The sequence below is a fragment of the Scyliorhinus torazame genome, chromosome 2 (genome assembly GCF_047496885.1).
Source record: "Scyliorhinus torazame isolate Kashiwa2021f chromosome 2, sScyTor2.1, whole genome shotgun sequence".
Taxonomy (NCBI): Eukaryota; Metazoa; Chordata; class Chondrichthyes; order Carcharhiniformes; family Scyliorhinidae; genus Scyliorhinus; species Scyliorhinus torazame.
Genome location: NC_092708.1, coordinates 234,215,251 through 235,269,344, shown reverse-complemented (window position 1 = coordinate 235,269,344; position 1,054,094 = coordinate 234,215,251). Strand labels below are relative to the sequence as shown.

Below are 1,054,094 nucleotides of genomic sequence, written 5' to 3'. Positions count from 1 at the left end.
CTCGGCGCCGTGAAGCAGCAGTGCTACCCACTCTGTTGTGGTGTTGGGTGTTCTGACACACAGATGAGCCAACACAGTTGCATATGGTACAACGCTTCTTTATTTAAACTCACTATTTACAACTTGGTCTTTGCACTCTGCACGTGGGGGGCTCCCTGCTTGTGGTGTTTCAACAGCTCTTTCTTGTTCCCTTCTCCCCAGACCTACTGACCTCCAGGTGTCGTGCTCGTGCTTTTTATGTGGTTGGTGTTCTTGTCTGTGATTGGTTGTGGTGTTGTGTACTCTGATTTGCCTGTTAGTGTGTCCATCATGATGTGTGTGTTTGAATATCATGACATCCCCCCTTCTTACAAAGATATGTGCCTACGTGGTAATAAATATGATCGTGACGTGAGTGCATCTAAGAGTGTGTGTGTGTCGTGTGCAGCATGTGTCTATGACGGAACTATGTACATGGGGCGATGTCGAGTGCGTCACATGAATCCAGTTGTACCATAACATAACAGAAATGCGAACGAGAGAAGAAGAAAAAAAATTTGAACAGTTGTCCAGTCAGACGACATCTGGAACGATAAACAACAACAGGTTATCATGTAAAATTGTCCAACTTATTAAACATATGAACTGTATTATAAGTCCATTCTAATGGGTTTGCGACGAATTCGGGTTGACCGTCAGGGTGGCACACCACTCATCGGCTGGATTGATGGCATTGACCTTGTTGACATCAATGACGGCAACTCGGAAGGCATCCTGGTCATCTGCATCACTTAACTGGAAGTCTTGATGCGTGGGCTGGACGGTCCTGACTCGTGCGCGAGGTTGTCGAGGATGCGCCGGATCTATGGGTTGAGCCGCACGACAGCGGGCTGCGTAGTGGCCCATCATGGCACATCTGTTGCACTGTCGGTTTTTTGCAGGACATTGCCCTTTTAAGTGTAGACCTCCACAATTGCTGCACGTCATGACGTCACGGCGTTCGTTGCGCCACTGCGCATGCGCAGTGCGATCTTGCGGTGGACGCGCCTGCGCAGTGCGTCCCTCGTTGTGGCTGTTATTTTTGGCGCGCACCTGCGCGGGAGACCGCGAAAAGCGCGGGAAGCGGCCGCTGTCGGCCGGGCCGTGGGGCGGGAAGAAATCGACGGCCTGGATGCGTTCGACGTCGTGGGCGGCCTGGCTTGCCGATTCGACGGCTGGGGACCCCCTCCGTGCCAACTCGGACGCCTGAAATCGGGCAAAACGGCAGGTAGCATTTTCATGGAGGACACAGGCTTCCACAGCAGACACTAAGGTGAGGCTCTTTATTTTAAGAAGCTGCTGGCGTAGGCCACTAGAGGCAACGCCAAAAACAATCTGGTCCCTGATCATGGACTCTGTAGTGGTGCCGTAACCGCAGGACTGCGCTAGAATCCGGAGGTGCGTCAAAAAGGGTTGAAAAAGCTCCTCCTTACCTTGCAGGCGTTGCTGAAAGATGTATCTTTCAAAACTTTCGTTTACTTCAACTTGAAAGTGCTGGTCCAGTTTGAGGATGACCGTGTCATATTTGGCCTGGTTTTCGCCTTCTTCGAACACCAGTGAATTAAAGACATCGTTTGGGTGGGGGCCTGCGTAGAAGAGGAGCATTGCAATCTTCGAATCATCCGAGGCATTCTGTTTTTCGGTGGCACGGATGTACAGGTCAAATCGCTGCCTGTAGAGCTTCCAGTTGGTGCCTAGGTTCCCCGTGACTTGCATCGGCTGCGGTTTGCCGGTGTGGTCCATGTCCAGAATGGCAGGTTAGTAGGCAGGTATCGATCCACTCCTGTACCATGTGGTGTTGGGTGTTCTGACACACAGATGAGCCAACACAGTTGCATATGGTACAACGCTTCTTTATTTAAACTCACTATTTACAACTTGGTCTTTGCACTCTGCACGTGGGGGGCTCCCTGCTTGTGGTGTTTCAACAGCTCTTTCTTGTTCCCTTCTCCCCAGACCTACTGACCTCCAGGTGTCGTGCTCGTGCTTTTTATGTGGTTGGTGTTCTTGTCTGTGATTGGTTGTGGTGTTGTGTACTCTGATTTGCCTGTTAGTGTGTCCATCATGATGTGTGTGTTTGAATATCATGACATCCCCCCTTCTTACAAAGATATGTGCCTACGTGGTAATAAATATGATCGTGACGTGAGTGCATCTAAGAGTGTGTGTGTGTCGTGTGCAGCATGTGTCTATGACGGAACTATGTACATGGGGCGATGTCGAGTGCGTCACATGAATCCAGTTGTACCATAACATAACAGAAATGCGAACGAGAGAAGAAGAAAAAAAATTTGAACAGTTGTCCAGTCAGACGACATCTGGAACGATAAACAACAACAGGTTATCATGTAAAATTGTCCAACTTATTAAACATATGAACTGTATTATAAGTCCATTCTAATGGGTTTGCGACGAATTCGGGTTGACCGTCAGGGTGGCACACCACTCATCGGCTGGATTGATGGCATTGACCTTGTTGACATCAATGACGGCAACTCGGAAGGCATCCTGGTCATCTGCATCACTTAACTGGAAGTCTTGATGCGTGGGCTGGACGGTCCTGACTCGTGCGCGAGGTTGTCGAGGATGCGCCGGATCTATGGGTTGAGCCGCACGACAGCGGGCTGCGTAGTGGCCCATCATGGCACATCTGTTGCACTGTCGGTTTTTTGCAGGACATTGCCCTTTTAAGTGTAGACCTCCACAATTGCTGCACGTCATGACGTCACGGCTGCCCTTTGATTTTAAATCTTTTACTTACCTCTCCACCTTTTGGTGCCCTCTTGATACTCAACCTGCCTCAGCAGTGTCACCTGTCCAGTTTGATCAGCCAAGGCTTCAGAGCTGCCCTGCCTCTGGGCTAGCAGCATCTACATCCCTCCACACTCTCCATCCTGAATTGGATGCCAAGACCAGAGGGCAACCAACTAGGTCATCATTTGTTAAAATTGCTAAGAGGGTCAAGCTGCCAGCAGGTATACACATGGGACCACCATTTAGTCCCAGCTTCGAGGTATCACAGCCTCTGGGCTTGCTGCCCAATTCTCCAGCTTATAGAGTGAAAAAGCAAGGACGTTATGCTACACCCTGATAAAACTCTGATTAAGTCTCAGCTGGAGTATTGTGTTCAAATCCAGGCGTTCAACTTTAGGTAGTGTGAAAAGGCCTTGGAGAGGGTGACGAGGAGATTTCTCAGAATGGCACCAGCAATGAGGGAGTTCAGCCATGTGGAGAGACTAGAGAAGCTGGAAAGCTAAAGGGAACTCTGAAGTGCTTCGAAAGCATAATTAGGGAGAAACTGTTTCTACAATCAGGATCGTTAGAAACCGGGGCAGCACGGTGGGGGTGGGGGGGGGGGCAGCATGGTGGTGCAGTGGTTAGCACTGCTGTCTCACAGCACCGAGGGCCCGGGTGCGATCTCGACTCTGGATCACTGTCCGTGTGGAGTTTACACGTTCTCCTCTCCCCGTGTCTGCGTGAGTCTCACCCCCACAACCCAAAAATTTGTGCAGGGTAGTTGAATTGGCCGCGCAAAATTGTTCCTTGATTGGGAAAAAAAAGAATTGGGTACCCTAAATTTTTTTTTTTGAATGAATTGCTCCGGGACCGCTGCCAATTTAATTGTCGTAGAAGTCCACTGATTCAGTCACAGCGTCAACACTTAGTTTCTGAAATGGAGAATCCCGGCCCAGATAATTAACCATAAAATCCAACCACGGAGATTTCTTTCATGGACCGAGTTGTTGTGACCTGGAATGCACAACCTGTAAGGGAAGTGTAGCGCACAAAGACTCACGAGAGGCGAATAGAGATGAAGTCGATGAGGCTTTATTAAGCGTGACTTGTTCCCCGCAGTTCAGTAGCTGACTGGCCTGCGGGGGAGAACTCCAGGTTCTTATACTCCGCCTTCAGGGCGGAGCTAGAGGTCAACAGCCAACCAGGACCCGGGATCTGTCAGCCAATGACATCACGGCTTCACAGTCCCACATGACCCCTAATGCATACTACCACATTCACCCCTTGTTAAAAATGAACCCGGCGGGGTGGTGCTTCGTATGGTGGTAAGGGTTTACAAGGCTGGTCCTGGGAGGAAAACTTTTGCACGTACAGAGGTTTTTTTTTTGTTTTGAACTATTTACATTAAAAGGGGGAAAAGGAAAACGTTCTCGTTACAGTCCACGATATAATAGTGTAACATTGATGCCACAAGTCGGTCGGGCGGTCTGGTCGTCCTCGTCGATCGCCTCGGCCCCGGTGGTGGTGCTTGTTCCCGCGTTGTCGTCTCCGGGAGCCTTACGGTTTCTGCTTCCGCTTCACTTCTGGTCGGACCTGGGAGGAGGACCGATCCCCCCGGGAAGGGGGCGCTCGCGGGGTGCGCCGGTGGCAGGGAGGGGGTGATTGGTGTCGGGGGGGGGTGTGTGTTGCCGGCGGGCGCCAGATCTCGCAGGGAGACCGTGTCCAGTCGGCTGTCGGGGTACTCCACGTAAGCGTACTGCGGGTTCGCGTGGAGGAGGCGAAACCTCTCGACCAACGGGTCCGACTTGTGCGCCCGCACATGTTTTCGGAGAAGGATGGGTCCTGGGACCGCCAGCCAGGTCGGCAGCGATGTTCCAGAGGAGGACTTCCTGGGGAAGACAAGGAGGCGCTCATGAGGCGTTTGGTTAGTGCTAGTACACAGTAGCGACCGGATGGAGTGGAGAGCGTCCGGGAGGACATCCTGCCACCGTGAAACTGGGAGGTCCCTGGACCGTAGGGCCAGTAGGACGGTCTTCCAGACCGTGCCGTTCTCCCTCTCTACCTGCCCGTTCCCCCGGGGGTTGTAGCTGGTCGTCCTGCTCGAGGCTATACCGTTGCTGAGCAGGAACTGGCGCAGCTCGTCACTCATAAAGGAGGACCCCCTGTCGCTGTGGACGTATGCGGGGCAACCGAACAGTGTGAATATGGTGTTAAGGGCTTTAATGACTGTGGCCGCTGTCATGTCAGGGCAGGGGATGGCGAAGGGGAAACGGGAGTACTCATCCACCACGTTCAGGAAGTATATGTTGCGGTCGGTGGAGGGGAGGGGCCCTTTGAAATCCAGACCAAGGCATTCAAAGGGACGGGAAGCCTTGATCAGGTGCGCACCATCCGGCCTGAAAAAGTGCGGTTTGCACTCTGCGCAGATGTGGCAGTTCCTTGTGACTGTACGGACCTCCTCCACAGAGTAGGGGAGGTTGCGGGACTTTATAAAGTGGTAGAACCGAGTGACCCCCGGGTGGCAGAGGTCCTCGTGGAGGGTTTGGAGACGGTCTATTTGTGCGTTGGCACATGTGCCGCGGGATAGGGCGTCGGACGGCTCGTTCAGCTTTCCGGGACGATACATGATCTCATAGTTGAAGGTGGAGAGCTCGATCCTCCACCTTAAGATCTTGTCGTTCTTAATTTTGCCCCGCTGTGCATTATCGAACAAGAAGGCTACCGACCGTTGGTCCGTGAGGAGAGTGAATCTCCTGCCGGCCAGGTAATGCCTCCAATGTCGCACAGCTTCCACTATGGCTTGGGCTTCCTTTTCCACTGAGGAGTGGCGGATTTCTGAAGCGTGGAGGGTTCGGGAGAAAAAGGCCACGGGCCTGCCCGCTTGGTTAAGGGTGGCCGCTAGAGCTACATCGGAGGCGTCGCTCTCGACCTGGAAGGGGAGGGACTCGTCGATGGCGCGCATCGTGGCCTTTGCGATATCCGCTTTGATGCGGCTGAAGGCCTGGCACGCCTCTGTCGACAGGGGGAAGGTCGTGGTCTGTATTAGGGGGCGGGCCTTGTCTGCGTACTGGGGGACCCACTGGGCGCAATATGAAAAAAAACCCCGGCAGCGTTTTAGGGCTTTTGAGCAGTGCGGGAGGGGAAATTCCATGAGTCCGGGGCCTATTATCCCATTGCGCACTACATATCCCAAGATGGCTAGCCGGTTTGTGCTAAACACGCACTTGTCCTCGTAGTGAGGTTCAAGGCTTTAGCGGTCTGGAGGAATTTTTGGAGGTTGGCGTCGTGGTCCTGCTGATCGTGGCCGCAGATGGTCACGTTGTCGAGGTACGGGAATGTGGCCTGCAACCCGTGTTGATCAACCATTCGGTCCATCTCTCGTTGGAAGACCGAGACCCCGTTTGTGACGCCAAATGGGACCCTTAGGAAGTGGTATAATCGCCCGTCTGCCTCGAAGGCTGTGTACTTGCGGTCACTTGGGCGGATGGGGAGCTGATGGTAGGCGGACTTGAGGTCCACGGTGGAGAAGACCTTATATTGGGCAATCCGATTGACCATGTCGGATATGCGGGGGAGAGGGTACGCATCTAGTTGTGTGTACCTGTTGATGGTCTGGCTATAGTCTATGACCATCCTTTGCTTCTCCCCTGTCTTTACTACTACCACCTGTGCTCTCCAGGGACTGTTGCTGGCCTGGATTATGCCCTCCTTCAGTAGCCGCTGGACTTCGGACCGAATGAATGTCCGGTCCTGGGCGCTGTACCGTCTGCTCCTAGTGGCGACGGGTTTGCAATCCGGGGTGAGGTTTGCAAACAAGGATGGGGGCTCAACCTTGAGGGTTGCGAGGCCGCAGATAGTGAGTGTGGGTATTGGGCCGCCGAATTGAAACGTTAGGCTCTGCAGGTTGCACTGGAAATCTAATCCCAGTAATGTGTGCGCGCAGAGTTGGGGAAGGACGTAGAGCCTGTAGTTTTTAAACTCCCTCCCTTGCACCGTTAGGGTCACTATGCAGAAGCCTTTAATCTGTACGGAGTGGGATCCTGCAGCTAGGGAAATCTTTTGCGCACTGGGAAGGATGGTCAAAAAACAGCGTCTTACCGTGTCGGGGTGGATGAAGCTTTCCGTGCTCCCGGAGTCGACCAGGCATGGTGTTTCATGCCCGTTTATCAGCACCGTTGTTGTCGTCGTCTGGAGCGTCCGGGGCCGTGCTTGGTCCAGCGTCATTGAGGCCAGACGTGATTGTAGTGTTTGAGCTTCTTCCTCGAACCCCGTGGAGCCGTCGACACTGGGGTCCGTTGTTGCCGTCCAAGATGGCGGCGGGGGTGAACAAAATGGCCGCCCCATGCATCGCACATGGCTGGGGGGTCACAAGATGGCGGCGGGGGTGGACAAAATGGCTGTCCCCATGCTTCGCACAGGTGTGGGGGATCCCAAGATGGCGGCGCCCCTCCTCCCCTCGTGGTGGCCGAGACCCAAAATGGCGGCGCCTGGGGGTCGCACATGGGGCGCTGGGGGTTTGGGGAGCGTCAGAAACGCGCAGATCGCCTTGTTCTCCGGGGACAGCGGTAGTCGGGACCCAAACTGGTTGCGCCTGCGGGTCGGACATGGGGCGCTGGACAGCGGTGGCCGGGACCCAAACTGGTTGCGCCTGCGGGTCGTACATGGGGCGCTGGGGGGGTTGGGGAGCGTTAGAAGCGCGCAGGAATCCTTGTTCGCCGGGGACCGCGGCGACCTCCCGGGACCGGCACACAGCCGCGAAATGGCCCTTTTTCCCGCAGCTCTTACAAGTCGCTGCGCGGGCCGGGCAACGCTGCCGGGGGTGTTTCGCCTGGCCGCAGAAATAGCAGCGGGCTCCCCCGGGACGACTTGGCGTCTGAACCGTGCAAGCCTGTGGGGTGGGGGGGAGGGGGGGGTTTGTCGCGACGGGGGTCCACAGAGCCCAAGGGGCTGCCGCGCGGTCGGGGCCGTAGGCGCGGGCGTTTCGCGCGGCCACACCTAGTGAGGCTGCAAGGGCCCGTGCCTCTGAGAGTCCTAGCGACTCTTTTACTAAAAGTCTTTGGCAGATTTGGGAAGAGTTCGTACCAGCCACAAAAGCATCACGCATCAACATGCCCGTGTGTTCCATCGCGTTTACCGGCGGGCAGCCGCAGGCCCGTCCCAAAATTAGTAGCGCGGCGTAGAAATCATCTATCGATTCTCCGGGACTTTGCCGTCTCGTTGCGAGTTGGTAGCGTGCATAGATCTGGTTCACTGGGCGAACATAGATGCTTTTTAGTGCTGCGAACGCCGTCTGGTAATCCTCTGCGTCTTCGATGAGAGGGAAAATTTCCGGGCTTACCCTCGAGTGCAGGACCTGTAGTTTCTGGTCTTCTGTGACCCGGCCGGGGGCCGTTCTGAGGAAGGCCTCGAAACAAGTCTGCCAGTGTTTGAAAACTGCTGCTGAGTTCACTGCGTTGGGGCTGATCCTCAGGCATTCCGGGATGATCCTGAGCTCCATAGTTCTTTTAAGCACGCTTAATAAATTGTAGCGCACAAAGACTCACGAGAGACGAATAGAGATGAAGTCGATGAGGCTTTATTAAGCGTGACTTGTTCCCCGCAGTTCAGTAGCTGACTGGCCTGCGGGGGAGAACTCCAGGTTCTTATACTCCGCCTTCAGGGCGGAGCTAGAGGTCAACAGCCAACCAGGACCCTGGATCTGTCAGCCAATGACATCACGGCTTCACAGTCCCACATGACCCCTAATGCGTACTACCACAGGAAGCAGATCCAAAAGTAACCTTCAAATGGGAACTGGATAACTACCTGAAAATTATAATTTTACAGGGCTACAGGAAAAGAGCCACTGCGGGGAGGGGGGGCTAATTGTCACAAGCACGAATGACTGCATAGCCATGTATGATTCTATTAGCAACACAAAACCAAGAGAAGTAGAAATGAGACTGTCTGTGTGGAGTCTGCATGTTCTCCCCGTGTCTGCGTGGGCTTTCTCCGGGTGCTCCGGTTTCCCCCCACAGTCCAAAGATGTGCAGATTAGGCGGATTGATCATGATGAATTGCCCCTTAGTGTCCAAGGATGTGCAGGTTAGGTGGGGTTATGACGTTACGGGGATAGGGCCGGGGAGTGGGCCTAGGTGGGGTGCTCTTTCGGAGGGTTGGCGCAGACTCAATGGGCCAAACGGCCTCCTTCTGCGCTGTAGGGATTCTATGATTCATTTGAGTCAGAAATGCCATTTAAATCCTGAGTGGAGTGCAACAGAATAAAACTGAAAGCCCAAAAATTAAAAAATTCTTTTGACAGGATTGTTTAACGGGGCTAAAAACATACCACAAAAAAAATGGAAAAAGAAGACAAAAAAAAGCCTCAGACGCATTTTCTTGTCAATCACTTAGGCCCCGAGTGATCACGAAGCAAAATCTCAAGCTGAGGAGATGCATAATTGGCTTTATTTCAACGAATATTCAAATTTAAAACAAGCTGAACGTCATGTTTAATGGGGAAGTGGTGCAGATGCAAATTTTTGAGAATCCTCAGCTTATTTTGTTTCTGTGCCCCTGGTCTTAACATCAGAGATTCTAACCTAAGGAGTCCATTCGAATAAGTATCACAACTGATTTTTTACAAAGCAACCTGTGAGGGTATCCCAACTTGGAACTAGTTCATGGGGAAATAAGTATTGTTTTGTTTATTCGCGGGAGGTTCGTGGAGTTTGAGGAATTGGAGGTGAGGTACCAATTACCAAAGCGGAATGGGTTCCGGTGCCTGGAAGTTAGGCGCTTCATGAGAAAGGAACTGGCCTCGTTCCCGAAGTTGCCACCCCCAGCGCTCTTCTCTCCGAGGAGGAAATAAAGGAGGGCAGGTGTCGGACATATATGGGAAGTTAGTGGAGAGAGAGAGCTTCGGAGGAGGAAGTAAGACGCAGCTGGAGGAGGAGCTAGAGGGGAGTTTTGAGGCCAGGGTATGGAGTGAGGCATTGCGGAGGGTGAATTCACCCTCATTGTATGCGAGACTGAGTCTCTATGCTCAAGGTGGTGTATAGGGCTGAGACATCTGCCCTGCCTGCAACTCGGGCCGATCCAACACCCCGAATATGGCGTCCAGGGGACCGGGCTCCACACCCGCATGCAAAACCCCCAAAATGGTGCTGAAAATCTCCCACCAAAACCTTTCCAGCTTCGGGCAGGGCCCATCCCACATCGCTCACAGATGTCCTTGACCCCGTCAAACAGCTGGCTCATCCTTTACTTCGTCTGGTGCGCCCTGTACACCACCTTCAGCTGTATCAGCCCCAGCCTCACAGAAGAAGTCGAGGCATTCGCCCTCCGCAGCACCTCACACTTCAATCCCTCCTCCACGCCGCCCCCAACTCCTCTTCCCACTTAGCCTTAACCCCCTCCATGGACTCATTGTCCTCCTCCAAAATCCTCCCCGAAATCACCGACCCGACCCCCCTCTCCAACCCCCCCGCTGACAGCACCACCTCCAACAATGAGGAGGCAGGGGCTGTCGGGAAGGTCAGGAAAACCTTCCTCACAAAGTTCTGCCCCTGAATATACCGGAGCCTATCCCCGCGCCAACCCAAACATCTCATTCAGCTCCTCCAAGCTCGCAAACCGCCCTCCCAGAAACAAATCCTTCATCTCCCTGATCCCCGTCGCCTCCCATCCCCGGAATCTCGCATCCATCCTCCCCGGCTCAAATCCTTTATTTCCCCTGATTGGTATCTACCCCCGACCTCGCTCCCAAATTGCTGCCGTGACTGCCTCCAAATCTTCAATGTGGCCACCACCACTGGACTCACCAAATACTTCCCTGGAGAGGCGCCGTTGCCAGCGCCCGCAACCCTGACTCTCTACATGAACCCGCCTCCATCCTTACCCACAAAGGCCCCACATCCTAATTGCATCCCTGTACCTTCCCGGCATTTGCCATCCAATAATATTACATCACATTCGTGAGGTCTAACTCCCCCCTGACTGCCATCCCCTTTGCAGCACCACCTCCCTTATCATCACCACCTTCCCCACCCAGGCAAACAAAGAGATCAGCCTGCCCATCTCCGGCAGGCACTGAAACAAAAGCAAAAACCGCGATAGAATGTTTATTTCAGCGCATGTACCCGGCCCGCCAACGACAGAGGAAGATTATCCCACCTCAACAAACCAGCCTTCACCCTTCCCATCAAGTTAGTGAAATTGACCATCCGAATTAACATCCCTGATGTTAGCTCTCCCTTAAATACTGCCTTCTGCGTCACCCAAAGCATTGCTGCCGAAACCTCCCCCGTGTCATTTATCTCCAAATAATTCTTGATGGCCTTCCTCACACGCCCGCACAGCCCCTTATCCGCTAGCAGTCCTACATCCAGGGAGGGATTCTCCGACCCCGCAGGGGGTCGGAGAATCGCCGGGGGCTGGCGTGAATCCCGCCCCCGCCGGTTGCCGAATTCTCCGGCACCGGATATTCGGCGGGAGCAGGAATGGGCCGAAGTCCCGCTGCTGGAATGCCTGTCCCGCCGGCGTGGATTAAACCACCTCAGTTACCGGCAGGACAAGGTGACGCGGGCGGGCTCCGGGGTCCTGGGGGGGGGCGGGGCTATCTGGCCCGGTGGGGTGCCCCCACGGTGGCCTGGCCCGCGATCGGGGCCCACCGATCCGCGGCAGGGCCTGTGCCGTGGGGGCACACTTTTCCTTCCGCCTTCACCACGGTCTCCACCATGGCGGAGGTGGAAGACACCCCCTCCACTGCGCATGCGCGGGGATGCTGTGAGCGGACACTGACGCTCCCGCGCATTCGCCGCCCGGCAAAGTCAGTTTTGCGCCAGCTGGCGGGGCACCAAAGGCATTTCCCGCCAGCTGGCGGGGCGGAAATCAGTCCGGCGTGGGCCTAGCCCCTCAAGGTTAGGGCTCAGCCGCTCAAGATGCGGAGGATTCCGCACCTTTGGGGCGGCACGATGCCGGACTGATTTGCGCCGTTTTTGGCGGCGGTCGGTGGACATCGCGCCGATTGCAGAGAATTCCGCCCCCAATCTCCATTGCGGGCGCTGACCCCCCTCCTTGCTCACCCGTAAATCCACCCAGTGTGGGACATAGTTTGACACAACAATCGCCGAGTAACTCAGCCCATTATGTCTAATCATGACACTGTGGATTCGGATTTTGTGAGGCTCTGACTGAAACCCAGCGTGGAACCCTCCAACTGCGCAGCCGGGTTTTTGGACCAGATTTCAAGCTTCTCTGAAAAAATTCAGTGGGCATGGTTTATGCCGTCAGTGTGGCAGGGAGGGGCCTGATAGAGCGGTCAAGGCCAGCTCCTCAGAGATCGAGGTGCCCTTTATAAACGCACCCTGATTTTGCTCGGAGGATTTTTCCGACCTTCCCAGTGTTGCTGCCATCATTGTTGGTGGCAGGGACGGAAGAGGGGAGCTCTTCTGGAATTTATGGGAGGATTCTGGCGGAGGGCACAGCGACGCTGGAGAGGATTAAGGCCAAGTGGGAGGAAGAAAGAAGTGGAGGAGGGGGTGTGGTGTGAAGCCTTGCTGAGGGTGAATGCCACTTCGTCATGTGCAAGGCTCAGGCTCAAACAATTCAAGTTGATACATTGGGCACATTTAACAGGGCTAGGATGAGTCGGGAGCTTGAGGGTGTAGAGGAGAGGTGTGAGTGGTGTGGGAAGTGCCCAGCTAATCATGTACATATGTTCTGCGGTGTCTGAAGCTAGCAAACTTTTGGGGTTCCTTCTTTAGCGCCATGTCGGCGATCTTACAAAGGGATTTGAAGCCTGGTCCCCTGGAAGCCATTTTCGGAGTGTTGGACCTGTTGGAGCTGCAGATGGGAGCGCAGGCAGATGTCTTAGCCTTCGCCTCGCTGCTTGTTCTGTTGGAGTGGAGGTTAACTTCTCCACCCAGTTCTCTGGCATGGCTGGAGGATCTCATGGTGGTTTTGTACCTTGGCCAAATTAAATGCAAGTTTTGTGCAAGATGGCAGCCAATTGTCATGTATTTCAAGGAACTGGTCACCATCAAGGGATTGCGGGGGATGGGGGTTGGGGTTGTTTATCTGCTTTGTATTTTTGTATTTATACATTCAAAAAATGTTCAATAAAAAATATAATTTTTGAAAAGTACCCTGATCAGCACTGAAAATAAACCCCCACTAGTTCCCCCAGAGTGGACATGGGTGACACCCTCATCAGCATCATGGGCTCCAACCCGCTTGATTCTGCATTATACGTTCCAGTTGCTATTTTAAAGAATCTGGGTCTGTACCACAAACTGCACAGAAAATCAATTCAGCAACATGAATTATGGTATAAATACTCCTAAGGAATCTCAAGTTACGCCCCTGGATGCCAAGGGAGTACGTCAACACATTCCTGATTTTAGCTTTATAGGTGGGATGAAGGTGCCGCTCTGCGATGAGAGGCGAAGTGGAATGGTATCATATTGTCTGGAGTTTAGAAGAAAGAGAAGCGATCTCACTGACATGTACAGCATTCTGACGGGGCTTGATAGGGTGGACGCTGAGAGATTGTTTCCACTGGCCGGGGAATCTGAAACACAGGGCACAGTCTCAGGATAAGGAGCTGGTCATTTAGGACTGTAACGAAGAGAAATTACTTCTGTTACATTATGTGGGTTTTAAGAACTGAGTCACGTGACATGTGAGACATCATCGGCTGCTTCGAGGCCTTTTGCCCTAAGCCGAGTCCCAGCCTTTGTACAGTGAAGACCTATTTAATAAACCTATGTTAACATTGCATCAAACCCTGGTGCATCTGCAATCCATTTCTTTTGTACTGCTAGTCCAAAGATACAGCAACTTCACTCAAATCGTTGTGCATCTTTGGAATTCTCTACCCCAGAAGGTTGTGGATGCCCCATTGTTGAATACATTAAAGGCTGGGATGGACAGATTTGAGGTCTCTCAGTGAATTAAGGGATATGGGAGTGAGTGGGAAAGTCGAGTTAAAGCTCTAGATCAGCCACGATCATATTGAATGGTGGGGTAGGCTCGATGGGCCGAATGGCCTCCACATTTCTTGTGTTCTTATAGTCACTTTTAACAAAGGCCTTGTTCTTTGTGCTGCTGCTTAATAACCTGATTGAAGAAGGAGATGGTAGAATATACAAAAAATTTCAATGAGTTCTGCCCCAACCCCCTCTTCTAACCTTTGGCATTGCTGGAAGTGGTTTTGTTTTGTCTATTTCAGCAGTCTGCCCAGAAATCCTCTTACTTTATCCCCCTGATTATGGGGCTTTTTGACTGGTACGTGCCAGATCAGCCTTTCCATCATACGTATAATGTATGAAAATAGATTTAAAATGTTCATTAGCATTTGCTGTCCCTTTTGACTTGCCCATCATTTTCAAACCTTTCTTGAAATCCTGGGGATTTTCATTTAATTTAATGGGCGTCTCTCGGGCGATGGAAATTCTTGGACCATTTTATTAATCAGATATTCTCAGTCCAGGAACCATTTGTCCTCTAATAGAGCTCGAAGCAATTTCAGCAGAACTTAAAATGGAATATCTAGGGGCTAATTAAAATTGTACATTAACTGAATGGAACTTCAGCTGAATAAAAATACTAAATTTCTCTTCCATTAAGAATGAAAAGAGGAAATCATATTCATTGGAACCAAAAACTATTTGTCATGTCATTTTTAAAAACTAATTTACAGGATGTGGACATTGCTGGCTATGCCAACATTTGTATTGGCCATTCTTATTGTCTTTGAAAAAGTGGTAGTGAGCTGCCTTCTTGAACCGCTGTAGTCCATGTGGTGTAGGTACACCCACAGTGCTGTTAGGGAGGGAGTCCCAGTGCGGGAATGGTGATATAGTTCCAAGTCAGGATGGTGAGTGGCTTGGAGGGGAATTTCCAGGTGGTGATGTTGCCGTGTATTTACTGCCCTCGTCATTCTCGATGGTAAAAGTCGTGGGTTTGGAAGGTGCTGCCCAAGATGCTTTGGTCAGTTCCTGCAGTGCATCTTGTAGGTGGTACACACTCCTGTTACTGTATGTTGGTGGTGAAGGGGGTGAAGGTTTGTGGTTAGGGTGCCAATCAAGAGGGCTGATTTATCCTGGATGGTGCTGAGTTTCCTAAGTGTTGTTCATCCAGGAATGGGGAAAATATTCCATCACACTGCTGACTTGTGCCTTGTAGATGGTGGACAGGCTTTGGGGAGTCAGGAGGTGAGTTATTCGATGAAGGATTCTGAGCCTCTGACCTGCTCTGGTAGCCACAGTGTATGTATGGCTAGTCCAGTTCCGTTTCTGGTCAATGGTAATCCCCAGGATGAAGGCAGTGTGGGATTCAGTGATTGGGATTCAGTGATGGTGATCCATTGAATGTCGATCATCCCTTGTTGGAGATGGTCATTGTCTGGCTCTTGTATGGCACAAATGTTACTTGCCACTTGTCAGCCCAAGCCTGGATATTGTCCAGGTCTTGATACATATGGACATGGACTACTTCAGTATCTGAGGAGTCAAGGATGGTGCTGAACATTGTGCAGTCATCAGCGAACATCCCCACTTCTGACCTTAAACTGGAAGGAAAGTTATTGATGAAGCCGCCGAAGATGGCTGAGCCTAGGACACTACCCTGAGGAACTCCTGCAGTGATGTCCTGGAGCTGAGATGAATGACCTCTGGCAACAACAACCATCTTCCTTTGTGCCAGGTATGACTCCAACCAGCGGAGAATATCTCCCTGCTTCCCATTGACCCCAGTTTAGCTAGGGCTCCTTGGTGCCACAACTCGGTGAAATGTGGCCTTTATGTCGAGGGCAGTCACTCTCACTTCACCTCTGGATTTCAGCTCTTTATCCATGTTTGAAACAAGGCCGTAAAGGCGTCAGGAGCTGTGTGACCCTGTCATATTTCATAAAATTCCCCATGTTGTGCTTCTAAACAATTGATTAATAGCCTGCTTGTGTATTTTAATTTCCTAAAGCAATATTGAAGTGAATCAGGATTAATTTAATCTAGAAACAATTAATATAACTAATTCTTTTTTTATTTATGTTTATTTTTTGTTTAAGTTTTTTTCTAATTAAGGAGCAATTTAGCGTGGCCAATCCACCTAGCCTGCACAACTTTGGGTTGTGGGCACTTCCGGTGATGGTGATGTGCTGTGTGGACTCACATCAGGTGGCTCTTCTTCAGACCATAAATAAATAGGCACTTTTAGGTGAATTCTGCCTGAAGATTCGAAAGCAACTCAACCTCAACCGGAGAAGAAAGGAATAGAACCAGAATTCCAGCAATCGGGAGCTTGAGGGGTCGAAGGGATGGCAGAAACGGTGGAATAGGCCACGAGCAGCAGGCGGACGAACTGGCGAACCCACGAGGCGAGGGGGCTCCACCCACCCAAGAGAGCGCGAGGCCGATAACCCAATCATCAGCATCACCTGGAGACGGATGGAAAGCATTCCTTATGAAGGAACTGACTGCGATGAAAGAGGCGATAAAGGTCGAAATCCAGGTGGTGGTCCAGGTGGCGGTGACAGAGAGTATGGCCACCATACAAAAAACGTCAATGGATTGGGGAAGAAGGTGGAAGTGCAAGAAAAAACGATCCACGAATTGGAGAAAGGCTCAATGGACCAGAGCTACAGGATCGTCGCCCTGGAGGCAGAAGTTAAAAGATTGGTGGCGGCTCAAGTGAGCTTAAAAGGGCAAGTCGAGGACCAAGAGAACAGGTGTCGACGGCAGAACATTTGGATTGTGGGCCTGCCAGAGGGTATTGAGGGCAGGGACCCGACAGGCTATGCCGCCCAAATACTGGGCAATCTATTCGGGAAAGACAGCTTCCCCAAGCCCCGAAGGTCGGCAAAACGCACAGGTCGCTTAGATCGAAACCCAAGGCGAGGGAACAACCAACAGCAGTCATCGCGAAGCTACACCGATACCAGGATCATGAGAGGATCCAGAGATGGGCGAGACGGACCAAGGCGAGCACCTGGGAAGGACACAAACTCCGGGTTAATCAGGACATTGGGTCGGACTTGGCAAAACACAGGGCCGAATTTAATCAGGCACAATCGGCCCAGTACAAGAACAGGGTAAGATTCGGAATGCTGTTCCCAGCCAGGCTCTGGGTCACGTTCCAGAACTGGAAGCATTACTTTAGCACCCCGGCTGAGGCAAATGTATTTGTGCGGTCAAACGGCCTGGACTAGGGGCAGCGCCGAAGGCGGAACAGAAGCAGAAAGAGAAAGAGCAAGACTTCTTGGACACACAATATGTTTGTGTGGGATTGTGCTGCCTGGCTCTGATCAGAAAGACCGGGTCACAGGGGAGGGAGACGTAAGCGGCACACATGTGAGGGTGAGGCATAGGCAGAGGAAACGGGCAGACAGCAGACATAAGACAGGTAAGATCAGCCCCGGCAGGGGGTCACCACACTAGCAGGGTAAGCTAGCACAGGAAGAAAGACAGTGAGGGGGGCTGTGGTGCACCCCCTGGCAGAAAGGGAGCGCGTGGTTGGTGGGGGAAGGAGGACATGCAGGGATGGGAAGGGGAGAGGGAGGAGGGACGGTATGGGGGCCAGGGAGGGGAAGGAACACAAAGGGAACACAAAGGGAAGAAAGGGATGGTGTGTAGATTGGCTTCGGCAGGTTGTATTATTCCTTGTGTCTGAATAAAACTCGAGTCTTACAGTTGAAGTAGATGCTTTATTTTGTATGAGTTTGTTCTCTCTCCAGCACTTATACTATGTTACATCTGAGCTGCCTATCTGTTCCTGCTCACCAGCTGCCGTTCCTGTGAAGAGTCTCTGACTTCCTGTCTGTCTGTATTTATATATCTCCCGTGCTCCCTCTAGTGCTTGCTTAGTTGTATTGCATTTACATTGACCCCTTGTGTATATACACAGATGTGCAGATCACTACAGGAGGGACGGTAGGGGGGCCAGGGAGGGGAAGGAACACAAAGAGAACACAAAGGGAAAAAAGGGATGGTGTGTAGATTGGCTTCGGCAGGTAAGGCGCAGATTGAGCAAGCACCCACTTTTTTTTAGTAATCTTTATTCTCACAAGTAGGCTTACATTAACACTGCAATGAAGGTACTGTGAAAATCCCCTAGTCGCCACATTCCGGCGCCTGTTCAGGTACATGGAGGGAGAATTCAGAATATTCAATTCACTTAACAAGCATGCCTTTCAGGACTTGTGGGAGGAAACCGGAGCACCCAGAGGAAACCCACGCCGACACTGGGAGGACGTGCAGAACGTGCAAGCCGGAAATCGAACCTGGCACCCTGGCACTGTGAAGCAACAGTGCTAACCGCTGTGCTACATTGCTGCCCTTTGGAGGGTCCCTAATCAAAGGGCGTGCAGGGAAGCACCCATGTTACGTGCACACAGTTGGGGGCATGTTGGGTGCCCCCTGGACAAAGGGAAACCCCGGAGTGCAGGGGCACATCCACAAGGTAAGTATGGCTGTACCCTGTAGGATGTGGAAGACAGAAACCTCCCACCAGGATTATCCTGGAATGTCAGGGGACTTAACGGCCCAGTGAAAAGATCCAGAGTCTTCGCTCGCTTGAGAAGTTTGAAAGCCGACATAGTCTTTGTGCAAGAGACTCACCTGAGGGAGAAGGACCGGCTGGGTGGGACAGACGTAACATTCATGTTATCATAGAATTTACAGTTCAGAAGGAGGCCATTCGGCCCATCGAGTCTGCACCGGCTCTTGGAAAGAGCACCCTACCCAAGGTCAACACCGCCACCCTATCCCCATAACCCAGTAACCCCACCCAACACTACGGGCAATGTTGGACACTAAGGGCACTTTAGCATGGCCAATCCACCTAACCTGCACATCTTTGGACTGTGGGAGGAAACCGGAGCACCCGGAGGAAACCCACGCACACACGGGGAGGATGTGCAGACTCCGCACAGACAGTGACCCAAGCCAGAATCGAACCTGGGACCCTGGAGCTGTGAAGCGATTGTGCTATCCACAAGGCTACCGTGCTGCCCCGTTATGGGACGAGGGCTAGGGGGTAACAATACTGATTAGCAAGTGGGCAGTGGTTACACCGACAAGAACGGTTACGGACCCAGGGGGAAGGTATGACATGGTCAGTGGGGCAACGGTAGTTCTGGTAAACATGTACGCGCCCAACTGGGACGATTTCGTAAAAAAGACCATGGCGGAAATCCTCAACATCAACACACACTGACTGATCATGGGGGTTGCTCGGGGAGGCGGGGGGGGGGCGTGCCCAATGCCCCACATGGAGGTTAGACATGGACCTTTTGGATGACAAGATCTTCTGCCAGAAACCATCACAGGCCATAGGTGAGTACATCACTAACAACAGGACGGAGAATTCTCACCTTCCATGTTCTGTGAGGCACTGAAGGCAGTGGTTAGGGGAGAGATTATAGCCTACAAGGCACGTAGGGACAGGGGAGAGAGGGAGGCCAGGCAACAACTAATCGACTCCATCCTGAAGGTAGGCAGAAAGTATTCTGAGGCCCGAGCATGGAGCTGCTGCCAGAGAGGAAAATGCGACAAATGGACTTTAACCTGCTATCCATCAGGAAGGCGCTGCACCAACTCCGCCAGACACAGGAGACCTTCTATGAACATGGGGAAAAGGCTAGCCACCTACTGGCTCAAGAGGGAGATGGCACAGGTTAAGGACGGCAGAGGCGGACTGGTAGCCGAACCAAAAAAGGTCATCCAAGCATTTAAGGCCTTCTACCGAGGAGTGTACACCCACGAGCCCCCGATGGGGGCACTTGGGATGAAACGGTTCCTCGATGGACTGGACATGCCAGTCATGGGGGACGATAGATGGGGGGAGCTGGAAGCACCAATACGACTGGGAGAGTCCATGGAGAGTATCAGCTCCATGCAGGGGGGCAAGGCACGGGGACCCAATGGGTCCCGGCGGACTTCTATAAAACATTCTCACAAGCCCTGGCCCGACACCTACGGGAAATGTTTGCAGACTCTTTAACGAGGGGCACCCTGCCTCCTATGCTCACACAGACCACGATATTGCTGATACCTAAAAAAGACAAAGACCCGACGGAATAGGATCATTTTGAGCTATTTCATAGACATGAAGATACTTGCAAAAGTCATTCTATAAGACTGGAAAACTGCGTTCCAGAGGTGGTCGCAGAGGATCAGATGGTCTTTGTAAATGGTAGGCAAACATCAGGTGGCTGCTGAATGTAATAATGACCCCTTCCGGGAAGAGAACACCAGAGGTGATCGTCTCCCTGGATGCAGTAAAGGCCTTCAACAGAATTAAATGGAAGTACCTCATTGAGGTACTGGAGCAGTTTGGGCGAGGGACAGGGTTCGCCTCATGGGTGAAACTCCTGTACAACGCCCCCAAGCATTCAGACCAACACCACCAGCTCTGAATACTTCCAGCTGCACAGAGGCTCAAGGCATGGATGCCCACTGTCCCCGCTCCTGTTGGCCCTGGCAGTTAAACCTCTGGCGATCGCTCTGCAAGACGCAAAAAGCTGGAAAGGCATTCAAAGAGGAGGCAGAGAGCACAGAGTCTCACTCTATGCGGATAACCTGCTCCTCTACATTTTTGACCCACAGAACGGCCTGAAAGTAATCATGAAGCTCCGGGAAGAGGTAGGGGCCTTCTGGGGCTACAAACTCAACCAGGGCAAGAACAAGGATTTCCCAGTGAACCCAAGCGGGGGAGGGACAGAGCTGGAGGGACTGATATGTTGGGTGTTCTGGATCACAAACAGGTCACCAACACTGGAAGTGGTGCAACTCTATTTTATTATAAGGTTAACTATATTAACATACTTGAACCGTGGGTAAATGCAATACCAGCTTTAACTGTTGACTCTTGCCTAGTCCTAACCAGGTGATGCACTCAGCACATGGTGAATGTCTGTGTTGCAGGCTGTGAGCTCTGTGCTCCGATCTGGCTGCTACTAGAATGAGCGGGAACTCTCCTGCCCCCTGTCTTTATAGTGCGTGTGCTCTCACTGGTGATTGGCTGCGGTGTTGTGTATGCTGATTGATCCCACTGCATGTCCATCAGTGTGTGTGTGTGTGTGTCTGCACCATAATATACTGGTGTATATTATGACATCCCCCCCTTTTATATAAAGAACATGTGCCTGCGTGACAATAAATATTGTGTAGTGAATGTACCTGACTATGTGTGTGCGTGTTATTTACATGACTATGTACATGAGGCTAATTTATTTACACGGGAAGGTGCCTGGTGCAGAGAAATAGGGTGTCACACCAACAACGAAATGAACATTATATACAAACTACTGGAACGATGAAACAGGATAACAGGACAGATCAAAGAGTCCAACATTGTAAAACTCATAAGTCAAGTTTCTGACGTGGGCGACGAATTCTGGTTGACCGTCAGGGTGGCACACCACTCGTCGTCTGGATCAATGCTGTGCACCGACAGCGGTTGGTGGTTTTGATTCGTGGACAACCTGTTCTTTGTTATAACAGCGACTCGAAAAGGCTCCCTCGGGTCCTCAATGTCACTGATCTGCGGGAAGTCGGAATCGGACTCGGTGAACGTGGGTTGAATTGCCCGAACGTTCCTGCGAGGCTGGCTGAAGCGATGCGAATTGGCAGGCTGAGCTGCTCGACAGCAGGCAGCATAGTGGCCAAGTCTGCCACATCGTAGGCTTTGTCGCGATTTTGCAGGACAATGCTGCTTTAAATGGGTGGAGCCACAGTTCGCCACTGTGCATGCGCAGTGCGCGCCTGAGCATCACGTTCCTCCACGTCACCGTCCCCTCGTTTGGCGCGTACAAGCGCGGGAGGCTGCGAAAAGCGCGCGAAATGGCCGCCCTCATCCAGGCTGCAGCCTTGGAGGTGTTTAATTGCTTGGACCCATTCCGCCTCGTGGGGACCTTGCCGTGCCGTTTCAGCCGCCTGTATGTGGGAGTACCGGCTGGTGGCATTTTCATGCAGGACACAGGTCTCGATGGCAGTCGCTAGGGTGAGTTGCTTAATTATGAGGAGCTGCTGACGCAGGGGGTCCGACAGAACACCAAATTAGATCTGGTCGCGTATCATGGAGTCGGAGGTGGGCCCGTAACGGCAGGACTGCGTAAGGTTGCGGAGGTGTGTTAAAAAGGATTCAAAAGGCTCGTCCTTACCCTGCAAGCGCTGCTGGAACAGGTATCTTTCGAAGCTTTCATTGACCTCTATGCTGAAGTGGGTATCGAATTTGAGGAGAACCGTCTTGTACTTTGTCTTGTTCTCGTCGTCTGCGAATGTGAGGGAGTTGAAGATGTGGATGGCGTGTTGCCCGGCCGTGGAGAGGAGCAGAGCAATCTTCCTGGTGTCCGAGGCGTTCTCCCAGTCCGTGGCTTCGAGGAAGAGCTGGAAGCGCTGTTTAAAAATTTTCCAATTGACCCCGAGATTGCCGGCGATGCGGAGCGGCGGCGGCGGGTTGATGTTCTCCATACTTCAGGATGCCGGAATGCTGATTAGTTGCAGGTGGGTCTCAGAAGTGCTAGTATGCAACCACTCCTTGTACCATGATGTGTTGGGTGTTCTGGATCACAAACAGGTCACCAACACTGGAAGTGGTGCAACTCTATTTTATTGTAAGGTTAACTATATTAACATACTTGAACTGTGGGTAAATGCAATACCAGCTTTAACTGTTGACCCTTGCCTAGTCCTAACCAGGTGATCCACTCAGCACATGGTGAATGTCTGTGTTGCAGGCTGTGAGCTTTGTGCTCCGAGCTGGCTGCTACTAGAATGAGCGGGAACTCTCCTGTCCCCTGTCTTTATAGTGTGTGTGCTCTCACTGGTGATTGGCTGCGGTGTTGTGTATGCTGATTGGTCCCACTGCATGTCCATCAGTGTGTGTGTGTGTGTGTGTGTGTCTGCACCATAATATACTGATGTATATTATGACAGGGACCACCATTCAAACTAGCCCAAAGCAAATTCTGTGACCTGGGATCCAGATAGCACACGACTGGACACAGATCCACTAGTGGAACCTGACCAATCTGGAGGAGGAAGTAAAAAAGGGCCTACAGAGATGGGATACACTCGCGCTTTCCCTGGCAGGGAGGGTGCAGACGATCAAGATGAACATACTGCTGAGGTTCCTCTTCCTGTTTAGATCCATATCGATCTTCATCCCCAGGCCCTTTTTCCAAGGAATAGACAAAATTATCACGGTGCTTGTGTGTATGTGTGTGGTGTCTGTGTGATGGAGGATGGAGTTTTAAATCAAACACTTTCTCCGCAAGGAGATGATAAGGTACCCTTGGGCCTGAGAGGCACTCTACTGGGGGAGCTAATGAACATAGACAGTAAGGAAAGGGGGAACTGTGGGGACATCTACGGTCGACTTCTGGAAAGGGCAATGACACCACTGGACGGAGCTGGGCAAAAATGGGCGAACGAACTGGGGACGGAAGTGGGTTGGGGACTCTGGAGCGAAGCACTGAGCAGGGCCAACTCCACCTCCTCCTGCGCAAGGCTAAGCCACGTGCAGTTTAAAGTGGTGCACAGAGCACACGTAACCAAAACCCGAATGAACATGTTCTTCCCGGAGGTGGAGGATAGATGTGAATGGTGCCAAGGAGGCCCGGCCAACCACGCCCACATGTTCTGGGCCTGCCCCAGACTTGTCGGGTTCTGGACAGCCATATTTGAGGCGATGCCCAAGGTTGTGGGGTGAGGTTGGAGCCGTGCCCGAGAGTGGCAGCCTTCGGGGTATCGGACCAGTTGGATCTTCATATGGGGAAGAAGGCCATGGCTTTTTCTTCCTTAATCGTCCGCTGGGGCATCCTGCTTGGCTGGTGATCATCAGCACCACCCACAGCTGCAGACTGGCTGGCAGACCTATCGGAATTTCTCCACCTGGAGAAGATCAAGTACACCATCCGAGGGTCGGACAATGGCTTCCACAAAGCGTGGGGGCCATACACCTGCCTGTCCCAAGACCTGTTCGAGGCCAATACTGACTAGGAAGAGAGGAGGAATGGGAACTGGGGAGAGCAGACAAGAGCACAAATAATGAAAAGGCGCAGAGGGGGGAGGGGAGGGGAGGCAAGGAGGGAACCCAGGGGAGTCAGCGAGAGGGACGTGGGGAAAAAAGGGAGGAGGGGAGTGGGCAGGAAGCCTCCCCCTCCCACCAAATCCACAAAGACAACAACCGGCAAGGGCTAATTAGGGAAAGTCAGCATGGCTTTGTAAGTGGAAAGTCATGTCTCACGAATTTGATTAAAGTTTTTGAAGGGGTAACCAAGAAGATAGATGGCGGCAGTGCAGTCAATGTTGTCTACATGGACTTTAGCAAGGCCTTTGACAAGGTACTGTGGCGCAGTACGGAGTGGGATCCCGCAGCTAGGCAAATCTTTTGTGCGCTGGGGAAGGTAGTTAAGGAACAGCGTCTTACCGTGTCTGGATGTATAAAACTTTCCGTGCTCCCGGAGTCGACTAGGCATGGCGTCTCGTGGCCGTTAATTAGGACCGTTGTCGTCGTCGTCTGGAGAGTCCGGGGCCGAGCCTGATCGAGTGTAACCGAAGCGAGCCGCGGTTGTAGTAGTGGGGTGGGGTCCGTTGTTGCCGTCCAAGATGGCGTCGGGGATGGACAAAATGGCCACCCCCATACATCGCCCGTGGCTGAGGGGTCACAAGATGGCGTCGGGGGTGGACAAAATGGCCGCCCCCATGCGTCGTACAGGTCGGGGGCGGTCCAAGATGGCGGGGCCCCTCCTCCCCTCGTGGTGGTCGGGACCCAAAATGGCGGCGTCTGCGGGTCGCACATGGTATGCTGGGGGGTCTGGGGGGGGCGCTAGGACCGCGCGGAGTTCCTGCATTGCGAGCGCCCGGGCCGCGGGCGCTAGTACCGTGCGGAGTTCCTTGACTGCGAGCGCCAGAGCCGCGGGCGCTAGGACCGCGCGGAGCTCCCTCGCCGGGGACAGCGGTGGTCGGGGCCCAGGCCGGCGGGTCAGTACTGCGAGCGCTGGGACCGTGAGGAGCTCCCTCGCCGGGGACGGCGGTGATCGGGGTCCAGGTAAGTTGCGCCGGCGGGTCAGGCGTGGGGCGCGGGACGGGGGTGAGGGCCCAGGTCGGCGGCGCCGGCGGGTCAGGTGTGGGGCGCGGGACGGGGGTGAGGGCCCAGGTCGGCGGCGCCGGCGGGTCAGGCGTGGGGCGCGGGACGGGGGTGAGGGCCCAGGTCGGCGGCGCCGGCGGGTCAGTCGTGCGGCCGCGAGCGCTGGCACCGCGCGGAGCTCCCTCGCCGGGGACAGCGGTGGTCGGGGTCCAGGTAGGTGGCGCCGGCGGGTCAGGCGTGGGGCGCGGGACGGGGGTGAGGGTGGCGTTCGGGATGCAAAAAACCCCCTCCTCTCCGTGGAGAGTGTTGGCTGGCACCCAAATCGGGAGCGCCGGCGGCGGGTCGTACATGGGCTGCGGGGAGGGGGGTTGGGGAGCGTAGGCGGCGTGCAGGTCTCCCAGTTCTCCCGGGACCGCGGTGGTCGGGACCCAAAATGGCGGCGCCTGCGGGTCGCACATGGCGTGCTGGGGGGGTTGGGACGCATAGGCTGCCTGTAGGGCTCCCTGTTCTCCCGGGACGGCAGCGACCACGCGGGATCGGCACACCACCGCATAATGGCCCTTTTTCCCGCAGCTTTTGCAGATGGCTGCGCGGGCCGGACAGCGTTGTCGGGGGTGCTTCGCCTGGCCGCAGAAATAACAGCGGGCGCCCCCGGTGCGACTCGGCGTTTGGACTGCGCAAGCCTGTGGGGTGTCCGGGGGGGGGGGGTAGGGGGTTTGCCGCGACGGGTACGTACAGGGCCCAATGGCCTGCCGCGCGGTCGGGGCCGTAGGCGCGGGTATTACGCGCGGCTACGTCCAGCGAGGCTGCCAGGGCCCGTGCCTCAGAGAGTCCTAGCGACTCTTTTTCTAGAAGTCTTTGGCGGATTTGGGAGGATTGCATACCTGCAACAAAAGCATCGCGCATTAACATGTCCGTATGTTCGTTTGCATTCACCGACGGGCAGCTGCAGGCTCTTCCCAAAATCAGCGCGGTCCACTCGTCCATCGATTCTCCGGGAGCTTGCCGTCTTGTCGCGAGCTGGTAGCGAGCGTAGATTTGGTTAACTGGGCGAACGTAGAGACTTCTCAGTGCTGTGAACGCCGTCTGGAAATCGCGGGTGTCTTCAATGAGGGTGAAAATCTCCGTGCTCACCCTCGAGTGCAGGACCTGCAGTTTTTGTTCGTCTGAGACTCGGCCTGTTGTCGATGTGATGTAGGCCTCAAAGCAAGTCTGCCAGTGTTTGAAGGCTGCTGCCGCATTCACTGCGTGGGGGCTGATCCTCAGGCATTCTGGAATGATCCTGAGCTCCATAGTCCTTTTTAGGCACGCTTAATAAATTGTGGCGCACAAAGACTCCGTGAGACGAATAGAGTGAAGTCGATGAGGCTTTATTAAGCGTGTCTGTTCCCCAGCAGCCCGATAGTAAACTGGCCTGCGGGGGAAGGCACCGGCTTCTTATACTTCGCCTTCAGGGCGGAGTATGAGGTCAACGGCCAACCAGGACACGGGATCTGTCAGCCAATGACATTAGGGCTTCCAGTCCCACATGACCCCCAATACATACTACCACAGGTACCACATGATAGGTTGCTGCAAAAGGTTAAATCTCATGGAATCCCGGTTGAGGTAGCCAATTGGAAACAAATTGGCTTGGCGACCAAAGCCAAAGGGTGGTTGTGGAGGTGGGTACAATTTTCTTTCTTCAAAAAGCAGTTAGACAGTTACATGGCAGGGTGGGTATAGAAGGATACGGGCCAAATGCGGGCAAGTGGGACTAGCTTAGTGATAGAAACTGGGCAGCATGGACAAGCTGGGCCGAAGCGTCTGTTTCCATGCTGTAAACATCCATGACTCTATGACTATAACCGCAGAAGAGAGGAGCGGAGCAGTGACCCGGGGCTGGGATCAAACCCAGGTCCTCGGTGCCGTGAGGCAACGGTGCTAATTACTGCCCCACCATTCCCCCAGTTATTCATTAAAAGACAATGACCACCACATTGTTTATCAGGTGTGTCATGATATGCATATTAACATATCATGGTGCAATCACACACACACACACACTGATGGACAGGTCGACGGACCAATCAACACACACACAGCATCGCAGCCAATCACCAGTGAGAGCACACGCACTATAAAACAGGGAACACCCCAGTTCCCGCTCATTCCACCAGGAGATAGCTCAGAACACAGAGCTCACAGCGTGCCACTCAGACATACACCATGTGCTGAATGCCTCTCTAAGATAGTGCTAGGGCTGGGTCCACAGGTTAACTGATGAAGTACGAACCACGTCAGAAGTTAACAGTTGTTATTATACAGAATAATAAAACAGAGTTGTACCATCTACAACCATGTTGGTTTGTTTGTATATCAGAACACCCAACACGACATGATACCAGGCTTGGAAACTCGCCAGCAACTGTGAGACCTACCTGCACATCTTCAGAGATCGACCATCCTGCGCCACGCACACCATCAGCCCGCCGCAGCCGCTCCAAATCGCTGGAAATCTCGGCGTCAACTGGAAGCTGTTTAAACAGCGCTTCCAGCTTTTCCTAGAAGCCACAGACAGGGAGAATGCATCGGACACCAGGAAGATCGCCCTCCTCCTCTCCACGGCGGGGCAACATGCCATCCAAATCTACAACTCCCTGGCATTCGCGGAAGGCGAGGACAAGACGAAGGACAAGACGGTCCTTCTACAACTTGAGCAACACTTCAGCGTCGAGGTGAATGAGAGCTTCGAGAGGTACCTCTTCCTGCAGCGCCTGCAGGGTAAGGATGAGCCCTTTCAATCCTTTTTGACACACCTCCATATCCTCGCGCAGTCCTGCGGCTATGAGGCCACCTCCGATTCCATGATTTGGGACCAGATAGTTTTTGGGGTCACCTCGGACACCCTACGCCAGCAGCTCCTCAAAATAAAGCGCCTCACCCTAGCCAGCGCCATCGAAACCTGCGTCCTCCACGAAAACACAACCAGTCGGTACTCCCAATTCCAGGCGGCCGAATCGGCACGGCAGGGGTCCTACGAGAGCGAGCGGGTCCAGTCGATCGAGTTCCTCCCGGCCCGGACTAGGGCGGCCATTTTGCGCGCTTTCTGAGGCCTCCCGTGCTTGTACGGGCCAAAAGAGGGGACGTCGGCGCAGAGGGACGTGATGCGCAGGCGCGCTCTATGCGGGACCGAACTGTGCATGCGCGGTGGCGCAACGAAGGCCATGACGTCACGACGTGTGGCAACTGTGGATCCGCACACTTAAAGCGGGAATGTCCAGCCAAAACTCAACAATGCCTCCGCTGTGGCAAGATGGGCCACGACGCTGCCTGCTGTCGAGCAGCTCAACCTGCCAACGCTCCCCAATTCCACCAGCCTCGCAGGGACGTGCGGGCCATTCAGCCCCCATACACCGAATCATACCCTGACGACGTACAGACCGGTGATACCGACGACCGGGAAGCCTTCCGCGTTGCGGTAATAGGCAGAAATCGGATGTCCCCAAGTAGGACCCACCAGCCGATTCCAGTGTACAGCGTTAATCCGGGCGATGAATGGTGTGCCACCCTAACGGTCAACCGATCACCAATCACATTCCGTTTAGACACTGGTGCCTCCACCAATCTCATTGCAAGGTCAGCCTTCTACACCTTGAAGGTCAAACCACCGATTCGGCCATCCCGCTGTCAGTTGGTTGATTACAACGGTAATGCCCTCCCGGCCATGGGGTCTTGCCAGCTCGAGGTTGCACACAATTCATACACAGCCACAGTGTCTTTTGAGATTGTTGGATCCTCGAAGGACTCTCTGCTAGGCGCACAGGCGTGCAAGATCCTCCACCTCGTTCAGCGGGTACACACTCTGTCTCCAGAAGGCACGTCCGATTTCCCGGATACAGACTTTAGGGCACAGCTCCACTCGCTCCTCGCCCACAACCAGCATGTTTTCGAGGGCATGGTAACACTGCCCTATACTTACAGAATACGGTTCAAACTGGACGCTACCCCGGTCATTCACGCACCTCGTAGAGTCCCAGCACCACTCAAGGACCGCCTCAAGCAGCAGCTGCAGGATCTGCAGGACCAAGGAGTGCTTTCCCGGGTCACGGAGCCTACGTCATGGGTCAGCTCCATGGTGTGCGTAAAAAAGCCCTCTGGTGAACTCCGGATCTGCATCGACCCGAAAGACCTGAACAATAACATCATGAGGGAACACTACCCCATACCCAAACGGGAAGAAATCACGAGCGAAATGGCCCGGGCTAAAATCTTTACCAAGCTTGATGCCTCAAAGGGCTTTTGGCAGATTCAGCCGTGCACCTTCAACACTCCCTTTGGCAGATACTGCTACAAGAGACAAAGTGACAGCTATTGCAGCCATGCCGCAGCCGGCAGACAAGGAGGCAGTGCTACGCATTCTCTGGATGGTCAACTTCCCGGGGAAGTTTATTCCCAACCTTGCCTCCCACACAACGGCTCTTCCCCACCTGGTGAAGAAGACTACGGAGTTCCAGTGGTTTCCCGCACACCAGAAGGAATGGGAGGAGCTCAAGATCAAGCTCACCACAGCCCCGGTATTGGCGTTCTTCGACTCTACTCGAGATACAAAGATCTCGACTGATGCCAGCCAGTCCGGCATTGGGGCGGTACTCCTGCAACGGGACGACACTGCATCATGGGCCCCGGTCGCCTATGCCTCGTGGGCCATGATCCCCACAGAACAGCGCTATGCGCAGATTGAGAAGGAGTGCCTGGGTTTGTTAACCGGCATAGATAAATTCCACGACTATGTGTATGGTCTTCCGCAGTTCACCGTGGAGACCGACCATCGCCCCCTGGTCGGCATCATACAATGCGATGACCCCTAGCCTCCAGCATATTCTGCTCAAGCTCCGGAGGTACGACTTCCAACTTGTCTACACCCCGGGAAAGGACCTCATCATCGCGGATGCCCTGTCCAGAGCAGTGAGCACACCCCCCGAATCGGGGGGGCGGGGGGGGGGGGGGGGGGTTTCGTCTGTCAGGTCAACGCACATGTAGCCTTCACATCGGCCAATCTGCCAGCTACTGATGCAAGCCTGGCCCACATTAGCCCGGAGACTGCGGCTGACCCCCTTCTACAACGTGTGATGCGCCACATGACGGAAGGGTGGCTCAAGGGGCAGTGCCCACAATTCTACAATATCCGGGATGACTTGGCCGTCATTGATGGTGTCCTCCTAAAGTTGGACCGGATTGTGATCCCACACAGCATGCACAGCCTTGTCCTCGAACAATTGCACGAAGGCCATCTCGGGGTTGAAAAGTGCTGGCGGAGGGCCCGAGAAGCTGTGTACTGGCCGGGCATCAGCGACGACATTGCCAACATGGTGCTCAACTGCCCCACCTGCCAAAGGTTTCAGCCGGCGCAACCCCCTGAGACGCTTCAGCCCCATGAGTTGGTAACATCCCCCTGGGCGAAGGTGGGTGTGGACCTTTTTCATGTGCTCGGCAGGGACTATGTCATCATAATTGACTATTTTTCCAATTATCAGGAGGTCATATGCCTGCACGACTTGACATCATCCGCTGTAATCAGAGCATGTAAGGAAACCTTCGCTCGCCATGGCATTCCGCTTACCGTCATGTCGGACAATGGGCCCTGTTTTGCGAGCCAAGAATGGTCTTCTTTTGCCGCTTCATATGGCTTCACACACGTGACATCAAGCCCACTACATCCCCAGTCGAATGGCAAGGCGGAAAAGGGCGTCCATATCGTGAAGCGGCTCCTCTGCAAGGCTGCTGATGCCGGATCTGACTTCTGTTTAGCCCTGCTGGCCTATCGCTCGGCCCCACTGTCCACTGGCCTCTCGCCAGCCCAGCTGTTTTTTAAAAAATATATATTTATTCAAATTTTTCAACAGATTTTCAACAAACCCCCCTCCCCCCAACAAAAAGAAAGAAACAAGAACACAACAATCAAAACTTTTACAAAAATTATACATTGGATTTCCCCCATATACAATAACCCCCCATATGACATTTAAAAGCACCAATAGGGAAGCCCCCCCACCCACCCACCCAAACGCCTCCCAAAAGAACCCCCCCCCCCTCCCCCCCCCCCGGCCCCTGGGCTGCTGCTGCTGCTGATCTCCTCCTAACGCTCCGCGAGATAGTCTAGGAACGGTTGCCACCGCCTGAGGAACCCCTGCACAGACCCTCGCAAGGCAAACTTTATCCTCTCCAGCTTGATGAACCCCACCATGTCATTGATCCAAGCTTCCATACTAAGGGGCTTTGCATCTTTCCATAATAGCAAAATCCTCCAGCGGCTCAACTGCCAGTGCAAACTACAAGGAGGATAAGGGGTACCCCTGCCTCGTCCCCCGGTACAGCCGAAAGTACTCCGACCTCCGCCGATTCGTAGCCACACACGCCACCGGGGCTCTATATAGCAGCCTGACCCAGCTGATGAATCCCTCCCCGAACCCAAACCTCCGCAACACTTCCCAAAGATACTCCCACTCCACCCGGTCAAAGGCCTTCTCCGCGTCCATAGCTGCCAATACCTCCGTTTCCCCCTCCACCGGGGGCATCATAATTACATTGAGGAGCCTCCGCACATTAGTGTTTAGCTGCCTACCCTTCACAAATCCCGTCTGGTCCTCATGGATCACCCCTGGGAAACAGTCCTCAATTCTCGTAGCCAGCACCTTCGCCAGCAACTTAACGTAAACATTGAGGAGCGAGATCGGTCTATACGACCCACATTGCAGTGGATCCTTGTCCCGCTTCAGGATCAAAGAAATCAGCGCCCTAGACATTGTCGGGGGCAAGGTCCTCCCCCCCTGCCCCCCCCACATCCATGGGTCCACTCCTCCCATCTGGTCCATAAACCCCCTGAGCACCTTGGCCGCAGCCGGCCTCTTACCCGTCCTGGACCTAGAACGGTCCAGTGCTGGGTCCAGCACCGTGTTGAAGTCCCCCCCCATTATCAAGCTTCCTACCTCCAGATCCGGAATCCGACCCAGCATGCGTTTCATAAATCCGGCATCATCCCAATTCGGGGCATATACGTTCACCAGTACCACCCGCACCCCCTGCAACCTTCCGCTCACCATCACATATCGACCTCCATTATCCACTACAATATTCAGTGCCTCGAACGACACCCACTTCCCCACCAGTATTGCAACCCCTCTGTTCTTCGCATCCAGCCCTGAATGGAAGACCTGCCCTACCCATCCCTTTCTCAGCCTAACCTGATCTGTCACCTTCAAATGTGTCTCCTGGAGCATAACCACGTCTGCCTTCAGTCCCTTTAATGTGTGCGAACACCCGGTCCCTCTTGACCGGCCCGTTCAGGCCCCTCACATTCCAAGTTATCAGCCAGATTTGGGGGCTACTCGCTCCCCCCCCCCCCCCCCCCAACCCCCTGCCGACTAGCCATCTCCTTTTCTAGGCCAGCCACGTGCCCGCGCCTCCCGCACCCTCCAGTCCCCCAGGCGGCGGACCCCCGCCCCGACCACCTCTCCTATTTCCAGCTCCCCTTTGGCCAATGCAGCAGCAACCCTGTTCCCCCTTCCCCCCTCCCCCGCTAGATCCACATCTGGCCATTTTGCTCCCCCCATAACACTCCTGTAAGTCAGCTGACTCCTGCTGACCCCGGCCTCTCCTGCCATTCCATCGACCTCCCAGTGTGAGAATCCCCCCTCCCCTTGGCAGTCAGTGTGCGCTCCTCTCCAGCACCCCCACCCCCCCCCCCCCCCCCCGGCCTCCACCCCCGTCCTTCCCTAATGTGGGAAAAAGCCCGCGCTTTCCTGAGCCGGCCCCGCCCCCTCTGGCGCAGCTCCTTTTTGTGGCCTTACCCCAACTCCCCATCCCCGGGCCTCCGCTCCCCCTCTTCCTCCGTGGGGGCCTGCCCCTCCAACACCGACGCCCACACTCTCCCACACTTCCCACATCAAATCCATTCACCCATCCCCACCCAACACTCAAACCAAAAGAACATTCCCCAAATGTAATAAACACAGTGAACACAGTAAACATCCCCCGATGACAAACCCTCAATTTGAGTCCAACTTTTCAGTCTGTATAAAGCTCCATGCCTCATCAGGCGTTTCGAAATAGTGGTGCCGATTCTGGAACGTGACCCACAATCGCGCTGGCTGCAGCATCCCGAACTTCACCCCCTTCCGATGGAGCACCGCCTTAGCCCGATTGAAACCAGCTCTCCTCTTAGCCACCTCTGCACTCCAGTCTTGATAAATTCGGATCTCCGTGTTCTCCCACCTGCTGCTCCGCTCTTTTTTGGCCCATCTCAGGATACACTCTCTGTCCATAAAGCGGTGGAACCTCACCACTACAGCCCTTGGCGGCTCGTTGGCTTTGGGTCTCCTTGCCAGGACCCGATGAGCCCCATCCAGCCCCAGGGGCCTCGGGAAAGCTCCCGCGCCCATCAGCGAATTGAGCATCGTGCTCATATATGCCCCAGCATCGGGCCCCTCCACTCCTGCAGGGAGACCCAGAATCCGAAGATTCTTCCTCCTTGACCTACCAGCCGAGCTGTTGATGGATCGCGCCCTCAGGACCACTGTGCCATCCATTCATGTTCCTAAACCCGACCATGCTCCAGTACTGCAAAGGATGCAACAGCAGTGTGCTCAGCAGAAGGTGGCACATGACACTCGGGCAACTGATCTTCCTGCCCTGGGGCCTGGAGACAACGTCCGCATACACCTACCAGAGGGTGGCTGGTCGGCAACTGCCGAGGTTCTCCGCCGCGTGGCTCCCCGCTCGTTCCTGGTTCGCATGCCTTATGGCTCCATTCGCTGGCGTAATCGGCGGGCCCTTTGGCTGCTTCCGTGCTCGCTACGTGATCATACACCGGTGCCACGCCCTCCTGTTGTCCCTGATGTCGACTTTGTGGAGCTTCCTGCCACTCTGCCTATTCCTCTATCGCCCGTGGCCAGGCCCATTCCTCAGCCAGTGGATCCTGACCCACCCTTGAGGCGGTCAACCCGAATTCGGCGCCCACCTACTAGGCTGGACTTCTGAGCCTGTTTGCACATTGGACTCACTGAATTGTTGTGCAACAATGTTAACGTGTTTCTCTTTTTGCCGTTCCAGGAGTTCTCTTTCGATATTTGATGATTGCACTTGTTTTGTTTGTGGTACAACCTCGTTGCTCTGTTGCACCTGACACCTTCCTATGTATATAGTTTAGCCTCATGTACATGTTGTAGATATTGCGCACACACATTTAGCTGCACTCAGTACACACCAATATTTATTACCATATAGGCACATATTCTTGTGAAAAGGGGGGATGTCATGATATCGATATTAACATATCATGGTGCAATCACACACACACACTGATGGACAGGTCGACGGACCAATCAACACACACGCAACATCACAGCCAAACACCAGTGAGAGCACATGCACTATAAAACAAGGAACACCACAGTTCCCGCTCATTCCAGCAGGAGATAGCTCAGAGCACAGAGCTCACAGCGTGCCACTCAGACATACACCATGTGCTGAGTGCCTCACTAAGATAGTGCTAGGGCTGGGTCCACAGGTTAACTGATGAAGTACGATTCACAGCCAGAAGTTATCAGTTGTTATTATACAGAATAATAAAACAGAGTTGTACCATCTACAACCTTGTTGGTTTGTTTGTATATCGGAACACCCAACACGACAAGGTGCAAAATGCCCAAGTGTCTAATATGAAGGGAAGTGAATTTAGGTATCTACCAGTGAGGGACTTACACAGAATGTGTGGAAAGTGTTTCCCAGGTTGCCGAAACATGCGCTATTGGAACCGGTGCTGCTTCCGGATGTGGAAGAGGAGGGTAGGATTGGGAACATCTACAGGTGGCTGGGGAGCAGGGGGGAGCACAAGTGGTGAGGATCAAGGAGAAATGTGAGGAGGAGTTAGGGGGGAATATAGGTTGGGGAGTGTGGAGCGAGATTCTGCGGAGGGTGCATTCGATCTCCTCGTGTGCGAGGATGAGTTTGATACAGTTTAAGGCGGTACACAGGGTGCACATGACTCGGGTGAGGATGAGTGGGTTCTTCCAGGAGGTGGCAGACCTGCGCAAGAAGTGTCGGCGAGGACCAACAAATTACACACATATGTTTTGGGGGATGAGAAGTTAGAGAGATACTGGGCGGGAGTGTTAAGGACGCTAAGAAAGATTGTGGGTGTAGAGGTCGGGCCGGACTCTATCTTGCCGATTTTTGGGGTATCAGAAATGCCGGAGGTGAAGAAGGACGATGTGGTGGCCTTCTCTTCTCTGGTTGCCTGGCGAAGGAATTTTGCTGTAATGGTGGCTGACAACGCCACCAGGGGTGGCAGCCTTGCTAGAGTATCTATATGACTTCCTCTGGTTGGAGGAGGGTTCAGCACAGGATTTTGAGGCATGGTGAGGATTGTTCGTGATCTTGTTTGAGGGATTGTTCGTCAATGGGGGGGGGGGGGAGGGGAGGGGGGAATGGAAAAAGGGGCAAACTTGTACAGACTGTAAAATTGTGAGTTGGAGAGAATGTTCCCCAGATCATTTATGTTTTTGTATTTTTCAATATGTTTGGAATAAAATACATTAAAAAAAAAGAATCCTTGCTTTCACGATTTGTATCTTGCCTAATTCGTCTTGGAAAACCCCCGATACTTTTTTAAGATATCACAAAAGTCACCTTCACTAATTTTGAAGATTTCTAGCAAATTTAATCTAATTTGGTTAAGTCAATCCTGGCCCATCAGACATGGCCTGTGCGCCCCCCCACTAGGATTTTTCTATTGTTGTCTCCAACCAGAAATGCTTCGGGATTGAACCCCATCACAAAGGTGTTGACTTCACAGAGTCTGGAAACCTCATGAACTAATATTCATTTGTTTGGTTCTTGTACTGTTACTATCCATAGCTGTAAAACTCTTTTTTTCTAACTGTCCCTTACTGTGTGTGTTTGTGTTCGTGTGTGTGTGTGTGTGTGTGTGTGTGTGTAGTGGAGTGCAAAGTTGCGAATACTCCTCACCTGGGTTTTGAATGTGAAATGAACTAACCTTCTGTTATGGGAGTTTGTTATGGAGTGTGGCCACCTAAAATGGTCACCAGCAGGGATCAATGGGAAATTTGGCCAAAATCAGAGCACAGGCAAGCTGCAGCCTGCAAATATAGACTGCAGCTCAGACTTTTGCCGAAACTGACGCAGGAAAAAGGCCGTTAAAAAGCCATCCCGGGACAATGGGCTCCTGGTAGAAACTAACAACAAGTGGCAGACTTGGTGGTGTCAGTTTTCCTTATTTGGGAAGGCCTACGTGCCTCGGAAACTAATGGTCATGGCTGACCGGGACCCATCCATCCATGAAGGTGGCAACCATTAATTGATTTGTGGTAAACCACTGTTGTACCTCTATTAGAGGATGTATGGTAGGACCTGTACTACAGGTACGTTGGTAGTTCCTGCCTGCTGGCTCCGTCCAGTAGGCGGAGTATAAATATGTGTGTCCTCCATGCAGCAGCCATTTCGCCAGCTGCTGTGGGAGGCCACACATCTTAGAGCAATAAAGCCTCAGTTGTACTCAACTCAAGCCTTTGTGCAATTGATCGTGCATCAATTTATTGCTCTAAGATTTTCTAAAGATGGACCTCCGTATCAAACCGGATCGCCTGCCGCTGGGTCCGCATTCAAGCGACGCCAGAAAGGACTTTCAACACTGGCTAGCTTGTTTCGAGGCGTACATCAACTCGGTGCCCAGCCCTGTCTCGGAGGCTCAGAAGATACAGATCCTGTACTCAAGGTTGAGCTCCAGCGTCTTTCCGCTAATCCAGGACACGGCGAACTACGCCAAAGCCAGGACGCTCCTCAAAGAGAATTACGCTCAGAAGATGAACAAGCTCTTCGGCAGGCACGTACTCGCCACTCGCTCTCAACTCCCTGGTGAGTCCATAGAAGACATCTGGCGGGCCCTAATCGCACTCACCCAGGACTGTGACTGTCAGGCCGTTACGGCCACTGAACATTCAAACCTCCTTATGCGGGATGCGTTTGTTACAGGGATTGGGTTGGGCCTCATACGCCAGCGACTGTTAGAAGGGGCCCGCTCGACCTAGCAGAGATAAAGAAACTAGCGCTCTCTATGATGGTCACCTCGCGCAAGGTTCAGGCCTACATCCCCAGCCGCGCGGCCCACCCCTCCTATGCATTGTGGACCCCACAGACGGCCACCCCAGCGGGGGCCTTACCAAGCCAATACGCTTGCGCCACGCGCCAGCCAGCGAACCCCGGCGGTCCCCGATGTTACATTTGCGGCCAGCAGAAACACCCCCGCCAACGCTGCCAGGCCCGTGCTGCCCTTTGTAAAGCTTGCGGCCACAGTGTGCTAGGCCCATGCAGTCACTGCTATCGCCCCCACTTCCCTCGTTTATGGACAATGGGCGCCACCATCTTCACGTCCCCGGACCACGCGCAGCCAGTGGGCGCCGCCACCTTCTCCCCCTCAGACCTCGCACGGCCAGTGGACGCTGCCATCTTCCCCTCCGAGCAACACGTGCGGCCCATGGGCGCCGCCACCTTGTTCAACCCCTGACTCGTGCGGCCCATGGGCGCCGCCATTTTGTCCTCCTCAAGATCTTCAGGCGCCGCCATCTTGTCTCCCCCACGGCACATGGGCACCGCCAGCATTCCAGGACCGGTGCCCCCCCGGGCTCCCCATCATCCGACGCCAGCGACGACTGACCACAACTCGCCTCAGTGACCATCGACCAGTCTCGTCCGCACAGCCTGGCCACCGCATCGACCAGTGTTAAAATCAATGGACACGTGACCTCTTGCCTGCTGGACTCCAAGAGCACTGAAAGCTTCATCCACCCGGATACGGTAAGGCGCTGCTCCCTCGCGGTACACCCCGCCAACCAAAGAATCTCCCTGGCCTCTGGATCCCATTCCGTGGTGATCCGGGGGCACTGTACGGTCACACTCACGGTCCAGGGCGTAGAATTCAGCGGCTTCCGCGTCTACATCCTCCCTAACCTCTGCGCTGCCCTGCTACTCAGCCTGGACTTCCAATGCAACCTCCAGAGCCTAACCCTGAAATTTGGTGGGCCCATACCAACCCTCACTGTGTGCGACCCCGCGACCCTAATGGTCGATCCGCCTTCCCTCTTCGCTAATCTAACCTCGGATTTCAAACCCGTCGCCACCAGGAGCAGACGGTACAGTACCCAGGGTAGGACCTTCAACAGGTCCGAGGTCCAGCGGCTGCTTCGGGAAGGCATCATCGAGGCCAGCAACAGCCCCTGGAGAGCCCAAGACGTAGTAGTTAAAACTGGGGAGAAACATAGAATGGTCGTGGACTACAGCCAGACCATCAATCGGTATACGCAGCTCGATGCATACTCCAGTCCCACGCATATCTGATATGGTCAATCAGATTGCACAGTACCGGGTCTTCTCAACGATAGACCTCAAATCCGCCTACCATCAGCTCCCCATTCATAAATCGGACCGTCCATATGAGGAATTGAACAAACGAATGTGATATAAAATAGTTAGTTCAAATATTAGTTACAATAATGTAGATGTGAGCAAGTCTGAAAGTAGTGAGTTCACAAACAAAGGACAAAGGGATTCAGAAAGCATGGCAAGGAGGGGGAAAAGGATGCTATGTAACAAGAGGTCCAGGGTTAAGGAATGCGAAGTGAGCCAATCAGGATATATGGCCAGGTCAGGAGGTGTATAGGATGACCTATGGGAATCCTGTATGTGAAACTTGATGCCATTTGAATGAGATTTGTAAGGATTTCTTTGTCTCTGATAGCACTCGGTTCTGGAGCTCCAGGAGATCGCTTGTGTGTTCTGAATCTCTGTGGAGCGAGTCAGTCTTGCAAGTTGGTTAAAAATAAATAATGCTATACCTACAGATCCATCTTGAGTTTGATTGAGGCCAGACTGACGGGTGAAGAATTCAATATTGTCATTTGGTGCCAAAACCCGGGATTTCTCCAGACGGTCACCGGCCAGATGCAAAATCAGAGATAGACTGATGTTGGACAAGGAAAGTGGAAATGGGCCCACAATGTGTGTAGCTGGAAAATGACCAAATTGATTTTCCCCTCTTCTCATGGTCTGATTGGTCTGGTCACTTGCGATTGGTACGGAAAGATCGTCTCGACGAAATCAAAGGTCAGTCTGGAGATTAGAAAATTAAAAATTCAGTCGATGTAGGTGCGACTGAGGGTTAAAAAAAAACTGATGGGATATCATAAGATTGATAGTTCAGTTTTGAATTGATTGTGGAATTGATGGGACGTCGGAAAGATTGTTCAGTACCATGTATGTTTTGGAATTGATGGGACGTTGGAAAGACGGTTCAGTTCCATGTGTGTTTTGGAATTGATGGGACGTCGGAAAGACGGTTCAGTTCCATGAGTGTTTTTAAACTGTAGTTGATTAAGCTAAAATTGTATCCTTGGACTGTAGTGGCGAACAACGCAGTCTTGAGGACTAGTTCAAGTTTATGGGGAATTGCTTGGATAACACGAGTGATCCAGGCAGTTCATTGCAAATATTATGTGATATTTATCCAGATAAAGCGAGGGATTTTAGGAAAATGTGAGCAACTTTAAGGAAGAAATTGGGTGATGAATGGCCACTAGGGGTCACTAAAGATCTGGACATCATTAAGAAAATTCAGGGTGAAATCTGGAAAAAGAGCCAAAGTATGAAAGCCAAAGAGTTAATTGGATTATAGAGACAATATTGTCAAGAGGAGAGGGATAAGATCATGTTATCAAGTTAGCAAGAAAATGCCCTTAAAATGGGGATTCCAATTAGTGAAGGGGGGAACCAGAAAACTCTGGAGATCTTGAAAAAAGAGTGTGCATTCAAAAACCGTGCAAGAGAGGGAAGCACCTAGCGGGGCAGACTCGAGTAAAAAAAATGGGCTACGGAGTTCAATGGCTGGCCTTGCATTGACAGAGGCAGATGATTACCTAGAGAATTGGACCATGTCGGGTAGAGTCCCGAGTAACATTGTCTGCACTAATTCCAGAACCACCAGGTATCATAATTTATATCCAGTCACTGCATGCCAGCCTCTCCAGTCCCTTCGGTTGATAGTTTGAGTCCTATTTCTGCACCTTCACCGTCTGTTAGAGAAGGGGAGCTCTGTTCCACAAGCCCAGTTAGCTCTAGGACCCGATCTCAGACAATGAGAGAGGGGCCTGATCCTATCCAGAAACAATTACACATACCACCTAGATCCCTTAAGACCGATATGGTAGGACAGAAAAGTATGCGAACAAAGAAAGAGGACGGGAATAGTTCTGAGGAGCCGGAGCTTCCCCTATTGGAAGGAAAGGACGTTGAAGTCTTTGAAGAGCCAGAGGAATCCACTAAAGTGCCTCCTAGTGAGACTCTGAGATAGTTGCCGATTAGGAAAATACCTAACCCTGATGCTGCAACAGCAGCAGCCCAGCCCACGATAGACGTTTATCTCCCATGGAGACCCAGTGAGATGATGGCTATTCTGGCTGCAGTCCCAAACAGAGGGAAGTCTCCTGCTGCTTTCGTGGACTATCTGAGAACTACCATCTCAGTTTATCAAGCTAATTCTAGGGACTTTTGGGCCCTAGTCCAGCAGGTTTTAACCCCAGCAGAGTACCGCAGTCACCTCAACCACTTGAATTATGCTAGCCACGCCGCACTTCAGCAAGCCCATGCCTTGGACGATGATAGACGTGCACATATCCTGAATTTGTTGAATGCCACATTTCAAAAGCCCATAAACATCTCTGCTATCTTAGACCTCAAACCTGAAAAGACTGAGGAGCCAGAGGAATTTCTGGAACGTTTTAATGAAATCTACCGTAGGCAGTCAGGCGACTTGCCGTACCAAAATGGTCAGAATTCCCCTCAATATTGTGCTATGTTAATGCATTGCCTACCACCTTCCGTGGTTACTGCCGTGAAATGTAATAACATGAATTGGACAGAGAACGACCCTTCCCAGATGGCCCGGGCAGTCAGTATTTATTGGAAGGAGGGTGTAGGCCAGGAAGGAGGCTCAGTTACAAAGATTAAGACTGAGTATGTAATGAAAAAGGATGATCTGAGACCCCAACCAGCGGCAGATACAGTGACGTACCAGCTGGAACCCCAATATTGTGACCTTGGGTGGGTCGATCAACAAGGGGGAGGATATTGAACCCACCCAAATGGACCCTCAGCCCCTCTTTATGGCCCACCATATGCACCAACAGCTTTACAACTGCCGCCCCCTCTGAGCGGCCATTGGTCTACTGGGAAAAGAGGACAGGGCAGATATAGAGGGAACAATACGTGTTTTAATTGTGGCCGTACAGATCACTGGCATCAGGAATGCCCCTTTAAAAGACGGGCGGCAGAAGGAGAGTACACGACTTCTCCCAGGCAAATCCTTTCCCAACACAAGATTGACTAGCAAATTTCGTCATAAGGACTCTCCAATCGGACAGGGAACCTATTATCTCTGCAGATAGGAGATCAACATTACCCATTTGTAATCGACACTGGAGCAGCCATGTCTTCGGTGCAATCAGAACTTCGACTACCACTATCCGACCACACCCAGCATTTGTCGGGGTTCCAAGGACAGGTGTGTGAGTATCCTATTTCTGAACCTGTGACAGTCACTTATGAGAATAAGTCTAAAGATCATCAGTTTGTGGTGACTACTGGATTGGACTGTAACTTGTTGGCCTGAGATTTACTGTGTATCTTCTAGCTACAGCTAGAGTGCGGAGACAAAGGGGTAACGGTTCAATCATGGAGGATGAGACAACAGTGCTATATTTCTATCACACCCCAGTGGTGGACGTTAGACATTGAACATTCACTGCACCACGTTACCCTGGCCTATGACTGAACCGGACAGAACAGTGAGTTGGAGGACAAATACCGGCCGTTAATTGGGACCGAATGGCCAGTCAAGATTACAGCCACAGTTACGGGAAAAGAAGGTACAGCCGATTTTGTAACAATACCACCACATTTATGGCCACAGTCAGCTTCTGTAGGCCCTCAAATTACACGTCAGGTCCAAGACCAGTACCATGCCAAGGATCTGGGGCCTATGGTAAGGAGGGCAGTGGATCATTCAGATCCAACAGAGTACGCACTTCAAGTCATGCCAGACGGCACTTGCATAAAATATTTTGAGGCCCCTGAAACGATTAACACTTGACTTCAGCATCACCTGGGACGTGACGTTTTGGAATATGTCAACCCACAGGTCTGGGCAGAACACCCATCACAAGTGGGACAGGCAAATGTTACACCCATTAAGGTAACGATTAAGGACCATGTAACGCTGCCTTCCATTCGGCAATACCCCCTGAAACACCAAGCTGCCCCGTCTGTAGACAAATTAATCCGAGAGCTGTTGCAACAGAGTATTCTGGTCCCTTGCCAATCAGAATGTAACACCCCCATACTTGCCATGCCTAAACCAGCCAAACCAGACCAGTACCGATTAGTACAGGATTTACGTTCAATCAATGCCATCGCACAGCCGTTACATGCTCTCGTCCCTAATCCTGCCCACATACTGGCTCAAATTCCAGCTCGAACCCGGGTCATCGCCATAGTTGACCTCCAGCACGCTTTCTTTGCCCTTCCACTCGCATCTGAGGCCAATATTTGTTTGCCTTCACTTACAATGGACAGCAGTATACCTGAACCCGACTGCCTCAGGGGTTCGTCAACTCACCTACGCTCTTCTCCAGATGTCTGCAGACCCAACTCCAGGCCTTGACATTGGAACAGGGTTCCACTCTAGTGCAGTATGTAGATGACCTATTGGTAGCGAGTCCCGACGAGCCCAGTAACAGGGATGATGTGATCCAATTATTAAACCACCTATCCTCGTTGGGTTACATTGTTTCACAATCAAAGGTCCTGGTGGCTCAGACAAAGGTCAGGTTCTTAGGAGTTTTACTTACAGCCACAGAAAGAAGTCTCGAACCCAGTAGGATTGAACCCGTATGCCAATTCCCCGCCCCTACCACAGCCAAGGAGGCCGTCATAGGCTGGGTATGGTGAATTATTGTAGGCAGCGGATACCAAACATCGCTGCCTGTACAAAGCTGCTGACGCCTTACACTAGCGAAGGGGGGAATTTTACTCTCACCACCGAGGCACTCGAAGCCTTCCGTTGCCTGAAGCAGGCCTTGTTACAAGCACCGGCCCTCGGTAGGCCCCTGTACGACCGACCGTTCCAGATATACTGTACTGTTCTGGAAGGGTGTTCAACAGCGGTACTCACCCAGCAACATGGGGATAAGCATCGAACTGTGGCATATTACTCTTCCAAACTTGATCCAGTGGCGTTGGGCCACCCTGTTTGCACCCAGATCCTGGCAGCGAGATACAATAGTTTGCAGGCTGCTGCCAATATATCTCTCCAACAGGATATTACGGTGTATAGCTCCCACTCGGTCATCGCACTACTGGGGCAACTGCAGACTCAGCATCTTACCGCAGCTCGTCAGAATAGGTATGAAATATACCTTTTAAACAATCCACGTCTGACATTTAAATATTGTACCACTATCAATCCAGCCTGTTTTCTTAGTGGTCCCCCTGTCCATGAAGAGGCACCTGGCCACGACTGTCTAGCCATGATTCAGGAAACTACCACAATATGGGAAGATCTGAGCGATATTCCGTTAGAACAACCTGACATGATTATGTATGTTGATGGCAGTGCATTAGTAAGCCCCACTGGCCGGAGACTGTCCGGTTACGCAATCGTAGATCAGGATGGCCTGACCCTAGAAGCGGCCGCTTTTCAGACCCCTTATTCAGCCCAACAAGCCAATCTTTTTGCCCTTACCCGTGCATGTATACTTGGGGCAGATCGCCGGGTAAATATTTATACTGACTCACGATACGCCTTCAGGGTAGTTCATGACTTCGGACAGCTCTGGAAGAATAGGGGATTCCTTACCTCGGCCGGCACAGAAATATCCCACCGGGGTTTAGTTAATGACCTACTGCAGGCCCTCCTTATGCCCGCGCAGATTTCCGTCATTAAATGCGCTGCCCATACAAACGGTAAGACCCCAGTTGATGTTGGTAATGAACGAGCAGATTGTGCAGCGCGGACAGCCGCGCAAATTCAGCAAGTGATGGTGCCTAAAATGTTAAGTCAGACTAAACATTCTGCAATAAATAGGTCTGCCTCTGACAAGCCAATGCCAACCATCCAAGATGTCATAAGGTTACAGGAGGACGCTCCTGAGAGTGATAAACAAATGTGGAAATGGTTAGGTTGTACATATGATTCTGTTTCCTCTTTATGGACCACACCAGCACACTTGTATGTCTGATGTACTGGCTTTATGGGTCATCGAATGTGTACACTTTGCAACTCATTGTGGGGCTCGAGGGACTAGTGATTTGTTGCTGGGCACTTGGTGGCACCCTAAAATGCAGGGGTTGGCCCAAAGTATCAGTAATCGGTGTTTGATTTGTCAGCAATATAACACCGGCAAAGGTATCACTTGTGGTATGGGGCAAATCCCGTTGCCCAATGGTCCCTTTGAGACGCTCCAAATGGATTACATTGAGTTAGAAAGGTGTCAATGTTATAAATATGTTTTGGTCATTGTGGATGTGTTCAGCAGATGGGTCGAGGCGTATCCGACTACCGATAATAAAGCTGCTACTGTGGTTAAAGTTCTGATGCGGGAAATCATTCCCCGGTACGGTATACCAGCTCAGTTAAGTTCTGATAATGGGCCTCATTTATTGGACAGATTAACAAGGGGTTCTGCTCCCAGTTGGGCATACGCCAGCAGTTACACTGTGCGTACAGACCGCAGGCGGCCGGGTTGGTTGAGAGACACAATCAGACCCTCAAAACTAAATTGGCTAAATTAAGAGCAGACACGGGACTGACAAGACTTAAGTTGTTCCCCGTTGCCCTCTTCCAGCTGCGGGTTACACCTGCGGGACCGGCCCGGCTCTCTCCTGCCGAGATCCTTCATGGCACGCCTCTTAGAACTCCCTGGAACCTGCATGTTCCCAGACTGGTTCAGTTTCACCATATGACTGAAGAAATTACTCCCTATGTTCTAGCCCTCACTAAGGTCCTCAAGGGGCTCCATGGCCAGGTCCGCGCGGCTCACCCGCCACCACCCCCATTACCTAGCTCACTTTCAGTGCAGCCCGGTAGTTATGTCATGGCCAAAAATTGGACTTGGAAAGGGTCAGAGCCACGATGGGAGGGGCCCTTCCAAGTTCTCCTTACCACCCCCACTGCAGTTAAAGTGGAGGGGCGGAGTGCTTGGGTCCACCTCCACCACTGTAAAAATGTCGGTCACTAACCTGCCTCCCTTCCCCAGTGCTGTTTTACAGGTGTGGAGCATGATGGGGTGGCTACGCACCGCCTGTGTAATCTTCGGCCTCGCCTCGCTTGGAGTGACATCGGCGACGGAAATGGAAAAGGGAAATATCACCTACATCTGTAACCCTAACCAAACTACAAGGACATTTCACTTATGCAGAGGTGACGTTCTTCGCTGCCCCCATATACGAGGACATGGTATCGACTCATGGAAGGTCATCAGGTTAACGGACAATGCGGGACTCATGAAGCAATTGCACCGGTCCCGGCGATGGGAAGGGAACATTACATGGACATTGCCTTGTTTTTGGAGTGCATGTAAATTTGATTTTGGATGTGTTAAGATTGGTGCCATAAAGGTAAAGTCAGACCGTCAGGAGAGGGTAGGAAGAGGTTGTGAGAGAGAGAGGGGGACTAGAGTGAGAAGGGGAGTACAACTAGAACGTAGGTTATCAGGAGATATACTTAATTCTTTTAGGACCCAGAATGAGGGAAACTGGGCAGTATGAATCTCTTCTACCAGATCTACCACCGCTTGTATGGCCAGGGACGGGTTGTCTGCTACCCGAAACCCGCATCGGTGTCTAGGTTATTTTCTGTTTCACCGCTTTGGGGCACTCCCCAAACGGTGGTTCATTGTCAGCGTTCCGAGCCACCGGCCGAGCAAGTCACTCTTCCTTATGATCCGGGTTCAGCACCACCGGCTATTTGCCTTCCCCTTCCTCGGGATAATTCCCACTCACAGTATGATAGGCTGCAACGGTGGAGGGTGTACATACCTAGCCACTTCACTCCCAATAGGGACTCCCGTGGCACAATTGTGGCACAGCGACCAATGTTTTGTCACCCCCATTTCCCCATCAAATTGCTATCGGGACTCTAGTCCCTACCACAGTCCCCTGCCCCTCGGCGTGGATGCTGCACAATCAGTTGGCACGCCGGGCAGTCTCAGCCGAATTCTGCGAGAACTGGAAAAATCCTCAGGTTCTAGCACCCAACTCAGCCGGATGGGGAATTCTGAGCGTCTTGACACTGGGAGGTGTGGGGGGTTCCTTGGCGGTCAGCGATAGGAATTATTTTGTTTGTGGCCTTACCATCCTGGGAAACGAAACCTTCAGAGCCCTCGGGGCAATAACCAAGGAATTGTCTCAGCTGCGGTTGTTTGCCATGCAGAACCGGTATGCTCTTGACTATCTTCTGGCCTGTGAGGGTGGGGTATGCACCATAGCGCAGGGCAAGTGTATCATGGGAGTTCAAGACCTAACTGCTAACATCACTAAATTTATGGATTGCATACGGGATCAACTGGACGGTATGCAGGGCCCTGGCTCTTGGGGTAACTGGGGATTCGGAGGTTGGAAGGACTGGTTGATAAATATGGCCATGTATTTAGCAGTGGCACTCGGCTGCATCTTTGTGGGCCTGGCCATCCTTAAATGCGCGATGGGTAGAATACAGGGTGCACTGGAACAGATAGACGCCCCTAGAATCTTGGCTGTTAGGATTCACGAGGGTGCAGCGGATGACGGGGTGCTGCAACAGGAATTGGAAATGTAGCGACAGATCTTCTTAGATGAGGGGCAGTAGCTATTGATTGGACTGAGCGGTTATCATGAAATGATAAAAGAAGGGAATGAGGAATTTAACAAACGAATGTGATATAAAATAGTTAGTTCAAATATTAGTTACAATAATAATCTTGTCAAAGATTGTAAATGGAGATGTAAATGTAAAAAAAAAAACATTTGTTGTATATAGTTCTCCACCCCCCCCCCCGTCGGACTCAATTTTAACAGGGGGTGAATGTGGTAAACCACTGTTGCACCTCTCTTAGAGGATGTATGGTAGGACCTGTACTACAGGTACATTGGTAGTCCCTGCCTGCTGGCTCCGTCCAGTAGGCAGAGTATAAATATGTGTGTCTTCCATGCGGCAGCCATTTTGACAGCTGCTGTGGGAGGCCACACATCTTAGAGCAATAAAGCCTCAGTTGTACCCAACTCAAGTCTTTGTGCAATTGATCGTGCATCATGGTTGAGATCGATTAGGGTGATCGAGCCCTGATTGATCTATTGGACATTAACCTGGGACCGCCCAAAAGCACGCAAAATTCCCAAAGGATAAAAGGTGTTGCGCAGCCCACCACTCGCTCTCTCGACTGCAGCTTTCGACAGCCAACAACAACGGTGAACCCTTCATCAGCCAAGAGTAAGACCATCCACGCCATCCACAGAGGGACCAGAGCTGAGGACATAGATGACCAGCAATAGGCATCCAGCACTGCCGGACTACAGGATTCCAGATAAGGACATATCTGCTCTGTACTTGCCAGTCACCTGGAAGTTAAGTTAAGGTCTTTCTAGTGTATTAGTTTAGAGTTCAACTTGTATGTGTGCGTGATTGACGAATATTAACTTGTGCGTGTGTAATAAACAACTTGTATTCAGCAATTTGTGGTCATTTGTCCATCGTATATGGGTTAAATACGCACTGTGGTTTAGAAGGTACACCAGGATTATTAGAAAATTGGATCACACAAACTTCAATGTTTGGGGAAAACGTGCCATTCCGAGCAAACGTTAAAAATAATTTAAAACACCTTCTGTTTATGGACAGTTAGTGAGGGGAAATAAGTACAGTTTGCTTGTCTCTCTCCCATCTGTAACAACACTCAAACTGTTTTTCTTAACTATTCCTCTTACTTCAAGCTGTGGGACACTATAGCCAGTTGTTTTCCAGCACCGAATAAGATTAATTCCCTCAAATTCAATCATTCATGTGAGAGTACCTTTAAGAAATGGGTGTTTATCAGTGATGTCAGAGTGTGGGTGGAGCTGGGTTGTCTGTCAGCTTTTTACTTTCGTTTTAGGCTGTTTGCTGCAGGGTGTGTTTTAGTTTCTTTTTCAGAGCTGGATAGCTGCAGTCACAGCCAGAAGGGGTATTAGTCTCTCTCTCTGTAATCTAAAGAATGTAAATTGATCCTTTGGTGATTTAAAACTAATAACTGCTCTCAGTAGTGACTTTAACCTGATATGCTTCTGTTTAAAGGTTTTGTTTAAAGTCTTATGGATGTTAAAAGGACAGCTTAAGGATTACTTAGTGTTGTATTCTTTGGGGGTTGTATTTGAATTAATGGTTGCTAAATTGTTCACTGTATGTTTTAAAAAAGGTTAACTTGAGTTCATAGAATAAACATTGTTTTGCTTTAAAAAATACTTTTCTATTTCTGCTGTACCAAATCTGTAGAGTGGGCCGTGTGCTCCCCATACCACAATCTATTCAAAGTTGTGGGTCAGGTAAACTCCATGATACACTTTGGGGTTCTCTAAACCCTGGCCCATAACAAATCCTACCCTGTTTATATGACTCAGTTACTGATTGGATCATCTGGCTGGGCCGCTACGTGAGTTTATATTCTGTACCTTAAACAGATCTGGCACTTTGCCAGTATTCCCTATCAAATTGGACTTTGTGACTTTTATGGCACTCATTGGCACAGATGAATGGGAGTTGCTAACACATTTTTTGTGGCAATTTGAAAAAGCAACCAAGAGGAATGAATCACAGGTGAATTGTTGTGTGCGACTCCACCGACCTGCTCCATTTGGGATAGCATTCTATTTTGTTGATACTGCTGTCGCTTCTATTCATGATTATTCAAAGAGAGACAACATTAAATGTAGAAGGACACATGCCGATTTTCTTCAGACTCGGAGTGAATTGAGTGCACAGCTAGAAACCATGGAACAGTTCATGACAATTGTTTTTGTTTAATCAGCTCAGAGCCGGCATATATTTTCACCTTTCTGTTGAACAAAAAAGCTAAAAATTCATTTCAATGCCAATCTACTCTGTTTACTTAAAAGGTATTCACAGTTTGTTAGAAGGCAAGCATTTTATAATTAACATAATCTGCATGCATCATTTGTGCTTTCTCAGTTTAATTCATCCACATTATGTTTTGCAACCAGAACAAATTAATCTTAACTTTTATTTCAACTGAATTACTGTAATTGAGTGATGGGGAGGCTGGTGGGTAGCATTACTATAATGAGCAGATTAATGCATGCAATGCATAGAAGATAGGAATACTGAGTAATATTTCAATCCTATCTGTATAATGAATATTCAGTCCAAGTGTGGGGGATAATTCTGAGTCATCGACAGAACTATTCTGGGAAGGCTCACAAAAAATCTAATTGTCAGCCTGATCCTAAATGAAGCCACGATGATTTCCTGTATATAAATGAAAATTTGCAGGTATCCACCTCTGAAACTAGAATTTGTTTTTCTCCCGGCAGCTTAGTAGCTCATTCTATTCCTGGCTCTCATGAGGTGCATCATTATAGTTGCACTGTTGGCTAGGGCCATGATGAAATATGTATACAGTCAATCCCCACAGTGAAAGGCCAGGTTGTGGTTTTGGGTGTTCTGATGTACAGATTAGCCAACACGGTTGTATTTGGTACAACGCTGTTTTATTCTAACATGCTATTTACAGTTCTGTCTTGATACTCTGCACGTGGTGACTCCCTGAGTGTGTTGTTAATCAGGTCCTGTCCTTGTCCTGGTCTCTAGATGGACTGGCCACCAGGTGTTGTGTTTCTTCTCTTATACTGTCTCTGTCCTTGTCTGTGATTGGCTGTCGTGTTGTGTGTGCTGATTTGTCTGTTGGTCTGTCTATCATGATGTGTGTGTTTGAATATCATGACATCCCCCTTTTTTACAAGATTATGTGCCCACGTGGTTATAAATATGAATGTGTCCTGAGTGCAGCTAAAAGTGTGTGTGCGTGATATTTACAGCAGGTGCATGTGGTGTAACTATATACATGGGGCGATGTCGGGTGTGTCATGCTAACGAGGTTGTACCATAACAAAAGAAGAAAAACTTTGAAGTGTGGTCCGGTCAAACGAGATCTGGAACGATAAAACAGTGACATGTTACAACACAATAGTTTCTAAACTTTAACGTGTGAACAGTCTCATAAGTCCAGTCTAGCAGGTGGGCGACGAATTCGGGTTGACCGCCTCAAGGGTGGGTCGAGAACCACCGGCTGAGGTGCGAGCCTGGCCACGGGTGGCGATGGAAGGGGCATGGTCTGTGGCAGCTCCACGAAGTCACTCTCAGGAACCAGTGGAGGACCCAGCGTGTGTGTACGGTTCCTTTGCGAGTGTGGAAGGCGGTGAAGGGCTCGCCGATTGCGGCGACGCACGGATCCATCCGGCATGCGTACTAGGAACGAGCGGGGAGCTACGCGTCGGAGAACTTCGGCACGGCTGACCAGCCACCATTTGGTAGATGAATGCGGACTTTCCAGAGGCCAGGGGGGGAAGATCAGTTGCCCTTGTATCGTACAGACTCTTCTGGCGATCACGCTGCAGCTGCATCTTGTGCAGTACCGTAGCATGGTCCGTTGTTGGTGCCAGGATGAAAGGCACAGTTGTTCTGAGGGTGCGACCCATCAGCAGCTGTGCTGGCGAGAGACCCGTGGCTAGCGGGTCCGATCGATAGGCCAGCAGGGCGAGGTGAAAGTCCGATCCGGCAGCAGCAGCCTTGCAGAGGAGCCGCTTGGCAATGTGACGCCCTTCTCCGCCTTTCCATTGGACTGGGGATGCAGAGGGCTGGACGTCACGTGTGTGAAGCCATATGAGGCGGCAAAGGACGACCATTCATGGCTGGCAAAACAGGGCCCATCGTCCGACATGACAGTCATCGGAATGACGTGGCGAGCAAAGGTGGCCTTGCAGGCTCTGATGACCGCAGACGACGTCAGATCGTGTAGGCGTATGATTTCTGGGTAATTGGTGAAGTAGTCTATGATGATAACATAGTCCATGCCAAGCGCGTGAAATAGGTCGACACCCACCTTCGCCCAGGGGGACGTCACCAGCTCATGGGGCAGAAGCGTCTCAGGAGGTTGCGCCGGCTGAAACCTCTGGCAGGTTGTGCAGTTGAGCACCATGTTGGCAATATCGTCATTAATGCCCGGCCAATATACCGCCTCTCGGGCCCTCCGTCTGCACTTCTCGACCCCCAAGTGGCCTTTGTGTATTTGATTGAGAACCACCTGGCGCATACTGTGCGGAATCACGATCCTGTCTAGCTTCAGAAGGATCCCATCAATGGTGGTTAGGTCGTCCCGTACATTATAGAACTGCGGGCACTGCCCTTTGAACCAACCTTCCGTCATGTGGCGCATCACTTGCTGTAGAAGGGGGTCGGCCGCTGTCTCTGTGCGTATGCGGGCCAGACTAGAGTCGTTAGCCGGTAGATTTGCCGCTGTCAAGGCCACTTGTGCCTCAACTTGACATACGAACCCCTCCGCATCTGGTGGTGTACTCACTGCTCGGGATAGGGTATCCGCCACGATGAGGTCCTTCCCTGGAGTGTAGACCAGTTGGAAGTCATATCTCCTGAGTTTAAGTAGGATGCGCTGGAGGCGAGGGGTCATGTCGTTCAGGTCCTTGTTTATTATGTTGACCAGGGGGCGGTGGTCAGTTTCGACCGTGAATCGTGGAAGACCATATACATAATCGTGGAACTTGTCCAAACCAGTTAGCAAGCCCAGGCATTCTTTTTCAATTTGCGCGTAGCGCTGTTCTGTGGGGGTCATGGCCCGTGATGCATAGGCAACCGGGGCCCATGATGCCGTGTCATCCCTCTGCAGGAGCGCTGCTCCAATACCGGATTGGCTGGCATCAGTTGAGATTTTGGTGGGACGAGACGTGTCGAAGAACGCCAACACTGGTGCCGTGGCAAGTTTGTGTTTGAGCTTCTCCCATTCCAGCTGTGTGTATGTTGCCACTGGAACTCTGTAGATTTTTTTACGAGATGGCGCAGAGCCGTTGTGTGGGAAGCAAGGTTGGGAATGAATTTCCCGAGGAAGTTGACCATGCCCAGGGATCGTAGTACAGCTTTCTTGTCGGCCGGCCGCGGCATGGCTGTGATGGCGCTTACCTTGTCTGCATCGGGACGGACCCCTGATCGGGAGATGTGGTCCCCCAGGAACTTCAATTCGGTCTGGCCAAAGGCACACTTGGCTCGGTTGAGGCGCAGGCCATTTTCCCGTATGCGGGCAAAAACGCGTTGGAGACGATGTATGTGCTCCTGCGGTGTGGTGGACCAGATGATGACATCGTCCACATATACGCGCACCCCTTCGATGCCTTCCATCATCTGCTCCATGATTCTGTGGAAGACCTCGGATGCCGAGATAATGCCAAATGGCATCAGGTTGTAGCAGAATCTGCCGAAAGGGGTGTTGAAGGTACATAGCTTTCGGCTGGACGGGTCCAGTTGGATCTGCCAAAATCCTTTAGAAGCATCCAGTTTGGTGAATATTTTGGCTTGGGCCATCTCACTGGTGATCTCCTCCCGTTTAGGTATGGGATAATGTTCCCGCATAATGTTATTATTTAGGTCTTTAGGGTCTATACAGATGCGGAGCTCGCCAGAGGGCTTCTTGACACACACCATGGAGCTGACCCATGGCGTGGGCTCCGTGACCCTGGATAGGACCCCTTGGTCCTGGAGATCCTGCAGCTGCAACTTGAGGCGGTCTTTAAGTGGCGCAGGAACCCTGCGAGGTGCGTGAACGACCGGGATGGCGTCCGGTTTGAGGCGAATTTTGTATGTGTATGGCAGTGTTCCCATGCCTTCAAATGCCTCCTGGTTGTGAGCGAGGAGCGATTGGAGATTTGCGTTGAACTCAGCATCCAGGAAGTCAGATGTGTCGTCTGGAGAGAGAGACAGAATTCGCTGTACAAGGTGGAGAGCCTTACATGCCTGTGCGCCCAGCAAGGAGTCCTTCGATGAGCCAACTATTTCGAACGAGAGTGTGGCCGTGTGCGTTTTGTGTGTCACCTGGAGCTGGCAAGATCCCATGGCCGGATAACGTTCCCGTTGTAGTCGACCATCTTGCACCGGGATGGCTGGATAAGTGGTTTGACCTTCATGGCATGGAATGCTGAATATGCTATGAGGTTGGCGGATGCGCCAGTGTCCAGGCGGAAAGTGATCTGCGATCGGTTGACCGTCAGGGTGGCACTCCATTCATCGGCCGGATTGATGGTGTTGACCCGGTTCACGTCAATGACCGCAACCCGGAAGGCAGCTTGGTCATCTATGTCATTGGGCTGGATGTCCTGATGTGCGGGCTGGACGGTCCTTACGTGTCTGCGAGGTTGTCGAAGATGTGTAGGATCCATCGGTTGAACCGCTCGACAGGAGGCAGCGTAGTGGCCCATCTTGCTACAGCGTAGGCATTGTCGGTTTTTTGCAGGACATTGCCCTTTTAAATGTGCAGCTCCACAGTTGCCGCACGTCATGACGTCACGGCGTTCGTTACGCCACTGCGCATGCGCAGTTCGGTCTTGCATCGGACGCACCTGCGCAGTGCGTCCCTCAATGTTGCCGTTGGTTTTGGTGCGCACAAGCGCGAGAGACCTCGAAAAGCGCGCGAAACGGCTGCCCTCGTCCGGGCCGCGGGCCAGGAGATACTCGATTGCCTGGATGCGTTCGGCCTCGTGGGCGGCCTGGCTTGCCGATTCGATTGCTAGGGACCCCCTCCGTGCCGATTCGGTTGCCTGAAATTGGGCAAAGCGGCTGGTCGCATTTTCATGGAGGACACAGGCTTCCACTGCAGATGCTATGGTCAGGCCTTTAATTTTAAGAAGCTGCTGGCGTAGGCCACTGGAGACAACGCCAAAAACGATCTGGTCCCGGATCATGGACTCTGAGGTGGTGCCGTAACCGCAGGACTGCGCGAGTATGCGGAGGTGCGTCAGAAAGGGTTGAAAGAGCTCATCCTTACCTTGCAGGCGTTGCTGAAAGATATACCTTTCAAAGCTTTCATTTACCTCAACATTGAAGTGCTGGTCGAGCTTGAGGAGGACCGTGTCATACTTGGATTGGTTCTCGCCTTCCGCGAACACCAAGGAGTTGTGTACATCGATGGCGTGCTGACCTGCGGTAGTGAGGAGCATCACAATCTTTGTTTCGTCCGAGGCACTCTGTTTTTCGTTGGCTCGCATGTACAGTTCAAATCGCTGCTTGAAGAGCTTCCAATTGGTGCCCAGGTTCCCAGCGACTTGCAACGGCTGTGGTTTGTTGGTGATGTCCATGGCTCAGGATGGCAGCTTTGCAGGCAGGTATCGATCCACTCACTAGGTACCATGTGGTGTTGGGTGTTTTGATGTACAGATGAGCCAACACGGTTGTATTTGGTACAACGCTGTTTTATTCTAACATGCTATTTACAGTTCTGTCTTGATACTCTGCATGTGGTGACGCCCTGTGTGTGATGTTAATCAGGTCCTGTCCTTGTCCTGGTCTCTAGATGGACTGGCCACCAGGTGTTGTGTTTCTTCTCTTATACTGTCTCTGTCCTTGTCTGTGATTGGCTGTCGTGTTGTGTGTGCTGATTTGTCTGTTGGTCTGTCTATCATGATGTGTGTGTTTGAATATCATGACACAGGTCATCTGTTTTGAGGGTTTTAGATGAGGGGTAAATTCGGGTCCAGGGTTTTCAGGGCACTACTGTGTGCAACCCTGGAGAAAAATCATTAGAATATTAAAAATGTTTTTGTTTAATAATTTTCTTTGAACATTTCTCTCCGTCAGGTCGAAAAATATTGAAAATGGGTGGAAAATAAAGGCTGTTTTGCTATCAGTCAAGCGTCATCCAATTGGCTGCTGAGTCCTTTTGCTTTCCAATTGCTGTTGGAAGGCAGGGCATCAGAAGAATGGATGTGTTGGCCGATCAATGGCTGAGGCGTGGGGAAAGTCATGTGATGAAGCCTCCAGGAATACATTTAATCACAGTTGGCACACCTAATTTTGAAAGTAGGTCAAATGGCCAGTCTGAGGTTGAGAGGAATGAGAGGCGCGATTCAGCAGACAAAAGTTATCGTTTGTTTTCGGGTGTGTTTGGCAGCTGCAGCACCGACAATAACCCTGATATTCAACAGCACTTGGCCATTTTTTGGCCTCGGGGAGTTTCTCCCCGTCGAGGCTACACTTAGGTTGCCATCCTGAGGGCAGCACGGTGGCACAGTGGTTAGCATTGTTGCCTACGGTGCTGAGGACCCGGGTTCGAAACCCGGCCCTAGGTCACTGTCTGTGTGGAGTTTGCACATTCCCCCCCCCCCGTGTCTGCGTGGGTTTCGCCCCCACAATCCAAAAGATGTGCAGGATAGGTGGATTGGCCACGCTAAATTGCCCCTTCATTGGAAAAAATAATTGGGTACTCTAAATTTAAAAAAAAATGTTGCCATCCTGCAATCGCGAGCTGAGCTCGCCAGCAGGAACAGCTCCTCGCAGATTGGGGCGCCATTTTGGAAAGCTGTCCTGATCTCTAGACCCCCTCCTTTTGGCACCCCCCACTTTCAGAACCCTGCCCTTCACCCTCCAACCTTCTCAAGGGCCCTGGAACCCCCTTCACCTCCCACCTAATTGGCAAGACCCCTCCCCAGGGCCTGACCCCTGGCATGCCAAGCTTGCACCCAGACATCTTGGCACTGCCAGAGTGGCACCCTGGCAGTGCCCCTATCACCCTGGCAGTGCCACTTGCGCACATGTACCAGGCTGGCTCTGTCAAGGTGCCCTGGTGCCAGAGGAGCACCAGGGTGCTACCCTGCCCTGCCCCCGAACACCTGCGGGTCTCTAATGGCCTGCGAGACCCCTCAAGGTGCCGTCAGGCCTGGCCCATGTTTGTGGAAATCAGTGCTGAATGGCGCCCTGTCGAGTTCTTGCAGCCATGGTAGTTGACCCCAGGTGAAAATGGCATCCAGGGAGGTCATGCCTCACTAACTTGATCAAGTTTTTTGAGGAGGTGACAAAGATGATTGATGAGGGGAGGGCGGTGGATGTTGTTTACATGGTGCCTCATGGCAGACTGGTACAAAAGGTGAAGTCATACGGGATCAGAGGTGAGGTGGTAAGATGGATACAGAACTGGCTCGGTCACAGAAGGCAAAGGGGAGCAGTAGAAGGGTGTTATACTGAATGGAAAGTTGTGACTAGTGGTATTCCACAGGGATCTGTGGTGGGGACACTGTTGTTTGTAGTATACATAAACAATTTGGAGGAAAGTGTGGCTGGTCTGATTAGTAAGTTAGCGTTCAGGATTGTCAGAGGATACAACAGGACATAGATAGGTTGGAGACTTGGTAAATGGAGTTTAATCCAGACAAATGTGAAATAATGCATTTTGGTAGGTCTAACATAGAGTAGAAATATACTGTAAATGGCAAAATTCTCAGGAATATAGCAGTCAGAGAGATCTGGGTGTGCAGGTCCACAGATCTTTGAAAGTGGCAACACAAGTGGACAAGGTAGTCAAGAAAGCGTATGGAATGCTTGCCTTCATTGGACGGGGCATTGTGTATAAAAACTGGCAAGTCATGCTACAGTTGTATAGAATGTTGGTACGGCCGCACTTGGAACATTGCGCATAATTCTGGTTGCCACACGACCAGAAGGATGTGGAGGCTTTGGAGAGGGTGCAGAGGAGGTTTACCAGGATGCTGCCTGGTCTGGAGGGTGTTAGCTATGTGGAGAGGCTGAATAGACTCGTACTGTTTTCATTAGAACGGCGGAGGTTGAGGGGTGACCTGATAGAGGCCTACAAGATTATGAGGCGCGTGGATAGAGTGGATGGGCAGGCACTCGTTCCCAGGGTGGAGGGCTTAGTCACCAGGGGGCATTGATTTAAGGTCCATGGGGCAAAGTTTAGAGGAGAAGTGAGAGGCAGGTTTTTCAAACAGAGGGTGGTGAGTGCCTGGAACGTGTTGCCAGGGGAGGTTGTGGAAGCAGATACATTAACGACATTCAAAAGACATCTTGACAAATACATGGATAGGATGGGTACAGAGGGTGATGCGCAATCAATTACTCTCATAACTAATAGGCTTTAATCTGCCAGAACTATTTCCCAGCAGCTTTGATACAGAAAGTGAAGGCTGCTGGGACGGAATTGGTTCTTATACTCCGCCTCTCAGGGCGGAGCCATGTACATCAGCCAATGGTAGACTCCTGGGTCTAGCCAATGGTCATCCACCTCTCAGGTACCCCAATACCTGGTATCACCACATTCACCCCCTGTTAAGAAAGAGCCCGGCGGGGTGATGGCCAGTGTTAATGTCGCCTTTCGCATGGTAGGACCAGGTATTGAGGTGCCGTGATGTCGAGGGTAATAGCAAAGTGTTCATGGTGCAGCAATCAGTTGATCAGGTGGCCTGGTCGTCCTTCTGGAGCGTCTGGGCTTCGGTGGTGATCCTGATGGGGGTCCCGGCGGTTGCAATTCCGGGAACGTGGTGTCGTCCTCCCAGGCAGCTTTGTCACCCCTAGGCGGCGCTGTTGGGGCGAAAAGCGGGCAGGACGGGGGGGCGCCTGTAGGGGGCGTCGACGCTTGTTCGGGCCGAGGCAGGGGAGGCGGGAGTACTGACCCTCCGGTCAGGTGTTGCGGGGAGGGTGGGGGTGGGGACACTGGTGCGGGGGCGCGTGGGGCTCCTGCGGGCGCCAGGTCCCGAAGGGAGACCGTGTCTTGGCGGCCGTCCGGGAATGCTACATAGGCATACTAGGGGTTGGCGTGCAGCAGGTGGACCCTCTCGACCAACGGGTCCGACTTGTGCGCCCTCACATGTCTCTGAAGCAGGATGAGTCTGGGTGTCGCTAGCCAGGTTGGCAGCGAGGTCCCGGAGGAGGACTTCCTGTGGAAAACAAGGAGATGTTCATGAGGTGTCTGATTTGTGGTAGTACAGAGCAGCGACCGGATGGAATGGAGGGCGACCGGGAGGACTTCCTGCCAGCGGGAGACGGGGAGAGTCCTGGACTGCAGGGCCAGCAGGACGGTCTTCCAGATCGTTCCGTTCTCCCTCTCTACCTGCCCGTTTCCCTGGGGGTTGTAACTGGTCATCCTGCTCGAGGCGATGCCTTTGCTGAGCAGGAATTGACGCAGTTCGTCACTCATAAAGGAGGACCCCCTATCACTGTGAATGTACGTGGGGAAACCGAACAGTGTAAAGATACCCTGCAGGGCCTTGATGACGGTGGTTGCGGTCATGTTGGGGCAGGGGATGGCGAATGGGAACCTGGAGTACTCATCAATCACGTTCAGGAAGTACGTGTTGCGGTCGGTGGAGGGGAGGGGGCCTTTGAAGTCCATGCTGAAGCGTTCAAAGGGACGGGAAGCCTTTATCAGAAGCGCTTTCTCTGGTCGGTAGAAGTGCGGTTTGCACTCCGCGCAGATTTGGCAGTCCCTGGTGACGGACCTGACCTCCTCGATGGAGTAGGGCAGGTTGCGGGTCTTGATAAAATGACAGAGACGAGTGACCCCCGGGTGGCAGAGGTCCTCGTGGAGGAATCGGAGGCAGTCCACTTGTGCGGTGGCACAAGTGTTACGGGACAGGGCATCAGGAGGCTTGTTCAGCTTCCCAGGACAGTACAAGCTCTCGTAATTGTAGGTGGATGTTCGATCCTCCCCCGCAATATCTTGTCGTTCTTAATCTTGCCCCGCTGTGCATTATCGAACATGAAGGCCACCGACCGTTGGTCCATGAGGAGAGTGAACCTCCTGCCGGCCAGGTAATGCCTCCAGTGTCGCACAGCTTCTACTATGGCCTGGGCCTCCTTTTTGATCGAGGAATGGCGAATTTCGGAAGCATGGAGGGTGCGGGAGAGGAAAGCCACGGGCCTGCCTGCCTGGTTGAGGGTGGCCGCCAGAGCTACGTCGGACGCATCACTCTCGACCTGGAAGGGGAGAGACTCGTCGATGGCGCGCATCGTGGCTTTAGCAATGTCTGCCTTGATGCAGCAGAAGACCTGGCGGGCCTCCGTCGACAGGGGGAAGGTTGTGGACTGGATCAGGGGTCGAGCCTTGTTGGCGTAATTGGGGACCCACTGTGCATAATAGCTGAAGAAGCCGAGGCAGCGCTTTAGGGCCTTGGGGCAGTGAGGGAGGGGGAACTCCATGAGGGGGCGCATGCGCTCAGGGTCGGGGCCTATGACTCCACTTCGCACAACGTAGCCCAGAATGGCTGGACGGTCGGTGCTGAACACGCATTTATCCTTATTGTAAGTGAGATTAAGGATATTCGCAGTCTGGAGAAATTTGCGGAGATTGGTGTTGTGATCCTGCTGGTCATGGCCGCAGATGGTGACATTATCAAGATACGGGAACGTTGCGCGTAAGCCGTACCGGCCAACCATTCGGTCCATCTCTTGTTGGAAGACCGAGACCCCGTTCGTGACACCGAAGGTAACCGTTAAAAAGTGATAGAGCCGCCCATCTGCTTCGAAGGCAGTGTATTTGCGGTCACCATGACGGAGGGGTAGCTGGTGGTAGGCAGACTTGAGATCCACCGTGGAGAAAACCTTGTATTGCGCAATCCTCTTCACCAGGTCGGCTATACGGGGGAGAGGGTACGCATCCAGCTGCGTAAACCTGTTGATGGTCTGACGGTAGTCAATGACCATCCTATGTTTCTCCCCGGTCTTTACCACCACTACTTGAGCCCTCCAGGGGCTGATGCTCGCTTCAATGACCCCTTCCCTCAGCAGCCTTTGGACCTCTGACCTGATGAAGGTCCAGTCCTGGGCACTGTACTGTCTGCTCCTGGTGGCGACGGGTTTGTGATCCGGGGTGAGGTTCGCAAACAGGGAAGGTGGGTCGACCTTAAGGTCGCGAGTCCGCAGACAGTAAAGGGGGGTATAGGGCCGCCAAATTTAAAGGTCAGGCTTTGCAGCTGGCACTGGAAATCCAGCCCAAGGCGGGTGGCTGCACAGAGGTGCGGCAGGACGTACAGGCGGAAATTGCGGAATTCCTGGCCTTGGACAGTGAGGTTCGCTAGGCAGAACCCCTTTATCTCCACCGCGTGTGACCCGGAGGCCAGGGAGATCCTCTGGTTTACGGGATGGGTGACAAGAGAACAGCGCCTTACCGTGTCGGGGTGAACAAAGCGCTCCGTGCTCCCGGAGTCGATCAAGCGCGACGTCACGTGGCCGTTGATGGAGATCGTCGTTGTAGCTTTCGCAAGCGTCCGGGGCCGACTCTGGTCCAGAGTCACCGAGGCCAGCTGCTGTAATGGAGAGTTCGTGTTCTGGTCGGGCAGTGTGTAGTCAGCTGTGCTCGGTGCCTGAGGCCCCATCCAAGATGGCGTCAGCCATGGGTCGCACATGGAGTCCGGGGACAAAGAAGATGGCGGCGGCGAGGGACAAAATGGCGGCGCCCACCAGTCCAGCGTGGTGGCCGGGGGCAAAATGGCCACGGCCGCAGATCGCACGCAGCCTGAGGATAGGGGAGTGGCGGTGGGCTTTGGAGGGCCGGGGCCTGAAAGGGGGGCTGCCGATAGTCGCTGGAGACCGCGGCCACGGCGCGGGCCTGGCAGACCCCGACATAGTGGCCCCTCTTGCTGCACCCTTTGCAGGTGGCGGTGTGGGCCGGGCAGCGTGGGCGGGGATGATTCGCCTGCCCGCAGAAGAAACAGCGTTGTCCGGCGGCGGTAGCGGGCCGTCTCGCCGCGCAGGCTTACGGGGTCAGGGGGAAGGTCTGAGGGGCTGCCGCAATGGGGTGCCACGCAGCCCAGGGGGCCGCCGCGCGTCCGGGAGCAAAAGCCAGCGCGTTTTTATACGCAACGTCCATGGACTCTGCCAGGTCCCGTGCCTCAGTCAATCCAAGAGTGTCCATTTCTAGGAGCCTGCAGCGGATGTCGGGGGAAGTCATACCTGCCACGAAAGCATCCCTGATCAAAAGTTCCGTGTGCTCGTTCCCCGAAACTGGCAGGCAGCCACTGTTCCGGCCCAGCACCAGCAGCGCCCGGTAGAAGTCTTCCAACTTTCTTCGGGGCTTTGCCTCCTAGTCGCCAGCTGGTGACGAGCGTAGACCTACTTCACAGGGCGGATATAATGTCCTTCTAGCAGCTCGATCGCTGCAGCATAATTCTCCGCCTCCTCAATCAGAGGGTAGATCCCAGGGCTGACCCGCGAGCGTAGAAGGTGCATTTTTTGTCTTTCTGTGGTGGTGTCGGCGGCCGTGTCGAGGTAGCCCTTAAAGCACGCCAGCCAATGTTTGAAGATAGCAGCAGAGTTGTCCGCGTGGGGGCTGAGCTGAAGGCACTCCAGTTTGATACGGAGATCCATCCCTTCACTGAAGTTGTAGCAGATTAAATTGATGCGCAATCAATTACTCTCAAGACAAGGTGAGTCATAACTGATAGGCTTTAATCTGCTAGAACTATTCACCAGCAGCTTCGATCCAGAAAGTGAAGGCTGCTGGGACGGCATCGGTTCTTATACTCTGCCTCTCAGGGCGGAGCTATGTACATCAGCCAATGGTAGACTCCTGGGTCTAGCCAATGGTCATCCACCTTTCAGGTACTGCAATACCTGATATCGCTACATTGGGATATGGCATAAGTAGGTGCTGATGATTTTGGCCAAGATTAGTATCATGACTGGTACAGGCTCGGAAGGGCCGAAGGGCCTGTTCCTGTGCTGTATCGTTCTTTGTTTTAATTGAGCCTAAATTACCAAGAGTGATTCTGGAGGCCATTTTATAAATGAGGTTGCTATAATCAGCATTGGGTAGGAGAGACATCCGAACTATGGTATATGTGGGAGCGTGAGTAAAGAAGGACTTAATGCGATACAGATAACCAAGTCTAGACTTAACCTTCGCCTGTAAAATATCAAGGTGGAAATTAATGCTAGATTTGTAAGTGGAAATTTGCTCAAGTTCAGAGTTATCAAGTGTTTAAATTTTGTGGGACTTCCGGTAACGGTGATGTGCTCAGCAGACGCACATCAAGTGGTTCTCCTCCCAACTCGAACCAAAAGAGTTAATTTTTGGAGATTTTGGCTCAAAAAGCCATCCAAAACTTTCCCAAGACAAAGACAGTGGTGAAGAGGATGCCGGCGAACGGTAACTCGAAGGTCCGACAAGAAGGCAGGAGTGGCGGAAAAGGACACGAACAACGTGCGGATGGACTGGCGGGCCCACGAGGCGAGGTGGAAGACCCGGCTGCCCAAGAGCGGGGAAGACTGGCGACCCGAGTGGCAGAATCGACGCAAGCGGCGCCCTCTCCCTCCCCACCAGGGGACGGATGGAAAAGCTTTTTAAAAAAGGAACTGGCCGCCATGACGAGGAGATTAAAACGGAATTCCAAGTGGTGGTAAAGGAGGTGGTGATGCAGGCGATGGCCTCCCTCCAGTGCGCGATAGACGGCCTGGGGAAGAAGGTGGAGGCACAGGAGAGAACAATCCTGGACCTTGAAAACGCCTCGTCAGACCAGAGTATCAGGATCGTGGCTCTGGAGGCAGAGGTGAAAAGGTTGGTGGAGGCTAAGGGGAACTTGAAGTGGAAGGTCGAGGACTAAGAGAACAGGGGCGCGATTCTCTGCTCCGACGGCAGAGTGTTGGTGCCGGCGTCAAAACGGGAGTGTTTCACTCCGCGGTCGGCGCCCGTTCCGGGACCCTATTCTGTGCCGTACAAGGGGGCTAGCAGGGGCGTGGCGCCACGCAATCGACACGGCGCCATGTCGCACATAAGGAGCCACGAGTGCACAGGTCGCCGATGGAGCAACATGGCGCCACGCTGAGCAGCGCCGCGGTTCACCGGCCACGGCCTGGAAACGCTCCTGGACGCCCTCGAGGAGAGGAGGGGGCGTCTGTACCCTGGACCCGGCCAGAGGGTCCCACCCAACGTGGTTCGGCGTTTGTGGAGGGAGGTGGGCGCGGCCGTCAGTGCCACCGCGTTGACACCCAGGACTGGCGAGCAGTGCCGCAAAAAGCTCAACGATCTACTGAGGGCAGCCAGGGTGAATACCCAGCAATGTGCCCATGGCACCAAACCCCCTACCCCCACATGTGTGACACCCACCAACTCCGCAGGGGGACGGTAGAACCACAGCCGTGACCCGCATGACTGCAGCCACCCATGCAAGCCACGTTGGCCGTGTGCCCTGTGCACCCATGCCAACATAGATCCAACTGCATGCATCGGACCGCCGAACAATGCTGTCATTCCCCCCCCGCCAGGAGAAGAGCGCCCATAACCAACGAGAGCATGACCGAACCGGAGGGGGTGAGCCTGACTTGCGGCCCCTCACCGTGCACGAGCAGAAGGGACTGGACATAGCTGGTGCCCCCGAGGACCGGGAGATTGCCCATGCCGAGATCAGGGGCGCGCCACCAAGTGAGATCTCCCCTGTGCATGGCCCCTTCCCCCTCAGCCCTCTCCCCTCAGCACTCTCCCCTCAGCCCTTTCCCCTCAGCCCTTTCCCCTCAGGTCGCTCCCCTCAGCACTCTCCCCTCAGAATTCTCCCCTCAGAACACTCCCCTCAGCCCTTTCCCCTCAGCACTCTCCCCTCAGCCCTTTCCCCTCAGGTCTCTCCCCTCAGGTCTCTCCCCTCAGCACTCTCCCCTCAGCCGTTTCCCCTCAGCCCTCTCCCCTCAGCACTTTCCTCTCAGGTCTCTACCCTCAGCACTCTCCCCTCAGCCCTTTCCCCCTCAAACCTCTCCCCTCAGCTCTTCCCCCTCAGCCCTCTCCCCTCAGGTCTCTCCCCTCAGCCCTTTCCCCTCAGGTCTCTCCCCTCAGCCCTCTCCCCTCAGCACCCTCCCCTCAGCCCTTTCCCCTCAGGACTCTCCCCTCAGCCCTCTCCCCTCAGGTCTCTCCCCTCAGCCCTTTCCCCTCAGGTCTCTCCCCTCAGCCCTCTCCCCTCAGCACTCTCCCCTCAGCCCTTTCCCCTCAGCCCTCTCCCCTCAGCCCTCTCCCCTCAGCCCTTTCCCCTCAGCCCTCTCCCCTCAGCACTCTCCCCTCAGCCCTTTCCCCTCAGCCCTCTCCCCTCAGCACTCTCCCCTCAGCCCTCTCCCCTCAGCCCTTTCCCCTCAGCACTCTCCCCTCAGCCCTCTCCCCTCAGCCCTCTCCCCTCAGCCCTTTCCCCTCAGCCCTCTCCCCTCAGCCCTCTCCCCTCAGCCCTTTCCCCTCAGCCCTCTCCCCTCAGCCCTCTCCCCTCAGCCCTTTCCCCTCAGCCCTCTCCCCTCAGCCCTTTCCCCTCAGCCCTCTCCCCTCAGCCCTTTCCCCTCAGCACTCTCCCCTCAGCACTCTCCCCTCAGCACTCTCCCCTCAGCCCTTTCCCCTCAGCACTCTCCCCTCAGCCCTTTCCCCTCAGCCCTCTCCCCTCAGCACCCTCCCCTCAGCCCTCTCCCCTCAGCCCTTTCCCCTCAGCCCTCTCCCCTCAGCACTCTCCCCTCAGCCCTCTCCCCTCAGCACTCTCCCCTCAGCCCTCTCCCCTCAGCACTCTCCCCTCAGCCCTTTCCCCTCAGCCCTCTCCCCTCAGCACTCTCCCCTCAGCCCTCTCCCCTCAGCCCTCTCCCCTCAGCCCTTTCCCCTCAGCCCTCTCCCCTCAGCACTCTCCCCTCAGCCCTCTCCCCTCAGCACTCTCCCCTCAGCCCTTTCCCCTCAGCACTCTCCCCTCAGCCCTCTCCCCTCAGCCCTCTCCCCTCAGCCCTCTCCCCTCAGCCCTTTCCCCTCAGCCCTCTCCCCTCAGCACTCTCCCCTCAGCCCTTTCCCCTCAGCCCTCTCCCCTCAGCCCTCTCCCCTCAGCCCTTTCCCCTCAGCCCTCTCCCCTCAGCCCTCTCCCCTCAGCCCTTTCCCCTCAGCCCTCTCCCCTCAGCACTCTCCCCTCAGCACTTTCCCCTCAGCCCTTTCCCCTCAGCACTCTCCCCTCAGCCCTTTCCCCTCAGCCCTTTCCCCTCAGCCCTCTCCCCTCAGCACTCTCCCCTCAGCCCTTTCCCCTCAGCTCTTCTCCCCTCAGCCCTTTCCCCTCAGCTCTTCTCCCCTCAGCCCTTTCCCCTCAGCCCTCTCCCCTCAGCACTCTCCCCTCAACCCTCTCCCCTCAGCCCTCTCCCCTCAGCCCTTTCCCCTCAGCTCTTCTCCCCTCAGCCCTTTCCCATCAGCCCTCTCCCCTCAGCCCTTTCCCCTCAGCCCTCTCCCCTCAGCACTCTCCCCTCAGCACTTTCCCCTCAGCCCTTTCCCCTCAGCACTCTCCCCTCAGCCCTCTCCCCTCAGCCCTCTCCCCTCAGCCCTTTCCCCTCAGCACTCTCCCCTCAGCACTCTCCCCTCAGCACTCTCCCCTCAGCCCTTTCCCCTCAGCCCTCTCCCCTCAGCACTCTCCCCTCAGCACTTTCCCCTCAGCCCTTTCCCCTCAGCCCTTTCCCCTCAGCACTCTCCCCTCAGCCCTCCCCCCTCAGCACTCTCCCCTCAGCCCTCTCCCCTCAGCCCTCTCCCCTCAGCACTTTCCCCTCAGCCCTTTCCCCTCAGCCCTTTCCCCTCAGCACTCTCCCCTCAGCCCTCTCCCCTCAGCCCTCTCCCCTCAGCACTCTCCCCTTAACCCTCTCCCCTCAGCACTCTCCCCTCAGCACTCTCCCCTCAGCCCTCTCCCCTCAGCACTCTCCCCTCAGCACTCTCCCCTCAGCCCTTTTCCCTCAGCACTCTCCCCTCAGCACTCTCCCCTCAGCACTCTCCCCTTAACCCTCTCCCCTCAGCACTCTCCCCTCAGCACTCTCCCCTCAGCCCTCTCCCCTCAGCCCTCTCCCCTCAGGTCTCTCCCCTCAGCCCTCTCCCCTCAGCACTCTCCCCTCAGCACTCTCCCCTCAGCCCTTTTCCCTCAGCACTCTCCCCTCAGCACTCTCCCCTCAGCACTCTCCCCTTAACCCTCTCCCCTCAGCCCTCTCCCCTCAGCACTCTCCCCTCAGCCCTTTCCCCTCAGCACTCTCCCCTCAGCACTCTCCCCTCAGCACTCTCCCCTCAGCCCTTTCCCCTCAGCACTCTCCCCTCAGCCCTTTCCCCTCAGCCCTCTCCCCTCAGCACCCTCCCCTCAGCCCTCTCCCCTCAGCCCTTTCCCCTCAGCCCTCTCCCCTCAGCACTCTCCCCTCAGCCCTCTCCCCTCAGCACTCTCCCCTCAGCCCTCTCCCCTCAGCACTCTCCCCTCAGCCCTTTCCCCTCAGCCCTCTCCCCTCAGCACTCTCCCCTCAGCCCTCTCCCCTCAGCCCTCTCCCCTCAGCCCTTTCCCCTCAGCCCTCTCCCCTCAGCACTCTCCCCTCAGCCCTCTCCCCTCAGCACTCTCCCCTCAGCCCTTTCCCCTCAGCACTCTCCCCTCAGCCCTCTCCCCTCAGCCCTCTCCCCTCAGCCCTCTCCCCTCAGCCCTTTCCCCTCAGCCCTCTCCCCTCAGCACTCTCCCCTCAGCCCTTTCCCCTCAGCCCTCTCCCCTCAGCCCTCTCCCCTCAGCCCTTTCCCCTCAGCCCTCTCCCCTCAGCCCTCTCCCCTCAGCCCTTTCCCCTCAGCCCTCTCCCCTCAGCACTCTCCCCTCAGCACTTTCCCCTCAGCCCTTTCCCCTCAGCACTCTCCCCTCAGCCCTTTCCCCTCAGCCCTTTCCCCTCAGCCCTCTCCCCTCAGCACTCTCCCCTCAGCCCTTTCCCCTCAGCTCTTCTCCCCTCAGCCCTTTCCCCTCAGCTCTTCTCCCCTCAGCCCTTTCCCCTCAGCCCTCTCCCCTCAGCACTCTCCCCTCAACCCTCTCCCCTCAGCCCTCTCCCCTCAGCCCTTTCCCCTCAGCTCTTCTCCCCTCAGCCCTTTCCCATCAGCCCTCTCCCCTCAGCCCTTTCCCCTCAGCCCTCTCCCCTCAGCACTCTCCCCTCAGCACTTTCCCCTCAGCCCTTTCCCCTCAGCACTCTCCCCTCAGCCCTCTCCCCTCAGCCCTCTCCCCTCAGCCCTTTCCCCTCAGCACTCTCCCCTCAGCACTCTCCCCTCAGCACTCTCCCCTCAGCCCTTTCCCCTCAGCCCTCTCCCCTCAGCACTCTCCCCTCAGCACTTTCCCCTCAGCCCTTTCCCCTCAGCCCTTTCCCCTCAGCACTCTCCCCTCAGCCCTCCCCCCTCAGCACTCTCCCCTCAGCCCTCTCCCCTCAGCCCTCTCCCCTCAGCACTTTCCCCTCAGCCCTTTCCCCTCAGCCCTTTCCCCTCAGCACTCTCCCCTCAGCCCTCTCCCCTCAGCCCTCTCCCCTCAGCACTCTCCCCTTAACCCTCTCCCCTCAGCACTCTCCCCTCAGCACTCTCCCCTCAGCCCTCTCCCCTCAGCACTCTCCCCTCAGCACTCTCCCCTCAGCCCTTTTCCCTCAGCACTCTCCCCTCAGCACTCTCCCCTCAGCACTCTCCCCTTAACCCTCTCCCCTCAGCACTCTCCCCTCAGCACTCTCCCCTCAGCCCTCTCCCCTCAGGTCTCTCCCCTCAGCCCTCTCCCCTCAGCACTCTCCCCTCAGCACTCTCCCCTCAGCCCTTTTCCCTCAGCACTCTCCCCTCAGCACTCTCCCCTCAGCACTCTCCCCTTAACCCTCTCCCCTCAGCCCTCTCCCCTCAGCACTCTCCCCTCAGCACTCTCCCCTCAGCCCTCTCCCCTCAGCATTCTCCCCTCAGCACTCTCCCCTCAGCACTCTCCCCTCAGCCCTTTTCCCTCAGCCCTCTCCCCTCAGCCCTCTCCCCTCAGCATTCTCCCCTCAGCACTCTCCCCTCAGCACTCTCCCCTCAGCCCTCTCCCCTCAGCACTCTCCCCTCAGCACTCTCCCCTCAGCCCTCTCCCCTCAGCCCTCTCCCCTCAGCACTCTCCCCTCAGCACTCTCCCCTTAACCCTCTCCCCTCAGCACTCTCCCCTCAGCACTCTCCCCTCAGCCCTCTCCCCTCAGCACTCACCCCTCAGCACTCTCCCCTCAGCACTCTCCCCTCAGCCCTTTTCCCTCAGCACTCTCCCCTCAGCACTCTCCCCTCAGCCCTTTCCCCTCACCACTCTCCCCTTAACCCTCTCCCCTCAGCACTCTCCCCTCAGCCCTCTCCCCTCAGCACTCTCCCCTCAGGTCTCTCCCCTCAGCCCTCTCCCCTCAGCTCTTCTCCCCTCAGCCCTTTCCCCTCAGCCCTTTCCCCTCAGCCCTTTCCCCTCAGCCCTCTCCCCTCAGCCCTCTCCCCTCAGCACTCTCCCCTCAGCCCTCTCCCCTCAGCACTCTCCCCTCAGCCCTCTCCCCTCAGCACTCTCCCCTCAGCCCTCTCCCCTCAGCACTCTCCCCTCAGCCCTTTCCCCTCAGCACTCTCCCCTCAGCACTCTCCCCTCAACCCTCAGCACTCTCACCTCAGCCCTCTCCCCTCAGCCCTCTCCCCTCAGCCCTTTCCCCTCAGCACTCTCCCCTCAGCCCTTTCCCCTCAGCTCTTCTCCCCTCAGCACTCTCCCCTCAACCCTCAGCACTCTCACCTCAGCCCTCTCCCCTCAACCCTCTCCCCTCAGCCCTTTCCCCTCAGCCCTTTCCCCTCAGCACTTTCCCCTCAGCACTCTCCCCTCAGCACTCTCCCCTCAGCACTCTCCCCTCAGGTCTCTCCCCTCAGCCCTTTCCCCTCAGCCGTTTCCCCTCAGCTCTTCTCCCCTCAGCACTCGCCCCTCAACCCTCACCACTCTCCCCTCAGCCCTCTCCCCTCAGCCCTTTCCCCTCAGCCCTTTCCCCTCAGCCCTCTCCCCTCAGCCCTTTCCCCTCAGCCCTTTCCCCTCAGCCCTCTCCCCTCAGCACTCTCCCCTCAGCACTCTCCCCTCAGCCCTCTCCCCTCAGCTCTTCTCCCCTCAGCCCTTTCCCCTCAGCACTCTCCCCTCAGCACTCTCCCCTCAGGTCTCTCCCCTCAGCCCTTTCCCCTCAGCCCTCTCCCCTCAGCCCTTTCCCCTCAGCACTCTCCCCTCAGCCCTTTCCCCTCAGCCCTTTCCCCTCAGCACTCTCCCCTCAGCCCTTTCCCCTCAGCACTCTCCCCTCAGCACTCTCCCCTCAGCCCTCTCCCCTCAGCCCTCTCCCCTCAGCACTCTCCCCTCAGCACTCTCCCCTCAGCCCTCTCCCCTCAGCATTCTCCCCTCAGCCCTTTCCCCTCAGCCCTCTCCCCTCAGCTCTTCTCCCCTCAGCCCTCTCCCCTCAGCCCTCTCCCCTCAGCACTCTCCCCTTAACCCTCTCCCCTCAGCACTCTCCCCTCAGCCCTCTCCCCTCAGCTCTTCTCCCCTCAGCCCTCTCCCCTCAGCACTCTCCCCTCAGCACTCTCCCCTCAGCCCTTTTCCCTCAGCACTCTCCCCTCAGCACTCTCCCCTCAGCACTCTCCCCTCAGCCCTCTCCCCTCAGCACTCTCCCCTCAGCACTCTCCCCTCAGCCCTCTCCCCTCAGCACTCTCCCCTCAGCACTCTCCCCTCAGCCCTTTTCCCTCAGCACTCTCCCCTCAGCACTCTCCCCTCAGCACTCTCCCCTTAACCCTCTCCCCTCAGCCCTCTCCCCTCAGCCCTCTCCCCTCAGCACTCTCCCCTCAGCCCTTTTCCCTCAGCACTCTCCCCTCAGCACTCTCCCCTTAACCCTCTCCCCTCAGCACTCTCCCCTCAGCACTCTCCCCTCAGCCCTCTCCCCTCAGCACTCTCCCCTCAGCACTCTCCCCTCAGCACTCTCCCCTCAGCCCTTTTCCCTCAGCACTCTCCCCTCAGCACTCTCCCCTCAGCCCTTTCCCCTCACCACTCTCCCCTTAACCCTCTCCCCTCAGCACTCTCCCCTCAGCCCTCTCCCCTCAGCTCTTCTCCCCTCAGCCCTTTCCCCTCAGCCCTTTCCCCTCAGCCCTCTCCCCTCAGGTCTCTCCCCTCAGCCCTCTCCCCTCAGCTCTTCTCCCCTCAGCCCTTTCCCCTCAGCCCTTTCCCCTCAGCCCTTTCCCCTCAGCCCTCTCCCCTCAGCACTCTCCCCTCAGCACTCTCCCCTCAGCCCTCTCCCCTCAGCACTCTCCCCTCAGCCCTCTCCCCTCAGCACTCTCCCCTCAGCCCTCTCCCCTCAGCACTCTCCCATCAGCCCTTTCCCCTCAGCTCTTCTCCCCTCAGCCCTCTCCCTTCAGCACTCTCCCCTCAACCCTCAGCACTCTCACCTCAGCCCTCTCCCCTCAACCCTCTCCCCTCAGCCCTCTCCCCTCAGCCCTTTCCCCTCAGCCCTCTCCCCTCAGCCCTCTCCCCTCAGCCCTTTCCCCTCAGCCCTCTCCCCTCAGCACTCTCCCCTCAGCACTTTCCCCTCAGCCCTTTCCCCTCAGCACTCTCCCCTCAGCCCTTTCCCCTCAGCCCTTTCCCCTCAGCCCTCTCCCCTCAGCACTCTCCCCTCAGCCCTTTCCCCTCAGCTCTTCTCCCCTCAGCCCTTTCCCCTCAGCTCTTCTCCCCTCAGCCCTTTCCCCTCAGCCCTCTCCCCTCAGCACTCTCCCCTCTCCCCTCAGCCCTCTCCCCTCAGCCCTTTCCCCTCAGCTCTTCTCCCCTCAGCCCTTTCCCATCAGCCCTCTCCCCTCAGCCCTTTCCCCTCAGCCCTCTCCCCTCAGCACTCTCCCCTCAGCACTTTCCCCTCAGCCCTTTCCCCTCAGCACTCTCCCCTCAGCCCTCTCCCCTCAGCCCTCTCCCCTCAGCCCTTTCCCCTCAGCACTCTCCCCTCAGCACTCTCCCCTCAGCACTCTCCCCTCAGCCCTTTCCCCTCAGCCCTCTCCCCTCAGCACTCTCCCCTCAGCACTTTCCCCTCAGCCCTTTCCCCTCAGCCCTTTCCCCTCAGCACTCTCCCCTCAGCCCTCCCCCCTCAGCACTCTCCCCTCAGCCCTCTCCCCTCAGCCCTCTCCCCTCAGCACTTTCCCCTCAGCCCTTTCCCCTCAGCCCTTTCCCCTCAGCACTCTCCCCTCAGCCCTCTCCCCTCAGCCCTCTCCCCTCAGCACTCTCCCCTTAACCCTCTCCCCTCAGCACTCTCCCCTCAGCACTCTCCCCTCAGCCCTCTCCCCTCAGCACTCTCCCCTCAGCACTCTCCCCTCAGCCCTTTTCCTTCAGCACTCTCCCCTCAGCACTCTCCCCTCAGCACTCTCCCCTTAACCCTCTCCCCTCAGCACTCTCCCCTCAGCACTCTCCCCTCAGCCCTCTCCCCTCAGCCCTCTCCCCTCAGGTCTCTCCCCTCAGCCCTCTCCCCTCAGCACTCTCCCCTCAGCACTCTCCCCTCAGCCCTTTTCCCTCAGCACTCTCCCCTCAGCACTCTCCCCTCAGCACTCTCCCCTTAACCCTCTCCCCTCAGCCCTCTCCCCTCAGCACTCTCCCCTCAGCACTCTCCCCTCAGCCCTCTCCCCTCAGCATTCTCCCCTCAGCACTCTCCCCTCAGCACTCTCCCCTCAGCCCTTTTCCCTCAGCACTCTCCCCTCAGCACTCTCCCCTCAGCACTCTCCCCTCAGCCCTCTCCCCTCAGCCCTCTCCCCTCAGCACTCTCCCCTCAGCACTCTCCCCTCAGCACTCTCCCCGAAACCCTCTCCCCTCAGCACTCTCCCCTCAGCACTCTCCCCTCAGCCCTCTCCCCTCAGCACTCACCCCTCAGCACTCTCCCCTCAGCACTCTCCCCTCAGCCCTTTTCCCTCAGCACTCTCCCCTCAGCACTCTCCCCTCAGCCCTTTCCCCTCACCACTCTCCCCTTAACCCTCTCCCCTCAGCACTCTCCCCTCAGCCCTCTCCCCTCAGCACTCTCCCCTCAGGTCTCTCCCCTCAGCCCTCTCCCCTCAGCTCTTCTCCCCTCAGCCCTTTCCCCTCAGCCCTTTCCCCTCAGCCCTTTCCCCTCAGCCCTCTCCCCTCAGCCCTCTCCCCTCAGCACTCTCCCCTCAGCCCTCTCCCCTCAGCACTCTCCCCTCAGCCCTCTCCCCTCAGCACTCTCCCCTCAGCCCTCTCCCCTCAGCACTCTCCCCTCAGCCCTTTCCCCTCAGCACTCTCCCCTCAGCACTCTCCCCTCAACCCTCAGCACTCTCACCTCAGCCCTCTCCCCTCAGCCCTCTCCCCTCAGCCCTTTCCCCTCAGCACTCTCCCCTCAGCCCTTTCCCCTCAGCTCTTCTCCCCTCAGCACTCTCCCCTCAACCCTCAGCACTCTCACCTCAGCCCTCTCCCCTCAACCCTCTCCCCTCAGCCCTTTCCCCTCAGCCCTTTCCCCTCAGCACTTTCCCCTCAGCACTCTCCCCTCAGCACTCTCCCCTCAGCACTCTCCCCTCAGGTCTCTCCCCTCAGCCCTTTCCCCTCAGCCGTTTCCCCTCAGCTCTTCTCCCCTCAGCACTCTCCCCTCAACCCTCACCACTCTCCCCTCAGCCCTCTCCCCTCAGCCCTTTCCCCTCAGCCCTTTCCCCTCAGCCCTCTCCCCTCAGCCCTTTCCCCTCAGCCCTCTCCCCTCAGCCCTCTCCCCTCAGCCCTTTCCCCTCAGCCCTTTCCCCTCAGCCCTCTCCCCTCAGCACTCTCCCCTCAGCACTCTCCCCTCAGCCCTCTCCCCTCAGCTCTTCTCCCCTCAGCCCTTTCCCCTCAGCACTCTCCCCTCAGCACTCTCCCCTCAGGTCTCTCCCCTCAGCCCTTTCCCCTCAGCCCTCTCCCCTCAGCCCTTTCCCCTCAGCACTCTCCCCTCAGCCCTTTCCCCTCAGCCCTTTCCCCTCAGCCCTTTCCCCTCAGCACTCTCCCCTCAGCACTCTCCCCTCAGCCCTTTCTCCTCAGCACTCTCCCCTCAGCACTCTCCCCTCAGGTCTCTCCCCTCAGCCCTTTCCCCTCAGCCCTCTCCCCTCAGCCCTTTCCCCTCAGCACTCTCCCCTCAGCACTCTCCCCTCAGCCCTCTCCCCTCAGCCCTCTCCCCTCAGCACTCTCCCCTCAGCACTCTCCCCTCAGCCCTCTCCCCTCAGCATTCTCCCCTCAGCCCTTTCCCCTCAGCCCTCTCCCCTCAGCTCTTCTCCCCTCAGCCCTCTCCCCTCAGCCCTCTCCCCTCAGCACTCTCCCCTTAACCCTCTCCCCTCAGCACTCTCCCCTCAGCCCTCTCCCCTCAGCTCTTCTCCCCTCAGCCCTCTCCCCTCAGCACTCTCCCCTCAGCACTCTCCCCTCAGCCCTTTTCCCTCAGCACTCTCCCCTCAGCACTCTCCCCTCAGCACTCTCCCCTCAGCCCTCTCCCCTCAGCACACTCCCCTCAGCACTCTCCCCTCAGCCCTCTCCCCTCAGCACTCTCCCCTCAGCACTCTCCCCTCAGCCCTTTTCCCTCAGCACTCTCCCCTCAGCACTCTCCCCTCAGCACTCTCCCCTTAACCCTCTCCCCTCAGCCCTCTCCCCTCAGCCCTCTCCCCTCAGCACTCTCCCCTCAGCCCTTTTCCCTCAGCACTCTCCCCTCAGCACTCTCCCCTTAACCCTCTCCCCTCAGCACTCTCCCCTCAGCACTCTCCCCTCAGCCCTCTCCCCTCAGCACTCTCCCCTCAGCACTCTCCCCTCAGCACTCTCCCCTCAGCCCTTTTCCCTCAGCACTCTCCCCTCAGCACTCTCCCCTCAGCCCTTTCCCCTCACCACTCTCCCCTTAACCCTCTCCCCTCAGCACTCTCCCCTCAGCCCTTTCCCCTCACCACTCTCCCCTTAACCCTCTCCCCTCAGCCCTCTCCCCTCAGCTCTTCTCCCCTCAGCCCTTTCCCCTCAGCCCTTTCCCCTCAGCCCTCTCCCCTCAGGTCTCTCCCCTCAGCCCTCTCCCCTCAGCTCTTCTCCCCTCAGCCCTTTCCCCTCAGCCCTTTCCCCTCAGCCCTTTCCCCTCAGCCCTCTCCCCTCAGCACTCTCCCCTCAGCACTCTCCCCTCAGCCCTCTCCCCTCAGCACTCTCCCCTCAGCCCTCTCCCCTCAGCACTCTCCCCTCAGCCCTCTCCCCTCAGCACTCTCCCATCAGCCCTTTCCCCTCAGCTCTTCTCCCCTCAGCCCTCTCCCTTCAGCACTCTCCCCTCAACCCTCAGCACTCTCACCTCAGCCCTCTCCCCTCAACCCTCTCCCCTCAGCCCTCTCCCCTCAGCCCTTTCCCCTCAGCACTTTCCCCTCAGCACTCTCCCCTCAGCACTCTCCCCTCAGCACTCTCCCCTCAGGTCTCTCCCCTCAGCCCTCTCCCCTCAGCCCTTTCCCCTCAGCTCTTCTCCCCTCAGCCCTCTCCCCTCAGCCCTCTCCCCTCAGCCCTCTCCCCTCAGACCTTTCCCCTCAGCACTCTCCCCTCAGCACTCTCCCCTCAGCCCTCTCCCCTCAGCTCTTCTCCCCTCAGCCCTCTCCCCTCAGCCCTCTCCCCTCAGCCCTCTCCCCTCAGCCCTTTCCCCTCAGCACTCTCCCCTCAGCCCTCTCCCCTCAGCTCTTCTCCCCTCAGCCCTTTCCCCTCAGCCCTCTCCCCTCAGCCCTTTCCCCTCAGCCCTTTCCCCTCAGCCCTTTCCCCTCAGCCCTCTCCCCTCAGCTCTTCTCCCCTCAGCCCTCTCCCCTCAGCCCTCTCCCCTCAGCACTCTCCCCTTAACCCCCTCCCCTCAGCACTCTCCCCTCAGCACTCTCCCCTCAGCCCTCTCCCCTCAGCACTCTCCCCTTAACCCTCTCCCCTCAGCACTCTCTCCTCAGCCCTTTCCCCTCAGCACTCTCCCCTCAGCACTCTCCCCTCAGCACTCTCCCCTTAACCCTCTCCCCTCAGCACTCTCCCCTCAGCACTCTCCCCTCAGCCCTCTCCCCTCAGCCCTCTCCCCTCAGGTCTCTCCCCTCAGCCCTCTCCCCTCAGCACTCTCCCCTCAGCACTCTCCCCTCAGCACTCTCCCCTTAACCCTCTCCCCTCAGCACTCTCCCCTCAGCACTCTCCCATCAGCCCTTTCCCCTCAGCACTCTCCCCTCAGCCCTCTCCCCTCAGAACTCTCCCCTCAGCACTCTCCCCTCAGCACTCTCCCCTCAGCACTCTCCCCTCAGCCCTTTTCCCTCAGCACTCTCCCCTCAGCACTCTCCCCTCAGCACTCTCCCCTTAACCCTCTCCCCTCAGCCCTCTCCCCTCAGCACTCTCCCCTCAGCACTCTCACCTCAGCCCTCTCCCCTCAGCACTCTCCCCTTAACCCTCTCCCCTCAGCCCTCTCCCCTCAGCCCTCTCCCCTCAGCACTCTCCCCTCAGCCCTTTTCCCTCAGCACTCTCCCCTCAGCACTCTCCCCTTAACCCTCTCCCCTCAGCACTCTCCCCTCAGCCCTCTCCCCTCAGCCCTCTCCCCTCAGCACTCTCCCCTCAGCACTCTCCCCTCAGCACTCTCCCCTCAGCCCTTTTCCCTCAGCACTCTCCCCTCAGCACTCTCCCCTCAGCACTCTCCCCTTTACCCTCTCCCCTCAGCCCTCTCCCCTCAGCCCTCTCCCCTCAGCACTCTCCCCTCAGCCCTTTTCCCTCAGCACTCTCCCCTCAGCACTCTCCCCTTAACCCTCTCCCCTCAGCACTCTCCCCTCAGCACTCTCCCCTCAGCCCTCTCCCCTCAGCACTCTCCCCTCAGCACTCTCCCCTCAGCACTCTCCCCTCAGCCCTTTTCCCTCAGCACTCTCCCCTCAGCACTCTCCCCTCAGCCCTTTCCCCTCACCACTCTCCCCTTAACCCTCTCCCCTCAGCACTCTCCCCTCAGCCCTCTCCCCTCAGCTCTTCTCCCCTCAGCCCTTTCCCCTCAGCCCTTTCCCCTCAGCCCTCTCCCCTCAGGTCTCTCCCCTCAGCCCTCTCCCCTCAGCTCTTCTCCCCTCAGCCCTTTCCCCTCAGCCCTTTCCCCTCAGCCCTTTCCCCTCAGCCCTCTCCCCTCAGCACTCTCCCCTCAGCACTCTCCCCTCAGCCCTCTCCCCTCAGCACTCTCCCCTCAGCCCTCTCCCCTCAGCACTCTCCCCTCAGCCCTCTCCCCTCAGCACTCTCCCATCAGCCCTTTCCCCTCAGCTCTTCTCCCCTCAGCCCTCTCCCTTCAGCACTCTCCCCTCAACCCTCAGCACTCTCACCTCAGCCCTCTCCCCTCAACCCTCTCCCCTCAGCCCTCTCCCCTCAGCCCTTTCCCCTCAGCACTCTCCCCTCAGCACTCTCCCCTCAGCACTCTCCCCTCAGGTCTCTCCCCTCAGCCCTCTCCCCTCAGCCCTTTCCCCTCAGCTCTTCTCCCCTCAGCCCTCTCCCCTCAGCCCTTTCCCCTCAGCACTTTCCCCTCAGCACTCTCCCCTCAGCACTCTCCCCTCAGCACTCTCCCCTCAGGTCTCTCCCCTCAGCCCTCTCCCCTCAGCCCTTTCCCCTCAGCTCTTCTCCCCTCAGCACTCTCCCCTCAGCACTCTCCCCTCAGCCCTCTCCCCTCAGCTCTTCTCCCCTCAGCCCTCTCCCCTCAGCCCTCTCCCCTCAGCCCTCTCCCCTCAGCCCTTTCCCCTCAGCACTCTCCCCTCAGCCCTCTCCCCTCAGCTCTTCTCCCCTCAGCCCTTTCCCCTCAGCCCTCTCCCCTCAGCCCTTTCCCCTCAGCCCTTTCCCCTCAGCCCTTTCCCCTCAGCCCTCTCCCCTCAGCTCTTCTCCCCTCAGCCCTCTCCCCTCAGCCCTCTCCCCTCAGCACTCTCCCCTTAACCCCCTCCCCTCAGCACTCTCTCCTCAGCCCTTTCCCCTCAGCACTCTCCCCTCAGCACTCTCCCCTCAGCACTCTCCCCTCAGCACTCTCCCCTTAACCCTCTCCCCTCAGCACTCTCCCCTCAGCACTCTCCCCTCAGCCCTCTCCCCTCAGCCCTCTCCCCTCAGGTCTCTCCCCTCAGCCCTCTCCCCTCAGCACTCTCCCCTCAGCACTCTCCCCTCAGCACTCTCCCCTTAACCCTCTCCCCTCAGCACTCTCCCCTCAGCACTCTCCCCTCAGCCCTTTCCCCTCAGCACTCTCCCCTCAGCCCTCTCCCCTCAGCACTCTCCCCTCAGCACTCTACCCTCAGCACTCTCCCCTCAGCACTCTCCCCTCAGCCCTTTTCCCTCAGCACTCTCCCCTCAGCACTCTCCCCTCAGCACTCTCCCCTTAACCCTCTCCCCTCAGCCCTCTCCCCTCAGCACTCTCCCCTCAGCACTCTCACCTCAGCCCTCTCCCCTCAGCACTCTCCCCTTAAACCTCTCCCCTCAGCCCTCTCCCCTCAGCCCTCTCCCCTCAGCACTCTCCCCTCAGCCCTTTTCCCTCAGCACTCTCCCCTCAGCACTCTCCCCTTAACCCTCTCCCCTCAGCACTCTCCCCTCAGCACTCTCCCCTCAGCCCTCTCCCCTCAGCACTCTCCCCTCAGCACTCTCCCCTCAGCACTCTCCCCTCAGCCCTTTTCCCTCAGCACTCTCCCCTCAGCACTCTCCCCTCAGCCCTTTCCCCTCACCACTCTCCCCTTAACCCTCTCCCCTCAGCACTCTCCCCTCAGCCCTCTCCCCTCAGCCCTCTCCCCTCAGGTCTCTCCCCTCAGCCCTCTCCCCTCAGCTCTTCTCCCCTCAGCCCTTTCCCCTCAGCCCTTTCCCCTCAGCCCTCTCCCCTCAGCCCTCTCCCCTCAGCACTCTCCCCTCAGCCCTCTCCCCTCAGCACTCTCCCCTCAGCCCTCTCCCCTCAGCATTCTCCCCTCAGCCCTTTCCCCTCAGCCCTCTCCCCTCAGCCCTCTCCCCTCAGCACTCTCCCCTCAGCCCTCTCCCCTCAGCATTCTCCCCTCAGCCCTTTCCCCTCAGCCCTTTCCCCTCAGCCCTCTCCCCTCAGCACCCTCCCCTCAGCCCTCTCCCCTCAGCCCTTTCCCCTCAGCCCTTTCCCCTCAGCCCTCTCCCCTCAGCACTCTCCCCTCAGCACTCTCCGCTCAGCACTCTCCCCTCAGCCCTCTCCCCTCAGCCCTTTCCCCTCAGCCCTTTCCCCTCAGCCCTCTCCCCTCAGCCCTTTCCCCTCAGCCCTCTCCCCTCAGCACTCTCCCCTCAGCCCTCTCCCCTCAGCACTCTCCCCTCAGCACTCTCCCCTCAGCCGTTTCCCCTCAGCCCTTTCCCCTCAGCCCTTTCCCCTCAGCCCTCTCCCCTCAGCCCTTTCCCCTCAGCACTCTCCCCTCAGCACTCTCCCCTCAGCCCTTTCCCCTCAGCCCTTTCCCCTCAGCACTCTCCCCTCAGCACTCTCCCCTCAGCCCTCTCCCCTCAGCCCTCTCCCCTCAACCCTCTCCCCTCAGCACTCTCCCCTCAGCCCTTTCCCCTCAGCACTCTCCCCTCAGCCTTTTCCCCTCAGCTCTTCTCCCCTCAGCCCTCTCCCCTCAGCCCTCTCCCCTCAGCACTCTCCCCTTAACCCTCTCCCCTCAGCACTCTCCCCTCAGCACTCTCCCCTCAGCCCTCTCCCCTCAGCACTCTGCCCTCAGCACTCTCCCCTCAGCCCTTTTCCCTCAGCACTCTCCCCTCAGCACTCTCCCCTCAGCACTCTCCCCTTAACCCTCTCCCCTCAGCACTCTCCCCTCAGCACTCTCCCCTCAGCCCTCTCCCCTCAGCCCTCTCCCCTCAGGTCTCTCCCCTCAGCCCTCTCCCCTCAGCACTCTCCCCTCAGCACTCTCCCCTCAGCACTCTCCCCTTAACCCTCTCCCCTCAGCACTCTCCCCTCAGCACTCTCCCCTCAGCCCTTTCCCCTCAGCACTCTCCCCTCAGCCCTCTCCCCTCAGCACTCTCCCCTCAGCACTCTCCCCTCAGCCCTTTTCCCTCAGCACTCTCCCCTCAGCACTCTCCCCTCAGCACTCTCCCCTTAACCCTCTCCCCTCAGCCCTCTCCCCTCAGCACTCTCCCCTCAGCACTCTCCCCTCAGCCCTCTCCCCTCAGCACTCTCCCCTCAGCACTCTCCCCTCAGCACTCTCCCCTCAGCCCTTTTCCCTCAGCACTCTCCCCTCAGCACTCTCCCCTCAGCACTCTCCCCTTAACCCTCTCCCCTCAGCCCTCTCCCCTCAGCCCTCTCCCCTCAGCACTCTCCCCTCAGCCCTTTTCCCTGAGCACTCTCCCCTCAGCACTCTCCCCTTAACCCTCTCCCCTCAGCACTCTCCCCTCAGCACTCTCCCCTCAGCCCTCTCCCCTCAGCACTCTCCCCTCAGCCCTCTCCCCTCAGCTCTTCTCCCCTCAGCCCTTTCCCCTCTGCCCTTTCCCCTCAGCCCTCTCCCCTCAGCCCTCTCCCCTCAGCACTCTCCCCTCAGCCCTCAGCACTCTCACCTCAGCCCTCTCCCCTCAGCCCTCTCCCCTCAGCCCTTTCCCCTCAGCACTCTCCCCTCAGCCCTCTCCCCTCAGCCCTCTCCCCTCAGCTCTTCTCCCCTCAGCACTCTCTCCTCAACCCTCAGCACTCTCACCTCAGCCCTCTCCCCTCAACCCTCTCCCCTCAGCCCTTTCCCCTCAGCCCTTTCCCCTCAGCACTTTCCCCTCAGCACTCTCCCCTCAGCACTCTCCCCTCAGCACTCTCCCCTCAGGTCTCTCCCCTCAGCCCTCTCCCCTCAGCCCTTTCCCCTCAGCCGTTTCCCCTCAGCTCTTCTCCCCTCAGCACTCTCCCCTCAACCCTCAGCACTCTCCCCTCAGCCCTTTCCCCTCAGCACTCTCCCCTCAGCACTCTCCCCTCAGCCCTTTCCCCTCAGCCCTCTCCCCTCAGCCCTCTCCCCTCAGCCCTTTCCCCTCAGCCCTCTCCCCTCAGCACTCTCCCCTCAGCACTCTCCCCTCAGCACTCTCCCCTCACCCCTCTCCCCTCAGCTCTTCTCCCCTCAGCCCTCTCCCCTCAGCCCTCTCCCCTCAGCACTCTCCCCTCAGCACTCTCCCCTCAGCACTCTCCCCTCAGCCCTCTCCCCTCAGCTCTTCTCCCCTCAGCCCTCTCCCCTCAGCACTCTCCCCTCAGCACTCTCCCCTCAGCACTCTCCCCTCAGCACTCTCCCCTCAGCCCTCTCCCCTCAGCTCTTCTCCCCTCAGCCCTTTCCCCTCAGCACTCTCCCCTCAGCCCTCTCCCCTCAGCCCTCTCCCCTCAGCCCTTTCCCCTCAGCCCTTTCCCCTCAGCACTCTCCCCTCAGCACTCTCCCCTCAGCCCTTTCCCCTCAGCCCTTTCCCCTCATCACTCTCCCCTCAGCCCTCTCCCCTCAGCACTCTCCCCTCAGCTCTTCTCCCCTCAGCCCTCTCCCCTCAGCCCTCTCCCCTCAGCACTCTCCCCTTAACCCTCTCCCCTCAGCACTCTCCCCTCAGCACTCTCCCCTCAGCCCTCTCCCCTCAGCACTCTCCCCTCAGCCCTTTTCCCTCAGCACTCTCCCCTCAGCACTCTCCCCTCAGCACTCTCCCCTCAGCACTCTCCCCTTAACCCTCTCCCCTCAGCACTCTCCCCTCAGCACTCTCCCCTCAGCCCTCTCCCCTCAGCCCTCTCCCCTCAGGTCTCTCCCCTCAGCCCTCTCCCCTCAGCACTCTCCCCTCAGCAGTCTCCCCTCAGCACTCTCCCCTTAACCCTCTCCCCTCAGCACTCTCCCCTCAGCACTCTCCCCTCAGCCCTTTCCCCTCAGCACTCTCCCCTCAGCCCTCTCCCCTCAGCACTCTCCCCTTAACCCTCTCCCCTCAGCACTCTCCCCTCAGCACTCTCCCCTCAGCCCTTTCCCCTCAGCACTCTCCCCTCAGCCCTCTCCCCTCAGCACTCTCCCCTCAGCACTCTCCCCTCAGCACTCTCCCCTCAGCCCTCTCCCCTCAGCACTCTCCCCTCAGCACTCTCCCCTCAGCACTCTCCCCTCAGCCCTTTTCCCTCAGCACTCTCCCCTCAGCCCTCTCCCCTCAGCCCTCTCCCCTCAGCCCTTTCCCCTCAGCCCTTTCCCCTCAGCACTCTCCCCTCAGCACTCTCCCCTCAGCCCTTTCCCCTCAGCCCTTTCCCCTCATCACTCTCCCCTCAGCCCTCTCCCCTCAGCACTCTCCCCTCAGCTCTTCTCCCCTCAGCCCTCTCCCCTCAGCCCTCTCCCCTCAGCACTCTCCCCTTAACCCTCTCCCCTCAGCACTCTCCCCTCAGCACTCTCCCCTCAGCCCTCTCCCCTCAGCACTCTCCCCTCAGCCCTTTTCCCTCAGCACTCTCCCCTCAGCACTCTCCCCTCAGCACTCTCCCCTCAGCACTCTCCCCTTAACCCTCTCCCCTCAGCACTCTCCCCTCAGCACTCTCCCCTCAGCCCTCTCCCCTCAGGTCTCTCCCCTCAGCCCTCTCCCCTCAGCACTCTCCCCTCAGCAGTCTCCCCTCAGCACTCTCCCCTTAACCCTCTCCCCTCAGCACTCTCCCCTCAGCACTCTCCCCTCAGCCCTTTCCCCTCTGCACTCTCCCCTCAGCCCTCTCCCCTCAGCACTCTCCCCTTAACCCTCTCCCCTCAGCACTCTCCCCTCAGCACTCTCCCCTCAGCCCTTTCCCCTCAGCACTCTCCCCTCAGCCCTCTCCCCTCAGCACTCTCCCCTCAGCACTCTCCCCTCAGCACTCTCCCCTCAGCCCTCTCCCCTCAGCACTCTCCCCTCAGCACTCTCCCCTCAGCCCTTTTCCCTCAGCACTCTCCCCTCAGCACTCTCCCCTCAGCACTCTCCCCTTAACCCTCTCCCCTCAGCCCTCTCCCCTCACCCCTCTCCCCTCAGCACTCTCCCCTCAGCCCTTTTCCCTCAGCACTCTCCCCTCAGCACTCTCCCCTTAACCCTCTCCCCTCAGCACTCTCCCCTCAGCACTCTCCCCTCAGCCCTCTCCCCTCAGCACTCTCCCCTCAGCACTCTCCCCTCAGCACTCTCCCCTCAGCCCTTTTCCCTCAGCACTCTCCCCTCAGCACTCTCCCCTCAGCCCTTTCCCCTCACCACTCTCCCCTTAACCCTCTCCCCTCAGCACTCTCCCCTCAGCCCTCTCCCCTCAGCCCTCTCCCCTCAGGTCTCTCCCCTCAGCCCTCTCCCCTCAGCTCTTCTCCCCTCAGCCCTTTCCCCTCAGCCCTCTCCCCTCAGCCCTCTCCCCTCAGCACTCTCCCCTCAGCCCTCTCCCCTCAGCACTCTCCCCTCAGCCCTCTCCCCTCAGCACTCTCCCCTCAGCTCTCTCCCCTCAGCACTCTCCCCTCAGCCCTTTCCCCTCAGCTCTTCTCCCCTCAGCACTCTCCCCTCAACCCTCAGCACTCTCACCTCAGCCCTCTCCCCTCAGCCCTCTCCCCTCAGCCCTCTCCCCTCAGCACTCTCCCCTCAGCACTCTCCCCTCAGCACTCTCCCCTCAGCCCTTTCCCTCAGCACTCTCCCCTCAGCACTCTCCCCTCAGCACTCTCCCCTTAACCCTCTCCCCTCAGCCCTCTCCCCTCAGCACTCTCCCCTCAGCACTCTCACCTCAGCCCTCTCCCCTCAGCACTCTCCCCTTAACCCTCTCCCCTCAGCCCTCTCCCCTCAGCCCTCTCCCCTCAGCACTCTCCCCTCAGCCCTTTTCCCTCAGCACTCTCCCCTCAGCACTCTCCCCTTAACCCTCTCCCCTCAGCACTCTCCCCTCAGCACTCTCCCCTCAGCCCTCTCCCCTCAGCACTCTCCCCTCAGCACTCTCCCCTCAGCACTCTCCCCTCAGCCCTTTTCCCTCAGCACTCTCCCCTCAGCACTCTCCCCTCAGCACTCTCCCCTTAACCCTCTCCCCTCAGCCCTCTCCCCTCAGCCCTCTCCCCTCAGCACTCTCCCCTCAGCCCTTTTCCCTCAGCACTCTCCCCTCAGCACTCTCCCCTTAACCCTCTCCCCTCAGCACTCTCCCCTCAGCACTCTCCCCTCAGCCCTCTCCCCTCAGCACTCTCCCCTCAGCACTCTCCCCTCAGCACTCTCCCCTCAGCCCTTTTCCCTCAGCACTCTCCCCTCAGCACTCTCCCCTCAGCCCTTTCCCCTCACCACTCTCCCCTTAACCCTCTCCCCTCAGCACTCTCCCCTCAGCCCTCTCCCCTCAGCTCTTCTCCCCTCAGCCCTTTCCCCTCAGCCCTTTCCCCTCAGCCCTCTCCCCTCAGGTCTCTCCCCTCAGCCCTCTCCCCTCAGCTCTTCTCCCCTCAGCCCTTTCCCCTCAGCCCTTTCCCCTCAGCCCTTTCCCCTCAGCCCTCTCCCCTCAGCACTCTCCCCTCAGCACTCTCCCCTCAGCCCTCTCCCCTCAGCACTCTCCCCTCAGCCCTCTCCCCTCAGCACTCTCCCCTCAGCCCTCTCCCCTCAGCACTCTCCCATCAGCCCTTTCCCCTCAGCTCTTCTCCCCTCAGCCCTCTCCCTTCAGCACTCTCCCCTCAACCCTCAGCACTCTCACCTCAGCCCTCTCCCCTCAACCCTCTCCCCTCAGCCCTCTCCCCTCAGCCCTTTCCCCTCAGCACTCTCCCCTCAGCACTCTCCCCTCAGGTCTCTCCCCTCAGCCCCCTCCCCTCAGCACTCTCCCCTCAGCTCTTCTCCCCTCAGCCCTCTCCCCTCAGCCCTCTCCCCTCAGCACTCTCCCCTTAACCCTCTCCCCTCAGCACTCTCCCCTCAGCACTCTCCCCTCAGCACTCTCCCCTCAGCCCTTTTCCCTCAGCACTCTCCCCTCAGCACTCTCCCCTCAGCCCTTTCCCCTCACCACTCTCCCCTTAACCCTCTCCCCTCAGCACTCTCCCCTCAGCCCTCTCCCCTCAGCTCTTCTCCCCTCAGCCCTTTCCCCTCAGCCCTTTCCCCTCAGCCCTCTCCCCTCAGGTCTCTCCCCTCAGCCCTCTCCCCTCAGCTCTTCTCCCCTCAGCCCTTTCCCCTCAGCCCTTTCCCCTCAGCACTCTCCCCTCAGCACTCTCCCCTCAGGTCTCTCCCCTCAGCCCTCTCCCCTCAGCACTCTCCCCTCAGCTCTTCTCCCCTCAGCCCTCTCCCCTCAGCCCTCTCCCCTCAGCACTCTCCCCTTAACCCTCTCCCCTCAGCACTCTCCCCTCAGCACTCTCCCCTCAGCCCTCTCCCCTCAGCCCTCTCCCCTCAACCCTCTCCCCTCAGCACTCTCCCCTTAACCCTCTCCCCTCAGCACTCTCCCCTCAGCACTCTCCCCTCAGCAGTCTCCCCTCAGCACTCTCCCCTTAACCCTCTCCCCTCAGCACTCTCCCCTCAGCACTCTCCCCTCAGCCCTTTCCCCTCAGCACTCTCCCCTCAGCCCTCTCCCCTCAGCACTCTCCCCTTAACCCTCTCCCCTCAGCACTCTCCCCTCAGCTCTCTCCCCTCAGCCCTTTCCCCTCAGCACTCTCCCCTCAGCCCTCTCCCCTCAGCACTCTCCCCTCAGCACTCTCCCCTCAGCACTCTCCCCTCAGCCCTCTCCCCTCAGCACTCTCCCCTCAGCACTCTCCCCTCAGCACTCTCCCCTCAGCCCTTTTCCCTCAGCACTCTCCCCTCAGCACTCTCCCCTCAGCACTCTCCCCTTAACCCTCTCCCCTCAGCCCTCTCCCCTAACCCCTCTCCCCTCAGCACTCTCCCCTCAGCCCTTTTCCCTCAGCACTCTCCCCTCAGCACTCTCCCCTTAACCCTCTCCCCTCAGCACTCTCCCCTCAGCACTCTCCCCTCAGCCCTCTCCCCTCAGCACTCTCCCCTCAGCACTCTCCCCTCAGCCCTTTTCCCTCAGCACTCTCCCCTCAGCACTCTCCCCTCAGCCCTTTCCCCTCACCACTCTCCCCTTAACCCTCTCCCCTCAGCACTCTCCCCTCAGCCCTCTCCCCTCAGCCCTCTCCCCTCAGGTCTCACCCCTCAGCCCTCTCCCCTCAGCTCTTCTCCCCTCAGCCCTTTCCCCTCAGCCCTCTCCCCTCAGCCCTCTCCCCTCAGCACTCTCCCCTCAGCCCTCTCCCCTCAGCACTCTCCCCTCAGCCCTCTCCCCTCAGCACTCTCCCCTCAGCCCTCTCCCCTCAGCACTCTCCCCTCAGCCCTTTCCCCTCAGCTCTTCTCCCCTCAGCACTCTCCCCTCAACCCTCAGCACTCTCACCTCAGCCCTCTCCCCTCAGCCCTCTCCCCTCAGCCCTCTCCCCTCAGCACTCTCCCCTCAGCACTCTCCCCTCAGCACTCTCCCCTCAGCCCTTTTCCCTCAGCACTCTCCCCTCAGCACTCTCCCCTCAGCACTCTCCCCTTAACCCTCTCCCCTCAGCCCTCTCCCCTCAGCACTCTCCCCTCAGCACTCTCACCTCAGCCCTCTCCCCTCAGCACTCTCCCCTTAACCCTCTCCCCTCAGCCCTCTCCCCTCAGCCCTCTCCCCTCAGCACTCTCCCCTCAGCCCTTTTCCCTCAGCACTCTCCCCTCAGCACTCTCCCCTTAACCCTCTCCCCTCAGCACTCTCCCCTCAGCACTCTCCCCTCAGCCCTCTCCCCTCAGCACTCTCCCCTCAGCACTCTCCCCTCAGCCCTTTTCCCTCAGCACTCTCCCCTCAGCACTCTCCCCTCAGCACTCTCCCCTTAACCCTCTCCCCTCAGCCCTCTCCCCTCAGCCCTCTCCCCTCAGCACTCTCCCCTCAGCCCTTTTCCCTCAGCACTCTCCCCTCAGCACTCTCCCCTTAACCCTCTCCCCTCAGCACTCTCCCCTCAGCACTCTCCCCTCAGCCCTCTCCCCTCAGCACTCTCCCCTCAGCACTCTCCCCTCAGCACTCTCCCCTCAGCCCTTTTCCCTCAGCACTCTCCCCTCAGCACTCTCCCCTCAGCCCTTTCCCCTCACCACTCTCCCCTTAACCCTCTCCCCTCAGCACTCTCCCCTCAGCCCTCTCCCCTCAGCTCTTCTCCCCTCAGCCCTTTCCCCTCAGCCCTTTCCCCTCAGCCCTCTCCCCTCAGGTCTCTCCCCTCAGCCCTCTCCCCTCAGCTCTTCTCCCCTCAGCCCTTTCCCCTCAGCCCTTTCCCCTCAGCCCTTTCCCCTCAGCCCTCTCCCCTCAGCACTCTCCCCTCAGCACTCTCCCCTCAGCCCTCTCCCCTCAGCACTCTCCCCTCAGCCCTCTCCCCTCAGCACTCTCCCCTCAGCCCTCTCCCCTCAGCACTCTCCCATCAGCCCTTTCCCCTCAGCTCTTCTCCCCTCAGCCCTCTCCCTTCAGCACTCTCCCCTCAACCCTCAGCACTCTCACCTCAGCCCTCTCCCCTCAACCCTCTCCCCTCAGCCCTCTCCCCTCAGCCCTTTCCCCTCAGCACTCTCCCCTCAGCACTCTCCCCTCAGCACTCTCCCCTCAGGTCTCTCCCCTCAGCCCTCTCCCCTCAGCCCTTTCCCCTCAGCTCTTCTCCCCTCAGCCCTCTCCCCTCAGCCCTTTCCCCTCAGCACTTTCCCCTCAGCACTCTCCCCTCAGCACTCTCCCCTCAGCACTCTCCCCTCAGGTCTCTCCCCTCAGCCCTCTCCCCTCAGCCCTTTCCCCTCAGCTCTTCTCCCCTCAGCACTCTCCCCTCAGCACTCTCCCCTCAGCCCTCTCCCCTCAGCTCTTCTCCCCTCAGCCCTCTCCCCTCAGCCCTCTCCCCTCAGCCCTCTCCCCTCAGCCCTTTCCCCTCAGCACTCTCCCCTCAGCCCTCTCCCCTCAGCTCTTCTCCCCTCAGCCCTTTCCCCTCAGCCCTCTCCCCTCAGCCCTTTCCCCTCAGCCCTTTCCCCTCAGCCCTTTCCCCTCAGCCCTCTCCCCTCAGCTCTTCTCCCCTCAGCCCTCTCCCCTCAGCCCTCTCCCCTCAGCACTCTCCCCTTAACCCCCTCCCCTCAGCACTCTCTCCTCAGCCCTTTCCCCTCAGCACTCTCCCCTCAGCACTCTCCCCTCAGCACTCTCCCCTTAACCCTCTCCCCTCAGCACTCTCCCCTCAGCACTCTCCCCTCAGCCCTCTCCCCTCAGCCCTCTCCCCTCAGGTCTCTCCCCTCAGCCCTCTCCCCTCAGCACTCTCCCCTCAGCACTCTCCCCTCAGCACTCTCCCCTTAACCCTCTCCCCTCAGCACTCTCCCCTCAGCACTCTCCCCTCAGCCCTTTCCCCTCAGCACTCTCCCCTCAGCCCTCTCCCCTCAGCACTCTCCCCTCAGCACTCTACCCTCAGCACTCTCCCCTCAGCACTCTCCCCTCAGCCCTTTCCCCTCAGCACTCTCCCCTTAACCCTCTCCCCTCAGCCCTCTCCCCTCAGCACTCTCACCTCAGCCCTCTCCCCTCAGCACTCTCCCCTTAACCCTCTCCCCTCAGCCCTCTCCCCTCAGCCCTCTCCCCTCAGCACTCTCCCCTCAGCCCTTTTCCCTCAGCACTCTCCCCTCAGCACTCTCCCCTTAACCCTCTCCCCTCAGCACTCTCCCCTCAGCACTCTCCCCTCAGCCCTCTCCCCTCAGCACTCTCCCCTCAGCACTCTCCCCTCAGCACTCTCCCCTCAGCCCTTTTCCCTCAGCACTCTCCCCTCAGCACTCTCCCCTCAGCCCTTTCCCCTCACCACTCTCCCCTTAACCCTCTCCCCTCAGCACTCTCCCCTCAGCCCTCTCCCCTCAGCCCTCTCCCCTCAGGTCTCTCCCCTCAGCCCTCTCCCCTCAGCTCTTCTCCCCTCAGCCCTTTCCCCTCAGCCCTTTCCCCTCAGCCCTTTCCCCTCAGCCCTCTCCCCTCAGCCCTCTCCCCTCAGCACTCTCCCCTCAGCCCTCTCCCCTCAGCACTCTCCCCTCAGCCCTCTCCCCTCAGCATTCTCCCCTCAGCCCTTTCCCCTCAGCCCTCTCCCCTCAGCCCTCTCCCCTCAGCACTCTCCCCTCAGCCCTCTCCCCTCAGCATTCTCCCCTCAGCCCTTTCCCCTCAGCCCTTTCCCCTCAGCCCTCTCCCCTCAGCACCCTCCCCTCAGCCCTCTCCCCTCAGCCCTTTCCCCTCAGCCCTTTCCCCTCAGCCCTCTCCCCTCAGCACTCTCCCCTCAGCACTCTCCGCTCAGCACTCTCCCCTCAGCCCTCTCCCCTCAGCCCTTTCCCCTCAGCCCTTTCCCCTCAGCCCTCTCCCCTCAGCCCTTTCCCCTCAGCCCTCTCCCCTCAGCACTCTCCCCTCAGCCCTCTCCCCTCAGCACTCTCCCCTCAGCACTCTCCCCTCAGCCCTCTCCGCTCAGCACTTTCCCCTCAGCACTCTCCCCTCAGCCCTTTCCCCTCAGCCCTTTCCCCTCAGCCCTTTCCCCTCAGCCCTCTCCCATCAGCCCTTTCCCCTCAGCACTCTCCCCTCAGCACTCTCCCCTCAGCACTCTCCCCTCAGCCCTTTCCCCTCAGCCCTTTCCCCTCAGCCCTTTCCCCTCAGCCCTCTCCCCTCAGCCCTTTCCCCTCAGCACTCTCCCCTCAGCACTCTCCCCTCAGCCCTTTCCCCTCAGCCCTTTCCCCTCAGCACTCTCCCCTCAGCACTCTCCCCTCAGCACTCTCCCCTCAGCCCTCTCCCCTCAACCCTCTCCCCTCAGCACTCTCCCCTCAGCCCTTTCCCCTCAGCACTCTCCCCTCAGCCTTTTCCCCTCAGCTCTTCTCCCCTCAGCCCTCTCCCCTCAGCCCTCTCCCCTCAGCACTCTCCCCTTAACCCTCTCCCCTCAGCACTCTCTCCTCAGCACTCTCCCCTCAGCCCTCTCCCCTCAGCACTCTGCCCTCAGCACTCTCCCCTCAGCCCTTTTCCCTCAGCACTCTCCCCTCAGCACTCTCCCCTCAGCACTCTCCCCTTAACCCTCTCCCCTCAGCACTCTCCCCTCAGCACTCTCCCCTCAGCCCTCTCCCCTCAGCCCTCTCCCCTCAGGTCTCTCCCCTCAGCCCTCTCCCCTCAGCACTCTCCCCTCAGCACTCTCCCCTCAGCACTCTCCCCTTAACCCTCTCCCCTCAGCACTCTCCCCTCAGCACTCTCCCCTCAGCCCTTTCCCCTCAGCACTCTCCCCTCAGCCCTCTCCCCTCAGCACTCTCCCCTCAGCACTCTCCCCTCAGCCCTTTTCCCTCAGCACTCTCCCCTCAGCACTCTCCCCTCAGCACTCTCCCCTTAACCCTCTCCCCTCAGCCCTCTCCCCTCAGCACTCTCCCCTCAGCACTCTCCCCTCAGCCCTCTCCCCTCAGCACTCACCCCTCAGCACTCTCCCCTCAGCACTCTCCCCTCAGCCCTTTTCCCTCAGCACTCTCCCCTCAGCACTCTCCCCTCAGCACTCTCCCCTTAACCCTCTCCCCTCAGCCCTCTCCCCTCAGCCCTCTCCCCTCAGCACTCTCCCCTCAGCCCTTTTCCCTCAGCACTCTCCCCTCAGCACTCTCCCCTTAACCCTCTCCCCTCAGCACTCTCCCCTCAGCACTCTCCCCTCAGCCCTCTCCCCTCAGCACTCTCCCCTCAGCCCTCTCCCCTCAGCTCTTCTCCCCTCAGCCCTTTCCCCTCTGCCCTTTCCCCTCAGCCCTCTCCCCTCAGCCCTCTCCCCTCAGCACTCTCCCCTCAGCCCTCAGCACTCTCACCTCAGCCCTCTCCCCTCAGCCCTCTCCCCTCAGCCCTTTCCCCTCAGCACTCTCCCCTCAGCCCTCTCCCCTCAGCCCTCTCCCCTCAGCTCTTCTCCCCTCAGCACTCTCTCCTCAACCCTCAGCACTCTCACCTCAGCCCTCTCCCCTCAACCCTCTCCCCTCAGCCCTTTCCCCTCAGCCCTTTCCCCTCAGCACTTTCCCCTCAGCACTCTCCCCTCAGCACTCTCCCCTCAGCACTCTCCCCTCAGGTCTCTCCCCTCAGCCCTCTCCCCTCAGCCCTTTCCCCTCAGCCGTTTCCCCTCAGCTCTTCTCCCCTCAGCACTCTCCCCTCAACCCTCAGCACTCTCCCCTCAGCCCTTTCCCCTCAGCACTCTCCCCTCAGCACTCTCCCCTCAGCCCTTTCCCCTCAGCCCTCTCCCCTCAGCCCTCTCCCCTCAGCCCTTTCCCCTCAGCCCTCTCCCCTCAGCACTCTCCCCTCAGCACTCTCCCCTCAGCACTCTCCCCTCACCCCTCTCCCCTCAGCTCTTCTCCCCTCAGCCCTCTCCCCTCAGCCCTCTCCCCTCAGCACTCTCCCCTCAGCACTCTCCCCTCAGCACTCTCCCCTCAGCCCTCTCCCCTCAGCTCTTCTCCCCTCAGCCCTCTCCCCTCAGCACTCTCCCCTCAGCACTCTCCCCTCAGCACTCTCCCCTCAGCCCTCTCCCCTCAGCACTCTCCCCTCAGCCCTTTTCCCTCAGCACTCTCCCCTCAGCACTCTCCCCTTAACCCTCTCCCCTCAGCACTCTCCCCTCAGCACTCTCCCCTCAGCCCTCTCCCCTCAGCACTCTCCCCTCAGCCCTCTCCCCTCAGCTCTTCTCCCCTCAGCCCTTTCCCCTCTGCCCTTTCCCCTCAGCCCTCTCCCCTCAGCCCTCTCCCCTCAGCACTCTCCCCTCAGCCCTCAGCACTCTCACCTCAGCCCTCTCCCCTCAGCCCTCTCCCCTCAGCCCTTTCCCCTCAGCACTCTCCCCTCAGCCCTCTCCCCTCAGCCCTCTCCCCTCAGCTCTTCTCCCCTCAGCACTCTCTCCTCAACCCTCAGCACTCTCACCTCAGCCCTCTCCCCTCAACCCTCTCCCCTCAGCCCTTTCCCCTCAGCCCTTTCCCCTCAGCACTTTCCCCTCAGCACTCTCCCCTCAGCACTCTCCCCTCAGCACTCTCCCCTCAGGTCTCTCCCCTCAGCCCTCTCCCCTCAGCCCTTTCCCCTCAGCCGTTTCCCCTCAGCTCTTCTCCCCTCAGCACTCTCCCCTCAACCCTCAGCACTCTCCCCTCAGCCCTTTCCCCTCAGCACTCTCCCCTCAGCACTCTCCCCTCAGCCCTTTCCCCTCAGCCCTCTCCCCTCAGCCCTCTCCCCTCAGCCCTTTCCCCTCAGCCCTCTCCCCTCAGCACTCTCCCCTCAGCACTCTCCCCTCAGCACTCTCCCCTCACCCCTCTCCCCTCAGCTCTTCTCCCCTCAGCCCTCTCCCCTCAGCCCTCTCCCCTCAGCACTCTCCCCTCAGCACTCTCCCCTCAGCACTCTCCCCTCAGCCCTCTCCCCTCAGCACTCTCCCCTCAGCCCTCTCCCCTCAGCTCTTCTCCCCTCAGCCCTTTCCCCTCAGCACTCTCCCCTCAGCCCTCTCCCCTCAGCCCTCTCCCCTCAGCCCTTTCCCCTCAGCCCTTTCCCCTCAGCACTCTCCCCTCAGCACTCTCCCCTCAGCCCTTTCCCCTCAGCCCTTTCCCCTCATCACTCTCCCCTCAGCCCTCTCCCCTCAGCACTCTCCCCTCAGCTCTTCTCCCCTCAGCCCTCTCCCCTCAGCCCTCTCCCCTCAGCACTCTCCCCTTAACCCTCTCCCCTCAGCACTCTCCCCTCAGCACTCTCCCCTCAGCCCTCTCCCCTCAGCACTCTCCCCTCAGCCCTTTTCCCTCAGCACTCTCCCCTCAGCACTCTCCCCTCAGCACTCTCCCCTCAGCACTCTCCCCTTAACCCTCTCCCCTCAGCACTCTCCCCTCAGCACTCTCCCCTCAGCCCTCTCCCCTCAGCCCTCTCCCCTCAGGTCTCTCCCCTCAGCCCTCTCCCCTCAGCACTCTCCCCTCAGCAGTCTCCCCTCAGCACTCTCCCCTTAACCCTCTCCCCTCAGCACTCTCCCCTCAGCACTCTCCCCTCAGCCCTTTCCCCTCAGCACTCTCCCCTCAGCCCTCTCCCCTCAGCACTCTCCCCTTAACCCTCTCCCCTCAGCACTCTCCCCTCAGCACTCTCCCCTCACCCCTCTCCCCTCAGCTCTTCTCCCCTCAGCCCTCTCCCCTCAGCCCTCTCCCCTCAGCACTCTCCCCTCAGCACTCTCCCCTCAGCACTCTCCCCTCAGCCCTCTCCCCTCAGCTCTTCTCCCCTCAGCCCTCTCCCCTCAGCACTCTCCCCTCAGCACTCTCCCCTCAGCACTCTCCCCTCAGCACTCTCCCCTCAGCCCTCTCCCCTCAGCACTCTCCCCTCAGCCCTTTTCCCTCAGCACTCTCCCCTCAGCACTCTCCCCTTAACCCTCTCCCCTCAGCACTCTCCCCTCAGCACTCTCCCCTCAGCCCTCTCCCCTCAGCACTCTCCCCTCAGCCCTCTCCCCTCAGCTCTTCTCCCCTCAGCCCTTTCCCCTCTGCCCTTTCCCCTCAGCCCTCTCCCCTCAGCCCTCTCCCCTCAGCACTCTCCCCTCAGCCCTCAGCACTCTCACCTCAGCCCTCTCCCCTCAGCCCTCTCCCCTCAGCCCTTTCCCCTCAGCACTCTCCCCTCAGCCCTCTCCCCTCAGCCCTCTCCCCTCAGCTCTTCTCCCCTCAGCACTCTCTCCTCAACCCTCAGCACTCTCACCTCAGCCCTCTCCCCTCAACCCTCTCCCCTCAGCCCTTTCCCCTCAGCCCTTTCCCCTCAGCACTTTCCCCTCAGCACTCTCCCCTCAGCACTCTCCCCTCAGCACTCTCCCCTCAGGTCTCTCCCCTCAGCCCTCTCCCCTCAGCCCTTTCCCCTCAGCCGTTTCCCCTCAGCTCTTCTCCCCTCAGCACTCTCCCCTCAACCCTCAGCACTCTCCCCTCAGCCCTTTCCCCTCAGCACTCTCCCCTCAGCACTCTCCCCTCAGCCCTTCCCCTCAGCCCTCTCCCCTCAGCCCTCTCCCCTCAGCCCTTTCCCCTCAGCCCTCTCCCCTCAGCACTCTCCCCTCAGCACTCTCCCCTCAGCACTCTCCCCTCACCCCTCTCCCCTCAGCTCTTCTCCCCTCAGCCCTCTCCCCTCAGCCCTCTCCCCTCAGCACTCTCCCCTCAGCACTCTCCCCTCAGCACTCTCCCCTCAGCCCTCTCCCCTCAGCTCTTCTCCCCTCAGCCCTCTCCCCTCAGCACTCTCCCCTCAGCACTCTCCCCTCAGCACTCTCCCCTCAGCACTCTCCCCTCAGCCCTCTCCCCTCAGCACTCTCCCCTCAGCACTCTCCCCTCAGCCCTTTCCCCTCAGCACTCTCCCCTCAGCCCTCTCCCCTCAGCCCTCTCCCCTCAGCCCTTTCCCCTCAGCCCTTTCCCCTCAGCACTCTCCCCTCAGCACTCTCCCCTCAGCCCTTTCCCCTCAGCCCTTTCCCCTCATCACTCTCCCCTCAGCCCTCTCCCCTCAGCACTCTCCCCTCAGCTCTTCTCCCCTCAGCCCTCTCCCCTCAGTCCTCTCCCCTCAGCACTCTCCCCTTAACCCTCTCCCCTCAGCACTCTCCCCTCAGCACTCTCCCCTCAGCCCTCTCCCCTCAGCACTCTCCCCTCAGCCCTTTTCCCTCAGCACTCTCCCCTCAGCACTCTCCCCTCAGCACTCTCCCCTCAGCACTCTCCCCTTAACCCTCTCCCCTCAGCACTCTCCCCTCAGCACTCTCCCCTCAGCCCTCTCCCCTCAGCCCTCTCCCCTCAGGTCTCTCCCCTCAGCCCTCTCCCCTCAGCACTCTCCCCTCAGCAGTCTCCCCTCAGCACTCTCCCCTTAACCCTCTCCCCTCAGCACTCTCCCCTCAGCACTCTCCCCTCAGCCCTTTCCCCTCAGCACTCTCCCCTCAGCCCTCTCCCCTCAGCACTCTCCCCTTAACCCTCTCCCCTCAGCACTCTCCCCTCAGCACTCTCCCCTCAGCCCTTTCCCCTCAGCACTCTCCCCTCAGCCCTCTCCCCTCAGCACTCTCCCCTCAGCACTCTCCCCTCAGCACTCTCCCCTCAGCCCTCTCCCCTCAGCACTCTCCCCTCAGCACTCTCCCCTCAGCACTCTCCCCTCAGCCCTTTTCCCTCAGCACTCTCCCCTCAGCCCTCTCCCCTCAGCCCTCTCCCCTCAGCCCTTTCCCCTCAGCCCTTTCCCCTCAGCACTCTCCCCTCAGCACTCTCCCCTCAGCCCTTTCCCCTCAGCCCTTTCCCCTCATCACTCTCCCCTCAGCCCTCTCCCCTCAGCACTCTCCCCTCAGCTCTTCTCCCCTCAGCCCTCTCCCCTCAGCCCTCTCCCCTCAGCACTCTCCCCTTAACCCTCTCCCCTCAGCACTCTCCCCTCAGCACTCTCCCCTCAGCCCTCTCCCCTCAGCACTCTCCCCTCAGCCCTTTTCCCTCAGCACTCTCCCCTCAGCACTCTCCCCTCAGCACTCTCCCCTCAGCACTCTCCCCTTAACCCTCTCCCCTCAGCACTCTCCCCTCAGCACTCTCCCCTCAGCCCTCTCCCCTCAGCCCTCTCCCCTCAGGTCTCTCCCCTCAGCCCTCTCCCCTCAGCACTCTCCCCTCAGCAGTCTCCCCTCAGCACTCTCCCCTTAACCCTCTCCCCTCAGCACTCTCCCCTCAGCACTCTCCCCTCAGCCCTTTCCCCTCAGCACTCTCCCCTCAGCCCTCTCCCCTCAGCACTCTCCCCTTAACCCTCTCCCCTCAGCACTCTCCCCTCAGCACTCTCCCCTCAGCCCTTTCCCCTCAGCACTCTCCCCTCAGCCCTCTCCCCTCAGCACTCTCCCCTCAGCACTCTCCCCTCAGCCCTCTCCCCTCAGCCCTCTCCCCTCAGCACTCTCCCCTCAGCACTCTCCCCTCAGCCCTTTTCCCTCAGCACTCTCCCCTCAGCACTCTCCCCTCAGCACTCTCCCCTTAACCCTCTCCCCTCAGCCCTCTCCCCTCACCCCTCTCCCCTCAGCACTCTCACCTCAGCACTCTCCCCTCAGCCCTTTCCCCTCAGCACTCTCCCCTCAGCCCTCTCCCCTCAGCACTCTCCCCTCAGCACTCTCCCCTCAGCCCTCTCCCCTCAGCCCTCTCCCCTCAGCACTCTCCCCTCACCCCTCTCCCCTCAGCCCTTTTCCCTCAGCACTCTCCCCTCAGCACTCTCCCCTTAACCCTCTCCCCTCAGCACTCTCCCCTCAGCACTCTCCCCTCAGCCCTCTCCCCTCAGCACTCTCCCCTCAGCACTCTCCCCTCAGCACTCTCCCCTCAGCCCTTTTCCCTCAGCACTCTCCCCTCAGCACTCTCCCCTCAGCCCTTTCCCCTCACCACTCTCCCCTTAACCCTCTCCCCTCAGCACTCTCCCCTCAGCCCTCTCCCCTCAGCCCTCTCCCCTCAGGTCTCTCCCCTCAGCCCTCTCCCCTCAGCTCTTCTCCCCTCAGCCCTTTCCCCTCAGCCCTCTCCCCTCAGCCCTCTCCCCTCAGCACTCTCCCCTCAGCCCTCTCCCCTCAGCACTCTCCCCTCAGCGCTCTCCCCTCAGCACTCTCCCCTCAGCCCTCTCCCCTCAGCACTCTCCCCTCAGCCCTTTCCCCTCAGCTCTTCTCCCCTCAGCACTCTCCCCTCAACCCTCAGCACTCTCACCTCAGCCCTCTCCCCTCAGCCCTCTCCCCTCAGCCCTCTCCCCTCAGCACTCTCCCCTCAGCACTCTCCCCTCAGGTCTCTCCCCTCAGCCCTCTCCCCTCAGCCCTTTCCCCTCAGCCCTTTCCCCTCAGCACTCTCCCCTCAGCACTCTCACCTCAGCCCTCTCCCCTCAGCCCTCTCCCCTCAGCCCTTTCCCCTCAGCACTCTCCCCTCAGCCCTTTTCCCTCAGCACTCTCCCCTCAACCCTCTCCCCTCAGCCCTCTCCCCTCAGCCCTTTCCCCTCAGCACTTTCCCCTCAACCCTCTCCCCTCAGCCCTTTCCCCTCAGCACTCTCCCCTCAACCCTCTCCCCTCAGCCCTCTCCCCTCAGCCCTTTCCCCTCAGCACTCTCCCCTCAGCACTCTCCCCTCAGCCCTTTCCCCTCAGCCCTCTCCCCTCAGCACTCTCCCCTCAACCCTCTCCCCTCAGCACTCTCCCCTCAGCCCTTTCCCCTCAGCACTCTCCCCTCAGCCCTTTCCCCTCAGCCCTCTCCCCTCAGCCCTCTCCCCTCAGCCCTCTCCCCTCAGCCCTTTCCCATCAGCACTCTCCCCTCAGCCCTCTCCCCTCAGCCCTCTCACCTCAGCCCTCTCCCCTCAGCCCTTTCCCCTCAGCCCTTTCCCCTCAGCCCTTTCCCATCAGCACTCTCCCCTCAGCCCTCTCCCCTCAGCCCTCTCACCTCAGCCCTCTCCCCTCAGCCCTCTCCCCTCAGCCCTCTCCCCTCAGCCCTTTCCCCTCAGCCCTCTCCCCTCAGCCCTCTCCCCTCAGCCCTCTCCCCTCAGCACTCTCCCCTCAGCCCTTTCCCCTCAGCCCTTTCCCCTCAGCACTCTCCCCTCAGCCCTTTTCCCTCAGCCCTCTCCCCTCAGCCCTTTCCCCTCAGCCCTTTCCCCTCAGCCCTTTCCCCTCAGCACTCTCCCCTCAGCCCTTTTCCCTCAGCACTCTCCCCTCAGCCCTTTTCCCTCAGCCCTTTCCCCTCAGCACTCTCCCCTCAGCCCTTTTCCCTCAGCCCTCTCCCCTCAACCCTCTCCCCTCAGCACTCTCCCCTCAGCCCTTTCCCATCAGCACTCTCCCCTCAGCACTCTCCCCTCAGCACTCTCCCCTCAGCCCTTTCCCCTCAGCACTCTCCCCTCAGCCCTTTTCCCTCAGCACTCTCCCCTCAACCCTCTCCCCTCAGCACTCTCCCCTCAGCCCTTTCCCATCAGCACTCTCCCCTCAGCCCTTTCCCCTCAGCACTCTCCCCTCAACCCTCTCCCCTCAGCCCTTTCCCCTCAGCCCTTTCCCATCAGCACTCTCCCCTCAGCACTCTCCCCTCAGCACTCTCCCCTCAGCCCTTTCCCCTCAGCACTCTCCCCTCAACCCTCTCCCCTCAGCCCTTTCCCCTCACTACTCTCCCCTCAGCCCTCCCCTCTCACCCCGTATCGAGACCCACACCCCCTACACCTGCTTAACCATGATGGTGTTGCAGGGCCACGCGGTGACCGACCCGGAGCACCTGGCAGACACCGCCCGCATCCAGCGCCTGGGCGTCCAGCCCACAGGGACTCTAGCAGCGATGGGGATGGCAGCTCAAACAACAGCCCTCTGGCCCAATCCAGTGACGACATGACGACCCAGAACACCTGCACACAGGGGACAGACAGACAGACACGACGACACAGGACACCAGTGTGGTATTATCAGGGATTGCGGTACCTAAGAGGCTGATGACCGTTGGTTAAACCTAGGAGTTTACCATTGGCTGTTGATACGTAGCTCCGCCCTGACAGGCGGAGTATAAGAACCGGTGCCATCCCAGCAGCCTTCACTTTCTGTACCGAAGCTGCTGGGGAACAAGTTCGAGTCGATTAAAGCCTTCAGTTATGAAATCACTTCGTCTTGAGTGTAATTGATCGTGCATCAATTTAATCGACTAGACTTAAGCTGGAAGGATGGATCTCCGAACCAAACCGGAGTGCCTACAACTCAGGCCCCACGCGGAGAACTCGGCTGCAATATTTAAACACTGGCTGGCGTGCTTTAAAGGCTACCTCGAGACGGCCGGAGGCACCCCCTCAGAAGGACAGAAAATGCATCTCCTGCGCTCAAGGGTCAGCCCTGGGATCTACACCCTTATCAAGGAGGCGGAGGACTACGATGCCACGATCAAACTGTTAAAAGGACTTTATATCCGCCCTGTAAATCAGGTCTACGCACGTCACCTGCTTGCAACTAGACGGCAAAGCCCCGGGAATCGTTGGAGGATTTCTATCGGGCGCTACTGGTGCTGGGCCGAAACTGTGGCTGCCCGCAGGTTTCGGGGAGCGAGCACACGGAATTTTTAATCAGGGTTGCCTTCGTAGCAGTTATGAGCTCCTCAGAGATCCGCCGAAGACTCCTAGAAAAGGACACCCTGGGACTTAGAGAGGCACGTGCCCTGGCAGGGTCCATGGATGTAGCCTCCCAAAACGCGCAGTCCTATGCGCCCGGCCACGCGGCGGCCCCCTGGGCTGCGTGGCATCCCGCAGCGGCAGCCCCACAGACCTTCCCCCTGACCCCGCAGGCCTGCGTGCGAGTCGGCACGCTAACGCCGCCGGGCCCCGCTGTTTCTTCTGCGGGCAGGTGAATCATCCCCGCCCGCGCTGCCCGGCCTGCACCGCCACCTGCAAAGGGTGCGGCAAGAAGGGCCACTTTGTGGGGGTCTGCCAGGCCCGCGCCGTGGCCGCGGTCTCCAGCGACTCAGGACCACCGCGGAACCCCCCCCTTCAGGCCCCGACCGGCCAGCGCTCACCACCACCCCCCTATCCCAGGGCCACGTGCGACCCATGGGCGGGGCCATCTTGCCCCCCGGACACCACGCTGGACGGGTGGGCGCCGCCATTTTGTCCATCCCCGCGCCATCTTGTCCATCCCCGGCCACCATGTGCGACCCATGGGAGATGCCATCTTGGATGGGGCCCCAGGCCCCCAGCACAGCCGACTACACGCTGCCCAATCAGAACTCGCATCTGCTTCATCTGGCCTCGGTGACACTGGACCAAAGTAGACCTCGGACACTCGCAACAGCAATAACAACGGTCTTCATCAACGGCCACGAGACGTCGTGCCTGATTGACTCTGGGAGCACGGAAAGCTTTGTTCACCCCGACACGGTAAGGCATTGTTCACTTGTTACCCACCCTGTAAACCAAAGGATCTCCCTGGCCTCCGGGTCACACTCGGTGGAGATAAAGGGGTTCTGCCTAGCGAACCTCACTGTCCAAGGCAGGAGATTCAACAATTTCCGCCTTTAAGACCTGCCGCACCTCTGCGCGGCTACACGCCTGGGGTTGGACTTCCAATGTAACTTGCAAAGCCTGACCTTTAAATTCATCGGCCTCATACCCCCCCTTACGGTCTGCGGCTCCGCGACCCTTAAGGTCGACCCACCTTCCCTGTTTGCGAACCTCACCCCGGATTGCAAACCCATCGCCACCAGGAGCAGACGGTACAGTGCCCAGGACTGGACCTTCATCAGGTCAGTGGTCCAAAGGCTGCTGAGGAAAGGGGTCATCGAAGCGAGCAACAGTCCTGGGAGGGCTCAAGTAGTGGTGGTAAAGACCGGGGAGAAACATAGGATGGTCATTGACTACAGTCAGACCATCAACAGGTTTACGCAGCTGGACGCGTACCCTCTCCCCCGTATAGCCGACCTGATAAACAGAATCGCGCAATACAAGGTCTTCTCCATGGTGGATCTCAAGTCCGCCTACCACCAGCTACCCCTCCGTAATAGTGACCGCAAGTACACTGCCTTCGAAGCAGATGGGCGGCTCTATCAATTTTTAAGAGTTCCCTTTGGTGTCACTAATGGGGTCTCGGTCTTCCAGCGAGAGATGGACCGAATGGTTGACCGGTACGGCTTACGCGCAACGTTCCCGTATCTGGATAACGTCACCATCTGCGGCCATGACCAGCAGGACCACGACACCAACCTTCGCCGCAAATTTCTCCAGACCGCGAAAATCCTTAACTTAACGTACAATATGGATAAATGCGTATTCAGCACCGACCGTCTAGCCATTCTAGGCTACGCAGTGCGAAATGGAGATATAGGGCCCGACCCTGAGCGCATGCGCCCCCTTATTGAGTTCCCCCTCCCTCACTGCCCCAAGGCCCTGAAGCGCTGCCTCGAGTTTTTCAGTTACTATGCCCAGTGGGTCCGTAACGGCGCAGACAAAGCCCCTAATCCAGTACACAACCTTCCCCCTGTCGACGAGGCCCGCCAGGCCTTCAGCCGCCTCAAAGCTGACATTGCAAAGGCCACGATGTGCGCCATCGACGAGTGCCTCCCCTTCCAGGTCGAGAGCGATGCGTCCGACGTAGCTCTGGCGGCCACCCTCAACCAAACGGGCAGGCCCGTGGCCTTTTTCTCCCATACCCGCCATGCTTCCGAAATTCGCCATTCCTCGGTTGAAGCTGTGAGACATTGGAGGCATTACCTGGCCGGCAGGAGATTCACTCTCCTCACGGACCAACGGTCGGTTGCTTTCATGTTCGATAATGCACAGCGGGGCAAGATTAAAACCGACAAGATCTTGCGGTGGAGGATAGAACTCTCCACCTTCAACTACGAGATCTTGTACCGTCCGGGGAAGCTAAACGAGCCTCCTGATGCCCTGTCCCGCGGCACTTGTGCCACTGCACAAGTGGACCGCCTCCGAGCCCTCCATGAGGACCTCTGCCACCCGGGGGTAACTCATTTCTTCCACTTCATCAAGACCCGCAACCTGCCCTACTCCATCGAGGAGGTCAGGACAGCAACCAAGGACTGCCAAATCTGCGCGGAGTGCAAACCGCACTTCTACCGGCCAGAGAGGACGCACCTGATAAAGGCTTCCCGTCCCTTTGAACGCCTCAGCATGGATTTCAAAGGCCCCCGCCCCTCCACCGACCGTAACACGTATTTCCTGAACGTGATTGATGAGTAATCCCGGTTCCCATTCGCCATCCCCTGCCCAGACATGACCGCAACCACCGTCATCAAGGCCCTCCAGGGTATCTTTACACTGTTCGGTTTCCCCGCTTACATACACAGTGATAGGGGGTCCTCCTTTATGAGCGACGCACTGTGTCAATTCCTGCTCAGCAGTGGCATTGCCTCAAGCAGGACGACCAGTTACAACCCCCGGGGAAACGGACAGGTGGAGGGGGAGAACGGAATGGTCTGGAAGACTGTTCTACTGGCCCTACGGTCCAAGAATCTCCCAGTCTCCCGCTGGCAAGAAGTCCTCCAGGTGGCCCTCCACGCCATCCGGTCGCTGCTCTGTACAACTACCAATCAGACACCTCATGAACGTCTCCTTGTTTTCCCCAGGAATTCCTCCTCCGGGTCCTCGCTCCCAACCTGGCTAGCGACACCTGGACCCATCCTGCTTCGGAAGCACGTGCGGGCGCACAAGTCGGACCCGTTGGTCGAGAGGGTCCACCTGCTGCACGCTAACCCCCAGTACGCCTACGTGGCGTTCCCTGACGGCCGGCAAGATACAGTCTCCCTGCGGGACCTGGCGCCCTCCGGAACGCCGCGCGCACCCGAACCATTACCCCCCCCCCCCCACCCCCACAGCACCTCACAGGAGGGTCAGTACTCCCGTGCTCCTGCCTAGGCCCGCGACACCCCCTATAGGCGCCCTCCCCCGTGTCAACCGTTTGCCCCAACAGCGCCGCCTAGGTGTGACAAAGCTGCCAGGGAGGCCGAAACCACGCTCCCGGAGTCGCAACCACCTGGACCCCCACCAGAATCACCACCGAAGCCCAGACGATCCAGAAGGACGACCAGGCCACCCGATCGACTGATTGCTTCGCTGTGACTTTAACCGTGAACGAACACTTTGTAAATATTCTCGACAGCCCTGTAAGGAGGTATCACAGTACCTCCATATCTGATCATACCATGTTAAAGGCGACTTTTACCACTGGCCACCACCCCCGCCGGACTCTTTTTTAACAGGGGGTGAATGTGGTATTATCAGGTATTGCTGTACCTAAGAGGCTGATGACCATTGGTTAAACCTAGGAGTTTACCATTGGTTGTTGGTACGTAGCTCCGCCTGACCGGTGCCGTCCCAGCAGCCTTCACTTTCTGTACCGAAGCTGCTTGGGAACAAGTTCTCGTCGATTAAAGCCTTCAGTTATGAAATCACTTCGTCTTGAGTGTAATTGATCGTGCATCAACCAGCTCACAGGGGACAGACAGACACGACACGACAACACAGGACACCAGCACACAGGGGACAGACAGACACGACACGACGACACAGGACACCAGCACACAGGGGACAGACAGACACGACACGACGACACAGGACACCAGCACACAGGGGACAGACAGACATGAAAGAACACAACACGACACCACCACGGAGGGGATAGACATACAGGACATGGCACCCCAGGGGACCTCCGACTGAAGGTCCGATGAAGACACTGAAGTTGCGTCACAGCTGTCCCCTGAAACCTCCACCACCGCAGAGACTCTCACCTCGGTTGGCCAATTTAGTGATGAGGCTTCTGGGACACTAACTGGTGCGCACTACACAGCTGATCCGGTACAGCAGGTGGAGGTAGGAGCAGCCGCGGGGCCGGACGGTGGGAGAGCAGCCCAGCCCCGGCAAACACCTGCCGCCCAGACGGGTCCCGGGTTCCTGGAGTTGCCCCACCCACCATAGACCCGATGCAGTCAGGGACCCAGGGGCGTGAGAATGTGACTGCCGGTTTCCAGCACCTGCAGACGCAAGTGCGGGAGTGCATCCGCGTCCAGGAGCAGGAAATGGTGCTGGTCATGAGTGTCACACAGCCAACACCGCACGGGTGGCGTCCACGGTGGAGACGATGGTGGCGACAGTGTCGGGCATGGGACTGAGTTTGTGTAGTAAACCACGGGCAGCACGGTAGCATAGTGGTTAGCACAATTGCTTCACAGAGTCAGGGTCCCAGGTTTGATTCCCTGCTGGGTCACTGTCTGTGCGGAGTCTGCACGTTCTCCCCGTGTGTGCGTGGGTTTCCTCTGGGTGCTCCGGTTTCCTCCCACAGTCCAAAGATGTGCAGGTTAGGTGGATTGGCCATGCTAAACTGCCCTTAGTGTCCAAAATTGCCCTTAGTGTTGGATGGGGTTACTGGGTTATGGGGATGGGGTGGGGATGTGGGCTTGGGTAGGGTGCTCTTTCCAAGAGCCGATGCAGACTCGATGGGCCGAATGGCTTCTTAAAACACTGTAAATTCTATGATTCTATGATTGCATTGTATTGCATTGTGTTGTGTTGTACATGCCTGGGCATGTCCAGCACGCGGAGCTGATCAGGGCGCTTATGTCGCAGGCATGAAATTAAACTATATCCACCAGCGATTACTAGAAGGGGGTACACTCGGCCTCCCAGTGACACTGCAACTCTCCAACCCGTTAGAGGTGGCCTCCCAGGACATGGAGGCCTACACCTCCTACCGCGCGGCACCCTCGTGGGCCTCGTGGGCGCAGCCATCAACCGACCCAGGTGCGACGCAAGCCTGTGCCGTGCAGCGGCCCACCAATGCCGGAGGCCTGAGGTGCTACGTTTGCGGCCAGAGTAATCACCCCAGACAACGCTGCCCGGCACGGAACGCAACTTGCAACAGCTGTGGGTGGAAGGGCCACTTTGCAAAAGCCTGACAGGCCCGATCTCCCCCTAAAACTTCTAGGCCCAGCAGCACTGCCTGCTGCCTGTCGGGGCTGCCCCCAGCTGCCGCGCCACCCGCCATGTGCGACCCGTGGGCGTCACCATCTTCGCCGCCATCTTCAATTTCGGCCGTCACGTGCGACCCATGGGGGCCGCCATCTTTAGCGCATCCTCCAACCACCACGCATCTTGGATGCCATCGCCCCTACCAACTGTCACGTGTGACCCATGGGGGCCGCCATCTTGGACGCCATTGCCGCTGCCAGCCGCCACGTGCGACTCGTGGGGGCCGCCACCTTGGGACCACCCTGCAGCCTCCCGGGAGCCCAGCTCACCCGACCGTATGCTGGTCGCCGCTACCTCCGACCGGCCTACCAACTGCCTTCCAAAGCTCGCCTCCATCATGCTCGATCAGTCCCGGCCGCACCGCTTCATGAAGGCTACGATGACCATGCGGATCAACGGGCACGAGACGGCCTGCCTTTTCGACTTCGGGAGGACAGACAGCTTCATACACCCAGATACAGTAAGGCGCTGCTCCCTCCCAATCCTACTCACGACCCAGAAAATCTCCCTGGCTTCCGGATCCCACGCAGTAGAAATCCGGGGGTACTGTGTCACCACCCTTACGGTACAAGGCGGAGAGTACGCTAACTTCAAACTCCACGTCCATCCCCATCTCTGCGCTGTCCTATTACTGGGGCTCGACTTCCAGTACCACCTCTAGAGCCTTACTTTAAAGTTCGGGGGACCCCTGCCCACCCTCACCGTCTGTAGCCTCGCGACCCTTAAGGTCGCCCCACCCTCGCTCTTCGCAAATCTCACCCCGGACTGTAAGCCCGTCGCTACCAGGAGCAGATGATACAGTGCCCGGGACAGGGCCTTCATCAGGTCGGAGGTCTAGCGACTCCTGCGAGAGGGGATCATTGAGGCTAGTAACAGCCCCTGGAGAGCTCAAGTGCAGGTCGTCAAGACTGGGGAGAAGCACCGGATGGTCATCGATTACAGCCAGACCATCAACCGGTACACGCAGCTCGACTGCTAACCACCTCCCCCGCATATCTGACATGGTCAATCAGATTGCGCAGTATCAGGTCTTCTCCACGGTTGACTTGAAGTCCGCGTACCACCAGCTCCCTATCCGCCCGGAGGACCGCCGATACACTACCTTCGAGGCAGATGGCTGCCTCTACCACCTCCTCAGGGTCACCTTTGGCGTCACCAATGGGGTCAAGATCTTCCAAAGAGAAATGGACCGAATGGTTGATCAGTACGGGCTGTGGGCCACGTTCCCGTACCTAGATAATGTCACCATCTGCGGCCATGACCAGCAGTACCATGACAAGAACCTCCGGCACTTCCTCCACACCACTAAACTCCTGAACCTCACCTGTAATAGAGAAAAATGCGTCTTCCGCACAACCCGCCTAGCCATCCCCGGCTACGTCGTGGAACACGGAGTCCTAGGGCCCGACCCCGACCGCATGCGCCCCCTCCTGGAACTCCCCCTTCCCCACTGCCCCAAAGCCCTGAAGAGATGCCTGGGGTCCTTCTAGTACTATGCCCAGTGGGTCCCCAATTATGCGGACAAGGCCCGTCCACTGATCAAATCCACCGTTTTTCCCCTGACGGCTGAGGCCCGACTGGCCTTCAACCGCATCAAGGCAGATATTGCCAAAGCCGCGATGCACGCTGTGGACGAGTCCATTCCGTTCCAGGTGGAGAGCGATGCGTCGGAATTTGTGCTGGCTGCTACGCTCAACCAGGCGGGCAGACCCGTGGCTTTCCTATCCCGTACCCTCCATGCATCTGAAATTCGACACTCCTCTGTCGAAAAGGAAGCCCAAGCCATCGTAGAAGCTGTGCGGCATTGGAGGCATTACCTGGCCGGCAGGCGATTCACTCTCCTCACTGACCAACGGTCGGTTGCCTTCATGTTCAATAATACACAGCGGGGCAAGATCAAGAACAACAAGATTCTGAGGTGGAGGATCGAGCTCTCCACCTACAATTACGATATCTTGTATCGACCTGGGAAGCTCAATGAGCCCCCAGATGTCCTATCCCGCGGTACATGTGCCAGCGCACAAGTAGACCAATTCCGGGCCCTCCACAATGACCTCTGTCACCCGGGGGTCACCCGTTTCTTTCACTTCCTCAAGGCTTGCAACCTGCCTTACTCCATCGAGGAGGTCAGGACCGTGACCAGGGACTGCCAGGTCTGCGCGGAGTGCAAACCGCACTTCTATCGGCCAGTCAGAGCACACCTGGTAAAGGCCCTTCCCCTCCACTGACCGTAACGCGTACTTCCTCAACGTTGTTGATGAGTACTCAAGATTCCCTTTTGCCATCCTGTGCCCTGACATGACCTCTGCCTCCGTTATCAAGGCCCTGCACAGTCTTTTCACCCTGTTCGGGTTCCCTGCCTACATCCATAGTGATCGGGGATCCTCCTTCATGAGCGACGAGTTGCGTCAGTTCCTGCTCAGCAAGGGCATCGCCTCCAGCAGGATGACCAGCTATAACCCCCGGGGAAACGGACAGGTAGAGAGGGAGAATGCGACGGTCTGGAATGCCGTCCTCCTCGCCCTATGGTTTAGAAGACTCCCAGTCTCCCGCTGGCAGGAGGTCCTCTCCGATGCGCTCCACTCTATCCGGTCGCTCCTGTGTACAGCCACCAACGGGACTCCTCACGAGCGTATGTTTGCTTTCTTCAGGAAATCCACCTCCGGGGTCTCGCTCCCATCCTGGCTGGCAGTCCCAGGGCACGTCCTTCTCCAGGAGCATGCAAGGAGCCATAAATCAGATTCCCTCGTCGAGAAGGTCCTGCTCCTCCATGCAAATCCACAATATGCCGATGTGGCACATCAGGATGGGCGACAGGACACAGTCTCCCTTCGGGGTTTGGCACCTGCAGGTTCCCCAGCGACCACCACCACCACACCCAACCCCACACTGTCTTTCCCCACACCTGCCCACCTACCTCACAAACCCGCAGGCCCACAGGCGACAAGTAACACCATCTCCGCCCATACACCGCCCCCCTTCACTGACTCAACATCTGGGTGAAAAAGAAGACAACACGCTCCCGGACCCGCAGGTCTCGACACCGGTGCCCACACCACAGTCGGGACTGAGGCGATCATGGCGGAAGGTCAAGCCCCCCAACAGACTTGACCTTTAAGACCACTTCACCCCCGTCGGACTCTTTTTTGAACAAGGGGTGAATGTGGTAAACCACGGTATTGCATTGTATTGTGTTGTGTTGTGTTGTACATGCCTGGGCATGTCCAGGCTGGCTCCGCCTGCGGCTCCTCCCCTCGGGCTCATGTATAAAGATGGCAAGTCTCCGCCTCCGCCCCAGTTCGGGACCAGAGGCCAGGAAGCTAGCTGTTTAGTGTAATAAAGCTTCAGTTACATTCATCACTCGTCGTGTGCTTATTGAAGGTATATCATTTTGCAAGGCCTGGGGCTATCTGTGCACGAGGCCTCCGCGGCCCTGGACGGGACTGCCCTCTCATAGGCAGCCATGAGCCAGAGCCAGCTGAACATCGCAGAGGTGCCAAATAACCTGGCGCGGTCTCAGACGGCCATCGCTGACAGCATCAGCGTCAATGCCTGGGTGATGGACACCATTGTACAGAGTCAGACAGGGATGGTGAACTCCCTGAGCTCCATGGCTGCGAACGTCCAGACCCTGGTCAATACCAGCGCGGGCCTCCAGGACTGTCAGCGCCAGGTGATGCCGGTGCCCCAGGTGCTGGGTCCGCCCGCACCCCCATCCCATGGATAACCCCCGGGGCCACCGGGCACCCCGAGGGAGGAGGAGGTTCTGTGGCCCGTTCCGGCTCCCCCTGCAGGGGAAGTCCCGGAACCCTGCGCCACCTCGGACTCCCCCCCTGGTACATCTGGTCGGCAGCGGGCAGAACAGGGTGGCACCACGCCATCCCAAGTGCCCGAGGTGCAGCCTGGCCCATCCAGGCCGGGCCGCCCCAGGAAATGGCCGCCAAAGGGGACCCTAGTCACAGGGCAGGAATCACAGGAGTCCACCTCCAGTTCTGCTGCACCGTCTGGGGGAACACCGAGACGTAGTCATCGGGCCTGTAAGGCCAGAAAGGTAGACATTGATGAGTAAGTTGGCACGGGTGCAGGGCACAGAATAGTTAAATGGGCTCAGGCACATGTACAGGACGTCTGTTATTAAACACATTACACACCTCTGTGAGCTGCCTCTGTACTCTGTCCGAAGTGTGCGGTGGTGGGGCGGGGACTGTGTTCCAGTGTGTGTGAGGGGCGCTGCGATAGAAGTTGAGCTCCGGTGCATGTGACGGCGCCCCCCCCCAGCCAGACGACAGGGCCATGGGATGCAGTGTCTGGGCCGCGTGCAGGGTCCACCCAGGTGGAGGGTCTTGATGTGGCCATGAGTCAGACATTGTCGAACGATGTATGGCTCGGAGCCCGTCGCAGGGCGGGCTGTCATCATTCTCCATGACTTGTACCAGACCCGCTTACACCATCAACCGTGTGCCCCCATCCCGTTGTGCCACAGGTGAATGTGTCATGGAGGGATGGTATGCATGCGGATGATGTGGTGGTGTGGGAGGTGAGGGTGATGTGGTGGTGGGGGAGGTGAGGGTGGTCGGTGATGGGGGAGGTGAGGGTGGTCGGTGGTGGGGGAGGTGAGGGTGGTCGGTGGTGGGGGAGGTGAGGGTGATGTGGTGGTGGGGGAGGTGAGAGTGGTCGGTGGTGGGGGAGGTGAGGGTGGTCGGTGGTGGGGGAGGTGAGTGAGGTCGGTGGTGGGGGAGGGGAGTGTGGTCGCTGGTGGGGGAGGTGAGGGTGGTCGGTGGTGGGGGAGGTGAGTGAGGTCGGTGGTGGGGGAGGTGAGTGAGGTCGGTGGTGGGGGAGGTGAGGGTGGTCGGTGGTGGGGGAGGTGAGGGTGGTCGGTGGTGGGGGAGGTGAGGGTGGTCGGTGGTGGGGGAGGTGAGGGTGGTCGGTGGTGGGGGAGGTGAGGGTGGTCGGTGGTGGGGGAGGTGAGGGTGGTCGGTGGTGGGGGAGGTGAGGGTGGTCGGTGGTGGGGGAGGTGAGGGTGGTCGGTGGTGGGGGAGGTGAGTGTGGTCGGTGGTGGGAGGTGAGGGTGGTCGGTGGTGGGGGAGGTGAGGGTGTTCGGTGGTGGGGGAGGTGCCGAACTCTGCTGTCTGTGCCCATGCCCATCACTACTGACTCCCACCGTGGTCGCTGAAACGTGCAGCTACCAGCGACACCCATGCCTGCTGGTCCAGCCGGCGGCGCTGGGCAGCCTCCTGTTGCCGTCCATTCCTCATGTCCCGTGCATCTGCTTCCCCCTCGCCATCCCCCTCATCTGGAGAAGTGTTCCCCTCATCCTGACTCCTCCTCCTCCAGCACATCGCCCCTCTGCTGGGCTATGTTGTGCAGGACGCAACAGACCACGACGATGCGGCCGACCCTCTCCGACGGGTACTGGAGGGCCCCTCCAGAGTGGTCCAGGCACCTGAAGCGCATCTTCAGCAGCCCAAAGCACCCCTCGACCACACTCTTTGTCACTGCATGGGCATCGTTGTAGCGGCGCTCCGTGTCAGTCTGTGACATCAGCCACGACCGCAGCAGATAACCCCTGTAGCCAGCAACCAGCCCCGCAAAGGGGTGGGGGGGAGAGGGTCCCTCGAACATGGCGGGGATGAACGATTGGGACAGTATAAAGGAGTCATGCACACTGCAGGGTACCTGGCGCAGACATGCAGGATCGTCATCCTGTGGTCACAGACCACCTGCACGTTCATTGAATATGTACCCTTCCTGTTCAGGCACATGGTCCTTTCCTCCGTGGTGGGCCGCATGGCGATGTGCACTCAATCGATCGCCCCATAACCATGGGCATCTGGGCAACAGAGTCAAACCCCGCTGCGCGGGCATCCTGGTGGGCGCAGTCCACAGGAAACTATGTACCGGCCCGCAATATCATACAGGGCGTCGGTGACGGCCCGGATGCACCTGTGCACCGATGGCTGGGAGATGCCGTACAGGTCCCCATTCAGTGACTGGAACCACCCCGTCGCGAAGATGTTGAGGGCGACCGTCACATTAACGGCCACTGGGAGGGCATATCCACCCCCGGTCCCACGTGGTGCCAGGTGTGCCATCAGGTGGCAGATGTGGGCAACGTTTTCCCAGCTCATCCGGAGTCTCCTCCTGCACGCCCTGTCACGAGATCCTCAAAGGACATACGGGCATCGGACGCCTCCGTGGCCATGGCACACCCTCCTCCTCCTCCTCCTCGTCATCCTTCTGCTGTGGCTCCCGCAGGCGTGGTGCTCCTCCTGTGCCTCTCGGGTGTGTGGCCCTGCGGCCTGGGCGGCTTGCACGTGCCCCACTGCAGCCAGCTGCTCTACAGCAGGCTCTGCCACTTCCCTGTCACGCCCGTGCTCCAGCTCCCACTGGGCCTCATGCAGGGCAGCAGCCCCTGCCACGGCGGCCAACAACGCTGGAAGGTGGTTCTCCATCTGGAAGGGGATGGACTCGTCCATCGCGTGCATCGCGGCCTTGGTAATGTCTGCCTTGATGCGGCTGAAGGCCAGGCGGGCCTCAGTTGTCAGGGGAAAGATGGTGGCTTTGATAAGTGGGCGTGCTTTGTCCGCATAGTTGGGGACCCACTGGGCATAATATGAGAAGTACCCCAGGCAGCTCTTCAGAGCCTTGGGGCAGTGGGGAAGGGGAAGTCGCAGGTGGGGGCACATGCGGTTGGGGTCGGGCCCTAGGACTCCATTTTCCACAACATAGCCGAGGATGGCTAGTCGGGTTGTGCGGAAAACGCATTTCTCCTTGTTGTAGGTGAGATTAAGGGATTGGGCGGTTTGGAGGAACTTCTGAAGGTTAGAGTCATGGTCCTGCTGATCATGGCCGCAGATGGTGACATTATCCAAGTACGGGAACGGGGCCCGCAGCCCGTGCTGGTCAACCATTTGGTCCATCGATCTTTGGAATACCGAGACCCCATTGGTGACGCCGAGGAAGTGGAAGAGGCGGCCGTCTACCTCAAAGGCCATGTAGTGACGGTCTTCCGGGCGGATCGGAAGCTGGTGGTATGCGGACTTCCGATCTACCGTGGAGAAAACCCGGTAGTGTGCAATCTGATTCATCATGTCCGTTATCCTGGGAAGGGGATACGCATCGAGTTGCGTGTACCGGTTTATGGTTTGGCTGTAGTCTACAACCATCCGGTTCTTTCCCCCGGTCCTGACGACCACCACTTGGGCTTTCCAGGGGCTATTACTGGCCTCGATGATCCCCTCCCTCAAGAGCCTTCTGAGGTTGCGCTGGAAATCCAGTCCTAACAAGAGAGGAGCGCAGAGATGGGGGAGGACATAGAGTTTAAAATTGGCGTACTCGGCACCCTGTATCGCGAGGTTCAAAACAGTACCCCCGGATCTGCACTGCATGTGATCTGGAAGCAAGGGAGATTGTTTGAAACGCGGGGGATATCTGGAGGGAGCAGCGTCTTACCGTATCCGGATGGATGAAGCTCTCCATGCTCTCAGAATCGAACAGACAGGACGTTTCGTGCCCATCGACCCGGATGTGGTAATCACCACTGTTGAACATATTAGAAGATGTGTGGTAAGGCCCTGTACTACAGGTATGGTGGTAGTCCCTGCCTGCTGGCTCCGCCCAGTAGGCAGAGTATAAATATGTGTGCTCCCTATACAGCAGCCATTTCGCCAGCTGCTGGAGGAGGCCACACATCTTAGAGTAACGAAGCCTCAGTTGTATTCAACTCTCGTCTCTGTGCAATTGATCGTGCATCAATTTATTACTCTAAGATTTTCAGAGGATGGACCTCCGCATCAAGCTGGATTGCCTGCAGCTGGATCCACAATCAAGCGACGCCAAAAAGGACTTTCAACACTGGCTAGCTTGTTTCAAAGCTTACATCAGGTCTGCACCAGACCCAATCCCGTAAGCTCAGAAGATCCAGATACTCTACTCGCGGCTGAGCTCCAACGTCTTTCCTCTCATCCAGGACACGCCGAACTACAACGAAGCCATGACGCTACTGAAAGAGAATTACGCCCAGCAGACGTACACGCTCTTCGCCAGACACGTACTCTCTACTCGCAGTCAACTCCCTGGTGAGTCCATAGAAGATTTCTGGCGTGCTTTAATTTCCCTGGTCAGAGATTGTGACTGTCAGGCCGTCACGGCCACGGAACATTCAAACCTCCTCATGCCTTCGTTACGGGGATAGGGTCAGACCTCATACGCCAGCGACTTTTAGAGGGGGCCACGCTCGACCTCGCAGCAACAAAAAAACTGGCGCTATCGATGACGGTCGCTTCGCGCAATATTCAGGCCTACACCCCCAGCCGCGCAGCCCACCCCTCCTATACATCATGGACTCCGCAGACGGCCGCCCCACCGGGGGCCTCACCCAGCCAATACGTCTGTGCCACGCGCCAGCCAGCCAACTCGGGGGCGCCGAAGTTACTTCTGCGGGCAACAGTACCACCCCGCCAACGATGCCTGGCCCGCACCGCCCTTTGCAAGGCCTGCGGCAAGAAGGGGCACTTCGCTGCGGTGTGCCAGGCCCGCTCAGTCGCGGCTATTGCCCTGACCCCCCTCGCGTACGGACAATGGGCGCCGCCATCTTCACCTCCCCGGACCATGTCGCGGCCAGTGGGCGCCACCATCTTCTCCACCTCAGACCACGCGCGGCCAGTGGGCGCCGCCATCTTCTCCCCATCAGACCATGCGCGACCAGTTGGCGCCGCCATCTTCCCCTTCTCGGACCACGTCTGACCCATGGGTGCCGCCATCTTTTTCAACCCCCGCCACGTGCGGCCCATGGGCGCCGCCAATTTGTCCACCCCAAGATCATCAAGCGCCGCCATCTTGTCTTCCCCCCGGCACATGGGCACCACCATTGTTCCAGGACCCGTGCCCCCCGGGCACCCCATTGTTCGACACCAGCGATGACCAGCCACGACTCGCCTCGGTCACGATCGACCAGTCTCGCCCGCACAATCTAGCCACCGCCTCGACAAACGTGAAGATCGATGGGCACGAGATCTCTTGCCTGCTGGACTCCGGGAGCACCGAATGCTTTATCCATCCACATACGGTAAGGCGCTGCTCCCTTGCGGTACACCCTGCCAATCAAAGAATCTCCCTGGCCTCCGGATCCCACTCCGTGGTGATCCGGGAGTACTGTATTGTCACACTCACGGTCCAGGGCATAGAATTCAGCGGCTTCCGCCTCTACATCCTCCCCAGCCTCTGCGCTGCCCTACTACTCGGCCTGGACTTCCAGTGCAACCTCCAGAGCCTAATTTCATAGAATTTACAGTGCAGAAGGAGGCCATTCGGCCCATCGAGTCTGCACCAGCTCTTGGAAAGAGCACCTTACCCAGGGTCAACATCTCCACCCCATCCCCATAACCCAGTAACCCCACCCAACACTAAGGGCAATTTTGGACACTAAGGGCAATTTAGCATGGCCAATCCACCTAACCTGCACATCTTTGGACTGTGGGAGGAAACCGGAGCACCCGGAGGAAACCCACGCACACACGGGGAGGATGTGCAGACTCCGCACAGACAGTGACCCAAGCCGGAAGCGAACCTGGGAACCTGGAGCTGTGAAGCAATTGTGCTATCCACAATGCTACCGAATCTTGAAATTCGGCGGGCCCTTACCACCCCTTACTGTGTGCGGCCTTGCGACCCTAAAGGTCGACCCACCTTCCCGATTCGCAAACCTAACCCCGGATTGCAAACCCGTTGCTACCAGGAGCAGACGGTACAGCACCCAGGACAAGACCTTCATCAGGTCCGAAGTCCAGCGGCTGCTTCGGGAAGGCACCATCGAGGCCAGAAACAGCCCCTGGAGAGCCCAAATGGTAGTGGTGAAAACTGAGGAGAAAGACAGAATGGTCGTGGACTACAGCCAGACCATCAATAGGTACACGCAGCTTGATGCGTACCCCCTCCCACGCATATCTGATATGGTCAATCAGATTGCACAGTACAGGGTCTTCTCAACTGTAGATCTCAAACCGCCTACCACCAGCTCCCCATCCGTAAGGCGGACGGCTCATATGGGGGCTCATTGAGCTTCCCTGGGCGATACAAGATTTCATAGTTATAGGTGGAGAGCTCGATCCTCCACCTCAAGATCTTGTCATTTTTTACCTTTCCCCGCTGCGTATGAAATGAAAATGAAAATCGTTTATTGTCACAAGTAGGCTTCAATGAAGTTACTGTGAGAAGCCCCTAGTCGCCACATTCCGGCGCCTGTTCGGGGAGGCTGGTACAGGAATTGAACCGTGCTGCTGGCCTGCCTTGGTCTGCTTTCAAAGCCAGTGATTTAGCCCAGTGAGCTAAACCATATTGTTAAACATGAAGGCAACTGACCGTTTATCAGTGAGGGGAGCGAATCTCCTGCCGGCCAGGTAATGCCTCCAATGTCGCACAGCTTCCACAATGGCTTGGGCCTCCTTTTTGACAGAGGAGTGCCGAATTTCAGAGGCATGGAGGGTGCGGGAAAAGAAAGCCACGGGTCTGCCTGCCTGGTTGAGGGTGGAGGCCAGAGCTACGTCTGATGCATCGCTCTCCACCTGAAAGGGGAGGGTCTCGTCGACCGCGTGCATCGTGGCCTTGGCGATGTCCGCCTTGATGTGGTTGAAGGCCTGGCGGGCCTCCGCCGTCAGGTGGAAAACTGTGGACTTGATGAGTGGGCGGGCCTTGTCCGCATAATTTGGGGCCCACTGGGCGTAATACGAGAAAAACCCCAGGCATCGTTTCAGGGCCTTGGGGCAGTGGGGGAGTGGGAGTTCCAGGGCGCATGCGGTCGGGGTCGGGCTAGGACTCCTTTTTCCACTACGTAGACATGGATGGCGAAGCGATTGGTGCGGAACACGCATTTCTCCTTATTGTAGGTGAGGTTAAGGTGTTTGGCGGTCTGGAGGAATTTTTTGAGGTTTGCGTCGTGGTCCTGCTGATTGTGGCCGCAGATGGTGATGTTATCTAGGTACGGGAAGGTGGCCCGTAGTCCGTACTGGTCAACCATTTGGTGCATCTCTAGCTGGAAGACCGAGACCCCATTGGTGACGCCGAAGGGAACTCTAAGGAAGTGATAGAGGCGGCCATCTGCATTCGAACGCAGTGTATTGGCGGTCCTCCGGGCGGATGGGGAGCTTGTGGTAGGCGGACCTCAAGTCAACTGTGGAGAAGAGTCGCTACTGCTCAATCTGATTGACCATGTCAGATATGCGTGGGAGGGGGTACGCATCACACTGTGTGTACCGGTTGATGGTCTGACTGTAGTCAATGACCATCCTGTGCTTCTCCCCAGTCTTCACTACCACCACTTGAGCTCTCCAGGGGCTGTTGTTGGCCTCAAGATCACCTCCCGCAGAAGCCATTGGACCTCCGACCTGATGAAGGTCCTGTCCTGGGCACTGTACCGTCTGCTCCTAGTGGCGATGGGCTTGAAGTCCGGGGTGAGGTTCGCAAACAATGAAGGTGGCTCGACCTTAAGGGTCGTGAGGCCGCAGACGGTGAGGGGGGCATTGGTACGCCGAATTTCAAAGTAATGTTTTGGAGGTGGCATTGAAAATCAAGACCTAGTAACAGGGCCGCGCAGAGGTGGGGGAGGACATAGAGCCTGAAGTTGCTGATCTCTATGCCCTGTACGGAGAGGGTCGCGACACAGTACCCCCGGATTTGCACAGAATGGGATCCGGAGGCCAGGAAGATTTTCTGGGTGACGGGGAGTACCGGGAAGGAGCAGCGCCTTACCGTAGCAGGGTGGATGAAACTCTCTGTGCTCCTGGAGTCAAAGAGGCAGGTCGTCTCGTGCCCGTTGATCTTCACCGTCGTCATAGCGGTCGCGAGGTTGCGGGGCCGAGACTGATCCAGGGTGATGGAGGCGAGCTGCGGAAGATGTTGTGAGGTCCCGGGCTGATCAGCGGTGGTGGAGGTATCAGCAGGCAGCGAACGGCCAGACGAGCAGGGGTCCTGAGGCGCGGTCCAAAATGGTGCCGAAGATGGTGGCGCCCACGGGGCGCACAGAGCGTGCAGCATCAAAGGTGGCGGCGCCCACGGGCCGCACATGGCTTGTAGTGGAGAAGATGGCGGCGCCCCTGGATCACACGTGGGTGGTGTGGTAATGCCGGGCCTGGAAACAGCGGCGACCGACCGGGCCTGGCAAATGGAAACAATGTGGCCCTTCTTCCCACACCCGTTGCAGGTCGCGCTCCACGCCGGGCAGCGCCGCCTGGGATGTTTGCTCTGGCCAAATAACACTTTGGCCCCCCGGAGTTGGCTGGCTGCCGCGCGGCGCAGGCTTGCGGTGAGCTCGAGTCGGCAGCAGATGGATCCCACGATGCCCACGAGGGTGCCGCCTGGTCGGGGGTGTAGGCCTCCAGATTACAGGAGGCCACTTCTAGTGAGTTAGTGAGCTGCCTAGTCTCTGAAAGATCGAGGGTACCCCCTTCCAATAGTCGCTGGTGAACGTACGTAGACTTCATGCCCGTGACATAAGCGTCTCTGATTAATAGTTCGGTGTGTTGGACTGCCGAAACTGCCTGGCAGTCACAGTTCCTACTGAGGATCTGTAGGGCCCGCTAGAAATCGTCCAGAGTCTCCACGGGGAGTTGCCGTCTCGTGGCCAGGAAGTGCCTGGCGTACACTTGATTCACCAACTTAACGTAATGTCCCTTTAGTAGCGTCATCACTTCTGTGTAGGTGGGCGCATCCCGGATGAGGGGAAAAATTTCAGGGCTCACCCGTGAGTAGAGGACTTGGAGCTTCTGTGGGTCCGAGAGTTCTTCAGTGGCTGCTCTGAGGTAGCCTTCGAAGCAGGCTAGCCAGTGGTCGAAGGTGGACATGGCGTTGGCTGCGTGTGGGCTCCGCTCCAAGCAACCAGGCTTGATTAAGATGTTCATCTTTTAAAACCTTGTGCAATAAATTGATGTACCGTCAATTACCACGAGACGAGAATGGTGAAACAATCGAGGCTGTATTGCACAAGATATTGTGCCTCCTGCAGCTGGAACCAGAATGGGAGCAGCGCAGGAGAGCAGATACTTTTATACGCCGCCTGTTGGGAGGAGCCAGCAGGCGGGGATTTACTGTTGTACCTGTAATACAGGGGTAGTATCGTAATACATACAATGTTACTAGTGGTGTTTACCACAGCACACTAATCAGCAAGAGGACGAGATTTACAGCGATCAGGACCTTTGCGGACCCAGGGGGGGTGGTACGTCATGGTCAGCGGTGTACTAGACGGGGCACCGGTAGTTCTGGTAAATGTGTACACTCCCAATTGGGACGACACAGACTTTATAAAAAAGACCATGGCGGAAATCCCCGACATTGACACACACCGACTGATAATGGGGGGTGACTTTAACTGCGTACAGGACCCGTTGACTGACTGATCGAACCCCAGAACGGAGAAAATAGCAGGCATGGCTAAGGAACTGGGAACATTTATGGAACAGATGATGGCAGTGGACCTATGGAGATTCCTGCACCCCGGAAAGAGAGAATTCTCACCGGTCCACAAGATATACACCAGGATCGACTTCTTTGCAGTGGGGAAATCGGAGCTTCCAGGAATAGTAGGAGCAAAATACTCCATGATCATCATCTCCGACCACGCTCCGTGCTACATGGACGTGAGGTTGGAGACAGGCCGGCCCAACGCCCCACGTGGAGGCTTGACACGGACCTCCTGGCCGACAAGGCCTTCTGCCAGAAAACATCGCAGGCCATAGGCGACTACATGAATAATAACCAGATCGGGGAAGACTCACCTTCCACATTCTGGGAGGCACTAAAGGCTGTGATCAGAGGGGAAATTATAGCCTACAAGGCGCACAGAGACAGGGAACAGCTGATCAACTCCACCCTGGAGGTCGACAGAAAGTACTCGGAGGCCCTAACCATAGAGCTGCTGGTGTAGAGGTAAAAGATGGACTTAGCCTGCTACCCACTAGGAAAGCAGTGCACCAACTCTGCCGGACACGGAGGACCTTTTACGAACACGGGGAAAAGGCTGGCTGCCTACTGACTCACCAGCTGAGAAAGCAGGAAGCCACGAGGGAGATAGTGCAGGTAAAGGATATCAGAGGCAGACTGGTGGTGGAACCGAAAGAGGTCAATCGAGTATTTGAAATCTTCTACTGTACACTGTACACCGCCAAGCCCCCCGATGGGGATGCGGGGACGAAACAGTTCCTCGACGGTCTGGATATGCCAGTTGTGGGGGGAGGACAGGCAGGGGAAGCTGGGGCACTCATAGATCTGGGAGAAATCATGGAGAGCATCAGATCCATGCAGGCAGAGAAGGCGCCGGGACCCAACGGGTTCCCAGCAGACTTCCATAAAAAATTTGCGCCGACCGTGGCCCCACATCTAAGGGACATGTTCATAGACTCGCTAGCAAGGGGCACCCTGCCTCCCACGCTAGCACAGGCCACGATCTCATTTATCCCAAGAAAGACAAGGACCCCAACGGAATGTGGCTCGTATGGACCCATTTTGCTACTAAATGTAGATGTAAAAATATTCGCAAAGGTCCTGGCCAATAGGCTGGAGAGCTACGTACCAGAGGTGGTCGCAGAAGAGCAGACAGGCTTTGTCAAGGATACGCAACTCACTGCGAACATCAGGTGGCTGATGAATGTAATAATGACCCCCCCCCCCCCCGGGGAGAGAACACCAGAGGTGATCTTCTCCCTGGACGCAGAAAAAGCCTTCGACAGAGTCGAGTGGAAATACCTCTTAGAGGTACTGGAACGGTTTGGGCTAGAGGCAGGATTCACCACCAGGATGAAACTCCTATACAACGCCCCCAAGGCGAACGTTCGAACCAATACCACCAGCTCTGAATACTTTCAGCTGCACAGAGGCACAAGGCAGGGATGCCCACTGTCCCCACTACTGTTCGCCCTAGCAATCAATTGAACCCCTGGTGATAGATCTGCGGGACGCGAAAAGCTGGATGGGCATCCAAAGAGGAGACAGAGAGCACAGTTTCGCTTTCTGCAGATGACCTGCTCCTCTACGTCTCGAAACTACAGGAAGGACTGAAAGCAATTATGCAGATCCTGAAAGAGTTTGGAACCTTCTTGGTTTACAAGCTCAACCTGGGCAAGAGTGAGGCATTCCCGGTGAACCCAAACGTGGGAGAGGCAGAGCTGGATGGGCTCCCTTTTAAACTAGTCCAAATAGATTCCGATACCTGCGGATCCAGATAACCAGAGACTGGTCACAGATCCACAAGTGGAATCGGATAAGCCTGGTGGAGGAAGTCAAAAAGGTCCTGCAAAGGTGGGACGCACTCCCACTCTCCCTGGTGGGGAGAGTGCAGATGATCAAAATAAATATGCTGCTGAGGTTCCTCTTCCTGTTTAGATCCATACCGATCTTCATCCCCAAGGCCTTCTTCGAAAACATAGACCCCCGGTGTCATGGCGTTTGTGTGGGGGGATAAGAATCCGAGAGTCACCAAACGGACACTGCAAAGGAGGAAAATGAAGGGTGGTCTGGCATTACCAAACCTGCAGTACTACCACTGGGCAGCAGCGGCGGAGAGAGTGAGGGGATAGTACAAACCCAATTTGGAGTGGGTGCGGGTGGAGCAGGCCTTCGGCAGGGGAACGACCCTCCGAGTCCTAGCCACGTCAGCCCTCCCATCTCCCCTGACAAAATATACATCCAGCCCAGTGGTAATTGCCACACTGAAAACGTGGAACCAAATGAGGTAACATTTCGGACTGACTGATATGTACGCCATGGCCCCCACCTGCGGAAACAACAGGTTCCCACCAGCTATGCTAGACACCACCTTTAAGAAATGGAGACAGGACAGGGGAACACTGACAATCATGGACTTCTACATTGGAAACGGACTAGAGACACTGAACGCACTCACAGAGGAATGGGAACTACCGACATGACAAGAAATGAGGCACTTACAAATATAACACTTCTCCGCAAAGAGACAGTAGGTTACCCCAGTGCCCTGGAGACCACACTACGAGAGGACCTGATGAATACGGATGATAAAGAAGGGGGGAACTGTGGGAAAATATATGGGCAACTACTGGACAGGGTCCGACCGCCATTAGGCGAGACCAGACGGAAATGGGGGATGAACTGGGGACAAAAGTGGGTTGGGGACTCTAGAATGAAGCACTCAAGAGGGCCAACTCCATCTCCTCCTGCGCAAGGCTCAGCCTAATGCAGCTCAAAGTGGTGCACAGAGCGCACCTGACCAGAACCCGAATGAGCAGGTTCTTGCCGGAGGTGGAGGACGAATGTGAGCGGTGCCAGAGGGGCCCGGCCAACCACACCCACATGTTTTGGGCTTGCGCCAAGCTTGTTGGGCTCTGGGCAGCTTTTTCAGAGGCAATGTCCAAGGTTGTGGGGATGAGAGTGGAGCTGTGCCCAAATATGGCAATCTTCTGGGTATCAGACCAGCCGGAGCTACACATGGGGAAAAGGGCCGACGCCCTAGCTTTCACTTCCCTAATTGCACGCTGGAGAATCCTGCTCGATTGGCGATCAGCAGCACCACTCACAGCTGCAGACTGGCTGGCAGACCTGTCGGAATGGCTCCATCTGGAGAAGATCAAGTACACCATCCGAGAGTAGGAGGAAGGTATCCATAAAGCTTGGGGGGCAATTTGTCGGCCTGTTCGAGGCCAGCAACAACTAGAAAGGAAGAAGATAAAAAGATTAGAAGAGGACTGACAGGCATACCTAACCCATGAGGAGGAGGGGGTAGGAAAAGAGGAGGGAACTGGAGGGGAACAAAGGGAACGAGGGAGGGAAGGGGGGAAGTGGAAGTAATGGGGGGCATCCTCCCTGAACGAACAGGGAGGATACCAAGGGGCATGAGAGAGATGGTGATAAAATGTAAATAGGTACAAAGAATCTGATGTACTGTACAATAACACACACAAAATGCGACTGTATATAAAATCAGAAATGCCCATAAAAATATCTTTTTTTTAAAAGTGTTTAAATTTTGTGAACACAGGTAGAGTAAGATTTTTTTCTGAGCCATTTCTCGAATATGTTTAAATATAAGCACAACTAGATTGCATTTCTTGATTGTGTGCTGCAACAGCAGATTATTTGCTGGAAAGAATGCTCTCCTATGCCTTTGTCTTATTTTCAAAGTTCTGCAATGTTCAGCACCACAGCTCTAAAGAGATTATTTATGAATATGCAAAAGTAGATAAATCATTTCTCACACCAAAACTGACTCTCCAATCTTCAGGACAAAATGATTAATTGAAAGCTTTTTCATTTCTCCACACACAATCAAAATTAATACACAGTAATCTAAAATACAATTTCACGTGAATACCCAGGTGGAGGGTGATGAGAACTAATCAGAAACATATTCCGGTTTACCCGTTAGAGGTTTGAGGTTATGTTGGAACAAGCAGATCCCTTGATGGTTTCTGAAGATATGTTGCCATGGTAACAATTCTCTATTATTATTCACTTAATTTAATCTGCTTCAATTATTTTCTTCTGCCATTTATCCTTCTGCATCAGAATGTCTGAACTGGCTTCAGGAGATGACATTTTAAAAATAAGGAGAATTTCCTTTGCTCACCCTGCCAAAGGCACCAATCTTTTCTTGCACTTTCCCCTATCAAGACAGCCTCCTGGCGCTACATGGTCAGGCACTAGCTGTTAGCATTAAAAGCTCCTTCATCTCACTCGCCCTATTCTCCCAGGGCAATGTGAGCTATGTGTGAAAAAAACAGAAAATTATTTAAATGAATCTGAATTTGTGTCAGTCCTGCTTGTGCAGACACACTAAACAGCTAATGGAGAGTCCTGCAAAGTGACTCTGTGGAAGGGTCGTATGGATCCAAAACGCTAATTCTGTTTCTTTCTCCACTCTGTAATGATAGGTAGACTATCATCTGAATATAAATGAGTAGCTCATCATCACTGCAACGGCAACACGGTAGCATTGTGGATAGCACAATTGCTTCACAGCTCCAGGGTCCCAGGTTCGATTCCGGCTTGGGTCACTGTCTGCGTGGAGTCTGCACATCCTCCCCGTGTGAGCGTGGGTTTCCTCCGGGTGCTCCGGTTTCCTCCCACAATCCAAAGATGTGTGGGTTAGGTGGATTGGCCAAGCAAAATTGCCCATAGTGTCCAAAATTGCCCTTAGTGTTGGGTGTAGTTACTGGGTTAGGATGGAGGTGTGGACCTTGGGTGGGGTGCTCTTTCTAAGAGCCGGTGCAGACTCGATGGGCCAAATGACCTCCTTCTGCACTGTAAATTCTATGAATAACTGTAAATTCTAGGATCTATGATCTGCATGTGTATTATAAGTGAAATGTTTTATTGTTGTAGTTCTACCATCCGACCAGCAGGTGGGGCGAGTACAGAGTCCCAGGACCCGGTTGCACCATGTTTTCCTTCAGAAGGTGTTTGTAAGCAGTTCATAGCAGTCGCAGATTAGAGAAGCTCTGTTGTATCTTAGTGTAAGTTAGTGATAGACATTTATTTCCAACCGTATTCATCTTAGACATTTTAGTTATTCGTTAATGTAGTGTTTGCAATAAATAGCTTTGTTTATAAAACAAAGTCTAATGTTCTTTGTTCACATCAGCCCAATCAAAGAATATTACATGGTATCTTTGGAGTGGATGTTGAAAGAGAACAGTCGGGGAAAGTTAGATAAGTCGAGAAGACAGAAGAGAACAAACGGAGACTCAAAAGAAACAGTGGCTGTTAAACAAAATACTACCAGGATCCTCGGAGCGAGATGGAAGCGTTTGTGAGGGCCACGAAGAATCCAGCATGAGTTTTAAGGATACAAAGTAATAACATTTATTTACAATAACATATATATATATATAATAGCAGCAGCAACTTCCCTTGCTGCACACTCCTTCATGCTGGTTCCAAACTGGCCAGCTTTATTTATACATGGAGTTTACTAATGGTTTCTCCGCCCCCCTCATTGGGGGAGCTCATACTCCCACAGGATTGTGGGATTGTCATTAGTCACCAGCCAATGGTAAGCAGGCAGGTTATAACATCCATCCCCCCCCAATGTCCAAGGAATCCACCGAAGACCCTGGCGAAGGAGGGCGTCGGACTCGTTTTGCCGCAGGCCGGACACTATTTGCACGCGGCGCTGGATCAGGCGGCGTGTAACGAGACGGAGACCGGCGCTTTCGTGATGAACGGCGTAATGGTTGTACATCCACGGCTCGTGGACCCGAGGATTCCCCCTCTGATGCGTCCTGTGTCTCCATCTCGGAGTCAGAGTCTGCTGCCTCTGTCATGTCAGCATCTCTATCTCCATTCGGTTCTGTAACGACCCGCGCAGGCTTTGAGTGAGACACCAGTGGAAGATTGTGAGGACTACCTTCCCTTGTCTCTGGTCTCTGCAGCTGTAGAAATGAGCACCGGGGGCGGGGAATCTTTGGAGGGGATAGTCTTCTGGACCGAACGTGGTCTACATGTTTGCACTGGAGACGACCCTGGGCTTGCACCTGGTAAGATATAGGGCCCGTTTGGCGAAAGATTACGCCAGGAACCCACTGGGCACCACCAGCAAAATTCCGAACGAACACTGGGTCACCGGGCGCAAACTGCCGAATCAGCTGATGCCGAGAAAATCCCTGTCTCTGCCGTTCTTGTGTGCGTTGTACTTTTGCGCCAATGTCCGGGAAAACCATACTAAGGCGGGTGCGAAGTCTCCGGCCCATTAGGAGTTCTGCGGGAGCTACCCCAGTCACCGCATGGGGGGGTGGTCCTATACGTAAACAAAAAGCGAGCCAGTCTCGTGTCCATTGATCCGGAAGACTGCTTCTTTAGTCCTCTTTTGAATGTCTGCACTGCGCGCTCTGCCAACCCATTTGAAGCCGGGTGGTAAGGGGCAGTGCGGATATGGCATATGCCGTTCATCTTCATGAACCTCGCAAACTCCTCACTCGTGAATGGAGTGCCGTTATCCGTGACCAGCACCTCGGGGAGGCCATGCGTGCTAAAGGACAAACGCATCTTTTCAATTGTTGCGCAGGACGTTGTCCCCTGCATCTTATGCACCTCTAGCCATTTAGACTGGGCGTCGATTAATAGAAGGAACATGGATCCTTGAAAAGGGCCTGTGAAATCTGCATGCAAGCATGCCCAAGGCCGCCCTGGCCATTCCCAGTGATGTAGGGGAGCGGCCGGCAGAAGCTTCTGATGCTCCTGGCAAATGGAGCCGTTTTGGGCCACCTTCTCAATGTCGGTGTCGAGGCCTGGCCACCAGACATAACTCCGGGACAACATTTTCATTTTGGTCACACCTGGATGCCCATTGTGCAAGTCTCTGAGTATCAGCTCCTGGCCTTTTTCCGGGACAATCACACGCGTCCCCCACAAGAGGATGCCGTCTTCCACGCTGAATTCTGACAGCTTGGAGGAAAATGCCCGCAACTCGCCTGGGAGCTGTCTATGCTGCCCACCATACAGGACTATGTGCCGAACCTTTGACAGGACTGGCTCCGTCTGGGTCCACTCACGGATCTGTGATGCCGTGACAGGCAAGGTGTCCATAAAATTTAAGGTTGCAACCACCTCACCGGTCGTGGGGGTCGACATGGGGCCGGTCGATAAAGGCAATCGGCTCAGTGCATCGGCATTCGCTATCTGCGTTCCTAGTTTGTGCTCCAGAGAATACTCGTATGCAGCGAGCAACAAAGCCCAGCGCTGGATCCGTGCAGAAGCAATGGGCGGTATTGGCTTATCCTCTCTGAAAAGTCCAAGCAGAGGCTTATGATCAGTCACGATAGTGAAATGGCGGCCATACAAGTACTGGTGGAAGCATTTCACCGCAAAAAACACTACCAGGCCCTCCTTCTCGATCTGCGCGTACTTTTTCTCCACTGCAGTCAATGTGCGGGAGGCGAAAGCTATCGGTCGCTCGGCCCCGTTCTCCACCTTGTGGGACAGGACGGCCCCAATACCATACGGGGATGCATCACATGTGACGAGCAAAGGCTTTCCAGGATCATAGTGGGTTAGTAACCCAGACGACGACAATTGTTGCTTTACCAGCCGGAAAGCGGTTTCTTGCGGCTGACCCCAAACCCAGGTGTGATTTTTCTTTAGCAGAAGCTGCAAAGGGGCCAGCGTAGTTGCCAGATTGGGGAGGAACTTCCCGTAATAGTTTACGAGATCGAGAAAAGAACGATGATGCGAAGTGTCGGTCGGTGCGGGGGCCTGTTGAATTGCACGCACCTTCTCTGCGATGGGGTGCAGACCTTCGCGGTCCACCCGATAACCTTGGGAGACTACTTCCTTTGCCTGAAAGACACACATTGTGTGACATAAATGGACTCCAGCCTCCAAAAAGCGTCTAAGGACAGCCTCCAGATTTTCCAAATGTTCCTGCTCCGACATCACTGTAATCAAAACGTCATCTAAGTAGACAGCGACACGCGGTAAACCTCTCAAAATGCCCTCCATAACACGTTGAAAAATAGCGCAGGCAGAGGATACTCCAAAGGGCAACCGTGTATATTCATACAGTACATTCATTAATCGTTACATATGGTTGGGAGGCAGGGTCCAGCTCCAACTGTAGGTAGGCGTGACTCATATCTAATTTTGTGAACGAGAGTCGGCCTGCAAGCTTCGCGTAGAGATCCTCTATGCGAGGCATTGGATATCGGTCGAGTCGGGAAGCCGTATTCACTGTAAGTTTATAGTCGCCACACAAGCGAACTGTGGCATCTGGCTTCATTACAGGTACAATTAGTGCTGCCCAGTCAGCGAAACAGACGGGCCTAATAATACCCAAACTCTCCAAACGAGTGAGCACCCCTTCTACCTTCTCGAGCAAGGCGTAAGGCACCGGGCGCGCCCGGAAATAGCGCGGCGTGGCTCCTGGTTCGACTTGGATACGGGCTACGGCCCCTTTTATTTTCCCCAAACCGGGCTGGAATACATCTGGGTATCGTCCTAGCACCTCAGTCAACCCTCCAGAAACTGTTTGGAGGATGTGCTGCCATTGCAACTGCAAATGGCGCAACCAGTCCCGACCCAACAGGCTGGGCCCATGGCCGCGCACGACGATAAGTGGGAAACGCCCCTCCTGGCGTCCATAAACAACAGGGGTCATTGTAGTTCCTGCAATGTCCAGTGGTTTCCCCGTGTAGGTGGCCAACCTGGCCTGTGAGTCGGTTAATGTAAGTGTCTGTATACCCTGCTTGATGCGGTCGAATGTCCTCTGGGCGACCACGGAGACCTCTGCGCCAGTGTCCAACTCCATCTCAAGCGGGTGACCACTGACCCGTACTGTCACCTTAATGGGGGCCACACGGGGAGCTGCCACACAATGCAGCTGCAGGCAGTCGTCCTCCGTCTCCACGTCCTCAGGAGTAGTTGCCGCAGGTTCATCCACATGGAAGGTACGGCCCCTGGGCTGGTCCCAGTTTCGGTCAGAACGATGGCGCCTCTGGCGCCCCCCAGGAACGGCGTCCGCGATGGGGTCGGCGCTTACAAGTCTGACACGGACATGGCTCCTCATCCATTGGTGCTGGAGAAGGCTCCCTTTGGGGAGGAATGTCTGACGGCCACTGGCGTCGATCCAGATGTCGTCTCGCCCAAGGTACCGCAGGAGTGCGGGGGACGTTTTCGGACGGAAGGGGTTGCCCCCCAAGGCATGCACCTCCATTCCCTGAAGCTCCTGCACTCCTTGTTCTGCGCTCTCTCAGGACAATACTATTTGAATGGCCTGTTGAAAAGTCAATGTTGGCTCAGCTAACAACTTTCTCTGGGTGGCTGCATTGTTAATACCACAAACCAAACGGTCGCGTAACATTTCTGACAAGGTCTCACCATAGTCACAGTACTCCGCAATCCTGCATAGCCTGGATAGAAAGTCGGCAAGGGATTCTCCTGGGGTCCTCTCAGCAGTATTAAACTGGTAACGCTGGACTATCGTGGACGGGGTTGGGTTAAAATGTTGCCCCACTAAATTCACAAGTTCATCAAACGTTTTGGTGTCCGGCGCAGCTGGGTACGTAAGGTTCCTAATCACCCCAAATGTATGCGGGCCGCAGGCGGTGAGCAATATGACCACCTGGCGCTCGTTTTCGGTGATATTGTTTGCCCGGAAATAGTATCTCATCCGTTGTGCGTACTGGTTCCAGCTTTTCAGCGCAGCATCAAAAACATCCAAACGTCCGTACAGAGGCATGGTATAATAGAAAACAACTTCCAACCTGTCCCCCAAAAATCCAGGGAGGTGGCTTCAGCAGTGTAGACAGCTATTCACTTTAACCCTCGTCGCCAGTTTTGTGAGGGCCACGAAGAATCCAGCACGAGTTTTAAGGATACAAAGTAATAACATTTATTTACAATAACATATATATATATATAATAGCAGCAGCAACTTCCCTTGCTGCACACTCCTTCATGCTGGTTCCAAACTGGCCAGCTTTATTTATACATGGAGTTTACTAATGGTTTCTCCGCCCCCCTCATTGGGGAAGCTCATACTCCTACAGGATTGTGGGATTGTCATTAGTCTCCAGCCAATGGTAAGCAGGCAGGTTATAACAGAAGCATTGAAGACTCCCAGCCCAACTGCTCACGACTGGTAATGTAGATGCAAACTGGCGTGCTTTCAAGCAACAGGTCGTGCAAGGTCTTGGTCTCCAAGAAGCTTTGACAAGAGTAAAACAGTACTCTTAATGAGAGTAGCCGGCCCCAAGCAATTGACCTGTATAATAATTTTCAGTTCACTTCGGAGGGAGACTCATTGGTAAAAGACCAAATTGTATACGGTTTACAATGTGATAAATTATGCGAGTGATTGCTGAGGGAAAGTGATTTAAAACTAGCAGATGCCATCAAAATTTGCAACGCCAGTGAGATAGCACAAAAGTAGATCACTGAGACCAGACCCGAGAAAGTGGCGGGAAAAAGGAGGGCACGACTGACGCCATCTTTGCTGTGTCGCAGCAAAATCAGAAATGTGGTCTGGGTGGCGACCATTTTAAAAACATTTCGGAGCACGCCATTTTGTACCGGAAGGGGGGGGGGGGGGGCAAAACACACAGTATCTAAGAAAATGCCCTGCATTCAGCAAGCCTTGTGCCCGATGTGCAAGAAAAAATCATTTTGTGCAGCAATGCATGTTCAATGAACGAAGACAGCAACCAAAGAGTGTGAATGTAATAGCCAAGGCTACAAAAACTAGTGATTCATCAATTATACAAAGTGCAGCCATGAACATGCAACATGAAATACATGATGAAACAATTTGCTCTGAAAATTCTGTCTTTGTGAACATAATTAATGAAAATGCTGGACGACAAAAAGCACTAAAAATTCAGATGGTGAAAAAAGCTGATGAATGGACCACACCGCTCAAAATAAACGAGACCATTGTAAAAGTTTGGATTTTTCAGTCCCTCTGCGTAATGGTGGGCGAGTTTGGAAAATGTGGAGGAAGGCAAAAAGTCTGTTTTCCGCTGACACAATTGTCAGGTCCTGCCATTAATGGCGACTCAGGTCATAGAGTCATGAAGGTCTGCGCAGAATAGGCCCCTTGGCCCATTGCATCTACGACGGTCAAAAGCAACTACCTAACTATTCTAGTCCCATTTTCCAGCACTTGGCCCATAGCCTTGTATGCCTTGGCATTTCAAGTGTACATCAAAATACTTCTTAAATATTATGAGGGTCTCTGCCTCCACCACCCTTTCAGGCAGTGAGTTCCAGATTCCCACCACCCTCAAATCCTCTCTATACCATGCCAACCTGGCTGTGCCAACCTATGGCAGGGGGCTGTGCCAGAACAGGCCCTAACGGGAGCCCCATGGGAGAGGGGTGCATTTATGTATGGTAGGGGGTGAGCGCGAACACTGAGGGGGGGGGGGGGGGGGAGAAATAGATTCCCGGCGATGTCTTTGCAGTGTTTGTGGGCGTGCACTGCCAATGGTGAATGTCACGGGGGGTGGGTGGGTTGGATTGCTGACGATGAATGTCTGGGGGGGAGGGGGGGATGGAATGGTGGCTAGGATTGTCGGGAGTTGAGGGAGAGCCCCCAATAGCTCCATGATGGGGGCTGAGGGCCGTTAAGCTGCAGCATTGATCAGGGCGCCTTGGTTCGATTCCCGGCTTGGGTCACTGTCTGTGTGGAGTCCGCACGTTCTCCCCGTGCCTGCGTGGGTTTCCTCTGGGCGCTCTGATTTCCTCCCACAAATCCCGAAAGACGTGCTTGTTAGGTAATTTGGACATTCTGAAACGTCTCTCCGTGTACCTGAACAGACTCTGGAATGTGGCGACTAGGGGATTTTCACAGCAACTTCAGTGCACTGTTAATGTAAGCCTACTTGTGACAATAAAGATTATTATTATCTCTGTGGAGCGGCTCTATTAGGCTCTGCCCACCAGAGTGATGGCATAAACCGCACCCTGTTTTTTTTTTCTCTTAGAATTGGAGAGAAAATTGGTCTGTGCCAGTGGGGAGTTACAGAGCGGCTTTCAATCTGAGCCTGACACTTTACCAAATTCTGGTACGGTTCATCCCATTGTGTCATGTGATTCTTAATTCCTGCTGTAGACGGTGCCTTAGCATTGCTTGTCCTTTGAAAGGCGGCATTTCTGACAATGCAGCAATCTCTCAGTACCATACTGGAAATACAGACTCAGTCCCAATTTAATAGTTTACACCAAAAGCAACTCTGAAATTACCACTGTATTTAAACTTCATGATGCTCTGCTATTTTACAAATGTTTATAATAATAGAAATGCCCATGATATTACCCACCATCAGTTGATGTATGTGAATTTTTAAATGTAGTGTCAAGCATTACCGAGGAACATGCACCTCAAAATGTCAACCAACTTTGATCTTTCTTAGGCTTACAAAATTACAACAGAAGGTTTGTCCCTAATCTGGTGACTGTTCTAAACCCTTGCACAATCTACTGTGTCAAAATAAAAAGTGAAAATGAGGGATCAATGTGAGAGAGCATTCATGCTTACCAAAGAGGCGCTACTCAAGCCATAAGTCCTGATAGGTTTTAATCCAAATTTACCCCTGCAACTGGCATGTGATGCATCACCAATGGGGTGGAGATGGTGGTTTCCCAGATAATGTCCACAAATGAAGAGAAGCCTTCTCATCCAGGACTTTGAATAAAGCCAAAAGCAATTTTGCACAAATAGAGAAAGAAGCCCTAGGAATCATTTTTGAAATATAACGGTTCTACCAATTCCTGTATGGGAAGAACTTCACTTTATTAACCCATTATCGTCCATTAGCAACAGTTTTTGAATCTCATACTGGAATTCCATCACTAGTAGCGAGCAGAATGCAGAGGTAGGCATTACACTTATCAGCACACGCATACACGAGCAATCATCAGTCAAACTTTCATGGGGTTGCACACCGGCAGGAAATTGTGGTCCCATGCCATCGCCCGCATTTCCCGGCAATGAGGGGTGCTATCAATGGGAAATCCCGTTGACAATGACGGGACCAGTAGATCCCACTGATGGGCCGCTTCCACTGCCGAAAAACCCGTGACTCCCTTAAATGTCAGTCATAAAGCTGTCTAACTCAGCCTTGAATATCCTGAATCCTCTACATGTAATGAGTGCAGATTCACGGCAACTGTTCAATATGTCATGATATCCACATTAACATATCATGGTGCAATCACACACACACACTGATGGACAGGTAATTGGACCAACCAACACACACACAGCATCGCAGCCAATCACCAGTGAGAGCACACGCACTATAAAACAGGGAACACCACAGTTCCCGCTCATTCTACCAGGAGACAGCTCAGAGCACAGAGCTCACAGCGTGCCACTCAGACATACACCATGTGCTGTGTGCCTCACTAAGATAGTGCTAGGGCTGGGTCCACAGGTTAGCTGGTGAAGTACGAACCACAGCCAGACGTTAATAGTTATTATTGTACAGAATAATAAAACAAAGTTGTACCGTCTACAACCGTGTTGGTTCGTTTGTGTATCGGAACACCCAACACGACACAATAGAAGCTGGATGAGTTATTTGCTTTAAAAACACTTACCTTGCAGGAGCAGCCCTTAGAATTTCGGTGGGAGTGGCGTGCAGGGGCCTGTCGGGAGGTGAGTATTTGCTTTAAAAACACTTACTTTGCAGGAGCAGCCCTTAGAATTTCGGCGGGAGCGGCGTGCAGGGGCCTGTCGGGAGGTGAGTATCTGCTTTAAAAACACTTACCTGGTCTCGTTTCTGTTCTTCTTTTCTGTGTTATTTTTTATTTTTATTTTTTTATATAAGGCGGGAACCGGAAGTTCGACCCGGAACCGGAAGTTCGCCCCGCGGACTTCTGGGAAGGTTCTCCCCCCCCCCACACCAATAGATTCTGGTGGAGAGGAAACCCGAGACACTACACGTGTAGTGTCTCTCACCCGCCCTCCTCCTCTAACCTAATAATAAGACCCATTGGTGTGAGGTAAGTGCCATATTTACATTATTGTTTTAAATTTTTTAAATTTATTAATCAGATCTTGGTTGGAAGTTAGAGGGATGGCAGGGAAGGGAGTGCAATGTTCCTCCTGCAGGATGTTTGAGGTGAGGGATGCCGTTAGTGTCCCTGCTTATTTTACCTGCAGGAAGTGCAGCCATCTCCAGCTCCTCCAAGACCGAGTTAGGGAACTGGAGCTGGAGTTGGATGAACTTCGGATCATTCGGGAGGCAGAGGGGATCATAGATAGCAGCTTCAGGGAATTAGTTACACCAAAGATTGGAGATAGATGGGTAACTGTAAGAGGGACTGGGAAGAAGCAGTCAGTGCAGGGACCCCCTGCGGTCGTTCCCCTGAGTAACAAGTATACCGCTTTGGATACTTGTGGGGGGGGGGACTTACCAGGGGTAAGCCATGGGGTACGGGCCTCTGGCACGGAGGCTGTCCCTGTTGCTCAGAAGGGAAGGGGGGAGAGGAGCAGAGCATTAGTAATTGGGGACTCGATAGTCAGGAGCACAGATAGGAGATTTTGTGGGAGCGAGAGAGACGCACGTTTGGTATGTTGCCTCCCAGGTGCAAGGTTACGTGATGTCTCGGATCGTGTTTTCCGGGTCCTTAAGGGGGAGGGGGAGCAGCCCCAAGTCGTGGCCCACATTGGCACTAGCGACATAGGTAGGAAAGGGGACAGGGATGTCAGGCAGGTTTTCAGGGAGCTAGGATGGAAGCTCAGAACGAGAACAAACAGAGTTGTTATCTCTGGGTTGTTGCCCGTGCCACGTGATAATGAGATGAGGAATAGGGAGAGAGAGCAATTAAACACGTGGCTACAGGGATGGTGCAGGCGGGAGGGATTCAGATCTCTGGATAACTAGGGCTCTTTCTGGGGAAGGTGGGACCTCTACAGACAGGATGGTTTACATCTGAACCTGAGGGGCACAAATAACCTGGGGGGGAGATTTGTTAGTGCTCTTTGGGGCGGGGGGTTTAAACTAATGCAGCAGGGGCATGGGAACATGGATTGTAGTTTTAGGGTACGGAGATTGAGAGTATAAAGATCAGGAGCACAGATTTGACTTCGCAGGAGGGGGCCAGTGTTCAGGTAGGTGGTTTGAAGTGTGTCTACTTCAATGCCAGGAGTATACGAAATAAGGCAGGGGAACTGGCAGCATGGGTTGGTACCTGGGACTTCGATGTTGTGGCCATTTCGGAGACATGGATAGAGCAGGGACAGGAATGGTTGTTGCAGGTTCCGGGGTTTAGGTGTTTTAGTAAGCTCAGAGAAGGAGGCAAAAAAGGGGAGGTGTGACGCTGCTAGTCAAGAACAGTATTACGGTGGCGGAGAGGATGCTAGATGGGGACTCTTCTTCCGAGGTAGTATGGGCTGAGGTTAGAAACAGGAAAGGAGAGGTCACCCTGTTGGGAGTTTTCTATAGGCCTCCAAATAGTTCTAGGGATGTAGAGGAAAGGATGGCGAAGATGATTCTGGATAAGAGCGAAAGTAACAGGGTAGTTATTATGGGAGACTTTAACTTTCCAAATATTGACTGGAAAAGATATAGTTCGAGTACATTAGATGGGTCGTTTTTTGTACAATGTGTGCAGGAGGGTTTCCTGACACAATATGTTGACAGGCCAACAAGAGGCGAGGCCACATTGGATTTGGTTTTGGGTAATGAACCAGGCCAGGTGTTAGATTTGGAGGTAGGTGAGCACTTTGGGGACAGTGACCACAATTCGGTGACGTTTACGTTAGTGATGGAAAGGGATAAGTATACCCCGCAGGGCAAGAGTTATAGCTGGGGGAAGGGCAATTATGATGCCATTAGACATGACTTGGGAGGGGTAGGTTGGAGAAGTAGGCTGCAAGTGTTGGGCACACTGGATATGTGGAGCTTGTTCAAGGAGCAGCTACTGCGTGTTCTTGATAAGTACGTACCGGTCAGGCAGGGAGGAAGGCGTCGAGTGAGGGAACCGTGGTTCACCAAAGAAGTGGAATCTCTTGTTAAGAGGAAGAAGGAGGCCTATGTGAAGATGAGGTGTGAAGTTTCAGTTGGGGCGCTTGATAGTTACAAGGTAGCGAGGAAGGATCTAAAGAGAGAGCTAAGACGAGCAAGGAGGGGACATGAGAAGTATTTGGCAGGTAGGATCAAGGAAAACCCAGAAGCTTTCTATAGGTATGTCAGGAATAAAAGAATGACTAGGGTAAGTGTAGGGCCAGTCAAGGATTGGGATGGGAAGTTGTGTGTGGAATCTGAAGAGATAGGCGAGATACTAAATGAATATTTTTCGTCAGTATTCACTCAGGAAAAAGATAATGTTGTGGAGGAGAATGCTGAGACCCAGGCTATTAGAATAGATGGCATTGAGGTACGTAGGGAAGAGGTGTTGGCAATTCTGGACAGGCTGAAAATAGATAAGTCCCCGAGGCCCGATGGGATTTATCCTACGATTCTCTGGGAAGCCAGGGAAGAGATTGCTGAGCCTTTGGCTTTGATTTTTATGTCATCATTAGCTACAGGAATAGTGCCAGAGGACTGGAGGATAGCAAATGTGGTTCTTTTGTTCAAGAAGGGGAGTAGAGACAACCCCGGCAACTATAGACCGGTGAGCCTCACGTCTGTTGTGGGTAAAGTCTTGGAGGGGATTATAAGAGACAAGATTTATAATGGTGATGTGGTGTATATGGATTTCAGTAAAGCGTTTGATAAGGTTCCCCACGGTATGCTATTGCAGAAAATACGGAGGCTGGGGATTGAGGGTGATTTAGAGATGTGGATCAGAAATTGGCTCACTGAATTGGTGGTGGTTGATGGAAAATGTTCAGAATGGAGTTCAGTTACAAGTGGCGTACCACAAGGATCTGTTCTGGGACCGTTGCTGTTTGTCATTTTTATCAATGACCTAGAGGAGGGCGCAGAAGGGTGGGTGAGTAAATTTGCAGACGACACTAAAGTCGGTGGTGTTGTCGACAGTGCGGAAGGATGTTGCAGGTTACAGAGGGACATAGATAAGCTGCAGAGCTGGGCTGAGAGGTGGCAAATGGAGTTTAATGTGGAGAAGTGTGAGGTGATTCACTTTGGAAGGAATAACAGGAATGCGGAATATTTGGCTAATGGTAAAATTCTTGGAAGTGTGGATGAGCAGAGGGATCTCGGTGTCCATGTACATAGATCCCTGAAAGTTGCCACCCAGGTTGATAGGGTTGTGAAGAAGGCCTATGGAGTATTGGCCTTTATTGGTAGAGGGATTGAGTTCCGGAGTCATGAGGTCATGTTGCAGCTGTACAAAACTCTGGTACGGCCGCATTTGGAGTATTGCGTACAGTTCTGGTCACCTCATTATAGGAAGGACGTGGAAGCTTTGGAACCGGTGCAGATGGGATTTACCAGGATGTTGCCTGGTATGGAGGGAAAATCTTATGAGGAAAGGCTGATGGACTTGAGGTTGTTTTCGTTAGAGAGAAGAAGGTTAAGAGGAGACTTAATAGAGGCATACAAAATGATCAGGGGGTTAGATAGGGTGGACAGTGAGAGCCTTCTCCCGCGGATGGAAATGGCTAGCACGAGGGGACATAGCCTTAAACTGAGGGGTAATAGATATAGGACAGAGGTCAGAGGTAGGTTCTTTACACAAAGAGTGGTGAGGCCGCGGAATGTCCTACCTGCAACAGTAGTGAACTCGCCAACATTGAGGGCATTTGAAAGTTTATTGGATAAGCATATGGATGATAATGGCATAGTGTAGGTTAGATGGCTTTTGTTTTTTGACTTCCCATGTCGGTGCAACATCGTGGGCCGAAGGGCCTGTGCTGCGCTGTATCGTTCTATGTTCTGTGTTCTAATTCCTTTGCACTATCATTCTGAATAAAATGTAGGTGGGATGTTGGGTCTAATCAGAGTGTTGTCATCTGCCGATTAAATTAAATATTAAAAGCTGTGAAGGGCATTTTGTTCATCAGCAGTGAGCTCTTCAATTGGCAGGGAGATTTAAAGCAGAGAGTAAGACCATAAGTAGGAGCAGAAGTGGGCCATTCGGCCCATTGAGTCTGCTCCGCCAGTCAATGAAATCCTGACTGATCTGGTATAATCCTTAGCTCCAGTCTCCCGCCTTATCCCTTAATTCCCTTACTGATTAAATACCTGTCTATCCCAACCTTGAACACATTGAAGCCGCTACAGCTTAGAGACATACAGTTAGAGAAATATGCAGAAACAAAGTCCACATGAAACCCGACATTTCATGGAGCGTGGAAGAGAGAGGAAATGGACTCTTGGGGACAGAGTAAGTAATGCCAGTCAGTGAAAGACGGACAGGAAGAACAGAATACAAAGAGATGCAGTCACTGAAAGTTATGTTATCATCATTTACATAAGAACATAAGAAGTAGGAGTAAGAGTAGGTTATTCAGTCCCTCAAGTCTACTCCACCGTTCTTTGGGAATATGGTTGATCTGATTGTGGTCTCAATTCCACTTTTCTGCCTGTCCGTCCCCCGTTTCCCCCCCCCCCCCCCCCCCGCCCCCACTCCCCCCCTCCATAAACCCATGACTCCCTTAAATGTCAGTCATAAAGCTGTCTAACGCAGCCTTGAATATATTCACTGACTCAGCCGCCATTTCTCTTTGCGGTAAAGAATTGAACAGACTAACGAACCTCTGAGAGAGGAAATTCCTCCTTATCTCTATCATAAATGGGAGATCCTCTATTTTGCAGCCTTTGCCCTCTGGTTCTCGATTCCCCCACTGGAAGAAACATCCCTTTACCATCTACCCGTCAAATGCCCCCCCTTTGGTCTCAATACCTCTCGTTCTTCAACACTCCAACAAGTGTAGGCCTAATCTGCTCAACTTTTCCTCATGAGACAACCCTTTTGTCTCAGGAATCAGCTGAGTGAACCCTCTGAGAACTGTTCCAATGCAAATATATCAACCCTTAAACAAAGAGACCACAAAACTGTCCACAGTGGGTTGGATTTTCGTCCCTCTCAGCGGTGTGTTCTGCAGTGTCGGAGGGTGGCTCGCCAGTGGCTGCTGGCGTGATCTCCGCGCCAATGTCTGCACCCTTCACCGCCGGGAAATCCGTCGCGGGACCGTAAGATCCTGCCAGAGTGAACGGTCAGAAAATCTCACCCACCAAATGGTCTTAATAATACTCTGTTTTGTTTCTGTCACTGTGTATATTCCTGACCGTTCTAAGCCTAAAAATGTGTTGCACGCATCTCTCTCTGTATCTCTCTGTTGCTCTGAAGCTCAACTGACCTCTTTTTCCTGTCTGATCCTGAGTAAACAAATTCCTTCATGTTGTTTATAACATTGAGATTCTCAAACCTCATAGCGGGATATTTGATCGCCCTCTATTGGAGGATACTGATTTTGAATAATTTTTGGAGAGCCCAGGAGCAGTGGCAGGGGGAATTGGCCAAGGTTCAGATCAGGTGACTATGTTGGTGGGAGAATGTAAAAGAACAACAAATTGCATTTACATAGCTTCTTTAATGGAATACAATGTCACATGCAAATCACCGCATAGGCTTAAACTAAGCTGAACTACTTCAACAGCCATAAAAATGCAAAATGTTTTTCATTTAAAAAATGATATAAATGGACATAAAATTATATAAAAGGGCAACACGGTGACACAGTGGTTGGCACTGTTGCCTCACAGCGCCAGGGTCCCAGGGTTGGTTCTAGCCTTGGGTGACTGTGTGGAACTTGTGTGTTTTCCTCCAGGTGCTCCGGGAGCTTCCTCCCACAATCCAAAGTTGTACAGGGTTGCGGGCGAGTGGGCCTCGGTAGAGTGCTCTTTAGGAGGGTCGGTGCAGACCTGAAGGGCTGAATGGTCTTCTGCACTGTAGGGATTCCATGGACAACTCGATGGGTAATCGTAGCAGAAATGCAACAAGATCTGGAAGACATCCAGGCTTTCGTTGCTGTGGTAAGTAACATTCATACTATACATGTGCCTGATGATGACCCTCTCTGATAAGAAGAAGCCTAATCACCTCCCCTTGACATTGACACGAACACAAGAAAATAAATTGGAGCAGAAGTACGATCCTGCACTGCCCAACTACAATCATGACTGATCCTGGCTTCAACTTTATTTTCCCACTTCCGTTGATTCCTGGGACACCAAAACTCAGTCTATCCCAGCCTTAAATATATTCAACAATGGAGCAATGGAGCAACAATCCAACAATTCACAATCCTTCGAGTGAAATAATTTAGGAATCTCAGTCCTAAATGATCGGCCCCTTATCCTGTGACTCTGTCCACCGTGCTTAACATTCCCCGACCAGTGGGAACAATCTCTCAGCGTCCACCATATAAAACCTCTTAGAATTTTGTAGGTTTCATTCTTCTGAACATCAGAGAATATAAAGCCAATTTACTCAGCCTCTCATCACTGGATTCACTTGTCCCAGGACCAATCTAGTGACTCTTTGCTGTACTGCCTCCAATGAAAGTGTATCCTTCCTGAAATGTGGAGACCAAAACTGCCCACAGTATTCCAGATGTAGTCCCACCAAAACCCTGTACAATTGTAGCAAGACTTATTTATCATTGTACTCTAATCCCCTTGCAATTAAGACCAACATGCCACCTGATGTCCTAATTACCTGCTCCACCTGTATGCTAACTTTCTATGTACCTTGTATAAGCACAATCCTCTTTCTTCGAACGTCAACACTTAGACGTTTCTCATCCTATTGTTATGGGCGAGGTGTTTTCAGAACCCAAAAATGTATCATGGAGTTCAACCAACCTCCCCCTTTAATGTATTTGTTGCTTTTCCTAGCACACGGCTTGTTCCCTAGGTGTGGGATTACAATTATGGACACGTGGGCTTTGAACCACAAAACACTGTTTATTCCATGAACTCAACTTAACATCTTAAATAAACATTGGATCTCTTAACACCCCTTACTTCAAAGATAACTCAGAAAATATTGCAACAGTAAATAATTCCTCAAAATGTTCCTTCAAACTTCCAAGAGACTTAACACCTTTAAACAGAATCACATCAGGTTAAAGGCTTTACTATTATGAGTTTAAATCACCCAAATGATCCAGAGATAGTCTTTCATGGCAGAGATCCAGCTCACTGCAAACACAGACACTCCCAAGCTATTTTCCTCCAAACTGCAGCTCTCTGGAAACACACAGACACACAGAAGCTGCTTTTTAAAACTGCAGCTCTTTGGAAACACCCAGACACACACAAGCTCTTTTTCAAACTGAAACTTCAAAATGGCTGATCTAAAGCCCAGCTCCACCCACCCTCTGACATCACTGTTTTCTTAAAGGTACATTGCTTAAACATCCATGTCTTAAAGTTTCTCTCACATGACACTTTAAAAATTCTATTGCATTACGAGCAGCAAAAGTCCTCCCATATCTAGATCTTGAGAGTGACCAGTGAACAGAAATCCAACTGGAACAGCCAAATAATACTTTTGCTACTAGGGTAGATCAGGGACTGGGTATTCTGAGGTGAATTGCTGAATTCCTGATTACTTGAACTTTCTCCACTGGCAGCTTGCATTTATATAGCAATGTCAACAGAACAAAATGTCCCAAATTTCTTCATTATGACACTGAGCCATACAAAAACGGGCAGGTGATCAAACATGTGGTCAAAGAGGTGGGAGGTATAAGAAGCATCTTAAAGTGGAGAAAGAAGTGGCAAAGTGGCAAAGTGGAGTGGCTCAGGGAGGTAACTCCAGACCTTTAGAACAAGGCAAGGTCACCAAGGGTGTCGTGATTAAAATCGGGAATGTGAAGGATGCCAGGAGTGGAGGAGCACAGAAATCTCAAAGGCTTGTAGGGCCGGAGGAGGATACAGAGATGGTGAAGGGGCAATGACATGCAGTGAGTTGAAAACAAGAACGAGTTTGAAAATGAAAAGGAGTTTGAAATACTCCTACTCCTGTGGGACGAAATTGGAGCACCCGGAGGAAACCCACACAGACATGGGGAGAATGTGCAAACTTCAGACAGTGACCCAAGGTGGGAATTGAACCTGGGTCCTTGCCACAGTGAGGCAGCAGGGTTAACCACTGTGCCACCATGCCACCCCAACATCTGAAGCATATGGAATGGAACACCATAATATCCAAGTTCACTTCCAGTCACACACCACCCTGACTGTGACTCATCCTGACTTTAACGGTAGAGACAGCTTGTGGCCTTTCATTTCACTGAGCTTCAAAAATGTATGTAGCTGCTTTAAGGAATTTTGCAGTGAGCTTGAGAAGGCAAACTAAGCCATTGAGGGAAACATTAGAAAGGTGCACAAAAATCTGGTTGAAAAGATGGATTTTGAGAAGTTTTAAAATAGTGGATGAATACATGGAGAGCAGAGAAATTGGGTAAGGAGTTCCCAAGAGGAAGGGCATGATGGTTCTGCATTAAGGTTCTGCGATTAATGATAGAGCAATGGAAAACTCATTGGAAGCAGAGACCGGAAGGCTGCAGGAGCTGATATAACGTTGGTGTTAATTGTAGTGACCACTGGGGTGAGGCAAGTGCATGGATGTATTTGAAAACATGCTTTACAAGAAAAAATAGGTTACCGAGAACAGGAAATGTATTGAGTAAAAAGTATGGATTAGAATTTCAGCAAATGTTATCGTCAGTCAGTGATCAATTTTGGGAACAGTTCAGAGCAACACTGATCAAAAGAGTTTTATAGTCACAAACCAACTGAATTGTGTACAGCCTTGGTTTTCCTTTTAAAATTAATATATCAATAAATGGGAATTTTAAAACAGAAAGAGAGATGTGATGGATTTGTTTGAAGCAGAGCTGGTTAGGAGGATTAAAGCAGACAGTTCTGGGGATGAACAAGCAGCCAGTAGGGATGTGAATCTGCCAATGCTGAGGATGTGAATCAGCCAGTGTTTAGCGTGGTTGAATCCGCCAGTGGAAGGGTGTGAATCAGCCAGTGTTTAGCGTGATTGAATCCACCAGTGGAAGGGTGTGAATCAGCCAGCATTTAGGGTGATTGGATCCGCCAGCGGGAGGGTGTGAATCAACCAGTGCTGAGGGTGATTGAATCCGCCAGTGGGAGGGTGTGAATCCGCCAGTGGGAGGGTGTGAATCAGCCAGTGGGAGGGTGTGAATCCGCCAGTGGGAGGGTGTGAATCAGCCAGTGGGAGGGTGTGAATCAGCCAGTGGGAGGGTGTGTATCAGCCAGTGGGAGGGTGTGAAGCAGCCAGTGTTTAGAGTGTGTATCAGCCAGTGCTGAGTGTGATTGAATCCACCAGTGTTTAGGGTGTGAATCAGCCAGCGGGAGGATCAGCACTGGCTGATACACACTCTAAACACTGGCTGCTTCACACCCTCCCACTGGCTGCTTCACACCCTCCCACTGGCTGATGCACACCCTCCCACTGGCTGATTCACACCCTCCCGCTGTGATTGAATGCACCAGTGGGAGGGTGTGAATCAGCCAGCGGGAGGGTGTGAAGCAGCCAGTGTTTAGGGTGTGAAGCAGCCAGTGTTTAGGGTGTGAATCAGCCAGTGCTGAGTGTAATTGAATCCACCAGTGGGAGGGTGTGAATCAGCCAGTGGGAGGGTGTGAATCCACCAGTGGGGGGATGTGAATCAGCCAGTGTTTAGGGTGTGAATCAGCCAGTGCTGAGTGTGATTGAATCCACCAGTGGGAGGGTGTGAATCAGCCAGTGTTTTGGGTGTGAAGCAGCCAGCAGAGGGTGTGAATCAGCCAGTGTTTAGGGTGTGAATCAGCCAGTGCTGAGTGTGATTGCATCCACCAGTGGGAGGGTGTGAATCAGCCAGTGTTTAGGGTGTGAATCCGCCAGTGTTTAGGGTGATTGATAAAGTTGGGTTTGTTTGAATAGCAACACATCCGGGGTCTCAGCGTCCCTGGCAGCGGCTACGCCAGCGGGCTGAGCAGCTGCGGCTTCTCCCTGGTTCCCGGGATTCACACCCGGAGCTGCCGGTGAGGAAGTGACCGTCATTGGATCAGCGGCTCCGGGAGCGGTGGGAGTTCCGGAGCCCAGAAACTGCTGCAGTTAGGGGAACGCTCACACTGGGTTAATTGTGCTCACACTGGCTGTGTGTGTATATTTGCTGTGGGCGGCATCTACAACATAGCTTATTTTGGTGCTCATTAATCTTGAGTGAACTTGTATTTTTAATTTACTACACCTGATTCTGACAAACATCAAGCTTTAGGAAGTAATCAATGAGTTGAATCAAGGTTGAACACAATAACCAATATCAGTTAAAAAAAAAAGTAAGTGAGCACTGCACATAGTTAATTCTATATATGGTTTTTGTTTCTTAGTTCATAAAATTATTTCATTGGATGTGGGTGTCGTTGGCTAGGCCAACATATACTGCCCATCCTTAATTTTCCTTAAGGTGGTGAGCTGCAATCTGGAACCACTGTAGACCATGTGGAGTAGGTACACTCAGTATCAGGGAGGGAGTTTCTGGATTTTGACCCAGTGACAGTGAAGGAATGGCGATATTTCCCAGTCAAGGAAGTTGTGTGACTTATAGGGGAACTTCCAGAAGGTGGTGTTCCATCTTGTAAAGCATGTTTTCATGTGTCTGCTGCCCTTGTACTTCTAGGTAGTAGACGTTGCAGGTTTGGAAGGTGCTGTCGGGGGGAGCCTTGGTTTGTTGATGTGGTGCATCTTCTAGCATAGCTGCCAATCTGTGTTGGTGGTGCAGGGAGTGGGTGTTGAAGTGGGTTGTTTAGGTGTCTTGCAGGGCTGCTTTGTCCTGGTTGGTGTCGAGCTTCTTGAGTGTTGTTAGAGCTGCACTAATCTAGGTAATGGAGAGCATCACACTCCTGATTCCGCCTTGTAGATGGTGGACGGGCTTCTCCTGCAAGATGGAAGGCAGATGACTGTGTTTCACTGTGCTTTGGTGATGCGCCAGTGCAGTACTGAGGGAGTGCTGCAATGTTGGAGGTGCTGCCCTTAGAATTAAACATTGAATTGAGGGGTCCTCTCATACATGAGACGTGACACTATTTTAGTGCTCAACATACAGGTCATTATCGCTGTGTGCATATAACGGCAGCAATGTTTCTTACATTACAACAGTGACTATACTATATGAAAATTAACATAATCAAAATGTTGCATTATTTTAGATGATAATGGACATTGTGAGAGGCCAGCTTGATGAGATTTCACGGCCAGCATCTGGTTCCCGAACCCGCCCTGGGAGCCGGGTGGCAAGTGGTCCATCACCGGAAAGGCGACGATTGAGTGCGCATTCCTCGGGAACTATGGTGATTTTAACTCCTGAACCAATTTTACTCCAGGTATAATCTATTATAATCTGTACTCCAGGTATAATCCCTGTCTGTATGGAGTTTGAACGTTCTCCCTGTGTCTATGTGAGTTTTCTCCGGGTGCTTTGATTTCCTCCCACTGTCGAAAGATGTGTAGGCTTGGTGGATAGGTTAGTTGGGGATATGGGCGAGGGAGGGGCTGTTTGCCGTGGTGGGGTGCTCTTTCAAAAGGTTGGTGTAGACTCGATGGGCCGAATGGCCTCCATCTACACTAGGGATTCTATAATGCACACTGTTTGAAAACCAACTTCATTTTCCCTTTCCGAATTGTTTTTTTGGGCAATCTCACAATCCGATTTTGTAAACATTCAGTTATTAATTTGACTGTTGCGCTTACTATTGTTTTCAAAAAGTGGAATAGAAAGAGAATGTGGTGGCAATGGTGTGGGACAATTAGGTAATGGAGGAGAGAGCTTTCATTCCAAGTTGGAAGGTCCTCTAGAGTTGCAAGCCACCATCTTTAACTGAATTGTTAGTGTTTATCAAGTCTCCTGCTAGTTTTCAAATATTGGGTGGATTTGTTCCTTTCTAAGAATTTATATGGTCTAAATTACTTTGAAGTGTTTGGTGAAATTGTCAGTGTACGCTCGGAAAGTTCACCGGCCCAAATCTCCCAGTCCCTGGGTGGCATTGGGGGTGCCAGTGTACCACACTGTACAGAACCCAGGGGCCCCAATCACCTAGTAGACACCCCAAGTGCCAGTACACCTGGTCCCCATTTGTGGAGATCAGCGCTCACACAGGGTCACCAAGGTGCTGAGGTTAGATCCTGCGCCTTGGGTAACTCAGGTGAGTGCATATTAAAGTGATGCTTATTGCAACCCATTAATATGTAAATTCACAGAGCTGGACGTGGCGTGCTGTTGGATCGCCCCCAATGCATTGCATTCAATGTGGCAGATTAGAAACAATTCAATTTGGGTAAATCAAAGCTACTCACTTTGAGAACCTCTGAGTGCATATTTTTTTCTGATTGCAGGAAAGGTCTGCTCCTTTGGACAACCATAGTAACTCCCTGGATTTCACGACCAATTCTTGCTTTGAGAATTTTGTCAGTGAACATGAAATCTTTAGTGAACAAGATGGAGTGAACAGCTTGGCTACTGACAGTGTGGATACTGGAGGATATGGTGAATCTCAAATATCACCACAGGAACATATGGATCCCATGACACAGGAACTGCAGATTTCAGGCAAATCAGGTACCATAACTGTATACAATGATATTTTAGAATTTTATCACAATTTTTGCTCAGATACTGCATTCTATTTTGCATCATTAATTTTAACGCAGGTAAGGTTTAGGAAGAAATCTCAGAATTATATTGAACTGTGCATTTGGCTTCCATGTGAAGTGGTTATGGAGATTCCATAATTGTGAGCATTGATGCAGATTGATGGAAAAAGCAATATTTTCTCATTTCATACTTTTGTATTCTGTATAATTCTACAAGCTCATTGAATCGGAGCATGGGGTACTTTACAAGTACAGTAGCACACAGAAGGTACTAGGTTTCTATAGAAAAAAACTTAGAAGTAAGTATTTTATAAATTAATGTCTGACGCTGTTGATGATGGATAAAACATCTCTTCTGCCTTAACCCTCATTCCTTATTAACTGCCGAATACGTTTCTGTTCCTTTTCTTTCTGTTATTATAACCCACACGGAGGTCACAGGTTATTAGGTTCCCCGTGACCTCAGCAGAACATAATTTTAATTTTTATTGTTACAAGTAGGCTTACATTAACACTGCAATGAAGTTACTGTGAAAATTCCCTGGTTGTCACATTCCGGTGCCTGTTCAGTTACACTGAGGGGAAATTGAAAATGTCCAATTCACCTAACAAGCACATCTTTCGGGACTTGTGGGAAGAAACCAAAGCACCCGGAGGAAATCCATGCAGACGCGGGGAGAACGTGCAGACTCCACAGGCAGTGACCCAAGCGGGAATCGAACCTGGGACCCTGGTGCTGTGAAGCAACAGTGCTAGCCACTGAGCTACCATGAACTTCCCCAATAAAGGAGCGGGCTTCCTGGTATAAAAACCCTGGTCTGGATGTGGGCCGAGGTGGATGGACCCTTCGGGAGGTGGAGTGTGTATTTGTTTAATTGATTAAACCTTTTGTTTTGTCTCCAAACATTTGTTCTTTGTGGTCACTCTGCTCTGATCAACACTTTCAATTCCTTTTTGTTTGTCTCTTTTTTTGTTCTATTTGCATTCCATTGTTTTACACACTGTGGGTAGCTCTTTCTAATTGTGGTGCCTGTGTTGTCTTTGAACTGCAGTGCCCCTCTCTTTTCTGCTTATTTTCTCTTCCATTTATCACCCACTAACTTTGTATGGTTTATTTACACTTATTTACTGAGGAAATGGATTTCTTTTTATTTTGTTTTATTTGTCGTTGAACTGAGGGCTTGACTTCCGCATCCTCTCCATCGTCAGGGTGACATATTTCCATCTCTGAAATGTAGATTGTTGCCACATTTTGCTGTTCACATTCTTGTTTGTGCTTCATCATCTTTACGATTGGCTTTCGATGCTGCAGTGGCCAGCCTTGATGTCCTCCCAGGGTCTGAAGCTTCAGGCCCTGAAGCTTCAGGCCATCTAAAACTCTGCTGTGCATGTTCCATCCTACAAGGAGCTTGCTCACTCATTAATCCTGTACTCTTCAATATATATCTGGCCTTGGTCTGTCAATGCCACAGGTTTAATATGCTAATATCAAATGGTAGTACATGATGGAAGAGTAATACACCAGCATGTCTTTTTCCTTCAGCAAGAGTTTATCCTGCATCCAGCTCGGCAGAGATGCAACATTTTTGATTAAACCAAATAAACTAAATTAAATAAACTGAAGGACAAATGAAAAGGGGCAGCCCCTTAAAGGGATACTTCCTTAAACAAACACAAATCACAAATTACACTTAAAACATCAAATAAAATGTAATTAGAAGGGTCAATAAAGCATCTCAGGCCCCGTGGTATCCAGCGGGCAAGTGAAGCCTCAATGCTGCTCTGGGGGATGTCCTGTGGCTGTACTAGTTGGAGCTGCTCAAGGAGGAGGAAGCTGCAGCAGTGGAGCATGGCCCAGAGGAATGGGAGGCAGCTGTCCAGGATGGTGAGCCAGCCGGCCGCGCAACAGGCCCAAGAAGAGGAGGTGCAAAGGAGGGGCTGCATGAGGCCTTGTGTGTACCGGCAGCGCCTGTCATTTGAGGACCTGTCGGACCGGGCAAGACTCTGGTTGAGCAGGGAGACAGTGCAACATATCTGCCAGATCATGGCACACCTGGCACCGTGGGAGTATGGGGAGGACACCAGCTCCCGGTGGCCATCAAGGTGATGGTCGCCCTGACCCTTTATGCCACGGGGTCCTTCCGGGTGCTGAGTGGGGACCTGCCAGGGATCTCACACAGCTCGGTGTATCCGCGCCATCATGGAAGCCCTGTATGCCCGGTCGGCCCAATACAACCATTTCAATGTGAACTTAGCACACCAGGATGCCCGGGCAGTGGGGTTTGCTGCCATCGCCGACATGCCCCGGGTCTAGGGGGTGATTGACGGGAAGCATGTCCCCCTGTGAGCACCTACAGATGACAGACCCGCTCTACACCAATTGAAAGGGGTTCCACTTGATGAACGTGCAGCTAATATGTGACCATCAGATGCACATCATGCATGTCTGCGCCTGATACCCGGGCAGTGTGCACGATACCTTCTTCCTGGCTCACTCGACGATTCCTGACATGTTCAAGACCCCCCCCCCGCATCCCTGGGATTGGCTCATAGGTGACAGGAGTTATCCACTGTGGTCGTGGTTGATAATCTTTATTGTCACAAGTAGGCTTACATTAACACTGCAATGAAGTTACTGTGAAAAGCCCCTAGTCGCCACACTCAGGCGCCTGTTTGGGTGCACAGAGGAAGAATTAAGAATGTTCAATTCACCTAACAGCATGTCTTTCGGGACTTGTGGGAGGAGCACCTGGAGAAAACCCACGCTGACACGGATTCGAACCTGGAACCCTGGAGCTGTGAAACAACAATGCTACACACTGCTACCATGCTGCCCTGGATGCAGTCCCTGGCTCTGCGATTGCATCTCCGCTACAGATGGGACTCTCCCTTCCAGAAGCCCGAAACCCATTTGGCCGACAGCTAGTCCCTGAGGTTGTCCTGCCCTCTGACCCATCCGCCCCCTCGGTTGTTGCTACCTCCATCTAATATAGGGTGTCCCAGGAGTCTCTGCACTAAAGTGCCCAACCCAGATGAGCGTCTCTGGGATGTTGGAGGGTGTGTCATCGGAATAGATGACACATTTGTACACCTTAGTCTTCTCTGCTCTAAGGAAAACAATCTCTGCCTAACGAGCCTCTCTTTACAGTAGAAATGCTTCATCCCAGGCAACATCCTGGTGAATCTCCCTGCACCCTGCCTCATGTAATCACATCCTTTCTATAGTGTGGCGACCAGAACTACACACACAACTCTAGCTGTGGCCTAATGAGCGTTTTATACAGCTCCATCATAACTTCCCTGTTTTATATTCTGTGCCTCGGCTAATATAGGCAAGTCTCCCATATGCCTTCTTAACCACCTTATCTACTGATGTGTTGGGTGTTCTGGATCACATACAGGTCACCAACACTTGAAGTAGTGCAACACTATTCTACTAAAATGTTAACTATTTAAACATACTTGAACTGTGGGTAAATACGATACTAGCTTTAACTAAAGACCTTTGCCTTGTCCTAACCAGTTGATGCACTCAGCACATGGTGAATGTCTGTGTTGCAGGCTGTGAGCTCTGTGCTTCTAGCTAGCTGCTACTCGAATGAGCGGGAACTCTGATGCCCCCTGTCTTTATAGTGCGTGTGCTCTCACTGGTGATTGGCTGCGGTGTTGTGTATGTTGATTGGTCCCACTGTGTGTCCATCAGTGTGTGTCTGCATCATGATATACTGGTGTATATTATGACATCTACCTGTCCTGCTTGTCTTCAGGGACCTTTGTACATGTGCCCCATATCCCTCTGCTCCTCTGTACTTTCTAGCGTCCTGCTGTTCATTGTGTATTCACTTGTCTGAAAAAAATTGCTTTTTAAATGGAAGATCAGGGAACGCACTTGTAGTTATATTGTGCATTACCATCTCCTCAACAAGTCCTAAAACAGGGCAGCACGGTAGCATTGTGGATAGCACAATTGCTTCACAGTTCCGGGGTCCCAGGTTCGATTCCCAGCTTGGGTCACTGTCTGTGCGGAGTCTGCATGTTCTCCCCGTGTGTGCGTGGGTTTCCTCCGGGTGCTCCGGTTTCCTCCCACAGTCCAAAGATGTGTAGGTCAGGTGGATTGGCCATGATAAATTGCCCTTAGTGTCCAAAATTGCCCTTAGTGTTGGGTGGGGTTACTGGGTTATGGGGATAGGGTGGAATGTGTTGACCTTGGGTAGGGTGCTCTTTCCAAGAGCCGGTGCAGACTCGATGGGCCGAATGGCCTCCTTCTGCACTGTAAATTCTATGAAAACACTTCATGTCCAATGACTTTATTTGAAGTGCAGTTGATGCAGTGTTAATAGCCAATTTGCACACAGGAAGGACCTACAAACAGCAAGTCAGGTTAACAACCAATTAAATGGCTCTCAGCATGTTGGTTGAGACATTCAATGTTGATCAGGACACTAGATGACTTCCTGGTTTTCCTTTTGAATAGTGCATGGGAAGCTTTTACATCCAACCGTACAGGCCATCACAGCCTTTTTGGGATACTTCTTGCGAAAGACTGCATTTCTGAAACTAGCTGGACTAAAGTATCAGCCGAGATGATATATTCAAGCCTTGGAGGGCAATGTATCATTCAACTCCAGAAAATAGGCATTATTTTTAATGTACATGATGCTGGTTTTGCAAACCTTCTGATCAAAGTAAAATATGCATTTTTTTCACTTGCATATAATAATAATCGCTTATTGTCACAAGTAGGCTTCAATGAAGTTACTGTGAAAAGCCCCTAGTCGCCACATTCCGGCGCCTGTTCGGGGAGGCTGGTATGGGAATTGAACCTGCGCTGCTAGCATTATTCTGCATTACAGACCAGCTGTTTAGCCCACTGTGCTAAACCATGGGTATGGGTGAGCAGTGGATCACCTGAGGAGAATGGGAGGGTTTCTGGTTGTCTGAGAAATGTTGTTGTAACACAGGCAAAGCCTTTTCATGCAGTTCAGTTCAACATTTGGAACCTTTTTGTTCATCTGCTGCGTATCCTCGACAACTATTGTGAATTTAGGGGTGTTACAGATGGCAACTAAAAAAAAATTCTAAAGCCATAATGTTGTGGCAGTAATGAATCGGAAGTTTCACATTTTAATGCTCTTTAAATTAATTAATTATAAATATGAATCTGTTTTCTCCTCCATTATCTTTCCACATACCCTTGCTTATCTTTGGAATACAGGCAATTTTTATCTACTTTGACTCTGCCCCAAGGTTGGTAACAGGTTGTCAATGAGAGATTAGCTATTTTATAAAACACACATTGATACTAGACAGCTTTCTTAATTGTCTGTCTGAAGAGAAACTAATATGTTACATTCTATGTGCTATCATGGAATCACTTTTCTTAAAGTGATTGGAGATTGCCACAAGGAAGCCAGAGATGGCTGAAGAATTGCCATCCTACTTTCCCCTCCGTTAGTTCTTGTAGTTGTTTGCTAATTTCCATGCTTATTTGCATATCTTCCTATGCACGGGCTTACTGGGTTTAATTTTATTGGTCTCATGGTGGTGGACTTGGAGGGAGGTTAGGGATGGCTCCCTGACACATTTCCGTAGCGAGGGAAGTTTCTCCTAGGCAGGCAGCCAATTAATTGGAGTAGGGATCCGATTAAGGTCTAATTCTACCAGAAGGTTGCTGCTGGCAGAGTGACCCTCTTCCCTCACCTTGTGCAGAGGCCACTAACTGAAAGGAGGTGGACTCTTTGCAGCAACCCAGAAGCCCATCGGAAGCAAAGGCTCCATCTTCCAGTGCGGGTGCTGTTGGCAGGAATGACCGTATCCACGGCCCAAACAATGTACTTGGAGGGCCTTTGTATCTGCTATGAGGGGCCTAACACCTTTATCCCCAATAATTTTAATTTTCAATGCAGGCCTCTGAGAGTGCCTCCATGTTGACTTATCTCAGCAGCCCACTCTTATCCCGGTGAGACTGTCAAGTCTTCAGAGCTTCTGGCCCTCGAATGGGATAGTATCAAGAGCCCTGCCCTTGTCCTGAACAGGATGGCAAGGTCAGAGGTGGCCAATTAGGAGGCTCCCTCCAGGAACTTTATACCGTCCGGTGCACTACAGGATCATTTGGTACTGGCGTCCGTGCTCTGAAGTCCGGTCCACTATCTCAGCTGTGACATTTCATGATCTCAGTGCTACTTCCATTACTTTTTAACAAATATACATGGGTTTACAAAAGTCTAATGCCCACTGTTAAGGTAATCTACACCTTCTAAAGAGGAGAATGATCAAATGATGAAAGCAGGGTCTGAAATAAACTAAATACATTTCCCTGTTTATTCCTGGTCTATGAATTTAATGCCCTTTCCTTGGGATCTAGGGATCCAGCAGTCAATAGCAATAGTACTTTGAAATATGGAACACAAAAATATTTCTGTATAATTATGAGAACTTGTATGGTACAGTGATAGAAGAAAAAACAATTAAGATAATTCACATTGTCTTTCATTTCTTTCTGGAATTCTTTCTACTGCATTAGATTGTGAAGGAGACTCAGTGAATTGCTTTACTCCAGATCAAACCAGACCTTTCATGACAGAATCTGGTATGAATTGTTTTCTCAATGTTGGAAATGAAATGCAATTTAATCCATTTACTGGTGCTTGATTCGTTTCATCTATGTTGTAAAGAAACTTAATCTAGGTTGATATTTATCCATGGCTGCAAAAAACGTCCTGCATGATTTACTTCAGACAATCTAAACTCTATTTGTGGTATATTCACAAAATTGTCATTAAATTAACAGTTGATGTGGGTTTTTATGGTTGACTGGTAAAGGAAAGAGAGAAATTCACATTAGTGCATGCCTGAGTCCAGTAAAGTTACCAGTTACTTGGACAACGTACCACTTCAGAAAAATTGACATTCCCACCAGATCCTGTTAATATAGCAATAATATGTAGCTATTTGCTTGACAATTGCAATATGAAACTGTTTGTATCAGAATCCACATGAATAAGAACCTTTGTGGATGCTTTTACATCATGAACGGTCACACTAGAATAGAATAGAATCACTACAATGCAGAAGGTAGTCATTCAGCCCATCGGGTCTGCATCGACTCTCTCAAAGAGCACCCTACTTAGGCCCACAACCCACCCTATCCCCATAACCCAAAACCCCGCCTAATGTTTTGAACAATAAGGGACAATTTTTTTATGATGCCCAAATCACCTAACCAGCACATCTTTGGACTGTGGGAGGAAATCAGAGCACCCAGAGAAAACCCACGCAGAAAGGGAGAAAGTGCCAACTCCACACAGACAGTGACCCAAAGCAGGAATTGAACCCGGGTCTCTGGCGCTGTGAGGCAGCAGTGCTAACCACTGTGCCACCGTGCCGCCACTACCTCAAAGGAAAATGAGGAAGAAATTGCCCAAACATCTGCTTAACCTCTCATTTGAAGCCTTCGGGCTTTTTAGATCCCTAGAATTTGTGGGCTGGATTCTCTGTTTGGGAGACTATGGGCCAGATTCTCCATTTCTGAGGCTAGGTGCAGAGGATCTGTGGCGTTTTACATGGAAAAATTCAGCAGTGTCCCCTCACCGATCCTGCGACCAGTGAGGGGCTAACAGCTGCGCCGCCTAAAACCCCCGCTTCCACAAAATAAATGGCTGGAGAATGGCCGGGTCCGTGGCCGCATATATGCATGGTGACGACCTGCAGCGGTCGCGCCGTTAAACATGGCGGCGGCCGTGCACGGACCCGACCTGCCAGATAGTGCCCCCCTGGCCACCCGCTCGCCACCCCGTTTCCCCAGCCCTCGTGAAAGCCCTCCAGCTAGCAGCATGGCTCCTGCCTGACTGGACACAGTCCGCAGCCGCCATGCTGGGATCCTGCACGGTTGAGACCACGAGTCGGAAACCCGGGCCATCGGGGGCAGAGCATCGGGCGAGAGCCTTCAGGTGACACGCTGAGGCCGTCTCAATGGCATGCGGCGCGGGCCGCGATGATGCCGTTTCGGAGGGGGAGAGCACATAAAACCTGCACCAAAAAGGCGGCGCCACTGATTTCGACGTCAAAAGGGATTCTCCACCCGATCGCTGAGTACGAAATCGCCAGCGGGGAACAGAGAATCCCGCCCCACGTTCTTCCGCCAGAGCTGAATTGCACCAGTTTTACGATCCATTTGTGGGCGTAAAGCGCGATGCAATTCAGTAATTCACGCCATGCAAATCTACAGGGAATATGAGGGATTCCCGGAGAATCCCGCTATCGGTGTGCCATCTTGAGTTGCCACCAATAGGGAGGTCCCGCAGCTGGCACCGCCCCCCCCCCACCGCAAATCGACCCTAGCCGTCCACTTCCGGATTGCCTGGGTGTCCTACACCCCTGAGTGCGGGGTGACCCGCCCCGCCCCACCCAGAGACTCCTAAAACAGGTACCCCGTCTCAGGGACCCCTATAAAAGGAGGACCCCCTCCCAAGGATCCCTGTAGTAGGGGGACCCCTTCCACACACACACCCTATCCCCAGAATAGGGACCTCTGTTTGGAAGCTAGTTGCAGTCCAGATATGGGCAGTGGGAAGCTTAAATATGTGCCCTGCAGCTCCATGTGTCCATTCCTCGAAGGAGAGCAGCTGTGCCTGCATCTGGTTCCCACAGATCTACTATCTACAAGCCCATCGTAGCTTTCGAGTATCTAGTGGTCAGTGATTGACTCTTGGACAAACCATTTGCAGTTTTGGTCCATTCTTATCTTTTCACGCTTATTGGCCCAGTGATGAAACCCCAATGCTTGTAAACATTGACATCGGAGAGAGCTAAGTGCAATTAAATCGCACGCTTGAGTGATTGGAATGCACTTGTGCACTTACATTTCTAAAATGTTGTGCATGCGCTTTACCTTTTACTTTAACTGATAGGTATTGTTAAAATGAATAGATGTTGCACAGATATCAAATACGGTTATATTAATTTTGAATCCTAAGAAATAAAGATTATCCTTTTAATGAAAACTAGACAGTCCTGAGCAAGAAGATTCGGATCAGAAAGCTGAAGACCCCCAACTGGAAGAGGCGATCATGAAAATGAAAAAACTGGATAAGATTTTGGTGATGAAGCAAGAAAAAGAAAGGCAAGTGAAGAAACAAGGAGAAGAGCTAAGGAAAAAGCTTTGGGAGGAACTTGAGGTAAAATAGCATCAAGAAGTGTTTGTAATATTTCTGATCCCTTTTCTACCTGTTCATTGAATGGCATGTATCAAACAATGGGTGCAATCTGCTAATACAATTTAAGTTTTGAATTGAATCATTAAAAAAATTATGTTGATTTCTTTGGTTGAGCTGATTCCATCAAAACGTTCCTGTGACAAATGAAAAGCAATTATGCTCTTCTGTGTTGGTAATTCTTCTATATTTATTGCAAAAACTCACTTTGTCCACTTTTAGTTGCTTACTAACAGGCAAAAACTGCACTTAAGATGCCACCTTCATTGCTTTCTACAGTGATCCTTGTATGTAATCATTGCTGAATTCAAAAGAAAAATGTTAATTGAAATTAAAATTCATGAATGTTCCAAACTGAAATTTCATGTTTAACAAGGAGGTGAATGGTTATCGGGGAAAGGCTTGAGATTATAATCAAATCAGGGTTGAGGTTATAATCAAATGTGGGGTTGAGGTTATAATCCAATCAGCCATGATCTTATTGAATGACCGAGGGATCGAGTGGTCTACACCTGCTCCTAATTTGTATGTTTGCATGAATGACTGAATTCTCTGGAGGTTTTAATAATTTTTCATGTGGAGTTTGTGGTATTTTCATACATGAAGGTAATGTAAGGGTTAGTGAAATGGATGCAGACAGCCACTCGCGGTAGCTAATCATAGAATTATATAAGGGACGACGCTGAGCCTTGTGGGACAGAAGGTTGGAGTAGGTGGTAGGAGTAGAAGCAGGTTAGAATGACTGAAGATAGTGAGAGAGCTAGAGAGAAGTTTATTAAGTTAGAGAGTTAGATGTTAGATGAATATAGTGAGTGTAGTTTATGAGTGATTAATCAACTGTTTAGTTTATTAGGGATAAGTGTCAAATGTGTTAAATAAAATAGCTTTGTTGGTTTACAAGACTCGTTCTCTGATCAACATAACACATCAAAGCCACCTGGATAGAGAAAGGCAGAGAACAATACATGGTACCAGAAGTTTGCCTCTAGAAAACTAGAATAGGTACATGAGAGAGGACACCATAAATGGAAAAAAATACATGACAATTGAACGAAGTTGCTGTACTTGCACAGGACATTTTAACAGAATCTTCCAGCATTCCGCCTTTTCACTTTTGCGAAGCAGTAAGCCTCTACCTCTAAAAGAACATCCGTTAAGCAAGATGGAGCACCTCACAACAGATGGTAAACTATGTCTCAACTGGGCTCTCTTTAAAACTCAATTCCATATAGTCCTGAAAGAATTTGGCGGCTTCCAACAAAAGAAAAGCCTTGTGAATGATTGCAAAAGCGAATAAATGTAATGTCCTGTCCGTTTACAGCAACTAAAAATAGATGCACAAAAATGCTGAATCAGGAAAGTGGCGCGAAAAGTCTATGTCCGTTGAAGCTGTGGCGGAGCTAAAAGTTGGCGCGCTGGACGTGAAGCCAGTTTGCGAAAATGCACCTGAAGAAATCGCACGATTCGGACTTTGAACATTCTGCACATGTACGGGACCAGATCGCGCATGCGCATATTGAAAAAAGACTTGATTCGGGAGATGACCGTTCTGCGGTTGCGCACGCACACTTGAAAAAAAAATGCACGCCGGCCGAGGATCGTTTTGCGCATGCGCACTGGAAGTGCACGCATGACGTCACTGATGATGTCAGGATGTTGGAGCTCTGCCTCCTTAAAGGAACAGTGCCCAACAATTGGAAAAATGAGTATAAAGGGCAAGAAAATGCTTAAATTGCAGCAGCAGCAGTGACATGACAGACTACAGAATGGAACAAACCGTTTCGCCAGGCTCCAAATTTAGTAAGTCTTACACTCACTTCAGGAAGATAGAAGTGTCCCAAGGAGAAGATAAAGAGTTTGAAAACTCAACTAAAGACATCAAACACGAGCAGTTCGGAGAAGCGGACAGCTTCCTGATAGCATGCTTATGGCTGGGAGAGTGAAGCAGCAGTGGAGAAATCAAGAAAGCAAACAGCAGACCTGATAGGTGCAGATAGGTGTCCTGATAGTGACAGTCACTGAGGTTGCTCCCAAGGGATTCGTGTGAGGAATCCACTACGCCTCTCCAACAAAAGACAAGTAGTAAATGGACTGTTGATCTCGTTCTGAATGGTATAGCAACACCATTTAGGATAGATACAGGTGCCTACACGAATTTGATATTGTGGAAGACTTTGTTGCAAGCTGATAAAATGCTACCCATAGTGAAGCCTAGGTGTCGACTGCTGGACACCTGGGAACAGGGTCGTCATGGAAGGTACATGTCGTCTGTTCGTGAGACATGTAGAAATTGAAATGCCTCTAGATTTTGAGGTGGTTAACGATGGGCAGATATTGGTAGTAGGTGTGCAAGCTAGTGCAGCATTGGATCTCATCCGGAGGGTATATGCAACAGATATGTCAACAGATCGAGAAGAAGAAGACTAGGAAAGTCTAGCATGTTTGTTTGATGAGCCAGCAGAAGACTGTGAAGGTCTAACCGCTGTAGGTTACAGCAGAAAGATTGGATGATGAGCAACATGAAGAAGACCAGGAAGGTCCAGACACGTTGTGTGCGACTGGTGAAGTAGCGACCACTAGTGGCATTCAAGTTGTACAGATCAAAGTGAGACTGACAGATCTCAGCTGGATTGTACAAAAGCTGAAAATAGTCGTGCTACAGTGAACAGGTCCCTAGAGAGCACAGCAATGAAGAACAGCCAACAAGGAGATGAAGACTTCTTGGACAGGTTGGTTCCAGACGTGGAACACCAACAGTTCGAGTCTGCATCAAGGAACTGAGCCTGAGTGCACCAAGAATAGTTTGGGTACCACAGAATTTACTCAAGAGGTACATCTGTGATACCAATAGACAATTCGATGACACATGGCACTTGCATGGTAGGAAAGTGTTGGAACTTGCAGTTATGCTTGACGACCAGACAAGGGACTGCAGCACAGTAAGTAGACCAGACACTTGCGTGTGTTGACAAGGTAAAGTTCACGAATAATGGCACCAATGTCAGGAAGAACAGGACATTGTGTGTGAAACCAGACCAAACTGGTTTTGAAGGCACAGAAAACACAAAAGCAACATCACCAGCACTGAAAGAGACAAAATCAGACTACAACCATGATTCAACCATTCGAACATTTGACTGATTGGACTGATGATTTGTTGGTGATGTGACCATGACCGCAGTGACGTTTGGGTGCTTACTCAAGTTATGGACTGTAAAAAGTTTCAACCGTTTTAAAAAAAGACTGTTAACTACTACTCAAACACTTGTAATGACAGGGCTATGATTTTGCTGTATTTGATATTAATGATCTATTTGTCTGCAAGACAAAAATTAGAAAGATGGGGGGTTAGTAGGTTATGTAGTCATTGACACTGCATGTCTGATTAATACTGCATGCTACAAGGATGTAGTTTATAAGTAATTAATCAAATATATAGTTTATTAGGGATGAGTGTCGAATCCAGTTAGTTGTGTTAAATGAAATAGTTTTTTTGGTTTACAAGACTTGTTCTCTGATCAACACAGCACATCAAAGCCACCTGGATAGGGACTTCCGGTGGAGGCTATGAAGGAGTAAGTCGCACATTTGGTGGATCCCGCTCTGGTCGGACTTTTGGACCTTTTCCCCTGACTTTTTTCCGGTTTTAAATGATAAATTTGAAGGCTGAGGCAATTGGGCACCGTTTCCACATATCGATGTATAGAGAAAAGAACCAAGAGTGCACAAAAAGGCAGAAATAGGAAGATGGGCAAGGGCTGTGCTGAAGCTGCAGCAGGAGACAGCATGGCCGAGGACTGGACCCCTGGGGTGTCGGCGCAGCGATAAATGGAGCAGTTGATGCAGGTCATCCAGGACGGCTTTGCCAAGCAGAAACGGGACTGTCTGGACCCGAGTCGATTGATCGGCTGGAGCACAGACTGGACGCTCAGGATCGGGCGATCCAGAAGGTTGAGAAGGCGCTGGCTGAGCAGGAGGAGCATCAAACTGCGGTGGAGCTGGAGGTGGGGATGCTGCGGAACCAGCAGAAAAGGCTTCTGGAGAAGGTGGAGGACCTAGAGAATAGGTCCCGCCGGCAGAACTTAAGAATTGTCGGGCTCCCGGAGAGGGCAGCGGGAGCGGATGCTGGGGCATACGTCGCGGGTATGTTCGAAAAGCTGCTGGGGGAGGGGACATTCTCCCAACCCTTGGAGGTGGAGGACGTATAGAGCGCTTGCGAGGAAGTAACGAGTGGGGGAACCCTCCGAGGGCAATGGTGGTGTGATTCCACAGGTTTCTGGACAAGGAATGTATTCTTCAGTGGGCCAAGCGAATGCGGAGCTGTAAATGGGACAACAGTATCCTGCGGGTGTACCAGGACCTGTGTGGAGGTGGCTAGGAAAAGGGCAGGCTTCAACCAAGTTAAGTCAATCTTCTTCAAGAAACAGGTGAAATTTGGATTGCTGTATCCGGCTCGTCTCTGGGTCACATATGAGGACCAGCATCATTATTTTGAGTCGCTGGACTTTGCGAAAAGAAAAGGACTGGTGGGGGGCTGAGAACTCTTGAACTTTGAGGCAACTTGTTGGCTTATATTGGGCCTTGTTTTTATTTTTAAAATTTTTGTCTCCTCTTACTTTTTTCTCTTCTGTTTTTTTTTTAGTTCTTTTTTCGAAGGGGGGAGGGGGGAAATGTTCTGTCGTTTTTGGGTTTTCTTTTTGGTGGATGTTGGCAATGTCTTTTTCATTGATGTGCACTTTTGTGGGATGGAGACGTGCTTGTTTAGGTTTCGGTGGGTGGTGTTTTTTTTCAGCTGGGTGATTGCATGGGGATTGTTAGATGAGGGGATTTGTTTGTATGAGCGGGGAGGAGGGGAGTGAGGGAACAATAGGTGGGAGACTTTTTGGCGCAGGGGCGGGGGCCACCAAGCTAGCTGGGTGAGCTAGCTCATGGAAGCGCAGTGGGGGGTGTGCATATGTTTTTTTTTTAATAAATATTTTATTGAGAATTTTTGGTCAACCAACACAGTACATTGTGCATCCTTTACACAACATTATAACAATACAGATAATAATGACCTTTTTTATATAAACAAAAAACAACAAATAAATAAATATTAAATAACAAAAATGAAAACTAGCCCTAATTGGCAACTGCCTTGTCACAGGCTATACCCCCCCCCCCCCCATCCCTCCCCCCCCCCCCCCCCCAAGTCCTGGGCTGCTGCTGCTGCCTTCTTTTTTCCCCCATCTATCTTTCCGCAAGATATTAGACGAACGGTTGCCACCGCCTGGTGAACCCTTGAGCCGACCCCCTCAGGACGAACTTAATCCGCTCTAGCTTTATGAACCCCGCCATATCATTTATCCAGGTCTCCACCCCCGGGGGCTTGGCTTCTTTCCACATTAGCAATATCCTGCGCCGGGCTACTAGGGACGCAAAGGCCAAAACATCGGCCTCTCTCGCCTCCTGCACTCCCGGCTCTTGTGCAACCCCAAATATAGCCAACCCCCAGCTTGGTTCGACCCGGACTCCTACTACTTTTCAAAGCGCCTTTGTCACCCCCACCCAAAACCCCTGTAGTGCCGGGCATGACCAAAACATATGGGTATGATTCGCTGGGCTTCTCGAGCACCTCGCACACCTATCCTCCACCCCAAAAAATTTACTGAGCCGTGTTCCAGTCATATGTGCCCTGTGTAATACCTTAAACTGAATCAGGCTTAGCCTGGCGCACGAGGACGACGAGTTTACCCTGTTTAGGGCATCTGCCCACAGCCCCTCCTCGATCTCCTCCCCTAGCTCTTCTTCCCATTTCCCTTTTAGTTCGTCCACCATAGTCTCCCCTTCGTCCCTCATTTCCCTATATATATCCGACACCTTACCATCCCCCACCCATTTCTTTGAGATGACTCTGTCCTGCACCTCTTGTGTCGGGAGCTGCGGGAATTCCCTCACCTGTTGCCTCGCAAAAGCCCTCAATTGCATGTACCTGAATGCATTCCCTTGGGGCAACCCATATTTCTCGGTCAGCGCTCCCAGACTTGCGAACTTCCCGTCCACAAATAGATCTTTCAGTTGCGTTATTCCTGCTCTTTGCCACATTCCATATCCCCATCCATTCCCCCCGGGGCAAACCTATGGTTGTTTCTTATCGGGGACCCCCCCAATGCTCCGGTCTTTCCCTATGTCGTCTCCACTGTCCCCAAATCTTCAGTGTAGCTACCACCACCGGGCTCGTGGTGTAGTTCCTCGGTGAGAACGGCAATGGGGCTGTCACCATAGCCTGCAGGCTGGTCCCCCTACAGGACGCCCTCTCTAATCTCTTCCACGCCGCTCCCTCCTCCTCTCCCATCCACTTACTCACCATTGAAATATTAGCGGCCCAATAATACTCACTTAGGCTCGGTAATGCCAGCCCCCCCCTATCCCTACTACGCTGTAAGAATCCCTTCCTCACTCTCGGAGTCTTCCCGGCCCAAACAAAACCCATGATGCTCTTTTCTATCCTTTTAAAAAAAGCCTTCGTGATCACCACCGGGAGGCACTGAAACACAAAGAGGAATCTCGGGAGGACCACCATCTTAACCGCCTGCACCCTCCCTGCCATTGACAGTGCTACCATATCCCATCTCTTGAAATCTTCCTCCATCTGTTCCACCAACCGCGTTAAATTTAGCCTGTGCAATGTGCCCCAATTCTTAGCTATCTGGATCCCCAGGTAACGAAAGTCTCTTGTTACCTTCCTCAACGGTAGGTCTTCTATTTCTCTACTCTGCTCCCCTGGATGCACCACAAACAGCTCACTCTTCCCCATGTTCAATTTATACCCTGAAAAATCCCCAAACTCCCCAAGTATCCGCATTATTTCTGGCATCCCCTCCGCCGGATCCGCCACATATAGTAGCAGATCATCCGCATATAAAGATACCCGGTGTTCTTCTCCTCCCCTAAGTATTCCCCTCCATCTCTTGGAACCTCTCAGCGCTATCGCCAGGGGCTCAATCGCCAGTGCAAACAGTAATGGGGACAGAGGACATCCCTGCCTTGTCCCTCTATGGAGCCGAAAATATGCCGATCCCCGTCCATTCGTGACCACACTCGCCACTGGGGCCCTATACAACAGCTGCACCCATCTAACATACCCCTCTCCAAAACCAAATCCCCTCAACACCTCCCACAGATAATCCCATTCCACTCTATCAAATGCTTTCTCGGCATCCATCGCCACTACTATCTCCGTTTCACCCTCTGGTGGGGCCATCATCATTACCCCTAACAGCCTCCGTATATTCGTGTTCAGCTGTCTCCCCTTCAAAAACCCAGTTTGGTCCTCGTGAACCACCCCCGGGACACATTCCTCTATTCTCATTGCCATTACCTTGGCCAGGACCTTGGCATCCACATTTAGGAGGGAAATTGGTCTGTAGGACCCGCATTGTAGCGGATCCTTTTCCTTCTTTAAGAGAAGCGATATCGTTGCTTCAGACATAGTCGGGGGCAGTTGTCCCCTTTCCTTTGCCTCGTTAAAGGTCCTCGTCAGTACTGGGGCGAGCAAGTCCAAATACTTTCTGTAAAATTCAACTGGGAATCCGTCCGGTCCCGGGGCCTTTCCCGTCTGCATGTTCCTAATTCCTTTCACCACTTCTTCTACCGTAATCTGTGCTCCCAGTCCCACCCTTTCCTGCTCTTCCACCGTGGGAATTTCCAGCCGGTCCAAAAAATCCATCATTCTCTCCCTCCCATCCGGGGGTTGAGCTTCATACAATTTTTTATAAAATGTCTTGAACACTTCATTCACTCTCTCCGCCCCCCGCTCCATCTCTCCTTCCTCATCCCTCACTCCCCCTATTTCCCTCGCTGCTCCCCTTTTCCTCAATTGGTGTGCCAGCAATCTGCTCGCCTTCTCCCCATATTCATACTGTACACCCTGCGCCTTCCTCCATTGTGCCTCTGCAGTGCCTGTAGTCAGCAAGTCAAATTCCACATGCAGCCTTTGCCTTTCCCTGTACAGTTCCTCCTCCGGTGCTTCCGCATATTGTCTGTCCACCCTCAAAAGTTCTTGCAGCAACCGCTCCCGTTCCTTACTCTCCTGCTTCCCTTTATGTGCCCTTATTGATATCAGCTCCCCCCTAACCACCGCCTTCAACGCCTCCCAGACCACTCCCACCTGAACCTCCCCATTGTCATTGAGTTCCAAGTACTTTTCAATACATCTCCTCACCCTTAGGCACACCCCCTCATCCGCCATTAGTCCCATGTCCATTCTCCAGGGTGGGCGCCCTCCTGTTTCCTCCCCTATCTCCAAGTCTACCCAGTGTGGGGCATGATCCAAAATGGCTATAGCCGTATATTCCGTTCCCCTCACCTTCGGGATCAATGCCCTACCCAACACAAAAAAGTCTATGCGCGAATAGACTTTATGGACATAGGAGAAAAACGAGAACTCCTTACTCCTAGGTCTACTGAATCTCCACGGGTCCACACCTCCCATCTGCTCCATAAAATCCTTAAGCACCTTGGCTGCTGCCGGCCTCCTACCAGTCCTGGACTTCGACCTATCCAGCCTTGGTTCCAATACCGTGTTAAAGTCTCCCCCCATTATCAGCTTTCCCGTCTCTAGGTCCAGGATGCGTCCGGGTGTGCATATGTTTAGTTTATTATATGGGTTAGGTTTCAGAGTAGTGTTGCTGGGGGGGGGGGGGGGGGGGGTGTAATGGTTCTGCTGACGAGGGAGGGACCTCGGTGGAGGGACAGTGAGGAGGGGGCCGCAGGGGGGCGGGCCAGAGGAGGCGCGGCGCATGGGCTGGAGGCAGGCCCAAGAAAGGGGATGGCTGAGCGGCGGAGGGAGGGGGCTCTTTGCCCCCCAACTAGGCTGATCACCTGGAATGTTCGAGGGTTAAATGGGCCGGTTAAGAGGGCACATGTGTTTGCGTGCCTGCGCGGACTGAGGGTGGTTGTAGTAATGCTGCAGGAGACTCACCTTGGAGTAGTGGACCAGGTTAGATTGAGGAAAGGCTGGGTCAGTCAGGTCTTCCACTTGGGGCTGGACACAAAGATTAGATGGGTTGCGATCTTGATTAATAAGTGGGTGATATTTGAGGTGGGTAGAATAGTTTTGGATGTGGGGGGTTGATATATTATGGTTAGTGGTAAGCTGGAGGGGATGAAGGTAGTGCTGGTTAATGTATATGCGCCAAATTGGGATGATGTGGAATTTATAAAGAGGATGTTGGGGAAGATACTGGACCTGGACTCGCACAAGCTGCTCATGGGAGGGGACTTTAATACAGTTATTGATCCTGGCCTGGATCGGTCATGCTCGAAAACGGGCAGGGTGCCAGCAATGGCAAAGGAACTGAAAGGGTTCATGGAGCAGATGGAGGGGGGGGGGACACACCGGGTACTCGGTGATTACGATCTCGGACCATGCTCCACATTGGGTTGACCTGCAGGTTAGTACAGATAGCAGTCAGCGACCGCAATGGAGGTTAGATGTAGGGCTATTGGCAGACGAAGCGGTGTGTGAGAGCTGAGGAAATGCATACAAAATTACCTGCAGATAAATGATATGGGGGAGGTCTCAGCAGTGGTGGTCTGGGAAGCGCTGAAGGCAGTGGTCAGAGGAGAGCTGATCTCGATCCGGGCTCACAGGGACAGGACGGATAGGACAGAGACGGACCGACTGGTGAAAGAAATTCTGCAAGTCGACAGGAGGTATGCGGAGAATCCAGAGATAGGGCTTTTAAGGGAATGGCGGAGGCTACAGGCAGAGTTTGGCTTGTTAACCACAGGGAGGCAGTGGAACAGCTCAGAAAGGCGAGGAGCGTGGTATATGAGCATGGTGAGAAGGCCAGCAGGATGCTTGCACAGCAGCTCAGAAAGAGGGAGGCAGCTAGAGAGATAGGGAAAGTTATTGACGGGGATAGGAACTTGGTTGGGGACTCGGCGGGGGTGAGTAAGGCGTTTCGGGATTTCTACAGCAGGTTGTACAGGTTGGAACCTCCTGCGGGGCTGGAGGGGATGAGGCACTTCCTGGAGGGGCTGACTTTCCCGAAGGTGGACGGGGAGATGGTAGAAAGGCTGGTGGCCCCGATCGGGTTGGAAGAGATAGTGGAGGGCTTGAAGGCCATGCAGTCGGGTAAGGCCCCGGGACCGGATGGGTACCCAGTGGAGTTCTATAAAATGTTTTCTGGGATATTGAGGCCGGTGCTGATGATGGTGTTTAATGAGGCAAGGGAAAGAGGGGTTCTGCCCCCAACGATGTCACAGGCCACGATTTCACTTATCCTGAAACGGGACAAGAACCCGGAGCTAAGTCTTCTAGGTCGATTTCCCTGTTGAACGTAGACGCTAAACTGCTGGCCATGATTTTGTCCTCCAGGATTGAGGATTGTGTACTGAACGTCATTGGGGAGGAGCAGATGGGGTTCGTTAAGGGCAGGCAGCTGGTGGCCAATGTAAGAAGGATGTTAAACATGATCATGATGCCCCTGGAAAGTAGGGAGGTAGAGGTAGTGGTCGCGATGGATGCGGAGAAAGCTTTTGACTGGGTTGAGTGGGATTATTTATGGGAGGTTCTGGGGCGGTTCGGATTTGGGAGGGGCTTTATTGATTGGGTCAGATTGCTGTACCAGGCTCCTGTGGCAAGTGTACAGACGAACAGGACTGCTTCGGACTATTTTAGACTGCACCAGGGGATGAGACAGGGATGTCCCCTCTCCCTACTGCTGTTTGCGCTGGCTATGGAGCCGCTGGCAATTGCTCTGAGGGCCTTAAGGGGCTGGTCTGGAGTGGGGAGGGGGGGGGGGGGGTGGGGGGTGGGGGTGGGGGGGTGGGGGGGTGGAGCACAGAGTCTCGCTGTATGCGGACGACCTGCTTCTGTATGTTTCGGGTCCAATTGAGGGGATGGAAGAAATCATGGGAATTTTAGGGGAATTCGGCCGGTTTTCGGGGTATAAGCTTAATATGGGGAAGAGCGAGATGTTTGTGGTCCAGGCGAGGGGTCTGGAGAGGTGACTGGGGGAACTGCCGTTTAGATTGGTAGGGGACAGTTTCAGGTGTTGCTAACTCGCTGTTGTCTCTTAATTTGGCTCTGTTTAATTACGTTTGCTCAAGAGTCGCCAGGTATCTTTCGATACCGCCACAAGGTTCAAACCCGAATACTGGTCAAAGACTCGATACACCAGTTAGTAAGTTCTAAAGCAATGCTCATTTATTTACACACAGTCAAATAGTAGTGGACTCGCCAACACTAAGGGCATTCAGATGGTCTTTGGATAGACATATGGACGATCAGGGAATAGTGTAGATGGGCTTTAGAGTGGTTTCACAGGTCGGCACAACATCGAGGGCCGAAGGGCCTATACTGCGCTGTAATGTTCTATGTTCTATATACTTAGCTTCGGGTGCCCATTCAGTCAGAGGAACAATGGCCGTTGCTCGGTTCTGAGGCTGCTGGGTTGAGCTGTTTACAGGTTTGCAACTAGGAGTGTCTATCTCGTAGCGTGCGTTGACTTGGAACTTACTTGGTCTGGAGCAGCTTGGGCAGGTCTCTCCTCACTGAGAGCCAAGGCCAAGAGAGAGATTCTCTCTTGGGGAATCCTTTTTATACCCAAAAGAGCTCTGCGCGCTTTTGGGCATGACTTGAACTTGGCCGCAATTAATTGGGCCGTTTCCCAATCGGCCTTATCGATTTTCCTCCAATAGAGGGGTGGGTTCCCTGGTTGCTGGGCATGTCCTAGGTGGCCGTTGGTTTGCTTTGTTTTAGTCTCCTCTGGCGCTGGGGTGCCTGTCTTAGCATTGTTTACCTAAATGTTGCCTTTTGTTCCCGGGGATGGCTCATTAGTATGTAGATGGTTCTGCAGTACCGGTCTTGTCTGAGAGCTACAGCTCTAATCAACAGACAGACCTTGCACCTGCTTGCTTTTTCGGTATTGTCCAATTTTCCCTGCATTCTTTGCAAGGTGTCCATTTTGCAATCGGGACGTGGCCATCCCAAATGGCTACACCTTCCTGCATCATCCTTTGAGTCTCCATCAGGTCCCCTGGCCTGCCCTTCAAGACCTTTGAATATCCCTGCATCGGACTGCCTTGAGCAGAGTGCACCTCCCCTTCCAAATTTAATTCCCCAGCTTGACTGAATATTTCCGCTGTCAGCCAGCACTCTGAATTTGACCCATAGAACCCAACTTTGGACAGCACTGACCCCGCCCTTTAGCACCCTCATTTGGTTTATCTTCATTGACGGCCCTCATACTCCCATCCAAATCCAAGAGGCCGGGCACTTTCCACTGCGCATTTCCATGCCCGACATCATCTAATGTCCTCCTTAAAGCCCTGTTCCAGTCCTCCATGCCCATGTCCAAATCCCCCAGCCACCCCACTTCACCCTTGTCAGTCCTGATCCTCCATCCAAGATGCCATCCACTTGCTCCCCTCCTTTGTGCTGCGACGATCAACAAAAACAACTGCTTAACTCAAATACAACTACACATAGCACACCAACTTTAAATGAGGTTCCCGTTGGCCACTGACTTAATCATGAAGTTAGAACTTAAATTTTGAGAAGGTTTAAGATATGAGTATTCATGATGTGCAAATACATTACAAGTAAGATGGCGTGAGGCCGAAACATCCGCCGTCATAACTGTGACATTCCGGCTTCCATGTAATTGCCTGCCACATTGAGACATTCCGGCTTCCGTGTAATTGCCTGCTACATTTCCTGCCCCCATGTCACTGAGTATCTCTTTATACATGCTAAAATAATTGCCCAATGAATGACCGCCACCTGTATGCACCTAACATTTATTTATATACAATTAACACTGATGGTATCTGTGATGATGTGGAGATGCCGGCGTTGGACTGGGGTGAGCACAGTACGAAGTCTTACAACACCAGGTTAAAGTCCAACAGGTTTGTTTCGATGTCACTAGCTTTCGGAGCGCTGCTCCTTCCTCAGGTGAATGAAGAGGTCTGATCCAGAAACACATATATAGACAAATTCAAAGATGCCAAACAATGCTAGGAATGCGAGCATTAGCAGGTTTAAAAGATTTAATCACCTGCTAATGCTCGCATATTATTATTATTGCTCTTGCATTTGGTGTCAGATAGCTTTTTAAACGATTGCAGATCATCATCATAGAATCATGAAATTTACAGTGCAGAAGGAGGTCATTCGGCCCACCGGCCCTTGGAAAGAGCACCCAAGCCTCCACCCTATCCCAGTAACCCCACCTACCCTTTCTGGACACTTAAGGGCAATTTAGCATGGCCAATCTACCTAAACTTTGGACTGTGGGAGGAAACCGGAACGCCCGGAGGAAACCCAAACCGACATGGGGAGAAAGTGCAAACTCCACACTGACAGTCACCCGAGGCCGGAATTGAACCCAGGACCCTGGAGCTGTGAGGCAGCAGTGCTAATCACTGTAAAACCGTGCCACTCTTCAGCAGAAGTCACAAAACCCAGGCCTCATTGTTTTAAAATAATAACTGGGACAGTAATATTATAGCTGCATCTTTTTATTCTGAGCTGCTTTTGAGTGCGGTTTCTCCATTGGGACCTGTGATTGTGCAATTAAACCTTAGATTTTACTACCGGATGGTAATACCTTTTCTTTATTTTGAGAGATTGTAGACTGAATTATTTTCTCTCAGTTTTATCCTGAACCAATCTATACTCCTTTTTAATCTCTATTTCCTCTGTTGAAATTTGACCTCTCAGTTGTATTGTGTGTCTTTTCTTTCTCTTGTGTTTTTACACCTGGGTTATAACAATTGGATTTTGCAACGGATGTTTAAACAAAATTAGAGTGATTTCCCGCAATACGAGAGATTGTTTGGTTGAGAAGTTTGAGACAGTTGATTTGATGTGATAATGAGGACGGGCAAGTATCAGATAAATAAAATAAAAGACTGTTTCGACATAGGTCAGTTTAAACCTGGGCACTAGCTTTCATTCCTATTTCCTCCTTGTATACTTAAAGCAGAGACAAAATGTATTAAACAGGAAAATTATGAGATAAGTGAAAAGAATTGGGGTGAAACTCAAGTAAATGGGGGAAAAACAAGTTGAACTGAAAGAAATGAAAAGTAGAAAGGAATTAACAACCTTGAAATCGAAGAAAGGGAAAAATGAATTGGGATACGGAAGCGAAATAAAAGCTTAGAAATTAAGCAAAAAATGTATCAAAGTTTCAGATAGTAATGAGGAGTGACACACTGTATGAAATAAATACAATTCAAAAAATATCTCTGGATAAATTGTCACTTTCACTATCTAGCCAGTGGTTTGGCATGTTGGATCCTCCATCTGTTGTCCTATGTCATTTTTGTTTCATTACGGAGTGAAAATCCTGTAGGTTCCTGCCATGGATGAGCGATTTACTCCCAACTGCTTTCTTGTCGAGAGGTGGTGATGAAAATTTAGACTATGATGTGGAATTAAGGAGACCACTGATGATAAAACAAGTGAAGAAAAACAAGAAAGCAGGACTATGTGAGGAACTGAAAAAAGTCAAAGACCATGGAAGACTTTAGGGATACGTTGCACTGTTATCTGGCTTGAGTTTGTATTGTTATTTTAAGCAGCAGATTACACATGGATATGAATTCTAACAAGGCAGGACCAGGTCTTTATTGAGTGTTTGAGTGTCACTGTACAGTTATTCGCTCATACTTTTTTAAAAACCATTTTTATTTTCCTCTTTTTTCACATTTTCTTCCAAATCTGTACCCACCAACCAACAAACAATAATGAATACATTGTCAATCCCCTTAACAACAACAATCCCATCCTTCCATCAGAAATTTGGGGGGATGGAAAGGGATAGTGCGGGGGGTGGGGTTAGAGCATGAGGTGTCCTTGTATACCGATGACTTGTTATACATGTCGGAACCGAGTGTGTCAATATTGTAGCTGCTTCAGGTGTTTGGGTCCTTCTCGGGATGCAGGTTAAATCCAGACAAGCGTGAGTATTTTGTGTGGTCTCGGCAGGGGGTGGGGGGGACTACCATTCTGTAGGAAAGGGACTCCCTTTAGATACCTGGGGGTGCAGGTTGCTCGGGATTGGGGGTGGTGGGGGGAGTTTAGTGGGGAGGGTGAAAGCTGACCTGGCAAGGTGGTATGGTCTCCATCTGTCACTGGCGGGTCGGGTACAGGTGGTTAAAATGAACGTGTTGCCGCGATATTTGTTTTTCTTTCAGTGCTTGCTGATTTTCCTGCCAAAGGCATTTTTTAGAGAGGTTGAAGGAATGATTACCTCATTCATATGGGGAGGGAAGGTGGCCAGAATTAGAAAGGTGCTGCTACAGAGGGGAAGGCAGGCAGGGGGTTTGGGGCTTCCGAATCAGATGTATTATTATTGGGCAGCTAATGTAGAGAAGGTGTGCAGCTGAGTCAGAGGGGTTGATTCCCAGTGGGTAAGAATGGAGGAGAGTTTGTGTAGGGGGTTGGGATTGAAAGTGCTTGCAACAGTGCCGCTCCCAATGACCCCGGGGAAATATTAGCTCATACTTGCTTACAATCTGTACCTTTGATTACTCAATTCTATGCTTTTCATCAATCAATCATAGTGAACCAAAGGTGCAAGCATGTGATATCATAATAACAAACATTGACCCAGCAACATGATTTAGCCCTTCTTAATCTCTTCCAATCCTCTTGTTGTCCATTCAATCCCATTCCACATAAACACAAGTGGCCAGGCTGACATCTTCCCGACCATCACAGATATGGGTGAGTGACTTTTACACATTTTATCCCCTCTATCTCTGGAGACACATTTGCCTTAATTTTTCTTACATAATAATTTACAACCATGCTCAGCAGAAAGTTGTTTTAACTCCTCCCATGCTAACCCCGCAGAGTGCCAAAGACATTAAGGTACTCTGGTAGTGTGGGTCCTCATTCCCACATGATAGATATATTAAAGTGTAGTGTAATGCCAGGCTTGTTCATTCAGTGCAGATTATGAAGATGTATAGTGGTATTTTACTAAGCAATAAGTCCTGATCATTTGGTAGGAAAAGAGTGAGAAAGAGACTCAGAAGAAAGCCAGCAGCAGGAATATGAACACGGGAATCTCTGTTGCAGAAAAAGTAAGTTTTGGGAAAACAATTTCTTGTAACGTTTTTATTACTGTTTCTAAGTACAGATAATACACAATTAAAAGATAAAATATACAGCATTAATTTTTTTAAAATATAAATGTTTTTTATTCGGTTTTTGAACAAAGTATATTTACCGTTATGTACACAGTAAGATAATATATATATATATATATATATATAGAAGAGAAGGACACACACAAGCATACCAAAAAAAAAGTAATAATAAAAAATAAAATAAAGTAACTGGTAAGGTATCATGCACCAGCTCAACAGCAGCAACTCTGTACAATTGGCAATATTATTTACAGCACACAAGTAGGCATCTGTTTGTTTGGGGGGAGGGAGGGCGGGGGGGGAGGAGACTGGGGAGTTGGAGACTGGGGAGGTAAATATACATTTGGGTGCCGGAGAAATAATTACAAAGAGCAATACTCTAATGGGTCTGGTGTTGGTGTTGTCGCTTGCTTCTCCCGGATGGGTTTCGCTGCCGTTGTCGTCTCGCGCTCACCTCCGCTTCAGCCGTTCGTCCCGTCTTTCGCCTGGATTCTCCTTGCTCTCTGTTCCTGTAGATGCCAAGTTTGTTATCGTTTCCCATGCCCTCCTTCCGACTATCATTTCCCTGCCTCTCCCCCACCTCCCTGCTTCTCTCCTATTACAGTAGAACATAGAACATACAGTGCAGAAGGAGGCCTTTCGGCCCATTGAGTCTGCACCGACCCACTTAAGCCCTCACTTCCGCCCTATCCCCATAACCCAAAAACCCCTCCTAACCCCTTTTGGTCACCATGGGCAATTTATGATGGCCAATCCACCTAACCTACACGTCTTTCTCTCCCTCTCATGCCTTGGCTACTTTCCCCTGATTCTCGGCTACCTGCCTATTCTTCTTGTTCGTTGGTCACAAACAGGTCCCGGAACAATTGGGTGAATGGCTCCCACGTTCTGTGGAAGCTGTCGTCTGACCCTCGGATGGCGAATTTGATTTTCTCCATTTGGAGATATTCTGAGAGGTCGGACAGCCAGTCTGCAGCTTTGGGTGGTGCTGCTGACCACCAGCCGAACAGGATTCTACGGCGGGAGATCAGGGAGGCAAGGGTGTCCGCCCTCCTCCCGAGGAATAGATCTGGCTGGTCTGATACCCCGAAGACCGCTACTTTCGGGCATGGCTCCACCCTCATCCCCACCACTTTGGACGCTGCTCGAACAAGGCTGTCCAGTACCCCGCAAGTCTGGGGCAAGACCAGAACATGTGGGTGTAGTTGGCCGAGCCTCCTTGGCACCGTTCACATCTATCCTCCACCTCCGGGAAGAACCTACTCATATGGGTTCTTGTTAAGTGGGCTCTATGTACCACTTTTAGTTGCGTCAGCCTGAGCCTTGTGCACGTGGAGGTGGAGTTGACCCAATGCAGTTGACTCAATCCAGAGTCCCCACCCTATTTCAATCCCCAGGTCCTCCTCCCATTTCTTTCTTGTTGCGTCCAGTACGGTGTCGGCCCTCTCTACCAGTCGGTCATACATGTTGCTACAGTTTCCTTTATTTAGTATGCTTGCGTCCAGTAACTCTTCCAGTAATGTCTGTCGTGGCGGTTGTGGGTATGTCCTTGTCTCCTATCGTAGGAAGTTTTCGAGTTGCAGGTACCTTAGCTCGTTCCCCCTGGCTAGCTCGAATTTCTCCATCAGTTCATCCAGTGTTGCGATCCTGCCGTCCGTATATAGGTCCCTAACTGTCAGTGTCCCTCTGTCTTGTCCCCACTTTTTGAAGGTGGCGTCAGTCAGTGCTGGTGTGAACCTATGATTGTTCCAGATGGGGGCTTTGTTGGACATTTTGGTCAGGCCAAATTGCTGCCGTAGTTGGTTCTAGGACTGGAGGGTGGCTATCTCAACCGGGCTGCTGGAGTGTTTTTTGGGTGGGGATGGGAGTGCCGCCATGGCGAGGGCCCGGAGGGAGGTCCCCATGCAGGAAACCTCTTCCGCGTGCACCCACTTGGCTTCTGGCTCCTTGATCCATCCCCTTATTCGCTCGGCCGTCGCTGCCCAGTGGTAGAATTGTAGGTTTGGGAGGGCTAGCCCCCCCCTGGATTTTGTTTTTTGTAGGACCTTCTTTGGGATCCTAGTATTTCCCTTCTCTCCCCCCCCCCCCCCCCCCATACGAACACCATGATTAGTTTGTCTAGTGCTTTGAAACAGGCCTTAGGGATGTAGATCGGAATGGATCTAAGTAGCAAGAGATACCTGGGCAGTACATTCATTTTGATCGTCTGGACTCTCCCCGTGAGGGAGAGTGGGAGTGTGTTCCATCTTTGCAGGTCCTTTTTAACTTCCTCTGTCAGACTGGTGAGGTTCCATTTGTGGATCCCTTTCCAGTCATGGGCTTTTAGATCCCCAGGTAGTGGAATTTGTGTCAGGCTTGTTTAAACGGCAGTCCCGTTAGTGCTGCTCCCCCTACTTGTGGGTGTACCGGGAAGATCTCGCTTTTGCTCATGTTGAGTTTGTAGCCCGAGAAGGCGCCCAACTCTTTCAGGAGCGTGATGATTCAGTCCATGCTGCTTTGTGGGTCCGAAATGTAGAGGAGCAGGTCATCTGCATAAAGTGAGACTTTGTGCTCTCTGCCGCCCCTTTGGATCCCCCTCCAGCTTTTTGCTGCTCTGAGCGCAATTGCTAGTGGCTCAATCGCTAGAGCGAAGAGCAGCGGGGACATTGGGCATCCTTGTCTGGTGCCCCTGTGCAGCTGGAAGTATCGGGAGTTGGTGCTCAGGATTAATTATTTAATCTTTCATTCCTCTTCACTTGTTGAACCTTGAGACACAATTAAGATATCACCATTTTGTGTTGAGGGTGGTAAGGTATGGACATTGGCTTTTTAAGAAATTTGTACTATTGTATGCCAATCATGATGCCAGTTAATGTTTAACTCTAATTTAATGACAGTGGTATAATTCTGGAGATCAATACAGAAGCTGACACCCTCTTTTGACTTCCTACATCTGATCATGTGTTCAGCAGCAGGAAGGACTTCTACCAGCATTGGTTAACGGGATGATCAACCACATTCCAGTTAGTCACTGATATCTACTGGCTGTTACTGTAATTGTCGAAGATGGTTTCCAGAGCTATGTTATGTTGACAGGGAGTGGTCAAAGCTGAAGAGCTTTGTTCTGATTTCAAGGATTCTGCACAAACCACTTGGACTACAGCATGACCGGGCGAATGAACAGGACAGGCTGCAATAAGAGGGAGGAATGGGGGTGGAGGAGGGTGGGTGTTGTGCCAGGGGTAGTGGAAGAGCTCTCATCAAGAGGCCTTGTTTTTCCAGAGTGTTCAGGGAGCAATTCTCTCTGAATCCCAGCTAGGAACAGCGGACTGGGTTTTGAGGAGCCCGTCGGAGCAGGAAATAAGATGGTGTGCGGGTTCAGAGAACTGTGTAGGCTGCCTTGTGCCAGAACCCCAGCAGCAGGAAAATAGCTTCTGATTATGTCAACGGCAAGAACTTGGATATTCTGGTCCCGCCACCGATTTCCCAGCAGTGGAGGGTGCGAAAAATGGGAAACCCTGTTGCCAGTGGCGGGACCCCTGCCGACGTAAAACATGCTGGTGGGAGGAGGGTGGAGAGGATAAGGGAAGTCCGCTTGTTAGCTCAGTCTTTCTCCTCACATTGGCTGCCAGGCATGCTGAGTATTTCCAGTGTTTACTCTTTCTACTCTTTTATACCCCACCTTTTGACCAAGCTTTGGTCACCCTTCCAAATATCTCCTTTTGCTTCCTGTTCATTTTGTATGACAACATCTGTGAAATGGCTTGGGATATTTTTCCCCCATTGCATGCCCAATATGGATGCAATTTGTCGTTGTCAAGCTTCGTGATTCAATGCAATATTGCCAATGATGTCTGTACTGAAGAGGTAATATTATCTTTAAATTATGAAAGACGTTTGCTGGTGAAATATTCTTTGAGAACCTGTGATCTTCGAAGAACAGTAGAAATGTTTTGAAGGAAACTCAAGCTACTATTGCTAAAGCTGATAAATGAGAACACTTAATTTACATTTAAAATCACATTGATATTTGACAAGTTAAATTGAATTCTAAAAATCAGAAAACTGCAGCTGTGTGATGAAAAACGAAGCAATGATTTCTTTTGTTTCAGAGTGAGGAATTGGTGGAGTGCCCTGAAGTGGCAGAAAATACTAAGAGATTTCTAGCTTTGACGCCAACTGGAAATGGTGAGTGAGAGGAAAACCTGATGCAAGTTAATTGTACAAAATATAATGAAGAAAGTAAAAGTATTATCTTATGACCATACTGCTTCCTACCTCTCAGTATTCTTTGACATGAATGCGCAGGTTAGCAGGAATCCCATACATTGGCAACTCTTTAATATTTCCTCTTGCATCTAAAATTTAAACTTAAAAACTTCTCTGCCTTTCAAGGCCCCAGTTACTAAGCAACACCCACATGCCTTTTATTTATTCTTTAGCCCTCTCTAAGCACAATGGAAACACAGTTGGAACTTAGCCAACCTCCACACATATAAACACCTTTGTCCGTAGGGTGGTGTGATGGCACCGTGGTTAGCACTGCTACCTCACAGCACCAGGGACCCGGGTTCAATTCCAGCCTTGGGCGACTATGTGGAGTTTGCACTTTTTCCCCGTGCCTGCATGGATTTCCTCCGGGTGTTCCGGTTTCTTCCCACAGATGTGCAGGTTAGGTGGATTGGCCATGCTAAAATTGTCCCTTTAGGTCCAAAAGATGTGCGGGTTGGGTGGGTGGGGGTATGGGGTTGGGTTGGGCCTAGGTGGGGTTTCCTTTCAGAGGGTCAGTGCAGACTCGAAGGGCAGAATGGCCTCCTGCATTGTTGGGGTGATATGATTACGAAAAGCTCAGGAGACCCGAGAAGGTAAGTTAAACAGTATTTAATAAACCAGCACAAAGTAAACTCCAAAGGTCCCAACCGGGACTACCAATCACATGGGTCTCAGACCGGGCCAGCTTTCTTTATAAGGCGGATTTATGAGCCCCAGCTGGATGGAGCTGCCCACTATCAGGGAGATTATATTTCACGTGTCCCATGGGGAGCTCAATTTGGGTGGCCCTGTGGATCTCATGATGGTTATTACATCCAACATGAATCTAACTATAGGTTTTACCCTTCCAGGTACAGAAACATTAAATTAAACACACTGAAAACTATACCTTGGGTGGGATTCTCCGTCCCGGAATGCGTTCCCCAATGGGATGGAGAATCAGGCATCAGGGGAAAATCGGAATCGGAGACCGAGGTCCACGTTGCTCCGGCCGTGCATAATACAAATGGGTTTGAATGATCCATTTACATCTATTTGATGGGCCGGGCGCCCAATGCCTGGCCTTCCATGATTCTCCAGTCCCCGCGGCCAGGAATTACGTGGGCGCGGAGCACTTGTGGATTTTACCAGCGTGGCCCCGACGAAGGAGCCCTTGGCCCATTGCGAGATCCACCATGCCAGGGCCATTGCGAATAGATACCATCCAAGAGCCACCCTCCCCAACAATGCACTGCCTGCCCACACCTCCTGTGCCAGACCTCCCCCCTCACGCACCCTCCCGCCCCCCACTGGAACCCCATGTAATAGGGAGCACCCCACAGGAATCCCACGGGCGTGGGTGTGCTACCAGCAGAACGAAGAATCCCGCCGGCAGAGAATTCATCCCATAGTCATTCATTCAGATGCAAATTAGATACATTTCTTCCAGAAAATATCGTTTTGAGATGTATTATGGGAGTCATTTGAAATTAGACAAAGTTTAAATGCTGGGGCGGAACAGGTAACTTTTGGACTTGTGGTTCCCAAAACTCTCCAATATTGGGGTCTTCCTCATATCCTAGTCTTTTGCAGACTAATTGATTGCAATGATTAATCAACAGATCCATGATCATTGTATTGGGGGTTGGTTAGCTCAGTTGGCTGGACGGCTGGTTCATGATGCGGAATGATGCCAACAGTGTTGGTTCAATTTGTGTACCAGTTGAGGTTATTCATGAAGACCCAGCCTCCTCAACCTTGCCCCTCGTCTGAGGTGTGGTGACCCTCAGGTTAAATCACCACCAGTCAGTCTCAAAGGGGAGAGCAGCTTCTGGGACTGTGATGACATTTACATTCATCATTGTATCATGTGAGTATCACAAAGGGAAGAGTTGAAAGGGATGAGTTTTAATCATTTTTCATCTAGGGGTTCCTACATATGTGTACAGCCAACAAAGGTTGCTGGATGATAATCGTATATCAGAACCCCTTCTGCCTTCCTCTCCATCCTTCTACTTTCAATCAGAGATGATGGAGACAACACTGAAGCATTCCAATCACTAAGTGCATTCCAATCTCTCAAACGTGTGATTGTAATGCACTATTTGTGAACATGGGGGTTTCACACTTAGAGTCACTCATCCATGAAGGGAGATGAATGACTCAAAGCTGCAGCTGGTTTGTGGAAGCTGCCAATCACAGCCCACTACTAGAAAGGAATGAAGGACTTCCAGCTAATGGATCTGAGGTGGCAGCTGCTCTCCTTCGAGAATGGATACTTGTGGCCTCCAGGTAAGTGTTACAACTGTAATTTTGTTTCACTGCTCTGCCTGGCTTCCAGATACGGGTCTCTTTTCTGTGGGGGGTGGAGGGGGGGGGGGGGTCGGGTCCCTGTATTCAGAGGGTCCCTGTGGTGGGGGTACCCCTATTCAGTGGGTACCTGTGGGGGGGTCCCTTTAGTCAAAGGGTCCCTGTGTGGGGTCTCTATAGTCAGGGGGTCTTTGTGGAGGTTCCTTCAGTTAGGGGGTCCCAGGGGGGTCTCCCTATTATGGAGTTTTTTGTGGGGGTCCCCCTAGTTAGGGAGTCTCAGGGGTGGGGGGAGGACAGGTAGGTCACCCCCATACTTGGTAAGGGGGGAGGCACCCAGGCAATCCGGGGGTGGGGAGCTGCCTTGCGGTGCGAGCCAGAGGGGTTCCTTTGCGGTGTGAGCGGGACGGGTGGCTGGCCTTCACTATCAGGCCACCCACCTGAAATGGCGGTGCAATGGCGGGATTCCCTTGGGAATCCCTCGTATTCTTCGCCATGCATAAGTTTGCATGGCAAGGGATACGGAATTGCTTCCCGATTTGCGCTCCCAGGGGAATGTACATCTGTTGCGATTCTTCTCCGGTGGGAGAACAATAGCCTCCCAAATGGAGAATCTCACCTTTGAAGTGATATTTTTTTATTTCTACAACTTTTGATTTTGTTTCCAATTTTTTCTCTTCTTTCAGTTTATACTGATCTCGAAGCTATTTCCTCTTATTTTGTAATTTAGATTTTTACTTGATTTTAATATCCAGGAGAAGACGACCATCTCCATAAATATTAACAGTACTTTTCTGACCAGAACTGTGAAGGACAAAGATGTGTGCTGCTTTGAGTGGGCTTGCTCAATCTGAAGTCTCAGATTTCAGGGGAGCAGGGCTGGCATCAGAACCAGAACTCTGAGAACTGTTAAAGAGCAGGAATAGTCCAAGCTGGCACTGGGGAGAGCCAAGGGAGAGAGTGAATTGGAGATCCAGAATAATCCGATTCTAAAAACAGGATGGGAAGGAATGGAGACATCAACGTGCAAATGTTTGATCTGCTGTCCATAAATTCTGTCTTGTGACACTGACCCAGAGATGTCCAGGGCCATGAATGGGTGTAGTTTGTTTCTACGAGCAGGAATGGGAGTGCTTGAAACAAGGTAATTGGCTTTGCATTAGTGGTGATTAGCAGAGCAGTTGCGAGGTGGAGTTATTGGGTGCGATCTAACCGAATTGCAACAGGGACCGGAGTCGAGCGCGTTACCCGGCGCTCGCAGCACTGAGAAAGAGAAGGGAACCCTGTTGCAATTTGGGGCCTCCGCATGGAATGCCCCGCTGAGGCCACACTTAGTTCCATTTCCTGCACTGAGGATCTCCGTTCGCCAGAACTTCTGAGTGCAGGATGGCATCCCGATCTTTTGATCCCCCTCTGCGACCACTGGACACCCCCTTCCTCCCCATGCCCCAAACTCCTCTATAAGGGGTTCCTCGTCCCCCCGCATCCCACCTCACATGGGCAAGGCACCCCCTGGCCCTATCCCCAGCATAGGAAATGTGGCAGCCTTGCTCAACAAGTGCCCCTGGCATGCCATGTGAGCAATGCCAGGGTGGCACCCAGTGGCACTGCCATGGTGACAGGCTGGCAGTGCTAAGGTGCCCAGAAGGCACCAGCAGTGCCCAAGTGCCATCTGCCCAGAGGCCAACCATCTCGGGGCCTCCGATCCCCAGGAGACCAACTCAAGTGTCGTCCTGCCTGGCCTCCGTTCGGGTGGGCTGCAGCTGCTAGATCACACCCTATGGATCAGTTTAATTTATTTCCTCCAATTGCAAAAAATATTGTGCGTTGGTTAAGTGATAGTTTTTTAAATAAATTTCGAGTACGCAATTAGTTTTTTCCAATTAAGGGGCAATTTAGCGTGGCCAATCCATCTAACCTGCACATATTTGGGTTGTGGGGGTGAAACCCACGCAGAAATGGGGAGAATGTGCAAACTCCACATGGACAGTGACCCAGGGCCGGTATTCGAACCCGGGTCCTCAGTGCCGCAGTCTCAGTGCTAACCACTGTGTCGCATGCCGCCCCAAATGATAGTTTGTATTCGAGTGTAAAGTGGAATAGGTGTGAGAATGTCTAAGGGTGGCTATAAGCTTAATTAGAAGTGATACCACAATGCTTGTTTAAATACAGACACATATTGCCAAGCATTTTACATGGAATTACATAGGATTTTACGTCACAGAAATGCTCTTTGGTTCAGCGGATCTGTGCCAGTGTTTATGCTCCTTGATTAGTTATTAGGATTCTCTGTTCCCGCCAACAGCGCAACCCCATCCATGGGTTTCCTGGCAGCACGGGGTGGCTTCAATGGGAAATCCCATTGACAAGTGACGGGAAGAATGAATCTTGCAGCCAGTGAACGCCGTGCTGCCGAGAAACATGCGGCTCGGGGACCGGAAAATCCAGCCTCTTGTGTTACATTTTTGGTGCAATTTGTGATTAATATTTATTTTTCTTCAAAATCATTGAGAATTCTTTGTGGTGGTTCAAACATGGTTGAAGCAGATTCCATTAAATCTCTATCTTCCTGGAATGGATCAGTAGTTGGGAAGGTTATGAAGACTAATCTCTTGGCTCATGATTGTTTTGTAGTAAAAATGCACAAGAAAAACAACCATGGCAAAGTGAAATCATACTGCTAATTGCTATATAATTTCAATTTTTTTCTCTTCATATTCAATTCTGACCAATATGACCTTTCCTTTTGTTTTGCCTTCATCAGGAGACGATCCGTTGGTCACACCTATATTCCACACTCAACTCCCCATTGAGGAATATGAAAGGGATAATAGTGAAAGTGAGCAAGGTAAGAATTTGGCAGAATCCCCTTATAATATTAACTCTGCTTTTCCAGAGATAATGTGAATATAACCAAAAACTGTCTCGCTGAGCGAGTAATTTTAATAAAGGAACAAAAGCAGCAATCTCAAGTTACCCAGAAATGCATACACCCCCCCCCCCCTCCCCACCAACAGCGTGTTTCTCGGTGGCGGGAGGCTGCTTGCAGTTGGCTGGCAATGGGAACTTCTGGTCCCACTGCTGGCAATGGAACTTCCCATCGAATCCACTCCTTGCCTCCGGGAATCCGGCAGTGGGGGTTTGCCGTTGGCAGGACTGGAAGATATCGCTAGCGAGAACAGCCGGAAAATCCCCCCCCCAATATCTCTCCAGTGATGGAGCATAGTGTTCAGGGGTCAAGTCCCCTCTAGAACATCAGCAGAAAAACAAAGGCTAACAGTGCAGTGCAGTGGAGTGCTACACTGTTGCATGGAAGGGAGTCAAATTTTTTTTTAGACAATGCTGTCTTTGTCTGTTCAATACTCCTTCAGATAACAAATCACTGGCTGATCATTTGGGTATTCAGCAATGGATAACCTTTGTCTTCTTCAGTGGGATCTTAATACAAATCCTCCAAACACATCATGCTTCCCCAAACCATAAAGGTCAAATCTAGTAGCACATTGTAATATCCTAACAGATGGCGACCACCAAGTTGATTAACGAGTAACGGTTTATTAAAGTAATAACCATATACAGAGAGTGGGATAAAAGCTACTATGTTCCAAAACTCCAAACCCCTAACTGGGTGGAAAACCACGCTCCATCCCCAGGGTTCACGCACTCTGGCCCCATTGGCTAATCGGCTCACATGACACTCCAAATACTCACCCTCTTAAAGGGGCACACTACCACATCCCTTTAAATTCCTGATTACATTTTTCAATTAACAAAGGAACTATTTACAGAAATACCTAAGAGTCTCTCAAAACAGTCTCTTACAAGGTCAGTCAGTCTTGATCCTTTGAGAGCGACGCAATTCATTAACGGCTGCTTCAGCAGGAGAGGTAACTTCGGTTCGGACCTCAATGCGTTGACTCTGGATTAGCGAAGGTGCATCTGTGCAGGTAGTTTCCTCAGTTCCCCCTGAAACATTCCTGGGTTCATCCTCCGGGCAGCTTGCTGTGGCATCACTTTTATTTAAACTTGTTTCACTGACATGCCTACTCGGGCCAGGTTTTCCCATTGATTTTGTGCGCAGTTCTCTCCCCCTCAGATGGTCCAGGTATTTTTTTAACTTTCTCCATTGAACATCTACCTCTCACAATACTGGACCTGTGTTTGCAACAACTATTCCCAGGATCCAATTTGGCCCAGCACCAAAATCTCTCACATTTACCAAATCATCCAACTCAAACATTCTTTCAGCTTTCTTTGTGTTGTGATGTTTCTTCTCTTCAATCTATTTAGCCTCAACCTTCCCCGCCAATTCGGAAATGTAAGATCCAATCGCGTTCTAATGCTTCTACCCATTAGTAACTCGGCGGATGTAACACCTGTGCTGCCATGAGGCTTGACCGGCCAGTCTGATTTGCAGAGAGGCCGATGACTGACTGTTTCATCATGGCGGCTTTGAATGTTTGAACGGTGCACTTAGCCGCCAGTCAATTTGAAGCCTCCTGGCCTGCGTCGCCCACTGCAAAATCTTCTCCTTGTCCATGAAATGGTGCAGCCACACCACCATTGCCCTCGGTGGCTCCCCCACCTGTGGCCTCCTCGGGGAATGAGCTTCGGGTCTATCAGGACCTGGGTGTGGAGCTGGTGAAGAGGAGAGCCGGGTTCAACTGGGTAAAGACTGCCCTCTTCAAGGAGAGAGTGAAGTTTGGGGTTTTGTACCCTGCCCGTTTGTTGGTGACGAATCAGAGGCAAGTGTTTTATTTTGACTCGCTGGAAGAGGCGATGGATTTTTAAAAATATTTGAGTGCCCAGTTCTTTTTTCTTTCCAATTAAGGGGAAATTTAGCATTGCCAATCCACCTATGTGCACATCTTGGGTTGTGGGGTTGAATCCCACGCAGGCACTAAGAGAATGTGCAAACTCACATGGACAGTGACCCAGGGCTGGGATCGAGCCCCGGACCTTGGCGTCGGGGGGCAGCAGTGCTAACTACTGCGCCACCCAAGAGGCGATGGACTTAATGAGACTGGGAGGTGTGTGAGGACACTGAACTTTGGAGAGGAGCTTTGTGTTTATGGTGAAATGTCTGGGGTGGTATTTTGGGGTGGGTTTTGACGGGGGAGCGGCGGTGAATGTATTTTTTGTTTGGTGGTTTGGGGGAGCAGGTGGATTGAGGATGATGGGGAGGTTACAGGCCTTGGGCGGGGGCCACCATGCTAGCTGGGCGGGCTAGTTAACGGAAGTGAAGTGGGGGGTTGCCAGGAGGAAGATGGGGGGGGGGGGGGTTGGCGGGAATGGGGTTAGTTCTTAGATTGGGGTGGGGGGGAAGGGATGCTTTCAAGTGTGTGGCTGGTGTGGCCAGCTGGGAATACAGAGATGGCGGTGGACATCCGAGGGTGGGCCTGGGGGGATGCGTGATGTGGGCCAGGGGCTGGCTCAGGAAGGGGTACAGCTGATTGACAGAAGAGGGAGGTGGGTAGCCCCCGACCAGACTGCTCAAGTTGAATGGGGCAGTTAAACAGCCCCTTGTGTTCATGCACCTGAGGGGTCTGAAGGGGGACATGGTGTTTTTACAGGAGACACATCTGAAGTTGGGAGATCAGACAAAGCTGAGGATGGGATGGGTGGGACAGGTGTTACACTCTGGGCTGGATATGAAGACGAGGGGCGTGGCGGTGTTGGTCAATAAGAGGATGGCGTTTGAGGAGCATTGTGTCAATCCGATGGGTAGGTATGTGGTGGTTAGTGGGAGCTAGAGGAGTGCTGGAGTCCTGGTTCATGCTTATGCCCCAAATTGTGATGATGTGGTTTTCATGAGGCGGGTGTTGGGGAGGATTCCGGATTTCGATATGCATCGGATGATTATGGGGAGGGGGATTTTAACACAGTCCTGGATCGGTCGAGCCCGAGGTCATTGATGAGACCGATTGCGGCAGGGAGCTGAGGGAATTCATGGAGCGCATCAGGGGGGTGGCTCGTGGAGATTTGGGAGGCCGAGGGCGAAGGAGTTTTCATACTTCTCCCATGCGCACCGGGTGTGTTCCCGGATCGATTTTTTTCATAATGGACTGGGTGCTGCTGACGGGGGGCCGACTCGGGGTCTTCAGTGATCGTGGTCTTTGACCACACGCCGCACTGGGTGGATTTGCGGGTGGTTCAGGGTAGGACCAAGCGGCTGCAGTGGAGGTTAGATATGGGAGAGGACTGCCAGTCGGCGTTATGTTGAGGTGAATGATACGGGGTAGGTCACAGCTGCCATGTTGTGGGAGGCACTCGAGGCTGTAGTTAGTAGGGAGTTTATTTCGATTTGGGCGTACAGGGAGTGGGTGGAATGGGAGGAGAGGGCAAACCTGGTCAATGAGATCTTGAGGGCAGATAAGAGGTTCTTCGTGGCGCTGGAGGAGGGGTTGTTGAAGGAGCGACAGAGCCTCTACATGGAGGTTGGGTTGGTGTCGACGGGGAAGCCGATAGGGCAGTTGTGGAGGGCCAGAGGGATAGTGTATAAATACGAGGCGAAGGCAAGTAGGATGCTGGCCCATCATTTGAGGGAGATTGGTAGAGGGAGGGCCAAGGGAGGTAAGGTGGTTATGGATCCGGAGGGGTGAATGGGCATTTGAGGTCTTCTATAGGAGGCTTTATGATTTGGAGCCCCTGAGGGGGGTAAAGCAGAGATGAGGTGGTTCCTGTAAGAGTTAGAGTTCCCCAAGGTGGAGAGGTGGGGGAGCGGCGGGTGCAGGGCCTGGAAGCCCCGATTGGGCTGCAGGTGATGGATGGCATGGGGGCGATGCAGGCAGGGAAGGCGCAGGATCCGGATGAGTTCCCAGTGGAGTTTTAGAAGAAGTTTGGGGTGGAGCTAGGTCACTGCTGGTGAGGGTGTATAATAAGGTGAGGGAGAGGGGGGGTCTCCCCCTACTTTGTCGCAGGCTTCTATCTTCTGATTCTTAAAACGGATAAGGGTCCGGAGCAGTATGGGTCATACCGCCCGATATTATTGTTAAATGTCGATGCCAAGTTATTAGTGAAGTTGCTTGCATCGCGGATTGAGGACTGTGTACCGGTGTTGATTGGAGAGGATCAGACGGGTTTTCTATAAGGAAGGCAGTTGTCGGCAAATGTCCGGAGGTTACTGAACGTGACTATGAATCCCTCGGCGGGGCAGGAGGTTTAGGTAGTGGTGGCAACTGACGCGGAGAAGACTCTTGATCGGATGGAGTGGGCATCTTTGTTCGAGGTGTTGGGGAGGTTCGGGTTCGGACAGGAGTTTGTGGATTGAGTCTGGTTGCCGAATAAGGTGCCAGTGGGGAGTGTGCGGATGAACCGAGTGAGTTTGGGTACTTTGGGTTACAGCGGGGGACGAGATAGGGGTGTTGGCTCTCCCTGTTGCTTTTCGTCTTGGTGATAGAGCCAGTGGCAATGGCGCTCAGGGCAGTGAGGAAGGAATTGGAGGGGATTAAATGGCGGCGGGGGGGGATATTGAATATAGTGTTTCATTGTACGCAAATGATCTGTTATTATATATTTCGGACCTGTTGGGCTGCATTGGGGGGGATCATGGGGATTCTCCAGGAATTTGGCCAGTTTTTGGGGTATGAATTAAATGTAAGAAATAGTGAGGTGTTCCCGATCAATGCTTAGTGGGCAGGAAAGGAGGTTAGGGGAGCTACTGTTTAGGGTGGTGGGGATGGGCTTTAGATACCTTGGTATCCAGGTGGTGTGGAGCTGGGCCCAGCTGCACAGGTTGATCATGGCGATTGATGGAGGGGATGAAGGCGGATTTTAGGAGGTGGGATGTTTTGCCATTGTTATTGGTAGGGCAGGTACAGACAATTAAAATGACGGTGCTGACTAGGTTTCTGTTCATGTTTTAGAACCTCACTGTCTTTGTCACTTTGAGAACAACATCACCCTGTCTGCTCAAACATAGTGGTTTGAAGTGTATTTGTTTCAATGCCAGAAGTATAGCGGGTAAGGCAGATGAACTTAGAGCACTTATTAGTACTTGGAATTACGATGTTGTGACTATCGTGGTTAAAGAAAGGGCAGAATTGGCAGCTGAACGTTGGAGGATATAGATGCTTCAGGAGAGATAGAGGTGGATGTTAAAGGGGTGGGGGAGTAGCATTACTGGTTAAGGAGAATATTATAGCCGTACTGGGTGGGACATCTTGGAGGGCTCATAAAATGAGGCAATCTGGGTAGAGCTTAGGAACAGGAAGGGGACAATCACAATGTTGGGCATTAATTACAGGCCTCCCAACTGCCAGTGAGAGATAGAGGAGCAGATAGGTAGATAGATTTTGGATAGGTGCAAAGGTAACCGAGTCGTTGTGGTAGGGGATTTTAATTCCCCCGATATTGACTGGGACTCACTTAGTGCTAGGGGTTTGGATGGGGCAGCGTTTCTAAGGTGTATCCAGGAAGCCTTCTTGATGCAATATATCGCTAGTCCAACTGGGGAAAGGGCAGTACTGGATCTCGTATTGAGAATGAACCTGTACAGGTGGTTGAGGTTTCAGTAGGGGAACATTTTCGGAGTAGTGACCACAATTTCGTAAATTTTAGGGTGTGCTTTTGGACAGGGATGAGGATAACCCTCTCGTTAAGATGCCAAACTCGGGAAAGGCAAATTACGATAACATTAGACAGGAATTGAAGAATTTGGATTGGGTGCGGCTATTGGATAAGAAATCAACATTGGACAGGGCAGCACGGTAGCATTGTGGATAGCACAATTGCTTCACAGCTCTAGGGTCCCAGGTTTGATTCCAGCTTGGGTCACTGTCTGTGCGGAGTCTGCACATCCACCCCGTGTATGAGTGGGTTTCCTTCGGGTGCTCCCGTTTCCTCCCACAGTCCAAAGATATGCAGGTTAGGTGGATTGGCCATGATAAATTGCCCTTAGTGTCCAAAATTGTCCTTCGTATTGGGTGGGGTTACTGGGTTATGGGGATAGGGTGGCGGTGTTGACCTTGGGTAGGGTGCTCTTTCCAAGAGCCGGTGCAGACTCGATGGGCCGAATGGCCTCCTTCTGCACTGTAAATTCTATGATATAATCTATGATACATGTGAGAATTTTTCAAGTGACAGTTGATTAGAATTCAGAAAAGTCACGTTCCTGAGAGAATGAAGGATAAGTATGGGAAGTTTAGGGAGCCTTGGATAACGAGGGATATTGTGAACCTCGTCAAAAAGAAAAAGGAATCTTTTGTACGGTCTAGAAGGGTTTGAACAGTCAAAACCCTGGAGGAGTATAAAGAAAGTAGGAAGGTACTGAAATTAGGAGGGGTCATGAAAAGTCCTTGGCAAGTACGATTAAGGTGAATACCAAAGCTTTTTATTCATATGTAAAAAGCAAGGGGGTGGCCAGGGAAAGTATTGGACCACTTAAGGATAGTGGGGGAATCTATATGTTGAGCCAGAGGAAATGGGCGAGGTACTTCATGAATACTTTGCATCAGTGTTCACTAAAGTAAGGGACTTTGTGGAAGTTGATTCTTGGGTAGGGTGTGTGGACAGTCTGAATCATGTTAACATCGAAAAGGAAGAGGTATTGGGTCTTTTAAAAGATATTAAGGTAGATACATCTCCTGGGCCAGATGGGATTTATCCCAGAATACTGAGGGAAGCAAGGGAGGAAATTGCTGGGGCCTTGACTGCAATCTTTGTATCCTCATTGGCTACAGGTTAGAGCCCAGAGGACTGGAGAGTAGCTAATGTTGTACCGCTGTTTAAGAAAGGTAGCAGGGATAATCCTGGAAATTATAGGCCGGTGAGCCTCACGTCGGCAGTAGGTAAATTATTGGAGAGAATTCTCAGGGACCGGATTTATACCCATTTGGAAACAAATGGACTCATAAGCGATAGACAGCATGGCTTTGTGAAGGGGAGGCCGTGCCTCACTAACTTGATCGAGTTTTTTGAGGAGGTGACAAAGATGATTGATGAGGGGAGGGCGGTGGATGTTGTTTACTTCAGTAAAGCCTTTGACAAGGTGCCTCATGGCAGACTGGTACAAAAGGTGAAGTCACATGGGATCAGAGGTGAGGTGGTAAGATGAATACAGAACTGGCTCGGTCACAGAAGCAGTAGAAGGGTGTCTTTCTGAATGGATGATTGTGACGAGTGGTGTTCCACAGGGATCGGTGCTTGGGCCTCTGTTGTTTGTGGTGTACAGAAACAATTTGGAGTAAAATGTAGCCTGTCTGATTAGTAAGTTCGCGGATGACACCAAGGTTGGTGGAGTGGCATAGTGTTGAGGATCGTCAGACGATACAGCAGGACATAGATAGGTTGGAGACTTGGGCAGAGAAATGGCAAATGGAATTTAATCTGGACAACAAATGTGAGGTGATGCATTTTGGTAGGTCTAACATAGAGGGGGAAATATACCGTAAATAATATAATATAATCACTTATTGTCACAAGTAGGCTTCAGTGAAGTTACTGTGAAAAGCCCCTACTAGTTAAATTCTGGCGCCCTTCGGGGAGGTCAGTACGGGAATTGAACTCGCGCTGCTGGCCTTGTTCTGCATTACAAGCCAGCTGTAGAGCCCACTCTACTAAACCAGCCCCTAAATGGCAAATCTCTAAGGAATATAGAAAGTCAGAGAGATCTGGATGTGGAGATCCACAGATCTTTGAAGGTGGCAACACAAGTGGACAAGGTAGTCAAGAAAGCATCTGAATGCTTGCCATCATTGGACGGGGCATTGAGTATAAAAACTGGCAAGTCATGCTACAGTAATATAGAACCTTGGTAAGGCCGCACTTGGAATATTGCGCACAATTCTGGTCGCCACACTACCAGAAGGATGTGGAGGCTTTGGAGGGTGTGCAGAGGAGGTTTACCAGGATGGTGCCTGGTCTGGAGGGTGTTGGCTATGTGGAAAGACTGAATAGACTTGGACTGTTTTCATTAGAAATACAGAGGTTGAGGGGTGACCTGGTAGAGGTCTACAAGATTATGACGGGCATGGATAGAGTGGATGGGCAGACACTCTTTCCAAGGGTGGAGTGGTCAGTCACCAGGGGGCATAGGTTTAAAGTCCGTGGGGCAAAGGTTAGAGATGTGTGAGGCAGGTTTTTTACACTGAGGGTGGTGAGTGCCTGGAACGTGTTGCCAGGGGAGGTTGTGGAAGCAGCTACATTAACGGCGTTCAAAAGGCATCTTGACAAACAGATGGATAAGATGGGATGGGTATAGAGGTATACGGCACAAGGAAGTGCTGAGGATTTTGGCAAAGGAGGGCCGAAGGGCCTGTTCCTGTGCTGTATTGGTCTTGTTCCAAGAACAAAGTTGTTTTTTTAGAAAATTGATTTGGTTGATCTCGGGGTTTGTGTGGGTGGGGAAGCAGAGGCGAGGGTGGATGGGGTGGGGTGGCAGAGGTTGGGGGCTGGTGTTGCTGAATTTGATAAATTATTATTGGACTGCAGACATTACGAAGGTGAGGAAATGGCCCGTGGAGGCGAGGCAGGTTTGGGGGCTGATGGAGGCAGCATCGTGTAGGGGGATGTACTTGAGGACTTTTGTTGTTGGTGTATCTGCCGTTCTCGCCGGACAGTGGTGGTGTCGGCTCTGAGGGTGTGAGGGGCAGTGTAGGCAGCACTTGGGGTTGGAGGGTATGTCATTGTGGGCGCCATAGGTTTGTGTCGTTGAGACTGGATATGAGGTTCCGGGGGTGGCGCATGCGGGGATTGATTACTTCAGGGACTTGTTTATCGGGGGCAAATTTGAGTTTCCGAAGGGGAATGGGTTTTGGTACCTGCAGGTTCGGGATTTTGTGAAGAGAGAGGTGCTGTCTTTCCCGGGGTTGCCGCCTCCGGTGCTGCAAGATAAGCTTCTGTCCCAGGACGAAATAGGGGAAGGGAAGGTGTTGCATATTTACTTTTAAAATAAATTTAGAGTACCCAATTATTTTTTTCCAATTAAGGGGCAATTTAGTGTGGCTATTGCCATTGGGTAGGCCGCGTGCTGGCCTGCCGGCAGGTGGCGGCCGATTGAGAGAGGGGGGAGAAGGATTATTGGTGGGGTGGAGGGTGTTGGATGGGGTGGTGGGGGCTGAGATGCGTGGTGGTTCGATGGGGGCAGTCATATGGTCAGTGTCACTCTGTGCAACCACGGCCACAGTGGGGTGCGCAGCAAGATGGCTGTCTTGTAGGCCTTTGCAATGGCGGTCCGTGGCTAAACAGCCCAGTCCCGTGGAGGGGGGTTTCAACCTCAACCCCACGACCCATTAACTGATCACCCCCATCCCACCCCCCACCCCCCCCCCCCCCCCCCCACCCGCGCCCCCTGCCGCCCACCCGGCCTTGGCAGATGTCCCCCAGGGCCAGCAGCCCACTGTCATGCCTTTGCATGTCCTCCCTCCTCTTTCTCCCTTATCAGCTATGGCACCTGTTTTCCGATTTTTAACCACAAGTGAAACTCGCTGTCAGTCATTCCTCCCAGGTCGCGACCGATTCTCTGCCCAATTGCACCTTGCTGACAGAGAATCCTGCCAATGAACTCTCTAAATTATAATTTCTGGTTTGATTTTGCTTTAACATGAGGAAAAAAAATCTATAATTGTGGAATTTTCCCAGAAAATAGCAAAGTGTCAAGTCCAGATGGAAAACCGGCGTGGAAACGGGCAGGTTTACCACCAAGATGTTTCCACACTTTGCCATTTTTTGGAAGATACTGTGCAATGTTATTGTAAGGGGCAGGGCTTAAAGACGCTGGTAAGCCTGGCTTCACCTTTTTTAATGGGCGCCCGATCATCTGAAAAATTCCCTTATTATTATTACCATTCGTCTGTAAGTATGCAACATGCATGTCTAGAGATTGACTCTTCATGCTGTACGATCTGGCTAACTCTGCCTTTTACCCCCAAAACTGTCAGAAACTGAATGCAGGAGGTCTCAGCGTTTTACTCCATCTCATGCATAAAATATTAAAACTACACACTCCTATAGCATGTATCCTGACCAGCCATCAATATCCTGGAGGTTACCCTTGACTGAAACCTTAACTGACCAGCCAAATAAATGACGCGGGTACAAGAGCAGGTCAGAGGCTGCAAAGTTTATAGTGAGAAGCTCCTGACTCCCCAAGTGCTGTCAACCATCTAAGAGGCACCGGTCAGGAGTGTGATGGAATACTCTTCACTTGCCTGGAGAAGTGCAGCACCAACAACACTCGAGAAACTCAACACCATCCAGGACAAAGCAGCCGCCTTGATCAGCACCCTCTCCACCACCTGAAATGTTCACTCCTGCCACCACCACTCAATGGCAGAGGTGTGTAGCAAGATGCACTGCAGCGACTCACCAAGCTCATTCAACAGCACTTTACACAACCTCTAACACCTAGCAGGACAAGGGCAGCAGATGCATGGGAACACTGCAAGTTCCCCTCCGAGTCTCACGCCATCTGACTTGAACTATATTGTTCTTCCTTCACTGTCTCTGGGTCAAAATCCTGGGACTTTTGCCTGTTGGCTACAATGCATTTTGGAACATGAATTTGGAAGATACTGGGCTGGATTCTCTGATTCTCTTTTGCCGGGAGCTAGCAGGGAGGCTGTGTAGAGCACCCGGCTCTAGCTACCGATACGGCCTGGAGAATTGCCAGGTCCGTGACCGCGCATGCGCATGGCGGCGGCCTACAGTGGCCATGCGGTGCTTCATGGCGGATGTTGCTCGTGGACCCGGCTTGCGAAATAGTCCTCTTCTTCGACCAGCTCGCGTGCTCCGGACCGCCCCACCACAGTGCCCCCAGCCCCGAATATGTCCACCCCTGCCCGCGGATCGGCCCTCCCCCAACTGTGGCAGCGCTGGACTGAGTCTGCAGCCGCCACACTGAGTTCCCGACGGGTGAGACCATGAAAGATTCACGCCATCGGGAACTCAGCCAGTTGGGGACGGAGCATCGCGGGGCGGGCTTCAGCCAACGTACAGAGGCCGTGGATACGGCGTGCTATGATGCTTTTCAGGGGGTGGTGCATCATGAAAGTGGCAGCGCCCCCGATTTCGGTGTCATTGGGGATTCTCCACCTCGTCGCCGAACGCGATTTCGGCGCGGGGATTGGAGAATCCAGCCCACTATATAAATGCAAATCCTTTCTTTTTTTTTTACACTATTCTAACTTGAACATAACTTCACAGCGCCAGAGACCTGGGTTTGATTCCCGGATTCGGTCACTGTCTGTGCGGACTCTGCACGTTCTCCCCGTTTCTGCGTGGGTTTCCTCCGGGTGCTCCGTTTCCTCCCACAAAGGTCCTGAAAGATGTATTGGGTGAATTGGACATTCTGAATTCTCCCTCGGTGTATCCAAACAGGCGCTGGAGTGTGGCGACTAGGGGATTTTCACAGTACTTCATAGCAGTGTTAATGTAAGCCTACTTGTGACACTAATAAAGATTATTATTACTATTCATTATTATTGGTTCAAAAGCCTGGAATTCCCCACTGAAAATCATTATAGAAATGCCATCATTCATATTGCAGCACTTCAAGAAGTCAGCTCAATGACAGCGCCACAAGGCAATAAAGTGTAATTAAAATGACCTTGCCAGCAATGCCAACATTGTGCAATCAAATATAAGTAAAATTTGTCAGCTGCATTTGTTCTCGAGTAAGTTTACCTTGTAATTTATCTCCACATAGTGTAATCTATTTCTTCATTGCCTTATGATATCTATGGTTGTCTCAAAGACATGTTGTACCTTTGATCTTCAACAACAGATGGCAGTAGAACACTGACTAAACTCTTGTTTTTTTTCCTCTCCCTTGTTTACTGAAATAATCAGTAACTTTCAAAAGTTTTTTTAGAAAGATCTTGTCATAAAGTTGTAAATTTACAAAACGATTGTTTCCTGGAATTGATTACAGGGGCCATATCTAACCATGTGATGTTTTAAAAAGAGTTACTTTTCACTTCAGGTTTATCATCTGTTAGTGTGCAGAATTAGAAATTATTTATTTCAATAGTAAAAGTAAAGTAAAATTGCCATAGCCCCAGATGACCATAGGCTGCTTTCCCCTTTTTGAGGGGAGAGCTGACTGGTGGTGATTTAATCTGAGGATCATCACACCTCAGACGAGGTGCAAGGTTGAGAAGACGGAGCCTTCATGAATAACCTCAGTCAGTACAGGAATTGAACCCATGCTGTTGGCCTCACTCTGCATCACAAACAAGTTGTCCAGCCAACTGAGCTAAACTGGCCCCAGTTTTTGATCGTAGTGGAAAAATAAATTGCAGAACCATTGAGTGCTGTTTTTGTTTCCCTTCGCTATATCTTATTTTTCTTCAGATGAACCTAACTAGTATAGTAATTATTGGACCAGGAAGTTGTGCTTTTCCAAAATTCAAATTATGAGTTAATTTAGTAGATAATGCTGTACTCCCTACCAGTTGGGCATGGCTTTATGTTCTTGGTTTGCTTATTACCCAGATTTGTCTGTCCTTGGTGGTAAATATTATTAAGTTATTCAATGTGAAGAAAAGAGGGAATTGGGAAGATATGCAGGATTGGGCAAGTAGAAGTTAAATGTTTAAAATTTTAAAGTTTTAAGGGGTTGAGATTAAAGTGGAAGTTCTTAACAGTCTTGGTCAAGAGGAGTTGTTAATTGTGTGTTTGCTGACCTACATTGGCTCCCAGTCAAGCAACATCTAATTGTAATGTTCTTGTCGAATGGCCTGATTTATAATACAAGAACACTTGTAGCTAAAGTTATAAATGATTTACTAACATTAACTGAGGGTCAAATATTTACAAAACAACAGATAAATAACAGTATGAACGTGCACAAGCCACTATCTCTCTCCCAGCTCTAGTCAGTCTGTGGTTACCTGACTCCACCAATCACTTGTATACTAATGAGATTCGTGGAGGTCAGTCGGTGAAATTACAACACAACCATGGTATCACTACACTTATTTTAAAATTCTTATCCTTGTGTTCAAATTTCTCCATGGCTTCGCCTCCCCACTATCTCTGTAACCTCTTCCAGCCCTACAGCCCTTTGCAATTTATGTGCTGCTCTAATTTATTTTAGAGGTTGAAAAAACTTGGTTTGTTCTCACTGGAACGAAGGAGGTTGAGGGACGACCTGATAGAGGTCTACAAAATTATGAGGGGCATAGGCAGAGTGGATAGTCAGAGACTTTTTCCCAGGGTAAAGGGGTCAATTACTAGGAGGCATAGGTTTAAGGTGAGAGGGGCAAGGTTTCGAGGCAATTTTTTTACACAGAGGGTAGTGGGTGCCTGGAACTCGCTGCCGGAGGAGGTGGTGGAAGTAGGGATGATAGTGACGTTTAAGGTGCGTCTTAACAAATACATGAATAGGATGGGAATAGAGGGATATGGACCCCGGAAGTGTAGAAGATTTTAGTTTAGATGGGCAGCATGGTCGGCGCAGGGTTGGAGGGCCGAAGGGTCTGATACTGTGCTGTACTTTTCTTTGTTCTTTGTTCTTTGTAATTCTGGCCTCTTGTGCATCCCCAATTTTTAATTGTCCCATTGTTGGTGGCTGTTCCTTCAGTTGCCAAGGAAACTATGGAATCCCCTCCCTACAACACTCACCTCTCCATTTCACTTTCCTCCTTTAAGACACTCCTTAAAATCTACCTCTGTCCAGACTTTTGGTCATCTGACCTAATATCCCCTTATGTGGCTCGCTGACATACTTTGTTTTTTAATGCTCCTGTGAGGCACCTTGGAATGTTTCATTATGTTAACAGCACTATATACATGCAGGTTGTTACCGTTGAGGGAGTTTTGATGGTATCAAGCCAACCTTTTTGTCTACTGTAAATGCTGATGCAAATTCATTATTCAGTATTTCCACATTTACTTATTTATCAGTTTTTAAGGGGCTCACATAACTCTTGAGCCCCCTTTCTTTCCTAATTAATTGTAAAGGTTTTGTGTTGATTTTTATATCCCTGACAAGTTTCTTTTCATACTCCTTTTTACCAGCTCTTACTATCTGTTTTGTTATCTTTGCTGTTCTCTGAGTCTCTCCCATTCTCCAGGACCTGTGCTAGTGTTTGCACTTTTGTATCCTTTTTTAGTGTTTGCACTTGCACTTTTGTATGCTTTTTCTTTTAAGTTTATGTTGCTTCTTATCTCTTTAGTTATCATGGCTGTTTTTTTTGGCAAGTAAATTCCTTTGCCCTTTGGGAGTACAAACAGGTTCTGCATTACTTAAAATTTTATTTTGAACACCCAATGATCTGACATTTTACTCGTGAACAGATCTGTGGATGGTCTCTGTCTCATCCCAGTGACGTTAGACTTCCCAAAATCTTCACAGTTGTTTAGTGTTCTCTTTTTACCATTGCATTGAACTTGAATATATTATGGTTTTATTAGATAAATTAAAAAAAAAAAAAATTAGAGTACCCAATTCATTTTTCCAATTAAGGGGAAATTTAGCATGGCCAATCCACATCCTTGGGTTGTAGGGGCGAAACCCACGCAAACATGGGGAGAATGTGCAAACTCTACACGGACAGTGACCCAGAGCCGGGATCGAACCTGGGATCTTGGTGCCGTGAGGCACCAATGCTAACCACTGTGCCAGTGTGCTGCCCCTTTTTATTAAATAAATATTCATATATTATTAAACTAAATTAGGCTTATTATTCATTACTGAGTCTCTGCTCACGCATTACACTTATCTTCAGCTTCTTCTCTCCCGGTTAGGTTCAAATCCCTTCATGGCCTTAACACTCCTACTTGTCACTTTGATCGGAATTCTCCGGTCGTTGTGATTCATCTTTCCTGCTGGCAGCGCACCCCCGCCTGCGGGTTTCCTGACGCTGCTGGTTGGGGGTCCAGAGAATCCAGCCCTTTATAGCCAAATCTAGTTCCCCACTTCTCCCCGCCTGTGAACTCTCCAATTCTGGCCTCCTCTACAATCCTTCTCCCTTCATTCTTTTGTTGGCAGTGTGCCTTCAACTGTCTAGACCCACAATCTGAAATTCCCTACCTAAATCCTGACAACTCTACCTTCTTAGTAGTCACCTCTTTTTTTTTTTGATAAATATTTTAATTCTCCATTTTCACATTTTCTTCAGAATTTACCCCCCACCAACAAACTGTAAACAGTAACGAATACAATGTCAATCCCCCTACCAACAACAACGATCCCATCCTCCCACCACCCCCCAAATAACGGCCCACCTGACAATATAAGCATCAAATAAAACTGAACCTCGCAAGGAGGAAAAAAGAAAAAGGATTCAGGAATCGCCCCTGGTCACCGTTGACACATATAGTCCACCCCCCCATCCCCCTAATATTCAATGCCATCCAATCCTCGAAAGAGTATGTGAATGGCACCCATGAATTGTAGACACCCCCCCCAACCCCCCTCCCAGACTCCTCCCCTCCACTTTCTTTTGTAAACTCCTCCCCCCAACCTTGGTTCCTTCCCCCAACTTTTTACCCCGGCTAGACTCGCCAAACCCTGTTCTACCAGGCTCCGATGGCCGCAGCCCCTCCCCCCACCTCACTCCCGTTCACTGGCCGGCTGAAAACGGTCAGCGTGGAGGCCCCCGCCCGGGTCTCCTTCCCCCTTGCCCGGTCCCAGGAAAACCAAGAAATCCCCTTTAGCACACAACCCCCCCATACACACCCAAGCCCCAAAGAACCGTCATTGCAAATGAAAGTCCCATCTCTTCCCTTGTCCAAATATACAGAGTTGACTCTTTTAGTACATACACCAACACGCAGTGAAAAAATAAAGTTACATGAGGATACATCAGTACACGACCCACTCTCAGTCCCATTTCTCAATTCTGCCACAGTCCTTCTGCCTTTACAAACTCTTCCGCCGTCCCAAAATAAAAGTCCTTGGATTTGTGGGTCACCCTCAACTTAGCTGGATATACTATGTCGCACTGCACCTTGCTGATGTACAGTTCCTTCTTCACCTGGCTGAAGGCAGCCCACCTCCTCGCCAGCTCCACTGTAAAGTCCTGGTATATGTGTATACCAGCTCTAGCCCGCTGCACCACCCGCTTCTGCTTTGCCCAGCACAGGACCTTCTCCTTCACGCTGTACCTACGGAAACACACAGTTACTACTCTTGGCGGCTCACTCGCCTTTGGTATAGGCCTCCATGACTGATGAGCCCAATCCAGTTCGTATCGAGAGGGATCGTCCCCCTCCCCCAATAGCTCCGCCAACATCGTGGCAAAATACTCCATCGGCCTCTGGCCTTCCACCCCTTCGGGCAGACCCACGATCCTCAGATTCTGCCGCCTGGATCTGTTTTCCAGGTCTTCCATTTTGGCTCGCAGACCCTTGTTGGTCTCTGTCACCTTTCGCAACTCCTTCCCCCATCAAGGTGAGTTGATCACTGTGCTGCGATAGTAGGCACCTCTTTGATCAGATTTTTGACCTATTTTGCCTGAGCCCTTTTGAAAACCTATCTCTGCCAAACGCCTTGAGACATTTTGCTACATAAAAGGCACTATGTAAAGTTGTTACTGTGCTTGATGCAAGTAAGGAATTCTATTTACTAATGTGCCTCTCCATTTTATGTGGAGTTTCTAACCCAAATATAAAAATCGATCAAGTTATTTTCACAATCTATGCACTAAAGTTATGTGTTTCAATTCCGAAATTTCAGAGCTCAATTTGCATCTATTGAAGCAAAATTTATTTTGTAGAATTGTTTCAAGTGACTCATTTTTCTTTTTTAAGTACTTTGTTTTCTTGCTGTATCCAGCATCTGGTTCAAAATCGGAAATTCATTGGCAAACTGGTTACACATCTATCAGCCAACATTGGAAAAGGATGTGGTATATTATTTTGTTCATTAAATTGAAGCAGCTCAGTAGGTGGCGGGAATCTATTCAATAAATTCTAACAACCGTTTGTTTTCTTGTCAGACTACCAAAACAATGATGAAGGAGTTAAATTGACATCAGAAGCCAAATTGCCTTCAGAAGCCAACACTAAAAATTTCCAAAGCAAAGAGGCAAGGAACCAAATGTTCCCCCAAAATAGGATCAAAGTTAAAGATTTTGTTAAGAAGAACATTGAGGTATGTGGAATTATTTTGATCTCACCAGAATCTGTTGACTGCAACAGTACCTCATTGTCTTGACGTGTATAAGTGTTGGATCCATTGTTGGCTCATTGCATTAGTCCAATTTCACTTTTATCACCTATTTGTCTTTGAATTACCTATGTATTTTTAAAAAAGAGGTTTGGTTGATAATGGATTTTTCGTGTTGATAATGGATTTTTCTGTTATGAGTTGTTAATAACTAATTGCAAATGTTTGCAGTTGGCAAAAGAAGCAAAGAATCCAGTGCTGCTGACTGATGATGAGAAAAAAAGACTAGCAGAACTATTGATGAATGTTGATGCTGAGACGTCAAACAATGAAGTAAGGCCAGTTTTCAGCACATTAAAACTTTGCATTCCTCTACAGCAAAGCTCATCTTGATTGCTTTTTGTGAGATGGTTCAATGTTGTCTTCAGATACCGAAATTAAATAACCATTCTTTTATGTGTGAGCATCGAGGCGATTTTTAGGTGGATTCATAACCATTGGAGGGCGGCATAACCAAGCGCAATGCTGTCTTCACTGAACACTTCCTACAGTACCAGTCTTTTTGATCGCAACCAGGAGTGGAGACATGCCAGTTTTCACCTCTTCAATTCATGGATGCTTAGGTTTATTGTAGTTCACTTATTGTTGCTGAGATCAACTGAATACAGATTGATTCATGATCCTGGTCTCGAGGATAATAATTACTGGGCCAGAATTGGCATGGTCGTGGCATCACCCTCTTTTGGTGGGCTGCCATCACTAGCCCCACTGTTGCCTAATCGGGTACACTGGGCCTCCTTGATGATATTTAAAAAGCAGTCTGCACCTCTTAAAGGGGAGTTGCACTTTATCTGCAGGCAACGAGAAGGCATTCAGGATCTTGCATGCAAAGGAGGGGCTTTGAGGGACCTATCCTGGTCGACAAGATCAGCTGGAGTAAAATGTTCTAATATCACCCAGTGACAAGAAGGCATCCCACTGAATTGCTCCACTGCATTGTGTACAGTAGAGTCTATCCAGAACAGGAGGAGCGCCCTTCGACGTGACTGCAATGGTCAATGACCTGACCAAGATTTCTCAGGTATGGTTCTTAGCTGTTATTTTACACCACTCTCTGCATATTCTGGCATGACTTGAAGTCCCAGAGTTCTCAACTCTTTTCTTTGATTATCTTTTTAACAAAAATGTATTTTATTACAAACATGTATCAAAATGGTTACAGCAAATAAACACCCCGGGAAACATACTTACCAACAATCAACTATACAATTTGTACAACTTTTTCCCCTTTTTCACCCCCCCCCCCATGACGAACCCTTCATCCAAATAAAGATCCCTCACCTTGACCACTTAGCTCATACTTTATCTTCTCCAACCTCAGGAAGTCATACAGTTCCTCCATCCAGGCCGCCACTTCAGTAAAATTCTCCGCTGTGTAATCAGAGAGGCAAAGGCCATGATATCGGCGTTCCTTCTCCCATGAGCACCGGCTTCTCTGAAACCCCAAATATCGCCATCAAAGGGTCCGGATCCACCTCTTTCCCCCACTATCCTCGCTAGGACCGTAAACACACCTGCCCAGAATCTCTCCAATTTTGCACAACCCCAGAACATGTGCATGTGATTTGTTGGACCCCGCCCACCTCTCCTACTCATCTGCCACCCCCTGGAAGAACCCACTCATTCTTGCCCGAGTCATATGTACCGGCGTACCACTTTAAACTGTTTCAGGTTGATCCTTGCCCAAGAGGAGGTCCCGTTTACCCTACGCAGCGCTTCACTCCATACTCCCCAATTGATCTCCCCTCCCAACTCTGCTTCCTATTTCTCCTTGATCTTCGCTACCCACTTGCCCCCCTGCTCCCCCAGCCACTTGTATATATCCCCAATTCTTCCCTCCCCTTCCACATTCGGAAGCAGCAGTCGTTCCAGCTGAGTGTATCCCAGCAACCTCGGGAACCCCCTCCAGACCTTTCGCACAAGTCCCTAACCTGCAGATACCTGAACTCACTCTCGGGAGCTCCACCCTCTCCCTACTCGGTGCCAATGGCAACACTGCCGTCATCATAGCCCTTAAACTGGATCCCTGGCAAAATTCCTCCTCCATCCTAACCCACTCTACCCCTTCTCCTTCCCAGCATCGCCGCACCTTTTCCACATTCGTAATAATGAAGCAAGTTCAGCTGCCTCTGCCTCTGTAGCAGGGTCCTCCCGACCCTTGGCACCTTCCCCACCCATACAAAGTCCGAAATAATTGTGTCCAATTTCCAAAAAAAGGCCTTTGGTATAAAGATCGGGGGTGCCTGAAGAATAAACAGGAACCTCGGCAGCATACTCATTTTTACCACCTTTTCTTTGATTATCAGCACTCGTTTCTTCTAGTATCAATCACCCCATCTCATTCTGGTCCCAATGCGATACTCTGCAATTCCACGCTTCTCATTACTGCTGCCTTCAACTCCTCACACCTCTTGTCACCAACACATTTGTCGGCACCACTATTTGACCTTGGCACGCACGTTCTCAAAGCATCTCATTCAGCCACCGTCAAACACTATTTCACGTAAAACTGGCGAACAATAAGAGGAGAGGAAGAGGGAGAACATTCAATCTGTCAATAGAAAAATGTAGATCTTGAGAATGGGTCATGACAAAAGTATGGTGAGGCTGGAGGATCCATTCCGCAACATTTCTTTGCTGTTTTGCATTGAAATCTCCACCCATGCACTTTGCACACCGAGGTACAGATACCTTCAGCAAACACTCATCTCCCTGCTTATTCTTCAGACTAAATGCTAATTCTTGTCTCCCTTGTCACCTTTAGGTTAAGAACATGGAAAGCATTCACATGTTTAGGAGCTGGCAAAAGGCATTACCCAAAATGACACAGTAGTACTCTAGCTCACTTCAGCAAACAGCTGCTCGGAGCCTCTCACGATGTATATTGTGGAGGCTAGGCCAGAATGGTTTGCCTGGGGAACTGCCGAGCACTAATGTGATGGTGAATGATGGGGGAGGGGGGGCGGGTAAAGACTTCTCAAGCAGCTTCCTTGAAGAAGAACTTCCTTAAGGAAGAGCTTGCATCTTATTCTTGGTACAATCGACATAAAAAAGGATCTTAAGGACACAAGTGAAGACTTCGAGGGAGCATTCAACATTCCCTACACACCATAATTGTTTAAGTGCACGGGGCAGTCTGTCACTGAGTTTCTGCACACTGGCAGCATGGACAGTTCCACCTTTACCCAATGTGGGACTGCTGTTGTGCACAGCATTGAAATTGCACAGTCAACCATGGAGTGAATTATCTGTGACTATTACAGTCGGCCCCTCAATGTTGTCATCGCTGGGAACCAGACAGCTACCATCATGGCTTTGGTGACTTACATCTCCTTAGCCTTGGATTGAAGCATGAAGAGCATGAACAGGAGTGTTCAGGGGATTGCTGTACTCCTCCGATCAGTTCAGAATGAGGGAACCGGGAGTCTGGAGGTACAGACTCACGATCCAATGGTGGAGGCTAAAAGTATACAATTTGTATTGAATTTACTATCTTATTATTCTGAAATGTGAAATTATTAAACTCTTTAGTTCAGCAAGCAAATTATTGAACTTGGGTAAAAGTTAATCCTACATTTGTGCTACTATAGAAGCACGATTATTGAAAATTTACAGCTCCTGGATCATAGAAAGTTGAGGCTTGTTAATGGGGATGACAGGTTTGAAATTTGAAACATATCCATTACTGGAACACAATGCGGAGATTTCTGAGTTACAACAGATCAAAACATTTGTGTGACAGATAAGGTTCTTGTTGTTTGAAAACGACAGAGAAATATGGATGAAAACTTACTTTATAGTGGGATCTGTTGGGAGATCTTGATTACCTCCGCCATTGAAGGTGGGCGGAGCTCATGTTTTGGCCTCTGTTTGTTTTATCTGAAACAATATAGTTCAAAAACAAATGGGCAAATTTCAGCAAAACTTGGTGTAGGGATAGGGTGTGGTCAAAGGAAGAACTAATTATTTAGAGCGCTATTTGTGGAGCAATTCAGGACATGCTAATAGGCCAGCACTCTGCTGGCGCAAATTCCGAGCAATTCCTGGCCTAGCGGGCGTTGTAACCACTGGGGGCAGAGTTAGTGCCAAAGAGCCTGGCAGCTGGAGCTGATTTTAAGCACTCTACTTACCCCACACAGTCACTGCAGCCACCAAGATGGCTCAGAGCAGACCTGCCCCCTGAGGCTGCGGTACAGGTGTCCTCTGGTTAGGGTGAGCTCTGCTGATCCCCGCTTCCTCTGCAATGGGGCAGTGCTTTTTTTTTTAATAAACAATTTTATTGAGGTATTTTTGGCATATAAAACAGCAACATTATACCGTAGTGTACAAAAAGCAAATAAGACATAATGCAAGCATCGGCTCCCCTCTCGCAAGAACCTGGCTAAGCAACCCCCAACTACCCCCTCCCCAACTGATGATTAATTCTCCGCGAAGAAGTCAACGAATGGCTGCCACCTCCGGCCGAACCCTGACAGCAATCCTCTCAAGGCGAACTTAATTTTCTCCAGCCCGAGAAAGCTCGCCATGTCCGAAAGCCATACTTCAGACTTCGGGGGCTTTGAATCCCTCCATGCCAACAGTATTCGCCGCCGGGCTACCAGGGAAGCAAAGGCCAAGACGTTGGCCTCTTTCTCCTCCTGGACTCCCGGGACCTCTGAAACCCCAAAAATTGCCACCTCAGGACTCATTGCAATCCTAGTTTTCAGTACCCGAGACATGACGTTCACGAATCCCTGCCAGTACCCCCTTAGTTTAGGACACGCCCAGAACATGTGTACATGGTTTGCTGGTCCTCCGGCACATCAAGCACATTTGTCCTCCAGCCCAAAGAATTTGCTCAAACGGGCCACCGTCATGTGACCCAATGTACGATCTTGAACTGGATCAGACTGAGCCTGGCGCATGTTGCGGTCCTGTTTACTCTACTCAAAGCGTCTGCCCATATGCCGTCCTCTATCTCCTCCCCGAGCTTCTCCTCCCACGAAAGCTTCAGTTCTTCGGTCTGTGCCTCCTCTACTCTCATTAGTTCTTCATAAATGCCGGCGACTTTCCCCTCTCCCACCTCTCCTCTGGAAACTACCCTGTCCTGGATCCCCCTTGATGGGAGGCGTGGGAAGGATGGTACCAATCTGCATAGGAAATCCCGCACCTGCAAGTACCTGAAATCATTCCCTCTCGCCAGCCCGAGCTTCTCCTCCAACACCCTCATGCTCGGGGAGCTCCCTTCCAGGAACAGATCGCCCATCCTCGCAATCCTCGCCCTCCGCCATAATTGGAACCCACCGTCCATATTCCCCGGGGAAAATCGGTGGTTACCGCAGATTGGGGACCAAACCAATGTTCTCACTTCCCCTATATGCCTCCTCCACTGGCCCCAGATCCGTAGAGCTGCCACCACTATAGGGCTGGTGGAGTATCGTGCCGGCGGGAGCGGCAGCTGCGCCGTAACCAAGGCTGCCAAACTGGTGCCCCTGCACGAAGCAGCCTCCATCCACTCCCAAACGGACCCCGTACCCGCCATCCATTTCCTTACCATGGCTTTGTTAGCTGCCCAGTAGTAGTTGCTCAAGTTCGACAAAGCCCGCCCCCCAAGCCCTCGATTCCTCTCGAGCATCGCCTTCCTCACCCGTGGGGACTTTCCCGCACAAACAAATCCCAGGATAATTTTATCGAGCCTCTTAAAGAAGGACCACAGAATGAAAATGGGGAGACACTGAAATATGAACAAGAATCTCGGGAGAATCGACATCTTCACCGTCTGCACTCTCCCCACCAATGACAGCGGGAGCGCATCCCATCTCCGGAACTCGCCCCTCACTTGCTCCACCAACCGAGACAAGTTTAGCTTATGCAACTTACCGCAGTCTCGCGCTACTTGTATCCCTAAATATCTGAAGCTTTCTCCTACCAGCCTGAACGGCAGCCCCCTCCGCCTACTCTCCTGACCTCTCGCCTGCACTACCCACATCTCGCTCTTTGCCATGTTCAATTTATATCCTGAGAACCGACCAAATTCCCTCAGGATTTCCATGATCCCGTCCATCCCCGCCATTGGGTCTGACACGTATAACAGCAGGTCATCCGCGTATAACAAGACTACATGTTCCACTCACCCCCGGACCAGCCCTTTCCAGTCCCTTGAAGCTCACAGAGCAATTCCCGCGGCTCTATAGCCAGCGCAAACAGCAGTGGGGAGAGGCGGCATCCCTGTCTAGTCCAGCGGTGCAGTCTGAAGTGGTCAGGTGTCATCCTGTTTGTCCTCACACTAGCCTCTGGGGCCTGATATAGCAGCCAAACCCAGTCAATGAATCCCACCCTGAACCCAAAACGTCCCAGCACCTCCCGTAAATAGTCCCACTCAACCCAGTCAAAAGCCTTTTCGGCAGCCATTGCTACCACTACCTCTGCCTCCCCGCTCTCCAGGCGCATCATAATCACTTTGAGCAGCCTCCTTAGATTGGCTACCAGTTGCCTGCCCTTTTATGAACCCGGTTTGGTCCTCTGCAATCACGTCCGGTACACAGTCCTCAATTCTAGACGCCAAGATCTTGGCCAGTAACTTAGCGTCTGCTTTAATCAAAGAGATCGGCCTATAGGACCCGCATGCCTATGTGTCTTTATCCCATTTCAGTATAAGTGAGATAGTGGCCTGCGACATCGTTGGGTAAGACCCCTCTGTCTCTTGCCTCGTTGAACACCCTGACCAGCACCGGCCCCACTATCTCGGAGAACTTTTTATAAAACTCCACCGGGTATCCGTCCGGCCCCGGGATTTTACCCGACTGCATGACCTTCAGGCCCCCCAGTACTACTTCAATCCTGATCGGGGCCCCCAGTCCGTCTACCAACCCCCTACCTACTCTTGGGAAGGTCAGTCCGTCCAAAAAGCGCCTCATCCTCATTCCCCCCCCCCTCCCCCCGGTCCTGTGGGGGGTTCCGAGGTGTACAGCTTGCTATAGAAGTCCCTAAACACCTTGTTCAGTCCTACTGCGTCCCCCACCAGGTTTCCCTCCCCGCCGACTACCTTTTCTATTTCCCTAGCTGTGTCTCTTTCTTAGTTGTTGTGCTAGCATTCTGCTGGCCTTTTCCCCTTGCTCGTATATTGCGCCCTTTGCCCTTCCAAGCTGCTCTACGGCCTTCCCTGTAGACAACACCCCAAACTCGGTCTGCAGCCTCTGTCGTTTCCTAAGTAACTCTGGCCTCGGCGACTTCGCATAGCTCCTGTCCGTCCGTAAAATTTCCTTAACCAGTCAGTCCGTTTCTGCCCTGTCTGTCCTGTCCCTATGGGCTCGGATTGAAATCAGCTCCCCTCTCACCACTGCCTTCAGCGCCTCCCAGAGCACCGCTGCTGAGACTTCTCCAGTATCATTTACCTGCAGGTAATTATGCATGCATTCCCTCAGCCTCTCACACACCGCCTCGTCTGCCAGCAGCCCAACTTCCAGCCTCCATTGTGGGCGCTGAAAGCTATCTTTACAAATCTGCAGATCAACCCAGTGCGGAGCATGGTCCGAGATGGTAATTGACGAATATTCTGCACCCGTCATCCCTGTCAGCAAGTCCCTGCTCATGATAAAGAAATCGATTTGGGAATACACCTTGTGGACGTGAGAATAGAATGAAAACTCCTTCACCGACGGCCAACTAAATCTCCATGGGTCAGCTCCTCCCATTTGCTTCCTGAACCCTCTCGGTTCCTTTGCCATCGCTGGCACCCTAACCGTTTTTGAACATGACCGGTCCAGGCCAGGATTAAGAACTGTGTTAAAGTCCCTACCCATGATCAGTTTGCGTGAGTCCAAGTCAGGGATCTCCCCCAGCAACCTCTTAACAAAATTTCGTCATCCCAATTAGGGGCATATACGTTGACCAGGACTACTCTCAGCCCCTCGAGCTTACCCCTAACCATAACAAATCTGCCACCCCTATCCACAACTGTGCCCTCCACCTCAAATTGGACCCGCTTGTTGATCAAGATCGCAACCCCCCTGGTCTTAGTGTCGAGCCCCGAATGGCAGACCTGACTAATCCAGCCCTTCCTTAACCTGACCTGGTCAGCCACTTTCAGATGAGTCTCCTGTAACATGACTACGTCCGCCTTCAAAACCCGTAAATGCGCGAACACGCGCGCCGTCTTGACTGGCCCGTTTAGCCCTCTAACATTCCAGATGATCAGCCTGGTCGGGGGGCACCTTGCCCCCTGCTTTGCCGATCAGCCTTCTCCTTTCTTTGGCCAGCCCCCAAGCCATGTGTCGTGCTTCCTCTGGCCCGCCTCCTGGCGGCCTCCACCCCTGACCTCCTCACTGTTACCATGCACAATTTCCAACATCGTCAGCAGACCTTCCCACCCCCCCAGCAACACCACCCTATAACCTAACCTCTGACATAAACCAGCTAAATGAACACCCCCCATCTGGCTTCCGTAGACCAGCCCACCCAGCTAGCCTGGTGGCTCCCAACTCCGATGCCAGCGGGTCTCTCACCTATTGTTCCCTGGCTCCCCTCACCCCGGCCCATCCACACCACTTCCCCAAATCAGCCACGCTTGAACAAATACTCTAAACCGGACAGAGACAGCCCCAACAATAGTGCAATTTAACTCATACAAAACGAAATAGCAGGCACAGCCAACCATTCCTATCTGAACGCAGAAAGAGATCGCAAAAATTCCCCGAAAAACACCCCCCATATCTGAACCTTTCTAACTATTCTCTTTTTCTAACCAAACTCAAACACACAAGCGAAAAAGAGACATGAAGAGAAAAAAGACAAAAAACACATAAAAACCAAGATACAAAAGCATGAAAAAACATGCAGGCATCTTTCAGAAACAAGAGAGAAAGAATTCAAAGTTCCAACACGAGTCCAAGAGTCCACAGCTCGGGACCAGCCCTCGGCTCTTTGCAAAGTCCATCGACTCCTCGGGTTCCTAGAAATAATGGTGTGGGCCCTCGCGCCGGATACAGCAGCCCAAGTTTCACCTGCTTCTATAAAATCTCTTTAATTTGCCTGTAACCTGCCCTCCTTCTGGCCACCTCTGCGCTCAGGTCTTGGTAAACGCGCAGGGTGCTATTGTCCCAGTTGCAGCTCCGCGTGCTTTTGGCCCATTGAAGAACCCGCTCCTTATCCAGGAACCTGTGGAACCGGACCACCATCATTCGTGAGGGACACCCTCGCCACGGCTGCCTCACCTGCGCTCTATGTGCCCTGTCCACTTCCGGCGGGTGAGGGAACACCTCGTTCCCCAGCAGCTTCTGGAACATATCTGCCACATACGCGGCAGCATCCAGCCCCTCGGCCCCCTCCGGGAGGCCAACGATTCTTAAATTCTGCTGGCGAGACCTGTTCTCCAGGTCCTCCAGTTTTTCGAGGAGCATTTTTTGTTGGTCTCTCAACCTTCGAATCTCCATGTCTGCCACCGTTTGAAAGTCTGCCTGCTCCTCCACCGTCTTCTCCAGCTCCTGGATCTTCTCAGCCTTTTCTCCATTCGGTCAAACGATTTCTGGAGCGGTTCCAAATTATTACTTTTCAGTGCTAGGAAGTTCTCCTGCATAACCTGCAACAGGGGCTCCATTGTCGGCTGAGCTGGCGGTGCCCGGGTCTGGACATCGGCCATATTGGTTTCCCTCACAGCCTCCTCTTTGCCCTTGCTTGTCCACTTCTTCAGCTGTTTGTGATCCTTCCTACTTCTTAGTTCCATACACCTCTGTATGGATTCAGTGCCTGAGTGCTATTACATTCCAATCCAGCATTTAAAAGCGCAAAAATGGGGGGAAAGGTCCAAAAGTCCGACCGGAGCGGGAGCCACCAAGTGTGCGACTTACTCCCTTATAACCACCAACGGACGGCCCATGGGGCAGCGCTTCTGAGGAGTGCAAACACCTGGTGGGCCCCTGATTGAGCTTGGCCCTTGATGATACAGCTGAGGAATGAGAGTTTCCAGAGGAGCGACCTGCGTGGCCTCTCAGATGACCAGAGAGGGGAACACCCCAAGTCCACGCACTTGGCATCAAGTCACTACCCGCTACTACCCCTGGTAGCAAACCCCCAGCAAGCCCGATAGTTTTCAATGTTATCAGTTCTTCTTAGCCTCCCGCTCCCCTCCGCAGCCATGGTGTCCAGTCCACGCTTGTAAACACTTGTAGTAATTTACAGCATCCGGATGCCCGCCTGGGAGGAGCAGAGCATCGTGGAAGGGTGGAGCATACTGTGTCCAATTTGATAATCACATTTAAATGCATACAAATGCGGTTCTGCATGCCGCCACCGGTGCATGGCACAAACTTCATTATCATCATCATCGATGGACCGGAGTATGGCGCCCGAATCGGCGTTGGGTGTGATCACCTGATTCTCCGCCTGATCACGGTTCACGTTTGTGGTGTCGCAAGGCAGAGAATTTTGCCCAGTGTGAATTGGCTTTTTTTTTTTGGAATGTTATGGGCTGTTTGATTTAGAATTTTGTTTATTGTTTTAGAATGTTGTGCATTGTCTCGGCGCTGCTGTGGTGAAATTTCTCACGGGTGTTAAAATGTGAGCAGGGTTTTTAGAGCAGCTTGTTGGATATAGATTGCCCTGCCACTTCCTGCGTGAGATGGGAGCTCTTAACAAAAAATATAAGTTTTCCAGCTTTGTAGTTACAGAGCATTGACCAGGCAGGGAAAAGTCTGACAGCTAAGTTACGCAATTGTAATAATATTGAGTTATCACAGCATGTCAGAGATCGCATTCGGCGCGGGGGCGGAGAATGGCAGTTTACGAGGAAATCGGGACCGGCACCGCTGAAGCGATTCTCCGGTCCCCGGCAATTCTCCGCGCAAAACTGGCCGGGTTCCCGATGGCATGGTTCCAACTACATTCGGCCATCAGGAACCTCGGTTGGCAGCTACGGACTCAGTCCGCGGTCGCTCTGGTGGGGGCGCGGGGGTAGATCACCGGGGGGGGGAGGGTGTTTCATGGAAGGCCTGGGGCAGCACGGATCTGCGGGTGTGCGCGATCTTGGGCGGGGGGAGGGGGGTCTACTTTTTGGATGATAGTCCACGGTCCGCTGCAGGCTGCCATCGTGCGCATGCGTGGACTCCCGACTGGAAGCGTGGGGCCCATATCCGCAGCCAGAGCTGCGAGATGCACTCCGGCGCCCTGCCAGCTCCCTGTAGGTAGGAGAATCACTCTGGACTTTCTTAAGGAAAATCAAGAGTGAAACGCCAGCGTTTTTACGCTGGCGTGGGGACATAGCCCCATTTTTGGAGAATCCAGCCCCAGGGCTCTATATGGAGTGCTCTCTTCACTGTTGCAGTTGTTCTTGCCCGCATGCCTTCCCAGACCTTTTTTTAAAAGCTTCTTCAACTTGTGTCCTGTATAGGAGCTGATACTATACCGATAAAGTAGTAGCTTTTGAAATGTCTTTTTTTTTTAAAGTAATTTATTCCAAACTTATACAAAAGGTTACAAAACATAAACAATTAGGGGAACAAAGTCCCCAACACACATCTGTACAGTTTGTACAAATGTTTCCCTTTTTCACCCCCCTCCAACCCCCCCCCCCCACCAACTCCGTGCCGAATAGTTCCTCAAACATGGTCACGAACATCCCCCACCTTGCCCTGAAGCCCTCCGCTGAACCCCTTAATTTGTACTTGATCTTTTCCAGCCAAAGAAATTCATATAAAGTCCCCTGGCTAAGCTGACATCCCCAGTGGCATTGCTGATCGCCACTCCAGCAGAATTCTTAGCCATGCAATCAGAAAGGCTAAGGCCACCACATCGGTCCTCCTCCCCTCCATCAGCTCCGGTTTCTCCTATATCCCAAATATCGCTCAACCTCCTCCCCCATTATCCTTGTTAGTGCCATGAGCACTCCCGCCCAAATTCTTTCCAACTTTTCACAGCCCCAAAACATGTGAGCATGATTCGCTGGTCCCTGCCCACACTTCTCTTTAAACGTCATGACCTGCTCACCTCCCTGCTTTCCCAACGACCTGTATATGTCTCTGATCCTGCCCTCCCTTTCCACATCCGGGAGCAGCAGTCGCTCCAATAGGTTGTACCTCGGCAAACCTTCCTAACCCTGCGTGCGAAGTCCCTTATCTGCAGGTACCTAAACTCACTTCCTCTAGGGAGCTCTCCCCTCTCCTTTAGTTCCTCTATACTGGCAGACCCTTCGTCCAGGTACAAATCCCTCACCTTAACCAGCCCCATTTTCCTCCACTTCCTATACACAATCCATCCCCTTCTGGCTCAAAACCGTGGTTTTCGCACATCGGCATTAACACCGACATCCCCTCTATCCTAAAGTGCTTCCTCAGCTGGTTTCAGACATTCATCGTGGACTGCAACACAGGGTTCTCGGAGTGTTTCGTTGGCACCATTGGCAATGCTGCCGTCAACTTAGTCCTCAAATTGGATCACCTGCAGGATTCTTCGTCCATCCTAAACCATGTACCATCTCTCCTTCCCACCACGGCCTCACCTTCTTCACATTCGCTGCCCAATAATAATGTAGCAGGTTCGGCAATGCCAGCCCTCCCTTCTGATTCTGTCCCTGTAACACGATCCTCATAACCCTTGGCACCTTCCCTGCCCATACAAAGTCTGAGATAATCATATTCAGTTTACGAAAGAAGGCCTTCATTACAAAGATCGGGAGTGCCTGGAATATGAACAGGAACCTCGGCAGAATGTTCATCTTCACCACTCACCTTCACCACTTGGATCCTCCCTGCCAAAGTCAAGTGCAGCGTGTCCCACCTCTTCAGATCCTCCCTAGCCTCCTCCACTCGTTTTGTAAAATTCCATTTGTGGAGCATTGTCCATTCCCTCGCCACCTGAATCCCCAAGTATCTAAATCTGTCTCTGGTCACCTTAAATGGCATCCCCCTAGATTGGCTCGCTGACCCAACTCATTCACAGGGAACACTTCGCTTTTCCCTACATTTAACTTCTATCCCGAGAACGCACCAAATAGGCCCAAATTCCTCTCCATGCTCTCCAGCGGGTCTGAAACATACAATAGTAGATCATCCGCATATAGTGACACCCGATGCTCCCTTCGTCACCTCATAACCCCTTGCCACTCTGCCGACCCCCTAAGAGCCATTGCCAGAGGTTCTATAGCCAGCGCAAACAACAGCGGCGACAGCGGAAACCCCTGCCTTGTCCCCCTGTGTAGTTCAAAGTTCCGTGAGCCCATGTTGTTGGTCCGCATATTGCCTTCGGTGCCACATATAACAGGCGCACCAATGTCACAAACTTTAGCCCAAACCCAAACCTTCCCAGGATCTCAAACAGGTACCGCCACTCCACCCGGTCAAATGCCTTCTTTGTGTCCATGGACAACACTACCTCCGGTACCTTGGCTCTTGATGGGGTCATGATTACGTTTAATAGCCTCCTTATCTTACTAGAAAGCTGCCTTCCCTTTGCAAAGGCTGTTTGGTCCTCCGCAACACCCCCGGGACACAACCTTTCATCCTTCCCGCCACCAACTTAGCCAGCACTTTCACATCCGTATTTAACAGCGATATGGGCCGATACGACCCACATTCCAATGGGTCCTTCCCTTTTTTGGTATTAATGTGATAGTTGCCTAAGTCATTGCCTCCGCCAGCTCCCCCTTCTTCAATACCTCATTAAACACCCCCAGGAGATGCGGTGCCAGGCCCGTCGCACACTCCTCATAGAATTGCGCCAGGTAACCATTGGGCCCCGGGGCTTTTCCCAACTTAATACCCCTTATACTGTCCAAAACCTCCCTCCCTGGGGCTCCCCTGGCGCCTGCTTCATCTCTTCCTCCAACTGTGGAAACTCCAGTTTATCTAAGAACCGTCCTATGACCCCTCTTCAGTGCCCCACCCCCACCAGGACCGCCCGGTACAGCTCCCTCTAATACTCCCTAAACACCTTGTTTACCTTCCCCAGCTCCGGAACCACCGTCCCTTCAATATTTTCCAGGACGCGGTCTGCCTCCATAGCTGATGCGCGAACATTCGACTTGCCTTTTCCCGAATTTGTACTGCACCCCTCTTGCCCTACGCAGCTGTCCTACTGCCCTCCGCATTATCAACCATCAAATTAGGTTAGGTGGATTGGCCATGATAAATTGCCCTTAGTGTCCAAAATTGCCCTTAGTGTTGGGTGGGGTTACTGGCTTATGGGGATCGGGTGGTGGTGTTCACCTTGGGCAGGGTGCTCTTTCCAAGAGCCGGTGCAGACTCGATGGGCCGAATGGCCTCCTTCTGCACTGTAAATTCTATGATAATCTATGAAATTGCCCCTGTAATATTTTCCTCCTCGCCAATCCCTCCATGGTGGACGCACTCGAGTACTCCCTATCTACCTCCACTATCTCGTTCATTAGCCGTTCATATTCTTTCCTCCTTTCCCTATCAGCATAAACCTTGAATGAGATAATCTCCCCTAGGCTACCGCTTTTAGTGCTTCCCAAAATGTGGCCGCTGACACCTCTCCGTTTTGGTTCAATTCTACATAATCTATAATCTCAGCCCGCACTTTACCACAAAATCCTCTGTCTGCCAACAACCCCGAATCGAGACTCCACCCTAGCCTCTGCTTCTGTCCCGATCGAAGCCGAATCTCCAGCCAATGGAGTGCATGGTCCAAGATAACGATCCCCACATATTCTATCCTCTCCACCCCAACCAAAACCTCCCGGTTCTTGAGTACACCCTGTACATGTGTGCGAAAAAGCAACACCACCTTCCCCCTGGGTTCTTGAAGCACCACGGGTCCACCATACCCATCTTTTCCATAAGTCCACGCAGCTCCTTTGCCATTCGTATCCTACCAATTGACCTGGGGCTCGACCTATCCAACCTCGGCTCTAGGACACAATTAAAATCTCCTCCCATAATGAACTGGTGCGTGGCCAAGTCCAGGATCGCTGCCAACAACCCCCTCATAAAACCTACATCGTCTCAATTCGGTGCATACACATTCACTAGTACCACCGGCATTCCCTCTGATACCCCACTCACCATCACACATCTCCCACCCGGGCCCCTCACTTCCTTCACGCTCACAAACCCCGTTTTCTTACTCATCAGAATTGCCACCCCGCGACTTTGAATCAAACCCCGAGTGGAAAACCTGACCCACCTATCGCTTCCTTAGCCTTACCTGGTCCTCCTACAGAAAGACCACCTCTGCTTTTAAACTCCTCAGGTACGCAGAGCCTGAGATATCTTCACCGGTCCATTGAACCCTTGGACGTTCCATGTTATCAGCCTTTCCGGGGGCTTATGCCTCCATTCTCCTCTACCATCCACCATCATCACCTTTCAGTTCTACATCTGTTAATTTCATCCTGTACCTGGCCCTTCCAAGATGGACCCGTTCTCCGTCCCTGACTATGTTTCTTCTCCAATCTCACTCCATTGCATCTCACACCTGCTCCCTACAGCCACACTCTTGGCCTTCTCCCCCACATCACTTCTGTTCACCAGCATTACCTGGCAGCGTGGCAGCTCCTGCCCAAAGGCTCCTCTTACTGACCCCCCCACCCCTTCCCCATCCTCACATCTATGTTCTGTGAAAAAGGCTCCCCGGTGATCTCCCCCTCCCAAACAAAGACTCCTCTCGAACCACAGACCACCTCCCCCAAAGATAAACAAAAAGATAAAACACAACCCAGGTAGCAGGAAGGGGATGGGGACAGCTGACCCCTTACAAACGTTTCACCACTGCTAACCTTTGTCGACCCGACAGTTTAAAAAAAAAAGAATTAAAAAACGGAAAATAACTTCTTCCTTCAACCCCCACTCTACCCCTATTCTCAATTACTTCAAAGTGCCACAACTCCGACTCCCAAAATTGTTCTGTTCTCCCTAGTTTATGCCTCTTGATAAAATCATTGGCCACTTCTAAGGTCTCAGAATAGTATTCCCGGCATTCATAAGTCAACCATAGTTTCACCGGGTAGAGCACCCTGATATGCCATCAATCAACACACGACGAGTGGTGAACGTAACAGAGGCTTTAATACATTAAACAGAAAGCCTTCTGGCCTCTGATCCCGAACTGGATCAGAGGCGGAGACCAGCCACCTTTATACATGAGCCCGAGGGAAGGAGCCACAGGCGGAGCCAGCAGGGACAAGCCCAGGCATGTACAACACAATACCATACAATACGGTGGTTTACCACATTCACCCCCTGTTTAAAAACAAAAAGTCCAGCGAAGGTGAAGTGGGCTTAAAGATCAAGTCTGTCGGGGGCCTTGACCTTCCGCCGTGATCGCCTCAGTCCCGGCTGTGGTGTGGGCACCGGTGTCGAGTCCTGCGCGTCCGGGAGCGTGTTGTCCTCTTCTTCACCCAGTTGTTGAGTCGGTGGAGGGGGGGCGGGGATGGTGGTGATGGTCGCCGGTGGGCCTGCGGTTCCAGTTCTTGAGGTAGGTGGGTAGAGGTGGGGGAAGAAGGTGTAGGATCGGGGGGGGTTGATGGTGCTGGGGAACCTGCAGGTGCCAAATCACGAAGGGAGACTGGTGTCCTGGCGCCTGTCCTGATGTTCCAACAAGGCATATTGCGGATTGGCATGGAGGAGCAGGACCTTCTCGACGAGGGAATCTGATTTATGGCTCCTCGCATGCTTCCGGAGGAGGACGGGCCCTGGGACTGTCGGCCAGGACGGGAGCGAGACCCCGGAGGTGGACTTCCTGGGGAAGGCAAACATACGCTCGTGAGGAGTCTCGTTGGTGGCTGTACACAGGAGCGACTGGATGGAGTGGAGTGCATCGGAGAGGACCTCCTGCCAGCGGGAGACTGGGAGACTTCGACCGTAGGGCCAGGAGGACGGCCTTCCAGACTGTCGCGTTCTCCCTCTCCACCTGTCCGTTGCCCCAGGGGGTGTAGCTGGTCGTCCTGCTGGAGGCGATGCCCTTGCTGAGCAGGAACTGACACAACTCGTCGCTCATGAAGGAGGAACCTCGATTGCTATGGATGTAAGTGGGGAACCCGAACAAGGTGAAGAGACTGTGCAGGGCCTTGATGACGGTGGCTGAGGTCATGTCAGAGCAGGGGATGGCAAAGGGGAATCTTGAGTACTTGTCAACAATATTGAGGAAGTACACGTTACAGTCAGTGGAGGGGAGGGGCCCTTTGAAATCGACGCTGAGGCGCTCAAAGAGGCGAGAGGCCTTTACCAGGTGCGCTCTGTCCGGCCAATAGAAGTGCGATTTGCACTCAGCGCAGACCTGGCAGTCCCTGGTCACGGTCCTGACCTTCCCGATGGAGTAAGGCAGGTTGCGAGCCTTGATAAAGTGAAATAAACGGGTGACCCCCGGGTGACAGAGGTCATTGTGGAGGGCCTGGAGTCGGTCAACTTGTGCGCTGGCACATGTACCGCGGGATAGGACATCTGGGGGCTCATTGAGCTTCCCAGGTCGATACAAGATATCGTAGTTGTAGGTGGAGAGCTCGATCCTCCACCTCAGAATCTTGTCTTTTTTGATCTTGCCCTGCTGTGTATTATTGAACATGAAGGCAACCGAGCGTTGGTCAGTGAGGAGAGTGAATCACCTGCTGCCCAGGTAATGCCTCCAATGTCGCACAGCTTCTGCAATGGCTTGAGCTTCCTTTTCGACAGAGGAGTGTCGAATTTCGGAGGCATGGAGGGCACCGGAGAAGAAAGCCACGGGCCTGCCCGCCTGGTTGAGGGTAGCAGCCAGCACAAATTCCGACGCATCGCTCTCCACCTGGAACGGAATGGACCCGTCCACAGTGTGCATCGCGGCTTTGGCAATATGCCTTGATGCGGTTGAAGGCCAGTCGGGCCTCAGCCGTCAGGGGAAAAACGGTGGATTTAATAAGCGGATGGGCCTTGTCCGCATAATTGGGGACCCACTGGGCATAGTAGAAGAACCCCAGGCATCTCTTCAGGGCCTTGGGGCAGTTGGAGAGGGGGAGTTCCAGGAGGGGGCGCATGCGGTCGGGGTCGGGCCCTAGGACTCCGTTTTCCACAACGTAGCCGAGGATGACTAGGCGGGTTGTGCGGAAAACGCATTTTTCCTTATTGTAAGTGAGGTTCAGGAGTTTGGCGGTGTGGAGGAAGTGCCGGAGGTTTTCGTCATGGTCCTGCTGGTCATGGCCGCAGATGGTGACATAATCCAGATACGGGAACGTGGCGCACAGCCCGTACTGGTCAACCATTCGGTCCATTTCCCGTTGGAAGACCGAGACCCTATTGGTGACGCCGAAGGGAACCCTGAGGAAGTGGTTGAAGCGGCCATCTGCCTCGAAGGCAGTGTATTGGCGGTCCTCCGGCAGATAGGGAGCTGGTGGTACGTGGACTTTAAGTCAACTGTGGAGAAGACTCGATACTGCGCAATCTGATTGACCATGTCAGATATGCGGGGGAGGGGGTACGCATCGAGCTGCGTGTACCGGTTGATGGGCTGACTGTATTCGATAACCATCCGGTGCTTCTCCCCAGTCTTGACGACCACCACTTGGGCTCTCCAGGGGCTGTTACTTGCCTCAATGATCCCCTCTCGTAGGAGTCGCTGGACCTCCGACCTGATAAAGGTCCTCTCCCGGGCACTGTATCGCCTGCTCCTAGTAGCAATGGGCTTACAGTCCGGGGTGAGGTTAGTGAAGAGCAAGGGTGGGGCGACCTTAAGGGTCACGAGGCTACAGACGGTGAGGGGGGGGCAGGGGACCGTCGAACTTTAAAGTAAGGCTTTGGAGGTAGCACTGGAAGTCGAGCCCCAGTAATAGGGTAGCGCAGAGATGGGGAAGGACGTAGAGTTTGAAGTTAGTGTACTCTACGCCTTGTCCTGTAAGGGTCGCGACACAGTACCCCCGGATTTCTACTGCATGTGATCCGGAAGCCAGGGAAATTTTCTGGGTCGCGGGTAAGATTGGGAGGGAGCAGCGCCTTACCGTATCTGGGTGTATGAAGCTGTCTGTGCTCCCAGAGTCGAAAAGGCAGGCCGTCTCATGCCTGTTGATCCGGACGGTCATTGTTGATTTTGTGAGGTGATGAGGCCAGGACTGGGCGAGCGTGATGGAGGCGAGCTTCGGAAAGTGATGGGTAGGCCGGTCGGAGGTAGTGGCGGCCAGCCTACGATCGGGTGTGCAGGGCTCCCGGGAGGCTGCGGAGTGGTCCCAAGATGGTGGCCCCCGTGGGTCACGCGTGGCAGGTGGCATCGGAGATGGCGCCAAAGATGGCGGCCCATGTGGGTCACGCGTTGCGGGTGAAGTACAAAATGGCGTTGAAGATGGCGGCCCCCATGGGTCACATGTGGCGGCCGAAATCGAAGATGGCGGCGTCCACGGGTCGCACATGGCGGGTGATGCGGCGGGGGGGGCGGCTCCGACAGACAGCAGGCAGCGCTGTTGGGCCTGGAAGCTTTAGGGAGGGATCGGGCCTGGCAGGCTTTCGCAAAGTGGCCCTTCCTCCCACACCCGTTGCAAGTCGCGTTCCGTGCAGGGCAGCGTTGTCGGGGATGATTACCCTGGCCGCAAAAGTAGCACTTGGGGTTCTGGCGTTGGCGGGCTGCTGTGCGACACAGGCTTGCGCCGCACCCGGGTCGGATGATGGCGGTGCCCACGAGGTTCACGAAGGTGCCGCGTGGTCGGGGGTGTAGGCCTCCATGTTCTGGTAGGCCACCTCCAGCAAGTTTGAGAGCTGCACTGTCTCTGGGAGGCTGAGTGTACCCCCTTCTAGCAATCGCTGGCGGATGTAGCTCGATTTCATGCCCGCGACATAAGCGTCCCTGATCAACAGCTCTGCGTGTTGGGTAGCCGATACCGCCTGGCAGTCACCGCTCCGGCTGAGTACCCGCAAGGCACGCAGGGATTCTGCTAGTGACTCCCCAGGATGTTGTTGTGTCATGGCAAGAAGGTGCCTAGCGTACACCTCATTCACAAACTTAACATAGCGTCCTTTCAGCAGCATTATTGCCTCCATATACGAGGGGGCGATGAGAAGAAAGACTTGCGGGCTCACCTGTGCATTGAGGATCTGCTTCTTTTGGAGGTCAGTGAAGTCTTCAGTGAAAGATCCAAGTACACTTCGAAGCAACTTAGCCAGTGCTCGAACGTTGCAGTGGTGTCGGCTGCCTGTGGGTCCAGCTCCAGGCGATCAGGCTTGAGTGATGAATTCATAGATATGCCATCAATGAACACATGACGAGTGGTGAACGTAACAGAGGCTTTAATACACTAAACAGAAAGCCTCCTGGCCTCTGATTCCGAACTGGATCAGAGGCGGAGACCAGCCACCTTTATACATGAGCCTGAGGGGAGGAGCCACAGGCGGACCCAGCAGGGACAAGCCCAGGCATGTAACAATACAATACAGTGGTTTACCACACACCCCAAACCTGATCTGCCGTCGATGCAGCACCGCCTTGGGTCTGTTCAACCCTGCACGCCGTTTTGCCAGCTCCGCTCCAATGTCCTGGTATACTCGGAACTCGTTCCCCTCCCGTTTGCAGTTGTGCTTCTCCCTAGCCCACTGCAAGATCTTCTGTTTCTCCATAAACTTGCAGAGTCTCACGATCATTGCCCGCAGCGGCTCCCCTGCTCTAGGCTTCTGCCTCAGACACCTGTGCGCTCTGTCCACCTTGGGCCTTGTCCAGCACCCCCTCTGCCACCAGCCCCGCCAGCATTCTGGAAGTGTCCCTCGTGGCACTCGTACCTTCCACTCCTTCAGGCACGCCAACTATCCGCAGATTCTGCTTTCTCAATCTATTTTCCTGCTCCTCCACCTTTGCCCTCATGTCTTGCAAAGGACTCCTAAGAGCCCCACCTCCGCCTCCAATGCCACCACCCGATCGATGTGGTTCGACATCACCCTCCCGATCTCGCGGATCTGCGACCCCTGCGCCTCCTCACCACCCCCTCCATCGAGCCCCTCAGGGGTGCCACAGTCCCTTCGATGGTCTTCGATCGATCCTCCTGCATCTCCTTCCTCTGCTGGTGGAACTGTTCCTTGATGAAGGCTATCAACTGTTCCATCTGGGAATTTGCTACTTGCACTGGTCCTTCCCCCTCTGCCATTTTTCCACTGGCTGCTGTGCCACAGGTCCCTTCCAACTCCCTTTTCACTTTCTGCCGGGTTTGGTAACCAGCAGACATACCACTCCCAGGGGGAACTTCTCCTCCAACCTTCAGTAACCCCACCTAATCCTTTTTGGACACTTATGGGGCAATTTAGCACATCTTTGGCCTGAGGGAGGAAACTAGAGCACCCGGAGGAAACCCATGCAAACACGGGGAGAATGTGCAAACTCCGCACAGTCACCCAAAGCCGGAATTGAACCAGGGACTGTGAGGCAGCAGGTCTAACCGCTGCACCACCGAGCTGCCCACAATGTAGAGGGACAACTGAGAAGGGGTTTGAGAAACCATAAGAGTATGTAAATAGATTAGCCAGTAACATAATAGGGAATCTAAAAGGCTTTTTGGGGCCCCGACGGAGTCCCTGGGCGAGCACTCAGAGCCTGCGCAGACCAGGTGTCGAGTGTATTCGCAGATATTCTGGAAGGCAGCTCCTCCGCTCTGAGGTCCCCGCCTCCTTTCAAGAAGACCACCATAATACCAGTACCAAAGAAGAACAAGGTAGCGTGCCTCAACGACTACCGACCGGTGGCCCAGACGTCTGTTATCATGAAATTCTTCGAGCGGCTAGTCAAGAGACGGATCACTGCCAGCCTCCCAGGCGGTCTCGATCCATTGCAGTTTGTCTATCCCCGCAACTGGTCCACAGCAGATGCTATCTCCCCGGCTCTACAATCAACACTCGGACACCTATGTAAGACTGCTGTTCATCGATTACAGCTCCGCCTTCAACACCATTATCTCGACAAGACTAATAACCAAACTCCGCAATCTTAGACGTGACCCCTCCCTATGCAGCTGGATCCTTGACTTCCTCACCAACAGACCGCAATCTGTCAGGATAGGCAACAGCACCTTTCCCGCATTAGTCCTTAACACCGGGGCCCCGCAAGGATGTGTGCTCAGTCCTCCACTGTACTCCCTATATACACATGACTGTGGCAAGATTTAACACCAACTCAATCTATAAGTTTGCGGATGATACGACTGTGGTGGGCTGTATCTCAAACAACGACGAATCAGACTGCAGGAGGGAGATAAAGCCCAACAACGTCTCTACTTCCTTCGGAAGCTAAAGAAATTTGGCATGTCTGCATCACCTCTCGCAAACGTCTACAGATATGCGATGGGGAGCATCTTATCCGGCTGCATCACATCCTGGGACGGCAACTGCTCGGTCCAAGATTGCAAGAAACTGGAGAGTGTGGTGAACTCAGCCCAGAGCATCACACAAGCTTGCCACCTCCACATTGATTCTGTATACATCTGCTGCCCCAGGAAGGCAGACAGCATTATCAGAGACCCCTCTAATCCAGGCATTTCCTTCTTCCAGACCCTTCCATCAGGGAGAAGGTACAGATGTCTGAAGACCCGCACATCCAGACATAGGAACAGCTTCTTCCCCACAGCTACAAGACTCCTCAACGACTCCCTCTCGGACTGATCTGTTCCCTGTAAGAACATATTCACGACGTCCTATGCTGCTCTTGCTCATGTATTTGCTTTGTTTGGCCCCTTGTTCCACATTGTAACCAATCACTGTTTGTCGATATACCATTTGTCACTGTTCTCTGTTGATTGTTCTTTTTGTCTACTGTGGTAGTATGTATTAGGGGTCATGTGGGACTGGAAGCCCTAATGTCATTGGCTGACAGATCCCGGGTCCTGGTTGGCCGTTGACCTCTAGCTCCGCCCTGAAGGCGGAGTATAAGAAGCTGGAGTCCTCCCCCGCAGGCCATTCTACTATCGAGCTGCGGGGGAACAGACACGCTTAATAAAGCCTCATCGACTTCACTCTATTCGTCTCACGGAGTCTTTGTGCGCTACAATTTATTAAGCGTGCCTAAAAAGGACTATGGAGCTCAGGATCATTCCGGAATGCCTGAGGATCAGCCCCCACGCAGTGAACGCGGCAGCAGCCTTCGAGCACTGGCAGACTTGTTTCGAGGCCTACCTCAGAACGGCCACCGGCCGGGTCACAGAAGACCAAAAACTACAGGTCCTGCACTCGAGGGTAAGCACGGAGATCTTCTCCCTCATCGAAGACTCGGAGGATTTCCAGACGGCGTTCGCAGCACTGAAAAGTCTCTATGTCCGCCCAGTTAACCAAATCTACGCTCGCTACCAGCTCGCGACGAGACGGCAAGGTCCCGGACAATCGATGGACGAATTCTACGCCGCGCTGCTGATTTTGGGACGAGCCTGCAGCTGCCCTTCGGTGAACGCAAATGAACACACGGACATGTTAATGCGCGATGCTTTTGTGGCAGGTATGAATTCCTCCCAAATCCGCCAAAGACTTCTAGAAAGAGAGTCGCTAAGACTCTCAGAGGCCCGGGCCCTAGCAGCCTCCCTAGACGTGGCCGCGCGTAATACCCGCGCCTACGGCCCCGACCGCGCGGCAGCCCATTGGGCTCCGTACGTACCCGTCGCGACAAACCCACCCCCCCCCCCGGACACCCCACAGGCTTGCGCGGTCCAAACGCCAAGTCGCACCGGGGGCGCCCGCTGCTATTTCTGCGGCCAGGCGAAACACCCCCGACAGCGCTGCCTGGCCCGCGCAGCGATCTGCAAGAGCTGCGGGAAAAAGGGCCATTTCGCGGTTGTGTGCCGGTCTCGCGAGGTCGCCGCTGTCCCGGGAGAACAGGGAGCCCTGCAAGCCGTTTACGCACCCCAACCCCCCCAGCGCCCATGTACGACCCGCAGGCGCAACCGCTCTGGGTCCCGACCACCGCGGTCCCGGGAGAACAGGGAGCCCTGCACGCCGCTTACGCTCCCCAACCCCCCCCCCCCCCCCCCCGCACCCCATGTATGACCCGCCGGCGCTACCACTTTGGGTCCCGATCACCACTCCCCACGGAGAAGAAGGAGTTCTGGGCATCTCTAACGCCCCCCTAACCCCCCCCCCCCCCCGCGCCCCACGTCTGACCTGCCGGCGCTACCAACTTGGGTCCCGACCACCGCTGTCCCCGGAGATGAGGGAGCCCCGCGCGGTCCTAACGCTCCCCAACCCCCCCAGCGCCCCATGTGCGACCTGCAGACGCCGCCATTTTGGGTCCCGGCCACCATGAGGGGAGGAAGGGCGCCGCCATCTTGGACCACCCCAAACCTCTACGACGCGTGGGGGCAGCCATTTTGTCCACCCCCGCCGCCATCTTGTGACCCCCCCAGCCATGTGCGATGTATGGGGGCGGCCATTTTGTTCATCCCCGACGCCATCTTGGACGGCAACAACGGACCCCACTCCACTACTACAACCATGTCTCGCTTCAATTACGCTCGATCAAGCTCGGCCCCGGACACTCCAGACGACGACGACAACGGTGCTAATAAACGGCCACGAGACACCATGCCTAGCCGACTCCGGGAGCATGGAGAGCTTTATCCACCCCGACACGGTAAGACGCTGTTCCTTGACCACCTATCCCAGCGCACAAAAGATTTCCCTAGCTGCAGGATCCCACTCCGTACAGATCCAAGGATTCTGCATAGTTACCCTAACGGTGCAGGGGAGGGAATTCAAAAACTACAAACTAAACGTCCTTCCCCAACTCTGCGCCCCCACCTTACTGGTATTAGATTTCCAATGTAATCTACAGAGCCTTACGTTCAAATTCGGCGGCCCAATACCCCCACTCACTATCTGCGGCCTCGCAACCCTCGAGGTGCAACCCCCGTCCTTGTTTGCGAACCTCACCCCGGATTGCAAACCCGTCGCCACTAGGAGCAGACGGTACAGCGCCCAGGACCGGACCTTCATTCGGTCCGAAGTCCAGCGGCTACTAAAGGAAGGCATAATCCAGGCCAGCAATAGTCCCTGGAGAGCGCAGGTGGTAGTAGTGAAGACAGGGGAGAAACAAAGGATGGTCATAGACTATAGCCAGACCATCAACAGGTACACACAACTAGACGCGTACCCTCTCCCCCGCATATCCGACATGGTCAATCGGATTGCCCAATATAAAGTCTTCTCCACCGTGGACCTCAAGTCCGCCTACCATCAGCTCCCCAACCGCCCAAGTGACCGCAAGTACACAGCCTTCGAGGCAGACGGGCGATTATACCATTTCCTAAGGGTCCCATTTGGCGTCACAAACGGGGTCTCGGTCTTCCAACGGGAGATGGACCGAATGGTTGATCAACATGGGTTGCGGGCCACGTTCCCGTATCTCGACAATGTAACCACCTGCGGCCACGACCAGCAGGACCACGACGCCAACCTCAAAAAATTCCTCCAGACCGCCAAAGCCTTGAACCTCATGTACAACGAGGACAAGTGCGTTTTTAGCACCAATCGGCTAGCCATTCTGGGCTATGTAGTGCGCAATGGGATAATAGGCCCCGACCCCGAACGTATGCGCGCCCTCATGGAATTTCCCCTCCCGCACTGCTCCAAAGCCCTGAAACGCTGCCTGGGGTTCTTTTCATACTACGCCCAGTGGGTCCCCCAGTACGCAGACAAGACCCGCCCCCTAATACAGACCACTACCTTCCCTCTGTCGACAGAGGCTTGCCAGGCCTTCAGCCGCATCAAAGCGGATATCGCAAAGGCCACGATGCGCGCCATCGACGAGTCCCTCCCCTTCCAGGTCGAGAGCGACGCCTCAGACGTAGCTCTAGCGGCCACCCTTAACCAAGCGGGCAGACCCGTGGCCTTTTTCTCCCGGACCTCCACGCCTCAGAAATCCGCCACTCCTCAGTGGAAAAGGAAGCCCAAGCCATAGTGGAAGCTGTGCGACATTGGAGGCATTACCTGGCAGGCAGGAGATTCACTCTCCTCACTGACCAACGGTCGGTAGCCTTCATGTTCGATAATGCACTGCGGGGCAAAATCAAAAACGACAAGATCTTAAGGTGGAGGATCGAGCTCTCCACCTTCAACTACGAGATTTTGTATCGTCCCGGAAAGCTGAACGAGCCGTCCGATGTCCTATCCCGCGGCACATGTGCCAACGCACAAATTAACCGCCTCCAAACCCTCCACGAGGACCTCTGCCACTCGGGGGTCACTCGGTTTTTCCACTTTATCAAGTCCCGCAACCTCCCATACTCTTTAGAGGAGGTCCGTACAGTCACAAGGGACTGCCACATCTGCGCGGAATGCAAACCGCATTTTTTCAGGCCGGATGGTGCGTACCTGATTAAGGCTTCCCGCCCCTTTGAACGCCTTAGTCTCGATTTCAAAGGGCCCCTCCCCTCCACCGACCGCAACATATACTTTCTTAATGTGGTGGACGAATACTCCCGCTTCCCATTCGCCATTCCCTGCTCTGACATGACCGCGGCCACAGTTATTAAAGCCCTGAACACCATCTTCACACTGTTCGGTTGCCCCGCATACGTCCACAGCGACAGGGGGTCCTCTTTCATGAGTGACGAGCTGCGCCAGTTCCTGCTCAGCAAGGGCATAGCCTCGAGCAGGACGACCAGCTACAACCCCCAGGGGAACGGGCAAGTAGAGAGGGAGAACGGCACGGTCTGGATGACCGTCCTACTGGCCCTACGGTCCAGGGACCTCCCAGTTTCACGGTGGCAGGAGGTCCTCCCGGACGCTCTCCACTCCATCCGGTCGCTATTATGTACGAGCACTAATCAAACGCCTCATGAGCGTCTCCTTGTCTTCCCTAGGAGGTCCTCCTCTGGAACGTCGCTGCCGACCTGGCTGGCGGCCCCAGGACCCATCTTGCTCCGAAAGCATGTGCGGGCACATAAGGCGGACCCGTTGGTCGAAAGGGTTCACCTCCTCCACGCGAACCCGCAGTACGCTTACGTGGAGTACCCCGACGGCCGACAGGACACGGTCTCCCTGCGGGATCTGGCGCCCGCCGGCAACACACACACCCCCCCGACACCATTCACCCAACCCCCCCCCCTTCCTGCCACCGCCGCACCCCGCGACCGCCCCCTTCCCAGGAGGATCGGTTCCCCTCCCCTCAGGCCCGACCAAGAATAAAGCCCAAGCGGAAACCGTAAGGCTCCCGGAGACGACAACACCGGTACAAGCACCACCACCACCACCACCGGGGCCGAGGCGATCGACACGGACGACCAGACCGCCCGACCGACTCGTGGCGTCAATCTAAACCAATATATGGACTTTTCACAAGAACATTTTGCTTTTCTCCCGATACCTTCTGTAAATAGTTGAAACAGGACAAAATTGTACAATACTGTATTGCCATGTGAATGTTTTTTCCTCCCAGGACCAGCCCTGTAAACCCTTACCACCATACGAAGCATCACCCCGCCGGGTTCATTTTTGACAAGGGGTGAATGTGGTAGTATGTATTAGGGGTCATGTGGGACTGGAAGCCCTAATGTCATTGGCTGACAGATCCCGGGTCCTGGTTGGCCGTTGACCTCTAGCTCCGCCCTGAAGGCGGAGTATAAGAAGCCGGAGTCCTCCCCCGCAGGCCATTCTACTATCGAGCTGCGGGGGAACAGACACGCTTAATAAAGCCTCATCGAGTTCACTCTATTCGTCTCACGGAGTCTTTGTGCGCTACATCTACTATGTACGTACTGTGTACTTTCCCTCGGCCGCAGAAAAATACTTTTCACTGTACTTCGGTACATGTGACAATAAATCAAAATCAAATTTGGGCAGCACGGTAGCACAAGTGGCTAGCACTGTGGCTTCACAGCGCCAGGGTCCCAGGTTCAATTCCCCGCTGGGTCACTGTCTGTGTGGAGTCTGCACGTTCTCCCAGTGTCTGCGTGGGTTTCCACCGGGTGCTCCGGTTTCCTCCCACAGTTCAAAGACGTGCAGGTTAGGTGGATTGGCCATTCTAAATTGCCGTTAGTGTCGAAAAAGGTTAGGAGGTGTTATTGGATTATGGGGACAGGGTGGAAGTGAGGTCTTAAGTGGGTTGGTGCAGAGCCGACGGGCCGAATGGCCTCCTTCTGCACTGTATGTTCTATTAAATCAAACATGTAAATATTAAAAGGGTTGCCAAAGGAAAGATCTGGACAATTAGGGACCAAAAAGATCAGCTTGTGGAGCTACAGGAATGGTTGAGATACAAAATTAGTACTTTACATTTTTCTTCACTAAAGGAGTGGATTCTATAAATGTCACAGTAAAGGACTATTGTCAGTAAAAATTTGACAATAGAAGCAGGAGGACGTCATTCAGTCCTTCGAGCTTCCGCCGCCATTCATTAGGGTCATCAAGTTCAATACCCTGATCCTGTCACCCCCCTCCCCCCTCTATTTCCCTTTATCCCTTTAGCCCCAAGAGCTGTATCGAATTCCTTCTTGAAATTACACAACATTTTCGCCTCAACTACTTTGCGTGGTAGCGAATTCCACAGATGCACCACTCTCTTGGTGAAGAAATTTCTCCTCCCCTCAGTCCTAAAAGGTTTACCCCTTATCCTCAAACTATGACCCTAGTTCTGGACTCTCCCACCATTGGGAACATTCTTTCTGAATCTACCATGTCTAAGCCTGTTAGAATTTTGCAAGTTTCTTTGAGATCCTCTCTCACTCTTCTAAATGCTAATGAATGTAATCCTCACCGATTTAGTCTCCCCTCATCTGACAGTCCCACCATTCCAGGAATCCGCCTGGTAAACCTTTGCTGCACTCCCTTCTTAGCAAGAATATCCTTCCTCAGATAAGGACACCAAAACTGCACACAATACTCCAGGTGTGGCCTCACCACTGCCCTAAACAATTGCAGTAAAATATCTCTATTCCTATACTCCAATCCTCTCGCTAGGGCAACATACCATTTGTCGTCTTTACTGCCTTTTGTACCTGTGCGCTTACTTTTAGCGACTGATGCACAAGGACACCAAGGTCTCACTAAGTATCCACCTCTCTCAATTTACACCCAATCAAATAATAATCTGCCTTCCTATTTTTGCTATCGAGCGGATAACTTCACATTTATCCACATTATACTGCATCGGCCATGCATGTGCCCACTTACTCAGTCTGTCCAAATCCTGCTGAAGAATCACTGCATCCTCCTTACAACTCACCCTCCCACCCAACTCTGAATCATCTGCAAATTTAGAGATAATACATTTAGTTCCCTCGTCCAAATCATTAATATATAATGTGAACAGTTGGGGTCCTAGCACAGATCCCTGCGGTAGCACACTAGCCACTGCCTGCCAATCAGAAAAAGACCCATTTATTCCAACGTTTTGCTTCCTGTCTGCTAACCCAGTGTTCTTCAAACTTTTTTTCCGGGGACCCATTTTTACCAACCGGCCAACCTTCGGGACCCAACGCGGCCAACCTTCGCGACCCATGCCGGCCGACCTTCGCGACCCACGCCGGCCAATCCTGCACAACCCACCATTTTCTCTTACCTTGTTTGTTGCTGACAAAAATGGAGGAAATCGGTGCACATGCGCATAGTTTTGCGCATGCGCGCCGATGACCTGGCACGCATGCGCAGCTGTTGCGTGCAGATTTGCGCGACCGGGAGTGCCGTGATGGACGGCTCCGTGACCCTCCCGACACCCGCCCCGCGCCCCCGAGTTTGACAATGCCTGTGCTAACCAGCTTTCTATCCATCTCAAGATATTATCCGTAATCCCATGCGCTTTAACTTTACATATTAATCTGCTATGTGAGACCTTGTGGAAAGATAGTAGATGGAATAAAAAATGTATAGAGGAGGTACGATCAAGTTTGGCAGCGATTGAAGTAGAAAAGCGACCTGATCTAGAGGAGGCGCATCCTAGATTGTGAAGGGAAGTGAGGATAAAAATCGAAGAGGGTTTCCAATTTTCCAATCATCCATGATATGGGGTTGTGACGGAAGACTTTACACCCTTTTTCAAAAAGGGAGAGGAATAAACCCAGCAGCAACACCCTTGTCAGTAAAATGCACACCTGTATAACCAAGCAAAGGTTAAACAGGTTGGGACTCTAATTGGAATTTAGAAGAATGAGAGGTGATCTCATTGCAACAGATAGGATTATTAAGGGGCTTGACAGGGTAAATGCTGAGAGGATGTTTCTCTTCATGGGAGAGTCTAGGACCAGAGGGCATAGTCTCAGAATAAAAAGGTGCCCGTTCAAGACTTGAGATGAGGACTTCCGGTGATGGCGGGCGGGAGGCGGCCGCACAATGGAGGGCTCCCGTTCGGGAACGGCATTTTCGGGGCTTTAAGCCCGGTCCCAGGGTCCACGGAGGCGGCAAAAGTAGGAAGAAACAGTGAAGAAAAATGTCGAGGGTAAGCAAAAAATCGTCCGTAAAGAAAACAGCTGAAGGACTGTCGGGGAGTGGAAAGGTCACCGCAGGGTCACCAAGGAAAATGGAGGCTGGAGCACCAGGGGAGGCCGCATTGCTTACGGCTGAAGAAATAATTAAGGTGATGGCTGCGGAATTCGAAAGGCAGTTTTCAAGATACATGGAGACAATGAGGAAGGAGATGAGAGAGGTTTTGAGTGCGCTAGTGAAGGAGGCGATTTCCCTGGTGATGACGGCGGTGGCGAACGCAGTGGCGGAGGTGCGAGAGCAAGGGGAGGCGCTGAAGGAAGTGGAGGAGACGTTATTGCTGCACGGTGATCAACTTGCCTCAATGGGGAAGGAGATGCGGAAGGTGATGGACATTAACAAGGATCTGCGAAGAAAAATGGAAGACCTGGAAAACCGATCCAGGCGACCGAATTTGAGGATTGTGGGGCTGCCCGAAGGAGTTGAACGACCGAGGCCAATTGAGTATTTTGCCGTGATGCTGGCGAAACTATTAGGGGAGGGGGAGGATCCCTCCCGATATTAACTGGATCGGGCTCATCGGCCGTGGAGGCCTGTACCATTGGCGAGTGAGCCGCCAATGGTAGTGACTCTGTGCTTCCGTAGGTACAGTGTGAAGGAGAAGGTCCTGAGCTGGGCCAAGCAGAAGCAGGTGGTGCAATGGTCTGGAGCTGGTATACGTGTATACTAGGACTTTACGGTGGAGCTGGCAAGGAGGCGGGCTGCCTTCAACTGGGTGAAGGGGGCACTGTACATTAGCAAGGTGCAGTGCGGCATTATATATCCAGCAAAGCTGAGGGTGACTTACAAGCTCAGGGACTTTTATTTTAGAACGGCGGAAGCAGCGGAGGAGTTTGCGAAAGCAGAAGGACTGTGGCAGAACTGACAAATTGAGAAATGGCCCTGGGCCGATATGACCTCATGACTGACTGTATTTTCTTTTTTTTGTTTCACTGTGTGCGGGTGTATGGGCTAAAGGAGCCAACGTTGTATATATTTGGACAAGGGAAGTGATGGGACTTTCACTCATAACGCTCTTTGGGGTGTAGGTGGATATGCGGGTTTTGTGTGCTAAAAGGGGATTTCTGGGCTTTCCTAGGGCCGGGCAAGGGGGAAAGGGACCTGGGCGGGGGCGTCCTAAACCGTCCAGCGAACGGGAGTGAGGTGGGGGGAGGGGCTGCGGCCATCGGAGCCTGGCAGAACAGGGTCCGAGTGGTCAAGCCGGGGTGGAAAGTTGGGGGGAAGGAACTGAGTTTGGGGGGACGAGTTTTACAAGAGGCAGTGGACGGGAGGAGTTGGAGACGGGGGGGGGGGCGGGGGGGGGCGGTGGCGGTGTACAACTCTTGGGTATCATGTACGGTACTCTTTCAGAGGTTGGATGGCGTTGAGTGTAGGGGGGGGGGCGGTGGACTCTATAGGTCAATGGTGACCATGGGCGGTCCCGGACTTCTTTTTCTTTTTCTCTTTCGTTTTTTGTTTCCACCGTGGGAGGGTTTGTTTTCTTGGATGCATATATTGACAGGTGGGCCGTTGTTTGGGGTGGTGGGAGGATGGGATCGTTGGTATTGTTAAGGGGATTGATTTTGTATTTGTTACCGTTTACTGTTTGTGGGTGGGGTGTAAATTTTGAAGGAAAATATGAAATTGGAGAATAAAAACATTTTTTAAAAAGGCTGAGATGAGGAGGAATTTCTTCTGTCAGAGGTGTTGTGAGTCTGGAATTCCTTGCCACGGAGAGCTGTGGGGGGCAGGGTTACCTTGTGAAGGCGGAGATAGATTCTTGATCAGTAAGGGAATCGGGGGTTACGGGGAAAGGGCAGAAAAGGGGACATGAGGAATGTCAGATCAGCCATGATCCTATTGAATGGCAAAACAGGCTCGAGGGGCCAAACAGCCTACACCTGTCCCTATTTCTTATGGTCTTGTGGATGAACACTGATAAAGGAATATCTCTTGTGTTTATAAAAACTCCGGTTTTATAAATGTGCTGACATTCAGATTGCCACTTGTGTGCACCTCTGTGCAAATCAAAGCCAGAGAAGCAAATCAGAATGCCTGCGTGTTCTTTCTAGTGTCGTCGCAGGGGAAGTTTACAACTATCAGCCCTGCCAAACAGTCTGCTCGTTACGTACCTTATGCATTTATATACAGCAAGCTGTGTGATATTTGAGATGTCTCTGGTAGTACCCCGAAAGGAACAGAAGCAAACCATTGAGGGCCATTGTGACTTTTGTAGCCATTGGTAATGCCTGACTGCTGGGTAGCGGGTCTTCTTCTCAGAGGCTGCAGTCGTCCTTCAGCATTCAAATTGACAACCTCAACCTGTTGAGGCGCCGGTCTTCTGCGAGACCAGGGAAGCTGAACCTCTGTAAACCTTGTAATGCGGGTGGTGCCTCCTACGTTCTGGGCCTCCTTCCTATGCACCTTCCTTAAACCACAGGCCTATGTTGCTGTCATGGATGGTGATAGTTTTCCTTGATAAGTGTACCATTAAACACGTTCAATGGATAAATATTTGAAATGGAAATGCTGGGGAAAGGTGGACTAATTCAAAATCTCTTTCAGAAGTGTTGACACGGGCAGAATGGCTGAACAGTGTCTTTCTGCATGGTATCATTCTTTAATTTTATGGGAATGTAAAATTGAAAAGAAATTGGATTATAAAAATAGGAGGTCATGGTATCAGACTGATGAAGATGCATGACAGTATACATCATGGATCATGCTTGGGCTGTACTTCCTGTGTATTATAAGTGACCAGGATCCAGAAACCCATTTTACGCTTGTTAAATTTGCTGATAACTGCAAGATAGGAAGCTGCAGTCATAATGTTTTTTTAACAAGCATTTAGCTTTGTTGTTGAACTTAGTAGATGAATTGCAAATGGTACATAATGGCAACAAAGATAAAGTATTGCATATTGAAAACATGATCAAAGTAGTTAGCCGATGTAGGAATAGAATCAGATCTGGGAAACCTTTTGAAGAGGCATACTTTGGATGTGATCTAACATTGTTGAACCGTTTCTTCCTGACATTGCTTTTCTCTCATTTGCTTAATCTAGAGCAGGTGGATAAGGAAGGATCATATCTCACCAGATGTGCTTTTACTCCAGCTGCTTCTAAATTTATTTTTGTTGGTGCATTTCACTAAAGATTTCTTCATTAGCAAATACGCCTTTTGCTACTTATTTTCCTTTTTATGCATTGCAGCTAAATTCTTAGCTTAATGTCTTCTACAATCTGACATGATCTGAACAGATAATTGCAAAGTGCTGTTACCCTTTGCACCAAAAAGCCTTGACATTACATTTCGTCAAGTGGTTTCACCATTATCAATGCTGACAAAATCTTTGCTCATGTTGGGGAATGGAGGATTGCACACACCACTACTTCCATCATGGGGTCAGAAATGTACATATACAATGCATTTTATAGCAGATGATTTTTACAGCAGCTTCTGTAAGTGGAAGAACATAGGATCATTTTTCTGCGTTTCATTTTAAACATTATGTCCTTAAGTCATGTTAGTCTGCTCAACAGGCCGCTGTGATGCGTCTAGTGCTGGGTGAAGAGAGTTAAACATGATTTCTGCTTTTGTGTGGGAGTTTGCTTCTCACTTTCAGCCTCTATCACTGGCTAGCAGCAGTGCAAAAAAGGGAGCCATATGTGTAAGTCCCTGTCAGTGCGCAGTCTCTCCACCGGCAAGCTTTCAGCCATGGCTCCTTGTGATGACACACGAAAACTGGAACACCTCTAAATGTGGAGCCTAAAGGCAGACTGATGTCCAATTATCTTTCTGGAAACCAAGCTGGTGCCAAACGTAATGCTTTGCATTCTGTTAGATTTAACCTCGGTGGCCGTGAGGCAGACCCTGACATCTGGGCAGCCTAGGGTCTCCTGGCTTGTACCCTGGAGAAAATACTCCAGTTTCAGTGCAAAGCGTTGACACAACACGGAAGACAAGACAGCAATTATGAGTGATAAGCCCAGCTCGATTGGTGTAGGGAATGGTTGCTATGGACTGTCTGCATTGTAGGAGGGACTATTGTGTCCAATTGGTCAACCACTGCCCACCTCAAATCAGGTAGCCAAGCTGAGTAAGAGTGTGTGGAACAACAGCAACCTGACTTGAGAACACCAAACTATGAATCAACCAAGCCTGTGTCCACAGCATATCTCCACAATGGAGCTACCTGGACAATGTATGTTAGGTATGAACAGTTTCCACCTTCACTATCTCAGATGTATCATTGGCATCTCTTGGCAGGACAAGACCACCAACAGCCCTGGAGCATGCTAATTCCCTCAGTCTGCACTCATTGCTAAGCTAATGACATCTGGTATAACTTGGTTACATTCATTGGATGAGTGATGATCGTGTACCCAAAGACGTTCCACATGGTGAACTGGGCACTATCTCCTCAACGTCCATACCGTCGCCTCCTGGAGAGTTGAAAGTGGGATGAAGATGCAGACATTTAACTGTTTAGTTGTCAACAAATGTAGAATCAAAGATAAGGAAAAGCTCAAAAATGAAGCTTGTAAAATAACTTTCAATGTCACTGTAACATAACCATCAACTTTGGCTAGTAAAAACATTAAGGCTAGTAAAAACCTTATTTCAAGTGAGTCATTCAGTTATTCTTATAAACTCCCACTATTGCAACAGGGAAATTATCCTTCTACTGCTGAATTCATGCCACAGAATTGTCGGCATTTATTGTGCTTTAAACATATGCAATGACAAAGATGTATGTTAACATACCTATTTCTTTTTCCAGGTTTTGAGGTTGTTCTTGATCCTTTTAATATTGTAATTCCCTTTGTAGTTTTCACAGAATCCCTACAGTGCAGAAGGAGGCCATTCGGCCCATTGAGCCTGCACCGACCCTTTGAATGAGCACTTAACCCATGCCCACTTTCCCACCCCACCCCCCCTATAACCTAACCTGCACCTCACTGGATACTAAGGGGCAATTTAGCATGGTCAATCATCTAACTTGCATATCTTTGGACTGTGGGAGAAAACTGGAGCACCCGGAGGAAATGCACGCAGACATGGGGAGAACGTACAAACTCCACACAGATAGTGACCCAAGGCAGAATTGAACCCGGGTCCCTGGTGCTAACCACTGTGCCACCATGCCACACAAGAAGGTTGTCTGTTTAGTTAAGAAATTTGACACTTGTTCAATATGTTGCAGTCAGGGCAGAAATACCTTACTAGCAATCTAAGAAGTTAAAATAGAGTGCCAATGCTATCTTTTCTCCCACCCAAGAAACCAACTGTGTTACATTGTAATTTAAGCTCCCAAAATACTCTGGCATTATTAATCTGTTGATCCTCCTCATGATTAACTACCATCTTATATGTTTTCCTCTTTTTTACATTAAATTTTCTTTTTTTAATTTTTCCAATTAAGAGGCAATTTAGCGTGGCCAATGCACCTACCTTGCATATCTTTGGGTTGTGGGGGTGAGGTCCAAACAGACACTGGAGAATGTGCAAACTCCACATAGACAATGATCGGGACCAGGATTGAACCTGGGTCCTCAGCACCGTGAGACAGCGGTGTTAACCACTGCGCCACCGTGCCACCCTCACATTAAATTTTCTTAAATGAATGCTGCATAGACTGGATTTTATTGCCATCTGGTTACTGCTTGTCCTCTGGTTTTTAGTTGTAGAAATGGGTTTTCATCCCCGTTCACAAGTTTACAATGATTGTTATTTTATTTGTCTATAGGATACTTCTGTTCCCTGGGCATTATCTGTCGCGGAAAGAGAGGGATATACGCCAGAACCCATGAATCAGCAACAGCTGGCAGAGATAGATGCCAAACTGCAGGTTTTCATTTTGGATGGGGATTTCCCTATGATTACTAGCTCGTTGTCCAGTGTACAAACCCAGCATTATCAGGTATATGGGACCAAGCTTATATAAAAAATTAGATGCTTGGTACTTATTTTCGAAGTACATCATTCACTGATCTGGTAAAGAATATAAAAAAGGCACAATTTAATGAATGTTAGCAATTAAGTAGCCAAGAATTTAGTTGCCAAAATATCTTTATTACGATGGATAAGGATGGTAAAATGTAAATTGCAGACTCCAGTTGTGTGGAAGAATAAACATCATTCATGCTACTGGTTGGGAATGATTTCCTACAGTGTATTGGTAAACTAAAAAATAATTGTTCGCTTTTACCAATAAATGGGTACAATATTTTGTCAATTACGTTTTTTAAGCAGATTTCACCTCTTCTTTAATGTGACCTTTCCAGTGAACCTTTTTTAAGATGGTTGTCTTGCTTTAAGCTAGTCTGGTGGCTCCTTGTAGTGTGAAGTGCTGATGTGATGCTCTTTAAACATGAGTGTCATGAGTTGTAACGTTGCGACGAGCACTGACACTTAATAATTACTAGCTCAAGTTCAATTGCTTGGATTAGGAGATAAAAGAAAATGTAACTTGTGATAATCAAGTTATGCAAAAAGCTCCAGCTTTTTGTTTGGAAATTTAAGAATACAATTGTGCATGTGCAGTATGTTGCATAGGAAGAGGAATTAGTCTACCATTAACACTTTAGGATGCTACCATTGAAATCTGCAGTCTGTATATTGAAATGTTATTCTGTTTCTTAGTTCTGGCGGCGTTCTACTTGAGAGTCAATTTATTGTATTACCCATATATGTTAATCTCATATTCACTCATTTTGCTTTGGGAGTTTCCACTATGCTATTGTTAAAATCTTCACAAATCACTGTAGGGATTCTATGAAATATGAATAATTCAAAAACTACATCTACAATTCAATGAAAATGCTACCTTCCAGAACATGTGTATTTACTGTTTTACAATACATTTACACTACAAATGTGCAAAGAGTCGAGAGTTCCATTCTGCTTTGATCTTGAGTTGAGCCAGGCCTTAAACCTGAATTTACACTACATGAGTTCAGCACACTACTTTGCACTGACAGGGAATGAAAATGCAACTTTCATTCTGGGCTGAAACATATGTTTCATATAATCAATGCCGTTCCACATTGTTAGCTTATCTATCCATGTTATGGAGAAGCTTTTTATATATAAGATATCACCTCCCCGTGTGTGCGTGGGTTTCCTCTGGGTGCTCCGGTTTCCTCCCACAGTCCAAAGATGTGCAGGTTAGGTGGATTGGCCATGATAAATTGCCCTTAGTGTCCAAAATTGCCCTTAGTGTTGGGTGGGGTTACTGGGATATGGGGATAGGGTGGAGGTGTTGACCTTGGGTAGGGTGCTCTTTCCAAGACCGGTGCAGACTCGATGGGCCGAATGGCCTCCTGCACTGTAAATTCTATGATAATCTATGATAATCCTAAAATGGCATGTTTTCATCTCAAAAATAGTGATGTGAATTCTCTGCCTCCCCAGCTGTGTATCATTGGCGATGAATCGGCACCGGCAGCGGGATTCTACATTCCCGCTGCTGGCCAATGGGATTTCCCATTGTGGCCACCCCACACAGCTGGGAAACCTGTGGGTGGGGAGGGGGTGCGGGGGGCGCTGTTGGAGGAACGGAGAATCCCGGTGGCGGAGGATTCACCCGAGTGTGTGTGCGTGTATATACACACCACACATATTTATTCATCATTCTAACAGCTGAAATTCATCTTGGTGTTACATAGTTTTTTTATTTTTTCATGGGACATGAGCACCACTGGATAGACCAGCCTTCTTGAACCGCTGCAGTCCATGTGGTATAGGTACACCCAAGGTGCTTTTAGGGATGGAGTAACTAATTTTGGCCCAATGACAATGAGGGAATAGCGATATCCGGTGAGATATTCCAGCTGTTTACACTGGCGGGATTTTCCAGTCCTGCCAATGGCACACCCCCGCCACAGGTTTCCTAGCGGTGTGGAGTGCATTCAGTAGGAAATCCCATTGACAGCAGTGGGACCAGAAGATTCCGCCGCTGACCAACTGCAGACCATCTCCCGCTGCCAAGAAACACGCCATGGGGAGGCCAGAGAATCTCAACCATAGTTCCAAATCAGGAAGGTATAGTAATAATCTTTATTAGTGTCACAAGTAGGCTTACAATAACACTACAATGAAGTCACTGAAAATCCCCTAGTCGCCACATTCCGGCACCTGTTTGGGTACACCGAGGGAGAATTCAGAATATCCAATTCACCTAACAGCACGTCTTTCAGGTTTGTCACTTGGAGGGGTCCTTGCACGTGTCGGTGTTCCCCTATGTCTGCTGCCCTTGTCTTTCTTGTTGGTAGAGGTTGCGTATTTGAAATGTGCTGTCGAAAGGGCTTTGATGAGTTCCTGCAGTGCATCTTGTACATGGTACACAGTGCTGTTATTGTGCATTGGTGGTGGAGGGAGTGAATGTTTAAGGCAGTGGATAGGGATGCTTTGTCCTGGATAATGTTGTGTTGTTGAAACTGCAGGCATCCAGGCAAGTGGCGAGTATCCAATCACACTCCTGACCTATGCCTTGTAGATGGTAGACAGGCTTTGGGGAGTAGGGAGGTGAGTTGTTCGATGCATATTCCCAGCGTCTGACCTACTCTTGTAACCGCAGTATTTGTGTGGTCTGGCCCAGTTAAGTTTCTGGCCAATGATAACCCCCAGATGTTGATTGTGTGGGATTCAGCAATGGTAATGCCATTGACGTTGCAGATGCCTATTGCTTGGCACTTAGGTGAATGTTAGTCGCCACTTATCAGTCTAAGTTTGATTGTTGTCTTGCTGAATATGGATATGGACTCCTTCAGTATGTGAAGAGTTATGAATTGTACTGAACCCTTTGCAATCGTCAGTGAACATCTCCACCACTGACCTTATGTTTGAGGGAAGGTCGTTGATGAAACAGCTGAAAATAGTTAGGTCCAACATACTACCCACATGGACTGCAGCGGTTCAAGAAGGCTGGTCTATCCAGTGGTGCTCATGTCCCATGAAAAAATAAAAAAACTATGTAACACCAAGATGAATTTCAGCTGTTAGAATGCTGAATAAATATGTGTGGTGTGTATATATACACGCACACACTCGGGTGAATCCTCCGCCGCCGGGATTCTCCGTTCCTCCAACAGCGCCCCCCGCATCTACAGCTGTCCTGGGACTGAGATTATTGATGAGAACACCAAAAACAACCTCATTTGGAACTGGAAAAATTCTTAAATTTTCCACCATTCCCTCGTCTTTACATGGTTCATCTCCAATACTTCCCTTTCCTTTGACTTATCTGTATCCACTTTTGGCATAGAGTGCATATTAATATTTATGCGAAGCCCACCAACTCCCACACCTACTGCAACTATACCTCCTTACACCCTGCATCCTGTAAAGACTCCCTTCCCTTCTCTCAGTTTCTCTGCCTCTGTCACGTCTGTTTGATGATGCTGCCTTCCACAACAGCGCTTCCGACATGTCTTACCTTTTTCCTCAGTGGAGGATCACTCCCCCAGAATGGGTGACTGGGTTGTTAACCATTTACAGCACTTCTGCCCTCATCCCTTCTCCTTCTCCTCTCTCCCAGAGCCAGAGTTCCCCTTTGTCCCCACTTTATACCTGATCAACCTCCAAAGTATTATCTTCTGCAATTTCTGACAGCTCCAGCATGATGCCACCACAAAACACATCTTCCCCTTCCCTGTTAGCATTTGGAAGGAATCTTTCCCTTTGTGACACCCTGGTCCACTCTCTATCACCCTCAACCCCTCATCCCCTTCCCATGGCATCTTCCTATGCAATTGTGGGCGGTGTAACACCTGTGCCTTTATTTCCTCCCTACTCACTGTCCAAGGTCCAAGACACTCCTTCCAGGTGAAGCAATGATTAATTTAATCTACTATATTTTGGTAGGTCTAACATAGAGGGGAAATATGCTGTAAATACAAAACTCTTAGGAATATAGAAAGTCAGAGAGATCTGGACGTGCAGATCCACAGATCTTTGAAAGTGGCAACACAAGTGGGCAAGGTAGTCAAGAAAGCATGTGGAATGCTTGCCTTCATTGGATGGGGCATCAAGTATAAAAACTGGCAAGTCATGCTACAGTTAAAAAGACTCTTGGTAAGGCCACACTTGGAATATTGCGCACAGTTCTGGTCGCCACACTACCAGAAGGATGTGGAGGCTTTGGGGAGGGTGCAGAGGAGGTTTACCAGGATGGTATCAGCTATGTGGAGAGGCTGAATAGACTTGGACTGTTTTCATTAGAACAACGGAGCTTGAGGGGGTGACCTGATCGAGGTCTAAAAGATTATGAGGGGCATGGATAGAGTGGATGGGCAGTGTTATTGGCCAGGGTTGAGAGTACCCCAAAGTGTATCATGGAGTTCACCTGACCCACGACTTTTACTAGATTGTGGTATGGGGCCCACACGGCCCACTCTACAGGTGTGGTACAGCAGAGATCGAAAAGTAATTTTTAAAGCAAAACAATGTTTATTCTATGAACTCAAGTTAACCTTTTTAAAACATACAGTGAACATCTTAGCAACCATCAATTCAAATACAACCCCCAAAGAATACAACACTAAGTAACTTTTTAACATCAATTAAGACATTAAAAAAAACTTTTAACGAAAGCACATCAGGTTTAAATTCACTACTGAGAACAGTTATCACTCTGAATTCACCAAATGATCAAGAGATAGTCTTTACATGGCAGAGAGAACAACATTACACATTCTTTGGTTGGCTGCAGCTCCAACGCTAAAACGAAAACCAAAAAAACACAGACACACCCAAGCTTTTCTCAAAGTGAAACTAAAAAGCAGAGCCAGAGCTCAGCTCCACCCACACTCTGACATCACTGCAGTAACTTGAGCATACAAACATTTCTTAAAGTGACATTCTCATGACAGCAGGCACTCTTTCCCAGGGTGGAGGGGTCAGTCACCAGGGGGCACAGGTTTAAGGTCCGTGGGGCAAAGTTTAGAGGAGATGTGCAAGACAGGTTTTTTACACTGAGGTTGGTGAGTGCCTGGAACGTGTTGCCAGAGAAGGTTGTGAAAGCAGATACATTAACGGCGTTCAAAAGGCATCTTGACAAACACATGGATAGGATTGGTATAGAGGGATACGGTACAAGGAAGTGCTGAGGGTTTTGGCCAAGGTTCGTATCATGATCGGTACAGGCCCAGAGGGCCGAAGGGCCTATTCCTTGCTGTATTGTTCTTTGTTCTTATTTGCTGCTCACAATGCAGTCCCCTCCACACTGGGGAGAGCATGCGCAGACTGGGTGACCAACCTTCTGGTTGCTTGTCATTTCAATTCACTACCTGTTTTCATGCATACATTTCTGTCCTCTGCCTGTTCCAAATTTCCAATGAAGCCCAACACAAGCTGGGGGAACAGAACCTCGGGTGACATTCTCCGACCGCCCGCCGGGTCGGAGAATCGCCGGGGGCTGGCGTGAATCTCGCCCCCGCCGGTTGCCGAAGTCTCCGGCACCAGAGATTAGGCAGGGGCGGGAATCGCGCCGCGCCGGTTGGCGGGTCCCCCCGCTCGATTCTCCGGCCCAGATGGGCCGAAGTCCCCGCCGATAAATTGCCTGTCCCGCCAGCGTAAATTAAATCACCAACCTTACTGGCGGGACAAGGCGGCGCGGGCGGGCTCCGGGGTCCTGGGGGGGGAGCGGGGCGATCTGGCCCCGGGGGGTGCCCCACGGTGGCCTGGCCTGCGATCGGGACCCACCGATCCGCGGGCTGGCCTGTGCCGTGGGGGCACTCTTTCCCTTCCGCCTCCGCCACGGTCTCCACCATGGCGGAGGCGGAAGAGACTCCCTCCACTGCGCATGCGTGGGAAACTGTCAGCGGCCGCTGACGCTCCCGCGCATGCGCCGCCCCGAGATGTCATTTTCGCGCCAGCTGGCGGGGCAACAAAGGCCGTTTCCGCCAGCTGGCGGGGCGGAAATTCCTCCGGCGTCGGCCTAGCCCCTCAATGTTGGGGCTCGGCCCCCAAAGATGCGGAGCATTCCGCACCTTTGGGGCGGCGCGATGCCCATCTGATTGGCGCCGTTTTGGGCGCCAGTCGGTGGACATCGCGCCGTTTCCGGAGAACTTCGCCCCTCACCTTTCACTTTGGCACTTTTCAATCTTCTGGACTCAACATCATTTCAGACTATGAACTCTTCTCCATTTTGCTTTGTTTGCCCCCAAGTGCCAGTTTATATCTTGTTCTCATGTTTTTGCCCTCAGACAGTGCTGATCTGTATTCTACTGTTAACACCTACGCTGGTCGAATGCTTTGTGTCTTCAAATTTTTTTAAAGTATTTTTATTCAAATTTTTAGCATTTTAACATTTTCAAAAATAAAACAAAACCATTACCCCAACTCCCAAATACAATAATCCTTGGACCAAAGTACTACCCCCCCCCCCCCCAACAGTTAACGGTAACTAGCTCTCTGAAATACAAAATAAACAAAACCCATCCCTTATGTACCCCTCATTTGCCCCCCTTAGGGAATATTTCACCGTCTCAAATGTAGGAACTTCCATTAGATCTCCTGCCAAGCAGAGGCACAGGGTGGAGAAGCTGACCTCCACCCCAATAGAACCCGCCTGCGAGTGATTAACGAGATAAAGTCTAAAACATCCTCCCCCACCGCGTCTGCACCTCCGGCAGGTCCAATACCTCTAATATGGCCCCCAGGGAACCCGGCTCCAAATCCACATGCAGGATCGTCGACCTGGTGTTGAAAAATGACCCCCAAAATTTCTCCACCTTCGGGCAGGAACAGAACATATGCGCATGATTAGCCAGTCTTCTCCCACACCATTCGCAAGTATCCTCCACCCTCTCAACCAGCTGACTCATCCTTGACTTTGTCAATTTCACCCTGTACACCACCTTCGACTGTATCAACCCCAGCCTCGGGCACGAGGTTGTGACATTCACCCTGCGCGGCACCTCGCAACACAGTCCTCCTCCAGCGCCATCCCCAACTCCTCCTCCCACTTGGCCTTAACCCCCTTCATAGACACCTTATCCTCCTCCTCTCAAATCCTCCCATAAATTTCCAAGACGTCCCCATCCTCCAACTGCATCCCTGACAACACCTGCTCCAACAATGAGGAGGCAGGCGCTACTGGAAAGGTCGGAAAATCCTTATTTGCACATACTGAAAACCCTTCTCATGCGGAAACCCAAAATTCCCCCTCAACACCTCCACGCTTGTGACCCGGCCCTGCAAAAACAAATCCTTCATCTCCTTCACCACTCTCTCTTCCCATCCTTTGAAATCTCGCATCCATGCTCCCCGGCTCGAATCCATGATTTCTCCGGATTGGCATCAGCTTCGACCCCTCTCCCAACCTAAAATGCTGCCGAAATTGCCTCCAAATCTTCAACTTAGCAACCACCGCAGGACCTCTCAAATAATGCCCTGGGGCAAACTGAAGCGGTGCCATCGGCAGTGCCTGTAACCCCGACCCCCTACAAGAACCCGCCTCCATCCTCACCCATAAAGCCTCCACCTCCACACTCCAGCCCTGCACCTTCTCCCCGTTCGCCCCCCAGTAATAATACTAAAAGTTCGGAATCCCCGCAACAGCCGGCCCCTCTGAAGAGCCGCCTTCCTTATCCTGCCCACCTTCCCTGCCCAAACAAACAACAAAACCAACCTGTCCACCCCTTTAAAAAACAACTTGGGCAAAAAGACCGACAGGCACTGAAATAAAAATAGAAACAGCAGCAAAATGTTCACCTTAACGGCCTGCACCTCACTTGCCAGGCGAAGACTAGCCCACCTCAATAAATCCGTTTTCGCCCTCCCAACCAGACTCGTAAAGTTCAGCTTATGAAGCCACGCCCAACCCTGGGCCATCTGCACCCCCAAATACCTGAAATGCGTTGTTGCCACCCGAAACAGCAACCCTCCCATTTCAACCTCCATCCCGCGGAAGACACCACAAAATACTTGCTTTTCCCCAAATTCAACTTATAGCCCAAAAACACCCCAAATCCCTTAAGCAGACCCATTATGTGCCCCACCGAAGAGCTCAGGTGCGAAATATATAACATCAGATCATCCGTATGCAGAGACATCCTGTGCACTCCTCCAACCTCAACAACAGCACCTTCACCAGTACCTTGGCATCCTCATTCAACAGAGATATGGGCCTGCATGACCCACACTCCAGCGGATCTTTATCCTTTTTAAGCAACACCAAAATGAATGCCTGACCTATCGTTTCTGGCATGGTCCCCCCCCCCCCCCCCATACCATCGCGTCCTCTAACATTTCTACCAACAGTGGTGCCAACTTATCCTTAAACAATTCCACGGGAAAACCATCTGGCCCTGGTGCCTTACTCATCTGCATTTTTCATTTTGCTACCTGCACTTCTTCTACCCCCACTAGTTCCTCCAATTCCGCCCTCTCCTCCTCCTCCCACTTCCAGTTACTCCAACAGCCCCAAAAGTTCCCTCCTAACCGACACATCTTCCGGTTGCTTTGACCTATACAGGTCCCTATAAAACTCTTCAAAAACCTTGTTCACCTGCTCCGGCGCCACCATCAGCTCACCCATCCCATCTCTGACCCAAACTTTATCCCTCGCCGCTGCTTGCCTGCGGAGCTGGCCTGCCAACATGCGGCTGGCCTTCTCCCCCATGCTGATAAATGACCACGCAGCCCTTCTCAGCTACCGGACCGCCTTCCCCATAGACAGAAGATCAAACATAGCCTGTAACTCCTTTCTCCTCACCGGAAGACCGGGATCTGGGTCCTATGCATACATCCCATCTACTTCCAAAATCTCCTCTATTAATCGTCGCTGTTCCTCCCTCGCCTCCTTAACCACCTGTGCCTTATACAAAATAACATCACCCCTCACTACCGCCTTCAACACTTTCCCATACCACTGACAGTGAAACCTCCCATTACGATTGAACCCCACATAATCTCCGAACACTTTCCCCATTTTAGTACAAAACGCTGGTCCACCAACAGGAGCACACCAACCTGTACACCGGCCTCTGAACTGACTCCCTTCTCCAAATCCACATTCGCCCAATGTGGAGCATGGTCCGAGATCACAATCGCCAAATATTATGCCTTCCTCACCCTGGCTAACAGCCCCTTTCCCATTACAAAAAGGTCGATCTTCGAGAACACCTTGTGCACAGGCGCGGAAAACGAGTATTCCCTGTCCCGTGGATGCAAGGACGGGTTTCCCTCCTATCTCCCTCATAAGCCCAGCCAATGTTTTGGCACATACTCTAACCAGCACCACCAACCACCCCTCCAATGCTCCGGTTACTAGCCCACGATCCACCAGCACCTTCTCCATCTGTAACCTCGCCTCTTGCCCACCAGAATCGCCAACTCCTGGACCCTGCTGACAAAGCCTGAGGGGAATACCTGGCTCAGCCAACCCTTCCTCAGCCTCTTCTGGTCCTTCACCCTCGGATGGGTCTCCTACAACAGCATCACAGTGGCTTTCAAACTCTTCAAGTGCGAGAAAACGCTTGCTTTTTTCACCTGTCCTCCCTGCCCTCGCACATTCCACATCACCACCCTGACCATGGGTCTCTCACCCCTCCCCGCACCACCTATCCGCCATACTCACTACTCCAGGCCCCGCCCATCAGGTGGAACCCAGCCCTAACCCTAGTCACCGTTGTATTATTCCTTGTGTCTGAATAAAGCTCGTAGTCTTACAGTTGAAGTAGATGCTTTATTTCTCTGAGTTTGTTCTCTCTCCAGCGCTTATACTATGTTACATCTGTGCTGCCTGTCTGTGTCCTGCTCACCAGCTGCCGTTCCTGTGAAGAGAGAGTACTTCCTGTTTGTCTATGTATATATACATCTCTGGTGCTCCCTCTAGTGGTTACTTAGTTGTAGTGTATTTACCTTAACCCCTTGTGTATATACAGGGATGCATATCACTACAACCGTCAGCCCCCTTCCCAGAATCCCCCCAACCACTTCCTTCAAAAACACCTCACCCAGTATCATTCCCATCCCCCCATCATTCACATCTCCCAGGCCAATCAAAACCTGTCCATACAAGATCCAATGACCGTGGCCCCTCCCCCCCCCCCCCCCCCCCCACCTCACTCCCATTCACCAGCCAACCTGTATGTGCTAGCGAGTTGGTTCCTGCTTAGCCCCATCCCTAAACAGAAACAAAACCAATCCCCATACGCCCAAACCTTTTGAACTCCCTACCCCATAATCCCACAAACCCAACGCGAAAAAAGGCACAAAATCCCTCCCAAATCCTCCCTTTCCCACCAGCACACCAAAAATAAACAACAACCCCTAAATAACAAGAAAAACGAGAGGGTAGATACATCAAAAAAAAAAGAAAAGAAAAAGATCATGGTCACCATCATCAAAGTCCAAACTTATCACTGTCTTGAATCCTTCAGCCTTCACGAACTCCTACGCCTCCTTCGCTGTCTCAAAATAAAAGACCTTTGAGTTGTGAGCCGCCCTCCGCTTCGCCGGGTAGACCATTCCAAACCTCACGTTGCTACTATACAACGCCACCTTCACCGGACCAAAGGCCACCTGCCTTCTTGCCAGCTCCACCATAAGATCTTGGTATACCAATGCCATAACACTTCACCTTTCAATTCTGCTTCACTCATCTCAAGACCTTCTCCTTAACCTGTAGCTGTGGAAGATGACTATCACAGCCCTCAGTGGTTCATTCGTCTTTGGCTTTGGCCGGAGCGACTCTTGGGACCTGTCCAACTTGTAAAGGGGGGGGGGGTCCTCCTCCTCTCCCATCAACTTAGCGAACATCTCCACAACGTACTCTGTCGGCCTCAGGCCCTTCACCCCTTCAGGCAATCCAGCGATCCTCAAATTCTGCCTTTGTGACCTGTTCTCCAGGTCCTCCACTTTGGCTCTAGGCCCTTTATTGTTCTCCACCACTCTCCACAGCTCCTCACCCATCAAGGTGAATTGGCCGCTACGCTGTGACAATGCCTCCTACACCCCCTCCAACACCTCTCCTTGTTCCTGCACCTCCGTCGATGCCTTAGTTAAAGCCGCTTTTATTGAGGCAAGAGTCTCATCTACCCATTCCTTGAACGAGGTCAGCATCTCTTTCCAATACATGTTGAAGTGGTTGGAGAACAGCCACTTAAACTCCCCCAACACCACTTCAGTCAGCTTTTTCACAATAATTGGAGAGACCCCTCCCGATGAACTAGCACCTGCCATCTTTCCTCCTGTTGGACTCACAGCCACACTCACTAACAAACTTTCACTCACCCCCTTCCTCCCCGAGTCCTCTTCTAGAACTTTGACATTCCACAGCCTCCTCAGACCTTCCAACATCTCATCACTCAAAAGAATCCCCCCAAACCTGGGCTTAAATGGTCAAAAAACAGAAGCTCTAGCAGGAGCCACCCAACATGCGACCTCCACCTACATGTCGCCACCTGCTTGTGTTTTTAATATTACTGTTACCGCTCCCTTTGCCTTGTGTTCTATGAGATCTTTGTTATTTCATCTCTCCATCCTCTGACATTACCCTGACCTTCTCGTTTGCTCCACCTGCCACTCTCCCTTTTTCTCCCCTTCATCATCTTCATCACATCCCTACTTCTCTTCGGTTCTGAAGTTGAGTTATATGAATATATGAATTGGGAGCAGTAGAGGCCAATCAGCTCCTCGAGTCTATTCCATCATGCAGTAAGATCATGGTTGATCTGATTGCAGCCTCAACTCCACATTTGCGCCCAACTCCAATAACCATTCGCCCCCCCCCTTGTTTATCAAGAATCAATCTAGCTCTGCCTTAAAAAATATTCAATGACTCTGCTTCCATTGCCTTTTGAGAAAGTAGAATTCCAAAGACTCAAGACCCTTTTGAGAGAAAACATTTTTCCTCATCTCTGTTTTAAATGGACGACCTGTTATTTTTAAACAGCGATCCCTAATTCTAGATTCTCCCTCAAGAGAAAATATCCTCTCCACATCAACCCTGTCAATACTCCTCAGGAATTTAAAAGTTTTGATAAGTTGTCTCTTACTCTTCTAAACTCCAGCGGATATAAGCCTAGTCTGTCTAATCTTTCCTCCTAAGACATTCCTGGTATTAGTCTGGTAAACATTCTCTGAACTGCTTCCAAAGCATGTAGATCCTTCTTTAAATAAGGAGATCCAATACTGTACACAGTACTCCAGATGTGGTCTCACCAATGCCCTCTGTAACTGAAGAAAACCTCCCTCTTTTTATATTCCTCTTCCAACAAATGATAAAACTCTATTAGCTTTCCTACTAATGTACTAAATATTAGGACACCTTGATCCCTCACCGTTTCAATAACATGCTTCATTTTTATTCGTTCTGCTAAACTGAACGATTTCCCATATTATACTACATTTGCCAGATCTTTTCCCACTCACGTAACCTATCCATACCTCTCTGTAGCCCCCTATGTCCTCTTCAGAACTTTCTTTCCTACCTATCTTTGTGTCATCAGCAATTTAGCAACTATGTCTTGGGTTCCTTTCATCCAATGTGATATTGGACTTAAAACGTTAACATTTTCTCTCTCCACCGATGCTGCCAGATCATAGAATTATAGAATCCCTACAGTGCAGAAGAAGGCCAACCGGCCCATCGAGTCTGCACCGACTCTGATCGGCTGAGTTTTTTTCAACATTTTCTGTTTTTATTTCAGATCTCCAGCATTCACAGTATTTTTCTTTTATTACCAAAACCATCTTCCTTTATGCTAGGTATGGATCCAACCAGTGCAGAGTCTTCCCCCTGATTCCCATTGACTTCAATTTTGCTTGGGCTTCTTGATGCCGTACTTGGTCAAATGCTTCCTTTTTTAAAAAAAATATTTTATTGAAAATTTTTGGTCAACCATCACAGTACATTGTGTATCATTTACACAATAATATAACAGTATAAGTAACAACGACCTGTTTTATAAACAAAGAATAAATAATATATAACAAAAACGAAAACTAAAACTAAATGGCAATTGCCTTGCCTCAGATAAACACTCTCCAAAAATATGATTTAACAGTCCAATATACAATTATTTATAGCAACGACCTATACATATTATACATATATATAAACAACCCTGAAAGTCCTTCTGGTTTCCCCCCCTCCCCCTGGGCTGCTGCTGCTGCCTTCTTCTTTTCCATTCCCTCTATCTTTCTGTGAGGTATTCGACGAACGGTTGCCACCGCCTGGTGAACCCTTGAGCCGATCCCCTTAGGACGAACTTAATCCGTTCCAGCTTTATAAACCCTACCATGTCATTTATCCAGGTCTCCACCCCCGGGGGCTTGGCTTCCTTCCACATCAACAGTATCCTGCGCCGGGCTACTAGGGATGCAAAGGCCAAAACATCGGCCTCTCTCGCCTCCTGCACTCCCGGCTCTTGTGCAACCCCAAATATAGCCAACCCCCAGCTTGGTTCGACCTGGACCCCCACTACTTTCGAAAGCACCTTTGTCACCCCCACCCAGAACCCCTGTAGTGCCGGACATGACCAGAACATGTGGGTGTGATTCGCTGGGCTTCTCGAGCATCTCGCACACCTATCCTCTACCCCAAAAAATTTACTGAGCCGTGCTCCAGTCATATGCGCCCTGTGTAACACCTTAAATTGAATCAGGCTTAGCCTGGCACACGAGGACGATGAGTTTACCCTACTTAGGGCATCCGCCCACAGCCCCTCTTCAATCTCCTCCCCCAGCTCTTCTTCCCATTTCCCTTTCAGCTCATCTACCATAATCTCCCCCTCGTCCCTCATTTCCCTATATATATCTGACACCTTACCGTCCCCCACCCATGTCTTTGAGATCACTCTGTCCTGCATCTCATGCGTCGGGAGCTGCGGGAATTCCCTCACCTGTTGCCTCGCAAAAGCCCTCAGTTGCATATACCGGAATGCATTCCCTTGGGGCAACCCATATTTCTCGGTCAGCGCTCCCAGACTTGCGAACTTCCCATCCACAAACAGATCTTTCAGTTGCGTTACTCCTGCTCTTTGCCATATTCCAAATCCCCCATCCATTCTCCCCGGGGCAAACCTATGGTTATTTCTTATCGGGGACCCCACCGAGGCTCCCGTCTTTCCCCTATGCCGTCTCCACTGTCCCCAAATTTTCAAAGTCGCCACCACCACCGGGCTTGTGGTGTATTTCTTCGGTGAGAACGGCAATGGGGCCGTCACCATAGCTTGTAGGCTAGTCCCCCTACAGGACGCCCTCTCCAATCTCTTCCACGCCGCTCCCTCCTCTTCTCCCATCCACTTACTCACCATTGAGATATTGGCGGCCCAGTAGTACTCACTTAGGCTCGGTAGTGCCAGCCCCCCCCATCCCTACTACGCTGTAAGAATCCCTTCCTCACTCGCGGGGTCTTCCCGGCCCACACAAAACTCATGATACTCTTTTCGATCCTTTTGAAAAAAGCCTTTGTGATCACCACCGGGAGGCACTGACACACAAAGAGGAATCTTGGGAGGACTACCATTTTAACCGCCTGCACCCTCCCTGCCAGTGACAGGGATACCATGTCCCATCTCTTGAAGTCCTCCTCCATTTGTTCCACCAATCGCGTTAAATTTAACCTATGCAATGTACCCCAATTCTTGGCTATCTGGATCCCCAAGTAACGAAAGGCCCTCGTTACCTTCCTCAGCGGAAAGTCCTCTATTTCTCTGCTCTGCTCCCCTGGATGCACCACAAACAACTCACTTTTCCCCATGTTCAGTTTATATCCTGAGAATTCTCCAAACTCCCGAAGTGTCCGCATTATCTCTGGCATCCCCTCTGCCGGGTCCACTACATATAACAACAAGTCATCCGCATACAGAGATACCCGGTGTTCTTCTCCTCCTCTAAGTACTCCCCTCCACTTCTTGGAACCCCTCAGTGCTATTGCCAGGGGCTCAATCGCCAGTGCAAACAATAATGGGGACAGAGGGCATCCCTGCCTTGTCCCTCTATGGAGCCGAAAGTATGCAGATCCCCGTCCATTCGTGACCACACTCGCCACTGGGGCCCTATACAACAGCTGCACCCATCCAACATACTCATCTCCAAAACCAAATCTCCTCAGCACCTCCCACAAATAATCCCACTCCACTCTATCAAATGCTTCTCGGCATCCATCGCCACCACTATCTCCGCTTCCCCCTCTGGTGGGGGCATCATCATTACCCCTAGCAGCCTCCGTATATTCGTATTCAGCTGTCTCCCCTTCACAAACCCAGTTTGGTCCTCATGGACCACCCTCGGGACACAATCCTCTATCCTCATTGCCATTACCTTGGCCAGAATCTTAGCGTCTACATTTAGGAGGGAAATAGGTCTATAGGACCCGCATTGCAGCGGGTCCTTTTCCTTCTTTAGGAGAAGCGATATCGTTGCCTCAGACATAGTCGGGGGCAGCTGTCCCCTTTCCTTTGCCTCATTAAAGGTCCTCATCAGTAGCGGGGCGAGCAAGTCCACATATTTTCTGTAAAATTCAACTGGGAATCCATCTGGTCCCGGAGCCTTCCCCGCCTGCATGCTCCTAATTCCTTTCACTACTTCCTCTATTTCAATCTGTGCTCCCAGTCCCACCCTTTCCTGCTCCTCCACCTTGGGAAATTCCAGCCGGTCCAGAAAGCCCATCATTCTCTCCCTCCCATCCGGGGGTTGAGCTTCGTATAATTTTTTATAAAATGCCTTGATCACTCCATTCACTCTCTCCGCTCCCCGCTCCATCTCTCCTTCCTCATCCCTCACTCCCCCTATTTCCCTCGCTGCTCCCCTTTTCCTCAATTGGTGGGCCAGCAACCTGCTCGCCTTCTCCCCATATTCGTACTGTACACCCTGTGCCTTCCTCCACTGTGCCTCTGCAGTACCCGTTGTCAGCAAGTCAAATTCTACGTGTAGCCTTTGCCTTTCCCTGTACAGTCCCTCCTCCGGTGCCTCCGCATATTGCCTGTCCACCCTCAGAAGTTCTTGCAGCAACCGCTCCCGTTCCCTACTCTCCTGCTTTCCTTTATGTGCCCTTATTGATATCAGCTCCCCTCTAACCACTGCCTTCAGCGCCTCCCAGACCACTCCCACCTGGACCTCCCCAGTATCATTGAGTTCCAAGTACTTTTCAATGCACCCCCTCACCCTTAGACACACCCCCTCATCTGCCATTAGTCCCATGTCCATTCTCCAGGGTGGGCGCCCTTCTGTTTCCTCCCCTATCTCCAAGTCCACCCAATGTGGAGCGTGATCCGAAATGGCTATAGCCGTATACTCGGTTCCCCTCACCTTCGGGATCAACGCCCTTCCCAAAACAAAAAAGTCTATTCGCGAATAGACTTTGTGGACATAGGAGAAAAACGAAAACTCCTTACTCCTAGGTCTGCTAAATCTCCACGGGTCTACTCCTCCCATCTGCTCCATAAAATCTTTAAGCACCTTGGCTGCTGCCGGCCTCCTTCCAGTCCTGGACCTCGACCTGTCCAGCCCTGGTTCCAACACCATATTGAAATCTCCCCCCATTACCAACTTTCCCACCTCGAGGTCCGGGATGCGTCCTAGCATCCGCCTCATAAAATTGGCATCATCCCAGTTCGGGGCATATACGTTTACCAAAACCACCGTCTCCCCCTGTAGTTTGCCACTCACCATCACGTATCTGCCCCCGCTATCTGCCACTATTGTCTTTGCCTCAAACATTACCCGCTTCCCCACTAATATAGCCACCCCCCTGTTTTTCGCATCTAGCCCCGAATGGAACACCTGCCCCACCCAACCTTTGCGTAGTCTCACCTGGTCTATCAGTTTCAAGTGCGTTTCCTGTAACATAACCACGTCTGCCTTAAGTTTCTTAAGGTGTGCGAGTACCCGTGCCCTCTTTATCAGCCCGTTCAGCCCTCTCACGTTCCACGTGATCAGCCGGGTTGGGGGGCTTTTTACCCCCCCCCCTTGTCGATTAGCCATCCCCTTTTTCCAGCTCCTCACCCGGTTCCCACGCAGCTGTGTCTCCCCGCCCATCCCACCCCATACCAGCTCCCCCCTCTCCCCAACAGCAGCAGCCCAATAATTCCCCCCTCCCCCCACCGCTAGATCCCCCACTAGCGTAGTTACACCCCCCATGTTGCTCCCAGAAGTCAGCAAACTCTGGCCGACCTCGGCTTCCCCCCGTGACCTCGTCTCGCACCGTGCGACGCCCCCTCCTTCCTGCTTCCCTATTCCCGCCATGATTATCATAGCGCGGGAACCGAGCCCGCGCTTCCCCCTTGGCCCCGCCCCCAATGGCCAACGCCCCATCTCCTCCACCTCCTTTCCTCCCCCCACCACCACCTGTGGAAGAGAGAAAAGTTACCACATCGCAGGATTAATAACATAAAACTCCTCTTTCCCCCCTTTTTACCCCCCTCTTCACCCCACCACTTTGTTTCAAACGTTCTTTTTTTAAATTATTATTAAATAACCCGCTCATTCCAATTTTTCTTCCACGATAAAAGTCCATGCCTCATCCGCCGTCTCAAAGTAGTGGTGCCTCCCTTGATATGTGACCCACAGTCTTGCCGGTTGCAGCATTCCGAATTTTATCTTTTTGTGAAGCACCGCCTTGGCCCGATTAAAGCTCACCCTCCTTCTCGCCACCTCCGCACTCCAGTCTTGATATACGCGGATCACCACGTTCTCCCACTTACTGCTCCGAGTTTTCTTTGCCCATCTAAGGACCATCTCTCTATCCTTAAAACGGAGGAATCTCACCACTATGGCTCTAGGAATTTCTCCTGCTCTCTGTCCTCGCGCCATCACTCGGTATGCTCCCTCCACCCCCTGCGGACCCGCCGGGGCCTCCGCTCCCATTAACGAGTGCAGCATCGTGCTTACATATGCCCCGACGTCCGCTCCCTCCGCACCTTCAGGAAGACCAAGAATCCTTAGGTTGTTCCTCCTCGCGTTGTTCTCCAGCGCCTCCAGCCTTTCCACACATCATTTGTGGTGTGCCTCGTGCATCTCCGTCTTCACCACCAGGCCCTGTATGTCGTCCTCATTCTCGGCAGCCTTTGCCTTCACGACCCGAAGCTCCCGCTCCTGGGTCTTTTGCTCCTCCTTTAGCCCTTCGATCGCCTGTAATATCGGGGCCAACAGCTCCTTCTTCATTTCCTTTTTGAGTTCTTCCACGCAGCGTTTCAAGAACTCGTGTTGTTCAGGGCCCCATATTAAACTGCCACCTTCCGACGCCATCTTGGTTTTTGCTTGCCTTCCTTGCCGCTGCTCTAAAGGATCCACCGCAATCCGGCCACCTTCCTCCCCTTTTTTCATCCGTATCCAGGGGGCATTCCCTTCTGGTTCGCCGCACAGTACTTTTAGCCGTTAAAATTGCCGTTGGGGCTCTTATTAAGAGCCCAAAAGTCCGTTCCACTGGGAGCTGCCGAAACGTGCGACTCAGCTGGTCATCGCCGCACCCGGAAGTCGGTCAAATGCTTTCTTGATGTCAAGGGCAGTCACACTCACCTCATCACACCTCACGTCATGGGGCCCAGAGTCATTGTTGAGAATATCCTCCCGACTGTATACCTGTATGCTGCCACCTCTGGTGGGAATGGTAATAGAGGTGTCTGGGACATTGGTTGTAAGGTATGATTCGGGGAGGCATGTCCACATTAGGCTGTTGCTTGACTCGTCTGTGAGACAGTTCTCCCTTTTTTGGCTCAGTGCCTAGATGTTAGTAAGGGGTAGCTTTCAGAGTTGTTTGGACATGGATGTGTTGTTGTTTAGCCTGGTCTGAGGTCTATGTTAGGTGTAGCATCCGATTTTATTCTTTTTTAACTTTTCTATACCGGATGGATACAACTGAGTGACTTGTTTGGGAATTACACAATGAGGTTAAGTGTCAACCACATTGTGTGGGTCTGAACAACAAACTTCCATCCCTAAAGAACATTAGTAAACATGTGTCCATGGAGTATTCGCCTGGGCCCTTGATTACTAGTCCAGTAACATTACCACCATGCCACCGTCCCATACACATGTTTCATGCTGCAAACATGTTTCATTCTAATATGGTTTTTATTAAAGTCATTAAATGAATTTGCCTGTTGAGCTTTGAGTGTTGCTTGATCAGAGACCTAAAGTTAGCAATAAAATTAACTGCACAAACACAATCTTTTCAAAGGGACACGAACAGTATTTTTACAGCTAAATGGCTCTGTTCTTCTAGATCCCTTTAACATTCAGAACATTTTTGCAAACAGGAGATGGGACTAATTAACCCTCTGAATTAATAATTTCTGCTGTGCAACTTTGAAACTCAGTGCTAGTCGAAGGTTAGCAGAAAGAAAATCCCTGAAAGGCATTGCTGGAGGATAACAGAATTTAAGAAATTAACAGAATTAAGAAATTTGTATTAATTATGAGATTAAAAACTTCAACAGTGATTTTTGTGTAGAAGCTCCATGACAGTCTTCAAATAATTTATTACGGAGTGAACTAAGTAAACTTCAGCTTCACAATCATTCAAATTTATTTAGCTAAATTAACATATGACTATTTCACAGATTTATTTCACTTCTCCAATGTGCTGCCCCAGCCAAAAGAACCTTGGAGTGAACCTTGTGATTTCCAGTATCTAGTAGTAATCAATCCGTTGCATACTTCTCTGCCTTAATCTGCAGGTTTTGCTGAGGTTATAGTATGAAGTGGTAGGAATGATCACATTAATGTTTATGGATTCTTCCTGCAGCTGTTAGTGATAAACAATCTCAGCTATCCTCTCATAAAATCATGATGTTATCAATCATCTTTGTGTACGGTTTTAAGGAAGAAATGTTTCCACAAAAATCACATGATAATCCACCACTGCAATTTTAAATCTTAGTTGCGATGTAACTTCATTTTGATGATTCGCAGCTGCATAACTAGTTGGTGGCCTGAATTAACTCAAAGGAACACTGTGATAGAATCTTGGGACAAAGGGCAGCACGGTGGCACAGTGGTTAGCACTGCTGCCTCACGGTGCCGAGGTCCCAGGTTCGATCCCGGCTCTGGGACACTGTCCGTGTGGAGTTTGCACATTCTCCCCATGTTTGCGTGGGTTTCGCCCCCACAGCCCAAAGGTGTGCAGAGTAGGTGGATTGGTCAAGCTAAATTGCCCCTTAATTGGAAAAAATATATTGGGTACTCTAAATTTATATTTAAAAAAAAAAATCTGGGGACAATATAAATTTAAACTAAATGGTCGAGGGATTAGAATAAATTTCTCAGGCTATTTAAATTCTGCTTTTGTTAGCTATCCAGTTACATTTATGTGAGTTCTATCAATAAGACAGTGCACTCATCTGCGCACTGTTACTTATTCAAACTCTAATCCTCGAAACGTGGCAAAGCACATCCAAATCAAGTGAACTTGATTCCAGAAAGCAAGATCTATTGGGTATACTGTCTCTGAGCTTAATTTTCCTGGATTGAATCTAAATACCTATTACAAATCATTGTTTTATACCTTTCTTGACTACAGATAACTAATCATGGTAGCACAGTGGTTAGCACTGTTGCTTCGCAGTGCCAGAGTCCCAGGTTCGATTCTCGGCTTGGGTCACTGTCTGTGCGGAGTCTGCACATTCTCCCTGTGTCTGCGTGGGTTTCTTCCGGGTGCTCTGGTTTCCTCCAAGTCCTGAAAGACGCGGTGTTAGGTTATGTAATTCTGAATTATCCCTCCGTGTACCCAAACAGGCCCCGGAATGTGGCAACTAGGGGCTTTTCGCAGTAACTTCATTGTACTGTAAGCCTACTTGAGACAAAGATTATTAAAAATTAATCTAAATGCTCTTATGAGTCGTTCAGTTACCTCTCTAAAGTACTTGTGTACATTGATCTTCCAATTATCTTTGTTTTCAATTTTCTCAGCTCCTTTGATTCATTCCTGTGATATTTTAATTAGGTTTCAATGGGTTAGCAACTTGTAGTATTTTCTCATGGTTCATATCAGGACAAAGGTGCAAGAATTTATCTCAAATGCTTTAGTATAGAGAGTGAACCGTTCTACCTGAGATAAACTGTGGGCTGGATTTTCCCAACCCTCAGAAGACATGCAGGGAGGCGGCTGGTCAAACTAAACTCTTTACAGGCATGAGAAAGTCTGTCCATTTGCTGCTGAAGGTGCACCTTGGTGGAAAGCTTTGCGACATCATTGGTGTAGAGCAACTCTCTGATGGGAACTTGGTGCACCTTTGTCTTGGATCTAAGGCGAACAAGGATGAACAGCTTCTGTTAGTTCCGTTATGCAAGTATCACCTTCTTTAGAAGATCCAAAGCCACAAGACAGCAGCAAAGGAAAGAATATGCTAAAGAGTGTCCGCCCCAGAACACAACCCTGTTTGACCCCATTATGGATCTCAAAGGGTTCCGATGTTGCCTCTTTATAGCTGTCCTTATCCATCATGGTATCATGGAAAGGGGAGATCACACTGCGCAGCTTCGGCAGGAAACCTATTTTCCTCTGCAGCTTTAATAAACTGCCTCTGCTCACTTGGTCAAATGCCTTGCTGAGATCGATGAAGGCGATATACAATGGCCTCATATATTCACGACATTTCTCTTGCAGCTGATGGACTGAGATCATGTCACTTGTTTCAGTTTGGAAACCACATCTGCATTTGTGATAGATGCACTCAGCCAGAATATGGGGTGGGATTCTCCTCTACCTGGCGGGGCGGGGGGTCCCGGCGCCGAGGAGTGGCGTGAACCACTCCGGCGTCGGGCTGCCCCAAAGGTGCGGAATCCTCCGCACTTTCAGGGGCTAGGCCCGCCCCGCAGTGGTTTGCGCCCCGCCAGCCGGCGGGGAAGGGGCTTGGCGCCACGCCAACCGGTGGCGAAGGGCCTCTGCCAGCCGGCGCATGTTGGCGCATGCGCGGGAGTGCCAGCGTGTGCTGGCGTCATCCCCCCCGCATGCGCAAAGGGCAAAAGACAGGCGGCTACTCGGTCCATCGTGGGCCGGAGAATCGCCGGGGGGGCCGCTGCCAGCGGCCGCCGACTGACGCGGCACAATTCCCGCCCCCACCAAATTCCTGGCGTCAGAGAATTCGGCAGCCAGCGGGGGCGGGATTCACGCCGCCCCCCAGCGATTCTTCGACCCCTGAAGTCTGACAAGGGTAACATGGGCAAATATTTTTTCCATGATGCGCAACGGGGAGATTGTTGTTACAATTGCTGTGGTTCGTGAACAAGGCCACACTCTTTGCATTGTGTGTATCCTGGGGCATTGCCATCTCCGTCCAGTAGAGACAGAAGGTTTGGGCAGATGCTGCAGGAGTGCTGGTTTCCTGTGCATGATTAGTTATGACAGTGTAGCATGACAAGAGCTTTGCTAAGCTTCAACAATAAGGAGTGATATCCAGCTTGGACATTACAGGCAGGCTTTCTATAGTGACCAGAACCTCCTTGGGTGACTGTGTTCTCCCTAATGTAGAACTCAAGATTCTGTTGCATCCAGCTCCCCAAATGTTTATTGCATTTTGCAGTCGCTTACACTGACACCTTATCCAATTGCAACAACATACCTCAAAAATCAAGTTGCATCATTAGCAGGTTATATATTGTGAAATGTTAACTCAGTAAATATAATGCAACAAGAATAAGCGAGTAAATAGAATTTAAATGCCCGGAATCATGTATCGCCATAAATATTTCAGTGGGAAGAAGGGGGTGTTTTCTTTGTTTGTTAATGGGGGTGCTGTGAGCAGCTGCCTCTGTATTACATATATTCTTGTGTGCGGTGGTTCCAAAAAGATAGCAATGCCTCCTAATATCTTAATTGAAAAGTTAAGAAATATTCAATTTACATGTAAAAACAGTGAAGATAATGGGTTGAATTTTAATTCAGCTCAAGAGGCAGGACTGGAGGAGGGCAGGCTGGCAATTTTCTGTTACTGGCCAATGCGTCACTTTGCTGGCATGTTCCCTCCTCCGGGCTATTTCCCCAAAGTGTGCTTCAGATGGGAAATGGCAGTATAATTAAAACACTTATTAAGGCCACTCTCCTGAGACCAACTGGAATTTTCCTACCTATTGGCCCTTCATGATTTATTTTGAGGCCACTCCCTGTCCTTAATTAAATGTTGAACATGTCAAGTTTTCAATCATTGGCCAGCTTCTTGAAAATTATCTTGGGTGTCAGTCACCAACATGGTGTGGAATCGGGACTCTGAAATCCTCTTGGTCAAAGTGCTCGGGGTCGTGAACCAATATCGATAATTCAGCCCAATATGTGTCAAACAGCCTGAGGCTTTAGGCTGTTTAATTTCATAGTGGTGTTTTTCCGGCAAAATAAATAATCATAAGCAGTATTAAAAACAAATCCTGTTATTTTTTGTAAATAATTCCAAATGTTGAGTTTTTCTTATGGGATCTCCGACATTCAAATTCTTTTTATCTTGTGAATTTTGTATTTTAATAGTAGTAGGGAATATTGGAGCAAATTGGTTGCTGTATACAGATTTATGCAGCTCTCGGAATAGAACTCTTGCATAACAGATGTGACAGAGGCTGGTATTGGGAGAGGAATTGTTACTTTATCCTGACCATGGGCCTATTGTATTTCCATTTACTTGGCAATGGAAAGTAATTTGCAACTATTTCTGGATTCCAACAGTTAAATTCCACTAACCCGAGACAGCAGTAGAGTTCAGTTAAACACGACTATAATTAAATTCATCTGTCTTTGACATTATCTGTGTGGATCAGTAAAAGAAAACATTTCACAACCAGTTGAGCCAATAAGGTCATCGGGGTGTTGGATTCAATATCTCCTGTCGAGTGGGTTAGACCGTAGCAATGGCTGAATTGTTTCAACTTTACATTCCTATGATTGTGTCCAAATGTGGCTCTGCCGTGAGGCAAGGGCACTGTCTCCTGTTATATCACTCAACTTGTGATTGCCAAGTGCTTACAAATCTAAACGTTATGTGTAATGCCTTGTTGAACTGCAGGTCCATTACCGTGTATTCTATACAAACGCTGATTGTTTATTATGGTATTTTGCGCTGCATTAAAATTTAATTCATCTTCGTTTTAGCACTTTTGGAAATTTAAGGCATTGGTAGAAAACCATATTAAATTAAGTTATACATGGCCGATGCAAATCATATCAGGCAGTGTCATGATTGCCGCTTTTATTAATCTGCCAATCCCTCATCAACATTCATCTGTTGGTCTGAAGTTGGAGACATTTTGCACATTATGTTTATAACTGCACAAGTATAATAAAAAGTATTTGAAACCTTAGTGATTTACTTAAATGTCTCTCTTTGGTATGTAAGCTTATCATCAAAGAAATTGAAACCTTTTGTCAAGAATTTTCTTGAACTCTGCATGTTTTGTGTACTCCAGTACAAAGGTTACATCTTAACATTAAAGCGAGATCATGGGCGAGATTCTCTGAGCCAGTGCCGGGTCGGAGAATCGGCGGGGGCGCGCGAATCACGGCCCGCCGCTACGACGCCGGGCCGCCAATTTTCTGGCGACCGGAGAATCGACGGCAATCGCGCCGGCGCGGTCGCCGCGACACCGGTCGGGGGCCGTTGAAAGCGGCCCCCACGGCGATTCTCCGCGCTCGTGGGACCGGGTGCCCGCCGAGTTTTGCCGAGTCCCACCGGGCTTGTTCGCGTATGGTCCTACCTGGCGGGACCTCAGCGTTCTGGCTGCAGGGGCCGTCCTGCTGGGGAGGCGGGGGGAGCCGACTCCGGGGGGGCCTCCACGGTGGCTAGGCCCGCGAACAGGGGCAACTGATCGGTGGCGCGCTCATTCGGGGGGGGGGAGCTGGCTATGTTCCACCGTGCCGGGCTCCTGTAGGGCTCCGCCTGTTGCCCGAAAGCCGGCGTGGAGACGGCTGTGGCGTGCATGCGTGGACCCACGCCGGCCGTGGCGCGCATGCACGAACCTGCGCTGGCCGTTTAGGGCCGGCATTCGGCACCGGAGCAGCGCACAGCACTCTGGTGCCGGAGCAGCACACAGCACTCCGGTGCTGTGCTAGCCCCCGAGGAAGGAGAGAATGACTGGGCCCGGAGGCCCGTTGACGCCGGTGTCGCTCGTGCCGGTTTTGACGCCGGTGGCAATGCTTGACCGGGATTTTGGAGAATCCCGGCCCATAACTCTAGTCTTGTGGTAAAGCAATAGTGATTACTGACGCTGATCTCTGGTTACAGGCCTCCTTGTAATTTAACAACATCTTAATTGGAATTTCATACCAGAGTCACCAGCATTTGGGCAATTTCAAAAATTTAGTGAAGAGTCACTGTATGTGGTCATCGTTAAATCATTAGTCATAATGTGTGTTCTGAAGTTTCTCGCCTTAACTGCATTCCTAATCTTTGCCTTGTTCTGTTTTTATTGCGTTTCTTGCTTCTCCTGAAAACATTAACTCTTGCTGGGCTATATTTCCACTGGAAGCAGTGGTACTGTAGTACCTCACTGAAGTGACCGGTTGGGGGCTGGTTTAGCTCAGTTGGCTGGACAGTTGGTTTACGATGCAGAGCGAGGTCAACAACACGGGTTAATTCCTGTCCCGGCTGAGGTTATTCATGAAGACCCACCTTTTCAACCTTGCCCCTCGCCTGAGGTGTGGGGATCCTCAGGTTAAATCACCACTGTGGTAGTCACCACTGATGTATATATTGTTTATATAGGAAGTTGATATAGGTGCTTTACGGTAAGGCACCTGTACTACAGGTACGGGGGTAGATCCCTGCCTGCTGGCTCTGCCCAGTAGGCGGAGTATAAATAAGTGTGCTCCCAGTACAGCAGCCATTTCGTCAGCTGCTGTAGGAGGCCTCACACCTCAGTGTAATAAAGCCTCGATTACATCCTACTCTTGTCTTTGTGTAATTGATCGTGCATCAATTTATTACACTGAGTTTTTCAGAAGATGGACCTCCGCATCAAGCCGGATCGCCTGCAGCTGCATCCGCAAGCAGACAACGCCAAAAAGGACTTTGAACATTGGCTAGCCTGGTTTGAAGAATACATCGGGTCTGCGCCAGACGAAATTCCAGAAGCACAGAAGCTCCAGATCCTTTACACGCGGCTGAGCTCCAACGTCTTTCTACTTGTCCAGGACGCGCCGACCTACGCAGAGGCCATGGCGCTACTGAAGGAAAACTACGATCAGTGGACTAACACACTCTACGCCAGGCACCTCCTCTTCACGCGGCATCAACTTCCCGGTGAGTCGGTGGAAGATTTCTGGCGCGCCCTGCTCCCCCTAGTTAGAGACTGTGACTGTCAGACTGTTTTGGCCACGGAACACTTGAATTTGCTGATGAGAGACGCATTTGTTACGGGCATAGGGTCTGACTACATCCGCCAGCGCCTCTTAGAGGGGGCCACGCTCGACCTCGGGGCGACCAAAAAACTAGTACTTTCACTTACGGTCGCATCATGCAACATTCAGGCCTATGCCCCCGACCGCGTGGCCCACCTCCCTGTGCATCGTGGACTCCGCAGACGGCCGCCCCATCGTGGACCCCATCAGCGACCGCCCTCAGACAATCACACGCCTGTGCCGCGCGGCAGCCAACCAACCCCGGGTGGCCCAAATGCTACTTCTGTGGGCAGTCAAAACACCCCCGACAGCACTGCCCGGCATGGAGCGCCCTCTGCAGGCCTGTGGCAAGAAGGGACATTTCGCTGCCGTGTGCCAGGCCCGCTCAATCGCCGCTATGGTCCCGGCACCCCTCACGTACAGCCAGTGGGCGCCGCCATCTTCCCCTCCTAGGACCACGTGCGGCCCGTGGGTGCCGCCATCTTGTTCCTCCCAGGACCAACAGGTGCCGCCATCGTGCTTTCCCGACGACACGTGCATCCCGTGGGCGCCGCCATTTTACCTGACTTGGGACCCATGCCCGTCGGGCACCCCATCCGGCCCCTCATTGCCTGTAACCGCCAACAACCAGCCGCGTCTCGCCTCGGTCACGATTGACCAGTCTCGACCACACAACCTCGCGACTGCTTCAACTAAAGTGAAGGTCAACGGACACGAGATCTCCTGCCTGCTGGACTCCAGGAGCACTGAGAACTTCATTCACCCCGATACGGTAAGGCGCTGCTCCCTTGCGGTACACTCCGCTAACCAGAGAATCTCCCTGGCCTCCGGGTCCCACTCCGTGGTGATCCGGGGGGGTACTGCATCGCCACTCTCACTGTCCAGGGCGTGGAGTTCAGCGGCTTCCGCCTCTACGTCCTCCCCAACCGTTGCGCTGCCTTGCTACTCAGCCTGGACTTCCAGTGCAACCTCCAGAGCCTAACCCTGAAATTCGGTGGGCCCCTACCACCCCTTACTGTGTGCGGCCTCGTGACCCTTAAGATTGACCCACCTTCCCTTTTTGCAAACCTAACCCCGGATTGCAAACCCGTCGCCACCAGGAGCACACAGTACTGCGCCCAGAACAGGACCTTCATCAGGTCTGAAATCCAGCGGCTGCTTCGGGAAGGCATCATCAATGCCAGCAACAGCCCCTGGAGAGCCCAAGTGGTAAAAACTGGGGAGAAAAACAGGATGGACGTTGACTACAGTCAGACCATCAATCGGTACACGCAACTCGACGCATACCCCCTCCCATGCATACCTGATATGGTCAATCAGATTGCACAGTACCGGGTCTTCTCGACAGTAGACCTGATATCTGCCTACCACCAGCTCCACATACGTAAGGCGGACCGCCCGTACACTGCGTTCGAGGCAGACGGCCGCCTTTACCACTTTCTTAGGGTTACCTTCGGTGTCACTAACGGGGTCTCGGTCTTCCAATGGGTGATGGACCGAATGGTTGACCGGTACGGGCTGTGGGCCACTTTCCCGTACCTGGACAATGTCACCATCTACGGCCACGATCAGCAGGACCATGACGCCAACCGTGCCAAATTTCTCCACACCGCCACTCTCCTCAACCTCACCTATAACAAGGAGAAGTGCGTGTTCAGCACGAACCGCTTAGCCACCCTCGGCTATGTGGTCCAGAACGGAGTTCTGGGGCCCGACTCCGACCGCATGCGCCCCCTCATGGAACTCCCCCTCCCCCACTGCCCCAAGGGCCTCAAACGTTGCGTGGAGTTCTTTTCGTATTACGCCCAGTGGGTCCAAAACTATGCGGACAAGGCCCACCCACTCATTCAATCGACTGTTTTTCCTCTGACGGCCGAGGCTCACCAGGCCTTTAACCGTATCAAGGCCAACATCGCAAAGGCCGCGATGCACGCAGTCGACGAGACGCTCCCCTTCCAAGTCGAGAGCGATGCATCAGACATCGATCTGGCCACCACCCTCAACCAGGCAGGCAGGCCTGTGGCATTCTTTTCCCGCACCCTCCATGCCTCTGAAATTTGGCACTCCTCCGTTGAAAAAGAGGCCCAAGTCATCGTTGAAGCTGTGCAGCATTGGAGGCATTACCTGGCCGGCAGGAGATTCACTCTCCTCACTGACCAACGGTCGGTTGCCTTCATGTTTGGTAACACTCAGCGGGGCAAGATCAAAAACGATAAAATCTTGAGGTGGAGGATCGAGGTAATCCAAATGTGAGGTAATGTGTAATGCATTTTGGAAGGTCTAATGCAGGTAGGGAATATACAGTGAATGGTAGAACCCTCAAGAATATTGAAAGTCAGAAATCTAGGTGTACAGGTCCACAGGTCACTGAAAGGGGCAACACAGGTGGAGAAGGTAGTCAAGAAGGCATACGGCACGCTTGCCTTCATTGGCCGGGGCATTGAGTATAAGAATTGGCAAGTCATGTTGCAGCTGTATAGAACCTTAGTTAGGCCACACTTGGAGTATAGTGTTCAATTCTGGTCGCCACACTACCAGAAGGATGTGGAGGTTTTAGAGAGGGTGCAGAAGAGATTTACCAGGATGTTGCCTGGTATGGAGGGCATTAGCTATGAGGAGCGGTTGAATTAACTCGGTTTGTTCTCACTGGAACGACGGAGGTTGAGGGGCGACCTGATAGAGGTCTACAAAATTATGAGGGGCATAGACAGAGTGGATAGTCAGATGCTTTTCCCCAGGGTAGAGGGGGTCAATTACTAGGTGGTATAGGTTTAAGGTGCGAGGGGCAAGGTTTAGAGGAGATGAACGAGGCAAGTTTTTTTACACGGAGGGTAGTGGGTGCCTGGAACTCGCTGCCGCAGGAGGTGGTGAAAGCAGGGACGATAGTGTCGTTTAAGGGGCATCTTGACAAATACATGAATCGAGGGATACGGACCCAGGAAGTGTAGAAGATTGTAGTTTAGTCGGGCAGCAAGGTCGGCATTGGCTTGGAGGGCCGAAGGGCCTGTTCCTGTGCTGCACTTTTCTTTGTTCTTTGTTCTCTCCACCTACAATTGCGAGATTTTGTATCGCCCCGGTAAGCTCAACGAGCCCCCAGACCCCCTATCCCAAGGTAGTGGACCAACTCCGGACCCTGCACGACAACCTCTGTCACCCAGGGGTCACACGTTTTTACCAAGGCCCGCAACCTGCCCTACTCCATCGAGGAAGTCAGGGCGATCACCAGAGACTGCCAGGTCTGCGCGGAGTGTAAACCACACTTCTACCGTCCAGACCGTGCACACAGACCAGGCAACAGTGCTAGCCGCTGTTCCAACGTGCCGGTGTGAATGGCTGGATCATGAATAATTGCCACTTGAAAGCAAAGTAAAAGATAAACGAGAGAAACAAGAGAGGAAAAATTAAACAAGCCAGCAAAGAAAAAGGAAACAAAATGGAGCAGAGGATACGATCAAAAATTAATGGACTTGATTTCAAGTCCAGGCGCTGTAAGATGACAGATAAGGTGCTGTTCCTTGAACTTGCATTGCGCTTCATGAGAACACTCTAGGAGCCTGAGGACAGAAAGGTTAAAGTGGGAGCAGCGTGGAGCACTAAAATGGACAGGTGATTGGAAGCTCAGGGTCATGCATGTGCTCTGAATCTTTGCCTTCTGTACTGTAACAGTTTCAGATTCAATACCTCTGGAGTAAATTTTACAGCTGACAGTTTGAATTCAGTGTGACTTGACGTTGAATTGTTAGCAGTGCAATTACTGGGAATTATCTATTTAGTTGAGGAAGCAATTTTCTCTTAATGATGTTTTCTCCCCATATCCATTCTTGGATCTACCTATATTTTGTACCACATAGCTTGGAAGGAGAGCCTCTCCGTCATGGAAAAAATGGTGGAAGAGGCCCAAAACCGGTAGTCCCTCCCTGAACACAGCACCTGCCATTTTTGCGGGCAGAATGGGCTCTGGTAGGGATTTATGCATTCGCGTTTCATGGAGGCAGCTGCCCATAGAGATCAACAGCTGTCTCCACTCATGTGATTTTGGTGTGAGAGGTCTGAAACCGGACGTGCGCAAGTTAGTTCATACATGCTCTTACCAGGTCAATGTGGTTTTGTTCAGATAGCCAGGGTACCTTTTCAGAGAGATTGAGCTCACCTTTGTGGGAGGTCAGGTACCAGTTTGGGAGAAGTAAATGGCTTTTGGTTTTTTAAATAATAAATATTAAAAGTAATCATGAATGTTGAGTAAAAAGTACATAAACTAGAACTGTGATACTCACTGGAACTGTGAAAAACAATTGCCAAAAGTGCCAAGATTAACTGTTAAAGGGAGTAGTCAAGCTGTCAAAGAATTTAGAACTCCCACCCTTTAACTCTTTGGAAAAAATGATTGCTTGCGGATAGGGGAAATGCCCTGGCTCTACGCTACTGATCCAGGAGCAGAAATCTATCATTAGTTACAGCATGAAGTAGAAGGTGGGACAGCGAGTCGGTTTGTTGTTGAATCATACTTCCCTTTCTTTTCTGTGATGATACACCTGGGTTCTGCTTGTCACATCTCCACACTGACGAGGGGCAGAAATCAGAAATCTAAAAGTATGAACACATTTCCTTACACTAAATTACAGTGTGCTGGCATCCTCAGCATATTATACCACTGTTCCATTGTAACTTGAGCAATTGTATTTGTGTTGCAGGTGGTTTTATTCTGGGTCAGTTCATTTTTCACGGTGCAGGGACTAGACAGTTTAGGAATTCCTTTGAGTTTACATTTTTCAGAATTCAGAGAAATGTATTGGCTCAGATTTGCTGAAAAATAATGTGATGCAAAATGACATGCAGTGTTATTAATGAATACATCAGCCAGCAATTTGTGGCAAAGAAGAGGTGCACCATAATTTGTGAATTGTCATAAATTGCGAGCAAATTTAGCTTTGTGATTGGGACTTGCAGATTAATTGCCCAGTAAACTCACTACAAAATTCATGTTTAGTAACTAACAGTATATGCCCCTCTTTAATGACATGAAATATGACTGCTAATCCAACACTTTTGCCTAAAAAAACAGATCAATTAAGCGTCATAACTTATAAGTGCGCAGATAATTTTAAGTAGTGGGCTATGCTCCAGTGCTACGTGCCAAAATACAACTTTTGTTTATTAGAGATTACCAGAATTAGTTTATAGTGCATCCAAGGGAACTGTTAAGATTTAAAAAAAATGCTTTTCACCCATGCTGTCTTTACTGGAGTTCAGAAATGACCTACTTTGAGATGTTGTGTTTGGTTAGCTTGCCAGGAAATACGTTTGAGTGGTCTGCAAGGTGACTCCGGCACTGAGTGGTTCCCTGATCAAAAATACCAATCTTATATTCAAGGGAAATAAGGGATAGCTAAGTCTTGATGAGATTTGATGTTGAGTTCCCAGGTTGGGTAAGCAATGTAGTTACCAATCAACAATGATTTACAAGATGGCTTTATCTAATGTCTGTCCTTTAAGAGGTGGAATTATTTAGTACATCTTATTTATAAATTTTAGTTCAGAATCGCTCTAGATTTGGCTAGCTAATGTATTGCTAGTTACCATGCAATGTAAACTTTGCATCGAGTGTATGCAAACACTCTGCCAAAGGGTGTGCTGTCTGATACTTTGATGAAACGATAATGATTTTTTAGAACCATAGAACCATTTTCTACAGTGCAGAAGCAGGCCATTCATCCCATTGAATCTGCACCGACTCTCTGAAAGAGCACCCTACCTAGATCCACTACCCCGCCCTAAGTCCATTACACCACCGAACCTGCGCATGTTTTGACACTAAGGTGAACTTTAGCATGGCCAATCTACCTAACCTGCACATTGTGCATTTATCGTATGTTCTATGTTTTTCATATATGGAACGATCTGCCTGGCCTGTATGCAGAATAATACTTTTCACAGGGCAGCACAATGGCACAGTCGTTAGCACTGCTGCCTCACGGTGCCGAGGTCCCAGGTTCGATCCCGGTTTGGGTCACTGTCCGTGTGGAGTTTGCACATTCTTCCTGTGTTTGCGAGGGTTTTGCCCCCACGACCCAAAGATATGCAGAGTAGGTGAATTGGCCACGCTAAATTGCCCTTTAATTGGAACAAATGAATTTATACAATACTTTTTCACTGTACTTCGGTACACATGACAATAAATCTAAATCAAATATTTGCACTGTGGGAGGATCAGGAGCACCCGGAGGAAACCCACGCAGACACTGAGAGAAAGTGCAAACTCCACACAGTTGTCCAAGGCCACCATGCCGTAACTTCCATATTTGTAACTTCCTCAAAATAGCAATTTGCCAAAATCTCGGAAAGCTATGCTCAAATGGGATAATGAAGTGAAGCTGCTGCCGTTGGACTGGGGTGAGCACAGTAAGAAGTCTTACAATAACAGGTTAAAGTCCAACAGGTTTGTTTTGAATCTCAGAGGAAGAAGCTGCGCTCCGAAAGCTAGTGATTCGAAACAAACCTGTTAGACTTTAACCTGGTGTTGTAAGACTTCTTGCAAATGGGATAAGTTAGTCTTAATTTAGGGAGAAGAGCAACAATAAATGTGTCTATATGTTTGATTGATAAACTTTTGAATGTATACTCTTGCTATTTCTGCCGTTTGAATCATCTCTTGCAAATATTTTGTGGCATACAGCTTGTAAAAAGTCCAGATCGAACTAATGGGCAGCATGGTAGCACAAGTGGCTAGCACTGTGGCTTCACAGCGTCAGGGTCCCATGTTCGATTCCACGCTGGGTCACTGTCTGTGCGGAGTCTGCATGTTCTCCCCGTGTCTACGTGGGTTTCCTCCGGGTGCTCCAGTTTCCTCCCACAGTCCAAAGACATGCAGGTTAGGTGGATTGGCCATGTTAAATTGCCCTTAGTGACCAAAAAGGTTAGGAGGGGTTATTGGGTTACGGGGATAGGGTGGAAGTGAGGGCTTAAGTGAATCGGTGAAGACTCGGTGGGCCGAATGGCCTCCTTCTGCACTGTTTGTTCTATGTTCGAATGGTTTCTGTAGTTTCTAATGTCAAATCTACTAAAAAGTAAAAAAATGTGGATAGTTCATGGCCGGGATTCTCCGAAATCCTGGCCAAGTGTTGACGCTGGGGTAAACACCGGAGTGGTGCACGCCGGTGTCAACGGGCCTCCTGGCCCAGCGATTCAGCGGCCCTCAGGGGGCCAGCACGGTGCCGGAGTGCTGCGCGCTGCTCCAGCGGCAAAATGCGGCCCTGCACTGCCGGCGCGGGTCTGCGCATGCACATGACTACCGTCTCCGCGCCGGTGAATGTACATGGTAGCTATTTCTGCGCCGGTGCTGCACAACATGGTGAAGCCCTACAGCGGGCCTGCGCGGAAGGACGTAGCCCCATCCAGATCGCGGGCGCCCGCCGATCTGTATCCCCCGATTGCAGGCCAGGACGCCGTGGAGGTCCCCCCCGGAGTCTGATCACCCCGTTCCCCTCCCCACCACCAGGACTGCCACCGCGGCCGCGGGTCCGAGCTCCCGCCGGGTGGTACCAGGTTGGAACCACGCCCGCGGAACTCGGTGGGAATTCAGCTAGTCGACCGCGGAGAATCGCCGCGGGGGCCGTTTTCAGTGGCCCCCGACCACCGCCGCGTCGACCGTGCGGGCGTGATTGGCGCCGATTCTCCGGTCACCGGCGATTCTCCGACCCAGCCGCGGGCTTGGAGAATTCTGGCCCACATCTATATAATGATTACATTTTCCTCTTTTAAAATAAATTTAGAGTACCTAATTATTTTTTTTCCAATTAAGAGGCAATTCTGCATGGCCAGTCCAACTACCCCACACATCTTTGGGTTAGTGGGGGTGAGACCCACATAGAAATGGGGAGAATGTCTGTGTGGATTTGCACAATGACCCAGGGCCGGGAATGAATCCGGATCCTCAGTGTCGTAAGTCGCAATGCTAACCACTGCACCACCCTGCCACCTATGATTACATTTGCCTAACAATTATAATGTATGTGCAGGTAATTGGCACATTGCCTAGTTTTGTCTATACATGATTCTGTATGGGGCATAGGTTTTTTTGGGGTGTCAGCTTTAAGTTGCAGAACTCTCTTTCATTCCTCCGCACCACATATTTATGCAGCAGCAAGGGGAAATGCCAGTCTTCTAGGCATGAACAGTAAAAGCTGTGAACCAAAATATATTAGCCAACATAAACATTTGAATCAAAGCTAGCTAGATTCCTCTTTTGAGTCATTGGCCGGTAATGTGGTTGTGAACTTGGAGTAAATGATGTCCATTGGCAGAATTACGCATAAAATGAATAAAGTATAGAAAAGCAAAATACCTATAACTCTGCCGCTGTTAAACTATATCCAGACATTCACACCTATAATGTAAAATGGTTCTGTCTTTTTATCTTTTGCAGTGCCCATTTCTGCTCAATATTTTGAGAGATTTTTTTTAAATGTAAAGTATGGTTGGTTGTTTACATTAGTGAGATTTTCATTAATTGTGGAAAAAGGTCTATAGGTGCCTACATCAGGAACATGATATGTGCCTACATGCCTCCAATAGGTCATACAATATTATTACATTTTTACTTTGAAAGAAAGGAGGTATTATGGCACAGTCGGTAGTGTCCCTGCCTCTGAGCCAGTGTTCAAGTACCAATCCAGGACTAATGGCCAAGGAAACTACATTCATAATGCAGCCAAGCAGGTTGAGTATCAGCTTGTAAGTCCTTCCAACAGATGTCAATAGCAGGCAGTAAGAGTGGGGGAGATTCGAGGTCAGCCATATCATGGAAAGGAATTGGAGCCTCGACCTTCGCTTCCATAGCTCCAGACTGCAATATGCATGCAAACGTGTATGTTACCACAGCAACTCTAACTCCTTGAAGGACCTGTTTGTTTAGTTGGCTGGATGCCAGGTGCGCATCAGATTGATGCAAGCAGCATGGGGTCCAATCCCTGTTCCAGCTGGGGTGGATTGGGGAACTGTCTCCTTGTCCTATTTGTGGTGAATGTTGTGGCGCTGTGGGTCAGACATGCCTTTGGGCAGAGAACTGAAGTGGAAGAAAACATTGTACATTTGATTTAGTGTGGTAACATGCCCCTATCTATTCAAAATGAATGCTGATCTGCTCGCACTACTGATGTTGTCTGTCGATAAAGTCAGCAAATGCTGGAAATATTCAGCAGGTCGGGCAGCATTTGTGGAGACAGAAAGAAAAGTTAGAGTTTCAGGTTGATGACCTTTTATTAGAATTGGAAATTAACTGTTTGAGATGTAACAATGTTTAAGCAAGTATAGAAGCAGGGAAAGGATGGAGGAGGAAATAACTAAAGGGAAGCTCCATGATAGCGTGCAAGGCAGGAACGAGTAAATAACAGAAATTATTATGGTCACTTTTATCAATTAATCTCTTACTGCCTTAATCCTACACAAACGTTTTATTTTTGCCCCCGACTCTCTCTCCTTTTCCTGGCATATTTTCCTGCAGGTATCACAGCTGAGACTCCTCCTGTCCTTTGCTATTGCCCGCACATGCTCACACTCTAGCAAGAGTTTCTGGTTAGTCATCAAGAATCTGTATCTTTGCTGATTTCCACCACCATCCCCCAGTCCAGGAGCACTGAATTAGTGCCATGTTGAACAGTAGGCCCAATTTTGAGATTTTTAATGTCCACTTGAACTACAGCGATAAGTAGATGGAGCTTTGGCCCCCGACTCTCTCTCCTTTTCCTGGCATATTTTCCTGCAGGTATCACAGCTGAGACTCCTCCTGTCCTTTGCTATTGCCCGCACATGCTCACACTCTAGCAAGAGTTTCTGGTTAGTCATCAAGAATCTGTATCTTTGCTGATTTCCACCACCATCCCCCAGTCCAGGAGCACTGAATTAGTGCCATGTTGAACAGTAGGCCCAATTTTGAGATTTTTAATGTCCACTTGAACTACAGCGATAAGTAGATGGAGCTTTGGTTTAATGGCTCATCTAAAGGACGAGTCTCTAATAATGCCACACTGCCTCATCACTGCGCTAGAGTGTTGGTGTGGATCACACGCTCCCGGAATGGAGTTTCAGTAACCAGTTGCAAGTTATTTTTTAAATTTACAAAATCTTAAGTCTTAAGTACTTTAATTACTGACTTGCACAATAGGCTATTGCTTCAAGTTGTCTTTTTGTTGCTCCAGTTCCTGATCAATGAATGAAAACAGAAAGTGCTGGAAGAATTCTGTCGTGTTGGGTGTTCCGATGCACAAATGATCCAACACGGCTGTAGATGGACAACTCTGTTTTATTGTCTTAAACAATAACAACTAACCACTGCTGGCTGAGGTACGTGCTTCACCAGCTAACCTGTGGACCCAGCCCTATCACTATCTTGGTGAGGTACTCAGCACATGGTCTATGTCTGAGTGGCACGCTGTGAGCTCTGTGCTCTGAGCTATCTCCTGGTAGAATGAGCGGGAACTGTGGTGTTCCCTGTTTTATAGTGCGTGTGCTCTCACTGGTGATTGGCTGTGATGTTGTGTGTGTGTTGGTTGGTCCAACTACCTGTCCATCAGTGTGTGTGTGATTGCACCATGATATGCTGATGTGGATGTCATGACATCCTCCCCTTTTCACAAGGATATGTGCCTAAATGCTAAAAAATAGAAGTGTGTACTGAGTGCATCTGAGTATGTGTGTGCAATATTTACAACATGTACATGGGGCTAAATTATACACAGAGGAAGGTGTCAGGTGCAACAGAGCAATGAGGTTGTACCAATGACAAAACAAGTGCAATCAGCTAACGACGAGAGAGAACTTCTGGAACGACAAGAAACACGTTAACAGTACTGTAAAACAATTCAGTGAGTCCAATGTGCTAACAGGCTCATAAGTCTATCAGGCGGGCAACGAATTTGGGTTGAACGCCTCAAGGGTGGGTCAGGATCCACTGGCTGAGGAATAGGCCTGGCCACGGGCGAGAGAGGAATAGGCAGAGTGGCAGGAAGCTCAACGAAGTCGACATCAGGGACAACAGGAGGACGTGGCACTGGTGCATGAGCTCGTAGCGAGCGCGGAACCAGACTAAGGGCCCGCTGATTACGTTGGCGAATGGAGCCATCAGGCATGCGAACCAGGAATGAGCGGGGAGCCACGCGGCGGAGACCCTCGGCGGTTGCTGACCAGCCATCCTCCGGTATGCGGACGTTGTCTCCAGGCGTCAGGGCAGGAAGATCAGTTGCCTGAGAGTCATGTGTCACCTTCTGCTGAGCACGCTGTTGTTGCATCCTTCGCAGTACTGGAGCATGGTCGGGTTCAGGAACATGAATGGACGGCACAGTGGTCCTGAGGGTGCGACCCATCAACAGCCAGGCTGGCGAGAGGCCCGTGGACAGTGGGGCCGAGGGATAGGCCAGCAGGGCTAAACAGAAGTCTGATCCGGCATCAGCAGCCTTGCAGAGGAGCCGCTTCACAATGTGGACGCCCTTTTCCGCCTTGCCATTCGACTGGGGATGCAAGGGACTGGACGTCACGTGCGTGAAGTTGTATGAAGTGGCAAAGGAAGACCATTCTTGGCTCGCAAAGCAAGGCCCGTTGTCAGACATGACAGTGAGCGGAATTCCATGGTGAGCAAAGGTTTCTTTGCATGCCCGGATGACAGCTGATGATGTCATGTCGTGTAGGCGTATGACCTCCGGATAATTTGAGAAATAGTCAATCAGAATGACGTAGTCCCTGTCGAGCGCATGAAAGAGGTCCACACCCACCTTCGCCCAGGGGGACCTGACCAACTCATGGGGCTGAAGTGCCTCAGGGGGTTGCGCCGGCTGAAGCCTTTGGCAGGTGGGGCAGTTGAGCACCACGTTGGCGATGTCGTCGCTGATGCCCGGCCAGTACACCGCCTCTCGGGCCCTCCGCCTGCACTTTTCAACCCCGAGATGGCCTTTGTACAGTTGTTCGAGGACAAGCCGGTGCATGCTGTGCCCTCCAACATCTGTTCCATGATGCGATGGAACACCTCTGAGGCCGAGATGATGCCGAACGGCATCCGATTGTAGCAGTATCTGCCAAATGGAGTGTTGAAAGTGCACAGCTTCCTGCTAGACTGATCCAGTTGAATCTGCCAAAAACCCTTTGAGGCATCAAACTTGGTGAATATTTTTGCCTGAGCCATTTCGCTCGTGATTTCTTCTCGTTTGGGTATGGGGTAGTGTTCCCTCATAATGTTATTATTCAAATCTTTTGGGTCGATACAGATCTGGAGCTCGCCGGAGGGCCTCTTGACGCACACCATGGAGCTGACCCATGGCTTTGGCTCCGTGACCCGGGAAAGCACTCCTTGGTCCTGCAGGTCCTGCAGCTGCTGCTTGAGGAGGTCCTTGAGTGGTGCTGGGACTCTACGAGGTGCGTGAATGACTGGGGTGGCGTCCGGTTTGAGCCGTATTCTGTACGTGTGGGGCCGTGTGCACATGCCATCGAAAACCTCCTGGTTGTGCGCGAGGAGTGAGTGCGGCGCCCTAAAGTCTGCATCCGGGAAATCGGACGTGCCTTCTGGAGACAGAGTGTGTACCCGCTGAACGAGGTGGGGGATCTTGCACGCCTGTGCGCCTAACGGAGAGTCCTTCGAGGATCCAACTATTTCAAAAGACAATGTGGCTTTATGTGAGTTGTGTGTAACCTCGAGCTGGCAGGACCTTGTGGCCGGGATGACGTTTCCATTATAGTCAACCAGCTGACAGTGGGATGGCAGAATCGGTGGTTTAACCTTCAAGGTGTGGAAGGCTGACCATGCAAGTAGATAGGCGGAGGCACCAGTATCCAATCGAAATGTGATCTGTGATCGGTTGACCGTTAGGGTGGCACACCACTCATCGCCCGGATCAATGCTGTGCACTGGCAGCGGCTGGTGGTTCCGACTTGGGGACATCCGGTTCTTGTGGATTACCGCAACGCGGAAGGGTTCCCTGTCTTCGGTATCACTGGTCTGCATGTTGTCAGGATATGACTCAGTGTATGGGGGCTGAATAGCCCGCACGTCCCTGCGAGGCTGGCGGAATTGTTGAGAGTTGGCAGGTTGAGCTGCTCGACAGCAGGCAGCGTAGTGGCCCATCCTGCCACAGTGGAGGCATTGTCGCGCTTTGGCCGGACATTGCCGCTTTAAGTGGGCGGAGCCACAGTTGCCGCACGTCGTGATGTCATGGCGTTCGTTGCGCCACCTTGCATGTGAGGTGCGGTCTTGCGTAGAGCGCGCCTGCGCATCACGTCCCTCTGTGTCAACGTCCCCTCTTTTGGCGCATACAAGCGCGGGAGGCCTCGGAAAGCACGCAAAATTGCTGCCCTCGTTCGGGCCGGGAAGAACCCGATCGACTGGACCCGCTCCGTCTTGTAGGATCCCTGCTGTGCCGTTTCGGCCGCCTGGTTTTGGGAGTACCGGCTGGTCGCGTTCTCGTGGAGGACGCAGGTCTCGATGGCAGTCGCTAGAGTGGGGCGCTTAATTTTGAGGAGCTGCTGGCCCAGGGTGTCCGAGATAACCCCAAAAACTATCTGAACCCTTATCATGGAGTCGGAGGTGGCCTCATAGACGCAGGACTGCGTGAGGATACGGAGGTGTGTCAAGTAGGATTGAAAAGGCTCATCCTTACCCTGCAGGCGCTGCTGGAGTCAAAATCTTCACGATTTCATTTTGTTGTGGGTCGTGGTGCTCCTTTTCTGGAGTCAAAATCTTCAGGATTTCAATTGACCTGGTCTCTCTGGAGTCTTTGTGCTCCTCTTCTGGAGTCAAAATCTTCACTATTTCATTTGATGTGGTCTCTCTGGACTCATGAGTAGCCGTCCTCTGATTATTGAGTGCTTCTGTACAGACGAGCTGAGATATGTCAGTCTCGCTGTGATCCTGCACACCCTGTATGGGAATTGTGATTTCTTTGTCACTTGTCTCACATACAGTGGGTAGACATTCAGTGTCTTCTTGTTGGTTAAATGAGCTGGGTAGACTTTCATAGTCTTCTTCTGTTGGCTCAAATAAGCTTGGTAGATCTTCTTGGTCTTGTTCATGCATGGCGTTCGCTATGGAGCGTTTGCTTGCTTCCATTTTTGAGTCTGTCACCAAGCTGTCTGTGGAGGCTTGCGTCACTCCCTTTGTGGAGGCTTGCATCGCTCTCTTTGTGGAGTCCTTCATCGCTCTCTCTGTGGAGTCCTTCATCGCTCTCTCTGTGGAGACTGTCATCGCTCTCTTTGTGGAGTCGTGCAGTGTTCTCGCTGTAGGGTCGATCTGTGCTCTCTCAACGGAGTTGTTCTGTGCCCTCTGTGTGGCGTCGTCTTCGTCTTGGGTATTGCTGTCATCCAATGTATCGGCGATCTGCCATGACACCCTGGTATTGAATTCATCTACCATGAGAAGAGTCGTGTTGAGCTTTTCAACCGTGTTGCTGATGCTGTGATCAGGATCTCCGAATAACTCAGCCATGTCTGAGTAGTATTGTGTGTATTGTTCGATAGACAAATCAGCGCTTTTCGTTTTGGAGTTGTGATCGTTCTCTTCATGTTCAATAAACAAATCATCTTCTTGTGTGGAGGCTGGGACCCTTCGTGGTGTGTGGACCACTCTCTGTTTCTTGGTGTCAGGCCACTGCATAATCCTGCACTCACGAGTTGGGATGTCATATATGTTGGGCTGAAGATTCCACAATCCGAAGAACTCATCATCAGGGTCTTCACGGTACAACACCTCTAGTTGCGGTTCGGATTTGGTACTGGGACAGCCATCTCCCAAGATGAAATCTTCGTCTGAGTCGTAGTCTACAAGGACCATATCATCTTCTAGGGTGGTGCTAATTGCTTGTTCCAGGGTGTTGTGAAAGTTATTTTCAACTGCTGGTGTAAATCCGGGCATTGTTCTGTCTTTTGAGGCAAGAAAATTGGGTTTTGCAGCTTTAAATTTCTTTTTGTTCATTTTCATGCATTTCCCTTGTAAGTGGGTGCGGTCCTGGTCCTCTGACGTCATGATGCTCGTGACTTCATACGTAGGACTCGATTGCCCATGCGCACTGAGTTTCCTGTACTGCGCGCTCTTTTCGCAACTGCGCATGTGCGGCTCCTTTCTCAAGATGGCTGCCGCTCAGAACCTCCGTCTTCCTCCGATTCAACCCTGCCTCGTGGTAAGTTATCGTGCCATTTTTATCGATTTCGTTTTCTAAAAGATGATTCTGTGTTTGTAGTGACTCAAAGTATTGATTTTGTTTTTGTTCATAAGCAAGGCATTTTTGTATAGCGATTTCTAGAGTTAGATACTTATTTTTTTGTGAAAATTCTTCCCTCAAAATTTTTATCAGACAGTCCAGAAATTAATTGATCCTTTAACATAGTGTCTCTGAAATCAGCATAATCACAGCCATGTGGTATTAACTTGAGATTTGTATTAAATCAGAGATGGGCCCTCCGTTTCTCTGACAAGAGTTAAATCTTTCCAGCATCGCACCAGCCTGACTGTTGCAGCGTTTAGCAAATTGTTTGAGTATTACTTCTAGTTTGGTGTTGTCCTCACCTTCTCAGTAATTAAAGCAATTAAAGATTTTTCTAGCTTCATGCCCTTCTGTTGAGAGTAGTAGGGCTATTTTTGTTGCGTCAGAGGCAGTGCTTAAATCGTTAGCTGTGATAAATATTTGGAACAGCTGTTCAACATTTCCCGTTATAACTTAAATTACCGGTTGTTTCCAGCTGCCATGGAGTTCCAACAAGTTCCATCGAATCAGTTAGTCGTCGAGGATCCATTTGCTGTGAAGTCTTCCACAGTTGAATATCCGGTTTAAGTTTTTCTTCTCTTGCTGGTGTCTAGCTAGCTTTCTGAAATAACTTCTGGTACCATATGTTATTCTCGAAGTCTGAAGAAAGATTATAGACTTCCAGTTAACACAAATACTTTATTCAGTGGGTTCATTCTGTTTCCAGAGCTTAACTAGATATAATACAGTCAAGAGGTATGACCAGTGAAGCTGCCTATGCTGAGCTGTCTCTGTCTGCTGCTGCTCACTAGCCTTGTGCTTCTGAAAGAGGCGGATCCTCCCTTGGGCTGGACCCTTTATACCCGTCTCTGATGCTGCCCTCTAGTGATGCTGTGGCTGTTACATCTGTGCTGTAGTGCCTGGTGTATGTGCAGATGTATGTACAGATGTACAGATCACTACAATCCTTAAATTCCTATTCAGTTAGAATTTACAAATCCAGTTACAAGTTTGACCTCCATTTGCACTAACTTGGTACTAAAATCTTTTCTACTGCTATTAAATTGTTAGACTCGTATACAAGGTTTAGGTTGAGCTGTGTTCCACAGCTGCAGTGAATTTTTTCCCTCTGGAACATTTCCATAATCATAAGGCATCCTATGTAGTCCTGGGTTTTTGCCCCTGGAATACTTTTAGACGACAAAGTGGCAGCTTCTAAAATTTTTGCAAAGCATGATAATTATAGGAAACATGTTTTTCTAACTTTTTTTAGCTTTTTAAAAAACATTTCCATGTTTTCTCTTGTGTACCGTTTAATGCTGAATCCTAGTGTCCCGAGGACAGCTACTCATAAGAACATTACGAATAGAATCAGGAGTAGGCCATAGTCTCTGATTCAGAAATGTTGATGGCAAAACTGCTGGAAAGTGGCGCCACTGCGGAATGTTGGCTCTTTTGCCTTCCTGAAAAGTATGTTTCGAAGCACAGCCCACTGGTGGGAGCAGTATGTTAATAGCATCTCCCTCCTGGTCTAATCAGCCTCATAACATATGGCTAACTTGAACCAGTGTGGTCAATATAATTGACGCCAATGTCAATAAAATTCAGACCTTGTGTCACAGTATATTAACTGTTTATTGAAGATCACATCCTGTTTATTGCAGTATTTGACCTGCATGCAGCGAACGATTAACTTACCTTTTCTCAGAAATGTTGCTGACAAAGTGTTCTCTGTCTTGTTAAAAAGCCAACGTTTGCTGAATGATGTTGAATCTTTCATTCACATAGAATTTAACCAGGTAGTGGGATTAATGCCACTGAATCTGGAGCAGCATCTACCTGAGAAAGTGCGGACTGTAGTTGGAATTATGCCATGTTTTTGTCTTGGTTATGATGTGATTGTTCCATTTACTTCATTGACAGCAACAGCAGATATTTAGAACAACCCATATCCTGGAGATTTTGGTATTGCTCACTCTGCTTTTATCTGGTAATCTTACTGCAGTTTGTAATTGTGCTACATACTAATCCAATCTCGGCCGTATTCCTATTCTGCATCCTTCAGGCAGACTTAACCAGGCAGACTTAACCCATCATTACAAGTGCCTCAATTGCTCAACCCTTCAAAAAGGGATTTGGAGGAAGATCATTCATTTTCTAGTATACATATGACAGTAATTTGTAATAAGACAACAGGATCAAGACAATCGTTTGAGTAAGTTTTTCAGGGGTGGAACAGCTTTAGCATTAGCTCTTGTGTTGGCCTGAAGTCACAGTCACCATTATGTTCAATGGAATTAGCTCATCACAACATTGACAGGGGTGAGAATACCTAACATGCTGGGTATTGCAAAGATAAATATTTGACTTTAAAAAAACATCCATACCTATAATGAAATTATGGAATATTTCAAATACATGTATACCCAAACCTTCCTGCCGTTATAAAAATAATATGATAATTCTAAATTGTGAAATTGTAAACATCTGGCAAAGAACCTGAGAATTTGTGGTTTGTGGTTGAAGATATTTCAGAATGCCATCGATTTGAAGTGATGGTAGGCCGCAGCGTTTGAAAATAGACAAATTTCATCAAGTGAAAAAAAGATTTTGGCAGGTACTTCTTGCTTCAGCAGAAGATGAATGTTTTGTGGCTTAAGTTATATATTGGCCTTGGAAGGCATGGAAAGCAGAATCAACAGAATGCTCCCAAGGCTTCAAGAGTTAGATACATAAACTGGGCATGCATTCTCTGAAATATGAAATATTATGGGATGATTTGGTTGAGGTTTTTAGGATTCTCAAATGAAATTGATAGGGTAGAGGTTTTTTCTGCTGGTGGGGGAAACCTACGACAATGGGACATAACCGTAAGCAAGAAGGACATAACCTTCGGAGCAAGAGTATTTATGAGCGGTAAGGGAAAACTTCTTTTCTCAAAGGATGATAGAAATGTGGAACTCTCTTTTGCAAAAAGCAGCAGGCGCTTTCTTAATTATTTTAAATCGAGTTTGACAGATTATTGCTAGCCAAAGGTAACCAAGGAATGTCAAGCCAAGGGGAGTGGCTGGAGTTAGGAAACAGAACAGCCATGAGTAGAACAGTCTCTGGAGTTTGAATGGCTGACTGTTAGCAGTCTTTATAGCCCCAGTGGCCAATGATTCCCTTTTAATGATTGTCATTGCATTAGAAATCTCTGCCTTCAGCACCACAGAATCCCTACAGTACAGAAGGAGACCATTCAGCCCATCCAGTCTGCATCGACCCTTCGAAAGGCCACCCTACATAGGCCCAGTCCCCAACCTATTCTTTGAACCACACCCTAAGGGCCAAATTAGCATGACCAAACCATCTAACCTGCTGTGGGAGGAAAACGGAGCATCATGGGATACCTACCATCCATCCCTGGATGTTAATTTGCTTGAGGTCTAATTAGCCTGTTGAGTATTTCGTCTTGCTTGCTACAAAGTCATTGATGTTATTGACAGCTTTATTAGGAGAGTGCATGCTTCCTTGCTGTCTGTTAAACTCTGCCATCAGTATTGAATATCACTGGGACATGCCACTTCAATAAATTTAACAATGAAGCTAATTTTGGGAGTTAGGGCCTCATAAATTTAACAACAAGGTTTTAAATAAGGTAAGGTCTTTATTCAGAAATTTGATATTTACTAATGGTTTTAAAAAATTATGTATAGTTTTAGCAATTTTCCTATGTAATGGATTACTCGATAAAATTATTTTGTTGCGCTTAAGTTTTTCTTAGATGACATTTAGAATTTGAAACTTGCACTCCGGCTTTTCTGAGATCTTTGCCATTATTTCATGGAAGCATCTGTAAAAACATGGGGCGGGATTCTCCGAGCCTCAGTGCTGAAACTGCGATTGGCGCGGGATCGGAGATGAGGCGTTGACCCCGAAATCCAGTGCGACGCCGCTCCCTCAATTCTCCGGTCCCCGGAGAATCGCCGCAAATTGCGCGTGCGCGGTCTACACGGTGCGGATAGGGGGCCACTGACAGAGGTCCCCGCAACGATTCCCTGGGGACAACTGGCCGAGTTCCCGACGCCGTGGTTCTAACCACGTTTTGCCTGTTGGGGACGGCCGGTGGCGGCTTCGGGCTCAGTCCGTGGCTGCCCTGGTGGGGGATCCTCCACCGGGAGGGGAGGGGGGGCACCTCACAGACGACGGGGGGGGGGGGGGCCTCACGGACGACAGGGGGGGCAATCAGGCAGCAGAGCTGCGAGAAGCATTCCAGGGCCCTGCTAGCTCCCTGCAGGTTGGAGAATCACTCTGGGCTTTCTTAAGGAAAGTCCCGAGTGAAACGTCTGGGTTTTGACGCTGGCATGGGGACGTAGCCCCATTATTGGAGAATCCCCCCCGGCTTGTACTTGCACAAAAATATATTCTCGACACATTGAGGCGGATTTGCAACTTGACATAAAACTGGTGTTGTTGAAACGAGACAGTTCCTGGGTGAGAATTCAGCTGATAAATAATAGTTAACAATCATGGGTATAAATTTAATCACAAGGTGCAATTTACATTGTTGAATATATTTAATTAAGTCTTTGCTAATTTGCTTAACCCGTCACTCAATAAACTAGTCTATTATGCTGCCTTGGTAGCCACTCTAATGAAGAAAATTACCAGCTGCACACTTATTATTAATTAAAAGCATATCTCTAATTTTCAGCCAACCTTACCTATGATTAAACTTTCCTTGTTTTTGTTTTTTGAATAGACTTGGAGATGATCCATTAACCCAGGTTTGAAGTGAAGGCAGCATGCAGGCTTGGTGCTGTCTACTTAACAGAATGATGTCTGCTTGCCCTCAGAATGGGATGTGTTTTTAGATGCAGTTATGAGCAGGGGATCTAAAATTGTAACCAGCTCGCAATGTACAACCTAAAGCTAGGTTGCACCTCTTAAAGAAAGGGGCATTGTGGCTGGGCTGGGTGGGAGTTGTGCAGGTAAAAAATGAGGAATGACACAACATGGGAGAGAGCAGACTTCAGACACTGGAGGTCTTGTTGGAGGAGCTGTTGATTAGGAAAGATTTACTGTACCCACAGGGACCTTGAGGTGCTCTAGAGACACAGTTAAAAAGCTGTAGGAGCAGTTAACAATGATGATCTCTGCCAGGCAGCCTCTCTGCCAGGTGGCCAAGTCCTGAGAGTCTGGTTGCAATGCCAGAAGCATTTAAGTGACCTCACACAAGTGTTCAATGTCAATGAATACATCTTCAAAAGTCATATTCTCGTGCACCATTAGCCTCAGATCCATATCTCACACCTTGCCCATACTTCCCCCACCTGTTCAAGTATGACAGCCACATCACTTAAACATATTGCACAATACTCATTGACACTGGGCACATGTAGTCTGCAGCCATGGCAGGGGACAAGAATAATGCCAGTGCTAGCTCGCTGGAGAGTGAGTTGGTACATAGGACCCACTGCAGAGAATTTGGATGAGAACTTTGATTTTTGAAAAAATGTATTTTATTACAAACTTGTATCAAAAAGTTACAACACATAAACAAATTGGGAAACAGGCTTCCCAACATACAACTATACAGTTTGTACAAATTTTCCCCCTTTTTCACCCCCCCCCCGCAATGAACAACTCTTCAAACACGGTCACGAACATCCTCCATCTGCCTCAAAGCCCTCTACTGAACCCCCTAGCTCATAGTTTATCTTTTCGAGCTGCAGGAAATTACAGGTCACCCAACCAGGCCGCTACACCCTGTGGCGCTGCTGACAGCCAGTCGTCGCTAGGCAATCAGAGAGGCGAAGGCCACAACATCGGCCTTACCCCCTCCATGAGCTCCCGCTTCTCCGAGACCCCAAATATCGCCACCAAAGGTTCTGGATCCACCTCCTCCCCACTATCCCTGCTAGGGCCCTCACTATCTTTGCTAGAACCGCAAACACTCACACCCAGAATCTCTCCAACTTTTCGCAGCCCCAGAACATATGCGCGTGATTCGCTGGTCCCCGCTCACACTTCTCACTCATCTGTCCTGGAAGAGGGACTTCCGGTTACGGCTATGCCTAGGTAGGTCGCACGTTTGGCAGCTCCCGCCGGGAACGGACTTTTGGGCTCTTCAGAGGGGCCCCACACCAATTGTTCGACGGCTTCCAGTGTGGGAAGGTGGCAGCAAGGTCCCCCCGACATTATATGGATTGGACCAGGAGTGGAGCGGTGAAAAAGGTGATCCTGGTGCAGCGGAAAGTGTGACGGAGGAAAAGCAAGATGGCGGCGGGTGGAGACCAAGCAGCGTGGGTGTAGTGGTCGCAGGAGCAGCAGGAGTTTCTTAAACGCTGCTTTGAGGAGCTGAGGACGGAAATGCTGGTGCCAATGAAGGCGGCAATTGAGAAGCTTGTGGAGACCCAGAAGGCCCAAGGGGCGGTGATCCGGGAGGTGCGGCAAAAAGCCTCGGAGAACGAGGATGAGATCTTGGGCCTGGCGGTGAAGGTGGAGGCGCACGAGGCGCTGCACAAGAGGTGGCAGGAAAAATTTGAGGACCTGGAGAATAGGTCGAGGAGGAAGAATCTTCGGATTCTGGGTCTCCCTGAAGAAGTGGAGGGGCCCGATGCCGGGGCATACATGAGCACGATGCTCAATTCGCTGATGGTCGCGGGAGCTTTCCCGAGGCCCCTGGAGCTGGATGGGGCTCATCGGGTCCTGGCAAGGAGACCCAAAGCCAACGAGCCGCCAAGGGCTGTAGTGGTGAGGTTCCACCGCTTTATGGACAGAGAGTGTGTCCTGAGATGGGCCAAAAAAGAGCGGAGCAGCAGGTGGGTGAATACGGAGATCCAAATTTACCAGGACTGTTGTGCGGGGGTGGCTAAGAAGAGGGCTGGTTTCAACCGGGCTAAGGCGGTGCTCCATCGGAAGGGGGTGAAGTTCGGGATGCTGCAGCCAGCGCGATTGTGGGTCACGTTCCAAGATCGGCACCACTATTTTGAAATGCCTGATGAGACATGGAACTTTATCCAGACTGAAATGTTGGACTCAAACTGAGGGTTTGTTGTGGGGGGATGTTTACTGTGTTTACTGCGTTTGGGGAATGTTCTTTTTGTTTTGGTGCTGGGTGGGGATGGGTGAATGGATTTGATGTGGGGGCTGTGGGAGAGTGTGGGCGTCGGTGTTGGAAGGGTAGCGCCGCGGAGGAAGAGGGGGGTGCAAGCCCGGGGATGGGGAGTTGGGGTAAGGCTGCAAAAAGGAGCTGTGCCAGAGGGGGGGGGGGGGGGCTGCCGGCTCAGGAAAGCGCAGCTTTTTTCCCGCGTTAGGGAAGGATGGGGTGGGGCCGGGGGGAAAGGGCGGTGCTGGAGAGGAGCGCATACTGACTGCCAAGGGGTGGGGGGATTCTCACACTGGAGGGTCGATGGAATGGTGGGAGAGGCCGGTGTCAGCAGGAGTCAGCTGACCTACGGGAGCAAAATGGGGGGAGCAAAATGGCTAGATGAGGATCTAGCAGGGGGGGGGGGGGAACTAGGTTGCTGCTGCATTGGCCAAAGAGGAGCTGGAAGTAGGAGAGGTAGTCGGGGCGGGAGTCCGCCGCCTGGTGGTCTGGAGGGTGTGGGAGGCGCGGGCACGTGGCTGGCCTAGAAAAGGAGATGGCTAGTCGGCAGTGGGGGAGGGCGAGTAGCCCCCCGATCCGGCTGATAACTTGGAATGTGAGGGGTCTGAACGGGCGGTCAAGAGGGCCCGGGTGTTCGCGCACTTAAAGGGACTGAAGGCAGACGTGGTTATGCTCCAGGAGACACATCTGAAGGGTGCAGATCAGGTTAGGCTGAGAAAGGGATGGGTAGGGCAGGTCTTTCATTCAGGGCTGGATGCGAAGAACAGAGGGGTTGCAATACTGGTGGGGAAGTGGGTGTCGTTCGAGGCACTGAATATTGTAGTGGATAATGGAGGTCGATATGTGATGGTGAGTGGTAGGTTGCAGGGGGTGCGGGTGGTACTGGTGAACATATATGCCCCGAATTGGGATGATGCCGGATTTATGAAACGCATGCTCGGTCGGATTCCGGATCTGGAGGTAGGAAGCTTAATAATGGGGGGGGGATCTCGGACCACGCCCCGCATTGGGTGGAGCTGGAGTTGGGGGAGGAGAGGGACCAGCGCTCGCTGTGGCGCCTCGATGTGGGACTGTTGGCGGATGAGGGGGTTTGCGGGCGGGTGCGGGGGTGTATTGAAAGATACTTGGAGGCCAACGACAACTGGGAGGTGCAGGTGGGGGTAGTCTGGGAGGCGTTGAAGGCGGTGGTCAGGGGAGAGCTAATCTCCATTAGGGTCCACAAGGAGAAGAGAGAGGGGAGGGAGAGGTTGGTGGGGGAGATTTTAAGGGTGGACAGGAGGTATGCAGAGGCCCCCGAGGAGGGGCTACTTAGGGAGCGACGGAACCTCCAGACGGAATTCGACCTGTTGACCACGGGGAAAGCAGAGGCACAGTGGAGGAAAGCGCAGGGGGCGGCGGATGAGTATGGGGAGAAGGCGAGTCGGATGCTGGCACATCAGCTTCGTAAGAGGCAGGCAGCGAGGGAGATTGGTGGAGACAAGGATAGAGGGGGGAATACGGTGCGGAGTGCGGTGAGAATAAACAAGGTATTTAGGGACTTCTATGGGGATGTGTACAGGTCTGAGCCCCTAGCGGGGGAGGATGGGATGCGACGATTCCTAGATCAGCTGAGGTTCCCGAGGGGGAGGAGGAGGAGGAGGTGGCTGGTTTGGGGGCACCAATTGGGCTGGAGGAGCTGGTGAAAGGATTGGGGAGCCTGCAGGCGGGGAATGCCCCGGGGCCGGATGGGTTCCCGGTTGAATTTTACTTGAAATACGTGGACCTGCTGGGCCCGTTGCTAGTGAGGACTTTTAATAAGGCGAGGGAGGGGGGACCTTGCCCCCGACAATGTCCAGGGCGCTGATCTCTTTGATCTTGAAGCGGGACAAGGATCCATTGCAATGTGGGTCGTATAGACCGATCGCACTCGTCAATGTTGACGCTAAGTTGCTGGCGAAGGTGCTGGCTACGAGAATTGAGGACTGTGTCTCGGGGGTGATTCATGAGGACCAGACGGTATTTGTGAAGGGTAGGCAGCTAAATACAAATGTGCGGAGGCTCCTCAATGTGATTATGATGCCCTCGGTGGAAGGGGAAACGGAGGTAGTGGCAGCTATGGACGCGGAGAAGGCCTTTGATTGGGTGGAGTGGGAGTATCTTTGGGAAGTGTTGCGGAGTTTTGGGTTCGGGGAGGGGTTCATCAGTTGGGTCAGGCTGCTATATAGAGCCCCGGTGGCGATTGTGGCCACGAACCGGCGGAGGTTGGAGTACTTTCGGCTGTACCGGGGGACGAGGCAGGGGTACCCCTTATCCTCCTTGTTGTTTGCACTGGCAGTTGAGCCGCTGGCCATAGCACTAAGGGAGTCCAGGAAATGGAGGGGATTGGTCCGGGGGGGAAAGGAACACCGGGTGTCGTTGTACGTTGATGACCTGTTGTTGTATGTTGTGGATCCAGTGGAGGGGATGCGGATCCTTAGGGAGTTTGGGGACTTTTCGGGGTATAAACTCAACGTAGGGAAGAGTGAGCTCTTTGTGGTGCATTCAGGGGACCAGGGAAGGGGGATAAATGAGCTACCGCTGAAGATGGCGGAAAGGAGCTTTCGGTACCTAGGGATCCAAGTAGCTAGGAGTTGGGGGGCCCTGCACAAGCTCAATTTGACGCGGTTGGTGGAGCAGATGGAGGAGGATTTTAAAAGATGGGATATGCTGCCACTCTCACTAGCGGGTAGGGTGCAGTCGGTCAAAATGACGGTCCTCCCGAGGTTTCTCTTTGTGTTCCAGTGCCTTCCCATTCTGATCCCCAAGGCCTTTTTCAAACGGGTAAGCAGGAGCATCATGGGATTTGTGTGGGTGAATATGACCCCGAGGGTGAAGAGAGTGTTTCTGGAGCGTAGCAGTGACAGGGGGGGGGGGGGGGGTGGCGCTGCCGAATTTGTGCGGCTGTTATTGGGCTGTTATTGGGCTGCCAATGTGGCGATGATCCGTAAGTGGGTAATGGAGGGAGAGGGGGCGGCGTGGAAGAGGCTAGAGATGGCGTCCTGTGTGGGCACGAACCTGAGGGCGCTGGTGACGGCACCGTTACCGCTCTCACCGACAAGGTACAACACGAGTCCGGTGGCGGCGGCGACGCTGAAGATCTGGGGGCAGTGGAGGCGACACAGGGGCGAGGTGGGAGCCTTGGTTTGGTCACCGATTCGGGAGAATCATCCGTTCGTCCCGGGAAGGGTGGATGGGGGGTTTCGGAGCTGGCATCGGGCAGGGATTAGAAGAATGGGGAACCGGTTCATCGATGGGACGTTTGCGAGCCTCGGGGCGCTGGAGGAGAAGTTTGGGTTACCCCCGGGAAACGCTTTCAGGTACATGCAAGCGAGGGCATTTCTGAGGCAACAGGTGAGGGAATTCCCGCTGCTTCCGGCACGTGGGATTCAGGACAGGGTGATTTCGGGTGTATGGGTTGGAGGAGGCAAGGTTTCGGCGATTTACCAGGAGCTGAAGGAAGAGGAGGAGTCCTAGGTGGAGGAGTTAAAGGGCAAGTGGGAGGAGGAGCTTGGGGAGGAGATAGATGAGGGTCTGTGGGCTGATGCCCTGAGTAGGGTTAATTCTTCAAAGTTCAAAGTTACTCACAGAGCGCATATGACAGGGGCGAGGTTGAGTAGGTTCTTTGGGGTGGGGGACAGATGTGGGAGGTGCTCGGGGAGCCCAGCAAATCACGTCCATATTTTCTGGTCATGCCCGGTGCTGGATGGGTTTTGGAGGACTTTTACGAGGACTATGTCCAAGGTGGTGAACGCCCGGGTCAAGCCGAGCTGGGGATTGGCATTATGTGAGGTATCGGACGAGCCGGGAGTGCAGGAGGCGAAAGAGGCCGGTATTCTGGCCTTTGCGTCCCTGGTAGCCCGGCGGAGGCGGAGGATTTTGCCATTATGGAAAGATGCGAAGCCCCCTAGTGTGGAAGCTTGGATCAATGACCTGGCAGGGTTCATTAAACTGGAGAGGATAAAGTATGCCTTGCGAGGGTCTGTGCAACGGTTCTCCAGGCGGTGGCAACCGTTCCTAGACTATCTCGCGGAGCGTTAGGAGGAGGTCAGCAGCAGCAGCAGCCCAGGGGGCCGTTTGGGTGAAGGTGGTTTTATTTCCCTATTTGTGCTTTTAAATGTTATATGGGGGGTTATTGTATATGGGGGAAATCCAATGTATAATTTCTGATTGTTGTGTTTTTGTGTTTTTGTTTCTCTTTTCTTGTTGCGGGGAGGGGAGGGGGGGGTTTGTTGAAAATTTGTTGAAAAATTTGAATAAATATATTTTGTTTATAAAAAAATAAAAAAATAAAAAAAAATCTGTCCTGGAAGAACCCACTCATTCTTGCCCAAGTTATATGTACCCTGTGTACAACCTTAAACTGTATCAGGCTCATCCTTGAGCATGAGGAGGTCACGTTTACCCTTTGCAGTGCCTCGCTCCTTAAACTTCAACACCTGCTCACCTCCCTGCTCTCCCAGCCACCTATATATACCTCTAATTCCACCCTCCCCTTCCACATCCGGAAGCAGCAGTCGCTCCAGCAGGATGTACTTCGGCAACGTAGGAAACTCCTTCTAAAACGTCCACACAAAGTTCCTTACCTGCAGGTACCTAAACTCACTCCCTCTCGGGAGCTCTACCCTCTCCCTCAAATCCTCCAGACTAGCAAACCCTTCCTCCAGATATAAATCGCTCACCTTAACCAGCTCCACTTCTCTCCACCTAGTATACATGCCATCCAACCCCCCCTTTACTTAGACCCATGATTCTCACACAATGGCGTTCACACCAACATCCCTTCCATCCTAAAATGCCTCCTCAACTGGTTCCAGATTTTCACCGTGGCCTACAACATTGGGCTCCCTGAGTACCTGCTTGGTTCCATTGGCAACATTGCTATCACCATAGCCCTTAAGCTGGACCCCTTACAAGATTCCTCCTCCATCCAAATCCATTCTACCCCCTCTTCTTCCCACATCGCATTCCCACTTCTCCGCATTCGCTGACCAATAATAATGAAGCAGATTCAGCAACGCCAACCCTCTGCCTCTGTAGCAGGGTCCTCTTAACCTTTGGTACCTTCCCCGCCCATACAAAGTACGAAATAATTCTGTCCAGTTTCCGAAAGAAGGCCTTCGGTATAAAGATCGAGAGTGTCTGGAAAATGCAGAGGAGCCTTGGCAGAATGTTCATCTTTACCACTTGGACACTCCCCGCCAAAGTTAATTGCAGCGAATCCCACCTCTTGAGATCCTCCCTGGCCTCCTCCACCAGCTTTGTTAAGTTCCACGTGCGAAGCATCGCCATTCCTTCGCTACTTGAATACCCAGGTATCTGAACCTGTTTCTAGCCACCTTAAATGGCATCCCCTTAAATTGGCATCGCCGGCGCAACTCATTCACTGGGAACACTTCGCTTTTCCCTACATTCAACTTATACCCCGATAACGCCCCCAACTTCCCCAACAAGCCCATGATCCTCTCCATGCTCTCTAGCAGGTCCGAAATATACCACAGTAGGTCATCAACATAGAACGACACCCGATTCTACCTCCGTCCCCACATAATCTCCTGCCACTCTGCCGACCCCCTAAGAGCCATTGCCAGAGGCTCTATATCCAGTGTAAACAACAGCGGCGACAGCGGGCACCACTGCCTTGGTCCCCTGTGCAATTCGAAATTCCGTGATTTGTCATTTGTCCGCACACTTGCCCTCGTGTCACAAACCTCGGCCCAAATCCAAACCTTCCCAGGACCTCAAACAGGTACCCCAATTCACCCAGTCGAAAGCCTACTCCACATCCATGGACACCACTACCTCCAGTTCCTGGGCTCCCGATGGGGTCATAATTACATTTAACAGCTGTCTTATATTGTTAGAGAGTTGCCTGACTTTTACGTAGCCTGCGTGGTCCGCCGCAACCACTCCAGGGACACAACCTTCCATCTTTCCTGCCAATAGCTTAGCCAGCACTTTCACGCCAGTATTTAACAGCGATATGGGCCTATACAACTGGCATTCCACTGGGTTCTTCCCCTTTTTCGGGATTAACGTGATCGTTGCCTCCGCCATCGTCTCCAACAGCTCCCCTTTCCCAATGCCTCATTAAACGTCCCCAAGAGATATGGTGCCAGGTCCGTCGCAAACTCCTTATAGAATTCCGGCGGATATCCATCAGGCCCTGTAGCCATCCCCGACTTCGTACCCCTTATACTGTTCAGTATCTCCTTCAGCCCCAGGGGCTCCTCTAACGCCTACCTCTTCTCTTCCTCCAGCTGAGGAAATTCCAGTTCATCTCGAAACCGTCCCACATCCCCCTCTTCTCCCCCTGGATCCGCCTTGTGCAACTCCTTATAATACTCCCGAAACACCTCATTTATCTTCCCTGGCTCCGACATCACATCCCCAGCCCCAGTCCGTAGCTTCAATATTTCCCTGAACGCAACTATCCTCTGCAGCTAGTGTACTAGCATTTGACTCGTCTTCTCCCCGTATTCGTTACGCAGCTGCCCTACCGCCCTCCCCGTTGTCAGCCTATTATTGCCCCTGTAACATTTTCCTCCTCGCCAATCTCTCCGTGGTGGGCACCCTTGAGTACTCCCTATCTACCTCTAGTATTTCATTCATTATTAGCCGTTCATATTCCTCCCTCCTTTTCCTATCCTCATGAGCCTTGAACGAGATAATCTGCCCTCAGACCACCGCTTTTAGCGCTTCCCAAAAGGTGGCCACTGCCACCTCCCCGTTCTGGTTCAATTCTACATAATCTTTAATCACAGCCCGCACTTTATCCGCCTGCAATCCCAAATTAGGCCTCCACCCTGGCCTCTGCTCCTGTCCCGATCTCTGAATCTCCAGCCAGTGGGGTGCATGGTCCGAAATTACTATCCCCGTATACTGTGTCCCCTCCACCCGGACCAAAACCCCCCAGCTCACCACAAAATAACCAATTCTGGAATGCACCTTATATACATGTGGAAAAAATGGAATGCCCCGTTTCTGTTTGGTTCTTGACGCACCACGGATCCATCATACCCATCTCTTCTATAAACCCACTCTGTATCCTACCCATCAACCTGGAGCTTGACCTATCCACCATCGGCTCGAGGACACAATTAAAATCTCCTCCCATAATAAACTGGTGAGTGTCTAAGTATGGGATCGCTGCCAGCAACCCCCTCATAAAACCTACATCATCCTAATTTGGTGCATACACATTCACCAACACCATCGGCATCCCTTCTTTTAAAAAAAAAAATTTTTATTAGGGTATTTGCAAGATTTTATAATAATAACAATAACAATGACATAAACATGGTACAATAAACATTTCCACCCCATCCCAATCTTCACACACCCCAACCATAAAACAACAATCCAGCCCTCTCTCCCCCCGCCCCGCCCTTTGGAATTCTGCATCTGCTGACATTTTAATTTTCCCCGAGAAAGTCGACGAACGGCTGCCACCTCCGGGAGAAACCTAACATTGACCCTCTTGAGGCAAACTTAATTTTCTCAAGACTGAGAAACCCAGCCATGTCACTAACCCAGGTCTCTACACTCGGGGGTATCGAGTCCCTCCACATTAATAAGATCCATCTCCGGGCAACCAGGGAGGCCAAGGCCAAGACGTCGGCCTCTCGCCCCCTGAACTCCCAGCTCTTCTGACACTCCAAAGATCGCCACCTCTGGACTCGGCACCACCCGTGTTTTTAGTACCATAGACATTGCCTTAGCAAAACCCTGCCAAAATCCTCTAAGCTTCGGGCATGCCCAAAACATGTGGACATGATTTGCTGGACCTCCCGCGCACCTCGCACACCTGTCCTCTACCCAAAAAAACTTGCTCATCCGGGCCACCGTCATGTGTGCCCGGTGGACTACCTTGAATTGTGACACATGATGAGACACATGATCCCAGCCTGAAACATGATGAGGATGTATTAAACCTGATTAGGGTATTCGCCCACAGACCCGCCTCTATGTCTCCTCCTAGTTTGTTCTCCCACTTGCCCTGAAGCTCCTCCACCGGAGTTTCCTCCGCATCCAAAAGTTCCTGGTAAATATCTGATACCTTCCCCTCTCCCACCCAGGTGCTGGAGACTACTCTGTCCTGCATCCCCCGTGGTGGCAGCAGCGGGAAGGTCAGAACCTGCTTTCTCAAGAAGTCTCGCACCTGCAAATACCTAAACCCATTCCCTGCTGGCATTTCAAATTTATCCTCCAAGGCTTTCAAGCTGGGGAAGCTCCCGTCTATAAATAAATCCCCCATCCTCCTAATTCCTGCCCTTTGCCATTTCTGGAACCCACCATCCAGCCTGCCCGGTACAAACCGATGATTATTATAAATCGGGGTCCAAACCGATGCTCCCTCCAATCTCATATCTCCTCCACTGCCCCCAGATTCTCAGGGCCACCACCACCACCGGACTTGTGGAGTATCGGGCCGGCGAGAACGGAAGAACGTTATCAGTGCTCCCAAACTTGTGTCTTTACATGATGCCACCTCCATCCGCTCCCACACCGACCCCTCCCCCACTACCCACTTCCTAATCATGGCTATGTTAGCCGCCCAGCAGTAATTGCAAAAGTTCGGCAGTGCCAACCCACTCTTCCCCCGACTGCGCTCCAGCAACACTTTCTTCACTCGCGGGGTTTTACCCGCCCACACAAAGCCCGCAATAACCTAATTTACCCGCTTGAAAAAGGCCCTTGGGATGAAGATGGGGAGGCACTGAAAGACAAACAGAAATCTGGGGAGGACCGTCATTTTCACGGTCGGTACCCTCCCCGCCAGTGATAGCGGGAGCATGTCCCATCTCTTAAAGTCCCCTTTCATTTGTTCTATAAGCCGGGATAGGTTTAACTTGTGCAGTGCCTCCCATTCTCGGGCCATCTGGATTCCCAGATGCCGATAGCTAATTTCTACCATTCTAAGCGGCAGCTCTCCCAGTCCCTTCTCCTGTCCTCTTGCCTGGATCGCAAACATCTCACTTTTCTCCATGTTCAATTTATACCGTGAAAAATTTCCAAATTCCCCCAGGATCCGCATTACTTCCCCCATCCCCTCCAATGGGTCTGAAATGTACAAGAGTTAGGTCATCTGCGTAAAGCGAGACTCTGTCTCTCCCCCCCCCCGCCCCCCCCCCCCCCCCCCGAACCAGCCCTTTCCAGTTCCGATAGGCTCTTAACGCCATGGCCAATGGCTCTATGGCCAGTGCAAACAGTAGCGGAGAGAGGGGGTACCCTTGCCTCGGCCCTCGGTGTAGTTTAAAATACCCCGACCTCAGCCGGTTCGTACGCATACTTGCTACTGGTGCCTGATAGAGCAACTGCACCCAGTCAATGATGCCCTCACAAAACCCAAACCTTCCCAGCGCCTCCCACAGATAATCCCACTCCACTTGATCAAAAGCCTTCTCCGCATCCATCGCTACCACCACCTCCACCTCCCCTCCTTCTGAGGGCATCATAATAACATTTAAAAGCCTTCGAACATTGACCTTGAGTTGCCTGTCCTTTACAAATCCTGTCTGGTCTTCCCCTATTACGACCGGGATCCAATCCTCTATCCTTGTGGCCAGTATATTAGCCAGCAGTGTGGCGTCCACATTCAGTCGAAAAATTGGCCTGTATGACCCGCATTTCTCCAGATTCTTCTCCCGTTTCAGGATCAATGAAATCGAGGCCTGCGACATTGTTGGGGGGAGGACTCCCTTCCCTCTTGCTTCATTCAATGTTCTCACCAGCAGTGGGCTCAATATCGCCGAAAACGTCTTAAAGAATTCCATCGGGTAGCCATCCGGCACCGGGGCCTTGCCCTCCAGCCCCTCAATTATTTCCTCAATTTCAATTGGGGCTCCCAGCCCTTCCACCAGATCCTCATTCACCCTCAGGAACCTCAAATGATCCAAAAACTGCCTCAATTCCACCACTGCCTCATCTCATCTCCATGGGCCCGTATTGTGATTAATTCCCCTCTGACTACTGCCTTCAAAGCTTCCCAAACCATCGCTGCAGAGACCTCCCCCGTATCATTTGTTTCCAGGTAGTTCTGGATGGAATTGTTCACCGCCCACAGATCGTTTCGTCCGCTAACAACCCCACATCCAGCCTCCACAGCGGGTGTTGTCCTCTCTTCAAACTAGCCCATAGATCCACCCAATGTGGGGCATGATCCGACACTGCGATTGCCTAGTACTCCGTATCCACCACCCCCGGTGGTAGGGCCCTGCTCAGACAAAAAAGTCAATGCGAGAGTATATCTTCTGGACATGGGAGAAAAAAGAAAACCCCTTGGCCATGCAAACCTCCATGGGTCTACTCCCCCCATCTGTTCCATAAACCCTTTCAATTCCTTTGCCGTGGCTGGCATCCCCCCTGTCTTGGATTTTGACCGGTCCAATTCCGGATCAATGACTGTATTAAAATCTCCTCCCATAATCAAGTTATGTGACTCTATGTCTGGGATCTTACCTAACACCCGCCTCATAAATACCACATCGTCCCAATTCGGAGCATATACGTTCATGAGTACCACCCGCACCCCCTCCAGCTTCCCACTCACCATTATGTACCTAACCCCCATTACTGACACGATTTTCCCTGCCTCGAATGCCACTCGGTTATTGATCAAGATCGCTTCCCCTGCTGGTCTTTGAGTCCAGCCCTGAGTGAAATACTTGGCCAACTCACCCCTTTCTCAATCTAGTCTGGTCTATAACCTTTAGGTGTGTCTCTTGTAACATTGCCACGTCCGCCTTCAGCCCCCTCAAATGCGCAAACATGCGAGCCCTCTTGACCGGCCCATTCAACCCTCTAACGTTCCATGTAATCAGCCTGGTCAGGGGGCTTCCCGCCGATTTGCCATCATCTTTTTAGGCCAGCCTCCAGCTCACGCCCTGGCATCCTCGAGCCCAGCCCTCAGGCATTCACCATCCCCGGCCTCCCATTTGTCCCCTAGTAACAGTTCCTCCCCTGTCAGCAAAGCAGCTCCACCCCTTCTCCCTCTTCCCCCCCCCCCCCAATAACAGCACTAGAAACCCAACCCCCCATATCAAGCTCCAGCTTAACACCTGCTCACCCCCCACTGTGCTTCCATGAGCCAGCTGACTATGCTGACTTGATAGCACCCGCCCATGGCACCAAGCAGTCTGTCTCCCCATTATTCTCTTCCCCCCACTTGGACAAACATATTCAAAGCATCACATTCCCCAGTAAACAAAATTAGAAAAAACAGTGAAAAAACAGCCACAGAAAAAAAAACCCAACCCCAGAAACCATCCCCCCTCCAACCAGCTTCCAGTAAGACAAAGTTAACTTTAGCCATCTAAACAACCCCTTATTACACATAACACTGCTTATTCAACCCAGCACAAAAGTGATTTACAACAAATCGTGACCATAGTACTCTCCAAGGCTTCAATGTCTTTGAGTTCACCTTCAGTCTTTTTTCCTTGCTGAAAGTCTGGTGTTTCGAAGTAAAAGTCCCGTTCCTCATGTGTGAGCCACAGACAGGCTGGGTACAACACCCCGAACTTCACCCCCTTCTTAAAGAGGGCCGCTTTTGCCCAATTAAATCCAGCTCGCCTCTTGGCCAAATCCGCGCCCAGGTCTTGATAAATGTGCAGCTCACAATTCTCCCACTTGCTGCTCCATTCTGTCTTGGCCCACCGCAGAACTTGTTCCTTGTCCAGGAATCCGTGAAAGCGCACCACCATCGGCCTCGGCGGCTCGTTTGCCCGGGGCTTCTTCACGAGTGCTCTGTGCGCTCTATCCACTTCCAGGGGCCGAGGGAACGCCTCAGCCCCCATCAACTTCTCCAGCATGTTCGTCACATAGGTCCTCTCATCCGATCCCTCACTGCCTTCAGGGAGGCCAACGATTCTCAGATTTTCCTAGACCAGTTCTCCAGGTCCTCCAGCTTCTCCTGCATTCTTTACTGGCGGTCGTTCATCATCTCCACCTTGGTCTCCAGCACGGTTATGTATTCCTCGTGCTCGGGCACCTTTTTCTCCACCTCCTGGATCGCTCGTCCGTGGGTTTCTTGATTCTGCACCACCTGATCAATTGAAGCCTTGATCGGTCCAGCATCTCCTTCTTAAGCTTGGTGAAGCAATCTTCAAAAAACCTCACCAGCTGCTCCGTCGACCACTGTGCCGTCTCCCCGCGGCCCTGCTTCTCCGCCATGCTTTCCCATGTTACCGGCTCTGCTCGCGTCTTCCTTCTAGGACTTTGTATTCTCACACGTCCACTTCTGGTCCAATTCTCCATTCACTGGAGGGGATTTCTCCTCACTGTCTCACTCTTCACCGATTTATCCAATAAAATCTGGTAAAAACCGGGGGAAAAAGGTCTAAAGATCCGTCACAGGCGGGAGCTATCAAATGTGCGACCTAATCCTCCATGGCCGCCACCGGAAGTCATCACCGGCGTCTCTTCTAATAGCCCACTCACCATCATATATCTCCCACCCGGGTCCCTCACTTCCTTTGCGATCACAAACCCCGTTTCTTACTCATTAAAATTGCCACTGCCCGCGACTTTGAATGAAACCCCGAGTGGAAAACCTGCCTAACCCACCCCTTCCTTAGTTTAACCTTGTCCTTCACGCAGAGGTGCGTCTCCTGCAGAAAGATCACCTCCGCTTTCAAACTTCTGAGGTGCAGAAAAATCCAAGATCTTTTAATCCATTGAGCCCATATTATCAGCCTTAGCAGGGGCTTACGCCTCCATTCCTCTCAACGTCCATTGCCATCCTCGTTTAGTTCTAGCCCTGTTAATTCCACCCTGTACCTGACCCATCCAAGATGGCCCCCTTCTATGCACCTGACCATGTCTCTATGTCCCCCCTCCCCACCCCCTCCCACGGCCACCTCTCTCGTCCTCCCCACCTCACTTCAGTTCACCAGCATTACTTTTGCTAGTGTGGCAGCCGTTGCCCAAATGCTCCCCCCCCACTCCTCTGCTCAAGGAAGAAGGCTCCCTTACCCTCTCCCATCCAAACAAAGACTCATCCTAAACTCCAGATCACCTCCCCCGAGAGCAAACAAAGAAGAGATAAAACACAAACAGCCCCATGAAACAGGAGCGGGGGGGGGGGAGATGGGGACAGCCATCCCCGTAAAAACTTTTCACCCCTGCTACCCTTTATCAATCGAACAGTAAATAACAAACTGAAAAAGAAACCCCTCCAGATCGGAGGAATAGAAAAGCCCCCCATTCCCTACTCCCACTCCGCCAGCCCAATCATTACAAAGTGCCAGGATATCAGTTCCCCAGAATTGTTCAGTTCAGTTCTCCCCTTGTTTATGCTTCTTGATGAATGATGTGTTGGGTGCGCTGTTACACAGACGAGCCAACACGATTGCGAATGGTACAACTCAGTTTTATTACTAACATTTATTTACAATGGTAAACTGGTTACTGAGGTTCGATCATAACCCCTTGAATCTGTGGACCTATTCCTAATACTATCTTGGAGCGGCACTCAGCACTTGGTGGATGTCTGAGTGGCTTGCTGTGAGCTCTGTGCCCTGAGCTGTCTCCTGCTGGAATGCCCGGGAAGTGTCGTGTTCCCTGTTTTGCAGTGTGTATGCTCTTGCTTGTGATTGGCTGTGGTGTTGTGTGTGTGTTGATTGGTCCGTTGATCTGTCCATCAGTATGTATGTATGTTTGTACCATGATGTTTACCTGAACATCATGACATCCCCCCCCTTTTTTGCAAGAACATATGCCTATGTGGTTATAAATAGAGATGTGTACTGAGTGCAGCTGGATGTGTGTGTGTGCAATATCTACAGCATGTACATGGGGCTAAACTATATACAAGGGGCGATGTCAGGTGCGACATAGCAACGAGGTTGTACCATAAACAAAGAACGGGGAAATGTTGAACGACAAAACAAACTCCTGTAACGACAAGGAAGAACAGAAACATATTAACAGTGGTATTATGAGTTCAATGTACAAACAGGCTCATAAGTCCAGTCTAGTAGGTGGGCGACGAATTCGGGTTGACCGCCTCAAGGGTGGGTCTGGATCCACCGGCTGAGGAATGGGCCTGGCCATGGGTGACGACGGAAGGGGCATGGTGGCAGGAAGCTCCACAAAGTCGATATCAGGAACAGCAGGAGGGCGTGGGGCTGGTGTAAGTTCCCGTAGCGAGCGTGGAAGTAGGCGAAGAGCCCGGCGATTGCACCTACAAATGGATCCATCAGGCATGCGAACCAGGAACGAGCGGGGAGCCACTCGTCGGAGAACTTCGGCAGGTGCTGACCAGCCACCTTCTGGTAGGTGGATGCAGACGCCGTCTCCAGGCGTCAGGGCGGGAAGATCAGTTGCCCATGTGTCATATGCCATCTTCTGGCGAACGCGCTGCTGTTGCATTCTGTGTAGAAACGGAGCATGGTTGGTTGTGGGTACCAGAATGGATGGCACAGTGGTCCTGAGGGCGCGACCCATCAACAGCTGGGCTGGTGAGAGGCCAGTGTCTAGTGGGGCCGAGCGATAGGCCAGCAGGGCTAGGCAGAAATCCGATCCGGCAGCAGCAGCCTTGCAGAGGAGGCACTTGACGATATGAACGCCCTTCGCCGCCTTTCCATTTGACTGGGGATGCAGAGGGCTGGACGTCACGTGTGTGAAGCCATACGAAGCAGCAAAGGACGACCATTCCTGGCTGGCAAAACAGGGCCCATTGTCCGACATGACAGTAATTGGAATGCCGTGGCGAGCGAAGGTGTCTTTGCAGGCCCTTATGACAGCGGACGATGTCAAATCATGCAGGCGTGTGACCTCTGGATAGTTTGAAAAGTAATCTATGACGATTACATAGTCCCTGACGAGCGCGTGAAAAAGGTCCACACCCACCTTCGCCCAGGGGGACGACACCAGCTCATGGGGCTGAAGCGTCGCAGGAGGTTGTGCCGGTTGAAACCTTTGGCAGGTGGGGCAGTTGAGCACCATATTGGCAATGTCATCACTGATGCCCGGCCAGTATACCGCCTCTCGGGCCCTCCGTCTGCACTTCTCGACCCCCAGATGGCCTTTGTGTAGTTGGTCGAGGACCAGCTTGTGCATGCTGTGCGGAATCACAATCCGGTCCAGCTTTAGGAGGACACCATCAATGACGGCCAAGTCGTCTCGGACATTGTAGAACTGCGGTCACTGTCCTTTGAGCCACCCTGCCGTCATGTGGCGCATCACCCGTTGTAGAAGGGGGTCAGCCGCAGTCTTCCGGCGAATACGGGCCAGACTGGAGTCGTCAGCTGGCAGATTTGCCGATGTGAAGACCACCTGTGCTTAGACCTGACAGACGAACCCCTCGAATCGGGCGGTGTGCTCACTGCTCGAGATAGGGCATCCGCAATGGTAAGGTCCTTTCCCGGGGTGTAGACCAGTTGGAAGTCATACCTCCTGAGTTTAAGTAGGATGCGTTGGAGGCGAGGGGTCATCTCGTTCAGGTCCTTATGTATGATGCTGACCAGGGGGCGATGGTCAGTCTCAACGGTAAACTGGGGGAGACCATACACGTAGTCATGGAACTTGTCTATTCCGGTCAGCAAACCCAGGCACTCCTTTTTGATCGGCGCGTAGCGCTGTTCTGTGGTGGTCATGGCCCGCGAGGCATAGGCGACCGGGGCCCATGACGCAGTGTCATCCCGCTGTAGGAGTACCGCCCCAATGCCGGACTGGCTGGCTTCAGTCAAAATTTTAGTGTCACGAGATGTGTCGAAAAACGCCAATACCGGGGCTGTGGTGAGCTTAATTTTGAGTTCCTCCCATTCCTTCTGGTGTGCGGGCAGCCACTGGAACTCCGTGGACTTCTTGACTAGGTGGCGCAGAGCCGTCGTGTGGGAAGCAAGGTTGGGAATGAACTTCCCCAGGAAGTTGACCATGCCTAGGAAGCGTAGCACTGCTTTCTTGTCTGCCGGCTATGGCATGGCTGTAATGGCGCTCACCTTGTCTGCATCCGGACGGACCCCTGACCGGGATATGTGGCCCCCCACAAACTTCAGCTCGGTTTGGCCGAAAGAACACTTGGCTCGGTTGAGGCGCAGGCCGTTTTCCCGTATGCGCGCAAAGACACGCTGGAGACGATTGATGTGCTCCTGTGGTGTGGTGGACCAGATGATGACGTCTTCCACGTAGACGCGCACCCCTTTCGATGCCGTCCATCATCTGCTTCATGATCCTGTGAAAGACCTCAGATGCCGAGATGATGCCAAATGGCATTCGGTTGTAGCAGAACCTGCCGAAAGGGGTGTTGAAGGTGCACAGTTTTCGGCTGGACTGATCCAGTTGGATCTGCCAAAAACCCTTCGAGGCATCCAGTTTTGTGAAGATTTTAGCCCGGGCCATCTCGCTCGTGATCTCTTCCCGTTTGGGTATGGGGTAGTGTTCCCTCATTATGTTGTTGTTGAGGTCTTTTGGATCAATGCAGATCCGGAGCTCGCCGGAGGGCTTCTTAACACACACCATGGAGCTGACCCATGGCGTGGGCTCCGTGACCCGGGACAGCACCCCTTGGTCCTGGAGATCCTGCAGCTGCTGCTTGAGGCGGTCTTTGAGTGGCGCTGGGACCCTGTGAGGTGCGTGAATGACTGGGGTGGCGTCCGGTTTGAGCCGTATTCTGTAGGTGTAGGGCAGTGTTCCCATGCCCTCGAATGCCTCCTGGTTGTGGGCGAAGAGCGATTGGAGCTGTGCCCTGAATTCTGCATCCGGGAAGTCAGATGTGCCTTCTGGAGACAGACCGTGGGCCCGCTGCACGAGGTGGAGAGCCTTGCATGCCTGTGCGCCTAGCAGGGTGTCCTTTGATGATCCAACTATTTCGAAGGACAGTGTGGCCGTGTATGTGTTGTGTGTCACCTGGAGCTGGCAGGATCCCATAGCCGGGATAACGTTCCCATTGTAGTCGACCATCTTGCAAAGGGATGGCCGAATTGGTGGTCTGACCTTCATGGCGTAGAAGGCTGACCATGCTATGAGGTTGGCGGAGGTGCCAGTGTCCAGACGGAATGTTATCGGTGATCGGTTGACCGTTGGGGTGGCACACCATTCATCACCCGGATTGACAGTGTTCACTTGCAACAGCTGGTGGGTCCTGGCTTGAGACACCCGGTTCCCATCAATGACCGCAACATGGACGGCGTCTCGGTCGGCTGTGTCACTGGTCTGGATATCGTCTTGGCACGACTCGTAGTAAGCAGGCTGAATTGTCCGCACGTCCCTGCGAGGTTGTCGGAATTGGGAACATTGGCAGGTTGAGCTGCTCGACAGCAGGCAGCGTAGTGGCCCATCTTGCCAAAGCGGAGGCATTGTCGGTTTCTTGCTGGACATTGCCGCTTTAAATGTGTGGCTCCGCAGTTGCCGCACGTCGTGACGTCATGGCGTTCGTTGCACCACCGCGCATGCGCAGTTCGGTCTTGCGTCGAGCGCACCTGCGCATCACGTCCCACTGTGTCGACGTCTTTTTTTGGCACGCACAAACGCGGGAGGCCCCGGAAAGCGCGCAAAATGGCCGCCCTCGTCCGGGCCACGGGCCGGGAGGAACTCGATCGCCTTGACCTGTTCGGCCTCATAGGACGCCTGCCTCGCCGATCCAGCCGTGTAGGACCCCTGCCGCGCCGATTCGGCTGCCTGAAATTGGGAGTAGCGGCTTGTCGCGTTTTCATGCAGGACACAGGCTTCGATTGCGGAGGCTAGGGTGAAGCCTTTAATTTTTAAGAGCTGCTGGCGTAGGGTGCCCGAGGTGACCCCAAAAACAATCTGGTCCCGAATCATTGAATCGGAGGTGGTGTCGTAACCGCAGGACTGCGCGAGGATACGGAGGTGCGTAAGGAAGGATTGAAAGGGCTCATCCTTATCCTGCAGGCGCTGCTGGAAGAGATACCTCTCGAAACTCTCGTTGACCTCGACGTTTAGGTGTTGGTCGAGTTTGAGAAGGACCGTCTTGTACTTGGTCTTATCCTCACCTTCCGCGAACACCAGGGAGTTGTAGACATAGATGGCGTGTTGACCTGCCGTGGAGAGGAGGATGGCGATCTTTCTGGTGTCCGAAGCGCTCTCCCTTTCGGTGGCTTCCAGGAAGAGCTGGAAGCGCTGTTTGAACAGCTTCCGATTGACGCCGAGGTTTCCAGCGACTTGTAGCAGCTGCGGCGTGCTGACGGTGTCAATGGCGCAGGATGGCAGATTCCGGAGGATTCGTAGGTAGGTCCCACAGTCACTCCTGGTACTATGATGTGTTGGGTACTCTGCTACACAGACGAACCAACTCGCTTGCGAATGGTACAACTCAGTTTTATTACTAACATTTAGTTACATTGGTAAACTGGTTACTGAGGTTCGATCATAACCCTTGAATCTGTGGACCTATTCCTAATACTATCTTGGATTGGCACTCAGCACATGGTGCATGTCTGAGTGGCTTGCTGTGAGCTCTGTGCCCTGAGCTGTCTCCTGCTGGAATGCCCTGGAAGTGTCGTGTTCCCTGTTTTGTAGTGTGTATGCTCTTGCCTGTGATTGGCTGTGGTGTTGTGTGTGTGTTGATTGGTCCGTTGATCTGTCCATCAGTATGTATGTATGTTTGTACCATGATGTTTACCTGAATATCATGACAATGAAGTTGTCTTGTTGGAAAAGGGGAGTCTTTGAGTTGATCTATTTACAGTTTTGTTTTTAAGATTACAAAGTGCCTGATAAAGCTGATCCTTATTTAAGCAGTTCAAATCCCACCCAGCAACAGAAAGTTAGATGTAACTTATTTTTACACAAGGTTAATAGATTGTGTGGTCAGTATATAGGATTGCAATTGAATTAAACGGTTAAGTGGTTCAGGCAGGAACTGCATTTGTTTCCGGTGGGAGGAGGAATTCAAGTCCACTTTGAAAAAGTCAAGTTGGTCCATAAGACATAGGAGCAGAATTAGGCCATTCGGCCCATCGAGTCTGCTCCATCATTCAATCATGCTCATGTGTTTCTCATCCCCATTCTTTTGCCTTCTGCCCATAACCCCTGATCCCCATTTTAATCAAGAACCTATCTATCTCTGACTTAAAAACACTCCGTGATTTGCTTTCCACGCCTTCTGCGGCAAAGAGTTCCACAGATTCACCACCTCTGGCTGAAGAAATCCCTCCTCATTGTTTTAAAGGATCATCCCTTCAGCCTGAGGCTAAGGTTGCCCCGGAACGGAAACACTAGGTCCAGGAGTTGGCATGGCGGACCCGCGAATGTCCGACCCCCGCCCCACCCAAAACCCATGACAGCCCACCCCCATGACAGCCCACCCCCAACCAGGGCTGCACCCCCATTTACCCTTTCTCTCCCCCCCCCCCCCCCCCCCCCCCCCCAGTGCCCTGGGCTCATTGCCAGTGAGCGAAGATGGCTGCTCTCCTTGGCTCCCCACAGCAGCTAAAGGAGTACTAATCAGCACCAGCATGACCACTTGCTGGGGAGACCGCTGAATCATGGGAGGCCATGGGAATGTGGGTTGGCCTCCGTTAATTGTGTGGAGCGAGAGCGCAACGAGGCCGGAGAATTGCGTCCTGAATGTACCAAGTCTGGAGGCATAAACATTTAATATGACCTCAACTTTTATTCATACTGAAGTCTCCCCTAAAGCTCACTGGCAGTTAATGAATATACACACAGCCATGAAAGCGTTCTTTATAAGACTATGAAGCCCAATTGTGACCACAAATTCACTGTTGGTCTTGCCAGGATGTATCAATAGAAACTGGACAGCAATGAATAGACAGCCGACTTAAAAGACAGCAAGGAAGAATGGAGAGTTTTCAAAGTTTTTTCTTGTTTCACCATTTGACACTAACTTTTTCTCCAATTGCCAGATACATTTAATAGTGACGGAAAATATTAGTCATTTGTAACATGCACTCCCTTTTCCTCTGCACCCAACGTTCTCCTCATGAACCCGTGTCATCCCATTTCACACCTCCCCGGTCCATCAAAACCTGTTCGACCAGGCTCCAACGACCACAGCCCCTCCCCCCAGCACACTCACGTTTACTAGCCAACGTACGTTAGCTAGCGCGGTGACCCCTTCTAGAGCCTCTCTCCTCAGTAATCCGGCCCCTCATGTCCAAAACCCCACCTCCCCCAAATTAAGAAACAAAGAACCACACCCATAAGAAAAAACAAAACCACATGTAAATATCACCTCCCCGCCCCACCCCCCCCCATATTTAAGAGACAGAAACAAAACCTCGATGCAAGGAATAAAACTGAATACGAAAAACATTCCCCATCCACACCAAAAAAGTCCAAATCCCAACTCTCACCTCAGTCATTGTCCTTCAGTCTCAACAAACACATGGGCGGGATTCTCCAATAATGGGGGCTATGTCCCCATGCCGGCGCAAAGACCCACGCCAACCACTCCGGCGTCAACGAAAGTGAGGAATTCTCCCCTTCCAAGGGGGCAAGGATGCCGCCGAAGTGGCCCCTGCAGCACCAGCTGGCGCGGAACGACTGGCATATTTCCGCGCATGCATGGAACGGCTCGCGCGAGTTCGCGCATGCGTGGAACGGCTGGCATATTCCGCGCATGCATGGAACGGCTCGCGCGAGTTCGCGCATGCGTGGAACGGCTGGCATATTTCCGCACATGCATGGAACGACCCGCGCATGCGCGGGGTTCCCTTCTCCGCGACGGCCTCTGGGAAATATGGCAGAGCCCTACAGGGGCCGGCGCGGAGTAAAGTAGGCCCCCACGGAACCAGCCCGCCCACTGATCGGTAGGCCCCGATGTGGGCCAGGCCACTGTGCCCCCCCTGGGATTGGATTCCCCCCCGCCCCCCCCCCTCCAGGACGGCCCCCGCACACTCACCTTCCAGGTCCCGGCGTGTGGGACCTGAGTAACCCACGCCGGCGGGACTCAGCCAAACCCGTCGGCCACTTGGCCCATCGGGACCCGGAGAGGCGCTGGGGGGCGGGGGGGAGGGCAGCTGTCAACAGCCCCCGACCGGCGTGGCGCCGATCCGTGGCCGCCTGAAAATCGGCGCCGGAGAATGGGGAAGCCGACGGCCCCCCAGGGATTCTCCGACCCGGTGCCGGATCGGAGAATCCCGGCCATGATAACTATAGCCTCCCTTGGTGGGTCATTCGCTTTAGCCTTTGGCCTGAGCGACCGATGCACCCTGTCCAACTCATAGAGGGAGGGCTCTTCCCCCTCCTCATCAACTCGACAAACATCTTTGCAAAGTACTCGGTTCACCTCGGGCCCTCCACCCCTTCTGGCAGACTCATGATCCTCAAATTTCTCCTCCTTGACCTGTTCCCCAGGTCCTCCACCTTGGCTCTGAGCCCTTTGTTGACATCTGCCAGCCTTCTCACCCATCAAGGTAAGCTGGTCGCTGTGTTGCGACAGAGCCTCCTCCCCTTCAACTTCTCTCCTTGGTCCTGCACCTCGTCCAACGCCTTCATCACTGCCGCCTTCACCGGGGCAATCGCCTCCTCCACCCACTCTTTAAGCGAAGCCGTCAGCTCCTTCTGAAGCAGCTCCAAATGTTTGGCAAATAGCTTTCCAAACACCATCGACACCATCTCAGTCAGAGTTTCATCCGTGAAGGGAGCGGCCCAACCCAAAGACCCAAGCCCCACCATCTTTCTTCCTGCTGGACTCACAGCAACACTCACCGGCAGACTTTCGCTCGCCCCCTTCTTTCCAAGATCTTTCTTCATGGACTTTGACATTCCCTCAACTTTTTCTGACTTCGCACACCAGCTCATCCAGAAACTACCCCTGAGACCGGGCATACAAGTCCAAAAATCAAAGACTCGAGCAGAAGTCACAATGTGCGACCTCCACCTACATGTTGCCACCGACAGTCCCAGAACCGACCAGGTTGAGGTTGCAGTGAGAATTGAGGGTGCTGCCCCCAAGTTTGGAGCCTGTGGAGTCTCTCTTACTCCACAGAAAACTGGCCTTAAAAGGCTACTCAACACCTACACATCTGCTCTGATCATTGTTAACAGATGTAAATATCTCACATCTTCTTCCCAGTAAGAAGCCTGGATCCTGTCTTTAATAATGTGGAGATGCCGGCGTTGGACTGGGGTGAGCACAGTAAGAGTTCTTACAACACCAGGTTAAAGTCCAACAGGTTTGTTTCAAATCACTAGCTTTCCGAGCACTGCTCCTTCCTCAGGCGAATGAAGAGGTAGATTCCAGAAACATTTATATTGACAAAGTCAAAGATGCAAGATACTTTGATAGCAAGCATTTGCAGGTAATTAAGCCTATACAGAACCAGAGAGAGGGTTAACCCCAGGTTAAAGAGGTGTGAATTGTCTCAAGCCAGGACAGTTGGTAGGATTTCGCAAGCCCAGGCCAGATGGTGGGGGTGAATGTAATGCGACATGAATCCAAGGTCCCGGTTGAGGCCGTACTCATGTGTGCAGAACTTGGCTATCAGTTTCTGCTCGGCGATTCTGCGTTGTCGCGCATCCTTGAAGGCCGCCTTGGAGAATGCTTACACGAAGATCAGAGGCTGAATGCCCTCGACTGCTGAAGTGTTCCCCGACTGGATCCAGAACCGGTTGCATTCTTGGACACATTCATCTCCACCAAGGACGGTCACCTCAGCACTTCGCTTTACTGCAAGCCTCGTGATAACCTCACGTTGCTCCACTTCTCCAGCTTCCACCCTAAACACATTAAAGAAGCCATCCCCTATGGACAAGCCCTCCGTATACACAGGATCTGCTCAGGCAAGGAGGAGCGTACCAGACATCGACAGACGCTGAAAGATGCCCTCGTACGAACGGGATATGGCGCTCGACTCATCGATCAACAGTTCCAACGTGCCACAGCAAAAAACCGCACCGGCCTCCTCAGAAGACAAACATGGGACACAACCAACAGAGTACCCTTCTTCGCCAGTACTTCCCCGGAGCGGAGAAACTACGGCATCTTCTTCACAGCCTTCAACACGTCATCAATGAAGACGAACATCTTGCCAAGGTCATCCCCACCCCCCCACTACCTGCCTTCAAACAACCGCGCAACCTCAAATAAACCATTGTTTGCAGCAAACTACCCAGCCTTCAGAACAGCGAGCACGGCACCACACAACACTGCCATGGCAATCTCGGAAAGACGTGCCAGATCATCAACATGGTACCACCATTCCACGTGAGAACACCACCCACCAGGTACGCGGTACATACTCTTGCGACTCGGCCAACGTTGTCTACCTCATACGCTGCGGGAAAGGATGTCCCGAAGCGTGGTACATTTGCGAGACCATGCAGACGCTGTGACAACGGATGAACAGACATCGCGCGACAATCGCCAGGCAGGAATATTCCCCTCCCAGTCGGGGAACACTTCAGCAGTCGAGGGCATTCAGCCTCTGATCTCCGGGTAAGCGTTCTCCAAGGCGGCCTTCAGGACGCACAACAACGCAGAATCGCCGAGCAGAAACTGATAGCCAAGTTCCACACACATGAGTACGGATTCAACCGGGACCTTGGATTCATGTCACATTACATTCAACCCCCACCATCTGGCCTGGGCTTGCGAAATCCTACGAGCTGTCCTGGGTTGAGACAATTCACACCTCTTTAACCTGGGGTTACCCCTCTCTCTGACTCTGTAAAGACTTAATTACTTGCACATGCTCGCATTCAAAGTATCGTCTTGCATCTTTGACTTTGTCTATATAAATGTTTCTGGAACCTACCTCTTCATTCACCTGAGGAAGGAGCAGTGCTCCGAAAGCTAGTGATTTGAAACAAACCTGTTGGACTTTAACCTGGTGTTGTAAGACTTCTCTCTTTAATAGTCAAGCTTTCCAAAATTACTTTTGGGGAGTATTCAGAACAGGTCACATGACTGTTCCAAAACATCACCATGTTGCAAACCTCATATTTGTAACAACTCACATTTCAGATGAATTGTTTTTGCATGATGAAATAAAACATAAAGTGAATAAAGCGTTAATATACAGTATTCTGGGTCCTCGTAATAAAGCATACTGTGTCCTGATTTTATAAATAGGGGCATAGAGTACAAGAGCAAGGAGGTTATGTTGAAACGGTCTATGTCTAAGTCACTAGCTTGACGTCAGCTGGAGTATTGTGTCCAGTTATAGGCATTGCACATTCGGAAGAGGGTGCAGAAAAGATAACATAGAACATACAGTGCAAAAGGAGGCTATTCGGCCCATCGAGTCTGCACCGACCCACATTAAGCTCTCACTTCCACCCTATCCCCGTAACCCAATAAACCCTCCTAACCTGTTTGGACACTAAGGGCAATTTAGCATGGCCAATCCACCTAACCTGCACGTCTTTGGACTGTGGGAGGAAACCGGAGCACCCGGAGGAAACCCACGCAGGCACGGGGAGAACGTGCAGACTCCGCACAGACAGTGACCCAGTGAGGAATCGAACCTGGGACCCTGGTGCTGTGAAGCCACAGTGCTATCCACTTGCGCTACCATGCTGCCCAATTCATGAGATAGGAAACTTACGTTATGAAGGTAGATTGGAGAAGTTAGGACCGTTTTCCTAAGGGAAGCAAAATCTGAGATGAGAATTGATAAGGAGTATTCAAAACCATCAAATGAAAATGAAATGAAAATCGCTTATTGTCATAAGTAGGCTTCAAATGAAGTTACTGTGAAAATCCCCTAGTCGCCACATTCCGGCGCCTGTTCGGGGAGGCTGGTACAGGAATTGAACCGTGCTGCTGGCCTGCCTTGGTCTGCTTTAAAAGCCAGCGATTTAGCCCTGTGCTCACCATTAGGGATCTGGACAGAGATTGCGAGGAACTGTTTGCACTCCTGAAGGGACCGAGAATGAGAGGGCACGGGTTCAAAGTAATTAGTAAAAGAAGCAATAGTGATATGAGGAAAAGCGTTTTTATGCAGCGAGTGGTTAGGTTCTGGAATACTCTGCCTGAGCATGTGGTGGGAGCAGTTTCAAATGAAGCATTCAAAAGAGAACTAGGTTGTTATATGAAAAGGAAGAATGTGCAGGTTTATGGGGAGAAGGTGGGGGAATGGCACCAGATAAGTTGCTGATTCGGAGAGCCAGCCCAGGCACGATGGGCCAAATGGCCTCCGTCTATACCATATAAATTCTGTCATTCTGTGAAATATCCTGATTGACCTCAAATTGTATTTTAGATCATAGCTGCTGGCAGTGAATGCAGTATGAATAATAAATAGGTGGAAACCAATTATTTTATTTTAATTGTCTTCCTGATGAGCTATAATCTGAATTGTGTTTGCACAAATGGAAATCAAATGTATAAATTTAAGGAGGATTAAAATAACAACCAAATCAGCATCATTGACAAATTTATTGTGCTTTTGCGAATGCCACAGAGATTATTATCCTTAACACACACACACACTGATGATGCAGATATTTCTTTACCACGGTGTTTGAATTAGTGTTTTTTTTGTAATTATGTGCTCTTGGGAAGTCGCTCAGTGTCGAGGATGACTTGCTTACACTCCGGGGACGTGTGTTCTGCAGTGGCTGAAAAGCCCGATCCTGGATCCGCAGTCTCTGCCACAGGTTTGGCAGGTGGTGCTTGATGAGTTAGGTGGGTGGGACGCTCTGGATTCCTCAGTCTCATTCCGCTGTTTGTGCTTGATCTCTGCGTACCCTGCGGTAAACACTGATTCCCAACAAGATATTCAGTTTCCTCCCCTTTCAGTTAACTACAGGTCTTGTTTATGTTCTCATTTTGAAAGGAAATTTTAATATTTTGGCCTCTTTCACGGGCAAAGTTTTCAAATTTTTAAGTTAACTTTATTTTTGACGCCTGCAAAATGTGGATTCTTCAAAGACAAGGGGCGGGATTCTCCACTCCCGCGCCGAAGTGGCCGCGCCGTCGTGAACGCCGTTGATGTTCACGACGGCACGATACGGCCCCGATCCCGACCGATTCAGGCCCTGACAATGGGCCAGGATCGGGGCCGCGTCATCTACATGCGCCAGGCCTTGTCGCCCACGTAAAGGCGGCGCCGCATAGACGCCGGCGCCGCATAACGGGCGTCATCCGCGCATGCGTGGTTGCCGTCCTCTCTAAGTCCGCCCCGCAAGAAGATGGCGGACGGATCTTGCGGGGCCGCGGAAGGAAGGAGGTCCTCCTTCAGAGAGGACGGCCCGATGATCGGTGGGCACCGATCGCGGGCCGCCACACATTTGAGGTACCCCCCGGTGCAGGATCCCCCCCCGCAGGCCGCCCCCCCAGCGTTCACGCACCGTTCACGACGGCAGCAACCAGGTGTGGACGGCGCCGGGGGGAACCCACCGTTTTGGCCTGGCCGCTCGGCCCATCCGGGCTTGAGAATAGCGGGGGTGCCGGAGAATCGCCATTTTGTGTGTCTCCGGCGATTCTCCGGCCTGTGGCCCGCGGAACTTGACCGGGCCGTTCCCGCCACTTGGGAGAATCGCGGGAGGGCGTCGGACCGGCATCCCGGGGAAATTTTGGCGGCCCAGGCGATTCTCCCAACCGGCGCGGGAGTGGAGAATCTCGCCCAAGATGCAGCATCCTCCTGTTTGTCAAGATCAAAATTGCAATACTGTACTTTTTCCAAATCTGGGGCGAAATTCTCCTACCCGCCCCGCCACATTTCTGCGCCGACCGGCCGGCGGGAGTCTCCGTAACGCCGGCCGGTCAATGGGGTTTCCCATTGTGGGGCAGCCCCACGCCGTCGGGAAACCCCCGGGCGCCGGCAGAACGGAGACTTCCGCCGGCGGAGAATGACGCCCCAGATCTCAAGGGAGCCAGACAGAACAAACCCATTCGACCAATTTCTAAATCACCCCAATAGAACCCAGTTGTTGGCTTCCCTCACAAGTGTATGACTGTCTTCATTGTGTGACCTTGTTTGCAAATCAGTTTCTCTTCGTCTAAAGTACTTAGAATATTGTTTTTTTATGGGGGAGAAGATTTTCTAATCTAGGTTTTAATAATTTTTTAATTGCAAAGACAGAGGAGCAAAAACAAAACAATGAATCATGAAAAATATACCAGCAATTATCCTGTCTGCAACTGAAACAGTAAAAACGAGTGCTGGCTTCCTTAAGCTCATGATTAGGCTTGCCTATGTGGTTAAGACATGAACATTCCATGATATTATCTCACACAGAAACAGTCTTTATGGCCAAAGTACGTAATAATGGGTGTGAATGTAGCTAGTGTCAACAAACTGTGTGCATTAATATTTGGGTCAAATGAAATCTGATAATTTGACTCCATAAGATCATAAGAGTTAGGAGCAGAATTAGGCCATTTGGCCCATCGAGTCTGCTCCACCATTCAGTCATAGCTGATACGTTTCTCACCCCCATTCTCCTGCCTTCTCCCCATAATCCCTGATCCCTCTATTAATCAAAAACCTATCTATCTCTGTTTTAAAGGCACTCAGTGATTTGGCCTCCACAACCTTCTGTAGCAAAAAGTTCCACAGATTCACCATCCTCTGGCTGAATAAATTCCTCCCCATGTCTGTTTTAAAGTATCATTCCTTCAGTCTGAGGTGGTGCCCTCTGGTTCTTGTTTTTCCTAATAGTGGAAACATCCTCTCCAGGTCCACTCCATTTCATAGAATCATAGAATTTACAGTGCACAGGGAGGCCATTCGGCCCATCAAGTCTGCACCGGCCCTTGGAAAGAACACCCTACCTAAGCCCACACCCCCATCCTATCCCTGTAACCCAGTAACCCCACCCAACCCACCTCTCTGTTTCCCATTTCCACTTTGGCCCAGGGAAGACTAACTCCCTGAAAGGGTGTGTTTTTTGGGGGGATTCTCATGTAAAAAGGGGGTCAATAAGAATGCAGTCCTATGGAACCATATAAGGGACTCTTAAGAAATCTCCGGTTTTCTCATATGACCACACCGTCCTATCCTTTGCTCCCACTTCATCCAATTTGGATTCAGCCAACAATCTTTGATATAATTTATCTGATATTTTACATGTGCTTGGCCACATTTGTTCGATATAGTTCAAGAGCATTGCACTAATTTTTCATAAAATATAACAATGTGTGTAGGTGTTTCAATATGCAGCTGTCTGCAGTCCTTTGCAGGCCAAGCTTCTCTACTTTCCTGTCTACCTTCCACTCCTTTCCTACCTGCCTCAGATCCTCCCTCCATAACGTATCCGTGTCATGTTTTGCCTCCCTTGCTTCTGCAGGCTGCTGCTTTTGACATTCTCCACCTGACTGCACATGGCTGTGGCATCTCGCCACTCTTCTCCCGTTGTTGATCATAGCTGCTCATTCCCAGTCCTTGACCGGGATTCTCTAATCCCGCAGCCAAGTTCTGAATCCGGCGTGAAAAGCGTTGTGAACCACTCCGGTGTCAACAGTCCTCAATTGTCTAGTATGTGCCCCTTCCTAGGGGGCTAGGTCGGTGCCGGAGTGGTCCCCGCGGCACCAGCCGGTGGGCTGCTGCTGGCGTGAGTTCGCACATGCGCACCATGGCCAGCGTGATTCTGCGCATGCGCATGGGTCCCCGTCTCCGCGCCGGCTCCCAGGCAATATGGTGGAGCCCTACAGGGGCCTGGCAAGGAGGAACATAGGTCCCCACGGAACCAGTCCGCTGGCCGATTGGTAGGCCCCGATCGCGGGCCAGGCCACCGTGGAGGCCCCCCTGGGGTCGGATCCCCCTCGCCGCCCCCCCCCCCCTCCAGGACGGGCCCCGCAGACACACCTTCCAGGTCCCGCCGCGTGGGACCTGAGTAACCCACGCCGGCGGAACTTGGCCGTACTCGGCGGGAACTCGTCCCTTCAAGGCTCGGAGAATCGCCAGGGGGGTCGTTTGCAACGGCTCCCGACCAGCGTGGCAGCAATCCTGCGGGCACCCGAACATCATTGCCGGAGAATTGGTAAGCCGGCGCCGGGCGGCGTGGCGCGATTCTCGTGCCCCCCCCCCCCCCCCCCCCCCCGGGATTCTCCGACCCCCCCCCCCCCCGGGGATTCTCCGACCCCGTGCCGGGTCAAGCAATCCCGGCTCTTATCTCTCTTGACACTTCAGTGTCCTTTCAAATATTATTTGCATATTGCTGGGCACGCCAGAATCCTTGAGCACAGAAGGCAAATAACAAAATTCCCGAAAAATATAAATGTTCCATCTATTACTCAATAAAGAAAATTTTGAAAATCAGCCTTTTGGTAAATTCCAAGTTTCTAATTAGTTTCAATCTCCATGTAGTTTACTTTATTTTACATAAGTAACCTTTACTTAAGTTCAAGCAGCAAAAAATCTTGCAGCACAATACATTTCACATAACATAATATAATATTCATGTTTGTTTTTGTAATTCATTCATGGAATATGGCTAGGCTAGGATTTATTGCATAAATGCATTTGGGAAGGTGGTAGTGAGCTGCCTTCTTGAACCACTGCATTTCATGTGGTGTAGGTGTTCCTACAGGCAGGGAGTTTCCAGGATTTTGACCGAGCGACAGTGAAAGAATCGCAACATATCTCAAAGTCAGGACGCTGTGTGACATAGTCCGGCACTTGCAGAAGGTGATGTTTTTGTAAAACAGCATATCCCATAACTAACCATAAGCCACATTGTGTAATCCACCTGTTTACACAACTTTCTTCATGAAATGCTTGTAAGCGATTGCAGCCAATTAATATTTTCTTTCAATTGACAATTAAAGTCGTTGTTGATATTTAACACATGATTTGATGGCAGCTCAATGGGGAGAGCAAACCACCATAGCAGAATGGCCATGGGATACAGAGACACCAACAAGAATAGCATCAAGGCCAATGTCAAAAAATGCGTTGGCCACATAATTATCTCTCCTTTGGCCCAGTGAATTACTCCAGTCCGAAGCTTTCTACTGAACTTTTCCCCAAATTAAACAGTTGCCTTGAATAAAATAGCAGCTCTATGAAATAATCACTGGGCTAAATCGCTGGCTTTTAAAGCAGACCAAGGCAGGCCAGCAGCACGGTTCAATTCCCGTACCAGCCTCCCCGAACAGGCGCTGGAATGTGGCGACTAGGGGCTTTTCACAGTAACTTCATTGAAGCCTACTCGTGACAATAAGCGATTTTCATTTCAAATGCATCTTAACTGCACACCAGGTCCAATTCTTCTCCTAGAGATGAAGCCTAACCTAGTCCCCAATTCTCAACTCAAATATGACAATAGCTAGCCCATCAATAATGAAAGTAGCTACATATTTAATTGTGATTAGATACCCCATGAACCAGACAAATACAATGGGTTGGGTTCTTCGTTCGGGCAAATAAATTTTTCCACCAGAGTAGAATTGCTCCTGGCCTGCGCTAGCCATTCCCTCTCCCTTGTGGGGAACCCGCAGGATTCCCTCAGAATCCCGGTAATGGGCCACCATTTTGAGCGGTAGCCCGATATCGAGGTCTGGGGGCTGGCCCCCAGTGTGATGACGTAGAGAAGTGTGAAGTGATAAATTTGGTAGGAAAATAGAGGAGAGGCATTATAAACTGAAGGGTAAAATTCTAAAATGGGGGTGCAGTAACTGAGAGGCCTGGATATATTTGTGCTCAAATCATTGAAGGTGGCAGATAAGGTTGAGAAAGCGGTTAAGATGGGCTTCATAAAAAGAGACATAGATACAAAAGTAAGTAAGTTACGATGAACCTTGATGAAACACTGATTTGGTGCATTGTATTCAATTCTGGGCACTCCAGTTTCAGTAGGATGGGAAGGCAATGGAGCAAGTGCAGAAAAGATTTGCTAGAATGATTCCAATTCTGCAGATAGATTGGGAAAGCTGGGTTTGTGGTTGTTCTCCATAGATTGGAGGTTGAAAGGAGATTTGATAGGGTTTTCAATGTTTTGACAGGTGTAGGCAGAGTGGATAGAGAGAAACTTTCCCCACTGGTGAACGGGTCAAGAATCAGAGGACACGGACTTCAGGTGATTTGCAAAAGAACTAGGCGACCAGAAGAAAGTATTTTTATGCAGTGAGCAGTTATGATCGGGAATGCACTGCTTGATAAGATGGTGGAGGAAGATTCAATCTTCAAAGGGAATTAGATACATACTTGAAGGAGAAAGAATTGCAGAGGTACGGGGAAAGAGCAGGTGAGTGTGACCTGCTGGATTGCTCCTCCAGAGGACTGGCGGGATCTCCAAATGGTCACCAAATGTTGGCATTAAACCGGTTTGACTGCGTTATGAACACATTTCCTTGGCCATCAAGTCCTGGGGTGGTACTCTAATCCAGAGCTTCTGTCTTAGAGGCGGGGACACTGCACCTGAAGACCTCCTCCTGCATACCATTACCCAAAGGCTTTCTCTCTAAATTTTCTTTCTGCATAGAAACTCTGAACAGAATTGACTGTAGGCACTGAATCTGAAAGTGACAATGGGATGAATTCACCAATCTAGTGGGCTATCAGACTTGAATGAATTCTGCAATCCATTTAGAATGGTTCCCTGCTGTAAACACAAGAATGGTTAATTTAAGAGCGTTATCTACCAGCCACGTCCTACCTGAACCCAGGACGCGACGGGATTTACTCGGGTTGCGAAGACTCACGGGTTCAGTATTTGGCAAATCTGCATATTAGATTGAACAGCTAGTCTCACTCTAATATGCGCTCATCTGATGTACCCGAGGTTTTGTGATCTTACCTCGGAGACCTTAGTTGAGTGCTGTTCAGTACTGGCCCCCTGAAATGGGGACCAGGCATGATGGCACTTTGAGGGGTCTTCTAGCAGATCTCAGGCCCCCGAGTGGTTGGGCTTTGGGCAGGGTGGCACCCTGACATTGCCAGCCTGGCACTCTGGCATTGCCACCTGGTTGCCAGCCTGGCACTCCAAGGGTGCCCAGGTGGCACAACAATACTGACAGGGGCGCTACCAAGGTGACAGGCTGGCAGTTCCAATGTGCCAGGCTGGCATTTTGCCCATACCAGGCTTTGGGCCTGGAGGTGCCCTGCCCATGTGAGATGGGATGTGGGGGTGCCCGAAGACCCCTTAATACGTGGGTTAGAGCATTAGGGGGGTGTCCGGTGTTGTGTTTGGTCCCTTGTACTGGCATGATATCCACATTAACATTTCATGGTGCAATCACACACACACTGATGGACAGGTAGTTTGACCAACCAACACACACACATCGCAGCCAATCACCAGTGAGAGCACACGCACTATAAAACAGGGAACACCACAGTTCCCGCTCACTCTACCAGGAGATAGCTCAGAGCACAGAGCTCACAGCGTGCCACTCAGACATACACCATGTGCTGAGTGCCTCACTAAGATAGTGCTAGGGCTGGGTCCACAGGTTAGCTGGTGAAGTACGAACCACAGCCAGAAGTTAATAGTTATTATTGTACAGAATAATAAAACAGAGTTGTATCATCTACAACCGTGTTGGTTCGTTTGTGTATCGGAACACCCAACACGACATGTAATTTATGAAGTAACTCACCAAACACTTTGATCTGTCCAAACCAGGATCCTTTTATTGTGTCTCGTGTGGTTAGGTGGCAATCTGATACAGAGCACGTTATCATGGAGTCTTGCTACTCCTCTGGGATTTACACCTAGCACTGACCAATTACATGTACGTTTTATTACCCTCTCAATCTTCTTCTGAAGATGGCCGGATGTGTTCCTCTTTATAATCCCGGTCCCAGGTCACATGACCTCGGTCTGGAGACCGCATGGTGTGTCTGTACCGCCACCTGCTGGTTGGAGGTTGCACACCATCCGACTATGATATAACCCATAGGCATATCACCACATCCGGGGGTTGCATCAGGCGGTAAAACTGGTGTCCCGATCTCCTCCTGCACTGAGGAGTTCCGGCGAGCGGAGCTCCTCAGTGCAGGAAATGCGACTGAGTTCAGCCTCGGTGGGGGGAGAAGCGTGTTCCTCGCTGGGCTACCAAAAAAGAAACAGAGTGCCGTTCGATAGCGGGGTCGTTCCTGTGGCTTGTAGCATATTTGCACTGCTCACTGCTCATAGGTTCTTGGCTACTGTTAATTCTTGCTAAATTTCATAGTACCTTTGTGTTGCAGTCAGGTCTTAAGAGAACACCAATATTCGATCTGTGTAAATTTGTTTCACTGAGATCGCTTAATTTGAAACTAGGTTCCAGAGATGAAACACAAGTCTTTGTGGAATAGCAATAGACAGGGAATCAGAGATGCATGTAATAAAGGAACATTGTGATTATGGGTGAATTTAATCTGCATACAGATTGGGTGATGTTGATAAACCAACAAGGGAACAGGCCATCTTGGACCCTGTGTTGTGCAATGAGAAAGGATTAGTTGGCAATCTAGTTATGAGAGAACCCTTGGGGCTGAGTGACTTTAATATGGTAGAATTCTTTATCAAGGTGAATAATGAGGTAGTTGATTCTGAGACCAAGGTCCTGGACCTCAATAAAGGTAACTATGATGGTGTGAGGCATGAGCTGGCTATGACATGACTGGGAAACATTACTGAAAGGAAGGACAGCGGACAGACAATGGCAGGTATTCAAGGAACGAATAGGTGAACTCCTAAAATTGCTTGTTCCTATTTGACGCAAGAGCAGAAAGAGAACTGTGGTCAAACCATGGCTTACAAGGGAAATTAGAGATAGTATTAGATTCAAAGAAGAGGCATACAAATTACCCCCCAAAAAGCAAGAGACCTGAGGGTTGGGAACATGTTTAAAATTCAGCAAAGGCAGACCAAGGGATTGGTTAAGAAGGGGAAAATACAATTTGCAAGTAAGCTAGCTGGTAACATAAAAACTGACTAAAGGTTTCTATAGGTATATAAAGAGAAAAAGATGAATAAATACTAATGTAGGCCCCTTTCAGTCAGAAATGGAGGAATTCATAGCAGGGAACAAAAAAATGGGCGAGGAACTAAATTCGTGCTTTGCTTCTGTCTTCACAAAGGAAGACACAAATAATGTACCGGAAGTTCTGAGAAGCACAAGTTTTAGTGAGGAGCTAAAGGAAATTAGTATTAGTAAAGAAATGGTTTGGGGGAAATTAATGGGATTGAAGGCGGACAAATCTCCTGCGCCTGATAATCTGTATCCCAGAGTACTTAAGGAAGTGGCCCTAGAAATAGTAGTTCCATTGGTATTGGAATACCCTAGAAATAGTAGTTCCATTAAACTAGTATGGCAGGGGGGTGGGCACGGGAGCAATAGGTCAGAAGGTGAGAGCATTGAGGGAGAACTAGGGAATAGGGACAGTGTGGCTCTGAGGCAGAGCAGACAGGGAGAAGTTGCTGAACACAGCGGGTCTGGTGGCCTGAAGTGCATATGTTTTAATGCAAGGAGTATTACGGGTAAGGCAGATGAACCTAGAGCTTGGATTAGTACTTGGAACTATGATGTTGTTGCCATTACATAGACCTGGTTGAGGGAAGGGCAGGATTGGCAGCTAAATGTTCCAGGATTTAGATGTTTCAGGCAGGATAGAGGGGGATGTAAAAGGGGAGGCGGAGTTGCGCTACTTGTTCGGGAGAATATCACAGCTGTACTGCGAAAGGACACCTCAGAGGGCAGTGAGGCTATATGGGTAGAGATCAGGAATAAGAAGGGTGCAGTCACAATGTTGGGGGTATACTACAGGCCTCCCAACAGCCAGCAGGAGATAGAGGAGGAGATAGGTAGACAGATTTTGGAAAAGAGTAAAAACAACAGGGTTGTGGTGATGGGAGACTTCAACTTCCCCAATATTGACTGGGACTCACTTAGTGCCAGGGGCTTAGACGGGGCGGAGTTTGTAAGGACATCCAGGAGGGCTTCTTAAAACAATATGTCGACAGTCCAACTAGGGAAGGGGCGGTACTGGACCTGGTATTGGGGAATGAGCCCGGCCAGGTGGTAGATGTTTTAGTAGGGGAGCATTTCGGTAACAGTGACCACAATTCAGTAAGTTTTAAAGTACTGGTGGACAAGGATAAGAGTGGTCCGAGGATGAATGTGCTAAATTGGGGGAAGGCTAATTATAACAATATTAGGCGGGAACTGAAGAACATAGATTGGGGGCGGATGTTTGAGGGCAAATCAACATCTGACATGTGGGAGGCTTTCAAGTGGCAGTTGAAAGGAATACAGGACCGACATATTCCTGTGAGGAAGAAGGATAAATACGGCAATTTTCGGGAACCTTGGATGACGAGTGATATTGTAGGCCTTGTCAAAAAGATAAAGGAGGCATTTGTCAGGGCTAAAAGGCTGGGAACAGACGAAGCCTGCGTGGAATATAAGGAAAGTAGGAAGGAACTTAAGCAAGGAGTCAGGAGGGCTAGAAGGGGTCACGAAAAGTCATTGGCAAATAGGGTTAAGGAAAATCCCAAGGCTTTTTACACGTACATAAAAAGCAAGAGGGTAGCCAGGGAAAGGGTTGGCCCACTGAAGGATAGGCAAGGGAACCTATGTGTGGAGCCAGAGGAAATGGGTGAGGTACTAAATGAATACTTTGCATCAGTATTCACCAAAGAGAAGGAATTGGTAGATGTTGAGTCTGGAGAAGGGGGTGTAGATAGCCTGGGTCACATTGTGATCCAAAAAGACGAGGTGTTGGGTGTCTTAAAAAATATTTAGGTAGATAAGTCCCCAGGGCCTGATGGGATCTACCCCAGAATACTGAAGGAGGCAGGAGAGGAAATTGCTGAGGCCTTGACAGAAATCTTTGGATCCTCGCTGTCTTCAGGGGATGTCCCGGAGGACTGGAGAATAGCCAATGTTGTTCATCTGTTTAAGAAGGGTAGCAAGGATAATCCTGGGAACTACAGGCTGGTGAGCCTTACTTCAGTGGTAGGGAAATTACTGGAGAGAATTCTTCGAGACAGGATCTACTCCCATTTGGAAGCAAATGGACGTATTAGTGAGAGGCAGCACGGTTTTGTGAAGGGGAGGTTGTGTCTCACTAACTTGATAGAGTTTTTCGAGGAGGTCACTAAGATGATTGATGCAGGTAGGGCAGTGGATGTTGTCTATATGGACTTCAGTAAGGCCTTTGACAAGGTCCCTCATGGTAGACTAGTACAAAAGGTGAAGTCACACGGGATCGGGGTGAGCTGGCAAGGTGGATACAGAACTGGCTAGGCCATAGAAGGCAGAGAGTAGCAATGGAGGGATGCTTTTCTAATTGGAGGGCTGTGACCAGTGATGTTCCACAGGGATCAGTGCTGGGACCTTTGCTCTTTGTAGTATATATAAATGATTTGGAGGAAAATGTAACTGGTCTGATTAGTAAGTTTGCAGGCGACACAAAGGTTGGTGGAATTGTGGATAGCGATGAGGACTGTCGGAGGATACAGCAGGATTTAGATTGTCTGGAGACTTGGGCGGAGAGATGGCAGATGGAGTTTAATCCGGACAAATGTGAGGTAATGCATTTTGGAAGGTCTAATGCAGGTAGGGAATATACAGTGAATGGTAGAACCCTCAAGAGTATTGAAAGTCAAAGAGATCTAGGAGTACAGGTCCACAGGTCATTGAAAGGGGCAACACAGGTGGAGAAGGTAGTCAAGAAGGCATACGGCATGCTTGCCTTCATTGGCCGGGGCATTGAGTATAAGAATTGGCAAGTCATGTTGCAGCTGTATAGAACCTTAGTTAGGCCACACTTGGAGTATAGTGTTCAATTCTGGTCGCCACACTACCAGAAGGATGTGGAGGCTTTAGAGAGGGTGCAGAAGAGATTTACCAGAATGTTGCCTGGTATGGAGGGCATTAGCTATGAGGAGCGGTTGAATAAACTCGGTTTGTTCTCACTGGAATGAAGGAGGTTGAGGGGAGACCTGATAGAGGTCTACAAAATTATGAGGGGCATAGACAGAGTGGATAGTCAGAGGCTTTTCCCCAGGGTAGAGGGGTCAATTACTAGGGGGCATAGGTTTAAGGTGAGAAGGGCAAGGTTTAGAGTAGATGTACGAGGCAAGTTTTTTACGCAGAGGGTAGTGGGTGCCTGGAACTCGCTACCGGAGGAGGTGGTGGAAGCAGGGACGATAGGGACATTTAAGGGGCATCTTGACAAATACATGACTAGGATGGGAATAGAAGGATACGGACCCAGGAAGTGTAGAAGATTGTAGTTTAGTCGGGCAGCATGGTCGGCACGGGCTTGGAGGGCCAAAGGGCCTGTTCCTGTGCTGTACATTTCTTTGTTCTTTGTTCTTTGGTGGTAATGTTCCAAAATTCTTTGGACTCTGGAATGGTTCCTCCAGATTTGAGGGTAGTGAATGTAACCCTGCTAGTTAAAAAGGGAGATAGAGCGAAAACAGGGAACTATAGACCACGTCGGCAGTCGGGAAATTGCTGGAGTCCATTATCAAGGATGTCATAGCACTGCATTTGGAAAGCAGTGGTGTAATCAGACAAAGACGGCAGGGATTTACAAAAGGAAAATCATGCTTGACAAATCTACTCAAATTCTTTGAAGATGTGACTAGTAGAGTTGACCAAGAAGAACAGGTGGATGTGATTTCTTTAGACTTTCAGAAGGCATTCGACAAGGCCTCACATAGCAGATTAAAATGTAAAGTTAAAGCGCATGGGATACAGGTAGCATCCTGAGATGGATGAAAAGCTGGTTAGCAGACAGGAAGCAAAAAAGTTGGAATAAATGGATATTTTTCTGACAGGCAGGCAGTGACTGGTAGTGTACCGCAGAGATCTGTGCTAGGACCCCAACTGTTCACATTATATATTAATTATTTGGACGTTGCAACTAAATGGATTATCTCCAAATTTGCAAATGTACAAAGTTGTGTGGGAGGGTGAGCTGTGAGGAGGATGCAGAGATGCTTCAGTGGGATTTGAGTGGGCACATGCATGGCAGATGCAGGATAATGTGAATAAATGTGAGGTTATCCGCCTCAGTAGAAAAAATAGGAAGGCAGATTATTATTTGAATGGGTGTAAATCGAGCGAGGTGGATACTCAGCGAGATCTTAGTGTCCTTGTGCATCAGTCACTGAAAGTAAGCGTGCAGTTACAGCAGGCGGTAACGAAGGCAAATCGTATGTTGGCATTCATAGCGAGAGGATTTGAGTATAGGAATAGAGATGTTTTACTGCAATTGTATAGGTCATTGGTGAGGCTACACCTGGAGAATTTTTTTACAGTTTTGGTGCCATTATCTGAGGATAGATGTTCTTGCTATGGATCGGTGCGTGTGTGGGGGGTGAACATAGAACATTACAGCGCAGTACAGGCCCTTCGGCCCTCAATGTTGCGCCGACCTGTGAAAACACTTTAAAGCCCATCTACACTATTACCTTATTGTCCATATGTCTATCCAATGACCATTTGAATGTCCTTAGTGTTGGCGAGTCCACTACTGTTGCAGGCAGGGAATTCCACGCCCTTACTACTCTCTGAGTAAAGAACCTACCTCTGACATCTGTCCTATATTATCTCCCCTCAATTTAAAGTTATGTCCCCTAGTGCTAGACATCACCATAGGTGTTCGCACGGCTGCAGTTTGTCTGCCCTGTGCATGTGCAGCACAGACCCTGCGATTCTCCACCCGTTTTCCACGCATTCCGCGGGTGATCCATGCAGCACAGGTGCTAGCCCCTCACCGGTAGCAGAATTTTCCATCGTGAAACACCAGGGTTGGTGTTGGCACTTAGCCTCCGGAACGGAGAATCCAGTCCAATGTTTCCGATGGTGGGGGAGTCCAGAAAAAATAATATTAATCTATATTATTGTCACAAGTAAGCTTACATTAACACTGCAATGAAGTTACTGTGAAATTCCCCTAGTCGTCACAATCCAGCGCCTGTTCGGGTACACAGAGGGAGAATTCAGAATATCCAATTCACCCTACAAGCACGCCTTTCGGGAATCTGTGGAATTCGCTACCACAGAAAGTAGTTGAGGTCAAAACATTGTGTAATTTCAAGAAGGAATTAGAACTAACTCATGGGGCTAAAGGGATCAAGGAATATGGGGGATGGTGGGATCAGGGTGTTGAACTTGATGACTAGCCATGATCATAATGAATGGCAGAGTATGCTCAAAGGGCCAAATAGCCTCCTGTTGCTTCAATTTTCTGTTTCTATGTCTTTATGGATTAGAGCTACAAATGCTGCTACCTAAAAACCCCTCTGCTTCACCACCTCCCTTTTCGGCATCCCATAAAACACATGTTCTTAATCAGGATTTGCTCATCCTGCCTTATATCTTCTTATAGATTCATAGACTTTTGCAGCACAGAAGTTGGCCATTTGGCCCATCGTGTCTCTGCCGATCAACAAAGATCTGACCGCACTAATCCTATTTCCTAGTGTTTGGCTCATAGCCTTGGTGTTTAGGGCAATGCAAGTGAAACTCTAAATACTTCTTAAATGTTAAGAGTTTCTGACTCAAACACCCTTTCAGGCAGTGAGTTTGATTCCCATCCCCTTCTGGGTGAAAAAGTCCTCCTCAACTCCCATCTTAACCTTCTACCTCTTACCTTAAATATGTGCCCTCTGGTTATTGACCCCTCTACTAAGTGAAAAAGGCCCCCTCTCGATCTTTCCTGCTCCAATCTTTCCTCAGACCTTCCAGCCCCCAAGCAGCATCCTGGTAAATCTCCTCTGCACCCTCTCCAGTGCAATCACATCCTTCCCATAATGTGAAATGAAATGAAAATCGCTTATTGTCACAAGTAGGCTTCAAATGAAGTTATTGTGAAAAGCCCCTAGTCGCCACATTCCGGCGCCTGTTCGGGGAGGCTGTTATGGGAATCGAACCGTGCTGCTGGCCTGCCTTGGTCTGCTTTAAAAGCCAGCAATTTAGCACTGTGCTGAACAGCCCCTGTGGTGACCGTTACTCCAGTTGTGGCCTAATTAGCATTTTATACAGTTCCAGCATGATCTCCCTGCTCTTGTATTCTACGCCAAGGCAAATAGAGGCAAATATCCCAGAGTCCTTCACAACTACCTTATCTATCTGCACTGTCACATTCTGAAATCTGTTGATATGCACTCTTAAGATCCCTCTGATCTTCAGTACTTTCCAGGGACCTAACATTTATAGTGTAATTGCCTTGTTAGCACTCCCAAGTGCATTACCTCATGCTTTTCCGGGTTGAATTCCATTTGCCACTGCTCTGCCCACCTGACCAGCTCATTGATATCCTCCTGCAGCCTACAGCATGATATTATTGTTGTTGCTCTCCTGTTGCATTACACTTGCAAGGAAGAGGAGACTTTCATCCATCGCTTTAGCCTAGATTCACATCGAGTTCCCAGAGATTAAAAAGACATACCGTAATCGCACGATACCACATAGTCTGCTTATAGGTGCGGTTCTCCGGCCTCGTTGCGCTCTCGCTTGAGCGAAACAAAGCCGGTGAATAGTGGGAGAGACCAAAAATGAGAACTGTGCCAGGTGGCAAACAGTTTATGATGCAGCCGGCCCACTTCCGTAGGCGAAATGGGGATCCCTCTGGAGCGTGACGAGAAACCAATTATCATCACTTAAGCCCTATTTCCATACAATTACAGGAACCACTCCATGTCCAACGGCCTCTCGTGATTCATCAGCCTCCCCAGCAAGTGGTCACGCTGGCGCCAATTAGTACTCCTTTTAAAAGCGTGAACCTGGCGGAAGGGCTTCTGCGGAGAGCCCAGGAGGTGATTGGCCATCTTTGCTCACAGGCAAAGGTCCTGGGGGCACTGGGCTTGCCACCCCAGTGCTCGGCGAAGGGTGGGGGTGGGCTACCATGGGAAGGTGCTGGGGGGCAACCACGCATGGCTCCACCATGCCAACCCCTGGATCATGTGTGCCCGTTTCAGGGGCAACCCTTGTCCCTGCCCATCTCCTTCAAAGATCACCAATAACCCCTGTCAACTGCTGAGGCCTCTGGCCATGTTGCCGAAGGCTATTGATAATAGGGATTTGGCAATTGTGATTAAGTGAGCACTTCACACAACCCAAGTGGATTACCATGGGTGGGCGGGCCATGTCGCCTGTGGGAGTCATTGCCAAGCATCCCAATCAGACTGTGATGCCTGGACACTGTGCCTGATCACTGCGACAGGCAAAACCTCACACACAGCAGCAAACATCTGAACACCAGGGGATGGGACACAGCTGCGGGGACATGTCCACAGTTTGTGGGAGGTGAACATTACGGGGAGGGGACCTGCACCCGATCCAGGTGAAGTTATGTGAGGCTGTCTGGGGTGCAGGGCCTGGGGTATGGTGAAGGAGGGCCCACAGCGGCCAGGAGTGTGTGGGCAGGACGTGTCGGGCATGGGGGAGGGGAGGAGGGCAATGGGGACAGAGCCAGCGCAGTTTGTCAGTCTTAACACCCTCTCCTAATTCCTTACAGATATTAAATGGTATGGATGTTATTTTGGATCCTGCATAACAGGCCGTAGTGGCGCTGCTGGTAGGCTGGATGGCCAGGCGCCGGAGACGGCGGCAGCAGCAGGGTTTGCAGATGCTCGAGGCAGCGGCCCACATGCCGGACCCTGCCCCACAGCCTGAGGACCTGGCTGCCCATCAGGCCAGGGAGGTCTCAGAAGGGGAGGCCCGTGATGGCCCAGGGTGTACAGGCGTGCTGATCGTTTGAACAAATGACAGACAGCATGTGCCACAGGAGGCTCCGCCTCATCAATGAGACGGTGCGTCACCTGTGTTATGTCCTCGCGGATTTGGCACCATGTGGAGGAGGAGGACACTCTTATCCGGTGGCCGTCAAAGTCACTGCAGCTCTGAACTTTAACGCCTCGGGATCCTTCCAGGGTTCGAGTGGGGACCTGTGTGACATCTCACAGGTAACTGCCCACAGTTGCATCCAACAGGTCATGGATGCCTTGTTTGCCCGGGCAGAAAACTATACCAATTTTGGCATGGACCAAGTCTTATAGGATGCCTGGGCAGCAGGATTCTCCACCATCGTCGGGATGCCCAGATCCAGTGGCTGATAGACTGCATGCTGCCTTGCACTCACCGGGCCAACTGGGGGTGCCCTACGTTAACAGGCAGGGGTTCCACTCCCTGACCACCACATGAAGATCATGCATGTGTGTGCACGCTTCCCCGGGGAGTGCCCACGACAGCTACATCCTGGGGCAGTCAGACATCCCCGGCCTCTTTGAGGACCATCCCAGGATGGGCGGCTGGCTCCTGGGAGATAAGGGGTACCCGCTGAGGACCTGGCTAATGACACCAGTATGGAGGCCGGAGACCAAAGAGGAGACGCGATACAAAGAGGCCCATGTGGCCATCTGGGCTGTCATTGAGCCATGCATCAGACTGCTCAAAATGTGGTTCTGATGCCTCGACTGCTCTGGTGGTGCCCTGCAGTACACTGCCCGGAGGGTCACCCGCTTCGTAGTGGCACAACAGCAGGGCAATGTGCAGGAGGTTGGGGATGAGGAACATGTGCCCATCTCCGAGGAGGAGAACGAGGAGGATGAGGAGCTTCCGGACCAGCAGGGGCTGGACGACCAGCCAGAGGCTGCAGGACAGGTGGCAGCAGTGAGGGTCTGGCAAGCCTCGGAGGGCCAGGGAGGAAATCGTACTCGTCCTCTTCACATAGGGCGTGGCCTGGTCCATCATTGCTACCTTACCAATCCCCCACTCCCATTTCCCACCCTCCAGAGTCTGTGTCACATCACTCCAGGGTGCAGAGACTGTGTCGGCACCGTCAGCATGTCACTGTCGTGGGAAAGGGGCTGATAATAACCCGAGCTGAGCGCCAGTGCCAGTCTGACCCTGCCTGTCTGCTGAGCGCTCGCTCACACCCATCACCTGCATGTTTTGTGCCCGGAGATGGGGAAATGCCTGGAGAGATGGGCCAAGTATTCGGAGGTCGGGCCGTATTGCGGAAGAAAGTGATAGAGGCATCATACTGCTTGTGGTCAAGAGTTTTAATATGTCACAGGTGTCCAACAATTCCCCATTATCAATGGTGCTGCCCCACTCTCCTCACCTCCCCCCCCCTCTCCCCTGGTTCCCTCAGTGATCCTCAACGTGCTTAACCTTCCTTGCTCTACCGCTATGTCTAGGTGTATCCCCAGGATGCACATCTGAGGTGGAGTCAGCCAGTTGCTTACCATTTGCAGTGGCCTTTGAGGCCCCTAGCGGGCGTCCCCTGGGGCAGGAGGGCCCCAGCGCACTTGTCAATGGCACATGTACAGCTGTGCGGCCCTGTCATGTGCTGACTTCGAGACACAGCCTCATTGGAGGGGTGGAACTCGGGGCGGGGCGGGGGGGTGTGTGGTCGGCTGGTGGCCACCATCCCCACTCCATGGGACAGCCCCGGGTTGACACCCGGCACCCTCTCCAACTGCTCGGTGTAGGGCCCAGGGGTTCACCTCGGGATGGAGGGCAGCTGGTTTGAGCCCCTATATCATCTGGCTCGGCCTGCCCTGGCATCTCCACGATGTCTGCACCATGGTGTTGATACTCTCGGCAATGCTGCTTAGTGATTGGGCCATGTTCTGCAGTACCTCGGTTGCTCACCTACAGTAAGTCCAAGTTCTGCAGCGCCTGAGCCATTCCCATCTGAGAGCGGGACATGTCCCGCAGAACCTCATAAAGGTCAGCCTGGTACTGGGTCACATCCTCCAGCGGGTCGGAAATTCTGTCGAGGCCCTCTGAAATCGCCGTCACCGCCTGCACCACACCTTGGCCCCTCCACTAATGGTGCTGATGCAATGCGCAGGCTCTCCACTGTGGTTGCCACCTTAGCAGTGTTGGCCTAGATGCCACGCATTGCCGGCCACATCTCTTGCGCCGGTAGCCTCTGGGACTCCTCCAATCAGCTATGGACCTGCTGGATTGCCACTGACATCTCCCTCTGAATGTCCAGGCTGCTCCCCAACTTCTCCATCAGCTCCGGGTATGCCTGTTCCACAGGCTCAGTACCTGGTTGGGACCCAGCTGGGATTCAGCAGACCTCTTGAATGCTGTCTCGTCTGGGTGTTCCTGGCTCCACCTGATGTGCATCCGCAGCTGTGTGGTGCTCACCAGATTGTGCCCCAGAAGCCTGATCACTGATGTTTCCCACCGAGATGTGTGTATCTGCGTTGGTGGAGGGTGACAGCTCCGATATGTGTCGATCGTGGCATCCTCGGAGCTCTCCTCTGAGGTGGTCCCGTGGGAGGCAGGGGAGGGAAGGGGGGGGGGGGCACCCCGGATGGGCCATCGCCGTCGGCTGACGGCCCCGTAGGAGAATGCATATATGGGCAGTGGGAAGGATGGGTCAGTCAGAATGGCAACAACAACTCACGTGTGACAGGCCCCCCGAGTGGGGCCTGGTGGATCCTCACCTCTGCGGCGTGCGCCAACCTCCACATTGTTGACCGCTCTGTCCTCGGACACCCCAGTCACCTCCAGGACCTGTTCCTCGAAGGTGTTGAGGATTCTTATATCCGGCACACCTCTGTCAGTCTGGGCCCTCTCCTGGCGATTGTGGGAGAACTTTTCCTGCGGAGACACAGAGAGGGCATAATTAGCCGCATGCGTGGTTCACAGTGGTGGGGGGGCGGGCTTGTGAAGGGAAGGTTGGAGGCAGCATGGAGGGTTGGGGTGGTGGATGCTCGCGTGGCGTTGGAAAGGAGGGGGAGGGGAGGGGGGGGTGGTTGTGGAGGTCTCTGATGTCAACTCACCTGTGCTGCCTGGTGTAGGTCGTTGACCTTCTTGCGAAACTGGAGGCCAGCCCTCCAGGTCACACTCCCGAGTTCACAGCGGCGCTACTTCGTACCAGGCGACACTGGTTGCCCTGTGGCTCACCCTCGGGGGAACAGGACACCCATCCTGGCCTCCACCGCATCGAGGAGCCTCCTCAGATCTGCATCCCCAAATTGTGATGCCGGTCGTCTTGGCACCATGGCTGCACGCTGAGTGGGGTTTGGCTGTGCAAGTGCTGTTTAGATGCTGCTTGACCTTGTTAGCTGGGCCTGGTGAGCGAGGTCCTGCCGAATTGGCTAGAAAGCCTTCATTTGCAGCGAGAAACCCATGGGTCCTCATTGAGTGGACCGATTAACTTTGAACCGTGTTCCCGGCCTTGCCGGGCCGAGCGCCAGGAAGCTTGTGGCAGTTCCCTGAAAAAAGTATCACATGTGATTGGATTGGATTTGTTTGTTGTCACGTGTACCGAGGTACAGTGAAAAGTATTTCTCTGCGAGCTGCTCAACAGATCATTCAGTACATGGGAAGAAAAGGGAATAAAAGAAATACATAATAGGGCAACACAAGATATACAGTGTAACTACATAAGCACTGGCACAGGATGAAGCATACAGGGTGCAGTGTTAATGAGGTCAGTCCATAAGAGGGTCATTTAGGAGTCTGGTGACTGGGGAAGAAGCTGTTTTTGAACCTGTTCGTGCGTGTTCTCAGACTTCTGTATCTCCTGCCCGATTGAAGAAGTTGGAAGAGTGAGTAAGCCGGGTGGGAGGGATCTTTGATTATGCTGCCCGCTTTCCCCAGGCAGCGGGAGGTGTAGATGGAGTCAATGGATGGGAGGCAGGTTCGTGTGATGGACTGGGCTGTGTTCACAACTCTCTGAAGTTTCTTGCGGTCCTGGACCGAGCAGTTGCCATACCAGGCTGTGATGCAGCCCGATAGGATGCTTTCTATGGTTCGTCTGTAAAAGTTGGTAAGGGTTAATGTGGACATGCCGAATTTCCTTAGTTTCCTGAGGAAGTATAGGCGCTGTTGTGCTTTCTTGGTGATAGCGTCGACGTGGGTGGACCAGGACAGATTTTTGGAGATGTGCACCCCTAGGAATTTGAAACTGCTAACCATCTCCACCTTGGCCCCATTGATGCTGACGGGTGTGTACAGCACTTTGCTTCCTGAAGTCAATGACCAGCTCTTTAGTTTTGCTGGCATTGAGGGAGAGATTGTAGTTGCTGCACCACTCCACTAGGTTCTCTATCTCCCTCCTGTATTCTGACTCGTCGTTATTCGCAGCAATTTTTAAATTCTTACTTTGTTTCTGCGGGCTTGAGATTGATTTCCTTGATTTTTGTTTCAGATCAACATTTCTTTTCAATGAATCTTGTGTTATGAATTATTTATGACTTTTCTCTTCAATATGTTAAAACAGACTTTTTGTTTGGTATCATCTGCAAATTGACTAATCATTTCAAATTTGGTCTGTGTAGAAAACCCAATTATATCCTTATGTTTTGAACAAAACGTTCTCTTGGTGAACTGTCTTGGAAGGAGTAGGTTGTATAGTGTTGGGCCAAGGTTCCATCTCATCGCTGCTTGTTCTTCACAGAACATTTGTGTACTGCCATTTATCAAGCATATTAAATGTCATGAGCAAAATTGCCACTCAAAGCTTGTTACAGATCTGTCTTAATCATTTAGATGGTTCTCAGTTGGTGAAGGTTTGTGCAGGCACCCTCTTGGGTTAGTACAGTGTCTAAATGTTACAGTTGAACTGAGTACCAGTAACAAAATACTTAGCTTGACTTACCTACAGTTGCTATCATTCAGAACACCATCATAATTAATTATTGGGTCTTCATGTACACTTTGTTGGCTCAGAAAATCTGAATTTTTTTGTGTTTGCAAGAAACTTGGTGAGAAAACCAAACACATATTGATGGAGACAAATACCGCTGGCTCTCTCTCAGGTAACAGCAATGAAGAATCATTTTGTTAAATGGAAAAGTCTGAGGATTAATTTTGATACTGGTAAGTGTGGGGCTGGATTCTCTGGTCGCCAACGCCGAAATAGCGTTCGGCGAACGGCCGGAGAATCCGGGTTCCCGACCAAATCGGGGGCGGCGCCGCTTTCGTGATGCTCCGCCCTCTCCAAAGCGGCGTATTCTAGGAGTACGCCGCGCCACATATCGATGGCCTCAGAACATTGCCTGAGGCCCGCCCCCCGATGCTCCGCCCCCGACCAGCCGAGTTCCCGACGGAGTGGGACACGTGTGGTCTCACCCGTCGGGAACTCGGGGTGGTGGCTCCGGACTCAGTCCAGTGCCACCACAGTCAGGGGAGGGCCGATCCGCGGGCAGTGGGGGGACATTATTCGGGGCTGAGGGGAGGATAGTCTGGGGCGCACGAGCTGGACGAATGGGGGGGACTATTTCGCGGGCTGGATCCGCAAGCGGCCACTGCAGGCCGCCGCTATGTGCATGAGCGGCCACGGACCCTGCAATTCTCTGGGGCGTATTGGCATCGAGAACCAGGTGCTCTATGCTACCGTCCTGCTAGCCCCCTGCAAAACGGGGAATTGGTGGCCGTTTTGCGCCAGTCTTTCTGCATAAAACGCCACCTTTCCTACGCCGGCGAGGGACATAGCCCAGAATCGGAGAATCCAGCCCATGATGTAAATTATTACTGTTCATGCTGGAGCCCAAAGCCTGCTAAGCAGGGTTTCTCGATCTTTTCCAAGGAACACTTCTTGGGATTTGCACCAATGACAGCTTTATGGCTTGCGATGGTTTTGTTTTTCGGATCCAACAATTGATCTTGGAATGTAAAAATTATTTTGGAACTTGAAGAGATGAAAACATCAGCCAAACTTTGGCACAGCTCCGAAAATGATCTGACATACACTTGCCATCCTAACCCTTTCCTCTTCTTATTCCTCAGGTTCAGCAAATGACTTTAGTCTGATAGATTTTTCGGACCTGGAGACTAAGGATAGAAATGTTGAAACTTTCCACAAAATGCACCGGCACTCAGTCTTACACTGCCAAGCACCTGCTCAGAACTATTTCCCATATTGGACCAAGTGACTTGGCGTGAAGAACAGACTACAGCATGAACCACGAAGTGCATGAGCAGGAGCAGGTCACAGTGGCAAAGACTGAAAGTAAATCAAGTATCCCAAGGGTGACTTCCGGTGACGGCGGACGGGAGGCAGCCGCGCGTTGGAGGGCTCCCGTTCGGGAATGGCATTGACTGGGAGTAACGCCCGGTCCTAGGGCCAGCGACGGCAGTAAAAGTCGGGAGACAACGCACAAAGAAGAAGGATGTCAAAAAACACCACATAAACGGCCGGGAAAAAAGCGGCTGAAAGTCCATTGGGGAGTGGAAAGGTCACCGCGGGGTCAACAAAGAAAATGGAGGCTGGAGCACCAGGGGAGGTCGCCGTGCTTACGGCTGAAGAAAGAACTAAGGCGATGGCTGCGGAATTCCAAAAGCAGTTGGCGCAGATTGCGAAATGCATGGAGACGGTGAGGAAGGAGATGAGGGAGGTTTTGAGTGCGCTGGTGGAGGAGGCGGTTTCCCCGGTGATGACGGCGGTGGCGAGCGCAGTGGAGGAGGTGCGAGAGCAAAGGGAGGCGCTGAAGAAAGTGGAGGAGACGTTATTGCAGCACGGTGATCAACTTGCCTCGATGGGGACGGAGATGCGGAAGGTGATGGACACTAACAAGGATCTGCGAGGAAAAATGGAAGATCTGGAAAACAGATCCAGGCGACAGAATTTGAGGATCGTGGGGCTGCCCGAAGGAGTTGAAGGACCGAAGCCGACTGAGTATTTTGCCGTGATGCTGGCAAAACTATTGGGGGAGGGGGAGGACCCCTCCCGATATGAACTGGATCGGGCTCATCGGTCGTGGAGGCCTGTACCAAAGGTGAGTGAGCCGCCAAGGGCAGTGACTCTGTGCTTCCGTAGGTACAGTGTGAAGGAGAAGGTCCTGAGCTGGGCCAAGCAGAAGCGGGTGGTGCAGTGGGCTGGAGCTGGTATACGTGTATACCAGGACTTTACGGTGGAGCTGGCGAGGAGGCGGGCTGCCTTCAACCGGGTGAAGAGGGCACTGTACATTAGCAAGGTGCAGTGCGGCATTGTATATCCAGCGAAGCTGAGGGTGACTTATAAGCTCAGGGACTTTTATTTTGGAACGGCGGAAGCAGCGGAGGAGTTTGCGAAGGCAGAAGGTCTGTGGCAGAACTGACAAATTGAGGAATGGTCATGTGCCGATGTAACCTCATGACTGTATTTTCTTCTTTTTTGTATCACTGCGCGCGGATGTAGAGACTAAAGGAGCCAATGTGGTATATATTTGGACAAGGGAAGGGACGGGACTTTTACTTGAAATTAGGGCTCTTTGGGGTGTAGGTGGATATGCGTGGTTTGTGTGCTAAAAGGGGATCTTTGGGCTTCCCTAGGGGGAAAGGGACCCGGGCGGGGGCCTCCACGGGAGTGGGGGGAGGGGCTGCGGCCATTGGAGCCTGGCCGAACAGGGTCCGAGTGGTCTAGCCGGGGTGGAAAGTTGGGGGGAGGGAACCGAGGTTGGGAGGAGGAGTTTTACAAGAGGCAGTGGACGGGAGGAGCTGGAGACTTGGGGGGGGGGGGGGGGTACAACTCTGGGGTATCATGTACGGTACTCTCTCAGAGGCTGGATGGCGTTGGTTGGGGGGGGTGGGGGGTTAGGGAGCTGTGTAGATTAAAGGTGACTACGGGTAATCCCTGATTCCTTTTTGTCATTTGTTTATGTAAACATGTGGGTTGAGGTTTGGGGGTTGGTGGGCGAATGGGATCGTTGTTATTCTGGGGACTGACATATCTTGCTGATTATTGTTTATTGTTGATGGGTGTAAATGTGGGAGAAAATGTGAAAAAGGAGGAGAATAAAAAAATTAAAATAAAATAAAAAAATATCCCAAGGGCCAGCTTATGTCCTGCGTCTACTGAACAGTATGGGATGCTAACCTCAGTTGTCAATATTTGACGAGAAGGATTTTTCTGAGCTTGGCAGATTATAAAGGTATTGGACTGTCTGCTGAAGCGTTTCATGCAATCTGCAGCCTGCATGTGTGGAATTCTGATGCACAGTAATTTTGCAAATGATTAGCAGATCATACAGGTACAGGCTCTGTGAGTTCAGTGTTCTTCTTGTTTTCAATCTGGCAAATCAATGGATAAGTTGAGGTGGAGCCCAATACTGTAGAAGGTAGGTGTGCACTGAGCATGCGTGGTGTTGCTCTCTCTAGCTGGCAGCACATGCCCAAAGGACTCTTGAATTGGTACTTGCACAGGTGACAGAAAGCATGCTAAGCGCGACTGTCATGGAAACAGCCGTCAGCTGGCTCTCTCAGGTCTACATTCATGGAGGTTGTTCTGCTGGGAAGGCACAAAGAAAAAAAATCTAAAAGAAATGTGTTTAGTTTCAATATTCTCTTGTTCAAATTACTTTTTTGTTTACAAAAGGACAAATGACTGGTCTGAGAAAGGCCACGGCTGACCCCATGGTAGTAGTTCTGGAAGTTTGTGAGCGGTTTAAAAATGGTCAAAGGCTAATCCTCAAACTCATGGTATGTAACACTCCTTGCATTTTATAACCATTCCAGCCAGCCAATACAAAGGATTAGTGGACTGCACCAGCCAGCCCTAGACAAATGTGAGCTTTTGGGACTCCTTGGGCGGGATTCTCTGAAAATGGGGCTATGTCCCCACGCCGGCGGGAAAACCGGCGTCAACGACTCTGGCAACAACGGCCTCCCAAGGTGAGGGATTCTCACCTTTCTAGGGGGCTAGGTGGACACCGGTGGGGTTGGTGCTGTTCCAGCCGGCAGCGAAGGGACGGCGCGAGTTCGCACATGCGCGGAACGGCCGTCGTGATCTCACGCATGCGTGGACCACACGGCGTATTTCCTTTTTAAAAAAAATATATAATTTTTATTGAGGTTTTCATAAAATATCAATAACAAAATGAAAAAGGAACCCAACAGGGTTAAGTATAAAACACAGTCTAGAAAAGCAAACCCCCATACCCCCCTCCCCCCGTACATAAATAATAATTTAACATTAACACCCCGACTGAACACAACAGGTGTATGCACCCCCTCAGACCCTCCAGTGTAAATAACAAAAACGAAAATAAAGTAAACCCCCCCCCCCGAGTTGCTGCTGCCATTGACCAATGTCGACTGTTCTGCCAGGAAGTCTAAGAACGGTTGCCACCGCCTAAAAAGCCCTTGTACCGACCCTCTCAAGGCGAATTTCACCCTCTCCAACTTAATAAACCCCGCCATATCGTTGATCCAGGATTCCACGCTTTGGGGCCTCGCATCCTTCCACTGAAGACGAATCCTTTGCCGGGCTACCAGGGACGCAAAGGCCAGAATACCGGCCTCTTTCGCCTCCTGCACTCTCGGCTCCTCTGCGACCCCAAATATTGCGAGCCCCCAGCCCGGTTTGACCCTGGATCCTACCACCCTCGACACCATCCTCGCTACACCCTTCCAAAATTCCTCCAGCGCTGGGCACGCCCAGAACATATGGGTGTGATTTGCTGGGCTCCCTGAGCACCTAACACACCTGTCCTCACCCCAAAAAAACCGGCTCATCCTTGTCCCGGTCATGTGTGCCCTGTGCAGCACCTTAAACTGTATGAGGCTGAGCCTCGTGCACGATGAGGAAGAGTTCACCCTCCCTCGGGCATCTGCCCACGTCCCTTCCTCAATCTCCTCTCCCAACTCCTCCTCCCACTTACCTTTCACCTCCACCACCGAGGCCTCCTCCTCCTCCTGCATCACCTGGTAGTTTCCGAGATCTTCACTACTCCCGCCCACCCCCCCGAGAGCACCCTGTCCTGTACTGTGTGTGGCAGCAGCCGCGGGATTTCCACCACCTGCCACCTGACAAACGCCCTTACCTGTAAGTACCTGAAGGTGTTCCCCAGGGGGGAGCCCGTACTTCTCCTCCAGCTCACCCAGGCTCGCGAACTTCCCGTCCACAAACAGGTCCCCCAACCTTCATATCCCTGGACTTCCGGTTGCGGCGATGCACTGCCAAGCCGCACGTTTCGGCAGCTCCCGTTCTAACGAACTTTTGGGCTCTTTTTGGAAGCCCCAACGGAAATTTTTTCAGACCAAACCCAGTGTGGGGTGACGAAGTAAGGAGTCTCCCCTAGAGTGTATGGAAAAGATCGGTGGTAGTGGCCAGATTACGAAGGATCCTTTGGAGCAGCGGCAGAGAAGAGAAGGAAGAAGCAAGATGGCGACGGATGGAGCCCAGACGACATGGGGCCTGGATCAGCAGGAATTCCTTCGATGGTGTGTGGAGGAATTAAAGAAGGAGGTGCTGGCGCCGATGTTGTTGGCAATCGAAGGGCTAAAAGAAACGCAAAAGGCCCAGGCGATAGAGCTCCGTGGAGTGAAGGAGAAGGCAGCTGAGAACGAGGACGAGATTCTGGGCCTAGCGGTAAAAATGGAGACGCACGAGGCGCTACACAAGAGGTGTATCGAAAGACTCGAAGTCCTGGAGAACAGCTCGAGGAGAAAGAACCTCCGGATTCTGGGTCTCCCCGAGGGAGTGGAGGGAGCTGACGTTGGGGCTTATGTGAGCACGATGTTCCATTCGCTAATGGGAGCTGAGGCCCCCTCGGGCCCCCTGGAGGTGGAAGGGGCTCACCGGGTCCTTGTGAGGAGACCAAAGGCTGGAGAACCACCAAGGGCGATAGTGGTGAGATTTCACCGCTTCACCGACAGAGAGGCTGTTTTGAGCTGAGCCAAGAAGGTACGGAGTAGCAGGTGGGAGAATGCGGTGATACGAGTGTATCAGGACTGGAGCGCGGAGGTGGCGAGAAGGAGAGCGAGTTTTAATCGGGCCAAGGCGGCACTGCACAAGAAGAAAGTAAAACTTGGGATGCTGCAGCCGGCGCGATTGTGGGTCACGTACCAAGATAGACACTACTACTTTGAGCACTACTACTCAGGGCAAGCACTGCTACTTCAAAACGTCGGAAGAGGCATGGACCTTCATGCAAAAAGAGAAATTGGACCAGAACTGAGGAACTGATGCTGTGGGGGAGATGACGATGTTGATGTACAGAAATGTAATTTTTTCTTGACGGCGGGGGGGGGGGGGGGGGAGCACCCCAATCCGGCTGATCACGTGGAATGTGAGAGGCCTAAATGGGCCGATTAAGAGGGCCCGAGTGTTCGCGCACTTAAAAGGACTGAAGACAGACGTGGTCATGCTTCAGGAGACGCATCTGAAGGTGGCGGATCAGGTTAGGTTGAGGAAAGGATGGGTGGGACAGGTGTTCCACTCAGGGTTGGACGCGAAAAATAGAGGGGTGGGGAAACGGGTGTCGTTCGAGGCTAGGAATATAGTAGTGGACAACGGTGGTAGATATGTGAAGGTGAGTGGCAGACTGCAGGGAATGGAGGTCGTGCTGGTAAATGTATATGCCCCGAACTGGGATGATGCGGGATTTATGAAGCGGATGCTGGGACGTATCCCGGACCTGGAGGTAGGAAGCCTGGTAATGGGGGGGGGATTTCAATACTGTGCTGGATCCAGGGTTAGATCGATCTAGATCCAGGACCGGAAGAAGGCCGGCAGCGGCCAAGGTGCTCAGGGCGTTTATGGAGCAAATGGGGGGAGTAGATCCGTGGAGATTTGCCAGGCCGTTGGCCAAAGAGTTTTCCTTTTTCTCCCATGTTCATGAGGTATACTCCTGGATAGATTTCTTTGTTTTGAGTAGGGCACTGATTTTGAGGGTAGAAGGAACGGAGTACTCGGCCATAGCCGTTTCAGACCATGCCCCGCACTGGGTGGATCCGGAACTAGGAGAGGAGAGGGAACAGCGCCCACTCTGGCGACTGGATGTGGGACTATTGGCGGATGAGGGAGTCTGTGGAAGGGTGCGGGGATGTATTGAAAGGTACCTGGAGGCCAATGACGATGGTGAGGTTCAGGTGGGGGTAGTATGGGAAGCGCTGAAGGCGGTGGTTAGGGGAGAGTTGATCTCCATTAGGGCTTACAAGGAGAAAAAAGAGGGCAAAGAAAGGGAGAGATTAGTGGGGGAGATTTTCAGTGTGGATAAAAGATATGCGGAGGCCCCGGACGAAGGACTATATAGGGAGAGGCGAAGACTTCAGACGGAGTTTGACCTGCTGACCACAGGGAAGGCAGAGGCACAGTGGAGGAAGGCACAGGGGATGAGATACGAATATGGGGAAAAGGCGAGCCGGCTGCTGGCCCACCAGCTTCGTAAGAGGATAGCGGCGAGCCAAATAGGGGGAGTTAGGGATGAAACGGGAACTACGGTGTGGAGTGCAGGGAAGGTAAACGAGGTGTTTAAGACCTTCTATGAGAGGCTATATAGGTCCCAACCCCCGGAGGGAAAAGAGGGGATGCAACAGTTTTTGGACCAACTAAGGTTCCCGAGGGTGGAGGAGCAGGAGGTGGCAGGTCTGGGGGCGCCAATCTGGGTGGACGAGGTGACTATAGGGCTGGGGAACATGCAGGCAGGGAAGCCCCGGGACCAGACGGGTTCCCGGTGGAATTTTATAGGAAGTATGTGGACTTGTTGGCCCCGCTGTTGGCAAGAACCTTTAACGAGGCCAGAGAAGGGGGGACTCTACCCCCGACAATGTCGGAGGCGACGATATCATTAATCCTGAAGCGAGATAAAGATCCGCTGCAATGCAGGTCATATAGGCCTATCTCGCTCCTGAATGTAGACGCAAGTTGCTGGCAAAAGTGCTGGCGATGAGGATCAAGGATTGTGTCCCGGGGGTGGTGCATGAAGACCAGACAGGGTTTGTAAAGGGGAGACAATTGAATATTAACGTGCGACGGCTGTTGGGGGTGATAATGATGCCCCCAGCGGAGGGGGAGGCAGAGATAGTGGCAGCGATGGATACAGAGAAGGCATTTGACAGGGTAGAGTGGGAGTATCTATGGGAGGTGCTGAGGAGGTTTGGGTTCGGGGAGGGGTTTGTCAGTTGGGTTAAACTCCTCTATGGGGCCCCAGTGGCAAGTGTAGTCACAAATCGGCAGAGATCGGAGTATTTTCGGCTACATAGAGGAACAAGGCAGGGGTGCCCTCTGTCCCCATTACTGTTCGCGCTGGCAATTGAACCAATGGCCATAGCGTTGAGAGACTCTAGGAAATGGAGGGGGGTGGTTAGAGGGGGAGAGGAACACCGAGTGTCACTCTACGCAGATGACCTACTGCTGTATGTGGCGGATCCTGTGGAGGGGATGACAGAGGTTTTGCAGATATTGAGGGAGTTTGGAGATTTTTCGGGATATAGGCTTAATATGGGGAAGAGTGAGCTTTTCGTAGTACACCCCGGGGATCAGGGAAGTGGGATAGACGGCCTGCCGTTAAGGAGAGCGGAAAGGAGTTTCCGATATTTGGGGATTCAGGTAGCCAGGAGCTGGGGAACTTTACACAAACTCAATCTGACGCGGCTGGTGGAGCAGATGGAGGAGGATTTCAAGAGGTGGGATATGCTGCCGCTCTCATTGGCGGGCTGAGTGCAGGCGGTAAAGATGATGGTGCTCCCAAGGTTTCTTCTTGTGTTTCAATGTCTCCCCATTTTGATCACTAAGGCCTTTTTTAAGAAAATAGATAGGAGTGTTATGAGCTTTGTGTGGGCAGGGAAGACCCCGAGGGTAAGGAGGGGTTCCTGCAGCGCAGCAGGGACAGAGGGGGACTGGCGTTGCCGAATCTGGACGATTATTACTGGGCCGCCAATGTGGCGATGGTTTGCAAGTGGATGAGGGAGGGAGAGGGGGTGGCGTGGAAGAGGCTGGAGATGGCGTCCTGTAAAGGAACGAGCCTAAAGGCACTGGTGACGGCGCCGCTACCGCTCTCCCCGAAAAGGTACACCACAAACCCAGTGGTGGCGGCAACCTTAAGGATCTGGAGGCAATGGAGGCGACATTGGGGTGTGACGGGTGCCTCGGTGTGGTCCCCGATCAGGAACAACCATAGGTTTGTCCCAGGAAGGATGGACGGAGGGTTCCAGAGTTGGCATCGGGCATGGAATTAGGAGATTGAGAGACTTGTTTATTGACGGGACGTTTGCGAGCCTGGGAGCGCTAGAGGAAAAGTATGAGTTGCCCCCGGGGAATATCTTTAGATACATGCAAGTGAGGGCGTTTACAAGGCAACAGGTGAGGGAATTTCCGCTGCTCCCGACACAGGGGATCCAGGATAGAGTGATTTCGGGGGTATGGGTCGGGGAAGGCAAAGTGTCCGAAATATATCAGGAGATGAGAGACGAGGGGGAGGCGCTGGTAGAGGAGCTGAAAGGAAAATGGGAAGAAGAGCTGTGGGAGGAGATTGAGGAGGGTCTGTGGGCTGATGCCCTAAGTAGGGTAAATTCCTCTTCCTCGTGTGCCAGGCTTAGCCTGATACAATTCAAGGTTCTACACAGAGCACACATGACGGGAACGAGGCTGAGCAGGTTCTTCGGGGTGGAGGACAGGTGCGGGAGGTGTTTGGGAAGCCCGGCGAACCACACACATATGTTTTGGTCGTGTCCGGCACTGGATGAGTACTGGAGGGGAGTGGCAAGAGTGATTTCAAAGATGGTGAAGGTCCGGGTCAAGCCAGGTTGGGGGTTAGCTATATTTGGGGTAGTGGAGGAGCCGGGAGTGCAGGAGGCGAAAGAGGCCGATATTCTGGCCTTTGCGTCCTGGTAGCCCGGCGAAGGATCTTACTCGTGTGGAAGGAAGCGAAACCCCCCGGCGTGGAGGCCTGGATAAACGATATGGCAAGGTTCATAAAACTGGAACGGATGAAGTTTGTGTTGAGAGGATCGGTTCAGGGGTTCTCCAGGCGGTGGCAACCGTTCCTTGACTATCTCGTGGAACGTTAAGGGAAAATAGATCGTCAGCAGCAGCCCAGAGGGGGGGGGGGCACAATTTTTTGTACTTTGCTAGCTCACTATTTTATTTAAATAATGTTACCTATTAGTTATTGTGTTATCTTTCATGTTGATTTGTAAGGTGGAAAAATTGTGTTTGAAAAATTGAATAAAATATATTTTAAAAAACAAAACCTTCGTATCCCTGCCCTGTGCCACCCCGAAAACCCGCCATCTGTTCTCCCTGGGACGAACCGATGGTTCCCCCGTATTGGGGTCCACACCGAGGCCCCAACTTCCCCCCGTGCCGCCTCCACTGTCCCCAGATTTTGAGGGCAGCCGCCACCACCGGGCTCGAGGTATACCTCCTTGGAGGGAACGGTAGCGGCGCCGTTGCCAGCGCCCCCAGACTTGTGCCCACACAAGACGCCGTCTCCAGCCTCTTCCATGCAGCCCCCTCCCCCTCCATCACCCACTTGCGCACCATCGTCGCATTGGCGGCCCAGTAGTACCCACAGAGGTTGGGCAGCGCCAGCCCCCCCCCCCTTTCTCTACTCCTCTCCAGGAACACCCTTCGCACCCTCGGAGTCCCTCGCGCCCACACAAACCCCATTATACTCCTGTTGACCCGCCTAAAGAAGGCCTTCGGGATAAACACAGGGAGGCACTGGAACAGGAACAAAAATCTTGGGAGCACCGTCATTTTGACTGACTGCACCCTACCCGCCAAGGACAGCGGCAACGCGTCCCACCTCTTGAACTCCTCCAGCCTTGTGAAATTAAGCCTATGCAGGGCCCCCAGCTCCTGGCCACCTGGACCCCCAAATACCTGATCTGCGACACACAATCCTCAATTCTTGTGGCTAAGACCTTCGCCAGCACCTTGGCATCTACATTTAGCGACGAAATTGGTCTCTACGACCCACACTGCAGGGGATCCTTGTCCCGCTTCAGGATCAAGGAGATCAGTGCCCGGGACATCATCGGGGGCAAACCCCGCCCCCCCCTCCCTTGCCTCATTGAAGGTCCTAACTAACAAGGGGCCCAACAGGTCCATATATTTTTCATAGAATTCGACCGGGAAACCTGGTGCCTTCCCCGCCTGCATGCTTCTTATCCCTTTGGTCAGCTCCTCCAGACCAATTGGGGCCCCCAATCCCGCCACCAGTCCCTCCTCCACCTTCGGAAACCTTAATTGGTCCAGGAAGCGGCCCATCCCTCCCTCCTCCCGTGGGGGCTCGGACCGGTACAATTCCTCATAAAAGTCCCTGAAGACCCCATTGATGCGAACCCCTCTCCGCACCACACTCCCTCCCCTGTCACACAGCGTATTTCCACGCATGCGTGGGGGTTCCCTTCTCCATGCCGGCCCCTGGGCAATATGGCGGAGCCCTAAAGAGGCCCGGCATGGAGGAAAGAAGTCTCCCCCCCCCCCCCACGGAACAAGCCCGCCCGCATATTGGTAGGCCCCGATCGTGGGCCAGGCTCCCGTGGGGGGCCCCCTGAATTCCCCCGCGCTCCCCCGAGGACCGCTCCCGCACACTCACCAGCCAGGTCCCACCGTGCGTGAGGTGAGTAATTCATACCGGCGGGAGTGGGCAAAACTGGACGGCCGCTCGGCCCATCGGGGGCCGGAGAATCGCCGTTGGGGGGGCGCTGTCAATGGCCCCCGATCGGCGTGGCGGGAATCCCGCCAACAACCTGAAAAACGACGCCGGAGAATAGGGCAGTCGGTGTCTGGGCGGGGGGGGCGGGATTCGCGCCATCCCCCGGGGATTCTCCAACCCAGATGAGGGTCGGCGAATCCCGGCCCTCATCTCGAACGTTGTTCCTTTCTAAAAACACAATGGGCAGGATTCTCTATTGGCTGACGCCAAAATCGGGAAACGCGATTGGGCGGAAAATCGGTTTTGACGCCGGAATGTGGCAGGAGCCGGTTTCATACCAAATTGCAATTCTCTGGTGCCTCGAAAGCGGCGTAAATGCATTCCTCTCCGCATGTAGAGTAAACCCCTTTGACACATCATTAACGGGCCTGACCCGGTATTCTCCAGGGCCTCCGCAGGGGAGAATTCCCGACGGCGAGGTTCACTTGCGCTTTTAAAAATCGAGAAACAGGTGCTGTGGCTAATGAGGGAGTGAGTGGAGGTAGGACAGGGAGTGGCACGACCTTCAGGATGCTGGGCTGGCTGGGGTGGGGGCCAGCCAGGGCCTGGGGCGGGGGGAGCCCCATGGGACTGAGGAGGTGTCCAGGCATGGACCGCCATTGAAGCGTCATGCAAGGCAGCCACCTTGCTGCGCACCCCACTGACCACCCACCTTGGACCCTGATTCTGCACAGTGACACTGGCAGTATGGGTTCCCCCACCCCACCACCCCCGCACCCCATCACCCGCACTCCACCTCATCACCCCTGCATCCCACCATCCGCCATACCACCCCACTCCCCTCCCCCACCAACCAGCCAGCCATCACGCCTGTGGGGCTCCAGACAGGGGCCATGAAGTGTACTGCTGGCGTGGGCAGTGCCAGTCGATAGTACCCCTGGCAGGAGTAGAGGGGCGACGTGCTAGAGGAGAGGGATGAACACCAGTCCTCGTCCAAGGAGGAGGAGGATGCGGGGACCGGCAATGATGAGCAGGACTTGGGGCCTAAACATGCATGGGAGTCTGCACGACATGTGCGCCAGGACTAATGCAGACAGAACGCTCTGATTGCCTCCAGGTTTACTGACTAGGTTGGGGGACTGGCTATGGGCACGGGCACATCATCCCACCTAAACTCCCCCCCCCCCCCCCCACGCCTGCCTGTGACCTCCTCCGTGATATATACCTGCTGCAGTATGGGATTGCAGGTCCTAGGTTGGCAGTAGCATCTAGTCTGGTCCATGGGATGGAGGATGATCACTACCCGCTCTGCAATGATCTCTGGTGCTCCGCATCGTTTGAGAACATCTGACTCCTGCCCAAGTTAGCACTTACCACGATACACCTGGGTGATCCCTGTGCATGCGAGCTGGACATTCCATCACATGGTCCCATCGAATCCCTGGAGTGGTGGTGGTGGGGACGGTGGGGGGTGGGGGGGGGGGGGAGTGGTGGGACACGGGAGTGGTGAATGCTGGCTGAACTGCATCCCTGAGCCAAACCCATCCCCAATGCCAATTCCCCCCGCCAAAACCAGCCTGCCCGTCACACCCATCTCACAGAGCTACGGGGCACATTGTAACAGTGTGAACTGCTGTTTAATGTGACAACATATATACAGATATGTGCCCTAGCCCCATCACTAAACTGTGCCCTGCACCCGTGCCAACTTAACTGGTGTCTAATTTTCTGCTCTTACGGGCCCTGATACTATATCTAGGTGGATCCCTGGATGGTACACCAGGAGTGGAGATGGCCTACTGTGATTCCGGCCCTGTGACCCGGGTCCCTGTTGGCGGGTGTCTTTTGCGGCGACCGGGCCTGGATGGGCACGGCTGCGGCTCAGGTGTCCCAGGTGGTGTGGTGCCACCATGTTCTGCCCACTGCCCACCAGATTTGCCAGGGACAGAAGGGGGCGGGTGGAGTCTGAGGTGCGGCAGAGTCCTTGCATCGCCCCTCTGGGAGTCACCGGCATGGGCCCCATCACCAACTCCTCCCTCGGGTAGCTTGGTGGCCCCCATGCTAATCCATGGGATGGGAGTATGAGCGGAGCTATCCCCTGAGGCTCCTCTGCCACCTGGCACCGCCAATCCTAGAGGCCCACTCTCATCTCAGTCAGGGTCTGCATATGGCCATGGAGCACAGGGAGTGGACCACCTCCGTCTGGGACTGGGTCACATTATGCTGCAACTGTGCCAACATCTTCTGGGTCTATGCCACATCAGCCAGTGACTGCACCATCTCCCTCTGGGACTGGGCCTCTCCCTCTGCGTCTGTCCCATGTTGGCCAGCGCCTGGGCAATGCCGTTGACGCTCTCAGCCATGGCCCGCTGTGACTGGGCCACGCTCAGTGGCCGCTGCAATGTCCAGGTGGCTCTGGCACATGGCTACCTGTGAGAGGGCAGCCCTGCCCTGGGCCTCGGCCGGCGCCTGCACAGATTGCCCCAGGGGTTGGACATGCTGATCCATAGCTGCAATCTCGCCCCCAAGGCATCCACTGCAGACGCCACCGGTGCAATGTTGGTCTGGGTGGCATGCAAGGCCGGCACCACCTCCTGCTCCTACACTGGCTGGACTCCTCCACCTGCACCTGCAGGTGCTGGATGCCCGCCGACAACCCCTCATGTAGTCCTTGGTTCATTGACTGCATTTCCAGAATTGATGAGACTGTCCGTTCCTGAAGCGCAAAACCTATCTGGACGCCAGTAAGTCCCTGGGGTCGGCTCGCCATCCGATGGTCTGACCCCTCGGGTGTTCCAACATCCACCTGATGTACCGGAGCATCTGTGCGGTGAGTGTCCCAGGAGCCTTTTCACTAAAATGTCCAACCGATGAGTATCTCTGGGATGGTGGAGGGTGTTGGAGACAGCCATGATGGGAAATCGGTGTCGACATTGGACTCGAACTCCGGGGTTCGGGTATATGAGTGCCCTACGTGTCGGTGATGTCGCCGCTGCTCAATGTACGGGGTTCAGGCTGTGGCTGAGGCTTGGTGGGGGACACCAGAAGGACCCGCCCCATCACCAGCTGATTCTGCAAGACACAAAACAAGATGCATGATTAGACCGCGGGCCGGAAGTAGTGGTGGGGTGTGGGGGTGAGAGTGATATTGGGGGAGTTGACACACGTGGCACAGGAAACGCAGGTCTCACTTCCTCACCCCAGGCCGATCTCCACCCCGGCAACTGCCCTTTCCTCAGACCTGCTGACCACATCCAGGGCCCCCTGCCGTGATGAGGGGCTGCAGGTCCGGCAGTCCCCTCCAGCTTTCTCCTACTCCCGGCGGTTATGATCGGCCTTCTCCTGGGGGGGGGGTTTGGAAACAGAAAATGCACAGTTAGACAGTCCAACGCATGGGGGTGGGTAGCTGGTGGCCGGTATGTGTGCTGGCATGTGGTGCAGGATGGCGGTTCTACCACCTTCCTGGTTAGGGGTATTACGGATAAGGGTTGGTGCCAGGGGCACAATGCTGCCTACTCGTCAGGCCGGTTCGGATGGTGTTATTGGTGGCATTGACTGCCTTTGCCACCTGTGGCAGTGGCCGGCAGCCTCCTCCCTGGGACACGGTGCAGGGTGGTCGCCGCTGTTCCACGGTGACCAGGAGTGTCTCAGGTTCGCTGTCAGTGAATCGTGGGGTCACACATCTTGGTGCCACCTTGTTGGCTGGGATGGTGTGTGTGGGGAGTGAAGTGTGTATATGAAACTGCAGCTTGCCAGTCTCCTGGGTGTCAATCTTGAATCCTGCACCACTTCTCATCGGAATCGATTCTGTTCCATGTGGCGCCGGTGCTAGCCCCTTTAACAGTCGCTGAATTGGTCCAGGTGCAGCGCCGGTTTTGCTGTCGTGGAAATCCACGAGTCCTACCCTGGCATCAACACTTAATCTTAGGAGCGGACAATCCTGCCCAATGGGTTTTAACAAGGAGCCTGGTTAGCTAGAGTGGCTCAATCCGAAACCTGTCACATGACCAAGACTTGAGCTGTTAGAATTCAAGTTGTATAATTAAAGTAATTCAATCTTCAGTCAGTGTTTACCTCAGAAGAGAAGCAGCACTCCAGTCTAGCAGTCAACACGACAGCAGAAGAATACGAGCTTCAATTTAAACAAGACGTTTAAATTGCCTGGCCCTCATTTACCCTGTATCTTCTGGAACGCCTGAACTCCTGTAACAGTGCTATTACAAGATTAATTTATATCTATGCGCTTCACCCATTGTGTAGGTCAATGCTACTTGAAAAGTGAATTACTCAGCATTAACTTCCTGTTAAGCCCTCTGAAAGAATACACCATTGGACTTTTGATTTTGGATTGTGGACTCGTGTGAAATAATAATTCTGTTTTGTTTGTGGCTTTTACCCTGTAACGGTTTCTGTCCCTAATCGCTCTTTTTATGTTGTGTGAATGCAAAAAAGGGGAATATGTTGCAAACGTTTTGAGTGTGTGAAAGTAAACTAATCCTCTGATTTTACACTCTGTCGAGTTTGCTGTGGCTTATTAATAGAATAGTGGGTCACTCCAAAACTGAAGGTTGGGAAAAATAACCCACCACTTATAAAGGGGAAATCAAAAAAATCAAAAACGCTTTTCTATTTATGGATGGGGGAGGAGAAATCAGGAGTGGGATTCTCCGATTTGCCAACTGCGTTTTCCGGCACGGCACGTCCCTGTCGGCAGTGGGATTCTCCGTTCCCGCAGCCGGCTAATATGGTTTGCCATTGTGGCTCCTCATGCCGTTGGGAAACCTGCGGACCTGGGTGCGCTGTCGGCATCCGGAGGATCCCGCCAACAGAGAATTCCACTGCAGGGCTTTTTAAATTAAACCCCCCTCCTTTTTGTAATAAGGTTTTCGACTAAACACCTTCTCAGGGCTTTTGACTGAGACATAGTTGGCACTGTCTCATGTTTTGGAAATACCAGAACAGGCAACTGAAAAATTGAAGCCAGGCACCAAGGTTAAACGCTGAGGAAGGAAAATAGCTGGGGATCTCTTCAGGGTAACAAATTAAATTGCCACTTAGCAATGCATTGGCCTAGAAAGTCTTCCTACAGAAGCTCTGTCGATTGCAACCTTAAGTGAGGCAAGTGCCAGGCAATGAGCATCCCCAACAAGAATCTAACCATCACATCTTGACATTCAATGGCATTATCATCACTGAATTCCCCCACTATCAACTTCCTGGAGGTTACCATTGACCAGAAATTGAACTGGACTAGCTATATAAATACTGTGGCTACAAGAGCTAGGAATCCTGTGGCGAATAACTCATTTCCTGACTCCCCAAAGCCTGTCCACGATCTGTAAGGCACAAATCAGGAGTGTGATATAATACCATCTGTTTGCCTGGATGAGTGCAGCTCCAACAATACCTAACAGGCTCGACACCGTCCACCAAAGCAGCCCACTTGATTGGCACCCCTTTCACAAACATTCAATCCCGCCACCACCGATGAACAGTAGCAGCGTGTGTACCATCTACATGATGCACTGCAGGAACTCATCAGGGCTCCTTGGGCAGCACCTTTCAAACCTACCACTACTCCATGTAGAAGCACAAAGACAGCAGACACATGGGGACACCATTATCTGGAGGTTTCCCTCCAAGCCACTCACCATCCTGACTTGGAAATACATTTCTGCTCGGAAATACATCGCTGGGTCAAAAATCTGGAATCTCTCCCTAACAGCACTGGGGGTGTATCTATTCTGGGGGTGCCTCAGATACTACAGCAGTTCAAGAAGGCATCTCACCATCACTTTCTCAAAGGAAATTAGGGATCGACAATAAATGCTGGTCTAGCCATTGATGCCCATATCCTGTAAATTAATTTTTAAAAATGGGCTAGTTGTGCTGTACAATAGGTGTGAATGTACATGGGAGTTACCCTGCTCATCCACCATAACTTTGGAGGAGGATTCATTGGAAGTTTGGTAAAACAGTCGATGAATGGGAGAACCCTCATGGAAATTCATCTTCTAGATGTTGCTTGTGTTGTGCACATTTCCGAGACCAAGGGGGTAGGATTGTTAATGCAGGAATGCTCATTAAATCAGATCTTGTTGTCTAATAACTGCTGCAACTCAACCACACTCTCAACATCTACCACATTTTGAGTGTTCTTCACATAGTCATGTGCACTCCTCCCTGGGCAACTCCAAGGGTCCTCCTTAAAGCACAGCACAATTTTGCAAGCAGTAAACCACGAGAATTTGTGACACACCAGCTGGGTAGGGTTGCCCACTTTGATTGGACATATCTCAGGAGGATTACACACCATGCCAAGGAATAACAGCAGAGACTTTGCGGCAGCAGGAATGGAATATGCCACCATTAAAAACCACTTCCTCATCAGAGACTCCACAGCCTGCCCACCCAGCTTCTACCTGCCACACAAACATTGAGCACGCCTCAACTTTTTTCACACTGGCCAAGGCTTTTGCGTAGCAATTGGTGCAGGTGGAGTCTTGCAGAGAAACCAGACTGCAACTGTAGTGTGCCCCAATCAATTACTCACATCATTGGAGACTTCTCTGACAAAATACAACAGAGGGCTGTATTTAGCCACTGCAAAAGCTATTGCCTGGCTTGGCGATTACTGCACATGCTAAAAATAAATTCACCAGACCTTCTATCTCCAAATTCCTCACCCCTACATTCTCCACATTGGCTGCCCGGTATGTGGACTGCCTTCCCATCCTAAATGGAAAGTGAAGAAAGTCTTTGGTACCTGATTGGATGATTTTTGTTTGTTTGTCAATAGCTCTCTTTTTCCCCACCTCCAATATGTTTACAGCTCTAAATGAAAGTCTTCTAAGATGAACACTTCTTTACCGTCCTTATGATTTTTCTCCTCGGTTGCCTGCAGTAGAACCCTGAAGATTAGGGCGGCACGGTGGCACAGTGGTTAGCACTGCTGTCTCACAGCTCCAGGGTCCCGGGTTCAATTTCAGCCTTGGGTGACTGTCTGTGTGGAGTTTGCACTTTCTCCCATGTCTGCATTGGGTTTCCTCCGGGTGCACCGGTTTCCTCCCACAGTCCAAAGATATGCAGGTTAGGTGGATTGGCCATGTTTAATTGCCCCTTAGTGCCAAAAGGGTTGGGTGGGGTTACCTAGTTATGGGGTTAGGATGGAGGTGTGGCCTTAAGTAGGGTCGATGCAGTCTCGATGGGCTGAATGGCCTGTACTGTAAATTCTATGATTGTATGATTTCCAAGATATTGCAAGACAAACCTCTGCAGGGTTAGCAACCAAAGAGCTAGACTGTGATGGAGAAAATGCCCCAGACCTGTCAAGGCATTGGAACTACGGTTTCAAGGTTTCTGTGGTATGCATGATAATGACATTCATAGAAGAATCGCTATGGTAGGTAGGTGAAAGAATGTGGCCATAGCATAGATGTCTGAAACCAAGCTGACCTGGCAGATCTGATCTCCAGGGATCAAATCCCGTTATGCATGGTTAAACGATGGGGGAGTGGGTGACTGGCACAAGTTAAAGATATTTGCAAGGCAGTGTGGAAAGAGTAAGGAAATGGAATTAGTTAAATAGAGCTGAGCCAGGCACAATGGGCTGAATGGACTTTTGTGTACCCTTCGGTGATTCTATAATCAATCTTGTTATTCAAGTTTGTATATTGACTGCATTAAAATATTTTTAAAGAATTAAAACTAGAACTTTAATTAATACATCCTTTACCTGAGAGTTAAAAGTCATGGGCAGGAGTTTCCCAGGTGTTCACGCCGGTGGGATTCTCTGATCTGCCGGCAGTGCACCCCCTCCCACAGGTTTCCCATTGACAGTGGGGGGAACAGAGAATCCTGCCACCAGCGAACGATGCGCCGTGTCTCGCCGCCCTGATTTGTGCCTTGCAGATCGTGGACAGGGGGCTGGGATGCCAGAGAATCCTGCCCATGGAAGTGTGATTTGCTAAAGTCTCTGTGATGAAGATAAACCTTAAAACTGTTGTTCAAAGCCACATGGTTTGAAAACGAGCTCCGAGCCAGAACAATATATGTATGCACTGATTTTGTTGGTGACAGCATTCTTTCTACATGCAAATGAGTGACATATTTGCTTGAATATTTCTCTGAACTACTGTTTTGGGCAGATTTGGAGCATTGAGTGGAGTTAAGCAGTGCTACCTAAAATCAGCCTACCTAAATTCTGCCACTCAAAAACAGTGCCTGAGTTATCCTTCCAAAAAGATGTCCCACTGTTTGAAGGCCTGCGGGAAGCTCCAACCGCCTTGTGTACATGTGTTCACAGACGCAAGGCTTAGCAATCAAACTTATTACCCCGTACATAAATAACAACAACTGCAGGAAGGTATTCATGAGGAGATCAGTTTGTGTGCCATTTTGCCTTCATGTCAATTTGTTTAGTACTAAGAGATTCGATCAGAATTCTTGCTCCGAGCCTTGCCTCGCTCTGCTCAAAGTACTGATTTATATTGGACACTTGGATTTTACAAAACTGAATAGCCCTGTACTTGTGCTATATTGAAAACAAGGGTGTGGAAAAGTATAGATTTGAGGATTTTAGAGTCAATCTTTATTGAAAGTGGCTCCTTCCAATGAATTCAAATCCACTCACCAGGGTCTACAGGACAAGAAGATCTTTCTTAAACTTCTCGCACTGGCAGTACAACAGAAGACTATGCTACCTTGCTACAGTTCAATGGGGAAATATTTAACATGCTGGCGGAAGGCCAATAACCTATTTCAAGCAGAGATACACCATTGTCCATCCCAATCATGGTTACAAATCCCTTGAATTTCTTTTGGATCTGGATCCTTCCTGGTATTAACAGGTGACATTTGCTATATTAGTCAGGTTGCCCTTCACTATTACATCAAGGTGCTCACTATTATGATCCTAGACCAGACCCCAACAGTGGCTAGAATTCTGGATCAAAACCCCAATATTTTATTTTAATTTTGTAAGTCTGTGAGGAAAGGATACCTCGCTCCAGGAGTAATTTCACAAAGAAATAGGTATTTAATATTATAAAACAAAACTTTATCACCCACACAGCATTAAAATCTTTAACATCACACCCGAAAATAGCTTCCAATTACCCCATAACAATACTATTCAACAAATTGAATACAATACCCTTACTTGCTATTTTTGTTCCCAATTAAAAAACAAGAAAATAGATAATCTCAGCTCTCAATACACCCTACATACTAATGACACAGAGTAATACTTGCTTTACAGAGTTATTCTTTGAGAAAGAGATCTCTTGACACTGCTTTTCAGAATAGACCTGACTCCATTCTGAACCCCTGCAGAAACCCTGGCTGGATATCTTTAAACACAACTTTCAACTGGCGTGTTTCAGCTCCCCATTGTTCTCAGACAAGTCTGCACTACTTTAAATACAGTTGATCTCTTTTAACTAACCTACAGTGAGAACAAACTTCCTTACATGGTCTCTGCTTCAGCCAGAATCAGAACTCAATTGAAAAATGCTTTCTCAAAAAAACCTGGGAAGGAATTCTCTGATAATGGGGCTATGTCTCCACGCCCGCGAGAAAACGGGGACGAATCACTCTGGACTTTCCTGGAGAAAGTCCAGAGTGATTCTCCGTTTTGCAGGGGGCTAGCAGGGGCCCAGAGTGCTCCTCGCAGCTCCGGCTGTCGATATGGGGCCCTGCACTTCTGGCCGGGGGTCCGCGCATGTGCACGGCGGCGGCCCCGCGTGACATGGCCTACCCACACCGTGGACTGGCACCGACAATATAGGCCCCCAGAGATCACGCGCGCCCATCGCTCTGTAGCCCCTGATCGCGAGCCTGGCCATCCTGGAAGCACCCCACCCCATTGACAGATCTCCCAGCCGCCACCCCAAGCTCCCGCCGGGTGGAACCATGAATGAACCACGCTGGCGGGAACTCGGCCAGTTGCCGGCGGAGAATCGCCATGGGGGCCTCTTGCAATGGCCCCCGACCGGTGCCGCGTCAACCACATGTGATTGGCGGCGATTCTCCGGGGAGCGGCCTCGGACCTGATCGCGAGTCTGATGCCCATTCTCCACCCCCGTGCCGTGCGCGATTGCGGCACGGAGGCTCGGAGAATCTCGGCCCTGATGCCTTTGCTCTTCCCAGCAATGATATAGTCTCACCAAGCTTAATATAATTAACTCCCCAGTGAATCCACTTAATCAAAACAAAATTGCATTAGTCCAAGCTTTTTATGATGGTTAATTGCACCCTTGGCTCCTACAAGCTTTGTTGTCTTTCAAACCAAGATTCTTTAAAAAACATTACTGCAGCAATCGATCACACTCTAACTCAGGCTTTAACCCTACTTCATCAAATACTAATACTACAGTATATCTAAAATCCTACATTCATCACACCCCCCTCTCCCCCCCCCCCCCCCCCCTTAATAAAGATGAACCAGCAATAGAAAAAGATTACTTAATTTGATGTGCCGGTAAGGTGGATTGGCTATGCTAAAAATTGCCCCTTATTGTCCAAGGGTTAGGTGGGGGTACAGGGATAGGACAGGAGAGTGGTCCTGCATGGGGTGCTCTTTCGGACGGTCGGTGTAGACTCAATGGGATCAATGGCCTCCTTCTGCACTGTAAGGAATCTATGATTTTTCCAAAGCCTTTTAACTCTGAACATTTTTCATTATTAAACGCAACTTTTTTCTATAATATGCATACAATATTATGTTTTAAACATACAAACGTAAACATGAGTATAGTTAATTTCATTCTTTCTTTTCCACCTTCGAACGTTTCAGTCTTCTCACACTTTAAAGTCGTGATAAAGCATCGGCAATCATATTTTCTCTTCCTGCCTCATGTATAATTTTTAAGTTAAATAGTTGTAACAATAAACTCCATCTGAACAGTTTGCATTTCGATCTTTAAACTTTTCCAAAATCTTTAATGCATTATGATCTGTACATATAATTATCACCGATTGCCACAATGTTGAAACACCAAAACCAAACTCAATGTCTCCTTCTCTGGTCGAATATTTCTTCTGATGAATATTTAGTTTCTGTGAAATAACCATCGGGCCTTTCAATACTTTCGCCACCTTCCTGCAACAGTACAGCACCAACACCCACATCACTTGCATCAATTATCACCTTAAATAGCTTGGCATAATTAGGTGTCATCAACATTGGTGTGATGGATAACACAGCTTTCAGATTATCGAATGCCGCCTGACATTCCGATGTCCACTGAAAATTCCTGTGCTTTTTCAGAAGTTCAGTCAGTGGAGCAGCCGCGCTGCCGAAATTTGGCACGAACTTCCGACAGAAACCAATCATTCCCAGACATCTCAGAACTTCTCTCCTTGTTATAATAATAATAATCTTTATTGTCACAAGTAGGCTTACATTAATACTGCAATGAAGATACTGTGAAAAGCCCCTAGTTGCCACATTCTGGCGCTTGTTCGGGTACACAGAGGGAGAATTCAGAATGTCCGATTCACCTAACAGCACGTCTTGCGGGATTTGTGGGAGGAAACCAAAGCACCCGGAGGAAACCCACGCAGACACGGAGAGAATGTACAGACTCCGCACAGACAGTGACCCAAACCGGGAATCGAACCTGGGACCCTGGTGCTGTGAAGCACAGTGCTACCCACTATGCTACCGTGCCGCCCTGTTGATGGTATTGTAACTCCCCAATAGCTTTTGTTTTCACATTCCATGGGGTCATCTGACCATGTCCAATTGTATGGCCTAAGAATGTGACATGAGCTTTTGCAAATTCACTTTTAGCCAAATTTACCACCAATCCAGCCTTCTGTAGTCGATCAAATAATTCCCTTAAATGTTCCAAATGCTCCTTCCACGTTTGACTGAACACCACCAAATCGTCAATGTACACTGCACAATTGTTTAGTCCAGAAATTGCCAGGTTGGTTAATCTTTGGAATGTTGCTGGTGCATTCTTCATTCCAAATTGCATGACTTCAAAGTGATACAGACCATTTGGCATCACAAAAGCCAAAACCTACTTCGCCCTGTCTGATAAAAGTATTTGCCAATATCCTTTAAGTAAGTCAAGCTTGGTAATAAAATGTGCTTGTCTCCCCCCGCCCTGAAGTCTGGTCCTAATGCGGTGGGCCCTGAGGTGGGTTAAGGGGGTCAGTACATAACTGAGGTGGCCCCAAAAGTGCATAAGAAGGCCCCTCCCATCCATACATCACAGAGGAACAACACTTTCTCTCTTCTTCACTGCTAGGTCTTCATTCACTGCCTCGGCCAGGGATTAGCTTTCTGACTTGTTTGCTGCGGATTCCTGACTGGGTGTTTCTGTGCTGGTGCCTGCACAAGTAAAATGCCATATAGACACCTCTGCTGATTAGTGATAGTAGTTGAAAGTTTGTAACTGCAAGCTAATTGCCCAGTGGGAGTGGCAGGGTGGTCATTGCCTTGCCCTGCTACCCTTTAACGTGAAACATGCTAGAGTTACAAATTAAGTGATATCTCTCCATGAAGAAATGGTTGTAGAGTGCAAGGACATTGTAATACTTTAATGATGTGCAACAGGTTGCAACTTCCTTCTCAGTTTATGTTGCCACCTTCCCTACAACCTCTCTCACACTGGTTTTCTTGTCTGCCTGGTGACGGTTGCAGTATCTCTCTTCATCGTATGGACTTTCAGCATTGCTGCTTTCTCCCCAGTTGTACTTCTGTGAGGCTGGTTGTAAGCTACTTTATCTTGGGTACAGGACATTCTGGTGGGGGACGGTGAACAGCCAGTGGTCGTGATACACAGCGGTACAAACGACATAGGTTAAAAAAAAGGGATGATGTCCGAAAAGCAGAATACGAGGAGCTAGGAAGGAAGTTAAGAAACACCACTATTTCGAAACGGCAGACTAAGCGTGGACATTTATTGTCGAGGAGAAGCTGGAGTGAGCGGGCCAGAAGGAAAAGGACGTTTGGGACAAAAGGGGGGGGGGTGAATTTGTGGGATGAAGGGGGGAAAAGGGGGAAGAGACGACTTCCCAGATTGTTAAACCTGCGACCCTGTAACTTCTCTCTCTTCCCCATGTCGTGGGGGAGGGGGTGAGGGAGGATGAGGAGCTGTGGGCGCTGGCCATTGGGGGCGGGGCCAAAAGGGGAAGCGCGGGCTTTGTTCCCGCGCTATGGTAATCATGGCGGGAACAGGGAAGCAGGAAGGAGGGGGCCTCGCACAGTGTGAGCCGAGGTCACGGGGGGAAGCCGAGGTCGGCCAGAGTTTGCTGACTTCTGGGAGCAACATAGGGGGTGCAATTACGCTAGCTTGGGATCTAGCGGGGGGGGGGGGGGTTAACTGGGTTGCTGCTGCTGGGGAGAAGGGGGAGCTGGTATGGGAGGGGGGGTCGGGGCGGGGGGGCGACGCCTGGGGGGGATACAGCTACGTGGGAACCGGGTGAGGAACTGGGTTGAAAAAGGAAATGGCTAGTCGTCAAGAGGGGGGAGGGGTAAAGAGCCCCCCAACCCGGTTGATCACGTGGAATGTGAGAGGGCTGAACGGGCCGATTAAGAGGGCACGGGTACTCGCACACCTAAAGAAACTTAAGGCAGATGTGGTTCTGCTTCAGGAGACGCATCTGAAGCTGACAGACCAGGTTAGACTTCGCAAAGGATGGGTGGGGCAGGTGTTTCATTCGGGGCTGGATGCAAAAAACAAGGGGGTGGCCATACTAGTGGGGAAGCGGGTAATGTTTGAGGCAAAGACTATAGTGGCGGATAGTGGGGGCAGATACGTGATGGTGAGTGGCAAACTGCAAGGGGAGGCGGTGGTATTGGTGAACGTGTATGCCCCGAACTGGGATGATGCCAATTTTATGAGGCGTATGTTAGGACGCATCCCGGACCTAGAGGCGGGAGGGTGGAGACTTTAATACGGTGCTGGACCCAGGGCTGGACAGATCGAGGTCCAGGACCGGAAGGAGGCCGGCTGCAGCTAGGGTGCTTAAGGATTTTATGGTACAAATGGGAGGAGTAGATCCCTGGAGATTTAGTAGACCTAGGAGTAAGGAGTTTTCGTTTTTCTCCTATGTACATAAAGTATTTTCACGAATAGATTTTTTTGTTTTGGGAAGGGCACTGATCCCAAAGGTGACGGGGACGGAGTACACGGCTATAGCCATCTCGGATCATGCTCCACACTGGGTGGACCTGGAGATAGGGGAAGAAAAACAACAGCTTCCACCCTGGAGAATGGACATGGGATTATTGGCAGATGAGGGGGTGTGTTTAAGGGTGAGGGGGTGTATTGAAAGGTACTTGGAAATTAATGATAATGGGGAGGTACAGGTGGGAGTGGTCTGGGAGGCACTGAAGGCAGTGGTTAGAGGGGAGCTGATATCTATTAGGGCACAGAAAGGAAAGCAGGAGGGTAGGGAAAGGGAGCGGTTGTTGGAAGAACTGCTGAGGGTGGACAGACAATACGCGGAGGCACCGGAGGAGGGACTATACAGGGAAAGGCAAAGGCTACATATAGAGTTTGACTTGTTGACTATGGGTAAGGCAGAGGCACAATGGAGGAAGGCACAGGGTGTACAGTACGAATATGGGGAGAAGACGAGTAGGTTGTTGGCCCACCAACTGAGGAAAAGGGGAGCAGTGAGGGAGATAGGGGGGGTGAGAGATGAGGAGGGGGAGATGGAGCGGGGAGCGGAGAGAGTGAATGGAGTGTTCAAGGCATTTTATGAAAGATTATATGAAGCGCAGCCCCCGGACGGGAAGGAGAGAATGATGTGCTTTCTGGATCAGCTGGAATTTCCTAAGGTGGAGGAACAGGAGAGAGTGGGGCTGGGAGCACAGATTGAGACGGAGGAAGCAGTGAAAGGGATTGGAAGCATGCAGGCGGGGAAGGCCCCGGGACCAGACGGATTCCCAGTTGAATTCTATAAGAAATATTTGGACTTGCTGGCCCCGCTACTGATGAGAACCTTTAATGAGGCGAGGGAAAGGGGGCAGCTTCCCCCGACTATGTCAGAGGCAACGATATCGCTCCTCCTAAAGAAGGAAAAAGACCCGCTGCAATGCGGGTCGTACAGGCCCATTTCCCTCCTGAATGTGGATGCTAAGATCCTGGCCAAGGTAATGGCAATGAGGATAGAGGATTGTGTCCCGGGGGTGGTCCATGAGGACCAAACTGGGTTTGTGAAGGGGAGACAGCTAAATACAAATATACGGAGGCTGCTAGGGGTAATGATGATGCCCCCACCAGAGGGGGAAGCGGAGATAGTGGTGGCGATGGATGCCGAGAAAGCATTTGATAGAGTGGAGTGGGATTATTTGTGGGAGGTGTTGAGGAGATTTGGCTTTGGGGATGGGTATATCAGGTGGGTACAGTTGCTGTATAGGGCCCCGATGGCGAGCGTGGTCACGAATGGACGGGGGTCTGACTATTTTCGGCTCCATAGAGGGACGAGGCAGGGATGTCCTCTGTCCCCATTATTGTTTGCACTGGCGATTGAACCTCTGGTCATGGCACTGAGGGGTTCCAGGAAGTGGAGGGGAGTACTTAGGGGGGGAGAAGAACACCGGGTATCTCTATATGCGGACGATTTGTTACTATATGTGGCGGACCCGGCGGAGGGGATGCCAGAGATAATGCGGATACTTGGGGAGTTTGGGGATTTTTCAGGGTATAAACTGAACATGGGGAAAAGTGAGTTCTTTGTGGTGCACCCGGGGGAGCAGAGCAGAGAGATAGAGGATTTACCGTTGAGGAAGGTAACAAGGGACTTCCGGTACCTGGGGATCCAGATAGCCAAGAATTGGGGTACATTACATAGGCTTAATTTAACACGGTTGGTGGAACAGATGGAGGAGGATTTCAAGAGATGGGACATGGTGTCCTTGTCATTGGCAGGTAGGGTGCAGGCGGTTAAAATGGTGGTCCTCCCGAGATTCCTTTTTGTGTTCCAGTGCCTCCCGGTGGTGATCACGAAGGCTTTTTTCAAAAGAATTGAGAAGAGCATTATGAGTTTTGTGTGGGCTGGGAAGACCCCGAGAGTGAGGCGGGGATTCTTGCAGCGTAGTAGGGACAGGGGGGAGCTGGCACTACCGAGCCTAAGTGAGTACTACTGGGCCGCCAATGTTTCAATGGTGTGTAAGTGGATGGGAGAAGGGGAGGGAGCGGCGTGGAAGAGAATGGAGAGGGCGTCCTGCAAGGGGACTAGCCTGCAAGCAATGGTGACGGCGTCGTTGCCGTTCTCACCAAAGAAATACACCACAAGCCCGGTGGTGGTGGCTACATTGAGAATTTGGGGGCAGTGGAGACGGCATAGGGGAGGGACGGGGGCTTCGGTGCGGTCCCCGATAAGAAACAATCATAGGTTCGTTCCGGGGAGAATGGATGGGGGATTTGGAGCATGGCAAAGAGCTGGGGTAGTACAATTAAGAGATCTATTTGTAGATGGGACGTTTGCGAGTTTGGGAGCGCTGACGGAGAAATATGGGTTGCCCCAAGGGAATGCATTTCGGTATATGCAATTGAGGGCTTTTGTGAGGCAACAGGTGAGGGAATTCCCGCAGCTCCCGACGCAGGAAGTGCAGGATAGAGTGATCTCAGAGACATGGGTGGGGGACGGTAAGGTAGCGGACATATACAGGGAGATGAGGGACGAGGGGGAGATCATGGTAGATGAGCTGAAAGGGAAATGGGAAGAAGAACTGGGGGAGGAGATTGAGGAGGGGCTGTGGGCGGATGCCCTACGTAGGGTAAACTCATCGTCCTCGTGTGCCAGGCTAAGCCTGATACAATTTAAGGTGCTACACAGGGCGCATATGACTGGAGCACGGCTTAGTAAATTTTTGGGGGTAGAGGATAGGTGTGCGAGATGCTCGAGAGGCCTAGCGAATCACACCCACATGTTCTGGTCATGCCCGGTACTACAGGGGTTCTGGGTGGGGGTGGCAAAGGTGCTTTCGAAGGTGGTGGGGGTCCGGGTCGAACCAAGCTGGGGGTTGGCTATATTTGGGGTTGCAGAAGAGCCGGGAGTGCAGGAGGCGAGAGAGGCTGACGTGTTGGCCTTTGCGTCCCTTGTAGCCCGGCGCAGGATATTGTTAATGTGGAAGGAAGCTAAGCCCCCGGGGGTGGAGACCTGGATAAACGATATGGCAGGGTTCATAAAGTTAGAACGGATTAAGTTCGTGTTAAGGGGTTCGGCTCAGGGGTTCACCAGGCGGTGGCAACCGTTCGTCGACTACCTCACAGGAAGATAGAGGGAATGGAAAATAAGTAGATAACAGCAGCAACCCAGGGGGGAGGGGGGGGGGGGGAGGAATCGGACGGACTCTCAGGGATGTTATTGTACATGTATAGGTATTTGGTATATGTAATTGTATATTGGACTGTTGGATTGTAATTTTGGAGAGTATTTATTTTGGACAAGGCAGTTGCCATTTAGTTTTGTTTTTCTTTTGTTTTTGTTTATATATATTATTTATTTATTTCTTTAAAACTGGCCACGGCTATTTATATTGCTTTATTGTTGTGTAAAAGAAACACTACGTATTGTTATGTTTGGCCAAAAAACTTGAATAAAATATATTTTTAAAAAATAAAATAAATGGGTGTGTATATAAATACCTGCAATGAGAGTACCTTTAAGAAATGGGTGTTTACTACTGCATTGATGTCAGAGAGTGGGTGGAACTGGGCTGTCTGTCAGCTTTTTACTTTTGTTTTAGGCTGTTTGCTGCAGGGTGTGTTTTAGTTTCGTTTTCAGTGTGGGAGCTGAAGCCAGACAGAGTATCTGTACTGTTGATCTCTCTGCCATGAAAAGACTATCTCTTGATCATTTGGTGAATTCAGAATGATAAATATTTTCAGTAGTGACTTTAACCTGATGTGCTTCTGTTAAAAGGTGTTTCTTCTGTAAGTCTTCTGGATGTTAAAAGGACAGCATAAGCATTACTTAGTGTTGTATTCTTTGGGAGTTGTATGTGAATTAATGGCTGCTAAGATGTTCACTATGTTTTAAAAAGGTTAACTTGAGTTCATAGAATAAACATTGTTTAGCTTTAAAAAATACTTTTCCATTTCTGCTCTACCACACCTGTAGAGTGGGCCGTGTGCTCCCCATACCACAATCTATTAAAAGTTGTGGGTCAGGTGAACTCCATGATACACTTTGGGGTTCTCTAAACCCTGGCCCATAACAGTCGTGAGTTGCCCTTGATAGATTGGGGAGAGTTACTTAAAGGGATGAAAGTGGATGGGCAATGGCAAACATCAAGGAACGCACGGGGGAACTGCAGCAACTGTTAATTCCTGTCTGGCACTAAAGCAAAATGGGTAAGAGGGCCAATCCATGGCTTACAAAGTAAATTAGAAATAGTATCCGATCCATGGCAGAAGCATACAGATTGGCCAAGAAAAATAATAGGTCTGAGGATTGGGAGCAGTTTAGAATTCAGCAAAGGGATTGATTAAGAAGGGGAAAGTACAGTACGAAAGTAAGCTTGTAGGGAACATAAAGACTGACACTAAGAGTTTCTGTAGATATGTGAAGAGTAAGAGATTGGTAAAGAGAAATGTAGGTCCCCTACAGTCAGAAACAGGGAATGCATAATAAGGGACAAAGAAATGGCTGAGCAATTGGATACATACTTTGGTTCTGTCTTCACAAAAGAGGACACAAATCAGATACCAGAAATGTTGGAGAATGAAAGGTTTAGTGTGAGGGACGAACTGACGGAGATCAACATTAGTAAAGAAATGGTGCTGGGAAAATTGATGGGATTGAAGGCGGATAAATCCCCAGGGCCTGAGAATCTGCATCCCAGAGTGCTTAAGGAGGTGACTCTGGAGATAGTGGATGCATTGGCAGTCATCTTCTGGGATTCTATAGACTCTGGAACAGTCCCTGCAGATTGGAGGGTAACTCATGTCACTCCAATATTCAAAAAGGGAGGTAGAGAGAAAGCAGGGAATTATAGACCAGTCTGCCTAACATTGGTAGTCGGAAAAATTCTTGAATCCATTATCAAGGACTTTATAGCGGAACATTTAGAAAGCAGTGGCAGGATCAGTCAGAGTCAGCATGGATTTATGAAGGGGAAATAATGCTTGACAAATTTATTGGAATTCTTTGAAGGTGTTGCCAGTACAGTTGACAAGGGGGAGCCAGTCGATGTGGTATATTTGAATTTTCAGAAGGTGTTTGACAAAGTCCCGCATAAGAGATTATTGTGCAAAATTAAAGCGCATGGGATTGGGGAAAGTGTATTGAGGTGGATAGAAAACTGGTTGGCGAGAGGAAACAAAGAGTAGGAATTAATGGATCTTTTTCAAATTGGCAGGCAGTAACTAGTGGGGTGGCACAGGGATTGGTGCTGAGACCCCAGCTATTCACAATATATATTAATGATTTGGATGAGGGAACAAAAGGTAACATCTCAAAGTTTGCAGATGATAGCAAGTTGGGTGGGAGGATGAATTGTAACGAGGATACAGGGATCCTGCAGCATTGGGCGATTGGGCGAGTAGGCAACTCAATGGCAGATGCAGTGTAATTTGGATAAGTGTGATGGTATTCGCTTTGGAAGCAAAAACAGGAAGGCAGATTACTACCTGAATGGTTGAATGGGAGAGGGGAGTGTGCAGCGGGACCTGGGCGTCCTTGTGCTGAAGGTAAGCATGCAGGTGCCGCAGGCGGTAAAGAAGGCTAATGGTATGTTGGCCTTCATTGCGAGAGGGTTCGAGTACAGAAGCAGGGATGTGTTGCTGCAATTATACAGGACATTGGTGAGGCCACACCCAGAATATTGTGTGCAGGTTTGGTCTTTTCTGAGGAAGGATGTTTTGCTCTCGAGGGATTGCAGCGAAGGTTTACCAGACTGATTCCAGGGATGGCAGGACTGTCATATGAGGAGAGATTGATTGGGTTAGGATTGTTCTCGCTGGAGTTCAGAATAATATGGGGGGATCTCATAAAGACTTACATAATTCCAACAGGACTAGACAGGGTAGATGCAGGGAAGATGTTCCCAATTATGGGTGTATCCAGAACCAGGGATCACAGTCTGAGGATTCAGGGTAAATCATTTCGGACAGAGATGAGGAGACATTTCTTCACCCAAAGAGTGGTGAACCTGTGGAATTCATTACCAGAGGAAGTAGTTGATGCTAAAACGTTGAATATATTTAAGAGGCGTCTAGATATATCACTTGGGGAGAATGGGATCAAAGAAAGCAGGATTAGGCTATTGACTTGGATGATCAGCCATGATCGTGATAAATGGCGGAGCAGGCTCGAAGGGCCAAAAGGCCTCCTCCAGCTCCTGTCTTCTATGTATCTATGATTCAAGTCACACCCAGACATGATGCAATGAAACAGAAGTTGGCTGAAATGACATGGGCCCAAGGTTACAACCAAGGGCAAGACCAGTTAGAATTGTCCCTTACAGTTTAGCCAAATGGTTCACCTTCACTACCCAACAATTTGTAGGCTGTTCACCAGAAGTCCTGACACTTTGTTCATAGCTAACATTAGTGCTGCTCTGTCCTGTCAAGGACTCGGCAGATACAGATGTGAGATCCTGGCCAGTAGGTTTATCAGTTGTTGTTGGCTGTAGCCCTCTCTTTTGGATGACTGAATGATCCATGGGTTACATGCAGCTTGCCATCACATGTGTAATATAGAAAGTGTGTGAATCAACTTACTGGAAAGGGAAAGAAAATGGGCAACAATTGCATATAGAGGGCATGCTGTTCCGTTTATTGCCGTATGTCGTCATACTATGTATTGCAGAAGGAATATATTTCATTTACCCAGAGAAAAAAGATCAGGATATCTTTGCAAAGTCAAATTTGGTGACCCATTTTTTAACATCCCGTAACCCACCCGACGGTCGTGACCCCTCCTTTGAAAACAGCCGCCTTACACTGTGGTGTTACAGGCATTTGTAAATGAATGCGGAAGAAACCTTTTTTTAAGGCTTTTTGAGGACCACTTGTTTTTTTCTGAGAATGTATTCTTTACTTTTGTTGTAATTACCTGATTACCCTTTCACATGTCAGATAGTCATGGGAATGAATTATCTGGTGGATTGTGTTTTGTATTCAACTTAATGAAGCAGGAAAGTACACCGTGGTAGTTGGCAATTAGGATTTTCCAGCATTGACTGAGTAGTACCATTGTTTTTGTAAAACACCATAAAAATTGAGCTAAGCTGAACCGTATTGTTTTGTAATAGTGAAATGGAGGTGGAAAAATCGAACCTCGGGCGTCATTCTCCGACCCCCCGCCGGGTCGGAGAATGGCCGTTGGCCGCCGTGAATCCCGCCCCCGCTCCCGCTGAAGTCTCTGGTACCGGAGATTGGGCGGGAATCGGGCCGCGCCGGTTGGCGGGACCCCCAGCTCAATTCTCCGGCCCGGATGGGCCGAAGCCCCGCCCAGAAATTGCCTGTCCCGCCGGCGTAAATCCATGCTGGTATTTACCGGCGGGACCAGGCAGCGTGGGCGGGCTCCGGGGTCCTGGGGGGGGGCGCGGGGCGATCTGACCCCGGGGGTGCCCCCACGGTGGCCTGGCCCGCGATCGGGGCCCACCGATCCGCGGGCGGGCCTGTGCCGTCGGGGCACTCTTTCCCTTCCGCCTCCGCCATGGCCTCCACCATGGCGGAGGCGGAAGTGACTCTCCCCACTGAGCATGCACGGGAAACTGTTGGCGGCCGCTGACGCTCCCGCGCATGCGCCGCATTTCCGCGCCAGGTGGCGGGGCACCAAACGCCATTTCCACCAGCTGGCGGGGCAACAAACGCCATTTCCGCCAGCTGGCGGGGCTGAAATCCCTCCGGCGCCGGCCTAGCCCCTCAATGTTGGGGCTCGGCCCCCAAAGATGCGGAACATTCCGCACCTTTGGGCCGGCGCGATGCCCGTCTGATTGGCGCCGTTTTTGGCGCCAGTCAGAGGACATCGCGCCGTTGGGGGAGAATTTCGCCCAAGATAAGGAAGCACTTAAAGGAAACATTTTGCTTTATAGAGGTGAAAAAGGTGTTTAAAATCATCTTGAAAATCAGTATAGTGGTCACGATTAATGAATTTTAGCAATGCAGAGTAGATGAAAGAACAGCTGGCCTCCTCCATTTTGAGGAAGTCAACACCGTGATGATCGGCAGGAAATGATTGGTTGCAGTTTTGCTGCTCGATATGACATCTTGAAGGAGTTCAGGTTCATATTTTTTAAGTCCTTGGCATCAGATGGTGATGGGGGTCAAGGAAGAAAATGTTGGCTCCTTTCAATTTATTTATTTTATTTATAAAAGGCATGCTAAACACATTTCACAAAAGCAAAATGCTGTGAACACTGGACATCTGGACTAATAACAGAAAATATTGGGTGGGATTTTCCTGTCCCTCCCATTAGCCGGATCTCCCCATGGAGCTGAAGTTGACCCCTTGCGGCGGGTTTCCAGGAGGTGGGGCAGACGAGACGGGCAAAAGCCCATAAACCTTGGTGGACAATGGCTCGTCGCATCTGCCATGGAAAAAGCGTGCTGGGAGTGGGGGGGAAGGGGGTGGTAGGGAGGGGGTGGTAGGTGGTGGGGGGGCTGAAATTCTCAGTCATTGTAAATATTCAACAGGTCTGGCAGCATTTGTGGAGAGGTTAATTAGTTTTCCAGCATTTTATATTTTTATTCATGTTCATTCTTTGTCTGTTTATTAAAAGGTTTTGCAGTATCTTCATTTCTCCCAATAATAAAGACTTGAACTTCTTTCAATCCTTAATCAAAAAATGTTTTACCCCTACCTTATGCATTAGACTCTTAATTATCAGCAAGTCGAGTTGAACTGAATGATCTCTTTCTCGACAGTATATTCTATGAAATTCTGTACATGGTACTACATGATTATGCAAACTGCCAAGCATCAGTTCCCATGGTCCTTGTAAAAAAATGAAGAAAGCTGTACAATGTGACATTTGCCAACCCACCTCCCTCCAGCTATCCATAATTAGCCATAATCCGCAAGGGACACAGGCATCTCTCTCTGTTAGAGAGACACTTGAGGGGCACCACTATGGCTGGCCAGAAATCTCTTCCACTCACACTTCTGTCGTGGGCATGTTGGAAGGACAAGCAGGTTGACCTGCTTGGCCATGTCATGAACACTTCTTCCATGGCCAACAAATGCTGGAGTAGGACCTGAAATGGCTCAGAGTCAGAAGAAATCTAAAAAAAAACCACAGACCTCTGCCCTACCTGCCTCATCAGAAGAAAATCCAACCTTCAAATTTTCCAGGACCAGCCCAGGTGAAAATCCCTTCCATCTGCTAAATGTAAAGGTCCTTTGTGAAATTTGTTTTTGGCATTCTTAACCCAGGCACATTTACATTTTCTATCAAAGAGGCTTTGCAAAGAAGTAAGTATGAGAAATGACGCAACCACACGTTGCGACAGTTGCCGGTTACGTTCTTTGGTTGGGGTTTAGGTTTATTGCTGCAAAGCAGTTTCGTGCTATACCTGACACAAAGGGGTCTTTCACATTTTGACTGGGTGACCGAAGCAGAAATTTGTTTTATTCACAAGCTGTTGGATAACATCACTCAGTTTCACCACAAGTATTTTTTTCCCCATCCAGGGAATGTACTTATGAACAAATTATATTCTTGAGGTTGCTGGTCCTATTCAAAACAGGAACCTAGAATCCCAGCAGCAATAATATGCTTGGAGTTTTTGGTGCCATCTTCAAATATTTTAAGGTCATCTACAGGTGATGCACAATTACCTCCATAATGCCATGGTTGAGTTGGCTTTATTAAATTAATATCGTTTTTATGTCAACTCTGTAAATATCATGGATGTTGCTCGGTAGAGTTTCAAAAGGAAAAACAAGGTTAGGCAAACAGGAACATATGGAAATAGCGGTCACATCAGACATTAATTGTTTTAAACAACTTGTGCATGGAAGGAATACGACCTGGCAATGTGTGGTTTGAGAGTGAAAGAAGTACATTGTTGAAATTTGTCCTGTGTTTAATCCTGTGACAGCTAAAACTGTGAGGATGATGGTTTTAACATGCAGTATTGGTTTGGGATGCTAGTCAGAAAGCAAAAAAAATTGCTTTAAAAAAATCTTGATTTTCAGACAATTATTAGCCAAATAGGCATTTGAGATACTGCCATAATTTGAATTTCTGTTTTTGTAACCTTTTGGTTTCCCCCTTTACTTTCATTGCATTAAAGTTGTAATACATTTTCCTTCTTAAATATTTACCTTTTGTTGCTGCCAGTTGACTTAGATGTCTAGAGCATTTGTAACACATTATTATGAGGAGTACTTTGTGAAAAAAAGCCTAGGCCGAACTCAAAGATTTGTTAAGTATGCTGGTATGCAGTGTACAAATTTTAGAAAGATGGTCTTGCATGCAGGGGTAGTCCCCGACCCTGTTGTCTCCATCAGATGGGGCAGTATCTTTTTGGACAATGACCTTTCCACAATGAAGTTGTTGTTATTCCATGAGCTGCCAACAGGTGGAGCAAGATGTCCAGAGTGTGTTGGCAAGCCTATAATAGCTGATTGGATTGGATTGGATTTGTTTATTGTCACGTGTACCGAGGTACAGTGAAAAGTATTTTTCTGCGAGCAGCTCAACAGATCATTAAGTACATGGGAAGAAAAGGGAATAAAAGAAAATACATAATAGGGCAACACAAGATATACAATTTAACTACATAAGCACCGGCATCGGATGAAGCATACAGGGTGTAGTGTTAATGAGGTCAGTCCATAAGAGGGCCATTTAGGAGTCTGGTGACAGTGGGGAAGAAGCTGTTTTTGAGTCTGTGCATGTTCTCAGACTTCTGTATCTCTTGCCGGATGGAAGAAGTTGGAAGCATGAGTAAGACGGCTGGGAGGGGTCTTTGATTATACTGCCCGCTTTCCCCAGGCAGCGGGAGGTGTAGATGGAGTCAATGGATGGGAGGCAGGTTTGTGTGATGGACTGGGCGGGGTTCACGACTCTCTGAAGTTTCTTGCGGTCCTGGGCCGAGCAGTTGCCATACCAGGCTGTGATGCAGCCCGATAGGATGCTTTCTATGGTGCATCTGTAAAAGTTGGTAAGAGTCAATGTGGACATGCCGAATTTCCTTAGTTTCCTGAGGAAGTATAGGCACTGTTGTGCTTTCTTGGTGGTAGGGTCGATGTGGGTGGACCAGGACAGATTTTTGAAGATGTGCACCCCTAGGAATTTGAAACTGCTAACCATCTCCACCTCGGCCCCGTTGATGCTGACAGGGGTGTGTACAGTACTTTGCTTCCTGAAGTCAATGACCAGCTCTTTAGTTTTGCTGGCATTGAGGGGGAGATTTCTGTCGCTGCACCACTCCACTAGGTTCTCTATCTCCCTCCTGTATTCTGACTCGTCGTTATTCGAGATCCGGCCCACTTTGGTCGTATAGTCAGCAAACTTGTAGATGGATTTGGAACCAAATTTTGCCGCGCAGTCGTGTGTGTACAGGGTGTAGAGTAAGGGGCTAAGTATGCAGCCTTGCGGGGTCCAGGTATTGAGGACTATTGTGGAGGAGCTGTTGTTGTTCATTCTTACGGATTGTGGTCTGTTGGTCAGAACATCGAGGATCCAGTTGCAGAGTGGGCAGCCAAGTCCTAGGTTTTGGAGCTTTGATATGAACTTGGCTGGGGTTATGGTGTTGAAAGCGGAGCTGTAGTCAATCAATAGGAATCTGATGTAGGAGTCCTTGTTGTCGAGATGCTCTAGGGATGAGTGTAGGGTCAGGGAAATGGCGTCTGCTGTAGACTGGTTGCGGCGGTATGCGAATTGCAGTGGATCAAGGTGTTCTGGGAGTATGGAGAGAGAAATGTATTTAAATTAAAATGCCAAGGGAGAAGCTTATCATAGGAATAGCTTTCATCTTTGTAAGATATGAGTGATTATTTTTGTACAAACAAATCGCTGAAGTAATGAACCACATTTAACGGCAACAATTTTTTTTTTAAATCGGGGCTCCTTAAAATTTTAATATTTCAAATTATTGTTTCAAAATAAGTTAAAAATGAGCACTTAATTACAATACCGAAAACAAATAGAACATAGAACATTACAGCGCAATACAGGCCCTTCGGCCCTCGATGTTGCGCCGACCTGTGAAACCACTCTAAAGCCCATCTACACTATTCCCTTATTGTCCTTATGTCTATCCAATGACCATTTGAATGTCCTTAGTGTTGGCGAGTCCACTACTGTTGCAGGCAGGGCATTCCACGCCCTTACTACTCTCTGAGTAAAGAACCTACCTCTGACATCTGTCTTACATCTATCTCCCCTCAATTTAAAGGTATGTCCCCTCGTGCTAGACATCACCATCCGAGGAAAAAGGCTCTCACTGTCCACCCTATCCAATCCTCTGATCTTCTTGTATGCCGCAATTAAGTCACCTCTTCACCTTCTTCTCTCTAACGAAAACAGCCTCAAGTCCCTCAGCCTTTCCTCATAAGATCTCCCTCCATACCAGGCAACATTCTGGTAAATCTCCTCTGCACCCTTTCCAATGCTTCCACATCCTTCCTATAATGCGGCGACCAGAATTGCACGCAATACTCCAAATGCGGTCGCACCAGAGTTTTGTACAGCTGCAACATGACATCATGGCTCCGAAACTCAATCCCTCTACCAATAAAAGCTAACACACCGTACGCCTTCTTAACAACCCTCTCAACCTGGGTGGCAACTTTCAGGGATCTATGTACATGGACACCGAGATCTCTCTGCTCATCCACACTGCCAAGAATCTTACCATTAGCCCAGTACTCAGTCTTCCTGTTATTCCTTCCAAAATGAATCACCTCACACTTTTCTGCATTAAACTTAATTTGCTTAATAAACCTCTCAGCCTTGCGCTGCAGCTTATCTATGTCCCTCTGTAACTTGTAACATCCTTCCGCACTGTCCACAACTCCACCGACTTTAGTGTCATCTGCAAATTTACTCACCCATCCTTCTACGCCCTCCTCCAGGTCATTTATAAAAATGACAAACAACAGTGGCCCCAAAACAGATCCTTGTGGTACACCACTAGTAACTGGACTCCAGTCTGAACATTTCCCATCAACCACCACCCTTTGTCTTCTTCCAGCTAGTCAATTTCTGATCCAAACTGCTAAATCACCCTGAATCCCATGCCTCCGTATTTTCTGCAGTAGCCTACCAAGGGGAACCTTATCAAATGCTTTACTGAAATCCATATACACCACATCAACTGCTTTACCCTCATCCACCTGTTTGGTCACCTTCTCAAAGAACTCTATAAGGTTTGTGAGGCACGACCTATCCTCCACAAAACCGTGTTGACTATCTCTAATCAAATTATTCCTTTCCAGATGATTATACATCCTATCTCTTATAAACCTTTCCAAGATTTTTCCCACAACAGAAGTAAGGCTCACTGGCCTATAGTTACCGGGGTTATCTCTACTCCCCTTCTTGAACAAGGGGACAACATTTGCTATCCTCCAGTCTTCTGGCACTATTCCTGTAGACAAAGATGACTTAAAGAGCAAGGCCAAAGGCTCAGCAATCTCCTCCCTAGCTTCCCAAAGAATCCTAGGATAAATCCCATCCGGCCCAGGTGACTTATCTATTTTCACACTTTCCAGAATTGCTAACACCTCCTCCTTATGAACCTCAAGCCCTTGATGGAAGTTACATAACAATGATGAACATCAAATAATGGCTGAATCTGCAATTAGGTTCACGATTTACTCCACATTGTGACAATTGTATCTCAAATGCAAAAGCTTCCTCATTTATTCATAGAAATACATTGAAGCCATAAGATAGAAAAAATACCACGCATGGACACTTTGATTTATTAAGACATTAAATGGACCAAACGAGTTACCAATGAAAGTACATTTTTGTTTCAGAGTTTACCTGAGGTTGAATGTAAATAAAGTTCACTTAATACACATATTTGTCAGGCCACTGAATTTATTGACACAACTGTTTTGGAGGGTATCAGTGCAACTGGTTTTGATTTCTGTAATTAATTTCATGTTATCAAGTATTGTTATTTGCTGGTCCATGTCTTGTATTGCACGTGTTGTGATTATCATAGAATTTACAGTGCAGAAGGAGGCCATTCGGCCCATCGAGTCTGCACCGGCTCTTGGAAAGAGCACCCTAACCAAGGTCCACACCTCCACCCTATCCCCATAACCCAGTAACCCCACCCTACACTAAGGGCAATTTTGGACACTATGGACAATTTAGCATGGCCAATCCACCTAACACGCACATCTTTGGACTGTGGGAGGAAACCGGAGCACCCGGAGGAAACCCACGCACACACGGGGAGCATGTGCAGACTCCGCACAGACAGTGACCCAAGCCGGAATCGAACCTGGGACCCTGGAGCTGTGAAGCATTTGTGCTATCCACAATGCTACCGTGATGAATATAAGAAATCGGTACATATATTGTATTATATGCATCTGGTGAAGTAATCTTTTTAAACGTGTCCAAAGGTTCGCAGCGAAATCGTGGAATGCGATCGGCCGGAGAATCGGCTCCGACGCCGAAATTGGCATAGCCGCCGATTCCCAATTCTGTGACACCCCCAACACGACGGAATCGCGGCGCCCGCCGCGTGGCCCGGTGAATCGCAAAAGGTGCCCCAGCGACCGATTATTTGGGGCCGTAGCGATTCGGATCCCCAGATGGGCCGAAGTCCCGACGGCGTGGTTCTAATCATGTATACAAATTTGTGGAAGTCGCGTGCTGGCTGCTGCGGTGGCAGGAGGAGGTTGGGGTTGGCGTGGGGGGACCGCGGGCTCCAGAAAAGGACAAGGCCGTTGGTGGTCCGGTGTGGGGGGGGGGGGGGGGTGCTGCTGCCAGGGTCCGGGGGGGTGGGGGAGACAGGCTGAGCGGCAGAGGACACCCCGCCATGACAGGGTGCTGCCCACGCACCGGACGCTATTACGGTGGCCACGTTGATGGGCAGCCATCCAGGGTGCTGGGTCAGCACAGGCTTCACAGCCGTATGGGTGGCTGTCGGCCCCCTCCCGGCCACCCTACCCAACCATAACATAGAAAAAAATACCTTATGCATGGACACTTTGATTTATTAAGACATAAAATGGACCAAGCGAGTTATCAATGAAAGTACATTTTTGTTTCAGAGTTTACCTGGGGTTGAATTAACTAAAGTTCACTTAATACACATATTTGTCAGGCCACTGAATTTATTGATACAGCTGTTTTGGAGGGAACCCACCGGGGGGGACGGGGACGGGGACGGGGACAGGGACGGTGGGGGGGGGGGACCCAGGGCCACACCCACGGCAGCTCCCAGTGAGTGCAGTGCCATCAAACGGTGGCCCTGGCATCAGGGACGGGCGGTAGGAGTGGGAGCACCGACGGGGCGGGTGGAGGGCATGCGTGGCTGGGGCGCGTGCTGCCAACCGCGGCGACCAAGTTGCCCAAGGCACCTGGTTGGGCGCGAGTGTATGCGCCATGTTAACATGCCCCCACTCACCCCCTGTAGATCATAATGTTTGAGCACCACCCAACGATGTTGGCTGCCGTGGCAGGGGCCGCTGCCCTGTATGCAGCCCTGTGACAGTGTGAGCTCATGCGGCTCAGAGAGGAGGCGGAGGCCGCAGCAGAGGAGCGGGCCGTAGAGTGGTAGGGGCCAACCTCTCTGGCTGGAGGGCCGCCTGCCCGACAAGCGGAGGAGGAACAAGGTGAGGAGGAGCAACAGGACGAGGATGAGGATGCGGAGGAGGAGGGGGAGGGGGAAGTGGTGCCAAGGAGGTGCCTTAAGAGGCCCCGTGTGTACCAGTGCCGCATGTCCTTTCAGGAACTCCCGGACCGGACATGCAGGAGGAGACTGCGGATGAGCCGGGAAACCGTCGCTCACATCTGCCACATGATGGCACACATGGCACCGCGTGGGACTGGGAGGGGACACCTGCTACTGGTGGCCGTCAAGGTCACGGTCGCCCTCAACATCTACGCCACGGGGTCGTTCCAGTCGCCGAGTGGGGATCTGTCCGGCATCTCGCAGGCATCAGTCCACAGGTGCATCCGTGCTGTCACCGATGCCCTGTATGCCCTGGCAGACCGGTACATACGGTTCCTTGTGGACCGTGCCCACCAGGATGCCCAGGCAGTGGGGCTTGCTGCCATCACCTTAATGCCCATGGTCCAGGAGGTCATCAATGGGATGCACGTCGCCCTGCGGCTGCCAGCGGATAACAGACTGATGTTCACGAACAGGAAGGGGTACCACTCCATGAATGTTCAGGTGGTCTGTGACCACCAGATGAAGATCTTGCACGTCTGCGCATGGTATCCGGGCAGTGTGCATGACTCGTTTATCCTGGCGCAACCATTCATACCCGGCATGTTCGAGGGAACCCCCCCCCTGGCTGTGGGAGTGGTTGTTGGGTGACAGGGGTTACCCGTTGCGGTGGTGACTGATGATGCCTTAACGGAGGCCACAGAGCGACGTGGAGAACCACTACAATGATGCGCATTGTGTGACTAGGGGTGTGGTGGAGAGGTGCTTTGGAGTCCTGTAGATGTGCTTCAGGTGCGTAGACCATTCTGGAGGGGCACCCCAGTACTGAGTCAAGGGGGGTTGGCCGCATCGTTGTGGTCTGCCGTGTCCTCCACAATATAGCCCAGCAGAGGAGCGATGTGCTGGAGGAGGATGAGGAGCAAGGGCAGGGCTCTCCAGACGAGGAGGAGGAGGGGGAGAGGGACAATGCATGGGACAAGGGGGCTGGACATGGACAGGAGGCTGTACTACGCCATCGGCAGGGGCAGCGAGCACGAGACGCCACCCCCATTATATATATCTGCGGCACAACGACCTGGGGGTGCAGGGTTGTCAGTGACAGTGGGTCTGGTCCATGGGATGGAGGATGATGACAGCCCGCTCTGCGATGAGCTTTGAGCTCCACATCGTTAGATAAGGTCTGACTCATGCCCACAGTAGCACACTCCACCTGGGTGGTGCCTGCATGCAAGCTGGACACTCCATCGCATGGCCATGCCGTTTCACTGGGGACGGGGTGATGGGGACGACCGGGGAGGGGGGGGGTTGCGGTTGGGGACTGCAGGGAGCACCCACTGGGGCTCGGTCTTCCATCACCTGCCATCCACAGTGGCCCTCACTTCCCTCCCACTCCCGCACACATCAGACCGAGCACAGAGGCGTCTTTCATCGGTGATATCATATGTGTTTAATGTGAACAGTTATATACATGTGCCCTAGCCCATATAGCTGAACTGTGCCCTGCACCCATGCCAACTTACTTAAGTGTCTATCTTTCTGGCCTTAAACGCCCTATCACTACTTCTAGGTGGATCCCCAGACGGTACAGCAGGAGTGGAGGTGGACTGATGTGAGCCCTGCCCTGCGACGAGGGTCCCTGTTGGCGCACGTTTCCTGGGGCGGCCCAGCCAGGGTGAGTCGGGCTGCTCCTTGGCATCCCGGCTGGCGTGGTGCTGCCCTGCTCTGCCCACCAGATGCACCAGGGACAGGGAGGGGGATGGGGGAAGGAGTCTGAGGTGCTGCGCTGTTCCGGCACCTCCCCTGCAGGAGTCACTGGCATGGGCCCCAGCACCTCCTCCTCCCTCGGGGTGTCCAATGGCCCCCGGGCTTCTCCATGGGATGGGGATGCGAGCGGAAACATCCCCCGAGGCCCTCATGACACCTGGCGCTGCCAGTCCTGGAGGCCCGCTCTGATATCGACCAGAGTCTGTATGTTAGCGGCCATGGAGCACAGAGAGTGGGCCATTCCTGACTGGGATTGTGACACCTCCCCCTGGGACTCTGCCACTTCCCTCTGGAACTGCGCCACTTCCCTCTGGGACTGTGCGATGCTGGCCAGCACCTGGGCAATGGCGCGGATGCTCTCAGCCATGACCTGCTGAGACTGGGCCACACTGAGGAGTGCTGCTGTAATCTGCAGCTGGCTCTGGCACATGGTTGCCTGTGAGTGGGCAGCCATGTCCTGGGCATGGCCGCCACCTGCACTGATAGCCCCAGGCCTTGCATAACCGGACCCATGTCTGACACTGTCGGCCCCATAGCCTCAACCGCGGATGCCATTTGTGCGGTTTCGGCCTGGATGGCACGCATGACAGGTACCACTCCCTGCTCCTGCACGCGGTTGGACTCCTCCACCTGCGTCTGCGGGTGCTGGAAGCCGGCCGTCATCCCCTTGTCTGGTCCCAGGGTCTCTGACTGCATCTGATCTACGGGTGGGACTGGATATTCCAGGAACTCAGGACCCATCTGGATGGCAGCTGATTGCTGTGGCCAGGCTGCCCTCCGACCGCCCGGCCCCTCGGCTGCTCGTACCTCCATCTGCTGTACCGGAGCGACTATGTGGTGCTCAACAGTAAGTGTCCCAGGTGCCTCCTCACTAAAGATCCCAACCGAGGTGATAGTCTCTGCGATGGTGGAGGGTGTAGGAGATAGCAGTGGCAAGAAGTCTGTGTCCTTATCAGACCCGAGGTCCGGGGTCTCCTGTGTCGTGTTGTGCTATGTGTTGGTTTCCTCTGTTGTTGTGTGCTCTGTGTCCGTCCCCTGTGTGGAAGTGAGGGGATGGGGTGAGGTCTAATCACATCTAAACCCCATATTTGGGTAACTGGTCAGTTGGTGAGAGAGGATCATGTGAAGAAACAACTAATCCTCTTTTGTGGTTTTAAGAAGCTGCTTTTCTCCAGGTCAGAGAGCAGAAGAAACAGAGAAAGCAAGAAGCAGGAACTTGAGTGGGTATGATCTCTCTATCTATCTCTATCTCTCTATACTCTCTTTATCTCTATCTCTATCTCTACAATCCATCAGTCTTCCAGATCCGTTAACTCCTGACTGTTATTGGACTTTAAAGAAACTGCTTCAGCTATCCTCCCAATTTGTAACTTATTTGTGTGTTTGTGTGAATCCTTGACTGTGTTTGTGTGTGTGTTTCTTGTGAGCATTGCTGGCAAGGCTAGCACTTATTGCCCACCCTAGATGCTATTCAAAAGGTGGTGGTGAGCTGTCTTCTTGAATGCTGCAGTCCCTGAGATGTAGGTACACCTACATTGTTATTGGGGAAGGAATTCCAGAAATTTGACCCAGTGACAGTGAAGGAACAGCGATATATTTCCAAGACACGATGGTGAGTGATTTGGAGGAGATTCTCCCAAATATCTGTCCTTCTAGGTGGCTGTAGTCTTGGGTTTGGAAGGTGCTGCCGAAGGAACCTTTGAGTTACTGCAGTGCATTTTATAGATGGTACACACAGCTGCTACTGTTCGTCGGTGGTGTAGTGATTGAATGATCGTGGAAGGGTAGCAATCAAACAGGCAGTTTTGTGCTGGATGGTAATAATAATCTCTATAGTATCACAGGTAGGCTTACATTAATGCTGCAATGAAGTTACTGTGAAAATGAAGTTACTGTGAAAATCCTCTCGTCGGCCCACTCAGGTGCCTGTTCAGTTACACTGAGGGAGAATTCAGAATGTCCAATTCACCTAACAAGCATGTCTTTCAGGACTTGTGGGAGGAAACCGGAGCACCCGGAGGAAACCCACGCAGACACTGGGAGAATATGCAGACTCCACAGAGACAGTAACCTAAGCCGGGAATTGAACCTGGGTCCCTGGCGCTGTGAAGCAACAGTGTTAACAGTCGAGCTTCATGAGTGTTGTTGGAGCTGCACTCATCGAGGCAATTGGAGAGTATTCCATCACACTCCTGACTTCTGCCTTGTAGATGATGGACAGGCTTTGGGGAGTCAGGAGGTGCTTTACTCACCGCAGGATTTATTTAGATGGGGTGTGAAGTACAAAAAATACTATTCACTTTTCTTTTACAAAGCTTGTAAATAAACCGGTCTGTGTGACTTTTACAGTTACAGGGCGGGAACCGTTCACCCCTCACTGAATTGATAAATGTTTTTTTTAAACTGTTAAATGAAGAATAAGAAAATAGGGTAGCCGTGCTACCCCTCCTCGCCTGACTGTAACAATGTGCAACCCATCTGGTCTCACATAGCCTTTCAAAATGTTTTCTTCAGGTAATTATCCAGTTGCTTTAGAAACCCACAATTGAATCTGCTTCCACCATACCCTTAGGCAGTGCATTTCAGATTATAACCAATCACTGCATAAAAACTATTTTCTTCATTATTAAAGAAGTCTTAACAATGCACTAGAAAATCATAGCACAAGATAAAGTCAGCATGATCTTATGAAAGGGTAATGGTGTTTGGCAAGTTACTTAAATATTTTTGAGGATGTAACTAGTGTGGTTAAGATGAACTTTCAAAAGGCATACAATAAGGTGGGTGGCACAGTGGTTACCACTATTGCCTCACAGCACCAGGAACCCGGGTTTAATTCTGGCCTTAGGTGACTGCCTCTGTGGAGTTTGCACGTTCTCCCCATGTCTGCGTGGGTTTCCTCTGGGTGCTACAGATTCCTCCCACAGTCCAAAGATGTGCGGGTTAGGTGGATTGGCCATGCTAAATTGCCACTTAATGTCCAAAGATGTTCAGGTTATGTGGGTTGACCATGATCAATGCGTAGTTTTATGGGGATAGAGTGGGAGAGTGGGCCTAGGCAGAGTGGTCTTTCGGAGGGTCGGTGCAGATGTCACACAAAAGGTTGATCCCAAGATACAGGCTTGTGGAATTGTGTGGATTCAGGATTGGTTAACAGACAGGAAATAAATAGTAGACATTATTGGATCATTTTCAAGTGACAGGCTGTGACTGGTTCTGCAAAGATTGTGCTGGGACCTTAGCTGTTTGCAAGGTACATTAATCACTTAGATGAAGGGACAGAGAGTAATGTATCTATGTTTTTTGACATTATAAAGCTAGGTGGAAATGTAAACTCTGAGGAGGACAGGCAGGTTAAGTGAGTGGGCAACAAGATCACAGATGGGGACTAATGGGGGAGGTGTGAGATTGTTCACCTTGTGTTTTAAGAATAGAAAAGCAGAATTTTAAAAAATGGCATGGAACTTGTAAATATTGATGTTCAGTGAAACATCAATCAGCATGCTCGTACAAGGGACATCAGACAGATGTGATCGAGATTGAGAAAATCGGAAGATGTTATAGCCTCCCTGCAGGTACAGCAAGCAACTGACATGTTGGCCTTTATTACAAGGGGATTGGAGTAGAGGAATGAAAATTTCTTGCTACAGTTGGAACAGGATTTTAGTGAAACCACACCTGGAGTACGGTGTGTAGTTTTGCTCTCCCATTTTCTGGAAGGATATAGTTGCACTGGAAGCAGTCGAACAAAGGTTCACTAAGTTGGTCCCTAAGATGAGAGGGTTATCTAAGAAGAGAGAGTGAGCACATTGTGCATGTATTCTCTGGAGTTTAGAAGAATGAGAGATAATCTAAAAACATTCAAGATTATGAAGATGTTTGACAGGGTAAACACTGAGAGGATGCCCCCCCCCCCCCTCCCCGGGCTGGGGAATCTATAACATGGGGTGGGGGGCACAATCCCAGGGTAAGGCCACAATTATTTCAGACTGAAAGAAGGAGAATTTCTTTTCACTCAAACAGATGTGAATCTTTGGAATTCTCTATCCCAGAGAGTTTTGGTGCTCCATCATTGAATATATTGGAAAAGTACCATTGGAAGAGGATTGGGTGTCGGAGCTTGTTTGAAGAATGGCCTACGGTGTCACAGAGCGAACGGTCTCTTCTGAACACTGAAATGTGAGGTGAGAGAATGTGAAAATGGTGCAGGTTGATGGGGTGGTGGATGAGGACAAGGGGGATTCAATTGTGCTTCTGGAAGGATGAGGAAGATGTGGGACAGATGTGGTTGAAGGGCCTGTACGCCACAGTGGGCATAAATCCTCAGTTGTGGAAAAGGACGACCTACCAGAAACATTGGTGTTGAAGCTTGCATCATCAGAACAGATGTGATCGAGATTGAGAAAATTGGAGGATGTAATAGCCTCCCTGCAAGAACAGGGGTGGAAGGAACGTAGCTGAGTAAGTTGTTGGACAAATAATATACATTGCTTACCAATCTATCCTCAGAAATGGAGATAGTGGAGGGAAGAGTCAGAGGTTAGCCAACTGAAGGCAGAGGAAGGTGAAAATTGGAAGGAAAGTTGATGACATTTTCAAGATTATGCAAAAAATGTTTGTAAAATTATTGTGGCTAAGACCTGCATAAATGTTGGAGTCTACATCAGAATCATATGGTGTAGGCAGTCTGGTGCTAATTTGATGCATTGACATCTACAATCATAAATGGGAAAGGATTTTCATTATTATTTCATTCTGCTTTGCAACTTACATTTTGTTTCCAATGCAAACTTGACCTTAAGAGTTTTTAATATTTAAAACAAACTCTGGATAAGTGGAAGTTAGGAAATACATTTTTCCTTTATATTACAAATGTACTGTTTTTTATTGTTGCTCCAGCTATGCAGTTAAAGTCAATGTGATGTGGAAATACCTCAGGGATGTGTTGGAACACAGTAACAGAGCAATCCTTTGACATAAGTGAATGAGAATGAAGAACTGCCACACAAAACCGATGTTGCCCTGAAAGCATAAAACTCAAGAATTGTGAAACAATGGGTGTAAGATAAAAGGAAACCAATAGTCAGAGATTCATTTCCTTATATTAAAAAATTGCCATGGTGTTCAGATTTTCTTCATGAAAAAATTCAAATCACATGTGACATTCTTGTAAAACTTCCAGAGCGGTAACCTTTCCTTATTTGTTAGATATAAACAGTCAAGAAGATTAAATGTACCCTATAGATGAATTCACGATTTGTTCCAGCGAAAATTAAAATTGCAGAAAACAAACTCCACCCAAACACTGAATTATTGTCTTATACAGTCTCTTTCACTACTATTTTCCAAGAATGGAATAATTGACTGCTGTGAATCATTTGTGTGGAACAATCTTTTAGATTACACCACTGTAAATGCCTCTGGGGCATTTATTTACATCAATATCACCATATAATTGCAAGTTACTGTTGTAAATGTAAACATATTCCAAAGAACAGCATAGTGTTTAGCACGACTGCTGCCATATGAACCAATGCCTTCAAAACAAATAATATATTTTACTGTGCATTTAGAGTGAATATCTGTTTCTTGATAGTGCCTTGCTTTTGAAGTTTTACGTTTTTGGAAGACCGAACATGTGGTGTTGAGAGTTCTTGTCTAGATGCATTGAAGTTTCTTCTGGAATGTAGTGTACAGCTGGAATCACTTTGGCAACATAGTTTAGGCATATGTTTAATACAAGAAACTTGTGAGTAAACTATTCTTATTTGAAAGGCAAAGTTGAATGCAGATAATTCATTGTCGAAACATACCCTAAAGTGAGTACGGGACAGATTAATTTAACTTTACTTTCTCAAGAGCATTGTGATTGTGGAAGAAGTTTTGGGTGCAATTATGACCTATTGTATAATTTTCCATCTCTTGCATCACAATGATATGACAGTTTTAAAATTCGCAAAAAAACAAATTATAGACCATCTGTTGTAAAACCTCATCATACTGAAATAATTCAGAATGGCACCCATTTGTCAGGGTGGAAATGTGTATTTTTTTCAGAATTACAAGCAAGTACTTCACTGTACTGAACTTGGGCCTACTGAAATCCTGGATTTACCAAAGCATACAACCTCTAAAAACAAAGAACTAGCAAGAAACAGCTATTTACAATAGAGATGCAATAAAACATTACTGTGCATCATGAGTTAAAATGGCTGGTCATTGCCAAGTATCCTAGGTTTAAATAAGATTGTAATGTTTGGTAGCAAACTATTTTGGCTTGACTAAACAGTGGGAAATACTTTGTTTCCTCAGGGCTCTAAGTATAGTTCCAACTTGGAAACCTCAGGGACTGGCAGTGTAGTGAGCTAAATCCACAACCACACAGTTTTAAAGGGAATGGCTCTTTTCCTCACTCGCTATCACTAAAGGTGAATGGGTGATTGAACCTTAACAATTGTGGCAGAATATTATGGCAAATTATTCTAGGTGCTTGAAAACGTAATTGCACCTAATGTTCCCATTAGGTTGCACTTACTAAGCTTTTCTAATCGAGGAACATACATTAGGTTGGGCCTCCCTCTGAAAACTGTATTCTGTTCATTACTGTATTTCATATAAACTAAGCTTGTTGTTTTTTGTTTGCAGTCATAGAACATAGAGTGCAAAGGAGGCCATTCGGCCCATCGAGTCTGCACCAACCCACTTAAGCCCTCACCTGCACCCTATCCCCGTAACCCAATAACCCCTCCTAACCTTTTAGTCACTAAGGGCAATTTATCATGGCCAATCCACCTAACCTGCACGTCTTTGGACTGTGGGAGGAAACTGGAGTACACGGAAGAAACCCACACAGACACTGGGAGAACGTGCAGACTCCGCACAGATAGTGACCCAGCGGAGAATCGAACCTGGGACCCTGGTGCTGTGAAGCCACAGTGCTATCCACTTGTGCTACCATGCTGCCCATGTGCTACCATGCTGCAGTCATGCCTTAACTTGATAATGCTTTTTATTCACTTTTTGCAAAAAAGATTCACCAACACAACATATGTGGTATACACAAGAATAGTTTTATCTTACAATCTTCCAGTCATGTTATTGTATACCTGGATATTTGGCACTCACAGATGCACTCTTGATTGTAGGGGCTGAGATCATTTATGTGAGTGACTGGTAACAATGATCCTAAAAGTATATGTGGTAAAAAACTGAATGTTCTGTCAGAGGCTCTTCATAAATAATAATGTTATAATTTGAAAAAAAATAATCTTGATATATTGTAATGCATTAATGGATATTCCAGTATTATTCAGTGATACTCTGCAATAGATTTCATTGCTTAAATAGAAAATACTGCACTTGTAATAATGTTTTGCACTTGGATGCGGTATTTTGTTGTGGTAATGATGATACTGGCTCAAATATTTCAATATAAGGCTGCTTTTGCCTGCTAATCTTGCCTGCTATAGTGTTAGCACTTTCCATACCTTGGCAGCCACCTCTCTCAAAAGACCACCATTGACAAAGAGATCCAATACTGGATCAGCTGTGTCAGCTCAGCTGTCTACAAACTACAGCAGCGACAGTTTGACAACAAAGACCTCTGCAAGTAAATTAAAATCCTAGTGAACAGAGAGGTTGTCACCACACTCCTGAACTGCAATGTGACCCAGACTGTGTTAAAGTGACATGTAAGAGCAGGAGAGAAATTCCAACAGAAATGCCTTTGGATCCTCTGGATTCAATGGGAGGACCGCCAAACAAACGCAAGTGACCTTTTGAAACCAGAGCTACAAGCATTCCAACAAAACTCCTATGAAATTAACTTTGATGGACCTGACACTGTGTTCAGATGGTGGAAAGTGTTGCTCTTTTTAGCCTTAGTTTATTAGCTCTGATTATGTCACCTTTGCTCACGAGTCGCCAGGTATCTTTCTGATACCGCCACGTGGTTCAAGCTCAAGTTATGATTAATAAGTCAGCACACCGCTTAGTAAGATTGAAATCAACGGTCAGTTATTATATACAACAAGTAATGTTTACACAATAATCCTACTATCTATATAGAAACCTATCACTACTGGCCAATACTTAACTTTAGGAAGAGCCCACCAGGTCAGGGAAACAAATGGCTTATCGAATTGGATCTGGCCCGCGGGATTCAAAAGGCTGCTACAGGTCGATGGCTAGGAGTCTTTATCGGATAGCGATCGTTGGATTCAAACTTACAGTTGCTGGTTGATGGTCTTGCGAAGGTCTCGAGCAGGCGAAGAAGGGAGAGAGAGAGAGATCTGAACTTGGCCCCTCACTTTATAGGGCCCAGGGGCTTCACGCCTCCCGGAGCGGCCCTTGACCCTGAGTCCCAAGTGATTGGACTTGTTCCCAATCACTGGGTTCGATACGTCCAATTACGAGGCGATTCCCCGATCGGGGGGTGGTCGTTCACCTGCCTTTGTTTCGGCCACTGCAGGCGCCGACAGGTCTGGCCCGGTATTCAATTGCTAATATGTTGCAATTGTTCCCGGGGATAGCCGATTAAACTGCAGATGTCTGGGTTGATGGGCTGTTAATAGTCCTGAGTATCGATCTGGGCCGACTTCCCCAGAGCTGAATATGATATTCTGCCTGCTGCTGTCCGTTTGTGTCCTGTTGCCTGCTTTTCCCATCAGCCTTTTCGGTTAGTCATTTTAAATCGGGTTTTGGCCAAATTAATAGGGAATCAGCCATTTTAGGTGGCTACAGACCTGCCTTGTGATCCTAACGCGAAGCGTGAAGGATCACATAAATTTGTTTCTTCCATTCCCTGACCGGGGGGGGGGGGGGGGGGGGGGGGCACCTCCTACATGGCCACTACTCTGACCCTAGCTATGCACAAAAATTTACCTAAACAATTCTTGAGGGCGCTATGTCAGGCAGGGGCATGTATCTAAAAAAAAATAAACTGGGAACCTCTACCTTTACCTCAACAACTCATCAAGCATTGCATAATCCTATCTCTCTAAACATACAACAACAGTCATAATATTCCATATATTCTTTCCTGGCTTGGCAGTCAAGCGCAGGATCATACATTTCCATACATTTCTTTTTATTTACAGGAAAACGCAAGTGCATGTTTCATTATTCATAGGTCGCGGGGGTCTGTGGTCTGGTCATAGCCAAATATTGGGGATCGGATCCGATATACCGGGGTTCGAGCACGGTACGCTCTCCTTTTCCACTTGCGGAGGCGCACGGTCTGTACTGCACAGCAGAGTATGGCCAATGCTAATTGCCTCAATGACGTACGATAGGGAGTACCAAGTTATGAACTTGGCACACCAGGATAATGCAGCGTGGCTGGTGACTGGGCCCTCGGTACTGCGGGGCAGTGAAACATTAACGGCAGGGGGGTTTGGAGTAATGGGGTCCGCGTTCCCGCGCAACCAAATGTTCAGAAAAAGAGTGTTGAGCATGATGAAAGGAGTCCTCATGGCTGTCCTCTTTCTTTTCTTTCTCTGTGTTCTCTGTTTTTCTCCGGTCCTGGAGCTTCTGAAGTTCTGTAAAACAAGCATAGTATCTGTAACTACCTTGGTTTAATATCTGGTGTGTTAGTGTGTTTGTCCTTCTTGGGGCCAATTAAACCCTTATAATTGGTCACAGTATGTGACTTCTCCCCCATTTTTTTTTTCAAAACAAATGTTAGGACACGGCACACTTCCCAATGGTGGACCAGTGCTAAGTTTATCATCCAAATGTTCTAGGATATAAATAGCATTTGGCAGCAACCCAAAGGTTGCCTAAATAAATAAAACTGTTTTGGAAAGGAAAAGGTCGAATGAGGTGCGTATGGGCCGCGACGGGTAAGATTTGGATGGAGTCCCCGGGTAGGACGGCTACCAATACCGTATGTCCCCTACCCGAGCGTTTTTGACCAACGGGGGGGGGTCCCCAGGCAGGGCGGGTCTCACGCCGTTTCTCCACTGCCTGAGCAACCGACAAGAACGGACAAAAATGCAGTCATCATGGTGGGGTTGCTGTTCTGAATCTCCCGTCAAATCAGAAGAGCAGTTACGATCGGGCGTCTGATACCCGAACAAGTATCAGCTGAAAAGCTAGTTCCTCTGAACAAGCGTCTGGTGTCGGTGGGTGTCTGAGGCAAGTCCTCAGAGGTTTCAGCAGAATGGGCGTGTGGCTGCGGTGGGTGTCAGTGGGAAAAAGTTAAAAAGTTCAGGTGAATGGGTGTGTGGCGGTGAGAACATTCTCCTGTTGGACGAACAACATTAAACAAACATACAAACATGCTGTGGCTGTCGTCAGAGTCACAGTCGCTGTCTGTGCTGCTGCAGTCTGTGGGTGTTCCGGGGCGGAGCGTAAAGTTTGTAGGTGGAGTCGGGGGCGAGTCCGTGTCTGGGCTGGACGTGGAAGGGGTTGGTGTGGTTACGTTGGCTGTGGGCGGGGTTTGGTCTGCTGCGTCAAGCATGACGTGGTGGGCGTGGTTTGACTGTGCTCCATAAACCTTTAGCTGGTTTATGTGAAACCATGCAGTCTTACCATTTTGGTATTTGATTTTATATACCGATGGGCTTACTTTATCCGTAATGGAGTACGGACCCGAGTATTTCGGAGACAGAAATGTGCTGGGGTTATACACAGACAACATCACTTGTTGTCCTATATTATACTCCGTCGCATGCACTGCCTTATCAACACAGGCTTTGCTCTGTTTTCTTTTAGTGCCCAGTTTAACAGCGGCTGCTAACTGAGCCGTTTTTACATTTGGGAGTAATTGTTCAACGGCTTTCTCATGGGTGAGGGCCGTAACTTCAGGGCTGGTCAGGTCTAAACCCAACAAGTACTCTGTCCCTTTCATGGGGCGTCCGGTCATGAGGGTGTGTGGGGTAAAGCCTGTGGAGGTGGAAACAGTGTTACGCAAAAACATCAGCGCAAAGGGGAGGACCGAATCCCAAGTGGTGTTGTTCTGCTGCACCATTTTTCTAAGGGTGGTTTTTAGGGTCCGATTCATGCGCTCCACTATACCACTCGACTGAGGGTGGTACGCAATGTGAAATTTTTGGGTTATGCCAAATATCGTGAGGACGTTCTGCGTGACCGTAAAGTGAGAACCTTGGTCCGACTCAATACTGCGGGGGAGTCCCCATCTTGTAAAAATGTGGTGGGTTAGGATTTTGGCTGTGGTTTTCACGGAGTTGGTGCGGGCTGGAAATGCTTCCACCCACTTTGTAAAAGTGTCTATGACCACCAGAACATATTTATAGCCATTCCTGTAAGTGGGCAATGGACCTATAAAATCGATCTGGAGGTTAGTCCAGGGGCTGTTAACGGGTCGGGTGTGGCTAAGATGTGCCTTTTTGGCATATCTATCTGGGTTGTTCTGAGCGCAGATGAGGCAATTCTCAATGAAATGGGATACATCCTCTTTGAGATTAGGCCACCAACAAAGCTGTTTGAGGTGGGCTGCGGTGGGTTCGATTCCCTGGTGTCCATGACCATCATGGAATAAACAGATCATTTGATTCCTATCCTGCTCAGGAACTACGTAAAGGGTGTCCTTTAGCACCACACCGTCATGTGTGGTTATTGTATTTCTGTACCTCTCGTATGAGGCTGGAAACGTCCCTTTCACGATTTCAGTGAGAGCGCTGTCCTGCTTCTTGGCCTCTACTAGATCTTCGATCCTAGTCTGCGCGACCTGAACTGCACTCACTGGCGCACTCACTGGGGCGCTCTCGGGGGGCTTCCAAAAATACCCATGCCTGGATCCTGCCTTAGCCAGTGCGTCGGCTTTTACATTTCCGGGGGGAGGAACGATGGTGGCTGCGGACTTTTATAATGCCAAAAGTCCTGTTCTGGGCTTTTTCCAGAATATGGCGGAGTAATGGGGCTGAGGGGAGGGGTTTCTCATCCGCGGAAATAAATCCTCTTGTTTCCCAGAGGGGCAGAAATTCAGTGAGGCTGTTGCATACGTATAGACTGTCTGAATATATGTCTGCTGGGCTGGGGAAGGAATCTGGGTGCTCTACAATGTAAGCGATGGCCGCAAGCTCTGCTGCCTGCGCGCCTAAGTGTCCGGGTAATTTTAATGCGATTTCCTCGATTTCCTCCATATAAATCCCACAACCTGTTATGCGTTGCCCATCCAGGATCGTGGAAGATCCATCCACATAAATCCTAATGGGGTCACACGTGTCCGGGTGAGGGGGGTTCTGAGATGGAGTGGCTAGTTTTCTGGGGGGGTGTTTTAGCTATAAAGGGGCCTGTATTATGGTGGGGCGAGATGATTTCACACTCATGGGGGGTTCCGGGGTACTGTAGATTGTCCGCTAAGTATGTGTGAGTCTTTGTCCATTTGACTGTGATGTCCCGCCCTTGTCAGAGAAGGGTCCACCTAGCAGTGCGGATTTGGCTGACGGTACCGTCTTTAAGTTGTCCGTCTAGTAAAAGTTTGGTGGGGGTGTGCTTGGTCAAAATGGTGATGGGGTTCAGACCGGTAATGTATGAGAAGTACTGGACTGCCCAGAAAACTGCGAGCAGGTGCCTCGAACAGGCTGAGAATTCCTGCTCCACAGCATCTAAAATTCGGGAAGCATAAGTTACGGGTCTTAGCTGGTCGTGCCGTTCCTGCAGGAGCACGGCTGAAAGGGTGCGGTCTGTGGTCGCTACCTCTATGGCGTAAGGGAAAAGCGGGTCGGGAGCTTGTAGTGCGGGGGCGGCTATGAGCGCCTGTTTTAATGATTCCACAGCATCCGTATGCTGCGGAAGCCATTCCCAGGGGGTTCCTTTCTTTAGGAGGTCTGAGAGGGGCGCTGCCTTGCTGGCGAAACCGTCAATGTGGTTTAGGCAGTAGCCAACCAGTCCTAAAAACGACTGGAGGGCTGAAATGTGTTGGGGAAGGGGCAATTTAGCGATCGAGTCAATTCTTTTGTGCTCGATCTCGCGTTTGCCGTGTGTGATGATAGTACCCAAATATATTACCTTTTCTTCCAATATCTGGGCCTTTTTGGGGTTGACTTTACAGCCAATGGAGTGTAGTAATTCCAGGAGTTCGGACAGAAGCTCAATGTGCTCTTCCTTTGTGTCTGTCTGCAGTAGTAGATCGTCTGCGTACTGTACCAGGCATTCGGGGCGAGAAAATTTTGCTGGTCCATTTGCCAGCTGTCGGTGGAAAATGGAGGGGGAGTTGTGGAAACCTTGTGGCAGGCATGTCCACATGTACTGCTGTGCTTTGAAAGTGAAGGCAAATTTATACTGGCATGCCTTTGCCAATGGAATGGACCAGAACCCATTACTGACGTCCAAAACCGTGAAATATCGGGCATGGAGTCCCTGCTTGAGCATGGTCTCGGGACTTGTTGCTACGGTGGGGGCTGCTGCGGGGGTGACTTTATTGAGTTCCCGATAATCAATGGTCAAGCGCCCTGATCCGTCGGGTTTCCTTACTGGCCAAATCGGGGCATTATTAGTTGAGGCTACTGATCTTAGTACGCCCTGCTCTAATAAGCTTTCTGTAACTTTTAGGATTTCTCCCTCTGCTTCTAGGGGAAATCCGTATTGTTTTTGGGGTCTAGGGTCCGGTCCTGTTATTTGTACGGAACCGGTCATCCGTCCACAGTCGTGTTTGTGGGTTGCGAATGCTGCCCTGTTCTTTTGCAGGACTGCCCTAACCTGGCGGTCCATGCTGAGTGTGGTGGGGTTGAACCAAAACTCGCCTACTGCGCTAATTTTGTTCATACAATCCCCTATATTGAGCGTAGCGGGGGCTCTAGCGGATTTCGCCATCTTCCAGACACACTGGTTGACTGGATCGAAAGAGAGGTGATGAGAATTCATGAAGTCGATCCCTAAAATGTGCTCTGCTGTTGGGGGCAGGTCGACTAACACTACGGGGTGTTTTGTATTAATGGTTCCGATCTGGATGGGTACAGGGGTTGTGATATGTCCCTGCTGTGAGTGGCCTGTGAAGCCGCTGAGGGTGATAGTGGCTGTGGTGGGCCACGTGTCCTTACCAAGGGTGGAGGAATTTAAGGTTGTGCGGGACCCTCCTGTGTCCCAGAGAAGCTCGATCGGCTGTCCCCTAACCTTTGCTGCGACTACGGGTTGTCCTGACCTATCCCAAAGGTTATCGCAGACCCAGCTGGGGGGGGCCTGTACACCGTCAGTCCGTTCCGGTCAAGTCTATCTGATCGGACTGGGCGCTAACGCTATGTATGGGCTCTGCCTTTTTCTTATTGAGAGTGCCTGTCTGTTGGGCTCTCTGTGGTTTTTTAGGGGCCTTGCATTCTTTGGCAAAATGTCCCAACTGTCCGCAATCGTAGCATTCTTGCGGTTTTGCTGGGGGGCTGCTCTTTCCCTCATTTACCCAGGCGGGGTTGTGAAGAGTGGTTCTTACTGCCTGCACGTCTGCGGCGGCTTGGTTTTCCTCAGGGGTTCTAGCTGCGGATTTACCGTGAGCCGCTTGTTCCCAAACGCGGGACAATCTTTTGACCACCCACTTCTCATTATGAGCCTCCTCCGAGGGGTCATAATTACTACAGGCATTCTGTCCTGCTTCCGTGGCATGGGAGATAAGGGCGCGGGTCCATTTGGCCATATTGTCTGCGGACAAATGGGCACGGTCTACGTTGCCGAAAACGGCTTCAAAGTGAATCCACAAGCGTCCTGCGAACGCTGTGGGGTGTTCAGACTTTGTCTGTCTGCATTTATTTAGACCGTCTACGGGGTCGCCCCGGTTGTACCCGATCGCATCCAGGATCGCGGTATGCATTTCTGCAAGGGTGCCTCCTCCTGCATTCTGTGGGTCGGGAAGGGCTGCTGCGACTGATGGGTCTAAGCTGAGGACCGTGAGCTTTACCTGCTCTTTTTCATCCAGGCCGTACATGGTCGCCTGGTGTTTGATGGTGGCAAAGAAATGGTGTGGGTCTGAAGCGGGGAGGAACGGTGCGATTTTAGCACACGCGTCCCGTAATTGGGTCACTGTGAGGGGGGTGGAATATAAGACTTCCGCCACGTTTGCTGTGGCGGTGCGGTGGGTTGTTACAGGGTTCATGGGAGCCTGTATTACCTGCTGTGTGGGGGGTGGGGGTGCTCTCCTCCTTTGGGGTTTTCCCTGCGCACATGCTCCCTGAACATATCTCTGCGCTGTCTCTTGCAGTTCTTCCCAATCAGGGCCGTCTTCCTGGTCTTGACGAATGTGATATAAAATAGTTACTTTAGAGATACTAGTTAATGTAATGTAGAAATAAGCCACTTTGATTCTGGCAGTTAGGGACAAAGGGGTTTGAGACCGCATGGAAAAAGCAGGAAGAGGTGTGTCTATGAGAGTGATGCTGCATTGATAGGGGCCAGAGAAAGGGATTGGAAGTGAGTCAATCAGAATAGATCGAACAGGTCAGGAGGGACATAGGCTGACCTATGTCCGTCGAGCATGTGAAACTTGATACCATTTGAATTGATTTGCAGAGATCCCTTTGTTTCTTTGTTCATTCGCTTTCTGGGATATAGGAAACTGGATGTCTCTTATATTTCTATGAAATGAATCAAGCTTGCAAGCTAAATAAATAACTTCTTTTTACGTGCGAATCCATCTCAACTTTTATTGAGGCCAGACTGACAGAGAAAGAAATTTGGGGATCTACAGTCTAAACTTTCCCCAAAGGTGTCTTGGAATCCCTTTTGGACAGAAAGCATTGCTTGCAGGTCTGCAATTTGCTTTCGGCACTTTGCATGGTCTAAGGTACTCTGCCTTTGTTCTGTGGTTGCAGCATGGAGCACTCTCAAGGCTGCCTTGAGATCACTACATTGCTTCTGTAGTGTCTCCACCTGCTTCTCCGTCTCTTTCTTAACCAGGATGGCACGCTGCGTGTCCTGATAAGCCTTCTCATACTGGGATTGAAAACTGCTTAAATGCGCCAGACAAGACTGGTGACCCCGTTTGGCGTCAGCCACCTCTTCGTCCTTGGCTTCTAACTGCCTTTTCAATTACAGGTTTTCCTTTTCCATCTCGCATACATCGGTTTTACTCATACGATGTATGCCTTCTATTTCTTTTCGGAGCGTCGTGCCGACCTCCTCTGTGCCTCGCAATTGTGCCATGCAGGACACGATTGCCATCGGCTTGCATGCTTTTGCTAAGCTCTTTTTATGGATCTCACTCAGGTTCTCCCACCAAGTATGCCCTATACTTCCAGGACCTGAGTCATCATTATTACAGAAACCGCTCCACACGGGCCATCCTTTGCCCTGCAGAAATTTGCGAATTTCCACTTCCCAAATGGGACACTGTCCCACTCTAACGCTGCTGATCGGTGCGACCGCAAATTCTTCGGGGTTCATGAGGCGCTGCATTGCCTGCATGGCTATCTCTCTGATCTGCTCGTTACATTCAAATTTGGAACAGGGGGCTAAGGTGGTGTCGTAGATGCGGGTACGGCTTGCGCTAATTTCCGAAAATACAGACTTCCGACAGTTTTGACGCAACAAAATCTATCAGTTTTACCTTATAACCCTGTTAGTTACGCATGCATACACACACTTCCGAATTGTGAATTATTAATCAGAACTGCATGAACACTTGTGGTTTTTTTGTTTTTGTTTTCCGATTGGACTCTATTCATATTGTTGGGGTTCTCCCGGAGTGGTTTTCCACTTCTATGTCGGGTCCCGGCGGAGTCGCCAATTATGTTGCTCTTTTTAGCCTTAGTTTATTAGCTCTGATTATGTCACCTTTGCTCACGAGTCGCCAGGTATCTTTCTGATACCGCCACGTGGTTCAAGCTCAAGTTATGATTAATAAGTCAGCACACCGCTTAGTAAGATTGAAATCAACGGTCAGTTATTATATACAACAAGTGATGTTTACACAATAATCCTACTATCTATATAGAAACCTATCACTACTGGCCAATACTTAACTTTAGGAAGAGCCCACCAGCTCAGGGAAACGAATGGCTTATCGAATTGGATCTGGCCCGCGGGATTCAAAAGGCTGATACAGGTCGATGGCTAGGAGTCTTTATCGGATAGCGATCGCTGGATTCAAACTTACAGTTGCTGGTTGATGTTCTTGCAAAGGTCTCGAGCGGGCGAAGAAGGGAGAGAGAGAGAGAGATCTGAACTTGGACCCTCACTTTATAGGGCCCAGGGGCTTCCCGCCTCTTGGGGCGGCCCTTGACCCTGAGTCCCAAGTGATTGGACTTTTTCCCAATCACTGGGTTCGATACGTCCAATTGCGAGGCGATTCCCCGATTGGGGGGTGGTCGTTCACCTGCCTTTGTTTCGGCCACTGCAGGCGCCGACAGGTCTGGCCTGGTATTCAATTGCTAATATGTTGCAATTGTTCCCGGGGATAGCCGATTAAACTGCAGATGTCTGGGTTGATGGGCTGCTAATAGTCCGGAGTATAACTGCAGATGTCTGGGTTGATGGGCTGTTAATAGTCCTGAGTATCGATCTGGGCCGACTTCCCCAGAGCCGAATATGATATTCTGCCTGCAGCTGTCCGTTTGTGTCCTGTTGCCTGCTTTTCCCATCAGCCTTTTCGGTTACCCATTTTAAATCGGGTTTTGGCCAAATTAATAGGGAAGCAGCCATTTTACGTGGCTACAAAAGCCTTCTCACCCACCAGGTCCTCCTCGCTCAACTTTTAAAAGACGAATGTTTCGAGGACATTGAAGACATTTTGAAGTTCTCCTTGAAGCACAGTGTTATCGACATTAGTGACTGGGAGGAGCTTACTATCAATCATTCAGAAAGATGACAACTTACCCATCAAGCTTTGAGTCACAACATCTTAATGATGAGGAAAGTGGTGGCAGAGAAGGAAAGAAAAGGAGAATACCTTCCCTCCGGATCCTCCTACCTCATGGGACAGCAGGTTCCATATGCCCAATGATCTGCGGCTTTCTGGACTGTTCAGTAACATGAAAACACATGGCAGAAACCCGTGAATAGATGTCACCCTCCGATCAAGGGACAGCAAATTTTAGCAAATGCAACTGCAAGATTTGGTCCAGTTTTCCTTTGTGGTAACTTAAATATACTCACATCTGGCATTGTACCCAAGTAATTATATATGTCCTTGAAAATCTTATGCTGCGTCAATTGCGGCCATTCAATATTCCTCTGATTCAATGTTACATTCTCAGATCAAAATGAGATGACAGGATAGATAAGTATCATTGAATACGGGATAAATTGGAGTCTGGCCAATCATGTGTACGCATGTGAGTATGTGCATGCGTGCGGATGTGTCTGTGGGAGAGTATGGCAGGGGGAATGGAAACCAGAACGTTAGCTTAGAAGGTGTCATAATTGAAGGGGAAATAGAAAACAACATCACCCTGTCTGCTTAAAACGCAATGGTTTGAAGTGTATTTGTTTCAATGCAGAATTATAACAGGTAAGGCAGATGAACTTAGAGCACTTAAAGTACTTGGAACTATGATGCTGTGGCTTTCACAGAAACATGGTTAAAGGAAGGGCAGGATTGGCAGCTGAACGTTGGAGCAGATAGATGCTTCAGGAGAGATAGAGGGAGATGTAAAAAAGGATGGGGCAGTACTATTACTGGTTAAGGAGAATATTATAGCTGTACTGTGGGTGGATAGCTCGGAGGGCTCATACAATGAGGCAATCTGGGTAGAGCTCAGGAACAGAAAGGGATCTAGAAAGGGAAGACCGTATCATTGTTAAACACGGATGTGAAAGTGTTGGCTAAGTGAGTGGTGGGAATGATGGAAGGATGTGTTCTGGTTTCGTAAAGGGCAGGCAGCTTTCCAGTAACATTAGCCGGTTAGTAAATGTGCTCATGACCCCGTTGAAGGGACAGCTACTTGAGGTAGTGGTTTCTATGGACACAGAGAAGGCTTTCGACTGGATGAAGTGGCAGTTTCTGTTTGAGGTTTAGGGAAGGTTTGGGTTTGGGCCGAGGTTTGTGGCATGGGTGCGCCTGTTGTACATGGCTTCGCTGACGAGTGTACGGACAAATGAGATGAGTGGTGGGAAGGAGAAAGTGGGTTAGGATGGAGGGGAAATCCTGTAGGGGGTTCATCCTGAGGGCCATGGTGACAGTCATGCTTCCGCTGACACCGAGGAGGTATACAGAGAGCCGGAGTGGGTTAGGGTGTAGAACCAGTTGAGGAGACACTTTAGGAGGTCCGTGCTGACAAAGTTGTGTGGAAAACATGGGTTTAAGCCAGGGAGATGGATGGTATGTATAGGAGGTGGAGAGAGAGGTGGGGCTGGTGAGGGCACGGGATTTATATCTGGAGGAGAGGTTTGCAAGTCTGGAAGAGCTGTTGGAGAGGGTGGAGTTTCCGAAGGGAAGTGGGTTCAAGTAAATGCAAGTGAGGGAGGGGAGAAAGGCCGACATTGTGGCTTTTGCCTCTCTTGATGCGAAAGATTCTGTTGGAATGGTGGTCGACAAAGCTACCGGGGTTGGCGGTCTGGCTGGGGGACCTGGATAACTTTCTCCGGCTGAAAAAAAAAATCAAGTTTGAATTGAGGGGATCAGCGGAGGGCTTTGAGACACGGTAGGGACTGTTCATGACCATGTTTGAGGAATTGTTCGTTGTGGGGTGAGGAGGGGAAGGGTGAGAAGGGGGAAAAACTTTCACAAACTATGAACTATGAGGTGTGGAGAATTTTCTTTGATTTATTTATGTTTTTGTACCTTTGAATATGTTTGGAATAAAATACATTTTTAAAAACAAGGAAATCCCATTGGCAAGCGGCAGGACGATAGAATCCCACCGCCAGCGAACGGTGCGCCGCTCTTAAACAAGCGAGTGGGGAATCAGAGAATCCAGCCATGTGTGTGATAGCGTGATAAAGGGTTTGAGAGAAAAAGTATGAGAGATAGAGGGTGGGATTCGCCGTCCCGCCAGCCCGTTTCCGGGCAAGGCGAGCCCCCGCTGGCAGCAGGATTCTCCATTACCGCAACTGGCCAATGGGGTTTCCCATTGTGGCTACTCCATGCCGTCGGGAAACCCATGGGAATTAGTGCGCTGACAGCGAAGCGGAGGATCCCACTGATGGAGAACCCTGCAGAGAGTGTGAAAGCGAGCATGAGAAAGAGTGCATGTGTGAAAGAGTGCGTGTGTGAGAGAGAGTGCGTGTGTGATTGTTTGAATATAGACACGAAAAGCACCTGTCTCTTCCATCAACAGTATGAAGTTAGTATAATTCTGGAATTACTTTCATTGTTACAATAAAGGAGCTGGCACTGCACTGACAGGGTTGGCAATAATGATCCCCATTCAGTTGGACTGTTGTGACCAGATATATATCATGATGAGAATTTCTCAAATATTATGTGTTATATTACGGTACAAAGAAGTTAAAATTGTCACCACTGATGTAAAGTAAACCAATCATTGTTATTTCCAAAATACTAGATCAAGTTCTTTGATTAAAGCTGAACAAGTTACATTATGAGTGTACACCTGACATTGGAAATTACCATCTATTTGAGTGCAGTGTAGATGAATAGGAAAAAATCATTGGTTTATTGGGACACCTTTGTCAAGCTTTATTGAGTCAAGATCTGGGGGGCATTTTTCCTGCCGAATTGTACCCGGTGCAAATCCCGCTATTTTGGGGAAAATTACAGGAGAGGCCTGCTACAAAATTTGTGTTGGGTGCCAAACAGTTTGCGGTGTTCCTGGGCCCTACCAGTGAGAGTGTGCACCTGATTACCATTAATTTAAATGGATTTAAATATTCAAAATAGGCCTACCGCTGAATCTTCTCGGGTCTGTGCAATGTTCCCACCCGCAGGAGTGACATGTTGTCAGCAGGAATCACTATTGGTCTCCACAAACGGAGACCAGGTGTGATGACCATGCTGGAGTGCTCAGAGGCCATTGTAGCCCCTTAGTGGTGGGGGACCTGGCACCCATGAATGGGGCTTGAAGAGTGCAGGACCTATAGGAAGACCCACGGGGAAGGCCCCGATTCTTGGGGGGGGGGGCAGCATGTCCCTATGTCCATGATGATGGGTAGGGTTCTTTAACTTAATTTTGAGATCGGGGTGCCATATAAAAAGGGTGCCCGATCTCTGTGAAGTCAGTATTTCTTGTGTGATTAGGCCTCGCCCCTCACAATGATGGCATAAAACATAGCCCTCTTAAAAACAAAAATGCAAAGTTTCCTTCCATCCCGAAAGGAAACCTGCCTGTTTCTCTGGGGAGAAATATGCGTTTTTTTGACTGAACCCGACAAGTTGTCGTTTTGTTGGAGAGTTCAGTCCAACATTTCTGTTTGCTTCTTCAGTGCCATATTGCTTAAACATACAAAATAGAGTATGGCAAAAAGGAGTCTTACCTGAACTGGAGTCAGTGGGAATCAGGGGGAAAACTCTCTGCAGGTTGGAATCATACCTGGCACAGAGGAAGATGGTTGTGGTGGTTGGAGGTCAATCATCTCAGCTCCAGGGAATCACTGCAGGAGTTCCTCAGGGTAGTGTCCTAGGCTCAACCATATTCAGCTGCTTCATCAATGATCTCCCTTCCATCATAAGATTAGAAGTGGGGATGTTTGTAGATTACTGTACAATGTTCAACGCCATTCGCTGTTAGCTTCCAGCTACTGTTGAGTAAAGATTCAAGAATCCTGCTCCTTTTCACAAACACCTTTATTCTCCTTGAACATAGCCCTGCACAAAACTCAATCACCATATCACATGCCCACAAAGACCACCTGCAGTCTCTTTACACATCAGTGTCAATTATTGGATACTTAACATCAATGAGACATCTAATTGGAATGACTCTTAACTCATTCCTTAACAGTCTCCCCTTCCTTGGAGGAAAAAAATAATTTGGTGAAAACAAAATTACAAGAAACTCAAAAACACATGCAATTCGCCCCCTCTTTTTTTTCATTTTTGGAATGAAAAAACCCCAAAACAGTCACAGAAACAGGCGCCCTTCATTAACAATATCCAAAAGTTTCTATGAACTAGCCCCTCTTTTCGTAAAACAATCGGACAATTGATAGCTACTGTCGACCCATTTAATTTTTGCTATCTCCCAACATATGCTTCAAACTTGCAATGTCTATCCTTAACTTTTTCTCATTCACACTTTTTGAAAAGTGCACATTTTCCAACAGGGATTTATTGCCAATGTGATACTCAATGGGTATGTTACCCAAATCCCCTAATCCCAAAATGTCTGTCAATATCTGATATATATAAGAGGCCATATCCACCGTCTCTACAAGACTTAACGCCTCAGCGGCCAAAGTGCTTTTGACCACTCTCCTTATTTTCTTTGTTTCCCACACAAGAAGCAACATTTACCATTGTTCCTCAAAAGGAAAATTATAAAACCTCCTGTGCTTGAAACGCCATCACATAAATTTGCATAGGACGCATCACTATAAACTATGAGTTTCATTTGCCCAAGGTCACCTAAAACCGGGAACCTCAAAACACACTCCTGCATTTTTAGTTTGACCAACGCTTTATTTGCTCTTATTATGTCTCCCACTTTTGGATCATTCATTTTTGTACTCAACTCTAAGACATCAAAACGAACGTCCGGCTAGTCTGTCTGCCTAACCAATTCAGTTGTCCAATTAAACTATACAGTTGCTCTTTTTCTGTCTTTGAAAACACTGCGCCTTTTTGTGAAACCCGACCACGACTAATAGCTATTGGGCTGATGCTCTCCAAATAAGATTGCTGACGTAAAGTTGCACCTAACTTAGTCTGTCCGATTTCTAGTCCAATATATTTAAATGCACCGGAAGCCTAATTTCCAACTCCGAATTCTTTCCTCAACCCAGAGATTACAATAGCTTCGAAATCACTAGTCCCACCCCACAAAAAATCATCGACATGCATCATAAAGATGCATCCTTTAATAAATTTTTCAGCCCCCGAGGAGACAGGTGCGCAAATTGCCTATGCAGTTTTAATACAATAATCTTTTTATCAGCTAAAGTCCCATTTCCAGCTGCCAATAACACATGCTTAACAATTGCAGCTGAAATATTATTTGCCAGTAATGTCCCGATTAGTGCCAATAGTGTCCCGATTGTGTAAATTGCAAGTTCATCATCTTTCCAAAAACTATTGCCTTGTCCTGTTCCATATCCAGTTTCATGTATGCTTTCTTCAAGGACGGTCTGCTCAGAAGCAAAGGTATCTTACTTGATACATCTGTGCTAATTAAATGATTCACTCCGGCAATATTGCAAGGGATCACCACTCTTTTCAGCGACTTCAGAGTATTATCATCCCCAAACCTGAAAATTGTGGAAATTTCAAATTCCTTAATCTTGTTACGATTTTCAGCATTCAAAGAGTCCAGGCAACATTTTAACCAGTCAATTCCACACACAGTAGATGTGAAACCACTGTCCAATACAGCACAATTGAAGGATTCTGCAACCAACACTCTATTATAACGTGTTGGACAGTTGAAAGCATAATGGTATTGAGAGTCACACCGAAAACATCGATTTATCATACCCCGGGCATTTCTGGAGTTCATTTTCCTATTGCCATTCTCCATGTCCCTCGTCCTGTTATAGGTTTTAAATGGGTTTCTGTCCTCATAATTTCCAGGTCCCAATCTCCTTCCAACCTCTCATAACCTGTTTGTAGCCGTCCGATCTCGCCATCCTGTCAGTAGTGTATCTTCCATAGTTTGCTTTTTTGTTGACGGACCCATTTTTTGTCATAAGAGCCATAGGAATTGAATGTTTCCCCAGAAACTTCTTTAAGGCTTCTATCATTATCTGCAAACTTAACTCCCGTCAAAACTAGGAGCCTATCCATATTGGTCACCCTAGCACAGCCCAGTAACTTAAATGTCAACAGGGACTGTGGAAATTCCAGGCGATGTTTGTGCAGCCTTTAGTGTAGTCTGCTAAATTCCATTATATAGTCCTCAATAGAGATATCCTCTGTTTTACGGAATCTAACAAATTTTGACCAGGCTTCATACGCACTTAACAAGTCATCTTTTTGATAAATCGTATCCATAAAACGCAATAGAATCTCCAGACTTTCTTCTGAGTCTAACTCTTCCAATTCCAGCTCAGAAAACATTTTGCTTTGGATTTTACTTTCATAAGGTAGAGAAAGAAACAATGCCATACTTGGTCACCTTAGTCCACATAACAACTTCACTTCTCCATTGGTCGTACAATCCCCTTTCAGAAAACAATGGCGGATATTCATATCCGGGCATCTTTATTCTAGGTTCAGCCACATATATATATTTTTTTCCTTCACACTCACTCCTTGATTTTTTTTTTTCTTCTGGAAAAATTGTATCTTTCAACCCTTTACATTTGTAGAGCAACCATCCTCTACTACCACTGTTAGCTTCCAGCTACTGTTTAGTAAAGACTCAAGAATCCTGCTCCTTTTTGCAAACACCTTTATTCTCCTTGAACACAGCTCTGTACAAAACTCAATCACCACATCACATGCCCACAAAGACCACCTGCAGCCTCTTTACATATCAGTGTCAATTATTGGATATTTAACATCAAGGAGACATCTAATTGGAATGACTTAACATTTGTGACTCCTCAGATAATGAAGCAGTCCATGTCCAAATGCAGCAAGACCTGGAAAATATCCAGGCTTGGGCTGACAAGTGGCAAGTTAAATCTGCGCCACACAAGTGCCAGGCAATGTCCATCTCCTACAAGAGAGGATCTAACCATGGCCCCTTGACATTCAATGGCATTACCATTGCAGAATCCCCCACAATCAACATCCTGGGGGATACAGTTGATCAGAAGCTGAACTGGACTTGCCATATTAATACTGTAGCTACCAGGGCATGTCAAAGGCTAGGAATCTATGGCAGGTAACTCACCTCCTGACCCCGAAAGCCTGACAACCATCTACAAGGCACAAGTCAGGAGTATGATGGAATACTCTCCACTTGCCTGGATGAGTGCAGCTCCAACAACACTCAAGAAGTTTGACAGGACACAGCAGCCCATTTGAATGCTCCCCCTTCCACAAACATTCAAAGCCTCCACCACTGACGAACAATGACAGCTATATGTACCATCTACAATATGCACTGCAGTAACTCACCAAGGTTCCTCAGTCAGCACCTTCCAAACCCACGACTGCCACCATCTGGAAGGACAAGAGCAACAGATACATGGGAACCCCACCACCTGGAGATTCCCCACCAAGTCAGTTGCCACCCTGACTTGGAAATATATCGCCGTTCCTTCACTGTCGCTGGAGCAACATCCTGGCACTCCCTCCCTAACAGCACAGTGGGAGTATCTACACCTTAAGGACTGCAGCGGTTCGAGAAGGCCACCACCACGTTCTGAAGGGCAACAAGGGATGGGCAATAAATGCTGACCTAACCGGCAAAGCCCACATCCTGTAAATGAATAAAAAGAAGTAGGCCACTCGACGTCTTGAGCCTGCTCCACCATTCAATAAGTTAATGTCTGACCTGATCGTAATCTCAACTCCATACTCCCACCCACCCGATAGCCTTTGACCCCTTGCTATCCCTGTAAGCCAACCTAACCTTTTGAACACTAAGGCGTAATTTAACATGGCCAATCCACCTAACCTGCACATCCTCGGACTGTGGTAAGAAACTGGAGCACCCGGAGGAAACCCACGCAGGCACAAGGAGAACGTTCAAATTCCACACAGTCACCCAAGGAATTGAACCCGAGTCCCTGGTGCTGTGAGGCAGTAGTGCTAACTCCTGTGCCATCATGCTGTCCCTAGAGTTCCAAAGACTCTCGATCCTCTGAGAGAAAAGATTCCTCCTCGTCTCTGTCTTAAATAGGCGACCCCTTATTTTTAAACAGTGACTCCTTAGTTTGATTCAAAGATGCAGGTTACTTAAAATTGCAGTTTCATTTTCATCTACTATGGTTCTCCAAAGTTTACAATCCTTTATGAAGAGTTCTGATTACTGTTTTGCGAACTGATAGCTGTCATGATAATTTGATGAGCCACTATATGCAACTTTAGATTTGGATTTATTATCACGTGTACCGAGGTACTGTGAATTGATGTTCTGCGTAAGTCCAGGTAGATCGTTCCATAGTTGAAAAATATAGAACAAACGATAAATCCACACTGTAAATACATAGACGTAGACATCGGGTGAAGCATAAATGGAGTGTAATGTTACAGCTTGTTGTGCTACTAACATAAAATCTGGAACAAAAGTGCTGAATGGCCTGTTTCACATCTCCCTTCCCATAATGAAAATATGCTGCACAAAGTAGACCAATGACTTTATTGTTTGGGCATTCACTACAAAATTACATCATTGCCTACAATGTAATGTAACCAAATATTAATGTTACCTATATACTTGATTGGGATGATTTGGTACGGGAACATTTTCTGGCGACAGTTGTACTATTATTCAGATTTTGGAATATTTTACTTCAAATCAGTTGGAGTGAAATAGTACTATTAACTGATTTTACAACAATAATTAGGTAAAAATCTGGAGTGCAAATGCAGTTACCATTAGTTCTATTTGCCTACTTTAATTGTTTCATTTTTTACTCCAGTGTTATGCACTTTCTTTACTTTCTGCTCTGCTGCTCTTTTTATAGAAGCAAGGTGGGAATGATACAAATCCAGTCGGGTTCTTTATGTTTGTTCTTCTTATTTTCACTTTTACCTGTTTTTCTTAACTTGCTTTATTTTCTTCCCAATTTTTTTCAGTCTTCTTTGTTTGCCTGTATGTCCTGTTCCTGCCTTTTTCTTTTTCACTTGTCTCCTAACTTTGTCTTCTTTTTCTTTTTTTTTCCCAAGGTATTTGTCTCACTCCATTTCTATTGCACTTCTATGTCTTTGGCGCGATGTCACAGAAAAATTTCTAAGTGTGGTAACAAGCGGAAATCGCCGGGTACTTGGATACCACAGTGCAAACCCAAGACAGCATGCAGCCATGCCAGTGCGCAGACCAGCTCCAGGTGTTTGATTGTTGGCTGCTGCCTCTGGGATGCTGATGCCCCCAGTGTTAAAGCAAAGTGTCCAGGCCTCACAGTCTAATTGGGATGCCAGGCAGTAACATCAACTGAGACATGGCAAGTCTACCCACAGGAATCTATTTGGGAGCTGTGAAGTGTTCACATTACTAACGTTGCCAATTCCCTATTAATGATAGTCTTCAGCTGTGTGGTCTGAGGCCGCCGTGGTCAGTGGGAGTTAAAGTGACTTGCACCATATTACCACGGATGCAACTTTGTCCTGGGCATGTTCGGTGGGATCTGTTATGAGTATGCACGATCTGGGGGGTGGAAAGTCAGACCTGCAGGCACTGAGCTCCAAGCCCAGGGGTGACCCTCCACCGATGGTGCCCCCCCCCTCCCCCGGGGCACCCCCAACCATCCCAAGCACTGGGGCAGCAGCCCCAGAACCCCTGGGCTGATTGACCGATTTTGAAGATGGCTACTCATCTCCTTCGATCCCCACAGCAGCTATTGCGCTAGCTTCACTTTTTAATTAGGTGTGTTAAAGGGCACCCGTGTGACTGCTCGCTGGGAGCTGGTTAGATCACGGAATGCCGTTCGATAGGGGTCCTGCCCGTTATATTGGTTTCTCGCCACATCTTGGCAGGATTCAGATCTCGCCAATGGGAGCGTGCTAGTTAGATCAGAAACCTCGATCAGCGACTGCCGTGGTTCCCGAATTCAGCCTCTCCTACGATCTAACCGGCTCACTCGGATTTGCGCCCAGCGCGGTGCGGTCAATATATTGCATCCCTTGTCTCTGTTTGATCCTTGGTATTAATTAAAGATTTTCTTTAGTAGTCTCTCAGTTTCCTTTGCAGTGCTCCTAATATTGTTTGCACCAGTAAAAACTCCAATCTTTATTGAGCCTTCAGGCATAAATAAATTCCAAAAATGGAAAAGCCGTATAGAAACACAGCTCCTTCAATGGCATAGGGCAATTTTGCTTATCTCAATTCTTCAAACTTCTCTCATGACTTTCTGGCCATTCATGACTATTACTGCAAAATGTAAATAATTCCTCATCTCATTTGCGGCCATTTTCTGGAGGATTATGGCCTATAGTTTTATTAGCAATGTTAACCTCATTGGTTCCCCACATAACTTTTAATGTTTCTGAGATGCAGTAGACTGGCCAATCCATGTTGTCCGCATGGGCATGTTATGAGCCAGAGTTTATTACGGAGTTCACCTGACCTATAAATTTTTATGTTGAATTTGGCTAGGTTGAGCACGAGACCTACCCTTCAGGTGTTATTCAACAGTCTGCCTAGACACTTTAATAAAAAAACAAGCTTTATTCTAAGAAATTAGTTAACGTTTGTGTAAACATACACAGCAAAAATGTTTTATCAATTGCAAACATAAAGACCCCACACAGCTACAGTAATCTATGTATAACCCTTAATGAATTCCCCCTTAACTGTTGCAATTCAAAAACAAAATCCCATAAACCAAAATCCCCCTTTTAAGGGTGTGGCCCAGCACTCTGCATTCTCACTTGAATAAGACTGACTTTTCCTGAGATTCTCACCCCTTCTCATCAGCAGGTTTAACCCTTCCAGATAGCAAACTATATCTTTTAAGTTACCAAAACAGCAGGTAACTATAATCAATGTTTTCTTTCTTGAAACAACTCTTTAAAATGAAAACAGAGAGACAGGCCAAAACACTTCTGTTCTCTGTCTGAGTCCACAGCAGCCGAAAGTGAAAGCGAAACCAAAAACAGCTCACAGCGCCACAGCCCAGCTCCACCCACACAATGACATCACTGAAGCATATAATGATCAATAGGAGGAATCCTTTATTTTTCTTTAAAACCTGCAGGCTAGGGATGTTGATACCAATTATACCATCCCTCCAGTGCCTGGGAGTGATTATTCGAACAGTGGGATCTAAATTGTCCCTCATGGACTATGGTCAATTACTTAATTCCCTACATTTTTATAGAGCCTCTGAAGAAGGCAACTAGAACTTTCTCCGATATTGTTCCTTGAGTTTGATGATGATGATAAGTTTACTAAAGTGGTGCTCTAATTTTCAGGTAGAAGATAAACGTTCCCAATTTTGAAAGCAGAATACTATAGATGCTGGAAATTTGAACTAAGAATAGAAAATGCAGGTCTGGCAGCATCTGTGGGGAGAGAACCAAAGATAACGGGCAGGATTTTCCTGTGGACGTTGGGAGCAAATGGTGATCCTGAGCCTGGACCTTCTGGGAGCCAGACCCGAAGAGTTATTTTACTGGAAGCAGTTTCCTGACTGACAATTAAGGACAGCAGGCGGCTTCCCGATACTGATCCGTCAGAGTGCTTTCCAAGGTTCAAATCTGACTGGTCTGGTTTGTTCAAGTTTCATCCGAATGAAAAAAGAGAGTTAATGTTATTGTCTTTACTGTTCTGGTATAAGTATGTCTGCTTGCTTTATAAAGAAACTGCACTGGGATTACTTGGCCTTTTTAACATGATTCACAGTGTGCATGTCATCTGTTCAACAGTCTCTCAGACAAGTAAAATTGCAAACAGATGCAAGTGTTAGAATTTAGGACAGAAGAGTTAGACCGTCTTAATTGTTTATCTGAGCCAGATTTGTGGTTTTTATTTGTGTAATTTATGAGCCTTTTGCCATCTGTTTGCAAACACACGTCAGACTAGTTGAGCAAAATCCCTTCAGGATAATAAGCAACAACCTCAAAATAATAGTGATGTGTCTGTGAGCTTATGATAAGAACTGAAAACTGTTCATTAGGCAGGGTAGGGTTATGGGGAAAGAGCAGGGGAGTGAGGTCTAATTGGTTAACTCTTCCAGTAAGCTGGCACAGATACAATGGGCATGATTGAATGACCACGCTGTGCCCAAAAAGCGGCGCAATGTGGTCAATAGAAGCCGAGAGAACCCGCTCCTAGAATCTACTCGGCTCGCAACGCCTTGTGAGATCTAACTCAAATCTGCTTATTAGAGCGAGACAGTTAGCCTCACTGTAACCTGCAGTTTCCCGTGGCACCCGAGGCGTTGAGATCTATCCCATTCACCTCAGGCGAGCGCTGTTCAGTACTGGTCTCCACAAAACAGGGACCAGATGGAATGGCATTAGTGGGGGTCTCCCAGGGGTGGGGCCCCCAGGTGGTTTCCCTCTGGGCAGGGTGGCACCCTGGCATTGCCAGCCTGGCACCCTGGCAGTGCCACCTGGGAGCTAGCATGGCACTGCCAAGATGCCCAGGTGGCACTGCCAACTGTCGGATACTACCAGGGTACCAGGTTAGCACTGTCATGGTGCCAATCTGGCATTTTTCATGTGGTAGTGATTGGGCCAAGGTACCTGGTGTTGGGGGTGGAGGCGGGGGCGGGGCAGTGCCCCTCATAGTGAGCTGGGGCTTGGAGGGGCCGAGGGTTGCGTCGGGGGCTCCAGAAACCGAGACACATTTAAAAATGGCGTCCCAATCTCTTGCTACATTGTGGAGATCCGGTGAGTGGAGTTCCTCAATGCAGAAAAGAGCGGCTATGTGTGGCTCAACCGTGCATTTCCCGCGTTTTAATAGCATTGTGTTTCTCAGCATTGCATGCGACGGGAAACACGCAGCTAAACGCGCTCACTATTGGACTTTGTTCCCATTTAGTTAGATTACGTGCAATTAATCAAATGGCCTCCTTCTATGTATTTCATATCAATAGATTTAGCATAGTTGTCAATATACCGCAGGAAAGATAATCAGCTCAGCTGAAAATATTGTTGGAAACAAAGCCTTTTTTGCGAACTTTCAGACAGTCTTCGATCACCTGTCGTGGGAAAAGCCTTTACAGGCAGAGTTTGAGCTATAACTCAAATTTATTCTTTTCCCTAACTTAAACTGGGTCAGTTTTGCACAGTATAAAATATTTTATATTAATTTCAAACTTTGCTTTCAGTGAATGTCTCCTATTTCTGGGATCATAGCTTATGTTTAAACAGTTTCTCTGGTGCCTTTATTGTGACCCATGACTTCATTTTATATGAATTTTATAAACTATTTCCAAGTAAGACTAAAATGAAAAGGCTGTTGAAGTTATCGCCCTTCATTCAATTGGAACTGACACATGCTTGAACAGAAAACCACTGTTGTCAAATCAATGTGAAAAATTAAGAATTAGTCAAATGACAAGCCATTTTCCCAGAGTTTCAGCTGCTGAAAGTTAGAAAAAGATCTACTTTCAGTTTTATGCCTTCCTTCTCTAAATAAATGACACTAAATTGTCCAAAGGTCAGATACCAAGAATTGATCCCTAGGATCAAATGTCGCAACAGCGTAAAATCCTTCCCTACTACTACTGGAGTCAACATTGCAATTTTCTTAATGACAGAGAAAGCTTGGATTTTCTTGAGGATATCTTCTTGAAAAACTCAGTTCTCAAATACACAAGTCAGCTCTTCTGACATATAGGAGAACTTGAAGTCATTCAAACTCTTGTTGATCAAATTTCAAAGCTCTTGCTGATTTAATACTACCAATGGTGGTGAATTCCCATCAATATTAACAGGGATCATACTTTCCATCTGTGCTATGCTATAATGTGTAATAGCTTTGCCAGCATCATAATTTAACTAGCGGATGAGTAAAAGGAGATGCTGGTAACAACTGGTGGCAAGAAGGGATGCCTCAGCATTGCTATTGGAGACATTTGTCAAAGTAGAGCCTCATGAAGTATTTTCAAGTATATACTCAATGAACCCGGGTCCCTGGCGCTGTGAGGCAGAAATGCTAAATGTTATAACCTGCCTACTTACGATTGGCTGGGGACTAATGACTATCCCACAATCCTGTGGGAGTATGAACTTCCCATATGAGGGGGGCGGAGAAACTCCTAGTATAAATAATCTGGCCAGTTCAGGAACCAGCAGGAAGGAGAAGGTAGCAAGGGAAGTTACTGCTACTGTTATGTATATATTGTTATAGTAAATAAATGTTATTATTTTGTATCCTTAAAACTCGTGCTGGATTCTTCGTGGCCCTTACAAAACTGGCGACGAAGGTAAAAGTGAATAGCTGTCTACACTGCTGAAGCCACCTCCCCGGGATTTTTGTTGGAATAAGGTTGGAAGTTGTTTTCCATTATACCATGCCTCTGTACGGACGTTTGGATGTTTTTGATGCTGCGCTGGAAAGCTGGAACCAGTACACACAACGGATGCGTTACTATTTCCGGGCAAACAATATCACTGAAAACGAGCGCCAGGTGGTCATATTGTTCACCGCCTGCGGCCCGCATACGTTTGGGGTGATTAGGAGCCTTACGTACCCAGCTGCGCCGGACACCAAAACGTTTGACGAACTTGTGAATATAGTGGGGCAACCCAACCCTGTCCACGATAGTCCAGCGTTACCGGTTTAATACCGCTGAGAGGACCCCTGGAGAATCCCTTGCCGATTTTTTATCCAGGCTACGCGGGATTGCGGAATACTGTGACTATGGTGAGACCTTGTCAGAAATGTTACGCGACCGTTTGGTTTGCGGTATTAACAATGCAGCAACCCAGAGAAAGTTGTTAGCGGAGCCAACATTGACTTTTCAACAGGCAATACAAATAGTCTTGTCCCGAGAGAGCGCAGAGCGAGGAGTACAGGAGCTACAGGGAATGGAAGTGCATGCCTTGGGGCGCAACCCTTTCCGCCCAAAAACGTCCCCCCGCACTCCTGCGGTACCTTGGGCGAGGCAACGTCCGGATCGGCGCCAGTGACCATCGGACATTCCTCCCCGAAGGGAGCCTTCTCCAGAGCCAATGGATGAGGAGCCATGTCCGTGTCAGACTTGTAGGCGCCGACCCCGTCGCAGACGGCGGTCCTGGGGATGCCAGAGGCGCCGTCGTTCCGACCGAAACTGGGACCAGCCCAGGGGCCGTAACTGGGACCAGCCCAGAGGCCGTACCTTCCTTGTGGATGAACCTGCGGCGACCACTCCTGAGGACGTGGAGACGGAGGACGACTGCCTGCAGCTGCATTGTGTGGCAGCTTCCCGTGTGGCCCCCATTAAGGTGACAGTACGGGTCAATGGCCACCCGCTGGAGATGGAGTTGGATACTGGCGCAGCGGTCTCCGTGATCGCCCAGAGGACATTCGACTGCATCAAGCAGGGTATACAGACCCTTACATTAACTGATTCACAGGCCAGGTTGGCCACCTACACGGGGGAACCACTGGACATTGCAGGAACTACAATGACCTCTGTTGTCTATGGACGTCAGGAGGGGCGTTCCCCACTTATCGTAGTGTGTGGCCATGGGCCCAGCCTGTTGGGTCGGGACTGGTTGCGCCATTTGCGGTTGCAATGGCAGCACATCCTCCAAACAGTTTCTGGAGGGTTGACTGAGCTGCAAGGACGATACCCAGAGGTATTCCAGCCCGGTTTGGGGAAAATAAAAGGGGCCGTAGCCCGTATCCAAGTTGAACCAGGAGCCACGCCGCGCTATTTCCGGGCGCGCCCAGTGCCTTACGCCTTGCTCGAGAAGGTAGAAGGGGAGCTCACTCGTTTGGAGAGTTTGGGTATTATCAGGCCCGTCCGTTTTGCTGACTGGGCAGCACCAATTGTACCAGTAATGAAGCCAGATGCCACAGTTCGCTTGTGTGGCGACTATAAAGGGGGGTTCCCAGGCAGGGCGGGTCCCAATGCCGTTTCTCCACTGCCTGAGCAACCGACAAGAACGGGCAAGAAATGTAGTCATCGTGGGAGGCTGCCGTAGTGGTTCTTCCCTCGAACCAGAAGGGCTGTTATGAATGGGGGTCTGTGTTTCCGTCGACAGACGAGTTCCTCTGAACTGGCGTCTGGGACCTTAACAAGTCTTTGTGGGGGGGTGGGTGGAGGGGGGGGGGGGGGGGCAATTCCAGGCAGGGGGAGGAGGGATTGGATTTGGAAGGAGGTATTGCGTAGGATTAATGCTTCTTCGTCATGCACAAGACTAATCTAATCCAACGCAAAGTGGTGCATAGAACACATAAGATGACGGCCAGGTGGAGCCGATTCGTCTCTGGGGTAGATGACCAATGTGTGGTGTGCTGGGTCCCTCGCGAACCATACCCACATGTTCTGGATGTGTCTTAAGTTGGTGGGGTTCTGGAGAGAGGTTACCGATTTACTGTTAAAGGCTTTGGGATTGGAGGTAACACCATCCCTATGGGTAGCAATTTTCTGAGTGTCTGATGATCTGGGTGCTCTGGTGGGGAAAGAAGCTGGCATGGTGGCATTTGCCTCCCTGCTAGCCCAAAGGAGGATCTTGCTGAGGTAGCGGGACATGGGTGAAGGACCAAACAGAATTCCTCCACTTGGAAAAGATTAAGTTCGCCTTAGAGGGATGGACGAGGTGGAAGCTGTTCATCGACTTCTTCAAGATGTACTAAAACATCAGTGGGGTGGGGGGGGGGGTTGTGTCCTTTTCTTTGGGGGAAAGGGAGGGTTATATTGAATAACAAACTTTATGGGGTGCGGTAGGCGGGATTGTATATACGTAGGGTTTGCAGCATTACTTTATTATATTGTTATATGATATGTTGTACATCACGGTTCATTTGTTATGGCTTTTTGAGTGTTGATATATTTGTGTTCTGTATGTATTTGGAAATACCACCAATAAACTACCTTAAAAGAAAAAAAAAGAAAAAAACAAAACAAAAAACAAGTCTTTGTGGACAAATTCTCAGAGGTTTCGGCCGAAAAGGCGTGGGGCCGTGGGAAAAAAAATTCCGGTCTAACATACAACATTTAACAATACAAGTACAGACAACATCAAACATGCTTTTGTTTGCACTGAGTGCTGAATTTGGTGCTTTTTGAGTGCTATAGTAAGAGTTTGGTGACCGAGGGAGTATAAGGTTTATTTTTATGTAAAGTTTAGTCTTTCTTTTATTTAGTTAATTAACTTAAAAGTTGCTGTTTGGTTTAGAAGAAGGTGAATTTTCAATCAGCTTTAAACAGGCTTCTACTTGTAGGCACTTGCAGCTGGTGCTTGTTAATTGGTTAATTGGATTAGGCCAGTTTTCAGAGGTTAGATTCACAGTATAAAAGTGATCCCCTACAGTGCAGACTTTGTTTGCACTGAGTGCTGAATTTGGTGCTTTTTGAGTGCTATAGTAAGAGTTTGGTGACCGAGGGAGTATAAGGCTTCATTTTTATCTAAAGTTTAGTCTTTCTTTTATTTAGTTAATTAACTTAAAAGTTGCTGTTTGGTTTAGAAGAAGGTGAATTTTCAATAAGCTTGAAACAGGCTTCTACTTGTAGGCACTTGCAGCTGGAGGCTTGTTAATTAGTTAATTGGATTAGGCCACTTTTCAGAGGCTAGATTCACAGTTTAAAAGTGATCCCCTACAGTGCAGTGAGTACTGAATTTGGTGCTTTTTGAGTGCTATAGTAAGAGTTTGGTGACCGAGGGAGTTAGGTGAGGAGGGAGTAAGGTGCTCCTTTCATTTTGTTTCCGACATTTCCGCAAAGAGTGCGAAGAGAGCCAGGAGTTTACAGAAAGTGTAGCTGACTGGGAGCAGAGTCGGAGGGCAGAGATCTAGTTAGTCCACATGGCAGCTATATTCTGTAAGGTAAGAGGGGATGGAGGCTAGGCCAGTTGCATGCTCCTCCTGTAGGATGTGGGTGGTGAGGGATACCACTGGTGTCCCCGCTGACTATACCTGCGGGAAGTGCACCGAACTTCAGCTCCTCAAAGACCGTGTTAGGGAACTGGAGTTGAAGCTGGATGAACTTCGGATCATCCGGGAGGCAGGGGGGTGATTGAGAAGAGTTACAGGGAGGTAACCACACCCAAGGTACAGGACACGAATAGTTGGGTTACAGTCAGGGGGAAAAAAACAAACAGGCAGACAGTGCAGGGATCCCTCGTGGCTGTTCCCCTTCAAAACAAGTATACCGTTTTGGATGCTGTTGGGGGGGATGACCTACCGGGAAGGCCCTAGCGGCCAGGTCTCTGGCACTGAGTCTGGCTCTGGGGCTCAGAAGGGAAGTGGGGAGAATAGAAAAGCAATAGTTGTAGGAGATTCAATGGTTAGGGGAATAGATAGGAGATTCTGTGGTCGCGAGCGAGACTCCCGGAAGGTATGTTGCATCCCGGGTGCCAGGGCCAGGGCCAGGGATGTCTCGGATCGTGTCTTCAGGATCCTTAAGGGGGAGGGGGAGCAGCCAGAAGTCGTGGTGCACATTGGTACCAATGACATAGGTAGGAAAAGGGGTGTGGAGGTAATAAACAAGTTTAGGGAGTTAGGCTGGAAGTTAAAAGCCAGGACAGACAGAGTTGTCATCTCTGGTTTGTTGCTGGTGCCACTTGATAGCGAGGCTAGGAATAGGGAGAGAGTGCAGTTGAACACGTGGCTGCAGGAATGGTGTAGGAGGGAGAGCTTCAGGTATTTGGATAATTGGAGCGCATTCTGGGGAAGGTGGGACCTGTACAAGCAGAACGGGTTGCATCTGAACCAGAGGGGCACCAATATCCTGGGAGGGAGGTTTTCTAGTACTCTTCGGGAGGGTTTAAACTAATTTGGCAGGGGAATGGGAACCGGATTTGTAGTCCAGCAACTAAGGTAGCCGATATTCAGGACGCCAAAGCGTGTAATGAGGCAGTGGGGAAGGGAACACTGACAAAGGAGAGTGCTTGCAGGCACGGAGATCGGTTGAAGTGTGTATACTTCAACGCAAGAAGCATCAGGAATAAGGTGGGTGAACTTAAGGCATGGATCGGTACTTGGGACTACGATGTGGTGGCCATCACGGAAACTTGGATAGAAGAGGGGCAGAAATGGTTGTTGGAGGTCCCTGGTTATAGATGTTTCAATAAGATTAGGGAGGGTGGTAAAAGAGGTGGGGGGGTGGCATTATTAATTAGAGATAGTATAACAGCTGCAGAAAGGCAGTTCGAGGAGTATCACCCTATTGAGGTAGTATGGGTTGAAGTCAGAAATAGGAAAGGAGCAGTCACCTTGTTAGGAGTTTTCTATAGGCCCCCCAATAGTAGCAGAGATGTGGAGGAACAGATTGGGAAACAGATTTTGGAAAGGTGCAGAAGTCATAGGGTAGTAGTCATGGGCGACTTTAACTTCCCAAATATTGAGTGGAAACTCTTTAGATCAAATAGTTTGGATGGGTTGTGTTTGTGCAGTGTGTCCAGGAAGCTTTTCTAACACAGTATGTAGATTGTCCGACCAGAGGAGGGGCAATATTGGATTTAGTACTTGGTAATGAACCAGGGCAAGTGATAGATTTGTTAGTGGGGGAGCATTTTGGAGATAGTGACCACAATTCTGTGACTTTCACTTTAGTAATGGAGAGGGATAGGTACGTTCAACAGGGCAAGGTTTACAATTGGGGGAAGGGTAAATACGATGTTGTCAGACAAGAATTGAAGTGCATAAGTTGGGAACATAGGCTGTCAGGGAAGGACACAAGTGAAATGTGGAACTTGTTCAAGGAACAGTTACTACGTGTCCTTGATATGTATGTCCCTGTCAGGCAGGGAAGAGATGGTCGAGTGAGGGAACCATGGTTGACAAGAGAGGTTGAATGTCTTGTTAAGAGGAAAAAGGAGACTTATGTAAGGCTGAGGAAACAAGGTTCAGACAGGGCATTGGAGGGATACAAGATAGCCAGGAGGGAACTGAAGAAAGGGATTAGGAGAGCTAAAAGAGGGCATGAACAATCTTTGCCGGGTAGGATCAAGAAAATCCCCAAGGCCTTTTACACATATGTGAGCAATATGAGAATGACTAGAGCGAGGGTAGGTCCGATCAAAGACAGTAGCGGGAGGTTGTGTATTGAGTCTGAAGAGATAGGAGAGGTCTTGAACGAGTACTTTTCTTCTGTATTTACAAATGAGAGGGGCGATATTGTTGGAGAGGACAGTGTGAAACAGATTGGTAAGCTCGAGGAAATACTTGTTAGGAAGGAAGATGTGTTGGGCATTTTGAAAAACTTGAGGATAGACAAGTCCCCCGGGCCTGACGGGATATATCCAAGGATTCTATGGGAAGCAAGAGATGAAATTGCAGAGCCGTTGGCAATGATCTTTTCGTCCTCACTGTCAACAGGGGTGGTACCAGGGGATTGGAGAGTGGCGAATGTCGTGCCCCTGTTCAAAAAAGGGACTAGGGATAACCCGGCCAATTAGTCTTACTTCGGTGGTAGGCAAAGTCATGGAAAGGGTACTGAAGGATAGGATTTCTGAGCATCTGGAAAGACACTGCTTGATTAGGGATAGTCAGCACGGATTTGTGAGGGGTAGGTCTTGCCTTACAAGTCTTATTGAATTCTTTGAGGAGGTGACCAAGCATGTGGATGAAGGTAAAGCAGTGGATGTAGTGTACATGGATTTTAGTAAGGCACTTGATAAAGATCCCCATGGTAGGCTTATGCAGAAAGTAAGGAGGCATGGGATAGTGGGAAATTTGGCCAGTTGGATAAAGAACTGGCTAACCGATAGAAGTCAGAGAGTGGTGGTGGATGGCAAATATTCAGCCTGGATCCCAGTTACCAGTGGCGTACCGCAGGGATCAGTTCTGGGTCCTTTGCTGTTTGTGATTTTCATTAATGACTTGGATGAGGGAGTTGAAGGGTGGGTCAGTAAATTTGCAGACGATACGAAGATTGGTGGAGTTGTGGATAGTCAGGAGGGCTGTTGTCGGCTGCAAAGAGACATAGATAGGATGCAGAGCTGGGCTGAGAAGTGGCAGATGGAGTTTAACCCTGAAAAGTGTGAGGTTGTCCATTTTGGAAGGACAAATATGAATGCGGAATACAGGGTTAACGGTAGAGTTCTTGGCAATGTGGAGGAGCAGAGAGATCTTGGGGTCTATGTTCATACATCTTTAAAAGTTGCCACTCAAGTGGATAGAGCTGTGAAGAAGGCCTATGGTGTGCTCGCGTTCATTAACAGAGGGATTGAATTTAAGAGCCGTGAGGTGATGATGCAGCTGTACAAAACTTTGGTAAGGCCACATTTGGAGTACTGTGTACAGTTCTGGTCGCCTCATTTTAGGAAGGATGTGGAAGCTTTGGAAAAGGTGCAAAGAAGATTTACCAGGATGTTGCCTGGAATGGAGAGTAGGTCTTACGAGGAAAGGTTGAGTGTGCTAGGCCTTTTCTCATTAGAACGGAGAAGGATGAGGGGCGACTTGATAGAGGTTTATAAGATGATCAGGGGAATAGATAGAGTAGACAGTCAGAGACTTTTTCCCCGGGTGGAACAAACCATTACAAGGGGACATGAATTTAAGGTGAAAGGTGGAAGATATAGGAGGGATATCAGAGGTAGGTTCTTTACCCAGAGAGTAGTGGGGGCATGGAATGCACTGCCTGTGGAAGTAGTTGAGTCGGAAACATTAGGGATCTTCAAGCAGCTATTGGATAGGTACATGGATTACGGTAAAATGATATAGTGTAGATTTATTTGTTCTTAAGGGCAGCACGGTAGCATTGTGGATAGCACAATTGCTTCACAGCTCCAGGGTCCCAGGTTCGATTCCGGCTTGGGTCACTGTCTGTGCGGAGTCTGCACGTCCTCCCCGTGTCTGCGTGGGTTTCCTCCGGGTGCTCCGGTTTCCTCCCACAGTCCAAAGATGTGCAGGTTAGGTGAATTGGCCAATGATAAATTGCCCTTAATGTCCAAAATTGCCCTTGGTGTTGGGTGGAGGTGTTGGGTTTGGGTAGGGTGCTCTTTCCAAGAGACGGTGCAGACTCAAAGGGCCGAATGGCCTCCTTCTGCACTGTAAATTCAATGATAATCTATGATTAATCTAGGACAAAGGTTCGGCACAACATCGTGGGCCGAAGGGCCTGTTCTGTGCTGTATTTTCTATGTTCTATGCTATAAACTTACAGTGAATACAGTTTCCTGACTTGACCGAAATCCAATGCCTCGCATAGAGGATCTCTACGCGAAACTTGCAGGTGGACTCTCATTCACAAAATTAGATATGAGTCACGCCTACCTGCAGTTGGAGCTGGACCCTGCCTCCCGACCATATGTAACAATTAATACACACCGGGGCCTGTATGAATATACATGGTTGCCCTTTGGAGTATCCTCTGCCTGCGCAATTTTTCAACGTGTTATGGAGGGCATTTTGAGAGGTTTACCACGTGTGGCTGTCTACCTAGATGACGTGTTGATTACAGGGACGTCAGAGCAAGAGCATTTGGAAAATCTGGAGGCTGTCCTTAGACGCCTTTCGGAGGCTGGAGTCCGTTTACGTCGCACAAAGTGCGTATTTCAGGCAAAAGAAGTAGTCTACCTAGGTTATCGGGTGGACCGCGAGGGTCTGCACCCCGTCGCAGAGAAGGTGCGTGCAATTCAACATGCCCCCACCCCGACTGACACTTCGCATCTTCGTTCTTTTCTCGGTCTCGTAAACTATTACGGAAAGTTCCTCCCCAATCTGGCAACTACGCTGGCCCCTTTGCACCTGCTGCTAAAGAAAAATCACACCTGGGTTTGGGGTCAGCCGCAAGAAACCGCTTTCTGGCGGGTAAAGCAACAATTGTCGTCGTCTGGGTTACTAACCCACTATGATCCGGGAAAGCCTTTGCTCGTCACATGTGATGCATCCCCGTATGGTATTGGGGCCGTCCTGTCCCACAAGATGGAGAACGGGGCCGAGCGACCGATAGCTTTTGCCTCCCGCACATTGACTGCAGCGGAGAAAAAGTACGCGCAGATCGAGAAGGAGGGCCTGGCAGTAGTTTTCGCGGTGAAACGCTTCCACCAGTATGTGACTGATCATAAGCCCCTGCTGGGACTCTTCAGAGAGGATAAGCCAATACCGCCCATTGCTTCTGCACGGATCCAGCGCTGGGCTTTGTTGCTTGCTGCATATGAGTATTCTCTGGAGCACAAACCAGGTACGCAGATAGCAAATGCCGACGCACTGAGCCGATTGCCTTTATCGACCGGCCCCATGTCGACCCCCACGACCGGTGAGGTGGTTGCAACCCTAAATTTTATGGACACCTTGCCTGTCACGGCATCACAGATCCGTGGGTGGACCCAGACGGAGCCAGTCCTGTCAAAGGTTCGGCACATAGTCCTGTATGGTGGGCAGCATAGACAGCTCCCAGGCGAGTTGCGGGCATTTTCCTCCAAGCTGTCAGAGTTCAGCGTGGAAGACGGCATCCTCTTGTGGGGGACGCGTGTGATTGTCCCGGAAAAATACCAGGAGCTGATATTATCAGACTTGCACAATGGGCATCCGGGCGTGACCAAGATGAAAATGTTGGCCCGGAGTTATGACTGGTGGCCAGGCCTCGACACCGACATTGAGAAGGTGGCCCAAAACTGCTCCATTTGCCAGGAGCATCAGAAGCTTCCGCCGGCCGCGCCCCTACATCACTGGGAATGGCCAGGGCGGCCTTGGGCACGCTTGCATGCCGATTTCGCAGGCCCTTTTCAGGGATCCATGTTCCTTCTACTAATTGACACCCAGTCCAAATGGCTGGAGGTGCATAAGATGCAGGGGACAACGTCCTGCGCAACAATTGAAAAGATACGTTTATCGTTTAGTACGCATGGCCTCCCCGAGGTGCTGGTCACGGATAATGGCACTCCATTCACGAGTGAGGAGTTTGCTAGGTTTACAAAGATGAACGGCATCCGCCATATCCGCACTGCCCCTTACCACCCGGCTTCAAATGGGTTGGCAGAGCGTGCAGTGCAGACATCCAAAAGAGGCCTAAAGAAGCAGTCTTCCGGATCAATGGACACGAGACTGGCTCGCTTTTTGTTTACGTACAGGACCACCCCCCATGCAGTGACTGGGGTAGCTCCCGCAGAACTCCTAATGGGCCGGAGACTCCGCACCCGCCTTAGTATGGTTTTCCCGGACATTGGCGCAAAAGTACGCCGCACACAAGAACGGCAGGGACAGGGATTGTCTCGGCATCGTCCGATTCGGCAGTTTGCGCCCGGTGACCCAGTATTCGTGCGGAATTTTGCTGGTGGTGCCCAATGGGTTCCTGGTGTAATCTTTCACCAGACGGGCCCTATATCTTACCAAGTGCAAGCCCAGGGTGTCCTCCAGCGAAAACATGTAGACCACGTCAGGTCCAGAAGATCATCCCCTCAAAAGATTCCCCGCCCCCGGAACTCATTTCAACAGCCGCAAAGACCAGAGACAAGGGAAGGTAGTCCTCGAAATCTTCCACTGGTGCCTCACTCGAAGCCTGCGCAGGTCGTTACGGGACCAAATGGAGATAGAGACGCTGACATGACGGAGGCAGCAGACTCTGACTCCGAGATGGAGACACAGGATGCATCAGAGGGGGAATCCTCGGGTCCACGGGCCGTGGATGCACAACCGCGCTGTTCATCACGGAAGCGCCGGTCTCCGTCTCGTTACACGCCGCCTGATCCAGCGACGCGTGCAAATGGCGTCCGGCCTGCGGCCAAACGAGTCCGACGCCTTCCTTCGCCAGGGTCTTCGGTGGATTCCTTGGACTTTGGGGGGGAGGGATGTTATAACCTGCCTACTTACGATTGGCTGGGGACTAATGACTATCCCACAATCCTGTGGGAGTATGAACTTCCCCAATGAGGGGGGGCGGAGAAACTCCTAGTATAAATAAGCTGGCCAGTTCAGGAACCAGCAGGAAGGAGAAGGTAGCAAGGGAAGTTACTGCTACTGTTATGTATATATTGTTATAGTAAATAAATGTTATTATTTTGTATCCTTAAAACTCCTGCTGGATTCTTCGTGGCCCTTACAAAACTAAATAAGACCAGAAGGACACAAGACATAGGAGCAGAATTAGGCCATTCGGCCCATCGAGTCTGCTCCGCCATTCAATCATGGCTGATATTTTTCTCATCCTCATTATCCTACCTTCTGCCCATAACCCCTGATCCCCTCATTAATCAAGAACGTATCTATCTCTGTCTTAAAGACACTCAGTGATTTGGCCTCCACAACCTTCTGCAGCAAAAAGTTCCACACATTCACCGCCCTCTGCCTGAATAAATTCCTCCTCATCTCTGTTTTAAAGGAGCGTACCTTTAATCTGAGATTATGCCCTCTGGTTCTAGTTTTCCCTACAAGTGAAAACATCCTCTCCACGCCCATCTTTCCAGGCCTCGCAGTATCCTGTAAGATCCCCCTCATCCTTTTAACTTCCAACGAGTACAGACCCAGAGTCCTCAACCGCTCCTCGTATGACAAGCTCTTAATTCCAGGGATCATTCTTGTGAACCTCCTTTGGACCCTTTCCAAGGCCAGCACATTCTTTCTTAGATACGGGGCCCAAAACTGCTCACAATACTCCAAATGGGATCTGACCAAAGCCTCAGAAGTACATCCCTGCACTTGTATTCTAGCCCTCTCGACATGAATGCAAACATTGCATTTGCCTTCCTAACTGCCGACTGAACCTGCACGTTAACCTTAAGAGAATCTTGAACAAGGACTCCTAAGTCCCTTTGTGCTTCTGATTTCCTAAGCATTTCCCCATTTAGAAAACAGTCTATACCTCCATTCCTCCTTCCAAAGTGCATAACCTCACACTTTTCCACATTGTATTCCATCTGCCACTTCTTTGCCCACTCTCCTAGCCTGTCCAAGTCCTTCTGCACCCCCTCTGCATCCACAATACTACCACTCCACAGCACCAGGGACCCAGGTTCAATTCTGGCCTTGGCTGACTATCTGTGTGGAGTTTGCACTTTCTCCCCGTGTCTGCGTGGATTTTCTCCGGTGCTCCGGTTTCCTCCCACAGTCCAAAGGTGTGCAGATTAAGTGCATTGGCCAAGCTAAATTCCTTCTTAATGTCCAAAAATGTGCAGGTTCGGTGGGGTTATGGGGATAGGGTGAAGCAGTGGGTCTAGGTAGGGTGCTCTTTCAGAGGGTCGGTGCCAACTGGTCGCCGCCTTCACTGTAGGGATTCTATATTCTATGAATGTTATTTATTGGTACAGGAGATATGAGCTGTTATCAGTATTTCACAATGGAGTCAGATACCTTACCAAGAAAACAAGGGCAACAAATGCACATAAAATGCAGTAGGAGAGTGAATATCCACAAGGGAAAAAGGCAGGTTAATGTCTCGGGTAATTCTCTGTTAGCAGTGATAGAATATAGAACAGTACAGCACAGTACATGCTCTTTGGCCCACGGTGTTGTATCGTCCATATATCCTAATCTAAGATCAACCTAACCTCCACCCCCTTCAATTTACTGCTGTCCATGTGCCTGTCCAAGAGTCGCTTAAATGTTCCTAATAACTCTGACTCCACCACTTCTGCTGGCAGTGCATTCCACGCACCCGCCACTCTCTGTGTAAAAAACCTACCCTTGACATCTCCCCTATATCTTCCTCCAATCACCTTAAAATTATTTCCCCTCGTGACAGCCATTTCTGCCCTGGGGAAAAGACTCTGGCTATCCACTCTATCCATGCCTCTCATCGCCTTGTACACCTCTCTTCCTTGTTGGCTCCAGTGAGAAAAGGCCTAGCTCCCTCAACCTTTCTTCATAAGACATGCCCTCCATTCCAGGCAGCATCCTGGTAAATCTCCTCTATACCCTCTCCAAAGCATCCATATCCTTCCTATGATCAGGGAATTAGTTACACCAAAGATTGGAGATAGATGGGTAACTGTAAGAGGGACGGGGTAAAAACAGTCAGTGCAGGGATCCCCTGCGGTCGTTCCCCTGAGAAACAAGTATACCGCTTTGGATACTTGTGGGGGGGGGGACTTACCAGGGGTAAGCCATGGGGTACGGGCCTCTGGCACAGAGTCTGTCCCTGTTGCTCAGAAGGGAAGGGGGGAGAGGAGCAGAGCATTAGTAATTGGGGACTCTATAGTCAGGGGCACAGATAGGAGATTTTGTGGGAGCGTGAGAGACTCACGTTTGGTATGTTGCCTCCCAGGTGCAAGGGTACGTGATGTCTCGGATCGTGTTTTCCGAGTCCTTAAGGGGGAGGGGGAGCAGCCCCAAGTCGTGGTCCACATTGGCACTAACGACATAGGTAGGAAAGGGGATAAGGATGTCAGGCAGGCTTTCAGGGAGCTAGGATGGAAGCTCAGAACTAGAACAAACAGAGTTGTTATCTCTGGGTTGTTGCCCGTGCCACGTGATGGTGAGATGAGGAATAGGGAGAGAGAGCAATTAAACACGTGGCTACAGGGATGGTGCAGGCGGGAGGGATTCAGATTTCTGGATAACTGGGGCTCTTTCTGGGGAAGGTGGGACCTTGACAGACAGGATGGTCTACATCTGAACCTGCGGGGCACAAATATCCTGGGGGGGAGATTTGTTAGTGCTCTTTGGGGGGGTTTAAACTAATGCAGCAGGGGCATGGGAACCTGGATTGTAGTTTTAGGGTAAGGGAGAATGAGAGTATAGAGGTCAGGAGCTCAGATTTGACGTCGCAGGAGGGGGCCAGTGTTCAGGTAGGTGGTTTGAAGTGTGTCTACTTCAATGCCAGGAGTATACGAAATAAGGTAGGGGAACTGGCAGCATGGGTTGGTACCTGGGACTTCGATGTTGTGGCCATTTCGGAGACATGGATAGAGCAGGGACAGGAATGGATGTTGCAGGTTCCGGGGTTTAGGTGTTTTAGTAAGCTCAGAGAAGGAGGCAAAAGAGGGGGAGGTGTGGCGCTGCTAGTCAAGAGCAGTATTACGGTGGCGGAGAGGATGCTAGATGGGGACTCTTCTTCCGAGGTAGTATGGGCTGAGGTTAGAAACAGGAAAGGAGAGGTCACCCTGTTGGGAGTTTTCTATAGGCCTCCAAATAGTTCTAGGGATGTAGAGGAAAGGATGGCGAGGATGATCCTGGATAAGAGCGAAAGTAATAGGGTAGTTATTATGGGATACTTTAACTTTCCAAATATTGACTGGAAAAGATATAGTTCGAGTACATTAGATGGGTCGTTTTTTGTACAGTGTGTGCAGGAGGGTTTCCTGACACAGTTTGTTGACAGGCCAACAAGAGGCGAGGCCACATTGGATTTGGTTTTGGGTAATGAACCAGGCCAGGTGTTGGATTTGGAGGTAGGTGAGCACTTTGGGGACAGTGACCACAATTCGGTGACGTTTACGTTAAGGATGGAAAGGGATAAGTATACACCGCAGGGCAAGAGTTATAGCTGGGGGAAGGGAAATTATGATGCCATTAGACGTGACTTAGGGGGGATAAGGTGGAGAAGTAGGCTGCAAGTGTTGGACACACTGGATAAGTGGAGCTTGTTCAAGGATCAGCTACTGCGTGTTCTTGATAAGTATGTACCGGTCAGGCGGGGAGGAAGGTGCCGAGCGAGGGAACCGTGGTTTACTAAAGAAGTGGAATCTCTTGTTAAGAGGAAGAAGGAGGCCTATGTGAAGATGAGGTGTGAAGTTTCAGTTGGGGCGATGGATAGTTACAAGGTAGCGAGGAAGGATCTAAAGAGAGAGCTAAGACAAGCAAGGAGGGGACATGAGAAGTATTTGGCAGGAAGGATCAAGGAAAACCCAAAAGCTTTCTATAGGTATGTCAGGAATAAGCGAATGACTAGGGACAGAGTAGGACCAGTCAAGGACAGGGATGGGAAGTTGTGTGTAGAGTCTGAAGAGATAGGCGAGATACTAAATGAATATTTTTCGTCAGTATTCACTCAGGAAAAAGATAATGTTGTGGAGGAGAATGCTGAGCTCCACGTAAATAGATTAGATGGCATTGAGGTACGTAGGGAAGAGGTGTTGGCAATTCTGGACAGGCTGAAAATAGATAAGTCCCCGGGACCTGATGGGATTTATCCTAGGATTCTCTGGGAGGCCAGGGAAGAGATTGCTGGACCATTGGCTTTGATTTTTATGGCATCATTGGATACAGGAATAGTGCCAGAGGACTGGAGGATAGCAAATGTGGTCCCTTTGTTCAAAAAGGGGAGCAGAGACAACCCCGGCAACTATAGACCGGTGAGCCTCACATCTGTAGTGGGTAAAGTCTTGGAGGGGATTATAAGAGACAAGATTTATAATCATCTAGATAGGAATAATATGATCAGGGATAGTCAGCATGGCTTTGTGAAGGGTAGGTCATGCCTCACAAACCTTATCGAGTTCTTTGAGAAGGTGACTGAACAGGTAGACGAGGGTAGAGCAGTTGATGTGGTGTATATGGATTTCAGCAAAGCGTTTGATAAGGTGCCCCACGGTAGGCTATTGCAGAAAATACGGAGGCTGGGGATTGCGGGTGATTTAGAGATGTGGATCAGAAATTGGCTAGCTGAAAGAAGACAGAGGGTGGTGGTTGATGGGAAATGTTCAGAATGGAGTTCTGTCACAAGTGGAGTACCACAAGGATCTGTTCTGGGTCCGTTGCTGTTTGTCATTTTTATCAATGACCTAGAGGAAGGCGCAGAATGGTGGGTGAGTAAATTTGCAGACGATACTAAAGTCGGTGGTGTTGTCGATAGTGTGGAAGGAAGTAGCAGGTTACAGAGGTATATAGATAAGCTGCAGTGCTGGGCTGAGAGGTGGCAAATGGAGTTTAATGTAGAGAAGTGTGAGGTGATTCACTTTGGAAGGAAAAACAGGAATGTGGAATATTTGGCTAATGGAAAAGTTCTTGAAAGTGTGGATGAGCAGAGGGATCTAGGTGTCCATGTACATAGATCCCTGAAAGTTGCCACCCAGGTTGATAGGGTGGTGAAGAAGGCCTATGGAGTGTTGGCCTTTATTGGTAGAGGGATTGAGTTCCGGAGTCAGGAGGTCATGTTGCAGCTGTACAGAACTCTGGTACGGCCGCATTTGGAGTATTGCGTACAGTTCTGGTCACCGCATTATAGGAAGGACGTGGAGGCTTTGGAACGGGTGCAGAGGAGATTTACCAGGATGTTGCCTGGTATGGAGGGAAAATCTTATGAGGAAAGGCTGATGGACTTGAGGTTGTTTTCGTTAGAGAGAAGAAGGTTAAGAGGAGACTTAATAGAGGCATACAAAATGATCAGAGGGTTAGATAGGGTGGACAGTGAGAGCCTTCTCCCGCGGATGGAAATGGCTAGCACGAGGGGACATAGCCTTAAACTGAGGGGTGATAGATATAGGACAGAGGTCAGGGGTAGGTTCTTTACGCAAAGAGTAGTGAGGCCGTGGAATGCCCTACCTGCTACAGTAGTGAACTCGCCAACATTGAGGGCATTTAAAAGTTTATTGGATACACATATGGATGATAATGGTATAGTGTAGGTTAGATGGCTTTTGTTTCGGTGCAACTTCGTGGGCCGAAGGGCCTGTACTGCGCTGTATTGTTCTATGTTCTATGTTCTATGTTCTATGATGAGGCGACCAGAACTGGACACAATATTCCAAGTGTTGTCTAACCAGGATTTTATAAAGCTGCAGCAAAACCTCGCGGCTCTTAAACTCAATCCCCCTGTTAATGAAAGCCAACACACAATATGCCTTCTTAACAACCCTATCACCCTGGGTGGCAACTTTGAGGGATCTATGTACATGGACCCCAAGATCCCTCTGTTCCTCCACACTTCCAAGAATCCTGCCTTTAACCCTGTATTCAGCTTTCAAATTCGACCTTTCAAAATAAATCACTTCACATTTATCTAGGTTGAACTCCATCTGCCACTTCTCAGCCCAGCGCTGCATCCTGTCAATGTCCTGTTGTAACCTGCACCAGCCCTCAACACTATCTACAACTCCACCAACCCTCGTGTCATCGGCAAACTTACTAACCCACCCTTCCACTTCCTCATCCAAGTCATTTATAAAAACCACAAAGAGCAGAGATCCCAGAACAGATCCCTGCGGGACATCACTGGTCACCGACCTCCAGGCGGAATACTTTCTATCCACTACCACTCGCTGTTTTCTTTCGGCCAGCCAATTCTGTATCCAGACAGCCAAATTTCCCTGTATCCCATGCCCCCTAACTTTCTGAATGAGCATACCATGGGGAATGTATCAAATGCCTTACTGAAATCCATATACACCACATGCACTGCCAGACCTTCATCAACGTGTCTCGTCACATCCTCAAAGAATTCAATGAGGCTTGTGAGGCATGACCTGCCCCTCACAAAGCCATGCTGACTATCTTTAATCAAACTATGTTTTTCTAAATAATCATAAATCCTATCTCTCAGAATCCTTTCCAATATTTTGCTCACCACAGACGTAAGACTGACTGGTCTGTAATTCCCAGGGATTTCCTTATTCCATTTCTTGAACAGGGGAACAACATTCGCCTCCCTCCAATCATTCAGTACTACTCCAGTGGTGAGTGAGGACACAAAGATCATCGGCAACAGCGCAGCAATCTCCTCCCTCACTTCCCATAGTAACCTTGGGTCTATACCGTCAGGCCCAGGAGACTTATCTATCCTGATGCTTTTCAAAATTTCCAGCACATCCTCCTTCTTAATATCAACCTGCTTAAGTCTATTAATCTGGTTCATGCTGTTCTCCTGAGCAACAAGGTCCCTCTCTCTAATGAATACTGAAGCAAAATATTCATTTAGGGCCTCCCCTATCTCCTCAGACTCTAGGCACAAGGACCCTGATCGGCCCTACTCTCACTCTGATCATCCTCTTATTTCTCACATAAGTGTAGAACGCCTTGGGGTTTTCCCTAATCCTTCCCGCCAGGGCATTTTCATGCTCCCTTCTAATACTCCTAAGACCATTTTTGAGTTCCTTCCTGGCTACCTTGTAACCCTCTTCAGCCATAATTGAATGGTGGAGCAGACTCAATGGGTCAGGTGGCCTAATTCTGCTCTTATGTCTTATGGTTTTAAAGGTGAGAAATCCTGAAGAGTACCTCTGTGTATAAGCACATAAAGCATTGAAGGTGGCAGGGAATGTTGAGAGAGCAGTTAATAAAGCATATGGTATCCTTTGTTTTATTAATAGGAGCATTGAGTATAAGAGTAAGGAGGTCATGCTGAACTTGTATAAAACACTAATTAGGCCTCATCTGGAGTACTGCGTCCAGTTCTGGGCGCCATACTTGAGGAAGGATGTGAAGACAATGGCAAGAGTTCAGAGAAGATTCACAAGAATGATGTTAAGTTAAGTTTTATGAGATGAAGTAAGAAATTTATTGAGCTCAGTCACTTTACACGTGGAGTTGCCAAAAAAATTATTTCCATTTCTTCATCGTGGCTTGAGAAAATAATTGATTTTGATCTTGGGGTCTTGAGGTAGGTTCAGAAAAACGCCCCTTGGTAATTAAGGATAGATGGAATTTCCGATCAATTTAAGCAAGATCCACACTATTCTGACGCCAGGTTGGCTGTCATTTATTAGGCTATTAGTAAGTTGATATGTTTCCATTTTGCTTTTGATTTGATTGCATTAGTGTTCCAAACACTTGTGGATAAGCTAATGGGCCTGTTTGTTGCCAGGTATGAGATTGCTGTCTTGCTCAAGCGGAGGAACTACATTTGCTTGAATAAGTTTAAGATGAGGTAATTTCATTCATCTGTCTCAACATAGGTTTCACTCAAATATTATAAATTAATTGTTGCAATCACTTTCTGAATTCTTTTCACAAACAGTCATGGTACGATCAACATCAAAAAACTAAAATATTTTAAAGTTTTTTTTGTATAATAAATAAGACTCTTTTCATTTACCAGAACCGCAGTGAAATGCCTATTTAACACCCATTTTATCCTTTAAACTGCACCAAAATAGTTATTTCATTGGACTTCCATCTTAAGGGTGATCTGTTCTGTTAAGAGTTTATGAAATACTGTAATAGAGGGCGAAATTCTCCGGTATCGGCGCGATGTCCGCCGGCTGGCGCCCAAAACGGTGCAAATCAGTCGGGCATCGCGCCGCCCCAAAGGTGTGGAATCCTCCGCATCTTGGGGGGCTGAGCCCCAACCTTAAGGGGCTAGGCCCGCGCCGGACTAATTTCCGCCCCGCCAGCTGGTGGAAAAGGCCTTTGGTGCCCCGCCAGCTGGCGCGGAAATGACATCTCAGGGCGGCACGGGAGCGTTAGCGGCCGCTCACGGCATCCCCACGCATGCGCTGTGGAGGGAGTCTCTTCCGCCTCCGCCATGGTGGAGACCGTGGCAAAGGCGGAAGGAAAGGTGTGCCCCCACGGCACAGGCCAGCCCGCAGATCGGTGGGCCCCGATCGCGGGCCAGGCCACCGTGGGGGCACCCCCTGGGGCCAGATCGCCCCGCGCCCCCCCCAGGACCCCGGAGCCCGCCCGCGCCGCCTTGTCCCGCCGGTAAGGTAGGTGGTTTAATCTACGCCGGGGGGACAGGCATTCTAGCAGCGGGACTTTGGCCCATCTGGGCCGGAGAATCGTGGGGGGGGGGGGGCCCGCCAACCGGCGAGGCGCAATTCCCGCCCCCGCCGAATATCCGGTGCCGGAGAATTCAGCAACGGGCGGGGGCGGGATTCACGCCAGCCCCCGGCGATTCTCCGACCCGGCGGGGAGTCGGAGAATCTCGCCCAGAGTCATAGAGTCGTAGAATCATACAGCACAGAAAAGGCCCTTTGGCCCATTGCGTCTGCACCGGCCAAAGAGAACCACCTAACCATTATAATCCCATTTCCCAGCACTTGGTCCATAGCCGTGTATGCCCTGGGATCGCAAGTGCACATCTAAATACTTCTTAAATGTTATGAGGATCTCTGCCTCCATCACCCAGGCAGCGAATTCCAAACTCCCACCACCCTCTCTGGGTAAAAAGGTTTTCCTTCACATCCCCTCTAAACCTCCTGCCCCTTCCCTTAAATCTACCTTAAAAGGAACCTGCCTCCCACCCATTGACTCTGTCTACACCTTCAGCTGTCTTGAGAAAGTGGGCAGAATAATTAAAGCCCCTCACACCCGGGTTATTTACTCTTCCAACTTCTTCCATCGGACAATAGGATGAGAACACGCACTAACAGGTTTAAAAACAGCTTCCTCCCCACTGTTACCAAACTCCTGAATGACTCTCTTTTGGACTGATCTGATCTCTTCACACATTTTCTCTATTGAGTAGTACTGCAATATGCTCATCCATTGCTTGTGCCAATGTAGTTACATTGTGTATTTATATATGTCCTATGTTTTTTCTCATGTATGGAATGATCTGTCTGGATGTATGTAGAACAATACTTTTCATTGTACCTCGGTACACGTGACAATAAAAAACAAATCCAAATCTATTCCCCCTGGCCATTGACACCTTCACCAAGGGGAAAGTTTGTTCCTGTCTATTTTATCCATGCCCCTCATAATTTTGTACATCTCAACCATTTCTCCCTTCAGTCTCCTTTGCTCCAAGGAAAACAATCCAAGTCTATCCAATCTCTCTTCATTACTAACACTCTCCAGTCCAGGCAACATCCTGGCAAATCTCCTCTGTACCCTTTCCAGTGCTATCACATCCCTCCTGTAATGTGGATTCCAGAACTGCACACAATACTCTAGCTGTGGCCTAACCAAAGTTTTATACAGTTTCAGCATTACCTCCCTGTGCTTAAACTCTATGCCTCGGCTAATAAAGGCAAGTATACCACATGCCTTTTTTAAAAAACGCATTTTATTCACACTTGTATTAAAGTAGGTTACAGCAAATAAACACCCCGGGAAACATTCTTCCCAACAATCAACTATACAGTTTGTACAGATTTTTCTCCTTTTTCACCCCCCCCCCCCCCCATCACCCCCCCACCCCCCTGCGATGAACAGCTCCTCAAACATGTTCACAAACATCCCCCACCTTTTCTCAAACTCCCCTGCTGAACCCCTTAACTCATACTTTATCTCCTCTAACCGCAGGAAGTTGTACAGGTCACCCAACCATGCTGCTACCCCCAGTGGCGATGCCGACCGCCACTCCAGCAAAATTTGTCGCCGTGCAATCAGAGAGGCGAAGGCTATGACATCGCCCTTCCTCCTCTCCATGAGCTCCGGCTTCTCTGAAACCCTAAATATCGCCACCAAAGGGTCCGGCCCACACCTCTCACACTCATCTGCTAGCCCCTGAAAGAACCCACTCATTCTCGCCCGAGTCATATGCACCACCTTAAACTGTATGAGGCTCATCCTTGCACAAGAGGAGGTCCCGTTTACCCGTCACAGTGCCTCACTCCATATTCCCCAATTGATCTCCATTCCCAACTCCGCTTCCCATTTCTCCTTGATCTTCACCATCCGCTCGCCTCCCTGCTCCCCCAGCCACTACAATAATCCCCAATTTTCCCTCCCCTTCCACATCCGGAAGCAGCAGTTGCTCCAGCAGGGTGTATCCCGGCAATCTAGGGAACCCCTTCCTGATCTTTCATGCAAAGTCCCTAACCTGTAGATACCTGAACTCACTACCCCTTGGCAGCTCTACCTTTTCCCTTAGCTCCTCCAGGCTGGCGAACCCTTCCTCCAAATACAAATCCCTCACCTTGACCAGCCCCACTTCCCTCCACCTCCTGTATACACTATCCATCCCCCTCGGCTCAAACCCATGATTCTCGCACAGCGGCGTTAGCACCGACATCCCTTCCACCCTAAAATGCCTCCTCAGCTGATTCCATATCTTCACCGTGGACTGCACCACTGGACTCCCTGAATACCTACTCGGAGCCATTCCTCCATCCTAACCCACTCTACCCCTTCTCCTTCCCACCTCCGCCACACCTCGTCCACATTCGCCGCCCAATAATAATGAAGCAAGTTTGACAACGACAACCCCACCCTGCTGCCACTGTAGCAGGGTCCTCCCCACCCTCGGCACCTTCCCCGCGCATACAAAGTCAGAGATGATTGTGTCCACTTTCCGAAAAAAGGCCTTTGCGATAAAGATTGGGAGAGCCTGGATGGTAAACAAGAACCTCGGCAGAATATTCATTATTACCACTTGGACCCTCCCCGCCAACGTTAAGTCCAGTGTATCCCACCTCTTAAGATCCTCCCTGACCTCCTCCACCAGCTTCGTTAAGTTCCACTTATGGAGCCCCGTCCATTCCCTTGCTCTGAATCCCCAAGTGCCTAAACCTATCCCTCGCTACCGTAAATGGCATCCCCCCTAAATTAGCCCGCTGTGCCAGCTCATTACCATATGCCTTCTTAACCACTGTATCCACCTACTTTGCGACGTTACAGGATCAGTGTACATGCAGCCCAAGACCCCTCTGACCCTCGGTGCTTCCCAGGGTCCTGCCATTTATCATGTATTCCCTTACCTTGTTTGTCCTGTCCAAGTGCATCACCTCACACTTATCTGGATTGAATTCCATTTGCCACTGATCAGCCCATCTGACCAGCCTGTCTCTCACCTCCTGTAATCAAAGGCTATCCTTCTCACTATTTACCACCCCACCAATTTGCGTATCGTTCGCAAACTTACTGATCAACCCGCCTACATTATATCTAAATCATTTATATAAACCACAAACAACAAGGCCCCCAACACCAATCCCTGTGGGATTCCACTGGTCACAGGCTTCCAGTCAGAAAAACACTCCTCAACGATCACCCTTTGCTTCCTGCCACTCAGCCAATTTGGGATCCAATTTACCAAATGTCCTTGGATCCCATGGATCTTACCTTCACTATCAGTCTCCCATGTGGGATCTTATCAAAAGTCTCGCTGAAGTCCTAGACTACAATAAATGCATTTCCCTCATCTACACAACTGGTCACCTCTTTGAAAAGCTCAATCAAGTTGGTCAGACATGACCTCCCGTTAACTAAACCATGCTGACTGTTCTTGATTAATCCCTGCCGATTGATCCTGATTCTCAGAATTGCTTCCAATAGTTTCTCCCCAACTGAGATTAGACTGACTGGCCTGTAGTTTTCTGGTTTATCCCTTCCTCCCTTCTTTAATAATGCTACCACATTGGCTCCAGTCCTCTGGCACCTCTCTTGTGGGCAGAGAGGAATTGAACATTATTGCCAGCACTGCTGCTATTTCCTCCCTTGCCTCACTCAGCAGCCTGGGATATATTTCATTTGGCCCTGGAGATTTATCTACTTTTAAGCTTGCTATACCATTCGGAACCTCCTTTCTGTCTATGTTAATATCTTTATTTTTAATACAGTCCTTCTCCCTGATTTCTATACCCTCACTGTCCCTCTCACGAGAGAACACTGACACAAAGCATTCATTTTGAGCCCTACCTACATCCTCCGGCACCACACACAAATTACCACTGAAGTCCTTAATGGGCCCTACTATTTCCCTTGTTATCCTTTTACCCTTAATATACTTGTAAAACTTAGGATTTTCCTTTACTTTACCTGCCAGTATCCTTTCATGTCCCTTTTTTTGCTTTCATAATTTTCTTTTTAGGTGACCTCTTGCACATTCTATATGCCTCCAGCTCTTCTGCTGTTTTGAGCCCTCGATATCTGCTGTAAACCTCCCTTTTCCTTTTTATCCAATGCTGTATATCCCTAAATATCCAGGGTTCACTGGATTAGTTGTTCTCACTTTTTTTCTTAATTGGAACATGTTGGCCCTGCGCTCTCCCTATTTCCTTCTTGAATGCACCTCACTGTTCTGACACAGATTTATCTAAAAGTGTCCACTCCCAGTCCATTCTGGCCAAATCATTACTGATCTTATTAAAATCGATCTTCCCCCAGTTTAGAACTGGCCCATCAGTTTATTTGCTGTACTTTAATACAAGTGTGAATAAATCTCAGGCCCATCGTTTTCCTTTTCCATAACGTGGCGATGCCGGCGTTGGACTGGGGTGAGCACAGTAAGAAGTCTTACAACACCAGGTTGTTGCTAACTTTTGGTTGGCTCTTAATTCGTAATTTGCTCTGTTTGTTTGACCTTTGCTCTAGAGTCGCCAGGTATCTTTATGATACCGCCACGAGGTTCAAGTTCAAGTAATGATGAATAACTCAACACCAATTAGTAAGATTCAAATCAAAACACATTTATTATACACAGTAAATCACTATTCATGCATAAACTCTACTTTCTAGACTATTCCTATCACTAACAGGCCTATACTTAGCTTTGGAATTGGCCCACCAGGTCAGGGGAACAAATGGCCTTTCGTTCAGGTCCTGAGTCTGCAGGATTCAAAAGCTCGTATGGACTGGTAGCTAGGAGCGCCTATCTCGTAGCGAGCGTTGACTTGAGACTTACTTGTTTTGCGGCTGCTGGACAGTTCACTCTCAGGGGTTGCTTCGCTTTGCTGAGTGACCCTGTCAAGAAGGACAATTTGAACTTGGGAGCTTTACTTTATAGTCCCCAGGGGCTTCCCGCCCTTCGGGGCGGACCCCGTACCTGGTTCCAAGTGATTGGACTGCGTTCCGATCACTTGGATCGATTTCTCCAATACTGGAGTTGTTCCCTGATCGCTGGGCGGTCCCTAAATGTCCGTTGGCCTTCCTTTGTCTTGGCTCCTGCTGGCGCCGAGGAGTCTGGCTTGGCTTTATTCACCTACGTAGATTCGACTACGTAGAAAAGGGAGTACCATGTTATGAGCTTATCACACCATGCTGGTGTGGTGTTGCCTGTTACTGGACTCTGGGTGCTATGGGGAAGTGAATCATTAACGGCCGGGGGGTTGGGGTCAGGGGGTTCGCGTTTGTGCACAACCGGGTACAAATTGCAATAACGACGAAATACACGTATGACGTCTTCATTGTTGTCTTCTTTCCTTTTTGTCTCTTCCTTTTCGTTTCGTCTCTTTTCCTGGAGCTTCTGGGGTTCTGTGGGATTAAGCATAGTGTCTGTTACTATCTTGGTTAGTATCTCGTGCGTTAGTATGTCTGTCCTTTTGTGCCAATTCTCCCTTTATAATTTGTCACCATGTGTGACTCCCTCATTTTTTTTTAAAAACCGAATATTCAGGACAAGACACACTTAAAAATACTGAAACAGTGCGAGCCGTCACGCAGGCTGTGCGATTTACCATCCAAATGTTTGAGGATGTAAATACCATAGGGATGGCAACCTAAGGGTTGCCAGAAAACAAAACAAAACTTTTTGAACCAAAAGTGCCGAAATGAGGTGCGTATGGGCCGTGACGGGTAAGAATTGGATGGAATCCCCGGGTAGGATGGCGACCAATGCCGTGTGTGCTCTACCCGAGCGTAGCTGACCAGAGGGGGGGGGGGTCCTCAGGCAGGGCGGAGACCAATGCCGTTTTTCCACTGCCTGAGCAACCGACAAGAATGGGCAAAAATGTAGTCATCATGGGGGAGTTGCCGTATTGGTTCTACCTTCGAACCAGAAGGGCAGTTATGAACGGGGATCAGGCAAGCTCTCAGCGGTTTCTGCCGATAAGCGTGCTGGCAAGTTCTCATAGGTTTCGGCCGAAAAATATGGCGTGGGGCCGTGGAAAAAAAATTCCGATCTTACGTACAATACATAACAATAACAAACAACATTAAACAACATGCTGCAGGTTCCATCAGAAAGGACACCGTTTTCTCCCAAGCGGTTCCTTTTTAAAACATCATCTGGACACCTCAGTTAACAGCTGCGAACAGGGTCGCAAAGGGGTTCTCGCTTTGGGAGTCAGACTCAAAGTCGTCATCTTCTCCTGGGTGCCATACTCTCGAATGTATAAGGGCTGATAGGGCTGCATGGTGCGATTTGGGGTCCATCTCGTTGTTCCGGACGAGCCTGAATGAATTATCGCGGTGCCAAAAGGTGGTGACTAGTTCTGTGGGGACGGGATCGTCATCGTAGGGCGGTGGTGTTTGGTGGGGTTTGTTGAGGAATGTGATGAGGAAGGGATCACTCGAATCATGGTCAGATTCGCTGGGTGTGGGTCCTGTTGCCTGGGGATAGTAGGGAGGCATGCTGTGGCTATTGTCTGAGTCACAGTCGCTGTCGCTGCTGCTGTTGTCTGTGGGCGTACCGGGGCGGAGTCTAGAGGTCGGGGGTGGAGTCGAGGGCGAGTCCGTGGATGTGGTGGGCGTGTTGGGGGAGGGTAGGGATACGTTGGCTGTGGGCAGGGTGTGGTCTGCTGCGCCGAGCATGACATGATGTGCGTGGTTGGACTGTGGGCCAGATGCCTTAAGCTGGTTAATATGGAACCACGCAGTCTTTCCGTTGGGGAACTTTATTTTATACACGGAGGGGCTTACTTTGTCTGCAATGGAGTACGGACCCGAATACTTTGGTGACAGGAATGTGCTGGGGTTGTAAATTGAGAGCATGACCTGCTGTCATACCTCAAACTGAGTCGCATGCACTGTCTTGTCGAAACAGGCCTTGCTCTGTTTCTTCCTTGTGCCTAATCTTACTGCGGCTGCTAGCTGAGCCGTTTTCACATTCTCCACTAACTGTTTGACTGCGTTCTCGTGTGTGAGGGCCGTCACTTCGGGGCTGGTCAAGTCCAATCCTAATAAAAATTCTGTGCCTTTCATGGGGCGTCCGGTCATGAGAGTGTGTGGGGTGTATCCTGTGGATGTTGAGACAGCATTTCTCAAAAACATCAGCGCAAAAGGGAGGACTGAATCCCAAATGGTGTTGTTTTGTTGGACCATTTTTCTGAGGGTTGAGGCGCTCCACGATACCACTTGACTGGGGGCGGTATGTGATGTGGAATTTTTGGGTAATGCCAAATATCGTGAGGACGTTCTTCAAGACATGTCCTGTAAAATGGGAACCTTGGTCGGATTCAATGCTGCTGGGGAGTCCCCATCTTGTAAAGATGTGGTGGGTTAAAATCTTGGCTGTGGTCTGTGCCGTGTTAGTTCTGGATGGGAATGCCTCTACCCATTTCGTAAAAGTGTCTATGACGACTAATACGTATTTGTAACTATCCCTGCAAGGGGGCAATGGTCCGATAAAATCGATCTGGAGGTTAGTCCAGGGGCCGTTAACAGGGCGGGTGTGACTAAGTTGAGCTTTCTTTGCGTATCTGTCTGGATTGTTCTGGGCACAGATAAGGCAATTCTCAACGTAGTGCGTTACGTCTTCTTTTAACCTTGGCCACCAACAGAGCTGCCTGAGGTGGGCTGTAGTGGGATCAATTCCCTGAAGTCCATGACTGTCATGGAATAAACAAATAAGTTGATTCCTGTCCTGTTCAGGAACCACATAAAGGGTGTCTTTTAACACCACCCCGTCATGTGTGGTCAGTGCATTTTTAAATCTATCATAGGGTGCTGGAAATTGTCCTTTCAAAATCTCCCTGAGATTGCTATCCTGCTTCTGGGCCTGCACTAAATCCTCGATATTAGTCTGCGAGACCTGAACTGCATTCACTGGTGCGCTTTCGGGGGGTGTCCAAAAACATCCATGCCTGGAACCTGCTTTGGCCAGTGCGTCGGCTTTTACATTTTCGGGGGGGAGGAACGGTGGTGACTGCGAACTTTAACGATTCCGAATGTCCTGTTCTGTGCTTTTCCTAAAATGTGGTGGAGCAATGGGGCTGAAGGGAGGGGTTTTCTGTCTGCGGAAACAAATCCTCTTGCTTTCCACAGGGGTAGGAATTCTCTAAGGCTGTTGCAGACATAGAGGCTGTCCGAGTATATGTCTGCTGGGTTGGGGAAGGAATCTGGGTGATCCACAATGTACGCCACGGCTGCTAGTTCTGCCGCCTGCGCGCCTAAGTGGCCTGGTAGTTTTAGTGAGATTTCTTCTAGGGCGCGTCCCTGAGCGTCCTCAACATATATGCCGCATCCTGTAATGCGCTTCCCTTCTAATACTGTGGAAGAACCATCCACATAAATCCTTAAAGGATCGCACGTGTCTGTGTGCTGGTGGCTCTGGGGTGAACTACCTATCTTTCTGGGGGGTGTTTTTGCAATAAAGGGGCCTGTGTTGTGGTGTGGTGAGATGATTTCACATTCATGGGGTACTGAAGGTTATCGGCTAAGAAAGTGTGGGTCTTGGTCCTTTTAACAGTGATGTCCTGTCCCTGCAAAAGAAGGGTCCATCTAGCTGCTCTAATTTGGCTAACTGTACCGTCCTTAAGTCGTTCGTCAAGTAAAAGTTGGGTGGGGATGTTTCCGTGAGGATTGTGATGGGTTTAGTCCTGTTATGTAGGAAAAATACTGACCTGCCCAGAAAACTGCGAGCAGGTGCCTTTCACAGGCCGAAAATCCCTGCTCCACAGGATCTAAAAGTCTGGATGCGTAAGCCACAGGTCTTAATTGTTCGTGCCGTTCCTGGAGGAGCACGGCCGGAAGGGTGCGGTCGGTGCTAGCTATCTCCACAGCGTAGGGGGAAATCGGGTCTGGAACTTGTAGTGCGGGGGCTGCAATGAGGGCTCTTTTCAAAGCATCCACAGCATCCGTATGCTGCGGAAGCCATTCCCAAGGGGCTCCTTTCTTTAGGAGTTCCGAGAGGGGCGCTGCCTTGCTGGCGAAACCATCAATGTAGTTTTGGCAGTAGCCAACCAGTCCTAAAAACGACCGGAGGGCTGAAACATTCTGGGGAAGGGGCAATTTGGCAATCGAGTCAATTCTTTTGTGCTCGATCTCGCCTTTACCGTGCGTGATAATTGCACCCAAATATATCACTTTGTTTTCCAAAATCTGGGCCTTTTTGGGGTTTACTTTGCAACCAATTTTTTGTAGGAGTTCGGCCAGAAGCTCGATGTGCTCTGCCTTGGTGTCTCTGCAGTAATAGGTCGTCCACATACTGGACCAGACATTCGGGGCGAGAAAATTTTGACAAACCATTTGCCAGCTGTCGGTGGAAAATGGAGGGAGAGTTGTGGAATCCTTGTGGAAGGCATGTCCACGTGTACTGCTGATTTTTAAAAGTGAAGGCAAATTTGTATTGGCACGCTTTTGCCAATGGAATGGACCAGAATCCATTACTGATGTCCAAAACCGCAAAGTATTGTGAGTTGAGTCCCTGTTTGAGCTTGGTTCGGGACTTGTGGCTACTGTGGGGGCTGATGCGGGGGTGACTTTGTTGAGTTCCTGGTAAACGATGGTCATTCGCCATGATCCATCGGGCTTTCTCACTGGCCAAATCGGGGCATTATTAGTGGAGGCTACTGATCTGAGTACGCCCTGCTCTAATAAGCTGTCGATAACTTTTGTGATTTCTCCCTCTGCCTCTTGGGAAAATCTGTATTGCTTTTGGGGTCTAGGGTCAGGTCCTGTGATTTGAACGGAACCAGTCATCCGGCCACAGTTGTGTTTGTGGGTCGCGAATGCTGTCCTGTGCTTCTGCAGAACTGCCCTAATCTGCTTGTCTGTGCTAATCGTGGTCGGGTCAAACCAAAATTTGCCGACTGCGCTTATCTTGTTCGCGTATTCACCTATTGTGAGCGTTGCGGGGGCTCTTGCAGATTTTGCCATTCTCCAGACACACTGGTTTACCAGGATCAAATGAAAGGTGGTGGGAGTTCATAAAGTCAATTCCCCAAATGTGTTCTGCTGTGTGGGGTAGATCGACTAAAACTATGGGGTGCTTTGTCGTTATATTGCCAATCTGAATGGGTACAGGGGCTGTGATGTGTCCCTGCTGTGAGTGGCCTGTGATGCCGCTGAGGGTGATGGTGGCTGTAGTGGGCCACGTGTCTTTCTGGAATATGGTGGAGGAATTGATTGTGGTCCGGGACCCTCCCGTGTCCCAGAGAAATTTGATGGGCTGTCCCCGTATCTTTGCTGCAACTACTGGTCGGCCGGACCTATCCCAAAGGGTGTCGCAGACTCAACTGGGGGAGCCCGAACACTGTCAGTCCGTTCCGTTCAGGTCCGTCTGGTCTGAACGGGTGCTCACACTATATATGGGCTCTGTCCTATTCTTATTCAGAGTGCCTGCCTGCTGGGCTCTCTGTGGCTTTCGTGGGGCATTGCGTTCTCGTGCAAAGTGTCCTAACTGTCCACAGTTGTAACACTCCTGTGGCTTTTGTGGGGGGGCTGTTCCTGCCTTCGTTCACCCATACGGGGTTCTGGTGCGTTTTCACCGCTTGGATGTCTGCTTCTGCCTGCTGTTCCTCGGGTTTCCTAACTGCGGGTTTGTTTTATACAGACTGCTCCCAGGAGCGGGACAATCTTTTTAAAACCCATTTCTCATTGTGGGCTTCCTCTGAGGGGTCATAATTCGTACAGGCTTTTGTCCTGCCTCTGTGGCATGGGAGATAAGGGTGCGGGTCCATTTGGCCACACCGTCTTGGAACAAGTGGGCACGGTCTAAGTTACCAAAAACTGCTGTGAAATGAATCCACAGGCATGCAGCAAACGCTGTAGGGTGTTCTGTCTTTTTCTGCCTGCTCGTATTCAGGCCTTCTACGGGGTCACCTCTGTTGTAGCCGATCGCGTCTAGGATCGCTGCGTGCATTTCTGCAAGGGTGCCTCCTCCTACATTCTGTGGGTCGGGAAGGGCTGCTACGACTGAAGGGTCTAAACTCAAATCTGTGAGCTTCATGTGCTCACGCTCGTCCAGGCCTTACATGGTCGCCTGCTGCTTTACTCTAACAAAGAAGTGGTGGGGGTTTCTCACGCGTCCCGTAATTGGGTCATGGTTAAGCGAGTGGTATAAAGAAATTCTGTATCTCTGTCCGATGTGACTGTGCGATGGGTGGTTACTGGATTCATTGGTGCCTGAACTATCTGCTCTGTGGGGGGCTGGGGCGCTTTTCTCTTCTGGGGCTTTCCTTGCGCAAGTGTTCCCTGAACATATCTATGTGCGGTCTCATTTAATTCTTCCCAATCCGGGCCGTCTTCTGTATCTAACTGGGATCCAAAGGTGCTCTGGAATCCATTCTGAACTGAATGCAAAGACTGCAGTTCTGCAATCTGCTTCCGGCACTTTGCATGATCTAGTGAGCTTTGTCTGTGCTCCGTGGTGGTAGCATGGAGTGCTCGTAATGCTGCTATCAGGTCGCTACACTGCCTTTGCAATACCTCTACCTGTTCCTCTGTTTCCTCTCTTACCAGGACTGCACGTTGCCTGTCCTGATAGGCATTTTCGTACTGTGTCTGGAAGCTGCTTAGGTGCGCCAGACAAGACTGGTGTGCCCACTTGGCATCATCCACCTCTCCGTCCTTTGCTGCTAACTCCCTTCTTAATTCTAGATCCTCTCTCTCAACCTCACTTACATTGACCTTGCTCATTCGATGTACTCCTTCTATCTCTTTTCGGAGCGTCCGAACGACCTCCTCTGTGCCTCGCAATTGTGCCAAACAGGACACGATTGCCATCGGCTTGCGAGCTTTTCCCAAGCTTTTCTTATGAATCTCTGACAGGTTCTCCCACCAAGTATGTCCTATACTCCCGGGTCCTGTTTCTTCATTGTCACAAAATTCGCTCCAAAGGGGCCATCCTTTCCCTTTGAGGTACCTTCTGATTTCCTCTTCCCAAACGGACACTGTCCTACTCTACTGCTGGTCGCTGCGACCACAAATTCTTCAGGGTTCATGAGGCATTGCATTACCTGCATTGCCATTTTTCCTCTCTAAATACTCTCCTAAAATTTGGAACGAGGGGTACTAAGGCGGTGCTGTAATTACGGGTACAGCTTTTGCTATTTCCTGGAATACAAACTCCCGACAATTTTTCGCAACAAAAATCTATCAGTATTAGCCCTGTTAGATCTCCGGGCTACGCATGCATTAACACACTTCCGAATTACGAGGATTGATCAGAAATGCTTGAACACTTGTGTTTTTTCTGTTCCCAATTGGATTCTAATTCAAATTTTTGGGTTCTCCCAGAGTGGTTAAGCCACTTCTAAGTCGGGTCCCGTCAGGATGTCGCCAGTAATATTTTGCTAACTTTTGGTTGGCTCTTAATTTGTAATTGGCTCTGTTTGTTTAACCTTTGCCCTAGAGTCGCCAGTTATCTTTATGATACCGCCACGAGGTTCAAGTTCAAGTAATGATCAATAACTCAACACACCAATTAGTAAGATTCAAATCAAAACACATTTATTGTACACAGTAAATCACTACTCATACATAAACTCTATTTTCTAGACTATTCCTATCACTAAAAGGCCTATACTTAGCTTCGGACTGGCCCACCAGGTCAGGGGAACAAATGGCCTTTCGTTCAGGTCCTGAGTCTGCAGGATTCAAAAGCTGGTATGGACTGGTAGCTAGGAGCGCCTATCTCGTAGCGAGCGTTGACTTGAGACTTACTTGGTTGGCGGCCGCTGGACAGTTCACTCTCAGGGGTTGCTTCACGTTGCTGAGTGACCCTGTCAAGAAGGACGATTTGAACTTGGGGGCTTTACTTTATAGTCCCCAGGGGCTTCCCGCACTTCGAGGCGGACCCCGTACCTGGTTCCAAGTGATTGGACTGCGTTCCGATCACTTGGATCGATTTCTCCAATACTGGAGCTGTTCCCTGATCGCTGGGCGGTCCCTAAGTGTCCGTTGGCGTTCCTTTGTCTTGGCTCCTGCTGGCGCTGAGGAGTCTGGCTTGGCTTTATTCACCTTAACTGTTGCAATTGCACCTTGGAATTGTTCATTACTATGCAGATGGCTGCTGGTTTCAGTGCTGTCTGGTTTCTTACAGGTTTCAATACACATGATTTCTGTATTTGCTAGTCTTTGCCTGTGTTGGCTGAATTTCCCTTCAACCTTTGCGGTTCTCCATTTTAAGTCGGGAAGTGGCCAACCCAGGTGGCTACAAGGTTAAAGTCCAACAGGTTTGTTTCAAATCACTAGCTTTCGGAGCACTGCTCCTTCCTCAGGTGAATGGAGAGGTAGGTTCCAGAAACATATGTATAGACAATGCAAGATAATGCTTTGAATGTGAGCATTTGCAGGTAATTAAGTCCTTACAGATCCAGAGAGAGGGATTTTTTTTACATAGAATTTACAGTGCAGAAGGAGGCCATTCGGCCCATCGAGTCTGCACAGGCTCTTGGAAAGAGCATCCTACCCAAGGTCCACACCTCCACCCTATCCCCATAACCCAACCTAATCCCCATAACCCAGTAACCCCACCCAGTAGACAATAATTTTGTCTACTACCCTATTACTACATTTCTCTTAAATTTGCCTACCTATCTGCTTTTCTATTTCTCTTGGACTGTTTGGGGGTCTTTAGAACACTCCTAGCAATGTAATTGCACCTTTTTGGTTTTTAAATTCTACCCATATGGCCTCAGTTGAAGATGACATCCCTCCTTACTGCTGTAATTGATTCCATGATCAAATTTACAACACCCCTTTCTCTTTTACCTCCTTTCCTATCTCGCCTAAAGATTCTGTATCCTGGAATATTGAGCAGGCAATCCTTCCCCTCTCTCAACTATGTCTCAGTGACAGCAATAACATCATGTCCCCATGTTTTAATTTGTGCCCTCAACTCATCTGCCTTGTTTGTCAGTCTCCTCGCAATAAAATAAATAACATCCAATCTTGCCAAACTCCCTGGTGACTTAACTTGTCTAGATATTCCTGGCTCACTTGCTGCGTCCTCTAACTTTGGCTGTGCATTAATACTTGCTGAACTTTCTCTCAGGATTCCAGACCCCTGCCAAGCTAGTTTAAACCCTCCCCAAAAGCACGAGCAAACCTCCATGCAAGTAGACTGGTCCCATTTCAGTTTAGGTGCAAACCGCTTGCCTTGTACAGGTCCCACCGTACCCAAGAATGGTCCCAATGTCCCAGAAATCTAAAACCCTCCCTCCTGCACATCTCTCCAGCTACGCATTCATCTGGACTAACCCCTTATTTCAATACTCACTCGCACACGGCACCGGACGTAATCCCCTGATTACTACCTTCTGGGTCCTATTTTTTAATCTACTTCCTAGCTCCCTAAATTCTGCTTTCAGGACCTCATCCCTTTTTCTGCCTATATCATTGGTACCAATATGTATTGCGATATCTGTCTGTTTGCACACCCCCCAACTTCAGTTTGCCTTGCAGCTGTTCAATGACATCCCTGACCCTTGCACCAGGGAGGCAACATACCATCTTTTGCGGCCACAGAAACGCCTCTCTGCTCCCCATACAATTGAATCCTCTCCCACTATAGACCTGCCATTCTTCCTCCTCCCCTCTTGTGCAGCAGACCCACCCATGGTGCCATGTAGTTGGCTGCCACTGCTTTCCCCTGCACAGTCATCTCCCCGAACAGAACCCAAAATGGTATTTTTTAGGGGGCTGGCCACAGAGGACTCCTGCACTACCTGCCTTCCTCTCTCTGCCTGGTAGTCACCATGCCCTTTCTGCCTGTTCAATCCTCACCTGCTGTGTGACCACCTCACTGAATGTATTATCCATGACCTGCTGAGCATCACAGATGCTCCACAGCGAATCCACCCTCAGCTCCAGCCCCAGTAATTGCGGTTGGCCACACTTCCTGCACACGTGGTCACCAGAAACAACTAAAGCTTCCATGATTTGCCACATAGTACAGGAGGAGAATATCACAGGTGTAAGCTCTCCTGCCATGACTACCCTTGAGCCCCTTATTTACTCCCTTTTAACAAAACTTAAGATATATAAGAATACTATTTACTTACCTCCCTTACGTTAACTTTATTTCCCTTATCCTACTTTGTTCACTTATATTACTTTGTTATAATGACCCCTGGCTTATATTTACTTGTGCTGTTTCTCAGTTATTCCCCTCGTCCAAACAAAAAAAAATCAAAGAAAACATTTTTTATACTCATGACGGTTTCACTGTGACACTGACGGTGAAGTCAATGAGGATAAGAAATCCGACCTTGGTGTTTATGAAACTCGGCTGTGCTCCACTCCTAAGTGGTTCACACTCAGTCTTTTCAGTTTCACCTTCTCCTAGTTTCACCAAACTCCCTGGGCGGGTTTCTCCGTTCCGTCCCAACCGTTTTCTGGTGTGCATGTACCCCTGCCGGCAGCGAGACTCTCCGTCCCGGCAGCCGGCCAATGGGGTTTCCCATTGTGGGTGCCCCCACGCCACCGGGAAATCCAGGAGCGTGAGCGCACTGCTGGCGAAACGGAGGATCACGCCGAAGGAGAATCCAGCTGCCTATGTCCACCCAACTCCAAAATACTCTGCGAATGACTCATTTTGTAATCACAAACATAATAATTTAGGTTATTTTATCGTGTATCGAATATGTGCTTGCTACAGAAGTATCTAGCTACTATAATTGACCAGAAACCATTTCCATAAGGAGATTTTCCTCATCTGTTTTTTGTTATGGTAAAACTCTAGAATGAACTCTAGAAAAACTTAACAGACATGAAACTCTGACAGATAGCATCCATACTTTAAGCACTATCACTGTTATGGGGGCCGTTTTAGCTCAGTTGGCAGGACAGCTGGTTTGTGAAGCAGAGATGTGGTGACCCTATGATTAAATCACTAGTCAGGGGAAAGTAGCCTGTCGTCATCTGAGAATATGGCGACTTTACTTACTTACTTACCATAGTTCTGAATGTTTATTTGTGGGCCTCCTTCCAAGGCTGATTCTGGAGATTCCTGTAATGTCTCAGATTGCCATGCACTGTTCCATTTTTCAGGGGAATTAACTAGGTTTCATTCTCTCTTGCCAGAGAGCAGCGGGCAGAGTGAATGTGCACTTTGCTATGATCGTAGGCTTCCCTTTGATGCAGGATGCCATTGACTGTATGGGCACTTTCTGTGGGTGCCTCCTTTCAACTTAAAAATATACTGCAATTGAAACAAATTCCTCTATTTCCTGCGTGAGCATCAACATTTTCTCATCCACTAGTTAATTTATGGTTTATTTGGTCTATGCCCATCAGCAGTGAATTATGCAGATCAATGTCTGATATGTAAAAGTCTTGGTATTTTCATTCTGCTCTACTCTACTGTGCCAGCTGGATTTGAGCTGCAAGGGCAAATTAAAGAATAGTGACTGGGTGACGAGGGCTATCTGCTGACCACAGGCTGATGCGTGGTATCAACTTACGCGCACACAGGCAGCATGCATACAGTGAAAACAATGCTGCTGCATGAAATATGATAGAGCAGACCATTGGAATACTGGGCGGGATCCTCTGGTTGCCGACGGCAAAATCACATTCGGCGATCGGCCGGAGAATACCCGTTTCCCGCTCCCTCCAAAACGGCATACTCACAGAGTACGTTGCACGCTGTATCGATGGCCCAGGGCGTAGTCTGAGGCCCACCCCCCCGATGCTCCACCCCCGATCGGCCGAGTTCCTGATGGTCACGGTGTGCTATCAGCTGTTGGGAACTCGGCGTGGGGGCTGCGGACTCAGTCCAGCGCTGCCACTGTCGGGGGAGTGACGATCCACAGGCATGGGGGACTTTGTCAGGGGCTGGGGGCACTGTTGGAGGGTGGTCTAGGGCTCGTGAGCTGGCCAAAGGGGGGGCACTATTTTGCAGGCTGCGTCCGCGTGCGGCCGACGCCATGTTGCACCGCCGTGTGCATGCGTGGCCACAGACCCATCAATTCTCCGGGCTGTATCGACAGCTAGAGTCGGGTGCTCTACACTGCTTGGCTGCTAACCCCCAGCAAAACAGAGAATCGGTGGCCATTTTTGCCAAATTTTCGGTCGTCAATCCCCACCGTTCCCACACCGGCTTCAGGCCATTGCCTCAGAATCAGAGAATCCAGCCCACTGAATCAAAACTTGCACTGTTTGGACTGTTCTGGTGGAGCACTGCAGTATGCAGCCGGGTGGGTATCAAGACCTGTGGTGGTCTCCTGCATATTACATAACCTCGCTATAATGGAGGGACAACTATTGTCATCAGTGTCATGATATCCACATCAGCATATCATGGTGCAATCACACACACACTGATTGACAAGCAGTTCGACCAACCAGCACACACATAACATCGCAGCCAATCACCAGTGAGAGCACACGCACTATAAAACAGGGAACACCACAGTTCCCGCTCATTCTACCAGGAGATAGCTCAGAGCACAGAGCTCACAGCGTGCCACTCAGACATAGACCATGTGCTGATTGCCTCACTAAGATAGTGATAGGGCTGGGTCCACAGGTTAGCTGGTGAAGCATGTACCCAAGCCAGCAGTTAGTTGTAACCGTTGTTAAGACAATAAAACAGAGTTGTACCATCTACAGCTGTGTTGGATCATTTGTGCAGCAGAACACCCAACACGACATGATACCAGTAGTGGAAGCTAACCAGCGACTATAAGACCTACCTGCACCCTTTCAGAAATCCACCATCCTGTTCCATGGAAAACATCAGCCCGCCGCAGCCGCTCCGAACGCTGGAAATCTTGGCGTAAACTGGAAACTGTTTAAACAGCGCTTCCAGCTCTTCCGAGAAGGCACAGACAGGGAGAATGCATCGGACACCAGGAAAATCGCCCTCCTCCTCTCCACGGCGGGGCAACACGCCATCCAAATCTATAACTCCCTGGCATTCGCGGAAGGCGAGGACAAAACAAAATATAAGACGGTGCTTCTCAAGTTCGAGGAACACTTCAGCGTGGAAGTCAATGAGAGCTTCGAGAGGTACCTCTTCCAGCAGCGCCTGCAGGGTAAGGATGAGCCTTTCCAATCTTACTTGACACACCTCCGTATCCTCGCACAGTCCTGCGGCTATGAGGCCACCCCCGACTCCATGATACGGGATCAGATAGTTTTTGGGGTCATCTCGGACACCCTAAGCCAGCAGCTCCTTAAAATAAAGCGCCTCACCCTAGCGACTGCCATTGAAACCTGTGTCCTCCATGAGAACGCGACCAGCCGGTACTCCCAAATCCAGGTGGCCGAAACGGCACGGCAAGGGTCCTACAAGGCTGAGCGGGTCCTGTCGATCAAGTTTCTCCCGGCCCGCGGCCCGGACAAGGACGGCCATTTTGCGTGCTTTCCGAGGCCTCCTGCGCTTGTACGCACCAAAAGAGGGGACGTTGACGCAGAGGGATGTGATGCGCAGGCGCCCTCTACGCAGGACCGCACCGTGCATGCGCGGTGGCGCAATGAACGCCATGACGTCACGACGTGTGGCAACTGTGGTTCCGCCCACTTAAAGCAGCAATGTCCGGCCAAAGCGCGACAATGCCTCCGCTGTGGCAGGATGGGCCACTATGCTGCTTGCTGTCGAGCAGCTCAACCTGCCAACTCCCAACAAGTCCGCCAGCCTCGCAGGGACGTGTGGGCGATTCAGCCCCCCTACACTGATTCACATCCAGACAGTATGCAGACCAACGATACCGAAGACAGGGAGCCCTTCCGCGTTGCGGTAATCCACAAGAACCGGATGTCCCCAAGTCGGAACCACCAGCCGCTGCCAGTGCTTAGCATTGATCCGGGCGATGAGTGGTGTGCCACGCTAACGGTCAACCGATCACAGATCACATTTCGCCTGGACACTGGTGCCTCCGCCAATCTCCTCGCATGGTCAGCCTTCCACACCTTGAAGGTTAAACCACCGATTCTGACATCCCACTGTCAGCTGGTTGACTACAATGGAAACGTCACCCCGGCTCGGGGTCCTGCCAGCTCAATGTTACACACAACTCACACAAAGCCACATTATCATTTGAAATCGTAGGATCCTCGAAGGACTCTCTGTTAGGCGCACAGGCATGCAAGATCCTCCACCTCGTTCAGCGGGTACACACTCTGTCTCCAGAAGGCACGTCCGATTTGCCGGATGCAGACTTTAGGGTGCATCTCCACTCACTCCTCACACTTTTGAGGCTTTTGAGGGCATGGGCACACTGCCCCACACGTACAAAATACGGCTCAAACCGGACGCCACCTTGGTCATTCACGCACCTTGTAGGGTCCCAGCACCACTCAAAGACCGCCTCAAGCAGCAGCTGCAGGACCAAGGAGTGCTTTCCCGGGTCACGGAGCCAACGCCATGGGTCAGCTCCATGGTGTGCGTCAAGAAGCCCTCCAGCGAGCTCCGGATCTGTATTGACCCAAAAGAATTGAATCACAACATTATGAGGGAACACTACCCCATACCCAAACGAAAAGAAATCACGAGCGAAATGGCTCGGGCAAAAATATTCACCAAGCTTGATGTCTCAAAGGGTTTTTGGCAGATTCAATTGGATCAGTCCAGCAGGATGCTGTGCACTTTCAACACTCCATTTGGCAGATACTACTACAATAGGATGCCATTCGGCATCATCTCGGCCTCCGAGGTGTTCCATCGCATCATGGAACAGATGATGAAGGGCATCGAAGGAGTACGCGTCTACGTAGACGACGTTATCATCTGGTCCACCACACCACAGGAACACATCAGTCGTCTCCAACGAGTCTTTGCACGGATACGGGATCAGGGCCTGCGCCTCAACCGAGCCAAGTGCTCTTTTGGCCAGACTGAGCTAAAGTTTTTAGGGGATCACATCTCCCGGTCGGGTGTGCGGCCGGATGCCGACAAAGTGGCAGCCATCACAGCCATGCAGCAGCCGTCAGACAAGAAGGCAGTGCTGCGCTTTCTCGGGATGGTCAACTTCCTGGGGGAGTTCATTCCTAACCTTGCTTTGCACACGACTGCCCTTCGCCACCTGGTCAAAAAGACAACGGAATTCCAGTGGCTGCCCGCACACCAGAGTGAATGGGAGGAGCTCAAGGTCAACCTCACCACTGCCCCGGTACTGCCATTTTTCGATACCACACGGGAAACAAAGATCTCAACTGATGCCAGCCCGTCCGGCATTGGGGCGGTACTCCTGCAACGGGACGACACCGCATCATGGGCCCCGGTCGCCTATGCGTCGCGGGCCATGACCCCCACAGAACAGCGCTATGCGCAGATTGAGAAGGAGTGCCTAGGCCTGTTGACTGGCATCGACAAGTTTCACGACTACATATATGGTCTTCTGTAATTCACCGTGGAGACCGGCCATCGCCCCCTGGTCGGCATCATTCAGAAGGACCTCAACAAAATGACCCCTCGCCTCCAGCGCATTCTGCTCAAGTTCCGGAGGTACGACTTCCAACTTGTCTGCACCCCGGGGAAGGACCTCATCATCGCAGATGCTCTGTCCAGGGCGGTCAACACGCCGCCCGACTCGGAGGGGTTCGTTTGTCAGGTCGACGCACAAGTAGCCTTCACATCGGCCAATCTGCCGGCCACTAATGCACGTCTGGCCCACATTCGCAGTGAGACTGCGGCTGACCCCCTTCTACAGCGTGTGATGCGCCACATGACGGAAGGGTGGCTCAAGGGGCAGTGCCCACAATTTTACAACGTCCGGGACGACTTGGCCATCATTGATGGTGTCCTCTTGAAGTTGGACCGGATCGTGATCCCACACAGCATGCATCGGCTTGTCCTCGAACAACTGCACGAAGGCCATCTCGGAGTTGAAAAGTGCAGGCGGAGGGCCCGAGAGGCTGTGTACTGGCCGGGCATCAACGATGAGATCGGCAACATGGTGCTCAACTGCCCCACCTGCCAAAGGTTTCAGCCGGCGCAACCCCCTGAGACCCTTCAGCCCCATGAGTTGGTCACGTCCCCCTGGGCGAAGGTGGGCGTGGACCTCTTTCATGTGCTCGGCAGGGACTACATTATTCTGATTGACTACTTCTCAAGTTATCCGGAGGTCATACGCCTGCACGACACAACGTCATCAGCTGTCATCCGGGCATGCAAAGAAACCTTTGCTCGCCATGGAATTCCGCTCACCGTCATGTCTGACAACAGCTTGGTTTGCGAACCAAGAATGGTCTTCTTTTGCCACTTCATACAACTTCACACACGTGACGTCCAGTCCCTTGCATCCTCAGTCGAATGGCAAGGCGGAAAAGGGCGTCCACATTGTGAAGCGGCTCCTCTGCAAGGCTGCTGATGCCGGGTCTGACTTCTGCTTAGCCCTGCTGGCCTATCGCTCGGCCCCACTGTTCACGGGCCTCTCGCCAGCCCAGCTGTTGATGGGTCGCACCCTCAGGACCACTGTGCCGTCCATTCATGTTCCTGACCTCGACCATGCTCCAATATTGTGAAGGATGCAACAACAGCGTGCTCAGCAGAAGGTGGCACATGACGCTCGGGCGACTGATCTTCCTGCCCTGACGCCTGGACACAACATCCGCATACACCTACCGGAGGGTGGCTGGTCGGCAACCGCCGAGGTTCTCCGCCACGTGCTCCCCCCTCATTCCAGGTTCGAATGCCTGATGGCTCCATTCGCCGCCGTAATCGGCGGGCCCTTCGTCTGGTTCCACGCTCGCTACGAGATCATGCACCGATGCCACGCCCTCCTGTTGTCCCTGATGTCGACTTTGTTGAGCTTCCTGCCACTCTGCCTCTTCCTCTCTCACCCGTGGCCAGGCCCATTCCTCAGCCGGTGGATCCTGACCCACCCTTGAGGCGGTCAACCCGAATTTGTCGCCCACCTGAGGGACTTGACTTAAGAGCCTGTTAGCACATTGGACTCACTGAATTGTTTTACAGTACTGTTAACGAGCTTCTTTTCTTGTCGTTCATTGTTCCAGAAGTTTTCTCTCGTTGTTTGTTGATTGCATTTGTTCTGTTATTGGTACAACCTCGTTGTTCTGTTGCACCTGACACCTTCCTCTGTAATTAGTTTAGCCTCATGTACATGTTGTAAATATTGCACACACATACTCAGATGCACTCAGTACACATTTCTATTTATAAGCATGTAGGCACATATCCTTTGTGAAAGGGGGGGATGTCATGATATCCACATCAGCATATCATGGTGCAATCACACACACACTGATGGACAGGCAGTTGGACCAACCAACACACACACAACATCGCAGCCAATCACCAGTGAGAGCACACGCACTATAAAACAAGGAACACCACAGTTCCCGCTCATTCTACCAGGAGATAGCTCAGAGCACAGAGCTCACAGCGTGCCACTCAGACATAGACCATGTGCTGAGTGCCTCACTAAGATAGTGATAGGGCTGGGTCCACAGGTTAGCTGGTGAAGCACGTATCCAAGCCAGCAGTTAGATGTTACCGTAGTTAAGACAATAAAACAGAGTTGTACCATCTACAGCTGTGTTGGATCATTTGTACATCAGAACACCCAACACGACAATCAGCAATATGGCAAGCAGTAGGAGGAGGAGAAGCAGCAAGGCGAGGAAGGGTGCAGGCAACTTGGACTGTCCGTGAGTAACTCATTTTCCTGCCATACCAGTAAACGGGTACCCCTTACCCACAGTCCCGAATTTTACCTTTCCTCTGCCACTGACCATCACATTCTCCACTTGGTCACTGTGCAAAAATAAAAGCTATCACAAAATAGGCAACGCAAACCAAATTTATAAATCCAATCATACTAATGTTGCATATAAACATAAACTAATCACCCTTGTGCATTTTCTAATTGCTTGTTTTTCATGTGCCTTTTCCTGTCCTAATGCTCCTGTGCAGTGCTACCTCAGTAGCTGCAGCATGGCTAGTGGAAAGCCACTGACTTTTAACGGGGGAGACTGCTGATGGCCCAAGAGGATAACTTTGTGCAGGTTTGGGCCTAGAAGGCCGAGCTTCAGACTGCACCATCTCGGCTGACAGGCAATAACAAGGGCAGAGTGGAAGTGGTGAAAGGACACGTGCTGTCATCCTGTGAGAGAAGGGCTGGTTACGTGGAACCACTGCAACTCACTTTGGGCAGTGCCTCCACAGCCCAAGAATTTGTTGGGAGTGCAGATTGCTGGACTAATTTGGCATCCTTTAAGCCACTTTGCCGCCTGGTATGTGCAGCCACTGAGGTAACATGCTGAGATTGCATGGCAGAAGCCTGAGCTTCCATTACAGCATCCAGATATTAGGTGGCTTCTGCTTGTGGTGCAATGAAACCTTAGACACTGGCCATCAGTTATTGAGTCAGGATGCATCCACAAGTGCGCAAAAAGAGTTGGCCACTACTTCCATGCTGGAAAGCCATGATGTGGAGATGCCGGCGTTGGACTGGGGTGAGCACAGTAAGAAGTCTTACAACACCAGGTTAAAGTCCAACAGGTTTGTTTCAAATCACTAGCTTTTGGAGCACTGCTCCTTCCTCAGGTGAATGGAGAGGTAGGTTCCAGAAACATTTATATAGCCAAAGTCAAAGATGCAAAGGACATGATGCAAAGATGCAAACATGCTGGAAAGGATGCGTTGCATGCTCAGCTAAAAGTGTCCAGGTGGTATCTTGCCCATGCTGGGGTTGGGGCCCATGGGTGCCCTGCACTTATGAAATGGGTGTGATGACACCCTAATTAGTGAGTTGGGGTGTAGGGGAGGGCCCGGAGGCCAGGGTGGGGGCAATCTCTTCTTGCACTGGTGAGCAGAGCTCATAAGTGCAGGAAATGGGACTAAATGCGGCCTCGGTGGGGTGTTCCTCGCCAAAGCCCAGAATTGAAACTGAGCCCCATTTAATAGTGGGGTAGATCTTGGCACTGCAAGAGCCGGGAAACACCTGGCTAAACATGCCCGACATGGGACTCTGTTTCATTTCCGTTAAATTGCACCCTTTATTTCTGTGGTGTATCGAAAGGAATAAATATTGGCCAGGACACCGGGGATAGATTCTCTACTCTTCTTTGAAATAGTACCATGGGATCTTTTACATTTTCCTGAATAAGCAGAAAGGGCTTTGGTTTAACATGCCTCCGACAGAGTAGCGCTCCCTAAGTACTGCATTTAGAATGCCAGCCTTGATTTTTGTGCTCAAGTTCTGGAATGGGGCATAAGCACACCAGCCTATGACTCAGGGTGAAAGTGCTACCAACTGAACCATTGCTGCAATTGAACATACCTGAGAACATCTTCCCTCACTATCTCTGCTACATAGGCTTGCCACAGAGTTATGCTAGCTGTTGTACATTGACTTGGAAGTAACGCTTCTATAAAATATTTCTTTTCCTGTTGATGTGAAGGTTACCACAGCAGGAGGTTTTCATGCTGTCAGATCCTTTCACATCACCACAGGGAGAGCTGTTACACCACATGGAGTGTACATGTGTCAGGAAATGTCAACTGTTATGTTTATAAGGAGCATACCTTTCTTACTATTCCTGTGGAACAGAAGCACGTCTTGACCGGATGAACACCTTGCACAATCTGTGTTGAGTACAATTAGTTCTCTGTGAGGGTATCAGAGATCTTCATATCAACTTTGATTGACTTCTTGGAGTGGGGGCACGAAAGGTTTGCATTTTAAGTAAAGTTCATGTGATACTTGACCACAGAAATGCCATTTTTTAAAATTTGAATTTTTCCAATTAAGGGGCAATTTACTGTGGCCAATCCACCTACCCTGGGCAGCACGGTGGCGCAATGGTTAGCACTGCTGCCTCACTGTATCAAGGTCCCAGGTTCGATCCCGGCTCTGGGTCACTGTCCGTGTGAGGTTTTGCACATTCTCCCTGTGTTTGTGTGGGTTTCGCCCCCACAACCCAAAGATGTGCAGGGTAGGTGGATTGGCCACGATAAATTGCCCTTTAAATGGAAAAAATTAACTGGATACTCTTAACTTAAATTTAAAAAATTTTTTTAAATCCATCTACCCTGCCCATCTTTGGGTTGTGGGCCTGCAGACACGGGAGAATATGCAAACACCAAACCGTCAGTGACCCAGGACCGGGATTGAACCCAAGTCCTCAGTGATATGAGGCAGCAGTGCTAACCACTGTGCTGCTGTGCTGCCTTGAGACGGAAATTTCATGATGCATAGAATTTCATAGAATCATGATGCATGTCAGTGACTGTTGTTCAGAGGCAACTATGACTCCTTAACTGTGAAACATTTGATATTGCCCACATGATTTGAAGGATACAAACTGGATAGCTGTTAGAAAGACAGAAGTCCGGTCTGCATCCATGGCTACAAATCCCATTAATCCCATTGAGAACCCTCCTAAAAGCTGAGGAGTCCCTTTGCATGGAAATTGAACTATCTTTGTTCAGTTCTTGGTTCTTCATTGCCTGAGGTAAGTATACCACAGCTGAGTGACATTGAAAATGAATGCAGAATGGAAATGCTTGTGCAAATTAAAAGCATGAGATGTGGCACATGTTGAGGCCTGCGCTGCGTGATTAATTGTGTTGGCATCCAAAGACCTAAAAACAGCTCTCGTAAAGCTGGGGAAGTGGTCTCTTGCCGATTATTTGTGACAAGATGGCAGTTTCTTGGTACTTCAAGGTATAGCATTATGACATGCAGTTGTCCACATAAACCATATGTCAGCAGTATGTGAAAATGGCATGTAGTTTAATCTTGTGGTGAAGATTTCAATTACCCTGTGTATTTCTCAGCTGTACTCATTTTTAGGTTTATTTCCATCATTCAATATAGAAATTATTGCAGAGCAATCAGTTGCTTGGCTGTATAGCAAAAAGCATTTGATAAACCACAGTGAAATCTGGGCGTTTTCGAACAGTCCTCTCTTGTGATGTGCACTTGATGAGTTAAGATGGTGGTTGAAAAAAATCTAAAGGGATAACAGTGATCTCTAATTCATTCAGTTTCCAGTTAGAATGACCAACTCATGAATATTAATACTCTAGTTGCTTTCCACATTGTGTTCCAACTGCTTAGTTTATACAGACACAAAAAAATCTCTGACCTCTGGAGGCAAACACACCCATGAATAAGAATCGCTCACTCGAAACAGAATTACATCAATTAAACTGGAGAGTTAAAAAATAGTAAACCAAAATTATAGATTTGGATCTTAGCTAAGGTAGACTGGGAGCAAAGACTTTTTGGTGAAACAGTTGAGGAACAGTGGAGAACCTTCCAAGTGATTTTTCACAGTGCTCAGCTAAGGTTTATACCAACAAAAAGGAAGGACGGTAAAAAGAGGGAAAATCGACCGTGGATATCTAAGGAAATAAGGGAGAGTATCAAATTGAAGGAAAAAACATACAAAGTAGCAAAGATCAGTGGGAGACGAGAGGACTGGGAAATCTTTAGGGGGCAACAGAAAGCTACTAAAAAAGCTATAAAGAAGAGTAAGAGAGATTCTGAGAGTAAACTTGCTCAGAATATAAAAACAGATAGTAAAAGTTTCTACAAATACATAAAACAAAAAAGAGTGGCTAAGGTAAATATTGGTCCTTTAGAGGATGAGAAGGGAGATTTAATAATGGGAGATGAGGAAATGGCTGAGGAACTGAACAGGTTTTTTGGGTCGGTCTTCACAGTGGAAGACACAAATAACATGCCAGTGACTGATGGAAATGAGGCTATGACAGGTGAGGACCTTGAGAGGATTGTTATCACCAAGGAGGTAGTGATGGGCAAGCTAATGCGGCTAAAGGTAGACAAGTCTCCTGGACCTGATGGAATGCATCCCAGAGTGCTAAAAGAGATGGCTAGGGAAATTACAAATGCACTTGTGATAATTTACCAAAATTCACTAGACTCTGGGGTGGTCCCGGCGGATTGGAAATTAGCAAACGTGACACCACTGTTTAAAAAAGGAGGTAGGCAGAAAGCAGGTAATTATAGGCCAGTGAGCTTAACTTCGGTAGTAGGGAAGATGCTGGAATCTATCATCAAGGAAGAAATAGCGAGGCACCTGGATGGAAATTGTCCCATTGGGCAGACGCAGCATGGGTTCATAAAGGGCGGGTCGTGCCTAACTAATTTAGTGGAATTTTTTGAGGACATTAACAGTGCGGTAGATAATGGGGAGCCAATGGATGTGGTATATCTGGATTTCCAGAAAGCCTTTGACAAGGTGCCACACAAAAGGTTGTTGCATAAGATAAAGGTGCATGGCATTAAGGGGAAAGTAGTAGCATGGATAGAGGATTGGTTAATTAATAGAAAGCAAAGAGTGGGGATTAATGGGTGTTTCTCTGGTTGGCAATCAGTAGCTAGTGGTGTCCCCCAGGGATCAGTGTTGGGCACACAACTGTTCACAATTTACATAGATGATTTGGAGTTGGGGACCAAGGGCAATGTGTCCAAGTTTGCAGACGACACTAAGATAAGTGGTAAAGCAAAAAGTGCAGAGGATACTGGAAGTCTGCAGAGGGATTTGGATAGGCTAAGTGAATGGGCTAGGGTCTGGCAGATGGAATACAAAGTTGACAAATGTGAGGTTATCCATTTTGGTAGGAATAACAGCAAAAGGGATTATTATTTAAATGATAAAATATTAAAACATGCTGCTGTGCAGAGAGACCTGGGTGTGCTAGTGCATGAGTCGCAAAAAGTTGGTTTACAGGTGCAACAGGTGATTAAGAAGGCAAGTGGAATTTTGTCCTTCATTGCTAGAAGGATGGAGTTTAAGACTAGGGAGGTTATGCTGCAATTGTATAAGGTGTTAGTGAGGCCACACCTGGAGTATTGTGTTCAGTTTTGGTCTCCTTACTTGAGAAAGGATGTACTGGTGCTGGAGGGTGTGCAGAGGAGATTCACTAGGTTAATCCCAGAGCTGAAGGGGTTGGATTACGAGGAGAGGTTGAGTAGACTGGGACTGTACTCGTTGGAATTTAGAAGGATGAGGGGGGATCTTATAGAAACATATAAGATTATGAAGGGAATAGATAGGATAGATGCGGGCAGGTTGTTTTCACTGGCGGGTGAAAGCAGAACTAGGGGGCATAGCCTCAAAATAAGGGGAAGTAGATTTAGGACTGAGTTTAGGAGGAACTTCTTCACCCAAAGGGTTGTGAATCTATGGAATTCCTTGCCCAGTGAAGCAGTAGAGGCTCCTTCATTAAATGTTTTAAAGATAAAGATAGATAGTGTTTTGAAGAATAAAGGGATTAAGTGTTCTGGTGTTCGGGCCGGAAAGTGGAGCTGAGTCCACAAAAGATCAGCCATGATCTCATTGAATGGTGGAGCAGGCTCGAGGGGTCAGATGGCCTACTCCTGCTCCTAGTTCTTATGTTCTTATGTTTAGCTACTGGATGGTCCCCATTATGTTTGGTCAATATTTCCATAATATATCTTAGTTCCAGGGTGCCCTTTTTCTAAACTTAAATTATTTTATTTTGTGACAAGTTATTATTTGAATTTATGACACAGGGCGTCACAGTGGTGCTGTGGACCCGGGTTCGATCCCGACCCCGGGTCACTGTCCATGTGGAGGTTGCACATTCTCCCCATGTTTGTGTGGGTCTCACCCCCACAATCCAAAAATGTGCAGGTTAAGTAGATTGGCCACGCTAAATTGCCCCTTAATTGGAAAAAAATAATTGGGTTCTCTAAATTTAAAAAAAAATCTAATTTATGAAGAGTTAATCTTACGATTGATTTGAGCTGTTAATTGCTGGGAAGGCAATACTGGAATTTTTGAGGTAAAATGTAAAACGTTTTGACAGATGCACCATAGAAAACATCCCATCTGGCTGCACCACAGTCTGGTATGGCAGCTGCTCAGCCCAAGACTGTAAGAAACTACAGAGAATCGTTAACACACCCAGTCCATTATGCGAAACTGCCTCCCATCCATTGACTCTGTCTACACCTCCCGCTGCCTGGGGATAGCGGCAGCATTACCAAAGACCCCTCCCACCCAGGTTATTCTCTCTTCCAACCTCTTCCATCGGGCAGGAGATACAAAAGTCTGAGAACACGCACTAATAGGTCCAAAAACAGCTTCTTCTTCACTCTTACCAGACTCCTGAATGACCCTCATTGATTGAACTGATCTCTTCACACATCTTCTCTACTGAGTCGTACTACACTCCGTATGCCTCACCCGATGTCTGTGTCTATGTATTTACATTGTTTATTTATCGTATGTCCCATGTTTTTTCATGTATGGAATGATCTATCTGGACTGTACGCAGAACAATACTTTTCACTATAACTCGGTTCACGTGAGAACAAATCAAATCCAAATCCAAAAGGTCTGAATGTTTTATTTATTTTCGTGATTTTAAAGAATGAAAATGCACTACATATTAACCAAGAAAGATGTTCTGTAAACATAAACATAACATAATGAACATAACCTTTATTGTCACAAGTAAGCATGAAGAGACATGAGAGGTTTAGACTATTGTTTTTTCACTTAACCTGGGAGGCGAGCCCTGAGGGGCTCTCGCTTCTGGTCGGAAGCGCCCGGGCGGGTGGAGCTTGTTCAAGGAGCAAATACTGCGTGTCCTTGATATGTATGTCCCTGTCAGGCAGGGAGGAAATGGTCGAGTGAGGGAACCATGGTTTACAAAAGAGGTTGAATGTCTTGTCAAGAGGAAGAAGGGGGCGTATGTAAGGATGAGAAAACAAGGTTCAGCTAGGGCACTTGAAGGATACAAGATAGCTAGGAAGGAGCTCAAGAAAGGGTTTAGGAGAGCTAGGAGGGGGCATGAGAAGTCCTTGGAGGGTAGGATCAAGGAAAATCCCAAGGCATTTTACACTTATGTAAGGAATAAAAGAATGATCAAGGTGAAGTTAGAGCCGGTCAAGGATAGTAGTGGGAATGTGTGCATGGAGTCTGAAGGTATAGGCGAGGCCCTAAATGAATACTTTTCTTCAGTGTTCACAAAGGAGAGGGCCATGTTGTTGAGGAGGATAGTGCAATACAGGCTGGTAGGCTGGAGGAGGTAGATATTCGGAAGGAAGATGTGTTAGAAATTTTGGGAAGCCTGAGGATAGATAGGTCCCCTGGGCCTGATGGGATATATCCTAGGATTCTTTGAGAGGCGAGACTTTGGCTTTGATCTTTATGTCCTCACTGTCTACAGGAATAGTGCCAGAAGACTGGAGAGAGGTGAATGTTGTCCCCTTGTTCAAGAAAGGGAATAGGTATAACCCTGGGAATTATAGGCCAGTTAGTCTCACTTCAGTCATCGGTAAATTATTGGAAAGGGTCCTGAGGGATAGGATTTATGATCATTTGAAAAAATACAGCTTAATCCAGGATAGTCAGCACGGATTTGTGTGGGGTAAGTCTTGCCTCACAAGTTTGATTGTATTCTTTGAGGAGGTAACTAAGTACATCGATGAAGGTAGAGCAGTTGATGTCGTATACATGGATTTTAGTAAGGCATTTGATAAGGTGCCCCATGGTCGGCTCATGCAGAAAGTAAGGAGGCATGGCATAGAGGGAAATTTGGCCGATTGGATCAGTAACTGGCTATCACATAGAAGACAGAGGGTGGTGGTTGATGGTAAATTTTCATCCTGTAGCCCAGTCACCAGCGGTGTACCACAGGGATCAGTGCTGGGTCCTCTGCTATTTGTGATTTTTATCAATGACTTGGATGCTCGAGTTGAAGGTTTGGTTAGTAAATTTGCTGATGACACCAAGATTGGTGGAGTAGTGGATATTGTGGAGGGCTGTTGTAGGCTGCAAAGAAACATTGATAGGATGCAGAGCTGGGCTGAAAAGTGGCAGATGGAGTTTAACACTGATAAGTGTGAGGTGATTCACTTTGGTAGGACAAATTTGAATGTGGATTACATGGTTAACGGCAGGGTTCTGAGGAATGTGGAGGAGAAGAGAGATCTCGGAGTTCATGTCCATAGATCTCTGAAAGTTGCCACACAAGTGGATAGAGCCGTGAAGAAAGCCTATAGTGTGTTAGCATTTATTAACAGGGGGATTGAGTTTAAGAGCCGTGAGGTCATGCTGCAACTGTACAAGACCTTGGTTAGACCACATTTGGAGTATTGTGTGCAGTTCTGGTCACCTCATTATAGGAAGGATGTGCAAGCATTGGAAAGGGTGCAAAGGAGATTTACCAGGATGCTGCCTGGATTGGTGGGTGGGTCTTATGAGGAAAGGTTAAGGGAGCTAGGGCTTTTCTCTTTGGAGCGAAGGAGGATGAGAGGTGACTTAATTGAGGTGTATAAGATGATGAGAGGGATAGATAGAGTGGACGTTCAGCGACTTTTTCCTCGGGAGGATGTAGCTGTTACAAGGGGGCATAACTATAAGGTTCATGGTGCAACATATAGGAGGGATGTCAGAGGTAGGTTCTTTACTCAGAAAGTAGTTGGGGTGTGGAACGCATTGCCAGCTATGGTAGTGGAGTCAGACACTTAAGGAACTTTCAAGCAGTTATTGGAGGGCAGCAAGGTAGCATTATGGCTAGCACATTTGCTTTACAGTTCCAGGGTCCCAGGTTCGATTCCGGCTTGGGTCACTGTCTGTGCGGAGTCTGCACATCCTCCCCGTGTGTGCGTGTGTTTCCTCCGGGTGCTCCGGTTTCCTCCCACAGTCCAAAGATGTGCAGGTTAGGTGGATTGGCCATGATAAATTGCCCTTAGTGTCCAAAATTGCCCTTATTGTTGGGTGGGGTTACTGGGTTATGGGGATAGGGTGGAGGTGTTGACCTTGGGTAGGGTGCTCTTTCCAAGAGCCGGTGCTGACTCGATGGGCCGAATGGCCTCCTTCTGCACTGTAAATTCTATGATATGGAGTGCACTAGAATGATTGGGAGTAGGTTGATTTGATCTTAGTTTCAGACTAGTTTGGCACAACATCGTGGGCCGAAGGCCCTGTACTGGGCTGTAGAGTTCTATGTTCTATATTTTAGGCTTACGTTAACACTGTGAAAAGCCCCTAGTCGCCAAATTCCGGCACCTGTTTGGGTACAAGGAGGGAGAATTCAGAATGTCCAAATTACTTAACAGCACGTCCTTTGGGACTTGTGGGAGGAAACCGGAGCACCCGGAGGAAACTCACACAGACACAGGGTGAACATGCAGACTCCGCATACACAGTGACCCAAGCCGGGAATTGAACCTGGGACCCTGGCGCTGCAAAGCAACAGTGCTAACCACTGTGCTGCCGGAATATCAAAGTCATAAAAGCCACTCATTTCTTAATGTTCAACAGAGAAAACCCAAACTGTCATAGCTGCTTTACTGGACCTAGTATAGGAAGAAGAGAAATTGTAATAACATTTTCCTCAGCTACTTTGTTTTTGGATCTCAGTACTGTTTTAAAAGCACAATATTTCCATAATTGAGAACACTTCTAAAAATCTTGTCGGTTTGTTATTCAGATCTTCACTTTTTTGATCCTTTCATTCTTCTTGTCTTAAGTGTTTGATTTCAGAGGGAAGGCAAAAGGACTAATGAATCTAGGGCTCAATTCTGCCTTTGTCAGAGTCCTAATGCAATGGATGAGGTGAAGGAGAGAGAGGCGGCCCAGACCGCAGCTCCAGCAGGAGGCCCCACCTAAGGGATATGGTTAAGGGGAGACGGAGCATGAGCAGGACTGTCAGGACGAGAGAACCAGACAATTGAGGTGACTCACCAAACCTAGTTTATCGGAGAAGAGTCTTCTATTTACAAATGAGTGCGAGGCTGTGCTGGGCATGTCTGCCCTTGCCCCGAGATCTACTAAAGCACATATGTAACATTCTTCATGAAGACCCGATGCCCCATGGAATTGAAGGCTTTCCCCTGCCAGTGGCCTTGAAGGAGACGGCAGTGCTCACTTTCCTTGTCTCTGGGTCTTTCCAGAGATCGACAGGGGACCTGTGTGGCATCGCTCAGTCCACAACACATCATTGCATAAAGGAGGTCACGGATGCCATTTACAGGAAGACCTATTGAGATACCATCAATTACAACTCGAGAAAGATGATTGCTAATACAAAGGCTTTAATTAGCAGAGAACCAGACAATAGAACATGACAGCGCAGTACAGGCCCTTCGGCCCTCAATGTTGCGCCAACCTGTGAAACCAATCTAAAGCCCATCTACACGATTCCATTATCATCCATATGTTTATCCAATGACCATTTGAATGCCCTTAATGTTGGCGAGTCCACTACTGTTGCAGGCAGGGCATTCCACGCCCTTACTACTCTCTGAGTAAAGAACCTACCTCTTACATCTGTCCTATATCTATCTCCCCTCAATTTAAAGCTATGTCCCCTCGTGCTAGCCATCACCATCCGAGGAAAAAGGCTCTCACTGTCCACCCTATCTAATCCTCTGATCATCTTGTATGCCTCTATTAACAGCTACCGAGAAGTGTGCTCACTGCACACTACCCACTGAACATTACCTTATATATGGCTCCCTGGGGGGGTGGAGCCAGAGGCGGAGTCCCCCAGGGTTCCAAACCCAGTCTTAAAGGGACCATTACATTAAAGGTACAGAAATCAATCATCACACCTATCATTATGTCTGGTTTGCTCTGGATAAAGAAAGCCAGGCTGTGAGATTCATTAGCATTGCCAACATCTCAGGCTTCCCAATAGTGCAGGATAGACTCCGCTCATGTAGCTATGCGGGCTCCATGGCAGCAGCCCTAATGTTCATAAACCGCAAGATCTACCATAATTGCTGTGTGATCATTGGAAGTATCCACAGTACCCTGGGAGTTGCCACGACTCCTACATCCTGAGCCACTCTCAGGTGCCTGAGACTTTTGAGGGGCCAGTATGTCTACAAGGGTGGCTACTTGGGGATAAGGGGTACCCACTAAAATGCTGGCTGATGAATCCATGTGTTGCCTTCAGAGTCATTCTGAAGAGAGAGATGTGGGCGGCATGGTAGCACGGTTGTTAGCACTGTTGCTTCACAGCGGCAGGAACCTGGGTTCGATTCCCGGCTTGGATCATTGTCTGTGCGGAGTCTGCACGTTCTCCCCATGTCTGCGTGGGTTTCCTCCGGGCGTTCCGGTTTCCTTCCACAAGTTCTGAAAGATTTTTCAGGTAAATTAGACATTTTGCATTCTCCCTCTGTGTTCCCGAACAGGTGGCGGAGTGTGTCGACTAGGAGATTTTCACAGTAACTTCATTGCAGTGTTAATGTAGGCCTCCTTGTGACACTAATAAAGATTATTATTATTATAATGCTGCTCACAGCTCCACACATTCCCTTATAGAGCAGACCATAAGATGCGTTTCTGATGCTTGGGCTGCTCAGGTGGCTCACAGCAATACACTCTCAATAGGGTTTCACACATCATTGCAGTGAATGCACCCTTCACAATCTAGCATTGCAAATAGGCGATCTCTTGCCAGAGGGTGGACTGTGGAAGGGAGATCACTGATTGCCATGGTTGTGCATCCTCTGAAGGAGGAACAACCCTCCCCACTTTTACTAACAATTGGCCGTCAGATTTAAACATGCCGGGCTCCACGTTGGGTTCGGCCTCTCCCATTACCCATTATATCGGAACTGTGATGGGGTTGGGTCTTTAAGTAGGTATTAATTGCCCACTTAGGAGCCTCAATTAGGCCACATCCGGGCAACCCATCCTGATCTTAAAGAGCCAGACTCAATCAATCAACAAATTTACAGTGCTGAAGGAGGCCATTCGGCCCATCGAGCCTGCACCGGCCCTTGGAAAGAGCACCCTACCCAAGCCCGTACCTCCACCCTATCCTGGCAACCCAGTAACCTCACCTAACCTTTTTTGGACATAAGGGCAATTTAGCATGGCCAATCCACCTAACCTGCACGTCTTTGGACTGCGGGAGGAAACCGGAGCACCCAGCGGAGACCCACGCAGACACGGGGAGAATGTGCAGACTCGGCACAGACAGTGACCCAAGCGGGAATCGTTTCTGGGACCCTGGAGCTGCCTAGCAACAATGCTAACCATTGCTACCGTGCCGCCCACAGTGCTGGATGGTCTCCTCCTGTGACTTTGCTACTACCTCTTGAATTTAGGCACTCAGTTTCTGGTCGAATTTCTCTTGTTTTCCAAATTATAAGTCAGTTCCCAGCAGTAAGCCATGTAGCTATTCAAGGTCAGATTGGAATGAAAAATTATTTCGCACTCCAGGTCCACAGTTTTTTATTTTGTGGAAGCCAGCCATAAATACCAGAACATAAAAGATACATCTTGTTTTGTTTTGTAAGCTGAAAAATAATTATTTTGTGGAACTACATTTTCAAGCATTAACCTTCCAAATTTGTTACCAAGATCATTGGCTGGATTAAAAATGTTTATGCAAATTATAGTAAAATCGTTTTTATTGGCTTGAAACTATTGGATAAAAGTATATCGCAATATTCCATTAATTATCTGTACACCAAGGACTAGCAAATGTGTACATCAAAAAGAATAGAAACTATTTGGTGAATTATAGAAAAATAATTCTGTCATGGGGCTGGATTTTCCAGTCCCTTGTTCGCTGGCGGTGGAATTCTCTACTCTCAGCACTTGTCAATGGGATTTCCCATTGAAATCACCCATGCCATCGGAATGCTGTGGGCGGGGATGCACTGCCAGCGGGAACAGATAATCTCAACAGTCGGAGAATTGCGATCCAGGGGCGGGATTCTCTGACCCCCCCCGCCGGGTCAGAGAATCGCTGGGGGCTGGCATGAATCCTTCCCCCGCCGGTTGCCGAATTCTCTGGCACCAGATATTCGGTGGGGGCGGGAATTGCGCCGCGCTGGTCGGCGGGCCCCCCCCCCCCCCGGCGATTCTCCGGCCCGCGATGGGCCGAAGTCCCGCTTCTGGAATGCCTGCCCCGCCGGCGAGAATCAAACCACCTCTCTTACCGGCGGGACTAGGCGGCGCGGGCGGGCTCCGAGGTCCTTGGGGGGGCGTGGGGCGATCTGGCCCCAGGGGGTGCCTTCACGGTGGCCTGGCCCGCGATCGGGGCCCACGATCCACGGGCGGGCCTGTGCCGTGGGGGCACTCTTTTCCCTCCGCCTCGGCCACAGCCTTCACCATGGCCGCGCGTAAGAGAAACCCCCCCTGCGCATGCGCGGGGATAATGTCGGCAGCCGCTGACGCTCCCGCGCATGCGCGGACTTCCGCCGCCCGGCGAAGTCCTTTCGGTCCCGATGGCGTGGCGCCAAAGGCCTTCCATGCCGGCCGGTGGAGCGGAAACCACTCCGGCGCGTGCCTAGCCCCTCAACGGTGAGGGCTTGGCCCCAAAAGGTGCGGATTTCCGCACCTTTGGGGCGGCCCGCGCCGGAGTGGTTCCCGCCACTCCATCCCGCCGGGACCCCCCGCCCTGCCGGGTAGGGCCAAGGTGTTTAGTTCATGAAGGTGATCGTTGACGTCTTTATTCCTGGTCATTATAACCAGAAATTAAGTTGAATAAAACAAGGGCCGTTTGCTGTTGGATCAGTGATGAGGTGTTGGCTCCTTACGTTGCATTTATTGCATGTTTGTGGTGAATTATAGGGAACAATTTCTGGCTAGCATATTTTGTATTCACAGGAGTATTATATGTGCAATGTGGAGCGTACAGTTTCTTACAGTTTCAGATCACATTGTGCTTAATGGATTAGCAGACCATGCTTTCCTCATTGACAGTTTGGAGTTTCATATGTGAAATGCTTTTAGGCAGTTTCCTCTTCAACGGATCTGTCTGTAGTCTTCGCAGGGGTCACATGCCTGGTGCTTCTAGGACTAGAAAGCTGCTGGTAGTCAGATCAGCTGGCAGCTCTCTAAGGCACGACGTCCTCTTGAGGTAGGGGGCAGATGGATTGCCTTAAAGCAATTAACGCTACTGTCAGGTCTGGGAAGGTGGGCAGGCCTGCTGCCAACCTTTTAACTAGTGGGGGAACCACTCTGCCTGTAAAATCTAGCCCATATTTATAAATGGGGGGTTAGCCCTCTGAGATTAGGACAACACTCTGCTTTGAACAACACAAAGCAATCTTTGTATTGTGGGAGCACCTTTGTCGATAATGACAGTACAAAAGGAACCATAATAAATTATTGGTTTAACCAAGGAATTACATAATTTGAAGCTGTCCTGAGGTCCTGTTGAATGCTGTAGCGCATTTATTGATTGGGTGACAACATGACTAACTTTGCTTTCTAAGATTACAATAACCCCTGTGGTAGTATGTATTGGGGGTCATGTGGGACTGGAAGCCCTAATGTCATTGGCTGACAGATCCCGGGTCCTGGTTGGCCGTTGACCTCAAGCTCCGCCCTGAAGGCGGAGTATAAGAAGCCGGAGTCTTCCCCCGCAGGCCAGTTTACTATCGAGCTGCGGGGGAACAGACACGCTTAATAAAGCCTCATCGACTTCACTCTATTCGTCTCACGGAGTCTTTGTGCACTACAACCCCTTAAGAGAAAAATGGGACTGTGACTTCGTAATAAAAGGGAGGTGATATAAGCAACAAAATTAAATCAGATTGGTAATGTCAATGTAATCAAAACAAAAGCTTGTTCAAGGATTATCTGCAAACAAATCATAGCTCAGAACATGGGCCAGAGTTTGGGGAAATCCTCCTGGAAGGTTTAAGCATCCTCCAGCTGGATGCTTGGCGTTGTCCTTGTCCTGGTTCAGAAATACACCAGACTCTGTAGTCTATTCGTTTGGTGGCAGAAATTAATAGTCAGGACAAATGTAATCTAAAATTTAATGTTACCATCTCAAGTAATGGTAGGGAGAACTGCTGCATCTGGGATTGTAGGCAAGAGCAGCGGCTCTATCTGCTTTTTTCAGACAAGGCCCGGCCCAACCAATCAAACCGATTCATAAACAATTTGTTCCAATTAGATAGGCTGGGAGGAGATTTCCCAAATTTATGTCCTCCCAAATTGCCCTGGGCTTTTACCTGTTCGTTTGCCTTTCCGAGGCAATTGCATGTTTTTTGTGTGGGGTGGAAAGAAAATGGTTATGTCTAAAGTATCACAATTGTGTGGGATGGGTCCGATGGACCAGAGAGTCTTTACTGTTCATTATTGCTCGTATATTTGTATTTTTCCTGGACTTGAAACTTGAGTTTTCCACCAGGGGGGCACAGAAATATTGGTCTTAAGTTCATTTAATTTTTCTTTATCTTGCTGATAGTCATATGATGCAACAAAAATGGAGTTGCCTAATCAAGATCAACAATCTCTATCAGTTAGTCCACCATACAGCTTTTTGATTTGATTTGATTTATTGTCACATGTACCGAAGTAGAGTGAAAAGTATTTTTCTGCGGCCGAGGGAACGTACAGAGTCCGTACATAGTAAACAAAGCAAATAATCAACAGAGAACATTGACAAATGGTACATCGACAAACAGTGATTGGTTAGTGTGGAACAAGGGGCCAAACAAAGCAAATACATGAGCAAGAGCAGCATTGGGCATCGTGAATAGTGTTCTTACAGGGAACAGTTCAGTCCGAGGAGGAGTTGTTGAGGAGTCTTGTAGCTGTGGGGAAGAAGCTGTTCCTATGTCTGGATGTGCAGGTCTTCAGACTTCTGTACCTTCTGCCTGATGGGAGGGTCTGGAAGAAGGCAATGCCTGGGTGGGAGGGGTCTCTGATAATGCTGTCTGCGTTCCTGAGGCAGTGGGAGGTATACACAGAATCAATGGGAGGATGGCAAGCTAGTGTGATGCGTTGGGCTGAGTTCACCACACTCTGCAGTTTCTTGCGATCTTGAACCGAGCATTTGCCATACCAAGCTGTGATACAGCCAGATAGGATGCTCTCTATTGCACATCTGTAGAAGTTTGTGAGAGTCGATGCAGACATGCCGAATTTCTTTAGCTTCCGGAGGAAGTAGAGACGTTGTTGGGCTTTCTTGACTGTTGCATCAACGTGAGTGGACCAGGACAGACTGTTGGTGATGGTGACCCCCAGGAACATAAAGTTTTAAAAAAATAAATTTAGAGTACCCAATTAATTTTTTCCAATTAAGGGGCAATTTAGCGTGGCCAATCCACCTAACCTGCATATCTTTTGGGTTGTGGGGGCGAAACCCACGCAAACGCGGGGAGAATGTGCAAACTCCACACAGACAGTGACCCAGAGCCGGGATCGAACCTGGGACCTCGGTGCTGTGAGGCAGCAGTGCTAACCACTGCGCCACCGTGCTGCCCTCACCAGGAAATTAAAGTTATTGACCATCCACTTTGAAGCCATTGATGCAGACGGAAGTATGTGTCGTGCTACGCTTCCTGAAGTCGATAATCAGTTTCTTGGGGCGAAATTCTCCCCAAATGGCGCGATGTCCGCCGACTGGCGCCCAAAGCGGCGCCAATCAGACGCGCATCACGCCGCCCCAAAGGTGCGGAATGCTCCGCACCTTTGGGGGCCGAGCCCCAACATTGAGGGGCTAGGCCGGCGCCAGAGGGATTTCCGCCCCCGCCAGCTGGCGTAAACGGCGTTTATTGCCCCGCCAGCTGGCGCGGAAATGACATGTCGGGGCGGCGCATGCGCGGGAGCGTCAGCGGCCGCTGACAGTTCCCCGCGCATGCGCAGTGGGGAGAGTCTCTTCCGCCTCCGCCATGGTGGAGACCGTTGCGGAGATGGAAGGGAAAGAGTGCCCCCACGGCACAGGCCCGCCCGCGGATCGGTGGGCCCCGATCGCGGGCCAGGCCACCGTGGGGGCACCCCCCGGGGTCAGATCGCCCCGCGACCCCCCCAGGATCCCGGAGCCCGCCCGCGCCGCCTTGTCCCGCCGGTAAATAGGTACTCTAATTTACGCCGGCAGGACAGGCAATTTCTCGGTGGGACTTCGGCCCATCCGGGCTGGAGAATCGAGCGGGGGGGGCCCGCCAACCGGCGCAGCCCGATTCCCGCCCCCGCCAAATATCTGGTACCGGAGACTTCGGCAACCGGTGGGGGCGGGATTCACGGCGGCTAACGGCCATTCTCCGACCTGCTGGGGGGTCGGAGAATGATGCCACTGGTCTTTCCGACATTCTGGCTAGATATGAAATGGGAAAATGCCCAATGGTGGAGAGTTTTGGGAACCATAGGTCCAACCTCGTTTGTTGCACCCTATAATCTGTTCGAATTTCAAAATCTCAAGTGTCAAATAACTCAGTCTCTGTATCCCTACTTCTCACTTACTGGAAGAAATCTACTTAATTCTCCTGGTCCTCTTATTTCCTTTGTTCACTGGGTGACAGGAAATCAAGAGGATTGGGAGAAATGTAATATAAGAATACAGAAACAAAGGTTTGATGAGGCAGTCGGGTCTGGCAAAAGCTGGGTGGGTGAGGATAAACGGACTCGCCTGCACTTTCTAGGTTTATCCCTACACCCTTTTTTGAACAAGTTTTCAGCATTTGCAATTCTCCAGTCCTCTGACATTAGGGTGGATTCTCTGCCTGATTTCCTGACCCGGCAGAGAATCGAGTGTTGGACAGAAAATGGGATCAGTGCCTTGGATTCAAATCTGGGGCCATAGCCATTGAGGGGGAGCAAGCAGGTAAGTGAACGTTGTAAACTTGTCGGGCTTACTGGGGGGATGTATGCTTTTTTAAAATTAGTTCATGGGACGTGGCATTGTTGGCTGTGCCAGCATCTATTGCCCATCCCTAATTGCCCTTGAGGGGTCAGGTAAGAGTCAACCACATTGCTGTGGGTCTGGAGTCACATGTAGGCCACACCAGGTAAGGATGGCAGATTTCCTTCCCTAAAGGACATTAGTAAACCAGATGGGTTTTTACGACAATTGACAATGGTTTCATGGTCATCATTAGACTTTTAATTCCAGATTTTTGTTGAATGCAAATTTCACCATCTGCCGTGGTGGGATTTGAACCTGGGTCCCCAGAGCATTTCTCTGGGTCTCTCATTAAGTAGTCCAGTGACAATACCAGTGACAGTCACCGCCTCCCCTTGGACCCCTGGGAGTAACAGAAAATGGCTGTGTGGCGAGTGTGCACTCAGGGTGTCCCCTGCGGGACTGGGGTGCCCTGGCTGAGACCCCCATTGTTGCCATACATTCATTTAAACCCAACCCCATAGTTGCAACGTACAGGCTCCTGGCTGCCCACACTGCTGACTGCTCACAGAATCCTGGAAATGCTCTGAGGGCCATTGGTCGTTTGGCAACCCATCCAGCCTTCCCATCTGGACATCTCAGCAATATAATCAAGGGGATGGGCATGGTCATGCTCAGTCGCCGGCCTACGAGATGTCGGCACTCTTCACTGCACCCCTTAGAAGTGCTGCTCCACACCAGAGGTAGCAAGGGATCAGCAGAGTTCACCCCAACCAATGGATACATGCACCAATGCTGCTGGAACCCTCCTCGTCAAACAGCCCCTCTCAGAGCAACTGCCTCACCAGTGACATGATCAGCTAGCCCATCCCTGAGGATCACCAGATGTCTCCAAGCACTGCCTGTCCACCACACCCCAAATCTAATCCATCCCGCCCCCAGCCAAGAATCCTGATCAGCTCCCTTTCACAAGCTGTATGTCAAACCCAGGCTGCACAAAACACTGCAGCGAAGCTATCAGCAAACTTACACATCCCTCGCTCACCTGTAGGATCTACCTGGACACCAGCCTCTTAGCATGGAGAGGATTGGCTGCACAGTTTGAACGTCTCCACCACACAACCAGATGCCATCCTTCTGGTGGGAGAGCACAAGGCTCACCCAGTGAGGAGATCCACTAGGAGACACAGGACACGGGCTACAGAGCCTCTCCCTAAAACCGTTTGCGGCAGCCACTGTTACCACAGTTGGCAAGGGCTGGTGGTGAAGATAGAGGACCCCACATCACAGGCTGGGTGCCGATCACCGATGGGGACAGGAAAGCAATGCGGACTACCTCATCTTGATGGGCAGGGGGACACACATGGTGAGGGTAGCGCAGCAGGACAACTCAGGATAACCTGATGGCATTAGATGGTCAAGGGAATCCTCATCCTGCTCACATTCTGTCCCCCCACCCCCTTTCCCACCTCCCAGCAGAGTCATGGGGTTGGATTCTCCGTTTGCCAACAAGAAAATCGTGAAACGTGATTGGGCGGAGAATAGTTCTGTCGCCAAAATCATGGTAGATGCCGGTTTGACCCCAAATTGGGATGCTCCGGCACCCCCAAAATGGCGTAAATACGATGCTCGCCGCACGGGCTGAAAGTACAGTAGGCATATCATTAGCGGGCCTGACGCCCGATACTCCGGGGCCTCCGTGATTCACCGCCTCCGATGGGCCGAGTTCCCGACGGCGTGGTTCACTTGTGGTTATAAAAATCGGGAACCTGGGGTGGGATTCTCCGCAATCGGCGCGATGTCCGCCGACCAACGCCAAAAACGGTGCGAATCAGTCCGGCATCGTGCCGTCCCAAAGGTGCAGAATCCTCCGCATCTTGAGGGGCCGAGCCCTTACCTTGAGGGGCTAGGCCCGCGCCGGACTGATTTCCGCCCCGCCAGCTGGTGGGAAAGGCCTTTGATGTCCCGCCAGCTGGCGCAGAAATGACTTTGCCGTGCAGCGCATGCGCGGGAGCGTCAGCAGCCGCTGACGGCATCCCCGCGAATGCGTAGTGGAGGGGGTTTCTTCCGCCTCCGCCATAGTGGAGACCATGGCGAAGGCGGAAGGAAAAGAGTGTCCCACGGCACAGGCCTGCCCGCGGATCGGTGGGCCTGGGTTCAGGTGCCTGGACCGCTCTGGAGGGGCCCCCCGAATACGAAGCTAGGAGGGTTGCCCGCATCGTGGTGGCCTGCTGCGTCCTCCACAACGTCGTGCTGCAGAGGGGCGATGTGCTTGAGGAAGATGAGGAACAACAGCAGGCCTCATCAGACGAGGAGGATGAGGGGGAGGGGGACAATGAGTGGGACATGGGGCCTGGGCAGGCATGGGAAGCCGCACATAGCCATCGCAGGGCCTCCGCGCATGGGACGCCCTTGTCGCCTCACTTTTCACCAACTAGGGGGAGTTGCTGGCCAGGGGCACAGACACCACCTTCCCAGACCCACAACCCCTCTTCTCCACACCACCAAGCCCCCTCACCTTCCACACCACCAAGCCACCAGCATGCACACCCCCTCCACAACACATACCTGCGGCGCTACGAGTATTTGGCAGTGACAGTGGGTCTGGTCCTTGGGATGGAGGATGATGACAACCTGCTCTGCAATGAGCATCGTGCTCCACATCGTATGACAATGTCTGACTCATGTCCACAGTAGCACCTTCCACCTGGGTGATCCCTGCGTGCGAGCTGGCCATTCCACCACACGGCCCCGTCGAATCCCTCGGGTGGGGGTGCTGGGGACGGTTGGGAGGGGGGAAGGAGGTGGGGCTGGGGAAGGGAGCCACAGTCCACCCACAGGGCCTTCACCTGTCTCCCACCCCCCACTGGCCAGCATTGACCGCCCCACCCCCACACCCACCAGACAGAGCACCGAGGCAGGTTTGAACAGTGTTAACAGGTGTTCATTGTGAACAAATATATACAGTCTGTGCCATAGCCCCTATAACTCAACTGTACCCTGCACCCGTGCCAACCGAGGTGTTTGGGGGGGGGGGGGGGGGGGGGATGTGGAGACCAGGGTCTCGTTGTATGTGGATGACCTACTCCTCTATATTTCTGACCCGCTAGGGAGGATGGGAGAGGTTATGCAGATCTTAGGGGAATTTGGCCGGTTTTCGGGGTATAAATTGAACATGGGTAAGAGTGAGTTTTTTGTGATTCAGGCGAGGGGGCAGGAGAGGAGACTGGGGGAGTTGCCGTTTAAAGTGACGGGAGAGAATTTCCGATACTTGGGAATCCAGGTAGCACGGGGATGGGAGCAGATGCATCAATTAAATCTGGCCCGGTTAGTTGAGCAAATGAGGGAGGATTTTCGGAGGTGGGACATGCTCCCGCTGTCACTGGAGGGGAGTGTACAGACCGTAAAAATGACAGTTCTCCCAAGATTTTTGTTTGTTTTCCAGTGTCTCCCTATTTTTATACCAAAGGCCTTTTTTAAGCGGGTGAATAGGATGATCTCTGGGTTTATGTGGACGGATAAAACTCCGCGAGTAAGGAAGGAGTCGAGGGGGGCAGGGGGGGGGTTGGCCCTGCCGAACTTTAGGAACTATTAATGGGCAGAAAAAATAGCCGTGATTAGGAAGTGGGTGGTGGGGGAGGGGTTGGTGGGGGAGCAGGTAGAGGCGGCATTATGTAGGGGCACAAGTTCAGGAGCACCTCTGCCATTCTCGCCGGTGGTCGTGGCGGCTCTGAGTGTTTGGGGGCAGTGGCGGAAACATATGGGAGTGGAGGGAGCTTCAGTTTGGGCTCCAATTTGTGTCAATCACTGGTTTGTACCGGGGAGGTTAAGTGGGGGGTTTCGGGGGTGGTAGAGAGCAGGGATTGAGAGGCTGGGAGATCTGTTTATTGATGGGAGCTTTTCCTGTTTGGAGGATTTGGAGGAGGAGTTTAATTGCCCGGAGGGAATGGGTTTCGATATCTACAGATAAAGGATTTTGTGCGAAGGCAGGTTTCGACCATTCTGCTTCTACTGCCACAGCGGATACAGGCCAATGTAGTCTCTAGAATGGGGGTGGGGAAGGTTTGGGAAATCTATAAAAAACTTATGGAGTGGGAGGGAACCCAGATAGGTGTGTTAAAGTGTAAATGGGAGGATGAGTTGGGAAAGGAGTTAGAGGCGGGTCTGTGGGAGGATGCCCTGAGCAGTGTCAACGCGACCTCATCATGTGCCAGGCTCAGCCTGATACAATTCAAGGTGGTTCACTGGGCACACATGATGGTGGCCCGAATGAGCAGGTTTTTTGGGGTAGAGGACAGGTGTGTGAGACGTGTAGGAGGGCCCGCAAACCATGTCCACATCTTTTGGGCATGTCCGAAGCTGAGGGGATTTTGGCAGTGATTTGCCGATGTCGTGTCCACAGTACTAAAAGCGAGGGTGGCCCCAAGTCCGGAGGTGGTGATTTTTGGAGTATCGGAAGACCCGGGAGTCCAGGGTGTGAGAGAGGCTGATGGTTTGGCCTTTGCGTGGAGGGACTCAGAGCTCCCGAAATCGGGGGTATGGGTTAGCAACATGGCTGGGTTTCTCAGACTTGAGAAAATAAAATTTTCCACCTCGTTCGGAGGTGGCAGCCATTTAGCGACTTCTTTGGGGTAAACTAAACTATTAGCAGATACAATAAGGGGGGGTTAGGGAATAAGGGGGGTAAGGGGATTTAGTTTAGTTTAGTTTAGGCGGGAACAGCGAGAAGAGATGGAGGGACTTGGGGAGTGTATGTATAGGTCAAGTTGGCTGGGTATGGTTATTGGTTGGGGGGAGTATTACGCACTGAATTATGTTTACATTTGTATTTGTATCTTTTCTTGTTATAAAACCATAACTGCCTTAATAAAATGTTTGTTAAAAAAAGCTATTGAAACAGTGACCATTGTCATTCATGACTACGTTTGGTATCCTATGCATGTAAAAATCTCTTTAACACGCTTTATTACACATCTAGCAGTGGAGTTCGCTAGCTGTGCTATTTCTGGATAATTGGAAAAGTAGTCAGTGACTAAAATGTATTCCTTTCCATTCAGGCAGTAGAGATCCATGCCAACCTTCTGCCACGGAGTTGTGATGATCTCATCCCATCTGCATCGGCTCTTTGCGTTGAAACTTTTGACAGGTTTCGTAGTTATCAACCATTACTTCAATATCGTGATTTATACCTGGTCAATAAACTGTATCCCTGGCCCTACGCTTGCATTTTTCTATTACCAAGTGCCCTTCATGGAGTTTTTTTAGAATCATCGACCTTAATGATTGTAGAATTACAATCCTTTGTCGTCGAAGCAAAAATCCGTTTGCATCATTTAACTCAGCTCTTACATTATAATAACTGGAGCAAGAACCTTTAGGCCATCCCTTGTGGAGATAGGTTTTCACCATTTGTGAGACTGTGTCTTTGGACGTTTCTTCCTTTTGTCATGTGAGTGTCTCTTTAAGAAAAATTTTTGTCTTATCACATGGTTTCAGTGATGTCATTTTGTGGGTGGAGCTAAGCTGTGGTTGTGAGGTTTGTTTTACTTTCGCTTTCAGTTTTGAATGCTGTGAACTACAGACAAGGAGAAAGAAATATTTTGGCCTGTCTCTCTAATTTCATTTTAAATATCTGTTCCAGAAGTAAACAGGTTGTGACTACCTGCTTTGGCAACTTAAAAGATATATTCAGGGAAAGACAGTCTCATTCAAGTGAAAGTGCAGAGTGCTGGGGTTTTTAGTTTATGGGATCTTGTTTTTGAATTCAGGGGGAATTCATTAAGTGTTATACATAGATTACTGTAGCTGGGTGGTACGCTACTGGAAGCCAGTTTTCTTCCACATCTTGTTGTAATAAGATCGTTCCCAAACCATCCTTAGACACGTCTGTCAAAATCCGTGTCTTTTTCGCTGGGTAGAAAAATGTCAGGACTGGCGCTGTTGTCAATGATACTTGTTATACTTGCTATACCTGTTCATGTCCAGTAGAGCATTAGAATATTGTGCCTTTCTTGATTGTTTCTCTGAGGTGTGACGTTTTAGCTGCGAGATTGGGAATAGAATTTCAAACAAAATTTATCTTCCTAACATTCGTAGTATACCTTTTTAATCATTGGGACATGGTATCATCAGGATTTCCTTTATTTTATTTTGATCAGGCTGAATGCCATTTGCAGAGGGCAGCACGGTAGCATTGTGGATAGCACAATTGCTTTCCAGCTCCAGGGACCCAGGTTCGATTCCGGCTTGGGTCACTGTCTGTGCGGAGTCTGAACATCCTCCCCGTGTGTGCGTGGGTTTCCTCCGGGTGCTCCAGTTTCCTCCCACAGTCCAGAGATGTGCAGGTTAGGTGGATTGGCCATGATAAATTGCCCTTAGTGTCCAAAATTGCCGTTTGTGTTGGGTGGGGTTACTGGGTTATGGGGATGGGGTGGAGGTGTTGACCTTGGGTAGGGTGCTCTTTCCAAGAGCCGGTGCAGACTCGATGGGCTGAATGGCCTCCTTCTGAACTGTAAATTCTATGATAATCTATTATCTCCCAATAAAGTTATTCTGTCAACACCAATTTGACATTTGGTTTTGTTCAACTTTAAGCCATTCTTTTTAATGCTCTTCAGAACCCTGAGAAGCCTTTTGTCATATTTTTCTCATGTAGATCCCCAGATGATTATGTAATTAACGTAAACTCTGACTCCTGGAATCCCTTCAACTATGTGCTCCATGGCACAATGGAACATTTCTGATGCAGAAATGATGCCAAATCGCATCCTTAAGAAACTGGATTCTCTGTTTTTGGGACTAATTCCCCACGCAGTCGTGAAAACTGTGGTCTTTTACACCAGGAAACATTCCCTGTTCTGCTGGGGGCTAGCAGGGAGCCGTCGTAGAGCTCGCAGCTCTAGCTGCCGTTACGGCCCCCTGCACCTCCGGGTCAGAGGCCACGCATGCGCACGGCGGTGGCCTGCAGCTGCCGCGCCGTTCTCCATGGCGGACACAGCCCGTGGACCTGGACCGGAAAGGTAGTGCCCCGCATCAGCCACTCGCGCACCCTGGACCGCCCGCCCACATTGGCCCCAGCCCCGAATGAAGTCCCCCCTGCCCACCGATCGGCCTCCCCCGACTGTGGCGAACTGTACTGAGTCCGCAGCTGCCACACGAGGATCCCGGACGGTGTGAGCACACGTAAGCCACGCTGCCGGGAATTCGGCTGGTCGGCAGCGGAGCATCGTGGGGTGGGCCTCAAGCAATGGCCTGAGGTGGTGGATACGCGGCACGGTGTACTCCACGAGTACACCGATTTTCAGGGGGGCGGAGAATTTAAAAACCGCCATCGTCCCGATGTTGGCGCCAAAACGGATTCTCGGCCCCCTCGCCGAACAAGATTTTGCCATCGGGGAGCGGAGAATCTAGCCCAATATCTTCTGAAAGGTGTGTTGAAAGTACAGAGCTTTGTGCTTTCTTTGTCTAATTTGAGCTGCCAGACGTCATGTGAAGCGTCTAATTTACTGAAACATGTTGCTTCTGCCATCTCGCATGTTATTTCTTCCCTCTTCGGTATGGGATAATGTTGAGGTTCAGATCTTTGGGGTCCATACAGATTCATAGGTTGTTATTTCTCTTCTTGACACAAACCATAGGGTTTACAAAGTCTGTAGGTTCTTCTATGCTTTTAATTCCGCCTAAAGCTGTGATCCTTTCTAGCTCAACCTACAATTTGTCTTTCAATAGACAGCATGGTGGTGCAGTGGTTAGCACTGCTGCCTACGGCACCGAGGACCCGGGTTTGATCCCAGACCCAGGTCACTGTCTGTGTGGAATTTGTTCATTCTCCCCGTGTCTGCGTGGGTTTAACCCCCGTAACCCAAAGATGTGCAGGTTAGGTGGATTGGCCACGCTAAATTGCCCCTGAATTGGAAAAAAATAATTGGGTACTCTAATTTTTTTTAAACATCAATTAAAAAACTGTCTTTCAATGGGGCTGGTACACTTTTCGGTGTATTACTGGTTTCATATTCTCCTTTAAATGAATTTGATACGTGAAAGGTAAAGTGCTAAAGCCTTGAATATCTCAGGAAATTCCTTCAGTATGGAATCTACTGATTCCTGTTGTCTGGTTGCAGTGCTGTCTGCACGTAAACCCTTAACTAGCTCAAGTGCCTCACACGCTTCCACTGCTAGGAAAGATTCGAGTTCCGTCTCTACAATGAAAAATTTTACTGTCTGAACTCTGTTGTTCACATTAACATCGAGCTGGCATGATCCTAGCGTTGTCATTTCATTTCCGTTGCAGTCTTTCAGTAGTCCTGCTTTATTTAACACTTGTGGTTTAATTCTCAGCTCTTTTAAATCTGACGTGTCGGGTTTGATGTTAATTAATGTGGCATTAATCATTAATCATTAATCTATTTGTCTTTTGGAGTATTTGCATTTACTTCATTATTGCTCCAAATTGTCATTTGGCATATCTTAACTATCCTTGTCCTCATTAGGAATCATGTCGATGAAGAAGGTGTCTTCAAGGCATACTTCATCAACCATGTTGATTGATTTTCCTTCTTCCGCTTTTTTACTGGAAAAGCATTGCTTAGCAAAATTATTTTTGCCTTTGCATTTGGAGCCTATCTTTCCAAACGCTGGGCATTGTCGTGGCAAAAGTCGCTTCCTGCATTGCAGGCATGAAATGGAGGATCCGGTCAGCCGCTTAAAATGCCCTACTTGCACTAGGACCACGTTTTTTATTTGAGTGCGTCACTACACTAATGGCGTCGGCTACCTCTTCTATCTTTGCACCAAGATGTTTGAGATTCAGTGTGCTAATCTGCTGTGCAGCTAGCTCGCTGGAATGACACATTTTGATAGCATCATCAAGCTGAAGCTCATTTTCTCTTAACAGCATCTCGTGTACTTTGTCGTAGAAATCCCGAGCATGATCTGATCGTGGATGATCAACGACTGTAGGGTAGCAAAATTACACAACTGTGCCTTCAATCGCAAATCGGTCAGAAAACTACCAAACGATTTGCCTGCTTTCTGGGTGCGCGTGCAAAATATGTAGCGTTCGAACATCTCTTTTTTGGGGGGAGAGCAATGCCAATCAAATTGCTTTAAAACTTCCTCAAAATTCTTCCTATCCGCCTTGCTATCAAAAACAAATGTGTTAAACATTTCTATTGCTTGGGGACCTGCTATAGTGAGCAGCAACACGATACGCCTCTCGTCAGGCTGTGCCTGCAGACCGAGGGCTGCAACATAGAGTTTGAAATGCTGTTTGAACACATGCCAATTCTCATCTACATTACCGGTGACTCAAAGCTGGTAAGGGGCCTTCAGACCTTCCATCCTGAGCCTCAAAGTCATTCAGTGCATTGAGTACTAGTTGCCAGTAGCACGAGGTTAGGACAAAATGTCATTCTTTTTGTGCCTTCTTCGGAGTTATCTTGAATTGTTCAGATCTTCTAAGAATGTTTTCTTAGTCGATCTAAAATCCTGGTACCATGTCATGTTCTTGTGCAATGGCCGGTAAGAATGATGCACAATAGAACATCTAGCTCTTGACTAGTTAAAGTAATTTATTATAAAACAAATGTGTGGTAAAGATAACTAGAAGAAATATATTACAAACTACTAATACTAACAAATTATCCTAGAGCTACTGCAAGTATGACTGTCCATTAACACGACTGACTCCCAACTCCTCGAGGGACAGAGTTACATGGTAGATTTACACTGCTTTCTGCTGGCCAGAGGTCATGTACATCATAACATACGTGCTTGCTTTCCATCTCAGCACAGACACCTGCTCCCGGTAGCCGTCAAGGTGACGTTGTACTGAACCTTTATGCCACATGCTCCTTCCAGGCGCGGAGTGGGGACCTGCCCAGGATCTTACAGAGCTTGGTGCATAGGTGCATCTGCGTCATCACGGAGGCCCTATATGCCTAGTCGGAACAATACCGCCATTTCAATGTGGACCGAGCCCACCAGGATGCGTAGCGCAGCGGGTTTACCGCCATCACCAACATGCCCCGGGTCCAGGGGTGATCGATGGGATGAATGTCGCCCTACGAGCACCTGCAGATGACAGGCTGCTCTACACAAATAAGAAAGTTTTAAAAATAAAGTCATGGCTGGACGTTTACAGCCCTGTCACAGTGGGGGTGGGGCCAAAACATGCGGTGAGCCATTCAAAGCTCCATTGGCTTCAGCGGGATCAGATGATCCCACTGGCAAAAGGGCTTTAACATTCTGCCCCATATGTTAAATGGCCACTTTAAAAATCTCCAATAATAATTCATACATGACGGACTGAGACTCCAAACTTGTGGCAGATAATTTCCATAGGTTGAGCGGTTGATGGGAAGTATTTAATAATGATCATGTTCTTTAAAAAAAATAAAAATTTAGAGTACCCAATTGATTTTTTCCAATTAAGGGGCAATTTAGCGTGGCCAATCCACCTACCCTGCACACCTAGGGGTTGTGGGGGCGAAACCCAAGCAAACACGGGGAGAATGTGCAAACTCCACACGGTCAGTGACCCAGAGCCGTGATCAAACCTGGGACCTCGGCGTCGTGAGACAGCAGTGCTAACCAATGTGCCACTGTGCTGCCTTAATAATGCTTAAAAGGGTTCTACACATAACTTGTGGTGGGAAATTTACTTTTATAAACCATGCAAACACAGCAACTTCCTGCCAGTCAATACGTGTTAACCATGAGTCAAACAGCGAGTTAACCGTGAGTCAAACAGCGAGTTGCCATTTGCACGAAGCCCATTGCCAAGTGACACAGCTGGAACAGCAGCTGCTGGCATTGAACTATGTATCTGACTCTCACCTGAAGTTGCTGTACATCATAAATAATGGCGAGTGCTGTTTGTCTCTCTATTACTTCACAGTAAAATCTGGTCCATGATGTGTCTTGCTATGCAGGGCTAAAAGCTAAGAAAATACACAACAGAGGGTTAACTTATTTGTTAAATGTAAAACAGAGCAACCAGGAAAACAATTCTGTTATAACTCTATTTTGTCATGATATTCAAACACACACATCATGATGGACACACCAACAGGCAAATCAGAGCACACAACACCACAACCAATCACAGACAAGAACACCAACCACATAAAAAGCACGAGCACGACACCTGGTGGTTGGTAGGTCTGGGGACAAAGAAACAGAGAAGAGCTGTTACAACATCACAAGCAGGGAACCCCCACGTGCAGAGTGCAAAGACAAAACTGTACATAGTAAGTTTGAATAAAATAGCGTTGTACCATATACAACCGTGTTGGCTCATCTGTGTGTCAGAACACCCAACACCACATGGTACAGGAGTGGATCGATACCTGCCTACTAACCTGCCATTCTGGACATGGACCGCACCGACAAACCGCAGCCGTTGCAAGTCGCGGGGAACCTAGGTACCAATTGGAAGCTCTTCAGGCAGCGATTTGACCTGTACATCCGTGCCACCGAAAAACAGAGTGCCTCGGATGAAACGAAGATTGCAATGCTCCTCTTCTACGCAGGTCGGCACGCCACCGACGTCTTCAACTCACTGGTGTTCGAAGAAGGCGAAAACCAATCCAAATATGACACGGTCATCCTCAAACTGGACCAGCACTTTCAAGTTGAAGTAAATGAAAGTTTTGATAGATACCTCTTTCAGCAACGCCTGCAAGGTAAGGAGGAGCTTTTTCAACCCTTCTTGACGCACCTCCGGATTCTAGCGCAGTCCTGCGGTTACGGCACCACCACAGAGTCCATGATCAGGGACCAGATTGTTTTTGGCGTTGCCTCTAGTGGCCTACGCCAGCAGCTTCTTAAAATAAAAAGCCTCACCTTAGCGTCTGCTGTGGAAGCCTGTGTCCTCCACGAAAATGCTACCTGCCGTTTTGCCCGATTTCAGGCGTCCGAGTTGGCACGGAGGGGGTCCCCAGCCGTCGAATCGGCAAGCCAGGCCGCCCACGACGTCGAACGCATCCAGGCCGTCGATTACTTCCCGACCCACGGCCCGGACGACAGCGGCCGCTTCCCGCGCTTTTCGCGGTCTCCCGCGCAGGTGCGCGCCAAAAATAACGGCCACAACGAGGGACGCACTGCGCAGGCGCGCCCACCGCAAGATCGCACTGCGCATGCGCAGTGGCGCAACGAACGCCGTGACGTCATGACGTGCGGCAATTGTGGAGCTCTACATTTAAAAGGGCAATGTCCTGCAAAAAACCGACAGTGCCTCAGATGTGGCAAGATGGGCCACTACGCAGCCCACTGTCGTTCGGCTCAACCCATGGATCCGGCGCATCCTCGACAATCTCGCAGACAAGTCAGGACCGTCCAGCCCACGCATCAAGACTTCCAGTTAAGTGATGCAGATGACCAGGATGCCTTCCGCGTTTCCGTCATCGATGTCAACAAGGTCAATGCCATCAATCCAGCCGATGAGTGGTGTGCCACCCTGACGGTCAACCGATCGCGCGTCGCCTTCCGTCTGGACACCGGCGCATCCGCCAACCTGATTGCATATTCTGCAGTCCAGGCCATGAAGGTCAAACCACCCATCACGCCATCCCGGCTCAAGATGGTTGACTATAACGGGAACGTCATCCCGTCCATAGGATCTTGCCAGCTACAGGTAACTCACAAGATGCACACGGCCACACTCCCCTTCGAAGTTGTCGGCTCATCAAAGGACTCGTTACTGGGCGCACAGGCGTGTAAGGTCCTTCACCTGGTACAGCGCATTATGTCTCTCTCTCCAGATGAGATATCCGACTTCCCGGATGCTGAGTTCCACGCAAATCTCCATTCCCTCCTTGCTCACAACCAGGAGGTTTTTGAAGGCATGGGGACATTGCCATACACGTACAAGATTCGACTCAGACCGGACGCCATCCCTGTCGTTCACGCACCTCGCAGGGTTCCTGCGCCACTCAAAGACCGCCTCAAGGTACAACTGCAGGTTCTTCAGGACCAAGGGGTCCTATCCAGGGTCACGGAGCCCACGCCATGGGTCAGCTCCATGGTCTGTGTAAAGAAGCCCTCTGGCGAGCTCCGTATATGTATAGATCCTAAAGATCTGAATAACAACATCATGCGGGAACACTATCCCATCCCGAAACGAGAGGACCTCACCAGCGAGATGGCGCGAGCCAAAATATTCACCAAATTGGATGCGTCCAAAGGATTTTGGCAGATCCAACTGGACCCGGCCAGCCGAAGACTATGCACATTCAACACCCCTTTTGGCAGATTCTGCTACAACCGGATGCCATTCGGCATCATTTCAGCATCTGAAGTTTTCCACCGCATTATGGAGCAGATGATGGAAGGCATCGAAGGGGTACGTGTATATGTGGACGATATCATCATTTGGTCCACCACTCCGCAGGAACACATGCATCGTCTACGACGTGTCTTCACCCGCATACGACAAAATGGCCTGCGTCTCAACCGTGCGAAGTGTGCCTTCGGCCAGACGGAGCTGAAATTCCTCGGGGACCACATCTCAAGGTCAGGGGTCCGTCCCGATGCAGACAAGGTTAGCGCCATCACAGCCATGCCACGACCGGCTGACAAGAAGGCTGTCCTAAGATTCCTGGGCATGGTCAACTTCCTTGGGAAGTTCATTCCCAACCTGGCTTCTCATACAACAAATATGCGCCATCTCGTAAAAAAATCGACAGAATTCAACTGGCACCAATCGCATCAGCGGGAATGGGAGGAGCTCAAGCACAAACTGGTCACGGCACCAGTGCTGGCCTTCTTTGACACGACTCGCCCTACGAAGATCTCAACAGACGCCAGCCAATCTGGTATTGGAGCGGTACTCCTGCAAAAAGACAGCACGTCGTCATGGGCCCCGGTTGCATATGCCTCACGAGCCATGACCCCTACCGAACAGCGCTACGCGCAAATCGAAAAAGAATGCCTGGGCTTGTTAACTGGACTGGACAAGTTCCACGACTATGTGTATGGCCTGCCACGATTTACGGTCGAAACTGACCACCGCCCCCTGGTCAACATCATTAACAAAGACCTGAACGACATGACTCCTCGCCTCCAGCGCATCTTACTTAAACTCAGGAGGTACGATTTCGAACTGATCTACACTCCGGGGAAGGATCTCATCGTGGCGGACACTCTTTCCCGAGCAGTGAGCACACCACCAGATGCGGAGGGGTTCGTGCGTCAAATTGAGGCACACGTAACTCTGACAGCAGCAAATCTGCCAGCTGATGATCCTAGTCTGGCCCACATACGCGCAGAGACGGCGACTGACCCCCTTCTGCAGCGAGTGATGCGCCACATGACGGAAGGGTGGCTCAAAGGGCAGTGCCCCCAGTTTTATAATGTGCGAGATGATCTTACCAACATAGACGGGGTCCTTATGAAATCAGACAGGATCGTTATTCCGCACAGCGTGCGCCAGATGATTCTTCATCAACTACACGAAGGCCACTTGGGCGTCGAAAAATGCAGACGAAGGGCCCGGGAGGCGGTATATTGGCCGGGTATTAATGAAGACATAGCCAACATGGTGCTCAACTGCACAACCTGTCAGAGGTTTCAGCCGGCGCAACCTCCGGAAACACTTCTACCACACGAGATGGTGACGTCCCCCTGGGCGAAGGTGGGTGTTGACCTATTTCACGCGCTCGGCAGAGATTACATCGTTATTATAGACTACTTCTCAAACTACCCGGAAGTCATGCCTCTCCATGATCTGACGTCGTCCGCAGTCATTGGGGCCTGCAAGGAAACATTTGCTCGCTATGGCATTCCAAGGACTGTCATGTCAGACAATGGACCCTGCTTCGCCAGCCGTGAATGGTCGTCCTTTGCCGCAGCATATGGTTTCACTCATGTGACATCCAGCCCTCTACATCCACAATCGAACGGGAAGGCTGAAAAGGGTGTCCACATCGCCAAGCGGCTCCTGTGCAAGGCGGCTGCTGCCGGATCGGACTTCAACCTTGCCTTGCTGGCCTATCGATCGGCCCCGCTATCCACGGGTCTCTCGCCAGCGCAGCTACTAATGGGTCGCTCCCTCAGGACGACGGTACCTTCCATCCTGGCACCAACAACAGACCATGAGACGGTTCTTCGGAACATGCAAATGCAGCGTGATCGCCAGAAAAGTCGGTACGACACACGAGCGACGGACCTGCCCCCCCTGTCCTCCGGAGACAAAGTACGCGTCCATCAACCGTATGGTGGCTGGTCAGCACCGGCCGAAGTCCTCCGACAAGTGGCTCCCCGCTCGTTCCTGGTTCGCATGCCGGATGGTTCAGTGCGTCGCCGCAATCGGCGCGCCCTTCGCCGACTTCCACGCTCACAGCCACACAGTACGCACACGCCAGATCCTCAACAGGCTTCCGAGGATGACTTTGTGGAGCTGCCGCACATCACGCCCTTTCCATCGCCACCCATGGCCATGCCTGCACAGCAGCCGGTGGTTCTTGATCCACCCTTGAGGCGGTCAACCCGAACTCGTCGCAAGCCCATTAGACTGGACTTATAATACCGTTCATATGTTTAACAAGTTGCACAATTTTACATGATAACCTGTTGTTTATCGTTCCAGATGTCGTCTGACTGGACAACTGTTCAAGTTTTTTTTTTCTTCTTCTCTCGTTCGCATTTATGTTATGTTATGGTACAACTTGGTTCATGTGACGCACCCGACATCGCCCCATGTACATAGTTCCGTCATATGCACATGCTGCACACGACACACACACACTCTTAAATGCACTCACGACACGATCATATTTATTACCACGTAGGCACATATCTTTGTAAAAAGGGGGGATGTCATGATATTCAAACACACACATCATGATGGACACACCAACAGGCAAATCAGAGCACACAACACCACAACCAATCACAGACAAGAACACCAACCACATAAAAAGCACGAGCACGACACCTGGTGGTCGGTAGGTCTGGGGACAAAGAAACAGAGAAGAGCTGTTACAACATCACAAGCAGGGAACCCCCACGTGCAGAGTGCAAAGACAAAACTGTACATAGTAAGTTTGAATAAAATAGCGTTGTACCATATACAACCGTGTTGGCTCATCTGTGTGTCAGAACACCCAACACCACATATTTAACCAGTGTTAAGTCTGTTCTATGTCACATCTGTTTCATGTTCTCCGTCTGCAGGACCCAACCAGACTGCTTTCAGTTTTATTTCAAAAGTATGCCCTGCTCTATATTTGACTTTTATAGGTTGTGGACCAAGGGAGAAATGATAAATGGGAATATTGTATGTGCCAATTGTATGGAAGTTAGAGGAATATGTAAAGAACTACAGTTATTTCTAAAGTGCAGGTCATAAAATCACAGTACAGCATGGTAAAACTAGTCTGTTGCAAAAACCTACTGTAAATATCTAGTTCTGCGATATATGGTAAAGTTGTATCCTAGTACTATTCAGAAATATTTGATTTTGATACTATTTGATGGAAGAAATATTCTAATTCATTTAAACATGATGTGGTTGTATTCTTAGGCACTATTTTCATTCTGTTTCGATGTGGACAGGGAAGCCATGAGGCTGTTCGCATGTTTTGAACATCAATATAATTACTTGGAAAATTACTTTAATCAGGAATATCAATGAAACTGTACCTTGCAATAGCATGTGATATGGGCTGGCACTTTGTTTAATCTGCTAGTGACTGTTTTGTGTCTTGAATTTGTCTTTGTTCCATTTTTCAAATAGCAAAATGAATGTACTCATCAAATTGGATTGCGGGTTTACATTATTATGGCTGCTTCAAATGAACAGTAGAGATTTCCTGTAAGCTGGAATTGTGTGTCCATTTTGAAAGTTCCAGCTTACAGGAAATCTCTGGTTACACCAATTCGCTTTCAGACCTTTGTATCTGGAAACATGTGAATGATATGCAATACAATCACAAGTAAAGTTTGAGGACTCAAATGTATTTTTCTTACTGGGTCACATTCAACCTGGCCTTTTCTGTGGCAGGAGGAGGTTTCTACCTGTCATTGCTGGGAGGGCTATTTCTCTCCGGCTCCAGACTGCCCCACTAGCACATGACAGGAGGTGCATTAGGTGCAGCAGAGTCTCTATCCTGAGTCCATAGTCTGAAATTGCTGCCCCTGTGTCAAATCTTCCAACTCTTCCATATTCCTTCCTTGGATTGGCTTTTTAAATACTGGAATTGAGATTGTGTCATGCAGGTTGGCATCACATCTGCGGTTGCCCAGTCAACATCAAACCTGGATGTAAAATGATGCACATTGCATTAAAATGTTACAAACAAATGTGATAAAATTACTTTTGGGTTTCCTGACATGATATCGGACCTTCCCACTCCCAATATGTAGCATGCGTATCTTGAAAAGACGGTGACAGCAGATTCGGTAATAACTATCATGAGAGAGACGTGCATGTAAGGGAATCAAAAGTTATGGCGGGAAAGTGGAGATTATATCAGATCAGTCATGATCTCATTGAATGGCGGAGCAAACGCGATGGCTCTGCTCCTACATCTTATGGTTTTATGTATTTGGAAGGGGATAATTTTCAGAGCTATGGGGAAATAACAGGAGAATCCTGAATCCGTGTGGAAGGGGGCTATTTGGCCCACCGAGTCTGCACTGATGTTCCGGAAGAGCACACTACCTCAGCACATCCCCCCACCTTATCCCCGTAACCCCACCTAACCTTTGGACAATAAGGGGCAATTTAGCATAGCCAATCCACCTAACCTGCACATCTTTGGACTGTGGGAGGAAACCAGTACACCCGGAGGAAACCCACGCAGACACAGGGGGAGCATGCAAACTTTTTAGTCACCCGAGTCCTTATCGCTGTGATGCAGCAGTGCTAACTACTGTGCCATCAATGCTGTATCATTCTGTGGTTTGAAGAGGGTTCACCACAGTTTCTGGAGTGATATGGTCTATTATGTTCAGAGGAATATTCAGTTCACCAAATACTCGCTTTTATTTTCACAATACTTCATAAGATCAGTTCCATCATCCAGAAAAACCTTCAAAGGATTGATATTTAAAAAATAATTATTCAGTGTTTGAACCATGCTATAAACATCATGCTTGGAGGATACATTGGAATAAACAGAATTTGACTCTGGCTGGCCAACAAGCTTGTGACCTCATCACTTGCTTGTCAAATCCAGTTGTGGGATAATAATTATACAGCACTGTAGCCTTTTACAGATCTGCTACTTAGAAGGCTTGTAATAGAACATGGCAAAATTGGTGTAATAAAATAACAGTTGCAGAAAGCCTGAAATGGTAACCAGCTGGGGCCGAACTTCCATCTGGGTGCGGAGGTGTGTTTTAGTGTGTGACTGGCCATGTTTAGTATTTTGATTGGAAGAAATCCAATTTTCATCCATCATTTCTGATTCGGCAGAATTTTTCTCTGACCTTCCTGTGGGTCAGGATTGCTTAATGTGCAAATGCACATCTGTGCCCCCCACTTACCCCATTAAAAGGAGGGTGGCGGAAATCAAGGGCGGGATTCTCCGTTGCCTGCGCTGATATTGTAATCGGCTGAAATCTATGTGAACTACATCAACTGCATTATCCTCATCTACACACCTGGTCACATGCTCAAAAAATTCAATCAAAATTGTTAGGCATGACCTCCATCTGACAAAGCCATGCTGACTATTCCTGATCAAACCATTCCTCGCCAAGTGGAGATGGATTCTCTCCTTCAGAATTTTCTCCAATAGTTATTCCAGCACTGACATGAAACTCACTGGTCTGTAGTTCCCTGGCTTATCACTACAACCTTTTTAAAATAGTGGGACCACATTAGCTGTTCTCCAGTCCTCTGGCACCTCCCACAAAACCATGGAGGAATTAAAAATTTGGGTCAGGCCCCTGTAATCACCTCCCTCGCTTCCTACAGCATCCGTGGACACAATTCATCTGCACCTGGAGATTTATCCACTTTTAAGCCTGCCAGGAACTCCAATACCTTGTCATCCCTATGACAATTTGCTCAAGAACCTCACAGTTTCTCTTCCTGAGTTCTATTTCTATCTCTTCGTTCTCTTGGGTGAGGTCAGATATGAAGTATTCGTTCAACACCCTACCAATGTCCTTTGGCTCCACCCAAATATTTCCCTGTTGTTTTCTAATGGGCCCTACTCTTTCCCTGGTTATCCTCTTCCCATTCATATATTTATAGAATATCTTGGGACCAGCCAGAGATTTCTCATATCCTCTCTTTGCTCTCCTAATTGTTTTCTTAAATTCAGGATAGTAGTCGTGGGGATCGGCATAGGGGGGATCCAGCGGCGGTGGGGAGTTATCTGTAGCAGAGTTACCCAGGCCTTAGAAGTAGTTCAAAACCTAATGTTTCCTGGGTAAGTATTCTGCTAAGAAAATCAGAATCATCCAAAGTCTCTGATTTATATCAGAGTTTTGAAGGGCTCCCGATGCAGAGTAATTGCCTATTGGAAGATTAAACTTCCAGGGCAATTCCCGTGCAGTCCTTGCCTGAAGACGTTGGGGGGAGGGGTTCCCCAATGCATCTTCTGGGCTACCCAGAGTCTCCTTTCCATTTTCACCTAGATATATCTGTAATCAGGGAGCATACAAATTACATGGCTTACCAGTTCACAGGGTTTTAGCCGTAAGTGATTTAGCACAACTACAATAATCCTCCACCTCCTCCATCTTTTACCTCCGTCCATCAAACCTATCATCTGAATAAATCTGCACTCAGTAAATTGGACATGTTCCCAAAATGTGAGTGTACTCTAATTGTACTTGTCCGGGGTTTTTTCAAAGTTGCTACCAGATTTTCGGGCACAGTAAGAAACAAGTCTCATCTTTCTCCTCTTTAAATTGAAACTTTACATGAGCATTTAAAAACAAAATCCTCACTGAAATTGGCGCTGTAATTTCTCTTTTTTTTTAATGCATTTTATGGCACAGTATAAATTATATTAAAATCTTAAAAGCTTCTCCAATTGCAGCTACCTAAACATGCTGTGTCAAATATGCGCATGAATGATGGTGAAATTAGTCAAAACTTAAATTTTAAGACTCAAAGAGGAGATTTGTTGGGCTGGATTCTCCATTTCTGAGACTAAGGATGGAATTCTCCATTTGCCGACGCCAAAATCGCGAAACGTGATTGGGCGGAAAATAGCTTCCAATGCCAAAATCATGGTAGGCGCCGTAAATGTGTCGATCGTCGCGTGTGGTGAAAGTACAATAGGCATAACATTCACGGGCCTGACACTCTGGGCTGGATTCTCTGGTCACTGAAATCGCGTCCAGTGACGGGCCGGATAATCCAAATTCCTGATAGAATTGGGGGCGGCGCTGCTTTTGCGATGCTCCGCCACCTCCAAAGCGGCGATGCGCCACGTATCCATGGCCTCAGGCCTGAGGCCCCCCCCCCCCCCGATGATCCGCACACGACCGGCCGAGTTCCCAACGGCGTGGGTCTCTCATAGTCTCACCCGTCGGGAACTCGGTGTGGAAGCTGCAGACTCAGTCACAGTCGGGGGAGGGCCGATCCGTGGGCAGGGGGAGACTTTATTAGGGGCTGGGGCACTGTGGTGGGGTGGTCCGGGGCACGCGAGCCGGACGAAGGGGGACACTATTTTGCAGGCCGCTGCCGTGCGCATGCGCTGCCACGGACCGAGCAATTCTCCAGGTCATATCAGCAGCTAGAGCCGGGTGCTCTCCGCTGCTCGACTGCTAGCCCCCAGCTAAATGGGGTATTGGTGGCCATTTTGCACCACACCGGTCCCCCGGCATGGGACATAGTCTCCAAATTGGAGAATCCAGCCTCCTATTCTCCTGGGCCTCCGAGTTTCACCATCTCAGATGGGCCGATTTCCTGACGACTTGGTTCACTTGTGCTCTCAAAAATCGTGAACCTGACGTCGTGGCTGCTGAGCAAGAGAGAGGAGGTAGGAAATCGCGTGGAGTGACTGCGGGCTGCCGGCCCGGATGCTGGCCGTGCTGGCTGTGGCGGGGGCCCCCTGCCATGGCCGGGGGAGGGGAATTGGGGGAACAGCCTCCCCCATAGAACTGGGGCAACGTCCCTTATTTAGCTACGTGTATTCTGGCGCTCGCAGTGCCGAGAAAGATATGGCTATTCAACGTGACTCGCACCCCCCCTCCCCTGCACCCGCCCCGCACCCTCCCAACATCTACATTGGGCAACCCCGGCCCGATTGCGCACACAAAAAAAGTGCCAGCTTGGAAGCGCCAACCTGGCATTGCCAGGATACCAGCCTGGCACTGCCAGGATGGGACTGCAAGGGCACCACCCTGCCATAGGGCATGCAGCTGGGGGCCTCCGATCCCCTGGGAGAGCCCCATGATGCCCCTTGCCGTTCCGTCTGGGGACCAGTGCTGACCGGCACTCAGCAGAGATCTCGAAGGTGAAGAGGTTGAATCCCAAAGTTTCAGGTACCTTGCAAATCTGCACATTAGAGTGAGACTTACTGCATTGCCCTATTATGCAGATTTGCCAAAACGTGATCCCGCCTATTGTGGATCTCGGGAGGTGTGGCGAGCTAGGTAGATCCCGGGAACAGGGTCTCCCGACTTTCAATGGCCACGCTGCACCGCAGCAAACTGTCTTTCCAGCACAGCGCGGCCGTTGGTTCGTGCCCATAGAATCGTCGAATTCCCACAGTGCAGAAGGAGGCCATTTGGGCCATCGAGTCCGCAATGGCCCTCTGAAAGAACATTCCACTCAGGCCCCACTCCCCTGCCCTATCCCAGTAACTCCACCCGATCTACACATCTTTGGACCCTAAGGGGCAATTGGATCATGGTCAATCCACCTATTCTGCAAATCTTTGGACTGTGGGATTAAACCGGAGCACCCGGAGGAAACCCACACAGACACGAGGAGAATGTAGAAACTCCACAAAGTCAAGGCTGGAATTGAATCCGGGTCCCTGGCACTGTGAGGCAGCAGTGCTAACCACTGTGTTGCCAATGTCATTGGTAAAAGAAGCAATGTTGACACAAAGAGAAAGCTTTCCACGCAGAGTGTGGTTGGAATGCACTACCTGAGAATGTGGTGGAGGCAGATTCCATTGAGGCATTCAAGAGGGGGTTGATTTATTATTTGAAAAGGTAAAATGGGGAGAGTTACAGGAAAATGTGGCGTATGGCACTGGGTGAATTGCTCCTTGGGAGAGCTGCCACAGACCCGATGGCCCAAGTGGCCTCCTTCTGTTGTATCACCATTTGTATCTGTCTTGACGTTTGTGGGGCTAGTTAGAATATTCATTACATCGCACCAGAAAATAAATGCATTTGCTGAATAGAAGAACACTAGATAACTCCAATTTTTGATGGGAATACACCTGAAATCTCTACGTAATGTATGGCTGCCGTTGGGGATTTACTGGAGGCTGAGCTTGGATAAATCCTTCCTCTCCTTTATTGCTTCATCAAATAAGTTCCCCATGCTCTGGACTGGTAGTCTGAAAGTGTATTATGCAATATTATTACTCATATTTGCTGGAGAAAAAGTAACATTTAGAAGCAGCCAATGTTGCTGGTAACAGTGGTGTGTACAGAATGTTATTGATAGGCGTTAGAATCTCTTGGGGCTGAGAAATTGCAATATATAAATGCATATCTTTTCTTTCTAATGTGGGAACAGGGAAGGCACCTAAGATTAGGACCATGTGCTGGATAAATATCAAAACATGACTGGTTTGCTGGAAAATCTGTTTCTGTGTCATAATTTTTATGTAAAGACAGCCACGCCTCTATTTTTGGAAAGAGGATCTTCCTTCTTCATGCTACCAACGGACATCTTGGAATTGTATCCCACTCTTCAATCCCCGTTTTCACAATTCAATTTCAATGGGCAGGAAATATCTGGGTGGGGGGGGGTGGGGGGGGGGAGGGGAATTGAAGCAAAGAATATTACTATGTTTTTATATACTTCTACTTGAAGATACTGTTTTTTTTCTAAATTCAAGGAATTGGTTTGCTGCTTCCATTGACTGGTTTGAGAATATTCTCTATTAACTCGCTGGAAAATATTTTATTTTCAGATCAGTTCAAAGTGGTTAGGATGTGGAATGGACTGCCTGCTGTGATAGTGGAGTCGGACACTTTAGGAACTTTCAAGCGGTTATTGAATAGGCACATGGAGCACACCAGAATGACAGGGAGTGGGATAGCTTGATCTTGGTTTCGGACAAAGCTCGGCACAACATCGAGGGCCGAAGGGCCTGTTCTGTGCTGTACTGTTCTATGTTCTATGTCCAGAACTCAGATGACATTTCTTGAAATCTGTCTCTATCTGATAAAGGTTCAGTTTCCCAGCTGATTGAGACCAGAGTGCATCGCTATAGCAACAGTTCAGCCATGGTGTATGGAAGGTGCTGGCTAATGTCTGAGGGTTTGCTGGAACTGGTTGTTTAGTGGGTATTACATAGAGGTTATGGAAGTATGTTTCCCTTGTACCAACCAATGAAGTAAACCCTGATGAAATGTCTCACTAATCACACGGCATACTCATGTGACGCACAAGTAGAAGTTAAATGTCTGTTGTTATCTGCCAGATGAGGATGTATAAAAATAAACAGTCTTAGAATTTCTTGGTGTCTTTAGGTTGCAGGCAATATTATAATTGGCAATGACAGCATGCTTCTGCTCTTCATGTGGTGATGTTTTCTTCTCAGTGCAAAGATTGACACGTGATGATTTGAACTTAAGGAAAGATTTTTTTAAACCTCCAGTAGCACTATGACTAAAGTTAAAATCCCATTTGGCCCAGTTGCTGTGCCTGCCTACTCAGAGCAAAGTTTCCCCACAATAAACAGGCGAGCTGAGAAGAGGCGTATCTTCCATGTGTAGCAAACTGCAACCCTTCCCATGATTCCTGTAGAGACTCTGGGCATAATCTACCTGCTGCGTTGTGCCCAAAAGGTGGTGCGCGCGGATAGTAGATGTCAGAAGATCCCTCTTCTGCGATCTACTCGGCTTGCCTCGCAAAATCCAACATGGTCTTGCTATTAGAGTGAGACACATAGTGTCACTTTAACATGTGCTTGCCAGATCTACCGAGGCCCTGGGATCTAATCCCTTTGCCTCAGAGACCTCGGGCAAGTGCTGTTCCCACAAATGGAGACAGAACGGCACCTGGGTGGGGTCTCCCAGGAGATCAGAGGCCCCCGGGTGGTTGCCCTCTGGGCAGGGTGGCACCCTGGCACTGCTGGTGCCACTCAAGCACCCTGACATTGCGAGCCTGGCACCTTGGCAGTACCACCTGGCGGCGGGTGCCGGGAAACACCCGACTAAACGCATTCATCATGAGACTCTTCTAATTTGGGTAGATCGCGCCCTAACTTTTAAAAAGAGATTAATTTCCCAATAACTGATGTAACAAAATTAAGATCAACGGGCTGGATTCTCCTTTTCTGCGGCAAAGTGCCGATGCCGGCGTGGGAACCTGTTTCACGAATGGCAAATCGGCATGAACCCTTCACCAATTCAGGTACTGGTGAGGGGCTAGCACAATGCAGACTGAAACTCCCACCTCTCAAGCTGAAAACGGACGGAGAATGGCTGGGTCTCGGGCCGTGTATGCGCACGGCTGATGAACTGCAGCGGCCGCACTATACAACATGGTGCCGGCTGTGCGCAGACCCAATCCGCCATCCGCGACCCCACAACCCACCCCCCACCAGTCCCTCCAGCCCTCGCAGAAGTCCCCCCCCCCCCCCCAGCCAACGGCACGGATCGCCACCGAGCGTGGCAGTGCTGGACTGAGTCCGCAGCTGGCATGCCGGGTTCACGATTTGTGTGATCACACGTGGTCCGTGCCATCGAGAACTCCGCCCATCAGGTGCAGAGCATCGAGAGTGGGCTGGCCGATGGGGTGCCAACGGCATTGCGAATGCGCGTGTCGCGTGTTATGATTACGCCATTTCGGAGAGGCGGACCAATGCTGACTGGCGGCAAACCGGTGCCGGCCTCGATTTCGGCATCGGAGCACATTCTCCACCCGATCGCTGAACACGGAGAATCCCACCCAAGATTTCATGTTTTGGGACTTTTACTGTAACAAACTAAAGTCAACATAGATTAAGCATTAATTAACAGGAAGCAAATACATCAAACTAAAGAAAAGGTACTTTTGTATTAACTAACTAACATAACAGAAATATGCCTGACAAAACCCTATCACTGTGCGTCACACTTTTGGCAGATATGTAGCATTAGAGGAACAGTCCCACAGCCACTTGCTCTCCATCAGAGGTTTACTTCATCTCACCATGCCAGTCTGAAACCTCAGAGTCCTTTGATAATCATTACACTCTGCCTGACTTTTCCCAGATATGATTATGACCAACAAGAAACTGAATTCTTAAAAGCACCTTGTTTTGGCATTAACACAAAATAGTTCTCCCTGCTTTTTCACAGCAGGAGCTTTTATGTTCCTGCATTCAAACTGCAGCTGTCCCTTTTCTGTGAGATTTATGAAAAGTGTTAAAACTGCCACCCACCTGAATGGGTTTCATTTTGAGTTTCCCTTCCCATGGCAACTAAACAAAGGTGTCTAACAGGAATTCATTCTCCGTGGTGGGATTTGCACCTTAGTCCCCAGTGCATTATTCTGAAACTCTGGATTAGTAGTCCAGTGACAGTACAACTACTCCACCGTTTCCCCCATTACTTGGACAGCTCAAATAAAACACAATTTAATTATCGCTCATCCACGCACATGGCCACACCACTTGACACTGGAACTTCTTCACCGGCGATAACATTTCACCCATCGTTTTTAGTGCTTTGGAAGAACCCGATGACCGGTTCTCGATCAATCAGCTAGTGCGCATGAACTGACACTCAAAATTATAGTCTGGCCAGACTATAATTTGGGACCAATTTGATGAGGTACAAAGATAGTTCCAATCTTTTTCCAGAAAAAATATAATTTAGAGTTTAAACTTATCCATCATGGCCGAATTCTCTGGTCGTTGAGGTTCAGTTTTTGGGCTGGTAGCACACCCCCGGCAGCGGGTTTCCCACTGACGGCAGGTAGTTAGAATTCTTCCTGCCATTAAATGGATCGATGCCGAGGAAAACGTGTCTGGCAGATTGGAGAATCCCGCCTCATATGTAGCCATTGCAGCAAGTGAAATGTTTGCTTCACACAGATAAATAAAATAATTTACCTTCCCACTGGCTGAAGGCATTTCCAAAGTAAAATATTGCACTTACCCCTGTCAGTGAACATTAAGAGTAACCACAACAACTTCCTTCGCTTGATTGCTCTGAACATTCTGCATGTTCAACAGCTCAGGGGAAGCAGAAATCACCAATTGAGCAGAATTGATCAACAATGGAAACAAATGAATAGACACAATGGGTGGGATTCTCTGTCGGCATGATCCCCCACTTCGCCGGCAGCGCAATCACGCCCGCAAATTTCCCGACTGTGTGTGAGTGCCCACAATGGGAAACCCCATTGGCCGGCTACCAGGTCGAAGGATCCTGCTGCCGGCGGGTCATGTCGCACCCGAAAACGGGTGTGTCGGGACAGAGAATCCCGCCCAATGTATCTAGATTGGAATCAACTAAAACTCCCTCCAGTGTTGCACAAACTTTCACTGAATCATTGGCCAAAGAGCAATGATGTTCTGACCACACAATGTACCAAAAAAAGCTACCTTACCCTGCTCATTTATTTTAAGCTGCAGCATATAATTATTGGACATGAGAATTGCTTAAATAAACCACTGCACTTGAAAACGCCAAATATCATGGGTTATACCGCTCGTGAAGGAGAGCTGCTGTAGCAAATGACACACTACAGAGAACTCAAAGTACTGACCGTCATATCCCAGTGTCCGGTCAGTGCCAGGTCAAAGGAATAGTGCCCAATTTATTTTTCAATCTGCCCACAAGCTGCTGAGCATTCCCCAAGATTCTTGTGGTAGTCGGTGGAATGTGTTGGTGCAATGCTCACGCTATTTATACCTGGATACGATAAGAAGGGGATTGCCGATACAAGCATGTAGAGAGTGCAGTAGAAATGCAATTGCTACTTTATTTTCCAATTCCAGAGTTAATGTGTTGTCATTTCAAGATCCTTCAAACTTAGATTTTTTTTTTGTAAAGCATGGTTTAAATGTTTCATTGTGATGGCCTGGAGGAATTGCATTTGTACATCCTAAAAGTTAGAGACGAGATAGTAGAATTACTATATACAGAGAAACAAAGTTCATTTGAAAAGGAAATAGTTCCAGTGGACTGGTGACCAGTTAATGCGCAGTGGGTAGCACCGTTGCTTCACAGCGCCAGGGTCCCAGCTTCGATTCCCGGCTTGGGTCTCTGTCTGTGTGGTGTCTGCATGTTCTCCCCGTGTCTGCGTGGGTTTCCTCCAGGTGCTCTGGTTTCCTCCCACAAGTCCCGAAAGATGTGCATGTTAGGTGAATTGGACATTCTGAATTCTCCCTCAGTGTACCCGAACAGGTGTCGGAATGTGGCGACTAGGGGATTTTCACAGTAACCTCATTGCCGTGTTAATGTAAGCCTACTTGTAACAATAAAGATTATTATATTATTATAATGTGTTTCTTATCTAAGAAAATGGACAATAGAACATACCCAGGGAATTATAATCCAACCAATGTAACCTATATGGTAGGAAAGATAATGATGTCCTGGCAGCACGGTAGCACAGGTGGATAGCATTGTGGCTTCACAGCACCAGGATCCCAGATTCAATTCTCCGCTGGGTCACTGTCTGTGCGGAGTCTGCACATTCTCCCCGTGTCTGCGTGAGTTTCCTCCGGGTGCTCCGGTTTCCTCCCACAGTCTAAAGACGTGTAGGTTAGGTGGATTGGCCATGCTAAATTGCCCTTAGTGACCAAAAAAGGTTAGGCGGGGTTATTGGGTTACGGGGATAGGGTGGAAGTGAGGGCTTAAGTGGGTTGGTGGAGACTCGATGGGCCGAATGGCCTCCTTATGCACTGTATGTTCTATGTTCTATGTCCTTGATCAAAGATGATATAAACATCTAGAACAGGCAACAGCAAGGGAACTCACTGGTGCTGTCAGTATGAGAGAGGACATCAGGTTCTTGCTCGATAGATACTTCCAATCACCTCAGCAATCCTAGTAATCTATTAGTGGACAGATTGCTGAATTCTGTGAGACCCTTCAAATCCTCAGTGTCTGCAGTCATGATGACCGTTTTCCCTTCCATGGCAACAATCTGAACTTGTATAACCTTAATCTGAATTTCCGCTTCAGCATAAAACTCAGGCTGGCTTCTGCTTATGCTCAATTGAAGCTGAACCATTGGCTATCTGCATCATGGATGGATCTCTCAGTGTTCTCATGGAGTTGGCCACCACTTCCACACTGGAAAGGGTGGGCTCCAAGATCTGCACAAAGTCCCCCTGTGTTAATTAGGTGTCAGCCTCCTTGAAGGTGAATGTATTCACCAGAATAAGTTGTCTGTAGAGTACTGTAATATGATCCCTTTTCCATGTAGTGTACTGGAACCCTGGTGGGCTCCGCCTCTGGCTCCACCCCCCCCCCCCCCCGGACGGTACATAGACCGGCCGCCTGGGGCGGCGCTCAGTTGTTACAGCGATCTCAGGCAGGCAAGTTCTTGTGTAATAAAGCCTATGTTCTCTCCCTCTCATCGTCTAGCAGTGGATTAATGGTACATCACTCCTCTATTACAGCAACAGCAGGTTTTCTGACAGGACTATTAATGCATTTCTGTGTGCATGCCAATCAGCCTTTTCTGTATGCCATCCCAATGAAGTCCTCATCTGAGATCTCATCAGCAGGAACCATGTGCGACTTTGTCCTCCAGGGAGCTAACATCCGCATGATCCTTCCCCCTGCTTGGCTACAGGCCACTCATGTCTGTGACTCACCACATACTGATCCTGCCACTATGCTACACTCTAAAGAACACACAGTGCCCAATTAAAAGACTTTTAGACTCAGGACTTGTTTAAAAAATGTACTTTCATTACTTTGGAATGATTTCCATGACTTTGGAGGCTATTTTTGTTAACTTGGAGTTTTTGTACTTTGATCCATCCTTCTCAGCTGTTAGCTTTCACAGCAACCTATGGCTCTAACAGTTCTCTGTGAGGAAAGAGGAGGTCCACCAAAGACTGCACACTGCAGGGGCACACTCAGCCATTAGGACATGAGTCAGTCACTGGGACCCTTACTGAGACGGGGTGGTTGGGGAACAAGGGTAAGGGATCAGGATGTTACAGAGAGTAACCAATTTAAAGTGGCACTCTGAGTGTGCAGGCCATTGATCAAGGCATGCTAGCACTTAGTTGCATGCTGTGTCTAATGCTTCATTCTTTCCCTGAAGATGGATATCATCACCAAAGGCTGAGATACCGTGGTGGACTCCTCTAGTCTCTCTCCAAGGAAACAGTGCCTCTGGAAATGCTGACACAATCTCATACATTTTTTGCTGATGCTCCACCTCATTGAAACTGTCTCTGTCTCAAGCACCTGTGTTCACTCGCTTGTCATGTGGGAGACACCATGAGACAACTCGGTGCCAGCCTTTGTGGCCCCATTGAACTGTGTTTCTGAGCTGGAGGCAGGTGCACATGAGCTGTGTGATTGGTGCTTCCTCTGAATGCGTGACCTCCTCTGAGGACTCTTTGGGCTCCTCTCCATCCCCCCCATCACACTAGAAGGACCTGTGGGAGATGAAAGACATGATTAGAACTGAAAAGGGGAAAGGGTTCAGAGCCACCATTGTGTTGGTGATCACGTTTCAGTCCCGACTGATACCTCAACAACATGAATATTGTTTGTTGTGTGCCTGTCTAATTATCTAATTCTGTCAACATGTGTCTGGGAGACCTGCACCTCCCCATAGCTGATGGTCATGCATTCCGATAGTCAGCTGATTTCTAATGTCTCACCCTCCATAACAGTCAGGGTGGTGATTACTGGAGGCCGACCTTCAATTCTCTGCCTCCCCCTGGAGTCTGCGCTCTTCTATTCTGCATGGAGAAGAAGAGAATTGTGAATGTGAGAAATGTGTTGTGCTGAAAGGATGAGGGGTGAGTGTGAGGGGTGGGTGTGAGGGGTGGGTGTGAGGGCTGGGTGTGAGGACTGGGTGTGTGGGGTGGGTGTGAGGGCTGGGTGTGAAGGCTGGGTGTGTGGGGTGGGTGTGTGGGATGGGTGTGTGGGGTGGGTGTGAGGGATGAGTGTGAGGGATGGGTGTGAGGGATGGGTGTGAGGGGTGGGTGTGAGGGCTGGGTGTGAGGACTGGGTGTGTGGGGTGGGTGTGTGGGATGGGTGTGAGGGGTGGGTGTGAGGGGTGGGTGTGAGGGGTGGGTGTGAGTGATGAGTGTGAGGGGTGGGTGTGAGGGGTGGGTGTGAAGGATGAGTGTGAGGGGTGGGTGTGAGGGGTGGGTGTGAGGGATGGGTGTGAGGGGTGGGTGTGAGGGATGAGTGTGAGGGGTGGGTGTGAGGGATGGGTGTGAGGGGTGGGTGTGAGGGATGGGTGTGAAGGGTGGGTGTGAGGGATGGGTGTGAGGGATGGGTTTGAGGGTGTGAGGGATGGGTGTGAGGGGTGAATATGAGGGATGAGTGTGAAGGATGGGTGTGAGGGATGTGTGAGGGGTGGGTGTGAGGGGTGGGTGTGAGGGATGAGTGTGAGGGGTGGGTGTGAGGGGTGGGTGTGAGGGGTGGGTGTGAGGGATGTGTGAGGGATGAGTGTGAGGGGTGGGTGTGAGGGGTGAGTGTGAGGGGTGGGTGTGAGGGGTGGGTGTGAGGGGTGGGTGTGAGGGATGTGCGAGGGGTGGGTGTGCGGGGTGGGTGTGAGGGATGGGTGTGAGGGGTGGGTGTGAGGGATGGATGTGAGGGATGGATGTGAGGGACGAGTGTGAGGGGTGGGTGTGAGGGTGTAAGAGGTCAGTGTGAGGGTGGGTGTGAAATAATACCAAGAGGAGAGTGGTTCATTGGCATGATACATTGCCTGAATAAGGTGTGCCTTTGAGTGGATTTTTAAAAATTATCTTGTGGGCTGTGGGACTTGCCAGCAAGATCAGCATTTGTTGCCCACCCCTTGCCCTTGAACTGAGTGGTTTGCTCGGCCATTTCAGAGGGGCAGTTAAAAGTCAACTACATTGCTGTGGGCCTGAAGTCACATGTAGGCCAGATCTTCACTGTCGTTGGGCCAAGATCCTGGAACTCCATCCATAACAGCACCATGGGTGTATCTACACCACATGGACTGCAGTGGTTCAAGATGGCAGGCTTGAATCACTGCAGTCCACCACCTTGTCAAGAGCAATTAAGAATGGACAATAAATGCTGGCCTAGCTAGTGATGCCCACATAACTGTCGTGTTGGGTGATCCGATACACAAACGAACCAACACGGTTGTAGATGGTACAACTCTGTTTTATTATTCTGCACAATAATAACTATTAACTTCTGGCTGTGGTTCGTACTTCACCAGCTAACCTGTGGACCCAGCCCTAGCACTATCTTAGAGAGGCACTCAGCACATGGTGTATGTCTGAGTGGCACGCTGTGAGCTCTGTGCTCTGAGCTATCTCCTGGTAGAATGAGCGGGAACTGTGGTGTTCCCTGTTTTATAGTGCGTGTGCTCTCACTGGTGATTGGCTGCGATGTTGTGTGTGTGTTGGTTGGTCCAGCTACCTGTCCATCAATGTGTGTGTGATTGCACCATGATATGTTAATGTGGATAGCATGGCACTAACATGATTGAATTTTTAAAAAAAGGTGAAGACAGCAGACATCCTTCCTTGTCTTGGATCTGTGGAGTTGGGTATTTTACTGATCTAGGGTGAAGCTAGGAGCAATACAAGGGAGGTCAAAAGGCTGAAAATTTATTTGGTTTCATTTTCAGCCAACATATGCATAATTCTACAAAAAGCACATGGGCCCTGGTCTCTGGTTGGTTGGAGACCAGAAGAGATACCACAGGATCCCTTGGAATTCCCAACTCAAAAAGTCCCAGTGCAGGATTTTCACTTACCCAGTTCCCCAGGACCCTCCGGAAAAGCCTGCAATTATGAATTATAGCCAAAGACATCACACAGTTCCCACTCAGTTACCTGGATACTTACCAAGGAAATATTAGGCAGGAAAGAACCTCGGCCAAGATTTTCCAATCAGGACCGGAGACTGAAACCTATTTCCGACCATGATCAGAAAGAAAAATACATGCTTACTTACCCTCCTGCAGATTTTCTGAGCAATCTTCTGATGAAGCATGGTTCAAAACCGACTCAGTAGGTAAGGCAAGTGGATAGGAGGGTAGGGTGAGTACAGGGGTAGGGGTGGCAGATGGATGAGGTGGGTCAAGTCAGGAGCAGATGTCAGGTCGGGTCGACGGGGAGTGGGATCAGGTCAGAGGGGAGTCGGGGTGGGGGGGTTTCACTGTGTGTGATTGAAGACGTTAAGTTCCATAGTACTCGGCAGTTAAACTAGAATTTTTCTTTCTAACATTTCCTGGGTAACTATCCAGGTAAATAACTCAAACTCCCCAATTACGCCACTGATCCTCTCCCCATCTATCTCCTGTTACCCCATCTACCTCTGATCCCCCGACCCAACCTGGCTTTCCGCCAACCCAACTAGACTAGTACCTGACCTTTCGACGTACCCAACCTGACCCAACCGACTACCCCTTGACCCACTTCACGCTCATCCACCTGCCACCACCCCCTCAGCCACCCTTCCCCCCTACCCACTTATCTTGTACAGCATCCATCACCTCTCAAAGCGGCTTTGGGATCTTTAAACTTACCAGAATACTGAAGCTATTTCATAAAAAGGGGGATTGGCTTCTGTATCGATTCCCTGTGCTGCTTCCTCCAAGATTTGCTGTGCTGAGTCAATTGTGGAAGATGCTCCATCGGATGATTGCTCAGAAAAGTCAGAGGAAAAAACAGAGTTTGGATCTGGGCGGGATTAGTGTAGTCTCGCTATTATTTTTGGGGGCCTCAGCGGGGAATGCCCCGCCGAGGTCACACTCAGTCACGCTTCCTGCAATGAGGAGTTTTTCGGTCCGCCAGTGCAGGAAGAAATGGGGGTGCCCCAATCTCTTGATCCCCACGACGCGACCCTAGAACCCCCAAACACATCAACTCACTTGTCGGGGGGGGGGGTGGTCGTTGAGCCCCCAACATCCCACATCATACTGCCAGGTCACACCTGGGCCCAATCCCTGGTGAGGGCAAAATGCCACCTGGGCACCTTGGCACTGCCAGGCTGGCACCCTGGCAGTACCCCTGCCAGCCTGACAGTACAACCTGGCCACCCTAGAAGTGCCAGGTAGCATCCGGGTGACACTGCCAGGGTATCCAGGTGACACTGCCTGAGTGCTGGACTGCCTGGATGTGCCAAGGTGCCTAGGTGGCACCAGCAGTGCCAGGATGCCACCCTGTCCAGAGGCCAACTACTCGGGGCCTCTGGATGCCTGGGAGCTTCCCCTCCCCCCATTGGTGGGGACCAGCTGGGGCCTCCTCAGCGAGGCTGGTAGATCCTGGGGGCTGGTTAGATCTGGTGTAGACATAGTTAAGTGAGCCATTAAGCTCACTTAACGATGCAAATCTGGATCCCGTCCATTGTGGGTGGGATCCAGATCACGATGTCTCACGAGATCCCGTTAGATCTTTCAACGGCCATCGAGAATCTACCGGTCGCAACCTGTCCCAATTCCAGCGGGATGTGGCTGGTAAATCACACCAAGATCCTGATCAGATGATCTGGGCCATGTTTATTAATGAGTGGAGTAAGGGTATTGTTGTGCATTGGGTAGAACAGATGCTAGCGGGTCAAAAACTAATGGAGCTTTATTTACAAGGTGCATTCACCACAGGCTGCCTCTTCACTCTGGCATCTTCCTGTGCTGGTGACCTGTGACACCACTTCTGGCGATGACATGCATATATTAATACACAGTGCTTGCTCCAGCTACTGAGACTCAATATAAATACATAACAGGTATTATGAGATGGCTTTTATATAAACAGACATCAATTGATGCCAAAACTATCCTGGACTTGCATTTGACTCCTTCTTGCCAGACAATACTGCGGTGTATTGATCAAATAATTCCATTTCGGTTGCCCATCACCATCAAGTGTAAGTTGTGTCTCTTAATGAGGAGTTACATACTTTGCGAGTTTCCAAAAAAAAAAATCAGTGTCTGCTGCAACTGCAAATCAGCAGATATTAAGACTGGTGTCAAAGAAACCCATTCACCAAAAGCCCCATAGTACCTTTCAGCTTCAGACTTCATTTGGCATGCTGTAACTGCTGACTGTTACGTTTTTTTGTGCAAGTTGCTGGCATACTGTGTTTACAGTGTTTTATGGAAATATTTTGTCAGGTGGCACATTGCAATTATATTCCATCTAGAAAAACATAATCTGACAAAACAGCATTGTGTAAAAGTCACTGGTGGGCAACCTACATATTTAGAGTTCAATAGAATCATTTTAATTCAATGTGTGTGCATTTTACTATCAAAATACCATCTTTACCGATGCCTAGTAATTTTTGGAATGTTGTTGCTTCAATGTTTCAATGCCTTAATGGAGAAGACTGCAAGGATTCATTTCTGTGTAAGTATTCTCCAGCTATCTCACACTTACAAAAATGATTGCAGCCATTAATAGCTTTAAATAGATGTCTTTGCTTTTGTAGCTTTAAGGACTCCAATAATTTTGGCCCCCTGCTTGCCCTTTCTCAAGTGGACTGACCTGGGAAAAATGAAAATTATCTGGTCACTGTTGTGTATTCGCTGGTTTTAACGATTGGGTGGCCTGAAGGTTATAGTGTTATTGGGTCATTCAGGACTCGTGAAGGGTGCTCTTATAACCAATGACATCTAGGTCAGTGAAGCCATTGGGACCAAAAGGACACCTTATTTTCTTTATTCATGGGATGTGGACGTAGCTGGCAGGACCTACAATTAGTGCCCATCTCACTTGTACTTGAGAAGGTGGTATTGAACCACTTTCTTGAACCACTGCAATCCATGTGCTGTAGGTACACCCGCGGTGGTGTTAGGAATGGAGTTTTAGAATTTTGATTCAATGACAGTGAAGGAATGGTCATGAAAGTATGTTTCCAAGTCAGGATGGGGTATGACGTGGAGAGGAACTCACTGATGGTAGCATTACCATGCATCTGTTGTCCGTGTTCTTCCAGGTGGTGGAGAAGTTGTGCGCTTGGAAGATGCTGTTGAAAGAACTTGGGTGAGTTGCTGCAGTGTGTCTAGTAGATGATGCAGCCATGTGCATCAGTGGTGGAGGGAGTGAATGGTTAATATAGTGTTGGATGGAGTGCTAAACATGCTGCTGGTTTACCCTGGATTGTGTCAAACCTCTTGAGTGTTCCTGAAACCACACTCATCTAAGCAAATGGTGACTTGGCAATAGGCTGGAGACCTTATTAAGCTGATGTTTGGAGCATTTGGAATTGTTCCTGACTTTTGCTTGATGGTGGAAGGCCTTTCAGAGGTGAGTTACTGCAGGATGTCCAGCCTCTAACCTTGTACTCCCAGTATTTATGTGACTGGTCTAGTTGAGTTTCTGGTCAGTTGTGACTATTGATTGTGATGCATTTTGCAATGGTAATGTCGTTGAATGTTAAGGGTAAGTGCTTTGATTTTCTCTTATTGGAAATGGTTAATTACCAACTCAGGCCTGAACGTTGTCCAGATCATGCTGCATGCAGGCATTATCTGAGGAGTTGTGATGGGTGCTGAACATTGCGTAGTCATCAGCAAATACCCCCACTTCTGGGGCGAAATTCTCCCCCAACGGCGGGATGCCCGCCGACTGGCGCCAAAGCCGGCGCAAATCAGACGGGCATTGCGCCGGCAAAAAGGTGCGGAAGTCTCCGCATCTTTGGCGGCCTAGCCCCAACATTGAGGGGCTAGGCCGACGCCGGAGGGATTTCCGCCCCGCCAGCTGGCGGAAATGGCATTTGTTGCCCCGCCAGCTGGCGCGGAAATGCGGCGCATGCGCGGGAGCGTCAGCGGCCGCTGTCAGTTTCCCCGCGCATGCGCGGGAGCGTCAGCGGCCGCTGAAAGTTTCCCGCGCATGCGCAGTGGGGAGAGTCTCTTCCGCCTCCGCCATGGTGGAGGCCGTAGCGGAGGCGGAAGGGAAAGAGTGCCCCCACGGCACAGGCCCGCCCGCGGATCGGTGGGCCCCGTTCGCGGGCCAGGCCACCGTGGGGGCACCCCCCGGGGTCAGATCGCCCCGCGCCCCCCCCAGGACCCCGGAGCCCGCCCACGCCGCCTGGTCCCGCCGGTAAATACCAGGTTTGATTTACGTCGGCGGGACAGGCAATTCCTGGGCGGGACTTCGGCCCATCCGGGCCGGAGAATCCAGCGGGGGGTCCCGCCAACCGGCGCGGCTGGATTCCCGCTCCGGGAGCGGAGACTTCGGCGGGGGCGGGGGCGGGATTCACGGCGGCCAACGGCCATTCTCCGACCCGGCGGGGGGTCGGAGAATGACGCCCCTGATCTTACAATGCAGGGATGGCCATTGATAAAAAAGCTGAAGGTGATTGGGACGAAGACACTATCCTGATGAACTCCTGCAATGAAGCACTTGGGGTGAGATGATTGGCCTCCACTAAATACATCCAGAATAAAGGATAATCAACTTCGGGAATAAATTACCTGAAGCATACAGTGTAAATAATGGGAGTTTTTTTCAGGGGTGGGGGGAGAACCTCATATAAAAAGCGTTGTAAATAAGAAACAAACTTGTTTGTATATACCAGAGGCACTAGAAACTGGAAAATATCAATAAAAATGTTTTAAAAAAATAAAAATAATGGGAGTAAGGAAAGCAAATTGGATTGGATTTGATTTATTGTCACGTGTACCGAGATACAGTGAAATGTGTTGTTCTGCATACAGCCCAGACAGATCATTCCATACATGAAAAAGCATAGGACATACATAAATACACCATGTAAATACATAGATACAAGCATCAGGTGAAGCACAAGAGTGGTGTACTATTCAGTAGAGAAAATGTGTGAAGAGATCAGTTCAGTTGATAAGAGGGTCATTCAGGAGGCTGGTAACAGCGGGGTAGAAGCTATTTTTCAACCTGTTAGTGCGTGTTCATAGAATCATAGAATTTACAGTGCAGAAGGAGACCATTCAGCCCATCAAGTCTGCACCGGCCCTTGGAAAGAGAGCCCTACCCAAGCCCACACCTCCACCCTATACCCACACCTTCACCCTATTCCCGTAACCCCACCAAACATTTTTTGGACACTAAGGGCAATTTAGCATAGCTAATCCACCTAATCTGCACATCTTTGGACTGTGGGAGGAAACCGGAGCACCCGGAGGTAACCCACGCAGACACGGGGAGAACATGCAGACTCGGCACACAGTGACCAAGCCGGGAATTGAACCTGGGACACTGGAGCTGAGAAGCAATTGTGCTAACCATTGTGTTACCATGCTGCCCACAGTCTGTTTTCAGACTTTTGTATCTCCTGCCCAATGGAAGAAGTTGGAAGAGAGAATAACCCGGGTGGGAGGGGTCTTTGATTATGCTGCCCGTTTTCCCGAGGCAGCGGGAAGTGTAGACAGGGTCGATGAATGGGAGGTGGGTTTGTATGATGGACTGGGCTGTGTTCACGACTCACTGTAGTTTCTTATGGTCTTGGGCCAAGTAGTTGCCATACCAGGTTGTGATGCAGCCAGAAAGGATACGTACTTTGGTGCATCTGTAAAAATTGGTCAGAATAAATGTGGACATGTCAAATTTCCTTAGTTTCCTGAGGAAGTTGTGCTTTCTTGGTCGTAACACCGACGTGGGTGGACCAGGACAGATTGTTGGCGATGGGCACACCTAGGAATTTGAAGCTGTCAACCATCTCCACCTTGGCACTCTTGATGCAGACAGAGGTGTGTACGATACTTCGTTCCCTGAAGTCAATGACCAGCACCTTCATTTTGCTGTCATTGAGGGAGAGATTGTTGTTATTGCACCATGCCACTAGGTTTTCTATCTCCCGCCTGTACTGTGACTCATCATTCTTTGAGATCCAACCCACTATGGTCGTGTCATCAGCAAAGCCTGTAGATGGAGTTGGAACCAAATTTTGACACATGATCGTTTGCATAGGAGGGGGCCAAGTGCGCAGCCTTCCGGGGCCCTGGTATTAAGGACTATCGTGGAGGAGGTGTTGTTGTTTATCCTTACTGATTGTGGTCTGTGAGTCAGGATGTTGAGGATCCAGTTGCAGAGGGAGGAGCCAAGTCCGAGGTCTTGGAGTTTTGATATGAGCTTGGCAGGGATTATGGTGTTAAAGACTGAGCTGTAGTCAATGAATAGGAGTCTGACATATTAGTCCTTGTCGAGATGCTCCAGGGATGATTGTAGGGAGTTAGCGTCTGTTGTAGACCGGCTGTGGCGGTATGTGAATTGCAGTGGACCAAGGAATTCTGGGAGTATGGAGTTGTCTCATGACCAACCTCCCGAAGCACTTCATAATGATAAATGTCAAGGCCACCAGACAGTAGTCGTTGAGGCACGTTGCCTGGTTCTTCTTTGGCACCAGTATGATGGTGGTCTTCTTGAAGCAGGTGGGAACCTCGGAACGGAGTAGCGAGAGCTTGAAGATGTTCACAAACACACCTGCCAGTTGGTCTGTGCAGGATCTGAATGCACGACCAGGGTCTCCGTCAGGACCTGTTGCTCTTCAAGGGTTCACTTTCAAGAAGGTCGAACTGACTTTGGAAGCTGTGACGGTAGATATGGGTGTGTTTGAGGCTGCTGGGACAGGTGACAATGGCTTGTTGGTTTCCTGTTCAAAAGAGCATAGAATGCATTGAGTTCATTGGGGAGGGGTGCGCTGCTGCTTGAGATTCTACTCGGCTTTGCTTTGTAGCTCGTTATGTTGTTTAAGCCTTGCCACAACCGCCGAGAGTCCGTGTCGTTAGTCAGTGACTCTAGCTTAGTCTGGTATTGTCTCTTGACATCCCTGGCGGCTTTGCGGAGGTCGTACCTGGATTTCTTGTCAGGGTCGCATGTCTTGATGCTTTCAGTAGGGAGTGAATCTCCCGATTAAACCCCGATTTCCGATTGGGGAACTTAGGTACTACCTTTTTTGGCACACAATCTTCTATACACTTGCTGATGAAGTCTGTGACGGTGGTGGCATGTTCGTTTAGCTTAGCTGGTGAGTTCTTGAATATGGACCAGTTCCCTCACTCCAAGCAGCCACATAGGAGCTCTTCTGCTGCTCGGGCCAGCATTGCTTCTTAACTGGACTCTCCAGCTTAAGTTTCCGCTTGTATGCCGAGAGAAGGAGCACCGTCTTATAGTTCAATTTTCCAAAGTGCGGTCGGGGGACGGAACGGTAGGCGCCCTTGATGTTTGTGTAGCAGTGGTCAAGGATGTTGGCAACCCTGGTGGGACAGGAGATGTGTTGGTGGAACTTTGGTAGTACACTCTGAGGTTGGCCTGGTTGAAGTCCCCGGCCACGATGAACAAGGCCTCCGGATATTCTGTTTCATTGTTATTTATAATGGTGTACAATTTATCAAGCGCCTTCTTCACTTCCGCCTGGGGTGGGATGTAGATAGCCATGATGATGGCAAAAGTGAACTCCTGTGACACTTCACCGCTAGGTATTCCAGGTCCGGGGAGCAGTAGTTCGCCAGGGACGCCATGTCCAAGCACCAGGAGGTGTTGATGAGGAGGCAAATGATTTACTAGACAGGATAATGAGGTTGCTTAGCTTATGTGGAGGAGAAATTAGAATCATAGAATTTACAGTGCAGAAGGAGGCCACTTGGCCCTTTGAGTCTGCACCGGCCCTTGGAAAGAGAACCCTACTTAAGCCTATGCCTCCACCCTATCGCCGTAACCCAGTAACCCCGCCTCACCTTTTTGGACACCTAAGGGCAATTTATCATGGCCAATCCACCTAACCTGCACATCTTTGGACTGTGGGAGGAAACCGGAGCATCTGGAGGAAACCCACGCACACACGGGGAGGATGTGCAGACTCCGCACAGACAGTGACCCAAGCCGGAATCGAACCTGGAACCCTGGAGCTGTGAAGCAACTGTGCTACATGCTGTACACATTTGGGATTTTTTTCAAAGGTGAAATTAGCTAGCTAGTACGTGTGTGAGTCTGAATAATGCTTGATGTTATGATGTCAGTCTCATGAGAAACCAGTAATTACAAGAAAATTTTATGATAATTCATGGTTCTTTATATATTCTGAATTATATTTTATTTCTGACAAGTACATAATAAGTAAGACATTAGAAATTCAACAAGCTTTCATTGTAATGGATATTTACAGTATTGTTTCTTATGCATAAATAGATAGAAGTGGGGTATCATGGATGTAAATGGTTCAAACTGTGAAACAAGTGATTTTCTTTATTCGTTCGTGGGATGTTGGCATCATTGGCTGGGCCAACATTTGTTGCCCATCCCTGAGGGCATTTAAGAGTCAACCACAGTGCCTGTTTGTGTGGAGTCACATGTAGGCCAGCCCAGGTAAGGATGCAGATTTCCTTCCCTAAAGGACATTAGTGAATCAGATAGTTTAAAAAAAATAAAAATTTGTGTATACAATTTAAATTTAGATTACCCAATTATTTTTTCCAATTAAGGGGCAATTTAGCGTGGCCAATCCACCTAGCCTGCACATCTTTGGGTTGTGGGGGCGAAACCCACGCAGACACGGGGAGAATGTGCAAACTCCACACGGACAGTGACTCAGAGCCGGTATCGAACCTGGGACCTCAGCGCTGTGAAGCAGCTGTGCTAACCACTAGGCCACTGTGCTGCCCTGTGAACCAGATAGTTTTTACAACAATTGACAATGGTTCCATGGTCATCATTAGCCTTTTAATTTTTATTGAATTCAAATTTCAGTATCTATCGTGGTGGGATTCAAACCTGGGTCCCCAGAAGTTACCGGGTTTCTGGATTACAAATCTACTGACCATACCATTACGCCATTGCCCCCAATAAATAATTGTGCTCAGGGTTATTTGCTTTTCCTGGAATTCTGTTTGAGACTTTAGTACTAAGTGTTCAACAAATACAGTTTTTGTGGCTGGAATTCTCCGTCCCTTCACCTTGGTGGGATTCTTTGGTGCTGCCGACAGAGTATCCCCTCTTGCGGGTTTTCCGGCGGCGTTGCGTGGCTTCAATGGGAATTCCCATTGTTAGCGGAAGGAACAGAGAATCCTGCCGCCAGTGAATGGCGCACCGTCTTCCGCCACCAAGAAACACGTTGCCGGGAGGCCGGAGAATCCTGCTCTATGTATTTTAGAACTTTTGAAAATTGATGGTTACTTTTATGTTAAAGCTACTATTTTGTATTTATTGCTGCACTATTGGTAACTAGATAATATAAATTTAAGATTATCACCAAATAATGAAAGCAGATGTTTGGAGAATTATTTTTTTTTAGTGCAGAGGCTTGTTTGGAAAAGGAATACTTGATCGGAAACAATAGTGGGAGCAGAAGACATAGGATGGGATTCTCCGTCGGCTGACGCCAGGGGCGAAATTCTCCGTTATCGGCGGAAAGTCCGCCGATAGGCGCAAAAAACAGCACAAATCCGACTTGCGTCACGTCGGAAAAATGGGTCGAAAGTCTCCGGCCCGAAATGGGCTAGCAGCGACGTAACGGGATCCGCGCTTGCGCAGTGGTTCACGCCATGCAGCGTCATACGCGCCGCACGGCGTGACGGCTCATAAGGCCGTGCTGCTCCCCCCCACCCGACCGCAACACCCGACCGCAACACCCGACTGGATGGCTGGCCGCCGCTCAGCCCCGAGGTTCGAGTCACGGGATGTGGAGGCGCTCCTGGACGCGGTGGAGCAGAGGAGGGACGCCCTGTATCCCGGGCGCGGCCGCAGAGTTGCCCCACGCCACAGCCGGCGTCTGTGGAGGGAAGTGGCAGAGGCCGTCACCGCTGCGGCCCTGACACCACGGACAGGCACCCAGTGCCACAAGAAGGTGAACGACCTCGTCAGAGCAGGCAGGGTGAGCCTCCCCCATATCCCCCTCCCCCATATCCCCCCTCCCCCATTTCCCCCCCTCCCCCAATTCCCCCCCTCCCCCATATCCCCCATATCCCCCTCCCCCATATCCCCCCTCCCCATATCCCCCCCTCCCCCATATCCCCCCTCCCCCATATCCCCCCTCCCCCATATCCCCCCTCCCCCATATCCCCCCTCCCCCATATCCCCCCTCCCCCATATCCCCCCTCCCCATATACCCCCTCCCCCATATCCCCCCCTCCCCCATATCCCCCATATCCCCCCTCCCCCATATCCCCCCCTCCCCCATATCCCCCATATCCCCAAGTGAATCCAGCCCTAACCTTAACCTCTGCAATGCACGCGCAACCGATGGCGTGCATTCATATACCTGCCTAACAGTGTTGCCTTTTACCCCTGCCACCGCCCCCCCCCACAGGATAAGCGCGCACACACAACAATAGGGAGCATGTGAGGACTGGAGGAGGCCCCGCTGATGAGAGGCCACTGACCAAACACGAGGAAAGGGCCCTGGAACTGGCTGGCGGACCTGACGACCGGGAGGTTGCTGATGCAGAGGTCGGGGGCGTAGTAGCAAGTGAGCCACCGACAGCCCGTCCCCATATGCCCCCTCCCCTATATCCCCCTCCCCCATATCACCTGATCACTGCCTGATGTCTAACCATGCATGCTTCATTGTGTATCGCAGGACCAAACGTCCAGGCACCCATCCCCGCAGATGCAGACCGCCCGCAGGATGCCCCTCGGAGGCCACGGGAGACGGAGAGACCCGGACCCTCCAGCATGCGACGCCCGCAGGATGCCCCTCGGAGGCCACGGGAGACGGAGAGACCCGGACCCTCCAGCATGCGACGCCCGCAGGATGCCCCTCGGAGGCCACGGGAGACGGAGAGACCCGCACCCTCCAGCATGCGACGCCCGCAGGATGCCCCTCACACACCACGGGAGACGGAGAGACCCGCACCCTCCAGCATGCGACGCCCGCAGGATGCCCCTCGCACACCACGGGAGACGGAGAGACCCGCACCCTCCAGCATGCGACGCCCGCAGGATGCCCCTCGGAGGCCACGGGAGACGGAGAGACCCGCACCCTCCAGCATGCGACGCCCGCAGGATGCCCCTCGCACACCACGGGAGACGGAGAGACCTGGAGCAACAGGGAGACGACACCCCCGTCACGTGCGGGAGCGACCACCCAGCGACGAGGGGGGCAGCCACAGGCCTCCGTCACATCCGAGCCAGGACACCACTACCCAGGACACCACTACCCAGGAAACCACTACTCAGGACACCACTACCCAGGACACCACTACGCAGGACACCACTACCCGGGACACCGCTACCCGGGACACCACTACCCGGGACAGCACTGCCCAGGACACCCCTACCCGGGACAGCACTACCCAGGAAGACGAAATACCGGACAGTGACTCAGAGTGGATGGGTGGAGACGAACCCCCACCCCAAAGTGCCATGGACTCAGAGTGGGACGAAGAGCACGACACAACGCCACTGCTGTCACCAACACCCTCCACCATCGCAGAAACACTCACCTCGTTTGGGCACTTTAGTGATGAGGCGTCTTGTACACTCACTGGTGCGCACAACACAGCCGTCCCGGTACAGCAGGTGGAGGTAGGAGCAGCAGAGGGGCCGGGCGGTCGGAGGGCAGCCCAGCCCAAGCGAACATCTGCCGCCCAGATGGATCCCGGGTTCCTGGAGTTACCACACCCACACATAGATCCGATGCAACCACCGACCCGGAGACGAGCGAAGAGGGTGACGGGTGGCTTGCGGCGGCTGCGGTCGCAGGTGGAGGAGTCCACCCGCGTCCAGGAGCTGGGAGTGGTGCCGGCCATGCGTGACACCCAGGCCGACACCACACGGGTGGCGTCCGCGGTGGAGGCAATGGGTGCGACGGTGTCAGACATGGGGAACGGTTTGCGAGGCCTGGGGCTTTCCGTGCAGGCGGCGTCTGTGGCCCAGGAAATGGCTGCCCTCTCACAGGAGGCCATGAGCCAGTGCCAGCGCCAGATGGCAGAGGCGCTCAACGCCATAGCCCAGTCTCTGCAGGCCATGGCCCAGTCTCAGCAGGCCATGGCCCAGTCTCAGCAGGCCATGGCCCAGTCTCAGCAGGCCATGGCCCAGTCTCTGCAGGCCATCGCTGAGGGCATCGGCGCCAGTGGCCATGTGCGAGCCAACGTCGCACTGTCACAGACAGGGTTTGCCAACCCCCTGGGCTCCATGGCTGCAAACCTGCAGACCCCTGTCAATACCAGCATGGGCCTCCAGGACTGGCAGCGCCAGATGTCGGGGGGGCGTCGGATGGCCAGTCCGTTCGCATCCCCCACCCATGTAGAGGCCTGGGGGCCATCGGGCACCCCGAGGGAGGAGGAGGTGGTGTGGTCCGTCCCGGCTCCCCCTGTAGGGGAGGTCCCGGTACACCGCGACACCTCGGACTCCCCCCCTTCCGTCCCAGGTGCATCGGGTGGGCAACGGGCAGGATAGGCTGGCAGCTCGCCATCCCAGTCGCCCGGGCCGCAGCCTGGCCCATCTAGGCCAGGACGCCCCAGGAAACGGCCGCCAAAGGGATCCAGTGTCAGAGGGCAGGAATCACAGGAGTCCACCTCCAGTTCTGCTGTACCGTCTGGGGAACCACGTAGACGTAGTCAAAGGGCCCGTAAGGCCAAACAATTAGACACTGAGTAAGTTGGCACGGATGCAGGGCACAGATGAGTTTTAGGGGCTAGGGCACGTGCATGAACTCCTTTGGTTATTAAAGTCAATGTTACACCTACAGAAGCTGCCTTTGTGCTCTGTCCAAAGCGTGTGGGGGTGTCATGTACGTTGAGCGCAAGTGTGTGTGTGACGGGTGGTCTTACCTCAGCCCCAGGTGAGTCTGCCCCCTTCCCCCTGGGCCGCCATCAACATCCCCCGGGCAGAGGACGGGACCGTGCGCTGCAGTGTCACAGCCGCATGCAGGGATGGTCCGGGTGGATGGTGGTACTGTGACCATGGGTCAGACATAGTCCAACGATGTGGAGCCAGGAGCTCACCGCAGGGCGGGTTGTCATCATCTTCCATGGCCTGCAATAGACACGCGTCCACCCGCAACTGTGTGAGCCCGGCCCGTTGTGCCGCAGGTGGATCGGCAATGGGGGGGGCTGGTGTGCATGTGGGTGGGGTTGGGGAGGGGGGTGAGGGTGCTGGGTGGGTGGATGGGTGGGGGGTGTGGGTGGTCGGCTGTTGCCATGGTGTGCGGTCTGTGGCCATACTACCCGATTCCCACGCCCATCTAGTCAGTGAAGCGGGCGTCTATCAGTCTGTCCCGTGCCCGCTGGGCCAGCCGGTAACAGTGGACAGCCACCCGCCTGTGTCTACCCCGTCTTCCCTGACCATTACCCCAATCCCCCTCATCTGGGGAGGACTGGGCCTCTTCCTGCTGCTCCTCCACTCCACCCTCCTCTGCCTGCGGCACATCGCCCCTCTGCTGGGCTATGTTGTGCAGGACACAGCACACCACAATGATGCGGCCGACCCTATCTGACCGATACTGGAGGGCGCCCCCAGAGAGGTCCAGGCACCTGAAACGCATCTTCAGCACGCCAAAGCACCTCTCTATCACTCCCCTTGTCGCTACATGGGCATCATTGTAGCGGTTCTCCGCCTCATTGCGTGGCCTCTGTATAGGCGTCATCAGCCACGGTCGCAATGGGTAGCCCCTGTCGCCCAGCAACCAGCCCCTCAGCCGGGGATGGCGTCCCTCATACATGCCGGGGATGGATGACCGCGACAACACGTATGAGTCGTGTACACTGCCTGGGTAACGGGCGCAGACGTGCAGGATCATCATGCAGTGGTGGCAGACCAACGGTATGTTCATCGAATAGGTCCCCTTCCTATTGGTGAACACGGCCCTATTATCTGCAGGTGGCCGCACGGCGACGTGCATCCCATCGATCGCGCCCTGGACCATGGGGAACCCGGCCACGGCAGAGAAGCCCACGGCCCGGGCATCTTGGCTGGCCCGGTCCACGGGGAAGCGAATGTAGCGGTGCGCCATGGCATATCGGGCATCTGTCACTGCCCGGATGCACCGATGTCTGCGATATGCCGGACAGGTACCCACTCGGTGCCTGGAATGACCCCGTTGCATAAAAGTTCAGGGCCACCGTAACCTTGACGGACACGGGGAGAGGGTGTCCCCCGCCAGTGCCACGCGGTGACAGGTGTGCCAGCAGGTGGCAGATGTGTGCCACGGTTTCCCGCCTCATCCGGAGTCTCCTCCTGCATTCCCGGTCCGTGAGGTCCTGGTATGACTGCCCGGGCCGGTACACACGGGGCGCCCTCGGGTGCCTCCGCTGCCGTGGGGCCGCGACGTCCTCCTCCCCCTCCTCGTCCTGTCGGTCAGGTGTCCCTCCAGCCTGGGCGGCTGCCGCCTGTCCCTCTGCGGCAGCCTGTGCCGCCTCTCTGGCACGCTCCTCCTCCTCCTCCTCATCCAGGGCAACATAGACATGAGCGGCTGCCGCCACGGCGGCCAACATCGCTGGATGATCGGAAAACATGACGGCCTGGTGGGGGGGAGGGGAACGACGACATGTCATCATTGCCCATATCCCCTCCTCCCCCCAGCCAGGTGGCATGGACCGCATGGGTCCAACTGTTGGAGGCTGGCACCTGGCCAGGTGGACCAACTCACTTGCCCTCACATCCCCCTCCCCGGCACGGACCCCCCCCCCAACCTCCACCCCGGCACGGACCCCCCCCATCCCCCTCCCCGGCACGGACCCCCCATCCCCCTCCCCGGCACGGACCCCCCCCCCAACCTCCACCCCGGCACGGACTCCCTCCCCCAACCTCCACCCCAGCACGGACCCCCCATCTCCCTCCCCGGCACGGACCCCCCCCCAAACTCCACCCCGGCACGGACCCCCCATCCCCCTCCCCGGCACGGACCCCCCCCCAACCTCCACCCCGGCACGGACCCCCCCCCCCCCCAACCTCCACCCCGGCACGGACCCCCCCCCCAACCTCCACCCTGGCACGGACCCCCCATCCCCCTCCCCGGCACGGACCCCCCCCCCAACCTCCACCCCGGCACGGACCCACCCCCCCCCCCCAACCTCCACCCCGGCACGGACCCCCCATCCTCCTCCCCGGCACGGACCCCCTCCAACCTCCACCCCGGCACGGACCACCCATCCCCCTCCACGGCACGGACCCCCCCATCCCCCTCCCTGGCACGGACCCCCCCCATCCCCCTCCCCGGCACGGACCCCCCCCATCCCCCTCCCCGGCACGGACCCCCCTCCCGACACTCCCCCGGAGCCCAGCCTACTCTAACCACCCCCCCCCCACCCCCCCGCCGCACACACACACACAAGCCGAGACACACCTCTCCTCACGCAATCAGACTGCGGCCACGCCATCGCCTGCCCAGAGCCAACCCCCCAGGCCGTCACTCACCTCCTCGCTGGTCGGCGTGAACCTGGAGCACAGGGTCACGCCGATGAAAAGGAGGTTTAATTTACGTCGACGTGAACGGTCATCACGTCGACGGGACTTCGGCCCATCCGGAAGGGAGAATATCGGCAGGCCGAAAATCGGCTGCCTTGCGCAGACCCGTGACATTCTCCGACGGCAGCGGCGACATTAACGCCCCGCCGACTTTTCTCCCTTCGGAGACTTCGCCAACCAGCGGGGGCGGGATTCACGGTGGCCAACGGCCATTCTCCGACCCTCTGGGGGGCCCCAGAATCGGGAAACCCGATTAGGCGGAGAATTGGTTTTGACGCCAAAATCGTGGTGGGCATTGGACACACGCCAAATCACAATTCTGCGGTGTCTCGACAGTGGCGTCAAATCGTTCCACTCTGCACATACAGTAAATGCTGTTTGTATATCACTAATGGGCCTGACCCAGTATTTTCCAGGGCCTCCGTGATTCCCCCCTCCACCGGGGCAAATATCCCGACAGCGAGGTCCACTTATGCTTTGAAAAATCGTGCACCATGGCTGATGAGGGAAAGAGAGGTCGTAGGTCACGGAGAAGCGTGACCGTGGGCTGCCGGTCATGACACTGGCCAGGCGGGCTGGGGTGGGAGGCCCTGTCATGGCCGTGGGGGGTGTGGTGATGGGTGACCAGGAGATGGGCAAGGGTGACCCCCCACGGGACTGGGGTCAGTGCCTAGGCTCGGACTGCTATTGCCATAGCCTGCAAGGCAACCATCTTACTGCACGCCCCACTGACCACCTTGGCCCCTGGTTCTGCAGACTACCACCGGCTGTATGGATGCTTCCAACCCCGCACCCCAGCCTGCACACTCACCTCGCCACTGATTGGGGCTTTACGAGCTGGAGTTGCTCGTATAGGAGGGAGCTGCAGCAGTGTAGCATGCCCCAGAGCAACAGGAAGCAGCTGCTGAGGATGGAGAACCGGCCGTCCAACAGGCTGAGGAGAAGGACTTGCAAAGGAGCCGCCTGTCTTTCGATGACCTGCCGGACCGGGCATGGCGTCGAAGACTCCGGCTGAGCAGGGAAATAGTGCGACATGTGTGTCAGATCGTAACACACCTGACACCATGGGGAATGGGGGAGGTCACCCGCTTCCGGTGGCCATCAAAGTGAGGGTTACCCTGAACATTTACGCCACGGGCTCCTTCCAGGCGCCGAGTGGGGACCTGTCCGGGATCTCACAGAGCTCGGTACGCAGGTGCAAACGCGCTGTCATGGAGGCACTCTTTGCCCAGTCGACACAATACATTCACTTCAATGTGGACCGATCCCACCAGAATGCCCAGGCAGCGGGGCTCGCCACCATCGCCGAGATGCCCAGTGTGCAGGGGGTGAACGACGGGATGAATGCTGCCCTCGGAGCACCTGCAGATGAGACGGTAGCACTTTTCACCGTTCACCTGGGTGATCCCTGCATGCGAGCTGGCCATTCCATCACATGATCCCATCGAATCCCAGGGGTGCCAGAGGTGGGGTGTAGGGACGGTGGTGGGGAGGGTTGGGTGGGACACCAGAGCAGAGACCACTGGCTGAACTGCGGTCCCTGAGCCAAGCCCACCCCCACCCCTCTACTGCCAGCCCAGACCAGCCCACCCTCACACCCATCTGACACAGCACTGAGGCAGGTTGTAACATTGTGCACATGTGTTTAATGTGGAAACATACGTACAGATACGTGCCATAGCCCCTATCACTAAACTTAACCTAACTGGTGTCTACTTTTGTGGCCTTACGGGACCTAACGCTACATCTAGGTAGATCCCCAGAAGGCATATCAAGAGTGGAGGCGGCCTGCTGTGATTCCCACCTTGCGACCTGGATCCCTTTTGGCGGCCATCTTCTGGGGAGACCGAGCCTGGATGGAACCGGCTGCTGCTCAGGTGCGCCAGGTGGCGTGGTACCACCCTGTTCTGCCTGCTGCCCACCAAGTGCGCAAGGGACAGGCCCCATCACCTCCTCCTCGCTTGGCATGCCCGGTGGCCCCCGGGCTACTACATGGGACTGGGGTGTGAGCGGAACTAAGCCCTGAGGCTCCCCTGCCACCTGGCGCTGCCAGTCCTGGAGGCCGCGTTGGCCTGGATCTGCATGCCCACTGCCACCTCAATTTGGGACTATGCCACATCACGCTGTGACTGTAACTGTGCCACCCCCTCTGGTTTGTGCCACATCAGCTAATGACTGCTAAATAATACCATAAAACATTGTAGCAGAATTAGGCCACTTGGCCCATCGAGTCTGCTCCGCCATTCAATCATGGCTGATATTTTTCTCATCCCCATTCTCCTGCCTTCTCCCCATAACCCCGATCCCCTTATTAATCAAGAACCTATCTATCTCTGTGTTAAAGACACTCGGTGATTTGGCCTCCACAGACTTCAGCGGCAAAGAGTTCCACAGATTCACCACCCTCTGAAGAAATTCCTCCTCATCTCTGTTTTAAAGGATCGTCCCTTTAGTCTGAGATTGTGTTCTCTGGTTTTAGTTTTTCCTACAAATGGAAACATCCTCTCCACGTCCCTCTATCCAGGCCTCGCAGTATCCTGTAAGTTTTAATAAGATCCCCCCTCGCCCTTCTAAATCCAATGAGTACAGAAACAGAGACCTCAACCATTCCACATATGCCAAGTTCTTAATTCCAGGCATCATCCTTGTGAACCTCCTCTGGACCCTTCCAAGGCCAGCACATCCTTCCTTAGATACGGGGCCCAAAACTACTCACATTACTCCAAATAGGGTCTGACTAGAGCCTTATACAGCCTCCGAAGTACATCACTGGTCTTGTATTCTAGCCCTCTTGACATGAATGCTGTCGTGTTGGGTGTTCTGGTCTACAAACAGGTCAACACGGCTGGAGATGGTGTAACTCTATTTTATTAACAACTCAACTGTAATAACATACTGTAAGCTTGGGTATGTGCATTACTAGCTTATCTGTGGACCCTGTCTTATCACTATCTAGGTGAGGCACTCAGCACATGGTGAATGTCTGTGATGCAGGCTGTGAGCTCTGTGCTCTGAGCTGGCTGCTGCTAGAAGGGCCGGGAACTCTGGTGTCCCCTGTCTTTATAGTGTGTGTGCTCTCACTGGTGATTGGCTGCAGTGTTGTGTATGCTGGTTGGTCCTACTATATGTCCATCAGTGTGTCAGTGTGTGTGTGATTGCACCATGATATGCTGATGTATATCATGACATCCCCCTTTTTCGCAAAGAATATGTGCCTACATGAGAATAAATAAAGTGTAGTGAGTGTGTCTGATCATGTGTGTGCATTATTTACACCAATATGTACATGTGGCTATGCTATATACAGGGGAAGGTACCAGGTGCAGAGGAAAACTATGTTACACCAAGAACGAAACAAATGCTATGAACAAACGATGAAAAACTCTTAAACAGTACGGCAGAACAAGTCAGTGAGTCCAATAGTGCAAGGTTTATAAATCAAGTCTTTGGGGTGGGCGACAAATTCGGGTTGATCGCCTCAAGGGTGGTTCAGGATCCACCGGCTGAGGAATGGGCCGGGCCACGGTATAATGAGGAGGAGGCAGGGTGTCCGGAAGCTCAATAAAGTCCAGGTTGGGGACAACAGGAGGGCGTGGCACCGGTGCAGAATTTTGTCGCGAGCGTGGAACCAGACGAAGGGCACGCCGATTGCGGCGGTGAATGGAGCCATCAGGTAAACGAACCAGAAACGAGCGGGGAGCCATCTGTCTAAGAACATCAGCGGTTGCCGACCAGCTACCCTCCGGAAGATGTATGCGGACGTGGGACGCGTTTCTCCACTCCCACGCCGGTTGGGAGAATCGCCTGGGCCGCCAAAATTTCCGGGGCCGCCGTTCCGACGCCCTCCCGCGATTCTCCCAAGCGGCGGGAACAGCCTGGTCGAGTTTCGCGGGCTGCAGGCCGGAGAATCGCCGGAGACACCCAAAATGGCGATTCTCCGGCACCCCCGCTATTCTGAGGCCCGGATGGGCCGAGCGGCCAGGCCAAAACGGCGGGTTCCCCCTGGCGCCGTCCACACCTGTTCGCTGCAGTCGTGGGTGGTGCGTGAACGCTGGGGGGGCGGCCTGTGAGGGGGCGAGGGGGGATCCTGCACCGGGCTTCACCTGCAATGTGGGGCGGCCCGCGATCGGTGCCCACCGATCGTCGGGCCGTCCTCTCTGAAGGAGGACCTCCTTCCTTCCGCGGCCCCACAAGATCCGTCCCCCATCTTCTTGTGGGGCGGATTTGGACAGGACGGCAACCACGCATGCGCGGGTTGGCGCCAGCCAACCCGCGCATGCGCGGATGACGTCCGTTATGGACGCCGGCCGCGTCATCTATGCGGCACCGCTTTTACGCGGGCGACAAGGCCTGGCGCGGGTAGATGACGCGGCCCCGATACTGGCCCATTGTCAGGGCCTGAATCGGTCGGGACCGGGGCCGTTCTGCGCCGTCGTGAACCTCGACGGCGTTCACGACGGCGCGGCCACTTCGGCGTGGGAGTGGAAAATCCCGCCCCCTAGGATCTCTAGGCACCAGGGCAGGAAGATCAGTCGCCCGAGCATCATGAGCCGCCTTGTGTTGCTCACGCTCTTGTTGCATCCGCCGAAGTACCGGAGCATGGTCGAGGTCTGGAACGTGAATGGACGGCACAGTGGTCCTGAGGGTGCGACCCATAAGCAGCTGGGCCGGCGACAGGCCCGTGGACAGTGGGGCCGAGCGATAGGCCAGCAAGGCGAGGCAGAAGTCAGATCCTGCATCAGCAGCCTTGCAGAGGACCCTTTTTACAATGTGGACTCCCTTCTCTGCTTTGCCATTTGACTGAGGGTGCCATTTGACTGGACGTCACGTGTGCAAAATTGTATGCACTAGCGAAGGAAGACCATTCCTGACTTGCGAAGCAGGGGCCATTGTCTGACATCACGGTGAGCGGAATGCCGTGGCGAGCAAAGGTCTCCTTACAGGCCCGGATAACAGCCGATGACGTGGTGTCGTGCAGGCGTATGGCCTCAGGATAGCTGGAAAAGTAGTCCTTGCCGAGCGCTTGGAACAGGTCCACGCCCACCTTTGACCAGGGGGACGTGACCAGCTCATGGGCTGAAGGGTCACACGTGGTTGTGCCGGCTGGAACCGTTGACAGGTGGGCACAGTGTTGGCAATGTCCTCATTTATTACCGGCCAGTATACAGCCTCTCGGGCCCTCCGCCGGCACTTCGCAACGCCGAGATAACCTTCGTGCAGCTGTTCTAAGACAAGCCAGTGCATGCTGTGTGGGATCACAATGCGGTCCAGCTTCAGGAGGACACCATCCACGACTGCCAAATCGTCCCGAATGTTGTAAAACTGTGGGCATTGTCCTTTGAGCCACCCGTCCTTCATGTGGCGCATCACACGTTGCAAAAGGGGGTCAGCCGCAGTCTCACGGCGAATGTGGGCAAGGCGTTCGTCAGTGGCCGGCAGATTGGCAGAAGTGAAGGCTACATGTGCGTCGACTTGGCCAACGAACCCCTCTGGGTCGGACGGAGTGGTGACTGCCCTGGACAGAGCGTCTGCTATGATCAGGTCCTTACCCGGGGTGTATACAAGTTGGAAGTCGTACCTCCGGAGTTTGAGCAGAATGCGCTGGAGGCAAGGGGTCATGTCATTCAGGTCCTTTTGGATGATGCCAACCAGCGGGCGATGGTCGGTCACCACAGTGAACTGGGGAAGGCCATACACATAGTCGTGAAACTTGTCAACGTCAGTCAACAGGCCTAGGCACTCCTTCTCAATTTGCTCATAGCGCTGCTCTGTGGGGGTCATGGCACGTGACGTATAGGCAACAGGGGCCCATGATGAGGCGTCATCTAATTGCAGGAGGACCGCCCCAATGCCGGATTGGCTGACGTCAGTCGAGATCTTCGTCTCCCTTGCAAGATCGAGGAACGCCAGTACCGGGGCGGTGGTGAGCTTGACCTTGAGCTCCTCCCATTCACGCTGGTAGGTGGGAAGCCACTGGAATTCAATTGTCTTCCTGACAAGGTGCCGGAGAGCTGTGGTGTGGGAAGCGAGGTTAGGGATGAATTTTCCCAGGAAGTTGACCATTCCTAGAAAGCGTAGCACCGCCTTCTTGTCTGTCGGCTTCTGCATAGCCGTGATGGCTGCCACCTTGTCGGCATCCGGCCGCGCACCCAACCGGGAGATGTGGTCCCCCAAGAACTTGAGCTTGGTTTGGCCAAAAGAACATTTGGCTCTGTTAAGGCGCAGGCCCTGGTCCGGTATCCGTTGAAAGACGCGTTGGAGGCGACTGATATGCTCCTGCGGTGTGGTGGACCAAATAATGACATTGTCTACATAGACGCGCACGCCTTCGATGCCCTCCATCATCTGTTCCATGATGCGATGGAAAACTTCAGAGGCCGATATGATTCCAAATGGCATCCTATTGTAGCAGTATCTGCCAAATGGAGTGTTGAAGGTACACAGCTTCCTGCTGGACTGATCCAATTGAATCTGCCAGAAGCCCTTTGAGGCATCAAGCTTGGTGAATATTTTTGCCCGAGCCATCTCGCACGTGATCTCCTCACGTTTGGGTATCGGGTAATGTTCCCTCATTATATTGCGATTTAAGTCTTTCGGGTCTATACAGATCCGGAGCTCGCCGGAAGGCTTCTTGACGTACACCATGGAGCTGACCCATGCAGTTGGCTCCGTCACCCGGGAAAGCACTCCTTGGTCCTGAAGGTCCTGCAGCTGCTTCTTGAGGTGGTCCTTGAGGGGTGCTGGGACTCTGCGAGGTGCATGAACTACCGGGGTGGCATCCTGTTTGAGCAGGATTTTTTATGTGTAGGGCAGTGTACCCATGCCCTCGAAAGCATCCTGGTTGTGAGAGAGTATTGAGTTTAGTTGCGCCCTGAATTCCGCATCTTGGAAGTCAGACGTGCCTTCTGGAGAGAGAGAGTGTACTCGCTGAACGAGGTGGAGGAGTTTGCACGCCTGTGCGCCTAGCAGAGAGTCCTTTGAAGAGCCCACGATCTCGAAAGGTAGGATGGCTTTACGCGAGTTGTGCATCACTTCAAGTTGGCACGACCCCGTGGCGGGGATGACGTTGCCATTATAGTCGACCAGTTGACAGATGGATGGAAGAATTGCTGGCTTGACCCTCAAGGTTTGAAATGCTGACCATGCGAGGAGATTTGTGGAAGCACCAGTGTCCAGGCGGAATGTGATCTGGGATTGGTTAACCGTCAAGGTGACACACCACTCGTCGTCCGGATCAATGCTCTGCACCAACAGCGGTTGGTGCGTTTGACTCGGGGACAGCTTGCTCTTGTTGATGACAGCAATGCGGAAAGGCTCCCTGTCCTCAGTGTCACTGGTCTGTATGATGTCAGGATCGGACTCGGTGAACGTGGGTAGAATTGCCAGAACATTTCTGCGAGGCTGATTAAACTGTTGCGAGTTAGCAGGCTGAGGTGCTCGACAGCAGGCAGCATAGTGGCCAAGCCAGCCACAGCATAGGCATTGTCGCGCTTTGGCTGGACATTGCCGCTTTAAATGGGCGGAGCCACAGTTGCCGCACGTCATGACGTCAGTGCGTTCGTTGTGCCACCGCGCATGCGTGGTGCGGTCTTGTGTAGTGCGCGCCTGAGCATCGCGTTCCTCCGCGTCAACGTCCCCTCTTTTGGCGCGTACAAGCGCGGGAGGCCTCGGAAAGCGTGCAAAACGGCCTCCCTCCTCCGGGCCGCGGGCCGGGAGGTACTCGATCGTCTGGACCCGCTCCGCCTCGTGGGCCCCCTGCTGCGCCGTTTCAGCAGCCTGGATGTGTGAGTACCGGCTGGTGGCGTTCTCATGCAGGACGCAGGTCTCGATGGCCGTCGCTAGGGTGAGTTGCTTGATTTTAAGGAGCTGCTGGCGCAGGGTGTCCGACATGACCCCGAAAACTATCTGGTCGCGTATCATGGAGTCAGAGGTGGGCCCGCAGGACTGCGCGAGGATGCGGAGGTGCGTTAAATAAGACTGGAAAGGCTCGTCCTTACCCTGCAGGCGCTGCTGGAACAGGTACCTTTCGAAGCTTTCGTTGACTTCAACACTGAAGTGTTCATCAAATTGTAGGAGCACCGTCTTGTATTTGGTTTTGTCCTCGCCGTCCACGAATGTAAGGGAGTTAAAGATGTGGATGGCGTGTTGCCCTGCCGTGGAGAGAAGAAGGGCAATCTTCCTGGTGTCCGATGTATTCTCTCTGTCTGTGGCTTCTAGGAAGAGCTGGAAGCGCTGTTTAAAAAGCTTCCAATTCACCCCGAGATTGCCAGCGATGCGTAGCGGCGGAGGTGGGTTGATGTTCTCCATGCTGCAGGATGGCGGATTGCTGATAAGTTGCAGGTATGTCTCACAGGGGCTAGTATGCGTCCATTCCTGGAACCTTGTCGTGTTGGGTGTTCTGGTCTACAAACAGGTCAACACGGCTGGAGATGGTGTAACTCTATTAACAACTCAACTGTAATAACATACTGTAAGCTTGGGTACGTGCATTACCAGCTTATCTGTGGACCCTGTCCTATCACTATCTAGGTGAGGCACTCAGCACATGGTGAATGTCTGAGAGGCAGGCTGTGAGCTCTGTGCTCTGAGCTGGCTGCTGCTAGAAGGGCCGGGAACTCTGGTGTCCCCTGTCTTTATAGTACGTGTGCTCTCACTGGTGGTTGGCTGCGATGTTGTGTATGCTGGTTGGTCCTACTGTATGTCCATCAGTGTGTCAGTGTGTGTGTGATTGCACCATAATATGCTGATGTATATCATGACAAATGCTAACATTGCATTTGCCTTCCTAACTGACGACTGAGCTTGCACATTAACCTTAAGAGAATCGTGAACAACGACTCAATTGTACTTTCGATTTCCTAAGCAATTCCCCATTTAGAAAATAGTTTATGCCTCCATTACTCCTTCCAAAGTGCATAATCTCACACTTTTCCACATTGAAATCTCCCTCTTGGATTGGCCACCACCCTCTGCGTCTGTGCCACGTCAGCCAACGCCTGAGCATTGCTGCTGCCGCTCTCAGCTATGGACCGCTGTGACTGGGCTACACTCAGGTGACTCTGGCACATGACTGCCTGTGAGAGGCCAGCCCTATCCTGGGCCTCAGCCATTGCCTCTACAGATTGCCCTAGGACTTGGACAAACTGATCCATAACCGAAACCCTCGTCCCCAAAGCCTCCACCGCAGACGGCAACACCATGCAGTGTTGGCCTGGGTGGCACGCATACCCGGCACCACCTCCTGCTCCTGCTCGTGATTGGACTCCGCCACCTGCGCCTGCAACTGCTGGATGCTCGCCAACAACCCCTCTTGAAGTCCCTGGCACTGCAACTACATCTCCATGATCGATGGGACTGTCCGTTCCAGAAGCCCGAAACCTGTCTGGACGGCAGCTAGTATCTGGGATCGGCCCGCCTTCTAACTGTCCGCCCCCATGAGGGTTCCTACCTCCACCTGATGTACCGGAGTATTTATGTGATGAGCACCAGATAGTGTCCCAGGAGCCTCTTCACTAAAATGTCCAACCGAAGTGATTGGTCTGGGATGGTGGAGGGTGTTGGAGACAGCTGTGACTGGAAATTCATGTCATCCTTGGACTCGATCTCCGGGGTTTCCTGGGTCTCGGGTACATCATCATCCCCCCCCCCCCCCCGTGCCAGTATCCACGGCACCCAGGGCTCTGGCTCTGGCAGTGGCTGGGGGAGGGGCGTACCAAAGGGACCCGCCCACCATCAGGTCCTGCAAGACAGGACGCATGATTAGACCATGGGCTGGGGGTGATGTGGCTGTGGGTGTGGTGTGAGATTGGTGTGGGAGTGAGGTGAGGGTGGTTTCAGGATGAGTGTGGTGTGAGAGTGATGTGGGGGTGAGGGTGGTGTGTGGGGGGGGGGGGGGCTGACACACCTGTCATGGGGAACTGCAACTCAACGGGGTCTCACTTCCTCGCCCGAGGCCAATCTCTATCCCAGCAAATGCCTCTTCCTCTGGCCCGACAATCATGCCCAGGGCCCGCTGCTCAGCTGCAGTGAACGGCCGCAGGCCCGGTGGTCCCCCTCCAGTCATCTCCCACCCCTGGCGGTTATGGGCGAGCTTCTCCTGGGGGGTGGGGGGCGCTGGAAACAGAAAATGCACAGTGTTAGACAGGTCGACGCATGGAGCCCAGGGGGTGTGTAGCTGGTGGCTTCAGTTGCCAGGGCACCCGGCCAAGGCGGCCGGTATGGGTGCCGGGATGTGGTGCAGGGTGGGGCGGCGGGAGTATGAGTTATGGGTATGTGTGGGACAGGGGTTTGTGCCAGAGGCATAGTGCTGCCTACTCACCTTGGCCGCCCTGAGGAGGTCGTGCAGTTTCTTACGGCATTGCTGGCTGGTTTGGATGGTGTACTTACTCCCTCTGCCACTTGTGCCCAGGCACGATCACGGCGGCACCTGGCCGCCTCCTTCCTGGGTTGGGGTGCAGGGTGGCCTGCCTCTCCTCCACAGCGTCCAGGAGACTCTCAAGCTCGGCATCCACGAATCTTGCGCTGCTCTGCTTGCTGCCATCTTGTTGGCTGGGATGGTGTGTGGGGAGTGAACTGTGTGTACGCAGCGGCAGCTTGTCAGCCACCTGAGTGTCAATCGCGAATCGGACAAATCTGGCACCATTTCTCATTGGAATTGATTGTGTTCCATGTGGCACCACTGCTAGCTCTTCAGCGGTCACTGAATTGGTCTTGGTGTGGCGCCGGTTTAGCTGTCGTAGAAGTCTTTCATAGAATTTTCATAGAAGTTCGTGAATCCTGCCCCGCCGTCAACACTTAAGTCTCAGGAACGGAGAATTTCGCCACATATCTCTCTTAAATGGGAGGTGGATTAATATTTGAAAATAAAATCAAAAGGACATGGATGAGGTAGTGGGCAAGGCCAGGGGAATCCAGATCAGGTGGATAGCCCTTTCAGAGCGTTCACACCTTTGTGATGGGCTGAATTGTACATTTTGTACCGTGATTCTAAGTTGTGATGCCTCAAAAGTTCTTCCTCAGCTGTCATCACTATTTCCATTTGACCTCCGATAGAAGAAAATAATGTTTGGTGTTATGGCATAACAAAATTGTTTTGTAGTCAGTCAGAAAGACAATTCTTAGGCCATTTTAATTCAGCTGTTTGGTTCAACAGAATTAACAAATCTTATAGGGAGGATAATTTCAAGTTTAGCAGAGGTAAATTGATCAGAAACAGATTAACTAATGCTGCAGCTTACAATGCTTGGCACAAACCATTGCAGAAATCTGACAATTGAGTCATTCCAATGAGATTATGAGCCACTCACCACAAGTTTGATAATGCACAAATGAAGAGCCTTGGGACATTTGTACTTCCTTGAAGTAGGTTTATAAATCAAAGTTGTTGAGTATAATACCATTACATAATTAATTGCACCACCTAGAATAATGTACAGGAATGCTTGCAAAGATAGATAACATTTTAGACCTTTGACAATGTTACCAATCCTCTTCATGGCATTGCCAATTATTTGATGCTGAGGAGAACATGGATTTCTAAACCTATTTCAACAACCTTTTGGTAACTTGGAGGTAGGTTTTCATCTGGATTGGCTTTGGATTTGGATTTTGTTTATTGTTACGTGTACCAAGGTACAGTGAAAAGTATTTTTCTGCGAGCAACTCAACAAATCATTATGTGGATGAAAAGAAAAGAAAAGAAAATACATAACAGGGCAACACAAGGTACACAATGTACCTACATAAACACCGACATCGGGTGAAGCCGACGGGTGTAGTGTTAATGAGGTTAGTCCGTAAGAGGGTCGTTTAGGAGTCTGGTAACAGCGGGGAAGAAGCTGTTTTTGAGTCTGTTTGTGCGTGTTCTCAGACTTTTGTATCTCCTGCCCGATGGAAGAAGTTGGAAGAGTGAGTAAGCCGGGTGGGAGGGATCTTTGATTATGCTGCCCGCTTTCCTCAGGCAGCGGGAGGTGTAGATGGAGTCAATGGATGGGAGGCAGGTTCGTGTGATGGACAGGCCAGTGTTCACGGCTCTCTGAAGTTTCTTGCGGTCTTCAGCTGAGCAGTTGCCATACCAGGCTGTGATACAGCCAGATAGACCTTTACCATATTTGCAAAGAGCAGAGAAGAAAATTTGGTGCGGGAGGATCACACTAGGTACCACATCCCACCTGAACTTTCTTTCATTTAATAGAAAAATCATTGGTTAGACTCTCTAATGATTGTAACATTCCCCCGGCTTGATGTTCTGTCTGTGCTCCACGCTGGTGATGCATCCTAAAGATGAAAATCTATCAGTTGATCTTTTAAGTCGTCCAGAGAGCCACTCAACAGAGTTATTGGCTCAGAAATTTCAATGACATAAAAACTCAGTATAGAAGAAGCTTTCATTCACACAAGGTAATTTATTTGCTTTTAAATATTTGTGTTCATCCACTTGAGAATACATTTTTCCAATTCTGTCCCTTTGCACGGGAATAAAAGACTTTCAGGTCAAACACAGCAAAGAGCCATTCTTGCAGGCAAGGTCTGGTACAGAACATTGTGAACAACAATTGCCCCCCCTCCTTTTGTTCATTTTATATCCAAAAAGCAGGAGAAACAAAGTGGAATTTCTCTGCAGAGTGCCAATCTTTAAACTCAAGGGATCCAAGATTTTTGCACCTGGGTTGGGTGCGCCAAGAGCGGAGAATTCCTGATTCTGTGAACCTAGCCTTTACAAATGACGCCACAGGTCGGGTGTTTGTTCCACGTTGGATTGGAAGTCATGCCAACACATGCCTGCCTCCTCTCTACCCACCCCATTGCCCTATAAACCCTTATGCTAACTTATCACACTCTACCCACCCCCATGGCCCGTCATACCTCCAGTGCCCGCCACATCCCCATAGACAAATATAGCCCCTATGCTGACTTAGTGCCAACTCATGCTAATGCATGCCGCAGCCACCACCCAATGCCCTTACTCCCCCCGCCCCCCATGCCAACTCACCTAGTATCCTTTTGACAGTTCTTTTACAGCTTGTTAGTTCTTCTACAGCTTGACAGGTCTTTGACAACTTTGACAGTTCTTTGACAGTTCTAATGAGTTTATGCACAGTAATGTTTACTATTAACAATTCCACAGGGTGCTGTACGTCTACCTAATGGTGTCCCAAAGGTATCCCGTGTCAATATCCAAAGGGCTATCTTACCATTCCTAACTATCCAACTGGATCCACCAAGTTCAGACCAACTCTTACCTGATCTAATCTGTACACGCCAGGTTTCACTCTCCTGGCCTACCAAAATCCCACTTCAGTGGAAGCAGTTGATGATTTAAATGTCCAGCTGTCTCCATAAACCGAAACTCAGTCCGACTCCAGTCCTGCCCCATGAGAATAGAAAGTGCCGTGCTCGTAGGCGGTGTGGTAGTACCAGGTATTGCGGTACCTAAGAGGTGGATGACCATTGGTTAGACCCAGGAGTCTACCATTGGCTGTTGTACATAACTCCGCCCTGAGAGGCGGAGTATAAGAACCGGTGCCATCCCAGCAGCCTTCACTTTCTGTATCGAAGCTGCTGGGGAAGAGTTTTAGCAGATTAAAGCCTTCAGTTATGAATCACTTCGTCTTGAGAGTAATTGATTGCGCATCAATTTAATCTGCTACAACTTCAGTTGGAAGGCTGGATCTCCGTATCAAACCGGAGTGCCTTCAGCTCAGCCCCCAAGCGGATAACTCTGCTGCTAATTTTAAACATTGGCTGGCGTGCTTTAAGGGCTACCTCGACACGGCCGCCGACACCCCCACGGAAGGACAAAAGATGCATCTCCTAACGGGCCAGCCCTGGGATCTACCCTCTTTTCGAGGAGGCGGAGAATTATGCTGCCACGATCGAACTGCTAGAAGGACATTATATCCGCTCTGTGAACCAGGTCTACGCTCGTCACCTGCTGGCGACTAGGCGGCAAAGCCCCGAGGAAACGTTGGAAGACTTCTACCGGGCGCTGCTGGTGCTGGGCCGAAACTGTGGCTGCCCGCCAGTTTCGGGGAGCGAGCACACAGAACTTTTGATCAGGGATGCTTTCGTGGCAGGTATGAGCTCCCTCGATATCCGCCGAAGACTCCTAGAAAGGGACACTCTGGGACTTACTGAGGCACGGGTCCTGGCAGGGTCCATGGACGTTGCCTATAAAAACACGCAGTGCTTTGCGCCCGAACGCGCGATGGCTCCCTGGGCTGCGTGGCACACCGCAGCGGCAGCCCCACAGGTTTTCCCCCTGACCCCGCAAGCCTGCGCGGTGAGACGGCCTGCTAACCCCGCCGGGCCCCGCTGTTTCTTCTGCGGGCAGGCGAATCAGCCCCGCCCGCGCTGCCTGGCCCGCACTGCCGCCTGCAAAGGGTGCGGCAAGAAGGGCCACTTTGCGGCGGTCTGCCTGGCCCGCACCGTGCCCGCGGTCTCCAGCGACTATCGGCAACCCCTCCTTCAGGCCCCAACCGCCCTGCGCTCACCACCACGCCCCTATCCTAAGGCCACATGCGACCCGTGGGCGTGGCCATTTTGCCCCCCGGACACCACGCTGGATGGGTGGGCGCCGCCATATTGTCCCTCGCCGCCGCCATCTTCTTCATCCCCGGACACCATGTGCAACCCATGGGTGACGCCATCTTGGATAGGGCCCCAGGCCCCCAGCACAGCCGATTACACGCTGCCCGACCAGAACCCACAATTACTTCAGTTGGCCTTGGTGACTCTGGACCAGAGTCGGCCCCTTACGCTTGCAACAGCTACAACGACGATCTCCATCAACGGCCACGAGACGTCTTGCTTGATTGACTCTGGGAGCACGGAAAGCTTTGTTCACCCTGACACGGTAAGGCGCTGTTCTCTTCTCACCCGTCACGTAAATCAAAGGATCTCCCTGGCCTCCGGGTCACACTCGGTGGAGATAAAGGGGTTCTGCGTAGCGAACCTCACTGTCCAAGGCAGGGAATTCAACAGCTTCCGCCTGTACGTCCTGCAGGACCTCTGCGCAGCCACCCTCCTTGGGCTGGATTTCCAGTGCCACCTGCAAAGCCTGACCTTTAAATTCGGCAGCCCTATACCCCCCCTTACTGTCTGCGGCCTCGCGACCCTTAAGGTTGACCCGCCTTCCCTGTTTGCGAACCTCACCCCGGATTGCAAACCCATCGCCACCAGGAGCAGACGGTAAAGTGCCCAGGACCGGACCTTTATCAGGTCGGAGGTCCAAAGGCTGCTGAGGGAAGGGGTCATCGAAGCGAGCAACAATCCCTGGAGAGCTCAAGTAGTGGTGGTAAAGACCGGGGAGAAACATAGGATGGTCATTGACTACAGTCAGACCATCAACAGGTTTACGCAGCTGGATGCGTACCCTCTTCCCCGTATAGCCGACCTGGTGAACAGGATCGCGCAATACAAGGTTTTCTCCACGGTGGATCTCAAGTCTGCCTACCACCAGCTACCCCTCCGTAATGGTGACTGCAAATACACTGCCTTCGAAGCAGATGGGCGGCGGCTCTATCAATTTTTAAGAGTTCCCTTCGGTGTCACGAACGGGGTCTCGGTCTTCCAACGAGAGATGGACCGAATGGTTAACCAGTACGGCTTACGCGCAACGTTCCCGTATCTGGATAACGTCACCATCTGCGGCCATAACCAGCAGGACCACGACACCAACCTCCGCAAATTTCTCCAGACCGCGAAAATCCTTAATTTGACATACAATAAGGATAAATGCGTGTTCAGCACCGACCGTCTAGCCATTCTAGGCTACGTAGTGCAAAGTGGAGTCATAGGCCCCGACCCCGAGCGCATGCGCCCCCTCATGGAGTTCCCCCTCCCTCACTGCCCCAAGGCCCTAAAGCGCTGCCTCGGGTTCTTCAGCTATTATGCACAGTAGGTCCCCAATTACGCAGACAAAACCCGACCCCATATCCAGTCCACAACCTTCCCCCTGTCGACGGAGGCCCGCCAGGCCTTCAGCCGCATCAAAGTAGACATTGCAAAAGCCACGATGTGTGCCATCGACGGGTCCCTCCCCTTCCAGGTCGAGAGCGATGCGTCCGACGTAGCTCTGGCGGTCACCCTCAACCAAGCGGGCAGGCCTGTGGCTTTCTTCTCCCGTACTCTCCATGCTTCCAAAATTCGCCACTCCTCGGTCGAAATGGAGGCCCAAGCCATAGTGGAAGCTGTGCGACACTGGAGGCATTACCTGGCCGGCAGGAGATTCACTCTCCTCACAGACCAACGGTCGGTGGCCTTCATGTTCGATAATGCACAGCGGGGCAAGATTAAAAACGACAAGATCTTGCGGTGGAGGATAGAACTCTTCACCTAAAATTCCGAGATCTTCTACCGTCCGGGGAAGCTGAACGAGCCTCCTGATGCCCTGTCCCGTGGCACTTATGCCACCGCACAAGTGGACCGCCTCTGATCCCTCCACGAGGACCTCTGCCACCCGGGAGTCACTCGTTTTTTTCATTTTATCAAGACCCGCAACCTGCCCTACTCCATCGAGGAGGTCAGGACAGTCACCAGGGACTGCCAAATCTGCGCGGAGTGCAAACCACACTTCTACCGGCCAGAGAGGGCGCACCTGATAGGCTTCCCGTCCCTTTGAATGCCTCAGTATGGATTTCAACGGCCCCCTCCCCTCCACCGACCGCAACACGTACTGCCTTAATGTGATTGGCGAGTACTTCCGGTTCCCATACGCCATCCCCTGCCCAGACATGACCACAAACACCGTCATCAAGGCCCTCCAGGGTATCTTTACACTGTTCGGTTTCCCCGCATACATTCACAGTGATAGGGGGTCCTCCTTTATGAGCGACGAACTGCGTCAATTCCTGCTCAGCAAGGGCATCGCCTCGAGCAGGACGACAAGTGAAATGAAATGAAATGAAAATCGCTTATTGTCACAAGTAGGCTTCAATGAAGTTACTGTGAAAAGCCCCTAGTCGCCACATTTCGGCACCTGTTCGGGTACACAGAGGGAGAATTCAGAATTCTCAGCTGGTACGGGAATTGAACCCATGAGCGACGAACTGCGTCAATTCCTGCTCAGCAAAGGCATCGCCTCGAGCAGGACGACCAGTTACAGGACCAGAGAAAGCTATTGGGTGGGGTGAGGCTGAGGATTGGTTTGAAAACAAGGGAATTAACTTTACAAGCCATCCATGGGCACCGTGCTATTGGTGACAAGCCCTGGACTGGTTCAACCTCACCATGATTTTACGGACAGTGAGGAAGACGTTGGGTGTATTGCCCACCCGTGGCTCCATTGAGGCCTTTGAAATGGGAAGTTAAGGAATTCCTCCTGCTGCAATCTGATTTAATGGGTGGCAGGAGGTATAGCTCTTTGGACTGGTGGTCAATGAAAGGAGGGGTGGGATGCCACCTTCCAGGGTTCCTGTGTCAATCAGAGTCCCCAGCGCATAGTTGTGCCTCCCCACAGTTCTGCTTCCCCATGTCCACCCTCCCTCCACTGCCCTGTTCAACATGCCGCCAACCCTCTGGCTGGCGCTTGCCAGCTGATTCCAGCAAGATTTTGGGAACCTCAATGTCCAGGACCTCTTTTGGCCACCTGCAGCACAGGCTGTTTGGTGCTGCCGATGTGCAGGGCTTTCAATTGGCCGGCAGCTCTTTGAGGTGGGTCATCCTCCTGGAGAGGGGCAGAAGTCCCACCGCATATAGTTAAAGGACCATTGCCTGAAAAATGAAAGTGTGGCGAAGTAACTAAGTGGAGGTAGGCTCACTCCCAAAAATAGCGCTGGGGTATGGGGAGACTGCCCTCAGTGGAAAATTTAGCTGAAAGGTGAGAACATCAAATTTGGGATGTTACTTAAGTAGGAGCCAAGGTAGGTAGGTGCTTATATTAGTTTTGAATGTTACATTTGGAATGTATGTCCCTTTTTAAGCAGGTAATTTAGTAACTCTGCACCCATTTTTCAGACAACCACCACCTGCTGTCTAAACATCCAAAATAGTGGGCCGCTTATTCCATAAAAAGAGCATATATAACTGTCACAACCATCAAAGTGCTTGGTTTTCAACAATGATTGGTGAGCAAATTGTATGCTTTGCCAGATTTTATTTGAGAATGCACTCAAACATTAAGGACTGGATTCATAAATATCATAGAATTTACAGTGCAGAAGGAGGCCATTCGGCCCATCGAGTCTGCACCGGCTCTTGGAAAGAGCACCCTACCCAAGGTTAACCCCTCCCCCTATCCCCATAACCCAGTAACCCCACCCAACACTAAGGGCAATTTTGGACACTAAAGGCAATTTATCATGGCCAATCCACCTAACCTGCACATCTTTGGACTGTGGGAGGAAACCGGAGCACCCGGAGGAAACCCACGCAGACACTGGGAGGACGTGCAGACTCCGCACAGACAGTGACCCAAGCCGGGAATCGAACCTAGGACCCTGGAGCTGTGAAGCAATTGTGCTATCCACAATGCTACCATGCTGCCCCGCCCACCGCAAGATCGCCATGGGCAGGAAGCGGACCATGTAAAGGTCCATTGACCTCGGCGGGAATTTCCAGTCGCCGAGCAGGCGCAGCTGGAGAACCCCGATTGTTCCAAATAGGCTTCGTGGGAATTCAAATAGTTTCTGCTTCAATCTAATCCAAGGTAATTACCTGAAAATCTAGGGTACATTATTGCAACAGTCAGAATAGTTTGATCTAGTATGAATGCTCATAAAATGTTTTTTCTGGTTTAGCTTATTTAGTAGAGCAAACCAAAATGCAATTATTTTATCAATAACATTTTCAAGTAAAGGCATAATTTGCACATGAAAAATAAAGCAAATAAATGTTCCAAAATCACTTTCATTCAACCATAATTAACAATGTAGCTGTAAGTTTGACTATTTATTACTCTATGCCTCATGAATTCATTGGCTCAAATTTACCAAGTGTCCTTCATCAATTTTTCTATTTTATAGCATCAAAGTTTTCAATGTGTAGTTTTAGTTAATAGTTATTTAGAATCGTTTACTGTGAACACTATTCCTCTGTGGCAATCTGATTCAATTAGAGAAACAAAGCAGTTTTGCCAATGTAGAAAGCCAACCTCCAGAACTACTTATCCCAAAGAGATTTTAAAACTTCAATTCGGCATCTGAGGATATAATTGTTGCAGGAAGCCTGATATTTGTGTCTTTCTTGCCTCTAGATTGGGAGCTTCAGTTCTGCCAGCTCAATAGATTCCAAGAAATTGTCCTTTGTACAAACAAAATTTATTCATTTGCATGATAGTCTCATTGCAAAGTTTCAGTCCTTCACTGAAGCGAAATAAATCACATATTCCATTTCCTGGGTTCTGTTCCCACCCTGTGGGAGATGGGTGTTGTGGGAAGAAATTGTCCTTACAATGTCCATAGATAGTGTCCCAGGCTGAGCGATTCCTGCTGAGCATTCATTTAAACCTCAAGATTTCAGCTCAGATATCATCAAAAAGCTTTATCCAGAGAGATGAAACTTGAAGGAAGTGATTTTCAACCTAACTGATCACTTGAGATCCAATAATTGTAGTTTATTCTCAATGACTATAATTAACTATAAATGCACTGAGTTTATTGTTATTACAGTTTTAGCTCCTAAATGCTTAAAGTGCTTCTGTCCTTGTTGAATATTTCTAATTAACTTCTTTGTAAGTAAGATCCCTTTATATTATTTTCAGCTTTTATGGGCAGCACGGTAGCACAGTGGTTAGCACTGTGGTTTCACAGCGCCAGGGTCCCAGGTTCGATTCCCGGCTTGGGCCATTGTCTGTGCGGAGTCTGCACGTCCTCCCCGTGTCTGCGTGGGCTTCCTCCGGATGCTCCGGTTTCCCCCCACAGTCCAAAGACGTACAGGTTAGGTGGATTGGACCTGCTAAATTATTCTTAGTGTCCAAAACGGTTAGGAGGGGTTATTGGATTATGGGGATAGGGTGGAAGTGAGGGCTTAAGTGGGTTGGTGCAGACTCGATGGGCCGAATGACCTCCCTCTGCACTGTATGTTCTATGTTACTATGTTGCACTATTCTCAAATCCATTAGATTTGTGAAAAATATATTTACTCAGCACCACACAGAGGGCAAAATTCTCCGTCTGCAAGACTAGGGGCGCGATTCTCAGTTTGCTGACAGTGAAAATGCGAAACGCGATTGGGCGGAGAATAGGTTCCGACGCCCAAATCGCAGCAAGTGCCGATTTGACGTCAAATCGTGATTCTCCATCACCTCGACAGCGACGTCAATGCAACTCCAGGGCCTCCACGATCCTCCTCCTCTGATGGGCCGAGTTCTCAACGGAGTGGTTCACATGAGCTTTCACAAATTGTGAAATCGGCGTGGTGGCTGATGAAGGAGAGAGAGAGGACGTAGGACACAGAGAGGAGCGACTTTGGGCTGCCAGACCGGACACTGGCCGGGCCGGATGGGGGGGTCTTCCAGGGACGGGGGAGAGGAGGCAAGTGGAGAAATAGGCCGTGTGGCTGGGGTGACCCCCCATGGGACTGGGGGGGGGTGCCCAGGTACGGACCGCCATTACTGCAGCCATCGTGCTGACCACCCACTGACCACCCACCTTGGCCCCTGGTTCTGCAGAGTGACACCAGCTGTATGGGTGCCCCGCACCCCACCCCCTCCGCCACCCCCCACCACAACCTCTCCACCCGGCCCCCGCCCACCAAGGACAACACCCACAGTAACCCCTATGGGGGCCGCGGTGCATACCCTTGGCGAGGGCAGTGCCAGCGGCGATTCCCCTGGCATCAGGGATGGGCGCCAGGACCAAAGTCCCAATGGTGCCGGCCACCGACAGGGCCAGCGGTGCAGGGATAGGGAAGCGATGAACATGCGGGGGCAGAGTCCACGGTGCCAATTGGGGCTACCGTGTAGCCCAGTAGACTTAGTTGGGCATGGGGATTTGCACCATGCTAACATGTCGGCCTTTCACCCCCGTGCAGACAATGGATATTGGAATTCAACCAGCAATGTTAGCCTTCCTCCAAATCGCCGCAGCCCTGAGGGATGCCCTGTGGCTGTACAAGTGGGCGCTGCTCAAGGAGGAGGAGGAAGTGCAGCAGCAGAGCGTGCAGCAGACGACAGGTGGCAGCCGCTCAGATTGGAGGGGCAGCTGCCCAACAGGCCTAGGATGAGGAGGTGCCAAGGAGGCGCTGTATGAGGCCTCCTGTGGACCGGCAACGCCTGTCCTTCGAGGAACTGCTGGACCGGGCTTGCGGTCGAAGACTCCGGCTGAGCAGAGAGACAGCGCAACATGTTTGCCAGACGATGGCACACCTGGCACCGTGGGGGTATGGGGGATGGCACCTGCTCCTGGTGGCCGTCAAGGTGAGGCCATATATGCCTAGGCGGATCAATACATCCACTTCAATGTGAGTCCACCAGGATGCCCGGGCAGCGGGGTTCACCATCATCGCCGACATGCCATAGGTCCAGGGGGTGATCGATGGGATGCATGTTCCCCTATGGGCACCTGTAGATGACAGGACGCTCTACGCCCACCGAAAGGGGTTCCACTCAATGAACGTGCAGCTGATATGTGACCACCAGCTGTGCATCATACACGGCTGCGCCCAATACCCGAGCAGTGTGCATGAGACCTTCGTCCTGGCACACTCAACTATTCCTGGCATGTTCGAAACACAACCCCGGCTGAGGTTTGGCTCCTGGGTGACCTATCCAGAGGCCACAACCAACGCGGAGACCAGTTACATTGACACCCATGCAATGACGTGATTGAGTGCTGCTTCAGCCTCCTGAAGATGCGGTTCAGGTGACAGGACAGTTCTGGAAGGGCCCTCCAATATGATGCCGGGACGGTCACCTGCATCATGGCGGCCTGCTGTGTCCTCCACAACATCGCGCAGCAGAGGGGCGATGTGCTGGAGGAGGAGGAGGAATGACAGGCCTCGTCCGACGAGGAGGATTTGGAGGAGGATGAGGGTGGGCAGTGTCATGATATGCAAACATGCAACCAATGAACACTCAGAATAGGACACAACAAATGGGCAGTCAGGACACTCAGAGGTGGCATCACCACAAGGGGGCATGACATAAACACTATAAAAGGGATGAGGCACTCACACCCTGCCTCTTTCCACAGACAGACATCTAGAGAGTTAGACAGGGTTGATCAGCAGCATCACACCCCAGCACGTGGCTTAGAGCAAGCTGGTACAGTTAAACTGAGTTACTACAGTTAGATTAGCAGAGAGTCGAACTCATTTGAGAACTGTGTTAATAGTTCAATAAACACGTTGAATTCATTTCAGAGTCTGGAGCATCCTGTAGTTAAGACTGCATTAATTAGCAGCCTGTGTTATCCGAAGCAGCATAACACAACATGATACCAGGAGTGACTGTTCAATCTATTTAGTTCAACTGAGCAAGATCCGTGACAACCAGCTACTGCACACAGGCACAATGGACAAGATTCAGGCTCCTCATCAGCTCAGGACCACCGGCAATCTTAGTGCCAACTGGCGATCATCCAAGCAGAAGTCTCAACTATACGTGGAAGCATCCGATCTCAATGGCGCAACCGATGCACGGAAGATAGCTCTTCTACTCACCACTGCGGGTGACCATGCGATAGAGATCTTCAACTCCTTTAACTTTTCCGAAGGGCAGGACAAAACGAAGTACTAAACCATCCTGGACGAATTCGACAGCCACTGCGAGGTGGACACCAACAAAATCTTCGAGCGCTACATCTTCAAGCAGAGGATGCAAGGTAAAAACGAATCCTTCACCTCCTATCTAACTAACCTTAGACTGCTAGCACAATCCTGCAACTTCGGTGATATCACTGACTCCATGATCAGAGGCCTGATGCGACCATCAAACCACACGAGACGATTAGTAGAAGTGAACAGAGGTTTTAATAAGCTAGATCTGTGCCTGCCTGCGACTGCTCTGTACTCAGTGCCGCCTACAGGCTGCAGATCTATATACCACCCTGAGGGGGCGGAGCCACAGGCGGAGCCCACAAGGGCATCAACATAATACAATGCAATACAGTGGTGAATTGTAGCAGCAATACGTTCACCACAAGACCAAATCGTTTTTGGAGACCACTCTGGTCCTCTGCGAGAGCAATTGTTGAAAATCAAGCACATGACCCTGCCAGTCGCAATTGAAACGTGTACAGTGCATGAGCACTCTAACAATCGCTATTCACAGTACAAAAGGGCAGTAAGTGAAAAACAAGCCTCCCACGAGGTGGAGAGTGTTCAGGCCATCTCCCGGATGCAGCGCCTCCACATTGACGAAAGCAGCCATTTTGCGCGCTCTTCCCAGGGCTCAACGCATGCGCAATGCGATCGGGAACACAAAGCGGCCGAAAACCGCACTGCACAGGCGCAGACGTCCAAGAACCGCACCGCGTATGCGCAACAACGCACTAAGCGTCATGACACCGACGTCATGCCGTGTGCGAACTGTGGCACCGCCCATTTTTTAAAAAACTGCCCTGAAAGAGGCAAACGCTGTTTAAACTGTGGGGAAAGTTGTTTCCACTGGCGGGTGAAAGCAGAACTAGGGGGCATAGCCTCAAAATAAGGGGAAGTAGATTTAGGACTGAGTTTAGGAGGATCTTCACCCAAAGGGTTGCGAATCTATGGAATTCATTGCCCAGTGAAGCAGTAGAGGCTCCTTCATTAAATGTTTTAAGATAAAGATAGATAGTTTTCTGAAGAATAAAGGGATTAAGGGTTATGGTGTTCGGGCCGGAAAGTGGAGCTGAGTCCACAAAAGATCAGCCATGATCTCATTGAATGGTGGAGCAGGCTCGAGGGGCCAGATGGCCTACTCCTGCTCCTAGTTCTTATGTTCTTATGTAAACCAAACCACTATGCAGCCCTGTGCAAATCTGCACCATCGGTCAGGAGCCAGCGCTCCCAATTCCGACAGCGGCGCATCAGAAGTGTGCAACACCGAATGCATGACGGATCCAGGCAGTGAGACGGATCCAGATGATGAATACCTGGACAACACTTACCGAGTGGGCATTATTATGAAGTGCGAATACGCCACACCGGACACATCGTGAGTCTAATCAATCCTGGCCGTGGATTCCGAGGACGAATGACATGCAGTCAACCACTGCCCCATCCAGTTCAAACTGGACACAAGTGCCTCCGCCAACCTGATTTCGCAGTTGGACTTCAAGAGAATTAAGAAGCCCCCCACAATCCTTCCAGCTGCCTGCAAGCTCCTGGACTACAATGGAAACACAACCAAGGCACTGGGGTCCTGCCATCTGCAGGTGTCCAGCCGACACACTCAAGCAAGCTTATGCTTCGAGATTGTTAAACCAGACAGGGCATCCCTGCTAGGTGCGCACGCCTGCAAGCAACTGAACCTCATTCAAAGGGTCTACACCAGAACTCCGTCCCATTTGGATCTTCAGGCCAGCATTGACGACATCCTAACCCAGTACCCAGATGTATTTAGAGTGATGGGCACGCTGCCGTACGAGTATAAGATTCTACTGCGGCCTGATGCCAAGCCAGTGGTCCATGCACCACAATGTGTCCCTGCTCCACTGAGAGAGCGCCTGAAGGCAGAGCTCACGAGTCTACAACAAAAAGGCATCACCTCCAAGGTCACTGAACCAACTGACTGGGTCAGCTCAATGGTGTGCGTAAAGAAGCCTTCAGGGGATCTACGCATCTGCATTGACCCCAAAGATCTAATCAAAAACATTATGCGGGAACATTACCCCATCCCGAAGAGGGAAGAAATCACGAGTGAGATGGCACACGCGCGCTTCTTCACAAAATTGGACGCATCCCAAGGATTTTGGCAAATCCAACTTGAAGAATCCAGCAGAAGGCTCTGCACCTTCAACACGCCTTTTGGCAGATTCTGCTACAACCGAATGCCATTTGGCATCATCTCGGCATCAGAGATTTTCCATCGCATCATGGAACAGATGATGGAGGGAATAGAAGGGGTTCGTGTCTATGTTGACAATGTCATAATCTGGTCCACAACCCCAGAGGAACATGTGTCACGACTCAAGAAAGTATTCCAACGCATACGTGGACATGGCCTCAAGCTGAACAGATCCAAGTGCTGTTTTGGGACACCCACGCTGAAGTTCCTGGGCGATCAGATTTCACAACATGGTGTGCGCCCAGACACAGACAAAATTAAAGCCATCGAGGCAATGAAAGTCCCCGAGGACAAGAAGGCAGTACTGCGCTTCCTGGAAATGGTCAATTTCCTTGGCAAGTTCATCCCGAATTTGCCACACACACCACGGCCCTACGCAACCTGGTGAAAAAAATCAACTGCCTTTGAGTGGAAGGCAGAGCACCAAACAGAGTGGCTGGAGCTGAAAGCCAAGTTCACCGCTGCACCCATCCTTGCATTCTTTGACCCAGACTGAGAGACCAAGATATCCACAGATGCGAGTCAGAATGGCATTGGGGCGGGGTTGCTTCAAAGAGACGATACATCATCCTGGGTACCAGTAGCATACGGGTTACGGGCAATGACACCCACTGGGACCAGATATGTGCAGATTGAGAAGGAGTGTTTAGGTCTTCTCACTGGCATCCTCAAATTTCATGATTATGTCTACGGCTTGCCAACATTTACTGTTGAGCCGGATCATAGGCCTCTGGTCCACATCACCCAAAAGGACCTGAATGACATGATGCTTCGTTTGCAGAGAATTCTGGTAAATCTCCGGAGGTATGATTTCAATTTGGTGTACACACCTGGCAAGGAGCTCATCATCGGCGATGCATTGTCCCGCTCCGTCAGTTCACCCAGTGAACCACTGGAGATCATCCAGCACATTGAATTGCAGGTACAACTGTGTGTAAGCATTCTCCCGGCAACAGATGAGAAGATCGTTCTCATCCAAGAAGAGACGGCCAAAGACCCCCTGTTGCAGTGACCTCAGCAATGACTGGCAGAAAGGGCAATGCCCTCAATTCTACAATGTCAAGGACGACCTGACGCTGATCGATGGCATCCTGCTCAAGCTGGACAGGATAGTCATCCCGCTATGTCTCCAGAGCATGGTGCTGCGGCAGATTCATGAGGGACACCTGGCGTAGAAAAGTGCAGACGCAGGGCCTGGCAAGCTGTCTATTGGCCCGGCATCAACCAGGACATCACGGATATGGTCCTGAACTGCGAAATCTGTCAGTGATTCCAACCAGCGCAGAGCACATGACCTAGAGACCTCTCTTTGGTCCAAGGTTAGCATTGACCTATTCCACGCGAATGGACGCGACTATATCTTAATCATCGATTACTTTTCGAACTAGCCTGAGGTGCTGAAGCTGCCATAACTCACCTCACGGACCGTCATCAAAGCGTGTAAAGAGACATTCTCACGGCATGGCATCCCGAACACCGTCATGAGCGACAATGGCCCGTGCTTCCAGTCAACAATGGTCCACGTTTGCCAAGAGCTACAATTTCAGGCATGTCACCTCCAGTCCGCACTATCCGCAGTTCAATGGCAAAGTCAAAAAAGGGGTGCACATCGTTAAGCAGCTCATCCGCAAGGCCTCGGACTCCGCTTCCGACATACACCTTGCACTACTTGCGTACCGGGCGACTCCCTTGTCCACTGGCATGTCGCCAGCTCAACTGCTGATGAACAGGGACCTGTGGATGACGCTTCCAGCCATACACCTGCCCAACCTTGATCACCTCCCGGTGCTGCAGAAGATGCAGCAGCTTCGCGACAGCCAGAAGCAGGGCTATGACGCACATGCCACCGATCTGGACGTGCTATCCCCAGCAGACACAGTCAGGATCAAGATACCGGATGGTGGGTGGTCTGCTCCGGCTGTCATTGTTCGACAGGCTGTGCCCAGATCCTATGTCATACGTATGGCTGATGACTCCATTGTGCAAAGGAATCGAAGGGCACTGCGAAAAGGTGCTTGCCCACAACCACTTTCCCCTCCATGTCCACATGTCGAATTACCTCCTCCAGACACCTTGAACCACGAGACCACCAGTCATGCCTCCCACTCGCCTATCAAGATACCGTCATCCCCTCCACCACCTCTCCGGCGGTCGACGAGGATCAGACGCAAGCCTCAGAGACTGGACTTATGAGCATTTGTTTTGTTTGTTCTGTTCTGTATTCCTCAGTCAGTCACATTAGACAGACACATTCACATGTATATACATCTTTAAAAAAAAGGGGAGATGTCATGATATGCAAACATGCAATCAAGGAACACTCAGAATAGGACACAACAATGGACAGTCAAGACACTCAGAGGTGGCATCACCACAGGAGGGCATGACATAAACACTATAAAAGGAATGAGGCACTTACACCCTGTCTCTTTCCACAGACAGACATCTAGAGAGTTAGACAGGGTTGATCAGCAGCATCACACCCCAGCACGTGGCTTAGAGCAAGCTGGTATAGTTAGACTGAGTTACTACAGTTAGATTAGCAGCGAGTCAAACTCATTTGAGAACTGTGTTAATCGTTCAATAAACTATCGGTGAGCTTGAAGCATGGATTGGTACCTGGGACTACGACGTTGTGGCCATTACGGAGACGTGGATAGAACAGGGGCAGGAATGGTTGTTGGAGGTTCCGGGGTTTAGATTGTTGCTAACTTTGCCTTAGTTCAATTGCTCTGTTTTATTACCTTTGCTCTTGAGTCGCCAGGTATCTTTATGATACCGCCACGAGGTTCAAGCCCGAGTAATGATCAATAATCCAATACACCGATTAGTAAGATTTAAATCAAAGCACATTTATGATACACAGTAATCACTACTCATGCATAAATTCTACGTCTAAGCTACTTCTACGACTAACAGGCCAATACTTAACTTGGAACTGGCCCACCAGGTCAGGGAGACGAATGGCCTTTCGTTCGGGTTCTGAGCCTGCGGGATTCGAAGTTGGTACAGATTGGTAGCTAGGAGCGCCTATCTCGTAGCGAGCGTTGAATTAAAACTTACGAGTTTGATCTTCACTGGAGTCACTGCACCGGTCACGGTCAATGTTGGTTTGTTGTTGCTGGGTGACCCGGGCAGGACGAAGAGCGTGAAGAGGTGGAGAGGAAGAGAAGAGTGCGATTTGAACTTGGGGCTCAATTCTTATAGTCCCCAGGGGCTTCCCGCCTTTCGGGGCGGACCCTGTACCTGGTCCCAAGTGATTGGACTTTGTCCCAATCGCTTGGTTCGATTTTCTTCAATGCTGGAGCGGCTCCCTGATCGATGGGTGGTCTTGAGGTGCTCGTTCACCTCCTTTTGTGTTGGCTTCTGCTGGCGCCGAAGAGTCTGGTTTTGCTTTGTGTGTCTAAACGTTGCTTATTGTTCCCGGGGATTGCTCATTAGTATGCAGATGGCTGTTGTTTTGTTATGCTGATGGTTGCTGGTATCGATATTGTCTGGCCTTTCCAGAGGCAAATACACAGCCAACCTGCAGCTGCTGGTTTTTGTCTTGTTGGTTGACTTTCCAATCAGCCTTTGCCGTTCGCCATTTTGAATCGGGAGTTGGCCATTTTAAGTGGCTACAAATCCTCCTTGTGATCCGAACGCGAAGAGTGAAGGATCACATAACAATGTTGCTTTCCATTCCCTGACCTGGGGGGGGGGCATTTCCTTCATGGCCTCTGCACTGACCATAGCGATGCAAAACATTTTTAACTGACAATTCTAAGGGCGCTATGTCAAACAGGGACATGCATTACAAAACAATAAACTGTGAACCTCTAACTATTCTTAATACACTACACTCACTTAAACATTTCATTATCCTAACTTCCTCAACCATACAACAAAATCATTGCAGTTTATACAGAGCTTTCCTGGCTTGGCAGTCAAGCTCAGGATCGTACAATTTGCTCATGAACAGTTCTTTACATTTCTTTATTTACAATAAAACCGCAAATGGATGCTCTTTATGATAGATCGCGGGGGTCGGGGGTCTGGTCGTATCCGAAAATAGGGGATCTGACCCTATATACCGGGGTGCGAGCGCGGTAGGCTCTCCTTCTCCATTTCCTGAGACGCATAGTCTGCACGATGCAGCAGAGTATCGCCAATACCAGTAAGGTTTCTATTACATATGACAGAGAGTGCCAGGTTATAAACCTGGCACACCACGATGGTGTGGTGTCGCTGGTGACTGGGCTCTGGGTACTGCGGGGAAGTGAAACATTTACGGCTGGGGGGCTTGAAGTCATGGGATTCGCGTTCACTCACAACCAAATGTCCATTATTATGAGGATGATCCATGTGGAGGAAGTCCTCATGGCTCTTCTCTTTTCTTTTCTTTTCTTCTCTGGTCCTGGAGCTTCTGGAGTTCTGTGGAAACAAGCATAGTGTCTGTAACTATCTTTGTTTCACATCTCGTACGATAGTCTGTCTGTCCTTTAGTACCAATTATTCCCTTTATAATTGGTCACTATGTGTGACTCCCTCATTTTTTTTTCAAAAACCGAATTTTAGGACAAGACACACTTCCAAATAATGAACCAGTGCGAACCGTCTCGCAGACTGCGCAATTTACCATCCAAATGTTTCAGGATGTAATAGCATGTGGTTGGCAACCTAAGGGTTATCTGAAACAAAAACAAAACTTTTTGAACTGAAATTTCCAAAATGAGGTGCATATGGGCCGCGATGGGTAAGAGTTGGATGGACGGCTACCAATGCCGTGTCTCTCCTACTCGAGCGTAGTTGACTAGAGGGGGGGGGGGTCCCAGGCAGGGCGGGTCCCAAGCCGTTTCTCCACTGCCTGAGCAACCGACAAGAACGGGCTAGAAATGAATTCATCGTGGTGGGGCTGCCGTAGTGGTTCTTTCCTTCGAACCAGAAGGGCAGTTATGAATGGGCATCTGGTACCTGAACAAGTCTCTGCAGACAAGCTAGTTCCACGGAACTAATGTCTGGCAATAGTGAGTCTCTGTGGGCAAGTCCTCAGAGATTTCGGCCGAAAAGGCGTGGGGCCGTGAAATTTTCTTTCCTGTCTGACATACAACATTTAAAAAAAACACTACAACCAACATAAAACATGCTGCAGGTTCCATCAAGAAGGACACCACTTCTTCCAAGCAGTTTGTTTTAAAACATCATCTGGACACCTCAGTTCTCGGTTGCGAACAGGGTCGCAAAGGGGTTCTCGGTTTGGGAGTCAGACCCAAGTTCGTCATCTTCTCCCGGGTGCCAAACTCTTGAGTGTATCAGGGCTGAAAGGGCTGCATGGTGTGAGGTGGGGTCGCTCTCGTCGTTGCGGACTAGTCAGAACGAGTTATCTCGGTGCCAATAATTGGTGTCTTGCTGTGTGGGGACAAAATCGGGGTCGTCAGTGTAGTTCGGTGGTCGGTAGTGGGGTTTGTTTAGGAAAGTGATCATGAAGGGATCACTCGGATCGTAGTCGGAATCGCTGGGTGTGGGTCCTGTTGCATGGGGATAGGGAGGCGTGCTGTGGCTATCTTCCGAGTCACAGTCGCTGTCTCTGCTGCTGCAGTCTGTGGGCGTTCCGGGACGGAGTGTATATTTAGGGGGTGGAGTCGAGGTCGAGTCCGTGGCTCGGCTGGACGTGTAGGGGGATGGTAGGGTTACGTTGGCTGTGGGCGGGGCGTGGTGTGCTGTGTCGAGCATGACGTGGTGTGCGTGGTTAGACTGTGTTCCATATGCCTTCAGCTGGTTTATATGGAACCACGCAGTCTTGCCGTTGGGGTACTTTATTTTATATATGGAAGGGCTTACTTTGTCCGCAATGGAGTACGGATCCGAGTATTTTGGTGACAGGAATGTGCTGGGGTTATATACCGAGAGCATAACTTGCTGTCCTATACTGTACTCAGTCGCATGCACTGTCTTGTCGAAACAAGCCTTGCTCTGTTTCTTTCTGGTGCCCAATTTTACTGCGTCTGCTAGCTGAGCCGTTTTAACATTTGCAACTAATTGCTTCACTGCTTTCTCGTGTGTGAGGGCCGTCACTTCGGGGCTGGTCAAGTCTAAACCTGACAAATATTCTGTGCCTTTCATGGGGCGTCCGACATGAGAGTGTGTGGGGTGAAACCTGTGGAAGTAGAAATTGTATTACGCAAAAACATCAGCGCAAAAGGGAGGACTGAGTCTCAAGTGGTGTTGTTCTGCTGGACCATTTTTCTGAGGGTGGATTTTAGGGTCCGATTCATGCGCTCCACGATACCACTCGACTGTGGGTGGTATGCTATGTGGAATTTTGGGGTGATGTCAAATATTGTGAGGACGTTCTGCATGACACGTCCCGTAAAATGGGAGCCTTGGTCGGATTCAATGCTGTGGGGGAGTCCCCATCGTGTAAAGATGTGGTGGGTCAAAATCTTGGCTCTGGTTTTTGCAGCGTTTGTGCGGGCTGGGAATGCTTCCACCCATTTCGTAAATGTGTCAATTACCACGAGTACATATTTACAGCCATTCCTGCAAGGGGGCAATGGTCCTATAAAATCAATCTGGAGGTTAGTCCAGGGGCCACTAACGGGTCGGGTGTGGCTGAGTTGAGCCTTTTTGGCATATCTGTCCGGATTATTCTGGGCGCAGATAAGACAATTCTCGATGTAATGGTTTAGATCATCATTTAAATTCGGCCACCAACAAAGCTGCCTGAGATGGGCTGTAGTGGGATCAATTCCCTGATGCCCATGACCGTCATGGAACAAACAGATCAGTTGATTCCTGTCCTGTTCAAGAACCACATAAAGGGTGTCTTATAACACCACACCGTCATGTGTGGTCAGTGCATTTTTGAATCTCCCATAGGGTGCTGGATATTTTCCTTTTAAAATCTCCCTGAGATTGCTGTCCTGCTTCTGGGCCTCCACTAGATCCTCGATCTGTGTCTGTGAGACCTGAACTGCACTCACTGGTGCACTTTCGGGGGGTGTCCAAAAATATCCATGTCTGGAGCCTGCCTTAGCCAGTGCGTTGGCTTTCACATTTCCAGGAGGGGAGGAACGATGGTGACTGCAGACTTTGATTATCCCAAAAGTCCTGTTCTGTGCTCTCTCTAAAATGTGACGGAGCAATGGAGCTGAGGGGAGGGGTTTTCCGTCTGCGGAAACTAATCCTCTTGCTTTCCACAGGGGCAGAAATTCCGTGACGCTGTTGCAGACATAGATGCTGTCCGAGTATATGTCTGCTGGGCTGGGGAAGGAATCTGGGTGTTCCACTATATATGCGATGGCCGCAAGTTCTGCTGCCTGCGCGCCTAAGTGGCCTGGAAGTTTTAACGATATTTCCTCAAGGGCGCGTCCCTGCGCGTCCTCGACATAGATACCGCAACCTGTTATGCGCTTCCCATCCAAGACTGTGGAAGATCCATCCACATAGATCTTTATGGGCTCACACGTGTCTGTGTGCTGGGGGCTCTGGGTTGAACTACCTATCTTTCTAGGGATGTTTTAGCGATAAAGGGGCCTGTGTTGCGGTGTGGAGAGATAATTTCACATTCATGGGGGGTTCCGGGGTACTGTAAGTTGTCGGCTAAATAGGTGTGCGTCTTTGTCCTTTTAACAGTGACGTCCCGTCCCTGCAAGAGAAGGGTCCATCTCGCTGCTCTAATCTGGCTTACTGTACCGTCCTTGAGTCGGCCGTCCAGTGAAAGTTGGGTGGGGGGGGGGGGGGGGGTGTTCAGTGAGAATTGTGATGGGGTTCAGTCCGGTAATATATGAAAAATACTACACTGCCCAAAATACTGCGAGCAGGTGCCTCTCACAGGCTGAAAATCCCTGCGCCACAGCATCTAAAATTCTGGAGGCGTAAGCCACGGGCCTTAACAGGTCGTGCCGTTCCTGGAGGAGCACGGCCGAAAGGGTGCGGTCTGTGGTCGCTACCTCTATGGCGTAAGGGGAAAGCGGGTCTGGAACTTGTAGTGCGGGGGCTGCTATGAGTGCCTGTTTTAAAGAGTCCACAGCATCTGTATGCTGCGGAAGCTATTCCCAGGGGGCTCCCTTCTTTAGGAGGTCTGAGAGGGATGCTGCCTTGCTGGCGAAACCGTCAATGTGGTTTCGGCAGTAGCCAACCAGTCCTAAAAACGACCGGAGGGCTGAAACGTTCTGGGGAAGGGGCAATTTAGCGATCGAGTTAATCCTTTTATGCTCGATCTCGCGTTTACTGTATGAGATAATTGTTCCCAAATATATCACTTTTTCTTCCAAAATCTGGGCCTTTTTGGGTTTGACTTTACAACCGATTGAGTGTAAGAGTTCCAGGAGTTGAAAATTAAATGAAAATCACTTATTGTCACAAGTAGGCTTCAATGAAGTTACTGTGAAAAGCCCCTAGTTGCCACATTCCGGCGCCTGTTCGGGGAGGCTGTTAAGGGAATTGAACCGTGCTGCTGGCCTGCCTTGGTCTGCTTTCAAAGCCAGCGATTTAGCCCTGTGCTAAACAGCCCCTCAGTCGGACAGAAGCTCATTGTGCTCCTCCTTGGTGTCTGTCTGCAGTAGTAGGTCGTCTACGTACTGAGCCAGACATTCGGGCGAGAGAATTTGGCTAAACCATTTGCCAGCTGTCGGTGGAAAATGGAGGGGGAGTTGTGGAATCCTTGTGGAAGGCATGTCCACGTGTACTGCTGTGCTTTAAAGGTGAAGGCAAATTTGTACTGGCACGCCTTTGCCAATGGAATGGACCAGAATCCATGACTGACGTCCAAAACCGTAAAGAATCGGGAATTGAGTCCCTGCTTGAGCATGGTCTCGGGACTTGTGGCTACTGTGGGGGCTGCTGCGGGGGTGATTTTGTTGAGTCCCCGGTAATCGATGGTCAGTCGCCATGATCCATCGGTTTTCTCACTGGCCAAATCGGGGCATTATTAGTGGAGGCTACTGATCTAAGTACGCCCTGCTCTAATAAGCTTTCTATTACCTTGGAGATTTCTCCCTCTGCCTCTTGGGGAAATCCATACTGTTTTTGGGGTCTAGGGTCAGGTCCTGTTATTTGTATGGAGCCAGTCACCTGTCCACAGTCGTGCTTGTGGGTCGCGAATGCTGCCCTGTTCTTTTGCAGAACTGCCCTAACCTGCTTGTACGTACTAAGCGTGGTCGGGTTGAACCAAAATTTGCCTACTGCGCTAATTCTGTTCGCGTACTCTCCTATGTTGAGCGTTGCGGGGGCTCTTGCGGATTTTGCCATCTTCCAGACACACTGGTTGATTGGATCAAATGAAAGATTATGGGAATTCATGAAATTGATTCCCAGAATGTGTTCTGCTGTGTGGGGCAGGTCAACTAAAACCACGGGGTGCTTGGTGGTGATGGTACCGATTTGAATGGGTACAGGGGCTGTGATGTGTCCCTGCTGTGAGTGGCCTGTAAAGCCGCTGAGGGTAATAGTGGCTGTAGTGGGCCACGTGTCTTTTTGAAACAGGGTGGAGGAATTTATCGTGGTGCGGGACCCTCCTGTGTCCCAGAGAAATTCGATGGGCTGTCCCCGAATTTTCGCTGCAACTACCGGTCGTCCGGACCTATCCCAAAGGGTGTCGTAGACCCAACTGGGGGAGCCCGTACAGCGTCAGTCCGTCCCGGTCAAGTCCGTCTGATCTGAACGGGCGCTAAAGCTATGAATGGGCTCTGTCTTTTTCTTACTCAGAGTGCCCGTCTGCTGGGCTCTCTGTGGCTTTTTAGGGGCATTGCACTCTCTTGCAAAGTGTCCCAACTGTCCGCAATTGTAACACTCCTGTGACTTGGGTGGGGGCTGTTCTTTCCCTCATTCACCCATGTGGGGCTCTGGTGGGTTTTTACTGCCTGCAGATCTGCACCGGCCTGCTTTTCCTCGGGGTTCTTAGAACATAGAACATAGAACGATACAGCGCAGTACAGGCCCTTCGGCCCACGATGTTGCACCGAAACAAAAGCCATCTAACCTACACTATGCCATTATCATCCATATGTTTATCCAATAAACTTTTAAATGCCCTCAATGTTGGCGAGTTCACTACTGTAGCAGGTAGGGCATTCCACGGCCTCACTACTCTTTGCGTAAATAACCTACCTCTGACCTCTGTCCTATATCTATTACCCCTCAGTTTAAAGCTATGTCCCCTCGTGCCAGCCATTTCCATCCGCGGGAGAAAGCTCTCACTGTCCACCCTATCCAACCCCCTGATCATTTTGTATGCCTCTATTAAGTCTCCTCTTAACCTTCTTCTCTCCAACGAAAACAACCTCAAGTCCATCAGCCTTTCCTCATAAGATTTTCCCTCCATACCAGGCAACATCCTGGTAAATCTCCTCTGCACCCGCTCCAAAGCCTCCACGTCCTTCCTATAATGCGGTGACCAGAACTGTACGCAATACTCCAAATGCGGCCGTACCAGAGTTCTGTACAGCTGCAACATGACCTCCTGACTCCGGAACTCAATCCCTCTACCAATAAAGGCCAACACTCCATAGGCCTTCTTCACAACCCTATCAACCTGGGTGGCAACTTTCAGGGATCTATGTACATGGACACCTAGATCCCTCTGCTCATCCACACTTCCAAGAACTTTACCATTAGCCAAATATTCCGCATTCCTGTTATTCCTTCCAAAGTGAATCACCTCACACTTCTCTACATTAAACTCCATTTGCCACCTCTCAGCCCAGCTCTGCAGCTTATCTATATCCCTCTGTAACCTGCTACATCCTTCCACACTATCGACAACACCACCGACTTTAGTATCGTCTGCAAATTTACTCACCCACCCTTCTGCGCCTTCCTCTAGGTCATTGATAAAAATGACAAACAGCAACGGCCCCAGAACAGATCCTTGTGGTACTCCACTTGTGACTGTACTCCATTCTGAACATTTCCCATCAACCACCACCCTCTGTCTTCTTTCAGCTAGCCAATTTCTGATCCACATCTCTAAATCACCCTCAATCCCCAGCCTCTGTATTTTCTGCAATAGCCTACCGTGGGGAACCTTATCAAACGCTTTGCTGAAATCCATATACACCACATCAACTGCTCTACCCTCGTCTACCTGTTCAGTCACCTTCTCAAAGAACTCAATAAGGTTTGTGAGGCATGACCTACCCTTCACAAAGCCATGCTGACTATCCCTGATCATATTATTCCTATCTAGATGATTATAAATCTTGTCTCTTATAATCCCCTCCAAGACTTTACCCACTACAGACGTGAGGCTCACCGGTCTCTAGTTGCCGGGGTTGTCTCTGCTCCCCTTTTTGAACAAAGGGACCACATTTGCTATCCTCCAGTCCTCTGGCACTATTCCTGTAGTCAATGATGACATAAAAATCAAAGCCAAAGGTCCAGCAATCTCTTCCCTGGCCTCCCAGAGAATCCTAGGATAAATCCCATCAGGACCCGGGGACTTATCTATTTTCAGCCTGTCCAGAATTGCCAACACCTCTTCCCTACGTACCTCAATGCCATCTATTCTATTAGCCTGGGTCTCAGCATTCTCCTCCACAATATTATCTTTTTCCTGAGTGAATACTGACGAAAAATATTCATTTAGTATCTCGCCTATCTCTTCAGACTCCACACACAACTTCCCATCCCTGTCCTTGACTGGTCCCACTCTTTCCCTAGTCATTCGCTTATTTCTGACATACCTATAGAAAGCTTTTGGGTTTTCCTTGATCCTACCTGCCAAATACTTCTCATGTCCCCTCCTTGCTTGTCTTAGCTCTCTCTTTAGATCCTTCCTCGCTACCTTGTAACTATCCATCGCCCCAACTGAAACTTCACACCTCATCTTCACATAGGCCTCCTTCTTCCTCTTAACAAGAGATTCCACTTCTTTGGTAAACCACGGTTCCCTCGCTCGACGCCTTCCTCCCTGCCTGACCGGTACATACTTACCAAGAACACGCAGTAGCTGATCCTTGAACAAGCACCACTTATCCAGTGTGTCCAACACTTGCAGCCTACTTCTCCACCTTATCCCCCCCAAGTCACGTCTAATGGCATCATAATTGCCCTTCCCCCAGCTATAACTCTTGCCCTGCGGTGTATACTTATCCCTTTCCATCATTAACGTAAACGTCACCAAATTGTGGTCACTGTCCCCAAAGTGCTCTCCTACCTCCAAATCCAACACCTGGCCTGGTTCATTACCCAAAACCAAATCCAACGTGGCCTCGCCTCTTGTTGGCCTGTCAACATATTGTGTCAGGAAACCCTCCTGCACACACTGTACAAAAAACGACCCATCTAATGTACTCGAACTATATCTTTTCCAGTCAATATTTGGAAAGTTAAAGTCTCCCATAATAACTACCCTGTTACTTTCGCTCTTATCCAGGATCATCCTCGCCATCCTTTGCTCTACATCCCTAGAACTATTTGGAGGCCTATAGAAGACTCCCAACAGTGTGACCTCTCCTTTCATGTTTCTAACCTCAGCCCATACTACCTCGGAAGATGAGTCCCCATCTAACATCCTCTCTGCCACCGTAATACTGCTCTTGACTAGCAGCGCCACACCTCCCCCTCTTTTGCCTCCTTCTCTGAGCTTACTAAAACACCTAAACCCCGGAACCTGCAACATCCATTCCTGTCCCTGCTCTATCCATGTCTCCGAAATGGCCACAACATCGAAGTCCCAGGTACCAACCCATGCTGCCAGATCCCCTACCTTATTTTGTATACTCCTGGCATTGAAGTAGACACACTTCAAACCACCTACCTGAACACTGGCCCCCTCCTGCGACGTCAAATCTGTGCTCCTGACCTCTATACTCTCATTCTCCCTTACCCTAAAACTACAATCCAGGTTCCCATGCCCCTGCTGCATTAGTTTAAACCCCCCCAAAGAGCACTAACAAATCTCCCCCCCAGGATATTTGTGCCCCTCAGGTTCAGATGTAGACCATCCTGTCTGTAGAGGTCCCACCTTTCCCAGAAAGAGCCCCAGTTATCCAGAAATCTGAATCCCTCTCGCCTGCACCATCCCTGTAGCCACGTGTTTAATTGCTCTCTCTCCCTATTCCTCATCTCACTATCACGTGGCACGGGCAACAACCCAGAGATAACAACTCTGTTTGTTCTGGTTCTGAGCTTCCATCCTAGCTCCCTGAAAGCCTGCCTGACATCCTTGTCCCCTTTCCTACCTATGTCGTTAGTGCCAATGTGGACCACGACTTGGGGCTGCTCCCCCTCCCCCTAAGGACTCGGAAAACACGATCCGAGACATCACGTACCCTTGCACCTGGGAGGCAACATACCAAACGTGAGTCTCTCACGCTTCCACAAAATCTCCTATCTGTGCCCCTGACTATCGAGTACCCAATTACTAATGCTCTGCTCCTCTCCCCCCTTCCCTTCTGAGCAACAGGGACAGACTCCGTGCCAGAGGCCCGTACCCCATGGCTTACCCCTGGTAAGTCGTCCCCCCCACAAGTATCCAAAGCGGTACACTTGTTTCTCAGGGGAACGACCGCAGGGGATCCCTGCACTGACTGCTTCTTCCCAGTCCCTCTTACAGTTACCCATCTATCTCCAATCTTTGGTGTAACTAATTCCCTGAAGCTGCTATCTATGACCCCCTCTGCCTCCCGAATGATCCGAAGTTATTCCAACTCCAGCTCCAGTTCCCTAACTCGGTCTTGGAGGAGCTGGAGATGGCAGCACTCCCTGCAGGTAAAATCAGCAGGGACACTAACGGCATCCCTCACCTCAAACATCCTGCAGGAGGAACATTGCACTCCCTTCCCTGCCATCCCTCTAACTTTCTACCAAGATCTGGCTAACAACTAAATTCAATTTTTAAAAAAATAATAATAATAATAAAATATGGTACTTACCTCACACCAATGGGTTTTATTATTAGGTTAGAGGAGGAGGGTGGGTGGGAGACACTACACGTGTAGTGTCTCGGGTTTCCTCTCCACCAGAATTTATTGGTGAGGGTCTTCCCAGAAGTCTGTGGGTCGAACTTCCTGTTCCCGCCTTAAACACTAAAATTAAAAAATTAAAAAAACAGCAAAGAGGGACCGAAAACGGGACCAGGTAAGTGTTTACCGCTGAAATTGACTCGCCTGCTCCTGTGAAGGTCTCCCAGAAATCACTAACGCACCGCTCCCGCTGAAATCGACTGGCCTGCTCCTGCAAAGACAAGTGTTTTTAAAGGAGAGACTAACCTCCCAGAAATCACTTGCGCACTGCTCCCGCTGAAATTGACTAGCCTGCTCCTGTGAAAGTCTCCCAGAAATCACTAACGCACCGCTCCCACTGAAATCGACTGGCCTGCTCCTGCAAAGACAAGTGTTTTTAAAGGAGAGACTTATCTCCCAGAAATCACTTGCGCACTGCTCCCGCTGAAATTGACTAGCCTGCTCCGCTCCCGCTGAAATCGACTGGCCTGCTCCTGCAAAGACAAGTGTTTTTAAAGGAGAGACTTACCTCCCAGAAATCACTTGCGCACTGCTCCCGCTGAAATTGACTAGCCTGCTCCGCTCCCGCTGAAATCGACTGGCCTGCTCCTGCAAAGACAAGTGTTTTTAAAGGAGAGACTTACCTCCCAGAAATCACTTGTGCACTGCTCCCGCTGAAATTGACTAGCCTGCTCCGCTCCCGCTGAAATCGACTGGCCTGCTCCTGCAAAGACAAGTGTTTTTAAAAGAGAGACTTACCTCCCAGAAATCACTTGCGCACTGCTCCCGCTGAAATTGACTAGCCTGCTCCGCTCCCGCTGAAATCTTGACTGCGGGTTTTCTTTGTACAGATTGCTGCCAAGCGCGGGACAATCTTTTCACTATCCACTTCTCGTTATGGGCCTCCTCTGAGGGATCATAACTCGCGCAAGCTTTCTGTCCTGTTTCTGTGGCATGGGAGATAAGGGTGCGGGTCCATTTGGCCATGTTGTCTGGGGACAAATGAGCGCGGTCTAAGTCTCCAAAGACTGCAGCAAAGTGGATCCACAGGCGTCCAGCAAACGCTGTGGGGTGCTCGGATTTCGTTTGCCTACATTTGTTGAAGCCGTCTGCGGGGTCACCCCGGTTATACCCGATCGCATCCAGGATCGCGGTATGCATTTCTGCAAGGATGCCTCCTCCTATATTCTGTGGGTCGGGAAGGGCTGCTGCTACTGAAGGGTCTAAACTTAAAACTGTGACCTTTACATGCTCTCGCTCATCCAGGCCGTACATGGTCGCCTGATGCTTGACTGTGGCAAAGAAATGGTGGGGGTCTGAGGTGGGGAGGAACGGTGTGATCTTATCGCACGCGTCCCGTAATTGGGTCACCATTAAGGGAGTGGAGTATAGAAATTCCTCATCGTCCAATGTGGCTGTGCGGTGGGTGGTTACTGGGCGCTTTCCTATTTTGTGGCGTTCCCTGCGCACATGTTCCCTGAACATATCTGCGCTGTTTCGTTCAATTCTTCCCAATCAGGTCTTCCTGATCTAATTTTTCTCCAAAGGTTTCCTGGAAACCTTTCTGAACTGAAAGCAGCGATTGCAGCTCTGCAATCTGCTTCTGGCACTTTGCGTGATATAGCGTGCTTTGTCTTTGTTCTGTGGTGGCAGCATGGAGAGCTTTAATGCTGCGTTTAGGTCACTACACTGTCTCTGTAATGCCTCTACCTGCTTTTCTGTTTCTTCACGTACCAGGACTGCACGTTGCGTGTTCTGATAGGCCTTTTCATATTGAGACTGGAAGCTGCTTAAGTGCGCCAGACAAGACTGGTGTGCCCTTTTGGCATCCTCCACCTCTCCATCTTTTGCTGCCAACTTCCTTCTCAATTCCAAATTCTCCTTTTCTACCTCGCTTACATCGACCGTATTCATTCGATGTATGCCCTCAACTTCTTTCCGGAGCGTCCTAACGACCTCCTCTGTGCCTCACAATTGTGCCAAGCAGGACACGATTGCCATCGGCTTGCGAGCTTTCCCTAAGCTCTTTTTGTGGATCTCGCTCAGGTTCTCCCACCAAGTATGTCCTATACTCCCGGGACCTGATACCTCGTTGTCACAGAATTCATTCCAAAGGGGCCATCCTTTCTCTTTGAGATATTTCCTGATCTCTTCCTCCCAAATGGGACATTGTCCCACTCTACTGCTGGTCGCTGCGACCGCAAATTCCTCTGGGTTCATTAGGTGCTGCATTGCCTGCATTGCCATCTTTCCTATCCGAATGCTGCTCTTCAAATTTGGGACAGGGGTATTAATCCAAATGCTGCTCTTCAAATTTGGGACAGGGGTATTAAGGCGGTGCTGTGAATACGGGTACGGCTTTCACTACTTTCCGAAATACAAACTTCCGACAGTTTTGTTGCAACAAAAAAATCTATCAGTTTTACCTTATTGCCCTGTTAGTTACGCATGCATACACACACTTCCAAATTTATGAGTATCGATCAGAACTGCTTGAACACTTGTGGATTTCTGTTTCCAATTGGATCTCTAATTCAAATTCTGGATTCTGCCGGAGTGGTTTTCCACTTCTAGATCGGGTCCCGTCAGGATGTCGCCAAAAGATGTTGCTAACTTTGCCTTAGTTCAGTTGCTCTGTTTTATTACCTTTGCTCTTGAGTCGCCAGGTATCTTTATGATATCGCCACGTGGTTCAAGTCCGAGTAATGATCAATAATCCAATGCACCGATTAGTAAGGTTTAAATCAAAGCACATTTATTATACACAGTAATCGCTACTCATGCACAAATTCTACGTCTAAGCTACTTCTACAACTAACAGGCCTATACCTAACTTGGAACTGGCCCACCAGGTCAGGGGAACAAATGGCCTTTCGTTCGGGTTCTGAGCCTGCGGGATTCGAAGTTGGTACAGATTGGTAGCTAGGAGCGCCTATCTCGTAGCGAGCATTGAATTAAAACTTACGAGTTCGATCTTCACTGGAGTCACTGCACCAGTCACGGCCAATGTTGGTTCGTTGTTGCTGGGTGACCTGGGTAGGACAAAGAGCGTGAAGAGGTGGAGAGGAAGAGAAGAGAGCGATTTGAACTTGGGGCTCAATTCTTATAGTCCCCAGGGGCTTCCCGCCTTTCGGGGCGGACCCTGTACCTGGTTCCAAGTGATTGGACTTTGTCCCAATCGCTTGGTTCGGTTTTCTCCAATGCTGGAGCGGCTCCCTGATCGATGGGCAGTCTTGAGGTGCTCGTTCACCTCCTTTTGTGTTGGCTTCTGCTGGCGCCGAAGAGTCTGGTTTTGCTTTGTGTGTCTAAATGTTGCTCATTGTTCCTGGGGATCGCTCATTAGTATGCAGATGGCTGTTGTTTTGTTATGCTGATGGTTGCTGGTATTGATATTGTTTGGCCTTTCCAGAGGCAAATACACAGCCAACCTGCAGCTGCTCGTTTTTGTCTTGTTGGCTGACTTTCCCATCAGTCTTTGCCGTTCGCCATTTTGAATCGGGAGTTGGCCATTTTATGTGGCTACAAGATGTTTCAGTAAGATTAGGGAAGGTGGTAAAATAGGTGGAGAAGTAGCATTGTTAATCAAGGATAGTATAATGGCTGCAGAAAGGCAGTTTGAGAAGGATCTGTCTACCGAGGTAGTGTGGGCTGAAGTTAGAAATAGGAAAGGAGCGGTCACTTTTTTAGGAGTTTTCTATAGCCCCCCAAACAGTAACAGGAGGAAAAGATTGCAATACAGATTTTGGCTAGGTGCGGTAGTCACAGGGTAGTTGTCATGGGTGACTTTAAATTTCCAAATATTGATTGGAACCACTATAATTCGAATAGTTTGGTTAGTGTGTGCAGGAGGGTTTCCTCACACAATATGTGGATAGGCCGATAAGAGGCGGGGCCACATTGGATTTGGTACTGGGTAATGAACCGGGCCAAGTGTTAGATTTGGTTGTGGGAGAGCACTTTGTAGATAGTGACCACAATTCGGTGACTTTCACTATAGCAATGGAGAGGGATAGGAACATGCGGCAGGGCAAGGTTTATAACTGGGGGAAGGGTAATTATGATACGATTAAGCAAGAATTGGGGAGCATAAGATGGAAACAGGAACTGTCAGGGATAGGCACAATTGAGATGTGGAGCTTGTTCAAGGAGCAAATACTGTGTGTCCTTGATATGTATGTCCCTGTCAGGCAGGGAGGAAATGGTCGAGTGAGGGAACCATGGTTTACAAAATAGGTTGAATGTCTTGTCAAGAGGAAGGGGGCTCAGGTAAGGATGAGAAAACAATGTTAGGGCACTTGAGGGATACAAGATAGCTAGGAAGGAGCTCCAGAAAGGGCTTTGGAGAGCTAGGAGGGGGCATGAGAAGTCCTTGGCGGGTAGGATCAAGGAAAGCTCCAAGGCGTTTTACACTTGTGTGAGAAATAAAAGAATGATCAAGGTGAAGTTAGGGCCGGTCAAGGACAATAGTGGGAACGTGTGCATGGAGTCTGAAGATATAGGAGAGGCCCTAAATGAATACTTTTCTTCAGTGTTCACAAAGGAGAGGGGCCATGTTGTTGAGGAGGATAGTGAGGTACAGGCTGGTAGGCTGGAGGAGGTAGATATTCGGGAGGAAGATGTGTTAGAAATTTTGGGAAGCCTGAGGATAGATAAGTCCCCTGGGCCTAATGGGATCTATCCTAGGATTCTTTGGGAGGCGGGGGATGAGATTGCAGAGCCTTTGGCTTTGATCTTTATGTCTTCACTGTCCACAGGAATAGTGCCAGAAGACTGGAGAGAGGTGAATGTTGTCCCCTTGTTCAAGAAAGGGAATAGGTATAACCCTGGGAATTATAGGCCGATTAGTCTCACTTCGGTCATTGATAAATTATTGGAAAGGGTCCTGAGGGATAGGATTTATAATCATTTGGAAAGATACAGCTTAATCCAGGATAGTCAGCACGGATTTGTGAGGGGTAAGTCTTGCCTCACAAGTTTGATTGTATTCTTTGAGGAGGTAACTAAGTACATAGATGAAGGTAGAGCAATTGATGTTGTTTGTATACATGAATTTTAGTAAGGTGTTTGATAAGGTGCCCCATGGTCGGCTCATGCAGAAAGTAAGGAGGCATGGCATAGAGGGAAATTTGGCCGATTGGATCAGTAGCTGGCTATCACATAGAAGACAGAGGGTGGTGGTAGATGGTAAATTTTCATCCTGTAGCCCAGTCACCAGCGGTGTGCCACAGGGATCAGTGCTGGGTCCTCTGATATTTGTGATTTTTATCAATGACTTAGATGATGGAGTTGAAGGTTGGGTTAGTACATTTGCTGATGACACCAAGATTGGTGGAGTAGTGGATAATGTGGAGGGCTGTTGCAGGCTGCAAAGAGACATTGATAGGATGCAGAGCTGGGCTGAAAAGTGTCAGATGGAGTTTAACCCTGATATGTGTGAGGTGATTCAGTTTGGTAGGACAAATTTGAATGTGGATTACATGGTTAACGGTAGGGTTCTGAGGAATGTGGAGGAGCAGAGAGATCTCGGAGCTCATGTCCATAGATCTCTGAAAGTTGCCACACAAGTGGATAGAGCCGTGAAGAAAGCCTATAGTGTGTTAGCATTTATTATCAGGGGGATTGAGTTTAAGAGCCGTGAGGTTATGCTGCAACTGTACAAGACCTTGGTTAGACCACATTTGGAGTATTGTGCGCAGTTCTGGTCACCTCATTATAGGAAGGATGTGGAAGCATTGGAAAGGATGCAAAGGAGATTTACCAGGATGCTGCCTGGATTGGTGGGTGGGTGGGTCTTATGAGGAAAGGTTGAGGGAGGTAGGGCTTTTTGGAGTGAATGAGGATGAGCGGTGACTTAATTGAGGTGTATAAGATGATGAGAGGGATAGATAGAGTGGACGTTCAGCAACTTTTTCCTCGGGTGGATGTAGCTGTTACAAGGGGGCATAACTATAAGGTTCATGGTGGAAGATATAGGAGGGATGTCAGAGGTAGGTTCTTTACTCAAAGAGTGGTTGGGGCGTGGAAGGCACTCCCAGCTATGGTAGTGGAGTCGGACACTTTAGGAACTTTCAAGCGGTTATTGGATAGGCATATGGAGTGCACTATAATGATTGATTTGATCTTAGTTCGGCACAACATCGTGGGCTGAAGGGCCTGTACTGTGCTGTACAGTTCTATGTTCTAAACACGTTGAACTCATTTCAGAGTCTGGAGCATCCTTTAGTTAAGACTGCATCAAGTAGCAGCCTGTGTTATCCAAAGCAGCATAACACAACAGGCAGGACATGGAGCCGAGGCAGGGATGGAACGCTCTGATCGCCTCCAGGTTCACCGACTGGGAGGCAGGGTTTGGGCGGGGTAGCGGTGGAGGCAGGGTGTGCCTAGCCAGGGTCACCGACACCATCTCTCGGGGTGCCCGATGTCCTCCGGGCTACTCCATGGGAGGGGGGTGCAACAGGAGCTATCCCCTGAGGCTCACCTACCACCTGCTGCTGCCAGTCCTGTACGCCTGCTCTGGGCTCGACAAGGTCTGCATGCTTCCGGCCATGGAGCACAGGGAGTGGACCATCACCATCTGGGACCGCGCCACATCACGCTGCGACTGTGCCACAACCTTCTGGGTCTGTGTCACTTTAGCCAGTGACTGCGGTGACTGGGCCATGCTCAGGTGCGCCGCTGAGATTTCCAGATAGCTCTGGGACATGGTCGCCTGTGAGGCGGCAATTCTGTCCTGGGCCTCGGCCAGCACCTGCACAGAATGTCCCAGGCCTTGGACATGCTGATCCATAGTCAACACCATCGCTCCCAATGTCTCCACCGAGACACCACCCGTGCGATGTTGGCCTGGCTGGCACGCATTGTCGGCACCACCTCCTGCTGCTGCACGCATTTGGACTCCTCCAACTGCACCTGCAGGTGCTGGGTGCTCGCCGACAACCCCTCATTTAGTCCCTGGCTCTGCGACTGCATCTCCACTAGAGATGAGACTGTCTGTTCCAGATGCTCGACCTGTCTGGACGGTAGCTAGTCCCTGGGGTCGGCCTGACCACTGACGGTCCGCCCCCTGGGATGTTCCTACCTCCACTTGCTGTTCCGGAGCAGCTGTGTGGTGAATATCAGATAGCGTCCTAGGAGTCTCTTCACTAAAGTGCCCAACCGAGGTGAGTGTCTCTGGGCTGGTGGAGGGTGTTGGAGACAGCTGGGATGGAAATTCACTGTCATCCTCCGACCCGAACCAAGGGGTCTCTGGAATCTCGGGCAGAGGGCAGGTGTCCGAGCTGCTTTCAGCCATCGTGCTCGGCTCACGGGTGGACGGACCGGGGGTGGGTGGGAGAGGGGGGTGGGGGGGGGGGGGGGGGGGGTGCTCCGTCTGTGGCACTGGTTTTGGGGGGCGGGGAGGTGCTCTGGCTGTGGCACTGGTTGGGGGCAGGGGACGCCAGATGGACCCAATCCATCTCCAGCAGGTCCTGTGAGACACAAGACAAGGTGCATGATTAGACAGAAAACAGCAGTGTTAGACAGTCCGACGCATGCAGCTAGGTGGGTGGGTAGCTGGTGGCCTCAGTGGCCAGGGCACCCATCTATGATGGCCGGTATGGGGCCCAGCATGTGGTGAAGAGTGGGGGTTCGGCTGGGTGTGTGGGGCAGAGGTTGGTGCCAGGGACAGAGTGCTGCCTACTCACCTTGGCCGCCCTGAGGAGATGGTGCAGTTTCTTCCGGCACTACTGGCCGGTCCGGACTAAGTTGCCCATGGCGCTGACTGCCTCTGCCATCTGCGCCCACGCATGACGGGTGGCGGCGGCTGGCAGCCTCGTTCCCGGGCCAGGTACAGGGTCAACCATCTTTCCTCCATCGCGTCCAGGATGGTCTCCTGCTTGGCACCTGTGAAGTGTGGAGCTGCTCTGTTGCTGCCATCTTGTTGACTGGGATGGTGTGTGTGGGGACTGAGGTGTGTATATGCAGCTGCGGCTTGTCAGCCTCCTGAGTGTCAAGCGAGAAACTGGCAAATCCCGCACCGTTTCTCACGAGAATCGATTGTGTTCAATATGGTGCCGGTGCTAACCCCTTATCAGTAGCAGAATCGGTCCAGGTGTGGCGTCAGTTTTGCTGTCGTGAAAGTCTATGAATTGTGCGTTGGTAGTCTCAGAAACAGGGAATCCTGCCATATATGTTCACTCACTGGAGTTGAATCACACCTGATTTGCGCTCACGCTGGAAGCACAAATCAGGATACAAGTCCTAATTCTTTGCCATGCACATTTATGCACGCTGAGGGTTACAGTGAATTCCCAATTGGTAGCGAGGTCCGGCGGCTGGGCCCCCTCCCGCAACGCAATTCAGCCCCCACCCTGGGATTTTCTTGGTCACCCCCCCCACCACTAACCCCCCCATCATAGGGTAGAAGGAGTTGAGGGTACTAATTAGAGAGACCTTCACGAGAGACAACCTAATCAGAGAGACTCCCACCAGAGTCCCCTTATAAGAGAGACCCCAGGAGTGAAACCCCTGCCTGGAAGCTTCCATAAGAGAGACCCCTGCCTGGAAGCCCCCCAGGATTGAGACATGCCTGGAAGCCCCCCAGGAGTGAGACCCCTGCCTGGAAGCTCCATAAGAGAGATCCCTGCCTGGAAGCCCCCCAGAAGGAAGACCCCTGCCTGGAAGCCCCCCAGGAGTGAGACCCCTGCCTGGAAGCCCCCAAAAAGAGAGACCCCCAGCTGGAAGCCCCCCAGAAGCTACAAAGCAGTCCAGACAGAGGCAGTGAAAAGAATCACTGCTTTAAAACTCACCTGGGCAATACACCTGCTGGTTCAGGCAGTGGAAGCGTACTGCCTGTCAATTCCTGGAAAGGGAAAACTAGTCAGCTGGCTTAAACTCCCTCAGATCTTCGATCTGTAAGCCTTTCATTGATTTATCTGTGAAATTGCTTTCATTAGGCTGTGATTGACAGCTTCCACACACATCCTGCTGTCTGCATTGTTCTATTCATCTCCCTTCACTCTTGAGTGACTCTGAAGTACCCAGCTGTGATTCAGGAGCTGTCAATCATAGCTAGATATTTAGGAACATTGTGGTTAGTTTGCCGGCCAGGCACTGATCCCGTTTTTGCCACATCAGGAACTCTGCTATCGGCGGCCGCCGGCAGAGAATCGAGTCCGTTATGTTCAGTGATTTCTTCTTGACGTTTTGTTTCCTATTAAAGCATTGCAGTGTTTCATGTTCATTTGTACATTATGAATCAAGTCATTTAAGTTAATACTAATTAATTAACGCCAATTTTGTATCTAAAGATAAGTTGCCATTAATCTGCGAGTACTGAAACCATCTCAGGCAGACTGATTTACTTCAGTTATGATAATCGCCAGCATGAAGATTCTGAATTAAAATACTGTACTGTTTTGAAATGCCCAAACGTCTGATGTAGTCTTGCTTACTGACTATAGATAGTAATCCAAGTCTTTCTCAAATGCAGTGCTCAGTAATTCCTGTCTGCACAGTTTTCTAATATCATTATGACTTATTGTTTAAAATGTCAATAAAAAAGATGTCAGAAAGGAAAAATGATTTCCTTCCCCCTTAAGATATGTTTCAAATTGAGTCCGAATTCAACCATGTTTTACACTTTTGATCAAACAAGTACCCTCAACTCCTTCTACCCATTTTAATGAACTAAGTTATTCACAAGCATTAAAAATGGAAGATTATACGTTGATTTTTTGCACAAATGTGAAGTAGTGTTTTTCATTTGCCTTAAATAAATTAGACTTAACTAATAGATCAATTAATTATTGTTGGTGTGAGCACCACATGTGATTTCTGGCAATACCTTAAACATTTTCCATTTTTCTTCATACCCTGCTAAGTCAGCCATTCCTTACCTTGCAAATTATTCACATATGACTTCAAATCCTTCTAACAATCCTGAGAGACCAGAAAATTGAAGTTTAGAAAATGGGAGAATCCTACTGTTGCAACATATGATTGCTATTGGGGTTTTGGTATGCTACGGTATAATTCCCTGTGTCTGTAAAGTTCATGAAATATTCTTGACTGACTTGTCATTATAAACCTGTAGCAGTATAGATTTTTAAAAATACATTTTTCACACAGAAGTAAATGGTACTTTAATGACAAGTACTTTCGAGGGAACATTTGCTGTCACAGTCTGCAAAGAAATGCCCCATTCACCAAAACTTTAAGCTTTCTTTTCCTAGCACGTGCATGAGGCATTATTTTGTTTTAAAGGTGGAATATTGTTACCTATAAATCGTTTTGTATAGAATAAAGAAATTATCCGAAGTTTTCTAATCATAATGCTCAGAATTGAGTTTGATTTTATTTTGTATTTTGTGCATTTGCTTTGTTTGTCTTAGATGATGGCAAGGGACATAGCACTTATACTGGAGCAGGACTATACACAGGAATTACTAAAACAAATTCTGAGCAGCACTAACCTACTACTTCTTGCCTTCTTTTCAACTCAAAATTAAAGCCTAAAAATTGTGTGAAGTTCAATCGATGTTTTAGGGATTGACCAACCATCGGCAACTAGACAAAAAGCAGTATTTGGGGAGAATTTCACCCACGCTTTGCCTTGTTCTATTACATTGTGCACATTTTGTATTATGATATGCAGCACATAGTATTAAACTATCTTTATTTTAACATTTTATTTCGATACAGCATTATTTTTAGCTCAAGATATGCAGTGGTCTGAAAGAATTACATAGAATGTAACTTATTTGGATAGGGGGCCTGAAACAAGCCAGCAGCCAACTCGTCAACTCAATTCAGGTTTAAAAGTTTTCAGAAACTGTAGAAATGAAGAAGTTGTGTCTAAAGAGGGGGCTGTTAGTCATGTAATAAGCACATGATACAAAATGGGTGTGCACATTGGAGTTTTGTTGAAAAAAGTGCCACGTATAGTGTTGATCATTTATATCTCTAATGGCATTTCTGGGAACTCTATAGTTTATTTTGGTGCAAGTTGAGCTACATTACTTGGAACTAAGTTGAATTGGCTAACATCTGTGTTTTTAATACTCTTAGACATGATCAAGCCCCTCACGTTGTATGATATTTCCTGAATAGTAGGCTTACTATTTATATTTTTCCCCCAGGATACCCTAATCTGGGTTAACGTGGGACAGATAAAGAGTGAGACTCATCTTCCTCTGCTGAGCAATGTACCTCCATCCAACCTCATCAGCATCTCGATTGTACTCAATTTGACTTTCTCCTCATTTTTTTACGCTGGCTATTACTCTCAACCAACCAAATGAGAGTATGAATTTGTGTTGAATAATGATCAATTTTATGTTGTAGACCCAACCTCATTAGTACTGGTTAATATTTTCTGTATATCAAGTGCAGGTGGAGAGTTTGTCATAGTATTACAGTGAGGATTTTAAATCAATATCTGAGTGTAGTGGAAGGACAGTGTGAGTTGTAAAATTATGGATGAAGACAAATTGAGTACCTGGGGTCAGTGGTGGGCGAAGGTGGAAGTCTGGAAATTAAGAAACAGATTAGCTCTGGTTGGAAGAAGTGGAGTGGAGTGTTATGTGATAAAAATGTATCGCTGAAACTTGAAGGAAGAATGTACAAGACATTTGTGAGACCAGCCTTGTTAGACAGTGCAGAACCTTGGGCAACATCAGTAAGATGCAGAATACAAATGAGATGCAGATGCTGAGACGCATGTGAGGAGTAATGAAAATGGACAAAATAAGGATGCAGTACGGAATTGGTGAAGATTGTGGGTTCATTGAAGAAAGTAGCCGACAAGAGATTGAAATGGTTATGGTCATCTGTTGCAGAGAGAGGAAAAATGTGATGAAATGAGTGATGGAGATAAGAGTTCCAGGTAGAAGAAGAGGAAAACCTAAGATTAGATGGAAAGATGGGGTGGCGAGAGACTTAAATGCAGTGGGATTGGAAGAGGAATGGGTGACTGGCAGAAGGAGATGGAGAAGGGTGACCAACCAGCATTGTGACGATGTCAAGTAAAATGGGTGAAGCTGAAAGAAGAGAAGTGAAAGCACGTTATGCTAATCCACTCTGACAACCTGTACCTATTATCTTCAAAGTATTTATTAAGCTGTGCAGCCTTTTGGTTACATACTACATGTACGTATTACACACTATAATGCTGAATCAAGATTTTTATAACACAGTTCATATAACCATACACACTCCTGTCATTGATTTGAATATTAGCATAAGCTTTTGCAGGGATCTTATCAATATTGCACACATTTCTGTTTAAAAATGTTTGTTTTCATACAACAGTGTTATATTATCACAAAGCTTTTGTAGCATAATTGAGGAAAAAGAAAGTAATTATTTTTAGAAAATTGGCCAAACTGCCACCACCTTCCTGTCCCGGTAAGATTGGAAACTGTTAAAGGAAAATATGAAGATAGAATTGGATAAGGCAGGTATGGTGCAGGGATTGCAATGTGTGTTTAACCTGTATCTATTAGCTGTGATGAGATTAGCAACGTATAGTAGCTTTAATATGATTCACAGGACCATGTATGACAGCGAGTTACATAAAGACATATTGGGAGTGATTTTACGCCTCCGTCGCACTTGAGGGACAGCGAACGTGGCCATTAGGTTGTGGGAGAGAACCGCGCTGCCAATCGGTTTGTGACCTAACTGGCCTGATTCCATTGGTAAAATCAGGATCCCGCCGTGGCGTGGCGAGAAATCAATGTCACCACTAAAGCCAATCTCCATACAATTAATGGGAACGATCCCCTATCTAACGTATCCCCTATCCCGTGATCTAACTGCCTCCCCAGCAAGTAGTCATTTGTATACCTTTTTAAAAACATGAAGCTGGTGGAATGTCTGCCATAGGGATCTGAGGTGAGTAGCCATCTTGGTTCTGCCCGGTGCTCGGGCGGAAGGGCGGGAGCCTCTGTGGGGAATGGCCTCGATCGGGGAAGGGGGGGGGTGGACCACCATCGTGAGGGGGGTGAGTCCCTCTGGGCTGGAAAGGATTTCTCAGTGTCCACGGGTCCGCCATGCTAACCCCAGGATTGTGTGTATCCATATTGGGGCCTACCTCAGCCCCTGCCTGTGTGTCCCACTGACCACCCATAACTCCCACTGACTGTGGAGGCCTCTAGCCATGCAGATGAAGGCTATTCCTATAGGGAATTGTCAATTGTAGTTAAGTGAGCACTTCATAGCTCCCAAGTGGATTCCCGTGGGTAAGCGTGCCATGTAGCATGTGGGAGTTATTGCCCAGCATCCCAACCAGATTCTGAGGCCTGGACACTGTGCCTGAACACTGCAGGAAGCAACACCATGGACCAAGCGGTTAACATCCGAACACCCAGAGGCTGTGGCCCAGCACAAGAGACATTCCTGTAACCAAAGGGTGGGGTGTGTGCACCGGGGAGGGAACTAGCCCCCGGTCCAGGTAACGTTACATTCAGGTGTCCAGGGAAACAAGTCTAGGATGTGGTGATCAGGGACCACTGCTGTGGCTGGGGGTGAGGAGGAAGGGCGTGTCGAATGTCAGGGGCTGGGGGTGGGGGGTGAACAAAGTGGGAATGGAGGTTACCGGGGAGAAAGACACCACTGGTGTCAGTCTCTCACCCCCTTCAATTCCTTACAGATGCCATACGCCGGAGGAGGTGGCGGCAGCAGCGTTGGCAGAAACTCGAGTCGGCAACCCATGTGCAGGGCCTTGTCCCACACCCTGAGGACCCGGCCGCCCATCAGGCCAGGGAGGGCCCAAAGTGTCCAGGCATCGCTGCACTTTCAAACAGATGATGGACACCGTGTGCTGCAGGAGGCTCCGCCTCAACAAGGAGTGTGCATGACAGCTACATCCTGGGGCAGTCGGACATCCCCGGCCTCTTCGAGAACCACCCCAGGATGGACGGTTGGCTCTAAGGGGATAAGGGGTACCCGCTAAGGACCTGGCTAATGATGCCAATAGGGAGGCCGGTGAGTAATGCATAGAGCCGATACAATGAGGCCCATGTGGCCACCTGGGCTGTGATTGAGCGGCGCAGCGCACTCCTCAAATTGCAGTTCTGATGCCTCGACTGCTCTGGTAGTGCACTATGGTACACCCCCCAGAGGGTAGCCTGCTTTGTGATGGTGTGCTGTGCACTCCACAACCTGGCACAGTAGCGGCATGACATGCTGGAGATTGAGGGGAGGAACACGCGGCCACCCAAGGAGGACGAGGAGGAGGCGCCGAACCAGGAGGGGCTAGTGGACGAACCCGGGGAGGACCCGCAGGACCAGCCAGAGGGTGAAGTACAGGTGGGAGTGGCGAACGTTCGGCAAGCCCAGAGGCCCTCATCCTTGCCCGCTTCACATAGGACGTGGCTTTGTCCCCACCACCTCACCGGAGACAGCAGGCATGACTGGGCTCCCCATAGGAGCCCCTCATCTTCACCCGACTCCCTTAGTATGGAGACAGGCCATGCAACAGAAACTCAACCATGCAGAGGTGGGCCTTAATCAGAGACAATGTTTTCTCTGCTGCAAGAATCTCCTTGTCTCTCAACTCTTAAAATTGGACTTTAGTATCCAGCACCGCAGAGCCATCACTCGCAGCCATTATCTGGCGGTGAGGACTGCATCGTCAGGGTGGGAAGCGTCTCAAGGTGCCACCGAGTACCAGGTCCCACCCAAACTCTCTCCAGGCACCACGAATCAACGAGGATTAAAGCGTATTGTCTCAGCTCAAAAGTGCTGGAACATTGACAAACAAATAATGACACAAAGTTAAAAAACATGTAAATCAAAAAAAGACAAAAAAAGAGATATGCACAAGGATAAAAACAAAGATTGAGAGATGAGCAGAGCCGCTCCTGTGCTCACATCACGTGCTCTGAGCCAGAAAGGTTGGGTGAGACAGGTACTTAGTGCAGTTAAGTGGGTACAGAGTGGCAATCCAACGCTGATTACCACTCCGAGGAAGTTATGGTCCCATGTGTCTTTAACAAGCCTCAGCTAACTTTCATTTATTAGTTCTTACTTTTCTAAACGCCAATTAATTTTATCGAGATCACGGTCTCTAAAAGTTTCCCCACTACCACTGTTACACGGCTTGACCTGTAGTTGCTGTTTTATTCCACTCTCCTTTTTTTAAACAGAGGTGTAACATTTTTTTATTTTAAAAATATATATATTTAATTCAAGTTTTCAAACAAAATTTTTCCATTTTTACAAATCAACATAAAAATAATACAATAACTGATAAATAACATAATTTAAATAATATAGTGAACAAACAAAGTGACAAAAAATAGTGCCCCCCCCCCTTCCCCCCCCCCCCCCCCCCCCCCCGGGCTGCTGCTGCTGTCGATCTATTTTCCCTTAACGTTCCGCGAGATAGTCAAGGAACGGTTGCCACCGCCTGGAGAACCCCTGAGCCGATCCTCTCAGCGCAAATTTCATTCGTTCCAGCTTTATGAACCCTGCCATATCGTTTATCCAGGCCTCCACGCCGGGGGGTTTCGCTTCCTTCTTCATAAGTAGGATCCTTCACCAGGCTATCAGGGATGCAAAGGCCAGAATATCGGCCTCTTTCACCTCCTGCACTCCCGGCTCTTCTGCTACCCCAAATATCGCTAACCCCCAGCCTGGCTTGACCCGGACCTTCACCACCTTTGAAATCACCTTTGCCACTCCCCTCCAGTACTCATCCAGTGCCGGACACGACCAGAACATATGTGTGTGGTTCGCCGGGCTCCCCAAGCACCTCCCGCACCTGTCCTCCACTCCGAAGAACCTGCTCAGTCTTGCTCCAGTCATGTGTGCTCTGTGTAGAACCTTAAATTGAATCAGGCTAAGCCTGGCACACGAAGACGAGGAATTTACCCTACTTAGGGCATCAGCCCCCACAGCCCCTCCTCAATCTCCACCCCCAGCTCTTCTTCCCATTTTCCCTTCAGCTCCTCTACCAGCTCCTCCCCCTCATCTCTCATCTCCTGATATATTTCGGACACTTTGCCCTCCCCGACCCATACCTCCGAAATCACTCTATCCTGGATCCCCTGTGTCGGGAGCTGCGGAAATTCCCTCACCTGTTGCCTCGTAAACGCCCTCACTTGCATATATCTAAAGATATTCCCCAGGGGCAACTCATACTTTTTCTCCAGCGCTCCCAGGCTCGCAAACGTCCCGTCTATAAAGAGGTCCCTCAGTTTCCTAATTCCTGCTCGTTGCCAGCTCTGGAACCCCCCCCCCCCCCCCGTCCATCCTTCCTGGGACAAACCTGTGGTTATTCCTGATCGGGGACCACACCGAGGGACCCATCACCCCCTGTGTCGCCTCCACTGCCCCCAGATCCTCAAGGTTGCCACCACCACTGGGTTTGTGGTATACCTTTTCGGGGAGAGCGGCAGCGGCGCCGTCACCAGCGCCTTTAGGCTCGTTCCTTTACAGGACGCCATCTCCAGCCTCTTCCACGCTGCCCCCTCTCCCTCATCCACTTACAAACCATCGCCACATTGGCGGCCCAGTAGTAGTCGTTCAGGCTCGGCAATGCCAGTCCCCCTCTGTCCCTACTACGCTGCAGGAACCCCCTCTTTACCCTCGGGGTCTTCCCTGCCCACACAAAGCTCATAATGCTCCTGTCTATTTTTTTGAAAAAGGCCTTTGTGATCAGAATGGGGAGACATTGAAACACAAAAGAAACCTCGGGAAAACCATAGTTTTTACCGCCTGCACTCTGCCCACCAATGAGAGCGGCAGCATATCCCACCTCTTGAAATCCTCCTCCATCTGCTCCACCAGCCGCGTCAGATTAAGTCTGTGTAGAGTTCCCCAGTTCCTAGCTACCTGAATCCCCAAGTATCGGAAGCTCCTTTCCACTCTCCTTAACGGCAGGGCATCTATTCCTCTTCCCTGGTCCCCGGGGTGTATTACAAAAAGCTCGCTCTTCCCCATACTTAGCATGTATCCCGAGAAATCTCCAAACTCCCTCAATATCTGCATAACCTCTGGCATCCCCTCTACAGGGTCCGCAACATATAGCAGTAAGTCATCAGCGTAGAGTGACACTCGATGCTCCTCTCCCCCTCTAACCACCCCCCTCCATTTCTTAGAGTCCCTCAACGCTATGGCCAGTGGTTCAATTGCCAACGTGAACAGTAATGGGGACAGGGGGCACCCCTGTCTTGTTCCCCTGTGTAGCCGAAAATACTCTGATCTTTGCCGGTTTGTGACTACACTTGCCACTGGGGCCCCATATAGGAGTCTGACCCATCTGACAAACCCCTCCCTGAACCCAAACCTCCTCAGCACTCCCACAAATACTCCCACTCCACCCTATCGAATGCCTTCTCCGCATCCATCGCCGCCATTATCTCTGCCTCCCCCTCCGCTGGGGGCGTCATCATCACCCCCAGCAGCCGTCGAACGTTGACATTCAGTTGTCTCCCCTTTACAAACCCTGTCTGGTCTTCATGCACCACCCCCGGGACGCAATCCTCTATCCTTGTCGCCAGCACTTTTGCCAGCAGTTTGGCGTCTACATTTAGGAGTGAGATAGGCCTGTATGACCCTCATTGCAGCGGATCTTTATCCCGCTTCAGGATTAGTGATAACGTCGCCTCCGACATTGTCGGGGGTAGTATCCCCCCTTCTCTGGCCTCGTTAAAGGTTCTCGCCAACAGCGGGGCCAACAGGTCCACATATTTCCTGTAGAATTCCACCGGAAACCCGTCTGGTCCCGGGGCCCTCCCTGCCTGCCAGTCCCTTAGTCACCTCGTCCACCTCGATTGGCGCCCCCAGACCTGCCACCTCCTGCTCCTCCACCCTCGGGAACCTTAGTTGGTCCAGAAAATGTAGCATTGCCTCTTTTCCCTCTGGGGGTTGGGACTTATATAGCCTCTCATAAAAGGTCTTAAACACCTAATTTACCTTCCCTGCTCTCTGCGCCATAGTTCCCGTTTCATCCCTAACTCCCCCAATCTCTCTCGCCGCTATCCTCTTATGAAGTTGGTGGGCCAGCAACCGGCTCGCCTTTTCCCCATACTCATATCTCGTCCCCTGTGCCTTCCTCCACTGTGCCTCTGCCTTTCCTGTGGTCAGCAGGTCAAACTCCGTCTGAAGTCTTCGCCTTTCTCTATATAGTCCTTCGTCTGGGGCCTCCGCATATCTTTTATCCACCCTCAAAATCTCCCCCACTCATCTCTCCCTTTCTTTGCCCTCATGTTTCTCCTTGTGGGCTCCAATGGAGATCAGCTCTCCCCTAACCACCGCCTTCAGCGCTTCCCATACTACCCCCACCTGGACCTCACCATCGTCATTGACCTCCAGGTATCTCTCAATACACCCCCGCACCCTTCCACAGACCCCTTCATCCGCCAATAGTCCCACATCCAGTCGCCAGAGTGGGCGCTGCTCCCTCTCCTCTCCTAGTTCCAGATCCACCCAGTGCGGGGCATGGTCTGAAACGGATATGGCCGAGTTACTCCGTTCCTGCCACCTTCGAGATCAGTGCCCTACTCAGAACAAAGAAGTCTATTCGTGAATATACCTTGTGGACATGGGAGAAAAAGGAGAACTCTTTGGCCAACGGCCTGGCAAATCTCCACGGATCCACTCCCCCCATTTGTTCCATAAACCCCCTCAGCACCTTGGCAGCTGCCGGCCTTCTTCTGGTCCTGGATCTAGACCGGTCTAGCCCTGGATCCAGCACAGTATTAAAGTTCCCCCCCCCATTACCAGGCTTCCCACCTCCAGGTCCGGGATACGTCCCAGCATCCGCTTCATAAATCCCGCGTCATCCCAGTTCGGGGCATGTACATTTACCAGCACGACGGCCTCTCCCTGCAATCTACCACTCACCATCACATATCTACCACCGTTATCCACCACTATATTCCTAGCCTCGAACGACACCCGTTTCCCCACCAGTATTGCCGCCCCCCTGTTTTTCGCGTCCAACCCTGAGCGGAACACCTGTCCCACCCATCCTTTTCTTAACATAACCTGATCTGCCACCTTCAGATGCAACTCCTGGAGCATGACTACGTCCGCCTTCAGTCTTTTTAAGTGCGCGAACACCCGGGCCCTCTTAATCGGCCCATTTAGGCCTCTCACATTCCACGTGATCAGCCGGATTGGGGGGCCACTAGCCCCCCCCCCTCCCCCGCCGACTAGCCATCCCCTATTCTGGGCCAGCCCCCCGTCCAGGTCCCGCGCACCCACATATCCCCCAGGCGGCGCCTTCCCGTCCCGACCACCTCTTCTCTTGCCAGCTCCCCCTTGCACTCAGCAGCAGCAACCCAGTTAGTTCCCCTCCCCCCCCTCTCCCCCGCTAGATCCCCACCTAGCATGGTTACTCCCCCCATAATGCTTCCGAAAGTCGGCTAACTCTAGCTGACCCTGGCTTCCCCCGTTCTCTCTTTGACCCCCCCCCCCCCCCCCCCCCCCCTGCGTGTGGGGCTCTCTTCCTTCCTGCACCTATCTTCCCGCCATCATCTCCATAGCGCGGGAAAAACCCCACGCTTTCCTATCGGCCCCGCCCCCTATGGTGCAGCCCCCTCATTCCCCATCCCCCCTCTCTGTCCCTTTTTCCACCGGCGCCCACATTTCTCCGTGTCCCCCATCAAGGGGAGAGAAATTCCCCATCTAATGTTACAATATAATAAACCTCCCATTCCCCAATTTACATTTCTGTACCACAACCTCGTTGTTTCCCCCCCAACATCAAACTCTCAGTTCTAGTCCAGTTTCTCTTCTTGGATGAAGGTCTATGCCTCATCTGCCGTTTCGAAGTAGTAGTGCTTGCCCTAATGCGTGACCCACAATCGCGCCGGCTGCAGCATCTCAAATTTTATTTTCTTCCTGTGAAGCACCGCCTTGGCCCGATTGAAGCTCGCCCTCCACCTCCGCACTCCAGTCCTGATACACTCGTATCACCACATTCTCCCACTTGCTACTCCGTACCTTCTTGGCCCAGCTCAGAACAGCCTCTCTGTCCATGAAGCGGTGAAATCTCACCACTATCGCCCTTGGTATTTCACCCGCCTTTGGTCTTCTCACAAGGACCCGGTGCGCTCCTTCCACCTCCAGGGGGCCCATTGGGGCCTCAGCTCCCATTAGCGTATGGAGCATCGTGCTCACATAAGCCCCAACATCAGCTCCCTCTGCTCCTTCGGGGAGACCTAGAATCCGTAGGTTCTTCCTCCTCGAGCTGTTCTCCAGAGCTTCCAGCCTTTCGATGCACCTCTTAAGTAGCGCCTCATGCGTCTCCGTTTTTACCACCAGGCCCTGTATCTCATCCTCATTTTCGGCTGCCTTTGCCTTCACTCCACGGAGCTCTATCGCCTGGACCTTTTGTGTTTCCTTCAGCCCATCGATTGCCAATAGCATCGGCGCCAGCACCTCCTTCTTTAGTTCCTCCACACACCGTCGGAGGAATTCCTGCTGGTCCGGGCCCCATGTCGTCTGGGCTCCATCCGCTGCCATCTTGCTTCTTCCTTCTCTTCTCTGCCGCTGCTCCAAAGGATCCTTCGCAATCTGGACACTGCCACTGGTCCTTTCCATACACACCCGGGGGGACTCCTTCCTTCGTCACCCCACACTGGGTTTGGTCCAAAACAATTTCCGTTGGGTCTCCCGAAAAGAGCCCAAAAGTCCGTTAGAACAGGAGCTGCCGAAACGTGCGGCTTAGCAGTGCATCGCCGCAACCGGAAGTCAGGTGTAACATTTGTAATCCGCACTCCGTTGGCACCACTCCGATATCCAAGGGGGATTGGAAGATCATGGCCAGAGACTCAGATATGTCCACCCCTCCTTCCCTCATTGGCTAGGATGTATCCCGTCTGGACCAAGTCACTTTTCTATTTTGAGGATTGCCAACCTTTGAAGTACATCCATTTTATCCAATCCAGTATTGCCTCCTCCTTTTCTGCCATGTTGGTAGCATCCCCTTCTCTAATGAAGACAGATGCAAAATATTTATTTAGTATCTCAGTCATGACCACTGTCTCCATTAGAAGATTTCCCTTTTGCCCTATTCAACCCTACCTTTCCTTTAACTATTTTTTCACTATTTTTGTACTCATAAAATAATAGTTGGCACACAGTTATCAGTCAAACCTACAGAGACCATTAAAATCTCATGAAGCTTTAACAAAAGTATGGGGTGGATCCATCTCAAATTACTTCTAGAGGCCTATCTAATGATGAATTATGAATCTAATTTTAAATTGTCCAGAAGAATACATCAACCATAACACAATGCAGATCACAAAATGTTGGACATAACATTAGCATAAGTTTATGATGAAGTCACGTGAGAAAAAAGACACCAGTTTGGTATTCCGCAATTTGTTATGCTCCTGTTGTAGCCGCAAAGAGAAAGAATCAAAGGTGGCACACGTCAAGTTTGTATGCAAAGGGTTAATTTACAAGATGCTGCTCAAACAGGGAAGAATGGCGAACTCCACAAAAGCCCACAAAATACCCACGTGACATTACACCAGCCAATGGTGTTACTCTAATATGTAACACAATTGAAGCAGGTTTTGCTCAGTAATATGGATTAAATTGTTGCCTAAGGCCAGTGGAAAGTCTGAAAAGGCTGTGCTAACAATCTGTTGATGAACACTGGTAATCCATATCTAATTCTAAATTACCTTGCATGGGCCCGACAATTCAGTTCCAATTCTATGAACTTAATTGCATCTTCAAAACAACTAAACGTAGGGCTGGTTAGTGACATCAAAGACAGAATCTTGGTTGAAAATAGAAAAGATATTTGCCATGCTATCACGTATGGAACTGATGAATGAAGAATATTCTGCAAGTATGAAAACAGATACCACAGATTACCACAAAATCCTGACACTGCAGAAGGAGGCCATTTGGTCCATCGGGTCTGCACCGACTCTGAAAGAGCACGCTACCTAGGCCCACTCCCCTATCCCCATAACCACACCTAACCTGCGCCTCTTTAGACACTAACGGATAATTTTAGCATGGCCAATCCACCTAGCCTGCACATCTTTGGACTGTGGGAGGAAACCAGAGCATCCGGAGGAAACCTACGCAGACACGGGGAGAATATGCAAACTCCACACAGACAGTCGCTCAAGACTGGAATTGAAGCCAGGTCCCTGGCATTATGAGGCAGAAGTGCTAACCACTGTGCCACCATGCCAGCTGTATGAAAATGCCACATTTATACTTGTGAAATCTAGTAAAGACACATGTGGAAGAAGACACTCATGATAGTGTTGTTGTTGGCCACCCTTTTATTTTGTCTTCTTCTTTGCATAGTGTCCCTGATAGCATGATCATATTGTGACTATAACATAAAGTGCTTTCAAGGAAGTATCAAACAGTACTGTTAGCCAGGCATTGGATCCACAGTCCCAGTTTCCTTTGGTAAGAGCTGCTGGCTATTGTGCCAATCCACCAAACATTCTCTTTCAATGGCTACAGGTGTGATAGTACTACTAAGTTTGCACAGAGCCATTCTTGTCTGGCATCACTGCATGAGTCACCATTCTCTTCTTCTAAACCTGATTCACCTGAGGAAGGAGCAGCGCTCCGAAAGCTAGTGATTTGAAACAAACCTGTTGGACTTTACCTGGTGTTGTAAGACTTCGTACTCTAAACACTACAATTGATTATTTCCTTTTGAGGGGGGGAGGCAGTGATGAGGGGTGGGGGTGGGGGGTGCAGAGGGAAATTGAACACTCCCTATTGCCAGCAAAGGGAAAACAGAAAATGTCAGCAAACTTAGCTTTAAGCTTTTTGCATTTTGATTTTTGTAACTGTTTGGCCCTTTGATGTAGCTACTTCACAAGTAATTTCCCAGCAACACTTTGGAATTGATGTTCTGTATGCCTGAACAGAAGCAAATGTGGTGCATGTTCCCGTCCCCTAATGCATATTTAAATGAAACCTGTTTTGGATGCTGCTCCTGAAAACAATGCCTGTTCTGTATAGTACTTGCACATTGTGTAACTGAACACTGGAGGTCTCCTGATGAGAGCAAGCACACGGCAGCAATTACACTACAGGGTTTCCTTTTATATTGCTTGTTATACCTTTGAAAGAGTATTCCAGAAAGTCTGAAATAAAAGCAGCCACACCAACTTATTTGGACATGCCAATACCAAAGTTGCCAGCTGAGCTGAGATGAGATGCAGCCAATGCTATGCCACCAGTTCTTTGATTAATGGTTGACCTGGCCCAGTGGAAAATCTGGGCTTTGTTTTTTTCCATCACCAAATACTTGCACAAGATTGATCAGTACATGGATCTCTATCTTTACAAAGTAGTTAACCAAACTGGTAATGTTAACAATTATAATAAATTGACCAAGTCACATATGCCTGCCTTCATTGGTCATTTAGCTTTGTTCAGTAAGAAATTTGCTTCTGTATATCTCCTGTTAGGTTAGGAGAAGCACCAAATGTTACTTGAAGAAATGGCCATAAATTAACCAAAATCACAAGTGTGTCCATGGTGTATTATCTCTTTGTTGTACCCTCAATAACGACGCTTAGAGAGTAAAACGGTAAAGAAGGCTTTAATAAGCTAAGAACTAGCCTGGTGCCAAGACGGGTGCTCACTGAGGTGCCGCCCACAAGGCGGCCCCTTATATACGGCCCCCAGGTGGGCGGAGCCGGATGCGGAGTCCCCAGGGTTCCAAGCCCGGTCTTAAAGGGGACATCACCTTACATAATGACAAGGGTACAGTATTACAGTAACCATTCATCACATTCACCCCCTGTTTTTAAAAAGAAGTCCAGCGGGGGTGATGTGCCATTATAAGTCCAGTCGTCTCGGTGGCCTGATCATTCTTATCGACCTCCTCAGCTCGGGCGGTGGTGCGGCGGACTCGGGCATCTTAGTTGAGGGTACGTCCGGGAGCACGGTGGTCGGAGCCTTGGTCCAGGTCGGGGTAGGGGATCGGGGCACAGGGGGAACAGGTGGGGCTGGGGTTAGTGGTGCCGGTGCTGGCGGGGTGTGTAGCGGGGTGGCGCTAGGGGGCCGCGCGGTAGGTGCCCACCAACGGGGAGTGGGGCCGGGAGGGGGTGTGTTGTAGTGGGTGCCGGGTCCTGCAGGGGAGCTGCGCAGGAAGGGGCGCCTATAGTGGGGGAACCAGCGGGTGCCAGATCCCGGAGGGAAACTGTATCTTGCCTGCCGTCGGGGTACTCAACGTAGGCGTGAGTGGGGTTAGCGTGTAGTAATCGGACCTTCTCGACCAGGGGGTCCGTTTTATGGCTCCTCGTGTGCCTCCGGAGAAGAACAGGTCCCGGAGCTGTCAGCCAAGATGGAAGCGAGACCCCGGAGGTAGACTTCCGTTTCTGGATGAATAAAGCTCTCTGTGCTCCCAGAGTCGAAGAGGCATGCAGTGTTGCACCCGTTGACTTGGACCTTCATCATCGGGTTTTGCAGATGTTTTGGCCGAGTTTGGTCAAGGGTGATCGCTCCCACTCGCGGGTATTCCGAGTCCTCAGCCGAGTCGGACTTGTAAAATGGCCGCTGCCGTCGGTTGCACGTGTCGGGTCGAGAAGATGGCCGCCGACAAGATGGCCACTCCCACGATTCGCACGAGGCGGATGACGCGTCAGAAGGGGGCATGTCGGGTAGGTGCGCAGCCGCATTGCGAGGCCTACGGGCCTGAGAGCCTGATTTTCGGGCCGGCTGTTCTTTGTTTTTCTGCTCCCTGGGCCTGGCCAGACAGACCCTCGCAAAATATCCCTTCTTCCCGCAGTCGCTGCATATCACGGAGCGGGCTGGGCAGCGTGGGCGTAGATGCTGGCCCTGCCCGCAGAAGTAGCACGGTGTGCCCCCAGGATGAGCGGGTCGCCGCGCGGTGCAGACCCGTAACGTGGCTGAGTCTGAGGAAGTCCGAGCGATGCTCGAAGAGTCCGAGGGGTGCGTACCCAAATTATGTCGGGCCACCTCCAGCAAGGAGGCAATCGATAGCGTGTCCTGGAGGTCTTTTGCCCCGTATGTAGGTCGAGCGGATGCCGGACACAAACGCATCTCTGATGTGCAGGTTCATATGGGTTTCCCCTGTCGCATCCTGATGGTCACAGTCCCTGGCAAGCGCGGTGAGATTTTCAACGAATTTGTCTAGCGATTCCCCCGAGCCCTGCCGGCAGGTAGAGAGCAGATGCCTCGTTGATGGGTTCGACGAACCGTTTGCGGAGTAACTCGACCGCCTTTTCGAGCGTGGCGGAGATTCTGTGACTCACCCGGGCGTGGAGTAGGCGCAGATTGCGTGACCCCAGGATGGGGGTCTCTGAGGAGTCCAGATAGGCCTTGAAACATCAGAGCCAGTATTATAAAAATTTATTTTGCCTCCGATGTCCATGCTTCCAGGTTGAGCTTCTCTGGTTTTAGGCCTGCGTCCATCCTGATGTGGTTTAGCTTATTAAATTGTTGTACCCTCAATAACGACACATAGAGAGTAAAACGGTAAAGAAGGCTTTAATAAGCTAAGAACTAACCTGGTGCCGAGACGGGTGCTTACTGAGTGCCGCCCACAAGGCGGCCCCTCATATACGGTCCCCAGGTGGGCGGAGCCGGAGGCAGAGTCCCCCAGGGTTCCAAGCCCGGTCGTAAAGGGGACATCACCTTACATGATGACAAGGGTACAGTATTACAGCAACCGTTCATCACACTCTTCAAACCCTCCTCAACATCCCTGCATCCTCTGGGATCGTCAACCACATCTTCCTTCATCTCCTTCAACACACATCCTTTGTAACCCAGCTGAATGATGCACCCTGACTTAGTTCCCCACTTTTCTATGCAATGGCTTATCTTCCTGCCCTACACACATCATTAAGGAATGAATGCAGGAACTGCTGGTCGTACAGAGTTTGATCCTTCAATCTTTTTCTTTTCCCCACAAGGGAGTGCTCCTGCCTGTTGCTATACAGTTCTGTGGCTGCTGATAAACCTCTGATTCGTCAGTCATTGTTCTTGGGGGATGACCAAGACAATGAGGCTGAGAACGTGTGTACCAATTGGGGTGATCTTGAGCCTGCACTAGCCATGTGCAGGATTGGCGACGCGGGAGGAAACTGCAGAGAGAATCAGGAAGCGGATTCTCTCCGCAGAGATCGCATTTCCTGATGTTCCCTGCCTCTCGCCAATGTTTTCATGACAAATGGCAGGTAGCTCATTAAATAGATTATAGTGCATTTAAATATCATTAATGAGCCCCCTCATCAAATATTATTACCTCGTCAATGTGACGTCACGTCTGCAAGGTTCACAACAGGTTTGGCCAAACAAGAATCAGCTAAGTGGATCCCTCTGGGGGTGCAGAGGTAAGTATAGCCCCCGGGGAAGGGGGGGGGGGGGGCGAAGGACAAGCCTGGGCAGTGCCCTGGCCCTGTCAGATTGGCGCAGCCAGGTTGGCACAGCCAATCTGGCAGTGCCAATCTGTACCAGGGGGAAGTGCCACAGGCACTTTGAAGATAGCAGCCCGCTCTCTGTGGAGCCTTTTGCCGGCTCTATCAGACCCCGCCCTGACAGAGTAATGGCGTAAACTACATCCATTCATTTTCTTTGTGTGCGATTTAACGGAAATGAAACAGTGTCCCATGTCGAGCGCGTTTAGCCGGCTGTTTGACGCCGAGAACGACCCCGCTATCAAACAGGGACCTCGGGAAGGAACGCCCCATGAGGCAATGAACGGTGAGGAAGGCCACGCTCAGTCCCATTTTAAAATGGCGCCCGATCTCTAGACGCACCCCACTGCAGTCTCCTGATCCCCCCAATGTCCCAACTCACTTATAAGGGGGTAATCGAGACCCCTGCACCCCACCTCATAAAGGAAGGCACCTCAGGACCGATCCCCAGTGTTCGCAAAATGCTATCCGGGCACTGCTGGCCTGGCAGTGCCACCCAGGTACCCTGACGGTGCCAGGGTGGCGGTGCCACATTGGCACTGCCAGGGATCCCAGGTAGCATCAGGGGTGCCAAGGTACCACCCTGCCCAGAGCCTGACCACCCAGGGATCCCCGATCAACTGGGAGACATCCCAAGTGCCGATACACCTGGTTCACGTTTGTGGAGATCAGTGCTAACCAGCGTTCGCTCGGGGTCCCCAGGGCTTAGATCCGGCGCCTTTCATGACTCCTGCGAGTTTAGGTCCTGCCCTTTGTGGGTGGGATCCAGACTGTGGTGTCTCACAAAATCCCTTTAGATCTCACAAGGCATAGCGAGCCGGGTAAGTCTCGCGAGAGGTCTCTCATGAGATTTACCGCTGTGATGCGTCCTGAGTTGGGTGTGGCGCGAACGTTAGATCATGCCCTTTCTTTAAAAAGGCTTAAAATCTGGAGAGAAAATTGGTCTGTGCAGCTGGAGAGTTTCACACTGGATTTCAGTCTGAGTCTGGCACTTTGCCAAACTCTGGTAAGGTTCCACCCTATGTTTTTGGTGCAGCAATAAATGTCAGCAACTGACTGATAAAAAGTTCAGTTGAATACATTTTATAGCTGGGTCCTTGGTTGGTTTCTTTTCTCTCCATTCCCAAGTACAGAACTGCAAAGTCAATTGTAATTCTACTACTGCTGACCTAATAGAGAGTAACTCTTTGTTTTGGGGGCTGAAAACAGGAGCCAGAACTGTGTCTGAGTCCCAAATCCTTTTGAACTTCTTCTGGTGCATTCCCTTAGTGGACATGGAGACAGATTCCCTGTTCGATTTTGTAAAATTCATGTTTTGTGAGGTCTGACTAATCTAAATGAATTTTTGAAGAATTAACACAGGAAGTTGATGAAGGGAATGCATGAAGTCAATATGGATTTTACGAAAGCTTTTGACAAAGCACGACATAAAAGACTGGTTAACCAAACAGGCTCATGGAATATGATATGTCAGCTTGGATAAAAATCGGCTTACCTACAGAAATCAATGAGTTGTGCAAATGGTTGTTTTTCAGGCTGAAGAAGGATAGCAAAAGCAGGGAGGTTATTCTAAATTTATATTTAATCTCGTCAGGTCACACCTAGGGTATTGCAACCAGTTCTGGTAAGCACAATTTCAGAAGGACCCTTGAGAGGGTGGAGAGGTGATTTGCTAAAATAGTGTCAGGAATGAAGGATTTGAACTACAAAGTTTGGTTGGAGAAACTGGAGTTGTGCGCAAAGGAGTTTGTGAGGCGCTCTTTTAGAGCACCCGGAGGAAACCCATGCAAGAACAAAGAACAAAGAAAAGTACAGCACAGGAACAGGCTCTTTGGCCCTCCAAGCCTTTGCCGATCATGATGCCCTAACTAAAAAAAAGCCTTCTGCACTTACTCAGTCCATATCCCTTTATTTCCTACCTATTCATGTATCCGTCCAGATGCCTCTTAAATGTTGCTAATGTGCCTGCTTCCACCACATTCTCTGGCAGCGCGTTCCAGGCATCCACCACGTTCCGCGTGAAAAACTTAACCCGCACATCTTCCTTAAACTTTCCCCCTCTCAGCTTGAACCTGTGCCCCCTTGTAATTGACACTTCCACCCTTGAAAAAAGCCTCTGACTATCCACCCTGTCTATGCCTCTCATAATTTTGTAGACCTCTATCAGGTCCCCCCTCAGCCTCCTTCTTTCCGGTGAAAACAATCCTAATTTATTCAACCTCTCCTCATAGCCAACACCTCGAGACCAGGCAACATAATGGCGAACCTTCTTTGCACTCTCTCCAAAATTTCCACATTCTTCTGATAATGTGGTGACTAGAACTGCACGCAATACTCCAAATGGGGCCTAACCAAGGTTTTATACAGCTGCAACATGATTTCCCAACTCCTGTACTCGATGCCCCGGCTGATGAAGGCAAGCATGCCATATGTCTTCTTAAAGTTGCCACTTTTAGGGAACTGTGGACCTGTATGCCCAGATCCCTCTGTATGTTAATGTTCCTAAGTGTTCCACCATTTGCGGTATAATTCATGCTAGATTTGATCCTCCAAAATGCATCAACTTGCGTTTGTCCGGATTAAACGCTATGTGCCATTTCTGTGCCCAAGTCTCCAATATATCTGTATTCTATTGTATCCTCTGACAATCCTCAGCACTATCAGCAACTCCACCAATCTTTGTGACATCCACAAACTTACTAATCAGACCATTCACATTTTCCTGCAGATCATTTATATATAATACAACAGAGGTCACAGCACTGATCCCCGCGGAACATCCCTGGCTACAAATCTTTATTCTTAAAAACACTCTTCCACCACTACTCTCTATCTTCAATAAGCAAGCCAATTCTGTATCCATCTAGCCAGCCCATCCCGAATCCCATGTGATTTTATTTTTGTATCAGTCTGCCATGTGGGACCTTGTCAAATGCCTTACTAAAGTCCGTAGACATTACATCCACAGCCCTTCCTTCATTAATTTTCTTTATCACCTCTTCAAAAAACTCTATCAGTTTAGCAAGACATAACCTTTCCCACACAAAACCATGCTGCCTGTCACTAACTAGTCCATTTTCTTCCAAATGTGCATATATCCTGCCCCTCAGTATCTTTTCCAAAAGCTTCCCCACCGCTGATGTCAGGCTCACCGGTCTATAATTTGCTGGATTATCCCTGCTTCCTTTCTTGAACGAGGGAATAACATTGGCTATTCTCCAGTCCTCTGGAACCTTACCTGTGGTCAAAGAGGATGTGAAGATATCTGTTCCGGCCCCAGCTATTTCTCCACTTGCCTCCCGCGGTAACCTGGAATAGATCCCATCCTGCTCTGGGGTCTTGTCTACCTTAATGCAATTTAGGATACTCAACACTTCCTCCTTTGACATATTGACGTTCTCAAGAGCATTCACACACCTATCGCTGACCTCAACATCCATCGTGTCCATCTCCCTGGTGAATATTGATACAAAGTACTCATTAAGGATTTCACCTGCTTCTTGTGGTTCCACATTAACTTCCCTCCATTGTCCTTGAGTGGCCTACTCTTTCTCTTGCTACCTTCTTGTTCCTAATATATGCATAAAAAGCCTTGGGATTCTCCTTGACCATATTTGCTAAAGACATTTCATGGCCCCTTTTAGCTCTCCTAATTCCATGTTTAAGTTCCTTCCTACTTTCACTGTTCTCCTCAAGGACAAACACGGAGAACGTGTGCAAACTCCACACAGTCACCCAAGGTCAGAATTAAACCCAGGTCCCTGGTGCTGTGAGGCAGCAGTGCTAACCACTGTGCCACCTACAGGTGTACAAGAATATTATTAGTTTAGATTAGATATGCAAAGAAAATCTCTTCCCACTGGCTAATGGTACAAGAATTAGGGGATACAGATTTAAGGTTTTGGACAAGAACTGCAAGGGGATTATGAAGAAGAACAATCTAGACACAGTGAGTGGTAATTATCTGGAACTCACAGCCTTAGAGGTTGGTGGAAGCGGAGCCGATTAATAATTTGAAAAGGAAACTGGATTGCATGCGAGTGAAATAAGCTTGAAGGCTGATGGAGATGGAGTAGAGAAATTAGACAGTCTGGATTACTCTACAAAGAACCAGACTTAATGGGTTGAATGGTCTAATGACCACAGGCTGGATTTTATGGGGTACTGCAGTCCCTGCTCCCCACTGCTGGGAGAGGGTTAATGACTTTACTGCGAGACTTCCACTCTGTCTTTGGAGTGTCTAAAGAGCTGCTGGTGAATTAGGTTGGTTGTGAGTGGTGACCTCTCTTGGGACTATAAGTTGTCCCATCACGCTGAGGAGCTCAGGTACATTTTGGGGTCTTGGTAGCAATGAGAGTGAACAAGTTGAAGAGGCCAAGGGGGAATGTTAAAGGAGTGGTTCACATTGGGGAGGGGGTGAGGGAGGGGGTGCCTCTGATAGGCACAGGGGGCACTCAAAGGATTTCTCCCCACCCCTGCCCAACATGCTCAACACCAGTCTGCACCTCCTAAAGCTGCTGTGTTTCCTGCACGATTTGAGCCTCCCCACCACAAGTAAAATGCTTGGGGTGGGAAGAGACCCATAACTGGCCACGTAAGAGACTCAGTAGGCCCAAAGGTCGGCAATCTGCCTGATGCCTCTCCCAACTCCCCATAAAGTTTCAGACAGATCGGAGCAATCAGGGTTTGGGGGGGGGTCACCACTGGATTTTCCCGTGCCAACGGGGATGGTAAAATCTAGACTCATGCTGTGCAACTGTACGCTGTAAAATTATTTTGTTGACAATTTTAGTCTACGTTTTATTCTTAGTTCCTAAAAAAAAGTGAAAGTGGATATCCAGCAGTCTGTTCATTTTATTTTGGTAAGGTCTTTAATAATTATTCTGGCAGTTGAGCCACATTTTTCCATGGCAAAAGCTTATGTAAGCACATAATGCAGACATCCGTACCCTTTAGTATAGTTACAATCTCTGTGGGTGGATTAAATTCATCTGCCAGTTTTCTGAAAGTCTGTCATTGGTCCCAATAAGTGTTTTTGTAAATCATCCTCTTTTAACGCACTGTGAATTTGACAGCCCTTTTCATGTTTTTTTTAAAAAGAGCATACTTCTTTTTGTAGCTCTGTTTTCTAAATATTTCTGAGGCTGAATGCAGTAAAAAGCTAAAAATGTTGAAACAATGCTTTTGCTATTCTTTAATGGAACTAACAAATTGTAGGATATCATTGTTAATGCTGTGGGGGACCCATACTTTTATAGAGCAAAGAGGGTGAATATTTTTTTTAAAGTGCCATAATTGAAGTCACAAAATCCTCTGGAACAAATTTTTATTCCTGTTTATTTTAAGTAATATGAGCACATTTGACTTCTAAATTATAGTTTCAGAAGTTAATGGACTAGTGTGAAAGACTAGCTGCAGTTCAATTTGATTTATTTTTGTTCTTTTTAAAAATTATCGCTCTTAAGGTGTGGGGGTACACTGACAAGGCTGCATTGAATCTTATCCTTAGTAGCTCTGAGAGGGGCCCTCACCCTGAACCATTTGTGATGACGGTGCTCCCACAATGATGTAGAGAGAGATTGCATTATTACTGAGGAATTCCAATATATGCCCAAAGCAGTGTGTTGCGTGATTCAGAGAAGAACCTGGAGATGATAGTGTTACCATAACACAACTGTTCTTGTCCTTGATGGTAAATGCCACAGGGGAGGGAGATGCTGCCAAAGTAACCTAGGCAGTTTGCTGCAGCATATCCTGCAGAGTGTATGCACTGCAGCCAGTAATAAACACTCTGTCAGAGTGAAGGGGCACCAATTAACTGGAATGCTTTGACCTGGATGTTGTCTCCTTGAATCATTTTGTAGTTGTACTCATCCAGGTGACTGTTGAATATTCAGTTTCGTCCCTGCTCCTTGTAGATATTGGAGAGGCTTTAAGGTGTCAGGAGATAAGTTATTCTTGCAGGGTCATCACAGCACCTGCAAAATGGTCAGGTTTGGGCTGCTGGATCAGTTCTAAGATCTCATTTATCTTAGTGGTGCTACTCAATGGACGATTCTTTCATGTTGAAGAGGAGACTTTGGGTGAAATTTGCTGCCTTGCGACACCGGAAACACAAACCGTGATCAGGCGGAGAATAAGGGGCGGGACTCTCCCCAATCCCCCGATGCCGGCGTAAAAGATGGCGCGAATCACTCCGGCCTCGGGCCAACCGGAAGTTGCGGAATCCTCCGCACTTCCGGGGGGCTAGGCCGACGCCGGAGGGGTTGGCGCCGTGCCAACCGGTGCCGAAAGGCCGGTGCGAGTTAGCGCATGCGCAGAACCGCCGGCATGGTTCCGCGCATGTGCAGACTGGCCGACGTATTCTTGCGCATGCGCAGGGGGGGGTTTTCTCCGCGCCGGCCATGGCGGAGCCCTACAGAGGCCTGTGCAGAAGGAAGGAGTGCCCCCACGGCACAGGTCCGCCTGCAGCTTGGTGGCCAGGCCACCGTGGGAGCCCCCCCCGAGGGGACCGGATCCCCCCGCGCCCCCCCGAGCACCGCACCAGCCGGCCTACCAGCCAGGTCCCGCTGTGTGGGACCATGTCCAATCCACGCCGGCGGGACTTGCCATAAAAGGGCGGCTGCTCGGCTCATCGGGGCCCGGAGAATTGCCGGGGGGACCGCTGCCAACGGCCCTTGACCGGCGTGGCGTGATCCCCGCGTCAGAGAATACGGCAGCCGGCGTTGGAGCGGCGGGGCGGGATTCACGCCGCTCCCCGAGGATTCTCCGACCCGTCAGTGGATGTGGTTTATTTGGCCAGTCAAAAGACTTTCGACAAGATCCTACATGAGAGATTAGCCTATAAAATTAAAGTGCATGGGATAGTTGGTAGTTTACTGAGATAGATAGAAAACTGGTTGACAGGCGGGAAACAAAGAGGAAGAATAAACAGGTTTTGTTCCAAATGTAAGGCAGTGACTAGTGGGGTACTGTAGGGATCAGTGCTAGTCCCTAGATATTCACAAGGCGCGATTCAGTGGCCTGATGCATTAGTGGTCATCTTCCAAGGTTATTTATACTCGAGAACAATTTCTACGGATTGGAAGGTAGCTAATATAACCCCACTATTTACGAAGGGAGGTAGAGAGAAAAGAGGGAATTTTGGACCAATCAGTCTGGTGTCAGGACAAGGCTGTTAAATCACGCAAGAGGCCTGCATCGGGATTTGTGATGCTCGTCACGTCTCGCGTAATTTAACGGAATATTGGGATGCATCGCGATCTGGATCTTGCTCTTGCTGGGCGAGTTCCTGCCACCTTAGCATTGCCAGCCTCACTCTGGCAATGCCAGGGTGCCCAGGTTGTCCATGCCAGGGGTTGTACCGGAGTGGGCCTCACCCATAAGAGGTGGTGTGTAAAAGGGCTTAGGGATCCCGGAAGAGGTAGGTTGGGTGACGTGGGGGAACCTGAGGCCGTGGTGGGGGCCTAGAGGGGGGTTGAAAGATGGGGCTGCCTTTAAAAATGAGGGGAGTTCCTTGCTAAGGCCAAAGAAAATGGCATTGCTTAGCAGGGTCCTTCTTGGCACCGAAGGCGCAGAGATACATCCCGCTAAGCATGCTGATCAACGACTGTAACTTGAGTCCGCCGAATTGCGCCCACAATGTATATTAATGATTTTAGATGAGGGAACTAAATATTTCCCTTATTTTTTTAGAGTGTCAGACTCTGACTGAAACCCGGTGTGGAGCTCTCCAGCTGCATAGCCATGTTTTTAGTCTAGATTTTGAGTCTCTTTGAAAATGAAATTCAGTGGGCAAGATTTACGGCATCACTGTGGCGAGGCGGAGCCTGACACAGTCAGTGAGACCTGAGGCACGATTAATTGAACAAAGACTAGAGTTGGGTACAACTGAGGCTTTATTGCTCTAAGATGTGTGGCCTCCCACAGCAGCTGGCGAAATGGCTGCTGAATGGAGGGCACGCATATTTATACTCCGCCTACTGGGCGGAGCCAGCAGCAGGGACTACCGGCAAACCTGTAGTACAGGTCCTACCTGACATCACCTAATACAGGTGCAACAGTGGTTTACCACATTCACCCCCTGTTAAAATTGAGTCCGGCGGGGGTGGTGGAGAACTATATACAACAATGAATTTATATTTACAGTATTTGATCAGAACAAAATGTCTTTTGAAGTCCGGTGCCAGTTAGAGATTTAACCGGTTGGTGCCTTGATGTTCCGCTGGGAGCGACGTAGCAGTGGTGGCGATGCCGATGCTGGCCTGATGTTCGGTGACTCCGGGAGCGTGCCAAAATCCTCTACATCCTCGGAAGTGGGCAGGGGAAGGACGGATTGTCCTGGTGGGGTTAATGCTAGGAGCGCCGGGGGATGGGAGGATGGTGCCGGGCCGGAGAGGTGTGTGCGTGGAACCTTCTGGTGCCAGGTCCCTGAGTGAGACAGTATCTTGGCGGCCGTTGGGGTAGGCATACTGGGGGTTGGCATGGAGCAATTGCACCCTTTCCACCAACGGGTCCGCCTTGTGGAGGCAGACGTGCCTACCGAGCAGGACTGGTCCCGGAGCTGTGAGCCAAGTCGGGAGCGACACCCCAGATGTGGACTTCCTGGGGAAGGCAAAAAGGCGTTCATGGGGTGTGTTATTAGTAGCAGTGCACAGCAGTGACCGAATGGAGTGGAGTGCATCAGGGAGGACCTCCTGCCAGCGAGAGGCTGGGAGGTTCCTGGACTGTAGGGCCAGTTGGACGGCCCTCCATACCGTTCCGTTCTCCCTCTCTACCTGCCCGTTTCCCCGGGGTTATAGCTGGTCGTCCTGCTGGAGGCGATACCCCTGCTGAGCAGGAACTGACACAGCTCATTGCTCATGAATGAGGATCCCCTGTCACTGTGGATATAGGCGGGGAAACTGAACAGAGCGAAGATAGTGTTTAGGGCTTTGATGACGGTGGCAGACATCATGTCGGGGCATGGGATGGCGAAGGGGAACCTGGAGTACTCATCGACCACACTGAGAATATACGTGTTTCAGTCGGTGGAGGGGAGGGGCCCTTTGAAATCCACGCTGAGGCGTTCAAAGATGCTGGAGGCCTTCACCAGGAGTGCACGGACGGCCGGTAGAAGTGCGGCTTGCACTCCGCACAGACCTGGCAGTCCCTGGTGATTGTCCGTACTTCCTCGACGGAATAGGGCAGGTTGCGGGCCTTTATGAAATGGTACAACCGTGTGACTCCCGGGTGACAAAGGCTGTCGTGCAGGGCCCGGAGTCGGTCAACTTGTGCGCTGGCACATGTGCCTCGGGATAGGGCGTCTGGGGGCTCGTTGAGTTTGCCGGGGCGATACAAAATCTCGTAATTATAGGTGGAGAGCACGATCCTCCACCGCAAGATTTTATCATTTTTGATCTTGCCCCGCTGTGTGTTATTGAACATGAAGGCTACCGACCGTTGGTCAGTGAGGAGAGTGAATCTCCTGACAGCCAGGTAATGCCTCCAATGCCGTACAGCTTCAACGATAGCTTGGGCCTCTTTTTCGACTGATGAGTGCCGAATTTCTGAGGCATGAAGGGTGCGGGAAAAGAATGCCACGGGTCTGCCTGCCTGATTGAGGGTGGCGGCTAGGGCGACGTCCGATGCTTCGCTCTCTACTTGAAAGGGCAGTGTCTCGTCTAATGCGTGCATCCCGGCCTTGCCGATATCGGCTCTGATACGGGCGAAGGCCTGTTGGGCCTCGGCCGTCAGGGGGAAATGGGTGTACTGAATGAGTGGGCGGGTCTTGTCCGCATAGTTTGGGACCCACTGGGCATAGTACGAGAAGAACCCCAGGCAGCTTTTGAGGGCCTTGGGGCAGTGGGGGAGGGGAAGCTCCATGAGGGGGCGCATGCGGTCGGGAACGGGCCCCAGAACTCCATTCTGGACCACATAGCCGAGTATGGCTAAGCAGGTTGTGCTAAACACGCACTTCTCCTTGTTGTCGGTGAGGTTGAGGAGAGTAGCGGTGTGGAGAAATTTGGCAAGGTTGGCATCGTGGTCCTGCTGGTCATGGCCGCAGATGGTGACGTTGTCTAGGTACGGGAAGGTGGCCCGCAAACCGTACCAGTCGACCATTCGGTCCATCTCCCTTTGGAAGACCGAGAAGCCGTTAGTGACGCCGAAGGGAACTCTGAGGAAGTGATAGAGATGACCGTCCGCCTCGAAAGCGGTGTATGGACGGTCTGATTTACGAATGGGGAGCTTGTGGTAGGTGGATTTGAGGTCTACCGTTGAGGAGACCCGGTACTGTGCAATCTGATTGACCCTATCAGATATGCGTGGGAGGGAGGTATGCGTCAAGCTGCGTATACCGATTGATGGTCTGGCTGTAGTCCACGACCATTCTGTGTTTCTCCCCAGTTTTGACGACTACCACTTGGGCTCTCCAGGGGCTGTTGCTGGCCTCGATAATGCCCTCCCGAAGCAGCCGCTGGACCTCGGACCTGATGAAGGTCCTGTCCCGGGTGCTGTACCACCTGCTCCTGGTGGTGACGGGTTTGCAATCCGGGGTTAGATTGACGAAGAGAGAAGGCAGATCGACCTTTAGGGTCGCAAGGCCGCACACAGTGAGGGGTGGTAGGGGCCCGCCGAATTTGAGGGTTAGGCTCTGGAGGTTACACTGGAAGTCCAGGCCGAGTAGTAGGGCAGCGCAGAGGTTAGGGAGGATGTAGAGGCGGAAGCCGCTGAATTCTACGCCCTGGACTGTGAGTGTGACCGTGCAGAACCCCCGGTTTGTGACGGAATGGGATCCGGAATTCTTTGGTTGGCGGGTGTACCGCGAGGGAGCAGCGCCTTACTGTATCCGGGTATATGAAGCAGGCAAGAGGTCACTTGACGTTGATCTTTACACTGGTCGATGCGGTGGCCAGGTTGTGCGGACGAGACTGGTCGATCGTCACTGAGGCAAGTCGTGGTTGGTCGTCGCTGACGTCGGATGATGGGGAGCCTGGGGGGCCAGGTCCTGGAATGCTGTCGGTGTCCATGTCCCGTGGGGGAGACAAGATGGCGGCGCTTGAAGATCCTGCGGGGGACAAAATTGCGGCGCCCATGGGCCGCACATTGCGGGGGTTGGACAAGATAGCGGCGCTCATGGGCCGCACGTGAACTGAGGGGGAGAAGGTGGCGGCGCCCACTGGCCGTGCATGGTCCGGGGAGATGAAGATGGCGACGCCCATTGTGCGGCACCCCTTAGGGGGGTGGGGGCGATAGCGGTGACTGCGCGGGTCTGGCACACCGCGGCGAAGTGCCCCTTTTTGCCGCAAGTCTTGCAAAGGGCAGCGCGGGCCGGGCAGCGTTGGCGAGGGTGCTTCTGCTGGCCGCAGAAGTAACATCGGGGACCCCCAGGGTGCGCGGGCTGGTGTGTGGCGCAGGCGTACTGGCTGGGTAAGGCCCCCGCTGGGGCGGCTGCCTGTGGGGTCCACAAGGTGTAGGAGGGGTGGGCATCCAGCTGGTGGGATAGGCCTGAATGTTGCGTGAGGCACCCGTCATGGAGAGCGCGAGCTTCTTTGTTTCAGCTAGGTCACGCGTGGCCCCTTCTAACAGTCTTTGGCGTATGAGGTCCAACTCAATCCCCGTTACGAATGCGTCCCCCATAAGAAGGTTCGAATGTTCGGTGGCTGTAATGGCCTGAGAGTCACAGTCCCGGACGAGTGGGATTAGGGCCCGCCAGAAGTCTTCTATTGACTCACCAGGGAGTTGAGAGCGAGTGGCAAGTACGTGCCCGGTGAAGAGCGTGTTCGTTTTCTGTGCGTAGTTTTCTTTAAGATGCGTCATGGCGTCGGTGTAGTTCGGGGCGTCCTGGATCAGCGGAAACACGTTGGAGCTCAACCTTGAGTACAGGATCTGTATCTTCTGAGCCTCCAGAACAGGGGTGGTCGCTGAGTTGAAGTACGCCTCGAAGCAAGCTAGCCAGTGATTCAAGTCCTTTTTGGCATCGCTTGATTGCGGATCCAGCTGCAGGCGATCTGGTTTGATTCAACTGAGGCTTTATTGCTTCAAGATGTGTGGCCTCCCACAGCAGCTGGTGAAATGGAGGACACGCATATTTATACTCCGCCTCCTGGGCGGAGCCAGCAGGCAGGGACTACCATTGAACCTGTATTACAGGTCCTACCTTACATCACCTAATACAGGTGCAACAGTGGTTTACCACAAGACCATGGACATGGGGCCTCCTCCTTAAGCATTGGGGCTTTCCTCCCCACTTTCCACCCCCCACCACCACTAGCAGCACCGGGGCTCTCACCAACCCCCAGCACTATCAGCACTAGGACTCTCACCAGCTCTCCACAGCTCCCTACCTCAGCACTATCAGCATCAGGGCCTCTTCCCTCCACCAGTGCTATAAGTTGAAATGCTGAAATCGTTGAAGGCTGTCCTGTCCTATGCAGTTTAAAGGACGGCCAAGTTGCTTCTGTTGCGCTAGTTAGCTAGTATTTGTGTTTTATTAAAATAACGTTTCAGTGACCTGAAGAGGGAAAATACAGGGCATGCATTTTCTCTGTTCAATATCTCAATTATATTCCTGCACTTAGAAACAAATGACATTTTAATAAAGTATTTTTTCTTTCATTCTACTTAGAGCAAAATGTGCTTCAATGTGTGATTGCTTAACCACTGAGAGATTTATGAGTCTGTTGAACAAAGGCCAATTGGAGTGAGGCAGCAGTTCCATACAGTTGTCTTGAATGTCAGAACTCCAAACGTGAACCATGTATAGACATAGACATGACATATTTCAATTCTCAACACTGAATATATGAACGGAGCGATAAAAGACAGGCCCTCCCTATCCACTAGACCTTATGCACCAACTAGTAGCAATGCTGACTCCTCGGAGAGACAAAAATACAGAGGAGAAAACTCAAGCCAATTTCAAGAGAAACTGAGAAATTCCTTCCAGACTCTGTAAGGCAATCAAACACTCTCCTTGAGATCAGCATTACCAGTGACACACCACTGGGCAACCTTACCTAAGGTTGTATGGAGTAATACACATACTCCATGCATTGTATTATTCTCTTTGCTCAGGAACTTGTGAAATCCTTTCATAATGGAGTGTTATATATTCAGACTTAACACTTTCCTCCAGCTCTTATCTGCCTATAGCTCCCATTCCCCTAAAGTAGCCTAATTTCCCAAACTAATTCTCATGTCTAAAAGCATTTAGGTATCATTTGTAGATCCTAGCCATCATATTTTTTTGGAGCATGATACTTTGAGTGCAAATGCATCAAAGCCATGAACATGTATGGTGCCCTGAATTTAAAAAAAATAAATTTAGAGTACCCAATTCATTTTTTCCAATTAAGGGACGATTTAGCATGGCCAATCCACCTACCCTGCACAACTTTGGGTTGTGGGGGCGAAACCCACGCAAACACGGTGAGAATGTGCAAACTCCACACGGACACTGACCCAGAGCTGGGATCGTACCTGGGACCTCGGCGCCGTGAGGCAGCAGGGCTAACCCACTGCGCCACCGCGCTGTCCTATATGGTGCCCTGAATGATGTACTTTATTGGCCTACTTCCAAGAATCCATGTTCCTTTCTCATAGCTGCCTCAAATTGCTTTCAAACCTTAGTGATTAGTTGTGAACTGTCCCATGACCCTTTCCAAATCTGAATATTCATGATTGGATATATATCCTTGAGTCATGGTCCTTTGTGTATAATGCATTTCACTCCATCAAGAAATGTATGTCACTTATGAACCTATTCACTTGATTTGTAAGTGACTTATTTTACAGCTCTATTTGCATTCAGAGGGCTGTCAGTATTGGCTCATTCTTTCTGTCGTCAGTTCAATTCCCACTCCAGAGAATTTGGTGTAGTACTGAGGGTAGGTTGCATTGTCAGATATGCTGTCTTTCAGGTGAGACGTTGAACTGAGACCTCATCTGCTCTCTGACATGGACAACTGTTGGTGATGGTCATTGTGGTCCTCCAACCAAAGTCCATTTTGTGCCGTAGCTAACCGCAGTGCGTCTTCAAAATGGTACCCAACATGGAGAAGCACCAATTCATCAGCCAAGGAAGGTGGATAGATGGTAATCAGCAGGGCGTTTCCTTGCCCATGGTTGTCCTGATTCTATGAGACATCATGGCGCCTGGAGTCAATGTTGAGGACTTTGAGGGCAATGCCCTCCTGACTGTATGCCACTATACTGCCACCTCTGATGGATCTTTTCTGCCAGTGAGACAGGCCACAACAAAGAATGATGAATATGGAGCGGGAATTTCCGGCTCGTCAGCTGGCCAATGGAGTTTCCCATTGTGGACAGCCCCATGCCGTCGGGAAATCGCCGGGCTGCCGACGCAATGAAGAATCCCGACAGCGGAGAATCTAGCCCATGGTGTCTGGGACATTAACTATAAGGTATAAGATCAGAAGACATAGGAGCAGAATTAGGCCATTTGGTCCATCGAGTCTGCTCCGCCATTCATTCATGGCTGATAAGTTTCTCATCTCCATTCTCCTGCATTCTCCCCATAACCCCTGATCCCCTTATTAATCAAGAACCTATCTATTTCTGTCTTAAAGACACTCAGTGATTTGGCCTCCACAGCCTTCTGCGGCAAAGAGTTCCACAGATTCACCACCGTCTGGCTAAAGAAATTCCTCCTCATCTCAGTTTTAAATGCTCATCTCTAAGTCTGAGGCTCTGCCCTCAGGTTCTAGTTTTTCCTACTAGTGGAAACAACTTCTCTATGTACACTTTACCTCGCCCTCTCAGTATCCTGTAAATTTCAATATGATCTCCCTCATCCTTCTAATCTCCTATGAGTACAGACACAGAGTCTTCAACCACTCCTCACATGACAAGCTCTTCATTCCAGTGATCATTCTGGTGAATCTCCTCTGGACACTTTCCAAGGCCAGCACATCCTTCCTTAGATATGGGGCCCAAAATGGCTCACAATACTCCAAATGGGGTCTGACCAGAGCCTTATACAGCCTCAGAAGTACATCCCTGCTCTTGTATTCCAGCCCTCTCGACATGAATGCTAACATTGCTTTTGTCTTCCTCACTGCCGACTGCACCTGAATGTTAACCTTGAGAGAATCTTCAACCAGGACTCCTTATTCCCTTTGTGCTTCTGATTTCCTAAGCCTTTTTCCATTTCGAAAATAGTCTATGTCTCCATTCTACCTACCAAAATGAATAACCTCACACTTTTCCACATTGTATTCCATCTGCCACTTCTTTGCCCACTCTCTTAACCTGTCCAAGTCCTTCTGCAGCTCTCCTGCTTCCTCAATACTACCTGTCTCTCTGGATATCTTTGTATCATCTGCAAACTCAGCAACAATGGCCTCAGTTCCTTCTTCCAGATAGTTAAGGTATATTGTGAAACATTGTGATCCCAACACTGACCCCTGAGGGACACCACTAGTCATGGTTGCCATCTTGAAAAAGACCCCTTTATTCCCATTATCTGTCTTCTACCAGTCAGCCAATCCTCTATCCATAGCAATAACTTACCTTTAACACCATGGGCCTCCTATATGGTACCTTGTCAAAGGCTTCTGGAAATCTAAATAGATCATATCCACTGGTTCTCCTTTATCTAACTTCCTTGTTACCTCCTCAGATTACCTCTGCAGATCGCAGAGACGCTCAACACCGTGGCTCAGTCTCAGTAGGCAATGGTCCAGTCTCTGCAGGCCATCGCTGAAGGCATCAGCACCATTGCCCAGGTGTTGGCCGAAGTCACCCAGACACAGACAGGGATGGCCAACTCCCTGAGCGCCATGGCTGCAAACTCGCAGACCCTTGTTGATACCAGGGCGGGCCTCCAGGACTGGCAGCGCCAGGTATCGGGTGGGGGGGGGGTCGGGTGCTCGGTCCATTCGCATCCCCGACCCATGTAGAGGCCTGGAGCTTCAGGCACCCCAAGGGAGGAGGAGGGGCTGGGGCCCGTTCCGGGTCCCCCTGTAGGGGAGGTCCCGGAACACCGCGACACCTCAGACTCCCCCCTTCTGTCCCAGGTGCATTTGGAGGGCAACGGGCAGAACAGGCTGGCAGCTCGCCATCCCAGTCGCCCGAGCCGCAGCCTGGCCTCTCTAGGCCGGGCCGCCCCAGGAAATGGCCGCCAAAGGGGTCCCTAGTCACAAGGCAGGAATCACAGGAGTCCACCTCCAGTTCTGCTGTACCATCTGGGGAACCACCTAGACGTAGTCATAGGGCCCGTAAGGCCAAAGAATTAGACACTGAATAAGTTGGCACGGGTGCAGGGCACAGGTTACATCTGAGGCTAGGGCACTGTGTATACACTGTTATTAAAATCACTATCATACCTACTGAAGCTGCCTTTGTGCTCTGTCCGATGCGTGCGGGGGGTGGGGGGGGGGGTGGGGGGGGGGGTTGGTGTGAGGTGAGCGCCAGGGTGTGTGTGAGGGGTGATAGAATGTCGGCGTCAGGTGAGTGTGCCCCCTTCCCCCCGGGTCGCCCTCGCCATCTCCCGGGCAGACGGTGGGACCGTGCGCTGCAATGTCACGGCCGCATGCAGGGACGGTCCGGGTGGAGGGTGGTACTGTGGCCATGGGTCAGACATTGTCCAATGATGTAGAGCACAGAGCTCATCGCAGAGCAGGTTGTCATCATCCTCCATGGCCTCAATAGACACGCTTCCACCGGCGAACGTGTGAGCCCGTTGTGCCGCAGGTGGATGTGCAATGGAGGGGTGATGTGCATGCGGGTGGAGTGAGGGTGGTTGGTGTTGGGTGGGTGGGGTGCGGGTGGTAGGCTGCGGGTGGTAGGCTGGTGCCGTAGTGTGCAGTCTGTGCCCATACTCAGCAATTTCCACGCCCTCCTAGTCCGTGAACCGGGCGGCTATCAGTCTGTCCCGTGCCCGCTGGCCCAGCCGGTAATGGTGGGCAGCCTCCCTCCATGTCCTGTCCGTCTGTCCTGACCATTGCCCCCATCCCCCTCATCTGGGGGGGTCTGCGCCTTGTCTTGCTGTTCCTCCCCTTCCCCCTCCTCTGCCTGCGACACATCGCCCCTCTGCTGGGCTATGTTGTGCAGGACGCAGCAGACCACAACGATGCGGCCGACCCTATCTGACGGGTACTGGAGGGCCCCTCCAGAGCGGTCCAGGCACCTGAAGTGCATCTTCAGCAGCCCAAAGCACCTTTCTATCACTCCCCTGCAGGATTCTCATGCGTTGGTCACAGTGGGGTGTGACCACCGCATTCGTGAACACGGCCCTGTATCTGCAGGTGGCCGCACGACGACGTGCATCCCATCGATCGCCCCCTGGACCATGGGCATACTGGCCACGGCAGTGAAGCCCGCTGCCCGGGCATCCTGGCTGGCCCAGTGCACAGGGAATTGGATGTAGCGGTCGGCAATGGCATACACGGCGTCCGTCACTGCACGGATGCACCGGTGCACCAACGCCTGCGAGATGCCGGACAGGTTCCCACTCGGCGCCTGGAATGACCCCGTGACATAAAGGTTCAGGGTCACCGTAACCTTGACGGCCACGGGGAGAGGGTGTCCTCCCCCATTGCCACGCGATGCCAGATGTGCCGTCAGGTGGTAGATATGGGCGACGGTTTCCTGGCTCATCCAGGGTCCCCTCCTGCATGCCCGGCCCGTGAGGTCCTGGTACAACGAAAGGGGCCGGTACACACGGGGCCTCATCGGACGTCTCCGTCGCCGTGGCACCACCACCACATCCTCCTCCTCCTCCTCGTCCTATCATGCAGGCGGCCCTCCAGCCTGGGCAGCTGCCACCTGCCTCCCTGCGGCACACTCCTCTGCGGCAGCCTCCGCCGCCTCCCTGACACGCTCCTGCTCCAGCCCCCCCCAGGGCAACATGTAGAAGTGCGGCTCCCGCCACGGCAGCCAACATCACTGGGTGATGACCAAAGATAACGGCCTGCAGGGGGTGGGGGGGTAGGGGGATAGAAGACATGTCGTCACTGCCCATACCCCGCCCTGCAGCCAGGTGCCATCCATGGGCTGCATGGTCGCGACTGTTACCAGCTGGCGCATGGCCAGGCGGTCACCCCCCCCCCCGGCACGCACCCTCCACAACCGCCCCCCCCCCCTCCTCCCCGGCACACACCCTCCCCAATCCCCCCCTTCTCCTCCCCGGCACGCACCCTCTCCATCACTCGCCCTCCCCGCCCCCCCCCCCTCCCCCCTCCCCCCTCCCGGGCACGCACCCTCCCCAATCCCACTCTCTCCTCCCCGGCACGCACCCTCCCCAACCCCCCCCCTCCCTCCTCCCCAGCACGCACCCTCTCCATCACTCGCCCTCCCAACCCCCTCCCCCTCCTCCCTGGCACGCAGCCTCCCCAATGCCCCCTCTCCTCCCCTGCATGCACCCTCTCCATCACGCACCCTCCCCAACCCCCCCTCTCCTGCCCAGCCCCTCCCACCCCCAGCCCAGCCAGTCCCTCACCCTCAGCCAGGCCCTCCCTATTCCCCTTCCCCTTTCCCCCCAGCCGCTCCCCCTCCCCTGTCCCTCCCCACCCCCACCCCCAGCACGCCCACTCCAATGGCTCCTGCGACCCCCCACCACCACCTGCGGCCGTGCCGTCACTTCTCCGGCGGCCGCGCCACGCCGACCCCTACCTCCGCGCTGGCTGGCGATAACCTGCACGACTGGTTGACGCTGTTAAATAGGTGGTTTGATTTACTCTGGCGTGACCCGTGGTCACGTCAGCGGGACTTCGGCCCATCTGGCCCAGAGAATTGGGGCGGCCCCGGGTCCCATTGCATCGCGCTGGTCCTCGACATTCTCCCATTGACGGCGATTCACGGTGACGGGATTTTGGGGGGGCCGGAGAATATCGCGGGGCAGCCTTGCGGGATTTACGCCGCCGCTCTCGATGATTCTACGACCCGCCGGGGGGTCGCAGAATCCCGCCCCAGATCTATGTTTAAAAATGTGCTGTGTTTACAGAAGGGGTTTGATGTATATTTAAAATGGGGAGCCACTCTACGCTCACTTTCTGAGATCAGTCGCACTCTCAGTGAGACTGACTTTGCGATCAACGGTAAGTCTCCTTCCTTCCCCATCAGCCCAAAATCCAGTTGTGTTTCCAAGACTTTCCTCATTCCCCCTTCAATAACCTCAGGAGTCTGCGATCAAAAGACTCACACTCAGATCTGTGCAGAGACTTTTATTACAAGCTATATAGATCTCCAAATAACAACATAAAATAGAAAATATATTTTTATTTACTTTTTTTACATTTAATAATATAAAAGTGCGAACAATGAACGTAATGTTTTTAAAAAGTAACTATGGAGAATCTATTGTGAGCGTGGCGTGGGTCGCGATAGGCGGTTATTTTGTAAAAAATTTAGAAAAACGCTGCACTGATGTAGCTCTATTCAAAAGGGGAAAGAGACAAAAAGTAGGAAACTATAGACCGGTTAGCTTGACCTCTGGTGGGGAAGTTGCTGGAATTAGTCATTAATAATGATTTTTATTAGTGTCACAAGTAGGCTTACAACACTGGAATGAAGTTACTGTGAAAATCCCCCAGTCGCCACACTCCGGTGCCTGTTCGAGTACCCTGAGGGAGAATTCAGAATGTCCAATTCACCTAACAGCACTTCTTTCGGGACTTGTGGGAGGAAGCCCATGCAGACACGAGGAGAACATGCAGATTCCGCACAGACAGTAACCCAAGCCAGGAATTGAACCCGGGTCAGTGGCGCTGTGAAGCAACTGTGTACATTTGGAAAAACAATGCTCAATCCACCATTGTCAGCATGGTGTTATGAAGGATAAATCATTCTTGACAAACTTGCTTGAGTTCTTTGAGAACGTAACCAGCAAGGTGGATAATGGAGAACCTGTGGATGTGATGTATCTAGACTTCTAGAAGGCGTTTGACAAGATGCCGCATAAAAGATTGATCCAGAAGGTGAGATTGCAGGAGGGTGGGAGTAGATTACTAGATTGGATTGAGGATTGGCTGACTGACGGAAAGCAGAGGATTGGGATGAATACGTCCTTCTCTGGCTGGCTAAATGTAACTAGTGGGGCGCCGCAGGGTTCAGTCTTCGGACCTCAACTGTTTACAATCTATATAAATGATCTGCAAGCAGGGACAGAGTGTAACATAGCAAAATTTGTGGATGATACGAAAATAGGTTAGAAAGCAGGCAGTGAAGTAGAGATACAGATTTTACAGACGGGTATGGATAGGCTAGGAGATTGGGCCAAAATTTGGCAGATGGAGTTTAATGTGGATAAGTGAGAGGTTATCCATTTTGGCTGAAAATATAGTCATGCAAATTACTATCTAAATGGAATGCAGATTCAAAATGTGTATGGGCAGAGGCGTTTGTTTGTGCATCCATTTGTAACTGTGCAGAAATTAGAAGGGGTCTACATCATCTGTGTTAGAGCATGGACTCTAAACATTTAACAGTTAAATGCTGGACTCTGAGTATTTGGAATACAGATTGTAATCTTGTATATAAATTACTTTACCAGGTTGTATCTAATGGCTTTGTGAGGCTGGTTAATTCAGTTGGCTGCATGGTTCGAGTGTGGTTCAGAATAACCCTAACAATGTGGTTTGATTCCAATGAGGTAGATTCAGGACCTGCCTCCTCATCCTCCCCCTGAGTGTGGAAGGCAATAGCAAACCACCATTGACAAAAACCGCCAAGAGAAAAGGTTCAGGGCGAAAGAATGAGCCAAGGATCTGCTTTCAGGCAGAGCACACATGTTGATGACAACATGACTTTAGAGTTACTTCATGTTACGCTTTTGAAAAACAACGATTAGCCTTTTTTCCCCCCATCTTCCACGTAACTTTACAATGTTTGTGGATTTTTGATTAATGTTATCACCCATTTTGAGTAAAAGCCTTGTCTCATGTACTCCTAAAAGTATCATCAAACAAGTTTCCAAAGCTTCCGGTAAACAATTGGATGAATAGGTCAAATATGTAAGATGAAAAAGAATTTACAAAGAGGTAGATTTTCAAAATGTTAAAGTAAATGCACCAAAAGTATTTTGTTTGAGGTGTGAATCACAGCTCAGGGGAAATGAAGATGAAAGTGTAAAGAAAACAGAAAATGGAATTATGAGGATTAATCCAAAGAAATTCTATACTTGAAGAATAAATTTACATGTCCAGCGTCATGTTGCTCATTGTAAGCACCTGGTGGAGCGTGCCTGGGAAATGAGAAGTTAAGAATTGCGCTACTAATCAGGCTGATAGGCTTTAAAGTTGAGTGATAGCCAAAATGAGTAAATTCAGTATTAAATGAGTAAATTGTTCCTTCTTTGAATTCTTGTCTCTGCAGCCCTTTTGTTCCTCGTTGTCACTCAGTTTGGATCACACATTAGCAACACTTAGGTTGCAACAAGAAGAAAATGTTTTCGAGGATTTTCAACAAAGCTTCAGTGTGGTAGTTGTGAGATTTTCCATTTTTTGTGATTGCTGGGTAGCATTCACAACTCATCTCAAAATTCTATCTGGTTATTTACAGAAAAGACAGTTGCTTCTGTGGCGAAAATAATAGTATAAATATTTCAAAAGCAATCATTGCGGTTGCTGGAAACCGGAAATAAAAACACATATCCAACAGGTCTGCATAAACATTTTTGGTGGGATTCTCTCAGCCCAGGCCGAGCCGGAGAATCGCCGGGCCGGGCACGAATCGCGCGTCGCCGCCCCGACGCCAGTCCGCCGAGTGCGGAGAATCGGCGCCATTTGCGCCGGCGGGGTCGGACCGGCGAGTTTCCGCCCGGGATGGGCCGAGCGGCCACGCAAAAAACCCGAGTCCCGCAGGCACCGTCACGTGTGCTCTTACCCAGCGGGACCTCGGCATGCAGGCATCCAGGGGCAGCCTGGTGGGGGGTGGGAGGGGGGTCCGACCCCGGGAGGGGGGCCTCCGCTGTGGCGCCGGGCCTACTGCGCATGCGCAGACCCACGGCGCCCATCTGATGCCGGGATCGGCAGCTGGAGCGGCGTGGGTCGCTCCAGAGCCATGCTGGCCCCCTGTAGGGGTCAGAATCACTGCTCCTTAGGGCATGTTGACGCCGTTGAGAAACGCAACGGCGTTTACGACGGCATCAACACTTAGCCTCAGGATCAGAGAATCCCGCCAGTTTGGCTCAGAACTGGAGGCATTACCCAGGAAGATACAAGTAATGTGTAATAGAACACAGTGGTTCCTGTTAAGAAAGGGATAGTTGGAGGAAATTCTCCATGAAAGATAGGTTGAAAAATAAAAGTGTGGCACATGCAAGAGTTTTACTTTATTGGGTTTGTTTGCTGTAACTGGGCAATTAATGGTAGTTTTGCCTTTGCACATTTAGGTTTGGAAATCTTTTGTGTGACCATTTGTTGGAAGTGCAAGCTGATAATATCACAGAGGGAAAGAGGACATCTGGGATTTGAGTAAACATGGCAAGCAACTAAATAGCTCCTAGATCGATGGATTTTGAAATAAACAGGGCAAATTAAAGACTGCAAAGGAAGTTGAATTAGAATGGGTGAATTCAATGTCAAACCAGGTGCAATAGGATAAATAAAAAGAAGGAAAGAAAGATTAGATTAAAAGGAAGTAAATAAAGAGACTGGAAGGAAAAGTATAAAAGGTTTAATTTTAAATGTTAAATCTCCAATAATAATTCGTACCTAAAGGAATGAGACTTCACACTTGTCACAGTTCATTTTCAGTGGCATAGATTGTTTGGCAGCAGTTAACACTTAACATGTTGTGAAAAGGGTGCTTAGACTTGACTTAACTTTATGTGTTGAGTTTAATTCATAATGACTGCACAAATACAGCAACTTCACACCATTCAATCCATTTTGGGGGTGAGCCAGACAGCGCATTGCAGTAAAGTGATGCAGTGCATCTCATTACTTTTGGATATTCATGTTTAACTGCATATCTATTGTTATTCTGAAATAGCTGTACAATTTACGCATAAATAGTAGTGGGTGACTTTAGCCTCTCTATCTCTTTGGGAGCAAATTCTAGTTAAGTGGACATACGTAGGACTTTTTAATCTGGAAGAAATAGATGGGGAGAATGGCTCTCATCTGTTTCTTACATTATGGCAGTGGGACCAGATCAGGCAACAACTCAGTTATCTTTGGCTAGATTTATACTGCACATTTAGAAAGTTTGCTGGTGTTTGAACTTAGATTTCAATCTTGGCTCAGTGTTAACACTGAATCAGAAGGTCATGGGTTCAGCACATTATGCAGTGTGATGTTTCAGTGCAGTAATGAGTGACTGTTGGAGGTCTTCTGGCTAATATTCATTCCTCAAACAGCATTGTGATCTTCTTTGCTTTCTGAATGAGGATGGCTTAGAAGTGTAGTGTCTCACAAAGAACATCAAGCTAAGTTTTGAACAAAGCTAATTTATTTACACTACAACTAAATAGATTTGACTTGCTTGCTAAGATACAAAAGATCACAGATTCACTAAAACTATGATTCTAATTACAGAGCTCCTGATAACATGACTATTCTCTCCCTCGCCTAACAACCTCCCCACCGAATCAAGAGTATCACGTGATCCATGTGTATGCGCTGGATCACCATCTAGTGGTTGGATGCAGTTACAGTAAATTGTTAACCCTTCATTATTTTTACAATATACATATTGTCACGTCCCCCTTTATTTGAAATTGTTTGGATATTCAAATGTATTTACAGTACATGATGCTTGATAAGGCTATATACATGGTTTCACTATGTTATCGTCCAATAACAATTTTTCCGTTTTTCTCACAAATTAAGCCTGTTTTTTTTCTGAGATGTGTTGATCTTCTCATTGCAATATTTTCTTGCGGTTGTGTTTGTTTCAATGCTGCTGTTATTGTGTTTGCTGCTGGAACAACGTCTTCCTGACATACTGTTTGAGTTGTTTTGAGTAGCATTGTATCTATTGTGATGTTTGGAAATGTGGGTTTGAGTCGTCTTCACCTTAAGAGGTGCTCTGCAGTTTGAACTCTCTTCCATTACTACTACATAGGAATGTGGAGCTGCCTGCCGTATTACATATGCCATGTTCGACCATCCATTCGGAAGTTGTACTCTGACAATATCACCTTGTTCTAGCGGTGATTAATTCTTTGGTGTTCTGTCACAGTACTGTTGTTGTTTCCATTTGTTCTTTTAAATTGCGACTTCGTTCTCAGGATTCAACAGGATAGTTGCAGTAAGACATGGTAACGTGGTACGTATCTTTCAATTCATCAGCAACTGTGCTGGTGAGTATCCTGTCACAAGTGGTGTCGCTCTGTAACTTAATAAAGCTAAATTGGAATCCCAAGCTTTCTTAAGTAAGTTCTTGGCAATATGCACTCCCTTCTCAGCCTTTCCATAGGACTGTGGATGATGTGGGCTGGAGGTTACATGCTGGAAGTCATACTGTTTGGAAAACTCAGTCCATTCGCTGCTTTCAAAACACAGTCCTTGTCACTCATTACGGTGAATGGGATGCCAGTTCTAGCAAAAATTTCCTTCATAGCCTTGTTGACTGCCTTCGAACTTGAGTTGGGTAGCTTGATTACCTCAGGATAATTCGAAAAATTGTCAATGACTAACAAGTATTCACTGCCTTGAAAGAAAAACAGATCAATGCCCACTTTCGACCATGGAGTTATGATGATATAGTACATAGTCAGTGCTTCCTCCTGCTGATGGGACTGGTTCTACTAACACGCCTCACATTGTGCAACTAGGTTGCTAATGTCGTTGTTGATTCCTGGCCAATACACCGACTCACAAGCCCTTCTTTTACATTTTTCCATCCCCCGATGGCCTTCATGCACCTTGCTGAGGATCACTTGTCGTAAAAAAGTCGGTATTACAATACGATTTTGCCTCAGCAGGAACCCATTTACAGTGCTTAGTTCAGCTCGTATGTTTCGGTAGTTGGAACAAGTTCCTTTGGGCCAACTATCCCGCATGTACACTCGTTGGATTGTTTCATCCTTACTTGTTTCTTCTTTGATTAATTTTAACTTGTCGTCAGACACAGGTAGGTTCTCTTCAATGAAGGTTGCTTGAGCTTCAATGATCTGTATGATATCTGTTGTCCCTGGATAGCATCTGCTACACTATCTCCTTTCCTGTCATGTGAAATGAATGAAAATCACTTATTGTCACAAGTAGGCGTCAAATGAAGTTACTGTGAAAAGCCCCTAGTCGCCACATTCCGGCGCCTGTTCGGGGAGGCTGTTACGGGAATTGAACCCGCGCTGCTGGCCTTGTTCTGCTTTACAAGCCAGCTGTTTAGCCCACTGTGCTAAACCATCCCCTAGAAGTTTAAATCATACCTTTGAAGTTTCATGACCATTCTCTGTGGTCGAGGAGACATATTGTTCAAATTCTTCTTTGTAATTGAGATGAGTCGAGAGGAAATGATCAGTTTTCACTGTGAATGTGGGTAACCCATACACGTAGTTATGGATTTGTTGATACCCGTGGGTAGACCCAAACACTCCTTTTTAATTTGTGCATAGCACTGCTCGGTTGGTGTCATCGCTCTCGAGGCATATGCAACTGGTTGCCATAACCCTTCACTTGTCTGTTGTAACAGCACTGCACCTATGCCGTATTTGCTGGCAGCTGTCGAGATCTTCGTATTGCATTTGGCATAGAAGAACGACAGAATAGGTGCTGTAGTGAGTTCTCTTTTCAGATCAGAACACTCTCTGTTGTGTTTATCAAACCAATTGAACGCGACGTTCTTTTGGATAAGCTGTCTGAGTGCTGTGGTGCGTGATGCCATGTTTGGTATGAATTTTCCCCCAAAATTGACAACACCCAGCATCCTTAGGACTGCCTTTTTGTCTTTTGGACATGACATTCTGGTAATGACTGCAATCTTTTCAGTGTCTGGCTGGACTCCTTGAGCTGATAGTTGATCACCCAAGACTATTATTCTGGAGATGACAAATTGGCATTTGGCTCTGTTCAGTTTGAGACCAAACTTTTCAATTCGCTTCATGACTTGCAGAAGTCGTGCATCATATTCCTCTTCCTTTGATGACCTAATGGTGATGTCATCCACATACACTCGTCCGCCTGTGATACCTTCGACCATCTGTTCGATAGCCCAATGAAACATTTCAGAAGCTGAAATAATCCCAAAAGGCATTCTATTGAGACAGAATCTCTCGTATGGTGTGTTAAACGTGCAGAGTTTCTTACTTGCATCACCTAACTTCAGTTGCCAAAAAATCCTGAATTTGCCTAGCTTGGTAAAGATCTTGGCACCTGACATTTCATAAGTAATTTCTTCCCTTTTAGGAATCGGGTAGTGTTCCCGCTTAATATTCTGATTCAGATCCTTGGGATCGATACAGATTCTCAGGTCACCGTTGGCTTTTTTCACACAAACCATAGAACTAACCCAGTCAGTCGGCCCTTCCACTTTGGTGACTATCCCCAACTGCTGCATACCCTCAAGTTCCATTAAAAAAACAATTTAGAGTACCCAATTTATTTTTTCCAATTAAGGGGCAATTTAGCACAGCCAATCCTGCACATCTTTGGGTTGTGGGGGCGAAACCCACGCAAACAGGGGGGGAATGTGCAAACTTCACACGGACAGTGACCCAGATCCGGGATCAAACTTGGGACCTCGGTGCCGTGTGGCAGCAGTGCTAACCACTGCGCCACCGTGCTACCCGCAAGTTCCATTTTTAAACGTTCCCTCAAAGGAGCTGGTACCCTCCTAGGTGAATGAATTACCCGTTTTGGCATTTGCTCTAACTGGATTTTGTACTCAAATGATAGTGTTCCCACACCATGAAAGACGTGAGGAAATTTCTGAATAATCGCCTCAATTAGGTCATTGCAATTGGATGAAATCCTGTCCGAGTTGTCAATACATTTCACGAGCTGCAGAATCTTACATGCCTGAACACCAAGTAATGATGACCTCTTTGGTGCAACAATCTCGAATTTAATCGGAATCTTTTTCTCTTTGACTTCAACAGTTAAATAGCTGGTACCTATTGTGGTTATCAAGTTGCAATTATAATCTCGCAGTTGACAATCATTTGCGTCAGTCACTGGTTTTTTCTTTAATCTGGCTGTGTCTGTCTGATTAATGAGGTGAGCTCTTGCTCCGGTATCCAATTTCATCTTTATGTTGGTTCCATTTATTATTAAAGGAATCATCCAATCATCCAGTAATTTGGAACAATGGAAATCTGTGTTAAAGTTTCCGAATTGGTAATATTGTCGTATAAGAGTCCCTTTAAGAAATGTGTGTTTCTCAAATGGCAGCAGTGATGTCAGAGTGTGGGTGGAGCTGGGCTGTCTGTCTATCTTTCACTTTCATTTTGAGCTGAGAAGCTGCTTCGTGGCTCTGGTTAGTTTTGTTTTAGGTTTGGAGAAGCTGCAGTCACAGCAAGATGTGTGAATCTCTGCATGCTAAAGAATGTTCATTTGGTAATTTCAAAGTGGTAACTGCTCTCAGTAGAGAATTTAAACCTGCTGTCCTTCTGTAAAAAGGGTTTTTGTCTCATGGATGTCTTATAGAGTACTGTATTCTTTGGGAGGGTGTATTTGAATTGATGGTTGCTAAGATGTTCACTGTATGTTTATATAATGTTAACTGGGTTCATAGAATGAACATTGTTTTTGTTTAAAAATACTCTTAGTTCTCTGTTGCATCACACCTGGAAAGTGGGCCCTTGTGTTCCCCATAACCAAAATCTATTTAAAGTTGTGGGTCAGGTGAACTCCATGATACACCTTTGGGTTCTCTAAACCCTGGACCGTAACAAGATTTTGATGTGCGTTTTCTATGCTTTCCACTATTTCACAAAGTCAAAGTTCTCTAAGTCAAATACATCTTCTTCCAAGTCAGGTTTAATCGCTAGTTTAACATTTTGTTTTTGCTTACTTCCTGCACAGACAGCCCTTCCGTTGTTCACTGTACTAAGTTTTTTAAACTGCTGTGAATGTGTTTCCGATCTACATTGAGATGCATAGTGATTTAGCTTGTGACATTCTGAACAGGTATTTCCATATGCAGGGCATTTTTTGATCTGATGCGCATTGCCACACCTTTTACACGTCATGACACTCATGGCGTCACGTGTAAAATGGCTGCCTTCTGGAGCACGTTTTTTTTTAGGTGCGCCAGTGCATTAATGGCGTCGGTCACGTTGTTAGTTTTTGCGCCACTTTCTCCAACCAACATTTCTGAGAATTGATTTCTGCCAAATTTGCTTGCTCTACACATACTGATTGTGCCTTCAAACGTCAAATCAGACTGTCGCAATAACCTTTCTCGCAGTTTGTCACTTTTTATTCCGTAGACCATCTGATCTTGCAGAAATGAGTCTAGGAGAATTGAAAAATTACATCTCTGCACTTTAAGTCCCAGACCCGTTATGAAGCAGTCAAGCATCTGGGATGGCCACTTACAACTAGGTACAGAGAAACTCGCCTAGCGGTTAAAATGGACAAGCCAAGACTCAAGGCAGGCTCAGAGTCAGAAATGCATATTTGCAAGCAAGAAGTCCAGACGGTTTCGAAACTCTAACCAATTAGCATTTTAATGGGGCCAATTAGCATTTGATGGCCCATCTTCATTAAAACAAAGGACTGTTACTCGAGCGACCGGTACAGTCCCAGACATTTCGACGCCACTCCCTGTTCAAGGGAAGCATAAGCAACAGGGTCAGTGACCACTTGGGACACGCCCAGCCATCCAGATCCCCGCCCACTTATTGGTTAGGAATCGAACAGAGTGACCAGGGATCACCCAATTAGTGGGGCCCAAACTGAAGGACCGCCCAAAAGAGCGCAAAAACCCCCACGTATAAGAAGAAGTGTTTGCCACATGTTCGTCCTCTCTTGGACCTGGTACCCCTGCCACGGCCATCTCCAATTGCAGCAACACCAGAAGCAAGTCCAAGTTCAACGCTCGCTACTAGATGGATGAGCCGAGCTGAGCAGCAGTTACTCCTTCGAACCCGATAGATCCAGAATCGAACAGTGGCCACTGTTTCTCTGACCTAAGCCGGGTGCCCGAAGTTAAGTACAGGTTGTCTTAGTCGATAGGTGTAGTTAACTAGTAGTGTTTATGTTGAATGACTAATTGTGTGTAAATAAAGTACCCTTGACCTTGAACTAACTAACTGGTGTTTGGCCCTTTGATTGATAGTCGGTTGAACCTTGTGGTGGTATCATTTGATACTTAGCGACTCTCAGCATCAGAATATAGATAACATAGAAAGAAGGGCAAACTCACTGATTTCCATAATTGGAACAGAGCCACAGAAAGGACAGAGTAAAAGAGTAAAAGAAGAAAACACAACAGTTATTGGCGACTCCGCCGGGACTCGACCCAGAAGTGACCTTGTCACTCCGAGAGGACCCACAAAAGTGTTTGAATTAGAATCCAAATTTGGCAAAGTAAAAGAAACCACAAGCGAAACCAGTATCGATCAAACCTCCAGAATTCGGAAGTGTGTAATTTGCACGCGTACTAACAAAGGGATATAAGGTAAACATGATAGATTTTGTTGTGTGAAACTTTCGGGAGTTGCGTAAACCGGAAAATAGGTTGAGCCGTACCCGTGTTTGCACCACTGCTTTATTCCCCCTTGTTCCAAATTTCCGGTAGACAGAAGTAATTGTAGGGATGGCCATGAAGGCAATGGAACGCCTTACGCATCCGCAAGAGCCCGAGGTCGCAGCGACCAACAGATCAGAACAGTGTCCCATTTGGGAAGAAGAGCTTAAGAGATACCTAAAGGGGAAAGGATGGCCCCTATGGTCGGAATTTTGCGCAAATGAAGAAACAGGTCCAGGCAGCATAGGACACACTTGGTGGGACAGCCTGACCGAGATTCATAAGAAAAGTTTAAGCAAGGTTCATAAACCGATGGCAATAGTGTCCTGTCTGGCATAATTGTGAGGCACAGAGGAGGTCATGAGGATGCTCCGTAAGCAGCTTGAGGAGAAGGAGAGAAGTAGAGAGGAAGATATTAGTGAAAGCGAGAGATTAAATGTGCAGCTCCCGGAGCAGTTAGCAGCGAAGGACAAGGAAATGGGTGATGTTAAGAGGACACATCAATCCTGTCTCGCCCACCTTAGCAGCTTCCAAATCCAGTATGATAAGGCCTACCAGGACACACAACGTGCTGTACTGGTAAGAGACGAAACAGAGAACCAGGTACAACAGTTAAAGAAACAGTGCAATGATCTAAAGGCAGCCCTCCGAGCACTCCACAGTTCCACCACGGAACAGAGGCAGAATTCGGTGGATCAAGCCAAGTGCAGGCAGCAAATTGCAATGTTGCAATCCCTGCTATCTATTCAAAATGGGTTTAGAGACACCTTTGGCCCACAGCTAGATCAGGAAGACGGTCCCGATTGGCAGGAACTCAGTGAAACAGCCCAATGGTACGTAAGTGAGACCGAGAATCAAAATAGAGCCCCCCAGGCCCCGAAAAGAAAAGCACCACGACCACCGACTGCACAAGCAGCACCCAACCCAATGAACCCCATCACTACGCAGCGCAGGGTCACCACGGAAGACCAACCCGATTTTGTGTACACAACCCCATTAACTATCACCCAGTTAAGAGATGCCCGCGAGAAGATAGAGAATTTCCACCCCACATCAGACCCACATCACTTTTTCGAACTAGTAAAGCAACAGACCCTCATGTACGGTTTAGACGAGCAGGAAGAGGTAAAGCTCATAGTGATGAGCCTAGACCCGTCAGTTAGTTCAACCCTTCCCAACCCACAAAATGTAGGAGGAGGTAGCCTCCAAGAGATGAAAATAGCCATTTTAGACGTCATTGGCTATAATAGAGGAGATCCGGTAGAAGGACTCAACCGGTGCAGGCAGAAAAAGGGAGAGCATCCAACAGCGTTCGCTGGACGCCTTTGGATCCATTTTACTGCGGAGTTTGGTGAGTTAGTCACCACCCAGTTATCGCACCCACAATACGGCCAAATGGACCCGTACGCTAGTATCCCATGCCACAAAAGCTGGATAAAAGGCATGTGCCAGTTACGACCCCTCAGACCCAGCACACAATGAAGTGTGGGTTCTAAAACACTTATCGAGAGCTTGGGAACAGTCTGTACACAGAAAGACAGAGCAAGAGAGAGTAGATGCCACAATGAATCCAGTAAGGGCACACCAAGACCCCGCATGGGTCAATGAAGGCAGAGGTACAGCACAGCACCCCAAGACACAAGGATGTTATAATTGTGGACACAAAGGACATTGCGCACGAGAATGTCAAGCCCCCCCCGAAGCAGCAAAGGAATCAGCATCCAAACGCCCCCCCCCTAGAAACAATGCCAGACCCATCCACAGTGTAAGCGTCCGACCAGATCATTCGGCCATGAACGGCACCAATTGACGGTGTTCGGGCTCCCCAACTTGGGTCTGCGATTCCCTTTGGGATAAGTCCGGAAGACTGGTAGTTGCAGGCACAGTCCATAAACCCCGTAGAGTTCCTTTGGGACACAGGAGGGTCCCGAACCACGTTAAACTCCTCCATCATATACCAGAAAGAGATATGGCCCTCTACGGGACACCATTACCCTTAGTGGCTTTGCAGGTCACCTCCAGCATGGACACATCACAGCCCCTGTGGACGTACAGATTGGCAATATTCAAACAAAACACTCGGTCGTTTCAGTAGATTTACCCCAGGCAGCAGAACACATCCTAGGCATAGATTTCATGAGTACACACAACCTTTCATTTGACCCAGTCAACCGATTGTATATGGAAAATGGCTAGAGCAGCGCGAGCCCCCGCCACGCTCACAGTAGGAGATTATGCCCATAGAATCAGCTCAGTAGAAGAGTACAGGTTTGATCCACAAACCATTACCACAGACAAAGCGGTTAGAGAGGTCTTGAAAAGACATAAAGCAGCGTTTGCCCAGCACAAGCACGACTGCGGCAAAATCCCAGGAGTAGTAAACATTACAGGTCCCGATCCTAAACCCCAGAAACAGTACAGCTTCCCCCAGCGAGCCGAGGGAGAGATAGCCAAGGTAATTCAAAGTTTATTGAATCCAGGAGTGATTCGACCCGTAGCATCGACGAACAATGCCCCGTTTTGGCCAGTAAGCAAACCTGATGGTTCATGGCGACTGACCATCGACTACAGAGAGTTGAACAAAGTGATTCCCCTAGCAGCCCCCACCGTTACCACGAGCCCCGAAACCATGTTGAGACAGGGACTCCAGTCGAAAGTTTTTACGGTACTGGGCATCAGCAATGGCGTTTGGTCCATACCACTGGACAAAGCATGCCAGTTCACTTTGCGTTCACTTCCAGGGACAGCAGTACACGTGGACGTGCCTTCCACAACTCCCCCTCCACCTTTCACAGACAATTGGCAAACGGCGTATCTAAATTTTCTCGCCCTGAATGCCTTGTTCAGTATGTGGACGACTTGCTCCTACAGACTGACACCAAGGAAGAGCACATTTCGCTTCTTTCAGAATTATTAGAACTACTCACAACAATTGGATGCAAAATTAACCCCAAGAAAGCCCAAATCCTCCATAAAATGTCACATATTTAGGTACGGTCATCACGCATGGGAAGCGTGAGATAGAACACAAACGCATAGATTCCATTGTCAAATTGCCCTTGCCCCAAAACGTTACAGCACTCCAGTCATTTTTAGGACTGGTTGGACATTGTAGAAACCACATAGACGGATTCGCCACAAAAGCAGCCCCACTTTCTGCGCTCCTAAAGAAACAGGCCCCATGGAAATGGCTTCCACAGCACACGGATGCCGTGGATGCATTGAAACGCGCCCTGATCACAGCCCCCGCTCTGCAAGCCCCAGATCCACACTCCCCATACGCGATAGAGGTAGCGACCACCAACCGAACCCTTTCGGCCGTACTCCTGCAGGAAAGGCACGATCGTCTAGGACCCGTAGCCTATGCCTCACGAGTCTTAGATCCAGTGGAACAGGGATTTTCAGCCTGCGAGAGGCACCTGTTAGCAGTTTTCTGGGCGGTACAGTACTTCTCGTGCATAACTGGACTCAACCCAGTGACCATTTTGATCGAGCACACCCCGACGCAGCTTTTATTGGATGGCAGACTAAAAGACGGCACAGTAAGCCAAATTTGAGCAGCGCGATGGACCCTACTCCTACAAGGACGCGACATTACTGTAAAATGGACAAAAACACACACGTTTCTGGCCGATAATTTGCACTATGCAGGAACTCCACGTGAGTGCGAGATCATAGCCCCCATGCACAGCACAGGCCCCTTTGTTCCTAAGTCGGTACCAGAAAAGACAGGCATCGACCACGGACGACCCAGCCTACAGAAAAAGCACTGAGGATTTATGTAGATGGCTCCTCCACAGTCCTTGATGGAAAAAGGATAACAGGATGTGGTATTTATGTAGAGGATGTGCAGGGACGCGCTTTAGACGAAATTGCTTTAAAGTTGCCTGGTCACGTAGGTTCACAGGCAGCTGAGTTAGCAGCCATCGCTTACATTGTCCAGCACCCCGATTCATTCCCGACCTCTGCAGACATATATTCAGACAGTTTGTACGTCTGCAACAGCCTAACAGAATTCCTACCCCTGTGGGAATCGAGAGGAATTATTTCCGCCGATGGAAAACCTCTCCCCTCAGCCCCACTGCTCAGACATATCCTTCAGACAGCTAAAGGCAGGAAATATGGCATAGACAAAGTAAGAAGTCACCATCGTTCCTCCCCCCCTGGTAACATGAAAGCAGACGCCCTAGCGAAGGCACGCTCATGACATGGCCACCTTTGGCAACCCCCCGAGAGTGCCCGAGTACACGCAGTTCAGGTCTCACAGACCAACATCCAAGACTTAGCCCAGGCACAGAAGGAAGTCGAGGCATTAAAGAAAATTTTGAAAGGAAACATCCCAGCTCCCTACAAAAAGTTTTAAAATTCCTTAACGATCCATGAGGGGCAGCACGGTAGCCTTGTGGATAGCACAATTGCTTCACAGCTCCAGGATCCCAAGTTCGATTCCGGCTTGGGTCACTGTCTGTGCAGAGTCTGCACATCCTCCCCGTGTGTGCGTGGGTTTCCTCCGGGTGCTCCGGTTTCCTCCCACAGTCCAAAGATGTGCAGGTTAGGTGGATTGGGCCATGATAAATTGCCCTTAGTGTCCAAAATTGCCCTTAGTGTTGGGTGGGGTTACTGGGTTATGGGGATAGGATGGCGGTGTTGACCTTGGGTAGGGTGCTCTTTCCAAGAGCCGGTGCAGACTCGATGGGCCGAATGGCCTCCTTCTGCACTGTAAATTCTATGATGAGGGAATCGTTTTAAAAGACGGCATTTATGTAGTCCCCACCCAGGACCGGAATGAGATCATTTGTAAGTTCCATGACGGACATGGACACCAAGGGATTGAATCCACCCTTGCCCACCTCAGACCCCTCTGCTGGTGGCCTGATTTGAAACTCGACATATCTCATTACGTTGAAAACTGCTTGATTTGTGTTCAGAACAACCCAGGTAGGTTCGCGCAAAAAGCCCAGCTCCGACACACCCGCCCTGTAAATGGCCCGTGGACAAACCTTCAATTAGATTATTTTGGTCCCCTCCCCCCCTGCAGAAATGGATACAAGTATGTGTTGGTAGTAATCGACACATTTACGAAATGGGTCGAAGCTTTCCCCTCAAGGACAAATACAGCCAAGGCCACGGCGAAGATCTTAACCGAGCAAATTTCTACGCGATGGGTACTCCCTTGTAGCATTGAGTCGGATCAAGGTTCCCACTTTACGGGCAGGGTCATGAAAAATGTTATGACAATTTTTGGTATTAGTTCCACATTGCCTATCACCCGCAGTCCAGAGGCATTGTGGAACGCATGAATCGGACACTAAAGGCCACACTTAGAAAAATGGTGCAGCAGCACAACATGACATAGGACACAGTGTTCCCATTCGCACTGATGTTTATTAGGAACACAGTGTCGAGCTCAACAGGATATACCCCCCATCCCCTCATGACCGGATGGCCCATGAAGGGTACCGAATACTTATTTGGACTTGATTTGGCCAGCCTCGCAGTCACCGCCCTGACCCATGAGAAAGCAGTCCAGCACATGGTAGAAAATATTAAAGCTGCACAGCTCGCTGCAGCGGTTCGACGAGGCGCTAAACGAAAGCAGGGTAAGGCCTGCTTTGAAAAGACAGTGCACCCGACGGACAGCAAGTAATGGTCCCCTTATACAACCCCAGCTCATTCCTCTCCCCTAAATTTGCAGGACCCTATTCAATCTCGGACAAAGTAAGCCCCTCAGTTTATAAAATCACGTATCTGAACGGAAAATCAGGATCGTTCCATGTAAACCAGCTTAAGGTTTATGGAACCGTGGGTGGGTCCTCATTGTCTGCCATCGCCAATGAGAGGTGGTGCAATACAGCCATTCGCACCACCTCTCATTGGCGATGGCAGACAATGAGGACCCACCCACTGACAACCCAACCCCCCTCCCCCAGCAGAAGTAGCACGTCCACAGACACGACCTTGACCCCACCACCAGAAACAAATTTCACCCTGACGCTTGATTCAGCTGCTAGCGACAGCGACAGCACAACTAAAGCCCCTGAGAACACCGCACAATGGACACACAGACCAGGCCCCAGTCACTACAGCCCCAGAGACACCGACCAGGATGTGCTCAGCCCCTTTGAGACGATTTATTTGCCCACACCGGAACCTGACCCGCCACCCGATGATAGCGACAGCCCCCTTGCCCCGACCGCCCTAAGGAACATGAAACACTGGCACCGTGATAATTCCTGTCGTCTGACAAGGAATGATGAAATGGACCCCACATCGGCAAACGCCGCATTAGCACGCAAACTCCATGAACGAGTTTGGCACCCGGAAGACGGTGACAACTCCGAGTCTGACTCCCACCATGGTAACCCCTTTGAAACCCTTTTCGGACTGGAACCTGGACGTGTCCAGGTGATGAGAGTCAGGAACCGATTGAGATTTACGGTGTCCTATACTTTGATGGAACCTGCCCACTTTTATGTTTAGTTTGTTTTTAAATGTTGTACATTCTCTCTTGTACGATTTTGTGTGCCAGCCTCATGGACACTTTCTTGATACAGTCATAATTACTCTTCTGACGCCACATGGCAGTTAAAGAAACAAGTTTGTTGGAGCCCATATATTTACAAATTCTTACCGCTCTTGGAAGGTCATGCAGGCAGTGGAGTAACAGCACTTATCCCCGCCTTGCCTGAGGACCCCCTATACATTTGGTCAGCCAAGCTCGGGTAGCGGAGTAATGGCACTGGTCACCGCCCTTCCCGGGGATTCCACCCATTCTTGCCCTGCCGCGGATCATACCCACCACCCCATTCGGAGAATTGTTTTTGAAACTTTTTTGCTGTTCTTTTTCTTTCCTGTGGTTTAAGAATGCACTTTGCCACAACTTTTTCCTTTTTCGGCAACCCTTCGGTTGTTATCCCCCACATACTATTTACATGTCAGAATCATTTGGTTGGGAAAACGAGTTCGCAGAGGACGGAGAAATTGTTCGCCCACTCAGCCCATCAAACACAGGCTGTGAGAGAGCTCACACTGTGACAGAATTTTTTTTCCGGATGTCTTGTCTCCGCAAATGGTTGTTGTAAAAAAAGAAAATGAGGAAGTCACATATGGTGATGATACTAATGGGAAATTGACGTTAAGGAGATGTTAAGCAATAAGATAATAACAGACACTATATTTGTTCCCCTAGAAAGATACGACAATACTCAACGACAAAGGAAAGCCTGAACAAGATGAAGATGACCCTGATGACCTACGTCATGTTCGTCGCTGGAACAGTACAGTTGCGCGCGTTACCTACCTCCACCTCCCTCACCACACAAGCCCCGAACACGACTACCCAACACAACACCCCCAGCCCGGACACTACACAACACATAGCCCCAGCCACCGATACCCCCACATGGTGTGAGAATCTTGTTAAGTGGTATTCCCTGTCCTACACAGTGGAAGCCTTACTAGTGATAGCCATATTGTGCAGTGTTATGGGTCCGGGTTTACAGAACCCCAAAGTGTTTCATGGAGTTCAACCGACCCACAACTTTTAATAGATTGTGGTGTGGGAAGCACACGGCGTACTCTCCAGGTGTGACACAGCAGAAATGGACAAGTGATTTTTAAAACAAAACAATGTTTATTCTATGAACTCAAGTTAATCCTTTTAAAACAAACATTGAATATCTTAACACCCATTACTTCAAAGATAACCCCAAATGACTACAACACTAAATGATCCTTCAAACTGTTCCTTTAAACATCCAAAAGACTTCAAACCTTCAAACATAGGAGCACATTAGGTTACATTCAATATATTTATAGTCTTTGGATTGCAGAAATCAACAGACCAGCTCTGTGTTTCTTCCTGCAGCTCACAGCAAAACACACAGACACTCCCAGCTGCGTTCTCAAACTGAAACTCAAAAAGCAGAAGTGAGCTCAGCTGCCCCCACCCTCTGACATCACTTCAGTAATATGATCAGCTCCATTTCTTAAAGGTACATTGCTTAAACATCCATTTCTTAAAGGTACTCTCACATGACACCTCCCCCCAAGAAAAAAACCCCATCAACTTCAAGATGGTTTCATTTTTCACCTTTGCACCATCACACTTTACCGGTAAAAAAAAAAGCAACACACGCAAACAGGTATAATAATATAGTCCATTTGTTTTTTTTTATTCTTCCTCCAACTGAAATACTCCTCGATTGACAGTCTCTTTGAACAAGAACGTCTCTGCACGATCCATCCATTCCTCTACGCCGCGGCATTTCTCTTTAAAGTTAGATACTTCAGTTCAATCTGATCACAGAGCCCCTTGCAATTCTCCAATACAGGAGCATCGGTTACCACAGTTTTCAGGCAGTCAAATGCATGTTGACACTCTGCTGTCCACTGGAATTTGTTACGCTTCTTGAGCAAGTCTGTCTGTGGAGAGACCACACTGCTAAAATTTGGTACAAATTTCCGGTAATATCCATTCATACCAAGAAATCGCATTATTTCCCGTTGTGTCGAAGGTATCGGAAACTCCCCAATAACTTTTGTTTTCACATTCCGTGGGACCAATCGATCCTGTCCGATTATATGGCCAAGAAAAGTGACTTGGGCTTTTCCAAATTCATTTTTGGCTCGGTTTATCATCAAACCCGCCTTCTGAAGTCGATCGAATAACTCCATACAATGTTTTAAATGCTCTTTCATGGCTGGCTGAAAACTACCAGATCGTCGATATATACCGCACAATTGGGTAATCCGTAAACAACTGTATTAGTCAACCGTTGAAATGTGGCTGGGGCGTTTTTCATGCCAAATGGCATAACTTTGAATTGGTATATACCATCTGGAGTCACAAAAGCTGAAATCTCCTTCGCCCTTTTGGATAAAGGTACCTGCCAGTAACCTTTAAGTAAATCCAATTTGGAAATAAAAGCAGATTGTCCCACTTTCTCAATGCAATCCTCCAAACATGGGATAGGATAACAGTCCGTTCTTGTAACTGCATCCACCTTTCTGTAGTCCACACACAACTGTTGGGTACCGTCTGGTTTAGGTACCATCACTATGGGTGAGCTCCATTGGCCGCAACCCACTTCAATTATGCCATTTTTAAGCATACTCTCAATCTCTTTGTTAACCTGTGCCAATTTTAAAGGATTAAGCCTATATGGATGTTGTTTGATAGGAACAGCATTTCCCACATCTACATCATGTATAGACATTTTAGTACTTCCCAATTTATCTCTACAAGCTTGCCCATGTGATAGCAATAACTCTTTCAGGTCTGTTCGTTTTTCCTCTGGAAGGTAACTTAACAATTCATCCAAATTTTTAAGAATATCCTCAATTTCCAATTTAATTTGAGGTATGTCAAATTCACAGTCATCTGGATTTGGTTCGTCACTTTGAGTTAGAATCATTAAAACCTCATTTTTCTCCCCTTCCCTTTCAAAGTACCTTTTAAGCATATTCACATGACACACTCGGTGAGTCTTCCTTCTATTTGGTGTTTTTAACCACATAATTCACCTCACTTAATTTCCTTTCAATCTGATACGGTCCACAAAACCTAGCTTTTAAAGGCTCACCTACCACTGGTGACAACACTAAAACTTTATCTCCACTGGCAAAACTACAAACTTTAGATTTCCTGTCCGCTACCCGTTTCATCACATTTTGTGCATCTTTCAAATGTTGTCTAGCCAATTCACCTGCTCTATTTATTCGTTCCCTAAAATTTGACACGTAATCCAATAGTATAATGTCCGATTTCTCACCCACCAATTTTTCTTTAGTCAATTTAAGTGGTCCTCTTACATCATGACCAAAAATTAGTTTGAATGGACTAAATTTGGTTGACTCATTAGGTGCATCCCTAATTGCAAACAGTACGAATGGAATTCCTTTATCCCAATCCTCTGGATAATCTTGACAATAAGCTCTCAACATTGTCTTTAATGTCTGATGCCATCTTTCTAATGCTCCCTGCGATTCTGGATGGTACGCAGTTGATTTAAATTGTTTTATTCCTGAGCTATCCATAACTTCTTTGGATTACTTTGAGGTAAAATTTGATCCTTGATCCAATTGAATTTCTGTGGGTAGTCCATATCTAGTAAAAAATTTATGTAACTCCTCCACAATCTTTTTAGCTGTAATATTACATCTGGAATGGCCTCTGGAAACCTAGTAGACACATCCATTATAGTCAAAAGATATTGATTCCCACTTTTTGTTTTAGGAAGCGGTCCTACACAATCAATTAGGACCCTTGTAAAAGGTTCCTCAAATGCTGGAATGGATATTAAGGGCGCTGGTTTTATCACTGCTTGAGGTTTCCCTATCACTTGACATATGTGACATGATTGACAAAATGTAACTACATCTTTATGTCGTCCAGGCCAATAAAAATGTTTTTGGATTTTAGCTTGAGTTTTCCTTATCCCCAAATGACCTCACACTGGCACCTCATGTGCCGCTCGCAACACCTCCTTCCTATACCCTACCGACAATACTACTTGATGAACTTCTGCCCACTTTTCATCCACCTGCATATGTACAGGTCTCCATTTTCTCATCAAGACATCACTTTTACGGTAATAACACTCTGGTATACTCTCTCAGATTCCGCTTCTGTATATGCTTTCTGATATATCCGTTTTATTTCTACATCTTTCTGTTGTAATTCCGCCAATTTCCTGAACTAAAAATATCCGCCTCATCCTCCACCGGTTCTTGTTCTTTTTCAACTATTTGATCAAAAATCATTTCTGATAATTGCACTTCAACTTCATCTTCACTCTTTGGTTTCTCCTCTTGTCTTAACCTGTGACTTTGCGACCGTGTTACTACGCAATCCAGAAAAATCCCTAAATGTTCGTCCTTCAACACTTCAGTTGTCTGATTTTCCACTGGCTTATCACCGCAGTAGGCATCACTCCCACCTGCGATCCAGCTATATCATTACCCCAGATAAACTGTTTTCCTGGACAAGATAGTTTCTCTATTACTCCTACTACCACTTCACCACTCTTCACTGGACTTTCAACCTTACCTTATATAATGGAACGCTACTCCTCTCACCCTGAATTCCACATATTACCACCTTTTCTGGAAACATTCTTCCCAAACTACATAATTCCTCATCTCTTACCATTAAAGATTGACTAGCTCCTGTATCTCTTAAAATTGTGACTTCTTTACCTGCTCCTCCTGATACACATGAGTAAACTTTACCCACACAAGTAAATTCTTTCAAGACACCTGGCACCTTCTTATCAATTACTTCTTGAACAGGCTGTAGAATTGTTTGCACCTCCTTTGCTTCCCTTGGGCTGTCCTTTACCACTCTAACAAACCCCACTGTCTTAGCCTGTTTTGATGTGGAGATGCCGGCATTGGACTGGGGTGAGCACAGTAAGAAGTCTGACAACACCAGGTTAAAGTCCAACAGGTTTGTTTCGAATCACTAGCTTTCGGAGCGCTGCTCCTTCCTCGGGTGAATGAAGAGGTATGTTCCAGAAACATATATATAGACAAATTCAAAGATGCCAGACAATGCTTGGAATGCGAGCATTAGCAGGTGATTAAATCTTTACAGATCCAGAGATGGGGTAACCCCAGGTTAAAGAGGTGTGAATTGTGTCAAGCCAGGACAGTTGGTAGGATTTTGCAGGCCAGATGGTGGGGGATGAATGTAATGCGACATGAATCCCAGGTCCCGATTGAGGCCGCACTCATGTGTGCGGAACTTGGCTATAAGTTCCTGCTCGGCGATTCTGCGTTGTCGCGCGTCCTGAAGGTCGCCTTGGAGAACGCTTATCCAGAGAACAGAGGCTGAATGCCCTTGACTGCTGAAGTGTTCTCCGACTGGTAGGGAACATTCCTGCCTGGTGATTGTCGCGCGATGTCTGTTCATTCGTTGTCGCAGCGTCTGCATGGTCTCGCCAATGTACCACGCTTCGGGACATCCTTTCCTGCAACGTATGAGGTAGACAACGTTGGCCGAGTCGCACGAGTATGTACCACGAACCTGGTGGATGGTGTTCTCACGTGTAATGGTGGTACCCATGTCGATGATCTGGCACGTCTTGCAGAGATTGCCATGGCAGGGTTGTGTGGTGTCGTGGTCACTGTTCTGAAGGCTGGGTAGTTTGCTGCTTTTTTACCACATCAGCCTTCCCAGTGCTTTTCTTCAACCACCAGCATTGTGACTTTACATGGCCTAGTTTATTACAGTGAAAACATTTGAAACTTTTCATTTCTCTTCCACCTATGTGTGAATTCAGACCCACAGCCATGTGGTTGACTGGTCACTGCCCTCTGAAATGGTGCAGCAAGTCACTCAATTAAAGGGCAATTAGGGATGGGCAATAAGTGCTGGCCCAGCCAGCGATGCCCACGTCTCGCAAATTAAGTTTATTTTAAACCGCAGTGTCACTTGAAGAATTAAACTTCAACTTTTAAAACTATCTGGAAAAAAGCGGCTCGCCTCAGTGAAAGTGACAAAGAAACTGTCAGAGTTTAACAGAATAAAATGAACCAGTTCATCCATGTTGCTGAGGGAAGGAAATCAATGCCCGCTACCTGGTCTGGCCTCCATGTGTGTGCAGTCGCATGCCAGTGGAAATGGTTCTTACCCGCCCCAGAAATAGTCCAGCGGATCACTCGGTTGCGGCAACTTGGGTGTGGCCAATAAATGCCCCTCCCCCCGAACCCTGCATCAACTTGAAATCATAGGGCATCTTTGCATGGTCTTTCTCTTTAATAAATTCCTAGGTTGTTGTTTCGTTAATAAAGCTTATTTTTCTGTGTATGAATGTTAGTGATAAGAAGAAATGTGATGCTGCTATTGGATTTTTGTATTGTAAGATAAGTTCTTTGATTGTTAAATAGCAGCATGAGTGTAGTCTAGTTAGACAGTTAGACGTTCCCCTTTTTTTTATTGAATGTTAAATGGCCCCTTAGGAATTATTAGATATGTGTTGTATTAGGGAAATGTCGGTAAATGTTTTTGACCCACAGGACAGAGTAGGGTAGAACCTGTCCTTGATTGAGGGTACCCGGCATTTCAGAGAACAAAGTAGACCCAGTATTGTGATCCTTCACACTTCGCGTTGAGGATCAAGAGGACGGAGTGTAGCCATCTGGGATGGCCACTTACAACTGGGTACAGAGAAACTCACAAAGCCTAGCGGGTAAAATGGACAAGCCAAGACTCAGGCAGGTTCAGAGCCTGAAATGCATATTTGCAAGCAAGAAGTCCAGATAGTTTCGAAACTCCGACCAATTAGCATTTTAATGGGTCCGATTAGCATTTGATGGCCCATCTTCATTAAAACAAAGGACTGGTACTCGAGCGACCGGTACACCCAGACATTTCGGCGCCACTCCCTGTTCAAGGGAAGCGTAAGCAACATATATATAGATGTTTCTGGAACATACCCTGAGGAATTCTCCTGAGGAAGGAGCAGCGCTCCGAAAGCTAGTGACATCGAAACAAACCTGTTGGACCTTAACCTGGTGTTGTAAGACTTCGTACTTTAAGAAATGCACACAGTAAACATACTTTTTCATTTCAAAAAACAACACAAGCAAATAGGTATAATAATATAGTCCATCTTTTGCCCGTTCTTCTTCCAACTGAAATCTTTCTCGATTGACAGTCTCTTTGAACAAGAAGGTCTCTGCACGATCCGACCATTTCTCTACGCCTCGGCATGTCTCTTTAAAGTCAGATACTTTAGTTTAATCTGATCACAGAGTCCCTTGTAATTCTCCAACACAGGAGCATTGGTTATCACAGCTTTCAGGCAGTCAAATGCCTGTTGAAAGTCCGCTGTCCATTTAAATTTTCGACGTTTCTTCAGCAAGTCCATCACTGGAGCAATCACGCTACAAAGCCTTTGCACAAATGTTCGATCAAATCCACTCATGCCAAGAAATCACATTATTTCCCTTTGCCTTGAGGGTATCGAAAACTCAATAACTGTTGGTTTCACATCCCATGTGACCATTCGACCCTGTCCGATTGTATGACCAAGGAAAGTGACTTGGGCTTTTCCAAATTCACTTTTGGCTAGGTTTATCACCAAACCCGCCTCTTGAAGTCAATTGAATAACTCCATCAGATGTCTCACATGTTCTTTCCATGTCTGGCTGAAAATTACCACATCGTCGATGTGTACCGCACAATTGGGTAATCCTGAAACAACTTTGTTAGTTAACTGTTGAAATGTAGCTGGTGCGTGTTTCATGCCAAATGGCATAACTTTGAATTGGTATATACCATCTGGAGTCACAAAAGCTGAAATCTCCTTCGCCCTTTCGGATAAAGGTACCAGCCAGTAACCTTTAAGTAAATCCAATTTGGAAATAAAAGCTGATTGTCTCACTTTCTCAACACAATTCTCCAAATGTGGGATAGGATAAGAGTCCGTTCTTGTAACTGCATTAACCTTTCTATAGTCCACACACGACAGTTGGATACCGTCTGGCTTTGGTACCATCACTATGGGTGAGCTCCATTGGCTGCAACCCACTTCAATTATGCCATTTTAAAGCATACTCTCAATCTCTTTGTTAACCTGTGCCAATTTTAAAGGGTTAAGTCTATATGGATGTTGTTTGATTGGAACAGCATTTCCCACATCTACATCATGTATAGCCATTTTAGTACTTCCCAATTAATCTCTACAAACTTGCCCACGTGATATCAATAACTCTTTCAGGTCAGTGCGTTTTTCCTCTGGAAGGTAACTCAACAATTTATCCCAATTTTTAAGAACATCCTCGTTTTCTAATTTAATTTGAGTTATGTTAAATTCCAAGCATCTGGATTTGGTTCGTCACTTTGAGTTAGAATCATTAAAACCTCCTCCTTTTTCTCTCCTTCCCTTTCAAAGTACCTTTTAAGCATATTCACATGACACACTCGGTGAGTTTTCCATCTATCCAGTGTTTTTACCACATAATTCACCTCACTTAATTTCCTTTCAATCTGATAAGGTCCACAAAACCTAGCTTTTAAAAGTTCATCTACCACTGGTAACAATACTAAAACTTTATCTCCACAGGCAAAACTATGACCTTAGGATTTCTTGTCCGCTACCCGTTTCATCACATTTTGTGCAACCTTTAAATGTTGTCTAGCCAATTCACCTGCTCTATTTAATCGTTCGCTAAAATTTGACAGGTAATCCAACAATGTAATTTCTGATTTCTCATTCACCAATTTTTTCTTAATCAATTTAAGTGGTCCTCTTACCTCATGACCAAAAATTAGTTCAAAAGGACTAAATTTGGTTGACTTAAATTGTTTTATTTCTAAGCTATCCATAACTTCTTTGAATAACCTCAAGTTAAAATTTCATCCTTGATCCGATTGTATTTCTGTGGGTAGTCCATATCTAGTAAAGAATTTAAGTATCTCCTCCACAATCTTTTTAGCTGTAATATTATGTTCTGGAATGGTCTCTGGAAACCTAGTAGACACATCCATTATCGTCAAAAGATATTGATTCCCACTTTTTGTTTTAGGAAGCGGTCCTATGCAATCAATTAGGACCCGTGTAAAAGGTTCCTCAAATGCTGGAATGGGTATTAAGGGCGCTGGTTTTATCACTGCTTGAGGTTTACTAAATCGCTGGCTTTGAAAGCAGACCAAGGCAGGCCAGCAGCACGGTTCAATTCCCGTAACAGCCTCCCCGAACAGGCGCCGGAATGTGGCGAATTGGGGCTTTCACAGTAACTTCATTGAAGCCTACTTGTGACAATCAGCGATTTTCATTTCATTTTCATTTAATGTGTGACATGATTGACAAAATTTAACTACATCTTTATGTAGTCCAGGCCAATAAAAATGTTTTTGTATTTTAGCTTGAGTTTTCCGTATTCCCAAATGACCTCCCACTGGTACCTCATGTGCAACTCGCAACACCTCCTTTCTATACACTAGCGGCATTACTACTTGATAAACTTCTGCCCACTTTTTATCCGCCTGCATATGTAACGGTCTCCAATTTCTCATCAAGACATTACTTTAACGGGAATAACACTCTGGTATACTCTCAGATTCTTCTTCCGTGTATGCTTTCTGATACATCCGTTTTATTTCTAGATCTTTTTGTTGTAACTCCGCCAATTTTCCTGAACTAAAAATATCCGCCTCATCCTCCACCTGTTCTTGTTCTTTTTCAACCATCTGATCAAAAATCGTTTTTGGTAATTGCACTTCAACTTCACTCTTTGATTTCTCCTCTTGTCTTAACCTGTGACTTTGCGACCTTGTTACTACACAATCCGGAAAAATCCCAGGCTATTCGTCCTTCAACACTTCAGTTGTCCGATTTTCCACTGGCTTATCAACCACAGTAGGCATCACTCCCACCTGTGATCCAGCAATATCATTACCCAAGATAAACTGTTTTCCTGGACAAGATATTTTCTCTATTACTCATACTTCCACTTCACCACTCTTCACTGGACTTTCCAACCTTACCTGATGTAATGGAACACTACTCCTCTTACCCTGAATTCCACATATTACCATCTTTTCTGGCAACATTCTTTCCAAACTACATAACTCCTCATCTCTTACGATTAAAGATTGACTAGCTCCCGTATCTCTTATAATTGTGGCTTTTTTACCTACTCCTCCTGATACACATGAGTAAACTTTACCCACACAAGTAAATTCTTTAAAGAGATCTGGCACCTTCTTATCAATCACCTCTTGATCAGGCTGTACAATCTTTTGCACCTCCTTCGCTTCACTTGGGCTTTCCTTTACCACTTTCACAAACCCCACTGTCTTATCCTGTTTTACCACATCAGTCTTCCCAGTGCTTTTCTTCAACCACCAACACTGTGACTTTACATGGCCTAGTTTATTACAGTGAAAATATTTGAAACTTTTCCTGTCTCTTCCACTCTCCTGGATTTCTTTTTTAATCTGAGGTACACTCTCCTTATTATCTCCCATCAGATCACTTTTACTTTTACCACTTGAGTATTTCTCATGTCCCCAGTTTGTATCCCTCACAGGCTGAAACTGATGTCGGAAACCAAGCTTTGATTTATGAACTAATTCATAATCATCTGCCATTTCTGCTGCTAATCTCGCAGTTTTAACCCTCTGCTCTTCCACATGAATTCTCACTACATCAGGAATTGAATTTTTAAACTCCTCCAAAAGCATAATTTCTCTGACAGCTTCATACGTTTGGTCTATTTTCAAAGCCCTTATCCACCTATCAAAATTACTCTGAGCCTTTCAAACTCCATGTATGTTTGACCAAATTCTTTCCTTAAATTTCTAAACCTTTGTCTGTAGGCTTCAGGCACTAGTTCATATGCACCTAAGGTGGATTTTTTCACCTCCTCATACGTCCCACATACCTCCTCCGGTAGTGATGCAGACACTTTACTAGCCCTACCATTGTTTGAATCAATAATACCCACATGTCCTGTGGCCATTTCATTTGTTTAGCCACCTTCTCAAATGAAATGAAAAAGGCTTCCACCTCCTTCTCATCAAACCTTGGCAATGCTTGGACATATTTAAATAGATCCCCACCAAGCCTTCGCCTTTGACGCTCTTTCTCACTATCCTCATCACTATCATCCAACTGTACGTTTCCCTTTCCGTCTGCCAATTTTAACTGACTGTCATGTTTCATAGCCATTTTCTGAAGTTCAGACTCTCTCTCTTTATCTTTTTCCCTGATCTGTATCTCTCTTTCTCTTTCTTTTTGTCCAGCTAGGGCTATTCTTTCTTTTCTCCTTTCTGCTCTCTCCTTTTCTTTTTCCTCTCTCGCTCTTTCTTTTTCCTCTCTTTCGTACTCAAGCTGCTTTAATTCTTTCTCATGTTCCATTTGTTTAATTTGTAACTTAATTTTTGCCATTTTCAATGAGTAAAACTGTATCTCAGGCAACTTTAAATGCTTAGCCACCGCCATAATTACCTCATCTTTTCGCATTTTGTCAGGTAATGTTAACTGCAATGTTTTTGCCAAATCTAACAGTCTGCTTTTAGCCTCTGTCCGTAAGGTACTGCGTGTGACCGTCTCCACCCCCAAAAACATCTGAGCCTCTGAAAGAGCCATTGTCCACAACACACTCCCTACTTAAACTATAATACCACACCTGAAAAGCAACCACAATATGCTCACCCCTCACTGTCTTTAAGTTCACTAAGCCAATCCAATAGATAGACTTTTATCCCCTTCGAGCCCCCAATTTGTTATGGGCCAGGGTTTAGAGAACCCCAAAGTGTATCATGGAGTTCACCTGACCTACAACTGTTAATAGATTGTGGTATGTGGAGCACACGGCCCACTCTACAGGTGTGATACAGCAGAAATGGAAAAGTATTTTTTAAAGCAAAACAATGTTTATTCTATGAACTCAATTTAATCTTTTTAAAACATACAGTGAACATCTTAGCAACCATCAATTCAAATACAACCCCCAAAGAATACACTAAGTAATCCTTAAAAACTTACCAAACAACATCCAGAAGACAAAAGAAACACCTTTTAACAGAAGTACATTAGGTTTACATTCGCTACTGAAAACATTTATAATTCCGAATTCACCAAATGATCAAGACATAGTCTTTTCATGGCAGAGAGATCAACAGTACACCTGCTCTGTCTGGCTTCAGCTCCAACACAGAAAACAAAACTAAAACACCACTGCAGCAAACAGCCGCAAACGAAAGTAAAAAGCTGACCGATAGCCCAGCTTCACCCACACTCTGACATTACTGATAAACATCCATTTCTTAAAGGTACATTTCTTAAGCACCCATTTGTTAAAGGTACTCTCATATGACAATTGGGGGAGCTCACAGTCACTAAGGATTGTGGGATAGGCATAGTCCACAGCCAGTAGTAATCAGGCAGGTTATAACAATTGCCATCTAGCAGTTACAGTAAATTGTTAACCCATCATTATTCTTAAAATATACATATTGTCACAAGCATCATTAAAAAAATGTTTAGCAGCTCATTACCTCATTGCTGTTTGTGGGAGCTTGCATGTGCAAAATGGCTGCCACACTTCCGACATACTTCATAACTTTTCAACAATACTTCATTGGTTGGAAAGCACCTGATATGGTGAAAGGTGCTTTACAAGTGCAAGTCAATTACTTTCATTCTCGTGTCATCTGTGAATTTATTTATGGTTGTATGAATAAATGTAATGGTTCACTAAAAGACCCTGAACAAAGTACAGATTAACTGTCTTTTCTGATCAACAGAAGTTAAACTTTGCCACCTGTCAGTACTTATTTCTGACTTACTCAGCTGGTACATTTGCTGAAAAGAAAAATGTATATCTTCAATCCCCTTTAGAGGTAACTGTTATGTCCGCCAAAAAGGAGGAGCCCACACTAAGTTGCAAGGTTAAACAGGAGGTTTATTTCTAAGTACAGCAGAGAATCCAAACAAGTTCAACCCAACCGAGTGAGTGCTGACCAGTTTTATACCGGATGCCCCGAAGTAGCTCTGCCCCTTTAGCGGGGGGGAGCGCATATACTCCTAGAGATTCTGGGAAGACTAGATCCTCGACACCATAGGCTTCAGCCGGGCCTAGTTTATGACAATAGCAATCTTGAATTTCTTTCGGAGGTTTGCAAGGGAAGTGTGCAAAGAGTGTAATTTTATAACTTAAATACAATACGTGCAGTAGCCTAGTTCAATAAATTGGAGATAAAATTAGTGAGCATGAGTGATCAAGGGTGGATGATTTAATCAAAGTCAACCAGCACAAATTTGTTACAAAGAAGTCATATTTGATCATTTTAAGAATCTTTCTCTTAATAAATGAATTACTGGTTAGACAAGGGAAATGCAGTAGATGAATGTGAATTTTCAGATGGCATTTGATGAAGTGGCTCAAAAGAAACTTGTTCGAAAAATTCAGATGGTATAAGAAGAAATATAGCAACATGGATATAAAGTCGGTTTAGACTGGGTTCAGTGTGGAGTAGAGGTTTCTATTTCTAGAATCATAGAATCCCGACAGTGCAGAAAGAGGCCACACAGCTCGTCGAGTCTGCACCGACCCTCCGAAGGAGCAGCTGACCTCGGGGCACGCCTCCACCCTATCCTTGTAACACCACCTAACCTTTTGCACATCAAGGGCAATTTTTATTTATTTTTAAAAATAAATTTAGAGTACCCAATTCATTTTGTTTTCCAATTAAGCGGCAATTTAGTGTGGCCAATCCACCTACCCTGCACATCTTTGGGTTGTGGGGGCAAAACCCACGCAAACACGGGGCGAATGTGCAAACTCCACATGGACAGTGACCCAGAGCCGGGATCGAACCTGGGACCTCGGCGCCATGAGACTGCAGTGCTAACCCACTGCGCCACGGTGCTGCCCTCAAGGGGCAATTTAGCACGTTCGATCCACCTAACCATCTTTGGACTGTGGGAGGACACTGGAGCACCCGGAGGAAACCCACGCAGATGCGGAGAGAGAGTGAAAACTCCACACAGTCACTCAAGGACGGAATCGAACCCGGACCCCTGGTGCTGTGAGGCAGCAGTGCTACCCACTGTGCCACCGTGTCACCACTCTTCTTGGTACATGAATGATTTGGACTTGGATTCAGTAACATGTATCCACAACCTTCTTAGAGAGTTAATAGTTGACCCCAAGCATCTTGTCAGCGAAGAGAAATTGAAAAAGCCACACCAGCAGCAACCCTTAACTAAATGGTTAAAGGGGACTGCGAAAGGGAACAATTAGGTCAAGATGGAAGAATTGGCTAGGGGGCTCATGGACAGCAGTGATTGTAGATGCTTAAGGCTGTGATTGTGGGTGTGGGCGAAAAATAGCAATGATAATGATAGGGGACACAAGTGGTGGTCAACAATGGCCATTGTGCTTTAAACGTGGGATCTGGGTGAAATAATAGGGTAGTTAATCCTATACAGAAGGAGGGTTTTATGGATTCCCACAAAACATTTGATAGGAAATGAGCCATCCACACCCACTGGACTTGAATATCCTGTGGGATGTCATTCAGAATTTACAGCTAGAGTTCTGGCACAAAAGAGGAAACTATACCACTAAGCTAAAGTCTCGCTCCCTCTAGGATATTAATAGATATAGACAGCACCACCCTTCAGGCAAGTTTTGCATTCCATAAGAGCTGGGTCAATTATTCCCAAAACAGCCATTTACTAAGTGATTATTTGAAAGCATTTCCTTATGCTCCGCAGTGTTTCTGGCAATAAGAAACCTGCCAAACTCAGTTAGGTCAAGAGTGGTCTCATGGGTATGTTTGTAGGCAGGTCCTCTAATTTAAATTCATAAAGCTTCCTCGTGAAGCAATGTTCGCACTTTACAGAAAACCACAGAGTCGACAGCATAACAGCAAAGGAATTCAACCATATGGCGCTGTCTTCTGTTTTATTCTTCCAAAAATGCAGCACTTGGTTTGTGGGTGGACCAAAAGACAGATGCACCATGCAGCTTAACTAGTTTCTCATTCTCAACGCAGCACAATTTCTTTATTGTGGGTTCATGGAGATGTCGTGAGACCCCATAATTAAGGGACAAAAATGCCAGGAATTGCAGCCTTTGTTTTGTGAGCATAATTCTGCATCTGGCACTTACTCCATTACAGTTTACAGATTCCTGGTGTTACATTGCCTAGTTTTAGAGAAGTTGCCATGGACCAATGGACTGGTGATAAAGTCAAATGTATTAAGTATGGGGCATAATAAAAACAATTTATATTTTTATATCACATTAAAAAAATCTCAAAGGGGTTCAGATAATTATTTATTTTGAAGTGCAACGTTTGTGCATTTTGCATTAGCAATGTCCCCCCGCACATCAGTGAGACAAATGATTAATTAATGCATTTCACCTAATGGTGCTCTCAGTTGGCCAAGATAATTGGAAGAAATCCTTGGTTCTCAGGTGAGGAAGGCCATGCAGCAAGCAGAAACCTCAGTTTAATGTACCACTTGTAGATAGTGGGTGGAGTTTTCCATTTCTGAGACTAAGTGCGGTGACGGCCGGTTTTATAGAAACAGAAAATGGGAGCAGAAGGAGGCCATTTGCCCCTTCAAGTCTGCTCCACCATTCATTATGATCATGGCTGATCATCCAACTCAATAGCCTGTTCCCACCTTCCCCCTATATCCTTTAATCTCCTTTGCCCCAAGTGCTATATTTAACTGCTTCTTGAAAACCAATGTTTTAGCCTCAATGCTTTCTGTGATAGAGAATTCCACAGGCTCACCATTCTCTGGGTGAAGGAACTTCTCCTCACCTCAGCCCTAAATGGTCCATCCCTATCCTCAGACTGTGATCCTTGATTCTGGACTCCCCCGCCATTGGAACATCCTTCCTGTATCCACCCTGTCTGCAATTCTTATAATTTTATGAGTTTGTATGAGCTCTCCCCCCACCCCCCCCCCCCCCCGCCCCCCACATTCTCCTAAACTCCAGCAAATCTAATGCTAACCGACTGAATCCCTCCTCATACATCAGTCCTGCCATCCCAGGAATCAGTATTGTAATCCTTTGCTGCACCCCCTCCATAGAAGAACATCCATCCTCAGATAAGGAGACCAAATCAGCATACAATATTCCAGGTATGGCCTCACAAAGGCACTGAGCAAGATGTGCCTTCTCCTGGAGTCGAAGCCTCTCGCTATGAAGGCCAACATACCATTTGCCTTCTTACAGCCGCTGCACCTGCATGCTTACCTTCAGTGACTGGTGTATGAGGACATCGAGACACATTCCCCTTTCTCAATTTATAGCCATTCAGATAATAATCTGCCTTCCTGTCTTTGCTAGCAAATTGGATAACCTCACGTGTATGTACATTATATTACATTTTCCCACTCACTCAACTTGTCCAAATCACACTGATGCATTTCTGCATCCTCCTCACAGCTCACCCTCCCACCCAACTTTGTGCCATCTGCAAATATGCAGATTTAACATTTAGTTCTTTCATCATAGATGGGGTCCTAGCACTGATCCCTGTGGTAACCCACAAGTCACTGTCTGCTGTTTGCAAAAAGACCCGTTTATTCCATTTCGGCGACATCCATTCTTCTGGCCGGAATGGCATGACCTCACACCCAATTCCGCACTTGGAAGCTCATTAATTATGCGCAGGTGAGTATTAGACCAAAGCAACTGATGTGTTGGAAACTGATTCATCTGGCTGCTACCAGCTGGTGGGCTTGAAGGTCTGGCTACCATCCTTCGACACCAGTCCAACACATACTTCTCACTCACTCCAGCCCACGTATATTCAGGATCACCATTCACAGATGACTGGCAATCAAAAGAATAAGGCTTGAAGCCTCACAAAGAGGGTGGTGCCCCGATTTCACCCAGGCTTTCATCCGAGTGTGAACACACAAGCATGTCCTGTATCTCAGGGACGGCACCAGCAAATATACCAACCGCACGCCTCCGGCCTAGGAGGCCGTCACAGAGCAGATCAAAGTGAGGGCAACCATTCCCAAAGGGCCATCCAGCGCAGGAAGAGGATGCGTGATCTCATCTGCTCTGCCTGGGCAAGTCATCCTTCAACTCCCTCCAATATCACCTCTCGTTATGGCATCAAGTCCTCAAATGGTAACTCTTCAGTGATCTCACACATCCATTAGTGGGAACACATATCAACATTCATTCTCTCTCAGAGACTTTCACAGGGGATTTTCACAGTATTCATTGCAGTATTAATGTAAGCCCACTTGTGACAATAATAAAGATATTATTACACATCATCACCATCCCATCTATCATGTTCCTCGCACTCCATCCTCTGGCCCTTCTGGAGAGGACTCACCACACACAGGGAAGAGCATCTCACCCAATCTCTGATTGGGTTCCAGCTTCCCCGACCTTGGTCTACTCTCTACATTCCATTGTTCCTCATCCTCCTCCACCTCCTTGCCCTTCTGCCTTCCATTGTGCCCCCTTTCCCCTCTTACAGCACTTGCACAGCTATCCCTCCCTGTTGACCCCTTTGCGTTCGCCTTTCCCCCTCTCAGCTCTTGCACGGTCTTCCCTCCCCATTGCGCCCCTGTTGTTTGTAACCCCTACCCTTCTCTCACATCCCACCTCCAATTACTTTTAAAAAATATATTTAGAATATCCAATACTTTTTTTTCCAATTATGGGGCAATTTAGCGTGGCCAATTCACCTACCCGGCACATTTTCGGGTTGTGGGGGCGAAACCCACGCAAACATGGGGAGAATGTGCAAACTCCACAAAGACAGTGACCCAGAGCTGGGATCGAACCTGGGACCTCGGTGCCATGAGGCACCAATGCTAACTAGTGCGCCACTGGGCTGCCTGCCCACCTCCAATTACAATGCTCATTTGTGACAGTAGATGTCTGCAGGATTGCTGCAGCATAGTGATGTCCTTGTGGACAACGGTGTCATACACGTAGAGAAGAAGACTCCTGCACTCTCCAACCCCGGGCATTGTACTGGTCAGTGTCTGAAAGTGGGGGCCTGCATGAGTACCAGAGCAGGGTGGTGTCCTTGTGGACAATACAGGTGAAGAGCAGGAGACCAACCCTACAACCCCAGCAGAGTAGTGTCCATCGCAACAAGAGTAGTGCAGCACTGTGACAGGTAGGCTGTGTATGTTCCATTCATCTCAAAGTTACGAGCGAACTGAGGTCCGACTTGTGTACACAACTCATTTCAAGAAGGTTTGAGGCCAAAGTGATTTCCCATTGGTGTGTCTCAAGATTGGAAGGCATGAGGAGATTCTGGAGAGCAGCTATTTGAGTAAATATTCATGAAATCTAAATGAATGCAAATGGCATTCACACCTCTAAGCAGCAGGTTAACCAATGCATTATTAACCCACCACGGGGGGAATTGCAAACTGTTTCTATGCAGACGGGTTCCTGACTTTTTCCTGCCGCTAGATTCTCCACTCCTGTTTACCATGGCACCTGCCATGGCCAGGGTGGGAAAATTCCGCCCAGCATTTGTGACAGTGCAGTACTCAGGTACTATATTGGTATGTTAGCCTGGACTCCGGCTGGTGCTGGTACTTCTAACAGCTTGACGCAGAAGTAAAGTGGTACATGTAGAACCAAGCTCACATATCATCAGAATCACATATCGCTCATGAATGTTTGAAAGTGTAAAAGCACATATTTATACTTCTTCAATCTATGGATTAACACTTATCCATAACACTTAAGCATGAAATTATGCTTCAAGATGTCTATGCTTCCAACTGTGAAAACGTATTTTAAACTAATTTGTTGATCATAAGGTTTCACCAAGCTTGACAAGTGAGTTTTCTCATTACACACTGGATCCTTTTGAAAATGGTGGTGATATGAACTATCTGTGAGTTCACTCTCTTGCTTGCACTCTAAAGTGTTTCATTTCTTCTCAAACAAAGTTGTTTCCCTTTTTATTTTTGTACATTAGTAACATCTGTGAATATTAGGTGCCTTTTAATAGTGTAAAAATATGTTCAATTGCTTGTTCTTAGCCAATGTCCTGTGCGTTTCTGAAGTGGACAGGAATGACAGTTGCCATTTTAGTTACTGACACCAGGATGGTTAGTGTTCCACTGATCTTTCCATCCATGTTCTCCTGAACTGCAAATATTTCAGTCCACACATACTTGCCACTTAATTTGTTAATATCAACGTACATCATAGTATCTCTGATTCTAAATCTGTCTATCCCAGGACCTCAAAGGCAGAACTCTTGACTTCTCTTAATTCTTGCTTTCCTCCTTAAAATTGGAATAATAAAATCAGCGTTTCCAGGTTGCATCCTCTGTCTTTTAAAAGAATTAGCGACATGCTGTAAAATGAAACATGCTTGGATTTTTACCGGGATCTTGGAGTAACAAATTACTATTATTGGGGTGGATTCTCCGCTGCCCTCCACTGGTCGCAGGTTTCCCATTATTCCGCAGGGGCTGTGTTCCCCCGCTTGCGGTGGCAGTGAACGACACGCCCTGCACCGGTGGCAATTTGCAAATAGGTCATTTGCATCGATTAACGGGCAGGAAGCCCCATTCACCAGGCCCAGTGATACTCCAGCCCTCTCAGCTGGGATTCAAGCGGGCGTGGATTGGTGCAGGCATTTTCAAGCGTGGCTCTAACGCGGTGGATGGCGACATGGGTCCAGGGGGTCCTTGCATAGCGAAGTGCTTTCTGATGTGAAAAAGAGGAAGTCAAAGCACTTAGTTGCTTTTGATCTGGTGATGAATCATTAGAATCATTAAGATCTCTGAAGTGCCGAAGGAGGCCATTTGGCTTACCGGGCCTACATTGTCCCTCTGAAAGAGCACTCCACCCAGTCCCACTCTCCTACCCTATCCCTGTAACCCCGTCTAACGGTTTGGACACTAAGGGACTATTTAGAATCCACCCAACATGCACATCTTTGGACTGTGGGAGGAAACTGGAGCATCCGGAGGAAACCCACGTAGACACGGGGAGAATGTGCAAACTCCACACAGACAGTCACCTGAAGCTGGAGTTGAAACTGGGTCCCTGGTGTTGTGAGGCAGCAATGTAATCACTGTGCCACTGTGCTGCCCAGGAACTGTCAATCATAGCAAGAGTGTTTATAAACATTGTGATTAGCATCACAGCAGGGTGCTTGAGATGCATTCAAGCGTGAATGGAAAGATCAATAAACAATCCACCAAGCTGCTGCCTATGGAGTAATAAAGCTGTCTAATGCTATGTATATAGAACATAGAACATATAGGGGGCAGCACGGTAGCATAGTGGTTAACACAATTGCTTCACAGCTCCAGGGTCCCAGGTTTGACTCCCGGCTTGGGTCACTGTCTGTGCGGAGTCTGCACGTTCTCCCCGTGTATGCGTGGGTTTCCTCCGGGTGCTCCGGTTTCCTCCCACAGTCCAACGATGTGCAGGTTAGGTGGATTGGCCATGCTAAATTGCCCTTAGTGTCCAAAATTGCCCTTAGTGTTGGGTGGGGCTATTGGGTTATGAGGATAGGGTGGGGGTGTGGGCTTGGGTAGGGTGCTCTTTGCAAGAGCCGGTGCAGACTCGATGGGCCGAATGGCCTCCTTCTGCACTATGCATTTTATGAAATATAGTGCAAAGCAGGCCATTTGGCCCATCGCGTCTGCTCCGACCCACTTAAGCCCTCCCTTCCACCCTATCCCCGTAACCCAATAACCCCTCCCAACCTTTTTGGTCACTAAGGGCAATTTATTATGGCCAATCCACCTAACCTGCACGTTCACCAAAGAGAAGGAATTGGTGGACATTGAATATGGGGAAGAGCGAGCTGTTCGTAGTTCAGCTAGGGGACAAGGAGAGGGGGATTGGCGAGCTCCCACTAAACAGGGCGGAGAGGAGCTTCAGATATTTGGGGGTCCAGGTGGCCAGGAGCTGGGGGCCCTGCATAGGCTTAACTTTACAAGGCTGGTGGAGCAAATGGAGGAGGAGTTCAAGAGGTGGGACGCGTTGCCGCTGTCCTTGGCGGGTAGGGTGCAGTCAATCAAAATGACGGTGCTCCCAAGGTTTTTGTTCCTGTTCCAGTGCCTCCCCGTGTTTATCCCGAAGGCTTTTTTCAGGCGGGTTAACAGGAGTATAATGGGGTTTGTGTGGGCACGAGGGACACCGAGGGTGAGAAGGGTGTTCCTGGAGCGGAGTAGAGATAGGGGGGGGGCTGGCACTGCCCAACCTCTGTGGGTACTACTGGGCCGCCAATGCGACGATGGTGCGCAAGTGGGTGATGGAGGGGGAGGGGGCTGCATGGAAGAGGCTGGAGACGGCGTCCTGTGTGGGGATGAATCTGGGGGCGCTGGCAACGGTGCCGCTGCCACTCCCTCCAAGGAGGTATACCACGAGCCCGGTGGTGGTGGCGGCCCTCAAAATTTGGGGGCAGTGGAGGTGGCATACGGGGGAAGTTGGGGCCTCGGCGTGGACCCCATTACGGGGGAACCACCGGTTCGCCCCAAGAAGAACAGGTGGAGAGTTTTCGGGGTGGCACAGGACAGGGATACGAAAGTTGGGGGACCTGTTTGTGGACGGGACGTTCGTGAGCTGGAGGAGAAGTACGGGCTCCCCCCGGGGAACACCTTCAGGTATTTACAGGTAAGGGCGTTTGCCAGACGGCAGGTGGTGGAATTCCCGCGGCTACTGCCACACACAGTACAGGACAGGGTGCTCTCGGGGGGTGGGTGGGAGTGGGGAAGATCTCGGAAACTTACCAGGTGATGCAGGAGGAGGAGGAGGCCTCGGTGGTGGAGTTGAAAGGTAAGTGGGAGGAGGAGTTGAACATAGAACATAGAACATAGAAAATACAGCACAGAACAGGCCCTTCGGCCCACGATGTTGTGCCGAACCTTTGTCCTAGATTAATCATAGATTATCATTGAATTTAGAGAGGAGATCGAAGAGGGGACATGGGCAGATGCCCTAGGGAGGGTGAATTCTTCCTCTTCGTGTGCGAGGCTCATCCTCATACAGTTTAAGGTGCTGCACAGGGCACACATGACCGGGACAAGGATGAGCCAGTTCTTTGGGGGTGAGGACAGGTGTGTTAGGTGCTCAGGGAGCCCAGCAAATCACACCCAAATGTTCTGGGCATGCCCTGCGCTGGAGGAAATTTGGAAGGGCCTAGCGAGGACGGTGTCAAGGGTGGTAGGATCCAGGGTCAGACCCGGCTGGGGGCTCGCAATATTTGGGGTGGCAGAGGAGCCGGGAGTGCAGGAGGCGAAAGAGGCCGGAATTCTGGCCTTTGCGTCCCTGGTAGCCCGGCGAAGGATTCTCCTTCAGTGGAAAGATGCGAGGCCCCCGAGCATGGAATCCTGGATCAGCGATATGGCAGGGTTCATTAAATTGGAGAGGGTGAAATTTGCCTTGAGAGGGTCGGTACAAGGGTTCTTTATGCGGTGGCAACCGTTCTTAGACTTTCTGGCAGAACGATAGACATTGGTCAATGGCAGCAGCAGCTCAGGGTGGGGGGGGGGGGGTTATTTTATTTTTGTTTATGTTATTTACATTGGAGGGTCTGAGGGGGTGCCTACACCTGTTGTGTTAAGTTGGGGTGTTAATGTTAATTTATTATTTAGGTACAGGGGGGGAGTGGTTTGGGGGTTGCTTTTTTAGATTGTGTTTTGTACTTAACCCTGTTGGGTTCTTTTTTCTTTCTCATTTTGTTATTGATATCTTATGAAAACCTTTAATAAAAATTATTTTTTTAAAAAAAGTTTGCGGACGACACAAAGGTTGGTGGAATTGTGGATAGCGATGTGGACTGTCAGAGGATACCGCTGATTTAGATTGTTTGGAGACTTGGGCGGCGAGATGGCAGATGGAATTTAATTCGGACAAATGTGAAGTGATGCATTTTGGAAGGTCTAATGCAGGTAGGGAATATACAGTGAATGGTAGAACCCTCAAGAGTATTGACAGTCAGAGAGATCTAGGTGTACAGGTCCACAGGTCACTGAAAGGGACAACACAGGTGGAGAAGGTAGTCAAGGAGGCATACGGCATGCTTGCCTTCATTGGCCGGAGCATTGAGTATAAAAATTGGCAAGTCATGTTGAAGCTGTATAGAACCTTAGGCCACACTTGGAGTATAGTGTTCAATTCTGGTCGCCACATTACCAGGAGGATGTGGAGGCTTTAAAGAGAGTGCAGAAGAGATTTACCAGGATGTTGCCTGGTATGGAAGGCATTAGCTATGAGGAGAAGTTGAATAAACTTGGTTTGTTCTCACTGGAATGAAGAAGGTTGAGGGGTGACCTGATAGAGGTCTGCAGAATTATGAGGGGCATAGACAGAGTGGATAGTCAGAGACTTTTTCCCAGGGTAGAGTGGTCAATTACTAGGGGGCATAGGTTTAAGGTGCGAGGGGCAAGGTTTAGAGGAGATGTGCGAGACATGTTTTTTACACAGGGCAGTAGGTACCTGGAACTCGCTGCCGGAGGAGGTGGTGGAAGCAGGGATGATAGTGACGTTTAAGGGGCATCTTGACAAATACATGAATAGGATGGGAATAGAGAGATACGGACCCCGGAAGTGTAGAAGATTTTAGTTTAGACGGGCAGCATGGTCGGCACGGGCTTGGAGGGCCGAAGGGCCTGTTCCTGTGCTGTACTTTTCTTTGTTCTTTGTCTTTCGACCGTGGGAGGAAACCGGAGCACCCGGAGGAAACCCACGCAGACATGGGGAGAACGTGCAGACTCCGCACAGACAGAGGCCCAGCAGGGAATCAAAGCTAGGACCCTGGCGCTGTGAAGCCACATGCTAGCCACTTGTGCTAAAATTGAATGGAAGCTCTGCATTTCAAAGGCTTTCAAAGGATTTCAAGCACTTTGAAGTGTACTGGGCACGAGTAATAGCTGCTGCTTTAAATGCTTTATCTGAGGCAGCAGATGTTAGGAAAGGATAAGTGAAAATGCAGTGATTTTTCAACCTACTTCCTTGATTGCTCTTCAACTTTCAGGCAGGGATCTCTCCTGGGGGAATTTGATGGGGGTCTTTGATGAGGAGTGTCGGTGGTGGGGGGGTCATCCGAATGCATGGAGGGCTGTGTGTGTGGGGGGGCATTATTCCTGTGGTGGTGGTGGGGGAGGATGCCCATACTTGTCAGCGGGGAGGGGGCAGGATTTGCATTGTGGGGGGGGAAGGGGTGGCCGGCCACCGAATCTCGGTATCAAAGCCACCCACTCAAAAAATACTGGAATTCCAACAGAATCCTGTGAGCTCCCTTCCCACCATATATTTGCCTGAAAAAAGAGAGTGAATCATTCTTGGGAGCCACTCCTAGCACCAGCAGAGACCAGAAGCGATTCCACTCCGGCAGGTGCATTTATTCTCCAGAACCGAGAATTGAGCCCATTCTCTCTATTCATCGTCCTGATTAATGTTTTAATGTGCAGTACAAAAATTAATAGCAATTTAAAAAAATGAAATATTAACCACTTTTGAAAGCTTGTCTGTAAATTACCATCAGGTGTGCAAGTAATAAGAAAAATCATTATCTATCATTGTTTCCACAAGGAGACATTTGAACCCAGATGATTGTAAAAAAAATCAAGCTATTTGTTTCACTCTTTGGAAAGTCAACATGTTTATTCTACAAATAAGTTATCTAAAAATGCTGAGTGTCAGAAGGGATAAACTAACTGTAAAGATATATTCACAGAATCATAGAATCATACAGTACAGAAGAGGCCTTTGGCCCATCAAGCTAGCACCGACAACAAAACTACTCTAATCTATACTAATCCCATCTCCCAGTACTTGGCCCATAACCTTGAATGTTATGACATTTCAAGTGCTCATCCAAGAGAATTCTGAATTCTCCCTCTGTGTACCCGAACAGGCGCCGGAATGTGGCGACTAGGGGATTTTCCCAGTAACTTCATTGCAGTGTTAATGTAAGCCTACTTGTGACAATAAAGATTATTTATAAGTACTTTTTAAAGATTGCGAGGTTTCCTGCCTCAATGACCCTCCCAGGTAGTGTATTTCAGATTCCCACCACCCTCTGGGTGAAAAGAATCTTTCCTCAAATCCCCTCTAAACCTCCTGCCTTTCACCTTAAAATTATGCCCCCTTGTTACTGACTTTTCAACAAAGGGGAACAGCTGCTTTCTATCCACCCTGTCCATGCTCCTCATAATTTTATACACCTCAATAAGGTCCCCTCAAAGCCTTCTCTGCTCCAAAGAAAACAAAGTCATCTCATATTTAGCAGTAAGGCATCATCATAATAATAATCTTTATTAGTGTCACAAGTAGGCTTACATTTAAAAAAATATATATATTTTATTCAAGATTTTTTGGCCAAACATAACAGTACGTAGTGTTTCTTTTAAACAACAATAAAGCAATATAAATAACAGTGGCCAGTTTTAAACAAATAAATAAATAATATATGAACAGAAACAAAAACCAAACTAAATGGCAACTGCCTTGTCAAAAATAAATACTCTCCAAAGGTACAATCCAACAGTCCAATATACATTACCTAAAACAAGTGCCTATACATATACAATAACATCCCTGAGAGTCCGTCCGATTCCTCCTCCCCCCCCCTCCCCCCACCCCCTGGGTTGCTGCTGCTGTCTTCTTCTTTTCCATTCCCTCTATCTTTCTGTGAGGTAGTCGACGAACGGTTGCCACTGCCTGGTGAACCCTTGAGCCGAACCCCTTAGTACGAACTTAATCCGTTCTAACTTTATAAACCCTGCCATGTCGTTTATCCAGGTCTCCACACCCGGGGGTTTGGCTTCCTTCCACATTAACAATATCCTGCGCCGGGCTACAAGGGACGCAAAGGCCAAAACATCAGCCTCTCTCGCCTCCTGCACTCCCGGCTCTTCTGCAACCCCAAATATAGCCAACCCCCAGCTTGGTTCGACCTGGACCCCCACCACCTTCGAAAGCACCTTTGTCACCCCCACCCAAAACCCCTGTAGTGCCGGGCATGACCAGAACATGTGGGTGTGATTCGCTGGGCTTCTCGAGCATCTCGCACACCTATCCTCTATCCCAAAAAATTTACTGCGCCGTGCTCCAGTCATATGCGCCCTGTGTAACACCTTAAATTGTATCAGGCTTAGCCTGGCACACGAGGACGATGAGTTTACCCTACGTAGGGCATCAGCCCACAGCCCCTCCTCAATCTCCACCCCCAGCTCTTCTTCCCATTTGCCTTTCAGCTCATATACCTTGATCTCCCCCTCGTCCCTCATTTCCCTATATATGTCCGACACCTTACCATCCCCCACCCATGTCTCTGAGATCACTCTATCCTGCACCTCCTGCGTCGGGAGCTGCGGGAATTCTCTCACCTGTTGCCTCGCAAAAGCCCTCAGTTGCACATACCGAAATGCATTCCCTTGGGGCAACCCATATTTTTCCGTCAGCGCTCCCAGACTCGCAAACGTCCCATCTACGAGCAGGTCTCTCAATTGTGCTACCCCTGCTCTTTGCCATGCTCCAAATCCCCCATCCATTCTCCCCGGAACAAACCTATGGTTATTTCTTATCCGGGACCGCACCGAGGCTCCCGTCTTTCCCCTATGCCGTCTCCACTGCCCCCAAATTTTCAATGTAGCCACCACCACCGGGCTTGTGGTGTATTTCTTCGGTGAGAACGGCAACAGTGCCGTCACCATAGCTTGTAGGCTAGTCCCCCTGCAGGACGCCCTCTCCAATCTCTTCCACGCCGCTCCCTCCTCTTCTCCCATCCACTTACACACCATTGAAACATTGGCGGCCCAGTAGTACTCACTTAGGCTCGGTAGTGCCAGCCCCCCCCCGTCCCTACTACGCTGCAAAAATCCCCTCCTCACTCTCGGGGTCTTCCCGGCCCACACAAAACTCATAATACTCTTCTCGATTCTTTTGAAAAAAGCCTTCGTGACCACCACCGGGAGGCACTGAAACACAAAAAGAAATCTCGGGAGGACCACCATTTTAACCGCCTGCACCCTACCTGCCAGTGACAGGGACACCATGTCCCATCTCTTAAAGTCCTCCTCCATCTGTTCCACCACCCGCGTTAAATTAAGCCTATGTAATGTACCCCAATTCTTGGCTATCTGGATCCCCAAGTACCGAAAGTTCCTTGTTACCTTCCTCAATGGTAAATCCTCTATTTCTCTGCTCTGCTCCCCTGGATGCACCACAAACAACTCACTTTTCCCCATGTTCAATTTATACCCTGAAAAATCCCCAAACTCCCCAAGTATCCGCATTATCTCTGGCATCCCCTCCGCCGGGTCCGCCACATATAGCAACAAATCATCCGCATACAGAGATACCCGGTGTTCTTCTCCTCCCCTGAGTACTCCCCTACACTTCCTGGAACACCTCAATGCTATGGCCAGGGGCTCAATCGCCAGTGCAAACAATAATGGGGACAGAGGACATCCCTGCCTCGTCCCTCTATGGAGCCGAAAATAATCAGACCCCCGTCCATTCGTGACCACGCTCGCCATCGGGGCTCTATACAGCAACTGTACCCATCTGATATACCCATCTCCAAAGCCAAATCTCCTCAGCACCTCCCACAAATAATCCCACTCCACTCTATCAAATGCTTTCTCGGCATCCATCGCCACCACTATCTCCGCTTCCCCCTCTGGTGGGGGCATCATCATTACCCCTAGCAGCCTCCGTATATTTGTATTCAGCTGTCTCCCCTTCACAAACCCAGTTTGGTCCTCATGAACCACCCCCGGGACACAATCCTCTATCCTCGTTGCCAATACCTTGGCCAGAATCTTAGCGTCCACATTCAGGAGGGAAATAGGCCTATAGGACCCGCATTGCAGCGGGTCTTTTTCCTTCTTTAGGAGGAGCGATATCATTGCCTCTGACATAGTCGGGGGCAGCTGCCCCCTTTCCCTCGCCTCATTAAAGGTTCTCATCAGTAGCGGGGCCAGCAAGTCCATATATTTCCTATAGAATTCAACTGGGAATCCGTCTGGTCCCGGGGCCTTCCCCGCCTGCATGCTCCCAATCCCTTTCACTACTTCCTCCGTCTCAATCTGTGCTCCCAGTCCCGCCCTCTCCTGCTCCTCCACCTTAGGAAATTCCAGCTGATCCAGAAAGCACATCATTCTCTCCTTCCCATCCGGGGGCTGAGCTTCATATAATCTTTCATAAAATGCCTTGAACACTCCATTCACTCTCTCCGCTCCCCGCTCCATCTCTCCCTCCTCATCTCTCACCCCCCCTATCTCCCTCGCTGCTCCCCTTTTCCTCAGTTGGTGGGCCAGCAACCTGCTCGCCTTCTCCCCATATTCGTACTGTACACCCTGTGCCTTCCTCCATTGTGCCTCTGCATTACCCGTAGTCAACAAGTCAAATTCTACATGTAGCCTTTGCCTTTCCCTGTACAGTCCCTCCTCCGGTGCCTCCGCATATTGTCTGTCCACCCGCAGAAGTTCTTTCAACAACCGCTCCCTTTCCCTACCCTCTTGCTTTCCTTTATGTGCCCGAATAGATATCAGCTCCCCTCTAACCACTGCCTTCAGCACCTCCCAGACCACTCCCACCTGGACCTCTCCATTATCATTGTGTTCCAAGTACCTTTCAATACACCCCCTCACCCTTAAACACACACCCTCATCTGCCAATAATCCCATGTCCATTCTCCAGGGTGGATGCTGTTCTTTTTCCTCCCCTATCCCCAGGTCCACCCAATGTGGAGCATGATCCGAAATAGCTATAGCCGTGTACTCCGTCCCCGTCACCTTCGGGATCAGTGCCCTTCCCAAAACAAAAAAGTCTATCCGTGAATAAACTTTGTGGACATAGGAGAAAAACGAAAACTCCTTACTCCTAGGTCTACTAAATCTCCAGGGGTCTACTCCTCCCATCTGCTCCATAAAGTCCTTAAGCACCCTAGCTGCAGCCGGCCTCCTTCCGGTCCTGGACCTCGATCTGTCCAGCCCTGGGTCCAGCACCGTATTAAAATCTCCGCCCATTACCAACTTCCCCACCTCTAGGTCCGGGATACGTCCTAACATACGCCTCATAAAGTTGGCATCATCCCAGTTCGGGGCATATACGTTCACTAAGACCACCACCTCCCCTTGCAATTTGCCACTCACCATCACGTATCTGCCCCCACTATCCGCCACTATGGTCTTTGCCTCAAACATTACCCGCTTCCCCATTAGTATAGCCACCCCCCTGTTATTTGCGTCTAGCCCCGAAGGAAACACCTGCCCCACCCATCCTTTGCGTAGTCTGACCTGGTCTATCAGTTTCAGATGCGTCTCCTGCAGCATAACCACATCTGCCTCAAGTTTCTTTAGGTGTGCAAGTACCCGTGCCCTCTTTATCGGCCCGTTCAGCCCTCTCACATTCCACGTGATCAGCCGGGTTGGGGGGCTCTTTAACCCCCCCCCTTGTCGACTAGCCATTTCCTTTTTCAATCCAGCTCCTCACCCGGTTCCCACGTAGCCGTATCTCCCCCCAACGGCGCCCTCCCGCCCCGACCACCCCACCCCATACCAGCTCCCCCTTCTCCCCAGCAGCAGCAACCCAGTTAACCCCCCCCCGCTAGATCCCTCACTAGCGTAATTGCACCCCCCATGTTGCTCCCAGAAGTCAGCAAACTCTGGCCGACCTCGGCTTCCCCCCGTGACCTCGGCTCCCACTGTGCGGGGCCCCCTCCTTCCTGCTTCCCTGTTCCCGCCATGATTACCATAGCGCGGGAACAAAGCCCGTGCTTCCCATTTGGCCCCGCCCCCAATGGCCGGCGCCCCCAGCTCCTCATTCTCCCTCCCCCACGACATGGGGAAGAGAGAAAAGTTACAGGGTTGCAGGATTAACAACTTGGGAAATCATCTCTTCCCCCTTTTCCCCCTCTTCACCCCACATATTCGCCCCACCACTTTGTCCCACACGTTCTTTTTCGAGCCCGCTTATTCCAGTTTCTCCTCGACAATAAATGTCCACGCCTCTTCTGCCGTTTCAAAGTAGTGGTGTTTCCCTTGATGTGTGACCCACAATCTTGCCGGCTGCAGCATTCCAAATTTAACCTTCCTTTTGTGCAGCACCGCCTTGGCCCGATTAAAGCTTGCCCTCCTTCTCGCCACCTCCGCACTCCAATCTTGATATACGCGGATCACCGCGTTCTCCCACCTACTGCTCCGAGTTTTCTTTGCCCATCTGAGGACCATCTCTCTGTCCTTATATCGGAGAAATCTCACCACTATGGCTCGAGGAATTTCTCCAGCCCTCGGTCTTCGCGCCATAACTCGATAGGCTCCCTCCACCTCCAACGGGCCCGTCGGGGCCTCCGATCCCATTAACGAGTGCAGCATCGTGCTCACATATGCCCCGACGTCCGCCCCTTCTGCACCTTCGGGAAGACCCAGAATCCTTAAATTCTTCCTCCTCGCATTATTCTCCAGCACCTCCAGCCTTTCCACACACCTTTTGTGTTGTGCCTCATGCATCTCTGTCTTCACCACCAGGCACTGTATGTCGTCCTCATTCTCAGCAGCCTTTGCCTTCATGACCCGAAGCTCCTGCTCCTGGGTCTTTTGCTCCTCCTTTAGCCCTTCAATCGCCTGTAATATCGGGGCCAACAGCTCCTTCTTCATCTCCTTTTTAAGTTCTTCCACGCAACGCCGCAGGAACTCTTGTTGGTCAGGGCCCCATATTAAACTGCCTCCTTCCGACACCATCTTGCTTTGTGCCTGCCTTCCTGGCCGCTGCTCTAGAGGATCCACCGCAATCCGGCCACCTTCCTCTCCTTTTTCCATCCGTGTCCAGGGGGGAATTCCCTTCTGGTTTACCGCACAGTGTTTTTAGCCGTTAAAATTGCCGTTAGGGCTCCTATTAAGAGCCCAAAAGTCCTTTCCACCGGGAGCTGCCGAAACGTGCGACTTAGCTGGTCATCGCCGCACCCGGAAGTTCACAAGTAGGCTTACATTAACACTGCAATGAAGTTACTGTGAAAATCCCCTAGTTGCCACATTCCGATGCCTGTTCGGGTACACGGAGGGAGAATTCGGAATATCCAATTCACCAAACAGCACGCTTTTCTGGACTTGTGGGAGGAAACTGGAGCACCCGGAGGAAACCCACGCAGACACTGGGAGAACGTGCAGACTCCACACAGACAGTGACCCAAGCCGGGAATCGAACCTGGGACCCTGGTGCTGTGCAGCAACGGTGCTAACCACTATGCTACCGTTCTGCCAAAGCTGTACTGTGGGAAATTGTTAGACACATTTTGTTTTATCCGGATACTTCCCGAAGATTACTTTTGGCTGCATGAACAGAATGACATGGTTTAAGCTTTCAATAGGATATATACTTGGCATTGGGTTGTTCGCCGAGTCTACATTGTGCACTAGTTAAGCAGAGTCGAAGTAAATATTGTCATCAGGATCTCTGATGAAAAAGCTTTGAAATCACCTGCAATTAACATGCAATATATTCAGCTTGATGTACTTTTTTTTTCAATTGTTTTATCTAAATGTGAATGCCGGAATTACATGGGAGTTGGAAACATTATCGATAATAGTGAAGATTCTAAACTGTCTTAACAATCTCATCAATCTCAGTTTCAACTCTCCGACTTAAAAATTCCTGATGCTATCAGGATTCAGTGATGTTGAAATCACACTGCGATATTAGGAGCAGATAAATTAATGACTTCAAATAAATGTGCGAACATCTTTGTTCAAATAAACAAACAAATTTGAATGAAATGAAAATCGCTTATTGTCACAAGCAGGCTTCAAATGAAGTTACTGTGAAAAGCCCCTAATCGCCACATTCCAGCACCTGTTTGGGGAGGCCCCTGTACAGTTTGGTACGGGTTTACTACAGAATTCATTAGAGTTGCGCAACATAATTTCAGTTGCAGTGCTTGAAGGAAAATTTACTAAAGGTTTTACCCTTTCAATTATTTCCCGTACAATCAAACGACCCATGTAAATGTGTCAATGCTGATCCAGTTGGTGTCACTCTAACCAACAATCGATCCACATCCACATTGATCACATCTAGAACAATGAATTTAAATTATATTTATCTGCAATTTAATGATCTCAAACGTTTCAGCCATTTTAATTTCTGTTCCTTAGAAAAGTTTGGATGGATTTTGTCCGACCTTAGGTGGTCCTGCAAAAGCATGCATGAGAAGTTAGAAACCAAATGTGCTCACTGGGACCATGGTATGCTATATATGTCACCCAAAAATGCTGTAAGAATGTAACCCTGCGTGACACGAGAGTAAGAGTAGGTTGCTTTCTCAGATTGGCTGTTTCTTGCTGTCACAGGAAAAACTGTTATGGCTGCTTTAACTACAAAGTTATATACTTACCCAGCTCAGGCTGGAGCTCAGATTCCATTTAAGAGAGTTGTGCATGGAATAAGTAATAACAGATTATCGCCTACAGGAAGCGTTTAGCTCCAAGGAAAGTGAAGCAACCTGAATTCTTCTAAGGCTGGAGATCAGAGAGTTATCTATGTGTAGCTTCAGGCTATGCAGTTTCTGCTTTGCAGCCATGCATAAGTAAGTGACAGTGCAATTTGAGATACTTCAGAAGGGAGTGTTATGAGACGTCTTTGAGAAGAATCATTTACACCACTTGGGTGACAGCATGAAGTTTAACTCACATGGCTAGACAGATGGGAGGTGGTGGGGAGGGAAGTATTGGAAGTGTCTATTCATGATGTACCAGCCATCGTGAATGTGAGGAATGCCTGATGGGCTAGCTGATCTTTTCCTGCCTGTCATTTCTGCACATTGTGATGCAACTCTCATGAGTGAAAATTCCTCAATAGCTTTAATGCACCTCCTGGACACTTCATAAACTGTGACCTGCACCCCTCTCCCTGGCAACAGCCTGAGGTTAAACTGGTTTATTCACAGCCTTGGTGTCACATTTGACCCCAAGATGAGCTTCTGACCACATATTTGTGATATCACTAAGAGCACCGATTTTTACCTCCAAAGCATCACCTGACTTTGCCCATGCCCCAGCTCATCGGCTGTTGAAATCCTCACCCATGTCTTTGTTACCTATAAATTTGACGATTTCATTGCACCTCTGACTCTGCCCTCTGTAAATGTGGAACCAAAACCCTGCTGCCTTGTCTTTCATCTTATCACCCCCATGCTCTCTGAACTGTTGGCTCCCGATCAAACAAAGTCTTGATTTTAAAATTCTTATCCTTGATTTCCGATCTCTTAATGGCTTCGCCCCTACCTATTCTGTAACCTGCAACTTCACAACCCTCCAAGATGTCTGCACTCCTCGAATTTTGGTCTCTTGAGCATCCCTAATTTTAATTGCTCCACCATTGGTGCTGTACCTTCAGCTGCCAAGACCCAAAGCGCTGGATTTCTCTTTCTATTCCTCTCTGCCTCTTGACCTCGCTTAATTTCTGTACGACTCTCCTTAAAACCTACCTCTGTGACCAAACGTTAGGTCATCTGACCCAACACCTGCCACGTGTTTCGCAGAGGCGGAAGCGGCCTGACATTGGCCGGCGGCAGGACCTTCTGGTCCTGCTATCATCAGTGAATGAACTCCTTGCTGCTGGGAAACCCATGGCGGGGTACGCTCTCAGCCAACCAGGCGATCCCACCTGCGTGAATGGCCAGAAAATTCCAGCCTACATAATAAGAACATAAGGACTAGGAGCAGGAGTAGGCCATCCGGCCCTTCGAGCCTGCTCCGCCATTCAATGAGATCATGGAGGAGGTGACAGGGCCCGTGCCGGTGATTCCCGCAGGGGAGGTTCCGGAACACCGCAACACCTTGCACTCCCCTCCCCACCCCTGTACCTTGTGGGTGGCCTGAGCTCCACATTCCACCCCCCTGCCGACTGACCCACCACCGTCACCCCATGGGATTCAATGGGACTGTGTAATGCAATGGCCAGCTCGCATACAGGAATCATTCAGGTGGATGGTGGAAAGTGTGACTCGGCAGGAATCAGATGTTGTCAAACGATGTGGAGCATCAGAGCTCATCGCAAATCGGGTTGTCATTGGCATCCATTCCATGGACTAGACCCACTGTTGCTGCCAACCCAGGACCCCACCCCGTAGTGCGGCAGGTATGTAGCACAGAGGAAGTTGCAGGGAGGGGGTAGCAGTTGTGAGGGGGGCAGGAAGTGAGGGTGTGGGATGTGGTGGCCCTGCCCCTGGCCAGGCCCCCCCTCCACCACTGCACGCCCGCCCACCTGCCAGTCGATGAACCTAGAGGCGATCAGAGAGTACCGTGCACGTTTGCCCTGGCGCACACATCGTGCGGCCTCCCGTGCTTGCCTGTGCCCCATGTCCTGACCATCCTCCCCCTTCACTGCATCCTCCTTGTCAGACGAGGCCTGGTGTTCCACCTCCTCCTCCAGCATGTCGCCCCTCTGCTGCGCGATGTTGTGGAGGATGCAGCAGGCTGCCACAATGCGGGCGATCCTATCACCTGAAGCACATCTTCAGGAGGCCGACGCACCACTCGATCTCACTCCTGGTCGCTGTATGGCCGTCGTTGTAACAGGTCTTCGCATCGGTCTTTGGCTTCTGGATAGGTGTCATCAGCCATGACCGTAGTGGATAACCTCTGTCACCCTGGAGCCAACCCCCAGGTAGTGGGGGGGGGCGGGCATTCCAAACATGTCAGGAATCGTCGGATGTGCCAGAATGAAGGTATCGGGCACAGACGTGTATGATGCGCAGCTGATGGTCACGTAGCAGCTGCACATTCATCAAGTGGAACCCCTTTTGGTTTGTGTAAAGCGGCCTGTTATCTGCAGGTGCCCATTGGGGGACACGCATCCCGTCAATTATCCCCTGTACCTGGGGAATCCAGCCGATGACAGTGAACCCCATTGCCCGGCATCCTGGTGGGGTCGGTCCACATTGAAATGGCTGCATTGACCCGCCTGGGCATATAGGGCCTCCGTAATAACACAGATGCACCTGTGCACCGAGGTCTGTGATATCCCTGACATATCCCCACTCAGCGCCTGGAAGGACCCTGTGGCATAGAAGCTCAGGGGCACCGTCACTTTGACAGCCACCAGGAGTGGGTGTCCTCCCCCATACCTCTGCGGTGCCAAGTATGCCATCGTCTGGCAGATATGTGGCACTGTCTCTCTGCTCAGTTGGAGGCTTCAACGGCATACCCGGTCCGGCAGCTCCTCGGATGACAGGTTGTGCAGGTAGCTCTTTCTTTCTTTTTCTTTTTTTTATCTAGAGGGGATGGCAGGGAAGGTAGTGCAATGTTCCTCCTGCAGAATGTTTGAGGTGAGGGACGCCGTCAGTGTCCCTGCTGATTTCATCTGTGGGAAGTGCACCCATCTCCAGCTCCTCAGAAACCGCGTTAGGGAACTGGAGCTGGAGCTGGATGAACTTTGGATCATTCGGGAGGCAGAGGTGGTCATAGATAGAAGCTTCATGGATGTAGTTACCCCGAAGAATAAAGATAGATGGGTGACGGTGAGAGGGGCTGGGAGGAAGCAGTCAGTACAGGGATCCCTTGTGGTCATTCCCCTTAGTAACAAGTATACCACTTTGGATACTGTTGGGGGGGGGGGGGGGGACTTACCAGGGGTAAGCCATGGGATGCAGGTCTCTGGCACAGAGTCTATCCCTGTTGCTCAGAAGGGAAGGGGGTAGAGGAGTAGAGCATTAGTCATTGGAGACTCCATTGTTAGGGGGATAGATAGGAGATTCTGTGGGAACGAGAGAGACTCGCGGTTGGTGTGTTGCCTCCCAGGTGCCAGGGTGCGTGATGTCTCGGATCGTGTTTTCGGGATCCTTAAGGGGAGGGGGAGCAGCCCCAAGTCGTGGTCCACATAGGTACCAACGACATAGGTAGGAAAAGGGATCAGTATGTAAGGCAAGAATTCATGGAGCTAGGGAAACTTAGATCTAGGACAAACAGAGTTATTATCTCTGGGTTGTTACGCGTGCCACGTGATAGCGAGACGAGGAATAGGGAAAGAGAGGAGTTGAACACGTGGCTACAGGGATGGTGCAGGAGGGAGGGTTTCAGATTTCTGGATTATTGGGGCTCATTCTGGGGTCGGTGGGACCTCTACAAATGGGATGGTCTACACCTGGACCAGAGGGGTACCAATATCCTGGGGGGGAAAGTTGCTAATGCTCTTCGGGAGGGTTTAAACTAGTTCAGCAGGGGCTTGGGAACCTGAATTGTAGCTCCAGTATACAGGAGGTTGAGAGTAGTGAGGTCATGAGTAAGGTTTCAAATTTGCAGGAGTGTACCGGCAGGCAGGAAAGTGGTTTAAAGTGTGTCTTCAATGCCAGGAGCATCCGGAATAAGGTGGGTGAACTTGCGGAATGGGACTTCGATGTTGTGGCCATTTCGGAGACATGGATAGAGCAGGGACAGGAATGGTTGTTGCAGGTGCCGGGGTTTAGATATCTCAGTAAGCTCAGGGAAGATGGTAAAAGAGGGGGAAAGGTGGCATTGTTAGTCAAGGACAGTATTACGGCGGCAGAAAGGATGTTTGATGAGGACTCGTCTACTGAGATAGTATGGGCTGAGTTTAGAAACAGGAAAGGAGGGATCACCCTGTTAGGGGTTTTCTATAGGCCTCCGAAAAGTTTCAGAGATGTAGAGGAAAGGATTGCAAAGATGATTCTGGATAGGAGCGAAAGCAACAGGGTAGTTGTTATGGGGGACTTTAACTTTCCAAATATTGACTGGAAACTCTATAGTTTGAGTACTTTAGATGGGTCCGTTTTTGTCCAATGTGTGCAGGAGGGTTTCCTGACACAGTATGTAGATAGGCCAACGAGAGGCGAGGCCATATTGGATTTGGTACTGGGTAATGAACCAGGACAGGTGTTAGATTTGGAGGTAGGTGAGCACTTTGGTGATAGTGACCACAATTCGATTATGTTTACTTTAGTGATGGAAAGGGATAGGTATGTACCGCAGGGCAAGAGTTATATCTGGGGGAATGGCAATTATGATGCGATGAGGCAAGACTTAGGATGCATCGGATGGAGAGGAAAACTGCAGGGGATGGGCACAATGGAAATGTGGATCTTGTTCAAGGAACAGCTACTGCGTGCCCTTGATAAGTATGTACCTGTCAGGCAGGGAGGAAGTGGTCGAGCAAGGGAACCGTGGTTTACTAAGGCAGTCGAAACACTTGTCAAGAGGAAGAAGGAGGCTTATGTAAAGATGAGACATGAAGGTTCTGTTAGGGCGCTCGAGACTTACAAGTTAGCTAGGAAGGACCTAAAGAGAGAGCTAAGAAGAGCCAGGAGGGGACATGAGAAGTCTTTGGCAGGTATGATCAAGGATAACCTGAAAGCTTTCTGTAGATTTGTCAGGAATAAAAGAATGATTAGGGTAAGAGTAGGGCCAGTCAAGGACAGTAGTGGGAAGTTGTGCTTGGAGTCCGAGGAGATAGGAGAGGTGCTAAATTAATACTTTTCGTCAGTATTCACACAGGAAAAAGACAATGTTGTCGAGGAGAATACTGAGATTCAGGCTATTAGACTAGAAGGGCTTGAGGTTCATAAGGAGGAGGTGTTAACAATTCTGGAAAGTGTGAAAATAGATAAGTCCCCTGGGCCGGATGGGATTTATCCTAGGATTCTCTGGGAAGCTAGGGAGGAGATTGCTGAGCCTTTGGCTTTGATCTTTAAGTCACCTTTGTCTACAGGAATAGTGCCAGAAGACTGGAGGATAGCAAATGTTGTCCCCTTGTTTAAGAAGGGGAGTAGAGACAACCCCGGTAACTATAGACCAATGAGCCTTACTTCTGTTAAGGGCAAAATCTTGGGAAGGTTTATAAGAGATAGGGTGTATAAGCATCTGGAAAGGAATAATTTGATTAGACATAGTCAACACGGTTTTGTGAAGGGTAGGTCGTGCCACACAAACCTTATTGAATTCTTTGAGAAGGTGACCAAACAGGTGGATGAGGGTAAAGCAGTTGATGTGGTGTATATGGATTTCAGTAAAGCGTTTGATAAGGTTCCCCACAGTAGGCTACTGCAGAAAATACGGAAGCATGGGGTTCAGGGAGATTTAGCAGTTTGGATCAGAAATTGGCTAGCTGGAAGAAGACAAAGGGTGATAGTTGGTGGGAAGTGTTCAGACTGGAGTCCAGTTACTAGTGGTGTACCACAAGGATCTGTTTTGGGGCCACTGCTGTTTGTCATTTTTATAATTGACCTGGAGGAGGGCGTAGAAGGATAGGTGAGTAAATTTGCAGATGACACTAAAGTCGGCGGAGTTGTGGACAGTGCGGAAGGATGTTACAAGTTACATTGGGACATAGATAAGCTGCAATGCTGGGCTGAGAGGTGGCAAATGGAGTTTAATGCAGAAAAGTGTGAGGTGATTCATTTTGGAAGAAATAACAGGAAGACAGAGTACTGGGCTAATGGTAAGATTCTTGGCAATGTGGATGAGCAGAGAGATCTCGGTGTCCATGTACATAGATCCCTGAAAGTTGCCACTCAGGTTGAGAGGGTTGTTAAGAAGGCGTATGGTGTGTTAGCTTTTATTGGTAGAGGGATTGAGTTTAGGAGCCATGAGGTCATGTTGCAGCTGTACAAAACTCTGGTGCGGCCGCATTTGGAGTATTGCGTGCAATTCTGGTCGCCGCATTATAGGAAGGACGTGGAAGCATTGGAAAGGGTGCAGAGGAGCTTTACCAGAATGTTGCCTGGTATGGAGGGAAGATCTTATGAGGAAAGGCTGAGGGACTTGAGGCTGTTTTCCTTAGAGAGAAGAAGGTTAAGAGGTGACTTAATTGAGGCATACAAGATGATCAGAGGATGAGATAGGGTGGACATTGAGAGCCTTTTTCCTCGGATGGTGATGTCTAGCATGAGGGGACATAGCTTTAAATTGAGGGGAGATAGATATAGGACAGATGTGAGAGGTAGATTCTTTACTCAGAGAGTAGTAAGGGCATGGAATGCCCTGCCTGTAACAGTAGTGGACTCACCAACACTAAGGGCATTCAAATGGTCATTGGATAGACATATGGACGATAAGGGAATAGTGTAGATGGGCTTTAGAGTGGTTTCACAGGTCGGCGCAACATCGTGGGCCGAAGGGCCTGTACTGCGCTGTAATGTTCTATGTTCTACACACGAGGCCTCAGGAGGAGCCTCCTTGACACCTCCCCCTCCTCGGCTTGTTGGGCGGCTCGCTCTCCATCCTGGGTGACTGCCACCTGTCCCTCTGTGGCATGCTCCACTGCTGCATGCTCCACTGCTGCATGCTCCACTGCTGCATGCTCTGCTGCTGCATGCTATGCTGCTGCAGCTTCCTCTTCCACAAGCAGCTCCAGCTCGTACAGCGGCAGTGCATCCCCCAGGACTGCGGCGACTGGCACGAAGGCCACCATTGCTGGTTGAATTCCAATATCCATTGTCTGCAGGCAGTGAAAGGCTGACATGTTAGCATGTTGCGTACCTCCGTGCCCAATCTGGTTCACTGGGCTACATGGTGGCTCTGGTTGGCACGGCGGGCTCTGTCTCCAAATGTCCGCATCCCTGGCCCCGTCGGTGACCGGCACCATGGGGCCTTTGGCTCTGGCACCCATCCCTGATGCCAGGGGTACCATTGGTTGGCACTGCCCTTGCCAGGGATATGCACTGCGGCCCCCATAGGGGCTACTGTGGGTGTTGCCCTGGATGGAACGCCGGTGGGTGGCGGCTTCCGAGGGGGGCGGTGGGGGTTGTGGCAGTGGTGGGGGGGGGGTTGGCGGGGGATCAGGTGTCAGGGTAGGGGTGTGGGGGCACCCATACGGCCGGTGTCACTCTACTGAACTAGGGGCCAAGGTGGGTGGGCAGTGGGGTGCGCAGGAAGATAGCTGCAGTAATGGTGGTCTGTGCCTGGGCACCGCCCCAATCCCGTGGGGGTCACCCCGGCCACTCAACCCATTCCACTGCCATCCCCCTCGGCCCTGTCAGGGCCCCCAGCCAGCCCGGCCAGTGTCCAGCCCGGCAGCCCGCAGTCGCTCCTCTCCGTGTCCTACCTCTTTCCCTCATCAGCAATGGAGCTGGTTTCACGATTTCTAAAAGCAGAAGTGAACCATATCATCGGAAACTCGGCCCATCGGGGGAGGAGAATCGCGGAGGCCCCAGAGATTACCGGGTCGGGCCCACTAATGATATGTAAATGGTGTTTACTGTACGTTCATTCCGGTACGCATTGACGCTGCTGTCAAGGTGACGGAGAATTGCGATTTTGCGTCAAATCGGCGCCGCAATTTTGCCATCAGAACCTATTCTCTGCTGATTCGCGTTTCGCGATTTCGGTGTTTGCAAACGGAGATTCCTGCCCATTATCTTCATAACTGGTTCAAGTAATTTTTGTACATTTAAAATATTTTTTTAATTTTGGAATGATGTATTTCCTCATATTCATATTTTAATAATATATTAAAATTGCTTATTGTACCTTGGCTCAAAGGATTAATGGTACAGTACAGCTTATATTAGAAATTACTGTAGGTTCTAGTTTATTAGAATGTAGAATCCACCATCAAATCCGTTATAGAATAGTAGCCTATCTGCTACATCTTAAAAACACAATTAGCATCACTTTTCCATGGACCTGCAGTAAACAAAGTTCTGATAGAAGATTTGTGTTTTATGAGCTCCACTGCGCTTTGAGAAGCCAACACAATGTCCAGAAATCCAGTGTTAGATGAAACTGTAGTGGTTACAGTTAGAGTTGCAATATTGTTAAATGTGCTTCACATATGACAGAAGCATTAAGTTAACAGTTCAAAATAAAAATCAAGTGTGTAATTTATTGCAGATTGAACTCACAAGCCTTCTAAATATAATCTTAATTATATTATAAATTAGTTACAAATGTTTTAATCACTACTTGTTTTCAGGATTCTGTGAGGAGCCATGGCGAGATCGGGCCAGGTGAAGAGGTCCTTGTCCAACTGCGGGATGAACGGGAGCATCACTTGCGAATGGAAGAGATAGAACAAGAGCTGAAATGTTTGGAGACAACTTTCAGTGAGTCTTCAGTGAGTAAAGATCTTCATGAAAAACATTTTGGAGCTGAAAATGCTTAAGCCAATGGGAGAGGTAGAGAAGATGAGCTAAGGCTGAAACCCTTGCTTTTCTTACTTATTTGATCAAACTATTGATTTTCCTTTATGTTTTCAATTACTCTTTGCATTATCACTGTGACACAACCTTGGTATCTGCAGATAAACCAAATTGAAACACATTTTTCAAAGATTTAGTGTCGCATTTTGTAGTCTATCAACAGTGTTCTTCCAGCTTGTGAAGGAGTTCCGCTGTCCCCTCAGAGACCACCCTGGACCTCTGAAAAAGTCTTGGTAATCCAAATGAAGCTTGCTTTCACTTGCTTTGTGTATTTTGTTGTATACACCATCTAGTCTTTACTAACTTTCCAATAAGCCTATGGCCGAGGGAGGATCCATTATAGTCAATGTAGAACCTCTGTTAAGATGAAGCTACCTTTTGTCTTCTGCGAGTTTTTAACGCTGAGATTTTAAATAGAATGAACAAGAACTTCAACACTATGCTTGACTGCTATATTTTCTCCATTTTCTTCCAGTACAATGGTATCTAATTAGACAATCCTTCACTGTGCATGACTATGCAACCTGATCACAAAATACCATATGAAAATGTTCAAATGGCTTAATGGGGTAGAAGTGTGGGGGCTCACGGGTGATAATAGGTAGAAATGTTGATATTTTATAGGAAACTAGAAAAGAGTCATATCTCTCTGAAACTTTAGAACCTGGCAAGTTGCATGTTGCAAAATGTCATTGTAAAATGACTCCAAAAAACTGACACCAAGCACAAAAGTGCTTGAATGTTAATGGATTGATCTCTAGGCAATATATTACTTTTGTTCGTAACCCTAAAGATACTGTTGAATTGTAATGAAGATCTGAACTTATGCTTTAAAAATATATAAATGCTTATAGATAATGTTGTGCATTAGTGTTCTGAAAAGTGTAATGTACATTTTGATCACTTGAAGCTACCATGTGCATTTGTACCTGCAGAAGGAGTCTGTTGGAGTCTGCAGAAGCAGTTTTAATAAAAGGAAGCCATTATGCTCATACAGTCTTAATTCTGGGTGTCTCTGACGGCTTTTGGTCCAATGAAATTCACAAATGATCGCATGGTGTCACTGCACTAGTGACAATGTCACTGCACTAGTAATCCAGAGACCAAGGTTAATGCTCTGGGTGCATGAGTTCAAATCCTGCCAACAGGGCAACAGGTCGAAATTGAAGTCTCAATAATGGTGGTCATGAAACTATCATTGATTGTTGTAAAAACCATCCCATCTAGTTCTCTAATGTCCTTTAGGGAAGGAAATCTGCCATCCTTACCTAGTCTGGTCTCCATGTGACTCGGGTCCCGCGCAGCCAAAATAATAATCTTTATTATTGTCACAAGTAGGCTTACATTAACACTGCAATGAAGTTACTGTGAAAATCCCCCAGTCACCACACTCTGGCGCCTGTTCAGGTACACACACACACACACACACACACACACACATATATATATATTTATTATTGTCACAGGTAGGCTTACATCAACGTTGCGATGAAGCTACTGTGAAAATCCCCTCGTCACCACACTCTGGCGCCTGTTCGGGTACACCGAGGGAGAATTCAGAATGTCCAATTCACTTAACAAGCACGTCTTTCTGGACTTGTGGGAGGAAACCGGAGTACCCGGAGGAAACCCATGCAGACACAGGGAGAACGTGCAGATTCCGCACAGACTATGTGGTCGACCACTTACTGCCCTTGCAATGGCCTAACAAGTCACTCAAGAGATGGTCAACAAATACTCGCCATACCAGCGATACCCACAGCCCATCAATGAATAAAGAAACAAAAATTCTTCTCACATGATTTGTGCTATGTTCAGAGTTAAGGGGTGGGATTCTCTGGTCTCCGACCCCGAAATCGCGTTCAGCGATCGGCTGGAGAATCCACGTTGGCGTCGAAATCGGACTCAAAATATTGCAAAGTGCTTCATTGGTTAATGAAGTCGTTTTGAAGTGCAATCACTGTTGTAATTTAAGGAAATGTGGCAGCCAAGTTTCACACAATAAGATCACAAGAGCAGAAAACGTGACCATTTAAATTGATTTAGTTCTTTTAGTTGAGGGATAAATGTTAAACATAGAAAAGATCAAGGAGAAATTGGAAGCAGAGTTGGGAGGGGAGATCAGTTGGGAATATGGAGTGAGGCACTGCATAGCGTAAACAGGACCTCCTCTTGTGCAAGGATGAGCCTGATACAGTTTAAGGTGGTGCACAGGGTGCATATGACTCGGGTGAGAATGAGTGGTTTCTTTCAGGGGGTAGCAGATGAGTGTGAGAGGTGGGGGGTGGGGGGTGTGGGGGGGGGGCAGTGAATCACTCGCACATGTTTTGGGGTTGCCAAAAATTGCGAAGATTCTCGGCGGGAGTGTTCGCAGTCTTAACCAGGATAGTGGAGGAGGGAGTGGACCCTGACCCTTTGGTGCCGATATTTGGGATTTCACAGAAGCTGGAACTCATGGAGAGGCGGAAGGCCGATGTCGTGGCCTTCGCCTCTCTGATTGCACAGCGGCAAATTTTACTAGTGTGGCGGCCACCATCGCCACGGGATAGCGGCTTGGTTGGGTGACCTGGACAACTTCCTGTGGTTGGAGAAGATAAAGTATGAGTTAAGGGGCTCTGCAGGGGGGTTTGTAAAAATGTGGGGGATGTTTGTGACCGTGCTTGAGGAGCTGTTGGCCCCGGCAGGGGTGGGGGGTGGGTGGGGGGAGGGGGGAGGAGGGGGTGAAAGAGGGGAATAAATCTGTACAGACTGTATAGTTTTAAAAAATAAATTTAGAGTACTCAATTCATTTTTTTCCAATTAAGGGGCAATTTTAGTGTGGCCAGTCCAGCTAGCCTGCACATCTTTGGGTTGTGGAGGCGAAACCCACACAAACACGGGGAGAATGTGGAAACTCCACACGGACACTGACCCAGAGCCAGGATCGAACCTGGGACCTCGTGCCGCGAGGCAGCAGGGCTAACCCACTGTGCCACCGTGTACAGACTATATAGTTGATTGCTGGGAATTATGTTTCCCAGTGTGTGTATTTGCTGCAACCTGTTTTGATACATGTTTGTAATAAAATACATTTAAAAAAAAAAGTAAAACATAGAAAATAGGGGCAGGAGGAGGCCATTCGACCCTTCGAGTCTGCTCTGCCATTAATTATGACCATGTCTGATCATCCAACTCAACAGCCTAATCCCGCCTTCTCCACGTATCCTTTGTTCCCCTTTGCCCCAAATGCTCTACCTAACTGCTTCTTGAAAACACACGATGTTTTGGCCTCGACTACTTTCTGTGGCAGCAAATTCCACAGTCTGAGAGAAGAATTTTCTCCTCATCTCTGTCCTAAACGGTCTACTCAATATCCTCAGACTGTGACCCCACTGTTTAGTGTGGACATTGGGCAAACTGCACTGTTTTTGTGATCTTTTACATCCATAAGACATAGGAACAGAATTAGGCCACTCGGCCCATCGAGTCTGCTCCACCATTCAATCATGGCTGACTGAGCCACCTGATAGAGCTGATAGATCATCCACCTGATAGAGCTGAAGACCAACCTCGCATCTGAAGGACAGCACCTCCAACAATATACCAATCCCTCAGTGCTGCACTCATAAAATCGTTAAATATTTCAATGAAGATGTTCTAATTTCTAAGAAGCCACATATCAAGGGAAAGTCATTATGAGACTTCTGGGCTCACAGTTAATTATTCTGTTGTTCAAACTATGAGTATTTGTGCTGAGGGTGAGATGCAGCACTTCAGCAAAGAATATCAAGAAGGGTGTCGGTGCGATGACACAGCCTTGCCTGCTCCCAGTTCCATAAGACTATAAGGAAGGAAGGAGCCTGAGGAAGGAGCCGTGCTCCGAAAGCTAGTGTTTGAAACAAACCTGTTGGACTTTAACCTGGTATTGTAAGACTTCTTACTGTGCTCACCACAGTCCAACGCTGGCATCTCCACATCCTGAAAGATCATCACCAATGCCTCCACAATTTCCTCAGCTATCTCTTTCAGGACCCTGGGGTGTAGTTCATCCGGTTCAGGTGACTTATCCACCTTCAGACCTTTCAGTTTCCCAAGAACCTTCTCCTTAGTAATGGTCACTGTACTCACCTCTGCCCCCTGGTTCTCCTGGAGCTCTGGCATCCCACTGGTGTCTTCCACCGTGAAGACTGATGTAAAGTAACTATTCAGTTCATCTGCCATTTCTTTGTTTCGTATTATTACTTCTCCAGCCACATTTTCCAGTGGTCCAATGTCTATTTTTGCCTCTCTCTTACCTTTTATATATTTCCTCATGTCTTTGTAGTTACCCTTATTTAATTGTAATACCGTTACATCTGATTGCAGCTTCTCCCTCTCAAACTGCAGGGTAAATTCTATCATATGTGGTCACTGCTCACTCAGGGTTCCTTCACCTTAAGTTCACTAATCAAGTCTGCCACATTACACATCACCAAATCCAGAATTGCCTGTTCCCTAGTGGGCTCTGTCACAAGCTGCTCGAAAAAAACATCTCTTAGACATTCCACAAATTCCTTTTCTTGGGATCCACTACCAACCTGATTTTCCCAGTCCACCTGCATATTGAAGTCCCCCATGATTATTGTAATGTTGCCTTTTTTACATGCCTTTTCTATCTCCAGGGGGGTCAGTTCCTATCCCCCTGTGTGAATTGTAACAAACTTTTGCAGGCAGCTGAAACAGAGGAGTTGCCTCTGGGCAGTCAGATGGAGGGTGTTGTAGCCATTTAATGTGCTTAAAAGTGTCACACCTCTAATGGTATGGTTCAGTTCTTGAGACTGCCATAATATACACCAGTATATCATGGTGCAGACACACACACTGATGGACACTCAGCAAGACCAATCAACACACACAACACCGCAGCCAATCACCAGTTAGAGCACACTCACTATATAGACAGAGGGCATCAGAGTTCCTGCTCATTCGGGATGCAGCCTCTCAGTAGGACAGAGCTTACAGCGTACAGCACAGATCTTCACCATGTGCTGAGTGCATAGACTGTTTAGGACAGGCATAGGTCTTTAGTTTAATCTAACATCGTGTTAACCCACAGTGAAAGTATGTTCAACAGTTTCTGTTATGATATCCAGATCAGCATATCATGGTGCAATCACACACACACTGATGGACAGGCAGTTGGATCAACCAGCACACACGTAACATCACAGCCAATCACCAGTGAGAGCACACGCACCATAAAACAGGGAACACCACAGCTCCCGCTCATTCTACCGGGAGATAGCTCAGAGCACAGAGCGCACAGCGCGCCACTCAGACATAGACCATGTGCTGAGTGCCTCACTAAGATAGTGATAGGGCTGGGTCCACAGGTTAGCTGGTGAAGCACGTACCCAAGCCAGTAGTTAGTTGTTACCGTTGATTAGACAATAAAACAGAGTTGTACCATCTACAGCCGTGTCGGATCATTTGTGCATCAGAACACCCAACACAACATGATACCAGTAGTGGACGCGAACCAGCGACTGTGAGACCTACCTGCACCTTTTCAGAAATCCGCCATCCAGCTCCATGGAAAGTATCAGCCCGCCGCAGCCGCTCCGAATCGCTGGCAATCTCGGCGTAAACTGGAAGCTTTTTAAACAGCGCTTCCAACTCTTCCTCGAAGCCACAGACAGGGAGAATGCATCGGACACCAGGAAAATCGCCCTCCTCCTCTCCACGGCGGGGCAACATGCCATCCACACCTATAACTCCCTGGCATTCGCGGAAGGCGAGGACAAAACAAAATATATGACAGTGCTTCTGAAGTTCGATGAACACTTCAGCGTGGAAGTCAATGAGAGCTTCGAGAGGTACCTATTCCAGCAGCGCCTGCAGGGTAAGGATGAGCCTTTCCAATCTTACTTAACACACCTCCGAATCCTCGCGCAGTCCTGCGGCTATGGGGCCACCTCCGAATCCATGATACGGGCTCAGATAGTTTTTGGGGTCATCTCGGACACCCTGGCCAGCAGCTCCTTAAAATAAAGCGACTCACCCTAGCGACTGCCATCGAGACCAGCCGGTACTCCCAAATCCAGGCGGCCGAAACGGCACGGCACGGGCCCCACGAGGCGGAGCGGGTCCAGTCGATCGAGTACCTCCCGGCCCGCAGCCCGGACGAGGGCGGCCATTTTGTGCACTTTCCGAGGCCTCCTGCGCTTGTACGTGGCAAAAGAGGGGACGTTGACGCAGAGGAACGTAATGCACCGGCGCGCTCTACGCAGGACAGCACCGCGCATGTGCGGTGGTGCAACGAACGCCATGACGTCACGACGTGTGGCAACTGTGGCTCCGCCCACTTAAAGTGGCAATGTCCGGCCAAAGCACGACATTGCCTACGATGTGGCAGGATGGGCCACTATGCTGCCTGCTGTCGAGCAGCTCAACCTGCCAACTCCCAAAAATTCCACCAGCCTCGCAGGGACGTGTGGGCGATTCAGCCCACCTTCACTGAGTCACATCCAGACAGTATGCAGACCAGCGATACCGAAGACAGGAAGCCCTTCCGCGTTGTGATAATCCACAAGAACCGGATGTCCCCAAGTCGGAACCACCAGCCGCTGCCAGTGCACAGCACTGATCCGGGCGATGGGTGGTGTGCCTAACGGTCAACCGATCCCAGATCACATTTCGCCTGGACACTGGTGCCCCCGCCAATCTCCTCGCATGGTCAGCCTTCCAGACCTTGAACGTTAAACCACCGATTCTGCCATCCCACTGTCAGCTGGTTGACTATAATGGAAACGTCATCCCGGCCACGGGGTCCTGCCAGCTTGAAGTTACACACAACTCACACAAAGCCACATTATCATTTGAAATCGTAGGATCCTCGAAGGACTCTCTGTTAGGCGCACAGGCATGCAAGATCCTCCACCTCGTTCAGCGGATACACATTCTGTCTCCAGAAGGCACGTCCGATTTCACAGATGCAGAATTTAGGGCGCAGCTCCACTCACTCCTTGCGCACAACCGGGAGGTTTTCGAGGGCATGGGCACACTGCCCTACACATACAAAATACGGCTCAAACCGGACGCCACCCTGGTCATTCACACACCTCGTAGAGTCCCAGCACCACTCAAGGGCCGCCTCAAGCAGCAGCTGCAGGACCTGCAGGACCAAGGAGTGCTTTCCCGGGTCACGGAGCTAACGCCATGGGTCAGCTCCATGGTGTGCGTCAAGAAGCCCTCCGGCGAGCTCCGGATTTGTATCGACCCAAAAGATTTAAATCACAACATTATGAGGGAACACTACCATATACCCAAACGAGAAGAAATCACGAACGAGATGGCTCGGGCAAAAATATTCACCAAGCTTGATGCCTCAAAGGGCTTTTGGCAGATTCAATTGGATCAGTCCAGCAGGAAGCTGTGCACTTTCAACACTCCATTTGGCAGATACTGCTACAATAGGATGCCATTCGGCATCATTTCGGCCTCCGAAGTGTTCCATCGCATCATGGAACAGATGATGGAAGGCATCGAAGGGGTACGCGTCTACGTAGCCAACATTATCATCTGGTTCACCACACCGCAGGAGCACATCAGTCATCTCCAGCGTGTCTTTGCACGGATACGGGATCAGGGCCTGCGCCTTAACTGATCCAAATGCTCTTTTGGCCAGACTGAGCTAAAGTTTTTGGGGGACCACATCTCCCGGTCGGGTGTGCGGCCGGATGCCGACAAAGTGGCAGCCATCGCAGCCATGCCGCAGCCGTCAGACAAGAAGGCTTGGGATGGTCAACTTCCTGGGGAAGTTCATTCCTAACCTTGCTTCGCACACGACTGCTCTTCGCCACCTGGTCAAAATGACAACGGAATTCCAGTGGCTGCCCGCACACCAGAGTGAATGGGAGGAGCTCAAGGTCAAGCTCACCACCGCCCCGGTACTGGCGTTTTTCGATACCACACGGGAAACAAAGATCTCAACTGCCGTCAGCCAGTCTGGCATTGGGGCGGTACTCCTGCAACGGGACGACACCTCATCATGGGCTCCGGTCGCCTATGAGTCGTGGGCCATGACACCCACAGAACAGCGCTATGCGCAGATTGAGAAGGAGTGCCTAGGCCTGTTGACTGGCATCGACAAGTTCCATGACTATGTATATGGTCTTCCGCAGTTCACTGTGGAGACCGACCATCACCCCCTGGTCGGCATCATTCAGAAGGACCTCAACGACATGACCTCTCGCCTCCAGCGCATTCTGCTCAAGCTCCGGAGGTACGACTTCCAACTTGTCTACACCCCGGGGAAGGATCTCAACATCGCAGATGCTCTGTCCAAGGCGGTCAACACGCCGCCCGACTCGGAGGGGTTCGTTTGTCAGGTCGACGCACAAGTAACCTTCACATCGGCCAATCTGCCAGCCACTGATGCACGTCTGGCCCACATTCGCCATGAGACTGCGGCTGACCCCCTTCTACAACGTGTGATGCGCCACATGACGGAAGGGTGGCTCAAGGGGCAGTGCCCACAATTTTACAACATCCGGGACGACTTGGCCGTCATTGATGATATCCTCTTGAAGTTGGACCGGATCATGATCCCACACAGCATGCACCGGCTTGTCCTCGAACAGCTGCACGAAGGCCATCTCGGAGTTAAAAAGTGCAGGTGGAGGGCCCGAGAGACTGTGTACTGGCCGGGCATCAATGATGAGATCGGCAACACGGTGCTCAACTGCTCCACCTGCCAGAGGTTTCAGCCGGCGCAACCCCCTGAGACCCTTCAGCCCCATGAGTTGGTCACGTCCCCCTGGTCGAAGGTGGGCGTGGGCCTTATTCATGCGCTCGGCAGGGACTACATTATTCTTATTGACTACTTCTCAAGTTATCCGGAGGGCATACGCCTGCACGACACAACGTCATCAGCTGTCACCCGGGCATGCAAAGAAACCTCTGCTTGCCATGGAATTCCGCTCACCGTCATGACTGACAACGGGCCTTGCTTTGCGAGTCAAGAATGGTCTTCCTTTGCCACTTCATACAACTTCACACACGTGACGTCCAGTCCCTTGCATCCTCAGTCGAATGGCAAGGCGGAAAAGGGCGTCCTCATTGTGAAGCGGCTCCTCTGCAAGGCTGCTGATGCCGGATCTGACTTCTGTTTAGCCCTGCTGGCCTATCGCTCGGCCCCACTGTCCACGGGCCTCTCACCAGCCCAGCTGCTGATGGGTCGCACCCTCAGGACCACTGTGCTGTCCATTCATGTTCCTGACCTCGACCATACTCCAGTATTGCGAAGGATGCAACAACAGCGTGCTCAGCAGAAGGTGGCACATGACGCTCGGGCAACTGATCTTCCTGCCCTGGCACCTGGAGACAACGTCCGCATACAGCTCCCGGAGGGTGGCTGGTCGGCAACCGCTGAGGTTCTCCGCCACGTGGCACCCCGCTCGTTCCTGGTTCGTATGCCTGATGGCTCGTTGCCATAATCGGCGGGCCCTTCGTTTGGTTCCGCGCTCGCTACGAGATCATGCACCGGTGCCACGCCCTCCTGTTGTCCCTGATGTTGACTTTGTTGAGCTTCCTGCCACTCTGCCTCTTCCTCTCTTGCCTCCGGCCAGGCCCATTCCTCAGCCGGTGGATCCTGACCCACCCTTGAGGCGGTCAACCCGAATTCGTCGCCCACCTGAGAGACTTGACTTATGAGCCTGTTAGCACATTGGACTCACTGAATTGTTTTACAGTACTGTTCACGAGTTTTTTTTTGTCGTTCATTGTTCCAGAGTTTTCTCTCGTCGTTTGTTGATTGCATTTGTTCTGTTATTGGGACAACGTCGTTGTTCTGTTGCACATGACACCTTCCTCTGTATATAGTTTAGCCTCATGTACATGTTGTAAATATTGCACACACATACTCAGATACACTCAGTACACATTTCTATTTATTATCATGTAGGCACATATCCTTTGTGAAAGGGGGGGATGTCATGATATCCAGATCAGCATATCATGGTGCAATCACACACACACTGATGGACAGGCAGTTGGACCAACCAGCACACACATAACATCGCAGCCAATCACCAGTGAGAGCATACGCACTATAAAACAGGGAATATCATAGTTCCCGCTCATTCTACCAGGAGATAGCGCAGAGCACAGAGCTCACACCGCGCCACTCAGACATAGACCATGTGCTGAGTGCCTCACTAAGATAGTGATAGGGCTGGGTCCACAGGTTAGCTGCTGAAGCATGTACCCAAGCCAGCAGTTAGTTGTTACCGTTGATTAGACAATAAAACAGAGTTGTACCATCTACAGCCGTGTTGGATCATTTGTGCATCAGAACACCCAACACGACAGTTTCTAACTTAATAAAATAGTGTTGTACTATTTTAAGTGTTGGTGGCCTGTATGTGTTCCACGGATCCAGAGCACCCACACATCATGGTACCAGTAGTTGAGGGATGTTGGAACTTCTTAGACCTACCTGCAAGTGATCTGCCTTCTACCAGCACACAGCCATCCTGCAAAATGGACAGCGTCCGCCCGCCGCCGCTGCTCCGCATCACCGGTAACCTAGGGGCCAACTGGAAGATATCCAAACAATGCTTCCAGTTCTACCTTGAAACCACAGACCGGGAAGCTGCCTCAGATAAAAGGAAGATCGCTCTCTTCCTATCCACGGCCGGGGAACATGCCATCCACATTTTCAATTCTCTCACCTTTGCTGATGGTGAAGATAAATCAAAATTCAAGACGGTCCTCCTTAAGTTTGACAGTCACTGCGACATCGAGGTGAATGAAAGTTTTGAGCGCTATGTATTCCAACAGCGTTTGCAGGGTAAGGATGAACCTTTCCAGTCCTTTCTCACCCACCTCCGCATCCTCGCGCAGTCCTGTAATTACGGGCCCACCTCCGACTCCATGATACGCGACCAGATCGTTTTCGGTGTTCAGTCGGATCCCCTACGACAGCAGCTCCTCAAGGTAAAGCAGCTCACCCTAGCAATTGCCATCGAGACCTGCGTGTGCATGAACATGCCACTAGTCGGTATTCCCACGTCCAAGCGGCTGAAACGGCGCGGCAAGGTCCCCACGAGGCAGAACGGGTCCGAGCAATCGAGCAACTCCAGGGCCTCAGCCTGGATGAGGGCGGCCATTTTGCGCGCTTTTCGCGGACTCCCGCGCTTGTGCGCACCGAATGAGGGGACGGCGACGTCGACAAACGTACTGCGCAGGTGCACACTACGTACGACCGCACTGCGCATGCACGGTGGCGCAGAGAACGTACTGACGCTACAACGTGCGGCAACTATGGCTCCGCCCACTTAAAGCGGCAATGTCCTGCCAGATCCCGACGATGCCTGCGATGTGGCAAACTTGGCCACTATGCTGCTTTATGCAGATCAGCTCAGCCTGCCAACTCTCGTCGCTCCAGCCAGCCTCGCAGGAATGTCCAGGCCATTCAACCATGGTCACCGAGCCCGATTCGGACCTGCTACCCGATATTGACACCGAGGACCCGAAGGTGCCTTTTTGAGTCGGTATCATCACAAAAAACAGGGTGTCCCCGAAGCAAAGAATCCAGCCTCTACAGGTATACAGCATCGATCCAGACGATGAGTGGTGTGCCACCCTTAAGGTCAACCGGTCCCAAATACCATTCCGCCTGGACACTGGTGCCTCCGCCAATCTCTTTGCGCGGTCTGACCTCCAAAGCCTTCGTGTCAAACCAGCCATCCTGCCATCAGCCTGCCAGCTATTAGATTATATTGGCAATGCCATTGCTGCCAGCGGCTCATGCCAACTTGAAGTGATGCACAGGTCACGCGAAGCCATGCTTCCCTTTGAAATCGTGGGCTCCTCGAAAGACTCCCTGCTTGGCACGCAGGCATGCAAGCTGTTGAACCTAGTTCAGAGAGTTCACTCTCTCTCTCCTGCTGACGCGTCTGCCTTTCAGGACACCGACTTCAGGGCGCAGCTCAACGCCATTATCAACCAGCACCACGACATCTTCGAGGACATGGGCACGCTCCCGTACACCTGCAAGGTTTTATTAAAGCCGAATGCCACGCCTGTGGTGCATGCACCTCGCAGGGTCCTAGCACCTCTTAAAGACCGCCTCAAGCAGCAGCTGCAGGACCTCCAGAACCAAGGAGTGATTTCCAAAGTCACGGAACCGACTGACTGGGTGATTTCCATGGTATATGTAAAAAAGCTCTCCGGCGAATTGAGGATTTGCATTGATCCCAAGGATCTAAATCGCAATATTATGAGAGAGCACTATCCAGTTCCCAAGCGCGAAGAGCTCACATGTGAGATGGCTCGCGCCAAGCTCTTTACCAAACTCGACGCCTCAAAAGGATTCTGGCAAATCCAGCTCGATAAATCCAGCAGAAAACTCTGCACATTTAACACTCCCTTTGGAAGATATTGTTACAACAGGATGCCGTTTGGGATCACCTCTGCATCAGAAGTGTTCCATAGGATTATGGAACAAATGATGGAAGGTATTGAAGGTGTTCGAGTCTATGTCGATGACATAATCATTTGGTCCACCACCCCGCAGGGGCATGTTAGTCGCCTCCAGTGCGTATTCAGACGTATACATGAGCATGGCCTCCGCCTCAACAGGGCCTCTTTTGGTCAGACAGAACTTAAGTTCCTCGGGGACCACATCTCCCAATTGGGTGTGCAGCCGGATGCGGACAAGGTATCTGCCATCACAGCTATGAAAACACCAGAGGACAAGAAGGCGGTCCTCCGATTTCAGGGCATGGTCAATTTTTTAGGGAAATTCATCCCTAACCTCGCCTCTCAAACCACGGCTCTCAGGAACCTGGTCAGGAAGCCGACAGATTTCCAATGGCTCCCTGCCCACGAGCGCGAATGGAGAGAACTCAAGGCAAAACTGACCACAGCCCCGGTCTTAGCTTTCTTTGATCCAGCAAAGGAGACCAAAATATCGACCGATGCCAGTCAATCCGGCATTGGGGCAGTGCTCTTTTAACGTGATGAGGCCTCATCATGGGCCCCCATTGCATATGCGTCACGTGTGATGACCCCCACGGAACAGCGCTACGCGCAAATCGAAAAGGAGTGCCTGGGCCTTCTGACCGTTGTTGTTAAGTTTCACGATTATGTCTACGGACTTCCTCAATTCACCGTCGAGACCGACCATCGCCCGCTGGTCAATATAATACAGAAAGACTTGAACGACATGACGCCTCGCCTCCAGCGTATTCTTCTCAAGCTCTGGCGATACGACTTCCAGCTGGTATACACCCCAGGCAAGGACCTCATCATTGCTGACGCTCTCTCCAGGGCAGTCAACACTCTATGTGACCCAGCAGGATTTGTCTGCCAGGTTGACGCCCATGTGGCATTCGTGGCCTCCAATCTACCTGCCTCGGATGAACGCCTCGTCTAAATTCACCACGAGACGGCGGCTGACCCTTTGCTACAGCGTGACATGCGCCACCTAAAGGACGGGTGGCTCAAGGGCCAATTCCCTCAATTCTATAATGTCAGAGATGATCTGGCGGTCGTAGACGGGGTTCTTCTAAAACTGGACCGCATTGTCATCCCGCATAGCATGCGCCAGCTTGTCCTGGAACAACGACACGAGGGACACCTTGGCATGGAAAAATGCCACCGACGGGCCCGAGAGGCAGTGTACTGGCCCGGCATTAATGAGGACATAGCCAACACAGTGCTCAACTTCCCCACCTGTCAGCGCTTCCAGCCGGCCCAACCACGTGAGACCCTGCAGCCCCATGAGTTGATCACGTCACCATGGACCAAGGTGGGCATCGACCTGTTCCACGCACTGGGTAGAGACTATGTCCTGATCGTGGACTACTTTTTGAATTACCCAGAGGTGATACGGTTGCACGACCTCACCTCGTCTGCGTCATTCGTGCATGTAAAGCAGAGAAGGGAGTACATATCGTGAAACTGTCCTCTGGCCTGTCGCCAGCCCAGTTACTCATGAGTCGCACCCTGAGGACGACGGTGCCATCCATCCATGTCCCAGACCTCGACCACGTTCCGGTCCTTCGCCGGATGCAGCTGTCTTGTGCACAGCACAAGGCGGCTCATGACCCCCGTGCAGCTGATCTCCCTTCTCTGGCTCCAGATGACAATGTCCGCGTCCATCTTCCGGATGGTGGCTGGTCTGCAACCGCTGTTGTCCTTCGGCAGGTGGCCCCCCGCTCGTTCCTGGTTCGTCTACCGGATGGCTCTATTCTGCGCCGCAATCGACGCGCCCTTCGTCTCGTTCCACGCTCACCACGTGATCCTCCAGTGTCGCCTCGCCCTCCTCCTGACCCTGCCACGGACTTTGCAGAGTTCCCTGTCACTCTGCCTCCCCCTGACTTTGACGCAGTCCAGCCCGCTCCTGAACCGACGGCTCTCAACCGACCCTTGAGGCGGTCAACCAGAATTCGTCGCCCACCTCAGAGATAAAATTTATGAACTATTCGAATTTATGGACTCTCTGAATTGTTTCGTTGCTTTGTTTGATCGTTTCCCTGGTTTGTATATAGTGTTGATCTCGTTACTCTTGTTGCATACTGCTTCTCTGCACCAGGCACCTTCCCATGTAAATAGCTTAGTTCTCATGTATGTAGTCCTATAAATATGTCTTCGCACCCCACACGTAGTTTGGAACATTCTCACCATGCGTTATTCATTGCCACAGACATACATTTTTTTATAAAAGGGGGGGATGTCATAATATACACCAGTATATCATGGTGCAGACACACACACTGATGGACACACAGCAAGACCAATCAACACACACAACACCACAGCCAATCACCAGTTAGAGCACACTCACTATATGGACAGAGGGCATCAGAGTTCCCGCTCATTCGGGATGCAGCCTCTCAGTAGGACAGAGCTTACAGCGTTCAGCCCAGTTCTTCACCATGTGCTGAGTGCATAGACTGGTTAGGACAGGCATAGGTCTTTAGTTTAATCTAACGTCGCATTAACTTAATAAAATAGTGTTGCACTATTTTAAGTGTTGGTGGCCTGTATGTGTTCCACGGATCCAGAGCACCCAACACATCAGAGACATGCAGTGTTCCAATAAAAATGGAAATAATCTGAATTCATCCAGATGGATTGCATGGTCAGCTTCCTGTACTTTGGTTGAGCATTGAGATATGGGGCGGGATTCTCCGACCCCCCGCTGGGTCGGAGAATCGTCGGGGGGCGGCGTGAATCCCGCCCCCGCCGGCCGCCAAATTCTCCGGTCGGGGACCGGTCGGCGGGCCCCCCTGGCAATTCTCCGGCCCGCGATGGGCCGACGTCCCGCTTCTGTAATGTCTGTCCCGCCGGCATGAATCAAACTACCTCCGTTACTGGCGGGACCAGGCGGCGCGAGCGGGCGATCTGGCCCTGGGGGGTGCCCCCACGGTGGCCTGGCCCACGATCGGGGCCCACCGATCCGCGGGCGGGTTTGTGCCGTGGGGGCACTCTTTTCCGCGATGGCCGACGTGGAGGTGCCCCCTCCCCTGCGCATGCGCAGGGATGACGTTAGCAGCCGCTGACGCTCCCGCGCATGCGCGGACTTCCGCCGGCCGGCAGAGTCCCTTCGGCCCCGGCTGACGTAGCGCCAAAAGCCTTCCACGCCAGCCGGCGGGACGGCAACCACTCCGGCATGGGCCTAGCCCCTAAAGGTGAGGGCTTGGCGGGGCGGCCCGACGCCGGAGTGGTTCACGGCATTCCATCCCGCTGGGACCCGCCGCCCCGCCGGGTAGGGGAGAATCCCGCCCATGGTTTGTCATTGCATGAAACTGTGGCTTTTTGTCTCGGCATGTAATTGAATTTTGCTCCACTGCTATTTTTACCCAAGATATTTTACATTCAGCGGTTTGGGACAGCTACTCATTTTGAAACATCCTGTAATGTTTCCATGTGTCACCAGTTCATGATTTAAAAAATGAATTGGGTATCTGATTAAAATATATTTTCAGACAAACTCACTTTCATAAAATTGTAGAAAGAGGCCATTCGACCCATTGAGTCTGCACCAACCCGTCGAAAGACAACCCTACCTAGGACCAAGCCCCCTCCCTGTAACTCCAGCCTAAGAGGAAATTTAACATGGCCAATCTAACTAATCTGCACATCTTTGGACTTCCTTCAGTATTTTTTTCAATCCATGGAAGTTCAATTCTATCATAGATTTATAAGCTGTAATTCAAAGTAAGACAATAGTTTAATCACAGCACAATTAAACATTGAACAGATGTTGGAGATTGTAAATATAAACAGCAAGTGCTGGAAAAACACAGCGGGCTGGATTCTCCAATTTTGAGGCTATGTCCAGTGCCCACGGCTTTACCTGCAGATCCGGATGGAGAATTTCCGGGTCCGTGGCCGTGCGTGTGCACGGCGGCGACCTGCGGCAGCCGCGCCATACAACACGGCGCTGATCGCTATCGGCCCCGGCCTGCCAAACAGTGCCGGCCATAACCTCCCTCGCCACCCCTGGACCACCCCCCCACCAGTTCACCCCAGGCCCCGCCGAAGACCCTCCGGCCAGCGGAACGGCTATCTCCCCCCCCCCCCCCCCCCCCCCCCACCCCCCACCGACTGTGGCTGCGCTGGACACAGTCCCCAAGTCCCCAGCTGCCATGTGGGGTCCCCGAAATCTATGAGCACATGCGCACACACTGTTGGGAAGTCGGCCAATTGGGGGCGGAGCATAGGGGGAGGACTTCAGGTGACACCCTGAGGCCGTTCCAACGGCGTGCAGCATACTCAGCTATTACGCTGTTTTTGAGGGGGCGGAACATCAAAAAAAAAACGGCGCTGCCCCTGATTCCGGTGTAAAAACGGTCCGAACGCGGTTTCGGCGTCGGCAATCGGAGAATCCAGCCCAGCAGGTCTAGAGCGAAACAGGGATGGTGGACAGAATTTTCCCAGATTTTCTCGGAGTGAGGGCTCTGATTGAAACCCAACATCAGGCTCTCCAGCTGCACAGCCAAGTTTTTAATGCCGATTTTCAGCCCCGCTGAAAAAAACAATTCATGGGTGTGGCTTACGCCAACACTGCGGTGGGGCCTGATAGAGCAGGCGAGACCGGCTCCCAGAGTCGAGGCATCCTTTAAAAAGAATGAAATCCCCTCCCAGCTGCCCCGATGGACATGGTGGACCACCCCCACAAACATCAGGCGATCTTCCTCGCCCCCTTCCATAGGCATCGAGGGCTGCCCCACTCCTTCCCCCAATCATCAGAATCAGGGCTCTTACCACCCTAATCCTCCTCGCCCATGCTTCAGGGGCTCTTACTCCCGTCACCACATGCATCAAAACAGGGGCTCTCACTATCTCCCTGCCCTCAACCCCCCACCACAAGCATCAGCAGCAGGGGTTCTCACCACACTTCCCCCGCCTCAAGCATTAGCATTGGGGCTCCCCCTCCCCAACAAATATAATGCGAATCCTGCCCTCAATGGGGCTCCCCAGCAGTTCACCTCTGACATTTCCCGGCACAAGTTGGCAGTGCCAATCTGACAGTGCCAATCTGAGAGTGCCAACCTGTGCACTGCCCAGCATGTCCCTTCCCCCCACCCTAGGGTCTATACTTAATTTTGCGCCCCCAGGATGAATCCCCTGACTGGTTCGCGTTTTTCTAAACCTGTTGTAAACCTTGTCAACATGACGTCACATCAGCGAGGTTTGAATATTCAGTGAAGGGGAATCATATGGCGGAGAGGCTTAATCTATTAAAATTGGATTTTGCCCCTTTTGGGTGTGAGCCTCGGTACCAACGACATAGGTTAAAAAAAAAAGAGATGAGGTCCTGAAAGCAGAATATAAGAAGTTAGGAAGAAAGTTGAGAAGTCGGACCTCAAAGGTAGTAATCTCAGGATTACTACCAGTGCCACGTGCTAGTCAGAGTAGAAATGGTAGGATGTATCGGATGAATATATGGCTGAAGAGATGGTGTGAGGGGGAGGGTTTCAGATTCCTGAGGCACTGGGACAGGTTCTGGGGAGGTGGGACCTGTACAAACTGGGCAGGGGAGGGTTTAAACTAATATGGCACGGGGATGGTAACCTACGTAAGGATTCAGAGTAGGGGGGATCAAGAACAAGAGAAAAGACAGAAAGGAGAGTAAGAAAAGTGATAGGCAGAGAAATCAAAGGCCTGTATCAGATAATGATACTGTACAAAATAGTAGGGATGGGACAAGGAACGTTAAAAGGACTAGCCTTAGAGGGTTTCATAGAATTTACAGTGCAGAAGGGTTGTACCTGAATGTACGGAGCATTCAAAATAAAATGGATGAATTAGTTGTGCAGATAGATGTAAAGGAATATGATATAGTTGGGATTACGGAGAATTGGCTCCAAGTTAACCAAGGATGGGAACTAAACTATAAACTAAAGAAGATATATTTTTTAAAAAATATTTGATTAAGGTATTTGTATTATAAATTTTAACATAATAAGCAACCGCACACCAAACCAACAACAAAACCCAGCCAACATGGCTTACATAAACAACTCCCCAATCCCAATTCCCCACCAACCTTCCCCCACCATACCCAACTCCCCGTGTCTCCCCTTTTTAAACACCACCCCCCCCTCCCCACAACTGCTGACAGCTTAACTTTTACCAAAGAAATTTATAAACAGCTGCCACCACTGGGCAAACCATAGCATCGATCCCCTCAGGGCAAACTTGATCTCCTGGAACCGAAGAAACCCAGCCATGTCATTGACCCACACCCCTGGCTTCGGGGCTCCGAGTCCCTCAATAAAATCCGTCTCCAGGCTACCAGGGAGGCAAAGGCCAAGACATCGGCCTCTCTCGTCCTCTGGACTCCGGGTCTCCTGACACACCAAAAATCGCTTCCTCTGGAATCGGAACCCCCCTTACTTTCAGTACCTCTAACACAAGGTCAGCAAACCCCTGCCAAAACCCCTCCCGCACACCGCCCACACCTATCTTCCACCCTCTCAAAGAACCTGCTCATCCAGGCCACAGCCATGTGCGCCCTGTGGACTACCTTAAATTGTATCAGGCTAAACCTGGCACATGACAAGCATGCATTGACTCGGCTCAGGGCATTCTCCCATAACCCAGCCTCCAACTCCTCACCCAACTCTTCCTCCCACTTCCGCTTCACCTCTCCTATCGGGACTCCCTCCCAATCCATAAGCTCTTTATATATTTCCGATACCTTCCGCTCCGCCACTCCCGCTTTCAACACTACCTTACCCTGCAGCCCCTGGGGCTATAGGTGCGGGAAAGCGATAGCCTCCGCACAAAGTCTCTCACCTGCAAGTAGAGAAACCCATTCCCACCGGGCAGCTCAAACTCCTCCTCCGACTCTTCCAAACACGGAAAGCCCCCATCTATAAACAGATCCCCAAACCACTCGATCCCTGCCCGCTGCAACACCCGAAACCCCCCATCCAGTCCCCCCGAAACAAACCGGTGGTTGCCGCATATCGGTGCCCATACCGATGCCCCATTGAGCCCCATGTGCTTCCGCCACTTTCCCCGCACCCTCAGAGCTGCCACCACTACCCGGCTTGTGGAATACCTGGTCGGCGAGATCGGCAATGGTGCCGATAGCAGTGCCCCTAAGCTCGTATCCTTACACGAGGCTGTCTCCAGCCGCTCCCACACCGACCCCTCCCCCACTACTCATTTCCTGACCATCGCTATATTCGCCGCCCAGTAATAATTTATAAAGTTCGGGAGAGCCAGCCCCGCCCCCTCCCTCGACCCCGCTCCAGCAGCACCTTCTTCACCCCGCGGGATGTTACCCGCCCCCACGGGGATCTACCGCAGAATACTGAAGGAGGCTAGAGAGAAAACTGCTGAGGCCTTGACAGAAATCTTTAGATCCTCACTGTCTTCAGGTGATGTCCCGGAGGACTGGAGAATAGCCAATGTTGTTCCTTTGTTTAAGAAGGGTAGCAAGGATAATCTAGGGAACTACAAGCCGATGAGCCTTACATCAGTGGTAGGGAAATTACTGGAGAGAATTCTTCGAGACAGGATCTACTCCCACCATGGCGGAGGCGGAAGAGACTCCCTCCACTGCGCATGCGTGGGAAGCTGTTAGCGGCCGCTGACGGTCCTGCGCATGCGCCGCCCCGAGATGTCATTTCCGCGCCAGCTGGCGGGGCACCAAAGGCCGTTTCCGCCAGATGGCGGGGCGGAAATTCCTCCGCCGTCAGCCGAGCCCCTCAATGTTGGGGCTCGGCCCCCAAAGATGCGGAGCATTCCGCACCTTTGGGGCGGCGCGATGCCCGTCTGATTGGCGCTGTTTTGGGCGCCAGTCGGCGGACATCGCGCCGTTTCGGGAGAATTTCGCTCCTGATGTTAGATAATGGGCTGGATTCTCCCGTGCGTGGCACGATGGCCCAAAACCGACACCAAGAGCGACGCGAACCACTCCGGCGTTGGGTCACCCGGAAGTTGCGGAATCCTCCGCACTTCTGGGGGCTAGGCCGGCGGCGGAGGGGTTGGCGCCACGCCAACCGGCGCCGAAGGGCCGCTGTGGGCCGGCGCGAGTTGGCGCATGTGCAGGGGGTTTCTTCTCCGCACCCACCGTGATGGAGCCTTACGGAGGCCGACGCGGAGGGATAGAGTGTCCCCACGGCACAGGCCCGCCCGCAGATCGGTGGGCCCCGATCGCGGGCCAGGCCACCGTGGGGGCACCCCCCCAGGGCCGGATCCCCCCGCGCCCTCCCGAGGACTCCGCTAGCTGCCCTTCAAGTCAGGTCCCACCGGGATGGATCATGTCTATTTCATGCCGGCGGGACTGGCCGTAAACGGAAGGCCGCTTGGCCCATCGGGGCCCGGAGAATTGCTGGGGGGCCACTGCCAACTGCCCCCGACTGGCGGTGATCCCCGTCCCCGCCCAATAACCGGCGACGGAGAATTCGGCAGCCGCGTCGGAGCGGCGGAGCATGATTCACACCGTCCCCCCGCAAATCCGGCCCGGCGGGGGGTCGAAGAATCCCGCCCAATAGATGCATTTAAAATAGGTTAAATACAAACTTTCTAATTAAGTCTCAAAAAAGGAATATGAGAACAGTAATTAAGGATTAATATTGTGGATTTCGCTCTGTGAAGATGTAGTGTTACCTCTTATTTTGCTTTTGATTTATTTGGCCATGAATTTTCGGATCCACTTGGAATGATGTTTCATCTGATTCTCTCTGTGCCCTGCAGTTACATATTGCTCACTGTGATCAAACGAGTGATTCTTTTCTGCATTCCTTTCAACTCTCGAGCCCCTGGAAACCATTCAATGCTCCCTCATTTGGTATACTTCAGTGATAGTACAAATAAAAAATATATTCAGATTTAAATAGCATTGTTGCTAAGTGCTCTGTGAAGGAATCTTTTGGACAAAAGATGACAAATTTGTTTCATTCTCAATGAACGTTTGTGACCTTAATGCGATGATTGTGATGGGGTATAATGGCTGGTGGTTAAAGCACTGAATTCCTGAATGTTGCTGTGTCATTCTTTAAATTGCTTCCATTAAAACATTTGAACAAAGGGACCTGATTAAATATACATTTCCCTTCTTTTCAATGCAATTGTGTTGCAAAGATATTATAAAACTGTAGTGGGCTATTGTTAAAAGCTGTGCAGCATTTAATATTATCATTCCTAGTTTGCTTGCAGCCCCAGAAGTTAACTAGTATCATCTTTCATGACTTTACACCTTTCATTACTAAAGCAAACCAGTTCTGAGATGGATGTTTCACAGAATTGGTAACAACAAAACAGCAGTTAAGAACCATTCTAACGGGTGTGATGTGGGCAGGTAATATATTCTGTGACCATTGTTTTTCTCTATGACTGGCTTCAGGCTGTACCAACTTCCCCCACAGACACCCAAAGTATACAGAAAACCATTTCAAAAGCAGATTAGATTCTGGAGAACACTTCCAAGTCAGGGTTTAATATGTCATCTCTGCTAACACTGTGAAAGCAACTTACGTCTGGTGGAAATGTGTGCCTGCGTGTGAACACAAAACATTATTGAAAATAAGGAATTAGGAACTTTCCCATAAAAAGCTGCAGAGAAAATTAAGGGATTTGGGGAAGCTCTGATATTGGGGCCCCGTGACTCCAACTTTTTTGTGTCTCATGGAATAATTGAGATGTAAAGTAGAGTTAGATGGAAAGCAGATTAAAGCTGGTACTTTTCTTCTCTGGCAGCCTTTTTATCATCAAAGCATTCCCTGCTGGTACTTTATATAAATATGCCCACAATGTTTTCTTTTCAGATATGCAGGTGCATTCCATTCTTTTCTTTCTTCCCCCATTACAGATACATAGATTTTGAGAACAGCAATTTCTTTTTTTTTCTTCATAGAATTTACAGTGCAGAAGGAGGCCATTCGGCCCATCGAGTCTGCACCGGCTCTTGGAAAGAGCACCCTACCCAACCGCACACCTCCACCCTATCCCCATAACCCAGTAACCCCACCCAACACTAAGGGCAATTTAGGACACGAAGGGCAATTTATCATGGCCAATCCACCTAACCTGCATATCTTTGGACTGTGGGAGGAAACCGGAGCACCCGGAGGAAACCCACGCACACACGGGGAGAACGTGCAGACTCCGCACAGACAGTGACCCAAGCCGGGAATCGAACCTGGGACCCTGGAGCTGTGAAGCAATTTTGCTAATCACTATGCTACCGTGCTGCCCTCAATACGGCAGACATTCATATGACTGAATGTGCTATGCTGAAGTTTAGCTACAAGGTTGGCAATCATGTTGCTCTTTACTTTATAATTACACTGCTAAAACAGTTCAATGGAGCTTATCAAAATGGATTAAGATCAATTCATTTTATTGTAGGAAGATTTTTTTGTGTGCTCGGTGTAGTATAAAATACAATGGCTAAACCGGCTTCACACCTGACTTAAACTCAATATTTCTAACTATCCCTACCAAAGAATGCTAACTTGCCATTTCATTTGTATACTTATGTGGGGGGTGGGGGGGGGGGGGGGGGGGGGGTTGTCCTCCTGTCATGTGGGCAGATTATCCAGTTAAGTCTGCTGGGCTTTGTGGTGATGTGTGGACACTCCTTTTTGGGCATTCCATGGGACCCTCTGGAGGCAGTGGCTGACCTGACGACAATGGCGCAGCCTTCCTTGACTAACTTTTGTCCCATCCCATCCCCCGATACTCCATGCCTCCCATAACAGGCCCTGGCCGCCACAGACTCCACTTACCATCGAGGTGCCTTCACCCTTCAGCTGAAACTTCCATAGACATGGATAATGGTGGCATTGCTGAGTTGCCAGTCCTCTGATTTGACTGGAAGATCTTGGGCACAGCCCACCATCCTTAATGGGCATGGTAGTCCCGGCAGCAGCCACTTAATTGGAAATATGCTGTTCTGGATCCTGATGGAATTTCAGCCACCTTGGTAAAGTTCAGCCCAGAGTGATGGAAGGATGCAAGGCGAACAAGCAAATATTGATGGCCAATTTGGATCTTAAGAGGAGCCTCTTCATTGTCAAAAATCCTTAAATATCACTGGCAAATTTCTCAAATATTATATCTGTACTTTTCTCTGAACATGGACAGGATATTCCCAAGGGCTTTGAGATCCCAGGGTCAGAACCAAATGAGGGTTCTGAGCCCACACTTGCCCGAAGCTGGATCGGGGATGTTGTTTTCTTGGAGGTAGTCTCCTGGTGGACTTGGGACCCGCCTCCTCAGCATAACCGTCGTGAAAACAAAATCACGGAACTTTGCCATGGTTCAGATAATGATCAGCAAGGATCTTCTTTCGGACAGAAAACTGAAGAAGATTAATTTTTCCAAGTACTTAAGTAAGGTCCAATTTTGTGAGGCTACCCTGCTGACAGAACGGGTATTGGTCAGCAACACATATTAGAAATTTGGACTTGCAAATTGGACTTACGCTTTCTGTAATGCTCCAACTAAATTGTGAGGAAGCCTCTTCAGGACTGGTTTAGCTCAGTGGGCTAGACAGCTGGTTTGTAATGCAGAACGAGGCCAGCAGCGCGGGTTCAATTCACGTAACAGGTGAGAATTCTGAATTCTCCCTCTGTGTACCCGAACAGGTGCCGGAATGTGGCGACTAGGGGCTTTTCACAGGAACTTCATTGCAGTGTTGTAAGCCTACTTGTGACAATAAAGGTTTATTTATTTATTTAATTTAAAATTGGTTTCATGTTTAGGGGCAGCACGGTAGCATTGTGGATAGCACAATTGCTTCACAGCTCCAGGGTCCCAGGTTCGATTCCGGCTTGGGTCACTGTCTGTGCGGAGTCTGCACATCCTCCCCGTGTGTGCGTGGGTTTCCTCCGGGTGCTCCGGTTTCCTCCCACAGTCCAAAGATGTGCAGGTTAGGTGGATTGGGCATGATCAATTGCCCTTAGTGTCCAAAATTGCTCTTAGTATTGGGTGGGGTTACTGGGTTATGGGGATAGGGTGGAGGTGTTGACCTTGGGTGGGGTGCTCTTTCCAAGAGCCGGTGCAGACTCGATGGGCCGAATGGCCTCCTTCTGCACTGTAAATTCTATGAAACCCATGGTGGACCTCGCATACAGCTGGTGCACAGGCTACTTGTGTATTGGGTGCTTTGTGCCTGCATTTTTCTGCAGTCATCACTTTTGGGCAAAATATCAAATCGGTGACCGTTTTGCACCAGATTTCCTGGCGTAAAACATCACTGTTTTCACGCTGGCCTGGGGCCTTAGTCTCCCAAATGGCGAATTCAACACCTTGATGCAGTACATGTACTCCATGATGGGGGATATCTGCTCCATAGCCGAGGGCCTCAACCTTATGGTGCAGGCATCAATGAGAATCCACCAGTGTCGGCGCTCGAGAACTTTTTTTTTAATTAGTGTCACAAGTAGACTTATATTAACACTGCAATAAAGTTACTGTGAAAAGCCCTATTGTCACACCACGGCGTCTGTTCGGGTACACTGAGGCAGAATTCAGAATACCCAATTAACTTAACAAGCAGGTCTTTCGGGACTTGTGGGAAGAAACCGGAGCACTTGGAGGAAACCCACGCAGACACAGGGAGAACGTGCAGACTCCACACAGACAGTGACCCAAGCCGGGAATTGAACCCAGGTCCCTGGCGCTGTGAAGCAACAGTGATAACCACTGGGCTACCGTGGATCTCTGGACCTCATTCACTCATGGGGGAGCACAGGGGCCCTGGGAGCACCCAAATGGAAGATAATCAGCAGGAGCGTGGCCCAGGGCCCTCCATCCAGGGCATTCCAAGTGTGTCCAGCCCATCTGCCACATCTCTTTCTGTGAGCGAATGACCCCAGGACTGCACATTGAGGAGGGCAGCACTGCAACACCTATGCTGCTTAAAGGTATTCTCGGAACCTCTAGGTGCTGGCCCCCCAGGGATGCCCGCCAAAGGCAACAGGGCATGGAAGGCAGCAGACCGCCTTTACCTCAGCTGTGGATCCTGGGCATATACCTAAATATAGTGTGAGGGTGAGGAAGAGTCAGAAACTGTAGTACCTAGTGGGCACGCGTGAACACAGGTATATTACGATATTGTAATATATAAATCTTTTTGTCCAGCCGAGTTGTTGAAATATAGACGTAGTCTTCCAGTGATGATAAATTAATTTAATGAGTAATATAAAATAATCTCGTGAGTTCTTTTTACTTAATACTAAACTGGTAAACAAACAAATTACTGTAGATTAAACTATTAAATAAGATAATGCTAAACACTGATATCTGTTAACTTCTCTCTAGCCCCGTGTTTGCGTGCGTTTCGCCCCCACAATCCAAAAGATGTGCAGGGTAGGTGGATTGGCCACGCTAAATTGCCCCTTAATTGGAAAAAATGAATTGGGTACTCTAAATTTATTTTTTTTAAACTTCTCCTCTCTAGCTATCTCTCTTCTGAACTCTCTGCACTCCAGATGCACCCTCCCTTAGGAAAGAGGGGGGAACCTTTTTATAGGTCCTGATAGTGTGGCCATCAGTTCAGTTGCCTGTACTAGCTTAACATAGTCTGACCATGTATTACTACATACAGAGATCACTACAAGTTAACCAGTTCAGGTACCAGTTAAGATAGGGCACCCTTGTAATAAATGTCCCTTTGGTCACCACCAGATCCTCCCCCCTGTCAATTCATTGGCCCCCATCCTCAAGCCCCCGTGCTCACTTAGCGCTTCGTCCCTGTGCAGTAAGAGAGTGGCAGCGGTATGTCTCTCCCACCTCCTACACTGATGATTCATTGCAATTTGTTGTAAATTGTTAGATTCCAAAAGCCAATCACGCCGGAGTCCGGATTTTGACCCGTGCTGACTTTCTCATCACAGATGCTGCCTGACCTGCTCAGTATTTCTAGCAATTCCTGTTTTATGTCCTGCTACTCAGCAGTTTGCTGATTTATTCAAACTGATTGCTTCATGTGATAATTTTTGCACGAAATTTATTGGAAACATTCTAAGCTTTATGTAAAATATAACTAAATAAAATTAACTAATTTGCCATTAATAAGAAAAATAGGGTGCAATTCTCCGGCCTCGTTGCACTCTTGCTGAAGTGTAACATGAATAGCGAGAGAGGCCAAAAATGAGATCCATGGCAGGCGCAAAACAGTTTGCGCTGCAACCGGCACGACCCCGTGGGGGAATTGGGATCTCGCCGTAGTGTGGTGAGAAACCAATTATCACTACTTAACCCCCATTTCCATACAATTAACGAGACACCCCATATCCTACAGCCTCCCGACGTTCAGCAGCCTCCCCAGCGAGTGGTCTCGCTGGCGCAGATGAGTACTCTTTTTTTAAAAAACGTGAACCTGGCGGAAGGGCTTCTGTGGGGAGCCGAGGAGGTGAGCAGCCATATTTGCTCACAGGCAAAGAGCCCGGGGCGCTGGGCTTGCTTCCTCAGTGCTCAGCGGGGAATGGGGGACCCTTGGCTGGGGGTGGGTCATTCAGGGGCAACCCTTGTCCCTGCCCGTCTGCCCCAATGACTACATGTAATCCCCACCGACTGCTGAGGCCTCTGGCTGTGTGGCTGATAGGGAATTGGCAATTCTGGTTAAGTGAGTCAGGTGGATTACCATGGGTGGGCGGGCCGTGTAGCATGTTGGAGTCATTGCCTAGCATCCCAATCAAACCTTGATGCCTGGACTCTGCGCCTGAACACTGCAGGAGACCACACTGTGGCAAGACCACACATGCACCATCCAAACACCCACGGAGTGGGACACAGCTCCGGGAACATATCGACAGCCAGAGAGGGGGGGAGATGCCTCCCTGCAGAGATGGGCAAAGGGTCCGGGATTCAGCCCGCATTTGTTTTATTCGTTCATTTAAGAGTTTAGAGTCAACCACATTGCTGTGGGTCTGGAGTCACATATAAGCCAGATTTCCTTCCCGAAAGGACATTAGTGAACCAGATGGGTTTTTACGATAACAATGGTTTCATGGTCATCAGTAGAATTTTAATTCCAGATTTTTATTGAATTGAAGTTTCACCATCTGCAATGACAGAGGCATCATAATGGTTGTGTAAAAAGGAGTTTAATAAGCTCTACAATACCCCACATCCAGTGGTGTCACCCCCCCTCCACCCCCAAACCACAACCCCCCCCCCCCCCACCAATCCCCTACCTACCCACCCTCAGTGTCCTCAGTGATCCTCAATGTGCCTGGTCCTCGTAGGTCTACCACTACGCGAGGTGTGACCCAGGATGTACATCTGAGGTGGAGCAGCCAGCTGCTTACCTTGTCCCGTGACCCTCAATGCCCCTGGCGGGCTTCCTCTGGGGGCCCTGGGGCCGGAGGCTCCGGCTCACTTGTTGGCGGCACATGCACAGCCGTAGCCTCCGACCCTCAGCCGTGCCGCGCGGTACCGTGTGCTGACTGTGAGACACGGCCTCAGAGGGGTGGGACTCGGGGAAGCTGGTGCCCACCGTCGTCACTCCATGGGACGAGTCCAGGTTAGCACTCAATGCCATGTCCTCCAGGTCGGTGCCCACAGGGCCCTGTGGTCCACCTTGGGGCAGAGGGGCAGCCTGTTCGAGCTCCAGCTGCCACTGCATCATCTGGCTCTGCCACTCTGGCACCATGGTGTCGATGCCCGTGGCGATACTCCTCAGTGACTAGATTACATCCCCCAGTGACCGGGCTTTGCAGCGCATTGGCAATGCCCACCTGGGACTGGGACAAGCTCCGCAGCGCCTCGGCCATTCCCATCTGAGAGCGGGACATGTCCCACAGAACCTCATCAAGGTCAGCCTGGTACTGGGTGTCAACCCAAGTGAGGCAGACATTCTGTCAAGACCCTCAGCCATGGCCATCAACGAATGCGCGACGCCTTGAACACCTTCACTCATGGTGCCGACGGCAGCACGGTAGCATTGTGGATAGCATAATTGCTTCACAGCTCCAGGGTCCCAGGTTCGATTCCGGCTTGGGTCACTGTCTGTGTGGAGTCTGCACATCCTCCCCGTGTGTGTGTGGGTTTCCTCCGGGTGCTCCGGTTTCCTCCCACAGTCCAAAGATGTGCAGGTTAGGTGGATTGGCCATGATAAATTGCCCTTAGTGTCCAAAATTGCCCTTAGTGTTGGGTGGGGTTACTGGGTTATGGGGATAGGGTGGAGGTGTTGACCTTGGGTAGGGTGCTCTTTCCAAGAGCCGGTGCAGACTCGATGGACCGAATGGCCTCCTTCTGCACTATAAATTCTATGATGACGTCGTGCACCAGGCTCTCCACTGCAGTTGCCACCCCAGCAGTGTTGGCCTTGGTACCACTCATTACTGGCACCATCTCCTGCGCCCGTAGCCTTTAGGACTCTTCCAAGCTGCTTTGGAGCTGCTGGAGTGTCACAGCTATCTCCCTCTGAATGTCCCGGCCACACCGTATCGTCTCCATCAGCTCCGGGTAACCCACTTCCAGAGGCTCAGCATCAGTCAGGGATCCAGCTGGTTCCTAGGATTCAACAGGCCTCCGAATGCTGTCTAGCCTGGGGGTCCCTGCCTCCACCAAATGTGCATCATCAATGGTGTGGTGCTCACCAGATTGTGCCCCAGAAGCCTGACCACTAGGATTTCCCACCGAGGCGCGTATATCTCCGCTGGTGGAGGGTGGGGATGACAGCTGTGCCGCGACTATAACAGTTGCATCCTCGGAGCTCTGCTCTGAGGTGTTCTCCTCTGAGTCAGGAGAGGGGGCCGCCCGGGATGGACAAGCTCAGTCGGCTGGAGGACCTGTGGGAGAATGGACATGTGGTCAGTGGGAGGGATGGGTCAGTCAGTAAGGCAATCAGTACTCCCTTTTACAGGTCCTCTGGGTGGAGCCCGGTGGTTCCTCACCTCTGCGACGTCCGCCAGCCTCTGCGTTGGTGACCACACCATCCCCGCCACACCGGCCCGCTCCTTGAAGGAGGTGAGGATTCTGATGTCCGGCACCCCACCGCCAAGTGCAATGGTGAATTAACAGTTGTTCCATTCACCACATTCACCCCCTGTTTAAAAAATGAGGGGGTAATGGGTTTACAGATTCAGTCGGTCTGGAGCCCGGATCGTACGTTGCGACCGCCGAAGCACTGGTGTTGCAGCCGTTTCGGGTGGCTGTGGAGCTGGGCCTGGAGCAGGCACAGGCGTGGACTCCTGGAGCCGCTCTTCTGGAGCTTCATTCCTGTGGACCGGTGCGGCGAGTGGGAGGGAGTGCGAGAACCATATCGGGGTAGGGGCGCTGAACATGGGAGCTTGGATAGGGGTAGAGGCACTGAACATGGGAGGTTGACCGGGACCTAGTGTGGGGGATGCAGTTGTGGTCATGGTGTCGGAGCCTGTGGGCGCCAGGTCCCGGAGGGAGACGGTATCCTGCCAGCCATCGGGGTGTCTGATATATGCATAGTGTGGGTTGGAGTGCAGAAGCTGGACCCTCTCTACCAGGGGGTCGGTCTTATGGCTCCAAACATGTTTTCGGAGGAGGACTGGACCCGGTGTCATCAGCCAGAGCGGAAGCGAGTCCCCTGAGGTAGCTCCCCTAGGGAAAACAAACAAGCGGTCATGAGGGGTCTGGTTTGTGGCCGTGCAAAGGAGGGGCCGAATAGAGTGGAACGCATCGGGGAGGACCTCCTGCCAGTGAGAAACTGGGAGATTCCTGGACCGCATGGTCAGTAGGACAGTCTTCCATACCATCGCGTTCTCCCTCTCCACCTGCCCGTTTCCCCTGGGGTTATAACTGGTAGTCCTGCTCGAGGCGATGCCCTTACTGAGCAGGTACTGACGCAGTTCATTGCTCATGAACGATGAGCCCCTGTCGCTGTGGACATAGCTGGAGACACCGAACAGGGTGAAGACACTATGCAGGGCTTTGATGACTGTGGGAGTGGTCATATCGGGGCAGGGAATGGCGAACGGAAAACGGGAGAACTCGTCTATGATGTTCAGGAAGTATGTGTTGCGATTATTGTAGGGGAGGGGCCCTTTGAAATCGATACTAAGGCGTTCAAAGGGCCGGGACGCGTTTACCAGGCGGGCCTTATCTGGTCGATAGAAGTGCGGTTTACACTCCGCACAGATTTGGCAGTCTCTGGTTACAGCTTTGACCTCCTCAATGGAGTAGGGCAGGTTGCGGACCTTGATGTAGTGGGCGAGCCGGGTGACCCCCGGGTGACAGAGGTCATCGTGGATAGCATGTAATCGGTCATCTTGCGGGCTGGCGCATGTGCCGCGGGACAGGGCATCTGGGGGCTTGTTGAGCTTCCCAGGACGATATCCTATATCGTAGTTATAGGTGGAGAGTTCGATCCTCCACCTCAAGATCTTGTCATTCTTGATCTTGCCCTGCTGCGTATTGTCAAACATGAAGGCAACCGATCGTTGGTCGGTGATGAGGGTAAACCTCCTACCAGCGAGGTAGTGCCTCCAGTGCCGTACGGCTTCCACGATGGCTTGGGCTTCTTTTTCGACCTAGGAGTGTCGAATTTCAGAGGTGGTGAGGGTGCGGGAAAAGAACGCTACCGGTCTGCCTGCTTGTTTGAGAGTGGCGGCGAGAGCGACCTCTGAGGCATCACTCTCCACCTGGAAGGGGGCGGACTCATCCACCGCGCGCATTGCAGCTTTGGCGATGTCCGCCTTGATGCAGCTGAAGGCCTGGCGAGCCTCGGCTGCCAGTGGAAAAATGGTGGTCTTAAATAGTGGGCGGGCTTTTTCCGCATACTGGGGGACCCACTGGGCGCAATAGGAGAAAAATCCAAGGCACCTCTTCATGGCCTTGGGGCAGTGAGGGAGAGGGAATTGGAGGAGGGGGCGCATACGGTCAGGGTCGGGCCCTAGTACCCCGTTTTCCACGACGTAGCCGAGGATGGCTAGCCTGGTTGTGCGGAAAACACATTTCTCCTTGTAGGTGAGGTTGAGTTTTTGGGCGGTTTGGAGAAATCGGTGGAGGTTGGTGTCGTGACCTGCTGATCATGGCCGCAGATCATTGTCCAAGTACGGAAACGTGGCCCGCAACCCGTACTGGTCCACCATTCGGTCCATTGCTCGTTGGAACACCGAAACCCCGTTTGTGATGCCAAAGGGGACCCGGAGGAAATGGAAAAGGCGGCCATCTGCCTCAAACGCCGTGTAGTGGCGGTCCTCCGGGCGGATTGGAAGCTGGTGATATGCAGACCTCAGATCTACCGTAGAGAACACGCGGTAGTGCGCGATCTGACTTACCATGTCTGCAATCCGGGGAAGGGGATACGCATCGAGTTGAGTAAAGCAGTTAATGGTCTGGCTGTAATCAACCACCATCTGGAACTTTTCCCCGGTCTTGACGACCACCACCTGAGCTCTCCAGGGGCTATTGCTGGCTTCTATGACCCCTTCCCGCAAGAGACGCTGGACCTCGGACCTAATGAACGTCCTGTCCTGCATACTATACCGCCTGCTTCTGGTGGCTATTGGCTTACAATCGGCGGTGAGGTTCGCAAAGAGGGGGGGAGGGTCGATTTTTAGGGTCGCGAGGCTGCATATGGTGAGTGGGGGCAGGGGACCCCGAATTTAAGAGTTAGGCTCTTGAGGTTGCACTGAAAATCGAGTCCTAAGAGGAGAGGAGCGCAGAGGTCTGGGAGCATGTATAGTTTAAAATTAGCGTACTCAGCGCCCTGGATCGCTAGGGTTGCAGTAGTGCACCCTTGGATTTGCACCGAGTGCGACCCAGAGGCGAGGGAGATAGTTTGTCGCGTCGGGAATATTGGGAGCGAACAACGTCTTACCATGTCCGGGTGAATGAAGCTCTCTGTGCTCCCGGAGTCGAAAAGGCAAGGTGTCTCGTACCCGTTTACCCGGACGGCCATCATGGAGCTCCGGAGGTGCTTCGGTCGCGACTGGTCCAGGGTGACCGCGCTGAGCTGGGGGTAGCCGGTGGCGTGATCGGAGGTGCTGGGGCGGCCCCGCAATGGCTGCTGTCCATGTCGTTCGTACATCTCCGGCGGTGTAGCAGATGGCGGCCAAGATGGTCAAGCGTGGCGGGCGGCGAGGACGATGGCGTCCAAGATGGCGGCCCCCATGGATCGCACGTGCCGGCCGCGTGGGGGAGGATGGCCAAGATGGCGGCCCCCATGAGTCGCACGTGCTGTGTGGAGGCGGAGTCGGCAGACACGCTGCCACTTTGCGGGGTCTGCGGGCCTGTGGGTCTGTGGATCGGGTTTGTGAGTTCGAGTTTTAGACCTGGCCAGGCAGACCGTGGCAAAGTGTCGTTTTCGCCCGCAGTTACTACAGTTCGTGTTGCGGGCCGGGCAGTGCTGTCGGGGGTGTTGGGACTGGCCGCAAAAATAGCAGGGCAGCCCCCCATGATGGGCGGGTGGCCGCGCGGCACAAGCCTGGGGTAGTCTCTGGTCGGGGGCCCACGAGGGGGTCACGTGGTCGGCGGGGAACGCAGTAAGGCTCTGAAACGCGACCTCCAGAGAGGTAGCTAGTGTTACCGTGTCCTCCAGGTCCTGGGCCCTTTTTTTCGAGCAGGCGCTGTCTTACATAGTTCGATCGGACCCCCGCCACGTAAACGTCTCAGATAGCGAGCTCCATATGCTGAGGGGCCGTAACGGCCTGGTACAGTTGCGTGTGAGGGCTTTGAGGTAGCGTAGATAGTCATCTAGCGACTCCCCGGGGTGCTGGCGGCGAGTGGTGAAGACGTGTCGCGCGTAGACCTCGTTCACGGGCCGTACATATATGCGTTCGAGTAGTGCGAGGGCCTCTGTATAGGACGCGGCGCCGTCGAGCTGGACAGAAATACGATGGCTCACTCGTGCGTGGAGACACCTCAGTTTCTGTTCGTCCATGATGGATGGCGTAGACGACGAGGCGAGATAGGCCTTGAAGCATCGAAGCAAATGTGAAAAAATTTCTCTCGCCTCCGCCGCCTGTGGATCGAGTTCCAGTCTATCAGGTTTGAGGGCTGATTCCATGGTAGGTATTTTAAGCTGATTAAATTGATGCGACCATCAATTCACTGAGAGACACGTTGAGAAGTAAACCGTGGTTTTAATCAGCTTACAACTGAGCCTGCCTGTGACCGGTACAACAATGAATGTGGCCCCGCAGGTCAGCTGCCTTTATACTTCCTGTAAGGGGTGGAGCCATGGGCGGAGCCCGTACATGCCCTGACATATCCCCCTGTGGGTGAAGCCGTACAATGGCCCATAGGTGGAGCCCACAGGGTTAAACACATAACGTAACACGATACAGCAGTAACATGATATCACAGTGCACTGGTGAATTAACAGTAGTTCCATTCACCACACAGCTTAAATGCTGCAGGACCTTGTTAGCGTGGGCTGGCGAACGCGGTCTCGGTGAATCAGCTGACGAGCCATCATTTGCGGGAGAAGCCTGTGAGGCCTTGTTAAGTGGACCAATTAACGATGAATTTAGTTGCCGGCCTCGCTGGGCCGAGCACCGGGAAGCTCGTGGCAATTCCCGCTCACTACCACACTTAAAAATCTTTCCAGAGAATCGCGCCCATAATCTAATGTTTTAACAATCAGGAGGTGTACTGAATTGAGCAGAGATGCTTGAGAAAGGTTTCAAGTTTTGCCATCTTTTTCCATCAATTTGTTAATGGGCCCAAAGTAAATCAGCAACAAATCAGAAATAAAGAGGTTGGGAAAGTATGAATGAAAACAAGAAAGGAGAAAATCCCTAGCGGATGACAGCTAACGACTTATCATAGGATCATAGAATTTACAGAGCAGAAGGAGGCCATTCGGCCCATCGAGTCTGCACTGGCCTTTGGAAAGGTCACTCTACCTAAGCCCACACTCTACCCTATCCCAGTAACCCCACCTAACCTTTGTGGACACGAAGGGCAATTTATCATGGCCAATTCACCTAACCTGCTCATCTTTGGACTGTGCTAGGAAACCCAGAGGAAACCCACGCAAACATGGGGAGAGCGTGCTGACTCCGCACAGACAGTCACCCGAGGTCGGAATTGAACTCAGGTCCTTGGTGCCGTGAGGCTGCAGTGCTAACCACTGTGCCACCGTGCCGCCCATTAAATGATACTACGATGATTTGAATAGTTCTTGTTAATATCACATCAGTTTATCTCTGATTTGTTTGATAGGTTTGTTCTGTTCTCAAAGAATTAAATACCATAGCAAACTTGGGCTAACTGCCACCATACCCAACACCATTAGCTAAACGTCGGGTATGATACCAGGGGCCCACGTCTGGTGTTTGAGTATCAGGAAATATAAATCACAACTGTCATGGGATTCAGGCCAAAGAATTTCTCCTGCATTTTAGTTTCTTCTGGGTGTTCCTGGCCCTTTGATACAAGGTAAAATATTGCACATGAAATTGAGTCTGAAAAATAGAACTTCCATCAGGTGAATACTTTACTTGAAACTTCAGGGAATTTTAATGCACTAATCTGAGAAGACCAGTTTTCCTCTAATGCTGTTTTGCAATACAGTTGTACTTCTGAAGACATAAATACTTCACCGACTGCAAGACTAGGTTTAAATAAAGCTTCCAGGGATTTGTAGGCTTGATGCAAAGCATCTGTGTCTAATCCAGATTTCACATTCTTGCTGCCAGTTACTGCCTCTGAAAATGTATAGTCTGGAGAACAAAGTGCCTATTTTAAGAAAGAAGTGCAATTGTGCTACCGAATACCTCTCCCTCCTGGGGACCAATCCTTTGAATAATAAATTTGCAGTTTTCAGCATTGAAAAGTTTGAAAACTAAGTCATGAAGAATTGGCAAGACAAAAAAACTGTGTAAGTGTAAGACCTGTAATCTTGTTTGTAGATGCAATAAAATGAAACTATAGTATTTTAACAAGTTTGCAGATATATAAGAAGTATCATTTGAAAAGATGCATAACAGCCAAGAGATGCCACTCTCCTAACTACTCCAACAGATACACTAGCCTTAGGCGTTGGTATGTGTATTTTGGTCATTATTACACAGAAGTAAAAATAACATTTTATATGCCTCTTTCTGGTTAAGAGTTTACTTTACTCGTTAACAAAGCTAATTCATATATCTGAAGATACCTGTCCCTTGAAAGTTCTAAGCATAATTTGTCATTCACATTTTTCCAGGCCACTTAAATAGACTTATTTCAATAAATGTAGTAGTGCAATAATTTGGGCAGCACGGTAGCACAGTGGTTAGCACTGTTGCTTCACAGCGGCAGGGTCCTGGGTTTGATTCCCGCTTGGGTCACTGTCTGTGCGGAGTCTGCACGTTCTCCCCGTGTCTGCGTGGGTTTCCTCCGGGTGCTCCGGATTCCTACCACAAAACCTGAAAGATGTGGGGCGAAATTCTCCGGTATCGGCGCGATGTCCGCCGACTGGCGCCCAAAACGGCGCGTATCAGTCGGGCATCACGCCGCCCCAAAGGTGCGGAATGCTCCGCATCTTGGGGGGCCGAGCCCCAACCTTAAGGGGCTAGGCCCGCGCCGGACGAATTTCCGCCCCGGACGAATTTCCGCCCCGCCAGCTGGCAGAAAAGGCCTTTGGTGCCCCGCCAGCTGGCGCGGAAATGACATCTCCTGGCGGCGCAGGCGCAGGAGCGTTAGCGGCCGCTGACGGCATTCCCGCACATGCGCAGTGGAGGGAGTCTCTTCCGCCTCCGCCATGGTGGAGACCGTGGCGAAGGCGGAAGGGAAAGAGTGCCCCCACGGCACAGGCCCCGATCGCGGGCCAGGCCACCGTGGGGGCACCCCCCGGGCCAGATCGCCCCACGCCCCCCCAGGACCCCGGAGCCCGCCCACGCCGCCTTGTCCCGCCGGTAAGGTAGGTGGTTTAATCTACGCCGGCGTGACAGGCATTTTAGCGGCGGGACTTCGGCCCATCCGGGCCGGAGAATCGCGGGGGGGGCCCGCCAACCGGCGTGGCACGATTCCCGACCCCGCCGAATATCCGGTGCCGGAGAATTCGGCACCCGGCGGGGGCGGGATTCACGCCAGCCCCCGACGATTCTCCGACCCGGTGGGGGGTCGGAGAATCTCGCCCGTGCTGTTCGATGAATTGGACATTCTGAATTCTCCCTCTGTGTACCCAAACAGGAGCCGGAATGTGGCGACTAGGGGCTTTTCACAGTAACTTCATTGCAGTGTTAATGGAAGCCTACTTGTGACACTAATAAAGGTTATTATTATTATGACCACAAGAGAATTTTTCTCACCCAGTTGCTGTAGTATTTGAAATGCAATTTTCTCAATAAATGCTTTTTATAAGTTGCCTGGGCCAAATTAAATTTCAAGATTGTGAGTATTGTGCAAAACAGAATATGTATTCTATAACAATTCAGTTTTAGAGGAAAAAACCCTCTATAGTTGTGTAGCTATCTGCGGTTGGCCATGTCCCGATTACAAAATGGACACTTTGCAAAGAATGCAGGAAAATTGGACAATACCGAAAAAACAAGCAGGTGCAAGGTCTGTCTGTTGATTAGAGCTGTAGCTCTCAGACAGGACCGGTACTGCAGAACCATCTACATACTAATGAGCCATCCCCGGGAACAAAAGGCAATAGTTAGGTAAACAATGCTAAGGCAGACATCCCGGCACCAGAGGAGACTAAAACAAAGCAAACCAACGCCCACCTAGGACACGCCCAGCAACCAGGAAACCCACCCCTCTATTGGAGGAAAATCGATAAGGACAATTGGGAAACGGCCCAATTAATTGGGGCCAAGTTCAAGTCATGCCCAAAAGCGCGCAAAGCCCTTTTGGGGTATAAAAAGGACTCCCCAAGAGAGGATCTCTCTCTTGGCCTTGGCTCTCAGCGAGTAGAGACCCGCCAAAGCTGCACAAGACCAAATAAGTTCCAAGTCAACGCACGCTATGAGATAGACGCTCCTAGTTGCTACCCTGTAAACAGCTCAACCCAGCAGCCTCAGAAATGAGCAACGGCCATTGTTCCTCTGACTGAGTGGGCGCCCGAAACTAAGTGTACGCTTTTAGTAATAGTGATAGTTTAGGTTGTAGAGTTTTATGCATGAGTAGATTTGACTGTGTGTAAATAAATGAGCATTGCTTTTGAACTTACTAACTGGTGTATCGAGTCTTTGATCAGTATTCGGTTTTGAACCGTGTGGCGGTATTGAAAGATACCTGGCAACTCTTGAGCTAACGTAATTAAACAGAGCCAAATTAAGAGACAACAGCAAGTTAGCAACAGTTGTTTCCATCTAACACTTTGCTAACTGAAGAGCACAATATTATGATCAGACAAAAATAACTTGGGCTGAATTCTCCGATTCCGCGGCTATGTCCACAGAATCCGTCTGGTGTTACGACCAGAAAGTCGGCGCCGAACCCACACCGATTCTCCACCTGGTGAGGGGCTAGCAGCTGCGCCGCGTAAAGCCCCCACCTTTACATGTGGATAAGGCCACAGAATGGCCGGGTCCCTGACCGCGCATGCGTATGGCGGCCGCCTGTACAGCATGGCGCCGGCCGCATGCAAACCCAGCCTGCCAGAAACTGCCCTCTGTAACCCCCTCGCCACCCCTGGACCACCCCCCCACCAGTCCCCACAGCCACACCGAAACCCCCCTGCCAGCAGAATGGCTCCATCCCCCCACCCTCCGACTGTGGCGGCATTGGACACAGTCCACAGCTGCCACGCAAACTCCCCGAAAGTTTTGAGGACACGTGCCACACGCCGTCGGCGACTCAGCCCATCGGGGGCAGAGCATCGGGGGAGCGCCTCAGGTGACATTCTGCGGCCTTATCCACATGTAAAGGCGGGGGCTTTATGCGGCGCAGCTGCTAGCCCCTCACCGGGCGGCGCATCGGAAAAACAGAGGCGCCCCCCCCCCGATTCCAGAGTAAAAGTGGATTCTCCGGCCCATCGCAGAACGCGATTTCGGCCTCGGCGATCAGAGAATCCAGCCCCATGTATCCAGCTCAGGACAGTCCTGCTGTATTTTGTTAGGTCTGAATATCTGAATGAACTTAGATTCCAGTCAGTGACTTGAGTTATTAAACCATGAGCTCAACAACACAAGATCAGATAAAGGGACTCCATTGTGATGCTGATTTCCTGCCTAGAATGCAATGTATTGAAAAAGGAGAGGGAAAAAAATGCTTTTCTCTCTTCGGTATCTTTTCTCTCATTAAGTTTGTGTAGCATCTGTTTTTAATTGACCTTGTTTCTTCTGCTGAAGTGCTGTAATAATAACTGCAATCTGACTAATGCAATTGATTGAAGCAAAAGGAAAGACTGAGGGCTGGATTCTCCGATTTTGAGGCTATGTCCGGAGGAAGTGTCTAGTTCTACAATGAAAAAATCGGCGAGGCCCCAGTACCGGCCCTCCGATCAGTGAGGGGCTAGCAGCCACCCCACGTAAAACACAAAATAAACGGCTGGAGAATTGCTGGGTCCGTGGCTGCGCATGTGCACGTCGACGACATGCAGCGGTCACGCCATCTAACATGCCACTGGCCGCGCGTGGACCCGACCTGTCAGAAAGTGCCCCCCTGGACACCCCACCGTCACCCCTGGACCACCACTCCCCCCCCCGACTGTGGCGGCGCTGGACACAGTCTACAGCCGCCATGCCAGGTTCATGTAAAGTAAGAGCACACGTACCCCGCCCTGTCGCGAACTCGACCCATCGGGGGAGGGTTTTCGGGTAACGTCCTGAGGCCGTCCCAATGGCGTGCGGCGTACTCCCTGATGATGCGGTTTTGGAGGGGGCGGAGCATCTGAAAACAGACGCCGCCCCCGATTCGGTCGGAAAAAAGGGATTCTCTGCCGATCGTCGATTACGAAATCGGAGTTTGGTAACGGAGAATCCCGCCCGAAGTATGCAACAAAATCTTCCAAAGCTTTACTGACTAAGATCTATGCAACATTTACCACTGTAGCGAACAATGCCGATTTGACTATTGAGAGAGGGGGAAGAGACGGGATATTCTATATGATAAAGGCTTGACATTAGAGTTTATTGCAACTAAAATGCAAATATAGTATTTTAATATGTTTGTAGGTATATGAGAAATATCATTTGAAAAGATGCATAACAACCAAGAGATGGCATTTTCCAAACTACTCCAATAGATACACTATCCTTAGGGGTTGGCATGTGTATTTTAAGAGAGAAAATGGAAATTCTTAATTATTTTATTGGGCAAAAAAGGCATTTAGAAAATGTTATGTGTTCTAAATTTTGTGCAGCTAGTGCTGTTTGTGGATAATGCGATAATGATTATTCCTCAGACTGAAAAATAATAGTGACAGATGTGATGACATGCAGAACATTGTACATAATGTTATGCGTGACCTCCGACCATTAGGTGGCATTGTAAACCCATCATGTGACCGTGTGATCTGGGAGTTGGGAGTAGGTTGTGTTGAAGGACAGACATATTGGCAGTAGTTCCACAAAGTTGAATAATGTTAGTCGTTTATTATTTAATTTGTCCTAGTTATCTTATCACGCAATTGTTCGACAATAAATTATTTAAACTACATGTTCTGTAGTTCATCATTCACTTCAGCCAGACTATAGAACATGAGAACAGACACTTGACAATTTTACCAGAGAAAACTGGGAGAATGTTGTTCATAACATGGCACATTGCAGCCCCAATGGGAAAGTTTAAAAACAAAATATGGGCCAGTGGTCGGTAAGATCTTGAGGTCGGTTCATTGGGAGTTTTAATTCTTGCCCAGAATCTATAAGAATGACATCCTTTTTCAAGAACAAGAGAATAAATATATCCAAAATAAACAAAAAAAGGAAAACTTACTGCTACTCGATCCGAAGAAAAAGTTAATTCTCTATAGTGTTGATTGATGCATTTTTATCCAACCGTTCACATTTGGGAATTTTAAGCATGTCAAGGAAACAGAGAATTCACCCAAACTTCAGTTAGATCAGGATGAAATGTTAAAGCCCAGAAACAGATTGAAAGAAAGTGGAGTGAATTCTCCACTGCCCACCACTGGTTGCAGAATATCGGGCAAAAAATGCGATGCCGTTCCAATGCTCCGTATCTCTGCAGGCGGCGGCAGCGAACTACACGCCCCGCGTCGGTGGGAGATGCAAATGGGTTGGTCCCATTGACATCAAATTAACAGGCTGGAAACTCAGTTCTCCAGGCCCCCGTAATGCTCCAGCCCCCCCACCCCTGGCCGGGATTCAAGTGGATGTGGATTGGTGCAACTATTTTCAAGCATGGCCCTGAGGCAGTGGACCCCGTGGTGGGTCAAGGGGGTAAGTATTAACATTGGTGCCCCCAAAGTCCATCAGATGGCCTCCCTCCCCCCGCAACACAAATCCTGCTCACCCCACCTCCCAGCCCCCAGCAGACACCTATATCAGACACCTCCTATCAGAGATCCCCCCCATCAGAGAGACCCTCCTGTCAGAGACCCCCTCTCCCCCCACCTCCCATCAGTCACCCTGCCTGGAAGGTAAAGAGCAGTCCAGTCAGAAACAGAGAAACATTGCTTCATTTGCACTTACCAGCCTATCACCTGCTGTCTCAGACAGAACTGTTAAAAGTAGCAACTGTTAGGTCATAGAAAGCCAAAACACTTCACAAGGCTTTAAACCACTCAGATCTTTTGATGTGCGAGGGTTCTATTCACTTTCAAAGATAAATACTTTTAGTAGGCTGTAACTGACAGGGCAATAGCTTCCAGACAGCCGGGGCGGGTTTCTCCGAGCCCGCGCCGGGTTGGAGAATCGCCGGGGGCACGGGAAATTCCTTGCCACATCAAAAGAAGTTAAGTGCTTTCTCGTGAGAAATAGAGGAAGTGAAAGCACTTAGCTCCTCGAGTTTATAAATTAGAAGTTAGCATATTTTTGAATCTGATGGGGCAGAGGGGAACATGATTGTGGTTGGTAGAGTGGGCCCGGAGACTCACAGTATTGTTTTTTAAAACTTGTTTTTTGGGCAAAAAAATTATCATTTTTCTGGATCACATTAATTCTTTTCGCATAGGCAACTACAGAGAGCAACGTTGGGTAATACTTTGTTATTTGTTCTTGGGATGTGAGCTTCGCTGGCCATTCCAGCATTTATTGCCCATCCCTAATTGCTCTAAGAGGATGATGGCCTTCTTGAACTGCTGAAATCCAAGTGGTGCAGCTGCAGTGTTTGTTTTTCTATAGTAGATTGATTCAACTCAGTGGCTTGCCACGCCATTTCAGTGGGCAATCATTCGCAGTGGAGCTGTATAAATAGAACTGGACAGTGTGGTATTGTCTAGAGAGGGGACCAGTAGTGAACTGCTGCTACTTTGTACGTATTGTTGTAAGTAAAGTTACTTTCTGTTTGACCCCACATATCCGTGCTGGATTTTTCATGGCTCTCACAAAAGTCTTCCTCCATGCAACTTGTACTGCTACTAGGGGCTGTTTAGCACAGGGCTAAATCGCTGGCTTTGAAAGCAGACCAAGGCAGGCCAGCAGCACGGTTCAATTCCCGTAACAGCCTCCCCGAACAGGTGCCGGAATGTGGCGACTAGGGGCTTTTCACAGTAACTTCATTTGAAGTCTACTTGTGACAGTAAGCGATTTTCATTTCATACCACCTGAACTGAAGCTTCGTATGACATTTATAAACATTCCCCAAAGAGGACAATGCTGTGGCAACTCACTTTTTAAAAAAAACTTATACTACCCAATTATTTTTTTTCCAATTAAGGGGCAATTTAGTGAGGTCAATCCACCTAACCTGCACATCTTTGGGTTGCGGGGGTGAACCCCACGCAGACACGGGAAGAATGTGCAAACTCCACACGGACAGTGACCCAGGGCTGGGATTCGAACCCGGGTCCTCAGCGCCGTAATCCCAGTGCTAACCACTGCACCACGTGCCGCCCCCGTGGCAACTCACTGTTAAGCATGGAAGACATCAAGTTCGCCAATTATCCTTTGCTGATATGCAGTCATAAAAGTGAACGTTCTAACTTCTCGCTGGTGGAGAACTTAAGTCTAGCTTGGTGGCTTTTTAATTAGCATGCATGACTTTCTAATGCATTTAAAAGGACATCCTGGTATTTTTCGTTGGGAACCTCAACGTGTTTTTAACCTGCCTTTAAAGTCCTGAGATCATAATTGCTACGTTCATCTTGCTGTCAGGAAAATGATTTTTGGCCTCATGCCAAATGAAGTTCCCCTGCCCACCAAGCTACCTGCTGCAGGAGAGACCAGAAGATTCTGCCCTGTGTCTTTGATTCCAAAGTCTAAATCAGATATACATTTTGAACAACAGTAGATGCTAACACAGATCCTTCTGGAACATCTCTTCTGGAACATCACTTCCGTCTTCTGCCACTCTGAATAGTTACTCTTCACCCCCAGTCTGTGCTTTCTGCCCTTCATTTTTTCCAATTAAGGGGCAATTTGGTGTGGCCAATCTACCTAACCTGCACATCTTTGGGTTGTGGGGGCGAAACCCACGCAAACACAGGGAGAATGTGCAAACTCCACACGGACAGTGACCCAGAGCCAGGATCGAACCTGGGACCTCGGCGCCGTGAGGCAGCAGTGCTAACCCACTGCGCCACTGTGCTGCCCATAGCTATCCATTCTACTATTTGTATCCTGACTCAAAATGCTCTGCCCTTAGTCATTAGTTTATAATATGATACATAATCAAAGGCCTTTTGGAAATCAATGCATATTTCGAGTTCCTGGTAGTTAGAAAAATATGCATTACCATTCATTTGACTTCTAATTGTTATCTTTGATGTAAATGCCTAGAAATTGCGCCTCATGCCATCCGAGCTTCTTCAGGTTTATAGGCCAGCCTGAGCCTTAATAAAGGTTTGTTGGACACGCAGTCAGTGTTTAACTTGATGATTTTGGAGGAATTTCTCAAACATGCATACTATCAGTACTAGTAATTTGTGAATAATTGCCCCCCATGTCCCTTTCCTCTTTTATTGTGGAGTGCTTTGAGATATCTTCCTGCACATGAATAGCACTGTATAATTGTGAGTTGTTTCTGTTTTGTAATTTGAACATTGTGGAAAGTACATGATGAAAGTGTAAGCTTATAGCTCTGCATGGCTGGCAGGAACTAAACCATCTGTAAAACGCCTTCTACATTCAGGATCCCTCAAGCCCTCTTATTAACTGGTATTAAGGTGAATTCGGCAGCCTTCAAGTTACCAATGCTCCACTGATCTGTCCTCAACATACAAGCTCTTGCAACTCTTTGTTTATTTTAAGATGACCTTTGTCATCTTGGAGATGTCCTGAATTATTAAATGTCCTTCTAGGGTTGCTGAATTCTATGTGGAAGCAAGTGGAGAACAAAGATGTGGCTTTATTCACTGCCTTCTCCATTTTCAGGTAAAACAATGATGTGTAAGACATGCCCATTCCCTTGGAAATGAAAGATGCTTCTCCAAAATCCGCACCAAACAAACTGGGAAAGGCTATTACGTGGAGTTTTTCCTGCAATCTTACATTTTGCTTTCCAATTTTTGGGAATAGTTATTGTTACTCTGAAAATAGTTCTTGTAAGGCTTCCTCATATTCATCAATGTGTTGCCACTAAATCATTCATGTTTGCAAACTTTGATGTGTTTGTAGATTAGATCATTGCAATAGAGAAAATGCATTATTCCCCTCTGTTTTGTATCACAAAATAAAATGAGTATTTTCTCTTGATTCTGTATGTTATAAACAACTTAACATAAAAGCCCAACTTTGTGATAATGAAAATTTTAATGGCTTCAGTCAGGCTCAAAGGGAAGATGTAAAGACTAATTCATTTTGATCGGTGGGTTTGGATGATTTTTCTTGTGTGTCAGGGATCAGATTTCATTTTGTGGTTCAGTTTTGGATCCTTTTTGATTAATAGAAGAGTATCTACAATTCTCGTGGAGCTTTTAGAGGGCTCAGAAGCACATCCTGTTTTGGGGCTTGGTAAATCGGCTGTTCAATTTGTTGAGCGTCCAAATACCATTGCAGTACTTCTTTATCACTGGATAAGGATGCTACCTCAATAGGGATGGAATTAAGACAATTCCTTTAGTATTAATGTGCCAATGTTTGAGAAGAAAGGAAAACCAGATGTGAAATAATCATGCTTGAACTGTAGAAGAAAATCATGAGGGCCTCAGCGTGTAGCAGCATTGGGCGGAATTTTCCAGTGCTGCTCGCCCCCAGAATTGTCCGGTTCCGCCGAAAGCCAGTGGATTTTTTGCTGGTTCACCACATACCCCGTGGCAGAGTTCCGCCGCAATGGGGCCAGAAAATCCCGACCTGTGTCCTGTAAGTTACCCAAGGGCTGCCTTCAAGATTCATAACAGAAATGCCTGTAAATTGTCTAAAATATGCCTAATTTGGAGTTTACTTAAAAGCTGCTTAATTTAAATGGAATATAAATTAACACTGCAATGAAGTTACTATGAAAATCTCCTAGTCGCCACATTCCGGCACCTGTTCAGGTACAAAGAGGGAGAATTCAGAATGTCCAATTCACCTAACATGCACGTCTTTCGGGACTTGCGGGAGGAAACTGGGGCACTCGGAGGAAACCCACGCAGACACAGGGAGAACGTGCAGACTCCGCACAGGCAGTGACCCAGCCGGGAATCGAACCTGGGACCCTGCCACTGTGAAGCAACAGTGATAATCACTGTGCTATTGTGCTGCCACTTGTGGCAATAAAGCCTACTTGTGCAATAAAGATTACTGAAAAAGAAATATGAGCAGGAGCGCGCAGGGTGCGATGAGCGGCGGCCCGGACCATGCAGCGGGGACAGCAGCGGGGAACGAAGCGGGGACCAACCGAGCGCGCAGGGTGCGACGAGCGGCGGCCCGGACCAAGCAGCGGGGACAGCAGCGGGGAACGAAGCGGGGACCAACCGACCGACCCCCCCACCCACCACCACCACCACCACCAGAAGCCACTCTCTCTCTCTCGACCTGGGTGAGTGAGGGAAAAGGAAGGAAAAAATAACTTTTGCAAAAACAAAACTCTGAAAAGAAAACTTTTAAAACTTTAAAACAAAAATAATAATTCTTTTTGCACTTTTCTTGTTCTCACCCAAAACAAGTTCACCTGAGAAGAATTTTATAAAAGAGGGAAAAATAAAGTGGTAAGGGAGGGGAGAAGAAAAAGGGAAGGAGCAGGAGAAAATAAATAAATAAATAAGAGGCGGGGAGGAAAGGAAACGGGGGAAAAAATGCCAGAAGGTAGCCAAAGCAGCGGGAGAAGGGGCACCAAAGGCAGACGGGGCAATGGGCGAGCCAGTTCAGACGAGCCAATCAGCGAGCAAAGCGGTGGAACGGAAGTATCGCCGCATCAAAAAGAGCTGGGCAGACACGTGCACTCTCCCCCGGCGCCAGGGGGGAGCTGGAACTGGAAGGCAGCCTTTGCCGATGCGCTGAGGGAACATCAGCAGGTAAACAAGGCAGAGGCTAGGGAAGACATAGAGGCCGCAGTGCAGGCAGCAATGGCCAAGGCCCTGGCGGAGGTGCAGCTCGCCCTGGGCAGAGCAGAGGAGAAATTGGACGTCCAAGGGAAGAAACTGGAAACCCAAGAGGCGACCATCAAGGAGCTGCCGAAAGCAGCGACTGACGTGAGCGACCGGATCACGGCCCTGGAGAGGGAGGTGGTGAGACTGGGCACAACGCAGGGGAGCCTGAAGGGCAGAGTGGACGACCAGGAAAACTGCTCGAGGAGGCAAAATGTCAGGATAGTGGGTTTACCAGAGGGGATCGAGGGTAGAAACCCCACGGCATACGTGGTCGAGATGCTAGGCAACTTAGTGGGGAAGAAAACCTTTCCCAGCCCACCAGAAATGAACAGAGCACGCCGGTCGCTGTGCCCGAAGCCCAAAGCAGGGGAACACCCGAGAGCAGTTATAGCTAAACTGCACCGGTACCAAGATAGGGAAACAATCCTGCGCTGGGCCAGGAAAAACAGAACCTGCAAATGGGAAGGACACTCCATTAGAATTTACGAGGACATTGGGACAGACCGAGCCAGGAGACGGGCCGAGTTTAATAGAGCGAAAGCAGCTCTTCATAAGAGCAACGTGCGTTTTGGTATGCTGTACCCAGCAAAACTCTGGGTCACATACCAAGAAAAAGAATACTTCTTTACAGCCCCCGCCAAAGCAAATAAGTTTGTCGAAGAACACGGGCTGGAAAACCACCAGCGAAGGTAGAAATGAGGGGCCCCTGGCAGGGGGCAACAACATGCCGACGGGGGGGGGGGGGGAGGGGTGAGGCAATGCCAAGCCCTCCCGCCCCCGCCGCGGCGAGCGCACCCTGAACTAAGAACAGACCACTGCCCGAGGGACCGCTTCAGGTGGGAGGCCAGGCCCCAGCACGAGGGAACGAGAGTAGCGGAGAAGGGAGAGCAAGCAAGAGGAGTGCAGGGTAGGGCAGGGGAAGAGCGGGCAGAAAACCGTAGAGGCCGGGCAGGGGAGAAGCGAGACAGTAACTCCCGAGAGGGGGCCACCGTACTAGCGGGAAAGCTAGCGCCGGGGGCATGCAACAAAGCAGGGCCGCAGCGCATCCCCAACAGGGGGGAAGGCGCCAGGCTGGAGGTGGGGGGGACCACTCAACAGAGACGGGAGAGCAAACGGGGATAGGAACAGGGGAAAGAGGGACAATGGAGGGCTCCAAGGGAGAGGGGGGAAAGGGGAGAGACTGGGAGGGGGGGGGGACACAGTGAAGGAGAGACCGGGGAGGGGCGACACAGGGAAGGAGGGACAAACAGGGATGGAAAAGGAATTGGGCTACAAAGTGCCACAACCAAGGGCTCAAAACAAGGAATCGCTGCAAGCACCCACCCAGTACAGTCTCTGGGCGAAGGGAGACCCCAGAGTGCAGGGGACTACCCGCATGGCGGACGCACAGTGGGCGGCCATGTTGGGTGCCCCCGGGATAAAGGGAAACCCTGGAGCGCAGGGACCGGACCGCATGGAGAGAGCAGTGACAGCGGCCATCCTGGACGGCCCCCTAACAAAGGGAAACCCCGGAAGGCAGGGGCGCGTCCACCAGGTAAGTCTGGTTAATCCCACAGGAGCGAGGGGGCAGAAGCTCCCCACCAGGATAGTCACCTGGAACGTAAGGGGACTCAATGGCCCAGTGAAGAGATCCGGAGTCCTCACCCACCTAAGAAATATGAGGGCCGACATAGTCTTCCTCCAAGAGACACACCTGAGAGAGCAGAACCGACTGCGGGTAAGAAAGGGATGGGTGGGACAGACCTACCATTCCTGCTATGGAACAAGTGCCAGGCGGTTGGCGATATTGATCAGCAAGAGAACGATGTTTAGGGCGACAAAGACGGCTACGGACCCAGGGAGGTGGTATATCATGGTCAGCGGGGCCCTGGATGGGGCATCGGTAGTACTAGTTAACGTGTACGCACCCAACTGGGACGACACGAGCTTCATCAAGAAGACCATGGCTGAAATCCCTGACATAGCGACGCATCGACTAATCATGGGAGGGGACTTCAACTGTGTACAGGATCCAAAGACAGACAGATCAAACCCCAAAACGGGGAAAACCTCAAGCATGGCAAGGGAACTCAGTCACTTAATGGAGCAGATGGGAGCGGTGGACCCCTGGAGGTTCGCCCACCCGGGGGAGAAGGAGTTCTCCTTCTTCTCCCCAGTATACAACGTATACACCAGAATTGACTTCTTTGTGGTAGGAAAAACGGTGCTTCCGGGAATAGACAAGGTGGAATACTCCGCAATTGTGATATCCGACCACGCTCCACACTACATGGACGTGAGGCTGGAGACGGGCAGGGCCTAATGCCCCACATGGAGGTTGGACGTCGCCCTACTAGCGGACAAGGCCTTCAACGAAAGGTTATCACGGGCCATTGCAGAGCACACAGAGAACAACCAGAACGGGGAGGTCTCACCCTCCACGTTCTGGGAAGCATGAAAGGCTGTACTAAGAGGGGAAATCATCGCTTTCAAAGCTCAAAGAGATAGGGCGGAAAGGGTGGCGAGGCAACAGCTGGTCGACTCCATACTGGAGGTAGACCGTAAATACTCCGAGGCCCCGACCGTAGAGCTCCTGGTGGAGAGGAATGGGCTACAAAGGAACTTTGACCTGCTCTCCACCAGGAAAGCAGTGCACCAACTCCGCCAGGCACATGGGACCCTATACGAACATGGAGGCAAAGCCAGCCGCGTGTTGGCACACCAGCTGAGAAAGCAGGCAGCCACCAGAGAAATTGCACAAATCAGGGATACCAGAGGCACATTTGAAACAGAACCAGAAAAGATCAACAAAACCTTCAAGGCCTTCTACCAAGGGCTGTACACCTCAGAGCCCCCAATGGGGGAGTCCGGGATCAAATGGTCCCTTGATGGACTGGACATTCCAGTCGTGGGGGAGGGAAGAAAACGGGGCCTGGAAGCACCACTAGCACTGGGAGGGATCATGGACAACATTAGCTCCATGCAGGCGGGGAAGGCGCCAGGACCCAACGGGTTCCCGGCAGACTTCTACAAAAGATTTGCGACAGCACTGGCCCCGCACCTGCGGGAGATATTCACAGACTCGCTAGCGAGGGGTACACTGCCGCCCACGCTAGCACAGGCCTCAATCTCGCTGATACCTAAGAAAGACAAAGACCCAGTGGAATGTGGGTCATCTCACTGCTGAATGCAGATGCCAAAATACTGGCCAAAATCCTAGCCAAAAGGTTAGAAGACTGTGTATCTGAGGTGGTTGCAGAGGACCAGACGGGCTTTGTCAAAAGTAGACAGCTTACCTCGAACATCAGGCACCTGCTGAAGTGATAATGACCCCCTCCAGGGAGAGAACACCAGAGGTGATCGTCTCCCTCGATGCAGAAAAGGCCTTCGACAGAGTCATCATAGAATTTACAGTGAAGAAGGAGGCCATTCGGCCCATCGAGTCTGCACCAGCTCTTGGAAAGAGCACCCTACCCAAGGTCAACACCTCCACCCTATCCCCATAAGCCAGTAACCCCAATCAACACGAAGGGCAATTTTGGACACTAAGGGCAATTTATCATGGCCAATCCACCTAACCTGCACATCTTTGGACTGTGGGAGGAAACCGGAGCACCCGGAGAAAACGCACGCACACACGGGGAGGATGTGCAGACTCCGCACAGACAGTGACCCAAGCCGGAATCGAACCTGGGACCCTGGAGCTGTGAAGCAATTGTGCTATCCACAATGCTACTGTGCTGCCCCAAGTCGAATGGAAATACCTCATAGAGGTACTGGAGCGGTTCCGGCTTGGAACAGGGTTCACCTCCTGGGTAAAGCTCCTATACAACGCTCCCATGGCGAGCGTACGGACCAACAACACCAACTCCCGACACTTCCAGCTGCACAGGGACACCAGACAAGGATGCCCACTGTCCCCGCTGCTGTTCGCTCTAGCGATCAAACCACTAGCAATCGCGCTCAGAGCAGCAAAAAGCTGGAGGGGAATCCGAAGGGGAGGCAGAGAGCACAGAGTCTCACTCTATGCAGATGACCTGCTCCTCTACATTTCGGATCCACAGAGCAGCATGGACAGAATCATCGCGCTCCTGAAAGAGTTTTGCGCCTTCTCCGGCTACAAACTCAACATGAGCAAAAGCGAGATCTTCCCGGTACACCCACAAGTAGGTGGGGCAGCCCTAATGGGACTGCTGTTTAAACAAGCCCGACACAAATTCCGCTACCTGGGGATCCAAATAGCCCATGACTGGAAAGGGATCCACAAATGGAACCTCATCAGTCGGACAGAGGAAGTAAAAAAGGACCTGCAAAGATGGAAGAGACGGAACAATAGAGGAGAGCCAGGGAGGCGGAGGGGGAGGCAGGGAAACGTTAACAAACTTAACGTCCACAGGAACAGAGAAAACGGGGAAGACGGGAGGGCCGCAGAAGCGGATGTGCGCAGAAGCGGAATGAGACGACAACGGCAGCGAACTCCGTCTGGGAGAAGCAAGGGACGACAACACCACGAACACATGCATACTTATGTGTGTAAATAATTTTGCCAAGTGCACAGAGCTGCTGCTGTTGAGCCATTCCATAATACCGTCCGATGGCTTCCCAGGGAAAATTATAACATCAGCAGCAGCAGCGACCCATAGGGGACTGGGGGTGAGTGCTCCGTTGGGAGGGTGTGGGAAGACTGGGGTGCGTGGGGTCACGTCTAGTCAATTGCTATTGTATATTCTCTTTTTGCACTATGTTAATGTTCACTCTATTTTGCTGTGTTAGGATGATTACTATTTATTATGAATAACTTTGCAAACCTTTAATTAAAAAAATATTTTTTTAAAAAAGAAAGATTATTGAAAAAAATGGAAAGTGCTGTAAAAACACAGCTGGTCTGGCAGCACCTGTGGCGAGAGAAACTGAGTTAATGGCCAGAATTCTCTGGCTGTTGGGATTCCCTGGGCGGGATTCTCCATGAACCGGCGGGGCGGGCCACTCCGGCGCCGAGGAGTGGCGTGAACCACTCCGGCGTCGGGCCACCCCGAAAGTGCGGAATCCTCCGCACCTTCAGGGGCTAGGCAGGCGCTGGTGTGTTTGGCACCATGCGACCGAAGGGCCTCAGCCGTCCGGTGCGAGTTGGCGCATGCGCGGGAGCGCCAGCGTATGCTGGCGTCATCCCCACGCATGCGCAGGGAGGTTCTTCTCCGCATCGGGCATGGCGGAGATTGAAAGCAGCTGTTGCCGAGGGAAATAGTGCCCCCACGGCACAGGCCCATGCTAGGCCACCGTGGGGGCACCCCCCGGGGCCAAATCCACCCGCGCCTCTGTGAGGATTCTGCAGGCCACCCGTTGAGCCTGGTCCCGCCTGTAAGGACCATGGGCGATATTCTCCGTAATCACCGCAATGTCCGCCGACCGGCGCCAAAAACGGCGCGAATCAGTCCGGCATCGCGCCCCCCAAAGGCGCGGTATCCTCCGCCCCTTGAGCGGCCGAGCCCTAGCCTTGAGGGGCTAGGCCCGCGCCGGACTGATTTCCTCCCCGCCAGCTGGCGGGAAAGGCCTTTGGTGCCCCACCAGCTGATGCGGAAATGACATTGCCGGACGGCGCATGTGCGGGAGCGTCAGCGGCCGCTGACGGCATCCCTGCGCATGCGCAGTGGAGGGGGTCTCTTCCGCCTCTGCCATGGTGGAGACCGTGGCGAAGGCAGAAGGAAAAGAATGCCCCTACGGCACAGGCCCGCCTGCGGATTGGTGGGCCCCGATCGCGGGCCAGGCCACCGTGAGGGCACCCCCTTTGGCCAGATCGCGCTGCCCCCCCCCTCAGGACCCCGGAGCCCGCCCGCGCCGCCTTGTCCCGCCGGTAAGAGCGGTGGTTTCATCCACGCCGGCGGGACAGGCATTCTAGCCGCGGGACTTCGGTCCATCCGGGCCGGAGAATCGCCGGGGGGGGCGGCCCGCCAACTGGCATGGCGTGATTCGTGCACCCGCCGAATATCCGGTGCCGGAGAATTCGGCAACCGGCGGGGGCGGGATTCACGCCAGCTCCCGGCGATTCTCCGACTCGGCGGGGGGTCGGAGAATCTCACCCCCTGTTCCCGCCTGTAGGTTTCCCGGCGGTGTGGCGTGGCTTCAATTGGAGGTCCGATTGATAAGTGGTGAGAGAAGAGAATCGTGCTGCCAGTGAACAGCGCACCGCCAAGAAACACAAGGCGAGGGGACCGGAGATTCCTGCCCAATATTTCAAGTCCAATATGGCTATTGTTTGGAACTACAGGCTTCCCAATCTATATTTAATATTTCCCAGGGGCTTGTGGAGCCTTTGGTGCTCTATTGTTTTCTCCATGCCACTACTTAGTCATTTTTCTTGCAACTTTGGGATATTCTCACTGAATTCTCCCACACGTTTTGAAGTGGGGATGTAAGGATGCCGGCAAGATAGGCTCCTCAGAGATCCAGGCTTCCACCATCTCCAGAAATCCTACAGCCCACCCCCTTCCTCCTACTCACCAGCAGAGATCTCCACCCCATCCGCAGGCATCATCCCCACCAATCGCTAACACCCACCCCTCCAGGTGACTGACGTCCCACTAAGGGGGTCACCGAATACCTCTCTTCATGCCCCCAATCCTCTCCTTTTATGGTCAGGTTTTCTCTCAGGCCCTGCCCCTTGGAAGTGCCCATCTGACACTCTGAGAGTGCCTGCCTGGCAGAGCCATGTTGGCAGTGCCAGGTTGCCAGGGGCAGTGCCAGGGCATTTTCCTGCCCTGTCCCCAACCACTCTGGGGCTCCAATGGTCTCCGAGCCCCCTCCCTCCCGGCATGGTCTGGTCTCCGTCATGGAAACCAGTGGTGATTCCCGCGGTCCTTGGAGCCGGGAGACTCTGACTTTGAATGGGCTGAGCATATTTAAGTGAGTTTAAAGACTAGCACTGAAAGGGTGGCCTGATTGCACAGTAGTTGGCACTGCGGCCTCAAAGCATCAGTGGCCCGGGTTCAGTTCCAGCCTTGGGTGTCTGTGTGGAGTTTGCATAGCCCCATGTTTGCGTGGGTTTCCTCCAGGTGCCCCTTAGTCTACAGAATTATGAGAGGTATGGACAGGGTGGATAGCAACAAGCTTTTTCCAAGAGTGGGGGTGTCAATTACAAGGGGTCACGATTTCAAGGTGTGAGGGAGAAAGTTTAAGGGAGATGTGCCTGGAAAGTTTTTTACGCAGAGGGTTTTGGGAGCCTGGAACGCTTTGCCAGCGGAGGTGGTAGAGGTGGGCACGATAGCATAATTTAAGATGCATCTAGACAGATATATGAACGGGCGGGGAACAGAGGGAAGTAGATCCTTGGAAAATAGAAGACAGGTTTAGATAAAGGATCTGGATCGGCGCAGGCTGGGAGGGCCGAAGGGCCTGTTCCTGTGCTGTAATTTTCTTTGTTCTTCTTTGTTCTTGGGTGCTCCAGTTTCCTTTCACGGTCCAAAGCTGTGCAGGTTAGGAGGATTGGCCATGCTAAATTGCCACTTAGTGTTCAAAGGTGTGCAGGTTATGTGGGATCACAGGGAAAGGGCAGGGAGTGGGCCGCCTCACAGTGCCAGGGACCTGGGTTTGATTCTTACCTTGGGTGACTATCTGTGTGGAGTTTGCACTTTCTCCCCGTGTTTGCGTGGGTTTCTTCCGGTTGCTCCAGTTTCCTCCCTCAGTCCAAAGTTGTGCAGGTTGGGTGGATTGGTGTGGCTAAATTGCCCCTTAGGGAGAGGTTGCAGGGTGGGGGATTGGGCCTAGGTAGGGTGATCTTTCAAAGTGTTGGTGCAGATTCAGTGGGCCGAATGGCCTCTATCTGTACTGTAGGGATTCTATGATTCTATGAATGTACGGTGCTCTTTTGGAGGGTCAGTGCAGACATAATGGGCCAAATGGCCTCCTTCTGCATGGTAAAAATTCTTAGGATTCTATGGAAATGTTTGTGATAGTATGTGTCTCTCTTTTTGGCTATATAACTATTCCTACCTAGTCAGTCAGTGTTCATGCACCAACTTTAGCCTTATGTTGTGGTTTTGTAACCAGTTGTTTTATAGTGCATGACTGATGGCCTGACTTCTTTCTTGATGATTTGATAAAGAGAGGGGTAAGTCACTCAAATGGAATGATGTAGAGAACTCAATGAAAGATTGGAGTAAAATTAAAAATGTAGGACATTTTGACAAACTGACTTAGGCATCAAACACTCCTATATCTACATGTGTACCTTGGAACGCAATAGAATGGTCGCTCTTTTGCCATGCCTAAGTGGCAAAATATTTTTCAATTTGCAGCAATAATATCTGAAGAAACTTGAATGGATCGATACTTTTGATGCTGAGAGAAAAGAAAGAGAATGTGAGCAACTTATGGGGAGAGTCAGCTTCGTCTGAGGGTGCAGAAATCACATATGACAGAGGACCAGAATTTGGATGCAATCGAGGGAGATACACAAGGAAATACTTATATAGCAACAAAGATTTCCATAAAATGAGCAGAACAATTGTGTTAAATCATCGGTAATACCGAGGGGAATACAATTCCCTTATTGCCAATTCAACATTGTTACTGATTGGGAGAATCGGACATTTGATAAGGTATCTGTCAGCGGCCTTGTGCCTTATGGTTCAGCCTGCTCCACAACGCTGTATGCAGGTAGTTGAACACAACATCAGATTGGTTACCAATACTGTGTAATTTTGTGGATCTTACAATTGTAAAGTAAATAATACATATTAAAGGAAATCCCCGATTTAATGTAATTGAATCAGGTTAATTTTTTGCAGCCGGTTTGCTGTGGAATCTAACATAAAAAAGAAAAAAAACTACTTACTATAACCGTGCACCATTTAATTATAATTGTCATTGAAGCCCATTGTAATATGATGCATTCTTGTTTGTAATCAATTCAGTTTTACTGACAAAACATTTGCAGTGTTCACATTTCACATTGTTAATATGTGAACCATTGACTACTGTGCCTGTCTAATAGGCACTTCCTTCTCAGTTTACCATTCTAATTACACTTCTCAGCTCTGCAGTATCTTAACTATTATCTGTGATAACGAACGTGTGACACTGGTCAATGGAAGAATGCTATTATAATACATCTGAGTCGCACTGAAATAACTCAAGTCAGCAGTCTGGTTTTGCCAGACTTCTAGGTTTCAATATCCCTTCAACAATCTTAATTTTGGCAGCAACTTCACATGCTGATGTCAGAGCTCTTAAGTTCCATGCTAATTTACCCATAGAAATCAACCCAGCACAGTATGATCTCTCTATGTTGTAACCAGGTAGCAAGTACTGCAGTGAGAAATAGGCATAAGGCAGGCTTGATTGCGTTCAGGAGACTGTACTTGGACTACTCGTCAGCTTTATTCCAATTGATTTAAAATAAAATGAATCAGCACAGCTGTTGTGCGAACAGAAGGATCATTCTAGCTGGATGGGACATTCTACATAATTACGTCCTGGGAAGCTGTTCAATCCACCTAGGTCTAACTTACCATGACTGACAGAATTTCAAAATGGATCCCTTTGCACCAAATCAAATTAGGTTTGTCTTTATTTTAGTCAATTGTAAATAGCACTTTCTAAAAGCCTGAACTTCACTTTATTGTGCTAACATCCTTATCTGAAAAAAGTGTTTGGCTTCCTGAAATCAGTCTTGTTAAGGTAAGCATTTAACAAAAACATGATGGATGAGTCTTTTGCCACAGACGAATGTGTACTGTTCTTAACACTAATGTGTGCTATTCTTAATATCAGAAACGGCAGCCGTTTGAATTTAGTTTGTGGCTTGAAAAAAAAACCTGCTTGCGAACATTTTTTTTAAATTGGGGCAGCTTGAAAGTTTTAAGGTAAATCAAGTTAAATTGCTTGACAATGGCTTCAAGAGAAACATGTTCACACAAAGGGTTCTGAGACTGTGAAATGCACTACCCCAGAAAGCCACAATGATAAGTTGATTGGGTTACTTAAAAGGGTGGTAGATACTAAACAAGTAAGGGCATTGAAGGATAAGGAGAACATACCATAGCTAAAATAATATTACAGTGTGTGCTGACTCCAGACTTACGTTCCATTACAGTTCAATTGTTCACATGAACACTAAGTCCTGATTGCAGAAGAATGGCTCTTGATAGTCTTACTTGTTCTGTACTACATCGAATTGAACTGTTCTTATCACTGTAAATGATTTGAAAACTGTACTGCTCATGTACATAGTCACTGGTCAACTGCAGTAATCAGATGGGGGACCATGGTAATGGCAACCTTTACAAGCTTTTCTTTATAAAAAAACATGACCGACTTTTTCCCAGCCTGGAGAACTTGGAGTACAGTGCACAGTGTCCTTCACCTTGTTGGAGAACCGTGATCATCAGTACTATTGTGCAGAATTAATTGGTCTTTTGCACCGACTGCTTTATTTCATAGGCCTGGAATTGTAGCTGCGTGCACAGTGTAAAGATAAATGTTGGGTCTTGAAAAGCTGCACGTGAGTTTCCTTGGTCTTCATATTTATATATCTTTCCCTGTAGCCTACAATAGGACTCATTGAGCGACAAAGAAACCACTTCAAAATCTATAAAAAAATATTTCAGCCTCTGCTCATCAGCTGATTGAGGAACAAGTATGAGAAAAGAACAATATTTGGCTCTTTCACTTCACCCTCTCTAAGGATTTCACTCTATGTCTTAATGACACATGTAAGCGATTGTAAATACTCGAGTGTAGTGATATTCAGATATCAATATACATGACCAATGTATGTAAATGTAGTACAGTCATTTCAACACTAGATGGCCCACAGTCAGATACTATAAGAACTGGTTTCCAGCCTTTTCTAAGTCACATGATGATGTGATTCAGAACAGTGAACAAGCAAGACATAGAATAGCTAAAGTGAGAGAAGTTAGAACTAGTTTGTTACAATAGTGTTTGGTTATATAGTTATATGTATTGTACTTTAATTCTTTATTGTTAGTTTAGTATTGAGTAAAAGGACTCACAGTTTATTATTTTATTACCCATTAAATAGTTCATCTTTCAACAAGAAGACTATTGGTCATTTTATCATCCTGGTGGATTCATGAGTAATATATATATATTTGATAAGTCATTATTTAAAATATAACATCAAGCACCATTTGTGCCCGGAGTATAGCAGGACATGATCCCAATCCAAAAAGATTGGATTCATCTTCACTCATCCTGATTTTTAAACATCCCTTGGGGGGCACTGAGCTCAGGATGAAGAGGGTTCTAGGTGCAGGTATCAAGTCACCCAGAATGATCACTCTGCATTTGGAGGTACATGGCAATGGTTTTGAATGCCAACGACCTCACCCAAGGACCGCAGAACAATGGAGTAGAGGGCAGGTCAGGTAAGATACTGCACACCTCACCCATTTCTTTCTTCCACATCCTGGGCACCAACATACTCTTCATTTAAAGAAGCTTGTCAACAAATAGCAACTAGTCTACAATTCTACGAAAACTATGCAACATGAAGGTAGCATTCAGCTCTGGCCGTGGGAGATCAAAGGTATCTTTCTGGTGCCAGGTTATTGATTGAGTACGTGCACTGTCCCCTTCCCACTTATCTGTCTCCTGAATCCGGACGGGATTACATTCATTTCCAGTAGATCCACCACAGCTAAAGGGAGCGCAGGAAAAGGTGATGATGGTGAAGATGGTGAGCAGAGCCAAACTATCCGGAAGTTGTAGTTGTATGACACCGCTGTCACTCAGGACAGCAACCCATGTCAGGTCTGCAGCCACCTGACTCACAGCAGAACATCTGTGAAAATGGGAGATGACACGAAGAGAAGTTGCCAAGCTCAAATTCCAAGAGCCTTTAGTAAACCATGGGCCGAATTTTGAAAAGAAATGGCAAGGGGGGGTCATGTGATGTGAGCACGAGAACGGCTGCATTTCAGTGAGTTCTGGCTCTGCTCATCTTTTAATCTGTCTTTTCATCCTTGTGCACATACCTTTTTTGTCCTTTTTTGGTTTACATAATTTCCACTATGCCCAGAGAATTGTCGGTCAGTGTTTCTGCATGGTGGAGCTAGGTTAGAATGTTTAAATCCTCGCTTATTTGTGGTGGCTGGAAGGAGTTGGGATGGGGCGCTGCCTTAAGTGCCGCAGCTGCTTCTGAGCAGGCTCCCGGCCTACAGTGTGATGTGCATTGACGGATGATGGCTGTCAATGAAGTTGCTGTTCTGGCTGAAAATCTCCTGGCTGAAAATCTCGACTCTTAGATACAGGTTGTCAAGGCTCAATTTCAAGAGTTTTTATGGAGGCCTTGGAGGCACAGGAGGAGGTTCCTGTAATAGAGAGAGCACTGCCCCTGGTGGTAGCCTATCTTTGTACGGTCAATTTCCTGCTGCATGGCCTGTTGTCCATCCTGATAGAGTTGGGAGAGAGAGAAGGGGACCAGGAGAGAAATGCTGCTGAGCCCAGGCCCCGAGGTGAGGGGGTGGAGAGGTTCCCAGCAGAGTTCAAGAATTGGGTGCCATGTTTTGGGAATCCAGATCTGGAGGCTGGGCAAATTAAATTTGATGGAACACATTTAATCCTGTCTTTGAGACCTAGGGGTTGATGTGGCCTTCTAGCCACTGGTACTGTGTTGTCCTGTTCCGGATGTCGGGTGAGGGATTGGGGTGGCTGAACCGGTCGAGTCATCCCCCCTTGATGAACCCTATGTTGTTGACCTCCTGGGATCTGTGGAGAAGGCATAGTGAAAGCAATGATGTCTTGTGCGTCATTCATTGGAGCCCTTGAGAGATCCTGCAGAGTGCGCATTGATCCTGATCCTGCCTCATCCTTGATTTTGGCTTTATTCATGCGCCAATGGGCGGCATTGCGGCACAGTGGTTAGCACTGCTGTCTCACGGCGCCGAGGACCCGGGTTCGATCCCGGCCCCAGGTCACTGTGGAGTTTGCACATTTTCCCTGTGTCTGTGTGGGCCTCACCCCCACAACCAAAGGATGTTCAGGGTAGGTGGACTGGCTGCACTAAATTGTCCCTTAATTGGAAAAAAAGAATTGGGTACTCTAAATGTATTAATTTTTAAAATTTATTTGTGCGCCAGTGAGGAACTATTTACCCTGCCTTGCATTTCTGCATCTTGGTTATTACCCTGGACTTTGCTACCTGTTGATGATGTTGTTGTCTGCTTGATGTTGTCATTTGTTTCTGTTTACAGGGAAGTGAATAGTGTGGAATTATCCTGATTTAACAAGTTCATATAATGTTGAACCAAATATTGAATGTAGGATTTGTGCACAGTCTTTATCCTAAATGTTTTTGTGCCTTATATTGTCTGACAATCCTGATGGTGGAGGGTAGAGGGTGCGTTTTGTAGTCTCCGTCCCCCATCTCGCTTGGAAGCAAGATGAGCGAAGGCAGAGTGGGGTGAGGGCTGGAGTTGGTAGAGTTAGTTTGTCCTCTCTGTGATTGAGGAAGGTCCCCCAAGTTGGAGCTAATCAGTTTCGGGGTTTTTTTCTTTCTTTTTCTTTTAATTTGGACTCACAGCATCCGTGCTTTTTTTCTTTTTAGACACAGACAGGCTGCATGGTATCCTGACAAGGATTGCATTATACTTGACTCCTCCTTTGGGTCAAGTTAGTTTTCCCTCCTGATATGGATCTCCCCCTCTGGCTGTTTTCGTTGCTGTTGGAGCTTTACTGAGGACAAGGGTGGCCTTGAGTATCCTTTGTGGGACTGTAGTTCTCGTGACCCGGATGGGTGTCCGCTTCCCACAAGGGGTCTTCTTCTCTTCTCCCTTTTGGGTGGATGTGGTGTTGGTTCTGGTACTGGCTTGGCCTAGTGGGGTGTTGCTGGCCCCAGGGTGTCGGGGTGGTGGGGAGGGGTGGGGGGGGGGGGGAGGGGGGGGGGAGAGGCTGGCCCTACCTCCCAGGGAACCGCGTTGAGGGTGCCTTGACGGTTGCTCTTCCTCAGGGCTGGGGTTCCTACTGGCTAGGGGAACTTCTCTTGTTGGGTGGGATGGGAAGAGCACCTTGTCCTGATTAGGACTGGGTTGATGCAACCTCAATGGGGTGTAAGGGTTGGGATTGTGTGGAAGTTCCTGGGGTCAGGTTATCCTGAGTTTCTTTACTGGGCTAGGCCAGGCCCGGAATCGTGGTCTGTATCCTGTTGTCCCCAAGGAACGGGGGTGCTCTCGCTCAGGGCGGCCACATGGGGAGCCTAATGTGGCTGAGTCTGCTACCCAGGTGGGCAATGACTGTGGGATGGACTGCGGTTGTACCTAAGAGTTATCCTATTTTTCCCAGTGGTACGAAGTCCCCCTATGGTTCAGTTGGAAGGCTCTCATCCATTTTGGAATGACTTGGGTGGTAGCCTGGTCTGAGCAATTAGTTCCGCTAGTTCTTGCTTCTCTTTCTCCATTACCTTCCTTCTGAGAGTTCCTGGAGGTGTCCTGCTGAGTCCTTCACTTTGTTCTTGGTTTTCTCCCAAGTTACTTGTGTTGATGTTAAGATGGCGGGTCTCAGTGCTATGGGTAATTTAGTGAACCTATTTGATAAATTGTCTTATGGTAGCCCTACCCATTTTTCCTGAGTTGTCCTGGCTGGTGGCGTGGGTGCCATGGTGCTGGGGGGGGGAGGTGGGCTGGCCCTTCCTCCCAGGACATTCCTTCCTTCGGAGGGTGCTCTGATGGCCCCCTCTTCTCTGGGGCAGTGTTCCCCTTCCGGCTGAGACCTAATGATATCCTTCTTAATCTTGGGCCTCATGGCTACCCTGGTGTCCCCCTAGTGCACATGTCATTGCTTGACAGTCCTGCAGCCCGTTCCCCCTTTGGACCTGGGACCCGGTGGATGGGGTATGGTAGCTCGGGTCTTTGCCCCTTACTCTTCTTATTTTCTATGGGAGACCCTGGTTTTGAGGGTTGAGATTTCCTTGGACTGTGGTACCCAGTCCTCTCCACTGTTGCTGATTTTGCCTTAGTTCATTTGCTCTGTTTTATTACCTTTGCTCTTGAGTCGGCAGGTATCTTTATCATACCGCCACGAGGTTTAAGTCCGAGTAATGATCAATAATCCAATACACCGATTAGTAAGATTTAAATCAAAGCACATTTATTATACACAGTATTCGCTACTCATGCACAATTCTACGTGTAAGCTACTTCTACAGCTAACAGGCCAATACTTAACTTGGAACTGGCCCACCAGGTCAGGGAAACAAATGGCCTTTCGTTCGGGTTCTGAGCCTGCGGGATTCGAAGTTGGTATGGATTGGTAGCTAGGAGCGCCTATCTCGTAGCGAGCGTTGATTTAAGACTTACGATTTCGATCTTCACTGCTCCGGTCACGGTTAATGTTGGTTCATTGTTGCTGGGTGACCAGGGCAGGAAGAAGAGCGTGAAGAGACCAAAGAGGTGGAGAAGAAGAGAGCGATTTGAACTTGGGGCTCAATTCTTATAGTCCCCAGGGGCTTCCCGCCTTTCGGGGCGGACCCTGTACCTGGTCCCAAGTGATTGGACTTTGTCCCAATCGCTTGGTTCGATTTTCTCCAATACTGGAGCGGTTCCCTGATCGATGGGCGGTCTTGAAGTGCTCGTTCACCTCCTTTTTTGTAGGCTCCTGCTGGCGCCGAAGAGTCTGGCTTTGCTTTGTGTGTCAAAATGTTACTTATTGTTCCCGGGGATTGCTCATCAGTATGCAGATGGCTGTTCACTTTGTTATGCTGATGGTCGCTGGTATCGATGCTGTCTGGTTTTGCAGAGGTAAATACACAGCAAACTTGCAGCTGCTGGTTTTTGTCTTGTTGGCTGACTTTCCCATCAGCCTTTGCCCTTCGCCATTTTAAATCGGGAGTTGGCCATTTTAAGTGGCTACAAACCCTCCTTGTGATCCTAACACGAAGCGTGAAGGATCACATAATTATGTTGCTTTCCATTCCCTGACCTGGGGGGGGGGGGCACTTCCTTCATGGCCTCTACACTGATCATACTATGCAAAAAATGTTTAACTGACAATTCTAAGGGCGCTATGTCAAACAGGGATATGCATTACAAAACAATAAAAATGGGAACCTCTAACTATTCTTAATACACTATACTCACTTAAACATTTCATCACTCTAACTTCCTCAACCATACAAACAAAATCATAGCAGTTTATACACATTTTTCCTGGCTTGGCAGTCAAGCTCAGGATCGTACAATTTGCTCATGAACATTTACATTTCTTTATTTACAATAAAACGACAAATGAATGCTCTTTATTATAGATCGCGGGGGTCGGGGGTCTGGTCGTATCCGAAAATAGGGGATCTGACCCTATATACCGGGGTTCGGGCACGGTAGGCTCTCCTTCTCCATTTCCTTAGACGCATAGTCTGCACGATGCAGCAGAGTATCACCAATACTAGTAAGGTTTCTATTACATATGACAGAGAGTACCAGGTTATAAACCTGGCACACCAAGATGGTGTGGTGTCGCTGGTGACTGGGCTCTGGGTACTGTGGGGAAGTGAAACATTAACGGCTGGGGGGCTTGAAGTCATGGGGTTCGCGTTCACTCATACATCACTCATACAAATGTCCATTAGTATGATGCTGATCCATGTGGAAGAAGTCCTCATGGCTCTTCTCTTTCCTTTTCTTTTCTTTTCTTCTCTGGTCCTGGAGCTTCTGGAGTTCTGTGGAAACAAGCATAGTGTCTGTAACTATCTTTGTTTAACATCTCGTACGATAGTCTGTCTGTCCTTTAGTCCCAATTAATCCCTTTATAATTGGTCACTATGTGTGACTCCCTCATTTTTTTTCAAAAATCGAATTTAGGACAAGACACACTTCCAAATAATGAACCAGTGCCAGCCGTCTCGCAGACTGCGCAATTTATCATCCAAATGTTTCAGGATGTAAATAGCATGTGGTTGGCAACCTAAGGGTTACCTGAAACAAAACAAAACCACTTTTTGAACTAAAATTTCCTAAATGAGGTGCGTATGGGCAGCGACGGGTAAGAGTTGGATGGAGTCCCCGGGTAGGATGGCTACCAATGCCATGTCTCTCCTACCCGAGCGTAGTTGACCAGAGGGGGGGTTCCCAGGCAGGGTGGGTCCCAAGCCGTTTCTCCACTGCCTGAGCAACCGACAAGGACGAGCAAGAAATGTAGTCATCGTGGTGGGGCTGCCGTAGTGGTTCTTTCCCTCGAACCAGAAGGGCAGTTACGAATGGGCGTCTGGTACCTTAACAAGTCTCTGCAGCTAAGCTAGTTCCTCTGAACTAGTGTCTGGCCAATAGCGAGTCTCTGTGGGCAAGTCCTCAGAGGTTTCGGCCGAAAAGGCTTGAGGGCGTGAACATTTTTTCTCCTGTCGGACAGACAACATTTAACAAACTTACCAACAACATAAAACATGCGGCAGGTTCCATCAGAAAGGACACCACTTCTCCCAAGCGGTTCCTTTTAAAACATCCAAGGTCGTCATTGCCTCCCAGGTGCCAAACTCTTGAGTGTATCAAGGCTGAAAGGGCTGCATGGTGTGAGGTGGGGTCGCTCTCGTCGTTGCGGACGAGTCGGAACGAGTTATCTCGGTCCCAATAGTTGGTGTCTAGTTGTGTGGGGACAGAATCGGGGTCGTCATGGTAGTTCGGTGGTCGGTGGTGGGGTTTGTTCAGGAATGTGATCATGAAGGGATCACTTGGATCGTAGTCGGAATCGCTGGGTGCGGGGCCTGTTACATGGGGGTAGTAGGGAGGCATGCTGTGGCTATCGTCCAAGTCACAGACGCTGTCTCTGCTGCTGCAGTCTGTGGGCGTTTTGGGGCGGAGTGTATATTTCGGGGGTGGAGTCAAGGTCGAGTCCGTGGCTGGGCTGGACGTGTTGGGGGATGGTAGGGTTACGTTGGCTGTGGGCGGGGCGCGGTGTGCTGCGTCGAGCATGACGTGGTGTGCGTGGTTAGACTGTGTTCCATATGCCTTCAGCTGGTTTATATGGAACCACGCAGTCTTACCATTGGGGTACTTTATTTTATATACGGAAGGGCTTACTTTGTCCGCAATGGAGTACGGACCCGAGTATTTTGGGGACAGGAATGTGCTGGGGTTATATACAGAGAGCATAACTATACTGTACTCAGTCGCATGCACTGTCTTGTCGAAACAAGCCTTGCTCTGTTTCTTTCTGGTGCCCAATTTTACTGCGGCTGCTAGCTGAGCCGTTTTAACATTTTGAACTAATTGCTCTGCTGCTTTCTCGTGTGTGAGGGCCGTCACTTCGGGGCTGGTCAAGTCTAAACCTAATAAATATTCTGTGCCTTTCATGGGGCGTCCGACATGAGAGTGTGTGGGGTGTAAGCTGTGGAAGTAGAAATTGTATTACGCAAAAACATCAGCGCAAAAGGGAGGACAGAGTCCCAAGTGGTTTTGTTCTGCTGGACCATTTTTCTGAGGGTGGATTTTAGGGTCCGATTCATGCGCTCCACGATACCACTCGACTGTGGAATTTTTGGGTGATGCCAAATATCGTGAGGACGTTCTGCATGACCCGTCCCGTAAAATGGGAACCGTAGTCGGATTCAGTGCTGCGGGGGAGTCTCCATCTTGTAAAGATGTGGTGGGTCAAAATCTTGGCTGTGGTTTTTGCAGTGTTTGTGCGGGCTGGGAATGCTTCCACCCATTTCGTAAATGTGTCAATTACCACAAGTACATATTTATAGCCATTCCTGCAAGGGGGCAATGGTCCTATAAAATCAATCTGGAGGTTAGTCCAGGGGCCATTAACGGGTCGGGTGTGGCTGAGTTGAGCCTTTTTGGCATATCTGTCCGGATTATTCTGGGCACAGATGAGACAATTCTCGATGTAATGGTTTACATCTTCCTTTAAATTCGACCACCAACAAAGCTGCTTGAGATGGGCTGTAGTGGGATCGATTCCCTGATGTCCATGACCGTCATAGAACAAACAAATCAGTCGATTCCTGTCCTGTTCAGGAACCACATAAAGGGTGTCTTTTAACACCACACCGTCATGTGTGGTCAGTGCATTTTTGAACTTCTCATAAGGTGCTGGATATTTTCCTTTGACATTCTCCCTGAGATTGCTGTCCTGCTTCTGGGCCTCCACTAGATCCTCGATCTTTGTCTGTGAGACCTGAACTGCACTCACTGGTGCGCTTTCGGGGGGTGTCCAAAAATATCCATGTCTGGAACCTGTTTTAGCCAGTGCGTCGGCTTTCACATTTCCAGGGAGGGAGGAACGATGGTGACTGCGGACTTTGATTATCCCAAAAGTCCTGTCTGTGCTCGCTCTAAAATGTGACGGAGCAATGGGGCTGAGGGGAGGGGTTTCCCATCTGAGGAATCAAATCCTCTTGCTTTCCACAGGGGCAGAAATTCCGTGAGGCTGTTGCAGACATAGAGGCTGTCCGAGTACATGTCTGCTGGGCTGGGGAAGGAATCTGTGTGTTCCACTATATACGCGATGGCAGCGAGCTCTGCTGCCTGCGCGTCTAAGTGGCCTGGCAGTTTTATCGATATTTCTTCGAGGGTGCGTCCCTGCGCGTCCTCGACATAGATACCGCAACCTGTTATGTGCTTCCCATCCAAGACTGTGGAAGATCCATCCACATAGATCTTTATGGGCTCACACGTGTCCGTGTCCTGGGTGCTCTGGGTTGAACTACCTTGGCGGAATTCTCCGCAATCGGCACAATGTCCGCCGACCGGTGCCAAAAACGGCGCGAATCAGTCCGGCATCGCGCCGCCCCAAAGGTGCGGAATCCTCCGCATCTTGAGTGGCCGAGCCCTAACCTTGAGGGGCTAGGCCCGCGCCAGACTGATTTCCGCCCCGCCAGCTGGCGGGAAAGGCCTTTGGTGCCCCGCTAACTGGCGCGGAAATGACTTTGCCGGGCGGCGCATGTGCGGGAGTGTCAGCAGCTGCTCACGGCATCCATGCGCAGTGGAGGTGGTTTCTCCCGCCTCCGCCATGGTGGAGACTGTGGCGAAGGCGGAAGGAAAAGAGTGCCCCCACGGCACAGGCCCACCCGTGGATCGGTGCGCCCCGATCGCGGGCCAGGCCACCGTGGGGGCACCCCCCGGGGCCAGATCGCCCCGCGCCCCCCCCTAGGACCCCGGAGCCCGCCCGCGCCACCTTGTCCCACCGATAAGAGAGGTGGTTTAATCCACGGCGGCGGGACAGGCATTCCAGCAGCGGGACTTCGGCCCATCCGGGCCGGAGAATCGCTGGGGGGTCCCGCCAACCGGCGCGGCGCGATTCCCGCCCCAGCCGAATATCCGGTGCCGGAGAATTCGGCAACCGGCGGGGGCGGGATTCACGCCAGCCCCCGGCGATTCTCCGACCCGGCGGGGGGTCAGAGAAGCCCGCCCCCTATCTGTCTGGGGGGTGTTTTAGCGATAAAGGGGCCTGTGTTGTGGTGTGGAGAGATAATCTCACATTCATGGGGGGTTTCGGGGTACTGAAAGTTGTTGGCTAAAAAGGTGTGCGTCTTTGTCCTTTTAACAGTGATGTCCCGTCCCTGCAAGTGAAGGGTTCATCTCGCTGATCTAATCTGGCTGACTGTACCGTCCTTGAGTCGTCCGTCCAGGAAAGGTTGGGTGGGGGTATGTTCGGTGAGAGTTGTAATGGGGTTCAGTCCGGTAATATATGAAAAATACTACACTGCCCAAAATACTGCGAGCAGGTGCCTCTCACAGGCTGAAAATCCCTGCTCCACAGCATCTAAAATTCTGGAGGAGTAAGCTGCGGTCCTTAACTGGTCGTGCCATTCCTGGAGGAGCACGGCTGAGAGGGTGCGGTTTGTGGTCGCTACCTCTATGGCGTAAGGGGAAAGCGGGTCTGGAACTTGTAGTGCGGGGGCTGCTATGAGTGCCTGTTTTAAAGAGTCCACAGCATCCGGATGCTGCGGAAGCCATTCCCAGGGGGCCCCTTTCTTTAGGAGGTCTGAGAGGGGCACTGCCTTGCTGGCGAAACCGTCAATGTGGTTTCGGCAGTAGCCAACCAGTCCTAAAAACGACCGGAGAGCTGAAACGTTCTGGGGAAGGGGCAATTTAGCAATCGAGTCAATCCTTTTATGCTCGATCTCGCGTTTACCATGTGTGATAATTGTTCCCAAATATATCACTTTTTCTTCCAAAATCTGGGCCTTTTCGGGGTTGAATTTACAACCAATTGAGTGTAAGAGTTCCAGGAGTTCGGACAGAAGCTCAATGTGCTCTTACTTGGTGTCTGTCTGCAGTAGTAGGTCGTCTACATACTGAACCAGACATTTGGGGCGAGAGAATTTGGCTAAACCATTTGCCAGCTGTCGGTGGAAAATGGAGGGGGAGTTGTGGAATCCTTGTAGAAGGCCTGTCCACATGTACTGCTGTGCTTTAAAGGTGAAGGCAAATTTGTACTGGCATGCCTTTGCCAATGGAATGGACCAGAATCCATTACTGACGTCGAAAACCGTAAAGAATCGGGAATTGAGTCCCTGCTTGAGCATGGTCTCGGGACTTGTGGCTACTGTGGGGGTTGCTGCGGGGGTGGCTTTGTTGAGTTCCCGGTAATCGATGGTCAGTCGCCATGATCCATCGGGCTTTCTCACTGGCCAAATCGGGGCATTATTAATGGAGGTTACTGATCTAAGTATGCCCTGCTCTAATAAGCTTTCTATTACTTTCTATTATTGGGGCAGCGCGGTAGCATAGTGGTTAGCACAAATGCTTCACAGCTCCAGGGTCCCAGGTTCGATTCCCCGCTGGGTCACTGTCTGTGTGGAGTCTGCACATTCTCCCCGTGTGTGTGTGGGTTTCCTCCGGGTGCCCCGGTTTCCTCCCACAGTCCAAAGATGTGCAGGTTTGGCGGATTGGCCATGCTAAATTGCCCTTAGTGCCCAAAATTGCCCTTAGTGTTGGTTGAATGGGGTTACTGGGTTATGAGGATAGGGTGGTGTGGGCTTGGGTAGGGTGCTCTTTCCAAGAGCCGGTGCAGACTCGATGGGCCGAATGGCCTCCTTCTGCACAGTAAATTCTATAATTACCTTGGAGATTTCTCCCTCTGCCTCTTGGGGAAATCCATACTGTTTTTGGGATCTAGGGTCAGGTCCTGTTATTTGTACGGAGCCAGTCATCCGTCCACAGTCGTGTTTGTGGGTCGCGAATGCTGCCCTGTTCTTTTGCAGAACTGCCCTAACCTGCTTGTCCGTACTAAGCGTGGTCGGGTTGAACCAAAATTCACCTACTGCGCTAATTTTGTTTGCGTACTCTCCTATGTTGAGCGTTGCGGGGGCTCTTGCGGATTTTGCCATCTTCCAGACACACTGGTTGGCTGGATCAAATGAAAGATTATGGGAATTCATGAAATTGATTCCCAGAATGTGTTCTGCTGTGTGGGGCAGGTCAACGAAAACCACGGGGTGCTTGGTGGTGATGGTACCGATTTGAATGGGTACAGGGGCTGTGATGTGTCCCTGCTGTGAGTGGCCTGTAAAGCCGCTGAGGGTGATAGTGGCTGTAGTGGGCCACGTCTCTTTTTGGAACATTGTGGAGGAATTTATTGTGGTGCGGGACCCTCCTATGTCCCAGAGAAATTCGATGGGCTGTCCCCGAATTTTCGCTGCAACTACCGGTTGTCCGGACCTATCCCAAAGGGTGTCGCAGACCCAACTGGGGGAGCCCGTACACCGTCAGTCCGGTCCGGTCAAGTCCGTCTGATCTGAACGGGCGCTAACGCTATAGAACATTACAGCGCAGTACAGGCCCTTCGGCCCTTGATGTTGCGCCGACCTGTGAAAGCACTCTAAAGCCCATCTACACTATTCCCTTATCGTCCATATGTCTATCCAATGACCTTTTGAATACCCTTAGTGTTGGCGAGTCCACTACTGTTGCAGGCAGGGCATTCCACACCCTTACTACTCTCTGAGTAAAGAACCTGGGCGAAATTCTCCTACCCGCCCCGCCACATTTCTGCGCCGACCGGCCGGCGCGAGTCTCTGTAACACCGGCCGGTCAATGGGGTTTCCCATTGTGGGGCACCCCCACGCCGTCGGGAAACCCCCGAGCGCCGGCAGAACGGAGACTCCCGCCGGCGGAGAATAACGCCCCCTATCTCTGACATCTGTCTTATATCTATCTCCCCTCAATTTAAAGCTATGTCCCCTCGTGCTAGACATCACCATCCGAGGAAAAAGGCTCTCAATGTCCACCCTATCCAATCCTCTAATCATCTTGTATGCCTCAATTAAGTCACCTCTTAACCTTCTTCTCTCTAACGAAAACAGCCTCAAGTCCCTCAGCCTTTCCTCATAAGATCTTCCCTCCATACCAGGCAACATTCTGGTAAATCTCCTCTGCACCCTTTCCAATGCTTCCACATCCTTCCTATAATGCGGCGTCCAGAATTGCACGCAATACTCCAAATGCGGCCGCACCAGCGTTTTGTACAGCTGCAACATGACCTCATGGCTCCGAAACTCAATCCCTCTACCCAATAAAAGCTAACACACCGTACGCCTTCTTATCAACCCTCTCAACCTGAGTGGCAACTTTCAGGGATCTATGTACATGGACACCGAGATCTCTCTGCTCATCCACACTGCCAAGAATCTTACCATTAGCCCAGTACTCTGTCTTCCTGTTATTCCTTCCAAAATGAATCACCTCACACTTTTCTGCATTAAACTCCATTTGCCACCACTCAGCCCAGCACTGCAGCTTATCTATGTCCCTCTTTAACTTGTAACATCCTTCCGCACTGTCCACAACTCCACCGACTTTAGTGTCATCTGCAAATTTATTCACCCATCCTTCTACGCCCTCCTCCAGGTCATTTATAAAAATGACAAACAGCAGTAGCCCCAAAACAGATCCTTGTGGTACACCACTAGTAACTGGACTCTAGTCTGAACACTTCCCATCAACCATCACCCTTTGTCTTCTTCCAGCTAGCAAATTTCTGATCCAAACTGCTAAATGTCCCTGAATCCCATGCTTCCGTATTTTCTGCAGTAGCCTACCGTAGGGAACCTTATCAAACGCTTTACTGAAATCCATATACACCACATCAACTGCTTTACCCTCATCTACCTGTTTGGTCACCTTCTCAAAGAACTCAATAAGGTTTGTGGGGCACGACCTACCCTTCACAAAACCGTGTTGACTATGTCTAATCAAATTATTCCTTTCCATATTATTATACACCCTATCCCTTATAAACCTTTCCAAGATTTTGCCCACAACAGAAGTAAGGCTCACTGATCTATAGTTACCGGGGTTGTCTCTACTCCCCTTCTTGAACAAGGGGACAACATTTGCTATCCTCCAGTCTTCTGGCACTATTCCTGTTGACAAAGATGACTTAAAGATCAAAGCCAAAGGCTCAGTAATCTCCTCCCTAGCTTCCCAGAGAATCCTAGGATAAATCCCATACGGCCCAGGGAACTTATCTATTTTCACACTTTCCAGAATTGTTAACACCTCCTCCTTATGAACCTCAAGCCCGTCTAGTCTAGTAGCCTGAATCTCAGTATTCTCCTCGACAACATTGTCTTTTTCCTGTGTGAATACTGACGAAAAATATTCATTTAGCACCTCTCCTATCTCCTCGGACTCCAAGCACAACTTCCCACTACTGTCCTTGACTGGCCCTACTCTTACCCTAGTCATTCTTTTATTCCTGACATATCTATAGAAAGCTTTCGGGTTATTCTTGATCCTACCTGCCAAAGACTTCTCATGTCCCCTCCTGGCTCTTCTTAGCTCTCTCTTTAGGTCCTTCTTAGCTCACTTGTGACTCTCGAGCGCCCTAACTGAACCTTCATGTCTCATCTTTACATAAGCCTCCTTCTTCCTCTTGACAAGTGTTTCGACTGCCTTAGTAAACCACGGTTCCCTTGCTCAACCACTTCCTCCCTGCCTGACAGGTACATACTTATCAAGGACACGCAGTAGCTGTTCCTTGAACAAGCTCCACATTTCCATTGTGCCCATCCCCTGCAGTTTTCCTCTCCATCCGATGCATCCTAAGTCTTGCCTCATCGCATCATAATTGCCTTTCCCCCAGATATAACTCTTGCCCTGCGGTATGTACCTATCCCTTTCCATCACTAAAGTAAACGTAATCGAATTGTGGTCACTATCACCAAAGTGTTCACCTACCTCCAAATCTAACACCTGTCCTGGTTCATTACCCAGTACCAAATCCAATATGGCCTCGCCTCTCGTTGGCCTATCTACATGCTGTGTCAGCAAACCCTCCTGCACACATTGGACAAAAACGGACCCATCTAAAGTACGCAAACTATAGCGTTTCCAATCAATATTTTGAAAGTTAAAGTCCCCCATAACAACTACCCTGTTGCTTTCGCCAGAATCATCTTTGCAATCCTTTCCTCTACATCTCTGGAACTTTTCGGAGGCCTATAGAAAGCTCCTAACAGGGTGACCTCTCCTTTCCTGTTTCTAACCTCAACCCATACTACCTCAATTGATGAGTCCTCATCAAACGTCCTTTCTGCCACCGTAATACTGTCCTTGACTAACAATGCCACCCCTTCCCCTCTTTTACCACATTCCCTGAGCTTACTGAAATATCTAAACCATTCCTGTCCCTGCTCTATCCATGTCTCCGAAATGGCTACAACATCGAAGTCCCAGGTATCAACCCATGCCGCAAGTTCACCCACCTTATTCCGGATGCTCCTGGCATTGAAGAAGACACACTTTAAACCACCTTCCTGTCTGCCGGTACACTCCTGCAACTTTAAAACCTTACTCATGACTTCACTACTCTCAACCTCTTGTATACTGGAGCTACAATTCAGGTTCCCAAGCCCCTGCTGAACGAGTTTAAACCCTCCCGAAGAGCATTAGCAAATTTCTCCCCCAGGATATTGGTACCCCTCTGGTCCAGGTGTAGACCATCCCGTCTGTAGAGGTCCCACCGACCCCAGAATGAGCCCCAATTATCCAGAAATCTGAAACCCTCCCTCCTGCACCATCCCTGCAGCCACGTGTTCAACTCCTCTCTCTCCCTATTCCTCGTCTCGCTATCATGTGGCACGGGTAACAACTCAGAGATAATAACTCTGTCCTAGATCTAAGTTTCCACCCTAGCTCCCTAAATTCCTGCCTTACATCCCTATCCCTTTTCCTACCTATGTCGTTGGTACCTATGAATGGGCTCTGTCTTTTTCTTACTCAGAATGCCCGCCTGCTGGGCTCTCTGTGGCTTTTTAGGGGCATTGCACTCTCTCGCGAACTGGGACAGTTGTCCCAACTGTCCGCAGTTGTAACACTCCTGGGACTTGGGTGGGGGGCTGTTCTTTCCCTCATTCACCCATGCGGAGTTCTGGGGTGTTTTTACTGCCTGCATATCTGCTCCGGCCTGCTTTTCCTCGAGATTCTTGTCTGCAGGTTTACTTTGTATAGATTGCTCCCAAGCGCGCGATAACCTTTTCACTACCCACTTCTCGTTATGGGCCTCCTCTGAGGGATCATAACTCGTGCAGGCTTTCTGTCCTGTTTCTGTGGCATGGGAGATAAGGGTGCGGGTCCATTTGGCCATGTTGTCTGGGGACAAATGGGCGCGGTCTAAGTCTCCAAAGACTGCTGCAAAGTGGATCCACAGGCGTCCAGCAAACGCTGTGGGGTGCTCGGATTTCTTTTGCTGCATTTGTTGAGGCCATCTACAGGGTCACCCCGGTTATACCTGATCGCATCCAGGATCGCAGTATGCATTTCTGCAAGGGTGCCTCCTCCTACATTCTGTGGGTCGGGAAGGGCTGCTGCTTCTGAAGGGTCTAAACTTAAAACTGTGACCTTTACATGCTCTCGCTCATCCAGGCCGTACATGGTCGCCTGATGCTTGACTGTGGCAAAGAAATGGTGGGGGTCTGAGGTGGGGAGGAACGGTGAGATCTTATCGCACGCGTCCCGTAATTGAGTCACTGTTAAGGGGGTGGAGTATAGAAATTCCGCATCGTCCGATGTGGCTGTGCGGTGGGTGGTGACTGGGTTCATTGGAGCTTGAACTATCTTCTCTGTGGGGGGTTGGGGCGCTTTCCTCTTTTGTGGCTGTCCCTGCGCACATGTTCCCTGAACATATCTCTGTGCTGTTTCATTCAATTCTTTCCAATCAGGGCCGTCTTCCTGATAAATTTTTCTCCAAAGGTTTCCTGGAAACCTTTCTGAACTGAAAGCAACGATTGCAGCTCTGCAATCTGCTTCCGGCACTTTGCGTGATCTAATGTGCTTTGTCTTTCTTCTGTGGTGGCAGCATGGAGTGCTCTTAATCCACCTCTCCATCTTTTGCTGCCAACTTCCTTCTCAATTCCAAATTCTCCTTTTCTACCTCGTTTACATCGACCGTACTCATTCGATAGAACATAGAACAATACAGCGCAGTACAGGCCCTTCGGCCCACGATGTTGCACCGAAACAAAAGCCATCTAACCTATACTATGCCATTATCATCCATATGTTTATCCAATAAACTTTTAAATGCCCTCAATGTTGGCGAGTTCACTACTGTAGCAGGTAGGGCATTCCACGGCCTCACTACTCTTTGCGTAAAGAACCTACCTCTGACCTCTGTCCTATATCTATTACCCCTTAGTTTAAAGTTATGTCCCCTCGGGGATGTATGCCCTCAACTTCTTTCCGGAGCGTCCTAACGACCTCCTCTGTGCTTCGCAATTGTGCCAAGCAGGACACGATTGCCATCGGCTTGCGAGCTTTCCCTAAGCTCTTTTGTGGATCAAGCTCAGGTTCTCCCACCAAGTATGTCCTATCTCCCGGTACCTGATTCCTCGTTGTCACAGAATTCATTCCAAAGGGGCCATCCTTTCCCTTTGAGATATTTCCTGATCTCTTCCTCCCAAATGAGACATTGTCCCACTCTACTGCTGGTCGCTGCGACCGCAAATTCCTCTGGGTTCATTAGGTGCTGCATTGCCTGCATTGCCATCTTTCCTATCCGAATGCTGCTCTTCAAATTTGGGACAGGGGTATTAATCTGAATGCTGCTCTTCAAATTTGGGACAGGGGTATTAAGGCAGTGCTGTAAATACGGGTATGGCTTTTGCTACTTTCCGAAATACAAACTTCCGACAGTTTTGTCGCAACAAAAAATCTATCAGTTTTACCTTATCGCCCTGTTAGTTACGCATGCCGACACATACTTCCGAATTATGAGTATTGATCAGAACTGCTTGAACACTTGTGGTTTTCTGTTTCCAATTGGATTTCTAATTCAAATTCTGGGTTCTGCCGAAGTGGTTTTCCACTTCTAGATCGGGTCCCGTCAGGATGTCGCCAAATAATGTTGCTGATTTTGCCTTAGTTCAATTGCTCTGTTTTATTACCTTTGCTCTCGAGTCGCCAGGTATCTTTATGATACCGCTACGAGGTTCAAGTCCGAGTAATGATCAATAATCCAATACACCGATTAGTAAGATTTAAATCAAAGCACATTTATGATACACAGTAATCGCTACTCATGTACAATTCTACGTGTAAGCTACTTCTACAACTAACAGGCCTATACTTAACTTTGGACTGGCCCACCAGGTCAGGGAAACAAATGGCCTTTCGTTCGGGTTCTGAGCCTGCGGGGTTCGAAGTTGGTACAGATTGGTAGCTAGGAGCGCCTATCTCGTAGCGAGCGTTGATTTAAGACTTACGATTTCGATCTTCACTCCTCCGGTCACGGTCAATGTTGGTTCGTTGTTGCTGGGTGCCCCGGGCAGGAAGAAGAGCGTGAAGAGAGCGAAGAGGTGGAGAAGAAGAGAGCGATTTGAACTTGGGGCTCAATTCTTATAGTCCCCAGGGGCTTCCCGCCTTTCGGGGCGGACCCTGTTCCTGGTCCCAATGATTGGACTTTGTCCCAATCGCTTGGTTCGATTTTCTCCAATACTGGAGCGGTTCCCTGATCGATGGGCGGTCTTGAGCTGCTCGTTCACTTCCTTTTGTGTAGGCTCCTGCTGGCGCTGAAGAGTCTGGCTTTGCTTTGTGTGTCAAAATGTTACTTATTGTTTGCGGGGATTGCTATCAGTATGCAGATGGCTGTTCACTTTGTTATGCTGATGGACGCTGGTATCGATGTTGTCTGGTTTTGCAGAGGTAAATACACAGCAAACTTGCAGCTGCTGGTTTTTGTCTTGTTGGCTGACTTTCCCATCAGCCTTTGCCGTTCGCCATTTGAAATCGGGAGTTGGCCATTTTAAGTGGCTACACCACATAGTCTTGTAGTTGTATGATGGTGGTCTGCTCTGACCTAGGCCTAGATGGTTGTTGGATTGCATTGTGGGTGTCAATTTAAGTCCCCCTTAGCTCTGGGGTTCTCGGAGGTTTTATTCCGGTTATTTTTCTTCAAAAGCTATATGTATGATGGAACTGTGTCGTTGACTGTACCCTGCTTGGTGTTGATGGATTTTCTATCTGTGGAGGGAAGATATTGGGAATTTTGTCCCCAAATCGTCCAGACTTTTTTTGTTCCTGTGCTTGTAATGACGTCTGTAACGCGCTGTCCCTGTTTTGCATCGACACCTGTGGCTTTTTTCCCTTTTTCTTTTGTTTTGATGCGATAATTGTGAAAACTTGAAAACTTTAATAAATACATTTTTCAAAAATGGCAATGTGTCAAGTTCTATTTGAAAACTGGTGTTTCTCTCCAGAAAAACTTTATAAAAAACATTTCCCAATTCAGGGGACGTAGATTCCATCTACCCTACACATCTTTGGGTTGTGGGGGTGAGACCCACGCAGACACGGGGAGAATGTGCAAACTCCACACGGACATTGACCCAGGGCCAGGATCGAACCTGGAAGCTCATGGCCGTAAGGAAACCGTGCTAGCCACCGTGCCGCCCCCCCCTCTCTCTCCAGAAACACAACCAGGTTGCCCTGACCAGATCCTCTGACACTCTGTCAAAAAGAAATTGGGCGTGTTTTGAGCCATCACTCTGGCGGGGCTGGGGCTCATAGAGCTGGCAAGTCTGACTACACAGAGATCAGGGCGCCATCTTTCAAGGGCGAAGGGCAGTCACTGGAGAACGACTCTGCCCCCTGCCCACCTCCTACCCACTCTTTCACCATTTGACATAAAAAAGTCAGGCTTTCCCACTCACACCCTGCTACCCAAACAAAATGTATTATGGCGTGGGCAAAGCATTATTAGGGTCAATGGGATTGAGAACAAGCTTAATTGACCGTTAATTGGTCAATTTAATATGGCGGGTGGGCGTGTGGATGAGAAGGTGGTGGAATGGGCATCGCCTCCATTTTATATGCCCTCTTGTGGGAAACATGCCACCGGGGGTGGGGGGAGAGACGTAAAATTCCACCCATTGTTTTTGAAATTCATTTATGGGATGTGTGCAATGGCTAGGCCAGCATTTATTGCCAACCTTAATTTATCCCTGAGAAGGTATTGGTGAGCTGCCTTCTTGAACCGCTGCAGTCCATGTGCTGTCGGAACATCCACAGTGCTGTTAGGAAAGGAATTCTAGGAATTTGACCCAGTGGCAGTGAATGAATGGTGATATATAGCTCCAAGTCAGGGTGGTGAGTGACTTGGAGGGGAACTTGCAGGTGCTGGTGTTTTCTTACATCTGCTGCTCTTGTCCTTCTAGATGGTAGAAGTTGTGAATTTTGAAGGTGCTGCTGAAGGAGCCCTGGTGAGTTGCTGCCGTGCATCTTGTCGATGGTACACACAGTGCATTGGTGGTGGAGGGAGTGAATGCTTATTGTCGTTGATGGAGTTACACTCTCAAGACATTTTTTCAAATATGGGCGGAATTCTCCGGTCGCCGAAATCGCGTTCAGTGATTGGCTGGAGAATACCTGTTTCCGACGAAATCGGGGGTGGCTCTGCTTTCGCGGTGGTCCGCTCCATCCAAAGCAGCGTACTCGAGGAGTGCGCCGCATGCCGTATCGACAGCCTCAGGATGTTGCCTGAGGCCCCCCCCCCGATCCTCCGTCCCCAACCAGACGAGTTCACGACAGCGTGGGTCTCTCATGGTCTTATCTGTCGGGAACTCGGCGTTGCAGCTGCGGACTCAGTCCCACGGCGTCACTGTCGGGGGAGGGCCGATCCACGGGCAGGGCGGACTTTGTCAGGGGCTGGGGGCACTGAAGGGGGGTGGTCCGGGGCTCGCGAGCCGGCCAGAGGGGGGGGGGGGGCACTATTTTGCAGGCCGGGTCCGCGCGCAGCCGGCGCCACGTTACACATGCCGCCGTGTGCATGCGCAGCCACGGACCCGGCACTTCACCGGGCCGTATCGGCAGCTAGAGCCGGGTGCTCTACGCTGCTCGGCTATCTAGCCCCCAGCTAAACGGAGGATCGGTGGCCATTTTGCGCTGAATTTTCGGTCGTAAAACGCCACCGTTCCCACACAGGCGTCAGAACATAGCCTGAAAATCAGTGGATCCAGCCCATGTAAATGTGTGAGGGGATAACCATTAAAATTTAGTACTTACTATGTTCATTGTGTACTCTTTTAGTTATAATTCTTAAATAATGAATGAAGATTATGAAAGTTCTGTAGTGTGATGAATGTAAGAAACATGTGGGTGCGATTCACCCAAAAAAATTCGAAGTGTCACGTTACATGGTGTTTCATGGCAGCTGCAATGGCAAGATCGCAGCCTGTATTCACCTACACTTAGTACAAAAAATTAACCCCCCACGTGATTCTCAGCATTACTGGCGTCCTCACCATCTGATTCGCCTGACTTTCACCTCACCGCTAACAATGGGGAGCTTCTCTTAAGCACTCCCTCAGCATTCGCTCCCAGTCAACACACAAACATGGCAACGCACAGACCTGCTCCTCACTTTGGGGATGCCGGCCTGGCTAGGCTTCTCGATGGCTTGGATAAAAGGCGAGGCACCCTGTTCCCCCAAGGGGGTGAGAGAACTAGCAGCAGGGTCAGCAATGCCGCCTAGGAGGTATTGGCAGCTGCAGTGAGTGCAGGGAGCATGACCAGGAAGAAGATGAATGTAGGAAGAAGACAAATGACCTTCAACGAGCTGCAAGAGTAAGTCTCTAATGGCATCAGTCCTGCCCGCCACCCCTCAGTTTCCCAAGCCAGCACCCCTCCTTCCCCCCAAACCATTGGCTGACACCTTGGACCCGCCAAACATCCAAGCTCGTTCCTCAGAACCCCCTGGCACCCACTAGGGCAACCCCTTCATGTCTAGGTGCGGTACCCACACATGCCACCTGCTATAGACCCCCCAACCAATCAAGTGTGCTTCTCTTTGTCCCCGCAGGAGAAAATAATCAATAATAAGAGGGGCGAATCCCAGAGATCCCAGTCCTCACCCCATTTGAGGAAGAGGCCCTGAAGATCACGGGGTTGCCTCAGGAGAGAGCAGTGACCAACAGCGAGGTTGGCCTGAGTCTCTTCAGCCAGATAACTTTTCTCAAGTGAGTTTTTGATGTCCCACTGGGTCCCAGCCAGATGCCAAGCCTCTGGACGAGGTTTTCCCAGAGCTGATGCAAATGATAGGACACAGCCATGACATTCAGGATGGGGTGTCAGTAAAATCCCAGCAACAGCAAGGCTGATTGGAAGAATCCCAACCTCAGGCGCAGGAGATGATGTTGGCAATGCATGGCACCCAGGCCAACATTGCTAGGATGGTGACCACAGTGGCAAACCTGGAGCACAACAACCACGCCATGAGTGGTGGTGTCCAAGGCATGGATCATGACGACCATGGCTGAGGGCCTCAACATCATGGCCCAGTCAATAAGGGACGTGTCCCAGACACAGGTGTACACTGTGAGACTCTCCAGAGTGTAGACCAGTCACTGAGGACCATCACTGAGGGCGTTGACACCATGGTGCAGACAATGGGGAGCATCCAGGACTGGTAACGCCAGATGACTCAGAGACGTCTGGACATCACTCCAGCTACTCCTCCATGCCACGGAGTCACCCAGGAACCTACAGGCACCCTTAGGGAGGAGGAAGGGCTGGAGTCCATCCCATGGCCTGTCACCAAGGAGACTAAGGTGTTCTCCAGTTCTTCTGACCCCCGCACGGCGCATCTCAAGGGCAGCGGGCAGAACAGGGTGGCATGGCGATGCTTGTGACACTGATAAGTTGGCCAGGGCCCTCTGGTTCCAGGCCCTCCAGAAGATGCCCGCCAAGGGCATCAAAGGCCATAGGGTACTCGGAAAGCAGCAGGCTGTCTCCACCTCTGATATGTATCCTGGGGACACAACTAGATGTAGCACTAGACCACACAGGATCAAGAAGAGCGAAGAGCAGTGAGTGGGTGCTGGTGAAGTCTCTATCCGTAGCTAGGGGGAATGGAAATTTGTCACATTAAATGTTCACCATTAAAACATCTCGCAGCTGATACATGTGAAGTGTCTGTCATTTTAGCCATCACGGTGGGCCTGCCTGCTCCCCCTTCCTCCACCCCCCCACAGTGGTCCAAGATCAAAAGCCCCCAATGCAGACACCGTCATGAGAATGGGTGTGAGTGTGTTGTCAGCAGAAAGACAGGAGTCAGACTTAATCCGATCCTGAGGAGCACCAGAGCTTTCCTCACAGCCAGTAGTCATCACTCTCCTGCCTTGTATAGGGACTCGCGGACAGTGCCATTGTATGCTCATCACCCTGGAGTGATGTTATATAGACCCTTGGAGGGGAGATCAGGGTGGTCTGGGAGGAGGCAATGTGATGGGGTGGTGGTGGAAGGAGGGGTGTTGAGCAGATGGACATAGCCTCGTTTCAGGAGAATTTGGAGGTGATGTTGGACCCTTGCTCCTGCCTGTCCTCTATCCTCCATCCTCAGGATCCTCCTTGGGCTTATCCTCCAGCCCCTCCTGGTCTGCCCCCTCCTCTTCCTCAGATGAGGCTGCATGTGCCTCGTCATTCTCCTCCTTCGCCAAATGTCACCCCACTGCTATGAATGTTTGTAGAGGCCACAAAGCGGGAGACTGCCAGAGCGGTCCAGGCAGCGCAACTACATTTTGAGCAGCTCGATGCACTGCTCAATGACAGCATGGATGGCAACGTGGGCCTCATTATATTGGGCTTTCAGCCATGACCTCAGCGGGTATCCCTTATCCCCCACGAGCCAACCCGTCATCCTGGGGTGGTCCTTAAAGACACCGGGGATCTCCAAGTGCCCCAGGATGTATTGTCATGCACGGTCGCAGGGTAGCGGGCACACAAGTGCATGATTTTGAGGTGGTGTTCCCACATTTCAACATTTAGGAATTAGAACCCCTTCCTGTTAATATAGGTCACTCCCTGATGTTCCGGTGCTTGCAGGGCAACAAAGATGCCATTGATGGCCCCCTGGACTTGGAGCACTCCCAACGCTGGCAGCAAATCCTGTAGCCCGGCGGGCCTGTACTAGATCGAAGGTGATATGGTCGATGCCCGGGCATACAGAGCATCTGTGACCTCCGGAATCCACCTATGGTCTGAAGATTGCGATATGCCAACCAGGTTCCCGTTTGAGCACTGGAATGACCTGGTGACATGGAGATTTAGGGCTGCAGTGACCTTTGTGGCCACCGGGAGCGGGTGTTGTCCTCCTCCACGGGGTGCCATGTCCGCGAGGATGCGGCACAGGTGCCGTACTGTCCCTATGCTGAGATCATCTTCTGCGGCATAAGCTGATCTTCAGCTCATGGAAGGACCAATGACTCTTGTACACCTTGGACCGCTGCTGGACTCCCCTTCTGACCCTCTCCTCAGCATGATGGGTGTCTGCGTCTTCAGGGTGTGCGGCGGTCCCCTGCACATGTGGTACTGCCTTGAGCCTGCGATTCCCTTGCTGCCTTCTGTGACATTTGCCACTTCAACTGCGACAAGCGCAGCGAGGGCAGCCTGAGCGGGATCCACAAAAGCAAACGATTTCTCGCTGGGGAGTCGGTTGATTCCCGGAGGCTGCTGCATTCAACTTCAATCTTGCCAATGAGATTAAAATATATGCAAATGAGGTTTAATGACCGTCTTGCCAATTTTGGGCGAGATCTGGAACTCACTGTCGGGAGGCGGTCTGGGAGAATTACAAAATAGTTCATGCCCAGTGCAATTCTTAATTTTGGCCTTTCCCAGGATTCGCCTGGATCATTGCCGGGCGCAACACAGTGGTGAATTGTGCCCAGTATATATACTGTATTTTATCTGTTGCAGTAAGGGTTTTAAAAGCTTAGGTTAAGATATATATTTGTTGCAGTAATATTATTAAACAACCTAGGTATCCAGACTGAGTGTCTGCTAAAGCTTTAATTAAGAGGTCATAAATGTGAGGTAATTAATACTTTTGGCCAATGATCAATTTACAAAGTGATGCCCAATGGAACATTGTTATAATTGTTGGACATTCCCTGCAGAGTAGATAGTTTATGAGGGATTGTTTGTAGACCTAGCTGAAAACATGATGAGACATCATAGTGGGATACAGATGATGTAATTAATGGGAGGAGCCAGGTCTGTCTTTAGTTTTGACAGTCTACGAGAAGTTTTTAAGTTGAACAGCAGTTTTGCCAAGTGCTGTCAGGTTGAGCAGAAGAGTCTGACAAGACAGAAGGATTTTCAGACTGTTCCTGAAAGGGTCTCGTTCTCTAAAGGTCTGAACAGATAAACAAGTAAACCTGTTCTGTTAACTTTGTTTATAAGTGGCATTTGAGTTATATTGGGGATTGCTTAATTGGAGTTAATCGCAGGTAAGTTTCCTTGTGTTTGAGAATTGTTGAACTGATATTTGTAAAGCTATTTTCGTTGATGTAAATGCAGTTCATTCCGTCTTTAAATTAAAGTTTGTTTTAACATAAAAGATACCTATTGGTCAGAACCATCATTCCTGGAGTGAAGTATCCTTTACTCACAGTTTTACAAATTTGAAGAAGGGTTTGGGGTTCTTGTCTGGTGTCCGAACAAATGTTGGGGTCTAGTCCGGGATCTTAACAGTAATTGTGATTGTGTTTCATTTCTGAACAATCTGTAACTTTTCACATATGTGGAATTTCAATAAGATCAGTTTTAGGGTTTTACTGCAATCTCAAGTTGAAGATAAAATGTTGTCTGAATTCTGAACTTCAAAGTCATTATAATATTTTAAAACTAACTACAAGAGAGTGCATAAAGATTGCTGCTCAATGATCAACTGGCTTTTTTGTGGATTCAAACTGCTCCCGGTCTTGAGAGGGAACAAAATGAACCTTCCAGATTGTTGTTGCTTTAATGCCCTTTCCTGAAATGAATTCAAAAGGGCAATTTCAAATTGAATGGGTCATTCAAATACAATGTTACTGGTACCAAAAATCCTCAAGGTGTGAAATCCATGACACAGACTATATAATTGACCTAACCATCCACCTTATTTGGATAAGGACTTTGAACTTGTGGAAGTCATATGTCGAGGAAGCCATTGTGGTCTCTGCTTTCACGCTTTTCTGCAGACAGAATCCCACTGAAAGCCATTACACCCATTGTAAGTCTTCATAGCAGCCATAGTCATAGGCAGCAATACCGTGAAAGTTGGAGAAGGGCTTCCTGCCCCCCCCTACCATAACCAGTTCCAATTTCAACTTCACCTGAGGACCAACTTCCTGGAACTTCGACTACAAGAAACCTTGCTGCTTATTGAGAATCCTTTTATTTACAAGATCTCCACTTCAACTAAAGCTGTAACTCATCTAAGAAATTACAGACCTACCACAACCGAGACTGATTTAATCATAAATTGCCATTGTATTGTTTTACCTGTACCTCTATCTAATTATTGTGTGTGCGATAGTGTATGTGAGATGAGTAAGTGAAACATTGTGTTTTAAACATCTGGGGTAGGTGTTTGATAATAACCTTCTTTATTTTAAAACTCAAAAAAGCTTTCTGCTGGAATTATTTAATTTGTACAATAACTCTGAGGGTAAGAAAACACACCCTTTACAAAAAACTATTGATCAAGGGCAGTAAAAAGGAACATGTAATTACTGACCGAGACAATGTGCAAGATCAGTTATAGACATATTTGTCTTCAGATCTTGGAAATGGTCAGAGGTTAGGCACATGATCAGAGACAAATGGTACTCAAGGACTGACATTAAACTTGGACTAAAAGCCTTGAATGATACTCTGGTACTGAGGATGAAAGGGAACCATTTTATATTGAACAGCAGAATACTGTGGATGTTGAGAATCTGAAATAAAAACAGAAAATGCTGGAAATATTCAGCAGGTTATGACCGAGAAACAGTTGATATTTCAGGTCTGTGACATTTCAGCAGAACTGTAAAAAGTTAGAAATATTGTAAGTTTTCAGCAAGGGATTAGGGGGGGGGGGGGGACAAGGACAAAGGGAAGGTTTTTTTTCTTCTTTTCTTCTTTTCTTCATCTTTAAAAATTTTTTTTTAGAGTACCCAATTATTTTTTTTCCAATTAAGGGGCAATTTAGCGTGGCCAATCCACCTACCTTGCACATCTTTAGGTTGTGGGGGTGAAACCCACGCAGACATGGGGAGAATGTGCAAACTCCACACGGACAGTGAACCAGGGCCGGGATTCAGGTCCTCAGCGCCGCAGTGCCAGTGCTAACCACTGCGCCATATGCCGCCCCTAAAGGGAAGGTCTTTGATAGGGTGAAAGACGGTGTAGAAGTGCTGGGTTCCCAAAGACTGGCAACCAAGGACTTGTAAGGAACAATACTTAATTAATTAGATGAGCAGCTACTCCATGCTTGTACTCTGCCCACGCTCCGGGGCGAACTCACATACTTCCATCACGTGACTGCTTAAGTAACCATGCCATCACATTACCACATGACCACCCGGTCTACAGACAGGATAGATTGAATGACAGGGAAGGGAATGGTGATTGGGCAGGAAAGGAAACCTAGAGGAGGTGTGCTGTTGACTGAATACAAAAATTAAGCGTAAGAAACAGAACAAGCAAAGATAAGCAAACAAAATTGGGCGAGGAGATTATGGTCTGAAATTTTATATTTTGGTTTCCACGTCACTTATTGTTTCAGAGGCAATCATCTTTAGATTTGTATAATTAGCACAATAATAATGTTTGTCAGCTAAATGTGTTGATATCACGGTCTGGATTCTCCGGTCCCCCAACGGCGTGTTTCTCGGTGGCATGCCAATCGCTGGAGGCAGGATTCCCTATTCCCGCTGCTTCTCAATGGGATTTTGCATTGAAGCCACCCCACGTCGCTGGGAAACCCATGGCAGGAATGCTGGCAGGAACAGGCAATCCCAATGGCCGGATGGTCCACTTCATGAGATTAGAATTCATATTGACACAATCAGCTCAGGTTATTCAAGTATTTATTGCTATCTATGACTTGAATGCAATGCATTGTTCGGAAAGTAAAATCAGATATTATTTGGAAAATACGACGCATTCAATTATTTTTATCACACAGCGATCTCGCTGAACAACCTTACAAATATTCAACCTTAAAATGTGCTGAAATATTCCATTCCCACTCTTTGAAGAATGAAGTGGAATTTCACCAGCACAGTAATGAACTTCAATCACATTTGGCTTTCTGGTAATTATTACTGATTTATGAAATGCAACAAAAGAACGAGAATGAATTTTCTTAGGAAAGGTTGTAGGTTAACAATGAGCCAACTGAAAATAAAATCCGCCCTCAGTCAATAAATTTAGTACGAAATGTTGACTTTTTTTGGGCCGCCGTTAATTGGCTGTCATCTCCAAAATCATTTCCTGCTGCCAGAATCTCCAGATTCCTGACCTTGAGTTTATCCCAGCGTTGGGGTCAACTCTCTGGAATGAAAATTCAACCCCTTATGTCTGGTATGCACAGAATTCTATTACTATGATTAGGAAAGGAGAATTGTGTACCGGCTTATCACATCTCTCAGAAACATCCCAAAGTAGTTCTCACGCAGTGAATCATGTTGAAGGTTATGAATGTTGTTATGGAGCTGAATGCAACAGTCGTTTTATACACAAGATTCGACAAACAGCGATGAGGTGAATGAACCAATTGATTTGCTTTGGGTTCAATTAGTTGAACGAAGAACGTAGGAACTTCAGAAACAGGAGCAGAAGTATGCCACACAACCCATTCAGCCAGTTTTGTCATTCAATAAGATCATGGCTGATCTGATCTTGGCTAAACTCCACTTTCTTGCCTGTTCCTCAGAAATTGTGACTCCCTTTAGTTCATAAATCCGTCTACCCCAGTCTTGAATAGATGAAATGACAGCCTCCACAGTTCCCTAGGGTAGAGAATTCAAAAGATTCAAGACCCTTTGAGCAAAGAGGTTCTTCCTTGAATTTTGTCTTAAATAGGACTTCTGTCTCAATTTTAAAACAGTGGCCCCTACTTTGAGATACCCCCACAAGGGAAAACATCCTCCCAGCATCCACCCTGCCAAACCCCCTCAGAATCCTACGTCCCAGTAAAGATCACTTCCCGATCCTTCAAACTCCAATGAGTATTGGCAACCTCTTCATCCCAGGAATCAACATGACTGACCAAGGCCATGTGAGACTGTCTTCTTTTTGTTTGAATTGCACAAATGGATTTTTAACATCCATCAGGAGCAGCACCAGATTTCACATTTGGGGCTGGATTATCCAAGTTGCGTGCCAAATTCTCCGTCCTTGCTAGTAGCTGTAGTGGGGGGGCCTTGTAAAAGAGGATCCTGGCCTTGATGTTTAACATTACTCTGACAATCCAGTATTCTCTTAGCATTGCACTGGCTTGTCAGCTCAAATATTGAAATGAGATCATAAACACACGAGCCTTCAGAGGTGAGTATGGTACTAACTGAAATTGGCACAGGTAGAATTTCTGTTTGCTTGATAAAGTGAGTACAATTCTCACCAATCAAACAAACCTCAACCATCAAAGTTGCAGAGCCATATGGACCCGCTCAGGGTAAGTTTACCGAGCTAAAGCTGCTCAGCCGCTCTCTGCTTTTCGAGAGAGCATCACTTCTTCTTTTAAGGCATTGATTTTACGGAGTTATTCGGAGCTAAGTGAGAAGGCTTCCAGTGCTCATTGATAGACCTACACCTGCAGGCTCCATTAGTGAGCCCTGGGGACATATTAATGATCAATAATGCTGTGAACCAGGCCTTGGATAACGGAACCAGCTCTTACGGGTTGGACGCTGTTCCAAACTGACATCGCTGATCATCCACCTTAGTGCCAACTTGGTCTGAGAAACTATGGCCTGGGTTTTACAGCCCCACCACAGCGTGTCTCCCCACCGACCCCCTCCCAGTGAATGCAGCAAGCCATTTAAATCTCTACTCAGTTCGACCACCCACAGATTATGGTCAGCTTTACTGCACAGCTGAGTTTGTGGGTGATTCTCAAAATTGATACTCGGCACTTCAATGCGCTACTGTTCTTTCCCATTGTTTCACTGCCTGATAGGTTTATCATTAAGGCTTTGAGAGTTATCCCGAGTAACCCACATAGAGCAAACTCAGAGTTCTTGGTGTTCAATTTAGGAAGAGCCTGCTGTAAGGGGAAACAATTTTGCGTCAGATTCTCCCGTCCCCCAGTCACATGTTTCTCGGCGGTGCACTGTTCACTGGCAGTGGGATTCTCTACTCATGCCACTTGTCAATGGGATTTCCCATTAAAACCACCCCATGACGCCAGGAAACCCGCGGGTGGGGATGTGCTGCTGGCGCGAACAGAAAGTCCCAAAGGCCGGAGAATTCCAACCAATCTCTCCATATTATAGCAAAACACTTTATAATTTTGAAGACAGTTACTAAATTCCCCCTTTACCTTTCCCTGGTCCAAGGAGAATCCTCCCAGCTTCTCTCATCTTTTCACATAACTGGAGCCCCTGATCCCTGATATCCTTCAGGGTCTTGACATCTTTCCTAAAATGTGGTGACCAGAATTGGGTGCAATGCTCTAAATGAGGCCTAGCCAGTGATTGATGACGATAACGTCCTTGCTTTTGTACTCATGCTTCTATTTATAAATCCTAGGATCTCATCTCCATCTTTAACAGCTCTGTCAACTTGTTCTGTCACTCTCAGATTTGTGTCCAAGTACAACCCCAGGCCTCTCTATTAACCATGTTCACTCTTTCCTTTAAGTTGCATAATATTGGCTTGATGAACCATTCGGATGATAAAAGATACGATAATGCATATCAATTTTACATGTATGCTCCTGAAGCTCTTATTCATTCTCCAAACTCTTTAGAAAGTTTTACAAGAGAGTTTCAGTGGGTTATGACACTCAAATTAGGTTCTATACATTAGGACAAATTAAGTTCACAACATTTTGGACAATTTATTACCCATTTTTTGCCCATGTTTGCCATTATTATATTTGCTTAAGAGTATTTTCTGTTATATAAATAGACAGTGTTCTTGTATAAATATGCTAATTAGTCAGAGACTTCCTACTCAAAATAGAAAACTTATATGAATGAAGTGAGTTGTTCATGAGTTTTGTGCCAGATAGATTTTTCTTTATAACTGGTTACAGCATTTTCATATAGGACAGCTCTTGAGTGAGAAACATAACAAAGCTAATTGTACATCTGTTTCTGCTGCCAAAGGCAGTGCCTGGCAACAGACTAAAAGACTGCAGCAAAGGAATTAAAGCTTGACCATTCCCATGCTGAGCACAAGAGGAAGGGACAGAAAAAACCCCTGCATCTCCGTGGGGTCTCATGGGCCACTGATCATGAAGTAGTTGGAGACTTTAGGGAGTGGAACATTTTGATGATGATTCTAAGTATGTGTAAATTCACATGCATAACGAGATGTGTTTGCGTGAGAGAGTGAGGAGGGAACTGCAGGTGCTAATTCTATAGCCGAACACATTCCCTCTTTTCACTATGAGAGATTTCATGGACAGGCAGAGCCTTCGTTGTGTATGAGTGATTATACAAGCAGGGGTTCAGCATTGCTTCCCAATTTTTTTTCTCTCTCTCGACATGCCTGGTGTTTCTTTGTTTCCCAAAATAGATTGAATGTGCAAATGTTTCACACTATAATGGCAATCGATGCTGATGATTAATAACAAAACATGTTGAGCTGAGATTTAGGTCTTTCCAGAACAAACACCGGGAAAAGGACAGATTCCTTTCACTGCTGATAAATGAAGGAGTCCACATATTTTCCTTTTAACAATGCAGTATAGGTACCAAGTCCTTTCTGAAGCAGCAGTAAGCCCCAAAAGCTTTTGAATCCAGTTTATGTTTGGAATTGTGAATTGCCTCTGGTACCCAATGTGAATATTGCGCTTGTGCAGAATAAAAAATCATTGGTACAGATTTTATGAAGCTGGTAACTAAAGTCGGCTTTTGTATATGCATTTCTGTTTTTGTTACGGGATGCAAAAATCTGTTAGATTTCTAATATAATGTAATTAACAGGCATGGCTATTAATTTAACATTGTATGTTGAGGACAAATATTTTAACTTTCAACATCTAAAGATATTTATCAGACTTTTATGTCATAAACTTCATCCTTATAGCAATAAGCAAGAATGGAATTCAAAGTTTAGGCTTGGATCCAAATGAATTTAGTAATTAACATTTTTTTTTAGAGTACCCAATTATGTTTTTCCAATTAAGGGCAATTTAGCATGGCCAATCCACCTAACCTGCCCATTTTTGGGTTTGTGGGGGTGAAACCCACGCAGACACTGGGAGAATGTGCAAACTCCACACAGACAGTGACCCGGGGCTGGGATCGAATCCCGGCCAGGAGCACAACTGTCAGCGAACAATGGTGATTTTGGGCACTTTCCGTACTCCCTCTCTCTCCCTCAGCAGTCACCCGCTTGTTTCACGATTTTTAAAAGCACAAGTGAACCGCGCCATCAGGAACTCGGCCCATCGGAGGCGGAGCATCGTGGAGGCTCCGGAGAATTCCGGGTCGGGCCCGCTAATGACATGTAAAAGGTGTTTACTGTACAGCGTTCCAGACCGCATTGACGCCACTGTCGAGGTGATGGAGAATTGCGATTTGGCGTCAAAATTGCCGTGATTATGGCCCCGGAGCCTATTCTCTGCCTACTCGCGTTTCGTGATTTCGGTGTCAACCAACGGAGAATTCCGCCCCACATCTATTTCCCCTCTTGTGTCAAAAGGTGGTATTGTTATTTTTAAAGGTGAGAAAGGTAACAGCAGGAGTGTGCGGATTAACACTCAATGGGCATAAATGGAATGACACACTGGAGAACACAGAGGAAAGAAGGAAAAGAAAATCAATTTGGAAAGCTATGTGGAGCTATGGAATTAACTTATCAAGGGATATAAGAATAAATCATGAAGTATTCTACAGACATGTAACAAAAGAAAAATCAGATTAGTGATTAAACAAAGGATGCACAAACCAAACTTATAGTTTAAGACACTGAAATGACAGAAATATTTGTGACTTTGCCTCAAGATTTACCAAGGAGATTAACAAGGTCCCCCAGGACACTAGAAGAGATTTGAAAAAAATAAAGATTTTTGGATAGGAGGGAGGAGATAATTGCTAAATTAATCAAACATAAAGAGGATAAAACTCCTGGTACGGGATGGATTGCATCTGAGCCTATCAAAAATTCGGAAAGTGATAGCAGTAGGGAAAAGGGATTACTGGCTGAAGACTAATGAGCAGCTGATCTTCTTTCTACATTGAATGAGGAAAATAGAACAATTTCAGGGAACCACAGACCAGTTTGCTTAACTTTGGTAGCAGGAAAGTTAATGAAATCTTTCCTCAAATATTTAATTGGAAAGCACCTAGAAATCAAAAGTATAATAAAGAGTGGTCAGCATGAATTTCAAAAGGGAAGTTCCTACTTAATTAATCTTATTGAATTCATTGGTGAAGTAACCAAAATAGTAGATAAGGTTAATGGAGTAGATGCGATATAATTGGATTTTCTAAAGGCCTTTAATAGGATACTGTACAGTAGGCTCGTAAATAAGGTCAGAACAAGACGACCAGAATGGACTGCTACAAAACAATGAACATAGAAAGGGGGTTGGATTCTCTGAAACATCGCCCCAAAATCGCAAAACCCGATCGGCCAGAGAATCGTCTCTGACGGCGAAATAGACTTTTACGTGCCGAATCCGAATTCTCCCAATCTCCCCAACTTGCCAGGCGGCCCGGAGAATCATCTCAAGTGCCCCGACGACCGATTCTCCGGGGCCTCAGCTATTCAGCTGCCCGGATGGGCCGAGTTCCTGACGGCGTGGTTCTAACCACCTATAAATATTCGTGATATTGGCGTGTTGGCTGAGGCGGCTGTGGGAGGAGGTAGGGGTTGGCGTGGGGGGACTGCAGGTTGCCGGAACGGACACCAGCCGTGCTTTCTGCGGGGCGGGGGTGACAGGCCGAGCAGTTCTGGAGCCCCCGACAGGACAGGGCGGTGCCCACGTACCGAGTCCCATTACGGCGGCCATCTTGTTGGCCATCTACCCCGGGCGCTGGGTGAACGAAGGGTTAACGGCCAGATGGCTGGGTGCCGCCCCCCTCCCTGGCCACCCTACTCACCCGGCAACACAGGGGGGAACACCCAGGGTCACACTGAAGGCAGCCCCCAGTGAGGGATGTGCCATGAAATGCTGGCCCTGGCAGCAGGGACGGGTGCCAGGAGTGGGGGCACCGACAGGGCAGGGGAGGGGTGGGGGGGCATGTGTGGCTGGGGCACACGGTGTCAACCAGAGAGACCATGTAGCCCATGGCACATGGTTGTGCACGGGTCTATGCGCTATGGTCTCATTTTCTCCCCTCACTCCCTGCAGATCATAATGTTTTGGAACCACCCAGCGATGTTGGCCACCGTGGTGGGGGCCGCTGCCCTGCATGCAGCCCTGTGGTAGCGTCAGCAGAGGCGGCTTAGAGAGGAGGCGGAGGCTGCAGCAGAGGGGCGGGCCGCAGAGGGACAGGTGGCAGCCGCTCAGGCTGGAGGGCCAACTGCCCGACAGGCCAAGGAAGAGGAGGGGAACAAGACGAGGAGAAGGAGGAGGTGATGGTGCCAAGGAGGTGCCTGATGAGGCCCCGCGTGTAGCAGCGCCGGATGTTCTTTGAGGAACTCCTGGACCGGGCATGCAGGAGGAGACTGCAGATGAGCCGGGAGACTGTCGGACACATCTGCCACATGATGGCACACCTGGCACCGCGTGGGAGTGGGGGAGGATGCCCACTACTGGTGGCCGTCAAGGTGATGGTCGCCCTGAACCTCTAGACGACAGGATCGTTCCAGTTGCCGATTGGGGACCTGTCTGGCATCTCGCAGGCATTGGTGCACAGGTGCATCCGTGCTGCACCGACGTCCTGTATGCCCTGGCGGACCGTTACATCCAGTTCCCTGTGGACCATGCCCACCAGGATGCTGGGTCAGCGGGCTTCGCTGCCATCGCCAGGATGCCCCGGGTACAGAGGGTCATGTCGCATGGCGCCGTACGGCCACCTGTGACCACCAGATGTGGATCCCGCACGTCTGCGCCGATATCCGGGCAGTGTGCATGATTCGTTCATGTTGGCCCAATCTGTGACACCGCGGCATGTTCGAGGGACAGCCCTGCTGGCCCCCTTGAGGACGGGGAATCAACCCGGACTTTCTAGGAAAAGGTTCGGAGTGATTCCCGCCCGTTTTCTGGTGGGCATGGGGACTTAGTCCCCAGAAGGAAGAACCCTGCCCATACAGTTTGTGCCCTAGCCCCTATAACTAAACTGTGCCCTGCACCAGTGCCAACCTAGCTGGTGTCTAGTTTTCTGGCCTTGTGGTCCCTAACACTACGCTGAGGTTGTTCCCCAGATGGTACAGCAGGAGTGGAGGTGGACTCCTGTGACTCCTGCCCTGCGATTAGGGTCCCTGTTGGCGCACACCTCCTGGGGCAGCCCGGCGTGGATGGGCCAGACTGCTCCTTGGACATCCCGGCTGTTGTGGCGCCGCCCTGTTCTGCCCGCTGCCCACCAGATGCAGCAGGGACAAGGGGGGGGGGGGGTGGGGAGGGGGGTGGCGGGCGGAGTCCGAGGTGCTGCGGTGTTCCGGGACCTCACCTGCAGGATTCACCGGCACAAACCTCCAGCACTTCCTCCTCCATCGAGGTGCCCGATGGCCCCCCGGGCTTCTCCACGGGACGGGGATGCGAGCGGTGCCAAACCCCGAGGCCCCCGACACCTGGCGCGGCCAGTCCTGGATGCCCGCTCTGATATCGACCAGGGTCTGTATGTTTGCGGCCATGGAACACAGGGAGTGGACCATCTCTGTCTTGGACTGTGTCACCTCCCTCTGGGACTGCGCCACCTCCCTCTGGGACTGCGCCACCTCCCTCTGGGACTGCGCCACCTCCCTCTGGGACTGCGCCACCTCCCTCTGGGACTGTGCCACCTCCCTCTGGGACTGCTCCACCTCCCTCTGGGACTGTGCCACCTCCCTCTGGGACTGTGCCACCTCCCTCTGGGACTGCTCCACCTCCCTCTGGGACTGCGCCACCTCCCTCTGGGACTGCGCCACCTCCCTCTGGGACTGCGCCACCTCCCTCTGGGACTGCGCCACCTCCCTCTGGGACTGCGCCACCTCCCTCTGGGACTGCGCCACCTCCCTCTGGGATTGTGCCACCTCCCTCTGGGACAGCGCCACCTCCCTCTGGGACTGCTCCACCTCCCTCTGGGACTGTGCCACCTCCCTCTGGGACTGCTCCACCTCCCTCTGGGACTGCTCCACCTCCCTCTGGGACTGTGCCACCTCCCTCTGGGACTGCGCCACCTCCCTCTGTGACTGTGCCACCTCCCTCTGGGACTGCGCCACCTCCCTCTGGTACTGTGCCACCTCCCTCTGGGACTGGGCCACCTCCCTCTGGGACTGCTCCACCTCCCTCTGGGACTGTGCCACCTCCCTCTGGGACTGCTCCACCTCCCTCTGGGACTGTGCCACCTCCCTCTGGGACTGTGCCACCTCCCTCTATGACTGTTGACGCCGGCCAGCACCTGGGCAATGACGCGGATGCTCTCAGCCATGGCCTGCTGGGACTGGGCCACACTGAGGAGCGCTGCTGCAATCTGTAGCTGGCTCCGGCTCATGGTTGCCTGTGAGTGGGCAGCCCTTTCCAGTGTCACGGCCCTCGCCTGCCTAGAATGCCCCAGGTCTTGCACACGCTGACCCATGTCCGACAACGTCATCCCCATTGCCGCCACCGCGGATGCCAGCCTTGCGGTTTAGGCCTGGGTGGAACGCATGAACGGCACCACCCCCTGCTCCGGCACATGGTTGGATTCCTCCACCTGCGTCTGCAGGTGCTGCAAGCCGGCCATCTTCCCCTCCTCTGGTCCCTGGGTCTCTGACTGCACCTGAACTATGGGTGGGAATAGATCTTCCAGGAACCCGGGACCCTTCTGGGCGGCAGCTGGTTCCTGGGGCCGGACTGCCCTCCGACCGCCCAGCCCCTCAGCTGCTCCTACATCCACCTGCTGTACCGGAATGACTGTGTGGTGCACACCAGTGAGGGTCCCAGAAGCCTCTCCGCTAAATTGTCCAACCGAAGTGATCGTCTCTGAGATGGTGGATGGTGTAGGAGACAGCAGTGCCAGAAAGTCAATACCATCATCGGACCCAAAGTCCGGGGTCTCCTAGGTCATGGTGTCCTGTGTTTCTGTCCCCTGGGTTGTGGTTTCCTGTGTTTCTGTCCCCTGGGTTGTGGTGTGCTGCGTGTCTGTTCTCTGTGTTTCTGTCGTGGTGTCCTGGGTAGTCTCGGGCAGAGGGCTGGTGTTCCGGCTGCTCTCGCCGTCCGTGCTTGGGTTCCTGGGGGGCACTGGCTGGGGTCCGGGCCCATCGTCAGCTGGTCCTGCAAGACACAAGACAGCATGTATGATTGGAAAGGTGGACGGGGGGTGAGGTGTGAGGTGGTGAGGACTTTTGATGTGGGGGGTGTGGGGTGAGGGGTGGAGAGGTGTGGGGTGGAGGCGTGTGGGGTGAGGTGGATGTGGGTGAGGGGGAAGTAGGGGAGGGGTGAGGCGGGAGGGATGAGGGGGAGGTGTGAGGGGCCTAGGGGTGAGGGGTGTGCACGCATGTGTCGTGAGGACTCGCACCCAGGCAGGGTGTCTCACTTAGTGGCACACCTCCGACGTCCGCGTCGGCGACCTCGATCTCCTCCGGCCCACCGAGTGCCCTCTGCTCGGTCACGGTGAGGGGATGCAGGTACTCCGGTCCCCCTCCGGTGTTCTCCCGCTCCCGGCGGTTAGGAGTGGTCTTGTCCTGGTGGGGGGCAAACACAAACAGCAACAGTGTTAGACGGCCCGGTGCATGCAGCCCAGGGGTTAGGTCTCTGACGGCATTGGTGCACAGGGCACCCGGCCATTGCGGCCGCCATGTGGGTCAGGATGGGGGTCCGACCGTTCCCCTGGGAGGGGGGCGGGGGTGTCACATGTGCGGGGAGTAGGAGGGCGGTGCCAGGGGCACCGTGCTAGGTACTCACCCTGGCTGCCCTGAGGAGGTCGTGCAGCTTCTTTTGGCACTGGTCAGCTGTCCAGGGCACCGCTCCGACGGCGCTGACGGCGCGGCCACCTCTGTCCGTGCGTGGCGAACGATGGCGCCTGCTGTCCTGTGGCCCAGCCCGGGGTATAGTATGAGCCACCTCTCCTCCATGGCGTCCAGGAAGGTCTCTAGCTCCCCGTCCCTAAATCGCGGCGCTGCTCTGTGCGCCACCATCTTGCCTGCGACACTCTGTAGGGGGGGAGAAGTTTTAACTGGAGCCACAGCGTCGCGTCAATGACGGAACCGGCGAATCGGCGGCCAGTCTGTCACGCGCTGCACGACCCGTCCGTGCTAGCTCCTCGTGGGCTGTTGAATGGCTCCACCTGGGGGCCCGATGACGCTGTCGTGAAACTCCACGGTTTTCACGATTGCGTCAACATTTAGCCCCATTTTGGGAGAATCCAGCCCAAGGTGTTTAGGACAGAATGGCAATGGGAGGCATTTGGTATTCCCCAAGGATTGATTCTGGAACAACTGTTGGCAATTTACATTAACAATTTGGATTTAGGAATTGAAAGTATGATTACTAAATCTGTGGGGGACACCAAATTGGGGTGTAGTTAATACAAAATAAGATTGTGACAAAATACAAGAAGTTAATGTTGTAAATAAAGTAAAGAAATTGTAAAATGGACATTTAATTGGCAAATGATTTCAGTATTGATAAGTGAGGTGGTGCATTTTTGTTGAAGAATAAGGAGGTCTCATAAACGCATGAATAATGATAAAAAGAAAAAGGCATGCATTTATATAGCACTTTTCATGTCCAACGGGTGTCTTAAAGTGCTTTAGACCATTAGGCCATAAAAGGTAGAAAAGGAGTGGACTATTCGGCCCAAATAGTATTCAATTAGATCATGACTGATCTGTTATGATAATCCTAAATGCCACTTAGCCCCCTTATCCCCATAACCCTCAACTCCCTTACTGATGAAAAATCTCAATCTCAGCCTTGAACATATTCACGACCCAGCCTTTACAGCTCTCTGAAGTGAAGAATTCCACAGATTCACAACCTTCTGAGAGAAGAAATTCCTCCTCATTTCTGTCTTAAACCCCTGACTCTGAAATTATGCCCTCTGGTCTTAGACTCTCCCACAAGGAGAAACAATCTTTCAGCATCTACCCTATCAAGCTCCCTGAGAATCCTGCATGTCTCAGTAAGGTTGTCTCTCCTTCTTCTAAACTCCAATGAGTACAGGCCCAAACTACTCAACCTTTCCCCGTAAGAAAATCCTTCAATACCCAGGATCAACCTAGTGAACCTTTTCTGGACTGCCTCCAGTGCTATAGCGTATCTTTTCTTAAATAAGGGGACCAAAACTGTTCATAGTATTCCTGGTGTGGTCTAACTAGTGCTTTGTATAGTTTTAGAAGGACTTCCCTATTTTTATACTCCATTCCCTTTGAAATAAAGGCCAACATTCGATTGGTCTTCCCAAATACCTACTGAACTTGCAGGCTAGCTTTTTGTGATTTATACACGAGGACCCCCAATGAGCCCCAGCTTTCTGTAGTCTTTTTCCATTGAGATAATATTCAGCTCCTTTATTCTTCCTGCTAAAGTACAGAACTCCACATTTTCCTACATTCCGTCTGTCAAGTTTTTGCCCACTCACCGAACTTGTCTATATTCTTCTGTAGACTCTGTGCCATCCTCACCACTTGCCTTCCTACCCATTTTACGCCATCCACAAATTTGGCAGCCAATTTCTGGAGTGTTGCCACTGGTGTAGGAAATGCGGCAGGTAATTTGTGCATTCCGATAAATAACAGTATTACAATGACCAGATGATGGTTTTTGTCGATTGCAGGATAAATATTGTCCAGGATACCAGGGATAACTCTCCCTGCTCTTCTTCCAAAGGATGCCGTGGGATCTTTAACATCCACCTGAGCAGGCGACTGGAGCATTGGTTTAACATCTCATCTGACAGTGAGTGTAGTGCTCTCTCAGTACTGCGCAGGAGTGTCATACAAACATATGAATTAGGAGCAGGAGTAGGCCATTCGGCCTCTCTAGCCTCCTCCACTATTCAATAAGGTCATGGCTGATCTGATTGTAACTTCAACCCCACATTTGCACCGAATCCAGATAACCTTTCCTCTCTCCCTTGTTAATCAAGAATCCAACTTGATTGGCCCTGGAGTGGGACTTGAACCTGGAGCTGTGTGATTCAGAGTCAAGTGCACTGTGAACTGAACCACTGGCATACTAATAGTCTAAATGGAATAAATGAGCAAAGGAATTTAGCAGTGCAGATACTCATATCACTAAAGATGCAGGGTAAGGAGGCCATTTTAAGAAAAGAAGACTAAGCTTTGAGTTTTATTTCCAAGGTATAGAATTGAAACAAAAAAAAAATTCTTAACAATCCCAGCACGTCTGACAGCATCTGTGGAGAGAGAAGAGAACTAACGTTTCAAGTCTGGATGACTCTTTGTCAAAGCTGGAGAGAACTGGAAATAGGAGCAGATTTATACAGTTGTGGGGTGGAGCAGTGGGGCTGGATAGAGGGCCAGTAATAGGTGGAGGCTGACAAAGATGGATAAAAAGACAAAGGGAATGGAAATGTTGGTGATCAAGCCAATGAAGGTTGCTGATTGAGGCACACTAAGAGATCAGAATGTGTTAATGGCAAAACAGTGTGTCAAAGGACAGCTAGGAATGGGGAACAGATAATGCAAGCAAGGTGGGGTGGGGGGAGGGAGACAATGGTAAAGGAAAAACAGATCGATGAAAGAAATGAAAATAAATTGATAGAAGTAAAAATGGGGCGAAGGCGGAGGAGAGAGTTCAGTCTGAAGTTGTTGAACACAGTGTTAAGTCCGGAAGGCTGTGACGTGCCTCATTGGAAGATGAAGTGCTGATCCTCCACTTTGCGCTGAGCTTCACTGGAACATTACAGTAGGCCAAAGACAGACATGAGAGCAGGGCGGTGAGTTGAAATGGCATCCAACAGGAACGTCTGGGTCTTGCTTGCGGATGGACCGAAGATGTTCTGCAAAGCGGTCACCGGTCTGTGTTTAGTCTCTCCAGTGTACAGTAGACCGCATTGGGATCAGCAAATGCAACAGACCAGATTGAATTGAGGTGCACGTGAATTCTGTCTCATCTGAAAAGAATGTTTAGGCCCTTGGATGGTGAGCAGAGAGGAGGTAAAGGGGTAGATGATACACCTTCTGCGATTGCATGTGAAGCTGCCGTGGGAAGAGGATATGGTGTGGGGTGATGGAGGAGTGGACCAGGGTATCTTGGAGGGAATGGTCCCTGTGGAATTCTGACAGGGGGAATGAGGGGAAGATGTGTTTGGTAGTGGCATCATGCTGGAGTTGGCAGAACTGGCGGAGGATAATTCTTTGAATGCGGAGGCTGATGGGGTGAAAAGTGAGGACAAGGGGGACCATATCCTGGTACTGGAGGGGAGGGAAAGGGGTGAGAGCAGAGGTGCGGGAGATGAGTCAGACATGGTTGAGTGCCGTGTCGGCCACAACGGGTGGGAAACCGCAATTCAGCAAGAATTAAGACACGTCAGCAATACTGTTTTGGAAAGTGGCATCATCAGAATAGATGCGACGTACGCAAAGGAACTGGAAGAATGGGATGGAGTCCTTCCAGGATGTGGGGTGTGAAGAGCTGTAGCCCAGGTAGCTGTGGGAGTTGGTGGGCTTTTAATGGATATTAGTGGACAGCCTATCCCTAAAAATGAAGATAGAGAAGGAAGGGAAGGGAAGTATCGGATGTGGACCAAGAGGTGATAGAGGGGTGGAAATTGGAAGATAAATTAATACATATTTCCAGGTCCAGACGGGAGCATGAAGCGGCATCCAAACAGCTGTCGATGTTCCAATAAAAAAGTAATGGGATAGGGCTGGAGTATGACTGCAACAGGGAATGTTCCACATACCCCATAAAAAGACAAGGAAAACTGGGACCCATGTGGGTACCCATAGCAATACCCATACCCATAGCAGGTACACATATAGAATTGAAAACTAGGGAAATCAAATTAAATTTGTATGGAGCCCCAAGGTTGTACCACACTTGGAGTATTACACACAGTTCTTTCATCAAGATTATAAAAATAAAGTTACGGAGCATTGGAGATGGTGCAACAATAATACATTTAATCCGAGGTGCTGCGGTGTTCTGGCACCTCCCCTGCCGGAGTCACCAGCACGTGCCCCAACGTCTCCTCCTCCCTCGGGGTGCCCAATGGCCCCTGGGCTACTCCATGGGACAGGGGTGCGAGTGGAGTTAATCCCTGAGGCTCTTCCACCACCTGGCGCTGCCAGTCCAGGAGGGCCGCTGCCATCTCCTCCAATGTCTGCATGCCCACGGCCATGGTGCACAGGGAGTGGACCACCTTCATCTGGGACTGCGCCACATCACTCTGGGACTGTGCCACCACCTTCTGGTCTGTACTACATCAGCCAATGACTGCGCACCTCCCTCAGTGTCTGCGCCACATCAGCCAGTGCCTGGGCAATGCTACTGACGCTCTTAGCCATGGCCTGCTGTGACTGGACCACATTCAGAAGCACCACTGCAATGTCCAGGTGGCCTTGGCACATAGCTGCATGTGAGAGGGCAGCCCTGTCCTGTGGTGAGCACCAGAGAGTGCCCCAGGAGTGTCTCTGGGATGGTGGAGGGTGTTACAGACAACTCTGATGGGAATTCAGTGTCATCCCCGGACTCAAGCTCTGGGGTGTCCTGGGATTCAGGTCGGTGGCTCCTATCCATGTCGCTATCGTCCTCATTGCTAGTTGGCACCTGGGGTTCTGTCTGTGGCAGTGGCTGGTGTCGGGGCACACCAACAGGGCCCGCCACATCACCAGCAATTCCTGCAAGACAGAGTATATTCCTGGCTGGGGGGGGCGAGTGGGGAGGTAGTGTGTTTGGTAGATGGGTGTAGGGATGGTGGTGGTGGAGTGGGTGGTGTGGGTGTGAGGGTGATGTAGGTGTGAGGGAGGTGACACACGTGCCATGGGAAACCGCAATTCAGCGGGGTCTCACTTCCTCGTCTGATGGCGACATTCACCCCCGCGACTGCCCTTTCTTCAAGCCTGCTGACTAAGTCAAGGGCCCTTCGCTCTGCTGCGGTGAGGGGCTGCAGGTCCGGTGGTCTCACTTCGGTCTTTTCCCACTCCCGGCGGGCGGGACGGGGGTTGGTACCTGGGGCACAGTGCTGCCTAATCACCCTGGCTCCCCTCAGGAGGTCGTGCAGTATTTTTGTGCACTACTGGCCTGCCAGGACAGTGTTGCCCTTGGCGCTGACGACCTCTGCCTCCTACATCCAGGCCCGGCGAACGGTGGCGGCTAGCAGCCTCCTTCCTGGCCCGGGGTACAGGGTTGCCCGCCTCTCCTCCACGGTGTCTCGCAAGGTCTTGGGCTCGGCGTCCATGAAACTGGGTGCCGCTCTCCTTGCTGTCATCTTGTTGGCTGGAATGGTGTGTGTGCGGAGTGAAGTGTGTATATGTGGCTACAGCTTGTCAGCCTCCTGAGTGTCAATCGCAAACCCGGCGAATCATTGGAATCGATTGTGTTCCACATGGCGCCGGTGCTAGTCCCTTAACTGTTGTTGAATCGGTCCAGGTGCGGCGCCAGTTTTGCTGTCGTAGAACTTCACAAATAACTCCCCGGCGTCAACACTTAGTCTCAGGAATGGAGAATTCCGCCGGATGTTTCCATTTGTAGGGGATTCTGAAACTAGGAGCCATAAATGTAAGGTAGTCACCACTCTATCAATATGTGATTCAGGAGAAACCTATTTCCCAAAAGTGAGGTAATGAAGTGGAATAAATGAAATAATTTTATTCAGGTTAATATTAAAACATGTATTAATAGCTTCAGAATAACAAATATAGTTATGAGAGGTCTTTCTAGGCATGATGGTAAATTTAGCCAACACTATAAGCATGATGGAATCTTTGGCCAAGGATAGTTACAGAAGTAGCAAGCCCAGCAGCTCTAACACAAACAGCTTTCACAGACATGCATTGCTAAATAGGACAAAAAGGAGATACAAGGGGAAACTGAAGGCCATGCCCAAGGCTGAACAGTGGGATAATGAGAACATCTGCTGATAGATTGTATGGTTTGTTAAGAAATTAACCAGGAACATCTTAATGAAAAATAAGAAGATAAGAATTGTGCTACAAACCCTGTATCCTGGAGAGAGGTACCATGACAAGCTGTGGTTCTCTCTCTCCAGAATATGGGCCGGAATTCTTAGGATGTCGGGATTCTCTGTTCCCGCTGGCAGCGCAACCCCATCCACAGGTTTCCCGGTAGCATGGGGAGGCTTCAATAGGAAATTCCATTGACAAGCGACGGGAGTAGAGAATCTGGCCACCAGTGAACGGCACGCAGCCGAGAAACACACAACTGGGGGCTCAAAGAATCCAGCCCATGCTTGTAAAATAAAGTCCTTATTTACTCGAAAGCTCACCATTCAGAGTAGTTGTTTTGACCACAACAGTAAGAATACGGAACTCACTACCGCAAAGAGTAGATGAAGCAAATACCATAAATACTTTTAAGATGAAGCGAGTTAAGTTCATGAGGAAGTAAGGAACAGAAGGGTTTGCTGATAGGGGTAGATGGAGAGGAAACCTGTGTGGATCACAAACACTTTGAGCAGAATGGTCTGTTTCTGAGCTATAGCCTGATGTAACAATTGATGCTGAACTGCTAGAACCGTCTCCATTAATTGTGCTGTGTTCTATTTAACAATCTAGGCTACTGAACATTCCAGGTTTGGCTTTTTCTATCTGCTTAAATTTGGATTTGATTTATTGTCACGTGTACCGAGGTACAGTGAAAAGTATTGTTCTGCATACAGACCAGAAACATTGTATGTCCTATAAATACACAATGTAAATACATAGACACAGACATCAGGTGAAGCATACGGAGTGTAGTACTACTCAGTAGCGACGATGCGTGGAGAGATCAGTTCAGTTCATAAGAGGGTTATTCAGGAGCCTGGTAACAGTGGGGAAGAAGCTGTTTTTGAACTTGTTAGTGCGTGTTCTCAGACTTCAGTATCTCCTGTCCGATGGAAGAGGTTGGAAGATAGAATAACCCATACCAAGCTGTGATGCAGCCAGATAGGATGCTTTCTAAGATGCACCTGTAAATGGGGTGGGCGGGCAACCGGAGAGTATCCCATCCCTTCAATTTCACACTCCTCCCGCTTAAAAAACTGCTGGTGGGGGATCATAAAATTCTGGCCAATGTGTGTTGAGAGGAAGTGCCATGGGAACATTATTGGAGAATGTTTTCCCAACATTCCAGCCTAACTTTTACCTTCTTGCAACAAAATGGTGCTCAGTTCAGGGTTTCCTGAAGAAGCTGGGGCATGTTCAAGAACCTGAAGGAGCAAAATGGAGGCCAGAAAACTAACTACTGGAGGCCTTCTGTTCTCTAAAGCTAATCTCTCCTGTGTGACCACCCCTATTTCATAATGCAAGACATTTCTGGGTGAGCCCTGTAACAATATGTATATTGTAAAGGATTAACAATTTGATGCTAATACTTCTCACCACCAGATGGAGATAAAGAGCAGTCATATAAATATCATGTGACTCCTGGGATTCAGAGAGAAGGTGTTTAGGCGTGAGAGAGATTTGTTGCATTGTGTAGAGTTCTGTAGTTAGAGATATCGTACAGTTTAATTTAATAACTTTTACCTTGGTACTTGTTTGAATCTTATTTAAGTTGTGTAAATAAATCAACTTTGTTCATTTACTTAGCTTATAAGAACATAAGAACTAGGAGCAGGAGTAGGCCATCTGGCCCCTCGAGCCTGCTCCGCCATTCAATGAGATCATGGCTGATCTTTTGTGGACTCAGCTCCACTTTCCGGCCCGAACACCATAACCCTTAATCCCTTTATTCTTCAAAAAACTATCTATCTTTATCTTAAAAACATTTAATGAAGGAGCCTCTACTGCTTCACTGGGCAAGGAATTCCATAGATTCACAACCCTTTGGGTGAAGAAGTTCCTCCTAAACTCAGTCCTAAATCTACTTCCCCTTATTTTGAGGCTATGCCCCCTAGTTCTGCTTTCACCCGCCAGTGGAAACAACCTGCCCGCATCTATCTATTGATTCCCTTCATAATTTTATATGTTTCTATAAGATCCCCCCTCATCCTTCTAAATTCCAACGAGTACAGTCCCAGTCTACTCAACCTCTCCTCGTAATCCAACCCCTTCAGCTCTGGGATTAACCTAGTGAATCTCCTCTGCACACCCTCCAGTGCCAGTACGTCCTTTCTCAAGTAAGGAGACCAAAACTGAACACAATACTCCAGGTGTGGCCTCACTAACACCTTATACAATTGCAGCATAACCTCCCTAGTCTTAAACTCCATCCCTCTAGCAATGAAGGACAAAATTCCATTTGCCTTCTTAATCACCTGTTGCACCTGAAAACCAACTTTCTGCGACTCATGCACGAGCACACCCAGGTCTCTCTGCACAGCAGCATGTTTTAATATTTTATCATTTAAATAATAATCCCTTTTGCCGTTATTCTTACCAAAATGGATAACCTCACATTTGTCAACATTGTATTCCATCTGCCAGACCCTAGCTCATTCACTTAGCCTGTCCAAATCCCTCTGCAGACTTCCAGTATCCTCTGCACTTTTTGCTTTACCACTTATCTTAGTGTCGTCTGCAAACTTGGACACATTGCCCTTGGTCCCCAACTCCAAATCATCTATGTAAATTGTGAACAGTTGTGGGCCCAACACTGATCCCTGAGGGACACCACTAGCTACTGATTGCCAACCAGAGAAACACCCATTAATCCCCACTCTTTGCTTTCTATTAATTAACCAATCCTCTATCCATGCTCCTACTTTCCCCTTAATGCCATGCATCTTTATCTTATGCAACAACCTTTTGTGTGGCACCTTGTCAAAGGCTTTCTGGAAATCCAGATATACCACATCCATTGGCTCCCCGTTATCTACCGCACTGTTAATGTCCTCAAATAATTCCAATAAATTAGTTAGGCACGACCTGCCCTTTATGAACCCATGCTGCGTCTGTCCAATGGGACAATTTCCATCCAGATGCCTCGCTATTTCTTCCTTGATGATAAATTCCAGCATCTTCCCTACTACCGAAGTTAAGCTCACTGGCCTATAATTACCCACTTTCTGCCTACCTCCTTTTTTAAACAGTGGTGTCACGTTTGCTAATTTCCAATCCGCCGGGACCACCCCAGAGTCTAGTGAATTTTGGTAAATTATCACTAGTGCATTTGCAATTTCCCTAGCCATCTCTTTTAGCACTCTGGGATGCATTCCATCAGGGCCAGGAGACTTGTCTACCTTTAGCCCCATTAGCTTGCCCATCACTACCTCCTTGGTGATACCAATCCTCTCAAGGTCCTCACCTGTCATAGCCTCATTTCCATCAGTCACTGGCATGTTATTTGTGTCTTCCACTGTGAAGACCGACCCAAAAAACCTGTTCAGTTCCTCAGCCATTTCCTCATCTCCCATTATTAAATCTCCCTTCTCATCCTCTAAAGGACCAATATTTACCTTAGCCACTCTTTTTTGTTTTATGTATTTGTAGAAACTTTTACTATCTGTTTTTATATTCTGAGCAAGTTTACCCTCATAATCTATCTTACTCTTCTTTATAGCTTTTTTAGTAGCTTTCTGTTGCCCCCTAAAGATTTCCCAGTCCTCTCGTCTCCCACTGATCTTTGCTACTTTGTATGTTTTTTCCTTCAATTTGATACTCTCCCTTATTTCCTTAGATATCCACGGTCGATTGTCCCTCTTTTTACCGTCCTTCCTTTTTGTTGGTATAAACCTTTGCTGGGCACTGTGAAAAATCACTTGGAAGGTTCTCCACTGTTCCTCAACTGTTTCACCATAAAGTCTTTGCTCCCAGTCTACCTTAGCTAGTTCTTCTCTCATCCCATTGTAATCTCCTTTGTTTAAGCACAAAACACTAGTGCTTGATTTTACCTTCTCACCCTCCATCTGTATTTTAAATTCCACCATATTGTGATCGCTCCTTCCGAGAGGATCCCTAACTATGAGATCCTGAATCAATCCTGTCTCATTACACAGGACCAGATCTAGGACCGCTTGTTCCCTCGTAGGTTCCATTACATACTGTTCGAGGAAACTATCGCGGATACATTCTATAAACTCCTCCTCAAGGCTGCCTTGACCGACCTGGTTAAACCAATCAACATGTAGATTAAAATCCCCCATGATAACTGCTGTACCATTTCACTCTTGCTTGATGCTCTTTGTTCTACACTATGTACTCAAGACATCCTGATTTACAAAACACGAGAACATCACAAGCCCTGCTGGAGATTTGATCAGACGAATGAATTATCTGCCCTACCAAATTCAGAAAGTGTATCATAATGTATAGGAGCAGGAGTAGTCCACATGGACTCTCAATCCTGTTTGCCGTTTTGGTTAGTCCTTTACCTCAACTTCACTTTCCCACCCGATCCTCATATTCCTTAATTCCCTTACAGTCGAAAAATCCATCAGTCTCCTCAGCTTTGAATATGCTTAATGACTCACAGCCTCTGGGTCAGAGAATTCCAAGATTTGCAACCTCCTGAGTGAAGAAATCTCTCCTCACCTCAGTTTGAAATGTCTGAGACTATGACCTGAGTTCTGGACTCTTCAGCCAGAGAAAACAGCCTCACAACATTGACCCTGTCAAGCCCTCTCACCTTTCGCGATCACCTCTCATTTTTCTAAATTTTGAAGGATATAAATCCATTCTATTCGATCTCTTGCCTGTGATCTGAAGAAGTGCTAACCCCTATTTTTATTCTGTTATGGGATGTGGTGTTGCTTTTGCATTTATTGCCTATCCTTGGTTGCCCTTGCATGGCTTAGGCCACTTCAGTCAGCAGTTAAACTTTGGCATGGGACTCGAGTCACATGTGCCAGGTTTCCTTTCCGACAGGTCTTTCGTGGGGATTGGATAGTTCAGCTGGCGAGAGCGTGGCGCAGAATGATGCCAACAGCATTGTTTCAATCCTGATACCAGCTGTTAGCCATTCATAGAGGCCTGTCTCCTCGTCTGGCCTCACTCTTGCAGACTAGTGCCCCCCCAAAGCAATAAATCACCAATTGTCCCATTCTAATGGAGAGAGATGCCTTCAGTGCTTCGTGGATTATGATTAAAGTTACAGGACTTGAGTGAGCCCATTGTTTTTCACAATAATCAGGCAGTTTGATGGTCACTTTTCCTGGTTTATTCCCAGACGAATTCAAATTCTCCAGCTGGTATGGTTGAATTTCAAATTGCATTCTCTGGATTATTAATCCAGACGTCTGAAACATTACCACATTACTGCACTGCTTATTAAACTGTGCGGTGCCAATTCAGAGAGTGCGGAACATCAAGACAAATGTTTATTGCAAATTTGTTATTGGAAAGTGAAGGGCAACGGACATAATTGGTTTGCATTATTAAATTTTCCTTAACAACTTAGTAAATATGCGATAACAATACTAATGGTATTTAGGACCTTTTTTTCTTGTGTTCCTGTGCCATAGGTACACATGAGGTTTATGAGGTATGTAGCACATGGCAGTGATTCTGGGCAAAATATTCTATCATAAATTTACATTTGCACTGCGGTGGGATACCATTTAGTAGGTACCAAGAAATCAGTAACAGATGTATGTAAAAGTCCTCCATCCAGTCAAAATATATATTTAGGCAGCAAAATCCAAGGCCCAAAAATAAGTTTGAGGATTGTGATTCAGGCTTACCCTGCTTTGTTGTTTATGTTGCAGGTAAAAGGCAAACTTTAGAAACATAGAACATTACAGCGCAGTACAGGCCCTTCGGCCCTCGATGTTGCGTCGACCTGTGAAACCACTCTAAAGCCCATCTACACTATTCCCTTATCGTCCATATGTCTATCCAATGATGTCTATCCAATTTATTCCGTCTGCTGATTTAAATGATTGTAGCCTGCCTCTAACTCTAAACGTTCTGTTGCACATCTGAGTACGGGTTTCAAAATCATGGAAGCCTAACATGAAGCCTAACATGAATTCAAACTAGCCTGCACTATTGAAAACCAGCTTGTGTTTCTTAAATGGGGAAGGGTGGGGTGGAAAGGGTGTGAGCATTATGGCAAGTGCTGAACATTTTACAACCGTTTCTCACCTAGGAAAGACAGAGAATAGTACAACATGGGATAGAGTGGACACAACACTTGGAGGCCTTGGTGCAGGAGGCAGAGAGGAAGAGAGATGTCAACTGGTCACAATGGGTAGGCAAGAGGCCTGTTTTATTTTGCCGGCTTGTTGTACATCTTACATATCTCAGAGAAATGCAGAGGTGGCACTACTAACTTAACTGTGCAACACGTTTATGAGCAAGAGTTTCAAATATCTCTGCAATTACAGAATATCTGCACAGTGGTTCGCACCGTTGCTTCAGGGTCCCAGGTTCGATTCCCGGCTTGGGTCTCTGTCTGTGCGGAGTCTGCATGTTCTCCCCGTGTCTGCGTGGGTTTCCTCTGGGTGCTCCCACAAGTCCCAAAAGACGTATTGTTAGGTAATTTCAACATTCTGAATTCTCCCTCAGTGTACCTGAACAGGCGACTAGGGCCTTTCACAGTAATTTCATTGCAGTGTTAATGGAAGCCTACTTGTGACAATAATAAAGATTATTATTATTATTGCTCACTCCAGCTCAACTTCTCAGATTTTCTGTGTTGTGTGTTTACTTTGCTCTGAGTCAACACCCAGGCTTAACCAATCAAGCGCATAGATCAGTTATAAAAGCAGAGACCGGACTCTCCGTTCTGGAGTCTCAGTGCTCCCGCCAGCGGAGAATCGGGATTGTGTCCCGCTGAGGCTAGGAGCCTTGTCGGGGTGGGATTCTCATTGTTTAACTATGCAAAAATATACAAAGTGCCGATTATGCCGGTTTTACTGGGGCCGAGCCATCATTTTGAATGGGTGCCCCGCTCTTAGGGACAGGTCCACTCCTGCCCACTATGTAAATATTGACCCCGCTCACTGACAATGGGAGCACCCCAAACTCCTCATCAAGAAGGCATCCTCCCCCCATCACGGAAATAGCATGAGGGTCATCTGATCTCCTCAGTGTCCCCTTCAGCCACCCCCCCCTTCAATACCATCCCTTGGCATTTCCAATGGCGCACTGTCCCCTGTCACCATGGCAGTTATGCCCTGGCAGTGATTCCCTCACCTGGTGCGATGGACCCCCAAGTGCGGTCAAGGGGGTCAGCCCATTGCTCATGTGCCCTCTGCCTCTTCCAGGCTGCAGAGTGAGGCTCCCCCAAGGGTCATGGTGGTTGGGTGGGCTCGAGCTGTGGGTAGGGGTTGGCCCTGGTGCCGTCACCCGGGACTCTCCCTCGGGTTGGTGGTCCCATGTCTGGACTGTCCCTTCAGCCCTGGGCAACCTGAAAGTAACTCTTGGCATGGTGATCTCATCCACCCTCTATTCAAGGTCTTCATCCTGGTCTGACCTGGTTGAACTCTGAAGTGGCCTTCTCACTCTGAACTGCCCTGCCTGACAACTGATAAGCAGATCAGACAGTTCAGTAAATAATCAAGCCAGGAATACCTTACCTTTCCTCACATCCCTCAGTCCTATACTTTTGCAACTGCAACTTTTTGAAGTGTTAGTACCTTCCTAGAAAACCCAGAACACTTGAAAAGGATTGAAATCCCCTGAGATCCTTTGAAATGCAGAACATTCATTCAATTTCACAATACAGTACCTTTAACTTGCCTTTGATTGACAGCTTAATGGGCTAAACACAGCTGCCAGGAGGTTTGTTTATTTATCTTTCCCTTCACGCTTGCATGTATCTGAAGTACAGTACCTTCCATTGATACTAACTGCAGTGTGTATAAACATTCTTGTTAAGGTTGCTGACCACCTAAGTGCTTTCTGCGGTTAGAAAGGAGGAAGTGAAACCACTTCACAGAATCAGTGCCTTTCGGCCCATCAAATCTGCACTGACACGTGAAAAACACCTGACCTATCTACCTCATCCCATTTACCAGCACTTGGCCATTAGCCTTGAATGTTATGATGTGCCACGTGCTCATCCAGGTAGGTCCACCGAATATGAGATTCTGCTCCTTGGACGCAGCGGCTGAATCTCATGAGAGCCCCAAGTCACCCAACGTGCTCTGTTGGGCATGATCTGGATCATGCCCTCACTGTTTGTGTTGCCATGGTGCCAGGTGGCAGTGCCAAGGTGCCTGGGTGCCTGATTGGCACTACCAGGGGTTGGGAACTGGGGAGTCTTGCCCATGAGAGGGGGAAGTGAGGAGGGGGTTTCAAGAGGACAATAAAAGATTGGGGGGGGGGGGTGATGGGGACAAACATGCCCAAAAGTGGACTTAGAATGTTTTCCACTGAATCGCGCCCACAAAGTTGCTGTGAGACTTCCATCCTAAACAAGGACATGAGCAAGGTTGATAGCTAAGAAGCTGATTTCCTCTCTGATAGAAGGCATATAATAGGCAGACTTCAACTTGTTCCCAATAAGACTTCCATACTCCACAGGAGGGATATTGCTCCCTCATTTGCCATCGGCATAAATGGCGACAGGTGGGGAGGGGGGCAGGGCAAAGTCCCACAAGACATGGAAAATGAGAATCTTGCTGATAACATCTTGTTTTCTGATTTTCCCCATGCCCCGCCAATGACATAATGAGGTTCCTGCTCTTCGAGGGTGGGAACCTCACTCCATTGCATTCACTTATTATTAGCAGGCTTCCCACCATGTTGTTCCACCCACATCAGAAATTCCCTCTTGTCGGCAACTGCTTTTGGAAAATGTGAATGAAGCGAAGGAACCAGCCCGGGGCGCACAGGTAAGTATAGCCCTCGGGGGTGCGGACACACACCCGGGCAGTGTCCTGGCAGTGCCTCCTGGCAATTTGGCACAGCCCCAGTACAGCCCACTTCACCTGCCACTGTTCCAAGAAGCAGATCAGAGAGTGAGCTGTGACAGATGTCAATGTGGGGGGAGGGGGACATGGGTGGGAAAGAGGTAAAATGAGAAAAAGAAGGGGGGGAGTGGGAAGCAAAGGGGAGAAAAGTTAAGGAAAGGAGGGATAAGACAGGGGCTGGTTTTGCACAGTGGGCTAAATAGCTAGCTTGTAATGCAGAACAATGCCAGCAGCGTGGGTTCAATTCCTGTACCGGCCTCCCCAAACATGCACCGGAATGTGGCGACTAGGGACTTTTCACAGTAACTTCATTGAAGCCTACTTGTGACAATAAGCAATTATTATTATATTATTATTAAGATTGGAGGAAAGAGTGGGGGAAATATATATATAAAGAAAGACAAGAAAGAAATAAAAGGTAAAAGACAGTTAAAATGAAATGGGATGAAAACAAAGGGGTCGAGGTGGTCATCTGAAGTTGTTGAATTCGATGTTGAGACCGGAAGGCTGTAGCGTGCCTAACTGGAAGATGAGATGCTGTTCCTCCAGTTTGCGTTGAGCTTCACCAGAGCATTGCAACAGGCCAAGGACAGACATGTGGGCAAGGGAGCAGGGTCTTGTGTTAAAATGGCAAGCAACGGGTAGGTCAGTGTCCTGAATGCACACAGATTGAAGGTGCTCAGCAAAGCGATCACCCAGTCTACGTTTGGTCTCTCCAATATAGAGGCGACGACATTGGGAGCAGCGAATGCATTAGACCAAATTGAAAGGTGCAAGTGAAACGCTGCTTAAACTGAAGTGTGTGTTTTGGGCCTGGGATGTTAAGCATGGAAGAGGTAAAGGGGCAGGTGTTACACCTTCTATGATGGTGCCGTAGCCCCTATCACTAAACTGTGCCCTACACCCGAGCCAACTTAATTGGTGTCTACTTTTATGGCCTTATGAGCCCTAACGCTATGCTTAGGTGGATCCCCAGACAGTACATCAGGAGTAGAGGCAGCCTGCTGTGATTCCCGCCCAGTGACCGGGGTCCCTTGGTGGCCGTCGTCTGGGGTGACCGGGCCTGGATGGGCCTTGCTGCTGTTCGGGTGTCCCAGGTGCGTGCTGTGACCCTGTTCTGCCTGCTGCCCTTGTGATGCGCCTGAGACAGGGGTGGGCGAGGCACTGCGGTGGTCTGGCACCAACCCTGCAGGAGTCACTGGCATGGGCCCCATCACCACCTCCTCCCTCGGGTGCCTGGTAGCTACTCCTTGGGACGGGGGTGCGAGGGGAGCTAACCCGTGAGGCTTCCCCGCCACCTGCCGCTGCCAGTCCTGGAGGCCCGCTGCAGTCTCGACCAGGATCTGCATGTTCACGGCCATGGAGCACAGGGAAAGGACCACCGCCGTCTCGGACTGCGCCTCATCACGCTGCGACTGTGCCAGCACCTTCTGGGTTTGTGCCACGTCAGCCAGTGACTGCGCCATCTCCCTCTGGGACTGAGCCACTTCCCTCTGCCTCTGGCCATGTCGGCTGACATTCCCAGCCACGGCGCGCTGTGACCGGGCCACGCTCAGGAGTGCCGCTGCAATGTCCAGTTGGCTCTAGCATATGGTTGCTTGTGAGACGGCAAACCTGTCCTGGGTCACGGCCAGCGCCTGCACAGAATGCCCCAGACCTTGGACATGTTGATCCATGGCCAAAACCGTCACCCCAGTGCCTCCACCGTGGACGCCACCTGTGCGGTGTTGACCTGCGTGGCATGGTCAACATCACTTCCTGCTCCTGCACGTGATTGGACTCTTCCAACTGCACCGGGCAGGCACTGGTTGGTTGCCAACAACCCCTCATGTAGTCCCTGGCTCTGAGACTCCATCTCCACAATCAATGGGGCCATTCGAAACCTGTCTGGACACAGCTAGTCCCTGGGGTTGGCCCGCCCTCTGACCTTCTAGCCCCTCGGGAGCTCCTATCTCCACCTGCTGTATCGGAACACGGTTGTGGTGAGCACCAGAAAGTGTCCCGGGAGCCTCTTCACTAAGGTGGCCAACCGAAGTGCAGGGTGTTGGAGACAGCTGGGATGGGAAATCCCTGGACTCAGGTTCCGGGGTATCCTGGGATTCAGTTTGAGGGCCCTCGTCTATGTCGGTGTCTTCCTCGTTGTTGCTCGGCACCTGGGGTTCTGGTTGTGGCTGGGGTCGAGGGTGGGGGACACCAGAAGGACCCGCCCCATCACCAGCAGCTCCTGCAAGGACAAGAGGCATAATTGCATCGCAGGCCGGAAGGGAGTGGTGGGGATGTGTTGGAGAACGGTGAGGGGGGTGTAATGGTGGTGGTGGGACGGGGTAGTGGGGGTGTTGTGGGTCGATGCTGACCTCCACCCCGCGATTGCCCTTTCTTCGGGCACGCCGACCACATCCAGTGCTCTCTGCTCTGCTCCGGTGAGGGGCCGCAGGTCTGGGGGTCCCCCTCCAGACAATTCCCACTCCCGGTGGTTATGAGCAGCCTTCTCCTTGGGCAGGGGGCTGGTTGGACAGAAAACGCAGAGCGTTAGACACTCCAGTGCATGCAGCCCAAGAGGTAGGTAGCTGGTGTCTTCAGTGGCCAGGGCACCTGGCCATGGCGGGCAGTATGGCTATCGGCATGTGGTGCAAGGTGGGGGTTCGGCCAACCTCTGGGTGGGGGGTTTATGGGTGTGTGGGACAGGGGGTTGGTGCCAGGGGCACAGTGCTGCCTACTCACCCTGGCTGCCCTGAGGAGGTTGTGCAGTTTTTTCCTGCACTGCTGGCCAGTCCGGACGGTGTTGCCTACGGCACTGACCATCTTTGCCACCTGCATCCAGGCCCGGTGAACCGAGGTGGCTGACAGCCGCCTTCCCAGCCCGGAGTACAGGGTCACCTGCCTCTCCTCCCACCCCGGAGTACAGGGTCACCTGCCTCTCCTCCCACGGAGTACAGGGTCACCTGCCTCTCCTCCCACCCCGGAGTACAGGGTCACCTGCCTCTCCTCCCACCCCGGAGTACAGGGTCACCTGCCTCTCCTCCCACCCCGGAGTACAGGGTCACCTGCCTCTCCTCCCACCCCGGAGTACAGGGTCACCTGCCTCTCCTTCCACCCCGGAGTACAGGGTCACCTGCCTCTCCTCTACGGAGACCAGCAGGGTTTCTATTTCCGCGTCGGTGAACCCCAGGGCTGTGCATCTTGCTGCCACCTTGTTGGCTGGGATGGTGTGTGTGGGGAGTGCAGTGTGTATATAGGGCTGCAGCTTTTCAGCCTCCTGAGTGTCAATCCCGGACTTGGCGAATCCTGCGCCGTTTCTCATTGGAATTGATTGTGTTCCATGAGGCGTCGGTGCTAGCCCCTTAATGGTCATTGAATCGATCCAGGTGCGGTGCCAGGTTTGCTCCACGAACCTTGCCCCGGTTTCAATACTTAGTCTCTGAAACAGAGAATCCAGCCGCTTGTATTTAAAGGAGTACTGTTGCAATCGAGATACTACCTTGACTGTCAATGTTTTTCGGGTAGTCCGCATACAATGTAAGTCAATTTGAATAATTAAATGTAAAACTAGAAGTACAATTCTTATCTTGGAAAAGTGTCTTTTTTGGCTGCAATTAGATTACCTTACTGAATATTCTAAACCTCACCGGATGGAGAAACCCTGCAAAATGTAGGGGAGCACCACTCACTTGCTATCTAGTTTAATGTCTATAGGTATCAGGACAGATAAGCTAATAGTTTTAAAGAGAGATATATTGCATAATGAAGGGGTTAATCAAGAGGACAGGGTGTTGAGCCTGATAGGTAATGGAAGACGAGAGGGTAGTGGTACAAGCATCAAAAACTTACAGCTACATCCTGGCATCAAAGCTAATTCTTTTGGCAGAGCTATTAATGATGTGTTGGGTGTTCTGGATCACATACAGGTCACCAACACTTGAAATAGTGCAACACTATTTTATTGAATCATTAACTGTTTAAACATACTTAGACTGTGGGTTAATACGATACTAGCTTTAACTAAAGACCTCTGCCTTGTCCTAACCAGTCGATGCACTCAGCACATGGTGAATGTCTGTGTTGCAGGCTGTGAGCTCTGTCCTCCTAGCTAGCTGCAACTCGAATGAGCGGGAACTCTGATGCTCCCTGTCTTTATAGTGCATGTGCTCTCACTGGTGATTGGCTGCGGTGTGGTGCATGTTGATTGGCCCCACTGTGTGTCCATCAGTGTGTGTCTGCACCATGATATACTGGTGTATATTATGACATCCCCCCTTTTATAAAAAATGTACCTGCGTGGCAATAAATAGTGTATGGTGAATGTTCCTGACTACGTATGTGCGAAATATTTACAGGACTATGTACATAAAAACTAAACAATTTACATGGGAAGGTGCCAGGTGCAGAAAAAAACCAGTGTGTCACAAGAATAACGAGATGAACACTATATACAAACCACTTGAACGATTAAACGGAAGAACAAAACAAATCAGAAAGTCCATAAATCCACAAAGTTCACAAATTAAGTCTCTGAGGTGGGCGATGAATTCTGGTTGACCGCCTCAAGGGTGGGTCGGGAGCCGCCGGCTGAGGAGCGGGCTGGACTGCGTCACAGTCAGGGGGGTGCAGAGTGACCGGAATCTCTGCAGAGTCCAGGTCAGGGTCAACAGGAGGGCGTGGCAATGGTGTAGGATCATGTAGCGAGCGCGGAACAAGACGAAGGGCACGTCGATTGCTGCGCAGAATGAAGCCATCCGGTAGACAAACCAGGAACGAGCGGTGAGCCATCTGCCGAAGAACCACAGCGGTTGCAGACCAGCCACCATCCGTAAGATGGATGCGGACGTTGTCATCTGGAGCCAGAGCAGGGAGATCAGCTGCAAGGGCGTCATGAGCCGCCTTGTGCTGTGCACAAGACAGTTGCATTCGTTGAAGGACCGGAACGTGGTCGAGGTCTGGGACATGAATGGACGGCACCGTCGTCCTCCGGGTGCGACCCATGAGCATCTGGGCTGGCGACAGGCCCGTGGAGAGTGGGGCCGAGCGATAGGCCAGCAGGGCGAGGTAGAAATCGGACCCAGCATCGGCAGCCTTGCAGAGGAGCCGTTTGACTATGTGGACGCCCTTCTCCGCTTTGCCTTTGGATTGGGGGTACAGGGGACTGGGTGTCACATGCACAAAGTTGTACCTCCTGGCAAAGTTGGACCATTCCTGGCTTGCGAAGCAGGGGCCATTGTCCGACATCACAGTGAGTGGGATGCCATGTCGAGCAAACGTGTCCTTACAGGCACGGATGACTGCAGACGATGTGATGTTGTGTAAACGTACCACCTCCGGGTAGTTTGAAAAGTAGTCTACAATCAGGACATAGTCCCTGCCCAGCGCCTGGAACAGGCCAATGCCGACCTTGGACCAAGGGGACGTGACCAACTCATGGGGCTGTGGGGTCTCACGTGGTTGGGCCGGCTGGAAGCGCTGACAAGTGGGGCAGTTGAGCACTGTGTTGGTGATGTCGTCATTGATGCTGGGCCAGTACACTGCCTCTCGGGCCCATCGGCGGCACTTCTCCACGCCAAGATGGCCCTTGTGTAGCTGTTCCAAGACTAGCTGGCGCATGCTGTGCGGGATGACAATGCGGCCCAGTTTCAGGAGAACACCATTGATTACCGCCAGATCATCTCTGATGTTGTAGAACTGTGGGCATTGGCCCTTGAGCCACCCGTCTGTTAGGTGGCACATGACACGCTGTAGCAAAGGATCAGCCGCTGTCTTGCGGAGAATTTGGACGAGGCGTTCATCCGTGGCAGGTAGATTGGAGGCCACGTAGGCTACATGGGCGTCAACCTGGCAGACGAATCCCGCTGGGTCACACGGAGTGTTGACTGCACTGGAGAGAGCGTCAGCAATGATGAGGTCTTTGCCCGGGGTGTATACCAGCTGGAAGTCGTATCGCCGGAGCTTGTGCAGAATATACTGGAGGCGAGGCGTCATGTCGTTCAAGTCTTTCTGTATTATATTGACCAGCGGGCGATGGTCGATCTCGACGGTGAATTGGGGAAGGCCGTACACATAATCATGAAACTTGACGACACCGGTCAACAGGCCCAGGCACTCCTTTTCTATCTGCGCGTAGCGCTGTTCAGTGGGAGTCATGGCGCGTGACACATATGCAACAGGGGCCCATGATGAGGCCTCATCGCATTGCAGGAGCACCGCCCCAATGCCAGATTGACTGGCATCGGTCAAAATTTATGTCTCTTTCGCTGGATCAAAAAAGGATAAGACCGGGGCCGTGGTGGGTTTGGTTTTGAGTTCTCTCCATTCGCGCACGTGGGCAGGAAGCCATTGGAAGTCTGTCATCTTCCTGACCAGGTTCCTCAGATCCGTGGTATGAGAGGCGAGGTTAGGGATGAACTTCCCTAGGAAGTTGACCATGCCCAGAAATCAGAGGACCGCCTTCTTGTCCTCTGGCGTTTTCATGGCTGTGATAGCAGCCACCTTGTCCGCATCCGGCCGCACACCCAACTGGGAGATGTGGTCCCCTAGGAACTTGAGTTCCATCTGACCAAAGGAGCATTTGACTCTGTTGAGGCGTAGGCCCTGCTCCCGTATGCGTTTGAACACACGCTGGAGGGGACTGACATGTTCCTGCGGGGTGGTGGACCAAATGATTATGTCGTCGACATAGACGCAAACACCTTCAATGCCTTCCATCGTTTGTTCTGCGGTGTTGTGTATTTTGATTGGTCCCACTGTGTGTCTATCAGCGTGTGTCTGCACCATGATACACTGGTGTATATTATGACAGTTAACTGCTGGAATATGTTGCCAGTATGTGCAGTGAATATACGTTTATTATGAGCTTTCGAAAGGGAACCTAGCAAGTTACTGAGAGTGAAGAAGTTACAGAGAGTTACAGAAGGCAGAACCAACTCAGATGAATGATAAGTGGAGCTGTGTTCTCCTGTTTTGATTACCTTTGGGGGCATGGAGAGCGATTTCTCAGTTGTTTCCTAAATTGGTCTAAGCATTTCCTCTTTCTTTAGCTTTTCCCAGTTGATTTTGTGACTGTGCTAAGGGGTTACATAGATACATAGAAGATAGGAGCAGGAGGAGGCCTTTTGGCCCTTCGAGCCTGCTCCCCCATTCATCACGATCATGGCTGACCATCCAACTCAATAGCATAATCCTCCCTGGCCTAGCCCACATATAGAAATAGCCTTTGATCCCATTCTCCCCAAGTGCTATATCTAGCCGCCCCTTGAATATATTCAAATTTTTAGCATCAACTACTTCCTGTGGTAATGAATTCCACAGGCTCACCACTCTTCGTGTGAAGAAATGTCTCATTATCTCTGTCCGAAATGGTTCACCCTGAATCCTCAGACTGTGATCCCTGGTTCTGGACACACCCATCATGAGTGACATATTCCCTGCATCTACCCTGTTTAGTCCTGTTAGAATTTTATAAGTCTCTGAGATCCCCCCTCATTCTTCTGAACTCCAGCGAGAACAATCCCAACTCTCCTCATATGACAGTCCCGCCATCCCTGGAATCAGTCTGCTAAACCTTCACTACACTCCCTCGAGAGCAAGAACATCCTTCCTCAGAGAAGGAGACCAAAACTGCAAAACTCCAAGTGTGGCCTCACCAAGGCCCTGTATAATTGCAGCAACACATCCCTGCTTCTATAGAACATGCACTGCAGAAGGAGGCCATTCGGCCCATCAAGTCTGCACCGACCCACTTAACCCTCACTTCCACCCTATCCCCGTAACCCAATAACCCCATCTAACCTTTTTGGACACTAAGGGCAATTTATCATGGCCAATCCACCTAACCTGCACGTCTTTGGACTGTGGGAGGAAACCGGAGCACCCGGAGTAAACCCACGCAGACATGGGGAGAACGTGCAGACTCCGCACAGTCAGTGACCCAGCGGGGAATCAAACCTGTGCTATCCACTTGTGCTACCGTGCTGCCCACTCGAAACCTCTTGCAATGAAGGCCAACATACCATTAGCCTTCTTTACCACCTGCTACACCTGCATGCTTACCTTCAGCGAATGGTGCACAAGGACACCCAGGTCCCGCTGCACACTCCCCTCTCCCAATTTACAACCATTCAGGTAGTAATCTGCCTTCCTGTTTTTGCTTCCAAAATGAATAACCTCACACTTATCAAATTATACTGCATCTGCCATTGGTTTGCCCACTCACCCAACCTGTCCAGATCTTGCTGTAGGATCCCTGCATCCTCGTCACAATTCACCCTCTCACCAAATTTGGTATCATCTGCAAACTTTGAGATGTTACATTTTGTCCCTCATCCAAATCATTAATATATATTGTGAATAGCTGGGGTCCCAGCACCGATCCCTGTGGTACCCCACTGGCTACTGCCTGCCAATTTGAAAAGGACTCATGAATCCCTACTCTTTGTTTCCTCTCTGCCAACCAGTTTTCCATCCACCTCAATACATTTCCCCCAATCCCATGCGCTTTAATTTTGCACAATAATCTCTTATGTGGGACTTTGTCAAACGCCTTCTGAAACTCCAAATATACCACATCGACTGGCTCCCCCTTGTCGACTGCACTGGTCACCTCTTCAAAGAATTCCAACAGATTTGTCAAGCATGATTTTCCCTTCATAAATCCATGCTGACTCTGACTGATACTGCCACTGCTTTCTAAATGTTCCACTATAAAGTCCTTGATAATGGATTCAAGCATTTTCCCCACTACCGATGTTAGACTTACTGGTCTCTAATTCCCTGCTTTCCCCCCAGCTCCCTTTTTGAATATCGGAGTGATGTGAGCTACCCTCCAATCTGCAGGAACAGTTCCAGAGTCTATAGAATCCCGGAAGATGACCACCAATGCATCCACTATTTCCAGAGCCACCTCCTTAAGCACTCTGCGATGCAGATTCTCAGGCCCTGGGGATTTATCCGCCTTCAATCCCATCAGTTTTCCCAGCACTATTTCTCTACTAATGTTGATCTCCTTCAGTTCTTCCCTGTCACTAAACCTTTCATTCTCCAACATTTCTGGGATCTGATTTGTGTCCTCATTTGTGAAGACAGACCAAAGTATGTATTAAATTGCTCAGCCATTTCTTTGTCCCTTATTATGCATTCCCCTGTTTCTGTCTCTTTACCAATCTCTTTCTCTTCACATATTGGTAGAAACTCTTAGTGTCAGTCTTTATGTTCCCTGCAAGCTTTCTTTCGTACTGTACTTTCCCCTTCTTAATCAATCCCTTCGTCCTTTGCTGAATTCTAAACTGCTCCCAATCCTCAGACCTATTATTTTTCTTGGCCAATCTGTATTCTTCTTCTTTCTAGCAAGCCATGGATTGGCCCTCTTATCCCCTTTGCTTTTGTGCCAGACAGGAATGAACAGTTGCTGTAGTTCCTCCATGCGTTCCTTGAATGTTTGCCATTGTCTATCCACTATCATCCCTTTAAGTAACTCTCCCCAATCTATCAAGGCCAACTCACGCCTCATATCCTCATAGTTCCCTTTATTAAGATTCAGCACCCTAGTCTCCAAATCAACTACTTCACTCTCCATCTTGATAAAAAATTCTATCATGTTATGGTCACTCATCCCCAAGGGGCCTCGCAAAGCCAGTGTGGCAACGATTCCCTTCTCATTACACAGTATCCAGTCTAAGATGGCCTGCTCTCTAGTTGGTTCCTCCACATATTGGTCAAGAAAATCATCCCATATACACTCCTGGAATTCCTCCTTTATGGCATTGTGGCTAATTTGATTTGCCGAATCTATGTGAAGATTAAAATCACCCATGATCACCGATATTCCCTTATTACATGCATCTCTAATTTTTTGTTTAATGCCATTCCCAACCTCACCAGTGCAGTTTGCGGGTCTATACATGACACCCACTCATGTTTTTTGTCCCTTGGTACTTCTCAACTCTACCCATACAGATTCCACATTGTCAGAGCTAATATCCTTTCTCATTATTGTGTTAATTTCCTCTTTAACCAGCAGTGCCACACCACCACCTTTTCTTTTATGCCTGTCCTTCCTAAATACTGAGAACCCTGGGACATTTCAGTTCCCATCCCTGTTCGCCCTGCAGCCATGTCTCCGTAATCCCAATTATATCATACCCATTTATATCTATCTGCTTGATTAGTTCATTCACTGTATTGCAGATGCTCCATGCATTAAGGCACAGCCTTGAAGTTTGTCTTTTTCTCAATGCTTGTCTAGCTCCCAATATTTTTCTCTACTGACCTGTTTGAATTTTGTCCTTGGTTTCTTCCTTATCACTTTTCTTATTCACTTTTCTACCTTTTGCTTTGATCCCTGCTCCCTCTTTCTCTGACTCCTTGCATAGGTTCCCATCCCCTGGCATATTAGTTTAACCCTCCCCAACCGCTCTAGAACATAGATTGGCTGGAACACCAGTTCCAGTCCTGCCCAGGTGTAACCCGTCTAGTTTGTACAGGTCCCACCTCCCCCAGAACCGGTCCCAATGAATCTGAAACCCTCCCCCTGACACCATCTCTTCAGCCACATATTCAACCTCTATATCCTGTCATTTCTACTCTGACTAGCACGTGGCACCGGTAGTAATCCTGAGATCACTACCTTTGAGGTCCAGTTTCTTAACTTCCTTCCTAGCTCCCTGTATTCTGCTTTTAGGATCTCATCCCTTTTTTTACCTATGTCGTTTGTACCGATGTGTACCATGACCACTGGCTGTTCACCCTCTCTCTCCAGAATGTCCTGTACCCGCTCCGAGACGTCTTTGACCAGGGAGGCAACATATCATCCTGGAGTCTCGTTTGCGGCCACAGAAACGCCTGTCTATTCCCCTTACAATTGAATCCCCTATAACTATTGCACTGTCACACTTATTACTCCTCCCCTCTGCAGCAGAACAACCGCGGTGCCACAAGTTTGGCTGTTGCTGTTTTCTCCTGGGAGGCCATTCCCCTCAACTGTATCCATAATGGTATATCTGTTCTGCAGGGGAATGGCCACAGGAGATTCCTGCACTACCTGCCTCGCTCTCTTGCTCTGTCTGGTGGTCACCCTTTCCCTTTCTGGCTGCGGAGTCTGAGCCTGCGGTGTGAACACCTCTCTATACGTGCTATCCACGATACTCTCCGACTCGCCAATGCTCCACAGTGTCTCCAGCCACCGCTCCAGCTCTGAAACTCGAGCTTCCAGGAGCTGTAACTGGAGACACTTCCTGCACACATGCTGACCCTGGGTTGAAGGAGTTGTTTGTGCTTCTACATTGTACCATGTCAGGTTGGGAGAAATAATCTTTTCCCCCTGTCCTTTATACATTCAGATGTTCTGATTTTAGTAAAATTTCCAAGATGCTATTTCATTTGTACAGCTGGACAGTTGTACCCAACAGGGAAACTAAGTAGGTACTGTTTTGGTTAAGATCCCAGACTGGAACCCAACTATTTGCGTTTGGTAAAACAGTGAAGAAATGTTAAGCACCACAGGAGTGGTGCTTAACCACACCACTGATCAACTGACAGCTTTTATGTTAAAACGACCTGTAATTTGAACACAGAATTAAGCACATTAGAAACAAAGAAATAGCTTTACAGTTAACAATTATAACATCTTAGCTTGCTTCCTGAAACCTGCCTCTACATTCCAATTAAGCAAACCAATATACTTCAAATACCACTTATGTATAAGATTAATAACCAGGTTTTACTTGCTTATCTTGGTGCAGAGTCCTGGGAGAGAGAACCCCTTTAGGACCACGCTGAATACCTTCTGCTCATCTTCGGGTCTTGGCAGCAATAACCTTTTTTCAGACAGGCATGGTCCCGTCCATTAGCTACGCCAGTTGCACTCAAAGCACATAGCATTCCTTTGTCTCTTGTTACAACATGTGCCTTGATTTATTTAGCCTGACTTAAACTTGCTAAGATGTTGTAATTGTTAACTGTAAAGCTATTTCTTTGTTTCTAATGTGCTTAATTCTGTGTTCAAATTAAAGGTTGTTTTAACATAAAAGCTGTCAATTGATCAGTGTTATCACTTCTGTGGTGCATAACATTTCCTCAGTTTTACTGAGCACAAATAGCACATGACATTAGGTCTCTATCTGCAAACAGGTCAAATGGTTTTTAATATCTATTAACAAACCACTCCCTTGCAAAAATCACTGGTTACCTCACTTTTCATCACACCTCCAGCAGTCATACTGTCTGCATGCATTTAACTCCGGTTTTAATAACATTACTGCAAAAAAAGAAACTGGAAAAAGACAATTTCTTATATTCATTACTGTGTAATAAATGCCAACATTACCAGTGGCACTCTCACCTTCAGAATTTTTCTCTTTTTATTTCTTATAGACTGCTATTGTCAACTTACTTCATGACAATTGCTGTTGCAGTATTGTTCCAGAATAGGCAGATATGGATCAGATTATTTAATTCTCACATAGAGATGTTTAAAAAGTCTATGCAGAGTTTTGTATAAAACCCTCTAATTAAAATGTACAATGTAATTACGCTGTAAAGGTGGCTTTTAAAATTGAAGTAGCTCTGTTGAATTTAAGAGCTGTTTGCAATTTAAAAGAATCAATTACCCACCAATCTCCTGGGATTAAATCTGTGGAAAAACTGGAGCTATGTTTCAAGTATATGGAGTGCTTCTTAAGTTTCACGTTAAAATTTTAGCAGTGAAGTGTGCACTGCTGTTGAAAAATAAATGATATTTGCTGAAAATACACTTTTAAAGTCCAGGTATCAATTAAATGTGGTGGCTTTATGCAAATACTTCTAGCCTTCCTTTCTTGGGATTTATTAAATTACTTATACAATCTTCGGGAACCCGACATTTGTGTAGTTACTGATACCATACATAAACCCCACACAATGCTACTTAGTCATAGGGCAGAATTATCCAGTGTTGTTCCTGGTGAGAAAACCAGGGTGAATTCCGCTGGTGTCAGCGGCTTTTTCTACGTGATTCATGCTGTGCTCGTGGCGGGTTGCCTCTGATTTGCGCACCCAGGGAGAACTTAATCTCTGCAATCAGTGGGGCGCTCCTTTTAAACACCGCCCCAGCACTTAATAAGAACATAAGAACTAGGAACAGGAGTAGGCCACCTGGCCCCTCGAGCCTGCTCCGCCATTTAATGAGATCATGGCTGATCTTTGGGGACTCAGCTCCACTCTCCGGCCCGTACACCATATCCCCGAATCCCTTTATTCTTTAGAAAGGTATCGATCTTTTTCTTAAAAACGTTTAAAGAAGGAGCCTCAACTGCTTCACTGGGCAAGGAATTCCAGAGATTCACAACCCTTTGGGTGAAGAAGTTCCTCCTAAACTCGGTCCTAAATCTACTTCCCCTTATTTTGAGGCTATGCCCCCTAGTTCTGCTTTCCCCGACCAGTGGAAACAACCTGCCCGCATCTATCCTATCTATCCCCTTCATAATTTTATATGTTTCAATACGATCCCCCCGCATCCTTCTAAACTCCAATGAGTACAGTCCCAGTCTACTCAACCTCTCGTCATAATCTAATCCCCTCAACTCTGGGATCAACCTAGTGAATCACTTGTTCCATATCCAGTCGGGGAATGGCTGCCAAGAAGACAGCATCACAATTCATGGAGGGAGCCATTAACAAACCTCTGGATGGTGTCGAGCAGAGGCGTGACATCCTGTACCCGCAATCGGGCAGACGTGCAGCAAGCAAGCTCACCACCCCCGCCCAGGAGGCTGTGGCCACGATAGGGAGTGCCAGCTCACTCCATAAGAAATGAAATGAATGAATGAGAATTGCTTATTGTCACAAGTAAGCTTCAAATGAAGTTACTGTGAAAAGCCCCTAGTCGCCACATTCCGGCGCCTGTTCAGGGAGGCTGGTACGGTAATTGAACCATGCTGCTGGCCTGCCTTGGTCTGCTTTAAAAGCCAGCGATTTAGACCAGTGTGCTAAACCAGCCCAAGGATGGGATTACAGTGCTGGAAGATGATGAATAACCTTCTTCGTGCAGGCAAGGTAAATATACCTCCTCATTTCTCCCACTGCACCCCTTAAGACTCGCATCACACCTCCATGGTGATATCTCATCCAGTTATCTCATGTGTTCCCAACACTTGTCATGACACCCTCCTCGCCATTCCCCCTCCACTTGCCATGGTCCTCCCAGTCTCCCCACTCACTTCCGTGCATGACAGACTTCATCACCATCTGCCCTGGCAGGACTCCCGCCAACACTTTCCCCATCTCTCATTGCAGGCCAAACTCAAGCACAACTGATGTGAGCAGGCACAGCCTGTGGAGTAATGCCCGAGCTGAAAACCCTAACACCCTTTGAGTAGAGAGCCCGTGAGCTGGCCAGTGAGGAGCAGGACCACACCTGTGCAGAGTGCAAGTTAGACAAAATGAGAACCCTCAACACATACAGCCATGGTGCAAGCCTCATGTGAGTTGACTTTCTCCCATCAGCCTGCCCCTGTGATGCACTAATGCCATCTGACTTCCCTTGCAGGTCAATCAGTTGACCAGTGCGGACCATCCTCGTGCTCTCTGGCGACCACAGACCTGAGCAGATCCAAGGGAGACATCACGGAGACCAATATCTAAGAGGGGTCACAGCTGTCACCCACACCCAGCGCAGATACTCACACCTCAGTGGGATTAACAAGTAGGCAGGCCTCTGGGTCACTCACTGGTGAGCACCTCACAGCTGAAGATCCATAGCAGGCAGAGGAAGGAATGTCCTAGGGATCCGGCACTTGGAGGGATGCCCAGGACTCTTCAGAGGACCAGGCTGATGGCCTGACCTTGGATCCGGTCATCGCAGAGATGCTGGAGCTGCAAAGGCAGAGTCGTGAGCAGCAAGTAGGGATGACAGCATCCCTCCTCAGACTGCAAAGCAGACTGGAGGAGTACCATTGCCTCCTGTCCAAGGAGACGACGTGGCCGCTCCGACGCAACAAGGCCAACACTGTGAGGGCGGTGTCCGCAGCGGAGACCTTGGTGTAGGAGGAGCACTCAATGATGGGAAATGTCTGCTCCATGGGTCAGCACATCACCTCCATGGCTGAGTGCGTGAGCTCCATAGTGAAGGGCTTCAACTGCATGGTGCAAGCACAAGTGGGAATCCACGAGTGTCAGCACCAGATAAGGCACGGCTTCTGGATTTCACTTCGACCCAGGAGATCTTGAGGGTGTCCAGCCTATCTGACACCCCCTCCCTGTGAGTGGCAGACCTCTATTCCCCCACACCAAGGAGGGCAGTACAGCAACACCCGTGCAGCCTGAAAATAGGCCCAGACCATCAAGGTCCAGGCTCCCAGGGGATGCCCACCAAAGTCATCTCAGGCAACATGGCGCGGAAGTCAGCAGGCTGTCTCAATGTCAGCTGTGGATCCTGATGATACACCTAGACGTAGCGGGAGGGTGAGAAAGAGTAAGAAATGATAGGCACCAAGTGGGCACAGGTGAACCTAGGCACTTGTAGAGAAAGTCACCATTATTGTAGTGCACTTGTAATAAAAATCACTTTTTTCACCCATACAGATCCTCATGTCATGGTGCCATGCTTCACAAACCCCTGTGTAATCTCACCGCTTCATCCCTGTGCAGTGAGAGAATGGCAGAGAATGGAGGTGAAAGAGAGCCATGTCTCTTTCACCTCCAACACTGAGGACACAGTAAAGCTGTGCTGCTACTGTTGACTCATCAATAAGGTGCAGGGAGCTGATTAGGCAACTGGCTTCCACTTGTGGAAGGCAAGGCACACCTGGTGCATGTGAAGACTGCATTTTGCAGTCAACTTCATCCTTAGAGGGCACCCTCATCCCCAGCTCTATAGGCTGTGGATTAAGTGAGCGTTCCAACTTGAACAGCCAGCCACCCAGACACTAATCCCTGACAGCTTGGCGTCCATAACCAGTGGTCTTGAACTTCCAGGCACCTCATGCCCTCTGGCTTCAAAGTGCAGCTTGAGTGTGGGGGTTCATTCTGGCTGCACACGTCCTTCCCCCTTGTGTGATATTCTGCCTCATATGCCCTCACGAGGGAGAAACCATCTCTTGCCAGAGTCCTCCACTCTGCTCATGCAGCCTGGCATCACACGGGATGCCGCCCAGGGACCTCACCGTTTCCCCCTCTGCTGACCCTGTGGATTCACCTGCTCCCACCCTCTTTCCAGCTGCCACTCTATCAGGGCAATCCCTCAGCAGTGGTATCGTTACAAGGTCAGCAAGGGAGACACGGGAAGCAATGCCTGCACATCAGCCGCCAAAGTCCTTTAGGGCTCATAGCCATGAATAGCCACTAAGGCCTGTGAGCAACCCCACTCCCCAAGATGCCGAGACTTAACCCACCTCCCAGCCCCAAATTGCACTTATGTGGGGCTTGGAAAATCAGAAAGCACAATCTTGCTTTCCGCTGTATTTTTTGCCTGTGTCGCCATTGTCCCTAACGACTAACGTGAGCTGAAAATCGCCCCCATAGTCATAGGTCTTTACAGTAGAGAAATAGGCGTTTCACCCAATCGTGTCTGTGTTGGCCATCAAGCACCTATTTACTCTAATCCCTTTTCCAGCACTTGTTCAGTAGCCTTGTATGCTGTGGCATTTCAAGTGCTCATTTAAATGCTTCTTAACAGTTATGAGGGTTCCCGCCTCTGCCACCCTTTCAGGCAGTGACTCTCTCAACCCTCTGAGTGAAGACGTTTTTACTCAAATCCCCTCTAAACCTCCTGCACCTTATTTTAAATTTATGCCACATGGTCATTGACCCCTTTTCTAAGCGGAAACGTTTCTTCCTATCTATGTCCCTCATAATTCTGTGCACATCAATCAAGTCCCCCCTCAGCCTTCTCTGCTATAAGGAGAACAACCCGAGCCTAGCCAGCTTCTCTTCATAGCTGCAGATTGCACATGTCATCATGAATATACGAGATTTAATCTTAACTCTTTATTGTTGGGGGCATTGTGTGCAAGGAACATAGTTATTATTCTCAGAATGAATATAACTGCAGGTTTCAGGTTGGCTGTGGAAACAGGAAATAAGCAATTTACTGCTGTCTCTTCATTTAATATCAGCATGAATCCGGGACTCTGCTCTGAGCTGGGCATCTTTACCACAGACATTAGAATGTGTGACTCCAGGGGACGAAAATTCTTCTTATCTGACATCAATTTGAGGTATTGTGCTGAGTGTTTACAAAAAGAAAGTGGCAATTTTCCAACTAGCCAATAGCAATGTAACTTTAGCATCTTTTATTGCCAGATGCAAGCGGAAGCGGTGTGTGGATGGTTCAATCAAAGCATTTTATGGTACCTGTCAAAAAAAACTTCAGACACGGTTTAAACACTAATTGGTATTATTTTGGTCGAGAGGAACTGGAATTCCTCTGAGAGTCTAGGAGACTATTGTGTTGCCAAAAATTTAATCTCAGCAGATTTATTGTAGTTTTGGACCAAAGTTGTAAGCTTTCCAAGCATGCGAATTGCTCGGGCCACTGACTAACTCTATTGGCAAGTGTGAAGCATATGAAAGAAGAATAGTACTCCTGGCAATATTAAGAACAGCAATCCAGAAATAGGAGTGCATGGTGTATGAAAGCAGTTAATGAAATTACACCAAATAGAGCATTTGTTAAAAATTTCAAAGTTAGATTGTTTGTTTTCCTCAGTAATCTGTACCTTGCATTGCCTGTAATCCTGAAATGCATAGCGCCAGTTCGGAATGAAGGTTGTCTGTAATAGGAAGAAAAATTAATCAACCCATACCTGAATAAAAATTCTAAATGCATATGTGATTCTCCCGCTGATTTAAAAAACATTCTTAATAATTACAGTTTTATAAAAAAGTTATTTTGTTTTGTAAAAGGATTAATAATGTTTTATTTGTGGCTGTCTTGAGGTGAGTAGGAAATAAGAGTGGCCTGACAAATAGGAGTTGATTTAAGTATTTAAAATAATGAAGAGAATGAACAGAAGTTGATTACAGTGAATCTGTTTTCTAATAGTTGAATCCAGAATAAGAAAACACAACCTTCAGATTTAAAAAAAGTGGTATGAAATTAATGCAAAAAATTGTCTTCACTCAAAAGATGGTGAGTGAGAATGTGGAATGACCATATTTTGATAAGTCACAGATACAGAATTTTTATTAAAAAAAAATTTTTTTTTAGAGTACCCAATTTCCAATTAAGCGGCAATTTTGTGTGGTCAAATCACCTAGCCGGCACATCTTTTAGGTTGTGGGGGCGAAACCCACGCAACCACAGGGAGAATGTGCAAACTCCACTCGGACAGTGACCTAGAGCCGGGAACAGATGCAGAATTAATTGAGTTGTTTCAAAGAGGGATTTATACTTGGAACACAAAGGTATTAAGAGACCTGGGAATTAATGAGAAATTGAAGCTAAAAGATATGAAATTGCCCGAAGGATAACAACATGGTACAATAGGCTACCTCGCCAAAATCTTATGCCAGTCCCTAAGTTCATGTGCTTAATTCTGTCAGAAACTGAGGTGAATGATAAAGATTCACAGACGGCACAGCAGCACAGTGGTTACTACTGTTGCTTCACAGCATCAGGGGCCCAGGTTCGATTTCCGGCTTGGGTCACTGTCCGTGAGGAGTCTACACGTTCTTCCCGTGTCTGCGTGGGTTTCCTCCGGGTGCTCCGGTTTCCTCCCACAAGTCCCGAGAGATGTGCTGTTAGGTGAATTGGACATTCTGAATTCCCCTTCCATATAACCGAACAGGTGTCGGAGTGTGGTGACTAGGGGTTTTCACAGTAACTTCATTGCAGTGTTAATGTAAGCCTACTTGCGACAATAAAGATTATTATTAGATTCTGCTATCATGTAAAATTCACCCATTAGAGTCTCAAGCCCTTTTGAATCATTTTACTATTTTCACTGGTTTACAAAGTTGTTGCCTTTTTTTGGAGACTTACACCAGCTCCTCTGGGAACAACTGAACAGTATTTGCACAGACGCTGACCACTTTGGGGTCTACAGTTGGCTTCTGTTTTCACTAGCCACAACAAAAAATGCCTTTGAAAACCCTCAGATTAAGTAAATATTTAATCTTAGCCAACAGATTTGAGCAAAGTATTTTATATTGTCGTCTCTACAGACTTTGATCTGAGAATATTAGGTGCCCTGAAAATAATGGAACACAAAAGTTACACTGGGGCAACACAAGTGCCTCCTTTCAGGAGGCAGAGGAGGCTGACGGCAAAGGTAAGATAGGTTTATTTTCTAGTGTTGACAATGTTCTGCATAATGTAGCATCTCACTCCCAGTGCAATCCTAGCTGGGATGACTTTTCACCAGGCCTTGATTTGGGACTGCTTTTTCTCATAATCAGCCCCAGGTGGTGGGCCTCCGCCTCCTAGCTGGGGAGCTCGTACTCCACGGGTCCCATGTGGAGATCAATGAATGTTTCCCCATGGCACTCATTAAGGTTGTGACAGTAGCATCATAAATTGCTAATCTGCTTTGCCTAGTAGATATGAAAATGAAACTGTGAAATATCCCACGAGTGAAATGTAGAACAGGACAGATCGATTACGGGAAATCTTGTAGCGTCCTTACCTCTGGGCCAGAGGTTCTGGGTTCAAGTCCCCCTTCAGGACTTCATGGGCACAGAAGGTGCATTCACAACATGACCAAAGCAGATTGATTAGCAGCCTGTAAATCTTTCCAATACACCTGATGACGGGAGGTCAGAGTGGGAGAGTTTCCTGGTCATCCATACCGCAGGAGACAACAGCAAACCACTGTAGTACTTTGCCAAGTATCATCGTGAACCAATCCAATGGAAGTCTATGGTCGCTAATGCTCTCTTAGGGCACGGAGGAGGAGATCAACTACCTGGATCCTGAAGGATCTCCACTGGTAATCTCAGCAAACAATGAACCAGGTTTGCATTTTGTTCCTATTTTTCTAATTGGATATTTTTAAGAGTACTGAAGTACTGCAATTGCTTGTTTAACTACAATCTCAAACTAATCCAGAGAGGAGACAAAAAATTATAAAAAGGTAGGATCTAATTCAGTGTGCAGCTTCGTGGTCTACTGTATCTCACTCAAGGCTACCAAACTGCCCTGCCTGTATTCAGAGTCAGTATAAGATAACTTTGTTAATGTTTTATTGTCCTTTGGTTGAATACGTTTGTATTTCATTTTTATTAGCTCAGACACTTGATGAAAAGTTTGACAAAATGAGAGCTTGGTAATAAGAGATGAACAGAAAGTCTAATAAGGAACAGTCAGCACATTCTTGCTTTAAACATTCCTTAGTTGTTAGTCTAATGGTTTGTCAACAAATATGCGAACTAGCCGTGTGTTTCAGAAAATAGGGGCCGACATTATACCTAGCACTACACTGCGATAATTTCACTGCAGCAATTTCTGTCTAAAATTGTTGCAGTATTTGCTTTCATCTTCTTAGAATCCAGTGTAAACATACATTATCTAGTCTGTGCTGATGTCACTGATAAAGTAATATGATTATAAAGCGATCTTAAAATTGAGGGTAATTCATAGAACAAAGTTGCCTATGTCTCTTTGTGGATTGTGCTTACCAGATGTCCTGTGTAGAATGAGAGTTGGCTGCTAGCCAAATATTAGCAGCATTGATAGAATTTAACTGCCCCTGGCAGCTGGATAGCACGGCAATTAAGGCAATGTCTACCATTGTACAGTAGAATGCTTAACTCTGCTGCTTTTAGTTTTACATTACACAATAGTCATATGGTAAAGTTTGCTTCCACTTTAAATAACATTGATTTGGGCTTTATCATTCTAATTTTGTCACCTTTAAAAATGCCTTGTAATTATCAAGAATTAAGTTACTATATGAGTCAGACATTTTACTTCCACTTATGGTTTGCAGTGGTACAACGTGAGCCATTGTTACAATTTAGGTCTTGTACAGAACTGACTTCGCGTCTGATTGCTTAACAGCAATTCCCATAAGCGTACTTTGCAGTTTACCAATCCAGAAGATGTGCCTTTTCTGTAATCATTCTGTGCGGATGTGCTGACCCTGAGGATTGATAATCATGCCGCTTGCAAGGGCTCACATTAATTTTTATCACTGGGCTAGAAATAGGCTATGGTGAATCGGATACCATTTTACACCTGGACCAACTTTGTATTCCATTGACTCCTATGGCAAAGAAAATCAAGCCGGATGTGGAACAGATTATGCATTTCCTTTCAATACTTCCGGCGTAGTAATCGGTTTATCAGATTAACCATAGTTAACCATTGGGCAGCACGGTAGCATAGTGGTTAGCATTGAGGCTTCACAGAGCCAGGGTCCCAGGTTCGATTCCCCGCTGGGTCACTGTCTGTGCGGAGTCTGCATGTTCTTCCCTTGTCTGCGTGGGTTTCCTCCGGTTGCTCCGGTTTCCTCCCACAGTCCAAAGACGTGCAGGTTAGGTGGATTGGCCATGCTAAATTGCCCTTAGTGACCAAAACGGTTAGGAGGGGTTATTGGGTTACAGGAATAGGGTGGAAGTGAGGGCTTATGTGGGTCAGTGCAGACTCAATGGGCCTAATGGCCTCCTTCTGCACTGTATGTTGTATGTTCTAGTACCTGGAATGGCAAAATTATTATGTAGGCATACGATGAGGAGGGGCAGGAACAGCTTTTGACAGGGGTTTCTTACCGCATCCTCAAGTGGAGTGGCTGCAGTTACCCAGGAAGAATTTACTAATTTCTTGGTGTTTCCATGGCTTTTCTGGCAAAGTTACAACGGATAGATGGGGGCATCCTTGTGGTTACTCACTACCCCGATTAAAGTGCAGATATTAGGAAAATACTGAAAGTATAATATTTAGACGTACGGAAAAAGAAGTTCACAACAGTGAGTTATTCTTTGTAAGAACCTTATAAGACAGGACATTTGCTGGGAATATTGGTTCTAAAAGACAAACTATTGCTTAAAGGCAAATTCAAACCCTTCATCTTCACATGTGGCTTTCAGTGTTGGGGTGACATTATGTAATTTAATGCATCATAACTGAAAGGGAGGGAAGGAAATAAAGCATTTTATCTGACAATTTATTCAAATTCCATGGAACTGCTAGACTTTAACCAAATCCAGATTGCTGTCAGGGGAAGGGGTTATACTGCCCTCTCTTTATTTCAAAATCATGAATATATGAAATAGTAGGGGCTGGTTTAGCACAGGGCTAAATCGCTGGCTTTGAAAGCAGACCACATCAGGCCAGCAGCACGGTTCAATTCCCGTACCAGCCTCCCCGAACAGGCGCCGGAATGTGGCGACTAGGGGCTTTTCACAGTAACTTCATTTGAAGCCTACTTGTGACAATAAGCAGTTTTCATTTTCATTTCATTTCATGACCAATGTGGAATTCATTATGTATTTTGGAAAATTTTCACCCCTAATTTTTTGAAGACAACATATTCAAAGAAAATTATTGATACTGTTACAAATATAAAATAGCAAATGCTACATGGAAAAATATAAATAACTACTCAATGGGGAGCTAAGCAAAATTCACAGAATCCATAGGAGTATCCTAGAAACCTTCACCATTAACAATTCCATCGATTGATCAGTGCAAAAAAAACATGAATAGTTTAACAAACAATAGCTGTTCTTTAGTTAAATGGAACATAAAATAAGTAAGTGCACACATTTGAATCATCCTTTACAATATTCAGTGATGTTCAATTTGTTCGTGACAACAACTCAGTGAAAAATCTGTAGGATAAAGAGTGAGCTCTTGCTGTCCAACAATTGAGGCCCCAAGGCCACAGCAGGTCAGCACTAGAGGGGGAGCTGGTCCAGATGCAAACATCCAGGGAAGGCATCAGTGAAGACGGGCACTGACGGGTCAATGCATCCAGAGGACAAGAACAAACTACCTCCAGATGTCAGAGGGGTAGTGCTAGAGACAGCTGAGGCTGTCCTGGCAAATGGTCACTCAGATATGTCGGACTGTTCATCAAGACATTCAGTCATGTGGATTTGTTGGGAACCCCAGGCCAGTGGCCTTCAAGGCATTTCTATACTTGCTGTGGATTCCAGAGTGTGACTGTTCCTTATTTTGTCATGCCAATGTTATCTACTTCAACACCGATGGAGACAGCCAGGCTGCAAGGTCAGCCATCTTTTGTGCAATCTCTCAGTTTGATTGAGTGCCAGCAGTCCACCAGTTGTACTCGCGTGGCTGTAACAGCTCCATGGGAACAGCCAGCTGCATTTGTCAATCATCTGCAGAAAGTGCACCCAACTGGAGCTCCTCACAGACCGCATGGTTCGGTTGGAGCAGCAATTGGATGCACTTAGGAGCATGCAGGTGGCGGAAAGCGTCATAGATCGCAGTTATGTAAATGTGGTCACACCCAAGGTGCAGGCAGAGAAATGGGTGACCACCAGAAAGGGCAGGCAGTCAGTGCAGGAATCCCCTGTGGTTGTCCCCCTCTCGAACAGATATACCCCTTTGGATACTGTCGGGGGGGATAGCCTATCAGGGGAAAACAGCAGCAGCCAGAGCAGTGGCACCACGGCTGGCTCTGATGTTCAGAAGGGAGGGTCAAAGCGCAGAAGAGTAATAGTAATAGGGGACCCTATAGTCAGGGGACAGATAGGCGCTTCTGTGGACGTGAAAGAGACTCCAGGATGGTATGTTGCCTCCCTGGTGCCAGGGTCCAGGATGTCTCCGAACGGGTAGAGGGAATCCTCAAGGGGGAGGGCAAACAGGCAGAGGTCGTTGTACATATTGGTACTAACGACATAGGCAGGAAGGGGCATGAGGTCCTGCAGCAGGAGTTCAGGGAGCTAGGCAGAAAGTTAAAAGACAGGACCTCGAGGGTTGTAATCTCGGGATTACTCCCTGTGCCACGTGCCAGTGAGGCTAGAAATAGGAAGATAGAGCAGATAAACACGTGGCTAAACAGCTGGTGTAGGAGGGAGGGTTTCCATTATCTGGACCACTGGGAGCTCTTCCGGGGCAGGTGTGACCTGTATAAGAAGGACGGGTTGCATCTAAACCGGAGAGGCATAAATATCCTGGCCGCGAGGTTTGCTAGTGTCACACGGGAGGGTTTAAACTAGTATGGCAGGGGGGTGGGCACGGGAGCAATAGGTCAGAAGGTGAGAGCATTGAGGGAGAACTAGGGAATAGGGACAGTGTGGTTCTGAGGCAGAGCAGACGGGGAGAAGTTGCTGAACACAGCGGGTCTGGTGGCCTGAAGTGCATATGTTTTAATGCAAGGAGCATTACGGGTAAGGCAGATGAACTTAGAGCTTGGATTACTACTTGGAACTATGATGTTGTTGCCATTACAGAGACCTGGTTGAGGGAAGGGCAGGATTGGCAGCTAAACGTTCCAGGATTCAGATGTTTCAGGCGGGATAGAGGGGGATGTAAAAGGGGAGGTGGAGTTGCGCTACTTGTTCGGGAGAATATCACAGCTATACTGCGAGAGGACACCTCAGAGGGCAGTGAGGCTATATGGGTAGAGATCAGGAATAAGAAGGGTGCAGTCACAATGTTGGGGGTATACTACAGGCCTCCCAACAGCCAGCGGGAGATAGAGGAGCCGATAGGTAGACAGATTTTGGAAAAGAGTAAAAACAACAGGGTTGTGGTGATGGGAGACTTCAACTTCCCCAATATTGACTGGGACTCACTTAGTGCCAGGGGCTTAGACGGGGCGGAGTTTGTAAGGAGCATCCAGGAGGGCTTCTTAAAACAAGATGTAAACAGTCCAACTAGGGAAGGGGCGGTACTGGACCTGGTATTGGGGAATGAGCCCGGCCAGGTGGTAGATGTTTCAGTAGGGGAGCATTTCGGTAACAGTGACCACAATTCAGTAAGTTTTAAGGTACTGGTGGACAAGGATAAGAGTGGTCCGAGGATGAATGTGCTAAATTGGGGGAAGGCTAATTATAACAATATTAGGCGGGAACTGAAGAACATAGATTGGGGGCGGATGTTTGAGGGCAAATCAACATCTGACATGTGGGAGGCTTTCAAGTGCCAGTTGAAAGGAATACAGGACCGGCATGTTCCTGTGAGGAAGAAAGATAAATACGGCAATTTTCGGGAACCTTGGATGACGAGTGATATTGTAGGCCTCGTCAAAAAGAAAAAGGAGGCATTTGTCAGGGCTAAAAGGCTGGGAACAGACGAAGCCTGTGTGGCATATAAGGAAAGTAGGAAGGAACTTAAGCAAGGAGTCAGGAGGGCTAGAAGGGGTCACGAAAAGTCATTAGCAAATAGGGTTAAGGAAAATCCCAAGGCTTTTTACACGTACATAAAAAGCAAGAGGGTAGCCAGGGAAAGGGTTGGCCCACTGAAGGATAGGCAAGGGAATCTATGTGTGGAGCCAGAGGAAATGGGCGAGGTACTAAATGAATACTTTGCATCAGTATTCACCAAAGAGAAGGAATTGGTAGATGTTGAGTCTGGAGAAGGGGGTGTAGATAGCCTGGGTCACATTGTGATCCAAAAAGACGAGGTGTTGGGTGTCTTAAAAAATATTAAGGTAGATAAGTCCCCAGGGCCTGATGGGATCTACCCCAGAATACTGAAGGAGGCTGGAGAGGAAATTGCTGAGGCCTTGACAGAAATCTTTGGATCCTCGCTGTCTTCGGGGGATGTCCCGGAGGACTGGAGAATAGCCAATGTTGTTCCTCTGTTTAAGAAGGGTAGCAAGGATAATCCCGGGAACTACAGGCCGGTGAGCCTTACGTCAGTGGTAGGGAAATTACTGGAGAGAATTCTTAGAGACAGGATCTACTCCCATTTGGAAGCAAATGGATGTATTAGTGAGAGGCAGCACGGTTTTGTGAAGGGGAGGTCGTGTCTCACTAACTTGATAGAGTTTTTCGAGGAGGTCACTAAGATGATTGATGCAGGTAGGGCAGTAGATGTTGTCTATATGGACTTCAGTAAGGCCTTTGACAAGGTCCCTCATGGTAGACTAGTACAAAAGGTGAAGTCACACGGGATCAGGGGTGAACTGGCAAGGTGGATACAGAACTGGCTAGGTCATCGAAGGCAGAGAGTAGCAATGGAAGGGTGCTTTTCTGATTGGAGGGCTGTGACTAGTGGTGTTCCGCAGGGATCAGTGCTGGGACCTTTGTTGTTCATAGTATATATAAATGATTTGGAGGAAAATGTAACTGGTCTGATTAGTACGTTTGCAGACGACACAAAGGTTGGTGGAATTGCGGATAGCGATGAGGACTGTCTGAGGATACAGCAGGATTTAGATTGTCTGGAGACTTGGGCAGAGAGATGGCAGATGGAGTTTAATCCGGACAAATGTGAGGTAATGCATTTTGGAAGGTCTAATGCAGGTAGGGAATATACAGTGAATGGTAGAACCCTCAAGAGTATTGAAAGTCAAAGAGATCTAGGAGTACAGGTCCACAGGTCATTGAAAGGGGCAACACAGGTGGAGAAGGTAGTCAAGAAGGCATACGGCATGCTGGCCTTCATTGGCCGGGGCATTGAGTATAAGAATTGGCAAGTCATGTTGCAGCTGTATAGAACCTTAGTTAGGCCACACTTGGAGTATAGTGTTCAATTCTGGTCGCCACACTACCAGAAGGATGTGGAGGCTTTAGAGAGGGTGCAGAAGAGATTTACCAGAATGTTGCCTGGTATGGAGGGCATAAGCTATGAGGAGCGGTTGAATAAACTCGGTTTGTTCTCACTGGAACGAAGGAGGTTGAGGGGCGACCTGATAGAGGTATACAAAATTATGAGGGGCATAGACAGAGTGGATAGTCAGAGGCTTTTCCCCAGGGTAGAGGGGTCAATTACTAGGGGGCATAGGTTTAAGGTGAGAGGGGCAAGGTTTAGAGTAGATGTACGAGGCAAGTTTTTTACGCAGAGGGTAGTGGGTGCCTGGAACTCGCTACCGGAGGAGGTAGTGGAAGCAGGGACGATAGGGACATTTAAGGGGCATCTTGACAAATATATGAATAGGATGGGAATAGAAGGATACGGACCCAGGAAGTGTAGAAGATTGTAGTTTAGTCGGGCAGTATGGTCGGCACGGGCTTGGAGGGCCGAAGGGCCTGTTCCTGTGCTGTACATTTCTTTGTTCTTTGTTCTTAAAAGGTTTCACTCCATGAATTTACAACTGGTGTATGACCACAGGAGAAAATTCATGCAGGTATGTGTTTGTTTCCCAGGGAGCTATCATGAAGCATGCATCTCGCACAACCAACAGCTCCCAGAGCGTTTTGAAGCCCCAGCCCACAGTGATGGATGGATCCTGGGGACACAGGCTATATCTTGCATACATGGCTCATGACACCAGTGAAGCATCCTCAGAGCAAGACAGAGGAGCACTACAATTAAGGTCATGCATTCTCTAGAGCCAACATTGGAGCACATCATTGGGCTTCTTAAACTGTGCTTCCACACACTGCTTTGACTGATCAGGAGCGGCTCTGAAAATGCACTCTAGAAGTTTTCACGAGTAGTAGTGACCTACTGTGCACTGCACAATCTGGTGTCACATTGTGAACATTGTTACATGGGGAAGAATGCGAGGAACATTAACTTTCTTTGAATAATGAGGACTTGTTGGAGTATGAGGAGGAGGCCATAAATTAAATGAACATTTTTTGGATGTTAAGATCATGGAGAACAGTGAAAGGGATACCAGGAACAATCTGATATACACAGGGTTCATTCAACAATCACGCATCTGCATGACCATTGCACCAACGGCAGATCTTTCCCGCCTGCTTGCGGTGTAGCTCTAGCCCTGCCATCCTCCCTGGCAAAGTTAACCACAAACCTGCATCCTCTACCACCTAGAATAGAATGGGGAACAGTGCTTTGTTACACTCACTAGTTAGTTAGTGCTGGTAACAAGGACATCTTAAGAGCAAGTGGACCTCCGTGTAACAACCTGCCTTTCCCACTTATTCTGATTCAACACCATCTTTCAAGTGCTTTGAATGCAACCGCACCCGAGAATAAAGTGGGTCAATATCCTCCAGTCTCTGCTCTAATGGAAATCAACCAGGCAAAGGAAGATAATTGAATACAAACATTGGGATGTGGTGGTGTTGTAGTTCACTCGGAGTCCAAGTGGCTGTGGCATATGAGTGTTGTAGTCTGGAGCAATGGATAGTGATGGTAGATGCTCCAGTGTGTTTTGCATCACATGGTTGACCTTGAATCTCTCCCCCTCTTATTGCCTGGAATCATGTGGCAGTCACAATTTGCACCACAAGACCTCCACATTAGATTGTACAACAGGTACATTTAGGTTTGGCATGGAAGCACAGTAGTGTGCACTTTCTCCCCGTGTCTATGTGGCTTTCCGCCGGATGCTCTGGTTTCCTCCCACAGTCCAAAGATGTGCAGGTTAGGTGGATTGGCCAACCTAAATTTCCCTGAGTATCCAAAAGGTTAGGTGGGGTTACTGGGTTACGGGGATAGGGTGGGACTCTTTCAGAGGGTCGGTGCAGACTCATTGGGCTGAATGGCATCCTTCTGCAGTGTAGGGAGTCTATAAAACCATAAGACCATAAGACATAGAAGCAGAATAAGGCTACTCGGCCTATCGAGTCTGCTCTGCCATTCAATCATAGCTGATATTTTTCTCATCCCCGTTCTCCTGCCTTCTCCTCAAAACACCTGATTCCCTTACTAATCAAGAACCTATCTATCTCTGTCTTAAAGACACTCAGTGATTTGGCCTCCACAGCCTTCTGTGGCAAAGAGTTCTACAGACCTGGCTGAAGAAATTCCTCCTCATCTCTGTTTTAAAGGATCATAACTTTAGTCTGAGATTGTTGTCCTCTGGTTCTAGTTTTTCCTACAAGTGGAAACATCCTCTCCACGTCCACCCTGTCCAGGCCTCGCAGTATCCTGTAAGTTTCAATAAGATCCCCCCCTCAACCTTCTGAACTCCAATGCGTATACACCCAGAGTCCTTAACCGTTCCTGTTCATTGCAGGGATCATTCTTGTGAACCGCCTCTGGACCCTTTCCAAGGCCAGCACATCTTTCCTTAGATATGGGCCCAAAACTGCTCACAATACTCCAAATGGGGTCTGACCAGAGCCTTATACAGCCTCAGAAGTGCATCTCTGGTCTTGCATTCTAGCCTTCTTGACATGAATGCTGACTTCGCATTTGACTTCCTAATTGCCGACTGAACCTGCACGTTAACCTTAAGAGAATCGTGAACAAGGGCTCCCAAGTCCCTTTCCTAACCATTTCTGATTTCCTAAGCATTTCCCCATTTAGAAAATAGTCTACGGCTAAATTCCTCCTTCCAAAGTGCATAACCTCACACTTTTCCACATTGTATTTCATCTGCCACTTCATTGCCCACTCTCCTAGCTTGTCCAAATCCTTCTGCAGCCTCCTTGCTTCCTCAATACTACCTGTCCCTCTACAGATCTTTGCAAACCTAGCAACAGTGTCTTCATTCCTTCTTCCAGATCATTTATGTATATTGTGAAAAGTTGTGGCCTCAGCACCGACCCCTGAGGCACACCACTAGTCACCGGCTGCCATCCTGAAAAAGACCCCTTTATCCCCACTCTCTGCCTTCTGCCAGTCAGCCAATCCTCTAGCCATGCCAGGATCTTACCCTTCACACCAAGGGCGCTTAACTTATTTAACAGTTTCCTATGCGGCATCGTGTCAAAGGCCTTCTGGAATCTAAATAAATCACATCCACTGGTTCTCCTTTGTATAACTTCCTGGCAGGGGCTGGTTTAGCTCACTAGGCTAAAATCGCTGGCTTTGAAAGCAGACCAAGGCAGGCCAGCAGCACGGTTCGATTCGCGTAACAGCCTCCCCGAACAGGTGCCGGAATGTGGCGACTCGGGGCTTTTCACAGTAACTTCATTGAAGCCTACTCGAGACAATAAGCAATTTTCATTTCATTGTTACCTCCTCAAAGAACTCTAACAGATTTGTCAGACATGACTTCCCTTTGACAACGCTGTGCCGACTCAGTCCTATTTTATCTATGATAACCAGATATAAAGTAAATGATATTAATCAGTGTCATGGAACTGTAAGGCATGTATAGCAAAAGCAGACAAACTGCAGCTTAAATATATCTCTTGAAGTATGTGTGAGAAAACTATAAATGAACTATGTGCTCTACATGATCCCGAGAATACAAATAAGAGCAGTAGACCATTTGGCCCATCCAGTCTCTCTGCAATTCAACAGAATCAAGGCTCATCCTTTGGACTTTAACTCAACTTTCTCACCCATACCCTTATCCCTTAATCTCCTGAAAGACCAACAGTCTACCCATGTATTAAATATATTCAATGATGGAGCATCCACAACCCCCTGGGGTAGAGAGTTGCAAAGATTGACAACCCTTTGAATAAAGAAATTTCTCCTCATCTCAGTCCTAAATGATTGCCCCTAATTCTGAGACTGTGTTCCCGTGTTTTAGATTCCCAGTCCAGTGGGACACAATCACTCAGCGTTTACCCTATCAAACCCCTTCAGAATCTTGTAGGTTTCTGTGAGATCGCCTATAATAATAATCTTTATGGTCACAAGTAGGCTTACATTAACACTGCAATGAAGTTACTGTGAAAAGCCCCTAGTCGCCACAGTCCGGCGCCTGTTCGGGCACACGGAGGGAGAATTCAGAATGTCCAAATTACCTAACAGCACGTCTTTCGGGACTTGTGGGAGGAAACCAGAGCACCTGGATGAAACCCACGCAGACACAGAGAGAACGTGCAGACTCCGCACAGACAGTGTCCCAAGCCGGGAATCGAATCTGGGACCCTGGAGCTGTGAGGTGACAGTGCTAACCACTGTGCTCCACAAATCCAGAGAATACAAGCCCAATTTACTCAGTCTCGCATTGTAGGACTAGGTTTAAAAAAGGCTGCTGGAATGTTATTCTCTCAAATCTTTGCTTCATTTTCTTTTGTTTTGAGTCAGTAGGACTTTTCTGGGAAAGTGATGAACTAGGTCAGGCCGTGATGTAGCTGCTTTGGTCTGACCTGCGGATTAGGATGCCAGAATGTCAAACATGAGTGATAAAGTTCCACTTGGAACAACTTTGGGTTGAACATCAGACATCAAGACCACCGTAATAAAAAAGCTTTGTCAAAGTAAAATTGAAAAATGAGTGAAAATGCAATGAAAAGTTTAAAATATTCATAATTGTTGAATACAGGCAATCTCAAAAAGACTGGATAACCTTAAAATGTCAAACTTAGATAAATGCTTCAGTTAGGGGCTGCCAACCCTCCTGGACAGATCTACAGTCTTCAGGAATTAAATGTTAATTCCTTGGACATTGCTGTCAAGGAGGCATTTCAAAAAATTATTTCATTTTCATTTTTTTGGAACACTTTTGTTTATTAGTCATAAAAATATTGGCAATTTGACAAAACCCAAATGGGTGAGTGGGACAGCACAGGGTGGGAGATCAGTTGATGAAACCCCTTGGATATTCTAGCCAAAGTTAGAAAGCCTAATTTTAGTACTGACTGAGGTCATAGTGGAAGCTAGTTTGAGACTATAATCTAAAGCAGATATTTTTGAAGGAAAGACAGCATTTTATTTTTGTAATTTGTTAATGTTTGGTGCTGGACAGTTCTCCTTTATTTTGTTATATTTTATTTTAGTGTGGTGCTGTACTTCAAAGACCATAGGACCATAGAATTCCTACAGTGCAGAAGGAGGCCATTTCACCCATTGAGTCTGCACTGACCCTCCGAAAGAACAGCCTAACCCAGGCCCACTCCCCTGCCCTACCTCTGTCACCCCATAACCTCATCTAATCTCCTGCACATCTTCGAACACTAAGGGATAATTTAGCATGACCAATTCACCTAACCTGCACATCCTTGGACTATGGGAGGAAACCAGAATACCCGGAAGAAACCCACACAGACACGGGAGAATGTGAAAACTTCACGCAGTCACCCAAAGTCGGTATTAAACCCGGGTCCTGGTGCTATGAGGCAGCATTGCTAACCACCGTGCTACCATGCCGCCCACCTTGGCAACAGTTCAATTCTGATGCTGAACACCATGCCACCTCATCCTCAATCTGTATATCTGAAAAGTACCATCAGTCATTATTTACTGTTTAATGGATTCTGTTTTTTCTGCTTAATTGTGTGGAGGTGGAGCAATGCTGGGGAATGCAGTTAAATTCCAAGTAGCCTTAGCTCCTACTCATATTGACTGCTCCTAAAGTGACCTGAATGAAAATTCCACAGGAGAAGTTCATCCCTTTAAATAAGTTAAAGAGATGAGGTGGAGAATGATATTGTTGCAAAGCAATGGGCTGTAAACGTATTTGAGGGATTTCATTGAGCCATACGATCCGACAATGCAGAAGATGTCCATTTGCTCCATTTGTGTCAATACTGCCTCTCTGAAAAAACTTAATTCCATTAGTCTTTGCGATGAAAGCCATCATAGTCCCTGCATGGGCTGCTCTCCCCTTTTGAGAGAGAGCTGACTGGTGGTGATTAAACCTGAGGGTCACCATTAGTCAGGTGAGGGCGGAGCCATAAAAGAATAACCTCAGCTGGTGCGGGAATTCAATCCACACTGTTGGTGTCTCTCCACATCACAAACCAACCATTCAGTCAAACGAGCTAACTGACCCCCTGTATTTGCTATATGAGATTAAGAAAAGCAATGCGGTGCAGCACGGTGGCGCAGTGGGTTAGCCCTGCTGCCCCACGGCGCTGAGGTCCCAGGTTCGATCCCGGCTCTGGGTCACTGTCCGTGTGGAGTTTGCACATTCTCTCCATGTTTGCGTGGGTTTCGCCCCCACAAACCAAAGATGTGCAGGCTAGGTGGATTGGCCACGCTAAATTGTCCCTTAATTGGAAAAAATGATTTGGGTACTCTAAATTTAAAAAAAAAAAGAAAAGCAATGAAAAATTTACTTCTGCAAGGAAGCATTGTGGTTTGGTTTCTTTGATAGGACCTCCCAAATCCGAAGCCTTTACCATCGAGAAGAACAAGGGTATAAGAACATGAGAACACCAGCATGAATTTCCCTTCTCAGTCATACACCATCGTAATGTGGAAATGTGTTGTCATTCCTTCATCGTCGCTGGGTCAAAATCCTGGAACTCCCTCCCTAACAGCACTCTGGGTGTACCTTCACCATATGACTGCAGCGGTTCAACAAGGTGGCTCACTACCACCTACTCAAGGGCAGTTAAGGATGGGTAATAAATGCTGGCCTTTGCAGCGAAGACCACGTCCTGTGAATGAACAGTTTTAAAAAAAATGTTTGAAGAACTATTCATATTCCTAGTAGTGGACGTAGAGCCTGCACATTATAGTTGGGTAAAAGCAAATTACTGCGGATGCTGGAATCTAAAACAAAAACAGAAAATACTGGACAATCTCAGCGGTCTGACAGCATCTGTGGAGAGAGAAAGGAGCTAACATTTCAAGTCTGGATGACTCTTTATCAAAGCTGGAGAGAACTGGAAATGGGGTCAGATTTATACTCAAGTGGAGGGGATGAGGAGTGGTGGGATTGGATAGGGGGCCAGCGATTGGTGGAGATAGACAAGATATCGAGGACAGAAGGCGAAAGGAATGTAAATGGAGGCGATTAAGGCTAAGAAGGGTGCTGATAGTGGCACATAAAGATATTAGAATATGTGAATGGCAGACCAAAGGTGAGCAGTGTCAAAGGGCAACCAGGAACAGCTGGCCCATGTGGAGTGGGGGAAGGGGGGGACAATAGTGAGGGGAAAAATGATCAATGGAAGAAATGGAAATAAAAATAAATTGATAGAAATAAAAAGTGAAGGTGGAGGAGAGAGTTCACAGTCTGAAGTTGTTGAACTCAATGTTAAGACCGGAAGGCTGCAATGTGCCAAATCGGAAGAAGAGGTGCTGTTCCTCCAGTTTGCGCTGGGCTTCACTGGAACATTGCAGCAGGCCAAGGACGGACATCTGGACGTGAGAGCAGGATGGTGAGTTGAAATGGCAAGCAACAGGAAGTCTGGGTCCTACTTGCAGAAGGACCGGAGGTGTTCTGCACGGCGGTCATCCAGTCTGTGTTTAGTCTCTTCAATGTAGAGTAGACTGCACTTGGAACAGCGAATGCAATCGACCAGATTGAAGGAGGTTCACATGAAGCGCTGCCTCACTTGAAAAGAGCCTGAGATGGTAAGCGGGGAGGACGTAAAGGGTCATTGCATGGGAAGGTGCCGTGGAAAGAGAGTGAGGTGTTGGGGGTGATGGAGGAGTGGACCAGGGTATCTCGGAGGGAACGGTTCCTGCGAAATGCTGACAGTGGGAGTGAGGGGAAGTTGTGTTTGGTGGTGGAATCATGTTGGAGTTGGCGGAACTGGAGGAGGATGATTCTCGTTCTGGGAGGGAGGAGAGGGGTGAGGACAGAGGTGCAGGAAATGGTTCAGACACGGTTGGGAGCCTTGTTGACCATAGTGGGTGGGAAACCACGATTAAGGAAGAATGAAGAATTGTAGATGGGTGATCATTTTCATAATTTCTCCGAGAGTACACCAGATGGAGCTTCTCACTTCAGGGGAACAATATTAAACTGTTTTGCAGGAAAGTGAATACATTCCCTATAAATTGGGCCATCAAGTACCATTTGTCTTACAAATGTCTAATGATTGGCTTTGCTTGCAAGAGAGTTAGCATAAAAGTGAGCACATTGGAAAATAGTACACTTGCCACCTATGATGGATTGGGATAGTAATAGGGATATACAGAATATAAAAATTTCAAATGTAGTTCCATGATGTAATAAAGACAAAAAATATATTTCTCTATTTGACATCTACGGGGAGTCATGGATCTGTGATCACTTATGGTCTGGTCATTTCTAAATAAATTATTCTTCCTTTATTGATGTCTATTCTGTAATGTTACTTTAAAAGATGCCGTCCCTCGCTGCAACACAAGTTAGCATGGTTAATAGTGCTGGATTTCCTGCCTGAAATCACAGAGTGACCAAATTACATAACAATAGTCCCAATTCTCTTCCCACACCTAATGTTGCACCAAGGCAGACTTTCATCCATTTCCACTGCTAGTTATTCCTGGAACAAGTCACTAGTCTGTCCCCAGAGGTTTACGGCAATTTTCGGGAACCTTGGATAATGAGAGATATTGTAGGCCTCGTCAAAAAGAAAAAGGAGGCATTTGTCAGGGCTAAACGGCTGGGTGTTTAAAAGACGAGGTGTTGGGTGTCTTAAAAAATATTAAGGTAGATAAGTCCCCAGGGTCTGATGGGATCTACCCCAGAATACTGAAGGAGGCTGGAGAGGAAATTGCTGAGGCCTTGACAGAAATCTTTGGATCCTCACTGTCTTCAGGTGATGTCCCGGAGGACTGGAGAATAGCCAATGTTGTTCCTCTGTTTAAGAAGGGTAGCAAGGATAATCCAGGGAACTACAGGCCGGTGAGCCTTACGTCAGTGGTAGGGAAATTACTGGAGAGAATTCTTAGAGACAGGATCTACTCCCATTTGGAAGCAAATGGACGTATTAGTGAGAGGCAGCATGGCTTTGTGAAGGGGAGGTCGTGTCTCACTAACTTGATGGAGTTTTTCGAGGAGGTCACAAAGATGATTGATGCAGGTAGGGAAGTGGATGTTGTCTATATGGACTTCAGTAAGGCCTTTGACAAGGTCCCTCATAGACTAGTACAAGAGGTGAAGTCACACGGGATCAGGGGTGAACTGGCAAGGTGGATACAGAACTGGCTCGGTCATAGAAGGCAGAGAGTAGCAATGGAAGGATGCTTTTCTAATTGGAGGGCTGTGACCAGTGGTGTTCCACAGGGATCAGTGCTGGGACCTTTGCTGTTTGTAGTATATATAAATGATTTGGAGGAAAATGTAACTGGTCTGATTAGTAAGTTTGCAGACGACACAAAGGTTGGTGGAATTGCGGATAGCGATGAGGACTGCCAGAGGATACAGCAGGATTTAGATTGTTTGGAGACTTGGGCGGAGAGATGACAGATGGAGTTTAATCCGGTCAAATGTGAAGTAATGCATTTTGGAAGGTCTAATCCAGGTAGGGAATATACAGTGAATGGTAGAACCCTCAAGAGTATTGAAAGTCAGAGATATCTAGGAGTACAGGTCCACAGGTCACTGAAAGGGGCAACACAGGTGGAGAAGGTAGTCAAGAAGGCATACGGCATGCTTGCCTTCATTGGCCGGGGCATTGAGTACAAGAATTGGCAAGTCATGTTGCAGCTGTATAGAACCTTAGTTAGGCCACACTTGGAGTATAGTGTTCAATTCTGGTCGCCACACTACCAGAAGGATGTGGAGGCTTTAGAGAGGGTGCAGAAGAGATTTACCAGAATGTTGCCTGGTATGGAGGGCATAAGCTATGAGGAGCGGTTGAATAAACTCGGTTTGTTCTCACTGGAACGAAGGAGGTTGAGGGGCGACCTGATAGAGGTCTTCAAAATTATGAGGGGCATCGACAGAGTGGATAGTCAGAGGCTTTTCCCCAGGGTAGAGGGGTCAATTACTAGGGGGCATAGGTTTAAGGTGAGAGGGGCAAGGTTTAGAGTAGATGTACGAGGCAAGCTTTTTACACTGAGGGTAGTGGGTGCCTGGACCTCGCTACCGGAGGAGGTGGTGGAGGCAGGGACGATAGTGACATTTAAGGGGCATCTTGACAAATACATGAATAGGATGGGAATAGAGGGATACGGACCCAGGAAGTGTAGAAGATTATAGTTTAGTCGGGCAGCATGGTCGGCACGGGCTTGGAGGGCCGAAGGGCCTGTTCCTGTGCTGTATATTTCTTTGTTCTTTGTTGGGAGAGGTCTTAAATGAATATTTCTCGTCAGTATTTACTGTTGAGAAAGGCATGAATGTTAGGGAAATTGGGGAAATAAAAAGTGATGTCTTGAGGAGTGTACATATTACAGAGAAGGAGGTGCTGGAGGTATTAAAGCGCATCAAGATAGATAAATCCCTGGGACCTGAAATGTATCCCAGGACATTGTGGTAGGCTAGGGAGGAAATTGTCGGCCCCCTAGCTGAGATATTTGAATCATAGACAGCCACAGGAGAGGTGCCTGAAGATCGGAGGGTAGCAAATGTTGTGCCCTTGTTTAAGAAGGGCTGTAGGGATAAGCCTGGGAACTACAGACCGGTTAGCCTTACTTCTGTAGTTGGTAAATTGTTAGAAGGTATTTTGAGGGACAGGCATTTAGACAGGCAAGGGCTAATTAGGGAAAGTCAGCATGGCTTTGTATGGGGAAAGTCATGACTCACGATTGAGTTTTTTGAAGAGGTAACCAAGAAGGTAGATGAGGGCAGTGCAGTCGATGTTGTCTACATGGTGTTTAGCAAGGCCTTTGACAAGATACCGCATGGTAGGCTGTAGCAAAAGGTTAAATCTCATAGAATCCAGGATGCGGTAGCCAATTGGATACAAAATTGGCTTGCCAACCGAAGCCAAAGAGTGACTGTGGAGAGTTGTTTTTGAAACTGGAGGCCTGTGACCAGCGGTGTGCCTCAGGGATCGGTGCTGGGTCCACTGTTATTTGTTGTATATATTAATGATTTGGATGCAAATGTAGGAGGCATGGTTAGTAAGTTTGCAGATGACACCAAGACTGGTGGCATAGTGGATAGTGAAGAAGGTTATATAACATTGCAACAGGATTTTTGACCAATTGGGCCAATGGGCCGATGAATGGCAGATGGAGTTTAATTTGGATAAATGTGAGGTGATGCATTTTGGTAGATCAAATCAGGGCAGGACCAATTCAGTTAATGATAGGGAGTTGGGGAGAGTTACAGAACAAAGAGATCTAGGAGTACAGGTTCATAACTCATTGAAGGTGGAGTTGCAGGTGGATGGATGGTGAAGAAGGCATTCAGCATGCTCGGTTTTATTGAATATAGAATATTGAATACAGGAGTTGGAACGTCTTGTTGAAGTTGTACAAGTTTTTGGTAAGACCACACATGGAATACTGTGTTCAGTTCTGGTTACCCTATTATCGGAAGGATATTGTTAAACTAGAAAAAGTGCAGAAGAGATTTACGTGGATGCTACCAGGACTTGATGGTCTGAGTTATAAGGAGAGGCTGGACAGGCTGAGATTTTTCCCTGGAGGTTTAGGAGTGATCCTATAGCACTCTGTAAAATAACGAGGAGCATAGATAAGGTAGATAGTCAACATCTTTTCCCAAAGGTAGAGGAGTCTAGAACTAGAGGGCATAGGTTTAAGATAACAGGGGAGAGATACAGAACAGACCAGAGGAGAAATTTCTTCACACAGAGGGTGGTGAGCATCTGGAATGAGCTGCCAGAGATGGGCAGGGTGGGTATAGAGGGATATGGGCCAAATGCGGGCAAGTGGGACTAGCTTAGTGATAGAAACTGGGCGGCATGGACAAGCTAGGCCGAAGGGCCTGTTTCCATGCCGTAAACATCTATGACTCTTTACTCAAGTTTGCATCACAAGATTCATACAGCTGGCCAACAGAACTCTAATGCACACATACAATGTGAGCCAGCGCTTTGTTTCATAGACAACAGCTACTACAACCACAAAACACCCAACCAGCACAGGGAATCCTGTCAACAACCTGAATGTGAGTTAATATAAAAGATATTGATCAAAATGTTTACCGGGCAAACACAAGTGACATGGTTAATCACATAGATGATGTTTTGTAAAAAGAAGCTAAACAGTCCGAATGGAAAACTCCCCAAAATATACACCTGAAAGTATATAGCAGATGCAGAAAATATATTTAAGCTGTCTCTGATGAAGGGGAGAAGTCAGAGTAAATAACACAGCAGACCTATGACCAGGAACGAGGGGACACATGCAAAGCCGGACAGGAAAACATTTTCAGGGCATTCACAGAAAGCATTAAAGGGAATCTGTGCCATCTTGTCTCAGTTGGTAAAATGTTCAGTCTGGATCAGAAGATTGTGGTTTTGAGCCCTGTTAGGAGGGTTGGTTGGTTAGTGCAAGTGCCATCCTTTGGACAATGGGGGAATTGAAAAGAGGTTTGATCTGCTTTGTTCAGTTGGTTCAGGTGACATTATTAAAATAATTTGTCGCTGGACAGGCTCACTGCTGTCTGTGTGAAGTTTAAAAAGAAGAAAAATTTAGTGTACCCAATTCTTTTTAATTTCCAATTAAGGGACAATTTAGCGTGGCCAATCTACCTACCTTGCACATCTTTGCATTTTGGGGGTGAGACCCACGCAGACACGGGGAGAATGTACAAACTCAATATGGACAGTGACCCGGAGCCGGGATCAAACCTGGGCCCTCAGCGCAGTGAGGCAGCAGTGCTAACCACTGTGCCACCATGCCACCCATCTGTGTGAAGTTGCTGACACAGAATTTGCTGGAGAACTGTCTTCCATCAGCACACTTCTAAAATCATTTCAGCTATTTTGACATGATAAGGCAGAACTGTCATAACCCCCACGAGGACCATGGGGAAACTATTGAAAATGAAAATCGCTTATTGTCACAAGTAGGCTTCAAATGAAGTTACTGTGAAAAGCCCCTAGTCGTCACATTCCGGCGCCTGTTTGGGGAGGCTGGTACGGGAATTGAACCGTGCTGCTGGCCTGCCTTGGTCTGCTTTAAAAGCCAGCTATTTAGCCTGTGTGCTAAATCTCCTCATGGGACTTGGGAAGTAGGAGCTTCCCAGGTAGGGGGCAGATGCCACCCAGCTGGAGCTCATATAAAGCTGGCCCAAGCAGATCCCTGAGCTGCTGGTTGTCCCACCAGGGTCTGGATAGGGAGAGAGTTACTGCCATGGTCAGAGTATTGTGCATAGTTCAATAAACCCTTGTTCCAATACCACTGACTTCCACAAGTTACTAAAAGAACATGATTGCAAGTTTTATGTATTTTGAAATATTATAAAATGTTGATGTGCTAGCAGCAGAACTCCCCATCTCTCTCAAATCAGATGGAGAATTCTTAGAATGTTGTAACAAAGCATAGAACAGATTTGGGACCCCATACCTTGTCTCTTCATTTAATTCTGTTACTTCACAATTTGGTAGTAGCTGTAATATTCAGAAAAATATCAGAAATTAAAATCTGCATAAATAAACTTAACTCATTAAAAGGGAGAAGAAGTGACAGATGAAACCATGGAAGACTTTAAAAAAAGTAAATACCTTGAATATCACCATCGGGCGTCCCTCAATTTATGGATGACACCTACTCAGGGTCATGAATTTCTGACATAGGTATTCTGACAGGCCAATTCCTGGCGTACAGATCTTTGACTACATGAGGCAGGTGTCCCAAGATCAGAGTGCAGGATATATTTCCTTTCCTCCCCTTCTCTGCCACCTCCCTGCCTCATCATTAAGATGTTGGGACTTAAACCATGATGAATCTTGATGGGCAAGTTGTCACCATTTTGAATGATTAGTAGCAAGCATCACCCAGTTATTACTGTCAATGCTGCCACTCTTCAAGGAGGGATTCAGAGTATCTTTGAAGTGTTTCTTTGCCCTCCTCTGGAATGTTGACTATTTGAGAGTTGAGAGAATAGAACCTGGCAAGGACCTGACCTGCCTCTTGAATATACAAAGCAATGGAAAAGATAGAAAGTGATTGTATCTTTCCCAGAGGAGTTACAGGGACTAAAAACCACGGTGTCTTGTCAAGACCACAGAAAGATATGATGTCGAGATGCCGGCGTTGGACTGGGGTCACAGTAAGAATGCTTACAACACCAGATTAAAGTCCAACAGGTTTGTTTCGAATCACTAGCTTTCGGAGCACTGCTCCTTCCTCAGGTGAATGAAGAGGTGGGTTCCAGAAACATTTATATAGACAAAGTCAAAGATGCAATACCATACTTTGAATGTGAGTCTTTGCGGGTAATTAAGCCTACAGATGCAGACGGAGCAACTGGAGAGAGGGATAATCACAGGTTAAAGAGGTGTGAATTGTCTCACGCCAGGGCAGTTGGTAGGATTTTGCAAGCCCAGGCCAGTTGGTGGGGGGTGAATGTAATGTGACATGAATCCAATCATGTATGTGGAACTTGGCTATAGGTTTCTGCTCGGCAATTCTGCGTTGTCGCGCGTCCTGATGGCCGCCTTGGAGAACGCTTACCCGAAGATCAGAGGCTGAATGCCCTTGACTGCTGAAATGTTCCCCGACTGGAAGGGAACATTACTGCCTGGCGCACACATGAGTACGGCCTCAACCGGGACCTTGGATTCATGTTGCATTACTTTTGTAAGGGCCACGAAGAATCCAGCACGAGTTTTAAGGATACAAAGTAATAACATTTATTTACTATAACATATATACATAACAGTAGCAGTAACTTCCCTTGCTACATACTCCTTCCTGCTGGTTCCTGAACTGGCCAGCTTATTTATACTGGGAGTTTACTAGTAGTTTCTCCGCCCCCCTCATTGGGGAAGCTCATACTCCCACAGGATTGTGGGATAGTCATTAGTCCCCAGCCAATGGTAAGTAGGCAGGTTATAACATCTACATTCACCCCCCCCCCCCCCCCCCATCATCTGGCCTGGGCTTGCAAAACCCTACCAACTGTCCTAGCTTGAGACAATTCACACCTCTTTAATCTGTGATTATCCCTCTCTCCAGTTGCTCCGTTTGGACCTGAAGAACAAAGAACAAAGAACAAAGAAATGTACAGCACAGGAACAGGCCCTTCGGCCCTCCAAGCCCGTGCCGACCATACTGCCCGACTAAACTACAATCTTCTACACTTCCTGGGTCCGTATCCTTCTATTCCCATCCTATTCATATATTTGTCAAGATGCCCCTTAAATGTCCCTATCGTCCCTGCCTCCACTACCTCCTCCGGTAGTGAGTTCCAGGCACCCACTACCCTCTGCGTAAAAAACTTGCCTCGTACATCTACTCTAAACTTTGCCCCTCTCACCTTAAACCTATGCCCCCTAGTAATTGACCCCTCTACCCTGGGGAAAAGCCTCTGACTATCCACTCTGTCTATGCCCCTCATAATTTTGTATACCTCTATCAGGTCGCCCCTCAACCTCCTTCGTTCCAGTGAGAACAAACCGAGTTTATTCAATAACTTATTCAATAACAAAGACTTAATTACCTGCAAAGATTCACATTCAAAGTATGGTATTGCATCTTTGACTTTGTCTATCTAAATGTTTCTGGAACTTACCTCTTCATTCACCTGAGGAAGGAGCCGTGCTCTGAAAGCTAGTGATTCGAAACAAACCTGTTGGACTTTAACCTGGTGTTGTCAGACTTCTTACTGCACAGAAAGATAGTTTAAGTTGAGAAAATGGGGAATTTACAAAATACCAATTATGTTTAAAACCACAATTGGCAATACACAAAAATATGCTTGAATAACAGGTCAATGCATAAACATGTCACTCAGAATAGTAATGAAGGCAGCGTTCCACTCGTTCAAATGTTAAAAAGATCTACTTACTGAAATCAACTGAGATAAAGTTTCAGCAAACTGACAATTGTAGTCCTTACCTCTGCGAGTGCCAATGTGTGGCTATGGCTAATTAACAATAGATTCAATGCCAAAACATGAGTCAAAATCGTCATTTGTCAATTTGCTTGAATCACACTAATACACAACGGGTATCAGATTCAAAGTTGTTTGAACAAGACAATTTTACGCTTAGTCCATGACAAATATGCTCTGGAAAGAGCAGTTGTTACCTAACAGTGACACATCCTGATAGGCCTTGATGTTTCAGGTAGCTAAATACTCTGCCTCTCGTCTGGAGGAATGACTGGAACAGTTGAAAGAAGCAGCTATATATAGTGGAGGATAGGACTATGGGTCATAAGATTCCTCTCTCAGCCTATATTGTAACCAATAAGGACTGCAACCTTTGGAAGTTTACCTCCCTACCCCCAACATTTCAAAATAGCCTCTGGCACCCCTGACCCTGGCTCCAAGGAGGCAACATGCCATCCTGGAATCACGTCTGCATTTGCCGAAATACCTGTTGCTTAACTAAATCCCCTTATCACTGTTGTTTTCCCAAACTTTGTCCTGCCCTACATGAAAACCCATGGTTCCGTGGTCTTGACTCTGGACGCATTTCTGAGATGAACCATCACTCTCACCAGCATTCAGGACAATGCATAAAGACAAGTTGGAGAGTGAGCAGCACTCAAGGGACTCCTGCACTACTTGACTGGTCCTCTTTGACTGCCTGATAATCCTCTATTCTCTCTCTGCCTCCATACCCTTATTCTGCGGTATTAACCATTTCAAGAAAGGATTAGAAGGTTTTAGGGCTGGAGGAAGCTTTGTAGAAGGAGTAACAACCCACTTTGTGACTTATATTCAACTCAAAATGTTGGGCAATATTCTTCGGCCTCATTGCGCTCTCGCTCGAGCAAAACGGGACCGTTGAATAGCGGGAGAGGCCGATATCAAGAACCGCGCCAGGCGCCAAACAGTTAGCGATGCAACCGGCCCGCCCAAGGTGTGGCAACGAGGGGATTTTCACATTCACTTCATTGCATTGTTAAGTAAGCCTACTTGTGACACTAATAAAGATTATTATTATTATCCATCTACAAGATGTACTGCAGTAACTCACCAAGGTCCCTTAGGCAGCATCTTCTAAACCCTCGACCACTACCACCTATAAGGACAACGGCAGCAAATGCATGGGAACACCACCACCTGGAGAGTCCTCTCCAAGTCACTTACCATTCTGACTTGGACATATATAGGCGTTCCTTCACTGTCGCTGGGTAAAAATCCTGGAATAATCTCCCTAACAGCAATGTGGGGGTACCTACACCTCAGAGACTGCAGCGGTTCAAAAAGGCAGCTCACCACCACCTTCTCAAAGGCAACTAGGGATGGGCAATAAATGCTGGTCTAGCCAGCGACGTCCACAATGATTTAAAAACAAATGCTGCTGTATGGTTAGAGATCTTCAGCGTTGAGTCTAAGACTGTCAATCTCTTTCAACTACATCCTTGGAATAAGTCTGTTGTACATTATTTTCTGATTATGTACCATACTTTACACTTGTCCAAATTGAATTGAATCTGCCTCGTTCAGCCTAAATATATCCACCTTAATTTTGTAATGTCTGAGTTGCTTACTCTAAATGCACTTCCCTCTCTAATATATCATGTGCAATTTGTTTGCCTTGAATTTTCAATTGTATTTTTAAATCCACGTAATTGTAGGCACCCCATATAGTATTGAACCCCCTCTCCCATTCCTCACCCTGGTAACCCTTCACCATGCCACCCAGGCATAACCCCTCTAACAAATTTCCATTATTTTTTATCCATCACCCAATTTCTGATCTACTCCCAGGACTTAGTCCGAAGCTCCAGAATTCTGGTATGGCATGCCGGCAGGATTCTCCATTTCGCCAGCTGGTCAATGGGGTTTCCCATTGTGGGGCAGCCCCACGCCCTCAGGAAAGCACCAGGATGCCAGCAAAACAGAAAATCGCAACGGCGGAGAATTCAGCCGCATGTGTTTATCAAATCATCACTTTCACCGGTCTATTTGGGATGTCATGTTCTCAAAAATCAAAGAACAAGATTGTCTCATTCTGAATCCATGTTTACTGTATTATTATTGTGCAGACAATTCTCAAGTTTACTCCTGGTATTTGTTCTTATTATTTCATTCAGGATTGACGACCAGTGGGCCTGTAATTGCCTGTGTCTTTTTAGCAAACCTTTTTCATATGGTCTGTGGGTAATCTACTGGTACCTTCCCATAACCCAAAGACTCAGTCAAAATGATTGTCATAAGGCTTCTCACTGTGTGGTTCAGCATTCTGCAGGAAATGTCATCTACTAGTGGGGATTTATGTGAAAGGGTAAAATAACTCAAAACAAATGAACCTTCAAGAAAACTTCCTTCCCATACATATCCAAGTAATAATTCTGCTTAATTATCTCCGCTTGGAGGAGAGCAGAGGAAACAATTGTTCAGGATAACTACCTCATGCTCATTCTGTGTGTTGCTGTTTGTTTCTTTTATGATTTTCACCCACACCACCGACGGCGTCATAACCACATTTAACAACCTCCTGATGTTTCATTTACAAAACCCGTTTGGTCCTCCGCAACCACCCCTGAAGCACATCCCTCCATCCTTCCCACCACCAACTTAGCCAGCAACTTCACATCTGTGTTCAGCAATGAAATGGGCCTCTATGACTCACACTCCAATGAGTACTTCCCCTTCTTCGGGATTAGCGTGATCAATGCCTGCGCCAGTGTCTCTGGCAGCTCCCCCTTCTCCAATGCCTCACTAAACATCCCCAACAAAAGCGGTGCCAACTCTGTTGCGAACACCTTATAAAACTCCGCCAGAAAGCCATCCGGCCCTGGAGCCTTCTCCGACTTCATCCCCCTAATTCTGTCAATCACCTCTTTCAGCCCCAGCAGCTCCTCCAATGCCTATCTCCTCTCTTCTTCCAACCTTGGAAACCGTCCCATGTACCCTTCTTCTCCACCTGGCTCTACCCTGTATAATTTCTCTTAGTACCCCCGGACCACCTTATTCAGCTTCCCCGGCTCTGACACTACCTCCCCCTTTTCCGTTCGCACCTATAAAATTTCTCTGGACGCAGCCTGCCTCCTTGGCTATTGGGTCAGCATACAGCTTGCCTTCTTCCCATATTCATATTGAGTCCCCCTCACCCTCCTTAGCTGCCCACTGCCCTTCCTGTCGTCAACCTATCGAACTGCTCCTGCAACCTCTTCCTCTCCACCAGCAACTCTTTGGTGGGGGCTTCTGCGTATATCCTGTCCACCTCGACTATCCCGTCCAACAGCTGTCCATATACCTCCCTCTCCTCCTGTCCCTGTGTGCCCTGAACAAAATAATCTCCCCTTGGACCACAACCTTCAACGCCTCCCAGAATGTGGCTGCTGCCACCTCCCCGTTCTTCTTCATTTCCACGTGCAAAATCTCAATGGTTGAGGAAAATAGATTTATATATTGGAAAGGAATTAAAAACACCCAGTATTATAACCTGTGATTGGTAGCAATGGCTGATGCTAGAAAGTGTCATTGCATTCCTTTGGATGAATACAGGATTGGACTTGGTCATGATGAATCACTTGTTTGTATTAAAATATACTTAGATCGCTTGATTTAATGTTGAACTGGTATGTGACACAACATTTAATGCAGTAATGATGGCTCTGCAAGGATCCATCATACCCTGTTGATAAATTAATTTGTTATAAAACTCTGGCATATTTACGCACCATTATTTAAGATATTTCAACAAAGTGCACTGTCATAGAATTTAAATAGGCAGACTTATCTGTAATCTAAAATTCTGTTAGCCATACTACTGAAAATCATTTGCTCTTATGGTTGAATTTTTCGTAAAATTTTTTGATGTGCTGCTTCCCTTAATTTTAGCCATTTGACATTTGAGAATTCATGCATGGCTACTATAGTGGTAAAAATGTGTTAACACCCTTGCACTAAAACCTCTTCCCAGGCACTCAGCAGTTTTATATTCAAATAGCTGGAATGTGAAGTTTTGTGAGAGTGTAAATCTCTGACATGCAATTGATGTTGTTTTAGTCTCTCAGATATGCCACACTTTTTTTTTTGTAAGTCATTTTCAAGTATCCAGCATTTCAAGGATCCAGCAGGATCAGCATTCTTTAAATTTATACAGTATTCCGAGCATTTTGATTGTCTTTGCGTTAGAATGATTTATGGACACTACAGCGGAGTGGATTGTGTGTGGTCAAACGGTGTGGCTATAGGTAAAGATAGATCTGTATGCAATGTGTGCTGGATCATGAGTCATGTCTGGATAGCATGCCAGATTTGGTTCTTATCAATAGTGCCTGCTGTGAATTCCAGTGCAAGGAAAATAGTTCATAATTTATTTGTCTGCTACCCACAGGGACTCCTACTTGAACTGCCTTGGGTGTCACTAAATGTGTATCCTTCAAACTGGCATTGCCTATTATTCCTCACAGCTATGAATAGCCAATTATGGAATAGATTTACAACTGGTTGTCCATATGTGACATTGGCATTGCAGATAGCCTGTCTTTTGGGCAAATTGACCAGTTTTCATTTCATTGAAAACTCCTTCAGCTTTAACATAAGGTGGCTGCAAAGTTTGGATGCGTAACACTTATATTTTCAGCATGACTGGAGTTGTTTCAGGTTCAAATTGGTGGGCAATTATGTACACTTCTAGAGAGGCTGCTTTGGATGACACTTTGTTCAGGTTGTTATTGTGTTCACTGGGGACACAAATGAGGCAATTCATGACATCAGTCAGGGTGTAACTCTAATTTGACTCCATATGGTGCCATTTTCAAAATCAATGCTCTAGTTAATGACCCTCTCATAACCTCAAGCAGCTGAATGTACAGCAGGAAAGACACCCCACCAGTGCTATTTAATAGGACCATCAACTACCTTGAGGTTACTTGCTGATTGATATCAATTGGTTGTTGATCAGTTAATAGAAGTGTTTGGATCTCTCCATTCCTTTTTAAAATTGGTGAAGTCTCTAGGATGTGTTGTGGTAATGAGTTGAAGGCTTTAGTTTACATTTCAAAGGTTCTACTCAGACCACTTGTTCCAAGTCATGAATGCTGTTGTTTGTATCCCCCTTGACCTGCCGTCTGAACTGAGGCAACACAGAGTAGGACAAGCTTCTTGAAGAGGGAGGAGAAGGAAGGGGAAAAATGTTCTTACCAGGGGGCTATATCTAGCTAGGGTGTTACTGACCTGCAGCCTCAGAACAGGGCAAGGGTGGCACTGACAATGGCTGTAAAAGTAACAATGAACTGCTTCACATCGGACTCCTTCCAGGCGGTAACAGGCAACACCTCCAACATCTTAAAGTTCATTGTCCACTGCTGGATAAGGAAGTTGGCTGACACACTCTAGCGAGAAGCAGTCGACTTCCACATGGCTTCGCCATGATGGGGGTCTTCCTCATGGTGCAGGGAATTTGACTTTCTCCACATCTAAGTTCAGAAAAGTGCTGTGATTGCCAGGAGTTCTACTCTGGAATGATTGCCATGCTGCCACACAAAATGTAATTGGGAAGACCAGCAGTGCTTAAGTTAACACATTTTCTGCTTGGACTGCACTAGGGGGCCATACAGTACTTTCCAAAGCGTGTGTCCCTTAATCGTGGTGATCTGTTGCATTTGGGACAACCTCACTGTCACGAGGTAACAGCCTTTGCCACCAGGTGTACAACAGAGCCAGAGGAGCATTAGGAAGGGAGGAGGCAACCAACACATTGAGCGGGATTCTCTCAGCCCACGCCGGGCCGGAGAATCGCCGGGCCGGACTCGAATCGTGCCAGTCCGCCGATTCTCCGGTGAGCGGAGAATCAGCACCATTGGTGCCTGTGCAGTTGAGGCGGCGCCGGTTGGGGGCCACGCCTGGTGATTCTCCGCCTGGGGATGGGCCAAGTGGCCGCAAAAAAAATCCGAGTCCCGCCGGCGCCGTCCACGTGTGGTCTTACCCGGCGGGACCTCCACGTGCATTATTTCAGGGGCGGCCTGGTGGAGGTGAAGGGGGTTCCGACCCCAGGGGGGGCCTCTATTGTGGCCTCACCCGCGATTGGGGCCTACCGATCGGCGAGCCAGCCTCTCGGGCTGGGGGCCTCTTTTGCTCCGCGCCGGCCCTGTATCCCTAGGCCATGTTGTGCCGGGATCGGCGCAGAGAAGGAAGCCACCACGCATGTGTGCAATCGCGCCGGCCGCAGCGTGCATGCGCAGACCCGTGGCGCCCATTTGACGCCGGTATCGGCAGCTGAAGCGGCGTGCGTCGCTCCAGTGCCGTGCTGGCCTCCTGAAGGGCTCAGAATCGCTGCTCCTGGGGGCGTGTTCACGCCGTCGTAAAACGTGACGGTGTTTACAACGTCGTCAACACTTAGCTTCAGCATCAGAGAATCTCGCCCATTCTGTTTCTGCTGGATTGCCTGTGATCGGCTCATCTGACTGGAAGACATGTGCACACAACCCCTAATTTCACATCTGATAGCAGCTCCCAAACCTTCCATGGAATCCAGAGAAGCACTGGGATGATAGGAAATGGAATGTAAAGAGGAGTATCCGGTTTGAGCCACTCCACTGGCCACAGTCTTGGTTGTGATGGTCAGAATGTTTCCCCGTTAAGGGATAGGGGGATGCACCCATGTATATCCCCCACTGGATAACCCCTGGTGCCTGTGTTTATACACCATCTTGTCTTGCAAGAGAGGAAGGCATCAGTGAGTGTGATGATGTGACTGTCATGGATGAATAGCTGACAGTGTGTTCAAGCTGTGAGATGGGGGTGTGGGCTTGCAACGGTGCGAAGATTGTGAGGGTGACGTTAAGCAATGAAAGTGAAGTATATGCTGAAGATTGTTGGTCAGTGAGTGAATGGTGTGTGAATTGAGCTGTGCGTGAGCTTTGTTGTTCAGGTGTAAGGATATGTGGTTTGAAGATGCACTCACTAATCTTGACCACCTTTGTGAGAGTATTAAACGTATTGCTGCACAGACTTCAAGTCATTTGGGCTCTCCAAGTTTCATTGACCAGGCTAGATATCTGTTCACATTGCTTTCAGAGTGTATGTCCGAAGGGCTGCTATAATGCTTTGTCTCAGAACTTTGGAGTGCAGTTCCTTCCCTGTTGTACTATTAGTCACGCACTTCCTCAGCCACTTCCAGCAACTGCAGCAACCAGAATAAACAACCTTCCCTTTAAGCAGTGCAGGCTGATTTTATGTATTACTGGCGTGCTTTAAGTGGTGCTAGTTTTGCTTGATCTTGGGCCCCTGCTGAGGCATGCAGCCCCTCGACAGTATATGTACCACTGGGTTCCTGCTGTAGTCATGGTAATGAGCAGGGGGTCTGTGTGCTGCCTGCATTGGAAGGAGCAGCCGTGGGTTAATTACACGTCATGTTCCTCCAGTTGATTTTCAATTTTGTTCCTAAAATGTTTAAGCTTAATTTTTTTTAGAACTATCATTGCCCAGTGACATTATCATTACAAAACTGTTCTTATTTATTTTAACACTGCAGTGAGGGACCCACTTTGGAATTTCTAACAGTCTTTATGAAGAAAACAATGAAATTCTAGAACAGTGCATGGCTTTAATCCAATGTGGGAACAAGAGAGGAATATGTTATCCATTTGTTCTGTCCAAGGGCAACATTTATTCACCTTGGGAATATAATGTTATCACTTTCGGTGGTGGCCATGGAGTGTGTGGTCGCATATTTGGCAGCTCCTGCTCGAGGCGGTTTTTTCGGTCCTTTTCTCCGGTTGCTGGGTGGATGTTTTGGTGGAAAAAGGGTGCAGAGGTGGGAGAGGAAAATTATATTCCACTGGTGAGGTCGGTGGATGGACCTGTGGACCCAAAGTGGGTCTAGAAGGAAGGAGATGCAAGAGCAAGAAACACTTTGTGTGTTACAGGAAAAAATGGCGGCGAGTAAGGCGTCTGCCTTACCAGCCCAATGGTCGATGGAGCAGTTGGTGGACTTTCTGAACGAAACGTTCAGCCAAGAGAGGAGGGAGGCTCAGGAGGACCTGTCAAAGGTGGTGGACCCGCTGAAAGCGGGGATCGACCGAAAGGAGCTAATAGCTGGAGACCCAGAGCCAGGCGACCTAGAAGGTGGAAGAGGCAGTGGGGGAGCATGAGGAGCAGCTTACCTCGTTGATGGCCGAAATTGGGATGTTGAGGGAGACCCAGAAGCGGCTCAAGGAGAAAATGGAGGATCTGGAGAACCACTCCTAGAGTCTGAGAATAGTGGGGATGCCGGAGGGCATCGAGGGAACGGATTCAGGCTCTTAGGTAGCCAAGGTGGTGGAGCAGCTAATGGGGAGGGGGCCTTTGACCAGCCCCTGGAGGTCAACCGGGTGCTTTCGACGCTGATGAGGATACATACATCGAGGGCGATCGTGGTGAGGCTACACTGATTTTTGGATAAAGAGAAGATCTTGCGGTGGGCCTGACAGATGAGGAGGTGTACCTGGGAAGACAACAAACTCCTGGTGTACGAGGACCTAGGTGCAGATCCGGCAAAGAGGAGAGCAAATTCAACAGGGTCAATGCTGCCTTCCTAAAGAATGGAGTGAGACTCGGGATGTTGTACCCGGCCCACCTTTGGCTTTTTTGGTGGGAGGTCGAGGACCGTGGAAGGTGAGTGCGCCTTTTTTCTTCTTTACATTGTTATTGTTGTGTGCATTATAGAAGTGTGTAAGTGGGGGGGGGGGGAGAATCAGCAGGGGTGGGGGGCAGGGGTAGGATGCTTGGCACCATGGGCGGGGGCTGCCAGGCTAGCTGGGTGACCTAGTTCACGGGAGCACAATGGGGGGTGAACAGGTGGTTATAGTGTTAGAGGGGGGTGGAATTATTGTTTTGTTTATGAAAGGGGAGGGAGGGGCTGCTGATGGGGGTGGGACTGTTGATGTGCAATAAGAAGGAAGTTGGTGACTGTGGACATTCGAGGGTGGGCCTGACGGTCGCAGACGCGAGCCAGGGGCTGACCCAAGAAGAGTTATGGTTGATCAGCAAGGGAGGAGGGCAGGGTGCCCCCCCCCCCTCGACCAGGCTGGTCACATGGAATGTGAGACGGTTGAATGGGCCAGTCAAGTGGTTGCGCGTGTTCGCGCATCTGGGGAGCTTGAAGGCGGACGTGGCATTTTTACAGGAAATGCATTTGAAGATCGAGGACCAGATTAGGCTGAGGAAGGGGCAGGTAGGGCAGGTTTCTCACTCAAGGACGGTGCTGATAAATAAGTGGGTAGCATTTGAGGTGGGGAATATAGTGGCAGATTCTGGGGTAAGGTTCGTGATGGTGAGCGGAAAGTTGGAGGAGAAGCCAGTGGTTCTAGTGAACGTTTATGCCCCAAATTGAGATGACATCGAATTCATGAGACTGGTGTTGGGGACGATCCCGGGCCTTGACTCACACCGGTTGATTATGGGGGCGGGGCTTTAATATGATTAATGAGCCAAGATTCGATCGGTCGAGTCTGCAGTCAGGGAAGGTGTCGGCGGCGGCAAAGGAACTAAAGGGGTTCATGGAGCGCATGGTGGGGGTGGACCTGTGAAGGTTTGGGAGGCCAAGGGCAAAGGAACTTTCGTACTTCTTCCATGTGCACAGGGTGTACTCACCGATCGATTACTTTGTGGTGGATAAGACTCTACTGGCGGGGTGCTCGACCCGCGGTATTCAGCGATTGTGGTCTCTGACCACGCACTGCAATGGGTGGACTTGCAAGTGGACCAGGGGTGGGGGGGGGGGGCAGTGCCCACATTGGAGATTAGACGTGGGGTTGCTAACAGATGAGGCGGTGTAGTTTATATTTATCCGGGCGCACAGAAATAAGACGGAGCGGACAGAGATGGCTAGGCTGGTGGAGGAGAGGAGGAGATCTTGTGGGTAGATAGGAGATACTCAGTGGCAGGGTTGTTGAAGAAGCGGCAGAGGTTCCAGATGAAGTTTGGGTTGGTGTCTACGGGGAAGGCAGTAGGGCAGTTACGGAGGGCCGGGGGCATGTATGAATATGGGGAGAAGGCGAGCAGAATGCTGGTTCACCAACTTAGGAAGTAGGTGGCGGCGAGGGAGATCAGTCAGGTGAAGGATGGGAGGGGAAGGGCAGTCTTAGATCCAGTGGGGTGAATGGGCATTTGAGGGATTCTAGAAGAGGTTATATGCATCGGAACCCCTGACTGGGGAAGAGGGAATGTGGTGATTTCTGGACGAGTTGGTGTTCCCCAAAGTGAGGAGGATCTGGTAGAGGGGCTGGGGGCACCCATTGGACTGGTGGAGGTGATGAAGAGTATGGGTGCAATGCAGGCAGGAAAGGCCCCCGGCCCGGATGGGTTCCCAGTAGAATTTCATTAAAAACATTTTGGGGATTGGGGCCCCCTGCTGGTAAGGGCATACAATGAGGCGAGGAAGAAGAGGTAGCTTCCCCCTACGTTATTGCAGATTTTGATATCCTTAATTTTGAAGAAGGGCAGTGCGGGTCTTGCAGCCCGTTATCACTGCTAAATGTGGATTCCAGGTTCTTGACAGATCTTGGCCTCGCGGATTGAGGACTGTGTGCCAGGGACGATAGGGGAGGCCCAGACGGGGTTTATAAAGGGGAGGCATCTGTCGGCAAACGTTAGCCGCTTATTGAATGTGATTATGATGCCCCGGAGGGACAGGAGGTGGAGGTGGCGATCGCTATGGACACGGAGAAGGCCTTTGATCAGGTAGAATGGGAATATCTGTAGGGAGTACTGGGACAGTTTGGTTTCAGGCTGGGGTTTCTGGATTGGGTCCGGTTGTTCGATAAAGTGCCGGTAGCGAATGTTAGGATGAATTGGGTGAGTTTGGGGTATTTTAGTTTGCACCGTGGGAAAGGCAGGGATGCCCACTCTCCCCGTTGCTTTTTGTCTTGGCGATAGAGCCATTGGCAATGGTGATCAGAGCGTCAGGGAGCTGGAGAGGGATAGTGGGGGGGAGGGGGGTGGGGGGTGGAACATACCTGGAACATACCTCTTCATTCCCCTGAGGAGGGAGCACTGCTCCGAAAGCTAGTGATTTGAAACAAACCTGTTGGACTTTAACCTGGTGTTGTAAGACTTCTTCCTGTGCCCACCCCAGTCCAACGCCGGCATCTCCACATCATTAGTATTGTATGAGCAACATCTCCTGAATAAACCTTTCTTCGTGTTTGGAAGAAACCTAAATGTGTGGCTCTTCAATCATATCTTTTCTCTTTGAGGCACAGTGAGAATATAACACATAAAATGTAATTTGTATGTTGGCAGTGTATTAAGGACAGGAGAGGGTTAAATTTAAATATCCCTGATTTCTCTTCTCACCGCCTGACTGTCAACCGAAAGATGTCTTCATTTGCTTCCCCCTTTATAAGTGAGGCCATGTTTCCCAACACCCTCACTTTTGGTGTGATCCAATTTCTATTAATAGCCCCACAGAAAACCCGAGATAGGATGAACTCAGAGGGTTTGTTCATTGGCCCACAGTCAAAACGTGGGTGCGGGCTTGCTACCTAGCTGCCTGTGCACTCATACAGTAAAAGAGGGATAGAAAAAGAATGATTTATAGGGCTGAGACCACAGAAAAAATATATATTGTTTCACATGTGTCCAGAGTCAGGAATCAAAATCCAATGAGGTATTCATTCACAGAGCACGGCACGTTGAAATCTGATGCTGGATTGATCCAGTAAATCCCAAGCGTTCTGTTTGTTTCCCCTCTCCCACCTTTCATGCTGTTTCCTGTTTTTGGCGGCATATCGGAGATATAGTCATTTTACCGTACAGATCTTGAGTATTGCTGCAAAAAAGTGACATGCTGTCAAAGCTTTTTGTCTTGCACTCATCAGGGCAGACGCAAGGATAACAATTGTAAAGGGAATAACAATTTATATTTCACGCAGTATGAATTGTTGTTCTCTTTATATTTGGGCTGAATTTTACCCCCCCACCCCCCAACAGTGGGTTTCCAGGTGGAAGGTGAGCGGAATGTTCCTCGCTGGGCTCTGACCCACCCAGAGTTCTCTGTAATTCTATGCTGGGACAGGTGAGGCCTTGGACAGACTGCCCACCGTTGCCCCAATTGATGCTCTTAATCTCAATTTTGGGGAGGTGTTTCCAGGAAACCCAGAAAGAATCAGGTTCAGGCCTTGAACCGCCCCTTTTAACATTGAGCACTCCCTCATTAAGGTCTGGTAACCGCAGGACCTCCCTCCCCTGACCTCTTCCAATCCCCCACTGTCCCAGCCCCATGCCTCCCCTAACCCTCCCCCACCCAGAGTCCCCCAAAACATAACTGTTCGTAGAATCACTACAGTGCCGAGGAGGTCATTTGGCCCATCGAGTCTGCACCACCCTTCTGAAAGAACACCCTACCGAGGCCCAGCCCATGCCCCCACCCTACCCCCATAACCCAGTGACCCCACCTCACATTTTTGGACACTAAGGGGAAATGTAGCATGGCCCTGCGATTTCGGATCGTGGCAAGGCCAGGGTAAAAGAGAAGGCAGAATATTTGCACCTCTGCCACATGAAGAGCATTCGTGGAACTTTTGGTTCTCTGCCCTGGAGTGATATCGAATGTGTTAAGCTTCTGTTTAGTCTCCACCTTCAATTACCTGATTCACGCAGCCTGATGGAATGTTTATTTTTCCACTATCCAAAGATTTTGGAGAACAGCACGAGGGTCCTGTCAATTCCAGTGTGCAGACTGAAATGAAAACAATATTCTGTGTGATGGAATTGGCCTTTGCTACATTGCCACATACACTGCATATATCGTTCAGTTTACTACTACAGCACAGCAGCTGTGAGGGCACACTTATGAGTGTGCTGTCTGCTAGGAAATAATTGGCTCGGAACTAATTGTTACGTGTAAGTGCACTTGGGGATTATGTTTCATGGCTGTGCTGGAATGATGTGTAACAGAACTAATTCAAACTTATGTGGAGATGGCAGCCTAGTGGTAATGTCACTGGATAAGCAATCTTACGAGTCAGGCTCACGCTCTGAGGAAACGTGTTCAAGTCCCACCATGGCGGCTTGTGGAGTTTAAATTCAATTAATAAAGTCTGTAATTTTAAAAAACAGTTAGTCTCTGGAATAGTGATTATGAAATGGCTGTTGATTATCATAAGAACCCATCTGGGTCAGCAGGGAAAGAAATCTACCATCCTTACCTGATCTGACCTACATGTGATTCCAGGTCCACAGCAATGTGGCTGACTCTTAACGGCCCCAAGGGCAATTAGGGATGAACGACAAATGTTGGACTTGCCAGCAAGCCAACATCCCATGAAAGAATTATAAAAAGACAACAGTTTTTCTATAGTACAAGGCAGCATGGCAAATTGAACATGAGGAATTATGGGTTGGGATTTTACATTCTCCCAGCAGCTTGTTTCTCAGTGGCACGCCATTCACTGGTGCTGGGATTACATAGAACATACAGTGCAGAAGGAGGCCATTCGGCCCATCGAGTCTGCACCGACCCACCTAAGCCCTCACCTCCACCCTATCCCCGTAACCCAATAACCCCTCCTAACCTTTTTGGTCACGAATGGCAATTTATCATGGGCAATCCACCTATCCTGCACATCTTTGGACTGTGGGAGGAAACTGGAGCACCCGGAGGAAACCCACGCAGACACGGGGAGAACGTGCAGACTCCACACAGACAGTGACCCAGCGGGAAATCGAACATGGGACTCTGGCGCTGTGAAGCCACAGTGCTATCCACTTGTGCTACCATGCTGCCCCTCTACTCCCACTGCTTGTCAGCGGAATCCCCCATTGAAGAAACCCCACACCAGCGGGAAACCTGGATGGGGGTGCACTGCCTGCAGGAACAGAGAATTACGACCCTGATCTTTCCAAGCTTATTACCAAATGTGAGAACCCAAAAACATCAAGAACACACAGCACATATCTTTCCTCCCTAATCTCCCTGATCTCAATCATTTCTGTTTTATTCATTGAACTTTTATAAATATAACACACCTGGCCTTAAAGCTATCTTTCTGAAGAATGAGAGAATAGGCAGTGCTGGTAATTGGTTTAAAATAACCTAATCTATTACTCTGGCACTGGAATCTGCATGATCCTATCTCAGTTATAGATAGCAGCATATAACATTGCCTGATGTGAATTTTTAAAGATATCTTCCGATTGTTTTAAATATGCACTTTAAAATGTTAGATTTTCTTCAGCAATATAAAAGTCACAGTTGATTCACACACTTTCTCCTGTCCTTAATGTCTGAAAATTGATCTCAGAGGAACATCAGTGACGGTACCACCTCAACATCACAACATTTAAAAAGCAGAGCAAACCAAGGTATCAGTCAAGTTCTTTTCAAAGGTTTTCATCCATTTCAAGGATGGGAAAGAATTGATGACAAAGAGGTTTGAAGTGGATCAATTTCAACCATATTTTTGAAAAAATAATCTTCGCTCAGCCACTGACGGCTGTTTTAACATGATCTGCCTGTCTACTTACAACTAAGCCCTTTAGACATTTGAACTCTAAACCTCACAGGTCAAAACCAGCAGACGGTGCACTAATCCACCTGCATCTCAAGCCTCAGATCTTATAACGATAGGCATCGTGTAAACTAGTCTAAACCTGACACCCTTCTTTGAAATGATACACAATGTTTTAATTTCCCACATGCTGCGGCGGAATAGACATATGGAGGTGTCAAGCTTTCAACGCCAGTGTTTGGCATTGCTTCAATTAATTTGGATCAAGTCGAATGAAGAAGGTTCTCCCAGCATTGTTAATGTTCTTTTTGAAAATAGGATCATATCAGAGAAATTGAAGCTGATTGTCCTCACTGTTTTCCATCAGCACTTTGTTACTTTCAGACACCATAATCAATGTGCAGACTAAACATTCCATTGAGTGAACTTCTGTTGAAAACAGATTAAGCTCGAACAAATATAAGTTGATGGTCAGTATCATACTTTTACATTACCCCCTCCTGCATAACCACCCTACAGCAACTCATCCCTGCATTTTGGTGTTTAGTAATGTCACTCAGTAACTTAACATATAATTTGTAATTTGTATTGAACATACCAACATTATTTGGAAAACAACAATTAGGTAAAAGTCTCCTTGAATCCTTCCACCCATCTTTACTTTCCTTGATACTCAACCACTTTAGGCTCTTAGATTGACTGCCACCAAACCTAATGGGCCGAATTTTCACAGAGTCAGACAGGCTTCAGATGCGATGGTGCTTGGAACCCAATTCTAGGATCCCTGTCCCCATTCCCAGTGCACTCAATCTTTGTTGCTTCAGTGTAATGTGACATTATGTATAATGGCTAGCACATTAAGGGTTAATGTGATAGTCTAGCCGGCCATTAGATGGAGCTGGGGAGTAGACCTATAACAAGGAATGCCTCTCAGACTTCTGGGGAGAGTGTAGAGAAGGTGGGAGAAGGCTAGAGAAAATAGGAGCAGAGCAGAGAACAATTAAGATAGCTTGAAACAGGTGTTAGTAGATTGTAGTTTAGTTATAATATTGCTTGTTTTAGGAATAGTGGTCGAACTTTATAATAAGTAGTATAATAAATTTTAACTTTGTTTGTTTGACTTAGCTTTTTGTGGTCTTTGTGTACACTACGAATCCATCCTGAGTATTAGCAACACAACGAACACCACAGGTAAGAGTGCGGGTGGAGACCTCACACCCTGCACTCCTGACCTGGCCGGCTCCATTTCAGGGATAGGCATCTCCGAGCGCTCCTGCGATTTTCATAGAGTTGGACTAGTTTCTCCATGACTCGTGGTTCACAGCCCCACAGCCGATTCATGAACCATAGTCTGAATTTGGGAACCTTTTCAAAGGTAAGTTCCAATGGCCTTACCCATGTACTGATGCCCTATCCAAGCCAACTCATGCCCTCCAACTCAACCCCAATAACCCAATAACCCTATATGGCAACTCATGGCATTAGCGTGCTCATTCACTTGTAAACACTCTGTACAAAACCAATGAGCCCTACAGAACAATGACAGATTGCTTAAAAAAACTCTCATAAATGTCTTTAAAAAACTGTAATTGCTACTAATCTATGGACATATCAATAAGTATCATAAACTATAAGCACTTGATACTTCTGTATTGTGTACAAATAAACATTGAGCCATTGACAAACTAGATCACAGAACAAGTAGATTATAACAAAATTACAAAGCTGTCAGTCTTCACCCCAGCTGTGTCAACAGAAGAGCTCCTAAGTTCAATATTTTGGTTGGTTGAGACGCAATTCTTTAATTTTGTGGCCCATGTGTATAATTTATATATTTTACAAATATAGTTGCTCTCTGTCCCAACTCCCTGGGTCCATGAAGAAACCCATTCATTTACAAAGATGCTTTCAAATTATTTTCACCCGAATAAATCAAATCCATTACTGGAAAGCACAATGATGGGCCATCCATTGTTTACATTTCTCACTATCAAATCTGACCTTCATGAATAAATGCAGGTTGCCTTTTAACTGTGATTAACACAGGTTTGTTCAATTTGCATTTACATCAGAGTTGTGTTTACCAACTTGCAGTCAGGTGCTTCCTTTACCTACATTTAAAAAAATCCAATCCCAAACTAAAAGTTATGGGCACGTATCTCCGGCCACGTTGGGCTCTCGCTTGAGCGCAATACGGACGGAGAATGCCGGGAGAGGCCTGCAATGAGCCTTCCGGGAGGCTCCGCGCCTCCCGGGATTCTCCGAAGTCCCGTGAGATGTTGGAGTCAGAACCCTGCCCCAAATGTGGATCTGGCGGTACAGTAACCGGTGGGTCTTCAGGGCCATCTTGACCCCTGGGTGGTCAGGGTAAATGCAGGGTGGCTCCCTGGCACTCCCCCTGGACTGCAGGCACCTTGGTACTGCCCAGCTGGCACCTTGGCACTGCCACCGTGGCACTGCCAAGGTGCCCGGATGGACTGCCAAGCCAGCAGGAGCATTGCCTGGGTGCCATGGTGGCAGTGCAAGGGTGCCTGAGTGTCAGTGTGGCACTGCCAAGGATCAAGGGGCAAGTGGATCTTGCCCATGAAATAAGGGTGGCGGGGGGATGACATTGCCCATGGGTGAAGGTGTGGGGGACTCACAAGCTCACTTAGAGTTTGGGGCACCCTTTCAAAATGGCGGCCCGATCTCTGAGTCCTGCTCCCCAGTGCTAAAATACATTTAAGTGTGGGCTAAACCGGTAAGAAACTCCCCAGGGACCAAAAAAGTGACTAAATGTCATTGAATAGCAGTGGGGAACTCACCAGCAGAGCCGGCGAGAAACTCCCTGAAAAATCTGCCACAAATTAACGTTGGAATGTTTTGCGAGAATCGGGCCCTAGATTCCTGAAATTATCAAGAGATGTTTACAACATTAGGTACTTCTTGCAAAGCCTGGGGGAGCAGTCTTATTCCTTCTGATCCACAAGGAATCCAAAGAAAGGAGGCGGGATTCTCCAACGCTCTGCGCCGGAGTCACGCCCGGCCCGGGGGTGGAGAATAGCTGTTAACGCCGTAAATCCGGCGCGATGGTGCTTCCGCGATTCTCCACGGACCCGTCGGTCCCGCGTGCGCTGTCACCGCGGCGCCGGTCGGGGGCCGTTGGAACAGGCCCCCATGGCGATTCTCCGTGTTCGACTGGCCAAACTCCCGCTGGCATATTTTACATGTGGTAACACCTGGCAAGAGCTGGGACACGCGGCTGCGGTGGCAGTCCTGGTGGATGGTGGGTGGAGTACCTGACTCTGGGGGGGTCCTCGACGTGGTCAGGCCCGTGATCGGGGGCCACCGATTGGTGGGCCATCGCGATCTGGGACGGACCTACCTTCCTCCATGCGGTCCACTGTGTGGCTCCACCATGCACGGCCACGTGATCTGGCTAGCAGGACCTTCGAGGAAAAAGTCCAGAGTGATTCTTACCCGTTTTCCGGCAGGCATGGGGACTTAGGGTGAGATTCTCCGACACCCCGCCGAATCGGAGAATCGCTGGGGGCCAGCATGAATCCCGCCCCGCCGCTCCGACGCCGGCTGCCGATTTCTCCAGCACCGGTTTTCAGGCGGGGGTGGGGATCATGCCGCGCCGGTCGGGGGCCGTTGGCAGCGGCCCCCCCCGACAATTCTCCGGGCCCCGATGAGCCGGGCGGCCGCCCATTTTCGGCCAGTTCCGCTGGCGTGAAACGGACATGGTCCATCACGGTGGAACCTGGCTTGTAGGCCAGCTAGGTGAATCCTCGGGAGGGGGGGGGATCCGGCCCCGGGGGGGCCCCCACGGTGGCCTGGCCAGCGATCGGGGCCCACCGATCTGCGGGCGGGCCTGTGCCGTGGGGGCACACTTTCCTTCCCTGCCGGCCTCTGTAGGGCTCTGCCATGGCCGGCATGGAGAAGAACCCCCCTGCGCATGCGCAGGAACACGCCGGCTGGTCTGCGCATGCGGCAACTCGCGGCTGCGCCAACCCCTTCGGCGCCAGCCTAGCCCCCGGAAGAGCAGAGGATTCTGCACCTTCTTGTCGGCCCGACGCCGGAGTGGTTCGCGTTGCTCTTGGCGCCGGTGTCGGGCCATCCGGCCAGTTGCGGGAGAATCCTGCCCTTTGTCTCCAGAATCCCGCCCAGGGTTTTGAAGTCCCAAAGCAATGAGGTGTTCTTTAAACATACAGCTCAAACTCAAAAGGTGTATTTGGGGCCCCATCTGCAAACTTAGCTTCAGCAGTGGTGCAGCAATATCTTCCTCCCCAGACTAAACACGGCTGAGCCATCTGTCACTTATTCTTAAGGTTCAAATCACTGTTCCAGATGGCCCACCCCCTCTTATCAATTTTTTCCCCCTCTTTATTTCTGAAGAAGGATCAGTTCTCTGTTCTCGTCTTGGATTCCAGCATCCGTAGTACTTTGCTATTTTTGCCTGTAACTAGATTATGGACCAGATGAGGCCCAGAAAATTAAAGTTGTGCAACAAACTTTTTGAAGTTTTCTTGCGGGTCAGGCGTTTCTCTATCCCCACTAAGAAGACATGGACCTTACTTCCTCTTTCTCACACCGTTCCCCCCCCCTCCCCCGTCCCCTGTGCCCCTGTCAATCTGCCCTTTCCTGATCAGGATTTTCCTCCCTGCTTGGGACCACTCCAGGCAAAGCTTCCTACTTTCTGAAATTCTGCTCCTGCTCACCCCCTAGATCAGGGGTGTCAAACGCATTTGATGTGGCAGGCCGGATTGGAGGACAAAGGCCTTAATGCGAGTCAAAAGCAGTGTAATTACCAGTGTAATTTTAATCCGCGCATGTATCCCAATTATCTGCAATCATGATAATGTACCCTATGCTAGTAGTTGTAGAACTGAAGATAGGCCTGATATATCGCCAATAGCAACAAGCCAAAAAAATTTAAAAGCACAATAATACAATCAATACAAATCTATATTTTTATAATTGAAACGTGTTTTACTCACATTAATTCTGTGTACCTCTCTTGAAAAACACGACACTCTCCATCAACTATTCTTTTTGATAGCACCATGATCTTACCATCATGAAATCCCGCATGATTTGGGAAATCCATGCGATTTGCGGCATCCAAGTCCCGCACAATCTGTGGTCACGCCTCAGGGCTGTATCGTCTTGGGGGTTGTATTGGACAGGTGGCCCCTCGGCCGTAAAGTTGGGCCAGTATGTTAGCAGAGTGGTTAGCACTATGGATTTACAGTGCCAGGGTCCCAGGTTCGATTCCCGGCGTGGGTCACTGTCTGTGCGGAGTCTGCACGTTCTCCCCGTGCCTGCGTAGGTTTCCTCCGGGTGCTCCGGTTTCCTCCCACAAGTTCCGAAAGATGTGCTATTAGGTCATTTGGACATTCTGAATTCTCCCCCTGTGCACCCAAACAGGCGCCGGAATGTGCCGACTAGGAGCTTTTCACAGTAACTTCATTGCAGTGTTAATGTAAGCCTACTTGTGACAATATAGATTATTATTATTAAGTCGAGGCCCAAATTGTTAATAATCATAATCACGTTTATACTAATTGTTCAGCCGAGTTATAGTTTCAATTGATTTATAACTGACAAGCCCATCCAGCAATATAAACTGAATAGATTCAGCATCAAAAAAAAAATAGCTCCATTAAATATAAAGGAAACCAAAAAAAAGCCAAACTTGGACACATTTGATAGCCTTCAATTAGCAATGCACATACCAGTAAACTCTCACAAAACAGTAGTTTTTAACAATACATTAGTCAAAACCTGATTCGTAGTCGACACACAATTAGCTTGATTGGAATGTTTCTTTCATCTTGCCTCCTTTGAAACAGTAATTATTTAAATTTGATAGCAGACATAATTGATGTGTTTTTCAAAAATTAGTTAACAAGAAGTATAATTACCTCAAACATTCGATTTACATGTTTTCTGACATTGTCTGTTCCTTTTGTAAATTGCTTGGCGAAACACTGAGACTTGATGGTATCATGACATGAACTGATGCTTGCTGAAGTTGCTGCTTTAAGTAGGAGAGCTAAAATAACACATAAGGTTGAAATAATAACAAAAAATAAAACACATTAGCTAATGGCAAGATCTCTGATAACCCTTTGTCATGTTATCAGATAAAGCAACCACTCTGTTTCCCGACCACTTCTATTTTTAATGTACTTACAATTTCAACGTAAAAAAAAAAAATGAACTGGAATTGGCCAAGAAATGTTTTGTTAAGCCTAGGTCTTCTGTGGTCAATTTGAGCTATTTTCAAATTTTTCATTTTGGACAACAGTTGTGTCGACAATGTTCGGAATCATTACCCATTGTATAAGTCGTGTCTAATACAGAAAGCTGGTGATACAATAAGTGTGCCTTGGGTGTGATGCAATTCAAAAGAACTCGCTGAGCTAACACTTTGCCTTATTCTGTTCTGCTGTGGACTCAGCCACCTAATTCAAGTATGGTAAAACTTACCAAGCATTAGGTTATCCTTGGTAACCTTCATTTCTCCCATGCTATTTTTCAGAGGCTACTCCTGGGAATCAGTGGCCTCATTCTTTTTTACCCCCTTTACCTTCCTCTCATCCTGAAGATGCTGACTCATGGTGTGTTAAGGTTTCACAAGTGATGGCAAGGGAGAAAGATTTGCATAGTGCCTTTCACAACCCCACAATATCACAACGCATCATACAGTCAGTGAAGTATGTTTGAAGTTTGGTCTCCGTTTTAATATAGGAAAGGTGGCAGACAATTTGCAAGCTGTCACAAACAGCAATGTAGTAATGACCAGATAATCTTGAAATGTTGATTGAGGGATGTATACCAACCAGGACACAAGGCATCAGTCCCTTTGCTCTTCTTCGAAAGAGTGCAAGAGATGTTTTACATCCACCTGAGGGGGCACATAGGGCTTCAGTTTAACATCTCATCTGAAAGACAGCACCTCCAGCAGTGCAGCACTCCCTCAGCATTGCACTGGAGTGCCAACCTTGACTTTTGAGCTTGATTCTGTGGGGTGGGACTTGACACAAGAGAATGAAAAGAAAATTGTGTGTTCATTTTCAGTGGGTCAACTTAACTCCAAGCCCAGCCTTTACAAGCAACCTGGGGCGGAACAACAGCACGTTCTTCCCATGGCTGCATGGATTTCCTCCCACAGTTCAAAGATGAGCAGGTTAGATGGATTGGCCAGGCTGAATTGCCCTCAGTGTCCAGGGATGTACAGGTTAGGCTACAGGGATAGGGCATAGGAGTTGGCCTCGGTGAGATGCTCTTTCAGAGGGTCACAGCAAACTCAATATCCTGAATGGCCTCCTTCTACCTCATAGGAATTCTATGGTTCTATGGTGTTACTTTGCTCCACTTCAAGTTGAATACAGTTCAAACAGCCAAGTGAACTGTGTTTGAGTTTGCTGCAAGCTTTCGCTTGTATTTGTGTTTCTGCAGAGAAATTAAACACCCATCATTTCTGAAAGAACAAAACCTAATAACATTCTTGTGGTAAACCACTGTGTTCCTATATTAAGGGTTGTCCGGTAGAACCTGCACTACAGGTTCACCTGGGCCCCTGCATGCTAGCACCGCCCAGGAGCCGGGTTATAAATATGCGTGACCTCCAGCTAGCAGCGATTTCGTCAGCTGCTGTGGGAGGCCACACATCTGACACTAATAAAGCCTCAATTTGGATTCAACTTCGCCTCCAGCCAAATTGATCGTGCCTCAATTTATTAGTATCTGATTCAGAAGATGGACCTCCGGATTAAACCAGATCGACTGCAGCTGGATCCACACGCAAGCGACACCAGAAAGGACTTCCAGCACTGGCTAGCTTGTTTTGAAGCGTATATCAACGCGGCGCCAACCCCTGTTCCAGAGGCTCAGAAGATTCAAATCTTGTACTCCAGACTCAGCTCTAAAATCTTCCCGCTGGTCCAGGATGCGCCCAATTACGCTGACGCTATGACTCGACTCAAAGAGAATTACGAGCAGAAGACGAACACGCTCTTCGCCAGACACGCGCTCTCAACGCATACTCAACTACCCGGTGAGTCAATCGAGGACTTCTGGAGGGCCCTGATCCCACTAGTTCGGGACTGTGACTGCCAGGACGTTACAGCTAAGGAGCACTCAGATCTCCTTATGCGGGACGCTTTTGTAACTGGGATTGGGTCCAATGTTATCAGGTAGCGGCTCCTAGAAGGGAGCCTGGCAGAGACTAAAACACTAGCGCTTTCCATGACGGTCCTACGCTCACAACCGCGCGGCCCACTCCTCCAACTACCCACCCAATATGCTGCGCTATGCGCCAGCCAGTGATCTCCGGGGGGCCCCGATGCTATATTTGCGGCCAACAAAGACACCCCCACCAATGCTGCCCGGCCTGCGCTGCCCTTTGTAAGGCCTGCGGGAAGAAGGGCCACTACGCAGCGGTGTGCCAGGCCCGCTCAGCGGCAGCGGTTGCCCACCCCCCCCCCGGTCACGGACAATGGACGGCGCTATCCTCCCCAGGCCATGTGCGAGCAACGGGCGCCGCCATCTTCTCCCCCGCACAACACGTGCGTTTCATGGGCGCTGCCATCTTGCTCCACCCCCGCAACGTGCGTTCCATGGGCGCCGCCATTTTGTGACCCCCAGGACCTCTGGGCGCCGCCATCTTGTCCACCACGCAGGACATGGAGACCAACGGCGTTTCAGGACCCCGACGCAGTGGCCGCCTCACTACCCGACGACCAATCACAACTCGCATCCATGGTAATCGACCAGTCCAGACCACACACTCTGACCAACGCATCCACCAGCGTGAAAGTCAACGGTCACGTGACCTCCTGCCTACTGGACTCCGGGAGCACCGAGAGCTTTGTACATCCAAATACGGTAAGGCGCTGCTCCCTTAAGGTACACCCTACCAATCAAAGTATCTTCCTGGCCTCCGGATCCCATCACGTAGCGATCCGGGGGTACTGCACAGTCACGCTCACAGTCCAAGGCGTAGAGTTCCAAGGTTTTCGCCTCTACGTCCTCCCTAACCTCTGCGCTGCACTTATCCTTGGCCTGGATTTTCAGTGCAACCTCCAGAGCCTGACCCTTAAATTCGGCGGACCCTTACCACCCCTCACTGTATGCGGCCTCTCGACCCTAAAGGTCGATCCTCCTTCCCTCTTTGCCAATCTAACTCCAGATTGCAAACCCGTTGTCACCAGGAGCACCCAGGATAAGGCCTTCATCAGGTCCGAGATCTAGCGGTTGCTTCAGGAGGGAGTCAAAGAGGCCAGCAACAGCCCTTGGAGAGCTCAAGTGGTAGTGGTTAAGTCTGGGGAGAAAAATCGAATGGTCGTGGACTACAGCCAGACCATCAACAGGTACACGCAGCTCGACGCGTACCCCCTCCCACGCATATCTGACATGGTTAACCAGATTGCACAGTACCAGGTCTTCTCAATGGTGGACCTGAAATCCGCTTACCACCAGCTCCCCATCCGTAAATCGGACCGGCCATTCACCGCCTTCGAGGCAGACGGCCGGCTATATCACCTCCTTAAGGTCCCCTTCGGCGTCACAAATGGGGTTTCGGTCCACCAAAGGGAGATGGACCGAATGGTCGACCGGTACGGATGCGGGCCACGTTTCCGTACCTAGACAATGTGACCATCTGCGGCCATGATCAGCAGGACCACGACGCCAACGTCGCTAAATTTCTCCGCACCGCCACTCTCCTCAACCTCACATATAACAAGGAGAAGTGTATGTTCCGTACAAACCGCCTAGCCATCCTCGGCTACGTGGTCCAGAGTTCTGGGGCCCGATCCCGACCGCATGCACCCCCTCATGGAGCTTCCCCTCCCCCACTGCCCCAAGGCCCTCAAACGCTGCCTGGGGTTCTTCTCGTATTATGCTCCCAACTATAAGTGGGTCCCAATCTATGCGGACAAGGCCCGCCCACTCATACAGTCCACTCATTTCCCCCTGACGGCAGAGGCCCAACAGGCCTTCGCCCGGATCAGAGCTGATATTGCCAAGGCCACAATGCACGCTGTAGACAAAACACTTGCTTTCCAAGTAGAAAGCGACGCATCGGATGTCGCCCTTGCCGCCACCCTCAACCAGGCAGGCAGGCCCATGGCATTCTTTTCCCGCACCCTCCATGCCTCCGAAATCCAGCACTCATCCGTCAAAAAGGAGGCCCAGGCTATCGTTGAGGCTGTGCGGTATTGGAGGCATTACCTGGCCGGCAGGAGATTCACTCTCCTCACTGACCAACGGTCGGTAGCCTTCATGTTCAACAACACACAGCGGGGCAAGATCAAAAATGACAAAATCCTGCGGTGGAGAATCGAGCTCTCCGCCTACAACTACGAGATTAGGTATCGTCCTGGCAAACTCAACGAGCCCCCAGACGCCCTATCCCGAGGTACATGTGCCAGCTCACAGGTAGACCGACTCCGGACCCTGCACGACAGCCTTTGTCACCCAGGGGTCACTCGGTTGTACCACTTCATTAAGGCACGAAATGTGCCCTACTCCGTCGAGGAAGTAAAGACGATCACCAGGGACTGCCAGGTCTGTGCGGTGTGCAAACCGCACTTCTACCGGCCGGACCGCGCGCACCTGGTGAAGGCCTCCCGCCCCTTTGAACGCCTCAGCGTGGTTTTCAAAGGCCCCCTCCCTTCATCCGACCGACACACGTATTTCCTCAGTGTGATCGATGAATACTCCCGTTTTCCCTTCGCCATCTCATGCCCCGAAATGACGTCTGCCACCGTCATTAAGGCCCTTAATTCTATCTTTACTCTGTTCGGCTTCCCTGCCTACATCCACAGTGACAGGGGATCCTCATTCATGAGTGATGAGCTACGCCAGTTCCTGCTCAGCAGGGGTATCGCCTCCAGCAGAACGATGAGCTACAACCCTCGGGGAAACGGACAGGTAGAAAGGGAGAATGGGACGGTATGGAGGGCCGTCCAGCTGGCCCTACGGTCCAGAAATCTCCCGGCCTCACGCTGGCAAGAGGTCCTGCCTGATGCACTACATTCCATTCGCACATTACTTTGCACTGCTACTAACAGTACACCGCATGAACGCCTTTTTGCATTCCCCAATAAGTCCACATCCGGGGTATCACTCCCAACTTGGCTCACAGCTCCGGGAACAGTGCTTCTCCGTAAACATGTGCGGCTCCACAAGGCGGATCCGTTGGTGGAAAGGGTGCACCTGCTTCACGCAAACCCACAGTACGCCTACGTGGCGTTCCCCGACGGCCGCCAGGATACCGTCTCCCTCAGGGACCTGGCACCAGCAGGTTCCACCCCCACACCGCCCCCGGCGCCACCCTCCCCTCCTCCGCCGCCCCCATCACCCCCCCTAGGACTGTCCGTCCTCCCCCTCCCCACTCCCGTTGATGAAGAGGATTTTGGCACGTTCCCGGAGTCAACATCGACCACGACAGCACCAACATCGCCGGCTCCACTTCGTCGATCCCAGAGGACGATCAAGGCACCGGACCGGCTGAACGCCTGACCAGCCCACCGGATGACCAGAGACATTTTCTTTTCACTGTTCTGTAAATATTAAAAATTGCGAATTGTATACCGTTATCCACCACCCCCCGCCTGACTCAATTTTAACAGGGGGTGAATGTGGTAAACCACTGTGTTCCTATATTAAGGGTTGTACGGTAGAACCTGCACTACAGGCTCACCTGGGCCCCTGCATGCTAGCTCCGCCCAGGAGCCGGGTTATAAATATATGTGGCCTCCAGCTCGCAGCCTTTTCGTCAGCTGCTGTCGGAGGCCACACTTCAGATACTAATAAAGCCTCAGTTTGAATTCAACTTCGTCACGGCCAAATTGATTGTGCCTCAATTCTATAAAAAGAAATTCAATTGTAAGCGGAATAAATAGGTATTTCTGTGGTCACAAACAAGACTCCAGGATGGTACGTTTCCTCCCTGGTGCTCGGGTCAAGGATGTCTCAGTCCGGCTATCGGACATTCTGGAGGGGGAAGGTGAAGAGCCAGTGGTTGTGGTACACATTAAGTAGAAATTTATATACACATGTGATAAAGGAGCAATTATGAGTAACAATAATCTCCAAATAGATTGGGCAAATCAAATTAGTAACAATACCGCAGAGGAGGAATTCCTGGAGTTGAGGAATAAACTAGAAAACAGGCCATCCTAGACTGGGTATTATGTAATGAGAAAGGCATAATTGGCAATCATGTTGAGTGAGAGCCCTTGGGGATGAGCGACCATAATATGATTCAATTCTTCATCATGATGGAATGTGATGTGGTTAATTCTGAGACTGGGGTCCTTCATTTAAATAAAGGAAACTACGGTGGTATGAGGCACGTGTTGGCTATGATGGATTGGGGAATGTTACTTAAAGGGATGATGGTGGATAGGCAATGACAAACATTCAAAGAGAGCATGGGTGAACTGCAACAATTGTTCATTCCTGTCCGGCACAAAAATAAAATTGACAAGGTGGCCAATCCATGGGTTACAAGGGAAATTAGTGGGCGGCACAGTGGCGCAGTAGTTAGCACTGCCGCCACATGGCACTGGGCATCTGGGTTTGATCCCGGCCTCGGGTCACTATTCATGGGGGGGGGATTTTCCGCAATCGGCGCGATGTCCGCCGACCGGCGCCAAAAACGGCGTGAATCAGTCCGGCATCGCGCCGCCCCAAAGGTGCGGAATTCTCCGCATCTTGAGGGGCCGAGCCCTCACCTTGAGGGGCTAGGCCCGCGCCGGTCTGATTTCCGCCCCGCCAGCTGGCGGGAAAGGCCTTTGGTGCCCCGCCAGCCGGCGCGGAAATGACTTTGCTGTGCAGCGCATGCGCGGGAGCATCAGCGGCCGCTCACGGCATCCCCGCGCATGCTCAGTAGAGGGGGTCTCTTCCGTCTCTGCCATAGTGGAGACCATGGCGAAGGCGGAAGGAAAAGTGTGCCCCCACGGCACATGCCCGCCCACGGATCGGTGGGCCCTGATCGCGGGCCAGACCACCGTGGGGGCACCCCCCGGGGCCAGATTGCCCCACGCCCCCCCCCAGGACCCCAGAGCCCGCCCGCACCGCCTTGTCCCGCCGGTAAGAGAGGTGGTTTGATTCTCGCCGGCGGGACAGGCATTCCAGCAGCGTGACTTTGGCCCATTGCGGGCCGGAGAATCGCCGGGGAGGGGCCCGCCGACCAGCGCGGCGCGATTCCCACCCCGCCGAATATCCGGTGCCGGAGAATTGGGCAACCGGCGGGGGTGGGATTCCCGCCAGCCCCCGGCGATTTTCTGACCCGGCGGGGGGTCGGAGAATCCCTCCCCTGGTGTCTGCGTGTCTGTGTGAGTCTCACCCCCACATCCCAAAGGTGTGCACGGTAGGTGGATTGGCCACACTAAATTCCCCCTAATTGGAAAACAAAGACAAGGGAAATTAGAAATGCTATTTTATCCAAGGAAGAAGCATAAAATTGGCCTGAAAATACAGCATACCCGAGGATTGAGAGTAGTTTAGAATTCAGCATGGAGGACAAAGGGATTGATTAAAAAGGGGGAAATGGAATACGAGTGTAAGCGTGCAGGGAACATAAAAACTGACTGTATAAGTTTCTATAGGTATATGGAGAGAAAAGGATTGGTGAAGACAAATGTTGGTCCCTTATAGTCAGAAACAGGGGAATTTATAATGGGGAACAAAAGAATGGCTGACCAACTAAATACATACTTTGATTTTGTCTTAACAAAGGAGGACTCAAATAATTTACCAGACGTGTTGGGGATCACAGGGCTTAGTGCGAGGGAGGAACTGAAAGAAATCAATATTAGTAGGGAAATGATGTTGGGGAAATTGATGGGATTGAAGGCCGATGAATCCCTAGGGCTTGATAATCTACATCTCAGAGTACTTAAGAAAGTGGCCCTAGAAGTAGTGGATGCATTGGTGGTCATCTTCCAAGATTTTACAGACTCTGGAACAATTCCTAGTGATTGAAGGGTAGCCAATGTATCCCTCTATTTAAAAAGGGAGGGAGAGTGAAAATAGGGAATTATGGACCAGTCAGATTGACTCGGTAGTGCGGACGTTGCTAGAGTCCATTCAAAACAATTTTATAGACTTCCGGTGGCAGCTATGGAGGAGTGAGTCGCACATTTGGTGGCTCCCGCTCGGGTAGGACTGTTGGACCTTTCCCCCCGATTTTCTACCGGACTTAATTTGGAAAATCAATGATAGAGGCAATTGTGTACTGGATTCCCACATCGGTGCATGGAGAGGAGGACTAGAAGTGCTCGCAAAGGCAGAAACAGATGGACAGAGAAGGCTTGGGCTGAAGCTGCAATGGGAGAAAGCATGGCGGAGGACCGGAGATCTGGCTTGTTGACCCAGCGGTCAACGGAGCAGCTGATGCAAGTTATCCAGGAGGGCTTCGCCAAACAGAGGCAGGACTGCTTGGACCCGATTAAAGAGTCAATTGAGCAGCTGGAGCTTAGATTGGATGCCCAAGATCGGGCGATCCAAAAAGTAGAGAAGGCGCTGGCTGACCAGGAAGAACATCAAACTGCGGTGGAGATGGAAGTGGGGCTGCTGAGAGACCAGCAGAAAAGGCTCCTGGAGAAGGTGGAGGACCATGAGAATAGGTCCCGCCAGCAGAACTTGAGAATCATTGGGCTACCGGAGGGGTCTGAGGGAGCTGATGCTGGGGCATACATAGTGGGCATGTTTGAAAAGCTGCTGGGGGAGGGGACATTCTCCTGACCCTTGGAGGTGGACAGGGCTCACAGAGGGCTCGCGAGGAAGCCGGGAATGGCAGACCCCCCCCCCCCCCCCCCCCCGAGGGCAATGGTGGTGAGATTCCACAGGTATTTGGACAAGGAGCTAATTTTATAGTGGGCCAAGCAGACACGGAGCTGTAAATGGGACAACAGTATCCTGCGGATCTATCAGGACCTGAGTGCGGAGGTGTCCAGGAGAAGAGCGGGGTTCAACCAGTTAAGGTCGACCCTTTTTAAGAAAATGGTGAAGTTCGAACTGCTGTATCCGGCCCGTCTCTAGGTCATGTACGAGGAGCACCATTTTTATTTTGAGTCGCCTGAGGAAGCGCTGGACTTCGCGAAAAGGAAAGGGCTGGTAGCAGTCTGAGAACTTTGAACTTTGCTGCAACATTTACGTTTTTAAAAGTTTCTCATTTTTCGTTCTGTGGACGTTATTTGTAATGCCTTCTGTATTGAATTGGGGTCAGTTGCAGAGCTGAGTGTGTTAAAGTTTACATTTGCACTGTTGGGGGATGGAGGTGTGTTTGTTAGATGCTGGATCTTTTGCTTGATCTTTTCTTTGTTTAGTGTTTTTTTATTTTGTCGGGCAATTGTGTTGGGATTGTGTTTCATTTGAATATGTGTGTATGAGTGGGGAGGATGGTGGGGAGGGAACAATAGGTGGGAGAATGTCTGGCGCCAGGGGTGGGGGCCACCAAGCTAGCTGGGCGGGCTAGCTCACGGAAGCGCAGTGGGGGGTGAGCAGATGTTAGGCTTATCGAAGGGGTCGATTTACTTTGTGCTGTTACTAGGGGGGAGGGGGGAAATGTTCTGCTGACGAGGGAGGGACTTTTGCTGAGGGACAGTGAGGAAGTCGGGCCGGAGGCTGCCTGGGGACGGACCGGTGGAGGCGTGGGGCACAGGCTGGCGACTGACCCAAGAAAGGGTTGGCTGATCGGCGAAGGGGGGGGTGGGATGAGCCCCCCAACTAGGCTGTTCACCTGCAATGTACGAGGGCTAAATTGGCTGGTCAAAAGGGCACGCGTGTTCGCGCATTTGAGAGGACTGAAGGCTGACGTGGTAATGCTGCAGGAGACGCACCTTAAAGTAGCTGACCAGATTAGATTAAGGAAGGGATGGGTCGGACAGGATTTTCACTCGGGACTGGACTCGAAGACGGAAGGGGTTGCGATCCTGATCAACAAGCAAGTGGTGTTTGAAGGCGGGAAGAATAGTTTTGGATGTGGGAGGCCGGTACATTATGGTCAGTGAGAAATTGGAGGGGGTGCAGGTAGTACTAGTAAATGTGCATGCACCAAATTGGGACGATGTGAAGTTTATGAAGAGGATGCTGGGGAAGATACCGGACCTGGATTCGCACAGGTTGGTTATGGGAGGGGACTTCAACACAGTTATTGACCCTGGTTTCGACCGGTCAAGCTCAAAAACAGGCAGGGTGCCAGCAATGGCAAAGGAACTAAAAGGGTTCATGGAGCTGATGGGGGGGTGGGGGGGTGGGGGGGTGGGGGGGCGGGGGTGGGGGGGGGGGGGGGTGGACCCATGGAGATTTGGGCAGCCGAGGGTGAAGGAGTTCTCCTTCTGCTCACACGTGCATAAAGTGTACTCCAGGATCAGTTTCTTTATTTTGAGCAGGGCCTTACTGGCTGGGGTGGTAGACACGGGGTACTCGGCGATCACAATCTCAGACCATGCCCCGCACTGGGTTGACCTGCAGGTTAGTAAAGACAGTAACCAGCGCCCGCACTGGAGGTTGGACGTGGGAATTTTAGCTGACGAAGAGGTGTGCGGGCGGCTGAGGAAATCTATTCAGAACTACCTGGAAGTCAATGACACGGGGGAAATTTCGGCAGCTGTGGTCTGGGAGGCATTGAAGGTGGTGGTTAGAGGGGAGCTGATCTCGATACGGGCCCACAGAGAGAAGGCAGACAGGGCAGAGCTGCACCGACTGGTAAAGAAGATATAACAGGTCGACAGGAGGTATGCGGAGACCCCAGAGGCAGGGCTTTTAAGGGAACGGCGGAGGCTACAGGCGGAGTTCGGCTTGTTAACCACAGGGAGGGCGGTGGAGCAGCTGAGAAAGACGAGGGGGGCGATCTATGAGCATGGAGAGAATGCCAGCAGAATGCTTGCACAGCAGCTTAGAAAGAGGGAGGCAGACTGGGACTTAGGGAAAGTAAAGGATGGGGACGGGAGCCTGGTTGGAGACTCAGCAGGGGGGGATAAGGCGTTCAAGGAGTTTTATTGTAAGCTGTAAGGGTCGGAACCCCCAGCTGGGCCGGAGGGGATGAGGCACTTCCTAGGTGGGCTGAATTTCCCAAAGATGGACGGGGAGCTGGTAGAAGGGCTGGGGCCCCCGTTCGGGCTGGAAGAGATAGCGGAGGGTCTGAAGGCCATGCAGTCGGGTACAGCCCCGGGGCCGGACAGGTACCCAGTAGAGTTCTATAAAAGGTTCTCTGGGATATTGGGGCCGCTGTTGATGAGGACAGTCAATGAGGCAAGGGAACGTGGGGTGCTTCCCCCGACAATGTCACAGGCTACGATTTTGCTGATCCTGAAGCAGGACAAGAACCCGGAGCTGTGTGGGTCCTACAGGCCGATATCCCTGTTGAATGTGGATGCCAAATTGCTGGACAAAATTTTGTCCTCCAGGGTTGACGACTGTGTGCCAGACGTTATTGGGGAGGACGAGACGGGGTTTGTTAAGGGAAGGCAGTTGGTGGCTAATGTAAGAAGGTTGTTAAATGTGATCATGATGCCCCCGGAAGGTGGGGAGGTGGAGGTAGTGGTCTCAATGGATGCAGAAAAGTAGAATGGGAATATCTGTGGAAGGTACTGGGACGGCTCAGATTTGGGCGGGGCTTTATTGACTGGGTCAGGTTGTTGTATCAGGCTCCTGTTGCGAGCATACGGACAAATAGTACAACATCGGGCTATTTTAGGCTGCATCGGGGGACGAGACAGGGATGCCCCCTCACTGTTGTTTGCGTTAGCCATAGTGCCGCTGGCAATTGCTCTGAGAGCCTCAAGGGGCTGCCTGGTCCGGCGGGTGTGTGTGTGTGTGTGTGTGGTGGGGGGGGGACCTGCTCCTGTATGTATCGGACCCAGCAGAGGGAATGGAAGAAATCATGAGGATTTTGGGGGAAGTTGGCTGGTTTTCGGGGTATAGACTAAATATGGCGAAAAGTGAGATGTTTGCGGTCCAGGTGAGGGGATAGGAGAGGCGACTGGGGGAGCTGCCGTTTAGAGTGGTAGGGGGAAGCTTTCGGTATCTCGGCATCCAAGTGGCGCGGGAATGGAACCGGCTGCACAAACTAAATCTGGCCCGACTAGTAGCCAAACGAAGGACGATTTTCGGAGGTGGGACACGCTCCCGTTGTCATTAGTGGGGAGGGTCCAGACGGTGAAGATGACGGACCACCCGAGATTCCTGTTTGTTTGTCAATGTCTCCCCATCTTTATTCCGTGGTCCTTTTTTAAACACGTCAACAAAGTGATAACTGGCTTTGTATGGGTGGGCAAGACCCAGCGAGTAAGGACGGGGATGCTTGAGCGGAGCCGGGAAGACGGCGGACTGGTGCTGCCGAACTTCAGTGATTATTACTGGGCGGCAAATTAGCCATGATCAGGAAGTGGGTCATGGAGGGGGGGGAGGGGGGGGGGGGGGGAGGTTGGCATGGGAGCGTATGGATGCAACTTCATGCAAGGGCACCAGCTTGGGGGCGCTGATAACGGCGCCTCTGCCATTCTCTCCGGCACAGTATACCACCAGCCCCGTGGTGGTGGCACCCTGAGAGTCTGGGGGCAATGGAGGAGACATGTGGGAACAGAGGGAGCATCGGTCTGGTCCCAATCTGTAATAATCACCGGCTTGCCTCGGCAAGGATAGATGGAGGGTTTCGGATATGGTGGAGAGCAGGGATTGAGAGGATGGGATGATATGTTTATAGAGGGGAGCTTTCCTAGCCTGAGGGAGCTGGAGGAGAAATTTGAATTGGCAAGGGGAAACAAGTTTAGGTACCTGTAGGTGCGGGACTTCCTACGTAGGCAAGGTTCAACCTTTCCGCTCCTACCACCAAGGGGGGATACAGGGTAGTGTCCAGAATGTGGGTAGGAGATTGGAAGGACTCCGACATCTACAGGGAATTCATGGGGTCAGAGAGGACGCGGACGAAGGAGCTGAAGCGCAAGTGGGAAGAGGAGTTGGGCGGAGAGATAGAGAATGGTCTCTGGGCGGATGCGTTGAGTAGACTCAACGGGTCCACAACATGTGCCAGGCTCAGCCTGATACAGTTTAAGGTTGTTCACCAGGCTCAAATGACAGTGGCCCAGATGAGCAGGTTCTTTGGTGTAGAAGATAGGTGTGCAAGGTGTGCGGGATGGCCAGCGAACCATGTCCACATGTTCTGGACATATCCAAAGCTTAGGGGATTTTGGCAGGGGTTTGCAGATGTCATGTCCACGGTGTTGAAAACAAGGGTGGCACCGAGTCCAGAGGAGGCGATTTTCGGGGTGTCAGAAGATCCGGGAATCCAGGAGGAGAAAGAGGCAGATGTTCTGGCCTTTGCTTCCCTGGTAGCCCAGAGACGGATATTATTAGCTTGGAGGGACTCAAAGCCCCTGAAGTCAGAGACCTGGCTATCTGACATGGCTAGCTTTCTCTGTTTGGAGAAAATCAAGTTCGCCTTGAGAGGGTCACTGTTAGGGTTCGCCCGGAGGTGGCAACCGTTCGGCGACTTCTTCACGGAAAATTAATCGTCAGCAGAAGAGGGGGGTGGGGGTTTAGCTTAGTTTAGTATAGGGGGTTAATAATGGTGGGACCTATAAGGGAGGAAGGCGGCTTTTGCTCTATGTTTATAAATTCATGTACATTGTTTATTTTGTTGTTGTAAAACCAAAAATACCTCAATAAAATGTTTATTAAAAAAAAAGATTTTATAGCAGAGCATTTGGAAAACAGTGGCAGGATCGGTCAGAGTTAGCTTGGATTTATGAAAGGGAAATCATGCTTGACAAATCTACTGGAATTCTTTGAGGAAATAACTCGTAGAATTAATGAGGGGGAGCAGTGGATGTGGTTTATTTGGACTTTCAGAAGGCTTTCAATAAAATCCCACATAGGAGATTAAAGGAAACAAAGATTAGGAATAAACGGGTCTTTTTCCAAATGGCAGGCAGTGACTGGTGGGGTACCACAGGAATCCGTGCTCGGACCCCAACTACTCACAATATATATTCATGATTTAGATGAGGGAACTAAATGTAATGTCTCCAAATTTGCAGATGACACAAAGCTGGGTGGGAGGATGAGGTGTGAGGAGGATGCAGAGATGCTGATTTGGGCAAGCAGAGTGGTTGGACAGATGCATGGCAGATGCATTATAATGCGGATAAAAGTGAGGTTGTCGACTTTGGTAGCAAAAACAGGAAGGCTGATTATTATCTGAATGGCTATAGATTGTGAGAGAGAAATGTGCAGCGAGACCTGGGCGTCCATGGGCACCAGTCGCTAAAAGTAAGCATGCAGATGCAGCAGGCAATAAAGAAGGCAAATGGTATCGTGGCGTTCATTGCAAGAGGATTCGAGTACAGGAGCAGAGATGTCTTGCTGCAATTATACAGGGCCTTGGTGAGACCACACCGGGAATATTGTGTAGTTTTGGCCTCCTTTTCTGAGGAAGGATGTTCTTGCTTCAGAGGGAATGCAGCAAATTTTTATCTGACTGATTCCTGGGATGGGCGAGACTGAAGTTTGAGGAGAGATTGAGTCAGTTAGGATTTTATTCACTGGAATTTAGAAGAATGAGGGGGGATCTCAGAGAAACTTATAAACGTCTAACAGGACTAGACATGGTAGATGCAGAAAGAATGTACCTGCTGGTGGGGGTGTCCAGAACGAGGAGTCACAGTCTGAGGATATGGAGTAGACCATTTAGGTTTGAAATTAGGAGAAATTTCTTCACTCAGAGAGTGGTGAGCTTGTGGAAAATGCTACCACAGGAAGTAGTTTACACCAAAACATCTTGGACGTTTCTGGTGTTGATGCCAACGCAAGATTCGTGGGCTTTCACGACAGCAAAACTGGCACTGAACCTGGGTCGATTCAGCAATTGTGGAGGGCTGGCATCAGCACCACGTGGGACACAATTGATTCCAATGAAAAACAGTGCGGGATTCGCCGGGTCCGTGATTGACACTTGGGAGGCTGACAAGCTGCAGCCTCATATACACACTTCACGCCCCACACACACCATCCCGGCCAACAAGATGGCATTGGTTGTGCTGGAGCGCACTCATACAGCTGATGGGTTGGCTGGGGCCAGAGGGCACCTAGGGAGGTGCCCTGGGTGGACAGCTATATCCGTGGCCCTAAGTTCACTGTGGGCTGTTAGCGGCGTGCGCAGTTGCATGGCTACCTTGCCGGCTGCGGCAATGGTGCTCCGTGCCCGCCACCCCGACCCCACAACCCATCCCTGGCAGAAGCCCCCCCGGCCAGCGGCACAACTGTAAGCAAACTATGGCGATGTTGAACACTTTCCGTACCCCCTCTCTCCTTCATCAGCCACGACGCTGGTTTCACGATTGAGACATGATCAATTGGACAAAGACGATAGTTGAATCCAACTGAGGCTTTATTGCTATCAGATGTGTGGCCTCCCACAGCAGCTGGCGAAATGGCTGCGAGCTGGAGGACATGTTTATTTATACCCCGCCTCCTGTGCGGAGCCAGCAGGCAGGGACTACTGGCGAACCTGTAGTGCAGGTCCTACCGTACATCACCTAATACAGGTGCAACAGTGATTTACCACATTTACCCCCTGTTAAAAATTGAGTCCGGCGGGGGTGGTGGAAAACAAAAACAACAATGAGTTAATATTTACAAGATTTGAGCAAACAAATGTCCTTTGATGTCCGGTGGACCCGTCAGAGATTCAGCCGGTCCGGGGCCTTGATGTTCTCTGGGAGCGACGCAGTGGTGTCGGCGATGTCGGTGCTGACCTGGTCGATGGTGACTCCGGGAGCGTGTCAAAATCCTCTTCATCGTCGGGCGTGGGCTGGGGGAGGACGGATGGTCCTGGGGAGGGTGCTGTTGGGAGCGACGGGGGAGGGGAGGGTGGCACCGGGGGCGGAAGGGGTGTGGGGGTGGAACCTGCTGGTGCCAGTTCCCTGAGGGAGACAGTATCCTGGCGGCCATTGGGGAACACCACGTAGGCGTATTGGGGGTTTGCGTGGAGCAAGTGCACCCTCTCCACCAACGGGTCCGCCTTGTGGAGTTGGACGTGCTTACGGAGAAGCACGGTTCCGGGAGCTGCGAGCCAAGTCGGGAGCGACACCCCGGATGTGGACTTCCTGGGGAAGGCAAAAAGACGTTCATGGGGCGTATTGTTCGTGGCAGCGCAGAGTAATGAGCGAATGGAGTGGAGTGCATTAGGGAGGACCTCCTGCCAGCGGGTGGCCAGGAGGTTCCTGGACTGTAGGGCCAGCTGGACGGCCCTCCATACCGTCCCATTCTCCCTTTCTACCTATCCGTTTCCCCGGGGGTTATAGCTTGTCATTCTGCTAGATGCGAAGATTGTGTTGAGGGCTTTAATGACGGTGGCAGACGTCATGTCGGGGCATGGGATGGCGAAGGGGAATCTGGAGTATTCGTCGACCACACTGAGAAAATATGTGTGACGGTCGGTGGAGGGGAGGGGGCCTTTGAAATCAACGCTGAGGCGTTCAAAGGGGCGGGAGGCCTTCACCAGGCGCGCGCGGTCCGGCCGGTAGAAGTGCGGCTTGCACTCCGCACAGACCTGTCAGGCCCTGGTGATTGTCCTTACATCCTCGACGGAGTAGGGCAGATTTTGTGCCTGAATGAAGTGGTACAACCGTGTGACTCCTGGATGACAAAGGCTGTCGTGCAGGGCCCGGAGTCGGTCTACCTGTGAGCTGGCACTTGTACCTCGTGATAGGACGTCTGGGGGCTTGTTGAGTTTGCCGGGGCGATACATAATCTCGTAATTGTAGGTGGAGAGCTCGATCCTCCACCTCAAGATTTTATCGTTCTTGATCTTGCTCCGCTGTGTGTTGTTGAACATGAAGGCTACTGACCGTTGGTCAGTGATGAGAGTGAATCTCCTGCCGGCCAGCTAATGCCTCCAATGCCGCACAGCTTCAACGATAGCTTGGGCCTCCTTTTCGACGGATGAGTGCCGAATTTCTGAGGGATGAAGGGTGCGGGAAAAGAATGCCACGGGCCTGCCTGCCTGATTGAGGGTGGCGGCAAGGGCGACGTCTGATGCGTCGCTTTCTACTTGCAAGGGCAGTGTCTCATCTACAGCGCGCATTGTGGCCTTGGCAATATCAGCTCTGATCCGGGCGAAGGCCTGTTGGGCCTCGGCCGTCAGGGGAAACTGGGTGGACTGTATGAGTGGGTGGGCCTTGTCCGCATAGTTTGGGACCCACTGAGCGTAATATGAAAAGAACCCCAGGCAGCGTTTGAGGGCCTTGGGGCAGTGGGGGAGGGGGAGCTCCATGAGGGGGCGCATGCGGTTGGGATCGGGCCCCAGAACTCTGTTCTGGACCACGTAGCTGAGGATGGCTAAGCGGTTCGTGCGGAACACGCACTGCTCCTTGCTGTAAATGAGGTTTTGCAGAGTAGCAGTGTGGAGAAATTTAGCAAGGTTGGTGTTGTGGTCCTGCTGATCATGGCCGCAGATGGTGACGTTGTCTAGGTACGGATAGGTGGCCCGCAACCCGTACCGGTCGAACATTCGGTCCATCTCCCTTTGGAAGACCGAGGTCCCATTTGTGACGCCGAAGGGGACCTTAAGGAAGTGGTATAGGCGGCCGTCTGCCTCGAAGGCGGTGTATGGACGGTCCGATTTACGGATGGGGAGCTGGTGGTGGGCGGATTTCAGGTCTACCGTTGAGAAGACCCGGTACTGCGCAATCTGGTTAACCATGTCCGATATGCGTGGGAGGGGGTACGCATCGAGCTGCGTGTAGCGGTTGATGGTCTGGATGTAGTCCATGACCATTCGGTTTTTCTCCCCAGTTTTAACTATTACCACTTGAGCTCCCCAGGGGCTATTGCTGGCCTCGATGATGCCCGAAGCAGCCGCTGGACTGCGGACCCGATGAAGGCCTTATCCTGGGTGCTGTACATTCTGCTCCTGGTGGCAGCGGGTTTGCAATCTGGAGTTAGATTGGCAAAGAGGTCGACCTTTAGGGTCACGAGGCCGCACATAGTAAGGGGTTGTAAGGGCCCGCCAAATTTCAGAATTAGGCTCTGGAGGTTGCACTGGAAGTCCAGGCCGAGGATTAGTGCAGCGCAGAGGTTAGGGAGGACATAGAGGCAGAAGCCGCTGAGCGTGACCGTACAGTACCCCCGGATCGCTCGCAATGGGATCCGGTGGCCAGGGAGATTTTTTGGTTGGCGGGGTGTATCGTGAGGGAGCAGCGCCTTACTGTATCCGGGTGTATGAAGCTTTCAGTGTTCCCGGAGTCCAGCAGACAGGTGGTTACATGGCCGTCGACTTTCACGCTGGTGGATGCGTTGGTCAGGTTATGTGGACGAGACTGGTCGATTGACATGGAGGCGAGTCTTGGTTGGTCGTCGTATAATGGGGCGGCTGGTGAGCCCGGGTCCTGGAACGCTGGTGGTGCCCATGTGCTGAGGGGGAGACAAGATGGCGGTGCCCGAGGATCTTGAGGGTTACAAAATGGCGGCGCCCATGGAACGCACGTGTTGCGCGGAGGGGAAGATGGCAGCGCCCACTGGCCGCACATGGTCTGAGGGGGGGGATGGTGGCGCCCATTGTCCGTGACCGAGGGGGGTGGGGGCGATAGCAGCTATTCAGCGGGCCTGGCACACCGCGGCGAAGTGGCCCTTCTTCCTGCAGGCTTTACAAAGGGCAGCGCGGGCCGGGCAGCGTTGGCGGGGGTGCTTTGTTGGCCGCAAAAATAGCATCGGGGGCCCCCGGGGTTCGCTGGCTGCCGTGCAGTGCAGGCGTATTGGTGGGCAGCGCCCCCGCTGGGGCGGCTGTCTGTGGGGTCCACGAAGCGTAGGAGGGGTGGGCCGCGCGGCTGGGGGTGTAGGACTGGACGTTGCGCAGGGCGACCGTCATGGAGAGTGCTAGCGTTTTAGTCTCTGCGAGGTCGTGCGTGGCCCCTTCTAGGAGTCGCTGGCGTATGAGATCTGACCCAATTCCAGTCACAAAAGTGTCCCGCATAAGGAGGTCTGAGTGTTCCGTGGCCGTAACGGCCTGACGTCACAGTCATGGACTAGTGGGATTAAGGCCCACCAGAAATCTTCTATGGACTCACCTGGGAGTTGAGAGCGAGTGGCGAGTGCATGCCTGGCGAACAGCGTGTTCATTTTCTGTGCGTAGTTGTCCTTGATTAGTCATGGCTTTGGCGTAATTCGGCGCGTCCTGGATTAACGGAAAGACTTTGGAGCTCAACCTGGAATATAAAATCTGAATCTTCTGAGCCTCCGGAACAGGGGTTGGTGCCGCGTTGATATACGCCTCGAAGCAAGCTAGCCAGAGCTGGAAGTCCTTTCTGGCTTCGCTTGAGTGCGGATCCAGCTGCAGGCGACCCGGTTTAATACGGAGGTCGATCCTTCAAAACTGATAGCAATGAATTGAGGCACGATCAATTGGTCAAAGACGACAGTTGAATCCTACTGAGGCTTTATTGCTATCAGATGTGTGGCCTCCCACAGCAGCTGGCGAAATGGCTGCTGGCTGGAGGACACGCATATTCATACTCCGCCTCCTGGGAGGAGCCAGCAGGCAGGGACGACCGGCGAACCTGTAGTACAGGTCCTACCGTACATCACCTAATACAGGTGCAACAGTGGTTTACCACAATGATTTTTAAAAGCACAAGTGAACTGCCCCATTGGAGGCGGAACATCACGGAGGCTCCGGAGAATACCAAGCCGGGCCCGCGGTGTTTACTGTATGTGCATTCTGGCCAAGGATTACACATACTTGTTTGAACAACTTTCTCAATGTGTCCTGTCACCCTCAAAGATCTGTGTATATACTTCCCAGAGCTTTCTGTTCCGACATACTCTTTAAACTTGGACCGGTTAGTTTATAGTGCCTCACCTCATTCTTCCATCTAAAATGTATAACTTCATATTTCCCTGCATTAAATTTAATTTATCATGGCAGAATTTTCCTAAGACATGGCAGTGTCTGGTTCAGTCAAAAAACTGCAGGTTTCCTCATGAGACCGTCCCACAATCTGCCATTTTTTGCAGGGCGCATGTTTTGCATCGTCATTGGGAGAGGTGGGGCCTCATCACACCGGCAAGCCCAGCTTCACAGAGCTCAAAGTGAAATGAAAGACTCCCTTCCCATTCAGCCGATCAAGTCTGCGCCAACCCACCGAAAGCGCATGTTGGATTGACACGGACTGCAACTCGATGCAGTATCACTTGGAAACAGGCTTCCAACGCTGTAGATGGTTCAACACTGCTTTATTGAACTTGCCGAGTAATGTACATAGTTCGCTGTGGGTCGACACTCTATTAACCTAAGCTTGCTAACCTTGGTCTGGCTTGCCCAGACTTGCACTGTGCCATGTGTAGTAGGTTCTGACTGTACATTACACCCTGACTGTTGCTACAGGTATCACCAGTGCGAAGAGGCCGAGCCTTCCTGCCTCGTGTGCTTTATACTGGTAATGTACCCTGTAGTGTCCTGCCTGGTGATTGGTTGTTCTGTATTCTGTGTGGTGATTGGTTCCTGTGTGTGTCCCTCACTGTCTGTCTGTATCTAATTATGAACATGAGTGCATATTATGACATCTCCCGTTTTTAAATAAATTTTGGACGCTTGTGGCTGTGTGCTTGTGTTTACATGTGTGACGATGTGCAAAATGGATAGTGAGTGAACATATATACATGGGAAGGTGTCTATCGTGCATATACAGAACAAGGTGAACAAAATTTACACAGTTACAGTCTGTGGGGGCGTGTCTCCAAAATTGGGCCCAAGAGTTTGCGCCGTCGCGTTTCACGACGGTGCGAACCGAGCCCGGTTACGTACGATACTGGCCCCCACAGGGTGCCAGCACGGCACTGGAGCGGTTCACGCTGCTCCAGCCTCCTTTTGCGGTGCCAAATGGGCACCGCGCCAACCCGCGCATGCGCAGTTGGGCCAGCTCAATCCTGCGCATGCGCAGTTGGGCCGTGCCATCCTGCGTATGCGCGGGGGACTTCTTTAGCGCGCCAGCCCCGACTCAAGATGGAGTCGGTGTTCAGGGGCCGGCCGCGCCAGAAAATAGGCCCGGGGGGGGGAGAGGCCGGCCTGTCGATCGGTGGACCCCGATCGCGGGCCAGACCCCATCGGAGGCCCCCCTGGTGAAGGAGCCCCCCCCCCCCACCACAGGCTTCCCCCCGACCGTTCCCGCAGAGTTCCCGCCGGCAGCGACCAGGGGTGAACGCTGGCACTCCTTTTCAATCTATGCATACCTTTGCTCGGTCGGAGTAATGACCCTGGATGCTTATGTCACTTGGGCCCAGGACGAGGAGTCACCTTTCTGGAGGAGCACCGCACTAATGCCGTCCTGGCTTGCGTCCGTGGGTATTTTTGTTTCCTTGGCCGGGTCAAAGAACGCCGGGACTGGGGCCGTGGTGAGTTTGCCTTGAGCTCCATCCACTCCGCTTGATGTGTTGGTGTCCACTGGAATTCTGTGGTCTTTTTTACTAGATGGCGGAGGGCTGTGGTGTGGGATGCCATGTTAGGAATGAATTTTCCCAGAAAATTCACCATCCTCAGGAAGCGTAGCAGCACCTTTTTGTCCTCTGGGGTCTTCATGACATTGATTGCCATTACTTTGTTGGAATCAGGTTGCACACCCTGCTGGGATATTTGGTCACCCAGAAACTTGATTGATGACAGACCAAATGAGTATTTGCCGCTGTTTAGCTTGAGGCCATTCTCGTGGACCCTTTTAAAGACCTGTTTTGAGCTGATCTATGTGCTCCTCGGGGGTCGTGGACCAGATTATCACATCATCCACATAGACTCGCACATCCTCGATGTTCTCCATCATTTGCTCCATTATGCGGTGAAAGACTTCGGAGGCTGAAATGATACCGAAAGGCATGCGATTGTAACAGTGCCTGCCGAACGGAGTGTTAAACATGCAGAGCTTCCTGCTGGAGTCGTCCAGTTGTATCTGCCAGAAACCACGTGAGGCGTCCAGCTTGGTAAAGAATTTGGCGTGTGCCATTTCAGAGGTTAATTCTTCCTACTTCGGGATCGGGTAGTGCTCCCTCATGATGTCGCGATTGAGGTCTTTGGGATCGATACAGATTCGTATTTTGCCTGACGGCTTCTTCACGCTGACCATGGAGCTGACCCAGTCTATTGGTTCTGTGACCCTTGAAATGATGCCTTGGCTTTGGAGCTCTTGCAGCTGCGCTTTTACACGATCCTTTAGGGGAGCCGGCACCCGGTGTCGGACGCATCATCGGCCCTGTGCTGTCCGTGGGGGCAGCCATCTTTAATCCTACCCAACACGTGCAATTCATGGGGGCCGCCATCTTGAACGCCGCCCAACACGTGCGACCAACGGGGGCAGCCATCCCGGGACCATCCCACCACCTCCGACCATGCTGGCTGCCCGCAGCTCGGCGCTGTCACCCTCGACCAGTCACGGCCCAAGCACCTCAGGAACTCGATGATGACTGTCCGGGTCAATGGGCACAAAACGCCCTGCCTGTTTGACTCTGGGAGCATGGAGAGCTTTGTACATCCAGACACGGTAAGGCGCTGTTCTCTCCAAATTTCCCCTGCATTCCAAACAATCTCCCTCGCCTCCGGATCACATTCGGTGCAGATCCGGGGATACTGTGTCGCGAACCTCGCGATACAGGGCGCCGGGTACCCCAGTTTCAAACTATATGTCCTCCCCGATCTCTGCGCTCCTGTCCTATTGGGACTGGACTTCCAGTGCAACCTCAGGAACCTGACCCTGAAGTTCGGCGGGCCCCTACCCCCTCTCTCACCATATGTAGCCTCGCGACTCTTAAGGTAGCTCCTCCCCCGCTCTTCACGAACCTCACCGCCGACTGTAAACCCGTCGCCACCAGGAGCAGACGGTACAGTGCCCAGGACAGGACTTTTATCAAGTCAGTGGTCCAGCCGCTCTTGAGAGAGGGGATCATCGGGGCCAGTAATAGCCCCTGGAGAGCTCAAGTGGTGGTCGTCAGGACCGGGGAAAAGAACCGGATGGTTGTAGACTACAGCCAAACCATAAACCGTTACACGCAACTCGATGCGTACCCCCTTCCCAGGATAACGGACATGATGAATCAGATTGCACACTACCGGGTGTTCTCCACGGTAGATCTGAAGTCCGCATACCACCAGCTTCCAATCCGCCCGGAAGATCACCACTACACGGCCTTTGAGGCAGACGGCCGCCTCTTCCATTTCCTCCGGGTCCCCTTCGGCGTCACCAACGGGCTCTCGGTCTTCCAAAGAACGATGGACCGAATGGTGGACCAGCACGGGCTGCGGGCCACATTTCCGTACGTGGACAATGTCACCATCTGCAGCCATGATCAGCAGGACCACGACGCCAACCTTCAGAAGTTTCTCCAAACCGCCCAAGCTCTCAATCTCACCTATAACAAGGAGAAATGCGTTTTCCGCACAACCTGACTGGCCAACCTCGGCTATGTCGTGGAAAACAGAGTCCTAGGGCCCGACCCAGACCGCATGCGCCCCCTCCTGCAACTCCACCTCCCCCACTGCCCCAAGGCCCTGAAAAGATGCCTTGGGTTCTTTTTGTATTATGCCCAGTGGGTCTCCAATTATGCGGACAATGCCCGCCCACTTATCAAAGCCACCATCTTCCCCACTGACGACTGAGGCCCGCCAGGCCTTCAGCTGCATCAAGGCCGATATTACCAAAGCCGCGATGTGCGCGGTGGATGAGTCCATCCCCTTCCAGGTGGAGAGCGACGCGTTAGAGGTCGCCCTCACCGCTATCCTTAACCAGGCAGGCAGGCGCGTAGCCTTTTTTTCCCGTACCCTCAACGCCTCCAAGATTCAACACTCCTCAGTCGAAAAAGAAGCTCAAGCCATTGAGGAAGCTGTGCGGCATTGGAGGCACTACCTGGCTGGTAGGAGGTTCACCGGGGGGGCAACACAGTGGGGCAAGATCAAGAATGATAAAATCCTGAGGTGGAGAATCGTCCAGGGAAGCGCAACGAGTCCCCAGATGCTCTGTCCCGCGGCACATGCGCCAGCGCGCAAGATGACCGACTCCGGGCCATCCACAATGACCTCTGTCACCCGGGGGTCACCCGGCCTCTCCACTTCATCAAGGCCCGCAACCTGCCTCCTCCACCGAGGAGGTCAGCGCCATGACCAGGGACTGCCAAATCTGCGCGGAGTGTAAGCCGCACTTCTATCGACCGGATAAGGCCCACCTGGTGAAGGCATCCCGCCCCTCGATTTCAAAGGGCCCCTCCCCTCCACTGACCGCAACGCGTATTTTCTTAACGTCGTTGATGAGTACTCCCGTTTCCCCTTTGCCATCCCATGCCCCGACATGACCGTGGCCCTGCATAGTATCTTCACCCTGTTCGGTTTCCCCACTTACGTCCACAGTGACTGGGGCTCCTCGTTTATGAGCGACGAACTGCATCAGTACCTGCTTGGTAAGGGCATCGCCTCGAGCAGGACTACCAGTTACAACCCCAGGGCAAGCGGACAGGTGGAGAAGGAGAACATGACGGTATGGAAGGCCGTCCTCCTGGCCCTACAGTCTCGGAGTCTCCCAGTTTCCCGCTGGCAGGAGGTCCTCCCCGACGCGCTCCACTCCATTAAGTCACTCCTTTGCACAGACACGAACGAGACCCCTCATGACCGCCTGTTTGTTTTCCCCAGGAAATCCACCTCTGGGTTCTCGCTTCCGTCCTGACTGACAATGCCGGGGCCTGTCCTTCTCCGAAAGCACGTGAGGAGCCATAGGTCCGACCCCCCTGGTCGAGAGGGTCCAGCTCCTTCACGCCAACCCCCAGTATGCCTATGTGGCGCACCACGACGGCCGACAAGATACAGTCTCCCTCCGGGACCTGGCACCCGCCGGTTCCCCTGTGACCATCACCCCCACCCTACACCGAACACCGCCCGTGCCCCTACATGGCCTACACCTCCCCTCCCCCCATCGCCGATCTACAGGGATGAAGCTCCAGAAGACACGCTCCCGGAGTCAACACCCGTGCCTGCAGCGACGAGTTCAACACCAGAGCTCAGGTGATCGCAGCGAACAATCAAGGCACCGGATAGACTCAACCTATGAGCCCACTTCACCCCCGCTGGACTTCAGTTTTTAACAGGGGTGAATGTGGTGAATGTATTACTGCTACCATTCACCATTGTATTACATTACATTACATTGTATTATGTTGATGCCCTTGTGGGCTCTACCTGTGGCCCACCATTGTATTACATTACATTGTATTATGTTGGTGCCCTTGTGGGCTCCGCCTATGGCTCCACCCCCTCGGGGGAGGGATATCGATCTGCAGCCTGTAGGCGGCACTCAGTACAGATCAGTCGCAGGCAGGCACAGTTCTGGCAGATTAAAACCACTGTTCACTTCATCTCTCCGTCTCATGTGAATTGATGGTCGCATCAATGAGCAGTCAGAGGTGCAGAGGACATGGCATGGATTCGCTGTACCAGATTAAGGAGTTTACATGCACGAGCACCGAGCAGGGATGCCTTGTCAGGCCTAACGACCTTGAATCTTAACATCGCCGTGATTGCCTTGTGGGATACAACTAGATGGCACAATCTACTAGTTGCCATTGTAGTCAAGGAGCTGGCAGGCTGGCGGAAGAATTTTGAGTTGGTCTCGGATGCTGTCAAGGTCTGCCCGGGATATAAGGTTAGCAGACCCACCAGTGTCCAGTTTGAATTGGATTCTGCACTGATTTACTTTAACGACAGCGCGCCATTCGTCACCAGAATCCACACTTAGGATTGAGAGGCACTTTGCATGAGTGGAGGAGACATTCTCACGTGTGGTGATGATGCCCACCTGATATGGAGACTCGAGGCAGTCATCATTTGGGTCCGTTGGGCTTTCGGGATCGGAATCCTGCATGCCATGCTGTATGCAGTGGACAGGTCTGCGTTGCAGCTGGGATCACTGGCTTTTGACCGGTGGAGCGGACCTGCATAAGGCCGCATAATGCCCAGGCTTTCCACATTGTAGACATCTCCTTCCTTTGGTTGGGCATTGCTGCTTTAAATGGGTGGAGCCACAATTTTGGCATGTCATGACGCCGACGTCAGCGCATTCCGTGCGCCTTCGCGCCTGCGCAGTGCGGTCGGCTGACGTTCGCACATGCGCAGTAGGGTTTTCGGCCGCATTGTCCTATCAGTTGCGGTGCGCCTGCGCGGGGCCCCGTGGAAAGCCCGCGAAACGGCCACTCTCCTCAGTGCTCAGTCCCTGCAGCCTAGCGATGGCCTGTACACTTTCTGCCTCGTGGGAGGCTAGTTTTGCCGTTTCTGTCGCCTTGATGTGGCAGTAGCTATTTCTGGCATGTTCATGGACAACGCACGTTTCGATGGCGATCGGGAGGGTCATACGTTTGATTTTAAGGAGCTGCTCCCGCAGGGAGTCGGAATGGACCCCAAAAACGATCTGATCCCGCATCATGGAATCAGTAGTCGGGTCATAGTTACATGACTGTGCTAAGATGCGGGGATGGGTCAAAATGGAGTGAAAAGATTCGTCCTTACCCTGAAGCCTCTGTTGGTAGATGTATCGTTCAAAGCTCTCATTTAGCTCAACGTCACAGTGGCTGTCGAATTTTTGCAGAATGGTCTGGAACTTTGCTTTATCTTCTCCTTGGGCAAAGTGAGCGAGTTAAAAATGTGGATGGCGCGATTCCCCGCCGTCGACAGGAGCAGCGCGATTTTCCTGGCATCTGGATGCTTCCTCAAGGTCGGATGCCGCGAGGCGTAGGAGGAACCTCTGTCTGAAGACCCTCTAGTTGGCGCGGAGGTTGCCGCAGATGTGGAGCTGCGGAGGGACCTGGATCTTTTCCATACCGCTGGCTGTTTGCTACTTGCTTTCCGGTCGTTTCAGATTTACTCGAGTTAGGTCCATTGGAGTTAATAGTTTCCTGGTATCATGATGGGTTATATATGTTGGATTGACACGGACTGCAACTCGATGCAGTTTCACTTGAAAACAGGCTTCCAACGCTGTAGATGGTTCAACACTGCTTTATTGAACTTGCCGAGTAATGTACATAGTTCGCTGTGGGTCGACACTCTATTAATCTAAGCTTGCTAACCTTGGTCTGGCTTGCCCAGACTTGCACTGTGCCATGTGTCGTAGGTGCTGACTGTACATTACACCCTGACTGTTGCTGCAGCTATCACCAGTGCGAAGAGGCCGAGCCTTCCTGCCTTGTGTGTTTTATACTGGTAATGTACCCTGTAGTGTCCTGCCTGGTGATTGGTTGTTCTGTATTCTGTGTGGTGATTGGTTCCTGCGTGTGTCCATCACTGCCTGTCTGTATCTCATTATGAACATGAGTGCATATTATGACAGCGCATTCTATAAATATCCTGGCGCAAGGTTTGCTTGTGTCACACGGGAGGGTTTAAACTAGTATGGCAGGGGGGTGAGTACCGGAGCAATAGGTTAGAAGGTGAAAACATTGAGGGAGAACTAGGGAATAGGGCCATTATGACTCTGAGGAAGAGCAGACAGGGAGATGTTGCTGAAAACAGCGGGTCTGGTGGCCTGAAGTGCATTTGTTTTAATGCAAGAAGTATAACGGGTAAGGCAGATGCACTTAGAGCTTGGATTAGTACTTGGACCTATGATGTTGTTGCCATTACAGAGACCTGGTTGAGGGAAGAACAGGATTGGCAGCTAAACGTTCCAGGATTTAGATGTTTCAGGTGGGATAGAGGGGGATGTAAAAGGAGTGGCGGAGTTGCGCTACTTGTTCGGGAGAATATCACAGCTGTACTATGGGAGGACACCTCAGAGGGCAGTGAGGCTATATGGGTAGAGATCAAGAATAAGAAGGGTGCAGTCACAATGTTGGGGGTTTACTATAGGCCTCCCAACAGCCAGCGGGAGATAGAGGAGCAGATAGATAAAGACAGATTTTGGAAAGGAGTAAAAACAACAGGGTTGTTGTGATGGGAGACTTCAACTTCCCCAATATTGACTGGGATTCACTTAGTGCTAGGGGCTTGGACGGGGCAGAGTGTGTAAGGAGCATCCAGGAGGGCTCCTTAAAACAATATGTAGATAGTCCAACGAGGGAAGGGGCTGTACTGGACCTGGTATTGGGGAGTGAGCCTGGCCAGTTGGTAGAAATTTCAGTAGGGGAGCATTTCGGGAACAGTGGCCACAATTCAGTAAGTTTTAAAGTGCTGGTGGACAAGGATAAGAGTGGTCCTAGGGTGAATGTGCTAAATTGGGGGAAGGCTAATTATAACAATATTGGGTGGGAACTGAAGAACCTAGATTGGGGGCGGATGTTTGAGGGTAAATCAACATCTGACATGTGGGAGGCTTTCAAATGTCAGTTGAAAGGAATTCAGGACCGGCATGTTCCTATGCGGAAGAAGGATAAATACGGCAAATTTTGGGAACCTTGGATCACGAGAGATATTGTAGACCTCGTCAAAAAGAAAAAGGAGGCATTTGTCAGGGCTAAAAGGCTGGGAACAGACGAAGCATGTGTGGAATATAAGGAAAGTAGGAAGGAACTTAAGCAAGGAGTCAGGAGGGCTAGAAGGGGTCACGAAAAGTCATTGGCAAATAGGGTTAAGGAAAATCCCAAGGCTTTTTACACGTACATAAAAAGCAAGAGGGTAGCCAGAGAAAGAGTTGGCCCACTGAAGGATAGGCAAGGGAATCTATGTGTGGAGCCAGAGAAAATGGGCGAGGTACTAAATGAATACTTTGCATCAGTATTCACCAAAGAGAAGGAATTGGTGGATGTTGAGTCTGGAGAAGGGTGTGTCGATAGCCTGGGTCACATTGAGATCCAAAAAGACGAGGTGTTGGGCGTCTTGAAAAATATTAAGGTAAATAAGTCCCCAGGGCCTGATGGGATCTACCCCAGAATTCTGAAGGAGGCGAGAGAGGAAATTGCTGAGGCCTTGACAGAAATCTTTGGATCCTCACTGTCTTCAGGTGATGTCCCGGAGGACTGGAGAATAGCCAATGTTGTTCCGTTGTTTAAGAAGGGTAGCAAGGATAATCCAGGGAACTATAGGCCAGTGAGCCTTACATCAGTGGTAGAGAAATTACTGGGGAGAATTCATCAAGACAGGATCTACTCCCATTTGGAAGCAAATGGACATATTAGCGAGAGGCAGCATGGTTTTGTGAAGGGGAGATCGTGTCTCATTAACTTGATAGAGTTTTTCGAGGAGATCACAAAGATGATTGATGCAGGTAGGGCAGTGGATGTTGTCTATATGGACTTCAATAAGGCCTTTGACAAGGTCCCTCATGGCAGACTGGTACAAAAGGTGAAGTCACACGGGATCAGGGGTGAGCTGGCAAGATGAATACAGAACTGGCTAGGTCATAGAAGGCAGAGAGTGGCAATGGAAGGGTGCTTTTCTGATTGGAGGCCTGTGACTAGTGGTGTTCCACAGGGATCAGTGCTGGGACCTTTGCTGTTCGTAGTATATATAAATGATTTGGAGGAAAATGTAACTGGTCTGATTAGTATGTTTGCAGACGACACAAAGGTTGGTGGAATTGCCGATAGCGATGAGGACTGTCGGAGGATGCAGCAGGATTTAGATTGTTTGGAGTCTTGGGCGGAGAGATGGCAGATGGAGTTTAATCCGGACAAATGTGAGGTAATGCATTTTGGAAGGTCTAATACAGGTAGGGAATATACAGTGAATGGTAGAACCCTCAAGAGTGTTGACAGTCAGAGCGATCTAGATGTACAGGTCCACAGGTCACTGAAAGGGGCTACACAGGTGGAGAAGGTAGTCAAGAAGGCATGCGGCATGCTTGCCTTCATTGGCCGGGGCATTGAGTATAAGAATTGGCAAGTCATGTTGCAGCTGTATAGAACCTTAGTTAGGCCACACTTGGAGTATTGTGTTCAATTCTGGTCGCCACACTACCAGAAGGATGTGGAGGCTTTAGAGAGGGTGCAGAAGAGATTTACCAGAATGTTGCCTGGTATGGAGGGCATTAGCTATGAGGAGCGGTTGAATAAACCCAGTTTGTTCTCACTGGAATGACGGAGGTTGAGGGGCGACCAGATAGAGGTCTACAAAATTATGAAGGGCATAGACAGAGTGGATAGTCAGAGGCTTTTTCCCAGGGTAGAGGGGGCAGTTACTAGGGGGCATAGGTTTAAGGTGCGAGGGGCAAGGTTTAGAGTAGATGTACGAGGCAAGTTTTTTACACAGAAGGTAGTGGGTGCCTGGAACTCGCTACCGGAGGAGGTGGTGGAAGCAGGGATGATAGTGACATTTAAGGGGCATCTTGATAAATACATGAATAGGATGGGAATAGAGGGATACGGACCCAGGAAGTTAGAAGATTTTAGTTTTGATGGGCAGCATGGTCGGCACAGGCTTGGAATGCCGAAGGGCCTGTTCCCGTGCTGTACTTTTTTTTGTTCTTTGTTCTTTGTACCTAGTCCCCTGCCCTATTCCCTAACCCAGTGCATCGATCATGGCCAATACACTTAACCTTCTCAGCTTTGGACTGAGGGAAGAAATCTGAGCACCCGGAAGAAACCCACACCGACACAGGGAGATCGTACAAACTCCACATAGGCAATCACCCAAGGCCGGAATCGAACCTTGGCGCTGTGAGACAAATTTCCTCGTGAATTTCACTACAGGACATAGTTATACATTTTGTAACAGGTTTCCTGCTCAACAGTCTTTGAGGCAGAAAGATGGCTGGAAAACATGCCAGATAAATCTGACATTACGGTGGGAGAGTCAGATTTTGCATTGGGCCATGTCAGATATTGTGTAGCGTATCAGACAGATCAGGGTGTGTCGGCTGATCATTATTCAGGCTGATTGTGTGCTGTTCAACTTGTTCCTGCTCCTCTTAGTCCACAGGCAGCACAACAAAGGCAGTTACCTCATGGACCCAGTGCTTCATGCCTCCTTTTACCTGCTTGGATTCTCAACGCCTGGAAATGCTGGCCTCCATTTGTTAAAAATTAAATTAAATTAAAATAGGCGCACACAGCCTTCTTTAAAGAATCAGTTCTGCATTCTAAGGATTGTTTTATAATCGGCCCCACTGCCTCCTGACAGTGGGTTCATCATCCATGCCCCCTGATACACCTCCTGGCAGGGGTTGCCGCCTGCCCCAACCTTCCTCCCGAAAGTGGATTAGTGGCTGATCACTAACTGTCTCTTTAAACCAGAAGTGGGTAAATTTGGGTCGGTTTGAGAATTTTAAAGAGTTTACCTTCCCATATGCCCCTCCAGCACGATTCCTCTCTGAGTTTCAAGTCAGTTAGCTCAGTTGGCTGGACGGCTGATTTGTGATGCAGAGCGCTGCCAACAGCATGGGTTCAATTCCCATACTGGCTGAGGTTGTTCATGAAGGCCCCGCCTTCTCAACCTCACCCCTCGCCTGACGTGTGGTGACCCTCAAGTTAAATCACCGCCAGTCGGCTCTCTCTCAAAAGGGGAAAGCAGCCCATGGTCTTCAGGGATTATGGCGACTTTCAACCTTGAGCTGTCCTTGGGCACAGTTCTAGTCATTCTTGTTTCCAACACTGAGCTCATCCTGAACAAACCCTTCTCTGTAGTCTCCCTTTCTGGACTGCTGCCATGAACAAGGGTGGAAGTTTTTCCAATGGATGGTTTACAAATTTGGGTCCCTATCTCAACACAGCATCAGAAAAACATGTCAAAGTATTTAATTCATTGGACAACTTGCGATATTGAATTCGAGGAATAATAGTGACATCAAAAGTTGAGTAATAGGGAATGTTGGCAGTCTGTTCTCTGATTGTTTACAAACACAAGAGCGGTTAAGTCTTTGAACTTCAGTGATGTGTCTTGAATTTATAAATCTACTGCCTAAGTGCAGAGTGCAAGATTTCAGGCAGCAGTGTAACTTCATTCAAATGTTACAGTTGTTATTCTTCAGTGGTTATGGGCATCATTTGAATTATTGTGATTAGATTAATGTTATTCAGTTAATCTCAGATAACTCTTTAAACTGAGATGGTTCATTAGGTTATCCTTATCCCCTTAAGATCTGTGCAGCCTGTAACCAGTGTCGTGTTGGGTGTTACGCTATACAAACGAACCAACATGGTTGTAAATGGTACAACTCTGTTTTATTATTCTTGATAACATCTACTGTATACTTCTGGCTGTGGTTCGTACTTTACCAGTTAACCTGTGGACCCAGCCCTTGCACTATCTTAGAGAGGCACTCAGCACATGGTGTATGTCTGAGTGGCACGCTGTGAGCTCTGTGCCCTGAACTGTCTCCTGCTGGAATGAGCGGGAACTGTGGTGTTCCCTGTTTTATAGTGCGTGTGCTCTCACTGGTGATTGGCTGTGATGTTGCGTGTGTGTTGATTGGTCCGTTGATCTGTCCATCAGTGTGTGTGTGTGTGATTGCACCATGATATGTTTATATGAATATCATGACATCCCCCCCTTTCACAAGAATATGCGCCTATATGGTAATAAATATTGGTGTGTACTGAGTGCTGCTGAATATGTGTGTGCAATATCTACAACATGTACATGAGGCTAAACTATATACATAGGAAGGTGTCAGGTGCAACATAGCAACGAGGTTGTACCATAAACAAAACAAGTGCAATCATCAAACATTGAAAGAGAACTCCTGGAACGGCAAAAAGAGAAACACATTAACATTGTTGCACAACAATTCAGTGCCTCCAATGTGCAAACAGGCTCATAAGTCCAGCCTAGTAAGTGGGCGACGAATTCGGGATGACCGCCTTAGGGGTGGGTCAGGATCCACCGGCTGAGGAATGGGCCTGGCCATGGGCGATAGAGGAATAGGCATAGTGGCACGAAGTCGACATCAGGGACAACAGGAGGGTGTGGCACTGGTGCATGATCACGTAGCGAGCGCGGAAGCAGCCGAAGGGCCCGCCGATTACGCCGGCAAATGGAGCCATCAGGCATGCGAACCAGGAACGAGCGGGGAGCCATGCGGCGGAGAACCTCGGCAGTTGCCGACCAGCCACCCTCTGGTAGGTGTATGCGGACGTTGTCTCCAGGCGCTAAGGCAGGAAGATCAGTTGCCCGAGTGTCATGTGCCACCTTCTGGTGAGCATGCTGCTGTCGCATCCTTTGCAGTACTGGAGCATGGTCGGGTTTAGGAACATGAATGGACGGTACAGTGGTCCTGAGGGCGCGACCCATCAACAGCTGGGCTGGTGAGAGGCCTGTGGACAGTGGGGCCGAGCGATAGGCCAGCAGGGCTAAACAGAAATCAGATCCGGCATCAGCAGCTTTGCAGAGGAGCCGCTTCATGATATGGACGCCCTTTTCCGCCTTGCCATTTGACTGGGGATGCAGAGGGCTGGACGTCACGTGTGTGAAGCCATACGAAGCGGCAAAAGAAGACCATTCTTAGCTCGCAAAACAGGGCCCATTGTCCGACATGACAGTAAGCGGAATGCCATGGCGAGCGAAAGTTTCCTTGCAGACCCTGATTACAGCTGATGATGTCAAATCGTGCAGGCGTATGACCTCCGGATAATTTGAAAAATAGTCAATTATGATGACGTAGTCCCTGCCGAGCGCATGAAAAAGGTCCACACCCACCTTCGCCCAGGGGGACGTTACCAACTCATGGGGCTGAAGCGTCTCAGGGGGCTGCGCCGGCTGAAACTTTTGGCAGGTGGGGCAGTTGAGCACCATGTTGATGATGTCGGCGCTGATGCCCGGCCAGTACACAGCTTCTCGGGCCCTCCGTCTGCACTTCTCAACCCTGAGATGGCCTTTGTGTAATTGTTCGAGGACCAGTCTGTGCATGCTGTGTGGAATCACAATCCGGTTCAACTTTAGGAGGACACTGTCAATGACGGCCAAGTCGTCCCGGACATTGTAGAATTGTGGGCACTCTCCTTTGAGCCAGCCTTCCGTCATGTGGTGCATCACACATTGTAGAAGGGGGTCAGCCGCAGTCTCCCGGCGAATACGGACCAGACTTGCATCATTAGCTGGCAGATTGGCTGATGTGAAGGCCACATGCGCTTCGACCTGACAGACGAACCCCCCCCGATTCGGGCGGTGTGCTCACTGCTCTGGACCGGCCATCCGCGATGATGAGGTCCTTTCCCGGGGTGTAGTCGTAGTGTAGTGTTGGAAGTCGTACCTCCGGAGCTTGAGCATAATGCGCTGGAGGCGAGGGGGTCATCTCATTAAGGTCCTTTTGTATGATGCCGACCCGGGGGCGATGGCCGGTCTCCACGGTGAACTGAGGGAGACCATACACGTAGTTGTGGAATTTATCTATGCCGGTTAACAAACCCAGGCACTCCTTCTCAATCTGCGCATAGCGCTGTTCTGTGGGGTTCATGGCCCGCGAGGCATAGGCGACCGGGGCCCATGATGCAGTGTCGGTCCGTTGCAGGAGTACCGCCCCAATGCCGGACTGGCTGGCATCAGTCGAGATCTTTGTATCTCGAGTAGTGTCGAAGAACGCCAATACCGGGGCTGTGGTGAGCTTGATCTTGAGCTCCTCCCATTCCTTCTGGTGTGCGGGCAGCCACTGGAACTCCGTAGTCTTCTTCACTAAGTGGCGAAGAGCCGTTGTGTGGGAGGCAAGGTTGGGAATGAACTTCCCCAGGAAGTTCACCATCCCGAGAAAGCGTAGCACTGCCTTCTTGTCTGCCGGCTGCGGCATGGCTGTAATAGCTGTCACTTTGTCTGCATCCAGACGCACCCCTGACCGGGATATGTGGTCCCCCAGAAACTTTAGCTCAGTTTGGCCAAAAGAACACTTGGCTCGGTTGAGGCGCAGGCCGTGTTCTCGTATCCGAGCAAAGACGCGCTGGAGACGGCTGATGTGCTCCTGTGGTGTGGTGGACCAGATGATGAAGTCGTCAACATAGACGCGCACCCCTTCGATGCCCTCCATCATCTGTTCCATGATTCAATGTAACACCTCGGATGCCGAGATGATGCCAAACGGCATCCTATTGTAGCAGTACCTGCCAAAGGGAGTTTTGAAGGTGCACAGCTTCCTGCTGGACTGATCCAGCTGAATCTGCCAAAAACCCTTTGAGGCATCAAGCTTTGTAAAAATTCTAGCCCGGGCCATTTCGCTCGTGATCTCTTCCCGTTTGGGTATGGGGTAGTGTTCCCTCATGATGTTATTGTTCAGGTCTTTCGGGTCGATGCAGATCCGGAGTTCGCCAGAGGGCTTTTTAACGCACACCATGGAGCTGACCCATGGCGTAGGCTCCGTGACCCGGGAAAGCACTCCTTGGTCCTGCAGATCCTGCAGCTGCTGCTTGAGGCAGTCCTTGAGCGGTGCTGGGACTCTACGAGGTGCGTGAATGACCGGGGTGGCGTCCGGTTTGAGCCGTATTCTGTAAGTGTAGGGCAGTATGCCCATGCCCTCGAAAGCCTCCTGGTTGTGGGCGAGGAGCAAGTGGAGCTGTGCCCTAAAGTCTGCATCCGGGAAATCGGACGTGCCTTCTGGAGACATGGAGTGTGTACCCCGCTGAACGAGGTGGAGAACCTTGCACGCCTGTGCGCCTAGCAGGGAGTCCTTCGAGGATCCAACAATCTCAAAAGACAGTGTGGCTGCGTGTGAATTGTGTGTAACCTCGAGCTGGCAGGATCCCATGGCCGGGATAACATTACCGTTGTAATCGACCAACTGACAGCGGGATGGCCGAATCGGTGGTTTGACCTTCAAGGTGTGGAAGGCTGACCTTGCAATGAGATTGGCGGAGGCACCAGTGTCTAAACGGAATGTGATTGGTGATCGGTTGACCGTTAGGATGGCACACCATTCATCACCCGGATTGACGCTGTGCACTGGCATTGACTGGTGGGTCCGACTTGGGGACATCCGATTTCTGTCAATTACCGCAATGCAGAAGGCTTCCCGGTCGTCGGTATCACCGGTCTGTACGTCGTCAGGGTAAGACTCGGTGTATGGAGGCTGAATGGCCCGCACGTCCCTGCGGGGCTGGCGGAATTGGGGAGCGTTGGCAGGTTGAGCTGCTCGACAGTAGGCAGCGTAGTGGCCCATCTTGCCACAGCGGAGGCATTGTCGATTTTTCGCTGGACATTGCCGCTTTAAATGTGCAGATCCACAGTTGCCGCACGTCGTGATGTCATGGCGTTCGTTGCGCCACCGCGCATGCGCAGTTCGGTCCTGCGTAGATTGCGCCTGTGCGTCACGTCCCTTTGCGTCGACGTCTCTTTTGGCGCGTACAAGCGCGGGAGGCCGCGGAAAGCGCGCAAAATGGCCGCCCTAGTCCGGGCCGCGGGCCGGGAGGAACTCGATCGACTGGACCCGCTCGGCCTCGTGGGATCCGTGCCGTGCCGATTCGGCCACCTGGAATTGGGAGTACCGGCTGGTCGCGTTTTCATGGAGGACGCAGGTTTCGATGGCGGTGGCTAGGGTGAGGCTCTTTATTTTGAGGAGCTGCTGGCGTAGGGTGCCCGAGGTGACCCCAAAAACTATCTGGTCCCGAATCATGGAATCGGAGGTGGCCTCATAGCTGCAGGACTGCGCTAGGATACGGAGGTGTGTCAAAAAGGATTGAAAAGGCTCATCCTTACCCTGCAGGCGCTGCTGGAAGAGGTATCTCTCGAAGCTCTCATTCACTTCGACGCTGAAGTGTTGCTCAAGTTTTAGAAGGACCGTCTTGTACTTCGTCTTGTCCTCGCCGTCCGCGAATGCCAGGGAGTTGTAGATGTGGATGGCGTGTTGCCCTGCCCTGGAGAGGGGGAGGGCGATCTTCCTGGTGTCCGATGCATTCTCCCTGTCTGTGGCTTCTAGGAAGAGCTGGAAGCGCTGTTTAAACAGCTTCCAGTTGACGCCAGGGTTTCAAGCGATTTGGGGCGGCTGTGGCAGGCTGATGGTGTCCATGGCGCAGGATGGCGGATCGCTGAAGATGTGCAGGTAGGTCTCACAGTTGTTGGGTTCCAATCCTGGTACTATGTCGTGTTGGGTGTTCCACTATACAAACGAACCAACACGGTTGTAGATGGTACAACTCTGTTTTATTATTCTTGATAACATCTACTGTATACTTCTGGCTGTGGTTCGTACTTTACCAGTTAACCTGTGGACCCAGCCCTTGCACTATCTTAGAGAGGCACTCAGCACATGGTGTATGTCTGAGTGGCACGCTGTGAGCTCTGTGCTCTGAGCTATCTCCTGCTGGAATGAGCGGGAACTGTGGTGTTCCCTGTTTTATAGTGCGTGTGCTCTCACTGGTGATTGGCTGTGATGTTGCGTGTGTGTTGATTGGTCCGTTGATCTGTCCATCAGTGTGTGTGTGTGTTTGCACCATGATATGTTTATATGAATATCATAACAACCAGTTTAAAGTAATTAATTAATTAAAGTAATTCCTTGCCAGGAATCATGACTAGTCCATATGTCTTTCTGATCAAGCACTCTTTAAAATATATGCCATTCTCAATCACCTCTCCATCAAACAGGAAAATGTATAAGTATCTACTTTCAGAAAGTTATTAGAACTCCAAAATGAATTTTTAAAATTGTATTTATTTGAAGACATGATGTTAGGCTGCAGCCAGTGACAACTGTAACAAGGACATGTCTTATCTTATAAAATTGATCCGTGCAATAATGCAGAATGACTTGGGAAAATTGTACTGATGTTCCAAAGATACATGTTTCTCATGTTGGAAGATAGGATTCAGACAAGCTGACTCAGAAAGAGATATTGAACTGTGCAATTCGACCTCTGCATTCAGAGTTTCAGGTGGTAAGACTGCCGGGGAAACAACTACAAAAGCTGGAATCATAGATGGTCTGTGAAGCTTTACGATAGCAATTAAGGGATTGCTGGTTGTTCTGGCGCATATCTGGAGGCCAGTTTTCAGTGCTAGCCACTCCTGTGGTAATCATTCAACTATAATTAGGCAGTTGTACATATTGTTGTACAGATGGAAGACATGATGCTGAATTTGGGTTTCTCTACGGTCTGGCCAGAAATAAAAGATGGATTTTCTCTTCATTCTGTCAGACATGGCTGCAGAATTCCATTACTAGCCAGAGGTAGCCATAATAATCATCTGACTAATCCAACATTCACCTGAGGAAGGAGCAGTGCTCCGAAAGCTAGTGATTCGAAACAAACCTGTTGGACTTTAACCTGGTGTTGCCAGACTTCTTACTGTAGCCAGAGGTAGACATTGTAGAATGCTGAAATAAATAATAGTGAATTAAGGTAAAATATCTGTGAACTTTATTACCCCTCAAGCCATTTGCCTAGTTGCTACCCCAATAAAGATTGGACATTATTTTCAAACTGAGGAAGTGAATGTTTGGAACCAAAGAGAATTTGGAACCATTATGGCACTTGGATGACTGGGCAATATTAAGATCATTTTTTTTCAAACTAATAATGAGCTTGCTCTTCCTGCAGATAATACATTTCAAATATCCATATTCTAATTTTGTGTACACTGGGCTGGAATAACTCAGTCACCACTTGACGCCTTTCAGGTGGGAGTTAAGCAGTCTGTTAGGGAGTTGTGTTATCAACAGAGAGCACAAGATATGTTTCGAAGGAGAAGGCCCTTCAGCTCATTTAACTCCATCCTTCCAAATTACCAACCTAACGGCCTTCACCGTGCAGCATTATTCTGTTTCTTAAATGAGCCCGATGACTTGACCTCAACAACCCAACCTGGGAACTGCTTCAGTTATTGATCACTGTGCATAAAGGCACCCCGAGTATCAACCGTTGGGGAATCCCACTGTATACCTTTCTCCAATCCATTAAACAATCGTTCATCATTATTCTCTGTTTCCTGTCACTAATTTCATTTCCATGCTGCCACTCTCCCGTTTATTCCATGGCCTTTAACTTTGCTGGCAAGCCTGTCATGAAGCACGTCCTTTTGGAAATCCATATGGGCCACATCAACCACATTGCCCTCATTAGCCTCCCTGTCTGCTATCTCATCCAAAAGCTCAATCAAATTGGTTCATGATTGGACTCCAAATGGGGTAGAAATAAGTTTGAAAAGTCTTGATCAAGCCCCTTATTTCTGAGGCTCTCAAGGGGAATAGACAAAGAACCTCGGAGAATGTTATTGTTATGGAATGCTTTGGTCCAGAAAGTTAAGCAAGGGTTGTGTCTATTGTCTGTATTTGAGGAGGAATAGCTATAGTCGGTGGAATATTATAATCTGCTATATTGCTCGGCCTAATTTCTCATAATCTTCTACTGTAGTTTATAGTTTAAGGCACCTTTACTGGTGTTTACTCTATTGCTTTCTGAAGGTTAATAAGTTAGGGGAGAGAGATTGTGGCAACTCCACCAAGTAAACTACAATACCCCGAGCTTGCTACGTTAACAAGTGTGGGATGTTAGAAGGTTCAATCTGGTTTGCAGGAAGTCGGGACTTACTGAAGGGAATGGTCTTCAGCATTGGGCATGAGAGAAATATCTGACCAAAACCCAATGAGTTATTATGGTTGTCTAGCAATGCTCAAAATGAATAGTAATCATTCTGGATTGAACAATCGAAGATTGGGATGATTTATTTCATTGACCCAAATGTAACATTTCACTCCAAAAATGTACATCCTCCAGTTTAAAGTTGTCACCAATTAAAATATTGCAAAATTGCAGTCTATAATTTTGGTACATTTTGACATAAAACAGAACAGATGGTAAAATGTATGTTTTCTCTGATTGTCATGTCAGAATGTTTGAGATTGACCGACTAACAAATTTCACAGTAATCTCAGCAGCAGTTTAAGCATCAAAGGTGTAATTTCACAAACATTCGCAGGGGGAGTCAGACATTGGGCTTTCAATGCTGCAGTCACATTCAATAACCAATTTGTGCTTGATTGATTATGGCTCTGTGCCAGGAAATAATGGTTGTGGAATCAACTCTTAATTCTGCTTTTCATGTGGACAATATTAACCTGATTGATTAGATCGATAGGTCATCACACTTTATAATAATAATCTTTATTATTGTCACAAGTAGGCTTACATTAACACTGCAATGAAGTTACTGTGAAAATCCCCTAGTCACCACATTCCGGTGCCTGTGAGGGAGAATTCAGAATGTCCAATCCACCTAACCTGCATGTCTTTCGGGACTTGTGGGAGGACACTGGAGCACCCTGAGGAAACCCATGCAGACACGGGGAGAAAGTGCAGACTCCGTACAGACAGTGACCCAAGCGAGGAATCGAACCTGGGACCCTGGCACTGTGAAACAATAGTGCTAACCACTGTGCTACCGTGCCACCATTTTAAAGTATTGACACAAATTAAGGAAGTATATCCTAAATTGTTTCTGAATCAATATGAAATAATATTTTGACATTCAAAAATAAATTCTCAAAGACTTGAGCAATGACTTGCATTCATCTCACCCATTGAATGTAGTAAAATGGCGAGGGCATTTCAGAAGAGTTTTTAAATTTATACTTGGGATATGGGTGACACTGGCCTTCCCTAATTGCCATCGAGAAGAAGATGGTGAGCTGCCTTCTCGAACCGCTGCAGTCTGTTGTGTGTAGCTGCACCCACAGTGCTGCAGGAAGGCAGAGAGTTGTAGGTAGAGAATTCCAGAGATCATGACCAATGCAGCTGAAAACACGGCTGCCCAATGGTGGAACGATTAAAATCGATGATCTGCAAAGTACTTGAATTAGAGGAGCGCTGAGGCTTTATGTGGTAGTCTGTGATGTCCATCAGTGTGTAATGCTTATTTGACCGACACTTGTCCTGCCAAGTTGCAGCTCAACGCTATAGTCAAAGACCTGCCTTCTTAACCCCACACTATTGGCTGGAGTTTCCCGGCCTCGACATGGCGGGACCAACCGCGGGCAATGCGGCAGACCAGCCAAACGGCAGTTGACTTTCAGCTGGACCGATGATCCCGATGGTAAGTGGGATGGGAAAATCCTGCCTGTTGAACATGGAAATATGGGTTCAGCTGCAAGAAGAGTCCTCCACCACTGCTACTTAAAGTGACCATCAACCACTGTCAGTTTAGATGCTGATTGATTGCCTGATTCCAAAGGACCCTTCTCATCTTTTGATCTCTCTGTTTACTCTTGCAACTGAGCACATTCTTTGATAGTATTATGAGATCTTTAATGAGCCATTTGTTAATGATGGCTACCATTGACTAGACCATTGACTAAACTTGTAACTCCCTTTGCGAGCTGCTCCAGTAAGTCCTGTTTTTTGATGACTGTACTCAAAATTTCTAAGGGCTCTTAGTATTGGCACAATGCTCCAGCATTACATCGTAGATGTGCTTCAACAATGTGATTTAAGTTCGAGTCCATGCTAGACAACATCTTGGGGAAGTCCTAGCTGAGGAGTCTATCTTAGGAGCATAGGAACAGGCACCACTCAGCCACTTAAACCCACCACCTTTATTTAGGTAGATCATGGCTGATTAGTATCTCAGCTCCATTTACCCACCGTTGCTCCATATCCCAAACAGAAATCTTGTCATCTTAATCTTAAAAGTTTCAATTGTCCAAGTACCCACAGCTTTCTGCGGCAGAGAATTCCAGATTTCTTCTAGCCTTTGTGTGGACAAATGTTGACTGATGTCCCTGCTAATGCCCAGGGCAAGTTTCCTCATTGATTTTCAGACCCATTCTGTACAATCACAACTTTTAAAAGATGCTGCAGTCCTTTTGCAATATAAGTTCTGGATGTGGAATTTTGAGTTATTTTATATTCCTCACTCAGTTGTCATTCTTTTACTATGCAAGGACACTACATACACTTTAAAAAATATTCCTGGCAAAGGTAATTTTAAATAGCTGGCACAAAGAGGTGCTACTGTTTAATGTGATTTATGCTTTAGTTGTGAGGAAATGTAGCTTGTATTGGCTTAACCTTTGCACATCATGCGGATGCCATTCATCTTCCTGTATTGTATTCTGGCTAAGATGGTGGAACTTTGGCCAATTTATACCTGATAGCCAAACACTCACATTTCCATTTGTTCTTAAATTAAAATCTCCTTTCTTTGCAGACCTAGAGTTGAGTGTGGAGTAGCAAAATTTATTTTGAGCATTTGTCAAGTGAATAATCAACAAAACCACAATTATAGCTTAGCAATTCTTTAACCTCTACTGAAGTTCACAGCCTTGGGGATCAATGGTTGGTTATTTGTTGAAAACACTGTGAATAGCTGAAACTTTTCACTTTTCCCTGCGGTAACATGTGGTTGTTGAAAAGTTCAGCTTCATTGAAAAGCTTTGGCCACTGCTAATTTGACCAGATTTTACATCTGGCATTTTTTTAGATATCTCATTTGCAGAGTTAATGAACCATAATTTTCTGTAGCCAGTCATATACAGTGTCTGCTGCTGGTTAAACTTACTTTAATTATTTTAATGTGGCAAGTTGCTGTAAATGCGAGCTGACAATGTTGCAATGTGGGAAACAGAGCATTTGGAACTTGAGCAACTCTTTTTAAATTCTCCAACAACAATTAAAATCTGAAAGAATGAGACTCCATATTGGTAACAGTTCATTTTTAGTGACTGGTGGTGATTTACCCTGAGGTTCACCACACCTCAGGCGAGGGACGAGGTTGAGAAGGTGGCGCCTTCATGAAGAACCTCAGCCAGAACAGGAATTGAACCCGCGCTTTGCATCACAAACCAGATGGCGAGCTACATGAGCTAAATTGGCCCCAAATGCATCCCATTTTTATGCAATTATATTAGGGTAACCATAAACCATAAATCTGATCATTTTTGCACAAACATTGTGTGGTGAACCACTGTAATAGGAGATGTAAGGTAGGACCTGCTCTACAGGTTCGCCAGTAGCTCCTGCCGGCTGGCTCCGTGTGGTAATATAGGTATTACAGTACCTGATAGGCTAAAGCACCATTGGTGGAAACTGTATGCTTGCTATTGGTTAGAGTATATGATAGCTCCGCCCTGATAGGCAGGGTATAATAACCCGTGCCGCCCCAGCAGCCCTCATTCTGTACCTGAGCTGCTGGGAGAAACATCTAGCTTATTAAATTGATGCACAATCAATGACCACTAAAGCGAGGTTATAGTCCAACTGAAGGCTTTAATAAGCTAGATGTTTCCCCCAGCAGCTCAGGTACAGAATGAGGGCTGCTGGGGCGGCATGGGATCTTAAACCCCGCCTATCAGGATGGAGCTATCATACACTCTAACCAATAGCAAGCATACAGTTTCCACCAATGGTGCTTTAGCCTATCAGGTACCGTAATACCTATAATACCACACTCCGCCCACGGAGAACTGTATAAATATGCGTGACCTCCTGTGCCCTGCCATTTCGCCAGCTGCAGCAGGAGGCTATGCATCTGACTGTAATAAAGCCACAATTGGACCCAACGTTAGTCTTTGTGCAATTGATCGTGCATCACATTGGCTGCATTTAAGATATTAGAAAAGCTATGATTTGTAAACCAAGAGTGAAGCAGGTCAGAAGATTGGGTGGAGGCGGGTTGGGAGTTTAAGCATTAAATAAAACTGTTCCTTCTGTAAATGTTTAATATTGCAAAACCAAATACCTTGTGGTGCTGAGTAGTTTGCCTATTTTAGAGAAAGGAGATAGACTGTGGGAACAAATTAATCTTTTTCATGCAACCAAATTGAAAGCAATTTCCACTTCCTTGTTTTTCTGATGCTATTTCCTTTTGGATACTGTGTGCATGTTAAGTGTTAGAGTCTTGCCTGTTGGTTGGACAGCCAGAGGGAGGTCATTGTTGTATCCTACAGTATTAAGTAAATGGTTGACAGGTTTTAGGGGGTCAGGCACTTAAGTGGCCACCAGCGGGCCTTCCCTGGGATCAAAGACTCCAGAGTTGCAAGCCCTGCCCCAAGCAATGCTGGGAAATCAAAGGCTGGCAGCTCTTTTGCTCAGCAGTATCCCCAGGTCGGCAGTGGCTGCTGCCAGAGCAACAGCCACCAGAGGCCCAGGATCGAGGATGACCCAGACCAGAGGTAAGCAATATTGGGAGGGGTTTCACAGGGTGGGGATCCTGGTGGTGGAGGGTGGCTGTCAGCTAGCTCGCCCTTCCTGATGCTGAGCCCCTCAATCATGCACTGATTGTCTTTGAGAAGAACCCCCCCCAACCCCCAAAATCCCTGGAGCCAGAAGCAGCCTGCACATTTTTACTTGTCCTGTATGCTGTATGGCAACACACCCAACCACCATTGGTTCAATACCAGCGGCGGCACGATGAGGCTCTTAAGTGATTATTGATTGGCCACAAGAGCCTCGATTGGTGATGAGGCAGGAAGTGTGGGGAATTCTGCCCTGGATTTAATCTTGGTGAAGCGGGGAAGGCGGCAGGTGCTTACATGACACCCTCCTGCCTGATCAAATGTCTTACCTGCCTCCACACACGCCATAAGAGAGGGGATACATTCCCCCATAAATGCAAGCTTGTCTGCGTTTTGTATATTTTCCAATCAACAAAATGTAGCAAATCCTGTATTCATTTCAGTACTGGACTGCTGAAGATTTTTTGTCCCTTAAACATTCTTAAAATCACTAGCAATATAAATACTTGGCTACAAGAGTAGGTCAGAGGTTAAGAATCCTGCGACGAGTAACTCACCTCCTGACTCCCCAACGCCTGTCCACCATCTACAAGGCACAAACCCAGAGTGTGATGGAATACTCTCCACTTGCCTGGATGAGTGCAACTCCAACAACACTCAAGAATCTCAACACCATCCAGGATAAAGCAGCCCGCTTGATCGCTACCCATTCCACAAACATTCATTCTCTCTACCACCAACGGTCAATGGCAACACTGTGTACCATCCACAAGATGCACTGCAGAAACTCACCAAGGCTCCTTCGGCAGCAACTTCCAAACCTACGACCATTACCATCTAGAAGGACAAGGGTAGCAGATACATGAGAACACTACCACCTGGAGGTTCCCCTCCATCTGCCTCACCATCCTGACTTGGAAATGCACCATCATTCCTTCACTGTTGCTGGGTCAAAATCTTAGAACACCCTCCCTAACAGCACCATGGGTGTACCTACACCATGTGGATTGCAGCGGTTCAAGAATGCAGCTCACTATCACCTTCTCAAAGGCAATTAGGGATGGGCAATAAATGCTGGCCTCATCAGTGATGCCCACATCCTGTAAAATAATTTTTTTTAAAGCTGTTTACCGTGATGAGCAAAGATAGTGTGGTCACAGAAACGTGAGAGTTTACAGATACTATTTGCTCGATATGGTATGTAATGATAGATGTGGTATATGGTATGTATTGATAGATTTGATATGTAATGATATATATGGTATGTATTGAGATGGTTAAAATGGCTACATGGACTAAGTTGTATTTTAAAAGAATATTTCAAAGTCAAAGAGGCACCACCCAGTCAATTATGTAACTACAGGATGAGAATAAAGCCTGAGCTGAGAAGAGTATACATAATAATAATCGCTTATTGTCACAAGTAGGCTTCAATGAAGTTACTGTGAAAAGCTCCTAGTCACCACATTCCGGCGCCTGTTCAGGGAGGCCGGTACGGGAATTGAACCCGTGCTGCTGGCATTATTCTGCATTACAAGCCAGCTGTTTAGCCCACTGTGCTATACCAGCCCCTGCTATTTGGTCCATAAACTGTGAAAGCTACTTTGAAGTAGAAAATTAGTTTAACCTGTATGGCGAACTTTGATGAGTCTAGACACAAGTACATTTGAGGCTCTCCCATTGAAATCCCAAATGTCATCAACCAAGTTGGGCTACGGTGATTCAGATATCACAATTCCCTGAACATCATTTTGCCATTCAGCAAACCTTCCAATTTCCACTCCCTTACAAAATACTTTTTTCCAAATCATATTCAGGAAAGTGTTTATATTATTGAGTAAGAGCTGGCTCAGAAATATAGGGCGTGATTCTCCTGTCTCATTGCGCTCTCGCTCAAGCGAAACGAGGCCAGTGAATAGAGGAGAGGCAGAAAACAAGTACCGTGCCAGGCGGCAGACAGTTTGCGGGCCCGCTCCCGTAGGCGAAATCGGGATCTCGCTGTAGAGTGACGAGAAAACAATTATCACCACTTAAGCCCAATTTCCATATACTTAACGGGAGCCACCCCTTATTCTACGGCTTCCAGTCATCCAGCGGCCTCCCCAGCAAGTGGTCACGCTGGCGCCAATTAGAACTCCTTTTGAAAAACGTGAACCTGGCGGAAGGGCTTCTGTGGGGAGCCGAGGAAGTAAGTAGCCATCTTTGCTCATAGGCAAAGATACTGGGGGCGTTGGGCTTGCAAATCCAGTGCTCGGCGGGGGGGGGGGGGGACCCACAACTGGGGGTGTAGGACCCTCCGCTGGGGGTGTAGGACCCTCGGCTGGGGTGTGCCGCCATGGGAAGGGGGGGAGGCGCTGGAGGGGCAACCAGGGGACAACCGCTCGTGGCACCACCATGCCAACCCCTGGATCATGTTTACCCATTCCAGGGGAAACCCTTGTCCCTGGCTGCCTGCCCCACCCATAACCCCCACGACTGCCGAGGCCTCTGGCCGTGCGGCTGAAGGCTATTGCTAATAGGGAATTGACAGTCGTGTTTAAGTGAGCACTTCACACAACCCAAGTGGATTCCCGTGGGTAGGCGGGCCATGTAGCATGTGGGAGTCATTGCCTAGCATCCCAATCAGACCGTGATGCATGGACAATGTGCCTGAACACTGCGAGAGGCAACACCACACATGCAGCAGCCAACACCCGAACAACGAAGGGATGGGACACAGCTCAGGGGACATCGTCTACAGCTGGAGGGTGGGTGAGTGCCACGGGAAGGGGACCATCACCCGGTCCAGGTGACGTTACGAGAGAATGTCCGGGATACAGGGTCTGGGATCTGGTGAAGGGGTCCGCTGCGGCCAGGGTGTGCATGGGCAGGGTGTTCTGGATGGGTGGGGGGGGGGGGGGGGGCGGTCAATGGGGGAATGGAGGGTCCCAGGGTAGGAGCCACTGCTGTTTATCAGTTTAACAGACTCTCAGCTCCTTATAGATATTGAACGCGATGGCAGGGATATTGGACGCAGAATTTGCCCTAGTGGTGCTGCTGCTAGGCCGGGCAGCCAGACGCTGGAGACGGCGGTAGCAGCATCAGCAGATGCTCAAGGTGTCGGCCCATGTTTCGGATCCACGCCCCACACCCTGAGGACCTGACTGCCCATCAGGCCACGGAGGGACCCAGAGGGGGAATCCCGCAACAGCCCAGGGTGTACAGGCGTCGCTGTTCGTCTGAACAGATGACGTACAGTGCGTGCTGCAGGAGGCTTCTCCTCAACAAGGAGATGGTGCGACACGCATGTCATGTCCTCGTGGACCTGGCACCACATGGAGGGGAGGGCACCCGCTACCGGTGGGCGTCAAGGTCACTGCAGCTCTGAACATTTACACCTCATGAACATTCCAGGGCTCTTCTCATGATGCGGTTCCGATGCCTCGAGTGCTCCGGTGATGCACTAAGTACACCGCCCAGAGGGTCGCCTGCTTTATGGTGGTAGCTGTGCCCTCCACACCCTGGCACAGCAGCCCCAACCCGTCCCTCCTCCTCCGGTGCCCTCAGTGATCCTCGATGTGTTTGGTCTTCCTAGCTCTACCACTGTGTCTAGGTGCGTCCCCAGGATGTACGTCAGAGGTGGAGGCTGTCAGCTGCTAACCACGTCCCGTGGCCTTTGATGCCTCTGACGGGCATCCTCTGGGGGCTCTGGGGCTGGAGGGCCCTAACGCACTTGTCAATGGCACATGCACAGCCGTGCTGCCCTGTCCCATGTGCTGGCTGCGAGGTGCAGCCTCATCAGAGGCATGGAACTTAGGGGAGCTGGTGGCCACCATTCCCACTCCATGGGATGGGTTGAGTTGAAGCCCAGTGCCCCCTCCTCTCGCTCGGTGCCCAAAGGGCCCTGCTGTAGTGTCACTGACATTGCCCTCCAAATGTTCCGGCCACTCCCTAACGTCTCCATCAGCTCCAGGTAACCCTCGACCAGAGGCTCAGCATCAGGCTGGGACCCAGCTGGGTCCTGGGACCTCTGACTGCAGCCTCACCTGAGGGTTAATGCCTCCAGCTGATGTACATCAGCAACAGTGAGGTGCTCACCAGAGTGTGCCCCCGACGTCTGACCACTAACATGTCCCACCGAGGTGTGTGTATCTGCGCTGGTGGAGGGTGGGGATGACAGCTGTGCCATGACTATTATGGTGGCATCCTCAGAGCTCTCCTTCGAGGTGGTCTACTGGGACGCTGGCGATGGGGCCATCTGGGATAGGAAGGCACTGTCGGCTGGAGGACCTGCGGGAGAATGGACATCTGGTCAGTGGGAGGGGTGGGTCAGTCAGTACGTCAATAACAACTCACTTGTGACAGGTCCCGCGGGTTGAGCGCGGTTGTTTCTCACTGCTGCGGCGTCCACCAGCCTCCACGTGGGTGACCGCTCTGTCCTCGGCCACACTGGTCACCTCCAGGGCACGCTCCTCGAAGGTGGTGAGGATTCTGATGACTGGCACCCCTCTGCCAGTCTGGGTCCTCTCCTGCCGATTATGGGAGACCCCCTTCTGAGGAGACACAGAGAGGGCATCGTTAGCCACATGTGTGGTTCATAATGGTGGGAGGGGGTCTGTGAAGGGAGGGTTGAAGGGGAGGGGGTTGGAGGGAGTGTTGGGAGTCACGTGAAGAGTTTGGGAGTGGATGCTGCCGTGGCAGCGGACAGGTCTTGGGGTGGGGGGGGGGGGGGGGGGGTGGGGGGGGGGGCGGACACATTGGTGTCTACTTACCCATGCTGCCCAGCATAGGTCATTGACCTTCTTCCTTGACTGGAGGCCAGTCCTCCTGGTGACGCTGCTGGTACACACAGCTGCTGCCACCTAGTCCCAGGCTGCACTGGCTGCCCTATGGCTGACCCTCCTGGATCCTCGGGGGAACATGCTTCCTGGCCTCCACGACATCCAGCAGGTTCCGAGGTCAGCGTCCCGAATCTTCGGGCTGGACTCCTCGGCACCATGGTTGCAAGCTGGCTGGGGTTGGCCGAACAAGTGCTGTTTAAGTGCTGCTCGACCTTGTTAGCGAGGGGCTGGCAAGCGCGATGCCGTCAGATCAGCTGGCGAGCCTTCATTTGCAGCAACCGGCCCCGCTGTTATCAATGCAATTTCCCAGTTGTTGGGTGGAAACCTGTGTCCCGGCGTGGAACTGGAATTTCCCGCCAGCGAGAACAGCCGGTAAATCACGCCTTACGCTTGCTAAAGCTGTGATTTGGGCAGCACGGTAGCACAGTGGCTAGCACAGTTGCTTCACAGATTCCAGGGTCCCAGGTTCGATTCCCGGCTTTGGTCACTGCCTGTGCGGAATCTGCATGTTCTCCTCGTGTCTACGTGGGTTTTCTCCAGGTGCTCCGGTTTCCTCCCACAGTCCTGAAAAACTAGGTAATTTGGTCATTCTGAATTCTCCCTCAGTGTACCCGAACAGGTGCCGGAATGTGGCGATAAGGGGCTTTTCACAGTAACCTCATTGCGGTGTTAATGTAAGCCTACTTGTGACAATAAAGATTATTATTATCATTTAAGTGTTTTAAAAGTGTGGTGATCAATGATTTTGCGGGTGACGTGTTCTGCTAATGGAATATCATTTACGTTTAAAGGACAACTGGGGTGCAGGAAATTTATCAGGGGTAATGTGCTTGGTCCTGGCCAAACAGGTTGTGGGCGTGAAATAAGAGGGATTCCCAGGCAATCCCGCTATTGGGCCACCATCTTGAACATGCAGCCCGATAGCGAGAACCCGTGGCCAGCTACCCCCTCCCCCACAAACCACAAATTGGTTCCAACCTCCCCACGCAAATCCGCCCCGGCTCCCCCCCCCCCCCCCCCCCCCCCCCCCGCTGCCCCCCACCACACAACTGCCCCCAACTCCCAGATTGCCGGGTGCCCTCCCACCCCAAGTACAGGGGTGACCTGACCCTCCGCCCCAGGACTCCTGTGATAAGGGACCCTCCAGAAACCCTATAATAGGGGACCCCCACAGGGACCACCTGCTTAAAGGAACCCCCCTCCACAGACCTCCACACAAACAAGACCCCCCTCCACACACACAGACCTCCTCCAGAAAAGTGGACCCTGTCTAGAAGCTAGAGAAAAGTCCAGTGGGAAGTATTACAGTTGAATACGCAGCTCCCCGTGTCCATTCCTCAAAGGAGAGCAGCTGTGCCTGCGTCTGGTTCCCACAGATCCATTAGCTGCAATCCATTCATAGCTTTCTTCTAAAAGCCATCTGCAGCTTTCATCCATTCATATCCTTTCAAGATTTTGTGGCCTAAATGGTGAAACCCCAATGTTTGTAAACATTGACCACATCAAAGAGAGGTAAGTGCAGTGAAATCACACACTTTAGTGATGGGAATGCACTAAAAGCTCTTTGGTTTCAGGGGTCACTGTGTGTGGGGGGGGGGAATGGAGTGGGGGGATTCTGTTAGAGGAGGCGTGGGCAGGAAATACATTGTTGGGGGGATGCCCTCGGATGAGCTTGGATGGTCTCTACCAACGTGGCCCTGGTGTAGTGGACCTCGCAGCGGTCCAAGGGGACAACCGTTGCCCCCACGGCCCAACACGAGGTCTACCATGTCAGGGCCATGCAGGTAAAAAGCACAAATGATCCGTGCCCATGTGATTCCTGGCTGCGGGGACCGGACAATCGTAAGAGGCCGGAGCATAGGGCGCTGGGCCCGTTACATAGATGCAGATAGGTCATTAAGACCCATTTGCATTTAATTACATCCCCCTCCGTGGGCATTGTGGGCCTTGTTCACGCCATCTGAGGAGATTCGGAGCTTCGCATTCTTGGGGTTTCGGGATGGAGAATTGCGTTCCTTGTGTTTTGGGTAAAGATAATGTAATTAAGGGGAGGAGCCAGGTCTGTCTGAACAGTTAGTTCTCCCTAATATTTTAATCTGAACAGAGGTGTTTAAGTTTTGGTCCTGAAAGGTTCTCTCTCGAAAGATTCTGCACAGAGAAAAGCAAGTAAAAAACCTGATTGTTAACTTTATTCATATTTGAATTATATTGGTTTGTTTGGAATACAGCGGAAGCTTTAGGAAGTAAGTTAAAGTATCTCTTTTTACTGAAGAACTGTTATAACTGTTAACTGTAAAGCTATTTCTCTGTTGTTAGTGTGGTGATTGTTTTGTTCAAATTCAAGTTTGTTTTAACATATGTGTCAGTGTTATCACTCCTGTGACCCAGTAATATACCCTCTCAATTTTGCAAGTTGCCAATAGTTGGATTCTCGTCCGGGATCTTACCCTAAGCCTTTCAGCCCCTCGACCCTGCTTCAGCACTCCACGAGAAAATTGGCTGATTTGCATCTCAACTCTTCCTGCCATTGCTCCATTTCCTCTGAAAACCCCAACCTCCAACAAGTGCAAAATGCAGCGACTGAAAATCTGAAATAAGACCAGCAAATGCTGAAATACTCAACAATCTATGGGGAAGTAGAGTGTTGCTCTCTTGGTTGTTTCTAAATATGGCGGTCAATATGGTCACCTCCCTTAATTCTAATTACGTTTGCTTTAGAGTCGCCAGGTATCTTTCGATACCGCCACAAGGTTCAAACCCGAATACTGATCAAAGAGTCGGTACACCAGTTAGTTAGTTCAAAGACAATACTATTTATTTATACACACAGCAATATCTACTCATGCACGAAATACTACAGACTAAACTATTACTACTGCTAAAGCCTATACTTAGCTTCTGGCGCCCACTCAGTCAGAGGAACAATGGCCGTTGTTCAGTTCTGAGGCTGCTGGGGTCGAAGTGGTGCAGGGGAACAGCTAAGGTCGTCCGTCTGGTAGCGAGCGTTGACCTTGGACTTACTTGCTTCTGGTGTAGCTGGTGGAAGGGTCTCTCCGCTGTGAGAGCCAAGTCCAAGAGAGCGATTCTCTCTTGGGGCCTTCTTCTTATACCCGAAGGGGACTTTGCGCGCTTTTGGGCGGGCCTTGAACTTGGCCCCAATCAATTGGGCCATTTCTTGATCATTCGCATCGATCCTGACCAATAAAGGGGTGGGTACCCTGATGGCTGGGCGTGTCCGAGGTGGCCGTTGGCCTGCTTTGTTTTCTGCTTTCGCTTTGGGAAACTGGCGCCGCGAGGTCTGGAGCCAAATCGGTTACTTAAGTATCTTCCTTTGTTCCCGGAGATGGACCATCCATAAGCTAATGGGCCTACAGTTTCAGTCTCGTCTGGGAGCTGTTTCTCCAATACGTTTGCTTTCTAAACATTGTCCATTTTTCCCTACTATCTTTGCAAATGTCCATTTTGTATTCTGGAAGTGGCCATCCCAGATGGCTACAAGAGTTGATGACAATTTGTCAATTCTCACGCAAGGTAATCGATTTGAAGTGTTTTGTGGCAGTGGATACGGCCGGCATTGGCTGATGGCGGTATACTCCGGTCTTACTGCTGCCAATGGGTTTTCCCCGTTGTTCACACTCTCCACTGCTGGAGAACCCTTGGCGGGGGTCGGCATCGGCGGGGCCGGAAGATCCCTTCGACGGGAACGGCAGGTAAATTTCGGCCCTTAACTTTGTTTCTCTCAAAAGGTTACTGATCTTTTGAGTATCTCCAGCATTTTCTTTCCCAACCATTCCATCTATTTCAGCCTCGGAAGCTCCAATGATCCCTGTATCCACAGAGTTTCACGTTTCCCCATACGATCTGATTGGCTCCCAAATGCACATGCTGTAATTTTATGGTGACGCCTTCTTGTTTTCTGATTGCCCCACCAGAGGAAATAATTTATCTGAAACTATCCTCTCAAATTTTGAAAATGTTTGCAACGGCTCAGTTAGATTACCTACACACTCGAGATAAGGCAAATCATCTTTATGGAATCTGTCCTCACAATTTCACCATCTGAATCCTGGTTATCATTCTGGGAAGCTTAGGGCTGATCTTGAAAGTTCCAACAATTTGAACTTGCGCTGGTTGAATGAGTCAGACAGAGGCTGTTGCACAGAGAATTAATCTGTGTTGTTGCAGTTTATCACCCAGCAGTCATGATTTATTTGGAAAGTTGGGAGTGGAAATTATAGCAGCTGTGTTGTGCTGCATTTGTTTATCTCGCAGGTGGGACCACTGAAAACTGGGTGATGTATCAGCGTCCAAAGAGTCTGGGGGTCAGGTTTTGGCGGGGTGGGGGGGGGGGGGGGGGGGGGGTGAGGCGCTACAGTCAAGCTAAATGTCCTGCCTCCCTTGGTAATAGTGCTGGAATTTTTCTCCGATACAAAGGCAGCAACTTGAAATGACCAAGAAACCCTAAACCGATCTCTTGAAACAGAACTCAAAATGTTGGCACCACACGAATGTCACCAAGCTGAAACCAAAGGCGCGCTCACAAGAAAGGTTACATTGCAGATAATCCAAGATATTTGTGTCTACCCAGGTCTAGTCTATGAAAAGAGTTGGCACATTTCTCTGAAAACAAGGTTTGGATTCATGTTGTTCCCAAAAATTCTGCTTTTAACAAGGCAACAGAAATCTGCTTATTGATGAGAGCTAGGAAAATCCTTTATCCCTGATACTGATAACATTTTGATTACAGGCAATTAGAGGAATTTAGAAGGTTAAGGGGTGACGTTCACAGCGTTAAGGGGAACAGATGATGTTTTGTTGGGATGTCGCTACCCGTGGCGTGTACTGCTAAGACACCATTAGGCCGACTTGTAAAAGTTACCAAGATGTCTATATTAGCATTACAAAACTAAGTACATATTTACAGTAGATGGTACAGGTTTGAAGAGGAGTCCATGGCATGTTGCTATACCCAGCTGTGCACTGCTGACCTCGTCTCTAGTCAGGTGCCTTCTTACATCACCGGTGGGCAGTGCTGTACTCAGTCCCAGGTTAACCCTTCATGTACCAGATCCTCCTACTCCAGATAAGGCATGATAGAGGAAAACTATTTCCACTAGTTGGGGAGTCTAGGACCAGGGGGCAATTGATGCTAGATCAATTGTAAAAATTAACATTGGGTGGGATTTTCCGTGCCCCTCCCCCCCCCACCTCCAAGGCAGCTTGCCATTGGCTGCCAGTGGGATCTTCTGGTCCCGCCGATGTCAATGTTTTTTTGCATGGTTCGCCCATCCTGCCAGCAGAGAACCCGCTGCAGGGGTCGTTTGTGGCGGGACTGGAAAATCCCACCGACAGGAAGACTGGAAAATCCCACCCACTGAGATTGATAGATTGTGACTAAACAAAGGTATTAAAAGATATGAGGCAAAGATGGGCATATAGAGTTAGGACATAGATCAAACACGATTCATTGAATGTTTGGAACAGGCTCAAGGGGCTACATGCTCCAGTGCGTAACTATCCTGAGTTCAATGACATGGCATGCAAATTTCATCAATTCTACTTTTAAGTATTTGATCTTTGTATTAGCACAAGCTTATTTTTGGCTTTCAGTTTTATTCCATTAAACCTTTTCAGTGTTATTTTCTTCTCCTTTCGCAATAAATCAATTCCAAAGCTGGGTCGGGTTCTTGGAAACAAATGTGCACAAAATAGAGGAGAAAGTACGATGTTGAGGTAAAGTAGAATAACAAGTTACTCATCATGTCTGTATTAGAATTAGAGTTCAAACACATGTTGGCTAAATGGCCAGAGGTTGAAGCGGCAGTGGGAGTCTTTCACCTCTTCTATATAAGCTACAGTTTCCAGCCAAGGTCAGGTTGCAGCATTGGGGTGGTTTGTAATGAGATCTTTTGCAGTTATCCAGACTGCGCACTCACAATTTGCTGGCTGATTATTGGAGCTGCTCTTTTTATATTGCTCAGGCAGCTCTGTATCTAACAACGTGCAGCAGTTGTTTGAAAGTGTTATGCACCAGTTTTTCTGCTGTAACGGAATTGGAAGCATCTCCTACACTGTGGATCTTGCATCTGCTACGCAGATGTCGTCCTGACCCTTGTTTACCTTCTGGCCGAAGAAACGTTTGAGTATTTTTGCTGGACTGTTGCCTGCCTCTGTAGAGGCTGCTAGAAGTGAGATGCAGAGACATGCTGCAGCAGGCATTTGAAGGCAAACAGTTGCTTTCCAAATTTAAGTAATGAAACTCCCTACGCCACCACAGTAGTTCCCGATGCCAGCAATGGACAGGTATTTCTGGCATTCTATGATACTTTTGTCACAATGATACAAGATATTCAGGAAGCTCTTGTCTGAATCCTATCGTGCTCATCCTGTAGTCATTGGAGAGCATAATATCCTATTATTTTCCCTCCTAATCACAGAGTCATTTGGCACTATTATGGCCGATAGCAGTGTCTTTAGATCAGATTTAAACTTTTCCTATGAACAATGAGAATGTTCTTTCTGCTCTTGTTGGCCTATTTTCCCACATCTACCCAGGTACAGATGTACCATGAGCTGAACAAAAATCCTTTGGGGTGGTTCTGCCATTTTCTGAATTTGATTATTTGTACTTTTTCATTTGTTTTAGTGGATGCAAACTGAAACAGAGGGTGGGATTTAATGCCTTCCTCCATGGCGAGGGGCATTGGGGCATTAAATCAGGTGGAGCGTGATGTTTGGGAACTCTCTGCCTTCCTGCTTCCACCCTGAATGAGTCGGTGTTGGGGACTGATCATGGACAGCCTTCCTGACTCTCCCGCAATTGAGTGGGGAAGTAATGCCTATTATGGGCTTCATTTTGCTGTTGCTGGTATCAATAGCAGCAGACGAGGGTCTCGCATGTGAGGAAGCACAACAATCAAACCCATGCAGGGTTGCCGGGCAAACTTCCAGAGGGTCCCCAGTGTTAAATTGCACTCAGTGCCTGATCGAGGGACCTGGCCTCAGGAAGGACAGGGAAGGGAGGGGGGAGCTTCTGAGAACCACTCCCCTGCCTTTGCGACAAAATTCCCTCACCTCTGGCCTGGGACGATGCTAGGTTTCGGGTGGCTGTCGTACCAGCACCAGACACTGCCCGCCCAGTGGCACTGCCACTCAATAGAGCTGCCAACCTCTGATTGGCTGACTGCTCTCGGACGGAACTTCTTGATCCTTGATCCCAGGCTCCTTGATCCCAGCCTGTGACTGTCCAGTAAAGTTCCTGAGTGGCACTTAATTCAGTAGTCTTCTCAAAAGGAGGCAATGTGGCACTTGTACCTGCTCTCAGGAGGTGGCAAACCAACAGACCGGAAACGGAGAAGAAAGCGGTTGCGGGCAGGCAACTTTGCGCCGTGCCCGTCTGTTTCGTCGCACAACAGAACCATCAGCCATACGTACAACATACGAGCGGGGCGCAGCCTGTCGAACAACGACAGCTGGAGCAGACCAGCCACCATCCGGTATCTTGATCCTGACAGTGTCTGCCGGGGAAACACGGGCAAATCGGGTGGCATGAGCATCATAGCCCTGCTTTTGCTGGTTTCGGAGCTGCTTCACAATGTGCACCCCTTTTTCAACCTTCCCATTGGACTGTGGAGAATGTGAGCTGGAAGTGACATGTTTGAAATGGTACGACTTGGCAAACATAGACCACTTGTGGCTGTTGAAGCACGGGCCATTGTCACTCATGACAGTGAGTGGGGTACCATGCCTGGAGAACGTCTCCTTACAGGCCTTGATGACGGTCTGAGATGTGAGGTCTGAGAGCTTCACGACTTCAGGGTAATTGGAGAAATAGACAATAATCAACACGTGGTCATGACCATTCGCATGAAAGAGGTCGATGCCAACCTTGGACCACGGGGAGGTCTCAATTTCATGCTGCTGGAGCGTCTCCTTGCTCTGCTCTGGCTGGAAGCGTTGACAGGTCGCACAGTTGAGGACCATGTTTGAGATGTCCTGGCTAATACCGGGTGGCCAGTAGACAGCCTGCCTGGCTCTGCGTCTGCACTTCTCGACGACCAGATGTCCCCCATGGATTTGGCGGAGCACCAAGCTCTGGAGACTGAGTGGAATGACAATCCGGTCCAGCTTGAGGAGGATACCATCAATCACCTCGTCCTTTACATTGTAAAATTGAGGGCACTGCCCTTTTTGCCAGCCATTGGCGAGGTGGTGCATGACACGCTGCAAGAGGGGGTCTTTCGCTGTCTCCTCGCAGATACGAATCACCTTCTCATCAGACGCCGGGAGGGTGCTAGCACACAGCTGCACCTGTGATTCAATCTGCCGGATGATTTCCAGCGGTTCACTCGGCAATGTGATGGAGCAGAACAATGCATCAGCGATGATGAGCTCCTTGGCAGGCGTGTACACTAAGTCAAAGTCGTACCTTCTGAGTTTGAGGAGGATGCGCTGCAACCGAGGCGTCATATCGTTCAGGTCCTTGTGGATAATGTGGACCAGAGGCCTATGATCCGTCTCGACAGTGAATGTTGGCAGGCCGTAGACATAGTTGTGAAACTTGAGAATGCCAGTGAGAAGACCCAGGCATTCCTTCTCTATTTGCGCATACCTTGATTCGGTGGGCGTCATGGCCATCGATGCGTAGGCTACCGGTGCCCAGGATGAAGTGTCATCGTGTTGAAGCATCACCGCACCGATGCCATCCTGGCTCGCATCTGTCGAGATCTTCGTCTCCCTATCTGGGCCAAAAAATGCCAAGACGTGTGCAGTGGTGAGCTTGGCTTTCAGCTCCAACCACTCTGCCTGATGAGCTGCCTTCCACTCAAAGGCAGTGGACTTTTTTACCAGGTGTCATAAGGCCGTGGTGTGTGAGGCCAGGTTTGGGATGAACTTGGCCAGAAAACTGACCATGCCCAGGAAGCGCAGCACCGCCTTCTTGTCTTCAGGGACCTTCATGTCTGCGATGGCCTTGACCTTGTCTGTATCCGGGCACACGTCCTGCTGAGAGATCTGGTCACCTAGGAACTTGAGTGTCGACATGCCAAAGCAACATTTAGATCTGTTCAGCTTCAGGCCATTGGCATGGACACGGCAGAATACCTGCTGGAGATGAGAAACATGCTCTTCAGGGGTTGTGGACGAGATGAACATAGAACATAGAAAATACAGCACAGAACAGGCCCTTCGGCCCACGATGTTGTGCCGAACCTTTGTCCTAGATTAATCATAGATTATCATTGAATTTACAGTGCAGAAGGAGGCCATTCGGCCCTTTGAGTCTGCACCGGCTCTTGGAAAGAGCACCCTACCCAAACTCAACACCTTCACCCAACACCAAGGGCAATTTGGACATTAAGGGCAATTTATCATTGGCCAATTCACCTAACCTGCACATCTTTGGATTGTGGGAGGAAACCGGAGCACCCGGAGGAAACCCACGCAGACACGGGGAGGACGTGCAGACTCCGCACAGTCAGTGACCCAAGCCGGAATCGAACCTGGGACCCTGGAGCTGTGAAGCAATTGTGCTATCCACAATGCTACCGTGCTGCCCTTGAGAACAAATAAATCTACACTATATCATTTAACCGTAATCCATGTACCTATCCAATAGCTGCTTGAAGGTCCCTAATGTTTCCGACTCAACTACTTCCACAGGCAGTGCATTCCATGCCCCCACTACTCTCTGGGTAAAGAACCTACCTCTGATATCCCTCCTATATCTTCCACCTTTCACCTTAAATTTATGTCCCCTTGTAATGGTTTGTTCCACCCGGGGAAAAAGTCTCTGACTGTCTACTCTATCTATTCCCCTGATCATCTTATAAACCTCTATCAAGTCGCCCCTCATCCTTCTCCGTTCTAATGAGAAAAGGCCTAGCACCCTCAACCTTTCCTCGTAAGACCTACTCTCCATTCCAGGCAACATCCTGGTAAATCTTCTTTGCACCTTTTCCAAAGCTTCCACATCCTTCCTAAAATGAGGCGACCAGAACTGTACACAGTACTCCAAATGTGGCCTTACCAAAGTTTTGTACAGCTGCATCATCACCTCACGGCTCTTAAATTCAATCCCTCTGTTAATGAACGCGAGCACACCATAGGCCTTCTTCACAGCTCTATCCACTTGAGTGGCAACTTTCAAAGATGTATGAACATAGACCCCAAGAGCTCTCTGCTCCTCCACATTGCCAAGAACTCTACCGTTAACCCTGTATTCCGCATTCATATTTGTCCTTCCAAAATGGACAACCTCACACTTTTCAGGGTTAAGGATGTCGTCCACGTACACACAAACCCCTTCAATGCCCTCCATCATCTGCTCCATGAAGTGATGGAAGATCTCCGATGCCGAGACAATGCCAAACGGAATGCGATTATAGCAGTATCTGCCAAACGGTGTGTTGAAAGTGCAGAGCCTTCTGCTGGACTTATCCAGCTGGATTTGCCAAAATCCTTGTGATGCATCTAAATTGGTGAAAAAACGTGCGTGTGCCATCTCACTGGTGAGTTCCTCCCGCTTCGGGATGGGGTAATGTTCCCGCATTATATTCTTATTGAGATCCTTGGGCTCAATGCAGATGCGCAGGTCTCCCGAAGGCTTTATAACACATACCATCGAGCTGACCCAGTCAATCGGTTCGGTTACCTTGGAAATGATGCCCTGTTGCTGAAGATCCTTGAGCTGTGTCTTCAGGCTCTCCCTCAGCAGAGCCGGGACCCGGCGTGGTGCGTGGACCACTGGCTTGGCATCAGGTTATAGCAGAATCTTGTATCGATATGGCAGCGTGCCCATCCCATCGAACACATCCGGATACTGAGCGAGGATGTCGTCAATGCCGGCCTGAAGATCCACATTGGAGGATGTTGTTGTGTAAACCCGCTGCACGAGGTTCAGCTGCTTGCAGGCATGCGCGCCAAGTAGGGATACCCTGTCTGGCTTGACAATTTCAAAACGTAACCGTGCATGGGTGCTCTGGTTGGAGACAAGGAGATGGCAGGATCCCAGTGCCATGATGGCATTTCCATTGTAGTCCAGGAGCCTGCAGGCTGCTGGAAGGACCTTGGGAGGCTTCTTGATACGTTTGAAATCTGCCTGTGAGAGGAGATTGGCAGAAGCACCTGTGTCCAGCTTAAACTGGATGGAGCAGTGGTTGACCTGCATCACCGCATGCTATTCATCCGCAGAATCCACAGTGAGGATGGATTGAAGTTGTGATGAGTTGAATGTGGCATATTCACTTTTGGTAATGATGCACACACAGTAGGCGGAGTCCAGGCATTCTTCCTCTGGGTCCGCTGTGCTGCCAGGATCCGAATCCTGTAATCGTTGCACACTCTGAACGCGCTATCGTAGGAATTGGGAGCGCTGACCCCTGACTGGTGGTGCAGACCTGCACAAGGCTGCATAGTGTCCAGGCTTCCCTCAGTTTAAATATCGGCTGCCTCTTGCAGGGCAGTGTTTCTTTAAGTGGGCGTTGCCGCAGTTCGAGCACGTCATGACGGAGTCCTGACCCTCCGCGTGTCGTCGCACATGCGCAGCGCGGGTGTCCGCCGCTTCGTTATCCTGTTCGCATCGCGCATGCATGGGGCCCCGGGAAAAGCACGCAAAATGGCTGCTTTCATCACTGCTGAGGCGCTGCATCCGGGCGATGGCCTGCACACTCTCTGCCTCGTGGGAGGCAAGTTTCTCATTTTCAGCCGATTTGTACTGGGCATAGCGATTTTTGGTGTGCTCATGCACTGTGCATGTTTTAATCGCGACTGGCAGGGGCCATATGCTTGATTTTCAGTAGCTGCTCTCTCAGAGGATAAGAGTGAACTCCAAAAACGATTTGGTCTCTGATCATGGAGTCAGCAATATCACCAAAGTTGCAGGACAGCGCTAGCAGGCGGGGGTTAGTCAAGAAAGAGTTGAAAGATTCATCTTTACCTTGTAGACGCTGCTTAAATATGTAGCGCTCGAAGATTTCATTTGTGTCCACTTCACAGTGGCTGCCAAACTTGTCCAGGATGGTCTGAAACTTTGTCTTGTCCTGGCCTTCGGTGAAGTGAAAAACATTTAAGAGTTCGATGGCTTGATCACCCGCTGTTGAGAAGAGAAGCGCAATCTTCCTTGCATCAGACGCACCCACGAGGTCTGAAGCTTCGATGTACAGCAGAAACTTTTGCTTGAATGTCCGCCAGTTGGCACCGAGATTGCCGGAGGTCCTGAGCTGGTGAGGAGCCTGAATCTTCTCCATGGTGCCGGGATACATTTGCTGGTCGTCACGGAATGGACTGAGGTAAACCACCAAGATAAACAGTCTCCTGGTAGCATGATGTGTTATGTACTCTGGGATAACATAGGCTGCAACTGGATGCAGCTTTAACCAAAAGATACTCCAGACCTTGAAGTTGTTCAATCTGATTTATTGAACCAGTAGCACAGTTAGCACAGTTCTCTATGAGTTTGACTCTCTGCTAACCTAAGTGTGGTTACTCTGTCTGACTGAACCAGACTAGCTCTTAGCCACGTGCTGGAGGTGTGATACTGTACATACACCCTGACTCACTCTGTAAATGTTCATCAGTGGAAAGAGGCGGAGTGTGAGTGCCTCGTGCCTTTTATAGTGTGATACCACCCCAGTGTCCTGCCTGCTCATTGGTCATATCCTGTTCTCTGTGTTCATTAGCTGCCTGTCTGTGCCTGTCTGTATATCATTATCTGCATGTCTGCATTTCATGACAAAGGGCTCAGAGTCATGGTGGAGGACCTGGAAAACAGGCCAAGGCGGCAAAACCTGTGGGTCGTGGGCCTGCCTGAAGGGGTGGAGGCAACGAGGCTGACCGAATACTTCACAAAGATGTTGGCAGAGCTGTTGGGGGAGGGGGAAGAACCCTCCCGATATGAGTTGGACAGGGCACATCAGTCACTCAGGCCGAAGGCGAAAGCAAACGACCCACCAAGGGCATTTATAATTTGCTTCCATGAGTTTCACGTTAAGGAGAAGTTCCTGAGTTGGATGAAGCAAAGGCGAGAGGTGAAGTGAGTATTCGAATATACCAAGACTTGACAGTGGAACTGACGAGAAGGCGGACGGCCTTCGGACGGGTGAAGGCGGCATTGCATAGCAATGGTGTGAGGTTTGGCCTGGTCTACCCGATGAAGCTGGGGGTGACCTACAATTCGAGGGACTCCTACTTTGAAACAGTGGAAGCGGCAGAAGTGTTCATGAAGGCTGAAGAACTGGGACAGAAATGAAAGATGGGATGGAGATTTGGACTTGGACTGAGGGGATGGAGACTGTGCTTTGTTGTACCTCTCTTTTTGGTTGTTTTTTGTTAGGTATTTGTGGGGGGAACAGCTAGGTTTTTGGATTAGTTGAATGGGGTAGGGTGGTTGACCTTTGTTTATAGCTGTTAAATTATATTGGGCTTTGGAGTTATAGCAGTTTTCTGGGGCGCAGTATTACACTGGTGTTGATTTTTTGTTTTTGCAGGCACTGGCACTTCCGATTGATCCAGGGAAGTACTTGGTGAGTCCGGTGGTGGCGGCAACTTTGAAGATCTGGCGGCCGTTTAGGCAGCACTTTAAGCTGGGGGCCGAGTCAGGGGGAATGCTGACTAGAGGGAATCATGGGTTTGAGCAAAGTTTTGGGGATGGGACGAGAGGGGGATTAAGGAAATGAAGGATTTGTTCGGGGGGGGGGGGGGGGGGGGGGGCGGCAGATGTTGTGATTCGCAGGCTTAGAGAAGTTGGTAGAGCAGTATAGGTTGGCACAGGAGGAAGTGTTTCGGTACATGAAGGTTCGCGTCTTTGCAAGAAAGGTTTTAAAGAACAATATAGCACAGGCACAGGACCGTCGGTCCTCCAAACCTGCACCGATCATGTTTCCTATCTAGACCAACCACCTGTATCCTTCTTAACCCCGTCTATTCATGTGCCTAACCAGATAAGTCCGAAAGGTTGTTAACATATCTGCCTCAGCCGCCTCACTTGGCAGTGCTTTCCAGGCCACTACCACCCTCTGTATTAAAAACTTCCCCCGCACATCTCTCCTGAACCTTTCCCCCATCACCTTGAACTTGTGCCCCTTGTAATTGTCATTTCCGCCCCGGGAAAATGCCTCCAACTGTTCACCCTATCTATACCCCTAATAATTTTATAAACTTCTATCAGGCCGCCCTCAGCCTCCATCTCTCTAGGGAGAACAATCCCAGTTTATTCAATCTCTCCTCATAGCTAATACCCTCCATACCAGTCAACATCCTGGTAAACCTTTTCTGTACTCTCTCCAAAGGCTCCATGTCCTTCTGGTAGTGCGGTGATCAGAATTGGACTCGGTATTCCAAACGTGGCCTCACCAATGTTCTATATAACTGTAACATAATTTTCGAGCTTTTATACTCGATACCCCGTCCTATGAAGGCAAGCATGCCATATGCTTTCTTTACCACCATTTCCACCTGTCCTGCCACTTTTAAGGATCTGTGGACGTGCATGCCCAGATCTCTCTGTGTCTCTATGCTCCTGATGGTTTTGCCATATATTTTATAGCTCCCACCTGAATTGGATCTACCAAAATGCATCACCTTCCATCTGCCATTTCTCTGCCCAATTTTGCAGCCTATCTATATCCTGTTGTATTCGCTGACGATCTTCATCACTATCCACAACTCTTCCTTAGTATCATCCGCAAACTGCTAATCAGACCCGCTATGTTTTCTTACAAGTCATTTATACATATTACAAAGAGCACAGGTCCCAGTACTGATCCCTGCAAAACACCACTAGCTACAGACCTCCATTCGGAATAACATCCTTCTACTGCTACCCTCTGTCTTCTATGGCCAAGCCGTTCTGAATCCATCCAGCTAGTTCACCCCTGACCCCATGTGATTTAATCTTTTGCACCAGCCTACCATGAGGGACATTATAAGAACATAAGAACTAGGAGCAGGAGTAGGCCATCTGGCCCCTCAAGCCTGCTCCACCATTCAATGAGATCATGGCTGATCTTTTGTGGACTCAGCTCCACTTTCTGGCCCGAACACCATAACCCTTTATTCTTCAAAAAACTATCTATCTTTATCTTAAAAACATTTAAGGAAGGAGCCTCTACTGCTTCACTGGGCAAGGAATTCCATAGATTCACAACCCTTTGGGTGAAGAAGTTCCTCCTAAACTCAGTCCTAAATCTACTTCCCCTTATTTTGAGGCTATGCCCCCTAGTTCTGCTTTCACCCGCCAGTGGAAACAACCTGCCTGCATCTATCCTATCTATTCCCTTCATAATCTTATATGCTTCCATAAGATCCCCCCTCATCCTTCTAAATTCCAACGAGTACAGTCCCAGTCTACTCAACCTCTCCTCGTAATCCAGCCCCTTCAGCTCTGGGATTAACCTAGTTAATCTCCTCTGCACACCCTCCAGTGCCAGTACGTCCTTTCTCAAGTAAGGAGACCAAAACTGAACACAATACTCCAGGTGTGGCCTCACTAACACCTTATACAATTGCAGCATAACCACCCTAGTCTTAAACTCCATCCCTCTAGCAATGAAGGACAAAATTCCATTTGCCTTCTTAATCACCTGTTGCACCTGTAAACCAACTTTTTGCGACTCATGCACTAGCACACCCAGGTCTCTCTGCAAAGCAGCATGTTTTAATATTTTATCATTTAAATAATATTCCCTTTTGCTGTTATTCCTACCAAACTGGATAATCTCACGTTTGTCAACATTGTATTCCATCTGCCAGACCCTAGCCTATTCACTTAGCCTATCCAAATCCCTCTGCAGATTTCCAGTATCCTCTGCACTTTTTGCTTTACCACTTATCTTAGTGTCGTCTGCAAACTTGGACACATTGCCCTTGGTCCCCAACTCCAAATCATCTATGTAAATTGTGAACTGTTGTGGGCCCAACACTGATCCCTGAGGGACACTACTAGCTACTGATTGCCAACCAGAGAAACACCCATTAATCCCCACTCTTTGCTTTCGATTACTTAACCAATCCTCTATCCATGCTACTACTTTCCCCTTAATCCCATGCATCTTTATCTTATGCAACAACCTTTTGTGTGGCACCTTGTCAAAGGCTTTCTGGAAATCCAGATATACCACATCCATTGGCTCCCCGTTATCTACCGCACTGTTAATGTCCTCAAAAAATTCCACTAAATTAGTTAGGCATGACCTGCCCTCTATGAACCCATGCTGCGTCTGCCCAGTGGGACAATTTCCATCCAGATGCCTCACTATTTCTTGCTTGATGATAGATTCCAGCATCTTCCCTACTACCGAAGTTAAGCTCACTGGCCTATAATTACCCGCTTTCGGCATACCTCCTTTTTTAAATAGTGGTGTCACGTTTGCTCATTTCCAATCCGCCGGGACCACCCCAGAGTCTAGTGAATTTTCGTAAATTATCACGAGTGCATTTGCAATTTCCCTAGCCATCTCTTTTAGCACTCTGGGATGCATTCCATCAGGTCCAGGAGACTTGTCTACCTTTAGCCCCATTAGCTTGCCCATCACTACCTCCTTGGTGATAACAATCCTCTCAAGGTCCTCACCTGTCATAGCCTCATTTCCATCAGTCACTGGCATGTTATTTGTGTCTTCCATTGTGAAGACCGACCCAAAAAACCTGTTCAGTTCCTCAGCCATTTCCTCACCGCCCATTATTAAATCTCCTTCCTCATCCTCTAAAGGACCAATATTTACCTTAGCCACTCTTTTTTGGTTTATATATTTGTAGAAACTTTTACTATCTGTTTTATATTCTGAGCAAGTTTACTCTCATAATCTATCTTACTCTTCTTTATAGATTTTTTAGTCGCTTTCTGTTGCCCCCTAAAGATTTCCCAGTCCTCTAGTCTCCCACTGATCTTTGCTATTTTGTATGTTTTTTCCTTCAATTTGATACTCTCCCTTATTTCCTTCAATTTGATACTCTCCCTTATTTCCTTAGATATCCACGGTCGATTTTCCCTCTTTTTACCGTCCTTCCTTTTTGTTGGTATAAACCTTTGCGGAGCACTGTGAAAAATCACTTGGGAGGTTCTCCACTGGTCCTCAACTGTTTCACCGTAAAGTCTTTGCTCCCAGTCTACTTAGCTAGTTCTTCTCTCATCCCATTGTAATCTCCTTTGTTTAAGCACAAAACACTAGTGCTTGATTTTACCTTCTCACCCTCCATCTGTATTTCAAATTCCACCATATTGTGATCGCTCCTTCCGAGAGGATCCCTAACTATGAGATCCTGAATCAATCCTGTCTCATTACACAGGACCAGATCTAGGATCGCTTGTTCCCTCGTAGGTTCCATTACATACTGTTTGAGGAAACTATCGCGGATACATTCTATAAACTCCTCCTCAAGGCTGCCTTGACCGACCTGGTTAAACCAATCGACATGTAGATTAAAATCCCCCATGATAACTTCTGTACTATTTCTACATGCATCAGTTATTTCTTTGTTTATTGCCTGCCCCACCATAATGTTACTATTTGGTGGCCTATAGACTACTCCTATCAGTGACTTTTTCGCCTTACTATTCCTGATTTCCACCCAAATGGATTCAACCTTATCCTCCATAGCACCAATGTCATCCCTTACTGTTGCCCGGATGTCATCCTTAAATAACAGAGCTACATCACCTCCCTTACCATCCACTCTGTCCTTCCGAATAGTTTGATACCCTCGGATATTTAACTCCCAGTCGTGACCATCCTTTAACCATGTTTCAGTAATGGCCACTAAATCATAGTCATTCACGATGATTTGCGGCATCAACTCATTTACCTTATTCCGAATACTACGAGCATTCAGGTAAAGTACACTTATGTTGGCTTTTTTACCTCTGTTCTGAATCTTAACACCTCGATCAGTAACCTCTCCTAAGTTATATTTCCTCTTAACCTTTCTCCTAATTTTCCTTGTCGTTGAACCCATATCTTCATGTAACAACCTGCCGCATCGCTTACCATTAATGTTTCCACTTCCCGTTTTATTCCTTTTAGTATTCCTGGTCCTATTCACTGAGCTCCCCTCAGTCACTGTACCTTGTACTGTCGCCCTTTTTGATTTTTGACTATGGCTTCTCTGCCTTACACTTTCCCCCTTATTGCCTTTTGTTTCTGTCCCTGTTTTACTACCTTACAACTTCCTGCATCGGTTCCCATCCGCCTGCCACATTAGTTTAAACTCTCCCCAACAGCTCTAGCAACCCCCCCCCCCCCCAGGACATCGGTTCCAGTCCTACCCAGGTGCAGACCGTCCGGTCTGTACTGGTCCCACCTCCCCCAGAACCGGTTCCAATGTCCCAGGAATTTGAATCCCTCCCTCTTGCACCATCTCTCGAGCCACGCATTCATCCTATCTATCCTGACATTCCTACTCTGACTAGCTCGTGGCACTGGTAGCAATCCTGAGATTACTACCTTTGAGGTCCTACCTTTTAGTTTAACTCCTAAATTCAGCTTGTAGGACCTCGTCCCGTTTTTTACCTATATCGTTGGTGCCTATGTGCACCACGACAGCTGGCTGTTCACCCTCCCCCCCCCCCCCCCCAGAATGTCCTGCAACTGCTCCGAGACATCCTTGACCCTTGCACCAGGGAGGCAACATACCATCCTGGAGTCTCGATTGCGTCCGCAGAACCGCCTGTCTATTCCCCTTACAATTGAGTCCCCTATCACTATAGCCCTGCCATTCTTCTTCCTGCCCAGCTGCGCAGCAGAGCCAGCCATGGTGCCATGAACCTGGCTGCTGCTGCCTTCCCCTGGTGAGCCATCTCCCTCAACAGTATCCAAAGCGGTATATCTGTTTTGCAGGGAGATGACCGCAGGGGACACATGCACTGCCTTCCTACTCTTGCTCTGTCTTTTGGTCACCCATTTTCTATCTCCCTCAGTGCCTTTCATCTGCGGTGTGACCAACTCGCTAAACGTGCTATCCACGATGTCCTCACCATCGTGGATGCTCCAAAGTGAGTCCATCCACAGCTCCAGAGCCGTCAAGCGGTCTAACAGAAGCTGCAACTGGACACACTTCTTGCACGTGAAGGAGCCAGGGACAGTGGACGTGTCCCTGAGCTCCCACATCGCACACGAGGAGCATGACACGGGTCTGAGATCTCCTGCCATTTCTTAAACCTTCGGTTAACTTCAACAATTACAATTTACCAAAAAACAAAAAATAAATAAACAACGAAGAAAAAAATATATCAATATACCAATGAAAAGAAAAAGAAAACAGAAACACTACTTACCAGTCACTGACCTCGAGCCTTCCTCTCGATCTTCACTGGGTTGTTTTTTTTGGTTAGAGGAGGGGGTAGGGAGGGAAACACTGAAGAAGTGTTTCGGGTTTAAATGTCACTTGACAACAGCTCCTCCACAAACTACCTTCAAATTAGGGTGACCACGACGGAGGTATCCAAATTTCCCTTGCAACACCAATCAGCAGCTCCTCTCTACTGCCCTCTGCTGGATGCTTGTCTTCACTCGAACAGCTAGGGTCTCTAGCTCAGGTACACCTTCAATTTAGGGTGAATGCTTTACTAAAGTCCACATAGGCAACATCCACAGCCGTTCCCTCATCAATCATTTTTGTCACCTCCTCAAAAAATTCAATTAAATTAGTGAGACATGACCTCCCTCATACAAAACCATGCTGTCTGTCGCTAATAAGACCATTCACATCCAAATGTGCATAGATCCTGGGCAGGATTCTCCAATAATGGGACTATGTTCCCACACCGGCGTCAAAACGCGGGCGTTTCACTCTGGACTTTCCTTAAGAAACTCCACAGTGATTCTCCCATGTGAAGGGGGCTAGCAGGGCCCCGGCGTGCTCTTCGCACCCCCATCTGCGGATACGGGCCTCTGCACTTCCGGTCGGGAGTCCGCACACGCGCGCGGCGGCGACCGCAGGCGTGCGACATGGAGGACTCACACCATTGACCATGATGAATGAAGTAGGTCCCCCTGAGATCGCGAACGCTCGCAGATCGGTGCCACCCGATCGCCTGCCTGGCCATCTGTGAGCAACCCCCGTTGAAGGATCCCCCATCCCCCACCAGGGCAGCTGTGGACTGAGTCCTCAGCCGCCACCAGCCATTGCCGCCAGGCAAAACATGGTTAGAACTACGCCGTCGGGAACTCGGCCAGTTTTCCTGGGAGAATCGCCGCGGGGATCTCTGTCAATGGCCCCCTACCCGCACCGTGTAGACCGCGCACACGCGATTCACGGCGATCCTCCGGGAGCAGCGTCGGACTGGATTTTGTCATTGACGCCCATTCCCCGCCCCCTAGAGAATCCAGCCCCCTATCTCTGACAATCTTGTGCAACATTTCACTATCACTGATGTCAAGCTCACTGACCTAAAATTACCTGGATTATCCTTGCAACCGTTCTTAAATAACAGTACAACATTAGCAATCCTCTGGGATCTCAACTGTGGCCAACGAGGACACAAAGAGTTCTGATAGAGGCCCAGTGATTTCATCTCTTCTCTCCCTCAGTAATCTGGGAGACATACCATCTGGCCCTGGGGGTTTGTCTACCTAATGCTTTTTAACACACCTAACAGTTCCTCCCTCGTAATAACGACCTGTTCTAAAGTGTTTACACATCCCTCTGAGACACCACCAATCAACGTGACCCTCTCCTTTGTGAATACCGATGCAAAATACTCATCAAGGACCTCTCCTACTTCCTCTGGTTCTACACATAATTTCCCTCCTTTGTCCTTGAGTGGACCAACTCTTTCTCTAGCTTACCCTCTTGTTCCTAATATACGTATAAAATGCCTTGGGATTCTCCTTAATTCTGTCTGTGTGGTAAACACCACCAATGATATATTGTATGTATTACGGCACTGCCCGTATATTACAGGTACGACGGTAAATCCCAGCCTGCTGGCTCCTCCCAGCAGGCAGCGTATAAAAGTGTCTGCTCTCCTGCGCTGCTCCCATTCTGGTTCCAGCTGCGAGAGGCACAACATCTTGTGCAATAAAACCTCAATTGTTTCACCATTCACGTCTCGTGGTAATTGACGGTACATCAATTTATTGCACAAGATTTTAAAAGATGGATCTCCTAATCAAGCCTGATTGCCTGCAGCTGAGCCCTCATGCAGCCAACGCCACGTCTACCTTCGACCTTTGGCTAGCCTGCTTCGAAGGCTACATCAGAGCAACCACTGAAGAACCCTCGGACCCACAGAAGCTCCAAGTCCTCTACTCACGGGTGAGCCCTGAAATTTTCCCCCTCATCCGGGGTGCGCCCACCTAATCAGAAGCGATGATGCTCCTAAAGGGACATTACGTTAAACCGGTGAATCAAGTGTACGCCAGGCACCTCCTGGCCACGAGACGGCAACTCCCCGTGGAGACTCTGGACGATTTCTAGTGGGCCCTACAGATCCTCGGTAGGAACTGTGACTGCCAGGCAGTTTCGGCAGTCTAACACACCGAGCTATTAATTAGAGACGCTTATGTCACGGGCATGAAGTCTACGTACGTCCGCCAGCGACTATTGGAAGGGGGTACGCTCGATCTTGCGGAGACTCGGCAGCTTGCTAATTCACTAGAAGTGGCCTCCCGTAACTTGGAGTCCTACACCCCCGACCGCGTGGCACCCTCGTGGGCATCATGGGACCCACTAGCTGCCGATTCCAGCTCACCGCAAGCCTGCGCCGCGTGGCAGCCAGCTAATTCTGGGGGGCCCAGGTGTTATTTTTGTGGACAAAGCAAACACCCAAGGCAGCGCTGCCAGGTGCGGAGCGCGACCTGCAACGGGTGCGGGAAGAAAGGACACTTAGTTTCTGTTTGCCAGGCCCGGTCGGTCGCCGCTGTTTCCAGGCCTGGCATTTCTCGTGTGACCCAGGGGCGCCGCCATCTTCTCCTCCGCAAGCCACGTGCGACCCGTGGGCACCGCCATCTTCCCCACCGCAAGCCACTTGCGGCCTGTGGGCGGCTCCATCTTTGATGCCGCTCGCCATGTGCGCCCCGTGGGCGCCGCCATCTTCGGCGCCATTTTGGACCGCACCTCAGGACTCCTGCTCATCTGGCCGTTCGCAGCCTACTGCTACCTCCGCCACCGCTGACCAGCCCAGGACCTCCCAGCGTCTTCCGCAACTCGCCTCCATCACCCTGGATCAGTCTCGGCCCCGCATCCTCGCGACCGCTATGACGACGGTGAAGATCCACGGGCACGAGACGACCTGCCTCTTTGACTCCGGGAGCACCGAGAGTTTCATCCACCCCACTACGGTAAGGCGCTGCTCCCTCCCGGTACACCCCGTCACCCAGAAAATCTCCCTGGCCTCCGGATCCCATTGCGTGGAAATCCGGGGGTACTGTATCGCGACCCTCACCATCCAGGGCGTAGAGTTCAGCAACTTCAGGCTCTAATTCCTCCCCCACCTCTGCGCTGCCCTGTTGCTCAGCCTGGATTTTCAATGCCATCTCCAAAGCCTTACTTTGAAATTCGACGGACCCCTGCCCCCCCCCTCACCGTCTGCGGCCTCACGACCCTTAAGGTCGACCCATCTTCATTGTTTGCGAACCTCACCCCGGACTGCAAACCCGTCGCCACTAGGAGCAGATGGTACAGTGTCCAGGATAGGACCTTCGTCAGGTCGGAGGTCAAACAGCTTCTGCATGAGGGGATCATTGAGGCCATCAACAGCCCCTGGAGAGCCCAAGTAGTGGTGGTGAAGACTGGGGAGAAGCACAGGATAGTCATTGACTACAGCCAGACCATCAACCGGTACACGCAGCTCGACGCGTACCCTGTCCCACGCATATCTGACATGGTCAATCAGATTGCGTAGTATCGAGTCTTCTCTACAGTTGACTTGAAGTCCACCTACCACCAGCTCCCCATCCGCCCGGAGGACCGCCAATACACTGCGTTCGAAGCAGATGGCCGCCTCTATCACTTCCTCAGAGTTCCCTTCGGCGTCACCAATGGGGTCTCGGTCTTCCAGCGAGAGATGGACCGAATGGTTGAGCAGTACGGCCTGCGGGCCACCTTCCCATACCTAGATAACGTCACCATCTGCGGCCACGATCAGCAGGACCACGACGCAAACCTCCAAAAATTCCTCCATACCGACAAACTCCTTAATCTCACATACAATAAGGAGAAATGCGTGTTCTGCACCAACCGCTTAGCCATCCTTGGCTACGTAGTGGAAAATGGAGTCCTAGGGCCCGACCCCGACCGCCTGCGCCCTCTCCTGGAACTCCCTCTCCCCCAATGCCCCAAGGCCCTGAAACAATGCCTGGGGTTTTTCTCGTATTACGCCCAGTGGGTCCCTAATTATGCGGACCAGGCCCGCCCACTCATCAAGTCCACAGTTTTTCCCCTGGTGGCTGAGGCCCGCCAGTCCTTCAACGGCATCACGAAGGACATCGCCAAGGCCAGGATGCACGCGGTCAACGATGATGTGTTGGGTGTTCTGGATCACATACAGGTCACCAACACTTGAACTAGTGCAACACTATTTTATTAAAAGGTTAACTATTTAAACATACTTGAACTGTGGGTAAATACAATACCAGCTTTAACTAAAGACCTTTGCCTTGTCCTAACCAGTTGATGCACTCAGCACATGGTGAATGTCTGTGTTGCAGGCTGTGAGCTCCGTGCTCCTAGCTAGCTGCTACTCAAATGAGCGGGAACTCTGATGTCCTCTGTCTTTATAGTGCGTGTGCTCTCACTGGTGATTGGTTGCGGTGTTGTGTATGATGATTGGTCCCACTGTGTCCATCAGTGTGTGTCTGCACCATGATATACTGGTATATATTATGACATCTCCCTTTTTATATAAAAAAATGTGCCTGCGTGACAATAAATAGTGTGTGGTGAATGTTCCTGACTACGTGTGTGCAAAATATTTACAGGACTATGTACATAAAACTAAGCTATTTACATGGGAAGGTGCCTGGTGCAGAAAAAAAACAGGGTGTCACACAAATAACGAGATGAACACTGTATACAAACCACTTGAACGATTAAACGGAAGAACAGAACAGACCAGAGAGTCCATTAGTGCAAAGTTCACAAATTAAGTCTCTGAGGTGGGCGACAAATTCTGGTTGACCGCCTCAAGGGTGGGTCGGGAGCCGCCGGCTGAGGAGCGGGCTGGACTGCGTCAGAGTGAGGAGGATGCAGAGTGACCGGAATCTCTGCATAGTCCAGGTCAGGGACAACAGGAGGGCGTGGCACTGGCGGAGGATCACATAGCGAGCGCGGAACGAGACGAAGGGCACTCCGATTACGGCGCAGAATGGAACCATCCAGTAGATGAACCAGGAACTAGCGGGGAGCCACCTGCCGATGAACCACAGCAGCTGCAGACCAGCCACACTCTGGAAGATGGATGCGGACGTTGTCATCTGGAGCCAGAGCAGGGAGATCAGCTGCAAGGGCGTCATGAGCCGCCTTGTGCTGTGCACGAGACAGCTGCATCCGGCGAAGGACCGGAACGTGGTTGAAGTCTGGGACGTGAATGGACGGCACCGTCGTCCTCAGGGTGCGACCCATGAGCAGCTGGGCTGGCGACAGGCCAGTGGACAGTGGGGCTGAGCAATAGGCCAGCAGGGCGAGGTAGAAGTCGGATCCCGCATCGGCAGCCTTGCAGAGGAGCCGTTTGACTATGTGGACGCCCTTCTCCGCTTTGCCATTGGATTGGGGGTGCAGGGGACTGGATGTCACATGCACAAAGTTGTACCTCCTGGCAAAGTTGGTCCATTCCTGGCTTGCGAAGCAGGGGCCATTGTCCGACATCACAGTGAGTGGGATGCCGTGACAAGCAAAGGTGTCCTTACAGGCACGGATGACTGCAGACGATGTGATGTTGTGCAAACGTACCACCTCTGGGTAGTTTGAAAAATAGTCTACAATCAGACCATAGTCCCTGCCCAGTGCATGGAACAGGTCGATGCCGACCTTGGACCAAGGGGACGTGACCAACTCATGGGGATGTAGGGTCTCACGTGGCTGAGCCGGCTGGAACCGCTGACAGGTGGGGCAGTTGAGCATTGTGTCGGCGATGTTGTCATTGCTGCCGGGCCAATACACTGCCTCTCGGGCCCGTCGGCAGCACTTCTCCACGCCAAGATGGCCCTCGTGTAGCTGTTCCAAGACAAGCTGGCGCATGCTGTGCGGGATAACAATGCGGTCCAGCTTCAGGAGGACACTATCGACTACCGCCAGATCGTCTCTGATGTTGTAGAACTGCGGGCATTGGCCCTTGAGCCACCCGTCTGTTAGGTGGCGCATGACACGCTGTAGCAGGGGGTCAGCCGCAGTCTCGCGGTGAATTTGGACGAGGCGTTCATCCGTGGCCGGTAGATTGGAGGCCACGAAGGCCACATGGGCGTCAACCTGGCAGACGAATCCCGCCGGGTCACACAGGGTGTTGACTGCCCTGGACAGAGAGTCAGCTATGATCGGGTCTTTGCCCGGGGTGTATACAAGCTGAAAGTCGTATCACCGGAGATTGAGCAGAATGCGCTGGAGGCGAGGCGTCATGTCGTTCAAGTCTTTTTGTATTATATTGACCAGCGGGCGATGGTCGATCTCGACGGTGAATTGCAGAAGGCCGTACACATAATCATGAAATTTGCCGACACCAGTCAACACTCAGGCACTCCTTTTCGATCTGCGCGTAGCGCTGTTCCATGGGGGTCATGGCGTGTGACGCATATGCAATGGGGGCCCATGATGAGGCCTCATCGCGTTGCAGGAGCACTGTCCCAATGCCAGATTGGCTGGCATCGGTCAAAATTTTTGTCTCTTTCGCTGGATCAAAAAAGGCCAATACCGGGGCCGTGGTAAGTTTGGTTTTAAGTTCTGTCCATTCGCTCTTGTGGGCAGGAAGCCATTGGAAGTCTGTCGTCTTCCTGACCAGGTTCCTGAGAGCTCTGGTATGAGAGGCGAGGTTAGGGATGAACTTCCTTAGGAAGTTGACCATGCCCAGAAGTCGGAGGACCGCCTTCTTGTCCTCTGGCTTTTTCATGGCTGTGGTGGCAGCCACCTTGTCCACATCCGGCCGCACACCCAACTGGGAGATGTGGTCCCCGAGGGACTTGAGTTCCGTCTGGCCGAAGGAGCATTTGGCTCTGTTGAGGCATAGGCCCTGCTCCCGTATGCGTTTGAACACACGCTGGAGGCGACTGATATGCTCCTGCGGGGTGGTGGACCAAATGATTATGTCGTCAACATAGACGCGAACACCTTTAATGCCTTCCATCATTTGATCCATGATCCTATGGAATACTTCTGACGCCGATATGATCCCAAACGGCATCCTGTTGTAACAATATCTGCCAAAAGGGGTGTTAAAGGTACACAGTTTCCTGCTGGATCTGTCTCGTTGAATTTGCCAGAATCCTTTCGAGGCGTCAAGTTTGGTGAAGAGCTTGGCCCGCATGTGATCTCTTCGCGCTTGGGGATTGGGTAATGCTCCCTCATTATGTTGCGATTCAGATCCTTTGGATCAATGCAGATTCTGAGCTCGCCGGAAGGCTTCTTTACGCACACCATGGAACTTACCCAGTCGGTTGGTTCCGTAACTCTGGAGATCACTCCTTGGTCTTGGAGGTCCTGCAGCTGCTGCTTGAGGCGGTCGTTGAGGGGTGCTGGGGCTCTGCGAGGTGCATGCACCACAGGCGTGGCGTTCTGTTTGATTATGATCTTGTAAGTATATGGGAGCGTGCCCATGCCTTCGAAGACGTCGCGGTGCTGGTCGATGATGGCGTTGAGTTGCGCCCTGAAATCAGCATCCTGGAAGGCAGACGTGTCATCATGAGAGAGAGAGAGAGTTAACTCTTTGAACGAGGTTTCGCAATTTGCACGTCTGTATGCCAAGCAGAGAGTCCTTTGAGGAGCCCACGATCTCGAAAGGAAGGATGGCTTTTCGTGACTTGTGCGTCACTTCGAGTTGGCATGAGCCGGTAGCAGGAATGATGTTGCCATTGTAGACAGGCAGGCTGATGGGAGAATGGTTGGTTTGACACGAAGGCTTTGGAAAGCAGACCACGCCATGAGATTGGCGGAGGCACCAGTGTCCAGGCGGAATCGTATTTGGGACCGGTTGACCGTCAGGGTGGCACACCACTCATCGTCTGGATCAATGCTGCATACCAACAGCGGCTGGTGTCTTTGCTTCGGGGACAGCCTGTTTTTCGTTACGACACCGACTCGAAAAGGCGCCGTCGGGTCCTCGGTGTCACTGATGTGCGGGACGTCGGAATCGGATTCAGTGACCGTGGGTTGAATTGCCTGAACATTCCTGCGAGGCTGGCTGAAGCGATAATGAATTGGTAGGTTGAGCTGCTCGACAGTAGGCAGCATAGTGGCCAAGTCTTCCACATCGTAGGCATTGTCGAGATTTTGCGCAGCATTGCTGCTTTAAATGGGGGGAGCCACAGTTGCTGCACGTCGTGACGTCAGCACGTTCGCTGCACCACCGCGCATGCGCGGTGTGGTCCTGCGTGGTGCGCGCCTGCGCATTACGTTCCTCCATGTCGCCGTCCCCTCATTTGGTGTGTACAAGCACGGGAGTCCGCGAAAAGTGCGCGAAATGGCCGCCCTCATTCAGGCTGAGGCCCTGGAGGTGCTCAATCACTTGGACCCGTTCCGCCTCGTGGGGACCTTGCCACGCCGTTTCAGACGTTTGTATATGGGAATACCGACTCATGCCGTTTTCATGTAAGACACAGGTCTCGATGGCGGTCGCTAGGGTGAGTTGCTTTACTTTGAGGAGTTGCTGACATAGGCGGTCCGACTGAACACCAAAAACGATCTGGTCGCGCATCATGGAGTAGGAGGTGGGCCCGTAGCTGTAAGATTGCGCAAGGATGCGTAGGTGCGTGAGAAAGGATTGTAAAGATTCATCCTTACCCTGCAAATGCTGCTGGAACACATAGCTTTCGAAACTTTCATTCACCTCTACGCTGCAGTGAGTGTCAAATTTGAGGAGAACTGTCTTGAACTTCGTCTTGCCTTCGTCATCTGCAAAGGTGAGAGAGTTGAAAATATGGATGGCATGGTCCCCGGCTGTGGAGAGGAGAAGAGCAATCTTTCTGGTGTCCGAGGCGCCCTACCTGTCCGTGGCTTCGAGGTAGAGCTGGAAGCGCTGTTTGAAGATCTTCCAGTTGGCCCCGAGGTTGCCGGTGATGTGGAGCGGCGGCCGTGGGCTGATGTTGTCCACGTTGTAGAATGACGGAATGCTGCCGGAAGGCAGATCCCTTGCAGGTAGGCCTAAGAAGTGCTGGTATGCAACCACTCCTGGTATCAAGATGTGTTGGGTGATCTGGATCACATACAGGTCACCAACACTTGAAGTAGTGCAACACTATTTTATTAAAAGGTTAACTATTTAAACATACTTGAACTGTGGGTAAATACGATACCAGCTTTAACTAAAGACCTTTGCCTTGTCCTAACCAGTTAATGCACTCAGCACATGGTGAATGTCTGTGTTGCAGGCTGTGAGCTCTGTGCTCCTAGCTAGCTGCTACTCGAATGAGCGGGAACTCTTATGTCCCCTGTCTTTATAGTGCATGTGCTCTCACTGGTGATTGGCTGCGGTATTGTGTATGTTGATTGGTCCCACTGTGTGTCCATCAGTGTGTGTCTGCACCATGATATACTGGTGTATATTATGACAGACGAGTCCCTCCCCTTTCAGGTGGAGAGCGATGCATCGGACGTGGCTCTCGCCGCCATTCTCAACCAGGCGGGCAGACCAGTGGCCTTCTTTTCCCGCACCCTCCATGCCTCCGAAATCCGGCACTCCTCTGTCGAAAAGGAGGTCAAGGCCATTGTGGAAGCTGTGCGACATTGGAGGCATTACCTGGCCGGCAAGAGATTCACTCTCCTCACTGACCAAAGGTCGGTTGCCTTCATGTTTAATAATACACAGCGAAGCAAGATCAAAAATGACAAGATCTTGAGGTGGAAGATCGAGCTCTCCACCTATAATTATGAGATCTTGTATCGCCCGGGGAAGCTCAACGTGCCCCCTGATGCCCTATCCCGCGGTACATGTGCCAGCGCACAAGTGGACCAACTCCGGGTTCTCCACAATGACCTCTGCCACCTGGGGGTCACCCGGTTCTTCCATTTTGTCAAGGCCCACAACCTGCCCTATTCCATTGAGGAGGTCAGGACTGTCACCAGAGACTGCCAGGTCTGCGCGGAGTGCAAGCCTCACTTTTACCGGCCAGATGGAGCGCACCTGGTGAAGGCCTCCCGCCCCTTTGAACGCTTCAACGTGGCCTTCAAAGGGCCCCTCCCCTCCACCGACCGCAACGTGTACTTCCTCAACGTAATTGACGAATACTCCCGCTTCCCTTTCGCCATCCCCTGCCTGACATGACTTCTGCCACGGTAATTAAAGCCCTGCGCAGCATCTTCACTCTGTTCGGTTTCCCCACCTACATCCACAGCGATCGGGGATCCTTTTTCATGAGCGATGAGCTGCGTCAGTTCCTGCTCAGCAAGGGCATCGCCTTGAACAGGACGATCAGCTACAACCCCCGGGGAAACGGGCAGGTGGAGAGGGAGAACGGGACGATCTGGAAGGCCGTCCTGCTGGCCCTGTGGTCTAAAAATCTCCCGGTCTCCCGCTGGCAGGAGGTCCTCCCCGACGCACTCCACTCCATCCGGTCGCTCTTCTGCACTGCCACTAATGAGACCCCTCACAAACGTGTGTTTACCTTCCCCAGGAAGCCCACCTCCGGGGTCTCGCTCCCAACATGGCTGACAGTTCCTGGACCCGTCCTCCTCCGGAAGCATGTGCGGAGCCATAAATCAGACCCCTTGGTCGAGAAGGTCCACCTCCTGCATGCAACCCCGCAGTACGCCTACGTGGCACACCCCGATGGGTGCCAAGACACAGGCTCCCTCCTGGACCTGGCACCCACTGAGTCCCCACCCACGACCCCTGACCGGACACCGCTCCCCCACCCCCCGGTTGCCTCATTCACCCCTGCACCACTCACCCTTCCTCCAGCAACCCTCACCGCAGCCCCCACCCCAGTGGGATCCGTCCTCCCACTGGATCCACTCAGGGGTGACGAAGACGAGGACAACACGCTCCAGGAGTCGCGGGTGACCACGTCGGCGCTCACATCACCACCAGGACTGAGGCGATCGCGGCGGAGGGTCAAAGCCCCCGACAGGCTTAATTTGTAATGTTTTTGTCACCCCCGCCGGACTTTTTTTAACAGGGGGTGAATGTGGTAAACACTACTAGTGATATATTGTATGTATTACGGCACTGCCTGAATATTACAGGTACGACAGTAAATCCCTGCCTGGTGGCTCCGCCCAGCAGGCGGCGTATAAAAGTGTATGCTCTCCTGCGCTGCTTCCATTCTGGTTCCAGCTGCGAGAGGCACAACATCTTGTGCAATAAAACCTCGATTGTTTCACCATTCTTGTCTCGTTGTAATTGACGGTACATCAGTCTGCCAAGGACATTTCGTGACACCTTTTTGCCCTCCTAACTCCCTACTTGAGCTCTTTTCTACTTTCCTTGTATTCCTCAAGTGCTTCATCTGTTTTTAGTTGCCTGTATCTCACATATGCATCTTTTTTCTTTTTGACAAGATTCTCAATTTCCCTGGTCATCCATAGTTCCCGAATCCTGCCTTTCCTGTCCTTCCTTTTACCGGCACATGCCTATCCTGCACTCCCATCAACTGCTCCTTAAAAGACTCCCACATGCCAAATGTGGATTTACCCTCAAACAGCCTCTCCCAAGCAACAGCCTCCAAATCCTGCCTAATCCAGCTTTCCCCCAATTTAGCACCTTAACCGGAGGACAACACTTGTCCTTTTCCATGAGTATCCGAAAGCTTACGGAATTGTGGTCACTATTCGCCACATGTTTTCCCACTGCAATTTTTATGACCTGGCCGGGCTTGTTCCCTATAGGTCCATTATAGCCCCCTCTCTAGTCGGACTATCCACATATTGTTCCAAAAAACCTTCTTGAACACACTTAACAAATTCCCCACCATCCAGACCCCTAGCCCGACCTTCCCGATAGCGCCGGCCTCTTCGTTGCAGGAGGCGCTGCTGTCAGCGGGACAGCTGGAGAGCGGGGGTCATTTCGGCGATCTACAGGAGGGTCCTGGAGGAGGATAGGGTGCCCATGGAGGGGATTAAGGCAAAGTGGGAGGAGGAGCTGGGGGTGCGCTGGAAGAGGGAGTGTAGTGTGAGGTGCTGCAGAGGGTGAATGCTTCGACTTTGTGTGTGAGGCTGGGGCTGATACAGCTGAAGGTAGTATACAGGGCGCACTTCACAAAATCAATGGTGAATATTTATTGAATAAAAATATTTTTAAAAAATTAAATACCATTCAGTAAAGTGGGAGCTAATTTATAATTAATGACCTTGTGAGGTACTTATCCATTATTCAGAACAGGAGAAAAATGATGAAATGCAATTCATTTGTAACAGTGGTTATTTGGAGCTTCCAGTCTCACATCAGTCTCTTAATTTGAGACTTTCTCCACCCTTGTTACATTAGTGTCAATCCTCCTCTAACTGCAACATTTACTCTCTCCAAGGACATTGGTGCTGCTTTAGGGCATGTGAAGGCCTCCCCCATTGAATAGCTTTTCCTTTTTCTAGAATTTTCTCCAGAATGTGACACCTTCCCATGATTACCTTACTGACCTTCAGGAGGCAGGACCATTTACATGGCACACCTTAAAGTCTTATTTTTAATCTTGTGCCTAACTCCTTAAACTCCCCCTTCTGGGGACCTTCTCCTGGTTTTCTCCATTGAGTCAACTGTTACTACCATTTCTATTAGCAGCAGCCCCAACTGCCCCATGCTTCTCCCTTACTAACCTTCCAGCCCAGCACACACATTCTGGAGCTAACTTTACAAACTTCCTTCCTATCTCACAAACTCTCTCCTGAACACCTGAGCCCACACCCCACTCGGATTCTTCCAGCAGATCAGTAATCAGTAACTGCCAATGTCAGTGTATTCAAAAGAAAAGTCCTGACCATTAATGATGTTATGGTTCATGGCTGTATTGATATTTTGACTTTGGCTGAAACTTTGGATGGAATTCTCCGAGCCTGCCCACAGTGAGTTTGGTGGCGGGCAGCTGGGAAAATCTGGCAAGAACCAAAAAGTGGGAGACCCGCCGGGATAAAGTTAGGTTGTAATTCTCCCAATGCCGGGTTAATGGCAGGTGGTTGGTGGCGTGAACATCATTTGCATCTCATGAATGCTCATTACAACAGCTGCCTGCTGGTGTCCCCCAAGCCTTCCAATTATGCAGAGAATCACATTGGCGTGCAAACCAGGTCACGAATAGGCTAACCAACTATGCTTAACAGTTTTTTTGGAGCTTTCATATTAATAATAATATTATAATAATTTTTATTATTGTCACAAGTAGGCTTACATTAATACTGCAATGAAGTTACTGCGAAAAGCCCCTAGTCGCCACATTCCAGTGCCTGTTCGGGTACACAGAGGGAGAATTCAGAATGTCACTTCACCTAACAGCACGTCTCTCGGGACTTGTGGGAGGAAACTGGAGGACCCGAGGAAACCCACTCAGACACGAGAAGAACGGGCAGACTCCACACAGCCAGTGACCCAAGCCGGGAATCAAACCCAGGCCCCTGGCACTGTGAAGCAATAGTGTTAACCACTTCGCTGTCATGCTGCTCAAGCCATGTGTTCATCACAGGACTTGCACCCATGCTCCAGGCATCGTTGGCCAACACATCCATCCTTGTGACGCACGGCCTTCCTATGCCAATTGGAAAGCAAAAAGACTCATTCTTCAATTGGATGATGCTTGACTTTCAGCCAAACAAACTTCTTTCCCATTTCCAATGTTTTTATATCTGGGAATGAGAAATATTCAAAGATTTTTTTAAAAAATTAATATTTTCTTAGTGTACTGATTATTTTTCTTCAGGCTTGCAACCGACAGTGTCCTGGAGGTTGATCTTCAATACCTGGAGACTTCAGGGCAATCCGGGAGGGTTAGCAATCCTAGTCATGAATAACATTCTCTGCGACTATAACTCCCTTTATCCTCTTCTACCTTTTTACTGTCTTTACACTGACTGTGTGATGCTCCAGTACTGAACCTTAACTATTCTTATAGATTACCTGAATCTCAGCCCCTTTTCTTCAGCAACCTCTTGCTTCATCGCATTGCTCAGAATTCTTCTGAATTGCTGGCATTGCTTCAGTCCTAACCAACGCTACGCAGTGATGTTCAGCTGGATAATAGGTGCCCAAACTGAGAGACTCATGGCCGGGTCAAAATTTTCTATATCTACTACAGGGTTAAGATGCTTCAGGATTCACTGAAGTACACAGTACAGGTTCATGGCATCATGTTCCAAACTGCAGCATTCTACAGTTCGCTAATTTGTTTTTCACACTTAGCACAATGTTTACTACCCTTTAATTAAAGGGGAGCTAAGCTTTGGTATGTGTAAGTATTTCACAAATGACTCCACCGTGTCTAGGTGGTGAGAAAGTTTAAGAGCTACAGTTCTTTTCTTTTCTTTGTTTATCTGTGTCTTGGTTTTATTCAGCCTTGATCCCTTTGTTTCATCTGGCTAGTTTAATCCCAAAACAGGTAATTGGCCATTTTAGAATTTTAGTTGTGGAAATATCAATTCAGCAATATGGTAGCAGCCACTTGGCTATTGATGCTGAAAGATGTCTTCTTGTGGCGTCAGATTATTAGCGGGAATTACTACTGCAGACCAAGTCAGTTAAACCCTTTTCTAGGTTGGTCTTTGGTGCTGTTCAGGCATGTATTTGCCTGTTTTCAAATACAGGCAGCTTGGCTGATTGTGGCCATTAACATACTGATATAAAATGTAGTTCACATTTATAGACAATTTAGAGGAAGAAACTCGAGCGTTAATGGTCAGATCAAATTCTGAGGAATAGGTTGTTAAAAAGAGAGAAGTTTATGAAACATTTTTTTTAACCTTATTTTAATGAGCTATTATTTTAAAATATTCTTATTTGACCCCTGATTTCACAAAGGGAGCTGGATGGGAGCAGTTAATGAGAGTTGGGCTGCAATGGAAATTAATCAACTGATGCAGGTAAAATGACATGTATCATTCAAAGTCCTGGGTTCATGACAGCACTATTGATAATTACTTCAGTCCTACTATCAGAATACGTAATGCATCCCAAACCGTTTCCGTTGATTATGTCATCAGCGATTAGGCGGCAGCTTCATTTGGTAACACGCTCTCGTCTTTGATTCCAAATTATACAACGATACGGTCCGTGCGACCATTTGGCCCATTTTTCCAGTGCTGCTTCTTTGATAGACCGATGTCCAATTAATTCTACTTCCCTGCCCTTTCTCATAGCCCTATTGTTCTTTTCACTTTAAGAATTTATCCAATTCTCCTTTGAATTGCTCTATTGCATCTGCTACCACTATCCTTTCAGTTAATACATTCTAAATCAGAACAACTCATTTTGTTAAAAAAAACTTACCTCATGTTGTTTCTGGTTCTTTCACCCATCACCTTAAATCCGTGTCCACTAGTTACCGACCTTTCTGCCATTGTAAACAAGTTCTCCTTATTTACTCTTTCAAACCATTCAAGAGTCTGAACACCTCAGTCAAACTTATCCTTCGGCCACGCTGCGCTGCAAAAGCAGTTCGCCGTGGCGCTGCGTGGCCAGTGAATGTGGGGAGACCCCGCACCTGGGATCTACCCGCTCGCAACGCCTCACGAGATTCAACGCAATCTCGCAAGTCGTTGTAAGGGGAATCCCGCCCATCACTTTTTAGCAAATCGGCATATTAGAGCGAGGCAGTAAACTTACTCTAAAGCGCAGATTGCCGAGGTACGTGAGGCTTTGGGATTCAATTGACTGAATCTGCAGAATCTACAGTGTAGAAGGAGGCCATTTAGCCCATTGAGTCTGCACCAGCCCTTGGAATGAGCACCCCACTTAAGCCCACATCTCCACCCCATCCCCATAACCCAGTAACCCCACCTAACCTTTTTTGGACACTAAGGGCAATTTAGCATGGCCAATCCGCTTAACCTGACCATCTTTGGACTCCTTTCGCCTCGGAGACCTAGAGCGAGTCCAGTTTGGTACTGCACACTACAAACGGGACCCAGATGGAACGGCACTCAAGGGGATCTCCAAGAGGATCGGAGGCCGCGATCTGCATACCCTTTGGGCAGGATGGTGCCCTGGCACTGCTGGTGACACCTGGGTACCCTGGCACTGCCAGCCTGGCATCCTTAACCTTCTCAAGAGTCAAGAATTCCAACAGGTCCCCCGCCAGGGCACAGGGTGGAGAGGTTGCTCTCCAACCCATCAGGATCCGCCTTTGGGCGATCAACGAGGCGAAGGCTACAACATCTGCCTCCGCACCCGTTTCCAACCCTGGCTGGTCCGACACCCCGAATATGACCTCCGGGGGCCCGGGTCCAGTTTCACGTGCACCACTTTAGAAATTACCCTATAAACCTCCTTCCAGTAATCCTCCAGCTTTGGACATGACCAAAACATATGAACGTGATTAGCGCCCCCCCCCCCCCCCGCAATGTTCACACATATCTTCTACTCCTTCAAAGAATCAGCTCATCCTCGCCCTCGTGAGGTGTGCTCTGTACACCACCTTCAGCTGTATCAGCCCCAACCTTGCGCACGAGGAGGAGGCATTCACTCTCCGGAGCACCTCACACCAGAACCCTTCCTCTATATCCTCTCCCAACTCTTCCTCACACTTTGCTTTGATCCTTTCCAGTGGTGCTCTCTTCTCTTCCAAAATAGCTCCGTAAACCGCTGACACTACCCCCTTCTCCAGTCCTCCAGTCCCCCTTGTGGTGTTGGGTGCTCTGGTGCACAGATGAGCCAACACAGTTGTATGTGGTACAACTCTATTTTATTTTAACTCTTATAATACAGTTCGTTCTGGATACTCTGCACGTGCTGTCTCCCTGAGTGTGTTTGGTAGCAGATGTGTCCTGGTCCTCCTCTGCAGCTAATACTGACCACCGGGGGTCGTGTCTGTGCTTTTATATCTTTCTGTCATTGGTTGTGGTGTTGTGTGTTCTGATTTGTCTGTTGGTGTGTCTATCATGATGTGTGTGTTTGAATATCATGACATCCCCCCTTTTTACAAAGATATGTGCCTACGTGGTTATAAATATAATTGTGTCGTGCATCTAAGAGTGTGTGTGTGTGTTGTGTACAGCGTGTGTATATGACGTAACTATTTACATGGGGCGATGTCGGGTGCGTCACACTAACAAGGTTGTACCATAACAAAACTTGGATGCGAGAGAAAAAAAAAACTTGAACATTGGTCCGGTCAGACGATATCCGGAACAATAAACAACAACAGGTTATAATACAGAAATGTTTGACTTTTTGAACGTATGAACAGCGTTATCAGTCCAGTCTAATGGGTGACCGCCTCAAGAATGGGCTGGTCCTCAAGCCGGTTCAGCTGTGGAGATTTGGGGTCACACTGGTTCACCTTGGACTGTTGGAGGTGATGCTGTTGCCGAAGTCTCTACTTTACCATTTGTTGTACTTCGTGAAGTGCTTGGTTTTTTTCATTCGTGCAAATATAACATTCAACATCTTTGTTAGTGGTGCCTTGGCTGTGGTTTGGTTCTGGTGGCGATGGAAGGGGCATGATCCGTGGCATCTCCACGAAGTCATCCTTGGGAACCAGTGGAGGATCCGGCGTGTGCGTACGGTTCAGTTGCGAGCGTGGAAGGCGGCGCAAAGCTCGCTGATTGCGCCTACGCACCAATCCATCCGCCCTGCATGCCAGGAACAAGGTGGAGTCTTTTTTCTTTTTATGTTTGTGGTGGACGGCATCTTGTAGCCGATGGGTCGTTGCCATCGAAGTAGCACCATCACTAATATCATGCAAGGCGATGACTGTGCCAGATGTGGAAGTTGGCCGAGACCGTGCACGCTGGTTCCGGCCACCTGCTGTGCCGGAAGGGCGACTCCGCAGAGAAACGTCGAAGCATGTCACCTTGGAGAGAGAACTGTTGCTCGCATCAACGTCTGCCGATGGCGCGAATTGGTGTGTCCATCTTGGACCGCCGGTGCTGGTTGCCACTGCCGACCCAGTGGGACTGCCACGCGATCCATTCCCTGTCGCCGTGGCATCCGCCGTCACCCTGAGCGTGCCATCACCGAGGCCGCGACACCGCCCGTCCGGAGCAAGGTCTGGCGTGCGCAAATCAGAGTCGGCGCTTGGCTGCTCCCCATCTGGAGTCCGGTCTGCCTTCCGTCGATGCCCCCCGTCCGGAGTCCCAACAGGTTCACTGGAGGCAGCCGAGATTCCCTGAAGCTGCACTTCTGGAGTCGGAACATGCAGGAATGCACCAACCAGTGGAGAGGCTCGAGCCATCGAGGGTGGAAGCGGTGCGCCGCCACCGCAGTCGTCAGTGGTCCCACCGTGATCGTCGAGTGCCTCGGTACGCACTAGGCGAGGTCTGTCACCTTGCACCTTTTGCATGGGAAGTGGGATGCTGTCGTCACTCGTCTCACATCCCGTGGATAGATCCTCATTAGCAGCTTGCTGTTCACTAGGGTTGGATAAATTGTCAGAGTTTTCATCTGGTGGTGCACACCATGTCGGTGGACTGTCATTGTCTTGCCGTTGTCCTTCATTTGGGCTTTTCTTCTTTGGAATTTTAAATCTTCCCCCAGACATTGCAGAACCTTGTTTATTACCCCCAAATTCTCCCATATGTATGGTCTCGAATATAGGATCCAATGTTTCTATCGACATTGTACTATTTTCCAAAGAACATTCCGTTTCACTTTTCTTCTCAGGTACCTCATATGTATCTTTGTCTAATGTACATGCCTTCATGGTCTCTGGGTCTGATTTTGCTGGGACTGGCATGGTCACAGTCTCTCTTTTACTGTTCTCAATTGCCCACATTATACTCCCCATACATAACTGCTTAATCACTGGGGTTAGTGTGGTACAATGGATAATCGGGTCGACCTTATCTGCATCTTCACCATTAGTGGAAAGCACACTTGGTTCACTTGAAACTGCTGTGGGTTTTAAATTCGTTATCTGGCTACTCGATGTCGGTGTCCTCAGGATTCTTGCTCCAATGTTCTGCTCATTTATCAGTGGAGTGTGTATAGGTTCAATGCAATTAATGTTCCCCTCAAGGTTTGAAGAGTCATTACTGACTAACTGCTGGTCTCCGAAGTTGGGATTTTGCGGCGTTGTGTTGAAGGGAGACATTTGTCCTTGCTGTAGATATGATTCAGGTTGTGTTATTTCCATTACCTGAGGATCAATGTCTTGTCCATTTTTTCGATCCGTACTAAAACACTGGCAATTCTCAGTCTGCTCCTTGCAAGTTAAACATTCAATAAATTTCTTTAGCAAATCCTCAGCATCCTTCTGTGGCCGTGCAGCATTATTAATCTCTGTTCGGCTATAATGATCCTGAAGGTCAGCGCATAAACCTTTTTTCTTCGGGCTTGGAAGAGGCGATTCCTTTGGCTTGTCTTCAGTTGGGCTTGAACAGTCATCAGCGCTGTGCCCTTCATTGTAGCATGAGAGACCTTCATGGTCATGCTGCTGTGTAGTGGAGCATGGTAGGCTGTTATAGCCTTCTTGCTGTTCACATGAGCATGGCAGACTTGCATCATCTGCCGCTGGTTGGTCAGGAGAGGTTGCTAGACCCTCATGGTCTTGTTCCTGAAAGGACTGCACATTGGAGTCTTGCGTTGCTTCTATCGTGGAGGCTGTCCACGAGCTCTCTGTGGAGGCTTGTGACACTGGAGTCACTTCTTGTTCGTGCAAGGACTGTGCTCTGGAGTCTTGCGTTGCTTCTATCGTGGAGGCTGTCCACGAGCTCTCTGTGGAGGCTTGTGACACTGGAGTCACTTCTTGTTCGTGCAAGGACTGCGCTCTGGAGTCTTGCGTTGCTTCTATCGTGGAGGCTGTCCACGAGCTCTCTGTGGAGGCTTGTGACACTGGAGTCACTTCTTGTCCGTGCAAGGACTGCGCTCTGGAGTCTTGCATTTCTGCAATTGTGGAGTCTGTCCACGAGCTTGCTGTGGAGGCTTGTGACACTGGAGTCACTTCTGGTTCATGCGAGGACTGCGCTCTGGAGTCTTGCATGTCTTCTTTCATAGAGTCGGGAACGTTGAGCGGGACGTGGACCACGCTCTGTGTGGCAGCAGGGCGCTCTCCGTGTGCTTGCACCGCTCCCTGTCTGTTAATGTCAGGCTGCAGCATCATCCGGTACTGATAAGTTGGAACGTCATATCTGCTGGATTGAAGATCCTCAAATCCGAAAAATGAATCCGCATCTGCGTCGGATTCAATGTGGGGGCCGCCAATGTGCAACACGAAAGGTTCATCCGAGTCATAGTCGTATAGGACCACGGAGCTATCATTGGGCTCGCGAGGTCCGGAAACACTGTAAAGATCGTCATTGAAGTATTCGAGGTCGGAATCATCGGCTTGTGCGTAGGTAACTGCTTGTCGGAGGGTTCTTCGGAGGTCAAATTCATCTCCTGGGTCAATTTGCGGCACTGTGCTGTCATTCCAGGTGAGGGAAGGTTGTTTTACAGCTTTAACAGATTTTTGTTTTTTTGATTTGGGACGTTTCCCTTTTAAATTGGATTTGGGACGTTTCCCCTTGAAATTGGTGCAGTCTGGGGCCTCTGACATCCTGACGCTCGGTATGTAGCACGTAGGAAGCGACTGCGCATGCTCAAATCGCTGTTCATTTACCGATGGCCGTTTTCTTGACTGCGCATGCGCAGCATCTCGCGCATGCGCAAGCGATACTTCCGGTTCTGCGCACTGCTCGCGCAACTGTGCTAGCGTGATACCTTTAGCAAGATGGCCGCCGACCTCGACCCAGCCCTCTCTCAGGCCCGGGATTTCGGCCTCTGGGAATTCGGGCTCCGGGATCCCAGCCACGAGGTGAGTACTGCAGCTTTTCTTACCTTTACTTGCCGATTGGATTGCGTTTTCTTCACAGTACTTGGAGAATTTGTCCAGGACTGCCTGGTAATCGTACCTGTGCTGCCTCCTGAAGAACCTGAACCTTGTGAATATTTCTCTTGCCCTTGCACCGGCGATGGTGAGGAGAAATTCAATTTTTTCGCTATCATCCAGGTCTTGGAGTTCAGCTGCCACCAGGAACAATTCGAACCATTGCCGGAATCGCCGCCAGTTTTCGCGGAGGTCGCCGTAGCACTGGAGCGGCTGCGGAACCGGGAGCTCTATCATTTTGCCTGGGCACTGCTGGTTGTCTCTGTACACTGAGGTATGCCGGCAGGTATCGATCCACTCCTGTACCATGTGGTGTTGGGTGCTCTGGTGCACAGATGAGCCAACACAGTTGTATGTGGTACAACTCTATTTTATTTTAACTCTTATAATACAGTTCGTTCTGGATACTCTGCACGTGCTGTCTCCCTGAGTGTGTTTGGTAGCAGATGTGTCCTGGTCCTCCTCTGCAGCTAATACTGACCACCGGGGGTCGTGTCTGTGATTTTATATCTTTCTGTCATTGGTTGTGGTGTTGTGTGTTCTGATTTGTCTGTTGGTGTGTCTATCATGATGTGTGTGTTTGAATATCATGACACCCCTGTCGTCAGCTCCTCCTCCAGCAATGTGGAGGCCGGCTCCACCGGGAAGCTCTGTATCTCTTTTCTGGCAAAATCTCGAACCTGCATGTATCTAAACATTTCCCCCTGCTCCAGCCCATACTTCCCTTCCAGCTCCTTCAATCCTGCAAACCGATGTACCCTGTACCTGTACCCGACCCGCCAGTGACAGAGGGGGACCATCCCACCTTGCCAGATCAGCTTTCACTCTCCCCACCAAATTGAAATGTTGTACCTGCGGAGCCCCCCCCCCCCTCCCCCCCCCCCCCCCCCCCCCACTCACGGGCAACCTGCACCCCCCCGGTATCTAAAGTGAGTCCCTGCACTACGGAATGGCAGACCCCCCCACCCCTGCCCCCACCCCCAGCTGAGACACCACAAAATACTCACTCTTGTCTAGATTTAGTTTGTACCCTGAGAAAGACCCAAACACCCGAAGCAGCTCCAATATTCCCCCTATCGACACACTCGGTTCCGACACGTATAACAGCAAGTCGACTTTGTTATCTTTTGGGTAGATCGCGAACTTAATCTCTTCAGCTCTAAGGAGAACAATCCCAGTCTCTACGGTCAGGTGCTATTCAAGTAAATTTCTTCCACATCCTCACCACAACTTGACATCCTCTCTAAAGTGTGGTGCCCAGAATTGAACATGGCAGCTTCAGCTTCAGCTCAGACTTTGACTCTCCAGGGAGATAGTCACAGACGTCTCTGCCCTGACCATCAAAGATCTTTCACCTTGCTGCACTGGTCACCGTGCCCTTCCAGTGAACATCAAAGCCGCTGTGTCCTGCAAACTGACTCACTTCTGGCTCCTTCCAATGATCAGCTGCAGGCCTTGGTAGCATCTCAAAATGGCTGCACTCCACAGCACCCCATAGGCCACTAATACCCTCTATGCTGAGGCTGGACAGAAAATTCTTTCAACAATAGATATAGCCCTTCAGAGACAGAGTCCTATGGGCTCTTTTTCCATCGCTGGGTTCCCCAGGTGGAGGGGGTCATCACCCATGTGGCCATCAAGGCACCCAGTGACTGGGCAGTGAGATACATCAATAGGAAGGGTATCCACTCCCTCAATATCCAACTGCACTGTCACCTCAACAAGAGCTTTCACCAAATGCTGCTTTTTACGAGATCATGGGTGTCGTGTTTTAGTGGTGTGGGGTTTGGTCCATAAAATGGCGAGGGAACTTGGCAGTGGGATAGATAGAGCTTGGCCTTCCCACCCAGAGGGCAATTGTGCCATTTGATTGGTCAATTAAGGGCTTGGTTATGTCACCCCAGCATTTTCCCAATGATTGTCTCCTCAACAACACACGCCGCCCCCAATTATCCTCACCAACCCCTGACTGACCCCGTGGGGCAACCTTCCGAAATCCCCATTGTTCTGAGGACAGTGTCATAGAATCATAGAATTTACAGTGCAGAAGGAGACCATTCGGCCCATCGAGACTGCACCGGCCCTTGGAATGAGCACCCCACTTAAGCCCACATCTCCACCCCGTCCCCATAACCCAGTAACCCCACCTAACCTTTTTGGACACTAAGGGGCAATTTATCATGGCCAATCCACCTAACCTGCACATCTTTGGACTGTGGGAGGAAACCGGAGTACCCGGAGGAAACCCACACAGACACTGGGAGAACGTGCAGACTCCACACAGTCACTCAAAACCGGAATTGAACTTGGGACCCTGGAGCTGTGAAGCAACTGTGCTAACCACTGTGCCACCCAAAAGGCTTTGGCATAAACTGCAAACTTCTCCCTCTGGATGACTAGCAGGTTCTGCGATGGGTGCCGTGGTAGCCTACATGAGTCCCACACTTCATTTGAGCAACTTCCACACACCCCACACCGTCCCCTGCAAACTGGTCCCATGGACAGAACAGCTCAGGACATCTCCATGCAAAAATTTGGAAGTTTAAGCAATTTCCCATTGGAGCACATCAGAAACAATCAACATCCTGGGGATTACCATTGATCAGAAACTGACCTGGGCTAGCCATATCAATACTGTGGCTACCAGGGCAGGTCAAAGGCCAGGAATCCTACGGCGAGTAACTCACCTCTTAACCCCCCAAAGCCTGTCAACCATCTATAAGGCACAAGTCAGGAGTATAATGGAATACTCTCCACTTGCCTGGATGAGTGCAGCTCCAACAACACTCAAGAAGTTTGACACCATCCAGGACAAAGCAGCCCACTTGATTGCTCCCCCTTCCACAAACATTCAAAACCTCCACCACCGACGAACAGTGGCAGCCGTGTGTACCATCTACAAGATGCACTGCGGGAACTCACCAAGATTCCTTAGACAGCACCTTCCAAACCCACGACTACTACCATCTAGAAGGACAAGAACAGCAGCTACCTGGGAACCCCACCACCTGGAGGTTCCCCTCCAAGTCACTCACCACCCTGACTTGGAAATATATCGCCGTGCCTTCACTGTCGCTGGGGCAACATCCTGGAACTCCTTCCCTAACAGCACAGTGGATGTACCTACACCTGAAGGACTGAAGTGGTTCAAGAAGGCAACTCACCACCACCTTCTGATGGGCAACTGGGGATGGGCAATAAATGCTGGCCTGACTAGCGATGCCCACATCCCAAAAATGAACTTTTAAAAAACAGGAGCAGGAGGAGACCACATGGTCCCTCAAGCCCGCTCCACCATTCATTACAATCATGGCTGACGTTCGGCTTCAATTCCACTTTCCTGATCAATTCCCCGTATCCCTTGATTTCCTAAGAGACAGTTAATGGGATTGTCCCACTTAATAATAATAATCGTTATTGTCACAAGTATGCTTACATTAATTAACACTGCAATGAAGTTACTGTGAAAGCCCCTAGTCGCCAGAAGGTTAAGCTGAACAATTCTCCATAATAGATGTTCCAGTTGATCACAGCGACAGATTATGTTGCATTTGTAAATGGCTACTTTTTAATTCAGGTGCTTTAGTAACAGCACACACATCCCCTTTTCATTATAAAGCCATTGCCCTGCTTTCTTTTTCTGCTTAATTTAGGGAAATATTTTTGCCTAAAGTGATTGCAAACGTTTGTCCTGAGAAGGACATATTGAACTCTGTGCCATTGAATTAGAGTAACAGAGGCTGCAGCCAGAGACGAACAATTTATCAGTAAGTGCTCCAAAATGGCAAAAGGGTTGAAATCACTTTGTACAATATTAATACTGTTCTTGAGCTATGATTTAATGTGGGTTGTCACTTTGGTTAAAATAACAGACTGAAGAACTGAACAGGAATGTGTTCATGTGTTTAGTTATTAACATGAAAGTGTGATTGTATCACAAAAGCCAGGAAGCAACAGCCTCCTCAACAGTGAGATTTATCAAGTAAAATGTAAAATATATGTGAAGATTTTGGTCAACACGTGGAATAAAGTGTATATTCCACATCAATGCACATCCTTGAAATGTGATCCAACCGTAAACCTCAGTCCTGGATAACCCAGAAAAGTTGGAAACTTTTGCTTTATGTTAATCTTCATATACTAATATGAGTCACAAGAATGCAATTTACCAATAAAACCTCCTCGGCATAATTGTCATATTCTTTACCTTTGATTCTAATCACCTGGCTTTTTTTTCAAGGGGATTGAATCTCACTTAACTGTCCTCTTGACAAAATAACAAACCTCAATGGTTTGATGTTTGTACCATTTGAACATCAGATTCATTTGATGTTTTAATGTCTTTCAAAGCAATTCGCCTTGAATAGACAAGATATTAAATCACTCATTGGGAATATCAAAATAGTGCCATAATGATTCAGAATCCTAAGGTTGAAATCTTTTCTTAATTTATTTTCTCTCACTGCTTTGACTCTTTCAAACCAAGATATTGAAATTATGTTCATTCATGACAGTTGTACAAAGTATGCATCTTGCTCACGGTTCATTTGGTATGGCGGCTCGCTGGTATAATGCTTAGCACTGCTGCCTCACAGCGCCACGGACCCAGGTTCAATTCCGGCCTTGGAATTCAATTCTCCCCATGTCTGCGTGGGTTTCCTCCGGATGTTTCGGTTTATTCACACAATTCCAAGATGTGCAGGTTAAGGTGGATTGAACATGATAAATTGCCCATCAGTGTCCAAAGATGTGCAGGTTAGGTGGGGTTGTGGGGATAGGGCAGGGTAGAGGGGCCTGGGTGGAGTGCTCTTTCGGAGGGTCGATGCAAACTCGATTGGTCGAATGACTTCCTTCTGCACTGTAGGGTTTCTATGATCCTATTTCTAAAATTTTGGAGCAAGTCCAATCGTGTCTTAAGGAGGTAGCATGTGATGCTTTCCCGTCTGTAACACAATTTAAGAAAATATAGAGTAGTGACAAGGAGCCCTCATAAGACTGGGTTCTTCAAATTATTCTATGCAATTTTAATAGAAAATAAGTGGATTAATTCTGAGACAGATACTTCCTGAACGTCTCACCTCTAAGCCGTGATTCACAGCAGCAATATACCAGACATTGATGATTCGGAATTTCAGCTGCATCCAGCGGAGGTTTAAGATCTATCCTATAGTCCCGTGTGGAATGTGGAATGCAGCAACGAACAAAAACTTTTGGAGGAAAGGGGGACAAGGGTCAATTGGTTCAGCAGGGAGCTGGGTGTGGGGATATGCTGATAGCAACATGCATTGGATTCCTGCTGAAAGGTCGCTGCAGAGACGCGCGAGAGAGCCTCCGAATTTGTTCTGAGCAATGCTTGCAGTGAGAGTTGTGGTACTTGAGATTGAACCATTCCATCAACATGCTGTCAGAGTAATTATAGCCTCCTCTTAATGACAGGCTGCAGTGACCCTACCTACTTCACCTTTATGCAGTCATTAAAGAGCTTTTATGGTCTTGTTTACCCTCCTGAGCTCTGTCTGGGACAGCAAGATTGTTCAACAGACATTGTCAGCTGCCGCTTTTCAGCTTTTGGGTCTTGATCAACAAATGAATCTGTGTTTAAGCAATCCTTTCATCTGATTTTTTTTTTGACTTAAATTAGTGCAGGCTCAAAACTGAAGTAGAATGAACAATGTCAAATGACCCTATAGAACTGATGCTTATGGAGTAAGTGAATACAAATCATCGGCTGTCAACAGCTTTCTGAAAAGAATGCAATGCTAAGTGGTCCAGTGTGATGAACTGAGGATGCTTCATAGATTCCATTGGAATTCTATGCTAATCTCATCCTCATTAACAATAACCCTTTGAGTTGCATTCCTTTGACCAAAAAAACTTTATATCTCAGGAATATTTTTAATTGAGGCAAAGTATTGGTCCACAGTGTTCTCAAATCCTGTTGAACATGTCTGGCATTCGAAGTGTACCAAGTAACCTCTCTAGAATCCCAGTGAACAGTTGACGGGTTTGGCTCCTTCGTTTGTTTGCTCATAACTGCCTGAGGTGAACCTGCTGAGTCTCAAAATTGGAATTATTTAAGGGAGAAGGAAATGCATATGGTTGGGTACACACCGTGCACCCAATCCAAGTGCCCATCAAGTAGAAACACATGTATTGCTGAAAAGAGGGAGATGTCGGCGAAGCTTTTTGCTTTGCATCCCATCAGGACAAACGCAAAAATGGCGGGCTGGATTCTCCGCCCCTCCACGCCACATTTCTATTTCACTCCACCGGCGGGATGCTCCGTTACGCCGGCTGCTCAATGGGGTTTCCCATTGTGGGGCAGCCCCATGCCGTCGGAACCCCCCCCGGGCTGCCGGCAAAACGGAGCATCCCTCCGGCGGAGAATCCAGCCTGTCAAATTTCAAACCATCATCACAACAATTTCTACTACCGGAGAAGAGGGTGCTGATTGGTTCTCACGTCTACTCTGATTGGCTGAGGCGTTGCCATGGAAAAAGCATTGGGGAACTATAGGCTCTCTAAACTCTCGGGTAATTCGCAACATTTGGGCATGTTCCTTTTGTATGTTCAATATTTTCAAACTTTGCGCCTCTTTTGAATTACTTAAGAGTTTGGGAGCCAAGAGTTACCTGCTGCTTTCTCTGTGGCATTGCTTCGGCCATTCAAAGTAAACTTGCCAACCAATCAGCGCATTTTTCTCCTAAAGTGTAAATTGTTTGAAATGTGGCATTCGTGTGTTTGTCGTGATGAATGAATGCAAGATGAAAAACTTCAGCAACGCCTGTTTCTTTTCAGCTAAATTCAAGTTCTGTAATACCAAGCGACTGTTTAGATACACAGATTGTGTATCTAATCCAGGTGCCCAGCAAGTAGATACACATGGTATTAGATGGGTGGTGTATGTACTTACATGTGTGCCATGAAACTCTGCGATTCCACTCTACAAACAACTACAAAGCAGGTTAGTGTGATACCAGACACGAGAAGAATACGTTAATGTTCATATTGTACACAACACAGAGAGGAGTAGATTATCTTATGTTGAAATGTTGGGTTTGTCAATTGATTGTTTATTTCAAAAGCACTAGATTGAATGTCCATTAGACGAAGACAGATGACTTAAATTGGGAGAGATTTAAATGTTTGGGATCTTGAGGAAACCAGGAAAAGCACAAAGCTAATAAGATGGCGCTTTAACGAGGAAGGCAGAAACAATTGATTATTCCATAATAAAGAAAAGATAAGAAATCATTGGGCCCGTAAAAGAGCTGCCTTCATCCTTGAAGAAAACTGGAGCTCCCTGAGTAATACATCGGATGTAAAAGGTGTTTTGACCTGATTGTGTAGCACATTGTGCTATTTACATAGTATTACGGCCAGTGGACTATGAAACACCAGTTGGAAGTGGTGTGGGAAACCATTGTGTGTTTGTGCTAAGCTATCAGTGTCATTATAGGTCATTCCTCATTACTACACTGGTAATATGGCCTATTCCCTGTTGCTAAGATAATTTTACAGAGCTCACATCCCTACAAGACCCGCCTACGAGCGATCAGCGAGGTGAAGGCTAAAACATCTGCCCCCGTACCCGCCCGCAACTCGGGCCAGTCCAACACCCAGAAGATGGCTTCTCGGGGACCAGGCTCCACATCCATATGTAACACCCCCGAGATAGTACTAAATACCTCCCTCCAATACCTTTCCAGCTTCGGGCAGGACCAAAACATATGAACATGGTTTTCCTCCCACATCGCTCACAAACATCCTCCACCCCCTTGAACAGCCAGCTCATCTTTGATTTTGTGATATGTGCCCTATACACGACCTTCAATTGTATCAGCCCCAACCTTGCACACCTCACACCACAATCCCTCTTCCATCTCCTACGCCCCAGCTATTCCTCCCATTTCACCTTAGCCCCCTCCATGGACACCCTGGGTAGATTCTCTGTTTCTGAGACTAAGGGCTGAATTCTCCGATTTTGAGGCAATATTCGGAGCATGTGTCTAGTCTTACGACCAGAAATTCGGCTCCACCCCAGCACCGATGCTCCACCCGATGGGGGGATAGCAGCCACACCACGTAAAGCCTGCAGATACGGCCAGAATATTGCCGGTCCGTGGCTGCGCATGCGCACGGTGGCGGCATGCAGCGGTCGCGCTGTAAACATGGTGCTGGCCACATGCGGACCCGGCATGCCAGATAGTGTCCCCCTTTAACCCCCCTCGACTCCCCCGGCCAACCCCCCACCTGTGCCCCCAGCCCCCGCCGAAGCCCCTCTGGCCAGTGGAATGGCTCCCCGCCCCCCACCCCCGACTGTGGCACCGCTGCACTTTGTCCGCAGCCATCACGCGAGGTCCCTGAACATTGTGAGCACACACGCCCCACGCCCTCGGGAAGTCGAATCATCGGGAGCGGAGCATCGAGGGAGGGCCTCAGGTGACGTCCTGAGGTTCGTCCCAACGGCGTGCGGCGTACTCAGCGATGACGCTGTTTTGGAGGGGACAGAGCATTGGGAAAATGGCTCCATTCCCGATTTCGGCATAAAAACAGATTTTCCGCCCAATCGCCGAACGCAATTTCAGCATCGGCAATCAGAGAATCTAGCCCTAAGTGTTGATGCCAACGCAAAATTCATGGACTTCCACGATAGCAAAACTGGCACGCACATTGACCGATCCGCTACTGTTAATAACATAAGAACTAGGAACAGGAGTAGGCCATCTGGCCCCTCGAGCCTGCTCCACCATTTAATGAGATCATGGCTGATCTTTGTGGACTCAGCTCCACTCTCCGGCCCGTACACCATATCCCCGAATCCCTTTATTCTTTAGAAAGGCATCTATCTTTTTCTTAAAAACGTTTAAAGAAGGAGCCTCAACTGCTTCACTGGGCAAGGAATTCCAGAGATTCACAACCCTTTGGGTGAAGAAGTTCCTCCTACACTCCGTCCTAAATCTACCTCCCCTTATTTTGAGGCTATGCCCCCTAGTTCTGCTTTCCCCGACCAGTGGAAACAACCTGCCCGCATCTATCCTATCTATTCCCTTCATAATTGTATATGTCTTAATAAGATCCCCCCGCATCCTTCTAAACTCCAATGAGTACAGTCCCAGTCTACTCAACCTCTCGTCATAATCTAATCCCCTCAACTCTGGGATCAACCTAGTGAATCTCCTCTGCACTCCCTCCAGTGCCAATATGTCCTTTCTCAGGTAAGGAGACCAAAACTGAACACAATACTCCAGATGTGGCCTCACCAACACCCTATACAATTGCAGCATAACCTCACTAGTCTTGAACTCCATCCCTCTAGCAATGAAAGACAAAACTCGATTAGCCTTCTTAATCACCTGTCGCACATGCACACCAACTTTTTGCGACTCGTGCACCAGCACACCCAGGTCCCTCTGCACAGCAGCATGTTTTAACACCTTACCGTTTAAATAATAATCCATTCTGCTGCTATTCCCCCCAAAATGGATAGCCTCACACTTGGCAACATTGAATTCCATCTGCCAGACCCTAGCCCATTCACCTAACCTATCCAAATCCTTCTGCAGACTTCCGGTATCCTCTGCCCTTTTTTCTTTACCACTCATCTTAGTGTCGTCTGCAAACTTTGACACATTGCACTTGGTCCCCAACTCTAAATCGTCTATGTAAATTGTGAACAACTGCGGGCCCAACACTGACCCTTGAGGGACCCCACTAGTTACAGGTTGCCATCCAGAGAAACACCCATTTATCTCCACTCTCTGCTTTCTGTTAGTTAACCAATCCTCTACCCATGCTACCACTTTACCCTCAATGCCATGCATCTTTAGTTTATGCAGCAACCTTTTGTGTGGCACCTTGTCAAAAGCTTTCTGGAAATCCAGATATACCACATCCATTGGCTCCCCGTTATCTACTGCACTGGTAACGTCCTCAAAAAATTCTACCAAATTAGTCAGACACGACCTACCCTTTGTGAACCCATGCTGCGTCTGCCCAATGGGACAATTTCCCTCCAGGTGCCCCGCTATTTCCTCCTTAATGATAGATTCCAGCATTTTCCCTACAACCGAAGTTAAGCTTACCGGCCTATAATTACCCGCTTTCTGCCGACCTCCTTTTTTAAACAGTGGTGTCACGTTTGCTACTTTCCAATCCTCTGGGACCACCCCAGAGTCTATCTAATGTTGATAAATTATCACTAGTGCGTTTACAATTTCCCTAGCCATCTCTTTTAACACTCTGGGATGCATCCCATCAGGACCAGGAGACTTGTCTACCTTTAGCCCAATTAGCTTGCCCAATACTGCCTCCTTAGTGATTACAATCATCTCAAGGTCCTCACCTATCATATCCTTATTTCCATCAGTCACTGGCATGTTATTTGTGTCCTCCACTGTGAAGACTGACCCAAAAAACCTGTTCAGCTCCTCAGCCATTTCCCCATCTCCTATTATTAAATCTCCCTTCTCATCTTCCAAAGGACCAATATTTACCTTAGCCACTCTTTTTTGTCTTATATATTTGTAGAAGCTTTTACTATCTGCTTTTATGTTCTGAGCCAGTTTACTTTCATAGTCTACCTTACTTATCTTTATGGCTTTTTTAGTAGCTTTCTGTTGTCCCCTAAAGACTTCCCAGTCCTCTAGTCTCCCACTAATTTTTGCCACTTTGTATGTTTTTTCCTTCAATTTGATACTCTCCCTCACCTCCTTAGATATCCATGGTCGATTTTTCCCCTTTCCACCGTCTTTCTTTTTTGTCGGTATGAACCTTTTCTGAACACTGTGAAAGATCGCTCGGAAGGTTCTCCACTGTTCCTCAACTGCTTCACCATGAAGTCTTTGCTCCCAGTCTACCTTAGCTAGTTCTTCTCTCATCCCATTGTAATCGCCTTTGTTTAAGCACAAAACACTAGTGTTTGATTTTACCTTGTCATCCTCCAACTGTATTTTAAATTCCACCATATTGTGGTCGCTCCTTCCAAGCGGACCCCGAACTATGAGATCATTAATCAATCCTGCCTCATTACACAGGACCAGATCTAGGACCGCTTGTTCCCTTGTAGGTTCCATTACATACTGCTCCAGGAAATTATCCCGGGCACATTCTATAAACTCCTCCTCAAGGCTGCCTTTACCAACCTGGTTAAACCAATCGATATGCAGATTAAAATCTCCCATGATAACCGCTGTACCATTTCTACACGCATCCGTTATTTCTTTGCTTATTGCCTGCCCTACCATCCTGGTACTATTTGGTGGCCTATAGACTACTCCTATCAGTGACCTTTTCGCCTTACTATTCCTGATTTCCACCCAAATTGATTCAACCTTGTCCTCCATAGCACCAATATCATCCCTTACTATTGCCCGGATGCCATCCTTAAACAACAAAGCTACACCACCGCCCTTACCGTCCATTCTATCCTTTCGTATAGTCTGATACCCTTGGATATTTAACTCCCAGTCGTGACCATCTTTTAACCATGTTTCAGTAATGGCCACTAAATCATAGTCATTCACGATGATTTGCGCCATCAACTCATTTACCTTATTTCGTATACTACGAGCATTCAGGTAAAGTACACTTATGCTGTTTTTTATGTCTTTGTTATGAATCCTAACACCTTGATCAGTAACTTTTCGCAATTTATTTTTCCTCTCACCCTTTCTCCTAATTTTCCTTGTCTTTGAACCCATATCTCCACATAATAACCTGTCACGTAACCTGCTGCCTTGATCTCCATTAACCATTATACTGTCCATAGCTTTACACTTCCCTTCCCCCCACTTGCTAGTTTAAAGTCCTTGTGACCAACCTATTTATCCTATTCGCTAGAACACTGGTCCCAGAATGGTTCAGGTGAAGACCGTCCCAACGGTACAGGTCCCTCCTGCCCCAGTACTGATGCCAATGCCCCATGAAATGGAATCCCTCTTTCCCGCACCACTCCTTTAGCCACGTGTTAACTTCTCTAATTTTCTCAACCCTATGCCAATTGGCACGTGGCTCAGGTAGTAATCCAGAGATTATAACCCTGGAGGACCTGTTCTTTAATTTAGTCCCTAGTGTTTGATAATCCCCAAACAGGTCCTCTTTCCTAGTCTTACCTATGTTGTTAGTCCCAACGTGGACCACAACAACTGGATCCTCCCCCTCCCTCTCCAAAATCCTTTCAAGCCGATCAGAGATGACCCTCACCCTGGCACCGGGCAGGCAACATACCATGCGGGACTCTCGATCTGGCTTACAAAGGATGCCATCTATCCCCCTAATTATAGAATCCCCTACAACTACCACTTGTCTTTTTGCTCCCCCCTCTTGAATGGCTTCCTGTACCACGGTGCAGTGGTCAGTCAACGCATCTTCCCTACAGCCCTCTTCCTCATCCACACAAGGTGCAAGTACCTCATACCTGTTGGACAAGGTCAAGGGCTGAGGCTCCTCAACTCCTAAACTCAGGATCCCCCTACCTGCCTCCCTTGCAGTCACACCACTCTGTCCCTGACCACTGTCCGAATTACCAGAACTTCTTCTACCGGGTGTGACTGCCTCCTGAAACAAAGCGTCCAGGTAATGTTCCCCCTCCCTGATATGCCGCAGTGTGTGCAGCTCGGTCTCCAGCTCATCAATTCTGAGCTGAAATTCCTCGAGCAGCCATGCAGATGTGGTCACTGATGGTCTCAATGGGATCCACCAGTTCCATCATCATACAGCAACAGCACATCACCTGTCCAGCCATATTCAACTAGTTAATTACTTTAAATATTTTATCGAACCTCAAGGATAAACCCGAACACCAACAAAAACACAGCCCTCTCTCGCCACTCACCCGAACTCAGTCACTCACCGAAACTCAGATACACTCTGTTCCAATCAGCACTCACCTAAACTCAGATGCACTCTGTTCCAATCAGCACTCACCTAAACTCAGATGCACTCTGTTCCAATCAGCACTCACCTAAACTCAGATGCACTCTGTTCCAATCAGCACTCACCTAAACTCAGATGCACTCTGTTCCAATCGGCACTCACCTAAACTCAGATGCACTCTGTTCCAATCAGCACTCACCTAAACTCAGATGCACTCTGTTCCAATCAGCACTCCGTGACTAAAGGCACTCCTGCCACACCTTTTGTGCACTCACCTCTCCCAGCACTGTCCCGGCTCTCTCCTCCCGCGCTTTTTAAATCTCCCGGCTCTCTCCTCCGGCCCTGTTATCGCTGTCCCGGCTTTCTCTGCTCCCGCGTTAAGGGGCTAGCAACGGTGCCACGTGGAACACAATCAATTCCAATGAAAAATGGCGCCGGATTCGGTGGTTTCACGATAGACACTCAGGAGGCTGACAAGCTACAGCCGCATATACACACTGCACTCCCCACACACACCATCCCAGTCAACAAGATGACAGCGAGGAGAGCAGCCCCAAGATTCACGGATGCTGAGCTGGAGACCTTCCTGGACACATCGGAGGAGAAGAGGATGATCCTGTACCCTGGCCCAGGAAGGAGGCTGCCAGCTGCCGCCATTCACCATGCATGATCACAGATGACAGAGGTAGTCAGCGCTGTGAGTAACACCCTCCGGACTGGCCAGCAGTGCTGAAAAAACTGCACAGCATCCTCAGGGTGCCCAGGGTAAGTGGGCAGCACTGTGCCCCTGGCACCAACCCCCTGCCACACACCCGTAACCCTGCCCCCCCCACCCCACCTGAAGGTCGGGCGAACCTCCACCCTGCACCACATGCTGTCACCCATACTGGCCACCATGGCCGGATGCCCTGGCCGCTGAGGCCACCAGCTACCCACCTGCATGTGTAGGTGGAGGAGTCCAACCACGTGCAGCAGCAGGCCATGTTGCTGACAATGCGTGCCACCCAGGCCAACACCGCACTGATGACGTCTGTGATGGAGGCTTTTGGGGCGATGGTTTTGGCTACGGATCAGCATGTCCAAACCCTGGGGCATTCTTTGCACACGCTGGCCGAGGCCCAGGGCATGGTTGCCGCCTCACTGGCAACCATGTGCCAGAGCCACCTGGACATCACAGCGCCCTGAGCCATGGCTGGGAACGTTGGCGGCATTGCCCAGGCACTGGCCAACGTGGCGCAGACACAGTCGCAGAGGTAGATGGCTGATGTGACACAAATCCATCAGGTGGTGGCACAGCCACTGGGTTATGTGGCGCAGTCCCAGACAGAGATGGTCCCCTCTCTGTGTTCCATGACCGCGAGCGGGTGGACCTGGTCGAGAACAGAGTGGGCCTCCAGGACTGGCAGGCGGTGGCGGAGGCTCAGGGTTTAGCTCTGCTCGCACTTCCGCCCCATAGAGTAGCTCCGGTGCCATCGGGCCCCCAGAGGGGGGAGGAGGAGGTGATGGGGCCTCCGCCGGAGACTCCCACAGGGGAGGTACCGGAACACCGCAGCACGTTGGACCCCCCCCAGTCGTGTCCCTGGCGCATCTGCTGGGCAGCGGGCGGAACAGGGCGGCACCACGCCACTTGGGACACCTGAGCAGCAGCCGGGACCATCCAGGCCAGGTCCCCCCAGAAGACGGCCGCCAATGGGGATCCAGGTCGCAGGGCGGGAGTCATAGCAGACCACCTCCACTCCTGTTATACCATAGTTTTAGCGCCCGTAAGGCCATAAAGTTAGATGCCAGCTAAGTTGGTATGGATGTAGGGCACAGTTTAGTTATAGAGGCTAGAGCTCAAATCTGTAAATATATTTTCACACTAACACCTATTACCACTGTTACAGCCTATCTTGGTGCTCTATCTATCTGGATGCGAGGGGTGGGCTTGTCTCGGCAGGCCAGAGAGGTCGGGGGGTGGGGGGGGGGAGGAATGGGCGGACGTTGTAGGTCCCACATATTCCTCGATCATCTTCACAATCTCATCGCAAAACCTCCGGTTCCCTAACAATCCCACATCAATTCTCCACTACGGCCTATGAGCCACCCCTTCTCCAGTACCACATCCACCCAATGCAGCGCATGGTCCGAAATCAATATCACTGAATACTCTGACCCTTTGACCCCAATAACGCCTTCCCCACCATAAAATAGTCCATTCTCAAGCACACTTTATGTACCGGGTAAAAAAAGCCAATGCTCCCACTCCCTGGGGTTCAGGAATCTCCACAGGTGCAGTCCTCCCATCTCTCTCATGAGCCCAACTAGCGCCTTCACCCCCCCTGCCTGATCCAGCGAGTGCGGCTGAGAGCTGTCCACCTTCGGTTCTTGCACCATATTCCAATCCCTTTCTACGATTGTCTTGTGGGTATTCTAATCCGGGATGGCGCCCAACACCCTCTTCGCAAACTCTGCATCATCCCAGTTGGGGCCATATACGCTTGCCAGCGCCAACAACCTCCCCTCAAATGCCCCAGTCACAATCGCGTACCTACCCCTTCCACCGTCTCCATCTGAAACCTCACCCTCTTGCTCACCAATACCACTACCTTCGCCCCCCCGCGAGCCCTGCTATCAAACCCCGAGTGGAAAACCTGACTCACCCCAGCCCTCCCTGAACCTCACCTGGGGCGTCATTCTCCGATCATCCAGCGATGTTGGCCGCCGTGGCGGCAGCCGCTAATGTCTATGTTGCCCTGGATGAGGAGGAAGAGGAGGAGGAGGAGGAGGAGCATGCCAGAGAGGCGGCGCAGGCTGCCGCAGAGGGACAGGCGGCAGCCGCCCAGGCTGGAGGGACACCTGACCGACAGGACGAGGAGGGGGAGGAGGACGTCGCGGCCCCACGGCAACGGAGGCACCCGAGGGCGCCCCGTGTGCACCGGCCCCGGCAGTCATACCAGGACCTCACGGACCGGGAATGCAAGAGGAGACTCCGGATGAGGCGGGAAACCGTGGCACACATCTGCCACCTGCTGGCACACCTGTCACCGCGTGGCACTGGCGGGGGACACCCTCTCCCCGTGTCCGTCAAGGTTACGGTGGCCCTGAACTTTTATGCAACGGGGTCATTCCAGGCACCGAGTGGGGACCTGTCCGGCATATCGCAGACATCGGTGCATCGGTGCATCCGGGCAGTGACAGATGCCCTATATGCCATGGCGCACCGCTACATCCGCTTCCCTGTGGACCGGGCCAGCCAAGATGCCCGGGCCGTGGGCTTCTCTGCCGTGGCCGGGTTCCCCATGGTCCAGGGCGCGATTGATGGGATGCAGGTCGCCGTGCGGCCACCTGCAGATAACAGGGCTGTGTTCACCAATAGGAAGGGGACCTATTCGATGAACATACAGGTGGTCTGCGACCACCGCATGATGATCCTGCACGTCTGCGGCCATTACCCAGGCAGTGTACATGACTCATACGTGTTGTCGCAGTCATCCATCCCCGGCATGTACGAGGGACGCCATCCCCGGCTGAGGGGCTAGTTGCTGGGCGACAGGGGCTACCCATTGCGATCGTGGCTGATGACGCCTATATGGAGGCCACGCAATGAGGCGGAGAACCGCTACAATGATGCCCATGTAGCGACAAGGGAAGTGATAGAGAGGTGCTTTGGCGTGCTGAAGATGCATTTCAGGTGCCTGGACCTCTCTGGGGGCGCCCTCCAGTATCGGTCAGATAGGGTCGGCCGCATCATTGTGGTGTGCTGCGTCCTGCACAACATAGCCCAACAGAGGGGCGATGTGCCGCAGGCAGAGGAGGGCGGAGTGGAGGAGCAGCAGGAAGAGGCGCAGTCCTCCCCAGATGAGGGGGATGTGGGCAATGGTCAGGGCAGACGGGCTAGACACAGGCGGGTGGCTGTCCACCGTTACCGGCTGGCCCAGCGGGCACGGGACAGGCTGATAGCCGCCCGCTTCACTGACTAGATGGGCGTGGGAATCGGGTAGTATGGCCACAGACCGCACACCATGGCAACAGCCGACCACCCACACCCCCCACCCATCCACCCACCCAGCACCCTCACCCCCCCTCCCCAACCCCACCCACCCCAATCGCATGCACCCCCCCATTGCCGATCCACCTGCGGCACAACGGGCCGGGCTCACACAGTTGCCGGTGGACGCGTGTCTATTGCAGGCCATGGAGGATGATGACAACCCGCCCTGCGGTGAGCTCCTGGCTCCACATCGTTGGACTATGTCTGACCCATGGCCACAGTACCACCATCCACCCGGACCATCCCTGCATGCGGCTGTGACACTGCAGCGCACGGTCCCGTCCTCTGCCCAGGGGGATGTTGATGGCGGCTCAGGGGGAAGGGGGCAGACTCACCTGGGGCTGAGGTAAGACCACCCCTCACACACACACTTGCGCTCAACGTACATGACACCCCCGCACGCTTTGGACAGAGCACAAAGGCAGCTTCTGTAGGTGTAACATTGACTTTAATAACCAAAGGAGTTCATGCACGTGCCCTAGCCCCTAAAACTCATCTGTGCCCTGCACCCGTGCCAACTTACTCAGTGTCTAATTGTTTGGCCTTACGGGCCCTTTGACTACGTCTACGTGGTTCCCCAGACGGTACAGCAGAACTGGAGGTGGACTCCTGTGATTCCTGCCCTCTGACACTGGATCCCTTTGGTGGCCGTTTCCTGGGGCGTCCTGGCCTAGATGGGCCAGGCTGCGGCCCGGGCGACTGGGATGGCGATCTGCCAGCCTGTCCTGCCCGTTGCCCACCCGATGCACCTGGGACGGAAGGGGGGGAGTCCGAGGTGTCGCGGTGTTCCGGGACCTCCCCTACAGGGGGAGCCGGGACGGACCACACCACCTCCTCCTCCCTCGGGGTGCCCGATGGCCCCCAGGCCTCTACATGGGTGGGGGATGCGAACGGACTGGCCATCCGACGCCCCCCCGACATCTGGCGCTGCCAGTCCTGGAGGCCCGTGCTGGTATCGACAGGGGTCTGCAGGTTTGCAGCCATGGAGCCCAGGGGGTTGGCAAACCCTGTCTGTGACAGTGCGACGCCGGCTCGCACATGGCCACTGGCGCCGATGCCCTCAGCGATGGCCTGCAGAGACTGGGCCATGGCCTGCAGAGACTGGGCCATGGCCTGCTGAGACTGGGCAATGGTGTTGAGCCATCTGGCGCTGGCACTGGCTCATGGCCTCCTGTGAGAGGGCAACCATGTCCTGGGCCACAGACGCCGCCTGCACGGAAAGCCCCAGGCCTCGCAAACCGTTCCCCATGTCTGACACCGTCGCACCCATTGCCTCCACCGCGGACGCCACCCGTGCGGTGTCGGCCTGGGTGGCACGCATGACCGGCACCGCTCCCAGCTCCTGGACGCAGGTGGACTCCTCCACCTGCGACTGCAGCCGCCGCAAGCCGGCCGTCACCCTCTTCGCTCGTCTCTGGGTCGGTGGTTGCATCGGATCTATGTGTGGGTGTGGTAACTCCAGGAACCCGGGGTCCATCTGGGCGGCAGATGTTCGCTTGGGCTGGGCTGCCCTCCGACCGCCCGGCCCCTCTGCTGCTCCTACCTCCACCTGCTGTACCAGGAAGGCTGTGCTGTGCGCACCAGTGAGTGTACCAGACGCCTCATCACTAAAGTGCCCAACCGAGGTGAGTGTTTCTGCGATGGTGGAGGGTGTCGGTGACAGCAGTGGCGTTGTGTCGTGCTCTTCGTCCCACTCTGAGTCCATGGCACTTTGGGGTGGGGGTTCGTCTCCATCTATCCACTCTGAGTCACTGTCCGGTATTTCGTCTTCCTGGGTAGTGCTGTCCCGGGTAGGGGTGTCCTGGGCAGTGCTGTCCCGGGTAGTGGTGTCCCGGGTAGTGGTGTCCTAGGTAGTGGTGTCCTGGGTCGTGGTGTCCTGGGTAGTGGTGTCCTGGGTAGTGGTGTCCTGGCTCGGATGTGACGGGGGCCTGTGGCTGCCCCCCTCGTCGCTGGGTGGTCGCTCCCGCACGTGACGGGGGTGTCGTCTCGCTGTTGCTCCAGGTCTCTCCGTCTCCCGTGGTGTGCGAGGGGCATCCTGCGGGCGTCGCATGCTGGAGGGTCCGGGTCTCTCTGTCTCCCATGACCTCCGAGGGGCATCCTGCGGGCGTCGCATGCTGGAGGGTCCGGGTCTCTCTGTCTCCCGTGGTGTGCGAGGGGCATCCTGCGGGCGTCGCATGCTGGAGGGTCCGGGTCTCTCTGTCTCCCGTGGCCTCCGAGGGGCATCCTGCGGGCGGTCTGCATCTGCGGGGATGGGTGCCTGGACGTTTGGTCCTGCGATACACAATGAAGCATGCATGGTTAGACATCAGGCAGTGATCAGGTGATATGGGGGAGGGGGATATAGGAGAGGGGGGATATGGGGACGGGCTGTCGGTGGCTCACTTGCTAGTACACCCCCGACCTCTGCATCAGCAACCTCCCGGTCCTCAGGTCCGCCAGCCAGTCCCAGGGCCCTGTCCTCGTGTTCGGTCAGTGGCCTCTCATCAGCGGGGCCTCCTCCAGTCCTCACATGCTCCCTATTGTTGTGCGCGCGCTTCTCCTGTGGGGGGGGGGGGGTGGGTGGGGGTGGTGGCAGGGGTAAAAGGCAACACTGTTAGGCAGGTATATGAATGCACGCCATCGGTTGCGCGTGCATTGCAGAGGTTAAGGTTAGGGCTGGATTCACTTGGGGATATGGGGGAGGGGGGATATGGGGAGGGGGGATATGGGGGAGGGGGGATATGGGGGAGGGGGGATATGGGGGAGGGGGATATGGGGAGGGGGGATATGGGGGATATGGGGAGGGGGGATATTGGGGAGGGGGATATGGGGGAGGGGGGATATGGGGGAGGGGGGATATGGGGAGGGGGGATATGGGGGAGGGGGGATATGGGGAGGGGGGATATGGGGGCAGGGGGAGGGGGGATATGGGGGATATGGGGGAGGGGGGATATTGGGGAGGGGGGAAATGGGGGAATATGGGGGAGGGGGATATGGGGAGGGGGGGATATGGGGAGGGGGATATGGGGAGGGGGGATATGGGGGAGGTGGGATATGGGGGCAGGGGGAGGGGGGATATGGGGGATATGGGGGAGGGGGGATATTGGGGAGGGGGGAAATGGGGGAATATGGGGGAGGGGGATATGGGGAGGGGGGGGATATGGGGAGGGGGATATGGGGAGGGGGGATATGGGGGAGGGGGGATATGGGGGAGGGGGGATATGGGGGAGGGGGATATGGGGAGGGGGGATATGGGGGAGGGGGGATATGGGGAGGGGGATATGGGGAGGGGATATGGGGGAGGGGGGATATGGGGAGGGGGGTATATGGGGAGGGGGGATATGGGGGAGTGGGTGATATGGGGGAGGGGGATATTCGGGAGGGGGGATATGGGTGATATGGGGAGGGGGGATATGGGGGAGGGGGATATGGGGGATGGGGGATATGGGGGAGGGGGGATATGGGGGAGGGGGGATATGGGGAAGGGGGATATGGGGGAGGGGGGTATGGGGAGGCTCACCCTGCCTGCTCTGACGAGGTCGTTCACCTTCTTGTGGCACTGGGTGCCTGTCCGTGGTGTCAGGGCCACAGCGGTGACGGCCTCTGCCACTTCCCTCCACAGACGCCGGCTGTGGCGTGGGGCAACTCTGCGGCCGTGCCCGGGATACAGGGCGTCCCTCCTCTGCTCCACCGCGTCCAGGAGTGCCTCCACATCGCGTGACTCGAACCTCGGGGCTGAGCGGTGGCCAGCCATCCAGTCGGGTGTTCCGGTCGGATGTTCCGGTCGGGTGGGGGGGAGCAGCGCGGCCTTATGAGCCGTCACGCCGTGCGGCGCGTATGGCGCTGCACGGCGTGAACCACGTGCGCAAGCGCGGATCCCGTTACGTTGCTGCTAGCCCATTTCGGGCCGGAGACTTTTGACCCATTTTTCCGACGTGACGCAAGTCGGATTTGCGCCGTTTTTTGCGCCGATCGGCGGACCTTCCGCCGATAACAGAGAATTTCGCCCCTGTGATCTTTCACCCAGGGTCTTCTGCAGCATCACTATGTTGGCCTTTAGATTCTTTACATGTGCAAACACTCTTGACCTCTTCACCGCTGCTACCCCGCCCAAGCCCCCACGTTACTATTTCAGAGCAGGAGCGGAATTCTCCGACCTCCTACAGGGACGGAGAATCGCCTGCTGGCCGCGCAAATCGCGCCACGCCGCCCCAATGCCGGGACGCGATTCTCCGCAGAGCAGAGAATCGGTGCCATTGGAGTCAGCGAGGTTGGCGCGGCGCCAGTCGGGGTATGCGGCGACTCTCGGGCCCGGGCCAGCACGGGCCCGGTGCAACGATTCTCCAGCCCGGATGGGCCGAGCGGCCATCATCAAAAAGCCGAGTCCCTCTGGCGCCATTCTAACATCCTCTGTGCCGGCAGGACCTGTGCGTTGAAGGGGCCGGGGGCGGCCTGTGAGGGGGGGGGGGGGGAAGAAGGGGTCCGACCCCGGGGAGGGCCTCCGTAGTGGCCTGGCCCCTGATCGGCAGGCCGGCCTCTCTGCTCCCGGCCTCCTTTCCTTCGTGCCGGCTCCTGTAGCCCTGCGCCATTTGGCGTCGGGGCCGGCACAGGGAAGAAGGCTACTCCACATGTGTGGGCCGCTCCAGCGCCGTGCTACCCCACTGTGGGCTGCAGAATGGGGTCACGGAACGGGCGCCAACGCCAGAAAAAACATTCCCGTTTTTACGCCGCCGCCGGCACTTAGCCGCCCGATGGGAGAATCCCGCCCCGGGTGTCTCTCACCACCACCCCTCCTAACCACCATCATCATAACCCCGAGTCCTGCCCACTGGGCCTGACCCGCCCTGTCTCTTTGTTGCCATAGAATTCCTTCACCCTCCCTCCCAGAATCCCCCATCCACTTCCTCTTGAAAACACCTCTCCCAGTATCGATCCCACCCCCACCTTTCACACCTCCCAGTCCCATTGAAACCTGTTCAACCAGGTTCCAATGACCACGGCTCCATCCCCTACCACACTCCCATTCACGAGCGAGCCCTCACTTGCTAGTGTGGAGGCCCGTGCCCAAGCACCCCTTCTCCCAATCCCCTTCCCCATGAACCAGTCCCTGAAAACAAGGACCCAGTCCCAGTAAACCGCCAAAATCCCAAAGCTCAATATCTTCAAACCCACCATGACCCACAGCAGAGGGTACACTACCCTTCCCCATAAACCAATCCAAAAACCAAACCCCCAACTGTTCCCCCCACTCATACCGAACAAATAAACATCCTGAAACAGGAAACAAGAAAAGAGGCTGTATATAGTATTTCACCCCTTTTCCTTCAGTCCAGAACCAAACCCCAGGCCCACCTCCCATTTTAACCCTAGTCCTTCAGCCTTCATGAACGCCTCCGTGGCCTCCACCATCTCAAAGTAGAAGCCCCTTGAATTATAGGTCACCCTCCGCTTCGCCGGGTAGACCACGCCGAACCTCACGCCATTACTGTAGAGTGCCGCCTTCACCCGACCAAAGGATGGCGCTTCCTCACCAGCTCCACTGTTAAGTCCGAGTATATATGAATACCAGATCCTTCACAATGCACCGCGCGCCTTTGTTTGGCCCAACTCCTTCTCCTTGACATGGAATTCATGGAAACAAATTATGACCGCCTTTGGCGGCTCATTTGTCTTTGGCTTGGTCCTCAGCAACTGATGAGCCTTGTCCAGTTTGTACAGGGAGGGATCTTCCCCCTCCCCCAACAACTCCGCCAACATCTTCACAAAGTACTCGGTCATCCTCGGGCCCTCCACCACCTTGGGAAAACCCACAATTCTCAAATTCTGCCGCTGCGACCTGTTCTCCAGGTCCTCCACTTTGGCTCTGAGTCCTTTGTTGACCTCCGCCACCCTCCGCAGCTCCTCACCCATTGAAGGGAACAGGTCACTATGTTGCGACAGAGCCTCCTCCACCCCCTTCAGCTTCTCTCCTTGCTCCCATACATCGGGTGATGTCTTCAACACCGCTACCTTCACCGGGGCCATTACCTCCTCCATCAGCTCCTTCATTGCAGCCGTCATCTCCTTACGCATCACCTCCATGTGTTTGGCGAACTGCCTCTCAAACTCTCCAGCCATCCCCTTGCTCAGAGTTTCCACTGTGAAGGGCGCGGCCCCACCCAGTGATTCAGCCTCCGCCATCTTTCCTGCTGCCGGCTCACCCGTTTACTCGATGGCGAACTTTCACTCACGCCTTTCTTCCCAGCGGCTTTTTTCTGTGTCTTCGATATTCCCCTCCTTCCTCATGTCTTCCTACACCAGCTTAACCAAAACTGCCCCTGGAACTGGGAATTAAACTCCAAAAGCCAGAGCCTCGAGCAGGAGCCACCCAATGTGCGACACCCACCTACATGCCGCCACCTGAAATCCATTCCTAACCTTTCTTTTCTGTCCATTAACCAATCCTCTATATTTTCTGTTCATTTTTTTATTGCCCCAAAGTTTGAAGTTGATGAACGCAAATTAAAAAACCGAGTCTTCCATAAGGTGATTAGTTTTATTGCTGACTCACGTTATCTTTTGGTTCCAGGCTGGTGGGTTGCCGTACATAACAAAAGACCAATTGACTTCATTATTGGATGAATGCATCCAATGTCAAAGTTTAGGAAGAATATCTGATGATAAAGTCTTGGATCCTGATTCTGAACCTTCTGGCTCTTGGTGTTCCCCAACGCACCCATCGACGATTGTCTACAATACTCCTCGGCTATCGGAATCTGTTCTTTCTCAGCTTTTGGAGGATGCTTACAACTCGGGCCTTTCTCCAACTCCCAGTGGAGCTGAGGGAGGTATCAAACAATTAGCTGCTGCTATTGAGAGTGAAGACCCAAGTTACTATCGCAACAAAGCCATGGCAATCACCAGCAGGCTGGCAGAAAAACAGCCGGCCGTTTCAGTAGCCGATGATGACAAAACAGAAAGTCAAGTAGGGACGTGGACACCGATCAATAATGAAGAATCCTACATGACCAGGGCATTGGAGATTAAACAAGTGAAAAAGCCCACCTTCCTAAATGATCCATATCTTGATGAATCTACAGACAAGGAGCAGTCAGCAGATGACAACAGTCTCACCATTCCACCATTACAACACAGAGGTGTGATTATATGCCATTGCGACTTAAAATTACATTTTGACCAAAGTGTTCAATTAAAAGTAATCGTTTCAATATTTTGCATCCAGTACCAACCTATTATTTGATTAATATTTTCAATATTTTGCATCCAGTACCAACCTATTATTTGATTAAGCTGAATGGAACTCAGAGGATGAGCAGATATGGTTGAATGTTGATAGCAAGCGATTGAGTTTAATACCTCAGCCATGCCCACTGCTTCCAGCAAAATATCTTCCTTTTAATCAACCCCTCCCTTCCAAAGAAGATTCCAAATGGATTTCTGCTCATTCCCATTTATACATAGTTACTTCTGACACCAACATGCCAAGAACAGGCAGGGAAACACTGCTGAACCACCAGTTCAGCCAGAACCTAACAAGTATAGACAAAAAGCATTTCAGTTTGCCAGGATTGTTAACCTGATTTTCATGCATTTATTTATTAGAAACAAATGTTATTTGCTTTATTGCTCTGCATTTGTTTCAAAAAGAATATTTACTCCCTCTTACCACTGAATATACGAATCATTACAGTCTTGGTATGATAAGTTTATATTATATAATATACTATAGATGCATAGGGTGGAAGTGAGGGCTTAAGTGGGTTGGTGCAGACTCGATGGGCCAAATGGCCTCCTTCTGCACTGTATGTTCTATGTTCATTCACCATCCAATCGGCATTCTGTCATTTACTGTTAGCCATTCTTATTATTTATAGGAGAGCAGTTAGGGGTTCTATATTCAACCAGTTTGGTCTCCTAAATGAGATTAAGTCAGTAAGCTTCTTTGCAGCTGTCCTGCGCATGTATGTATTTGAAGAGAACCAACTTGGGGCCAAAAATCTATCTATAATCCATACCTGGACTTTATTTAATTTGTTATTTACATAATATCACAACAGTATTAGTAAAAATGTTGAGTTATGTGTTACATTCTCAATTCTTCATTGTTAATTGTTAAGATCTCAATCCCAAACACCACTGTGCCTTCCAGCTCACCAGTTCACTACTTGTCACTGTTCCAGGGATATTTTGCATGACATTTGATTATCTGCATTGTAATTTCAAACGAGTTCTGTCAATTACTTAAACCACTCGTGCCCTTGTACATTTCTTCCAGCCAGTCTGCACAAGTATCATCTTAAAGTAGAATTAAAACTGAAAATGTGCCAATCAAGGAAAATAGAGAGTAAAAGTTATGATCTTAATAAAATAAAGAAGAAATAATTTACTTTTATATAGCTACAATCTTGGTGCACTTACAATATCAGGGTGATAAATACTGAAATGAGAAGGGCAAAGAGAAAGTATGAGAATAGATTGGTGGCTGACATGAAAGTGAATACAAGTCTTTTATAAACATACGAATAGTGAAAGTGTAGTCAAAGGAAGGGTGGGGTTGATTAAAAGGAGGATATTTTGCTGGAAGCAATGGGCATGGCCTAGGTATTAAATAAGCACTTTGGTAGCATGGTGGTTAGCACAATTGCTTCACAGCTCCAGGGTCCCAGGTTCGATTCCAGCTTGGGTCACTGTCTGTGCGGAGTCTGCACATCCTCCCCATGTGTGCGTGGGTTTCCTCCGGGTGCTCCGGTTTCCTCCCACAGTCCAAAGATGTGCAGGTTAGGTGGATTGGCCATGATAAATTGCCCTTGGTGTTCAAAATTGCCCTTAATGTTGGGTGTGGTTACTGGGTTATGGGGATAGGGTGGAGATGTGGGCTTGGTTAGGGTGCTCTTTCAAAGAGCCGGTGCAGACTCGATGGGCCGAATGGCCTCCTTCTGCACTGTAAATTCGATGAAAATTCTATGTATCTGTCTTCACAACAGACGAGGATGCTGCCAATGGCCATGCTTAGAAATACTGTGTCAGAGGACGACCTGAGAGGTATTTTCTTTACCCAACTTTTGAACAAGTTTGCTTTCTAGCAATGGTCGCTGGAAAATTATTAGCAATGGGAACTCGGGCCGATTTTTCCCCTCCCTAGTCCAGGAATGCTGAAGCCAATAGTAGCTCCCACCATTGTCGAATATTTCTGGGACTGTTCCTATGACCTTCTTGGTCTGCATATCGCAGTAAGGGAGCTCATTGTGTTCAATGTTTATTGAGAAATTTCTACTGCTAGATATTTGATTCACACTGTTGAATATCCCTTTATTTTTTTTATAGATGATGAAAATGTTGCTGACAGTGAGCTGGAACAGAAGTAGAAGAAACTTTGTGACTGCATTTTATAGGATCCATGCAGTTTAATGACAATTTAGTGTCAACAATTCATGAAGTAATCTTTATGAAAGAATTGCAAGTCTGCTCCTAAGAAAACATTGTTGGTGCCAATAACTCTGATATTCATGTCTTTAGTACTTGTGTTTCCCAGTTTATTAGCCATAGTTGGCTGATCCACAGACATTGCTAAAATGAAACCATTTGAAATGAATATGATTTTTATTTTGTTTTGCAATTACTCCAATCTAACTGCAGTTCTTGACATGTAAATTTGCTTTTGTCATGGAGTCGGGTTGCCTGGTTACACACCTCACAAGTTCTGGAGAAGAAAAGTAAGGAGATATTCTTATTGAAGGTGGCATAGCCTTATTGAGATCTGCCATTTCGACTGACGAGAAAATACCAACTCAGGTGATGTACCCGATTAGGCACCGCCTGATACTGAAATTCTGAGTTGTGGCTGAGCGCTGGGGACTATACCAGGCCTCCAGGCTGGTGCAGAACAGATATCAGGACTTATATACAATGCAGAGAAGATCTACTGGAAAGATAGCAGGGATAAGGGGGACTTCAGTTATGTCAAGGGATGAGAGAAATGTGAGTTGCTCTCTTAGAGCGGAGAGAAGTATGGAGTGATTCAGTGGAGGCGTTCAAAATGATGACGGGTTTTGACAGAGTAAATAGAAACTGTTTGCACTGACAAGAGAGTATAAGCAGAGAACATAGTAGGAAGATAATCGGCATTAGAGCCAGAGGGGACAACATTGCAAGAAGAATGTTGGAAACAGATTGAATAGTAACTTGCAAAAGGGAATCAGATGCATTCTTGAAAAGGAAGGCTTTGCAGGGCTGTTGGGAAAGAGAAGGGGAGTGGAACTAAATGGCTAAACTTTTCTAAAGCGCTGGCACAAGCATGATTGGCTGAATGGCCTCATTCTATCCTGTATACTGAATCACACTCACATACTTGAACCTGAGATGAAGCCAGGGAGAAGAAATACTGTTGGCAAGTTTTCCACCTCAATATTTGCATCAGAAAATCTTTCAATATTTTCCTGCTAACTGTCCCCCTTTAATTATGATATCTTGTGGGGCTACAAATGAGAATGTAATATTTATAATGCAGGCTGTTATTACAATAATCTCCTAAACAAAGTTCAAGCTTTCAGTGAGTATTTTTTGCAATTGCTGTGTTTTGGTATCTGGGTTTTTTTTTAATCCCCTTTGTATTTTCAAGAAAATAAATATATGATTTTAACATTCAACAGGAGTGCTTTGGTCTTTGGTTCTCTTTGGACTTGGGAATATGTTTTATTGCTGTATTGTTATTTTGGACTCCTATTTAGACATTATAATGATTGCTGATCTCTACATTTTATCATGACTGCATTGTCTTTTCTGATTCTATCTTGGTACTATCTAAAAGACGAAAGAATGTAGGGCGCGATTCTCCGATCGTGGGACAGAGTGTCCGTACTGTCGTGAACGCCGTCGCGTTTCACAACGGCGCGAAACGGGCATGGGCACTAGTGATTCTGGCCCCCACAAGGAGCCAGCACGGCACTGGAGTGGTTCATGCCGCTCCAGCCTCCCTTCCCGATGCCAACTGGGGGCGGCACCAACCCGCGCATGCGCAGTGGCGACGCACCAACCCACGCATGCGCAGTGGCGACGCACGAACCCGCGCATGCGCGGTGGCGACGCACCAACCCGCGCATGCGCGGTGGCTTTATGGAACGCGCCGGCCCCGACGCAACATGGCGCGGGGGTTCTGGGGCTGGACGGGCAACAAAGTAGGCCCGGGGGGGGTAGAGGCCCATCGGAGGCCTCCACCCACCGGGGGCGGAGCCCCCCTCCACCCCCCACAGGCAGCCCCCTGATCCTTCGCGCAGAGTTCCCACCGGCAGCGACCAGGTGTGGACAGCGCCGGCAGGACTCTGCTTTTTCCGTGCGGCCACTCGGCCCATCCGGGCCGGAGAATCGGCAGCCCAGCCTCGTACAGCGGCCCGCGACCAGCGCCTCGCCAAATGTGCCGGCGCTTATGGCGCTGATTCTCCGCACCTCGGAGAATCGCGCGCCGTCGGCAGGGCGGCGTGGCGTAGTTGCGGCGATTCTCCGGCCCGGCACGGGCTGGGAGAATCGCGCCCCTGTGCTAAACTGTAAGTAGAAATGGCCACAGGTAAATGAATTATGAAGACTATTATGTTACTTGCTAACGTTCAGGTACCTTGATAGCAAATATTCTGAGTGCTTTACAAATCTTGGCCGGGATTCTCCAGAGTGGTGTACGCCGGCGCCAACGAGCCTCCTGGCCCAGCAATCCTGCGGTGTTCAGGGGGCTAGCAGGGCGCCGGAGTGCTGCGCGCTGCTCCGGTGCCAAAAGGCGGCCCTGCGCGGCCGGCGGGGGTCCGCGCATGCGCGTGGTTGCCGTCTCCGCGCTGGCGCAGAGCAACCTGTTGGAGACAGGGCCCGTGCGGAAGGAGGTAGAGCCCCTCCAGATCATGGACCCGCCGATCAGAAGCCCCCCATCACGGGCCTGGACCCCATGGAGGTCCCCCCCCCAGAGACAGATCCGTGGGTCCGAGCTCCCGCCGGGTGGCACCAGGTTGGAACCATGCTGGCGGGACTTGGCGGGACTTAGGCCGGTCGCCCGCGGAGAATCGCTTTCAGTGGCTCCCGACCGGCGCCGCGGCGACTGTGCGCGCATGTGAATGGCGGGTCCGCACAGAATCAAGACAGCGCTGTCACGCCCTATTTCCTGGGTGAACGGCTATTTTCTGCCTCCACGCCGGGAGTGATTCCGACATGGAGGGTCAGAGAATCCCGCCCGTGGTACCTTGATAAGGATGGTTGTCTTAAAATGTTTCAAATGCCAAGCATATTTGCACCAATTAGGCTTTGTTAAAGTTTAGGTAAAATCCAACAACAACACTATGGATGTACTTACGTTCATTATGGATTTGGAAAGATTGAACCAGCTATGGTTGTTTCCTCAAGAAAATAGAAGATTGGCAGAGGTCACTAAGTTTATGAAAGGGTATAGTGGGTAGAGGCAAAGAAGATGTTTGCACTTGTGGGAACTAGGGGCTGTCAAAATAATATTGCCAGTGATGAATCCAATAGCCAGAGAGTGGTTAGAAAGTGGAATTTTCTACCGCAATGTATTAGTGAGAGGCAGCACGGTTTTGTGAAGGGGAGGTCGTGTCTCACTAACTTGATAGAGTTTTTCGAGGAGGTCACTAAGATGATTGATGCAGGTAGGGCAGTGGATGTTGTCTATATGGACTTCAGTAAGGCCTTTGACAAGGTCCCTCATGGTAGACTAGTACAAAAGGTGAAGTCACACGGGATCAGGGGTGAGCTGGCAAGGTGGATACAGAACTGGCTAGGCCACAGAAGGCAGAGAGTAGCAATGGAGGGATGCTTTTCTAATTTGAGGGCTGTGACCAGTGGTGTTCCACAGGGATCAGTGCTGGGACCTTTGCTCTTTGTAGTATATATAAATGATTTGGAGGAAAATGTAACTGGTCTGATTAGTAAGTTTGCAGACGACACAAAGGTTGGTGGAATTGCGGACAGCGATGAGGACTGTCGGAGGATACTTAGATTGTCTGGAGACTTGGGCGGAGAGATGGCAGATGGAGTTTAATCCGGACAAATGTGAGGTAATGCATTTTGGAAGGTCTAATGCAGGTAGGGAATATACAGTGAATGGTAGAACCCTCAAGAGTATTGAAAGTCAAAGAGATCTAGGAGTACAGGTCCACAGGTCATTGAAAGGGGCAACACAGGTGGAGAAGGTAGTCAAGAAGGCATACGGCATGCTTGCCTTCATTGGCCGGGGCATTGAGTATAAGAATTGGCAAGTCATGTTGCAGCTGTATAGAACCTTAGTTAGGCCACACTTGGAGTATAGTGTTCAATTCTGGTCGCCACACTACCAGAAGGATGTGGAGGCTTTAGAGAGGGTGCAGAAGAGATTTACCAGAATGTTGCCTGGTATGGAGGGCATTAGCTATGAGGAGCGATTGAATAAACTCGGTTTGTTCTCACTGGAACGAAGGAGGTTGAGGGGAGACCTGATAGAGGTATACAAAATTATGAGGGGCATAGACAGAGTGGATAGTCAGAGGCTTTTCCCCAGGGTAGAGGGGTCAATTACTAGGGGGAATAGGTTTAAGGTGAGAGGGGCAAGGTTTAGAGTAGATGTACGAGGCAAGTTTTTTACGCAGAGGGTAGTGGGTGCCTGGAACTCGCTACCGGAGGAGGTAGTGGAAGCAGGGACGATAGGGACATTTAAGGGGCATCTTGACAAATATATGAATAGGATGGGAATAGAAGGATACGGACCCAGGAACTGTAGAAGATTGTAGTTTAGTCGGGCAGCATGGTCGGCACGGGCTTGGAGGGCCGAAGGGCCTGTTCCTGTGCTGTACATTTCTTTGTTCTTTGTTCTTTGTAATGCGTAGTTGAGGTGATTAGCATAGATGCAATTATGGGGAAGATGTATACATAGAATCATAGAATTTACAGTGCAGAAGGAGGCCATTCGGCCCATCGAGTCTGCACCAGTTCTTGAAAGAGCACCCTACCCAAGCCCACACCTCCACCCTATCCCCATAACCCAGTAACCCCGCCCAACACTAAGGGCAGTTTTGGACACTAAGGGCAATTTAGCATGGCCATTCCACCTAACCTGCACATCTTTGAACTGTGGGAGGAAACAGGAGCTCCCGAAGGAAATCCACGCACACACAGGGAGAACGTGCAGACTCCGCACAGACAGTGACCCAAGCCGGGAATCGAACCTGGGACCCTGGAGCTGTGAAGCAATTGTGCTAACCACTATGCTACCGTGCTGCCCATGAGGGAGAAAGGAATAGAAAAATCAGTTGATGACATTATTTGAAGAAGTGTAGGGGGAGGTTTGTGTGGATCTTCACCACCTACAAGAATCTGTTGGCCAAATGTTTCTCTATAGTAAATACTGAAGGCAAAAGTCATTGACAATGATCAAGGGCAGGATTAGAATCTTGAAGAAAGCAATCTTTAGTTCTTCCTTACCCTTAAGAGTTTAAACTTTCCTTTTGGTTAGATTTTTCTGATTGAACCATTTGGTCACCTTATTTTATTCATTCTTTCACCGGATGCAAGATTGCTGGTTTTCAGGTAATTCTGAAATTAAATAACTGATTTGCTTCCAACCTTTCATGTATTTGTAGGAAGTAGTTGGAGATGTACAACTGACTATAAATTTTAAAACTTTTTATAGTCAATAAACAAAGTAGCTTTTAATAACGTTCAAGCAAAAAGTCAATTAAGCCCATTCTTATCCATGTAGACTGTTATCGAGGCGTTAAATCTTTCATGGTGAGTTCCAGCCCAGTCCCTTGCTTGAGCGTTCTTGCCTCTGAGCCAGAAGCTCCGGATTCAAGTCCCATCCCAGGACCTGATGGTCAAGGAAGGTGCGTTCATAACGTGGTCAATTGATTGAGTGTGTCAACCTGCAAAATCCTTCCGAACGTGCCAATTATTGGCGACAAGAGTGCAGGAGACTCCTGGTCAGCCACGCTAGATGTGGATTGGGGCCCCTCATGACATAAGCGACAGACCAGCGACCTATTCTGGGAATTATTAGCTGTGGAAACAGCCAAAGGCCTGCTCTAGGTGCACCACTAGGTGGTGGGAAGAGAATTGGAATTGGACTCTCTGCCTGAGGGACATTGTTTCCTCATCTGCGCATTGCACAAATGAATTTGCATTGATTTCTTTTTTTTTAATAAACAATTTTATTGAGGTATTTTTGGCATATATAACAGGAACATTATACCGTAGTGTACAAAAAGCAATAAGACATAATGCAAGCATCGGCTCCCCTCTCGCAAGAACCCGACTAAGCAACCCCCAACTCCCCCCTCCCCTACTGATGATTAATTCTCCGCGAAGAAGTCAACGAAAGGCTGCCACCTCCGGCGAACCCTGACAACGATCCTCTCAAGGCGACCTTAATTTTCTCCAGCCCGAGAAAACTCACCATGTCCAAAAGCCATGCTTCAGATTTGGGGGACTTTGAGTCCCTCCATGCCAACAGTATTCGTCGCCGGGCTACCAGGGAAGCAAAGGCCACAACGTCAGCCTCTTCTCCTGGACTCCCGGGTCCTCCGAAACCCCAAAAATTGCCACCTCAGGACTCATTGCCACCTCAGTTTTCAATACCCGGGACATGACGTCCGCGAATCCCTGCCAGTACCCCCTTAGTTTAGGACACGCCCAGAACATGTGTACATGGTTCGCTGGTCCTCCGGCACATCTAGCACATTTGTCCTCCAGCCCAAAGAATTTGATCATCCGGGCCACCGTCATGTGGGCCCGATGTATGACCTTGAACTGGATCAGACTGAGCCTGGCGCATGTTATGCTCGTGTTTACTCTACTCAAAGCGTCTGCCCATAGGAGGTCCTCTTTCTCCCCCTCGAGCTCCTTCTCCCACTTAAGCTTCAGTTCTTTGTCTGTGCCTCCTCTGCTCCCATTAGTTCTTTATAAATGTCGGAGACTCTCCCCTCTCCCACCTCTCCTCTGGAAACTACCCTGTCCTGGATCCCCCTTGGTGGGAGGCGTGGGAAGGATGGTACCAATCTGCATAGGAAATCCTGCACCTGCAAGTACCTGAAATCATTCCCTCTCGCCAGCCAGAACTTCTCCTCCAACACCCTCATGCTCGGGAAGCTCCCTTCCAGGAACAGATCGCCCATCCTCGCAATCCCCGCCCTCCGCCATAATTGGAACCCACCGTCCATGTTCCCCGGGGCAAATCGGTGGTTACCGCAGTTTGGGGACCAAACTGATGCTCCAACTTCCCCTATATGCTTCCTTCACTGGCCCCAGATCCATAGAGCCGCCACCACTATAGAGCTGGTGGAGTACCGTGCCGGCGGGAGTGGCAGAGGCGCCGTAACCAAGGCTGCCAAACTGGTGCCCCTGCACGAAGCAGCCTCCATCCGCTCCCAAACCGACCCCGTACCCACCATCCATTTCCTTACCATGGCTATGTTAGCTGCCTAGTAGTAGTTGCTAAAGTTCGGCAACGCCAGCCCCCCATCCCCTCGGTTCCTCTCGAGCATCGCCTTCCTTACCCGTGGGGACTTTCCCACCCAAATAAATCCCAGGATAATTTTGTCGAGCCTCTTAAAGAAGGACCATGGGATGAAGATGGGCAGTCACTGAAATATGAACAAGAATCTCAGGAGAATCGACAGCTTCACCTTCTGCACTCTTCCTGCCAATGACAGTGGGAGCGCATCCCATCTCCGGAACTCGTCCCTCACTTGCTCCACCAACCGAGAAAAGTTTAGCTTATGCAACTTACCCCAGTCTCGCGCTACTTGTATCCCTAAATATCTGAAGCTTTCCCCTACCAGCCTGAACGGCAGCCCCCTCCGCCTACTCTCCTGACCTGTCGCCTGCACTACCCACATCTCGCTCTTTGCCATGTTCAATTTATATCCTGAGAACCGACCAAATTCCCTCAGGGTTTCCATGATCCCGTCCATCCTCGCCATTGGGTCTGACACGTATACAGTAGGTCATCCGCGTATAACGAGACTTTATGTCCCACTCCCCCCCGGACCAGCCCTTTCCAGTCCCTTGAAGCTCTCAGCGAAATTGCCAGCGGCTCTATAGCCAGCGCAAACAGCAGTGGGGAGAGGGGGCATCCCTGTCTAGTCGCGCGGTGCAGTCTGAAGTAGTCAGATGTCATCCTGTTTGTCCTCACACTAGCCTCTGGGGCCTGATATAGCAGCCTAACCCAGTCAATGAATCCCACCCCGAACCCAAAACATCCCAGCACCTCCCGTAAATAGTCCCACTCAACCCAGTCAAAAGCCTTTTCGGCATCCATTGCTACCACTACCTCTGCCTCCCTGCTCTCCGGGGCATCATAATCACATTGAGCAGCCTTAGATTGGCCACCAGTTGCCTGCCCTTTACGAACCCGGTTTGGTCCACCGCAATCACGTCCGGTACACAGTCCTCAATCCTTGACGCCAAGTTCTTGGCCAGTAACTTAGCGTCTGCATTAATCAAAGAGATCGGCCTATAGGACCCACATACCTCCGGGTTTTTATCCCGTTTCAGTATAAGCGAGATAGTGGATGATTTTGCATTCATAATCCCCAAGGGAATGGTCAATGTGAGAAGCAGGTCAGATCTAGAATGGAATATTTTATATGTTTTGAGATTAGCATAGTATTCAAATTATGCCTAGTGTGAGAACTTCTGCATGATATTTCTAGGTAGTTGTATCTTGAAGTAGTTGTTTTGCTAGAATATCTTTATATTTGGAATCGGATACCTCATGTTTGATGTTGCCTTTGATAGGACTGCAATTTGTTGCTTATTCAATTAGACACTAGTTTGGCAGTGATTTACTTACATGGCGTATGGATTGAGTGGGACATTCTTGGCTGGATTTGAACTATGCAACATAAGGCAGTGGGAGAGAGACTTAGAGGTATGAAAGAAAAATTATCATGTGAGATATGATAAGGAACAATAAAGAGCACCATGTGGACCTGAGAATGAGTCAGTTTTAAGTAAACATATGTTTGTAGTTCACATAATAACTTTGTTTTATTGATAACTTTTCAGTTTGATGTTCTGTGTCAGATATATGTTACGGTGAAAGAATCTGTGGAGCATTTCAAAGTAATTAAGATAGAGTCAAGTGTGAACTCTAAGGAGATAAGGAGATGGTATGTGGTACCGTCCAGGCACCTGATAGTGATAGTGACCCTGCTGCAGCTGTGGGCATTGCACACATTCAGGCATAGTTTTGAATAGGATGCCATGGCTCCAAAGGTAATGACTTGAAGCATCAGTAACTGTATAAATAGAAGTGAATTGTGCCACTTGGAGATTAGGAGCGGGATTTTCCGGACCGCCAATCACGTGTTTCTCAGCCACATGCCATTTGCTGGCGGTGGGATTCTATCTTCCCGCCGATTGACAATGGGATTTCCCATTGTAACCACCCCACGCTGCCATGAAACCCACTGGTGGAAGTGTGCTGCCAGCAGGAAAAGTGAATCACAACGACCTAAGAATTCCGGCCTAAATCTTGACTTGGAAAATGATAAATCACTTTGTGCCCTTGGCTTGCCAGATGAATTCAGATATTGTTCTTTCTATTATGTAAATAAAAGAGCTGGAACAAAGACGCAACCTGAAAGTATACATGGTTTCACAATAAAAGGTTGACTGATTGCCTTATTGAAGTGAGTATTGAAGTCTTCACCATCAGCAAATCCAAATGAAGAGGATCAGAAGAATATTCAGTTTTTCAGTTGAAGAACTGATTTGATATTTGGGGAAATATATTTGATTTGTAAGGTGAATGAGCAGGGTGGGGTTGATGTCTGAAGGTATTTCTGATGCTAATGCTGATGGTCAGGAGTTGAGGGCCAGGTATATTTTAAAAATTATTTCAGAGTATGAGCATTGTTGGCTCGACCAACATTTATTGCCCATCCCTAAGGATGTTAAGGCATCTAAAGTCATATATCTTAAAGAACACTTTCCATTGATAGAACTAAAAACTGAAGCATTATTGCAGACGTTGTAGTTGAAAGGAAATAAATTATGGATAAACCTGCAAGGAGTATGATTAGTGTTGCCTCTTAAGAAATGCAATTTTCACCATTTTGTCACCAGATGTTGGGCGTGCTTGTGATTCCAAGATGGCAAAGTCAGATTACAACTGGATTGCCTGGCTGATGCACTTTGTGATGGCAGAAGAATGATTCAGTGAGTTTAATACTTCCTCTCCTGTGCACTTCCTAGTTGCCAGCTCAAGTAGTGTAGGCCGAGGCCTGTGATCTAGGTAGCTAGCCTTCCCTTCGAGATGGGAAATACTATGGGGAACACTAAAAGTGTGGTAAGTCACTTAATATGCAGTTTTTAGAAATGTTTTCAATCAGAATCTATATGCAGGGGTTTCAACTAAAGGAATTAAATTTCCATTTTCATACCCGTTACAAATTATCAATTAAGTAAATAATTCCGTCTCAGATGAAAAAATTATATATTAATTTACTAGGAGGCATTGAGACATCTGATGTGATGGGAACTTGGATGTCAAGCTGTGGATATGTTCAGCAAGTGGCTAACTCAATTTATTTTAGTGTGTGCAGTAATAACCAAGCCAGGCAATTGCTTCCGCAGTGGATAAATGGAGCTCTGAGCCCTCTGCTGAGTTTTGTCAAGGAACAATCTTTAATGATGTGAGTCATTGATTGGGGTGCACCACAGCTGAAGTCCAGGTTCCCTGCGAGGCCTCACTTGTGCCAGTTTGCTGCACAAAGGCCTTGGCCGGTGGAGAAACTCATGAAATGCCTTCAGTCTTGAATGGTGTGTTGATCGGTACAGAAACAATGGAAACAGGCCCGTTAGGAATAGGTTTCTATATGTTTTATTGTCATTTCATGTTTGCCACAAACAGCACTGTATGACTTGAACAGCTTTAAATGTAAAATGGTTAGAAGGTGTACAAAAGAAGCAACTGCTAATGATTAAAAAAAGTATGTAAAAAAGCGACATCTTCAATTCAGTGTGCAAAAGGTTTCATACAGACAGAAATGCCAACTAACATTTCCTGATAAATTACTTAAATAGCTTATCTACAAAATAATGAGATCTGTTTACCTGCTTAAATGTTACAAGTTGCAACTGAAAAACCTCAATAATTTATACAAACATTTTTTAAAAAAGAGCAATGACGTACAGGAAGTTTGGGGATAATTAACCAACACCCCACAGCACAAGACAATCTGTTGTTTATAATGCTGTTTCCTTACTGGGGCAATACATTTTTCTTCTGCAAAAATAAATTTTTGACTATGTACACAGCCTTTTTTTATACTACAGTAGCTTCGAGAGACTTTAGACACGTGAGCAAGGTTTTCTGCTGCTTGATCCAAAGGTTCTTATCGATCATACAACAATGAGGTAATATTTGTACAGAGAGAAGTTTCACCTTTTTCACTTTTTGGAAAAGATATCAAGCCATGTGTACCGGGGCACAAGTGGTTGATGAAAGAAAAAAGCTTCTAGGCTCTTCTAAAAAGGGCTACTCTGTTGTTAAGCAGAATGAAGAGAATTGCATCCTAAAGCCCACAAGAAACACACTGATTACAGACTCAGAGTCCCCCACTTTCAGCTTCACCGTTGGCTGCCCTTTTCAAACAACAAGGACACAACTTTCAAACAAACAAAAATATCCTAAACTAGCGAGCATCAATACAGAACAATGTTAATAAATAATAATTGTATTTACAATCTTAACAACGCACACAAAGACTCGTGATAAACTCTCATGGATAGTCTGCCGCCTTTTTCTTTCTTTTTAAAGTGTCCTTCAATCTTATTTCATCCAGGATAAGAAAATAAATAATTGACGACATTAACAATTTTTTAAAAAATCTACAGGCAGAACAATTTGCCACTTTGGCAACAACTGGTTGAAGAGAAGAACAATCCCTATCAACTGTCTGCTTGTGCTTTTTTAACCATAGCTTTTAAAGCAAATGCCCTTTCCATGAGGCCAGCCTAGATTCTGAAGAGTGTTCTCAGACTGCTCTTGCTTGTTACCATCAGACTAGTTTTACTTGGAAGCAAAGCTGATGGCAGTCCTGTAGGAACCCTGACTATGCTTGATCTTCTACTTTTCCTCTTGGTAACAGGACCTGAAGGTACATTCTCCACCCTCTGGCTTACTATGGTCATCACTTATCTAGAGGGCTGGCTTGAATTTGGGGGAGTGGGATGGACAATTAGATTTTCACTTTGCACAGAATCAACTAGCTAGTGCTGCTGACATATGCACTATGAGAGCATTATTAATTTATTGGTAGAAGAAAACAAATAAGGTCCAGTACAAAAAAAAATGTAACAGTTCCTCCATGGTTTCTTCCAAACATATTTCAACAAACAAAAAAGACATTACAGTTCTTCTCCCCACCATTTTGTAAATTCTTTTTATGCTGTTCATTTAAACCTCATTTATCTTTTCACCATATATGGCCCTCTTTTTTAATTATTAAATAACTGTCCACAGCAGAGATAGTCTCATTAACAGTGTACAATCTCCTTCCATGGGACCTCCAGCTATGAGATGTTGTAGAACTGGAATGCCTAACGACCTGCTGAGTAAAGCTCTTTCCAGACGTAACAGAGGTATTTTTTTAATGCGATGGCGATTTGCGTTTGTCAGAAGCAAAAACAAGTTACGAGGGTTCAGTTGTGATATGGGGAGCAATTCCTTTGCAGATTTGTTGCTGTGCTCTACGTTGATTCCAGTGAGTTTCATCAGCTGATGCAGGCCAGGTGCTTTGACTCCACAAATGAAAGGAAAAACAAGGAAGAAGAAAACAATGGTCCCAGGATTTGTTCCAAGAAAAGGGAAAGGTGCAACACCAGCTTTTAAACATTTCCACATCCAGGAATGCTGACATTATGAATCTGTGGAAAGATGACAACAATGTTAGTCACAGCCTAAATCAGGAATACCGGGCTCCGATACAATATTGTTATATTTTCAGGTATACTCAGCTCTCATCATTTTTTTGTGGATTATGAAAGTTATCTTGCTATTATTAATTCTATTTTTTCCTTACAGGAAATATCTTTTCTCCATGCTGAATTAGCAAGGAACACCACATGCAATGAACCTATTAAGGATCAATACTATTTATGAAATCTGGCAGTGAGCTGGAATTCATTTTACACGTGGTAAACATGCTGCCCTTACCTCTACACTCATATTTGAGATCAGAGAAGTAAACCATTTCTTGAGAGAAGACAAAGAGACCCAACCGTCCACCAGCATAAGTCTTGTCGTAGATGGCCCCAGAGTCTGCCATGATCTTTTTCCCCTCGTACATTACAACTCTGTAGGAAGAATAACAAACAATTAGCTATAGAATGTCAGAAACATTAACTGCAGAGTTCTCCACAGTTTACAATTTATTGTTGTGATTCAATAGTCAAAACTATTCTCTAATTAGGTATAGTCAGTGATGTGGTAAAGTAACAAAGTATATGCTTTGAGCTAATTACCTGATGAATCCAGTCTTGGGTCTGTGGGTTAACTGCCATCTGTAAGCAGCCCTGTCCTTCCAACCAATGTTGCGAGGATCGTGCCACAAAGTTTGAACCTAACAGAAGATAATAAATTCAACACTTAATAGGTATGTTGGTATGGCAAAATACAAAAGGACGGCAGCGTAACAGTAGTTTTGTAATTACACTGTGCAGAGGTTAATCTTCAAGAAAAAAGAAAGGTGGCAATCTCTGTTAAACCATCCCTAACTGCAATTCTCAATGATTTTCAAAAGTCATCTAGTGCTTCTTTATCTTTATTAAAATAAATTTAGAGTACCCAATTCATTTTTTCCAATTAAGGGGCAATTTAGCATGGCCACCTACCCTGCACATCTTGGGTTGTGGGGGCAAAACTCACGCAAACACGGGGAGAATGTGCAAACTCCACACAGACAGTGACCCAGAGCCGGGATCGAACCTGGGACCTCGGCGCCGTGAGGCAGCAATGCTAACCCACTGCGCCACTATGCAGTGCCTGCTTTATCAATAGCAAGCATTATAGGGTTGTTAATTGGAGCATACTTAGGAGGCTTCGCTCAGTTGGGTAGACAGCTTGTTTGTGATACAGAGCAATGCCAGCAGCGCTGGTTCAATCCCTGTGTCGGCTGAGGTTATTCATGAAGGCTCTGCCTTCTCAACCTTGGCCCTCGCCTGAGGCATGCTGATCCTCAGGTTAAATCACCACCAGCCAGCTCTCCTCCTCAAAGGAGAAAGCAGCCTATGGTCATCTGGGACTACGGCGACTTTACTTACTTACTTAGGAGGAAAAAGATGACTTTGGAGCTATGGGTGTAAAGTTTTCTACCACGTGGATTTACCTCATGGCAATACTGGGTCTGGTGTAGACAAATTGATAGAAATTGGTTGCTGTTCTTTGTCAAAAATTTCACAACAACTATAACATGTAACTATGATAACAGTAGAAAGCGAAATTAGTGTACCGTAATTTTTTTGGTGGTCTAGCTGTTCCATGATCTAATTGAATGGTCGAACAGGCTCAATGACTGAATGACCTATGCCTGTTCAAACAAAGTATCTTACCTCCTCAGGTAAAATAATTGATTCTGTATTGATAGATACTTCAGAATAACTGTACTAATCTCTATCCTTTCATTGTGTCGCACTGCCCTGCTTCAGTTTCAAAACTTAATCTCTTGGCAGGATTACTGATTTTTACGCCAGCCTTGCTATAAGCTGTATCCATGACATTTAACCTAAATGCTACTTCAGTTGTCTGTAATGTGTGGCGCAAAACATGCATCTTGTTTCGGTATGAGATTTATACTGTGCACATAAAGTTCTCCGTACTTGTCCTGCTGTGTTCCCAGTGTGCCAGAGTGCATTACGCAAGTGCTCTCCTGGGCCAGTTGTAGAGTTCACCACTTTGATGGACAGTCCAGCATATCCCTGTGCTTTGGTTGGTGTATCAAGCCAGTAAGTCTGTGTGATCTGCTTCCACATTACCACATAGAAGCGACTGCTGGACTGATAGCCAAATACAAATCCAGCGTAGTCATCATCTCGTTCAGTATTTATGAAGAAAGTACCACTGAAGTCCACGGAATTGAATTCATCGAACCCTATTAACAAAAGAAAATAAGACAATGACCTTTATTAATAAATAATTTTCACTGGCAATCAACAGTAATTTGAATGGTATGAACCGCATTTATATTGTATGTATAAGATGGTTAGGCTCATTCAGGAACAAGCAGTTTTTAATATATTTTTGTCATTTTTATCAATGACCTAGAGGAAGGCGCAGAAGGGTGGATGAGTAAATTTGCAGACGATACTAAAGTCGGTGGTGTTGTCGATAGTGTGGAAGGATGTAGCAGGTTACAGAGGGATATAGATAAGCTGCAGAGCTGGGCTGAGAGGTGGCAAATGGAGTTTAATGTAGAGAAGTGTGAGGTGATTCACTTTGGAAGGAATAACAGGAATGCGGAATATTTGGCTAATGGTAAAGTTCTTGAAAGTGTGGATGAGCAGAGGGATCTAGGTGTCCATGTACATTGATCCCTGAAAGTTGCCACCCAGGTTGATAGGGTTGTGAAGAAGGCCTATGGAGTGTTGGCCTTTATTGGTAGAGGGATTGAGTTCCGGAGTCGGGAGGTCATGTTGCAGCTGTACAGAACTCTGGTACGGCCGCATTTGGAGTATTGCGTACAGTTCTGGTCACCGCATTATAGGAAGGACGTGGAGGCTTTGGAGCGGGTGCAGAGGAGATTTACCAGGATGTTGCCTGGTATGGAGGGAAAATCTTATGAGGAAAGGCTGATGGACTTGAGGTTGTTTTCGTTGGAGAGAAGAAGGTTAAGAGGAGACTTAATAGAGGCATACAAAATGATCAGTGGGTTGGATAGGGTGGACAGTGAGAGCCTTCTCCCGCGGATGGAAATGGCCGGCACGAGGGGACATAACTTTAAACTGAGGGGTAATAGATATAGGACAGAGGTCAGAGGTAGGTTCTTTACGCAAAGAGTAGTGAGGCCGTGGAATGCCCTACCTGCTACAGTAGTGAACTCGCCAACATTGAGGGCATTTAAAAGTTTATTAGATAAACATATGGATGATAATGGCATAGTGTAGGTTAGATGGCTTTTGTTTCGGTGCAACATCGTGGGCCGAAGGGCCTGTACTGCGCTGTATTGTTCTATGTTCTATGTTCTAATTCACGGGATGTTGATGACGTTAGCTGGGCCAACATTTATTCCCATCTCTAATTGCCCTTGAGGAAGCAGTGGTGAGCTGCCTTCGTGAACTGCTGCAGTCCATGTGGTATAGGTACACCAACAGAGCTGTGCACAACTCACAAGTTACCTTTGTAATGTCTCAACTAAAAGAAAGCACCATCTTACTGTTTTTTAATTCGTTAACAATGTCAATCATCTACATCAAGAAAGTGAATACTGAATTGTATTGTCTATATAGAACATGTGGATAACACTAACTTTTCACATCACTTCTGTTTAATATAGGCTAACTTCTGTCATAAAATATAAAATACTAAGTGCTGTAATGAACAGCAATGTATAATTTTACACTGGGATTGTTAAATACTTCTTTAGTTCCAAAGAAGTCATATTGGACTTGAAACATTAACTCTGGGTGGGATTCTCTGTCCCTCCAGCCAGCCAATGAGATTTCCCATTGTGGGCAGCCCCACGCCGTTGGGAAATCCCTGGGTGTGGGTGCGCTGCCAGTGTAACGGAGAATCCCAACAGCGGAGAATCCAGCTCTCTGTTTCTCTCTCCACAGTTGCATCCAGCCGTGCTGAGTTTTACTTGCACTTTCTGTTCTTATGTCAGATCTCCAGCATCTGCAGTATTTTGCTTTTATGTTAAGCACTATAAATTGTAAATTTTAATAGACATGGATTGAAAATTTGCCTGGTGCTATAAGTAAATAGTTAAGAATGATGGCAATGAAATCACAGCCTTTCTTGAAATTTATTCCCATGTGAACAAAGGAAAGTGGTTGACTGCAGTCCTTAACAAAACAGCTCTTATAGGAGAGACAGTCAACTCACTGAGACAAATTTTGAGAAATGGGTGATTGGGGTGGATGGGGAAGTGGAAGGAACTCAGGTGCCCTGTGACACCCAAAGCTCAACCTGATGCTATTTCAGGAAGGTGTCTAAATAGCGAAGAGCCTGGCCACCTGAAATATGCATGGTGACGGCTTACAGTAGTACGAAACTGGCTTCAAAATGCAGGTACAAGATCAGTGGAGTCTGATCCGCAGGCTCCATAGAAAGGCTTCAAAGGAAAACTGAAGAAAATTTTATTTTTACATCTTTGTGGGATTCTGAGCCCAGAAATAAAGACTTTAACCCGCTGTTCATGCCTAAGAGGGTCTTTCCCATCTCCTACTCCCCCTCCCCAAAATCTGTCCAGAACTCCTGCACCCAGATGCAATCTTCCAACTGACTCTGGGAGAGACCTGGCCAAATTTCTGCATTGTCCAATTGCTAGTGCCAAGCAGGGGCTGTCCGCTTGCCAGCTGCCAAATGCCAGTGGTATTTTAAATGAAGCCCAAAGCTGAATTTGGCCTGGGCCTCAGGATGGTATATAGTGCATGGAGTCATTGCTCTGCCACCTTTGCACCCATTCCTGCACAAACAGAATATTCCAGCCATAGCCGGGTGACTTATCACTGTCTTTTCAAATATGTGTGTATGGTATATGCCCACTCACCTACAGCAATGCCAGGGTCACAATTAACAGTCTGTACCAACTCTTTGCCTTTATGTCTGACCACCCAGTTGGGGTCAATTTGGGATGTTCCTTTAGGATCCAATGGTACCATTTGGAATTTGCGGAAGTCGGTCTCGGTGATTTCAAAGTTTTCAGGACAAACATCATAGATATCCAGGATATTGTCCCCATCAAAATCATCCTTACAAGCATCTCCTCGTCCATCACCTGATGAAAAGAGAAGTGATATTCTTCAGTCAAAGTAAAGTATCCTCAAAAAGTAACTGAATACTTTTTTCATTAGCCTCCATTGTCAATTGATTCCAGTTTTTAATAAAAATGATAACAATAATATTACTAACATAGAATTATTATTCTCTTACCATCAGAATCGGTTTGGTCGGGATTGGCTTTCAACCTGCAATTGTCCTTCTCATCAGGAATACCATCATTATCATCATCGTGATCACAGACATCACCCTTTCCATCCTTGTCGTGATCTGCTTGGTTGGAATTGGGGATGTAGGGGCAGTTATCCAGATTGTTCTGGTGACCATCTTCATCAATATCCTGGTTATTATCACATTTATCTCCCACAAGGTCAGAGTCTGAATCAGTCTGAAATTAGATAACATATTAATCCGTATTTGACAGTCTATATTTTGTAGCAATGTTCTGAATAATCAAATATAGAAATAACCCAAGACAAGGAGGTTTCAAATTAATTTTTACAAGCCCAAAATGCATCCATATGTCCTTGGAACTGTACATGTATTGTACCGGTACAGTGTTGTGCTACTCTGATCTTGATGCAACACCTGTACAGCTGGATACATGTAAGGTTGACACCTGACTATGTAAATTGGTTTTACTATGCTCTTACAATTACATGGACTGAAGCTCATTAGATTCTGCCTTTTGTATTGCTCATGTTCCTGGCAACATATTCATGCTGCAAAAGTTGAAATGCCAACCGTTTCTGCTCCTTATTTTACAGATTGTATTTTATAACAATTTTGATTGCTGTGTGGTGTGTGGACCATTGCTTCTTTCTGTTCACTCAAATGGAGTGAAGTAATAAATCTTGGATTATTATAATGGGCCAGAATAATGCACACTTCAACAGAAAACATCTGTCTGATGGCGGTCTTGTGGTGCAGTGAGTAGCGTCCCCACTCAGACAGATGCTCTGGATTCAAGTCACATGCCAGAAATTGATGGCCCAGGAAGGTGTGTTCCTGATACAGCCAAACAGGTAACTTTCAAATCCTTCCAACACACACCAATGGCAGGCGGTAAGAGCAGGAGAGATTCCTGGTTAGTCATATGGTGGAAAGAAATTGGAGCCTCTACCCTCACTATTCACAGCTCCAGACTATAACTGGCATGTAAAAGTACAGATTTCACAGCACATCAACTCCTTGGAGGAGCTGGTTGGCTGAACGGCAAGTGTGGAACACATTGGTGTCACCAGTATGGGGCATGGCAAGGTGAGACGGACCTGTCTTCGAGCAAAATAAAACATGATTTATCTGCAATCTTCCTAAAAAAAGGATTTTGTTTGTAGGACAATGGATTTTTGTTCCTATCCTCAACAGAATAACCTAAACTGTCATTAAAGAAACAATATTGCTTTTAAATCTCCCCTATGCCACCTCATAACAACCAGCATTCTATTAAAAGCATCAGGTGTGAAATGAAATGAATGAAATGAAAATCGTTTATTGTCACAAGTAGGCTTCAAATGAAGTTACTGTGAAAAGCCCCTAGTCGCCACATTCCGGCGCCTGTTCGGGGAGGCTGTTACGGGAATTGAACCGTGCTGCTGGCCTGCCTTGGTCTGCTTTCAAAGCCAGCGATTTAGCCCTGTGCTAAACAGCCCTGTGATAAACAGCTAAACAGATGTGCTGTTGGACAAAAATCTTGAACACTGCAACACAAAAGTGTTGAAGTACTGGTTTCCCTGGGACCTAGTGGAAGATGCCACTGATTGGCATGTAAAAGCAAAACAATTTAAAGCCCAAATTTGTGGTGATTACATGGACGCAATCCAAAACTCTCCAGATAGAGGCTGACGTCACGCTACAACTTAATCTTGTATTCTCAGGGTGGAATTTAATCTCATCAAAAGCCTTATTGCCGTGCCTGTCCATTATTAACTGACAGAGAGAATAGAAGTTAACCCAGCACCAGGGAGAGCTACAATCATCTCGACAAAAGTAAACAGGCTAAATGGTTGGAATTTAACAATTACATCTTCATTAGCAATGCATGTTGATTTCCATAGCTGCCTTGAATTTTACTTCAGATTCCATAGATACCATTGCTGATTGCAGGCAGAACTCATTAACCATAATCACTACAGCTTTCAAATATTCATTATTTAATTAATGTCTAGGCTACCTCAGATATCCAAGTAAAAGGAAGCACTTGAAAGATACGTTTGTTTAAAATAAATACTCTTAATCCAATCTTACAGTAACATTCTTGTTGGTGAGTATTAGTTTAAAACTGAGAAAGACTTACTTGTTCTGGATTGTGTTCTAGTGGGCAGTTATCACACTGATCACCAACTCCATCTAAATCGGTGTCCCTCTGGTCAACATTGTAAACATAAGGGCAGTTGTCCTTCTCATTCAGAATACCTGGAAATCAAAACCATTAGTAGCAATATTGTTCAGAAAAATGTGAAACTTTAGAGTTGACCTCCATTATTATACTAAAACGAACAACAATTTTCCAGGTACTTCCACGCTTGAGGGTGTGGTGGAGGCAGGTTCAATTGAAGCATTCAGAAGGGAATTAGACTTTTGTTTGGAAAGGAAGAATGTGCAGTGGTACATCATCACATTCACCTTCCCTCCTGACCTTCCGAAAGGTCAAATATCCCTGAGTATTAAATTTCCAGTTTTGATCTCCTTGCAACCATGGGGTGAATTCTACTCCTCACCAGCCGCGTGTTCCTTGGTGGTGCACCGTCGCTGGCAGTAGGATTCTCCGTTCCTGTGTTGGAAAATGGGATTTCCCATTGTAGCTACCCCACGCTGCCAGGAAACCTGCAGGCAGGGCTGCACTGCTGGGAGAACAGAGAATCCTACCGGTGGAAAATTCACCCCCATGTTTCCGTAATGGCTATGAGATCATATCCATTTCCCTCAATTTGTGCCATCAGTTTGTCTACCTTATTCCGAATGCTACAGGGTTCAAATTTAAAATAATTTGCAAAATACGGATGTGTTTTTTTGCACATCGTATTGTGAAATGGGACACGCTGTCTGAAAGGGCCATGCTAGCAGATTCATTTGTGACTTTCGAAACGGAATTAGATAAATATTTTAAGAGGAAATCTTGGTGAGGCTGTGGGTTAAGAGTAGGTACAGAGGACTAATTAGGTAACTCTTTCAAAGAAGCCAGCATAACCATAATAGGTCAAATAGCCTCTCTCCCAGTTATGTTTCAAAGCCTTTACTACTAATGTCAAAATATAATCATTTACAAGCTTTAATTTACAAATAGAGCATTCTTACCATCTCCATCAATATCTATGGCACAAGCATCTCCCTCTCCATTCGCATCAGTGTCTGCCTGGTCAGGGTTATTGTCGTAAGGGCAGTTGTCGCAGCGATCTCCAACATCATCCCGGTCATAATCATACTGGCGAGGATTGAATAAGAATGCGCAGTTGTCCTGAAGAATAAGTTGTCAGACAATTAGACGGAAATAAAAGTTTCAAATAAAAGAAAAGGAAGGATAATGTTCACATGAATTTATAAAGTGGTTGTTTCAAAGTCCTTTATTATTCAACTGAAACTTAGAGGCATGACTATGGACACCCAGGTGTCAAATAGCTGGAACAGAATCTCAAAGGTTAGTGTTTGCTTGCTGAAGCTCTTTCGTGTCTCACAGAATCTTTTGATATGCATGTGAGTATGAAAACACAAAGGGTAAAGTCAGAAGAAAGCTTCCTTTGAATGGTATTGCACTGAGAGTAGGTTTCTCAGGTACCCGAGACAAGGCCCAGACAGTTTTGCCAGCTGCGTGCTATGTGTATAGGTTGCATAGCTTTCTGTGAGTCTCGCCTTCATTCTGCAGGAGAGATGTTTTTTCTCTGAATTAATGTCATAGGTCGGAATGTGTTTTTTGTTAGTATTGTCTACACTTCCAGAATTGCACAGAGTAGAATATCTTCCTCTCATAACTTACTCTCTCATCTGGAATGCCATCATTATCATCATCGTTATCGCAGGCATCGCCAACTCCATCCTTATCGTGATCTTCTTGCCCAGAGTTGGGGAGGGTTGGGCAATTGTCCTGTAAATGGAAAAGGGATTGTTTTGTAGATGTGCATTATATCGCTGTTCAAAGACATGTCAATTTAATACCACGGAAAGAACTTTCTTTGATTCCACTTTAAAAGCCAGCTGTCTAACGAAAAATGTTCGGTTTGCACATCCAAGCAGAAGTCTTTTGTAACAAATGATAACTACAGGCTGACAGAAATGTATTTTCAATCCACACCCTGTCTTTTCCCTGGCATAATATAGATTTATCACACCAAAAATTGACAAGTTAATTCCACATGTGATATTTTAGTACTCATCTTTCTGTTTGTAGTGCACATTTAGTACATCAATGCTATTTGTCCCAAGGGTATAAAAAATGTTGCCTTTATTGTAAAAGCCGTGTATTAGAAGACAGCAGCCTACCACATATTTCAACTAAGGCACCATAATTAACCCAAGACTATGCTTACTCGGTAATGAGTCTGAGATGGTTAAAACAAAAGTCAGGCAGCTCCAAGCAATGACAGCTTACCTTTTTACAGTGGTAAGTAGCATTGACTACACAGGTGAGATCTTCATTTGGCCAACCATCCAAGTCAGTATCTTCTCCACAGATGATGCCATTGCCAGCAAAGCCAGGCCTGCACTCACAACGGAACATCTGGTCACTAAAGATACCAAGGTAAATACATTTGGCATGCTTGTTGCAGTTGTGCGTCCCCTCTTTGCAGGGGTTACGTGGCTCACAGACCTAAAACAAACAAAACATATTCATTTGATTATCTGAATTTCACAGCTTAACAATATTTTAAGGCAGTGTCTTGCCTTGCAGATTGATTTATATTTCAGTGCAATGTTAGCTGACACAAAAAATTGGGTCACTTGTTAATTGCAATTTATTTTATACTGTATGCAACGAGAGAGTTTAAAAAAAACTTATTCTCTCTTAGTATGTGGCCGATGCTGGCAAGGCCAGCATAATAATAATAATAATCTTTTATTGTCACAAGTATGAAGTTACTGTGAAAAGCCCCCAGTCGCCACATTCCGGCGCCCGTTCGGGTAAGTCAGTACGGGAATTGAACCCGTGCTGCTGGCCTTGTTCTGCATTACAAACTAGCTGTCTAGCCCACTGAGCTAAATCGGCCAGTTTTGCCCATTCCTAATTGCACTTGAATTAAGTGGCTAGCTGGGTCATTTCAGTGGGCAGTCAACCACATTTCTGTGGGTTTGGAGTCACATTTAGGCCAGACCAGGTAAGGATGGCAGATTTTCTTCACTAAAGGACATTAGTGAACCACATGGGTTTTTAATGGCAGTCGATGATAGTTTTATGGGCACAATTGCTTTTTCAATTCCAGAGTTTTAACTCCACCAGCTGCCATGGGTTTTGAAGCCATGTTCTTACATCCTTAGCTGTGGCATTACTATCCCCCCTTAAATTACTCTATGAGATCCTTTACCTACACCCAAGCAGACAGATGGGGTCTTGGTTTAACATCTCATCTGAAAGGTAGCACATGTTCCAAACTCCCTCAGTACTGTACTGGAGCATCAGCCTTGATTTGTGTGCTCAAGCAGAGGTGGGATTTGAACACAGACCCTTTTGATTCATAGGCAAGTGTGCTGCCAACTGAGCCACAGTTGATATCCGAAGCATGGACCAGTTAATGATTTAATCTCACCTGTTTGTTCTTCGTAGCCTCCGCAATGCCCCTACCAAATGGTTGAGTACCGGTGTATCGTGGTGGGCAGGATAGACAGTGGTAACCTGGCTCTGAGTTTTCACACCTCTGCTCTCCATTGACTTTAAAGCAGGCGTCAGGCACTTCTGTGCACTGTAAGAGATTTAAAAATAATTGATATATCGGACTAGAATCTACAATGAACCCAAAACATAAAGTTAATTCCACAGGACAGTACCTCATTAATATCCTCGCAGTGAATACCATCTCCACTGTAACCACGGGGGCAGGGACCACACTTCCATGAGCCATCCGAGAAGCTGGTACATTTGCTTTGAGCAAAGCATGGATTTGATAGACATCCATCTGAAATTCAGATCATTTACATGTGAGCCATTGACTGTAAGGTATACACCATCAGCAGACATAATGGCAACAAGAATCAAAACTCCTTTGTTGCTAAAGTGTAGACACTATGAAAATATATAGACTTACCAATTGGGCACTCCAGTTTGCTGCATAGCTGAGTCTCCCTCGATTCACCCACACAGTTTTTGCCTTCATATTTAGGTGTTGGACTGTCGCAAAGACGTGTACGTTTCTGTATTCCTCCCCCACAGGTAATGGAACAAGAGTCCCACGGTGACCAGACACCCCAATTTCCATCAACTGAAACATGGAATGAAATGCTTTGAGGATCTTGCATGAGGCATATATTCTACAATTTGGTTTTCAGAAACTGCTTGGAATATGATTTCATATATGAACTATGTGGTCCAAAATTCTTTAGCCAAAACAAATACTCACTTGGGCATGGGACCTGTTCACATTTTTCAGTTTCCCTCTTCTGTCCCACACACTCTTTTCCACCCATTTGTGGCATTGGGGAGTTACACAGGCGAATCCGAGTGATCACACCAGCTCCACAGCTCACTGAGCAGGAAGACCAAGGGGACCAATAACTCCAACCACCATCTTGTTTGACTGGGACAAGAGGAAAATATTAACAATCACTGTTTTGCTGAACATTGTAGGACACGTAGGCTACTCTCTTTTACGTAGTTCAATGGTGAGAGGACAAAGCAAGAATTAAACCAACATTTTACATAGGTGCACGTTAAGGAAACTTAGATGTGTGTCAATTATAGCAATACTTAAACTATCCATTTTATGTTGCACTTAGTGGTACACTAAGGCAGACATTTGTCTGTATCCATAGCTGGTTATTCCTGGAACAAGTCGCTCGAGGCTTATAGTTTGAGGGGCACCACTCCCCATCAAGCATGACTGACCAGGAGTCTCTCCCACTCTTACCACCTGTCATTGGCGTGTTTGGAAGGATTTGCAGGTTGGCCGCAATATGAGCGCACCTTCCTTGGCCATCAAGATCTGGGGTGGGACTTGAATCTGGAGCTTCTGGTTCAGAGGCAGGGACTCTACCAATTGCGCCACAAGACCCCCACAGTTATTGGTTTTGATCATTTTCATTCCAGCTCTCTTTAACTGTAAACTATCAGTTGACATTTTATATGGTGGAGACTTGACTTTGTGAAGCAGTAGTTTCTCTGAACTGGCTTAGCTTGGTTAGTCCGGGATGTTGCTTTTGTGCAAAATGCAAGAAATATAACAGTGTACCCACGCGGACAGGTGAGCTGATTTTTAAAATTAAACACCACTATTTTATTGCCTTGGTGCATACAAGCAAAGTAGTAACTGGCGTTGGGGTGCGTGGGGATGGCATGGTGCCAGGGAGGGCAGTGGTGGGGAACGAAACTCACATCTCTTGTCACATTCTTCTAAGTGGCAGCTGCGAGTCTGAACAGAGGTTCCATGACAGTCACTATTAATCCGATCACAGGAGCGACCTCGCTGCTGGGTTCCAATTCCACAGGTAACTGAACAATGTGTCCATTCAGACCACGGAGACCAACCAGCCTCGGATTCATTTGGAATTGCTGTGGAAAATTAAGCACACGTCAACAGCAGTCTCAGAATGAAAGAGGTTTATTGCACCTTGTGCTATAGAGTGCCCTGGGATAATATATAAAATGCAAACCAACCATATTCTACTGTCTGTACATGTTTCCTTTTGTGTCAAATGCACTTGCTCCTAGCAACTGTGAACACCTACATACTGTACTTAGGTGAAACCTGCTAGCTCTCTAACTCTCAACCCTCATTGTGCTTAGTTTGTGACGATGAGTGTTTAATCCATACCAAAACATCAAGCGACAGACAATCTCTTATCACCTTGGTTTGGGTACGTCAGGCATCATTCAGACTTAATATCATTATGCATAATGCGTACAGTATTCCAAAACTCTAGTTATTTTGCTTTCTAGCCTTCAAACCTCTGCTGCCCAATTTCTTATGGTGTTTCCTACGGATACGACTGTCCAAATATTTATTGGGCAACATTTCATGAATTGTCCCCAACTGAATCCAATAAATTCCACGATCAGAAAACAAAAGGTACTTTCATTTAATGGGAATTTCAACACTAGTTATTTTCTGCCCAGTCTGACAGTTTATAAAACTTTTCGTCTTTTTTAAACTGCTCCCCTCACCGACAAAGAACCAACCTATTCATAGGATGTATTGGCTGGCAACATGGCTGGCCTGTGCCAACATTACTCACTCAATAGTTTGCTGGTGCCAGTAACTCTGCCTGCAACACTCCCCTCTCTTCCCCAATTGGGGAACTGAGGGTTATGGAAGGAAGGCAGGAAAGTAGACTTAGTGAGTGTTAAATCAGCCATGATCTTATTAAATGGCAGGGCAGGCTCAAGTTCCTATTTTTTTGTATGGCCATCCCACACCACTCCATCCCTCTTATACTTAAACACATCAGTGCTTCAGTTATATGCTTCTTAGAATTTAGATCAGTTTCACCAGGACTTACATGGACATCGGGCACAGCATTCCCCATCTGGGACTACAGCGTCAGCACATGACACAGTAGGGCAGGAAATCCTTTGGCAAAAGGTGACAGATGACTGAAAAGGGGAAGGGAAAAAAAAGTGAGCGAGCAACCTTAGAGACAGAATGTTTTTTTGAGCAAATGTCTGGCAACTATGCCATTGGCAAAGCATCCTTGCAAAAGCAAAGTAACAGCAGCTGGTTAAAATCACATTTTATCTTTCCAACTCTGTGTTTGCTTGTTGACTTCGACCACCAGCTAGGGAGTGATGGAGGCTGAATAATGTTGTGCATTATTGTAACAGTTGGGAGTCAGGAAATGTAGCTTTTAACAATAGCTTGCTCAGAAAGCATGCGCGGGATGAAATATTATTTGGTCCATCCCACATACTTGGCTGATTTACATCATTATTGGGCAACACACAGGAACCTTTCAATTATCCACAAATTTACTCCCAGATAAGAGTTACAAAGATTGTGGCTTTCACATTCCTTTTTGGAAAAAAGGTTTCAGTGTAGTTCCAAACTTTAGTCCAGCTCGTATTTGGCACAGACCTTTTCCTCTTGAGAACCTTGCTCCAGACAGTGTTTTCATACAAATGCTGCTCAAAAACTAACAACAATCTGCTGGCTGCGTACAAGTAGTCCCCATACCCAAAGCTATTGATATTTTTTGAACTGTTGCTGCAGCATTGGCAATGGGCCTAGCCACTGCTGGAGGTGCAGTGATTGAATCCAATGTAACCAAAACCTGCTGAATGATCGCTACACATATTATAATGAAATCTTTGCTAAAGTTGTGTTTGAAAAAGCAAGCTAAACTCTTGGATCAAATGTTGCACGCTTTTACCTGACATGTGCAGTCGGTGCAGTTGTCCACTTTCCATTGGTCTCTGTCTTTGTAGGTCATGCCGTTGTGAATACAGCTGCCTGTTGGTTTGATTCCAATCGTTTGGGCAATTAATTCATTTTCTGCCGTCTAGTGGATGGGAGGCAAGGACAGTTACTGACGACCCATACATATTGGAGAAAGTAACTTACAGAAGACACAATTCCTTTCAATCCCTTACCACTTTTTGGACATTGTCAACCAGTTGAGTGACCATGGTTCTGAGGGCCTGGAGTTCGGTGAACATGTTGGACAGTTCCTCGCAGGAGATGCCACAGACCTTCTGAAGGTCTTTGATTTTGTGACTATCAAAATAGGTCCTGATGGCTGGACTTGCGGAGCCGGCAATAGGTAAAGAGAGAATCCCTCGAGAAGCTACAAAAAAAAGGAGCAGCTTTATCAAGCCACCATACAGTGCAAGCCATTCTCCAAAGTTTCAGCAAGACCAGTGGGTAGGTAAATTGGATGGGAGTTATATTTCTAACAGTACACGGGGTTAATTTGTTTAACCTCTACACAGACTGACTCAGTACCTTCCCACTCACAAAATACAGGAACAACTAAAATAATCCTGTGCCTCAGTCACGCATTCAGACAATGGCTGCTGCTGGACTAATTATGTTACAATCCCAAAGCCCAGTTTACCAAATATAAGGCAATAGTGTGACTATTCTGGGGGTGGCGGAGGCTCTGAGCGGGTATCCCCCACAGTCGCTGTGAGCTGAAAGGTTGGGCTAACCTTCGATGAGGCTGACTTGACTTGCTGCTACAACGTTTTAATACATGACATTGACAGAATGCTAAAGCGCGGAGGGACAACAGTGCCACTGCCTCCCAGTGTTCCCGGAATGCCGGCAGCCCGGGACAGACCCATGTTAAATAAATACTTACAACTGGAGCAGCCCTTATTCGTCAGGATCGTCTCCATATTGGTCCCAAACACAAAACGCACATTCTGCAGGACTCCCTGTGCCAGACAGGAAAAAAATACAGGCAAAGTTGGAGCTACTGGAAAGTTAGCCACAAATAACCAGGGTGTGTTTCCCCCAACTTGTTCAGCGACACGGCAACGTGAAGTTCAACATTTTAACATCTGAACATGAGAACTCTCGTCACCTTCATGTTATATGAAGTTTTCTCTCTGCTCCTTAAAAATAAGGATTCAGGGAAACATTTTGAACTATTTGGTGCAGATTTCTCTTTACTTTTACAATGCAAACCATCCATTGAGATGCAGTCTCTCTCTCTCCCTGTCCCAGTCTGCCTGCTCCTCCCTCTTCTATCTGATTATGTTGTGTGAATCCCTGCTATCTGTTCCCCTCTCTCTCACACACACACTCACCTGGAAGTTGTTCCTGAGACCCATTCCTCCTTTGGCCAGCCTCAGCCTGTAGTCTCCATGCCTCAGCACCTTGTGAATAGCCTCCTCCAGCTCCACCCTGTTGACCTTCTCACAGCCCACGTACAGAGTGGCCACGTCCTCCTGCACGAAGAGGGTGAGGTTCTTCCAGCGGGCATTGGCCAGGTGGGCATCGGTGATGGAGACCATGCTCTGCTTGCCCGCGATGGTGATGGTCAGGTCCAGCGTGTTCGCCTTCCCGTTCGACAAGATCTCGAAGATGCGAGAGCCCCCCAGCGTGTCGATGGCCACCAAGGTGCCCCGGCTCTTCTTCACCTGGCGCAGGGTGGCGAGGAAGATGAAGCCCTTCTCCTGCTGGATGTGGTCGATCAGCTCACTGAAGCTGTTGTCTGAAGCCGGCTCAATGATGTCGGGGTTGAGGATCCTATAGGCTGGGCTGCTGGGCTCGGGACCTCTCACCATGTGCACTCCAACATGTTTGCGAGACAGCCCAGTGATATCGAACAAGTCAAAGACCCCGTCGTCCACTCCGGCGTCTGTCAGAGGGAGGGGAGAAGGGGAAGCGGGAGGCAGAGGAGGAGGACAGGGTTAAAAAGGTGCTGGGAAATCAATAGCAGGAGAGCCCAGTCCTGCTGCCCCTAACCCACATGCACTGCACAACAAACTAAAGGGACGCAAACTCACCTTGAATCCTCTTGGGCGAGCAGACAACAATCATCAGAAGAAGAAGCGGAAAACCTCCTTGCAGTGGCTTCATTTTGAGAAGAGGAACTTACAACCTAACATAAAAGAAAGGTGAGAGGAGAAACCCCTTTTGGTTTTAGCTGCATACACTTTCCAGCAATACAATCATTGAAATTGCAGTCGCGAGAGATAAGTACACTTTCACTGACCGGTACAGGAGCCTTTTCAATCTTGGAATGAACATGCAGCAGTAATAGCTCCGCGTGAGGTGAAAGGAAGTTCCCAAATCCGAATTGCAGCGAGACTGTCTGCAGATCTGGTAGCTTGACTTCTGCAACAAGCTCGAGACGTTACTTGTTTTCCCTCTCTCTTAACTTTCCACCTCCCAGCTCTCTTCCCACCTCCCAGCTATCTATGGGTGCCCGAGACCGATGCTACTGTGGAGCTGCAGTGTGCCCTTCCTTTAAATACCCTCTCACATTCCTCTCCTCCAGCCTCTGCCAATCGCTGGCTGCCTGGGAGGAAGCGAGCTTGTGTTTATCCAGTTACCTCACAACAAGCGGGATACAGTTCCAAAGCAGCCGGACCGCAACCAGGAAAGCAATTAGGCGGATTCCGCTGGAGCCAGGCCAAAATACTCAAATAATATCACCGAGAGGTACTAGCCAGAGTCAGCACCTCCCCCTGGCCTGACCCAGGCAGCCCTGTTCAACACACACACTTCATTTAGCAAAACGTTAGAAACACGTGTTAAAATAGCTTTTAATTTTTCTAGAACAGGAGTGTGATGGTGTGGGTTGAGAATTTTTTTAAAAACACATTGTGTATCTCAAGCAAATGAAAGATGTGTTTTAATACTTCCAAGGATTCCAGTTTGCAAGCAAGTGGAGAGAATAGGTGCAGAGGTTTGTGGGCTGTTATTATCAGACTGCCCACCAGGGGGGAGTGTGGCGTTTCATTTCGAGTGTCTTTGAGTGGGGTTTTCGGCTCAGAAAGTGTCTCACCTTCCAGACAGTGAGAGTGTCTCACACCCCATAGTCCAAACTGCACTTGATCATCCCTCAGACCACCAGTACTTGCCTTTTGAGTACATGTGCTGCTTGATATATCTCAGTCGTGCAAACAGAGAAAAATATGTAACTTTCCCCTATTTCCGTGCAATAATGTCTTTCCTTCACTTGGGAGCACAGAACGACTTTATAACGACTGCAACTTTGTTTTAAGGCTGGAAATACTTTACTTCAACAAGCGTGTACCTTGTATGATTCTAAAGCAACTCGCTGGTATCTACCTAGACACAATCAAACCTCTCAACATTTCTGTCTTTGTTATTCTGCTTATTTGGGTTTTTTTCCACACGTCTTTCGCGTCACTGGAGAACATTCTCCCTGAAATAGTTTTTTTTTGACGTCGGTGAATTTTTTCCCTCGGCTGTACTCGAGGGGGAGCCGGAGGAGATCTGCCTCATCAGGATTTCCTGGAACGGCGGGAATATTTCACTCTCTGTCTCTGCCCCATCCCTCCCCCCCGCAGACACATGGGGCGTCATTCTCCGCCCCCCCCCCCCTCCAAGTCTGCCCCGCAGACACATGTTTTTGCCAGCGCAGATTCTTCCTCTGACCGCTTTCCATTCTATCTCAGCACCGGTATGCAGTCTTCACTCCGTTCGAAGAAGGATTAGCAAGCACCATACAATATTTACCACATCCAAACACAGTTTCTGCAAATGTCTTGCCCTACTTAACCTTGTCTAAAGGTTACAAATCTCAATCGAAACCCTGAAGTTTCACTTTCCGGCCAAGTGTTTCTCCAGCAGATGCGGTGGTGGGGGGGGGGGGGGGAGGTGGACGGTGAACAACACTCTCCTCAAATATCTAACCTTCTCTCACATTGGGCTGCATATTCCAAACGACCCCTGGCCAGGGCGGAGGTCTATCCCCTTCCATAACAGTTTAATAATAATAACCTCTTATTGTCACAAATATGAAGTGACTGTGAAAAGCCCCTCGTCGCCACATTCCGGCGCCTGTTCGGGTAAGCTGGTCCGGGAATTGAATCCGCGCTGCTGGTCTTGTTCTGTCTAGCCCACTGAGCTAAACCAGCCCTGCCACCACCCCCCCCCCCCCCCCAGCCCTGCCACCCCCCTCCCCCCCTCACGACTTGCCCTAGAGTGTCAGCAGCTAATAGATCGGAGCACATTTGAGTTTGATGCATTTTGAAGTGAATACCCCCTGACCTCTTGTGTGAATGTCTCAGTTGGTAATCTGGGGGTGAGCCCCCAGGGCATGCAGCCCTGAATTGAGCCCGCCCTGAAGCCAACCAGGTTGCTCTCTCAAACATGTCCATTTGTATCCTTGACATACTCTGTTTGGAAGGAACAACCGTTCCAACAATCTGCGAGGCTTATGGAGAATGCTGGGGAAAATACAGACAATTAGTCATGAGGTAGATTGTCTAGGGAAGGGAGCATGAGTAGATTATATAGACGCAAGTGAGATAGAACAGTTAGTGACACACTAACTGCTGTAATGAGTGAACTAAGGGAGTATTACCTAAATGGAAAGAAAATGTTTTATGTGGAAAATTAAAGCAATATTTTTTGGTGAAGAGGGAGGGTAGTTCCAGTATGACAATAAATTGGAGCTATTGAAATAAGGCTCAGCTGCAGCGAATAAATCAAATTGGATGTTGGGATGTATTGAAAGGTCAATATTCAAGCTGTACAGCGAGGTAAAACTGTCACTTTGTACATCATTGATGTTATTGCACGAAGAGTAGTGTGCACAGTTCTAGAGTAGTGTCGATTTCTACAGTAGTTATGCAGAGTTCTAGAGTAGTGTCAATTTCTACAGTAGTTGTGCAGAGTTCTAGAATAGTGTCGATTTCTACAGTAGTTGTGCAGAGTTCTAGAGTAGTGACGATTTCTACAGTAGTTGTGAAGAGTTCGAGCTTAGTGTCGATTTCTACAGTAGTTGTCCAGAGTTCTAGTGCAATGTAGAGTTCTAAAGTAGTGTGCGACATTCTAAAGCAGTGTGCGGCATTCTAAAGCAGTGTGACAAGTTCTAGAGTAGTGTGTGGAGTTCTAGAGCAGTATGCTGAATTCTAGAGTAGTGTGTGGAGGCCTAGAGCAGCATGCAGAATTCTAGAGTCGTGTGTGGAGGTCTGGAGTAGTATGCAGAGTTCTAAAGTAGTGTGTAGAGTTCCAGTTTCAGCTGTAAAGCAGGAATATTGCAATTTTGAAAGAATATAGAAAATGACAACCAACATATAATCATTGTTAATAGTGAGACTGGATTAGGAGGCACAATTATGTAAATTATACCCTCAATGAGAGAGCAAAGACTGGATGCCAATTTTAGCATTACAAAGGGACTGTATAAAGTATACCATGAGAAGCAATTTCACCTTCTCCAGAATATGACCTGTGCTTCAAGTGAGAGGTTGGGGGAGGGGAGAAGTCGGGTGGAAGGATAGGTCAATGGACAGCACGGTAGCACAGTGGTTAGCACTGTTGCTTCACAGCACCAGGGTCCTGGTTTCGATTCCCACTTGGGTCAGTGTCTGTGCAGAGCCTGCACGTTCTTCCCGTGTCTGCGTGGGTTTCCTCTGGGTGCTCCAGTTTCGACCCACAAGTGCCGAACGACAGGCGGGATTCTCCGATGGCGAGTGAGAGTGTCCGTGCCATCGTGAACGCCGTCGCGTTTCATCACTACGCGAATGGGCCGCCAGCAGCATCGATTCAGGCCCCGAAAAGGGGCAAGCAGCGGGGCCACGAGAAACATGGTGGGTGGCCCCAGAGCAGCGCCGTCATCGCGCGACGCCCGGATGACGCGGTGCTGCGTCATTTTATGTGCGTGATCCACGCAATGTCCCCGACATAGAAAGATGGCTGCGCCCCGCCGTGCCGACCCCAGGTTCCGGGACATTGATCTGGAGACACTGCTGGTCGTAGTCGAAGAGCGAAAGGCGATCCTGTGCCCAAGACGTGGCCACTGGCACCCGGCCAGCACAGTCAGGCGCAGCTGGCGTGATGTGGGCATCGCCGTTAGCGCTGTGGGGCACACCCCACGCTCGGGAGAGCAATGCCGCAAGAAGCTCCACGACCTCACGAGGACAGCCAGAGTAAGTACCCCGAGAGTTACCCTGGGCCACACCCCACCCCTCCATCCCCCCACCACATGCCGCACCCCCCCCTGCCCATGCAGTGGGGGGGCACCACGTACCACACGACCCACATGAGCACCACACCGCCCTTGCGAGCTGCCATGGCGTGGTGCCCCGTGGCCCCCCCCCCAGTCATAATGTTGCCAACATCTGCGCATCTTGCTGCTGACCGTCTAACTCTGATGCTTCCCCCCCCACCCCCCACCCCCCTACCCCCCGCAGGATAAGACCGCCCACAACCATCGTGAGTGTGCTAGAACCGGAGGGGGATCACCTGTCCTGCACCCCCTCACTGTCCATGAGCAGAGGGTTCTGGACCTCGTTGGGGGAGCCTCCACCCGGGAGGTAGCGCCATGCCAGATCGGAGGCACAGCACCAAGTGAGACTCTCCTGCCTGGCTACACTCCCTCAGCCCTTCACCTCCCCCCCCCCCCCACTCACACTGCACCCCTTCACACTGCCCCTCCATCCCCTAACCCCCTCACACTCCACCCCCTCACACAGCCCCCTCCACCCCCTCACACCCGACTCCGCGTGTCTAATGATACTTGCTTTATTGTGTATTCCACGGCCAGCCGACAATCGTCCCAGAACGTCTCAGACAAGCCACCGCCGTCCAGGTCCACGTCCATCCGCCCACAGGGAGGCTAGCCAGGGAGGGGAAGGAAGACGGACAGGAGGGCCCTCGTCCGAAGCTGGGGCACAGGAAACGGACGCACAGAGTTGTGTTATGTAATTTGGAATAACACAAGCTGCCAATTGATGCAGTTTTGAGTAAAGGATGCTCCAGACTTTGAAGTGAGTTAAATGTGTTTTATTGAACTATTTGCACAGTTCTCAATGAGTTCGACTCTCTGCTAATCTAAATGTAGTAACTCAGTCTAACTGAACCAGCCTTGCTCTAAGCCACGTGCTGGGGTGTGAGGCTGAGGATACACCCTGTCTCACTCTGTAGATGCTGGTCTGTGGAAAGAGGCGGTGTGAGTGCCTCATCCCTTTTATAGTGAGATACCACCCCGAGTGTCCTGACTGCTCATTGGTCATGTCCTATTCTATGTGTTCATTAGCTGCATGTTAGCATATCATGACATCTCCCCTTTTTTTATGTTTTGTTGGCATATGTGAATGTATTTACATGTGAATGAGTCTGTCTAACGTGACTGATGGAGGACAACAGAACAGAGCAAACAAAAAAAAAATGCACAAGTCCAGTCTCTGAGGCTTGTGTCTGATCCTGGTCGACCACCGGAGAGGTGGCGGAGGGGACGACGGCGCCTTGACAGGCGGGATGGAAGCCTGACTGGTGGCCTCGTGGTGCGAGGTATCAGGAGGTGGCAATTCAACATATGGAAATGGAGGAGAAAGTGGTTGCGGGCAGGTAACTTTGCGCAGTGCCCGTCGTTTCCTTCGCACGATGGAGCCATCAGCTATACGTACAACATAAGAGCGGGGCACGGCCTGTCGAACAACGACAGCTGGGGGCAGACCACCCACCATCCGGTATCTTGATCCTGACAGTGTCTGCCAGGGATAGCATGGCCAGATCGGTGGGCATGGGCATCATAGCCTTGCTTTTGACGGTCTCTGAGCTGCTGCATCTGCTGCAGCACCAGGAGGTGATCCAGGTTGGGCAGGTGTATGGCTGGAAGCATCGTCCGCAGGTCCCTGTTCATCAGGAGTTGAGCCGGCGACATGCCAGTGGACAATGGAGTTGCCCTGTACGCGAGCAGTGCAAGGTGTATGTCGGAAGCAGAGCCCGCATCCTTGCAGATGAGTTGTTTCACAATGTGCACCCCTTTCTCGACTTTTCCATTGGACTGCGGAGAGTGCAGACTGGAGGTGACATGCTGGAAATTGTATGACCTGGCAAACGTGGACCATTCTCGACTGGTAAAGCATAGGCCATTGTCGCTCATGACGGTGATTGGGATGCCATGCCTTGAGAACGTCTCCTTACAGGCTTTGATGATGGTCCGAGAGGTGGGATCCGGGAGCTTCAGCTCCTCAGGGTACTTTGAGAAATAGTCGATGATCAATACGTAGTCGCGACCATTCGCATGAAAGAGGTCGATACCAACCTTGGACCACGGAGAGGTCACTATGTCAGGCTGTTGGAGCGTCTCCTTGCTCTGTGCTGGCTGGAACCGCTGACAGGTTGCACAGTTCAGGACCATGTTCGTGATGTCCTGGCTGATGCCGGGCCAGTAGACAGCTTGCCGGGCTCTGCGCCTTTCCTTCTCGACGCCCAGGTGTCCCTCATGAATCTGGCGCGGCACCAAGCTCTAGAGACTGAGCGGAATTACAATCCTGTCCAGCTTGAGGAGGATACCATCAATCAGCGTCAGGTCATCCTTCACATTGTAAAATTGTGGGCACTGCCCTTTCTGCCAGCCATTGGTGAGGTTGTGGATGACGCACTGCAAGAGGGGGTCTTTGGCTGTCTCATCACGGATGAGAACTACCTTCTCACCTGTCGCCGGGAGAGTGCTAGCACACAGCTGCACTTGCGATTCAATGTGCTGGGTGATCGGCTCACTGGGCGAGGTGATAGAGCGGGACAATGCATCAGCGATGATGAGCTCCTTCCCAGGTGTGTACACCAAGTTGAAGTCATACCTCCTAAGTTTAAGCAGGATTCTCTGTAACCGAGGCGTCATGTCGTTCAGGTCCTTGTGGATGATGTGGACCAGATGCCGATGATCCGTCTCGACAGTGAACGTGGGCAGGCTGTAGACATAATCATCAAATTTGAGGATGCCGGTGAGAAGACCCAAGCACTCCTTGTAAATCTGAGCATATCTGGTTTCAGTGGGCATCCTTGCCCTTGATGTGTAGGCTACTGGTGCCCAGGATGATGTGCCATCTCGTTGAAGCAACACCGCACCGATGGCATCCTGACTCGCATCTGTGGATATCTTTGTCTCCCGGTCCCGGTCGAGGTATGCCAGGACTGGTGCAGTGGTGAGCTTGGCTTTCAGCTCCAGCCATTCTGCCTCGTGTGTTGCTTTCCACTCAAAGCAGTTGACTTTTTCACCAGGTTGCATAGGGCCATGGTGTGTGTGGCCATGTTTGGGATGAGCTTGCCCAGAAAATTGACCATACCCAAGAAGCACAGCACCACCTTTTTGTCCTCAGGGACCTTCATCGCCTCAATGGCCTTGATTTTGTCTGTGTCCGGGCGCACACCATGCTGTGAGATCTGGTCGCCTAGGAACTTGAGCGTCGATGTGCCAAAACAACATTTGGACCTGTTTAACTTGAGGCCGTTGGCATGTACACAGCGGAATACCTTCTGGAGACGGGACACATGTTCTTCAGGCGTCGTGGGTCATATGATGATGCCATCCATGTACACACGAACCCCTTCAATGCCTTCCATCATCTGCTCCATGATGCGATGGAATATCTCTGATGCCGAGACAATGCCAAACGGAATGCGATTGTAGCAGTATCTGCTAAAAGACGTGTTGAAGGTGCAGAGCCTTCTGCTGGACTCGTCCAGCTGGATTTGCCAAAATCCCTGTGATGCATCCAATTTGGTGAAGATGCGCGCGTGTGCCATCTCACTTGTGAGTTCCTCCAGCTTCGGGATGGGGTAGTGGTCCCGCATGATATTCTTATTGAGATCCTTGGGATTAATGCAAATGCGCAGGTCCCACGAAGGCTTCTTTACTCACACCATCGAGCTGACCCAGTCAGTCGGTTCGGTGACCTTGGATATGATGCTTTTTTGCTGAAGATCCTTGAGCTGTGCTTTCAGGCGCTCTCTCAGTGGAGCAGGGACTCGTCGAAGTGCGTGGACCACTGGCTTGGCATCAGGTCATAGCAGAATCTTGTATAGATATGGCAGCGTGCCCATCCCGTTGAACACATCTGGATACTGAGCGAGGATGTCGTCGATGCCGTCCTGAAGATCCACATGGGAGGATGTTGTGGTGTAAACCCTTTGAATGAGGTTCAGCTGCTTGCAGGCGTGTGCACCTAGTAGGGATGCCCTGTCCGGCTTAACAATTTCAAAGCGTTGCACATGCACCGTGCTTGTCTGTGTCGGTTGGATACGTGCAGCTGGCAGGGTCCCAGTGCCGTGATGGCATTCCCATTGTAATCCAGGAGCTTGCAGGCAGCTGGAAGGACCGTGGGGGGCTTCTTAATGCGTCTGAAGTCTGTCTGTGAGAGGAGGTTGGCAGAGGCACCTGTGTCCAGCTTGAACTGGATGGGGCAGTGGTTGACCTTCATCACTGCTCGCCATTCGTCCTCGGAATCCAAAGCTAGGATTGATTGGACTTGTGATGAGTCAGGTGGGGCATATTCACACATTGTAATAATGCCCACACGGTAGGCGTTGTCCAGGCATTCATCATCTGGATCCGTTGCACTGCCAGGATCAGAATCCTGTAGGCGTTGTTGCACACTCCGGATGCTCCGTTGTCGGAATTGGGAGCGCTGGCCCCTGACTGGTGGTGCAGATCTGCACAGGGCTGCACAGTGGCCTGGCTTCCCGCAGTTTAAACAGCGTCTTCCTCTTCCAGGGCAGTGTTTCTTTAAATGGGCGGTGCCACAGTGCGAACACGTCATGACATCGGCGTCCTGACGCTCCATGCGTCGTTGCACATGCACAGTGCGGTTCTTAGATGTCTGCACCTGCGCAGTGCGGGTTTCAGCCGCTTCATTATCCCATTCGCATCGCGGATGCGTCGGGCCCCGGGAAGAGCGCTCAAAATGGCTGCTTTCGTCAATGTTGAGGCGCTGCATCCGGGAGATGGCCTGCACACTCTCTGCCTCGTGGGAGGCTAGTTTATCATTTTCTGCCGTTTTGTACTGGGAATAGCGATTTTTGGCGTGCTCATGCACTGTGCATGTTTCAATCACAACTGGCAGGGTCATATGCTTGATCTTCAGTAACTGCTCTCTCAGAGGATCAGAGTGAACTCCAGAAACGATCTGGTCTCTGATCATGGAGCCAGTGATATCACTGAAAATGCAGGATTGCGCTAGCTGTCTAAGGTTAGTTAGATATGAGTTGAAGGATTCGTCTTTACCTTGCAATCGCTGCTTGAATATGTAGCGCTCGAAGATTTTGTTGGTGTCCACCTCACAGTGGCTGTCAAACTTGTCCAGGATGGTCTGAAACTTTGTTTTGTCCTGGTCTTCGGCGAAATGAAAGGAGTTGACTATTTACAAGGAGTGATCACTCGCTGAGGTGAGGAAAAGAGCTATCTTCCGTGCATCAGACACACCGTTGAGGTCTGATGCTTCGACGTAAAGCTGAAATGTCTGCTTGAATGTCCGCCAGTTGGCACTGAGATTGCCGGAGGTCCTGAGCTGGTGAGGAGCCTGAATCTTTGCCATTGTGCCGGGATACATTCGCTGGTCGTCATGGATCTTGCTGAGTTGAACTAACTAGATTGAACAGACTCCTGGTATCATGTTGTGTTATGTAATTTAGAATAACACAAGCTGCCACTTGATGCAGTTTTGAGTAAAAGATGCTCTAGACTTTGACTTTGAAGTGAGTTCATTGTGTTTTATTGAACTATTAGCACAGTTCTCAATGAGTTCGACTCTCTGCTAATCTAAATGTAGTGACTCAGTCTAACTGAACCAGCCTTGCTCTAAGTCACGTGCTGGGGTGTGATGCTGAGGATACACCCTGTCTCACTCTGTTGATGTTGGTCTGTGGAAAGAGGCGGTGTGAGTGCCTCATCCCTTTTATAGTGAGATACCACCCCTGAGTGTCCTGATTGCTCATTGGTCGTGTCCTATTCTATGTATTCATTAGCTGCATGTTTGCACATCATGACACAGAGGACTGACACAAACAACAGTGACGAACACAGGACGGACAGTCAGGACACTGACGGCCATGAAACAGATGAAGAGAGGATGGAGAGCTAGGACAGTGATGGATAGAGGACAGCCAAACAGATGATGGACAGACCGGACACGGCCTCTCACATGGGCCGGGGACGAGGTCCATCGGTCCAAGGCTCGACCCAGGAGACCCAGACCTGGGTCCGATGAGGACATGGACCTTGCGTCACTGCGGTCACCCACACCCTCCACCATCGCAGATACCCTCACCTCGGTTGGGCACATTAGTGATGAGGCTTTTGGGACACTGACTGGTGCGCACCACACAGTCGAACCGGTCCAGCAGGTGGAGGTAGGAGCAGCCGAAGGGCTGGACGGTCAGAGGGCAGCCCAGCCCCAGCACCCAGCTGCCGCCCAGATGGTTCCAGGGTTCCTGGATTTACCAGACCCACCCACAGACCCGATGCATTTGGAAACCCAGGGACTAGACAGCGGGATGACGGCCGCCTTCCAGCATCTGCAGACGCAGTTGGAGGAGTCCATCCGCGTCCAGGAGCAGGGAGTGGTGCCGGTCATGGCTGCCACCCAGGCCGACACCGCACGGGTGGCATCTACGGTGGAGGCAATATGGGCAACGATTTTGGCCACGGCTCAGGCTCTGCAAGGCGTGGGGCTTCATGTGCACGCGTCATCCGTGGCCCAGGACAGGGCTGCCCTCTCACAGGCAGCCAGGTCCCAGAGCCAGCCGAGTCTAAGCAAGCCATGGCCCAGTCTCAGCAGACCTTGGCCCAGTCTCAGCAGGTCATGGCCCAGTCTCAGCAGGCCATGGCCCAGTCTCAGCAGGCCATGGCCCAGTCTCAGCAGGTCATGGCCCAGTCTCAGCAGGCCATGGCCCAGTCTCAGCAGGCCATGGCCCAGTCTCAGCAGACCATGGCCCAGTCTCAGCAGGCCATGGCCCAGTCTCAGCAGGCCATTGCCCAGTCTCAGCAGGCCATGGCCCAGTCTCAGCAGACCATGGCCCAGTCTCAGCAGGCCATGGCCCAGTCTCAGCAGGCCATGGCCCAGTCTCAGCAGGTCATGGCCCAGTCTCAGCAGGCCATGGCCCAGTCTCAGCAGGCCATTGCCCAGTCTCAGCAGACCATGGCCCAGTCTCAGCAGACCATGGCCCAGTCTCAGCAGGCCATCGCTGAGAGCATCGGCGGCCTTGCGCACGTGCTGGATGGTGTCGCACAAGCCCAGAGGGAGGTTGCACAGACCCCGACAGGGATTGCGCACTCCCTGAGCTCCATCGCTGTGAACATTCAGACCCTGGTCGATTCCACAGCGCGCCCCCAGGACTGGCAGCGCCAGGTATCGGTGGTGCCATGGTGCTTGTCTCCGCTCGCACCACCATCCCATAGTGAGGCCCAGGGGCCACCAGGCTCTCCGAGGGAGGAGGAGGTTCCAGGGCCCGTCCCGGTGACTCATGCAAGGGAGGTCCCGGAACACCCGGACTCCCCCCGTTCCGTCCCTGGTGCATCTGGTGGGCAGCGGGCAGAACAGGGTGGCACACCATCCAGCACGCCCGCCGAGCAGCCTGGCCCATCCAAGCCGGGCCGCCTTAGAAAACGCGTGCCGACGGGGTGCCAAGTTGCAGAGCCAGAGTCTCAGCAGTCCGTCTCCACTCCTGCTGTACCGTCTGGGGGAACACTAAGGCGTAGTGGTAGGGCCTGTAAGGCAAAGAAGTTCGACACGTAGTAAGTTGGTACAGGTGCAGGGCGCAGCTTAGTTATAGGGGCTAGGGCACTTGTATGTGAATGTCACGATTAATGTCACTGTTACACCAAACCTAGATGCCTCTGTGCTATGTCCGGTGCCTGAGGGGTCGTGAAGGGGACCGAGTGGCGCTGGGGTAGAAGGTCGGTACAACGGTGAGGCCGGGTGTGTGTTCCCCCCCCCCCACCCCCAACCCCCCGTCGTCCTAGGAACACCGACGCCAGCTACCACACATGGCCATGTGATGGAGTGTCCGTGACGCATATAGGGACCACCCAGGTGGAGGGTGTAGCTGTGGCCGTGAGTCAGACATTGTCTAACGATCCGGAGCTCACAGCTCATCGCAGAGCGGGTTGTCATCAGTCAACATGACACTGATCACACCCGCTTACACAAGCAACTGTGTGATACCATCCCGTTGTGCCGCAGGTGTAAGTTGCTGTGAAAGTGGTGGTATGGGCGCTAGGGTTGTCGGATGGTGCGGGAGGTGGGGGGGGGGGGCTGCTGGGTGGTGCGTTTGTGCGAAACGGTGGTGCAAGTACCTTGCTCAGCGATGCCCTCCCCTGGTTGGTGAAACGTGCGGCGATCAACGCCTCGCGTGCTCGCTCGCCAAGCCGGTGGTGTCGTGCAGCCTTCCGGCCATATCCAGCCCCCATGTCGCGTCTGTGCACCCCCCCCCCCCTACCCCTCCCTATCCTCCTTCTCCTCATGTACAGATGCATCACCCTCATCAGGCTCCCCCTGTGCCTCCTCCTCCAGGACATCACCCCTCTGCTGGGCAATGTTGAGCAGGACGCAGCAGACAACAACTATGCGGCCGACCCTCACTGAATGGTACTGGAGGGCCTCTCCAGAATGGTCCAGGCACCTGAAGCGCATCTTCTAGAGGCCAATGGTTGCTGCATGGGCCTCATTGTAGCGAATCTCCGCGTTGATCTGTGGCCTCCGTATAGGCGTCATCAGCCACGATCGCAACGGGCAACCCCTGTCGCCCAGCAACCAGCCCCTCAGCCGGGGGGGGGGGGGGGAGGGGGGGGGTGTCCCTCGAACATGGCGGGAATTAAAGATTGCGCCAGTATAAAGGCATCATGCACACTGCCGGGGTACTGGGCGCACACGTGCATGATCTTCATGCGGTGGGCGCAGACCACCTGAATGTTCATGGAGTAGGTCCCCTTTCTGTTCATGAACATGTCCCTGTTCTCCGATGATGGATGCATGGCGACGTGCGCCCCATCAATCACCCCCTGGACCATTGGTATCCTGGCCACGGAGGCAAATCCCGCTGCTCGGGCATCTTGGTGTGTGTGGTCCTCTGGAAACTGGATGTAGAGGTCCGCGATGGCATACAGGGCTTCGGTGACTGCTCGGGTGCACCGGTGCACCGATGCCTGGGAGATACCAGACAGGTCCCCACTCGGAATGACCCTGTCGCGTAGAAGTTGAGGGCAACCGTCACCTTGACGGCCACCGGGAGAGCATGTCCACCCCCGTTCCACATGGTGCCAAGTGTGCTATGAGGTGGCATATATGTGCGACGGTCTCCCTACTCATCCGGAGTCTTCTCCTGCATGCCCTGTCCGGCAGGTCCTCGAAGGACATGTGTTGACGGTACACTCGAGGCCTCATGGGGCGCCTCCGCCCCTTGGCACCACCACCTGCTCCTCCTCCTCGCCCTGCGCTCCATCAAGATCGGTATCCTCGTCCTGTGCATCCCCAACGATGGCCATCGTCCCTCTCCACCTCCTCCTGCTCCTATCTTCAACCTGAGCGGCTGGCACGAGGCTCTCCGCAGCCGGTCCCTCTGCCGCAGCCGCCGCTGCTGCAGCTGCTCTGAGCCGCCTGCGTCGACGCTGCCAAAGGGCCACCTGCAGGGCAGCGGCTCCCACCACGGCGGAAAACATCGCTGGCTGGTGCCAAACATTACGATCTGCTTCACGATGGCGCATTGACACCTCGACAGCCAGGTGCCATGGGATACATGTGTGCCCTGGTTGGCTGGTGTTGCTACAGACACCCAGACACCCTGCCCCCTCCCCACAGAGGAGTTTCGCTCACTGCCCTCTGATCTGGCACTGCTTATTTATAAATTAACAGAATAGATCTGTTCTATATCACATTGCTTTGTATGGAGGTTTTCTGGGTGCAAATTAGCTGCCTTGTTTCCTACATTACAGCAGTGACTACACCTCAGTGTTATAGAATGCAATTTACTTTAATCCTGAGCACGGAGTTGGGAGCTCCAAGTACCAACAAACCCTGGACCACTCGCGTGTGTGTAGGACAGCAGTGGATTGCAAATGCGTAGTTCGACATCTTTTGCATTACTTTGGCTGAGAACTGGTCCAGTGCACATGTCCAGAAAAAGAAGGGTGTGAAAACCTGGGTTAGGTGACTGGCTGCGGGGTGCAATGGAGCAAGTGTCCCAGGTGGGGCTCAAGGCAGGGGGATAGGAAGAGGTCCTAAGAAATGTTCCAGGCAGGGGACGATGGAGGGGGACAGTGACAGGACCTAAAAGGAAGTCCCATTATGGGGACAGTAACAGGTCACAGTTAACTTCAGTTAAAAGACAGGATGAGAGAAAAAGCTCCAAGTAAAAGATGGAACTGCAGGAAGCAGAATTTAAGTAAAGAGGGCTGTTTGGGAAATGGTAGACATTTAAAGAGTACCATTCTGCCCAGTGCAGCCGAGGATCTGAGGTTGTGTCTGTAATTTGATGATTGTGTGTATAATCAGGAAGCCAGGGCAATGGAATCTCGGAAGGCGAGATTGAAACCTTGGAGGTGGGCATTGCTGATGCCATCTGAGTCTGATAATTGAAGGGGGCTCATAAGAAGCCCTGAAGATCCAAGAAGGCCGCCAAAAGTTTGTGACTCTATGCTGTGGGCCACTGGGGCAAATGTACCCCTTTGGAGCAGTTGAGTCCTGCTTGGCAGGGCTGAAGAGCTGCAATTCTACTTGTGAATGGGTGCTTGAGTGTACTTGGGAATCCAGGGGAATGGGGTCTCAGAAGGTGAGATTCAATCCCTGCGAGGTAGGCATCGTTGAAGCTATCTGAGTTGGAGCAGCTTTTGGTGAGAATTTCAAGTCAATGTCTTTGAAGCTAAAGATTAGAGATGGGATTTTGTTGAGATTGGTTGTCTCACAGAATGACAAAGCTTTGGATGGTTTGTTGAGAAATCCATGGAATCTATTTTGGTTGCATCTGTAATTTATTGGATGGTGTATGTCTGACCACATTTGCCTGTTAACTCACATGTACCGACACTAACTTACTCTGAGAAGGTGATGACAGACTGTTTTCCTGAACCATTGCAGACCAGTTGGGAGGTGTTTGGTAGAAGAGCATCAAGAGTCCTTAGAACCATAGAATTCCTACAGTGCAGAAGGAGGCCATAGGCCCATCGAATCGGCACTGACCCTCTGAAATATCACCCTATCGAGACCCACTTCCCCACCCTATCCCTGTAACCCCACCTAACCTGCACATCCTTGGTCACTAAGGGGCAATTTAACGAGGCCAATCCACCTAATCTGCATGTCTTTGGACTGTGAGAGGAAACCGGAGCACCCAGAGGAAACCCACGCAGACACGGGGATAATGTGCAAACTCCACACAGTCACCTAAGGCCAGGATTGAACCCGGGCACTGGTGCTGTGAGGTGGCATTGCTAACCACTGTGCCACCCAAATGGGTGAATACATTTCATTGGCTATAATGTGCATTGGGTCAAGGTGAGGTTTGTAAAGGTGCTATAAAAATGAGAGTTTTTACACTCTTTTAAAAATTCAACTGGTTTTCGATTGTTCTTTAGGGTATAAAACCTTCTGTTTTTACCTGATCTGGAATATATGTAACTTCAGTCTCATAACAACATGATTTGACTGTCTTCCAGAAGTCGCCCAAAAGGCTTCAAAGCCCACAAACAACAGTTAATGCAATATGTATTATGCTGTGGAGCCACCCAGGCCAGAAAAATTCACGGTTCAGTCCTTTAATTTATGCTGTATTACCCAATTTCAGTTTTACTGACTGTGGAGCCATCATTTATCCTGCTTCATATCCAATGCCCCCAGCATTTTGCAGAACGTTTTCATGATTGTCTTTTAAGTAAGTAATGCAAAATGCAGATGTATGGATAGGGGTCTGGTTGATGGGATCAGGCTTAATTGTGAGACATCAAAGCCCTTTAACTTGCTGACTCCTCTTTCATAGAATTTACAGTGCAGAAGGAGGCCATTCGGCCCATCGAGTCTGCACCAGCTCTTGGAAAGAGCACCTTACACAAGGTCAACACCTCCACCCTATCCCCATAACCCAGTAACCCCACCCAACACTAAGGGCAATTTATCATGGCCAATCCACCTACCCTGCGCATCTTTGGACTGTGGGAGGAAACCGGAGCACCCGGAGGAAACCCACGCCCACACGGGGAGGATGTGCAGACTCCGCACAGACAGTGACCCAAGCCGGAATCGAACCTGGGACCCTGGAGCTGTGAAGCAATTGTGCTATCCACAATGCTACCGTGCTAAGATTCTCATCAGCACCGACATCCTGTGCGAGTTATTGGCTGCAGGAAGAGGAAAGGAACTGAAGGGGTGGGTGGGAAAATGGCAGGTGACACAAGACCCACCAATAAGATAGACCTCTCAGCTTGGAGCAAACGTTGGAATGAGATTTGTGATTAGGAAGAGTGACCATAATACAGAGAATCAGAACCCAGTAACAGGAAATGCTACAAATACACATCCGGTCTATCAATAGCTGCAAAGAGAGAAGAAAACGAACATTAACCCCTTTCACCAGAAGAGTTCAGACAAAAGGCACTTACTTTCTAAATTCAACACCGCTTATTTGTTATACAAACCGTTCCTTTGTGAAAGAAAAATCATAAAAAACATTCTGCAAAATAACACAGGGTGGAGTAAGTTAAAAAGGGAGAGTTGAAAGACAACAAAACCCAGTGATTATTTCCTTACAACCACCATATATCCCAACCCAATAGATTGTATCTCTGTTGCAGCAAGGATAATTGACGCTAATCCTTTTAATCAACAAAACCACACACTTCAAAATGACACCTTCACCCATTTGGCATATAACTATTTCCTCTTGCCAAGTCCTAACCCAGAGCCAATTTAAGAATTAACATTTAAATGAGGCGTTCCAGCACCATAGGGGCTGACACTTGGAAGGTGCACAGTAAGAAGTCTTACAAAACCAGGTTAAAGTCCAAGAGGTTTGTTTCGAATCACTAGCTTTCAGAGCGCTGCTCATTCCTCAGGTGAATGAAGAGGTATGTTCCAGAAACATATATATAGACAAATTCAAAGATGCCAGACAATGCTTAGAATGCGAGCATTAGCAGGAAATCTTTACTGATTCAGAGATGGGGTAACCCCAGGTTAAAGAGGTGTGAATTGTGTCAAGCCAGGACAGTTGGTAGGATTTCGCAGGCCAGATGGTGGGGGGTAAATGTAATGCGACATGAATCCCAGGTCCCGGTTGAGGCTGCACTCATGTGTGCGGAACTTGGCTATAAGTTTCTGCTCGGCGATTCTGCGTTGTTGCGCGTCCTGAAGGCCGCCTTGGAGAACGCTTACCGGAGATCAGAGGCTGAATGCCCTTGATTGCTGAAGTGTTCTACTCAGCCTCTGATCTCCGGGTAAGCGTTCTCCAAGGCGGCCTTCAGGACGCGCGACAACGCAGAATCTCCGAGCAGAAACTTATAGCCAAGTTCCGCACACATGAGTGCGGCCTCAACCGGGACCTGGGATTCATGTCGCATTACATTCATCCCCCACCATCTGGCCTGCGAAATCCTACCAACTGTCCTGGCTTGGTACAATTCACACCTCTTTAACCTGGGGTTACCCCATATCTGGATCTGTAAAGATTTAATCACCTGCTAATGCTCGCATTCCAAGCATTGTCTGGCATCTTTGAATTTGTCTATATATATATGTTTCTGGAACATACCTCTTCATTCACCTGAGGAAGGAGCAGTGCTCCGAAAGCTAGTGATTCAAAACAAACCTGTTGGACTTTAACCTGGTGTTGTAAGACATCTTACTGTGCTCACCCCAGTCCAACGCCGGCATCACTACAACTTGGAAGGTAGTTGAGGGAGGGTCAGTAACTAGAGGTGTGCCCACCTTAGGAGTGAGAGAGGGTGATGTTGCAGCCATGTGTCCAGCCAATGCCACCGGAGAGGTTCAATAGTAGGGCAGAGAGCAGCCCCCACTCCATCTCTGGGGACAGAGAGGCGATGTCAGGGCATTCTTGTGATTGAACCACCCGATTGAACGACGGCTTACATGCCGTCACCTTAGTGCTTCAAGCATATGTTCTTAAACTCCCCCCACTTCTCCCTTCCCCACTCTGCCCGAACCTCATTCCCCCCTCCACCCCATCCTTCGCTGTCTCCTCCCTCCATCCATGTTTTTGTGAAGCTCTTGGGACAGTACCAGTTATATATTCAGCCAGAGACATTTACAATTGGAACTGCGCAAGTGTTAAACATGGGGCGGAATTCTCCATTGGCTGACGCCAAAATCGCGAAACACGATTGGGCCAAAATCACAGCAGATGCCCATTTGATGCCAAATCGTAATTCTCCGTCACCTCAACAGCGGCGTTTGCATGTCATTCGCGGGCCTGACCCAGTATTCTCCGGGGCCTCTGCGATGCTCCGCTTCCAATGGGCCGAGTTCCCGGCGGCGCGGTTCACTTGTGCTTTTAAAAATCATGAAACTGGTGCCGTGGCTGATGAGGGAGAGAGAGAGGAGGTAGGTCATGGAGTGTTGCGAGTGGGCTGCCAGGCCGGACACTGGCCAGGCTGCCTGGGGTGGAAGGGAGCCTGCCAGGGCCGGGAATGGGCCAAGTGGCTGGGAGGACCCTCCACAGGGCTGGGACGGTATCCAGTCACGGACCGCCATTTCTGCGGCCTGCAAGGCAGCCATCATGCTGCTCACCCCACTGACCACCCATCTTGCCCCTGGTTCAGCAAAGTGGCACCGGCCGTATGGGTGCCCTCACGCCCAGCTGCCACTCGTCAGCGGGGCTTCAGGCCACCCAGCCAGAGCAACACCCACAGTAGCTCCTTTGGGGGCAGGGGAGGGGGCCGTGGAACGTACCGCTGGCAAGGGCAGCGACAGCCGACGGTACCCCTGGAATCAGGGATGGGCTCCAATGCCAGAAGCCCCTAGTGCCGGGAATGGACAACGGACATGGAGTGCGGTGCCAACCGGGGCCACCATGTAGCCCATTGGACCAGGTTTGGCAAAGGGGTATGCACCGTGCTAACATGTCGGTCTTTCAACCTTGAAGACAATGGATGTTGGAATTCAACCAGCAATGGTGACCTTCCTGCTAGTCACCACTGCCCTGGGGGATGCCCTGCAGCTGTATGAGCTGGCGTTGCTAGTGGAAGAGGAAGCTGCAGCAGCGGAGAATGCCGCAGAGGAACAGGAGGCATCTGCACAGGATGAAGAGCCGGTTGCGCAATAGGGCGGGGAGGAGGAGGTGCCAAGGATGCGCCGCATGGGGCCTCATGTGTACTGGCAGCCCCTGTCATTCGAGGTCCTGCCTGACCGGGCATGCCATCAAAGACTCCGTCTGAGCAGAGAGACAATGCGACATATCTGCCAGATGATGGCACAACTAGCACCGCGGGGGTATTGGGAAGGACACCCGCTCCCGGTGGCCGTCAAGATGACGGACGCCCTGAAATTTTATGCCACAGGGTCCTTCCAGGCGCCGAGTGGGGACCTGTCCAGGATCTCACAGACCTTGATGGAAAGGTGCATCCGGGCCTTCACAGAGGTCCTCTATGCCCAGGCGGGTCAATACATCCACTTCAATGTGGACCGAGCCCATCAGCATGCCTGGGCAGTGGGCTTCTCCGTCATTGATGAGATGTCCCGGGTCCAGGGGTTGATCGGCAGGATGCATGTCTCCCTACAAGCACCTGCGGATGACAGGCCGCTCTACACAAACTGAAAGGGGTACCACTCGGTGAATATGCAGCTGGTGTGTGACCATCAGCTGCGCATCATTCACGTCTGTGCCCGATGCCCGGGCAGTGTGCCTTCATCCTGGCACACACGCCAAATCCTGACATGTTTGAGACCCCCCCCATTGAGTCAAGGGGGTTGACTCCTTGGCGACAGGGATTATTTGCTGCGGTCATGGCTGATGACACCTATCCAGAGGTCTCAGTCCGACAACTGCCAAACAGCGCCCAGTTCCATGATCGAGCGGTGCTTTGGTCTCCTGAAGATGCGGTTCTGATGCCTGGACTTCTCTGGAGGGGCGGTCCAGTATGATGCGGAGAGGGTCGCCTGCATCATGACTGCCTGCTGCACCCTCCACAACATCGCACAGCAGAGGGGTGATGTGCTGGAGGAGGAGGAAGAACGCCAGGCCTTGTCCGAGGATGCGGGGGAGTGGGCAGGACATGGCGCCCAGGCAAGCACGGGAGGGCGGAAGACTTGTGGGGGTGGTGTGGAAGTGAGGGTGATGTGGGGGTGAGGGTGTGGGGAGGGGGGGGGGTGGGGGGGTGGAGTGAGGATGGTGTGAGTATGAAGCTGGTGTGGGGTTCCTGATGTGTCATAACTCTGTGCTGCCCACGCAGTGATCTGGGGAGTACAGTGTCGCACAGGCACCTTCTGGAGGACTTTGCTATTAAATGAAAATCACCCCCCCCCCCCCCACCCCCTCCTTGCGGAGTGCTCAGGAATAGGGACCTGCACCGATTTTGATTTTAGCTTCTTTATGCCGCTACCAGATCAAAGAACTCAAAACGCAACGTTTGAATAAAAATATGTTTGCTCCTAACAGAATTCCCGTGGATTTATTGATTAAGGATTTTACTGATGCCTACTTCATCAATACTCATGCCTTCTCCCTTGTCCTCCATCCCTCACTCACCCTCGCCATTCAGTCATCCACACAGACAAATGCAATATATTTGAGTCATGCCAGGTTCAAGGTCATGTACAGGTAAGGCCATGTCTGGCCAAACCTGTTCCATATCCAGTCACATCACTCAGCCTCCCTCCTACTTCGCAACCTCTCCTCCAATTTCTAACTCTGGACAATACAGATCCCCCCTCTGTATTCCCGGTATAATTCCCAAATCCCTTCCTTTGGCTCTCTGTCCACCATGGCATTATTGCCTCCACTGACCAAACCCATGTCCACTTGCAATGTTTTTGTCCCAACCAAGCCCTTCACTTCCATCATGCCTCCCTATATAAATCTGCCCTTTATCTTGGAGACATCTTGGAATGTGCATGGCACACCATTGGTCAAGACACCAGCTGTCAAACGCCGACTTTGAAGGCCTTAAGCAAGATTGCATCTCCCTCTCTGAGATTCATTTCCAGCGAGAAATCTTGAGGGTGGGGGTGGAATCAATAAAAGACCATTCTAGTTCAAACTAGGTTTCATTTCACAGATGCAATTGGCAGCAGAGCAGTTGAGGGCGATTGTGAAGAAGTCATCCTACAAACGGAACCTGACCACATGCCTAATATTGCTACCCTGGCAGCATATGAATGAGGAGTAGGAAAGAATAAGGATGGAACGGTGAGGGCTGTTGCAGTTGACTTAGTCCCAGGAATAGAAGCCATTTCACCAGATGTGCCAGCTACATTCAAACAGGTACCACTAGATAGAATGTACCACAGTAAAGCAGATGATTCTGCCCAACTATGACAGCGTTTAGATTCCACTCAAGCCCCCTCATAATTAACCTTATGTAACCCAGAAAAACATCCTTCTAGTCCTTTCTTCAACATATAATTAACCTACTTCTCTTTAAATCAGAAGGTTACCTAAACTATGCGGTGATGACCCCAACTAGGGTTGGAGGAACAACTAATAGGGTCGCAAGGAACAAGATCATGTTAATCTCATACAGTCTTCAAAATACAGTCATAAATGGCAAGGTGAAGCACAAGCTGTGACAGCATATATAAGATGTTTAGAGTTGGAATCAAATGTTAGGAAAACAAAATGCGTTTAATTTAATGTTTCTGTGCCTGGAAGGGTAAAAACTATAGTTAGATACCTGCTCGACCAAGGTTTGTGTGGGAGTTGGTTAAATTCTAATTGTATTTCTATTGTGCTTAGAGAGGGTTCTGGAGTGAAGAATAAATAGGCCAGGAGAGTTATGTGGGTGTTGCTTAACAACTGGGGCCTTGCAGGGTAAAGAAGGTTTTAAGTTTTAAGTTTTCAGTTAGCTAATTTGATTGCAGTTGGAGATAGTTAGTGAGAGAGAAGAAAGATCTCACAGCTCTGCTAGAAGCAGTTGGTTTAGAGGGGGAATTCTCTTTCAGCATTGTGAGAATAAAAGCCATACCATTGTGTAATGGTTAAGAAAACAAATGCAGATATCTGAAGAGCAGCTAGTTAAGGAACGAGAGAAATTAAGATATGTTTCCAATAAGTCTGAGGTTAAAGGTCAGTCGGTCCGCCTCTGCCCTCTTCCACCTTCTCCCTGTGGGCCCGTATCGAGATCAGCTCCCCTCTAACCATCGCCTTCAATGCTTCCCAGAGCACCGCTGCTGAAATTTACCCCGTGTCGTTGACTTCCAGATAGTTCTGAATACATTTCCTCAGCCGCCCGCACACCTCTTCGTCAGCTAAAATTCCCACATCCAACCTCCAGTGCGGGCGCAGGTTACTGTCTTTACTAACCTGTAGGTTAACCCAGTGCGGAGCATGATCTGAGATTGTGATCGCCGAGTACCCCGTGCCCACTACCCCTGCCAGTAAGGTCCTGCTCAAAATAAAGAAATCAATCCTGGAGTACACTTTATGCACGTGTGAGTAGAGGGAGAACCACTTCACCCTCGGCTGCCCAAACCTCCATGGATCCCCCCCCCCCCTCCCCATCAGCTCCATGAACCCTTTTAGTTCCTTTGCCATTGCTGGCACCCTGCCTGTTTTCGAGCTTGACCGGTCAAAACCAGGGTCAATAACTGTGTTGAGGTCGCCTCCCATGACTAGCTTATGCGAATCCAGGTCCGGTATCTTCCCCAGCATCCTCTTTATAAACTCCACATCATTCCAATTTGACGCATACACATTTACTAATACCACCAGCACCCGCTCCAATATCCCACTGACCATAATGTACCGGCCTCCCACATCCAAAACTATTCTTCCCGCCTCAAACACCACCCGCTTGTTGATCAGGATCGCGACCCTAAGGATCTAAACCAAAACATCATCCGGGAGCATTACCCGATACCAAAACGTGAAGAATTGACCAGTGGGAAATTCATTCCCAATATGGCATCCCACACCACGGCCCTCCGCCATCTCATCAAGAAGTCGACAGAATTCCAGTGGCTGCCAATGCATGAAGAGGAATGGCGTGAGCTGAAAGCAAAGCTCACCACAGCCCCGGTTCTAGCGTTCTTCGACCCAACCAAGGAAACCAAGGTATCGACTGATGCAAGCCAGGATGGCATTGGGGCTGTGCTCCTTCAGCGAGATGACTCCTCGTCCTGGGCTCCAGTGGCGTATGCCCACTGGGCAACGGTACGCTCAGATTGAGAAGGAGTGTCTGGGCCTCCTGACAGGGATAGTCAGGTTTCACGGCTACGTTTACGAGCTGCCAAAATTCACGGTAGAAACGGACCACAGGCCTCTAGTCCATATAATCCAGAAGGATTTAAATGACATGACATCTCGGTTACAGCGAATTCTTCTTAAGCTATACCGCTACGACTTCGAACTTGTCTACACGCCAGGCAAAGAACTGATCGTTGCAGATGCCCTATCCAGGTCCATTACTACACCGTGTGAATAAAGTGACTTCATCTGCCACATAGAAGCGCAAGTGCAGTTGTGTGCCACCAACCTTCTGGCCTCTGACGAACGGGTGGTCCAAATGCGTGAGGAGACGGCCAAGTATCCTCTGCTGCAGCGTGTGATGCAGCACCTTACCAATGGCTGGCAGAAGGGACAATGTCCCCAGTTCTATAACGTAAAAGACGACCTGACGGTGGTGGAGGGAATCCTTCTGAAACTCGACAGGATCGTAATTCCTCAGAGGATGCGGGCTATGGTGCTGGGCCAACTCCATGAGGGTCACCTTGGGGTCGAGAAATGCCGACGCAGAGCTCGAGAGGTGGTCTATTGGCCGGGCATCAGCCAGGACATTGCCGACACAGTCCTCAACTGCCCTACCTGTCAGAAGTTTCAACCAGCTCAACCCAAGGAAACGCTGCAACAGCATGAGATCGTGACCTCTCCGTGGTCCAAAGTAGGTGTAGACCTTTTTCACCCCAAGAGGCATGACTACGTACTCCTGGTCGACTACTTCTCCAGTTACCCAGAAGTAGTGAAACTGTCCGATCTCACATCGAAGGCGGTAATCAAAACCTGCAAAGAAACGTTCGCCAGGCATGGAATTCCGCTCACGGTAATGAGCAACAACGGTCCTTGCTTTTACAGCCAGGAATGGTCTGATTTTGCACAGCCCTACAATTTCCGTCACGTAACCTCCAGTCCCCACTACCCGCAGTCAAACGGGAAGGCCGAGAAAGGAGTCCATATTGTAAAGCGGTTGCTGTGCAAAGCTGCAGACTCAGGCTCCGACTTCAACCTGGCGATGCTGGCATACAGGGCAACCCCACTGTCCACTGGGTTGTCTCCAGCGCAGATGCTCATGAATCGCACTCTGAGGACCACAGTTCCAGCCATCCATGTTCCAGACTTTGACCACCTCACGGTCTTACAGAAAATGCAGCAGTCACGGGCCCAACAGAAGGCCACATACGATGCTCATGCCACGGATCTACCCGAGCTGGCCCCAACTGATCATGTTCGTGTCCAGTTGCCTGAGGGCAGCTGGTCAGCCACAGCTGTTGTGATCAAACAAGTGGCCCCAAGATCGTTCCTTGTCCGCATGGCTGATGGCTCCCTGCTACGGCGCAACAGACGGGCACTGCGAAGAGTTCCACGCCCGCTACCTGACCGAAGTGCCCTGCCACCTACGATGCTTCCTCCCGACGTACCCTGCCACGAGGCCACCGATCTACCAGCAATCCTGCCAGCCCATGTGACCACCGCGATGGCAGCGACCCCGCCTATCCACATGCAGGCGGCTCCTGATCCACCTCTGCGGCGATCGACAAGAATTCGTTACCCACCACAAAGACTGAATCTGTAGACTGAACTTTTGTACATTTTGTGACTTCATCGATTTAACCTCTGTAAATATTGTTTTGTTTGCCATGTATCTGCATTATCGACACCTTCCTATGTATATACGTTCATTTAGACACCTTTTGTATATAGTCAGGTATATATATATATACGCACGCACACCTTAGTATTTATTTATCTAAAAAAAAGGGGGTGATGTCATAATATCCACTCATGTGTATAATGAGATGCAATGATTGACACACAGGATGACCAGTAAGCATACAACACAGTGCAGCCAATCACCAGACAGGACACTACCACTATAAAGCCAGAGGGCACTAGGTTTCCCGCTCTCTCGTGACCCAGCCACTGAGACAGTCCAGAGTCCACGAGCTAGCACAGTGCAAACACCATGCGGTAGCTAGTCAGTCTGGTCAGGTTAGTACAAGGTCTCCAGTCAGTTCAATATAGTGTTGACCCACAGCTGAATATGTACATCAGTTCTATCGTTGAATAAAACAGTGTTGGATCTTCTCCAGTGTTAGACGTCTGTTTCTAGCTTCCCTGCATTGAGTGTAGTCCACAGCGAACCTACCTGCCTAACACATCAGATAGGAGGTATGCAGAAACCCCAGAGGCAGGGCTTTTAAAGGAACGGCAGAGGCTACAGGCGGAGTTCGGATTGTTAACCACAGGGGGGGCGTGGAGCAGCTGAGAAAGGCGAATGCTTGCACAGCAGCTTAGAAAGAGGGAGGCAGCCAGGGAGATAGGGAAAGTAAAGGATGGAGATGGGAACCTGGTTGGAGACTCAGCAGGGGTGAATAAGGCGTTTAAGGAGTTTTATAGTAGGCTGTATGGGTCGGAATCCCCAACAGGGCCGGAGGGGATGAGACACTTCCTAGGGGGGCTGAATTTCCCGAAGGTGGACCGGGAGCTGGTAGAAGGGCTGGGGGCCCCGATCGGGATGGAAGAGATAGTGGAGGGTCTGAAGGCCATGCAGTCGGGTAAAGCCCCGGGGCTGGACGGGTACCCAGTGGAGTTTTATAAAAACTTCGCTGGGATACTGGGGCCGTTGTTGATGAGGACATTCAATAAGGCGAGGGAGAGAGGGATGCTTCCCACGACGATGTCACCGGCCCTCAATTTCGCTGATCCTGAAGCGGGACAAGAACCCGGAGTTGTGTGGGTCCTACAGGCCGATATCCCGATTGAATGTGGACGCCAAACTGCTGGCCAAAATGTTGTCATCTAGGATTGAGGATTATGTTCCGGACGTTATTGGGGAGACCAGACGGGGTTTGTTAAGGGAAGGCAGTTGGTGGCCAATTTAAGAAGGCTATTAAACGTCATCATGATGGCCCCGGAAGGAAGGAAGGTGGAAGTAGTGGTCGCATTGGACACATAAAAGGCCTTTGATTGAGTAGAATGGGAATATCTGTGGGAGGTACTGGGACAGTTTGGATTTGGGCAGTGTTTTATTGACTGGGTCAGGTTTCTGTATCAGGCACCTGTGGCGAGTGTACGGACGAATAGGACAACATCGGACTATTTTAGGCTGGGTGGGGGGATGAGACAGGGATGCCCCGTCTCCCCACTGTTGTTCGCGTCGTAGCCATCTGAGATGGCCATCTGAAAAGGACCATGGGAATTATGGCCAACCCAGGACTCAGACAGATACATAGCCTATGTGTATCTGAAACGTAGGTAGCTAGACCTGATTGAAACCCCCGCTCGTTTGCATTTTAATGGCCCGTTCCCCAGAACAATAGGACTCCAATCAAGAAACCGGTACAGCTACAGACTGATCGGCGCCACTCCCTTTACTCAGGGAGCCCAACTGCCAAGGCCAATAACCGCTAAGGACCCGCCCAGCCACCAAGGCCCCCGCCCCTTTATTGGCCGAAATCGAAAGCAGTGATCAGAGCCTTGTCGAACTATTGGGTCCAAGATCAAGGACCGCCCAAAGAGCGCGAAATCCCAGAGGGATAAAAGGTGACACAGCCATGTGTTCGGTCTCTTTTGGATCCGGCCAGTGCCAGCCAACTGTAGCAAGAACAGCCAGCCAAGTTCAAGACCAACGATCACTACCTGGTGAATGAGCCCAGCAGAGACAGAGCCACTTCTTCAAACCAGCCATGTGAGATCAAGATAAAGGCCTTATCCATCTGCACAGTGCCGGTCGCCCTGAAGTTAAGTGTAGGTTATTGTAGCTGATAGGTGTAGTTTAACTTGTAGTAGATATTGTGTTTGCATGACAAAGTAATCCTTGTGTGTATAAATAAACCATCTTTTGAACTGACTAACTGGTTGTGTGGTCATTTGACCGATATAAGGGAAGGCTTGTGGTTCACTTAAGATAAATAGGAATACCCACAGTATTGGCGACGCTGTTGGGATATAACATCAATTATAAATAGAGCCTCATTATTAAAAAGGGCAACATTATTGGCGACTCTGGTGGAAATAGTATTCCATTAAATTGGCAACAGCATTAGCCATAGAACCGCTGGCAATTGCACTGAGAGCCTCAAGGGTATGGAAGGGGCTGGTCTGGGGGTGGGGTGGGGGGTGGGGGCGGTGGAGCACAGAGTCTCGCTTTACGCAGACCTGCTCCTGTATGTATCGGACCCAGTAGAGGGGATGGAAGAAATCATGAGCATTCTGGGGGAATTTGGCCGGTTTTCGGGGTATAAACTAAATATGGGGAAAAGTGAGATGTTCGCGATCCAGGCCAGGGGACAGGAGAGGTGACTGGGGGAGCAGCCATTTAGAGTGGTAGGGGGAAGCTTTCGGTATCTAGGCATCCAAGTGGCGCGGGAATGGAAACGGTTACACAAACTTAATCTGGCCCGACTAGTAGACCAAATGAAGGACGATTTTCGGAGGTGGGACGCGCTTCCGTTGTCACTAGCTGGGAGGGTGCAAACGGTGAAGATGACGGTTCTCCCGAGATTCCTGTTTGTGTTTCAGTGTCTCCCCATCTTTTTTCCGCGGTCCTTTTTAAACGGGTCAACAAGGTGATCACTGGCTATGTTTGGGCGGGCAACACCTCGTGGGTAAGGAAGATAATGCTTGAGTGGAGCCAGGGAGAGGGCGGGCTGGCGCTGCCAAACTTCAGTAACTACTATTGGGCGGCGATTATAGCCATGATCAGGAAGTGGGTGGTGGGGGGACGGTCGGCATGGGAGCGTATGGAGGCGGCTTCATGTAAGGGCACCAGCTTAGGGGTGTTGATAACGGCGCTTCTGTCGTTCTCACCGGCACGATACTCCACCAGCCCCGTGGTGGCGGCGGCCCTGAGATTCTGGGGGCATTGGAGGAGGCATGTGGGAGCAAAGGGAGCATCGGTTTGGTCTCCAATCTGTAATAATCACTGGTCTCCAATCTGTAATAATCACTGGTTTGCCCCGGGGAGTATGGATGGGAGTTTCGGACGTGGCAGAAAGTTTCGGACAGGGTAGTTTCCAGAGGGTGGGTGGGAGAAGGGAGGGTCTCTGACATTTACAAGGAACTTATGGGGTCAGAAGAGACAGAGACCGAGGCGCTGATGCGCAAGTGGGAAGAGAAGTTGGGAGGAGAGATAGAGGATGGTCTATGGGCAGACGTGTTGAGTAGAGTAAACGCATCCACAACATGTGCCAGGCTCAGCCTGATACAATTCAAGGTCGTCCACCGGGCTCACATGACAGTGGCCTGAATGAGCAGATTCTTCGGGGTAGAAGATAGTTGTGCAAAATGTGCGGGAGGACCAGCGAACCATGTCCACATGTTCTGGACATGTCCAAAGCTTAGGGGATTCTGGCAAGAGTTTGCAGATGTCATGTCCATAGTGTTAAAAACAAGGGTGGCGCTGAGTCCAGAGGTGGCAATTTTCGGGGTGTCGGAAGATCCGGGAATCTAGGAGGAGAAAGAGGCAGACGTTCTGGCCTTTTTGAAAGTGGAGTTTGAAAACTTTCACGTGATCACCATCTGGGGGGATTCTGAGGAGAAATCCACAGACACTAAGTTGGGTTCAGAGTGGAACGTGTTTATTTGACCGCAGTCATCGTCTGTGATTAGAAGGGACTTAGTGTGTCAATGAAATTACTGTAGCTTAAGATGTGCTTTGTAATCTGTGTTAATCTTAAAATCTGTGTGTAATTGTTAAAATATGGGGAGTATAGGAGTAATGTATAATCCAACTTTTCATGTTTAATCATGTTGTGAAAACTAATTAGCGGTTCTGTGACTCCGTTCCTCCATGTTGTATTCAAGGAAATAAAAGTTATGGGGCAGGGTTCTCTGTCGGCCGACGCCGAAATCGGGAAACACGATTTGGCGGAGAATAGATTCCGATGGCAAATTCGCGATGGGTGCCGATTTGACGTCAAATCGCAGTTCGCCGTTACCTTGACAGCGGTGCCAATGCGTTCCGGAACACAAGTACAGTAAACACCTTTTGCATATCATTAGTGGGCCTGACCCAGTATTCTCTGGGGCCTCCGCGATTCTCTGCCTCCAGTGGGCCGAGTTCCCGGCAGGCGGTTCACTTGTGCTTTTCAAAATCATGAAACTGCCGTTGTGCCTGATGAGGGAGAGAGAGGAGCGACTGCGGGCTGCCGGGCCGGATGCTGGCCGGGCTGGCCGGGATGTGGGGGGCCCTGCCAGGGCCTGGGGAAGAGGGGTGACAGGGGAACACTCCGAGTTGCCGGGGTGATCCCCACGGGGCTGGGATGGTGTCCAGTCATGGACAGGAATTGCTGCGGCCTGCAAGGCAGCTGTCTTGTTGAGCACCCAACTGACCAGCCACCTTGGCTCCTAGTTCTGCACAGTGACACCGTATGGGTACCCCACCCGCCAACCCCTGCACCCCACCCTCCGCCATACCCCCCATGCAGCACCACCCACCAGAGGGGCATCAAGCAACCCACCGAGGGCAACGCCCACTGTAGCCCGCACAGGGGGTGCCAGGCGAGGGTCATGGAGCATACCGCTGGCAAGGGCAGTGCCAACCGATGGTACCCCAGGTATGAGGGACAGGCGCCAGGGCCAGAGGCTCCCATGGTGCCGGACACCGACGGGGCCAGGGGTGCGGGGATGGGGACTGGGGGGGGGTGGTGGTAGGGACATGCGGGAGCAGAATCTGCAGTGCCAACCGGGGCTACCATGTAGCCCGTTGGACCTGGTAGGGCACGGGGGTACGCACCATGCTAACATGTCAGCCTTTCAACCTTTGCAGACAATGGATATTGGAATTCAACCAGCAATGTTGGCCTTCCTGCTAGTCGCCTGGGGGATGCCCTGCGGCTGTACGAGTTGGAGCTGCTCAAGGAGGAGGAGCGTGCAGCAGCGGAGCCTGTCTCAGGGAAAGAGGAGGCAGCCGGTGAGGATGGAGAGCTGGCCGCCCAACATGGCCGTCAAGGTGATGGTCGTCCTGAAGATTTACGCCTAGTGACCCTTTCAGGCACTGAGTGGGGATCTGACTGGGATCTCACAGACATCGGTGCACAGGTCACGGAGACCCTTTTTGACCAGGCAGCACAATACATCCATTTCAATGTGGACCGAGCCCACCAGGATGCCTGGGCAACTGGGTTCACCATCATCGACGGGATGCCCCGGGTCCAGGGGGTGATCGACGGGATGCAGGACTCCTATAAATATCTGCAGATGACAGGCCGCTCTACACAAACTGAAAGGGGTTCCACTCGATGAATGTACAGTTGCTATGTGACCATCAGACTCGCATCATACACGTCTACGCCCGATACCCGGGCAGAGTGCACGACCTCTTCATCCCAGCACACTCGACAATTGCTGACATGTTTGAGATGCCGTCCCGTCTGGGGGGTTGGCTCCTGGGTGACAGGGGTTATCCCCTGCGGTCGTGGCTGATGACACCTAACCGGAGGATGCAGAGACCCGCTACAAATAAGTCCAGGAGTGAGATCAAGCGGTGCTTCGGGCTCCTGAAGATGCGGTTCAGGTGCCTGGACCGCTCTCGAGGGGCCCTCCAGTATGATGTTGAAAGGGTCGCCCGCATCGTGGCGGCCTGCTGCGCCCTCCACAACATCGCACAGCAGAGGGGTGATGTGCTGGAGGAGGAGGATGAACACCAGTCCTCGTCCGATGAGGAAGATGTGGGGGAGGGATGGGTGGGCAGGACATGGGCCCAGGCTGGCACGGAAGACTGCACAACGTGTGCGGTAGGGGCAATGCGCATTCGACCCTCCAATCGCCTCCAGGTTCGCCGACTGGGAGGGGGGTGGACAGGCCAGGGGCAGGGACAACCCCCCCCCTCCTCGGCCCCCCGCCTGCCCGCCCGCAACTCCCTCCGTAATACATACCTGCCGCACTGTAGGCTGTGGTTGGCAGTAACACTGGGTCTGGTCTATGGGATGGAGGATGATGACAACCCGCTCCGCAATGAGCTCTGGTGCTCCACATCAATTGATAACATCTGACTCCTGCCCACGGTAGCACTTTGCACGCTTGCGCGCTGGCCATTCCATCACACGGTCCCATCAAATCGAATCCCTGGGGTGACGGTGGTAGGGACGGTCCGGGGAGTGGGCGGTGGGGGAGGGTGGTGAGTCCAAACCACCCACAACATCCGCCCATTCCCCACACTGCCCAGCACCCACTCTTTGTCAGCCTAGACCCCCTCACACCCATCTGACAGAGCACCGGGGCAGGTTGTAACAGTGTGAACAGGTGTTTAATGTGACAACATATATACAGATTTGTGTCCTAGCCCCTAGAACTGAACTGTGCCCTGCACCCCTGCCAACTTAACTGGTGTCTAACTTTCTGGGCTTACGGGCCCTAACGCTACATCTAGGTGGTTCCCCAGATGGTGCAACAGGAGTGGAGACGGCCTGCTGTGAGTCCCGCCCTGCAACCTGGGTCCCCGTTGGCTGGGGCGAGCTGTTGCTCGGATGTCCCAGGTGACGTGGTGCCACCCTATTCCTCCCGCTGTCCACCAGGTGCACCAGGGACAGGAGGGGAGAGTTTGAGGTGCTGGAGTGTTCCGGCATCTCCCCTGCAGGAGTCACCGGCATGGGCTCCATCACCTCCTCCCCCCCTTGGGGTGCTAGATGGCCCCTGGGCAACTCCATAGGATGGGGCATGAGTGGAGCTACCCCCTGAGGCTCTCCCACCACCTGGCGCTGCCAGTCCTGGAGTCCTGCTCTGGTCTTGACTAGGGTCAGCACATTCATAGCCACGGAGCACAGAGAGTGGACCATCTTCATCTGGGACGGCGCCACATCACCCATTGACTGTGCCACCATCTTCTGGGTCTGTGTCACATCAGCCAGTGACTCTGCCACCTCCCTCTGGGACTGGGCCATCCCTCTCTGTGTCTGCGCCATTCTCAGCCATGGCCCGTTGTGACTGGGCCGCACTCAGAAGCGCCGCTGCAATTTCCAGGTAGCTCTGGCACATGGCTGCCTGTGAGGCGGTAACCCTGTCCTGGGCCTCAGCCAGCGCCTGCACAGACTGATCCATAACCAAACCTGTCTCCCCCAATACTTCCACCGGAGGCACCATCTCGTGCGCCACCTCCTGTTCCTTCATGCGGTTGAATTCCTCCAATAGCATCTGCAGATGCTGGATGCTCGCCGACAACCCCTAATGTAGTCCCTGGCTCTGCGACTGCATCTCCACAATCAATGGGTCTGTCCGTTCCAGAGGCCCGAAAACCATCTGGACGGCAGCTAGCCCCTGGGATCAGCCTGCCTAAAGACAGTCAGCCCCCTCGGGAGTTCCTACCTCCACCTGCTGTACCAGAGCAGCTGTATGGTGAGCACCAGATTGTGTCCCAGGAGCCTCTGCAGTAAAGTGCCCAACCGAGGTACGTGCCTCTGGGATGGTGGAGGGTGTTGGAGACAGCTGTGACGGGAAATCTATGTCGTCCTCGGACTCGAGCTCCTGAGTCTCGGGTTGCGGGCTGTCGTCTGAGCTGCTACCCTCGTCAGTGCCCGTCTTATGGGGCGGGGTTCTGGCTGTGGTACTGGCTGGGGGCGGGTACACCGGATGCACCCACCCCATCTCCAGCAGGTTGTGGGGGGGACAAGGTTAGGGTTACTGGTGTGTGGGACAGGGTTAGTGCCAGGGGCACAGTGCTGCCTACTCACCCTGGCCGTCCTGAGGAGGTCGTGCAATTCTTGTTGTCTGGGAAGGTGTGTGTGGGGAGTGAAGTGTGTATATGCGGCAGCAGCTTGTCAGCCTCCTGCGTGTCAATTGTGAAACCAGTGAATCCTGCACCGTTTGTCATTGGATTTGATTGTGTTTCATGTGGCGCCGGGGCCAGTCCCTTAACAAGAGCTGAAGGTGCAGCACCAGTTTTACTGTCGTGGAACTCCAGGAATCCTGCACCAGTGTCAACACATAGTCTCAGAAATGGAGAATCCAACCAATGGTCTTTGAGCCAGCGTTCCCTTCAGGGATCTTCCCATCCAGTTATAACATCAATTGTATTGTAACAAAAGCCCCACCAATCATATTTCTATGTGATGCCTGTTACTGATGGGTCACACCCATGCAGCCGATGCCTTTATTTTGGGGGATTTCTGTTTTTTAAAAATCATAATAATCGCTTATTGTCACAAGTGGGCTTTAGTGAAGTTACTGTGAAAAGCCCCTAGTCGCCACATTCCAGCGCCTGTTCGGGGAGGCCAGTACGGGTATTTGAACCCGCGCTGCTGCCTTGTTCTGCATTACAAGGCAGCTGTTTAGCCCACTGTGCTAATCCAGACCCTGGTTTTCTCAGATGTCTGAAGTCCAGTTGGCGAATAGATGTGCAGCATGAGCCACAGTGCCAAATTTTGGGGAAGTGTATCACAACATGCATGCTCGTGTTTCTTATTAAGCTTGTTGAGTACATAAAACAATAAAATTTTTACTTCTAAAACAGCAGATTTCTATATTTTTATTCTGCATTATGTGTTGTTATATAATGCACAAACTTTAGTTATTATATACTAAGCTTTACTGTGCTGTTTTGTTTCTGTTGCTGGCTTGGGTTATATTAATATTCAATTGTTAAAATGGGGTAGTATGGGAAAATATTTTGGGAATTAAATACTGCCTTAAATATGTAAATGCTTTTTGTTTCTGTTAGGGGAATTGAATAGATTTAGTAGAAGGGGTTAATACCCCTGCATTAGAGTAACAAACACATGGACATCTTTGACAAGGTGCCACACAAAAGGTTGTTGCATAAGATAAAGATGCATGGCATTAAGGGGAAAGTAGTAGCATGGATAGAGGATTGGTTAATTAATAGAAAGCAAAGAGTGGGGATTAATGGGTGTTTCTCAGGTTGGCAATCAGTAGCTAGTGGTGTCCCTTAGGGATCAGTGTTGGGCCCACAACTGTTCACAATTTACATAGATGATTTGGAGTTGGGGACCAAGGGCAATGTGTCCAAGTTTGCAGACGACACTAAGATAAGTGGTGAAGCAAAAAGTGCAGAGGATACTGGAAGTCTGCAAAGGGATTTGGATAGGCTAGGGTCTGGCAGATGGAATACAATGTTGACAAATGTGAGGTTATCCATTTTGGTAGGAATAACAGCAAAAGGGATTATTATTTAAATGATAAAATATTAAAACATGCTGCTGTGCAGAGAGACCTGGGTGTGCTAGTGCATGAGTCGCAAAAAGTTGGTTTACAGGTGCAACAGGTGATTAAGAAGGCAAATGGAATTTTGTCCTTCATTGCTAGAGGGATGGAGTTTAAGACTAGGGACGTTATGCTGCAATTGTATAAGGTGTTAGTGAGGCCGCACCTGGAGTATTGTGTTCAGTTTTGGTCTCCTTACTTGAGAAAGGACGTACTGGCACTGGAGGATGTGCAGAGGAGATTCACTAGGTTAATCCCAGACCTGAAGGGGTTGGATTACGAGGAGAGGTTGAGTAGACTGGGACTGTACTCGTTGGAATTTAGAAGGATGAGGGGGGATCTTATAGAAACATATAAGATTATGAAGGGAATAGATAGGATAGATGCGGGCAGGTTGTTTCCACTGGTGGGTGAAAGCAGAACTAGGGGGCATAGCCTCAAAATAAGGGGAAGTAGATTTAGGACTGAGTTTAGGAGGAACTTCTTCACCCAAAGGGTTGTGAATCTATGGAATTCCTTGCCCAGTGAAGCAGTAGAGGCTCCTTCATGAAATGTTTTTAAGATAAAGATAGATAGTTTTTTGCAGAATAAAGGGATTAAGGGTTATGGTGTTCGGGCCGGAAAGTGGAGCTGAGTCCACAAAAGATCAGCCATGATCTCATTGAATGGTGGAGCAGGCTCGAGGGGCCAGATGGCCTACTCCTGCTCCTAGTTCTTATGTTCTTATGTACGCACGTCTAAATCGAAGAGAAGAGAGTGCAAAACAATAGAATCCAAAACAGGAATCGGAAACATGAGATTGGTTATCATAAATCTGTTCTGTAGAAAATAATAGCGGATAATTGTAGCGGGGATTGGAAGAACTGAACAAAGCGGCACTTTCAACTAACTGGCTTCCTGGCTGCAGTGACTAATCTGTTACTGGTTGCTCTTTGCTCTTTATTAAAGTCTATTGTCAGATCCATATCCAAGATAACATTATGTTGCTTGTGCTGTAGTCTTGTAATTTTGCCAACATCTTGGGCATATTGTAATCAAGCAATGTGCTTTTAAAAAATATATATTTGATGACTTTGACAGGATCAAGCATATGTAATTGTACATTTTTAGCATCCTTGCATCTCATAGATTCATAGAATCCACAGTGCAGAAGGAGGCCACCCAGCCCATCGAGTCTGCACTGGCCCCGAGAAAGACCACTCCACTTAAGCCCATACATCCACCCTATCCCCATAATCCAACCTAACCTTTTTAGACACTAAGGGCAATTTATCATGGCCAATCTACCTAACCTGCACAACTTTGGACTGTGGGAGACTTCCTTAGTGCAGGAAGAAATGCAGATGCCATTTTTAATTAATCTTTACTATTGCTCCAAGTAGGCTTACGTTAACATTGCAATGAAGTTACTGTGAAAATCCCCTAGTCGCCACACTCCGGCACCTGTTCGGGTCGCCAATTGAATAGCGAATGTTTTTCCTTTGTTTAAGAAGGGTAGCAAGGATAATCCAGGGAACTACAGGCCGGTGAGCCTTACATCAGTGGTAGGGAAATTACTGGAGAGAATTCTTCGAGACAGGATCTACTCCCATTTGGAAGCAAGTGGACGTATTAGCGAGGGGCAGCATGGTTTTGTGAAGGGGAGATCGTGTCTCACTAACTTGATAGAGTTTTTCGAGCAGGTCACAAAGATGATTGATGCAGGTAGGGCAGTGGATGGACTTCAGTAAGGCCTTTGACAAGGTCCCTCATGGCAGACTAGTACAAAAGGTGAAGTCACACGGGATCAGAGGTGAGCTGGCAAGATGGATACAGAACTGGCTAGGTCATAGAAGGCAGAGAATAGCAATGGAAGGGTGCTTTTCTGATTGGAGGGCTGTGACTAGTGGTGTTCTGCAGGGTTCAGTGCTGGGACCTTTGCTGTTTGTAGTATATATAAATGATTTGGAGGAAAATGTAACTGGTCTGATTAGTAAGTTTGTGGATGGCACAAAGGTTGATGGAATTGCGGATAGCGATGAGGACTGTCAGAGGATACAGCAGGATTTAGATTGTTTGGAGACTTGGGCGGAGAGATGGAGTTTAATCCAGACAAAGGTGAGGTAATGCATTTGGAAGGTCTAATACAGGTAGGGAATATACAGTGAATGGTAGAACCCTCAAGAGTATTGACAGTCAGAGAGATCTAGGTGTACAGGTCCACAGGTCAATGAAGGGGCAACACAGATGGAGAAGGTAGTCAAGAAGGCATACGGCATGCTTGCCTTCATTGGCTGGGGCATTGAGTATAAAAATTGGCAAGTCATGGTGCAGCTGTATAGAACCTTAGTTAGGCCACACTTGGAGGAGAGTGTTCAATTCTGGTCGCCACACTACCAGAAGGATGTGGAGGCTTTAGAGAGGGTGCAGAAGAGATTTACCAGGATGTTGCCTGGTATGGAAGGCATCAGCTATGAGGAGAGGTTGAAATAACTTGGTTTATTCTCACTGAAACGAAGGAGGTTGAGGGGCGACCTGATAGAGGTCTAAAAATTATGAGGGGCATAGACAGAGTGGATGTCAGAGACTTTATCCCAGGGTAGAGGGGTCAATTGCTCGGGGGCATAGGTTTAAGGTGCGAGGGGCAAGGTTTAGAGGCGATGTACGAGACAAGTTTTTTACACAGAGGGTAGTGGGTGCCTGGAACTCGCTACCGGAGGAGGTGGTGGAAGCAGGGACGATAGTGACGTTTAAGGGGCATCGTGATAAATACATGAATAGGATGGGAATAGAGGGATAGGGACCCAGGAAGTGTAGACGATTTTAGTTTAGACGGGCAGCATGGTCGGCACGGGCTTGGAGGGCCGAAGGGCCTGTTCCTGTGCTGTATTTTTCTTTGTTCTTGTTCTTTGGGTACACTGAGGGGGAGTTCAGAATGTCCAAATTACCTAGCAGCACGCCTTTCTGGTCTTGTGGGAGGAAACCAGAGCACCCGGAGGAAACCTACGCAGACATAGGGAGAACGTGCGAACTCCGCACAGGCAGTGACCCAAGCTGGCAATCGAACCTGGGACCCTGGTGCTGTGAAACAACAGTGCTAACCACTGTGCTACCATGCCGCCCAGATCTCCTGACACCCCTCGACCTAACCCCCGGACCCCTCCAACGCCACAACTCACATGTTGAGGGGTCCAGGAGCCCCCTCCCACAACCAATCACATACAAGCAGGGCACCTCCCGGACCCCGGGACAGGCACAATGTCAGCTTGACACCTTGGAACTGCCAGCCTGGCACCCTGGCAGTGCACGTGCCAGCCTGGCAGTCCCACCTGGGCACTCTGGCAGTGCCAGGCTGGTAGTACTAAGGTGCTCAGGTGGCACCAACAGTGTCAGAGTGTCACTGTGACCGGAGACTGATCACCTGGGGGTCCTTTGATCACCTGAGAGCCCCCCCCCCCCCGCAAGTGCCGAGTCGCCTGGTCCCTGTTTGTGGTGACCAGTGCTAAACGGCGCCTGTCTGGAATGTCCTCAGTGAGGCAGGTAAATGCCGGGCGACCGAGCAATCTGGCATCTACACGGCTAAGTGGGTTCTTAAACTCACTTAACCGTGCAAGCCTGGCTGCCATCCATAGTTTAGACCGATTCTGGCTAGACATGGCTGGTGAATCAGTGTACCCATTTATCTCAAGAGGCTTGGAATATAAAAGCAGGGATGTACTTCTGAAGCTTTATAAAGCATTAGTTAGGCCCCATTTAGAATACTGTGAGCAATTTTGGGCCCCACACCTCAGGAAGGACATACTGGCACTGGAGCGGGTCCAGCGGAGATTCACACGGATGATCCCAGGAATGGTAGGCCTAACATACGATGAACGTCTGAGGATCCTGGGATTATATTCATTGGAGTTTAGGAGGTTGAGGGGAGATCTAATAGAAACTTACAAGATAATGAATGGCTTAGATAGGGTGGACGTAGGGAAGTTGTTTCCATTAGCAGGGGAGACTAGGACCCGGGGGCACAGCCTTAGAATAAAAGGGAGTCACTTTAGAACAAAGATGAGGAGAAATTTCTTCAGCCAGAGAGTGGTGGGTCTGTGGAATTCATTGCCACAGAGGGCGGCGGAGGCCGGGACGTTGAGTGTCTTTAAAACAGAAGTTGATAAATTCTTGTTTTCTCGAGAAATTAAGGGCCATGGAGAGAGAGCGGGTAAATGGAGTTGAAATCAGCCACGATTGAATGGTGGAGTGGACTCGATGGGCCGAATGGCCTTACTTCCGCTTCTATGTCTTATGGTCTTATGAATCGCACCCTGAATCATTTTTTGGGGCCTTGGGGAATTCCTCCCCGGTCTAGCCCATATATAGGAATGTTTTCATCACTGCAGAGCTGAACTCATCGGTGAGACTGGCTCCTCAGGGATTGGGCCTCCACCATTTTGAAAGGGTGCCCAGATCTCTAAGTGAGCTTGAGGTTTCCACATCACCCCACCCAAAGGCAATGTCACCTCCCGCACACATGTGAATTATCCCATGCCCCCCAACTGAGGTCACACTTATTTTCTAGCCATCCCACCCCCATTTCAGGTCTCCCCCTTTCAGGACACCCACTCTTCACCCCCCAAACCTATAGCAGCCCCTACATGCTTGCGCTTCATAGATACATAGATACATAGAAGATAGGAGCAGGAGGAGGCCTTTTGGCCCTTCGAGCGTGCTCCGCCATTCATCACGATCATGGCTGACCATCCAACTCAATAGCATAATCCTCCCTGGTCTAGCCCACATATAGAAATAGCCTTTGATCCCATTCTCCCCAAGTGCTATATCTAGCCGCCTCTTGAATATATTCAAAGTTTTAGCATCAACTACTTCCTATGGTAATGAATTCCACAGACTCACCACTCTTTGTGTGAAGAAATGTTTCCTTATCTCTGTCCGAAATGGTTTACCCTGAATCCTCAGACTGTGCCCCCTGGTTCTGGACACACCCATCATTGGTAACATCTTCCCTGCATCTACCCTGTCTAGTCCTGTTAGAATTTTATAAGTCTCTATGAGATCCCCCCTCATGCTTCTGAACTCCAGCGAGAACAATCCCAACCTAGTCAACTCTCCTCATATGACAGTCCCGCCATCCCTGGATCAGTCTGGTAAACCTTCGCTGCACTCCCTCGAGAGCAAGAAAAGGGCAGCACGGTAGCATGGTGGATAGCACAATTGCTTCACAGCTCCAGGGTCCCAGATTCGATTCCCGGCTTGGGTCACTGTCTGTGCGGAGTCTGCACGTTCTCCCCGTGTGTGCGTGGGTTTCCTCCGGGTGCTCCGGTTTCCTCCCACAGTCCAAAGACGTGCAGGTTAGGTGGATTGGCCATGCTAAATTGCCCTTAGTGGCCAAAATTGCCCTTAGTGTTGGGTGGGGTTACTGGGTTATGGGGATAGGGTGGAGGTGTGGGCTTGGGTAGGGTGCTCGTAGGGTGCTCTTTCAAAGAGCCGGTGCAGACTCGATGGGCCGAATGGCCTCCTTCTGCACTGTAAATTCTATGATATGATTCTATGATCCTTCCTCAGAGAAGGAGACCAAAACTGCATACAATACTCCAAGGCCCTGTACAATTGCAGCAACACATCCTTGCTTCTATACTCAAAACCTCTCGCAATGAAGGCCAACATACCATTAGCCTTCTTTATCGCCTGCTACACCTACATGCTCACCTTCAGCGAATGGTGCACAAGGACACCCAGGTCCCGCTGCACACTCCCCTCTCCCGGTTTACCATTCCGGTAGTAATCTGCCTTCCTGTTTTTGCTTCCAAAATAAATAACCTCACACTTATCCAAATTATACTGCATCTGCCATTGATTTGCTCACTCACCCAACCTGTCCAGATCTTGCTGTAGGATCCCTGCATCCTCGTCACAATTCACCCTCCCACCTAATTTGGTATCATCTGCAAACTTTGAGATGTTACATTTTGTTCCCTCATCCAAATCATTAATATATATTGTGAATAGCTGGGGTCCCAGCACCGATCCCTGTGGTACCCCACTGGTTACTGCCTGCCAATTTGAAAAGGACTCATGAATCCCTACTCTTTGTTTCCTCTCTGCCAACCAGTTTTCCATCCACCTCAATACATTTCCCCCAATCCCATGCACTTTAATTTTGCACAATAATCTCTTATGTGGGACTTTGTCAAACGCCTTCTGAAAGTCCAAATATACCACATCGACTGGCTCCCCCTTGTCGACTGCACTGGTTACCTCTTCAAAGAATTCCAACAGATTTGTCAAGCATGATTTTCCCTTCATAAATCCATGCTGACTCTGACTGATCCTGCCACTGCTTTCTAAATGTTCCACTATAAAGTCCTTGATAATGGATTCAAGCATTTTCCCACAACCGATGTTAGGCTTACTGGTCTATAATTCCCTGTTTTCTACCTCTACCTCCCTTTTTGAATGTCGGATGACGTGAGCTACCCTCCAATCTGCAGGGACAGTTCCAGAGTCTATAGAATCCCAGAAGATGACCACCAATGCATCCACTATTTCCAAAGCCACCTCCTTAAGCACTCTGCGATGCAGATTCTCAGGCCTTGGGGAATTCCTCCCCGGTTTAGCCCACATATAGACATTTTTTCACCACTGCGAACCTGAACTCATCGGTGAGACTGGCTCCTCAGGGATTGGGCCTCACCATTTTGAAAGGGTGCCCAGATCTCTAAGTGAGCTTGAGGCTTCCTCATCACCCCACCCAAAGGCAATGTCACCCATGTGAATTATCCCATGCCCCCAAGTGAGGTTACCCTCACCTCCTTAAGCACTCTGCGATGCAGATTCTCAGGCCCTGGGAATTTTTCCGTATTCAATCCCATCAGTTTTCCCAGCACCATTTCTCTACTAATGTTGATCTCCCTCAGTTCTTCCCTCTCACTAAACCTTTGATTGTCCAACATTTCTGGGGTCTGATTTGTGTCCTCATTTATGAAGACAGAACCAAAGTATGTATTCAATTGATCAGCCATTTCTTTGTCCCTTATTATGCATTCCCCTGTTTGGGGCCAACATTTTGTAGTGGGCCTACATTTTTCTTTACCAATTTCTTTCTCTTCACATATCTGCAGAAACTCTTAGTGTCAGTCTTTATGTTACCTGCAAGCTTCCTTTCGTACTGTACTTTACCCTTCTTTATCAATCCCTTCATTCTTCTTTGCTGAATTCTAAACTGCACCAAATCCTCAGACCTATTATTTTTCTTGGCCAATCTGTATGCTTCTTCCTTGTATCGGATACTATTTCTAATTTCCTTTGTAAGCCATGGATTGGCCCTCTTACCCCCTTTGCCAGACAGGAATGAATAGTTGCTGTAGTTCCTCCATGCGTTCCTTGAATGTTTGCCATCGTCTATCCACTGTCATCCCTTTAAGTAACTCTCCCCAATCTATCAAGGCCAACTCATGCCTCATATCCTCATAGTTCCCTTTATTAAGATTCAGCACCCTAGTCTCCAAATCAACTACTTCACTCTCCACCTTGATAAAAAATTCCATCATGTTATGGTCGCTCATCCCCAAGGGGCCTCGCACAGCCAGATTAGCAATGATTCCCTTCTCATTACACAGTACCCAGTCTAAGATGGCCTGCTTTCTGGTTGGTTCCGCCACATATTGGTCAAGAAAACCATCCCGTATACACTACAGGAATTCCTCCTCTACGGCATTGTGGCTAATTTGATTTGCCCAATCTATGTGAAGATTAAAATCACCCATGATCACCGATATTCCCTGATTCCATGCATCTCTAATTTCTTGTTTAATGCCATTCCCAACCTCATCAGTGCAGTTTGGGGGTCTATATATGACACCAACTAATTTTTTTGTCCCTTGGTATTTCTCAACTTTACCCATACAGATTCCACGGACGCAATTCTTCCATCGGGAGACTAAGTCCCGATGCCGGAGTGAAAACCGGAGTGTTTCACTCCAGCATCGGAGGCCATTCTCAGCCCCCTATTCTCCCAACCCCGGGGGGCTAGGACCGGCGCTGCGTCATTTACGCGCGCCAGGCCCTGGCGCCGCGTAAAAGCGGCGCCGTGTAAATGATGCGACCAGCGCCACGTAAATGATGTCACATGCGCATGCGCGGTTGCCGTCCTCCCCGCGGCCGCCCCGCAAGAAGATGTCGGATGGATCTTGGCAGGGCAGCGAAGGAAAGGAGGTCCTCCTTTAGAGAGGCCGCCCCGCCAATCGGTGGGCACCAATCGCGGGCCAGACCTCTTTTGAGCCCCCCCGGTACAGTAACCCCCCTCGCCCCCCCCCACAGGCTGCCCCCTCCCCCAAGCGTTCCAGCGTTGTTCCCGCCGGGTCGGAGAATTGCCGGGGGCTGGCGTGAATCCCGCCCCTTCCGGTTGCCGAAGTCTCCGGCACCGGATATTCGGCGGGGGCGGGATTCGCGCCGCGCCGGTTGGCGGGCCCCCCCGCTCGGTTCTCCGGCCCGGATGGGCCGAAGTCACGCCGATATATTGCCTGTCCCGCCAGCGTGGATCAAACCACCTTTTGAACAGCGGGACAAGGTGGCGTGGTCGGGCTCCGGGGTCCTGGGGGTGACGCGGGGCGATCTGGCCCCGGGGGGTGCCCCCACGGTGGCCTGGCCCGCGATCGGGGCCCACCGATCCGCGGGCGGGCCTGTGCCGTGGGGGCACTCTTTCCCTTCCGCCTCCGCCACGGTCTCCACCATGGCGGAGGCGGAAGAGACTCCCTCCACTGCGCATGCGTGGGAAACTGTCAGCGGCCGCTGACGCTCCCGCGCATGCGCCGCCCGGGGATGTCATTTCCGCGCCAGCTGGCGGGGCAACAAAGGCCGTTTCCGCCAGCTGGCGGGGCGGAAATTCCTCCGGCGCCGGCCTAGCCCCTCAATGTTGGGGCTCGGCCCCCAAAGATGCGGAGCATTCCGCACCTTTGGGGCGGCGCGATGCCCGTCTGATTGGCGCCGTTTTGGGCACCAGTCGGCGGACATGGCGCCGTTTCGGGAGAATTTCGCCCCAGGTGTGGATGGCGCTGGCGGGAACCTGTCGTGTTGGGCAGGCCGCTCGGCCCATCCGGGCCGGAGAATCGCCGCTCGCCAATTACCAAAGGCAAGCGCCGATTCTCCCAGCGGCCAGCCGTGATTCGTGCCGCGCCGGTTTGGGGGGGGGGTGGGTGGGAGAATTGCGTGCGGGCATCGGGGCGGCGTGGCGGGACTCGTGCGGCGCCCGGGCGATTCTCCCACCCGGCGTGGGGGGGGGGAGAATTCCACCCCACATTGTCAGAGCTAATATACTTTCTCACTGTTGTGTTAATTTCCTCTTTAACCAGCAGTGCCACGCCACCACCTTTTCTTTTATGTCCGTCCTTCCTAAATACTGAGAACCCTGAGACATTCAGTTCCCATCCCTGTTCACCCTGCAGCCATGTCTCCGTAATCCCAATTATATCAAACCCATTTATATCTATCTGCGCGATTAGTTCATTCACTTTATTGCAGATGCTCTGTGCATTAAAGCACAGCCTTGAAGTTTGTCTTTTTCACAATGTTTGTCTTGCTCCCAATATTTTTCTCTTTTGCCCTGTCTGAATTTTGCCTTTGGTTTCTCCACATATCACTTTTCTACCTTTTGCTTTTGTCCTTGCTCCCTCTTTCTCTGACTCCTTGCGTAGGTTCCCAGCCCCCTGGCATATTAGTTTAAACCCTCCCCCCCCAACAGCTCTAGCAAATAACCGCCCTGGGACATCAGTTCCAGTCCTGCCCAGGTATAACCTGTCCAGTTTGTACAGGTCCCACCTCCCCCAGAACCGGTCCCAATGCCCCAGGAATCTGAAACCCCCCCCCTGACACCATCCCTTCAGCCACGTATTCATCCAATATATCCTGTAATTTCTACTCGGACTAGCACGTGGCACCAGTAGTAATCCTGAGATTACTACCTTCGAGGTCCAATTTCTTAACTTCCTTCCTAGCTCCCCGTATTCTGCTTTTAGGACCTCATCCCTTTTTCCCGCCATCCTTCATTATTCCCCCTTATCCCCCTTTTCACGGGCATATCCCTCCTCAGGCCCCGGCCCTTCGCTGTACCACCCTGGCCCTGCTACCCTGGCACTCTGGCAGTGCCCCTGAAAGTCTGACAGTGCCACCTGGGCAATTGGCAGTGCCAAGGTAGCAGTGCCAAAGTGCCAGCCTGGCTGGCACTGTCAAGGTGTCCAGGAGCCAGAGGGAGATCCAGGGTGCCACCCTGCCGTGCCCCTGACCACCCAGTGAATTTCAATGGCCTGGGAGACAACCCCAGGTGCGGTTACACCTGTTTGTGTGGACCAATGCTAAACGACACCCATGCGAACTCTCGCTGCTGTGCTGATTTGTTCCCGGAAAGCCGTTAGTTTGGGATTCCATCTCCCTAATGAGATGGAGATTGCTCATAATTGGTCTTAATCGGTGTCTCGCCACATCTGGGCAGAATCTGGAATCCACCAACGGGAGTGGGCCGGTTAGATCGCAAACTGATCCGTGCCTGGCGCGGATCCCGATTTCGGCCTCTCCTGCAACTTAATCGGCACCCCCGTACCCGTGTCGGGCGCAACGCGGCTGTTAAAGCCTTTGGACAGAACACAATGCCCCAAAGCGCTTTTGTGCTCTTGAAGCATAGTCATTGTTGGAGAAACATGGAGGGCAACTTGCGCACAGCAAGATCCCATAATGGCAATGTGACAATTACCAGATAATGTGTTTCAGTGATGTTGGATGAGAGAGAAACTTTGGCCAGGGTAGAGGACATCAGGCGGAATAGAATACGGCTGTGGTTCAACCCATGGCACAATCAGTGCGACAGAGAATTGAGAACAGGGACTGCAACACATGTTTGGCAATAAATCTAATGCTTTCAGGATCTGATGATGGAATATTTATGAATTTAATTGAAATCCAGAACTAAACTCTTCTGTTAGTAATTTTGGGTTGGAAATTTACTTTAATTTTTGGCCAAACAATGTGTTGCCTGAGTGACTGAAATTTGCTTACATGTTGCGGAGGTTACTTAACCAAACAGATATTAGATAACCTAATTTTAGTCAGAAAATTAGATAAATTAAAGAGAGTCCAATACACTACGTTCACTTACTTTAAATCTTAGAATGCTTCCTCCTGTTTCTTCATATACTTTGATGATCTTTCCTTTATCTCTCAGGAACAAGCAAGCATACTTGGTTTTTGGCTTCAAGATTCTTCTCTGTGATATGTTTAACCAAAAGGCAAGCATGCACAAATATAAACATGGAATTCTTTACTGTTTACGCAAAATAATCCCTGGCATGCCCTATTAAAGGTTTTCCATCTACATATCAAAAGGAATTGTCATCTATCACTAAAATACAGGTCAGTTAAACCTCATTGCAAGTTGTGATAGCAACTGCAAAGTTAATGGCAAGATATCATAATTTCCTCCTGAATGTTTTTCATCCGTTGACAATAAACACCAGTAACACAGTTTGATCACTTTTAATACATTCCAATGTTACAAAGAAATAAAAAAAATGGGTGCTGTTAAGGGAAGTTTCTGTTCTGCTGCAATAGATGAGTGAGTGAAGTTTAATTTAGTTTTCATCTTTCATCCTGGAGAATGGATCTTTTGGAACAAGCGTGTCCACACAATCCTGAGTTGCTGATTCATTTTGGTAATCGGGGTGGGGGGGGGGGAGTCAGACTTGATTGGGGGTAAAATTGCATTAACTTATCCCAGGCTAAGCTGTTCTGACGCTTTGGGCTGGATTCTCCGATTTTGGAGCTATGTCCGGAGGATCCGTGGCATTTTACGTGGGCAAATTCAGCGAGGCCCCAGCACCGATCCTCCGGACATACAACGAAGAATCCCGCCCTTTGTGGTCACAGTTTGGGAAACAGCTGTTTTAGTCGACCGTGCATTACTTTAGGAAGTATTTTTTTCCTCTATAAATAGTCTTGGGCAAAGTGCTAAGCCTTTGGAGGGGCCAGTGGCAAAGGGAACTCTACATAGTCAACTACGTTAAAGAGATTTATTTTTGTAACCCATGACGTTTGTTGTGCAATGGGCAGTTCACAAAATCTGTGTGTACTTTTAGCTGGCACACAACGGCAAATGTCTAGGAACGTACTTAGAATCACAAAAATACTCTAGAAGAGCTTCTGTGGAAATAGCAAGAGAAACCCTGGGAGACTTGGGTGGATGATGCACAATCAATACGCTTGAGACCACGTGGAGTCATATCGATTCAGCTTTAATCAGATAGAACTGTACCCAGCAGCGAAGTTACAGAAGTGAAGGCTGCTGGGGACGGTACTGGTTCTTATACCCCGCCTCTCAGGGCGGGGCTATGTACATTGCCCAATGGTAGACCCCGCGGTCTAGCCAATGGTTATTCCTCTCTCTGGTACCGCAATACCTGGTATTACCACAGTGGAAAAATGGCTCTCGCAACTATTACAGTTGTTAAAATAATAATGCAATGGCTTGCACTTACAGATCTTCACAGAGAAAGAGAGAGGGTAAAAACAATCTAAATCATCATGAATATCCTGGAGGGAATAATTCTGCATTTACAAAAGAAGTCACAACATGGAAACTAGATAGTTAGCACAACTCGTCCATTTTAGTGTTTACCTCCCTTCCCGAGTAATGAATTTGTCCTTATTTGTCTAGTTTATTTCACCTAGTCAGTCAATAAAAAATGTTATTGGTGCAGTTAAAGTCACATGGTATACTCATAGGTGTAAGGTATCAATTAATTGGGCCATTTTGACACATGCTACTCAACGTTTACCTCAGCTGTCTTAACCAAGCATTTTACATTTTTTGCACACATGGGAATATTTTATAAAGTGTAACCAGTACATCACAGTATGCTGCGTACATTTTCACCTCAGGTGACACTGAGAACTCACTGAAGCTTCACTCTTTCTTGTGATGTCAGGTGAACCACTTCATGCATTTAAAACATTTGTAACACCCAACAACGCCCCTCCTCCCCACCTCTCCCCCTTCCTCCCTCCCGTTCTCTCCATTATAGGTGAAAGGGCGAGGGGTGATGTTACATACGTGTCCCATCTGCTGCTGGTGCGTATCTGCAATTTGGGAGTGTGTTGTCCACAATCTTCTAGCTATAATCCTGGGCACTCAACATGAACTTTCATTGAACAGATCCGTGGGGCTGGATTCTCCGCACCCCGACGCCGAAATCGCGTCCGCCGCGCGGAATCGGGGCCGCACCGCGTATCCCCCACCTGCGAGCATTGCCAGAGGCCTGCCCCGCTATTCTCCGCCCCCGACCGGCCGAAGCCCCGACGGCGTGAATCTAATGTGGTCCCAGCCGTTCGGGAAACCTGCGAGGTGGCTGCAGACTCAGTCCGCGGCCGTCATGGTCGGGGGCGGGTCGATTGAAGGGCAGGTGGGGCCTCATACGGGACCGGGGTATTTGTGAGCGGGTGGTCCAGGTCGGGTACGTGGCCGATTGGGGGCACTGTTTCCGCGGTCCAGTTCCGTGGTCTGAGTCCGCCATGGAATATGGCGTGGCCTCTGGAAGCTGCCGCCATGCGTATGCGCGGCCTCTGACCCGGAAGTGCTGGGGGCCGTATCTGCAGCAGGAGCTGTGAGCTTCCCAACAGCTTCTTGCTAGCCCCCTGCAGGGCTGTGAATATGTGACCTTTTGACGCCAATTTTTCTGGCGTAAAAGGCCACAGTTTTTACGACGGCGTGGGGATATAGTCCCTGAAATGGAGATTCCAGCCCATGCACTTCAATATTGCAAAGTGCAGTAGATCTTTCATTTTTATTCTATAAATTAAGGAGATCACCATTTTTTTACACATTTGTGCACTCAAATGTTCGATAGTTGTGAAACCCGTTGAATATTTTATAATTTGTTTTGATGTTCATGATTGTCTGTAACTATGTTATGAATTATGATCACTTGTTTTTCCTTTATTTGTATCGTCATCATAATCTGGCACCTGTTGCCATGATGACTTTTCAATAAACTAAACTAATTACCTATATATCTGGGAGGCTGAACTTGTAACCTCACCCCTTAAGTTTCCAACTGCATGTGTCTGCATGTAATTGGAACGTCTGATTCACTTCTAGCTTCAGTACCTATAGGAATATTTCCAGTACATTCAATTTGCTGCATCACCTTCCTCAGCTTCTCATTTTGACTTTCCAGTACGCAGCCAGCTTTGGATTGCTTTTTAAAATATTTGGTGGCAGCCTTTCTGAGCGTTAATTCCTGCCCCACACTTTTGACTCCTGACACCTTTCATTTTTTTCTGCTTGAAAATAAATTGTTGACCCTTATTTAACATTTGTAGACCACAAGCAAAAATACAGACGAGATGGCCACACCTGAGTCACAGTCTCTCGGGTGAACTGGAAGTTCCTCGTATGCATCTTCATCTGCCACGCCTAGGTGTCTCACTCAGGTAGAGATGAGTAATTGCCTAAGTTAGTAAGGAAGCAGCCTGGATACTTGTAATAAGCAAAGTGCAGATGCTGGAATCTGAAACAAGAACAGAGGATGCAGGATAAACTCAGCAGGTCTGGCAGCCCCTGTAAGAAGAGAAAACAGAAATAATGGGCGGGATTCTCCGGTAACGATGCCGAAATCGCGAAATGCCATTGGGCGGAGAATAGGTTCTGATGCCAAAATCGCTGTGGGCACAGATTTGACGTCAAATTGCGATTCTCCGTCAGCAGCGGGGTCAATGCGTACTGGAACGCATTGTACTGTGTAGACACCGTGGGCGGATTCTCCCAGCCCGGGGCCGGGCCGGAGAATCCCCACGACCGGAGCAAATCGCGGCACGCCGCCCTGACACCGGCAAAGCGCAGAATCTGCGACATTGGCGCCAGCGTGGTTGGATCAGCGCAGTCGGGGGTCGCTCTACGCGCCCCCCCCCCCCCGCCGATTCCCAGCCCGGGATGGGCCGAGCGGCCGTCGTAAAAACGCCGAGTCCCGCCGGCGGTGTCCACACCTACTCTCAGCCGGCAGGAATTCAGCGTGGAAGGGTCGGGGGGCGGTCTTTGGGGAGGGAGGGTGGTTCTGACCCCGGGGGGGGGCCTCTGATGTGGCCTGGCCCGCGATCGGGGCCCATCGATCGGCTAGCTGGCCTCCCTGGCTGGCGGCCTCCTTTCTTCCGCATCAGCCCTGTAGTCCTGCGCCAAGTTGAGTCGGGGCCGGCGCATGAAAGAAGCCACTGCGCATGCGCGCGTTGGCACCGGTGTGCGCGTTGGCACCGGTGCCACTGCGCATGTGCGGGTCCCGCGGCGCCCAGTTCACGCTGGGATCAGCAGCTGGTGCGGCGTGAACCGCTCCAGTGTTGTGCTGGCCCCCTGTAGGGCACGCTACTCCTGGCATCAGGGAAGGGCCCCAGGATGAGAGGCCCCCACCAGAGGTACCAACGAGGCCAGGGATGCCGTGGTGGCGGGATGGGATATGTGGGGGCAGAGCCCGTTGTAGCCCGTTGGACCTGGTTGGGCACGGGGGGTATGCACCTTGCTAACATGTTGCTCTTTCAACCCCTGCAGACAATGGATATTAGAATTCAGCCAGCAATGGTGGCCTTCCTGCTAGTCGGGGATGCAATGCGGCTGTAGGAGGAAGCTGCAGCGTGCAGCAGTGGAGCGTACCGCAGATGACAGGTGGCAGTAGCACAGGTTGGAGAGGCGGCTGACCGACAGGCTGAAGAGGAGGAGGTGCCAAGGAGGCGCCGCATGAGGCCTCCTGTGTTCCGGTATCGCCTGTCATTCGAGGTCCTGCCTGACCGGGCATGCCGTCGAAGACTCCGGCTGAGCAGAGAGACAATGCGACATATCTGACAGATGTTGGCACACCTGGCACCGTGGGGGTATGGGGGAGAACACCTGCTCCTGATGGCCATGCAGGTTATGGTCGCCCTGAACGTTTACGCAACGGGGTCCTTCCAGGTGCTGAGTGGGGACCTGTCCGGGATCTTCAGACTTCAGTGCACAGGTGCATCCATGCCGTCACGGAGGCTCTATATGCCCAGGTGGAGCAGTACATCCACTTCAATGTGGACCTAACCCACCAGGATGCCCTCACTAAATTACTACATAAGTGGAAAAAAAACTGAATTGCGTACTCCAAATTTTTTTTTTAAAAAATCATCAGGTCTGCACCCGATACCCAGGCAATGTGCACAATGCCTTCATCCTGGCACGCTCGACGCTTCCTCACATGTTTGAGACACCTCCCTGGCTGGGGGGCTGGATCTTGGGCGACAGGAGTTATCCACTGCAGTCGTGGCTGATGACACCGGTCCGTAGGCGAAAGACCGAAGCCGAAACCCGCTACACCGTCTCCCAAACAGCGACAAGGAGTGTGATCGAGCGGTGCTTTGGCCTCCTGAAGATCCGCTTCAGGTGTCTGGACCGCTCTGGAGACGCCCTCCAGTATGATGCTGGGAGGGTCGCCCGTACCGAGGTGGCCTGCTGCGTCCTGCACAACATCGCGCAATAGAGGGACGATGTGCTGAAGAAGGAGGAGGAACGCCAGGCCTCATCTGATGAGGAGGATGAGGGGGAGTGAGAGGGTGGGCAGGACATGGAGCCCAGGCACGGGACCCTCAGATCGCCTCCAGGTTCACCGTCTGGGAATGACGTGAAGGGGTGGACTAGCCAGGGGCATGGACACATGGGTTTCCTCCGGGTGCTCCGGTTTCCTCCCACAGTCCAAAGATGTGCAGGTTAGGTGGATTGGCCATGATAAATTGCCCTTAGTGCCCAAAATTGCCCTTAGTGTTGGGTGGGGTTACTGGGTTATGGGGATAGGGTGGAGGTGTTGACCTTGGGTAGGGTGCTCTTTCCAAGAGCCGGTGCAGACTCGATGGGCCGAATGGCCTCCTTCTGCACAGTAAATTCTATGATGATAACCGCATCCCCCCCCCCCCATCCAACCTGCCTGCAACTCTCTCCATGATAAATACCTGCCGCACTACAGGTGGGGCCCCTTGGTTGGCAGTAACAGTGGGTCTGGTCTATGGGATGGAGGATGATGACAAGCCGCTCTGCCCACGGTAGCACTTTCTACCATCCGCCTGGGTGATCCCTGCATGCAAGCTGGCCATTCCATCACATGATCCCATCAAATCCCTGAGTGGCGGTGGTCCGCCCATTCCCCAGCCGCCTGGCCAGCTGAGACCGGCCCACCCCTCACACCCATCGGACAGAGCACCGAGATAGGTTGTAAAGTTGGTAATAGGTGATCAATGTGAATGAACATATACAGATTTGTGGCCTAATCCCTATAACTAAACTGTGCCCTGCACCCGTGCCAACTTAACTAGTGTCTAACCTCATGGCCTTACAGGCCCTGGCGCTATGTCTAGGAGGATCATCAGCCGGTACAGCAGAAGTAGAGGCGGCCTGCTGTGAATCTTGCCCTGCGACCTGGGTCCACGTTGGCGGACGTCTTCGGGGGCAACCAGGCCTGAATGCGCCCGGCTGCTGCTCGGGTGTCCCGGGTGGCGTGGTGCCACCCCGTTCTGCCCGCTGCCCACCAGATGCACCAGGGACGGGGGGGGGGGGTCCGAGGTGCTGTCGTGTTCTGGCCCCTCCCCTGGGGGAGTCACCGGCACAGGCCCTATTACCTCCTCCTTCCTTGTGGTGCCCGATGCCCCCTGGGCTATTCCATGGGCGGGGTGCGAGGGGAGCTAACCACTGAGGCTCCCCCGCCACCTGGCTTTGCCAGTTCTGGAGGTACGCTCTGGTCTCGACCAGGGTCTGCATGCTCATGGCTATGGAGCACAGGGAGTGGACTATCTCTGTCTGGGGCTGCGCCACATCACGCTGCTACTGTGCCACCACCTTCTGGGTTTGTATCACATCAGCCAGTGACTGCGCCATCTCCCTTGGACTGGGCCACCTCCCTCCGTGTCTCCGCCACGTCGGCCAGCACCTGTGCAATGCTGCTGACCTTCTCAGCCATAATGTGCTGTAACTGGGCCACGCTCAGGAGTGCTGCTGTGAGGTGGCAACACCTGCACAGAATAGCCCAGGCCTTGAACATGCGGATCCATAACTAAAAGGGTTCTCACTTCCTGGCCCGCGGCCGAGCTCCACCTCGGCAACCTGGGCCCAGGCATGACGAATGGCGGCGGCTGTCAGCGTCCTTCCCGGGCCGGGGTACAGGGTCACCCTCCTCTCCTCCACGGCACCAAGGAGGGTCTCCAGCTCGGTGTCGGTGAAATGGGTGCCGTTCTACTTGCTGCCATCTTGTTTGATGGGATGGTGTGTGTGGGGAGTGAAGTGTGTATATACGGCTGCAACTTGTCAGCCTCCTGAGTGTCAATCATGCAACTGGCGAATCCGACACCGCTTCTCATTAGAATCAATGTGTTCCATGTGGTGCCGGTGCGAGCCCCTCAACATTGGCAGAATGGGTCCAGGTGCGGCACCAGTTTTGCTGTCGTGTAAGTCCACAAATTCTGCGTTGGCATCAACACAGGGCTGAATTCTCCACCGTCGGGATTCTCCATTTTGCCGGCAGCCCGGGGGTTTCCCGATGGCACAGGGCGATGTGAAAACGGTGGTGTTTTACGCCAGGAAAACTGGCGCAAAATAGTCACAATTCCCTGTTCCGGGGGGGATCTAGCAGCCAGGCAGCGTAGATACTGCCTGGAGAGTTGCTGGGTCCGTGGCCACGCATGCGCACGGTGGCGGCCTGCAGCGGCCGTGCCGTGCTTCATGGCGGACGCAGCCCACGGACCCGGCCCACAAATAGTCTCTCCCTGCGGCCGGCTCGCGCGCCCCGGACCGCCCCACCACAGTGCCCCCAGCCCCGAATAATGCCACCCCGCCCACGGATCGGCCCTCCCCTGACTGTGGCAGCGCTGGACTAAGTCCGCGGCCGCCACGCCGAATTCCCGATGGGTGAGACCATGAGAGACTTGATTTGTTATGTTGTAGGTGTAACATAAGCGGCTTCCTTGTGGTGCACCTGACAAAGGAAGGTTCAGACGTGGAGATAACTTCAACACGTTTATTAAACTATTTACTATTACTCGGGTTCGACACCACTGCTAATCCTACTATAGCTACCCAGACTGACTAACCAGTCGCTGCAATCCACATGGTGGGTGTAATATTGAATCAACCCTGTGTCTCTACTCACTGACTGTCTCCACTGGAAAGAGGCAGATCATGTGTGTGGTGTCCTTTATATATGGGTTGGTGTAATGCCCTCCTGTGGTCGTGTCACCTCCGTGTGTATCGTGAATGTCTATTGGTCATGTCCTATCTACTTGATCTATTGGTTGAGTGTGTGTGTGTGATGTTTCTAGTACTCCCTCTAGTGTCTAGCTAGCCTACATGCATTTACATTGATGCACATCACCACAAGACCCACACTAATGGGGACTTGGCCAGTCGGGGACGGAGCATCATGGGGCGGGCTTCAGCCAACGTTCGGAGGCCGTGGAGACGGCGTGTGGCGAACTCCTAGAGTTCACCACTTTTCAGGAGGTGGAGCATCACGAAAGTGGCGATTTCGGTGTCGGGGATCGGAGAATCCAGCCCCTGGTACGACGGGCCGGAGCAACCCGCCCCCAGACTCAGAAATGGAGAATCCCGCCAAATGTTTCAAGTTCTTTGGCTCTTCACAATCCGTAGCTGCCAAACTCAATATTGAGTCCCGAGGACCGCAAAGTTCTCGCGCTGGAGGAGCATTGCAGCTGGCCAAGGTCGGACGTGTGGGCATTTTAAACTCAGCACCTTGCTCTCATGCCCACATGACTGTCCTTAGCCTGTTGCAATGCCCCAGTGATGCTTGGCGCGAGATGGAGGAGCAGCATCTCACCTTCCGGTTGGCCATGTTGCAGCCCTCGGGACTTAGATTGTGAGGAGCCAAAGGATTCAAAACTTTAACTCTGTTTTGTCTCCTTACAGATGCTGCCTGGCCTGCTGAGTATTTACACCATCCCCTGTTCTTGGAAACTTGTAATGTTGCCTACACCTTGGCCTCATGTGGCACCTCCTCATTTTCATCTCTGCTGTCATTATCCTGTCAATGCTCCTCGAGACTATTCATTCCTTTAATTGCTATGGTAACACTTGAACATCTTTGCCTTTGTTAAACTGGCTAATGGCTGCTCTGTTGATATTCAGAGGTTGGTCTTTGGGCAATCATTTAAAACAGGTGATATCAGAGAAGTACCTCATCTCGTCCACCTTTGTTAGAGCCTCATTTCCATTGATACTAAATGAAATGAAAATTGAGAGAGCTGTATAACAGATGTGAATCCAATATCGTTCATTTTACGTTTATTACCCAAAGTTGAACTTTGCCCCCTGTACAGGTGCAGAACGCCTTAACAAATGAGTAATTTTCAATACATTTTATGAATTTGTTTAGGATGGGGTAACTGGGGTGAGAATTAAACAGAGACAAAATCCTTCAGCATTTTCTCTTCACCATAATTAGGAAAGAGGAAAAATATAGCCCCCGGCTACATTGTTTGTTTATTGCAGGTCGTCAGCCTTGAAACTGGTAATGAGTTGTGCTGTCCAGCTCTTCTTGAGATTGATGTCTGAGGCTATTAGTCACAAATTAGACGTTGCTTATTCTTTTGAACAGGATCGCTTCAGAACTGCTTGTCGCTTCAGCTCTTGGGATGCTGCAAGCGTTCAAAGAGATCTGAGATAAAGGAGCACTCAATATCTAATTTGACAGCACCTTCCAAACTCACCACCTCCAGCACTGAGCAGGATTTGGGCGACAGGTGCATTGGAGCACCAGCTCCTACAAGCCATACACCATCCTTTCTTGGATACACATTGACATTCCTTCATTGCTACTGGGTCAAAAGCCTCAAACTCTCCCATTAACAGCACCGCCCACAGAAGCACCTTCACCACAGACTGTGCTCACCACTGCCTTCTCAAGGGCAATCAGGGAATATGTTTCCCTTGAATGGTCTACCATTGCTCCCACTTCTTATGTTTTTATGATGCTTGTGACACGTTTATCTTGAAGATGAATTTTAAAAATTAGATGAACCAATATATTCTCTTAAAATGAAAGGGTATTGACTTCCGTTGGCGGCACGTAGCGGGGAAGCCAGGTGGCTCCTGTTGAGGCATGCTTTTCGGAGTTTTAAAGTCCGGTCCTGGGGGCAATTTGTGAACGATTGAATGAAGGAATATACAAGGAAGGCAAAGGATGTCAAAAGGATTAAGAAAAACAGCCGTGAAGAAGGGAGGGAGTGAGTGTTCACCGTCAAGTGGAATGGCCAGCCAATGAACTAGAAAGATGGCGGAGGCTGGGCTGCTGGGTGGAGCCGCACTGTTCACAGCAGAGAGGATGACTGAGGTGATGTCTTTAGAGTTGGAGAAGCAGTTTGCGAAGCAGATTGAGGTGTTGAGGAAGGAGATTGAGGCTTTGAAGAAGTTGGTGGAGGAGGCAGTTTCCCCAGTGAGAGTAGCTGTGGCGAAGACATTGGCCGAGGTGAGGGAGCAGGACGAGAGGATGAAGGGAGTGGAGGAGACCATGTCGCAGCACAGCGATCAGCTCGGTGGGGATGAGCTGCGGAGGGTGGCCGAGGCTTCGGGCAAAGCTGGAGGACCCGGAGAACCGCTCGAGGCGGCAAAATGTGAGGATTGTGGGCTTGCCCGAAGGGGTGGAGGGCTTGAGGCTGACGGAGTACTTCAGCAAGATGTTGGCGCAGTTGATAGGGGAGGGTGAGGAGCCTTCCCAGAATGAACTGGACCGAGCCATCGGTCACTGAGGCCGAAGCCAAAGTTAAATGAGCCGCCAAGGGCAGTGATTATCTGTTTCCACAAATACCACATGAAGGAGAAGGTTTTGAACTGGGCAAAGCAGAAGCGGGAGGTGCAGTGGGATGGTGCTGGTGTTCGCGTTTACCAGGACTTGATGGTGGAGCTGGCAAAGAGGCGAGCGGCTCTCGGCCGTGTGAAGACAGCATTATACAACAGTGGGGTGCGATTTGGTGTGGTGTATCCAGCGAAGCTGAGGGTGACCTACAGCGCCAGAGATTTCTACTTCGAGACGGTGGAGGCGGCGGAGGCATTTGTGAAGGAAGAAGGCCTGGGACAGAAGTGAAAACTGGAACTGAAGAAGGTTTGTGGACTCTGAATGGGGAGCTGGGAAAGTGTGTAAATGTGGTATTTTTTTGTCCTACATTGTTCTTTATTTACTTCATGCTGTTATAGAGTTTCCGTTTTTTGATTGTCATTCTTTGTTGCAATGGTTTTATGTTATCTTATTGAGATGTTTGGGTTTGGTTGTTTTTTCCTGGGACGGGGCGGGAGAGGAGGGGAGGCAAAGCCTTGGGTGGAGGCCCCCGCGCGAGCCAACAAGTCAGCTAGCGAACGGAGGTGAGGTGGGGGGAGGGACTGCGGACATTGGAGCCTGGCGAGCAGGTTTGGGTGGGCCTTAGAGGCGCGAAAAGGTGGGGGGGAAATCAATACTGGGTGAGGGTTTTTCGAGTGGACATACAGTGGGGGATTCTGGGAGGGGGTTCGATGTTAACAATGGATAGGGGCGGGTCAGGCTCATGGGGCAAGGCCCAGTGTTACGATGATGGTGGATTAGAAGAGAGGGGGGGTTGAGAGACCCCCGGTTAGGATAGTTACCTGCAAGGTGAGGGGATTGGGAGACCCAGTCAAGAGATCAAGGACCCTGGCGCATCTGAAAGCTTTGAAGGTCGATGTGGCGATGCTGCAGGAGACTCACTTGAGGAGGAAGGACCAGGTGAGGCTTAGGAAGGGCTGGGTCAACCAGGTGTCTCATTCGGGATTTGATGGTAGGGCTTGAGGGGTAGCGATCCTGGTTAGTTCCAGATGGAGAAAGTGGTTGCGGACCAGGGAGGTAGGTATGTGATTGTGACAGGGGCATTGGAGGGCAGGCAGGTGGCGTTGGTAAGCATGTATAGTCCCAACTGGGATGATGTAGGATTTGTGAAGAAGGTGAGTGGGGCCATCCCCGACTTGGATTCACACGAATTGATAGTGTCTAGAGATTGGAACTTGGTGTAGGAGCCGGGATTGGACAGGTCACAGCTGCACTCGCTTGTCCTGTCTGGGGGGGGGGGGGGGGGGGGGAGGGGGGGGGCGTTGGCTGGACTAATGGCAGAAATGGGAGGGGTGGACCCTTGGAGATTTCTGTACCCGGGAGAGCGGGAGTATTCTTTCTTCTCCTCAGTCCACAAGGTATATTCGTGGATTGACTTTTTTGTGGTGGGGAAAGCTCTGTTGGCTGGGGTCGGAATATTCGGCAATTGCGATATCGGATCATGCACCGCATTGGGTGGATATAATGTTGGAGAGGGGGGCAGGGCAGAGGCCGGGTTGGAGATTAGATTTGGGGCTATTGGGGAATGAGGGTTCTGTGATAAGATTGGGAAAGTAATCGAGGAATATGTGGGGTTCAATTGTACGGGGGAGGTTTCGCAGGCGGTGGTTTGGGAAGCTCTAAAGGCGGTGGTGAGGGGGAGGTGATCTTGTTTAAGGCAAAGGTGGATAAGGAGGAGAGGGTGGAGCGACAAAGGGTAACAGCTGAGATGTTGGAGGTAGACAGGAGGTATGCAGAAGACGGGGATCCAGTGAAGTTGGAAAAGAGGAAGGAGTTACAGGCGAGTTTTGACAGGCTGTCCACAATGAAGGTGTTGCGCCAATTGAGGCGGGCAAGGGGAGAATATGGAGAGAACGCAGGGCGCGTGTTGGCAGGCCAGCTTCAGAAGGATGCAGTGGCAAGGGAAATTGTCCAGGTGCGGGGTAGGGCAGGGAAGTTGGTGGTGGCTCCAGTCAGATTAATAGATTGTTTGAGGAGTTTTAGGAGAGGTTGTATAGGTCGGAGCTACCTAGGGGGGAATCGGGAAATGCAGGAACTCCTGGATGGTTTGGAATGCCCGAGGTTGGGGAGGGGGACAGGGACATATTGGATGGAGTGATAGCGGAGCGAGAGGTAAAGGGTGAGATTGGGAGGATGCAGTCGGGGAAGGTAGCAGGTCCAGATGGGTTTCCGGTGGAGTATTACAAGAAATTTAAAGATAGGTTGGCGCCGCTGATGCTGGGGATGTTTGAGGAGGCGATAGGGGAGGGGGTGTTGCCACAGACCTTGGGGCAAAGGGGTGTTGCCACAGACTTTGGGGCAGGCATCGATCTCCCTGTTGCTCAAGAAGGATAAGGATCCACCAGAATGTGGGCTGTAAAGGCCCATATCACTTTTGAATGTGGACGCAAAGATGTTGGCGAAGGTATTGGCGGGTAGGCTGGAGGAGTGCCACCGATGGTGATAGGGGAAGATCAGACGGGGTTTGTGAAGGGGAGGCAGCTCTTTTCGAACATTAGGAGGATATTAAATGCGGTTATGGCGCTGGTGGTGGTGGTGGTGGGGGGGGCGGGGGGGGGGGGGGGGGGGAGACAGGTGGTTGTGGCATTGGACGGCGAGAAGGTGTTTGACCGAGTAGAGTGGGGGTATTTGATGGCAGTTCTGGAGCGGTTTGGGATTGGGCCACGATTTGTAGATTGGGTAAGGCTGCTGTATAGAGAGCCGAGGGTGAGTGTCGCATGAATAACATGAATTTCGGATATTTTGCTCTGCACCGTGGGACCAGGCAGAGGTGTCTTATATCCCCCCTGTTGTTTGTGCTTGTGATTGAGCCGTTGGCCATCGCGTTGAGGAGTTTGGAGGTGTGGCAAGGGATAGTGCTAGGGGGGCGGGGAAGGGGGCTGTTGAGCATAGGGTCCCTTTGTAAGTGGAGGACTTACTGTTGTATATATCGGAACCGAGTGGGTTGACGGCAGGAGTATTGGAGTTGTTTCGAGTGTTTGGGTCCTTTTCGGGATATAAACTAAATTTAGAGAAAAGTGAACATTTTGTGGTGTCTCGGCCGGAGGTGGGGATGGGGTGGGGGGGGGGGGGGGGGGGGGGGTGGTGGCGCTGCCATTCCGTGTGACGGGGACTCACTTTAGATATCTGGGGGTGCAGGTGGCATGGGATCGGGTGGGCTTCATTGGCATAAGATTACTAGTCTGGTGGGGAGGGTGAAAGTGGATCTGGCAAGGTGGGATGGTCTCCCTCTGTCGCTGGCAGGTTGGGTACAGGCGGTTAAAATGAACGTGTTGCCGCAATTCTTGTTTATTTGGGGTGGGGGGTGGGGGGGAGGTGGCTAGGATTAGGAAGGTTTTGTTACAGAGAGGACAGCAGTCACGGGGGTTGGGTCTCCCAAATTTAGTACATGATTACTGAGCAGCGAATGCGGAGCAGGTGAGGAGCTGGGTTAGAGGGGGAGATTCCCAGGGGGTCAGGATGCAGGACAGTCTGTGCAGGTGGTCGGGCCTGAGGGCGGGATGGCCCTGGGGAAATACTCAGGGAGTCCGCTAGTAGTCTCGACGTTGAAAATCTGGAGGCAGTTGCGCCAGCACTTTAGGCTGGGGGCAGGGTCAAGGGAAATGCCGATTCAGCGGAATCACAGATTTGAATCAGGGATGTGGGATGGGAGTTTTGGGAGATGGGAGGAGAAGGGAGTCAGGGCTCTAAAGCATTTGTTTCTGGGGAGCCAGTTTGCGGGACTGAAGGAGCTAGAGGTGATATATGGGTTGGGGCAGAGGGAAATGTTTAGGTATACGCAGGTCCGGGATTTCGCTAAGAAGGAGACACAGAGCTTTCCCGTGAAGCCGGCCCCCACACTGTGGAGGTAATGCTGTTGACAGGGGAAATGGAGAAGGGGAAAGTGTCAGCGATTTGTGGGGTGACAATGGGAGAAGGGAAGGGAATGCTGGAAGGGATTAAGACGAAGTGGGAGGAGTTGGGAGAGGGTACAGAGGAGGGGTTGTGGTGTGAGGTGCTCCGGTGGGTGAATGCCTCTACTTCGTGTGTGAGGTTGGGGCTGACACAGCTGAAGGTGGTGTATAGGGCGTACCTCACAAAGGCAAGGATGAGCCGACTCTTTGAGGGGGTAGAGGTTGTTTGTGAGTGTTGCGAGGCGGGGAAGGGGGGGTGGGGGGTGGGGTGGATGCAAATCACGTTCATATGTTTTGGTCCTGTCCAAAGCTGGAGGGGTATTGGAGGGAGGTGTTCAGGGTATTTTCGAAGGTGGTACATGTGAGGCTTGAGCTGGGTCCTCTGGAGACCATCAGAGGGATTCTCTGATCCTGAGGCTAAGTGTTGACGCTGTCGTAAATGGCGTTGCGTTTTACAACGGCGTCAACAGGCCTCTAGGATCAGCGATCCTGTGCTGCACAGGGGGCCAGCGCAGCACTGGAGGGACTCCTGCAGCTCCAGCTGCCAATACCGGCGTCAGAACGGGCGCCGCGGGTCTGCGCATGCGCGCTACGGCCGGCGCGAATTCGCGCATGCTCATGGGTTTCCTTCTCCATCGGCCCCTACCAGGAGAAGCCGGACTGCCGATCATAGGCCCCGATCGCAGGCCAGGCCACCTGGGTGGCCACCCCCGGGGGCGGATCCCCCCTCACCCCCACCAGGCCGCCCCCCTGCAGCATGAATGCCGAGGTCCCGCCGGGTAGGACCACACATGAACGGCGCAGGCGGGCACTCGGCCAATGCACACGGACAATCGCTGGGGGGGGGGGTGGAGCCGCGTAGAGCGGCCCCCGACTGACGCCACGCTGACCACGCCGGCACCAATGGCCGATTCTCCAGTCACCGGAGAATTGGCGGACCGGCGCCGGGTGGCGTCACGTGTATTGCGCCCCCCCCGCCGGCGATTCTCCAACTCGGCGCGGGGTCGAAGAATCCCGCCACATATTCGGGGTATCAGATCGGCCGGGGTTGGAAGCGGGTGCAGGGGCAGATATTTTAGCCTCTGCCTCGTTGATCTCCCGAAGGCGTGGATGGAGGTCAGTCTCTCCACCCTGTGCCCTGGCGTGGCGGGGGATCTGTTGGAGATTGTGACACTCGAGAAGGTGAAGTTTGAGTTGAGGGGAAGGATGGAAGGGTTCTACAATTCAAGGACTTTGTTCATTATTTACTTTCAAGAATTGGATGACATTAAACATTAGGGGGGGTGGTGGTGTTGGACTGTGTATGTTGTTGATGACTATGTATGGGCGGATGGTGGATTCCTGACTCCTTTTCTTCGAGGTTTGTATTTAAAATGTTGGGGGCTGTTTGGGGGTTGGTTGGTGGGACGAATTGTTGACCAGGGGTTTGACATTGTATTTGTTACTGTTGATTGTTGATGGATTTAAATTTGGATGAAAACGTGAGAAAGGAGGAGAATAAAAATATTTTTTAAACTAATTAAATAAAAGGGCACTGTTTGTCATCGGGAAAGTTTTTTTGCTACATGGGAAGACCATAAAAGGATAAAAACAATTTAGGCCAGTCTATTTTTATACTTTTGTGGTTATAATCTGAATTTACAGCTTCCTTTTCATGTGCCACACATTGTCAATTGTGCATATTTTGCACATCAGCCAGTAATTGCCTTAATTTAACAAAACTTATCTTCATGCTTCACTAACACATTGTCCTCAAAGTATTAAAATTAGGTTTATCAAAGTGACTTTTGAAAGTTGCTTCTCGCCAATCTGATGGCAGCTTTATTTGACAGAGTATGAGTTTATTGTGGTTATTTCTGTGGGAGACCCTTCGTTAAACCGTATCTCAATAAGTTGACCTCTTGCTGATGCCAACGATGTCAGCATGAGGGCAGCGCTCTTTAGGACTCTTCAGTCATTCTTACGCCCAACAACCAAAGGTAAATTCTATTTTGAAAAGGATAATTCTCGTTGAAAAATCAAGAGGAACAGAAGTGCTCCCCTGATCCAGAGGCTTCCTGCTCCCTCCCTCCCTATAACCTCCTCTAATCCTTCTCCTGGGATTTACCACAGGGCTGCTGCCAGTGGTGCAGGTTTCTTCACACTGTATCCTGGCCCTCGGTTGAGCAGCCAGTGAAGCTGTGACCAACATCAAGGCGCTAACTCTGCGAATGTTGATAAGGCCTCAAGGCCAATTTCCATCCAACTTTGGGCCTCTCTGATTGGGTGCATGTTGCTTTCACAGCACCATGTCTGGGCCTGAAAATGAGTGCAGGTGAATTTTAACCCCAAGGAACTTCAAAACAACGTTCTTGCCTTTTAACAGTTACTTATTGTTTTCCTGTGATGTGGGTGTCGGTGACAAGGCCAACATTTGTTGTCATTCCCTAATTTCCCTTGAACTGAGTGGCTTGCAAGGACATTTCAGAGGGGCAGTTAAGAATCAACCACATTGATATGAGCCTGGAGTCACATGTAAGCCAGACCACATAAGCACAGCAGGTTTCCTACCCAGAATGAAGCAGATGGGTTTTTATGATAATCGATGATAATTTCACGGTCACCATTACTGAAAACAATTATGTAATCATAATTCTTAATTGAATTTAACTTCCACGAGCTGTCACAGTGGGATTTGAACCCATGTGTCTAATGTATTGGCCTGTGCCTCTAGGTTACTAGCCCAATGACGGTAGCATTGTGGATAGCACAATTGCTTCACAGCTCCAGGGTACCAGGTTTGATTCCTGCTTGGGTAACTGCCTGTACGGAGTCTGCACATCCTTCCCGTGTGTGCGTGGGTTTCCTCCGGGTGCTCCGGTTTCCTCCCACAGTCCAAAGATTTCCAGGTTAGGTGGATTGGCCATGATAAATTGCCCTGAGTGTCCAAAATTGCCCTTAGTGTTGGGTGGGGTTACTGGGTTATGGGGATAGGGTGGAGGTGTTGACCTTGGGTAGGGTGCTCTTTCCAAGAGCCGGTGCAGACTCGATGGGCCGAATGGCCTCCTTCTGCACTGTAAATTCTATGATAATCTATGATAATCACTACATCATAGTGGTACCGTGGCAATACCTTTTTAAAAAAATGTATTTTATTACCAACATGTATCAAAACTGGTTACAACGCATAAAAACCCTGGGAAACATACTTCCCAGCAATCAACTATCTAGTCTGTACAACCTTTCCCCCTTTTTTACTCTCCCCCCCCCCCGGCGTGACGAACATCTCCTCAAACACGATCACAAACATCCCCCACCTTTTCTCAAACCCCATAACCCAGTAACCCCACCCAACACTAAGGGCAATTTTGGACACTAAGGGCAATTGTAGCATGGCCAATCCACCTAACCTGCACATCTTTGGACTGTGGGAGGAAACCGGAGCACCCGGAGGAAACCCACGCACACACGGGGAGAACGTGCAGACTCCGCACAGACAGTGACCCAAGCCGGGAATCGAACCTGGGACCCTGGAGCTGTGAAGCAATTATGCTAACCACTATGCTATGTCGAGTGTTCTTTTGGAGGGTCAGTGCAGACTCGATGGGCCAAATGGCCTCCTTCTGCACTGTAGGTATTCTATGGACGACACTATGAGCATTTGACTCCCATGCATTCTAAATCCATTCTAGTCTGCCTTGCAATCCCTCTCTTTCTGATGCTATCCTATTTCGAGATTACTTTATTTTAATGCTGGTTTCCTCTCCCAGTTCTCAGTGAACCTTGTTTCTCCTTCTACTATTCCATCCTAATAGTTCTTCTTTTGCCAAATCAACTTGTATCCTTCCCCACAGCACCATGCAACCATCCCACCCAGACATTGTTCAGAGCTTTGCTAAGGTTCAACCGATTCCTCTTGTACAGGCCTCTAAACAGGCCCCAGTGCCCAACAAATCTGCAACACTCCTTCCTGCACCATTTCCCCAGCAAACTGCTTTACCTTACTCCACATGAATAGGTGGCACTGGAAGTAATTTGGAGATTACTACCTTTGAGGTTTTGCTCATCAACTTGCTCCCTAGTTCCTGAAGATCAAACCTTTTCCTTGCTATGTCCTTCGACCATGACTTCTGTTTATTCCCTTTTCTCCACAGTAAGTTTTTCAACCACTCAATTGTATCCTTTAGCCCAGCACTTGGGAAGACCCCTGCGAACGTTTGCAGAAATGCATATCTATCCCCTGACTACTGAATCTCTGATTGATTCATTAACAAATGTGATGAACATGAATTTCAATAGTAATTATCCACGTGAATTTTAGACATTATTTAGGGGCTGGTTACGCTGTCACAACTCTCTGCATTCTATACTTTAAGGTCTCAATCGTAAAAATGAAAGAAGTAATTAATAGAAAATTCACAGCTAACAATAAGAGTAGTCAACAATTGCTGCACTCTGAAAATTAATCCTTAGGCCGTTGCAGAGATATAATACTATACCATACAATAGAAGCATTCATTTTAGTAAGGTCATGAAAGGTAGCAGAATTTCTGAAGCACTGACTGTTCAGGAAGCAATCATATCCAAGTTAATGGCCATAGGTTTAAAAGACACTGTTCAACTGGTGGCGCTGCTTTTTCTGAAATCTTCTTCCTCTGAGGAAGACCCTCCAATCAGGGATGGCTCACTTCCACTCCGATTGGTCCTGAAATGGCCGTTAAGTCCGATGCACGATTTGCAGACTCTGTGACTAGTGGGGCAGGTGGTGCTTGAGGATTTAGGAAATGGGTTGTCTGCTCCTGGGAGTCTGCTCCCGCGTCAAAGATAGCTGACCTCAAGTAATCTTCAGTCCTAACTTCCGTCACTGTCTACATTCTTACACAATACCTCAGGTTAATTTAATGCATGAAGAATGACAAATGGAATTAAATCAGAAGCTTCACTAACAGGAGGATGTACAAAACTTTGATAAACATATTGCAGATATATAGGAGATAGGTGGGTGATTTAGTTCAGGTGCTTAAAACTTTAAAAGTCTTTGCGAAGGTAAAAACAGAAGAACTATTTCCTCTAAATGTCTCTTCATGAGAAACAGCACAAAATGATTTATATTATTTTATACTCGCTTATATTGTGTAAACAAGCCTCTTTGTCCTCCCATCTGTGACGTCTTTGTCCCTTCCAGCACTTTCTGTTTGCACAAATGTAATTGATATCTTTATTGTATATATCAATCTAGTTTACTCTTTGTTAAATTAAAATGAACCTTTTCATTAATACAACAACCCAGTGCTTCAGTCAAGGTACATCTAAATTTAGAAAAATGTTTGAAATGTTTGAAATATGAAGCATTTCTGTCTACACCTTAAGTATGTATTTATTATGAGATGTGGGTGTTGCTGAACATCTACTGCACAGCCTAATTGCCCTTGAGTAGGTGGTGAGCTGCATTCCTGAACTGCTGCAGTCCATGTGGCATAGTACGAAGTCTTACAACACCAGGTTAAAATCCAACAGGTTTGTTTCGATGTCACTAGCTTTCGGAGCGCTGCTCCTTCCTCAGGTGAATGAAGAGGTCTGTTCCAGAAACACATATATAGACAAATTCAAAGATGCCAAACAATGCTAGGAATGCGAGCATTCCTATGTGAGCATAGGAGCCTAATAGAGCATTCTCTATGTGGCATAGATACACCTTCAGTGTTGTTAGGAAGGGAATTTCAGCAATATGTCCCAGTGACAATGAAAGAAAGTTGACATATTTCCAAGTCAGGTTGATGAGTGACTTGGAGGGGAACTTCCAGGTGGTGATGTCCCCATGTATCTGCTGCCTTTGTCCTTCTGCATGGTGGAGGACCCCACTCCCCCACTTGGTGGCATTTTATCACAGTCCTGACTTGCGCTTTGTAGATAGTGGACAGGTTTTGGGGATCCAGGAATTCTGGTTTCAACTCCAAAATAGTGACTGTTTTTTCGTTTTTAGATGCTGCGCATTTCCAAAGATTTCTGTCTTATTCCAGAGTTGTGAAACCTTTGCAGTTTTCTGATTCTTTCCTGAATTTTCCAGCCTCCACCTCCAAAGACATTGATTACTGCTGGGATATGATTCTACACATGACTGTACCACAACAGTCTGATAGTCGGACCACTCCTCATTAATCCTCCAATGCAGGGCTTCCAACTGCCCGAGACTTCACAGCAAGCCAAATCCTATTCCCAGGATGTGATGTCACAGTGGCACAGTGGTTAGCACTGCTGCCTCACAGCTCCAGGGTTCAATTCCAGCCTCAGGTGACTGTGTGGAGTTTGCACTTTCTCCCCGTGTCTGCGTGGGTTTCCTCCGGGTGCTCCGGTTTGCTCCCACAGTCCAAAGATGTGCGGGTTAGGTGGATTGGCCGCGCTAAATTGCTCCTTAGCATCCAAAGGTTAGGTAGGGTTATTGGGTTAAGGGGATGGGGGTCGAGGTGTGGGCTTACGTAGTGTGCTCTTTCAAGGACCGGTGTAGCTTGATGGGCCGAATGGCCTCCTTCTGCATTGTAAATTGTATGATTCTATGACTGGAAGAGGTTAGGAGTGGTTTCATGGAAATTTTACTTCCCCTAGTTCAGGAACGCTGAGGTCCAGTGTAATGCCACTGTCACTGCTACTACTGAGTTCAATTAACTCAGCAAAGAGATCAGACTTGCCATTGGTATTGTCAAGGTATGAACAGTAGCACAGTGGTTAGCATTGTTGCTTCACAGTGCCAGGGTCCCAGGTTCGATTCCCAGCTTGGGTCACTGTCTGTGTGGAGTCTGCACCTTCTCCTTGTGTCTGCGTGGGTTTCTTCCGGGTGTTCAGGTTTCCTCCCACAAGTCCCAAATATGTGCTGTTAGGTATTTTGGATATTCTGAATTCTCCCTCAGTGTACTGGAACAGGCGCCGGAGTGTGGCGACGAGAGGATTTTCACAGTAACTTCATTACGGTGTAATGTAAGCCTACTTGTGACAATAATAAAGGTTATTATCCCTGTAACCCCATATAACCTGTGTTGTGTTATGCTGCTTCGGATAACACAGGCTGCTACTTGATGCAGTCTTAACTAAAGGATGCTCCAGCCTCTGAAATGAGTTCAACATGTTTATTGAACTATTAACACAGTTCTCAAATGAGTTCGACTCTCTGCTAATCTAACTGTAGTAACTCAGTCTAACTGTACCAGCTTGCTCTAAGCCACGGTCTGGGGTGTGATGCTGCTGATCAACCCTGTCTAACTCTCTAGATGTCTCTCCGTGGAAAGAGACAGGGTGTGAGTGCCTCATCCCTTTTATAGTGTTTATGTCATACCCCTTGTGGTGATGCCACCTCTGAGTGCCCTGACTGCCCATTGGTTGTGTCCTATTCTGAGTGTTCATTGATTGCATGTTTGCATATCATGACATCTCCCCCCTTTTTTTTAGATGTATGTACATGTCAATGTGTCTATCTCATGTGACTGACTGAGGAATACAGAACAGAACAAACAAAACAAATGCTCATAAGTCCAGTCTCTGAGGCTTGTGTCTGATCCTCGTCGACCGTCGGAGAGGTGGTGGAGGGGATGACGGTGTCTTGACAGGTGAGTGGGAGGTACGACTGGTGGCCTCGTGGTTCGAGGTGTCTGGAGGTGGCAATTCGACATGTGGAAATGGAGGCGAAAGTGGTTGTGGGCAAGCAACTTTGGCAGTACCCTTCGATTCCTTTGCACAATGGAGCCATCAGCCATACGTATGACATAGGATCTGGGCGCGGCCTGTCGAACAACGACAGCCGGAGCAGACCACCCACCATATCCGGTATCTTGATCCTGACCGTGTCTGCCGGGGATAGCACATCCAGATTGGTGGCATGTGCGTCATAGCCCTGCTTCTGGCTGTCGCGAAGCTGCTGCATCTTCTGCAGCACCGGGAGGTGATCAAGGTTGGGCAGGTGTATGGCTGGAAGCGCCGTCCGCAGGTCCCTGTTCATCAGCAGTTGAGCTGGCGACATGCCAGTGGACAAGGGAGTCGCCCGGTACGCAAGTAGTGCAAGGTGTATGTCGGAAGCAGAGTCCGAGGCCTTGCGGATGAGCTGCTTAACGATGTGCACCCCTTTTCCGACTTTGCCATTGAACTGCGGATAGTGCGGACTGGAGGTGACGTGCCTGAAATTGTAGCTCTTGGCAAACGTGGACCATTGTTGACTGGAAGCACGGGCCATTGTCGCTCTTGACGGTGTTTGGGATGCCATGCCGTGAGAATGTATCTTTTTTAAAAAATATATATTTTATTCAAGATTTTTTGGCCAAACATAACAGCACATAGCGTTTTCTTTACACAGCAATAAAACAATATAAATAACAATGGCCAGTTTTAAACAAGTAAATAAATAATATATGAACAAAATCAAAAATAAAACTAAATGGCAACTGTCTTGTCCAAGATAAATACTCTCCAAAAATACAATCCAACAACCCAATATACAATTACATATACCAACTACCTATACATATACAATAACATCCCTGAGAGTCCTTCTGATTCCTCCCCCCCTCCCTTCCCCCCCCCCCCCCCCCCCCCCCCCCCCCCCCCGGGTTGCTGCTGCTGTCTTCTTCTTTTCCATTCCCTCTATCTTTCTGTGAGGTATTCGACGAACGGTTGCCACCGCCTGGTGAACCCTTGAGCCGACCCCCTTAGAATGAACTTAATCCGTTCCAACTTTATAAACCCTGCCATGTCCTTTGTCCAGGTCTCCACACCCGGGGGCTTGGCTTCCTTCCACATTAACAATATCCTGCGCCGGGCTACTAGGGACGCAAAGGCCAAAACATCAGCCTCTCTCGCCTCCTGCACTCCCGGCTCTTCTGCAACCCCGAATATAGCCAACCCCCAGCCTGGTTCGACCTGGACCCCACCACCTTCGAAAGCAGCTTTGCCACCCCCACCCAAAACCCCTGTAGTGCCGGGCATGACCAGAACGTGTGGGTGTGATTCGCTGGGCTTCTCGAGCATCTCGCACACCTATCCTCTACCCCCAAAAATTTACTGAGCCGTGCTCCAGTCATATACGCCCTGTGTAACACCTTAAATTGTATCAGGCTTAGCCTGGCACACGAGGACAATGAGTTTACCCTACTTAGGGCATCAGCCCACAGCCCCTCCTCAATCTCCTCCCCCAGCTCTTCTTCCCAATTCCCTTTCAGCTCATCTACCATGATCTCCCCCTCGTCCCTCATTTTCCTATATATGTCTGACACCTTACCGTTATATATGTCTGACACCTTACCGTTATATATGTCTGACACCTTACCGTTATATATGTCTGACACCTTACCGTGAGAATATCTCTTTACACGCTTTGATGACGGTCCATGAGGTGAGGTGTGAGAGCTTCAGCTCCTCAGGATAGTTCGAAAAGTAATCGATGATTAAGATATAGTCACGACCATTCACGTGGAATAGGTCAATGCCAACCTTGGACACGGAGAGGTCTCTAGGTCATGTGGTTGGAGAGTCTCCTTGCTCCGGGCTAGTTGGAACCTCTGACAGGTTTCGCAGTTCAGGACCATGTCCGTGATGTCCTGGTTGATGCCGGGCCAGTAGACAGCTTGCCAGGCCCTGCGTCTGCACTTTTCTACGCCCAGGTGTCCCTCATGAATCTGCCGCAGCACCATGCTCTGGAGACATAGCGGGATGATTATCCTGTCCAGCTTGAGAAGGATGCCGTCGATCAGCGTTAGGTCATCCTTGACGTTGTAGAATTGAGGGCATTGCCCTTTCTGCCAGCCATTGCTGAGGTTGTGGATGACTCGATGCAACAGGGGGTCTTTGGCCGTCTCTTCTCGGATGAGAACGATCTTCTCATCTGTTGCCGGGAGAGTGCTTACACACAGTTGTACCTGCAATTCAATGTGCTGGATGATCTCCAGTGGTTCACTGGGTGAATTGACGGAGCGGGACAATGCATCGCCGATGATGAGCTCCTTGCCAGGTGTGTACACCAAATTGAAATCATACCTCCGGAGTTTGAGCAGAATTCTCTGCAAACGAGGCATCATGTTGTTCAGGTCCTTTTGGGTGATGTGGACCAGAGGCCTATGATCCGTCTCAGCAGTAAATGTTGGCAAGCCGTAGACATAATCATGAAATTAGAGGATGCCGGTGAGAAGACCTAAACACTCCTCAATCTGCACATATCTGGTCCCAGTGGGTGTCATTGTCCATGACGCATATGCTACTGGTACCCAGGATGATGTATCGTCTCTTTGAAGCAACCCCGCCCCAATGCCACCCTGACTCGTATCTGTGGATATCTTGGTCTCTCGGTCTGGGTCAAAGAATGCAAGGACGGGTGCAGTGGTGAGCTTGGCTTTCAGTTCCAGCCACTCTTTTCGGTACTCCGCCTCAAAGGCGGTTGATTTTCTCACCAGGTTGCGTAGGGCCGTGGTGTGTGTGGCATATTCGGGATGAACTTGCCAAGGAAATTGACCATTTCCAAGCAGCGCTGTACTGCCTTCTTGTCCTCCGGGGACTTTCATTGCCTCGATGGCTTTAATTTTGTCTGTGTTCGGGCGCACACCGTGTCGTGAAATCTGATCGTCCAGGAACTTCAGCGTTGATGTCCCAAAACAGCACTTGAACCTGTTTAGCTTGAGGCCATGTCCATGTATGCATCGGAATACTTTCTTGAGTTGCGACACATGTTCCTCTGGGGTTGTGGACCACATTATGATATTGTCAATGTAGACACGAACCCCTTCTATTCCCTCCATCATCTGTTCCATAATGCGATGGAAAATCTCTGATGCCGAGATGATGCCAAATGGCATTCGGTTGTAGCAGAATCTGCCAAAAGGCATGTTGAAGGTGCAGAGCCTTCTACTGGATTCTTCAAGTTGGATTTGCCAAAATCCTTGGAATGCGCCCAATTTTGTGAAGAAGCGCGCGTGTGCCATCTCACTCGTGATTTCTTCCCTCTTCGGGATGGGGTAATGTTCCCGCATAATGTTTTTGTTTAGATCCTTGGGGTCAATGCAGATGCGTAGGTCCCCCGAAGGCTTCTTTACGCACACCATCGAGCTGACCCAGTCGGATGGTTCAGTGACCTTGGAGATTATGCCTTTGTGTTGTAGACTTGTGAGCTCTGCCTTCAGGCGCTCTCTCAGTGGAGCAGGGACCCGTCGTGGTGCGTGGACCACTCGCTTCGCATCAGGCCACAGTAGAATCTTGTACTCGTACGGCAGCGTGCCCATCACTCTAAATACATCTGGGTACTGGGTTAGGATGTCGTCGATGCTGGCCTGAAGATCCGAATGGGACGGCGTCGTGGTGTAGACCCTTTGAATGAGGTTCAGTTGCTTGCAGGCGTGCGCACCTAGCAGGGACGTCCTGTCTGGTTTAACAATCTCGAAGCGTAAGCTTGCTTGTGTGTGTTGGCTGGCCACCTGCAGATGGCAGGACCCCAGTGCCTTGGTTGTGTTTCCATTGTAGTCCAGGAGCTTGCAGGCAGCTGGTAGGATTGTGGGGGGCTTCTTGGTTCTCTTGAAGTCCACCTGCGAAATCAGGTTGGCGGAGGCACCTGTGTCCAGTTTGAACTGGATGGGGCAGTGGTTGACTGCATGTCACTCGTCCTCGGAATCCACAGCCAGGATTGATTGGACTTGCGATGTGTCCGGTGTGGCGTATTCGCACTTCGTAATAATGCCCACTCGGTAAGTGTTGTCCAGGTATTCATCATCTGGATCTGTCGCACTGCCTGGATCAGAGCCATGCATTCGGTGTTGCACACTTCTGATGCGCCGCTGTCGGAATTGGGAGCGCTGGCTCCTGACTGGTGGTGCAGATCTGCACAGGGCTGCATAGTGGTTTGGTTTCCCGCAGTTTAAATAGCGTTTGCCTCTTGCAGGGCAGTTTTGTTTAAAATGGGCGGTGCCGCAGTTCGCACACGTCATGACGTGGACGCTCAGTGCGTCGTTGCACATGCGCGATGCGGTTCTCGGATGTCTGCACCTGCGCAGTGCTGTTTTCGGCCGCTTCGTGTTCCTGATCACATTGCGCATGCCTCGGACCCCAGGAAGAGCGCGGGAAATGGCCGCTTTCGTCAATGTGGAGGCGCTGCATCCAGGAGATGGCCTGAACACTCTCCATCTCGTGGGAGGCTTGTTTTTCACTTTCTGCCGTTTTGTACTGTGAATAGCGATTGTTAGAGTGCTCATGCACTGTACACATTTCAATCGCGACTGGCAGGGTCATGTGCTTGATTTTCAACAATTGCTCTCGCAGAGGATCAGAGTGGACTCCAAAAACGATTTGGTCTCTGATCATGGAGTCAGTGCTATCACTGAAATTGCAGAATTGTGCTAGCAGTCTAAGGTTAGTTAGATAGGAGTTGAAGGATTCGTCTTTACCTTGCATCCTCTGCTTGAAGATGTAGCGCTTGACAATTTTGTTGGTGTCCACTTCGCAGTGGCTGTCAAATTTGTCCAGGATGGTTTGGTACTTCGTTTTGTCCTGCCCTTCGGAAAAGTGAAAGGAGTTGAAGGTCTCTATCGCATGGTCACCCGCAGTGGTGAGTAGAAGAGCTATTTTCCAAGCATCGGTCGCGCCATTGAGGTCGGATACTTTCATGTATAGTTGAAATTTCTGCTTGAATGATCACCAGTTGGCATTAAGGTTACCAGTGGTCCTGAGCTGATGAGCAGCCTGAATCTTGTCCATTGTGCCTGTATTCAGTAGCTGGTTGTCACGGATCTTGCTGAGTTGAACTAAATAGATTGAACAGTCACCCCTGGTATCATGTTGTGTTATGCTGCTTCGGATGCTAAGTTATGCTACTTGATGCAGACTTAACTAAAGGATGGTCCAGCCTCTGAAATGAGTTCAACGTGTTTATTGAACTATTAACACAGTTCTCAAATGAGTTCGACTCTCTACTAATCTAACTGTAGTAACTCAGTCTAACTGTACCAGCTTGCTCTAAGCCACGTGCTGGGGTGTGATGCTGCTGATCAACCCTGTCTAACTCTCTAGATGTCTGTCTGTGGAAAGAGGCAGGGTGTGAATGCCTCATCCCTTTTATAGTGTTTATGTCATGCCCCCTTGTGGTGATGCCACCTGAGTGTCCTGACTGCCCATTGGTTGTGTCCTATTCTGAGTGTTCATTGGTTGCATGTTTGCACATCATGACAACCTGCACATCTTGAAACACTAAGCGACAATTTATCATGGCCAATCCACCTAACCTGCACATCCTTGGGCTGTGGGAAGAAACTGGAGCACTCTGATGAAACCCATGCAGACACAGGGAAAAGTGCTAACTCCAGACAGGCTGTCACCCAAGGCCAGAAATGAACCCGGGCCCCTGGCGCTGTGACGCAGCAGTGCTAACCACTGTCCCACCCTTGCCAAATAATGTTGGGGAGCTGCAGGTACAAATTGACGCATAGTGGCAGCAACAAAGACCTGGCTCAAACATGGAAAAGGCTGGGCACTTAATATTCCTGGCCATTTAGGAAATATAAGGAATGGAAAAAAGGAGAGTTGGTGGCAGTATTGATCGACATTGATTCTCCGTTTCTCCACGCCGGCGGGATTGCTAAGTGCCAAATTCTCCATCCTCGCTGGCAGCAGTAGCAAGGTTAACTCACAGTGGAGAATCCTGTCCATTATCATAGCACCTGAAAGGTCAAACCGAGACCCATGCTCCAGTACCTGTTTGGGTGGAAGTAAAAGATTCCATGGCAGGCTTTTGAAGAATTAGAGAGGTGTTCACCCCGGCGCCCTGGTCACAATTTACCCTCAATCAACATCACAAAAAAAAGTATTGACACCACATTGCAGTTTGTTGGATCTTGCAGTGCTCAAGTTGTCTGCATTGTGTCCTACATTATAGTAGTAGCTACACTACAGAAGTACCTCACTGGTTGTAAAGCACTTTGAGGAACCATGAAAGGCGCTATATAAACACAAGTCTTCCTTCTATTCTTTCTACTAAGTATCTGGTTCATTCTCTCCTCTGTGAAAGGCCATTAGTTACACTAAAGGGTAGACCAATGTCATTGTTTTATTCCTTGCGTTTCCACACATTCAGCATCAAGATTAAATTTGCCTTTCTCCATGCTTTTCCCAGTTCACCCAAAATGGATCCCTGTGTCTCTTTTGGTTCCTCCATTCCACAGTGAGGAAAGGACGGTGATCCAGCCCTTAAAAAGGCCCCTTGGATATGCACTATAAAACCAAAGTCACTTGGGTGCCACCGGTTTTCCCCTCTCTCTCCATCCCTGACCAAATACCTTTCCTCTGCTCAATGGGACAGTCAAGATTGGGAACTTGCCCGGGTAAATTCTGACTGTACGATCTGAAATGTTTTGCGATCGAATTATCACTAACCGACTTGGTAAACATTCTAGGGTCAGCAACTGGGAGCCCTCCTGTTGCAGGGGAATGAGTAGAATAATAGATTCTGCTGTAGGGTTCCAACTCATAAAAGCCCAGTGAACATCTGGTTGAGGTAAATAGCATAGATGCATTTAAATGGAAACTAGATCAGTGCATGGGGGAAGAAAGGAATACAAGGATATGTTGCTGGGACAAGGTGGAGTAAGTTGGGAGGAGGCACATAGAACATGAACAATGATATAATGTGTATTAATGGACGCTGGTGCAGTACATTGTCATATAAGATTACAATTATTGCTCAAACACTTTAAAAATGCTGTTAAGTGGAGTTTGTTTTCAATCATTTGAAATAAATCATTCAATCCCTACATTGTTACAGTAACAAAATATGAAGTTATTTTTCAAGAATTCAATTAATTGTTGTTAAGATTAACAATGAATTATTTCCCCTTTAAAAAATCAAAGTAAGCTTTCTCTTGACATTTATTAATATTGACAACTGATAGGAATGCTTGTGGACGGAGATCTCCCAGGAGAGTTGTGGTGGAAAATGTCAAGGTTCAAAAACAAGCGGAGTAGAAAGAATGCAGGAATTCCTTTATTTGGGTAATGAATTACTGAGAGACAGTTTCCAAAAAGTCACAGGGAGATGGTTCAAGAGTTTGTGCAGGACAGGAGACCTTGCTTCCATCTTTGGGTGTGGGCGCTTGATAAATCTCTGCTGGGGGTCCTGTTGCTCTTTCTTAGAATGTCTGTAACTACTCTGTCACTACATGCAACAATGAGTTTCTGTTTAAATTTGAGTCAGCATCTGGTTACTGTGACATTTATCCTCACTATCATTCCACCATTTATCCACATACTTTGCCCCCCCACTGAACTAATTAGAACCTGGACTTCCCACAAAAACAGGAATTGCCTGAGGAACTACTGTCTTGTAATGAAAGAGTAATTTATTATGTTCAAATTTTTCTCAACGCAACGAGCAATTATCTTTGTTTGCAATACAAGGTATGTTCACTGTCCTCCATTCTAATTGATCTTTGGACATCTTGAATACGACAATGCCAACGAATAACCTTTGTAGTTTCCGCTGTCTTGATGGTAAATACCATCACACCAGCAGGATCTTCCATTCCAGCCGGCAATGAACCCCCGTCCCAGGTTTCCCAGTGGCGTGGGGCGGTTTCTATGAGAAATCCCATTGACAGCGGTGGGACCAACGATCATGCCACCGGCCAACAGCAGGCCGCCTCCCGCCGCCGAGAAGCATGCCATGGGCGGCATGGAAAACCACCCCCATAGTCTATTTTGGTAGTTTTATTGATGGATAGATGAAAACTGCCTGTACCTCCTTGATTAATGCCATGAGATCATTTACATGTACTGAACATGCAGTTGGAACCTTAATTTAATACCTCTTTCAAAAAGTGACACCTCTGACAATGAAACCTGGATAATGGGTATTTTCCGCACATCCCCACCGTGGGTTTCCCGGTGGTGGCGTTGTCATGATATTTAGATCAGCATATCATGGTGCAATCAAACACACACTGATGGACATGCAGTAGGACCAACCAACACACACACAACATCGCAGCCAATCACCAGTGAGAGCACACGCACTATTATAACAGGGGACACTCCAGTTCCCGCTCATTCCAGCAGCAGCCAGCTCGGAGCACCGAGCTCAGAGCTTGCCACTCAGACATTCACCATGTGCTGAGTGCCTTACCCAGATAGTAATAAGACCGGGTCCACAGATTAGCTGGTCATGCAGGTACCCAAGTTAGCAGTGTGCTGTTACAGTTAAGTAGTAAATAAAATTGAGTTACACCATCTCCAGCCGTGTTGGATCGTTTGTAGACCAGAACACCCAACACGACATGATACCAGAAGTGGATGCAAGCCAGCGCCTGTGAGACCTACCTGCAACGCATCAGCAATCTGCCATCCTTCACCATGGAGAACATCAACCCGCCGCCGCCGCTCCGAATCGCTGGCAATCTCGGGGTCAATTGGAAACTGTTCAAACAGTGCTTTCAACTCTTCCTCGAGGCCACAGACAGGGAGAATGCATCGGACACCAGGAAGATTGCCCTTCTTCTCTCCACGGCGGGGCAACACGCCATTCACATCTTTAACTCCCTTACATTTACGGACGGCAAGGACAAAACCAAATACAAGACGGTGCTCCTGATGTTCGACGAAAACTTCAGCGTGGAAGTCAACGAAAGCTTCGAGAGGTACCTGTTCCAGCAGCGCCTGCAAGGTAAGGACGAACCTTTCCAGTCTTACTTAACACACCTCCGCCTCCTCGCGCAGTCCTGCGGCTATGGGACCACCTCTGACTCCATGATACGTGACCAGATAGTTTTCGGAGTCATGTCGGACACCCTGCGCCAGCAGCTCCTTCGGGTCAAGCAACTCACCCTGGCGACTGCCATCGAGACCTGCGTCCTGCATGAGAATGCCACCAGCCGGTACTCACACATCCAGGCGGCTGAAACGGCGTGGCACGGGCCCCACGAGGTGGAGCGGGTCCAGACGATTGAGTACCTCCCGGGCCACGGCCTGGAGGAGGCCGGCCATTTCGCGCGCTTTCCGAGGACTCCCGCGCTTGTACGCGCCAAAAGAGGGGATGCTGTCACAGAGGAACGCGATGCGCAGGCGCGCACTACGCAAGACCGCACCACGCATACGCGGTGGCGCAACGAACGCACTGACATCACAATGTGCGGCAACTGTAGCTCCGCCATTTAAAGCGGCAATGTCCTGCCAAAGCGCAACAATGCCTACGCTGTGGCAGGTTGGGCCACTACGCTGCCTGCTGTCGAGCAGCTCACCCTGCCAACTCGTACCCGTTTAACCAGCCTTGCAGAAACGTTCAGGCAATTCAATCCACGTTCACCGAGTCCGATGTCACACAGACCAATGACCCTGAGGACAGGGAGCCCTTCCGCGTTGCTGTCATCAACAAGAACAAGCTGTCCCCGAGTCGAATGCACCAGCCGCTGTCAGTGCACAGCATTGATCCGGACAACGAGTGGTGTGCCACCCTGACGGTCAACCGATCCCAGATCAGATTCCGCCTGGACACTGGTGCCTCCGCCAATCTCCTCGCATGGTCAGCATTCCAGACCCTGAAGGTTAAACCACCTATTCTGCCATCCAACTGTCAACTCGTTGACTATAATGGCAACGTCACCCCGCCACGGGGTCGTGCCAGCTCGAAGTGACACACAAATCACGTAAAGCCACACTACCATTCAAAATCGTGGGCTCTTCAAAGGACTCTCTGCTAGGCGCACAGGCGTGCAAAATCCTCCACCTCGTTCGGCGTGTACACTCTCTCTCGTCAGAAGGCACGTCCGATTTCCCAGATGCAGACTTTAGGGCGCAGCTCAACTCAATCCTCACGCACAACCAGAGGGCAAACAGTCAACGCATGTTTTCGAGGGCATGGGCACACTGCCCTACACGTACAAAATCTGGCTTAAACAGGAGGCCACCCCGGTAGTTCACGCACCTCGCAGGGTCCCAGCACCTCTCAAGGACCGCCTCAAGCAGCAGCTGCAGGACCTTCAGGACCAAGGAGTGCTTTCACGGGTAACGGAGCCGACTCCATGGGTCAGCTCCATGGTGTGCGTCAAGAAGCCTTCCGGCGAGCTCCGGATCTGTATAGACCCGAAAGACTTAAATTGCAACATAATGAGGGAACACTACCCCATACCCAAACGTGAGGAGATCACGTGCGAGATGGCTCGTGCAAAAATATTCACCAAGCTTGATGCCTCCAAGGGCTTCTGGCAGATTCAATTGGATCAGTCCAGCAGGAAGCTGTGTACATTCAACACTCCATTTGGCAGATACTGCTACAATCGGATGCCATTTGGCATCATATCGCCCTCTGAAGTGTTCCATCACATCATGGAACAGATGAAGGAGGGCATCGAAGGGGTGCGCGTCTATGTAGACACCGTCATTATTTGGTCCACCACACCGCAGGAGCACGAGTCGCCTCCAGCGCGTCTTTAAACGGATACGAGAACAGGGCCTGCGGCTTAACCAAGCCAAATGCTCTTTTGGACAAACTGAGCTGAAGTTCCTGGGGGACCACATCTCCCAGTTGGGGGTGCGGCCGGATGCCGACAAGGTGGCAGCCATCACGGCCATGCAGAAGCCCACATTCCGCTTTCTCGGAATGGTCGACTTCCGAGGAAAGTTCATTCCTAACCTTGCTTCCCACACTACAGCTCTCCGGCACCTTGTCAGGAAGACAACTGAATTCCAGTGGCTTCCCACCCACCAGGGTGAATGGGAGGAGCTCAAGGTCAAGCTCACCACCGCCCCGGTACTGGCGTTTTTTGATCCTGCAAGGGAGACGAAAATCTCGACTGACGCCAGCCAGTCTGGCGGTCCTCCTACAACGGGATGACGTCTCATCATGGGCCCCAGTCGCCTATGCGTCACGGGCCATGACCCCCACAGAGCAGCGCTATGCGCAGATTGAGAAGGAGTGCCTCGGCCTGTTGACTGGCATTGACAAGTTCCACGACTATGTGTATGGCCTTCCCCAGTTCACTGTGGAGACTGACCATCGGCCACTGGTTGGCATAATTCAAAAGGACCTCAACGATATGACCCCTCGCCTCCAGCGCATTCTTCTCAAACTCCGGAGGTACGACTTTCAACTTGTCTACACCCCGGGTAAGGACCTCATCATCGCAGACGCTCTGTCCAGGGCAGTCAACACACCGTCCGACCCTGAGGGGTTCGTTTGCCAAGTCAACGCACATGTAGCCTTCACTTCTGCCAGTCTGCCAGCCACTGATGCACGCCTGGCCCACATTCGACGTGAGACTGCAGCCGACCCCCTTCTGCAACGTGTGATGCGCCACATGATGGACGGGTGGCTCAAGGGACAATGCCCACAGTTTTACAACGTTCGGGACGACTTGGCAGTCGTTGATGGTGTCCTCCTGAAGCTGGACCGCATCGTGATCCCACACAGCATGCACCGGCTTGTTTTAGAACAACTGCACGAAGGCCATCTCGGCGTTGAGAAGTGCCGGCAGAGGGCCTGAGAGGCTGTGTACTGGCCGGGAATAAGTAAGGACATTGCTAACACTGTGCTCCATTGCCCCACCTGTCAGCGGTTACAGCCGGCACAACCCCGTGAGACCCTTCAGCCCCATGAGTTGGTCACGTCCCCCTGGTCAAAGGTGGGTGTGGACTTGTTCCATGCACTCGGCAGGGACTACATCACCATCATCGACTACTTTTCCAGCTATCCCGAGGTTGTACGCCTGCACGACACCACGTCATCGGCTGTCATCCGGGCCTGCAAAGAGACCTTTGCTCGCCACGGCATTCCGCTCACCGTGATGTCAGACAATGGCCCCTGCTTTGCAAGTCAGGAATGGTCTTCCTTCGCCAGCTCATACAACTTCACACACGTGACGTCCAGTCCTCTGCATCCTCAGTCGAATGGCAAAGCAGAAAAGGGCATCCATATCGTTAAAAAGGCTCCTCTGCAAGGCTGCTGATGCAGGATCCCACTTCTGCCTCACCTTGCTGGCCTATCGCTCGGCCCCACTGTCCACGGGCCTGTCGCCGGCCCAGCTGCTTATGGGTCGCACCCTCAGGACCACTGTGCCATCCATTCACGTCCCAGACCTCGACCATGCTCCGGTACTTCGGCGGATGCAGCAACAGCGTGATCAACAAAAGGCGACACATGATGCTCGGGCGACTGATCTTCCTGCCCTGGCGCCTGGAGATAATGTCCGCATACACCTTCCAGAGGGCGGCTGGTCGACAACCGCTGAGGTTCTCTGACTGATGGCTCCCCGCTCGTTCCTGGTTCGTTTGCCTGATGGCTCTATTCACCGCCGCAATCGGCGTGCCCTTTGTCTGGTTCCACGCTCGCTACGTGATCCTGCACCGGTGCCACGCCCTCCTGTTGTCCCTGCAATGGACTTTGTTGACCTTCCGGACGCCCTGCATCCTCCTCAGTCGACCGTCGCCCGGCCCATTCCTCAGCCGGTGGATCCTGAACCACCCTGAGGCGGTCAACCCGAATTCGTCGCCCACCTGAGAGACTTAATTTATGAACCTTTTCATATTGGACTCACTGACTTGTTCTGACATATTGTTTTTGACTTTTTGCTATACTGTTTAAGATTTTGTTGTTGTTTGTTAATGAAATGAAATTAAAATGACATTGGTTTCGTTCTTGGTGTAACATAGTTAGTTTCTGCACATGGCACCTTCCTGTGTCTTTTGTATAGCCACATGTACATATTGTTGTAAATATTGCACACACATGATTAGATGCACTCACCACACTTTATTTATTATCATGTAGGCACATATTCTTTGCGAAAAGGGGGGATGTCATGATATTTAGATCAGCATATCATGGTGCAATCAAACACACACTGATGGACATGCAGTAGGACCAACCAACACACACACAACAACGCAGCCAATCACCAGTGAGAGCACACGCACTATAAAAACAGGGGACACTACAGTGCCCGCCCATTCCAGCAGCAGCCAGCTCAGAGCACCGAGCTCAGAGCCTGCCACTCAGACATTCACCATGTGCTGAGTGCCTCACCCAGATAGTAATAGGACAGGGTCCACAGATTAGCTGGTAATGCACATCCCCAAGTTAGCAGTGTGCTTTTATAGTTAAGTAGTAAATAAAATTGAGTTACACCATCTCCAGCCGTGTTGGATCGTTTGTATATCAGAACACCCAACACGACAGGCGTGTGGTGCATTTAGTGGGAAATGACATTGACAGCGGCAGGATCAGAAGCTACCACCAGCTAATGACAAACCGCCTCCTGCCACTGAGAAACACGCAGCGGAGAGGCCAGAGAATCGCGCCCTAAAATCCTGGGAGTGGGAATTAAACCCCGATCTTCTGACTCAGATGTGAGAATTCCACCATTAAACCGGGCTAAAACCATTGTGGCACTTTATTCTATGTCCACTATCTGTCACCTTCGCTAATGTATGCATAATGAAGTTGAATAAGATTGTTCACTGCAGGAATGGAGCAGTGTTGCATGTCTTGGGGTTGTTCATTGATCATCGGATGAAATATGGTGTGGCAGAATTATTGATTGCTGATGGTGAGAATGAGGCCAAGAGGAGTCATCTGTCATCTGCAGACTGGAGGTTGTGGACAGTGACATTATGGAGAGGGACATTGTGGTAGGGTGGGATCTTAAGGGGTGGGCTTTGCAGTCCATGTGATCGACTTGGGACCAATCGCACAGGAGCACGTACCCTGACCAATGAAGAGAAAGCGCGGGTCCTGGGAGCAGGGCCCTCGGCAGTGTGGACTCCAGAGCTGGAGAGTCAAAAACCTAACTATCATTGCTCTGTGCCTGTGTATAATTCCTTTTTCTACTGGTAATAAAGCCCTTTAGTAGTTACTGGAAGTCCTCAGTGAATTGTCTCGTACCACTACATTGGCAATGAGGTAAATGGTTCGGTCTTCAGCAATTTGGGATTTTGAGGGGGAAGGAAGAAACCTTGAAAGACGGACGGGAACCGTGAACTTTCGACAGTGGCACCTGGAAAGTGAGTAAGGTGCCAATGATCGGAAAGTGAAAACCATTTGACCAGAGGACCGAAAAGGCACCAGTACATCGAACAGCTCCGCTAATTCTTAACAGTGAATGCGATCACAGGGGTTGACAAGCGGAAGGTAATACATTTGACAGAGTGTGGGTCTCAAACCTACAATCTGATAAGAAATCTTATGTCCCCGGAGGCTCCCGATTCGAAACCCTATGAGCAGTTAGTCATGTTGATCGAGGAACATTTTAACCCCAGGCCCGCAATCATCCTCCAGCAGTAAAAATTCAACTCTGCTGTTAGGGACCCAGAAGAGTGCATCCCTGCCTTCGTAGTCAGACTCCATCAAATAGCTGAGATTTGTGAGTTTGGTGCAGTGTTCAGCAACATGCTGCGCAACTGCGTAGTTTGCGGGATCACCAACCTCGGTTTCTAGAATAAACTCCTGGCTGTTGGACAAAGTGATCGAGCTAGCTCAGGTGAAGGAATGCGCTGAACAATGCACACCTGGAGCTCCAAAGAATGCCAGAAGGGAAAGTCGTGGGGCAGTACGGCTCCAAGGCACACAGTGAGATCAGCAGGCACAGTAGAAAACCAGTCACGGCCCTCAGGACAGGATTGAAGTCAGAGGACCAGGGAAAGATTGGATCATCAGCTCAAGACAGAGATGAATTGTTATCGATGCAGGGGAGATCACCCACAGGAAGCCTACCACTGTTGCGCATCTGCCTGTTCCCGTTGCAATCGAAGAGGTCATATCCAGGTACGTTTCCTCATGAGGCAGAGCGCACCAAGCAACAAACAATATCAGCAGCAGCAGTAATCCTCTACACCACTGAACCATGTGGAGAAGGACTGTGAGGAGGAGCATGAGATGCTCCGTCTAAATGTCATTGAAGTAAACAAGACAGTTCCAATCTAAATAATTCTACAAGTGAATGGAAGACCCTCGGAGATGGATTGGTTACAGTTATGCGGGAGCAGATGTTTGATTATATTCGAGAAGGGGCTCAGACCCCGAATTTGGGTAGCACGACGGCTAAGCTGCCAGCCTACACGGGGAAAACCCTAAAACTTCTTGGATCCACCAGCACAAAGAGCAAGAGGCCCAGATGCTTTTGGTTATCGTAGAGAGGCACAGACCAAGCCTGATGGGAAGGGGCTGGTTACAGCGAATTAACCTAAATTGGCTGGAAATCTCTAAAATTTCAAACATCTTCGCAAGACACCCTGTGAAGGTACGAGGACATGTTCTGCAATGCGTTAGGTCAGATCTAGGACAAGAAGGCCAAAATGTATGTCCATCCAGATGCAACATCTGCATTTTTAAGGCCAGATAAATGCCTTACACCCTGCATCAAAAGGTGGAAGCTGAGCTAAAGCAGTTAGAGGAACTGGGAATCATTAAACCAGTGTGATTTTCTGAGTGGGTAGTCACCATAGTCCCTGTGCTGAAGCCAGGCCAATCAATAGGAATGTTGGGACTATAAACTCACTATCAACCAGGCTGCCCGGGTGGACCTGATCCCCCGAATCGAGGATCCCTACACCAAGCAGGCGGGAAGCTCACCTGCTCCAAGCTGGATCTCAACCTGCAGTTGGAATTAGACGAGAAGTCCCGAAGGGCTGTCGCAATCACTACACATAATGCCTTAATTCAGTACACCAGGATACTTTTCAGCATTTCGTTGGCCTGCTCTATTTTGCAGCATACCATGCCAAGCCTCCTTCAGTGTATCCCAAAAGTGATGATCTACCTAAACAATGTTTTAGTCACTGGAGTCACACACGAAGAGCACGTGTCAAGTTTGGAGGAGGCTTTAAAGGGATTCAGAGATGCGGGCGTCTGCCTTAAACATGAGAAATGTACCTTCCAGGCCACAGAGGTCACGTCCTTGGGATTCTGAGTGGATGCCACAGCTCAACACCGACTCGAAGAAAAGGTCAAAACCAAACGGGAGGACCCAGCACCCAGGAATGTAGCCAAGCTGACATCTTTAATACCAGAAAATGCAAGAGCATAAGTAGGCCATTCGGCCCATTGAGTCTGCTCTGCCATTCAATGAGATCATGGCTGATCTGATAGAATGCCTAGCTAATTATTCATAATGTCTTCTACGCTAACTTTTCACCTATTTCATTTTACATCATATTATTTAATGCTATTTAAGAAAGCAATTAAATGTTTTTGAATTATTCAATTCAATAATGAACAGAAAAAAACAAAACTCCTCATAAAAAGAAATTATTTTACAGTTTTTACAGAGCATTTTCAACATTAACATGAACAAATCTTGATGTTCACAGGTTGAATCAACAAAACCGTGAAAAGTTCAATGTATGAAGTGAAAAGTAAATAGATAAGGAGAAGCTGGACTCCAGTCATCTGGGGCGAGATTCTCCGACCCCCCGCCGGGTCGGAGAATCGCTGGGGGCTGGCGTGAATCCTGCTCCCGCCGGTTGCCGAATTCCCCGGCACCGGATATTCGGCGGGGGCGGGAATCGTGCCGCGCCGGTTGGCGGGCCGCCCCCCGCGATTCTCCGGCCCGGATGGGCCGAAGTCCCGCCGCTAAAATGCCTGTCCCGCCGGCGTAGATTAAACCACCTACCTTACCGGCGGGACAAGGCGGCGCAGGCGGGCTCCGTGGTCCTGGGGGGGGGGGCGTGGGGCGATCTGGCCCCGGGGGGTGCCCCCACGGTGGCCTGGCCCGCGATCAGGGCCCACCGGTCCGTGAGCGGGCCTGTGCCGTGGGGGAACTCTTTCCCTTCCGCCTTCGCCACCGTCTCCACCATGGCGGAGGCGGAAGAGACTCCCTCCACTGCACATGCGCGGGAATGCCGTGAGCGGCCGCTAACGCTCCTGCGCATGCGCCGCCCGGAGATGTCATTTCCGCGCCAGCTGGCGGGGCACCAAAGGCCTTTTCCGCCAGCTGGCGGGGCAGAAATTAGTCCGGCGCGGGGCTAGCCCCTTAAGGTTGGGGCTCGGCACACCTTTGGGGCGGCGCGATGCCCGACTGATTTGCGCCGTTTTGGGCGCCAGTCGGCGGACATCGCGCCGATACCGGAGAATTTCGCCCCTGGTCTTTAAGTATATACTGACTGCAAAATAAGGCTAGCTCTAGATAAATCTGGAATAAATATTTTGAAGGTAATTTTTCTTCTGAAGCACTGTCACAATAGAGCATTTACTGCAGCAATAGAACAAAGAACAAAGAAAAGTACAGCACAGGAACAGGCCCTTCGGCCCTCCAAGCCCGTGCCGACCATGCTGCCCGACTAAACTACAATCTTCTACACTTCCTGGGTCGAAGAGAGACAAGCGCAGGGTTCAAAATGTACCGACGTCTCTGGTCAATTAACACCGCATGAGTAGCAAGAGGATGGAGAATGTCAGTGAGACAGTAATAAAACCCAGCAATTTTCCATTCAACGATCCTAATATTTTTACTACATCGGGACATAATAATTTGGATTAAGTGTCCTTCCTAATAGTTACACAGTGCATCAAGTCTTGTAGCACTTGTCCAAAGACTGCAGGAATCAATTGAACTCTGCCACGTGTTAATTTATTGGAATTAAGACACGATAATAGTCAGCATTCTACAATTGTCCTTCGTGCTCTTATGATGGAAAAGGGCATGATAGCAACTCAGATTAAGGTTCCCCTCGTGATTGCTTTCTAGCAAGCTCTGCTAGACAAGCTAACCAGGTAGATTAATGTTATAGGTGTGGACCTTTCTGAAGTAGAAAACGCATCCACAATTTAACTTGTCTGCTCTTGCCTGTTGGAAGATACTTGAGGGCACAGTAGACGGGCGGAGGG

At 50.1% G+C, this 1,054,094-nt stretch overlaps 2 protein-coding genes across 7 annotated transcripts; one reads left to right on the top strand and one right to left on the bottom strand.

Annotated features, from left to right (window-relative positions):
- The first annotated feature begins 136,280 nt into the window (after window positions 1–136,280).
- Window positions 136,281–940,105, top strand: fsip1 (fibrous sheath interacting protein 1). Of its 6 annotated transcripts, none has more exons than XM_072485031.1 (14): window positions 136,284–136,353; window positions 141,550–141,723; window positions 142,733–142,955; window positions 149,514–149,579; window positions 151,997–152,166; window positions 168,217–168,291; window positions 172,449–172,524; window positions 177,659–177,742; window positions 194,778–194,932; window positions 195,179–195,280; window positions 231,053–231,226; window positions 651,095–651,235; window positions 936,050–936,617; window positions 938,806–940,105. In XM_072485031.1, exons 1-14 carry the CDS (start codon window positions 136,312–136,314, stop codon window positions 938,844–938,846), a joined length of 2,091 nt encoding a protein of 696 aa, XP_072341132.1. In that variant the 5' UTR covers window positions 136,284–136,311; the 3' UTR covers window positions 938,847–940,105. The 6 variants fall into 6 exon arrangements, with proteins under 6 accessions (XP_072341161.1, XP_072341132.1, XP_072341140.1 ...); XM_072485050.1 differs by lacking the exon at window positions 136,284–136,353 and adding an exon at window positions 140,223–140,679; XM_072485044.1 differs by lacking the exon at window positions 136,284–136,353 and adding an exon at window positions 140,224–140,382.
- Window positions 940,106–949,311: 9,206 nt separating this feature from the next.
- thbs1b (thrombospondin 1b) lies at window positions 949,312–968,483 on the bottom strand. The gene is made up of 22 exons (XM_072485021.1): window positions 968,246–968,483; window positions 968,037–968,131; window positions 967,335–967,888; window positions 966,884–966,959; window positions 966,174–966,367; window positions 965,954–966,082; window positions 965,087–965,180; window positions 963,963–964,139; window positions 962,992–963,168; window positions 962,680–962,853; window positions 962,423–962,550; window positions 962,185–962,337; window positions 961,032–961,250; window positions 960,420–960,527; window positions 959,744–959,903; window positions 958,743–958,861; window positions 956,600–956,834; window positions 956,217–956,444; window positions 953,326–953,597; window positions 951,973–952,070; window positions 951,665–951,804; window positions 949,312–951,375 (listed from the first exon to the last, which is right to left on the bottom strand). Exons 2-22 carry the CDS (start codon window positions 968,107–968,109, stop codon window positions 951,368–951,370), a joined length of 3,516 nt encoding a protein of 1,171 aa, XP_072341122.1. The 5' UTR covers window positions 968,110–968,131; window positions 968,246–968,483; the 3' UTR covers window positions 949,312–951,367.
- Between the last annotated feature and the right edge of the window lie 85,611 nt (window positions 968,484–1,054,094).

Bases quoted from the DNA above. Each gene is read 5' to 3' on its own strand.
- fsip1 (XM_072485031.1), top strand. From the start codon at position 136,312: ATGCAACAAGATCTGGAAGACATCCAGGCTTTCGTTGCTGTG. The intron at 168,292-172,448 runs GTAAGTTTTGGG...CTTTTGTTTCAG, and splicing joins GAATCTCTGTTGCAGAAAAA to AGTGAGGAATTGGTGGAGTG. The intron at 936,618-938,805 runs GTGTGATTATAT...TTTTTTTTATAG, and splicing joins TCCACCATTACAACACAGAG to ATGATGAAAATGTTGCTGAC.
- thbs1b (XM_072485021.1), bottom strand. From the start codon at position 968,109: ATGAAGCCACTGCAAGGAGGTTTTCCGCTTCTTCTTCTGATGATTGTT. The intron at 956,445-956,599 runs GTAAGAGAATAA...TCTTTTCATCAG, and splicing joins CGACCAAACCGATTCTGATG to GTGATGGACGAGGAGATGCT. The intron at 951,805-951,972 runs GTAATTAGCTCA...TTCTTCCTACAG, and splicing joins CCCAAGACTGGATTCATCAG to AGTTGTAATGTACGAGGGGA.